The 1,153,433-nt window shown below is 37.5% G+C and overlaps 58 protein-coding genes, 6 long non-coding RNA genes, 3 other non-coding genes and 2 pseudogenes across 115 annotated transcripts; 35 read left to right on the plus strand and 34 right to left on the minus strand.

The window, feature by feature from the left end:
• Positions 1-7,085: 7,085 nt before the first annotated feature.
• On the plus strand, positions 7,086-14,539 carry LOC141899887 (p21-activated protein kinase-interacting protein 1-like). Its single transcript, XM_074786492.1, has 10 exons — positions 7,086-7,263; positions 8,652-8,817; positions 10,084-10,204; positions 10,992-11,119; positions 11,925-12,007; positions 12,088-12,150; positions 12,745-12,842; positions 13,116-13,218; positions 13,877-14,033; positions 14,382-14,539. The coding sequence occupies exons 1-10, from the start codon at positions 7,189-7,191 to the stop codon at positions 14,501-14,503; spliced, it is 1,116 nt and encodes a 371-aa protein (XP_074642593.1). The 5' UTR covers positions 7,086-7,188; the 3' UTR covers positions 14,504-14,539.
• An 844-nt stretch (positions 14,540-15,383) lies between these two features.
• On the minus strand, positions 15,384-17,913 carry LOC141899813 (transmembrane protein 14C-like). Its single transcript, XM_074786356.1, has 4 exons — positions 17,731-17,913; positions 17,513-17,614; positions 16,690-16,777; positions 15,384-15,913 (listed from the first exon to the last, which is right to left on the minus strand). The coding sequence occupies exons 1-4, from the start codon at positions 17,804-17,806 to the stop codon at positions 15,871-15,873; spliced, it is 309 nt and encodes a 102-aa protein (XP_074642457.1). The 5' UTR covers positions 17,807-17,913; the 3' UTR covers positions 15,384-15,870.
• A 286-nt stretch (positions 17,914-18,199) lies between these two features.
• Positions 18,200-29,789, plus strand: LOC141899388 (nuclear inhibitor of protein phosphatase 1-like). Its single transcript, XM_074785652.1, has 7 exons — positions 18,200-18,328; positions 18,470-18,530; positions 20,283-20,436; positions 22,202-22,404; positions 23,339-23,477; positions 23,922-23,986; positions 28,741-29,789. The coding sequence occupies exons 1-7, from the start codon at positions 18,288-18,290 to the stop codon at positions 29,062-29,064; spliced, it is 987 nt and encodes a 328-aa protein (XP_074641753.1). The 5' UTR covers positions 18,200-18,287; the 3' UTR covers positions 29,065-29,789.
• Positions 29,790-34,260: 4,471 nt separating this feature from the next.
• Positions 34,261-36,634, plus strand: LOC141900491 (uncharacterized). Of its 2 annotated transcripts, XM_074787408.1 has the most exons (5): positions 34,261-35,145; positions 35,237-35,421; positions 35,518-35,684; positions 36,259-36,434; positions 36,550-36,634. In XM_074787408.1, exons 1-5 carry the CDS (start codon positions 35,073-35,075, stop codon positions 36,597-36,599), a joined length of 651 nt encoding a protein of 216 aa, XP_074643509.1. In that variant the 5' UTR covers positions 34,261-35,072; the 3' UTR covers positions 36,600-36,634. The 2 variants fall into 2 exon arrangements, with proteins under 2 accessions (XP_074643509.1, XP_074643508.1); XM_074787407.1 differs by having other exon boundaries at positions 35,237-35,684.
• Positions 36,635-39,984: 3,350 nt separating this feature from the next.
• LOC141898265 (rapamycin-insensitive companion of mTOR-like) lies at positions 39,985-78,252 on the plus strand. Of its 5 annotated transcripts, none has more exons than XM_074784094.1 (32): positions 39,985-40,034; positions 40,954-41,001; positions 42,344-42,509; positions 44,230-44,561; positions 45,518-45,690; positions 52,390-52,448; positions 53,610-53,760; positions 54,029-54,116; positions 54,678-54,771; positions 54,858-54,924; positions 61,604-61,785; positions 62,284-62,458; positions 63,109-63,213; positions 63,305-63,351; positions 63,439-63,574; positions 63,857-63,916; positions 64,389-64,537; positions 65,257-65,383; positions 65,688-65,852; positions 68,053-68,208; positions 68,603-68,721; positions 69,212-69,299; positions 70,542-70,634; positions 70,710-70,816; positions 71,265-72,503; positions 73,322-73,478; positions 73,561-73,630; positions 73,819-73,968; positions 74,669-74,794; positions 74,875-74,992; positions 75,585-75,723; positions 76,089-78,252. In XM_074784094.1, the coding sequence occupies exons 1-32, from the start codon at positions 39,992-39,994 to the stop codon at positions 76,143-76,145; spliced, it is 4,986 nt and encodes a 1,661-aa protein (XP_074640195.1). In that variant the 5' UTR covers positions 39,985-39,991; the 3' UTR covers positions 76,146-78,252. The 5 variants fall into 5 exon arrangements, with proteins under 5 accessions (XP_074640195.1, XP_074640198.1, XP_074640197.1 ...); XM_074784097.1 differs by having other exon boundaries at positions 74,669-74,782; XM_074784096.1 differs by having other exon boundaries at positions 73,822-73,968.
• Positions 78,253-79,578: 1,326 nt separating this feature from the next.
• LOC141900113 (peptidyl-prolyl cis-trans isomerase FKBP1A-like) lies at positions 79,579-87,905 on the minus strand. The gene is made up of 5 exons (XM_074786853.1): positions 87,760-87,905; positions 85,202-85,339; positions 84,218-84,240; positions 82,203-82,276; positions 79,579-81,545 (listed from the first exon to the last, which is right to left on the minus strand). The coding sequence occupies exons 1-5, from the start codon at positions 87,845-87,847 to the stop codon at positions 81,491-81,493; spliced, it is 378 nt and encodes a 125-aa protein (XP_074642954.1). The 5' UTR covers positions 87,848-87,905; the 3' UTR covers positions 79,579-81,490.
• Positions 87,906-89,930: 2,025 nt separating this feature from the next.
• On the plus strand, positions 89,931-102,640 carry LOC141898885 (uncharacterized). Its single transcript, XM_074785030.1, has 12 exons — positions 89,931-90,084; positions 91,143-91,259; positions 92,273-92,365; positions 93,218-93,310; positions 95,820-95,838; positions 96,390-96,523; positions 96,979-101,151; positions 101,258-101,311; positions 101,385-101,453; positions 101,682-101,781; positions 102,186-102,341; positions 102,441-102,640. The coding sequence occupies exons 1-12, from the start codon at positions 89,998-90,000 to the stop codon at positions 102,638-102,640; spliced, it is 5,295 nt and encodes a 1,764-aa protein (XP_074641131.1). The 5' UTR covers positions 89,931-89,997.
• A 2,736-nt stretch (positions 102,641-105,376) lies between these two features.
• On the minus strand, positions 105,377-154,223 carry LOC141898633 (E3 ubiquitin-protein ligase MIB1-like). The gene is given in 22 exon segments (XM_074784651.1): positions 105,377-107,377; positions 108,312-108,526; positions 109,224-109,316; positions 109,664-109,742; positions 110,218-110,410; positions 112,567-112,749; positions 113,475-113,635; positions 114,715-114,801; positions 115,324-115,456; positions 146,304-146,455; positions 147,108-147,305; positions 147,849-147,956; positions 148,206-148,339; positions 148,934-149,081; positions 150,117-150,306; positions 150,738-150,814; positions 151,382-151,515; positions 151,595-151,661; positions 151,835-151,924; positions 152,142-152,286; positions 152,866-153,037; positions 153,810-154,223. Coding segments are annotated over 22 exon segments (3,156 nt in total). The 5' UTR covers positions 154,066-154,223; the 3' UTR covers positions 105,377-107,236.
• On the plus strand, positions 134,093-137,491 carry LOC141898634 (uncharacterized). 3 transcript variants are annotated; one of them, XR_012618580.1, is made up of 4 exons: positions 134,093-134,150; positions 136,732-136,920; positions 137,017-137,084; positions 137,198-137,491. It is a non-coding gene; the product is annotated as an uncharacterized LOC141898634 (long non-coding RNA). The 3 variants fall into 3 exon arrangements; XR_012618579.1 differs by lacking the exon at positions 134,093-134,150 and adding an exon at positions 134,513-134,703; XR_012618578.1 differs by lacking the exon at positions 134,093-134,150 and adding an exon at positions 135,296-136,223.
• A 980-nt stretch (positions 154,224-155,203) lies between the features above and the next one.
• Positions 155,204-156,064, minus strand: LOC141898886 (rhodopsin-like). The gene has a single exon (XM_074785031.1). The coding sequence runs from the start codon at positions 156,062-156,064 to the stop codon at positions 155,204-155,206; it is 861 nt and encodes a 286-aa protein (XP_074641132.1).
• Positions 156,065-162,633: 6,569 nt separating this feature from the next.
• On the plus strand, positions 162,634-170,253 carry LOC141898564 (calcium and integrin-binding family member 2-like). Its single transcript, XM_074784525.1, has 7 exons — positions 162,634-162,766; positions 164,180-164,214; positions 164,815-164,917; positions 165,504-165,651; positions 166,464-166,573; positions 168,213-168,301; positions 168,466-170,253. Exons 1-7 carry the CDS (start codon positions 162,716-162,718, stop codon positions 168,485-168,487), a joined length of 558 nt encoding a protein of 185 aa, XP_074640626.1. The 5' UTR covers positions 162,634-162,715; the 3' UTR covers positions 168,488-170,253.
• A 1,252-nt stretch (positions 170,254-171,505) lies between these two features.
• Positions 171,506-177,131, minus strand: LOC141900236 (ciliary microtubule inner protein 2C-like). Its single transcript, XM_074787036.1, has 4 exons — positions 176,957-177,131; positions 175,706-175,979; positions 175,145-175,254; positions 171,506-172,281 (listed from the first exon to the last, which is right to left on the minus strand). Exons 1-4 carry the CDS (start codon positions 177,025-177,027, stop codon positions 172,134-172,136), a joined length of 603 nt encoding a protein of 200 aa, XP_074643137.1. The 5' UTR covers positions 177,028-177,131; the 3' UTR covers positions 171,506-172,133.
• Positions 177,132-178,913: 1,782 nt separating this feature from the next.
• On the plus strand, positions 178,914-183,596 carry LOC141898887 (uncharacterized). The gene is made up of 10 exons (XM_074785032.1): positions 178,914-179,028; positions 179,192-179,330; positions 179,895-180,013; positions 180,369-180,422; positions 180,507-180,727; positions 181,419-181,508; positions 181,589-181,783; positions 182,046-182,166; positions 182,481-182,771; positions 183,229-183,596. The coding sequence occupies exons 1-10, from the start codon at positions 178,914-178,916 to the stop codon at positions 183,594-183,596; spliced, it is 1,713 nt and encodes a 570-aa protein (XP_074641133.1).
• A 708-nt stretch (positions 183,597-184,304) lies between these two features.
• LOC141900090 (single-strand DNA endonuclease ASTE1-like) lies at positions 184,305-188,956 on the minus strand. Its single transcript, XM_074786820.1, has 2 exons — positions 188,819-188,956; positions 184,305-187,254 (listed from the first exon to the last, which is right to left on the minus strand). Exon 2 carries the CDS (start codon positions 187,227-187,229, stop codon positions 185,046-185,048), a length of 2,184 nt encoding a protein of 727 aa, XP_074642921.1. The 5' UTR covers positions 187,230-187,254; positions 188,819-188,956; the 3' UTR covers positions 184,305-185,045.
• Positions 188,957-189,455: 499 nt separating this feature from the next.
• Positions 189,456-194,816, plus strand: LOC141900621 (transmembrane emp24 domain-containing protein 9-like). The gene is made up of 5 exons (XM_074787601.1): positions 189,456-189,635; positions 190,624-190,739; positions 192,997-193,101; positions 194,239-194,337; positions 194,691-194,816. The coding sequence occupies exons 1-4, from the start codon at positions 189,512-189,514 to the stop codon at positions 194,308-194,310; spliced, it is 417 nt and encodes a 138-aa protein (XP_074643702.1). The 5' UTR covers positions 189,456-189,511; the 3' UTR covers positions 194,311-194,337; positions 194,691-194,816.
• A 6,851-nt stretch (positions 194,817-201,667) lies between these two features.
• LOC141898888 (uncharacterized) lies at positions 201,668-204,510 on the minus strand. The gene is made up of 2 exons (XM_074785033.1): positions 204,316-204,510; positions 201,668-202,549 (listed from the first exon to the last, which is right to left on the minus strand). Exons 1-2 carry the CDS (start codon positions 204,508-204,510, stop codon positions 201,668-201,670), a joined length of 1,077 nt encoding a protein of 358 aa, XP_074641134.1.
• A 47,614-nt stretch (positions 204,511-252,124) lies between these two features.
• LOC141898890 (uncharacterized) lies at positions 252,125-256,500 on the minus strand. Its single transcript, XM_074785034.1, has 5 exons — positions 256,319-256,500; positions 255,817-255,978; positions 255,050-255,216; positions 252,995-253,168; positions 252,125-252,420 (listed from the first exon to the last, which is right to left on the minus strand). Exons 1-5 carry the CDS (start codon positions 256,498-256,500, stop codon positions 252,125-252,127), a joined length of 981 nt encoding a protein of 326 aa, XP_074641135.1.
• A 3,108-nt stretch (positions 256,501-259,608) lies between these two features.
• Positions 259,609-265,171, minus strand: LOC141900322 (uncharacterized). The gene is made up of 9 exons (XM_074787156.1): positions 265,056-265,171; positions 263,879-264,043; positions 263,354-263,523; positions 262,569-262,742; positions 262,338-262,462; positions 261,993-262,059; positions 261,326-261,565; positions 260,853-261,009; positions 259,609-260,346 (listed from the first exon to the last, which is right to left on the minus strand). Exons 3-9 carry the CDS (start codon positions 263,406-263,408, stop codon positions 260,247-260,249), a joined length of 918 nt encoding a protein of 305 aa, XP_074643257.1. The 5' UTR covers positions 263,409-263,523; positions 263,879-264,043; positions 265,056-265,171; the 3' UTR covers positions 259,609-260,246.
• A 1,085-nt stretch (positions 265,172-266,256) lies between these two features.
• On the plus strand, positions 266,257-295,456 carry LOC141900227 (epidermal growth factor receptor substrate 15-like 1). The gene is made up of 21 exons (XM_074787021.1): positions 266,257-266,277; positions 267,751-267,795; positions 268,245-268,334; positions 268,765-268,908; positions 269,615-269,677; positions 269,753-269,836; positions 270,300-270,401; positions 271,099-271,299; positions 272,176-272,363; positions 272,998-273,160; positions 281,462-281,541; positions 281,715-281,886; positions 282,267-282,329; positions 284,385-284,432; positions 284,536-284,685; positions 285,495-285,650; positions 285,759-285,921; positions 286,810-286,886; positions 287,069-287,197; positions 287,716-288,063; positions 291,682-295,456. The coding sequence occupies exons 3-21, from the start codon at positions 268,278-268,280 to the stop codon at positions 291,841-291,843; spliced, it is 2,550 nt and encodes an 849-aa protein (XP_074643122.1). The 5' UTR covers positions 266,257-266,277; positions 267,751-267,795; positions 268,245-268,277; the 3' UTR covers positions 291,844-295,456.
• A 1,644-nt stretch (positions 295,457-297,100) lies between these two features.
• On the minus strand, positions 297,101-303,927 carry LOC141900226 (uncharacterized). Of its 2 annotated transcripts, XM_074787020.1 has the most exons (4): positions 303,840-303,927; positions 303,656-303,766; positions 302,824-303,503; positions 297,101-301,451 (listed from the first exon to the last, which is right to left on the minus strand). In XM_074787020.1, the coding sequence occupies exons 3-4, from the start codon at positions 303,471-303,473 to the stop codon at positions 299,315-299,317; spliced, it is 2,787 nt and encodes a 928-aa protein (XP_074643121.1). In that variant the 5' UTR covers positions 303,474-303,503; positions 303,656-303,766; positions 303,840-303,927; the 3' UTR covers positions 297,101-299,314. The 2 variants fall into 2 exon arrangements, with proteins under 2 accessions (XP_074643121.1, XP_074643120.1); XM_074787019.1 differs by lacking the exon at positions 303,840-303,927 and having other exon boundaries at positions 303,656-303,773.
• Positions 303,928-304,251: 324 nt separating this feature from the next.
• LOC141900509 (MAP kinase-interacting serine/threonine-protein kinase 1-like) lies at positions 304,252-315,186 on the plus strand. Its single transcript, XM_074787429.1, has 9 exons — positions 304,252-304,581; positions 307,493-307,712; positions 308,130-308,233; positions 308,701-308,822; positions 309,411-309,547; positions 309,987-310,141; positions 310,601-310,795; positions 311,130-311,338; positions 311,786-315,186. The coding sequence occupies exons 1-9, from the start codon at positions 304,492-304,494 to the stop codon at positions 312,165-312,167; spliced, it is 1,614 nt and encodes a 537-aa protein (XP_074643530.1). The 5' UTR covers positions 304,252-304,491; the 3' UTR covers positions 312,168-315,186.
• A 4,870-nt stretch (positions 315,187-320,056) lies between these two features.
• Positions 320,057-335,442, minus strand: LOC141900508 (cell cycle checkpoint protein RAD17-like). The gene is made up of 17 exons (XM_074787428.1): positions 335,307-335,442; positions 334,919-335,143; positions 329,900-329,974; positions 329,671-329,818; positions 328,856-329,010; positions 327,563-327,615; positions 327,320-327,445; positions 326,731-326,800; positions 326,422-326,533; positions 325,762-325,950; positions 325,036-325,124; positions 324,802-324,948; positions 323,841-323,990; positions 322,776-322,815; positions 321,558-321,638; positions 321,330-321,378; positions 320,057-320,787 (listed from the first exon to the last, which is right to left on the minus strand). The coding sequence occupies exons 1-17, from the start codon at positions 335,307-335,309 to the stop codon at positions 320,625-320,627; spliced, it is 1,875 nt and encodes a 624-aa protein (XP_074643529.1). The 5' UTR covers positions 335,310-335,442; the 3' UTR covers positions 320,057-320,624.
• A 60-nt stretch (positions 335,443-335,502) lies between these two features.
• On the plus strand, positions 335,503-347,282 carry LOC141900507 (cysteine protease ATG4C-like). Its single transcript, XM_074787427.1, has 10 exons — positions 335,503-335,581; positions 338,137-339,144; positions 340,397-340,480; positions 340,554-340,754; positions 341,419-341,608; positions 342,443-342,516; positions 344,103-344,366; positions 344,865-344,941; positions 345,062-345,181; positions 346,028-347,282. The coding sequence occupies exons 2-10, from the start codon at positions 338,238-338,240 to the stop codon at positions 346,211-346,213; spliced, it is 2,103 nt and encodes a 700-aa protein (XP_074643528.1). The 5' UTR covers positions 335,503-335,581; positions 338,137-338,237; the 3' UTR covers positions 346,214-347,282.
• A 370-nt stretch (positions 347,283-347,652) lies between these two features.
• On the minus strand, positions 347,653-354,783 carry LOC141900296 (GTP:AMP phosphotransferase AK3, mitochondrial-like). Of its 3 annotated transcripts, XR_012618683.1 has the most exons (6): positions 354,512-354,783; positions 354,001-354,120; positions 352,242-352,414; positions 351,059-351,177; positions 350,611-350,795; positions 350,416-350,536 (listed from the first exon to the last, which is right to left on the minus strand). XR_012618683.1 is itself a non-coding variant. In XM_074787115.1 (5 exons), exons 1-5 carry the CDS (start codon positions 354,726-354,728, stop codon positions 350,422-350,424), a joined length of 744 nt encoding a protein of 247 aa, XP_074643216.1. In that variant the 5' UTR covers positions 354,729-354,783; the 3' UTR covers positions 347,653-350,421. The 3 variants fall into 3 exon arrangements, 2 of the variants coding, with proteins under 2 accessions (XP_074643216.1, XP_074643217.1); XM_074787115.1 differs by lacking the exon at positions 350,611-350,795 and having other exon boundaries at positions 347,653-350,536; XM_074787116.1 differs by lacking the exons at positions 350,416-350,536; positions 350,611-350,795 and adding an exon at positions 350,830-350,861.
• A 172-nt stretch (positions 354,784-354,955) lies between these two features.
• On the plus strand, positions 354,956-365,671 carry LOC141898773 (pumilio homolog 3-like). Its single transcript, XM_074784865.1, has 16 exons — positions 354,956-355,084; positions 355,664-356,027; positions 356,391-356,511; positions 356,681-356,756; positions 357,639-357,732; positions 358,149-358,215; positions 358,360-358,429; positions 358,943-359,047; positions 359,169-359,272; positions 359,561-359,636; positions 360,872-361,105; positions 362,098-362,240; positions 362,326-362,471; positions 364,044-364,205; positions 364,635-364,725; positions 365,488-365,671. The coding sequence occupies exons 2-16, from the start codon at positions 355,670-355,672 to the stop codon at positions 365,609-365,611; spliced, it is 1,971 nt and encodes a 656-aa protein (XP_074640966.1). The 5' UTR covers positions 354,956-355,084; positions 355,664-355,669; the 3' UTR covers positions 365,612-365,671.
• Positions 365,672-365,996: 325 nt separating this feature from the next.
• LOC141898891 (WD repeat-containing protein 18-like) lies at positions 365,997-376,170 on the plus strand. The gene is made up of 11 exons (XM_074785035.1): positions 365,997-366,107; positions 368,059-368,250; positions 371,287-371,397; positions 371,822-371,955; positions 372,525-372,666; positions 372,793-372,936; positions 373,666-373,712; positions 374,175-374,299; positions 374,447-374,607; positions 375,526-375,585; positions 376,039-376,170. The coding sequence occupies exons 1-11, from the start codon at positions 366,081-366,083 to the stop codon at positions 376,168-376,170; spliced, it is 1,275 nt and encodes a 424-aa protein (XP_074641136.1). The 5' UTR covers positions 365,997-366,080.
• Positions 376,171-376,925: 755 nt separating this feature from the next.
• On the minus strand, positions 376,926-385,713 carry LOC141900157 (RING finger protein 11-like). Its single transcript, XM_074786926.1, has 3 exons — positions 385,413-385,713; positions 384,214-384,365; positions 376,926-380,093 (listed from the first exon to the last, which is right to left on the minus strand). The coding sequence occupies exons 1-3, from the start codon at positions 385,527-385,529 to the stop codon at positions 379,910-379,912; spliced, it is 453 nt and encodes a 150-aa protein (XP_074643027.1). The 5' UTR covers positions 385,530-385,713; the 3' UTR covers positions 376,926-379,909.
• A 7,756-nt stretch (positions 385,714-393,469) lies between these two features.
• On the plus strand, positions 393,470-393,589 carry LOC141900906 (U4 spliceosomal RNA; annotated as a pseudogene).
• A 1,681-nt stretch (positions 393,590-395,270) lies between these two features.
• LOC141900910 (U4 spliceosomal RNA) lies at positions 395,271-395,406 on the plus strand. The gene has a single exon (XR_012618796.1). It is a non-coding gene; the product is annotated as a U4 spliceosomal RNA (small nuclear RNA).
• Positions 395,407-397,119: 1,713 nt separating this feature from the next.
• Positions 397,120-397,255, plus strand: LOC141900912 (U4 spliceosomal RNA). The gene has a single exon (XR_012618797.1). It is a non-coding gene; the product is annotated as a U4 spliceosomal RNA (small nuclear RNA).
• A 1,416-nt stretch (positions 397,256-398,671) lies between these two features.
• LOC141900905 (U4 spliceosomal RNA) lies at positions 398,672-398,807 on the plus strand. Its single transcript, XR_012618792.1, has one exon. It is a non-coding gene; the product is annotated as a U4 spliceosomal RNA (small nuclear RNA).
• Positions 398,808-399,663: 856 nt separating this feature from the next.
• Positions 399,664-423,016, plus strand: LOC141900037 (uncharacterized). 2 transcript variants are annotated; one of them, XM_074786739.1, is made up of 6 exons: positions 399,696-399,720; positions 401,126-401,186; positions 401,926-401,965; positions 410,671-411,118; positions 412,769-412,966; positions 416,666-423,016. In XM_074786739.1, the coding sequence occupies exons 4-6, from the start codon at positions 410,926-410,928 to the stop codon at positions 420,478-420,480; spliced, it is 4,206 nt and encodes a 1,401-aa protein (XP_074642840.1). In that variant the 5' UTR covers positions 399,696-399,720; positions 401,126-401,186; positions 401,926-401,965; positions 410,671-410,925; the 3' UTR covers positions 420,481-423,016. The 2 variants fall into 2 exon arrangements, with proteins under 2 accessions (XP_074642841.1, XP_074642840.1); XM_074786740.1 differs by lacking the exons at positions 410,671-411,118; positions 412,769-412,966 and having other exon boundaries at positions 399,664-399,720; positions 416,663-423,016.
• A 5,168-nt stretch (positions 423,017-428,184) lies between these two features.
• On the plus strand, positions 428,185-569,950 carry LOC141898392 (uncharacterized). 4 transcript variants are annotated; one of them, XR_012618551.1, is made up of 4 exons: positions 428,185-428,322; positions 449,953-449,989; positions 517,525-517,601; positions 517,693-517,744. XR_012618551.1 is itself a non-coding variant. In XM_074784253.1 (3 exons), the coding sequence occupies exons 2-3, from the start codon at positions 449,959-449,961 to the stop codon at positions 569,465-569,467; spliced, it is 342 nt and encodes a 113-aa protein (XP_074640354.1). In that variant the 5' UTR covers positions 428,185-428,322; positions 449,953-449,958; the 3' UTR covers positions 569,468-569,950. The 4 variants fall into 4 exon arrangements, 1 of the variants encoding a protein (XP_074640354.1); XR_012618549.1 differs by lacking the exons at positions 517,525-517,601; positions 517,693-517,744 and adding an exon at positions 516,688-517,147; XR_012618550.1 differs by lacking the exons at positions 517,525-517,601; positions 517,693-517,744 and adding an exon at positions 450,065-450,512.
• On the plus strand, positions 464,710-469,229 carry LOC141899985 (uncharacterized). 3 transcript variants are annotated; one of them, XM_074786656.1, is made up of 10 exons: positions 464,710-465,331; positions 465,437-465,527; positions 465,646-465,733; positions 465,887-465,972; positions 466,057-466,230; positions 466,334-466,431; positions 466,640-466,767; positions 467,375-467,487; positions 468,388-468,539; positions 468,961-469,229. In XM_074786656.1, the coding sequence occupies exons 1-10, from the start codon at positions 465,283-465,285 to the stop codon at positions 469,170-469,172; spliced, it is 1,191 nt and encodes a 396-aa protein (XP_074642757.1). In that variant the 5' UTR covers positions 464,710-465,282; the 3' UTR covers positions 469,173-469,229. The 3 variants fall into 3 exon arrangements, with proteins under 3 accessions (XP_074642757.1, XP_074642759.1, XP_074642758.1); XM_074786658.1 differs by having other exon boundaries at positions 468,479-468,539; XM_074786657.1 differs by having other exon boundaries at positions 466,343-466,431.
• LOC141900794 (G2/M phase-specific E3 ubiquitin-protein ligase-like) lies at positions 469,959-473,034 on the minus strand. The gene is made up of 5 exons (XM_074787833.1): positions 472,572-473,034; positions 472,074-472,249; positions 471,704-471,873; positions 470,902-471,128; positions 469,959-470,579 (listed from the first exon to the last, which is right to left on the minus strand). The coding sequence occupies exons 1-5, from the start codon at positions 473,032-473,034 to the stop codon at positions 470,332-470,334; spliced, it is 1,284 nt and encodes a 427-aa protein (XP_074643934.1). The 3' UTR covers positions 469,959-470,331.
• LOC141900204 (uncharacterized) lies at positions 478,538-482,886 on the minus strand. Its single transcript, XM_074786985.1, has 6 exons — positions 482,349-482,886; positions 482,124-482,261; positions 481,322-481,451; positions 480,238-480,433; positions 479,994-480,131; positions 478,538-479,849 (listed from the first exon to the last, which is right to left on the minus strand). The coding sequence occupies exons 1-6, from the start codon at positions 482,759-482,761 to the stop codon at positions 479,641-479,643; spliced, it is 1,224 nt and encodes a 407-aa protein (XP_074643086.1). The 5' UTR covers positions 482,762-482,886; the 3' UTR covers positions 478,538-479,640.
• Positions 482,841-489,256, minus strand: LOC141900796 (uncharacterized). The gene is made up of 11 exons (XM_074787834.1): positions 489,252-489,256; positions 488,970-489,088; positions 488,484-488,549; positions 487,998-488,063; positions 487,674-487,739; positions 487,518-487,577; positions 486,616-486,678; positions 486,261-486,314; positions 485,732-485,803; positions 482,947-484,557; positions 482,841-482,857 (listed from the first exon to the last, which is right to left on the minus strand). The coding sequence occupies exons 1-11, from the start codon at positions 489,254-489,256 to the stop codon at positions 482,841-482,843; spliced, it is 2,199 nt and encodes a 732-aa protein (XP_074643935.1).
• LOC141898394 (uncharacterized) lies at positions 489,505-492,178 on the minus strand. The gene is made up of 3 exons (XR_012618553.1): positions 492,032-492,178; positions 489,616-489,687; positions 489,505-489,521 (listed from the first exon to the last, which is right to left on the minus strand). It is a non-coding gene; the product is annotated as an uncharacterized LOC141898394 (long non-coding RNA).
• Positions 503,817-504,625, minus strand: LOC141898506 (uncharacterized). Its single transcript, XR_012618568.1, has 3 exons — positions 504,551-504,625; positions 504,119-504,166; positions 503,817-503,843 (listed from the first exon to the last, which is right to left on the minus strand). It is a non-coding gene; the product is annotated as an uncharacterized LOC141898506 (long non-coding RNA).
• Positions 505,670-506,598, minus strand: LOC141898499 (uncharacterized). Its single transcript, XR_012618564.1, has 3 exons — positions 506,563-506,598; positions 506,340-506,426; positions 505,670-505,797 (listed from the first exon to the last, which is right to left on the minus strand). It is a non-coding gene; the product is annotated as an uncharacterized LOC141898499 (long non-coding RNA).
• LOC141900797 (uncharacterized) lies at positions 507,904-509,719 on the minus strand. Its single transcript, XM_074787836.1, has 4 exons — positions 509,662-509,719; positions 509,305-509,457; positions 508,028-508,129; positions 507,904-507,932 (listed from the first exon to the last, which is right to left on the minus strand). The coding sequence occupies exons 1-4, from the start codon at positions 509,717-509,719 to the stop codon at positions 507,910-507,912; spliced, it is 336 nt and encodes a 111-aa protein (XP_074643937.1). The 3' UTR covers positions 507,904-507,909.
• LOC141898393 (uncharacterized) lies at positions 542,703-545,340 on the plus strand. Its single transcript, XR_012618552.1, has 3 exons — positions 542,703-544,319; positions 544,403-544,476; positions 544,703-545,340. It is a non-coding gene; the product is annotated as an uncharacterized LOC141898393 (long non-coding RNA).
• Positions 569,951-573,978: 4,028 nt separating the features above from the next.
• On the minus strand, positions 573,979-621,877 carry LOC141898391 (mediator of RNA polymerase II transcription subunit 21-like). 2 transcript variants are annotated; one of them, XM_074784252.1, is made up of 3 exons: positions 583,265-583,401; positions 577,425-577,678; positions 573,979-574,876 (listed from the first exon to the last, which is right to left on the minus strand). In XM_074784252.1, exons 2-3 carry the CDS (start codon positions 577,675-577,677, stop codon positions 574,692-574,694), a joined length of 438 nt encoding a protein of 145 aa, XP_074640353.1. In that variant the 5' UTR covers position 577,678; positions 583,265-583,401; the 3' UTR covers positions 573,979-574,691. The 2 variants fall into 2 exon arrangements, with proteins under 2 accessions (XP_074640353.1, XP_074640352.1); XM_074784251.1 differs by lacking the exon at positions 583,265-583,401 and adding an exon at positions 621,789-621,877 and having other exon boundaries at positions 573,983-574,876.
• LOC141898892 (uncharacterized protein KIAA1958 homolog) lies at positions 579,638-580,645 on the plus strand. Its single transcript, XM_074785037.1, has one exon. It carries the CDS (start codon positions 579,638-579,640, stop codon positions 580,643-580,645), a length of 1,008 nt encoding a protein of 335 aa, XP_074641138.1.
• Positions 621,878-621,932: 55 nt separating the features above from the next.
• LOC141898389 (uncharacterized) lies at positions 621,933-672,842 on the plus strand. The gene is made up of 2 exons (XM_074784250.1): positions 621,933-621,989; positions 668,884-672,842. The coding sequence occupies exon 2, from the start codon at positions 668,895-668,897 to the stop codon at positions 670,137-670,139; it is 1,245 nt and encodes a 414-aa protein (XP_074640351.1). The 5' UTR covers positions 621,933-621,989; positions 668,884-668,894; the 3' UTR covers positions 670,140-672,842.
• LOC141898893 (zinc finger MYM-type protein 1-like) lies at positions 627,239-630,817 on the minus strand. Its single transcript, XM_074785038.1, has 4 exons — positions 630,712-630,817; positions 630,237-630,426; positions 629,822-629,848; positions 627,239-629,105 (listed from the first exon to the last, which is right to left on the minus strand). The coding sequence occupies exons 1-4, from the start codon at positions 630,815-630,817 to the stop codon at positions 627,239-627,241; spliced, it is 2,190 nt and encodes a 729-aa protein (XP_074641139.1).
• A 1,764-nt stretch (positions 672,843-674,606) lies between the features above and the next one.
• LOC141899289 (BCAS3 microtubule associated cell migration factor-like) lies at positions 674,607-696,087 on the minus strand. 2 transcript variants are annotated; one of them, XM_074785499.1, is made up of 21 exons: positions 695,917-696,087; positions 694,556-694,695; positions 694,090-694,184; positions 693,903-693,984; positions 690,986-691,052; positions 690,720-690,827; positions 690,081-690,157; positions 689,797-689,873; positions 689,256-689,339; positions 687,450-687,614; positions 685,355-685,585; positions 684,856-684,949; positions 682,924-683,073; positions 682,321-682,605; positions 682,031-682,187; positions 681,684-681,769; positions 681,215-681,321; positions 680,618-680,814; positions 680,193-680,332; positions 679,340-679,513; positions 674,607-678,154 (listed from the first exon to the last, which is right to left on the minus strand). In XM_074785499.1, the coding sequence occupies exons 1-21, from the start codon at positions 695,982-695,984 to the stop codon at positions 678,147-678,149; spliced, it is 2,592 nt and encodes an 863-aa protein (XP_074641600.1). In that variant the 5' UTR covers positions 695,985-696,087; the 3' UTR covers positions 674,607-678,146. The 2 variants fall into 2 exon arrangements, with proteins under 2 accessions (XP_074641600.1, XP_074641601.1); XM_074785500.1 differs by having other exon boundaries at positions 681,702-681,769; positions 687,465-687,614; positions 694,090-694,160; positions 694,544-694,695.
• A 595-nt stretch (positions 696,088-696,682) lies between these two features.
• Positions 696,683-740,583, minus strand: LOC141899744 (adhesion G protein-coupled receptor L3-like). Of its 11 annotated transcripts, XM_074786239.1 has the most exons (28): positions 740,415-740,583; positions 739,723-739,763; positions 739,442-739,595; positions 738,608-738,800; positions 734,172-734,278; positions 729,836-729,868; positions 726,182-726,379; positions 725,842-725,942; positions 724,437-724,631; positions 718,257-718,443; positions 717,799-717,963; positions 716,454-716,697; positions 714,813-714,936; positions 714,491-714,594; positions 714,151-714,253; positions 713,611-713,764; positions 713,248-713,314; positions 712,637-712,703; positions 712,003-712,106; positions 710,400-710,534; positions 709,500-709,571; positions 706,245-706,413; positions 705,045-705,176; positions 704,919-704,933; positions 703,189-703,279; positions 703,049-703,066; positions 702,925-702,940; positions 700,256-700,451 (listed from the first exon to the last, which is right to left on the minus strand). In XM_074786239.1, exons 3-28 carry the CDS (start codon positions 739,536-739,538, stop codon positions 700,385-700,387), a joined length of 2,958 nt encoding a protein of 985 aa, XP_074642340.1. In that variant the 5' UTR covers positions 739,539-739,595; positions 739,723-739,763; positions 740,415-740,583; the 3' UTR covers positions 700,256-700,384. The 11 variants fall into 11 exon arrangements, with proteins under 11 accessions (XP_074642330.1, XP_074642331.1, XP_074642335.1 ...); XM_074786229.1 differs by lacking the exon at positions 702,925-702,940 and having other exon boundaries at positions 696,683-700,451; positions 740,415-740,582; XM_074786240.1 differs by lacking the exon at positions 703,049-703,066.
• A 633-nt stretch (positions 740,584-741,216) lies between these two features.
• Positions 741,217-754,664, minus strand: LOC141898395 (peptidylprolyl isomerase domain and WD repeat-containing protein 1-like). The gene is made up of 17 exons (XM_074784255.1): positions 754,493-754,664; positions 751,141-751,243; positions 750,945-751,045; positions 750,654-750,749; positions 749,665-749,752; positions 749,465-749,570; positions 748,594-748,737; positions 748,095-748,169; positions 747,604-747,684; positions 746,017-746,110; positions 745,830-745,883; positions 745,023-745,266; positions 744,329-744,395; positions 744,146-744,228; positions 743,560-743,672; positions 742,619-742,770; positions 741,217-741,412 (listed from the first exon to the last, which is right to left on the minus strand). The coding sequence occupies exons 1-17, from the start codon at positions 754,605-754,607 to the stop codon at positions 741,269-741,271; spliced, it is 1,860 nt and encodes a 619-aa protein (XP_074640356.1). The 5' UTR covers positions 754,608-754,664; the 3' UTR covers positions 741,217-741,268.
• A 3,692-nt stretch (positions 754,665-758,356) lies between these two features.
• Positions 758,357-759,765, plus strand: LOC141900444 (uncharacterized). The gene is made up of 2 exons (XM_074787354.1): positions 758,357-758,730; positions 758,861-759,765. Exons 1-2 carry the CDS (start codon positions 758,430-758,432, stop codon positions 759,640-759,642), a joined length of 1,083 nt encoding a protein of 360 aa, XP_074643455.1. The 5' UTR covers positions 758,357-758,429; the 3' UTR covers positions 759,643-759,765.
• Positions 759,766-764,971: 5,206 nt separating this feature from the next.
• LOC141899946 (uncharacterized) lies at positions 764,972-769,897 on the plus strand. The gene is made up of 2 exons (XM_074786586.1): positions 764,972-765,437; positions 767,502-769,897. Exons 1-2 carry the CDS (start codon positions 765,125-765,127, stop codon positions 768,422-768,424), a joined length of 1,236 nt encoding a protein of 411 aa, XP_074642687.1. The 5' UTR covers positions 764,972-765,124; the 3' UTR covers positions 768,425-769,897.
• A 1,160-nt stretch (positions 769,898-771,057) lies between these two features.
• On the minus strand, positions 771,058-786,492 carry LOC141899967 (protein phosphatase 1 regulatory subunit 42-like). 11 transcript variants are annotated; one of them, XR_012618652.1, is made up of 12 exons: positions 786,308-786,492; positions 785,708-785,908; positions 784,356-784,525; positions 782,913-783,051; positions 782,060-782,294; positions 781,645-781,776; positions 780,786-780,857; positions 779,516-779,624; positions 777,928-777,960; positions 775,880-775,993; positions 774,288-774,401; positions 771,433-771,499 (listed from the first exon to the last, which is right to left on the minus strand). XR_012618652.1 is itself a non-coding variant. In XM_074786623.1 (11 exons), the coding sequence occupies exons 2-10, from the start codon at positions 785,840-785,842 to the stop codon at positions 775,906-775,908; spliced, it is 1,110 nt and encodes a 369-aa protein (XP_074642724.1). In that variant the 5' UTR covers positions 785,843-785,908; positions 786,308-786,492; the 3' UTR covers positions 771,359-771,499; positions 775,880-775,905. The 11 variants fall into 11 exon arrangements, 9 of the variants coding, with proteins under 9 accessions (XP_074642720.1, XP_074642721.1, XP_074642719.1 ...); XR_012618653.1 differs by lacking the exon at positions 771,433-771,499 and adding an exon at positions 773,541-773,606; XM_074786623.1 differs by lacking the exon at positions 774,288-774,401 and having other exon boundaries at positions 771,359-771,499; positions 777,928-777,957.
• Positions 786,493-786,704: 212 nt separating this feature from the next.
• LOC141899908 (WD repeat-containing protein 36-like) lies at positions 786,705-806,566 on the plus strand. The gene is made up of 21 exons (XM_074786520.1): positions 786,705-786,801; positions 790,372-790,539; positions 790,840-790,867; positions 791,010-791,110; positions 791,374-791,491; positions 793,000-793,187; positions 793,611-793,743; positions 794,323-794,498; positions 794,811-794,931; positions 796,038-796,187; positions 796,282-796,439; positions 796,956-797,067; positions 797,620-797,788; positions 799,711-799,819; positions 802,489-802,568; positions 803,009-803,214; positions 804,729-804,871; positions 804,969-805,085; positions 805,200-805,284; positions 805,784-805,971; positions 806,397-806,566. The coding sequence occupies exons 2-21, from the start codon at positions 790,393-790,395 to the stop codon at positions 806,544-806,546; spliced, it is 2,679 nt and encodes an 892-aa protein (XP_074642621.1). The 5' UTR covers positions 786,705-786,801; positions 790,372-790,392; the 3' UTR covers positions 806,547-806,566.
• A 646-nt stretch (positions 806,567-807,212) lies between these two features.
• Positions 807,213-842,350, plus strand: LOC141898894 (uncharacterized). The gene is made up of 15 exons (XM_074785039.1): positions 807,213-807,557; positions 808,718-809,008; positions 815,085-815,196; positions 816,560-816,717; positions 820,267-820,430; positions 820,732-820,870; positions 823,067-823,149; positions 823,818-824,037; positions 825,698-825,843; positions 826,478-826,634; positions 827,155-827,292; positions 830,283-830,447; positions 831,671-831,749; positions 835,759-835,813; positions 838,174-842,350. Exons 1-15 carry the CDS (start codon positions 807,449-807,451, stop codon positions 838,906-838,908), a joined length of 2,751 nt encoding a protein of 916 aa, XP_074641140.1. The 5' UTR covers positions 807,213-807,448; the 3' UTR covers positions 838,909-842,350.
• A 2,920-nt stretch (positions 842,351-845,270) lies between these two features.
• On the minus strand, positions 845,271-900,445 carry LOC141900824 (citron rho-interacting kinase-like). Its single transcript, XM_074787873.1, has 42 exons — positions 900,330-900,445; positions 897,427-897,671; positions 894,316-894,491; positions 893,686-893,834; positions 892,930-893,025; positions 892,046-892,139; positions 890,210-890,419; positions 889,367-889,526; positions 888,595-888,781; positions 887,930-888,188; positions 887,634-887,761; positions 886,006-886,168; positions 885,425-885,532; positions 881,812-881,952; positions 881,276-881,401; positions 880,806-880,901; positions 880,084-880,200; positions 879,178-879,287; positions 878,573-878,723; positions 878,031-878,228; positions 877,296-877,349; positions 876,540-876,728; positions 869,113-869,222; positions 867,535-867,618; positions 866,960-867,083; positions 866,294-866,398; positions 865,805-865,945; positions 865,465-865,569; positions 863,421-863,598; positions 861,632-861,985; positions 860,273-860,453; positions 859,098-859,346; positions 857,322-857,424; positions 855,897-855,977; positions 853,297-853,441; positions 852,594-852,829; positions 851,947-852,055; positions 850,281-850,406; positions 848,941-849,021; positions 847,209-847,290; positions 846,540-846,728; positions 845,271-846,101 (listed from the first exon to the last, which is right to left on the minus strand). Exons 2-42 carry the CDS (start codon positions 897,629-897,631, stop codon positions 845,972-845,974), a joined length of 6,030 nt encoding a protein of 2,009 aa, XP_074643974.1. The 5' UTR covers positions 897,632-897,671; positions 900,330-900,445; the 3' UTR covers positions 845,271-845,971.
• A 44,037-nt stretch (positions 900,446-944,482) lies between these two features.
• Positions 944,483-952,743, minus strand: LOC141900630 (retinoid-inducible serine carboxypeptidase-like). 3 transcript variants are annotated; one of them, XM_074787609.1, is made up of 11 exons: positions 952,636-952,743; positions 952,382-952,509; positions 952,127-952,216; positions 951,663-951,821; positions 950,245-950,319; positions 950,057-950,167; positions 948,903-949,110; positions 945,897-945,965; positions 945,730-945,807; positions 945,498-945,658; positions 944,483-945,411 (listed from the first exon to the last, which is right to left on the minus strand). In XM_074787609.1, the coding sequence occupies exons 1-11, from the start codon at positions 952,697-952,699 to the stop codon at positions 945,349-945,351; spliced, it is 1,206 nt and encodes a 401-aa protein (XP_074643710.1). In that variant the 5' UTR covers positions 952,700-952,743; the 3' UTR covers positions 944,483-945,348. The 3 variants fall into 3 exon arrangements, 1 of the variants encoding a protein (XP_074643710.1); XR_012618740.1 differs by lacking the exon at positions 944,483-945,411 and adding an exon at positions 946,357-946,475 and having other exon boundaries at positions 945,606-945,658; XR_012618741.1 differs by lacking the exons at positions 944,483-945,411; positions 945,498-945,658 and adding an exon at positions 946,114-946,475 and having other exon boundaries at positions 945,759-945,807.
• Positions 952,744-957,622: 4,879 nt separating this feature from the next.
• On the minus strand, positions 957,623-965,393 carry LOC141900629 (uncharacterized). Of its 2 annotated transcripts, none has more exons than XM_074787607.1 (2): positions 965,261-965,393; positions 957,623-960,956 (listed from the first exon to the last, which is right to left on the minus strand). In XM_074787607.1, exon 2 carries the CDS (start codon positions 960,752-960,754, stop codon positions 959,120-959,122), a length of 1,635 nt encoding a protein of 544 aa, XP_074643708.1. In that variant the 5' UTR covers positions 960,755-960,956; positions 965,261-965,393; the 3' UTR covers positions 957,623-959,119. The 2 variants fall into 2 exon arrangements, with proteins under 2 accessions (XP_074643708.1, XP_074643709.1); XM_074787608.1 differs by lacking the exon at positions 965,261-965,393 and adding an exon at positions 961,468-961,631.
• Positions 962,428-977,777, plus strand: LOC141900635 (uncharacterized). Its single transcript, XR_012618742.1, has 4 exons — positions 962,428-962,547; positions 962,635-962,816; positions 963,016-963,082; positions 977,748-977,777. It is a non-coding gene; the product is annotated as an uncharacterized LOC141900635 (long non-coding RNA).
• On the minus strand, positions 966,792-969,092 carry LOC141899733 (uncharacterized). The gene has a single exon (XM_074786208.1). It carries the CDS (start codon positions 968,934-968,936, stop codon positions 967,254-967,256), a length of 1,683 nt encoding a protein of 560 aa, XP_074642309.1. The 5' UTR covers positions 968,937-969,092; the 3' UTR covers positions 966,792-967,253.
• A 1,110-nt stretch (positions 977,778-978,887) lies between the features above and the next one.
• Positions 978,888-1,095,743, minus strand: LOC141898895 (uncharacterized). Its single transcript, XM_074785040.1, has 3 exons — positions 1,095,485-1,095,743; positions 979,933-980,151; positions 978,888-978,983 (listed from the first exon to the last, which is right to left on the minus strand). Exons 1-3 carry the CDS (start codon positions 1,095,665-1,095,667, stop codon positions 978,888-978,890), a joined length of 498 nt encoding a protein of 165 aa, XP_074641141.1. The 5' UTR covers positions 1,095,668-1,095,743.
• LOC141900634 (uncharacterized) lies at positions 984,085-985,010 on the plus strand. Its single transcript, XM_074787615.1, has 3 exons — positions 984,085-984,184; positions 984,463-984,755; positions 984,852-985,010. The coding sequence occupies exons 1-2, from the start codon at positions 984,108-984,110 to the stop codon at positions 984,740-984,742; spliced, it is 357 nt and encodes a 118-aa protein (XP_074643716.1). The 5' UTR covers positions 984,085-984,107; the 3' UTR covers positions 984,743-984,755; positions 984,852-985,010.
• LOC141900802 (uncharacterized) lies at positions 995,114-995,994 on the plus strand. Its single transcript, XM_074787840.1, has 3 exons — positions 995,114-995,229; positions 995,428-995,632; positions 995,938-995,994. The coding sequence occupies exons 1-3, from the start codon at positions 995,114-995,116 to the stop codon at positions 995,992-995,994; spliced, it is 378 nt and encodes a 125-aa protein (XP_074643941.1).
• LOC141900632 (uncharacterized) lies at positions 998,980-1,000,432 on the plus strand (annotated as a pseudogene).
• On the plus strand, positions 1,003,494-1,004,317 carry LOC141900803 (uncharacterized). Its single transcript, XM_074787842.1, has 2 exons — positions 1,003,494-1,003,535; positions 1,003,637-1,004,317. The coding sequence occupies exons 1-2, from the start codon at positions 1,003,494-1,003,496 to the stop codon at positions 1,004,315-1,004,317; spliced, it is 723 nt and encodes a 240-aa protein (XP_074643943.1).
• Positions 1,004,365-1,059,578, minus strand: LOC141900631 (uncharacterized). Of its 3 annotated transcripts, none has more exons than XM_074787613.1 (3): positions 1,059,481-1,059,578; positions 1,005,498-1,005,703; positions 1,004,365-1,005,357 (listed from the first exon to the last, which is right to left on the minus strand). In XM_074787613.1, exons 2-3 carry the CDS (start codon positions 1,005,565-1,005,567, stop codon positions 1,004,375-1,004,377), a joined length of 1,053 nt encoding a protein of 350 aa, XP_074643714.1. In that variant the 5' UTR covers positions 1,005,568-1,005,703; positions 1,059,481-1,059,578; the 3' UTR covers positions 1,004,365-1,004,374. The 3 variants fall into 3 exon arrangements, with proteins under 3 accessions (XP_074643714.1, XP_074643712.1, XP_074643713.1); XM_074787611.1 differs by lacking the exon at positions 1,059,481-1,059,578 and adding an exon at positions 1,005,851-1,005,996; XM_074787612.1 differs by lacking the exon at positions 1,059,481-1,059,578 and having other exon boundaries at positions 1,005,498-1,005,724.
• Positions 1,027,583-1,029,868, plus strand: LOC141900633 (uncharacterized). The gene is made up of 3 exons (XM_074787614.1): positions 1,027,583-1,027,598; positions 1,027,964-1,028,254; positions 1,028,348-1,029,868. Exons 1-3 carry the CDS (start codon positions 1,027,588-1,027,590, stop codon positions 1,028,475-1,028,477), a joined length of 432 nt encoding a protein of 143 aa, XP_074643715.1. The 5' UTR covers positions 1,027,583-1,027,587; the 3' UTR covers positions 1,028,478-1,029,868.
• Positions 1,095,744-1,095,804: 61 nt separating the features above from the next.
• LOC141898859 (ABC transporter B family member 1-like) lies at positions 1,095,805-1,125,549 on the plus strand. 6 transcript variants are annotated; one of them, XR_012618607.1, is made up of 15 exons: positions 1,095,805-1,095,953; positions 1,100,894-1,101,094; positions 1,104,163-1,104,668; positions 1,105,228-1,105,339; positions 1,105,740-1,105,914; positions 1,106,584-1,106,644; positions 1,106,752-1,106,887; positions 1,108,268-1,108,456; positions 1,110,091-1,110,201; positions 1,110,774-1,110,847; positions 1,111,073-1,111,231; positions 1,111,445-1,111,705; positions 1,111,802-1,111,877; positions 1,119,679-1,119,801; positions 1,124,732-1,124,846. XR_012618607.1 is itself a non-coding variant. In XM_074784992.1 (15 exons), exons 2-15 carry the CDS (start codon positions 1,100,914-1,100,916, stop codon positions 1,124,906-1,124,908), a joined length of 2,436 nt encoding a protein of 811 aa, XP_074641093.1. In that variant the 5' UTR covers positions 1,095,805-1,095,953; positions 1,100,894-1,100,913; the 3' UTR covers positions 1,124,909-1,125,549. The 6 variants fall into 6 exon arrangements, 5 of the variants coding, with proteins under 5 accessions (XP_074641093.1, XP_074641096.1, XP_074641094.1 ...); XM_074784992.1 differs by having other exon boundaries at positions 1,111,802-1,111,972; positions 1,124,732-1,125,549; XM_074784995.1 differs by having other exon boundaries at positions 1,106,752-1,106,818; positions 1,108,310-1,108,456; positions 1,111,802-1,111,972; positions 1,124,732-1,125,549.
• Positions 1,096,329-1,096,940, minus strand: LOC141898896 (uncharacterized). The gene has a single exon (XM_074785041.1). The coding sequence runs from the start codon at positions 1,096,938-1,096,940 to the stop codon at positions 1,096,329-1,096,331; it is 612 nt and encodes a 203-aa protein (XP_074641142.1).
• A 15,189-nt stretch (positions 1,125,550-1,140,738) lies between the features above and the next one.
• Positions 1,140,739-1,152,534, minus strand: LOC141898867 (BTB/POZ domain-containing adapter for CUL3-mediated RhoA degradation protein 3-like). Its single transcript, XM_074785007.1, has 5 exons — positions 1,152,185-1,152,534; positions 1,149,280-1,149,539; positions 1,143,834-1,143,886; positions 1,142,915-1,143,113; positions 1,140,739-1,142,173 (listed from the first exon to the last, which is right to left on the minus strand). The coding sequence occupies exons 1-5, from the start codon at positions 1,152,348-1,152,350 to the stop codon at positions 1,141,985-1,141,987; spliced, it is 867 nt and encodes a 288-aa protein (XP_074641108.1). The 5' UTR covers positions 1,152,351-1,152,534; the 3' UTR covers positions 1,140,739-1,141,984.
• Positions 1,152,535-1,153,433: the final 899 nt, after the last annotated feature.

The raw sequence follows: 1,153,433 nt of genomic DNA on the forward strand, positions 1-1,153,433 counted from the left end.
GGTGCCGATGACGTTTATGACATTCAAGATCGTAACTTTGGGGATAGCTGGAGGGACAATTCTCAGTTGTCGTTAGATGGAAATTTTTATATGGATCAGGGATCCAATTTTGAGGACATCTGGAGGGACAATTCCCAGTTGTCGGCTACTTACGAGCATATAAAAAGACACAGGAGGGTTACGTTTAGCGATCCGGTTAAATTGCAGGAGGTACGTGCTGATATGGCGTGCTCGGGTGACAATATTAGTATTGATAGGTCACACCCTAGAGGGGTTAATGGTCCGACGGATTCGGCAGAAGATGACCTTTTTAGAGATAGGAAGTCTCATTTAGATTGTCACGAAGGCGCTTTTGATCAGTATAGGTACCCAGCAACCTCCGAATCAGCAATACAATGTGATCTTGTGTCATCAGATTCAAGTAGTAGTAATAATTCACGATCGGAATGTCTTAATGATCAGAGTAATATGGAAACTATTTTGTCAAAGATATCTAGTCAGGAGTCAATGTCGGAGAATTTGTGTCACTCGTTTGAAAGAGGACAGCACTTTCCTGTCACCTCAAATGCCAGCAGTTTTCACCATCCAGTTGGGGATGGAATGTCCCATGAACAGGACAGAGGTCAAGTTGTCCTCACGTCTAAACCGAATATGCCAATCAACGAAAAGGTTGGGATAGGAGATTCGAACTCCGATTGTCAACCAACTGTTCACTGTCAGGAACAATTTCCACCTGTTACGATGACTTTAGGTAACACGTCAACCAACGACATAGGGTCCTTTTCCAGTCAGAACAACACTATTGGACAGGAGGCTTATTCCCCGTCAATCATGGCAACTGCCGCCAACCGAGTGACTGGTAGTCATTCAGGGACACCGTTAAACATTTTGATTGATACGGGTGCCGATATTTCTGTAGCGTCAAACAATTACTTCATCAATCATCCTCAGATATCGAATGGCCCTTTGCAGGAGGGACAATTTCAGTCCGCCCGTGGGGTAGATGGTACTAAGTTTTATTTAAAAGGTGTTATTTCCGTAGATTTTGTATTAGGAAATTTGGACGTGTCACATTCTATGTACGTGGTGGATGGAGTCACCTCGGACTTCATTCTCGGAGTTGATTTCCTGGAACGAAACCAGGCAGTTATCGATTATGCTAAAAAGGCTCTCTTGTTGCCAGGCGCCGACATAATTTACTTTAGTAATGATGTCATCTTGGGGAAATCTTCGTCGGTTAAAGTCACGCGTATGACTGTTATTCCCCCTTCATGCGATGTCACCGTAGACCGTAAGTGGTTAATTGACAAGTCTCAGTCATCGATTGCAGCCTTTGAGCCTGCACATGATTTGAGAATGCGTGATCTCATGAGCGCAAGGTCAGTTGTTAGCGTCATGCCATCAAGGCATAGGCTTCGAGTCACGAACCCTACGTCACGACACGTCACCCTCTTTGAAGATACGTGTCGTAGTGATTCGTGGACAGATGGGTGGTCACTTGACCGATCACTCAAAACAGAGGCGAAGTCAGGACAGCTTCCTCGGCCACCGGAGGTGTCTATCACACATGTGGAAGACCCTCAGACGTCAGACGAAATTTGTAAGTATAATCGAATTATTTAGAGTTTGGATCAAGATGCATACGTCCTATTGAAAATTATGAATTGTATACGGTAAGCGTCTCTTCAGTAGGTTATCGAAATATAATTACATAAGTATTGTGAAACTGAAGTATATATAACGCATTGTTGCCAATGAGTTAACTCCTGATCTGGGTTTAATCTAATACAGGAGATAAAGACAACTATAAATAAAAGTGAATAATAGCTTGATTGTCGTGATATTGGTTTTTTTTTTTTTGCTGAAATATCACTAGTCTCTAGGGTTTATTATCTGTAGTCTGAATGGATGTCATTAATTGTCAGTTAGAAAAGAAAGAGTTATGATATGTTTGAATAATCTCTGTATTATTATGATATTAATTGTAGGATACCCGTATCGGATGTGTTGGAATGAGACCGCCGAAGATACGATAGCACTAAGATGGAAGAATGCCTTCTGTCAACCGCAATAGATGTTGATGGGTACCCCCCTGATAGTGACCATATGGAGATGGGGACTTGTTGGGAGGTATCCTGAAACTCTATTCGATGCAACTGATAGTTTGAAAAACCAGCAACTGGTATGCTCTGGCCGAGATGGGTGATATTAATTCACCGATTCGTCAATTAACGAGGAAAAAGGAACAACTATATACAGCCTACAACAACGATCTAGGGCGTTGCCGTTTCAACGGGATGGAATTATGCTCGATGATTAGTCATGCGATTCTGGCCATTGTTAGTGGTGTTTGTCACTCTCGAAGACCTGTTATATACTCTCAAACTTAAGTGATGAAGGGTGGACAAAGACACCTGGCCAATGCGATACGAAATATGAAGAAAAGTGATAATTTCCGTAGACATTTTAGCGGAGTAAAGCCGAGTGTGTTCAAGATGGCTCCCGTGTAGTTACATTAACATTCGATGGAATGTTGTTCGCTCAAGCCGTAAGATGCGAATACATTACTGTTCCGTTTCTATATTAACTGTGGAGAAAAGACTCCGATATAGTAACCGTAGTACTATAGCGTCTATGAATAGCGAGCAAGTATTCAGCTGAACATACATGTGTTTTGCCGTACTATCAACGTAGCAGTACGCGCTTCGAGGAACTGCGGTGGATGACGTCATTCGTCCGTCCATGACGTACCTTGTTGTGTCTGGTAGCTGTTGCGTCACTTCGCGGTAAATTCTAAACTCAAACTGTGAACTGTTTTGTGCTTAACTTTCGAGTGTTTAGTGTGCGGGGACAGCGGTCTCGAATGAACTTTTTTCCGATTGGGTATCCGGAACTTTAAATGCGGTTTTATGATATACTATATCATGAACTTTAATATGCGTTGTAGTGTCAAACTCGTTACTCGTTATAATGAATTGTTTACTAATGTTCTTTTTCAGGATTTGTTCTAGAGGTATCAGCGGGATATTCACGAGTTGGTTTAAATTCAAAATTTCGGGACGAAATTTAAACTGGATAGGGAGTGATGATCCGCAGCAAGATTCCGTAGTAACTAAAAAATGTTTGTAATGATGGTTTTGTTTGCGTTGGTGGTTTCTTTATGGGTATCAGACAGCAAACGATGTGTGCAAGTTGTTGTTTGATGCTTTGATCTACCAGCGCTGACAATAAATCAGCCAGGGGTAAAAATAATTCTTCCTCGGTTCTTGTGCGTCGATATCTGGCAAACATTCAGAATTATTTTTAAAAACTTAAGGATAGACGGAACTGTAATTGGTTGGGTCGGAACGATGAGGTGCTTTGATAGTGTGGTTTGTGCAGGGATCTCGCTGTTACTTCTTGATACTCCCGACTACTTTCTATAAAAGGAAGAACCGGAAGTATAGGGAGACATGGTTGTTTTGCTTTATCCTGTAGTATTATAGAGTTAGTTAAATTATAAATGAAAATTGGTATAATAAGTATAGAATGATTTTAGATTTGATAATTAATTACATTGTATTTCTGAATCAAAAGTTTACTATTGTTGATTGGAAAAAGAAACGATGAGTTTGTTCCATAATCTAGGTGAAAACTAAGTTTTGAAAATATATCTAAATTAAGTATCCTGGATGTTAATTAAGGACAAGACCTTTATAATCGCTTAAGTTTTATGGAAGTTTAATTGTGGCAAATATCAATACTAGCTCTCTAAGGTTTCTGTTGGTGTACATGTCTGTTGGTAACTCGTAGAGAATAGCTGCTCTCTCAACGATGATGAGTAGGGAGTGAGTAAATCAAAGCGCGTTATGACAGGAGGGTTGGAAAGAAAAGTTACTTTGGCAAATCAGTTTCTCAAATAATTTTAGATTAGCGAATCATTAAGGCTAATTCTACATGTCCAAAACCGTCATGACAGCTAGGTTGCTGCTCCTTGCCAAAAGTCGAACGGGAGAGTCGGCATTCTAGGAATGTCGATCTTTTCTATAAAAAGAGGCCCGCAGTCTTGAGAAAGCAGAGTTACCAGGGACGCTCGTTATAGATACTTGAGGTTTGGGTGGAAATACCAGAATTAAGACGGGTTACCAACAGTAGTGTACAATAGGAATTTGGAGTTAGGAATTGGACTGTGTACTATCTGGAGTTATTACTATCATCAAGGTAAATAAAATCTATATTATTATTATTATATTCAATCGGAATTTCGGCATTTTAGTTTAATTAGTTGGGTTTGTGCACGGACACGTTCTCTCGCCAGGGACCGATCTTTACGTTTTTTATTCAACGATTAAGGAGAGGATTGTGACCGGTGTATCAGTATATACATGAATCAGACGTGAAGTTTTTTTACTATATTTCGAAATGATAATCAATTCATTTCAATTACAGGAAACCATATTCAACTCGCTACATGACCCTCCGACAACATCATTCTAAAATGCTGAATTCAGTTTTTAAAGAAGGAAAGACGTAAGTTCATTCTCATCTTCTATTGCTAATTTCTTAAAAGAATTTCATCCATGTTATATTCATTGTATTAAAATATTTTTCAGGTCAGCAGTAACGTATGTTAATGACGTTTTGCTTAAAGAGGCCATTTGTTTATTGGTGTCAACCTACCGAAATATCACATACAACGAGGCTGATATTCTTGGAAGAAGAACAGAGGCCAAAAAACTAAAAGATGTACAACGACTAATGTCCAAATACTTCTTGCCAGATTATTGAAGAGTGAAGCAGTTTTCGATTCTTAAATGGGAGCTGTTGTAGATTGGTTATCCCGTAATGATTGTATTCTATGGAATAAGTTTTCTTGTTGCGATGAATTTTTGGATTGCTAGAGATGGTCTTTGCTGAATTTTGGTAATGGTTTTAATTGGAACCAGATTGTGACATGGATGTTTGAATTGTTGAAATGCTGTCCAGTCTTCTAATAGATGTGTGTAGTATATAGCCTATAGAAGTTCTTTGCAATGATGTTTCAGAAGTTATGAATGATGGTTGAAAGATTCCAGCCGGGGCCGAGATGGTATTGTAAATTGTTGTTAATTAGTGGATCGTTTTATCTGCCTGGTTTGTTGTCGATGTCTTATGCTGTGTACTACTTCGTGTTAAATATTATTTTTGTATTGTGTCTTAACAGACAAGGGCGTTTTCTGTCATCCAATATGAAATGATAATTTTTGGTTCAAATTATGATACATCTATCCGGAATTGGGAAATATTGCTGAAGAGTAAAAGGGGAAATATGAAAGAATTGATGATAACCTTTTTTACCGTGTAAAGTAATAATTAATAATTAAATGATAAGTAATAATTTAGTTTGGCGACAAAGATTTAGTAATCTAAAATGCTAAATTGATTTCGAATTCCAACGTATGTTGTTTATGTTCAAATATGAATAATATAGTCTTCGAATGTAATATGGTTTACAGATTTTGATAAATAAATAACTGAACATAATTTCACATATATACGATTTGTTTTATGTTTTAAGGGGACATAGCCAATTTGGCTTTTAGTACGTACATCCAGCCATCATTGTACGCATATTGTTGAAATAATAATTTCTTGTTGTAATTTTTATATATGGCAAAAATGCATTATCATTATGAGCATGGGACTCAACATTGACAAAGTGGACAATTTCATTAGTCCTCTCACGGGACAGTGTGTTGAACCGAGTCCTCTCACGTGACATTCTTTGAAACCAGGTCCTCTCACGGAACAGTAAGTTGATTCGGGTCCTCTCACGGGACAGTGTGTTGAATCGGGTCCTCTCACGGGACAGTATGTTGAATCGGGTCCTCTCACGGGACATTATTTAAAAGCGGGCCCTCTCACGGGACAGTGTGTTGAATCGGGTCCTCTCACGGGACAGAGTGTTGAATCGGGCCCTCTCACGTGACATTATTTGAAACCAGGTCCTCTCACGGGACAGTGTGTTGAACCGAGTCCTCTCACGTGACATTCTTTGAAACCAGGTCCTCTCACGGGACAGTAAGTTGATTCGGGTCCTCTCACGGGACAGTGTGTTGAATCGGGTCCTCTCACGGGACAGTATGTTGAATCGGGTCCTCTCACGGGACAGTATTTAAAATAGGGTCCACTTACGGGACAGTGTGTTGAATCGGGTCCTCTCACGGGACAGTGTGTTGAACCGGGTCCTCTCACGGGACAGTATTTAAAATCGGGTTCCTTCGCGGGACAGTATTTAAAATAGGGCCCTCTCACGGGACAGTGTGTTGAATCGGGTCCTCTCACGGGACAGTACTTAAAATCGGGTTCCTTCGCGGGACAGTATTTAAAATAGGGTCCTCTCACGGGACAGTGTGTTGAATCGGGTCCTCTCACGGACAGTATTTAAAATCGGGTTCCTTCGCGGGACAGTATTTAAAATAGGGTCCTCTCACGGGACAGTGTGTTGAATCGGGTCCTCTCACGGGACAGTATTTAAAATCGGGTTCCTTCGCGGGACAGTATTAAAAATAGGGTCGTCTAACGGGACAGTATTCAAAATCGGGTCCTCTCACGGAACAGTGTGTTTAATCGGGTCCTCTCACGGGACAGTATTTAAAATCGGGTCCTCTCACGGGACATTGTGTTGAATCGGGACCTCTCACGGGACGGTAACTTGAATCGCGGGTTCCGTTGTAAAATCCTGCGTGAAAAACGTGCATTCATATCCCCTATTGTCCCCCTGGCCCTGCAGTAAATTAGAATTTTTCGGTAGGCCCTTATGTATTTATAAATGAAATCAAAATGGAAAATGTAATAATTACAATCGATAGTTGAATTTATTTATTCATAATCGTTATAGGCAGAATACATAAGAATATATAAGGGACTCGAAACCGCTAGCATTGGAATCGACGTTTCATGTAAGAATTCTACATTTGTCCCGTGAGAGGACCCATGTTTCGTCACAGGCCCGGGTCCTCTCACGGGACGCTGCAGTTAAACTCATATGGATTTTCACTTGCAACTCTTGGAGGAATCCCTTTTCACGCAGAATGTGATGACGTAGTAGGGAATTTCCGCATAAAACTCCTACACTTAGCTCACGTTTCGGTGACGTAGTTCACGCGGCTCGTAATTCGGGTACATGTGTAGCCGAACTAGAGGTAGAGATAGAGATAGAGTGGTAAAATGGTGGAAGTGGTAGCAGGTTGCTATGAAGAACTGACTCTAGCTTATAAGCTGTTCAGCGAAAATCTTAACAAGGTTATCCCTAAATTTTGTAAATGAATTTAGAATCTAAATTTTAGGTCTTCTAAAAGAGTCTGTTTCCCCGGCAATCGTCATGATTAAATAGGCCTATGCCCAAGTGAAGCAAGTCATAGACACAGGGGTTTGGCGATGGGCTTGGATTTTATTTCCGGGTTGTTGATAATCTCGCGAGAATGGCGCTAAATATGAACTACGAATAAATTCAAAATATCACGGAAATACCTTGTGTTTATATTGTTTATTTATCCGCTATAAAGTTTCGATAAACAATTGGTCGTTAAGGATCATTATCAGACGGTCGTCACGCTACTATATAAAATCACAAGGGATGAAACGCCTTCAGAGTTGTGCCAGCCAGAAAGTTGGGACAGTCACGTGACATTCTGATGATGTCATCACATTTAAAACTTTAACATGAAAAGTTAACATATTCACAGACTAATATCAATTGTCAGATGATGATTCATATGAAATTAATAACTTATAAAGAATAAATTATGATCAAATATATAATTCATTAAAAAAAATTGCATTTGAATGTAAGTTATTCTCAAATATTTTTCGTATCATAGTTTCCATCTTAGATGCTTCGGGTTTGCATTCATTCAAATAAGAAGCGCGACTGTCACGTGACTGTCCCAACTTTCTGGCTGGCACGAATTGAACTGCGTTTCATCCCTTGTTATTTTATATAGTAGGCCTAAAGCGTGACGACTGTCTGATGATGATCCTTAACGACCAATTGTTTATCGGAACTTAATAGCGGATAAATAAACAATATAAACACAAGGTATTTCTATGATATTTTGAATTTATTTGCAGTTCATATTTAGCGCCATTCTCGCGAGATTATCAACAACCCGGAAATAAAATCCAAGCCCATCGCCAAACCCCTGTGGTCATAGAGTAAGCTTTTTACAACTGTTGATGAAGATGGTTTACAGGTTGATGGTACAGGGGCCTGATTTCTTTCCATAGGCCTAGATCTATAAGAACATTTTTTTTAAGGATTGGCCTCCTTAGAAGGCTCATTATGGGGAAGACGAGAATACTGACATATAGACCTATCTTGAAAAGAGTATATTAGGCCTATATGTATGGGGTTGAAACCTGTCCTTTGGTAATGTTGACAGAGCAGTCACAATGTGGTCAGAATAACCAACGCAGATTCGACTATGTGTCTTTTAGTGAGATTACTGTTAGGAAAAATAATATTTGCCCTAGGGAAATCAAGATTGTGTCCGGTTTCCAAAAAATGAAGGGCTACCTCACTTTCTAATTCAACTCCATGGGTTTCAGCCCCTAAAATAAACTTCTTAGCTATCAATTCGTTTATTGTGGGATTTTACTCTTAACCTATAAGATATGTTGTCGTTTTTCAGGAATGGAAATTGGAACCAAGTTTTACAGATCATTCGCACACAGGCTGCGTGAAAGCCTTGGCTATATCGCCGAAAGGAGTCCTCGCGACGGGCAGTTCCGATGAAACCATTAAATTATTTAATGTACGGAAAAGGGTTGAATTAGGATCGCTAATGCACCATGATGGTAGGTGGTTAAAACACATCTATCCAGTTGCCCCCATAATTAAATCTTTTTGATCTTAAAGTTTCACAGATATTTACTTCTAATTAATTAGATAGAGATTAATTTAATAGAACTAACTCCAGCTAATTAGTGCTGCTATTTACTCTAGGACTCTAGTTTTTGATTGGCTAAAGTAACACTAAAACTATTCCAATAACTATGCCAATGTTAAATTATGCACTAATAAGTGGACTAATTATATTTTTAAGTTTCCTTTGATTTGGTTAGATAGATAGATAGATAGATAGATAGATAGATAGATAGATTTATTGCTCACAAAATTTACAAATTTGCGAAGAGCAAAAGCCAGTTACAAGATACATTAGGCCTATACAAATTACAGACAATGAAAATTGACAGTACATACAATTGGTGGGCATATGCAACAAGTGCATTATCTGGCATTTATGCACTTAGGTAACAAAGTATCTTAAACATTTCTGTATATATAAAATGAGGTTTTTTAATTTCACGCCAGTTGTACAAAATAACTCTTTAAATTTATGCAATGTAGGATTGTTTATATAATATTGCTTGACATACTTCTTGCGCTGGTCATTGAAAAAAGGACAAATAAATATAAAGTGAAATTCATCACATACAACTCCCATATCGCACTTAGTACACAGCCTGTCTGCTCGGGGTATACGATTATATCTCCCTTTTTCTATTGGGAGGGGATGGTTGGAACATCGGAATCTACAAAATGATATCCTTAGATGATCAGGTAATTCAGATAAATAGTGTTCAGAGCCCCATTCAGTTTTAAAAATTCTATATGAGTCGGCAATATTAGAAATCTTACATTGGTTATCCCAGTTTTGAAAGTATTGGTCCCTCAGTCGCAAAGAAAGGCTGTGTGCTGCATAATCAGGATTAGGGGGATTAGCGGTGGATCACGAGATTTTAGTGAATTATAATTACTCAAGGACTGATTAAAAGTTTTTGATCTACACACAACATCTGATAAAGTAATGATATAGAATTACTGATGATCAGTAATTCTATATCTTATACTTTAAATCTATATTCAATAATATACAAATGAATTTCTAAGTAAATTATTTAGGTGATGTTAATCCAAATCAAAAAGCATATTAATTTCGGGGTGGGGGGGGGGCAATTGTCCGAGGGTCAGTTATCCGGGGAAATTGTCCTAGAATCCCCTTTTTATATTCTAATCATGCGAGATCGGAAATGAGATTTGATGTGTGTTTGATATTTCAGGTACTATCAATTGTATCGACTTTTACAAGAATCGTTTTATGTTCAGTGGTAGTTGTGATGGTACCATAGGTGTGTGGAATACATCAAATTGGGAGTGTTTGAAAACATTACGCGGTCACCAGTAAGTTATCCCGTAGAACTCATTCTTCCAAATCGATCTTGCATTTTGGTACCTGATTTGCGTCGCAATAAATTTTAGAGACCCACTGTACATAGTTTTTTGCATGTACAGAATTCTAGTCTTCTAGCGCATGGTCCCGATCTAAGGAATAAAAGCCACTCGCTCGAAGGGCAAGCATATCTAAAATTTTACTTGCCCCCTCAGAAATCTACGTGGCCTAAAGATTTAGCTGAGCTGGAAAAATCAAACGCTATTTCAGGAAAATGTTTCAAAAAGATTTTTGCTCATAACCAGGTCTTTCGCCTTTGTTTTCCCATATAAAAACCAAAGGTCTACAAAAGCTCATTTATTACCAATGTATCGATTGTGATAAGCTTTGAGACATAAATATGCACTATGCCAGCGGACAAGTGATAATGATAACATACTTGCCCTAATGAGAAAAAGACTTGTATATTATAGTAGTATTTATTTATCATTTGGTTGTTACATTATTACATGATTAATTTTATATGATATACAGTGAAAAAATGTAACAAAAAAATGTGGGATAGACAGCTTGTCCTGGCAAGTTAAATAACTGCTTAGATAGAACCCTGTAGCATTAGAAAACAGAATGTTTAAGACCTGAATTCTGGTATACAGATGATGATGATTTGTATAATGCCCCTATTGGTGTTCTTATGTGGGTTCCATTGCAAATATCACCCTAGCCCTGAGTTTTTGTATCAATGGCTTTCCCTATAGTCTACCAATAACTGAATGTGCATATTTTGATTTATTACAGGGGATCTGTGCATAGCGTAGCTGTGCATCCGAGTGGAAAACTCGCGCTTTCGATTGGGGCTGATAAAACACTGCGCACATGGAATCTGATGACGTGTAGAAAAGCTTTCATAAAAAAACTGAAAAAAGGTTTGTAGACTTTTTGGCGGTATCGATCTTTTGCCTTGGCCCACCCCTCATAAAACTGGTATCGCTGAAGTAGGACTTATGGTTCCCGGTTGTAATTGGGTTGATCCTTTGACCATTTTAGTGCCCAAAAGGGTGAATTTTTTGCCTGAAGCCCATGACCTGTAGCTTCCGAATGGTTTGCCATTGAAATTTGTCATGGGCATTCTTTTATTGATTTGAACATTGTTTTACCCTTGGAACTGCGACAAGAGGCACGATGGAGTCATATGACTTGCCCTAAGACCAGAATAACTCAATCAGCTGCGGGCGATTTTCTCATCGATTTTATCGCTTGGAGTAGCTGACACTAGGCGATGCTATTGAGGTGATCTTCAAGCGTCGCCACTGACACAAAAGAATCTAGGACAATTGCCCCTCGGACAACTGCCCCCGGACAATTGAAACACTGTCAAGCATAAGCGGGTGTTCAAAATTTTTGACTTATTTAATTCTAAAAAGGTTGCTTCGGAAAATGGGGGTTTAGAGCCCTTAAACCATCCCCTGGATTGGCCCTGCTTGACGTGAAAAAAAATCTGGAAAATGAAAAATCCTGTTTTATTTTGTCGCTAAAAGGGCAATCGTTAGGATGAGCAAAAATGACACAACTTCCAGGTGGGTAATTTGGGTTCTTTCTACAATCTGACCCCTGAGATTGTTGCAAACATGACTTTCTTTTGGATGGATCATTAGATTGTGGTGAACGTTTGGGACCCTCAGAACATATTTTGTTGACATTGTCAGTTGTACGGAATTGTTATATTTCTAGCTGCAAACCAGTTACTGTGGTCTCCTGATGGTGAAAAATACATTGTAGGCATTGAAAATTCAATTGATATCTTCCAAACTGCAGTAAGTCATCTATTCTTCAATCCATCCAATCAATTCATTGCGATATTTCATCTTTCTATAGTGTATGATCCTTTTTTCAGACAACTGAAATAGAACACACCATAACATGTGACAGTAAAATTCATAGAATTGTCTTCTGCGGGGTATGTATCACTCAGTATGACTGTTCTGGAATGCAGTGCTGGTCAATCTAATCAATTCTCCGATGGGTTAATGTTAACCAATGATTGTTTGACAATTTTGGAAATATACATGTAGTACTACTCTTTTTCACATGAAATCTTTCTGTAGCCTGTATTGGTTCCAGATTTGTTGCTCTATCTCGCAACAAGTGTGCTATCTTATGCCACTAACAAATAGCCACCAGCTATCCAAATAGATGGTGTGCCTATCAATAGGACAACTCAATCAAACTTCAGTTCATCTTCAATTATCAACTTTCATCTAGATCTTTAGCCTTCCGCATTAGAAATGAAGCAAATTATGTCGCTTTATTAACTCAAATCTTTAGGGTTCAAATATCGCACGGTTTTATCCATTTGAAAAATTTGAGAAATTGTTGATACCGGTAGATTTTAATTGAATCTTGAGAAGAAATTCTGCATCGTTGTTTGAATATGCACTAGCCGAAGGATGCTCACTCGGCAGTATCAGATAATCCTCGATTGCCACAATTGAATGTAGAGCACTGTCCTGATTTGGGTACAAATTTCTGATTTCACGATTTCATCTTGTAGACGAAACACTTACTAGTTGCACTAGAAACTGGAAATGTGGACGTGTACGATATAGAAACAAATGAGCGAAAATTATCGGTGAAGGCACATAGTTGCAGGTACTGAGATAAAATCCCACTATCTACAGATTAAAAGAATTTAAATACAAGAATTTATTTATTCAATCTAAAATATATAGAATACACGATGTTTCGATCTCACCCTAGAGATCATCGTCATCTTTCTAATTGCAGGTACTGTTATTTCTAATTACCAGTATGCATCGTTTACAAAACAGTGAACCTTACATTAAACCTTGGAATGATTTTGCTGCAAAATTTACGCCATAATATGTTGTGTCGTATGCCTGATCTTTTCATTTCTATTTCCAGGGTGAAATGTATGTACACATTGGAGTCGGGTGAAATTGGTCATGTTTTATTCACCGTATGCAGTGATGGATTACTGAAAGCTTGGGGTTTAATCTTAGATAAGGTATGTCATACAGGGTAAATCAAAGCAGCGTAATAAGGTTTAACTGGTATCAGTCCAGACTTAAATCTATTCCATTATTTAGTCAAGTCACACTAAGGATTTATCAAAACATGTATCTTTGGTATAGCCTATCATATGTAGAATACACGTTTTATATCCGGATTAAACTTCTTCGGTGCTGACAGTTCCATACTCTACAGTGCTGGAGATAATTCATAAATGTTGGAAAATTTCACCTCGGTGCATTGTCTATCAGACACAGCACTACATTGAGTCTACCCTGCAGTGCAGTATATCATAAGTTATTAATGTTTACAATGATTGACAGGCGTTTACCATCGTTCCATAGATATTTCATCTAATTGATAATGACATGGACATGCCGCATCGTGTAGTAGGTTTGGTTCACCACATACCGGTAGTAGAGTACAGGCACTGAGCAGATTTGGAGGATTTCGCAGTAGTCAACCAAGCAAAACACCCCCACGATATACCGCCATACTCTATACTGCCAAAACCATTCCGCATTCTGCGCCGATGTGGCAGGTATATCGGGGGTTGACTGTATTACGAATACAAAACATTTTCAGAATACAATTTTTAATGGGTGCACACAGTTTTATAGATGATAATTAATGGCTCTTACTTGATATTCTAGGAGTCGATAGAAATGAATTTTCTGGCCGAGGTCGATACGTCGTTTCGTTTAATGTGCGTTACGGCATGGAATACGGTTGCCAATGAAACTACGTCAGAAAGAATTGAATCCGTTAGTGCCGTCGACTCGGCAGAAAAGACAGTTTCAGAAACTAGTGGTAAGTTGAGTGAATCTCATTTAAATATCTCTTTCGCATGGATGAAAATGAGTCATTAGGGACTTGATGGAATTCTGCGCAGCTCATGACAGAACGTACCAGAAGTAATTTTATGTCAGAAATATTACTATGTTGTTCCTACAGTAGACTCCACTCGAGTCGAATCCCATGAACTTCAATAACTGTTGAACTCGGATGGTATGGTGACACTATTTATGAAATACATAATATCCTATTCTGTTATCACTCAAGTCGGGCACATTTTTACTGTCCCAAAAGGAGCAGAGTCTGTAGGCTAAAGGGTGACTTGGGAAAAATTCTCTAACCAATTTATTTCTTGTTATTTAGTCAAAGTTCAAGCTAAAAAAAGGAAAGGCAAGGTCGAAATTGAAGAAACTAATGGTAAATTGCAGAAAAAAAGCAGGAAAGATAAATTAGCCGAAAGAATACTTAAAGCACATGTCACCTGAGATTTAAATGTATGTACCCGTACATATGTTTTTAGAAATAAATTTGTATATATTGTACACAAAATTTAGAAGTTGGTTCAAGTTATCAATGCCACTCTACCTGGTAAAGTTCACCCTTATTAGTATGATTAAGCTTGATACACTGTATTGATCTCCAGGTTATATGATGAATTCCAAATGTACCAAATAGAAATTTAGCGAGGTACAACATTCCCTATTTGTTACCATTCTTGAACCCACTATCAGACGTATTAGGTTTCCGATTAGTTGAAAGGATAGAATTTCAGAGGCAAGAAAATTCTCGGACAGTCCGTGTAGTGACGGGTGTTGTGATAGGGGTCATTCATTTATTACGTACGCATTAGGGGAGGGGGAGGGGTAAGTGCAATTGTGTACTGTAATGCTTAATGTATATGAAAAAATGGCCGATTTTGTGTACAGGGGGAGAGGGGGGTTGAAAAAGTCAAATTTTATGCGTACGTAATAAATGGATGATCCCATACAGAATTTGATGAAATATTTTAGGCCAGCCGTAGCGAGGTATATTTGTTCCTGCCAACTCCAGTCGCTGTATGTGCTACTTATGAAAGCACAATTGTATGGTGTATTTTGACGAATATAGTAACCCACAGAATGTATCATTTGCCATTTTAAGACAAGCTGACAGGCTGGCCATAGTGCCCCTTGGGGCTCTCGTCTTTCTGGGCACATGACAATCCAAGCCATCTGTGGCAATCGAGTTTCCTTAATCGAGCAAATACAGAAGACCCAACTGCATAATGGATAGAGGATCCATCTACGACAAAAAAAACCATTCTGCATATTTGTATAATCATTTCTTTATTCATTCATATTTGTTTAAATAATTATAATTGTTGATATAAAAGACATTGATAATCTATACATCGTACACATTTACACAATATTCTACAGGAAAATGCAGCACAAAAATTGAAAAAGGCAGCTGCTTGGTATAATAATATACTGAAAAAATCGTCAGTGTATCAAAACGATCAACATTTAAATTAAGTTGATACAGAATATGTTCGAAGGTCCAGTTTATTTCTTTGGTTATATTCAAATCATACGTCTCGCCACCTGAGCATGACATGTCTCAATGGGTTAATCTCGAAAAAATATTTTCTTAAGTTTAAAGAAAAACCAACAATTATGAAGATAAACTATATTCTATGAGCGATTTTCAAAACAAGAGATGCCCATACCCCGCAGCCCATCCCCGTATCAATATGAATGAAAGATAATTGTCCAATGACATTCCCTATAATCAAAAGGAATGTTCATAAATCTCAGTAGTTGGTTGACGAAGGCTCATTTTGCAATGATTATTATATAAGAATCTGATAAATTTACTGCATCAATCTACAGCCCAGACGTACTGCCATTAACACACTGAAAATAGAAACAAGATATATGTCTTTTCTTCCAACAAGTAACTGGCTCTTCATAGGGGGAATACAGAAGAACCTGCTTCATTCGAATCATTTGGGACGAAGAAAAATTCATCCGGTTTCGGGAAATCCGGATAAAAAATCATTTTCGGGTATATTAATGAACTAAAGACTGTAAATAATGTCTGGATTAGACCAAAATCTGGATTAGGATTAAGCCGATTCGGATTCAGCAGGTTTGACTGTTGCTGCTTCAATTAATGATACAGACTGATATGAATCAGAATCTTAGGCAGGTTTCAATTGAATATATTGTGTTTTATAGACTGGTGTATATATAACCTAGGGGTTAACTTAATGGAAAATGAAAAGTTTAAGATGAGTAAACTCCTGGGTTAAAGTTAATACCGGTCTATCAAACCAGGCCCTGGATTACAAACCCTTTACCAGATTTATACAGATCATGCTATTCTGGAATAGGTAGAGCATGTTCTGGTTAAAATGAATGCCAGAATAGTATTCCAGAATTGGTAGAGACCTGCCCTAAAATGCCAGTCTTACACAAGTTTCATTACAACAATTACATTGATACAAGGCCAGTGGAGTCCTCTTTATAACCCGGATAACCGTCAACCTTATTTCAGTATCATGAGAATACATTAATTAAAACCTGCCTTTTGATACCATACAAGAATATTGAAGAACCCTAAAATGTAGAACCAGGCTCTGTCAGAAGCTGAAGAAATGTATTTGCTGTATTACAGTATAATACCATACCTGACAACTGCAACCATTCCAGCTGGCATGAATTTACCAGAGTTCACGAATCGGAAACCCATCATACCAGATAAAAACACGGATGTACCTGAATTGAAGAGGTGAATTACCAAATGTATTTGCGATTTGCGAAGGGATACCATTAACTTTTCCCTATATTTCTCAATAGTTCAGTTTTGAACGCTTAACTGCAATATTAAATGTTAGCATTATTAAATTTTACGCCGTGCCTACAGTACTGGTACTCCGCTATACTTAGTAATTCTAAGTAACAAAACCCCCGAAATAAGGACTGGAACACACAAGTGTACTCATAACACAAGTGTACTAGCGGAGTGTCTTACCTTTGGACCCATCAGGGCAACCAACTGAACACGATTTTTCTTACTAGCCTTACCCTTACCTACCTTAGTATAACGCATAACTTAACCCTAAAGCTTACCCGAAACCCTATTCTCTGGACCCTTTGCTCAACCTCTAGCCACTAAACCCTCACCCTCTGGACCATCTTCTCACCCTCTGGACCATCTTCTCACCCTCTAGACACTAAACCCTAATTTCTCTGGTGTGTTGAAAAAGCCGCCATTTTGTTTTACCGGCACTCTGAATAGGATTGAATGGGATATTACTGGTACCAGGACTATGAACACTTTGTAAATTTCAACTCTCAACTATGGGCGATTGGTTTCGAAGCTATATTGGTATTCTGCTAGTATAGTCATAGTGCTGGGTTCAAATCCTGAATTTCTCTTCTACTTTTCACCAGCCGCTACATATAGGCCGACACCAATCAGGAGATACCGTTGTTAAACAGAGCTCTTACCTAGAGCAAGATGGACATTTTGAGGATTTTCAGACAGCTGGAAGGCACCTACACCAAGTAAACCTCCACAAACTAAACCAGAGAGTAATGACATCGTACTTCCTGAAAATGAGATAATGAAGGGGCGGTTCCTTAAGAAAACATAAGAACTTAGCTAAATTAAATAAATAAAAGTCAAAGTGGCAAAGCCAAAAGAAAAAGATAAATCAAATCCATACCTGCTTTAACGTAACCGAAGATTCCGCCCAATGCAATGAAAGCTGCATAGCCATAACCAATGTAATCAACTGACATATTTGCAATGAGATGTTATCGACGTGGACGATATATATAGGCCTATAATGATGCTGTCAAAAGATGCCTCAAAAAATTTTGAACTCGAATGCGGATGTAAAGCGGAAGTTATTAACAAGAAAAATATGTTTAATGACGATGTAACGAAAATGCAAAAATGTATTGACTTCAATTAATTTTTATTCTCATAGTCTTATACTCAAACGCTTAGATATTGAAATCTCGTCGTATTGTTTGATCGATGGCCGCCTATTTATGAAAGGGCTTTAAGTGAAATTACAAGAAGTTCATATTTCCAGTATCCATCATTGATATTGGACAATGAAGTATTCCCGAAGCTGTGCATCGTCGTTTAAGGGAAGCGAGGAAACATAATTTTACTACAGCCGTTACATTGTTTTCATTTTCTACTCAGTTTGTGAGAATTTTCACTTATAGATTAAATAATTAATTCATGTTCACAAGTCGTATTTCGGTTTAGATGTCCGGGCCTTTGGTTAATAACTTCGAAGTGCCCTCCTGGTGAGTTTTTGCAAGTTCTAAAACCGATACGATAGCAGTAAACAGCGTAAAAAATATCGACAAACAAGATTACGATTTGAAAAGTTCAATTCAAATTAAATTAATTGTAATTCAATAAAACGAATTCATTTTTTTATTCAGGGCAGGAAAGCCTCCTCCAGGGTTACATTTGGATGTGTTAAAAGATACCAAGATGGTTCAGGTACGGTTATTGAATTTCTTGGGTTTAAGTCGTCCACGTCCGATTGATAAGTCGTCCATAATTTTGAACCTGGGGGTAAAATTCAAATATTTCATCATTAATGAAGGATCTGCGATAGGCTCAGCCAGAGAGCCAGTGGTTATCCATCTTCAAACATCAAAGGATTCGAACCCACTAAGCTAAAGCCATTCCCCGAACCCCTTGACCTCAAGAGTCGTTGGAGTTGTTACTAGCCGACCAGAATCTGGTCGTACCAATCACAGCGCCTGTAACAAACAACATTAGGCTTCTGTTGGTTTTTCCGTTTAATGGATCAATCGGCGAACGTTTTACCAAACAAGGAAGTATTTCCCAAATCGATAAATGACGTCATGCGCAACAGCGCCAGTAATGAAATCACGCGTCGTGAGGCCAGGGGGCTGGTGGAAGCGAGTGCGGGAGCAATACCGGACCACTGGCAAGTGAGGATGGTGGTTATCCTCCTCTGTGAAGTTTGGAAAAAAGACAGACTCCCTTTTCTTGTTAGGTTAATTTAACTCGTTGATTAGTAAATCAATAAACATAGATTTGATAAATCTCTCAGGCTATTTTTATGACGCCGTAGACGGACGACACTAGCCAACATGTCATTCTGATTGGCTAATTCACGTTGCGCCTGCGCACTGGGGTCCGTGACTTAGAAAATTCATGGCAAGTGTGGAGAATAGAGTTAGAGAAAATAGAGCGAGACTCGAACCCGGGCCAGTAAATTTCTAGCGCAGCATCATACGACTAGACCACCGAGCTTGCTGAAAACCAGTCGAATGTTTTAACTACATATAGCCTCACCTTGCCCTAATCCTATCCCTAGGTAATCCTAATCCTATCCCTAGATAAAACGGACCCTTACCCCCTGGACCCGCTTCTCACCCTCTTGACACTAATCCTCCCCCCTCTCGACCATAATCCGAAATTCAATGCAAAACCGTTGAAAATATAGACTTTATGACCGCTTTAGGACGCCGTAAATATAGCCACTTCGTTGATAAATAGTTTGATTAATTTCATACTCGATGATTTGTTAATTAGTATGTACATAACATAGCTCAATTTGATTTGAGTTCTATGGTGTACATAATCATTGGGACTTTTATCCCATCTTTAGTGCGAACAGTTTATATATGTTCACGAATTGAATTTTTGTAATTTCATTAAAATTATTGGAACTAAACTTTTTTTTACCTTAGCAGTGTGGTACCCGTCTGTTAATCCGGCAAGACCTGCTTGATTTGTATCAGCCTTTCCAAATCTAGGCGCACAGGATAGTTAACTACCCCACGAACCCTGGATATCATTTCAAAATGTTTTTTAGGGACCTGGTAAATGGGTTACATTTAACTGGTTTTTGAGATTCCTTGATTTCCGATTCCAATTAATGTACTAGTACTACCACTAGGCTCTGAGATAAGACTGACCGCAGTTTCACGAAAAATTTGAACACAAATTTTTGGTGAAGTGGCTATCGGTTAATGCGTGTTTTCAATGACAACATTTGATCATGAAACTGTGCCCTGGAGCAATTCCTACTTTGTAATGCGTTTGTGGTTCTTGTACCTAGCCCTGGTTTTGAGAAAAAGTTGAAGTCAAATCTTGGTTAAGTTGTTAGTTAACTGTATTTATGTTTTCAATGGTAACCACATGGGTTCATGAAACCATTCCTATAATCTAGACTTATTCTAGACTTGTTTAATTTTACTAATTTCTATTTTTCAGAAATTGATGATCGATGAAAAGAAATGTTACTTTTTTGGTCGAAATAAACAACTGAACGATTTCACTATTGACCACGCATCTTGTTCGAGAGTACACGCAGCACTGATTTGGCACAAACACTTAAGCAGACCGTTCATCATAGATCTCGGCAGTAGTAAGTAGTTTGCCAAAATAATTGTGAAAGAAAAAAATGTCCTCACATTTTCTTTTTGCAGTCAAACTTGCTTTACCCTTTATAGTTCGCGGCTATGATTGAAGCTTATCTCGTTCGTCAGGGGGTGTATCATTCAATGAGTGCCATCATCTCAAGATCATTCAATAGAATTACCTCAAACCAAAAGCATATGACAAAAACGATTCAGTCAGCCAGTATTTGAGGTGAAAATAGAGGCAAATACCTCCTCGGCACTCATTGCCAATAGGACCGGAATACAGGTGCACTACGTTCCAAAAGATTTTGTTATGTTTAGTGCACTCTTGAAGGCTTTGAGATTTTCCAATATACAGAAAATGCAGTCGTCAGGATCTGCCCCTGAACCTTATAAAACACTGGTTCATCCAGAAATTTTTGTAGCTTTCAAGCCAATTTCAATTTTGTGCATGATGCCGAGTATCCACAGGTTGCAGCGTCTCATGGTGTTTCCAATCTTCACCTAAAGTGGGAGATTTGAATGTACCGTTTGTTATGTATTTTATACTACTGTATCCCATATGGTATACAACTGGAAAGGGCTAAGTCATGTCCCTTTGGAAATATTTGGGAATTGGATTGACTTTATTTTACACTTCACGGTAGAATAGTTCTGGGAATATCCCCTGCTTGTCCACAGGCATCGCTTTTCCGCAATCTTTCATAGAAATTGCCTTTATCGGGTGGTTAACATGCAAATTTTGACATCCATGGCTGTAGTATGATGGTATCAGTTTCCATTTGAAAAAGCCACCCATAAAACACTTGGAAAAACTAAGGAATTTTGAATTACCGCAATATCACTGTGTGGGCACTGTAGTAAGTCATTACATAAGTAGTAAGTCATTACATTAAGTGATGTTTTTGAATAAAATGTAGGTCATCCAAGACGGCCACCACAGTCATTTTTGTGTGTAAAATAGGCATGGTATTGAAGCCTGTTTCTGCTCTACAGTTTCAGAACTTATTACTTCATCTGTTGTTTTATGATAGGAAGATAAGCTCTACTGGTTTTGGCATATATATAGGTCATCCCAGATGGCTGCCACACTCATGTTGGTGTGTGAATTAGCCATTCTGCTGTTTATGCTCGCTCTACAGTTTTATACTGATTTTCTTTTCACTTGGTACATCGACTGAAGGCATATGGAGGATGAACTCTACTGTTTTTGATATATGGGTCATCCAAGATGGTTGCCACAGTTATGTCGGTCGGTGTATTTTAGTTAAATAGCCAGTTTGGAGCTTATTACTGCTTTAAGGTGTAGAGTTTTAGAAATGATTTTCTTCATACCTGAAGAACTGGGTTTTTATGATGGGTGGAGGATGAGCTCTATTATTTTTGACAGGTCTACGTAAAGGTCACTGAAAGGAACCAAAATGTCTGTGTGAAATAGGCATAACAGAATGGACCTCGTTCTTGACTCTACAATCTATAGCTTTTTACTGATTTACATATGACTTAGTATGTGTACATTAAAGACAGGAGGACGATGCGATGCATACCGGGTATATATTATCAAAGATGGCTGCCACTGTCATATTGAAACCAATTTTGTGAGATGAAACTTAGTGTTAAGAATATGTACCTCATTACAATTTTGTATTCTCACTCTATATGACTCACTCACAGGCGGAGGGGTATTCTTTACATATGTCTAGTTACAATCCTAAGTTAACACGGTTTTTTGGTAGATATTTGAGATAAAATGAAATTTTCTTTTATCAGCTCATGGCACTCATATTGGAACGATTCGCCTTGAGTCAAAAAAGCCGCAACAAGTTCCGATCGATAGCGAAATACATTTCGGAGCGTCGACGCGTCGATATGTGATCAGAGAACGTCCACAGATGCCGACCAAGTCGGACGAAACGGAAGAATCTGACGGAGCCACGTTACTTGGATTACCCGAAACTGAAACTGAACTCGATGTAAGTAATGATTTTTAATTTGCTATGAAAGTGTGGTAAAATGTCTGTTCTGTCTGAATATTTTGATCCCCTGCTTGATGCCAGATGCCATCCAGCTTTGCGTTTTTCAGGGTCTCTACAACTTCTTGTTCCCTCGAAAACTGCTAAACAGAAAATATTTTCAACGGTGCCTGAAACTCTTTTAATTTGAGCAAAAAGCCTTTTAACAAAAAAACTCTTTTAACTCCTTCAATTTTTTAGAAATAGGCAATCGGAAATGTTTTGTAGTTGTACAGGAAACTCCGCCTGAACTGAATGGGTTCAGTTGGGACCAGGATTTCTTTAACCCAATTAGGTGGTTTCCGAATGAGAAACTGAGTTTAGATAGTGGTGAATAAACTTTAGTTACAAAACCACCAAATTAACAGTTTACCAAGATAAGCAGTACCGATTTAGGAAATGGGAAATGCAGATGCTTCCTTGAAATTTATTTCTCCTTTGAAACTCCCTATTGCCAGAATTGACTTATCTGTAGGGCTTGCTTATACACAAGCTGTGTTTGAGTTAAAGAAATTTTCTTTAATTAACCTGTCCTTTCCATATTGTGATCAGTTAATGCTTTGACATGAAAAATGTTAAAGAAATCTGGAAAAATTATGTGAAAATTCCTGGACCTGGTTTTTTAGACTGATATTATCTTTAACCTGGGGGCTAACTCAATTGGAAATGAATTAAGTTAGCCCCTGGGTTAAAGTTAATACCAGTCTATTAAACTGGGCCCTGGTATTTTGTCGTGAAGATAAGCCAATCGTAAGGATGTGTGAAAATTTTCTTGAGTTTCTGATTCCTGTAACTTGTCAAGTGTTGATTAATTAATTGTAGCAATGATCCGATTTTGTAATTCATGCCTCAATTTTTTTGTATTACCTCTTAACGTGTCACTTGTTCATTTCAGAATCTAACAGAGTTTAATACCGCACACAATCGACGGATATCGTCGATGGCTGATATTCCCGATAATCCGAACAATTCGTTAAAAAGAAAAAAGTCGTTACATATCAATTTCATGGACGATGATGAGATCATTAATCCAGGTCAGTAATGTGATCAGTTTGCTGCGATAGCTGCAGGCTGCCTCCGTTTTGGCCTCGGGATAACAAGTTCAGTTTATTAGTGCGCTGTGGTGGCTGGAAGGTTGCCCCTTGACTTCGGTCTCATTAATAACTATGGAAAAAATGTAATCAGTTTGAAATTAATAATCTTATTTCATGTGTGTTGGTTCTACATCTGATTGTAGATTTTAGCCCGCTTGAGACGTAAGTCCCAACGGACGATTGAGTTCCTTTTTCACGAAGGGATGGTCTTGAGATTCGGTTTATACATGTACCGGGTTATCTGCTCCTTAGTTTTAAGTTTTTATGATCACAGATCTTTCCTGAAGTCAAATTGTACTTTTCTGGTGTATGAATGAAAGGTTGAAACGCATGAAATGTTGAACTGGTTTCGTGAATCATCTCGATTATTTTTTTTTTTTGTAGAGGATATTGATCCTAGTGTAGGAAAATTCAGGAATCTGATTTCAACGACTGTTGTACCAACGAAGGTAAATTGATTAACGTAAAAGCCTTACCGGTACTTAAAATCGAGTTTTACCCGAGTGCGTTCCAATTAAACTGCCGATGTTACGCACATCCCTGGAGCCAGTTCCATAGTTGTGCATCAAATTTTGACTCAAAAGTTGATACAATAAGAGTTACTTCGGATCATTTTGCACCAATAAGATTAATCCGGTTTATGAGCTCTGGATTAAACGATCATACTTCACATACATTTACACATGTGCATCCTCCCTCGGCAGGGATTCGAACCTGATGGGATCGCTACACTCAGCCACGACACGAACCCCTGCCACAGTAGACCGGGTGCGCAGGTTTACCTAATGAAAATTTGCGGTGCCGATCAGATTGCTCGTTGTATATTCGCTGAGGCAAATTTCACGGAAGAACTATAAATGGGAAACTCGGGCTAAAATTGAACAGGATATCTGATTACCTAATAATGACATCGTCTAAGCTGCGCGTGCAGCTGCGCACTCGGTCTAGTGTGGCATGGTTTCATACCGTAGCAATCTCGATGCCATCAGGTTCGAATCCCAGCAGGGGAAGGATGATTAATGTGTAAATGGACTGTAAAATAATATCCGATCCGATCCGAATTAATCGGGTTTGACTGTATTTTTAAAGAAACTGATTTGTCCTGAAAGTTAACATACAACTCACTGTGAAACTGGCGCCAGTTCCAAAGTACTTCCGAGGTTAGTTCTTCGTAAGTTCATTAGAAGTGAATGCAATAGATAACTGACATGAGTTATCATGGTACTCATTTGATTATCAACTCGGGGTGGCCACTCACCTGGAAATCAGGAAACTGGGGATTTTAATCAATATGTTTCCATCCATGTTTGACAAATTCGACTGTGTTAATGGATTGGATTCAGATCAAGTCGGGGTGAACAACTTACAAATCGGGGTCAGGGAAAAAGTGAATCGTTTAAAAAATGGCCACTCTGTAACTTGCACCGACTTAACAACTGACCTCGAGTATAGATCTAGCGTAAGACTAGATGAAGTTTGAATAACATGGTTCATACAGCCCCTAAAATTCCTAGAAGTTTCGCGAAAACTGACGTTAGAATTAATTCTACGTAATGATAGATTGTTTCTTCAATTGGTGATAATTTTGTCAGTATTTGGAATGTAAGTTCCTGTACAATCATCAGACCAATATGTGGACTGTCCAACCAACGACATAAAACTCAGACAAAAAACAGGAACAAAAACATATATCGCGCGCAAACACATAGATTCCAATGGTATTTTGTCCTATGGGAACAGTGGAAAACGGAGTTTTGACCCGTTCTGCTGCTATCAGCACTGATACACGGTGTTTCCTGACAATTTTGCTGATCGGTTGGATAAAGAACACGGCATATGAAAATAAATCCAGTAGATCCCAGCGATATCAGCGACAGCTGCTAACGCTCCGAACGGAAAAATACAATGACTCAGTTGTCGAATAAACACTATAATCCGTGTATACTGTAGATAAATGAAGAAATCCCACACTTCGAATTAAATTATAGGATATAATTTGGGATCATTCATTTATTACGAACGCATAAAATTTGAAATTTTCAACCCCCCCTCCCCCTCTGTACGCAAAATCGGCCATTTTCTCATATACATTAAGCATTACAGTACGCAATTGCACTGACCCCCTCCCCTAATGCGTACGTAATAAATGAATGACCCCTTTATTATTTTGAAACCACAACGTTTCGGCTGTTGACTAACAGCCGTCATCAGGTGGAATGACCAGAACAACAAGTAAACTCACAGGATCTAAAATAGAAGCAGTGTGTCAAAACTAAAGATAAACAGACTAAGCATTAAAAACAAATGTGGTTTCAAAATAATAAATTATATCCTATAATTTAATTCGAAGTGTGGGATTTCTTCATTTATCTACAATGACTGTCATTTTAGAATACCAAAACGTATTCGTATTTTTTCTATGCATTTAATTTCCAACAAAAATGTTCGCCTAATGCATCAATATATCTCTCGACGATTGACTTAAGTTTTTGATAATGCTTTACATGCCAGTACATTCCTAACTTCTGTCTTTCAGTTTAAAAATGTGCAGCTTGGAGAAACATTCTCTAAGCCGCAATTACATGATCCGATGCGTCCCACCTTATAGAAATGACAACTTTCGTTCGAAGGCTAGAAATCAATAGAATCGATAATGGACTAGTTCATTGTCCGATGGATCTCATGGTTTCAGTCAATGAGCATCATGATTTGTACATGATGGTAATGTTGATATTGCATCTTGTCTAGTCACATGTACAAAATGCAAATGAGTCAAGCCAATTTGTTCATTCTTTTACTTTTTCTTGTTGCTTTCGTCGAGATGATGACTTGAAGACTATAATAGATGATAACGATGTGCTGATCGGTGTTTTGACATAAGTTTATTTGCAAATATGGTTGGTCGTAATCGACCTGAATTTAGCTTGTGGGTTTAGGATTGATCCTGAAAATTCTTTTCGCCTCGGCCCTGAAATTGTCATTCGTTAGGCAATATAGAAAGTAGTTTAGCTAGAATCTAAGAGAGATAAGACATCAGACCCTATTCTTGATATTTTGGATAACAGTTGAAATACAACAGCAAAAAATCGATTGTTTTTAGGACGACGGTATGCAGTACACGTCATCCTATTGTTATCGTGAAATCCGTCACGTCAAACGATTATGTCCGTTTAACGCCACGTATGCGTCTGAAACTTTCACAGTCGCTTAAATACGAAAAACAGAAGGTTGAGTTCGTATATGGTGAATTTTTGTTTCTTGGTTGATTAAATATTGCCGAAATAAAAAAATTAAAACTAAAGCAGCGCTGCCCCTGTCTAGAAGTCAACCCGTATTAGTCTGCGCTTATATTAGTACCGGGTACCACAAATACATTTTTGAAATAGCGCTTTACATAGGCCTGTTCTCTGATTTAGTTGTTCATTTCCGTTTATAGATATCGGGAAACTTATTTTGTCGTTTATTGTTAGAAAGTTCGTTATTTTCTTGGTGTATATGTCAGCGGATTAATCGAATGTTTATGCACATCGGTGATATGGACTCGGCGAGCACACGTGCTACATCGATTCAATATTAGCTGCTATGTTGAATCAATACTCAGGGTTCACGCGCGCTCTAAAAGTCTAGCACATGCACAGTATAATTTTTACAGATCGTAGTACGTCGAGCAATGCTGAAAACTTTCACTGTCACTAAGTAAAATGATTAATCGACATTAATTCTTTTGGACATTGGCGCAGCGATCGGTTTTTAGAGCCCGATTATGTGTATTTAGTTTGCGGCACAGTGATGAGAGCGCACGTCGATAACATTAGTTACTGTCCCGTCGGCAAAATCGCCTTATTCACCGTGTATGTATCAGTAATAGATAATGCGTATTACGGAGCGGATCGCGCGCGTAGGCTACAATCCACACGCTCGTTTTGTCAAAAAGGTCTTGAATTAGCAGAAGAAATATTATTCACGACTTTTACTATGAAAAATTATCCAATTATGAAACAATTAAAAACCTTTAAGTTGGTAAACTTAATTTCGAAAGTAAGTAGTTTTAACCTCAGAATTGTAATGAATGCTGGTAAATATTTATTATTTTCCACTTGGTCGATCGTTGGACTATTAGCTCCAGGCCCTAAGGGTACAGCTAGAAGTTGGCCTTTGGTTCAGTCTGTGAACAGTTTCGAAACAACCTGGTTCCTATGCTCGAAGAATTTTTGACACTGGAAATCCAGAGCAAATCAAAAGAGTAACGACTTAACCAACAGCTTGGAATACCAAAATTGGACTGACTTTATTTTACACATAATAATCAATATAGGTACAGTTACAGAACAGGTCTAGACATGGAAAATGATATATAAACAAAGGTGATGAGTAGTGACATGACAATGAGGCAAACCATGATTAACACATTTATACAGACAAACCGTCTTTACATGATAAAGATATAAGGAATATTTGAACTTTGCTATTAATGTATGTAAATGTTTAACTTCTTTTCTTATATGGCCTGATAAAAGGATATTGTGTACGCCAACTAATTGAATATCAGTCATATACAATTATCTATATACTGAATTGTTTTCTACTGGCCACAAATTAAGAAAGTTTTCGGTAGAAAATAGCGTGGATAATCATAATTGACCCCAAAAATTCTGGTTTACATCTCATAAATAAAAACCTTTATAAAAATCCCTAAAATTCTGGAAAGATCAATCTGTAGGAACCCTGAATAAAAATAAAAATGCACTGGAACAGGATATGATATACAGTAAGTGATGTATGTCAGTTAATTGATAGAAGTGCTACAGAAATGTTTGATGTTCCACTGGTATCAGTCATCAGCTGAAGAGTTCATCTGTTTGAATATTCATGGAACGAACAGAATCATAATACCCAGGGCCAAGTCGCGACTTAGGTCCGAAAGTGGTCTTAAATCTTAAAGACTGGTCCTAAGTTGTTAGAATTGCTATAGAACTAAGTTGGTAATATAAGACTTGTCTTGAATTTAAGCCATGACTATACAACTGGCCCAAGGTTTCTTTTCCAACAAAAAAGATTATTCAAACACTTCAGCTCGGTTTTAATCTCTATTCTTCAATCGTTCCGTTGAGGGGTTTTGAGGTTTTTGTGAAACTGGCCCCTAATCCTAAAAGTCAGTGATATTGCAGCAGTTTTGAATTTTTAGAAATTTTCTTTTTTACAGAAATTTAAAATGGAGAATATGAAGCCTTCGGCGACGGATTCATTTGCGCATCGGTTGCACCATCTACAGCACGGAGCCGAACATCATCACCCAGGTGCGGGTCAGTTGGGTGCTGGGCCGATGGGAACATTCAGTTACGCGGCAAAACTCGGACTCGCGATGCCAAATTTGGCACCGGACATCGCGCCGATGCCTGAGATGCCGACGATCAACGCCACGCCGGTTATTACGAATATAGAGGTTGGACCTCAAGAACCTAGGAAAAAGAAATATGCGAAAGAGGCGTGGCCCGGCAAAAAACCGATGCCGTCGTTATTAGTGTGAAGAGCTGCTTTCGATGTTCTGTGCATTTAAGTATGAATTTGTTCGCCAGTGCCACAAAGTTTTTTTTACGACTGACTTCTTGTGTAGAAATATTGAGTCACTGGGATGGCAGCTATTGGCATTGAGATCTGTCTTCTGAATCGTTTGAGTCGACCCTTTATTAGGGCAAAAAAGATTGTGTATGCCATTAAGAAATTTTCTACAGGTTTTAAGAAATGGATGAAGTCCTATGAGGACTTCTAGGACTAGCACAATGGAAATTTATTGGAAATTCTAATGTTAGCTAATCCTAACCTGCTATATGTGTATGACATCCTCCTCCGGCTGGGATTCGAACCTGATGGCATCAAGAATGCCACAGTTCGACCACGCTACACTTGACCGAGTGCGCAGCTTAGATGATGTCACTATTAGACAGATATCCCATTTTATTTTTAACCCGGGTTTTCCCATTTATAGTTCTTCCGTGAAATTTGCCTACGTGATTTAACAACGAGCAATCTGATTGGCGCCACAAGTTTTCGCGCGGCAAAGCTACTTGCGCACCCGGTTTACTGTTGCCGGGGCTTGTGTCGTGGCTGAGTGTAGCGATGCCATTGGGTTCAAATCCCAGCCATAGGGAGGTACATGCGTATGTTAACACCCGGTATATGTATGTATATTTAACAGTGTAATGTTGTGCCGCAGAGAGTATGTACCTTTTACTGGGTCTAATACAGTTTTAAACGGTGAAACATTTGACTTAATTTCTCTTTGTGTGGATTTCATTTCTTCCTGCTGCTTGAAGCCACTCCTTCATATGTCCACGAGAATAAAGCCGTGTTCAATGCTGATTTGGGATGAAATTGATCCAGAAAATTTATATCGGTACTTGAAATCAATGGTTATTTGACTGAATGCCTATAGCAGATTTTCATACAGAAATATTCACGAATTTCACGTCCTAGTTAAAGATCAACAGCGAACCCCTATATACTGCCCACCCATTTACCACCACCCCCGCCTTCCGCCAGGTTTTCTCAATGTACATCTCGATACAAGTATATAGTAAAACCCCCGATATACCGCCATACTCTTTATACCACCAAAATGGTTCTGCACCGATATGGGCGGTGTATCGGGGTTGACTGCATGTAGAAATTTGCTACATAGTTACAAGCATGTAATTTTATGAAGATGTCATAAAGAAAATCTCTGTGTTCCGGTGAGATTGGTGAAAATGAAGCAATAGTGGTTGGAAGTGTAAATATTTCAAATGTGAGTGAAAGAGTTAAAAGCATTATTGTCGTGTGCTCCGATTTTATAGTTTTCTGAACAGACGAAATCATTTTTGAACCTCTGAATAACTGAACTACAACAGAATTTGATGTTATTATCACAGCTAATGGTATAATGTTAACGTAAGCGTCAATTATGGAGAAAAACGTTAATTGGTCGGATAATTCATGGTAACAACCATAAACCTGATCGAGGAAATGTATCGCAAAAGTTGGTAGAAGATTTAAAACCAGTACATTCACTGCAGTAATTATCAACGTAGCAAATCTAGCGTTACTAGCCGCTGTGTGCATGACATGCCGCTTCAGATAACTAGCTAGCTGCGGGTAATTAATTACACAAAATTAGGAATTAGCGATTTTGCAGCGAAGTTCCGAGCAATGTTTCACAAAAATTATATGAAAAATATTCCCAATTGATGACTCACAATTAGGTAATACGCATAATAGTTTTTTTCAGCGGTGCGCGGCCCACAATATCAGTATACAATTTAGTATAATGTAACTATTATATAAACTTATGTGATAAATTTGTTGAACATCCAACTTCAGGCTAGGATAAAATAAGGCTTTCACTTTGAAAAACATACCGCAGTTTATTATTGTCTCGCTGTCTCTCATGGCCAGATACTCAGGAGTGAACCTCTGTCATCTGCCATCTTACCTGATACCAGTAAAACTCGAGGCTCCCTCTCCCCTGATAGCATTCTATATCACAGTATCTATGAATACGACGCTAAGAATGTAATTAGTATTATGAGGTCATCATTAAGAACTGACCAATTATTATGATGAATCTCGAATGAAACATTTTTAGCCCACTTGGGACTTTAGTCCCAGCGGGCTATTGCGTTCACTTTTCGTCCGTCGTTCGTCCGTCCGTCCGTAGACGGAATCCAGTTATTTTGGGAAGTTTTGAAGACGCTTCAAGGTAACATCTTGATATTTGGGTTACACATGTATCTACCCTAGACACATCTTCAGCCCAAAAACTGGCCCTGTCAGAATCAAGATGGCCGACTGGCAGCCATTGTTGTTCACCAAAATCAGCACTTTTTACACATTTTTGAACTTTTTGAGGGAAATTTTGAAGACGCTTCGATCATTTACCTTGATCTTTCGGATATATGTGAATCCCTCCAGGGCCCATCAGCATAACAAAAATTGGGTCGATCGGACTCAAGATGGCCGTCCTATGACCTTTTTAGTGCCCAAAAATGTTATTTTGGCCCGAATTCTGAGTCCTGTAGCTTCCTACTGGTTTGCCATTTCTCATTGCAATTTGTGATGGGTATTCTTTGGAAAGGGATGTTTTATACCCGAGACAGGTATTTTTCATCAGGTTTTTTATGACGCAATTGGCGGCCATCTTGGTGTCACCAGTACTCATTCGTAAGTGGGAAAAAGTTTTTCCACATTATATTGATACCTAAGCATATTTTGCTACCACAATCCATTAGAAAGTTGTTGCTCATAACGTGTTCTATGATTGTGGTGAGTTTCAAGGTAATTGGATTTCGTATATGGCCACCAGGGGCGTTGAATAATACAATATTTTAGCATTTCTTTATTATATTCGTACCTATGCATATTATGTAACCACAATCAATTGGAAAGTTGTAGCTCATGACATCATCTATGATTGTTGCGAGTTTTAAGGACATTAGTTTTTCTATATGGTCACCAGGGGGCGTAGAATAGTAGAATAACTTAGTATTTCCTTATTATATTGGTACCTAGGCATATTTTGTAACCATGATCAATTGCAAAGTTGTAGTTCATGACATGTTCTATAATTGTGGTGAGTTTCGAGGTCATTGGGTTTTGAATATGGTCACCAGGGGGCGTTGAATAGTAGAATAACTTAGTATTTCCATATTATATTGGTAACGAGGCATATTTTCTTATCACAATCAATTACAAAACTGTAGCTGCTGACATGTTCTATGATTGTGGTGAGTTTCAAGGTCATTGGTTTTTGTATATGGTCACCAGGGGGTGTTGAATATTGAAATTGTTAGATTGTTGAGCATTTGGAACCACTTCCCAAGTGTGCATGGTGTCCCTGGACCCCTAGTTATTGATGAAAAATATTCATTCGAATAATTTCCATGGTCTAGTTGGGATATATCTCTAAACTATTGATATGATCCAAGTGACCAGTGATCGGCCTTTCTCTCACTTAGGTGTGGTGACTGGTGTGGTGACCAGCCAGGTGTGGAGTGACTGGTGAAAACTATTCTGTTTGTTGACTGATGGGGGCTGCAGGCTGAATCACTCGGTATATCTGTATATCTAAGAACGATATTAAACTCAGTCGACAGGTTTTTTAACAGTCTAATAATACACTCCAAACATGATATTAAATTTTGATACAAACCGTTCTTACTGTAACTGACCGATTAATCCCCATCAACCTGTGGAATAATAGTTCACTACAAAATATTGAATAATAATAGTTACGTCGATGGAGACTTGCCAATTCACAGATGTCTCATCTGTGAAAAAGTAAAAAACTGTTTGACTGGATCATTTAAATCCATAACATGTATATCGATGTTGCGTCGATGAGAGTTGTTAGACGATATTGTGTGAGGTAAGTGTTAATTATGATATTGGGATGAGAGTTAGTGAATGATATTCTGGTACCGTAAGTGTTAATAAATGATGTTGATGATATAAATACATCATCATGCGTTCTGTTAATCTGTATCCTTCTGAATCCTGTGTTAAAGGTAGGATGTATAGCATCTCTATTATAAGTTTTACAAGATAGGTTCATACCTATGGTGTTAAGTGTAGTTAACCTGTTGGTTGTATAGTCAACCTGTTAGTGGTGTAATTCACCTGTTAGTGGTGTAGTTAATCTGTTAGTTGTGTAGTTCACCTGTTAGTTGTGTAGTTAACATGTTAGTTGTGTAGTTAACCTGTTAGTTGTGTAGTCAACCTGTAAGTGGTGTAGTTAATCTGTTAGTTGTGTAGTTCACCTGTTAATTGTGTAATTCACCTGTTAGTTGTGTAGTTCACCTGTTAAATGATTAATCAACCTGTTGGTTAAATAGTTCTGTTAGTTGTGTAGTTCACCTGTTAGTTGTGTAGTTCACCTGTTAGTTGTGTGATTCACCTGTTAGTTGTGTAATTCACCTGTTAGTTGTGTAGTTCACCTGTTAGTTGTGTAATTCACCTGTAAGTTGTGTAGTTCACCTGTTAGTTGTGTAGTTCACCTGCACGTGTAAGTTGTGTAGTTCACCTGTTAGTTGTGTAGTTCACATGTTAGTGGTGTAGTTAACCTGTTAGTTGTGTAATTCACCTGTTAGTGGTGTAGTTAATCTGTTAGTTGTGTAGTTCACCTGTTAGTTGTGTAGTTAACCTGTTAGTTGTGTAGTTAACCTGTTAGTAGTGTAATTCACCTGTTAGTTGTGTAGTTCACCTGTTAAATGATTAATCAACCTGTTGGTTAAATAGTTCTGTTAGTTGTGTAGTTCACCTGTTAGTTGTGTAGTTCACCTGTGAGTTGTATAATTCACCTGTTAAGTGTATAATCAACCTGTTGGTTGTATAGTTCTGTTAGTTGTGTAGTTCACCTGTTAGTTGTATAATTCACCCGTTAAGTGTATAATCAACCTGTTGGTTGTATAGTTCTGTTAGTTGTGTCGTTAACCTGTTAGTTGTGTAATTCACCTGTTAGTTGTGTAGGTCACCTGTTAAATGATTAATCAACCTGTTGGTTAAATAGTTCTGTTAGTTGTGTAGTTCACCTGTTAGTTGTGTAGTTCACCTGTTAGTTGTGTAATTCACCTGTTAGATGGGTAGTTAACCTGTTAGTTGTGTAGTTCACCTGTTAGTTGTGTAATTCACCTGTAAGTTGTGTAGTTCACCTGTAAGTTGTGTAGTTCACCTGTTAGTTGTGTATTTCACCTGTTAGTTGTGTAGTTCACCTGTTAGTTGTGTAGTTCACCTGTTAGTTGTATAATTCATCTGTTAAGTGTATAATCAACCTGCTGGTTGTATAGTTCTGTTAGTCGTGTAGTTCACCTGTTAGTTGTATAATTCACCCGTTAAGTGTATAATCAACCTGTTGGTTGTATAGTTCTGTTAGTTGTGTCGTTAACCTGTTAGTTGTGTAATTCACCTGTTAGTTGTGTAGTTCACCTGTTAGTTGTGTAGTTCACCTGTTAGTTGTGTAATTCACCTGTTAGTTGTGTAGTTCACCTGTTAGTTGTGTAGTTCACCTGTTAGTTATGTGATTCACCTGTTAGTTGTGTAGTTCACCTGTTAGTTGTGTAGTTCACCTGTTAGTTGTGTCGTTAACCTGTTAGTTGTGTAATTCACCTGTTAGTTGTGTAGTTCACCTGTTAGTTGAGTAGTTCACCTGTTAGTTGTGTAGTTTACCTGTTAGTTGTGTAGTTCACCTGTTAAGTGTATAATCAACCTGTTGGTTGTATAGTTCTGTTAGTTGCGTAGTGAATCTGTTAGTTTTATAGTACACCTGTTATTCATATAGTCAACCTGTTTGATGTATAGTTAACCTGTCAGTTGTATTGTTAACCTGTTCGTTGTATAGTTAACCTGTTAGTTGTATAGTCAACCTGTTCGATGTATAGTTAACCTGCTAGTTGTATATTTAGCTTGTTAGTTGTATAGTTAACCTGTTTTTTATAAAGTAACTGTTAGTTGTACAGTCAGCCTGTGTGTAATGCATTATTCAGGTTTGAAGCTGCACCCGTCACGATGAAGTTGATGTTTAGTATGATGACTCTGTTGTTTGTAGCCCTGCAGCTCAGTACGGCAGCCGCAAACGCAGGTTAATTCATATCATTCAATATCAACGAGATTTCAGTTTTCATATATAGTTTCTATGAACTAACAAAATGCATTATTTATATTGATTTCAGGCTGGGAGTTGGTATTTCTTGCTGATAATGGAACTGGGGATAATGTCTATACTAAATGGGTAGACCCGCCGAGCAACCCGCCGCATGCAGATACATCATGTACATGCGCCTGGAGGCAAAGTGTACAGTGTACTAATTGCACATGGAAATGTAATAAAGTTGACGCTTGGTCAAACGTGAAAGAGGTGATAGGCCTACCGAAAAACTCATTGTTCGTTCATTTTCAAATTGTCTATTTTTTGCCCTGTATATATCATGTTTTTATTGAAATGTGGTTTCAGGTGAAAGTAGTTTATTATACGAATTGTAAAGAGGTTGCATTTATCACATTTAATGCTGCAAATACTAATAAAACGAACTGGTTCAACGTCACCAGGGTTACAAGCAGTTCCTGGACTTCCCTCAATTCGACTTCTTCCGTTTACCCGCAATTTGGTATAGCAGGAGAGTAAGTTATAGGGAATTACTCCTAACCCCAAACCAATGGATAACCCAGCTCCAACCCTAAACCCCGCTAGAATTAAAACCAGTTCACAATTAACTAGATTCGATTCGTAATATTTGCTTCTGTTAACAGTCAATTTTATAGAGATCCCATATCTATAAAAAAAAATTGTACATAAATGAAATGCGGGACTAATGTCTATTTCAACCTGACTTGAGAGCATTCCTGGTGGCCTAGCTCAGTCAGTTTTGGTAGTACATACCTGAAAAAAAGTCTTCACCAAGAACCTTAGTGTTTGATGTACCACAGAGCCTTAGTGTCTGTGGTACATCAGACACTAAGGTTCTTGGTTACACAGGATCGTAGAGCAACGAAGATACACTGTGGAGACAGCCACACTGCCAGGACTGGGTGAAATTAGGACCAGAAAGCACTGGCAGCTGACCTAAAATATCGTATCAAGTCAGGTTGAAATAGACATTATTAGTAGATGGACCAGCAAGAGCAATACTAGCAGGGACTAGAGCTGGAAAACGGGATTAGCGTGTCGACTTACTCCTGAACTTTATATCTACAGCGTTGACAAAACAAGAAGATTCTTCGCACTTCAATCTTACCAAGTTTGTGGCCATGATAAAATATGGATGGGTGTGATTGATCCCGGTAACATAGGCCTACACCCGTGCAATTACGATCAGAGACAGGGTTATCCGTATTTCCTCTATAACCCGACAGGCATTTCAAGCATCGTTAGTAAGTAAAATACACACTTTCTAAACAAAATTAATCATATTACAATCTATTCTAATCATATTATAATTTGTTCTAATCATATTATAATTTATTCTAATCATATTATAATTTTCAGATGATGAAAAACTGTTGGTCGCCGATACATTTACGATTTATATCAGATAAAAAAAGAAAAGGAAAGGAAATTTTTTCCTGATGACGAATAAAAAGTTGATCATCCTTAATTTGTTTAGCGTAATATTCTGTATCTCACGCTTAAATTGAGTTTATCCGCTAGATGGCGCCACTTGAGTCGATTAGCCATTATCCAGACCTCGTTGATTAGTCTCTTGTGTTTCATTGAGTTGTTCAAATTGTGTCATCGAAATAATTTAACAATTGGTAATTATGAATGTATGGCCCGCGTGTGATTGAAACCCGGTTTCCATGGCAACAGAGCTCACCAACCCATAGAACTGACCCCACGAGGGAGAAATTTGTTTACAGATTTGTGACGAAATGAAGATAATATATTCTGCATGTCTTAGCAGGCACTAGATATGATACATGTAACAACTTATTTTCAAAATATGATAGAAATCATAAGAATTTGACTAGAACCATGGGTAACCCTTATGTTTAAGTAAATATTTATCTTCTATAGATTTTCTTAAAAGTAAACAATGGTTTTTCTACTGAAAGAAGAATTTCTTGATTATCTCAAAACGTTTTGAAATGAGAGCCGGTCAAAAGATTTATCAATCCACATTTAGACATTGTCCATATATAAGAACCGTTGCTATGGCAACGAAGACAACAATTGCAAAGCTGGCACCAAAACTTTTCTGACTCCATAGAAACTAAAACACCAGCTCTAACAACAAGTGCGCCCTCGAACATAAAGAGACTGGACTAGAAACTGTTACATTATTGTTGTACGTTTTGATTTTGTAGTTTTCTGATCAGAAAAGAAAAATGCTAATTGGTCAGGTAATTCATGGTAACAACCGAAAACCTGATCGGGGAAATGTATTGCAAATGTTGGCATAAGATTTATAATCAATACATCCACTGCAGTGATTATCAATGTTACAAATCTAGCGAATCTCGGTGTACATATCGAAAGAGATATGAACGGGAAGACGTTTAGGGTTTTAGCTATTATTAACCAAGAACTATTGCAGACTGCAAGCGCCATTACAAATTAATAGATCTGACAACTTATCACAGAGGAGTCATCGAGAATATACGTAGGACCGTCTCGGACGTACAATATAGAACTAACTAGTACAGGTATCAGTGAATAATAAATACAGAACGTGAAATCGCTGAGAGACAATGTGATAAGATAGTTAGCGTATGATAAACCGCGGAATCTGCGACTTTTCATTACCAGGAAAGTAACTGTATTTCTGAAAGCCCCACAGAAATACGATAGGCAAAATGACCAGTGACACAGTACGGTAGATTCCAGACTTGTTCTTCGCCACAGACACGATGACAAGGTAACTGTTATACGTTCGACCAATCTGCATCTGAGTTGAATTTATGATTGACGCTGGTTGATGAAGGTGGAGTGCTCTAATTGTCCGAGAGTGTTCTGAATGTATCAAAAGAAGCAAAATCAAAGCCATGTCTTATTTATCTAGATTCACAATCCATTGTTCCCATCAAATAAGAATAAATTCTCAGAAATCTAACACAATTTACTAAGATTTTGTGAAAATGTACGACTGTGTTAAATGTAACAATATCAGGGTTTCCAGCGGTCCTTCCAAGTCCTTCTTTTGTAAAAAGTTTAAGTCCTTCCTTTTGATGAAAAATTCCTTCCAAATTTAATTTTTCATATTTTCCGCACGCAATTTTGTCGCGGATATATATGTGACTGTTGAAGTATTATATTACTCGAGCCTGTTAATTCAATTGTCAGTAAGATTGAATATACATGAAAGTGTTATGGAAAGTGTATGAAATTACCCCGAAATGTAAAGACTGATATTCCGGTGAAAGCATTGCGAAAATGTTCCCTTATATGCCCTTATACAGGGGCGGATCTATGGGTTTGATTAAGAAGGGGGAGCAGGTAAAGTTAGGGCACATTTTGATGAATAAGGGCACACCGGAGGCGTGAGGCACGTTTAATAGGTGCGAATATTTCTGAAAATATTTTCGAGTATTGTTAGGCGAAAATTTTCTAAATTTGATGCAATTTTAGAGCTTTATGGCTTTTCTGGTGGCACCTGGGAGCCTTTTTGCGAATCCTGTGTCCTAGACATGTAAGCTTATTATAGACATGTAAGCTTATTAGATAGCCAAAGATAAGAGTCGAAAAGGAAGACTGGTCTAGGCCCCCCATCCCCCCATGAAAGTCACCGGAAAACATCAACTATATTTTTGAAACACCCCACGGGTGGTTTAGTTTTATAAAAAATTTCACTTAAATAAACAAAAGATTAAAAAAAAATTTTTTTAGGGCACCTTGAAATTTTGATGGGGGAGCGCTCCCCCTGCTCTCCCCTTGAATCCGCCCCTGTGATATTACTAGAAATAACTTCTTTCCGAGTCCAAAAGTCCCTCCTTTCGGGTTTAAAATTGCCGAAAAAGTCCTCTTAGTCACTTCTTTTTACCTTAGCTTTACCACTGGAAACCCTGTTAATTAGATAGATTCATTGTAGAAAAATTCGTTGATAATGGTACTATCATACATGTAGTAAATTTTTACGAACATGTAGGGAAATGTTTGCGTAAGTTCAATTCGTTTTAAGCAGGATCATGATGATATGATTCCTTCATGGGTGGATCCAGAAAATTGAACCGAGGGGCCGGGTCAAGCGCGGTGGTTTTCCAAATAATAATAATGTTTTTTTCATATTTCAATCAATAATGTAATCATCCTGAGAAAAGAATTTCATTCATAAAACTTTGTGCATTACCTACAGTAATTTCTGGCAGACGCTGTAAGAGCGGGACCTGGAAATATGTTCGTTATAACCGCTAGTTCGTTACATCCAGTATGAAATCAATCAAATCTTCTTACTCGGGACAAAATTCTATATTTGTTACATCCGAAGAATCGTTGTATCCGATGAGTTCGTTGTATCGAGATTCTACTGTATCGCTATCAGAAAATGTCCGAACATAGAACATGGAGGTCGAGACCCTTTAAAATCCACCCCTACAAGACTGTGATCAGTGGTTTACTGGGGTTGGACCTCAGACGAGGAAGAACTTTGCAGTGTCGATCTAAGCTAGCTAGGTCTAAGAAGACTCAAAACAAGTGTATACTATACTGGTATTTAAAAAAGTGAATTCGAACCAAACAAAAAATTAATTCTTTCACCTGTATCTGTGTGGTTTTGGCGTTTTGTAGAACAATTATTATAGAAATTCGTTGAGCACATTATTTGCAATTTACAAAATATTGCGTCACTGAGTTCAATTATGGATTTGGTGCAGATGATGTCTTCAACGAATATTTTTCCGAATAGGCCGCCCGTCCCAGCCCAGAAACACTGGAATGCCATAGGCAAGCGAGGATGGTTGGTTTCCACATCAGATGGCACCACGTTACAGTGATTATGGCGGCTTCATTTCGGGGGAGGTGCGGAGGATACGGACGAAGTAATAATTTTGTGTATTTAGCCTTCATGCAGCTCACACACTGTTTTCTCTCGTCGATTATGACCTGTTTATCTATTTTGAAAATGATTCCGTTAAAAAATTTCAGTGATAACGCCGCGTTTTTGTTTTTTAACGTATCAATATTAGAATGAAAACAAATGCAAATCGACTTTATTGTCAATCAGCTGACTGTCAGATTTGATATGCGCCGTTGTAACAAGGCCGCTCAGGAAGCAAAATATGAGCATCTTGCTAATTTTTTTTTTGAAAAATTTATTAATCTGGCCAGAGAGTGACAGACAGAAGAAAATTGTGGTTATTATAAAGTTAAACCCCTTAAATTTATTAAAAGTTTGAGATTTTTTCTGGTTTTCATTTTCACAGGGTTCCGATCAAATTGCTTTGGATAAGTCCAAAACCTTTTACAGGGTCATCTACGACTCCTTGATTCCTTGAAAACTCCTTCTGAGCCAAAAATGTTTTCGAGGTCCTTGAATATCCTTGAAATTGAGCAAAATGGCCAAAAGTTCTTGAAAACTCCAAAATTTTGAGAAATTGTAAATCAGAAAATTTGTAGGCTTTGGGCTTAGTTATTATATACACAAATTCCACCGAATTGAATGGTTTACTGAGATAAACAGTACCGATTTAGGTGCAGTCTACGGTAATTGGGTTATGAAAGTGATGCAAACATTCCTCAAAATTTATTAATTTTCTCCTTGAAAAGTCCTGTTGAATTCTGGAATGACTGATTTATAGGAACCCTGTATAAGGGGTTACAACTTAAAGAAGCAATATCGATAAAATCAAATTGTTCTGAGTTTCCGAAATGGTGCCTCTACACATTATGTGCCTTTCTTCCTTTCTGGTATTCCTGGATCCACTCCCGTGTAATGAATGTTCAAATTTCATTTTTCAGGCCGCCGCATCAGTGTTGAAGACTATGTTCCTATTGACCTTGATAAAGGTAATTCCCTCATCATTGTAGTGTAGTCTATTAGTTAATTCATAAGGAATGTATTTCTGCGATAAGTTGTAAGGACAGACCTCAGTAAGGTTTTGAATAATCTGGAACCTATTCCATGGGCGTCCCCAGGATTTTTGGGGGGAGTTCGTTTTTAGGAATTGAAGGGGGTCTGAGGAAAATTTTGAAAATTTTGTGCAAGCAGGCGCGTTCTGGTGCAATCTGAGGCCGATAGGTAGACTAGTTCCTGTTTACTTTGCATGTAACGATTTTATTCTGCTAAATTAAGCAAATGCAGACTGTGTGCCGACGTTCATTGACATTTGAAATTTCAAAAAAAGGGGGTTCGTTCGAACTACCGAATCTCCCCTAGAGACGCCCATGTATTCCTAGTCCAATTGAACGTGACTAGACCTCGAAGAAGACTGGTAATCGTTGATATCAGTAGCGTACTAATTAAGCCTAGTATGAAGGGGATAATTCAGCCCACATCCAAGGCATGCTTGCCCCCCTGAATGCTTCTTGTTGTTTACACCTGCATACTTGTAATTGTTGTTGATTTTATTGTATGTTTTGCTTATACTTATATCTTTATCAATTTTCTTTTGCATTTCAGTCAAGTAAACATAAAAATTATTCAACCAAAATATCGCAGAATAATTAATCTCGAATAAATGAATTAATAAGTAGACTAGCCTAAAGTTTTATAACTTTCATGTCCAAAATGGCATCATGTTTTGAACATCCAAATTTGCCAAAACCGTATGGTTGACTTGTTTCTTAACTTTAACGATAGATGGTGAATTTATCGCACAACACCAGTCAGTTAGTTTAATGCCCTTTACTACTAAAACGAACTATAATCAGTCATTCTATGCAGTGTGTTAGTGATGTCATCTATTGAAATGGGGGCTGAACACGCATAAATGGGCATGTTTTCTGCAAAATACCCCCTCTGTACTGGTGATTGCCACAGATTTTATCACTTTTAGAAGAAATGCTGCTTATTTTACATTGAAAAAGCATGACCAGATGAACAAAATAAAACAATGAAGACGAAGATATCTCTTTTAGTTTTTGTTTTATGTAGCTCTGAAAAACACGGAAATACTGGCAAAGCGCAGCATTTCCTGAAAAATAGGCCTGGCTGGCAAAGAGTTGATGCCATTCTGATTCCAGTTGCGCATTCATGGCTTAGATTTAAGTCCATCTTCATTCTATAGTTAACATAATAACGAAAGACCAGTCTTAAGGTTAAAGAACTCTTTTGGATTCGATTCACGAATGTGCAACTCAGCCTTGACGATATGTCCAGTATTATCGAAAAGTAATGATTCCATTTCAGATCCGAAGGAAAACCTACGCGAGATTCTGCAGAATGCCATTAAATCAAAAGCGTTGATTAGTTCAAATCGTAAACTCGGATACTTGAACAACATTTCACGATTATGTAGTAGCGTCGATAATAAGGCGGTTGATTGGGGCATCTCAGATGAAGAAATCCTCATTTGGTAAGCGTCTGGGTAATAGCCTTCATTCTAATGAAAAGCCTCCTTCGTGGAGATTCGAACCTGGCACAAACCCCTTGCCTGATTAGCTCTGTGTACATTAGTTAGCTCTAGAATTGAGGGGCGTTGATCAGATTGCCCGATTGTATAATCGCTAGGAAAATTCATGAATAGCTGAGATAGAATAACTGGGACAAAACTGAAACGATTTATGATGGGCTTAATATGACATCTTGCCTCTGCAAATAGCTGCGAGCTGGTGTTGTACATGGCGGGTTTCATGCTGTGTTGCCATCAGGTTCGAATCTCTGCCGAGGGAGGATGAATGAAAAGCTCATTTAGGGTAATAAGTATGTGCTCATGCATTACAATTGTGCAGTGCCAAATTTTTGACCTTGTCTTGTCAGGTCAAGGTGATCTTTGTTATATTCATCAAGGTCAGGAACCTTCTTAATCTTGTGCAATCCTAGATTGCTGGGAGACTGGCCACCCAACACAGTCTATATCCCTCACTGTGTATCACTCACTACACCAAGTGTAATGATCGCAAGACTCAATCCGTTACTTTTAAGATCCTGAAAAAATATTTTTATGGTCGGAGACCATATAGGCATCATATCTTGTACTGGCATGGATATAGTCCCATAACGCTGTATCATATAGAACTGATAATCCAATAGAAAAATCATCATCATGCGTCATTTGCCTGTATCAGTGATTCTAGCTATGACCATCATAGCCTGTTTTATTTAGGTTCTCAAATTTCTGATGAAACTATGGAAAGTTTTGAGGCGCATGAAGGGCCTACCTGTCAGCGAATGATTTCTGTTGGCTATGAATTGTTATCCCCATCACTATCCTTGCAAGTGCTCGCGCACTGATTTATTCTAAACTTGTTTCAAAAAACTATGCAGTTAGTGGTTTACACTGACTGGGAGAGGGTTATTATCGTCACTGCAGCATTCGAAATAATAACTAGCGTGGATTTTATTTCTTGTGAGTGAGGGATTCTCATAGTGAAAGTTACCACTGATGCCTGCATCATATCATCATATCATCACTCAAACTGCGCCACTCGATGAATCTGTGCTCTCGGGCAATCCCTCGAGTTATAGTTAGTATATGGTTTGAGAGACACTGGTGCTGTATACGCGGCGAAGTGAGTAGCGTCCCGGTTCATGTAGTAACACTGACTCACAGATTCTGACTGACAAAATTGAAACAAATTCCTGTAGTGCGTAGTTGAACAAAATATTTAATGAGAAACTTAAATTTGTTTTCACTGACAAAAAACTGACCACTCCTCATCCATTACCAGTCAACCTGTCTTCTACCATATGGACCTTATGGTCCTCTTGTTTCAGACCATACGTGACCTAAAACAGTACTTGCTATTACACCCCTTAAACCGGTAGGAATCGAGTAGAAATGCTTCTTTACTAAGCTTAGTGACTGTATAGTATCGCTGCCTGTATAGACAGAATTACACTATGGAAAGTACAAATTTATTACGATTGACGGGTAAAAGCTTTAACAACAGTAACTAAACAAAAAACTAGACAGTTGAATGCACATTTTAATCCAGATTTTCATCTCATATGGACATGTCTTACTGTTCACCTGTTCTACTCAAATATATGAAAAATATGATCCAGATTAACTGAGTGTTGCTGCGCAGGTCATAGATTACCATGCTATTTTTTTCTCATTTCTTCCATGACAGTCTTAGAGTTTGTCTCGTCAGTTCGTCGAAAGAAATACGCGCTGCGACGTTGCGTGCAATCGGTCACCTGCTCGAGAACGATGAAATACTCGCGGCCGTACTGAAATTACGCTTGGACTATCTAATAGCGCGTTCGTTAGACATTTACGTCGACGACAACGACTCGGATTTGGAACGTATCCAGGCGGTGAAACTTATTCGAAAGATTATACAGATCGAGCCGCGCGTTGTTCCGCAGTCGCTTATATTTCCTTTGGTGGCGATCGCTTTCGGCGGAACCAGCAAAAAGGATCCGCTGTACAGACTTTGCTACGAAACTATATGCGAATTAGGTATGTATTTTATGACGTGAATGAACATGCACCCTCAGTAGGGATTTGAACTTGTGGGTATCGCGATACTCCGCCACGGAATGAAACCCGGCCTGATTAACCCCAGATGTGCAGGTACATCGGAAATCAGGTTTTTTAGCGCAGGGTATTCTATTCATACCTATCCACGAATTTGCCTTGGCGATTGTACAACACGCAATCTGATCAGGTAAGGTGTGTGGCTATGCTGCGCATATACCGGTAATGTATGCTGGGGCTATTTGGGCAGGGTTTTGTGGTGTGATGGAGTTTTAACACCCTTGGGTTCGAAAAACTCCTGAGGGAGGATTGTGAACAATGACAAAGGCCCGCTGTGAACAAACTGGTATCTATAAAATGATTACTATGGTTTTCATGTATTTAATAATAATAATAAACACGAATTTGTATAGCGCCTCTTTCCATGTACCTGTGTACAAAGTTCAGCTGCGCTGTCAAACCTGATTATTATTACCCAGCTTCTGTTACCATTCTATAGCAGTCTTACTCCCCCTGGGGAGATACAACACCGATCAGCAAATCACGATCAGGCGTCGTCAGCGATCAGGCGTCGTCAGCCGGTAGCAAGTGTGAATTGATGCCTTGCCTAAGGACACTACAGCATAGCCGGGGTTCGAACACTGGACATCTCAATTAAGAAGCCAACGCCTTAACCTTTAGGCCACGCCACTCCACAATTTACAGTAGTTCGTATCTTTTTATTGGTATCTGCTGGCTCACTGGGTTAAGATGCAAATATTCATACAATATTCATCGAGCGTTAAAGAGGACTGAGTTTATTCTCGAGGATTTTGTGTAGAATATATGTCACTGATGCCATAGATATATATGTCTTATATTCTATAAATACTTTCAAGGTAATGAATGTCATCTGACATGATATGAAAAAACTTGGGTTTCATATTTTTGTTTTTCAGCTGTGTATAACCCGAGTTTGGCCGCTGAATGTGGTGTCATCCGAGCGATTCTACACCAGGTATTACAGTCGCATATGTTGCCGCGAATCAACGAATCGTTGGTGATGACTTTACTTTATCTGTTGAACCATCCACGATCGAGACGATTCATCAAGACGGACGTCGATCTCGAGGTAAAGTCAAATAGAACCTAATAAGATAAAATCCCACTATTTACAGATTAAAAGAATTTAAAAACCAGAATTTATTTATTTTATCACATCTGACGATGATCTCTAGGGTGAGATCGAAACGTCGTGTCTTTTATATATTTTTGATTGAATAAATAAATTCTGGTTTTTAATTCTGTTATTCTTTTGATCTGTAAATAGTGGGATTTTATCTTATTATCCGTTCACCACGTTTGAGTGTGGTTATCGTTCCAAATAGAACCTAATCGCGCGGCAACAAATCCTGCTTTACTTAACCCTGCTTTCCATTCGTATACGGTCGCTCCAACCGTATCGCATTTTCCAGTAAACTCAACGGTTCATCACAGACTGTGAGGTGCTGTCTCCAAACGCTTACTTTAACGTCTGGTGGTATTACGGGTGAATTAGCATTCTGGCAATCAAACGGAATGACGCAGTTCATTTTATTAGCTAGCAGTGTGTGTAAAATTGTGATTTATTGTTTCATTCAGAGGTGTGAAGATCTCTGCTTCATCATCAATTATCGTTGATCAAATCTGGATAATAGTTCTATTAATCGTTGATCAAAGCAATAAATGTGTTGATATTAGTAGTATTATGGCCGAATTATGCAGAATCCCCTTTTGATATTGCACATCAAGTACGCTTGACATCTATCAGCTCCAGTTATTATGTGTTGGTACCAGTACTCCGTTCTGACCGTTCATGTTCTGAATCTTTTTCAAATTCATTTGGAAAAACTTTCAATTTCCTTGATTCTCAATTCAGTATCAAACCAACTCAGTGAGATATTAGCAGTCCTGTTGCTACCGATTTACACAGTTTGCTTTGTATATTTACAAATATACAAAGCATATTTTGGGTCAAATGACACAAGATGAAAAAAACTACAGCACCTGAATGATCGCTGAACCAGTAAAACCACTAGCTATGCCCCTTCTGTGACCATTCCCTGGGGAACTTTATTCAGATGACGTGTACATGTGTGCGTGTGTACTGTGTTATCTGTTACTGCAGTGTTTCGTGGGGTATTTGACCCAATTTCAGGGATGAGAATTCCCCGCGGATCCGCGGTTTCCCGCGGATTTCGGTATTGAAAAATATCAATTTTCCAAATACTCCAAATATGATGTAAAAGTATGGGGGGTGTGGGGTGATGATCTCACTCAATTGGTCCGGCGCGATCGGTAATCAGGTGAACCGTAAAAGCGTTCAGTGCCTGTTTTACTTATCGTCACGTTAAAGTATCGCATTTCAATGCATATTCATTGCAACGCAGTGATTTTATATCTACATTTGTACTACGATGAGTGTGTATGTATTTTATCGATCGGTTGCAGACACGCGCGTGCGGCAACAGTAGTAATGTATATTGGCCTACTTACTGTTGCTGCACGTGTGTGGCGAATGTCTTCGGATATTATACACTACTGGGTGATGATTTTTAGTGAGCATTCATCGGCGCATTTTTACTGCAATAATTCAGGGCTCGACCCGTAATGCATGAGGTGCTGAATGTCATCGAATGAGGATGTACCACATTGGAACTAGCCATTACCTTCCAAAATATAATAGTCGTTCATGGGTTCAAGATCGCTCTAAGTGCTCGGAAAACGCGTTTAATTTCTAAAATTTTCTTGGGGGAGGGCCCCCAACCCCCTGAAATAGATCGGGCTCGGGCCAAATTTGTGATCGCAGCTTATCAAAATTTAGGAGGGGGTACACCAGCACTGCAAACCAGTCGCTCTCAGTGCTGGGTGAACAAATTGCAATTATATTTCAGTTATAGATCGAGGAATTGTGGGGCATGTCGTGACATTGCTTGATGAGATTCAATTGGAAAGGTCGGGATTTATTAGGCTGACATGTTAGGAGCTGTGCATAATTTTCCAACCCTTTTTGCTAGTAGATAATAAAGATGTACTGATTGTTGTTTCGGCATGACTTCGCTTAAAATATGCCTGGTATTAGATCAAACTAAACTTAGCTTTAGGTTTAAGAGTCTAAAAATTTTGTTCGCCTCGGCTCTGAATTTGTCATTCGTTTAACAATACAGTCAACACATCAGACCTTATTCTTGATATTTGGATTATAAGTTGACAAATTTTTTAACTTGGCTCAGGTACATCGAAAAAGTAAGTTAACAAAATTTTGTAACTTTCAATTGAAGTAGCAGACTCTAAAACAATGAACAGAACAGAGTTTTGAAACTTCCCTTTGCAGTCGATATTTATGTGCTTTGAATCTTGTGTGAGATTTTCTTTATTTTTACCAATTCTTTTAAGTACAATCATAAGAATTGTGTTGAGAATCATCAGGAATAGAATTGGTAGAAGATTTGTGAAAGCTGACGTTAAGAAAATTTCAACACTGAAAAAAGTTGATTGTTCGATTGGAGATGAGAATTTTCATTTTGTCAGAACTGGAACATAAATTCCCTTACATTTATGAAACCAATATATAGAATGCCCAATCAATAACATGAAACTAATAGATAAGGAAGTGATTATCTATTAAAACTGTGGGCCCATCGATTTGAACTTGGTGCTTTGTATAGTTTTTTAACTTTTTCTGGCAGAATTATAATTGCTCTATGTTAGGCGTAGAGTTTTGCTGAGTTTAAGTCTATTTTGATCAAATGCGAAATATGACTAATTTTTTATGATCAATAAAAAGTCCGGTCCGGTAAAAAGTCCGATCAATCTTATGGTTTGAGTCAACGAGCGTCATGATTTGTACGACATGATCGATAATGTTGATAAAGACAAGGATTGATCCTAAACAATTTTTTGCCTTAGCCCTGAATCTGTTGGTGCGAGTGTACTTAAAATAAATTACAGGTTTTAAGTCGACCTACTTCTTAGTTTTTGGTTCTTTTTAGGAGCTTTCAGAAGTTCAACTACTTTTATGATAATGCTGATTTGCAGATTCCGCAGTTTTATCTTACGCTAACCACCTCATCGTTGTATCTCTCATCTCTTTATCTCTCCATGTACACTGTATCAATGTTGCATTCTCTTGCATCACAACACTAGCCCAATATTTATGATAGATTCAGTGATCAGTTGTGAAATATATTATATTGTAGTTACGCTGACTGGCCGTAATAATTTATGGTTTATAGTAGCTATGTCCTTAGAATGTGCAGAAATTGTGCTCTTCCCGTTTACATCTCATTTGATATGTACAACGAAATTTGCTAGATTAACTTAATTGAAAATTACTGCAATAAATGCACTGATTCTATATTTTTGGTTTACCTACGCTTTTTCATGGCACAGAATTTCATGCCATTAGTGGTGCCAATTTGTATGAGCGCAAACGGTTCATGACATGAGCATACAAAGAACCGGGATCGTAGCTATCGATTCTTCGGGAGATTTCTACCAAAAACAATATTTTTGTGACGGCCAATTTTTCAGATCCTTGGTTTTATGGGATAAACGTCCGATGACCTACATTGATGACGTTTCCTCATAAAAGGGGTCCCATATGCATCGCAACAACCAATCAGAGCTACGCACACCTGCTATGGAGTCATGATAGACCATTAAGTAATACATTTGCCTTGCCTAACATGTATTCTAGATCTATATCTATAACGGAAATATTAATTTGAAAATATTTGGCATTCTAAAATTCATTTTCGGTGTATCAGTGGGTATTTTGGTAAACGTGCGTATGAATATGCCGATGAATTTTAGGTAATACGTATTTGCATATAGGTGAACTGGTATTGTTAAGGATATAATCAATCGTCTGCACTTGGAAGTGGCTAGTCCACATTGATCAGCATCATTTGGGAAATATGCGCACATTTTGTCATGACGTTTCAGTGTCCTGAAAATCAATGACTTCGCAGCCACGAGCTCGGTGCCCCCGCAGCTATAGCCAAGATGCGATGTCGCCTAATGAGCAATTAACATCTCGTTTGATGTTATTAATGATGAAGATGTACTGATCGGTGTTTCGGTGTGAGTCTACCTGAAAAATGCCTTTTCTCAATTAAGCCGAGCTTGGGGGCTAAGGATGACCCTAAAAATTCTTTTTGCCTCGGCTCTGAATCTGTCATTCGTTAGACAATATAGAAAATAGTTCACGCTTGAATCTAAAGGAGTTAATACATCAGACCCTATACTAGATATACGGGATAAAACTTGACGAGTTGTTAAACTTCCCTTTGGTACATTGAAAAAGTAAACTAGAATATCTTTGTAAGTACTAATCGAAGTAGCAGACTCTAAAACAATGAATAGAACTATGATAGCAATTGCCATTTTAGTCGCTTTTCGGTCGATATTTTTGTGCTTTGAATCTTGCGTGAGATTCTCTCTATTTCTGCCAATTCTTTTTAGTATGATGATGAGAATTGCGTTGAGAATCAGTAGGAATAAAATCGGCAAAAAATTCGTGAAAACTGACGTCAATAATGATTCTACGTAATAGATGATGGTATTTTCGATTGGAGATAATTTTCGGCGGGTTAGTACAGGAATGTAAACTCCTGAACATTTATCAAACCAGTACTTTGAATGTCCAATATTTAACATAAAACTAAGACCAAAACAAGCAAAGAAAACATATTGCACGCAAACGCATATATATAGTCGGTGTTTAGTCATATGCACCTGTGCGAACAGCGGAAAACTGAGACTAATGACCCGTTCTGCTGCTATCAGCACTGTTAGCCAGTTTCTCGTCAATTTCGTTGATCGGTTGAAGAAAAACATTGCAAAATAAATCCCATAGAATCCAGCAAATTTTGGATCGTTAGTCATATCTATGAGGCGTTGAAAAGCATCCCCGTACACGACAACGTTCAGTAAAGGTCGCAGGAATTCACGAAAGAATTTGACGATGAGAAAAGAAATATCAGCGACAGCTAACGCTCTGAGGAGAAATATCGACCGGTGCTGCGATGACTGTCGTTTTAGAATGACGATACTAAGACTGTTGAAGAAAACACCAAACACGACCATAGCAGGTAGAAACGTTACTCGCTGTATGAACCGATCTGTAATTCTAAGTTTATCATTGCACATTAGAGTATAATTCGACATAATGTTTTCTCTGTATCAGAAATGTCAATTGGTGAATCAGTAATTCATTGGAAACCCACTATATATATATATATATATATATATATATATGTATATTTTAAACCCTGTTTTATTGCATTACCGTAAATTCCAACATCAATATTATTTATTAACTTATACCGTATATATTTCTGTGCCAAATTATGTATTTCTGTGCCAAATGAATTTGTCGATTCTGATCTTAGATTAGATTAGATAGCTTTATTTTTCTGAAAAATTGTAACAAAACATGTAAAAATCATTATGATTTATCCCCATGTCCGATCCCAGTGTACTAAAGTTTTTCCACCATGATAAAGTGCATGCAAGAATATATGGGCTCCTATGGAGAAAATGCACCTGACAGCGTGTCATATTGGCCATAAAGTGCAAGAAGCTAATTGAAATGGAAAGTCATAGTTGATTGCCAGGGTGAACTTCGTATATTAGAGTTTATCAACTATTTGCAAACTAAGTGAAACCGAATGTCAGTTACTATAATCCGGAAATAGCAAACCACGCAAATTGAGCCCAGTAGACTGCGGACCAGACCCAATTCCAAGATGGCCAACACTGTGAAATTCGTTCAGACCGAACTATTCATTATTCATTGAATTCGATTATGCATTTTATTATTAGCTCTGAACACTAGTTAACAAAATACAAAAACTGAAGTTTGCCTAATACGATGCATATGAACAATATTACCGTATGTATGGTATTCGTATCTAAGTTTATATAGGTATCGCGTGAATATTTCTTTAGAAAGTAGGGTTATTTTTCGAATAATGCCATGCAACAGTGTTTGGTTGTGCTATGTCCTCATTAGAAAACCTATTATATCTTATCGCCAACTAGGAGGCATATAAGGAAAATTGGAAGGTTGTGGTCCTAAAAGAGAGAAAAGAAAAGGCATCTGGCGGTTAAAGACATTTTTGAAGAGATACATCCTAAAAGATGCAAGTTCCAAGTTGGAATTGCATCTATGTCTTGACATAAGATTGGGAAACCTCAAGAAAGGGCAACTTCAGTGGGAAGGCAGGGGTCAGGACCACCCCCTAAATCCACCTCTGAAACTACGATAAGAGTGCGACTGATATAATGATGGCGATTTTGATTTGTTTTTGCGAAAGTGATGAGGACAGGTGTCCTCGCTTATCATTAAATTGGAAGCTTGTTTGAACGAATCTGTCACGTCTAATGACAGGACCAGCTGACCGTGAAAATTCAATTCACGTGATCTCAATACTCTAGATACTCCAGCAGCCACAGCGTAGTGGTGACGATGACCTACGAGTTGATAAGTGTTTATTTCTTTACAATGATATACTGAGACATTCTTGATAGTGACTTTGGCACTCGAATGAACGGTACAATGGGGAACCTGCAAAGAACCAGCTTTCCCAACCGGTTACAAATATTATTTTATGAACTGCCTAATTATATAAATGTTTGTGTTCCACGCAATATGTGGTATCGATTTTCAATGATAATTCATTTACTTCAGAGGAAAGATGGTTCGAAGTCAAATCGCCACAGTTGAATTGTCGAGACTGCATTAGTTGTAATGATTAAGATAATGTAAAATTTCTGTTGTTTTCAGTATATGTTGGCACCATTCACTGACAGTCATGTGAGTTCGAAGTCAAGTACGCCACTTAGGTAAGCAACAGGTTAATAATTATATATTAAAAGGCCCTAAGGGCCCATCAGCGTAAGAATAATTGGGTCGATCGGACTCAAGATGGCCATCCTAGAACCTTTTTTGTAGCCAAAAATGTAAATTTTCAGTTACAAGGTAATTGGTTTTTGTATATGGCCATCAGGGGCATTGAATAATACATTAGCTTAGTATTTCTTATTATATTCGTACCTATGCATATTTTGTTACCACAATCAATTGCAAAGTTATAGCTAATGACATGGTCTATGATTGTGGCGAGTTTCAAGGACATTAGTTATTCTATATGGTCACCAGGGGGTGCTGAATAGAAGAATAACTTGATATTTCCTTATGGTTTGGGTACCTAGGCATATATATTTAATTACCATGATTAATTGCAAAATTGTAGCTCATGACATGTTCTATGATTGTGATGAGTTTCAAGGTCATTGGATTTTGCATATGGTCACCAGGAGTCATTGAATTGTAGGATAACTTAATATTTCCATATTATATTGGTACCTAGGCATGTTTTATTATCACAATCGATTACAAATTCGTAGCTGCTGACATGTTCTATGATTCTGGTGAGTTTCAAGGTCATTTGTTTTTGTATATGGCCACCAGGGGGTGTTCAATATTGAAAGTGTTCGATTGCAATGGAAACCACTTCTCAAGTGGGCATGGTTTCCCTGGACCCCTAGTTACATTGTACATTACCCCTAGTCTGGATCGCATCTCATTACTTAATTACTCATTTTGTTCTGGATTATAGGCCTACCGGTACGTATATCTCATAATTTTGTTTTGATACTAGTATCCGTGAAGATGCTTGTTACGATATAGTAAAAACTTTGAATGAACTACTAGCTCAAGGAAAAATTTCAGACTTTTTATTCTTAGTATGGGATTTCATATTACAGTCAAACTCGCATCATAGCTGGGACAATCATTATGTTGATATTTATTCAAATGATAACATAAACATAGTAAATTGAACTGGAAATACACAAATTGCGACTCAAAAATAGTGATGACTCAAGTAATGTGACGACTTTCCGTTATTCGATGATGCCTTAACCAAATTCAACTCTATATGTTTTCATATAGTATCAACTGTATCTGCAGTCTCAAGAACTATATCAGGTTATTATTTTCAGTGAAGAGAATGATAAGCGCTATACTGCCAGTAAACTAGCTTTAGTTACAATGTTCAGATCATGGCCAGGAATGGTTCGACTTTGCCGGCCGGATGGAAACGGACTGCAGTCGTTAATCGGAACTCTATTCTTGCCCAACATGCAGACGCGGGTAAGTGAAATTGTTTTCATCGCTTCGATTCCTTGCCTGATGAAAATGGGTGATAAGACCGGGCTAAATTCTTTACGTAGCATTTCTTGCAACTTTTCAATTCAAAGTGATATGTGTGCATTGAACTGTGAGTGATGACTTTGGGTCTATTTTGTGAAACGGTTGGCCTAAATCGATGAATGAATTTTTATAAATGCTTCAATTGTGAAATCAGTGCCATTGGGATTTTGCTTACTATAATCTGTGAATTTTTTGTTTTCTGTTGTAGACATGGATTTTGGATTTATTGTACGATATTTTCTATATTCCACTCCCAGTGAAAACTGATGATTTCAACGTAGCTTTGCTCAGCATTTGTAAGTGACATTATTCTCTTTACCAACTTCATACATTGATTTTAAACAAGGAATAGCAACCAAATAGTGTCCTACCTGGTATTATTACATGCTATAAAGATCTGTGATTTGCAAATATGGTAGGTATCTTATTCAAGACAGATCCACAGGTATTTTTCGATTATACTCAAGATTGGCTTTTGCCAGTCAATGCCTCTGGGGATTGGAGGAGGACTGCTAGATCTATCAGATCAGCTGATGAGAATACTAACCGGGTATTTCTTCTATAAATTTGATCTCTGAATGACTTCGGCAGTGTTGTGGATAAATGGTTAGAGCATTTAACTGGACTGCTTGGTCGTGGCTCCAAAATTCCCTAGAAAAGACTAAATCCCTTCCCCGATGCCTCTCCACCCAGGAGCAATTGGGTATCTGGTCACATAAATCAATGCTGAGTGATAGTAGTAGATTGGGTGTGACGATATACACACGGTTAGAGATATAGGCTAGGGCTACCAATGTCTGGTCACATTCGTTATGAAGCACTCTGATAAATCTCTTAGTGTGTTGTTTTATTGAAAGCAGGTTCAACACGGATGAAGCGATCGTGGGCTCTAAATGATGGTTTCGTCGCACAAGAAGGAACCGACCTCTTACCGCACAAAGCCAAATGCAGGTAAACTATGGCAGTGGCTTATATTTTCGCAAATTCAGCCAGTCTTTGGCCAAAATCTGAATTGAACTGTCCGTATTCCATTGTAGAATGAATTTAGTCGAAAATCATTTAGCCTTACTTTTGTTGTCATTCATAACAGCTAGACTATTAGAGGTAAGTTATGAATAAAATATCATAACTAATTGTTAATGACATTCAGCAAATAAACCTTTACAGAAACCTTTACAGAAAGGTATCTAGTGTCTGATATTCTGCTGAAAAATTCTGGATTGATTCATCTCATAGTTTTCATAGTAAGCATTTTAGTATATGAATCAAGTAAGATTATTGACAGACACGGGTACTGTGTAAACAATAATATAAACCACGTGCGCGCAATGCAAACAACAAACTGAGAAAAACTGTATTCTTAAATTACATCTAATTTGAATAGACATCTGTGCTGGTTTTTAAAAAGTCGAATCTTAATTGACTCCTTTCCTGTCAGTTACATTGCATAAGGCCACAGCATACAATTCGCGATGGATCTTTTTGAAAATTACCATGAAGATTTGGGTCCGCTCTTGAAAATAAAGGTCATTGATGATCAAATATGGCTGCCAGGGTGGCCATCTTGAATTTCTTGTTTGCACGATGTAGCTCGCAATTCTCGATGGATTTCCACAAAATTTGGTGTGAGGATCAGGGTAGGTATTTTAAGCTGTTCATGCCTATTGAATAGGGAGGTCAGTGGCTTTCAGGTATGGCTGCCAATTTGGCCATCCATCTTCGATTTCTTTTTTAGCTCGATATACGACCTGGAATTCCTGATGGATCTTTTATTAGTGTAAAACGGAGTGCTGAATTCGTGTTGACCGCTATCTCGGTGAAATGATTCACGGGCTAAGGTCTGCGTTAAGTTGGCTGTTATAAAGGCAGCTAAATGGCAACTGCTTTTGAAGGCTATTGATGAAGTCTAAATTGGGTAAATTGGCAATTTCATGCCTTTTTTTGAGATTTTTAGTGATGTAGTGTGACGCCATCTTGATCTAATAACGTAAACAACACGAGCAGAATTGTACAACATTTGCTGTCGAATTTACAAGTAGGCTTTTTATATATTACTGATACAACATAAATTCTTCAATGAGAAAACTACAAAAGAAGAAATAAAATTGACAATGACTTTTTAGGCCAGCTGTAGGCTGAGCCTGTTACTATACAAATGGAGCGGATTTAGATGACATGGTTTCCAGAGCTAAGACTCTTTGACTGAAACTGAGCATATATTTATACAAATCATTCATTAGAGCATTATCCGTTCTCCAACCCCTACGAAGCTGAATTTTGAAAGAGGGCCTCATTAAAATTTATATGAGCTTTTTCGCGAAAATCTGATAGCAAAAATATCTGTTTTAAAAAGCCAATCATGAAGAGCCAATCCTCTATGATTGGTTTAGCTGCAGAGATCAGCAGGTGTTCACGTGAACCCGCGGTATCGTCTACCGTTTTACTATCGGGTTTTATTTTAAGATCTAAAATTGTATTTCAATATCGATTTCTGTGAAATCTTTAGTTGATTTGGTTTTTGGGAGGAATATTTTTATTTGCACTACAGAAAATATTGACAATTATGCAAATTACGGGAAAAATAGCTTTTTCTCAAACCGGATGGATGACCTTGATATGCTAATTAGCCATGTGCTCAAACTGAAAATTCAATAAAATTTTATTCTGCAAAAAAAATATCAAATCCAATTCAATTTTACTTTATTGAACAAAGATAAACAGCAAATCCAATTCAATTTTGTTTTATTGAGCAAATTTCAGAAAATTCAATTCTATTCCACATTAAAATCACGAAGACCAAGGGTAAAGATTCATCTGAGGTATTTGTTCCTGCCAGCTCCAGTCGCTGTCTGTGCTACTTATGAAAGCACGATTGAATTGTGTAAATAATTAGCCTGGGATTGACTAGTCTATCGAGCTGGGAGTGTATTTCGACAAATTTAACCCACAGAATGCATCATTTGCCATTTTATGAAAAGCTGACAGGCTGGCCATAGTGCCCCTTGGGGCTCTTGTTCATTTACTGTGCTGAAAATTGCGTGGCGTAGTTGGCAGTATTTACTGTGGAGCTGTGATGATAGTGCCCTCATTTTAGTAACATGTACAGCTCACCAAAATCAACGAAGCCGTTAATCTTTAGATAAAGGATATTCTCTTAAATGAAAAAAGATTTGTTTGAAAATATTTGAACTAAAATTAATTATGCATATACTCGGGATTATTTTGACGAAAAATCATTTGTATCGATATGCAGTTGAATTTTAAACAATTCTAATTTGCATTAAAAACACCATACAAGTCGACCAATATCGTGTAGCATATAATTGTATTCGAACCCATCGTTTACTGCGGGTGACTCGCTACAATCCTGCCTATGTGTGGGATCCAGCCTATTGTCCACTGCGCTACTGCTTGTGACGCTAAGGTTCATGATGAGACGGTGACGTGGTAGGGGAGCCGCAATCAGCACGCTTTCTCATATGGCGTGGTTAAAGGTGTATCACCGATAGAACGATGCTACGAGGGAACTTTGATTTTCGCCTTTGTCCAGCGAATAGATAATACTCACACGTTCATGTTCATATTGGTTATGTCGGACTGGTGTACTGTAGTGTGAGAATAGATAGACATTTCATCAGAATGTCGCACTTGTTACTAACCCGACCACGCAGAAAGAATCTCTGTAGTTGCAAAATGTTATAATATTTATCAGTTCATTTCTAGAACTGCCGTGTCTGAAATAGTAAAATATCATTGATCATGGTTTAAAAAAGTAATGTACAGGGTAGATAGGTGGCCAGCTGTGTCAACTTTCAAGGTCAGTAATGAGTGGAGAGACAAGGTATCAATTTTTTAGCCTTAGGTCTTAGGTCTTGGCTTTGAATCCTGAAAATCCGGACAGAGTTTGTATGGAACTTAGAATACTTTCTCATCTCCCGATACAGCTAGATTTAATTTCAGCTTCAGCAACAAAAATATAAATATGACATCTGAGATGCTTTTGATTTAACGAAACCTTGTATGCCCTGAGACCTTCACCTTGCACTCTCCTAAAACAACATTCACTATGATTTATTTGGAGGCTTATAATTTATAATGATGATATGTATTTCATTTCAAAATTTATTAGGCCTACTTAAAATGTGTTACGTACTACCTTCTCTTCCTTGTATAAACAACTTTTTTGCAATTGCAAAGAATAAAATAAGTTATGAATATCCTTGACAGTGTGCTTTGAATGACACACTTCTTCCATAATCCTTGCTGTGTGCTTGGTGAACAGAATGAAATCTGCAAGGTTTCAGGAAAAAGCTTGAGGCGCTTGTATGCCCTGAGACCTTCACCTTGCACTCTCCTAAAACAACATTCACTATGATTTATTTGGAGGCTTATAATTTATAATGATGATATGTATTTCATTTCAAAATTTATTAGGCCTACTTAAGATGTGTTACGTACTACCTTCTCTTCCTTGTATAAACAACTTTTTTGCAATTGCAAAGAATAAAATAAGTTATGAATATCCTTGACAGTGTGCTTTTAATGAAACACTTCTTCCATAATCCTTGCTGTGTGCTTGGTGAACAGAATGAAATTGTAGGCGAACACTCTCAGCTGCTTATTCTTCATGAGAGCATGTTAGTCAATAAACTGTACTGGATTACATGAAACATCGAGCTTTATCAGATTCGGTAGATAATGAAGTGACTCGCGTCCCACCAGAGAACTCAATGCGTTTTCCTGTAATATTAGTACCATCAATCTTGTTAATCGACGGAATGGTTTTATGCTTTTTATCATATTCTTCGATAAGTCAAGAATATTAATGTTGTTCTTTATTCGGGGGAACTTCGTGAGTCCTTTATTCGTGCAGTTAGCGACATCAAAAGAGCTGAAAAATAGGTTCAGGTGCTGGTGTTACGAATAAAGTTTCTTTCAAATCCAATAAATCTCTTTAAATCAATGACTTTCAATCAAATTGCAGTGGTTATAGAAACAGTCAGGGTGGATCTAGGGGTGCGGTGTATTTGGGGTTCGGACCCTGCCTTCCAATTGAGGTTGCCTTTTTTCTAGGCAATGATCGTTAATGCCTACAATTTGACACTCCGAAAAAAATGTATCTTTGCGGGGTATTTCAACACTAAGTAGTCTGCCCCATATGCTTCGTCTTGAGTTTACATTTCTCCGATATAGATCCACCCCGGCAATGATAGATACAAAAATTAATTTCAACTTACCCATCTTTGTAATAACAGCGACACACTGACGGGCAACCGTAGTAAATGCGTCTGAGGATATTGCTGTGTCGGTTTGGACACCGCTTATCGCCTACTATTCCAGATTGGAACATCGGACTACCACTGAGTGACCGGTATTTCTGATAATCCAGTAAGTTACTTTCTGAACTCCAAGGCGTTGTTTCGATTTCAATAATTTCTGATATGATACCACAGTGGCTCAGTAGTATCGCAACCACGAGAATTAGGAGTTTAGATGTGGTCATTTTCTTTATTCTGTAACTGATCACATCGAACAGATGACGAAAATACCGTGTACAACGGCGCAATAAATAATGCACCATGAATTATCAAGTAATATGAACGTGTACAAGGAAGGATGAAACAGCATAATGATAAATTCTGGGTACTAGGATGAATGCAATGAATGAATATTGAAATATAGAATAATATTATCTTTATTATTCCTGAATAGAGTACAATTATTAATTATGAAATATTGATATGCTTTATAAGTTACATAAATTACATAAAGGTTACATTTGTGATAACTGTAATAAATCTGCAAGGTTTCAGGAAAAAGCTTGAGGCGCTTGTATGCCCTGAGACCTTCACCTTGCACTCTCCTAAAACAACATTCACTCACACATTCACCCGAAATATATATACACGCACGCATGTATCCAGTGCGTATTATTGATGTATCTAGTTGGAGGGATTAACTTTAATTGAAAATGATTCAGAAAAGAAAACAAAAAATTAATCAGAAAGCAAGAAATGTTTGCATTTTCTTTTAAAAATGTGTATTGACTTAGATTCTGTAATTTCTTTTTAAAATTAATTCCATAATTTGGGTCCTTTGATTTTGAAGGAGTCGTACTTTCATTGAGTATTAAAATGTTCTGAACCAATATTATTTGAGTTTCTTAGATTAATATTGTGTAAGTCTGATATTTTATTAAAGAAATTTGTGAAAACATCGGGAGCTTTGAATTTGAATATAGGTTCATAAATTTTCCAATAGAAAATTTAGCTATATCATCCAATTTCAGTATTCAAAGATTTAAATAATGGTGAGGTGTGGTCCCAGAAGCCACTTTTTGAAATGATTCTTACCATTTTTGTAAAGTAGAAATAAATCATTCAAATAGCTAGGGAATGTATTAGTCCAGATGGTATAACAGTATTGGTAATATAGAAATATCTAGCTGAAATATAATGCGAGGGAATATATGAAATTCTCTTAATAACGCCAATATTTCTAGAAATTTTTCTACATTGTTTATAAAAAATCGATGGTCGACTACTCACGTGCTTGACTCAACTAGTGGCCACAGACGTTTCTAGGAAGATGTTTTTACAATTGCAGTATCAACGAAATCCTCAGATAAATCTATATCTTCAGTGAAAAAATCTACATTGTATCTCAAAAAAATGAAAAAGTTACAGCCAATGATACAAAATTACCAATTTTTTTGAGGCCCCTTCCTAAATGTGATGTATCTTTTTTAAACTGTAACTGTGTCCGATTGTTGCAGCTGACAAAAGTGAAATAAACACCATCAGAAATAGAAATTGTCACCTTTCTGACGATTTACAAGTTTAGATTCAGTGCCAAAAGAGGGATGGACGACAATTAGTCGCATTTAAGGTTTTAGTTTTTATCTGTCCAACAATGTGGGACCTGGGGACTGCCTCAAAATGGCGACTGGTAACTGGAAACTTCCCTATTGGCTGCAATCTTAGTGTCACCAGTACTCATTTTTAGTGAGGTGAAAATTAATTGGTTTTAACTTGTAATCTTGATATTTGATTGTTATTAGCTCTGTCATACATCTCCTCACATGGAATTGGAATCACCCAATTCTTTGTCTTACCACCAGGAGGAGTTGATTAAATATTGAATAATATACAGTTTGTCTATTTATATTGGTACCTATGCATTTTTTGTACAATCTTGATGCACAGTTGTAGGTCATGTTTAGTTCTATTATTGCTGCGAGTTTCAAGGTCATTGGTTTTTTTTATATATAGGGGGCGTTGAATAGTAGAATAACTTTCCGTAGAATGTTGATTTCCTTACTCTATTGGTAGGGAGGTATATTTAGTTACCATAATCCATTGCAGAATTGTAGCTCATGACATGTTCTATTACTGTGGTAAGTTTCAAGGTCATTGCGTTTTGCATATGGTCAACAGCAAGCGTTGAATGGAAGATAACTTAGTATTTTCATATTATATTGGTACCTGGGCATATTTTGTTCTTGCAATCAATGCAAAATTGTAGCTCGTTACATGTTCTATGGTTGTGGTGAGTTTCAAGGTCATTGGTTTTTGTATATGATCGCCAGGGGGCCTTGAATATTGAAATTGTTAGATTGTTGAGCATTTGGTCATCATACCCCCAAGTGGGTATGATGTCCCTGGACCCCTAGTTTGGCTTAAACCCACTTATGAGGACAAATTGAGGCAAGGTCCACCCCTAACACCCCACAGGGATGGTTGACTGGTAGTTAACAACCTAGATGGTTAATTTGATGTTTTAGAGTTTGGTTGAGGTGATCACGACTAGCGAACCTCAAGTGGCTGTACGAGCAACTATACTTCTAGGTGAACTTTTGAAATTAGCGAACAAGTGTCTCCCACATGATTGCCGTCAACACACTCAAACTCTACCATCATTGATCAATCTTGCCACTGCTACAGATATCGCTGCCAACATTAGAAAGTAAGTCATGATTTTACTGTATTTATTAAGCGAATAATATTGTGCAATATGAAGGTCTGAATGATATATATTTTCTAAGGTGTTATATACAGAAAAAATGTTACATCTCTGCTCAGGCCTTCTTTAACCCCTTGGATGGGAGGCTGCAAGGACTATTGTGGTTTAGTTGCCTTTGTCCATCTGTCAGGGCGTAGGAGCAGGCAGTGGCGGAACTGTACGCCAAGTAAATAAAAAAGGTCTCATGAGTTAGTCATATCCAACAACATAGGTATCCAACAGCATTCCTTTCTAATCCCTGAAAAAACTTCGGGGAGAAATTTTGCTAGGCTTCTTGAAATGAGTATGCCATTGTTTTATATTACTCCCTTACAATGCCATGACATTAAGGTCAATCAATATGTGTTGCCCATTTTCCAAAATAAGTTGAAGGACAGGGTATATAATGACCCTTGACTGCTTAATCATCAGTATTTATTTATTCATATTTGGTTTTTGTAGTCGTGCAAGCACGGCAGTGAACTGTCTGAATACGATGCATAGTCTCAGTAAACGTGGCCCGGTACCGTGTAGCATGTATATGGAACAAATTCTGAGTCAAACTCGTGATAACGTGGATGGTAAACAGGACGATACTTATACGGTAGAAGAGAAACACGCGCAATATCTCAGAAAGGTATCAAAACACAAACTTGCTTATATAGGAATGTACGTAACTTGGATCGTAATGAGGACTGGCATCTTGCTAAAAAGTTTTTCTGAAACAGGTTTTCCACAAAATAATCCCAAGTTAATTAGATAATCGATGAAAACAATTTAGCAGTTAGTAGCATTGTTGCATAAAATGAATTTGTTACATTGACTCAATCGGGGTAAATACTGGTAACTGTTCATTCCTCATATAACATGTTTAGTGATAATACATATGTACCTTAAATAACTGAATACTTGGCAATGTGGCGACAGTGAGCGAATTGAAGCTTTGCACATAATGTTTAACCAAGTTCTCTATAAAGCAGCCAGTTGCTCAAGAGTTGGTTAAAGATAACCTGGTCGTAATTGCTTGCATTGTTATGTTATTTTTCTGCTGTCAGTTCCACACTTCTCGTTTAACTTGGACTCTGCAGTGAAAATTAACTCGGTGTCCAATGTTTTGACCCTAGTAGAATCAAACCTTAACCAAGAACCGTTAAAGCGGGCCTAAATGGCCCCCTGACCTGATTCAATATTGGGTAGTTGATGAAATTACTTATTATTTGGACATATACCAATGCATGAATGTAGAACCAGCCGGTTTATTAGGTGTTTTTAATGTCTATTTTATAGCCAGATAATGTAGATATGGTTGAGAAAGTGATTCGAGATTCGCTTGTGTTAACTTGTGTTGATAGCTCCGAATGGAACTGGGAATTGATGGCATATTTACTTAAAGTAAAGCAGTTTTCATTTGTATTTTATTCCGGTTATTCACCCTGCCATGGAGTTTCGATTCAGTCTTAACAACAAAGATGTTTTTTTCCAGTGGCCAAGCGACGGCTTAAGAAGTCTTGTCGACCAAACCCACATTAGGTAATTGGCATATAGAGATAGCAAGCTATCGGTTTGAATCCGAAAGGTTGGTTAGTCCGTGCATTGTTTGTTAATTTATCGTTTCAGATTCGTACGAAGGATCGTTTTCTTTTACCGACCGAGTAATCGTTTATTCGCCTGTCTCCATCTCGAACACGAGGATGCCGCTAGATTTACCGAATACGGATGTCTGCTTATCGACTTCTTGTTGCAATGTAGTGAGGTAAGTGGAGATTTGGCCATTTGATGACAACATATTGTCAAATGACAATTTATTGCGTATTGAATGTGTACTAACAATACAATGATACTGGACATACAGCCGTTCTATTATATCTTAACCTTCAACGCCGCTGGTATCAGATTTGAAACATAATTATCATAGCAATATTGATTGAAAGGGAGAGAGCCCCTTACTGCCATTTTGAAATATTTAGAATTCGTTTTAAATGTTTCTTTTTAGAATTTTTCCAAGGTCATTAACCAAAATTGTAATATTTTGTAGGCTGAAAGTGATATTATCATTAGTGAGTGGTTGGCAGACATAAGCCATTACCTGCGAGAGGTAAGTACTATGGTATGGTTCCCGGAGGCAAAATAAGCTATGCTAATGATGTATCGAATTGAAGCCCCTTCAACATCATCAGATCCTAGCAATTTGCTTAATCAAAAATCAACAAAACAAAAGCCAGATCTCTCATTGTAGTTGTAATTAGTCTTAACCTGTCAGTGCATCTACAACACCGTGTGATGTATAAATCGGCGATGGACTTGACTCGTACACCGCTCCACAATGTATTGATGTAATTAATGATTAGTTTTTATCACTAATGATGAATGACAGCTCCTGTCAAAGACAGTTAGATATTAGTAATTAACCATACACTGCACTGCCGTGTAGTCGCACTAAAGCGTTATGCCCATTATTCAAAACACTAGTGAGTAATTGTACAGTATTTTCAAATTATATCCAGCTCTGCAAGCATTGATTAATCAGTAGTGAAAGGCTTAATTTGTCTTCTTTTGTTGTTTTGTAGATTCGACATGAGAAAGCGCCTCAGAACGCTTTGTTCAGCCCGTCCAACGTATCAACACGTGCTTGTAGGGACTATTTCTTATTCATTGGACGTTTTTCGAATTCAATTCGCGGTGAAAAACTGCTCGAACAATCTGGAACTGTGCAATTGTAAGTATTTTAAAAAAAACTTATACCATTTTTTAGCTTACTTGGAACTAAAGTTCCTGCAGGCTATTGTATTTTCATTATCCGTCATCCATCCATCTGTCCGTAGACAGAATTCACTTTTCATAAAAAGTTTTCCATACGCTTTCATATTAAGTCTTAGAGCAATCTGAGTATGGCAAGTTTCAAGGTCATTGGTTTCTGTGTAAGTTTAGCTGGGGGTTTTTGAATTTTGAATTTATCAGATTGCAGGGGCGTATCCAGAACCCAAAAGGGCACTTTGATGTCTGAACAGGCAATAAGATTGTATTAGGTTTACTGACTGAAACGTACCAATGAAGTTGGTTGATAAAATGAAAAAGGGCAAAGAAGATTTTATAGACTTGTACAAGTCTCAAAAATCACCCTGGATCCACCCTTGGATTGTTGGACAATTCAGACCACTTTCCAAGTGGGCATGCAGCACCTCTTATTTATGAACTTGCCAAAAAATGAAGTCACCAAAACACTGGACCCAGTTCCACAGTTGTGAGTTAGAGTTAACTCTGAGTTAAAGTTAGTTGATTTTCAATGAGTTAACTCTAGAGTTAAAATTAACTCAGAACTGTGGAACTGGGTCCTGATGTTTAATATATCACTGGACCGGTCATTCTAAGGACTGGTTGATCATTCTGGAATATGTACGAGCAAGTTTTGTGAAATATCACTCAATTTTATTTTAGGTTGGTCGACTTGGTCACAGTTACAACTCACGATATTTATATTAAATTGATTATATCTAGTCTGAATTATACTCGTCAAGGTCTGTCTCGTCTCATCCTTACGCAAGCTTTAACCGCCACTTCAGAGGTAGTAAACCATTTATTCATCTTTTTCTGCAGAAATTTTTGAAAAGTATGTGCTGATTTACCTGATCTGAATCTACTTGATTGTGTCCTTTGAGGATCTTCAAGTCAATATCGGTATATTTATCTTGAAAATGTAAAGAGGGAGGAATTCTTTATCGGATGATAAGGACACCCAGCATAATGTTTAGAATCAATCCCTCAAAAATACGCTGAACATGTCCATCGTACATAGGTTTATCAGCCAATATTGTCGGCAATATACCATGCATACAATGTTTTACATGTGGCTTACAAATGATTTTCAGAATGCCAGGCTCTATGCTGCTAAGTTCATGAGAGTGTTACTGAGAGCTGACGTACCATTTATAAGTAGCTGGGGTATGGAATTATTAGTGACTCAGTTGTATGATGAGAGTAGTGTTGTAGCTTTGGAAGCGTTGTCTGTGATAGAGGAAGCCTGTGAAGATGAGGTAAGTCAAATTCATTGGATAAGCATACTTTTCTTCATTCTGCTGAAAATTTTACTTTCGGCCTCGTAAATGCGGAAAGCAGCTGGGTTGATAAAGAATAATTGCAAAACCCGAACTAGAATACCAGTATCCGAAAGAAATTACTTTTAATCCGTTAGCACTCAAGTCACCGGTGTCCGCCTTTGCCTATTGCTCCTCAAGCTGCCCAAATCCGCCTGGCACTTTTTAGCCCACTTGGGACTTTAGTCCCAGCGGGCTATTGCATTCACTTTTCGTCCGTCGCCCGTCCGTAGACGGAATCCAGTTACTTTGGGAAGTTTTCAAGACGCCTCGATGTAATGTCTTGATATTTGGGTTACACATGTATCAGCACTTTTTACACATTTTTGAGGTTTTTGAGGGAAATTTTGAAGACGCTTTCATCAATTATCTTGATCTTTCGTATGTATTTGACTCTCCCTAGGGTACATCAGCATAAGAAATATTGGGTCGATAAGACTCAAGATGGCCGTCCTATGAACTTTTTTTGTACCAAAAAATGACAATTTTCGTCTGAATTCAGTAGCTTTCTACTGGTTTGCCATTTTTTATTGCAATTTGTAGTGGCTTTATGGAAAGGGATCTTTAATACCTGAGAAAGGTATTTTTGATTACCCAATTATCACGCGATTGGCGGCCATCTTGACGTCATCGGTACTCATTCGTAGGTTGAAGAAAGTTTTTCCACATTATATTGATGCCTAAGCATATTTTGTTAGCACAATCAATTGGAAAGTTGTAGCTCATAATGTGTTCTATGATATTGGTGAGTTTCAAGGTCATTGCTTTTTGTATATGGCCACCAGGGGGTGTTGAATAATACAATAACTTATTATTTCTAAATCATATTTGTACCCATGCATATTTTGTTACCACAATCAGTTGCAAAGTTGTAGCTCATGACATGTTCTATGATTGTGGTGAGTTTTAAGGACAATAGTTATTCTATATGGTCACCAGGGGCGTTGAATAGTAGAATAACTTAGTATTTCCTTATTATATTGGTACCTAAGCATATTTTGTTACCATGATCAATTGCAAAGTTGTAGCTCATGACATGTTCTATGATTGTGGTGAGTTTCAAGGTCATTTTGCATATGGTCTCTAGGGGGCGTTGAATTGTAGAATAACTTAGTATGTCCATATGAAATTAGTGATGAGGCATATTTTGTTATCACAATCGATTACGAAATCGTAGCTGCTGATATGTTCTATGATTGTGGTGAGTTTCGGGGTCATTGGTTTTAAGTATATGGTCACCAGGGGGCATTGAATATTGAAATTGTTAGATAGATGAGCATTTGAAACCACTTCCCAAGTGGGCATGGCGTCCCTGGACCCCTAGTTTCGTATACTGCACGAAAACAGTTATAGTGGGATTCAAACCCAATAGCTTAATATGATAAACTAGACACCCAAGTCCTCGAAATACTGAACAGAAATCAACATCCTCCTATTTCAATTTTGAGTATGAACATGACACATCTGAGTGCTCACTTCAAATCCAAGTAACTTTGGGTGAATTTGGGGAGCCAAAAGGACACGATTTTGGTGGCCCACATCATCAAATCTTACATCACATGAAAGCCTTGACTATTTACTTCAAAATAACACGAACTTGTAATGCATGGAAATAAACAGCTAAATAAGCTACATGTATTTGGTATCGTGATGAACTTGGCTTTTCTCTTGAATTTTTTGAGGAGTAATTGACACTGCATAGTGAAATTCCCGAGTGCTAATGGGTTAATGTCTAAATGCAGCTACAACAATTTCACCAATTCTTCCCTATTTTCCCATACTGGCATTTGAACATCCAATGATTTTATGATCTTCATATGCAAACTATCTAATCATAATGTTAAAACTGAAGAAATCTTGAAAAAGGAATCTATGACATACCTTACTTCTCAGAAAATGCAAGGGTCTCCAGCAGGGTAATTACATAAAATCTGCCGTGTCTATTAGTAATTGTAAAAAGAGGTTTTTCATATTTGTTTCATGCCAGTACTGTGTAAAATCTGAAGAAATCTTCGAATTTTTTAAGGCAATGATCAAAATGATTATTCAAAGGGAAATCCATTCATTCACGCGATACCGGTATAAACTATTTTGTTATAGGTTTCATTTCGGTTTATATACAGAATTCATTTTCTCTTAGGTAAATTTGCACATGGTAGTCAAACTCCGTCCAAGTCTCCTCCATTTGAGAGAGGAAGGTTCTTTGATGCTCATTCGATTCGTGTCCATCCCGAGTGGGTTCAAGTATCTGTCGGATGCAAAATACGTACAAAATGAACTCGATAGATGGAGAAAGGTACGTAGGAGTCAGTATATGTCCTTTTCATTTGAAGACTGAAAACAGCTATGCACCATAATGCACCATAATGTTGGCTGCCTTGTTTCTCAATTAGAAATTTGCTAGTTTTATGCTAGTGGTATATCTGGTTTGGACATCTCGGCTTCCATGGTATTAATGTTGGGCGCTCTCCGAGTTACGCTTGATTGTTATTGGTCTTTTCTCTTGTTTACTGGTAATCAAGTGAAAACGTACCAGTAAACCACATAGGTTTTGTACGTTTGTGTGTGCATGCAGCATAATGGGGCTTCAACTAGGAATATCCATCACAGAAACTTTGTTTTAACGTCTCTGACGTCATTGAATTTGATATCGATTCAGCAGTTGTTGTATTCATTTGTCTCTCTCACAGGGTTTCAACGCGCGTTACGTCGGGATAGTCGAAGAGCGGTTACAAGAAGCTCTAACAAGCTATGAGAAAGGAACTTACTACATACTTTACTACTCAGAAAATGCAAAATCTCCAGCGGGGTCAGTACCAAAATCTCTATCTGCCATGTCTGTTTATCTTTGTCAAATGATATTTTATCATGTTTATTATAACAAAATCAGAGGATTGTAAATAAACATTTGGAAACCGGAAAAACATCTTGAACTAGAAAAATTATGAGTTAATCATAGTAATGATGATAATTTATTCAGCCTAAAATCCATATGAAATATGCTCTTTGGCCAATCATGATACACAAAAAGGGAACACAGAAAACTGAAAGCAGTTTTATAAAAAGCTTCGGTAAAGTATTCCAGGGTACTGGGGCGAGGTAAGAATAGGCTGAGACCAGATTAACACAGGAGATGACGAGTAAGAATTGATTGTTAGATCTTAAAATTTTAGTGGTTGATTTGTTTAATGAGTTAGCCCAGCACAGCCTTCGAATATTGAAGTATTTATCATGAAAATGGAATATTTTGATTACTAGGATTTGGTCTTTTGACGAATATGGTGGTTTTCCTCTTTCAGGAAAGTGAAAAAAGATGTCTTTGTGCCTTTGCATTTTTATGGTCAGTTAGTTCAACACAAGGCTGGATATCGTCTGCTTCAAAATCAGGTACAAATATGATAAAAAATAATTTGATTTCTTACCGAGGAGGGTGGTTCATTTTTCCGCTTCTTCATTGATTCTTTAGTAGGTCTTATGTGCCTTGGTAACAATTGAAATCATATTGTCACTGGATGTACAAGTATAACCGCAAGGGCTCATTTTCATATTCATGGGCTGACCGATTTACTCTGGCTTTATGATTTAGAATGAGCAAATCCAGTGACAGAAACAATGACTTCATCTCCCTTGTTGTCAACATTGCTGTAGTTAATTGTTAATTCTATTGTAGTTAATTGCTTATTTTATTCCAACATTATGTATAACTTTTGGAGAGCTATGATTGATCCATCAAATTCTTATCCGAGTCAAAATTCTCAGTTTGTTTGTGAAACTCGCTCAAGTTGTCATAGTTGGCGGACGATCATGAATTATCCAAATGACAACTTACACTTAATATTATTTAATTGGATATACAAATTTTGACTCAAAAATAGTTACGATTTAAGCAATTCGATGACTCATGGGGTAATGACTTAGGTAAGTTTTACAGGAACAACCAATGAATGGTAAACCAATTTCTGAGTCCTTTTTCATGAGAATCCATACTATTAAGTCAGTAGACTTCCAAATATCCACCTACCACACTTTCTTCGTGATAATACACGGTTTGTGATATTTTTAAGTTGATTTTGATGTATCTTCTCTACTACAATGAATTATGTCGCTTATGCTCATGAAGACTATTGCTTCTGGACTATAAAGTGGAACTGTAAAACTGTAAAACTTAACTGATTAAGCTAAATCATTCGTTATTCATATGAAACCTATGCAGGATATGTTCTAGAAATTCCAGAACATTCATTCGAAATGCTCTTCGATGTTCCTGAATATGGTAGAAATGGCTATATAATCTTCTGGAAAGAATAAGATAATGCTAGAATATAAAAGAACATTCTGGAAATACTAGATCTTATTACAATAACCTATTACTATTCAGTGGCATTGGAACTGTAGCGACTGCACCGGCAAAAGCCACGGCAATAATTCACTGACGTTTTTTTCTTTCTATACTATGTTTTTGACAAAATTGAAGTAAATTCACTGCGACAATCAAAAATTGCTTCCGAAGCGCATGCTATTTTGAACTCTATTACACTATGATGCAATCTTTAAACTTTGGCTAATAAACAATATTATGTATATGAGATATTGAAAATCCCTTCTAACCACTATATAATACTATTTCAGCCGTATTTAAGTGAATACTTCGAGACAATTCGATACCAATACGCTTACGCTGATGATGAAGTGCTGGCACTGAAAACAGCTCTATGGGCAGTGGTATGTTTCCTTCTGATAATACGATAAATGGTGTGTTTGAATGTGTTTCCAGTGAATATCTTGTCACAATTTCAGGGTCACCTCGGCAGTTCTCAGTGGGGCATTTTGATGTTACAAGATGAGAATATTGTATCGGACATCATCAAGCTGGCAGAAGAATCCAGTATTTTTACAGTTCGAGGGTACGTACCTTTTAGCTTCAATATTATTTTTTGGTGAAACACAAGAATAAGATGAGTAAGATGAGGAATTTTACTCCAAATTTACTAACCGCTCTTTAAAGTTAAATAAAGTGTTAAATTCAAAGGACGTATGTTGACTACGATAACTTGGCCACTTTTTCCTATCTCTTTACTTCATTTTTCATATGACATCAAATTGTTCAAGAGAATGGATTGATAAGAATGATAGTGAATTAGAGTATAAGCCTAGTGAACAAATTTTCATAGAAATTTTTATTCCTTATGATGAAATCCATAATGTTATAGGTTCACTAATCCAATCTCATTTATATCCAAACTTTTCACCAGTCCTAATTTAATAGATATGACTCTACTTGAGTCTACTGTATCCACATCTAGTTTCGATCAGTTTCCAGAAACATATATCCTCGTTAATTTTACCTTTTAGTACGGCGTTCTATGCTCTCGGCTTGATAGCATCGACGCACCAAGGTGCTAACTTACTAAGGCAGTTCGGCTGGGAATGTCTGCATCATAGTCGCTCGGAAACGTGGCCGGTTCACGATAATTCCTCCTCCGATTCTGACTCGGAGGCTCCGCCCATTCCGTCGAGTGATTCTGACGGCTGCAGCGGTGGCGGACTCACCCCAGTTTCACTCGAAGTTATGCCGGATTTCACGGACGAAACGTCGCGGCCGAAAAGTTTCAGTCAGAATTCAAATTCGAGCAGCGATGATGATGAACGATTGCGCGCTCCATCGACGTCTTCCGGCGGCAGACGTACTCAACATCTGTCGAGTCTATCGAGTATCGAGGAAATCGTTCCCGCAACGAAATCGACAACGACGACGACGACACCGACGGCCACTTCACCGGATGGAAATAAAGTCAACAATAGTTCGTACGAAGACAGCGGTGAATCGGTGTTTTCGTCTAGTCCTCGAAAAGCGAACAGTTTTGCCGGCGCGATACAAATCATCGACGATATGCACCCTCGTAGTGCGTCGGAGCCAGCGAAACGCTCCTACTCACCGTCAATGAACAATGCTGCTGAGAATCAGTTAGTCTTCGACCGAGTAGTCGCCGAGAAGCAGCTACTAAACGGACCGGGCGATGATCTCTGCCTGCGCAGACGCAGTTCCAGTAATCAAGAAAATAAACGACCGGGCGTTACGTTCGATGACAAAGAAGAGCTTCGGCCAAAAAGTCTAAGCTTCGGGAACGTGGGCCGAGAAGGTAAAACGCGTTCGGACAGTATGAACACCGACGGCACGACGAGTGGATTCAGTTCGTACGATTCCGACCAGCCGGCGCATTCCCTATCGTCATCGCTACTCGATTCATCGTCGATTCGTGCCGCTCCCGCATTCGACCGTACGTTGTCTCATCCGTCGGAGATTAATCGAAGACGCGCGAATCTGAAACGGATGCCGACGTTACATTTGCCAAAATCGATTTCGATGACTCGCATCGCCGGCAGCGGTGATGACGATGATGCCGCCATTTTGTCGCCGTTTGGTAAAAAACAAGATACGTTCGCGTATGCGACGCTGAAAACGCTGCAACGTCAGCGCACGTACAGCACGGATAAAGAGTCAGACTTAGGACTGAAAACATTGTACGACGAGGAACCAACGCTTTCCATGAAAAGATCGTTGAGCATTGATTTCGGTGTTTCCCGATCAGTGTAAGCATAATATTAGATGTATTTACAATAAGTATGAGGCTGATGAAAAACCCTCAATATGAAGAAGACTTAGACAGTATTTGACGTTTGACTCAATTCTATGAGTGATCGTCAAAACTGTTGTCAAAAATGTCTCGTAGAATTGAGTTGAAACGTCAAATACTCTCTTAGCTTTTCTTCAAACAGTAGAATCTTCAGATTCGCATTATCCTACGCCTAAGACAATAAGCTTATACATGTAATACAAATTTTCTTACTCCAATAATCGTGGTAATAATGACCCATCCCTGCTGTGACTGCCCCAGAATTCACGTACGTATCTCGGTGAGAATTTGGATCCAAGGCATGCAGAGTACTGTGTTAAGTGTTTTTATTTAATCAAAGTACCGGTACCGTAGTCACTTTTCTATGGAAACCAAAGATGGGGTTGTATTTCATGTAAAGATATTGGCCTACGTTGTCATTGGAAATCTAACTGCAGTAATTCAGTGTTTGATCCAAACATTAATTTGGATATTTCCCAAAGTGGGAAATCTCTGCGTAAATCTGAATCAATGTTTAGATAAAAACAATGAAGACCAAATGTAAGCATCGTTTTTAACATATTTTCTGCCAGATATCTTGTTTTTCCATGATTGCCAGTTAACTGAGTAAACAGATTTGCAGTGTGAATAATAGAATCTTCTTCATCCTCTTTGCTGTTTGTCAGGACATTGGCTGACTATGTTGTTAACTATAAGATACGTCCCAGTAATGGGAATAGAGTGTCCTGCCCAATTTAAGCATCTTTGGCAGCTTTTTTTATTTCATTCTTGTAGATCTTTTTCATTTGGTGAAGCTGATTCGCAACAGTTATCCATGAAAGGCAGTCTTAAAAAAACTATGTCTAAAGTGATGAAAAAGATGTCAGCGGTCGCCGGAACTGCCGAATTTGTAGGATTAGCTCTGCCAGTTGATGTTGGTTTGATCTTCCATGTAAGAAGTTATCGACTATTTGTAAATCCTCAAATTTAATCGTATTATTGCTAGAATTCATTGATAAAATTCATGTTTCCAGGTAACTGAAGATGAACTACGTATGCAAACTACTTCGGATGTAATTCGATTCATGGACCATAGGAAATTAGGTAAATTTTCAAATCCAAGATACATTCTTTCGGATGCATTAAAGGATTGCAATACGGTCATGATCATTAGGCATTAAGCTGTTCATATTGACAAGGGCTTATAAAAACGAAAATTCATAAATATCTGATCTTTATGGAGAAATACAAATTGCGGATGATCAATTCAATTAATACTGTGAATACTATAGTAGGACATGTAGTGTGGAAAGATGAACAACTGGATGAGGATTCCGATACTGGTTTAGAAGTTCATGATATGAACAATTGTCTTAGTTGTTACCGATTTAAGAAAGCCACACAAGCTCACACCGTACTCACGGTATCTGAAGTCGACACAGGTAAATATTTAGCAGTAGCATTCAACCATCCTGAAATGGTGGCTGCCTCCAGTAATCATATTGGAGTGTGTCTTCATTGCTATAGTCCGTGCCTATCTCTTAAAGCAGTTTTTAGCGGGCTATTGCAATTGCATTCACTTTTTGTCTGTTCATCCATAGATGGAATACAGTTTAGGAAATTTTTAAGACATTTCAATGGATTGTCTTGATGTTTGGTTGATACATGTACCTAACCCTAGACACATCTGCAGCAAAAGTGGTCTCTCTCCCACTTCGCAACCCTCTGTGCGACAACCCTAGGGTTCTACTGAACTTTCCATTGCTTCTGTAAATTGCTTCTGTAAGCTTCCAGATCTGCCTAGCACTACTATTTTTCTTGTTCAAGACCTCATTTGAACTCAGAATTACCCCCATTAGTAAGTTCCTCAACCGCGGGCCATTCGCTCAAAGGTTGTTTAATTTTAGCTTGGTATGATTTTGATAGGGTTACCAGCTTGTTCCGATATGATTTTGATAGGGTTACTATAGTTCCCTTATGTACTACACGCCGATTACAGTTCAGTAACATTTCACAAAATAGGGAATAACCTGTATGATGCTTCCAGATGATTCTTCTGTTTACAGTCAGTGCAATGAACATGTCACACCACCCTTGTACCGGTGTACATTGTTGTTAAAGACAACATTCTATTTATTCTAGATGATGCGGATGGGTACCAGAATTACAGTCATTCACTCTCCCGACAATCGAACCCAGAAACTAGTGATAGCGGTACACCCGGAAGTATTCAGAGTATTGGAAGCACGTTGTCGGGTATGCTTACCGGTACTTGCTTGAATTATGAATGATCTAACTATATCTCACAGCTTGTTATTGATTGCAACAAAATGTTTTGATCTATTCAGCCGGTAAAGAGAATAATTCATCGAGAGGAAAGGCTGTGATCAGAAAGGAAATACTCAAATTCATAACCAACCTCAGCGGAACTATAGGTGCTGAGAAGTCTGAGAAAGCTTTACTGATGTAAGTTTACAGCTATGATTTTGTTTGATAAGGTGGAAAGTTATGTATGAAGTAGAATACAGGAAGAATTTCTTATACAGCCCTCGATATACCGCCCTCCCACATACCGCCACCCCGCCTACCGCCAGGTTTTCTCAATGTACATCTCTATACAAATACAGAGTAAAACACCTCCGATATATTGCCATACTTACTCTCTCTACTGCCAAAATCGTTCTGCACCGATGTGGGCGGTGCATGGGGGGTTGACTGTACATGTACAATTGACAATTAACTGCGGGTACAGCATTTGACCTCCAGGTACACGTAACAGGTACATGGTAGGGAATGATAAGGAGAACATACCAGTAAAGGGATATTTCCAAAAATATTGTGTACCTTCAAAGTATACTAATATTTCTGTATGCATGTATTGATGTGATACCTTATTTTTGGGAGACCTCCCTCAGAAATTCTATGTTTACATGTAAATGGCAAGTATTTAGCTCTGCTGTTGTGTATGTACTCTTGTGTATGTACTGTTGTGTATGTACTATAAATGGACCCTTGTTCATGCTGTTAGCTTGAATATCATTTTATTCATTATGAATAGGAGGAAGCAGTCTCACCCGAAAGCATTCAGCGATTTATGTCTTTACTCGGAAGTCTGTCATTTCCTTGGGCATTATTCATTTCAACTGAGCGCCCGAAGATTCATCCAGGAACTCTTTCTGGATTTGAAATTCGTTGAGGTAAATAGCGTTATTATCTATGATGAAAATAAGCGACGCAATTATTTTGTCTTCTTTATCAAAATGAGAATATGAAAATGAAAATGATTTACAACTCAATATCAAATCTGTATAAATGGTTTTCCTTGTACAAATCATGGTGTCTTTGATATGGAATTTTTACAATTCTGGGTCCTTTCTTTCATTCTTGATGATGGTTACTATAATGCCATTGGTTTTCCAATAGAGAAAATCATTCCAAGCTTATTAATTTCCATTGTAAAAATGCATTATGATACATCTATGGGAATTTAATTTTTGCCCCTTGTTGAATGGTCACCAGCTGAAGATTTAACTATAAATATATATTTTTTTGTCTTTTATAGTTTTTCGATGAACCAAAGTTGATATTAGGATTACAGGATAACGAATCGGAATGCTGATTGCATTAAAGCGCTGCCTGTCTCATGCCACAGTATTCATTCAATAAATGATGTATTTTCATGACATTCCTTTCTCGATAAAATGTGATTATAAATAACGCAACAGAAATACTACTTACATCTCATATACATATTTTTGTAACGTAATCCAGCTCTTTGATTTGTTTCTGGTTGAAAACTTTGGCAAGTGAATAATCAAAATGCCTCAACATCCTTCAAACAGGTCTTTAAACTTGGAATATCCATTAAACTAAACCAACTAAGAAATCAAACGTCTTGTCTCGTAAAAAAAATTGATAAATGTAATTTATTGAAAAACAGAGATGTTATGAAGTTTGTATAATAAGGAGTCTATTCAGGACCGTACATAGAGGGAGGAGGCAGTTGCCCTTTTTGCAAATATTATTGGTATTTCCAATAGAAATTTAATGAAGAATCCTTCTCTAGGGACTGACAAGCATTTTGTTAAAGGCCTAACATAGTAAAGGCATAAAGAAAAATCATTATATGGATTTTTGACTTAAGGTAACTGCCGTTTTTCGTTCAAATGCAAGGTACGGCCCTGCTATTGTACCTGTATATGAAACAGTCAACTGAGCTTAATGCTGCCGAGTTTTACCATCCTTCCTCTGCTGGGAGTCGATCCTGATGAAATTAAAACTCTGCCTAGAGTCTAGTGATGCTTTCAGGGAGGATGCAGTTTGTACCAGTAATCCGGAGTGTGATATAATCTGGGCATTATGTTCAGTCCTGTTAAATCCGAATTTCTCATGAACTGGATTAATTTCATCGGTCAAAATGCAGATAAAGCCGGGTTTACTGTATACACGTACATGAACATATAATTATATGTAATACCGGTATTACAAAATGCACTTTAGTAGAATTTTGTTCATGTTTGGACCTTCTGTGATTTGCTTATTGATTACTTGCTTCTTACTTATGCAATCTTACTTCTGGACAAAATTATGGTCCAGCAACAAAGACTATGTTTGTTTTCGTTGTAATAACCACTGTTGAATTATTGTTGAATTACTGGTTTACTGCCCACGAGGATATACAGTAGGCTTCACTCAAGTCAGATCTTTTGGGTTCAAGAAAATGTGTCCGACTTGGATATTTGAGTGGGATGTTATGTACTTGTTAGTGGCACATAAAATATTTCAACAAACATCCGAGTTGTTTGGATCCGACTTGGGTGGATTTGCTGTACTATTCAGTGTATTGACAGAATAATTGTATAATTTTTTCTTAAGTAGAAATATCCAAATTTACTGGTACACATGTATTTGGTATGGAATTATTTTTAAGCTATTATAAACTGAAACAATGGTAAAGATTGTTGAAATCTGTCACTTTTATGCAAATTGATGTATGTAGAGGTCTAACAGGTGACGTCATAGATTGTTGCAAACTTGCATATACAGTGGAACGTCGTTAATACCTGGGGCAATAGAAAATTTTCTATTAACGAAAATTCCTAACATACAATCTCACGTAAATTACGTGCCAATAGTTGCTGATCGATTCCTAGCACGCTGGCATGTTCGCTGTTTGTATAAAATAAACTGACAAGTAGACCACGTGCTGTTGTTGATCGATTAAACTCTCGCACGATGTCAAATGTTATACTACGCATGTATTTATGTCTGATACAGGGGATCCACTTGATCAGCAATTGTAATAACCACATTGATGAGCTAGAGAAATGAAACTTAGGGAACGAAAATTTTCCTACTTTTAACAAATTTTTCGTATCATCATGTTCGTATTAAACTAATTTTTCACCAGTAATTTGCACTGCATTTTGCCAAGATATACAAAAATCATCGTTGAATTGAGGTCCACTGTATAGTTACAACAAAAGTTACGTATGGATTTTGATGCCGGGGCTCCTTTTTTGTACAGAAAAAACCAATCAAGATTTCAGAATTTAAGCAGCATCGCGTGCATGCATGCAGTATCACTAAAATGTTGCTAGTGAATTATGGAATTTCATAATTCATTATGGTGCATTTATGAACAATACATGTACATACAAAATGATTGTAAATTTTACTAAATCTATTATGTCTCTACGAGAATAATTCGTATTTGTCCATATTATAACGCAAATGTGTCCTTTTAATTCTTTGGATCGTGGAATCCTAGTGAAGTAATTGTCGATTAATTCAACGAGAGAGATGATAAAGCAGATGAGACCAGGATTCTAGGAAAAAAGATATTTTCTGTATTCTATAAGGATTCGCGAGAAGCATCGATCCACCACTATTCGCTATGTACATCTTGGTAGCTGGCCCGTGCTGAGTGGGGGTTCAGGGTAGCGAATGAACTCCCTGAAGTGCCCTTCTAAGTGTGTGTAAAAAAATTAGGGTCGATTTTTGCGAAATTTCGATAAAAATTTCATGCTATTTTTGGAAGATGGAAAACAATCCATTCTCAAATGATCTATTCGGGTACCCAGGCAATTCATATTTTAGATCTGTACTTTTTCAGAAAAATGTGTCCCTTTTTACAGTAAAAATGTGCCCTTTTTCTTGAAAAAGAACTACCCTTCAAAAAAGCTTGGCATGAGCCTGGCTAGAAATTTCCCTTAACCTTGTTGCTGTGCCACGACACTTACGGTACAGTATTTATCATAAAAAATTCTTAATTTCCAATTTTTTTCATATCAGCATTCACACTTGTGTTTCCTGTACTCGAACCAATGACCATGAAACTCACCGCAATCATAGAACATGTCACAAGTTACAGCTTAGCGTCGTATGTGCACACAAAATATGCATAGATCCCAATCTAAATAGAAATACTACTATTTCACCATTCAACGTTCCCTGGTGAATGAATGCAGAAACCAATATACCTTGAAAATCCCCATAAACATAGAAAGCTGCATGATCTTGGATCTGCATGATCACAATCTTGGTATTGATTGTGATCGCGATATACATTTCGATATTTAAACTCCTATTGGCGAGAACAGGTCTCAAGACTGCAGAGCTATTTTGTTTCCGATCAACTTAATTTTTCTTGTGACGCTGGGCCCCATCTACAAACCTAACCCTCAAGACAATTGATCCAAGCGTCTTCAAAATGAGCATAAGAGCTGATCTTACCAAACTACAATGGCCACAAGTTGGCCATCTCATTCTGGCCAACTTTTGGGCTGCAGATGCAGATAGGTTTTTACATAACCTAAACATCAAGACCATACACCCATCAAAGCGTGACGAAAACTTCACTAGAAAATAGATGCACAAGGGACAAAAAGTAAACTCAACAGCCCTCTGGGACGCAAGTCCCTAGTGGGCTGAAAAAACTGATTATCTGGTCCAACATTTGTTCGCAGTGAGGTGTCCACTCCACAGATTGTGCCAGAGCTCCATGAAGAGAAAAAAGAAAAGAAAAACATATACAGAGCTTTGGATGTATCCATATTTCTCTTTAATCGTCTTTGTACATGTACATTGAAAGCAATGAAGGACACAATATATATCAAAGCTGTCGGCAAATTTCAAAAATTCCATCAAATTCTAATGATAACATGATACTTTAGAAAGAGTAGTAGTCATCTAAAACCATTTCATACAATGAACCTGCCTAATTCTGGGATCCAATCGAATCCAGTTGAAGAGAAATCCGGATCACACATCATATTCTACATTACATTTATGTATAGGTGAACTGTGAATGAATAATGTCTGGATTACATAAAAATATAGATTGATTTAACTGATCCGTATTAAGTGGGTTTGAGTGTACAGTCGAACCCACTTAATCCGGATTTTGCTGTAATCCGGACACGCAGTCTGTTTATTCATTAGTACACAAGAAAATGACTTAAAATCCAGATTTCCCATAAAACGGATGAATTTCGATGATCCCAAATGATCTGAATTAAGTGTTTTCCGAATTTCCACCGAAATCTAAATACTTTCTTTTTTTTTAGTTTTTCATTCTACAATTTATTTAACACATACACGATTCGTCCGTTCGTAATGTATACATTTGACATGAAATATAGAATCGATGACTATGATGTGTAACATCGACATGACTCTACACAATTCACTATTTACCTGCGCTAAAAAAGCTAGAAATATGCTTTCGAAAAAATTTCCTCCGAATGTGAATAGAATGGTAATCGAGTGCTTGCATTCGTCTACGAACAAAATCTCGTCGAGAACGGTATTTACGAATTTATGCTTTGATACGGTACATACATACATATACAGTTGGGATGTAACATCAAATTCATTTAAAGAAGAAGAAGATACTCGTTGGGGAAACAAGAGATCCAGAACATCAAGAAAACTTTTTATAGACACCTAGTCGAGTGAAACCTCATAATTGAAGAAACCGCTTATTTCAGATTTTGACTAAGGTTCGTAGCAGCACAAGAATTGAATTCATTTTCTGTCATTTTGCCTCGCCATATTGATACTACTAAGGTTTGTGGCAGGGTACGGACAACAATGGTACATGTGTTTCAAAGAGGATGGTTTGACTTTTTTTAAACGAAATTCAATTCAATCGCAACCTTGAACTTCTCGACGCTATAGTACGGTATGACATCTATCAGATTTTCTCATTAAATTCACATAATTTGGAATAAATCATCATATCTGAGTTATTAACACGATGTAACGCTGTAAATGTGTTGTTCTGCTCTTAATTAGGTGCTGTCGTGAGATTTTATCTACGCAGTCGACTCGACTTAATTCGAATCTTTTCCATCATATCAAGTCGAAATCGAAGAGGAATTCAGACCCATTTCGATCGTCTTACTCGAATCCATTACCCGACTTACAAACAAAGATCAACGATCCAGATCGATCCGAGTTAGGAAGAGTCCACCGCGAGAAAGGTAAGAAACTCTAATAACAATGCGAACATTCCCGCTACGTGAACGTCTAGCCTAAAAGTGTTTTCGCTGTATACATCGTTTATCGTACTCGTCAAAAACATTTTCCTAAGATTATGATTTTTCCACATATACCAGTACACACATACAAACAGGTACAAAATTTAGCCAGTCCGCCGCTTCTCTGAATTACTGTCGACGATATACAAAAATTCCCGAGCAGATTTTACGTTTTCAACACATGCACGCGATGATAACCATTACTTCATTCAATCTTCTTTTGTCGTATGAAAGTTGTTTTTGTGTTGTACAGCAGCTGATGAGCAATGATGATTAAACGATATTCACAATTAATGATGGCTTTCTAGAAACATAAACACAATAATAATAATAATAGTAATATTAATAATAATAATAATAATGTCCATCTGTCTTCTATCGCCCAGCGGAGTTCCTCCTTGGTGAGAAGTGTCCTCGTGAATTATTCAATCTTCACCAAATTCATCTCGAATATTAGCGTCGCCTTCGGAGGGATCGTACAAACAAGTTAAAGATTAAAATTTGACGTTAGAAATAAGACGCTGACACAAAAATCATCGATAATGGAATACAGTAAAGCTTAACTCAGATGGATTGGTCGAGATAGCAGAAAACCCTAAATATGGCTGCAAAGGAGCAATGACGGGTTTTCTCCATAGCTGCTAGGCCTGAAGCATGACTGATTTTATGGGCAGTTCTTTTTCCTTCAAATGCAGCCATTGAAAGGCTGGCGACCCAAAATATTCTATGGAGTTCAATGCCATTCCTAATTACTTGTAGGCCTATAGGACCGGCAGTACATAGGACAAGCCCAAAATTGTATTTGATATTGGCAAAAATCATTTCTGAAATGTGGATCTTTCTAGATTTTGGGCAGTTAGTCATGACATAAATACCGGGCCCCCACGCAATGGGGCCTGGCTGCAGCTTTCACATTTCTTTACAAGGATGTTAGTTAAGATAATTCTAAGCTGTACCATGTGAGTACAATGAATAAATCTACGTATGTTAGATACGATCATTAACCTGAATTTTCCTTGGTACCAAATTACCACAAGTTAACTAGTCGAAGATTTTCTATGATTAGCAATATAAATGAACTTAGTGTGAATGCTTCACAATATCATCAACAAGATGCTATTCGAAAAGGATATACACCAGGGTGACCAAGATCTCCATAGGCTACATCCGAGGGACAAGTTACCATAGATTTTTCACCTACAGACATCTGAAAGAAAGACAAAAATTCACCGTCTATGGCAAAATAGATGGAAAAACGAGATATTGCTAGACGAGTCTTTGTGTCATTGATAAAGTGAAAGTACAAATTTTGTGATTGATTAGCAGGGGGTAGATCTAGGGATAATCAGGAAGTTGGGATCTTAGGAAAATGATTGCAGGGCATTCCTTGGATAAAACAGCCTTTCCGAAGGCTGCAAGTAGGGTTCCCCTCAGCGTTAGAAACTGACTGTATAAGGGGTGGATCGAGACATTCGAGCAGAAGGGTCAACGCAGTGTTTTCCAAGATACAATTTTTTCAATATTTCAATGAACTAGGGGTCCAGGGACACCATGCTCACTTGGGAGGTGGTTTCCGATGCTCAACAATCTAATAATTTCAATATTCAACGCCACATCCAATGACCTTGAAAAAATCCAATGACCTTGAAACTCACCACAATCATAGAACATGTCAGCAGCTACAATTTTGTAATTGATTGTGGTAACATAATATGCCTAGTTACCAATATGGAAATACTAAGTTATTCTAATATTCAACGCCCTCTGGTGACCATATGAGAAGCCCAATGACCTTGAAACTCACCATAATCATAGAACATGTCATGAGCTACAATTTTGCAATAGATCATGGTAACAAAATATGCCTAGGTACCAATATAATAAGGAAGTTCTAAGTTATTCTACTATTCAACGCCCCCTAGTGACCATATAAAATAACTAATGCCCTTGAAACTCACCACAACAATAGACCATGTCATGAGCTACAGCTTTCCAATTGATTGTGGTAATAAAATATGCATAGGTACGAATATAATACAGAAAGTTTTTGCATTGTTCAAAACCCCCTGGTGGCCACATGCAAAAACCAATGACCTTTAAACTCACCACGATCATAGACCAAGCCATGAGCTACAACTTTCCAATTGATTGTGGTAACAAAATATGCTTAAGTATCAATATAATGTGGAAAAACATTTTCACAGACGAATGAGTACTGATGACATCAGGATGGCCGCCAATTGCGTCATAATTGCCTGATCAAATATAGCTGTCTTGGGTATAAAAGGTTCCCTTTCCAAAGAATACCCATCACAAATTGCAATGAAAAGTGGCAAACCATTAGGAAGCTACAGGACTCAGAATTCAGGCCAAAATTGAAATTTTTTTGGCACAAGAAGGTCACAGGACAGCCATCTTGAGTCCGATCGATCCAATTTTTCTCATGCTGATGGGCCCTTGGGGGAGACAAATATATACGATCGCTGAAGATGTGGCTAGGGTAGATACACGTATAAACCAAACATCAAGACATTACCTTGAAGCGTCTTCAAAACTTTCCAAAATAACTGGATTCCGTCTATGGACGGACGATGGACGAAAAGTGAACGCAATAGCCCGCTGGGACTAAAGTCAAGTGGGCTAAAAATGCATTAAAAAATGTGCGCATTACCTACAGTAATTTCTGGCTAGCGCCAAAACAGTATATTTTGAATTCTGGTTAGTTTCTTCATCAATATGATTGACATCGCTATCAGAAAATATTTGAGCAGGGTGCCCTAAAACCCCTTTGGATCCACCCGTGCATACTTTTTTCAGTTCCTCTGCCCTGACGTGCATGCTGTCCCTATTCAAAAATGTCAGGTTTTCAATTACAGATACAAATTTAAGTAACACATTGTTCGTTGTACAATTTTTCAATCAGTTTCGCTGTATGTTGTTTATTGCAAAAACTTATCGTCAGAAACATAAAATTATTGCTTGGTAGAGGTCATTGAAACAAATAAGTTGTGGATCGTCAGTACAACAATTCAAGTATGCATGTACCTACAATCACCTCTCCACCCACTAATAGGTGTAGATCTGTACATTACGCAAGAATCATTACCATGAGATTTCTGAAAATGAATTGTATCTAAGATGTACTTACTGTTTTAATTGCTATATCCCATCCTGCAATGACAAAAACATTACGGAATTCGATTAGCAATCAAAAGCCTGACAAGTGCTTGACAACCTCAACCTGACAACCTCAAACCGAGCCAACTTCTCAGACCGTTCTGGAATTTGTTCACCTAAAAATTCATTGGAATTCCATGAGCATGCAAGGAGGCAGTGTTAACTGCATTTATGTTGGAAGACTGAGGATGTAACCATAACGTCCAGCTGCTAGCATTATCGGCCGGCAGGGATTCGAACCTGTTGGCATTGAAACTCGACACAGCATGAAACTCTGACTGATTAGTCTCAGTGCGCAACTTCATGCGTCCACTAGACGATGTCATTATCACGTTTTATTTAAGACCGGGTTTTTCCATTTAAAGTTCATCCGTGAAACTTGCTTCAGTGATTATACAACGAGCAATCTGATTGGTGCCGCAAGTTTTCTTGCAGCAAACCTGCACACACGGTCTAGTGAGGCAGAGTTTCATGCAGTGGCTGAGTCTAGTGATGGCATCAGGTTCAAATCTCTGCTGAGGGAGGATGGCCGCTAATAGCAAGATCGATCCAGGGCCTAACGGTACTTTAAGATACATTGGGGAAATTTTCGGTAATTGAATAGGTACTAAAGTGAATCAGCAAGGCGTTGCCATTGAAAATTTGCATGGGTGGGATGAACTTTACTAACAGCATTTCCGAGAAGACTAGAAAACGATAATATACCAAATCACAATTAGGGCCTATGCCAATAAAACATGCGGTGAATAGGTTACAATCTTATTCATTGGCCGAAACAATAGGGCAACTCGAAAACATTTGAGGGTGTTGTACAAGGCGCACTAGACTACCTAGCTACCGGTGATCCGATGAATACATAATAATACACTTCTATATGCCAGACCACTGCATCAATTTTACCATAAACAAAATCCTTTTTTATCAAAATAGCCCTCGAGTTTCTCTTCCTTCTTACCTACGATGACGTGTCCTAAGTCGACAAGAAATTTAAAAGGTTTTCCACGTTTCACTGAAGAATCGAATTCAGTGTTGTCCGTAAGTCGACCAATGTAATCTACAACGGCGGTTTGTCCCTTTTTTGGAAAGGTTTTTCCTGCAAAAAGAAATGAATTCAGTAAGACCAACCGGTAACTTTTTATATAGCCAACAGTGACCAATAAAATCTTTTGCTGAAAAGTTAATTTTTCTTTACTAGATATACGGCTTTGTGGCAAATTTTATGATTCAAGAATTGGTAAACTTTTCTACCAATTTTGAATAGGAATATCTGGCTTCCTCCAGGATCTTAACATTATCAAGCAGGTCATCAAATAGAACATAAGGCTGGCTTATGTCGACAAGCAACGCGACGCCTACCGACGCAACTGGGTTTATCGCCGATTAGCGGCAACTAGCGGCCTACGAGAGGCCGCCAGTTGCTCCTCAATCGGTTCGACATAAGCCGGCTTGCGACGGCAACGCGACGCCTACCGACGCCTACTGACTCGTCGCAAGCCGTATCCGGCTAGTTGCCCATATTCTACTCTGGCCTACGGTAGGCGGGCAGTTGCTTTCGATCGCAGCCGACATACAAATTACACCGCTATTTAGCGTCATTCGTAATTAGTCATAAACTTTCAAATTCAAGTAGTTCAAAACGTAAACCAAACCTTCAGCACGGAAGAGGACTGGACCGAAGATCTAGAAACGAAATTGGTAGAATTATGGTGTGAGCGGCCATCTTTATAGATGTCACTCTTACGTTGTATTCAAAACAGAATCAGAAAGATCAAAGTCTTAAAGAAATAGCTTTTCTAATAGAAATAATTTCCTAATAATTCAAATTTATTCTTAAAATGCTTATCACGTGACCATTTGAGACGTTGCAGTTGCTAGTAATCGCAACCGACATAAGCAGGGAAGCAACTGGGAGGATCTCATATCCCGCTAGTCGGCCTCAGTTGCTGCAAATCGGAGCGCAGTCGACATAAAGCTGGGCTGCAATCGCGGTTGTTCTCAGTTGCGTCGGTAGGAGTCGGTAGGCGTCGCGTTGCTTGTCGACATAAGCCAGCCTATAGATTGACTCAAGCACTCAGTTTCACTGGGATTATATTCACTAATGCGTTAAGTTGATTCAACCTTGATTGAAATATAGAACTCGGTCAGCGATTAACTACAAGCGCACCTGGAGGATCTGTTGCCACAGTAGGAGTCTCGGTCGTACTTCCTTGGGATATTATCCCTCGGAGTATAGTCTGGGGTCGGTTTTATGGACTGGTATTAACTCTAACATGTGTCCAGTTTCATAAACTGGCTTAACTCCAATATCAATCTTAGATGAAAAAAAACTGAAGAAATTGAATTGATATGAGTTATTGAATATATTGTATGTTATACCTACAAAAACCACTAATTATAAGTGTCAGTTGAGGGTTAATTGATTACAAAATACTGGCAGTGAAAGGATTAATACCACTCACCCAGTCTATAAAACAGGCCCTGAATCCAAATTTAGACACTGTAGTATTGTAAAATATCAAAAGGTAATCCTGATAACAGGTGGAATCATAGAGCAACTGTTGTGTGGGTGTCTCTAATGGTTAGCTATGTTTCTAGGGTCACACAAAAAAATTAAAATGACCAAATTTACCGGGTGAACCAAAAGATCAACTGATCAATGACCTGAAATATAGCAAACCTAAAAACCCTCTATAGGCCTCTTACCCATAGTTTGTAAGTTGTCTGTGGTTTAGTTTCACAATCTGATAGTTTCACAAAAACCAGTCAGGTGTGGGAAAGTCATTTTTTTCAATGAAATTTTCTTCACTTTGTGAAATCTTAGAAAATTTGACAAGTTCAATTCAACGCCCCTTGGTGTATAAATTCAGTAATCAATGACCTTGAAACTTGCCACTATATTTCTGAAATTGATTGTAGTAACAAACTGCCCTGGCATTACGCTATTTAACGCCCCCTGGTGTGATACACTGAAAAAGATTTCCTTGAAACGCACCACATTAACAGGAATTGTCATGAGTTCTAATGTGCAATTTGGTAATTCCAGCTTCGGATATTTTGACCTATTTTTTAGGTGTGAGACGTGATTTCTCGTCCGAAGTCCGATTTCATCAGGGAAGATCTCGAACGAAAAAGGAACCTCTTAGGAATAAAACTAAAATTATTCTGCGCTAATTGGTCGATGGATTACGTAATCAGGAGCACTTGATTTTGAAATGAGGTGAACTCTTGTACCGGTATGGTATTAGAGTTGGCTATGTCAAAATGTAAGCCCTTGTTTTTTTTTACAGGTGGTACCAACAGGTCCAAGGTCAATGATACCGAGTCGAATATTTGATTTTCGACCCCCTGCAACTGTGACAAGCCCCTGTTGGCTCTCAACCAGGTTAGTCTTGGGAATCCAAGATCTGAACGACGACGACGTAAGCGGCTAGTAAAATGCAAAGGAAGTCTGCACACAACAATGCCCGGGCCGGGCCGATATTTTACTGCTTTTTCCGGGTCATCTTAACTTACCATCTCCTTGCCTGAGTATTTCAACCGTGACACCCTTCTCCAGTCGACGCATCGAGCCATCCTTTTCGCCTATCGAGACACCCTCCATAATAATTTTGGTGATTTTATCAGGGCTTGTACAGGGATGAATATATAGCTTCAGAGAGCATATGTAAAAGCGATAATGTCAGAGACGACACGTAGTAGATACATATAACATCTAATAATTCAGGAATAGTTTTTTTTCTTCATAAAATCATTGATCATATACTTATGTATAATAGCTTAACTACTTTCATTGACTTTTGTTCCTTTATTTAGCTTTTAAATGCATTTTGTTCTGATAAATTTATTTGACGTTTCGTGTTAATGGTTATTAGTATTTCTATTGGTATGCCTAATCATCGGTCACCGACTATGGATTAAGAATCGGCCGATCTGCCACCGCCACTGAATAAAATGACTTACATTTTTGCTTTTGACTCGCTTGGCTCTGTCGTCAGTTATACACTATTTTATTTTCCTATTAAACATACCGTTTTGGGTATGATCACACAAATGGTTTAAGGATGCCTATTTTGGCAACCCCAGCGATAAAGGTGGCAGATTCCTCAGATTAACTCATGAATTCTCGTTAACTCCCCGCAAGTCTCCCTCGGACACGAACGATATAATTTTCTCGTGGTAATGCATGCCCCTCACCTTATCTTCGAACCAAAGATCGGCGGTCAAAAACTACTAGAATTTCTATGAATGTATTCCTCATTTGTCATTTAACTTAAGCGGCAAACGCGCGGGCACTGGTGCAGTTTTTTGCAGTTTTTCTACAACCCAAATATGACAAAATCTAGTTTCTATTGTTTTTTTCAAAAAACCATGAGTGAGAAAAAGATTGTCTTATCTTTTATCTTTTTGCAAATCCATAAGGAAAACCTCGGAGATTGTTGTGAACAGCGTGGTCAAGTTTTCACGCGCTTCTTGTAAATTGGCACCATTGAAAAATGTTGGCTTGGTGTATTCAAATGAGGTGTATCATTAACCGCCAGCTGAAGGACAACTTCTTTATTTCACCCGTAAACTCCATGTACTTGTTTCGTCGTGTTCTCAGAACGTATTTTCTTGAAAACATTTTTATTGCAAACGTTCGAGCCATCCGAGCGCAAACCCGATGGTGGGTTTCTATGTACTATTGAAGTCCGGGCCACGGAAACATATTACACTACTTGGCTTTTTGAATGGTTTACATGGAGGTTGGTCCCAGATTTTTTTGAAGGGTAGATGCATTAATGACAGCTGTCCCTCTCTGGTCTGGTGGTGGGCGAGAGATTTGCGTATCAAGAATCATGACTTCAAATTGCCTCTAAAATCCATCTAGTGCCGGGTCCATTTTTTTAAATAATCTGTCCTGGGTCGAGGGTCCAACTTCATTAATGCCCCCAACTCCTGGATCCAGCCCTAGTCTCCCGGTCCAATATACCTGCGTACTCACGACTGGCTTGGCATTGAATTCCAGAGAGCCTTGAACTGCGGGTGTTTGCCGTCCACAAAGCGAAGATAGCGTTTACCGCCGTTTCCACCAAAACTTTCCACATTTTTTAGGCAAAAGAATTGTCATTAAAATCCTAAAATCGGTCACGCCACGGGCCTGTAGTGTGAATATTGGACTGTTGATTTAATATCAACGAAAGAAAACTAGTGTCGATTACACTTCGCCGCGGCTAGATCACATTCCCTAGTAAAGAACATTAACAAAATCCAAATAAAGACGATTGTTGAACAACTATGGCGATGAAATAAAGGGCGACGTAAGAAATGCAATGCTGCAGTCTTTTTACAGTGGAAAAATCAAAATCCAGAGTAAGGAATCTATGGTGGCTGTTTTTCTCCGCGGACCTTGATTAGTTTGCCCTCTATTGTAGTCGCTTCTATGGTTATTCGGATATTTGATCTCTCTTCCTAAGATCTATTCTTTCTTTACTCCAGTATTGAGTCAACTATCACGTTCAAAATTTTCAAGAAGCCTGTTGCTTACCAAACAAGCTAGTTTGTTAGACTCTCCCCGCCCGATTGTTCGAGCGTGGCCGACCTTACGCGTAAGATCCGAATCCAAAAAATAGTGATTCCAAATTTTTTCATTATAGTCGCAGTAAAACAATTTTTCAAAATTATAATTTGCCACCAAAAACGAATAAACTAGCATTCAATTTAGAAGCATTTCCTATCTCTCGCTCGTGCAAAATGATCAAACCATAACCGAGAATGGATATTGGATGCACACAAGCTTTGCCCCTGTTTGACAGTGAATGCGATTTGAGTGATAATGAGGCCGATGATGATACCCAGCCTGTGAGTGATAATTGCCAATGATAGGCCAAGGCAATAGCAATCGACATTGACATTCTCAACAATGAATCATTAATCAATCAGTCAAAGATCCAATCAATCTAGGCCTAGTCAGAATTCTATTTTCCCAACGTGTGATTCCTGTTAGATATTGAGGTCTAACGTGTCAATAGCAACTCACTATGTCACAACCCACAAAGTTTAAAGTCCACCATCGCAAAACCGAAACATACAAGAACTTCAACTCGTTCTTTGACTTTCTATGTTAAATCCTTGATGAAATGCATTGGAACAATCTAGATAACACCACCGTCTCAGCAACTTCAGTGGAAGCCTTTTGAGCAAGGCTCTGCTGTCTTTAGCCCTGTATAGTACAGTAATCCTTTAACCCGCTGACCTAGTTCCTGTCAGCGTTCCGATCCAGAAGGAAAATCCGAGTGCGTAGAACAATAGTTAGAGAAAAAAGAGTCGACAGAGCAGTATTCGAGCCCGGGCCCGCATATTGTTAGCGCAGCATCTTGCCACTAGACCACAAAACGCTTGTTGATTTATACCAAATGCTTTACTACATAGCACTCAACCTGACTCTTACCCTCTAGACTCTAACTGTATGGAAACCTTAGGCATGATGAAACATTTTTATTGTTATTCTTTATTAGTAATCTCTGCCAATTTCAATTAACACAATTCTTAACTCCTATGCCTATCAATACATGTGATGAATTTTGACAATACCTGACTTATACTTTTTTTTAAATGAGAATCACATTAGGCCTAGATGTTAAGAAATTAGAATCATATTTTTTACATTAAATGGGGATTTCTCATTGGGTTCAGTTACAGGAAAAGTTAACCTTTGATCTTTGGTTAAGCCACTTTTGGTAAGGTAGGCTTTGTTCGTGTATTCAGTGAAGATAACAATTCAAACTTAGCCCAAACCTTTTCTAGAAACTGGACTGGACCCAGGTGATATCTGTACGATCAGCACTACTGAGGTAGATCATATTAATTATGGCAATTGAAGAGAAATGCTAATTTGTCCTTGCTATCATTAATTTCAGATTGGTAAATTGACAGTACCAGCGCAACAAGGAATCGCTGATTTATTTTTTTCGATTTATGAGGGTGAAAATATAATCGGACGTGATCCGGCTTGTAAGATATATATACCAAGTGCGGTAAGTACAGTAAAGCCTGGTTATGTCGGATTTTTTTGGAACAGGGATTCCTCCTCCGACTTGGGCTAAAATTGAAAATTGCTTATCATAGAAAATGATCCAAAATATCTGAAATGATATGATTGGTCTATGATAATGTCACCTAGTTATATATATCATGCGAGCTTTGCAATTTGTTCTTTTCATTCATCGTTCCTACAGTACTGGGAAATTGGGAAAACCTTGGGAATTTTTAAATAATATTTCCAGTTTGGAAATATGTCTCAGGGAAATATTTGGGAAATTCATTTACAGAGAAACTTTCTTCTTCAATTTCTCTTGAAAATCACCTTTATCAACCAGTCATCACTGAAATGTTGATTGTAGTTTTATGGTATCTGTTCATTTTTATACGAAGGCCCCATTTTCCGTTTGGTGAATTTGAAAAATCTTTATTGAAAAATTTGAAAAGTCTTCAAAATATTTTCATCATTTATTTGGACAATTATATTTGATAGCTTTAGCTACATTACTCCCCTGGCTGCTTGAGGCTCTTGTTCATTTTCCCCTGTCTGAAACTTCCTAAATCTCAAGGTCCATGGACCACTTGTATTATTTTGATAAGAAATATGGGCCTTTATTTGCTAGGGATACTACTTTGAACATTGACCAGCCAACCAACTCTAATAAGGCTAGTATTGAAATCCCTCAAACAGGTAAAATTGCTCCAGCAAGCCCATGTTAAGAAATTTAGTGTCATTCTTTTTATAGAATTAGAAACCATTTTCCTCTAAAACTGGCATGGTTGTCAACAGGGAGGCTGGATTTACTGAAGTTCCAAATGTTGAAATCCCTGTAAAAGTAGAATATGCCTGCGGTCCCTTGGTTATTCCCACATATGCGACACAAAATGGTGTCTAATCAAATCAAATATCATAAAGAAAGCATGTATGGTAATCTCTTAATCCTGTATGGTATCCCTTACTAAAAATCTATTTCAACAAATCATTTATACAAATGATTCTTTACTTTAGGTATTAAGCCGGGAACATGCTTGCATTGAAGTTCAAGGTGGAGTTCATATGATTTATGATAAAGGAAGTTTGAATAAAACGAAAAGAGGAAAGGTGGGTTTCAGAATTAAGACTGTCAAAAATTAACTCATCCGTCCGCTATTGTAGTGATTCAGATTTGATCCTGACTTGACTGACCTTGACCGTCGCACTGCAAAACCCGGCCTGCCTTTGTAGACCACATATCAACCAATCAGGAATTGCTTGATAATTGAGTCATGCTTTGGCATTTCCTGAACAATTCAGAAATCCAGTCATCGCCGTTCGTCAAACCGGTTTCAGCAGCAGCATTGAAATCAACGGTGCAGTATTTCGACGCTGAGAAAAGCGCCAACTCAAAACTGACAAATGGCCATAGATTTACTTCAGCCGTGCACCAATTTTTACCTGTTTCCTCAAGAGTGGTTACAAGGGTTTGTGCCAGGGTTCAACCTGGAGTCAGTGCCATCAGCTTGAAGTCCCAACAGTGGGGTTATTCTACATTGTAGCTGCAATCACACAAGGGTTTTTGGCCCGTGCCAACCGTTCACATGGGTGCCAAATGGACATCTGCCTGTTAGGCGCTGGCCAAATTTGACCTCATCAAAAGTCATATCATGTCCAAGCCGAATATTTTGACTGGTTAAATTAAAGCCTGTGAATTGCTACTGGTTCCAGGAGTCACTCGGTTTGTTGTAGCATTTTTTGATTTTGAGTGAGTGGCTTACGTGTGAACACGCTCTATTATTAGACACGGGCCAAATTTGACTCTTGATCCCGGCCAAATCATCTCCGTGTGATCAAAGAGTTTGTACTCTTGACTCGAACAGAATCTTGGTGCCATCGGTACAAATACCTGCATGCAAGGCTCCTCAAATCTCAGATGGTGAATATAGAAAATAATATTTTTGTCAATATATTTTTCAGTTAACCCTGAGTAAAGATGTTCGTTACGAGCTTAAGGATGGAGATGAGATATTTTTTGGAAACATCAGCTCTGTCTATAATAAAGTCAGTAAGGTAAAATTCTTAAATCAACATTTTACTTTTAAAACTGGTGGCCATTGTTTATCCTTAAAATCAGCACTTTTGGCATACTTTGTACTTAAGTCCCTGCATTCACTTTTTGACCATCTGTCCGGGTTAGATATCAAATGCACATATCTTAGGCCTATATGAAATTTTTCCATTTATATAGGTACCACTTCATATTTTGTAAGCACAATCAATTGCAAAATTGTAGCTCATGAGATGCTCTATGATTTTGGTGAATTTCAGGGTTATTGGCTTCTGTATATTTTCACCAGGGGTGCTGAATAGGAGATTAACACATCCTCTCCTGATGGGATTCAAACCTGATGGCATTGAGACTGCCATAGTAGGAAACCCTGCCTCTCCAGATCGAGTGAGGCAGGCATTATCAGCCAATCAGCAATTCCGTTTTATTTTAGCCCAGGTTTTTCCATTTATAGTTCTTTCATGAAATTTGCCTCAGCAATGATACAACTGCAAGTTTTGGTGTGGTAAACCAGCGCATGTGGCTGAGTAGCGATGCCATCAGGTTTGAATTCCTGCCGAGCGAGGATGTGATTAACACGTTATTTCCATATACGTGCATGTATATTGGTATAAGCATATTTTGTAATCCCTGTGAATTGCCAAAATTTTAGCTTAATGACAGGTTCTTTGATTGTGGTTTATATCAAGCTCATTGATATCTGTATATGTTTACCAGGCGTATTGAAAATTGAAATTGTTAGATTGTCAAGCATTTTCCCTTTGATACCTACCGGGATAGTCTATGGGACCGATCTTATCATATTATGTAACTTACAGTAGAATCATTGTTTTAGATGTTAGCGGATGACAGCGGTTCAGAGACTGGGTCTGAGTCATTATTGCCAATGCCAGTTGCTGGAATGGTGGAAGATTCTCTAATTGGAAGAATTGAGGTATGGCCTTCATACATCAATACATTTCTAGTTTATCATATCTACCAATGCTTTGAGAAATGAAAACTTTGAGAACCTACAACTTGAGATCCTTATCAAAACGAGTTTTATTTTTTGATACAGTTTTATATTGAATCGGCGTTAAATGTTTAATTACCCAATTGAGTAAAAGTTGAGTGTATGAATCCAACTTCTGAAATTAGAATTCAGATTTCCGTGCCTTCTTGCTTTCAGTCCACTGGGGGCTTACGCCCCAGTGGGCTATTGCGTCTGCAATTTGATTGATGTTGGTTCATGAACAGAATGGAAATATGTGACAGGGTGTATAACAGCGTTCCTACTAGCTCAGCTAGTGGGAATATTCCCTTTGGCTCAGCGGTAGAAGGTCTGCCTTGGACGCCAGGCATCGAGAGTTCGAATCTCGGGAAGGACAGATATTTTTGTTACAAACAGTATCACAAAAAAAACAAAGCAGCAACTGTAGAAGGGTTAGGGTCCAGAGAGTTAGGGCAAAGGGTCAAGAGGGTTTGCGTTAGGTTATGCATTGAAAAAGGGTAGGTTAGGTAGGTTAGACTTAGGCTATAAGTAGTAAAAAAGTTACTGTGCTGACAGTTGGCCTTGATGGCTCAGGTTGTAAGAGCGCTGCGCTAGCACATTGGTGCTTGCGAGTTTGAATCCTAATTTCCACCATTATTACCTGAAATTCCAATTCATCAGGTTTGCGCGTTCCAGCCATTCCCTACTTGATCAAACATCAACCAAATTGCATTGTGTTCACTTTTCGTGCCTCGTCCGTTCGAAAAGACAGAACCCAGGGAAATTTTGGTTTTTCAATTATATTTTCAATCATATTTTTGGTTTGTATTTTTGATATTATTACTTCGTAAGCACAATAAATTGCAATTTTTGACTCATGCTCTATTATGATGGTGTGTTTCAAAGCTATTTATGTCTGTATGTTCACCGGGGGGGGGGGGATGTTTACCCACAATCAAGGTAGGCTTATATGTTCACCAGGGAGCTTTGTGTAGTTGAATAAACCATAATCCATTGCAAATTTATAGCTCATGATGCTCTATAATCATGGTGAGTTTCAAGGTAATTATTTCTCCCTGATGGGGGAGATCGTATTTTAGTCTGTATCCACTGTGCCATCCCCTTGAGACATGATCCCCGTGATATAATTCATGATGGATTTTTCTTAAACTTAACGTGAGGGTTGGGGCAAGTGAAATGTCCTCCCCTATTGAAAATAGAGGTTATCGGCAATCAAATGGCTGCCAGGGCAGCCATCTTGAATTTCTTGTTAGCACGATACAGCCTTATTCTTTCATGAAAAAGTGAGTACGTATATATACCGGTATGTTGTTACCATAATAGATTGTAAATTTGTAGCCAATGGCATTTTCTATGATAGTGGTGAGTTTCACGGTCATTGATTAGGCTTACTGTTTTGTTCACCAGGGGGCTTGAATTCAAATTGTCAAGTATTTCACCAAGTGGACCCCTAGTTAAACGTGCTTTCATTCGTATCACTTATATGTAATCAATCTAAAATAATTGACCATCTTTTTCAGGATAACAAATCTGATAGAGGTATGTACTACGCATGTATTCTTTTTTCTGATCATATTGCACATTTCAAGAAAAGATCCTGGAGTCATTGAATGAATGCATTTACACTCATGTCATAATTAGGTTACTGTTTTACATGATTTGTCATCACTGGGTGTTGACTGTAAAGTAAAGATCCTGATTACTAAAATGAACTCGCGAGTGATATGTTATGCTTAACATACAGGCCAACTGCAACTTCCGCAGTCATGAGTTAGATTTCATTTTGGTCAAAATTAAAATGATAAGGGCGGGAGGTACCCCACTTTTGAATGTGAGAGTCAAGTCCATCATTTGCACAATTGATTGACCAAAAAGAATCAGATTGCAAAGAAATGCATCGACAGGCTTCCAGAAATTCTACATTTCAAGGACTTCTACCATGCCTGTGCTTGCACCCCCCTTCCAAATATGGTTCCACAGCCCTTATTCACATGTGTATGAAATCCTTTTGGCACAAAAGCTGTGGAATTTCATCTGAAGGTCCCATTAACAAATAAAAATGAATGATACATTTCAATTGAATTTTCCAGCTGAGGAGGCAGACACATCATTGATATTCGATGGTGAAACGCAAGGGTACGATTACGACATATTTAACCAGCCAACTCAAGCTTGTAGACCCCCCAATTCAAAGTTGAAAGACACAGATGAGGATGATGAAATGGTAAATACATGTGTTAAAAATATACGGGTACAATAATAGGTTTTACTACCAAAAAAATTTTTCTGATTTCAATTTGCCAGCAGTAAAAATCTGTCTACATTTTACTGATTAGACACCAGGTCAACACGGCTCATCTACTATACTTTGATTTTCTTGTAGAAGTAACAATACATACGTATACTAGATATTACAGTATTCATTCAGTAATCAAGAAATTTCCCATCAGAACCCAGTTCTAAAGTTCAGAATTTGACTCAAGAGATGCATAAAAAAAGGCCCAGTTCAACTTTTCTGAGTACAACTTAACTCAGGATTAAGATTAAACTCTACAAGAGTCAGAAGTCATCTCAGAACTTTTGAACTGGGACTTCATGCTTTTTGAATCAAATGAGTGGCCTCTCATTAGATAACCTTTATTGATTATTTTTTCATGGAGTTAATTTATGTAAATTTAGGATGACGAGGCAACAAAGGAGAATATCAATAATGTGTCATCAATGTCGGACATTTTTGATCAATCTACTCAACTGTGTGCCTCAAATACAGTGGCCAGTGATGACGAAACAGACGATGATGAAACTACGACAAACATTTTCTGCGAACCGACATTGGCCATTGATCTGATCAACGAATCGCCTTCCGAACGCAATAAAGCCGGTTCACCGATTATGTCTACTGATGCATCAACTCAAATACTGTCGTCGCTGAGCGCTTGTGCTCCTACGCAGATACTGTCTCCGACAGCGAATGCACAAACTTTGCTCTTATCCTCTCCATCTGCTAGTGCCCCTACGCAGATTCTCTCCCCTTCTGCCACATCGTTTTCCGCCTGTGCGTCAACTTTGGTGCTTTCTCCCTCCACTAGTGATACGCAAATACTGCCAGTGTCTCCCATTTGTCAACGCAACAGTTCTCCTTTGAAGTCTGCGCTTAAATCACAAAACGAAAAGGCAACGATGTTGAAAAAAGTCATCAAGTTTGGAATTGAAGATATGGCATGTGAAAATTATGATGACGATGACGATGATGATGACCCTGATCGTACTCTAGATCCAGCTGAAGAAGTAAAATATGATGGTACTGATCAAGAGAATGCAGCTAATAGATGTTCAAAATCTGGTGAAGAACCAACTCAAGCTGTTGTATTTGATGAACCAACTCAAGTTGTGACATTTGAGGAGCCAACGCAAGCTGTAGCATTCGATGAACCCACTCAGGCCATGGGTCTGGATGAACCGACTCAAGCTGTGACATTTGAGGAGCCAACTCAAGCTGTCGCTTTTGATGAACCCACTCAGGCCATGGGTTTGGATGAACCAACTCAAGTTGTGACATTTGATGAGCCAACGCAAGCTGTAACATTCGATGAACCCACTCAGGCTATGGGTCTAGATGAACCAACTCAAGCTGTGACATTTGAGGAACCAACTCAAGCTGTTGCTTTTGATGAACCCACTCAGGCCATGGGTTTGGATGAACCAACTCAAGTTGTGACATTTGAGGAGCCAACTCAAGCTGTTGCCTTTGATGAACCCACACAGGCCATGGGTATGAATGAACCAACGCAAGTTGTGACATTTGATGAGCCAACGCAAGCCATGGGTCTAGATGAACCAACTGAAGCGGTGACATTTGAAGAGCAAACTCAAGCTGTGACATTCGATGAACCAACACAGGCTATGGGACTAGATGAACCAACACAGGCCATGAAACTGAATGAATCAACATTGACTTTGGAGCTTGAACCCATGCAGCCTATGGAACTAGATGAACCCACTCAACCTATGGAACTAGAGGAACCTACTCAACCTATGGAACTAAATGAACCTACTCATCCTATGGAACTGGAGGAATCAAAAGTAAAAGTAGGAGTTGTTGCAGGTGTGAAACCAAGAGGCGGAAGAAGAAAACAAAAGATAAATGAAACTAAATCTGTGAGTCTTGATGAATCCACTCAGCCTATGAGACTAAATGAACCTACTCAGCCTATGGGAATAGATGAACCAACACAGCCTATGGGAATAGATGAACCAACACAGCCTTTGGAACTGGAGAAATCAAAAGTAAAACTAGGAGTTGTTGCAGGTGTAAAATCAAGAGGTGGAAGAAGAAAACAAAAGATAAATGAAACTAAATCTGTGAGTCTTGACGAACCCACTCAGCCTATGGGAATAGATGAACCAACACAGCCCATGGGACTGGATGAACCCACACAGCCTATGGGACTAGATGAACCCACTCAACCTATGGGACTAGATGAACCTACTCAACTTTTGAGATTAGATGAACCAAAAGCTGAAGTAGGAAATGTTACAGATGTAAAATCTCGAGGAGGAAGGAGGATACAAAAGGCTTCTAAAAATGTGGATTATGATACAGAGGCTAAAGTTAAAGTTGAAACTCAGCGCAAAGCTAGAAAAGGAAAGCAGATGAAAACACATGAAGCAGACCAAAATGCTTCAGAGCTGGAAGAAGTTAGAACCAGGGTTGGTAGTGGTATTGAAACTGCAGTTGAACCTGATGTCCCGACAGCCCAAGTGATAAAAAAATCATCTGATAAATCAAAATCAAAAATCTTGGATAAGAATCAGCAATTTATTGAACACAAAGTAAAAGCAATCAGCCGAGAATTGGATTTACCAGTTGAAGGAACAACAGTTACTAATGGCAAGGGAAAAGGAAAAGGAAAGCGCAAGACAAAGAAACCTGATACACCTGATATTGAGATTTCAAATAAGAAAGATACTTCAGAACTCTCTTTGGCTGAAGTTCCAATGGATGAAAGCATGATAAAGGATAGTGAAAAAGTCACTACGGTGAGAGGGAGACGGAGCTCCAGGAAATCAGTGGTTCCATCCGTATCTTGCAGTAAAGGCTCATCTGAAAAAGATGTTAAACCAGACAATATCAGTAGTGCAGAAGTGCCGTTGTCTGCTGAATTGAATGATCAAAAGACTGTTAGTAATACTCAGGGAAGGGGTACAAGAAGCACTAGGAAATCTGTTATGCCTTCTAGCAGTGAAAGTGAAGTGATTACTAAAAAAGATATGTCTCCAGATGGTATTGGACATACTGAGGTGTCTTCGTCTGGTGATGCAAGTGAACAAAAAACTGTTAGTAGTACTCGGGGAAGGGGTATAAGAAGCACTAGGAAATCTGTTATTCCTTCTTGCGGTGAAAGTGAAGTGATGACTAAAAAAGATATTTCTCCAGATGAAATTGAAAATACGGAGGTGTCTTTGTCTCTTGATGCAAGTGAACGAAAAACTGTTACTAGTACAATGGGAAGGGGTACAAGAGGCACTAGAAAATCTGTTAAGCCATCTAGCAGTAACGCAATGACTCAAAAAGATGTTTCTTCAGATGGAATTGAAAATAATGAAAAGTTGTCAGTTGAATTAAGTGAACAAAAAACTCTTACAAGTAAGAGAGGAAGGGGAACAAGGCGCGCAACAAAATCGCTTTTACCTTCTTTTAGTCAAGGTATGATCGAGAATGATGGAATTGAAAAGACTGATTTGCCTGATGAACTGAGCACTGGAAAAACTGTGTCTAGTAATATGGATAGAGAAATGATGGCTGAAAGGATACCAATTTCATCCGTTAATGTTCAAAGCAGGATTGAAAAAGACGATCAAGATAATGCTGAATTAATTTTGCCTCCTCAAGCAGTTTCTAATTTGAGGGAATGTAGGAGATCTGATAAGGACAAGTCAACTATGCCAGGTGAATCGAATGAGCAGCTGATTGTTACTAATAGCCGCATAAAAGGAAAGGGCAAAGCAAGAAAGTTTGTGAGCCCATCCCCAGATAACAGTAAAGATCTTTGTGCTAGAGAGAATAATGAGGTTATTTCAATGTCTGATACGAGTCAATCAATGGCTGAAAAAGTCGAAGTCAAAAATACATTGCCTGCGAAAAGTACTAGGGGTAGAGCAACAAGGACCACAAAGAAATCAGTTTTGCCTGCCATCAGTCAAATTGTGACTGAAAAAGATGATCAAGAAAAAGATTTAGTTTTGCCTCAAGCGCCGTCTAATATGAGGGTTCATAGTCAAGGAAAAGACAGTATTGTAGTCGAAGATGTAACCGATACTTCAAAAGCCAAGGGCGAAAGAAAACCAATTGAAAGTGAGTCAACTGTACCTGCTGACTTAAATGAGCAGAAAACTGAAACCAATACCCGTGCAAAAGGGAGGGGCAGAACAAGAAAGTTACCAACCACATCCGCAGCTAGCTGTAAAGAAATCTGTACTGAAGGGAATGCCAAAATAACTGTCACGTCAGACACTAACAGCCACAAAAAAACATCTGTAAGCAGGCGCAGTCATGAAAAGATTCATGCTGGAATGCGTGAACCTGATATTCCTAGAGCTAAAAGGGCAAAGAAATCTACTGAAGGAGAAACTTCTGAAAATTTGGAAAATCAGTCTCCACCGATACGTCATGTCGTCGCTAATGACAAAACTGACAATGAAACAAATGAGCAAAAGGCTGTTGATGTTAGTAGCGGAAAAGGTAAAGGAAGAGGGAGGTCTAAGAAATCTGTGATACCACCTCCTATTGATGTGTTTGAGCAAGATACCAAAACAGCTGCTTCACCAAAAGCGAGAAAGAAATTAATGAGCGTAAGTGATTGTTAAGATTAATTTCACAACTATCAATGTTTATTTGCGGATTAAATGGATGATAGAATATTTAAGAATTATCCCTCACACTTTTTTTCTATTTCAGGGTCTGGTTGTTAAGGTCATGTTCACAGGAGTTGTCGATGAAAATGGACAGAAGGTACCCAATATACTGGTATACCAGAATTGTTTTACGATGTTAATTTATCTTGCAACATGAAATTTTCTTTTAGATTGTGAAAGAACTAGGTGGAGAGTTGAACAATTCTGTTTTGGAATGTACTCATCTAGTTACTGACAGGGTAAGGGACGAAATTGAAAGTGAAAAGTTGAACTTCAGAAACCTTCTGAGTATTCATAAGCTCTCATGTATATTCCTAACGTAGACCTTCATACCAGATGAACCCAATCAGGAAACCGTTTTAGAATATTAAACAGCCATATCATATAGTGTTATTTCACAGTTGAGTTTGAATGTAACCTCATCTAGATAATTGGTGTACATGTACTTAATTTATCTTCAAAAATAGGTGAGGCGCACTGTCAAATTTCTATGCTGTCTCAGTAGGGGAATTCCGATCATAAGTACTGCGTGGTTAGAAAAGTGTAAATTGACTGGCAAATTCATCGGTAGGTGCACATCTTAATAAATTCAAACCTGCTTACTTCGTTAGATGCATGGAATCTGGATTTTGAAAATCTAATCTGGGGCCAGCAGCTTGATGAACACATTTCAGGGTCCGATCTAAGCACTCGTCCGATTGCCCGGGACAAGTATATTCTAATCAGGGCAAGTAGGTTATCATTATCACTTGTCCCACGGGCTCATGAAATTTAATGTCAGAAAACTTTTTTCCCACTCAATACAACGGATGATAGTGCCACCAATCGGACTGCCTGTGTAGGGCAAGTAGCTTTTGGAGGGAGCAAGCGAAATTTCTGATGTACTTGCCCCCGGGCAAGTGGCTTTCATTCCTTAGATCGGATCCTGCATTTTCATAAATTTTTTTGTACAGTTTCATCATCTCTTTCAGATTGCACATCATTTCTCATCAAGGATGTGGAAAATGAGAAGAAATACAAATTTGATTTGAAACACAGTATTTCTGTTGCGGCGAATTGTACATTATTGGATGGATATCAAATTCACGTGACGAAATCTGTTAAGCCCGATCCAGCTACTATGAAAGGTAAAATTGTGATCTAGCTATCATATACATACTTTGCTAAGTTTTAGAACTGGAGAAATTGATGTTTATTCAATGTGCTCTTCTTATTTTTTCTTACAGAAATCATTGAATCTGCAGGTGGAAAAAGGACAACCATGCCGAGAAAGGCGGCCGAGAAAACTGTTGTTATCTCCTGTGAAGAAAACATCAAATTATGTAAAGCAGCCGTAAATGCAGACATTCCAGTCGTCTCGGCAGAATTCATATTGACAGGAATTCTGAGACAGCAAGTCGACGTTGAATCATATCCTTTATACTAAAACAAACACCCGCAGCCCAAAAAACAGATCAGATTCAAGGTGGCTGATTGGTGGCCATAGTTGTTTACCAATATCAACAGTTGTTACACTTTTTTCAAATTTTCAATGGAGATTTTGAAGCCAATTGCATCAATTGTATCGTAGTCTTGATATTTGGTAATAGTTAGAATTGTCACCTTACATGAGATTGAGTTCACCAAGGACTGTTGAACGAGGGATTTTTTCCTGCAGAATTCACAATTTTAATGGTGTGGAAAAATAGAAATTCAAAATATGTCCTTGAGTACCCACAAAAACAAAATCTATTCATGTTTTTGCCTTAACAAAGCTTTTACGTATCGATTATGCGCAGGTAGCAGTGGCTCGTCTTCTAAAGCTGCAGAAAAGAGACAAAGCGTTTCACCAGCTCCTGCATCATGCGCGAAAAGACAACGGAGATAAATTTCACATTACTACCGGACATTCAATTGATTATCGATACACAGGGTGTCCTGAAAAAATGTCAATTCGATTCAATTAATTCTAGTTGATAAAGAGAGTGTTATGTGTTTTAATCATTATTTTCTAGAATGAAGCTAGTGGACTTTTACTTCGTACTTTGAAAACTTTCACAGAACTGGCCATAGTTCTTTTACCTACTTACGCTTGAATTATGAATGGGGTAACCAATTAAAACAAACAAATGTTAAACTTGTAACCTAAACACTTTAATACAGTGTTCTTCGTCTTAAAAACCCTAAAGATATTGCACCCTCTCTTGCTGAGAATCAATAAGCTGGGGCCAGTTGCTCAAAAGTTGGTTAAAGATAACCGGTGGATAAATACCATAGTAACAATGAAATTTCAATTGCCACTATGTCAACTATCCACTGGTTAACTCTAGCCAACTTTTGAACAACTGGCCCTTGGTGCTTTGGGATCACTTGTAGTCTTATTTTCAGCACTTCAATATGCCATTATTTAGTTTGGACACATAATCCAACTGAATAATAAGTTGGTAAAACGTCCATTTTAGGTCATTGCGTCCAAAACCCTTCTACTTCATTATGCTTCAATGCAATGCCTGCTGATGAGCAAACATTCTAGTCATCAATCTTTAGTTTTTAAATGGACATTTTATTATTTGATTTGAAAAATACCTTATGTGACATTTTTCAGGACACCTTGTAGCAGTTATTGTTAGTGTTTGGCTGTTATGATTGTTAAGGAGGGTAGGGCAGTTAAGATAATGAGAGCATAGACTCCATCCACCTTGCTTGTTAATATTGTAGTTGGCCAAAAATTATAAATACAGTAGACTCCACCTAAACCAGTGCAGTTGGGACCTTCATTTTTCCACCGAATTAGATGGTCATCAGTTTGAAGAATTGCAATAAATCCATGTATAAGGATAGTGAGCCTAACAGCGGTTTAATGGCATTGCTAATTTCTGCGTAATTTTTACGATTGTAGCCCATTCTCGTTTGCCAGGGTCAGATGCGTTTTTTTTTCACCGGCAGATTCACTGTCAATACAACTCATCTGATTGGCTAGATATAGACTGGTGAACCTGTCTGCCGAAGAAAACACAGATAGAAGATCGAGTCGTTATGACCAGTTAATGATCAGAATGAACAAAAATGAAGTCCAAATTTTACCGAATAAGGCAGACTGGACTACCCCGGTAGGTGATATTTATGTATTGAAAAACAGTGGCAAACGGAAATCTTATTTTTATTTTACTGAATTGAATGGATTACCGTACAGACCAGTAATTGTTTAGTCAGAGTCTATTGTACTTTTAGTTGCTTTCTATGGAGGCTTTGATTGAATATGTAAATTGAGTAAGGAATTTTTCATTACATCATTGGTGAATTTGTACAAATGCAATGTGTACATACAATTAACATAGATGAATTGTGTAGGATTTTAAATGTTACGCTCCCAAATAGATGGCTGCCCCTGACCTTAATTTCATCGCGATACTCATTGTCATTCAGCCTTTGCTTTGATCCGGTCATAAATCGCGTTTGTATACCACCATCTTCTCTAGAAAGGTCTATGGGTAATAAAATAATGAAAAGTCTTGGCAATATTTTTTTTGATCTTGTAAAATATTGGTGAGCATTGTTCTCATTAAAGCTGTGATGTTTTATTTTATCCATTATACTTTTTGTATCTTTAGCTGGATATATAATGTGTATATATTGTGTATAATGTATTCATAACATTAGAATTGAATATTACAAGATTGTGTTGTTAGTGAAATTGATGTTGAAATATATAGGTGATATTCAATTAGTTTTGTTTCATTCTGTGATAATTGCTTTTTTGATATTGCAAAAAATTGACATGCAGAATCATGCCGACCATTTAAACTGCCAATTTAAACCCCCCTCTGGATCCACACGTGCTTGGATGGCATTATAACCTAGACTCATCTACTGATATATTTCGTCATCCTACTTTCGCATATGAAGAAAAAATGCTCTGCATGAAAGACATTCACAGTTAGACTTAAATGTACAGTATCTGAAATCAAGATGGCGCTGGTCATCCATATTGAATGCTATTTCCGCCGAATTAAAAAGGATTTATCTTCGTCCCACGACTCCTTCCATAAGAAAAATTTAAAAGGATTTTACCTCACCGCAGAAAGTAGTAAAATGCACAGATTCCTGCATCTTCCAAGAGATATAAAAGAAACCACTTACACTCGCAAAAAGTAGAAAAGAAGATGATTGATTTTAGTACGGATTATAATTGGTTTATTGGTACATACGCAGCGACACATGCTTAACATAAATTAATACATTTAACAAATCAACAACCGAAAAACAACTTGAATCAATCCTGACTTTTGATAGAAGACTCAAACGGAATAGAAATTTACCTGTAATTGACTACGATGATGTATAAAATTTTTTTAGTTTGTATATGAAGATCGTTATAAACGATGTACTGTACGTACATTCAAACAGGGTATATATAGTCTCTCGATGTACCGGGCCCGGTTTCACTAAAGTTTAACCCAAAAACAGTTAAGTTAGAATCGTCCTCATTGAAAACATGAAGAAACCAATAGGAATTTAACAAAAAAATTGTGAAAACCGGACTCAGAAGTGAAGTCTTATTTCTCAATCTAACTGAAATAAATACAAATACATCCTACTGCCGAATTCAAACACTTGCCAATTCATAAGTCATTGTAGTATTTGTAAATGTTGCACATGTTGATATTACTAGATATGATGATTTAATTGTTTACACTATGTTCATAAAAGCAGTCAACCTTGCTGAACTCGGATGTGCTTAAAGCATTGATTTTATGAGAAATATCAAGATTTCAGAATTTTATTTTAGTTCTCACAGTGGAAAATGGTTCAGGTCCTATTAATTCAAACACATTTGTTGCCTTGCTCATTTTAAAAAAATGATCTTGGTGCTACAATGAGTTACCTTGTGCAACTACAGGGTTTGTAGGTTTGTTCATTATTACCTACCATTCCAATTGACGGAATTGTCAAATAATAGCCATAATCAAATAGCGACAATTTGACCCGGACCAGGACCAAAGTAGTATTTGGCCATGTCTAATTAGAGTGAGTCATAATCAAATCACTGCCTCAAAACCAGTGAATATTGACACAGAATGATTTGGTCCAACATTTTAGGTTGGGCTATTTTGGCCTGTGTCAACCAGGCACATACCCATTTGGCACTGGTGTGAACTATAGGAACCTATTCAGGTGCGTCAAAATGTGACCTGGGTATAAAAAGTGTTTGTGCGACTAATGAACAAGGATCAGCTTAGAGATAACTCGTAGTGGCAATGCCGGCAGAATGCAGAACCAGAAGTCTTGAGTGATCTCATAGTTGGTGCTGACCAGTCAGCGTCATGTTTTCGCACTAGATTTGAGATATATCAGTTACATCAGTTGTTAATCGAACGGTTCCTAACTAGTCAAGACAGCAAAATCGATATAAATAATATACAAAACACACTTATGTCAGAAACTGATGTTACGTAGCTTTCTGCTAAACTGTATCTAACATTTGAAAAAGATATTTCATATACCATCAAGGTGGCCTGTGTTAAAGAACTGTGGGTCAACCAAGTGGAAAATTTGCGAATTTCTTTTGCTCGAAGAATCTTGGAGTGCTTGCAGCCGCGTAATGAATATTCTTGTCATGTATACATTTTATGAATGACCTGATCCAGTTTATAAGACTTCTACATAGACACAAGTACCTGGTGTGTATGACTACCCAAAGGGTGTACGATAAGAAAAAGAAACTCACAAACAATGTAAACCTGACGATCGAATCCCTTAATAATTTACTGAAAGTCTCGCTATATTCAAAGGTATTATTCGCTTTGTGCTGGGTTATCATAATGCACAGTACTCTTCCTAACTTGTTTGAGTCGAATTATCAATTTGCGCGATCGGAAATAACCACAAAAACAATTCAATTTCTATTGTCTAATTCAAATAACCAGGTATCATAAGACTCAATCAAAGTCACTGGTCTCAATAGATTCAAGTTAGGAGCAGTAAACTGTACTGTATTATCGAGAAGTAGTCTCATTAGAAGTCCATTCTAAGAGTCCATGATTTAATACAGTAATATTCTCTTTTCGACAGATTTACGACATATTGGACATTCGCTCATACGATCGCCACACATTTGACACGTTCCGTGACCGCACAAAAATATCATATTCTTCAATCTATCCATGCAAACCGGACAACAAGTCTGTAAAGAGAAAATCACAATATCAGCTATTATTCTTTAGTGGTTCGGTCTAACCCTGATACACTCGATTCAGCTTAGTACGGCAGTACTAAATTTCTGCTCAATTAAACATATTTCACTGAAACATGGATATGACAACTTTTTAGAATGAAAAAAAGAAATTGGTACCACCGCAAGAATAAGCCTTAGAGATTTTTGCCCATAATTCAAGCATTATACAGTTTCACTAATCAATTTAATCAATCTCAGGCCAGAAATTGGAAAGTCATATTGAACCAGAAACTAGAGCCAAATACAAATTCTTCAAGCAGATTTACATTCTCTCCAACCAAATGCATATACAAAATCACAACGAAAGTGAGCGAACTTTGTCTATGCACATAATATGATAGATGCTTCCAAGATTTGTGTTAAGTGGAATATTCTATTCTGCAATATTATCGGCACATTTACACAGTCATTTCAACTAAAGCTAAGCTCAGGTCGACTTACAACCCAATCATCTCGTCGGAACGATCTGCAATTTTTTTCATCGGGAACCTTTTTGACATGAGTGTGCTTATGACTGCAACAAATTGATCGCAGACCCAATCGAAAGCCGAATCGCAAGGATAGAACACGTTCTATTTCTACGACCTGATTAAATCGTCGTAGCCAATCGGTGACGAGTTATGCGTCACATGATCTTTAGACTCAACGATGATCGAGTCGCAGTCGACCTGATTGCTCTTATGACTTTGCGACAAACGAGTCGGCAATCAGCAGTCACGTGTTTACAACTGCTGTTCAGACGACGAGATGAATGGATTGTAAGTCGACCTGAGCTTAGTTCAACATTCAATTGAAAGCGGTTTTTGACCCGAGGCCATTTTCGCATACTGGTTATACAACCATGCAGCAGAGTTCGATAGAAATATAAAATATTGACGTTTACCTGATCTTTTATATCCTGTAATTGTTGCTGTAATTTTCGAATATCTTGTTCTGTCGTATCACGACTGCCGTTGTTCATCAACGTACCGACTTTGATCGGTTCAGATGCCGCAGCCACTGCGACTGCTGCAGCTGCTGCTACGACCGTCTCTTGCGGTTGTTGCTGGTATAAATTGTTTGATTCGTACACTTTCACTAAAGCTTTGATCATATCAGCTGAAAGAAAGAAACCAATATATATATTAATGCATTGACCGTGATTGAATTTCAAACTCTAGAAAAATTATCTTCAAATGGATGCTTTTTGAATTATATTCAAATGACTCGGGAAAAACTTCTCATATCTGTGCTGTTATGGAGAGCAGACAGACTTTATAATCAAGATCTGTCGCTGCGTAATAGCATCCACGATCCAATTCCATAGTTCTGAGTTGAATTTCACTATAGAGTTAAAACTTTGAAAATGAACCTATTTCAGATATCTGAGTTGTCTCTAACTCACAACTGTAGATCCGGACCCTGATCTATATCATTTCAACTTGTTCAATTCACAGACAACCATTTTAACTTGTTCATTTCACAGACAAACCATTGGTTCACATGAACTAAATATAAATGCACAGGTTTCATTGCTATCATGTCACAATTTCACCTTTACCTTTACTAATTTTGCCTAATGTATTCATAAAACTTTACTAAGCCTGGTTTCTTGCTAAGATCCTACCTACCTCAATAGTTTAACTGCATAGTTTGCAACCGACTAAGTTAGAAAATATTTGTGAATATGACTGCTGGTGGATGTACACTAGTCACTAGTGGACTCTAGCTCTTAATTGTTGCCAGGCCGAGTTGCAATTGGTCAGAGCATCTTCGACGATATAACTTTTATAAATATAAAGCAGGTTCTACTTACATGGACCAGATCCACCACAGCAAATGATGAAGGGAACCATTTTCTCTATGGGCGCTCTACACTGTACACACTTTTTCATTAACGCTGCACAGCCTGAAATATCAGATATTGACAAATTTGTGTATATGTATAACTTGTATCAGCAAAAGATGTTAAGTTCTTCAAGTAGAAGTGAATATAGATACTTGAGCAACGTTTCGGGTAAAAACTATTAGCGATCATCAGTACACCTGATGATGGCTAATAGTCTATTTTTAATCTTAAAACAGGGATTGACCCTGTTTTTTTAGCTGAAACGTTGCTCAAATATATATACATACACACTTCTACTCAGAACTCCACATCTTTGGCTGAATTACTGTGGAATTTGTCTTGCATATTGCATACCTTCTCGACTTAAAAGGTAGGCATGTTATTGCTGTACTAAAACCATTACTTACCATCACACGCAATCATATGGCCACAATTTTTGAAAAGAACTGATGCCTTTTTGTCTGAACAGACAACGCATTCTTCAATCTATAAAGCAAGAGAATATGCATATATAGTTATAGCATGGGCTTGGTTTCGTGAAGCTAACCAGGCACCCGTAAGGTGAATGGTTAAATTTCTTATTTTTATGAAAAAGTAATTCTCATTTTGAGAATATCTACTGGTTTTGTAAACCAGATCAACTCTCTCCCTAGTTATTCAATTAATTTGCTATTGGGTATTTAAATGAACTCACTGTATAGCTATGGTTACTTCACATTTTCAACCAACTCAACCAGAGTTAAGCTAGTCAAGGATTTAACATCTTTCCTCTTTGTTTTGGCAGTGCCAGGAAAAAATACGCTTTTCCAGAATTTCAACAAAATATGCCTTTTACAGAAAGTGTCTTTTTCAGATCATCTTTCGACAGTATTATGCTATAAAGTACCCTTAGATTAAAGGGGCACTCAATCGACATATTCCCTGGATCCGTGACCCTGAAATCATTGTTAAATTTACAAACCTTAGTTCGAGTTTGTACAGGTTCTTTACACATGAAACATTTCTTGACTCGCGGAGCGCACAGAGCGCAGGTCACGACATGACCGCACGGACCGAACAGAGTCTCGCGTTTCATATCTGAACACACCATACATTCCTCTAGAGATTCCTGGTCGTTACGAAGGTTAGCATGATTCGGAGGAACCATCGCCGGGCTGAAAATCAATACAGCATACATTAGACGATCAATTTATGATTTTCTTTATAATCGATATGATTATGATTTTCCATGCAGTAACCCCCTGCATATATCCAAGAGCAGAGCATGGATCCAAGAGCAGAGCATGGATCTTCTGTGGTTGGGTTGATTTTTGATTAAGTGGAATTGCCTCCATCTGTTAAGGAGACATAATGCAAGTGCCGAAAATTTTTAAACTAGGGGTCCAGGGACACCATGCCCACTTGGGAAGTGGTTCCAAATGCTCAACAATCTAACAATTTCAATATTCAACGCCCCCTGGCAACCATATACAAAAACCAATGACCTTGAAACTCACCACAATCATAGAACATGTCAGCAGCTACGATTTTGTAATTGATTGTGATAACAAAATATGCCTCGTTACCAATTTGATATGGAAATACTAAGTTATTCTACTACAACTTTCTAAATGATTGTGGTAACAAAATACGCTTAGGTATCAATATAATGTGGAAAAACTTTTTCCCACTTACGAATGAGTACTGCCGACACCAAGATGGCCGCCAATTGCGTCATAATTGGCTGATGAAAAATACCTGTCTCAGGTATAAAACATCCCTTTCCAAAGAATACCCATCACAAATTGCAATGAGAAATGATAAACCAGTAGGAAGCAACAGGACTCAGAATTTGGGCCAAAATTAACATTTTTGGGCACTAAAAAGGTCATAGGACGGCCATCTTGAGTCCAATCGACCCAATTTTTGTTTTGCTGATGGGCCCTGGGGGAATTCACATATACCCGAAAGATCAAGGTAATTGATCAAAGCGTCTTCAAAATTTCCCTCAAAAAGTTCAAAAATGTGTAAAAAGTGCTGATTTTGGCGAACAACAATGGCTGCCAGTCGGCCATCTTGAATCTGACAGGGCCAGTTTTTGGGCTGAAGATGTGTCTAGGGTAGATACATGTGTAACCCAAATATCAAGACATTACCTTGAAGCGCCTTCAAAACTTCCCAAAATAACTGGATTCCGTCTACGGACGGACTGACGGACGCTATGACGAACGGACAGACGGACGACGGCAAAAAGTGAACGCAATAGCCCGCTGGGACTAAAGTCCCAAGTGGGCTAAAAATAGGGACACGGAGAAGAGTTTCCAAAGGGCCAGTTGCTCAAAATCTGGCTAAAGGTAACCTCCGGACAAATACCTTAGTAACATTAAACCTGTATATAGAGAATCCCACACTAATATAATGAGAGATTAAGTCCGAAAAGTTTCCTTTCAGCTATAAATTTCCCTGAAGACCATTAGGATATAGTTGAAACGTCGGATGAACAAATTGATAGCTGAAAGGAAAGGAGACTTTATCTGTCGTTACATCAGCATGAAGGTAAAAATACCCCCCCCCCGCCCGGTAAAAATCCCACACGGTAAAAATCCCCCAAATTTCAGTTTTCTATCAAATTTAAGTAAAAAAACGAAATGAAAACAGATAATACTTTTTACAATAATACTTGTACTTAGTACTTAGATAGGTACACAGATATTTTGCTATTACTTTTAAACTAGATTTCTTCATAGAAATTTTCAGAAATACGATAATATCATTTTTATGCATGTAACTAGCTAAAAGTCACAGAATTATGTCATTTTTATGCACGTAGCTTGGTCAAAGTCATTGATTATCCAAGGCGAATATTGTGAAAAATATCACGGAAAATCTGAAATTTTTCAAGATAAGAATATTGAAGTATTTTGTTGAATATTGCTGTGAAATCAAATTTGGGGGGATTTTTACCTGTTACCCTTACATTAGAGTGGGATTCTCTATATATCGTCACAACACGGAATAGTGTTTCATCAATTGGTTATAATGAACCTTTAATTGTCTTTAGCGGCCCGATAGAAGTGGAACTAGTAAATTGTTGGGAGTTCACGTAAATCTTGCGAACACCCTTGCTATGCCCATGATACTGATACCTGCAAACAATTCATTGGATATAGTTTATTCCAAAACATTTCAAGTTTTTCATCTTTCCCAATGACACAAATGAAGATTTGAAATGTTGGAGAGAAATAACTTCCACTACTGCATAGCATTTAGGTGTGGGATTCATCTATTCAACAAACATCATTCATATATCACAAGTACCAGTGTTACTTACTTATTGCGTTCTTTGTGACATTTGGCCAACGCTTTACACAAATTCGGATCAGGACACAGATCCAAAGGAGTCTGTCCTTTTTTATTCTTTATGTTCAGATCAGCTCCATTTGCAGCGAGGAAACAAGCAATCGAAGCACTTGACTTTTTATCCGCTCCGGATGAGCCTAGTCCCATCAATAACTGCAAAACATGATATATTAGTGGTCCAAAAATCAGACATTTAAGACGGCTTTTGAAGAATCTATTGAAACTACATAAAACAATTAAAACATTTTAACAACTAACGCCTCTCATTCGCTGTTTAGAAGTTTTCATGATGGAGAGATTTGAACTTTTGGTGTCATGCCACCTTGCGGCCAATGAATAGTGTACAATGATAACGAACTGGTTGATAATGAACCTATCGCAGTAAAAACATCGATTAACAACTTATGACTGTCTAGACATATGGCACATGGGTAATGTTCAGGCCCGTGCAAAGGGTAGTTCGGGGGTAGCGAACGAAACTCCTAAAATTTTCTAAGTCAAAAGTGTGGGTTTTTCAAAATTAAGATACAATTTTCATGCTTTTTTGGAAAATGAAAAGTAACCCATTCTCGAATGATCTGATCTATTCAGGCACTCAAATCTTTTTTCAAAGTTTAGGTTAAAAAATATCATATTCAAGATCTGTCCTTTTTCAGGTAAAAAGTGCTCAAAAGTGCTCTCATTTTGTACCGGAAAAAGTTGTCACTCTTTGCTATGCTGTAATATTTTTTTCTAGAGGATCCTACCCCATTGGCAGGCCGACTATATAGAGATGTTCATCATGGAATTAACTTGTTGAAAAATTTTCCAGGAAAAAGCATTCAATGTGGGAGGTGTTTTTGTAGTGGAGAGGTCTGCGTCATGGTAGGTTTTATATAGGTTGGTTTCAAAGGCTATTTAGAAGGACAAACCTTGCCAACATCTTGCATGTCCTGCAATTGTCTCAGCTGGGATAGTGTGTGATGACGTAGAGCCTCATGTAGTGGAGTGTCGCCATCTTTATCCGGGATGTTCAGATTGCAGTTTTCGCGGACAAGGAGCTGTGAAAAAAGATTCCAAAATGTCATTTAGGTTTCTCATCTTATTGATAAAAACTCAATTGGGGCTCACTCAATTCATTGTCTACCGAGTTAGCCCCTGGGTTAATGGTAATACTAGTCTCTAAAACCAGGCCCTGGGTTTTTGATTTTCTATCTCATTACCACACAGGGCATTACTATAAGGTTCTATAGAATGTTTTTAAAGTAAATAAAGAGGTTCTTCAGGTATTTTTGGTGCTTTCCAAATAAGGGAGAGATCAGAGACGAATCTTCGACTGAGAAACTCTATCGCCACCGGGATTGAACGAAACCTAGATTGACGAGACCAGTGAACAGCAGCTTGAACAACTCAGCACTGCACCTGTCCTCCGAAAACCAGGGTCCACTCCAACAAATGGGTCCAAATCATGAGAGACCACTTGCTGGAATGGTTATAAGACTGAAATAGCCTGAAAATCAGATCCTGAAAGGACTGCTTCATTTCACTATGAGGTGCTGCCATCAAATGGCCAATCCAAACACTACCTGGTGGCTGATCTACTCATAAATTTTTGGTCTAACACACCAGTACCATAAATTTAACGCATATATTATGGATCCCTTGAATACTGGTATTATGAACATTGCGTTATCAAAAATGTCTCAGAAAAACATCATCGGGGATATGCAAGGATCACGAACTGTTTGTACTACAGCAATTTATCTTGAAAATAAAATGCCAAAGTTTTGATAAAACGACGAGCTGCTTAATTCCAATGAATATATTTCACGATGAAATCTTAATAATTATATGGCACTGCCATGTTGAAAGTTTTTCATACATGTATTATTGAGTAAATCAATTCACTGTTCCTGAGGCAAGAGGCAACCACAGTATGCGTATTGGTAATTCTCTAAACTTTTGGCGAAGAATACATCAGAAGTTCCTGGCATATTCCGCATTATGGTTTTTCTCATTATGACTCCAATAGTTTCTTGTATATTTGCCAAGCATATGCAACTAGTCAATTAGAACTGATCATTTGAAATGACAGGAATAAGGTGCTTTGCTTGTTTTCCGATCATTTTTGAATAGTTACCCGAACAATCTGAGTATGTTGTCTTTCAACGGCCAAATGCAAAGCAGTCTGCAAATTCACGTTCTGTATATCCATATTAGCCTTGCCCTGAAAAACACATTCATAAGATGCGAAAAGATTCAAACATTTAATTTCAAAAAGACCCATTATTTAATCTAGTTCATCAGCACAATTCTTTCAGAAATTCAAAAAAAAGAAGAAAATCTCCAGATATCAGGGGTGGACCTATGGGGTCTTAAAATGACTTCCGTAAGACCCTTGAAATTTTTCAAAAAAGATTTACAATTTTGATGTAGTAAAATCTAAAAAAGGGCAATTCCAGTAAAGAAACTTGTCAGAAATTCAAAAGCCAGAATACCAAAGGTGTCAAAAAGGCAATTGTGCCTGAATGTGCTTCTCTTATCAATTTGCTGTTGCCCTAAAAATATTTGGTAAAACCCTCAGTTGCCCCTGGATCCACACCTCTGAATACCAATTTGCATATGGAACTGTTGACTCTCTTATGGTAGAAAATTTTTTGGGCAGTGACAATTTGCTTGGTAACACATTCAATTTCCGAGCATTAGGAAATTCGAATCATTTTGGAAATCTGGATGGACACGATCGTACCTGGTGGACTAACAATTCAGCGACTTCGACGTGGTTGTTGAGGGCGGCGAGATGCAACGCCGTGTAACCGTCGTCTTTTTTCTCGTCGGCGATCCAAGGTCTCGGCAATTTGCTCAACAATATCCTCATCGCGCTGCAAAATACGAAAATACCATGCAAAAAGGCGCATCAAAATTCAAAACCTAGAATCAATGTAAAAAGTAACATCAAGCGATGTCCAAAAAAGTTTCAATGCTCAATAATTCACGATCACGATTGTCTAAATTTCAAAGCCCTGTTTAAGCACAGATATCACAAGCCAGTTTAAAACCGTTGAGAGGCGCAGTGGCCGAGTGGTTTAAGCCAATGGTCACTGGTCTCGTCAATCCAGGGTTTATTGGTTCAAACCCTGGTGGCGACAGAGTTTCTTGGTCGAAGGTTCTTCTCTGGTCTCTCCCCATTGGGAAAAAGAAACATCGAACCCACTTATAATGCCCTGCGTGGCGCTTAGCGGGTTGAGTGTAAAAAAAAGAAGTTTAAAACTGCTACACACAAATTCGCTATTCTACCAATAATGTACCCGCTAGATGATTTCGATTACAACATTCCGAAACCGGCAGTTGGGCCGTCGCTCCCCCCAAGCATTTCAATGCCTGATATGAACCAGATTGAATCCAAACTAAATTTGAAAGTTTATCACGGTAATCTATGGTGAATTCAAGGACATTTTCTTAACAATCAAAAAAGTTATTCCATGGCCGACAAATGCTACCAGCAAATTTATTGTACATCAATTCTAGGCAATTACTTGTAACTCAGGATTGGGTCTTATCTTTTACCTTTAAATGTTTACGCAACATTTCGATAAATTACATGGAGATTTTCTAACTGATTTCCTTGAAAACAACATAATTGCGAATACCTTTAGGAATATGGACGCATTAGAATTCAAAAACCAACTTTAGAATTAGCTTAATTTATGAAACTAGGTCTTGATAGTATAAAGGTGTGTTAAGTAAAAACCATTTGCTATGTTTTGAAATGCTTTCATTTTCTATTCCTGTAAATAATTGTAAATAATATTATTTCTTCCATATACCATGGAAATGGTTGGAACGTAAATGAACACATTCTATTTCCATTCCATTCCATTCTCATCTTGAATTAAAACGGATGTTGATTGGAACATTTACCGCAGAAAGGAAATATCGTCAGAGGTTTTTCAGGTCGGACCAGTCGAAAATGATATGGACCAATTGGCACAGACGATTCTTTAGTATGAACACTTGGGTCCGTTTGAAATAGCTCAGAATGAAGGTAGAAAATTCCTTCAGGATATAATTACCCCATCTCATCCCCAGCACCTACCAGGATTTTTATCAGGGGTATTTTAACACAGGGGATATAGGGGAATATAGGGGTACTCATTACCTGTCCTTTTCCACACCAAATGGACTAAATCCAAGGCAAGCCAAGTTTATTGTTGTACAAATATCACATGGACAAGTACAAGTTTCTTTGAATACTAAGTAAATATTTTCATTTGGTTCTTTTATTCACGAAACACTACTTGGAAGAAGTAGCGATACCTACAAGCATGAGAACACAAAATCCTCTTCAAATTAATACAAACACATAAAGCAGTGTATACATTACTCAATGAATATATACGCCATAAAGAGAAACTGGTGTAAGACTGATATATCCGGAATCATATTACATTTATGAACGTCATTTTAAGAAAACGGAAACAGTTAAGCATGTTAACATGGCAAATTTATCGTGATGTATTTATTATCAGCCAAGCTTTGCATGTTTTGGGTCAATTTTTTTCCTAAATTGAGTGGATGATTCAAATTCTCCTCAAAGAATCGATCTAAATACCTCTATTCCTACTGCGCAGATTCATTAATTTGGTGATAGATCTTACTATATTTTGCTGTGAAATTAAATTTGGGGGGGGGGATTTTTACCAGGGGGATCCTTACCTAGGGGGGATTTTTACCGGTGGGGTATTTACTGGGGGGATTTTTACCTGTGACCAGGGGGTACTAAGGTAAAAAGGTAAATAATAGAAATAAATTCTTTTTAATTATTATAACTTATTCACTATAGTATTTTAGGGAATGTAGGTAATAATCGTCCCGGTAATAATCCCCCAATAAATAAACGGAAATAAAACGGAAAAATTCCATCATTTCACTCCAGTTAAAAATCCCCACAGGTAAAATCCTCACAAATTCAGTATTATACCAAACTAAAGTATAAAACCTAAATGAAATAAAGAATACTTTTAAAAATAATATCTAGGGTACATAGATATCGCACTATTACTTTTAAGCTAGATTTCTTCATAAGGATTTTGATAACTAATAATAATAATATACGATAATATCATTCTTTATTTATGCATGTTGCTCGCTAAAAGTCACAGAATAATGTCATTTCTATGCACGTTGCTTGGTAAAAGTCATTGATTATCCAAGGTGAATATTGTGAAAAACACCATGGAAAATTTGAAATCTCTGAAAACTCTGAAGTTTTTCAAAATAAGAATATCTAAGTATTTTATCAAATTTCGCTGTGAAATCAAATTTGGGGGATTTTTACCCGTTATCAGTTGTCGACTAAACTAAACTAACTAGTTGTCGAGAAACTTAACAAGGGATAAATGATGGTGAACGGAAAAAATGGCCAAGAAAAAAATGGCCAGGAAAAAATGGCCAAGGAAGATTACATAGAAAACTAACCATCATTTCATACTAACAAGAAATCAAATGCATTGATGTTTTGACACGTCACTTTTTGAGATTATTAGATCTATTCCTAGATTAGTTTTGGTAAATTTATGATGAGCATATCTCACTTCGATGATATCAAACACTACGCCAGTTATTACGTTTAAGTTTATCACTTTTAGGTTCATCCATTGCCCACTTGCATGATAGTTCTTTCATGATAGCTCTTGATATATTCATTACATGTAATGAAATTATAAAATGTAAGTTCATCAAATTTCTGAACTCATTGTACCGATCTTAATGGTTTTTAGCCCCATGAAAAATCCTACATTCATAAATGATATGTATCCGACCACATGAAATTTCATCGGATACAAATTTCATAGTGTGTTTTTTTTTTCATTTATCTCGAATATCTTCATTTTACGGATAAGAGTGCTTCATTCACAAACAAGAGATGCTCAGAAGCCATTCATTCCGAGAAAGCCGGTCTTCAATTAATGCAGTCTTTTTTAGCCGTAAGAACCGTTACAATAATACTATTATACATCGATAACTACTACGCGATAAGCGTAGTGAAATGTGGGGTTTTGTGTGAGTCGATGTGCACTATATGTTCTTAATAATGGTGTTTCAAAATAACAATTACAATTGTAAATTTAGGCGTTCATCTCGTAATCAAATATATTTCCACTTAGTTTCTATCTAATGAATGTTCATGTCTTTTCACTAATGAATTTTGAGTGGATGTACCTTCTTCGTTATTGTGGCTTGACTGGTTGCGACCATTTGAATTGTTGATATATTCAAATTCAAAATAGCTTTATTGATCCTTAATATCACTATCATATTATCTATTTTTGATAATATTAGGCAACATATATGTGTTATTTTTCTTCAAGGCATCAACTCATGTAAGCTTTCTTGTTAAGCATTGCTGCAGTATCCATGCAAAACAGATATTCTCATTGCCTGTCACTATTTTTATTAGATGTTCAGCTATTTGCCAGTGGTGTTACCATAACTATAACTGAAATGCCAGTCAGTTAGTTACCTGAGAATTGAAACTCATGCACCCCTTTTATTATGTAAGAACTGCTTAGTCAGGCAAGGGGAAGCTGTGTGGGTTTAAATATACAATCCCAGTCTAAAAATATTCTCTGCCAGATACCAGCTGTAAAATCATGTTACTATAGGCTTCTTCAACATTACATTCAAGAGATAAATCAGCATAAAAATAGCACTCCACACAGCTCCTGTTTTATATTCAGGCCCCAAATTGATCACTAGCTTTGGAAATCTACATTATTTTGAAGAATTTCAGTTCTCAACTGCAGTTAATTCAATCCTATTTTCAATATAGAGTTCGTATGTGAAAAAAGAATTCTTGAAATAAGTCTAGATTTGATACTTTCAAAGGTAGTTAAAAATCCCCCGGAAAAAATACCCATATTCATGGGATTCTAGGGGTACAGTTTAATTTTCACCACAAAATTTAGCAATACTCTCATTTTGATTATGAACAACTTAAGATTTTGCAATTTTAATAATTGCACGACCTTATTAACAACTGCAGATGACAGTAATTCCTTCGATTACATACCACCTATACAATAGAAGGAAGAAATGGCCATGGAATAAAGGCCAAGGAAGATTAAATAGAAAACTAACCATCATTTCATTGACTAGAAAGAAATCAAATGCATTGATGTTTAGACACGTCACTTTTTGAGATTATTAGAGCTATTCCTGGATTAGTTAGGTAAATTTATGATGAGCATATCTCACTTCGATATTAAGACACTACACCAGTTTGCTATATAAATTACCACACAATTTCAATGCATCTACCTTTGATGATTTAAGAGTCTGTGCCCTAATAGCTTACTTAGATGTTTTGAAATATTAATTTATTTAATCTATTAAGTTTAAGTTTATCACTATTAAGTTTATCCATTGCCCACTTGCATGATAATTCTTTCATGATAGTTCTTGATATATTCATTATATGTAATGAAATTAGATGTAAGTTCATCAAATTTCTGAGCTCATTCTACCGATTTTAATAGTTTTTAGCCCCATGAAAAATAAATGATGTCATTAAATTGAAAGTTTGATGTTTATTAACATTGTCAGTAGTTCTCATAAATTTTCCTTGGCCTTTTTTTCCGTGGCCATATTTTCCTTGGCCATTTTTTCCTAGGCAAATACCTTGGCCATTTTTTCCTGGCCATTTTTTCCATGGCCATTTTTTCCTTGGCCATTTTTTCCTACATTCGTTCTAAACTATATTTCTTTATAGAAAATTTCAGCACAATGATTATGTCATTTTTATGCATTAAGCTTGCAAAAAGTCACAAATTATCTTAGGTGAATATTGCGACCAACACCACGAAAGACTTTGAAATCTATCAGAGTTTTTCAACATAAGAGTATTGAAATATCATTTGAAACATTCATTGAAACAGATTTTTTACCCTGTTACTGTATAGTGAGTGTAGTGTCTGATAACATCGAAGTGAGATATGCTCATCATAAATTTACCTAAACTAATCCAGGAATAGATCTAATAATCTCAAAAAGTGACATGTCAAAACATCAATGCATTTGATTTCTTTTTAGTCAATGAAATGATGGTTACTTTTCTATTTAATCTTCCTTGACCTTTTTTCCGTGGCCATCTTTTCCTAGGAAAATACCTTGGCCATTCTTTCCTTGGCCACTTTTTCCGTTCACCGGTTTTCCTGGTCGGTTTACCTACATCGAAAGGAATCAAGTAAAAATCCCCTTGGTAATAAAATATCCATATTCCTAACGTAGTAGCTAGCCATCTGATTTCAAGGGATCGTTGAACCCGGTTTCCTCATCGTACATCTATATTTCCTTCGGCGGGAAATACTCAAGGTCTTGGGAAATGAGAAAACAACTAATTTACCTAAAGAGCAAACTCGCAACGAATGGAAGCAACGAACTGGCTTTGAAGATGAAACGAGATACATGTAAAAATTTGCTTACCTGCTATAAAAACAAGACTATAAGCAAGATAACACAGTAATCAAAGTAATATACGAAGAAGGTTAACATCAAAACCACTGGAATATTTATTTCCCACTTGAAATATGATAATTTTTACGAATGTAGGTTTAAGTCCCACAAGGTAAAAAATACCCCCTTGTAAATACCCCTAGGTAAAAATCCCCCTGGTAAAAATCCGCCCATATTTGATTTAGCTAACATTTTCCATAAAATTCACAAACACAATTTCTTAAGTTAAAAAAAAAAACTTGAGATAGATTTAAAAAATGTTATTGTGTTACTTTATTAACTCAAGATGACAGTGATTACTTCAATTACATGTACAATAGGAATGTGAATTTAGGAGAAAAATGCCAAATTCAATAAAATACTTCAATATAGTCTTCAAAAATTTCAAATTTTCCATGGTGTATTTCACAATTTTCACTTTGGATAATCCTCGACTTTGACCAAGCTACGCGCATAAAAATGACATAATTCTGTGACCTTTAGCGAGAAGCATGCATAAAATTTTATCATCATAGTTTTGAAAGTTTCTACAAGGAAATACAGTTTAAAACTGGGGGAGGGGGCAGGGGGATTTCAACCTCGTGGGATTTCTACCAGGGGATATTTACTGGGGGGATTTAACAAGCCCCCCCCCCCCCCGGTAAAAAACTAGATAATACAATAAGAAAAATATTTTGGAATATACAAATACATAATTTATTATCACTTTTAAACTATATTTCTTCATAGAAATTTTCGAAGTCATTTTGATGCATGTTGCTTGCTATAAATCACAGAATAATGCTATTCTGTAAGAAATTTTTCATGCGGGTGCCCATTTTTCAATTCATTAACCCACTCATATCCCCAGAATAAGAATTTGGTCTCTGCGTTTAACATTCTATATTAAAGTTCGGTGATCTTATTGTATTTTTATGGAATTTTAACCTACATTCGAAGGAATTACTGTCATCAAGAGTTAATATTGAAATCGTAAAATCATGCAATGTAGGTAAAAATTCCCCCCCCCCCATAAATATCCCCCCTCCCCGTGAAAAACCCAAATGGTAAAATCCCCCCAGGCAAAAATCCCCAAATTTCAGTTTTCTATCAAATTTAAGTAAAACTGAAATGAAAACAGATAACACTTTTAAAATAATACTTAGTACATCGATAGTTACACAGATATTTTGCTATTACTTCTCAACTAGATTTCTTCATAGAAAGTTTCAAAATACGATGATATCATTTTTATGCGTGTTACTAGCTAAAAGTCACAGAATAATGTCATTTTTATGCACGTAGCTTGGTCAAAGTCATTGATTATCCAAGGTGAATATTGTGATAAATAGGTAACAGGTAAAAATCCCCCCGGTAAATATCCCCCCTAGGTAATAATCCCCCCGATAAAAATCCCCCCTAGGTAAAAATCCCCCTGGTAAAAATCCCCCATAATTGATTTCACTAAAATTTTCAACAGCTATTATGTTTAAAAAAATATAGATTCGAAATTTTATTCCGTGGTGTTGGTCACAATATTCACCTCGGATAATCTGTGACATTTAACAAGCTACGTGCATAAAAATGACATTATTATGTGACTTAGCATACGACATGCAAGCTACATGCATCAAAAATGACACTATCATAATTTTGAAATTTTCTATAAAAACTATGGTATAAAAGTATAAATAAAATATCTAATGTACAAATGTATTCCTAAATATTGTTGTAAAAAGTTAATTTTTTCTACTCTAGTTTTATAGAAAAGTGGATATGGGGGGATTTTTACCTAGGGGGGATATTTACTGGGGGGATTTTTACCTACATTCTGATAAACAACATGGAAAATCTGAAATTTTTGAAAACTAATCATTCAACGTAAGAATATTGAAGTATTTTGTTGAATATTGCTGTGAAATCTCAAATTTGGGGGGATTTTTTTCAGGATTTTTACTGGGGGAGGGGGGGTATTTACTGGGGGGATCTTTACTGGGAGGATTTTTACCTGTTACCTGAAATCATAGTTGTTCATAAGATGAGAATATCAATAAATTTTTCATGAGATTCAATTTAGGCAGACATTCACCAGGAGGGGGTGCACAATTTACCCTTCTGGCATTATTTCCTCTGACATTTCTACCTCTGGCATTTTTACCTCAGAAATTTGTACTTCTGGCATTATTACCGGCAGAATCTTTACCAGGGGGAATTTAACCTACATTTGCAATACACTGGAAAGGACCAAAAGGCAAATATTTAAGTGGTCTTTTGTCTTCAAGAGAAAGCACTCACCTACAGGAAACATAACAAACTTCAAACTGGCAAGCTGATAATCAAAACAGTCCAGTGAATGTCACATAGGTATTTGCTTTAGGGACTTCATGGGGAACTCAGTTAACCATATTTATTATCAAGTTGTTACATAATAATGACCTGCAACTAGTCAACTCAACTGAAAACCATCACCCCCATCAAATGATTTGAATGTTTTTGTGACCTTTCAGGAGCACAGAAACAATGGCATATCAAATTAAACAAACGGAATGAATGAATTTTGACTACACAAGTATCCCCTGTTTGATTCCTGGTGGGTTTGCAGTGAGTTCTAGACTTTGTTTGAGTTGGATCTTTTGGACAAATGTATTAAATGTATTCACAAAAGTGATACAGGTTGGATATTATAAGTATTCAAATATAGTGTCACAAATTTCATAAACATCCGAGTTAAACGGTAATCTGAGTTGATCGGGTTCGATTTGGGCAGAGTCTACTATGACAGTTACCCATGGTCTCAAGCAAGGTCCAGTAAAAAGTACATATGCCAGGTATGGATTTTAAAAGATGCACACAGAGATGGCAGAAACCAGAGCTGCTGAGGAAATTAGCATTGATTGGCTCAGAAAAGTAAACACAACTGTCTCTAGTTGGGTGAGGGGTACAATGAGTTCATTTTATGAACTCACTTTAAGACATGGAAAAAATGCCTTTTCTCCTTGGCCATATTTTCTGGGACCATGTTTGTTCCTTGGCTATTTTATTTCCTTCAATAACTCTTCTTCATTGAAAAGTTTTTAGGTTAAAAAATGAAAACCTTAACATTTTCCAAGATCATAGTACCGAATATAAAAAGAAAGTATTGTCAATGGAAGAATCCCCTCACAGTAAATGACCCCTGATTAATTAATCAATTTCTTCTATCTAATATTAGAGATAATTCAAACATGTAAAAATCTCACGTAAAAATCCCCCCGCTCTCATCTTGAGTTCACTAAATAGTGTTCTTCAATTAAGACTGTGAAATCGATCCGAGTTTTTTCGAAGTGAGAAAGAGATTTCTACCTTGAGGATTTTTATAGGGAAGCGGGGTGGGGCTGTGAATTTTTACCTGAATTTGTTAACTTTCCTTAAAATCACGGAAAAGTGACGGCAAAGTGAATGGCAATCTATAGTTTGAGAAAATATTCCAGGATTTGGTTCATTTATCTGCTTGGCATCATTACTTAGCTACCATATTCAAAACAGAATCAACGTATATATTCAAAATCTCTCATGTAAAAAACCTTGACTTTAGAAGGTTGAGTTGTGGAAGATTAATCAAATTGCGCCCTAAACAGCAAGGTATTACACATGGTTACAGGAAAATGGATCCCTCAAGGGTTCAGGATCATTTTCTCCATAGCCTAATTGAGAAAGTGATAGAAACAATACAATCCAGGCCAACTGGCAGCTGATTATCAGGCATAGGGGTTGCAGGTTCCCATCATACGAATGTTATACGCAAGCATCATTTACCATTATTGTAATTAGAACATACATGGTCATAGATCTTAATTACAGTCACAAACGCTGATGTTTGTACTGTGCGTTTTATTCATATGCTGGTTTTATGAGTATATCACGCTGATTAAGGCCGACTAGCTGCAACCCCTATGATGAAACGGGATGGCAGCTTCTCGACTGACACTCCCACAAGCACGGTTTGGAGTCAAAAGGGTGCACAGAACCGAGTGTCCACTAAAATCCGAGGTGACCTTCGAGCCTGGAACATCATCGATCCCCGATCGATTTCGATTTCGCTGGTTCAGCAAACGGATTCTGCGAGATAGACCTAGAGCGGCGCTTCGCCAGCAGCCAGCATTGATACCAGGAAATACAGTTTACAGCGTATCATAGGCAATAGTGAGTCATCTGGATCAGTATCAACTGACTGGCGATTCTGGGACAGTCGGTTTATTCTGGTTTCAGTTTGCCATACAGGGAAGGTCAGTTCGCATTCCAGACATGCCAGCACAGTACAGATATAGCCGGGAAGCTGCTGCAGCTGTACTGCTGATCCAGCAGTACTTGGCGATTTTCAATCATGATAGAGAGATGCATCCATCACTGAGTAGTACTGCTGTGTATTGCTTGATTGCGGAATAGATGCTGGCCTGCTGCTGGCGGTACTGCTGTAGAGAGGCTCTATATTTGGCATAGAGAATTACTCACACATGTGGATTGTATAAAACAAGCAGTAACCATCCTGTGCTAGTCATATGGCCAGGTAGCCTTGGCATAGCTCAGATCAGCTGTGAGCATCGAACTGCTCACAACTCGCCACCTTTTTTCTGATACCTCTATGCAACGGTGCAACGCAGTCTCTTCATCTTCATCGTCATCATCGACTTGGATCATTACGGATTTACAAAGTCGTGGCTATATGAATGAATGAATGGATGGATGTAGGGGTGAGGCAACTCGATGGATGGGGGGGCTGATAGATCGAGTTTCAGCCGTACTGCATTTTTACAGCCATTCACAGAAAACCTCTGACGCCGAGCTGATCACATGCTCCACTCTCACATACAGAGAACCGAAGGAGAACGCCAGTTTTCTATTGCTCGGCGCTGCGAGGATATCCCGAACTGAAAGGCAACGACGGAATTCTCTCCACAGTTCACACTACTACACGCCGCACCAATGCATTCATATTTGTTTCAGCTAGTTCGTTCTCATCCAACAACGAGACTGTCGAGTTTAAAATCCGGTTTCATTGTATGAATGAGTTTGCAACTATCCGGAACTATCGAGTGTTCAATCATCAGGATTTTACCATGCCGGGGGGGGGAATTTTTCGGTTACAGACGCCGGCGGACTTTTCGTCATTATTTGCAGGACCGGACGTGCTTACATGCGACGACTCCATACTTCTTTATACGCCATATCAAATTCGATATCTATGGAATGTAAAGAAGTATGTTGTTGTTGCATTTCCTAATCATCAATAGATAGAAAGGTATACTTTTTTTGCCAAACTGACATGCTTTTTAGGTCGATTCCCGGCGTCGGTCGTGTGGTGAGTATCTCGTCTCTGATCATCGCGGGAATATGTGACTTAGCACGAATCAATTTTTGAATCAACTGGATCGATGGAAAGACGATATTCCACTGGATTAGATTAATGTCAAAATCGTGTATTCTTGTAGAAGTAGCTATCGTCGTTCTAACTCAGGATTTAACTTTTTGTCTCGAACTCCGTTCCTTTTCTTAATTTCTTTTCGTGGTCGAACGAGAACTAGTGGCTAAAGGATCCAAAAGGGAAAATGTCGTTTTTTTATGTAGTTGCTCCGTATGCCATCAGAAAACGAGCATCGCTTTATACCATTTATGAAGGAGTCGGTATTTTCTCCCGATGACGGCTACACTTCCTTCCAGCCTTTTTCATCCCCGCAATGGATTTCTTATAAAAAGCGATTTTTATGACAAGATACTACACATCTAGATACACCGTGGGATTCATCCATGTACTGGAGACTGCACTCCCAGCGAGCGTCATCGCGACGAAATGACTCAGAAAACCGAAGCTCAGAAATCGTATATGTCTCCTCTCTCTCCAATTGTCACCAGTACGGGAGAGTTGTCATCCCGATATACAACAACCAACCAGCATATCTATCCATCTATCAACTCTATACCAGCATCATTATTCTTATTACCAGTCATATACACAGACACACGCACAGAGACATAGAGAGGCCTCCATTATACAATTATATCACACTGTTAATCACTACCAGCTGAAGATTAGCAGTGGATGATGGTGTATATATGTAATTTCTGAAACTGGCATGGAATTATTGAGGATTAATAGCAGCAAACGCTACTACTAAAAGCTACTACTAAAACGTACGTGTATGGTTGCTGAAGAAAAAAAAGAGGAAATTTCCTTCCATCCAAGAAATAAATACATCCCCTCTGTATAAACATAATAGTTAAGCCACAACATCTAAATATGTCCAGCATTTTAATGACGAGTTCCTGTATACATAATGAGTATTTATTTGTTCAATTATGATTTAATAATCTAACTACACACAGCCCCCATATCCCAGCATTGTCCTCCCTTGAACCAGGAACACTTGAGAAAATTGGCGGGCTTTTGCAGACAAAGAGAGGCTGAGCCAAGTCAGTGTATCCATTCAAACTGACGAAAAACACAAGTGTTTCCATATGTGTAACGTCCCAAAAAGAAAATAAAAACTAACACCCAGAAAGTAAATGTGCTCATCATTCGGTACTTGAAAGTTCTAAATTCAAATATCATCGAATTCATGATCCTCTCTACATGTATGCACGTAAAATGCGAAATATATATTGGCGTACTCTCTTTAGTCTCGTGAGTTTCTAACTACTAAAAGAAGCGACTGGAAAAGATGTCAGAGAAGCCAACACTGCAGAAAGATATCAGTATGCCTGGAATGCGAACCGCATGTTCTATTTCCGTCTAGGTTTCCATATACGGCCAGCTAGACTCGGCGCTGCAGCGTGCGCGCTCGTTGAGAATTACAGCTGAGCTGTAATACACCGGGCTTCCCCGAGTGGTGGTGGCGAAACTTAATTCATTCATAAAATATCTATAAAATCGAATAAAAAATCTGGTTTCGGTTTCGTTCCGTAAAAAATCCACTCACCAGTAGCTTTGGCACGAATATGCTATAAGTATATATGGGAGAAAATGATTTCCATCTTTTCGCCAACAACTTATACATTATTTTGCTTCATACTCATGAAGTTGAGAAGCTGGCGATGGATTAAGATTCAATTATGTAGGTTCTTTGAAATGTCAGGCAACCCGACCTTCGACCTCTAGTATCTACTTAACTCTTGCAGTCTCGCGATGGTATATATATATATATATATATTCATTGCTTAGCAGCGCAGCCGGTTTCTCAAAAGTTTAAGTTAAAACGATATTCATCAAATGGTTAGTTAACTCTTTAACCAACCAGCTTTAATCAGCTGATCAAATTTAAGCTTTGAACATTTCTACATGCCCATTAGATCTTACTGCCAGTTGTGTTGGTAAAAGTAATGCAGCCAAATTTGCATCTGTATTGCGGGATTCCATTTTAGAAGAAGCGAACTCCGGTAAAGATTCGTTAAACAGACTATTCCATAGGCTTTCTGCTAATCGGTGTATAAGGTGTATAATCGTAGCAGCAATGATTAGGATTTTGAGTATATTTTGAAAATATACAGAGGAACGAATACAGGGGCCAAAACCCGAGTTACTGCAAAAATTACATTGAAGCTATCCGTGGAATAGCAAGCACTTCTATTGCGCGATTAAAACACTTGAATTTGAAGAGATGGAAATGTTTAACGGCTCAACGATTGCTTTTAATGGAGCCAATAAACTTTTTTGCGTGTATACTTCTAGGAATTACAAATGCCCGGCTATCAACAACAATGTGGTATCTCGATCTCGGTCAGCATCTACCCAGGTTTTAGATATACAGTCGAACTCACTTAATTCGGATTTTCAATTAATTCGGTTCAAACTGAAACTGTGTAAACAATTTATCATAATTCAGATCTTACTCAATGCGGAGAAATCAGGGAAATAGTCATCGAACTAAGTCAGTTTTCCTGTAGTTTGTTGAATTTCGGTATTATACAACGCATAGGTCTAATAGTATAGTAACGTACATGTATAAGCATATCAGTTGTAGTTCTGTATACCGTATGTACACGTACGTGCAACAGTTATGTCTGCAGACGGGATCTGTAACCCATTTTCTGTTCATAATTATCTGCTATTATCATTCTTAGTATTTATGAAATCGGGTCACCATTTTTTCTGTCTTTCACTGACCTTATCGCTCACATATACTACGCTGTAGTCAGGCCCCTGAAGGATGCTGCTATGTGGCGCAGCATATCACGTAGCTTTATAAGTCCAATTAATTTATCTCAATTACATATATATAGCTATTTAACCCTGTAACACAGGAATTAGCGAGAGATTATTTGACTTGTGAAATGACTACTTTTTCGACAATTGAAATGTACGTTAGTAAAGATTCGTAAGTAAAAAGTCATGTAGCGCTGTTGATATGGAACAGTAGACATTTTCTTAATTTCGGGCTCATTTGGGACCAACTGATAAGTCCCAATTAAACGTAATTAGTCAATTTGATAAATCCAAAGTAAACGTAATATTTCTACATACCCGATATAGTTATGCGGTTGGACCCTGAATAATGTCAGGATTATATTAAATCCGGATTAAAGTTATCGGGTTTGAATATGCATATCTAAATTCTAAGGCTCCCAAGTCGTATCTATAATCAAGCATTTTTACCGATAAAGAATAGGTTACCCTCCCGTTGAACCTGACCAACTAGGATAACAATAAGTAATAACCCCTCCCCTGGTAAAAATCCCAAAAGGTAAAAATCCCCCACCCCAGTAAATATTCCCCCTAGGTAAAAATCCCCCAAAATTTGATTTCACAACAAAATATTTCAATATTCCTATGTTGAAAAACTTTGATAGATCTAAAAAAATTCAAATTTTCCGTGATACTGTTGGTCACATAATTCACCTTGGATAATCTGTGACTTTAAGCAAGCTACATGCATAAAATGATAGCATTCTGTGACTTTAAGTAAGCTATATGTATAGAAAAATTATCATAGTTTTTCAAATCTCTATGAAGGAATGTAGTTTGAAACTAATAATAACATATCTATGTACCTATGCATTCCTAAATATTGTTGTGAAAAGTATTATCTAGTTTTTGACTCATTTGATAGAAAACAGAATTTCGGGGAGTTTTTTTTACCTGGGGCATTTATCCCTTGTGGGATTTTTACTGGGGGTATATTTACCAGGGAAGTATTATTACCTATAACCGACTAGGATCCGTTTTAAGATTAGAACATCAGTGTGCATAACTGAACGTTTATAAAAAAACATAATACAGCAGACCGCATAAATGAGGATCGAGAAATCGAGATAAGACAATCATGTTTTACATACATTTACGTAAGCATGCAGACTGTATAGAAGTCTGGATTAAACAGATCCGGGTTAGATAGTTTGACAAAACAGTCCAAAAAGACCTGACTTCAAGGGAGTCCCTACGCAACTTGGTGAAACGAAGCAGTTCATATTTGACCTTTTTTCGTCAATTTGTATACAAAATCTATTAATTTGCAACTGCTTCCCAGACATCAATAGACAGTGCTGCTACCTGGTGGTAAATTCGCGAAAGAAAGAAGACAGCACCACGGGTAAGAAAAATATTTCCTGTATGAGTTGCTATTATTGTTCAAGGAAAAGTACTTCGTTAGGTATCTGGGAATATTTCAATGAATTGCGGTCGAGCGTAAAACCTACTTGAGTTATCTGACTTCAAAAATTGCACTTTTAGTTGAATACGGAAATGCTGCGTAGGCCAAAAGGGCAAAAATTCAGATTCGCCAATGTTAACATCTTACTTTCAATGACTTAATAACTAGAATAAATCCTGGTGCATCAGTACTACTGGACCAAGGCCTTAGTCAATCCTAAAAACAGCAGTTTTCAGTCATTTCCACAAAAGTTACGGAAGTGTGTTCGTGGGGTTAAAGGTATGGTAGATTATAGCTGTCTGTAAATCTGTGGTACGATAAGACGTCATTCATATAGCATAAGATATCGTCAATTATACAGTAGAACTCACTTCATTCAGCTGACTAGGGACTACTCCCAAATTTCTCCAAATTAGGTAAAATCCGAACTATGAATATTAGTTTACAGGATTCAGACGGTAGCACCGTAGGCACATGCTACCGTCGCGAAAAACTCGTGCAGCCCTTTTTTTCACGCCTAAAGTAGAAAAGGCACATTTCTACAAAACGAGGTAAATGATTGTAAACTGTAAGAGCACATAATTCTTCAAGATTTTGTCTATATTGGCTGGAAACTACATCCCAATGCAGTTAATTTGCTAGAAAGCACTTCGCGCCATGACATTCATTGATTGGAAATTGCAGCAAAAAGCAGATTTTCAAAATTTCAGAATGCCCTTTTTATAAGCTGTGCTACCCTTGACAATGTCCCTGGATCCGCCCCTGGTTTAACATCGTTCCTGGTGGAATCGACCAAAAATGTCATCCGAATAAGGTGAAAATCCCGATTGAAAATTACGAATAAAGCGAGTGCTATCGTAGTTACGATATTTCAAATATTGAAATGAGATAAAATGGAATAAAACAAGCAAATGGATTATGACATAGAATGCCATTTATAGGTTGGTTAAACAACCGTAGAACCCCAAGGAAGTCTATGCAATGCTGGTTTAAACAATTATGTAGAAATTATAATAATGCCAAGTAGCATAAGTATCATTTCGTATACACAATGAATTACGCAATTCTATCATTGAAATGTTGTTTTTTTTCATTCAACAAGCATCCTGAGATGAGCCTTTTGTACATATTCACTATGGGAGTGTAAATATCCTCTATTCATCAGACACAACTCCGCCCACTATGGCGCAACTGCCTCTTTTAATTGGGCACCCTCGCCGAAGTGACACTTTCAAAAAAATCTTTTCCAGTCCCTTCACGAGACGAAGCGACATCCACGCACGCATGCACGTGAACACGATGAATGAAGTATTTTCGGCAGGCAGTTTTTCCATTTGGCAGGAATCTAACCGCGCAGTTTACTTCGGAGGAATAAAAAAATGACCAGAATTGACCAATCTACAGGTTTCGTTGAGCCTTCATTGTTTCAAAATGCGTTTCAAAAGGCCAAATGTTATCATTTTCCACTCCTTATAACTTTCCACTCCTTAAGGGATAATCGAGGGATTCAAGGGGCGTAATCTGGGGACATAGTCAGGATATTTCAGCAGGTCCATTTTTTGAGAAAATGTAAGTGCCCCTTTGAAACAAACCCCTTTGAGACATGGATATAGTTTCCAAAGATTTTCAGGTTCTAAAGGTAAACAAAAGGTGCATATCATCTAAAATCGAAATAATATTGTGGGAGGCCAAAACTAATGGAGACCCTAATTCTAATTTTTTTCTTAGGGGGGCCGAAACCTAGGCTTATTAGTGAGTCAAGAACACTATACTAAAACATCATGACTGGTCAAAACTTTTTGTTTTTGGAAAGACTCTTGATTTTCCAAACCTCCAATGCTACAGAGCATGCAAATACAGAATTGAATTGCGAAATGTATTTTTATGAAAATACGAGATGCATGCAGTTCACCGACTTCTGGAAACAGTTCAACTTTAAACAGGATATTTCAATGACTTAAATGAATGTTTCTCCAAAATGTAGTCATCCTCCTATAGGTTGTTACCCATCAATACCTTTTTTTACGAACTCGAATCTAAGGGGTTAACTGGTATCTCGCTCCGCCGTACCCAGTACTACACACTACTTACTATACAGATGGTGCCTATGTCTAGATGCCATATATGCCTTGGCAATCTGTAAATAGATTCAGTCTACAGTGAACTACATTATACCACCTCCCTGATTATATACAGTTTAGTTGCGCGTTCGTGAGCTATTTTTAAAGCCAGAAATCCCGCTTCTTCTTCTTCACTCCTTGGAATTCCAAGGATTAAGAGAATTCGAATGCGATGAAAATAGTTCGCCGACTATTATAGACGCGCCCGAGGACAGATATCGTACAGAGGAGCCTGAACGGCAAGAAGCTGGCGAGCTAATTCCGTAAACGACCTATACAACAAATAGATTTAACGGTTCGAATATCACGACGAGCGCAAATTCAGCTCCGAGATGCGCGTATCGTCATAAATGCCAGTATTTCTTTCATATATCGACGAATAGCTTTACTTCATTCGGAAAAAAGCTAAATTTCCGCTTACAAATCTAATGTGAAAATTTCTCGCTGTCAGTCTCTCCTTGATCTTTTGAATTTTTTCTTTTCCAACCATATATATTTTTCCATTGGCACGTACGCATCTAATAAGCCGTTGTTACGAAATGATGCGCGGATGCGCGCAAACTGCGCACATAAAGTGAAAGATATATAATTATGCGTATATCGTATCGCCGGTGATAGATGCGGTGACAAAAATTGAAGAACGAACGAACGAACGAACGAACCACAACACGAAAAATCTTCATAATTTATCACCGCGGAATGACATCTCCGCCGAATCAATTATTTATTTCTTTAACCCGGGGATACTACCACCATTACCCATGTTCGAATTCGACGATTACAATTCAAACACTGACAATTCCCCCGAAAATTTTCCCGATCCCGAATACAAAATCTAGAAGACTACCGAACGCGCTTCGCCGCAATAGCTAGACGGATATTTTTACGTTGTATTTGACATAAGTTATGCAAATGGTTAAAGCCGGTGAATGCATTATAATTTCGTAGTATTAACGGCGAATAATTATCAAATGCGAGTGGGCAGCGCGATAGAGGTTCGGCACCCTCGAGGAGACTGGCCAGACCGTCAGAATGCAGACGGACGGCTCGTTGGCGATTTCGTTCATGCACACGTCCTCCCCTCTCGAAGAGAGACGAGAGAAATCGTCGCCACACACACACACCAATTCGAGAGACAGACTTCGTTCCGATGAGTAGCAGCATCGTCGTCGTCGTCGTCGGAGACAATGGATTATGAGAACAGTTGGTGATGATGGGAAAGAACGGGGAGCAAGAATGTGGAGGGAAGGGGTTCAGACGTTACACACACACGTGCAGTGGCTCGAACGGTTAGCAGGTGGTTTTACTGCTCTGAACTGTGCTGCTGTATTCAGGGGGCCAAGGTATATACCGACTGGCATGCCATAACTGGAGTACCTCGGCCGAAAATATCCACAAAACGAAACTATACAACAACCGAGGGAGATATGTGTGTGCGCGTGTGTGTGTGTGTGTATGTACATATGTAAGAACGGTAGATATCTCTAAGTGCAGCCTAGACTATAAGTAAGTCTACCGATGCTGGCCTTAGCTTCGGTGTCTGACGTTTTGTACCACCGCCAGCCAGCCAGCACATCTGATTACTACACCAGACGGGAGCGCGGAGACGACGATGGACCCCCCAAATATAACGACAACAATACGCGACCGGCGAGACACGCGCGCCGCGGCGGATATGTGCAACAGGATTGTATGAAATAGTAGGATTTATTGCTCAGTCGTGTGGATTTTACGACCTCCGAATTGGTTTGGATATAAAACGGGGATGATTTTCTAATTCGCCAGGCGCTGCCGCCGTCGATGTCTGAGTCTCTCTCGATGTCATCATGTTGCGTATGTGTGTGTGTGTGTGTGTGTCTGTGTTCACGCGTGTGTGCGGTGGAGGTCATTAGACATGTACGTATCTCAAATATAAGTGTGCTCGTTCTAATTCAAATTAACTTGCATGATAATACATGTAAACACACGTGTCATCGTTATCAACGCGCGCCGCCGCACACAATCTGAAATCTACATTGATCACTTTCTCGCTGTATCTCGGCCATAAAATGTGTCACAGACCACAACGACGATTGCTCAATCGTTCGTCAATTACAAATCGTTCAAATTCGCCGGGAGAGATTCAACACGACAACAGCCTTGAATATTCCGCGACCTTATCGCGCACGAGGCCGACAATAAATAACTCTCATTTAGTTTCTCATCGTATCATTGATCCGAGAGCATTTTCTGAAAAATTGACTATACGGTGGTTTTTTATTGCATCGCTTACATTTTTTTTTTCATTCGGCTCCAAAAATTCATACCTGTACTTCGCGATCTTCGTAACATTCTTTCAGAAAGTTTCGAGCATTTTTGGTCAAACTATGCATAATCAAATGCACGCAATATATATATATATCGTATTACATATGGCTTTGTGCAACATCTAATAAAACACTTAAACACCAGCACAATTCCAGTGGTTTACAAACAGTTCAGGTGGGCGAATGCTTTGCTGTAGCTGGTTGAGATCGGGCCAAATTGTCTTTAGTCGACAAGTATTTGGTCCCCTTCAACCAGCTGTAGTCAGCATTAAACTCGACGAGACCTCCTATCCGCCGCCAAAAATTCCCCGCCAAAAATCACGGAAACTTTTCACTTGAACTTTCGCGACGGATACCTTATAAGTCTAAAGGGATATGTTACATAAAATGGAATATTCTTGTTGCGTCCGACCGACCATCGGAATAGAGAATAATTTGTTATCGGTAATCGTGGAATTCTACTACAGACTGACATCGCAGATTCGCCGAAGACAAAATGGCCGACACGCTTATCGCGGGAAAAAAACGGATGGAAATCTTATCGTCAGATGTGGACTTATCAAAGGGAACACGTAGTCGAACGCAGAGACTTTAAAAGTAATGTCGTTTATTTGATGCAATTCTTATTTTACCACGAATAATTTGCGATTGAAATTCGCTTGTTCGTCGTCTACGCTGCAACACCCAAAATTTAGTCATCAGAAGAAGAAAATGCGGAACGCTTCGTTTCCAGTGAGTCAACATTGAAAAGATGACAGCTAGTATAGTATGACAGGTCACCTGAAGTTCAGGCAATCTTCAAATTCTATTTTCGTGCACATCGTCTTATCTTTGAATGGATTTCTTATATGCCCTAAGGATCAACACTGACGAAGTCTTGAGCCAGACGCGTGAAGGGTGGAAAGTCCTCTTTCGTTTATCCCCCAGGAAATATCACAAACGAGGAGTGGTTAAAACAAACGGTACTGAATACGTTGATTTCTTGCGATTCTTACTCATAGAAATATCCAATCCGTGAAGGGAGCGTCTGGGAACGTTACCATGCGTTCATTTATAGACAAACCGATGAAATTTCCACCAAAATATGACCTTTTGAAGTTTTGTGCAGACGTAAGTATACGCCTGTACTAGAAAAGGGCACAAAGCATTCAACGTGACTATGGACAATTCAGTTGACCGCATTCGCGGAGTTCTTTTTTGTTCGGCCAAAGATTGTCCTCATCATTTTCCATTTTCAAAAGGGCGTCAGTCCGAATGTGAATACGATTGAGAAAACGGTTCAAAATGTCTTCAACTCAATGTTGTATTTGAAGCTTAAATGCTTCGGCAAACAACGATTATCATTTATAGATGTACACTCGCATATACACTCGCATATTAGAGTAAGTTTTTCTGGTCTAACGAGCAAAAGAACAAACACATCTTCGATAAAAGCTACAAAATTTTGCAAGGTTAAAATCAGCATACTGGAAATTCAATGTAACTGGCTCGAAATCTAATGTAGTAGCAGCCAAATACGCATCATTTTCAACATACTTTCCAATTCTTTCCCACACACCCCTTAGTTATCGAAATCATCTTTTTTATCAGTCCCGTCGACATATTATATATTCAATAGGTTGACTAGTCGCTCGTGCGAAGATACGACCGCTAAACGTCTGAAGGTTTCTCGAACTACAATTTGTAGGATTTAAGACGGCATATAGTGTTATCTAACCAGACGTGACAGCGTAGAATAAGGTGTGGCGACATCTCAATGGTGACACTGGCAAAAAGCCTCAAGAGCGATGATGCTCGCAACTCACGGGTATGTTTACAATCGACAGCATAGTTCATCACCGTAAATGAATAATCTAGTCATCTAGTCGTTGAATTTAGTTAATTTACTCTTAATCTTTTGTAGATTCGCGATGATTTTAGAAAAATTGTAGATTGTAGGAAACACCTTAGAAGCATTGATGACGTACAAAAGTAAGTAGACGGATCCTAAAGGGCTAAAGTACAAAACATTTACTAAATGAGGATTTCTTTGGTTAGAAATGTTAAGTTTCTGGTGTAAAATACTAGGTCTTATTTCCATTCAGGTAAAGACCTATTGGGTAATTCAGGAGATAGAAATTTTCGAAGAAAGAATTCATCGAAAAAAGCCAATAAGGAAACTGCATCGAATTTGAGGTAGAATTGGGCATACTGGGGGCCTCAGTGAAACTGGCCCGAAATCTAATGTAGTCCCGAGCTAAATACGCATTGTTTTCGACATACTTCCTAATTCCTTCTCATGACACCCCCTTAGTTATTATTAACGCTTTATATGAACTTGTCTGAATATCGTCATCGAGTTTGAATCTTATTAAAAGTCAAATACACATGAAAGAATATGCACCAATCAAAAGTTGCAAGTTTGTATATTTCTTATTTGGAATTAGTCAGGACATTGTCAAGAAGGCGTCGGGGTAGAAGTTTATCATATCGTCATACGAAGCCAAGATTAACCCCGCCGAAAATTTCGAAAGAAAAAAAATGTGAACACATAAGGAGGCTTGCGGTTAGCGGGGGTGAGGACGTTCGCCATCTGCTCCATTAAACTACGCGCCCAAATATAGACTCGACGAGCTAAAAACGTCCACAACAAGAAAGGATTCTTTGTCGGAATCGGAATCCGAAAGAATCGAACAACGCACGAATGGACGGAGTTCTTTCTTTCAAAGCCACAATTCGAAAAGGACAAACTATATACCTATAAGGAAAGGAGCTAGAGTCACCATCGCGCGCTGACTGATCGGTTTGTGTATTTATCGCAAACTAATAGTTTCCACAATAGAAAGAAATCTATATAATACGTATTTTTATCACTCCCATAGGATTCGTAATAATATCGTCGTTTCGAGCGTCACTTAGCGACGTAATAACACATTTTTCAATTCTATGAAAATCGAATTAGTAACAGTTATTCAGTGTCACTTTCCACCGAAGCAACAGTCTATATACTTTTTTTATTCGACGGTGAATAAAAGCGTTCATGACGGCGAAATAACTACGAAAGATATCGCGGAAGATAACATTTATTTAAAAGCCCGGTCGCATAGTTCGGGACCCAATTTCAACAGTTCTCGCTGAAGTTTTGAAACTAGTTCATTTTCGATGTTTCAACTCTTTTGAGTCGACTAAAAACCCAGGACCCGGTTCCACGGTTGCGAGTTAAAGACTCTTGAGTTGAAATCAGTTCTTTTTCGATTTTAGCTAACTCTGAGTCAATCTTACCTCAGAACTGTGGAACTGGGTCCGGGATCCCGGGTTTAATTTCTGAACAATTACGGGTTCAAACTCCAAAATCGGAGCTAAACACCTGAAAATGATTTCTCAAGAGTAATCGCTGACTCACGATGGTCGAAGTGGATCCCGGTGCCGATTTAAGCAATTGGAAATGCGATTATAATTACGACGACATGAGCGTCAAATTTGTAAAAAAACACGTGCAGATCAGAAGATCAACTACTCGATGCAAATCAATGCATTTTAATTGATATGGCGATATCGTGTAAAAGATATATTTCTATTTTTTGCATCGACTGAGAGAAAATGCATTGAGCGAGAGAATGCATGGAGATATCCTAGCAGCTATTCACACAATGTATGGAATATATTCACCTGCTGTAGGGGCGTCTATCAAAAACCCCGACTTCAGCTATATTTAAGTTCCCATTCTAAATATATCAACGAGTTTTAGCATAGCGCATTCTAAGCTGGGGAAGAGCAAGCCAGGGATAGATGGAGAGAAGTGCTTGTGGGGGAAGGGGGGTGATTGCGGTATCAGATTTCTTGGAAACATATATGATGTATTGGTATGTCGGTCCACAATCACTGTATGCAACAGTTACAAAATTGTGCACAGGTATCATTCAAGAAATGATATCAAAGGCCAGCACATTCTTACGGATTTATACTGTCCCTAGTTTCTATCCAACAAACGTAACTATCAAGCAATTAGAATAACCTTTAATTTTTTCGTCCAAATTCATTAGGAATAGGTTTTCTTTATTTCTAAAATTATTTTAAAATAAATCCCGAAAATCAAATCTGCGCTTACGTTCAAGAATTGCAATGCTGGGCCCATTAAGGCCTAAATCGATTTAAGATAAACTGAATTAATGAAGAAATTAAATCGATTTAAACCTTTTTGTGAAACTGGGCCCTGGTATACAAAATCAAATATCTCGCAGGCATAGATGTCTACATATATTTCAATATTTAGCTGAACTTATATATAGGGTTTCACCTAAAACATTCTGAGGATCATAACAATTTTCTTAAGGGAAAGTTATTAGAAAGGGCTTTCCGACAGTGTGGACTTGGACTGGAAAAGTTAACATTATTTTGACAAAATTATGTCTTCGTTTGACAGAAAGTGCCAAGATTTTCTTGCCAAGAGGAAAACACGGTAAAGTGCAATTAATTGAATGGGGATCTCAAAATTTTGAAAGGTCTAACCAAAAACACTCATAACACCCCAAGAAAAAATATAACGGTTGCAGATTTTTTTGCACTTTTTCACATTGAGGTAGAATAACATAATAGGGTACTGATCAATATGTGGACCTGATTAAAACGGAATTTCTAAACATTAACACATCTTGTGTTTAAACTCTTTAAGCTCCTTGGTATATGCCATAACAAGGGGAATGAAATATTTTCGCCGACACTTTTCTCACATTTTTCATAATTCTTCTCGAACTCTTTTAAATCGTTCGCATTGTTTCACAATTTTAAGTAGACGACCATTATTCACAATTGTTCACATTAGTGTGACCCCTGCAATCTGTTGAGAACATATGTTCCTCGTTTTAGACCAATCCTAATAACGTCTTCGAGATACATAGAATTTCGTGGTCCCGACACGATGAATTAGAATTTTCGTGGAATTCAAGTATATATCCATTTTTCGGTAGGGGGAGGGGGGAGTTAAATGATAATTTATATGACCTAAATATCAGAAACTTATCATTATTCCTGTTGTCATACATTTTCAAAGAATGCGACAATTGATCGCTGGGCATACAATCAGTTACTATGGCAACAAGCCAGTAGGATAGGATAGCCGAAATGTGTAGCTGGATTTCTCTACGCCGACTACCGCGCCGAGGGTTGACGTTGTCAATCATATCTCCCCTCCATATAGGTCGTCAGAAATTAAACCTTTCTATCCACGGCGCGAATATCCACACGCCAGAACTTAATAATCGATTAATAAAAAGCTATCGATAAGGGGGTAATGATACTCGTGTTTTCGGTTAAAAACGTTGTAGACGCTTACATCATTGTTAGCATGCACGCGTAGAATGTGATAGGCGAATAAAACGGATATGTATATGTAACTGCATTGGACAGGTAGGACGAGAGAAACTTATTCAAATGTAAGTCGAATCGGTTACGTAACTCCTAGACACACCCATCGATTGCGTAAGTGACATGTGACTAATAGTATTATGCACACAGAAACACCGGTGAATTTAACGTTTTACCCCGGTGTGGTGCGGTGTCCGCTATGGTCCTCCCGCGTGGGCGATACATTTTTCTCGCTAAATTACTAATTCGTTTCGCATCTGATAATTTCGATACCTGTAGCCTACACGGGCGCAGGACATCTTTAACAGGCGAGGAGACAGGTTAGATCCCACAGGAAGAGGTTAGATCCCACATCGTTTCCACATATGCCAATTTCAATAATATGCCAAATAATAATAACAATAACAATAGATTCTAAAATGCCTCAACTAAAATAATAGCCATTGAAAAAGCGCGAAGTTCTGGGCGAAAAAAAAAACACCCGCAGTTTCTACGGGGCATACGAAATATTCAGTAGGTGATGACCCGGTCTCCACAGGGACAGGTTATGTACGTTCCGGCCTTAGTTTCCACGGGGAAAATGGGAGATCAAAATATACGACATAAGAATATTCATACATTCTAAAATGCTTCTACTAAATAAATCGCTGATGAATCGAAAAGCGTGAGAAGTTATGGGCTAAAAAAAGCGCCTGCGGTTTCTACGGGTTTTCCACTAGCATAAATACATTATAACAAGCAAACGGATTTACATATCTATAAAAAAATATACTCGGGGGGGGGGGGGGGGAGAAATTCTATGAACTTTTCATCTAGAGGAGGGCCTCTGACCAACCAAGAACCAACCTGTTGAACGACAATACTTTACGATGAAATTTGGATGTACAGTCAACCTCACCTTACTACTCAGACACGGCGACTATCGACTAGAAAATGGAGATCATTTGTCTGAGTAAAACAAGGTTGACTGAATATGAAATTTTATTTCGGGGAATTTATCCGTAGTGGCATCGATAGGTGCGCTGCGCCCGTAGCGGATACTAGTTGACAAAAAAACAGAGCCCACTGGACCCAAAATTCACAGAAAGTTTAAGTCTTAAATTGAAGTCAGTTGAAAATTGAATCTTAAGTGCGAGTCATTTTATGAACCGGACGTCGTCACCTACATAACATGTTTGGATTTGGAAGTTTAAAAGTTGACTTGTATTTGGGCACTGACAAGTTGTTGTTGAGAGAGAGGACACAGATCGCCCCCCTTGCTTATTTTCTTAATCATCAAAAAGTTGCAACGACCGAAAGCTTTAGTCGTGAAGAGTATCTTCTAATTCATCGATGAGTATTTCGTTTTGTCATCACTAAGAAAAGCAATCTTTCCCCGAATTGAAAATGAATTAGATATCATTAATCTTATATTATTCGATAATATCTAATTTGTATATATTTAATCAAAGGCACCGTTTCAAAGTTTAAATCGCGACGTACAAATCATACTCGGCAAGGCTTAAAATGCAAGCCAGCAGGAAAATCCAATGCTGCAAGCGGAGCGATTATTTTCACAAAACATGTCGAAATCGTTCAGGATATTTCTTACGACGATAGTAGCCCACATTTCATGTGCAACGCGCGAAAAAAAACCTGCGACTGTTCATAAAAAAACTAAGGTTAATTCAGTCAAGGTCATTATCAAAAAATCACAGAGCAACGAGGGAATCGACGAAACAAGGAACCTCAACATCGAATCAGCAACAATCACCAACTGCGTAATGATTATTACGCTCTGGAAAACATCGCCAGATTTCGAGAATAAATTTCTACGGATTTTTTATCATCGCCAGGGATTTGACCCCATTTTTGGTCGGCGTATCGGAAAATCATGATACGATCCCCAGACAGCACTGCGGCGCGCGCACTACTGCTGCTGCTCCGTAGTCTAACAAAAATACCGCCAACCTCAGCCCTTGTAATTTATGCTGCTCTCGGATTATGACTTGTTCTCAAATAATGGGAACACATTGAGCAGCAGCTATATCCCTCCCCTCGATCCTCAAAAGTATCGATCCGCGCAGAATGCTAGAAATTCGCATTCGCCATTCACCTCGATTTCGGTCATCGAAAACAAATTACCGAAACAACAAGAGCGCGCTTGAAATATTTGTCGAAAATGAAAAGGGATCGTAGTAAAGCGCGTAAAACGTAAATAGATTAGCATGATAAACACCCGGATTAGGAGACCTCTGATTTGCTTTTTTACGGATGAAGATTTTCTTCCCAACGACGACCGAAAAACAATAAAACCAAGGCGACACGACCGAGAAATGAGCGCGATCGCAAAAAAATGAGCCGACGACTGTGACGATACCTGGAACTGAGTGCAGATCAATCGAAAATTCAAGGTCAATGTCATTCCACGCGGAGTTTAATCGGCACTGCTTATCGCCTGATGTAAGTTTTTTCGGTGGATTTCGGCAGCCGACATATTACAGAGGACGGTCTTCATTTACAAGTAACGATATATGGACACAGTATGCCTTCTGGTTGGATTTGTACATTCAGGTTACGGTACCATATTTGTAGCCAGTTCATGAGCGGAAACTGCCCCTCAAAAATTTCGGCAAAATGGTTTTAGGACTAGTCTATTCGAGTGGGTCTAATCCGACGTACAAATTTGTCAGTTGCCTGCTCATCTGACCAGTATTCCACTTCAGTAGTCCAAATAAAATAATTTTTCTTCACATCACAAAATTTATCAATAGCCTTGTAAATATATTTACCACTACGTAGATATTAGGTTATGTTACTTGTTATTCATTTTTGCGCCTCTCTTTTTCATTTACAATCTTGTACATTGATTTATGAGAAGTCAAATCCAAATTTTGTCAAATTTGTATAATCCAAGGTGACAACACATTACATTAACTGGGAATTGCTCTGGATCCTTCATAACCATACAGCGCACTTAAAAAAATGTTTCGACATAGGCCTATTACATTGTATGTATGGCTTATGAAAAATAAATATACTTATACCAGTAGTTACTAGTTCAATCAAATGATTACATTATGATTTAATTTGTCGTTTTTTCCAATTGATTTAAGAAATTGACCAAAATTAGAAGATATGTCATAAACGTTCTGCGAAAATTGAAATAAGTTGTATCATAATTCTTCACTTCAGTCAAAATTACAGAAACTTCACTCTCACTTGATTAAGTGCTGTTTTTATGGAAAAGAACTGCCCTTCACAATCCCCCCCTACACCCTATCCAAACTAGAGAAATTTGAGACTTAAGTCTAAAGAAATAAATCTGTAAAGCTTTAATAACTTGTAGACTGTGACTGGTCAAATGGAATATATTATAGGCAGGTCTGGCACATGGTTAGCCTAAAAATAAAGCACTTCATTTATGATATTTAGGCCTATCACAAATACAACAGGAACTTTTCAGCACAGGTGATCCACAAAATGATGACATTGCAGTTATGATTGGGCTGTTGATGCTAAGCAGCTGCCAAACAGAATGATGCACATCCCCCAGTTAAAACAAAGAACCCCTGACTTAAAAATTCTATTCCTGGATGACAGCTGGAGTCTGGACAAAGAGGAGTACTAAGGAATCTGTAGATGTTCTGACCCCATGACCCTGTGAGTCATTTTTGGTTGGCATCTTTGTTTCTCCACCAGCTCGTGAACAGATTCCGCACTGCAGTTATTTATAGAAAAAACAGACGCAACATCTTATCATCTGAGCAAGGCTCCGTCAGGAATGAATCCACAATGCCAGGAATATCTTCCCGGCCAGATATTCACGCATCCTTGGTATATAAATATACATACATGTATAATTTATGAATATAAAATGTGCGTAAGATAAAAAATCAATTTCAATGGGATTCGCCGTGGTAATTCGAAGTCTAGGTAAAGAAAGATCATGTCGATGCAGAAGCGTCGGATACTATTTCACAGAATTCCGCATAGATGAATTATTTTTGTTTTACAAAATGAAAAAAGAAGAGAAAAAACCCGCCAGATCTGATTGGGAAGCGCATACACGTTTTTAATACGGTAGTTGTTGTAAAGTATACGAACATCGGCCATACATCGAATAAATAATGAAATACAACTAATAAGAGTCCCGCACTGAACTGAACCCCATTTATACGCGATTACGTCAATGAAAAAATTCGAATTCATAAGAAAAATGGACAGTCGGCCCTGGATAAATTGCATTCGTTATCATAGCTTAATAAATGATACGCGCCATCAGCAGCCGATTGAATGGTAAAAGTAACCGGTAACTACAAATTGGTTCAATATCTTAATTTTTCATTGCAACAGTTTGTGCAAATAAATATGCGGAGGATTTGAATCCATGAATAAGATCGCACACCAACATTTGTGGCCAGACACAAAATGCAAATAGTTTTAGTACCAACGATCAGGTGGCAGCACTTCCTAGCAGATGCATAAAATTCCGAGCAGATAGTGGAAACGACCTAATGTGCTTAAATATAATGAACTTTCAAAGACTCAAACCAGTGAAAAATCTAGCTAAATTCCTAAAAATCTGTAACCGGTAAATCGGATCTACCCGTCAAATATCTGTATTATATCAAACTACCATAATTTTTGGTTTTTCAACTAATATCAAATTATTGTGAAGACCTGCTTGTACTGATTTATAGTCATGGAGTTTATATATGTACACATATATAAACTCCTTTCATTCAAAATATAGCTTGTTCAGTCTACATGTTATTCGCCAATATAGAGAAACCTTCTCATCATTTAAAAAAAATAATTAAAATGCAATTGAGTGAAGCTATAATGTGCAACTGTGATCGCAAACTTCTATTTTACATGCGTTTAATGCGTGTTACTCAAATATGTAACAGGGAAACAAAAATAACCAACAAATACAGAAAGCAATGACCTTCAAACTCGCTACAATCCTAGAAAATGTCATCAGCTACAACTTTGCAATTGAATGTGGTAGGCCTAATTGAATATGCATAGACCCCAATATAAATGGAAATACTGCGTAATTTTGACCATTCCACGCCCCCTGGTGAACGTATCACCAAAATCATAGTGTCATGATCTACAACTTTTTTTATTGTGATAACAAAATAGGCAAAGGTACAAATATGAATTTAAATATTCAATATATTTCAATACTTAATTTTCCCTGGTGGTAAGAGCAATCCACTGGTAATCCCTATTCCATGAAAGTAGACGAGCCGTATGACAGTAACATGGACAGTGATTAACAATTTAATCGAATATCAAGGTTATACATAAATCAAAGCTCGATGAAATCTTTAAAAATCTTTTTCAAGAGAGGACTGATGAAACTAAGAAGGCCAATGGCTGTGTGAGAATTTACTGATCCAACTAGTTGTCTGATACCCTATTTCAATGAAATTTGACTAACCATGAAGAAGCTAGAGGCCTAAGAATTCAGAACTGAAATAACCAAAAAAGGTCACAAGATGGCCATCTAATTTCTGATTGAACACATTTATTTCTGATGCAAGGCCCTAAGGGCATAAATACACATACCGACCCTTAAGACAATTGATCAAAGCTTCTTCGAAATTTCTTATGAAAACTTCAAAAATGTGCAAAAGTGATTTTGCCAAAAATATACACAAGTCAGTCAGTTTTTTTCCAATCAGGCCAATTTTAGTAGACACATACATAAACCAAATAGCAAGACCACACATCCAAGCATGTCGTAAATGTCCTTGGAAAACTACATGTATATTCTATCTATACATGGACGAAACGTGAATGCAACAGGCTGCCAGGTCTAATGTACCAAGTGAGTCAAAACAAAATGAAACATACCTGGGGTTTCCGCGAAGTGCAGCGTGATGCAGAGCGTTGAAACCATTGTTGTTGGTAATAGTTATATCAGCGCCGTGTTCGAGAAGCAAGGTCAGCATGTCATCTCGTTTCTTACTGATCGCATCGTGAAGGGGCGTATCGCCTTCCGAATCCTGTCGACGAAGAACAAATTTCCAATCTCAAATTCAACACAGTGGTTCACCGATAAATGGCAGAAGTATTTCAACTGCTTATTTCCTCTGTATAGGAAGGACACTTGTTTCAATTAGCTGCCCTTTTGTCACAAGCTTTATGACTAAACTTTGGCATTTGGCTGACTGAATGGATATTATGGAAGGTGCATTAAATGCCTTCTTCACAAAAGACATTAGATATCTGTACTAAGAGGTTGCTTGTATATAGGTTTATGTAGGTCTATGGCCTTCTTCGATGGTAAATAATGATATGATATGATGACACATGAACTGAATAAGGAGGCGTTGACAGGGATGGAGGGGGCCCAAAAATGTCAACATTTAATGCGATACTTTGAGTGACAATTTTTAAAGAATTTACATTACACTATTTTTCAACATGACAGTTACAATTATCGGTAAACATATTGCAGTTTTACTGATTGCAAGACTTTGTTTGATATACTCCATTTTCGTTTTATTCTATGTAGCCAAAAGGACTGCCAAATTCAGCCAGAAATATCAAACATCTTTGATACGACCAAATCATTAGGGGACACAACAATACTAAGTAAGGCCGAGTCTACAGTAGTATTACTGAAACACAATCATTCGAAATAGATACACGAACCTGTAAACTAGGATGACAAGCCAGCTCTAATAGCGTTTTCACGACGCTGATGTGACCCTTGTTAACCCCGATGTGCAACGGCGTTTGACGTCGTTTGTTTCTCGCGTTGTTATCGGCTCCGCCTTGATTCAGGAGTTCGATGACGGCCGCCTCATCGCCAAATGCAGCGTGATGTACGGCTCGATCGCCATCTTTATCCTAGGATAAAACATGCCATTCATTGATTAGCTACGAACAAGTAGAGGAGGGCAGAGGAGGGCAATGGCAGATTTGTCTCAGCTTTTGGTCAACGTGGATATTTTCTTAGATAAACATTTTTCTTATGAAAAACATTCTCGGATATTACGGTACTCAAGTTGCAATCAATTTTCATGGTTCTAAAATATCCGATGGATACCGCGCATATACGTCTTTTAAAAGAAATATTCCCTTATTTGGACTTTTAAGGTTGATTCATATAGGAAAGAGCATTCCTGCCCTCGCTATTCCCTGCTTTTGTCTGAATGCTTGATATTTAGTATAACTCCAGAGGCCTGTTGGCATATCTGGCCTGAGAAGAGTTGCGAGAAGGTAGCAAACATCACTCAAAAAAGTATATGTTGTTTTATCAACAATTTTCAACCATAAACCCAAATCTCTGGTTTTGTGAAATAAGGACTGAAAATTCTTCACGGTGATTGAGCATCAATATTTAGGCTAAACATAAACACAGTCATACGCAACAGTGCATTAGATACTGACCTCCATCTCCATATCTACATCGTATTTCATGAGCACCTTTATTACTTCGATATGACCATTCTGTGATGCCGCTTGCAGCGCAGTATGTCCCGCGAACACTCCATTTACCTACAAAAAAAAAAAACACCATTAAAATCCAAAATGATCAATTTGCTAAATAACTTAAATGTCAATATCAATAAGTAAATTGAAGAATCACTTTTACGGTTTATAATTCTACACTTTTTTCCACACATTTCAAAGTGAGTCAACTTGCTGTTTGAAACTCAAGAAGACACTTCTATCTCATACATGGGAAAGTTCTATAAAAACACTCTCCAGATCGAAGTGAGCAGACAGCAAGCTCCTATTTCTTACATCAGCTTCCGGTCGTTGCAGAATTTCCTCGCATTTCGCTGCATCTCCATTAGCTGCAGCTTTGACTAGTTCTTCATTAACATCCCCCGAAACGTGTGTCTCGAACAATTTCTTCAAAAGCGCGCTCAGACGTTCTACAAACAGTAGTAGATATTAAATTTTTATAATCGAAAAAAAGGTTTACTACAAAATGCAAATATTTGGCTCATTAACTCTTTCAGTGCTGACTAATCAATACCCTGTAGTGCTGGAGATAATTTGAAAATTTTGAAAAATTCCACCCTAGTGTGTTGAATAACGGGAATACCACTAAAGTGCGTATACACCGCGGCGCGGTATATCGTTAGTTACTAATATTTCACTATGTTTGACAGGTGCTGCCATCTTTCAATAGAGATAAAAACGAATTACTAATTACATCAATACACCGCAGTGCGGTGTACTAGCAAAATCCATCACTCATTCATACACTGCACTGCGGTGTAGATGCCTTGAAAGGTTACACAAGAGAAGGCTGAGCATGTAGTAACTTCAAGAATCGGGATACATGGATAGAACCCGAAAGGCTATAGGGATTTCCAGAGAAGAAATGCCAAATCGTTATAGGTCAGCTTGTCTCTCCAACGTATACTACAACTAAATGTCTCCAAAGCACCAAGAATTTTGCAAGTAACGTAGTCGTACATGATATACCACAAAACACAAGAATAAGGAAAAGATAACTATACCTCCAGAGGAGTTGCCAATAGCTGCTCCATCAGCAGACGCCACTTTAGTAACAGCAGCTGGATTGTATGTCCACGATGTACCGCAAACTTCGACCTTCAAATCATTATCGTGGTAGATTTGTTGCACACGCCCTATTTTACCCAATGTCTGAAACAAAACAACCCGTAAGACCTTGTCAAAATAGGGCACGCCAACTGGGTTATAGATCTCGTAATTTTGTCTGCATGATACTGCTGAAAATGAACTCGCAAACTAAGGAAATGGAGGTCTTGCAGCCATGTGCTTTTTGGAGTTATCTACTCCTTATTGGTTAACAAACATAATAAGCGAGTTACATTACAGACCCTTGAAGTTTGTAAATCCCCTGATATTTTTTGTAGTTATGTATGGCAAGTCTCCAGCACTGGTTGGCAAAAGGCTTTGCACAAGGCCTCTAAGGTAGCCCTGTTCGTTTGACTGACTGAATCAAACTGAAACCGTCAAAATCAATATGGCTGCCCCAAGATCAGTAGTAATCTACTATCAATTTCATTAGGCATGGATTGAATTAACCAAGCCACCTAGCTAGATTGTTCAGTCATGGCAGAAGTACAGCAACCAATTTCCCAATTGAATGACAGGGTTAATGAATATGGTTGGTACATTTAAGTTCCTAGTCCCAATATACTATATCAGGATGTTCAAACATTGTTTTGTCAGCCTACATTGTGAAACTCCGCCACGTAACAAAACCCCCTGCCGATACCAGGTACTCACACACCAATATGATCATGTCATCAGACACATATTTTTTTGTTATTGCGCTATCTTCTAAGGAGCCTCAAGGCCATATACTATGGTGTCTCAAAAGCTGTGGTGTTTTGAATCCTTGCATGAGAGGATTATCCCTGTAATACTACGGTAATACAGTGGAAACTCAATACAACAAACTTCAGAAAATTTGTTTTCTATAACCCATAGGTCCTTATACCCAGAATAAAGTTAATGAAATTTACGACGAAATTTAGGAATGAAATTCTACGATTGTAACGAGTGATATATCGCTTTATCCGAGATGATTATAACGATGTTCCTCTGTCATAAACACATTAGGCTATGAGAACGCTAGTTGACGTAAAACAGCCCCAGGTCCATGTACCAGAACCTTCAAATGCGGTGTTTCCAATAGACTTCCTAACTTACGGGTAACATTGCTTCCGCCCATTCTCCGTGTCCGCGTTGGAGAGTCTTAATACGTTCGACGTCACTACAAATCTGAACCAAATCACCAACAGCAAACTGCGTTGTTGTGGCACTGGTTTCACTGGTGGCCGATGCCCCGCTGCTTGTAGTCGTGTTCACTTTCGTCAGCACGGCGGGATTGAATGTCCACCTAAATTCAGAAAACACATTTCTGAATTTGCACTTTATAACTTGGAGCCCGTTCCGCAGTTCACGATAAGTATTTTACCATATGTAGCTTAATGATATTCAGGTGAGCGCTAATTTCAACAATTTGAAAACTGATGAACTAAATCCGCCTGGTTGCAAAAGCGACAATCGCATAGACAGAAAACACAAATATTAGTTACGGTATTCAGTACTGAATGTTGAATGCTGAGTGGTTCTTTAAGACAACCGATTGGTTTAGGCCTTATTTACTGCATACCTGGATAAGTTAAGTGGCCAATGTTAATAGGCAAGAGATTCAAATTAAATTGAAACTCTGAACAAGGGTAATATCCCACATCACATGTTTTTGTCAGGTCATATAGTAGGCCTAAAGGAATTAAACAAGTCAAGTCTTTCATTGTGTTGATGTACCTGTTACCGCTTGGATATGATACTACAATATCATGATCTTCATCAATTCCAACAACCGTTCCAGTTGTTCCTAAACACTAAACCAGAAATAAAACAGAAATATCGTTTAAATTTCAGGCAGTAATAAGTTGTAGTTTTTCTATGTAATGTTTTTCTTTTTTCTTATTTCATGATGATCATCATCAAAGTACATGACGTTTATCAACAGTGAGAACGCTGTGTGTGTATATTGACTTGTACATTCCAGTATATATTAGTGAAAATTACTGCAAGATTTCACAGCATTTGATTTGCTTCCTATCAATACCAAAATATAGATTTGAGTAGAGCAAATCCATTGTTGTACAATCTAAAGGCGTGTTCTTACAATTAGATGAATTCAAAATTTCTTAGTACACCATGGGTGACTATTCAATTTTCCCAACGGCCTTTGTAAAAGTGTGTGAACATACCATCAAACTACAGGGACAGCATCCTAATGATGACTGGTTGACAAAGGTGATTTTCAAGGTAAACTACTGAAGAAAGTTGCCCTTTGCAAATGCTACATTAAATGTAAAATGAATTTCCCAATATACTTTCATAGGGAAGTATGAAAGAAAGTTAACTTACGTTATTAATCAAAGAAAAGTGAGTCTACTAACCTCAAACATTCCATCGGTCCAACCTCCATGACCGTGCTGTAATGACTGCACAATCTCTAGATCGAGATCAACATTCACTTGGTCTCCAATAGCTAAACCTCCCGGACCAGATCTCGATCCGGGACCTTGTTCACCTGAAATCAACAAATTTACACTTAATGCGGGGAAATTTGTCAGAGCTTACTTCAAATGCCAAACTGCAATCATAATTACCCAACAGCGGCAAATGGTCTCGATAGAATGAACCGCCTTTTGCGTCATTGACAACTTTCAGGTCAGCCTAGAATTAAGTGTTCATACAATACATTTACAACCTAAATTCAAAGGCCATATGCAAATATTATTAGACTTTCATAATCACATTTAGATATATAACAGTGAAATTTTCATCTACTGTATTCCATAAAATGTTTCAAATCAACTGGATGCGCGGAACATCTAGTTTTAACTTACCATCCCTTCGAATCCGACTCGATACAAATTTTTAGCACCATTGTCCCACAATACGTACGCAGCACTTCGGGGACTTGCAGCGCTCCAATCCTTCAAATACAATGAATTATGATTTAACCTAGTATGATCTGTGTGGCAATCATCGAAAAACTAGCAGATCCTGCAGTGGGTGATTTATATCTTTAAAATTTGTAATTACAATACATGAACCTACATGTGTCTATTGCTTTTATACTTTTGTATGAATATTATGTTATAGATAGTTTCAAGTTGTTTGAAAAATTAAGATTATCATTACTATTATTACCTGTATTTCTGTAACTTTTCCTCGCCTACCATTTCCACCATCTTGATCTTCCCATTGCCAGTCGACACCTCTTACAACTCGAGCCCCGGGAAATATACCTCGAGCCGTTATTTTCTTACTCTTCCGACGAGGTTCAACTGCCGCTCTGCGAAGAATAACAATTGCGTAAATAAAAACGAATTATGGACAACTAAGTACGGATAACAAAAACTTTTCTGACTCTGTTCAGGTTTACAGATTATGCTATTCCGAATAGGTTAGAGTGTACACTGGCCAAAACCAATACACCTGGATCCAGTTCCACGGCTCTGAGTTAATTTGATTCTACAGTTAAAACATTGAAAATGAACATGTCCTGGACCCAGTTCCACAGTAGTGAGTTAGAGTTAATGTTAGTTCATTTTCGATGAGTTAACTCAAGAGTTAAATCCTAACTCAGAACTTTGGAACTGGACCTTGATCTTAACTCGGGAGTTAACTCTTACTCATAACTGAGCCCAGGGGCTGGTTCCATAGTCAAGACTTAAGACCAAAAGTGGTCTTAAATCTTAAGACTGCTCTAAGTTATTAGATTGGCTATAGAACTAAGTTTGGCTTAGAACCGTCTTAAGTCTAAGCCCTCATTATGCAACCGGCCCCAGAAGAGTATTTCAGAATTGGTAGAGCCTTATCAAAACCTGCCTTTCGTTCCTATGAATTTACTTCATATTTTACATATACGTACCGTTCACTGCCAGGTGTATTAATCCTATAAAATCTGTGACGTAGATTGTGTTTGTCGCCGTGATAGCACACCGAGCAGAGATCATAGTTTGGACATTCGGCGCATTTCCACCTGATTCCGAATATCGGCTGCTGACGACAAGTATCGCACATCGTGCCGTCGTGTTTGATTCCTTTAAAAAATAAGGCGAGCTGATAAAGAGGCCTACCTAAGAACCTATGACGATGCAAAGGCTACAAGTTCTGCTTTATGCGAGACTACGAAGGCCTGTGCCACAGTCAGGGGCCGATCCAGGGCACCTCAATATATCATCTATTCATCTGTTATTTGTTGCAATTGTATCGTCATTTTATTTTTGTATTCTATCAGTATACTCTGTACACCTCAATCCGTATAGATATAACCATATAAATAAAGAGTTTCATTGAATTAAGGATTTTATGAAAACTTTTGAAAGATTTTATGAGGCAAAATTTCCCGAATAAATTTCCAAAGTAGGCCTAAATGAGATGATTTTTTGGGTGGGGGTGAGGGTTCATGCCCGCCAAACAATCATTTTTGGGTAGGATGACTATTGAGGTTAGGCCTACATATCTAAATTAAGATTTGCTATCTTAGGTTAAAGGGGTTACCTTAAACAGTAGACTAATTTCAACTAGGATAATCGAATATTCAAAGGTTAAAGAATAAATAAATCTTATTCTAAGATTCAATACAGTTTTCTGGGTACCATAAATTCTTTATGAAAAGGTGGTTACTGCATTGAATCTGTGACCCCCCCCCCCCCCCACCTAGCTATCATAACAAGCCCCTGCCTGTTTGTATGACTGAAGAAGCCATAGACCTTGAGTGGTTAAATTGACCTAAATGGTGGTGGACACTAGATTTGATATTTCAGAAAGAATTTCAAGTATATTCTTGAATATTACAAGGTCACAACATACCAGTAGGGGCGCTATCCACAATACGCAGATCGTAAGCTCCAGCGCAACGGTAATTAGCGGCGGTGCCGTTATCCCAGACCACGACCACTTCTTCTGGAGATTCGAAGTTTCGCACAGTCCCTACATGACCCTCGCCGCCGTCCTGTTTACCCCATTTCCAATCGGGTCCTCTGACGACCCTGGCGCCGACCCCTTCCATCATATTAACCCGCACAACTCGATTCGAGCTCGTACCACCCGATGTATCGATATTCATCGTTTGTTTTAGAGGTTTTATCGGATTTCACCCTATTTACGATTGAACGTCATTAGATTTGATTCATCGCCGTCAAGAAATATACAATTCTCAGAAACCGCTGCAAATTATGACCAAATAGAACAGATATCGGTGAGAAAATACATTTTTTCAGCCATTCTTTTTTTTTCATTTCCGGGATCGGATACTAGCGGAATTGGATTTGGACGAAGGAACGGACTCGGGTTCGAGTCCCAGCCGAGGGAGAAATGTTCTTATTTCATGTACCGTTCTGTTTTTGTTTAATGTACCGTCTTGTATTGATGTTCATTTTGTATGTATCGTCCTGTATTGTTGTTAATATTTTATTGCATGTATTTCCTATACTGGTATATGTTTTGTAAGTATTCGGAGCGATAAAATAAAGTTCAAAGTTCAATAGTGAAAACGAAACACCAGACGCCGGGAGCCAATAACCTGCCCGGTTCAATCAAATCAGTGAAGACAGCACTTCGAAGGTTAACCCTCTGGGGCTTGTAGTTAGCGCTTGTCAGAGCCGTCGGAAGGAATTTTTCAGTGGCGAGGCTTATTTCTGAAGGGTGGTCTGGGGGCCCTCCCCTAGAAAAATTTTGAAAATTCAATCGCCGGAGATGCGTTTTGGGGCCATTTCACGGTCCCATTCACAGAAGCATGAGGAGTCGTGAGCCAACCACCTAGTACAGAGAACGACGAGCTGCTACGCGGCACAGCGTGCTTTTGAAAAAAATGTTTGTTAAGCAAAAAAGTGGGGCGGCTTTGGCCGCCCCTGCCGACCCTGCTTGTGTAATGGTAACTTAGGATCACCCCAAACTTCACTACCGGTGGCGGGTACGCCTACGACTCCTGCTGATTCCTCAAGCACGAAAAGATACTACCCGGATCTACTCCGGCAGCTTAAAGCCGTAAGATGATGATCAGCAGATTTCAATGCAGACTTTTTGGATACTATACAGTGAATAATGGATTAAAAACAATGTTTTTGGTCAACTATCAGTGCTTCTGGTATGCGCCACCAAAATTGACTGAGCTAAGCCATCTGATATGCTCTCCAGTCAAGTTGAAATAGACATTAGGCGCTCAGGAGTCATCTATAAGGGTGTATATTCTAATAGTAGTGGTTTTAATTGCAAAGTAACTTCCGGAGTAAGTTTCTGATTTTTTTCCCCGACATCAGATATATGTACAGATTCGCGGAGTAATTCAGCATTAAGATGTCGGTAAAGGCGCTGAAGATGTATTTCAATCGGGAATCATTCCAGGAAAAAGGGCCGACGATGGAAGCGGGAAATGTCGTGATCATGAAGAACGCGCACAGCGACAAGACCATCACGGTTACTTGTTTCGAGTATTTCGAAGCGTGAGTTTCTTCGCCTCTATTTCGGAATAAAGTCACGGATGTCGCCGACGAAAGGGTGACCAGAAAACAAAACGGAACGACGGAAATGAGCATCGTTCGCATCATCGGGCGCTGTTCGTCGCTCGTACAACCGACGTCGTCGGCGAAGTCGACCGTCACGAACAGGTAACTGTAAATCGATGCCACTAGACACGCGACGGATAAACACAGTCCAGTTGCGGTCGTCGGCGTCCAGAAACGAGGACCGCGAAACGGAAAGCAAACGACGCACATTCGCTCGGTGGCTATCAGAACCAACGTCCACGGGCTGATCGTAAAAGCGCACATCGCGTTATACTCGAAAAATACGCACTGTATTCGAGTCGACGGTTTGATCAGCAGCGTATTGTACAACAGAATGGACAACACGTTCAAGAACATGCAGAGGTTTGTGCAGAGAGCGACGGAATCGCATATCGCTAGTTGCACGAATATACGGCTAAACGATTGTCGCCATAGTTGACGTTGTCTCATGATGATCACGATCAGAAAATTGCCGGCGAATCCGAAAATGAAAAGGAGACTCAAGAACGGAAGGTAAAACCACAAATAGTACGATCCGGGCAATTCCGTCGGGCTAACCATCAATTTAAAGTATAAGTTTGTAGGATGTGAAGACGACGTCCGATTTTGAAAAGAAGACATCGCGCGGCTGTGGAGAAGATGTTTCGAAAGTTTCTGAACGCACAGTGTAAAAACGAAAGACGCGTTGTTGGTATCAGGAAACCGAAGCGCTGTTAAGTTTTACCGATAACGCATGTCGGCGATACATGTAACGAGCTTTATGTCGGGCTGCAGAGAACGAAGGATACCCAACCCAACGCACGCCGACTAGACGCAAGCCGTATCCCGATGTGTTGCATAATTTCCAATGTGTATCGTTACTTTCAAACGCGAAGATTCCAGCCGAACAGAGACGCGAATATATTCGTATGACAGTGATCGGTATTGTTGCTAAAGAGATCGAGGACTTTTTTAGGTTTAAGATTTCGGGTTTGCGGAAAGTTCATCACCCGCTCGCATGATTAGATTTAATTTTCGTAGTCGGCAGTCGAATTTTTAGAATATCGGATTTCGGGTTTACGAAAAGTTCATCCCGCTTGTATCATTAGATTCAATTTTACTAGTCAGCGTAGAACGTTATTATTCTAATTGTCAATTTGCTTTGAACATTTCGACGCGCGCCTTATCAATTTGTACAAGTTATCTTACAATGCACCCTCATATGATGAACGATATTACTTTGAAATTATATGAATATAAAATGGTATATAGTAGAAAAGTTAATGAAATTTTTAAAATGTGTCTACGTGAGTTGGTTTTTAAAAAGTCGTGTTGTTCGTCAAGGAAAAAAATACCCAAGAAAGCTTCTGACTGGGCTGGGCTGGACTGATTGGGCATGTTTTACCGCTTAGATTTCATACATTCCAAACACTTCTGAATGAAAACGGACAAAAACTGTTTTTTCTGCTGAGAATAATTCAAATTCATTCTCAAAATACTTATCACGTGACCATATGAGCCGTTGCAGTTGCCAGCATTTTTGAAGCCCAATTGTTCTGAATTTCACCATAGTGCAGATTGTAAGTTTCGTGTATTTTTAGCCAAAACTTTGCTGCCGAGATTTGTATATCTATTAACAGAGGGAAACAACTTAATCCACCGTAGACCACATTCGGTGTCGTGGCGCGCACATTGAGCAGGTATTTACAGATTTTGACATTGTACGGATTCTAAATTTCTAATATTTTCAAATGCCCAGTTTGGGCTACCATACATTAATACTGACTTCACTAATTAATCAAAGACGTGAAGCTTGGTTTTAGGTGGAATGTGTCTCGCGTTTAATAAATACTTCTTGAGCGCAAAGCAAGCTCTTGTACCTTGATCAGCCTGTGACTTGATAGCAGCAGACATTTTGTAAGTTTTGCCTAAGTACTGAAAGGTTGACACCTCCTCCAGTAGGACAACGTTATGAAAAAATAGAAGAGGGTTACGGTTATTTCTTCGGTCCTCAATTTTCATTATCTTTGTCCTAGCAGAATTCACAGATAGTTTCGTCTTTTTACAATAATCATGTAGAGTATCAAGTGCGCCCTATAATTCTCCGGGCAATTGGGCTAGAATGACGGTATCATCGGCGTAAAGCAAGACATATAGTTTGAATGAATTCAAGTCAATGCCTGGATGGCCATTCTTTATAAAAAAAAATTTTCCATGTCTTTGATATAAATATTGAAAAGCACAGGGGAGATACAATCGCCTTTGCCTTACGCCGACGGTACAGTCAAAAAAGCTAGGATATGAACCCATTGTTTTTGGCACATGATTCGCTGTTAGCATACATAGGTTTGATTATGTTATAAAATTTGCCAGTGATACCAGCTTCCAGAATATTTTTCCAGAGAATGTCGTGGTTCAAATAATCGAAGGCCTTTGAAAAACCTATGCCATACACGCATTTTTCATTTTCTTCTTTAAACAGTAGTCGATGATCGAAGGATTGATTTAAAGTACCATCATTTCACATTATTCACAGGGCGAATATTGAATTGTGAGATTGGCCCTAAGAAATTGTTCGCGGTTCGTCTTTGGATGAACCAACTGTTCTTTATTGTTACAATGACTAAGCTACATTGTATTGTATTTGAAATATTGCTACCACATTTGTGTCGATACCGATTCATGAAGATAACATTTGACCATATGCTTACCACGCGTGGGTGCATATGTTGTTCTATTGGATCTTGATGAAATATTCATTGGGGCGGCCCATACACGTTCATGCTGCTCATGGCACTTGATGAAGAACCGCCGGAAAAAACGTGCGAAGTGGTCGAAGGGGTGGTTCCTTAAGCGGAGCGAGTATGGCCACATGTGGCTGCTACGGTAACTTTGTAACGGCGAGGACTACCGAAATTTTCTTCGCATCGATGCGCGTACATTTGACCAACTTCTTGACCTAGTGAGGCCATTAACCACGCAGAACACCGTTAACTATTAAAACTACAAACAAGAATGAAAAATGCTGAAACACGATCAATTTTTCCATCAATATATTGACGATTCGACCAGTATATTGACGAACCGTAAAAAAATCAAAATGGTTTGGATCGATCAATGAATCGGCTCAATAATAATTATTGACAATATTTTCATCAATGTAGGACACACATCTTCCATAATATTCACTCAATATATTGAGTCAATAATATTTACGTTTTTATTGAACGTGTATGGGCATACAACACTCGGTTGCTTTGTGCTTTTAGAATATCATGTGTGTATTAGGCATCAGTCGAATACGGGTGCAATGGACCTGATATTTCTGCAATATGATGGAAAAGCCAGTTGTCTTTTGATAGTCGTAAAACCCAAAAAAATTATCGGTGAACGGAAAAAAATGGCCAAGGAAAAAATGGCACCGAAAAAAAGGCCAAGGAAGATGAAAATGAAAACTAACTATCATTTCATTAACTACCGCGAAATCAAGTCCATTGATCTTTTTACATTTCGCTTTTTGGGATTGTTAGACTGATTCGTGAATTTGTTTAGGTAAATTTACGATGATCGAGTCAGGTATCAATGAACGAACGAACGGACGGACGGACGAACGAATGAACGAACGAACGAACGAATGAATGCTTTGTTCTTTCTTATAACAAATGATTAATACACACAAAAATACAATTCGAGAAAAGGACACCTCCAAGCCGGGGGTTGTTCCGGGGGAGATGCCTTGTTACATATTAGAACTATAATTAGAACTTTAATATCAGACAGCGACCGCTGCACCACATCATCAAACGAACGAGATAAATTTTGACAGAAAGTACACGAATATTATATGTTCCGCAATACGCAGTATATGTTAATATATTCCAAAGTTCCAATCTTTCCAACACAATTGACTAAGACTATTCAAATTCAATTTGAAACACGTCACGATCAGTAAAAATCATCGAACATTCTCAAAATAAAAACCCGGTTCAACGGTTTGCGTCAAGTTTGACACAACCACGGCTTCCTCCACTTGCGTGGAGCTCCTGCTGAAAATTCAAAAATGCTGTAAATCGATTTCCGCTATTGTACAGAAGACCAGATAGAGAGCTCGCCATTACACCGCAGAATTTCTGATGCCTTATTCTTTTAGCAACTGGCTCCAGAATCACAAATTGTATCTGCAAAAGACCACATTTCATTGAAAGAATATACCGTGAAACCTGATATATAATATTGACGGGAGATGAATGAAACGCTTGACACTAGAAGACTTATTTCGACTATTTTGACTATCATTAGATGATTGGGAGAGGGATCCAAAAAGTAAGGACATTTTCCGTGGATTAAGGCTGCGAGTGGGGTTCCCCTCGGTGTTGACACAAATACATCCAAAACGATGTAATTTCCAAGAGGATGAGTGTTAGATTTGCAGGTTTTAACGATAACTGTCTCGACAAAGTTGGTAGCCTTGATGGGAAGGCAGGGGTCCGGACTACCGACCGAGCCAGCGAATGAAATGTACCTATCAAAAGTGGAACATCTGAAATAATCAGCCAGTCCAAGTGGCGCCGAAAGCGACACCCGATGTATCGCAGGTACCGAGGCCGGGAGATCAAGGGGGGGCTCTCCCCCCAAATTTTTTAATTTTAGCCACAATTCAAGTGATATTAAGAGCACTTGGAGTCAGAGGAATGGATCTAAGATAGGTATATAAAACCTGTCAGAATGAAAGCAATGATAGAAATAAATGAAAAGAAAAAACGAAGCTTAATTCAACTCTAAGTATGCATATATTTATTCATTATTTACAAAAAATACTAGGACTTTGGGAGGTTGTGCAATCACTCTAGAGACACTCAGTCTCAGCACATATAACAGCTGTTTGTGGTACTTACATACCATGATAGGTAGAGAAGCTATTTTAAGCAATTTTCAAATATTTTGATGTCAATATTTCAAACTAGTCATTAAAGTTACATACTTGGCAACCATTCTAAGTGATCCAAAGAACATTTAACGCCCGCGAGATGGGCTAGGTGCAAATCAAACTATGGCTACATGAGAAACATTTTTTACCCTGTCACCTACACCTGAGGCTCAATATAGGGGAAAAAAAGCTTAGCACTTTTGTCATATTACTGTAATATAAGTAATATGAGTAATCAAGGGCTAATCTGTTATTTTACCATATGTAAGTAACCAGTAGCTACCCTTAGTAATCTATAGTAATATGAAGTAATAACATGTAATGGATAGTAATGTATAGTAATATGAAGTAATAAGACGTAACGCATAGTAATTTATAGTAATATGAAGTAATGAGATGTAATGGGTAGTAATGTATAGTAATATGAAGTAATAAGATGTAACGCATAGTAATGTATAGTAATATGAAGTAATAAGACGTAACGCATAGTAATCTAGAGTAATATGAAGTAATAAGACGTAATGCATAGTAATCTATAGTTATATGAAGTAATGAGATGTAATGGGTAGTAATGTATAGTAATATGAAGTAATAAGACGTAACGCATAGTAATCTATAGTAATATGAAGTAATAACATGTAATGGATAGTAATCTATAGTAATATGAAGTAATAAGACGTAATGGATAGTAATCTATAGTAATATGAAGTAATAACATGTAATGGATAGTAATGTATAGTAATATGAAGTAATAAGACGTAACGCATAGTAAACTATAGTAATATGAAGTAATAAAACGTAACGCATAGTAATCTATAGTAATATGAAGTAATGAGATGTAATGGGTAGTAATGTATAGTAATATGAAGTACGTAATAAGACGTAACGCATAGTAATCTATAGTAATATGAAGTAATAACATGTAATGGATAGTAATCTATAGTAATATGAAGTAATAAGACGTAACGCATAGTAATCTATAGTAATATGAAGTAATAACATGTAATGGATAGTAATGTATAGTAATATGAAGTAATAACATGTAATGGATAGTAATCTATAGTAATATGAAGTAATAAGACGTAATGGATAGTAATGTATAGTAATATGAAGTAATAACATGTAATGGATAGTAATCTATAGTAATATGAAGTAATAAGACGTAATGGATAGTAATGTATAGTAATATGAAGTAATAAGATGTAATGGATAGTAATCTATAGTAATATGAAGTAATAACATGTAATGGATAGTAATCTATAGTAATATGAAGTAATACCATGTAATGGATAGTAATCTATAGTAATATGAAGTAATAACATGTAATGGATAGTAATCTATAGTAATATGAAGTAATAACATGTAATGGATAGTAATCTATACTAATATGAAGTAATAAGACGTAACGCATAGTAATTTATAGTAGTATGAAGTAATAAGACGTAACGCATAGTAATGTATAGTAATATGAAGTAATAAGACGTAATGGATTGTAATTTATAGTAATATGAAGTAATAACATGTAATGGATAGTAATCTATAGTAATATGAAGTAATAAGACGTAACGCATAGTAATCTATAGTAATATGAAGTAATAACATGTAATGGATAGTAATGTATAGTAATATGAAGTAATAACATGTAATGGATAGTAATCTATAGTAATATGAAGTAATAAGACGTAATGGATAGTAATGTATAGTAATATGAAGTAATAACATGTAATGGATAGTAATCTATAGTAATATGAAGTAATAACATGTAATGGATAGTAATCTATAGTAATATGAAGTAATAACATGTAATGGATAGTAATCATATGAAGTAATAAGACATAATGGATAGTAATCTATAGTAATATGAAGTAATAAGACGTAACGCATAGTAATCTATAGTAAAATGAAGTAATAAGACGTAATGGATAGTAATGTATAGTAATATGAAGTAATAGGACGTAACCCATAGTAATCTATAGCCTATATATAGCCTTATATAGTCACCTAAACTGACATTGATCACCAAACGAGCCGGACGCCAATAGGCCCAACACTCGTCCGTAATATTGATGATGATGATGATGATGATGATGATGATGATGATGATGATGATGATGATGATGATGACGATGATGATTTTGAAAATAAATAAAAATTGAATTGAATTGTATTTCCCAATGCCCAAGTCCACATCCACGTCCGGTTTATAACTTGAACCAGGAAGTAACTTCAAGTCAACGGATAAACAAATAAACGAGAATAAACTAGTAAATTCGCCTTGCAAATAATCTTTTCTAAGTCACGACAGGATGGGTTCTGGCCAGAGTGTATTTACTGACAAAGAACTTGAGGATTATCAGGTAAACCTTATGATGCAGAGTTAGAACGAATGAATGAATGAATGAATGAATGAATGAATGAATGAATGAATGAATGAAGAAGATACATAGCACCACAGCCAGGCAGGCACTCGCCGATGGGCTTGGGACGGGTCTTGGGATACAAGTTCCTGGGGTTTTCTTGATAGTGAATCTGTGTTCTGAGTGGTTATTCTGCAATAAATTAGAGAAAAAACGTCTTGCTACTGATGCGTTTAAAAAAATGATAATGGCTGCTGGCTCCAAACACGGCGCGACCTCACAAAATACAACAAACTTCGTTTTTCAATATAAAATTAAAAATTTTATTTCATATGACACTTACATGTGAAATTACAGTTATATATCCTATTAATCCATCCGACTGTGAGTGTGAGACTCTATCAATTTGTGAAACGTCTTTAGTAATCTTAAAGACTAGGTAGTTAAAAGCGTGAGCGTATAGGAAAAACCTTACAGGTGTTCGGATGACAACACTAGGTCACACGGACACCTACTACCAGGTACAAGTATTCCCCTTCTATCTTTGCGTGAAGTGGAATTTCTCAATGACATCACTCAGCGGCTGTACGACGTTTGCTGACCTAGTGTAGCCGTGTGAACGCCTGTAAAATTTTCCCCAAGTGTCCCAAGCCCATCGGCGATTGCCTGTGAAAAAATGACATGATAATCAAATGAGACAAACAATACAAATTCAATTCTGTTATAAAGCAGGTGATATTTTGCCAATGCAACATTATTCCTGTCAATGTTATTTTGCCAACGCGTCATTCTGATTGGCTAATTTACACCGCGTGCGCAACTTAGGAAATTAAGGAAAATATGTGAACAAGATCAGAATCAGAGATAGAGAAAGTAGAGTTGAGAGCAGTATTTGAACACGGGCCTGCAAATTAATAGCGTTGCGTCTTTCCACTTGACCACTGAGGCTCATGGAATCCCACTGAATTTTTAACTACATTAGCACTCAACCTTACCCTAACCCTATCCCTAATTGTAAAATGGACCCTAAACCTCACCCTAACCTAGTTAGTTATCTAATTGTTGGTGGTAAGCGTTTTATATCGGATGGGCTTATAGGCCTACCAACTTATATGTGGTTTGTGAAAATATCCGATTGTGAAACTAAACCACAAAGAGTTTACTGACTAACCCTAAACCTAACCATCTAGACCCCCACCCTATCAAAACCCCTACCCTAAAAATAATAACGTGATTTTATTTTAAATTTTACTAGTTTATCTTATTATATATAACGATAGCCAATGGAAAAATAGCCTAAACACGAATAATGCTGCATTGGCAAAATATCTACTTCCATTCTGTAATAGTGTGGCGCCTACTTGTCATTGGCTGAGTTAGTATTGCTGCATGCATTTTTACTTTGCTTTGTAGGAACTTACTTATTTTACAAAGAAAGAAATTTTACAGTAAGTAGCTCTTTGCTTTTTTTCGATCCATGCATTATATGGTCTCGTCTAGTATACCAGAAAGTGTTGTTTGTTTAATAATCAGATTATCGATCTGGCCAACTGATTCTGATTGTCTGTCAATCTGTAAAATTCCATATTTCAAAAATAAAATCCTAATTAAGATTAAAAAGGGCCGAAATGTTTATTAGGGCAGTAGCTAATGATTTATTTGATGTTTGAAGTATTCTTGGAGATGACTAAAAAAAGGAAATAGTCTAGGAAAAGCCTTGAATAGATTATTAGCTCATGGAAACATTTTAGAATCTTTTTATCCTTAGTGTGGAATTTTAGCTTTGCAATATTGTCATTGTTTTTCATCAAAGGTTATTATTGTGAAAATATGCGATTGCAGAGCAAAAAACCTCCAGAAGAGACTTGATCATCCATGATCATTCATTAAGTTTGTCTCAGTTACCCCGGTGATAGCTTCGATTGTGGGAATATTGCGTTCTATTATCTCATCACAGATAATTGTGCTCGAAGATCAACTGTAAAAAATAAACAGTATTTTCATAAGCTAATTCTTTTATTCAATCAGTTTCCGTTGCTTTATTTCAGCGTACACAAAAGATTTCAGCAGTTATCACCGGAAGAAGTAGAAGAAAACAAAAATGCAAAACTTTCATGTACCCTAATCAAAAATAACCTCGCTGAATTGAAAGCAAGTATTGTGGAAAAAAAATTTCGTATATCATATATATCTAAGCTATCGGGAAAAAGAAACACAAGATGTTAGCTGATTTTGATTAAAGCTTATTAATTAGCCCAACATTTTCATGGAGCCCATGGCCATGTGATGTTTTATTCAATTCATGTTCGCTGTTAATTCAATTTAGGCCTATGTTAGCCTAAATTGATTTAGAATTTTGTTCGTGATTTTTGAAACCGGTCACTTTGTTAGTTGAAACAATATTTTCTATTCGCTATATTATTGTACCTCGTAACTGTTTGTCCTTGAATCTTGAAAATTATTCAATTTATTTCATCATTACATCTGAGGTACGTAGGCCTAATAACTGAACCATTGTCACATCAACAAATTTGATAATTGTCTACTTGTTCCTTTTGTCTAAAAAAAATTGATTCCTTGTTTCTTATTTCCGATCAGCTTAAAGTTGAACTGGCTGGCTGTTACAGAAATGAACTTATTACAAACTTATATTGCAGTGTACAAAATGACCCAGCTGATTAGGGGAAACAAGGTATAATTTTGTTTTAGCCTTATTGTCGAATTTTCAATCTTTCAGGTAAACCCATTTAAAGACCGAATTTGTAAAGTGTTCTCATCCAGCGGCGATGGTGATTTGACGTTTGAAGATTTCCTCGATATGATGTCGGTATTCAGTGAAAGTGCTCCTCGAAATGTGAAAGTCGAATACGCATTTAGGATTTATGGTTAGTTTGAATGATAGGCTTGTCATGTGTCTAGTTTGATGTTCATCAATTTGGAAGACTTTAGTCCGCTGTCAGTTGATTCATGATAATGAATATACTGTCAACTGGACCTTTCACAGGACAGGATAGTAATTGGGGGTTTGTTTATTTCATATACATATCTACTGGTATGTCCACCTGGTATGTATATATGCATAGACTTATATGTATTTGTGTGTGAATAAACACGTAAATTTTGCCATATCTCGCTGTATTTGCCATACAGATAACTTGAGGTTTAGCCCTAACGTGTTGGCTGTTGATTTGCAATGCCCAATTTTTGCTTGACGCTATGCAGTTAAGACAAAAAATTTGTCCAGACCAAATCTGATGGTTTCCCATAAATCATATTTTGTGGTCAGGCAATTTTTGGTTCGGTTTCAGCCACTACGTCTCTAAGGAGGACAAGATAACTCATCCTGGCAAAATGCCGTACACCGGCTATGACGAGTAATCTTTTCAATTGCAGCTAACATATCACATAATACAGTTAAGTGAGATCTTTTTGCAAAGTGAGATCTTTTTGCAACCGGGATTTTTGCCACAGTGAAAATCTGACTTCCCTAAACAAGTCAACATTTGCAAATATAGAAAATAGTCCAAAACATTTATTATGACTCGAAATTCGGCTTTGCTTGAATGTATGTTCTTTGAATTATTCTCTCATCCCTGATTGACCACTGCAGGCCTGTTTCAACAAATTCATGAGCTTAGAATTTATGTGAATGGATATTTCTGTAGTTGTTTTTGCAGTAGTATAAATTTCGATTTAGATTTCGATGAAGATGACATGATCTCTGAGAATGATTTGAGAGAAGTGATAAATCGATTAACAGGAGAAACGCAATTACCTCCGGCTGATATGAACCAATTAATCAGCAATGTAAGTACCTATATGTATCCTTGCATCCTCCCTCCTCAGCAGGTATTCGAACCTGATGGCATTGAGAGAATCTGCCACGGCACGAAACCCTGCCTGATTATTCCCAGTGGGCATGTATGGCTTCAATTCTGATTACTGGGTTACTACTAATGATATCATGACTAAGTGCGCAGATAGCTGCAAATTGGGCAGCGGCTAATCGGGGAGGGTTTTGCGTGGCGAGACCATCAGGTTTGAGCACCTTCCAGGTTAGGATTGCATCCTAGGGGATCATTTAACATGGTTCTGCCACCAGAGCTATCCAATCTATTAGATTGGGTGATTTACGCTTGGTTATACGCTTACAGGGTCCCTATGACTCCTTGATTCCTTAAAAACTCCTTCAAAATGGAAAATTCTTTGAGAAGCTGCTTGAAACTCCTTTGATTTATAAAAGGATGCTCATAACTCCTTTAAAACTTGAATTTTAAGAAATAGGCAAGTAGAAATTTATGTCTAGTTTTTAGTTGTACAGTTGACTACTCCTAAATAATACAGTTGGGACCTGGATTTTTTTTAACCAAATTAGGCAATTACCGAGCTAGAAACCAAGTTAAAGTAGCGTAAGGGATAAAAATTTGCTTACAAAACCACTGAATTAATGGTTTACCGAGATAGACATTACCAATTTAAGATAGTCTACAGGTAATAAGTAAAAAATGTGATGCAGACACTCCTAGAAATTAGAGATTTTCTCCTTTATAAGTCTTTGCTTGATACGATTTTCAGTATACTCTTTTGATATACTTGAGAGGAATTTTAATCTAGATGTAGAATTGTATGTGGAAGTAAGAACTAGCAAACCTTGCAAAATCCAAATTAGAGGTGTTGGTAACCTGTTAATGCGGTTTTAAAACACCCTTCTGTTAGAATGCCTTACATGAAAATATCTATTTATCTTAGAATGAAATGATTGAGTTTTCTTTTATTTCTGTGTTGATTACAAATAAAAAATTGGTACCGGTAGACCACTTGCGTCCTAACCCATCTTCCTGCTGCATACATTTTTTATATATTTGCATATATTTTACACAGGCCTATACAAAATTCAGATTCTATCAACCATATTTCTCGGCTTGTTTGCAATTACTCTCGAATATTGTCCTATTTCTCAATTATAGCAATGATAATGGGATCAATGTAGCCTGTATCAGAGGCCATGGACAAAGGCGTATATAGGATTGTAAAAGTATAGAATTTGTACAGTGAATTCTGTGTCACTGGTACTAAACATGTTACCGTAATAGCAATTTTAACAGCTGGCTTCAGCACATATTGATCATTTTCTTAAATTGGCATAATTTATTGTTAACTGAATGGTATCATCTGGCAACTATTTTTTCCACAACATTGGTCACTTGATGTTATTCAGGAGTCAAAATAAGTTCAGTACAGAGAAAAAAAAATATGTACAGTAATATGTACAGAGAAATAATTGTCTTCAACTGGGGATGGACAAAAAAGTAGATTGAAGACTAAACTGAGAAGTTTATATCAAAGTAGAAAATTGATTGAACTTGTAGTAGTGGGACTTCTTAATGATACAGATTAACAATATGAAATAGGCCTATGCGGTAATAAATTGGCATCTTATTTACAGATATTTGATGAAGCTGATCTTGATGAAGATAGTATGCTATCGTTTGCTGAATTCGAACACGTTATTTCCAAGGCACCAGACTTTGTTAAGTAAGTGCTGCATAAATATCCGCACTTGAGATTCATGATGATGCTTTGATGAGGCTTTGGTTAATTGTCTCGAAGTTTTGCGCGTGTGCGTGCGTGTGTGTGTTTAAATAGAATTCTGCTCCTTGTAATATCTTTTCAAATGACTTTCTTTTTTTTTGTTGCAGTTCATTCCGAATTCGTCTTTGAAAAGCTGGTCGTTATCATGAGAGCACAAGGCTGTGATGTACAATCATTAATTGTTGATATGGTCAGGTCAGAGTCTGGATTCTTTTGTAAACAGTATTTACCACCATTCAAAACATTTTAGTGCCCGTGTTCTGTAAAATGAAAAAGGAGTAGACACAAGACTTAAACTGATTAGTGCTTTAAAATGTGTAAATACTATAAGGGACTGGATTGGGTCACAAATTGGTTCTTTTGTGTAATGGACAGGGCTCAGTTTCGTGAAAAAGATATTCATATTTTTTGCTTATTGCTTTTGGTTACTTCATTGTTTTCAAGGAGGCCAATAATTCAAACTTTATGCTTTGTAAGCTGAAACTTTTTCATGAAACTGGACACTGGTATATATGTACCTGTATACAAAATGCATCGGCTATTTGTATGAACATTTGGTTTCTGGGCTAAGTTTCATCACAACCTATGATTTGGTGAATTTGGCTTTGCAGAAAAACTGTTTGCAGTGCTTTAGCCTACAAGTAACAAATACTTTTGAACTTGAAATTGCTTATTATGAACCTGGATTAAATGATTTGTTGGTTTTAACAAACGAAAAATAGTGATAAGGTGAAATTCTATTCATATCATTCCGGGAACTATTCACTAAGAACATATCTTCTGTCCTCCAGGGTCCAGTTACACAGTCATGACCTAAGTCTAAAAGTGACCTTAAATCTCATGACCGGTCTTAAGTAGTTAGATTGGCCATAGAAATAATACCGGGGTTAAATCATGTCTTGACTGTGCAACAACTGGCCCGCGAGGTTTGTTGGAATGTGGTTGTGGTTTCACTATATTAGTTGATTACTTAGAATTGATATATATTTCTACAAGCATTTGTCTATAAAATTCTTCAGTATCTCAGATTGAATATGTAGTCATCCTTAATGTAGAAATGAAACAGAAGCATAGATTATCCTTATGATCTGACAAAACAAAAATATCATGTCTAAGCTACACATATGAAATATTGACCCAGCGTTACATAGCGGGATGTTTTGGATAGAAATTGACACAAATTCGTTGCAAATATGAGTGGTATTTCCAGGAATGTCTTGACCGTATATGATAAAAGAATTGCTGCATTTTCAGTGCAATCCAAACATATGAGTGTCAAGGCAAGTAAATTATCTGACCCTGGTTGGTGTTGCTGGCCCTGGTATTGTTTTGAAGTTGAATCTTTGTGCGGATGGGAGTTGATTCTTGAATCATAAAAGTGGTAATCACCTTTTTTGCACTTTTAAATACATAGTACGTAAACAGGCTATATTGTGAAATGTATAAAATGGAGAGTTTTCATTGCGTACACATGTTAAACATGGGGTTCCCTTATTCATTTATAACTTAAGAAAATTTAAAGGAAAATTTTCAAATGATTAATAGGCCTAGATGACTGTTATAATGTACTCTATACTGTTATAGTGTAATGTATAATGTAATCTGCTTCACTCGTTAAACCGCAACTGTCAGCAAAAATTACAAGATAGAAATGTCCAAATATGGAGTGTCGAAATTAGGCAGGTTTGTTACAACTATATTCACCAGGGTGTTGGCAGCTTTTTAATGAATCTTCCATAAAGAAAAAACCTACCGGTACTTAAATGTGATTTGCAGCTAGGCCTTTATACTTTTCAAAAAAAAAATCAAAAAAAGTTTCTGGCATGATCTACAGTTTATTCAAACACTATGCTGGCTGTTTCTAATGTGATAAAAAGATATTCTTTTATTCTCTTACGTGTATTTCTATCTTCAGTTTTTTGTTTTATTTTCATCTTAATAAATTCTATCAGAAGAAATGATATTAACCAACAGATATTGTCGAGTGTATCAATGCACAGGTTCGTTCAGTAGTAACAAGAAAGATTGTTAGCGACTGAAATCAATTCACAATCCTCTCTCCGTGGGGCTGTTTATTCAGGGGCCGATCAGGATTTTCAAAGGGGATGCACTGCGGGTTATCCCCCTGATAATTTGGAAGAATTAGTCCAATTTTCCGGTATTCTGAGGATTTTAAGCACTTTTTGATCATCTCATATTCATAATGTTCATTGCACTTTGAAATGTAGCACTGAAAAAGTGTAAATGAATGATACATAGGAAATTTTGGCAGGGGGTTGGGGCTCCAGCACCCAAAGCACACCCTGGATCTGTGGCTGTTAATTTCTGTACAGTTGACTGGGATTAGAGTGTTATAAAAACACTCTAATTTGACCATGGACTATAAAACAAAGTGACGCAAGGATCCAGCTGTCGACGCAAATTAGACCCTAGCCACACTGAGATCGGAAACCGACGCGCTATATTTGAATCTGTGCACATTTTTAGATTCCATGATTTGACTTGACGTATGAATCGAATGTCTCCAGGTTGCAGGTCTCTCTACGTCTATGAAAGGTTCCAACAAAGGGAACCACATATTCATTACTTACGAGTAAGGCCACACCAAAAAAAAGTGGGTAGGTCCCCGTAAATAATTTTATACAGGTCCAAATTTCCAGTTGAAATTATAATTAGCAGTTAGAAGACCACAATAGAATAAGGAATTTGAGGTTTTTGTACAATAAACTATTAAACAAACTATAGTTTGAACACATTTTACACTTGGAAACTGTTTATGATAGACAAACAACAAAATCTTGAAAAGGCCTATAATATATTTTATACGGAATTCCTGGAATTTTGCAATCCAAGGTTCCCATCAATGTCTGATAAGCAATGTTGTCTGAGCACAGCCGTACCATTTCCAGAATCAAATCCGATGTAATAAAATTTCCAAGATAAGAATATTTACAAGAATGGAGAGCTTTGTAGTTGGTCGGCCACATATATATTTTTGAAAAAACTTATTTCATCCAAAACTTTGAAATGAGGTCGGTAGGCAATTTTATGTTAAGAAATTTGGGGAATTCCTCGTGTTTTTTGTCCAGCAAAAAAATCTAATCCCTTTTTGTTTGGTAATATATATGTTTTTATTTTTAATCACGGCAATAAATGCAAAAAACTGCATAGCAAAAACGAAAGCATCACGGCAAAACAGTGTATTAACAATTCAACAAGATATGCGATGCATGTATGCTTGATATCGTCGACAATAAACATTTAATCTAAATTTTCATGATACAAATACGCTTCATTCAAAGGCGCTGTGTAAAGTGATTTAAAAAAGTAAGCAATAGTACTTAAAAATAGTAAAGAATCTATGATTGAAGAAGAAAAAATCTTAATGCGTAATGTTTGAAAACGCATTAAGAATGAAAATTGCAGATAACTATTCAGTATTTCTTCTTTTTTTACAATTTTAAATCTGGTATTTAATGATTGGTGCACGACTAAATGATACATACGTAAGTCTAGAATGTCAGATTGAAGGTCTAACATTCTGTCCCATGACATAAATACAGTGTAGTGTATTTCAGAAGAGATCATAGTTCATTTTATAATATCTAGTATACATCCTTACACATTGTGAATTTGGTACAGCCTTTTTTGGTATAATTTTGGTGTAATTTGAGTAAAGATTAGAATTCTTTTGGTATATTCATACAAGATTGGAGTTTTTTTTTCAAGAGAAAAATGAACGAAACAAATGATCGATACAATCTTACGAAGATGATCAGCGTTGCTCGAAATAGACATCTCTCATAGCGCGATCACGAACAGACGAGTAGGAACTGAATTGTTTGTTGATGGGCAGACGTCTTATGGCCGTTTCTATCTTTGGCAGGTGGACATCCTCGATATAATTCGAGGACAAAAGCATGCTGCAACGAAAATTCAGTTAATGCAATGTTTAACAATTGAAAACAAATAGGGGAATCATCCACTTGTCTTGAATATAGGGGGCTATGGCTGTCACCAGAAACATGTGGGGAGGTCGAAATTGGTAACAACTGGAACATTAGTGAGCAATTCATTCCCCAGAGTCGGGGGTTTAGGCATCATCCTCCATGAAAATTTTGAAAAACAGGTGCCTCAGATGGGTTTTCCAAGCATTTTAGCAGTTCTTTTAGGTTAGAAATCTACATGACCCCATGAATGGAATAAGCAGGACTTGAGTTTCAAAAAGCCACCCGACCGGGTGATGCCCATGGAGCAAGAGGTTATGAAATTATTTTCAATTCAGATGAATCTGTATTACATGATGACCTAATCAATTGCAATACGCAGGCTCAAACCATTCCCTGCTTCAGGCATTCTGTAATTCAGTCTTGCCCATCTCTTTTTTAAAAAGTAAACTGACAAACGGACTCAATTTGTTAGTTAGGGGGAGATTTCCCATGGGGGTTATTTCCTTTTACTATGAGAAAGGGATTCACAGTGTTGCAGGCGTCGTATGGAGGATCTCGGAATAAAAACATATCCAGCTTTTAGCTAAAACACAGGAAAATTTAGGGACAGATGACTTCGTAGGCCTATATACAGAGGATAAGAGTGGACAAATTCAGCAAAAGGGTGAACCCCTTTGTAACAAGTTTAGCAAAAAGAGACAAATTAAAGAGATAAGCTTGTTCCTGTTGAAAAATATAAGTTACCGTAACTGTAAATCATCACTGCACACAGAAAAACCACGGCAAATAAAGCTAAACACAGCATCGACATGCAAAAAGGCAACCGCACTAAAAGCTGTTTTTTGCATTTCCATGATTAGAAAAAAGAAATAAAACATTCTATAAGCATCAATCATGAATTTATTTGGCACTTAGTGAAGAAATAGATCATTCTGGTGTATTTATAACAGTAGATAAAACATCTTTTGTGAGATTTAATGAATAACACGTGTTACAGTACAACTCTTATCAAAATCTGCATAGTACAAATTTTGCTGTAATTTTTAAAACCTTTGACTCACTTAGCGCTCGCTACTCGGAACATCATTAGTCAGGTAAAAAGTTTCTTCTTGTCCTCTCATGGAAGAAGAGGACGGAGAACTACCGACCAAGAAATTCAGCGGCCTCTAGGATTTAGAACCCTATATTGATGACATCCCGGCAGACGGCAACCTAAGAGCAATCACCTCATGATTGCTCTTATACAAAGTAACGTACCATAATCGTTATATCAGGGTTGACTGATAACACTTTTTGCACAATCCTCAAGACTAAATAACTACACAATGTAATGTATGAGTCAATTTTTGAATAATACATTACATCTAATCCCAATAACCTAATTCAAGCGCAGTGATTTGTATCTGACTTCAAATATACACGTATATTTATATACTGTGTATTTATTTGACGTGTCATTTAAGACTGAAGGAGGGTGGTAGAAACCACCCTAAATATTTCCGTGTTTTTTTTAAATATAAACGTTTTAGTTATTCATTCTATTATCGTGGGATTTTACACTTATACATTACATTGTGCAGTTTGATTAATCAACTTATTTTATACTGTTTAATTGATTTATTGATTAATCAGCTCTCGCAGCAAAAGATCTATTCTAAGGTATGGGTGTGATATCATTTCGGCATTGGTGATGAAATTTCTTTCTGCAGCAGATCAATTGTAGAAAAATGAAGGAAAGAAAAGGCGAGAAAGTGGAGGTAATGTATTTTTTTTCGAAGACAGACAGGAGTAGAAGAGCTAGACATGGCAGAGATATTGCTGATCTGGAAAGCGAGTTGAAATTGACCTGAGCAAAGCAGCGGTTATAAACCAATCCCAAATATAGATGGCTACTTTCACAAAATGAATTTCATTAATTCCAAGGCAGCTTCCTATTAATTGCCATAGCCTTGTTCTTATCAAATGTCATATCGGAGCTACAGCCAACTTTTCAGGATAGGTCTCGTGGTGAGAAGTTTGCGAAAACGTGCGATTGTTAAATTAAAGAAATGAAAATTAAATACAGAACGCGGGAAATGAGTTTAAAACGCAAGGCACGTTCACACTACTTTATTTAGATATCTAAATTCTATATAATTTAGCCCATAATTCGGTATAAGTTCCACCCCTTCCAATTTGAAACGGACTCGGCTTGCAAAAAGTCCAAATTGGTCTCTTTCATTTTAGAACAATCTAAAAGACTGATCCAGGTCACAGACTTAATCTGGTCGGAAACTGGTTACAGGTCCGTTCTAAATCGTACTCTGCGGTATGAATTCAATTATGATAAACTTTTCAGATTTCAAATGATTTCTGTACTGCCTAAATACTTACTAACGGATTTTTATTCATCTTATAATCTGTCTATTGCATGCGTGTTGCTTGCTAAGTATCTGTTTTCATTGTTTTGAAAATGTCCTAGAATTTACCATAGAATGTGTTCAGAAAGGCCTAGGCCTACATGATGAACTGCAATCATCAAAATCGTCAGGGTCTCATAAATCTACCATCTAGATATAGATATCCTGGTATAATACTCATGACGTCTTACTGGACCAGTCAAAACTATCGGTAGCCAATTTAGTGACGCATGTTCGATCGGGCACTCTGATTCGGTCCGTTCCCACCTATTTTGAATCTAACTAGGGGTAGTGTGAACGCGGCTTTAAACTCCTCTTTGTTAAAAATAAGAATAAAATCTGTTGCAAAAGAAAACAGGACTCCAAAAATAATCCAGTAATACCGAATTGATTGATTTGAAATGGATATTCACTGCAGACACCACACCCATACTTACAGAGCTTGCTTTTTGAACGTTTCTTCGGCTGGAACGGGTAACACGAAATGGTTGACGCGAGGGATGAATCCGCTCTTATCTCGGTAATTTTCTCTGTGAGACTGCGCTTGCTGCAAGTACAAAACGAATAGATGAATATCAACTGTTTAATCATATCCGTCCTGTTTTCATACAGAATGTAGCAACGTACTGACACAGTTTTTGGCTGAAGTTAGTTCAAACCCAATTGAAACAAAACTTTTGTCAGTGTAGCCGACTGGCTTATCAATGCATATTTGAGTCCATAATAGGCCTACAATTGGAAAAATATGTTCACTTAATTTAAATTCAGGCAATTATTTTAATTTAGACCAAAATAATACCTTCCAATTAAAGATATAGGCCTACAGTGAACTCCCGATACCGCTACCCCGCCTAAGGCCAGGTTTTCTCAATGTACATCTCTATACAAATACATAGTAAAACACCCCTGATATACCGCCATACTCTCTATACCGCCAACATCGTTCTGCACCAATGTGAGCGGTATATCAGGGATTAACACTGAACATCCAAGCCTACCTTATCAAATCGCTTTATTTCATCATTTCGATCGTGATGTATGTTGCTTAGCTCATACGACGGGGCGTGCAGGAATCTATCTCTGGTTCTAGTTCGATTGCTGATCACGAGAGTCGGATCGTGGGTGTAGTACGTCGGAAACTGACCGCCGCGCTCGTATGGACTTTTCGAACTGTTCAAGGCCTGAGATCTGTAATCTTGGAAATACTTGGCAGTCGCGTGGCCATATGTTTCGCCGTAGTCAAACTTCGTGGTTGGACAATGCCCCTTATATCTACCGGGTAGAGAACAATATATGGAGATTACAAATAATAATAATAATAATGATAATAATAATAACAAGAATAAGTATTCTATAGGCCTACAGCGCTAAATCCAGCTTTTAAAAACTGCTTAATGCTTTACATTTATAAAAGCCTCATTAAAGAGGAAATGTTTAAGTTGTTTCCTGAAGATCTCCAGAGATATTTCATTTTTGTATCTAGTGTCAGTGAGATAAAGGCAGAAGAACGGAGAGGATTAATAATTGATATATAAGAGTTTTCATTTTCCAACAAAAATACTAAAGGAAGTGGAATCTTATGCCGATGCAGCATTATTTTCTTAGCATTATTGGGCTGGCCTCTATATAATAAAAGTCATTATACAGTAATGTTAAAGATAGCCTAGGGTTAAGTTATGTTTAGGGGGTTCAGGTTTATTATCAGTTAGGGTTAGGATAGTAATTATCTAAAATGATCAATGGTTTGCAAATGCAAGGGCCTGAATTTTCTTGAAATCATTGAATTTTTCGAGCACCTGACTGCCAAATGTTGATTTAAGGCAAAAGTAAAACTGTACATTGTAAATGTCAGCCTAAGTAACAAATATGAGCCACCAATCTGTATCTGTAGATGTACATAGCCGCATTCAAAATTTACACTAACGGCGATGGTGGGAGAGAGCGACAAGCTTAGCAATGAATAGTCTAGTACCTAGCCGTTACAACGATTGGTATTCAGACTAAGCAATGAAATGATCTGATCAGACTTTTCACTGATTGATTTAAAAAATACTCTACGGACTGAGAGGAGCCTGTCATGTTTTGGACTGGATGGAAAGGAGGCAGCATAGCAAACCAGGCTTCAGGTGACTCAGTGAGACAGTTCATGAGTTGGAAGCCAGAGAAGCAAGAGTAGGAGAGGATCGAACGTCGTCGAACGAAGAAAAACATAAATTTTTTAACAACAGAAGTCGAAGACATTTTCCTACCCTGGCATCAAACTCGGAGGTATATAAGTGGCATTGTGTGTGGTTATCAATGTTCCAGCAGATCGAGACATCTTAATCAAAGTATGTGCTTGAGCTCGGTGGTTTGGTCTAATTTAAACTAACGACAACATCTGACAAACTATTACTATTGAAATATTGTGTTCATCTTCGCCATGTTTACTATGACAACATGACGCTATACGGACAGCGGACCGGATTTACTCACTTGCCATGGTTGGAACCAAATTACTTTATTGTTTCTGTGTCGTAGTATCGGGCATTTTGAAGATACAGATACAGATGGACATACCAACTTCAAGTCCATACATAAGAAAAACTAAGAAAAAAGTTGTTTATAGAAGCTGAGACGAAAAAAATATATTCAGGCCTTGTATAACACTGGAATTAAATCGGGGCGGATCCCAGCGCGGCGGACCATATCGACCATGAAAAAGGGCTCTTTTTGTAAAATATGACTTTAGAAAAAATTGCCTTTTTGGATAAGAATATATGTCTTTTTTCAATGTTTCTCCGCATGACCCTGGTGCCTTTTTACTTAAAACTGCCCGTTTTGGACAAGAAATTATGCCATTTCGTTTCCGCATTACACTGGTGCACCGTCTTATTCTTTAAAATGCGGTTTTGGAGAAGGAAATGCCTTCTTCAAACTTTTCTCGCAAGCTCTATTCGCATACTACGGAGCAGGATTAAATCGGCTATTCGAATTAGTTACTTCGAAAATCGGCTACTGCGTCGTTTTTGGAGCCCGACTCGAACGCAAAAACGAAAAATTTCAAATAAGTAGACCATTTCAGAAACGCATTGTAAAATTCATTTTTAAGTGTTGTAAAATCCACAATGAATTGTTAAACCTAGATTTTTCGATTTAACTGTTTCTTGACAGCGTTGAGCAGAAATATCTTCAACTGCCACGCTGCCCGCAAGCATGTGTGGTGCGTATTCGAAAAACTTGTGCGATTTGCAAAACGTAGTTTTCGAAAGGTTCAGCTTTGTTAATAAAGGAAAATTAATTAATCTAAGTGATATCCAAAAAACAGGCAAGGTGTATCATTGAGCCTATTAAATCTAAACGACTATGTCAATTTTTGCGTAGGCTAGCCCCGATTACCACCCTGTATGGCTGTACGGGCATTTAAACAACGAATCAAGATTCGGATAAGGGTATATTTCATTCATATCTACCGAGCGTACTCTAATCTTTCTGATAGATATCACGTATCGATATATTGATCCTTGAATAAGTAGAACATGTGATGCAGGTGACTTTTTTTCGTTCATCGGGAATGTACGGTATCATAGTTTATCGATACCAGCTGCTTCTCGTTTCACGATCGTCGTATCGAGGGAAAAATCATCAACAGCCGTCAGCGAAAATGGTAAGTTTTCTAATTAATTTTGCATAATTACCAAATTAATTGACGATGAGATAAAAAGTTTGTCCCTCGTAATTGCTTACCAATTCTTGTGTTTAGACTTAGTTCGTGTATCAAAATAGTTTATAAGTTTTATGGTTTAGTTTACACAAATATACGATTAAGCGCGGGAGATATTCAACAGTAAGTTGCCCAATTATGTTTGATATCACAATTTTGCATAGACTTTCATGTATATTTTTCACTTTGAATCTCTTTGAGAAATAATCTCAAGAGTCAAGAGCGAGTCATCAATTCAATCAAAAACCTATTGGTTCTTACCGGCTTATGGTTACCGTTAAAAACGCCCGACTGAAAAAAAAAGTTTCGACGTACACTAACTGTAAATGTCCACTAGTTTCGGTACGTCTTTGTGATCGTTATTATGCCGAAATGTTCGTACATATGTAAGTACCGTGCGCTCGTCCCCATAAAGCCGCATAAAGTAAATGGCGCAAAATTATTTACAGAAAACGTTCGGTACTTTTTGTCTGGTTGCCCAGTTTGTACTCTTGCACGCTGCAATGGACATCGACCCCGATGCCAAGTACGAGGATTTGTGTCAGGACGTAGACAAGGAAAATAAGGAAATAGCTGCGTCTTCCGATAAGAATATTCCAAAAAGTGTGAATTATGTCGGTACGAAACTATACTATTGAATACCTTCATCCGGGTAACGTTCGTCTGCTAAAATAACAATGATTTCACGAAGTTTTCGAAACAATCATTTTAAGTTCTCGATCAATAATCGAACATCGGAGTAACTTAAATTAACTGTCAACAATTTTTCTCTCGGTAATAGGTGTTGGTTTTAACGTCATTCGCGCCACCCCTGACCCCGAGGAGGCAAGGATGTCGGGAGGAGTGGAGGCCGGGGTTTTGTACACTCGTCGCATATTCAAAATGACTTACAAAAAGAAACGTACATCAGTCGATAACAGGTAGAATAAAGATTTCTTTTTGTCACCGGCTTCGTTCGTTAATAAACTAAACAGTTAAAGTTACAGTTTATTTGACAAACCCAAGGTCTACACTTTAGACAAGAGTGAAAAATAGAACAATATTTGAAATAACGATGGGAGGTGTTCCGATCATTTTTTTTAGATGTTGACCTAGCGCGTTAGTTTTTGATCGAAGGTGGCGTTCATAGAATATGCGACTACCTTCTAGAAATATCTAGTTGATGGGCTTCATATTCAATTCAAGTCCAGTTTTCCATTGCTCAATTAATGTAAAATAGACGCAGAGACATTTTTCATCAAGCCGGACGCACACACCAGTCGGAATATCCGTTTCCAAAAGATATCCATTTTGGCTCGTCTTTGTTCCGCGGCACTAGAAAATAAACAAAAACATTGCCAAAAATCTTATAGAATGTTTGCGGAAAGCAAAACGTTTTATGTGTCCTGTTTTTGCATTCTGTTTGCACCCGGCTTTACTGATCAAAGGTCGGACGACTTTCCGATCGGTTTGTTTTTTGACACAATAATTTCGTTCTATTGTAGCGTGCAGTTACCAGATCAGATTGAGTTCGCGACACTTCGACAATGTACGAAGAATCAGGCGATGTACTACGACGCTCGAAGTTACAAAAAATCAAGTAAAAACGAAATTAAAATGAAAGGTGAAATACTATGGTATCAATATCCATCTCAAAACTCTTATACTGTCTTACACTTTTTTAAATCTCAAAGTAGGGATTGACCCTGTTATTCATTTGATTAGCGTAGATTTCGTTTGACTTGATTTGACTTGAGATTGTTTTCCCTTACAAACCCACCACACCTGTCGAGAGTGAAACAGGGGGTTCGATATAAATATCGGAAATCGAAGTACAGATATAGTTGCGTGATCGGTGGTCGAAATTACAGCATTTTCTATTAAATCGAAGTACATGATCTGAAATTAAAGTTCCAGTGGTCATGCACTTTTAGCCACTAAGATTTCAGAAGTAATTTCTAATTTCGATTCGATTTTAGGTGAAGCAGGTGTTACGGCTCCTTTTATGGAAGCAGCTTTCTCAGCGCGAGCAGGTGCATCATTTGCCTCTTAATGAAATCTGCTAATTTTAAGTAACTTATTTCAACTACATAGACCTACAATGTTCAAAATTCTAGGTATCCAAAATAACAAGAACGCGCGCGGAATGAATTCGAAAGTTACATTTGAGAAGAAAACGGCCTGCGAGTTAGAATTAGTGCGCTATCGCGAGTCGTTGGTGTCAAAACACGGTTACAAACTTACTGAAGATTTCTACGAAGCGATGTGTAAGTTGCCCGCTAAATTTGACGAGGACTCAGAAGAAGAATACTTGCGGATAATGGAAAACTGGGGAACGGTGAGTTCACTAATTACTATACATTAGTTAGTAAATCATGGATGGCTACATTATTTCTTATGTAACGTCTGATACATGGATAAGTTTGTAAATTGGCTGACGTTCTGAATGCGGGAAAATCGATGTTAACGAACTTGAGCGTGTGCAAATAAACGAAGAGCAGTATGGAAAAGATACTTAACATCCAGGTGATATGGCATCTGCATTTTGTAGTACTTGACATTATGTTTGTTACCTTACATTACTCTGAATATCCCGGAGTAATAAAAAGAGTCCGAAATTCTTCCTTCAGCTAATCGTATATTTGACGTTTCTTTTATCTTCAGGAATACCGAAATATTTTTGACTTTTTATTCTTAGTGAGGGATTTTATATAATCTTTACAACACGGATAGAGTTATCTCTCATTGATTAATCTTTCCTTTTTCAATTTGTGAATCCCTTATATCTGTATCTCAACATCGCTTTAGAATTTGCTAGTTCAGCACTTACGGACAATTCATTCTTTATTCAGCGGTGCTCTGGAATTCGTTTTATGCAAAACTTAGGCCCTGGTAGTGATTATGCCCATCAAGGACCATTTTAGCCATCATAATTCATTTTTCCCTCTCATTTCCATATCATCTTTTCTTGCATTGACTTCTTCCATGTTAAAATGATATATTATTTTTATTTTCAATTGTATATTCAGCACGTAACGTTAGGCATAGTTGCCGGGTTCAAACGGGTTGAGAAATCTGTCGCTACTAGGAAAGAAGTAATGACCTACGCAGTTAGTAATGTAAGTAGACTTGAAATGAACGACTGCAACTTCTGCCATTTTCCGTAACTTTTCTGATTTGATTATCATATCACCGCCAGATACAATCGTCAGTAAACGTGAAGGCAACGTACAATGGCGGAAAAGCTGGACTCAATTTTGATATGAAGAAAATTGAAAAAAGTTCGGATGCCATGAACGCTTTTTCCAAATCTCAGGATATCACGTGTTTCGGTAACAGGAAAAATCCATCTGTACTTTCGGTAACGCTGGAACCGATATCCATCGCTTTAAAGGTAAAACACAGGAAAACGCTAGAGAATAACAATTAATTTTTGTTTAGTTGCGGGCGCGAAGACTGCTAACTAATGCTTTTCGCCAAAAGTTTTGGCCGTTACCTTAGTTGAAACCTATCTAATCTTTTGATCGTCAGTTTCTATAACGATACAAAATTCCCTTGAATTTCTAAGTCGGAGGAACTACTTGTAGCAAAACATTCGACGTAGCTCTTAATATGCGTGTAATTTACTTGTATTTATTTTTACGTACCAATTTTAGCCAGAGTTTTGGCAAGGTGAAACATGTTTGACGAACCATTCGGAATTGAGTGTGAGGCACCAATCGATGAAAGATGCTTTGAATAAGTTCCCTATATTGAAAGACATTAAACTCCAAAAAGGTGAATTTTCCAACGAGGCAATAATTTTCATTGATCGTAGAAATAAACTTTAAAGAATCTGGACCGTACTGTAATCAGTTCCATAGTTGAGAATTTGAGAGTTATATCCGATTTCCAAACATCCGAGTTGAACGGTAATGTCCGAGTTGATAGGATCCTACTGTATTCAAATTCTAATCGTTGAATTAGACCCAGAAGATCCACAATTGTTTATTGAATCTTTTATTGATATCTTTAAAACTGATAGATGGATCATTTACGCCGTTAATGTTTTCTGATATCATTCGAATCATTTCGTTTTGCAAATTCGACAGACGAAAGTGTTGTATCGATAGCTCTGCAGTGGCCGGCTGGTCTGTACGGGCTTCCCCATCCGAAAACCGGCTGCCCAAAGAAAAGCGATGGATTTAAATGGAAGAAAGGTAAACGGATTCATGCCACTGGAAAAAAGAACAAGTGGACTGAAAATGCACATTTCGGTGGGAAATTTTCCAAATCAACGATGGAGCAAGCCTTTTGCGTGAAAACCAAACAAACTCCTAATGCATTGTCCTGGCCTCAGGGCAAATACTGCATTTACCAGTCTCAGAAAATCTGTCCAGCTGGTAAGTATCTACTAAATTAATTTAGTTTCCAGCAGCTTTTACTATACTGCCTTCAGGGGTATACTCAGGAAGTCCGTCAGGTCAGATTGCGTGTACTCGCGAGGTTACTCGAGGTTTATATCGTCAGTATGTTGGTACGCATCTAAAAATACGAATAAATCATTTATTGCCCCATCTTTGAGAAATTGGTCATCGAGAAATTATAACTATCCAAATATTCATATTCACTGTCACAAAATGTTGGTGTTAAGCTTTTGGTATCTTAATCGGTATAAATTCCGATCAATGTTGATATCAAGCCATTGTTTTTCAGTTTTTTTGTCCCTACTGTTTCCAATGTGAACAAAATCCGGAAATTTACACCGGTATTTGTCCAACGCGATAACATTTTACAGGTCCCAGGGGAGTCTAATTCTAACATTGACACGTGAATAATCCTGTTTTCGGTTCTATCTAGGTTTACAGACCGGTTGGGTATACTGGGATGAAAACGGCGACGACGCCGAGATAGAAGGGGAAGTTCCTTACGGCAAATACGAGCAGAAATCTACTAACATCTCGTTCTGCTGCAGAAACGACGGCTACGCTTCTAATGACATCTACTTGCCAACAGAGAAACCGTTCTATCTATTCCCCACCTCGCACCAATGTCAAGCCGTAAACGGTATGACATCGAGCAAGGAGTACTTCAGGTGGGATGATGCCGATATCTTCAATGATAACTCCCGCGGTGGTTCGACACCTAGTATGAAAGGTGATACCAATCACAAAAATACGAGGATCTATTTCTGTTATTACACACCTGGGGCAAACTCAGATGAATAACTTGAGAAGTGATTTTTGAAAATAAAGTCATGTCAAACGAAGAATCCTCTTGCATATAGCACTTATGTCCAATTAATGGAGTTTTTGTCAATAAGTCTCTACTTTAACCCTTGTACAGTCAAGGGTCATTCTCAATTCAAGTAATCCTCAACTTTGTTAGAAAATGCAAGGCTAAAAGAATTGATATCGTGTTTCTCATTTCTGAGCTTATAAGGGATGATTAATTTATAACGTACGTATTAGGGGAGGGGGAGAGGTCAGTGCAATTGCATACTTTAATGCTTAATGTATATGAAAAAATGGCCGATTTTGCATACGGTGGGGGGGGGGGAGGGGGCAGAAAAAGTCTTATAAGATTTTATGCGTACATAATAAATGAATGATCCCTAAGTTGACCCGGCTGGCTGCATACATACTGTGCATTACTTTTCTTATCCTGACCAAGCTAATCATAACAGACCCGGCAGCTATAGAAATGAACTGATTACAAATTTCATTGCAATGTACTAAATGACCTGGCCGATTAGGAGAAACAAGGTATCATTTTTTAGCATAAGACCATAATAGGATGTACCAGTCTACCAAGAGAAATCCATTCTAACCCAAACACTTTGATGAAAAAATATAAGGAGAATCCAAGTGATAAAAGTCTATGAATTTGAACATTTTCAAATAAAGAATTTATTCAATGTAATTAGATTTTCACAGTTGTTTAGTTCCAGTAGTCCTCGGCCAGGGCGCAGTTTTATAGACAGAAATTTGCTCCAAACTAACACCAAGGCCCAATTTGATGAAAGAGTTTCTAAGATTTGAGATGGTTATAAGTTTTTATTGTTGGGTTTAAAGATAAGAAATACATGTAAACTTATAGCATTTAACCGAGGGGACCAAAAACCAACACGAGCAGTCTTACCAATACAATGTATTAAAATTTTGTGGCCAGTCACTGAAAAGTTGGTTTGGGTTAACCAGTAAATGGTTGAATTGTTTACAATTTACAGGGTTCATAGCTGCTATAACCGATCAAATTCCATGACTTTCAATGACTTCTTTTGCCCAATTCCATGACTCTTCATTCAACTTCCACGACTTATGTTAAATTTTCATATTAGTCAGATCATCTTCAAAGCATATTACATTTCTAATTCAGCTACGTCGGTGAGTGCCATAAGTGCAAACACCAAATAGTTGAGTTGGGGGAGCTTTGCTCCTAAAACTTTTGAAAATGTAATACATGGACAAGCAATCTAACAGCTCAAAATATGACTGTTATCAATCCAATTGTTATCTTAAACACACTTTTGAGCGATATGACCACAAAACGACTGCCTTCTAAGGCTAAGACTTCGCGAGGCTGACACTCAACCCTATGAATTGGCCCAATGAATGAAAAAAACAAATGGAATGATCTTGCACCAATAACACGATCGGATGATAGTTTAATGTTTTTCAAGTTTGTGATGCAATTTCTTTATCGCTCGAATCCGAATCGAGATCCAAAAGCGCGAAACGATTCGTGACATCTTCATTCAGAGAACTAGCTTTCTCGATCATTCTCGCCTCATCGTTTGAATCAGACACTTCAGCAGCAAACGCGTTCTTATCGCAACTGCGTTTTTTATTAGAAGAACTGTTTTCCATTTTCTTCGGTTTCTTGCGCTTTTCTACATCCGCGAAATCGCCCTCGCCCGTCAAACAGCCGCCCGCGACAACAGCGGCCACCATTTTCTTGTACAGGTCCGTGATGGCCGTCTGGCGGCCGAGGAGTTCGCTGACGTACAAATCCGGCTGCTTTCGACTCATCAATTCGCGGCAGACGTTATACGCGAACGTGCCATTGAAAAGAACGGCCGGATTCGGACAATCGAACGGCTGAAGAAACAACTGATTCAAGTGTGTTACCGCCAGTACAACCGTCTGCAATTGAGCGAAACCGTGCACTACGTCAACTTCGAAAGGATCTTTTGAACTGTGCTTTCGTTGCAGTTCGAATCGCTTCAGCTTATCGACTGCGGCGACAAGATCTTTACAATCGCCGGTTTTGTCGTCTTCGCGCAGCAGCAGACTTAGCATCGCCCTACAAGCGCTCGAATCCGAAAAGATATTTTCCGTCTTTTTTTTCCGCGAGCACGTATCCAACGCGGACATCTTCATCCAACAAACTATAACTGCGCGCAAATGATTGCGCGTGACTTTGGGAGTAGCATTTTTCACCCAGTAAACAATGATCGCGAAATATAGCAACATTTCCACCGGGAACGCGTCAAACGATGCGGCGTTGACGCCTAGAATTCCGAGGACGAGCTCACTTCTTCGATTGCTGTCCAACTCCAGAATACGCGTCAAATCTAAATCGATCTTACAATCGCCGACGGCGCAATTTCGTTTAACTAACTGTTTTCCGACGCGGTCGTATTCTTCGACGGTCCCGAATCGGCGCTTATCGCGGGAAGACGTTTGATTCGGTCGACCACTCAATAGAATGCCATAGATCACGCGCCGTATCGCGCTCGAACAAACGTAAGACGACGACTGTGCGTAGTCCTCCATCTGACAGAGCAGCATCACGCGGTGCACGACGGCCGCGTTCATCGTGAGCGCGGCGAGCTTCCCCGCGCGAAACAGCGCCACGTACTCGTCGGGGAACCGATTTCCGAAATAATCGGTCAACTCAGGATTCAGGAGTTTACGGTCGTCGATGTATAAATGCAGCCTCGACGTCAATCGCGAGTAACTCTGCATCGACTTCTCGATATCTTTTATAGTTTTGTCTCGTTCGGCTTTTTTCTGATGCAGCACGATGCGATCGAGCGCGCTCGGCAAGTCGACTTGATGACGCAGCCATTCGACGACCGAAATGACGTTCTTGTTCGGTATGCGTCGTTGTTTTTGTCGCGCGGTCTTTTTTCGCGCCTGACTCAGGTGCGCGTAGAACGACTGAAATCGCAACGAACTGACGACGTCGTTGCCTAAAAGCGTCGCCAACAACGGAACCATTGCCGCGTCGAATTGGTAACGCTTTGCGAAAGCATCGCGGTAGTAAGTGTACACTGACAAACAACAAGCGCCGTTCTCATCCGTTCTGACGTTCGTATTCATGAACCCGATTGGTATGTACCCTTTCGGCAGGTCGTAAATATAGAAATCGCTATCTTTACTGATCACGGGACATTTCCAGTGCATAGCGAGCGCGGCGATTCGTTCGTCGGCCTCGAAATCACATGTCATGTGACATACACCCAACTCGTCCAACGTTTGCACGAACACCGACTTCGCCAGAATCGGCAAAATCTGTCCTTGCCCTTTTTGACATTTGTGCGTGCAGACGTGAATTCGGTCGCGCGCGCGTTTCAATGTGGTCGACAGTTTTCGATCGTCTTTGTTGTAGCTGCCGTCGAAAACGACGAATGGACGGATATCGCATCGTCGCAGGACATCGAAGAACTCGGCGATGACTCGCGCGTAATCGTCGTAGCTGCCGCCGTATTTACACGGCAGGTTGCGGTCGGACGACAAGTGCAGATGGTAGAACAGGTTGTTGCCGTCGATGAGGACGGTTGTGTCGCGCAGGTTTTCACGCACGAAAACGTCAGGATTATCGTCCATGAACGTCGATAGTCCGACCACTCCCATCGCGACGTCGGCAGGCCTTAGATCTCTGGAAAACAATTACAGTAGAACTAGTCAAATACTGGTCTGTGGTTTAATGTCAGGGATATTTTCACAAACCATAGGGCAAAATCACTCGGTATCAGGATGTTTGGCCCTCAATAAATTGCCCCTACTATGTTTTAATCAAATCCTATTTACTCGGGATTAAGTAGTTAGTTACCTAATTGTTGGTGGTAAGCTATCATAACCGCAGGGGCTTATACTGAAAATATCAGTAACCACAGACAGGTTACTGACTATGAATTGAAGTAACACCACCTTAATACTAGCTACAAATTACAATAAATTACGCAAAGCTAACTAGTTGTTCGTAGGGCAATTGTCCTGGATTCAATCATTGGTATCGACCCATCCGACATTAAAAGTTAACCACCTATTTAGGTAATTAATAACAGTAGAACACACTCAATCAGGTTGGTAATCTGTCTATAGTAACTGCTGTTCAAGTTGGTCCTACTTTGTGGTCATTCATTCCCTGACATTCTCATTCGCTCATATATACCCCATGTACCCCATGACGAGAGAAATCCCACAATCACGAAGCCAAGATTGAAAAATTCTATATCAGAATAATAATATTTGAGGAGCGACGTTTTGGCTAACAACTGTTAGCCATCATCAGGCGTTCTCATCATCATACACGGATATTGTGTATCTTCTCGTCTAATGTACCCCATTGCGCATGCTCAGAATAAAAAAACTAGGCATCTTTTTAAACCTAGAAAATTTGGGTTTAGGATGTAGACGGATTATTATGATTATTATTACTATCGAGTTGGTAGGTGGGGGTAAGGCTATAAGTAGTACAGTTACATTAGTATATTTGTACTACCAGTTCTTTCACCAGTGCTGTTACAAATATATTCTTGGCCGATTCTTCCAATTCACAGTTCAGTATTAGTACTATGGTGCACGGGAATGACATAGTTCCTGATTGGCTAGCAATGTTAACGCACACTCCTTCATTCTCAATGCTCATTGGTAAATTTCGGGCAAAAGCCAACTACGTAATAGCTACAGTCAGTGCCGACACACGCACAGTATACTCATAGTGGCAATTGGTCGCAGCGGCACCGTATCACCATGGTGGACAAACAGTTTCTCGCATCGATCTCGAATACCATCAAGGCAGAACATACTGAATGTTTTGCAAGATCACGTGGAGTCACGTTATGCTTATTAGTTGTCAGTTACTCCTTGCCTCCGCCCCCCCTGGCAACGTCCCCAAGAACCTTAGTGTCTGTGGTAGGTACGTCAGACACTTAAGGTCCTTCTTGGTGAAATATTTCCCTACCCTTTGTAAATATCAGTATACATTCGTAATTGGATGTACTTATTTGCGAATGTAATCACATAATATGAAGGCTCTTTATTGCTTTTCATTAATTTCAAAGTTTATATTTTACCCTTAACATATTTTATTTGTCATTAAATCAGTAACAAACATCGGGTATTCGGTGAACACCCAACTACATGCAGGGATCAGTACCGCAAGGTTTACATTCCACGTCGTTAAGATGCAGAAATGTGAAATAAATCGCTTTAGTTACCACGTTTCACTAGCTGTTAACTGTTAACAAAGCATATGAAGTATCCTTGATAGTTTTCGTACGGATGGAATAATATTACACAGTATTAAGAGTGATAATGTAGAGCTGATTCCCTTTGCCATGTCCGCTATACGGGGTGGTGTTAACAATACCCAATGTTAGCTGTAAACCGGCGGCCCGCAAAGGCTTTCATCACGTAGAGTCTCATATCTTGTTTTAGTTCCTTCAATCGTATACTATACCGATGGATACTTGAATTAGTCTCTGGATTGTATATATATCTCATAATTTGTGTAGTATCTCATTATTCCTGAAGATGACTATTAGGATATAGTCGAAACGTTGAAATAAACTACTATCTCGAAGTTTCATTTTCGGACTTTTTATTATCATTGTGGGATTCTCTTCTCTTCATGGAATCTTGTTGTACGGGCGGTCAAATCTAAAATGTTCAATGGTGCCCTTATCAACAGTATGGGGACAAAACGATCAGATTTATTCAACCCAGTATTTTTAGAGACTTTGAAACATCCATAGCATTCGGTATCATCACAATCAGATTGGATCGAATGTTAAATTATAGTTAGTCTGGTAGAATAACAGTGGTTTAAATCACTACACTACAGAACCACTTCAATATCGACCAATGTGAAATATCCAGAACCGTTACTTGTGCACCAACAGGAAGGAACGATGGTCTTTATCGTTGTTTTGTCGTTTATTCTCGTCGCGTCTGTGTCCGGATTATATTTCCACATCGACGAAACCGATAAGAAATGTTTCATCGAAGTAATTCCCGAAGAGACGGTGATTGTTGGTACGTAAGCTTGCCTATTTAAAGCCAGTCTCAATAGAATTTTTCTAATCAAAGTCAGGTCTATATTTCATTTATATATATATATATATATTCCTGGAATGCCTGATACGATTGCAAAATATCATGACAATATTCAATTGGTAGTTTGGCACCAGTCATTGATTATTCAATTTGCCGTTATTACACTTTTGTAGGCCTAGATAGACACATTGAGTTTTTCAGCCATATTGTTTTCACAATTAATTTTCAATGAGCAAACTCTTCAGTCAAACTTAACTCCTGCGGAACTGGGTCCATATTGTTATTTTTGATTAAACGGGCCTGCAGCAGGGTTACCAATTTTACCATAGTTGCAGGGTATTAGATTACGTATTTCTATAATCCACGATAAATCATTTTCAAAATGCATTTTCAGGCTGAAAATGAACAATATTTTTTTCAAGATTTATATTTTCAATCAGTCGTAAATTTCACACAAAGCGTACAATTATCCTAAAAAGTACGTACGTGAAAAAGGGCCTCCAGTTATCGCGTTCCAACTCGACAAGTCGCCATATTCATATCGACATGAATATGTTGATATATCGTGACGTTTTGACGACAAATTTTGCTTTGTCGCCAATTTTCTGCGGGACCACTGTCGACTTTACTTGTCGCGAGGAAAATGGTCGAGAAAACGAAATATGTCGTCAAAACGTCACGATACGTTGACATGTCGACGCGGCGCGATATCGCAATAGTCAACATAATCATGGCGACTTCGCTCGAGGCCCCTTCGCTTTTATTTCGTATGTGTAGAGCAGACTCAAAATAAGCTATTTGAAGTAAATTTGAAGCAAATTCAAAACATATATATGGTGACAATTGATACACGCAGACGTCATCATTTGCTATGGCCGCACCTTGAATTGAAAATATTTGTTCTGTACTGATGTGTAACCCATTGAGTGGACAAAATAATCGATTTGCTTTTCATTACTTTATAAAGGCAATTTCAAGTCTGAAATTTACTACGCTGCCACGAGTACATTTCTACCAGCGAGCCCGGGGTTAGGTATCTACATACTCGTTAAAGACCCACAGAATAAAGAACTGTTTTCGGGGGTAAGAAAAGCCAGTGCTTACTTTTTTCATACGATTTGGTCCCGAAATAATTGGAAGCATGAGCAGATTCTGAACTAAAATGTGTGCCTTCGAACCCCCAGACTTCGCCTTATGTTTTTCTTTTTCACTCGCATTATAGATTATTTCCTTAAAATATTTCTGCCACTTCACGACGGTATATTCAGTATGTAGACACCTCGGCATCCTCCACTGAGCACGTTGGCTGATGTTAATAGATAATAAATCATCATAGAAACGACCGTGAGAACTCCGTCAAATAATGACCGGGAAAATGTTCCCAAAAACCTGTGAGAACATTCCTAAGTCAGCTCTAAATCATTATTACCTAAGACCTGGAGTTGTATTATTTCGATCCATACCAGAAATGACAGTTTCTTCGGCTCTTCGCACGGCTCTGTTCGATAATCATCTTCTAAACGCCGCGTATTGCATTCCATTCTAAGGTCTTGCGCATTATGGTTTGTTTGCCGAGTAGTGCCGGAGACTTGCCTTACACAACAAAGCAAGTCAGTCTGGTACGGAAATACGGAAGCGATAAAGGGCCTCGAGATGTCGCGTTCCAACTCGACAAGTCGCCATATTTATGTCGATATATCGCGATATATCGCGTCAAGTCGACATGAACATGTCGACATATCGTGACGTTTTGACGACATATTTCGTTTTCACGACCATTTTCCTCGCGACAATACGACATATTCATGACGACTTGAAACTCAGTCGTCATATCACTGGTGTCCTCATTTTACATTTAGACAAGTCTTCAAATGACGGCTTGCCCCGTGGAAAATGGGCGAAAAAGCGAAATTTGTCGTGAAAACGTCACGATATGTCGACATATTCATGTCGACTTGACGCGATATATCGCGATACGTCGACATAAATATGGCGACTTGTCGAGTTGGAACGTAACAACTCGAGGCCCTTTATCGCTTCCGTACGGAAGCGATAAGGGGCCTCGAGATGTCGCGTTCAAACTCGACAAGTCGTCATATTTATGTCGACATACCGCGATATATCGCGTCAAGTCGACATGAATATGTCGATATATCGTGACGTTTTGACGACATATTTCGTTTTCTCGACCACTTTCCACGGGGCAAGCCGTCATTTGAAGACTTGTCTAAATGTAAAATGAGGACAAGTCGACATATTCACGACGACTTGAAACTCAGTCGTCATTTCACTGGTGTCCTCATCTTACATTTAGACGTGTCTTCAAATGACGGCTTGTCCCGTGGAAAATGGGCGAAAAAGCGAAATTTGTCGTGAAAACGTCACGATATGTCGACATATTCATGTCGACTTGACGCGGTATATAGCGTTATATCCACATAAATATGGCGACTTGTCGAGTTTGAACGCGACATCTCGAGGCCCTTTATCGCTTCCGTACAATTGCTAAACAAATACGATACGTTACATGCTTCTGAAAGATTATGTCATAACATTGGTAAAAGTGAAATCATAGATGAAGATTCAGCATGATTTTAACTAGGGCTGTCGGGTCTCAATCGCTGATGCTGTCAGTGTATAGTGAACGAGAAATGGGTGCAAGTGCTTATTGAAAGAATCCAGCAGTCCAACGGTTGTTAGTTGATATATATTTGACTGAGTTCTCATTGGAATAAACTAACTGTCTAGTCTCTAGTCAATTCTTATCAAGAACTATGGAACCGGGTACCCTGTACACCAAGTACGGAAGCGATAAAGGGCCTCGAGATGTCGCGTTCAAACTCGACAAGTCGCCATATTTATGTCGATATAACGCTATATACCGCGTCAAGTCGACATGAATATGTCGACATATCGTGACGTTTTCACGACAAATTTCGCTTTTTCGCCCATTTTCCACGGGACAAGCCGTCATTTGAAGACACGTCTAAATGTAAGATGAGGACACCAGTGAAATGACGACTGAGTTTCAAGTCGTCGTGAATATGTCGACTTGTCGCGAGGAAAGTGGTCGAGAAAACGAAATATGTCGTCAAAACGTTACGATATATCGACATATTCATGTCGACTTGACGCGATATATCGCGGTATGTCGACATAAATATGACGACTTGTCGAGTTGGAACGCGACATCTCGAGGCCCCTTATCGCTTCCGTAACCAAGAGCTAATTGGCTATTGAATTAAATAAAGCACAAAGCCTATTGAAAGTTCATTAACTGCTACGGGATCATAATTATATCATCCGTTGTTGTACACGTTTATATTCAATGGAGTTTCAGACTTACCCTGGTGAAGGTAGATTCACATTTACTTCTTATTCTCCTGGACAACATCAAATTTGTCTTAATCGATACTCTTCCGCCTGGTACGGCGATGGAATGATAGTAGGTATCGTACGGAGCCCCGGAGGTGACATGGTGAGAAATAAGTATTTTTTTTTTTTCGTTCGAACGAAAAGTTTTTCGTGGTCGTGCAAAGCCACTATAGCGATATGAATCCGTTAAACCTGATATATCACGTAGCAGAAGGCAATTTGCAATAAAATAACCCAAAAGGAATCTATAAGACAACTGTGATTAAATACATTTCAATCGGTTTATGATACCTTATGTTTATGAACTTTTAGTGCATCAAATTTTCAATTTATAGTTGATACATAATCTCCGGTCTCCCGTTTGGTACATTCTGATTTCTTGATGGTCTGACGAAATGCGGGTTCCGGACTTGTACCATTTCATCAAGTTCCGTCTGAAATAAAAACACAGCGACATTAAATAGATCAACAGATAATTGAGCCGTTAGTTTACATTATATTGAACTGTTCAATGCAGCGATCACGTACGTGAATGAGATCCATGAAACAATACTGCAGAATGTTTCGATGGAGATACAAACCTTGATCCTCTAGCTCACCAAAGAGGTTCATATAATACTGGACACATTCACGTTGCAGGAATACCCAAAAAGATTTAATTCTTTGGTTAGTAGTGCTACGACCGGACATATAGGTGTGGTCGTTAACGGCAAGAAAGCGTCGAAAGGCTGCAACATGCCCGCTCTCAATTCCTAAATCACCACGAACGCGAACCGGAATCACACCCAATTCCTCAATATAATCCATAAGGTAACCAACCACCAATGATTTAAGGATCACTGTTAGTAAAGTACACATTAAGCCGCCAAGACAACCACTCATCAAAAAGTCAAATGGGCGCAGTTTATTATAACCATCAAAATGGCAGAGGTAATTGGGACCTATTGCATATAGTGATATCTCAGTCTTAATCAGATATATGGGCACGGGCTGAGAAAGTGGAGAGCGCCACGCGGTTGTTGACGTCACACATTTCGTTCGAATGAAAACATTATTTCGTTCCCATAAAACGAATTTTTCGTTCGAACGAAAAAATATATATCTATTTCTCACCATGTCACCTCCGGGGCTCCGTAGTATCGGCATCACATTTCACAAACCATTGTCACCTGAATTTTTTAATCGACTGATATACTTCATTGAACAGAGAGTCCACTTAGATATCCAAGTCGATGAACATGCCAATGATAACCAAAGCAATGCGGGCATGGACGGATAGACTCGCTGATATTCAACTTCGAGCAAGGCAAGTTGGTGGCTTTAAACAGAACAAAAAACAACAACTAAGGGCATGTTGGAATGACCTTTTCCTTGACACGGTCTGTTCAGTTTGGGTTAAGTAGTATAGCTCGAGCAGCATTAGGATAAATGACTAGATCGGATTAATAATAATAATAATAATGATAATGATAATGATAATGATAATGATAATAATCAAAAAATAAAAAAGTAATAGAAATAAATCATAATTAAATAAGACAGATAAAGATTTAGCTATTTGACATTGCACCTTTTTCAAATAAGTCTGATAATTGAAACCAGTTCACACCCTCGGGTTTTGGTGAAATCATGATGAAACGGTCAGTGCTTTAATTTCAGCATCGATCGTGAAGAATATTTTGACAATTGAATGAAACCGCCATATCGACTGTTGTGCATCCAAATTCTATATTCATGAATTCTGTAAATTTTTAAAAGAGTAGGGACGGATAGATTGACGATGGAGGTATACAATAATAATAATTATATACTGAAATTACTCATCGTTTTTGTCTGTTGAATGACGTTGAAATATAAATGTATAAGACAAATCTACATGCACTACCTGGTGGCATATTTTTAAAATTGAAAGTTATCAGTTAAGAAAAAAATCCACGAAAACATATTTCCTTTTCTGAAACAAGGCCCATGAAAACAAGCTGATTTTTCGATTGATCTTTGAAGTAAATTTCTAAATTAGATAATACATTTATATTATATGGTAGATACTATACTATGAAATTCACATTTTACATATTTCTAATTCGAGTATCCTGGCTTGGCTTTTCGAGTATGGGCCCCGGTATAGCAGGGTTGATATCGTATTGGCTCGTGAGCTGTGCTTTCTTTGAAGTATAGTATCCTAGTGTTTTCTAGCTTGTTTTCTTGCCAAGATGATTACACCAAATTTCTACAGTAATGACGTTTTCATAATTGTAGCATTGTTGTTGAAATACGAGAGGAAGATTTTCACGTCTTTATCACTCTGCCTTCCAGTTATTTGAAATAATATGTTGACACTGTTTTAGTGCGATTCCAGATCAATATATATATCGCTATAAATTCTATCTTTACAAATGAGCTGAAAATACGCTAACCAGATGTCTTGTCATGGGTGCTCTGTCGGAAACGCCCGAATGCATCTTCGGGATTGCTGATGAAATAGTTGGCGTAATATAAACCTCAGAATCTACGACTTATCATTATTCTTCGACTTATCATTATTATATCAGAAAAGTTGCTGAATTTCTGAAGGCTCCAAACAGGAATAAGAATGGCCAATGCACTATGACCAGTGACATAATGTTGTTGATTCCAGACTAGTTTACCACGGACATTATTATGTACGTAGAGACTAGTTTACCACGGACAAAATTATGTACGTAGAGACTAGTTTACCCCAGACATAGTTATGTACGTAGAGACTAGTTTACCCCAGACATAGTTATGTACGTAGAGACTAGTTTACCCCAGACATAATTATGTACGCAGAGACTAGTTTACCACAGCCATAATTATGTATGTAGAGACTAGTTTACCAGAGGCATAACGATGTGCGTATGGACTAGTTTACCGCAGAAATAATAATGTACGTAGAGACTAGTTTACCACGGACATAATGATGTACGTAGAGACTAGTTTACTACAGACATAATTATGTACGTAGAGACTAGTTTACCACGGACATAATGATGTACGTAGAGACTAGTTTACTACAGATATAATTATGTACGTAACTGATGCGCTTCATGTACCAATATCAATCCATTAAATATTAGAAACCAGTATAAAATTGTGTTTTTGCGATTTCCTTTCGCAAATCTCAATGTTCAGTGAAATGGTGGTGCGCAGTTGGAGACACCTTTGGCGCGTTATCTCAAACTCTAGGAGTTACAGATCAGTCGTCAGAAAAGATATTTAAAAAATTTCAACGCAGGCCAAAACTTCAAATAACGCTCAGTAAAACGGGGAAATATATCTTTAATAACCACTTAGATTACAAAATTGATAAAAGTCGCAATTTTTTGATGCGCGGTTGAAATATGCGGTCCTTGTTTTCACATCGACATTGCTCTTAATAGTTGCGTTCAAAACTTCCAAAAATCACCGGCAAATATCTGCATTTCATTTCCTTTAAATGGCGTGTAAATCAAGTTAATCAAGCAAGGGACTGCAGAGCTATATGATATTCAATCAAATCTTATGTTTTAAAAATGAGCGCAAATCATCGCAACAATGTGGACCTCGAGGGACCGCCACAAAATGGCGCCTAGATAGAAACTGGAAACTTCTTTATTGTAAGTAAATCAAATGCCAGTGAAACTTGCAGGTCGACGTCGCAAGCCGGTTTATGTCGAGCTCTCTAATGGATTCATTTGAGTAATTTTCCATTTTGGCAAAAACGAACAGCTAGAATTGTCGAAAGTGGTTTTAATAGCCCAAAAGAGTTGCACAACCAACAATAAAATGTTATTTACTGAATGTAACTATAACCAGTCCACAACAAATGTGGGTTAAATTGTATGAAGTGAATGAAGCTGGAAATAAATGGTTAATTAACTGGATTTCTACAGCGTATTCTAATGCAGAAATATTCACGAATTTCTCGTCCCAGTAAAAGATATATGTAGAAATTTACCACATAGTTGCAAACATGGAATTGTGTGAATATGTTGAATATTAAATTTTTGAGAGCCACGGAAATTGGTAATATCGCAGCAATAGCGGTTGGAAATGTAGACATTGCAAATGCGAGTGAAACTGTTACAAGCATTATCGTTGCACGTTTTGATTTTGTAGTTTTCTGATCAGATGAAATTATTTTCGAACCTCTGAATAACTGAATTATTATTACAGAATTTGATGAAATAATCAAAGTTAAAGGTAAAATGTTAACGTAAATGACAATAATGGTAAAAAATGTTACTTGGTCAAACAATTCATAGTAACATCCCAATAACTGGTCGGAAAAATATATCGACAAGGTAGGTGTTAGATTTACAACTAGTACATTCAATGCAGTAATCATTAATGTGGCAAATCTAGAGAATCGCTGAGTACATATCAAACGAGATGTGAACGGGAAGAGCACAACTGCCGCACGTTCTAGAGATATAGCTACTACAAACCACGAACTAGTACAGGCTGCAAGTGCCATTATGAATCCGTAGATTTGACAACTGATAAGGGAATTCATGATAAATATTGGACCATCTTTAACGTGCATGAGAATAAACTGTAAAACAGGCATCAGCGTAAAACTGATGGAGAACGTGAAATCACTGAGAGACAAAACGATAAGATAATTAGCGTAAGATAAACTGCGAAATCTGTGACTTATCATTATCAGGAAAGTAGCTGAATTTCCGAAGGCTCCGAACAGAAATAAGATAGGCAGAATGACCAATAACAGCGTACGGTAGCTTCCAGACCTGTTGGCCACAGACATGAGAATTATGTAACCGCTATAAGGTCGACCGATTTGCATATGAGTTGAATTCATGAATGCGAGTGTGTAGAACTAACCGTGTCTCCTGCCCGCGTATTGGAAAACTAATTTGATGACTAAATGATTGATACAATTGTCTGCACATCGGAAACTCAATTTAACGTAATAAGATGAACCAAGACGAACCCCATAGATGCTGAATACAGTCAGTATTATAACTACTATTCATCTGGAAAAAATTTAAAACCACTATTTGTAAATCAATTCTTTGAAATCTGACAAAATTGAAGTTTATTGTGCAAAGTCTGACTCACTGAAAAATCGTCAATAGTCGTTGTAAAGCGAGGTCAAAACATTCACATCCACATTCAATATGAAAATATGCAACTACCTATAGGCAATAAAATCAAATGATCCAATGGAGTTTTCTCTAAAGCGTTTTGTGAGTGTTGAGGTAGAAAAATATGCTACTGAATTACAAAATTCAACGTTTTCCATTTTTTTGGCAAAAATGAACGGCTAGAATGAAAGAACATTTAGAATTACCCAAGAGATTTGCACAACCCAACAATAACATTTTATGCACTGAATGTAATTGAAACTCACTTTATTGTTAACAGGGAATAAAAAATTGATACTCAGAAATCTAGCCCAATTTACTCAGATTTTGTGAAAGTTTATTATTGTATGGAATATAAATGTTACTTGAGATTAGATATAGATATTTGTTGCAAAAGAATTCGGTTTCATTGTAGGCCTATGGTGAAATATCTTATAATAAAACATCTAAACAGGTTGGAAAATGTTTGCACGAGTTCAATTCGTTGTAAGTGAGCCCAGAATGATATCACAATGAATTCCTCCCTGTAAACGGGACAATCGCGCCTGACCCGTGGTGCAAAGTGTTCGACAACCATTTCCAATGCTCGAGGTCTTGAGTGCAAGTCCAATACCAACACATATACTCTCTAATGGATTCATTTGAGTAACTTGACATTTTCTTGGCAAAAATAAACGGCTAGAATTGATGAAAGAGGCTTTAATAGCCCAAGAGATTTGCACAACCAACAATAAAATGTAATTTACTGAATGTAACTTTAACCAGTCCACAACAAATGTGGGTTAAATTGTATGAAGTGAATGAAACTGGAATGAAAATGGAAATTTGAGAGGATTTCTACAGCGGCTTTTAATGCAGAAATATTCACGAATTTGTCGACCCGGTAAAAGATATATGTAGATATTTACCACATAGTTGCAAACATGGAATTGTGTGAATATGTTAGATAGTGAATCTTGTCATTTTGTCTCTCAGTGATTTCACGTTGTCCATCAATTTTACGCTGATGCTTGTTTTATTGCCAGTTTATTCTCATGCACGTTAAAGGTGGTCCAATATTCATGATGAATTCACTGATCAGTTGTCAAATATACGGATTAATAATGCTTTTGTAATTGGTCTGATAATTGAAACCAGCTCAGTCTCAATACAATATGTAATGGTTATAAACATTACTTTCAGAATCGATCGTGAAGAAAGTTTTGACAAATCAATGAAACCGTCGTACAGACTGCATCGTTTGCGTTTGTCTTAGGATACAAAGCTTTGTTATTTTGGGTTTTTTCGCTTGATCTTTAAAATTCAATTTTCAAATTAATCAACTGATTTGCCCATGATACATGAAATCCATACATTATTGATTTTTTAATGATAATTGATGACCGATTAACGGCATAAACTCGCTCACTGAAGTGATAACGGGGGTGGGTAAAGAAGACAGAAATGATTGACGTTGTATGGTATCCATAGATGATAATACCACTGCCTATCGATACCTTCGTTATTGAGTTTATCCGTTCATTCGCCCTCTTGGATCTTTGCAATTGGGGCCTGGCATATCAGAATTTACTTCGTATGAGCTGCGCTTTATCTGAAGTAGTATTTTAGATACTTAACTATTAGATTTTCAGTTTTCTAGTAATTAGAAACATTCCGATTCTTTTTGATTGATCAATTCAGTCAGCATACGTTTGAACATTCAATAACACGAATTATGAAAGAGGGAAAAATCGATCAATTTATAACTTCACCTACTAATCTATCTCGCGCAAGATATTTTCATACAGAAATATTTACGAATCTCACGTCCCAACAAAAGATATATGTAGAAATTTGTTGAGTAGTTACACGTGTTGAACATACTGAATATGTCAAAAAGGAAATCCTTCTTGCTCTTTCTAATTGGTAAGAATACATTCATCGAGGTTGGAAGCGTGAACATGGCGAAAGAAAGTGAAACTGTAACGAGCATTATTGTTGTGCGTTTTGCTTTCGTGGTTTTTTTATCAGACGAAACCGATGCCAACAACTCAGAACCTCTGAATAACTGAACGATTATGAGACAGTTGGATGTAACAATTAACGTTAAAGGCAACAAGAAAACGTGAACGACGAATATAGCGAAAACTATTGATTGCTGATATATTGCATAAAAACATCGGACAAACTCGGAGGAAAAATTCATCATAACTGATGGTGGAATTCCTATGACCACTGAATTAGCTAGAAAGATAAAAATGATGGAATGTCGTGCAAATTTAGATGTACACACCAAACGAGATGCGAACGGGAATAGCACAACTACCGCACGTTCTAGAGATATAGCAACGATTAACCATGAACTACTTGATGACGCTAGTCCCATTTTGCATTCATAAATTTTACAACTGATCAATGACTTCACCACAAATATAGGACCAATATCCACGTGCAAAAGAACAAACTGTATCAGTGGAATCAGTGTAAGGTTGATGCAGTACATACAATCCGTGATTGACAAAGCGATCAGATAATTGGCGTAAGATAATCTTCGGAATCGGCGACTCGTCATTATCAGGAAAGTAACTGAATTCCCGAAGGCACCAAGCACAAATAAGGTCAGGTAAATGGCCAATGACAACGCACGGTATCTAACAGAACGGTTTGCCAGAGACATAAGAGCGATGTAACTGTTATAAGGCCGGCCAAATTGCATATCAGTGCAATTCATGATTCGCAAGAATTAACGTCGTTGGTCGTGGTATTTCTGTAATATGGAATAACAACAGCTAATACCAATTTGTAGTCGGGCTTCGTGATTCTATACAATTTCATTCAACTATCGTCTTCAGATTGGTGAGCTTGAGATTTATCCATACAAATTGAATTATCCTGAATCCATTGTAAGTGTGGTATAGAATTTCAACGATTCCATTTTCCGTATGGATATTGCATAATTAGTTTGGACCGTCTATGTTTAAACCAAACGCATTGAAATGTACTCTTCACGTATACTCTTTATAAAAAGAAACGAACGCATTTGGTTCGTCTGGTTCTCCGGCCGTTCGAAGATTTTGCAATGCCGAACATCAGAAAATAGTACACCCGAGAACCCAAAAATTGGTTGATGAGATTGATTGAATGAAACGAAAAACCTTTTTTCAACCAGTGGATAATTCGGGCCAAAATAAGAAAGGCGTTCTTCAATCTGTGTTAAAAATATCAAACATAACAAAACATCGTTTGTATTGTTTTAACGCTTCATAAAGACCCGGATCAACCGTTTTAAATCAGTGAAAAAGCATACAAACCGGTTAACCGTTTAACCCTTTCAAGCACTTAAGGTTTTATGTTGGCCCGAATCAACCTCAATAACCTGGCAATGCCCATACAATACTTTGAACATGTCTAGTTGTACAATGAATTGACGAATAGATTAAACATCTTCGAATTACCAATTTTTATTAAACTCGTCTCAAGTAAATCAAAATTTCTGAACAAGACTAGTTCCTAATACAGTTTTTTTTCAAGTTCTGCATAGGCCTATTATCATATGCCGCCTGGATTAGGGCCCACTAATTTCATATACCTCTCAGTCACATTTACAAACATATCACCGGCAATTTTTTTAATATCTCGTTTCGTAGAATCGACGAAACCCTTTAGATATGTATGCGCAAATGCGTGGTTTGTGTATGCTGATTTTCTCTTAGGGTGGTTCGTGAAACCGTTAGATATCAAGTGAGAGCATATTTTCTTCTTTAGCGAAAACGCTTTCCGCTCACTCCGTCTCAGTCTGCACGTTCGCCTGAAGAGATTCACATTTGTTTTGTCGAAATCCGGATTGAAATCGTAATGATATGGAACGTATACCGCGTCGCAAATTGAACCAATTGACGCGTTTCTGGCAGCTTTGTATTTTTCCAACTGTCGGGTAACCATCAGTGGACCGGCCTTTCCCAACAAGTCGTCCTCATCGGTGTTTTTATCGACCGCGGGAAGGTTACGGATGATGTGCGCGAAAAACTGGTGTCCCGGTGTGGACATGATAATGGCACTCATTGCTATGGATTCGAGACCGAATAGTAAAACAGTATGCGCTTCGTGGTCTTCCGGAATGAGTAGAGTATGCGCGCGAGTCAGTTGTTCGTCCCACGGTCTCAAAGCTGACACATCAAGATCGGCGTACACACCCCCAAACTCGTACAATACGAAAAATCTCATCGCGTCTGCTCGTTCCATGTATTTCGGATAATTTCGAAACATCTCGATATATTTCGGAAATCTTCTGCTGACAAATTCGTCCATTTGCTTTGCGGTCCAGAACCAATATTCCCAGTCAGGATTGTATTTCATCCAAGTTTCAACGTACTTCGCTTGACTTCCAGGGATGGACTCCGTGTTCCATGTTTGATGGATACGTTTCGGTATCTATAGAAGTAAAAAATGACATAAATAGTCAAGTCCTGAATTTACTTAACAGCGTAGGAATGCATTTTTTCTCATCTAAAATGAGTTATTGGTCCAATTATGGACTCTAAAACGAAGAGTGTATTCGTTTTAGAGTCCAAGGTCTGACCGATTTCAGCTGATGTGTGTGCGTAGTACGGGATTTGCTACCGTGTCGATGTCGCCGTCACCATGCCGTATGATCAAATGCCAAATCTCAATATATTTTACCAAGCAGCTAACAAAAATAAACCCCAATCATTCACTCTACGTTTCAGGGTGGATAGAAGATTACTACATCAACCGGGACCAAAATGTCCGCGTGTTATGTATATACGTATTCTTCGTTGTTAAGGAAAAAAATCTGTATATTCGAATAACCATCCGACAGCCGTTTCCGATTTCAAAATCATACCCCCTGTTTCGTTACCCGCAGGTGTGGGGGGTTTGTAAGGGTTGCCAAAATATGCGTCAAATCAATGAATAAGAGGGAAAACAGTTTATATTTCAAAATCATAAAGATTAAACCCCTATATAGATGTGGAAGGTTTGCAAGGGACACACACCAAATAAGCATAAAATCAAATCAAATCAAGTAATCGGCTATATATAAGAGGGAAATCAACCCTATTTCATGACCCAAAAAAGAAAGCAATGTGATTCATAGTTAGTACACGGATAGATCGTGCCTTTTAGTTGAAAACGATCCGGCTCGTCTAGTTGAGATGTGCCCTTTTCATGTTAAGCATTGATGGGTGGTTGAAGAATTTGTAAGTAAACCTCCGGAAAACATGAAAAATGTTTCCAAAGCACGAAATTTTCACGATGGTGTATGCCTTCCGCGTATGGACAGGGCAGGTGACGGTTCCCATGGTGGCTAATCAGGCCACGAAGGAAACAAAATATGAGATGCAATTTCCATAAATGTCACATAACGCCACGTTATTGTAACAAGCTATTTGTTTTACTCAGCGTTGAAACAAACGGTTCGTTTTGTTTTAACGTGGCGTTAAACTAATTTTGTTTTCGTGTCGTATCAAATTGGTGGAATTTGAGTCTATTTTCTTTTTCATTATGACCCGAATCAGCCATCAGACTGTTATGATAAGCAATTTTAGATATTTAGGAAACATATAGAAATATATCAGTTTATATAACTATAATACAAAAAACTCGGTTTTAATTAATGGGAAACGAGCATGTGTTAATGGGAAGTTGATGTCCATTTGTTTTGATAGCTAGTTTAGTTTATGTCACGGATTAATAGATAGTGTTCATGGGAATTCAATCTCCATTTGCTATGACAGCTTCCAGGGTTTCGACACCAAATCTGTTCTGCGACCCGAAGAAAGAACCGAAATATAATGGGAGAGCACTGAATAAGATCGAGGGAACACCTCAGGACAACTAGAATAGAAAGCTGGCAGTCAATAGGTGTTGATGATAACAGCGTACATTTATCTCTATATGAGTATTTTTCAAGAAATGAATAAAACATTTGCGAGTGTTTTGGAATTTAAAACAAACAGTTAGGTTATTGCTCAGTTCGGTCTCGGGTTATTATTCAGTTTGTGTCGTTGTGCGGAGCTGAGGAAGGATACGCTCTCCCACGTTATTTCAGTTCCTTTTTCGGGTCGCATAACATTACATTACTTACAAAGCAGAAGATAGAAATGCCACATACACTTATACATTGCATTTCTTTCGTTGATCTCTAATGCACCTGCAAAGTTATAATTCCTAAATACCTGATTGCATCCACTTCTTTCGGGCAACCTCAACTGTTCGATTACGAGCGCGACGTCATCTTTATAAGATATAGGTACTTGAATATGCCACCATTCTCGCGGAACTGTATTGGCGTAAAGGTATACACAAGAAAGAACACCGATGGACATCACGCCGAGAAACATCAGCTTCAGCATCGACACACGGCGCCACATTTTGTCCTGTGTTTTTAAAATATCTCTAGTTGTATTTGATAGAATCTAAATACTCATTGTTTAAGACTTAATTATGTTTATACAAAAGCAAAGTAAAGTAAGTATTGTTATGGATCACATCGAACACAAAATGCCATAATCGGTTCATTCGACGTTCATTCAAATATTCATTTTGAGTGTGCTGATATTTTATTTACTTATTATTTATTTATTCATTTATTTTTTCCTGGCTTTTCTAAATGCAAAATGAAATTTGGAATCCATGGAATCCGAATTCACATTTTGAAAACTTTTAGGAAACTTACACAATTCAATTCCAGATTGATTTCGATCATGCATTCGATATTCTTTAGAATGAGAATAATTCATTAGTGCACGAGATCCCGGTTCGATACCGGGCGAGAGCACGTAATTTCACGGTCACTTCTTGATCATTGCACAGGGAAGAGCATCGCGGCCACCTAGCATTTATTTCTGTAGTCTAAAAAAGTTCACTAATGCCTAAAAATTGATGTGTATGCTATCAGGATTGCTCACGGAGTATATCCGTTTTAATTGTTCAGAAAAATACCTAGAATCTATCATAGATTGATGTGTCCAGATACATGATAAACTGCAATTAACAAAATTGTTCAAATAAAAAACTACCAGGGACTCTTAAATCTATTATCTAGCTAGAAATTTCGGGGTGAAATACACATGGCGACATCTTGCGGGCGCAGCAATAACAATCTGTAGCTACGCTTGTGCGAACGCACACTCTGATTTGGTCCAGGGTGCGGACCCATTTAGATCGGTCTAACTACATAGTAAGTTGTCTTGTGGGCGCGGCTATTATGTTCACAAATAAGCAATACTCAATGAACTCAATATGCATAATGATTTAGGTCACATTTCGTAAATATTTTCTATGCTAATCCGTAACTACGATCTATAAGTTATCAAATCTATTGAATCACGCGCTGGTCTTTCATTGGTTTTCATAATAGGCCTACGGTGGTGCGAAAACATTCGTCGAATAATTCATATTGGCTATTGATGATCGTTGATGGCATAGCTACTATGTGACGATGTTGAAAAAAGAAATTGTCTGTCGCGCTAATCAGCAATGGGCATTGTGTATCAAATGTTACGACTGGTTGTTTATCCTCCATTCTTTCCATTTCTTTAACATTGATATATGCCTAAAATGTATGTCTTAAGTAGGCTTCAGCGGGGAACAATAAATAATCGGTGATCATGGCTGGTGCATAGATGCTTTGTGCATTCGCAATTTGATTTATACTATGTGACGATGTTGAAAATTATCTGTCGCGGCAGTAATGGCATGTATACAATACAATATAAGTCAGGAACATGACCCCCAAAAATATGGAATCCATATGACTGAATATTATTAGATAAATTGCACTGTTGTTGCCATGGCAACCCTTTCAACTCAGAACTTACCCCAAAAACAAAAATAAAGCATGGTAACCATGGTAACTAAAACAACAATATTTTGTTGCCATGGTGACAATATCCTCTAAGGTTCGCAGACAGTAAAGATGTTTTGGGAAATGGATGATTGAAAAACTTTTTGAAATGATAGATGTCATCATATGTAAATGTACTGTTGAGCGCAATTAACACTACAAATGAATCTTTAAGAATTACAATTCACCTTTTCTCCTGAGCTTTATTTTGTATCAAAAGAAGCGTACACTTCGGCTCTTCCTGTGGAAACAACATTTCTCACTGTTTCTGGAAAATTGTTTAAGTTATGAGGGAAAATGTCATAGGAAATTATGTTTTTTGGGGTAAATTTTGCGTAGAAAGTGTTGCCATGGCAACAACTATGTAATTTTTCTTAATCCCGCGTGATAGATTTAAGGAACACCTTTCAAACATCACATGCATCACATGAAATATTTTCTTTCTAAAAAAGTTTTACCAGAAAAAAAATTCTATGAAATGTAAAACATTTATTATGTAGGATAACAAAGTAGGTTGCTATGGAGATGGATTGTTGCATGATGTCCCCCTATATCAGATAAATTGTTGCTCTATCCTGAAACTAAAGATGACTAGCTTTCAAATTATGCCAGTCGCTATAATATTCAGTCACACGGAATTCCCTCTTTTTGGGGGTCATGTATATTGTTTTTAGGGCGCAATGCCGTCATTACTAATATACGTCTAAAAATTCATGTTTTCAGTAGGTTTCACCAGAGAACCATAAACCTTATTTGAGCGAATATACTGATTTTCCGATCATTTCATTTCGTATTTTGATATCTATATCTATTAGATAGATCCCACCATTATTGAACATATTATTATAAAACAAATCAAACAAAATAAACAATTAAATACATAGATCGCAACGAAGATAGACAGGTACGATTTAAGTTCGATTAGATGCCAAACAACAGCTGGCTCGATCATCTATTTCTAAACATGAGATGCTCTTTGTTGTCGACCGTTATTCGTAATTAGATCTTGATCATGCCTCTCCTTCCATGCCTGTGTACGTGCACCTTATATCTATTTCATGTTATCTAACCATATCTGCATGTAAAGTTGAAGGTACAAACAAAACCTTAAGTGAATGATTTTTTTACGCATCTGGCTATTTATCATATCATATTTAATTTGATGCTTGAAGTTATATTTGTACAGTACGGTACTTGCCTCGTGGACTCTTCCTGAAAACATATTTTTGTAATTCTGGTAATGTGTACTATATGTATATATTAAGTGACGATCATGTCACTTGATTATGATGAATAAACTAACTTAAACTTGAACTTACAGTTGTTTTTTTATGTTTAACGATGATTTTTTATATGATATGATACGATATGATATGATGATTTAGGCTATTTTTCATATAAATCTTTTTACAGAATGACCAAATGAACAATATACATAAAAATGTAATGATGATTAATTAACGAAGGACTGCTTTGAAGCAACGGTTCGATAATACGGATCATGATACGAAACATATTAGCTTATACTAACATATATATATAAATTATAATTCAAGGTGTATGGAAATTAGGAATATCGGTCAGCAAGAGAATGTTTTTTTTGCCTTTTGTTTTTATATGTACCGGTATATCTAATTTATTCCAATATAGGGAGCCTAGAATCTTTAATGAATATTTCTTTTGTTCCTGGAAAATGTCTGACAATGTCTGGTTGAACGGTTGCGGAACTCGTTTCTACGTCCATAGCGTGATTGCAATATTTATTACAGCCACCTTTCCGTGTAGGCCCCTAACAAAAATACATTTTCTATGTACATCGACAATATATAAGCCTCGATTGTGAACTAATGGCCACAATTATAAAGATCTAATATCAGTCATCTTATATTTTCAAGTTTTTTCCCAAAGATGCTTCATTTTTTGGATGAAAGCTAATCGGTTTTGCCACAGGAAATGATTGGCTACGGATCTGCAGGTGCCTTGTATGTACCGAAAACTGATTATCATGTGTACCCTACCTGTTGAAGTTCAAAAACCCTCCACAATCTCTCCTTCGTGCAGGTAAAATGCATAAATCTTCCGTACTCGATCATGTCTACGGCTATTTCATGATCTATCTTTTAATTAATTGTCAAGACGCAAATGAATGTATAGAAATCTGTCATAAGACAAATTAGATTGCAGCAGATATTAACTCGTTCTTACTATATAATGTAATGCGCAGCCGATTCAATATCATACTAAAAATATATATGTTTGGAGTATACAATCGAATAATTTGAATTGATATCGAACTCTTTTCACTACCCTTCGAAATTGTACGCGCATGTAGTATCTTTTTGCTTTATTATGAAAACAGTGGTATAGGTTTTGATGGGAACGAACATCGTGAACATGCTAATAAACATATCAATATTCAATTGATGATTATGCATTCCTCTTGCAATGCCAACCACCCAGATTAATGCAAATAACTTTTTTACACGATCGAAAGTTCTATTCCCTGACGATATTGGTAAGAGCTGTTCAATTGATAAATCTCGTCATTACCTATTGGATCAAATGAGTTTTTATAGAAAATCTTTAAAAAGTGACACGAATTGTTTACCAGATACTAGTAGTGTAAAGAATATAAGGATGACTACTAGTATTCGGTCGAACATTAGATAAATGTTCGATCCACATATTACGAGTTGAGTAAAAACGTTGACCTAAATTTTGGTAAATGTGGGATTTTTCTCATTTGATTGTATTACAACAACCTTGTACATATCCCCGTATTGTTTGTTTGTCGCGATCGTAACGCGTGCTCAGACGTATCTGTCAACTCTACACGATTTACGCGCGGTGATTTATTTGAAAGTTAGCCAGTGTGTAGTCGTGTCCAGTGTTGCGGGCACGCATTAAACTCTCTCGTCTCGTTCGAGTATGTTGAAACATGTAAACGCAGCCAGGTAAGGTTCAGGAGTGTATTTGGTATTTGATTCGACGGTTGGACACCATTGATTGACTTATTTCAGGCAAGAACTTAGCGCAAGCTGTACATTCAGACTTTTTCTCTGCCCGCCATCTGGTAACGTACACCCGTTTCACCCGTTTCAACGCGCATTCAAAAAATCTTACATTCACAAATTTTGAATATATGAATTACAGGAAAATTAGACCTACAAAAGATTTGTTTTATCGCGTCATAAAAAACTGATTCTGTTCACGTCTTTTTATTGGGAAAATTACAGCTAAAGGTACGGAAGCCCCTAGGTGACATACGAGAAAGTTTTTTCACAATTTCGACTTATTAAGTCGAAATTCGACTTGATTAACACGAAATTCGACTTATTATGTCGAAATTCGACTTATTATGTCGAAATTCGACTTATTAAGTCGAATTTCGACATAATAAGTCGAATTTCGTGTTAATTAAGTCGAATTTCGAGTTTTATTTTCATGTCGAATTTCGACTTATTAAGTCGAAATTCGACTTAATTAACACGAAATTCGACTTATTAAGTCGAAATTCGACTTAATTAACACGAAATTCGACTTATTAAGTCGAAATTCGACTTAATTAACACGAAATTCGACTTATTAAGTCGAAATTCGACTTAATTAACACGAAATTCGACTTATTATGTCGAAATTCGACTTATTAAGTCGAAATTCGACTTATTAAGTCGAAATTCGACTTATTATGTCGAAATTCGACTTAATAAGTCGAAATTATGAAAAAAATTATCTCATATGTCACCTAGGGGCTTCCGTATAAAGGAATCCCTCTCAATTTATTTTTTTTTCAACTTTGATGTGGAATTCGGATATAAAAAAACCTGAATAGTCTTACATGTTGAATCCGAAGGATTCTTAATTGTATCAAAACCTTTTCAAATTCTGCATGATTTTATAGTACGATTTTGCATAGCCTAAGTACGTTGGCATTTTCAGAATTTCGGTTCTTACTCATGCCCCCTAAATGTGGCTTCTGAACAATCGTCTTGACAATCGTTCCAGAAAAGGGTGGAATGGATTGAGTATAGTCACACACTGCTTGTTTTATTTATCCTAGACTTAAATGTGAATTAGACTAAAAGACTACTTTAGTTCTGCCCCCGGTAGTTGTATTAGGTTAGATCTGTCTGTCTGCTCTGCTCCGCTCTGTCTGCTCTACCAGGCCCCAGTCTTGGCTGGTGCTCTCTCGATGGTTTGGTCTAATGTCGAGAATGGCCGTAGGAACGAATTCTAAAGGGGGAGGGGGAGGGGGCAGACCTAGAATAAATTCGTGCGTATGTGGCTCGTAATGAGGTCATCACTGAGCGCCGCAGGCGAGAAGCACCAAAAGGGTGTCCAGGGCCCTACCTCAGAAAATTTTGAAAAAATTAAATCCATTTAGGTGCATTTTAAGCACTTTCCTGGTTGAAATAAGGTGTAATATATTGTCACAATTTCACCATTTCCACCTCTGGATACCTACGGAGACTTACCCTAGGCATGTATTACGTAAAAAAGATAATGACGATTACATCGGAGCGCATTCAAGGAAGCTTAGGATATACATTATGAAATATGGTTAAAATTCATTAAAGCCCACATGAACTTTCGAAAAGTTTCAAAATGTAACTTAACGCTATGCAGAAATACGACAATATTACACTGTTTATATTTACACCGTGGTTTCTTATGAGTTTACAGCAGGCTAAGTAAAAAAAATGGTAACAGGTAAAACTCCCCCCAGTAAACCCCCCCCCCGAATTTGATATAACAGCAAAATTCAATAAAATTTTTCAATATTCTTATCTTGAAAAACTTGAATAGTTTTCAAAAATTTCAAATTTTCCGTGGTGTTTTGCACAATATTCGCCTTGGATAATCTGTGACTTTTACCAAGGAACGTGCAAAAATGACATTATTCTACGAGTTTTATCAAGCAACATGCATAAAAGATAAAAGATGATATTATTGTAGTTTTGAAAAATTTCTATGAAGAAATCTAGTGTAAAAGTAGCATCAAAACATCTATGTACCCAAAACATCAATGTACCCTATAATAATAAGTTTGATAGAAAACTGCATTTGGGGGTATTTTTACCAGGGGGTATTTTTATCTGAGAGGATTTTAACCGTATAGATTTTATACCGGTGTTCTAGTGTCAGAAAAGCGGGGGGGGGGGGGGGTTCCTACAGCACTGTTGAGTACGTTTTACAATGCCGTATTGGCAGAAAGTGGTAGTTTAATGATAACCTTAAGTTATATATCACAATAATATGTTCACAAAAGTAACAGGTAAAAATCCCTCCGATAAATATCCCACGGTAATAATTCCCCGGTAAAAATTCCCCTAGGTAAAAATCCCCTGCCAAAAATCTCCCAAATTTCACAGCAGATTCAATGAAATACTTCAATATTGTTATGTTCTTAAAACTTTAATAGTTTTCAGAAATCTAAAATTTCCCGTGGTGTTGTTCAAAATATTCACCTTGGATAATCTGTGACTTTCACCAACTATGTGCATGAAATTGACATTGTTTTGTGACTTTTAGCAGGCAACATGCATATGAAATTGTATTATCGTAATTTGGAAAATTTCTATGAAGAAAAAAAGCAATCATCGAGCAGCTACGAACAATCAGCTGATATGATTGCTCGTAGATTAAAGATACTCATTTCAACACCCCTTAATATGGCTTGTGTCTCGACATTCTTCTCGGAGAAGGGTGGAATGGATTAAGTAGTTAGACTAGAGCGAGCATGTCTTATTTATCTAGATTAGACGTGAAATCATGGATTCTTAAACAGCGGTGGGAGAGCGGTCGTTCTTCTGTCCTGTCTTGCACGGCGATGTTGAAACCCGAGACCAAAATATACTTACAACTCAATTAGTATATATAAAAATGAATTTCTGATGTGCATTATTGAACGCATTTTAAAACTGTTTCACGTTCCTACGACATTATACCTAGCCCGATTTGCGTTGCCCCTGCTCTGTCAATGGTTCCTGCCCAATGTTGTTCCCAAGAGTAAGTTTTGCACTGCCGTACGTATCTCTTACGAAAGTTTATCAATAGCTGCGTCCACACGAGGATTGCAGCAGCTGTTGTTCCACGCATAGCTTGAAATAGCGTAATAGCAGAAAGTGGTTGTTTGATTGATAAAGATTCTATGTTACAACTATACATTTTGATCTTAAAGTAGGGATTGTCCCTGTTATTTATTTGGTTGGTAAATTTCGTTTGATATCTGATTGAGTGTCCCTTACAGACCCACCACACCTACCGGGAGCGAAACAGGGGGTTTGATTTTGAAATCAGAAATCGAAGTACAGATATAGTTGCGTGACCGGCGGTCGAGTTTACAGATTTTTTTGTTTAAATCGAAGTACATGATTGGGAAATTCGATTCCGGTTCATTCGAACAATCTTCCAACCAGTCTGAACCGACAAGCGACTGATTGAGTGCGGGAATTCATAGTCCAACCTTTGAATTGTTAAGCCACCCAAAGAAGAAGTAATGATGCACTCGTAATGCAGAAAACAATCGATGATCCAATCATTTCGTCTATCACAATATCCAAAAATCATCTGCATATCTCAAGTTTGACGACTTATCGAACAGAATTCTCTTAAGATTATTGAACACGATTTTCAATCTATATATCAGTGTTTCTCTATTCCTTCGCAAGTCATGGTCCATGATACTCTTTTCCCTCGCAATCATTGCGGATGTACTCTCTTCCCTCGCAAGTCATGGACATGTAATCCATTCCCTCGCAAGTCATGGGCCATGAACTCTCTTCCCTCGCAATCATAGCGCATGTACTCTCTTCCCTCGTAAGTCATGGTGCATGTACTCTCTTCCCTCGCAAGTCATGGACATGTAATCCATTCTCTCGCAAGTCATGGTCCATGTACTCTCTTCCCTCACAAGTTAGGGTCCATGTACTCCTCCCCTCGCAAGCCATGGTCCATGTACTCTCTCCCCTCGCAAGTCATGGTTCATGGTACTTCCTCCCTCGCAAGTCATGGTGCGTGTACTCTCTTCCCTGGCAAGTCATGGTTCATATACTCTCTCCCCTCGCAAGTCATGGTCCTGCATGCGTGACGATGCACGGTTTATCGCACAATGAAGGGAACTGGTAAAACCACGTCCAAGCTCTGTCGGAGAAAGTGTACATAGATATCACCTAACACGTCAGACTTTAATACACGAAACAATAATCCAATATGATCCAGGATCAAGCACGAGAGACCGTTATAGATATTATATGAAAATAGAATTGAAATACGATACAAATGATACAAATGATATAACAGAATCATATTGTAGAAAAAGTGCGGTAAATGCAACTGAAATAGATTGTATTAATAGGAAACAGATGAAATTAATAGCTTGACACACCTAGTGGAAAATGTAAAATGGCGATAGGGAAAAAAATACCATGGATAATGAAAATAAGAAAAAAATTATATATGATTTAGGGAACAATCATAGAAATGTAACGGTTAATAGCTAACCATGCGATAAACTGAACATGCTTAATTGACACGGCTTGTATCCATGAAACGGTTATAACGTGTGTGTGTGTGGTAACTGCATTTCCAAACCTGTCGCCACATGAATTACTCGTAGACTCGAGAAATTAGGGATGATAACTTTCTTTGGTTTCGAAAAAGCCATATCTGCTCTTAAGATCTGGATGTCTTGGGGGTGGTTGATCTCGTGCAGGACTGGAAAGTTTATAGGGTGTAGAAACGACGGCTTGATAGTATTGCCTTCACAACCTGTCACGCGCATTGGTAAAATACGAAGTTGTAATCCTCAACCACAGGATAGTTTAATTAGACAAATAGGACAGCTATTTATTGGCGAATTTGAACCCGATGCACACGGCATGGACCATGGATTGTCTGAACCGCTTACCAGGAAGTTCCCATTCTTAATAAGCTAGACCGCTTGTTTTGGTATCTGATATCACACTGTTTTAGAACCGTTATTGACTGGTCGAAGAATATTGGTCTTGTGTATGAGGGTAAGTCGCGTCGGTGCAGACGCGGCGGTACTTTTGCAATATTTGTAAGTCTCCCCAGTGCTGAAGAATTCTTCATCTATTTCGGTGTAGAATTCCCAGTGACTGCAAAATACCTTGGAAGATCTGTGATAAACGTCGAATTTTGTGGATGAGGCATTTACTGGAATGGACATTGACACTGACATTGGACATTGACATTGAATATATCGAAGAACGTATTTTCTGCACTAAGTGGTATATAAAGATACATATCAGATAGATAGTTTGCATCTGGGTGGGCGATCTTGAATATTGGGAATTCTTCTGCTAGAATTTGAGTGACTTGATTCAATGTTTTATCTATGGCTGACCGTTCAACTAAAGTTCTAGGTAATTTTTTTAGTAAATCTACTCATTTCCCATTGGGAGACAACCTTCGTTAGGGTAATATATGCGTCACTTTAAAACGCCACGTTTTGAATGTAATTGATTTTCCTCCATATTTTCTGTTGGATCATTGTATTCCGAGTTCGGATGTGAATGAAAAGTTTGGGCTTGTTTTGATGATTGTAGGATTAGCCTTTGGTTGCTACTTATGGCATGAATGCTATTTTTGATGCGTCGGTCGATGACGATAGCGTATCACCTTGTCTCAAGACTAGATTCGTCACTGCTATAACATTACCTTCGATATTCTTGATGTAGCTAGGTATATCAATTTCGTGCTGGTCTGCTACGCCAAAAAATACCTTTTGCGTTTTCACCAATGGAAAAGTACCCTTTTTGATCGTGGAAACGCATGTAGGCCTACGATCGGGGATGGAATTCTTTATTTCTTCGATCAGTGAGTAGATTTTCTATCAGTCGACACCTGAAATATCTGTCAGCTTATAATTCTTCTTATTCTAAATCTCCAGTTAATATTAGTTTTTCCCGGGTATCTTCCTGTACTTTTCCATTGCTCTCCCCAAATGATTCCCGGTGCTTTCCCTAGTGCTCTCCGATTAATTCAAGCTATGTTTCTTATTTCTATACTGGTATCTAGGAGTTACTCTCGCGACCAACGCCACGGCATTCGGGTAGGGCCGACAACCAAGTTAGCAACCCGATTCGCCCCACAAGAATGTTCTTAGCAACTTGGTGACGAACTGAGCTCGGAGTTGTCTCGGTTCCCAACATGCAAACAATTATTGTCTCCGAAGTCTAAATCCAAATTATTTCTTATTAATTCGAGCCACAAACTGAACTAGTAATAAAAGCAAATATATACATTCATTTCCCATTAACTAAAACATACCCGCATGTTTAATTTCTAACAACTTGAATTGTATGTTTTATGAGCATGATGAATCAATTGCAGATCACATCCGTGATAAAATGATACGAGTAAAAATCCCACAATAAATGAATTAAATGATAAAATGTTTAATTTAAAACATATGAGAAATATTTCGGGTGGTTACTCCCACCCTTCTTCAGTCTAAAACGACTTGCCATATACACACACAGTATCAATACATGAAATAGGACACGAATCGCTGCACATTACGTTATGGGAACTAACTTTTTTTAGCATGTTACTGCAATCTATGTATGCGTGTTTTTAATATTCAAAATATGCTTATCAAAACAGCATCTACAACCCAAATTCAAAGTGTCCAACTTTGTCAATAAAAATCTATCAATCATGGAGTAAGAGTGATATGATCACTGACCTAAACCGTGACTTACATTAATGAAAATAAACCGAGGTGTTGGCGATATTTTCATGCGGCCCGAAGAAGAAACCGAAATATCGTCGGAGAACGTATCCTTCCTCAGCTCCGCACAACGACACAAATTGAATAACCCGAGACCAACAAAATTAATAAACCAACTACTGGATGTAGATTTACTAATAGGCTTCTCGTTGTCGAGTTCAATGACCTCGGTCGCGTTAATAGTGTTCGCTAATGCATCAATATCAAATGACAATGTATAGGAGCTAACCGCGGGTACGTTTGCTCCCATAATAAGTCCCATGCTGCCTGCTCGGTAACGCACAATAATGGACAAAATCATAGAAAGAGCTGAAATCCCAAAGGCGTATTCCGCCAATATCTTAATCAATAGGCACATCGGCGCATAATCTTCAATGGAGGGGAGCGACTCAAGCGCATCCACCTCAGATTTTAAAATAATTTAATCCTTCGCTAGACTGCCTGCGAGTTTCTTAAAATCAACATAAAATTTCTGGTCTACTGCTGCTACATCCTTCCATTTGGCTTCCGATAAATTGAAGTTCGGCAGTGGGACGTTAGGAGTGCGATTCTAATAAGCACCCCCCTCCCGTAACTGTACGAAGGTTCTTTTGTGAAAAATAAGGAATGTAATACCGGCGAATTCACCGGATTCGACATAGTAATGTCACCATCGACCTGACAAGATCCAATCCTAGCCGGAATTAAAAACGTATTGCTCTTTAGAATACATCCACACGATACCTCAACAATACAAAACAAACAACCTGGATTTACGCGTATTCGGGGGGCAAATCATTGTCCATTGCGGTTCGCTCCCCGCTAACTAGATACCGGTTATCCCCCAAATCTACAGCGCCTTCAAACAACCCGCCTCTCTTGTATCTGCAATATCTATGAACTAAGGTGGGGTTATAAAAGAATAGCGCACTCTCGCAACTTTTCTGAGAATTTGGTCGCAGCACCGTCATTGATTGACAGACCTTCACGTCGTGGCCAATGCACGACGCGTATTGTTTGTCATCCAATGTAACTTAACGTGGCTTAACGTTCGATATAACTGTAGTATTTACGGTGGGTGCACTCAAAGGCAACGGAAAAACTCTGTCTCTTCTGTGTCTCTTCGTCGGTCATTTCCTATTGGCTTACTGGCCTGCCTGTCAACCCCATTGTCAGGTTCTCTCAGTTACAGGAACTGAGAGAACATCCCTTGTATCTCCTCCACTGTCTTGAGGAGTGACATGCCAGTTGTGGAGGCCTGGTTCACTGTCGGTCTTGTCAGATCACGATCAGTCAACTGCTCGGCAGTTCGCGTGTGCTCGACAGCCTTCGTGAACGCGTCCGGCCTCATCATCATTAAGTCTTTCCTGATCGCCTTGCCCAAGCCGTTGAGGAAAACGACCAATTTGTCCCGGTCTGGTTTTTGTAATGTATGAGCCAGTCGGTCTACCCGCTCCGAAAAATCATCGACTGACTCATCCTCTTCCGAAGTCCCAAGAAGTGAGTCTCCTCTCGGGAGTCGCAGACTTTCTGACTCGAAGTGGTTCCTGAAGGAATTTACGATGCTAGAAAACTTAGTAATTCGATCTATGACTAAATCGTCAAAACCGTCAAGCTGGACCCTCCAAATAATGAAACATAAAATTTCGCATTGTTCTTCCGTCCAACCTCTCGAGTATGCTACGTTATCATATGTTCGCAACCACTGCGAAAAATCGCTCCCATTTGGCCTCCCTGAGAATTTTGGGATTGAGACCACATCCCCAAGGTTTGTCGAACTCCCTAGTCATTGGGCGATCAGGAGGAATATGTCTCTTTCCGTCATATCTGTCCCGGTGGCGGCATATTTGATTAAAGAAAATCAACTTAGAAAAGGGGAAAAATATATAGTAAACTAAATCGCTGTTTTAACAGAGAATTTAAAAGAAACGATGCCTTCCTATTGATAAATACAACTCTACTAGTAACTGCAATCTAAAATTTATGCAATTGCAGTTCAGCAAACCTTACTAAAAAGATTCGAAAATATAATTGATTCTAAACTAATCCTTTAACTATCTTCCTATCAATATATTATCCTCAATATTGGATTGATATCTACAATATCGGCAATTATTTCGCATTGACCACAAACAACGCAACGGTAAACATCAAAGTCCGCAAAATTACGAAAAAGAGTTCGTACGAGTTACCACCGCACCGGCAGTACGAAATACACTTTTTTGAATACGAATCGCTTTCATATTCTTCTGCAAAACAACAGTTCATCACGGACAATAAATTGTGAATGTCCACTACGGCATTTCACTTCCACCATCAACCTGAGTCCCTATCGGCGATCAATAGGCGCAATTTTCGATTAAGCGGGCGCACCAGCCATTAAACTGTCAGGTATCGGGAATGTACATCAGTCATCGTCTTCTTGACCAGCATGTGGACTGAGAACCTTCATAAAAGTGCAGAGTTAATGGATTGGTAACGATAGAGTCTATACGTACATTGTGTTTGCAGAAATTTTGAGCTTAAACGCGCGAAGAAGTGAGCAATAAACATGAGTCGACACGCGTATGTCCCTAGAAACAGTGTCGCATACTATTTCCGAACAATAGCGAATCATCATCTTCCCAAAGTCCATACGGCGCGAGTTTAAAACGAACGTCGCGAAACATGTTCGAACATTTATTCGGAGAACGAATATAAGAGCGCATCGTCATTTTTCACCAACATTCGTCACGGAGGAAATATGTTCACCAACATTCGTAACGGAGGAACTATGGATAACGGTAAGCCAAACGCTTTCTATTACCTATCAGATACTAAACCTACAACTCAAAACATAGCATAAATAATCACGGCAAATAATTTATGTTTCTTTCAACTATCTAATACACAAATCATTAAATCATTTAAAATACCCCCGTTATAATAATCAGGAATTTTATGTACCTAAATTATAGTACGTATTTCCAAACATCAAACATGTTTTGTTTATCCCACGGATAATTAAGATAATTAATTTTTCCTATCAATCGCTCAAACAACATATTGTGTAACATATTCTTTTTGAACAGCATATTTTCTTTTAACATATTTTGTTTGAACATCATTCCATTTCCTTAGCAAGAGATTTTCTAGAACATAATAATAGCATAGTTTTCAACAATTAATGTATTGACACGTCAGTTGCGGAGGTCTGGTTCACTGTCGGTTTTGTCAGATCCCGATCAGTCCACTGCTCTCAACGGGTTGGACAAGGCGATCAGGAAGGACGTGATGATGATGAGGCCTGACACGTTCTCGATGGCAGTCGAGCACGCGAGGACTGCCATCGAGAACGTATCAGGCCTCATCATCATCACGTCCTTCCTGATCGCCTTGTCCGACCCGTTGAGAAAGACGACCAATTTGTCCCTGTCTGATTTTTGTAATTTATGAGCCAGTCGGTCTACTCGCTCCGAATAATCATCGACTGACTCCCCTTTCTTCTGCCGAAGTCCGGAGAAGTCCGTCTCCTCTCGGAGTCGCAGACTGTCCGACTCGAAGTGGTCCCTGAAGGAATTTGTAATGCTAGTAAATTTTGTAGATCGATCTATGACTAAATCGTAATAGAACCGTCTAGCCGGACCCTCCAAATATTGAAAGTTGAAATTTTTACATTGGTCGTCCGTCCAACCTCTCGCGTTAGCCACATTATCATACGTTTGCAACCATTGCGAAAAGTCACTCCCATTCGGTCTACCTGAGAATTTCGGGATTGAGACCACATCCCCAAGATTTGTCGAACTACCTAGTCGTTCGGCGATCAGGAGGTGTATATCTCTTTCCGACATGTTTGTCCCTGTCGACGAACCAGCCCCCGCTGTCGGACTCTGCGGGTCGTCAATATCCTCATGAGCCGTCTGACTCCGAGTACTTGGTGGCGGAATATTTAATTATAAATTAACTCAGAAAAGAGAAAAAAAATATTAGTGACAAAATCACTCTTTTAACAGGGAATATTAAAAGAAAAACGGAGCGTTCCTATCGATAACCGCAACGCTAATAGTAGCTGCAATTCAAAATCTATGCAATTGCAGTTCAGCAAACCTTACTAAAAAATTCGAAAGTATAATAAATCCTACGCAGATCCTATCTATCTTTCTATTTATCTATTATCCCCAATATTGGACCGATATCTACACTATCGGCAATTATTTCGCGTAGCTTTACTACCGAAAATACTATATTTTAAACCACAATTCAGTACTGATTTCAGTTATCAACACTATATCCTCAATATTGCAACCTTAATCATCGATATTGGCTTTCATTTAAATCATATACTTTCTCCTCAGTATTAGTATTGGAATTTCCCGTCAATACTGGAATGTCACCATCAATATTGGAATATATCGTTAACTACTAACTTTTTCCACAATACTGGAATTTCCCATCAGCATTGGAACATTAACTTGACTATTCAACTCTTCGTATTACATAAACCTTTAATTAATAAAATACTCAGTACTGAGCGACAACCTCGGTGACATATATCAAAATATCATCACAATAGGTAACTACATGTATTTTAAAGAACCTTCTATTGCGGTGCATATAGCAACGCATATTAACACAAAAATAAAAAAGAAAGAAAAATTATATTAAACCAGTAGTAATTAGAATTCTATTCCTAATTACGAAATATGCTTAAACCAGCAATAAATAAAGTCAATCCTAATCAATTCATTAATTGAAATAATAAATCACTATACCGTAATCACTGATTAATCAAAATATTCATTCCCTTATAAACGATTAACAATTCTTTAACCTTTACGTAAATAATCTTATCTGAATTAGCTGACTGAATAAAAAATAACTAAAGGTCCTAGTTTCGGCACCAAATCTGTTATGCGGCCCGAAGAAGGAACCGAAATATCGTGGGAGAGCGTATCCTTCCTCAGCTCCGCACAACGACACAAATTGAATTTGACCCGAGACCAAAAATAAATTAACAACTCGGGTGTATATACTGTTATCTGAATACTCACAACTATTTTTATTATCTCAGTGGTTCCTAAGCATCGACACCTTTTACAATTTTAGTTCCTAGTTTCTTACGTTTGTTCTTCCCCTCTTGGTTTCCCAGGTGCTCTCCCGGAGCTACCCCCGTTGCTCTCCCGGGTACTCTCCCGGTTACTCTCCCCGATGGTCTCCCGGAGTTATTTCGGCTATGTCTCTTATTTTCATACTATCAAAATTTGGTTTCCAAAGAACTATTCTCGTGACCAACGCCACCACATTTGGGGAGGGCCGATTCGCCCACCAGGCCCCAAAGAATTAATGTTCTTAGCAACCTGATTAAGAAACAAGCCCGGAGTTGTACATGTAGACGTGGACACTTGACTAATCCCTTAGGATTTTTACTATTATCTTGAAAACTAAATCCAAAATATTTCTTATTAATCCGAGACATAAACTGAACCAGTAACAAAGGCAAATAACATTAAATGATAGTTAAGCCAAAACTTGTCCGTTTGTGACTTCCTAGTGAACAATAGCAAATATACATTTAAAAACCATTGGTCAAAACATGCCCGTTTATGAATTCTCCGTGAATAGAGTTGTATGTATTATGAACATACAACTGCTATCGATCTACGCATGTTTTATAAATATAGAAAATTGCTTATCATAACAATACACTTATCATGTACTCTCTTCCCTCGCAAGTCATGGTCCATGTAATATCTCCCCTCGCAAGTCATGGTCCATGTACTCTATTCCCTTCGCAAGTCATTGTCCATGTACTCTCTTCCCTTGCAAGTCATGGTTCATGTACTCTTTTCCCTCGCAAGTCATGGTCCATGTACTCTCTTCCCTCGCAAGCCATTGTCCATGTACTCTCTTCCCTCGCAAGTCATGGTCCATGTACTCTCTTCCTTCGCAAGTCATGGTCCATGTACTATTTTCCCTTCGCAAGTCATTGTCCATGCACTCTCTTCCCTCGCAAGTCATGGTCCATGTACTCTCTTCCCTTGCAAGTTATAGTTCATGTACTCTCTCCCTTCGCAAGTCATGGTCCATGTACTCTTTTCCCTTCGCAAGTCATTGTCCATGTACTCTCTTCCTTCGCAAGTCATGGTCCATGTACTCTCTTCCCTTGCAAGTTATAGTTCATGTACTTTCTCCCTTCGCAAGTCATGGTCCATGTACTCTTTTCCCTTCGCAAGTCATTGTTCATGTACTCTCTTCCCTTGCAAGTCATGGTCCATGTACTCTCTTCCCTCGCAAGTCATGGTTCATGTACTCTCTTCCCTCGCATGTCATGGTCCATGTACTTTCTCCCCTCGCAAGTCATGGTCCATGTACTCTCTTCCCTCGCAAGTCACGGTCCATGTAATGTCATGGTCCATGTTCGCTATTCTCTCGCAATTTATGGTCCATGGAAACTCTTCCTTCGTAATGCGTGGTCCATGTACTAATAATACTCAGAATTAATTTACTTTATAAAAATAAATTAATTTATCAACTTTTTATATACATACGGAATTTAAGAAAATAATAATGTAATTCATTTATTTTAACATTAAATTGAAAACACACGAAGAATCCACCAAATACAATGCACTTATAACAAAAGTAATAATAATAATTTTCTATTTCATTTCATGTTTTTACTTATATATGAAAATAGTTGATGGCGATATCATAAAAATATACACAGTTTTTTTTTTCTTTCCTTTCAATAAAGAAGAATAATAAGAACAAGTGTTGAAAATCATTGGTTATGTTTTGATTACTTTTTTATTCATTGTTTTAAAAAACATTTTGGGAATTTGTGATAGGAAAAATTTCCACTACTGACAACGATCTGGAGGATATCAAAAATAAAATCAAAATCAAGATGACAGGTGAAATATACAAGAATACAATGGGAAATTCTATGAAGGAGACAAATTTTTAATAAAGGTAGTGCCAGTGAGCAAGGTATGAACGCCATCATTTAGAATAAAACGTGTGTCATCAAAAGGGGATAAACCTATTTTATTTTGTCTGATAGTGCAAACCTTATTTTGGTAAATCCTTTTAGCGTCAAAGGATACTGAAAAACTAGATATTTCACGAACACTTTTTACACTTTTTATGGTGTAACTCCTGCTTTGTAACTTGCGAAGGGATTCCTTTCGCCCTTCGTTTCTCTGTAACTACGTTGTTTGGTTTTACGTGCTTTAATGAATACATTTTAGGACGAAGTCGAACAAATTCTGTTATTATTTCTCCCCCCCCCCCACATCCTTCATTTTCCCAAATTTATTTTTATTGTGTTCACTATATAATCTATATACAGCCTGTATACGCCCATAACAACTCATGTTGTTCTGATTATTGAAAAATAAATAGTAGTAACGTTGAATTTCAAAGGAAAAATCTAATGTCGATAAATGAAAAACAATTACGATCAAAAATCGAAAGACAGATCTTTCGAAATTGGGAATAACGTTTTCCTCTGCGAACCAACTGTTAGTAAAAGTGGCTTATCGAAATTGGAACACCCTTGGAGGGGGCCTTACATAGTACATCGCATAATAGCGCAATGTACTCGGAAAGGGATAACGTGTTGTAATGAAAAGCAATTTCGAAGATTTAGAAATGTACAAAATCATGTTTCAAATATCATATCAGTTTGTATCAATATGATACATTAATCATGGTTGTTTTGGGAGGCGCGAACGAGCATATCTAGGGAGTCAGATTTAATGTCCCTTAGCGTTGGTAACTGGTTCAGTTGTGTGTCGTTATTATGAATTTAGTCCATTAACCTCGATAATTAGTTCGGTTAATGTCTCAGATCAATAGTTATATTCTGGATTGGAAATTTGTAGACAATAGTAAATATTCCTAGCCCAAGGGAAAGTCAGGCAAAGTTCGACCCCAGGTTGTGAGGGATATTGTTGAGAAGCAAAGAAGTTTGTATTTATTATTTTGAAAACTATTAACGATAATTATATAAATTATTATGTACGATGAGTATTCGTCAGAAAGTTTAGATTTAGATCAAGTGTAACGCCGGTATTAAAATTTAGTTTTAATGCAGCAGAGATTATAATGTAATTAGTTTTATCAGTGAAAGTTTAAAGTATAGAGATTAAATTATATGAATTCAGTATATAGTCATTAGCATTTTAGTAGGAAATCAGATCAGTTCAAGTAATCGAAACTTACACATAGCACATCAGAAAGATCAGTGCAAGTAAACGAAACTTGTACAGAACGCAGAAGTAATAATAAAGCAAAAAAGTAGTTTTAGCAGAATACAGAATGAATCTTCTTGTAGTTAATTTGTCGTATAGCCAGATATTTATTCCTGCAGTTTGTTGAGCGAATCGGCTTCCGAGTTTGATCGTCGGCCCTCCCCGAATGTCGTGACGTTGGTCCCGAGAGTTACTCCTGGGATACCAACTTTTGCTGGGTGTAAAAATAGGAGACACATCTGAACTTGTCGAAGAGCGCTGGGGAAAGAGAATATAGACGATCCACAATTACCCGAAATTATCATACATCGAAGTAAAGAAATTCGGTTGCCAAATAGACTTACAGAAATGTCTATTATTTCTTCTACAGGATGTGGACACTAGTAATAATATTCTTAGTGAAATGGATCTTATATTAATACGTTAATACGTTGGTCTCTCGTGTTTGTAAACAAACAAGGGGTTTCCAAGAGATTAACCATGACTGGGTAAAAAGTTATGTATAAAAATCAATTACGTAAATAGGTCATCCTATCTGCGTAACAGTGCCCTCCCCCCTCAAAAAGCCAAGTGCTCGCCCTCGAACAATTTCAAAATACATAGGAAATACGAAAGCTGAATGGTCAGTATGAAGAAATTACATGATATTAGTAGTTGAGTGTATATACAAAGGTATAGAACACATTGTTAAAATGGAATATGTTGAGAAAATAATAACATAATTGTAAAAGGCGAATATACATAGACGATACTGATATTATGTCCAACGACTAGAGATGAACAATCAATTCTAGGAGTTTCATTGATGAACATTTACGAACAAGCTAAACGGATTACAAGATAACGAATTATCATTAAAATTTAGGTAAGAATAGAACCGTAAAAATACTGGATAGCGGTCAAACGGATACCGATTACGTCCCAGATACCGATTACGTAGCTCTTGAAGATACGAAGATACCAAAATGAAGATACGTATAGCACGATTGGCTTCACGAAGAGAAATCATCGTTTGAATTGAAAAAAACGACCATTTTGCTGTCCACCATAGAATCGGTACACCTCCATTTTGAGCTATCTCTCGTCAAAAAAAGGTGATTTCGTTGTGAGATAATTGTCGGAGAGTGGTGGTTGTAGGCTCGTTCGAAGCAGAAAGTCTTCTAGGTTGTATTAAAGCTTATTTCATGTGAATCGGTTGAGAATTTTTGGAATTACAGTCGATTGAAGTGGAGAAGTCATTGTCAGATTGAAAATTTGTTGCCACCCTTGTTATTTTATTATACAGTTGCAGGGATACTGGTACCCCCATCATTGGTCTCATCCATTATCAGTCGTGACAAGTCCCTGTGAGGTTATCAGTGAAATATAGGTCTAATGGTTATTCTTTATTCCATGTGTATTTGTTTATTATCGCAGAGTCTCAGGCCGGTTGGTCAAGAGGATTGAGTAGTATCGGTCGGAGAGGAAGAGTCCGGCGCAGTGGAGTGGGTGAGTCAACCTGAAACCCCCACCGCGGTAGAATCGTCTTCGGCGTGTGTAAAGTGCAGCAGCTGGAAAAGTTCACCGAGAACCTTAGTGTCAGTGGTATATCGCTAACGCGACCCGACACTGTAATATTACGAGCTGACTGTAATGTCCGAGTTGACTGTATAATATTTCGTGTTGACTGTGTGAAATTACAAGTTGACTGTAATATTCTGAGTTGACTTTGTTGGTTGACCGTAATTTTCTGTTGACTGCAATGTTGCGAATTACATTTTTTGCATTGATGGCGTTCCATAACATTTGTGTTTCGACGAATGCTCCCTCTGTCATTCGGGTAGCTGTCGCGTGTGTGGACGTATATCGTGCATGAAAATGAACGTCGATCCCGGTGATGTGACCTAATATGTATCCACCATCTACTAGATCGAGGACACTTAATTGCTGGTAAATTTTCTTTCCATAATACTGTGTTTTAAGTTCTAATGTCGGGCTTCTATTAGTGACATCCGTCACATTGTTTCTTCCAAATTTTTCATTGATTGCGACAAATTACTTCATGATAGGTGATGTTGTTTATTTAGTGTTTCCTAGATTTCCCTAGTTCTCACCGATAATGATGGCAAAGCAATACAATATCATTAACAATATCATTTCAACAATCATTGAATAAAATGGATGAAATACACAAGTTATAAATACATGTATTACGATAAACAACGATTACAATATATGAATAGGCCTAGACAGCAAAATTAGTACACACGATGTTAGAAGCCAGCCAAAATTCCCAACTTAGGGGGGGGGGGCACAATATAGACATACGTAATGATTTTGAACACTTCCGAATTGGCTTTGTTTTCCAGAAGGAGGGCGATTTTTTTCTAACTAATTGCTGTCTGTACGGAGGGTATTTAATAATTTTCCAGCATCGGATGTTCATCTATCCACTTTCGCCCTTAATTTAATGATGCTATAACTGATTTTTACTTGATTTTTTTATGATACTATTAATGATTTTTACTTGATTCGGCTGTAACCATGGCCACCACAGATTGCTTAGAATGTTGTATTTAGGCGTAATTCATCTTTATGCAGGCTCATTGTGTTCATAGCTAGGCAAATATCCTTTTGAACTCTATACTAGCAAACTTTTATGAGAATCCATTTTGATAAATGTATCCATTGTGATTCCAAAGTGTAGCGCATACATTGCACTCGATTTGAAATTAATTGAATTCGCACGCATAGAGTTTTAAAAAACCACCCGCATACGACTCGACTACGTATATGGGCATGTAGCGCCCGGCCCATGCATAGATGCATAAACTATCAAAGAGTGGTGCACTCACTATTCATCAGATCAAAAGCCCCGTTGGTAACAGCCGTTGACAGATTCTCTGAAGCCCAAGCTGACTAGCAAATGATTTACGGGAATGCAAAGTCAAAGGTAAATGTAAAGTCAGATCTTTCATGCCCAGGCTGCTTCCTTTCCTCGCCTAGAGAATTAAACATTTGAAGACGAGTTCAAGACCGGTATTTGTTTTGATTCGTGTGGGTTTGCACTGGTTTATATATTTTCCACTTGATACATAAGGCCACGCAGAGAAATACCCTCGTTTCTCATCAGCCCTTTTTGGAAGTGACAAGGGCGGCCGGTCTTTATTTTTTAACTTATTTTTAAAATGATAGAAATAAAAAGCCTTATCCAAAATTCCAAAAGTGACGAGGGCGACTATTTTCTATTTTTCTGGATGGAAAAATTTAGGCGATAACGACCTAGAATCAGACTGGAAAGCACTTGGCAACCGAAATAATCCCCTGCCACAGTTTTTTAAATGTTTAAAAAAAACTGTGATTAGGTTGTTTATCGGGATGCGTGCGGTAGTTAAGTGTTTTATTTTCTAAAAAAATGAAACAAAAACACATTTCTGTGCATTTTCATTTTTTACTGACGAACTTTTCTTTGACGCGCACGGTAAAATGAAAGTAATGAGATGCAAGCAACTTTTTTGCCTGGCCTAACTGCTTGTCCATGTGTGTACATCTATTTGTTATCTGATCACGGTACCTAATGCCATCATTATCACAGGATTTCCATTTTGTTGGTAGAACTCAAAAGTGCCAAGTCAAGAGCATTCAAAGTAAAAATATGGCTTCTCAAATGTTTAAGAGAACATTTTATTGCGCTTTCGAGGATCGATCGAAAAATATGTGTTCACCAGCCTTATCGTATTTTGGTGAAATTCAGTGAAAAATCATTGAGATATTATTTTCATAGCTATCAAAGTCACGGTCTATGTTATATAAAATCAATTTTGGTGAATTCACACCAGGATGATAGATCAAGTTTTTATATGTATGTATACTGTGACGATGACCGCATCGTCACACAAGTCATGGTCCATGTAATCTCTCCCCTCGCAAGTCATGATCCATGTACCCTTTCCCCTCGCAAGTCATGGTCCATGTACTCTATTCCCTCGCAAGTCACGGCCAATGTACTCTCTTCCCTCGTGTTACACCGCGCCTTCCGGTGTACTTTAGAATCAACAAGACCAGTGAAATGATAGACCAAGTCAGCAATTAGAATATATCGTTTTAATGTTTCAGCATTTCTTCTTTCTCAGATTTCTGCAGATTTTGTTCCTGTTACAACAAAATGATTCAACATATCAAAATCAGATAAAAGTCCAATTTTTCATTCACATCAGGTTAAAGTTCATAATTTATTCAGTCACATCGGATAAAAGTCCACTGTCACATCATGTTAATGTCACATTAGGTAAAAGTCCATTTCGTAAAATCTCGTGGACGTATGAATAGAACGACACGATCCATGTTTATGACGGCGGAAGTAGATCAAACTAGATAATTATATCTATTTTAAGTCAATTAAAAGTTTATACCATCTATAAATCCTGGGATTTAAGTCCCTCTATGTAAGAATAATATAATCAACACTAGAGAGTAACATGATTTTATCTATTCTATTCTACTATATTGACTGCCACAGGTTGAACACAAGACGTAATGAAATTAGTCACGCTAGAATTTGTGTATGGAACCAATTGACGGTATTCCTCGTTAAACATTTGCGGTAAATCTGAAAGCATGAGGGTACTGTTAAATGTACTTTGGGACTGTTGAGGACCTTCCATTCTCAACGCATTCCACAGCAAAAGCTCCCTGCGTACATATCTCCCATCCGGAATTGGAATCAATACTATAACAACTAGGAATATGGATCTATTTAGACATAGATTTCGAGACACTAAGTCGTTTATTATGTAATCAGTTTGTTCAGTGATAAGTGTCAATCTAAGTATGACACCTGACACGCCTGTCTCTGCCAAACTCTGACTGTCTCAACTTATATTGTCTCTGGTTGAGACTGCTCAATTCATAGTAATCTAGTGTGAAACATATTGTACTGTCTTTGTTTTTGTTTGACTACCTTGTATGTGTATAAATGTGATGCGTAATGTGCTGAACATAGGAGATTGTATGATTGTCGACCGAGTTGGATGTCCGACTCTGGATAAAGAATGAAACTACTATATTGAATATTCTACAACGGTTGTCCGTTTGTTAATCGCCATCGAGCTACGTTCCCCTTGCAACTATGCGGAAATTTAGGTTACTACAATACATCATAATACCTTATCCATAAAAACATCCCAAAAGGCCTACGAAGTAAGTATCGAATAGCCCATAATTGGCAAAATGGAAGATATATGAGGTCGGGCACATCTGCCACAATCTCGTTATTCATTCGTATGAAAGCTTTTGGAAATGAAGGAACCCCTCTCTCTGCATCTCTATTGCTGGATAGTGTATCTGAGTCAGATCCATGGCTAGCGGGTGACCCTGTGTGACCAAAAAGTGGGTATTTTGGGCGAAGGTATTATGGGCGTATCCCGTGTGACATACAACGGAATGAAAGTACTCACATCCCTACTAACTAGTTCTAAGGTGACTTCGCACCTACACCTCCCTAGGCTTTTCTTTAGTAAATAACTCTTAATGACTAGAACCAACCATCCCACATCAACGATAATCAACCGAACACACTACCAAACTACTAACATATTGAAACCTCTTGATAAAACAGGGTGGTCTATGGGGACTGTATGAAAACCTGAATGTAGCGTTGCATTTCGCAAAACCACTCTCAATTTAAAATTATAAGTGCTGGGCGCACTACTCGGGGTACCACTGCCCATTTTCAACATCTTATGAAATTTGCTACTTTTTCAACTGCTGTAGAATTTTCTGCTGATCCTTGGTTGGTCTTCTAGCTGATCTCTTGTTGATTTATCTCGTTCGTTTTCGATGACCGGGTCTATCACCAGTGTTACACCACGCCTACCGGTATACTTTAAAATCAACAAGACCAGTGAAAAATAGACCAAGTCAGCAATTAGAATACATCGTTTTAATGTTTCAGAATTTTTTCTTTTTCCACTTCAACTTACAAAATATTTCTCATAATGTTTTCTCCACCAGAGAACTTGTTCAGAACTCTCCGTAACGTTCTAAATTTTGGCCCATTTATACAAATCTATCTTCCTGGTGTCAGAATTATGATTTAGTAGTTTTGGTGCTGCCCAGCCTAATCGTACAGAACCCAGGCCCCATTCGTACTGATGTGGCAGTTTCATTTGTTCCCGTGATGGCAGTGTATTTGCTCTGGCTAGTGCCAAAGTTACTACATTTGGAAATAATCAATGATATTCAGGTCAAGGTGCAAGTACTTTATTCCGTCGCAAGTCATGGTCCATGTTATGTAAAATCAATTTTAGTGAATTCACACCAGGATGATAGATCTAGTTTTAATATGTATGTATACATATAATGTGACGATGACGACATCGTCCAAGTCATGGTCCATGTACTCTCTCCCCTCGCAAGTCGTGGTCCATGTACTCTCTCCCCTCGCAAGTCATTGTCCATGTACTCTCTCCCCTCGCAAGTCATGGTCCGTGTACTCTATTCGCTCGCAAGTCATGGTCAATGTACTCTCTCTCCTCGCAAAAAGTGGTCAATGTACAATCTCCCCTCGCAAATCATGGCGCATGTACTCTATTCCCTCGCAAGTCATAGTCCATGAACTCTCTTCCCTCGCAAGTCATGGTACATGTACTCTCTACCCTCGCAAGTAATGGTCCATTTACTCTCTCCGCTTGCAAGTTATAGTCCATGTACTCTATCCCCTCGCAAGTCATGGTCCATGTACTCTCATCCCTCGCAAGTCATGGTCCATGTACTCTTATTCCATTGCAAGTTATGGTCTACATACTCTCTCCCCTCGCAAGTCATGGTCCATGTACTTTCTCCCCTCGCAAGTCATGGTCGATGTACTCTATCCGCTCGCAAGTTATGGTCCATGTACTCTCTCTTTATTGTCAATGATCCGCGTTTCTTTTTTTCAAAACGCACAACAAAACGGTTCCCAGTACTTAATCTATTCAATTACTAATCGTTCGTCAATCCTTCTATCCGAAATCGACATGTTTGTTGATATTTTCCGACAACAAAATTGATGTTTTTTTCAGTTCTGGCATACATGATGTGCGTTTTTTTTCGAACTCGCATCAAAATGGAGAGTGGTAATAGACGATCGTTTGTCATCAACCCTTACTCTCCGAAATTGATGTTTGTGGAATTAGTACTAGTTTCGCATGGGACAGTGGGTCCTTTCCCTCCAGGAACCACTCCCCAACAAAATTGGTCCATTCGTATTTTCGCCGTAGATCCTTCTCTCATGTCTTCCCACATTATGAACTTACTTTTTTATCCATTGTATCTACACCGCGCTGATTTATCCAACAACCAATAGCGAAAGAATACCATCCACGCCGTTTCTTTACCACACACGCCGGTTGGTTCTATAACGCTTTGGGTGTTTGGTTTTTATTTTTTATACTTTTTATCTTTTTTCTTTCTTCCTTTTCGATATTATGACATAACGCATATTACAACAAGTACGAGTGATTTTTTTCCCGTCAGAAACATTTTTTTAGATAGTTTCCCCCACTAACCACCTAGTACGTGCGTATACATTATTCGTGCGAGTAGGATAGGATATATGGTTATCATATTCTAACACCATTAAAACGTATAATATTATCGCTTATTAAAAGGATATAATTTTCTTTCCTGCGAAAATCTTTTTAAGACGTTTTTTGAATAATGTTCTTTATTTTTGTTTATTTTTGCTGCTATTCGCACAGCGGTTATACATCATTATCGATGCGTGTCGGATAACATATGCGGTTATCATATTCTAACACCGTTAAAACATTTACATTATATATCTTACATTTTAAAAGTGAATTCCCGCGAAAACGTTTTTTTCAAGACGTTTCTTTCTCTACTATAACAGTTAAATGGTTATACATCATTTACGCGTGTCTGATAAGATATGTTCGAACACCTTGAAATGTACAATATTGACAGTTTTAAAAAGGATAAAATTAACACTTTCGCCATAATGCTTTTACACATTCAACATATTCAAAGACGAAACTTATTAAATATTAATGTTACGCGAAAATTACCTCCATCAATACACGAACATTCTTAATCTCCACCGGAGTTTTTAATTTCGAACAACCCGCTCGAACCAAATCCGCTCACAGATCGTTGTGTATCTTCGAGATTCTCGCAGACAACCATTTCTTGCGACTACGGTAACTCGTTTTTTGTACGCCAATCCCGAACGACCGCATAATTTCCCATAATAACCGGCTTTCGGTATTTCGCAATCGAAACCGGCATTGATTAACCGTTTTTCCGTCGGTGCTATCGTTGTCGTTTCGACAGAGTGAATATCGATACCAGCCGTATCAGTTTGATGCTTTTACCGGAACTCGGCGTCCGGGTCAGTATTTTCAATATGATTGGTGTCTACATTTTCAATGATCGCGTGAAGATGTCGAACCTCTGTTTCCTCGCGATGTTACAGTATATTTTCCAGTTTAACATTTCTAATTTATTCCCAGTCGAAGGTGAATTTTTTCCGAACGTTCTTTCGACAAATTTGTTCACGTATGTATCTTTATCGGAGACTTTTTCCTAACGTTTTGGCTACTTCCTCCATGCTTATCACTTTACACCTCCAATATACGAAGAAATCACGTGTTCACGAAAACCCCCTCTCGTGACGGGATGACTTTTTAACGCTTCGTCGATATCTTGATTATTCGTTGTGCGTTTTCAACCTCATGTCCACAATACATAATAATACAAGTAACATAATACAAACATAGATAAAAACAGCAAACTACCAAGACATTAAATACATCCAGAACAATGTTTCTTTTTTTCTTTTTTTTTCTTTACATATATTATAAGTCATCAAATTTCAGCATAAAGCAACTGTTCTTTTTATCCTAAAGTTATTTTCATATCACACACTCACGTCCTTAAACATCAATATTATTTCATTACAATAATTACATTACAATTTACGTACACACATAAATCAATCTAAAGGCAGCCTACATCAGAGTCACGTAAGAGGTTACTAGCACATTACGTGAAGGCCGAATGGGTCATCTGCACCCTGCCTCTCAAAACACTTCTGCACCGCAAGAGCTCTGATGCTGCCTAAACGCTCGCCTAGATAAATACAACATTCAACATATGATAATATTTCATATCCCACTACGCAGGCCTGTCATACACTATTGCAAACATACAATCGAAATCGAGTACTCATTACGCCTCTTCATTTTAATATGCCTCATACTATAATTAATATATCTATTTATTATCTTTTAATCCATTTCATATCATTGTCTTATTATCGAAATGATACATATATAGACATTGTCGCCTATATCGAAATCATCCCCCCTCCCATCAAAATGTACGGAATGAACCTCTCGAAAACTCTAAATCTCAAGGTCTCGACAACAACGAGAGATAGAGTAAATTGATGCCCCTCTGGGGTACCAATGGATTCGGAACACTAGGTGGCGAAGGAATCTGTGGGGATATTGCCGGAATGTTCCTATTAGTGGCAGCTTCGTGAGCCGCCACCTCGGCCTCCCAGTCACTATCATCGTTCCTGCGGAGCCTTCCAAGGCTTCGTGCCTTTTTCGCGGCCGGATCCCTCAGGAAATCCGCAATGCCTTTGACAGGAATCCTCGCTCCATTAAATTCTATCCAGACGAACTGGCAAAAATCATCCGCTAGGATCCTCCTTACTGAACTAAATCTAAGCCACGGAATTGTGACCTTCGAAGGCAAATCCATCACCTTCTGGTCATCTACCATAACCTCGCTGTACATCGTTAACCTAAGTAATAGCGAAAAAGGACCATACAACCCAACTATTTCTGGATCTGGCAACATAAGACAAGAGTATTCGATTTCCGTCGGATGATATGGACAATCGCCCAACGGTATCATAACCGACTCATTAACATTACAAATTTCTAGATAAATAACACAATGTAATTCAGTTCGGTCAATACTACTCCACGGAGAGCAACATTTCAGGATCGCGCGAATCAAACGAACGATATCCATGATCAATACCCGTACAACCAAAAAGGAACCAAAGAAAATATGACTTCCAACATGAGAATATTTGAAAGGTCAAACCGTTCAGTTACAACTTTAACCAAAACCGTTTCGTTGGTACCCTTGTCAAGGGAATCTAGCGTTAGTTCATACGATTCATTCGAGACGACGGTAAACGCCTTCGCTAGAGGCAATGAAGTCGCAACCGCCATCATCCCCAAAACCTTCCTTGTTTTAGTGAAGATAAAAAGACACAATAGCATGTTAGCCGAAGACAGAGCGATGGCTACAATATTTAGGACACCTGGCGTATCGGAAATGGTCCATTCAAAGTCATCGCGAGACTCGTCTGACTCTGAAGCCAAGGCATCCGCCTTCGATGCATACATAGCGGTGTCATTCTTAATGTGATTTACCATCCTTTTAAAATCCAAAGAAAACTCTTTATCCTTATCAACTAGACCCGACCAGTTAGCCATGTTTAACTTAAAATGAGGGAGTTCCGTTTTTATGGGATCTGTAACCGTAGTCCCCCCAAAAATATTGTTCAACTGTTCGTGGTTATAAATTTGCGATACTACTGGGAGATTCATGATATAATATTTAACAGGTGCCACATCACCCGCACTTCGTTGGCTAAGTTCAAAAGTGTTAGATGATAATCGGCACTTGCACGGCACTGATAAAAAACAAAACAGACAACTTTTTATTGCTTGGACTGGTTTCCCTGGACAGGTCCAATCCCATGTTGCTGGCTTCCCCAACATCAAGTATAAACTATCTTTAACCTGCACTGCGCCCTCAAACAATGCAGACGTCGGCTCGTACCTGATATCACACAATCGCGATACCAACTTAGGCTCGTCCCTATAAATTGCCAATGCGCAACTGGGAATATTTCGCGACTTCATCGACATTGCAGTCGAGCAAATTTCAAATATTTGCCTGAGCATGAAGAATAGAATTTGGACGATAGCTCAGTATAAAACTGGCCATCGTCAGTTATACCAAAATAATCAGGTAACCCAGTTAACAACGTACTGCGAGTCGACGAGGAATTGCATGGTACAGGAAAAGCCATCACGTTGTATAAGCCGAAGAAGGCGTTGGTCGCGGATTAAGGAATATTGATGGTAATATATAAATTGATATTTGTTTTCGTGAAAACAATATCCTGTACCTGATAATAAAACCCTAGCTCGTTATGCTGGATGGTGAAATCAACAAATTTGGCCTGTAACTCTTCTCGCACGTGTTGCAAGACCCTTTGTAAATCTTTCGGGGATACAAACTTCATGGGTAGATAGCCCTCTAAAAGAATCTGAGTTGCTAAAAGCCATTGTTGCGTTGTTCGTGTTAAATCGATCATGGATTGATAGTCAAGCATTTGCTTGATAGCTAGTAAAATTAATCAATTGTAATATCCTTGGTTTTGAAAATTAACAACATCTTTTGCCAACTGGTCCATATTTCTAGAATTATTCTTTACCCCTTGACGACGTTGGCTATGCGAGCATGCGCAGACGACATATACGAAGTCAGGTCGTATTTAACCTTGCCATATTCTCCACGTCAGTGACGTGCTTCGAAAGCTTTGCGAGATCCTCATCGGTCGCTAAGCCAAAGAGGTTTTTCATAAACTTCCCCATAAACGGGGCCAAAGCTCTCTTCGGGCGTTTCAACTTGGCTATCTCGGCTTTAGTTATAGTTACCGGAATGAGATCTTTGATCGTATCAATATCTTTGACTATCTGACCAATCAATTCGTTATGGTAATCCCTCATAGAGGACATCAAATTGGTACCGACCTTACAAAGTTTATCCCCGCCTTTATGAAAATCACAGTCCAGAATTAAGGCTTTATATTTCGGCAAAAGGGGACTACAAAAGTGTGCTTCCACGTGCTCGCACCATTGTCTACCACGCCGATTTTTTGAAGTAACACGCCATATCCTGGGAGTATTACGGTTTCGGTCGCTAACGATCCCTGGATAAAAATCATAACTAGTGTTGTCCCTGAAAAAGTATAGGACACATTGTGAGTACAACGTAATTAGGAAATGGAACTACTTCCGTCGTTTGTCCTTCTTTTGCCTCCGAAGTATCTCCAAGGACGTTTAATCAATAAAACTATCTTCGAACCCCCATGTGCTATCTTTCATGCCATAACCCTTCCATTTGGCTAGGAATTGTTCATTTCCCCCCTTATCAAAACACGATTTCAAGATCTCTTCTACTGTATGAATATCATCTTCATCTTCCAAATTATCCCCTGAATCATCGGAATCGGATTGATTTCCTTCATCCGCTTCGGGGTCAGGTAAAATTCTTTCCTATCTGATGGTAAATCGATTGGTCTGTCCCTTGATTCGATTACAATGAACTATTTTCGGAATGTCGTTACTCTTTCTCGTATGAACGAGATAATTCACTGGCGAAGTCTGCTGTAATATTTTATAAGGTCCCAAATAGTGGTGCACAAACTTCTTACAATGCCCTTTTGGGACAAAAGGGTTGTAAAGCCAAACTGATTGACCGACATGGAAATCCGGTTCCTTACTACCCCGATCATAGCCTTTCATACGTGCTTGCGCTTTATTGATATTCTGTCTAGCTATCTCGTGAACGACCTTGATCTTACTCACAACATCCTCATAATATTCTTTATCGGAACCTGTCAAATCGGGTGTATTAGAGAGCAAGGTCACATCGATCGGCAAAACTGCCTTCCTGCCATGAATCAATTCAAACGGCGAATACCCAGTGGATTCGCAAATAGACGCGTTATGAGCGAACGTGATGCTTGGAAGGAAATCTGGCCAATCTCTATGATGTTTGTATATTGAGACAGACTGTTACAGATATTTTTGTTGCCTCGCTCAACTAAACCATCCGCTTGGGGATGATATGCAGACGTTCTGATTTTAGACGCATTGCATAATTTGCATAATTCGTGTATCAATTTCGCGTTGAAATTCGCGCCTTGATCTGTTAAAAAGTTTTAAAACACGAATGTACGCAAACTATTTTATCAAGTATGACTCGAGCGATTGTGATAGCGTCGATTTCTTTTAATGCAAATGTGTGTGTCCATTTGGTTAAATATTCAGTGCACACTAATGTTATTATTCGTCCAAACACATAAAGTTGCCAAATTTATGCGAAACCCTCTCAATAGTATCAATTTATCAAGTGTTTTGAAAAAAGTAAAAGATATTATATCACTTCATTAATCTAGTTTATCAAATCAGATCATAATATGTAATCACTTTCACTGATTTTGTAGTTGTATGTATGTGTAAATGTCTTTACTAACTGTATCCGCTTATATTTATATTTGTATTTGTCATACGAGAATATTCTCTGACAATAAAGATATATTATTATTATTATTATTATTATTATTATTATTATTATTATTATCATTATTACTAATGTATACTGGTACTCATCGTATGATTTCTTCAAGGGCCCTGATATATCCAAAGCGTTCTTCAATATTGTATGATAGACCGGAGGAGACGGCAAAATATCCGGTGTATCCACAGAAAATTGTTCTACGCACACGACGAAATTAAAATCAAATAACAAGTATTGTTCAATATTTACCAAAATCTATTGTGTCCGTGTATTTCTCGAGTTCCTATTTCCAGTGGAGTTCCGATTTCCAGTGAAGTTCTGACTACCAGTGCTGTTCCAATGACTTTCCGTTGTTTGTTTGTTTTTTTTTATGAGCGTATTTAATATATAGTTCGATCTCACTCAAGTAAAATGCCCGCCAGGTTCTCCACCATTTGTCACCAACGGTATCTTTCTTTTAATTTCGCTTGAGTAGTGAAAATACCACAAAACGTCCAAGAAAAAAAAACATGTCACAGCACACAGAGTTCCTGTCTTCAGTAGTACTTTATTCAGCGAACTGATCTCAACGATCTAGATGGTTACAGCGGTCTCCCTCAACCGTCCAAGACAACTAGTATATATAGTTCACTTCTTAATTATCTAATCAATTAACCCATTACCAAAACAGTAAAAATTGTCGTTAGCTCAACCTGCGTTGTCGTTAGCTCAACCTGCGTTGGACGAAAAACCATTCAATCTAAAGTGACGTGACGAAAAACTTGACATTTTCTCATTAATGTCTGTCTATATACGTGACATTTTCTCATTAAATTCTGACATAAAGTTTGAATTATGGTTTGCCACAACAGTGTTGTTGATCCCAAAATCCGATATTTTCACATTAATTTATGTCACAAAGTTTGAGTTATCTTTTGCAGCAGCAGTTCTATTTATGAATCGAACTGCTGTTGAAAATCAATAACATAAATCAATAATACCGCTGTCCACAAAACCGAAAAAAGGTAAATCCTTCCATGTATTGTTTGTAGGATATACCGCACGAGCCGTACTCGAGGTTCCAATTATTTAAACTTTGCAACAGCGCGTAATACCCTTCGATGTATCCTTCTGTGGCGGTTAAATCCAATACAAACGGTTCGAGCGGAACCGATTGGCCGTTTTGCTTCAAGGCGACGTTATTGATTAGGAAATTATCGAAATCGAAAGGGTTCGGGGTTCGTGTGTTTATTCCCGTTGAGCGCATCCATTTAAACCACGCCATGATGATTCGATTCGGCAAAGTTCCGCTCACCAGATTCGGCTCGGATATATCAGCACGGTTTCCATCTCTCGTGAGAAATATGTGATTTAGATTTTTACCGGAACGAACCTTAATCGAAGTTCCAGCGCGGTGGTTAGTTTGCGGCCCACCGGGATCTGGTAAATCACATTTCAAAACTAAATTGTCACGCGAGAGGGAACGATTGTTTTCGGAAAAATTTGATTATATCGTCTATTGTAAAAATTTGATTATGTCGTTTATTGTTACTAACAAAAGACGATATAATCAAATTTTTCCGAAAACATTCGCTGAAACTTCGATTAAGGCGTTGAAAGCTTCCGTCATCGTTTCGTATTTTCACTCAATTGGTCCGCGTCGACGACTCACTCGTCGAAATAACTCGGCTACTCGCAGTAATGTACGAAATATTCCATCTTTTTATTCGCTTTCTTCCGTTTCAAAATATCGATTTGGTAGGTTTTTTCGGCGGTCGGTTTTGCGACGGCTTGTAATTCCGTTCAGTAGAAAGATCCTTCGATAAGTTCTCCGTCGAGACATTTGTAACGCGATACGTTATAGGTAGCGTCGCTCTTCGGTAGGCGATTTCGAATAGTTCTTCCGTCCGAGAAGGAAGGTAGGATTTTTCGAAAGTAATAATACATGTTTTCCATTTCATTTTTCTTTCAGACGCTATCAAAGAAAAAACTAATAGGTGCAAGTATAAAGTTTCATTAGTCTATCACATGGGCTTTTTAGGTTTGAATACGAACAATTCTATTTCTTTTAGGTACATAAAAAAAGGAATATGCAAAACACATAGACATTATCATAGTTCAATTCTTCATGGGTGGAGAAATTTACTTGAACCAAGTAATTTACAAGACATTCGTAAAGGGAGGAGAAACCGATTAGACTATAAGAAATACGTCGAGGTATTCACTAATGGTAAGATAAATTGGTTTAGATTACGTTACACGTAAAATCTGTGGGTAGCTAACATATCGCGTTTGTAGGAATATATCAATCGTTGTCCGTCTGAGAAGAAACATTCGCTACTGGTGTTCACGCAATAAACCTTTTTACAGTTTCCAGGCGCCATTTTTTGGGTACCCGCCGGGTCCGCATTGTTGAATTTTTCGTCCTTATTCCTATTTAATATTTTTATTTCGTTCGTATCTCTGGATTGGATAAAGATAGAAACAAAGTGAAAATATCGATGGACTCAGATGATAATTAGTTTTTTTTATTATATTACTCAATCATAAAGTTAATGCAACAATGAGCGCTCATTCAAAAGTTCTAGGATATCTAGTAACCGAATCGGGGCTACTTCCATGTGGCGAAAAGATAGATAAAGTTAAGAAGAATTGTGCGGTTCCCGAGAACCTTAAAACATTGAGGGGATTCTTGGGGTTAACAGGGTTTTACAGATCGTTCATCAAGGATTATGCAATTATATCTAAACCCTTTACTGCACTTTTGCAGAAAGATATCAAATATGTGTGGTCAAACGAGTGTCAAACGGCTTTTTAAACGCTAAAGGCTGCTCTTCAACCTCCGCCCATTCTCAAGTTCCCAGACTTTGACGAACCATTTATTCTCCAAACTGATGCAAGTAATCTCGCATGTGGTATGATGTTGAGTCGGTGAGGATGGAAAGGAACACCCAATCGAGTACGCCTCAAAACAGTTTAATAAAGCAGAATTGAATTACAACACCACACGCAAAGAATTGGCTGGTATATTATATGGAGTTCGTCATTTTAGACCATTCTTATACGGTCGACAATTCATTATACAAACTGACCACATAAGTTTATCGTTTCTACAGAGGATGAAGAATCCTACTCCACAACTGTTGCGTATACTTGATGAATTATCCGAGTATGATTTTCAAATTAGACATAAATCTGGTCGCATTCATGGAAATGCCGATGGTTTTAAGTAGAATGAAGTTTGACGATCCTATAGATGATTTGGCCGTCGTATCTGAAGTAGATGTGGATTCGGTTCTCAAAGAACAAATGGAAGACAGACATTCAGCTGACATCATTAACTATTTGACTAGCGGTATATTACCGATTGATAATAAGGACGACGCGAGAACTGTTCTACTGTCGGCCGATCAATATACACTGAATGATAAGGGGGTATTGTATCATATCCCAAGGCCCGCTAAGAACCTGAATGGCGATTACTTCCTACAGCTTGTTGTCCCAGAGTCACTTAAATTAGACATTCTGAAATTCATGCATGATGAGCTAATTCAGGTCATTTCGGAATTCCTAAAACTTACTCAAGAATATATCAAAATAATTATTGGAAGAATATGTATAGGGATGTCAAACACTTTGTTAATAGTTGCCCTGCTTGCAATCAACGTAAGAAACCTAGTAAACCTGCACGTGCTCCAGTCCAGCCTCAGGATATCCCTGATGGACCATTTGTAAAAATTTCTGTTGATTGCGTTGGACCAATTACTAAGTCCGAAAATGGTATGACGCAAATTGTAGTTTTTGTTTGTAACTTCACACGATACTGTGAGTCATTTGCTTTCCCGGATATCACAGCACCTACGATAGCCAGGGTCATGTATGACCAAATTGTTCTCAGATATGGCTTCCCGCGTGAATTATTAAGTGACCGGGGAAGCAATTTTCTTAGTGAAATGGTCGAAGAAATTTTGAAGCGAGCAAAAATTAAACATAAAAGAACTGCGTCATTTAACCCAAAATGCAATGGCCTGTGTGAAGTGACAAACAAGTCTATAAAAACGCTCCTTTCCATGATGATTTCTGAGAAACAAACCGATTGGACAAAATATCTAAGGGCCGCGGTATTTGAATATAGTACTAGTCCAATGAAATCGATTGCCAATTTCAGTCCATTGTATCTGATGTTCCTTAGACATCCCAACACTCCGTCGGATAATGCATTATTGGAGCCAACTATAAACCCTGATAATTTGAATGAACACGTGCGTTTAGCTCAGAACAAATTAGAATACGTGTATAAGGTTGCTAGAGATGCACTAGGGAATGCACAATCCGATTTTAAGAAACAGTATGACAAAAAGGCCTCTGCACCTGACTATAGGGTTGGTGATCATTGTTGGGTCTTTTTCCCAAACTTTAGAAAGGGTCTTACTAGGAAATCACAGAAATGATTACGGGGTCCTTTTCAAGTTACTAATATAATAGGGCCTTCAACGTATAAGCTTGAATGTGCTAAGACAGGTAAATACATGAAAAGTCCCGTAGCTGCGGATCGTCTGAAGCCATTTATACACCGTGACGATCTACCCATTGGCACTCAGCCTGACGATCATGGTGATCCCCTGGATCACGATCTTGCGACTACCGATGACGATTTAGTCGGTATACCAGATGATGTTTATATCATTAAGGAAATACTAGGCGATAAAATTATCAATGGGAAGCGTTACTTTAAAATATGGTGGGAAGGCTATACTAGACAAGAAGCTACATTTGAACCCGATGAAAACATCTTGAATCCTAAATTGATTGAGGACTATTTGAAGTCGAAGAAAAAAGTAAAGAAAAATTTGGGGGTTAATTAGTGAGAGGTTGAAAGAGTTTTGTTTTCATTCTTTTAGGTCAAATATGAAGGTTCAAATGTTACTCGTTGGTATGGTGTAGCAGTTATGATGTACCAGACAGGCGCATCCTCTAATTCAGTCGTAATGTCGTCGGGGTGGTTTTTAATAAGTTGACTGCAATTTTGAACGGGGTATCCAAGTACAGGCACACGTTTTGTATTCCGTGGCCCAAGTTTGATTTAGATAAAATAGCCGAATTACCCTGTCCTCGTCAGACTCTAAACTCACCCTATGATGGCTGCGATATGTTGAACGTTGTTATACGGAAGTTGAACCTGCAGATTGGCAAAACTCGAAAAGAACTTAACGCGAACCTCGATATCATAAAATCCCTGATACCCGTTAAGGCTAATAATTGGCGGAAACGTGCTTTAGGATTTTTTGGCAGTATTGCTAAATCACTTTTTGGCTCGGCTTCCGATGATGAGGTTCAAGCCTTGAAACAGCGTGTAGAGAAGATGGAATCAGGTTTAATAGGGATGACGGATCAGATTGTCCAGCAAGGGAAAACTTTAAATTCATTTATGAATACAACGAACAAAAGAATTGAAAATGCAATGGATGGGATCAAACAGAATCATAATTTATTACAACAGTTCGCGGACACTTATAAGCGACAGACAGCTATCTTTCGTGGTTCTCAAAAAACTTTTACTGATAAATTATCTAGGCTTAATATATCCGTTTCTTCTTTGTCTGTTCTCATGGACAATATGGTAGATTATCAATATCGATTAGGAATAGTAGTTCGACACTCCGATGAACTGTTACAGGCAACGCAACTTCTTTTAGACGGGTTCCTGCCCATAACGATGGTGGGTCCCGAGAAAATTAAAACGGTGGTGAACCACGTTGAGAATCTTTTGAGTGATCGCTATCCGAGGTTTAAGGTCACCCATAATCACCCTAGTTTTTACTATCAAATGCGTGACATCGCTTTTACACAAACCGATCAATATCTATACGTTACAATTGCGGTTCCGATATACAGCATAGCTGGGTTCATGGACGTTTATCACATCGATGCCTTATCAGTTCCATCTAATGCTACAAGTGCTAATACTACGAAGATTGTAGGGCTACCTCAGTACATAGCGATTACTAAGGACAGCGAGTATTATACTGAGTTTGATAGTGATTTTTCATTGTCATGCACAGGACGGGACCTTAAGTTCTGTTCGACGACTAGGTCCCTTAATTCTAGAAACAAATTATCATGCGCCTCTGCCCTTTTCTGGGATCAGCCGGACGAAGCGATGAAGCGATGTGACATTCGCTATGACGAGGCATTGCTATTTGAGGGCAGCTACGAATTGGCTGATGTTCGTTACCTTCTTTCTTCGGACGATCCGGTCTGGACGATGTATTGCTTTGACAGGCAGGTTAAATCTATCACCGGCTGTAAGCTATGTGTGATGACTGTACCATGTTTTTGCTCGATAATTGCTTCGACGTTTAGGATTCCTTACAAATTGACTGGTTGTCAACTTGGAAAGGTTGACAATACAGTACTTCACGTAGTTAACCTGTCCGTCTTACATTCATTGTTTTCAGACAAGGCCGCTCTGAGGAAGATCCGTGGGAATGAATTAGCTACGGCTCCTTTAGTTCAATTACCAGAGTTTAAATTAGCGAAAGGGGATTGGGACTCGGTAGCAAGTAAAGAAGCGGCATATTCCACGGATCTTAAGAAGTTGACGAAAGCCCATAAAGAAAATGTCCAGCTGTTTGCTTCGAAAGCTGAAGCCCTAAAGCAGGACCTAGCCTCGGATAACATCCATAGCTACCTGTTGTCATCGCCGACGTCACTTGGTATCTTATAAGTGCCTACCATTCTCAGCGTAATTGCTATAGCCCTATCTTTATATATGTTCTTAACTGCGCAGTTTAACCCAGCGTCATTATTTCCGGCCGCAGCGCTTCTTGCGTCCCAAAATGTTCCTTTGGTGGGGTCAACCATTGTCCAGTCAAATAAGACTCTCACGTTTGTTGACTCCGTTAAAAGTGTACAAGATTCTCTTGGAAATGTAGAGTACGATATCTCGCTGGATACTTTTATGCTTGTAGCCGTACTGTATTGTTTAGCCCATTATATTTATGACGATGTCCGATACCTTATTCATTTAATTCGCGGTTCAAGATGCGGAGTTAATCGCTGCCATTCTCAGGTCGCGGTAGAAATTTCGAATGGGATGTCTTGCATCTTGTTGCCGTTGTTAGATATTTCAGCGTGTCCTGGAGAGGTACTGCTTTTAGGATCGCCGACTCTCCGTGGGGTTAATTGTTCTTCCCGATACCTTAAGCTGTACATTCACCTTAATTGGGTTTCAGATCTAAAGCTTATTTTCGGTAATGTTGAAATTCTAGTGCCCGATAAGGTTCGCATCAAGCCATCTGTATATAGGCAGGTTAACCAAATCATGAAGTCGAAGATTTCCTTACGACTGTACCTTAAGCATCATGACCTCTTGACGCCTATCATTGCTAAGCTCGAAGATGATCCCACTGTTCTGGTCCTTGATTCTGGTGGTCGGGGCAGTAAGAGTGATGGGTTCACTCCACTTTTGAGGGAAAATAGTATCTACCCTCCCTTGCCGAGCTACCAGCCATAACTTTCTCATTTGAGATGATGTAATTATTATATAAGAACTATTGACTTATTATTTATCTGTACACTCATCTATTTACGAATATGTTCATTCGTAGTCTTTACCTACCGACTTCTGATAGTATACTGGGTTGGTGTTATATTGTTATCATCAACATGTAATATTGTTTTTCTTTATTGATTAAAGTTAGGAATGGAGAGTGCTTTGTTTGTCCTTGTCGTGTTCTTTTAATTAATATAATTGTAGATATAGCATTGGGAGTAATTTGATTAAGTATGAGGATGCATCAGTAGTATATTAGGTTTTCTTTAGATTTATATTTGTTTTTACGATCGAATGTGGGTTCTAACTACTTTACGTCTGAATTTGAGTTGCACTGTTTGTTATCAGGTTGGTTATGTTTTGATCCATATGTTCATTTGAGTCTTTTTCCTGGCGATAACTGCGACCTTGCAAAGATTTCGTAGAGTTGCTGTCTGTTCGTCAACTTCGTCTGGACAGTGCCATGATACGGGATGTGATCGACTCCAGTATATGCTGCTATACCTCCAGGGCTACTCGTTAACATGCTGTGACTTACTATTGCGATACGAACAGATTTTCTTTGCGAAGTTCGTTTAACTGCTGGTTAGCTGATCTCCAATATGTTGTTGCCCCTCGAGAAGCCAGAAGACCCATGATGTGGGTCAAGTAACTCTCGTACCGATGCGCTACGTTTTTGGTCTCGACATGGGCGAGCTATCCGTCGTCATGTATCACGTTTTGCTGAAGTTTATTCGTTGCACTAGCGCCGTTCTATATCCTAGTGTAATTATACTCAATCGAACATTTGCAGTTTTACCTCAGTGTTCCGATAGCGATTTGTGCCGTCTAGACCTATTGTTTTGCGCTTTATTTAGATGACATCTCTATCGATGCTGGTTGTTGCGTCTGCACCAGCTTTGTCATTTTGTTATTACCATACTATATCACTATATCGTTTCGTATGATGTTAGTTCCGTGTTTATCGTACTTGTTTGTGCCTGTTGATGTGATTTCTTACCTTCGCTTGCGTAACGTCAGATGATTCCCTGTTTAGTAAATGATCGTTGGAAGGGATGTCCGTTTCTCCAGTATTTGACTGTGTTAGTTGCTGTTCCGTGGTGAATTGGTGTCGCTGTTCCGTGATGAATTGGTGTCGCTGTTCCGTGATGAATTGGTGTCGCTGTTCCGTGATGAATTGGTGTCGCTGCATGGTTATGAATTGACTTTCGATTTTTGGAATTGGAAATGATAATATGAACTTTAAACTTTCCGATAATTTTCAATGTATTATTTGCTGTAATATTTTGTATCCGTTTTCTTCGGATTTCATTGTATAATTGTGCAAGTTGTTCTCTGAGTTCCGTTTGTCTCGTCTTGATTTTCGGGGCGAAAATATTAAGTCCAGGGGGATATTAGAAAAATGATTATATTCATACAATAATTTATGTGTAACAGCAGCTATAGGTTTAGAGCAAATTCATAGTTCCTGGTATCGTCAATAAACTCAGTTTGAACCGAACTAATTCAGCCTTGAAAACCATTCAGTTTTGGGTCGCCAGTTTCATAAATCATTGTTTTAATATCAGATCAGCATGTGGTTTTGTAGTTGTATCAATGAATAGAAATTTTCCTGTCTCATATCGTGATGACCTTATGTCACATTTTCACTTAACATTTATCACGCATTTGTATTATCCAATTCTAGTCCCTGAGGACAGGGCCTTTGCGGAAGGGGGGTATATGTGACAACGGTATTATTGAGTTTCAACAGCAGTCTCAATTCATAGGCAGTGCTGCCATCTTCTAACGATATCATGAACTATTTCGTGATAAAACTTTCAAACTTTGCCAGCGTCAGCTTTCATATAACTTTTGTTTGTACTGAGATTGATATAGCTTTTTGTTTGTACTGAAATTGAACCTTACGACTAATGCGAGCCAGTTGCTCGTAAATATTAGCTTCTGCAAGCAACAACTGCTGATGGAGAAGATTATCCAAAGTAATGTGACATTTTAATGGGAAACTGTCACGTATACCATCCTTTCGTAAATATTTGCTGTTGCACGAACGAGAAATTAGTGGGTTTTGGTAATGTCGTTCGCTAATGAGATGGGTTGGGGAATTGACTATGTATACTGGGGTTTTAGGACCGTTTGGGGAGACCGCTGTAGACATTTAGACCGTTGTGATCAGTTCGTGTAATAAAAGCAAGGAGAGAGAGACCGATCAGAGAGGGAGGGGTATCGGAGAAGACTGGGACGAGGTGAACATTTTCTCAAATTGTAAAATTGTTATAAAAGTAGTCATTATAATGTATAAAAAAGCAATATAGTAGGGTTCAGTTGTCCGTTTGTATCTAGCTGTGTTGTAGTTATTTTCTGCCTTTGGATTATCCTACAGTCCTAGGTCATTTTCCATACAGTCGTATTCGTATTGGTGTAGCGTTTTTTTCTGAAGGGAGAGATGAGGAAGCGGAGTTATAGTAAATCGAGGATTTTAAGAACATGCGGCATAATTCGCTTACTTCTGGAAAGGTGATTCTAGACAGAGATATAAGCAATAATATTTGGAAAACAGAGGCGAAGTAACATTTTATTTTAAATCTACCCCGGGATATAAGCAGACGTTTAAAAACAACGCTAGGAAAATAACATCATAGGGAGAGATCACGCAATAAAAAACGTAATATACATTATAAGGAAAACGCACAGGAAAGCCGATGTTTTCGAATATCTACGCCGGAAAGTAGGAGAAAATTCGGATAGATTCGCGCGTAAAAACGTAATATTACATAAAGAAAGCGCGCGGGAAAACGACGTTTTCACAGAAATATAGCAGCCAAGGAATCGAGCGCTTCTTTAACGCAGGAAGTCCTTCTTAGGAATCCCATATATAATACTACTCTCTTTACATTCAAAATGTGCTTTAGAAATTTCAAATGTAGTGTCTCAAAGCATTTTGAATCTCCAAACCCCATACCTCTGCTGAGTATAGCAGGATAGGTAGTACTGTTGAATCGAAAAGTTTTAGTTGCAAACCAATTGGTAAGTAGAGGTTTCTACACATAGATTAATGCAAACATCGCCCTTTGAGCTTTATCGTGGAGTTCTTTCTTTCCTTTAAAAAGTTTCCTAGTCCTAAATTGAAAAATCAGTTCAAATCACTCACCGAAAGACGGAGGGCTATCTTCATCCCATCGCAGTTTGAATCTTCTTGTTTCGACCCCTGTGTTCGTGGCTTGAAATTGACGATGCATGTCAGCAGTCGATATTCTAGTACATGGTTAGTGTATAACTTAAGAAAAATAAACCCGAAATTTTGCAGTATTTTAAAATCATTTCTTGTAGATGTTGATGTAGATTTTCCGTTTTCAGAAATTAATTCTCGATAGTTTTCGGAAAAAGGCTGGAAATCAAAGTGAGATGTTTCCCTAGTCAAAGGATTTTTCTTGGTCTCAACTAGATCCGACTTACGATAGGTTTACTGTATTTTTGCATATGGTGAATTGCACGGAATTTTATTTCCTTCTTCCTTGTCACGAATCAGCCACCATCATTCAGCCACCGAATCATTGAACTAATCATTAAATGATGTAATTTCAACGGTTACAATCCATTTATTTCATTTTCAGCGTGCATGCGTTGTAAAATACATTGAATATGATTGGGTACTATTTCGAGTGAAGCGTTCTATAACCAACCCAAAATGAATTGGGAAATGATTTTGATATTATTATTATGTCAATTCGACATTTTGCTAACTAGATAGTCTGGTTGAAGGAAAGATGATATCCGATGCCGCCATCACATAATCATTTCATCTGTTGAACTAACGTCCTCCATATTTTTGTTGAACGTATACGTTGGCGCATGCTTGGGCACAGTATCCATACCATGACGCTTTACTGACTTCCCTAGCCGATGGTCGTTTGTATTTACAGGCAAGGTAACAGCTCGTCGGAACAAATGTCGTCCCCCAGCCTCCAGCGGCACACCCTATAACTGCGAATAGGGCGATAACAATAAAGCAACATGCGATTGCAGGTCTCATTTTTCTGCGTCAACCTGCAAAAATTGTACCACCGTAATAACAAAAAACAAATATGAAGAAATTAGAAAAATAATACCACACGTTGTTTTCGAAACAGACAATGCACGGGATTTCCGACTTGGTATGATTTAAACTTATTTTACCTCCAAAGTGAAGTAGTAGAATTGCGAATATGTGTCCAGCAGCGACGTGATATTATTATGTTAACAGCCGTAATAATGGCATCATGTAATGGTTTACGCAAGCAAATAATGCAATAATTGTGAAATAGCATTCATAAGAGGCCGTATGTTTGTAGCTGGAATGCAATCGTTCACATTAGTTCATAAGCTACACGATCCACGAATTAGGATATATACATCTTTTGTGTCTTGATTGGTAGGGAGACTTCGATTTGGGCCAAACATCACTAGACTTGACTACAACGTGCCCGTGCCATGTAATATTTATACAGGGGCGGATTTAGACCGTGTCGCTCGACACGGTCGCAATTCTTTAGTGCCTTTTTACTTTTTCTCTGTATCATAATTTGCCGTTGTTACCACCCGAGATACACAGTAGATGTTTTTCCTGAATACATATCCTATGTTTCTTGACTTAATGCCTCTCAGAGATGCTCAGAAAGCTCTAAAATAATAGTAAAATTTCAAAAACTTTGCTGATACGCCTTTCCCCCAAATTAAGAATACATGCCCTTTTTATTGGTCGACATGGTCACAACATGCCCCTGCTATACAAATGGCCGTGGTAATAGTGACCTACTAGACTCCGCTTGCCTCGGATATCGCAGGAACAATCAATTTTCGAGGCAGGCTAAACTCCAGCGGCAGTCGGAGCGACAATGGGTCGTCATCACATGAATTGGAGAGGGAAGATTTAAATATTCCTCCTAAATATTCCTCGCGATTATTCGAGACAATATTGGCTATTTTTTTTCATTTCGTTAAACGCCTATTACATAAAATGGCTCAAAATCCTGACAATTGCTGGTTTAATTTAATGATTTTCACTGACTTATTCCCCTTCTTGCTTTTTGGTGTTGATTATCGTATTGGGATGACTGTCATTAGTTGCCAATATGAAAAAGACAATGAAACATACTCCATTTGGCAAGATTATGGTTCCATTTGACAAGATTGTGGTTAGAGCAAGAACCCGTTAGATTACAACTGGTTATTACAGCGAAGATTTTTGTACTGCATCAGATCCCAAGGATTGGAAACTCATTTAAGATGAACATACATATATTTTGTGAAAGCATACCACAATCAGTATATATACAGAAGTTTTAAGATGATTATTTTTTGTCCGAGCGGCTATAAAATGGTACAGTCATCGTCATCGTCGTAACCATGTCTTGGTGTATTACTTAACCTTGCACCAGGAGGTTCTCCATAATATCCATCTAAGTAAATCCTACAACATACAAATTGTGTAATGAAAGTACCACGGGGCTCCATCACAAAAGTAGTTATTTGGAAAATCTTGAAAATAATTCCATATTGGCCTATATCGTTTTTTCGATCAGAAATCAATTGATATTATGTGAAATTTATGATTATTTTATATCCTTCAAATAATACTTTCGGATTCAAAATCAAATCAATCAATTTAAATGATTTTTAACCGAATAACCTTGTTTTCGGTTAGGTTTCCGGAATCTGTAAGAAAACCGGTAGAGAGTTTCGAAATAGATGTCCTACTTCAAATTCGTTAGGTATGTATAACGAATCTTGTGGGCAAAATATATGAAACGGCGTTTCGCATGATAAAAAATGTGGATCTTAGCCGGAACACCTGGACTGGAGATAGTTGTAACAAACGGGTTTCGTATCAACGAGATTCGACTGTGTGAAATTTATTTTCATGACAAGAATGGCAAAAAAACATTCACTTCATGTTTTAAAAATGCATATATAACGACAAAATGAGCTGAAATGAAGATTACTCTGCATTATTTCTCACACCTTATAAAGTAAACAAGTCTCGAAGAGTTCGGTCCGTCATCCCAGCCGTCGTTATTCACTGTCTCTTCGGTACCATGTAGCCCTGTCTCCGCAATCCATGACCACTGTATCGGGCCAACCGTCTCGGCAAACATAATTTTTGCTCCTGTAAATTAGTTTATCATCATCGTATCAAATAACGAATCGGACCCGGGTACTTACAACTGAAAATTAAGGTAAAGGATTCCATGTCCTGCCAATCAAAAGCATAGTCGAAAAACATGTACACTGATGCATCAAATTCAGGCCATATTTGTCATATTCTAATAGCAATGATTGCGACAAACCCGCAATGAAGTTTTTACTCGCCTGTGACGTTTAACCAAGATGTAGCATGGTCCATGATACTTTTCATATCTTGATATTTGATAGTTCCCTGTCCCGGATCGACGTGAATATACCCTGGTACGAAGGTCCGGTATGTGAGATAGGGTATGTTCCCACATAGAGCCGGCCCATCATCGGCAGTGACGTAAGCAATGCGCAGAAAACAAGCTCGTGGCGACTCGTCGATCTTGTAATTAAAAGGTTCCAATGGGGAAAAGAACATGGAACCTGAAAATGTTTGAAACAATTTTTTGCAAACTTAACTAGATAAAAGGAACGAATTTAAGAGTTTTGGTATTTGTCATTTTTACGTAATCCTTACGTAAGATTACAACATTTCAAACTTTCATCAGAATTCTAAATGAAGAATCTTTGTTTTTTCTTAAATTTCAAAATACGTATATATTTTCATTGTACCTTGTTCTGTGACGGCACAGACTGCCTGCAAAGTTTGAAGGTTTGTTATCCTTTTGTTCTGAAGTTAAAAAACCAAGATTTGTTTCAAGACGGAAAGAATGACAAAAAGTATGCATATATATGTATACATGTATATATATTTCATAAAATCTATGCTGGCTGATAAGCCACATCGTTCATTGTTTTTTTTGTAGGCGATTCGTGACCAAACATTTGCATCCTCAAAAATACGAATGATTTTCGCCGCATAAAATCAACGAAGAAAGCCAAGTTAAGTTAAAACGCCACGCAGTTCGCGTAAAAACTATACGCACAAAAAGCAATGAAAAAAATATGTCCATTGATTTTACGTAGTTTTTGCGCCATGTAAAAAAACTATCCCGTTGTTTTTGCTCGGCTAAAAAAGTAACGTTGAAAAATGTCTGACATTGCACCACGTAAAAATGCTTTTTTGTAATAACGTAGTTAACGCATTTTAGTTTTTTAAGCTATCCCATGGTTTAACGTTGATTTTATATAAATCGGCATAAATCGTATTTTGAGCTGCATTTGTTGACGGTCTTGTCTTTGACGGCCACAATGACGCAACAGGATGTGGTTGAATCTTTACCTTTCCGTTTGTAGAGATCCAGTCGTGCGCTTCCTGTACGAGAGTTGAGAACTGTGTATACCTGCGACTATTCCAGAGGTCGTCGAAATCGTCGTAAAAATCGTCGTCATGATCGTGAATTCGTCGATCTTCCAGACACGTCGGTGTTATATCTTCAACTCCTAATAAAATATAATCATCAAATTATGTAGATCAACCCCAATCAGTCGCTTGCAGTTTCAGGGCTCAAGATTGTTAACGCGAACCGGAACCGAAATTTCCAATTACGTACTTCAATTTTAACAAAATATTACGTAAATTCGACCGATCATACAACTGTATCGGTACTTTGATTTCCTAATTCGAAATCAAACCCACGTTTCAGCGTGTGTGATGTGGTTGTAACGGACACTAAATCATCAATCAAATAAATAAGTGGGACAACCTTATTTCAAGATCGACGTACGTAATTGTTATTTATCAGTACTTAAAATATCTAAAATTCCTTAAATTATCGTGTGATTATGTAAGAAAGAGTGAATTTGTATGAATGGTAATTTCTTTGCTTTTAGGGTGGCACGGCTCTGATAGATACTTGTGATCTCTCCGTGTAGCCCACATTTTCTTGTTACATTTTTTCACTGTATATTACATAATATCAATAATGTAATAATGTAACAAATGAAAATAAATACTACTGTACTATACTATCAGTAAACGTATTTTGATACGTTAATACGCGTATGGTATATAAACCTATTGCTTCGTGTACTGTAGCTCCTTCCAGGTGAAAAACTCGTAGGAAATAAAACGCGTGTCTCTCGTGTACATCCATCCATGAACAAGTGTCCCAATCCATGTTCCCGTCGTGCATTTTCCACGATTCCTTGTCGACTTTCACAAAAACCGTGCTGATACCTACAATGTGCCCTAAACGACAAACAAATAATTACACGTCATATCCGGTGGGTACAAAATCAAGAACCAGATAGATATGTGGTTTATTTCCACAAGAAATTGCAACGAATTTTATATTTATAAAGGATGTCCCTATGTCAGTGGTAAGTGCTCATCTAAAGCAAGGTTGCTTGTCGGGTATGAGACACATCCCTCACACGCATTCAAAACACAGATACTCATCAGGCATGCACGCATTCACACATTCAAATTTACAAAATTACAACTGGCGGGAAGGGGGGGAAATATGATTCCCTGATATATGATATAAATTTGCAGAATACATCAAATAGCATTATATAAGAGCATGGACTTTTGAGGAAAATATTCGACAAAGGTTGTTTCCAAGGGAAGAAATAAATCTAGAATAAAACGGGAATCGTTTTATAGTGGGATAAGATAAGGTGGGATAACAAAGATGTTTGTTCGATACTTCTTGAAGAGTTCTTTTCGGGTATTTGTAGGAAACAATGACTTGTATTTCGATGAGATATAAAAGATTTTTCTATTCAATTTGAAATGGAATTTGAGTTATTTTCAAATTGTACATTTAACGTTTCATTTTAGTTCAAATTGAATACGTCATCAATATTACGACACTGACAACTTGCATATTTTGGTATCAAGTTACACAGAAAACATCTGAAGTTTCGTAGAGGAGCCGTGTTAACCGGGTGTAGAACAAATATAACGAGACGAGTAGTTCTACTGTTAACTAATTTTTTTGACGCACGAGCTTTCGCTACTAATGTGTAGAAGCTTCATCAGGTGAATGAGGCCTTTTTAATAGCTTGGTTTACGGTGTAGACCTATAAAAATATCATTTCGGAGGAAATAAAAATTAACAAAAAAATCCCTCAGTGAGATGAAATCACTTTTTGAAGGAAGAGGGAACTGTCGATAGGGCAATTTGATCAAAAAATAACCTTGTGTTTTTCAATTTTTCATCATTCAAGCCAGGATTCTCATTCGGCGGAGGTGAAAACAATTATTTTGCTCATATTTTCACTGGATTTTATGGTGGCTGATAAGTATGGTGGCTGATAAGGGCCATAGCGTAAATTCCTGGTATGTAAATGAGGGCGCCAAAACGAAAAACAAACGTCCAATTTTCTCTGAAAGTTCGGCCCCCCGCCAAAACAACGAAAAACGTCGAAATTTCTCTAAAAGTTCGTTTTGGCGCGCCAAAACAAAGATTATTTCGTTTTGACGCGGTTATTTCCGTTTTGGCGGCCCCGCCAAAACAAGCATTCAACCACAGTAAAATCATTTTTCAATTTGGCGCGTTGATCCTGTGTGTAATTTGCATAAATTTGCATATATAGAATTATTTTACGTGATTGAAAGTTCGTTTTGGCGCGGGCGCCAAAATGAAAGTTCGTTTTGGCGGGGGCGCCAAAATGAAAGTTCGTTCTGGCGGGGGCGCCAATACGGAATATTCTTTGTTTTGGCACGCAAAAACGAACTTTTAGAGAAACTTCGACGTTTTTCGTTGTTTTGGCGGGGGCGCCAAAACGGAATTTTCTTTGTTTTGGCGCGCCAAAACGAACTTTCAGAGAAAATTGGACGTTTTTTTCGTTTTGGCGTTCTGGCGTTCTGGCGCCCTCATTTACATACCAGGAATTTTATGCTATGGCCCTTATCAGCCACCATAGGATTTGTTCCACGGACGGAAATTTTTAAAAAGATTTATTTTTATTTGACTTTCTTCAAATTTCGGGAGGCGGTTCCCGTAAACAAAGCTATTGAAAAAAGGCCTGATGAAGCTACCATATATTAGTAGCGATAGCCCGAACGTCGAATAAATTAATTAATCGTCTCGATGTAGAAAATATCTGAAAAAAATTGCCGTACCTCGTGGGTTAGAATAAAGCTGCTCGTTAAATGTAGTTACTGTTTGGTATATGCTCTCAAATTCTGGGTACTTCTCTCCAGGGTTTAATCGCCTTGGGATCAAATTGACGTATTTTACCTGTTGTGGACGCGTCCTCGCTGCAGTACCTTGTTTCAGGTACCAGATTCTGCAAGGAAATGCGGTACAAGTTTTAAATATTGAACGGACGAACTAGTCAACATAAATATCAGAGGCTGTTTAAGTAATTGTATACACCTCTTTTACATTTTTAGATATTTTGGATTCGCCCACACGATATATATTGCCTACCTACAGAGCCCGTTTTACAAACTGGGGTCTATTTAATAGTGGCGTTAACTCAACCACTGGGTTAGAACTAACGCTGTTTTGTAAAACTGGCCCCTCGGGTCCGTGACACTACATAATGCAATCATCATTTCCTGTGACAACGAAATCATCATTGTTACAAATTTCGTTTTTAGCATCGGGTAGAATGATGGATGCAAATTATTATCTTTTCTTCTTTAATAACTCTGGACATATCCCGGTTATCCGTGATATCCAGGAACGTAAATACCTTCTTAAAAATGCCATTGTTTATTGGTTCACTACATAAAAACGGCATATCGTTAGCCGAGTTTTTACGAAGAAGCTTTTACAGGAACAATTGACGTCAAGACGAAACTAAGAATATCTCTTTCATTAAATGCAACTCAGACGAAAATATACGTATATGTCACAATATCCAAGTCCTCGTCATTCTTACCGTAATCCATGCACATATATACTGCATTCGGTGGCCCGATAAAACATGGTGCCATTCTGAATATCATTCAAAGATCCGACCTTTTTCTCGACCGATTCCACGTTTTTGATGACGATATCTTCGCGGCGGGAGAGAAATTCATTCGCGCGTTCAATCAAAACACTGCAATTGAACATGAAGATTTCGTTCCCGGTACATATATATATATATATATTGACACATCTCGAATAATGAGCCCGGGGCCCGTGTTGTTTATCCTCGAGAATGCCACAGAATATATGTAAATAGTGTTCCACTTGCAAATTTCATTCAAGATGACTTGAAAAATGGCATTCTATTTGCAACTGGAGTACACTAAAACACATTTCCAAAGCATAGTCAAAGGAGCTTTACATAAATAAACAGCTGCAAAGTCTGTGTGTTTATTAGTAAAGCCCACACATTATGAAGGCTACATAAAAATATATATAACTTTATTGATTAACTGCAATTAGATACCTACTCGAATTTTTCAAATTTCATCCGCTTGATTTTTGTTTCGTCGGGATTGATTAAACTCGGCCAAAAGTCAACGTACGCTAAACTCGGCCGTTCTTGCATTATAGATTCATACGACGGGGGAGGTGTCAAGGGGCGTTCAGCATGTTGCTCACTCGATGGTGGTTCGACCGCAGCAGCAGCCATCTTTGAGATTTCGAACTAACGAACAACTGGGAATTTGAAAAAAAAAACATTCACGAATAGTGTGTAGTGTTGCCGTATTGGTAACTAGATGGAAGATGAGACAGGCAAGGTCGTTTGGTCTTACAACCGATTTTATATTGGGATAGGCTTTAACTAATCACCCAACTAATTTATAGGGGTGTCTTGTTTTTCATTTTGATTCTGTATGAATAAGAGAAACATCGCATGGAAGATGGTCAGAAATTGTATTACGGAACTATTACGATCGAACTCAACGATATCATATTTATGACGCTTTCGAGTCCAGGATAGAACTCACAAAATGCAACACTCGTAATGACAACATTATTAATGGCAACAATTTTAGTTCTGTTCATCTAAACACTGCATCTGATATTCTAACAGATGCAATGTCGATAGAAAATTAAAGCTCGAGACGACCACCAAAAACGATGTTAAAATGTCTGACTTACCCGGTGTACTATCAACTTCACTGTAACCTGCTAAAACATGTCAATAATGGTTGCCATGGACTTCAAATGGAAAATTTACCAGATCGAAACGTAACAGTTCATCCATATATACGTCAGTTTCCAAAGATAGATGAAAATTGGGCGTGGAACGAAATAGAGATTGATCGCTCAATTTTCCTATATTCCAGATCAGTTGAAAGGTGTACATGCGTTACATACCTAAATATAACGCGGCATTTTTCTGGTTTCAATTCTCTCCGAGATCTCGGACATTTACGTCGCGCTTTTAATAATAGTTTTTGGTTATATCGATTTCTTCGCCCCACATTGCGAGGAAAACGTAGTTAGGTTTGATACAATGAATACCTACGAGATCTTTCAACGCATTTTCGAAACCAGTGATTTTAGCTTATTCATTTATACGAACCTGATTTCAAAAACGGTGATGCATTGATTTACTTTTGGATATATATAGCCAAACTGGAAAGGGCTTTCAAAACATAAACAAAGGAAGAGAGATGTGACGCCTTCCTCAAGGGTTATCCGTTCGTTGAACCATTTTACAGCGACAATACCAGAAAGGTATTAGAGACATCTCCAAACAAACAAACAAAAGATAACACAGTGAGACAGCGCTTGGGTGGAGTTTTCTGTTGTTTTTTTTTATTATCGACAACACCTGGCAGAGTTCATAGTATATCATAACAAATAACAATAAAACACCGGTATATTTAAGTTTATATATAAATACAGTGAAAATCTGAAATATTGTATCACAATAAGTTATTGGCACACAAGTAGCGACCACTAATATTTTTTTGGGATATTTTCTTTTATAAGGACCAGCCTATCAGAGTATATATTATTACTGTGTTATTATGTACATATAAATATTTTTTTTAAACTTTTCTTTCCATTTTTTTCGCCTATCACAAAATATATATAGTTAAAAATGGTGGAAAACCTAACACTGAATTTTTCACTATGGATAACATTCTAAAACGCAGACACCATGTGAGAGAATAAAAAAAATTTAATTAAAGAATAAATGGATGAATTTTCATGTTTGTAATTTTACTCCAAATCCGAAATCATTTTGAAATTCGAAGTTGAATTGTTGCATCAGAATCCAAAATCCTTTCAATTCTCGGAGGGGAAAGAAAACCGAAAGGAGTTCGGATTCAATGAGCTTGAGAGATTTGCATAAGTTTAAGATATGATTTCTATCCCATTTTTTATGAATTTCTCCAAAAAGAGGTTAATTGGCTATATTTCCCAGATTTATTGAAGAAGGGCGATACACCCCTGCTTAAATCTAAATTACATTGCCACTAACACAATGAATTGGCCCAAAATTACGAAAAGAACTCTAGATATAATGAAATAAAATCTAACGACGACCGTAAGACAAGTCAATGTGTTTGATATACCTGACATCAAGATATTTTTAAAATCAGTTTGAATAACGAAAATTAAATCAAAACCATCCGCAACCGCACTTATAAAGATGCGCATCGTAGAATGCAGCTAAATTTAGCCTAGGCTAAACAGAAACTGTTTACGAGTGACAGCATCGCGATTGATTTTTCTAAATATACTCAGTTTTAGACAAAATAACCTGAGGATGAGTGTATATAGAATATCATTTATATTCATAGAGATAATTCACGAGAAAAAAAAAATCACTAACACTAACGAAACCAGTCCTTACAGTAAAAGTTTACACTATACTCCTACAATACAGATCGGTACCATAAATACAAACAACAAAATTGACTACGACGACCTTTACCATGCACCTAAACCTAACTAACCAATTCCATGGATAAATTACCTTATCACCAACATCATCACTTATTTTGGCATCAAAACGAGTCACACTGGAAAATCGAATCAGTGTTTTCTCTTCTACAATTGACTGGGTAGAGAAGAGTTTCAACTGGAACTGTTTAGTCCATACGTCATTTGGAAAATGAGGCATTCACGTATTTGTAAAGATGGAAAAATAAGAACGTTCCCATTAGGAGGTTTTGTGACTAGTCATACCAGTATATGTAGGAATGTCAGTAAATGTATGACAAAACTTAATTGAAACTTCCCTAACGAACTGAAACATGACACAGAACATGAATACATATGTATACACATAATATGAATACATTTATACATAAATACACTGCAAAAGGTCTTCTTTTAATATCGTAGATATGAACACAAAACATGTACATATATGAAGATGTATTTATCCAGGCAGTTTTAATTTCTGCCTATGTCTGACGGAAGTTATTCGTATTTCCCAAACAAAAAAAAAGAAGAAATTTTGAATTTTGTTTTTATATATGCGGAACACATTCTCTCTGTTGACAAATTCTCAAGTGAAAAAAAAAGAAGGAAAACCGAAGTAGATTCCATCAGACATAGGTAAAAAACGGTTTTTGTTACATATGTTTACGCATAAAAACATAGCAAATATGCAGGAGGGAATATTCAATGATTGTCATACATACATTTCACACGAAGCTACTACAGTGTATTGGGCATTCAATTATACTGACTTGGCACTCTCAGTAGTAAAATACTGGATTAGAAATCACAAAATCAGTGGGAATTTCAAAGAATAAGAATCGAAGGTGGCTGCGTATCTACAGTAATACGTTATAATACTGTCCATCTGTACGCGTATAAATGCAACTGATGATTGCATTTCGTTTTCTTAAATAACTTCACCAAAAACAATGCTAGCATCACTATCCGCAAAATATCTTCACACACCTGTTCTTCTATTAGTGACTGCGATATATGAGGTAAATAACGAGACATTTATAGTGATATTGATACTGATACGTGTACACATCTCTTGAAGTAAGTGCTTCATGGAATGTTAAATTTCACTCGACGTGTTATTTGCATTAATAACTACAGGTATTTGCACGAAAAAGAACGGGAAATTTCATGTTTGATGAAAAAAAATAACATAGAAAGATAAATACATACAAACCCTATTGAAAAATTTGCTTACAAATGCATAAGTGTTTGATCATACAAAATATAATGCACATTAAAACAACGTTTTCACGATATACGGTAATAGAAATAGATTATATGCCACTACCTAGAATAGACTCCAAACCCTGAATAGCCTTTTTTCAAGATGATAAAGCCTGTGAAGTCGAGGCTCAAAGAGCTGAATGCTGTTGTTAAAGTTTTGACAAGTAATATGATAAACAAAGCAAACACAGAAGTTTACACGAGTAGGTTCATGCATGTCATGGTTTATGAAACTTTGCATTTTTCACACTTGCTGGCGATTATCGGCTGAGCTTCTAAATGCCATCCTTCGGGTGGTTCCCTTATGACACCATCGATATAAACTCTACAAAGATGAACGAGGTTTATTTTTAGGTGCAATAATTAAAATTGAAATAATGAACGCGAGTCTTGCTAAATTGCATCATAATGATTAAATAACGGACAAAACAAATGAATCAATTCCATAAAGTTATATGATATTGATAATTCTGCCATGATCTGCTTTCTGCAAAGGTCAAGTATTCTCATTTCTGCTATGAATAGTATACCCAGCATGTCAGATTAAGGACCACACCCAAGATGTTTAAACAGCGTCAACTCCTTCCGACTTCTGATTAAAATCAATAACATTACATTCATGAACTAACACAGCCATGTTCACCTAAAGGTGTTACCGGAGTAGAGATCAAATCAAATTACTAACTTATCCTGATATTACCACAGTCGAATTCGGATAAATTAGAATTTATTTAGTTATATAATCCACCTGGTTTATGAGATTATGTGGATTTCGATTCTACAGTTAATTGCAATGTCCAGATTAGATGAAAATTAGGATGAAGCACAAACCTAATGCAATACAGGCCATCAAGAGGTTGGAGATGACCGTTGTTATCTTTGGACCATTCACCAGAACTAACTGCAGTATCAGTAGCTTGCAAACCACAAGATTTAATCGATGATTCTCTAACAGGTCCAAACATTTCGGCGCACACCACTTTTGATCCTGATGAAAAACAGATGATTTCATGAATGATAAATATATGCTCAATCAATATTGATAGATGTTCATCTAGCATTCGTTAACATGCTATGTAAGGCTATAACACCTTAGTCATTAAATGGATTTGGGTTTCAATCAAGCACCACCCATTACCCGGTATTTGCTTGCTGCCAAACTATTGTTTTTCTAAGGCAAACATTAACAGCAATATAGATTACCAGTAGCTACGATCTATGCCTTGAAGTTATCACGCTACATCGCACGTAAGCTTTATCGGTAAAAACCTGTGTAGAAACAAATTGGAAAACAAAAGACTTACTAGTCGCGTGAAGCCACGCCAAAGCGTACGTGGCCACTTCGTGCAAAGACTGGTATTTTCCTTCATCTTCTGGAAGTGAACCAGGGATGAATGTCTTGCATGACAGAAATGGGGAGTTCAGAGGCAGTATTTTATCGGGACCGATCGGAATGACGTACGCAACGCGAAGAAATGAAACACTCGGCAGATCTTCAACATTCATAGTGAATGGAACATCAGGCAACAGACGTGATCTTCTGTCTGGAATTAAATGCACATATATGTATCAAATACACGCTTTACCTGTTGCGAGAAAAGAATTTTCATTTGTTTCAGCATTTCTGTAATTCAATGACATCTAGCACCATTTTGAAAAATATGGAAAAACAAAAAACTCTGATCAGTGTCAACTAGAGATAAATAAAAAAGGACCACCTGATGACAGCTGAAATTTTTTGGTTTCATGTCAATGAATCTTCAAAAATCCATCACATAAAATTCTATTGCGGGACCTTTTCATTTAGGCCTTTATGAACCTTTAGGTCCATAGTTACGATTTGACTCTGAGGGCTGAATAGAGTCAAATATAGATAAGAACTGTGAAGCCAGCCTCTGTTCGTGTCTGTATTTTACAAACATACACATGTGGCTGTATATAGATATCAACTGACTATTTCCAATAACTTACCGAAAGCCTTTTCACGTGTCTTATCATACTGTGTCTTCAACGTCTGGACATTAGTTATCCTCAATGTCTACATAATTCGATAAAAATATGTTAATTCGCCTTACTAATTTGGATCAGGTTAGTCAAATCATAGTAGCGACTTCTGGCAGTGCTAGTAGAGTCCCATTCCTAAGACAGTACATTGAAAGCACTGTCATTCCGTGAAGTAAGTACTATTGATTCATTGTTTTAGAAACACTTCATTGAAATAAGAGGCCAAATGTTCAAATTAATCAGTACTCAAGTTACATTATTCCTACACATCTCAAAAATCGATAGTCCCTGCAAATCTCATTTAACACCAACCTCGCCTTCCTTTTTACTCCATATTCGTGCACTTTGAACCAGACTTGGAAATTCTGTGTAAACTGGTGATTTATCAAAGATAGACTGTTTGCTTGCCAGACGATCTGGGACAAAATCATGAAATCCTGAAAACGCCAAGGAGCAATTCAACATCAATCTTAAAATAGTTAACAGTGCAGTTAACTATGCTATGAATAAGATATATTCTAGACTTCGTATCAACTAACTTACCGATAAGTTCTTTAAAAGTTGGTCCAACTTGGTAGAAAATGCGAAGGAATTGGAATGTGTGCTTATCGGGGCTATCAGCCCAACTGCATGTATCCCAATCGATATCACCATTGGTTTCTACCCACCATTGACCATCAACTTTGCACACAACGGTATCAATACTAACGATCTGGCCTGAAAATGTAGAACACTCATCAATTTCACATATGTATAGTAACCATGATATGATTCCTTAAAAAAATTATAAGTTCGTAATTGAATTCAATTCAATGTCAGTACAGGAGACATTGTCCTATCATGCCATAATATACATACGTAGATTAATCTCAGAACGAAAATTCATCTAGTTTCTGAGAAATCTATTTACATTACAATACGCCTAGGAGGGAATTCAGACTAAGCAGCCATATATGTCGATAGACTGACTACTTCTACTACCACAGACAAATTGGAAAGTTGCTGAAACAATCTATTACATCAGATTTTGATTACCGGTAAAATAATGTTCAGAAAATTGAAATATTCCATGGGCAAATTCAGAGGAGGTTCAGGGGTCTGGACCCTCCAAAATTTGTTCTTGTTTTTCATTTTTTCATCAAAAAATCTGAAAACAAGCTGAAACTAGGGTTAGGGTTTGCTGGTACCCCATTCAGCTAGTTAGAAATTTAATTCATTCCAAAGGTAAAACCAGCCACAGGGATCAGTTTTAACTTTAACCCTTGGTATGACCTCAATCAATGTAACTATCAAATCATCATTCGAATTAAAAGTGTGACATCACTAACCATCTAATGGTTCCTTTTCAAGTCGAGCATTTATGGTTTCCATGACACGATCCATTGTTTCAAATTGTGGACATTTATCTCCTGGATTGGTACGAATTGGGATGACATTCTTATATTCGATGCGAATCACATCTGTATCGGTATGAGGTCTCTCTTTAGCGAAGTACAACCTGTGAAATATAAATAATTCTTTTGCTGAGGGGACTGGTGGTGGGAGCATTTGAATCTTCAATGCTACGTTCAAACACTCCCACAGTACCAATAATACCTACCGTAGTTTTGTTAAGTTGCTTGCGCATGGAATAGTAGTTCAAATATTTCATGGAAAAATTACTAGTAAGCTTACTACAGAGATATCAACTGGGGATGATGATAATTAGTTACTGATTTCTAGATATACTGTAGATCTTTTATACATACCTTCAAGAATACTGTGACTTATAAAACATATAATTCGAAATCTTTTCATCTCATATTCGCAAATTTCTAGGTTGAAATGCAAAATAATTTCTACAAATCACAAACCTTAAGCCTTTGATGTATGTTGCTCCATGTGGGCTTTTTTTGTAGTAAAGATTTCCATTATAGATGTCATCCAAGTTAGTCACTTTCTTTTCAACTGTTTCAACATTCCGCAGAACAATATCCGATCTGTCAAGAAGCCACTTATTCGCTCTGTCAACTAACACTCTGATAAATAGAAAAAATGAATTTCACTATTCCGCCTAGTATCCTCTTGATTTTGATCGATACCTGATTGAAATTTTCTCTCATGTACCAGATTAATTCCATCAGTCCCTAAAAATTTGGATTATCAAAAAATTTAGTCGCATTAAATGATTGGTTTAATCATTGGCTGAATCATTTGCAGACATTATCCAATATCAAAACCACGAAAAAATATTAGACCACGAAATTAAAAACAAAAGGCCAACATTTGACAGAAATTTAGTAACCAATTGGATTGAAACAGTATATTTTTAAATTCTTAATGCGTATATAGTTGAAGTGAATTAGTGATAACAATAACAGATCTGTCAACGACTAATAATAGTACAGAGTAATGGTATAATTAGAATTAGAAGCAATTATCAAAATCAAAACGACCAAAAAAAACCCAAAACAGACAACCCCCATATCGCTATTTCCAAATCTTAATGTAGAGGCTATCAAATTAGGCAGTAAACAAAAACAAACCACAATCAGTTGCTTGCCAGTTCAGGCTGGTTGGAAGATTGTTCATACAAACCAAAAAATGGAAACAAAATTTTCAATAGGCAAATGTACTTTCATTTAAACCATTAAAAATATCTATGTATATTTGACTGAACATCTAACTATATCTACACTTCGATTTCCGATTTCAAAATCAATTCTCATTTTCTTTCGCCACGAGTGAGTTGCGTTTGTAAGTACACCAAATAACTGTATAGAATTCAAGTCGATCAAATAGATAGAGGAAAATGATTCTCATTCCTAGATCAAAATCAAAATATTGATTGACACATTCTGGACTCTCTAAAGAACCATCGTCAGCATTTCCAGTTTCAACGTGGATATAGTGACTACGAACAATCTCAGCGCCGGTGAACTTATCATGAGAAACAGGCGTTTTAAAAATGTTAATTATCATCATCATTATTATCATTATCATTCAAGGCGACACCAAAACCTATACTTTTGGCCTACACCAAAAACGTACCCAAACTTATCGAATGGAGCTCTCTTGATCGACGATTCACCTGGTTCGAGACAGTAAGGCCAAAAATCGATGTACGAAAGAATGGCTGATGGCTCGATTATAGAATCATACGAGGGCGGCGGTTCCTTGTAGCAATCCGAGAAATTGGCGTCATCCGTGTATTCTTTAAACGCCAACTCATCTTCGCCGATTATACTGATAGTGTATTTATCGAAGTCAGCCCACGACATCTTTATACACTATCTAAAAAAAAAAAAACATTTAGTCATTTTGATATGATTTTGGTAATTAATAACTCGCTTTTGTGATGACGTATTGATTACACATTGGAGTGGCCAAATTAATATTCTAGTTCTGGGGATAATTAATTACACAATATCGGTAAGCCTGTCAAAAAAGGACATAATATAAATTACCAAAATTACGGGTATTGCATTGTAATAAAATATGAAACAAATTTAAGGTGAGTCATTAGGCACTGATATTTATAGCCAGTTTCCACTAAGCCTATAGACCTGAACTAATCTGCGAATGCCACAATTTTGAAACTAAATGAATTAGATCATCAAGCTCAACTTGATTTCAATAATTTCAGTCAAACGCGCTTAATCCGGATCAGTTTATTTTGGATTTTATCCTAATTGCGATATTATCTATAGTCCACCCTAGTTAGTTAGATTGTAAGCTTTCAAAATCTTACAGGCTTAGGCCTAAATATAATTTGTAAAATTATGCGATCGTGATTGTGAAACTAATCCACCGATAGGTTAAGGTACATTTTGACTAGATCTAAATGATCCGAAATACGCAGGTTCTACTATAGGCCTAATCTGAATAGCAGACTGTAGAGAGCAGTTCCCAAGGGAACAACGGCTATAACTCTAGCTTCTATCTACTAACTACACTACAACTTACAGTAGTTCTACCTGTCTACTACTAATTTAATTAGATTTTGTCAATAATTTGCTTCTCTTTCTTACCATTAATAGAGTGTCATCAATGTCACAACTTTTCTTGACACGGGCATCAACGTTCTCAACGCAACTACATTCTTATATTGCAGAGTTTATCGTTCGGTAGCTGCTTTTTACTGCTTTAAAGCATCAGCAGCATCCAGCATCAGTACCGACTCCACCCAACTGATACACCGGCAGCTGGCGCCATCTACCGTTGCCTTCTAAAATCAATAATGGCCTCTCCTCCATCATCGTCGTTAGCTCAGGTAAATCTTATCGCGGTTTATCGCGATTTATTACCAATCTCGGCGCGTAAAACTGTACACCTGTTGATCACCATTTGAACCCGATCCGTTCGAATGCTGACAGTGATTTATTTGTATTTCTGACCGTCAGAAATGCATGAAATCGCCCCGTAATCGACTACTGCTGTCAAAAAGTAGTCTGTCTGTAAATCTCTCTTGCTTTACCTTGGAGACAGCATTTTGGCTTCTAGCCTATGTATTTACCTTAATGATTCCAGTTAATGTATCATAGATTGCATACTGCTTTTGAACATTTTGCTTAGCCTTTTTAGTAATTTTCCAAGCTGGTGGGATTGATTTAAAGCCTGTTTTGTTCCGTGAAGAACATTTGAATCGATTAGGCTAATTCAACTTTTATTTGCTTGGAAATTAAGGCAGGTGGCCTAGCTCAGTCAGTTTTGGTAGAAAATACCTGATAATGGACCTTAATGGGACCAGCATAGAGATGGGCAGCTGAGCTAAAACATTGATTTTTAATCCATTGAAACAGTAGGCCTATGGGCAGCTGAACTAAAACATTGATTTTTAATCCATTTCCACTGTAAGAATTGCTGTGGTTTAGTTTTATCATCAGATATTTTCACAAACACATTAGTGTAGAAGCCCATCTGATTATGAAAACGTAGGCTACACTAAAGTTTAGGTAATTTACTGTATAGGAGCCTTGCACTAAGGGACATAGCTAAAAAATACCTACACTGTTGTGTTATCTGAATACCAGACAATGTACGGGTTCCCCTACAATATCTGATGCAAATCTGTCATAAAGATCTTATTTCGTGTTTCTTAGAATGCCAAGCAATAAAAGCTATTAAATGATTACGATGACTATGAAAATGTGTTTTATACTTGCAAAACATGTTTTTTATTCACCCAGATCTTCAAACTTTTTGATTCCACATCATTTCATTAGGTGCATTTTGTGATGTATAAATGCAGTATTTGCAGCGGATGTGGCGAAATATTTTGTGGGTTCTGTTGCACCAGTTCACACAGATATCAGTGTGCAAAAACCATAAAGATGCATACAGTTAACTCTGCATGTTACTGCTATAGATTATAGATTCCTAAGGCGGGAGGTGAATTTGGTGAATTGACGAGGCGACTAGTGAAACATAGGAAAAAATCTTCCATCAAAAATCTATTTTGGATTTTTTATCAATTTATGCAGAATAGATGGTTAACTTCCATTGGATTACATACATTGCGTTCAAGATAGATCATGCTAAAGATTTCATCCCAAAAATTAGATATGAAAATTAAACTTATAAATGTGCTCTCTGGTCTTAGACATTGTTTCAGGATCAATAGCTAGATACTAGATTACTCCAGGGTACAACTGTTGTTAGTTAATTGTAGCTTTTCCTGTTAAAAGATATTGTTCATAACTTCAAATTATGGTCCTTGTTGAAGTCATCTATTATCCATTTGCAGATAGCAGGAATCAATGGCGCCATCTATGAAGCTTACTTCCAGAAGGTAATTAATTAACTAGTAGCGTAGGCCTCATTAGCCTAGGCCTTATGTCAAGAAAAAGATAAAGTTTGAAACAGTTAAAATGTTTATTGTAGACATCAAAGTTTAAATTTAAAACGGTAGAAAGATGCAACTTCATGGACCTACAATAAAAATATTTTAACCGTTTAACTGTTTCCTTCACTGTTTCAATGAGGACAACTATTCAAACTTAACAGTTTCAAGCAACAGCAACAATTGAACTCAATTATTTTTCTGGAGGATAATTGCACAGAAACCGAAAAGCTTAGGAAAATTGGGAATTCTTTTTCTAGGCGCTGGAAAAGCTTGAGTGTAACTGAGGGTATAGAGAATTCATAATCTGGGTTCAGAAAAGAAATGGAAAATAAAATTGGGAAACCCTTAAGAACCCTGTTGTACTTCTCTTTTCCATGATGGGTTTGTTCTTTCAGGTCGATGCGGCGGGCAAGGGTATTATCGGCGCGATGGATGCCGCAGCCTTTCTGAAAAAGTCAGGACTCAATGAAAAAACGTTAGGTCAAGTAAGTTGATTTTATGCTACACTAGCAGACTATTTATACTACCATCATTTTAACTCATTTAAGTCGTCGCAGTTAGGATTTTAGTTAGTACGATTTATACCTTAATCGTAGTTAGGACAATCGTTATGTTGACAATTACAGTCTTACTCAGACATGGCTAACTCGACAAAAAAACTAAATCATTTTCTGGCTTTCTTACATATTTCTTAATTCAGACATTGCTTTACTCGAAGCTATTTTTTTCCATCCCTGTCTGTCCCAGTTTGGTAAGGTTCACTGTAATGAATTTAACTGGACGTTCAAATTGGGACTTAGAAACTGATACGACAGTAAGTGATGCAATTGATGACTTAGCCGATGATGACTTAAGCGAGTTGAAAAAGGTCTTATTATTCTGGATAAAGAATAATTCAATCTATTTTATTTTCAGATATGGAGTTTTGCCGATCGAAATGGTAAAGGGTTTTTGGATAAGCAAGGATTTTTCATCGCTTTGAAACTCATAGCGTTAACTCAAAACAACATGGATGCTTCTATCGCCAATATAATGGCAACGGCTCCGGCGCCGAATATGGTGAGTAAATACTGATCAGGGACGAATCCCGTGCTCCTAATATGCAATTTTCCTGTGCCCTTTTGAAAAAACAACGGCAATTTTTATCGCATTCACTTTTCGTCTGTTGTCGGTTCGTTCATCTGTCTGTCCGTAGAATTTTTTGATTCATTTATTTCTGTGGATTAAGCCGTTTGAAATTTCCCAACACTAAACGATGGCATGAATTTTAAGCTAATTTTCTCCTGAAATTTCGACGCAGTTGTACAGTCAAGATTCAGACTTAAGACCATCTTGTTTCTATGGTGTCGGGAATTTTCCCTCCAATCACATCGATTCACTATTTCAAATCTAATTGTTGTTTAAAATGAGTCTTCTGACCACTTTCAGACTTCAGTCACAACTGTGCAATTGTTACTTATACCAAAAGTCTGTTGATATTTGCTAATACTCAGTCGCAAATGCTAATATCAAAATTTGGATCATTTCAGATAAACTTTGAACTGGGAAGGCCTATGAGGCTTCCGAATCCCTATCTTCAAACAAACCTGGCAGATCCTTGCTTGAATCTTCAATTGCCACATCATTGCTACTGCCGGCCCACATAATACAACTAACAATACTGCAACCCTTGATAGGCTGAATCCATACATTTTCAAATCCATCAACTTATTTTTCTAATACATGTACATGTGTATGTTAATTTAGAATTTTCGATTTTTCCTAGGGTGATGCTGGCAGCCCGGCTGCTGTGCCCCCTGGTACAGGTGACACCGGTTGGAAAATCAAAGTAAGTCTTTCAAAAATCGTTTGACCTAAGAGACTTGACACGTGATACTAATACTCGTACCGATTTTTTTTTCAGTTGCCAGAGAAAGCTAAATACGATAAAGTTTTCAACAATTTGAACCCTGTCGATGGAAAAGTTCCTGGAAGTGTAGTGAAACCGGTATGTAGCAATAAGCTGAACTTAAAACTAATATTTATCGAACTAGATTCGAATGATGAGAAATCTCAGTTACACTACTTCCTCAAACTGATATTTAGCATAAGTTTGAAAACGCTCGATCATGATTCAGCCCAAACCTTTCGAACTTTTGATTCCAGTTCCGTATTAGGAATCTGGGTAAACACTGACCCGGGTGGCATATTTTCACCCAGAACTGTGTTACTGTTGAAATAGGTTTCTAATTACCGAGACCCAGTTCCATAGATTTTAATTAAGTTTTTCTCTTTGAATTGAAATCAGTTCATTTTCAATGTTTAAACCCACAGTCAAACTTTTACCCGGGTAGGTAAGTTTAAGATTCATAGACATGAAGAAGGTTGAAAATCATGGAGCATTTCAAATAATTGTATATGAAATCGTTTCTAACTTGATACACGGATAATGAATGTCTTTTCAATTTCAGGTGTTATTGAATTCGAAACTGCCGCTGGATATTCTGGGCAAGATCTGGGATCTTAGCGATATCGATAAAGACGGATTTTTAGATGACGATGAATTCTCAGTTGTAAGTCTTTAAGATATTCAGATCCCGATCTGGGAAGTTCATTAATCTCTGGAATGCGAGGTGATGCTTCACACCGCAATCCAAGGGCCTTTGGTGAATTTTGACCTGACATCTATTGCTAGAATGATTGCGTATGTTGTAGTTATGGGTGTGCTTTCTATGTATCATTCCCAGCATCTTAATCCGTAACTGTTAGGTTACAAGTTACCCTCATTGAAGCCAAATTTTCCCTCTTCGTTTGGGACGAGGCGACTCGTTCACACTTCTAGACCTCTTCTCCTGGCATTCATAACATTTCGTTTGTTGCTATCATTATTTGCTTCGCTAGCTGTTAATGTTGATACTCATTGGCAGCAACACCAGTGGTTTCATTGAGTTGGCAGCAAGAGAGCGCAGTTGTCTGTGCAGCCCATCTATTCCTCATCCAGCCCAAAGTTGCCACTGACCCTCGAAATGATCTAAAATATCATTGTGTATTTTTCTGATAATTAAACATAATCATTTCAAGCACAAGAATCCTTGTTTTGAAAGATTTTTAAGAAACATTCTAAGTGTTAATCATCATAACTTAAAGAAATCAGACTAATACCATCATTACCGGTATTTCGATTTTGGGTTTTAATTTCTGTTTCGAGCGATTAAATTTTTGCTTTGGTTCACGCTAATTAGGCACCAATCCAATACATTTTCTTTTCAGGCAATGCATTTAGTATATCGGGCACTTGAAAAGGAGCCAGTTCCCCCGGCACTGCCACCTGAACTGATCCCGCCGTCGAAACGTCAAAAGAAACTGTCATTAGCCGGAGCAGTGCCTGTGTTACCCGCAATATCAAACAATGCAACCGGATTGGGCTCGCTACCCGGTTCACCTCTTCATAAAACTGCTCCACCGATTTCGGTAAGTTTATTTTCTGATTGGCGCTGAGGGAGTCGGCCATCGCGCATTGGCCATTCACTTCTATATTTAGAATTCAGGCAACCCACTGCTGACTGGTATTTAGTCCTCTGAGAAAGGGACTCAAAAGTATCAAATTAAGTCATTCAAATAAATAAGAGGGGCAACCATCACTATTTCATGACTAAAGCAAGAGGCATCTCTTTCAGTTCGAATCTTACGATCTCTGATCGAATGCTTCAGGCTTGCAGTTGATATACATTTCTTACATAGAATTTTTGATTTCCTGATCTGTAAGAACCCTGCGTATAATTTTTAAGGAAACTATTTAGAGGCATCTCGAGTAGACACAACTTGTCTTGGGACCAATGTCTCTGAAGCAAGAGAATTCTGGGAGCCACCATCGTTTGACTTGGAGTAAGAAAACTTTGAAAATCTAGTCCATAGCAAACGTACAATCCTGGCAATCATCTTCATGGCATTTCCGTGGGTAACACTTAACTAGAGTTGGGCAATGATAAGCAGAAGCCATGTGTCAGAAACTATCATAAACAAAATTCGGCTGAAAATAACAATGGGTACCATATTAACCACAAAAATCCTAACAGAAAGATAATAGGCAGGGATACAGACGGAGTAAACCAATCAATAAATTTGACCTCCCATATCCCTGACTCAAAACATCGTGTAACTAAATAACTAAGTAGTTAGTAATGGGTAGGGATTACGGAGTAACACAGATTTAACTCAAACCGATATTTGATAAAGACTTGATGTGCCTCGATGATAATTGATAATGTGGAGGGAACCCACATTTCAAATAAGATATAATACTTTGAAAGTTTAGAAATGGCTGATTCAAATTGTTTTTGATTTCAGATTCCAGGACCGCCTGGGCTTTCCGCGACGAAACCGACAAACTGGGTCGTAACCGCAGCCGAAATGGCTACGTACGACGTGATGTTTAAAAAAGCTGACTCGGATATGGATGGCTATGTGTCCGGTGTCGAGATTCGAGATTCTTTAATTCAAACTGGAGCTCCTCATCAAGTATTAGCACATATATGGTAAACATTATTGGCCAGTTGCATTTATCAGGGTGACCACGATTCTGGAATACAGGAAACGTACAGGGAACTGATTTCTCGCAGTGTATATGATCAAGCTCTGGAAAACACAGGGAAATGGTGTTTATGTTGCGCACACATTTTTCCCATATACAGAGCTGCCAAGTTCCTGATTTTCAGTATTTGTTACCATTTTATAACGAGAAATACTAATTAGATTTGTTTGATGCATACAGACATACAGAAATATGAAAGATGTCACTGAGGTTCTTACTGTGATAACTGATTTAAATTTGAACATTTTCTTTCATATTTCAATGAGATGTTGCTGAAAAAAATTCAGCTTGTTACTGATAGCACTTTTCAGAGGTTGGCAGACCTGCACAAATTTTGCTCCTTTCCTATTGATGTTCTGCAGAACACGGAAAGTTCAGTTTTTACTGGAAAAACACAAGAAAAAACCCAGGGAATTTTGAAATGGATGGATTGTGGATATGTATTCTGTTCTACGATTCTGTGGGAACCCTATTTTGTTGGGAGACAATCCCGATGATTGAATTGATACACGTATCATGTAGTATATGAGCAACCAACACCATAGCTTATTTTGATATCCAATATTCGTTCGTTTTAGGGGCCTCGTCGATTCTAAAAGTAGCGGTAAAGTGAACAATGAACAGTTCGCCTTAATCATGCATTTAATACATCAAAAACTACAAGGAACGGATCCGCCTCCGCAGCTTACCACGGAAATGATTCCGCCGAGTTTAAGAAAGACGTCAGTCGATGGATTCACGGTAAGAGTTGCTGTAAATTATTCAAAAATCTGCAAGTTGTGCACATAGAAAAATGTATTGGGTACAAATCTCTGGAGGACTTACCGTATTGAAGAGGCGCAGAGCAAACTGATAATTTCACTGAAAAATTTCATTTGTTAATAACAAACCGTTCAGGTTCACTGAAACTCGGATGTTATCATCGGCCATGTTTTTTGTTCGTGAATTTGAAAGCAAACGCAATAGGCAATCTAATTGGCGCTGTCAGTTAATCAGTGGCAAAGCTGCTAAACTATGCGAACTGGGTCTATTCGGGCATGGGTTCATATTTTTGTAGTCTTGATACCATTGGGTTCGAATCTTTGCTGAGGGAGGATAGTCCGCTTGATTATGCAGGGGTCGGATTGATGTAAAAAATATGTGAAAAATTTTCATAAATGCATGTCTGTTCATACTCCTCAGAATTGCTGTATATAATGTATATTATTTAAGAGATTTTATTTCAATCTGCCCAGATAGTGATCTGTCACTGCTTATCTTATTGTACCTTGATGTAAAAAAAAGTGTTCTATGTAAAAAAAAGAAAGTTCTATGAAAAATCTATGGCAAAATTCCTGGATTCGGTTCCACAGTTATGTAAACTCAGTGTTAGAATTAGTTCATTATCAATGAGTTAACTCTGAGTTAGATCTTAATTCACAACTGGAACTGGGTCCTGGTATTTTATTGTGAAAAAAATGTTCAAAAAAGCCAATTGTAAGGATATGAAAAAGAATGAAAATTCTTGAATTCATCAAAGAATCGATGAAATGCTTGAGATTTTATTTCGAAAAACTATCAATTCCAGATCGGATTCTCTGATATTTGTTTGATACGAGTGGTTTTACTTTCGAGGCGACTTGCGAACTTTCATGATCGTAATGGTCATTACAAGTAGAGTGAGACCTACGAATCCCATACCGAAGTATATCACGTAATGTTCGATATCGAAATTTGTCGGCTGTTTGACGTTTATTTTGATGCTGGCGATCAGTCTTTTCCCTACCCAACAACTGAAAAGTGGAGAGAGAAGAATGTATTACAAGATATATACATATTGCATGATGATGTTAGAATTAAAGCCCCATTATACACAAATTTGAAAGAATAAAAACAAGTTTATTTACTTAACACATTCACTGCCATCAAGATCATACGGTGCCGCCCGAATTGTTACTACAAGTATATTCGAAGGTTGGCACTACTAGACTAGTAGAGCTGTTAGATAGTTGGCCTTTGCTCAAAATTGACCGATGAGCGTTGAGAATGAAGCAGAGTTTGTTCACATTGCCAGCCAATCATGAACTGTGTCATTCCCATTTGCCAGAGTGCATGCATAACTCGAAATATGAAGAATTGGCTGTACGCCTATTCGTAGTGGCACTGGTGACAGAACTTGAAGCACAAGTATATTCGTAGCCGGCAGCGAATGTGCTAATAAAAAATTTCTTTATGATTTACTCTAGAAACCATCGTCGGGTTGGGTTTTGATTTTATTAACTACTAGCTGGACGGCTTTCTTGTTGGGCGCAGGGTGCGTCAGTCGTGAGCACACCTCCTCCTCCTTCGCATAACCTGAGTTCTGCTATTTTTGTATAGAATACATTCATTTTCATTGGCCAGGAAGTGCATACTTCAAATGTTCAGAATTCTTGGACCAATCGACCCCTCAGTTTATCTGTCTGTGGTCTAATTTCTCGATCAGATATCATCATCAAAGCCTATATAATCATAACCACCAACAATTAGGTCACTAACGATATGCATCAGCTTCCAGTGCCATTCCGAGAGGCTGCGTATGGGCCTGCACTCACCCCAGAGCCATTCCAAGAGGTTGCATGTGGGCCTACGTACCCCTGTAAAACCTGTATTTGGCATAAATTCAAGATCAATTATCAATACAAAGCCTCTCCGATTATAAAAGTTTACCACCAACGATTAGGTCACTAACTGCATAGCCGCCTTCCATCCCCCCTGAGCCATTCCGAGAGGTAACGTATGAACCTAAGACCCCCAAATATCTTGTTTTGGATATATTAACCCAATTGACAAAGGCTATTGATGGATTATCTTAACTGATATATACCTGTATGTTGGTACCATTTTTAAATCGTCCAAATTTCACAAATAACGATTTAGACTCGAGTCTTATGTATGGGCCTCTGGGAGCCATTCCGAGAAGCTGTGTATCTTTTTTTAACTCATCTTTTTTAACCGAATTTTAGCCCAGGCTTGATGAAAATGAATATTGTGACTTCCTCGGACCACCAATCTGTTTAAAACATGTAATATGACGACGGGAAAAACTGATATTATGCGTCAGTAAAAGGACGTTTAAGTATGTGCATTAATTTCCTTACAATGCGTCGCGGTAAATACCTCTGTTTTGCTTTATAGTATAGATTCTACACATCTGACTAAGAATGGCTATTCACTATTACAGTGATTCTCGCTGCAACCAGACATTTGTTTCTTTGAAGTCAGTAACAAGCTCAAAAAACTTTGTTTAGATTTGCTTGAAATTCCAGTCGCCAGGTGGCATTATATATTTTTTCATACACTGGCGATAGGTCATTATATATATTGATGGGCGTTTAAGATTTAACGTTAAGGAAAATATTTCTCAAATTTTTGAGTTAAGACAGTATTATATCAGGTGTCCCAAAAATGTGAATGGTCTTTGAAAGTATTTCCTCACCTATCAGATCGACCTTACGACGCGACTCAACTGTCGGCGACTATCATAGATTGCACTCAGATCGAATTCAGCGATAATCGCCGACCAGTTGCTATAGTCGTAACGACTGAACGTGAGCGCGCTCACATCGACACCGATACACCGAGTCGTGGGCTCCCTACAAGTAGATCACGTGACCCGTTCAATGCTACATGCACACATTTCCCTAATGAAAAATAACAATGTGTATGCCAATTTTATTCCATAAACTCTCCATCTATTTAGCGGTATTATTGTGAGAGAAAAATTAAAAATTTTAGAGTGATTCAAATGATATCAATAATTTTAGGTTATTCATCAAAGTTTTTTATTATCAACATGCAAAAACGTTGTGGAAAGGTAGCAGCAGCCGCATTGTATATTGAGGCTGTTTCTCTTCTCAGAATAATAATGAGCTTTCCTTCATATTTGACGGTCCATGAGGTCGCCATGTTTATTTTTGATCCGCTACTCTGATTGGCTGAAATTAGTTGTGGAGTCGGCAACTCATCGCAGAAACAGGCACATCGACTGCGACGAGTCGGCGACTGGTTCTGTCGCGTCGTAGAAGTAGAACATGTTCAACTCCTGTGATTCAGTCGCCGAATGTGAAAAAGTGTCGCACGACGGTCGTAGCTAGACTCAGATCGACTAGAATTGGTGACGGAAATAGTGCGACGATCGGCGGTAGTCGCTGGAAAACCAGTCGCCGACCAGTTGAGTCGCGTCGTAAGGTCGATCTGAGCAAATTCAAAAAAGACAGTCAAAAATGCGCGACCAAGTCCACAATATCGTGACCAAACTTTTTCATCATGACACAGACAGCGGTATTGCATTGTTTGCATTGTTGAAAATGCAGTTTCGAATTGAGATCTAGCAATATTCGCATTACATATAGCCTATGTGAACGATGTTAGTATTTGAGTAAATTGAAAATTTCTTCAAAGATTCTGAGTCACATATGGAAAGTAAAAGTGAGTAAAATCTAATATTCGATTTCTCCGAATAGGTTTTACAAGTTATCTATAGATACCTTTACTCTATACCACATAGGGAGGGAGCTATAGAACATCGAAGGGAACCTTGCTGGGGCTGATTAATTGGTAAAAATGGCTGGCAGTTGAGCGGTAAATACGTACAGATGTACATCAGCCTGGGGCTTAGCCCTTTCAGTGCATCTACACCGCACTTTGGTGTAAAAATCGGTGATGGATTTTCCGAGTACATAGCGCTGTTTTTATCTTTATTGTAAAATGGCAGCACCTGTCAAACATGGTGAAATATTAGTAACTAACAATACACCGCACTACGGTGTAGATGCACTATAGCGGTATTCCCGCTCTTCTCTAGGGTAGAATTTATCAAAATTTTCAAATTATCTCCAGCACTATAAGGTATCAGTTAGTCTGCACTGAAAGGGTTAAAAGATTGAATAACTTATCGGTTATTTTGATTGTTGGGTTTGAGACTTTACCTGTAGTAATGCGCGTCTGTGTATCGCAGTTTTCTGATGTGTAAATATCCCTTTAAATCGACGTTGATCCGGCCTCTTGTTTGACGTCTGATCGTAATTGGATCGATGAACTGTGATCCGTTCATCCAAACAACGCGTACGTCGCTGTGAACATCGCTGCAAAAATCATCATATTTATCGACATTATCTATGCAAATTGTTCAGGGATAGATATAGGATTTTGAAAGGGGCTGGTGGTTTAAATTAGAAATGAGGAGGGCAACTACTGTCTGAGCCAGCGCTGAAACAAAGCAAAAATGATGGGATATAGAAATTGACATGCATTTTCATGCAATCATAGGGTATTTTTCGTCAATTTAGGAAATATTTCAACCAACTTTTTCAACTACATTGGCAATATTCGGAAAGGCACTTGGCTGAAAAAGAGGGGTGTGTTTGAACCCCTGAACCCAGGATCTGCCACTGGTGTTTCGATGAATAGATTGATATTCTATTTGTTTGATTGTTCTTACAGCTGCAGAGTAAGGATTTTTTTTCAATTTCCTGAATGATCTTTTGTTGGTTACTTGTCAGGGGCAGATCCTGAGATGGACTTTGACTGGAGCACAAAAAAATGAAAAGGGCATTGGACATGTATCCACGCAGAGCAAGGCCTATAGGTGTGATGCCAAAACAGGGTTCAGGGAAACTATTTGTGTACTTGTGATTGTAATATATGAAATGAGGATTTCAAAATCTAGACCTCATAACCTGAACGTTTTTCATAGGCATCCAAATGATGATATAATTCAGATTAATCGGGTTCTAAAGTCGTAAATGACATAAAGATTTATTATAGCTGGCGTAAGCTGCACTCACTGCGGACATTCCAATTTGATTGACTTCTCGAAATCTTCGTAAATGAATTTTCTCTTCGTCATTGGCGGCGCGACGGGCGGATTTTTACCAGAATACACACCAGCCTCGGGATGAATGATCTCCAGTAGTTTGCCGTTCACATCCGTTATGTTCAACACCGACGGCAGAGTGGGGCATACTTCTGAACACCAACCTTGACATAGAGAAAAAAACATGCTTCATCTACATTATATCTTCATTGATTGAAATTTCATCGCGCGAAATTTGATTGGTTATGAAAATGATTGAAAAGCATTGATTTGTGTATACCGTGTTTTTTAGACTTAGATATGATATCAAATACAGTTTGAAATCTATCTGATAACCCCTTTCAGCGCATCTATTCCACATTGCGGTGTATAAATCGGTGATGGATTTTGTTAGTACATCGCATTGCAGTGTATCCATTAGTAATTAGTAATTAGTTTTTATATCTATTGAAAGATGGCATCACCTGTCAAGGATAGTGAAATATTTGCAACTAATGATACACCTCGCCACGGTGTCGACGCACTAGAGGAGTATGCCCATTATGCAACAAAATGGGGGGGGGGATTTTTAGGATTTCGTAATCATCGCCAGCACTTTAGGGTATCAGGTAGTCAGCAATGAAAGGGTTTAAGTCACATGCAACCAAACTTGTTTAAGTTGTCATACGTAGTTGGCACCATCATTATGTTGACAACTTATCCATGTCAATGAATTACACTTAGTAATTTCAATTGGAAATACAAATGGAACCAAAAATAAGACAACTTAAATACAGCTAAAGGAATGAAACGGGATAATGACAATGTATTTGGCTGTAATTTCGTGCAACAAAATGCCAGTTTTATTGACCAGTTTGAATAAAACCCTTGCATATACCAAGCTATTTCTTATTATAGTTAACCTCAGGGGCCAATTGCACAGTCATACCTTAGATTTGAGACTTGAGACAAGTCTAAGACCAACTTAATTCTTTAGTCAATCTAACAACTTAAAAGACCAGTCTTAAGATTTGAGACCACTATAAGACTTAAGTCGCGACTGCGCAACCGGACCCAGGGTCTATAGAACTTTTGATGTAAATTATAAATGACTGTGCAGCCAGGAGCCCTAGATAGGCCTAAAACAAACATTTTTAATATCGCTTTTCAGTATTTCCATGTTTTTAGATTAAGTTAAAGATACTCGGATTACCTACCTATCTCAGTTTCGCTTGGCCTGTCTTTGATTTTAGGATTTAGGGCCAGATGGGTTGGCAGCAGTGATGACCTACATGGTATCCCATTTGAATACTGCCTGAGTTGTTTTACATCAACCGGTTTCAGTGGTTTATCTCTATCTAATAGCTGAAAATATGAAGAGAACACTTTATACTTTGGCAATTTCAGAGAAATCCAAGAAGGCAGTCTTTACATTGGAAATATTGATTAGGACGATACAACTGGTTTCGACCATATGGAGCTTTTACTTTTACTAACGTAGTCAAAAGATGGCACTTACTTCAGACGGGCATAGGTTGACCTTGCAAATGCCAGTGACTCATTGCGACCAGCAGAGATGATTGTGTCACAAAGATCACCTACGGTGGTCGGCTAATTGTCATATAAACAAGGATTATGATTGTTTCAAGTCGTGCCTCACCTGTACCATACATGTGCCAACTCTTTGTCGACTCCCTGGTTTGTCACAAAGATTACAACCACCCCACTCTGCCCATTGCGTGAAAATCTTAAGATTTTCTTCTTGCGAAACTGTATTGTTCAGAATTCGGTCGCCTGGCAAACCAAGTTCTTTTGCCTGAAAAATTGGATTCTCCACTATGAAGTGTCTGCCACCATCATTTTCCTCAGTAAAAGAATCACATAAAGCACAGGCAATGGGGCGTATAATTTTTTCGTAAACATCTCACCTGCCTTATGAGTTCTGTTTCTATGATATCGACGTGATAAGCCACTTCGTATTGGCTGCGTTTAAGACAGTAATATTGTCCCGTATCGGTTACTTTAGGTTTTCTGAGTATCAAGTCTTTCGTTGGCGTTATAACAAAATTGTCGTTTGATTCGACGATCTCTTCGCCGAGTGTTGTGGTCAGTGTTCGTTTCCAAATAACGTCGGCATAAAAGTTCTTGTCGTGTGGTGGTGGGCTGTTGTATTGCAGGAATTCATACATTAGGGATAAGTGATATTGATGATGATATTAGAACATTTTAGTAGCAGCTATTCCACTGTGCGTACTTCAGTGAGTGTTCACCGGGGGTCGAACATCGGTATTACCCCTAGCGCTTTATCTCTTCACTGTGTATCAATAATATTTTCCTGGGGAGAAGTGACATTCTAGCGACCATGAGTTGTACCCATTCACTCTTGGGTAGAGAGATGCAATGTCTCACCTAGGGACACTACGGTCATGTATGGGTTTGTTGGTTATTTTATTGTTCTCACAGCGTTTGCTCGAGAATTGCACGAAAACTTTGCCCGTGTTCACCAGGCTTAACTACTCATCCAAACTGCTCTACTAAGAAGACACTTTACAAAGATTTGAACCCAATGCCTTAGTCTATATAAACAAAAAAACCATTAAATCAGGGCCCAGTTCTGCATCTGTCACACATGGTCTCCGTGCGATGCATAATATATGCAGACAAACTGCTTATTAACAAAATTATGGATGAAAATGTCGCACGTAGAGCATAGCCTATGTGTGGTGACAGACCTGTTATTTTAACTCAAGTCTCACTCAATGGAAATCTGTGGAACTAGATCCAGGTACTATCAATTGAGATAGAAACATTGAATTTCACAAATATGTAGCCACTAAATTAAAAGTAACAAGATATTTTCTAATTAATTACCAAGCATTGCAACTCAATTGTAGTCTTTGACCATCAATTCCTAAGATGGCTTCTCCTCCGATGCGAGTGTACGCTTCGTAATATTTGTTCTTCTGTGTCAAACACAGGTAATATTCATCAAATTGTTCTTTCTCTTGTTGGTGTTTTGATTTTTCATCGGCTACCAATTCGAGAAAAGCATCCAGAATGAGTAAACTTAGAAAAATAGCTCTAATCATTTTTTAAGTAGTTTGAATGAGGAGTCCAGTTAGTTGCCACAACAACATTGTTGCCATGTAACCACTGATTAAATTATTTATCTCTAAATCCTTAATCATTATCATTAATAGAAACATTTTTTGTTCTAATTATTTCAGGATGATGTACCATCAATTGATATGCCAACATCGAATAAAGAAATAGAAGCTATAACAAAGGAAATAGAACTACTCAAAAGGTATGTTAAGAAAAAATGAAGTTCTAAATAAATTCTCAAAATTGAATATAATTACAGCATTTAAATGCTTTAGAGCATGTGAAGGAAAGCTTTTTCGTCAAATTGCTCCTCTTTTCTGTTACCCATTTTGTTGAATCCGTTGCTTAACTTCGCATAATTTTTGTTTTCTGTAGCGAAAAAATGATGCTAGAAAAAGACCGCGCTCAAAGAGATGCCGACATCAAGATACGAACGGGCGAAGTACAGTCGTTACAAAAAGAACTGGACGCAATTACTGCAACCCTGAATCAGCTGGAAACACAAAAAGGAGAGGCGCAAAAACGATTAGATGAACTAGACGAAAAGGTATTGCTTAATTTTTGGATATCTTATTATTGCTATTTGTTTAGCCCTCTGCATGCATTTCATAGTCAATAGATGCATCCAGAAAAGATATTTGCTTCACAAGAAACCCCAATCATATCATTGACATTGTCAGTACCTCATTGGTAAGGTAAATCATCAGCCATTAACTTTTCATTTCTGTGTGAACTAATGGTGGAAGAATCAACTCGACTATGATATACATGATTTTATTTTGAAGGACTTTTTATCTTAGGGTATCATCTTTTCTGGACTGGTCTATGAAATCAGTTTTTAAGGCATTTGGGGCTTCATATTAAGAGGCAATGTTTCGAAATATCAGTTTGGGGAGAGCTACCCTGATTATCATATTCACTTTTCAGAGATCAAACTTGGAAAATAACTTCAAGGACTTGAAAGAAAAATGCGGTGAAGAACAGAGAATGGTAAATATAAGCACATGTGTCAAAATAGTTTTCCTGTTTGTAGAGTTTGATTCTTAAATCAACGGACAACTGGTACTGGTTTCAGAATCAAGTTAAAAGTTTTAAGACTGGTTTTAACACATTCATTGCCAACTATTAAGTATCTAGTATTGGTTCTGTTGCCATTGCCTCTTAAGTGAATCCAGTTTCACTTCAAGAGTTAACAATTTCATTTCTTCATCAATTCCATTTATCAATTTTGGAGGTAACCTTTCTGTGAAACGGCACCCTGATCGCTGTTTGATAAATCCACTCCAGCAGGGGGATAACACGGCTTCTTATTGCCTGGCTTATTGGTCCATTTTAATCGATGGTTTTTTGCTGTCTGTGTTAGCATACTTCCAACTTCATAGACTCCGCTCAAGTCGGACCATTTTGAACTGTGAAAAATATATGAGATATCGGAGTAAGACAATATATACTCCATATAAGCCTATAGTGTCACATTGATATCTCACCGAAATTCCAGTTCAACGATGACCCCAGTGGATCGGATCCAACTTGAGCATAGTGTATGGTACTGGAATAAAAAACTAATTTAAAAACTCGGTCCCTTCATTAGTCTTGAATCTGAAACCAGATCCTGTAGAGTTCTATTGAGATATAATTATAAGCGCATGTTCGTGTACCAGTACCTGTTTCTTGTTCAAATATTTATCTCGAAAGAATCTGGCCGTAAAGATGGGTCCTTATTATTGTTGGTATTAGTTTTCAACAATGAAATCATCAAAAACTTCAGTTCTTCAGGTAAAGCTTGTCACTGGTTCGAGAATTGGACCCAGTGTAGTACTAGCACTAACATGAGCACCGAAGATCATTGTAAATAATTTTCTAGAGTCTATCTATAGCCTTTTTGAAGAAATGACAAAACTGTGAGAAACCATTGAAAACACGGAAATGTTCTCATCTGTTAATATAACTGCATAACTCTGTCAAATAGACAGTCTGTTGTATAAAAAGTATTAGCAAGCAGACTAAAAGGCTTAAATTGACTACTGGCAATCGAAATATTATTTTGGTCTTGAAAAGAATGCTACGTCTGAGCAAATTTGTGGTTGAAATGTGTCCTGTGGTGTGATAGGCTGTAGAAACTAGTGTTAGGTTAACCCTGATTGGGCAGAAAGATATTCTGAGCAGTTGCAGCTTGGATGTTACTCTCTGGGAGCACGTCGATCTAGAACCCCGTTTCGATTTTTTTTTTTTTCTTGAAAAAAAAATCGGCTCCGAAATTCGCGCCCCGTGCACTAGCGCCATCTAGTGGCCGATGTTATCAAACGCGGAAGTTACTACGTCCGTTCAGACTTGTTTCAGTCGACCAATTTATCACACTCGATAGTCAAATGTAGGAACATGAAAAGAAAAAAACTGCGTCACTGCATCACTTTGTGCAGAATGATCATTTTGACGAAGTCCTTTTAATGTAATTATCAGATGTATGTGTTTTGTCACATTATTTAAGTCAAGCGAATGGTTTTTGAAAGTTGTGATTTGGTCAGTATGTACAAACTGTACATGTAAATATTATTCAGACTGATTCCAGTTAGAATCAGTTGTTATAGCGTACCATACATTATTTCCATTGCGATTGTCTTACAAATGATAGTGTGAAGCCATGTATAGGTTTTTGCACACATGTGTCTAAGAAAATTTATTCCGAGCCATCTCTAGTTGATATTATCCATTCTAGAAACTTTGTTTCTGGTCATGCTATAAACCCCTTGCAGCCATATGCATATGTCTACCATAAAATAAGTTTGCTGCTTTTATTAAATAAGAAATTTTATGAAATTTGTAAATACGCAACCATATTATCAATTTCTGAGCTAAATCTCAATCCAATATATCAATTATCTATTCAAGTTAATTTTCAAGAATGTTTTCAACTGCGTCAGTTTATCTTCTGCTCTTCCAGTTACATGTTTTTTTTTTGTTTCGACGTTGCCGAATAATGTAGCCCAGGTCAACCACTCTACGTTTTCAGTTTGTTGACGTTTTTACATGTACTTCGCACTGTAGGTTGATAGTCTAAGGTCTCAAATTACCTGTCAAGAGATTTCTATAAAGGTGAGTTTTTTTTTTACCACAAGTTGGTTACGCAAGCCAGAAGGGCACGCTTTGTTCCAGGAATGATGACGGTGACTTCTTTCTTTTCGCCATCAAATTTTAGGGTCAAGAAGAAGAATTAGCGAAATTAAGAGTAGAATTAAATGATCTACGCGGAGAAGAAAGTAAACTAGAACAACAGGTCGAAGCGGGTCAAACTCAACTCGAAACTGTTCTTAAATCACTGAAAGAAACTCATCAAGAACATCAACAGGTAACGTAATAAGTTTACTAATACTTACGTAATACTTTTTAGCTTTAATGTCATTTAGGTCAAGTTCACGTTCTCAAGACAATATGTAGAGTATCCCAAAATTATAACGAAAGAATAATACTGTTGTATCAATGGTTATTTGTCAAATGCACTAGTTTTGATTTGGCCATATTTGATGTCAAACACTAATCACTAATCTGGCTTGTTTCATGACCGAGTGCGTGGCTCTGAAACACAAAACACGTTTATGTCTTTAGGGTTAAAGCTAAGGTTAAGAAGAGTTTTTGAAAGACCAGAAATAAAGTTTCAGAGCTGGGAAACCGTTACTGATTTTCAGTTATTGTTACTATTTTATAACGAGAAATACTGATTTGATTTGTTTGATGCGGACAGAAATATGAAAGATGTTACTGAGAGTCTTACTGTTGATAACTCATTAATTGAACATTTTCGTTCATATTTCAATAAGATGTTACTGAAAATTGTTACTGATAGCACTTTTCAGAGGTTGAGAGCCCTGAAGTTTGATAAGGTTTTGAATCTATGATTTTTATTTTGCCTATTCTTGTCAGACTAATTTAAGTATAACTGCAGAGCCAATCGAGCTGAAAGGCTTGAATCACTTGTTACTTAAAAAATAGTACAGTCGAATTCCATTAGACCATGACCGTCCTCCAATATAATGATACTGATGTCATATCCGCCATATTGCATGGTTTATCTTGAGTATAATTGTATAAAGATGTATTAAAAATCACAAATCTTGTGAAATGGTTGATCAGCTCTTTACTCACCTTTTTCATATACAGCAAAAGTTAAGGCTTCGGCAGATAAGAGAACAGGCTGATAAGATGTCATCAGATGTAGCCGAACTACCGGAATTAGCATTACACAATGGTAACCATGCGCTGTCATCAGATCTTACAAACTTTCGAGACTCGCCTTTACAAGATAATAATGAAATGGTGAGTAAAAAGGGGAGCAAATCATTTACTTGCGACAGCAAACATGTTACTTAACAAAACAAAAGTCTTTAACAAACGTCATTAAAATGTATATTTTGTATTGTCTAGGTCACTAATATTCCATTGAGTAATGGCACCTCAATGTCGGCAGCTTTAGGTATCTCTGCAGCTGGAGGTGATGCATTTACCGAAGATCCATTTGGCAATGATCGAGATCCCTTCCAAAACGAAGATCCTTTTGTTAATCACGTTGAAGATCCATTCAAAGGAGGTAAATTTCCTGAGTTTATACTCGCATGTCGGGTTTTTACTAAGAAGTGCTTGTTTCTGTTGAGATTAGATACTAGCTTTAGCCCTACTAGTTTGCCGTAGCAAATATGGGATATTTCATCTCGATTTCAAGTTAACATTGTAGCGCTTCTCTAGCCTGTACTGGCTCTAAACCAGCTTGTGCAGAATGGGAACAAGTACTCACGTAAAAATTACCTATTGGTTTGTCTATTATGTAATTATAAATTGGTAAATTGTTAAATTCCTCGAAAGAATGAAGACTTTTTGCCAAAAATCCTTGTTGAATTTTATGGAATATATAGATATATGATAACGTGAAAATTTGTAAGTTTGCCACTGTGCTATGGCTGTGAGAACATTGGTAGTTTGTTATTACAACCACACAACAAAATATCAACTATACTAGAATTCTTTTACTTTTATTGATGAAAATAAACAAACCTACCCATTTTGCATAAAGTTTGTTAGTTAACTAGTAACTAATATATTTTCATTTGCAAATTTAGGTTTGTTACAACTAACTTACAGCTATCCATAGCTCTGTCTCTTATGGTTTTCTTGCAAAATGATTTGAATTTGTGTTGCTTAAGTAATGCAGTGAAACAATACATTGTTTAAACCATGTAAGGAAATCAACAATTTAGGCCAATCCGGTTAAGGCTTAGAGGATCAGCTTTGATGGCTGGAATTTCGAAAAATGCTAGAAGATGAGCCCTTGTTTAGTGTGTCTGATTCTTTGACTTGTCTACAGTTTGGAAGAGTTTTGTCATTGAACATATTGCTGACTCATTATTTTGAGCTTGCCACTCAACAACCAACTCTTTGCCTAAGCATATTAAATATTACCATATTACATTCGTTTTTGCAGAAGATCCATTTTCATCAGATCCATTCTCGGAAGATCCATTTAAAGATGAAACATTTGGAGCCCCACCAAAAGATGAGGTAAAAATATTGGGGTCTTTAGTTACCGTGATAGATAAGTATCCAGTATTAGGGAAGTTTGGAGTTGAAAATGTTAATGAACCAACTTATCAAGTGGCAGACTATTCAACAGATCATCCTGATATTTTAAGTTTTTTGCGTTCATTGTTAACCATGTCACAACAATGTTTTAACCCATGCAGGATCCGTTCAAGGATGACGATCCATTTAACAGCGCTTTTGAAAACGCAGCAAAGGGAAACACAGTGAAGAATGATCCATTTGATCCATTCGGTGATAAATCTTCTGCTGATGCCTTTTCCGCCACGAATGTAAGTATACCGCAGATCAAAATCTTGCTCATTTGAATCACAGCCAATGTGCCAGTAGTTCGTATTGTGAGCTCTGAGATATCGTAAAGATTTGATGCATATGGTATCAGTATTTTATGGTGTTTGTTATAATTTCAGAAATTCTCATTATAAGTTCCTTGAATACGTTTAATTTTGCGTCAATTTTAAAAAATCATTAGAATTTAGAAGTTTTTCAAACCGCTAGAATTTTTATGTTTTTGAAAGTTATTAATCCTATAAAGGTCTTGCCCATGATGTCATTGTTTTGTTTGACAACCATTGCTTATGAATTGCCATAGATAACAACAAAAGATTATTAGGGAATTTACGAACTTTGAGGTTCTGTTACCTAAATCATTCATTATGTTTGCCATCCAATATGGCATAATCAAGTTGAAAAAGCACATGGCTGCAAGACCTCTATACCGGTGGGCTTCTTCCATTTTTGCATCATCAAGGATCTAATTAAGTAAGATTTATGAATTTTTCTATTTCAGACTTTCATTGCTGATCCTTTCGGTACTGATCCATTTACACCACACACCCCGCCAACACGGCCTAAATCACCGAAACCACCTCGACCTGCTGCTAGTCCTATACCACGGGGAAAATCACCTGTGCCGGCGTTACCTCCTAAAACGAAGAAAGCTCCTCCGCGGCCGGCCCCGCCGAGACCCGCACCTCCCCGCAAAACTCCCAGCCCCATACCTCCAGCTATGCGTGATCCTTTCAATAGTTCAGATCCGTTCAATGGTGGCAGTAAATCGAATAGCTTAGACCCATTCGCAAATTCCAGTAGCGCTGCGGATGCATTCGCTAATTTCGCTGATTTTAGTCCCGCAAAGGTAAGCTAGTCTAGACATGATTTCTGCTTCATACAATAATTGCCGATATAGCTGCGGGTTCTCGTCGTAGATTCTTGTCTAAGAGTGAAGATAAAGCTTATCGTGGAAAAAATTTATTCGTCAAATCAGAAATTAAATGACACAATGTTTTGGACTATTTGAGACCATTGTCAGACTTGATGATGATCTCTAAAAAGAGTGGAAAAATCATGTTTTGATTTTTGTTTTTACAAATGAATTTCATTCTCATTCTTTAAATTTGTATATAGTGGGTTTAGATTTTGCTTAATTCGTTTGTGTGAAACTGGGTCCAGAGTACTTCCAGTTGATATTGTAAACTCACTTATTCACTGACTTTCATTCCCATTTTTCTGATGAAGTTTGCAAGAATCTACAGTGAAAATCGACGTTCCACTTACTACGTACCTTATTTGATCAAATGAATTAATACGAACGAATCAAAGGAAATATAAATCATATATCAGGGAATCTCTTTTCAAGAATCTATGGTGAAAACAGACGTTTCACTTATTGCCCAATTTAACGATTTATGCAAACGAATCAAAGGAAACATGTACGAGGGAATCTCTTCGAAATCATTGTTATTCCAACATTTCACTACTTCGATAAATGTTTTGTTTCTTCGCGAGTCAGGCATGCATGCATTTTGACTTCGTTACAGTTCAATGACTCTGAGAATGATGGAAGTATTTGGAGTATGAATGCCAAGTAACCCACACGAACCGACTAAAATGTATGAGTTATAATAGGAGTTTGCATGTTTGGGATTTTAATGCAATCTGGATATCTTAAGACCAACACACGCGATACATCCTGCCTCACCGGATAGCATCTTGCAAGCAGAACCTGATAGCATTGGGTACCGTCCACATCGTAGTAGACTGGGTATGCAGCTATTTTTGGATTATCTTAGCTAATCCAATCAGATATGGCTATTTTATTTGGGCGACAGTTTCTGCTTCAGCCATGTTGGAATTCAGTTCAGTGGTCAAACTGAATGTGTTGTAGGTATTTCAAATGGACATACAGCCTGGTCTCGTATTGTAGCAGTCATGCTAGCAATATGGAAACCAAACGAAATTTCCCGGGGACAAATTGGATTCAGATCGAATGTCGATGTCTCCTAGGCTATGCATTAATGTATACATTTTCTAGATTATATTTTCGATCAGACTGAAAAACATTTGGCCTGGGAGGAATTAACCCGGGATCAGATTCGAGTCAAAATTTGCCCATGTCTAATTAGAGAGCCCGTTCATACTTAAATCTATATGATATAGAATAAAGCTATATGATATAGATCTAAGTGTGCATGTGCTCTCTAATTAGGATGGCCAATATTCAAGGAAATTATTGTTTCCACGAAACGGTGGGTGCAAAAGTGTCCGGTGAATTATACCGAGACAGACACTTTTATCGATGCGCGTGTTTCGATGCTGTCAGGTTCGAATATCTGTGAAGAAGGATGAGATCCGTAGCACTCGTATTATCGATTAGTACACACAATTTTTCGCATGATTTTTTCATTGAATAATGTAGATAACCTACAATGTACTGGTGATTTCTTAACATCGATACGCGCTGATTTATACACATTCCTCATTAGACATCCGTTATTAGTTTGAAGTAGGATTGTCACTAATATCATAAAACGACTCGATTTATTCTGTGCACGTTTGTTCTAATCTCTTCCTACGATTAATGAAATCAAAAAATGAAATCGACAGTGCATTGTAATTGAATAGCGATTAACAATTTATCCTAAGCTTTTCCCGCATTCCTTCCTGAATTATATTTTTCTTCTCTTTTTGGACTGCATGCGTTGATAAGTTTTAACGTACATTGATAGCAACTTACTAACATGTTTTCCTCTTCTGATGCGATAGTTCGATTAGTACCGTAAACATTAGTCCAAATTTTATTCTTTTTCAGCCATGTCCATGTTATCCCGCTGAGCCCCTTTCATGAAAATTAGTTCATGTTTTGAATTTCAGTAAACCACAAATATTTTTGTCTATTCGATATATTGATGGTTCGAATGATTTTGTATGCTTAGGATTATAATTCATTTAATATAAACTGTATATTGTATTCATAGAAAACAAACAGCAGACGTAGTAAACAAGTGGTTTAAGGCAATCAGTTACTGGTCGCATCTAGGGTTCATTGGTTCGAAGTAAAGAAGCTGAATGGACAGTTTTTCTCTGGGTTTTATCCCTATGAAAAGGAAAATTCAAACCTACTACTAATGCCTTGGGTGGCAAGTGGATTAATTTGATGATTGAAGAAAGAGTTCAAGAAATTTTCAAAATGTGAGACCTACCTATACTATACCACAGGACGGATGTATCATCGCATATATGCTTATAGGCTATCACTTAATTGGCATGAAATATTTGCTCCATTTAACCTGGAACCATGTAAACGATTATTCATGATTCGATTTAACTTAATTCATAGAAATCTGGACAGTCCCTAGTCATTCCCCAGGTCAGTTCTACTGTATGTCCTAGGTAATCATGGTCACCACTGATTTAGTTTCGAATCAAATCTTTCCACAACTGGATTAACGTAGCTCTGTATATTAATATCGTGCCATGTTGATATTAGAAATTCATGAACATTCATGTGCATGTTAGGACAATGTCAACCGTTGGAAAACATCAATGTATTTCCCATACAGGTAATATACATTGCCTGTCTTAGATATTCTAGTTGAAATGCTTAGATCTGATTTTACATGCTGTAACTCACAGTTGGATATCGAGATGAAACATCCAGATTGCATTATTTCACCCATTCTGTGTGTTCATATTTAGTTTTGATTAACCGAACTGTTAGAAATATGTTCAGACTTCCACCTAGCGTTAAATGTGTTCATATCGCAGTTTGATTGATTGATGCATGCACTAACGGATTTTATCTTTGCATTTACGTTTTGTACATGTGTACATTCAATATGTATCTACAAGAGAGTTTTATAAAATGATGTAACAGTTTACTTAGTCCTTCTGTTACACCGTTGACCTTCTTTGCTCAGTTGCACGATCATGACTCAAGTCTAAAAGTCATCTTAAATCTTAGGACTTGTATTGAGTCGTTTTAAATTTAGATTTTAATTTGAAATAAGATGGGTTTTTAAACTGGTTTGAAATCTTAGCCATGTCTGTAACTGCTAACACTGTGGCCTGCAAGTAGTCCACAAAAACTGTCTAGTACCCAGTCAAGGTTGATTTAAACAAAAGTTGCCAATGATTAAAAATCTTTCTATTAGCGACTAAAAGATCATTGAGTGGTGGCTTGATCAACTTAATGCAAATCCAATATCTATGTATGAAAAATTAGGATGTTTCTATTTATTACATATTCATGGATATTTACACAAAGAGATGTATGTGTGACTGTCCTTCATCGTATCTAGATAGACGTTATTATTAGTTTTGGCTAATTTCTACCCTAAACCATATTCAAATCTGTATGGCTGTAAACGATATTCAGTGCTATAGAGTTCACCGCTATAACATATCATCATTCTTACTCGAAAAATTTGAATTGTTCCATTATGTCATCATAATCATTCGTTCGATTCCAATTCAGATGGAAACGGATAAGATATCGGAGTCGGAACAATTAGCTTGGGCCAGACGCGAGAGCATACGACAACAGGAACTTCAACATCGAGCGAAAGAACAAGAACAGGCGGATCTAGAACTGGCGATAGCGTTGAGTAAAGCGGACATGGGGCAATCAAGTGCTTGAAAATATTCGAACTACATATGAAGCTGAAATGTGATAGATAACAAAATAACATTCATTCATGGTGCTTGATGTTTTTAAAGCGTACTATTATTGCGATTGTCAGGCTTTCACCGGTGGTGTTCAACGTACATCCAACAATGAAGCTGTTTTGGGGGATTTTTTAGTAGCCTGACAATGATGCCTTATTCAACGTAACAACAAACTGTAAAAGACTAATCTCCTCTGTGTGCGTTTTATTCGTCAAAATGATTTACAAAAATAAGTTTTTCCCTTTGTGTTCAGAAATAATTCTCATATCAGGCAGTGCTGATGCAACGTGTAAACTGATTTTAACATTCCATTTGCATCCAAACGATTTTTCAATATGATTGGTAAACATAGATCTTCTCTTGACTGTTACCATGAATAGTGCGCGCCCAGAACTTTGGTTACGACCCGCGTCTTAGTCATAGTGTATTGTTGAAATTTAAGTTGAACTTAAGATTCTGTGATACAGTGAAACCTTGTTATAATTTAATAAATTTTTTTCCCGCATTTTGGATTCATTGAATTCATCTTCAAATTGAGGCTTAGGAATTATGCCAATTTTTTTACTGAAGCTCCTAGTGCCTGTGGCTTCATCTTGTCAGAACTCATGAATGGGCTGGACTCAATCTGTTAGATTGATTAAAAAGGATCCAAAATTATTTGGTTTCATGAGCATGTTTACGTAGGTATATGGTTACATTTGATAACTTGAAATTAGTTAGGTACATCCATTAAGTAAGTCATAAGGTTCTCTGTGCATAGCTAGCTACCCTTATCTTCCTAAGTTTCGGTGTGCATCTGCTGGATAGTGAACGGGTATGAATGTGTGGAATTATTCTGTGATAAATAGTTCTCGTAGTTGTAGATCCATGGTGTTTTGGTCTCTACGTTGATGCATATATAATAATGTACTCTTTTTTATGTATATTTAGATGTAAATGTCTATGTATGTAACGGAATTGTATGTAACTTATGTAGCCACTATGATCTGGATTTGTAGATCTAGGAACCCTTCTTGAAGAAAAAGCGTGTACCACTGTTTCCAAGCTGCGAGGTATTACTTTTAAAGACCAATTGTGTTGAATTATGAAGTTCGCCAACTTTCACCAATCAAGTCAAGAATAGTCTCATTCATACGTATGAAGCGCTTATTAGATTCTGTATCTTAAAAGTAAAACCTCCCTTAGTGAACACCTCTCTATAAAGAACACCTTTGTTAATGAGCACCATTGTCCTAATCTAAAATACATACATCAGTACCCCCCTATAGTGAAAACCTCTTTAGTAAACTGTGAACTCTTTATCCGATACAGAAGGTTCAATTTACATCCCTGTAGTGAACAGCGCCAACCTGGCTAATTAGTCAGTTGGCCTACTGAAATCATTCATAGTGAACACCTCCAAGAATGAACACTTTTCACAAGGTCCCACCGGTTCACTGTAGAGAGGTTAGTTTTCTGATCTAAAATAGGGATTGACCCTGTTATTGATTCGGAAATCGGAAATTGAGGTACAGATTTAGGTGTGTGATCGGTGGTTGAAACTTACAGATTTTTTTAAAAATCAAAGTACATAATTGGAAATTCTGGTTCATTCAAACAATCTTCCAACCAGCCTGAACTGGCAAGCAACTGATTGGGGTTAGTTTTGTTATTTCGTCCAGTATATTCAATGATGGAAGAGAAAGGGAAATGAATCTTCAATTTTCCTCCGTGACTAGAAATTCATACAGTGGAACCCTGATATAACGACCTTGGAAGTGATGCTTTATCGGCTATTACAGGACCAGAATTTCATCCCAATAACCGGTAGACAATTTTATACTTGATATAATGAACATATTTTCTGGTTTCCAGAAATTTGTTATAATAAGGTTCCACTGAATCTGTCCGAAATTTGTGTAGTTATTCTAATATTTAGGAATTGTTCAATGATATTTATCGCCGATGTCATCTCTGTCACAGTTATAGCATAATTGTCTGTCGCTGAGTCATTCAAACCATTCATTCTTGCTTAAATAAACACTTGAGCAATAGATCTGACTACTGGCCACCTACATTGAGGCGATAGCTGTAATGAAGATTCTAGACATACCTGGCGGCGCTGGATATGCATCCAACGCTTGACATTTAGTACACCTTTTAAGCGCCGTATTATGGTGCCATTTCTGAAAAACCTAGAATACTGTTGTTAGAACACTAGGTATTGAATCTTGCTCCTCAGGCGAAGGTAACCAATAGTAGCTGCTTATCGACTTACTTGGCATGCAATTGGACACAAAAAATGGTCTGATTCAGGGACTGTGAACGTATGTCAGACAACAAGTTGATCATCCTGTGACAGTTCACTATAAACAAAGATGCCTAACTTTGTCAACAGAGCTTTCACCTATACAAATTTTGTATTCTTGTGTATCATAGATAACTAAGAACAAGCTCTTTAGCTTAAACTTTAAGCCTTATGCAACAAAGGATAAATGAGTGTGTTATTCTGAGTAATTGTGTCTGCTAGCTTTTTGTGCTATAACCTGTTACCATATCAACATACCGTTATTTGTGACTATGTTGAGTGATAAGTTTGTAGAGTTATGTCATTTATTTGATTGATATATGTATATATATATATACACACACACATACGACGCATGCTTTTTAGGCTTTTTACTGTAAATACAACACATTATGGTCTGAAAGGAGATTTTGAGAATCTAAATATATAAGTATATAAAGAGTGGCTTTCATAAGCGACATTTTATTGTGAATGAATGTTAATATTATATCATATATAAATGTATATTGTAGGAATCAAAATGATTCTTTGTATATTTGTATGTACAGTTTTAATATGAAGTGGTAGCATATGAGAAATGATTAGCTTTTTTTTTAAGTTTCTAGCCACAGTGTACATAGGTCTATCTACAGCAGGAAGTCCGGTTACAATTGACCGGTGTTAAATAATCTACCAGTTCTGATACAGGTTTGTCTAAAGGTTAGACCCATCCCCTGAAGTCGGAAACCATTATCACCATTTGTGTGAAGGACGTCACCTGCTAAATATTTACTAGAAATTGAACTAACCACAAATGTCAGGCATTAGTCATTTCTTTACTGCAATTCGAAAAATGATCGTCAAGACACCACAGCATGAGAATGTCTGATGTCTGTTGCGATTTTCGTGCAAGACAAGTGGACAACTGTGTTGTAGTGTCATATTTTACCATTAAATTGATATATAAAACCATTTTAGATCATCACACGACTTATAACTGGTGTACATATTCATACTGCTTCATAAAATCACATTTGACTGATGAAGTTAAGCAAAGTTTTCATTTCATTGGATAGTTAAATTGGCGGTAATCGATACATGATTTTAGATATAGACCAAGATAGTATTGTAGTCGGTGTCCTAGTATATCTAACCTCTTTACAACCATGTGCAATACTTAATTGACAGATGATGATAGATGAATTATAGTAATAATAATAGTAATTGTTATACACATGTAATCATACGGAATTCATTCTACTGGTACATAATGTAATAATGATGAATAAAGATATGTTCAGGCGATTAATTTGTGTCCGTGTTTGTTTGTTTTGCACTGAATGTCAAATAAGTTGAAACCTGTATGGGTTAAGAATACTAACGTCAGTTAAGGGCCCAGTTTAACGAACAAGTTTAAGCCTAAAACGGTTAAATTTGAATTGTTGTCCTCATTCAAAACATGAAGTAACCAATGGCAATTAAACCAAAAATTTGAGTTAGACTTTTTTGTGAAACTGAGCCCAGGGCTACGACTGAAGTGGTGAAACAAAGCAAAACAAAACAGGCAAAGCAAAGTATGGCTAATGGCACTTGTTTAAGATTTCTCATCCATCTTTGTACCAAATATAAGATTAAGATTTTTGGCTATTGCTAGTGCTAATTGTTCCTTCTTCAGGGAATGTTCAACATGCTACAGTAGAATTTACTTAATGACTTAATAACATACTTAATGAATGCTCCCAGTCCTTTGAACTCCAATGCTTAGCCTGCCTGTGCATGTTTTAAATATTTTCATTTGCATCACTGAGTGTGGAATCTGCTTGACTGTTCACATAGAGTGTGGACGAAATCCCTGCATCCAAAAATAGCATGAATCTGAATTGGAATAGTTATCACATATATAGCACCAATTTAGCAATTTCAAAACATTGATTCAGCTTGAACTTAAAACACTCAGTAAGAAATAAATCCGAAACAGAAACGCTTTTCTGGCTTGTTTCATGAGTGTTTTGGGCTCCGAAACAATAAACACAGTTGCAGTCATGAAACAAACGAGAAAGGCGTTTCTGTTACAAGTTCATGTCTTGTCATTTGAACATGTGTACTTTGCTTTGGTGAATAAACTCCAATTGCAAACAGTAAAACTCGCCCTACTCGGACATGGCCAACTCAAAGACTTAACTAACTCTGTCAAAAACTACTTGGGATAAATCATTTTTGTGACTTACTTATGTATTTTCCAATCCTCAATTTTCACTTACCTCGCACAAATTACGCCAGTCCCAGGTCGTCCGAGTTAAGGGTTACTGTGTGTCGTCAATCATGGCAGGTCACTATTCCCATCAGAATCTTTTTTACGGGGTAACTGGTATTTGATATACCACTCCCACTGCTAAACACATTCAATGCGGATAATGGATTACAGTAGACTCCCCTCAAGTCAATGCACAGGGCCTTGTCACGATAGCTGGGTTCCAAAATCAAAGATTCGACCAACTTCTAGGTACTACCAAATATTCATAAAGACTAATTTTTGGTACTGCCTATAAAGAAAGTGATACCTTGGATATTGTGTCGAATCTTTGAGTTTGGGCTGTAAAAATGTGTGCGATTTTAGTGATATCAAAGTTGATATTACCAGGTATGTATTTCATAAAAAGTGTCTCAAAAAATATTTTAACATCCATCCGAGTTGAACAGTTATCTAAGTAGGTTCCAACTCTCAAGGTACAGAACACCGTTACTCCAGATCAATTAGACTAATTTTTTTTGATTAATTGAGATTTTGATCTGATCTGAATATATGTTTGATTTAGATATCTTATAAACCAGATGGATTTCATGTTCCCAGATGATCCTGCTTATGAAGCAACATGTAGCATTAGATCCTCTGAATAAAATGAAAACTTTGCCATAATAAAGTTATTCAGAAATTTATTCATGTAAGATATTGTACATTTTATTTATTTTTATAAACAACAAATGATCTAAAGCTATTCACAGAATTTATGTGATTTTTCTCCAGATAATTTCATGGTTTGACAACTACCAACATTTCATATATTTACCTCTCTAAATATCTAAAATTCTATCCATTCCAACATTTTTTTTAGTTTTACATTTTATTCAAAATTATGAAATTCTCATGTTGATGACTAATTAAAAGCACATTGATGCAAACGTGGGCCACAAATAATTTGCAATATGCTCCATATTCAGACTACCGTGTAATAATTTCAGGAAAAATAAGACCAAGATAGAACTTATAACTCTAAAATACCAGTACATGACGTAGTGAAGAAACATTGTGTTCGAAACATTCGAAATGAGCTTTAGAATTCATTTCAAATAATCATCTATTCATATATGCCTAACACAAAATGTATTTAAAGCTTTTTGGGTAAGAAATGAATAATCTTAATCCAGCAGCTTGCTTCAATAACCTGCCAGAAAGTTACCCATTTTCCAGGGCCGGCAGAGCGGGGGCGGCCAAGTTGGCCTTGGCCAGGCCAATAATTTCGCTGTTGATATATTTTTCTGAAGATAATTCCAAAACCAAAAATTTTTGCTTGCCTTGCCCCCATCTCTTTGAAATGTAGTGCAGGATAGCTATGGCCCAAATCGTGCCAATGCCTTCAAAATGATCCATCTAAAAAATGAATGTACTGGTATTTAGAATTCTGCTCTCGGATATTGTCGAACCAAGCCAATGATTAGTTGCTTCCGCTAGCTGTTTTTTTATTTTCTAACTTCCCAAAATGATAGTGTGCCTAGGGTCCATTTTCACTGTGAAAATGTTTACTATGACTATTTTGCACTATGAAAAGAAACCTATCATGTATGAATCAGAAGTAAAGTTCATGTTCTCATATAAATCTTTAAAATGAGGATACACAAAAATATACCAATTTTATGACATGGATAGTTTTATTCTACGCATAGATCTGCATTATATGTAGACGATTATGACCATGCAATGCATAGTTTACTGTCGATATACAATTCAATCAGACCTAACTTAAAATGGAGAAATAAAAAATTCAGTGGTATAAAACAAGATGTTTTTGGTACTTGGAGATTGGTGAGGGAGTGGAATATTCGTGGCAATTCTGGAATTTTCAAGGAATATCTTGGAGTTACAATAAACTGAGGCCCTTGAGAGTTATTGCTAACTAAAATGTTTGTCTGGAAGAATGGAAACTGGTCCCCGTATTACTGTCCTAAGGCCCTTTATTTATAATAAGTTGGTTTATGGATTTTATGGACTTAAAAATTATTTTTCTCTCAAAACATTGAATTCATTACTAATTTAGTGATAGGAGAGCGGGATTTGAAAGAAAAACTTGCCCTAATTTGGAGATTGCTTTGGGATAATTAAACCCAAATATTGTCTTGTTTACTGCCTACACTCATAACTGACGCCACCATTTTTGCAAATGGCGCTATTTACTGAACGAATCTGACAAATATACCCATTAGAACACCATTGTCCACAGTAATTTATTGTGTGATGTCAAAAGGTGGCAGTGGAAAAATACAAAATCTTTATCTTTTATTTCGTATCTATGCTGATGAATAAGAGGGCAGCGGGAGAAAGAAAATAAATTTTGTTTTCATAACTAGAATTGGAAAAATTTTGCGGCCGATCCCCCATAATCCAACTAATAATAAAAAATGGCCTAATACAGTAAACTGCCTTATTCAGTACACCAGTGGGCAACTTGGAAAACTGCTATGTTGGTTAATTTTACGAAGGTGTTTTTAACAAGATACATGTAATCAATTTTCACAATATTCCACTTAGTATTTGGTCGGTGAAACATTTATAAACGAAATAACTAAAATTGCCTGCTTTATTGTCCACTGGCGCCTTTTAGGCAATATAATAAGAACTCGGATGGTACCCCGGTATGACAAATTCAGCGCAATACAAATCCCGTTCGGAAGTCCGGCCAGTCAAATTCTTTTCACTGTAACCATTGCAACAAAGAATTAGTCCTGTGAGGATTGTTGTACCGGGGTTCAACTGTATGTCGAGTCACTTGTCGAAAGGTTAAACTTCACATTTCTATTCACTTCTTATCAATCTAAACAGTTAATACATTTGTTGTTATGCCTGATTTTGCCATCGGGATTAAAACATATCGAATAACAAACTCTATTCGCATGATTCTCATTATTCACAATTCACCTCTAATCGATTGTCACTCGGTGCCTCTTTCATTTCGACAATTTTATCAACCTCGGTGTTATCCAGGTCGGATGGCAATATTTCAATATCACACTTGCCGGACTGGCATTCGGATAAAACGGGTTCAGAGAAAACTTCCTCGTTTTTGTCACCGGTTATCTTTTCAGTCATATTCAAAAACGACGAAATCAAAACCGACCGGTCAGCGCCGGCATCGCAAAAATCGGGCTCAATCGATTTATCAGTGAAACGATATGAAATCATCGACTGATCACGAACTGTTTCTAGATCTTGCAAAGAAGGGCTTTGGCTCACAGTTTGACCTGATAATGGAGATGAGGTAGGCAATTCCGGCTCTTCACACGTACTCACAGGATCCGAATTAGAATCATCATCACGCGAATGAGTTAACGCCATCGACGGTACAACTTCCTCAGTTGAGTTCATCACTGTTTTGATTCCTTCCGACTGAATATCGTTTAAACAAGCATCGAACTTATCCCGACGTGGAGATGAAGAATCGGCGTCGTCGTCGAGTTTACTCGCGGAATTTTCGCTTTCGCGGAGTTCGAATTCCGGCGAAATGTCGTCGTTGCGCGTCGTCGTCGTTGAAGTATACGATGATGATGAACAGGCCGGCGACGTATAATCCGAATTCGAATCGTTTTTCCGACACGAAACGCCGCCGCTGCCACTCTCAATCGCGGCGGCGCTAGTTTCGTAACTCGTAACGGACGACGCGTAACTCGTACTAGCCGATGAACTCGTACCGGGCGTCGGCGACGAGTTCATCAAATTCAACGCGCTATCGCTATTGGCCTTATCGTCGGCGATGTTCGTCTGTTTTTTCAAAGTGCCGCTCGACGATTTATGTCCCGACGGGTGTTTTTTGTACCTCTTATTGTTGCTCAAGTTTCGTTCGCCGGTGTCGCGCGCCGTGTTGATAACCTGCACGTCGGAATCGGAAATCGAATACGTCGCTGATTTACGACGATGTTTTCTGTGTTTACGACGCGATTTGCTCTTTTTCGACTTGCGCGACTTTTCGCGTATGACTTCGACGCTGCTGTTACGCGAGCACGCGCTTCTACTTGACGATCTCTCTTGTCGCGAGCGCCGTCGCCGCGATCGCGACTTTCGTTTCGATGATCTGTGTTCTGACCGGGAGCGACGTTTACTTCGTCGTCCCGAATGGCTTTTTCGTCGATCGTGGCGCGAACGCTTTCGTTTCGAAGCCTGTTCTGCGGAGGCGCTTTCGTTGTCCGCGCTACGCTTTTCGCGATGCTTTCTCTTCCTTCGCGACGAACGGTAATTGCTATCTCGCACGACGGTGATATTGTGCTCGGAATCGGAACCGGACGAAAGCAAGATCGGAGTCCGATCAGCCCACGGTTTCTCGATTTTGACGACGACGCAATCGCTACTGCCATCCGAATCGACAACGACGTCACCTCCATCGGCCGGTGTTTCCTGCTTCGGAATTTGTTCCGGCGACGAAGATGAATCGGTATTTACGTCGACCAATGGCGGTGTACATTGATGCGAACGGGTGTCGTTCGGACTGGTGGGTCTCGGCGGAGAGCTGAATACCGACGTTCCCGGCGTAGGAGAATCCCAGCCCGAATGCGCCGTATCAGTACCTACGAGAAACGAGCGAACTTGCGACAGCAACGGAGTTACGTCCCAATGCTGCTGGAAAAAGAACGACCGCGACAGCGGTGCTTCTAGATTACGTGTTCCTGCTGTCGCGCGGCTTCCCTGCTCCTCGGTTACGAACACAACGTCCCCGTCCGAATCGGGAGACGAACCGGTGCGATCTTCAACTTCGTTGTAAACAGCTCGCTGATCGTAGGCCATCATATCGTACGGCGACCGTGCGAAGTTATAAAACTCGTGAATGAAATGATCGACTCGCGATCCGATCAAGGTCAGTATGTGCTCGCGGAACTCGGGGCTGCGGATGCTGAACCGTTTTACCAGGTCGATGATCAATTCGAGCACAAACTGAACGTTATCACGGTGATTGTTGAGAAGAACGTTCAATTCACGGTTCAACCATGGCACGAGGCGATGCGTACAAGCTGGATTCTGACGGTAAAATTCTGGCGACACATCTCTGAATCTGAAGCGGTAGAAATTAATAACCTTAATGAACTAGGTCGGACACACAGAAAGTGGTATGAAATGCTAGGCAATCTGACTATTTCAATATGAATAATATGAACTAGGGATCCAGGGACACTGTGCCCACTTGGGAAGTGGTTTGAAATGCTCAATGATCTGACATTAACAATTAATATTTAATGCCGCCTGGTGAACATAAAACAGATACCGATAACCTTGAAACTCACCACATTCATAGTACATGTCACGAGCTACAATTTTACAATTGATTGTGGTTGAGAAAAGTACCAATAGAGGCCTAAAATAAAATTACTAAGTTATACTGCTATATAGCCTACAATGCACACAATGCATGGTTACCATTTACACAAAAACTTGACCTTGAAACTCTGCACAATCATAGAAAAAGTCATAAGCTACACATTGCAATTGATTGCAGTTACAGAGCGTGCATAGGTATCAATATAAATAGGCAAATTGAATAATTCAATATTCAACTGCCCTGGTTGTGAGGAAAAAAAAATGGTTAATCGAAATTCCATAAGAATAGGAGATATATCCTACACAGTGCACTACAATTATCTAATATCAAAATCATAAGTTAAAACCTGTTTCCTTTTCCAATAAAAAACCATTATCCATGAACGAGGACTGATGATACAAGATGGCCACTGATAGTATGACTATTGACTGAAAACCCCTCGCGATGTGATAAAGATATTTTCCCAAAGTAGGCCTCACGAATTTCACTGGCAAACCATTAGAACAAGTCTCGGAATTCAGGCCAAAAATGACCTTTCTGGGCACAAAAAGGTCACAGGACGACCATCTTGAGTCCGGATGTGTCTGTGTCTAGATGCATGTATAAACCAAATATCATAGACAATCCATTGAATGAGTTCTTCCCCCCAAAACAACTGGATTCTGTCTACGGATAGACAGACAAACAGATGAATGGACAATGAACAAAAAGTGAAGGCAAAAGCCTGCTGAGACTTACCGTACAGCTTGCAATTAACTTAACGAAAATTGTGCATCGTTTGCGTGTTGAACGCATCGCATTCTCGTTTATTGTTCCAATTGAAACGCATCGTGCACACGATTTGAAAGCATTTTTAACTGACACAACAATGTGCGGTACGGCTTTAATTTCTTTTCCAAAACGCCAATCATTTTCCGTTTTAAATGAAACGGAAAATAAACGTTAACGATATTAACTTAATTCTAATATACCGTAGATGGTCTAAGTGGGCTAAAAAAGGCCTAACAAATTCTACCGAGTTGCCCTAATGTTAGGCACGCTATCTGGTGGCATGGGATCCTCATTGCAGAGTTCTGTTTTTCAAATAAAATATTAGAAAAATGCTTACCCGTACCTGCTGTGTTCAGGCGGTTTCACCCGCGTTTCCCTCGCATAGATCATCCGTCGAAAATCTGAAGTCGCCTCCTGACGACGTCGTCTCCAGCGTAGCCGCGCATTTATCACCGATCCGACGTGTGACGATGACGAGCTGTACGCGTGCTCTTCATTATTGCGCGCGGCGACTGACTGATGCGCGATATGAAACGACGCCGTGCGGCGATCGCGTCCGGGTAACATCGTCGTGCGGTACCGGAAACGCACTCCACCGGGGTTCTCCCACGACGAGGCGCTCGTCGGATCCGGCTGCGGGATGTCGTACTGGTCGAAGTCATCGATCGCGCGGATATTGTGAAATATACTTTTAAACGGCTGTTTGCATAACGGACATACCGGTTTTACCTTCGACCATTCGACCAAACATACGAAACAGAATGTATGCAAACAGCTGTCCGTAAATGATTTATTTTCAAGTTTAGCCAGGCAGATTGAACACTCTGTTGCGGGTGATCCCGGTGATTTTGCCCGAGGTGGAGGATCCGGTTCTGGGGTTTTTGCCTTTTCGTCTTTCGTCGGCGATATCGTTTTCGTATTTTCACCATTATCCTCTGGCTTATTAGTCACTGTCGACACAGCAATTTCTTCATCATCAGTTGCCATGCCTTATAACGATTAACGTAATCTTTGTCGCTAAAACGAAACAGAAAATATCGAAAATAATGGAAACAGATTCAGTCCCTCATCAGGCCTCAAAAGGGATTACCCAACACGGGGATTCCCTTATTTAATATTTTTCTCTATTCTGTAAAATTAGCAATGGAAATATATCAAAACTAACATACCACTGTTTGTAAAAGAATCTTTTCTGTCAAGGTTACATCATCGAGTCTAATATGAATATGTACAACAGGTGAAAATGATGAAATATTCTTCTTATTTAGGAGTCTGGTATCCTACATATAATCATTGATAAACAAAAATGACGTCACTTTGAGGGCACCTGCTAATCGGGACAGCAGTGCCTACCTCTCACGTCGTTTCAATATGATCCCATGATTTTCCTTTATATTTTTATTTTGTCTTAATACAATGTCTTATTAATATTCAATCAAATTTAACAAAAACTCTCATAAAGTATCAATAAAACTTTGAATTGAATTTGAGAGAGCTGCAGCAAAGAAAAAATCGATCTGAAAGTGAAAGGAAACACTACTACGATTAGTTTACTAAAATAAGAGGTCTATGTCATGTTATATTCAAAACTAGGGAGTTTCGAGTCTTTATGGTATATATTCGGGTTTTTTGGGGTGTAATAACTATAGCACCATAGACAAGCCGCGTTGCATCATTTCGTATTCCAGCCAATCAGAGACGACGTAAACAAAAATTATGACTCATGCTCGAATGACATTGCTTCCACGTAGAGAATGAGCCGAGCTCGAACGTTCGACGACAACAACACGTCAAACGGCCAGGAGAGCAGAGCTGTTCGCGTTGTCGACGGATTCGGTGGTGGTTTTGTGTCATTTTGGCCGAAATTACCAGAACGTAAGGAGCGCCCCCGTCACTATCATCAAATGTGTCGGGAATTGTGTGCGTAGTTTTAAAAGACTGAGCAGCAGGAAGAACAGTTTTGAGAAGAGAAAGATTGTGAAATCGTTCTGGAGGCAGTATTGAAATGAGGAATACCGAATATTTATTGCAGCAGTCAACAACGTCAGCGCCTTTCTTTGTCCCGACGACAAAACAGGACCAGACGAAGGACAAGGTAGAAAATTATTATTCATTTTTACTCGTTCAATTATTGCTACGATTTCAACGGTAATTTTTTTAATTTAAATTTTCATTTATTACGAATTCTCGAAGAAAAAGGAGCTTTTAATCGTAACTAAGATATTTTGCCTCTAGTAGAGATAGGTTTTTTTGCAGGCGAGATGCACGGATTTTTGTTCAGTCTGCTTCTTGTGCTGTAGGATACAGACAATCAGAATTAAAAGAGTTCCTCTATTTTCAATGTAAAAAAATCAGGGATGGGTACCGTTTAATTAAACTTGCATTGAAATTTATGTTCAGTTTTGGCTAGAAAGGATTGGTGAAATTTCTTTCAACTATATTACTCGTAAATTTGGCTACAATCTGGATGATAAAACTATAAACATGTCACCCGAGCATAAAACTAAACCAGTCTACATGAGGTTACAGTTAGGTTAAATTGAATGTTTCTCTGAATCTGGTGACATGACATGTCATTCTCTGTCTTTGTCATCGTGCCAAAAAGCCATGTCGCCAACATATGATGCAATTTTCTGTAGTGACTGTACAGCTATAAAGACACTTAAAAATATCACTGGTAACTGGCTAGTGGTATCTATAGATGAATTTGAATATTTTAAAGATTTTTATTTGCAACCACTATGTTTTGTTTCACCATCGCTAAACAGTACGTGGCAGATCTGCAGATGGTGGCATGCACCCTCTACTTCTGGGGCTAACCAGATATTTCAAAAACCTTGTCAATATTATGACATCAATGTCAAGATAGGTTGCTCAATAATTTGACAAAAAATTTGTCATTAGGCTTAAGAAATGACACCTTGTTTCTCGTAATATTAGCTGGGTCATTTTTGTAAACCAGATAGAATTTGTAATCAGTTCTTTAATGCTTTGAATGTAGGCCTACCAGAAAGCATCTAATTTTTCACAATTTTCTGGAGGAGAGGTGATTCATAGCAGTCTGCAGTTAACAGTATAATGCAGTTAGTCTATATTGAAGTATTGACTTCGATGATAAAACTACCCGGTAGGCCTAGTTCATTATCAACCTTAACCAGTAATTTCAACCAGGAAATATAGGTCTATAGGGCTACTGATTCCCGAGGCCGTGGTTTTTAAAATAATCTAAAATAAACAACAGTTGAATAATTCAAAGTTCCGATTATGGAATTAAGCCTATAAAAAATTGATAGGCCTACAAGGCCTACCGCGGCAAAACAAAATAGGTATTCATTTAAAACTAGGCTACAAAGCATGATGTTAAATCAAAATCTTTAGGCCTGGACGTATATGATGGGGATGGAATTTTTCTAGGTGAGAGAACTGTTATGAGTGGTATGAGTACGATATGTTCTATCATCATCGATTGTATCAATTACGATCTCACATCTGCTGATTGGTGATATTGGGGTTAATGATACCCATGGGAAGGCTTAATCTGTCAACTGATAGAAAAATAGATGGCACTTAATCAAAATAATATCGTTTATCACTAGTTTGAAGGAACGTAATATATTGAAACATGTAGGCGAGTACTAGATGAAGTCTGACAATAAGAAGTGACAGTCACAATGTTGTGCCATATTCATCTTCTTTGCCAACGCAGAAGAGACTATTTTTCAGTTCAGCTAGATCTAAAAACTGCTCTCGATTCTCCCCAAAAGTTTATAATCTTACAGGACAGAAACATTGCCTGAGCAAAAGAAAGTTTAGGTTTTGGTTTGGTTTTATCAGAACATAATAATAATAATAATCATTGTTAATCATAACATTGTGAATTGTCAATGTTATAACTTCGGGTTCAATCAGTATATTGTAAATGTTAGGCTTATATGTATCAAAAGAAATGTGTAGGCTTATTAGATAGGTATGCCTAAGCTATACCAGAATTTTTCCACTAGTTTTATATTATAGTATAGCCATCAGCTGTTATTCTATAATCTGATATTTCCACAAACTGAATCGAAAGCTTCAAATAACATACCAGGCAGGGCCTATTTATAGGCCTGTTGGACATAAGCCTAGAATACGGAATGGATTACATAGGCCTGAATACAGTGTGGTTCTGAATGATCTTAATGGTCAGTTAGAAAACGCACTATAATGTGCACTGAAGCGTTTATTTTTGGGTAACCCAATTAGGCCTATTTCTTATTCTTTACAAACACACATCAATGTGATCGCCCTAATTGAATTCCATTTCACATTACCTTCATTTAAGCCATAAATAGTTGATTTTTCAGAGGTTGCGCAATTTATGAAAAAAGCACTTTGTAGAATTCTTTAACTGTATAATCCTATTTGAGCTGTAAAAAAAGGTAGTCGGGTCCAAATCTGTATTTCTTGTAGCTAGTTCAAAATTTATACGTTGATCGAGTTGGATTTGTGGAACCTATCGGGCCTGTACACGTAATTGACATGTACTTTTTTAGTTACAAGCATTGACAGTCATTATTCATGTTTTGGAAAAAGGCAAGGGTAAATTCGATTGTACCTCATGATGTATTGTTTTGGCTTGTGACTATCCCATGCTATGTGTGTATAGTGGCATGATGCCAGTATTCAAAGTACATCACAGATAAAGCCCTAACATGTGACTAGCTGGCATTTGGCCATGATAACGCGTAACTTTGCAATGAATTGTATTCTATTCGGGTTTTTGATTGCAACCTGTTCAGTTCGGTGTCATGATTTATATCTATATATAATTTATGTGTATATCTATATGCGCGCATGCTAGTTTTATGATTCAATAAGGATAGGATAGGATATATCTAGTGAGAGTGTGTTTTAAGACGTACTGAAGTTCATAGGTGCTGCCTGAGCGGTGACGCAATGATCGAAAAATGAGTGATGTAATATTAGTTCGCACGCGTTCAGTATGGTACGGTTTGGAATCGTTGCAGATGTACAGCGACAGCGATAGCGCCAGCGCGATGAGCATCAGTTTGTCGCCGCCGAGACCGGAGAGTCTGTTCTGCGATGAGGAGGTCGAAGCCGTGTTCGACGACATCCACCACAACAACAATAACAACAACACGTGCAACAACGATATCCTCAAGCAGGTCAACCGGCCACGGAGAAAGCGCAAGAAACGCGCGTCGGAGGTCATCAAAACGTTCAACGGTAAATTTGAGAAAGAATTTGTAGCGTCTGCACTTCCGACATCCCGAACTTTAACCCTTATCCTTCGGATTGGTGCTGCAAGGCGGAAATGTGCCCTAAACTGCGGTCTAACACTGATCCGCCTAATTATCTAACTTAAATTCCTTAAAGATGTAGAAGTTTAGAGTGTGAATGAGGTTCCTCGGGTCAGCGTCTATAGTTTCACAGAACTATGCATTTATAAATCCGTGATCTTTATTCTAATTGCGAAAAATTTGAATTATTCTAATGATCTCCATGCTAGCTAGAATTGATAAAGCATAATTATATTTCATGGATAATTTTGATACTTTTAGTTCATGTATTCGGAAACATCTAACCAGTTTTTACATTAGGCCGATGAACATTTCTTATCCTTCGTTTTAACATAAATTTCAGATTTGTACGAGTTTACTGGTGAAATTCTCGGTGAAGGGGCCACATCGTCCGTGTTGACTTACAAATTACGGGACATCAATAATCAAAAAGAATATGCTGTGAAGGTAATTACTATTATATGTCCACTTGCATTTTCTTTGAATGAATTTCTTTTTTTCTATTCATTACCCTTTCAACTCAGATCTACTCAGCTGAGGAAAACTGGAAGTCATCAGTTCAATCTTTGAAATTAATTAATGAAAGTTTATGTACTCAAATCCGTCATACATGGAGGCAAAGTAAGAGGGTAGTCACGGGGATCTGGACCCCTGTCTTCCCGTCGTTGCCTTTTCATTAATTGGTAGATCGTGAAAACCTATAGCTTTGACCCTCTCTCTCAGTAAATTTCATCTTTTCAGGTTTATCTCTTCCAAGTATTTCTGATACCGAGGGTGGTACCCTACTAGTGGCCATTTACATGGCTGTTTTATCCGAGAAATTTCTTATATATCGAAATTTTAGTTAGGGATGAGGGGGTTGACATTCCGGAATAGCAAGCTGGTTTCTTGACACGTATCATTACCTTTTCTAGGTTATCGAGAAAACTTCCGGCAGAAGTCGTATTAAAGTCTTCAAAGAAGTCGAGATATTCAACCATTGCCAAGGTCAGCTGAACATTCTGCAGCTTCACGAATTTTTCGAGGAAGAGGAACGGTAAGTGTTTGACCCGGATATTTCGAAAGAGATTTTTACGTACTCTCCGTATGATCGTCTGCTTCTTGGCATTTCGAATGTAGTGTTTACTAAGCGTACGGTACTTTGCGTTATTCGGTGAATGGTGAAGGTTACTTATTGCGTACTTGTTGGCTGTTAACAGTTCCGTGAAGTTGTTATGCACTGCACATAAATAGAGTTATGCCAAGGGTTAAAAAGGATTTGAAATGAATAATCTATTTCGGTGCTTGATATAAGTAATTTTTACAACATGTGTATCTATTATATTTGCCTATTATTTATAATGTATAAAGGAATATTAACTAAACAAATGGTGGTTACATGTAGAATTAGAAAACCTATGGATATGAAGAGATTGATGATTTCCCTTCCTTTTACATTGCTATTAATATCAAAAATACATAAAGACTAGTCTTTAAGAATTTTTGTATAAATATGTATATCGAAATCTTTGGTAATTTAGATTCAGTTAAATCAAGATATTTTTTTTTAGCCAAAATCTTACTCAACCGTTTTTTTTTTTGTCTTTACGAAATTGATGTAAATGCATTTGAATGCCGCTTGTAGGTTTTATCTCGTGTTTGATAAGATGGAAGGCGGCACTCTCCTCGCGAATATCAGTCAAAGAGGATCTCTCACTGAACAGGAGGCTAGTAAAGTAGTGAAGGACATCGCTACGGCTCTCAATTTTCTGCATGAGAGAGGTAAAACTTGAGACATTTCTTCTACACACATTTTACTCCTGCATAATTATTTACTTGCTGTACCCGGTTTTCAGATATATAGCTTAATTTTTGGCCTTTTAGCTGAAATTTTTCAAAATATCCAAATCATGGTTTTTAGGCGTGTAAGCATAGTCTAAAGCCTATGACTAGGATACTGACAAGTTAAATGAAGCCTAAGAATACTGTCTCTATTAGAAACAGTAATGTTAATCTTGATTTATTCCAAATTTGGTTTTCTTTACTCTATTTAACTAGAGTAAATGAAGACTTTAATGCCATCTTTTGTGCTTTTCATTATTACACCTTCTGAGGTGTGAATACCAGAAGCTAAGTTAAATATCCCAAAAATAGGATACAGCGATAGAAAATAATCTACGTTACACTGTTCAGATATATTGATTTATTTCGTATCTTTTAGGAATGGCTCATCGAGATTTGAAACCTGAAAATATACTGTGCCAAAATCGGGACACGCTATTTCCCGTGAAAATCTGTGATTTTGATCTCGGTAGTGAAATGAAAATGAAGAGTGCCCATACATCGCCTGTGACTACACCTGAACTTTTGACACCAGTACGTATAATTGAAATTACGGTTATTTGTTGTTACCTAATAAGTTTATAGATATAATCAGGATTGGTTGTTCCAACGCTCCAGTTAATTGGACTTAGCATTTTGTAAGTTAGCTGCATACTTCATAAGGTGTGGCAGAGGTCTATTTATAAATTGTGGATATAATAGTAGTTCATCCCGAGGACTCATATATCTACAGACCCAAACGAAGTGAATCAAAAGTAGTAATGCAAAAAATATGCCTATCTTTTCCACCATTTCAAAACATTCAAAGTTCAATAGTTTATTATGTTCACCATGTTTTTATTGTGGTTGCCTGGAACCCAATCTGCATAGTTGGTGGTTAAGATTGTTGTTAGGAGTTATTATCATATAATTTAGGAGTGTATTTTGTGAAATAAGTTTTGTGGTCTGAATCTAGCTGTCGGCTTATTTGATAATGTTGGTTTGTTGTTCTAGGTGGGTTCGGCTGAATATATGGCTCCTGAAGTTGTCGATGCGTGGGTGAATGATTCGACCAGTTACGACAAAAAATGCGACCTGTGGAGTCTGGGCATTATTCTTTACATTATGCTTTGTGGTTACCCACCTTTCTATGGCACGTGTGGCACAGACTGTGGATGGGAGAAAGGGAAAGCTTGTGAATCTTGCCAGGTATTTGAGATTGATCATTTTTTTTAAGACGCTTCTATAGATTGTCTTTATATTTGGTTTATACATGTATCTACCCTAGACACATCTGCAGCCAAAAAACTCTCCCATTGTTGTTTGCCCAAATCAGTTTTTAAGTTTTTGAGGGAAGAGGCTTTGATCAATTTGATCAGTGTTTGGTGTATGTATCCCCTGAGAGCCCATCACCATAAGAGAAATCGGGTGGACACTAGCTGGCTGTCCTCTGAGTTCGTTCGGCCCAAAAATTGTCATTTTTCGATGCAAACACTGCGAGTAATAAATTTGTAATATTCGCATTTTACTGAATCCATTTCAGGAATCACTTTTTACAAGAATTCAGGAGGGCGTTTACTATTTCCCGGACAATGAATGGGAACTCGTCTCCGAGGAAGCGAAAGACTTAATCCGTCATTTGTTGGTTCGTAATCCGCTGCAGCGATACTCGGCTGTAGACGTGCTGCGTCACCCGTGGGTGAAACGCGACGCTCCCACGACTCTGCTGGCCACGCCTAAACTTCTGATGAGGTGAGTTCATGTCATAGCTCGTATTACGTACACACTTGATATTAGTAGAGTTTGTGTATCTATTGCATGGACCAGATAGGCTTAGTCACAGTTAAGACTTCAGTCCAAGATTTGGCTCAGAGTCGAATAATCAATAAAAGGTTTAAAACCCACTATATACAGAATTAAGGAGATGATAATTGATTTCATCTATCAAGAATTAAAATCAAAATATACAACATTTCAAACTCTCACTAGAGATCATTGTCGGGTGTGTTAGATCACCTAACGATGATCTCTAGTGAGAGTTCGAAATGTTTATTTTGATTTTAAATCTTGATAAATGAAATTGTTGATAATCACTTAAATTCTGTATATATGGGCTCTTAAACTTATCATCTGTTCTCCGCATCTGGAGTGTGGCTATTCTATTAGAGTGAATATCACTTGCTCGGTGTTTCATTTCAGAAACAACAGCACGAAAGATTTAGAGGCGTTCGCCGGCGACGCCATCGCCGTGAACCGGATGGTACTGCAGCACCTTACGATAAACGAACCGGCGTCGATCATACGATTTCACGTTTCCAGCGAAGAGGTCCGCGATCGTTTGAATAAAGTCAATCTGCGTACGACGTCCGAGTTCGACGACGATAACGACGACAACATCCGCGCCACGTCAACTCACAACAATGCAATCAGCGTGCCGTTCAGTCTGTCGTCGCCGAATTCGAAGCTCGCGCGGCGACGCAACCTGCGCAACAGCACGAGTGAAAGTTTGCTGTCGTCGTCGCCGTCGCCTCCGAGTATGTTCTTCGGCGGTTACATGTCTCAGGAAAAGTGTGCTCATTAGGAACATTCCAAAGAAGTATTCCGTGTTTTTTGCGTTTTCGTTCCTGTTTTTCATTGATGTGTTTAGCATTTCATTTGTACGCGACGAGACTCGCGTCTTATCTTGTTTTATTACGTATGAATTGTGATACTCGAGCTGCCTACACGAATACCCCGTTAGAGAAATTAGAGTTAGCGTGTGTAATTAAATTAGGCCAGTTACAAAACTAGTTGATTAGAATATATGTAATCAAAAGTTGCCATGGTTATAAGCGATGTTGATACAAGCCCATGGAGGCAGTAATCTTTTCTGCCAACCATTGAAGAACATGCGTGTGATTATCTGTTTGACAACACTTATACTCTATCCGTACTAAAACCCGATCTTAATAGAGCAAATTATTTTTCCGGCAGCTTAGCTCTATATAGATCAATGCTCAAAGAAATGTAAAACAATATATCCTGTTATTTTTCATAGACATAGACTGAGTTGAAAAAAATGCAGCGTTTTATGCTAACGGTAATTTCTTACCGAGAGCGGTAGATGCCGAGTGTGAATGTGGCTTATTGTCTTGTGTATAGCATAGCATGATTTCCGCGAAAACTTGCGATATATGATGAAGTGGATCAATGAGTGAAAGCCATGTATTCGAATGCGTGCGTTATTTAGCGAAGGGTGTTTCATGTACTTCTACTCTAAAACCCGGTTAGATATTTCATGTTTGAAATGTGAGTGCGTGTTTTCTTCCATTAACATACTGGAAATATGCTCGTCGTGTTTTTCGGTTTGAAGATATTTGACACCGCGTCATTCTGATTATATTAGGGTTGTATATATGATTGGTGTACGATTGTTACTTTACCTCAAAATAATCTTTGTCCATAGAATTTCAGGTCTAAAATCTCATTTCGGGTGCGAAAACTGTGTACTTAGGCTATTACGATGTATGAGCTAATTGAGATATAAGTTGATTACATTCGTTCGTTCGGTTTGTAGTTTTGAATCATTAAAATGTTTATATTAGATAAATACGTCAGGGGCCGTTCATAAATGATGTCCACCAAAAAAATATTACATTTTCCAACCCCCTCTCCCTTGTCCACTGAAAATCTATTTGACAAAAGTCATCAAAAGTCCTGATTAAATCAACAAATGAAATATTTCCAACAATATATATCGGCCATAGGGGACAAGAAACATTGCTGATTATTCATGTCATGAATGTATTTGAGTGTATTCAACCACCAATGTAGTAGCTGAAGTTATATTGATGTTGAACGTGTTAATCATAGGATATCTCCCTGTTATTGTGGACATCATTTATGAACACTTCCAAAAATCAGGTATTGTTATTGCGCGTGCGTGTGTGTCGTGTGGAATTGCTAAATAAGGTCGTAATGATCGATAAATCTGTTTTTGTTTGTGTGTAGCGAGTGTATATTGATATTACCAGGGAACTGTGCAAATCACGAAATTTGTAAATATTATCCACAGCAACAAAAAAAAACCCGTACGAAATGACGTTTTCGTTATTTTGTATACGTGTACATAAGTGAAGACCTCCTATATAGGACTGTGATGTAAATGCATTTATTTCATTCATCTTCTTAAGAAAAGAATGTGTAGATAAGGAATAGGAACCGATTCTGTGCGGCTCTTGATGATGTCATCGGCAAAAAATACTTGTGCGATATTTTCATTATTGAAATATCTCTTTACATTTGTCTTCCTATGCAAATCATCTCCGTAGTATTAGATAGACCTAGTGAAAATTATATATTTGTGTTTATTTTCAAACTGGTATCTTGTTTGACTGAGAATGAAAAAGGAAAAAACCGATTCTGTGTACTGTTGAAAGATTTAGACCATTAACTGGGTTGCGGGTGCTTCCATTATTGATTGATAAAGAAATGAAGTTGAATAAACTTGAATCAATCGTGACCGGTGATTCTGTTCGAGAGAAAGAATCGAAGACAAACAAACCTTAGATCAGGATTAGAATCGGATTCAAACAACCTATGAAATTTGTGTCTGAGTTAAGTGATAATTTGCCTTTGAAAGGATTTGAGTTGTGTCTACGATATGTACTAGCACTCTAAACTTGCTTCAACTAGTTTTGGTATCGGTCTAGAGTAGAATTCGATTATCTTCTAGTAGAGTCTTAACTGCGAACTGGGCCTGGTTTCGTTACAAATTTACGAAATGTCAAGTGCCTACTTGTCGTTCTAAACAATGCTTGATTGATTTTCTACCTGATAAGTGCAGGGGCATTTTCTGTTTATTGAAAAACGGCCATAAATGCAATGTCATAGATTGAATCTGATTTGATCGGAGTAAGCCAAAGATATGGAAATGCCACCATCTGTAGAAACGCTACGTTAATGTTTCCTACTGCATAATTTGTAAATAAATAGGGATTCGAGAAAAATAATGAAAAGGAATCGTTCACGTTCGATCGGACCGATTATTACTTTTGGGCATTTTACGATATGGTTTTATTTCTCTTCTCAGTAAAGAATTCCTTCGAATCAGAATCGGATTGAAAAAGCGCGTAGGTACCTTCCAAAACTACAGCAAATGCCGTGTAAATACTTTGTACATAAAGATCAGAAGTTTCTTACAGAAGTCACGCGATTGAATAGCTGTTTGTTTGTATATGTAAAATCCTGCTTAGGTGTTTTATTTACGATTTGATAATTAGAAATACGAACGAGAATACTAATGGCAATACCATTACCGGCGTAAAACAAAATTTTATCGAATGTCGTCTCTTGGATCTCCTTATTGCCGGTGCGTTTTTCTTATTTTCTCATGCAGTAAACCAAATATTGCGAGCAAAATCATTCCAAAATATTTCGAGTTTATCGCGTTAATTACGGTATTTATCTTAACTTATAGGTGCATGAAATTTTTCAGAATTTTCCCGACTTTGCTGTTCATTGCGATATGAGTTGATTTGAAGTATAATCATCGTGCTCGTCTGTCATTTATGTCTGTCATTACGAAGTGGCAGATCCGTCCAAACGCATTGAGAAAGACTGCAATTAAATGAATTATATATATATATATATATATATATATATATATATATATATATATATTTATATATATATTCACACAATGGAATGGTTCTCGAATCAAAACCAGTCAGCTGAAATCATAAGCCAAGTTTCCGGTATATGATGAAAAAATAGGCGATTTTTCACAAAGATTTATTGTTAGATGATAATGGACAGGAGGTGGTAATTTTCATATTTTTTTATTTTGTATTCAATGTATTCTCCTAATTGTTTGCATTATGTAATAGAATTGATATGATATACTAGTAGCTCACTGCTCACACCTAAGTGGGTGCTCATTGGGGTTGCTAAGAATTTGTGATATTCCCGGAACAAAATATTGTGTGTGGTACTAGCATAAGGTTTACCATGAGCTCCTAGCTACCAGAATCAATCTTTTAACCAAGAGTCTGTGGGTATATGTGTGTTTTTTTTTCTATGGATACCAATGCTACCCCTGGCAAAATAAGAATCTCTTGGCTATTATTTGAGCGTTATATCTAATGTGATAAATGTTCAAAGACAAAAAACGAGGGCCTAGCATTACTGTTAACTCTGTTATGTAAACTTGAGGAGGTAAACCATTTTTGCAAAACTGGAAAGTCAACTCTTTTCATTGTCAGTTAAATTTCATTGTTGAGTTTTGGATAGATAGAAAGTGATTTTATTTTGGCTCGAAAATCAAACTTGTGACTGGAACTGGTTTTGATCATGACTACTGGTTATAAGCATTGACAAATCTATATTATGCAGACCAATCCAGGGGTAAGATCTGAGATTTTGTTTTATTGGCAAGGTAGTTAAAAAAGCATTCTTGTAGCTCTTTGCACAGGAAAATTTTTAGAAACTTTAACAGAAGATGCTTTCTTCGGTTTTCTAACAACATTTCGACATGAAGTACCTTTAAATGGTGCATTCAAAAATTGAGAGACAGACCAAAGTTGTATATTACCCGGGATCTGCTCCTGTAAAATAACATCTAACTAATCATGGACTGATGAATTCATTTTCAATCCAGTAGTCTACATCAAAATGTTTGCAGTTGGAATTGCACAATGTACTCTTTTAACTGGCAAATATCGATTAACAGTGAACATATTTTTTAGCTGCTCAGTGAAATTTAACCTTCAAAATGGGAAACTTTTAAGTTTAGGCAAATATATGCCTATAAATGCCAGGGAGTAGTCGAATGTAATCTTTTTCTTCATTCATGAATTGTCTTGTCAGTATTTCATTGACGGCTGTGATTTTATTGAGCATATCAGGTTTGCTGAGATCGCAGAACCATGAGACTTGAAATATTCGATGCCAATTTTTGAAATGGATCAAATATTCAATCAATATGAGTGATATATTATCGAGTTAATCACAAAGTGACATGCTTTTATTTCTATTGATTCTTATTTTTTTCTGAAAAAGCATGATGAATTGAAATTTTATATATGAAGTGAATTCAATTTTCGACCTAGAGTTTGTTCGGCTCGGGAAAGAATGCGTTGTAATATTAAGATAATTTACCGTGAATGTATTTGAAGGGGTTTACTTCATTCTAGTCACTAGTTTAATAATTGAACAACTCGCTCAGGGAACTGTTGTTAGTCGCACATGAAGTAAACCCCCTCCATAGTTGCTGCTGTACAGGAACGGCACACGTGTTCAGTTTGGAAAAAAAAATTGAACTCTGTGCGGTTTGGTTATTAAAGATAACTTTGTTTAAAGATGATATATTGATGAAGTAGGCGATATCGGAATATCAATTTTAGAAGTGTAGAAGCTATTTTCAGTGGCATTTATCTAATATATTCTAGCAACTAAGCCGACAAGACTCTGCGTGAATACATGATACTGGCTCTCACTTCTACCGAGAAAAAATATTCTGATATCATGGCTAAAGGCAAATCTTTCAGATGGATTTATTGAAAAAAGAATAGGTTTCCATCAGTTTTCAGATTTAACCTGGTATATATGTATATTTTTTAAATCCGCTGAATGGCAACTTCCCCACACAGGTACTGATGTGCGTGTTTTTTTTTTCTGAACTATTATATGACTCACACGCTGCTTGAGTAATTGTCGAACTATGCGCGGTAGAAATCCTAGAATATCCGCGAACGAATGAGTGCAGATGTAGAAACATTTAATTGCACAGCAAATATTCTCGGTGTACATGTAAAAACATTATGAATCCTCAAGAGCCCAAAATAGTCGCATATATGTAAAGATGATCGCTATCTTTTGGATTATGAATTCTCTGAATCATTTGAACTGAAGTATTGACGGAATTGAAACTTATTTGAAATTTACTGATAGTCCTTCAAGACGTCGTCATCTTGTAACTTTTGGGCTTGGTAGGTTTCGTGGTGTGCCGTGTGATTTGGAATCATTTTTCCAATGTAAATTCTGCTTAATTGTTATGATGTTTCATCCTATTGTAATATAAAGATAAAATCATTATTAAGTGTGATAGTGGATTGGTCCTCAAGTGGTAGGTATTGTGGTGGATAATGTGCATTCGAAAATTTACTACCCAGTTCAGATTGGTGATAATCCAAATTTTCCTAATGGCAATAAACGATAAACAGGCCTTTCTACATCCCTTTGGTGCTAGTTCATTAAATGTCAAAGATTCATTTTATAATGCTGATGTTATAATGATAATAATGTTAAGGTGTACTTCTTGATATACCAGACCCAGTTGTGTAAATGGTACGTAAATTCGAGATGATTGATTAAGAAAAATTTTGAGTTTGACTTCTTACACCCCACAACACTGTAGTGCTGGGTTGTGCAGGTATAGATTTGCAGTCTGGACCCACCACCTCCGACACTTATTCACCATTCTTCCAAATTTTGATTAACTAGGCATTATCTTGGACATTTTTCATTGAACCAACAAATGCCAGACATTAATTTCGATAAGCATGTTTTAAAAAGTGGCTGCCATTGATCAATGGTGAACGTCTCGTCAAAGGTGGTGGGGTTCCTGGCTGAAGATAGATACATGCATAAATGAAACTAGAAATACTTAATGCCTGGAGATTCCTGAAATCTAAGCCCAGCATGCAATTATTTACACGTGTATCGCAAGGTCAGAAGTATGTGAAAATGTGCCTAATGTCATTCGATTATAAAATTTTAGTATATTTTAAAACCTGTTTTCTTAATGTTAACAAGGCAGCGCACAGTTAGAAAAGTTAGAGGCTTCGTGGAATGAATGAATGTTAACAAGTAAAAATATGAATATTGCTGGAATGGTAGTTGTTTACATAGAACGGTTGCCAGAAATGGTGCAACAGTGAATAGTGCTATACAAAACTAGTGAGGTGATATCAATTGTATGTGTTCAGAGGTGCCGTGCAACCTTGAAGTCGATATAAAATTCCCTTGAAGAAATTATGTGAAGAATAGTGAATGGTATTTTTTGGCTTCAATTGGTCAAACCGAGTAGAAAAATCTGGCAAAAGCAAAACTATGTAAAAATTTATTTTTTTAAGTTTAAATGATGAAATAAAGGGAATTACTGAAGTATAGATATTGAGTTGTATTTTGAATGTGTGTTATCATACGATCTTCGAACAATTGGCTTACTTGTGATCTGGACAATGTGGAATGATTTCATATCTACTGGGGCAGACAACAGGGAGATATATTGATCAGGCAACAGCTGGAAACAATCAGTAAATTGTGGTGTGTTGGTGAAATATGAAGATTGTCTACAAGTTTCACCTAATGTGTCTCGTACATACAGTAAAACCTCTTGAACAAACACCTTTGGTTCTGGGCAAATTGTTCTATGTGGAGAGGTAATATCTGTTGGCATAACACCACTTCGAGGTCACTTCGAAGTCAAATTTCCATAAATTATGTAAATTAGTATCACACCGGTGCATGATTATTCAATAGAATTTCGCCTAGTAATTAACCACGAATGAAGTTAAATGATTATGAACTGGTTGATAAAGAACAAGGCTCTTTTACTAGGAAATACAATACAACATTTTTGGTTCCAAGAAAAAAGCATTCGTCAAGAGAGGTTTGACCATATTTTAGATCTGCCCCCAAATAGTCGATCAGTCAACATCTCACTATTTGTCTGAGGATCTTATGCGTGTATCAATCTGCAGCTTTTTGCGTTTCCTGCCTGGATTCATTTTCCTTCGCACCTTATCACCATTTTTCCAATGTTTTATTGTTCAGGACCTCACCCCTAACTTATCTTAGAAATGAACTAACACAGCCCAATATGTTTTTTGCAAAGATCTCATACAGATATCAATCTGCTGTCTGGACCCATTCCCCTGGATACTTCATTGCCATTTTGCCAATTATTGAATTTTAAGGCTTTCATTCGCGTGTTCACTTGAAATTTACTTGAAAGTGAACTCACTAGTCATTTCATCTTTACAAAAAGTGATTTCACCCTACAACAGTGAATTACCGAGGGAGTGGTTTTATACTGCAGACTGATACATGTACATACCCTTAGTTAGCTGGTACATATAAGCAAGCTTCCCACTCCAACAATGATAGCGACAAATTTATCGGTAATCAATCTACGTGTCAAGCGCGGATCCAAATGGGGTTTCAGGGTTGCGACCCCCTGCTCGGCTACCAAAAAAATCTTTAATCGTTTTCTTGAAGGAATGTACTCAAGACATAGCAGGCGAACACTACCACATAATTGGTACCATATCATCTTATGTTTGGCCAATCGATATGCCGTATAGGCTTTCAGAGATTTTAGTCGGGGGTTTAACATAAACATTCTTTATGAACCCCTCCTGGAAAAAATCCTGGATCCGCGCCTGTGAGGAATAACTTCAATCAATCAAATAACTGTGATGATTTTATATGCAACAGGTTTTATTCAACAAAAATATTTACACAAGATAACAATTTACACAATAGGGCTGGATTTTTTTCTGAAATGGCTTTAAACAATTAAGTTATACATGTTTTCATTGAAATTAGGAAGTCAATGTTTGGAGAACTACAACGGGAAACCAGGATCCATAATATTCTATTATCAACCATACGTACAAATAAATATCTGAACATTGGTATGCTTCGCTCAATTTCAACAACATAGTATTTGACCCTTGTTTAAATCCCAAGGTTATTCTAGAGCAATTATCTTGTCAAGATAATTACATCAAGGTTCTAGTAAATGGCTTAAGTCAGATATACAAGTTAGTCACAATAGAACCTACACAAGTGTCACCTATCCTTGCTACATTCGTACAAAAAACGCACTATTTTCGACCTATTTTTTCATTCCAGTCATAACATATCCGATTTAAAGAGCGCATGATTAGCACTGTTCAGAAAATCATCAGCCCAATATAACAACAGACAAGATCGAAATTCATTGAATCAGTGTAGTTGGCACCGATGCAAATATTAGACATCATTTATTAATTCAGTCATCAAAGTCGTCGATAATGACAACATTGTCATCGTCATAAACACATTCGCTATTTTGTTCCACATTGTTCGTAGGTTCACCAATGCTGAATATTTTAGTTTCTTCCTCCTCTTGAATAGCTAGATCCTTTTCATCGAGTCGGTCTTTAGTACCTTTTCTGAAATGAAATGAGAAAAAAAGGTTTTAAAGTGAACTATAAGCATTTCTTAGGGCCAGCAAAATCCATCCTACTGGGTTGCTTTATCAATCAGCATTTGTGATTAAAATGTGCAAATATTATGTGCACTCTACCATCGATAATTATTGTTTTCAAAGAATCCATCAATCCCTGTTTGATAACAAGAGCATATTCATATGGATTTTGAAGTATGTGCTATAACTGGGGTTGGCTTATCAAACATCAATACATGGTACAAGTGGGATTGAAACATTGAATAGCTAAGCCTTGTATTTCCCTGATTTTCAACGAAGTATATACAGTCCAAACACAGCTAAGGTAGAGTTTACTGTACTGGTTAGGATACGGAAAGTATACACCACATGATTGCACACTTCTTTTGGTCCCACACTGTTTAGTATTATAAGGATTTCATAAAACAAATTTCATGATAAACATGAATACATCAAAGATGATGATCATCATTATGTCTTCAATTTACGGTACAAATTCATCAAGTTCTCCTTCAACCCCTTGCTTACCTTTGTTCAAAAGAAAATGATCCAATTATCTTAAGAAATGATCTTTTCACTGAAAGAAAATTAACAGAATAATATCATATTAGCAGATTTGTGAAATTTGCATAGAAACTGACATTATTTCCAAACTATAACTTCGATTGAAACTAAAGTTTGATCATTATTAGTAAGTCATCCTGATTTTAAAAATCTTTTGCCATGGATAACAAAGTAACATAGCCCTCTTCTTACTTTGACTTTGATGATGGAAATCGGTTTTTGAAAGGAATGGTAGAAACTGAGTGGTTAGTTCGTCCGGTGTCCAATAGGAGCCTAGAAAATGAATAAATAATTTTCATTTCTTATTAATCATTATGAGTTTTCTAACTGTAAAATTCAATCAGCAAATGCATTTTGATACATATGCGATGCACCAAATCACTAGTAATATGATTTATGTATAACGAATTGACATCTGACGCATTCTGCGTCTAATCGCACATTCAGTTTATCCAGGCATCTAAACCAGCTGCTATATGATTTGTCAACTATGCATCGCATTATGGCAGCCCGACAAGTATGGAAAAAAATGGATTTTCCAGACAGATTTAAAAAGAATCAATGACCTCTCACATAGAACGAATTGGAAATACTATTGGCTGAACATTATTCTTCAAATGATGGATAATTGTCAAAGAAACTCTGTTCCATCATGGACTCTAAAATGAGGAAAATGGATCCTTCTAAAGTCCAAGGTTCCACATCCATTCTACGAGCTAATCAAATCATCTAGGTAGTTATAGCCAGCCGCTACTATTTTTGACAATGTAGGCATCATTTAAAAAAAAAAATGTCTGACAGCTGCTGGTTACTGATTCTAGTATGAAATTCCACAAAAGTGAAAACATCATTCGTGTAAGCAATTTGGCCTGAGCGAAAATATAAGCTGCATTCACATCGCCTTATTTAGAACAGTCTAGATTTGGTCGGTTCCAGTTTAGACTGTACCAAGCACTCGCATTAGCAAATAGTCTCTTCCACATAGGTCTCATTCAATTTGGTGTGTGAACAGAAACTGGTTTCAGGTCTGTTCCAAATTGTGAATCTCATAGATGTCGGTCGATGTCACTATCAAAATACTCATGGTGACATCTTGTGGGAGCAAAACTATCTGTAGCGCATTCAATAATGCATGTGTTCTAAATTGATCTATTCCTGGTATGGATATTTGATAGAACGGATTAAATAGTGGAAGTGTGAACACGGCAAAAGGAGCAGCACAGGCCCAAACGCTTAACAAATGGCTATTGCCAGCATGTTAACCTAACACACTCGCACCAACTTTCACTAGGTAATTTGAACATATTTATCGATGACTACAGTACAGGATTATTGAACAGGATTGTGTAATTCATGATTATGCTAGTGCACTGATTTCTATCGAACGAAACAAATCCAGCGAGTACATACCCCTGAACAGAACTTTGGCAGAGGCGAGTTGCTCTCTCATCTGAAATATAATGGTTTTTACAGAATAAATCAACACATCTTTAAACTTTTTTGAGTACCTTAATTTGCTTTTGATTTTACAAATACTGTATCACAAAATCTAATTCAGTCATTGCTGATCGATAGGGTGAAACCAATTATTATTTCTAAACAGTAATATCAATAGCACTTCAACGTGCTGTAAGAGGGGTCGTAACTAGGGTCCAAGAACACCATGCTCACTTGGTTGAATGCTTGACAATTTAAATAAGATTCAATGCGCCCTGGTTATTAAATGCAGAAATCTATGACCTTGAAACTCAACACATCCATAAGATACCTATGGTGGCTGATTTAGGCTATAACTTAAAATTTCTGGTATGCAAATGAGGGTGCCCCTGCCAAAACGAAATTCCGTTTTGGCGACCCCAAAAAACAACGAAAAACGTTGAATTTTCTCTAAAAATCCGTTTTGGCGTGCCAAAACAAAGAATATTCTGAAACAAAAAACGTAAATTTTCTTTATAAATCCATTTTGGCCAAAACAGAAAAAAGTCCGTTTAAGCGCGGTTATTTCCGTTTTGGCGCCCGTGCCAAGACAAAGATTCAACCACGTTGAATAATTCTATATACGCAAATTAAACTCAGGGTCAACACGCCGAATTGAAAAATAATTTTAGTCCGATTTGACGCCAAAATGGATTTCTAGAGAAAATTGGACATTTTAGTTGTTTTGCCGGGGGTGCCAAAACGGATTATTCTTGGTATTGGCGCGCAGAAAGGTGAACGTGTTTTTGTTTCGGCATTCTGACAATCTGCCTTTGTTATTCTGATTGTGCTTTTTTTGGGCTTCAGATGTGTCTAGGGTAGGTACATATATAGCGCGTGAAATGAATATAAAGAAAATCCATTAAAACAACTAGATTCTGTCTACAGATGAACAAACGGATGAAAAATGAACGCAATAGCCAACTAGGGCCATGCACCAAGTGGGCTAAAAAGACAGGTTTAACCTCCCTTTCACATGAATTTTGTCGTTTCACATACCTTTCTAATTACAGAAAACCACTGAGGTTTGTGTAGCGGTTTCCAGCCGAGCCCAGTCGTCCCGGAACTACATAAAGAACGGGCACTGTTCGAGAACATCAGGCCACGAGCTGCTACACTTGAAGAATATTCTCTCATTACTGAACGTGACTAAAGATAATGAGAAATAGTTTAGACCTGTATCGACCCTCCAAGAAAAGACAGATTACTGCAGGAACAACGACAGTTTCTAGAGAGAGTCCTACACTTTGTGTCATTTGAATACACAAATTATATTCTTAATACATAAATATCGTTTTTAGATTTATATTTAGTGGGTTTTAATCTAATCATTTATTCTCCATGTTTAAGTGTCACTATGTTTGGAGTAATCAAGGGCTATTCTACTATTACTGTAGTGCCCCTGTGCCAGAAACTTATCCCCATGCCTTTCTCCGCCCAAAAGCAAATCAGTACCTGTTGGTCTGATAGATAACTGAATGAATTCATTGAATATGAATTCATTAGGCTATGTAATTCATTAAAAATCAATCAGTCCAAACTGCTGTGAATTATGAGAGGTTAACATTGACTGCGACAATTTTGGCACTATAACGCCTACGCCGTGCGCATCAGTGGCGTTGGAAGTGCAGTGACTGCAGCGGCGAAAGCCGCAGCAATAATCTACTGGATACGTTTTTTTTTCTTTGAATACCATGTTTTTAAAGGGCATTTTTTAAAGGGCATTTCTTAAATCGGCATTTGGCCGCAGCAATCAAACATTGCTTCCATTGTGCCTGCGCATATGTTTCCACATTATACATTCAAATACATCTTGAAATCATAGAATTTCTTATGATTCTATTGAATCAATAGATGGCAGCACTCTCGGCACAGCATCAAACACAAAGTGTCGACTATTAACTCAAGAGTTACTATTTGTCAGAAGGTCAAGCAATTGCGATTTAAGTTCTGTACTTACAGTCCATTCAATTGTAAGGTAGTCTGAATCACTCATATATTCAGTAGCTCGGACAACATCATCAATATCGGTGAAGAACTCCATGTAATTTTCATGTAAAAATGCGTTGAACAAATCACTAGACAAATTAGACTTCTCTACAACGTCCTGAAAATGCGCAGTGTTTCAGTTTAAATATTTAAGGATTTTTTCCAAGAGGTAAAATTCTAGAATTTTGAAATGACGTATAAATACCTCAGGCATGAAAAGAAGTGGATCTCTATAATGATGAGATAAATGCTTTGGTAGACTAGATAAATCGGTAACCTCTTCTGGGTTTCCCCCTACAACAAAAAGAATCCCATTTAGAGTAATCTTGACAAAATACAGTGATTTATGCATCTACACCAAGGACAGCTATTCCGGTGAAAGTAGATGACTAAACTGTATACTGGAAGAATATTTCTGAGAAAAAAATACTGCTACTTCATTTACAGAAATGAATCAGGTAAATCACCCTATTTTAATCAGATGAAATATCTACAAAGAAGTTAACACATTCCCTCTCAACTATGGATTGTTTCATAGCTGAACGTTATTTTCACTGCTCGGGCAATCGTAATGACATGGTTCCTTATTGGCTAGCAGCTTAAACAAAATTCTTATTCATCGATCGGTCAATTCTGAACAATGGCTGACTATGTGAAAGCCCAATACAAGACGATTCAGAAGAATGGGAAGCATGATTGGGGCAGTGAATTGTCTTCAACTCCTAAATCGATAAAATATGAGCTGAATTAATGAATAACTTAAATAGATTTTCCAGAGTATTTCAAGAAACTTGGACGACCAGAACTATGTACTATAGAAGCACATTTGCTCAAATACCACAATTTTCATCGTGAACAAGTCTATTATAACAAGGGGAAGTTTGAAATGAAAGATTTAATTTTCTAAATAGGTCTAAGCACAATCACTTACTTTTGCAGTATAATATTTTTCCAAGCGCTCGGAACAGAAATAAAGATACATCCTTCCCACCGATGGCTGACAACTGATCTTCAGATGATTTACTGCTACCCGGCTGTTTTGTCGATCTAGATTTCGACTTGTTAGTTCGTTTTGAACTCTTATTGTCACAGACTAGCACCGATGACAAGTCAGTCGTTTCTGGAGATGATAAAAGAGCATCGAATTACAATACAAATTATATTTACCCATTACAGTTCAAATCTTCCCACCAATGTAGTACTTTTAAAATCATCTTCAGGCCCTCAACTCCTGCTGAGCACCTTTCAAGGCATTAATTAGTAAATGGATGAAAGAGAAAGGTCTCAGAGGAACCATCAACCAAGAAACTCTGCTGTTACTAGGACTTGAACATACCACAGATCGAGTTTGGTAACTAATGGCTTGAACCATTTAACTGCCTATGCCCTAAAGCGGACAAAAATGAGTCCACACCCTTAACTATCATTTTGTACTAATCTATACCAAATATTATATTTAACCATAATGAGTGAGAAATATGTACAACAGGGTTGGGTATGGTTAAAATACCGCTACAGGAATGGCCATTACTAAAAAGAAATTTTCCAATTGGCACAGGGTGGGAAAAATAAGCAACAATTTTTTCCGAACCTTTTAAACAAGCAAACTGCGCTGCATTTATAGCACCACGTATATCACCATTACTCGCTGTACATATAGCATCTATTGTATCTTTACTGGGTATTGGAAATTTATGAGCACCCTAGAAATAAAATGGACATATAACAATTAAAGTTGAAAGCGTATCTCATTTGACACCAGGGCCCAGTTGCACAGTCAAGGCATAGATTCAAGCCCACTCTACCAGTTAACCCAACTAGCTCTATAGCCAATTTGACAATTTAAGACTTAGAATTTCAGAGTCAAAGTCAAAGCTGCAATAATATTCATAGTACATACCTCTAATGATTCTTTGGTTATAATGCGAGTTATGACTTTTGACATCATTGTAGGAGCAACAGGGTTAAAACTGAATACAAATTTAGAAAAGTATGCATTATCAATAAAACCTTTTACACAGGAGAAATTATTCATTATTAAAGAAAGTTAGATTTCTTGATTTTTCCCAATATTTGATTTCAATTCAATACAGTTTTCACTCTCTCTTACTTTTTCCTCAGTCCTTACGCAAAGGCTTTTTGTTTTACGGCATTTTTTCATAAAGATAAATTTCAATGGTTCCAAAACGATCAGAATTTTACAGCAAGCAGTGCACAACATAGCCAAGCAGAACCATCAAAATTGATTATGCAATGCACAAAAAATTATTTTAACAGGCTATACCTCACTTCCCATTTCTGCTGAGCTAAAAAATTGACGCAGTTGCCCCCTATTTACCCTGTGCATTACTTTTCTTAAAATCATGATCAAGCTTACCGTAACAGAGCAAGCAGCTATAGAAAGGAACTAATATGCAATTTCATTGCATATTACAAAATGACCAAAGCAATTTTGAGAAACAAGGTATCATTTTTCTTTCATGATTTACCTTATATTGCATATTGATAAATCGGCTTGAATGTCTTTAGGAAACAGCAGCCTTTCATTTGAGTCTGCACCCGCACTATCACTGATTACAAACACTAATGGACATTTACCATTATTTGAATATTTCCTATCAATGCAAAAAAAGAATGAGAAAATTTAGATCCTTTATCGTAAAGGACCCTTCTGAATTGGGTTAACTCAGGGAATGAAGTTATTCGGTGAGTTTCGACAACTGGAACTGTACCTGAGAATTTCTCGAAATAAATCAGCTTCCCTGAAGAATATGTTCGGATATTCCTAGAAGTGAATAGATCTGTGATTACATTTACACTAATGATATATCCGGATCCAGAAAGAAAATCATGAAAATTGTTAATAACTGCATAGGGTTTAAGATGTGTGTATTGGGGAAGGGAAGGATGAAAAATGGTCAAGCCTATACTTTGTGTTATGGATAGATCCCATACAAGAAACAGAATCCTGTTCCACACCATAGGTTAACTGTGGAACTGGGTCTAATACAGACCTCTCTCCAGAGGCAACCTACACACCAAAATACAACACCCTGCTATCATTGGTTTGTAAGATATCACGTCCAAAAGAATGTTGGCCGCCAATTGCATGATATTTGGCTAATCATAAATACCTGTCTGATGTATTAAAGATCCCTTTCCATAGAATACCCATCACTAATTTCAATGAAAAATGGCAAACCAGTAGAAAGCTACAGGACTCAGAATTCGGGCCAAATTTGACATTTTTGGTACCCTAAAAAGGTCACAGAACAGCCAAACTATTCTTGATTAATGCCAATTTTATACGACAGTTTAAATAGAGCTTAAGATAGCTACGTACTTGTTCTCAGTAATTAGGAACACTGACCACGGTAATTCGAATGAAATATTTGTGGGCATTTATCTAGACTTCAAATTCATAACCTGAAAGGTTGTCAAATTAAATCCACAAGTTAACTAGGGTCCAAGGACAACTAGCCCAATCGGGAACTGGATGAATGCTTGCTAAACACATTAGTGAAAAATATGCCGCAGCAAATACCCAAAATTTATCTGCCACATTGATGCCGAAAACTGTTTGCCACAACACAACACTAGCACCAACAATGGCGCTTTGGGGACTGCACCGCTTCCTGGAGATGTCATGTGATCAATCAATTAAGTAATATATACTCGACACATCTGCATTGAAACTAAATTCAACAGCAAGCATGGGCGTCACAAGAGGGGGTCGGTGGTGTGCGGAAGATCCCATTTTTAAATCCAAGTGCCGCATTTTTTAGTTCCAAATTATTTTTTCTATAAATTTCATAAATATTTTGTATAAAAATCCAGGAAACATCACTTTCAAGCTTCCAATTTCAAAAATTAAGACTATTCAAGAACGTCTAAACAATTTCAAGATTCAGAAATGCTTGTTTTCTATCAGCGCTAAGTATGGTATCCGCTTACTGACCCCCTTTAAAAAATCCTAGTGACACCCCTCGGTGTAAGTATGCTGAATCACTAAGTTAGATACTGACCTCGATTAAGATGAGTTTATGTTTTGTCATGCATACATCCGATGTTCCACCAGTCGTCATGTCCAAACTCCGATATTTGTTTGCTCGTAGTAGAAAATCGATGAAAATCGATTTCTGAGTTTCCGTTGTGCGCCACCGGTATGAGGGAGTAAAACCTTCAAAGAATTAAGACAATTCCAGATACACATGTACAATTCTTTTCAGGATAGCTGACAACATATACTAGGAATTAAACCCGGCCTACCAGTAAGTTGCACACCGGTATAAGAAGGGCCAATCGCCGGTTATGGAAATCAACAATTAAGTGATTTTTTAGACCAGAAATTTGCAATTACGTGTGCGCGTACATGCAACTAGCAACCTGTTGAGCGTGAAGGATCTATGATTAACTTTTATGCGATATTCATATCCACTTAAGAATAAAAAGTTCCGCTTGTGGCAAGTGAGGATTCCTTCTCAGATTCAATGATAAATCTCTATACCATATTATATCTATATAATTGCCCTACACTTAACAGAACCTTTTAAGATTAAAGGTTTATCTAGAGATATATTTGATGCAAGAGGCTCAAAATCTAGATGAAAATCGATTGAAAATGAACTGAATTTTCACAGAGCTTCCTATTGTAACACATGCCATATTGCCAGATAGCTGCTTGCACCACGTCCTCTTCGTCATAGCTACCAACCCATTTTAAATACCATAAGAACAAGCTGTGGCCTCAGTTTTGTTAAATGTCTTCAGTTGTAATTAGTCATCCCCATAGAAAACACAACTCCCACAGGTAAAAATAATAGATATTTTCATTTCAAACCTTCTTCGTATCTGTAGTTATCATTGTTGTAAACGTCAGTTATCGGATTCGTCCATTCTTTTATCTCCATGTCGAGATCTTTTGCCAAAACTTTTACAGTCGCGCTTTTACCGCAACCAGCTGGTCCGGTGAGTAAAAGAATAGGACACTGAAAATTTGATAAAAAGTTATTTCACGTTCGCGGATGAGCAACACAAATTCGCAAGTTTAATTGATAACATGCACTCACGATTTTTTTCGTGCAACTTGCATGGAGCCATGCTTCAACATCGGCTATTTTCTTTTTATGCACCGCCAGTTCATCCTATATTCGATGGTTGTAAAGAAATTAATCAATTAAATTTGGAGACACAAAAGTGACACAAGCAAGAGACTCATTCGATACTGATCATATCAGTTTGCAGCCTGGACACGCCAGCAATTACAATCCAAAGCTGCACATCCAAAATAGGGTGGCCATTCATTTTTGATGAACCACGTATTGATAATGAAATGTCAATTTGTCACGCATTAACATAGCATGTGCATAGCTTATATTCTGAAATCTAGACCTAGGCATATCACAACAAGGAGCCTGTTGGCTTATATAGCTCCGCTGTGTGATTCAAAGAAACAGAAGCTGCATACCTACGGGTGCCCCCTTTTGGCCAAATCCAAAAAGGGCTATGTACTGTAGGTATTGGTCCATAGAACATTCATACCAAATTTGGACTTGATCTGATTAAAACTGTAGGACTAATAGCAATTGAAAGAAATAGAAATTCCACATAAGGGGCGCCCCTGGTGGATGAATAAAAAAAATGGCTCTGTATCTTCATAGGCCGTGGTCCATAGAATATTCATACCAAATTTGGAATTGATCTGATTAAAACTGTAGGACTAGTAGCGATTTGAAGAAATAGAAACTCCACCCAAATCCAAAAAATGGCTGTGTTTCTTTATAGGCCTAGGTCCATTGAACATTCATACTAAATTTGGAATTGATCTGATCAAAACTGTAGGACTAGTAGCGATTTGAATAGAAACTCCACCCCCAGGGGTGCCCCCTGGGGGACAAATCCAAACTAGGGGTCCAGGGACACCATGCCCACTTGGGAAGTGGTTTCAAATGCTCAACAATCTAACAATGACCTTGAAACTCACAACAATCATAAAACATGTCAGCAGCTACGATTTTGTAATTGATTGTGATAACAAAATATGCCTCGTTACCAATTTAATATGGAAATACTAAGTTATTCTACTATTAAACGCCCCCTGGTGACCATATTGAAAACCCAATAACCTTGTAACTCACCATAATCATAGAACATGTCATGAACTAGAACTTTGCAATTGATTGTGGTAACAAAATATGTACCGTATTTTCCGGCCAATAAGCCGAGGGCAGTTTTTTAGCCTAAAATACATGGATTTCATAAAGCTTCGCCCAATAAGCCGAGGCCCTTCATCAGAGATTTTAATTCACTGATTTGTCAATTAGTTCGTCTTAATTGACGATTTAAGCGGCTGACAGTAGCGCCCGCCGATGTGTGAGAGTGCTGTGTATACTATCATCGAACTTATTAAGTCGAATTTCGAGTTTTATTTTCATGTCGAATTTCGTCTTATTAAGTCGAAATTCGACTTAATTAACACGAAATTCGACTTATTACGTCGAAATTCGACTTATTATGTCGAAATTCGACTTAATAAGTCGAAATTATGAAAAAAATTATCTCATATGTCACCTAGGGGCTTCCGTATAATTGGTAGTAAATAATGACCTCAAATAAATATCGACCACTTTTCTTGATTTTGACGATCATTGAGAGCATTAGAGTGGCATAGATCGGGAAGTGATTTTTTATGTCTGATTGTATCCGCCCAATAAGCCGATCACGATATTTTGGGTAAAAATCTGAGGCTAGAAAATCGGCTCATTGGCCGGAAAATACGGTATTGGTACAGAAATACTAACATATTATATTATTCAACGCCCCCTGGTGGCCATATACAAAAACCAATGAACTTGAAACTCACCACAATCATAGAACACGTTATAAGCTACAACTTATTGATAATGAAATGTCAATTTGTCACGCATTAACATAGCATGTGCATAGCTTATATTCTGAAATCTAGACCTAGGCATATCACAACAAGGAGCCTGTTGGCTTATATAGCTCCGCTGTGTGATTCAAAGAAACAGAAGCTGCATACCTACGGGTGCCCCCTTTTGGCCAAATCCAAAAAGGGCTATGTACTGTAGGTATTGGTCCATAGAACATTCATACCAAATTTGGACTTGATCTGATTAAAACTGTAGGACTAATAGCAATTGAAAGAAATAGAAATTCCACATAAGGGGCGCCCCTGGTGGATGAATAAAAAAAATGGCTCTGTATCTTCATAGGCCGTGGTCCATAGAATATTCATACCAAATTTGGAATTGATCTGATTAAAACTGTAGGACTAGTAGCGATTTGAAGAAATAGAAACTCCACCCAAATCCAAAAAATGGCTGTGTTTCTTTATAGGCCTAGGTCCATTGAACATTCATACTAAATTTGGAATTGATCTGATCAAAACTGTAGGACTAGTAGCGATTTGAATAGAAACTCCACCCCCAGGGGTGCCCCCTGGGGGACAAATCCAAACTAGGGGTCCAGGGACACCATGCCCACTTGGGAAGTGGTTTCAAATGCTCAACAATCTAACAATGACCTTGAAACTCACAACAATCATAAAACATGTCAGCAGCTACGATTTTGTAATTGATTGTGATAACAAAATATGCCTCGTTACCAATTTAATATGGAAATACTAAGTTATTCTACTATTAAACGCCCCCTGGTGACCATATTGAAAACCCAATAACCTTGTAACTCACCATAATCATAGAACATGTCATGAACTAGAACTTTGCAATTGATTGTGGTAACAAAATATGTACCGTATTTTCCGGCCAATAAGCCGAGGGCAGTTTTTTAGCCTAAAATACATGGATTTCATAAAGCTTCGCCCAATAAGCCGAGGCCCTTCATCAGAGATTTTAATTCACTGATTTGTCAATTAGTTCGTCTTAATTGACGATTTAAGAGGCTGACAGTAGCGCCCGCCGATGTGTGAGAGTGCTGTGTATACTATCATCGAACTTATTAAGTCGAATTTCGAGTTTTATTTTCATGTCGAATTTCGTCTTATTAAGTCGAAATTCGACTTAATTAACACGAAATTCGACTTATTACGTCGAAATTCGACTTATTATGTCGAAATTCGACTTAATAAGTCGAAATTATGAAAAAAATTATCTCATATGTCACCTAGGGGCTTCCGTATAATTGGTAGTAAATAATGACCTCAAATAAATATCGACCACTTTTCTTGATTTTGACGATCATTGAGAGCATTAGAGTGGCATAGATCGGGAAGTGATTTTTTATGTCTGATTGTATCCGCCCAATAAGCCGATCACGATATTTTGGGTAAAAATCTGAGGCTAGAAAATCGGCTCATTGGCCGGAAAATACGGTATTGGTACAGAAATACTAACATATTATATTATTCAACGCCCCCTGGTGGCCATATACAAAAACCAATGAACTTGAAACTCACCACAATCATAGAACACGTTATAAGCTACAACTTTCTAATTCATTGTTGTAACAAAATATGCTTAGGTATCAATATAATGTCGAAAAACTTTTTCCCACCTACGAATGAGTACTAATGACACCAAGATGGCCGCCAATGGCGTCATAATTGGCCGATCAAAAATACCTGTCTCAGGTATAGAACATCCCTTTCCAAAGAATACCCATCAGCAATTGCAATGAGAAATGGCTAACCAGTAGGAAGCTACAGGACTCAGAATTTGGGCCAAAATTAACATTTTTGGGCACTTAAAAAGGTCCTAGGACGACCATCTTGAGTCCGATCGACCCAATTTTTGTTATGCTGATGGGCCCTGGGGGTGTTCAAATATGTATGAAAGATCAAGGTAATTGATCAAGGCGTCTTCAAAATTTCCCTCAAAAAGTTCAAAAACGTGTAAAAAGTGCTGATTTTGGCGAACACCAATGGCTGCCAGTCGGCCATCTTGATTCTGACAGGGCCAGTTTTTAGGCTGAAGATGTGTCTAGGGTAGATACATGTATAAACCAAATATCAAGACATTACTTTGAAGCATCTTCAAAACTTCCCTAAATAACTGGATTCCGTCTACGGACGGACGAAAAGTGAACGCAATAGCCCGCTGGGACTAAAGTCCCAAAAATGGCTCTGTAACTTTATAGGCCTAGGTCCATAGAACATTCATACCAAATTTGGAATTGATCTGATCAAAACTGTAGGACTAGTAGCGATTTGAATAAATAGAAATTCCACCCCTGCCCCTGGGGGACGAATCCAAAAACAGGCTCTGCAACTTTATAGGCCTTGGTCCATAGAACATTCATGCCAAATTTAGAATAGATCTGATTAAAACTGTAGGACTAGTAGCGATTTGAAGAAAAAGTGGACAGAGGCACAAACGAACGAACGAACGAACTAACAAACGGACAACGGCTCACCCCCTAACCGACGGCTCACGCCCTGACCTTCGGTCACAGCGGAGCTAAAAAAGAGGATCGAAATCTTTTGACAGAAACTTTTCATGAATTTTCATAGGCCTACAAATGTCATGATTTTTCAGTTTTCCACATTCTTTTCGAAAGATATCCATTTCATACATTTTTTTCACATTTTGGCATCAATCTGACCCCTTAATATTTTCAGAAAATTTCCAAGCTGTCACACCACCCGCTGTATGATGTTATGATCTGTAATCAGTTGATCTACCTTTATTCCTATTCAATTCGTCCAGATTTTTCAATTCAGAAATAAGATTACAGTGGAACCTTGTTGTGACAAACTCACAATTCATCGGATAAAATGAATATAGAATTTTCGCCCTTAGACAATCTAGTTAACTTCAAACTGGATACGGGCCTAACGAACTTTGGTTATAACACGAACATTTTCTGGTCGCGTGAACTACGCTGTAATGAGGTTCCACTGTATTTACGATCTTGATTTTGTCAGCCAGCAGCCATTGTTTACTCACTATATTCGCTCATGTAATGCTGAAAAACCTGCTCCTGCACGGAGACATACCTATGATGTCAACTAGGCTATAGACTGTGGAAGCCGTTTACGCGCAAATCTAAATAACAACACAGTCACTTGAATACCGGTAACAAATAGGGCCTATGACATCTATTCTTACCTGACAGTTTGGTGTATATTTATCGGCCCAAAGATCCTCATCTGCGATGCCACAACGCCTTTCAACTTTGATTTTTTTCTTTGCACCACCGCCACCACCGCATCGAACGTTTTCACGCAAACGTTTTTTCGTTTTAGCTTCGTTTAAACTTGACTTTTCCGTTTGACTGCAATTTCCGAAATCATCGAAACCATCGAATGCCGATGACACCCATTCAGAGGCTTTCTGAAAAATGACACTTGACGGAATAAAATATGATTTACCCTTTTCAAAAAGTAGCCGGTTTATGGCAGATGGGAACGAATATTTGCGTCGAAACTTTAAAATTTAAGACAGTATCGAAGTAGATGACAACCCTTCTTAAAACAAATATCTAGATGTAATTTACCATATTAGCATGTCATGTATCGTACAGATGATTTTCAACGTAATATTCCACACGAAAGTCGCTAAATGAGACCAGAAACAGCCATATAAATAGACACGGTCTAACCGGCGAAAGTTGATGATACCTCATCACCTGCTCATTCGTAGACGGCATAGATCGGGGTATCCCGCCGTATGACGGCATCATTCCAAGGGAACCCGGAAATACTGGATGAATTGATAAACACTGATTTGTGCTTGAACACGACAAAAAATGACAAAAACCTCTGAAAATAGGTATGTTCAGGATTCGATTTATGCCATACAAATTTGTCACATTATTGGTTAGGGTGAAACAAGTAAAATAGAGAGACAGGGCGGGACAGCCAGCCTGCATCTCACCCCGGTCCAGCAGTTCAGTAGTGCAGTACTCAGTCAGTGCAGTGCCAGACGAGCGGCAGCAGTAGTGTCTTGTCTCTACCACAACAGACAGAAAGATATCTCTGTTGCTCTACCGTAATGATCCTAACCATCTGTGGTACATCAGACACAAAGATTCTTGGTGAAGTTGCACCCTGAATTAAAAAGAACACGCATTGCCAATTGGCATGGTATGGATGGTAAATTTTGCGAGAACAGAATTGTGGTAATGTCTATTTATCAATTGATGAGACCTGTTTTTCTGGGATATGTTGCTTTCTTTTTGGGGTACATAGGCCTACCTCATTTATGTCAACAGAATGCCAAAAATCGCGGACAACAACTGAATATCCGATATTATTCCAGTTCTGTACCAATTAGAAGGATTGCTAAAAAGTCTCCTTTAATTCAGTTGAATAGGAGAGAAAATCCTCCATTTTGTTAAATTTCTTGGATTTGAACATTGTTCCACTATGTTCTTTATATTGTTGTAATAGTGTTGCAAATCTAGCCGGTGTAGTTCATTCATAGAATTTGTATTTTTATTCTATGGTTCATTGTTATCACTGTAGGCTTACTAAGCAACTAGAACAATATCCATCTTCGATGGGTTGGAAATTTATGGGCTCCTTTTATGCAGCTATCAATCTGCTGTCTGTACCCACCTCAGAGGATAGACGTCGACCTTGTCGATGCCTTGACGATCAGTTTTTGTAAGGATGGCAAAAGCCTGTCGATAACATGCGTAAGGATGGGTTGTTTGGATGTCGAATGTCTAGCATTATGAACTAGGGCAGAATGGTGAATGTCTGTCGATATATCGCCATTGAAATGACGATCTGTCTGTGTGATTTTAAGATAGTGTCAATGATATTTTTTAAATTAAATTATGAACAGGATTCGAACCGTACATAAACGTGATAACTATGGTACTAGGCCTATGGATTTCTGAAAAATATTCAGTTACGCAAATGAGTGTGAAGTTTGCAATTGTATCAAATTAGGTATTTTACCACCTGCCCTTCATCCTATAAATACAAGAAACATTCGGTATCTTTCATCATCTCATCACTGCGAACAAAATAAACCTCAGTCAAGTGAGAAAGCTGAAGAGCGCTTCTGTGTTTGAAATAACTTCATTCAGATGGACATAATACAATATGAGGCCAAATGATTAAATCTTTATTGGCCAAATTGACAACTTATGTTTCTATTGTCCCTCTTGCAAGTACCACAACAAAATGTAAACTTGTCCATGTCCATCTCATATGAATTTTCACAATAATTATCCAATTTGTCCAAATTGAATAATCTGAGGGTTGCATTTCAAACTTTATAACAGTCTGAACGATGGTCTGGCGATGTCTCTCCTTGATATTGATGTTAGTGATAGGCTGTCTATGGCTTGTGCCTGAAATCCTCGGCATATTGGTGATATCGAAGTCTTGACGATCAGTTTTTAAGGATAGCGATAGCCTGTCCATTCTCTGAGGGGGGTGGGTACAGAAAGCATATTGACAGCTGCATTAATGTCAACCTAATAAAATCCCGATTGAAAGCAATGTTCCTACCAGAAGCCTGGAGAATGTCTAACCATTTCTCGACATGCCCCTCTATTCCTGGATCCTTGATCTATGCCTAACACTAAATATTTGTTTACAAAGATTGCTCACCCAGTACTGAGAGTGACTGGTTCGTGTGTCTGGTATACCCCCCTGAATTTGGATAGGCTCCTTAAATGTCAGCCTAATAAATCCCAATTGACCTTTCTGATTAAAATTCAAGCAATGTTTCCTCCCTCCCATACGCCTGGAGTTATCCCTTTCTCGACATGCCCTTCATCAAGCAATGAAATGAAATTAGACCCTGAATCCTCATAAAATAGTTATCTTCACCATGAGAAACCATTCCTCCGTGTACATGCCAAGTTTCATGACCAAACAACAAATAGATTTCACTCAAACTGGTTATGAAAAACAACAGTTTCCCCTTTATAGTAGGCCTATAGATATGAGTAATCAAGGCCACCTTATAATGAGCCTATTTCAAGACCAATTTAATCTCAGTTCTACTCAACACCAGTCTTACGATTTTTGACCATAGGTAGTTAAGTTAAGACTGTGCAACTGGGCCCACTGATGCTCATTAATGCTGTCTAGCCTAATGCCAGATAAACATTAACCTGTCTGGTTTAGTTTCACGATTGGATATTTTCACAACGAAGCCTTCAGATTGTAAAAGCTTGCAACCAATTAGGCCACTATAAGTAAAGTAGCTGACAGCTTGGTCAGGCTCAAGTAAACTAAAATAGGCTTTCTTTGAAATTTGCTTTGAAATTTGTCTTGTCTCACCCACTCCCTAAACGAATTGTAAGAAATTGTGACAATTTCAGTTCCACTAACTAGCTTAATTCAGGAAGATTTTCTTTTCAGGTTTGTGGTGATACTGGAATGGAAGTCAAATTGAAATGTTGGTCAGAATCAAGAAAATTCATTCTTGTTGAGAGTGAAAGGAGAAAATCATAGTTAGGAAGATGGAGGTGTCCACTTCAAATTCGGCGTCGCCTATGACGAGCAGTAGTCCTATAGCTTGTCATGATGTGCCCATGCCAATCTATAAGCCTCATCGCCGCAACAGTTCAGAACGGAGAATGACAGGGAGTCGACTTTCGATGACATCGAGTTCTACGATTCCCGAAAATGATATTTTCGATCCTTGTTTCAATCATATAGACGTCGGGTCATCACTTTCCGTCGACGGATTCATAAATGTAAACCTGCCGAGTTATCACGATCTCGGGTATGGCGGTAGCCACCTCGCTTCGGCTGAGAAAATACCGTCGAATGGCAATCATCAGCACGGCCACAACGCCACGAGTGAAACGTCATTGAATCATCATCATCAACACCTAGTCTATCCTTCATCTTTGCTGCAGAATAAAACTGATCAAGGTGCTGTAACCGCCCGTCAAAAAGTACCGTCGATATCCGACGCGATTTCTTTGCGATCATGGAGCGAATTGAGCAGCGATCAAAATGAGCTATCGACGACGACCGATTCGAATCCGCCGACTTCACCGATGAAAATTCTGTCGAATAGACTGTTTTCCGGGTTCATGGCAGCGACAAAACCAACTGATCCGAGTCAAGGTGTCTTCTCCAGCGGGAGAAGTGGTGCTACGCCATCGAAATCTAGGCCTACAAGTAACTGTACCGATGATAAGGTAGAGAACAATACGGCGAAGAATCCATTTACGAATTGGATGAAGAGTCCTAGCCGGCAGGCGCAAAAACCGGCGCCTAGCAATCGATTGCAGCCGAAACTATCGATAACATCTTCTGCGCAACGTGAGGTTTCTAGTTACGATGATTCGGATGATTTGGTAAATCCAGATAAAGTAAAAACGAAGTTACTGTCTATGTGGAATAATGTTAAATATGGTAAGAGTTGCTTCGTGTGGTTCCCAAAGTAGTGGGAAATGGAGGAAACGTTGCAATTTAAAAACAATATTTCACAAACTGGCAATTTGATTTTCCTCTTATGCAAGAAATATTTTTTAAATCAATTCTGCACGTTCTGTAACGAAGTTTTAGGGTGTCATTTGCTAGTTCTAGGGAACCTTCTTCAGCAATTTTTCTCAAAATTCAATTACAGTAGATCAACCATGGGCTTTAGTCAATAGATCAACTAGTTACTTCTAAAATGTTGATGTCCTTATAGTGTCCTATCTTAAATCGATAATTATTTTCTTATTGTGAACCGATGCCATTTAAGTTAAGCCCTCGAAATAAGATCAAGTCAATCCTTTATTGCACAGTAAACGCTTCTGCCTAATTTTACAATTTATTTACCAAAAAATATAATCCCGGGGTACCCCTTCCATTACCAACTTTTTGGAACATCGCTATGTGCGCATGTGCACCAATGCAATAATAAAATTTGGCTCCGCGTCATTGAAAATGCTATAGTCCTTGTGAATAAAATTAAAGTAGATGAAAATTGATTAAAAAATCGTCGAAGTGCTGATAGATTCATGTTGTGGCTGTCTTTCTGTGTCGAATGGACTAATTTTGAACAATATCTAACGCATTCTACACTTTTACACTTGATTATGAAAAAGGGACAGAAATCCTTTCACATTTGCAAGAAACCCATGAAATTTCATGCTTTCGGTATTATTCAAAGACAATAGAGGATGATAGAGTTAAAGTGCTTATAGATTCTGTAAATATAAGATATTTTTTACCAATCCCCGCTGAAATTGAGAAAATCAAGATAATTTTCATCATTTACATTTAATCGCGAACTTGAGACAAATTTGAGAGTTGGCCCGAGGATAGCTCGCGCTGTATTATATATAATCTACTCAAAGACAGCAGATTCCGTTTATCATATCTTATATGAATGAAAACCTTTCCAACAAGTTTCTCGCTGATTGTGATGGTCTATCTTGAAAAATAAAAAAGTTTTACACTGGTGAATATTTTCAAGTCACATTTTTTATCTAAAATGTGACTTAAAAAACAATCACTCTAATTTGAAAATAAGGGACCATTGTTGCTATGTTACAAGGTCCGCAACAATTGAAAACAAATCAATGGCAGTCTGTGCAGCGGCCAGATATTACACTATTATGACGGAAATAGTTGGTAATGTTACCTTTCTTTAAACCTTACTATCTTCAAATTGTAGGTTGGACTGTCAAGTTGAAAACAAACTTCAATGAAAACGCCCCGTTATTTCTGTTAGGCCGGTGTTATCACCGGAAAATTGACGGTAAGCCATCATATTTCTGAATCATTAGAATTTGTGATTTCGAAGTGAAGCATGATTGATTATTCAATTTCAGAGTCTCAATCAAATGACCACAGAGTTTCAAGTTTAGAACAGTTCAGACAAGATTTCAGTAGTCGTTTATGGTTCACATATCGTCGTGAATTCCCACAGCTTACGGGTTCGACTCTAACGACTGATTGTGGCTGGGGCTGCATGCTACGTAGTGGACAAATGATGCTCGCTCAGGCCCTTATCTTGCATTTTTTAGGAAGAGGTAAAATAATAATAGCCGCATTCACACTATTACTAGTTATTCCTTTCCTAATTTGGCCTGTAGTCCTACCTAGAGCGGACCAATTTAGAAGAGACCAAATCAATGCTGTACGTTCATAGATGTTTTAGATCAGCTATTATCAGTGGTCCAGCTAGACACAATACTGTGATTGACAGCAATTAATGCAATGTCTCTTTTCACACAGAGAAAGGGTCCATTCTAAAATTTAGAATGCCCTTGGATTGGTCTTAATGCTCAGTTTAAATTGGACCGTATTAAAAAGAAACAGAGGTTTTGCTATTGTGAACACTTTTCCATTCTATGAATTGTGAATGTGGCTTAAATCTAGTACTAATTTTGGTTTTGGTCCATCCAGCCTAATAAACAACTTGCATGCAACATTGTTAACTATTCTTATTTTTGATCATCTCTTCCTCTTAGTGATGAATTTGTATTGTGGGTAGCAGTCTATTTTGGTGTGCCCTTTTACATTGCTTGAACTCTGATTTATGCATGAAAAACCGACACAACCAGAATATTTGTGACAAATGCAAGTTATCAATAGATCTGTTGCTTCCTAAATGATGATAAAGAATGATAGTGTATGGTTATTTGTTTAGTATAAGGTATTATGAAAAATTAAGAAAATGTCTGATTTTTCTAGATTGGAGATGGTATTCATTTCAAGATGTCCACCATCGAGCGCTACACCGTCAGATAATCCGCTGGTTCGGCGACCTGCCCAGTAATCAGAATCCATTCTCAGTGCATCGTCTAGTCAAGTTCGGAGAAACGTGTCTTGATAAAAAACCAGGAGATTGGTATGGCCCTGCATCGGTTGCACATATCATGAGGTATGTTGGATACGCCTATGAGATAATAAGATTACAGTCCAGTGGTCAAACAGTTGCTCAAAAGTTGGTTTGAGTTATCCAGTGAATAAATACCATAGTAATGACGCAATCTATAATTGTCACTAGGGAATATCTCCTGGTTAACGTAAACCAGCCTTTAAAAAACCTGCCCCAGTTTTAGGTTAAGTTAAAATCAACAAGGTTATACCCAGTAACTGACATACCATGACAATCAAAACTGCATCGTACCATGGTACGTATTTGATGGTTAACTTTAATCAACTTTTGAGCAAACTGCCCCAGTTTTTCTAGCCTGCTTGGTATGCTATCGCATGATAGTATATAGCCCAGGCTTGTAGCCTATGTGTACTGAATAATGGGTGCTGAAAGCTAGAGTCTTCACCTAATAAGTATTGTCTTGTTCTATAAAAAATACATTCATTAGGAATAATGCATTGGTAGAAGATGAAGATCTTATAAGAATCAGTGGAAAGTCATACCTCTCGCCTAGGTGTAATTGCATTCACTATTTGTTTGTTTTTAATGTCAAAGTCATTTGTGTAAACCTTTTCTGTTTTTGCTGTGGGATCATACATTTATTACGTACGCATTAGGGGAGGGAGGGGTCAGTGCAATTGCGTACTGTAATGCTTAATGTATTAATGTATGGGTACGTAATAAATGAATGATCCCTGATGATCTAAGATATTTTGTATGAGTACCTACCGGTACATGCATACCTAAGAAATCTCCCCTAAAAAATTGGTTACCCAGTTGTCAAGTTTTCTGGTAGAAATCGCTTCAAAAATGTTTCATTTTTTCATTCGATTTCAGGGAAGCGATGGATCACGCATACGAATTGAATCCTCTTTTAGAAATGTGTGTTTACGTGGCGTATGACTGTACAGGTAAAAAGAAAAACCTTTTTTAAAAATCGAAAGGTATCTCTATTTTCTTCAAATCGCTACTAGTCCTACAGTTTTGATCAGATCAATTCCAAATTTGGTATGAATGTTCTATGGACCTAGGCCTATAAAGTTACAGAGCCATTTTTAGCCCATTTGGGACTTTAGTCCCAGCGGGCTATTGCGTTCACTTTTCGTCCGTCGTACGTAGACTGAATCCAGTTATTTTGGGAAGTTTTGAAGACGCTTCAATGTAATGTCTTGATATTTGGGTTACACATGTATCTACCCTTGACACATCTTCAGCCCAAAAACTGGCCCGTCTGAATCAAGATGGCCGACTGGCAGCCATTGTTGTTCGCCAAGATCAACACTTTTTACATATTTTTGAACTTTTTGAGGGAAATTTTTAAGACGCTTTGATCAATTACCTTGATCTTTCGGATGTATGTGAATCCCCCCAGGGCCCATCAGCCTAAAAAAAATTGGGTTGATCGGACTCAAGATGACCGTCTTATGACCTTTTTTAGTGCCCAAAAATGTCAATTTTGGCCTGAATTCTGAGTCCTGTAGCTCCCTACTGGTTTGCCATTTCTCATTGCAATTTGTGATGGGTATTCTTTGAAAAGGGATGTTTTATACCTGAGACCGGTATATTTGATCAGCCAATTATGACGCAATTGGCGGCCATCTTGGTATCATCAGTACTCATTCGTAGGTGGGAAAAAGTCTTTCCACATTATATTGATACCTAAGCGTATTTTGTTACCACAATCAATTAGAAACTTGTAGCGCATAACGTTTTCTATGATTGTGGTGAGTTTCAAGGTCATTGGTTTTTGTATATGGCCACCAGGGGGTGTTGAATAATACAATATCTTAGTATTTCTATATTATATTCGTATCAATGCATATTTTGTAACCACAATCAATTGCAAAGTTGTAGCTCATGACATCATCTATGGTTGTGGCAAGTTTTAAGGCCATTAGTTATTCTATATGGTCACCAGGGGGCGTAGAATAACTTAGTATTTCCTTATTATATTGGTACCTAGGCATATTTTGTTACCATGATCAATTACAAAGTTATAGTTCGTGATATGTTCTATGATTGTGGTGAGTTTCAAGGTCATTGGGTTTGGAATATGGTCACCAGGGGGCGTTGAATAACTTAGTATTTCCATATTAAATTGGTAACGAGGCATATTTTGTTATCACAATCAATTACAAAATCGTAGCTGCTGACATGTTCTATGATTGTGGTTAGTTTCAAGGTCATTGGTTTTTGTATATGGTCACCAGGGGCGTTGAATATTTAAATTGTTAGATTGTTGAGCATTTGGAACCACTTCCCAAGTGGGCATGGTGTCCCTGGACCCCTAGTTAGTATAGTGCGTAGTAGGCCTGTAGAGGATTTCTGATGTCATGAGCTTGATTAACCATTTCATGAATTTATGTTTGAATGGATTAGTTATACAGCCAATTACTCAAATTCATTTCCAATAAATAAATGAAAACGAAATTTACTTTGGTGATTGTCCCAATATGGAGAAATATAGATTTTCACATTGCGTTGTATCCATTGACAGTTTACATTCAAGATGTTGTGGATTTGTGTACAACTCGTCCTAGGAGCTCATCAACAAAAAATGATGCAACTGATGAAACAGAAACCGCTACTGTAGCAGACGACTACTGGAGACCTGTCATTATGCTGATCCCTATCCGGTTGGGTGGTGATAAACTGAACGCGATTTATATGCCTTGTGTGCAAAGTCTGTTTGCTCAAGACAATTGCCTCGGTATCATTGGTGGACGACCGAAACACTCCTTGTATTTTGTTGGTTTTCAAGGTAATCTTTTTGAAGTTAATATCTTGCACTGGCTGATTTAACGGGCTTAAGTTGAAAAAGGCACTGTCACAGCAAAGGGTGATACTGGTACCAAACCACTAAGGACTCCCAAGCTAAAATTTACTGTATTGGTTAGTTCAATTGAATTAACACCTAGGTTAAAAGTTTAAACCAGTCCATAAAACTGACCTTTGAGGCTTCATTTGTGTGGTGTAAGGGATCATATCTAGCAAGCAATAGCATTCAGGAAAAACGAACAATATAATTTTTACTGCTGAGCACTTAAGCACTTAAAATCTTTAGCAGTGTGTGAACAAAAACTGTTATGTATATACTCGCTTTGCATCCGAGGTGAGATAGAATGCGAATCCAGCTTATGTATCTCGCTTCATCATGTTTCAATGATGACATTCATGACTAATGAAATGTGATAATGATTACGTGTAATTGTGGGACATGAATATATATGATAATATTCTTTATTTACTTTATCTACAGATGATAAACTGATTCACTTGGATCCGCATTACTGCCAAGATGTTGTTGATATGAAAGCGCGGGATTTTCCCTTAAACGTAATTATGTTTCACCTATTGAATCAATTGGGTGGTGGATACTCGGTACCAATTATATCAGTGAGCTGTTTGTCAAATCTTACGGCTATTACAATGTTGTGTTTCTTGTTCTTTTCTCAGACATTCCATTGTCTTTCTCCACGAAAGATGTCAATCAGCCGTATGGATCCTAGTTGTACTATTGGATTCTATTGCAAAAAGAAAGAGGACTTTTTCAACTTTGTTGAGCAAACGAAAGAGGTATGTGTTGTGAATAGTTGAAGATAATTATTTCTTCCTGAAACATCAAGTATCTGCAACCCGCTATTTTCACAGCAAATATTTTCTTCGAATATTCATGCATTTAATTGGCCTTCAAAAAGCCAGCATTGTTATATGTTCATATATTGACAGAGCTTTCGAAGTTTAACAAACCTCAACTAACTATTCTAGGGGCGTTGGAACAAGGCACACATTGGGCTGACTGTAGATAGATATTCAAGTTGGGGGGCTTGCCTTTGAAAAAACTACCGTTATGTATTCTGACCACTTGTAAACTTGCTAATATCCTCTCAGACAGAGCCGCGACTGCATAATATATGGGGTAGCACCAGTGGGATTTGTAATGCGGGACTGATAAGGCACTGGCAAGGGTGACCGGGGTGGTTCGGGTGCTCCAGTATTGTATCGGATGAGGGCTGCACGTCGCCCCTCTAAGCAACAAAGAGCGTATGAGGATTGGCACACCTTTATGATGCACAGTACTGCCGGTATTCCGGTTATAAGACTCGGATAGCACTTTTTCAATGGCTGATAATCACTATTACCTTAGTGCTCGTCTGAACATTTGGGCATCAGGATTAATTCAGTGGTAAACTTGCACTATTGAAGTACTCACGAAGATGAAGAAATATATTAATGTTAGTGGAATGAATAAATTGAACTCCCTTATCATGTAAGGAAATTCTTCCGGTATCCTAGTATTCAAGGTTATTAGGCACTAACCCTCGCATAGGATTTCGATGAGAATGGAAATTATACTGTGGTTACAAATAGGCTATGATGTTTATGGTAGTGATCATAATAAATGTTTTCTCTTTATTCTAGTTGATTTGTCCTCCAATGCAGAAGTCACAATATCCGATGTTCATATTCGTCGACGGTCACAACGAGCACACTGGATTAGATCATATCTGTCAGGAGGAGGAACGTTATCTGCGCATTCAACACCGAGACAGCGATGGCAAAATGAGAAAACAATCAGTTTCTTCGGAAGATTTCGTATTTCTATGAGATCGAATGGCGATGAAATTAGAGAATACTGCGAACATAAGATACGGTAAACTATGGATATGTCATCACATAATAGAGGTGTAACTGATTCATCATATAAATATCAAACAGACCGTGGTGGCCAGACTATGTTACAACTATCTAAGTACTTCAGGCGCTACTGTTCTATTAGTTGAGTCCTCTTTGAAACCAGTAAATTCTTCAACAGTATGCATCACTATTGGCTTAAGTACTGAAAATTCATTCATCCCATCTTTACTGAATAATGCACACCTCTGCAAAATCTCTAGTAGCTGAACTCTTTTTCAACAACTTTTACTATTGCACGAGAATAAAATCTTGATTGCCTAGGTATAAATTTTGTGTACTTTTTTTAAATACCATACCTAAAGCTAAAATATCATCATGCTGACATGTAAATTTATTGCTGACAGTTATACAAGTGTTCATTATGACTGTCTTCTAATGATATATCTACTGAGTTTTCTAGTGTCTGCCACTGAAATGCTGTTATTTTACGCTTCACTATTCAAAGCAATTTTCTTTTATAATGTGCACATTTATATCGCATAACTCTGTCCGGTTAGGTTGGAAATATGCTGTGTATAATGTACCAATCAGTCATTTGTGGGAACAAATTTCTAGCTGGTATATTGTTGCATTTACCCTCTGCGTCCAAAACCTGGTCATCTCGGAACAATTGCTTAAACATCCCAGCAGGATCCTAAAACGTAGACAGTCTGATGGATAAGGTCCTGCACCGGGAATCTAACAGCAGATCTTGGCTTTACCGTCCCCTCCCTGAATACTGGTAGTCTTTAGACACATGATCGTATCGTGTTTAACCTAATATAACTCTGATCATGGATGGATGTATCATATATTATCCAGTTTGAGAGTGGTGGGTTATATCCGTAGTTTACTGTATAACATTTTAGTTTGATAATTAAGTACATGTATATTTCATGAACACTTGAATTAGTATGTGGTAGAAATGTATCGATCGGTTTGTACATGTAATTGTTGTGTATTTTATATTTAATTTTCGTTGCTGAAATTTATAATAAATTGTTGGTATAAATTAATTTAGGTTCATAATAGACCTGTAATTTTGTTTTTCATTTCTGGGTTATTTGGAGTGGATGAGGAAAACAAACAACTCTTTTAATTGTTTTATCTCCAGATTTCAGAACAAATGCATTGCTATTCCTTTCCTTACTAAAAAAGTTACATCAAATATTCAATCATGGCAATTGATTACTCGAACGATATCTGCATAAATGGGCTTTATTGTCCAAATAAATGACTGACCAACTCACACAAGAACTGTTCAATATAATATATATATATATATATATATATATATATATATATATATATATATATATATATATATATATATATATATATATATATATATATATATAATTTTGATTTCACTTGAGCAAATTACATGTACATCATACAAATCAATTGAAACTTGTCTATTTAAAAAATGTAGAGTATCAACACTGATTATGTAAATATTAAGAAAGCAATATAAGCATATAAATCGAGAGACGTTATTCAATGAACACAATCAACAACAAAGCACCAATCAAGTTAACTACCGGGTATATGAAATGATCTGGAAAATTTACCACCGATTAAAAGATTAAAACAGCATCCAATAAGTGAGTCATCTTAAAAAGTGTGGTTTTCAAAGATAGTGGCAATCTTGGACACATAACTGAGCACCTTACATAATTATCAAGAACCAAAATCATTCTTAAGTACAGCACAGCTAATTCACATACCAGTACAAGGTACTAAAACATTTGAAACCTAATTTAGGTTTAAATAATTATCTCCAAAATGGTCAGTAAACCAATTTGAAAACGATATAGAATAATCAAAAGAAATAACTAGGACAGATTTTATTTGAACATTCAAATACCAGTACCACTAATTCATCTATGAGTAGTAAAGTAAGTAAAGTCTCTAAAATTACTTCAGATATCCAATATATATGTAAGAAATATAATCAAAAATGCATATATCTGTATATCTTATAACAACAATATACCGATTTTCAAAGGCACCTATTCTAAATTTCTACTGATAATAAGTTAATACTGATACTTTTACAATTTATGATTTCAGTAAAATATAGACATCTATATCAATTAGTCATAAAAAGCATTTAGTCAAAGGCGACATGAAAAAGCACAGGCATATAGCAATAATTATAATGCAATGCATATTAGAATTCTGATCAGTTTTAAAATTCTTCATTCAGCAGTACGGTAAATATCATGACATGGTGATCATTTTATTCTCGTCTTAAGTCTAGAAAAGAATTTTCGCTAATTCCAATGACCCTTCATTGTACACTGGTTCTCAGAACGCACTAATTCGGTCCAGATTTAGGACCATTGATACTGAAGTTTAATGGCCCTAAAAGATCAGTCATATAGCTGTAAATATGTTTTAGGGTAGAAGATTTAAAAATATAAATTCAGTTTTAGATTGCAGTTCGAGCCTTCAGTTGTTATTTCTAACACTCTTTAGCTTCAGTCCTGGGACACAAGACACTAGGAGAAAACCCTACAAAAAACATCAGAAATTCTGTTGGAAGTGAATATGTTCTATCACTAGGCATACATGCCTGATGATGGCTAATGGCTAATAGATAATAGCTGAAATATTGCACAACTTATTCACTTCCAACAGAATTTCTTTATTTTTCTGGACTAACTGTGGGACTTACCGATATGTTATTCCCACAGAGGAGAAAAAATTATAATCATCTAGGAGATAACTCACTATAGTATTATACTTGTAAGTGGCAGCAGAAATAGGAATACGAGTTATCTTTGCAGGTGGAATCAAACATCTTTATGATTCAAATAGATCTCGCTACACCATTTTCCTGTCAAACAATAAAACCAAAGTCTACTTATTCAGTAGATATGTAATTCATCCATACACGTTCATAAATCCAAATGGGTATCTAAGACCACTATTTGTAATACTGTATAATAACATATTCATTCAGACATGTTAAAATCAACATTAAATTGGCAGTAAAAACAAAAAATAATTGATACGATACAACAGTATTAGATGCATCGAAATATTGGAAGAAAATAGACAATTTCTTAAGTACCGGTACATAACAATTTTCTTTTTAACTACTACAAATTTCTTATATATAATGAACGGATAATCTAATTATTAAATGCCTTTTTCAATATTGCAACCGCAGTTGGCTCTGTTTTTTCTCAATAGTGGACATATCATAAACATTTCACTGGCAAATGAGGTGAGAATCAGGGAAGCTGAAAACATTTTCTGAACTTCATCTGACATTCTTATATGTCCAGAGCATACTGTCAACGATAGTTGTTAATAAATATCACAATTTCCATATACCTGTATGTCATGGTTTCTAGGTTCATATACCTGTAATGATAATACAGTAGCTAGCCAAACTAACTTCACATTCAAGATACAGATGTGCCTATCAATCATTAATACAGTAGAATCCATTATATGAAAAAACCTGCTATGTACAAATTCAAAAATTTAAATTAAAAGCAAGATTTATCATTATCAAAATAATCAGTGGATTTTTATCATATAATCGATTCTCCACGCCGGAGAGTGACTGGCTATTCTACTAGTACAGACAGTGCTTGCCTCGAATCTCACAGGTTGAATTTCGAGGCAGGCTAATCCCGGGGAAGTTAAGGTGAAAATAGGTCATCGGCACATGATTTAACTAAAAATCTTTAATACCGTATTTTCTCCGGGGAACGCGATATTCCCAGGCGCATCGAAGCAATTTTTGATTGGCACGGCCCATTGCCGATTTTTGACAGGTTTTATTATTGCTGTGGCGAATTTACTTCAATTTCGTCAAAAACATAGTATACAATGAAACAAACATGTCAATCAAGTCGCTACGGTTCCAACGCCACTGAATCCGAGGGAGGCAATCAGGGCTGTAAAATTCATATTCATATTCATTTTCATAAACTCTATAAAATCAATGAAAACAGCCTAGTAGAATCATAGAGCATTTTGTAACACTCCCAAACAACAGTAAGATGTGGAATGATTTACATCAAATAAATCTCTACAACTTATAACGCTACTCCCGTTGTTTGAAGTCATCAATCTCTTTGCCTTAGTACTTCAATATTCATACTCCATAGCCACTCTACTTAGTCGTATTGAGTGTAACCCTGATGAGGGATATACTCTCCCAATCTCGCGTGCACATGCGGCCAAATCTCATTTGTATACTTTCCTTTAAAATCGATAACTTTCTTTTGTTTCCTGAAATAGAAAAATGTACAGCCGGTATGTAGGCTACTTGATATGAGTTGAAATGTATGTATACTGAAACTAACCTAAATAAACCTAACTTGAACTAGATTTTGATCTAATTCACCCGGGCCTGACTCAAACTTTTATCCAGGTGCCAGTTGCAACTAGTCATGGTTTAGACGATTCTTGGATCTAGTTTCACCAGCGCAACTCGGCCCTTGCCCTGCATGTTAAATCATTAGGCAATAGCTGGTCTAGTTGAATTAACCTATGGCAGCATTCAGATACATGATTGAAGTACGTACAAAAAATGTCCATTTAACCACCTCCCTCCCTAGAATTATTCAGAATAATCATTTTCTCAGCGTTAAAAATCGAATTCATTGAAAACTTTCGCAAAATAACATTAGGGTATCGTCAATAACTCTGCAAATTGTCCAAGAGATCAGTAACAAACCATGCAATCATTCTCAAATTCAAAACAGCATGTCAACAAATTTTCATAAAAGCTACAAACTGATTTCTACTAACCTATAATAATTTAATACAGGTTCAGTCATCATTTTGTATTGTTCAAGGCGAGCGAATACTGTTTCCGGTTTGTCATCTTCACGCTGTGTAAGTTGTTCACCGGTCACATCATCTAGACCCTTGAAAATGTAAAGAATGCATCATTGAAAGTACAACGGGATGTATCAATCTATACGGATAAAGGCCTATCGCTATATAACTAATAAATAACTAATAAATGTAAAATAGCTATAGAACTAGTCAGCCCTGCATAAGTCGTAGTCCTTGGGACTGACAATTTTACTACGACTTACGTGATGTACGAGTTACGTGTAAGTCGTATTTTTATGAGTTATCTGTAAGTCGTGCTTTCATACGAATTCCGCGAATAACCCGTCAAAATACGATATATACGACGCTAAGATTCCTTCGTCATGTTCCTGGTTGTATCATGAGCAGATCCTATATCGCTCAATCAACCAATTAAAGCTGTCACGTGCACCATGCAGACAACGTCACAAGAAAGTTACATTGTAACTGTCTGAACACTTACACTGACAATATTGAAGCGTATTTTTTATCTGCTGCCGGCATATCGGGCTACGTTGTATTTTGAATGGAATCAGAAGATTTGGCTTCTAAAATTGATACGACTTACGTGAAAATGTTACTTATGAAGTACGAGTTATAAGCATAATTTCATAAGGTTTAAAGAAGAAAATCGGGACCAAATTGATTTTAAGAGATATGTGATGATACGACTAATTCGATGACGACTTATGCGGGGTTGACTGTAATGCCATTAACGTACTGCAGTTAGTCGATGGCTCCTGTGCTCAGAATGACTCCAATTTTTCATGTTGGGGAGAGCTTCATAAGCAAAGGCAGTGCAGCAGAGTTGGGCCGTTTTTTTATTATCAGTTGGATTACGGAACCGCCGCAGAATTTTTCCGATTCTAGGCATTTGAAAAAAATGTTATTCTTATTTTCTTTCCGCTGTCATATTGACATATTTTTTGGTCAAATTAATTAAGAACATTCTGCTTATGTCGTCTTTTGATAGGTAAAACATCCTTTTTCCCAAATGAAAAAATTGTGCTCTTTTTTACACAAAGTCCCCTTATGACATTTTGTTTCAATATAATTACAATATAATTAATATAATTAATAATAACATTGTACATGAACGTTGGATTGAACATACTGATTTTTTTGGTGGTTTGAATTCGGTGTGATAAATTCTTCCGCTCGTTTCATGGATCCAACGCCCTTTGATTCGGTCTACTATCGTATCAAATGGTATATCCAGATTCAATACCACATCGACAGGTTCCGCCAGAGCTAATGCTTCAGCTTGTATAACGGTTCTCGGAAATCCTATTTGAAGACAAAATAAGCAAAAGGCAAAATGTAACAATGGGGATTTGATATAAAATGCTAAGCTCACACTTTATGAACTCTAGAATTAAATTCAACAATTTTAAGTCAGCTTTTCGGAAAAGGGGCCACTATTTTTACAGCAAACTACAGTAGCCTCATTTAGACGCTTTTTTCTATTTTTTGGATTTCGGGATTTTTGGAGGAAATCTTTGGTGGGGTAAAGGGAAAAATTTTCAAAAAAACACTTTTTCTTTATTCAGAGGCGGTGTACACTTTTACGTGAGTAGGAGGGAGAAAAAGAAAAAAATAATAATTTCTTGCAGTTTCTTATTCGTCCAGATCAGAACTGTCTGACAAGTGGTTGGCTAGGGAGCGCCGAAGGCAGGATAAGGCAGCTGTGATGCTGCGGTGGTAGGTCTGAGGGTCTCCCCAAGTTTTAGATAAGAAGCTCTGGAGACATGATTTAGGAGGGATTCTGGGAGCACGACTTTTGTGGAATTCAAGCCTGTTTGAACAAGTTATGTTCTTACAACCAGCTCTTGTAAACTTGATGGAAAATTAGAGATAATCACCGTAACCACACACACTGGGCAACAGAGAAATGCCACTGATTGAATAAGATATCTTGTTTCTCATCACGGCAAGCCAGTTGACTAAGATGAGGTAACAAATTTTTTTTACAATTTCAAGAATTATCATAAATTAAAAAAAATATTTCTTCGGTTGTCAACACTGTCTGCTAAAAAGACTTCCATGTTTTTATGAACCCAAAGGGATGCAGAAACTGAAACAATATCAATTAACTCAATAAGACCTAACGGACACATTACTTCGACTTTAATCTATGAAATTAGATTTACCATTCAAGAATTTGCAACCACAGAGAGGGTTTGAGGCCCAACAATATCCAACGGAGAGGCATTGGTTCAAATTTCCGCTTGCACATAGGACAATCAAGCCTGCGAGCAGAGATCTGTAGCAAAGATCTTGCGAGCGGAACGAAATACTTTTATTGAAAATGTAAAAACTTGCGCAAGAATATCTTAGCACGACCGGGCGTGTGGGTTTTGTTCTTAAGATCAATTTTTATATGCCACTTTACAATCCTGATGCGAGCGGGCGATTTCGTTTTCAATTACAATTTTTGACGAGAAAATTCAGATGCGGGCAGTGATGAGAAACAACTTGGGTGCCTTTGATCCGTGCATCTGCGACAAAATTTAACCCTTTGAGTGCTGACTAATTTATACCCGAAAGTGCTTGGATGATTTGAAAATCTTTTGAAATTCCACCTCGGTGAGTTGTTTGACGGTAATTGCGGTGAATCGATAGTTATTGACATTAAACTGTTTGATAGGTGCTGCCATCTTTCAATCGAGTCTAACACTAATTATTAATAATATCAACACGTGATACAGCAAACAAGAAAAGTCTACTGATTTATACACCGCACTGTGGTGTTGACGTACTGAAAGAGTTGTTAAACATGCAATCATGTAACATGAACTGATCAATGAAGATGTGAAATCTATTAGAGACAAACTTTTTTAAGAATCGAATGAAGCTTGGTTAGACTAACATACCATCGAGTAACCAACTCTTTTTCCGTTTGCTGACAATTTCTGCCAAAATCATATCGATCATAATTTCATCCGGCACGAGATGACCCTTTTCGATGTACTTTTTAGCTTCCCTACCCGTAACTGTAAAAAAATAAGAAGACATCTAAATAAAATGATGCAAGTCGCGATTATTTAAGCCAAAGACTTAACGAGCATCCGATCTTTGCAATATAGGCGTATATCACAATATGTATTTTAGGTTGGCCAATTCGCTCTGGGAGCGATTCAACGACATCATTTCTTAGTAACGGCATTCGGATGTTGATAGAGCAGCAATTATTCCATGTCGCCGGGTTTTGGGCATGTATCGATTTAAAACCATTTTCATTTTTATTTAGGAACGTTCACGATACGATCACAAAAATCGAATGATCGCCAAAGCGTCTTAGGCCTATATTAAGATCGGGTGACACTATAACGTATACCATTTCTCGTGAAATCACTAAATCTGCTTACACCAAAATGGACTAACCTGTACTGTTGAGCTGGTGGCGAAGCATGTCCCCACTCGACAAATGAAAAACATCGAAATCTTTGATAATTCTTTGAGAAATCGTTCCTTTACCAGATCCAGGAGGCCCGGTTATCATCGCTCGACCTAATCGTGCGAATGAACTCATTTTACAGCTAACAATAAAGAAACTACAGATGAAAAATGGAACTGTACATATACATAGAAGTGGGGACATGTAATTTTGGACCTTCAGCAGTAGGCAGGGGGCGTGTGTGTGTGCAACTCCACAATCAGCTGATTACATTACCTTGAACTTGAACTTTTTTAACTTCATTATTGCTCGATTAAAATACAAAGACCACGTGCAATAAAATCATCACAAACGTGTTCATGATAAATCATCATTATCGCGTAGGCCCTTAAAAATAAGATGAACGCGAAAACCACTACCTGACAGACCCGACCACGACAGGCGTGCTTTATTTTCAATATAATTTAATTGATTTGATTACAAGTGTGGAGCTCCATGCTGCGCTGTGTTGTGGTTTTGTTTTTTCAAGAAAACCCTTTTACAATTTATTTTGACTTTAGGTATGCTTGTGAACACCTGTTACGTAGATTCAGGTTCTTTTAAAGTTTGAACTCTAGGGTATGCTATAAAATGATGGGCGTGGTATTGAGCGTGATTTTAGTTTTAACAACAAAATATCGCACTAATAAGTAGGCCTATGTACTGAAATTAACCATTTAAATTCTTGTTTTGTACAGCATTTACATATACTAATATTGATAAAAAGTTCATTAATTCTAAGAATTTACTTAAGAATTTATTGCAATGAAAGATTTCATCGCACCGTTCAAATATATTGCAGTCCTATTTCTTATGAATAAGATTGAAGAAAAATATTGCTTTGAAATGTTCTAGAAAAATCACCAATTGGGGATTTTACCTACTTGGAAAATTTGGGGATTTCTACCCAGGGGATATTTACTGCGGATTTTTAGCTACATTTCCATAACCTATTTTATTCGTCAAGTTCTGGAAGTAGTCTAGGTTTTTAGACTTTTGGGTTGGAAACTTTTAACCCTTGTGCCATTGGAACTTGGGTATGGGTATGTTTGGTTGATTGTTCATCACCTTTTTCTACCAACAACTCAATTCTTTTTCAGTAAACTATGAATTCGAGTCCGAAAAAGGTAAAAAAGAACGCTAGCGTGCGATTGACTCCGGAAGGTGCATCAACAAAAAAAAAGGAAATAAAAAGATTGAAGAATGACAGCGATGAGAGAAAAGAAATCAAAGCCAAAAGGAAAAAGTTGAAATTAGAAAACGATCGGGAATCTCCGGTGAAGACGAAAAAAGATGCCGTACGCCAAGATCCGGATGGTGAAAGCACTACTGAAGATGTGAAACTGAAGGAAAAGAAAAAGAAGAAACCATTGCAAAATCTGAAAGACGCTTCAAAGAAGGTGAAAAGTTTTGCAACTAAAAAGGCCGTCAAGAGAAAGAATGAAAATGAAGAAGGAACAGAAGGTAGGCCTATAGTATGAAAATCAATGGAAAAATGCTCTCTAGATTCTACTCCTTTGGGACATGGCCCCAGAACCTGATATTCTATGGATGTGGATATTCACAGTCAAGATCAGCCGGGCGTTATGAATTTTTAGGAATGTAATTTTCAATGGTCTACTTCATATATGTATGTCATCTCTATTGTGGAGATAAACCTCATTGCACCAGATGGTCTAAATGAACCTGATTGTTTAGATAGTGGGCATATTATCTCTCACTGGGGATGAATACGTCATTTTTCTCGTCATGATCGATCGGTAATGGAAATAAATTTGGAAATCTCTGTATTTGAATGATTCATCATTCTTTGTTGCTATATTTTAGCGAAAAAACCAAAACTGGTTGAAATGAAGAAAAAGGACCGAAGGGAAATTCGTAAGAAATCCGAACAAGATAATTACGACCTGTCGAAACGTATCAAGAAAATCTGGGAACAGATTCGAAAGTAAGTGTTATGCAACCTCCAGTGAAAATCCAGTCATATTTTGCCTCAGACAAAATTGTTATCCAGTGATATTTTGTCTTCGTTCATAGGCGTTGGATAGAACCCCATTCACCCATTGCAGGTAATTTACGCAACATTGGCTGACGTTCATTTTTCGCCTTTATTTCAGACATGATATATCGAAAGCCCAACAAGAAAAACTTTGTACCGAACTCTATAACTTATGCAAAGGAAAGATAAAGGAGGTATGTATTTGGATTTATTTGTTCAAATTCTGATCTACTAGTTATATCCAATTTTTCATGAATGTAAAGTATGGTGCAACATACCAGGGTTTTTCACGTATCAATGTGGAGGTTGACCATATATGATGCCTGGTTCGTATAGGAATCCAGATTGAGGTGATCTGGACGTATCGGCCCCCACTCCGCGTGGTTGTGCCACCGCGCGGGATTTACGCGAAGCAGCAGAACACAAACATGGCCACTCTCTCAATTTTCAATGATAGAAATCGTGTGTGCATTTCAATTATTTCGGCTGTTAGGGTTTTAAGGCACAATATAAGTTGATGATGTGATATGGCGATGTTAATTAATGATAATTCCGCAGTGAAGCTAGTCATGAACGGTGCCGATTGAGTGTACAGCTGCCAAAAACACTGAAATGTGCGTAGTTGCGTTACTATTTGCATTGAATTGGAGACGAAACATGAAGCCTTAATGGCCGTTTAAAAAAAAATTATACCAATCGCAATTGTAAAATAAAAATGAGATAGAACCTAAGGTAAAATTCTGGCCATTTCTAAAATGTTATTACTAATTTTTAGTCAGTGCGGAACGTTTAGTTTTCCAACAATAATGAGGGGTGGTAGGTAGTCATGCAATTCAAGTCATCATTTATTACACGTTACTTCCGTGTTGTTGAAAATCTCGCGGGTCCTGGACCAAACCCCAATGAACAATGTGATCTGTGTGATCTGGCCACAAATGCACACAGATCACACTACACTACCCATTACACACTCCAGTACCCACAGCTTTCATATATCCATCCAAATATTGAGTGTCTTTCTTCCTGGATTGAGCAGGTTTGACTGTGGTTTCAATACGAATGAATATTGTTTTCAGATCATATTTGCTCACGATACAACAAGGGTCATTCAGGATCTTTTCAAATATGGTACAACTGAACATAAGGCACTGGTATTCGAAGAAATCAAAGGTATTTATACAGATATTCACTTGCACCTATAATTGGTCAACTGCTATGGTCCATCTATCTTGAGATACAGCCAGTTTTGTAAGTTTTCCTTCGACTGAGTTCTCTTCATAAATGGTAATAATCAATTGTGTAGCTTGCTGTTATTAGCTGGCTGTCATTGCACATTAATTGTAGGCCTCTATCGATAGACATCATGCTGAAAATGCACTAAAAACAGCATCCTCCCTGGCTGGGAGTTGAACCTGATAGCATTGCTAGACTGTCATGCCACGAAACCCTCTGTAATCAGGCATGGATTTTTACTTTGGAAGAGTCTGCGTGCCCAGTCGAGGTGCACTGGTGTGTGAAAGCATTGCCTAGAGGAATGAAAGGTTTTTGCTCGTTTAAATGTATTGTCCATCAATTTTTTTATGTAGATCATTTTCTGGAGATGGTAAAAAGTAAATACGCCAAATTTTGTGTGCGCAAAATCATGAAATACGGGTAAGATGAATACCAATACAGATATCATATCCATTTTCATGTGTGTGTGTGTGTCTGATCATCCATACAGATTTCATATCCAATTATATGTATGTGTTTCGGCTTGTCATGCAATAGATCAAAAATTATCGTCTACTATTTCAGAAATAAGGAACAGAAGAACCATGTATTCAAAGCATTCCATGGAAATATTAGAAAGTTGATTCGCCATTCTGTAAGTAGGAAACAATACATATACATGTAGTACTAGGATGATTAAAGACTCAGTTGATAACTTAGGATTTAGTGCGGATTTACAATTGAATAATTAAATAACTGTAAGTTGAAATGATTACTCAGAGTAACTGTAGGCCTTTATAGCACTTGAATCCTGTTTGATATACTGTATTTCAAATGCACTCAATTACCCCACTGTTATCTATGAAGAGATGCTGAGCTACCGTATATAGGGGCATTATGGACTCGTCCATCTAGTGAGTTACTCAGTTCCACCTTTGGTAGATGAGTCGATAAACTGTTTTGCCCAGGCACACAAGGTACTACGTATGCTGCAGGGTTCAAAATGAGTCATTCAGCAGTTGAGCACTTCAACCACATGCCCTCACTGTAAAATAGGATTTGAAGTTCTATGAAAAGAAAATACGTTCTTGGACAAGCAATTTACACGCTTGAATCAGCAGCGAGGTGGTTAATGTAGTCTATAGTATTGCTTAATATTTCATTTTAGGAAGCATCGGATATCATTGAATTCTGTTATAACCAATACGCAAATGCACAGCAGAGATCATCAATGGTTGAAGAATTTTATGGACCCAGTTTCGCGCTTTTTAAGGTACAGCATAAACAGCTTGTTTTAGTTCCCTCAGATTTACAAGATATATGTTTGATTGAGTTGCAATCAATATCCATCGATCGTATTTGGATAACGGTAGAACAATGTTTTTGTTTCTTAGACATCTGAGGTCCGCACATTAGAAAAACTTATGGATGCTGAACCACTCAAGAAAGATTCCATACTTGGTAATATGAAAGCAACTCTGGAACCATGCATTGATAAGTAAGTTAATCCTGCATATTGAAACAGATACCGTGCCATATGATCATTACATATAAACTTTATGAATGCCTTACATGTCATGTGACTACTCATCCTACAGTTCATTGTACATTTATATTGATTACTGCAAAGTTACTGAGGTCAATCTGATGTTGGTACCCTATGCAAAATGTAAAAATTTAATTGAAGTTACCCTGATTTGTGACCGTATTCAATAATTTTCTGCTTTCAATGTCTTTCATTTGTAAGATTTTATTGACAAAACACCACATATGATTTTGTTTGCAGAAATATAGTCAGCCAAACGCTAGTACACCGCGTGTTTCTAGAATTCTTCACGTATTGCTATCCGAAACAGAGAACGGTAAGTTTAGTAGATCAATAACCAGGGTTGAACTGGGACCCTTTTCTAAAATCCAAGTAACCTCTGCAATTGTGGGGTTATTTTAGGGGACTTTTGATCGATAAACATACCACATAAATGAAAAGATCATCTGCTGATGTGAACTAAAGTCAGAGATGCTAGTTTTCCGGAAATTTCCGGAAATTTAGGATCGCCGATGTCAATTCCGGAAATTGGGTGAGAATTCCTCGCGGCGACCAGTAATGGCACGCACGGTAAAAGCGTTCGTTTGCTTGTACTCATCGTCGCTTCTGTGTTATTTTATCTTGGTCTCTGTTTCCGGGGACGTTCTGCTACAATGTATATATGTGTGCTTGTTGTGGTATCTGTGCGTGCGTAGGCGGAGCGCCACTGTTGTGGCGCCATTTCCAATTAAAAGTCAATTATCTTTACGCGCCGTTGTACATCGTCCTGCTGATGGCCAACAATGTGAAGATGCACGTGGTAATGATGATATCTAATAAATATCATCTTAATTATTACCACGTGCGTGCTATGTCCTGAGGCACGCAGCTTTGTAACTTTCTTTTTGCCTGCAGCTGTCAAGCGGGACGGTCTGCAAAATGAGCACGCACGGAAAGATTGTCAGTCGGGAGTCGGCCAATATAAGGGCAATTGACAGCGGTATAAAATATAAATTTAACTGGCACTGGCTAGAGTGTAAGGTCAGTAATGGGGACTACTTATCAAACTACATTCGTAAGTTAGACTTAGCTGGCGTGGCGTACTGCATCGTTTGTAAAGACCAGGTCAAATACGGTAGTTGCGGGAAAAAAGATATTCTTCGCCACCCGGATAGCGCGCGGCATAAGCAGCGAGGGATGTGAAGCACAACGAATGCATGCCGTCGTATTTTCAGATACCCAGATCGCTCTAGAACGCATTTCCGGCGATGCAAAAACACAAAAAGACTCCCGTTCTAAATTCCGGAATTTTGGTACTTTGGTCCTAGCATCTCTGTAAAGTTGATGTTTGCCAATGAGTTTTTGGTATACTCCAATTCTCTATGTAAAATATATTCAGCTGGATTCAAATCTATCACTGCTTCTACCCAAAGCGCAGGAGAACCTGTATTTCCAAATGAGAAATTTACCCCAAAATGATAAGAAAAATTCCATGTTTGTATACACGCTAAATATTGCTAGATCCAACCTTGTATTGCCCTTACTTAGATATTTACTACTTGTCACTTCTAGACTATGATCGAAGCATTACGTGAAAGTCTTGTCCATATGTTACACACTCGAGATGGTGCTATGGTAGCAATGACTTGCTTGTGGTACGGCACGAAGAAAGACCGAAAGCTGATCATCAAGTCGTTGAAAACACACGTAGTTAAAATTTGTAAAGAGGAATACGGCCATCTGTTATTGCTGGCTATTTTTGACGTTGTCGATGACACCGTTCTTATTAAGAAAGCCATTCTTGACGTAAGTTCGAATTCATTGCCGTCGTATACCTACATTTCAGAGAAATATTTTTGAAATGATATATGAAGGTTAATGCAAGCACCATTTACTGAATGTGAAAGAAAATCAGAAGAAGAAGAAGACAGTAACTGTATATTAATATATTCCATGGGGGAGTCACATCCAGGGTACTACAGTCAACTCCCGGTTATCCAACCTCCATTTATCCTTCACTCCCAGCTACTGCCAAGTAGAAGCTTAGTCCTGTATTAGTTAATGCTTTCAGATTCCATTTCTCGCCAAATTTTATATCCACCATCCGCCACATGATCTGAACAAACTTTATGATGATAGTTTCGTTTGATTATCCCCCCATCAAAAATATTTAACTTATTGATAACAGATTTACTTATTGGCAACAGTTGGTCTACGTTTATTTCACTGATAGTGCTGTTTGTAAATAACATCCAGATGTTGTCCTCTAACTCGCCCCCATGTGAACATCTATGTTAGACTGCTGGGACTACCAGTATAAATCTCTCGTCAGAGAACAACTGATGAATATTTTAGATGATAGAACAAACTTCTCACTACTTTTTATGAAAGGCAAAGCTCAACAAAACAGTTAGAAAACAGCTTTATGAAATGAATACTTTATGAGTTCCGATTTCTTCAAGAAAATTAAAATTTCTTACATTCACTTATCTGCCACCCTCGATTATCGGCCAGAATTGCGGAGGTCCCAATAGTGGCAGATCACTGGGAGTTGACTGTACTAGTGCTCGGGAATAATTTATTTTTCTAAGTACCCAATTCATTCTGGCAGGAAGGACACTAAAGTACTGCCGCTCGCTCCATCCGGTGAATGAATGTTTTGATGAAAATGATGGTGTTCAAAATGATTGAATAAATGTTATTTAAAAGGCTTAGGTGCTGATACTGGAAACACAAGTGTGCTTATCTTATGTAGTCTTTCTGTGGATCATGGGGTTTATCAATCTTATGATTTCCAGGAAATGTTGAAGGCTGTGTCGGAAGTTGCATTTGATCAATACGGACGAAAAGTTCTGTGTTACCTGCTAAACTCAAGAGATCCCTTGCATTTTCACCCAGATATAATCAAGTGTCTGGCAAAAGGGGATAATAATGAAACTAGGTATGCATATCAATCAATTCCTGTGATCTGTTATTGATTTCTTGGCATTTATTTGAATACATTTTATGTTCGAATTTATTCTCAGCAAAAAGGATCCAACCGCCAGAAAAAGTGAACTTCTAGCTGCAGTGTCGCCAGCTTTGATACAATTCGTAGCTGACAACGTGAAAAATATTGTGATGAATAATTCAAGTATTCTTTTGTTGATGTCCATCTTAACGCATGCTACTGGTGAGTTAGTTTTAAAAGGGCCACTATTAGATACAGTGAAATTATTGTCAAACCCTGTAAGGGTTCCTCATTAGACTTAAGCTGATAGGTAATGAGGCAGCGGTTACCTCATACATAATAACTGAAATAAGATTTACCAGTATTAGGCCAAATAAAAAAAATTAGTTGTTTATCGTCCTTTTTTTTTCAAAAAGCTTGGGTAGGGCGGGAGGTTTTTTTTTTATTTTATATTTTAGATCACGGCATGCGACTGGAAGTGTGGCGCCACTAGCTATACAAATACAATTCAATTCATAGAACTTTATTAACTTAGATTTTAAAATCAATCTAAATACGCTCCACAACCGGAAATCCACGCTGTGTGCGCTCCATAACCGAATATTGACTTCAATTTGTTATTCAGTGAACGCACTTCATCGATCGATAAATCGTTTTCTTTGCTGCTATACTGTCCTACAACCGACATGAAACGGTAGCTATGGCAAATATTTTCGATTGGAACCAAAATAGAACACAATAAAAAAAAAAAATTGGGTCAGGTATTTTTCGTAGGGTCGGGCGGGGACGATAAACAACAAATTTTTTTTATTTGGCCTAAGCGTAATAATGATCTGGAGCCAGTTGCTCAAATATTGGTTACAGCTAACCAGTGGATAGTTGACATGGTGCAATTAAAAGCCCATTGTGGCTAAAGTATTTATCCACAGGTTATCTTTAACCAACCTTTGAGTAACTGGTCCCAGATTTTTTGATCGGCTGAACTTGTTGCAACTAGACGTATCGGCGCCACTCCGCGCGGTTGCGCCACCGCGCGGGATTTACGCGAAGCAGCAAACACAAACATGGCCACTCTCTCAATTTTCAATGATAGAAATCGTGTGTACATTTCAATTATTTCGGCTGTTAGGGTTTTAGGGCACAATATAAGTTGATGATGTGATATGGCGATGTTAATTAATGATAATTCCGCAGTGAAGCTAGTCACGAACGGTGCCGATTGAGTGTACAGCTGCCAAAAACAATGAAATGTGCGTAGTTGCGTAACTATTTGCAGTGAATTGCAGACGAAACATGAAGCCTTAACGGCCGTTTAAAGAAAAATTATACCAACTGCAATTGTAAAATAAAAATGAGATAGAACCTAAGTTAAAATTCTGGGCATTTCTAAAATATTATTACTAATTTTTAGTCAGTGCCGAATGTTTAGTCATGCAATTCAAGTCATCATTTATTACACGTTACTTCCGTGTTGTTGAAAATCTCGCGAGTCCTGGACCAAACCCCATTGAACAATGTGATCTGTGTGCTGGCCACAAATGCACACAGATCACACTACACTACCCATTCAAACACCAGTACCCACAGCTTTCATATATCCATCCAAATATTTAGAGTGTCTTTCTTCCTGGATTCATTAGTGCATATTTTAAACAATTTTGACCCAAAGGAAATGATTTGATTATTCTCGTAACATATTAGATCTATTGTTGGTTATAACGAATATTTTTTCTGGTCAGCTGAAGGTTTTTGTCAAGCCCATGAAATTGTATGTACATTGGTTCCATCTTTTAGGTGATATGACTGAAACTATGAAAGCATTAGTGCAGTGCGTAGCTGAACCATTCGAAACGAAAGGTACAGAAAGTCACCATATCATCGAACATCCTGCTGGTCATATTACACTGAAGAGGATCATCGCTCACGATAAATCCAGGAAAGAGGCTAAAAATGAGGGTAATTATTTCTGATATCACCAGCATTTTTGTACTCATGAATCTGGTTTAATCCAGGCGCTGCAATCACGCATTCAAATTCCTTTATAACCTTTTCTATAGAGTAGACTCTGTGTACCCCGAAGTCAATTGCTTCATATTATCAGATGCCCTGGACAATATAGGCCTATCACAAATTCTTTTACTCCAATTATCCTGATAATGATAATGATCCATCCCTGTCCCAAATTTTGTGTACCTCAGAACATTTGCTTGTTCATCGAGATCGGAGGCACAAGGAGTCTACTGTAAATAAGGTTTAAACTGCAGATCTTTTGAAACCATTACTGATGTAAATTAAGTTTGATACTTTTAAGTCAGATTTTTTGGACTAATTTTGACTGTCCACCACAGAACTGATAATTCAGTCATTTTGTTCTCTTTTTTGCAGTACTCTTTTCACGAATACTAGTTGATAATCTTCCCGCTGGTGCTATGAAATCATGGATTGTGTGTAACAGAGGTTGTTTTGTACTTGTCAAGTAAGTTGACAAAAACTTTCAGTGTAATTTTCATTCACTGGAACGACGCCATCATATTATTCTTTGTAGTCTTCGTTAGTACGGGTACCGAACTTGTTTCATAAAACCAATATCAGCTGATATTCAGACTATGTTATTGTACATATACTTTCTTTGTTTTTGTAACAATGAAAAACCTTTTGGGAATGCATGTTTTAAGAAAGCAAAAACGAATGATTTGCAATTGACACCGTAATATCTTATCAATTATCAATATAATGCGGGGTTACAGCTTTGTGATAGGGCCCTGTTACACTACACAAGAAAGGATTCCTATTGAGATAAGGCCATATAAAATAAATTACTACGTATCTGTATGACTATAGTGATTGTTTAGACTGTTATGTTTCAAGAGTTCACATGTTTGGCAGCAGGAAGATGAATTTTGTGTATATAAAATGTTGTTAGTGTGATTTCTTATCTGAAGCGCTAGTTTTATATCTTAGTTTTGAAATATATAAGTAAAACTCCAGGTGGCCGCTCAATTCGGAGCGGGCGTTGATGAGAATCAAGTAATTTATTTTATATGGCCTTAAATGAATCAATGATTTAAGATTTAAACCTTTTAGTGCTAACAGGGTCTAAGGTCAGTTTGACTCATTACAACTATGGATTTCAATTCAGATACGGTAGCCCACCCACTTCTATCAATGTCGTTTAAAATGTGACTTGTCGGTAAAAATGATTTTCTTATACATTTCCATGTCTCTGATTGTGTTTCAGTTTATTGGAATTAGCAGATAAGCATGTGACTACAGCCGTACAAAATGAAATATTACCAGAGAAAAAATCACTCAAGAAACTCAATTTTAAAGGGGCACAAATTCTATTCAGCAAACTGACATGAAGCTTGTAATGATTGAAAATTGATTATGATGTAATAGTGAATAAAGAGTCCACATATGTTGAATCCTCTCTCTGTCCAGTTATTTTTTTGGTCTTTAATTTTGGGGATAATAATCTGGTCTGGGTCAGTTGCTCGAAATGTGGTTGATGACAACCACCGCCATGGGTGGATAGGAAGGACATGAGAATTTCCTTTAAGTGATCTCTGAGCGGTCGAGCCTCATACGTCTTACCAAAAATAAATTTGATATCTTCGCAAAATACGTTTTAAGTTGTTGATACTTGGGGACCTTGGCTCTGTATAACTACAAGCACATATGAGCGAAAAGGTCAGATTGGTCATTACTGATGTTTTTATTTGGTAATTAGTATGATTCACTTCAACTCAAGGTCGTTGCGCGTGGTTAAAGCATGTAGTCAACATTTCTACTTTTTCACTGAAATTTACGCCTTATTTCACTTAATATCAAATGGCATCGTCAACAGCATTAACAGAGGTATGCAACAAATTCATTTCCAGTAAATTAATTTTGCGTTTCTATAAAAAAAACCTTGAATCGAGTTAAAACACCACTGTCTCAGTCAGTGTCTGTCTGTACCGCACCTTTCTTTCAGGGTTCACCCAGTCCTGAGAATGGCCGGTTCGCGGAGCTCCGTATACTGCCTATACTAAAGAGCTCGCGTGAACCACCCACCCAGTCACGTAGTCGTTATTTTACGTCGAAATTGCCAACTGGCACTCAGTCAGCACTTTAACCACTCAGTACTCGGCAACTACTCATCCGATTTCAATTTGAAATTTTACACTGACCTTATGTCGTTATCTTTTCATTGTTTACATTCCAAAGAATATATTTGAAGTTCAAGTGGATGGAAATTGCCTCTAGAAATATTTTAGTACCGCTTTTGTTTTACTAAAAAATGGTTCCTCGCCAGACTCGCCCGCATGAAAAAATCAATATCTTAAGCAACACAACAATAGATACCACTCTGCGCGACTCGTGGATATTTGACAAGTCATGAAAAATCGTTTCATAAACAAAATACGATGACAAAATGTCTAAATAAACACAACAGTAAGAACAAGAAAGATCAGAGGTTTGCAATGATGGTTTATTTTTTTTAATCGGTTGAATGAGAGCTGAGTAGTGATGATATAATAAGAGTTGAATTAAAAAGAATTTAAAATCACCGCGTATATGGCTTCCGCGACTTAGTGTCAGGGGTCGCGTTAGGCGATATACCACTGACACTAAGGTTCTCAGTGAACTTCAGGGGGCAGTTGCTGAAAAATTGAGTTGGTTTGAGGTGACCAGTGGATAGATGTTAACATAGTGACAATTAAATGTTACTATAGTATTACCGCTGGTTATCTTTAACCAACCTTTGGCCAACTGCCCCCCCCCCAAGAGTGATCTACTAACTTGAACTTAAAGTTAAACCATCGTCGTTGTTGAACAGAGCAGAGCCCAGGCCTACAACATTTGGTATACTGACAAGTACTATCTCCTGTTTGTTTGTAAAGAATTTGTTGTTGTTGCAGAGGATTCTCGTCAGCGAGCACGAGGACCATCGATAAAGAAAACAATCCTATCGATAGCATACAATGCTAACTACTCACTTAGCATACACCTTCCTACTAGTAAAATGAAAACATGTTTTCTAGGGCAATCACACTTGGGTGGAGCATTGATTTAGGACCCTCCAGCATGTGATGACTCCCTTTCTTGCCATGGGTAGCCCCACAGGTTTCAAAAGAGGAAATTGAATTGTCCTGGTCATCGGTCCTCCTTATTACCGAGATGACGCTATTTACCGAGATGAACCGAGATGACATGAAATATAACGTATTTATTTATTCCCTATCAATTTTAACACTTAAAATCATATTATATCAGTAATAGATACCTGCTGGAATCGTTTTTACATATTTTGTTGATTTTTTTTGGAGAAAAATAACTTTTAACTTTACTGAGACGAGATCATCCATCAATCAAATTCAATGAAATTTTATTGCTAACCGAGATGACGTATTTGAAGATACATGTCACGATTTAGGACCGTAAGGTACATCGCAGAGCAAATTGTGGCCCCCAATCTGTCAAGTTATGTAGCCTATAGGGTTAATTGAATAATATTGCAATTAACAATAGGAAACGCAAATACTTGAATTGTATCTTCAACACAACTTATTTTTTCAATAAAAGTTTGTAAAATTATTTGAAGTCAATATTTTTTCTACGAAATATGTAAAATATGACTCAAGAAGGTATTTATTACTGATATAACATGATTTCAAGTGTTAAAACAGTTAAGAAATTAACAAAAATGTTATACTTCATGTCATCTCGGTAAATTGTGTCATCTTGGTAATTAGGAAGACCCCTGGTCATCTAGGAGACGATAGGTGATTGATAGTAACAAAGACATTTTTATATTTCTATATAGGTTATATTTACAACAGAGTCTACTGGACAGCTGTGGAATGTCGGCGTTTGGGACGCTAGTAACGGAACTAATTTAGCAGCGTATAAAGGATCGACGACTGGACAGCGATCTCTGGCGCTATTAGGAAACGATTATATATTGGGCGCCGCAAGCAATAAACCTCTCATTCACGTTTGGAGCTTACAGAAAAAAGTAAAAATATGATGTAACGCTTTTTTAGTAACCTTTGAAAATCTTCCCTCATTCTTGAGGGCACTGTGCCACACTCAATTCTGCCAGTTGACATGCGTTACAATCAGACAACAAAATTTAGATGATTTTTAATTAATTTTCATTTAGATTTTTAACCCCCCCCCCCCCCCCCCATTAGTCAAATCATACCTCAACTCAAATTGATCCGTCAGAGTTCATATTTGGTACAATATCTATTTGTCATTCATTGAATTGAATTTGAGAAACTATGGATGTATTTCATTTAAATCATGAGATGGAATTGAGCATCGATGTCTGAAAGCTCACTGTTGCTGCTTGGTGGATCCTCAATTGTTAAACGCTGAAAATCAGAATTTCCCCAAGCTTATGGATGGATTTAGAACTGCTTTGTCCTATTTCTTTTTATTGCCTACCATTTTTCTTCCTCAGACATTTTTCTTCCTCATTTCCTTCATAGAAAAGATGTTTAAATTTTGTTAATAACAGTGCCTGGCATTGGAACTGTAGCGATAATTTACTGAATGATGTTTTTTTAGCCAACTTGGGACTTTAGTCCCAGCGGGCTATTGCGTTCACTTTTCGTCCGTCGTCCGTCCGTAGACGGAATCCAGTTATTTTGGGAAGTTTTGAAGACGCTTCAATGTAATATCTTGATATTTGGGTTACACATGTATCTACCCTAGACACATCTTCAGCCCAAAAACTGGCCCTGTCAGAATCAAGATGGCCGACTGGCAGCCATTGTTGTTCGCCAAAATCAGCACTTCTCACACATTTTTGAAGTTTTTGAGGGAAATTTTCAAGACGCTTGAAAGAAAGGTGAGTTTCAAGGTCATTGGTTTTTGTATATGGCCACCAGGGGGTGTTGAATAATACAATAACTTAGTATTTCTGTATTATATTTGTACCTATGCATATTTTGTTACCACAATCAATTGCAAAGTTGTAGCTCATGACATCGTCTATAATTGTGGTGAGTTTTAAGGACATAAATTATTCTATATGGTCACCAGGGGGCGTTGAATAGTAGTATAACTTAGTATTTCCTTATTAGATTGGTACCTAGGCATATTTTGTTACCATGATTGATTGTTAAGTTGTAGTTCATGACATGGTCTATGATTGTGGTGAGTTTCAAGGTCTTTGGGTTTTGCATATGGTCACCAGGGGGCGTTGAATAGTAAAGTAACTCCAAAGTAACTCCCATATCAAATTGGTAACGAGGCATATTTTGTTATCGCAATCAATTATAAAATCGTAGCTGCTAACATGTTTTATGATTGTGGTTGGTTTCAAGGTCATTGGTTTTTGTATATGGTCACCAGGGGGCGTTGAATATTGAAATTGTTAGATTGTTGAGCATTTGAAACCACTTCCCAGGTCGGCATGGTGTCCCTGGACCTCTAGCTTTCTTTGAATGCCACGTTTTTGAAGAAATTAAGTAAATTCGCCGCGGCAATATTTAGAACCTGTCCAAAATCGGTATTTGGCCGCTGCATTCAAAATTTGCTTCCAACGCACCTGAATAAATTGAAGTGGGCATCACCCACAAACTACAAAAGCAAACCTGATCAGATAGATCCTCGCTTGCCACAAGTTGATTCACCAATTGCCTCAGTAGCATTGTCTGGACCCCATTACTGTTGACCTCGCTTTAGCCTAATCATCAGCATGTAATTTGTCATTCTGGCTTAATCGTCATTTTTCTTTGAGAAAAGATAAACGCTTTGCTATCTCTTTTAACATTTTTGGTGGTTAATTTGTCATAGATAAGTCATCATTTTGCTTTAATCGTCATTATTTTGCCAGTTCCTGGATGCTGCTTATACATGAAATAACATCAGTTAAACTGCCACTGCATAAATGAATATAAAAGGGGTGCAGCACTGTTAATTTATCAAGCCATACGCTGTTGATCATCACACGGTCCCGGTTAGCATTGAAGCGCGCAACTACATGTATATACAAAACCAAGTACATACATGTACGTATTACATATACCTCATCGTGTTCATTCATTCATAGTATATAGAGCCTTAGTGCAAAGATTGATCAACAAAATGGTGCCAAAAAGTTTGTAAGAACTTCATTCAAAAAAATCCGTTCATAAGAATAACACATTTGTTGACAGTGAGCAGTTGACAGCTTTCGTCAGTGTGGTTTAACTAGGGTTCCCACAGGTTTTGAAAAGTCTTGGAAAGTTTTGGAAAAAGGGAATTTTTTTTTCCAGGCCCTGGAAAAGGTATGGAAAATCAGAAAATGACCTCAAAATAAAAATTTCCTTCAATTTTGAATTATAGGCTGTAGGTCTATGCCAATTGTCGCCATTAAGAATTTTGATAACCAAAAGGAGTTGTCATTTTCCAGATAACAGCTTGTCTATAGCCACTACACATTTGAGAACAATCTTTATGAAAACACTTTGTGAATGGTATTGATAATTGCCACTAATTTACTTAGAAGGGTAATTTGGTTTTAGTATAGGCTACGAATAAGTGCATATGAAAAAAAATGTGTGGTTTGTCTTAGATTAAGACACAGAGACGCATTCTATCAATAACTTTCTCCTCAATGACCTACGTTGTCTGTTTCTAGAGGTAACAGGTAAAAATCCCCCTGGTAAATATCCCCCAGTAAAAATCTCCTAGGTTGGCGATATATAACTTAGTGGTATGGAAAATTTATTATTTGGGTATGGGAAAAGTATGGAAAAGGTATTAACAATGATATTGGCCCACCTATTGGAACCCTAGCGAGAGTAACGAAGTTATCATTACGTACCAATTTTATTTTCACCTCATTATGGGTAACGTATGGAAATTACCTAGCCCATCAGATACATCCCATGATTACAGGGGTTCCATAGATAAACAAAGACTGGTGATATGAGTCAGAACGTCAAAATGCACTCAATTCGTCAGTCGGATAAATCATCATTTTTGAGCCAGTCGACTGTATAATATCGCCTAAAATGAAAGAACGGACTGATATAATTGTTTGTGTCTTGAATTTTAGGAACAGCATCAATTGAGAATTGTTTGTCCAGGAAAAGTAAACGCATTGGCAATCAGTCCAGATGGGAATTACTGTGTTGCAGCCATAGCAGAAAAACTTCACATTTGGCAGGTACGTGTAGTCTTTTGAATTGACTTAGCAAGAGAAAATTGATGATAGGCCTAATAATAGGTAGTATTTTAAGTTCTTATATCTGCAATGATAATGATAAGTGGTATTAGCATTATTACCCTATACGGTATGTATCTCTCCTTGTAAAGAAGTAAAATTCAACTTAAAGCAGCACAGTCAAGCAGGGTACCCCATGTGTAAGAAATCTTTGATGATCGTTTTTCTTGACGTAAAAGGGCAACCTCGAGTAGGGAGACCCCCTCCTTGATTCACAGGTGCTCCATTGAAATTGTGCTCTACAAAAAAAAAGTGTACGAAAGTTGTGTACGTAAACAAGGTTGTTGAGGCTAGGACATTAAGTGAAATCAGTCTCCATAGTGTGGTACTCTATTAAGTTGAGGGTTTTCTGTTTTTTCACTTATAGATAAAATCTGGAAATTTGTTAGCCGTCCTGTCTCATCATTACCAAAACATAAACTGCGTCCGCTTCACCGATGATGGAAGCTATTTTCTCTCGGGAGGTGATGATAATTTGGTACTTGTGTGGAAGTTAGTCAAGTAAGTACCCTGTGATAAGACGTAGCTGTTAGGAAACCTTTCTTTACTTAAGAAAATTGTAGACAAGACCACAAACATTTTAGTTAATTGTTTGTCTTGCTATGCATTGCTTTACATCATTCACTGGTTTTCCAAGACCAGAGTCTATTGGATTATTGGATTATTCATTTTAATTTGCAATAGCTCTCACATTTGAAAGCAGCCACCACTCACTACTGATAGTGAATGCAACGGTATCACAATTTACCCCGCAGGGTTTCTGAGGCCACTGACTTCTTGAGTAAATTATTTCTATCAACATCCTCTCGTGGGTGCTGCCAACAGCTAGTAAACCTATATACAAATATATCAAACAGCAGTAGCAATCCTAATGCATTAGATCTATGTAATGGTTTGAATCAGCGTGCCTTAATGATTGCGTCACTTTAAAAATGGATTAAACTTATTCCAGATTTTGATATCTCTTTGAGCAAAGATTTTCAGCTTAAGAATCATAAATTTTTCGTTTTAAAAAGGCGTGTTACAATTTATGCTGTATTTGTAACAGAAAAATTGTACGTATTTTTAAGTGTTTTGTCATCTGAGGAGAAACAGTCCCTTGATCCACATCACACGTGGTCCAGTCACTCACTGCCTATTACAGATATATACTGTGGCTATGGAGGAGCACATGCGAGAGTGGCCACATCTTCCCTTGACCAAACATGCAAAGTATGTACCATTTAAACGATTCTTGAACAATTTGATTCGGTTTATGAGTAATCTGGATTGAATGTCATAATTTTAGATGCAATTTATATAAAGTGATACCATCAAATCAATTATTTTTTTTTGCAGTTATGGGATCTATCATCCGGCGAATTGTTGTGTTCATTTTTATTTGAATCTTGTATCACATCTGTTATGATGGATCCAGCCGAACATCATCTGTTTTCTGGTGGGGTTCATGGTCAGATCTATCAGGTCAACTTATATGACAAGGTGAGTTATTATGTCCACTCAAGATAGGGGAAGTCTTCATAGACTGATATCACTGTCTATCCCTTGGCATATGTATGGAGAGAGGTCAGTAACCACCATTGTGAATCTCAACCTAGCTTCAGCAGAGTTCAACATTGAATTTAATTCTCATGAATTTGTTCATTTTCGCAACCTGTAATGGAAACTCCAGTCATATTTCTTTTTCAACGGATGAACCTGGTCTTACTGAAGTCTAGATCGCAATGTTTTGGTTCCATCTTTTCCATGGTAATCTGTGGCTAAGATGAATTCAAATGCATTGATAAGGATATTTCAAGGACAAATCCTGATTCTAGAAAATTTAGAAATACAGGTAACCCCCGATATACCGCCCACATCGGTGCAGTATGGTTTTGTCGTATAGAGAGTTATGCGGTATATCGGGGATTTTTACTATGTATTTGTATAGATATGTACATTAAGAAAACCTGGCAGTAGGCGGGGTGGCGGGATATGGTAGGGCGGTATGTTGTTTAGCAGGTGGTAAATATGTAACAAAAATGATAGATGAATTGGATCAAATGAAATATGTGTATAGCTACTCTGTAATTGTTAATTGGTTGTTGCGCTGGCTTATATAGGCCGCAGGTTTTTACCTCCAATGCAATAAGTCCTTGTAAAAATTATATATTGGCTTTGATTCTTGTGCTTTTGAGAATCTTTGACATCCTGCATGGACTATCATTTCAGATTGACAGTCAAAATTCAGAAAAAAAGGAAATATTTCAAGGGCATAGGTTCGTTTACCGATTCATTTCGATATAATTTCTTTGATATAGGATTTACACTTGTCATTGTTATTGCTGCGAGCTCATTGATTTCTATATTAGTTCACTAAGGACCAAGTTGAATATGAAATCGTCAGATTGTCAAGAATTTTACCAAGTGGGCAAGGTGTCCGTGGACCCCTAGGTATCATATAATAGTAACAACACTTGTTTTGGACAAAATATTCATTATCTAAGTGGTATTGCTACCTGGTAGTCAAACTCTAGTTTAAAGGTATTGTTGTCTGGTGGCATTTGTAATCAGTCGTTAGATCATTTCAAGGGCTCAGGTGATGGCTTTGAATGCATTTGAAACCCAGGAAATGACACTCGGAAAGAAATATTTTGATAAAGTATCAAATGTCTGAGGGTGGTATTTCCAGGCTGCAGGTTGATAGTTGCATACATGAAACATATTTTTCATTCTCACAGCAAGCAGGTGAACTGTCTTACAACTTCATTTGATGGATCGACATTAGTTTCTGGGTCAAATGATTGTACAGTCAAAATATGGGACATCGATAGCCTTCAGTGTGTAAGAACTCTGAAACATAAAGGTAGGGTAAACTAAATATTTGTTGAATTATTCAACTAGGGCGGAGAGTGATTTGAATCACCAATACTTTTTGAACTGTTTTTGAAAATTATGTAAAAAGATATTTCAACCGTCAAATACATGTAGAACTATTTTCTTGTTTTAACAGGCTCTGTCATGAATGTAATAATAGCACCAGCACCGATTGGTTTGTTTAGACCTGGTATCAAACCGCAGCATACTATCCAGCCATTTAAACGTCATTTACACAATTCTGAAATGGAGGAACAAGAATCCGTTGATATTTGCATGTATTTACAATCGGCTGATGTAAGTATTGAATAGAGGTTACTTTTAAGAACTTACATAATCAAAACAGATACAATAAACACCTTCTAACTAAAGCTGATTCGGTCCAATTGTTTTTATGAGAGTTGGACAATAGTAAGACAATGGAAATTCAATGGTTGTTTCATAATTGTATTATTGATATGTTCTTATAGTTGGGGGTTGTTAATATGGTTAATAGAATAGGTAGTTCATCATGTGAAACATGATAATATTTGAAGAGTACCCACTCTCTTGGATATGAATGTTTACGGTACAGCCTAGAAGTGACTTGTGAAATAGAAACGCATATCAAACTAGTTACTATCGCAGTTCATATTCAACATGTTCTGCGTGCGTGCATCAAACGCACATATGTAATAATAATAGCATCCTTCTCTTGGAGTGCAACTTTCAATATTTGGATGAATACATGCTTATGCATGCAGTAACATTATCAAAACACCATTAGGCATTTGAAGTTTTGTTACATCCTTACGCGTGCAGCGAAACGCGTCTTACCAGTGATTACGATTGATTCTGAAACACGTATTCGTCCCAGACAAGTGCCAAACGTGTCCAAAACTAAACGGAAATGAAGAACAGAACGCGATTCGAATGATATAAAACTAAACGCAAACGAAAACAAAGTTATGAGCCCTCAAGTAGGCTGTAGCGTAGTTGAATTTTCATTTCCTGTCTGCTGCCACTTCCCAATGACAACCTGCTTAGTCACCATAACTTCAGCCATTCAATTTCACTATGATAAACTGGGACCTGGAGAAAAGTTTTAGCTAGAATGACCATTAGAATGTTTGAGAAATTGGATCTGGATGTACGTACATACATTGAATTAGTGGCAGTTTTGTTAGTTTCATTGAAAATCATGATAGTTACATGATCCATGTATTGTTCATTTAGGTACCAGAAAAAAATAATATGGATGTTGACAAGTTATGTCGAGATGAGTGGAAACGTCAGGTCAGTAAATTTTGATTTCTAATACCAGTACTTAGGTCTTAATCAGCCACCTTAGGTAGATGAAGGAAATTTCCTGAAGTCCCTTTATTCTCCACGCCTTAAGATAATTGGGCAGAGAATAGTTACCACTTTCTAGACCAGTCTGCTAGTGAGCCAGAATAAACAGATCACCCAAACGTGCTTGAGCAAATGAATGATAAACCATTCAAGTCTGGGAATGTGGCCTAGTGACACTAAGCCTGGCAAGTGAAGATCGACTAAAGCAGCAATTATTGAAGATTTGTAAGGTGTACATGTACATCTTGTGTAGTAGTTGTAGATGTTAAAGCGCACTATATCTAACTTTTGGTACTGCTTCGTATCTAGTTTTAACTCACTGCTGTTACAGGTCCTCAAAAAATTTTTGTTTGGAAGTAATACAACTATTCTTTACTCTTACTTGCATCTTTTTAGGAATCAAAAGGTGATTTGCAGACATCGGAAATCATTGTTGAAAATCTACGGAAAGAGGTTGAGACTCTGAAAGATATCAATCGACAATTGTATGAATATACTATCAAAGAATTACTGAACAATAAAGTGTAGCATTTACTTAACCTTGCTTTTGTTTTCTAACTTACCTTTGTATTTCGTTTCCACTCAAAGAAGAAGATGAAGTAGAACCTGTTCATTAATTTGGATGATTAACTTCGACCAAATTCTCAGAAGTTTGCATTTCTTTGTGTTCATATTTGATGAACGGCCCTTTATATCACTACAGTCAAAGCTCGTTATAACGCCAGCCCCGGGACCGTCAAAATTTTGGTGGTATAACGAATGTGGTGGTATAACGTAATGGCGATCATGAGAGGTGACATAGTATATAAGACGTGACTATTAACCAAATCCAGAATTAGACATTATTTGACCTTAATTTAGGAAAGGGTAAATGTCTTAGCTCATTTCATTTAGATAATGCGTTATCCTGTCGACCACAAAATGGCCACCCTTATGAATTATCTTGTAAGCACGATAGAGCCTACAATTCTTGCTGGATTTACATGAAACTTATTTGAGGATTGGGGCAGGTAAGATGTCACCACTATTGAAAATTGAGGTCATCGAGCAGTCAGAGCAGGGATTGGTCGATTCTCCAAGAACCTACACCTAGTATTTCACATTCTGGTTTCCAACTCTGAAATAATCTACCACCGCCTTACAGGAGCTGGTGCATAGAACACAAGTTAGAAATAAGAACATTTCTGTTACCGGTATGTTATGTCATGCCCATCACAATGAATTGGGAGTGAGAAAATTTGTATATATCAATGTAATAAAATAACTAGTGAAATTTGTGTGAAATGATATTTTTTATTATGTTCGGAGGAATACATATATAAAATACACCTAATTCATACACTCGCATACGATCAACCTTAAATGAGATGGTGACGTCATGATCATAAACTTAGTCAAGCTCAACAAAATAAAACAAACTATTGCATTTAATAATCAATTACGCAGTCATATCTTTTTTCTTTACAAAACAAAATAAATAAATGCCACTATATCTAATATAATGATAATAATAGAGTGCTTAGTTGAAAACAATTTCTTTCACAAGGGAAAGAGAGATTTAAAACTTAAACTATCACAATTCTTATAGTTGTATCAAATAGTTCATTGCGGTCAATGCGACTCAAGGACCGAGTTCACAAAAAGTTAAAAAAATTTCTTGATTTCGTTGTAATTGTTTTGAAATCAAACGATTAAAGATGCATTTTGAATGAGTTGAATATCTTGAATTGATATCAAGTACAAAGCAAGCCAATTTTTATATGGGAAAACCACATTTGGCATCATACAGTAATCAACAAAAAATGCTCGACCGAATGAGACGATTCTATTAACATAGGGTATGATGAGAAAAAATTTCCAAATACATGTATGTTTATTTCCATGGAAGTCATTGTAAACTAATTTATTATCACTCAGATTGAGAATTAATCCTAAGTGATTAATGTTTAATGTGATAATTGCTTTACCCATATCAGTTGCAGCAAGGTCCCGCTACAAGTGTACTGCCTAGGGTTTTCGTTTTACTTGACTTATTCGGAATGAGAGGAATAATATTACACTTTATCCAATAAACAGACTGGAGAATTGATAACCCAAAGAAATATTAACCGATTCAAAATGTTACAGTGTAACATTCAGAGTCTGTTGTGTAAGAATTTTTTTGATTACCGTATATAATTTAGCAATTCACAAATAGAAGAAAACAATTACTGTATATTACGATGCCTCGTTTCGTAGACAGAGTAAATAAATGTAGGTCCTGCTGTTTTGTCCATTTTTCTGTAATTTCTCTTCATGAAGATTAAAAAAATGACTTAAGTTCTTTAGATTGTGAAACAGACCTTTTAAGCGCTATACCAGTATATATTGAATTAAGCAAAAGACAACTAAAATGGAACACTTTCAAATGAAATAAAGTCTCATTGGAATCAAATTATCATCCAGCAAGTTTGCAGCTGAATGCATACGTATGTACAAGATCACACAAACAGTGTTAACATATGTCAAATTGCTGTAAATACATCATAACATCATTATGGAAATATTCCAGGATCAGAAAAATAGATAAACACCGGAAACCACATGCTTTTTAGCGATTATCAACAATTCAACTCCAAAAAAGACGATGCGTACCAGTAAACAATTTTCCATCAAAATACTTCAGTACTTAAATGTTTGGTAGAATCAGGAAATTAAATTTTAAGTATGATTGTGATCATTTATCTTTAAAGAATCAGGATTTTTCGCACTGGTATCACATCCTTGTAAGTGGGACCGATGATCAAAAAAGAGCAGTTTTCCTGAAGAAACTCAGTAAATGAACCAGTAAATAAAAATTCAGTCTGGTCCCAATCCCAAGGAGATCCAACGAAAGCATATTCTATTCTACCTCGATGTATATAATGAAATACTGACTATTATAGTAAACTACAGATACATCCATAGTATCCAAACATAAACCCCAAAGCACCTTTTAAGCGGATCAAGAAGAATTATTTTTGACGAATTTTTTTATGTGAAAGGCCGGATCCAGTTCCACAGTTCTAGGCTAAAATTCAACTCGAAGAGTTAAAACATTGGAAATGAACTAATTTCAACTATGGAATCAAGATCTGGAACTGTGGAATTAAGATCCTTGTTAAAGGGGACTCTCATAGGACTTAATAAATAGATGTAAATTTGTAGAAGAATTTACGCATACCGGTACATAATAATGAAATGCATGTTAACATAAATACAGTAAACCTCGCCTTACCCAGACATGACCAACTCAAGACTTTCGACTAACTCGGATGCAAACGAAATCATTTTTTTGCTTCTTAACGTATCATCCTACCCTTCACTTCGGCTTTCCTCGGAATGATTTTATTAGTCCCAGTTTGTCCGAATTAGTCGAGGTTTACTGTATGTCGGCAATAATAATGAAATATCAGTAGTTCAATCAATCATATAACATTCATTCATCATATCCGTTACAGGGTATTCAGATAATTTTACATCGTTCGTGAGGTTGTGTAGAATTCAAACAGAGAATTCCAACAAATTTTCTATCACTGGTTGTAACTGAAAATGAAAAATGTATCCATCAGTGACCAAAAAATATTCAACATGTGACCCGAAATACAACCGATTTGAATTGGTATATACATTTGATACACACCGGTCTCCTTTAATGACAAAACAATCACTCATTTAAACTCATTCAAATCGCTTTTTAAATAAAACTTATTCGTTGTGAAATTGCAAAATCTATCTGAATCTTAACCCGAGGGCCAGTTGTTGAGCAGTCGATGCTCATAGATTTAAGACTAGTCTAAGCCTAAGTCTAGCTTCTATAGCTGATCTAATAACTGAAGTTCAGAGCTTCTATAGCCAGCGACTAATAACTAGCCATAAAATAAGTAGATTTTTGGTCTGAAATTATCTGACTTGGCAAGTGGGTCTTCGCAACTGACACACATCCAGTTAAATGCATATACCAATCCAACAAGTACATTACAGGGGAGACTCCACACATGAAAAAAGACAGATCAGAAAAATCTGATATTTATCCCCAGCATTTGTCTTATACCTAACATACAGTACACACACGTGGTTGGGTGTTTATAGACAAAGTCATCTCAGTTTTTTTTTATAAATAATTTTCAACATGTACAATATTTACAGGAAAAAAAATCAAATAGTTTCTTTTCGTTCGATGAAAAACCATCATCCATTGTGTTGTTGTATTACAAAACGGAAATAATGTATCGTGCCCAGGTCAGAATCAGTTGGAGTTGATGCTCGTTTCGTACGAGCTAAGCAACGCGGAATCCACCGGCTCCATACAGGATGGGCACGTGAACGAACGCATCAGCCAGTCGTCGATACAGTCCCGATGATATGTATGCATACACGGCAAATAACGCAATGAATCCCCTATAACAAATTCACCCATGCATATCACGCATCTGAAAATGAAAGAGAAAATCATTATTTATCATTGGTAAATTCAACAGATCAGTACCTGCACACCACCAGATGGCATGATCGAGAAAAATTTTGGTCGGTATCCTAGCGATCAAATCAAAGTATCTGTTAACCCTTTCAGTGAGTCTACACCGCAGTGGTGAGTCTACACCATCAGTGATAGATTTTGCTAGTACACCGCACCGCACTGCGGTGTATTGATGAAATTAGTAATTATCTCTCTTGAAAAATGGCAGCACCTGTCAAACATAGTGAAATACTAGTAACAAACGATACACCGCGCTGCGGTGTAGACGCACTATAGTGGTATTCCTGTTATTAAACGCACTAGGGTGGAATTTTTAAAAAATTTCAAATTATCTCTAGCACTATAGGGTATTAACTAGTCAGCACTGAAAGGGTTAACCTGTTTTGTAACGTCATATTATGTTCTTTTAAAAATAACATTCATTACTATTTCTCTGAAGATTGGAAGATTCAGAGAATACGTCAAAAATTACACTATCAATATCATCAATTTTGGGATTTTCATTATATGGTCCGAGTAGATGGATTTCTAGGGTCCAGTTGCAGTCAGGACTGAAGTCCAAAAAACTGGTCTAAAGTTGTAAGATTAGCGATATAGAATCACAATGGTCTAAAATCTAAGACATGACTGCACAACTGGCTCCAGATTCCTAATACCAGGGGTGGATCCAAGAATTCTGAAAAGGAGGTGTGCATTTCTGAGAAATTCCTCTAACTGGAGGCGAAACCAGACGTTTTGTAACAGTAGTAAAGAACTAATAAGTGTATTGTATGAAAAAAATGTTTAGAAAATTAGAAAGGTTAGATTATTTTTCAATTTGGAAAAAAAAAATTAAGGACACTTGGGTAAAAAATGGGGAACGAGCAACCCCCACGCACCCCCTAAATCTGCCCCTGAATTACGTTTATTCAAATATGGCATAAGATTGGCTATTTTTTGTTGGTAAGCCTCATGGAATTACTAAACAGATAAAAATTGTTGCAAAGTTTGGGTCCTATGGAAGGATGATTAAACATCAGAAATCGTGTTTCGAACACCACAGTACAGTATAGAATATTCATCAAACTACGGAAACTGTTTGTTCATATCTATTTCGATTATCTGCCTAACTCATAAAAGAAATTAAATGAATCCAGGGTCCAGTTTTATGGAAAAAAATAAGAAGTCCATTTCTGTTTTGTGTAACTCGGCCCATAACTAATTCTTTCAAATTCAGTTTGACATTTCACAATCATTGGATCACGGTATCACATGTTTGCACATTCTGGATTTACCAGGAACAAAGGGATAGAATTTTCTTTTTACACCCTCAACCCGCTGAGCGCCACGCAGGGCATTGAAATTCAGGGGCAGATCTAGGAAGTCATAATGATACTTCTATCAGACCCAAAAGACTTCAATCGCCCCTAAGGTAGTCTGAAGACAGGCCTTAATTTCAGAACTTGATGGCATCAGTGGCAATTGCTGCTGATAAAACAATTGCTTGTCCTTATTGACATAATGCAGGAGGTTTATACATTGTTAACAATATTGTCTAACAGCTAAAAGTGCTTTCATCATGTGATCTGTCAGTCACTTGTTACATTGTATCAAAACACAGGCGTTGGTTTTAGTCTATCTACAGCTATGTGAAGCTAAGCTCAGGTCCACTTAGAACTCGATCATCTCGTTCTAAGAAGAGCAGTAGTAAACATGTGACCACTCAATGCTGATTTGTTTGTCGCAACGTCGTAACAGCACTTAGGTCAACTACGACTCTATCATCGCAGAGTCTAATGTGACGCAGAACTCGTCGCTGATTGGCTAAAACGAACTGATCGTAGAAATAGAACTTGTTCTATCCTTGCTATTAGGCTTAGGCTATGATCGGTCTGCGATCAGTTCGTCGGAAGTAAACTTATGTCGAAAAGGTTCTAGAACATTGCAGACCATTTCGACGAGATGATTGGATCGTAAGTCGACCTGGCTTAGCTTAAGACATACCACACACACACTGCTTGAGTACTTAAGCCTACAGCCTATTCATTGGAGCAAAAATTCATATAGGCTAGTCTTTATGAATTTTTGCTTGAAGGCATACAAATGAAGTAACACAAGAACACTGCACTGGAACGCAATTAATGATCTATTGCCTGCAGTGGTTAATTGATAAATATGAAATGTGGTGGAAGGAAAATTTATTAATCGATTAATAAAATTTATCTGTCATATGTTATCTTAAAATAATATGATTATGGTTGATTATAGAGACTCTTTGACTCAATGATGGTGCAAAAGACTTGATTTGTACCGGCAAATTTGAAATGCAATTGGGGGTCCAGGGACATCATGACCACTTGGAAAGTGGTTTCAAATGCTCAACAATGTAACAATGCCAATATTCAACGCCCCCTGGTGACCATATGCCTCGGTACCAATATATAATATGGAAATACTAAGTTATTCTACTATTCAACGCCCCCTGGTGACCACATGCAAAACCCAATGACCTTGGAACTCATCACAATCATAGTTATGAGCTACAACTTTCCAATTGATTGTGGTAACAAAATATGCTTAGGTATCAATAGCCTATAATGTGGAAAAACTTTTTTCAACCTATAAATGAGTACTGAGGACACATCAAGATGGCCGCCAATTGCGTGATAATAGGCTGATAAAAAAAAACCTGTCTTAGGTATTAAAGATCCCTTTCCATAGAATAGCCATCACAAAGTTCAATGAAAAGGCAAACCAGTAGGAAGCTACAGGACTCAGAATTAGGGCCAAAATTTACATTTTTGGACACAAAAAAGGTCACAGGACGGCCATCTTGAGTCCGATCGACTAAATTTTTCTTATGCTGATTCAAGCATCATTTATTACACGTTACTTCCGTGTTGTTGAAAATCTCGCGAGTCCTGGACTAAACCCCAATGAACAATGTGATCTGTGTGCTGGCCACAAATGCACACAGATCACACTACACTACCCATTACATACTCCAGTACCCACAGCTTTCATATATCCATCCAAATATTTAGTGGCTTTCTTCCTGGATTCCGTCTACGGATGAACGGACAGTGAACGCAATAAGATTTAAGTCCCAAGTGGGCTGAAAATGATGTAGGTTTTAAAGCAGTTACTGTGGCAACCCACAGCAACCTAATGATATGATTACTGTAGGTCAGATTTGCCCAAATTCAGCCATGGAAATTTGCCGAAATAAGACAAGACGTTAATTTGCTGAAAATAATTTGAAAAAGGCCAACATTTTGGAAACCCGTAAAATTCTGTAATGTCAATGTGAGTGCAGCTGAAGTGGGCCTAGATTACAAATTCCATATTCGAAGGCCACACCAAAAGAACAATATTTTGTCATTTCAAATAACTTTTTTCGAAATAAATTAAGATTGCCTACCGACCCCATTTCAAAGTTTTGGATGAAATAACTTTTTTCAAAAATATATATATGGCGACCGACTACAAAGCTCTCCATTCTTGTAAATATTTTTATCTTGTTAATCAAATCGTGATACATCGGCACTGAGATCAACATCATTTTATTACACATTGGATTTAACAATTTAATTCTGGAAATGGTACAGCTGTGCTCAGACAACATAGCTTATCAGCCATTGATAGCGACCTTGGATTGTTAAATTCCAGGAATACCATATAAAATATATTAAAGGCCTATTTAAGATTTTGATGTTATTCTTTTCATAAACAGTTTCCAAGTGTGAAATATGTTCAAAATATAGTTTTTTTTCTATAGTTTATTGTACAAAAACATCAACTTCCTTTTATTATTGTTGTCTTCTAACTGCTAATCTCATTTTTTACTGGAAATTTGGTCATGTATAAAATTATCAACGACGACCTACCCACTATTAGAAGAATACGCGAAATTTCTTTTCTACAGAAAGAAAAATAATCCCTACCTACCAACCCATTTTGGTGATTGATTGCCCCGCCTGAGAAACAGGATTTTTTTTGGTGTGGCCTAACAACCTTATTTTCTCTGGTGCAAGAATTCCTTTTGGATTGGATTTTGGAGAATGTTCCCTACGAAAAACCGTAAAATTACGTACTCTTTCACTTTTTTGCTGCCCCCGTCATAAACCCCTGTTGGAAGGTGACTAATCAATCCAATTCGTTTCGCAATTTTTATTTGTTCCTCTTCTGTGAGCATAGTCGCCGGTCTACTGATGTTCGGTGTCGGGTGATATACGGGTACGCTTTCCTAGTGAAAATACAAACATGTACAATTAAAATCAACAAGATCAACATCAGCCTCACTAAGTATCAAGGCACAGCCGACAGACATTCAGTTGAAATATTTGTTGGAATCAGTCCAGCCACAGAGCTCGGTTCTTTGGTCAAACACAAGACGGGATAATCAACTTTCCTATTGAATACCTTCGTAGGCCTATGCTTGCCCTGTCAGTTCATAATAGCAAAATTACGGTAATTCAAAAGTCTAGAGAATGGTGGGATAATTTTGAATGCCTCACGTGACATTGTCAATCCGGTCTAGATCCACCAATGCTGATTAAAGCTACTCAAAAGTATTTTCACGATACAGAACCCAACCAAGATGATTACGCCTGTCACAATAGGGTCCAGGAATGACCAAACTAGGATCTCGCAACACCATCATCAGATACAGCATGGAAATGCTCAATAAATTTTACGTTGGTTGCAGAATCATGTTTTCTGGTTAGTGGCGCACAGACAATGTTTCTTCTACCAACGGCGTGCGAATAGGGGCCCGGCCACCCCAACTTTAGCTCATAATCCTTTTTCTGGTTAACCTACTTTCCTTTTGTGAGCATTAAAGCCTGGCTAGGTTATAGAGAATGAGCCACCTCATAACTCAGCAGAACAGGTTATTTGTTTTCATATAGTACTATCAAACGGTCAGCCAACTGCTAAATGTACAATGTCAGCCCTATAGGTTATTCAGTAGACCCTATTGGTTATCCACAAAAATTTTGAATTCCCAAATAGTAAAATTTTGGTTCACTGTCGTTTATCAAAATATCTTTCTAGCTAACCACAATCCTTGATGATAATTCGCCTAAAAGACAGGTCTAGTACCACCAAGACTGACTGACCTAGGGCTAGGCCACCTGATCGATGCTCTCACCCATGTCAAGTTGAAATAGAAATTTAGCCCTACGGCTAGACTGGTGACTGATTTGATGAAGCGAACGCACCTTGCCGTTCAATTAGCAGGATCAGGTTCAATTGATATTAACGTATTATTAAATTCCGACGATAGCCCTACCTGATACGGAGGCGGGGGTCCCAAATCTGAAGCATCTTGATGGGAATCGCTTTGACTGTCGTTTCCTCTCAACAAAGAAATGTCATCATTTGTCGGGGTCTTCAAACAGTTGCCCATTGTTTCAGCTATTCTGGAACAGTGCCCACCAGTCAATATGTAGTAGACATTGTTTATTTTTTTTCAGTTTATTGCTATCGAAAGAGAAGACAAAGAAAGAAGAGTGGAAATCGTTCTTTCATTTCATTCTCGGGACTCGACGATTTACCACCTCCACAATAACACGAAACAATTCCGTCCGACGTAAAATATAGTCTTCAATCTACTATAAATACGATGCAAGAGCGCATGGTATGCATGCAAATGTTTGGTAACTGTTTCGATTCGTATGATTACAGTTTTCAGAAATAGATGAATATCATTACCATGTATATATCGCGATGCGAGACCCTATTTACGTATTTTGATTGTGGCTTGGCGAGCGCATGAATACAAAACGTCAGATATAAGGGATTCCCCAGATTTCGGGTATTGAGAAATCGAGAAACCTCGGTGCAGCTATAGGGAGGCTCCGCAAATAGCCAAACCGTTACGACCCGTATTCGAGACCAAACCTCGAGGCCTGAGGCGTTTTTAAGATTGATTTGTCAAATCGATTAACAAAAGTTAATTTTTTGACGCCTCATAAAACGTTACCATTATGAAACCTAAACAATGTTAACCATTCAGCGTCATTTTACAAACGACAGCCGTAAATCGATGTGCAAAACGTCACAGGTCTATGTGTACACAAACAAGCTATCTGGCAAAATATTATTGACATAGATGTAGAATGGCTTCCTGTGATTATATAATGACCTATATTTGAACGTCGAAATGTTATATTGCATTGAATATCATTAGAAGACGTATTGTAATAGTAAAGGATGTATGATAATATCAGAAGCGGCAGGCATAAATAGAAATGATAAGTAAATCGGATTATTCGGTTAAATGGCGGATGTATACACAAGCAACAGAACACTGAAAAAGGATAAACAGCTGAAGTGTCCATGGATAGCAAAAAAATTAAAGTGTGAAACCATTTTCTAAAAATTCTTGTTGGCCATGCCGGTGAACCGTGATATTTTTCAATAATCGGGAAATAATTCATGCTTCGTTATTAGATATGTTTCCTCGATGTATATTTTGGTCGCTGGCTGTGGTATGGAACACTTTGCTGTAGGCCCCTTAGACCAAGTCAGCAATTCTGGAGTGCCAGCAAATATTTTGGAGATGTTTGTTTGATAGCTTCGTCACTATCTTCCCATCCTCCCAATATTGAGAGTATGTGCTCCACATTTGATATCGAACCGCGATTTCAGAAAAAAATGATAATTCCAAATTTCCAATACCAGTTGAATCTGAACTTAGAACTATGGAACTGGGTCCTTGATCCTTCGGGCACTGGCCTTCGTACGCGGCACCCCTTCTCCGCAATCGGCGTGGGACATATTATTTTTGAATATCTGACTTAATTTTCTAATGGAAAGCACATCACTTCTACATTACACCCATTCTCGAGTCAGGTGGGGACTGAATAATTATTACATGATTATGGCAAGAAGATACATTTTAAAAAGATAAAAGACCTCAAGCTCCGCGTATTATGTGTAAAGACACCTTACGACTGAGAGGGAAAGTTTGAATCATTCTTTCTCATTTCATTTCATTCCACACACACGCGCGCACGCACGCATACAGTATATCATAAATTCATAATAAGGGATAATTCATGATTTTTAGCCAGATCTTTATTTCTGCGGTGGATTCTCTTCTTTTGTCATCGGAGTAGTTGGCCCCTTATCACAGACTACCGTCGGAAATTATTCCTAATTATCGGGCAATGTTTTGCCCGGGGAGATGTTTTGATAGAACTTATCTCCAAGGGTCGCTTGCCAGGATGGAATACGCAAAAACCATCGACTTTTTCCTGTTGGTCAGGAAAATTGGACTAAAAGTTAAAAATGATCGGGAATTCTTGGAGGAAGCCTTAAAAGACAAAACTTTCAAGGCATGTGTTAAAAAAGCGGAGGATTTTACGCCGTTCAACTTTGGTGTATTCTGCAAAGATCAGGACTCTTTCGATCTTTTGAAGAATCACCAATTACAGATTAAAGATGCATCTGTAACGATGCGCGCTCCTAAAGAAACACCGACAGTTTTACGAGTAGAAGGCGTTCCTTCGAACTGCCCCCATTCGGTCATCGACGAGATTTTGTGCAACTACGGTAACATTCTAACCAAAACGTATCATCCGAATTTCCCGAAAACGGATATCGAGAATGCAAGTAAACGAGTAGTAGAAATGTCACTAGATAAACCGGTACCGAGAAATATCGCCATGAGATCAACAAACGGATTGCTACTCATACGCGTCTATTACCATGGTCAACCGGACCACTGTTTATTGTGCAACAACTTTAACCATACATGGGTGCAATGTCAGGATGTAAGCTGCAGTCACCCAACGCATCCACCACATAAATGCAGACAGATAACGCACAGAAACGCGCAAAAAACCGGCGTTATGAACTAAATTACCCGACCGCTCAGCAATCGTCAGCGATCAGCAAAAAATCAGACGATTCTGACAAACGTAAACGATCATCGTGTTCGTCATCCGATGATTCCGCCCCACAAACACCGAGAAAACGTTCCATCCAGGAGAAAGTAAATGATACCCGGATAACTGCGCTTCAGACAACGCTGCAGGCTGTATTATCTCAGCAGCCAAATGAAACTGATAAACCGATAGCTACGGCTGTCCCTGATGCTGAAAAATCTAGATCTCTCCCGAAACCGCTGTTTGAGGGCCTGCCAACAAGCCAACTACAAAAAGACCAGGAGAAGGATACCAAACGCATGAAAGAACTAAATAAAAGTAAGGGGAGATCATCTACTTCCTTTCCACAAACCGCCGAAGACCCAAAAGCGGTCCAACAACGGATTAACGCAAGAGAGGAAGAAATAAATCGCCGCAAAAACAAAAATAAAAAGAACTGACTAGACGGAAAGAGAACTGTGCCAGAACATTTACGGTGTTCTTTAGAACTTTCAGGGGTCCGACCTCTCAAATACGAATGGGAAACCGAAATACTAAATAGATTGATCGTGCGAACATCAGCTATACCTCAGAAAGGTAAAATATTGGAAAGCTATCTAAAACGATGTAAAAGTATGAGTAACACGCAGGTTAACTGCTCAAATTTCTTCTTTCAAAATGAATGCCGAAAATATTAAAATTGCGAGCTTAAACTGTAATGGTCTCGTAACCTCTAAAATTAAAAGATTAAACATTTTTGATAGGGTAAACCGATACGATATTTTTCTGTTGCAAGAAACACATATTAAGAGTGATGAAGAGGCAACCAAATTTTTTAAAATTCTGATGAATGACTTCGAAATTATAACGAATAATAATGTCAATCGTGTTAATGGAGTAGCTATCGGCATAAGTAGGAAAATTGATTTTAAACTGATGAGTCATACTAAAGACACACAAGGACGTGCAATTTCAGTAAATTTATTAATTGGAAATGAAAAATTTAAAATCATAAATATATACGCTCCGAATAAAGAAAAACAAAGAAAGGAATTTTTCCAATCTTTACCAAAGATTATTAAAAAAACAGAGAGCGCTAAAGTAATTGTCGGTGGAGATTTCAATTGTATTGAAAACTATTCGCTAGATCGACAATCGGTCCATTCAAACCCTAGAATAACTATTGGCACCGAACAGATCGGACAATTGTGTAATTTGTATTGTTTAGAAGATCCATTCAGGTCACTAAATCCCCTAAAACAAGGGTTTACTAGAATAACAAAGGTCAACAATACCATAACTAGAACTCGAATTGATAGATTTTATGTTTCTCAATCTGTCACAAATGATGTAGAAACAATAGAACACCTTAACTCGATACACTCAGACCACAAATTAGTGTCAATGACAATTCACACAAACCAACCTCAACGTGGCAAGGGGTTCTGGCATTTGAACAATGATTTGCTAAATAATGAAAATTATGTAGACATGATTACAGACACGTGGAATAAGTGGCAAAGGCACAAAGGAGTTTATGAAAATATCCTCGAATGGTGGGATGATGGTAAAAAGCTTATTAAGTCTAAAACTATTAAATTTGCATGTGCCATTTCTAGATCTAGAAACGAATTAAAGCGTAAACTCGAAAACGAATTATATATTTTAGAGAGTCGGGCAAGTAATGGTCAGAACTACGATTATAATAGATTGAAGAATATTGAAACCATAATTAAACAAATCGATGATAATAAAACAAAAGGGAAAATAATACGATCAAAAATTGAGTGGAGAGAAGAAGGAGAAAAAACATCGAAATTCTTCGCCAACTTAGAGAAAAGGAAAGGAAAAATTAACTATGTAAATGCGCTTTATAATGAAAAAAATGAACTTAAAACTAATCAAAGTGTGATAATGGATATCAAAGTTAACTTCTATAAAAAATTGTACACCAAAGAACAAACAGACCCCTTTAAACAGACCTATTTTCTAGAAAATCTACCTCAAGTTCAAAACCCAGAAATGATTGATGGTCCTATTACGATTAATGAACTAACGGACTCGGTAAAATCTTTTAAATTAGATAAGTCGCCCGGTATTGATGGAATATCGATTAACTTTTATAGGAAGTTCTGGAATATTCTACAAGATGACTTCCATAAAGTAGTGTGCGAATGTATAAACCAAAATACGATTTCAGAATCTATGAAGATGGGCGTCATCACGCTACTCCACAAAAAAGACGAAAAAGCGCGTTTAGAAAACTGGAGACCAATTACTTTACTGTGTAGTGATTATAAAATAATAACAAAAACTTTAACAAACAGGTTAATCAAAGTAATGACAGATATAATTGACCCTGATCAAACATGCAACGTAAAAGGCCGGCGTATCCACGATAATTGCCATATAATTCGAGATATTATTCAATACACAGAAGACGAACATATTGAGGCATTTTTAATAGCCATCGACCAAATGAAGGCCTTTGATCGAGTCGACTGGTCCTTTATGTTTAAATCTCTTGAAGCTTTCGGATTCGGCGAAAATATGATCAAGTACATTAAAATGTGTTATGTTGACCCTAAATCGTTGATAAAAAGTAATGGATTTTTAACAGTCCCTTTTTCCCTCGAACGGGGAGTTAGACAGGGATGCCCGATGAGCGCGTTGCTATACGTCATCATCGCTGAAACTTTATCAATAAAAATCAGGCGTAACGATGAGATTAAAGGAATTAAGTTGCCTGATGGCAGCATTTGTAAAACGAAACAGTTTGCTGATGACAATACCTTAACTTTAACCAGCACCAAATCAATTGAGGAATTATTCAATGTTTAATCTGATTTCGGAAAAGCTTCCGGTGCTAAAGTGAACCGCCAAAAAACGGAATGTTTATGGATAGGCGCCTCCAAAAATAGAACTGATACACCTTACAATCTTAAATGGTCGAACAAACATATAAAAATATACGGCATGTATTTTGGACATGATGACATAGCTAAGTTGAACTGGGAACGAAAAGTCAGCACAGTATCAAACATATTAAATCAATGGCGTCAGACAAAACTATCCTACAAAGGAAAACGCGTAGTCATAAATTCATTTATTCTTCCTATATTATGGTATATATCAGAGATATATCCAATACCTAATACCTACATGGAAAGGATTCAGAACCAAATTAATAATTTTCTTTGGTCATATGGAAAACACCATGTTAGGGCAGAGGTTATTTATAAACCTTTACGACAGGGTGGCCTAGCAATTAACAATATAAACTGTAGGATAATAGCCCAGAGAGTGCGAACAATTCTATCTGAAATAAGGAAAGAAACGAAATGGAGACCTTTGCTCAATTTCTATCTCGAAAAAATACTGGGACCTGGCTGGTCATTACATTCCTTGATCAACGTAAATTTCGTAAATAAAGTAACTAATAACTTGTATTATAAAAACCTACTATCTGCATGGAAATATGTGATAACTCTTACCGAACCACAATTATCAAAGCACGATATAAAAAACAATTTATTATTCAATAACCCTTCAATAACTTTTAACGGCAAAACTTTAAACTACCCAGAGTATTCAGAAATAGGACTAACAAATGTCAAAAATTTATTCGATGAATACGGAAATTACTTGGAACTAGAAAATTTTACACCAATTCTCGAAAACGCTAGAAAACATAAAAGGATATACGAGGCGATTCCCAGAGAATGGCGCGTCATCCTTGGTGACGAAAGCTTAGCCGACACTAAAAAATCAGCTTTTACGGTAAAATTCCACAATAAACAAAGACTTTTCATTAGTTTAACAATGAGGGAGTTATATAGTTTGATTATACATAAGAAATTCGGGCACATTGTCCCGATAGGACGAAGGAAAATCGAAGATTTCCTCAATGCAAACGATATCGACTGGGCCCAAATTTGGGAAGATAGCTATCACCCGATTATAGACAAAAAATTGAGTGATATGCAATGGCGTTTCCTACATGATTCGTTAGCAACAGCAAACAAACTAGTAACATGGCAAGTTTCAAATGATCCAACCTGTAAGGTATGCGGTCGAGCGGCCACAAATAGACATGTAATAATTGAATGCCCGGCAGCAATTGAACTTTTTTCTCGATTCCAAACTATAATTGACCAAATAGCGGAACAGCCAACTAACTTAGATAAACGAGTAATATATTTCGGCTTGCCTAGACAGATAATCAGAAATTCAAAAAATAGACATATATGTAATTATGTAATAACAGTTCTAAAATGGACACTGTACAAAAATCACCGTAAATCATGTGACGGGGAACAGCAAATAGATCTAAAAAACTATGCTAGGAATTATATTGTAAATAGATTAAAACAAGAGATTGCACACAAAAAGAACATACATTTGTGGACCCAAAATGAATCCCTAATTAAAATAACTGAAATGGAATTGGTAATAAATGAAATACTACTCGATACAATTTATGATATACTGTAAGCTTTGTATACTATGTACTACGTATATTATTAAATGCTATGTATAGTATGTTTGTGTATTTTCCGACATGAATAATGTATTATTGATATATATATATATATATGTATGTATATGTGTGTATGTGTGTATGTGTATATATATGTATGTATATATGTATGTATATATGTATATATATATATATATATATATATATATATATATATATATATATATATATATATATATATATATATATATATATATATATATATATATATATATATATATATATATATATATATATATATATATATATATATATATATATATATATGTATATATATGTATATGTATATATATGTATATATATATATGTATATATGTATATATATATATATATGTATATATGTATATATATATATATATATATATGTGTGTATGTATGTGTATATGTATATGTATGTATATATATATATATGTATGTATATGTGTATGTGTGTGTATATATATATATATATAGACTTGTTATTGATATGTATATAGACTTGTTAATTCTGTAAATGTGTATATATTGAAGAATGATAGACTATTTGATAACGATGTCTAGTATGTAAATAGGATTCTGTACCGATAACTGTATATATAATTTTTCAAAATTTTAAGAAAAAAAGATAAAAAGTACTGAAAAAAAGGAAAAAAATGTTAAAAAAGAACGAAAATTTTTTATATCCTATTTGGAAAGAGTAGAACAACCTAAAATGAAAAGAGATAACAGTTATTTAAGAACTTTCCCTCTCGGTCGTAAGGTGTTTTTACACCTAATACACGGAGCTAGAGGTGATTTTTTTTTTTTTTCTTTTTAAACTGCATATTCTCGCTACAATCATGTAACAATTATCCAGTCCCCCACATGACTCCAGTGGGTGCGATGTAGATGTAATGGAGCTTTCCATTAGATAATAAAGTAAGATATTTAAAAAAAAAAAAAAAAAAAAAAAAAAAAAAAAACATAGTCAATGAGGTTAATCCGAGGCGTGGTTATTGCTAGTTGAAAACTATACCCAATACCCCGCACTGGCGACCGCAAGGTCGACTGTGCAATTTTTCAAAGCCTCTACGGGGGCTGTCTTAATTTCAAAAAAGACCCCGATGAATGACAATCACGTATTTGAAACTGATGCAAGTCTCACTTTGCATTACGACTTCTAGATTCTGGATTCTATTCTTCGATCATTGGAAAAATTGTTATAAATTTACGATACAAATAAGGAAACCCAAGCCGAAGATTATTTGAAGATATACGTATTCACCTGCCTAAAGCGGAAGGCAACAACATCCTGGCAAGCGACCCTTGGAGATAAGTTCTATCAAAACATCTCCCCGGGCAAAACATTGCCCGATATTCAGGAATAATTTCCGACGGCGGTCTGTGGTAAGGGGCCAACTACTCCGATGACAGTAACGATAAACGATGTTAGGAAATTGTTCCGTATTATTGCAGTGACAAAAGAAGAGAATTCACCGCGGAAATAAAGATCTGACTAAAAATCGTGAATTATCCCTTATTATCAATTTATGATATACTGTATGCGTGCGTGCGTGCGTGCGTGCGTGCGCGTGTGTGTGGAATGAAATGATAAAGAAGGATTCAAACTTTCCCTCTCGGTCGTAAGGTGTCTTTACACATAATACGCGGAGCTATTGAGGCCTGTTTTCTTTTTGAAATGTATCTTCTCGCCATAATCATATCATGTAACAATTATTCAGTCCCCCACCTGACTCCAGTGGTTGTAATGTAGAAGTGAAGGCCGAGCTCCATTAGAAGTCAGATATTTAAAAAAAATAGAATGGCCCAGGCCGAAGACGGAGGAGGGAAGCCGCGTACGAAGGATCTGTTATCCAGTGCCCGAAGTACCCAGGACCCAGTTCCATAGTTCTGAGTTCAGATTCGACTGGTCGCGGAAATTCGGAATTGCCATTTTTTGAAATCACGGTTCGAAATCAAATGTGGAGTACATACTCTCAATATTGGGAGGATGGGAAGATAGTGACGAAGCGTATCAAAACATCATCTCCAACATATTTGCCGGGGCCTACTACGTACTCTTAAAGTGTTCCATATACAACAGCTAGCTACCAAAATATCCAGCGAGGAAACATATCTAATAACGAATCATGAATTATTTCCCGATTATTGAAAAATATCACGGTTCATCGGCATGGCTAACAAGAAATTTTAGAAAATGGTTTCACACTCTGACTTTTTTGCTATCCGTGGACACTTCAGCTGTTTATCCCTTTTCAGCGTTCTGTTGCTTGTATTGATGATGTTAATTTGAATTTTCATTGTGGTTGGTTAATAATCTTTGAAAATCTGGCTAGAGAACTTGGTTAGTTAAACAGTAAAATATTCTCTTATCCTTAAGAGAGAAAGTGTAATGATCAATATTCCAAATCCGAGCGACGTAAGGTAAGAAAAATGAAAAACTACGTTTTTGAAAAAACTGAATCAGGTTTTGGGTGATAAAAAGATCGAATCGACAAGGTCGCCACCTGCTTGAATCGTTTGTCTGCGTAAAAACGTCCAGTCGCTAAAACTGATCATCATTAACTGAAATATTCCGCTTATAAATAGCTTGTTCTCATATTTGCATCGAATTAAACAATGAAAAAACTTGCATTTTGATTGTATTCTAATGACTGAATCATTGTGTTTATACGACGATTTTCTAATCAGGTTTTAACCACCGTCGTGATTCAGAGTGGTATAGTGACATATAAAGCGGCTCCTCGTCATAATAGTCAGCTTTGCGCAGTGGCGGTACCATAGTCAATGAGGTTAATCCGAGGCGTGGTTATTGCTAGTTGAAAACTATACCCAATACCCCGCACTGGCGACCGCAAGGTCGACTGTGCAATTTTTCAAAGCCTCTACGGGGGCTGTCTTAATTTCAAAAAAGACCCCGATGAATGACAATCACGTATTTGAAACTGATGCAAGTCTCACTTTGCATTACGACTTCTAGATTCTGGATTCTATTCTTCGATCATTGGAAAAATTGTTATAAATTTACGATACAAATAAGGAAACCCAAGCCGAAGATTATTTGAAGATATACGTATTCACCTGCCTAAAGCGGAAGGCAACAACATCCTGGCAAGCGACCCTTGGAGATAAGTTCTATCAAAACATCTCCCCGGGCAAAACATTGCCCGATATTCAGGAATAATTTCCGACGGCGGTCTGTGGTAAGGGGCCAACTACTCCGATGACAGTAACGATAAACGATGTTAGGAAATTGTTCCATATTATTGCAGTGACAAAAGAAGAGAATTCACCGCGGAAATAAAGATCTGACTAAAAATCGTGAATTATCCCTTATTATCAATTTATGATATACTGTATGCGTGCGTGCGTGCGTGCGTGCGTGCGTGCGTGCGTGCGTGCGTGCGTGCGTGCGTGCGCGTGTGTGTGGAATGAAATGATAAAGAAGGATTCAAACTTTCCCTCTCGGTCGTAAGGTGTCTTTACACATAATACGCGGAGCTATTGAGGCCTGTTTTCTTTTTGAAATGTATCTTCTCGCCATAATCATATCATGTAACAATTATTCAGTCCCCCACCTGACTCCAGTGGTTGTAATGTAGAAGTGAAGGCCGAGCTCCATTAGAAGTCAGATATTTAAAAAAAATAGAATGGCCCAGGCCGAAGACGGAGGAGGGAAGCCGCGTACGAAGGATCTGTTATCCAGTGCCCGAAGTACCCAGGACCCAGTTCCATAGTTCTGAGTTCAGATTCGACTGGTCGCGGAAATTCGGAATTGCCATTTTTTGAAATCACGGTTCGAAATCAAATGTGGAGTACATACTCTCAATATTGGGAGGATGGGAAGATAGTGACGAAGCGTATCAAAACATCATCTCCAACATATTTGCCGGGGCCTACTACGTACTCTTAAAGTGTTCCATATACAACAGCTAGCTACCAAAATATCCAGCGAGGAAACATATCTAATAACGAATCATGAATTATTTCCCGATTATTGAAAAATATCACGGTTCATCGGCATGGCTAACAAGAAATTTTAGAAAATGGTTTCACACTCTGACTTTTTTGCTATCCGTGGACACTTCAGCTGTTTATCCCTTTTCAGCGTTCTGTTGCTTGTATTGATGATGTTAATTTGAATTTTCATTGTGGTTGGTTAATAATCTTTGAAAATCTGGCTAGAGAACTTGGTTAGTTAAACAGTAAAATATTCTCTTATCCTTAAGAGAGAAAGTGTAATGATCAATATTCCAAATCCGAGCGACGTAAGGTAAGAAAAATGAAAAACTACGTTTTTGAAAAAACTGAATCAGGTTTTGGGTGATAAAAAGATCGAATCGACAAGGTCGCCACCTGCTTGAATCGTTTGTCTGCGTAAAAACGTCCAGTCGCTAAAACTGATCATCATTAACTGAAATATTCCGCTTATAAATAGCTTGTTCTCATATTTGCATCGAATTAAACAATGAAAAAACTTGCATTTTGATTGTATTCTAATGACTGAATCATTGTGTTTATACGACGATTTTCTAATCAGGTTTTAACCACCGTCGTGATTCAGAGTGGTATAGTGACATATAAAGCGGCTCCTCGTCATAATAGTCAGCTTTGCGCAGTGGCGGTACCATAGTCAATGAGGTTAATCCGAGGCGTGGTTATTGCTAGTTGAAAACTATACCCAATACCCCGCACTGGCGACCGCAAGGTCGACTGTGCAATTTTTCAAAGCCTCCACGGGGGCTGTCTTAATTTCAAAAAAGACCCCGATGAATGACAATCACGTATTTGAAACTGATGCAAGTCTCACTTTGCATTACGACTTCTAGATTCTGGATTCTATTCTTCGATCATTGGAAAAATTGTTATAAATTTACGATACAAATAAGGAAACCCAAGCCGAAGATTATTTGAAGATATACGTATTCACCTGCCTAAAACGGAAGGCAACAACATCCTGGCAAGCGACCCTTGGAGATAAGTTCTATCAAAACGTCTCCAGGCAAAATATTGTCCGATATTCAGGAATAATTTCCGATGGCAGTCTGTCGTAAGGGCCTACTACTCCGATGACAGTAACGATAAACGATGTTAGGAAATTGTTCCATATTACTGCAGTGACAAAAGAAGAGAATCCACCGCGGAAATAAAGATCTGGCTAAAAATCATGAATTATCCCTTATTATGAATTTATAATATACTGCGTGCGTGCGTGCGTGCGCGTGTGTGTGAGTGTGCGGAATGAAATGAGAAAGAATGATTCAAACTTTCCCTCTCAGTCGTAAGGTGTATTTACACATAATCCACGGAGCTATTGAGGCCTTTTTCTTTTTGAAATGTATCTTCTCGCCATAATCATATCATGTAACAATTATTCAGTCCCCCACCTGACTCCAGTGGATGTAATGTAGAAGTGATGGAGCTCCATTAGAAAATTAAGTCAGATATTTAAAAAAATAGAATGTTCCACGCCGAAAACGGAGGAGGGAAGCCGCGTACGAAGGATCTGTGATCCAGTGCCCGAAGGATCCAGGACCCAGTTCCATAGTTCTGAGTTCAGATTCGACTGGTATCGGAAATTCGGAATTGCCCTTTTTTTCTTAAATCACGGTTCGAAATCAAATGTGTAGTACATACTCTCAATATTGGGAGGATGGGAAGATAGCGACGAAGCGTATCAAAACAACATCTCCAGCATATTCGCCGGCGTTGCAGAATTGCTGACTTGGTCTAAGAGGTCTACTACGTACTCTTAAAGTGTTCCATATACCACAGCTAGCTACCAAAATGATCAATATTCAAAAACTAATATCCGAGTGACGTAAGGTAAGAAAAATGAAAAACTACGTTTTTGAAAAAACTGAATCAGGTTTTGGGTGATAAAAATATCGAATCTACAAGGTCGCCACCTGCTTGAATCGTTTGTCTACGTAAAAACGTCCTGTCGCTAAAACTGATCACCATTAACTGATTATTCCACTTATAAATAGCTTGTTCTCATATTTGCATCGAATTAAACAATGAAAAAACTTGCATTTTGATTGTATTCTAATGACTGAATCATTATGTTTATACGACGATTTTCTAATCAGGTTTTAACGACCGTCGTGATTAAGAGTGGTATTGTGACATATATACCGGCTCCTCGTCATAATAGTCAGCTTTGCGCAGTGGCGGTACCATAGTCAATGAGGTTAATCCGAGGCGTGGTTATTGCTAGTTGAAAACTATACCCAATACCCCGCACTGGCGACCGCAAGGTCGACTGTGCAATTTTTCAAAGCCTCCGCGGGGGCTGTCTTAAATTAAAAAAGACCCCGATGAATGACAATCACATATTTGAAACTTATGCAAGTCTCAATTTGCATTAAGACTTCTAGATTCTGGATGTATTCTTGGATGATTGGAAAAATTGTTATAAATTTACGATACAGTTATGGAAACCCAAGCCGCAGATTATTTGAAGATATACGTATTCACCTGCCTAAAGCGGAAGGCAACAACATCCTGGCAAGCGACCCTTGGAGATAAGTTGTATCAAAACGTCTCCAGGCAAAACATTGTCCGATATTCAGGAATAATTTCCGACGGCAGTTTGTGGTAAGGGCCTACTACTCCGATGACAGTAACGATAAACGATGTTAGGAAATTGTTCCTACTGCAGTGACAAAAGAAGAGAATCCACCGCGGAAATAAAGATCTGCGTGCGCGTGTGTGTGGAATGAAATGAGAAAGAATGATTCAAACTTTCCCTCTCGGGTCGTAAGGTGTCTTTACACATGATACACGGAGCTATTGAGGCCTATTTTCTTTTTGAAATGTATCTTCTCGCCATAATAATACTAAAAGGTGTTAGATCAGATACACAGGTACCTGACACAAAAAGTTTTCGACCAGTATCGACCTAGGTACAAGAAAAAGGCTTTACCTAGGATACTGGGGTCAAAAACTTTTTGTGTCAGGTACCTGTGTATCTGATCTAACACCTTTTATAAATATTTGCAAAACTATCTTTGAATGAAATCGTTTGGGCCAACTAAAAGATGCGCCGGGCCTTTGTGCACGTTCGGAACAAATCCCTGCCGGAGCCCTCCCAATTTCACCGATCATCACATTGCGTATTGCTTCGGTATGTAAATACCCGAGCGTAGGATCCATATTGTTCATCTCGGAGAGAAGACGCCGCATTTATGATTTCAATCTGTCTAGTATGTGGAATAGCCCAATTAAGTGCCGAAAAATGAAAGTGCAAGCTTAAAGAAAAATCAATAGAGAACGCAATTATATTTTCCAGGGTCCAAGTTGGAAGAGTGTTTTTAATAGTGCGGGTTTTCAGGTTTTTTTCAAACTGGCCAGTGTCTGAGATTTAGCTAGCACCGGGTCATACTAATTAGCGTCAACAACTGCCAACAGGCGTCAACATGCCACCTGCGCACTAGCGGCAAAGCCGCCGCAACAACAATGCCGGCGTTAAATTCACCTTGCTAGTGAGCGCATGGAATTTTTAGACCTTGATGCTGACATCTAACATGTTTGATAATTTTGACGTGGTGTGACAAGTACGCCTGAGTGCGCGCCTAATTCTGCGTCATTGCTGCAGGAATTAGCGGGATTTAGTTTCAATGCGCATGCGTCGAGATCATATTATCGATTAATTGGCCACGACCTACTATTAGTGCCCAGCAGTAGAAGCCCCGTTGTTGTTGCCAATGTGTGGGAAAATTTTTCGGTATCAATGTTGCTGATAAATTGCCCCGGTGTACTTGTTGCAATGGCTTTCGGGTCATTTTTGAAGAGTTAGTTATTAGGGCAGCTCAAATGTATATTCCTGTTATTTTGCCGTACACTGTTTCTTATTGCTTTTCCTTTAAAACGACTTAAGATAGACTTTGGTCCCAAAATCAACTTGTTTAAGCTGAATTCTGATTCGTTGACACCGAATCCAGACCTGTTGATGCTTATTGACGTTTGTAATTAGTATGACCGGTCTAGCAAAATCTCATGTCCCTCAAAATCTTGGCCATATATAATTTGGGTTGACCAGGTTTGACCTTTGGTGTGCGCGTTAAGCGTTTTTGAGTCTCGCACCTTAGTGCCCATATGGGGTTCGAATTAGGTAGGCCTAATAAGAATAGTTATTGTCATAATGATGTGTACTGGGATAATACTGTGTTGATCCACTGCCTTTAATAACTAAACTTCTAGGGGTTAATGCTTAAGGCTCTGTTAGAGCCTGGTGTCATGGCTGTTGCCAGGATTTTCTGCAGGGAGATCAATATCAGCATTGACACCCTAAGAAAATTTTGAATTTTTATACCTATCAGTCTGTCTACAATGCATAGTGGAGTATGGATTGGTGATGGACTTGATTGGTGCAGCACATTACTTTGTATGGGTACCTGTCTTTGTGTGGTATAAGCTTATGATATCACATCTTCCCATGGGTTTTTGGGGTTATCATATATATATATGGGATACTATCCCTGGTACCAGGAATACTGGATGATCTAAGCTACAGTTCACCCCAATCTTCAAATATGAGCCCCTGTGATCTCAAAAGATACGACTGATGTTTTGTGTAACATTTTTCTTTTATATTTACTTGAACATAAGGTTTACCAAGACGTTTACTATGCCAAAAAGAAAAAAGAGAGGTGGTTTCCAACCAAAAAATGTAAGTCTTATGAGGAATTTTGCAAAAAACTGGGCAACTCACAGATATTTCATTAGGCCCTGTCATACATAATTCTTGAGAAATGAATGAATTGATTTTAGCACTTTAAACCAGGAAGGTTACTCCATAATCACCCGGCTAATTTACTTGGGTATTTTCTGTGGTAAAATCAGGGAAACCTCCAGGATGGAGGAAAGTGGCCACCCTGTATTACTAAGAGTAATAATGGCGACTTTTTCAACCGAAGAAAATTGGGTCGGGCCATTTATTTCGGGCCATTCGATTTGATACTAATGTTTTAAATCGTATCATGCATAGACTGTGGTCTGGACGCCTTTGAATATAGGCCTTTTAACATCAAGATAGATATCTGAAGATGTAAAGATGCTCAATTTCTGGTGGTATAAAGTGACATAACTGGAAAGTACCGCTCAAATCGCATCCATGCCTTAGTGTCTGTGGTGCACTGACTAGGCTAATTGGATTGTATCATAGACCACTAAAATCTGTCTACACTGTGTTTGGTGGTTTTCATTGACAATTGATGAGAAAAATTTATATTCAATTTTAAACCTAATGAGATTGATTGCGGAATACCAAGTAACTCCTTCCTACAAATCTGACAGGTCTGTTTGCCAGTAAAATGGTTTTTTGTCAATGAAGTGTTTGATACGTTCCCCCATTCTGAAGCATTGTTCTGACTCATTATACAGTGATCATGATCTTAATTTTTCTTCAGAAATCTTGGACACTCAAACGTTCTACCAAATATACACCTGGTAAGTCCATGAGTTTTGATTTAATATGTGACTAATTAGAAGTATATTGCCTTTTAAACCGAACAACATTCTAGGAGATAGTGATTTCCTCTTTTTGCCATCACACTGAGTGACCAGGCGAATGTCGATGGTTGATAACCCCATTATCCTGACAGAATGGACATCCCCTAAAGTGCCCTAAGGAGTGCCCTAAATTCTTGAATCTGGGCAGTTGGATGCAAGCGCAAGACTGGGAGCGCCAAATGTTGATTAGCATGTACATGACTGGTCCCTTCATATGCTTGATAAGGAATAGGAGGATACAAAATACTTGTCCTGCCGAACTATTGAATGATTGACCGTTGCGTGAATTCTAAGCGCATTTCTATGATATATTCTGTCTGATGTGTTGTTTGAACTCTTGTGCAGCCCCAATAGCAGCCCCACCACGAAATTTACAAGCAACGCGTGAAAACAACGGGCTTGTTTTGATTGCCCTGAAAGACACAATCTATTTACCCCTGTAGACCCATTAAACCAAATGTTAAGAAAAATATGAAATTGTAAGTTAATTAGATGTTTAGTTGCATCTTCTGATTTTAATTCTTGATAAATGAATTTCAACTTCAATCTTTTAGATTCTATATTGTGGGTTTAAAGCATATCTTGATGATAAATTCTGTCTGGTATGTTGTTTGAGCAGCCCCAAAAAGTAGAAAATTGCAAGCCACACATGAAAACAATGGACTTACCTCTCTGATGAGAACAATTACATGGCCCCCAATAAACCCAAAAAAAATATTTCAGGCATATGGCAACAATGACTCATAACATCAGTCGCAGTGGCTAAAGGAACATATTTTTTCTCATTAACCGACATTGTTCTGTGGCCGCCTCAATGTCCAACGGGCATAGGTAAAATCCCGAGATTCCACATGGTATCTACGGGCCCTAGAGATCACATACCCTATGAAATAAATCGAAAAGTTTTGACATCTGGCTTAAAACCCCACTTTTCTACGGGGGAACTGCGAAACTTTGGCGGGTCACGGATTGGCGCGGTCTGTGTGCTTGGGTACCAAATGAAAGATACCGGCTGTGGTTTCCTTGAAATCAAGTCAAGTCAAATCTACCAATCAAATAAATAAGAGGGGCCAATTTTATGATGAAAAGATGGCAATATTATATGAGAGGCAATATTATCAATACAATCATGATAAAAGCTGTCTTCGGACGGGTTCTTTTTGCTAGTATTTCTGATAATGTGACTTTTGTATTTGAGGTCGAGTGGCCTTCTCTAATTCCACATTGATTTTATAGATGATATTATATCTAGTTAAAAATGAATCTAGTCTCTTATGATCCATTTTTTCAAGGACTTTGACACAGGCAGCAACGATATCTGCAGGGATGAAAATCTTCCGACCATAGACGCATTTCCGACCTTTTCTAACATTTTCTTTATTCCTGAGAACAGTGTTAATCACCTCAATCGCTTTAATCACCTCAATCGCGGGCGTCACATCAGAGCGCTCCGTAGTTAGGAGTGCTCCTTAAGACGGTTTTCGGCAGTTGTTAGCACAACTGTGGAGTCGGAGAAACCAATATGGCGTCTCATTCAAAAAGCGGCTCTAATTCAGGCCCAAAGTATTAACATTTTGACCAAAATGAAGTAAGTTTTTAGCCCACTTGGGACTTTAGTCCCAGCGGGCTATTGCGTTCACTTTTCGTCCATCCGTCCGTCCGTCCGTCCGTCCGTAGATGGAATCCAGTCATATTGGGAAGTTTTGAAGACCCTTCTAGGTAATGTCTTGATATTTGGGTTACACATGTATCTACCCTAGACACATCTTCAGCCCAAAAACTGGCCCTGTCAGATTCAAGATGGCTGACTGGCAGCCATTGTTGTTCGCCAAAATCAGCACTTTTTACATATTTTTAAAACTTTTTGAGGGAAATTTTGAAGACGCTTTGATCAATTACCTTGATCTTTCGGATATATGTGAATCCCCCCAGGGCCCATCAGCATAACAAAAATTGAGTCGATCGGACTCAAGATGGCCGTCCTATGACCTTTTTAGTGCCCAAAAATGTTAATTTTGGCCCGAATTCTGAGTCCTGTAGCTTCCTACTGGTTTACCATTTCTCATTGCAACTTGTGATGGGTATTCTTTGGAAAGGGATGTTTATACCTGAAACAGGTATTTTTCATCAGCCAATTATGATGCAATTGGCGGCCATCTTGGTGTCACCAGTACTCGTTCGTAATTGGGAAAAAGTTTTTCCACATTATATTGATACCTAAGCGTATTTTGTTACCACAATCAGTTAGAAAGTTGTAGCTCATAACGTGTTCTATGATTGTGGTGAGTTTCAAGGTCCTTGGATTTCGTATATGGCCACCAGGGGGCGTTGAATAAAGCAATATCTTAGCATTTCTATATTATATTCGTACCTATGCATATTTTGTAACCACAATCAATTGGAAAGTTGTAGCTCATGACATCATCTATGATTGTTGTGAGTTTTAAGGACATTAGTTATTCTATATGGTCACCAGGGGGCGTTGAATAGTAGAGTAACTTAATATTTCCTTATTATATTGGTACCTAGGCATATTTTGTTACCATGATCAATTGCAAAGTTGTAGTTCATGACATGTTCTATGATTGTGGTAAGTTTCAAGGTCATTGGGTTTTGAATATGGTCACCAGGGGGCGTTAAATAGTAGAATAACTTAGTATTTCCATATTAAATTGGAAACGAGGCATATTTTGTTATCACAATCAATTACAAAATCGTAGCTGCTGACATGTTCTATGATTGTGGTGAGTTTCAAGTTCATTGGTTTTTGTATATGGTCACCAGGGGGCGTTGAATATTGAAATTGTTAGATTGTTGAGCATTTGGAACCACTTCCCAAGTGGGCATGGTGTTCCTGGACCCCTAGTTTGATTAAAAGTTACTGATTTTTGTTCCCCCAAAAAATTCTTTTTTTTTGGAAATATTTTCAATACTTTTACAATATGGCCCGTTTTCATCCCTGTATCTGCCTGTAATTATTTATACCATTTTCGCTTTTCCCTCTATACACTGGAATAACTTTTGCTATTTTCATACTTGATGGGAAATGTCCATAACGAGAGAATTACAATGGTTAGCTGGCCAGCAATTTCTTCTCCGATAGTTCTGATCAAAATATTACATGCACTTAAAGAATAGTGACCACTACTTTTCTTACAAGGAAGGTTATTGATAAACCTCAAATCCGTCTCTCTGGAAAAGAAACATCAATGATTCATTAGCTGGTCCGAAATATTTATCACAAGATTAAGCCGTCTTTTTTATCTGCAATTGTTTTACCAACAGAACTAAAAAAACCATTGAAAGAATTACTAATTATGTTTGCATAACCAACTGTTTTTCCTTTTCCTTGAATAAGAAATGATTGGCGTATGGAGGTTTTATCATTATGTTTATTAATTATTACCTATAAGAAATTCCATAATTTTCTGGAGTTGTTTTTAAGTCTAAGCGTAAAATGACTCGAAAGTTAAGAGCAACCTTTTGAAAATCTCCGCGATAACTGCTGCGAATTGAACGCTGAAATTTCTCATGAATAACCAGTGGGTGGGCGAGCAGAGTTATCAAGGCGGATTTTTGAATGCCTTCATTTTCGTGGGATGGGGCGTGGGAAATTTTGTATTGCTCGGATCAATGAATGAGTCACTAAAGAGCCTGTTAGCCAATGCGTGGCAGTAGCTCACGATCAAAGTCGCCGTCAGCCAGTGGTCGGATTCTCAGGCTCAGCCATGTCAGTATCCCCTGAGTGGAAAACATTCCATCGCAGGAAGATAACATGCTCAGGATGAACCTAAACATTCAGCAGTGCAGTTTGAGTAGTATGACTGCAGCCAGCTCTGCAAGCCCTTTTGAAAACCTGCAAAAGTAGATCATTAATATAAAATGCTCTTTATTGACGGAAAACGTAAAAATCGATGACTTACGTTAAGTCCATAGTTCATCCGAATCGGAGTCATCTGACACAGGCACTCCAGGCACTCTGATCAGCTGTAATATTAAAAAAAAACATTTCATTTCAACTGCAAATAGTAAACTTACGTTCAGGTTTCCCTTTGCTCATTCCTTTTAACCGTTTAGAGTTCGCTTTAAATGGTCGAAATCCCGACTCGCAGTCTGACAGAGTCTTGCCACTCCTGGCAAAGAGAAAATTGATGTAATGTAATCATACGCTCGGGTCAACAGCCTTCCCCCTACTCATGCTTTTCGGTTCGAATCCCAACTCGTCTCACTGGTCACACTCATTCCGGCACGATTGGTAATCGGGTGAACCGTAAAAGCATTCATCGCCTGTATTGCATTTCAATGTATATTCAGGTATCGCAACACTGACTTTGTATCTACTACGATGTATGTATTATATCGATCAGTTGCAGACAAGCGCGCAACTACTGTTGCAGTGCGTGTACGTGGCGAACAGAGCTGCCAACTATTCTTGATTTTCAGTATTTGTTACTGACCTAATTAATTAATAAATATAATTATTACCTGTGAGAGTTAGATCGTTTAATTCCTAGCATGTGTATCCTATGAAAGTGTTGAATGAGTTGTTGTTCGTATCGCCTGCCCTTTATACTTTGTTATCTTGATGGTTTGGTTGCTTTATCTGGTCGGGTCGGTCGATGGCTCATTCCAACTGGTTTTTCAAATTTTCCCGCCTTGTATCCCGGAAAATATGTCATGCCACCATTAATTAGCCTGAATCACGGAAGACTAGTAGTGGCACCTTTATATGTGTCCTTGGAGTGACCTTTTGTCAAGGTCAACCAAGATTGCCACAGGCCAAGGTAAAGGTTACTTCCAGGTCGCTCCCCGGGTCAAAGGCCAAGCTGCAAATTGACAAGGCAGCTCGCCACACTTTTCAGGAAGTTTGAATCTGCCTAGTTGTACTGGGAGTAAAGGCTGGCTTATGTCGACAAGCGACGCGACGCCTACCGACGCAACTGACAGCGACCGCGATCACAGCCCAGCTTATGTTGACTGCGCTCCGATTCCCGACTAGCGAGATACGAGATCTGCCCAGTTGCTTCCCTGCTTATGTCGGTACGATTACTGGCAACTGAACTGACCGCCGATGATCACGTGATACGCATTTTGACAATAGATTTGAATTATCTTTAATTATTGGGAAGTATAATTCCAGAACCTAAGCTATTTCTTTAAGATCTTATTCTTTCTGATTTCTCTTTTGAATACTATGTGCTAGCGACATCATATAAAGATGGCCGCTCACACCATAATTCTACCAATTTCGTTTCTAGATCTTCAGTCAATCATCTGCCGTGCTGAAGGTTTGGTTTACGTATGGAACTGCTTGAATTTTGAAAGTTAATGGCTAATTACTAATGACGCCAACTAGCGGTCATTATCTGTACTATGTATATGCGGTCTCTCATTGGCTGGAATTGCTGCGCTCAGTTCCGTCGCGTCGCAGATGAGCTTATGTCGGTTGCGATCGAAAGCAACTGTCCGCCTACTGTAGGCCGGAGTAGAACATGGGCAACTAGCCGGATACGACTTGCGACGAGTCGGTAGGCGTCGCGTTGCTGTCGCAAGCCGGCTTATGTCGAACCGATTGAGGAGCAACTGGCGGCCTCTCGTAGGCCGCTAGTTGCCGCTAATCGGCAATAAACCCAGTTGCGTCGGTAGGCGTCGCGTTGCTTGTCGACATAAGCCAGCCTTAAGTTTACATCATGAATTGTGAGAAAGTGAATTATGCATTGTGTTGTTTGATGATAATCACAGCAGATCATTGCTTTAATTACTGTGTACACACTGGATTGGTATTTTATACTGCAATTGTCTTGTTGGCCAGATTAGTTTAAACAATGGTCATAAGTGGGCTATAGGCCTTGTTATCATTCCCAAGTGTCTAGACCATTCTTTCTCAATCATTTTGGAGGGCTTAATTATTTGATTGCAAAGAATCAATTAGACATTTACCCAGGAGTTTAGCAACGGTTACTTGAAGTTCCTAGTTGGGCTGGTCCGGGACTGTCACCATGTTTCAGTCAGATGCTACTGGAGCAATTCTTTTCCATAATTGATTTGGTGGCTCAACTTCGCGGAAATTGTGTCAATTAATGGTCAATTTTCATAACATTTTCTAAACACCCGGGGGACATCTGAATTACCATCACCATTTTTATTTGAGCATATGATTACATTATAATTAGAAGTTAAACATTTCTTTTATTTCTTCGTCTATCGCCTCCCAATCGTTATTTAAGTTATCGTAATACTCATTACGTTTCATTTTGTATGATGTTTCATTAACCCTTTCAGTGCTGACTAATCAATACCCTATCGTGCTGCAGATAATTTGAACATTTTAGAAAAATTCTACCCTAGTGTGTTGAATAACGGATGTACCACTATAGTGCGTCTAAACCGTGGCGCAGAGTATCGTTAGTTTGTTATATTTCACTATGTTTGACAGGTGCTGCCATCTTTCAATAAAGATAAAAATTAATTACTAATTACATCAATACACCGCAGTACGGTGTACTAGTGAAATCCATCTTCGATTCATACACTGCACTGCGAGCCGCACTGAAAGGGTTAATGAATTCTATGCCTGAGTCTTGGGCTTCGCCCGTTTGTTGTACATACTCTTCTTACATTTTGTTTTCATTTTCAAGTAACAATTCCTGAATACTCGCAATCTTATTTATTGACTTTTCAGTTAAATTCTTTCCCCACCCTAGTTGATATGCCCGGCCATAACACGTATTGAATTAGCTTTTCATAGAAACTTTCACAGAGTTGTGGACCTAACTTTTAACCTTTAAACTTGACCATCAAGAATCTACGCTTTACTGTGACCAGGTCGATGGTCCCGGTGAACCTTGTTATAGGGTCCAGTTCATTTGTTGTGATTGTGTCATCGTCGGAGAGTTTTTGTTTGGTGCTAAGGGTCTTAACTTCTCACTCCGACTGATACATAGCCAAGATCATCGACAAAACACTGGAGTAATTCCAAAGGGAATTGCCGGCATCATCCACTTCGAATATCTTGTGGGCAGTGCTCATCTCCCTTGCCCACACACCCTCCGAGTCTGTCGGCATCATACTGCTGATGTTACGGGGTTGGTGTGTTGATGATGTGCTGATGTTTTCCGAGCAGTGTTTTCCAGCTGCTTTGGTGTCCTGGAATGCACGGGAAGGTGGCACCATGATGCCACGTGGACATTTCCCTTAACCTTTACCTTACGTCGAAAGGTTAAAGGTCACCCGGGGTCACTCTCCAAGGTCACGGCCAAGCTGGAGATTTGCAAGGCAGCACACTGTGGCAAGTGCCCTGTAAATCTCCAGGTAACCTTTGACCCTGTGATGACCTAGGCAGTGGCCATCTTTTTTACCTTGAACTGACCTTGGTTCAAGGTCACAGTCAGCTACGGATTTGGGAGATAGGGGCCCCTGTTCTAGCCGGGTTAAGGTCGTGGGAAACATCGTGGACGTTGTGCTGCTCCTCGTGTACCTCAGGACACCTATTGGATGAAGGTATTCTTCTTTATTGACCTGACCCTACAATTCCTACCCTGACTCTGAGTTGTTGGGTCCAGGTCTTCTGGATTTCCTCTCCAAAATAGACTCAAACTCAAGACTTTTATTAACCATCATTTTCATTATTTGATTACATAATTAAAAAACCAAATATTTCTCTTATTTCATCATCAGTAGCCTCCCAATTATTGTTAAAGTTATGATAATCTTTACATTTCATCTGCTTGACCATTTCATCTATTTCCATCAAGTCTATGTCTAGAGCCTGAAGGGCTTCATCATAACTATTATTATTTTCTTGTGGCATTTCTTTGTCATCCTCAAGTAAACATATTGAACATAACTTTTCAAAAATTTTTCGCATAGTTCGGATCCGAATATGTTTATATATGTTCTGACTTGAAGCTTAACGTGAATTTAACAATCACAAACCTACGTTTGACTGCCTCCAGGTCTATTGTGTCGGCGAATCTGTTTATCAGGTCTGGGTCGTTTGTACTTATCAACGTCATAGTGGGCGTGTTCTTTTGTTTAGTGCTGTGAATTTTCGCCTCCCACTCAGACTGATTCATTTAACATGATCTGGTTGATCAAATTACAGGCTGGATTTCACAGCTGGGACGATCTGTGGAATTGAGACATTGAACTGTACCATTTTATGTTTATACCTATCCAGGAAGAGTCAATGGCGTTTGAACTCGCGACTGCAGCGGCGAAAGCCACAGCAATAATTTACTGAATAACATTTTTTTCATTCTATACTATCGTTTTGACGAAATTAAATTAAATTTGCCACGGCAACATTAGCAAAAATTGGCGAATGGCGGCGGCAATCAAAATTTGCTTCCAACGCACCTGAGAGGAGACTGATGGATCCAATATGGTGGACAAATCTCTGCTTCTATTGATGGCGAAATTTGGTTGAACTTCGGTGATTTTGTAGCATTGGATTTGAACAAACTTCCATGCATATAATTAATTTATGCATTATGATGATAAATCATATAGTAAACCTATCAAAACCTAACAAGAAAATTCATCCCTGCGCACTGGTCATATTAGTTAGTTCAACCGTCAGTGTGCAGGTGTTTCTATTGTCGTGATAAATTTTTAAAACGAAGCAACCCTTCTCTTGACAGGACAATAACAACTCCAATTGAAGGTGCATTAGCTTCGGAGCTTACATCATTCTTTACGATGAGAAGATTCAGCCCGTGGCGAATACAACAGTCGGATTTAGTTGTCTAAAAAACAGTTACCGGTATTCAAAATCTGAAAAAATTAGACACGATACCTGAATGGATGGACGGCGCAATTTGGAATCACAGGAATGTAATCGACATTAGATGTTTTGGCCATAAAGAGGTTTTCATTAGTGATAAAAGTCCAATATAATGCCTTCTTATTGCTGCGTTCCGCACTGTTACGATAGGGGAGGACATCGTTTTCCGATGAAACCCGACATGAGAATTAAATGGATCCAAGCTGTCAATCGAGGCGAGGAAGATTGGTTGCCAACTAAATGGTCAGTTGTGTGTCCGAAACACTTTGACCCTGGTACTGACTATGAAGAGAAATCTAGAGAAGGTATGTCTATAGTGTCATTTACATTTTTCACGATGTGGTTGAAATGTCTTATTTTGGCTTGGGGAAATATTGACTTAGGAATAGAAAAAATCCGGAGGCCAGTTGCACAAAGCTAAGAATCGCATATGTGTGTAAAATGGTTCAAAACAAGAAACTGAAAACTTATAAATTTTGATTTGGTCACTTCACCATTTCAAATTTGATTGTTCTGGTTTTACCTGAGACATTAATTTTCAAAATGTGAAAATAGCGGTTTTCGAATCAAATCATAACCAACACTGCACATTTTAACGCCATATTGATCGCCATAAGTGATAATCAATAAAATTTCTGAAGGGATGGAATAGTACCTGAATAAATGCAAAGGAGATTTTTAGTGAAGTCCATTTTTGCTAACGGATATGACAATTCCTTCCATTGGTACAAAATAACTTTTGAACGGGGCCTAGTTTCTTTCCCGAAATTTCAAAATATTCAATGCAGTAATTCCACTAACATGAATAAAATTTCGAATTCCATTGCATTTTGTCAGAAAGCGTTGATTGATTTAGTTCATTATTTGTTGTTGGAAATATATTTCTTTTTGCAAGAACGCATGCATTGTCACATATATTTGTGCTTCGCACTCGCATGTCACAGCGACTTGCTGCTATGTAGTGTAAATCTATTCACTACTGCTAGGCCTTTTTTTAATAGCTTGGTTTACGGGACCCACCTCCCGAAATTTAAAGAAAAGTAGAATTAAAAAGAAAATTTTTAAAATTTTCATTGGAAAAACGAGCAAAAAAAAGTTTTCACCTCCGCCGAATGAGAATCCTGGCTTGAATGATGAAAAAATTGCAAAGCGCAAGGTTTTTTTGATCGCAGTTTGCAGAATTCGAACTTTCCAAGAATCTTTTGTTTGGACATACCCTATCAACAGTTCCCTCTTCCTTCAAAAAGTCATTTTATCTCACGGAGGGAATTTTTTTAAAATTTTTATTTCCTCCGAAATGATATTTTAATAGGTTTATCCTGTAAACCAAGCTATTAAAAAAAGGCCCTAGCTACGCACATGTATATGAAAAGTGTGCCTCGCGTGTGGCCTAGTTTAAGTTTTCCAAGAAATTGCAAATGATTTTAGCAACTGCGTGCTGCCGTGGTTAACATTAACGGCAAGCGCGCATTTTCAAAATCTTTATTATTTTAGAAATAATGATGTAGGCCTAAAACAAAATCTTTATGAATCATAAATGCTTAGACTCTAACATTTGGCCTTAAGGTCCAGTCTGATAGCTACAAAGCAACTATGTTGACATGTGGATGCTAAGCTTGTACCCTATGGACTGCATGGTCAACTAATTGGCCTATGCCATGGGTTTTTGGCAATTCTGCCAAGCGCAGATTGTATGTGGTTGTAAGAAGTACACATACTGACGTACAATTTTGATGGTATGGATAAAACATGCATCATCATGTTAATTTAGGAAAGTCCATATTAACAATTCTGTTTCTTCGTAGTTATGGTAGACCCTACCCTATACAATGGCTTAATCTTGTTTTATTCGTATACTTGAGGGCTTGAGCATGCAATGTTTTGTAGCTCATCCATCTAATTCTAGCGGTACACGCACTCCAGATGGATATATTCAGTTTTAATTCATTTTCCAGGTGATGAACTACAGAATAGGAAATTGAAAGCAGATGTCGTTCCACATATATTTCCGAAGATAACTGATGAATTTCGACATCGGAGGAGGAGACGTAGAAAGAAACTGAAAATGTACGAAGATGAATCTAGTATTGATGCTTGTCTGGCTGAAATTGCTGAACTAAATATAGATATTGATACAGAAACTATTAATTCAGGTAAAAATATACTCCTAGGCAAATGTGGTTCCTGCAGTACCATGAAATCAGGAAAACATTTGCAGATATTTTGCAGTTCAGAATTTGGCACATTTTCCTCTAATTTGGAAATATTTGGGAAAGGGAAACTTTTCAGCAATTGTTCTTGAAAAAACCTTTTTCAACCATTAGAATGATCACTTCCAGTGAGTACGATGGTGTATATATCAGTGTATGATATGTGTATTTTAATCACAGGCGATTTCCAAATGGAAAAATCACCCATGAAATGCTTGGGAAAAATACAAATTTGGATTCATGTGACTGTAAGAACCATACGCTAAGAGAAAAATTCATTTAATAATGACAAACTTTCAATTTGAATTCATGACTGTAGCAAAAGAGCGGTGTGTGATATGTAATACTCTAGACACACATACATACATCATAAAAGGGATCTTTATTTTCATTCACTTTATCTTCAGCAAAATCAGTTTTCAGTTGCATGTATTGTCATCATATTACATAATAAATGAGAACTTGGTACTCCAAGAGTTGTTGACTGATTTGGTATCTTTATGTGGAAAACTGGCCCCTGCTATGTTTTCTCTTAATTTCCTACTACAAGCTGATGTTCTATATAGGATACTTGATTTGAACTGAATCCTGGATAATATATTTGATACTATACCTGATACCCTTCTGTAGTACACCTTTGTGGAGCCAAATCAGTATCGATTTTTCCCAGTTGTTATTCGCTGATTGCTTTGAATATTTGACAAGAATATACTGCCTCTGGTGAGCCCACTTGCAGTGCAAAACCCAGCGGTTTACGGCATTCACTTTTCATTCATGCAGGATGTGAATATTGTTTATAGCCTTCATGGTTTTTGGCTCGAGTCTATGTCGACGGTCTGGCCCGATCGATATTTTTCTTTATGGTGCGCAAAGTTGAAAGCCGTGGGTTTCATATTTTTTGAGAAATTAACCAAAAGATATTTATACGACTGGAATAATTATTTTATCATCATTAATTGAAGTCATTTTATTAGGCCATCCGTAGGCTGAGCCTATTACTATACAAATGGAGCGAATTTGAATGACATGGTTTCCAGAGTAAAGGCTCTTTCACTGTGCAACTGAGCATATATTTATACAAATCATTCATTAGAGCATTGTCCATTCTCCAACCCCTATGAAGCTGAATTTTGAAAGAGGGCCTCGTTAAAATTTATATGAGCTTTTTCGCGAATATCTGATCACAAAAATATCTGTTTTAGAAAGCCAACCAGTAAGCAAAGACTCCTCTATGATTGTCTTAGCTGCAGAGATCAGCAGGTGTTCACGTGAACCCGCGGTATCATCTACCGTTTTACTTCCTGGTTTTATTTTTAGATCTAAAATTGTATTTCGAGATTGATTTCTGTGAAAGCTTTAGTTGATTTGGTGTTTGGGAGGGATATTTTTTTTCACTACGGAAAATATCATCGACAATTGTGCAGAAAGTCCGGGAAAAATAGCTTTTTCTCAAATCGGATGGATGAATTTGATATGCTAATTAGCCATGTGCTCGAACTACAAATTCAGTCAAATTTAATTCATAAAAAAATATCAAATCCAATTCAATTTTACTTTATTGAACAAATAAAAACATCAAATCCAATTCAATTTTGTTTTATTGAGCAAATTTCAGAAAATTCAATTCTATTCCACATTAAAATCAATAAGATCAAGGGAAAAGATTCATCTGAGGTATTTGTTCCTACCAGATCCAGTCGCTGTCTGTGCTACTTTTGTATTCCACGATTGTATTGTGTAAATTATTAGGTATTGGCTCTGAGCTGGGAGTGTATTTTGACAAATTTAACCCACAGAATGCATCATCATTTGCCATTTTATGAAATGCTGACAGGCTGGCCATAGTGCCCCTTGGGGCTCTTGTTTTTCCTGTTGCCCATGCAGGATGAGGTATTACCGAGATCAATTCGGGTTCTCCACTAATGTAACGATTAAGAGAAGTGACAGTGAAATTACGCGCACTCATCGGGTAACGAACCTGGGTCTTGTACGTAGAAAGCAAGCGTGCTAGCCAGTAGACCAATAGAACTAGTCCACGTAGCCAGTGGTTATACAGCTTGTCCTATATGCGTAACACTCGCTTGTCAGGCGTTTGTTGCCACTTGACTGAAGCCTCTTAGTTGGAGGCAAAAGCGCCCTGGCAAGGGAGGATGGGAAAAAACCACGTCATGTGTTATTATTGATATATCCTTTCGGCCCTCGGGATTTTCCATATATTTCCAAACTTCGTTTACCCATAAAGACCGATCGCGGACAGATTGATTGATATATCTCAGTAAAAATGTTTGATAAATCCCGTGACTCCTGTTGGCTACAGAAATAAAGGTAACAAGGTAAATTGTATGTGAGAGTCAAAATCACTTAATTCGTCAATTGGATAATTTATCACTTTTGTGCCGGTCCCAAAAGTGACGATTAAAGCAAGGTCAATTGTACAAGTAATGACTTCACTAAGTTGCAAAGCAATAAGAACGGGTTTTTGAATTACATGTAAATTATGCAAATTATGGCCACTCATTAAATCTGTTGAAGAACAGCATTTTTATCATTTTTGCGAACCAATTCTTAATTAGTGGGAATTATTGGATACAGTATGAAGCAAAGTTGGGCAGTTTATTATGCTATTAATCATGTGCGTATTCAGTGTTAAGGTTTTACAGTTATTTCATGGCAATCAAGTTGCAAATTACTTATTTTAGCCTACTGTGGCCAAAGTATACACATTTGAAAATAACTTTGAATTGAAAAGTTGTTTAGATTTATTTACTTGAGCTACATCTTGAATTCCATAAATATTCAATTTTTGGTATGGTTACCAGGTGGCATTTTACATGAAAAATAATTCATTTTGATCCATTTTGGCTAAACTATAGATTTTTCAGAATGGGTTTGAATTGCAAAGTTGTTCAAAATACTGAGCTCTACCTATGTACCAAATTTTTGTTACTTCACTTACTTTACATGCTTTTCCTTTATTGTGGATTAACCGAAGGGTTTCAATGGCAAAGTGGTTTGGGATATCCGGCATTGCCCAAGTGTGCAATGCAAAAATTTCTCAACCTTGAGCTGGTTGTATGAGCTGGCAAGTAGGAAACTTTGTAATTCAAGTCTATGTTTATACACTCGATTGAGGCTTTGCCTCATGGAAGATTTATCAATCTTCTATTCTACGTGCTTCGACCAATCCAACAACTTGAGATGCAATTGAAATAATTTTGCAGTGATACTAGGTGAAATGTTTTAAGGTGCGGGGTTTCTTTTTTGTCAACATTGCTTGCTGCTTTTGAGTTCAGTTTGAAGTTTATCTAACTGCACTATCAGATGGCTGTTTCTATAGCGCTTGGCGATGGGCATATAAATTCTGCTCTACATCACAGCTCAAACTTCTAAAGATGACGTGTACACACACACAATTTTTGTGGAAATCAAGGAGTTAGTAGCAAATTGCATTCAGGTTTTAGAATGAAATCTGGATTACAAACTTCCTGGAATATGTAGAACGTGTCCTGGTCAAAATGAATGCACTAGACGAGTATAACAGAAACAGTAGAAAATCCCACTTTCCTAAAAAAGCCTTGTTACTGGGGTGAACAAAACCAGGTTACTGTTATCTCATGATGTATTAATTGTATTTTTCAGCAGAGGAGCCGGGAGAAGATAAGCAAAAGGAATTGCTGTCCGATTTCTATTGCAATGTTGGGGAACTGATGCGTCTTCAAGGGAACAAGTGGAAACTGTCAGCGTCAGATGATATGGTGGTCCACATCAATAAACATCTTAAAAATAGTGTGTTGAACAATAATGAAACAACACAGGATTACAATTGGTTGATGAGCTTGGATGATGACCTGGCACCTGATGATAAGGAATCTAAGATCATTTCAGAAGTTGAGCACAAATTCGGGATGAGTTTGGCTGACTCTGTCAAAGATGGCCGCGTGAAGAAAGTGTGCATCAATATAGTCAACTCTGACCAGTTGAGCAATAAATCGCACCAAAACATTGCGCAGAATGCTGTTATGTCGTCATCACCGGTAGAAACAGTCGTGCCAAATGATGATGAGATTGTGTCAGCGGCAGTGGTGAAGAAAGCAAAAACGGTGGAGAAAGTGAATACAGTGGAGAAAGCGAATACAGTGGAGAAAACAAAAACAGTGGAGAAAGCAAAAACAGTGGAGAAAGCAAAAACAGTGGAGATAGCGAAGACAGTGGAGAAAGCAAAAACAGTGAAGTCGACAAGCACTAAAACGAAAGTTGGTTTGAGATATTGCCCAGATGTCAATTGTAGGTTCAAGACTGCAGATCAGTTTGTGATGGCTGACCATGAAGTTCGACAGCACTACATCATTCCCAACTTAAAGACGATGACACATATTTGTCCACTGTGCCACTTTGCGACAAATGACTTGCGCAACTTCATATGTCATCAACTGAATGGCCATGTCCAGAAAGCGTTGTTCGTTTGCCACAAGTGCAAAACTCGATTGGTCAGCCATTACCACCTGGCGTTGCATTTTAGGAGCCTTTGCGCCTATGATCCTCTCATACGAAACTTGTGGAATCAACAGGCAACGACTGCAACAACTGTTGAGTCTACGAATACTCAACCAGCCATCAAACCTGTGTCAATTAATGTTCAGAAAAGTGGCTGTACCATTTGCAAACGACAGCATATAATTGGTAAATACACATGCCGAAATTGCTCATTTGCAACTTCTTGCCCAAAACAGTTGGAAGATCACATGTCAGGCGTACATCACAGTACACACATATATCATTGTCCAGTTTGTGGGTTTAATACAAAGAGCTACAATAGAATCGAAATGCATTTATTGTCTAAACATAAGGAGAATCCTACTGAGCAGAACAATGGATCCTCTACACCTGTTTGCCAGGCTGCTGATGATTTCGCGCTCACTTGCGCTTTCTGCATTCTGAACGTACCATTGAAGTTTTCCTCTACGTGTGATTTGAAGGAACACCTTGGCATGGTGCACATAAAGAAGAATTATTTTGAACGACCATGGGCGTGTGGAGTTTGCGATTTTAAATGTGTCACAGAAACGTACCTAAGGAAGCACTACATGGATGTCCACAAGAAAATCGTTTCAGTCGTACAAGTCAACAGAAATGCGTTAAAAACGCTGAAACCAGTATTAGACCAGATGTTACTCGTATGCACCGGCTCTTGTCAGCCTAAGAAATCTAATGTTGATCGTCCCACAAAAGATTCTGTGACTCCGAGCAGCTCGGCGAATGTCTCTGTCTCAAGAGGCAATGCAAAGACTGTTTCTGTGACTACCAGCCGTGTAGAGAATGTGTCTGCCACCATGAGCAATGCAGAGATTGCATCTGCCACTACGAGCCAAGCAGAGAATGTATCTGGGACTACGAACAATGAAAAGAAAATGTCTGCCTGTTCACGTATTGCAGAGATCGTGTCTGCCATCACAAATCGTGCAGAGCATTTGTCTGCCACTACAAGCCATGGGAAGACTATTACAGAAACTGAACCAGTTCAAGTAGAACAGCCTGAGCAACCTAGTATCCCATATCTATATCTTGCAGATACTATCCATACCAAAAAGGAATCTATTCGTGTGTCCTGCGTTAAATGTAAAATGCACATTAAAGTGTGTAACAGTAGTAACTCTGGTTATGTCCTCAAGCGTGGTTTGAGATCACATATACTAAAGCATGTCAACTTGCAACCGTACACCTGTACATTGTGCAACAGAAATTTCAAAACTAAGAGTAATATTCGACTTCATCTGACTCAGAATCATCCGACAAGTGCAAAAGGTGATTACAGCATCAAAGAAGATTTGCTCAAAGCGCAGAAGAAAAGAGTCTCCGAAATGATGCAAATGTGTCCGATTGTACAGGAAAAAGATAATATGGATATGGCCATTTACATCTGTTCGGTTTGTCATAAGGAGACTGATTCCTGCGGCGTGATGGAGGAGCATATTAAAACCCATGGAGAGGACTGTAATCCATCAATATTCATCAAGACTTGCTCTAGTCATCCGGATAAACCGAAACCCCCAATAAAGGTCCACGTTAAATACGAATTTCCGATAGTGGTTCCGGAGGTGATCTTAACGAAACGCGACCAGCTATCAACGTACAGGTGTAAGAAATGTTCACATACTATGCGTCAGTTCAAACAGGTTGAAGAGCATATCATCGATACGCACATGATGGATGCTAAGCCCTATCGTTGCGCATATTGTATGTTTGAAGAATATTCTCCTGAGCACTTGTTGAAGGCACATTTAAAGCTGAAGCACCATCCAGAAAAGGATGATACTATTGTTCAGAATGAAGTCTATACGGAGTGCCTTGGAAAAATTCAAGACACGCTGAAGATGGTTGAGGGGACTGGGATTGAAGTTCCTGGGGCTGAACTGAACTGCAATTTGTGTCAAGACCATTTGTTTAAGAGCCGTAGTTTGAAAGTTATGGAGAATCATTTCAAAGAACGACACAATGACAAACAGTTTAATGTATCCATAAAATTCCCTGCCATCAAACGGCCAGCTACATATTTTCCTCTGAGATATGGTGATGAGAGGAAGAATCTATGGAAACAATATTTGTCGCTAGAGGATGATGATGACGATGGCGGTGATTTCGATACCCCTTATCCGATGCCTGATTATCCTCGCATTATTTATGTATCAGATACGTACAGATGCAATAATCATAATCGGGTTGAAGACTGCAGCATTTTCCTATGTCACCTATGCGAACGTTATGAACTCTGCTTCAATGAGGAAAAAGAGAGGAATCACTTGTTTGTAAAGCACTTGTTGATGTCTGGTATACGCCAGGTTGTACCATATTTTTGCCCAAAATGTCCTTACAAAGATTCGAATAAGCGTAGAGTTAACAGACATCTGCGTAGAGTTCATAGAAATCACTCCTTAGAGGTGATCGTTAATGCTGAGGCTGAAAGGGTGTTGAACAGTAAGGTTGATGAGCTATTCAATAACTGTAAAGCTCAACAGGAAAGTTTACGCCATAATAAAGTACTTGTAAAACAATCTGATTGTCGACCCCTGCTACGGAAATTGAAGGGAGGTAAAGCAGATGACAGACTTGTTGCTAGTGTTCCTGAACCCAATATTGATGATAATGGATTGGCTGTAGTTGCTGATAGAATTTCAACTTGTGAAGATAATGCAGATGAAACAATTAAAAAAGAATCCAAAAAACGTAGATCGTGTGATAACTCGCTCAATCAACCAATCGCTAAAAGTTTGCGAAAATCTGATTCCTGTAGCGCAAATTTGAATATATTGATTGACGAACTCGGTCAATATGATGCCAAACTCAAAATGTGTTGTGAAATTCCTCTCATCGATATTACTAGTAAATTTATCCAGCTTCCTTCGTTGCCTAAATTTGATGCCCCTGTCCAATGCGAACAGAGGTCTAATTCTGGCCTTTGATGGACCAGATTCTTTGAATGTACCTCTTGTCAACCACTCACTACTATAGCTGAGCTTTTTATATCTTATGTGTGTAATACTACCCCGGCTATACCGTCTATTATAATACACTTTTCCTGAGGCCGTCCGATCAAGGACCAATTTTATTGAGAGACCAGCGCTAATTCTGTATATTTATTAGCTTAGGGCTTTTGGCCCTTTTATTGAATCTCCATTTTAGGTTGAACATGTTTTCTACAGATGACGTAGAGTTGCTTTATAGCAAGTGTTGAAATACATGTATTTAGGTTTAAAATGGTATTGAAGACATTTGAAATGTTTTCTACACTTTTTAACCAATTAGAATATTGAACATTTTTATCTGCTCAAGTTAGGGAGCATTCCAACAGTACGTGCGGTTCTTGGGGAGGGGTAAGCAAAAAATTGACTAACTTCGTATGGATGGAGTTAAAGATACTCTAGTCAGGTATTTGCTGTTTGACAGTTCAAAAGAAAGGAAGAGTGGTTATACACCCAATTTGCTTTTCAGCAGCATAAGTTACTTTGAGAATTACACGATTATACATGTATCTATTGAAATTTATATATGTAGTTAGCTGAAGGCTGGCTTATGTCGACAACCAACACGACGCCTACCGACGCAACTGGGTTTATCGCCGATTAGCGGCAACTATCGACCTACGATAGTTTGCTACTCTTATCGGTTCGACGTAAGCCCATCCTCGCTTGCCAGGGGTGTCGGTATCACTCCCGAACTCGCTTCCACCAGCCCCCTGGCCTCACGACGCGTGATTTCATTACTGGCGCTGTTGCGCATGACATCATATATCGATTTGCGAAATACTTACTTGTTCGGTAAAACGTTCGCTGATTGGTCCATTTAACGGGAAAACCAACAGAAGTCTACTGTCGTTTGTTACAAGCGCTGTGATTGGTACGACCGGATTCTGGTCGGCTAGTAATGACTCCAACGAGTCGTGAGGTCAAGGGGTTCGGGGAACAGCTTTAGCGTAGTGGGTTCGAATCCCTTGACGGGTGAAGATGACATAAGCCGGGTTGCGACGGCAACCCGACGCCTACCGACTCGTCGCAGGCCGTATCCGGCTAGTTGCCCATTTTCTACTCCGGCCTGCGGTAGGCGACGCGGACAGTTAGTTGCTTTCGATCGCATAATCGACATAAGCTTATCTGCAAAGCAATGGAACTGAGCACAGGAATTCCAGCCAATCAGAGACCGAATATACAAATTTTGGCCGATAGTTTGCGTTATTAGTATCTTGTCACAAACTATCAAATTTCAGTAGTTTCAAACGGAAACCAAACCTTCAGCATGGCAAATGACTGGACCGAAGATCTAGAAACGAAATTGATAGAATTATGTTGTAGCGGCCCTCTATATGATGTCGCTAGCACATTGTATTAAAGAGGAATCAGAAGGATGGAGATCTTAAAGAAATAACTTTCGTTATAGAAATATATTTCCCAACAATCCGAAATGATTAAAGTTTATTCTCAAAATGCTTATCACGTGACCATCTGAGCCGCTTCAGTTGCCAATAATCGTAACCGACATAAGCAGGGAAGCAACTGGTCGGATCTCGTATCCCGCTAGTCGGCCTCAGTTGCTGCGAATCGGAGCGCAGTCGACATACGCTGGGCTGCGACGCGGTTGCCCTCAGTTGTGTCTGTAGGGGTCGGTAGGCATCGCTTGTCGACATAAGCCAGCCTTTAGAATTTAGTGATCTGTTATAAGAGGCAGAATTCATCTTCTCCCGGTAGGGATTCGAAAACCTGATGGCATCGAGATTACCACGGCACGAAACCCTGCGGCCCTAGACCTAGTGAAAAGTAACTAAAATATCAGGATTCGAACATGAAACCACGTGAGTGTAAGCATAATGTTATCTCACGGCGCTAGCGATGCTAGTTTGCAGAACTACGGGTTTTATAACTACATATAGTCCTACCCTAAGCTACCTGATAGTTATAAGCTGTAAAGCCTCACCAAACCCTTATCCTAATCCTAAAGCCCCACCTTACCCTAACCCTAAAGCCTCACCTTACCTTAAACCCTCAACTCTTCTGATCTTATCGATTGAAAAAGCCGCCATTTTGTGTACGACTCGGTTATAGGATCTACCGTTTGATTAGCCAATTTACATTTACCGTTATGATTAGCCAAAAATGCAGAAATCCCGATTATTTTAGCCCGGGTTTTCCCATTTAAAGTTCTTTCTTGAAATTTGCCTCCGCGATTATACAATGGGCAATCTGACCCGGTCTCACCCCGGTCTAGTGTGGCAGGGGTTCGTGCCGTGGTTGAGTGTAGCGATGCCATCAGGTTCGAATGCCTGCCGAGGGATGAGCAGAACTGAGTCGATGTGAAATCTCTTTTCATGAAAACGAATAAGTCTGCAAGTTTGTGAAATATCTTATAATGTAAAATGAAGACCATTCTGGTCTGGTTACTCATAAGGATTTGGATTATGTACAGATGTGCATTGTGCATGCTACACTAATTGGCTCTTAAAACCTAGTCGTAATATATAATTATATATAATAATATATAATAATATATAATTTATATATTATATATTTAATATACAATATAATGTATGTATTTTCTATATTGTACCATATAAAAAAGGCCCGTGTTTTTCTCGACCAGTATTTTGAACTAACTGTATAATGTATTTCCAATAAACTATCATTTCCCAGTACCGATTCCGAATAACTGATGCGTCACATACAGTATATCCTTGGAGTAATCAGACTGGATCCACAAAGGTATATCAGTTACGCTTTTATTGTATCGACTAGTTAGGGCATATACCCATACTAGATAAGCGTAGCACGGTAGCATATATATCACATAGAACTTTTATTCAGAGCAAATGAAGCTTGTTGCTTGTACTGGTGGATTTGGTACCGGTGTACATGTATTCTCGTTTACTCGCTCCATGTACCGTGATTGAACTTATCATGCATTATTCTCAATAAATATACGTAAATGCAATTAATTGACACTGGTGTATTATATTTTACTATCGGCACAGTTATTGCTTTCGTCTCGAAGGAACATGTGAGGATGAAAATACACTTAGTTTAAGGTAATTTTGGGACCAGTGATTATACGTATGACTATTGGTTTATATGGAGAGTCCCACTCAATAAAACGAGAAAGATAACTCTGAAAAGTGTAATTAATTATGGCATAGATATTCTGTCAAAACGAAACATCAAATTTCCGTGAAACTCATATTTTACTTGTTAAACTTTCATTTTTTTACCCCTCAAACATTAATTTTTTACCAGTCAAAACTAAACATCGAATTTGCTCGTCAACTTCGCCGAATTTGCAATTCAACATAAAATGTTCGTCAAAACATAGTTACTGACGCGTCAAACATGATCTCACATATTCTGACAAAACTACGCTATCGTAGATATACTGTCAAAACTCTCATCATTTGACGGGTCAAAATCGCTATCGCAGATATACTGTCATAATTAAAACTTTCCTATTTGCCAATCGCCCGTCAGACGCAACGTAAAATACATCGCATTTCCCGTCAGTCAAACACACCAATTTTACCTCTGTCAAACACAACAATTTTATCAGTCAAAAACATCGTGATTACTCGTCAAAAACATCGTTTTTACCCGTCACCCATCTGGATGAATATTTGGACCTCACTGAGTTTCTCATTGCGACTGTAACGAAGATGCCGTTGACATCGAATGCTGGGATGCAGAATTTGACAGGCAACCAGTCTAACTTTAAGCTTAAACGGCGCACTTTTACGGACCTCTCCAAAGCGACGTGATGGGTGATAAGAGGATTGCTTTGCAACATTACGGATCCCCAAGTTCACTATTGAACTAGGGGTCCAGAGACATCGAATGTGAAGTCAATCTTTTGAAGCGTCTTCCAAATTCCCAAAATAACTGGATTTCGTCTACGGACGAACGGACACTGGACGAAAAGTGAACGCGTTAGTGCTCAAGTGGGCTAAAAAGTAAGGATCAGGCACACGCTCTCATCAACCACAGTCTAGAAAAAGAAAATAAATGGGAACAGTGAAATGATATGTTTTTGATGGGTAAATACGATGTGTTTGACGGGTAAAAACGATGTTTTTGACGGGCAAATATGTTGTGATTGAGGGACGATTGGCTGAAGTTTTAATTTTGGACGTATATCTACTGATACACCGGTCACAATCCTCTCTTTAATCGTTATCTATAAAATACTTGAGTAAGGCCCTGGCGAGAGAACGTGTCCGTGCACAAATCCGAATGAATAAACTGAAATACCGGATGATAATATTGAAGATAATATATTTTATTTACCTTGAACCTGAGAATGATTTTCCTAATCCCTATTATATGAATCCCTATCGTTCCGAAGCTTCTCCTGTCCTGCTGTCGACACTCGTCTTACTAAGGTACAGATTCTCCCGATTGACTGCTCTCTCAAGTTGCGGGTCCCTTTTATAGAAAGAATCGGCATTCTTAAAATACCGACTCTCCCACTCGACTTTTGGCAAGGAGCAGCAACCTTACTGTCATGACTGTTTTGGTCATATAGAATTTGGCCTTAATGATTCGCTGATCTAAAATTATTTTCAAAACTGATTTGCTAAACTAACTTTTTCCTTCCAACCCTCCTGTCATGACGCGTTGTGATTTACTCACTCCTTGCTAGTCGTTGTTGAGAGAGCAGCTATTGTCTGTGAATTACCAACGAGCGCATACAGACAACAGAAACTTCAGACAGCTAGTTTTAACATTTAACACAAATTAATTTTTCTAAAACATTAGCGATTATTAACAATTTGTTCTTAAACAACATCTAGATTACTCAAATTAAATATCTTTTCAAAACTTTGTTTTCTTTTCTAATTACAGTACAAATTCATTGTTTCTTTTTTTTAAAATTATTATTAATTGACTACGATTCGGAATACATTGTGATTGATTATCAATTCTTAAATTATTTGAAATACTTATACTAATTATTTTATCTACAATTTAACTAATTCTATTTTAATACAGGATAAGCAAAACAACCACATCTTCCTAAACTTCCGGTTTTTCCTTTTACGGAAAGTAGCCGGGAATATCATCAAGTATCAGCGTGATCCCTTCACGAGCCTCATTATAAATACACTCCATTGTTCCGACCCAACCAAATATAGTTCCAACTATTTAAAAGTTTTATATAAAGATTTTCTGAATGTTTGCCAGATCTCACAGAAGAAGAACCGAGAAAGAATTGTTGTTTATAGACTGATTTATGGTTTGCGTTGGTAGATGAAAGCATCAAACAAGAACTTTCGTAATTCTTACTACTAGTACGTTCTTGTCTGACGGCTTTAACGTAACCCCCACGCATACGGAAACAACATTAAGAACATTTCTAAATACTACGAAACATTTTCAAATACTACGAAAATCTAGCTGTGGATCACTACGATAGCGAGTTTGACGCGTCAGAACATTCAGTTTTGACAGAATATCTACGATAGTGATTTTGACGCGTCAAACGATAATGAGTTTTGACAGTAAATCTACGATAGCGATTTCGTTTTGTCAGAAAGTTTGACGGGTAAAAAATCATAGTTTGACCAGCAAAATATGACAGTTTGACCACAGGGGCTCGTATCATAAGTTTGGGGGTGAACTGTAGCTTAGATCATCCAGTATCCCTGGTACTATATATATAAAAAGATCTTTCTTTTTATATATGTAGTACCAGGCATACTGGACTGGATGAATTGTATGTTCATCTGTAATAGTTTAACGATGAATTGCGAGATGAGCTGCCAACTAAACAGTTCGAACTTCTGCACGATAAAAAATACATTTTACGCTAGTTGGCAAATCATATGAACGCTAATGATAAGAATATCAGATTTAATGACAATGAGATCTTTTTCTGATTGGATGAGAAATTGTTCAAGGTATGAAAATCTAGCTAGAGTATAGTGGTCATGAATTAGTTAATGGAGTTTGATTTTACGAATTGTTAATTCCACGCAATTTCTATTTCTCAGTGATAGTCGTGTAGTTTTCAGACATCACTCGCAGAGATGGATGCGACTTTCGGTGTGAATTGGACCGCAGTCGCTACGACAACCGTCAGGGGATTCAGACCGCATCCCAGATGCAAATTTATCCATCATTCCGATTACAAACCGTTTTACTTGAACATGTTTTACCGGATTAAGAATTGGGTCATCGTTAGCGTCGCTGCGTTTGTAGACTGGTCCATGGGTCCCAAAAATGGACTTTTCGCTTGAGTGGAAACCCATATTCGTGAATTTTTTTTTGAAGGTAGCCCTTGATCTCAAGTACCGGGATCCAATTATCATTGGTCAAAATTTTGCAGGCGTGACCTTGAAAATCAGTGCTATAGCAACTACTATTCGTTAATTTTAATGTCGTTTCCATGATTAAAACACTATCATTTGGGCATGGATATCAAAACGGATGGTTAAATGACTTACTGATCTGACAAGTTCAGCCAAGGTGTAAACTCGGTATTATATTAACTCTTCAAAAAATTCATTGTTGGAAACACATGGAAACGCATTAATCATATACTTTGGTTACATACAGAACGATGTCACTCATTATTTGAGTATATTTCGTTGGATACAAAAATATTAAACAAATAGAAATAACGTTTTGTTGAAGAAGGGTTGACGACGCATTTAACGACACCGAGTTTGAGAAATTTGGACTTTCCACCTAGATTCTATGTACCCCTGAATCCAATAATTTGCATATTTTTGGTGGCAATGTTGGCAACATTACGTAGTTAAATATGTTAGTAATTGAAACAACATTTTTTCGATGTACCATTCCAACATTTTATTGTGAGTAACCCACCGATAAATTATATGATACCCATCCCCCATTGTTAATGTACTGTAACCATGGCAACATGGGAGTATTAAGTATATAGTTTTCATTCAACTCGAATTCCTTGATAAATTTGCCATGTATTGGTATTATCGGAAACATTTTGTCGTTTGTGATTCTATGTAAAGAAAACCGGAAAAAATACGACCATACGTTACAATTCAACCACTTGATGAAAAGACTCTACCGGTACACGCAACAAGTAGGTTCTTTTTTCGGCTTTGGCCGATTGTTTAACTGACAATCAAGATATAGATAGGACAATTTACTAATTAACAAATCGCTTAGATATTAGCAATCATTCAATATCTTGTAATGTTTGACGAGAAAGTCTTCTAGTGTAGATATTTTAGGGCCCCATATGCACTTATATGGTGGCTGATTCGGGCCATACTAAAAAACTTTTCGGTACGGCTAGAGCAACGATGAAAAAATTTTCACAGTGGCCCGTTTTTTTGGTTTTCTCGTGCGAGAATTCAAAACTTTTGGTTTTCTCGCGCGAGAATTCAAAACCAAAAGTTAGAATGGGACAGGCAGCCAGTCTACGCCTTTTATAGAAATCTGGACGCTCATTGGCCAGTAGTGATATCACTACGCGCGAATTAGGCCAAGAGCGCGCGCTAAATAGAACGCGAATAGAATAGTTAAACAGGAAGATTGATACTCCCAGAGATAAAATATCAATACACGCGCTAAAAATACCAAAAGGATAAATTTGAAAGGTTAAAAGCGGAATTTGAAAATCAAACCCGAGTTTGATATCCGCGCGCAAATAGTGTGCCGCCTACTAATAGCAGGCTCAATTCGCTGATGAAAACATATCAAACTAACGAAATATGATAAAAGTGGGATTATGACACAACAAAACGGCAGTTCAAAAGTAAAAAGCGATAACCAAGGAATAGACTACAGGTAAGTAACCAGAATGTCATAGCGCGAATTTACGATAAAAGCCGAATAAAAAGATGTGATCGTGCTATTTGCCGACAGAAACCGACCTAAATCCCCAACCCGAACGCGAATAGACCGTGACGAGACGCCTGAAAAATTTTACAGTATTACAACGGTCATCCTTATTACCGAGATGACGTATTTTAGGCCTATATATATATACTTATCAAATCGCCCCACCCGGAGATATCGAGCCGGAGGAAAGGATGAGATGTTGTAACGAAAATGAACTGGAGATGTTAAACACGGTCCACGTTCACCCAGTCCTGGCAGTGTGGCTGTCTCCACAGCGTATTTACGTTGCTCTACGATCCTGTGTAACCACCCACCTAATTAGGCACTTGTACATTCTGCCAGCTCACAGTGTAACAGTCGACAACGCGAAACTGTGATCGATCGATTGTGCTTTTGTTTAACACTCCGTGGTATTTCCGGGTTTCCCGGGAACCCCGATGACGTAGATACGCGATGACGTCATCACGTGGAAGCTTTTAAGATGGCGGACATTTTCGTTTTTGTCTCGTGAAAATCGAGCAAGTATTTCCTATTTTTCGTCAACCATGAAAAATTAAGGTGAGTTCAACGCCAATTATTTCATTTGCGTGATGTTTCATTTTCTCAAAAACGCCATCCCTCTTTACTGTCATGTGTTTTAAAGTTAGTAAATGTGATTTTTAAGAGGGGATCGATTCCGCACTTGACTTAAAATGATCCGCCAATTGAAGAGTCTAGACGGGTCGAAGACGAAATCCGCCATATTGGACATGAAAACGGCCTGATTAATTCTCCTTATTACATTAATTTATGGTATGATACTTGTTCAAAACCACTTTTATTTAGTGAATTTGAGTGTTTTAAATTTGTTACTGGAGTAAAGAAATCATTTTAAGTTTCTGAAGTATGATTTTGAAGTGCTTTTTGAGGTGTTTACAATTTTCGTGATTTGATCATGTGACCGCTATACTGTGCTGCGATTGGTCTAGACCACACCAAAATAAAAACATTAACACGTGCTTTGTTTTCCTAGAGTTTTTAGGCTGATACACTGTTTATTTCTATGTTTTTGAATGAACAAATCAGTGGAGTATATCAACCAGATCTTCGAAACTGAAATTATATGGCCTATTTTGTCAAAAACGTATAAATAAAAGCAATTTAAGCATTTATTTTATTACGAGAAATTTATTTCTTTATTTTACAGATGGATGCCCTTACAGAACAATATACTATATCTCCGGATGCACCTCAACCAGTAGAATGTTTGAAAAATGGGCACATTCAATTTCTCAAACAGAAGATTTCAAGTAGGCCTACCGGTACCAAGTCAAAAAACTCTGTAAATTCTGAAGTTGCTGATGATCTGAAAACTTGCGTTTGTGATCCAGCGCAATTGCCTGATCATAAAAATTTGGTCTCTGCCATAGGCCGTTCTATTGATAAGTTCAAGAAAATTAAGAACCCCACCAGAGATATTTTGAAAGTGGAGCAGTTATTCAATGAGCGTTTCAAACTCCCAGCAAGAGTTCATTTAACAGAACCAATTGTTGAAGTGCCAGTGACTCCGGATAGTGTAGCTACGCCAGGTACAAGTGATTTAACTCTCACCACTCCGGGACAATCTGAGCAGCAGTCATGTAAACGTTGTATGAACTTTGGCTCTTCATACTCGCCTTCTCCAAAAAAATTTAGATTTGATTGTGCCAAATGTGTGAATCAGCGGATTGCAATTAAGGAGGTCTCTAAGTCGAAACGCAGTCTTATGTATCAACTTAAATCTACAGCGTCATCCAGAACAGTTCAGCAGTCACTTAATCATAAGAAGAACATTGAAAGCAGTTTACGTGCTAAGGCTAAAGCTCTACGTGGAGACCTGAATCAAAAGGAGCGTAAGATTAAAGCTTTAGAAAAAAATGTTGCAACGTTTCAGTCAGAACTTGATAATAGTGAACATTCAAAAGAAATTTTGGCGGCAAAGTCTCAAATTGACATTTTGTTAAAAAAACAAAAAGAGATGCAGTTGATAATAGATCGGTTAGAATCGCAGAATTCGGAATCTACAAGTAAAAACTTGTATATTTGGAATCTACAAGTAAATACCTAAATTTTGATACCCTACAAGGCATGGTTAGGTTAGGTTGGGTGAAATCGTTAATTCAATATGGCCGCCATCAAAAATCCAATATGGCCGCCTAATAACGCACAATTTGGCTTTATTTGTTCTAATTTCTGTATAACTGATGTGTTATGATGTTGCAACTTGTTTTCTGGGCACTGTTATCTTAAAGAAATGTTTGCAAAGCTCAGTTACCCTTTAGACGCGAAACTCACATCGAAGGTCATATGAAGTTCAAGGTCATGGTGACCTTAGTCAAGGTCAAGGATATTCAAAAATTTCGTCTCGGGTTGAAAACCTTTGAATGTATGTCTGCTGAAAATTTCATGTAGTTATCTTTACTGTGAGATAAGTTATGGCTGTTTCAGTAAGAAATCTCATAAAACAATCACAGTTTTTCAGTCTTTTGTCTTAGTTAAATCAAAGACAAAAATCGACTAATTTCCATACACTTAAATTTTAATATTTCCGCTACTACTGTCTGTCACACCTACTCTCCGTGCGATGTTTTGGTCCGTAATTTCATTAATAATCGGTTTATCTACCTTTATTATGCATCAATTTGTTCAGTGAGGAATTTGCATTCAGAAATAAACAACAATTTTCACTTAAGTTGTTTTTGTTTTCATTTATGAGCGATAGTTTACTCAGCATACGCTCGCGTAATGCTGAAAAATCCGCTCCGCGGACGCTCGGAAACGTTACAGTGACGTCATCACCTGCTCATTAGCATATCAAAATACAGTAGTAATTAGATGGATTGGCAAAAAGACTCCTTAAGTCCAGTTGAATGAGAGAGAAAATTTTGTCAAATTTCTTGAATTTTTACATTGTCACCATGCCTACGAAATGAAGTTATTTTTCTTGTGGGGTCTCAACAACTAAATCAGGGTGGCGTAGGCATGGTAACAATGTTCAAATCCAAGAAATTTGACAAAATGGAGGATTTTCTCTCTCATTCAACTGGACTTAAGGAGTCTTTTTGCCAATCCATCTAATTGGTACAGAACTGGAAATATATCGGATATTCAGTTGTTGTCCGCGATTTTTGGCATTCTGTTAAGACATAAATGAGGTATGTACCCCAAAAAGTAAGCAAAATATCCCAGAAAAATAGGTCTCATCCATTAATAAATAGACATTAGTCAGTAACCTGTCTGTGGCAGAGATGCTAGTTTTCCGGAAAGATCCGGAATTCCGGAAATTTAGGATCGCCGATGTCAATTCCGGAAATTGGGTGAGAATTCCTCGCGGCGACCAGTAATGGCACGGACCGTAAAAGCATTCGTTTGCTTGTACTCGTCGTCGCTTCTGTGTTATTTTATCTTGGTCTCTGTTTCCGAGGACGTTCTGCTACAATGTATATATGTGTGCTTGTTGTGGTATCTGTGCGTGCGTAGGCGGAGCGCCACTGTTGTGACGCCATTTCCAATTAAAAGTCAATTATCTTTACGCGCTGTTGTACATCGTCCCGCTGACGGCCAACAATGTGAACATGCACGTGGTACTAATTAAGATGATATCTAATAAATATCATCTTAATTATTACCACGTGCGTGCTATGTCCTGAGGCACGCAGCTTTGAAACTTTCTTTTTGCCTGCAGCTGTCAAGCGGGACGGTCTGCAAAATGAGCCCGCACGGAAAGATTGTCAGTCGGGAGTCGGCCGATATAAAGGCAATTGACAGCGGTATAAAAAATAAATTTAACTGGCACTGGCTAGAGTGTAAGGACAGTAACGGGGACTACTTATCGAACTACATTCGTAAGTTAGACTTAGCTGGCGTGGCGTACTGCGTCGTTTGTAAACACCAGGTCAAATACGGTAGTGGCGGGAAAAAAAGATATTCTTCGTCACCCGGATAGCGCGCGGCATAAGCAGCGAGGGATGTGAAGCACAACGAATGCCTGCCGTCGTATTTTCATATACCCAGATCGCTCTAGAACGCATTTCCGGCGATGCAAAAACGCAAAAAGACACCCGTTCTAAATTCCGGAATTTTGGTACTTTGGCCCTAGCATCTCTGCTGTGGTTTAGTTTCACGATCGGATATTTTCACAAACCACAGTCAGGAATGGGAAGGTCTTTTTTGTATGAAATCTTCGTCAGCCAATTTGACTGACGAGTAATTTGCCTGGCATTTCATTGTCTCTTAAGATATCCGTCTAATTTTTAGCCCACTTGGGACTTTAGTCTCAGCGGGCTATTGCGTTCACTTTTCGTCCATCCGTCCGTCCGTAGACGGAATCCAGTTATTTTGGGAAGTTTTGAAGACGCTTCAAGGTAATGTCTTGATATTTGGTTTATACATGTATCTACCCTAGACACATCTTCAGCCCAAAAACTGGCCCTGTCAGATTCAAGATGGCCGACTGGCAGCCATTGTTGTTCGCCAAAAAAATCACTTTTTACACATTTTCAAAGTTTACGAGGGAAATTTTGAAGACGCTTTGATCATTTACCTTGATCTTTCGATTATATTTGAATCTACCAAGGGCCCATCAGCATAAGAAAAATTGGGTCCATCTGACTCAAGATGGCCGTCCTATGACCTTTAAAGTGCCCAAAAATGTCAAATTTGGCCAGAATGCTAGGTCCTTTAGCTTCCTACTGGTTTGCCATTTCTCATTGCAATTTGTGATGGGTATTCTTTGTAAAGGGATGTTTTATACCTGAGACAGGTATTTTTGATCCGCCAATTATGATGCAATTGGCGGCCATCTTGGTGTCATTAGTACTTATTTGTAGGTGGGAAAAAGTTTTTCGACATTATATTGATACCTAAGCATATTTTGCTACAACAATGAATTAGAAAGTTGTAGCGTATAACGTGTTCTATGATTGGGGTGAGTTTCAAGTTCATTGTTTTTTGTATATGGCCACCAGGGGGCGTTGAATAATACAATATCTTAGTATTTCTATATTATATTTGTACCAATACATATTTTGTTACCGCAATCAATTGCAAAGTTGTAGCTCATGACATCTTCCATTATTATGGTCAGTTTTAATTAATCATTAGTTAATGTATATGGTCACCAGGGGGCGTTGAATAGTAGAATAACCTGGTATTTCCTTATTATATTGGTACCTAGGCATATTTTGTTACCATCATCAATTGCAAAGTTGTAGTTCATGACATGTTCTATGAATATGGTGAGTTACAAGGTTATTGGGTTTTGAATATGGTCACCAGGGGGCGTTGAATAGTAGAATAACTTAGTATTTCCATATTAAATTGTCAACGAGGCATTGTTTGTTATCACAATCAATTACAAAATCGTAGCTGCTGACATGTTTTATGATTGTATTGAGTTTCAAGGTCATTGGTTTTTGTATATGGTCACCAGAGGGTGTTGAATATTGAAATTGTTAGATTGTTGAGCATTTGAAACCACTTCCCAAGTGGGCATGGTGTCCCTGGACCCTTAGTTGTTGTAATCGACGCACAACAGATTCGTAGTTTGTCTAATACCTATAACACCTCACCTGGCGATCTTAATCCATGTGCAAATCGGCCGTAAAGTGAGAGTAAATTTCCGTCCAGTCAACAGCTGCCATTTTGAAAATTACTGGAGGTGCTGGCACCTGTGGACTGAAGCCAGGACAACAGCACAAACTCTCGAAGCAAAACGACGAAATTGAAAAAATTAAAAAATCAACACTTATTCCCATTTTTCTTTTACCAAAATTTATTATTTCATTACTTATCTTGGAAAACACGAAGATTTGAAATATTTGTTGGAAAACCATCAAAAATAAAAATTGTCGTTTCGTCTTGGAAGTTTTATATAAATCCTTGTAGGTCCCCTTGTCTTATTATGCCACATGTGCAATACAGAGAAATGGCGGCCAATGGCGAAATTTGTGGAGAAATTAATTAATTTCTCAAAATAATGTTGATTAATCAGTTGAAACATACATAGAATTGGATTATTTCGAAAGGTACCTATTTTAGTTTGTGAATTAAGCCATTAATTGTGGACTGAAGTGAATAGAAAGTATATTTTTGAAGTGTTACTTTTTTCAACCGTGTTTTGCCCTTGTCATCCCTAACGTTGGTATAAGCCCATCCGATTATAAAAAGCTTACCACCAACGATTAGTAACTAACTACCACCCACCCAGACACGTTCATTCAAATTCGCGTGACTTTTGCCGACAGAACTACTGTCGGCATTTTTGCCTGTGTTCAAACTGCGATATCTCAGCAAATAAACAACCGATTTTGATAAATAAACTATCTACACTAACCTTATGATGTCTTACGTTTGTTCATTATATCATTTTGACGATAAATCTGTTTTTAATACGATTAAATTTAAGATACAAAAATGATGCGCTGTTTAGCGATGAGACACGCATCGCTCAAGTGTCTTGTAGCTAACGAACTACAGTGTTACAATGCCTAGTTTCAAAGTAAAAAAATGGTGTCATTTTTACTATTTCTGTATTTGTATCGCATCAAGCACGGACTATGATGAAGGAACCTCCGAATGAATATAATAATAAGAAAACTAAATGTTTGAGGTTTGTAACGATAAATTATTTTTCACAATCGGTTTGGTGAAACTGGATTTCTGGTGGTTTAAAGTCAGAGTGATTTAAGAGTATTGAGAAAATGTCATTCGTGTCTTAGTGTCTGTGGTACCAGGGAGGTGGGAGTCACTCCCACCCTCACACTAAGGTTCTTGGTGAAGGTCCACGTCTCGTTAATGCAACGAACGATTTCGCTGGAAAGAATACAATAATACGCAGAAATGCGTTGTCCCCAGTACCCTCGGCGCGTAACGGTCAAAATGTCTCCCCTTCGCATTTTCCTATTAAACAAGGTGATACACCAACAACTGTCATTCAAATTCTATTTAATCTACGGCGTTCAATGATTGGTTGTTGGTTAGAGTTTAACCCCCGCCTACAAAGTTACGTTTTGATGACGCGATATTTTGGTGCCGTAGCTGTCAGATCGGCAGCAGACGCTATAACGCGAATTCGGCCTTTGATTCAGGGGTGGTTTCCCACCGTGACTTGGAAAGTAAGAAAGCTCTTTTTATTACAGAACGTAACTTTTTAAAACTACTTATAAGGAGTATATAGAAATTTCATATATTAAAATTGATTAAGAATTGACCGAGATCTAGTTGTTTGAATGTGTGAAATTTGCCGGTTCCAGTGCGGGCCGCGCACCGAGGCCGTGCGTAGCTGGACGAGTATTCTATAATTTATGCAGGTGTGTAAAAAGTAGTGGAATCTACTGTTAATTAACTAATTATTAAAATCAACTTCCAATTATATAACATTTATATCGTAATCGCTGGAAAATGCACATTTATGAAGCTTTTTCCGTGAAAACCGCGGCGAGAAAATTTCATTTGATTTCCGCAGACCAACCTTCCACCCCTCGAAACGAAATGGTGAAATAACAACGTGAAACAGCTTTTTTTCTAGGGCACAACATTGGCTTTCATTCTTAAAGTTTTCCATTAGGATTTAAGAGTATAGTGGCCTATGAATACGGGTTATAGGCCTAACGTTCGTTACCAGATAGGAAATCTAACGAAACGATGCCTTTTTTCAGATCTTCCTCAGCTCAATCTTATAATGTTTTCATGTTTTTTTTTCCAGAAGTCAAATAAATAATATGATTAGAGTTTCCAGGAAAAAGAAAGAACAGGCCAGGGCTGCGGCAGCCACAAAAAAAAACCAAAAATGGTTATATCAGATAAAAAAATTAAATAAATAATTAAATTTACTTACAAATCTTTATTCCAAAAATATATACGTATCTTGATATGCACATGAATTGTTTTTTTTTTTTAGCATCTAAACAATGTTTGAAAACAAAAATCAAAGAAACAACCAATCACCAATCATGAAAAAGAAATAAATTTAACTAAGTTATTTTACAGATCTAGGGAGGGGGGCCAGTAAGCCTGCCCCCCCTACATTACTGAAAAAAAATCTTACATAATTTTACATAATGCATACTTTCGCTTAAAATAAAATATTACATCTTTGTTTAACTGTAAAAGAAGCAGGTAAAGGGAATTTCACATGAATTCTTTACTCTTGAAATGCAGGAAATCCAGACCAAGACCCCGCCAGTATCAGGCGTCGGAAAATCGCCTTGCACCTCGCGCCTGGTGACATTGTCTTAATAATATGTATTTAGGCCCACCCTAACTGCTCCGCCCTTATCTGGAGGGCTTAAATCTGGACTAATTTAATCATTTAGATCTTGCTAAATTTTTCTTTTGGGTCATTCCGTGTAATATGGACCAAGGCTTGCCCACTCATAGTCTTAGAATGTCTTCAAACTTAGTGTATAACTAAATGAGGCCATTATAAGCAAGTGGCCAAAATTTTAGCTTAATCGCTTCAATACTTTTGGAAATACAGCCAGTACCCCACCCTCAAACAGGCCTAATTTTTGTTGACGAACTGGCAACTTCATGTCCATTTTTCTTTGCTTGTATAAGGCAAGGAACTGATATACTTTCAATCCCTACAGTATGGGGTAAGTTCTTTTGGACAAATAGAACATTTTCATGTTCAACTTGTTTTAAGGTTGCTCCCAGGGGGGTCAAAAATGATAAAATCCTATTTCTTCTCGCTTTTGGGTACATTTTCAGTAGATTGTTTTTATGCTTTGTTATGTAATAATTCACTCATCCTTATGATTTCTAAATAGCGTGAGGGTTAGTTTGTTCATATGTACCTTAATTCTGGTTGTTCAGGATTATCAGAAATTTTTACGGCCTTTGACCCCACCACTTGATCTCCAAGGGGGGCTAACTTTGACCCGAATTTTCTCAAAAGAAACCCTTTATATTCTATTAAATTTTTGTGTGGTGGGAACTATTATGGTAACCAATAATCTCTTCAAATATGATTATCTATATATGATTCCTGGGGATCTGGCAGCCCATCGAATTTTTGAGGAAATTTGCCATTTTTTTGCGATATTGCATTTTTGGCCCATGATACTTGAAAAACACTTAAAACCTGTTTTCAAAGACTTATTATTCAATATAATGGTTCATTAATATCGATGGATAGTGAAATTCTAATGATATCAGTCACTTTTTTAATTTTCTGAGATCAAATTTTTCATTTTTTATGCCTTCAGTACATACTACCCTTAAAGATTCCTGTACAACGGGACTAGTTCTATGGTATAAAGTAAACACTCTTAAGTGAAGCTGCGCAAAATTGTTTAAAAACTACAACCAAAAAGGTTATGATGACTTAAACACATAATTTTCGCTGCTGTTGACTGTACATAAATCTATGAGAAAGTTCTGGTATTTTTATCTTGTTGCCAACCAACTAACAACTCAACACTACCTCATAAATCAATAAAAGCTTATGATATTGGCATTACTGTGTATATGACCTTCTTAAGTTTTGTTTCTATGCTGTGAGTTTTAAACATGGATGAAAATTCTACCATCAAATGTTATGTCGGTTTTTTACTGAATTCTCATTGTCACCAGTATGGAGATTGTAAAATCAATGGTTTTATTGAGTGCAGTCAAGAGGAATTAGCTTTGATTTCAACAAGAGCAAGAATTAGTGTGAATGAAGTAAGAACTGTATGCTGATGCCATAGAAAATACTACCTCCATATTTTTCCTCATATGAAGATGAACCAAAGTTGCTGTGATCCGATGAAAGGGCACAAAAAGTTGGTTTCCAAGGGATTAAAAGATGTTGATTCGGATATAATTCAACTTGTTTTGTTAAAAACAAGTGAAAATGTTTTTCAAGGACAAAAGATTTGTTACAACTGTATAAAAACATTATCAGATCAGGTTCTTCCAGAAAATCTTTCTTTTTTCTATGCTCAAGCTCATATCTCGAGAAAACTTATCACATACAAAATAATGCGTTATAACCTTTTTGGTTGTAGTTTTTAAACAAGTTTATGCAGCTTCAATTAAGAGTGTTTACTTTATACCATAGAACTAGTCCCATTGTACAGGAATCTTTAAGGGTAGTATGACTGAAGGCATGAAAGATTTGATCTCAGAAAATTAAAAAAGTGACTGATATCATTAGAATTTCACTATCCATCGATATTTATGAACCATTATATTGAATATTAAGTCTTTGAAAGCATGTTTTAAGTGTTTTTGGTTTACCTATGTTATGGCTGTTGGTTGGCAGTCTGCCAAGAGTATGTTAAATCGCGGCACAAAATTTAGTGGTAATACTTACGGGGTTGTCTTTTATCGTGAAGCAAGTAGAATTGATGCGCGGAGGTTAGGCTGGTACCTCGAACGGAAGATGCAATATTTTTCGAGAAAAACATCGAAAATTCTTCGCTTTCTATAAGTTACTTGTGTTGACCTATATTTGAATTTCCGACGTGAATACGGGAAATTCTCGGAATTTCCAGGAATTTCGGCACCTCTGACGTAATTTTGGGAGTAACAAAATGGTGAGCAATTCATTTGACATTCGTGCGGAGCTTAGTTCGCTTAGAGTTTGTTCGTTTGTGAGGATTATAATGGAGTCGGCTATCTAATTTAGCGTCTCGAACTTAGTAAGTGTGGCTATTTCTATAGTCATTGTAGCTTGGTTTTGACTACAAAATACATTCTTTCTTTGAAAAAGTAATAGACGATGTCACCAGCGCGAGCCAGCGGTGATGACGCCGTTTTTGGAGAGGCCAGTCGACAAATGTTTGGCATTGTTTTGTTGAAATGCGAGTTAATTGGTGCACACAGTTGTGTGCGCTTTTTCATTTGCTATTGCCATAGGCTAATTACTTTGTTTGACGATGTTTTTGGGGTATATTGGCATTCTTCGCGTAACAGCGCATAGCCCTGCATGTTAAAATGTGCGCACTACGTAAATCAGCTGGTATGTAATTCATATATCTAACATACGTACATACAAAGTGTATGTATGCTCTGTATTCACGTGTATACACTCGCGCAGCACTACTTCGCTCTCCTAGCGCGTATTATAAATACTGTCATACGCTGTCTGTTCCTAAGAAAGAAAGTGTGCACCTCTTTTAATTTCGTTGGATAGTTCGTCGATGGATACTTATCTTATTATATATCTAAGTCAAGGTCTGGTAAAATCGCTGTTTATTGACGTAAAACCATAAAAATAATGTATATGCATTATACGTTACAGTATCTGGGTAACGTAATCTAAACCTATAGGAAAATATTGCCACATTCATCAGGAATAAAATGAGCTATCAGGCTAAAGATTTTGGAACTGTTTAATTGGCTTCCTGGATTTTTATGCTAAATACAAAGCAACACACAGCCAATATCAAATTTTGGGTCATGCTTCCTAGAGCTCTTATGGTTTTCTAGACATATTTAAACCAAAACTAACAGCCACGCAAGTGAAAATCAAAATGAATACATGTATAGTTGTACGTTCTTCTAGAAAGTAGAAAGGTAAACCACTTTGCCTGTGGCAAATTATTCAAGTATCATGGGCCCTATTCTATAGTTCTAATTAGTTTTAAAATGTTTCCATACAATTTTTTCAAACAAACAGGGTAGCCAAAAATGCAATATCGCAAAAAATGGCAAATTTCCCCAAAAATTCGATCGGCTGCCAGATCCCCAGGAATCATATATATACAATCATATTTGAAGAGGTTATTGGTTACCATAATAGTTCCCACCACACACAAATTTAATAGAATATAAAGGGGTTCTTTTGAGAAAATTCGGGTCAAAGTTAACCCCCTTGGAGATCAAGGGGTGGGGTCAAAGGCCGTAAAAATTTCTGATAATCCTTAACAACCAGAATTAAGGTACATATGAACAAACTAACCCTCACGCTATTTAGAAATCATAAGGATGAGTGAATTATTACATAACAAAGCATAAAAACAATCTACTGAAAATGTACCCAAAAGCGGGTGAAAAGTGGATTTTATCATTTTTGACCCCCCTGGGGGCAACCTTAAAACGAGTTGAACATGAAAATGTTCTATTTGTCCAAAAGAACTTACCCCATACTGTAGGGATTGAAAGTATACCAGTTCCTTGTCTTATACAAGCAAAGAAAATGGACATGAAGTTGCCAGTTCGTCAACAAAAATTAGGCCTGTTTGAGGGTGGGGTATAAGACTGGCTGTATTTCCAAAAATATTGAAGCAATTAAGCTAAAATTTTGAGTTATTATATATACTTCTGAGAACTTCGCTCTGAGTAATTTTCATGAGATTTGAAGACATTGATGGGACCAATGTCAGAAATTTTGGTCCATATTACATGGAATGAATGACCCTTTTCTTATTTCAGATTTATCCGCTAATAACAACGAATCATCCAATCACCAATCAGTTAATTACAATAAATCATCCAATCACCAATTAGCAAATTTCATCGGATCAATGAATCACCAATCAGCAAATTATGATTTCATCGGATCAATATATCAACAATCAACGAATCAACAATCAGCAAATTGTAATTTCATCTGATCAACGAATCACCAATCAGCTAATTATAATTTCATCAGATCAACGAATCACCAATCAGCTAATTTCATCGCATCAACCTATCACCAATCAGCAAATTTCATCGAATCTGAGTATTATAATCCATTATCCCATGTTTCATCCCTGCACGTCCAGTTAATTGATCACCAAAATATTATATATTTTTATATTTATAATCAATCCATCCAAATTCAAAGCCAGCAGGCAAAAATCAAGGCCCTAATTCAAGAAAAACTAACTTTGGAAAACCAATTGCAAAAAGACCTGCTGGAAGTGACTTGCAGGGATGAAACATGTATCTATGCAAGAAAACTAAATTCAACAAAATCATAGGGTTATTTTCAGGTATCGGTTCCAAGCAAGACATCCATGCATGCATCTAGAAGGTCTCTGGTCGAGAGAGCTAATCGATTGAGGACCTTTCTGGTTAAGTACGTCCACACGTGTGGACTCTGGATTCTGCTCTGACGATTGTGTTGCAACTCTTGCGACTTTCGTCAAGCAGAATCCATACCTAACCAGAAAGGCCCTCGATTCAGCAAAAATTGGCCCAATGAGCAAGCTCTCTCCTTCAGACGCCTTGCAGATGCATCTTCTTTGAATTCCTGAAACCAGAATTGACAAAATGAAAAGTTTTTTGATATCCCATAGCTTAGATATACTTACTACCAAGCCAGACCTCGATGCGAAGATATAAGTCTGCCGTATTGAGCGGCCTTAATCTTGAGGTTGGTAGTATACCAATGCTGGATTCAGCGAAATCGAAGATGAAGACCGGGGTAGTTTATGATCGTGTTCCCTGCTTACGATCTATTATCGAAGCAGTCTGTACCAAACTTTATCAGGCCGACCAACTGAAATTTCATCCAGAACACAACGTTTCGATCTGGATAAAGTTTGGTGCAGACAAGGGGGGTACGAGTACTAAACTGGCGTTTTCGGTCGTCAAATCTAGTACACCCAATAGCATTGACCAAACGGTACTGCTCGCCTTCTTTGAAGCCTACGACTCCTCGGAAAACATTCGGACCATTTTCAGCCAATATTCTGAGCAATTTTTTGAGCTAAATTCAATTCAAATTCAGGACAAAGAGGGCAAGCAGCATATTTTCAACATAAGTAAGTTCATAATCGGAGATTACTGCTGGTAATGCAATGCTATGGGCCATATTGGAGCTTCAGGCGCATTCCCTTGTTTGTGGTGTCTCGTTAAACTCGCAAATCTCAGGCGAAGGGATGGATCTCCCCATACACCAATGCTTGTTGGAGGTACTTTGGAAAACCCTGAGTGTCAGTCGAGCAAAGAACCGTTTCGAACTATATGGCAGACTTTGACAGCCACATTTCCAGAACTGACACATCCAACAAAGGAAAAAACAGTATATCCAATTCAATGCTCTTCCCCATCAACAATCTCAACCAATTAGTACCGCCCCCCCTTCATTTATCTTTAGGCATTGGATTAACATTATTCCAGCTAGAAAATTTATGTGCTGAGCTCGATCAAAATTCATTATCTACTAGAGATCCCGAGCTGTTCGCTAAGTGGCAGACGCTCAGTGCACAAGTAGCTTCTTTAGATGATGAGGTTAAGAGCGAAATGTTTCAATTAGAATCACTTAGAAAACACCTGAAAATTTGCAAAACGAGACACCATAAACCCATCAATGACCCTTGCAATGTGACAGTCAACTACGTCTGTGTGCAATGCATTGATGAGGGACTATCGCCGGAGAAGATGATTTCCAGCAATTCAACAAAGGTGGCGATGCAATCTGAGTGTGCGAGATCACTTCAAGCCCCTCTTTCTTCCTCTCAACAGGAACTCACCAGTGTTTTCACACAAGTGAAGTCACTGATGGGCCCCTGCGAGACGGAACTTAACCGAGTGCTCGAAGATGATCTCCATGTTCAGTGACAGGCATACCATTCTATGTGTTTTGTTGGGAATCATATTCGACGGATGTTCCTCATCAATGACAAAGTGGACGCCCCTGCAAAGCTGCTGTTTGTGGTTAAAGATCAAACAAATGATTACGATCATTTGTATGATCTTTATGCCACATTCAGCAAGATCCATCACTTTTTAAATGCAGCCAGATTTTTGTCACCTCTCGAAATAGAACACATGTGCAAGTTGTGTCATGAATTCGGTGAAAAGTTTCCCGCAAACTTTCCCAATCAAACCATCACTCCAAAAATCCACGTGCTTGTCTTCAAGGTTCCTCGATTCCTCCGAAGGTGGAAATCCATTGGTATCTTTTCTGAGCAGGGTCTCGAAGGCAAGCATAATTCTGTAAATGCAGATGTGATTTCCTTCTGCAGATATCAAAACACAACGCACTTATATTCAATTCTCAACGGGAAAGTTGCAGTAAATTTGATCCGAAACATGATGCATCTTATCTGAAATAAAAAATGAATGTGAATAAAACAACAATCATGCAAACTGAAATTACTTTTCGATCAAAAGACAATCATGCAAACTGTAATTATATCAATCAAATGAAAATCTTGTGAATTCAAATTATTAATCATAGAAAATATCAAATTGAAAAAAATGTATATGGTATTTGTATGTATGAATATGGTATTTTGGTGACAAAATCTGCATTTAAAGTGATGGTGATGGAAATACATTGCCAAGTGTTTTCACTCAGTCCACAGCGTATGACAATGAAATGATACATTGAGGTCTTTATCTAAAATCTAAACCCTATGAACATAATATAACTCATCATTTACTTATCCATCTCACAGAAATCCTAATTCTACATGTGTCTTAAATGACCGTGTAAACAACAATCAAATATCAAGACTATTAGTTAAAACGTTGATATTCACCTACAAACCTTTCTCCCTTGAAATGCTCAAAAATACGAAAAAGTGCTGATTCAGCAACAACAGCAGACATGGTTGTATAATCATTTGTTTTCTAGTCCAGCCTTGCGTCTGCCAAACGAACTTTTCTTTTATTTCCATCACTCTTTCCATTTACCTATAAATAACAAATGTTTGGGAATGTATTTTGCATGGAACCAATACCTTACTTTTGTAAATATTATAAATAGTCAACACAAGTGTAAATATTGTAAATAATTACAAAGGAATAAGACTCGGTGTACAGTCAACACAATTGTAAATATTGTAAATTATTACACAGGAATAAGACTGTATAGTCAACAAATGTGTAAATATTGTAAATAATTACACAGGAATAAGACTCAGTGTACAGTCAACACAATTGTAAATATTGTAAATTATTACACAGGAATAAGACTGTATAGTCAACAAATGTGTAAATATTGTAAATAATTACACAGGAATAAGACTCAGGGTACAGTCAACACAATTGTAAATATTGTAAATTATTACACAGGAATAAGACTGTGTATAGTCAACAAAAGTGTAAATATTGTAAATAATTACACAGGAATAAGACTCAGGGTACAGTCAACACAATTGTAAATATTGTAAATTATTACACAGGAATAAGACTGTGTATAGTCAACACAAGTGTAAGTATTGTAATTACTAAACTGTGATTGAATTATAAAAGAATATCTTGATATTGTTGATTTACATGAGAAAATGTTGATTTATTTGTTATTGATGATGATACGTTGACTTCTTATTTATTGACAAAATAAATGTTTATCCTATTCTATTTATCATACCAATTCAATCTCATCGTTGTTACTGTTACTCATCAACATCATCTTTTGAGGAATCTGTTACTTCTCCCTGAAAAATTTAAAGGATTCACATCATAGCCTATCATGGGCTTATTTCATCAAGGATCACAAGCAACGATGGATTACAGCAAATAAACCGGTGCCATATTCTGAGGAATAATAGTTTCTATTCTTCTTAGGATGAATTACATTTCAAAAGTGTAGTTATGCCAAAAAAGATTAGGCCCAGGCATATGTAGACTGAATCAAGAAGCACCTCTATAGCCTCGGCCATATTTCAAGAAAATGATCTAAACATGCAATAAATCACCAGAAAATAGCACGAGATAATAAAATGAAGCATTTGATGATGCCCTGTGAAAATGTGTATTAAGACGATGCTAATCGATTACGGTCATGAAAATTGTGATGGCCGAACTTGGGTGTATCTTTCAAAACCGCGAAATTTTTTTTAAAATTTCCGGCATTTTTCGACGATTTAAATACAGACAGCTGATCTAAATATCTGAATTCGACAAGAAATTAGTATTGCGTTAGCTAAATATCAATAATTACCTGCAGAAGCATCGATGATAACCAAAATAGATGTTTTAATGGGAAAAAACGGTCCTCGCAAATGATGTCACACGCGATGACGTCACGCAATCGGGAATTTCATCCACATTAACGAGACGTGGGTCCATTTTCGCCACACGGGCCCCTGGCCTCACGAAGCGTGATTTCATTACTGGCGCTGTTGCGCATGACGTCATATATATCTATTTGCGAAATACTTCTTTGTTCAGTAAAAAGTTCGCCGATTGGTCCATTTAACGGGAAAACAATAGAAGCCTAAAGTTGTTTGATACAAGCGCTGTGATTGGTACGACAGGATTCTGGTCGGCTAGTAACGACTCCAATGACTTGTGAGGTCAAGGGATTCGGCGAACAGCTTTAGCGTAGTGGGTTCGAATCCCTTGACGGGTGAAAATGGAGGAGGGAGGATGAGAAGTTAATATCAACGACGTCTTACAGTTTTACGGCGTCAAAAAATTAATAGTAGTAAATGAGAAGACTGGTTGCCTGTCACCACCAGCACCGCCAACCATAGGCTAGTAGACTGGTTACCGCTTTCTATCTTGATAGACTGGTCGCCTGTCCAATTCTGCGCCACCTGCATTCGAAGTCAGAATGTAGAGACCGGCAATCAGTCTAACCGGACTATATATTTATTGAATTGAATTGACTGATTCGAGAAGATCAACTAGAAAACGTCATGAAGACGACAGTCAAAACAATTCTGCTGTTCAATTTACATGAAATGATATCAGAATTAAAGTGTTTAACAAAGAGGAGAGAGTAGCCAGTGTTCGCTTGGGTCATGGAAAGTCATGATACTAATTAGTTATTTCAAAGCCATCAGGCGCGTGTTTAATTTTTTGGATTTAGGCCTATATGGCTATATATCCGCCCTCGTTATATGTCTTACTACATGTCTAGGTTGTAGATTTAAAATGGTGGCTTTTTTAATTGAAAATAGTTACTCCATCTCCGGGGTGGATTCAGTTGGGATGTATGTGGATCCCCTTCTTCCGTGGCAGGCTTTAGTGACTTTGGCCAACGTAAGGATAGTGTTTAATGGTAGTCTGAATACCAATCCTTGTTACCGGTTCCTTACAATGTCTGATGCTAAAGTGTCATATAGAGGTTAACTCCTGTTAATACGGGATATCGAAAAAAATCAACTTCTTGAATTAGTCGTTCGATGGCGCTAGTCAGAACCGGAAATTGAAACCTAAATCCGCCATGTTTTAGTTCATTTGCAATGAAAATCTCTCGCTTCAAGTTTTCGACGACCAATATTTTACTTACTATATATCGTCATGCATGATCCATGAAATATGTTATCCTACCGCTGCGTTGGATATGATAAAACCTCACTGCAAAGGCTAGAAATCACTATAAATGTCCTAAAATTATCAAAAAACATTTTGCAACGGCTGACAATGTAAAGACGGGTTGCCAGGTATCATATGGTGGCAGCACTTGACGGCCCAATTAAGATTGTTGTTTCGAGTCCTGGTACTTTTCATATCTTTATTATGAATCTACGAGTTTAATCCTTCTAAAATCAATTTTATTTCATAATGTTATTTCATATTTATCAATGTTGCCTGCAATAAATTTACCTTAGAGTCTTGAACTCAACAACAAAGTGATAACACCCGGCACCAGTCATTACTTCCATTAATTGAGATCGTCTGCGCCATCTGGGAGGTCACTAGACTAGAGGTCACGTGGGCTGGTTTAAGATTGACTGAAATCGCTAGTCTTATAATATGTCGGTGAAGAGTGAATACAAGATGCGTCTGGATCAGCCCATCGATGCTCATGTACTTATAATCTTCAATGTACTTTTGCTTTGCTTGAAATTACGAAAGTTCTGGAGGTATCGGACTTGTGAAGCATCAGAATTGTGACCTGTCAGACTCGAGAACTCTCGAAATTATATTGTTGTTTTGAGTTCATGAACTGTCAGACTGGTAGGGTCGAGCCCAGCTGACTGTACCATTAATCAAACTTATCTTAGGCAAGCTAGCATTCATGGTCAGGTAATGGCTAGGTCAACTGTATTCTGGCATTCTGACTGCCTGAGAGAGTGTCAGCCAATCAGGGCCATAACTTTGTTTTACTGACACTATCATACGGGGCATTGGATTATCCCACTCGGGCAGCACTTGGAATGTGAGGCGGATATTGTGACTCCTTCGGTGACCTGGTGGCTTGGGGCAGGGGGGAATGGCGGCCTAAGGTGACAGTTGTCTACTGGTTGATATTGAATGGAATGATCTATTCTCAAGCAGGTTGAGTTAACCCAATATTATTTCTTAATTAGCTACAATTCGTTCGTGTTACCTGAGTAGTTCCAGCAAATTGAATGCACTTATAGTTTTAAACTTTATCCAACTTCCAAATTCACTTCTTCAAACTTCAGAAATTGATTGGCATATGTATCCCAGTTAGGCCTATATCCAATTCAAGCAGTATATCTTTATTTATACTCTTTATTAGGTCAAAATTTATTATTTCAAGAAAAAAGCATAATGGTTCTCAACTTAAAAAGGTAAGATTCAATTGCAGTGCAATGAAATAAAATGATAAATCTACATATTTTGGATATGTACATAGACAATGTGTTTGGGTTGGCCCTTAATTTACCAGATTTTCAGTGGGATTCAAACCTTATTCAATAGATAGCACTGTTTTGCATAAGAACTATCTTGACTAATTTGTATTGGCCTAATACATCATTTTAAATATATCTCGCGAAATATGATGCTTTTGTGTAGGTTAACTCAATGAATTCAAATTGATGACCCAGCATTTGTGATGATGTTACAAGGTGGAGCAATTTGGCCAAAGCGCCATGAACATAGTTGTGCGTGTACTCGTTATGATGATTGAATTGGAAGGAGATACATGAAATTTCCTAACAGCTGTTTCGAATTCTGTCTTTTATCATTTAAACATATATGTAATTAATTCCTTTAAGATATTAACTGTTCAAGTGTTTATAGTAAACATCTAATGCAGCCATCAATGAAATGGATTAACCCTTCAGCTCATCCACTCGACGATCTTTCGATCGATTCGATGTCCTTTCGATGTTGAGTCCTGGCAGCATGAGAATATGAAAATCGATTTTCTTGCGAATGCACAGGGAAGGAATTTTCATCTTCTTTCGAGTGGTCAGTGGCTTCATATAACTGAAATTCGAAAAAACAGTCAAATCCCAGATGGAAGAATTTTTTGGAAAACTCAGTATGCGAACACAAAATCATAGCACATGCTTCACAAACGAACGTTAGGGCGGGGCCATGTTTTAGTGGCTATGCCGCAGCCGTGTTAAAGATGATACTCAACGTTTCTATAAATGAATTACCCAAACATTTTATACTGGTATTCAATATGGCAGACTCAGAGTTTACCGGTTTAGATAAGCGTGAAAATCAATGTAGCAAACCGAAATGTTATTTTCACTTTATCCAATTGAACGGATCACGGGATACCACCGCTACCCGTTCAGGCGGAGATGTAATGTAAATAAGGTAGTCGAGTGATGGTCGAGTGTACCACAGCCATGAAAATTGTCAAATAGTGTGATGATCGAATGGATATCTCGGCAAAGAAATAGGGAAATAGAACTGCAGTCGACTGGACTACCCACCTAAATTGAAATGAAATCGAGTGGATGCTGGGGGGTTTAATACAATTCATAGATAGCTGCATAATCTGGCACTGAAGCAGTCGCCATAGATTTACAAATGTGCACGTGTATCGTACGATATGTATCTCATGTGTTTTACGAAGCAGTTTCCCCTTCGTGAACAATTTGTAGTCAGTGCGGAACATTTTGTTTTCGAAGAATAATAAGGGGTGGTACGTTATCATGGTAGGTTGGTTGTCGTGATGATAAACATTTGCTCCAGTCAAAAGCTATCTGCTTGCGTCTACTGCAAACTACGCATTGTTCGACAACTAAGTACGATATGTATCTCATGTGTTTTACGAAGCAGTTTCCCCTTCGTGAACAATTTGTAGTCAGTGCGGAACATTTTGTTTTCTAAGAATAATAAGGGGTGGTACGTTATCATGGTAGGTTGGTTGTCGTGATGATAAACATTTGCTCCAGTCAAAAGCTATCTGCTTGCGTCTACTGCAAACTACGCATTGTTCGACAACTAAGCACTCGCATAGTGTCACATGACAGAACTATGGTCGTGTCCATAAGGGTCATGGAACTGATCAGTGTCCCAGGCAATGCCTGTAGCAAGTGCATGTTGTATGAGATGAAAGCTTTTGATCGGCAGGTTTAGTGTAGGCGTGGCAACAATTATTATATGAAACGCATTAAATATTTGGCATAAAGGATAGCACGACTGGAATCCTCTGGTACCAAGCGCAGATGTAAGGAAAGTGCCTCAGTTTATAATTTGTTCATAATTCCATTCTCTAATTTCTCCCAAAATATTCACTTGACTGACACTGATCATTGTGGTATGTGTGCTGGCCAAAAATGCACACAGATCACACTACTGATCTCACCCCGTAGCTACCAACTGTTTTATTACAACTTTCCAATTATTAAGTGTGTTTCTCCATGTATGTGGAAGACTAAGTAACTTCCAGCAGTAAATCTGGTGGATCATTGCTAGCCCCTAGAGAAATACTGATTTGTTGTAGCATTGAAGGTTTCCCATTTTAAAAAACAATTTCCTGTACCTATTTGTAATGTAGTTATCATGATCTGATTTTTCCAGAAAACAATGACTTTTGAACCAAGTGAAGTTGCTCCTGGTAAGTGTTAAAGTTTGAGTATGTTGTCACAAAATAATGACATTATGCCCATATAGAATAAATCACTTGATTCAGACGTTGTGAAAAAAATCGAGGAGGGAGGTTTATATTTTATATGAAATATTCCACAAGCTCTAATGATATATGAAGACTAGCAAGACCTCAACAAGACCTCTATGCGGGATAGCGGAATATTCAAGTTCTGGAATCTCTCGCTTGATGGTGCTAGTCAGAACCGGAAATTGGAACCTAAATCTGCCATATTCTAAAGGACCAACAACTGGACAACCCTTTAACCGCAAACTGTTTAATGACCGACAGAGCGGTAGCGAAAACGATAACGAGTTAACTACAAAAAATAGAACAATAGCTAAATACATATTCAATAAATAAGAATTTCAGAAATAGGCAAAATTTGAAGTAATACATTGCATACAACTTACAGCTCTTTATCCGGCTAGATTCACATGGTCTAAACTCAAATGGCAAATGCCCAGAAAACTAAATGTTATGAGATTATATAGAGAGGTAACTACAATAGGGACAATACCCATACACAGAAACAGTTTCAAACCGGAAATCTGAAATATAAGTAGCCAGGAATACGCGGTGCATGAAGCGCGAACCTGAAACGTGACCATAGTATGAGTAAGTATATAACAGTTGACAACACTGAGCATAGGCTACAATGCACAGGGAATCACTTTGGTGTGAATGCATGTGTACGTCTCTTCTCTGGAACATCTTTCCCTGTAACGCCAAACCATGGTTTTAGTGTCTTGCTGCCACTTCTTATTTGGCAAACAATGAACAGCATGTTGATTTAAAATCTGCATTCATCTTAAAAAATATAGCTGCCAAGCAGCGATGACGGGTTTTCTGCAAAGCCATTCAGAATGATGGGAATTGTAGTAAATTGAAATATCGATACATAGAATAAAATGCATTGATAGATTCGAACCTAATATGCTGTGTAAACGTCAAATATGATTCAGCTTTAAAACCGAACATACGCGGACGAACAATCACAAATATTAATTTATTTGACCAGGCATTTATTTTGGCATTCAAACATCATGATACTGTATTATCACCATCCTTAAAAATGGATCCTGTCCTATTAAGAACTCATCTTAAGCACCTGCTGACCTGCTGAATCGATAGATTGAGTGAATTTACAGATAAGAACGTACTATGATTTAGAATAGATTTAAGAAGTTAATGTTTTTATTGAAATATTTGAATAGATACATATATTGTAGTGTAGATTCAATCAATGAATTATGAATTGATCTGGTCTGGGTTTCCGGCTGATGTTGATTTTGGCTTTTATGGATTACAAATTCTATAGTGATAAACAATTGATACCTGCAACATGTGTGTAAATCAAACCTATTCCACTAGTTGCGTGTGTTTCCTAATAAACAGGAGAGTCACTCTTGATCCGAGTTATTAGAAAAATAATGTTCATCTATTTATAGAAATTCATTGCCTTTTTGGAAATTCTGTAATAATATTTGTTCTGTCCTAATTTGACGCCTTATAAAACGTTACCATTATGAAACCTAAACAATGTTAACCATTCAGCGTCATTTTACAAACGACAGCCGTAAATCGATGTGCAAAACGTCACAGGTTTATGTGTACACAAACAAGCTATCTGGCAAAATATTATTGACGTAGATGTAGAATGGCTTCCTGTGATTATATAATGACCTATATTTGAACGTCGAAATGTTATATTGCATTGAATATCATTTGAAGACGTATTGTAATAGTAAAGGATGTATGATTATATCAGAAGCGGCAGGCATAAATAGAAATGATAAGTAAATCGGATTATTCGGTTAAATGGCGGATGTATACACGATGCGGAGGTCTAATATAAAAGTCAGACCCTGACGTGGGCATGCTGGTGGAATGACGAAGCTATCTACGATGTGTGTAGGGCCGGCGTGAATTTCATCAGCGGCTACAAGCGGTCAATATGAAAATGTGTAAACATATAATTTCAATATTCAAACGTTTTAGAAAATATGTTTGATATTAGGAGTATGCAAGTTTCGTGAGATTAGCAATTTATAATAGCATAGCTGTCATATACGGCTCCATGTCCTCTGATGGCATGTGTATAAGGTGACAATTCAATTCAATTCTTTATTGATCCTTATTACATTGATATTCCGGGATAAAATTCCCATATTCAATAAATACAAATTTTAAAATAAATTAACACAACATACATGACACACGGGTAATTCATACAGAACAACATAAGCATGTTATTTTAAATGACAATGTCTACTTCAACCCACCCAGACTCAAGACTAGGATATCGAGTGACAGCCAAACCCGTGGCCCGGGGACCGGGCCGGCTGGCTAGGCCACACGATATACTCGAAGTCATGATGAAGCAGACATCAGAAGAGCTCTTTCTTCATCCATGGAGGCAATGAAGTTGCAGACCAGCTTAGAGGCATAAGTAAATGAAGTCGGTCGCAAGTTCGCGATCAATTATTGAGAATTTTCAATAAAAAAATTTAAACCACTACTAGAGTCGAAGACCTGTATCATCTACCCAATCGCCAAATCTCATCATTCCCCAAATTTCTTAAAACTTAAACGATTTCAAATTTGCAATTCCACATTAGCTTAGCTCAGAAATTCTACATTTTTTTCCCAGGCGTCAAATAATTTTCAAAAATTAATTTTCTTGTTTTTATTACTGTATGAACCAATGATAAGCTTTGTAAATATGATGTAATAAAATAAATTTGAATTTGAATTAAATTTGAACATGAGAATCAAGCATAACTTCTGTTTTTTCACCTTGTCTTTTGTTAACAGTTCCAGAGTTTCAATTACAATCAAATCCAAATTGGCTAAAAAGTACATAGGACTAAATGAAATGAACCGTTAGTTACTGCAAACCTAATCCAGTGTTATGTCGATCGTGTTGAATCACTTTCCTTGAGTTGAAAGAATCAGATCTTCTATGGTGCAACATCGGTCGAAGAGAGATATCTTGGTGTTGACTGTCCTTGACCATCTAACTTCATGCGTTTGACATGGAATCAGCATCATACCCATTTGAACTGCAAAATATTCATACAACATGAAAACCTACAGTACATGTATACAGTAATCAAACAATCACCGATGTTGGATATTTGAATGAACGTTGGGCTTCTTTCAGTATTCTAAAGCAGGAAATAATAAGCCCAATAAATAGGCCCTATTCCCATTTGAACAATTGTATAATGCGTACAGCAGCACTTATCAGTCAAGTATGGAGAAATCGGTATACCAAACCTACGAACAGCAAAATGTACAGGCCTACAATGATTTCTGGTATACAAGCCGTGACCACATGAACGTTTTGGTTTGACTATTAATGTCAGTAGGTCAGAGAAGGCCTGGCCAAATTTAATCACATGGCTCAAATCAATTAGCCTTTCTGCGTGTGAATACTTCACTGTATTGTTTTAAAAATAGGCCTATCGAGTGAATTAGTACAAAGACTGAATTAGACTTTAGGCTAGTCCTGACCAAATCCTATCCATGTTATAATTGCACCAGTTATAGTAACATCACTAGGGCCGACGAGAGGGAAAAAGTTGTGTTTGTAGTACATAGGCATGGTAGGCTTGTCGTACTCACTTAATACTTAAAACGCTGTTGTTACCTGTACGTGACTGGTCGGTGATTTCTACGTTGACGCTCAGACTTGCAATATTGGGATTCGAAACCAAACGAAAAAAAATCCAGTTGTAGTCCAGTGATTTACCCGCCACGGTGCCACAGAACGTAACTGCAGGGTGGATGAAATTTGATTTACAAATAGCCTAGCCTCACCTAACCCAAACTCTATTCTTTCACGCATGCGCGTTTGCAGATTATAGGAACTCACGTACAGCGTTTTTAGGGAACTCACGTACCGGTACGGCGTTTTTAGGGAACTCACGTACGGTTAACTGTGGATATCACCGTACAGTCACCTACGCGTAACAACTTCGTACTTAAAAAATGGTATTGGCTACTATATAATAGGCCTATAGACAAATAAATACCGGTAGGCTTTCTTAGCTTTCACACTTCACAACCGAACCAACTGACCAACCAGTATATTTATTCCCAGTACGCACCAACCGGCACAGGCCTAACACTGTTTGTCAACTGTGTGTACCGTAGTAGGCTATCGATAATCACCTGATACTTTTCTGTCGTTTGTTTTCTCTCTGAGATTAACGTAATTCTGCACCGTAATTCTAGTAGCCCTCCGCGACTCAACGACCTAGATTTAAACTTGATCAATTCAAAATTTGTTTATTGACGCTTTTGGTTACATGAACTGATCAACAATATACTTAAATGAAATAACCGGAATAACAAGAAATCAAAAAAATTAAAGAGGTAACAAACAAATGCCCGTAAACCTGTCAGACACGCGAACGCCGGACTCGTAAACTCTTGGACTCGGACCCGCTGAGCAATAAATTCATAAAATTGACTTTGAAATTGATTGTGGAGAAGAGAGGGAATAATTCGATAGCTCTTCCTCATGAAGAAGAGAGAAATTTGGGAAAGAAAACACAACATGGCTACTAATTGAACGGAGCCAAATTTCCGATGTTTACGGCTCGACAGAGCCTTTATAACGTGGATTTATCAAAATTCCCATGCAGTATCTGGAGATTGAAGTGAGCTGAAGGATATGATACGGATTGTATCGGCGACAGCGGTAAGGTAAGGAAGCCTTTACACTTTTAACACAAACTATGTGGAAAAGGGAAAAAAAAAATAATCACGCGAATTTCAATAGGGTTTTCTGTGAAGCAACAGAAAACCCTAATAATCACGCGAATTTCAATAGGGTTTTCTGTGAAGAAACAGAAAACCCTAATGACTCCACATTCACCTAAGAATGACTCCACGATAGACCAATTTTTTGACCCAAACCGCTTGTCATTGTTTAACCGAATGTAAATGGGTCAACGTGTGCTGGAGCTAGCTTTCAATAATCAATTAACTTCATGACCTCATGTGTGAGAACTACATGTCTGTATGTCTACAGCGATTGTTTAGACAATTTTTTGTTAAATGTTTACATGTTTGGCAGCTGATAGATGACTTTTGTGTGTATAAAATGTTGTAACTGGGATTTGTTATCCGAGGCGGTAGTTTTATATTTTATAAGATATCAAAAAAACTCCAGGGGGCCGCTAATCTCAGGGGCGGGCACTGATGAAAAACAAGTAATTTATTTTATATGACCTAATGCTACTTTTTATTTACGATGATGCTATCAGGGATCACATATTTGTTGAATCCAAAGGCATATTTCCTCGATGGAAGCCGATAGTCCTCAGTGTGTGCGAAAAGGTAGCAAACACGTCTTTTCAGTGTGATAATTCAACTGGAAGAGAGAGCAATCCTTTATTGTGAAATAATAGAGTACAGGGTTGTCATTTAGTTTTTGAATAGGTGGGTAATTCACCAAAGTAGATGGTTCATAACACCAGTATCTTCGGTTATAAGGGGGGGGTCGGGGCCCTCCCCCAAATTTTTTTAAAATATTTGAGGCCCGAGAAGCATTTTCCAAGCATTTGAAGTTTTCACAAAGGAAAATGTACTCCTTTGAAAATGGTGATAACTGAGTTGTGGATTTCAAGAAACTAGTATCCTCTGCAGTAAACAGGAAATGGAAGAGGATGAAAGAACAGGAAGGAAATTGGTTTACAGTTTTAAACTTTTATTATTGTAATGCATCAATATTCAAGTAACATTTTGATTTTCTAAGAAACAGAAAAAAATATATGAAAGAAACAGCTTTTGGAACCAAGTAGCAGACACCAACTTTAAGTTATATATTGCATGATGTATCATACTGTATGATATATTGTCATTTTGATTGTCAAATAAAAATATAAACAAACTATATAAACATTATTCCACAAAATGTTTTGATTGTCAAATAAAAATAAATGTATTTTGATCAAATAATGATTTATCTATCTAAGGTCAATCTGGGCACAGAGGAAAATATATTTCTTCATATTACTACTCATCACCCAGTTCTGATTCCCATTCACTCTCAGTTTCACTGTCTAAATCACCAGCAAAGTCCTCTGGTTCAAAGAAAGCAGCAGCCTCTTCCATCGAACCTAGTTGAGAGACCGTTTGTTCAAGTTGAGTCACACTTTGGTTAGTTGCTTTCAAACTGAATTTACTTTTAACTCTCCTTTTCTGACAAAGCCATTTTTCTGCTGCAGCAGATATTATTTTATCTGCCCCTGGGCTAAGGACTGCTGGGCCATTAATGGAGATAGTGAGCAGGCACTGCAACATGTCATTTTTAAGTCTAGATCTCAATTGGTTTTTGATCCTCTTCATTGCACTGAACCCTCTTTCAGGCCATACAGAAGCAACAGGAATGGAAAGACATATTTCACAGATTCCAGCTAAATTTGGAAAAAAGTATGATGACTGAATGACCTTTCTCATGCAGAATTCTGTTGGTGTGACTTTGAAATCCTTGAGTTTTTTCCCAACAGACGAGATTGATTCTGGCACCTCGGGTTTCCAAATTTCGAAAATAGTATATTTCATTTTGCGCCACTCAGCCAAAATTTCTGCTTTTTTCCCCAGCTTTTCACTTTCATCATCAATGTGCACTGTAAAGTGCTCTGAAAGGGAACCAATTTTTTCTTCACCATAGATTTTGAATTCATCACTATCCTTAGCAGGGCAATGAAGAGGATTAAACACCGAAAATGCAGAAAGAACCGGTAATGACTCAGCAAATCTTTTCCCAATGTTAACACATAAAGAATTGCTGTAGCTTTTCAGAATTGACCTCAATTGTTTAACTTGGGAATCATTTAGTAAAAGCTCCATGTCTCTGAATTTTGTTGATAAATCATTTCTGAGTTTTGAAATGGCAGTCTCTTCCAGACGAATCTGGTTAATCTTTTCCTTTGTGTATTCAATCGCTGGGCCTATCATTGAGAAATCAACTACTCCCCTTAGAAATACAGTAGACAGTTCAGTTAACACAGGAAGTATCTCATTCAAAATGTACAGAACACCTAATAATGTTGTACATTTTACATAGTAGGCCATGGGATGTTGCATCAGACTCTTTCAGCTGTCTCAGTGTTTGAATGACAACATCGTATTGTTTCAATAGTGAGCTCACAGACTTATCAAATGACAACCAGTGGGTCTGGCGGGCCTTTTTCAATTTTTTTGTGATGACTTCCTCAGTCTTGTCACTAGACACCCTTAGAGACTGCAACTGTGCTTGAACTTTGATAAAGACTGCAGTTTTCTTAGGAGAATTTTCAAACATCTGCCATAACTGCCTTAGCCAGGTTTGTACATTTTCTATGTAATTTACTTCATTTAAAGTATCAAGGGCACTAAAGGCAATTCTGTGACAGACACAATGAACATGTATCATCTCTGGATTGGCGGCAGATTTCAGTCTTTGCCCTAAGCCAGATCGAACCCCAAGCATTGTATTGGTACCATCTGTGGCTAGTGAAGATAACTTTTGCCTTGAAAAATTACAATTTTCAAGCACATCCAAAACTGCACTACAAAGAGTTTCTGCACCTGCACTTTCGGCAGTTTCAAGGATATCTTTAATACACAGAAAATAAGTGTTGACAACCTCACCTGTTCCGCCAGGGAGTATACTATCTTTTTCATGGCTATAGACCTGGACAAATATTATCATCTGTTCTTTGACAGATATGTCTGTACATTCATCTAGCATGAGACCATAGCAGTTTGATTTCTGTTCTCTGTTTCTCACCATTTCATCTATAATCTGACCAAGGACTAAAAACATTTCTCTAATGACACCTCTAGATCTGTACTGAAAATATCTTAAATCACCAGCATGTATGTATTTCAGAAAATTCAATAATGGCCAAATTTTTTTATTAGAAATTTCTTGTTGCATAATCCAATACATAGCTCTGAAAGCATTTATAAGCGTTGATTGTGATACTGAATTTTTGTTGTCAACTTCTGCCTGGAAGCAAGAAATACGCTGCATCATCTCTCGCTGGACTGCATTTTTGTGTTGTTGTGAGGACTGGTGATCATCTAAAGCAACTAGTCTAAATCTAGTGCTCGGTTCAGTGTTAAACTTGGAACTTTTATTCTGTGCATTTGATTCATTATGTTTTTTACATAACAGACAATAAAATCCTTCGTTTTCAATATATACAGGCCACCACAATGATGATTCTTCACAGTAACATGTATGTTCAAGTTCGATGTGTGTCCATGATGTACAGTTTGTTTGCGAGCATATCACATGATGATGGACGGCTTTACTGTCTACATAACACTTTCCATTTCTGTAAACAGGTTCATCAGCAAAAATTTCACTGAGGAGTTTTTCAACTGCCTGGACACATGGTTTCTCTAAAATACATAAGCATTTCTTTTATTAGTAATAACCTGTTTCATAATCCAAGTGTTATCATAGTAATTTAAGAAATGTTTTATAAGTTCTTACCATCTGATCGATAATTACCAACGGCATCAACTTGTTCCTTACTACATGTACTGATAGTACCAGTATCTACTATAAAAATGGACAAAAATATATCTTTTAAAATCAGTTTGTTTTGAATACATATTGTATCCTGATGAATATTTGTATAAATTTCTTGAAATGGCCGAGGGCCTAATGAAAAGAATCACAAAAAAATTAATCAGAATATACCATCATCTGCGGGGATACTTTTGCGATCATCGAGCTGATTGTTGTTGTCGTCATTTGGTGGCAATTGTGTAGAATCTACGCTTACTGCTGATTCTGACTCGTTATCAGTAACTAAAAATATTAAGTGAATTTTTTTGTAAGAATCATTATTTAAATTATTATAGGTAGGACACATCTCAGGCCTTTCGTTTTAATGAATTTATAAATGGCACGGGTGGGTGGTTCAAATAAACAAGTAATTTCTATTAAACTTAGCTGACTAGAACGCCTAAATCAAATTACCATCCCTATTTTTGAAAACGAAAGTAGGATTGGAATGAAGAAAGAAATGTCAAATTACTTCCGGGTTTATAGCTGGAAAATGCGCGATAATTAAGTGCTAGTTTAAGGAAGCTTTGTTGTTGAACGCGATTCGTAATGGCTTACGATCATATTTTAACAATATTTTAGCTGTATTTACCTTTCTGGCGTTTACAGAACCCAAAAAATCCTAGCGTCTGTTGCCCAGACATTTTCTGACATTTCATTCAGTGTAGCGATCGTCTGACCTTGAGCGCGATTTTGGCTGTGGAGTCGATTGCCACAGTTAGCTCGCGGAACCGGCTCGCGGAACCGGCCCGCGTGTCTACCGGGTGGCGCGGACAACAGCTGAGAGAAAACTTCGAGGTTTTGAGTAGCCGGTTTATTGATACTTAATAGACGGCTAATTTAACCGGTTTCTGGCTGCAAATGACAACCCTGAGAGTAGTACATAATTTTATCCACAGCTGTCACCACTAACTGGTGTTACCATCTAAGAATGCATCATAAAGTTTACATATGTCAACATCCCCACTTAAACTTAGGATGTATGAATTACAAAATATAAACAACACCTGTGTTTACTTTATATTATATATATAGTACCAAAAATACATGAAGAGGTTATATTTAAGAGGCTCTTTATGTATTTTTGATAGTACTAGTTACTAACTTCATCTCGTGCAAATATATATGCTCTGAACATACAATTTACAGTGCGCAATAAATTTTAGAATACACACACATGTGATAACATTTATATACAACTACACATTTCCAAAGAAGAATCTTAATTTTGAACGAGAAACTGGCTTTGTGAATATGTCAGCTAAATTGTTTTCAGACGCAACACATTTTAATATGTCATGACCTTTTCTAACTTCATCCCTAATGTAGTGAAAACGTATGTCGATATGTTTTGAGCGATTGTGATGGACCGGGTTTGCTGCAAGAGACCCTGGTTGTCGCCATACAACAGAATAGGGTTAATGCCATCCTCCCCCGGCAGGGATTCAAACCTGATGGCATCGAGATTGCCACGGCACGAAACCCTGCCATAATCGACCGTGTGCGCAGATACATGCGCAGTTCAGGTGATGTGATTTTTAGCCAAACAGAAATCCCGTTTTATTTTAGCCCGGGTTTTCCCATTTATAGTCCTTCCTTGAAATTTGCCTCAACGATTATACAACGAGCAATCTGATTGGTGCCGCCAGTTTTCGTTCGGAAAGCTGCGCATGTACCTGCGCACCCGGTCTACTGATGCAGGGGTTCGTGCCATGGCTGAATGTAGCGATGCCATCAGGTTCGAGTCCCTGCAGAGGGAGGATGGGTTAATGCTAGTATTATAACCAGTCAAGTTTACATCATTCAATAACTGAGCAAGAATGGCCCCAGCTAACGCCATATACTCGGCCTCACATGTACTCAAAGCTACAGTTTGCTGTTTACGGCTTTTCCAAGAAATTGGTGCACCCTTTTCGCATAAACTATAACAATATCCGGTAATACTATAATAATATCCGGTAATTAGTTGTTTGTAAGGAAAGAAAAGTTTTGCCCCTGATTGTGATAGCAGAAATAGCACCATTAAAAAAGTACTTTTCATCTGGGCTTATCACTGGTTCAATAGCATATCCAACGCCAATATGAGAGGTCTGACCTCTTTTTCTATCTAGCTATTAATCCCATCTTGGTTTCTTTGTTGGTTGAAAGCGAAAGGGTCGTCTCATAATGCAGACGTTGAACACCAGAAAATAATAATTGCATGCATATGTGGTTAGTAAGCATCCACCTGTAATTATCAGCTGAAATTTATTAGCTTAAAAGTCTCCGAATCATCTAAATCACTTGTGGCCTTCTGCATCAATGTCGAGATCTAAATTTGATTCAGTGAAATTTTTGAATAGATCTACTTAATGCCGCTTTGCAGTCATTATATCTTCTTCTCGGCCTTAAACAATTTCAAAATCTACATGCGGACGACAGTGTAGAACAGGTACCAGTTGAAGTACCAAGGACTGGAAGAGTTGGTCTTGGCCCATGGTCTGCTCTATCTGTAGGAGTACCATGCAGTGGGCAGACACGCGCAGGCCTTCCAGCACAAGCAGTTCGATCTTCTACTTTTAACTTCTACTTCTACTTTTAATTTCATTTCAAATACAATACTTGCACTTTTCTCTTCGTTTTTTTCACTTATGTACCATGCGGCTCTAGCTTTTTCTAGTTTCTTTCTACAGTTGCTTTTACGCCCCATTCTAGTATAAAAGCGTGTTTTTTGTTCCTCAGAAACAACAGATTCGTGTGTGAAATGATCAAAATCGAATTTACTTCTGGGGTTTAGCTTTGTTTTTTATTTGTTATGGAATTTGATCAATGTGTTTGTCAGAAGTCATGGAATTAGCCGGGGATAATGTAATCATTCCTTATACAACACATAGGTGCCCGCAGTACATCTCTTGTTATAAATATACACCAAATATGGCAATTAATGGTTGTCTCTGGTTCAAAATTTGTGGAAATGTTTTATCCGTAGATCCATAAAATGTTACTTGAGACGTTCATTACTATGATTTTACCATTTTTAGGCCAGCCGTAGGCTGAGCCTATTACTATACAAATGGAGTGAATTTAAATGACATGGTTTCCACACAAAAGGCTCTTTTGCTTGCCAAGTTAGGGCATATTCGAACAAATCACGTATTTAAGCGTAATCCATTCTCGGAATCGTAGCGAGCAGAATTTTGAAATAGGGTCTCATAAAAATGTTTTCTGCATTTTTCACGAAAGTTAAATCGGGAAAATTTCAATTTTTATCAGCCAATCAGGAAGTTGTGTCTTCCCTGTGATTGGTTTATCTGAAAATATCAGCAGCTGTTCACGTGAATTATCGCGATTTCATTACTGGCGCTTTTGCGCATGACTTCATGTATCAACACGCGACAATACTTCCGCGTTCGCTACGTGTTCGCTGATTGGCCCATTTACTGGGAGATTCCACAGAAGCCTAATGTAGTTGGTTACAAGCGCTGTGATTGGCCCGACCCGATTCTGGCATGGCTTAGTGGGTTCCAATCCCTTGACGGGTGAAGATGATGGATCCTATCAATATCTATTGAAACTAATAAGTTTCCCGGTTGGGCAGCCGCGGATATCTACCGGAAGTATTCCGGTTCGATATTTCGAGGTTTCTTTGAATTTTGGAGTGATATTGAAATCCGGTAAATACCAGCGGTAGATTGTGAAAACCCATTGCATGATATTTGTATTACTTAAACGAAAAGCGTCGGGGCCGTGCCAGGAGTTTTCGTGATTCAAGTAGCGCAATAGCCTACTTCTTCGTGTTCGTCCACCTCAATTTTCACTCCGCCGATCTCTGACACGGCTCTGTCCCCGTCGGTGCTGTGATTGCACTTTCGTACCACCAAAATTTTTTATTTCTATATCAGGGAGGTCTGGAGAATAAAAAAGTCAAAATTTGGATATCACATAGGCCTGATTTCATCGAATAAGTCGACCATGGTCGTTACGTTTCCGTACTTATTACTACCTAAAACCGTCTGAACAATTTTGTCACAACCAACATTTCGTTTACAGAAATCAGGTGTTCACGTGAACCCGCGGTATCGTCTACTGTTTTACTTCCTGGTTTTATTTTAAGATTTAAAATTGTATTTCAAGATCGATTTCTATGAAATCTTTAGTTGATTTGGTGTTTGGGAGGAATTTTTATTTGCTCTACAGAAAATTCATCCTTGACAATTGCGCAAGGTTCGCGAAAAAAAAAGGTTTTACCAAATCGGGTGTATGACCTTGATATGCTAATTAGCCATGTGCCCGAATTGCAAATTCAATCAAATTTTATTCTGCCAAAAAAATGTTAAATACAATTCGCTTTCCGAGAGTTAATGGTATGCTGCATGGAACAAAGTTGTTTTGAGATGGGTCTTGAAGCTATTTAGGTCGAGAGATAACCATCTAGATAGTTCGTGAGAGTTCCAAAGTTTTGAAGACGCTTCAAGGTAATGTCTTGATATTTGGTTTATACGTGTATCTACCCTAGACCAGGGCTGCCAACCCTCCCGAATTATTCGGAATCCTCCCGATTTGCGTGAAGAAATTCCGACGATACGATCGGGTATACAAAATTCCGACTTTTTTTTTCTTTTTCGGCGATGTCCGATTTTCCACCCGCCAGCGCGTTGTAACACAATATGATGATTTGGTAGAACAGAATTGAATAGGTGGGGAATTTATATGCACGCCCGCGGTGGATGAGTGCGTGGCTATATACTGTGTACGTGGGTCAGGCGATAAACAGCGCTTACTAGCGCGCGCGTGCGTGCGTGTGTGTGTATGAGAGTAGCTGTGTTATTGATTTTATCTACGCATGGCGTACGATTATTTCGTAGTAGGAGAGCAGCTTTTTAATTTGTTTCAAGAATAAAAATAAAGTTCATTCGTTTTAAAATACGTTGTTTTCAATCATTTTTGTGAAAATATTATGACATGTGGCAAAATGTGATTGTTATTGTCAAATTGCTCCGCATCGTTTCGGAGAAGAATCGGTTTACTGCGGTAATTAGCTCGTTTTCGCAGCGCGATTAGCATTCGAAGATCCGGGTTAGATTTCAACGTGTGGACTCTTTGAAATGTTTCGGTAAGCAATTGCTTTGCTAGTTTGAACCTTAATGTTGTCACTCTTGTGTTAGTTTGATTTGAAAAGATAATTTAAGATGCTTTTGAGCAGTGCATCTCAAAGTAAACTTTTAGTTTGCATATTTGGCAGATGGCAGCACCATCGAGTAGCATGTAGATTTAGAGACTTTTTACTGTTTGTATCTTTCAGTTCTGTACGTGGAGTCTCTCTTGGACAGTATCATGGAACTGATGCTGGAAATGGATATATTCGCATGACAGCTGTATAGTGTTATGTAATTCGTTTGACAATTTATGCCAGTTTTATGTTCTTATTTTTTAGTCTATTGTATATTTTTGATAAACACTGTTGATTTTTATCTTTCATAAAATAATAAAGAAAAAATACATTCTGTAGAATTTGCTGATTTTTTATTTTGCTAATAATTCCATATTTTCATATCCAGCTTTCATATATTACACGTGAAAGGTATTCCTAATTGAAAGCAAAATATTCCTACTTGGAAAAGTCTCAATTTCTTCGGTTTCGATATATTCCTATTGAAACCTTCAATATTCCTAATTAATCTGCCATTCATCCCTAAATGGAATTTTGAAAGGTTGGCAGCCCTGAACACAGGACATCAAAGCTAAACACTACAAAGACGGCATATCTTAGACCATACAAAGACAGGACCTCTGATCTAAAACATACAAACACAGGACTTCATATCTCTAAACATTTAAAACGAGTTCACTGCATCCAGTTACCGAATTATGGTGGCTGATTAGGGCCAAGTTAAAAAAAAAAAATTTCGTGCAATATACCATGCAAAAAATATATTGCTTCGTTTCTGCGTCCGTTTCTGCGCGGCGCAAAAACGAAATTTACCGCGCTAAAACGCGCCAAAACGAGCGCAGAAACGAAATTTCGTTTTAGCGCCCGTTTTGGCGCGTTTCTGCGCGGTGATTTCTCGTTTTTGCGCCGCGCAAAAACGAAGTTCGTTTCTGCGTCCGTTTTTGCGCCGCGCAAAAACGAAATTTACCGCGCCAAAACGAGCGCAGAAACGAACCTTCGTTTTAGCGTTTTGGCGCGTTTTAGCGCGGTGATTTCTCGTTTTTGCGCCGCGCAAAAACGAACTTCGTTTCTTCGTTCATGCGCGGTAATTTTGGTCGGATGGTGGCGCCAGGGTTCATCTCGTGATACTAATTACGGCCTTAAAACGTTGTATTATTATACCAATTATTTTCTAATTAATTTAATTTTCAGAGTTACGTTTATACGCAATAAAACTTCCTTTATCGGTGATTTTCTGATTTTTTACGAAAGCCAGTAGCACTGCCTTCACTTAAAAGTCAACAAATTCAAATTAAATATTTGTAAAAATTGACGTTTTGATGCGGTAGCCAGTGCGTCAAGAATAGTGGTTATATTCACGGTTGAGAAGAGAGTAGGGCGTGCGCGTGTAGTTTTAATACAATACAATAAGGTCAGTTCAGTTGAACGTCTGACTGCCCCATTGATACGTGTGATATTGACGACGCGCTATAAGGGTTCCTACGCCGCTACGGCCTCCCAAATCCCACAAATAAACCCCTCGCGCGGTAGATCATGTCGTGTTTTCTACAAGAAGAAGGACAGGATGATGATGTCAGCTCAGGTATGGAAATTGTCTGATTGTCAATACTGATATTTCGAAATTTCATCAAAATATTAATTCTTGGTATTCTAATCCACTCTGACAACTGGTTATATTTCTTTATAGAGGACAATATCATCACACAATTGTTCAACGACGGATTTACTAATAAGGAAATTTGCCACTCACTCGAGACTTATTTTGGATTGGCAATGAGGTAAGAGGTTATGTAGCCCCTAAATAAATGTTACATGCTGAGAGATCGATGAGGCTTAATTATGCATTTTTGCTAAAATATTCGCAGAATCGTTCTCAAAACCTTGCTCTCTTTGCAGTGAGCGTACATTAAAACGGCGACTCAACAAACTGGGATTAAAAAGGAGATGTAACTATCAATTACATGAAGTTGTCAGTGTAGTAGAGGTAATTATACAGTGAGACCTATCCATATTTGATTTCTAGTGTTTCATTAATATCAAAATGTGTCATCGTAATATCAAGAATGTATGAATGGAGATTCAGATATCATTCTGACAAGTTAATTACTGCCAGTAATATAGGTTTCTTTAATCATAGGAAGAGGTACGTGGCAGTGGTAGCTGTTTGGGCTACAGAGCCATGACTAGTCGATTGAGGAATCGCTATGGAATTCGTGTTCCTAGGTACGATGATGGTCCGTAATTATCAGGAGTGATACATCGACTGTTAACCTATATTTTAACCCAGCATTGATGAATTATTTTCAGGACAGTTGTTTCGGGTGTCCAGCGCTTGATTGATCCAGAAGGAGTCAGGGAAAGAGCTAGTGGTATCCTCCGTCGCCGTAATTATTCAGCCAAAGGTCCTAATTATTTGATACATGTTGATGGGCATGATAAGCTTAAGCCGTATGGCTTTGCTATACATGGAGCCATAGATGGGTAGGTAATCGGTTGTTTTTCCATATGCTGGCCTGGATTGTTCTATTATTTGATCTGATATGTGTGTGTGTGTGTATGTCTAAGGTATTGCTCCAATGTATAGTTATTCTAGGAGGATTCTTTGGCTCAACGTAAGCAATACAAATAATGACCCTGCTGTTATTGGCTGGTATTTTGTCGATTTTATAGAGCAAATAAAAGGTAGGTATTTTGTCATTATGCAACAACCCTGAAAATATCTCAATTTTCCAATATTTTCGATACTCTAATCGAAATAATGCATGAAAAATATTAAATTGTTATTGCCTTACAACGACTGCTTTGACTTCACTATTACAATGCAATGCCATATATACATGTCAAGAACAATTGGGTATTCATGTATTTTTTATTATTTGAATTTTTTTAGCTGTACCTCGTTGCGTCAGGATTGATGCGGGGACCGAAAATGGTATTTTGGCATCCATTCAAGAAGCTTTCCTTACGGACCATACAAATGAAGCCAGTGTAGTAATCGGAAGATCTACTAGTAATCAGGTTCGTTGACGATAAAAATTTCACTCTTTTACAATGAAAAAGATTCAATCATCACTTTCTGATTACATATATTTAATTGTTGACATGTATCCGTAATAACCAACCTTAAAAACACTGCTAGCTAAAATAAATTTATAACCAAAGCTCAGGCGCGGATCCATGAGGTAGCACCTGGGGCACGTGCTACCCGCTTGACTTTCAGTTGGGCCCCAAAAACCTTTCCCATCATAAATTTGGTACCACCTGAGGACGTCCAATGGCCTAATATGTCCCCTAATATGTTTTTCTTTGTTTGAAAGAAGCTCAAATGCTTGAAATTGCATCTGCAGGGGCTTATTTTCAGAGGGAGGAAACCCCCTTTGGCTTCGCGTCTTCGGCGCTCACTACCAGTGGATATTGCCTCTTTGCAATAATTATCGCCCTTTCATCAGGTGCTACCCCTCCATATATGCCCTGGATCCGCCCCTGAAGCTTTTGCATACCTATTTGATTTGTTTTGTCATTTTATTAGTTCCCTGTAAATATGTACATTATTTACATCAGCAAAAACACCAAAAAGGGTACGTGCGCACACAAACTATAAATAGAAAATGTTATTTTCCTTCAGCGAATAGAGAGGTGGTGGCGAACACTGAGACATTCACTTGGCCAATATTGGATGAATCTGTTCAAAGACATGGCGGATCGTGGTTTGTTTTCGAATGCTGATCCTATTCATATGTAAGACTTAATCACTGAATGTTTGTTTTTAGCCCACTTGGGACTTTACGGGCTATTGCGTTCACTTTTCATCCGTAGATGGAATCCAGCTTCAATGCATGGATTGTCTTGATCTTTGATTTATACATGTATCTCCCCTAAACACATCTTCAGCCCAAAAACTGGCCCGGTCAGATTCAAGATGGCCGACTCGCGGCTATTTTTGTTCGCCAAAATCGCACTTACACATTTTTTTGAGTTTTTAAGGGCAATTTTAAAGACACTTCAATCTTGATCTTTCAGATATGTTTGTATCCCCCTATGGTGCATCAGCATAAGAAAAATTGGGTCGATCGGACACAATATGGCCGTCCTGTGACCTTTTTTATGCCCAAATAGTTCATTTTTGACCAGAATTCAGAGACCTGAATGGTTTGCCATTTTTCATTGAAATTCGTGATGGGTATATTTTGAGAAGGGCTCTTAAACAAATTGTTCGATCAGTCAAACGTGACGCAATTGACAGCCATCTTAGTGTCGACAGTCCTCATTTGTAGATAGAAAATGGTTTTCCGGACTCATTCTATGATTGTGTCGAATTTCAAGGTCATTGGTTTTTGTATTATGGTCACCAGGGGCGTTGAATAGCCGATTAACTTAGTATTTTCATATTGTATTTGTCCCTAGGCATATTTTGTAACCACAATCAATTGCAAAATTGTAGCTTGCGACATTTTGAATGATTGTGGTCAGTTTCAAGGTCATTCTTTTCTTGATATGTTCACTAGGTCCATTGAATATTGAAATTTTCAGATTGTTGAGCATTTCAAACCACTTTCCAAGTGGGCGTGGTGTCCCTGGTCCCCTAGTTGTATCATTAATATGATATATGGATATATTTTCAAGTATTACCATTTTCAGTGACACGCTACGATACTGTTTTTTTTATTTGATCACCAACGACTTGCTTGACTTCCAAAGGGAATGGAACACACATGTAATTGGTCCTCAGAGTAACATGGAAGTACCGAGTGGTAAACCTGATTTATTGTACTTCACTCCAGAGGTGTTTGGTGAGTTATATTAAAATAATGTCACAAATTATACCATTTATCATTTGCCTACATAAAACGTTTGAATATATATCTCTAGTGAGGGAATTTATTATTATGTGGAAACTAGGGTAGGATCCAGGATTTTGGATAAGGGAGGCGGGAGGCATCGGGCTAAATCCCCCGAGGGGGTCTGGAGGCCGTTCTCCTACAAAATTCTGAAATACAGGATTTTCAGGCATGAGGACAAAATCCACACCTGGGGTCTTTTTCAAAACGTATCTCGGCGATAATAAGGGGGCGGGCGGGGCGTACGCCGCTTCCGTCCCTCTAAATCCACCCCTGGACCATACGCATTTATAGCATTGTTGTCTTTGATATGGTCATTGTACTTATGGTTCTCGTATAATGACCAGTATGTTTATCTGAATTTGTATTCTAGGAACAGATGATTACAAAGTGGCCATTGATACGGGAATACTGGATCAAATACGCCGGGATTTTTGCAAAATCCCAAATCAAACTCGAGGGTGTGATCCACAATTTTCCGCGTTATGTGATGGAATTCTCGCGCAAAGCAATTTTGGAAGATTTCCTTCAACCTCGATCGAAGCTTGCGACATGTATGATTGGCTATTATCTCAGTTTAGATAAATGTGTAAAATGTATTTTGTATACATGTTAGTACTGTATGTATATATTGGAAGATAAAGACAGAATAAATTCCTATTTTCCAAGATACTTCTTATTAGATCTTTATTCTTGTAGACTTGCTGGCGGACACATATTCAACAATGTTAGAATACGTCTCTTGGTGGAAATATCTATTTATTGAAGGCAGTTGTCTTGGGCAAAGCCTTTACATGTTGTTCTTATCGAAACATATTTGAATGGTATCTAAACTCAATCAATGGTTAATTGAAGAAGTCCTACTGGTACCCTTGGATGTTTTTATTGCTGTCTGTTTCTTTAGTTCTGACACATTAGCTTCTGTTTTTCATCATGTGAGTTTATATACTTTAGGTTACTTGTATTTCTGGTCATTCCACCTGATGATGGCTGTTAATCAACAGCCAAAACGTTGTGGTCTCGTTTTAATAAATTCTATTATTTAAAATTCAAATTGTGGGACTTCTTCAATTATGTACAGTCTACACGGATTAGAGTGTTTATTCAACTACTATCAATCAATAGTGGTGGGTTAAATTGACCAATTGGCATCTAATTCTGCTAATCTAATCTATTAACACAATCAAGTCTCAGCATATCCAACTCATGATCAACACTGACTTTAGTTTTGAGTTGTTCTGTTTAACTTAATGGTTTCTCTTGAAGAACAAACAGTCTCAACCAGAATGCCGACAAACATCAAGAGAAAGCGATTATATTTCTATTAACTGGCAATAAATTTTATTGTTATATTCAACCACTGTGGGGAAATAAACATTAAAAAATGTGTCAGGCATATAACTTTGTCTTCATAAAATGACCTTAACATTCATACTTTGATGTGCTAGCACACAATAGGTAGTATTTTAAACAGATTGCTTAGTCATCCCTAGGCAATCAATAAAAAAAAAGTTAATGTTAAACAGTAGATTATCCTAAGTTTCGTTTCCATAATACTTAGTCGTCCATCAATGAATTGTAAAAACATTTTAGTGCATTTATAACCGTAATCAATACCATAAAATCTAAGCTAGCATAATCACTTTTACTTAAAACAGTAGATAATGCAGTGTCACACATGTAACTAGAAGTAAAGTCTACAAACAGTTTAACAGATTATAATCCAGCAAATCACGGTTATGACCTATGCCTCAGTGAAAGTTTGGCTGGCATTTTTTATTGCTGCATCCATATAACATTTAAACAATTCGTAAGAATTGTGTACCGGCACCGAAAGAACATTGCCGCATGTGTTTGCAATGGGAAAGTCTTTAGTACAGTCACCAATATCTCCCGGATGTCGAAACTGCAGGGTTAATTTAGGGCTGAACCCTAAAACTGGAATCTCTTCTAGGCCAGTGATGAAACGTATGAAATCCGTAATGAATTCACCTAAAAAACAAATTTAATCCGAAAAATACTTAATTTGCTATGAAAAACGCCACCTGGTTGTAAAGCAACCACATTTTAGAACCACCAAATATCAAAAGGATCCATAGAAGCGTCTTCAAAATTTCTCAAACTAACTGGATTCTGTCTAGGGACGAATGAAAAGTGAACGCAATAGCCCGCTGAGACTCAAGTTCCAAGTGGGCTAAAAATTGGTATTACTGTCTATTACAGCTAAAGTCCCAAGTGGGCTAAAAATTGGTATTACTGTCTATTACAGCTAAAGTCCCAAGTGGGCTAAAAATTACAACATGGCTAAATTTACCTTCGATATCAAGGATATATTCCTTGAAATATCCGTATGCTCTGTTTTCCAAACGTAATCGATTTGATTCTGGTTCGCTCCAGTAGGTTTGTTCCATGTCGAATAGAGCATACACATCCTCGGCTGTATATTTTCTGCCTTCCAGTTTACAAAACGCATCTTTAAAAAGATGTGGGTATGCGGTTATGTAAAATAACACGCCATTATCCTCCAATCCAGATTTTAACCTGAAAGGAATGATACATTTTAAAGCAAATCGTGGCATCTCATCGACTCAATCAATTATATAATGCATTTTTAATTTCTATAGTTTGGTGGCCATTTTTAAAGAATTATTTAAGTGAAAAAACATGTAGTCTGTCCACTGATGTAGCCCTGCTGTGTATCGTTAACCCTAATTATTCTTTATGTAATGGCTCGAATGTTGCAGCCACTTGTATTATATGGATGATGAACTGAATTACTATTAAATTACTTATTGCCATTGGGAGTAGGCCTAAGGAAAGAATATACGAGCTTAATAAGTTCCAGGTTTATCATGTTATCAAATTTCAAGATTTTAAAGTTTTCAAAAAGCGGTGAGATCGAAGCATTGTATTTTGAATTAGTTATTACCCGAACAGCTTTTTCCGCAATTTAGTTAACGTATTGATTTATTGTTTAGAAATCATAGGCCCCAAACAGGAAGACAATAATTGAGGTGTGAATCTATATAGCTATATTATAAATGTCCGAATTGCCTTTGAGATAATACTTGTGTCCACAAAATACAACATATATAATATAAAGGCACTGAACTTACTGTGCCAAAGGTACACTCAGTCGCTGAACAGCCAGAAATTTACATAGTCCTTTGATTAGTCGCTCCTTGTTGTTATATATTGCCAGAGTCATGCAGCCAGAAACTGAGATGACGCATTCATGTTTTGCCACCATCTCGTTGAAGCTTTCTTCATCTTCACATCCTGCTATCTATAGAATCAAAAATACATGTATTTTTGATAGAATTCAGAGAAAAAAGATAACTGTTGCTGTGAATACATGTTTACTTGATCTTGCCCATCATCTGGGGAAATTTGTTTACATGAAGGCTTGGCTGCGTTTCTAAGCTACGTTCAAGAGGTAATTTTTTCTTTATAAAAATGTATCAGATTAAGAAGACATTTCCTTACCTGTTCTAGAGTATCTTTCTCATCCCCGCAAGCTTCCAACGGTATCTCATTCCCTCTAGTCTCGTTTGCAATCATCGCATACGTAAATGGATCCAAGAAGGTTGGTAGTGGTCCTCTGTGCGTTATGCTGTACGAAAGTATGCGTTCAGCTGCCAGATAATACTGCTTTTCAACGGCTTGAATTAATGGAATACAATTAATTAATCATTCTGTGATACACTTACAATGTATAAATTATTTTTGTTTAATTTTTCTTCCTTTTACACATTTCTGTCAGTCTAGCATAATGCATACTGAGCCGTCCTTGTTTAAGACAAGTGTCACCAATTACTGTAATAAATATTTTTCCAGAGATTCGCGATGGTAAACTACAGGTTAATCATTCTTACCAATAAGCTGTTGAATGATGCCAAGTGATTAGTATGTGATTATATAAACAACAATTTTTGGGAGCTGTATGAGTTTTTGAGATGAAATGATGTGCCGATAGATATTCACCTGATGCGCTCAAAGCCAAGAATTTTTTCTCTTCATTTCCAGTGAACAAACACGAATTACTCAGCTGTTTGACGAATAAAGTAAGAAATTCTCTCGTTGGACCACCTCCATCAATTGCAAATTCCGCCTCAAACAATACGTTTAATCTGTTTCGGGCGCACCACTGTCTTCTTAAAGCAGCTCGAAATCCGACGTAGAGTGCCTCACTGCGGTCCCCTACATTTATCAAATTTACCCCATTTGCGTGTTCATCGGGCTGAAGCATGTTCAATATATCTCTGAGTGTCATGAGATCGTCTGTGTCACGAATGATAATTGTACTACTAGCACCGTCAATAATAGAGTCCTGATCTGAAACCGAGCCTGCTATTGGACTGAGAACAGTCGCAGAATGTTGAGAAGTACTTGCAACAGCTACTTGGTTCATCTGAATGTGCTGATTCTGTGTTGTTGGTTGTTCCATCATCTGATGAATTTCAGGGGGGCGAAACTCGTCAGAAGAGAAAAGAAATGCTGACATCGAACTTCCATTTGTTTGGCCGAGTGCTGACTGTGAGGGGGTTGATTGGTTAGGTTGACCGGTTTGGAAAGGCGGGTAAGAGAGTCCAGTGGTGAAATCAAGTGCTGACTGTGAGGGGGTTGACTGGTTAGGTTGACTGGTGACCGAAGGCTGATGAGATCCGAATGCTGATATTGAACTTCCAATTGTTTGACCGAGTGCTGACTGTGAGGGGGTTGACTGGTTAGGTTGACTGGTGACCGAAGGCTGATGAGATCCGACAGCTGATAAAGGGTCCGTATCTGCTTCATGTGTCGACAGTTCTTCACAACGCGTATGTAGATAAAGTCTTATGGGAAAATTGTTCACCGATGTCGCATAAGTCCCGAGACAGAATGGTTCTCCATTTATAAGATTTGGTACGGACCGAAACATCCGTAAGATCGGAGCATTGTACATTATTGGCTCGTGACAAACCATTCGGAAGAAAATAGTTTTGTAACTCTTGTTTTAGTTCTTCGTAACTGAGGGATTTTTCTAAGTCCAATTTAAACGATCCTCCTCCTCTACTGATTGGCACCAGTTCGTATTTGCCGTTTGCCTTCGCATGTTTCCACCCAATTCAAATTTTGTAAGTTGTTTTGACAGCGTTTTGGTTTCCTATTTTACTATTCTCAGCTGCTTTATCCTTGTTGCTTACGCCTTGTTTAGTTTTCAGTCGCCGGTACGAGTGAAGTCTGTGAAGGACGCTGCTTGAACTTGTCCCTGAAATAAGAATTCATATAGTAAAATGCTGGAATCAAATTTTAAAATTATCCATTTAAAGTGCGTACGCTTGACTTCTGGGTATTTTTAACCCCCCTTCCCCCCATGTACGCTATCTGTACATTTTTATAACCCACTTGAGTAAATACTTCAGTAAATACTAAATAACCCCCCTCCCTATAAAACTAAATTTTTCAGGATTCATGGTTTAAAGAAGGCAAAATTCTCCAGCCTTCATCAGAGCTCCGACGACGATGTACCGTATCCACAAAGTGAAAATTCCTGGGAAATCCCAAGAAATATAGGGGATATTTGTAAAAATCACAATAAACTTCCCCCCTTAGAAAGTATGTACACTTTTAGCTCACCCCTCCCCTCCCCCTGTACGTTTTTGTACGGATTTTTAAAACCCCCCTTCCCCTATGGGCATACGTATTTTATGCACGGCTCCATATTTTTCACAATCAGAATCCACAGATTAATGCATGAACTGTTTCTACTTTTTAGAATTAGGCAAATGTAGATTAATGAGAGATTAATAATAGAACAAATTCTTAGTATAATCAGATCACTTACCAGTACTGTTCCGAGCTACTCTGCATCGTTGTTTCAGACGATTTCGGTCACCAACCGTTGTGATTCCTATCGTACAAAAATCTTCATCGCTCAACATCTCTACATCTTCTAAGCCGATCTAGAGTAAAGATATGAATTGATTAAATAACAGCCATAGCCCATAAGCTACAACTTAATAGATGGGACGCGTATATGTGGATACTACAATGTGTCTGAAATATATTTCTTTTATCAGATTTAATGTCGTTTGACCCTTAAACCTCGATGAGAGTCCCTGTAGAAGCGATTTGCCTTAAAGCCTTGCGGCGAACAGGCACCTCGCTCGAGCAGCAACGTCGCGGTCGGCAAAACATTTAGTTGCCGCCCCTTCCTCACCAAAAATGGAACTCTCAGCCACGTACACCATTTATTTTGAACCGTACATTCCCGGCTCGCGCGATATTTTGACAGAAAAATTTTTTTCAAATCAATTTTGTAACTAATTGTATTAATAATGTTTTCCTAGGGAATTTTCGGTAACTTTTCTTGCAGAAAAATATATTATTTAGATTTATTACACTTATCTAGATTTCATCTATTACATATTAACTACTTGTTAGCAATCTGAGCCAGGCCAGCACTACTACTTACCTTCTGTTCTTTGAATATACTAATGAATTGCCCGAGACCAAGTTCCTGTAATATATCCACAAGCTGAAAAACGAATTACAATTTACTTCTGGGTTCATACGACCTTGACGTGTTGCTGGAACCGAAATTGACACAGAAAAGGAGTGTGATTTGGAGCTGTCGGAGCACACGTCGGAGCATAGTAACTCCGATATCGCCATCGGAAATTACCATACACTTCGGATATATAAATTATGGACCGGGCCCTCACTATCACGGATAGTTTTGTAAAATTACAATTGTCTTTGCTTTATAGGCTTTGATTTATTCATTTTTACCAATTCTATGAGGCCCGGGAAAATTTTGACCGGCAGCGCCCTTTTCGGGTTTCCAGCGCGATATCCATAGCAACGTAGGCTACCTGGTTAACATACCGGTACGCACGTGCTATTATATCCCAAATCAATGTAGGCCAACAGACGATGAAAATATATACGTATAGTATTGAGTAGTTCCTTTGAGATGACCACAATAAAATCGGGTCACTGATAAAGTATCTGATGATGATGATGATGATGATGAAATAACAAGAGAAAAAGCTCACCTCAACAGCGTCCATGATTGCGAAGAAGGCGATCGATACAGGGGTCGTCTCAAAACTTCTAGTCCTCGAAACCCTCTTCCCGATGATTTTAAAGAGCACCCTTCTTTTACAGAAAAATGACACTTCTTTAGATGAGAATAGAAGGGCCCAGACACTATGATGCCAGAGTTAATCGTTTAATTTGAAAATAAATCGAGTTGAACCATTCTGTTTCCAAAAGCACGCAACCATGAATTAGATCTTCGAAAATAAAAACTCAAGGGAGTTCATAACTCGATGTGCACTGGGCATCAATATCGGCGTTTAGATAGACCTAACAAAATTTTGAATTATATGGCGTTTATTGTAATTAGACAAATTTCATGATATATTTTCTATTTAATAATTTTTTCGTCATTAATGGGCTTACTGATCAATTCAATGTTTTTCACGCCGTCAATAAACTTTCAATTTAGTTTTCTTGTTTTTCCACGATTTCGGGAAGTGGGGGCTAGTTAGTCAAGTAAGTGAATTAGTGCCTTGGGCTCTAAAATAGGCTACGTTTTAGGATGAAGTGTTGAACTTTAGAGATGGGCCCCGAACGTGGTGCCGTTGTGACCTAGAATGCACGGCTCGGGACTGCACCACGTGGTAAAAATGGACGCAGAAACGAAGTTCGTTTTTGCGGGGCGCTAAAACGAGAAATCACCGCGCTAAAACGCGCCAAAACGGGCGCTAAAACGAAAGTTCGTTTCTGCGCTCTTTTTGGCGCGTTTCTGCGCGGTAAATTTCGTTTTTGCGCCCCGCAAAAACGGACGCAGAAACGAACTTCGTTTTTGCGGGGCGCAAAAACGAGAAATCACCGCGCCAAAACGGGCGCTAAAACGAAGGTTTGTTTCTGCGCGCGTTTCTGCGCGGTAAATTTCGTTTTTGCGCCCCGCAAAAACGGACGCAGAAACGAAGTTCGTTTTTGCGGGGCGCAAAAACGAGAAATCACCGCGCTAAAACGCGCCAAAACGGGCGCTAAAACGAAGGTTCGTTTCTGCGCTCGTTTTGGCGCGTTTCTGCGCGGTAAATTTCGTTTTTGCGCCCCGCAAAAACGGACGCAGAAACGAAGTTCGTTTTTGCGGGGCGCAAAAACGAGAAATCACCGCGCTAAAACGCGCCAAAACGGGCGCTAAAACGAAGGTTCGTTTCTGCGCTCGTTTTGGCGCGTTTCTGCGCGGTAAATTTCGTTTTTGCGCCCCGCAAAAACGGACGCAGAAACGAACTTCGTTTTTGTGGGGCGCAAAAACGAGAAATCACCGCGCTAAAACGCGCCAAAACGGGCGCTAAAACGAAATTTCGTTTCTGCGCTCGTTTTGGCGCGTTTTAGCGCGGTAAATTTCGTTTTTGCGCCGCGCAGAAACGGACGCAGAAACGATGCAATATATTTTTTGCATGGTATATTGCACGAAATTTTTTTTTTTTTAACTTGGCCCTAATCAGCCACCATACCGAATAGATAACTTTGCAGTGAAAGTGATTTCCCTTCTCAACCGTCAACTACTTACTGTGTGCCACTATGCAGCATATGTTAAGTCATTTTCCAGTTTTTACTACTGGTCTTCACCTTTTCTTTTGAGGAGCTGTCTCATGGGATGGCAATTAATACTGAGGAAGTCACACCATAGATCTACTTTCATAGTGTGACCTTTATATAGTGGCTACCAACAGTGACCTATTGGATGTTTCGGGGCAAAGATAGACTGTGGAAGATCTATTCTTGTAGTGCGACTTCTAGGGGGTACCGATTGTGACACAGGTTTAAACCCCAACATATATAGTGCAAATTAAGTGTATAATAGATAACCAAATTCGGAGGGGAACGCTGAAAGCTAGACCCTGTGATAGTCGTATATGGTTCGAACCACTTTTTAGGAGGGATTATACCGCTATAGACAGCAGGGGTTGGTTTTATCTTTAACCCAGGGTTAACTCAGTTGAATATGAATTGAGTTAGCCCCTGGGTTAAAGATATTATCAGTCCCAGGAATTTACCAAAGAGAGGACTACCGACCTTAACCATACACAAGTGGAGATTGAAGCAACACAGACTTAAGTCATGTGATACTAAGGTGGTATGAGAAACTTATGCCTAGATTTGCAATCTAGGTCGGCTTATTGGGTTGATTGGTAGGGAACGATGGCAAGGTCAGACACCTTATAAATAATTGAACATATACCCGGTATATATATATATATATATATATATATATATATATATATATATATATATATATATATACTGAAAACATACTATTAACGGGGTTTGTGGGCTCAAACCCAATTGTGTGGTGCTATTTTAATACCCGTTTCTGGGGCATATATGTATAATTATATGCTAATGATATGCAAACCTCACAATTTATATAGGCCTATATGCCCCATGAATTATATACGTTTCTGGGGCATATATGTATAATTATATGCTAATGATATGCAAACCTCACAATTTATATAGGCCTATATGCCCCATGAATTAAATACATGCACCTATACATGTAACATAACTGAAACTATGCCCTTCGTGTGGAATACCTGAGGCCAAACGCTTAGACATTACTAAACAGCGAATTATCTCACTGCCTATTCTATTGTAAGCGACCGGGCAACAGTCGGTTCTAACAGGTCTGGGTCGATTCATAACAATTGCGATAGGCTTTCCTACAGAGCTTCGTCCAAGTAAGGTATACAACTTCCATATTTCTCCTTGCTTTGTCGGAATATTCTCTACTCTTCACTTCTATTCACATTTTTGAAATATGGCTCTAATTGAGGGAATGAAAGTCCTTTCAAAGCTTTCAATATCCAGATACATCTGACAACAGAAACAAAACAAAATTTTCAATGAAAATTGGAAATCTCTTTATTAGGAAAAAAGCATTAGCAAATTTACAAACTCTACAAGATAATTCTGATATATTTATCAACCCTAGAATTGTAAACCACGAGGAAGTTGGATATTCTGCCAATGGAATATTTTAATATTATTCATGTCATACATTCAAAATACAGTCGATACCTTCTGACTCAAATCATTTAGGACCAGTGATTTTCGTTATTTCAGTTAGGCGATAATTCAAGTTCCAATATGGAAATTCATGCTATGTTTCATAAGAATTGTGTAAAGATTAGCTGACCTGGAACTCGATGCGTTTACTATCCCAAATCAAATATGTTATACCGGTAGTCATTGGATTGTATGATATTTTGTCAACTGCAGATAAAACAGAAACTAATCACATTTTTTAATCATTATGTTCTCAACCTGAAATCAATGGCCTACAACAAATATACCTGATAGGAATGAGATTAGTCTACAAAAATACACCATTTACTTATGTTCACATCATTAAAAAAAAAACCTTCTCCACATTTTCTCCTGTAATCTAGTTCATTACATTTCTATAACAGGTGTAAGACTGGCATGAGGGAAATTCTAACATTTATTCAGATCGGTCATTTTTCATTTACTGCTTTAACAATTTATATACCGGTAATATATTTGATTTTGTTTAAACATTTTCTTCTAAACAGTAATCATTGCGCTTTAATAAAAGGAGAAATCGATCAGAACAAAAACAAGCAATCATTGAAAGAAAACTCCACATACGGAATATCAATATATAGATATTATTTACATTGGGCACAGTGCTTAGTGGCAAAAACAAAGTTTCACATATCTTTAATTAGGACCATGGGTCCAGTACGACCAAATGAGTAAATTTTAGTTTTGAGCGAAAAAATGTATTTTTCTCGGATTTACGATCGCTATCTTGGTGCATTATATATGCATGTCCAACTTTCTCCAAAACTCACTCGCATGGCAAAACAATCAATACTATGTTCTATATGTACGTTCTTGCTACAGCTAAACAATAACGTAATTATTACAAAACATAAATAAAGTGAATTTGACGCATCGATTGACGCGTCAAAAATGCTATTTTAATTTTGACAGTATATTTACGCCATACATTTAGAGGTTCCCTATATTATTTCGTTTTCTGCTTCTTCGAGATAATATTATGTAGCCTCGTTCGAACCTGAGGCAAAGTTCGGCTACCACCAAGTTCTTCAACTACTTTTCTCAAGTCTACTGCTGGTGCCATTCGCTTATTATTCAAATAGTTATGCAATATCTTACAAAAAATATCTGTTTCTCCCTTTGTCCAGGGTGCCCTCTTAATACGTGACTTCTCATCTGAAACAAAATCATATAAAAATGCTACACAAACCATTGCATCAAGACTACTGATAGGTTCTCACAATAGGCCCCATTTCCCCTAGGATTGTTATACCGTCCATAAGGTGGTTTAATCACTATGGACCCTATCCATGAACTTACTTTGCGCTTCAGATTGGTTAGTTTCCATCTTTGGCGGAACTTCTGCATCGACCATGTCATTGTCATCACTGTCATCACTGTTTTCACTGTCTTCACACTCAGTCCACTTATCGGCATAATCCAAGGATAATGGGAGTGCTAAAACGTGTGAATAAATGCACATGTACACATACACACACACGGGTGACTGCTGTCATAGCAGAGAATACTAAAATATTTAATCTATCAGTAAAGTCAGACTTACCATCGGGATCAATATCCTCCAATGACTTTCCTTTGAATCTTGCCATAATGCCATTTTCGGCAGCCAATAGCACCTTCGCTACCTTCGCTTTTTCAACGAGTGAAGATTGGAGGCAATATACATCTGCGTGAATTTTCACATCGTGCCCCATATGATCAGCCACCATCTTCAACTCGTTGGGCTTCATAGACAAAATCTGAAGTTATAAACCCAAATACTGGCTTTAGGGCTTTCATCCATTTCAAATCACTTCACAATATAATTTCCATTCACAAGTATCATTATAGCCGATCATTGATTTATTATAATCATTGCTTGTTATGTCTTTCGAAGACCAGAGCTTTACCTTCTTTATAGATATTCTTGATGAATGAAGGTTCTATTTTATATTCTTAAAAATTTCATTCACTAATACATACAGGGCTGGAAATTAGGCTTGTATGATAGTACATGTAAAAGCACTTCATGATAAGGTATGTCCTGATACGGATGTTTTAGGCCTATACAGGATCCGATATCAGCACTTGTCTATTATCACTTGTCATCCTTTTATGATAGGTTTTATATACTGGTTAACTGAATGTAGAATTGTGGGACATACATAAATAGGAAAAATCACTTCATGGTCAGGTAGTGTCTTGATATGATGGGTTTTATATGTCACTTAACTGGATGTAGAATTGTGGGACATACATAAATAGACACTTCATAAATAGGTAGTGTTCTGATATGATGGGTTTAATATGCTATTTTACTGCATGTAGAATTGTAGGATATATATATAATGGGAAAATCCTTTCATGATCAAGTACTGTCTAGATGATTACATGACCTTAACGGTCACATGCCCTCTTAATTTCAGTAAGTAATTAACCTAATGATTCTTTTGAATATAGATAACACCTGATATCAGGAAGACAGAAAAAAATCCCCCATATACATGTAGTCTTAAATTGTCAGGTTATTAATCAGGTAATATAAATATACAACATTTATAATTGTAATACTGTGGTTTGTATTTTAAAGAGGTTTGTAATGCTTGCAATAAGACTAATCCTAGTTCATTGGTAAATGATAAACCTACTTGTAGTGTAGTTGCAAAGAAAGATCGGAGCTTCGTCGATCTAATTCGTTCAGGTGCATTCAGTCCGGGACACAATTTTGTCATTTCACGCATTGCAGTACAACCGTCAAGTGGTGTGTCAGCACGTTTCCTAAAATGAATGATGGATTTGCAATGCTTGCACAAAACCTGTCACGATATGAACTAAAAAAGGTTCAGATTGTATTGCTTTGTAAAGTATATACTGTATACAAAGACATTTTTCTAAAAAATGGCTGCATGGCCTGGTAAGCACTAACTTATTTGATTATTCAGCATGTAGATGCCCACGAACAAAACCGTGTATATCAGTTGTGATGAGAGATTAAGATTTTTATCAGGACTATTAATCAATTGACATTCAAAAAGGGAATGATTGTACCTTAATAATAATAAAATAAACCTTGCATTAATCGAATCCATTCAAGAAACATTCAAAATCCGTATTGCAATTGTTAATGGGTTAATGTTATTTGAATAGGAAAGTGCAAACACTGTATAAATCAGAAAATAGCATTCTTCCTAGAAAGACCCACATAGCTTTATCTGTGAAACTTTACACTGACATTTCAGATAGACTTCTATCCATCTTCAGAGTTATATAAAAACTCTTCTAAATCGCTGAAGATGGATAGAAGTAAAATCTATCCAAATTGTCAATGTCAACAGATATACGTTGTTGAATGTTCTTATTATACACGCTATATACACGTCTTTTATACACGTCTTTTATACATGCTAAATAGAATGCCACAAGTCTAATTGATTTCAGAATTGATGTTACCTAGCAAAAATGAAGTCACTTGTACTTTGTCTGGTATCGAGGATATGTTCGATAGCTTTAACCATCTTCTCAGTAAGCAGAATGTATACACCTCGAATACTGCGAGTGCTCTTCCCTCGGATTTCTATTACACGCATTCTACAAAAAACTCTCCAAAATCAACCCAACATATCTTGTAAATTAGATAAGAGCATATGACTAAGACAATTTTAAAACAACAATTACCGTTTGACCAAAAGCTGCTCAGCTAGAGACAGTGATTGCAGGATCTCTTGATTCTGATCGGCATCCGGCACAATATTTTCGAAATCGCTCATGATCATTTCTTCCACTTCTGATATCCGCCTTCGGTTGAAAAGGACTATACGGACAAGAACAGCATAAGCAAGATGTTTCCACTGTTTTGAAGTAGGCTCATGTATCATCAACGCTTTATCAATTTCAGAGTCGAGCCAATCTTTAAAGACTACTAAGTCATCTGCCACTGGATGTGTATTGCCTTGATTGAGTTTCCTAAGTTTAATCCTTCGATTAGCAACACACGAAACAGTATTGTTCCAATGGGCCCGATAAACTACTTCGAAATCTCTTCCCTCTTCTTGCATAATTTTGTCTCCTTCAAAAATCCCCATGCTCATTTTGAGGACAATGCAATGTTTGATGTAAATCCCCAAATTTATTGCCACACTCGGGGAATCTTTTTCCAAAGCTAACTTCTTAACACATTTGACTATCTGATGGAAATGTGGCCCTCTCAGGTACGAGGAAAGCGATATCCAGTTTTCTTCGCCATTGTTCTCATTCAGGGCTTTCAGTAGCATACCGAGTAAACGGACCTTTGTTCTCAAGTTTGCTAGGTCTTTTCGGCGCTGCTCCTTTGCAGTGCCTAAACGCGAGTACAATGACAAAGCAAATTCACCAATTAATTCGTCTTTTTCGCAAATGCCAGGAATGCCAGGGTTTGCAACTGTTTCTCGCATTCTGCTGAATATCAAGTTTAATGCAACCGTATCCTCATCGATTCTTGGTACAAATGGTGATAGCATGTTTCGAGAGGTTCTTATGTAATTGATGTCTGGTTGTTTTGCCATTGGTTTGAAGTGGCAACGTGTCGCATGCTCGGAAAGGCATCCCTTGTAGAAAAAACCCTTACAAAATTCGCATGGTACGTAGTCCACTGCATTTGGTGGTTTATCCGTTTTATTGGGTCTACGGACAACGACCAACGTACCATGTCCTTCTTTTATCACTTTACAATTGTGCCGAAAGTTTCCTTCATTCTGAAGTAAGCGCATATGTTTTTTTTTTTCATTTGGATCGCGTATCAGATGGTACTTTATAATTTCTGGTTCAGACGCGTGAATACTGCACAAATGCGAGGATATTTTCGAAGTAAACACACGCTTACAATACAAACAATAATCTGCCTTTCGGTAGTCCCGCTTGCCATCTACTGACTGGTATGTCGGAACAGTAACATGTTTCAAATGAGCCGACAGTCTTGACAGATAATCTCCAAAGTCTTCTTCCTCAATATCGTTATCATTTGGATCAATTTCATGGAGATTATCATCATCACTATCACATAGATCGTCATCAGGAATGTAATCATCTTCAGAATCTGATATACATTTTCTTTTTTTCCGCTTTTTTGGAATGTCAACATCAATTGACTGATCTTCAGAGTCAGATGAGTCAATTTGCCTTTTTTTCTTTATAATTGCATCCTGTTGTGAAGAGGTTCCAGCTTTCGGTTCAAATACATCTTTTGGCAGTAAAGGGGCAAAATGATCCGGATTCCAGTGTCCAGGTTTAAGTTCTGAATGTGTAGTCCACATTACGAGTAAAGGTGCTTGCCTCAATGTGCCAGTCAAATTTTTTCTTGGATTTAATATATGGTTCATTATAGGCACACGATTATCCAATAACCCATTAACCGAGGGGTATACTGATCTTATCCTCCTATCAATAACTGTTGCGAGTGCCTGTATTGTCAGCATCGAAGAATAACTGTTGTGTATTGCACAAGCAATACATGCATCTGCGAAGGATGGTGAAATCAAATCGAATCCAAATTCGATACTTCGAGTTTGATAGAAGTCAGAATTCTCAACCATTTCGATACAAGTGCGAACACGAAGTTCAGTTGCTAGATCTTCACACCCACAAAGACCGACTGATACTGCATTGAACAAACAGTTACCATCACCAGATACATCTGCAGGCATGAGCACCCCATTTACCATATCACCACATTTCTGCATAATTTCTAATGACCTGCCATGTACCATCAGTTTTCTGTCCAAACACTTATACTCAAGTTCCCGTATCCTACTTGCAAAATAGCCAACAGTAGTTTTCAGATTCTCATAGCTTTTCTGTGCACTCAGAGTGAGCATCTTCAGAATGTTTGAGTAATCAATAGTGGTAGTAGCTGAAGATAAAATAAAAGACATCTATCAAGTGTTAATGAATACCTAGGAAACTACCACCAAAATTTAACATGTTTGGTGTTGCAGATCTATTCTTATGAATTTAAATCAAATCTGGTAGACCTAGCCATTTTACATGTACCCAATTCAATACAATCAAAAGTCAATTTTCCGGCTTCTCAATAAAAATCTTGTCAAAGTTGTATCTAAATCCAATATCTAAAAAACAAATATCCTACTGAACTGAATTTTTGACTTTTTGACCTCGTAGAAACTGTTGAATTAATATTCACATACATTGATAACATCTTTGCGTTATTTCATGTTATTTTTGAAGGCATCATTGGACTACAAGTTTTTATCACTCTAACCTCTGTCTAACAATACTTCAATGTTCAATTCCTGCTGGTGCGAATACACAAACTATTTTCCATGAAAATCAATGAAATGACAGAAAATTTCATGTGCTTTTTCACTTTGCAATAGATAATAGGTACAAAACTGAATGGTTCCAAAGTAAATTTCAAATTTCCAAAGTAAATTTCAATGTTCAAATTAATCCTAGTGGGGAGAACAATATCGGATAATTTCTATTCAACAAAACAAATTCAACATAAATAACAACAACATAAATAACAAGTTAAAATTGTTGGTACCCTCCTTAAAAAAAAAACCATTCCAACCATGAGCGAGGACTGGTGAGACTAAGATGACTCAAAATTTGCCTGATCCAAACATATCTAAAGATCTAGAAATTGAGACTACAGATTACAGAGACTACTACAGAGACTACGCCATTTTCCTCTGATTGATCCAATTTTTCCAGTAGTAATAGGCTCTGGGCAGAGATACATATATTATATATACCAAACATCAAACAAGTTCTCCATGAAAACTTTTGTTGAACAAATGCTGTTGGTCACATATCTTGAATCTGATAAGACCAGTTTTTGAGCTGCAGTTGTCTCAAAAGTACTAGATACATGTATTAAGACAATCCTTTAAAATATCTCCAAAGCTTCCTAAAATGCTTTGATTCTACCTATGGATGGACAATTGACACTAGAACGCAATATGCCTAATACAACTTTAGAACAAGATTTTTCAGTTAATGTGTAAGATTTTTCAGTTAATATGCACCTTTTTAAGGTAGATAAGATCATAACGTTCACTTACCGCAGGTTCCCTCCTTGTTTTCATAAAAAAATGGTAATTCTTCATCGCTATCATAGTCATGTGGCAGAAAACCTAAATAGATTAGTTTCAATTATTTCAATTATCCATACTGGCATAATTTTTCGGCATTGACCCTCCCCCTTAGTATCTACGTGTTAATGACACAAGCTATGCTCAACACTTTCAACGACCGAAGGATATTTTTTATGAAATAGGGAGTGTAAAGTAATATGGATTGCAATTTATTTTTATATCACAGTTTTTGATGCATTTTAGGACATGTCTTGTCCACAAAGTATGTGCTCCTTGAAAGACAAAAGTTCGTACAATGTGCTCTAATCCCCACCCACAAAAGAAGGGAAACCACTTTTACATGATTTCACTCTCTGAAGACCGATTGCATTTTGACTTTCTTCTCGCAAGGCATTATCTTGCAAGTCGATCGTTTTCCTTACACTCACAAAATATGAATGTTTAGGATGAACAAAAACCAGGTTTAAAGGTATAGTACACTTCAAATGTAACGTACTTATTATAGCTTGAGATATCGAAGATTCAAGTAATTCCTCGCCATCTGAAAATTCTAAAAGTAGAGAAAAGCCAAAACATCTCAAAAACTATTTGAAGAAAATATATATTTCAATTATCAGTGGGTAAGTAGTGTTAGCTAGTCCAATTTTGGGAATAAAACAAATTCCAAAGATAACTATATTGGCAGCTCATTGATGTTCAATCATTCAAATAGCTGATTATTGGAAATGTGCATCTTGTGAATAATAAAGCTATGTAACTATCAGTAACTGCATAAATACGGTAGATATCATCGATACAGCTATTAAATTGTGAACAACTATAACTGCTTATGCAAACAAGTGTTATCTTACCAGAACAGGTGGATTCAGAATCATTGTCAACATCACCAGAAGGGCCACATGTCAATGCATCATCTTGAAAAATAAATGATATGGTGACAATTATTGCTGCATGTTACAAGTTAAAGAATTATGCAATACGTTAATTTACCAGAGCAGGTAAATTCAGAAACTTTCTTTATATCATCACATCAATACATTATCTTGAAAATCAAATGACAGATATAATGATACAGCAACCTGACAATTATTGCAACATAACATAAGTAAAGCATGCAATGGTGATATAATGTATTAGATTATAATGTAACATAGAATTGTGATGCATAAAATTGTTCAAATTCTTCATGAACAGGAAAGGTCTATTTCAACTTGTTTGAAAAGGATATTGGGTTTGGGATAGTGTCCTGATATGGGATTTATATGCTGAATGTAGAATTGTAAGATATGCATAGGTAGTAAAATCACTTCATCATTAGGCAGTATCCAGATATTGTGGGTTTTATATGCCACCTAACTGAATGTAGAATTGTAGGACATATATGAATAGTAAAATCACTTCATCATTAGAGAGTGTCCCAATATGAAGGGTTTTATATGCCACCTAACTGAATGTAGAATTGTAGGACATATATAGACAGTAAAATCACTTCACAATTAGGTAGTGACCAGATATGATGGGTTATATATACTACTTAACCAAGTACAGAATTGTAGGACATACATAAATAGTAAAATTATTTAATGATTAGATAGTGTCCTGATGTGAATGGTTTTATATGCCACTTAAGTAAATGGAGAATTGTAGGACATATGGTGAATCTTTTCTCATTAAGGTAGGATAGGTTTTATATGCCCCTTTACTAAATATAGAACTTTTAACACATATGAATAGAGAAATAGAGTTTATTTACCAGAAACTGTGAATTCAGAAATTTTCTTTTCACCAGAACACTCACGAATCAATGAAATATCTGTAAAATAAAATGACAGATACAATGATACAGCAACCTGTTGACCACTATTACTGCATTATACAAGCTAAAAAGTTACATAATGAGTAAACTTACCAGAACACGTGAATTCAGAAACTTGTTTTGAATCATCACTGGAACATTTACTCGTCAATACATTATCTAGAAAATCAAATGACGGATACAATGATACAGCAACCTGTTGACCACTATTACTGCATTATACAAGCTAAAAAGTTACATAATGAGTAAACTTACCAGAACACGTGAATTCAGAAACTTGTTTTGAATCATCACTGGAACATTTACTCGTCAATTCATTATCTAGAAAATCTAATGACGGATACAATGATACAGCAACCTGATGACCACTTTTACTGCATTATTCAAGCTAAAACGTTACATAATGAGTAAACTTACCAGAACACGTGAATTCAGAAACTTGTTTTGAATCATCACTGGAACATTTACTCGTCAATACATTATCTAGAAAATCAAATGACGGATACAATGATACAGCAACCTGCTGACCACTATTACTGCATTATACAAGCTAAAAAGTTACATAATGAGTAAACTTACCAGAACACGTGAATTCAGAAACTTGTTTTGAATCATCACTGGAACATTTACTCGTCAATACATTATCTAGAAAATCAAATGACGGATACAATGATACAGCAACCTGTTGACCACTATTACTGCATTATACAAGCTAAAAAGTTACATAATGAGTAAACTTACCAGAACACGTGAATTCAGAAACTTGTTTTGAATCATCACTGGAACATTTACTCGTCAATTCATTATCTAGAAAATCTAATGACGGATACAATGATACAGCAACCTGTTGACCACTTTTACTGCATTATTCAAGCTAAAACGTTACATAATGAGTAAACTTACCAGAACACGTGAATTCAGAAACTTGTTTTGAATCATCACTGGAACATTTACTCGTCAATACATTATCTAGAAAATCAAATGACGGATACAATGATACAGCAACCTGCTGACCACTATTACTGCATTATACAAGCTAAAAAGTTACATAATGAGTAAACTTACCAGAACACGTGAATTCAGAAACTTGTTTTGAATCATCACTGGAACATTTACTCGTCAATACATTATCTAGAAAATCAAATGACGGATACAATGATACAGCAACCTGCTGACCACTATTACTGCATTATACAAGCTAAAAAGTTACATAATGAGTAAACTTACCAGAACACGTGAATTCAGAAACTTGTTTTGAATCATCACTGGAACATTTACTCGTCAATACATTATCTAGAAAATCAAATGACGGATACAATGATACAGCAACCTGTTGACCACTATTACTGCATTATACAAGCTAAAACGTTACATAATGAGTAAACTTACCAGAACACGTGAATTCAGAAACTTGTTTTGAATCATCACTGGAACATTTACTCGTCAATACATTATCTAGAAAATCAAATGACGGATACAATGATACAGCAACCTGTTGACCACTATTACTGCATTATACAAGCTAAAAAGTTACATAATGAGTAAACTTACCAGAACACGTGAATTCAGAAACTTGTTTTGAATCATCACTGGAACATTTACTCGTCAATACATTATCTAGAAAATCAAATGACGGATACAATGATACAGCAACCTGTTGACCACTATTACTGCATTATACAAGCTAAAAAGTTACATAATGAGTAAACTTACCAGAACACGTGAATTCAGAAACTTGTTTTGAATCATCACTGGAACATTTACTCGTCAATACATTATCTAGAAAATCAAATGACGGATACAATGATACAGCAACCTGTTGACCACTATTACTGCATTATACAAGCTAAAAATTTACATAATGAGTAAACTTACCAGAACACGTGAATTCAGAAACTTGTTTTGAATCATCACTGGAACATTTACTCGTCAATACATTATCTAGAAAATCAAATGACAGATACAATGATACAGCAATCTGCTGCCAATTATTACTGCATTATACAAGCTTAAGTTATTTCATGAGTTTACTTACCAGAACAAGAATCATGATTTTTTTTTTCACCAGATTTGTGTTGACGAAAAGACTTGGAAGTCAATACATTATCTTGAAAATGAAATTACAGGGTGTTAATACAATACCTAGAGTAGGTAATTTCCCAAAATATAGGCTTACATGTTGCCAGTAGACCATCTTGAATGTGATCCATGAAAATTACATGGTTTTATATCAACCTCATTTTGAGTGTGTCAAGAGAAAGTAAAAAATCGACAAAACATGTATGCCTGGTTACTGTCTTTTTTCCAATCCTACCGTTCAATTTGTAGGGAAAGAAATCAAATTACCTGCCAAGGGTAGAAATAGGAAAATTGCAAGGCGGGTTCAAAAAGTAAATACGAGGCATTTTCGGTTAAAGCAGCCATATCAAATTCGTTAAGGGGGGTCCCTCCATCTAGGGTTAGATACACTTTTGAATAAATCAACCCTTAAAGATGAAATTTCTGAGATGTTAAATTTATAGGTTTAAGTTATCTCTGTACGAAGGGCAACTTCAAAGGGAAGGCACGAGTCTAGACCTTCGAGACCACCCGCTTGATACGCCCCTGCATGCATTTCAAAGATCATGTTTACTTCATGAGAATGGATTATTTCTAACATAAATAATAACCAATTTCATTGATGTTAAAAATATATTTTTATCAAACGATACATACTTAGACCATCAGGAAATTATAGCACTGTATAGTATTCACCTTAAAACAAAACATTTATCATGGTGGGTGGCCAATAGGACTGAACCTAAGTTTTTTTACACAAAGAATACATGCTTAACATTGCTCATTATCTAAAATATGCATTATGAGATAATTCAATGAAACAAAAGGGAACCATAAAAATTGAAAAGCATACAACAGATATATATATATAGAATATATATAAGGTTAGAATATATATAAGGTTAGGCCTATCACATGCAAAATGATTCAAATTCGTCTATTTCTGCTGTTCTGGTGGACGGCTCAACAAAGTATACCGGTAAATGTATAAACTGAGTTTATGGACATACAAATCTTATAGAGAAAAAGAGCAACATTTCTGAGGGGTGGATGCAAGCTGGATTTATATGTGCATAATAAAAGGCATAATTCAACTACCCGCCCTTGGTTGTGTTCCAACCTAATGCTTCTAAGCCAATACTGTATCATTCACTTATACAAATTGGGTAATGATAGTTTATGGTCGTTGGTGTATCAAAATGAATCATCTACCATCATAGGGCATACCTATAAGAAGCAAGTTGCATCTAACATAACCTATCTTATCTTCAAAGTCCAATGATATTTATTAACCGCAGAATTAACACATATTCCTGATAGACACCCTCAATTCAGATTCATGCACAGTTATCACACACAGTACATGAAGAAAATCTCATGGCGCAAATGTAGCCTGTATACAGCAAGTTTTTATGTAAGCCATGAAATGCAAGGCAAATCTGAAATTTACATTTGAATATGATAGACTCATTTTGCTTTTATTCTCCATGCTTAAACCAAATTCCATCTACATAGGCCTAATGACAATCGCAAGCTTCAGCATGCTGGGTGTACTTTGCAAGTTTGACTCAATCTAGAAAATTTTAATCCCAACAGGTTAACAAGCTTACCTGAGGCATTAAGTTCTTTTTTGTTAGAAGCCTATTTATATGTTGAATACAAAAATAATTTTCCAGAATGGCATAATGGAAGCAGTGAAGAAATCAGCAAATAAGCAAATGTAGCTCATTCATGCAGCACAGAAATACAATATGGTACCCAAATGCATCAGTAGAAACAAAGATACTACACGGCGTATCTATAGTACAATGATTAGTTGTAGAGGAACTTTTATCGTGATTAAGAAATTGATCAGTCGATGTTCTTAGGATCAGTACATACACACAGAGAAGGGTGAGGGGGTTTGAAAATTTGTATTAAAATGTCTATGGTTGTGTATGGGAGGGGGTTTGCATTTATAAACTGCTGTATGCACCATACTCCATGTAGTATGATCATTGATGTTGGACCATCGTAACTCATAACCAAAGTTTAATTTTTTCAACACCAGCATAAATCATTTACTGATAATTCATTAATAAAGACAAGCGTTACGAATCATAAACTGCTTTCTTCTCGGGACCCGCTGTCAAGGATAATTGGAGATATTGAGGTTATGTTCACGATACTTTTTTTTCAATTGACAACTTCAGTCGTCATTCTGATAAAAATTACAAGCTTTGAACTTAGGGCTAATTCTTTGATGCACAAATGCTTGCATTAGAGGTTGTTACTATAAGGCACTAAAGCGTATACAAAAAGTATGGATGTATGGTGAAGGGGAGGGTAAGGTTCTAACTGAATGAGAGCTTCGCTGCAACAAAATTGGATGAAAATAAATCATCATAATTTACCTGTCTCCACCAATAATCAGTCACCCCGTAATCATACCGCAATTCTGTTTTGGGGGGTATGTCCTTAATAGCAAAAAATGCAATATGGGGCCTTCCTTCAGATATGACGGTTTTGGCTTTACAGTTTTCTTTGCCACCCCACCCATCATTGATGAGCCGTCCCAAACTACCATCATCAATTGAGGCATCAATGCTGAAATGGTAAAAGTCATATTTAGAGTATTCAATTAGGCCTAATATACTTTAAGAAGATGGGTGGTATCAAATTATGATACAGGCCTACAGGTAACAGTTAGGCTTTGAATGACTTATTTTAGTTAAAGTGTAAACTAAGTAGCCTGATGGGCAATATCTGGTTAGAAAATCAATAGACCTACATACCACAGAGAACTGAACTTTTTGTCTTGAAATTCAAAGACATATGTATCGTCATCCCCGATTTCCTTCACATCACGGAGTAGCCCACGATATTCCACCAAAAAATCCCCTCTACAAACTGCTTTCTTTGTGAATAATCCATATCCTTAATCAGAAAAAAGTATTATCTTTGATTAAAAACCATTCCTTCAGGTCCTACATTAAAACCTAGGGTCCAGGGACACCATGCCCAGATGAGAAAAGGTTTGAAATGCTCAACCATCTGGAAATGTTAATATTCAACGTCTGGTGAACTACAGAAACCATGACATAAATTTTGCATTGATTGTTTATTTATGTCTTTACTATGTATTGTGGTAACAAAATATGCCAATGTATTAATAGGTATGATATGGAAATACTCAGTTTCTGCTATTAAGTCAAGGAAGCTACCGATATAGGTTTTTGAGGATTTCAGACTGAGATTTTTGAGCTATATGGGCACCAAAAAGGTCACAGGACGGACTTCTTGTGTCTGATCAACTCAATTGTTTTAATGCTGATGGGCCCCTAGGCATTAAAAATATTATTTGAAAGATCAAGATAATTGAAGCGTCTTAAAAGATTTCCCTTGAAAACATCAAAATCTGTAAAAATGCTGATTTCGGCAAACAGAAATCTGCCATCTTGATTCTGACAGGACCAGTCTTTGGGCTGTAGGTGTTTCAGGGTAATATATGTATAAACCAAACATCAATCCATGTGTTTTCTAAACTTCCCAAAATAACTGGATTCTGTCTACGGACTGACACAACAGATATTCTATAAAAAAGTGGATATCATACAGATGCAGCAGTAATTTAGTAAACTAGTGGTCCAGGGACACCACGCCCACTTGGGAAGTGGTTAGAAATGCTTAACAAACGGAATATTCAACGCCCCCTGGTGAACATATTAAGAAAGCAATGACCTTACAACTCACCACAATCAATGATGGAACATGTCATGAGCTACAATTTTGTAATTGATTGTGGTTACAAAATATCCTTAGAGACCAATACAATATGAAAATACTAATATAATATAATAAAAGTTATTTAGCTCTTCAATGCCCCTGGTGGCCTAGGGCCGATTCTTTTATGCAGTACGGATAATCCGGACGCTCCATTTCCATTCTTTTATTGATCAGGTGACTATTTCTGGAGAGTTCGGAGAGTCCATTCTCTCCAATCTGTCGACCGGTGTGATTGCGGAGAGACCACGTGACAAAATGGCGACGCATGAATTTTGCCTCCTAAAACTCAGAAAAGTTACGGAAGCCGCCATTTTGATTCTCAACAACTATTCCATTATGCACAAATCAGGATATTCAATCCGGAGAATACGGACTGCATAAAAGAATCGGCCCCATAATCATAGAATATGTCACAAGATACAATTTTGCCATTCATTGTGGTTACCATACCAATGACCTTGAAACTCATACAAAATATCAATAGGTACCAATTCTGTAATTCTGTATGTAATTCTATATTCAACTCTCCCTGGTGGTGAGAACAAAAACCCGGGTAACCCCAATTCCACGTGAGGAGATGAATACTATGACAGCGATACTATAGGCCTATATCAAATATCAAGACTATAAGTCAAAACTTGTCCATAGTTTCCTTCAAAAACCTTTTTCTGAGGACTGATGACACGAAGATGGTCACTGATTGCATCACGCTTGACTGATCAAAGTATCTGTCTGATAGGCCTGTGTAAGAGCCCTTCTCATAGTATAACCAGATCTCGGAATTCAGGCCAAAAATGACCTTGGGCATAAAAAAGGTCACATGATGGCCATGTTAAGTCTGATCTACACAATTTTTCTTATGCTGATGCACCGGGGATACAAACAGATGTGAATGATCAAGATAATTGATCAAAGGGTTTCAAAATTTCCCTTAATAACATCAAAAATATGTAAAAAGTGCTGATTTTGCTGAACAACAATGGCAACCAGTCGGCCATCTTGATTCTGATCAGGCCAGTTTTCGGGCAGAAGATGTATCTAGATACATGTAAAAACTAAAGATCAAGACAATCCATTGAAGCGACTTCAAAACTTCCCAAAAGAACTTGATTCCGTCTATGGACAAACGGACGACAGATGAAAAGTGAACGCAATAGTCCACTGGGACTTAAGTCCCAAGTGGGCTAAAGATTATGTTGTCCTCATTATATATCAAAAACACTTCTCGGCCTATAGGCCTCATTAGGTTAAGGATAGGGTTGGGGTCTAGAAGGTCAGGAGGGTTAGGGTTTGATAGGGTTAAAACATTCCATTTAGGTATAATTTAGCCTACCTATTTCGCTATTGACAACTTTTTTTTCGAATGCCTCTTCTGGATCTTTGCCAAATTTAATAAATTCAAGAGCCACCTGACTTGGTGTCATGCGTCTCGGCATCTCACCTGAAAAATACAACCAAGAATAAGGTGCTATGATAATGGGCAGGCTTATTTGTATCTTTGCCCTATTAACCGAGATATTAATACTGCAAATTGGGCAGAACACAAATCCTCACCTTGAAACATAAAAAAAATAAAAAAGAATTAAGCGATTGATTTTTGCAAAAAAAAAACCATTTAGACCAACGGCCACGTCACTGCATATCATATCAATAGCAGTAGCACTTGATATAAATTACAAAAATTGGCTGTCAAAAATATACAATAAAGAAAAAATTCATTGTGCAACACCGGTGCTTAGTTCCAAGCTTCAAGGCCTAAATATGCTAGAATTCTGTATCACTATAGGCCTACTACTAGGGGGCCTAAATAAGTGAAACTAATTAGTAAGCAGGCATGGCTATAGGCCGGTCCATGTCCTACAATGAACCTGTAACAATGACAGGTTGGTACCGGTATTTGGATTATAATCTAGGCTGATTCAGCAGGTTAGCTGTAGCCTACTGTGCAGTGGTAAAAGTATCAGCCTGTAGCGCGGAATATCAGTCAGCACATCAGGTTTGGTTTCTATGATGATCGGACTGTTTTACAAACCACGACAATTCCTATACCGGTAGGTATTTGTAGGCCTATTTGTATATACTCTAGGGCCTCTCTAAGTTCTGGATATTATCAACGTTGGCAGTAAAAGTACAAATTACAAGCCTATCTGAGATGACTCGGTCAAGACTAGAGATAGGGCCTAATACTACTAGTAAGGTCAGATGTAGTCTAGTACCTAGCCGTTGTTTTCCAAACAGGTTGTAGGTAGGGAACCGTAACAACAACTGTTGAACAGCAGTTGTTACAGTCTGTTCAGACTAGTACTAGGTCAGATGGTATTCAGGCCATCAGGGATTAGCTGGGAGGAGGCCTTTATTTTATTAGATAATAGCTTACCACCAACCGATTACTAAATACTAACAAGGACAGGTTACTCACATCCAATGTGCTAGTGCTGGTGTACTATAGGCCTATAAGTATAGTTGAATGTGTGTGTAAATGAATTTAGCGTTTTCTGCAATCCTGATTAGAAATGCGGTACAATGTATGTCAATATAAGAAATTTTGTAGCCAGAATTTTAATGAAACGGGCGTAAATGTAGTAATGAAAATATTGCACGTCCACCGGTTGTTTACAACGCAGCAACGACCTTCAACGTAGTCTGAATACCGGTCGTTGTTACCGGTTCCCTAGAACGACGGCTAGGTACTAGACTACCTTCAACGCAGCAACGAACTAACCGGTAGCCCTAAATACCGAACAAAACCGTTAAATACCGACTTTATGTCACTAATCAATTTTAGATGCGGGCATAAGGCTAATTTATTTTCGTGTGAAATCGATCTTTTTGGGATATTTCGCTTAACTTTTTGAACACATACCCTAAATTGGTCTTAACGACCAGTGTACGGTAACTGTGCAGCCTGAATAAATCCTCGTTTTATAGCCATTTTAGACTGTATTGAATTATTGCCAAAGGGTTTTCATTTTCTCGTGTCGAAAACAGAAAAGATCAGCCATTTTTTGAAATTCTAAGATGTTTCTTGTGTTTCCGTGCCTACGAACCATGATTTTCTTTGAATAATTTGCAAACATTTTCAAATGGCAAGGGCCTAGGCATAGAAAAATATTGTTAAAATTGATTTACGTAACGGTAGTTCATTAAATGGGGTCTATTTTCTCTAATTGAAATGAGTTAAAGAAGACTTTTTTTTAGTAATCCTCCAATGCAAAACAGTTTAAAATGGATAAAACGATGATTTACTTACAGTTTCACTGGTCGTATTAAGACCTAATTGAGGTACCCGGTATGTGTTGAAAAGTTTAGTTTATAGGGAACTCAAAAAATCGATGTCAGACCAAAAAAAAATTAGAATTTAGGAACGGACATGCAGATATGTCAGGCATACACTGCTAGTCTATTCACTTTTGTGTTTCATCAGTTTTCTCGAGATAATTTGTAACTTTTGTGAGCAAATACTTCAAACTAATGCCATTCAAGCCAGAACTGTGCAGTCGGACATCGTTTTTGTATCCATCTTAAACACTGTATTGAAGGATTGTTAAAAAGTCTTCTTAAACTTATTTATGACAGAGAAAAGAGACTTCACGAATCGCACCGGTTCTTGAAAGATCATAATTACATCAGGGCAATATCTAATCTTGCATTGATTGTACTAGTCATGTCCTACAATTCTACATTCAGTTATGTGGCATATAAAACCCATCATATCTGGACACTACCTAATCATAAAATGATTTTACTATTTATGTCTATTACTACATATGTCCTACAATTCTATATATACAATTCTATATCGCTGGCATATAAAACCCTTCATATTGGCACATTTCGTAATGATGAAGTGATTTTACTATTTTTATATGTCCTACAAATCTATAATTAGTTAGGCAGCATAGAAAACTCGACTCGTAAGAAACTACCTACGGTAATCATAAAGCATTTTACTATTTATATATGTCTTACAATACTGCATCAGCTAAGTGCAGTACAAATTTATATTCAGTTAGGTGGCATATAAAACTATCATATCAGGGCGCTATTTGTGGATGTCTTACAATTCTACATTCAGTTGCGTGGCATATAAACCCACGGCATCAGGACACTGCCTGATAATTTTACTATTCGTATATTTCCTACAAATCTACATACATTTTAAGTGGCGTATAAAACCATTCATATTAGGACAATGGACACTCTCTAATTATGAAGTGATTTTACTATTTATATATGTCCTACAATTCTACCTTCAGTTAAGTGGCATATAAAACCCTTTATATTGGGACACTCTCTAATGATGAAGTGATTTTACTATTTATATATGTCCTACAATTCTACCTTCAGTTAAGTGGAATATAAAACCCTTTATATTGGGACACTCTCTAATTATGAAGTGATTTTACTATTCATATATGTCCTACAATTCTACATTCAGTTAAGTGGCATATAAAACCCTTTATATTGGGACACTCTCTAATGATGAAGTGATTTTACTATTTATATATGTCCTACAATTCTACCTTCAGTTAAGTGGCATATAAAGCCCTTTATATTGGGACACTCTCTAATGATGAAGTGATTTTACTATTTATATATGTCCTACAATTCTACCTTCAGTTAAGTGGAATATAAAACCCTTTATATTGGGACACTCTCTAATGATGAAGTGATTTTACTATTTATATATGTCCTACAATTCTACCTTCAGTTAAGTGGAATATAAAACCCTTTATATTGGGACACTCTAATTATGAAGTGATTTTACTATTTATGTATGCCCTACAATTCTTTAATCAGTTTCGCAACATATAGAACTCATCATCAAATTTATATTCATTTAGGGGGTATTTAAAACTATTCATGTCAGGACACTACCGAATCCTGAAATGATTTTACTATTTGTGTAGGTCCTACAATTGTACATGATCAGTTGCGTGGCATATAAAACCTACGGCATCAGGACACTGCCTAATGATTTTACTATTCGTACATGTCCTACAAATCTACATACATTTTAAGTGGCGTATAAAACCATTCATATTAGGACAATGGATAATCATGCCATTATTTTACTATTTGATTATGTCCTGCAATTCTACATCCAATTAAGTGGCACATATATCGGGACACTGCCTAATCGTGAAGTGATTTCACTATTTATATATGTCTTACAATTCTACATCCAGTTAAATGTCATATGAAAAAAATCGTTCATACCTATTGGGACACTCTCTAATTATGAAGTGATTTTACTATTCGTATATGTCCTACAATTCTACATACATTTAAGTTGCGTATAAAACCATTAGTGTCAGGACACTAGATAATCATGGCGTTATTTCACTATTTAAATATGCCCTGCAATTCTACATTCAAGTAAGTGGCATATAAAAACATTAAAATCCGGACACTACCCAATCATGCAGTAATATTATTTATCAAAAATCCATAGGAGCAAAAACAATACAAATCTCATTTTCTAATGAGTAATATATATTTATTATAGTAAACGTTTTCGGGAGTTACATTATCCCCTCTTCAGGCATAGCGCGCAAGTGATTAAATTTTCATATAATACGTTTTTAGATAATTAACTACTAGTCAAATATATTCACTCAGTAATTTAGATTGTGTATAATTAATTATCTTTATATTGTAATCATCTTGTCACTCAGTTAATTGAAATTGTTTGTAATTAGCTTCGTCCTATTCTATATAAATACCAGTATGATATGAACATTTAATCACTTGCGCGCTATGCCTGAAGAGGGGATAATGTTACTCCGGAAAACGTTCGCTACAATAAATATATATTACTCATTACAAAATGCGATTTGTATGGTTTTTGCTCCTATGGATTTTTAATTATCTTGACCCTCTACCTAAGAACTAATATTATTTATATATGTCCTGTAATTCTACATTACGCTGCGTGGCATACAAAAGCATATCAGGACACTGCCTAATCATGAAATGATTTTACTATTCATATATGTCCTACAAATTTACATACATTTAAGTGGCGTATAAAAACCCTTCGTATCAGCCCACTAGATAATCGCGACGTTATTTTACTATTCATTATGTCCCGCAATTCTACATTCAGTAAAGTGGCATATAAAACCCACCATATCTGGACACTCCCTAATGATGAAGTGATTTTACTATTTATATATGTCCTACAATTCTACATGCAGTAAAATAGCATATAAAACCCATCATATCACACACTACCTAATTATGAAGTGATTTTACTAATTGTATCTACACATCTACATTCAGTTTATTGGCATATAAAACTATTCATATCTGGACACTACCTAATCATAGAGTTATTATAATATTCATATTACACACTACCTAATTATGAAGTGATTTTACTAATTGTATCTACACATCTACATTCAGTTTATTGGCATATAAAACTATTCATATCTGGACACTACCTAGTCACAGAGTTATTATAATATTCATGTCCCCCAATTATGCATTCATTTAAGTGGCATATAAAATCAATTATATCAAGACACTACGTAATCATGACGTGATTTTACTACAGTCAATCTTGGTGTTTGCCTATCACTCAGGACTCGGCTTTTTAGTATAGATTAGGTGATGTACGGATACAAGATAACCCATAGTTCTACTAATGAATTATCAACCATATAAACTGATTTAAGTGCATAACCAGTACAATAGCCGGTTTACAGATGTTTAGATTGTCTACGTAAACTCTTGAACTTAAACTACTATCACACTTGAAAGCAATACGAAATACCAGCCATCATTAAATGGAGAAGCTTTAGACTTAGACATTGAGCGATTACTTCTAAGTTACTCATATTTCCCACTGACCTCAATTACTAAATTAGTTGTTAATATTCTTTTCACTACAGATGTAGGTCTACGTTCCCGACAACTGATACGGGTTACATACATAGTCTAACATAGAAATGGAGAATGGGTCTACGAATTATTGAGTACAAATTAGACACACATTATAATGATAAAGCGGGGATGGCATAGCCGAGGTTGACTGTATTCTATTTGTTCCCTGGTACTAACTACAGATAAGGAAAAAACCTTCCTATCTGAATACTGCCTGATAACAAAATGATTTTCATGATTATGCAATATGGCCTACAATTCTATTAAGCATATCAAGCGTATTTGTTTGTATCATTAAATATCCCATAAATGGTTTCTGACAATGACAACTACTTTTGAGTTTATCAAGTCGGCAAACCATGGTTTTGATGATTTCAAAATATCAATGCAATACATACTTCGGACAATAAACAGTAATGATACACTTGTATTGATCTAATCAAAGAATGAAGTCCATCTCTATTCGATTTACATAAAAAAGAATTCCTTCAATGCAGTGTATGTAAAACGAATAAAGAATCGACGGTTAAGTTCAAAGCACGTGCTGGTCGTTTTAAGGCATGTACCTCTAAAGCAGAGTACATAATGGTACCCTTCGTCCATTTAAAAAAGTTGAAATATACTGCATTTGGCCTATGGATAAATGTCTCCAATGATGTTACATGTAAAAAGGACATGCAAGATCGGCAAACTAATAAAGAAAGCTTACCTTTTTCCTTTTTGGCTAGGCTTAGACTCAATGTTCTCGCATCACCGCGAATAGTAACTGGACATGCGCATTGACCTATCGGTCGAGTTCATTGTTTGCTGTAGGAGATGAACCCTACCGAACCTCGAAGCAAAGGATTATTTTAATTGCCCAATGAATTTCATATGAACAATGTGTTGAGAACACGCGTTTTTGGAAAAAAATATATCTTAATGTTCTTGAAGATTCTTGCAGTTTGTAAGTGTAAATCATATACACACTACACAGCCGTACACCCTGCTCTGCTCTGTATGGGCTCTCCCGAACTTCCGGAGTTCTGCCAGGTGATGGTTTCTCCTAACTTCTGACGTAGAAAAAGGGGCGGAGCTTATCTGTTCTAACCGTCAGATGGGGCTGCTGTATTGCTTTATATATAAATATCTTTGTCAGACCCGATTACGCCTACGACTGCAAGTGGGTGATTGAACAATTTTCTGAGCGTTTGCAAGGTGTAACAATTACGGGACACTTTGTATGCCCCGTAATTTTTCACCACCCCGCAACAAGGAAATTAAAAAGACAAACGCCCCGTTAATCGTACATTATCTTAGTATATATATACACATATCAGTAAAACTGCATGTGGTTTATTAAACTTTCATACAATAACAACAAGAGGCCCACGGGCCTTGTACTTTCATGATGCAGTAGAGGAAGAATGATTCAGTATATAAAGTTTTACATTGTAACGATGTAACAAGTTTTAAAATAGTTAAGAGGTATAGCCGATAGGCTATGTGGCGATAATGTTCATTTTCTGTTAATATATCCTTCCATGAAAAGACAAGCCCATTTTAGCTGCCCCAAAGATCATACTACATGAAAAAATGCATCAAGAATTGGTGTAGGCATCGTGCTGAAAAGAAATCCAAGATGGATAGCAACCCTGGTGGCCATACTTGAACTCAATGAATTTTCAATAAGGGGTAGACATTTCACCTACCAAGTCTGACACCTAGTATCCTTAAAATGCATCAAGAATTGCAAGATGGCTGACCTGGCGGCCATATTTGAAGGCCGATGACCTCCATATACAAAAGGCATGGACAGCTTGACCCTGATCCTGACACCACATTTTGTGGAAATCAATCAAGATCTGGGGCTGCATCCTGCAAACAAGAAATTAAAGATGGCCACCCCACGATGTAATTGTTATTGACTTCCTATTGTATAGGCCTAACCCAGGCAGTCCTCCTTATTACCGAGATGACATGAAATATAGCATATTTATTTATTCCTTATCGATTTTAACACTTGAAATGATGTTATATCAGTAAAATAAATACCTTCTAGTCATATTTTAAATATTTTTCCGGATATTTTGTAAAAAAAATTTTGACTTCAAATACGTAATCTCGGTTAGCAATAAAATTTTATTAAATTTGATTGATCGACGATCTCTTGGTAAAGTTAAAAATTATTTTTCTACAAAAATATCTGACAAAATATGTAAAATATGACTCCAGCAGGCATTTATAACTGATATAATATGATTTCAAGTGTTAAAATCGATAAGGAATAAATAAATGTTATATTTCATGTCATCTCGGTAATAAGGACTGCCTGGGTTAGGCCTATACAATAGGAAGGAGTCAATTAAGATTCGACTTTTTGAAAAACCAGCACAGATGCCTCTTCAAATCACATGTAATTAAAACATTCAGTGCTGCTTCTTAGTTTGATGTCCCTATTTTCATCGCGCATGTGGTTAAAATTATTGTCTACATCGAACGTCTTCAACAGCTGATACAACCGCACCCGCCTTATCACAGGTGCACTCTGCCGCCGTGATTCGCCCATTCAACGATAAAAACTTTCCCACGGTCTTATTTTTGGCATTTTCTAATAATTTGGGGAAATATTTTTAAAAAGCGAAATTTCACAGTCTGCATTAATAAGATTAAAGTATTTATTCGTTTGACAAATCTTCCTCTGAACTCCCAACAAGTTATAAGTGGCGACACGAAAATGACGTCATCGACTCACTACCATCTTATAACCTTCATGACTACGTCATGAAGGTAAAAATCACCAGCACTTCAAAATTTTGGGTGAAATAACTTCAAAAGTGGAGTTCCACAAAAGTCTACGTTAATACCAATCCCCTCACAGGATTCGAACCTGATGGCATCGAGACAGCCTTGGTACGAACCTGCAACACTGGTTTCTAGCTATGGTTGAGTTAAGCGATACCTTCAGGTTTGAATCCCAGTCGAGGATGTTGATATCTAGGCCACACCAAAAGAAAAGCCTGTTTCTCGGACCCGACCGACACGATATTTCGTCGTTTCAAATAATAATTTTCAGAATAAAATATAATTGCCTACCGACCCTTTTTCAAAATTTTGGGTGAAATAATATTTTAAAAAAATTGGTCCAGTAAAAAGTATATTTACGACGACCTACCCCATTTTCAAAAGTAGACCCAAATTTCTTTTCTATGAAAAGACTCCCTACCTACATACCCATTTTGGAGATTGCCCCGCCGGAGAAACAGGATTTTTTTTTTTGGTGTGGCCTTTGTGTATGCCATTATTTCATCATTTTCTTTTTCTCAATCAGATTATACATTTTACTTTTAATTACTAGCCAGTTTCTGTTTTGTAAGCAAGGAGCCAGCCTCTTGCATTGATCTATTTGGTGCCTTTTAGGCACAACTAAAGTCCGTAAATTTGTAGCTAAATGCTTTTCTAAAGCAGCAATTTCAACGTCTGACCAAGGCTGACGATTCGTCACCGATTTTCTCTTTTTTGCATCATTCTTTCCGCATTTCTTTGATATATCTCCAGTCGTGGATGATACTACAATATAAAAAGACCAATTAGCAGACAAAATTAAAGAGGCAGCTAACAAAGAAATTAAAAGCATGAGGCACAAGTGTTGGGGTGATCAGTTTGCACATGTGTAATAAACCAATGTGAAGGCTTTAGCTCTCAAAAGATTGTGCATTCAAAGCTTACATGATGCATTGGTATTTCGTCTCATGAAGAAGAAATTTAAAGGAATACTTAATCATAACCTTTTTCTGTAACCTATAAACAAAGTCAGAAATTTGCATGCTATATAATATACGCACCATTAACTTCTCGCTTTCTTTTTGCGGCAAGACCAGCAGATTTTGGAACTGTAATGAAATATTATCACAGCTTAGTAAAATGTTGCAAGAGCAATCATATATTGATTCTAAATAATTTGACTCTAAAGAGTGCATGCAACCATTTCTGGATCAAGAGTTCACATGACAGAGTTCAATCGGCTTATTTATAGATTAACAACAAATGATGTCAACTATTTCCTGTCACCGTGATCAACAAAAAATCTCCCAATATACCCAAGGCTATAGGCTAAAATAAAAATGTTATTATTGAAAAAAATCTAAGCAGTATGCTTCACATTTCCAGCTTGGACTAAAAATAAGTCTGAAATGTAAACATTATGTGGCTAAAGTGACGATAAAGTTATCATAAACCTAGCTTGAAATTTCAATGAAGTTTATTTATGTACATACCTGACTGTGATATCAACACTTTCCACACGGAACATAGATTTTAGAAGATGTTTCTCAAACTTAGATAAAGTTTCATACATTTCATCATCAACATTTTTAGTTTTTCCACCCTTTTGGTAATCGGAAATAGTTAATCTGGAGATCTCTCCCTGTCTTCTTTTGTTGAACGACATTACCTCAGCTAATGTTCCAGTAGCAAGATTTGTCCAGTTTGTCGATATTTTCATCATTTTTCATCTTCAGGTAATCATGAAATCGTTTAACATCTTTCGTTAAGGGTAAAAGCTTTGGCTTGTTGAATTTTTTCAGCCGTACAGTTCTCAGAGCACAACTTGAGATTTTTGTGTGTCAATCACAAGTACTCAATTTACCAAAATCTTTCGCACGTTTTCTTAATTCTGAGTCACCTGTTCTTAATGCCTGGCCAGAAAGAATTTCAGCACATCGATTTAGGTTATGGCCCAAATCTAGCGCTAGTGAAGGTAAACCAAATGAGCCATTTTCATATCTAGATACTTGCCGAACAGCAACTACAACTGTGTCAAACTTTCTAGGATCTATGGCATCACCCAAACATTGAATATCAGGGCGCATAACATCCACAAGTCTAGCTAACTGGCGCATTTTTTTTTTAATGTTGGCATACTGATGCTTCTGACCTTTGCAGCGTTCAAATTTTTTGGTTCCGAATTCCAAAATAAGCGGGTCATTTTTCACAATTAGGCTCAACCGATCAGGGTGTAATCTTCCCAATATGTCGTTTTTGAAATCATCATTCAATTCAGTAGCTTTGGAAGGCAAAAGTAAGGCTGACTTGCTTTGGACTCGTCCTCGGGACCCTGATTCTGAAGAGATACAGGTTTTTTTGTGCCGCCAAAGAACTTTCCGATAATAAAGATTCAGACAGTTATCACAAAGCAAGTAATCATCAGCGCAGGTGACTTCTGTCGGCCTCTTCTTCGCAACGATAACACCTTCACCTGCTTTTAAAACGTCACAATTGTGGTTGAAATCCCCTTTTGCTCTTAGCGTATCAATTAAATCATTTCTCTCCTTTGACTTTTTTGGTAAAGTTAAAATTCTCTGAATTTCAATTTCTGCGCCATGATCACTATACCAATGACGTGGCACCTTCGAGTAACCTTTCCCACAAAAAACACAAAAATGTTTTTTAGCTCCTTCACTAGTTGATGATGCAACATATATTTTCTGATCACTGCCAGCAGGAACACACTTCTGAGAGTTTCCTAGATGAATGAAAAATAGTCATTGCATCGTTTAAATAGACTATAAAGGTAATCAAACCGAGGACATATGTATATCTGATGTGTAAACATGTGGAATAAATTTGGCAATCAAACTGAGGACATATGTATATCTGATGTGTAAACATGTGGAATAATTTTGGCAATCAAACGGAGGACATATGTATATCTGATGTGCAAACATGTGGAATAATTTTGGCAATCAAACTGAGGACATATGTATATCTGATGTCTAAACATGTGGAATCATTTTGGCGATCAAACTGAGGACATGTATATCTGATGTCTAAACATATGGAATCATTTTAGCGATCAAACTGAGGACATATGTCTGGAAGTTTGATAATAACACATAACTATTTTGACAGACAACCCCTGATATACCACCATCCCATATAGCGTTACCTTCGCCTACCACCAGCCAGGTTGTCTCAATGTACATCTCTATACATAGTATATATATAATACCGCCAAAATCGATCTGCCCTGATGTGGGTGGTATATAAAGCTTAAAAAATAATTACCATCGATAATTGTAGCTGTTGTTTGGCTCTTAGTGTCAGTGTCTTGCTTCAGGGAATGTTCCACAATTACTTTTGCTGTGACATTTTCTAGAATGAAAATAAGCCTGATTTGAGACCTTACATTTTATCGAATTAAGGATGATTTTTAAACAAGCGGACACATAAAACCAATTTAACCGAGGACATGATCTCTACCCAACACAAATATTCTTAAAACAACTACCTCTTCCGAATCTAGCAGATTCTCTGTCATTACCAGTGTCTAGCGTCTGTGATTTGGCTGAGTTCTCAATCACCCTGGATTTAGCTCCGGACTTTTCTAGGAAATAAAGTATACAAGGTTTTAATTTAAGGCTACACATTTATACCAAACATAAAAGATATACATGTATATCTTTTAACCAGATGCAGTCTTTCAAGGGGGATACCGGATTATGCGATCCTTGAATCTCACAGGAAACTAATAACAAAACTTATCTTGAACCCGGAGGACTAATTAAATAGAGGGGATAGTAGGTTGATTCCACTGAAAAATATTGGGCTTGCTATGCACTATTAACAGGGTTTATTTCTTCCCTGCTGACCAAAATTCACTGCTTTTCAATACCACATGAGTTCCCGAAATGGTGTGGCAAATCCAATACCCCAATCATCATGTTCAAAAAATACAAAAATGATATATTGTCAGATAAAAATAATTCTATTTTCATTTTTTATCAATCTATTTTCTAATTTAAAATTTAAAGATTATCCATTTCAAAATTAGTGCCTAAAGAATTATTACCAGTCAAAAGCGGATGAGATAGATACTTACTAGGTTGTTGGAAGCACTTAGGTTCCAGTAATGGAACAAAGTGATCAGGATTCCATTTCTTTAAACGCAGCTCACTGTCCGTGGTCCACATAATATATATAGGATTTTTTCTCCTTTTGTTTCGTGGATTCAGAGTTGTGTTCAAAATTGACACTCTGTTGTCTGTCATTCCACTGACAGCAGGAAAAACTGAGGTAATACTCCTATCAATAACAGTAGCTAATGACTGCATGGTGAGAATTGACGAAAATGCATGGTCTGAGGCACAAGCAATGCAAGCGTCCTCATAATCCGGCGAAATAATATCATGACACAGCATATCAGCCATAGTCCGATAGTGAATATCATGCGTAACCATCTCAATGCATGTACGGACACGTAGTTCGGTTGCAAGATTTTCAAGCCCAGTAAGGGCTACGGATACAGAATTGAACAGACAGTTGCCATTTCCTGTTACATCAACTGGCATAAGGTTATCACCACCATATGTCTGTAGAATATCACGAGAATATGAATGCACCGAAAGTTGATTTTCATTGAACGGTGTAGAATGCAGACCATTTCGACATACTTTAGGACTTTCCACTGATACAGCATTCTTCAATTCCAGAAAACTGATTTTCGCACTTGCAGAAAATTTTTGCAAGATATTTTCGAAGAAACCTAGATTTAGACCTAAAAATGAAGCATAAAAATTTTTCAACTGGTAAGTTCAATTCTATAATTCCACATCAAATCTCAGGTGCACAACATCAATCATATCTCCAAAACAATTAAATCTTTTAAGATACATTAATAAAAAGGGTAATACAAAAATGTACATCAATTGAGTGAACAGGTGTGAAAATCAACAATGCAACAACTCAATAATTACCTCTTACTCGCTTCAAATGTGCACTGATGTTATAAATAGGAAATTCCATATCACCATCATCATTTGAGCTACCACAATCTGAACTATATACATGTTCAGTATCTGAAAATGCAAGTGGAACCATTTTAATAAAAGAAAATTAGTAAGTGTAACCTTAACCATTTTTTACAATGAAACTGAGGATATCCATAATCTTAATGTTTTAACAGGTGGAATCATTTTGAAAATAAAGCTGAGGATATATATAACCTTCACTAACACGAACTTCAAAGCTGCCCGTATTGACCCTGCCTATCACTCCTCAAGCTGCCCATATTGACCCTGCTTATTACTCCTCAAGCCGCCCGTATTGACCCTGCCTATCACTCCTCAAGCTGCCCGTATTGACCCTGCCTATTACTCCTCAAGCCGCCCGTATTGACCCTGCTTATTACTCCTCAAGCCGCCCGTATTGACCCTGCCTATCACTCCTCAAGCTGCCCGTATTGACCCTGCCTATTACTCCTCAAGCCGCCCGTATTGACCCTGCTTATTACTCCTCAAGCCGCCCGTATTGACCCTGCCTATTACTCCTCAAACCGCCCGTATTGACCCTGCCTATCACTCCTCAAGCCGCCCGTATTGACCCTGCTTATTACTCCTCAAGCCGCCCGTATTGACCCTGCCTATCACTCCTCAAACCGCCCGTATTGACCCTGCCTATTACTCCTCAAGCTGCCCGTATTGACCCTGCTTATTACTCCTCAAGCCGCCCGTATTGACCCTGCCTATCACTCCTCAAGCCGCCCGTATTGACCCTGCTTATTAATCCTCAAGCCGCCCGTATTGACCCTGCTTATTACTCCTCAAGCCGCTTGCATCCGCCCAGACTATTACTCAAGCCGCCCCAGATCTATTTTCAGATGCTGCACGAAAACGGTTATAGTGGGATTCAAAGCCAATAGCTTATAAACTAGACACCCGAGTCCTCAAAATACCGTACAGAAATCAACATCCTCCTATTACAATTACTCAAGTATTTCGAGTATGAACATGACAGGTCTTAGAGCTCACTTCAAATCCAAGTAAGTTTGGATGAATTGGGGGTGGGGGGGGGCCATAAGGACACCATTTTGGTGGCCCAGCTCATCAAATCTTATATCATAACACCAACTCGCAATGCATAAAAATAAACAGCAAATGAGCTATTCGGTATCGTGATGAACTTGGATTTTCCCTAAAATTAATTGACACTACATTGTGAAATTCCTCAGTGCTAATGGGTTAAAAATAATTACCTTCACCGATAATCGTAGTGGATTCTCCATCATCATTGCTAGCTGCTGGTGATGCCGTGACACCGATAAACGTAGGCTCTCGATCATCATTGCAAAAGTCTTGCTTTTCTGAAGGTTTCTCGATCACTGCTGCAGATGTTGCTGTGACGTTCTCTACAAAGACAAAAAGTCTGGTTTCAATTTAAGGCAATATATTTTAGAACATTAAACTGAGGATGATTTTTAGTGGAAATGTTTTGAAAATCAATCTGAGGACATTCATTATCTTGATGTTTAAACAAGTGGAAGCATTTTGACAGTCAAAATAAGGACGTGAAACTATTTTGATAAGCAACGGTCAAACTAAGGACTTGATACTTGAAGTTCGATAACGGGAACCTTTATGACAGTCAACAGTCAAACCCAGGACATGCATGTATACAAATACTAAAAAAATAAAGACATTCACCGATAATCATAGTGGATTCTCCATCATCATTGCTAGCCGCTGGTGATGCCGTGACACCGATAAACGTAGGCTCTCGATCATCATTGCAAAAGTCTTGCTTTTCTGAAGGTTTCTCCATCAATGCTGCAGATGTTGCTGTGACGTTTTCTAGAAAGACAAAAAGTCTGGTTTCAATTTAAGGCAATATATTTCATAACATTAAACTGATGATTTTTAGTGGAAATGTTTTGACAATCAAACTGAGGACATTCAATATCTCAATTTTAAGTAACTGGAAGCCTTTTGACAGTCTAAATAAGGACATGAACCCATACTGACAAGTAATGGTCAAACTGTGGACATACATAATCTTGAGGTTCGATAAGAGGAATATTCATAACAGTCAAACCCAGGACATACATGTATACAAATACTTAAAAAATAATTACCTTCACCGATAATTGTAGTGGATTCTCGATCATCATTGCTAGCTGCTGGTGATGCCGTGACACCGATAAACGTAGGCTCTCGATCATCATTGCAAAAGTCTTGCTTTTCTGAAGGTTTCTCGATCAATGCTGCAGATGTTGCTGTGACGTTTTCTAGAAAGACAAAAAGTCTGGTTTCAATTTAAGGCAAAATATTTTAGAACATTAAACTGATGATTTTTAGTGGAAATGTTTTGACAATCAAACTGAGGACATTCAATATCTCAATTTTAAGTAACTGGAAGCATTTTAACAGTAAAAATATGGACATGGAACCATTTTGATTGTCAAACTGAGGACAGGATGTTAAAACAAAGAAACTGGGTCAGTAAAACTAAAAATAAATAGTCACATTTGGACACATGTCATTTGATATATTACTACACTGTAATTACAATATAATCAAATATTCTAAAAAAATGTTGCCTTTTTGAAATGTGTGGGCACTTATATCATAGGCAGAAACTTTAACTTCAACGAGCTTAATAAATTTTGGTACTAATACCCAAATAATCAGGTCAGTTAATGTATAAACCATTGATGCATAAATTTATATGCATAAATTTTACGCAACCATTCAAAGTTCACTTTGCCTCAATGATTACATTTGATTATTCAAAGATCAATTCAAACTTAATTGGTATGCATTTTATATTCTAAAAAGCATTACAATACACTCCTTAAATGTGATGGAAGTATTAAAATTCGACAAATTCAATGAAACAGTCAACTGCTTTCAAATGTTTGCAATGATCTTGACCTTTTATGAACATTCTATAAAAAATGTGGAAGTAAACATTAAATGATCGCTCAAATGGTAAAAACCAACTAAAAATTATGCAAGTCAAGTCATGGAGGTAGGAAATGCTCAACTCGGCAAAACCAACCTCCAGTCTACTGATCGAAACACCATTGATTTGATAATCGACATATTCCGTCACAATAAATTACAGTAAAATCTTACAAACCACTAGAACACAAAGGACAACCAATCACCTTTTTAAATTTTAATCACCTTAGTTCGACCACTTGCAAGTTTTCTTTTTATCTCTCAAATCGAAACTAACAGAGCATAGTCTTGGTTTAGTGGCATTTAAAAAAGGAGTAATCAGTTGTCAATAGCTGATGATCAGTCAGAATACACTGTAAGCTAAAGATTATTAATGTTGCTGGCGAAGTATCAACAATAAAACAAGACAAATGAGCATTTGCCTTCTTTTATACTGCCAAATTTTAGCCTACCTGTATAAATATTTTCCTGGAATGAGGTCCAAGTATAAATATGAAGCTTCTATATAAATAACTTAGGTAACAGTACTAAAGTACAAACTACTAAAAGGATTTGTTAATTTATGATCCGTAATACTGGGCACAACATTTCCATTTGAATACAAGAGCCCCGACACGGTAGCTTTAAAAATTATGGCCCAAAGACCTGTCTTTCAATCAATTTCATATTCCAGATGAAGATTTAAAGGAACAGCTTCAGATAATTATGCATGATTGAAATTATATTTCTTTCAGCTGTCTAAACAGTGCAGCAAAATTTTGCGGATGGAATTTTATTTTCGTGCAAAACCATTGCAATACAGCCACGCAGGGGCTGGCGACAGCTTCGCTGCCGCTAAAAATCAAATATATTAAAGTCCCAGCTCCTGATTTACTCTGAAAAACCACTGGGTAACTTCAATTAAATGTGCGATAATGCCTAGTTTTTTTTTTTACAAATCTTCTGAAAGATGGTCCAAAATACAGCAAGCTGATAAGACACTAAAAGACTGGTAGGAAAACTGTTGTAATCTGTAAATATTTAACGATTTTAATAATTGATGTGAATACCTATATAGTAGTGAATTATAATTCACTACATTTCTTACCTGATTATCTTCCCAGGGATAGGAATCTAATCCATAGTCATACAGCAGCTCCTCATTGGCGTCTATGTTTCTAGTTGCGAAGAAACATATGACCGGTTCCCCAGTTCCTAATTGCAAGACTTTTGCTCTTATGTTCCTCTCTCCTTTTACTCCATGGTTAATTAACCATCCATATGACCCATTTTCTCTATGAGCATCTACACTAAATGACAAGACATTAGGTATTCATAAATCAAATTTTACATTCTATCATTAAAAAAAAGAAGTAAATTGAATCCTTAAAGCTGCAAAAAGAGCAAGACATGGGCTAGATAGTGATCCAATTAAAACAGAATATTGAAATGGGGAGAAAATTGACCTTTCTGATCTGATGATCTGTCTTGATGATGTTCAACAAAAATGTCTATATGCAAATATTGATATACTAATCATTCATTAACATGTCGATAACTGTACATAGTGTGAGACAGGCCACACACAAAAAAAAAAGAAAACAGAATGGCACTTCAACTGCTAACTCTAACCATTACTCATTTCATCCTATGTTGTTAAAATCATCATACCGCCTGTACAAATTAACTTCATTAAGTGCACGGTTCGAGCTTCATGCTCTTTGTGTAATGTATAAACTGAATTATCTTATGTTATTATGTACAAATATATGCTGAATAAACTACATTATATACAAAAAAAATTGCGCTTCAAAGAGTTAACAGCACAATTAGTGAAATACAATACATAGGCCCTACACATGACATAGTTTAGACACTTACCAGTAACCACGACCCTTGAATTTGAAAAAATAACGATAAACAGATGGATCGTTCTTCTCTCTTTCTAAGCCTTCTCTCTCATCAATCAATTCGCCCCGATGCTGGAGTAGAAAAGATTGATGCTCCCTCCTGACTGATGTTCTAACTCCACGCCCTAAAAATACATTTAATAAGACTAACTGAACACCTGTTCATCGAGTTACAATGAGATTTTTTGGTCGAGGAGCCAAGCCAAATAATCATATGCAATGACAGGGGGCACTGAGGGAGTTTAGATAGATATTTGAAAGGTTCAACCTAGAATATCCTGTCTGATATTTTCCAATGAAAACTCATATACCCAGAAGCCTGGAGAATCTCTTCCTTAAACCCCTTCTACATGATTGAAAATCATAGTGAAAGTTTCAGTGAGAAGTCAGTGTTTTCAATAAGAAATTAACAAGCCAGGTCCCTTTGAAAAACAGGAGGGTCCCCCTATGTCACAGTCCCTGAAACAAAAGCTGGTTTGAAAAACAGGCGGGTCCTTTACAAACAACAGACGGGTCTGGGACCTGGCTCTTATTGAAAACACTGGAAGTAACAAATATAAAATTCTTAGGCATAACTTACCTTTTCTCGGAAATTTATCGATGTAGTAACCAGGCGGATCACTTTCTGTCCACAGAATAGCTAGTTCATTCGGGGAATGGCGCTACAAATCATAATATAAACAATAAGAAAGGTGTATGCGCAGTAAACTTTGTCTCCGAAAGTGCAGCCATATGTCTGTGATTCTCCTCTTTTGGAGACGTCAACTAACTGCTAAAACCATAAAGCCTAAGTTAAAATACCATGAAAATGAAGTAGGCCTATAAAGGTGTGGTTTAAAAAAAGAATCAATACTAACCCTGCGTTTCATCGCATTTGTCTTCTCACTAAAATAAAAATAGAAAGGACTGAGAAATTCTGGTCGGCCTAAAAAATTGGTCAAGAATTGCATCCTTTAACGACATATTTCATGGCAGCCCCTGATGGCTACAATTTGAATCAAATTGACCCAAATGTAGATAGGATACAGGCAATAAAGGGATACCAAATCGTGAAACTCAATCACAAACTGGTTGTTGAATAGATTGGCTGTTATAAGACCAACCTTAAAGCAACTTAACTCGACACACATAACCCTACTTACTTATTGGATATTGTCATGATATTGCATTCAATAAAATAAACTAGGCCTAATTATTTCATTGAGGCAGCATTCGTCTAAGTCAATACGAAGTGGATATTTAACCGTATACGACAAAGTGTTTACTTCCGCTATTTTACCGTACATTACTATATATAATAATAAGTAACAATAAAATCATTTTATTGGGTTTAGGGGCTCTTGACCATTAATTTCACACCTATATTGTAGTAAGGCAGAGAAACTCCACCGTTGCACGGGCAGCGGTCCATTTTATCCCTAGGGATAGGATTAGGGTAAGGTGAGGTACTATCTAGTTAAAACATTCGGTTGGTTTTCAGCGAGCTTTACCGGCCCGAGTTCCATGTCTCGCTCTATCCACTCTATTTTCTCTAACTCTGTTCTCCACACTTTCATTGAATTTTCGGCGCTATTGCACTTTCATACCCCTCCCAAAAATGTTAATTTCTGTATATTATTAATCAGGGAGGTCTACAGAGTCAAAATAAATTACTTTTGCCAAAAAAAGATTTCCCAAGCCAAAATTATGATAATTTGGGGCCGATTTCCTCGATTCAAACTGACGGGTCGGCCATGCTTCCGCACTAATTACCACCTAAAAATATCAGAACATCTTTAAATCAATAGCTAAGTATGAAAATAATGCAAACATACGCCTCATTTTCAGAGATGGTTATGTTTGAAAACGTGGTTTTTGCAAAGTTTTAATGTCATGACATTTCAGTGGAGGGTTAGAAACTTTGATTGACATCCAATATGGCGTTGTTGACGTCGAGAATCAACGAATTTACACATGATTTAGGGCCCAAAATAACAAAATATTAACGTAGAAAAAGCAAGTTGTTTGGGTCAAAATTTTCTGATTTCTTTTTTTTCTGAAAGCAAGCGAGAAAGCAAACTGCTTGTATTCATTGTACAGTACTTATATAAGCTGCGCTGCTTGGGCAGTGCGCCAATAATCAATATTATTTATGCGTTGTACAAAATGTTTTTATTGATATAGGTACTCTGGTTCTGCACATTACCTATATCAATAGAAAACATTTTGTACAATGCATAAATTCAAGCATGGACACGATCCTCACTAGTTACTAAGCATGTACACTTCGCATCTTTTTTATACAAGTTCAAATCTATTTTCTCTATCTATTTTGTGGGATGAGTTGACTTCATGCTTAGATTTACAAATAACTTTAACTAAATACATTTTTCGAATATCCTTCAGTTCCAAATTGGTCAGCGATAATTTACGCAGACTAAGGATATTTGTGGGTCTATCCAGATAATAGTGCAGTTCTAACTGCTCAAACCCCTTGTTCCAAAGAACACTTTAAGGCTTCCTGTACCTGTTCGTAATCTAGCTTACGTAGTTCAGTTGAAAGTATATCAATGACATGTTCAAACTTAACAGAGTTTACATCGATTTGGATTTTTTTTGGATTTTTTTTCAGTAAATGAGCCAAGGCAAGTTCAGCCGAACAAATTACTGTCTGATTTACATTGCAATGTTGGTGAACTGATGCGCTCTCAAGGGAACAAGTGGAAGCTATCAGGGCCAGAGGGTATGGTGGTCTAGATCAATAAACATTTAAAAAATAGCGTGTTAAACAATGATGTAACAACACAGAATTACAAATGGTTGATAAGCTTGTGCGATGACTTGGTACCCGATGATAAGGAATATAAAATCATCTCGGAAGTTAGAAACAAATTCGGCCTCAGTTTGACAGACTCTATCAAAGACGGCCATGTGAACAAAGTGTGCATTAATATAGTCAACTCCGAGCAGTTGAGCAATGAATCAATCCAAAATTTCCTGCCCTACCCAATTACATCGTTATCATCAGTTGAAATTGCCAAGCAAAATGATGATCAAACTGCAGCAGTGGCAGTGAAGGCAAAAAAAGCCAAGTCGAAAAGTCCCAAACCAATAAATATGACAGATATTATGCGACATCGCCCGGACATCACTTGTCAGTTCATGTGTGCAGATCAGTATACAATGACCGATCATGAGGTTCGACAGCACTATATCATTCTAAAATTAGAAACAATGACGCATATTTGTCCGCAGTGCCGGTTTGCGACAACTGATTTGTGCAACTTCATCTGTCACCAATTGAATGGCCATGTGCAGGATGCATTGTTTGTTTGTCACAAGTGTAAAGCTCGACTGGTCAGCCACTTTCACCTGGCATTGCATTTAAGGAGCCTTTGCGCCTACGATCCATCCATCGGCCTGCAAAATTTGTGGAGTCAGCGGGTGACAGCAACAACTGTTGAATTGAAAAATACTCAACCAGCCATCAAACCTGTAGCGATAAGCATTCAGAAAAGTGGCTGTTTCCTATGCAAACGGCAGCATATAATTGGTAAATACATGTGCAGAAATTGCTCTTTCGCGACTTCATGCCCAAGACAGTTGGAAGATCATATGTTAAGCATACATCACAGTACGCACATTCATCATTGCCCCGTTTGTGGGTTTAATACAAAGAGCTACAATCAAATTGAAACGCATTTATTGAGGAAACACAGGGAAAGTTTTACTTAGCAGGATATGTCGTTTCCGCCTGTTCATCATGCTAACAATGGATTAATGCTCACTTGCGCTTTTTGTATTCTGAAGGTGCCGTTGAAGTTTTCGTCAACCTGTGATTTGAAAGAACACCTTGGCATGGTGCACATAAAAGAGAATTATTTCGAAAGACCATGGACGTGTGAAGATTGCCACTTCAAATGTGTCACAGAAACGTACATGAGAAAGCACTACATGGATGTTCATAAGAAAATAATTTCAGTTGGACAAGTCAATAGAAATGCATTGGAAACACTGAAACCAGTATTAGACCAGATGTTGCTTGTATGCACTGGTTTTTGTCAGCCTAAGAAATCAAATGATGATTGTTTCGCAAAATTTTCAGCTACTGCTAGCAGCTTGGAGAATGTCTCGGTATTAACTAATGATGAAGAGCCGATTTTTGTGAATACGTGCTGTGCAGAGACTATGTCTAGCACTACCAGCCTTGCAGAGAATGTTTCTGCCATTATGAGCCATACTTGTATTCACAATTGTCTTAAATTTAAGTGCCCCCTAGTTTGTCTCTTAACTGCTTCTCTTTAATCTGTTTTAGCGTGTAACTGTTTCTACGTTAATTTTCCTTTAGTTAGTATCATCTCTGATTACTTGAATTAGTCTCTTTGTCTCTGGATTGTATGTATCTCTCATAATTTCTGTATTATTCATTATTTCTGAAGATGACTATTAGGACATAGACGAAACGTTGAATAAACTACTAAAATTTTTGGACTTTTTCGTTATCATTGTGGGATTCTCTCTACATCGCTTCAGACGGATATAGTGTTTTATCAATCGTGATATCGGTTCTTTCCACTGTATTAAAATGGCAACGGTTGTCAACGAAATTATAAATGATGACGATTTTGACGATCTATTCTTTGATAGTGACGAATTGGTTCAGATCGATACGGAAATATTACGGGAATCCTCTGGATCAGGATCAACTAATTCGGCCGATTCTAGTGAGTGTTATTCCTTTTGAATCAATGAAATATCGGAATAGTTTCCACCTAATTGCAGGCACTTTATTCTTTCCTTTTCTTTTTCATATAGGTACTTCTCAGGCTCAGCTGACCAAAGACTGCGATCTGAACACGAGAAAACACACATACAGGTATTTTTTAAAATTTATTTTTATAATCAATACAATCCTTTTAGGTTATAAAATAATAAACGAATACAGAAAATAATATATAAACATAATATAAAAAATCCAGATAAGTACATGTTAAAATAATAATCATTATTATTATCTTCGCAGGAACACTATATATTTGGAAAAGGCTATGACTGAAGTGATTAACCATCGAGTATTTAAATTCAGTTCAAATGGAATGGCAGCAGTACATTATGGAAAATCGATCGATAAAATTTTGACTACAAATACGTCGCCGTCCAGACTTGGAATTGACCAGTGGTTTACATGTCCATTGTTTTAATTTGATAGTCACAGGGACAGTTTTTTTAACGTTTTTGTTCTTACGCCATTTTTGTAATTTGACACGACACATATTACAGATATATATCGGGTACTGTTCAGTATCATCATCAAAATCAATGTTGAACAACTCCTTCACATGGCTTTTGAAATTATTTTTATCGATAGGACGACGATCCGGAGGTTTCGCATTTTTTCCACACAATCGACAAACATCCATGACTAAAAACAAGAAAAGGTTAATTAAATGAGATTGCTGATGCTATTTAGGCAACTTGGTTTATATGGGGGACAATAATTTGTAGGCCTAATGTAAGCGTTATTAAGTAACATTATTATGTAGTAAATACACATTTTAAAGATCATACTTCGTGTATATGTTTGTGTCGTAACATAGCAACATGACGTCAGAAACGAAAGCTGCGCGAGTCTGGGCCGAAATATTTGACATCTTCAAGGCCCAAATAACGCTAAATTCGGAATCGGAACGAACTGGCAAAAACATATGTTTAACACATAAAAACAGACTTTAATCACAATATAAATACTTAATGTTCCGATACCGGGTTTTGGAGATATAGAAGAATGAAAATACATACCTTTTTGGACAAATTTTACGAGAAATTGTTGAATTTCAACCGATTTTCTAAAGAAAAATATGTGTATACAGAGCCACTTCCACGTTGTTCAATGAGCTGCAGTGCGCATGCGTAGTATCGATCGCAGAACATTTATCGGGCTAAAACTATTGCGGGTTGTTCTGCGACCGAATCAAAGTTGATGTTGACTGGTGTTCAGCTGGTAACACACACTCGATAAGCGTAGCTTACTGCTGTTGCGGTAACCTTTGATGTACGGACTGAATTGAATAGCCTACATCCGGCAATTAAAAGCGTCCGTATTCCATCTCATCACACTTCCCTGATAAATACAAGTTTCCGTTAGTCATTCCGGAGGTGATTTTAACGAAACGTGACCAGCTATCAACGTACAGGTGTAAGAAATGTTCGCACACAATGCGTCAGTTTAAACAGGTTGAAGAACATATGATTGATGCACACATGATGGATGCTAAACCTTATCGTTGCGCATTTTGTATGTGTGAAGAATCTTCTCCCGAACACTTATTGAAGGCGCATTTAAAGCTGAACCACTCTCCAGAAAAGGAAACAATCGTTCAGAATGAAGTCTATACAGAATGCTTAGGAAAAATTCAAGATACGATAAAGATGGTCGCGGGAACCAGAATCGCCATTCCTGGAGCTGAATTGTACTGCAATTTGTGTCAAGACAATGTGTTAAACTGCTGCAGTTTAAAAATCATGGAAAATCATTTTAAGGCTCAACATGATAACAAACAGTTTAATGTGACCATAAAATTCCCTATAATCAGGCATCCAACTACATATTATCCTCTTCGATATTGTAAAAAAAGGAAGAACTTAGCGAAACAATATTTAGCGCGAGAGGATGATTTCAACACCCCTCATCCGATGCCTGATTATCCCCGCATTGTTTATGTATCAGATAAGTACAAATGCCGCAATCACAGTCGAGTTGAAGACTGCAGCATTTTCCTGTGTCATCTGTGTGAATGTATTGAACTCTGCTTAAAGGAAGAAAAAAAGAAGCATCACATGTTAGTGGAGCACTTGATGAAGTCAGGTTTACGGCGTACAGTTAACAGACACCTGCGCATAGTCCATAGAAATTGCTCTAAAGAGGTGATTGTTGACGATGCAGCTGCACGACAGTTGAACAGTCAGGTTGAGGAACTATTCAATGACTGTAATGTTCGCCATGAGAGTTTACGCCTCGATAATGTACTTATAAAACAATCCGATTGTCAACCTCTACTACAGAAACTGAAGGCAGGTAAAGCAGATGACAATGTTTCGTTGTATGTTCCTGAACCCGATATTGATGATAATGGATCTGCTGATTCAGATGCTGAAACCCTTAAAAAGGGTGCTATAGAAGATAAAATATCAACATGTGAAGATGGTACGGATAAAGCATTTCCTAAAGAGTTGAAAAAACGTAGATTGTGTGATAACACACATGATCAACCGATCATTAAAAGTTGGCGAAAATCTGATTCCTGTTGCTCGAATATGAATATATCGATTGACGAACTTAGTCAAAATGATGCCAAACTCAAAATGCGTTGTGAAATTCCACTTATTGATATTACTAGTAAATTTATCCAGCTTCCTTCGTTGCCTCAATGAGACCCTTCTGCACAAAGTGAACAGGTGCCTTATTCCTGCTTTTGATTTGCTAGATCCTGTGCATATACCTTTTTATACCACTAGCCACTATAGCTCAGTTGAATCATTTGTTACCTGCATGGGCCAATCCAGGGGTATTTCCAGGTGGCATTTGAAGGAAAAAAAGAGCATTTCTACATTTAAAGTGTACCTGTATTACAATGAGGTCCACGATCCATGCCTTGGTAGCACCAACAATTGGTAGCACCAAGAATGTAGATGACATTTTCTATTAGCAGATGAATCTCAATGGCATTCTACATGGCTGGACTGGCAGCCATCATTGATTCCAAAAATGTAAATTTCGGCCCATCATGGTAGATGTACTTTAGAACATTGATTTTTCACATGAGAATGGTAAATGATGGTGTATGTATCCATGGTCATCCCCAGGATTTTTTTTTGGGGGGAGTTCGTTTTTAGGAATAGAGGGAGTTTGGGGGTCCTCCCCCAGAAAATGTTTGAAAATTTCGTGCAAGCTGGGGCATTCTGGTGCAATCTGAGACTGATAAGTAGACTGGTATCCCTTTTACTTTGCATGTATCGATTTTATTTTGCTAATTTAGCAAATGCAGACTGTGTGCCGACGTTCATCGACATTTGAAAATACAAAAAGGGGGTCCCCTCTAGGGATGCCCATGGTATCTAAATCTATTTTATAATGTCCAAGATTGTTGACTGGCAGCAATCTTTGATTCCCAAAATGTTCATTTTGGCCTGCAGCTGTGAATGTAATCTATGAAGAACATTGATCACATCAGAATATTAGATGATATTACATAACGTTAGATGAATCTATGTCATAATGCCCACCAAGATGGTGGACTGGTGGCCATCTTGGATTCGAAAATCGTGCATTTTGGCCTACAACAATGAATTTTTTATGTAGAGCATTGATATTCCACTTGAGAGTGTTAGATGATATCATGTATTAGTTATTTTTTTAAGGTCAGCATGTCTTTAGAGATGGCTGACTGGTGGCCATCTTAGATTCTGAAACTGTACTTGTTAGTCTGACTACTGTGAATTAATTTTCAGAATTGACATAATACCTTTGCGCCATGTATTGCAAAAACGTATTTCAGCTACATTGCACAAACATTTGTTTTGAAATATATTTTCTATTTATGGGAATAGAGATATCCAGGGAATACATGTGGCCCATTCCACCCGTTGATGTTGCACTCTTAAGGCCACCTGGTATGTAAGTTCCGATGGGCTATTGCATTTACTGTTGATCCAAATTGTTCATTTATCTGTAAACGATCAAGTTTTCTTGTTTGGAAATTCTTGAAATGATTTTATGTATAGTCTTGATATCTGATTATGAATATCTTATACAATACTTATACGTATTTACCATCTCTAGCCTGAATGGAATCAAAACGGCTGCCTTTTGGCCATCATTGTTCGGCAAAACCAGGGAAAATATCATGAGGAAAATATCATTTTTTAACTATATAACTTAAAGGCCTGATATTGATGATTGTTAGCGCTGTCATTGTCGTAAGACATCTTTTTAAGTAACCTTTGTTAATTTGTCAATACAAATGTATGTTCCCAATAAGGATTACACGTAAGGTGAATGACTAGGCGAGGTTGCCTAGTTATTAGGAATTGGGTGTATTCTCATTAACATTCATGCATTTCTAATTATCAAATGTATCATGTATTCTCAATGTACATAGATGCAATTAATCTGTACTGTTTTGTCATTTAACTATTGGGACAATTCGAAACCTGTATGGATTGAGATAACAAGATGAGGAGACCGCTTTTATGATGAAACATTCGCTTGTAAGGCAATTGGTTTTAAAGGGTTAGAGCTAAGAAAAAAATCCACTAGCATTCTTAGCTCTTGCGTATAAAATTGGCATGACCTCGATAGGCGGCGTCGTCTCTACGAGCGGGATATACGGGGAATTCCAGCGCTACTAAAATAATTATGGGAAAGCCATAAATGGTGAACGTTTCATTGGACTAGGTGCCGTATGTGTGAATTTTTAAATGCTCATTGCTGATAAGAATATCATTATTTCATATATCGCCATAGGTATTGTAACATTTTAATGCCCGGTGATTGTGTTGATTGAGATTGAAGTGAAGCAAACGTTTACTACACAAGGCCTCCACGTGTGCGGGAGTGCTTAACATTAGACTGTTGCACACACAAACACACGCTCATACAGACTACTATATGGTGATGCTGTAACGCAGCTTGGTACATGCATGTTTGGTATGATAACAGGCTGAATAATCGTCGTAGCAGAAGATGAGCGCTGTGTTTTCATTTTTGATAGAATTTGTAATAAATTGTAATTTCTTGTGACCTGAAAATACCAAGCAGCAAACTATAGGTATAGGTCAAGGTCTGAATATTGTAGTGGTAAATTCTAGGATTTAAAACGATTTCATACTACGCCCCGGCGGCCATACATTGTAAGAGGTTTCGTTTCCAAGACTCATTATTCAGCCACCCTCTGATATGTGACATCGTATGAATTTTATTTGAATATTTTTTCATATTGTGAAAAATATTTTTTCGAAAATATAAAATAGTCTCCCTGCCGCCCCTACCTGTACCCTACGAATTTTTGGACGTGGACCATAAACAAATGTTTATCTTTGGTCTTATTTGACTACAAAATAATTCTTTAAGAAAGATAAAATATAATATAAACTTCTAGAACTTTGAAGTCACGAATTAAAAAGATATTTCAAGCAATGCCCTTACTCCAAACAACCTCTAGCTTTCAAGGTAAACCACACTTTGCCCATGGACAATTTATTTAAAAATCATGATCAGCCTAACAATAACAGACCGGGCAGTTATAGGAATGAACTGAAAACAAGTTATAATTCGATCTTAGCATAACACAGAAAATGTATATGTACATATATGAGAAACACACCGAATTCCACATAATAAGTATTGTTAATACTGGTAACATTGAATATCATTGTTATACTAATGGGAAGTCAAGTCTAGCATCAGCAGTTAGCCAGTTACACTGTTGTTTCTCCTTCATGACTTCTATCAAAACCTAAAAAGATACACATTGAATAAAGTTCATGCATCTAAGAATTTGCCCTAGCATTTATCAATTCATTTTGGCATAAAATACTCATTGAAATATGTTATCATTATAGTCCCATTGATGCACGTGCACAGTCTTATTACAGAAATTTCCAAGAAACACTTAAAACAAGTTACAGACTAGTGAATCTGAAAATGATCCTTTACAACTCTTCGGTCAGTACAAGTGTACAAGGGGCGGCCATGCCAAACAGGGATCCTCGTTGATGTCCTTGGTCCGTTCGTGAGATATACGTTCTTAGATGATTTACATTAGATTATATTAGATAAGTTCTCATGCAACCTTGATGACTGCTGATCTCAGAGTCATGATATCTGCAAATAAGCAAATCAATGAACTTCTCAGTTACAGCAAGCTGGAGACAAAACTCTCCTGGCTTTGTCAACATAATCAATCTAAACAACAAGTGATTACAAAGAAGAAACTGTTAAGATTGTAATCTGATAACTCGAGCAGCTTTCCTATCTGCAGGTAAAATATTGTGTTCAAGGTAATCGTAAACTGATTTAAGGTGTGGATCACATTTTTGGGGTAGTCGAAACTGTTGTACATCATACGGAAGAATAAGATTCATATAATCACGAATGATTTTCTGTTTGATTATTTTCAATATTCGGTTGAATTCTTGTTGCTGTGGAATGTGCTTGGCCATCAGTTCCTCTATCTCCGTAATCAAGGGTTCAGGTTTTCTGATAAACTCAGGAGTTATCAGACCTAACTTCTTCCTCGATACCTTGATTCCTTACTTCCGAACAATGGGTCCACCTGCAAATTAGTTTTTCGGTAAATTCAAACTGAAAGGTAAAATTGGTTTCTCACGGATTTCTGCTCTGTCTGGCTGATCCACTCCGCAATTTCCTTCTGGACTCTGATCACTCCCCGGAATCTCCGTGAGAACGCTTTGTCGATTAGTATTCTGAACTTTTCCTGAAACAATAGGATTGACCTGTATCTGTTGTTCTCTAGTGACAGGTCTCTCTGTAGGCATAGCTTTGAAAGGATAAGCCTTTCCAACATCCTGTAATGAAAATGTATTTGGTGTTATCTTGTCAAATTCATCATCGTCAACTTGTGCCGACCTCAGAAAATCTGCCAAAACTAAATCCGATCTCTTGCAATATGCTAAATCAAAATTATAAAACGATAGGCATTCAAGCAACTTCTGAAGTCTCAAAGTTGGTGGGTGTTTTCTTCGACTTGAAAATATGCACCAGCACTGAATGATCTACAAAGCAATGAAAACTGATTGAATATTGTTTTGCTGCATTTGGCAAAGTCTTGGAATGATATGCTACTAATCTCTCTTGACCATTAATGTTCCGAAATAAAGATGCTCCCGTCATTTCTTTACTAGTATCTGAATACAAGTAAAATTCCCCATCTCCTTGAGGAGCACACAGTACTGGAGGCGAGACAAGTAATTGTTTGATTTTCTCAAAATTGATCTCATGTTCTTCTGTCCATATATATTTCAAATTTTTCCTAGTGAGACAATAAAATGGTTTTAAATAACGTTGAAGATTAGGCACATACATTGCCAGATAGTTGACAGCTCCCATAAATCTTCTAACTTCCTTTGGGTTGCGTGGAATCTTCATTTGCCTGATGGCGCTGCATTTGTCACCCATTGCACGAACATTAATGGTTCCGTCATTTGTGATACAAATAACGTGACCGACATAGGTAACTCTAGACCGTGATAATCTGCATTTCTTCAAAGAAATCTGCAAGCCATACTTAGCTAAAACTGAAAAAGTACTCTGTAAATGTTTAATGATCTCGTTTTGATTTGGAAAAGACAATGATATCATCATGAATTGCTACACAAAAATCATCTTTATCCGGTATCTCAGGTCATTTATCTTCTCTTGCCAACACGCTGGCGACCTGTTCAAGGTAATCTCCTGTAAACGTATGTTGAAGAACCAGGATGCGGACACATTCCTGTATACTGCTGAGATTCTTCGGACAGGGTAATGCATGAAATGCGCTTTTCAAATCAATCGAGCTCACTACTCTCCCTTGAGCTTAACCTAGTCTGACAAGTACATCAGGTAAAGACCAATAGTTCAGTCGTGCCCATTGGACTCTAGTTTGGTAAGAATTTACCATAATCATTCAACATGCCAAGGTAATTACGCAACTCAGAAACACTACTAGGACTAGGTACTGCATGTATAGCTTCAACATTCTTGGATGTTGGATGAATACCTTCACTATCTACATTGTGACCTAAATACTCTACATCAGGTACAAAGAACCGAGACTTTGTAGAACTTGCAGTAACATTATGTTTACGTAATCTACTAAAAATTTCTCTCAACAATCTCACATGTTCTAATGCAGTAACAGTAGCAAGCAATATATCGTCTTGGCTTGCTGCTGCCTGCGGAATACCTACGAGCAGTTTGTCCATAAATCTCTGAAAAATAGCTGGAGATGTTTTAACTCCAAATGGTAAACGGTTGTACCTAAAAAGACCAAATGTGTATTAACAATGCATAATTCTCTGGACTTATCAGATAATTCCAATTGAAGATACGCGTTTGAAAAATCGATCTTTGAAAAGTATTTACAACCATTTAGTTTTGAGAAAATGTCCTCTGGTGTTGGCAGGGGATAAGGATCACTATCTATCAAATTGTTGATAGACACCTTAAAATCACCACAAATTCTCACATTGTCATCCTTCTTTGGGACAACTACAATTGGACTTGAGTATTTGCTAGTCTCAACTCTACTCATAACATTCATTTCAACAGATCTTTTAAGATTGTTTTCTACCTTGTCTAATAATGCATACGGTATAGGTCTAGCTCTGAAAAATATACCATCGGTTTCCTGTTTAAGTTCTATCTCTGCAGTGTAACCCTTGATTGGCTCTTTATGAGCTTGAAAAATATCTCTGTACTCATCGACACTTGACCTTTATAATCATTGACATCAAATGAAGTTACAGAGAATAATTCAGACCAGTTTAGTTTAATAATGCTAAGCCAATTTCTGCCTAAAAGAGGAGGCTTGTTCACCGCCTTTACAACAATGACAGGCAGATAGTATTTCTGACCTTTATACTCAACCAAAGCCTGAAAAGAACCTAACACAGTGATATTTTCACCTGAGTAACTAGCAAGTTTTACATTTGACCTTGACAATTTTATGTCAGAAAATTTCTCTTTATATAAACTCTCAGGAAAAATTGTGGCTGATGCGCCTGTATCTACCAAAAGATTAACTCTAACCTCATTGACAAAAATATCAACATTTACATTATTACAATTGCCAGTTGGACCATTCACGGTGTACAAGTCGTCAAAACTAGTGTTGTAATCATAATCTGTATCGGCAACAGAATTTTCTTGAAGATACGAAGTAGCACCACCATGAAACGATCTGCTTGTACGAATGTCGACACGAGCGGCTGTTTTTCTCCTATCAGTGTTTTTCAAATTTGTACGACTCGCTTTCGCAATGTGTCCAGTTTTATGACATTTGTGACATGCTTATCCACGAAATCTGCAACTGTCCGCTAAATGTCCGTTTCCGTGACAACGATAACACTGTTGATTAATCTGCGGCTTTCTACCAAAGTTATTATTATTATTACCGGTACGCGATTTGACCATATTAACATCGCCTTCACTGGGATTTGAAGTCGACCCGACTGACATCTCCTTTGACACCAGGGATGCCGTTTCCATAGCATGGGCATCCTTACATGCGTCTTTCCAAACTAATTTTGACGAACCAAGTAGTTTTTTGCGGATTGGTTCGCTTCTAATTCCAGCGACAAACCGATCTCAGAGTTGATCCTCCAGGGATCCTCCAAACTCACACGACAAAGCAAGTTTCTTCAGCGCTACAATGTATTCTGACAAAGTCTCTGTCGAGGACTGGCGCCTCATATTAAATTTGTACCGTTCACCCATTGTTGTGGATGGAGGTTTGTGGTGGGCCTCTAACAAGGCTGTGAGATCATTGTATTTTTCATCCGAAGGAGCCTTTGGCATGGTTAGATTTACCAAAAGTTCGAAAGTTTCAGGTCCAATCATTGATAGAAGGACGTCCGTTTTGCTTTCATTTGCAATTTTATTTACCCTCATCCACGCCTCGAGTCTACATTGGTAGTTTTTCCATTCTTCCTTTTGCGGAGAATACTCATTTATCGAACCGATATATGCAGAAGCCATACTCATTCCTTCTACACTCGGATGGAGAACGATATTAAGATTTCCTCGTCGCCAATGTGACGTTTCCTGACCGATTATCAATGAACTACAACGCCATTCATTGTACTCAAAACGGAAGTGCATTTATTCAGTCAAACTAATTACCGAAAGCTACATACATCACAGGCACGCAAACTATGACGAGTACGCGAACTGCACTGTGCCATGAACACACTCGGCAATAGTGTGATGCTAGTTTTGGCGCGAAACTCTTTTAGCGGCGCGAATGCAACAATAGTTTTCTGATCTTTGGCAGAAGTTGAATGGCAAATTCGCATTTTCAGTATGAAGTAAATTCGAGCAACTTACATCAAATAAGCAATCCTGACGGTGCACACTGAGCAACTCGCTCCGTTGAACACAATTACGGAAAAAGTAGTTTTTAATACACGCGGCGATTTTAGTTGACGAAGTCGATGTATGTTTATGTTCGTTACATCATATTTTTTCATCGATGTGTGCCCTCCAAAACCGAGTACGTACATCTCTTGTTTATTTAGGGTTTCTAACCCTAGACTTTTTGCTAAGTCTCGTCTTACATAGGACATCATGCTCCCTCTGTCAAACATGAGCCCTGCTTTCATACTATTTTCGCCTTTCGATACTGTTACGTAACCCGTTTCCAACATGATTGTGTTGACGCTTTCTCTGGGTGGGATACGGTTGGATTGGCTGTGAATCGTTGCCGTATCTTCAATATTTTCTATCGAAATGACCGAATCTTTCGACTGGTCTTTGATTTGGTTTTGAATGTGTGACTCGGTTCGTCTTTTTGACGGGACGGCACAGCAAGTGGTGTTGCTCTCTGTTCTCTGTTTATTTGATTCAATGTGTAAGCTGGTGTGGTGCTTGTTGCCACATTTCATGCATTTCTTCTCGGACCGACATTCGTGGGCTCGATGGCTCCCGCCTAGACAGGTAAAGCATAAATGTTTACTCACGGCGATTTTCCGTTTTTCTTCAACTGCTACTGGGCAGTTATTGTGTGCGTGTTCTTTGCCGCAAAATTTACATCTGCGGTTGTTGAAGTTTGTAATTCCTGCGAATTGACTGACTGATGCACGGAGTCGATCTCGGCCCTGCCTTTCTGGCTCAGCCTCTCCACGTTCTCCTAAATCATCTAGTTGTTTGGTTAATCCATCCATAAATTTATGCAAATCGAATTTCTTATCTTGCTGACTAGTGCCCATTTTGTCGCGAATGAATTTTGGTAATTTTCTTTCTATGATTGGAACTATGAATGCCGTGCATTCGTCGACGTTGACTCCTAAATTCTCCAGTGATCTGATGTCCCCGTTTGTTTTGTTGTGAAATTCACTGAGAGACGCGTAGTACATCCGCTGTTATTGTACCCCAAAATGCTGACCATTTTGTAAAGGTACCATCAAAGGTCGGTAATCTTAATTTCGGTAGTTGTGCTGTTTTGGGTTGGTCCGTGTTTTCTGCTTTTGAAGTGGACCCTACGCCAATTTCCATGAATGATTTTATCTTCAGTAGAGCTGTTCTTTCTCTCGTTCTTCGAATTCTGGCTTCTTGTACTTCGGCTTCATACTGCTTTTCATCTAAAGCCTCTAACATTTCTCCCAAGTCACCTCCTTTCTGGTGACTTGTTTTCATCTCCTCCAAGCTGGCTGCAATTGCGAATTTTTTATCTTCGGTTGTACTTCCGGATTTGATTAGATTTTCCGCTCCATCGTGTTCGCAGTCGAAACCTCGCCTGATCAGTTCTCTTCTATTCTGTAGTTGCTTGACTTCATCTATTCTGTCTTTTGATCTCTTCCTTGTAAACATGAATTAGTTTGACATTGCGTTGTGTTCAATACTTCTTCGTGGGCAATCCTGGTCACGGCACCATGTAGTTTTTCGAAGGGTTTTCTCCCTTGTGTTACGTGTCCCAGGACCGGAGCTTTAGAGAGCGTGAGAAATGATAACTGTAGGCTCGAACTGCAATCTAAAAACTGAATCTATATTTTCTGCTATTCTACTCTGAAACATATTTGTGGTTATGTGACCCATCTTTTAGGGATATAAAACTTCCAGTATCTGTGGTCCTACATCTGGACCGAATTATTGTATTCTTAGAATGTCCAAGAACCCGGGTGCAATACATAGAATTAGCGACAATATCGATCCCGGTGTGCTGGTTTCCACCGCGCTGTACTCTAAGCTTATCTGATTCGAAAGAAATTTTGTTCATACATCTGTACAATAAAATGTATGAATAAACGAATCGTGAAAAACAGAATGTGAAATCTCATCTTTTGTTGGCTCAATCAAGAAAGGGGGAATAATCGTTTCCACAGAACCTCTAAATTAATCAAAAACCACGCCGAGATTTACCTAACGTCTTCTTTCTTTTATTACCACGCCAAAAAGAGAACAAAAGAATCCCCACACGATACGGGGTCACTAAAATACGGATTTGGAGTCAGTAAAAGCAGGATACCGGACTTACCGGTCCATCACAAGAGTTAAAGGCTGTTTCCAGTGCTCTCCCCAGCTCCTGCCAGTTTATTGGAAAGCATGGTCTTCAGTATTGACTTTGTGGACTCTGTAGTCGTTTGCGCAGAATACAAACTAAGGTACCCTATCTAGAACGTAAAAAGATTGGTTTCAATTCTTCAAGTTTGCTTGATTTTTCTTCATTTCTGAGCAGCTCCCATGTTGATATAGAACCTCACATATATAATTATATAACTACTTACTAGCCCTTCTCTGATAACCTGGCTGCAAGTCTCCCCTCAAGCCAATCAAAATGCGCTTTCTCATCAAGAGGTAGTTCTATGTCATCTGGTAATTTGGCAACTTCCGTTCGGTCGTTTTTGTTAATCTAGTGAGTGCCTTACTTTGGCGCTTTTGTTCTGAATTAATTTAAACTAAAAGCTCCAAAATTTTATCAAGTTTCCTTTCTAAAAGAAATAAATATTTGTTAAAAATGTAATTGATTTGTTCGACGTTTGATCAATCAAAGGGGAAAAAATCTGCATACTCACCAACTGATACAGAACTTGTACTGGTATCAACAACAGTTCCACATAGATTTAACGAAATAGGGGGTGATGGAGGGAGTGGTAAAGAGGGACGATTTTTTGGTGTCGATGTTGATGGCTCAACATGCAGTGAATCAACTCAGGGTGACAAGACTGGGGATTCATCACCGGCACTGGATTCTGAGTCCGTAAAAACACTAGGATTGGGTCTGAAATTGAATATTAAGTAAATAACCCTCTGTGATAAGAAAAACAATGTGTGAACTGTCATATGATTGTTGGAATAGATTAGTAGAATTTGATTCACATCATTTTAAAGAATTGAAAATACCTTGTGCTGCACTTTTTTGGGGACCATCAATGTCTCTGCTGTAGACATCAGATTGTTTTTCAGCTTTTTGCACCATTTTTGTGGCCTTTCCCTAGTCGCCTGCAAACCATAAACTATACATTGAGGAAATTATTCTAGTATCAGAGTAAATATGTCACTAAACATTTCATTAATCCCTAATCTTGCTTTACTTACCAGTGACGGCCCGCACACTTACATTAAACACATTCCAGGATCTAATATTTGCAAAGTCACAGTCCTTCACCATTTGAGACACCGATTTATTGGTACCAGAAGGTGGCCAAAAGCACATTGTTTTTCCATCGAATACCCATTTGGTGGGGACAATATCAACTGTTGCTCCGATGTAAATTCAACAACGCTGTATTTATTCTCAATTTTCTGATAATCTGAACAAAACCCGATCAATTATTTCTTTCGTGGTTGTGGAAAATCTAATAATACTCATTATGCCATGCAATCAATGCAAGTTACATTCTTTGGCACTTAACAACTGAGAAGATACAAACATATCAATGAGTTCGTTTATTTTGTTTAGAGACTGACTACTTAGGTCCTGCAATCCATCCCAAAGTGAATCATTGAGGCCAATGTCATATAATCTTGATTCTACTGTCGCGAAAAACTGATCCGATCTTCTATTGTCCCATCTAATTGATGGCTTGCTCATTGTTCTCATTATCAGCAATAGTAGGGTCCCTAGAATTTCTAGAACATCTGCCATTGAGTATAATTGATGAATGATTCTTACAGAAATCAATTTACTGATAGCCAGTGTTATTCGTTCTTTTGTCCTGATTGTTTCTTACAGTCGGAATGTCTAAGCTAAATAAAAGCTGTGAATCAACAGAGGGGTGTAAATTATCGTATATTATCTGATTATCAGGCTCTATAAAATCTGGCATGCACAAAGTGTGAGCATTAAAGTCACCCGTAATTAGTAAATTAAAATCATTTTCAATCATTAGCTGTAATAATTCTAACTCTATTTCACTTATTGCTCTATTCGAATAATATTTACTTGTTTCAGGGGGAATATAAACTACACCTAAAAGTACATTTTTGTCAAAGTTAAAGAAACTTTTATCCAAGCAGTACCAGGATATAAAAGGGCAGTCAGTTGATAATGGTTCAATCGAATATTCGGTTCAATCTTACTATCTAAACAACTCTTATAAATGATACCGGCTCCACCTGAACTCCTTTTCGAAATTTTTTTCCTGTTTTTAAAATGTGACACATACGAACCGGGTAAATCACTGGTTAGATTTCCATCAACATCGTCGAGGTGGGTTTCAGTTAAATATACAAAATCATAGCTACTAATAATACAAAATCATAGCTACTAATAAAACCAAATTCAGGGACACCGAGTTTACGATTCACTATTGAACCCAGGACATAATCCCACTGTCCAAAATCCCACATGCCGTATTCCCTGATCCATAACGTATTCTATTTAGCGCCAAAATCTTTAAATCCGAGGTATTAGCTTGTAGTTAATTAATTGAAAGAATTTTAAATTTTATCTGTAAATTGTTTAATTTAGATTAAGATAGATCTGTAACATCTCCTGGTATGTGGATTCATCTTTCCTTTCAAGTAGACAATACGCGGCTGTAATTGCAGTTTCTCCGAGTGGCACCAGGATGACGTAAACCTGTTCAAATAATGGTGGGGCCATCGAAAAGGTTCCGTCCATGAACCATGCTCTTGCTTCTCCCAATTTCCCAATACCATTTTCTGTTGCAAATATAACTATTCGCCGCCCTGTGGTTCTGTTGTCGTAGAGTAAAAATTGTTCTTCTTGTCCATCGTCAAGGGAGGTAGAAGTCCATTTTCCTTTGATGACTAGTTCCTCGAGACTTTGCGGCTCTTTAGGTAGATTCTTCCTTTTTTCACGACAAATTGACCTTTTGCAAACTTCTTCCCTTGCCATTCGAGCCCTGACACCATCATCATCAACTTCTGCCATAACCCTGCTATATATTTGGACTGGATTAGTTGCGGTCGCATCTGATGCAATTTTCTTTATCGCCAATCTTGTTTTGGTGACTGCTACGGCAGTGGTATCGGCGATATGGTTATGGTCCACTGTTTCCATCGGATTTTCCATCTGTAGATCTGTTATAATAGCACCACGACACCCATCAGCTTTGTATCACTAGCTCAAACCTATATATATATATATATATATACTTACTTACTTACTTATATATATATACTTACTTACCCGTACCCGTACCCGTACCCGTACCCGTGCCCGTGCCCGTACCCGCACCCGCACACGCATACATATACATATATATAGGTTTGAGCTAGTGATAAGATCTCTAATCCAAAATTATTGTCATTGAATTGATTAAATTAGATAATTACTTTTGGGTTAGTAGTCATTAGAAAAAACATTCAAACACGTATGGATGTGAGTGATAAGAACTCCAAAATACTAATTAAATATAGATTGTTAAAAATATTATCATTGGGAATCAATTACATAATTTGCCTTGGTATTTACATCCTCCCCCGGCAGGGATTCGAACCTGATGGCATCGAGATTGCCACGGCACGAAACCCTGCCACAATCGACTGTGTGCGCAGTTCAGATGATGTGATTTTTAGCCAAGCAGAAACCCTGTTTTATTTTATCCCGGGTTTTCCCATTTATAGTTCCTCCTTGAAATTGCCTCAACGATTATACAACGAGCAATCTGATTGGTGCCGCCAGTTTTCGGTCAGATAGTGCGCATGTAACTGCGCACATGGTCGTCTATGGCAGGGGTTCGTGCCGTGGCTGAGTGTAAGGATGCCATCAGGTTCGAGTCCCTGCAGAGGGAGGATGTGGTATTTACTCGATTTGCAGTTGAACATTGCTCATTTAATGTTTATTCCAAATGTTTTTTGAAAAGATGTATTTGTATTAGAGCTATAATCGGGGATGTAGCGGTCTGGGTGACATTTCCATTTCGCTTTGAATAAACAGTTTCCATTTGCTTTAGATTAGACATATATCTTAACCCTTTAACAGCCGCCCAGTTCGAAAATTCCATACCCCGACAGCCAGCCAAAATCGGAGTTAACAGAACTCGGACTACTGGTTGCAGTTAAATGCCCGTAAAAGAAAAACCGTTCAAAATCATGCATTACAAGTTAGATATATGTCGTTTAGAATTTAATTTCCTATCTATTGGTGCATCACATTTGATGAAATTTTTGTGACCATATGTACCCCCAAAGATATGCGTTGTCCACCCAAAGTACCGATTTCTACATGTCATAGGCATTTGAAATTATGACCATGAAAAATATGTCCAAATGGATTAATAAATGTTTAAAATGTGATTCTATGTATTGAATAAATAAAATCTGAGCCAAAAACATGATAGTTCATCCAGTACCTTCAGTGGTTTAGCCAAGAAGTGTAACAAAATTTAATGAAAAAAATTTTTTACGGTAAGTTCATTTTAAATTTCACTTTTATTATCATATCTGAAGCAATCACCATACATCATAACATCATGTTTATACATCATATATCATTTCTATTGGCATTTTACATCATGATTGATGCATGGAAATGGTAAAAGCAGGTTTTGCTGGCAGACGGAACACCCAAATGACGACACAATACCACGGCCGCTCGGAGCTTTGCGACCCAACTTACTGCAATGAACGCACACCTGTTTACGCCCATCAAACTTCACAAGCTGGTGGCCAGAGACATTTGCAGCATCTAATGTCCTTTCAACCCGTCGCCTCTTCAATTGTTTGCGCCTGGCAGGGGTTACGGCACCACCGATTAGTTGCTTACCAAGTAACAGGCGATATTCAAGATAGGACATTGGCTTTTCAAAAACAATGGCAGTATTATTATCATAACAGAGATATGAATTAACAATGGCAACTTGCAAATAGAAGTAAGCTATGTAGCGCCACCATTTCTTGCTTTTTCTACCCAGTGAGTAATAGCTACGGTATTGGTCCGCAAGGTCAACACCGCCCATACATTTATTGTACATAACAATAGGTTCGGGCTTTTGTATATTTTCATTTTCTCCCGTTTTACTTTTTCGAACAATTTCATGACTCACAGGGTTAGAATTTGTGGACAACATTGTCACTACACGTTTGGCATGCCTGGAGGTAGACATAAGGTGACCATCTTGCCGAAACATAGTCTCCCCTTTTTTAGGTTTTTTATATCTGGCGGAAAACCCTTTCTGTCAGATCTCATAGTTCCACATGAATATGTCTTTCTATGATACAAATCAAGAACAAGTTTAGATGTAGTAAAGAAATTGTCAAAATAAATGTGTCTGTACTCATCGAGTAAATCAGAAGTAACATTCATCACTGCTTTGTACCCAAGTCCTTGTTCAACTACTCCGTCATCAAGTTTCCTGGAGTACACCTGCGTCTTATACATATATCCGGTAAGAGAATTTGCCGTACACCATATGTTCACGCCTCGTTTTATGGGTTTTTTAGGCTGATACTGTATGAGGCTTGAACGACCTTTATATTTCACCATTGCCTCGTCAACAGAAAGGTTTTGATCAGCTACACAGCCCGCAAGAAATTTTTCGTTGAAATAGTTTATGATAGGTCTCGCTTTATACAGTTTATCATAGTTTGGTTGTCCTTTCTGAAGCTCATTTTCAGAATCAGATAAATGCATATACCTCAAAATTGATTTGAACCGGTTACGGGACGTGCTACGCTGAATATACGCATTACCCAACGCGTCATCAGTCGACCAATACATATCAAGTACGGCAGTTAATTGATACCCATGATGATTTTGGCACCTAAAAAGTCTTCATTTCATTTGCAGTAACATCTTTGAAGCCCTCTGCATTTTTGAATGCAGCATATCTATTAGTTTCTGCGGAAAACATATCAAAAAAGTCATCACCAGCAAACGTTTTGAAGTAATCGATTGGTTCGGCATCAATCGGAAGTCCGTGAGTGAAAGCCGGATCTAGCATATATTCCTCAAATTGGGGATCATGAGAAATACATTGGCTGTCCCACACAATATCATCAACAGTAACGGGGGTCCCATCATCATTCACTGGCTGAATAGGAGGGTCTATTTCCTCATCAGAATTTATATCATCCTCAGAATCCGTGTGGATGTCCGATTCGTTCTCAAAATCCTCGGGGTCACGATCCTCATCACCTGATTCATCCGGATTATCATCTGAATCCAATGACGATTGTAGGTATGTGGCAGAAAATTTCAAAGTGGTCCAATTGAATTGAATCCTATACAGCTGGAAAGAGCTAAAAAATACCTTTTCAGGGATATCTTGTTCATCCCCGTAGCTCAAGTATGAAAGAAATTATGTAAATTTGGAGATTGAAAAACGGCCGAAAATCTTACCCTTTTGTTAACTGATAAACAGAAGGGTAAGCGTGATCGAAAACTGATAAAACCGTGTAAAACGCAAGGCAAAAGTTTCATTACTTCTAAACTATTTAATATTTCTGCACAAAATTTACAGTGATAATAGTTAAGAACATGCTTTATAAGAATATATAATTATTATCTGGATATCATAATTACTTCTGTCTTTGTAATTGATTAATTAATTACTATACATTAATTAAAATTTTATCACTCGGCCGAAACAGAATACATAAACTGCCATAACTTTGGAAATACTTGATATTTTTACATAAAATTTTGCAAGGAGATAGCTGTAAAGATACATAAAAGGATTATACAAGATTTGTAGAGATACAGATATATACATGTAGTACAGATCAATTAAATAAGATATATTAATTAAAAATTTATCACTCGGCTGGAGCAGAATATATAAACTTCCATAACTTTGGAAATACTTGATATTTTTACATAAAATTTTGCAAGGAGATAGCTGTAAAGATACTTAAAAGGATTATACAAGAATTATAGAGATACAGATATATACATGTAATACAGATCAATTAAGATATATTAATTAAAAATTTATCACTCGGCTGGAGCCGAATATATAAACTTCCATAACTTTGGAAATACTTGATATTTTTACATAGAATCTTGCAAGGAGATCGCTGTAAAGATACTTTGAAAGATAACACAAGATTTGTAGTTATATTAATACATGGATACAGTATAACACGCTTAATTCGGGTTGATTTTAATTCAGATATTCACTTATTAAAGATTAAAATTCTAGTTTCTATCACTTCCACATATAGTTACAACATAACAAGATCTCCCAAGATTAAATCTACTGCCAATTCGTATTTGGTCGGATCAAAGTCTTCTCCATCATCTTCATAATTCTCTCCCTCCCCCCAGTAACACACAACGTAAATACCAATTGCAATGCCCTGTCTTTTTCTCGTTTTAAATTTCTCCATCTTTCCGTGATATATAACTTTTGTGTTTTTGTCAGTGTCATGCCAAACATGGCTTACATCTTTTCCAACGCAGTCACCAGATAGCACACTTATTAGATCAGAAAGTTGGTCAGAGTCCAAATCACTGAATTCAGATTCCAATTCGTCTAACGGGGTGTCACGTACTTTTTTTGTAATTTTTTCCGATCTGACATAAGACGCTTTTTAGTCTTACGACCCTGCCGCACTGATATTTCATCTAAAAGTTTCTTAGCATTCTTAGGACTCTCGGTATTTGACTTTCTTGCCCAAGTAATAGCAAACTTTATCATTTCACTGCGCTCAGACATCTCCAAATTATCTAGAAAATCCCAAACACCATTTTTCTGGGATCTCAGCTTAGACGAGAGAAAAGCCATTGTTGCATTTGGTGCTTTCTTTTTGGCAGCACTAAACATTCCCATTATATCCTCCGAATCAATATTGTGTGATCTTGCAGACTCAGTCTCAACAATTAGATCTGGCGTGATGGCAAGACTGAAATATCGTGCATACTGTCTCTAGAACTATCACAACTTTATCTAGACAGGCATTCATGTAGTCGAAAAACAATACAGGGTCAATGGGCTTTCTTTTTAATGAATGAAGAATTTCATCTTTACGCCTCAATTCGCGTTCGTTACTCGAATCACCAGTGGCACTAGCAGAACGTGTCAATGGATCGCCAAAGAAATCTGTTGTTCTTGAAAGAATACAAGAATTCGCGTCATCTCGTTGCGCTTTAATTGCTGCGATAACATTTCTAACGACACTAATCCCTGCAAGATGTTTGATCTCATTTGATTGTGAGGTGTAGAATTTTATCATCCAGGTAGTCCAGGAGCTAGCCCACATTTAATCAACAGTTTTAGCCAAGAAGGTTTGAGGTGTGGAATGTCAAGGTTGGCCCATATCTACTTAGGAAAGGAACGTCTTAAGTTTCAAAGCCGTGCCTGCGGGGGGTAGGTGGGCCCCCAAAAATTCCCAAAAAATCGTTTTAATCAACAGTTTTTGTCCAGCATTAATTTCAACGTAAATCAGTACGGCATGGGCCACCTGAAATAAAATCAAAACTTAAGACGAAATTTTCTGTGCCTAGGGTCCCTTAAGACCCCCTTTTTTTCGGGGGCCTAGGGCACTTTTAATCAACAGTTTGTGTCCAGGTCTGATTCTACCTCAGAATCATAGTATTTTATGTGCTGATTCAGAAAATGTAACTTAAGACGAGATTTTCCGTGCCTAGCCCCACTTAAGACACACTTAAAACCCCCTAATGCCCCCCTTTGAGAAAAATCATCTTTTATCAACGGTTTTCCTTCCATAACTCTCCAATCAATGATTTAATTAAACAGTAAACCAAATTTAAGAACAAGTGTTTATTTCTGCATAGTTTCTTTCAATTTTTCATGTAACTAAAATTTGCAATTAATAATCAATCCTTTTACACAGTGTATATTTGTCAGACAAGCCCAAAAATATTGCTTGGTTTCAGTAACCTACTGTGCCATTAAAGGGCCACCTCGTGATTTGACATTTCTCAATTTTTGATATATTTACAAAAATCTTGATCTAGATAGGGTGTCTCGGTCAAACTTAAAATTTTGTAGCTGTCTATAGACTTTGAACCGCTAATTGTTTATTCTGCTTCAGCTATATATTAGTAAACTGAAAACTATTAAATCAGTATCATAATCCATCAATAAATCTCAGTCATCATCGGATTCATCTTCGACTGAAGATGAATCACTCTTATCCGGTTCATAAACTTCAGATTCATCATCACCTACGTCGTCACTCGCAAGGTCACTATTGTCAATGAGATTTTCCGGACATTGATTACCTTGAAACATCACCAGATCATACCTTTCATTGTCCAAATACCATCCATCGTTCTCTTTTGGATTTTGAACGAGCTGGCATCTATCAGCGCTGTGCCACATGCGAGTGACAAATGATACTCTTTGTATGTGGGGTGTAAGTTCAGCCAGACATGGTGGAATGTTGGATCCATCAACCCCTTTTAAATTACCCAATGGATTATTTCCTCCTGGTTTTGGTCCATACGCTTTGAGAACAACTTGAAACCGATGATCATTCTTTCATCCTTTTTGGATCCATACATTGAGCTGGTAAAGTGTTCAATGGCTTTTATGGTGCTGCTGGTTGGACTTTCTTCATAGCAGAGGGAAGCAAATGCTTTTTGTACTTTCTCATTTTTTTCGAGATGTCTGAAAGGCCTTATTTTGCCTTTTCTGGTAAATGCAGATGTGTAGTCTGTAAGCATCACACATCGTTTCTCCAATGTCTTTTGAAATGTCAGAAATACAAATATATCTTCGATTGTTACTACTGCTCGTTCCGACATCCATCCATAATTTTGCTTTGAAAGTTTTTGCATGGTGTATCATTATTATGGCTATATCAGTGTCTGAAGCACGGATTATGATATCTCTAACATTTGACCTGTCTGCATCCTTTGCATGTAGACAGATCCTGGTGTCAGCCTCGAAGTGATTGCACACCAAATTTTCAACCGTGTTCCTGATAATGCGTCCTGCAGTAACCAAATATTTATGGCAAGTTTCAGCATATCCAAAGTAGATCTCTTTACTGCCAATAATTTCACTGTATTCATTTTTTTCCCACTCGTTAGCCAGGAAATGTGGTAGCCTCTGTTGAATGTATTTGACTTCAATGCTTTATTGAGGTTGAGAGGGCACCTTTGTTCTGGTCCCGTTATCAGAAACTCTCAGTCACTTGCATTCCTGCGTAATCTTTCAGAGCCTTTGATGGACGGTTCTTGGTAAGTGTCAAAAAGGACTTCCGCGCGATGTCTGGAGAGAGCAGTTACTCGAATGAGAATTACACGGGCAAGTTGGCCATAACTCATTCCTTTCTTTGCTACAACCATATGGAGGAGGAAATTCCCATCAACCATAACTGCATTCTTTGACTGCGGCTGTGATGGCTGGACTTTCTTTTCCAACTCGGCAAACAATGTACTCTTGTCAGTTTTCACCATTGATCCATCAGTCGAACACATGCTTAGAGGAACAGGCGTGAGAGGATAGCTCATGATATCCTGAAGGTCAATCTTTTTGTCCATTGCAATCACTGTCAGGCGTCCCATCAAATCCCGTGTACATCTAAGCTCAGCTACCTTTTTATCGATGGCTCGGACATTTCGCGCACACTCCTTCTTAAAGGTGACTAGCTTAACTTTACTGGTAGCTTGTTCAAACCTACTAGGATCCGCCACACATTCATTTACAAATTTCTGGTGTCTTTCTTTTCCTTTTTCTGGAACCTTTAACAAGAATTCCTTAACATCATCGGATGCAGGTCTACCAGTGTACAAATTGAAGAGAACTTCCTGGAATGGATCAAATGTATTCTGAATCTGATCAACCAATTTCTGGAGATCTAGATTATTTCGCTTCAGTCTGGATTGTCGCAGATCAGCTGTGATATCTTCTTTTGATGTAATTTCTACCATTTCCTGCATCTTCTCAATGATTGATGCCCGGCTTGCTTTGGTTACCTTCCAGCGGAGTCTAGCACTAAAGTTATTAGTTATTGATGCACAACCTGTTGACCTAGAAGCAGCATCTGCATTTGTTGTTTGCTCGAGTGTGAGGTCAACAGGCAACATACTGAATTCATGGCATGTACGTCTAACAGAAAAGGCACCTTGATCTAGCTGATCAAGCAATCCGGGATGTGAACTATCAATGTTTAACAAGTCCATCTGGAATTAGGTAAGCCACCGTGCGTAGTTAACATGGTTGGTCATGAAGAACAAGTGGATAATTGGTGACAAAGCCTGAATGAAATCTTCAACTTCATTAGTTCGAATAGACCTGTCCAGTCTGTGGAAGCAGTGTATATATTCCACGTACATAAACCAGAATTGAGCTGTTGCACCATGTAGTCCTTTCTTGGTATCATCACAGAACTTGGAATACTTTTCTACACATACCTTGATTATATCAGACGACTCTACTAATTCCCAAGATTCTCTGCCTAATTCCTTCAGCAAGGACACTATTCTGAACACGTCACTGCGGCTTTCATAGGTTTCAATGAACTTAAGAAAGTGACGACTTTCAATGGCAAGTGCGAGGAGTGGATGGATTCGTTTGCAGCGGTTGAAGTTTTTAGCAGTCAATTAGAATATAAAGATGATATATTAGAAACTAAATTAGATGAATTAAAGAATGAAAAAGAAACATATAAATGTGATACATGTAATCAATCATTCAGTGATAAAAGATATTATAAAGAACATTTAAAATCTAAAAGTCATATTGGAAATATAGGTGAAGACTATTTTGATAAAGATAATATATTTACAAGTATGTTCGGTTGTTGTACATAATTTGATTTCTATATAAAGATACGTTGCCTTTATTATTGATTTTCTCAGTGAATAGAAACGTTTAATCATATTGCGCGACTCCTCGTGTAACAGCTGGTATTACAAAATAATTGGATTATTCTAGAATAATCTCACAGCCGTTACTATAACGCTGAGACATATGAGTCATAATACTGCAAACGCGTAGAACATTCTAGAAGGTGTACCGGAACTCTGAATACAGGGTTCGTAGCGATCCTGGAAAGTGCTTAATAGTGCTTGAATCACAAAATGCGTTTTCAAGGCCTTGAAAATGCTCGAATTTTCAAAATTTCAGTAAAAATCATTGGAAGTCCTTGAATTTTTTATATTGTCCAAATTTTGTCAATTAGTTTGTTGTATTGACTTCAATACGCCCGCGCAGAGTGTTGTGACTCTGTACTGTCAGGGTGCTATAGACTCGTATACACTGCTGACTTGTGTATATATACAGTACAAATGTATTAGGCACGTGGCTCACTGCTGACAATGCGTATACAAATGTAACGTCGTAAATATATTTGTGACTTTCTTAGTATCACTTGTGATAGGGGAAATCTAGCTAAGTAGAGCGACAACCAAAGAAACACGTAAACACCTGAAATTCCGAGAGGAGAAGCAATGTTAGTTTATTGAACCATCAGATGAAACTGCATGTAATAATACATGTAGCTATTTCATATAAATCACAATTAATCAATTTACTAAATATACAATCGTTTAGCTAAACTTACATATAAATATATATAAATATTTTCATATTAATAATATAATAATACGTATTTATGGTTTGGATATCGCAAGCTCAAATATTAAAATAAACTTTATAAAGAGGCCTGAACATATAAAAATAATAAGGTTTAGATCTTACCTGAAATTCCGAGAGGAGAAGCAATGTCAGTTTATTGAACCATCAGATGAAACTGACCATTTTCGGACAGTTCTCAACCTTGATGGTTTTGGCTCCTCCCCTTGGATCAGGGCACATACTCAAAATCTCATTGGCTAAGGGTCTCGTTACCCTGGCGATCTGTGTTGTGTTAGTTTGTGAGCACCAAACATTTGGAGTAATTATCAACGTATTGTCTTAAAGATTTGCTCGACTAGTTTTGTCGAGCTGTGAACAATATGTGTCCAGACAGTTCGTCTCTCTTTTAAAACAAAGGACAGATGTCATAAAGTTATATACGCTTTATACTAGATGTAACTTGAAAGAAATACACTTTCTAAAAAATAATAATTCAAGGAAATTGTCATCATAATTAGAAAGCTGAACTAACGCTGATTAAAACTATGTCCAATATGATGTATGTAACATATATAATTGATGAATAACGTATAGAAATGAATTAGTAAAATTGAGCTTGTTATACAAATCTATTAGTAGACACGTGGCGTTACTACCGCTATCGCGCGCCGCGTATATACAAATGCCGTTGTGATGAAATAAACAAACAAAATACTTCAAAATAATTCTAAATGGATTATTGGTAGTAAATAATGACCTCAAATTAATATAAAGACCGTTCTTGATTTTGACGATCTTTGGAGCTTTATCGAAAAGTGATTTTTTATGTCAGGGTATCCCGAGCTGATCATGATTATGCGTTAAGCTGTTATCGTTTAGACGTTTAAGCCGGTCATCATAATTTGTTGGATTAAAAATTAGATAGGCCAGTATGGGAAAGTGCCATTTCTCTGACGCCTGGTTGGTGCATGAATCATACGAAAGTTGGATTCAACGCAGACCAATTTCAACAGAAGCTAGGTGAAATCTCGCAAACAAAGTGAAACTCATGAGCTCATTTTAAAAACTGTGACCATGAGAAATTCGGCTAAAGACAAGTCACATGAGTTGGCCGATGTAATTTCAGCCACCGAAACTCAAAAGGAGCAAATTAATCGATTGTAAATAGGTCGATGAGCTGTAATTTAATTTTGTATAATTTTGTTATTTTTGCTTTCGATAGTATGGCTTTTTGATGGCGAGGTCTACCTGTAGTTCCGTTGAAAGGCCCACAGATTTCTTGTTTTAAAGTTATCAATTTCTGATACATGTAGTAAATCTTTCTTAAAATAAAGCTGAAAGATTCCAAAGTTATCAAGTGCTCTGCTACGCGTGGATGTTTCTTTATGATGATTTGCGTTTGTACTTCTTTTAAATTTCTGCAATAAAGGAATTTTCATTGCAATAAATTCGCCTTAATACTAGTGTTTGTATGGTATTTTTCAGAAAATAGTACTTGAATTTTGTTGAAATAGGTCCTTGAAAGTACTTGAATTAAGTGTGGCCTGGAGGCTATGAACCGTGGAATAGATATGACATGTCATAATACTGCAAACGCGTAGAACATTCTAGAAGGTGTACCGGGACTAGATGACGTGTCATAATCGAAGACGTGTTCATTCTAGAAATCGCACTGGAACTGAATAGACGCTGTAACATAATGCTTAGGATATTCTATCTCTCGAAACGAAATTAGGAGTTTATAGTTTACAATTCTAAATCTAAATGTACGTACTGTTTTTTGTAGTTATTAGGGATATTAAATATGAAACCTTTAGATATATTTAAGTGTATTTTGTATATCTTTTAGATAGCCAGAGTTACCATAACAGTAGATGGGGTTTATTGCGTAATAATTAATAGTTTCCGGTTCTTGAATTAAATGTAAGTACTGTTTTGTGTTGTTATTAAGAAGCCGGGAAAAGGGGTTACTAAATATGAAACCTTTAAGTGCTTTTGACAACTACAACTTCATACAGTTAATTCTTTTTTAGGTTAGATAGATAATAACTTGAACTATAATAAGTTATAATAATTAGAAACGATAGACTTGAAAATATTTATATCATTTAATATCGTAGTTCCTATTCTACCACTGATATCTTTTTAGTTGAATAAAATGTCCTACATATCAAGAAGTACTCTTGATTCTCAGAGGACAACCGAAATGGAGGAAGACGAACCAACCGAAATGGAGGAAGACGAACCAATGGAAATGGGCGTTGAAGTAAAAGAATCTCTAGATATAGACGGCGAAACGTTAGAAGAAGTTAAAAAACATTTATATTACCACCAAGAAATGACATTAATTTTAGAAAAAAATAATAGAAAACCTGCAATCAAGCGTAACATCATTACCGAAAAGACCAACAACCAATGTAGAAATATTGTTAAGACTAAAAGGAACAAAAACTAAAAAGAAAATGAGTGGAAATGAGTTAAATGAGTTTTTAAAATCAAAATTATCAATTGAAACAGGTGTAAGTTTTAAAGAAATAGAAGGTGTAACAACATTTGATGAAATAACTGTTTTATTGAAAAAAAATTATAGAACCTGGTTATTTAAAAAAGCAAAGCATTTATGGGATTTTATCATTTTCGGGGATTGTTTAAATAAGGGATTTTTAATGTTTAATAAACAAACTGCGGGGATTTCTTGGGCTTCTTGGGTTAAAAAATATATAGGTATTAGTGCTGGGTATGGAAGAAAATTAAGAAGCGTAGGGGGGAGATTAATTACATATAAAAGATTCCAATTTTTAAGTTATTTTTAAGTCATTTTCTGATATAGTAAAATATTTAAACGATATTGAAAAAATGCTTGTCAATGATCCAGAAATTGAAAAGTTCTGGTTGGAATTATAAATCAAATGATGTATTAGTTGAAACTATAAATCTTGTCAATACAACGACCGAATATACTTGTATATGTATTGTGTAAATCTGCTTGGTGAATGTTCTATGTTCAGTCGTTTCAATTATGATTAGCGCATGCGCATTAAGCATAACCGCTCTTATAGGAGCGGTTTTGCCTAATGCGAACCCGTTTTGATATTTTATGTCGGTTGTTTCTATTTTACAGAATTTACAGAATGAATATATAATTATGATTAGCGCATGCGCATTAAGCAAAAACGCTCCTATAAGAGCGGTTTTGCCTATTGGTATGATTTAGATATCAAGGAATCGAAACGACTTATCAAAAGCAGCGAGGAATGAAAAAGGATGACGTTGGTCGAAGAAATGGAAGAGGAGTCTAAAATATTAACCAATTTAGTAAAAAAATGTGTATAATAAATGGAACCAGAATAACCACAAACTATCAATATTACAAATAACACCGGCGCCATAAATATCTATTACAAGAAGTGTTCTAAGTGTGAATTAGATAAATTAGCTATAACAGAATTTAGTAAGTGTAAGATTAGCAAAGATGGTTTTCAATATTGCTGTAAAACTTGTTTTAAACTATATACCAAACAATATCGAGAAGATAATATAGAACATTATAATTATTATATGGCAGAATATATCAGAGAAAGATATCAAACAGATCTTAATTTTAGATTGAAACAATGCTTAAGATCTAGATTAACACAATTATTCAACAAAGAAACACATTCAGAAACACTATCTAATTTGTTGGGTTGTACAGATGAATTTCTCAAATCATGGATTATATTTCAATTCGATAGTCAAATGAATATAGATAATTATGGAGATTATTTTCATATTGATCACGTGTTACCGATATCTAAATGTTACATGAATGATGAATACAATAAAAAACCTATTTGGAATTGGAAAAATTTAAGACTTCTTGAAAAGAAAGAAAATCAAATCAAATCTAATAAACTAGATTTACAGTTATATTGAGAACAGTTAACAAAGGCAAAGAAATTTATTGATCAATGGAACAATAATCCGAATAATGAACAATACGTTGAGGAATTTGATATCAAGGATCCGAAATGACTTATCTGGACAGTTATAATTACTCCTCCTAATAGATAAACAAAAGTAGTGAGATATCAAATAGAATTCAAATAAAATATATTAAAAATTACATACCTTCAACTAGCCATTATTTTTATAACAGATGTACTACAACCAAACGTCGAAACAGAAAATGAATCAGAACAAAAATTAACTAAAATAAATGAGTGATGATGGTTCCGTACGGCACCCACACAGTGATGGCGTCAAGAAGAAGCCTAGATCCGAGAAACAAATTAAATGGGCAAGAGAATTAGGTAAAAGATCTTCAGAATTAAAAAAAGCTAAGAAAAAGAAATTAACTGATATAAATGAATCACAGACTTTATCTGATATTAATTCAAATAATAATCCATCTAATTCTTCTAATAGTGGAAGAAATAATTACTCATATATTACAATTGGGTTAATCACAATTATTATATTATCCGGTGTAATATATAAATCAAAATTCAAATCTGATGATAAAGATGATTCCAATGATAATAAACCTATCGTACCAGAAAATAAGTCAAATCATAAAGCCATTGAAACTAAATCTAAATTATTATTAATGGATTAAAATATGATGAAAAAAGATCAATATTTAAGAGAGTTATATTATAACCCAGAAACTGAAGTATCATATTCTAGCGTTTCAGAATTATGGGATAAAATTAAATCTGATAAAGAAAATATAAAATATAGTGAGTTAAAATCATGGTTACAAAATCAACCAACATATCAAATCCACAAGAAAATGGATAAAACTTATTTAACAAGAAAAGTTATGGTTTCATATATCGATCAACAATGGCAAGCTGATTTAATTGACATGAAGAACTTAGAAGAATACAACAAAGGATATTTCTGGATATTAAATGTTATAGACATATTCAGTCGATACGCATGGTCAATTCCAATCAAAAATAAAACTGGTATAGAAGTAATAAATGCTTTTAAATCAATATTTAAAGAAGCTATTCCAGATAAGATACAATTTGATGAAGGTAAGGAATTTTATAACAAACATTTCAAAAAACTATTATCTGATAACGATGTAGAATATTTTTCAACACACTCAGATAAAAAAGCATCTATTATAGAAAGATTTAATAAAACATTGAAAACTAGAATGTGGAAATATTTTACTGCTAATGAAACATATAAATATATCGATGTGTTAGATGATTTAGTGAAAGGTTATAATAATTCTAAACATAGTTCTATAGATATGAAACCTATACAAGCTAGAAAAGAAGATAATTCAGAAATAGTTTGGAATAATTTATATGGTGTGTTTGTTACACATGATTTCGGCGAACCTAAATTTAAAATTGGACAACACGTTAGAATATCTAAATATAGAAAAACATTTTATAAAGTTTATACCCCTAATTTTACTGAAGAAATATTCAAGATTAAAAAGATAATATTAACTAAACCATTTGTTTATAAATTAGAAGATCTAAAAGATGAAGAAATATTAGGTTATTTCTATGAACAAGAATTATCACTTGTACCAAATCCAGATGAAATAGAATACAAAATAGAAAAAGTATTGAAAACAAAAACTCTTAAAGGAAAAAAGTATTCTTTGGTGAAATATAAAGGATATGATGATAAATTTAATGAATGGATTTTATCCAGTAAAATTAAAAGAATAAATGAATAAAGATTTATTTATATTTGAACCACATAATATGTTAATAACTGGGGCAACCAACTGTGGTAAAACACATTTCATATTAGACTTGTTAGAAACTACTTATAAAAATCATTTTGATAATATAATATTATTTTGTCCTACTTATGAAATGAATAAAACATATAATAGAGATATAGTTAAGATGAAAAAGTTTATTATATTAGATCCTAAAACAGTAAAAGAAAATTTAGATAATTGTATTAAAATAGCAATTGATACTTATAAAGGATCAAATACATTATTAGGCCAGCCGTAGGCTGAGCCTATTACTATACAAATGGAGCGAATTTAAATGACATGGTTTCCACACAAAAGGCTCTTTTGCTTGCCAAGTGAGGGCATATTCGAACAAATCACGTATTTAAGCGTAATCCATTCTCGGAATCGTAGCGAGCAGAATTTTGAAATAGGCTTTCATAAAAATGTTTTCTGCATTTTTCACGAAAATAAAATCGGGAAAATTTCAATTTTTATCAGCCAATCAGGAAGTTGTGTCTTCCCTGTGATTGGTTTATCTAAAAATATCAGCAGCTGTTCACGTGAATTATCGTGATTTCATTACTGGCGCTTTTGCGCATGACGTCATGTATCAACACGCGACAATACTTCCGCGTTCGCTGATTGGCCCATTTACTGGGAAATTCCACAGAAGCCTAATGTGGTTTGTTACAAGCGCTGTGATTGGCCCGACCCGATTCTGGCACGGCTTTAGCTTAGTGGGTTCGAATCCCTTGACGGGAGAAGACGATGGATCCTATCGATGCTATCAACAAATAAGTTTCCCGGTTGGGCAGCTGCGGATATCTACCGAAAGTGTTGCGGTTCGATATTTCGAGGTTTCTTTGAATTTTGGAGTGATATTTAAATCCGGTAAACACCGGCGGTAGATTGTGAAAACCCATTGCTTGATATTTGTACTACTTAATCAACGAAAAGCGTCGGGGCCGCGCCAGGAGTTTTCGCGATTCAAGTAGCTCAATAGCCTACTTCTTCGTGTTCGTCCACCTCCGCAATTTTCACTCCGCCGATCTCTGACACGGCTCTGTCGCCGTCGGCGCTGTGATTGCACTATTCGTACCACCAAAATTTTTTATTTCTATATCAGGGAGGTCTGCAGAATAAAAAAGTCAAAATTTGGATATCACATAGGCCTGATTTCATCGAATAAGTCGACCATGGTCATTACGTTTCCGTACTTATTACCACCTAAAACCGTCTGAACAATTTTGTCACAACCAACATTTCGTTTACAGAAATCAGGTGTTCACGTGACCCGCGGTATCGTCTATTGTTTTACTTCCGGGTTTTATTTTAAGATTTAAAATCGTATTTCAAGATCGATTTCTATGAAATCTTTAGTTGATTTGGTGTTTGGGAGGAATTTTTATTTGCTCTACAGAAAATTCATCCTTGACAATTGCGCAAGGTTCGCAAAAAATTTCTTTTCCCAAATCGAGTGTATGAACTTGATATGCTAATTAGCCATGTGCTCGAATTGCAAATTCAATCAAATTTTATTCTGCCAAAAAAATGTTAAATCCAATTCGCTTTCCGAGAGTTAATGGTATGCTGCATGGAACAAAGTTGTTTTGAGATGGGTCTTGAAGCTATTGAGTCGAGAGATAACCATCTAGATAGTTCGTGAGAGTTCCAAAGTTTTGAAGACGCTTCAAGGTAATGTCTTGATATTTGGTTTATACGTGTATCTACCCTAGACACATCTTCAGGCCAAAAACTGGCCCTGTCAGATTCAAGATGGCCGACTGGCAGCCATTGTTGTTCAAAAATCTGCACTTTTTACACATTTTAGAAGTTTTCGAGGGAAATTTTGAAGACACTTTTATCAATAACCTTGATCATTCGTATATATTTGTATCCCCCAAGGGCCCATCCGCATGAGAAAAATTGGGTCGATCGGACTCAAGATGGCCGTCCTGTGACCTTTTTTGTTCCCAAAAATGTTAATTTTGGCCTGAATTCTGAGTCCTGTAGCTTTCTAATGAAGTGCCATTTTTCATTGCAATTTGTAATGGGTATTCTTTGGAAAAGGATCTTTTATATCCGAGAGGGTATTTTTGACCAGGCAATTATGACGCAATTGGCGGCCATCTTGGGGTCATCAGTACTCATTCATAGGTGGAAAAAAAGTTTTGCCACATCATTTTGATACTTAAGCATATTTTGCTACCACAATCAATTGGAAAGTTGTAGCTCATGACATGGTCTATGATCTTGGTGAGTTTCAAGCTCATTGGTTTTTGTATATGGCCACCAGGGGCGTTGAACAATACAATAACTTAGTATTTCTATATTACATTCGCTCCTGCTGTCTGTGTTAACACACGATTGTACTATGTAAATGACATTGAGCAGGGAGTGTATATTGATAAATATAACCCACAGATTACATCATTTATAAAAAGCAAATCTGACAGGCTGGCCATTGTGCCCCTTGGGGCTCTTGTTCATTATAGATGATTGCGCAAATTTACATGATTCAAAAGTTAGAGAAAGTGAGTTATGTTATTTAGCTTTCTCTGGGAGACATTTTGGGATAACAACATGGGTTTTTTTTAGATCAAAAATATAATGCAATTGTTAAAGACTTTAGGGATAATATAAGATTTCTAGTTTTATTTTATAACAAAGATAAACAAGAAAATTAACTGTAATAAATTATTTGACGCCTGCAAAGAAATGTAGAATTTCTGGGATAAGCTAATGTGGAATTGCAAATTTGAAATCGAAGTTTTAAGAAATTTGGGGAATTATGAGATTTGGCGATTGGGTAGATGATACAGTCTTCGACTGGTCTAATTTAAAAAAAAATTGTCAACTTGTGACCGACTTCGATTCACTCTTGCTCTAAGCTGGTCTACAACTTCATTGCCTCCATGGTTGAAGAAAGAGCTCTTCTGATGTCTGCTTCATCATGACTTCGAGTAGCCAGTTTGGCTGTCACTCAATATCCTAGACTTGAGTCTGGGTTGAAGTAGACATCGTCTTTTAAATAACTTATTCATGTTATTCTGTATGAATAACCCATGTGTCTTGTACTTTGTATTTTCTTATTCTAAAATTTGTAACTTTATTGAATTAGGGAATTTCATCCCGGAATTTCAATGTAATAAGGATCAATAAAGTATTATGCCATCAGTGGACGCGGAGCTGTATATGACAGCTATGCTATTATAGATTGCTAATCTCATGAAACCTGCATACCCCTAATATCGAACATATTTTCTAAAACATTTGAATATTGAAATTATTTGTTTACATGTTTTTATAAAGACCGCTTGTAGCCGCCGATGAAATTCACGCCGGCCCTACTCAGATCGTAGATAGCTTCGTCATTCCACTAGCATCCCCATGTCAGGGTCTGACTTTTATATCAGACTTCCAAATCGTGTATACATCCGCCATTTAACCGAATAATCCGATTTACTTATCATTTCTATTTATGCCTGCCGCTCCTGATATAATCATACATCCTTTACTATTACAATACCTCTTATCATGATATCCAATGCAATATAACATTTCGACGTTCAAATAGAGGTCATTATATAATCAAAAGCCATTCTACATCTTTATCAATAACATTTTGCCAAATAGCTTGTATGTGTACACATAAACCTGTGACGTTTTGCACATCGATTTACGGTTGTCATTTGTAAAATGACGCTGAATGGTTAACATTGTTTAGGTTTCATAATGGTAACGTTTTATAAGGCGTCAAAAAATCTATGCAACAATCATTAGAAGAAAATGATATTATACCTACTGAATTACATGATGAATATATGAATAAATTAAAGAATAATAAAGGTTCAAAATTATTACTTAGGCTTCAATTTCCCTATGAATATAAATTTATAAAATAAAATCCTAATTTGAAATATTATAGAAACTAATTTATATATCTATATACTAGACGTACGTAAGAATCCAAGATTCTTGCTAAGAAAGTAAGAATACTTAGATTCTTACTCGTACGTCTAGTACATAGATATATAAATTATTAAATGAATTATATAAAAATGAGTAAATTATATGTTTTCTCTTAATAAAAATAAAAATAGATTATATTATAACTATTTCTATACTTTGATTAATAATTTTATGTTTTTAATTTTTATGAAAACTATTATATATATATATATCTATGTACTAGACGTACGAGTAAGAAAGTAAGATTTCTTGGATTCTTGGATTGTTACCAAGATTCTTACGTACGTCTAGTACATAGATATATAAATTAGTTTTATAATAATTATTCTAATTTTGTTTCTAATACATTTATAAAATCATCTCTGTTTATATCTAATTCATCTAAAGTATTAGGTATATTTATTAATTTTAGTCGAGCCATCTTAACATAATAATTAGTAGGTATATTAGCTTTTTCTCTTAATTTTTCTAAGTATTCATCAAAATCATCATAATCAAAATCAAAATGATTTCTAAAATTATTTATCAGATAACTTAAATCTATTTTTCTGAAATATAATAATTTATATATTTGTTCAGGATTATCTTCTGCATAAGCTAATAATTTATCAAATAACAACTTATAGAATATATAATATTGGTTAGTTTTAGGATTAAAATATTTGATATATTTATTTGGGTTATTTAACAATGGTATCATACTCACCATTTTATAAACATTAATTAGATGTAATTTTGATTTATAATAAGTATTTTCATCAACAGGTTCAATTTTTTTATTACAATATTGGCACGTTTTATTTCTTTCTATTTCTTCTAATTTCTTTTCATGTTCTTCTAACTTCCTTTCATTTTCGATATGCGCTTGAGATTTTTTATGTTTAGAAAAATTACTTTTAGAAATATCTAAATTACAAATGTTACAATGTTTTTTAGAATCATCAATTATTTCATTATCTGTTATATCATTATCATTAGTTTCAATTGGGTTAACATTATTTATTACATTATCTGTTATATTATCTATGGTATCATTTGTTTCAATTGTATTAACATTATCTTTTATATTACTAACTGATATATTATTATCATTATTATTCTTTTCTTTTTCTATATGTTTCTTTGATTTCTTATGTGATGCCCAATTTTTATATGATATATATTTTTTAGATACATCACAATATTTTGCATTATAATAATCTTTTTTTGATTCAATATCATATGTAGAGGGTATATTATAAGATGTAGATGTTGTTACATCTTCTATTTTAGTTTCAATATTATTACTATCTTCTATTTTATATCCAATATCATCTATTTTATATTCAATATCATTCTTATCTTCTATTTTAGTTTCAATATTATTTTCTATTTTAGTTTCAATATTCTTATCTATTTTACTTATTCTATATTTGAATTGATTAAAGTAATCTCCAAAATACTTACTGTATTCATCATAAGGTAATATATAATATATATCTGATATCATTTCACTTGGGAGTTTGTATTTCATATATTCCACCTTCCATTTTATATAAGATTTTTTATTAAAGTTAAAATTCTAATATTTCATAACACTTAAAACATAACACTATTTAATTGAGAATTTACAATATTTAATTGCGCGTCAGATATAATATAAATGTGCATTTTGAAATTTTTGATTCCTTTATTCTTTGTCATGAAGTTCTAGTGTTCTGTAGTTTTTTTCCAGAACCATGTAATGAATTATCCTCTGTTGTTCTAAAATCTAACCATAATGCATATTTATTACCTGTATAATAATCAATTTGATTAATTTTACAATTTTCGGATGATTTTACTTTTTCTTTCATAAAATGTTTTCTTATTTCTGGCCATTGATCAATCATTCTCATTCCTTGACAAAATATTTTATTTGCTATTCCTTCGATAGTTATTTCTACTTTTGTTATTTCAGGATTATAATAATTATCAACATTTATTGCACCATTAGTATATGTTGCAATGGTAAAAAATATGAACATACCTTTAATAGATCTTCTTGGGAAGTTAATATTCTCATTAATAATTTCATCATTTGCATTAATAGTTACGGTTTTAATTTATCAATATAATCATATAATAATGAAAATCCTTGATTGTATTGAGTTTGAATTATACTTGAAATATTTTCATCAGTTACTGTATCATATTCTAAACATATATTCGATAATTTATAACCCATATCTTTATTAACGCTAGATATTACAATTTCATTAACAGGAGCAAATGTTATTTCGAATATAACATCTTCTTGAATTGCGTATTTATATAAAGGTGCATTATTATTTATCAATTCAAAGTCTAATGAAATTTTATATTTGCTTCCATATATACTTTTTATCAACTTATCTATAGCATTAGTTAATATTGCGCTATTAGCTTCTGATCTTAATTTATTTTGGTTTTCTGATTGGATTCCTTGAAATATCATATTATTTCTATTTTCTTTAGTTAACCATAAATCTTTATAATGCATAAATAGATTATAATCATCTAATGAGAAAACTGTTTCTGGACCAATCTTTATTGTTAATTTTTTAATCAAATATCTTCCAACATTATCGACAACATAATTATTATTATTACCGATTACTTTTATATCGGCTGATAAATAAATACTATTTGGAACATAAAAAGTATTTTGTGTTAATCGAGGAATTCTAACATATAAAGTTTCATCAGGATTAATATTAGAAGGGTTATGAGTAATTATATGATGTGATCTTTCTGCTTTTATAGCATTAGATATTCTATGATTCTTAGAAGGATTGATATAACTCCCACTCATTTATTTAACAAAAAAATTAATTATTTATTTTTTATCATGTTTGCTAACCCAAAAATAATTGCACTTACAACTGTAATTAAAAATAAAATAATATGTTCAGCAGCAAAGTTAATAATGTTTCCTGCAGATTTCAATATAAAACCAACAATTGATGCAATAACTCCGGGCAATGCTGCAGCAGATTTTTTAGATAGTTCCCATAAATATTTTGCTAATTTCTTTAAACCATCTTTAACTTTATCTTGTATAGAATTATTATCATTCGGGGGTTTATCTGGTTTATTGGGAGTAGGTGTAGATTTTAAAGAATTTGATATTGCTAAACCAATTGTTGTAAATAACATAGTTACAGCTGTTAGAATTGAAAGAATTGTAATTCCTTCTAACTTAAATAATAATTTTATTCTATCTTTCAATGATATTTCAGAATTTGGTTTTATCAACCAATTTTTAAAAATACCTTTTAATCTATTAATATTATAATCATATGATTTTAATAATGATTTAATTTCTTCTTTCTGTACTTTCTAAATTATCTTTTAAATTATTAATTTCTTTTTCTAAACGTAATTCTTTTTGCCTATATTCTATTTCATCAATAACTTGATGATCTAAATCAGACTTTAATTGTTCTATTTCTTTATTTTTATCAGTTAATTCTTTTTCTAAAGTTCTAATTTTAATATCTCTTATACTTTTATCATGTGCAATTTTATCAGCTTCATTTCTTATACTAATAATTTCTCTAATTGCTTCATCAGAAAATATATTTAAATCTTCTAATTCTTGATCTGTTGCATCAAGTAATCCATTTGGTAAAAGTTTTTCAATTGGAACTTTATTTGATTTAAGTTTACCAGAAGTTGTTTCTGTTTCTAAATTATTTTTGATTGTTTCAAATAATTCATTAATTCTTTGTTTAAATACTCTTTTATTTTGATATATTTCTTCTTGTGTTACATCTTCTTGTGTTACATTTTCTATTTCATTATTAATATTTATTTTTTTAATTCTATCTGCTAATATTTTGTCTTGATTTTTATAAGAGATATTAATATAATAATCACCATTCAAATGATAATAATATTCACCATCTAAATATTTTAAATCTTGTCCTAAAAGTCTAGTACCTCTATCATTTATATTATATCCAGAATCATCATCCATTTATATAATAAAAAAATTAAGATTTAAAATATAATATTCCTCCGATTACAATTCCTATACAAGTTAAAGCTAATTTAGCATTTTCATGGGATTTATTATCATTATCAGTTTTAATTATATCATGTTGAATAATATCAGTTTTAATATTTTCTGATGTATTGTAATCTTTTATTTTAGAATCATTATTTAATTTAATATTATTAGTTTTAGTTTCTGTTGATTGAATATGTTTTTTATTTTTTTCACCTTCCATTAATTTTGGATCAGTAATAATCTTTTTATTTATATCATTTAATCCAAATGAATTATTTATTGTTGCAGTTTTAAATAGATTATTATAACCAATTATATTTCCCATCTTTAATACTAAATCATTACAAATAATTAATAGATTAGGGCCTATGCAATAATTTAATCTAATATGTGATTTATCTAAATAATGTTGATATCTTGCAATGTTTTCTGGAATCGATCTATTTTTATCATTATGAATTGAATCTTCAAATAAAACTTTGAATTGTTTCTGCGCATCGAATGAAGTGTTATCATTTCCAATTATTGGTGATCTTGTTTCAACTTGCGCGCCTAAAATACATATCAAATAAGTTCTAATAGATTGATTTATTCTTTGTATACCAGCTTTAGTAAAACCTTCACTATTTTCTAAAATGAAATAAACCCAACCATTATTGTTTTGTTGTTGTATATTATTATAATTTTTTGGTAATTTATTCCAATTTAGTGTTCTTATATCTGAATTTGTCATTATTTTTCCAAATTCTTTAGTATATAATATTCCTTATCCACCCATTGTTCCAATTTTTGCTCTAAAATCTTTATTTGAATTAATATTAAATTCATTAGATATTTTATAAAACTTAGATAAATTAATATTATTATTAAATTCTTTAAAATATTTTGAACCTGGTAAAGGACATTCTAATTCATCTAATATTAATTTTATTTGAAAGTATGTATGAAATCTAAAGAGTGATAATATTAATGGTAAACTTGGTTTGTTTAAATGATCATTCCAACTAATTCCACATCCTGTTGTTGCACAATAAACAGCAAAATTTAATTGATTCTGCCAATACTTCATATTAGATTTTGATAACCATTGTTTTGCCTCATTTAAATTTTTAGAATTAATTTCATAAACATTGAATATATTTTCCATATTTACATGAAAATTATTACTTTCAGTAACATAAATATATAAATCAATTAATGAATTTAAAACTTCATTTCTATATGAAATATCTTTATTAAAATCTATTGCTGGAATATTTAATTGATTTATTATATTGGAAAGCTTTTGGAAAACTATCTGCCATTTATATAATTAAAAAATTAATAATTAACTAATTCTTTTAATAATTTATCTTGTTCTTCAACTGTTATATGCCCATTTAAACTTATTATATAATCTAGTGTATTCTCTAATTTATTAATTTCTTTATATTATTTTTAATTTTTTCTTTATTACTTTGTATATTCAATTTTGAACTTATGCCAGTTAAAACACTTGAACTTAACCCTAATACACCAATTGATATAGCTAAAGCTGTTAATGGGCTGAATATTGCTAGAAATGTTATTACCGAACCACTTATAATCAAATAATATATGATTTTACTTTTTAAATATTTTTCTTTGTTATCTTTAAGTCACTTTCAAATTCTAATATTTGTTTTTCTAAATATGTTTTTGATTTAGTTTTATTTATATCATGAGGAATAATATCAATATTATCATCCATTTATTAAGCAAAAAAAATTACTAATTAGTAAATCTATACGCTACAAATATAACAATAACAGTTCCGCCTAAAATCCATATTATTTCATATTTCTTCTGTTCTTTACTTGGGGTATAATAATCTGATAATTTAGGTTTGTATAGATGTAATTTTTCTTTATTTGTTACCGCGTTATATAAACTCATTGCATCATCAACTGATTGAAAATCTCTGTGTGAAATCTTCTGATCATATAATTCCTTGTTAATATAATCCATATAGTTTTTTTTCTCTATATTCTTCTGCTGCTTTATTGTATTTCTCTAATGCTAAGTTATGTCTTTTTTGTTCTGATAATGAACCATTTTTATCAATATGCTTAAATAAATATCCGCCACCAGTAAATGCTAAAGCGTTAACAATTGCCGATCCTATAATAGTTATAACTGCAGAAGCCATTTATTTAGTAAAATAATTTTGCATTTATATAGGAGGAATATATTTTTGTTTTTCCAAATAATCAATAGTTAAATTAGATAAAGTAACTGCTAATGTCAATTTTAAAATATTAATATCAAATCTATCAGCATTAACACTTCCCATTTTAAATACTTTTTTTAATACCATTGAATAACCAACAATTCCCACTGATAGTAATGCGCCATTATATAATCCAGTTATTATCCACTTATTATCACTCATTTATTTATCAAAAAAATTACTATCATCAAAATATTTAGTTAACTTATTTATGATTATTTCAACATTTATTTCATTACTTGTTTCATTTGTATATATTTCAATTATTATTTTTTTAATATCATCGATGATAAAAGATTCTCTTATTAAATTAGTAATCTTTTCTACATTTATTAAAGTTTCTTTATCTATTGTTTTTTCATACTCAAATGTTGTTTCATTAGAAAATGCAATATTTTTAATATGTGTAATTACATCATTAATGTTAAATTTCATTTCTTTCTCACGTTTAAAATCAAACCCAAAACATATACTCGGTCCAACAGTTATATTCATTTATATAGTGAAAAAAATTACTCTACATCTTATAACTAATTCATAAATTACCGGAAAGTTATTCAAATCAATTAAATATCCATTGTGATTTCTTATTTCTAATTTAAAATTATTAAATTGAGGAATACAAGGTTTAAAATCACATTCAGCTAAATTATAATTTATTTGCGTTCCAAATTGTTTAATATTTTTTAATGGTAAAATATTTAATATACTAGAATTACAAATTGTATCTTTAGTTGCTTCAAATGTTTTTGTAGGATCAATTAAATTGCAATAAATATAAAAATGTGTAAAAGGCATTAAATTTGAATTACCATCTACGTTTCCTGTAACAGTATCTGGTACAATTCCTAACAGTTTAGCTATAGGTTTTTTTTACCATAAATGCATGTTGACTTTCATCATGTAACTTTATTTTAATTTTATTTGTGCTATCACTTTTATTAAATTTAATTAAAAATTTATCATCTTTTCTTATTTTCAACCGTGCTCTTCTATTAATTTCTTGAGCTAATGTTTCTAAACTATATAATCCTGGTTTTAAAATTAGATGAAACCATTTATTTACATTTCTAATATGAATTAAAAAAGTATTATCTTCAATAGTTTTATTCGTTATATTATAAAAAGAATTACATAAACTTATATTTACTAATTTTAAATCTATACAATTCTTAAATTCTCTATCTAATAGTACTAGTAAATTATGAGATTTATAATTTGTAAGTTTTCTAGAATCAACAAATATTCTGTATTCTTTTAATTCTACCATTTATTTTACATATTTTTCTTATTCGAAATCTATTTCATGATGCCCTTTTTCATTCTTACCTTTGTATACGAAATAGAAATCTCCAGAACATAATTCTTCTAAATCTTCACTTGGTAATCTATGAAATCTATCTGGTAAATATGTTCTGAATTTATATGTATTTCCTTTTAATCCTTCATATTCTAAGTCTATAACTAATTTATCTCCATATTTGTTAGTAACTGTATCAATATTTGTAATTAGATATTTCTTATGGATTGTTAATTCTTTTAACTTCTTAAATTTATAATCTACTGATTTGACATTTGAAGTATCTTTCATTCTATCTAAAAATAATTTGTTGTTCTCACTGTGTGCTTGTTTACTCTCCATTTATAATACATATTTTTATTAAAATTTGATAAACACGTTAGAATTCTTTTCATAATCTCATTTTCTTTTGTTTCTTCTCTTTTAAATTTTAAGTATTCATCTAAATTACAACCATAAGCAACTGTATGAATTCCATCATCTAAAATATATCTTTTATCATCAAATGGGTTTAGACTTATCTTTTCAATTTCTTCAATAAACATTTCATGATCTTCAGATCTTAAACATCTCATCTTATGTTTTCTAACTTCTTCATTGAATATACAATTGATGTAATCTTTGAAATGAATATTCTTTTCTACTACACTTTTGGTTATTCCTTTTAACTTTTTAGCTTCATGTTCTTTAGTTTTATATGAATACATTTTAGATGTAATACCAATGAATTCAATCATTTCTTCACCACCTAATTCATCTTTGAAATTACCAGGAACTTTTTTATTATCATTGCTGAACAATTCATGATTTTTAGGATAATTACTGAAATCAAAATGATGTTTTAATGTTTTTAAATCATCTGTTATGTTATTAGTTTTTATCTTTAATATGTAAGAATCTGTATCAAAATATAATATTTCTATATGTTTTTCTCCAAAAAGTGGTTGTAATACATTATAATAGAATTCATACATTAATAGCTTTGATATTTCTAAAACTGAAGCACCAACATAGATTGGTTTATTAAATTTCATTGAAGTTCTTCTCATCTTAACTGCAGCTAAATTCAAATATTCTGTTACCTATAAATTTAGGATATGTTTGTAAATGCCTTATCCTTTTACCATTACTAACTAACTCAATATCATTTCTATTTCTGATATTTTCACAAGTCTTACCATAGAATGCATTGTTCATTAACTTGAAGAAATCTTTCTCGAAATCAGTTTTAGCTTCAGTTCTCTGTTTGGTGTTAAAATCTATATATTTTTCTAACCACTTAGATTGACTAAATGAAATATATCTATGTATTTTTTTAGGATCATTCCTTGTTTTAGATAAAACTTTAACATTCTATAATGTACTACATAATTATATTTATCTTCCTGAGTTACCATTAACTTTTCTGTATGAATATGATTTTCGGGTTTAATTCTTTTTTGATAATTTGATAATTCTTCATGTGTTAAAGTTTTATGTTCGGGACAGTATGCTAGATTTCTAGATTTAAATTTAATATGTTCAGGATATTCTAAATCTACAACAAAAAAGCAACGAGTATCTGAATCATCTGCAATATCTAGAATCCTTTTCTTCCAATCAAATTTGTCATTATTTTCATGTTGTAAAACTTCACTTATTTCAAATACTCCATAAGGTTGTGGTTCCATCATTGCCCATCCATACAAATTATTTGCATCTATATATAATAACTTATATCCAGGGTTATCATTTACATTGAAATATCTATCACCTAATACACCTGAAACTCCTCCTCTTATAGATTTTTCAAATAATAATAATTGATCTATATTTGTTAACAAATCCATTTTTATATCTGTAAATTTTAATCCACAATCCCATGTTAAACCTGGGCTAGAATAACAATGACAAGGATCAATATTAAAATATTTTAGGTTTACATCTCTAAACCTTTCAAATATATCAGTTAATAATAATACATCTGATTTTAAATATAAATCTACTAATTGCCCATGATTTTCTATTTTGAAATGATTCCAAATATTCAATGTTCTATTATATACTTCATCTTTAACATATTCATTTTTTAATTCATCATAGAATTGTTCTTTTAATAATTCAGTTATGTAAAAATCATTATGATTTTTATAGAAAGAATATGGAATTGCGCCTTTATATCTCATTAATTGGAAATCATCATTATTTGGATAATGTTGCTTTAATATTTTTAATTCATCATCAACTAATGATTTTGATAAGTTATCTAATGAACTACCTAAAAATCTATATGAATCTATAAATCTTAGGCAACCAAATTGGAATGATATATAATTCTCAGATGTTTTAGCTAACATTTTAAATTTATAAGTTGGCATTTTATCTTTTGATCTATTTGAATTTAATCTTTCTATTTCATTATTAATTCCTTCTATTTTATGGCGTAACTGTTTGATGAATAAATGTGCATCATATCCTGATAGATTATGAAATATAACTGGTACAAAGTTAATTTTCTTAGCTTGTAAGTTACAATTCTCATGCGCAGCGCCTCTAAACTTTCCGTTCAAATGATCATGGTCTCTTACTTTTTTATCTTTATAATTAAATATCTTTTCACAATAATAACATTTATCTGCAAACTCAAATGCTTCTTTATCTTCTTCTGTCATTATAATTTCTATATTTGTATTCAATAATTTACTAAATCTTATTTCATATTCAATTAATAAGTCACAAAAATGATTGATAACATTTTCATTTCTATAATGATAATATTCACTTTCAATTAGTTCGGGATAATCAGATTTAATATATAATCCAAAAGCAGCAGCTGATTGATAAATCTTTTTAATAGTATTTGTTTTTGGTGGTTCATCTGAAAAATCATTTTCATTAGAATTTAATTTCTTTCTTTTACAATATATTTCTTTTCTATCTTGATCAGTTAGTTCCTTATTTAATGATTCAAAATCTCCATATATAACAAATGGTACTTTATTTTTGTAATCATATTTTTTTTAATTCTAATATTTTATCTTTTTCATTTGGTAAAACTAATTTACAATAATCATGATTTTCACATTGTTTACGATTTAATAATGCACTTTCAGTTCTGAATTTATGTAAACATTTTCTACATAGATATATTTTATTATCAAAATCATTTCCTGATTAAAAAAATAAATCAATTCTTTTAATCCACATATAATGATTTTCATAATGTAATATATCATTTGAATCATAATCTTTTGATAGGTATAAAGGTTCTAATGTATAATGTTTTATATTGTTACGTTTTGTATTTGGTAATTTGATTAAATCAAATACATTTATTCTTAAATTATTATCTCTTTCTATTTTTGGGGTATTTTTAATTCTAACAGGATACTTATCTATCTTATAATTATTTTCAAATGGTTTATAATGTGTTAATCTAAAACTATGTGCAATATCTTCTGTTGGATGTAAGCAACTTATAATTGTCCATAGAAAACATTTATCATCAAATTTTTGTACATTTATTACAGCATTAGTTTTAAATGGTAGTTTAATATAACTCGATGCTTCAATATCTGGTTCTTTATAATATGATACATTATTTTCATCAATTGGTTTTGATTTAGTTAACTTATTATATTTTGTGTTATAAACATGTAAAGTCATAAATATTATTTCATCAAATATTAAACCTGATCCTTCAAAATATTTCTCTTCTATTTTAGTTTTTACTTCATTATAACATTTATCTAATTTATCATCTATATGTTGTTTAGATATATAATGTTGTGAATGAGAATTTATATTATATATTGGTTTATCTTCAGATTTTATAAATTAAACTTTTGATGAAATACTTATTTTAGGATATTCAACATCAGTAATTATTTTTATAATATTTTTCATATTTTCTAAATGTTTTTTATTTTCTTCTGTTTTTCCTTTATGAAATTTAAACTCGATAGCTGCTGGACCAATATCACTTTTAAATGCTTCGGTTATCTCTATATCTTTTTTATTATCTAATGAATTAATATAATTTCTGACATCTTCCATGTATGGTCTTTTATTGTTTAATTTATTTCTTATTCTTTTAATTGTCTTATCTTTCTTATCATTGTCATTATCAAAATAATCTTCACCTAAAATATTATTATTCTTATTTCTAATATGACTTTTAGATTTTAAATGTTCTTTATAATATCTTTTATCACTGAATGATTGATTACATGTATCACATTTATATGTTTCTTTTTCATTCTTTAATTCATCTAATTTAGTTTCTAATATATCATCTTCATATTCTAATTTCAATTTATTCTCTAAATGTGTTTTAGTTTTATTGTGTCTTGATTTTTGGGATTTATCTATATTGATATTACATGTTGAACAGTAGTACTTATTTGCTTCCATTTTAATACTAAAATTTTTATTAAAATTGATTTTAGAAGTTATTCATTTATATTTTATTCATATATATGAATATTTTAAGAGTAATAGGGGTTTAGTTGTTCTATAGTAAAGGTTGAATGGTCGAGTTCATTAAAAACAAATATTAAAAGTAATTTAAAACTATGATATTTTCATAGCCGTGTGTATTGTAGTTAAATAATAGAATTATTATTATTATTTGAATATATTTGATTATATGAATTTGTGTATTGTAAATGAATCAATTGGTCGCGGAACCCTACTATAAACATGTATGTATGCTCATATATGAAAAAATATACATATATATTTGAAATATGAAAGCTCATCATTAATAGTACTTGCTTGAGGCTGTTCAGTGCTTTCTTGTGCTTGAGGCTGCACAATGCTTTCTAGCGCTTGATGCTGACCACTACTTTCTGACTTCACATTGAAATCACATTTAGTCAATCGGGGGAAAAAACAAGAATATTTCGATGTTCTCTTATCTTTTTGAATGGAATTATCAAAACTTAACACCTTGTATATTGGATGACACGATCAGCGTAACAGGTCATTATAACGTTGCATAAACTTCTCAGCCCCGACCCCCGCACTGGAGACTTAGTACATTTTGCACAGGAGTATACTTTTACTGTTTAAAGAGCGATTTTCGGAGTAAATACTCTTTGTTTATCTCCGCTGTTAATATATATATATAATTATTATATTCGTACTTTATTTTTAAATCATGTTACTTGAAAGATAAAACAGAAAACCTACCTTTTAATAAGCCTGGAATTAATCCTGCGCTTGAATTAAACACAGCATTAATTTAAGCACATATTAAACATTCATGATCTAAACTTGAAGATATGCATATATTGATTTGGTGATTCTGGTTCTCATTACAACAATATGACATCTGCAGTGTAGTGAGCTAAACCCAATATTATTGATCAAAACTTGGGTTGTACAGGGATAGGTCATGGCTTAAGTACAGTTAACCATACCAGCTCCTGTCTTAAGAAATGCTTCTAATTCCGTGGTACAATCAGACAGAACCTGTTGAATGAAAGATAAATAATGCTCTAGGCACAATTAATGTCATCTTAAGTTATTGTTCTATCATTGATTTACGCTGTATTAATCTAGACAAAAACTGTTGACAAAAGACAGTTTTTTTACAAAAAGCCGCATTAGGGGTTTTAAGGGTCCCTTAAGTGGGCCTAGGCACGGAAAATCTCGTCTTAAGTTACATTTTCTGAATCAGCACATAAAATACTATGATTCTGAGGTAGAATCAGACCTGGACAAAAACTGTTGATTAAAAGTGCCCTAGGCCCCCGAAAAAAGAGGGTCTAAAAGGGACCCTAGGCACAGAAAATTTCGTCTTAAGTTATGATTTTATTTTAGTTGGCCCATGCCGTACTGATTTAGCAAGATTATCAAATGAATTAACAGTGTGTGTACAGTAATCAGCTGCTGTACACACCCGGTACTTTATCAACAGCGACTACCTTGCATTGGTCCTTTGCAAATGTTAGGTGAATTGCATTTACATGATCACCATCCTGTGTGGTAGCATCGAATCCCATCGTTAAATTTTTGTGTTTCAGGATCTGACTTACAGGCTGGATGTCGGTTATGACCCCCAACTCGCGACACATTTGAGATACAGTTGTTTGATGTGGGAGATCATTTTCACTAAGTTTCATGCCGAAGATGGCTGCAGACTTTTTCAAAAGATTCCTAGTGTTTGCAGTAGGGACCTGATTAATTAGACATTCGTACACAAACAATCTAGTTGAGATGGGAATCTTCATGTTCTTATTCTCTCTACTGAAGTCATCAGACATTTCCTTCTGTGATATATCTAATTGTAAATGGAGATTTTCAATTTCACTATTCTGAGAATCAATAGTTGCTTTCAGTCTTTTGACTTCAGGTTGCTCTTCCCAATCATCTTCTAGCCTAGTTCTTTTACGTTTCAGACTTCGAATTTGTCTCCTAGCTTCCGTTAGTTGCGCATAGGCTTCAGTTTCGGTGTATTTCTTTTTTGCTTTGTTGATTAGATTGGTTTTTCGCTTAACTGATTGTTGAAGCACGCGTGTGCATTTTTTCATTTTCAACTTGTAACGCAGTAACTCATTCCTCTTCTTTTTATTATCAGCCATCTCTTTTTTCGATTCTATAGCTTTCTGCAAACGTTTTCTAAGTGATACACATTTCCTGCAGTGTTTTCCAGACTGGGGGTGTTTCTTAACAGACGTTGCTATAACTTGCTCCACTGCAGGTATTGGTAAAGCGTTACTATTTGCTACACTACTGGTAGGCTGAAAATTGAATTTCTCACTTGACAGGCAGATAAATTTGTCAAACTCGTTGGTATTTGTCAGCTTTTTCAGTTTGTCATACTTCGATACCGTCGACATGATCAGTTTATTCGTTTGGTATGCATCGATATTGTCTGTTATATATTTTTCTTTTAGCAGTTTGATTGTTTTCGCGATGCTTCTCTTATTGTCCAGAAACAATCGGTAGATGTGTCCATTTTTAACGCTGTTAATAACTTCTGGCATATCTTTGCAGTTACTGTCAAGATACTCCCGTGCAACACCTTTCTTATTTTTTGTCGACCCGGATGAGGGTGCGTCTTCATCCTGTCCTGATGTTGACATTTTTCTTAAAATCTAAAAATAAAAAGCTGTCAATGAATCAATATGTTCTTAATTATAGTTAGCATCAATTAAACTTAAAAAAATATTTAAGATAAATGTATTTTTCTGTGTTTTGACTCATTGATTCTTCAAACCACGTGCTTTTGTTTACGTTTTTCAAGTCACGTTACCGCTGGTTCGCCGAACGTAAACAACTTTTGATATCAAAATTTGTGGATAAAATCATTATTAAACACTAAATTAATACAAACATTACATTTCTAATACATTTCTTAATTGAATGATTGAATTTATAGGATATCATAAGTATTTTAAATGGTTCTATTTTGATCACTAAACTTCGACAAAATTCGAAATTTTCAACAAAATGTAGGTACATGGCTTAAATTTTCAAAGTTACAGAACTGAACTTTTAACCATACAGGCTAGATCAGCATCAAAAGAGCTATCTAAAGATGTCTGGGTTATCTCTGTACTCCCAATAATAAAAAAGTTATAAATGTTTGAATATCGGAAATCGGCAGAAATTTTGTAACTTATCATAATCTCTTATATAAGCAGGTTAACTAATGAATTAATTAATTTTAATGACGTAATTAACCGTCACACAAAATCGCCCATAGAATCTTTATTTTTAAAGATATCAGTATGAAATTCTTAACACAAGTCAATCTAACTAAGAGCTATCCATTGGTATGAATAATTTCATGATATCTCTCATATATATTGATTAATTAATGAATTAATTGATTTCAATGATGTAATCCAAAGTACGTTTTACCGGGCCAAATTATTCCGCTGATAAAAATCTTCATTTGTAGAGATATCTTAATGAAATTTTCAGACTGTTTTTATCTTGTCTTACCTTAACTAATATTTACACTATATACATTCACACAAGTCCATTTACATATAAAATTCAAGATCCTTTTCAACATAGTCGGCGGCCAAAGCATATTTGGAAATGTCATACTCCTCGGCTTCCTCGTATGTTTCAATGTCTTCGGCTCCCCAATATCCAATAACATATACTACATTTTGTTGTTCTTTCTTTTTCTGCCTCGTCTCAGTTTCTCAATTTTCCCATTCCAATATCAGTCAACAGATCGGCATCCGCATCTTTGTATAATGCTAAAATTTCAGCCACTGGTGTTGTTTTCATAAGTTTTTCAACTTTGTTTCTCTTAGTAGTATTCCGCTTTTGATTTTTTATTCTAGAGCGATTTATGATCTCGTACATTATCTCGATGCGCTCCCGACGCTTTTTCAGGTTGAACTTGCGCCCCTGAGTGATAGCAAAATCAATTATAGTTTTGCGCCGTGACTCGTCTAGCTTGTTCAGATATGCAACTGTACCGTTGATTTTTGAACGAATTTTTGGAGAATGATACGCCATAGTTGCATTTGGGGAAGCTTTCTGAGCTGCACTGAACATGCCCATGACCCTCTCAGCGTCAATGTTATGTTACCTTGCCGATGCCACCTGTTGTCTAAGTTCTTCGGTTACCTTGATCAGATTGTACCGTTTGTACTGCCTTTCAAGAACAGTCACAATAGTCACCAAACACCCAGTCATCATCTCGGTAAATAAAAGCACATTGGCGGGCATTTTCAGCAGAACTGATAAGATTGCATCAGACCCGTCCAAAACATTTCCAAAAAAATCATGTTCTCTACTACAGATGTTCATGATCTGTGCAATCTGAACTTTGATAACGGTAATCAGTTTGTCCACAACTACGATGCCATCTAAGTGGTTGATTTCTGTCTGGTAAGATGTGTAAAACTGCTGCATCCATGGGCCGGTTAATAATTTACCGAGTAATCTAGCTACCTGTAGTTCGATGACACCAGTCTCACTACAAAAATCTGTTCGAAAACTCCATCTCAGTCCCTTCAAATCAGTTCCAGTACGCAAATACTTTAAAAAATCTCATGGTGTGCAAATAGCTTTCCGCAGATGTTGAAAAATATGTGCAGACGGTTTTCACGGTAATGAGGGATAAATCCCCTGCGTAAGCCATTTTCCTTTAAAAATACTTTGAAACCTTGCGGATCGCCTTTGCCATCTTTATACCGAGTTTGTCCATTTGTACACATATATTTCCAACATAGCAATCGTTAGCTAAAATCTTGCATTTTGATAGACTAAAGGCATTTCTTGACCCTCCGGGTGTGGGCGTGGAATCCGGTCTAGAAACGGACTTCCCTCCTAGAACGAAGTCTCGAAGGGCCATACGCCTGCCGACTCGCTATCTGGAGACGTGCGACTGATCATTTTTGTTTTCATATCTTTGCAGCTAACTCAAAGAATGAAAATTACAAGTTCGAAGATTGCTCTTCGAAGATTGCTCGTTTTTGTAAGCGCCCGACAAGTCGAGCCAGCTGTGGCGATGCGACCTTTGCAAGCGATTTTTCCAGCTTTCCGCCAATGAACAACGGCACGTCAGGAGATGCAGGCCCAAGGCCGCCGCCCAAACAGAGACACAGTCGGTGTTTCAATGCCTGTTATGCAATTTCGAAACAACCTCTGATACAACCGTTCACCATCATGTGTCGTTGGCGCATTTTTGCGATGTCAACGCGAACCACAATTCATTATCCGGAATGATATGACGGGCTAGACCAAGCTCATATGTAGTCCGCTTGTTGATGCAAGTGCTGTCGATTCAGCCTACTATTCATTCGCCGTCTACTATTCATTAGCCGTCTACGGAGCTATCATCAACCTCCAACATCGACATCCGATGCCAATACGACACCCATGGAACCAGCGACGCTGCCGCTTATCATTATAATAGATTCAAAGAACTTCGGCGCCATTCGACGTATCCGAGCCTGCACTCGAATATGGAGATGTTCTGGAGATCCCAGATATTGATAAACTGCTGCAGCCGTTGTTCCTGGCCTGCTGTTGACAAAGTCTGCTGAAGCTACTTCGCAGCTTCCAGACGCAGTGTCATCTCAACCCGAGAAGTATAAACTTTTTCCACTTGAGAAAACAGAATGTCTACCCGATCTGCATCGCCGTGTAGATCCTTCAGACGAACTACCCCCATGCACGTACTGCCAGATCATGCGCGAGGTCGTCAACGCCGGAAAGACATCTTTATAAGTTAATCTTGTACGTCTAGTGATGCTATTTTTTACTTATTATTGTCGCCTGTCCTGAACGGGACGTTCGGGGCTGGAGGGGTGTTGTAGCAGAACAGCAGAACAGCAGTTTACTTACTTTTACAGAATCCAACTCTGGTCCAGTCCTCGTTTAGAATTGGTCGACCCTTTTTACCTGTTCGATATGCCATGTACTGTACATAATCCTGTCTCTTCGTCTACCTTGTATTAGTGTGACAGGGGAAGGACCGGTGGTGTCGCAGACCTTCTGGTTGTCCCTCTCAACCTGACCGGGGCAGATCGGAAGGGACGACGAGCTGGAAGGCAAACCACCATGTTCTGAACCGGTTTCGCTCACTGTTTTATTTGCCATCCATTGGGCCTATTATGCGAAATGCCAAAGCGTCCTATTGTGTTTTCGCTCTCGGTTCCGTCCGAGGGTGCATTAATAATATTTTATGGAATCACAATGTTTGATATCGTGATTGATCTTCGGTTCTCCCCTCAGTGTCCTATCGCCTTTTTGCTTCGGTTCCCTCTGAGGGGGCATTGTAAATATTTCATGAATCACGACGTTTGATTGCGTGATTGAACTTTGGTTCTCTGTCCTGCAGGGCGCGTTGTTAAAGATAGTAGTTGTTGTAGATAGTAGAATCGTTCAACTTTGTGGTCGGATTGTGGTTTCCTGGACCGCCTCTATTGATTTTTCCGTTAGATCCGCCCTTCGGTTCTAGAACCTTCTCAATCAATGACTTCTTTCGATGGCACTCAAGGAGAAAGGGTTTATATTTGAAAATGAAATTTATTACTAGCCGAAAGCTAGGCCTATATTCTTTTTGAGATCTTGTAAGATCGATCATTGACATCTTTTTGTTATGTATTTAAAGGCTGCGGGACAGTGAGACCCTTTGAGACCCCTTGTGTGTCTTATTTCCCACTGAGTGTCAACAGCCTTATAGTATTAATTCTTTAAGACGCCATTTCGTACTATCATTGTACATATACATCATGTAAATTTATCATTCTTTTCGTTCTAATCAATTAAATCCACTGTCATGGACCTATCAATATATATACATACATCTCCGGTTTTCATTCTTTGGGTTTTGGTCCGTTTTCCGTGGCATTCCAACCACTCATGAGATTTCAACTTTTCCGGGTGAGGAGAGGCACCCTCCTTCAATGATTTGACCAAGGACTTAGCCATTCATGAGGATGGAGGTGGTTATCCACCGCTTTTCAAATTCCCTCCAAGAGTCCGTTTGACATCATCGTCAGTTTGACATGTAGCAACGCCGATTTTTCCTGAGGAACCACGTGACCGGAAGCGTGCGAACCCGCTTCTCTGATATGACACCTGTGCGGATGCTGTGTGCCCGCGTATAATTCCCTTTTCCCCCATTACGCTACACAGTAACCAGCTATTTGCAAAGCTGCTGAAATTCGCATGGTTTGATTTCATTTTAGCATTTCTTTCACCAGTTATCGTCTTCAGGGTGGGCAAGAATTATTGAGATGCCTATCGATTAGTCAGGGCCGTCAGAACTTTTTTGTTTAACAAAAATTGAACATTTTTTAATGCTTTTTTCAAAAGCACGCTGTACCGCGTAGCAGTTCGTCGTTCTCTGTACTAATTAGGTGGTTAGCTCACGACTTCTCATGCTTCTGTGTATGAGACCATGAAATGGCCCAAAACGCATCTCCGGCGATTGAATTTTCAAAATTTTTCTGGGGTAGGTTCAAGACCGCCCTTCAGAAATAAGCCTCGCCACTAAAAAATTCCTCCCGACGGCTCTGTTAGTGTTTTACATCTTAATCTTATGATTTATTGTTTCAGATTTATTGATTCAGATTATGGTACATGTAGTAGACCATTTCCTACCGATGAACCAAGTAACATCAGAGCAGCAATGCGACAAGAAGCTAAATAACATCAAAAGTCAGAATAGAACTGTAAATTGAAATGTGAAGAATATAGAAAGTAGAACATGATCAAACATGAGAGTATTCTGGCTTTTTTAAGTTTTTCAAGAAGAATTTTCATGCATGGAAGTGCACTCGGAATTAGATAAAGTGCACTTTCTGAGTTCATTCCATTTCAGGTGCATTTTTCAAGTGTACTTTGACACGTTCGTTGACCGCGATAAATTGTCATGGTGGGTGTACCACAATTTGCCACGACGAGTTATATCGTCATCCGTTCAATGTCATTTCATAGCGTTATGAATGACCTGGCAGAGGCGAGAAACCAGCTAAGAATTGTCTGGCAGTATGGGGAGACTAAGATACTATTTATGCGAGTAACTCAAGTCTGGTGCACACTTGAAATTTTGTCATAAAAATCTTCAGAAAGCAAAGAATTTTAGTTTCTTTCCTGGCCAATATTTAGAGAGCAGTTAACAACTAAAATTATTCTATACCATTTTTACAATGAAACTTTTATTCTCTTAGATTTCTATTTAATTTTTCACATCTTTCAATGGCATGGGGACAAGAAAAAATAGTGAATCTCTTCAGTCTGGCCAGTAATTAGTTATTTAGTCATTGGTTTTTTCACTAAAGTAGATCAGTATATTGATTTATATTGTACAATTAGTGCTGGCAGCATGTAATGTCAAAAATTAGCGTTGGCAATGTCGACCAGACCTTAACCGCTAGGTGGCAGCGAACGTGTTAAGTGTACGGTGCACTTTTATTGAAGTACACTTTGTTTCAATTCAGTGCACCTAGGAGTACATTTGAGTACACTCAAAAGTGCACTTAAAAAATGCACTTACACACAATTATTTTCATAACGGATTAATGCGCAAGGTGAAATATAAAAGCATAGTACATTGTAATATTGTAATATAAGAAGTTGCATGAATAAAGGTCCTTGATTGGGGATCTATTATGGTAGCTATATGTCCATCAGTGTTGTGGTTGTCTTTTCATCAGTATCGGGTTTTGGTGTAAATCTTTTGTGTTGTTAGTAGAGATCTCACCTGTTATCCTTTTGTAAAAGAACTCAAATGACAAATGAAAAGAGGGGTCCACGGGGTGGGGTCATTTTTGGGGGTCAAGCGCAAAACGACCCCCTATCAAGTCAGAATACTCACAATTTCGTGTAAAATTGTCGATATTCATAAATAAAGACTGTAGATTAATATATCTATCGTTAAAACCTTTATTCTGCTTCTTAGTCTAAATGTTTGAATCTTCACTAAAATCCCAAAATATGGAATTTACAGGCCGTTTTTGAGGTCAAAATTCTTAGAAAAATATAAATATGAAAAATTACTTCTGGGTTCGGATTCTCGAGTATCGGCAGTGCCGTGCGTTAAAAACTACGTCTTAACGCGCTGCGATGCGCTTGTGACATGAAAACAAACTTGAAATGCGAGATAGGTCGGGCTGTCGACTACAGTCACCTACAGCAAGTTAAGGGTTAATTTGGCCACTAAAGTCAAAATACTTCAAAAAATTGTCAAAGGAACGAACTAGGGGTCCAGGGACACCATGCCCACTTGGGAAGTGGTTTCCAATGCTCAACAATCTAACAATTTCAATATTCAATGCCCCCTGGTGACCATATGCAAAGACCTTGAAACTCACCACAATCATAGAACAAGTCATAAACTACAACTTTGCAATTGATCATGGTAACAAAATATGCCTAGGTACCAATCTAATAAGGAAATACTTCTACTATTCAACGCCCCCTGGTGACCATATAGAATAACTAATGTCCTTAAAACTCACCACAATCATAGACAATGTCATGAGCTACAACTTTGCAATCGATTGTGGTAACAAAACATGCTTAGGTATCAATATAATGTGGAAAAACTTTTTCCCACCTACGAATGAGTACTGATGATACCAAGATGGCCGCCAATTGCATCATAATTGGCCGATCAAAAATACCTTGCTCAGGAATAAAACATCCCTTTCCAAAGAATACCCTTCACAAATTGCAATGAGAAATGGCAAACCAGTAGGAAGCTACAGGAAATGTCAATTACAGAAAAATTGACATTTTTGGGCACTAAAAAGGTCATAGGACGGCCATCTTGAGTCCGATCGACCCAACTTTTCTTATGGTGATAGGTCCTTGGGGGATTCAAATATATACAAAAGATCAAGGTAATTGATTTAAGCGTCTTCAAAATTTCCCTCAAATGGCTGCCAGTCGGCCATCTTGATTCTGACAGGGCCAGTTTTTGGGCTGAAGATGTGTCTAGGGTAGATACATGTATAAACCAAATATCAAGACATTACATAGAAGCGTCCTCGAAACTTCCCAAAATAACTGGATTCCATCTTCGGACAGACGGATGAAAAGTGAAAGCAATAGCCCGCTGGGCCCGCAACGATAGCAAAAGCCCGCTACGATCCATCGTTTAAGCCTTTCATTTCTAACAAGGCCTTTTTTCAAACATTTTGGAGAATTCCCGACCAATCAATTTATCCTTGATAGACACAACAAAATACATGTACAAGTGATTTAATACCTAATCAATTGTTTTTATTTGTCAATGGAATTTTTCAATTGATTTTTCTAGCTCTATATAAAATCCGTTTAACATTATGCATACAACTCAACTGAAAAAGAGTATTCTTTTGCTCAGTAATACCAACACACATGTAAACTATTACACATTTTAGATATTACACATTAGATGTAGATATAACACTTTCTGAGACCACAGTTTTCATGAAACAGAAAAGGTACAACTCGATCAGGTTGGACCAGAGGACAGTTCGTATTCCATATTTTGTGACTGTAACTGTGAGTTGGCTATCTCGGTGAGCGCTGCTTGGATTTGTTCTAAAAGCAACTCTCCTTTTGTAACAACTTCCTCGAGACGGCACGCAGCTTCTTGATTTTCATACTCCAGATGTCTTAAGCTGGCAACTTGTAATTCTGAAAGTGGAAGAAATTGTCCTTACATACGTAATCATGAACAATATTCAAAACTTGGGGTCCAGGGACACCATGCCCACATGGAAAATGGTTTCAAATGCTCAACAATCTAACAATTTCAATAGTCAATACCCCATCCAATGATCTTGAATCAATACCCCATCCAATGACCTTGAAACTCACCACAATCATAGAACATGTTAGCACGTACAATTTTGTAAATGATTGTGGTAACAAAATATGCCTTGTTACCAATATAATATGGAAATACTAAGTTATTCTACTATTCATGTCCCCCTGGTGGCCATATACAAAAACCAATGACCTTGAAACTCACCACAATCAAAGACCATGTCATGAGCTACAACTTTCGGGATCTGGGATCTAATTTTGAAGGGGGAGCAGGAAGAAGAGGGGAAATTTTGGTAAATAAGGGCACTCTAAGAGCGTCACACCGGATTAGAAAAATGAGAACATTTTTTTAATTTGATGCAATTTGGGCTTTGCAAATCCTTTATTCTAGACATGTAATAGCCGAAGATAAGAGTCGAAAAGGAAGAGTGGTCAGAAAATTTATCAACTAGGAGATCATGTATTATGTACAATCAATTGCTAAGAAATTTTATTCTGTTTTATAGAAATCAAGTTCCTATATTCATAGTTATTATTCCACTTTTCTTACTGAGTGCCACATTTCATACTCGGACAGTTTAAGTATCACTTCTCATTGCACAAATTATCATGGACAAAATTCCAGGCTTAAACAATTAAACAACAGTCAAGTAAAGCTGTCGAAGGAAATGTGTCTATTAAGTTTAGTCTAAGTTTAGTTATCTTTTAAACCATTTATGAGTTAGAACCCGGAAATATGAAATTTCAGGGATAAAACGGAGTAGTTTGAAAAATGTGGAAATAACTGAAACTATCTGACTGAAGGTGCGAAGCCCCTTACGGAGGGTTTGGTGGCCCTCCTCAAAGAAAATTTTGAAATTTCAAGGGATTTGAGCAGCTGAGGTCCATTTTCCAGCATTGACTAATGACAACATAAGACTGCTGCTATTATATAAAATTGATTTGTTGAAACTCAGGCTGACAGGTGGCTTAAGACGATGTTGTATATGAGAGATTTAGAGATAGTAGCACCGGTTTTATAAGATGCTTTTACGGTCTGTTCGTCAAGTGTGCTATGATCTCAACTCACAGCTTGTCGTCAAAACTATAACCACAAAGGATCTATACAAGAATGATAAAAATAGACATCCAACTACAGATTTCAGCGTTTCCGTGTAAGATTATCATCCCTGAAATTTACAAAACAGCTTCCAGTGACCTCGACCTAGTACCTACAGGACCCGAAATCTAATCATCTAGGATAACCCACCCATAGAATTTTGGTAAGTTATCTTAAACCGTCTATGAGTTTGAGCCCGGAAATGAAATTTACAAGATGGCCATCTGTGACCTTGACCTTGGACCTACAGGACCCAAAATCTAATCCGTTACTAACTTACACAAATGTTGAATTTGAGGAAAATCTGTCAAAGGGTTTAAGGGCTAGGGCACGGAAACTAGGGCACGGAAACCACCGCGGACAGAGGAATGGATGGATGGACAACGAAGAGAATACAGTAGGCCCTTATATTGTTGGGGGGCATACTGTATTCACGCTTGAAAAACTGGAAGATCCCAATTCCATGCGAGAAGATTTTTCCTCTATGAGAATTCTAACAACTATCAAATATCAAGATTTTATTCAATTACTGTTGATATATTCTTCAAAAAACATTTTCCATCTACGAATTAGGAGATGACAAATGACTGATCGAAAAACCCATCTTAAGGTAGCCCTACAGGTCTCAGAATTCAGGCCAAAATTGACCTTTTTTAGCAAGAAAAGGTCACAAGACGACCATCTTAAGTCCGATCTACCCAATTTTCTTATGCTGATGGGCCCTTGGAGGGTACAAATATATATGAAGGATCAATACAATTGATCAAAGTTTCTCCAAAGTTTCCCTTGAAACCTTCAAAATTGGGTAAAAATGCTGATTAACACGTTGACTGCCATCTACGAGATATCTCGTAGTAGCAGGTGTACCGTAACGTGTTTCTTTGCGGTTACCATCTCTTCTGCAAATGCGACATGGCTTTGTGGGGTATTGCTTTCTATCTGATGGGGGAACACATGCAAGATAGTGAAATGCTGCTGGAACATCTGGGTTTAGGGGAGGCGGAACTAATGCAAATGAGTCTCGTAGCTGGCAACTGGTATAAAACGTTTACCCCCACTGCCAACTACGAGATGCAATTAAATGCAATAAAAATCAATATATGTGGTTTCCGCCTACTTTTCGTTGATTGGTGAAATTGGCAATGTTGAGAAAAAAAAATTTTTGAGTGGCAGTCGACGTGTTAAAGCGCACAAAAGTGGCTTTGAACCTGAACAGGCCAGTTTTTTGGGCTGGGGATGTGTCTAGGGTAAATACATGTCAACCAATCAAATCAACCAAATATCAAGACAATCCCCCCAAAATAATTGCAGTCTTACCAGCGGAAGAGTCTTCACTCGGTAATGAATCAATCAATATATCTATATCTTTAGCCGTTCGTGCGATTAATTGAGCGAACAAGGGTCCATGGTCTTCAATGTTTGCAGCTGGCTGGGTCGGCTTGTTACCAGTTTTTTCGAATCCGGGAAACTGGCTTGGAAGAGCTGATAATTGCAACACACCAATTCCATTACATAAATGATCAGCTAATTGATTGACGGCATCTTGAAGTTGAGTCAACCGATCAGCCATTCTGAAATTGAAATTTGGTGAAAAATGGATGTTTATTAAAAGATTTTGTCCAGTTTTTCTGATCACAAGATTAAGCTTCATCTATTGGCCCACAGCTAATACTGACTTGCTCAACTGAGTCACGGTCAAATTATTCCTTTGAAAATACATACTGGTATTTTCCTGGCACTGAAGTAAGCCATTGATTTTGTATTAAGCTGGGATTTGATTTCTGGCTTAAACCAGATCTGTTGAGAAAAGGCAGTAGGTGGTTAGGTGCATGACAATTCGAAATTGTGAACCATAAAGGAATTTATAGACCAGACAATTTGAAGTCATTAACGCCGCTGTCAAGGTTCTCAAATCGTCATTCTTTGCAGCATGAGCATTAGTACGAAACAAAAAAATTAAAGCTATTTCAAAGCGATTCACTACTAATAAGATCAGATGATTCAGTGGTGAAAATGGCAACCATTAACCACACTACCTTTTTACCAAACATACATAAATTTTAATCATAACAACTAAGGATTTTCCTACCCATCTATGGGAAGGGTAACAATCAGAAATTGGTTAATCGGCTATGTACACAGGCAACCCCAAATAAGCTGCAACATCAATTACTTTAGATTCTGGCTGTAATTATAACGTCAAAATTATAATATTTCAATTCATCTATGAAACCCAATTCTATCTTCAACTAGTTCTAATGCTCCGCAGCATTATCAATGTTTTATCTTTGATGCGTCTAACCGGAGGTGAGGGGAATGCGAAACTTAAATTGCACCAAATTATTAACAACCATTAACTCAAATGGAAATTCTCAAGGGTATTCATCGACGACTGGCAATATTCTTACAGATCCGATCTCAAAAGTCAACTCAACATTCATGGTAAAGCAATTTTGAAGAAAACAAGATTTTGCAGCTGTAAAATATATTTCAAACAATCAAAACTCGAAAGTATCTCAGGCTTCATCGATTAGAGGGGGTCATGATAACTCATTGCACCCCTGCTTCGGTGGGTTTTACGAACGACAAAAACTGCGATCAGAAAATTCTCCGACATGTGCGAATTTCCCTACTGGAATTGAGTACAATCTTACTGGAGATTGAACAAGTTGTAAACAATTTAAGCAAAACAAAATGACATGAATTGTTTGTTTAACTCACTTAATTTACAAACCAATAATTTGTCAGTTTGTTGTTATTTATATGTCTTGAGCAAAGACCTGTCTGACACTAATTAGTGTAATTAACTGTTTTGCAAAACATTAGTCTGTAGTGAAGAATGTATAAACGTAACATCTTTAATGTAATAGACAGTCTGTGTCTACTAAAAGGACATTCTACCAACTGGACAATATTCAGCGAGTTGAAAATAAATACGTAAATCTCGTGAATGAAAGCTTGAAGAGTTGCTACTTGGAGTTCTGATCGGAGTATTCTACCAACATGGTAACCAACACTGAAGCGAGTTTACTGTTATTAAACAATTGCCAGATATCATACAGTTCATCTGATGCCAATGAAACAGAACTGTTATAGCAATCACAGTTCCTCCACGGTCGGGTTCTTACAAGTTTACCTCATCTATTCATAAGTTACAATCATGGGCATCCCCAGGATTTTTTTTGGGGAGTTCGTTTTTAGGAATAGAGGGGTCTGGGGTCCTCATAGGCACAATGTTGTATGCTCCGTGTTATTATGTCACAACTGAACTGACAATAACCATAGAAGCGATAACACTAAAAACCTCATTTCTAATAAAGAGTAAAGACTGTTTATTGACACGAATGTTTTCGGGATCATATCCCCTCATCAGGTGAAATACAAGTGAATCAAATGATTTAAGTGTAGGTTATTGCACGGTGCAATACCCTACAAGCGTTTTGACCCATGCATTTTCATTGATATCACTACACTTTACAGCCTTTACAAATCGATTGCACTGCATTTGACAATAGCACAGCGTTTGAGCGATGTCGCGATTTGGATGTGTCTCTGAGAAGGACATATCTGCGAAAATAAATACTGGTGTGCCCAGAAACACCCAGCGGACAGCAAACTGGGCAAAAAAGATATGGACTGACTGGAGCAATGAAAGAAACAATGCGAGGCAGATGGGACAGCCAATAATACCAGGAATCCAGCAACTAAAATACATAACTGCTGGAAAATTTAATGAGCTGCTCTGCTATTTTGTACTAGACATACGGAAACAGGATGGAGATAAATATCCTCCAAAAACGTTGTATTCGATTGTGGCTGGCATTCAACGTTACGTAAGATTTGAATGTGGAAGAGCCGAGTTCAATTTCATTGACAGTAGTAACAATGACTTCTTTCGATTTCGCCAAGTTCTTGACGCTGAGATGAAGAGTTTAACGGCCGCGATAACTCCTAATAAACGCCAAGCAGAACCTATCACCCAAGAACAAGAACGTGTTCTGTGGGAAAAAGGATTATTGGGGATCAGCAGTTCATTGGCCCTTAGTAGAACTGTGTATTTTTATGCTTGCAAAGTCTTCGGCTTAAGATCACGAGGTGAGCACTTAAACCTGGACGTAGAGCAGTTTAGTTTCGGTGAAGACGACGGCGGCAGATTTATCAGATTCCAGGGCAAGAACTCAAAAAATACAAGTGGCGGATTATCTCAACGACACATTGAAATGAAAAATATCAAACAGTATGACATCAGCGACAATTTATACAGCGTGTACAAGATTCTCTATTTCTACTTGTCAAAAATACCACCTTTCGGAAGGTTTTATAGAAGGCCATTGGAATCGCTGTTTGAAGGAGATATCCGTTTCTCACTACAGGCCGTTGGCGTTAATAAGTTGGCAAGTTATATACCAAATATGATGCAAGAAGCTGGTTTTGCTGGTCACTTCACCAGTCATAGTGGCAAGGTTACTACTGCAACCCAGTTGTTTCGAGAAGGAATCGACGAGCAGTTAATTATGCAACGAACAGGACACCGGTAGACTGCTGTTAGAGCATATAAGAGAACAAGCAATGAGCAACACGCAGAAATCAGCCACTTATTAGACACACCTGCTGACATCAATGAAATACAGACACCGCAGAGAGCATTACTACCTATCCCAGATTACAACAATTTTTGCCTGTCAGCAGATGAATTTGCTGAAAACGATTTCATATTGTATGGCCCCGCAGATCCGCAAGAAAAACTAACAAAGTTTTTCGACGACAACGGAATAGACGACAGTTCCCTCGTGAAATCAGTACAACAGGCTGAAAAACTACTAAATAAGTCTTCATCTCAGTTCGGCTTGTTCGACGAGCGTTACTGTGAAATATCGGATGCAGATTTGCTGAAGTTCTGCGATGGAAATATCCCGAATTTCGATATCCTAACAGATTTTATGGATGATATTTAAAAGAAATCGAGTTTTCTGAGAAATTATAAATTTAGTGCTGAGAATGCCTTAAACTATTTATTTGTATTAAAAAATTATTTTGTTTTCAGAGAGAAATATATTTTTTCACTCATTAAGTTTTTCATTCAACAAACGCGTATTTCGTTATGTTTATATCTCTTGACTGCTGTAAAGTGTGCAAATTGGTTGATATTATTGCACGGCTCTGACTTGTTTTGTGAATGGACGTTGTGACGATATCTATTGCGAAGTGACCTGTTTCCTCACAATAGAACTCCCGACTGTGAGATAACTACAGGTTTATATACAACATAAGTTACAAAATTACAAGTGCTAAATTCTAAGCTAATTACAAACCAAGTATTTAATTACAAGCTAATTATTTGAATACATTTAGGATAAAGGATGAGCCGGTTTGGAATAATAGTTGATTTAAAGAGGGTCGTTGCGCTTTAATAAACAGGGCCTCCCTAATTTTAAGGTCGAGATCAGATGAACCTTTATCTAGAATTTTGAATTTGGTGTCACTGAATTCCTGATCATAAGTGTGTATTAGGAAATAAATAACAATATTTATATTGGGAAATTAATTAATAAGATTCAATTAAAGAAAAAGTGTAACGTAGCTACGTATTATTTAAAACGGTGATTGAACCCTATCATCATTGAATAATGGTTGAACCCGTATTAAAATTATATTTATTTGAACTCGATACAACCTTAGTTTTGGGTTGCCGTAACAAGAATTAGACAAAACCGGGTGGCTGTTGCCATAACAAGAATTAGACAAAATACGCTCGCTGACGTGGCAGTCTGGCGAGTGGCTAATATAAGGAGGGTCCCCGAAATCTAGGAGGGTCCCCGAAATCTAGGAGAGAGATCAGAGACACCGAGACACCAGAAGACGAAACTGGAGAGAGAACAGCCAGAGACGAACATACTCTGAATAATAAAGCACACTGTTCACTGGAGAAGAATCTTCTAGCGTTCATTTCCTATCACTGGTGGAGGACCCGGGCACGTCGCAGGCAAGAAACTAGTGCAACATCAGAGTTAGTTTTCAAATGGAATTTGACAAAATGAATGTGCCAATTTTAACGTTGTCAGGGTCTGTAGAAAAGAGCGATAATGGTGGACAGACATTAGCACCTGGTCTACCCGATTTGCAGTTGCAGCTAATGCAGCTGCAGATGCAAATTGCATCGCTTGATGCAGACACGTCTGACAAGCTACCGTTCAAACCAGATGACACATTTTCGGGTAACTCAGACGAAGACGTGAATAGTTTTCATAGGGATTTTGAAGCTAGAGTCAATTTTGGGGGATGGAAAAAGTAGAAGGCTGTAACAGCTTTTCTGATGTGCTTAAGCGGAAGAGCTAGAAATTATTTGTATGAGTTAAAAGATCAAAGTAAGGACCAACAAGGAAATGCCACAGATGTTAATTTAGAACATGTTTTTACGAGTTCGGTGGTAAAGACATGGAATGGGTTTTACAATCGGAATTTTATTCAATTAAAATGAAAGAAGGAGAATCATTAGATGCTTACATATCTCCAGTGGTTGGCGTGGCGGCTATGCAAGAAGGGTGATGATATTTTGCAACCCTTTATTCACGGGTTACTACCGAATACTAGGGCATTTGTGCTGGGGAAGTGCCCAACTTCATTAGACCAGGCGATAAATTATGCGCGTCTGGCGGTGGAGTTGGATAAACTTGTACCAGCACAAGCCCAGGTAAGGTCTATTAATCTCGATTACTCGCGGCAGGTTGCATTGGAACAGGAGGTCAAAGGATTGAACAAAAAATTAACCCAGCTGCTGTCTCTACGGAGAAGTAATGATGGTGCCGACCAGCGGAGACCAATAAGGTTATCCGATGGTCGTCCCTATTGTGAGAACTGTAAAACAGCTGGCCACACTACAGCTAGGTGTAGGCGTAACAAAAATTCCAATACTACCTGTCATAACTGCGGTCGCCAAGGTCATATTTCGCGAAATTGTCGGACGCAAAGACATGAATTCTCTCAAAGAAATTCATTCCATAGACCCAAACCTCCGCCTCGACCGCCGCAGCAATATCAGTATCGAGAATATGGTTCCATACCTCTCAATCCACATGCGCAGCAGCGAGATTATCCAGACCATAGATCTTACATACGTTAAGGTAAACCGGGGACACAACAAAATCACTATTACCCACCACCGGGTCCAAACCAGAATCCTCCAGTTTTTGAAATAGATTTGGGAAACGAAGATCGGCTTATGAGTATGAGGTGAATCATAAGCAATGGCCACAGCAAATCATTTGTAGATACGAACAGGAAAACAGCGTTTATCCAAATGTGTATAACAGTACTGGTTGTATCCGTAATTCTGATAAAATCATAACGTACGGTGACAACCAACTGAACAGCTGTTATAGCAATAATCTCTGGTATAGAGACAGCTCGAAATTTAAAGGTTCAATGCTGGAAAATTCATGTAGTTTCATTGTAGATAATAACGTGCGTAAATCGCAATATGAGAGTAGTGTACCAATGAACGTTGATAATTTAATTTCAGTATATGATAATAGTCTATGTACTCGAGGTACGAGAACTTCTAATGAAGGAATCAATGAAAAAACAAGTATCAATAATAATAGTAATGGCAATAATGATTCAAAACCTAGTTTGTAAGTAACGACCCGAAAAGGGCCGACGGAGCAAGTTATTAACGCTACTGAAATAAAAAGTTTAGAGAGTGAATCAGCAGAGAATTCAGAAATATGTAAAGAGGTATTTTTAAAACGTGAAAATGATAGTATATTAAGTAATGAAAATAATTCTGAGTTAACTGATTCGAATCTGAATAAGAATTTTAGGGTAGCAGATAATAAAATAATCTCCAGCACTGAGGGTACTTCCAGGAAAGAGTTTTATACTAAGGATGAACAAAGTAAAACTATAATTGATTCGTACGAAAAGGACACAAATCCTTCGTCAATAATGATAGTATTCAAAAAATTTCTACAAATGATATGGCTGATCTTGCCTCAAAAATGAACAAGGAACCCGTCAAATTTGACCCTGGGGAGGATATTCAAGGGCTCTGCAGATGGGCAGTTAAGAAACTGAGATATATTAAATGTGCACGTCAGAACCAAATAATTGAAAACTGTTGGAAGGGTGAGAAAAAAGAGGTGCCTGTATGCCAAAGGTCTGGAGAGGAAATACTTCATGATTTGGCTAACTTTTTAAATTGCGTGACTAAGGTTAATACATGAACTTTAATTGACAATTCTACCCTAGATTTTGAAAATAAATGTAGAATTTTCATTAAGGAACTGCCGACTGTTGAGTGTGCGGACCCTTTTGACCAAAATATTTTGAATGAACTAAACACACTGTTAGAAAGGTTAGTGAAATTGGGTAATAAAAGTATGGAGCAAGCAAATGAATAGAGCACCACCATACTAGCTTCAGTTGCCAGCACTGTTCCGGCAAAAATTAATAATGGCCGTTATAATGTTCTGATAGACAGTGGTGCTATGATTTCCGTTTTGGATAGCCAAATTTATCATAAATCCCCATCATTGAAAACTATTCCGATTAAAGAAGGACAACTTAGGGTCGCTCACTCTGCAAACGGTTCTCCTATTAAATTAGACGGAACTGTAGAAATTCCGATTTGGATAGGTCAAGAAAAGTTAAGACAGATGGTCTATTTAGCAAGTCCACTACAACAAAAGTTAATATTGGGCCTAGATTTTATGAATGAAAAAAAGAGTTCAGTTAGATTTTTGTACAGGGACAATGTCCTTAGATAACGGTTATCCAATACAGCTACAAAAACAGGTTGGCCTTGGTCATCAGGCCAAGGTTACGGCAAATAGCGATATCACTATTCCTCCAAAATCACAATGTAACATAAGCAGCAAACTAAACGAGTATCTTGCAGATCATAACCATGTTCTCTTCGAGCCAGATGTATATTTGAAAAGCCGCTACAATATCCACAGTGACTAATGTATTGTGGAAGTTCATAAGAAACAAGTACCACTAAAATTATACAATACTACCAACATACCTCCGAATATTAGGAAGGTTTTGTATAGCTAGAATATTCGGCAGTTTCAAAAGATCGTTTCGACCAAATACCTCAATTAAATTAACAATCCGATATTAAAGATAATAGCCCCTTAGCAGTTAATAACTTAGACATTGACGCGACCAATTCCGACGTGAGTCCGAATGGTAGGGAGAAATTGAAAGCTTTACTCGAGGAATATCGAGACATTTTTGCAAAAGATAGTGGGGAGCTTACACGAGCTATTGTGCCATGGCAAAACCGGATCCATACCGGTGTAACACCACCTATCAGGCTTAGACCGTATAGACCTCCAGTTGCACTGAGGGAGGTCGAAGGTAAACATGTTAAAAAGTTGGCTGAACATGGCATTGTCAGGGAGTCCACGTATGAATGGGCATCTCCATGTATATTAGTACGCAAGGGGGGGCCAAACAAATCCTGATGGCTCACCCTCTTATTGGATGGTTCATGATTATCGCCAATTGAATAAGGCAACTAAAATTGATACGTTTCCTGGACCAACTATAGCAGAGATATTTACAAATATAGGAAAAGGAAGGGTTTTCTCCTTTTGGAGAAATATTACATATGTTCATAGGGATGTGTTACACAATATTTGCGAGGTTTTCCTTGATGATATTATCATATTTCCAAAGACGAAGAGTCCCATTTTGAACATCTACGGCTTGTGTTCCAAAGGCTGAGGGAAGCCAAATTATAACTAAAAAGTACGAAATGTCACTTCTCTAAGATCGTCAAGTATCTAGGATATCTAGTAAACCGAATTGGGGCTACTTCCATGTGGTGAAAAGATAGATAAAGTTAAGAAGTTAAGTTGTGCGGTTCCCAAGAACCTTAAAACATTGAGGGGATTCTTGGGGTTAACAGGGTTTTACAGATCGTTCATCAAACTTTTGCAGAAAGATATTAAATTTGTGTGGTCAAAAGAGTGTCAAACGGCTTTTGAAACACTTGAGGCTGCTCTTCAAACTCCCCCCATTCTCAAGTTCCCAGACTTTGACACACCATTTATTCTACAAACTGATGCAAGTAATTTGGCATGTGGTATGGTATTGAGTCAAGTCGGTGAGGATGGGAAGGAACACCCAATCGAGTACGCCTCAAAACAGTTTAATAAGGCAGAATTGAATTACAATACCACATGCAAAGAATTGGCTGCTATATTATATGGAGTTTGTCATTTTCAACCATTCTTATATGGTCGACATTTCATTATACAAACTGACCACATAAGTTTATTGTTTCTACAGAGGATGAAAAATCTTATTCCACAAATGTTGCGTATCCTTGATGAATTATCCGAGTATGATTTTGAAATTAGACACAAATCTGGTCGCATCCATGGAAATGCCGATGGTTTAAGTAGAATGAAGTTCGACGATCCTATAGATAATTCAGCCATCGTATCTGAAGTAGATGTCGATTCAGTTCTCAAAGAACAAATGGAACAGACATTTAGCTAACATTATCAACTATTTGACTAGCGGTATATTACCGATTGATAACAAGGACGACGCAAGAACTGTTCTACTGTCGGCCGATCAATATACACTAAATGATAAGGGTGTACTATATCATATCCCAAGGCCCGCTAAAAACCAGAATGGCGATTACTTCTTACAGCTTGTTGTGCCGGAGTCACTTAAATTAGACATTTTAAAGTTCATGCATGACGAGCATATCTCTGGTCATTTTGGGGTTCCTAAAAATTATGCGAGAATATACCAGAATTATTATTGGAAGAATATGTATAGGGATGTAAAACACTTTGTGAACAGTTGCCCTGCTTGCAACCAACGTAAGAAACCTAGTAAACCTGCACGTGCTCCAGTCCAGCCTCAGGATATCCCTGATGGACCATTTGTAAAAATTTCCGTAGATTGTGTTGGACCTATCACTAAGTCCGAAGATGGTATGATGCAAATTGTAGATTTTGTTTGTAACTTCACACGATACTGTGAGGCATTCGCTGTTCCAGATATCACAGCACCTACAATAGCCAGGGTCATGTATGACAAAATTCTTCTCAGATATGGCTTCCTGCGTTAATTATTAAGTGACCGGGGAAGTAATTTTCTTAGTGAAATGGTCGAAGAAATTTTGAAGCGAGCAAAAATTAAACATAAAAGAACTGCGTCATTTAACCTAAAATGCAATGGTCTGTGTGAAGTGACAAACAACCTCAAAAAACGCTCCTTTCCATGATGATTTCTGAGAAACAAACTGATTGGACCAAATATCTAAGGGCCGCAGTATTTGCTTATAATATGAGTCCAATGAAATCGACTGCAAATTTCAGTCCATTTTACCTGATGTTCCTTAGACATCCTAACACTCCATTGGATAATGCATTATTGGAGCCTGTTATGGCCAAATTTACCACTCGTCGTTTCGGTTTGGAATTTGTCGGTTTTCGGCGATAATTAGCTCGCTTTTCTTGGCACATCTTAGAGTGTGTTACTGGTCCAGGGAAGACTGGTTGAGTTTTCTTTCCCTCATGTGTTTTTCTCCGAGACCCGTGATTTTATATGTGGTCGAATGTTTCGGTAAGCAATTATTTTAGATACTCGTTATTCTTGTAAGATATCATTTTGTCGTTCTCGCCTAAATATAGAGATATATTCCTTGGTTTATATTTGGCACCGTTTTGGCCCTTTCCTCGTGTAATCTTGTTTTAATCTTTGTTCATTTAACTTTATCTGTAATGCTTCTCCATTCAGGTGCAACACTTATTGTTGTTACCCCTGCATTAGCTTTATTCATAAGGAAGATTTAAGATGCTTAGTGTATATCTGTTGAACTTTTAGTTTGCATACTTGCTAAACGATGGCAGCACCATCTAGTTGTATCTATAACTGAGAATGTAAACATACTGTTTGTATCTTTCAGCTAATCGTGTTTAACCCTTTGGCTGCCATAGGCGACTTACGTCGACATCCCAGTAAACTGGCATAGGCGACCGCTGTCGACTTTCATGACACTTGTTAAACAAACATGTTTTACGGCCGGAGTTCCACCCGCCACGCCACCAGCAACATCTGCTTCCGTTCGAGACAGTTTCTGGCGTTCATTAGCACAACCGGGAAGTTAATGTCGCTATTTTAGTTTTCGCGTAAAACAACACTGAACTAAGGTGAATTTCTCGATTGTTTTAGTGATTTTGTTGATTGATTACACTGCAATATGTCTCGTCGTTTTACAGTTAACGACGTTGTTGATGAAATAATTATGCAGGACAGTGATTCTGACTTTAAATTGGGTGAAGAATCGGGCAGTGAAGATAAAAATGACTCTTCTGCTGCATCTTCACCTGCCAGTAGTGTCAGAAATGATAGCGACGAATATTTGAGTGATGCTGGGACAAATTCTGATGGTTCTTCCACTCGCAGCAGGTCACCTACCCCTCCTGCTGCACCAGTAGCTAATAGAATAGCCAGAGGAAGGCCCCCAGCACGTCCAAGGGGACAAGGGCATGGACGTGGTCGTGGCGCAAAGGTTGGAAGAGTAAAAGTCCCTGCTCGCCGTCAACGAATCCGTGGACGTGGTGGTGCTCGAGGTGGTGTACAGAGAAACGCGCCAGTTATTCTGTGCAATGCTGGTCATGATGGTACTGTTTCAATATGGTGTCCAGCTTATACAATGAACCCTGGTGGAATAGCAGGACTAGAGGATCTTCCTCCGGTAGAACTTTTCAAACTTTTTTATCCTGATGAAGTTTTTGAACTCATTGTGCAAGAGACTAATAGGTATGCCGAACAATTTTTTGACACACCTGATGAATTTCCTGCAAAATCAAGATATCTATCATGGAAAGAAGTTGATTTGAATGAAATCAAAATAGTTACAGCTTTACATATAGCAATGGGTATGTGTCACAAACCTTCTATTGAGTTTTACTTCAATTCACATTGGTTACTCCAAACTCCTTGTTTCAATGAACTGATTAGTCGTAACCGATTCCAGCTAATAACCACTTTCGTGCATTTTGCTGATAATTCCCAGAGAGTAGAGAAAGGTCAGCCTGGATATGACCCACTCTTCAAGATCAAACCACTTCTTGATATTTGTATACCAAATTATAGGCAGTACTTCATACCGCACCATGAATTATCAGTAGACGAAAGCATGGTCAAGTTCAAAGGGCGTGTTTTTTTCCGCCAGTACCTCCCCAAAAAGCCTGTAAAGTGGGGAATCAAAGTATGGGCAATAGCCGACAGTAGAACTGGTTATTGTCTGGACTGGAAGGTTTACACTGGCAAATCGGACAACATTGAACACGGCCTTGGTTACAGAGTTGTAACTGATCTTGTTCAGAATTATTATAACCGAGGTCACCATTGATAATTTCTTCAATTCCCCAGATCTCTTGTTAAAAATGGTAGCTGAACAAACAGGGGTATGTGGTACAGTTAGATCTGATCGAATTGGTATGCCCCTCATATGCCTGATTGTCGACCAAAGCGTGGTGATGCGCCTAAATTTTGGCAAGCACCCAACGCCATGGCCTGTTGTTGGCAAGATGTCAAGAGGGTGACTATGTTGTCATCTATTCATGCTAATGGATTGTACAATTGTGAAATAAGAGATTAAAAGTCAGCTAATGGTGTTAGAGTGGTCAGAAAGCCAGAGTGTGTCAGAGATTACAACTCATTTATGGGTGGTGTAGATAAATATGACCAGTACCTCCAGTATCATGATCATGACAGACGAGCAGTAAAATGGTACAACCGCATATATCATAGATGTAGGGAAACTGCTTTGGTTAATGCTTATCTCTTGTACAGAAACTTGCATCCGGCCTCAAAAATCACTCATCTGGAGTTCAGAATTAAGGTTCTTGATGGGTTGCTTGACGGCTGTACTGCTGTAAGGCAGCGCACGGGTCGACCTAGTACCGACTCACCCCTAAGACTGACTGAAAGGCATTTCATGGGTAAGAGAGAAGACAAGAGATACAAACCTGATTGTGTAGTATGCAGCAATAGGGCGGTAAAAAGGGTCCAGACTTCATTTTTCTGCAAGCAGTGTGACATAGCAATGTGCCCTATTCCGTGTTTTGAAAAATATCACACACTCAGAAACTACAGAGACTAAAAGTTAAAAGATATTTTTTTGTGTATTTACAGTACTGTATTATTTACATCAAACTTATTACAAGATAATACAATTGTATGTTTCGTTCTACTGGAACAGGTTTCATATTGAATTTGAATATTGAATTTGGTTTTGTTTTTTGACGTTATTGTTTTTCTTCATTATTTGACCTTTCGGTGACCTTTGACCTTGATATTAGAGGGCAAAGGGTCAAGATTTGGACATATATGTGTAGCCCTCTCTGTTCTCAACAAACTTATATTACATCATTTTTACATGTTCCCAATGGTTTTGGAGGTACACTGGATCTTGTATATGCTGTCAAAATACTCAGGTATAGTTAAAATTAACTTGGCAGTCAGACCTATGAAAGAATAAATAAATACGCATTGATCTCATTCGAGCGTCGAGTCAAGTTTCTTTGGAGCACTGTCTCGGTTTGAGGATTCACAGAGCCAACTATAAACCCTAATGATTTGAATGAACACGTGCGTTTAGCTCAGAACAAATTAGAATACGTGTATAAAGTAGCTAGATATGGACTAGGGAATGCACAATACGAAACAGTATGAACTTTAAGAAACAGTATGACAAAAAGGCCTCTGCACCTGACTATAGGGTTGGTGATCATTGTTGGGTCTTTTTCCCAAGCTTTAGAAAGGGCCTTACTAGGAAATTACAGAAAAGATTCCAGGGTCCTTTCCACGTTACTAAGATAGTGGGGCCTTCTACGTATGAGCTTAAATGTGCTTAGACAGGTAAATACATGAAAAGTCCAGTTGCTGCGGATCGTTTGAAGCCATTTATACACTGTGATGATCTACCCATTGGCACTCAGCCTGATGATCATGGTGCTCCCCCTGGATCATGATCTCGCAACTACCGATGATGATTTAGTTGATATTCCAGATGATGTGTATATCATCAAAGAAATATTAGGCTATAAAATTATCGATGGGAAGCGTCACTTTAAAATATGGTGGGAAGGCTATACTAGACAAGAAGCTACATTTGAGCCCAAGGAAAATATCTTAAATCCTAAATTGATTGAGGACTATTTTAAGTAAAAAAAAAAAAACAAAAAAAGTAAAGTAATATTTGGGGGATAATTAGTGAGGGGTTTACAGAGTTTTGCTTTCCTTCTTTTAGGTCGGATATGAAGGTTCAAATACTTCTTGTTGGTATGGTGATGGCGGTTATGACGTACCAGACAGGTGCATCCTCTAATTCAGTCGTAATGCTTAATTGGGGTGGTTTTTAATAAGTTTACTGCAATTTGGAACGGGGTGTCCAAGTATAGGCACACGTTTTGTATTCCGTGGGCCAAGTTCGATTTATATAATATTGCGGAATTACCCTTTCCTCGTCAGCCTCGGAACTCGCCCTATGATGGCGGCGATATGTTAAACGTCGTTATAAGGAAGTTGAACCTACAGATTGGCGAAACACGAAAAGAACTTAATGCGAACATCGCTGTCATAAAATCTCTGATACCCGTTAAGGCAAATAATAGACGGAAACGAGCTTTAGGATTTTTTGGCAGCATTGCAAAATCACTTTTTGGCTTGGCTTCCGATGATGAGGTTCAAGCCTTGAAACAGCATGTAGAGAAGATGGAATCGGGTTTAGTGGGGATGACGGATCAGATTGTCCAGCAAGGGAAAACTTAAAATTCATTCATGAACACAACGAACAAACGAATTGAAAATGCTATCATAAATCATAAGTTACTACAACAATTCGCTGACACTTATAAGCGACAGACAGCAATCTTTCGTGGATCTCAAAAAACTGTTGCCGATAGATTATCTAGGCTAAATATATCCGTTTCTTCGTTGTCTGTTCTCATGGACAATATGGTAGATTATCAATATCGATTTGGAATAGTAGTTCGACACTCCGATGAACTGTTACAGGCAACACAACTTCTTTTAGATGGGTTCCTGCCCATAACAATGGTGGGTCCCGAGAAGATTAAAAGAGTGGTGAACCACGTTGAGAATCTTTTGAGTCATCACTATCCGAGCTTTAAGGTCACCCATAATCACCCTAGTTTTTACTATCAAATGCGTGACATCGCTTTTACGCAAACCGATCAATATCTATACGTTACTATTGCGGTTCCGATACACAGGGTTCATGGGTGTGTATCACATCGATTGCCCTATCAGTTCTGTCTAATGCTACCAGCGTAAATACTACGAAGATTGTAGGGCTACTGTTGTGCAGATAGTTTAGATAAATGTACGGAAGCTGGAGTTCATGGCCAGTGTTGTTATTGCCAGATAACCTTCGTTGATGCGTACGTCATACATAAACATAAATAGAAGTTATATAAATAAACAAGTCTGGAACTGACGTATGTGTCTACGTAGGTAAACCTAATATGGTGCGGCCATGGACTCTGATGAGTGCAAAGGGATATTTATAGGTAATTGTGACATGTGCAGATACGTCATCACCCATACATGGATGGGAGGAATGTTGTGACGTATGAATACGTCACAATCCATGAATTCCGAGCCATGTGTGGAAGAGGGCCTGCACACGTTACTTAAGATATAATAATATAAAAGGGTTTAAGAAAGCTTTGGAGGGAGGCTGGAGAGAAGAGGTTTTAGGGAGAGCTCCGGGGAATGATCTGTATACATCTAGTAAGAAGAAATAAACAAAGGATAACTGTAGAAATTGTTAAGTTATTTCTGAGAGCCGTGTAAGAAGTCAAGACCAAGGACTGAGATCTGATCTAAGAGAATGTCATAGGTAGAGAATCCATACACACAACATTGTTGGAGAACTGAAACCATACAACATTGGTGGAGAACAGTGGTGTATCCTGCACCTCTCGCTGCCAAGCGATCCAGAGTATATTTGGTGAGTGAACACGGGGTGAAGTAAGAGTATAAGATGAACGTTACATTGCGTGACCGTAATAACATAAAATACAGGCCGCTACCGCGGGTTAAGTTGAGATATTGCGGATAACTCGATCTGTGTATAAAAATCATTCCCGTTCAGATTTGAGGAGTTATGATATTCGGTTCCTGTCCGTAATATGCAGTTGATATCATCAGATACTTTGTTTTTGTGAATTGTGAGCTTCTAGTAGAGGGTGATTGTGTCTTGTGATAACTTCGAGAAATCAAAGATCAAATAGCTAGTACAATGGTTTTTGCGAAATCGTGTTTTGGATGGTTAGGATTGACGGCTAACGGAACGGTGTGCGAATATGAAGCATAACGAACTCAAGGAAGTTGATTTGATGCAATGGCGAGTGATCGAGACGTCGTGCGTATACATTTAAATCAATCGGCGAATGGAAAATTGTGCGGGAAGACGACCTTGGACAAGTTTAATGGACTCCGAACCTTGAACGTATATATAATGATGATGTTTTAACGTGCATGCTTATACTGTATAAAACTTGCGTTTTTAGGCTGAATCGGAAAATTAAATTGAGCGTATTATTGATATTTATTTCCAAATACTGGGTTTATTAGATTAAATTACTACGCAGTGTTGATGTATACATCGTTGTTTGTTGCAGGCTTAAGTATTTATTTTAGGATTTTTTTTTCTCTCCGATTTTTTATTTTGGCTAGTCTATGATGTTGCGAATGCTATTTTTACATACGTCTTATTCATAACAGCTTTTACTCTCTATTTCAACGGTTCCAAGCCGCAAATAGCAGTTCATGTTATCCCTGCCTAGACTACGGATAAATGTGCTTTCTGAGGCTATGGGTGGGGACTAGCAGCTGACATCTCAACAATACGAATGTACGTATATGGTATATTCATTTTAGTTAATTTTCGGCTCGACTTTGTAATAAGCGCTTATCAAAATTACTGTGGAATGAATCATGAATTTATTGTTGAACATGTCTGCCAACATGTGCTGGGCACATAATAATCAACTAAATGATGTATCTGGCATCTGTATTAATTTACGTCGTTGATTAAGTCGGTGATGAAAGTCACCCAAACCACCAAAGGTTGTCAGAAAAGGTCCAGTGAGTGATGTTCAGAAAGACCGCTATGCACATTGGCCAGCCAAACTTCAGAAACGGGGACGTTGTAAGAACTGTACGGATGGATACACAGATACCGCCTGCGAAAAATGCAATGTCCGTCTCTGTTTCAATGATAAGAGGAATTGTTATATGATGTATCATACATAAATGTACTGAAAAGGTGTCAGTTACAATAGAAAATTAATCTGTAGTGTGAATAAAGTCTTGAATTGATGTCGTTTCAGTTCTCATCCAAGAGATATGTATCCTATTGCCTTTAATCCCACTTTTAAGTTCCGTCGATTTGACGTCACATACAAACATCTACATTCAAAGAGCAAATATACAGGCAAACGTCCAATATTAACTGGACCTGTCCATTTACAATATTGTAAAACTATATGTGGATGATTATAGCCAACTATCTTTTACAATGTCAAAGTGCTGTTCAAATATTAGTGATATTTTATCATTTGGTACTGATGGAGAAAGTGCGTTAAGTGATGCTGACAATCAGTTTATCACACATGCTGTTCATTTGAGATGCACACGCCATTTCGAATCTCATTTGAAAAATCATATTTTACCTACGGAAGCTCCTAGGTTACATATGGGATAATTTTTTCTCAATTTCCACAAGTCGAAATTCGACTTATTAATTATTACAATTTTTCCGCAAACCATTACGGTTTGTGCAAACCCGTTTAAAACAAATGCACCTATTGATAAATGAGGAGTGTTGATAGAGGAAATCCCCAGTAGATGGCGCCACATGCATACAGGACCAGAGAGTTCACTTCGTGGTTCTGTATTGTATTAGCGTAACAAAGTCACAATAGCTTTTGTGCAAATTATCATATCAAAGGGATTCCAGACAATTGTTGTTCGGTGTATGGATGTAGTAATCGAGGTGGACATTTATTCCTAGTTGACAAGGATCACCGAAGATGAATGGATGCCGAATAAACACAGCATAGTCTGTACAAAACACTTTAAACCTGATGGTTATATACAGCTAGGTAAGCATAAAATTGAATAAAGATGAATGTTAATATAATGATTTTAAAATTTCTGGCTGTGTTGTAGGTAGCTAGGCTTAATTTTTATCTTTTATAGAAAAAACTGTTAAAAAATGTTAACTTTCATAATAATGGTTAACGATTGATAGAACACTACATAGAATACTACTGATTTCAAGTTCTAATTTATATTTATACTCACTATTGTTGTTTATAATTACCCCCTAGTTTGCTTCACTTTTAATCTATTTTAGCGTGTAACTGTATCTACGTTAATTTTCCTTTAGTTTGTATCATCTCTGATTACTTGAATTAGTCTCTTTGTCTCTGAATTGTATATATATCTCATAATTTTTGTAGTTTCTCATTATTCCTGAAGATGACTATTAGGATATAGTCGAAACATTGAAATAAACTACCGTATTTTCCGGTGTACAAGTCGAACCGGTGTATAAGTCAAGGTCAAATTTTCAGTTTAAAAAGTTGTGCTAGGGCTATAGTCGGTGTATAAGTCGAGTCGCTTCTTCATAAGTTTACATATGTCACATTGAAAACAGTGCCGATGTCATTCTCATAGTAGTTGAGAGTATTTACCACTAATTGCATTATTAAATCATTGGGATCTGTTGTTTCTAATATTAAATTACCGGATTAGTGCTCATTGTTTGTATCCATGTGTTGAATGTATAGTGTATACGTTGAATGCTGTAGCGCCTGTAGTCTATTATTAGACTGACTGTGTATTTTATTGGCACGCTGCCACAGCATCGCAGCTTATATAAACACTGTACAATGAATATACGCGGTTTTCTTTCTCTTTTGATTTTTAACATTAGTTAATTTTGAAACATTTCCAAACTATAAGAAACTATTTTTATCAACATCCTAAACTCTAATTGGTATATGAGTGTAGCCTAACATAAATTAATATTCCATTTCATCATGGCGACCTTGAACTCTAAACATCGTCAGTTTAAAACGATATCGAAAGTGTAGCCGGTGTATAAGTCGACCTACGTTTTTTGGACATGATTTTTGGTCTCAAAAACTCGACTTATACACCAGAAAATACGGTTCTATCTCCAAGTTTCATTTTCGGACTTTTTCGTCATAATTGTGGGATTCTCCTACATCTACGATAATGGTTAAATTTCTATATATCATACATACATTGGTCCTACACAGTATATATGATCTAATACCACTAAAAGGCATTATTTGTTGTTGTATTGTAATGTTTTTTATTCAATCTACTTTTTTTGTTGATCTTTTATTTCCAGGTCAAAGAAAGAGGTTAATATCAACAGCTATCCCTACCATTTTTGAATGGACCAAACCTGAACCCTAAGTGTCACTACCACAAGAGCACGATCGAGGAAGAGACTAGAATTCAACGACACCTCCTGTGGAAAACGAATCAACATATGTTAGCATGTGCAGATGCCATCGGGATAAGTGGTTAGCAAGTGAGTGACCGAAAAATAAAGCAGTTTCTTATCATCTGTAGAATGAACCCGTTGTGTTCTATTCTTTCTCTTACTTCTCATCGAACCTGGTTTTCTTCGTGACTCACAACTTCACATGACCAGGATCACCCGAAACATGGAAGATACTCAACTGAACCGGCAGAAAGTGGATGATTTCGCGAAATCATCAAAAATCATCGAGGATTTACGAATGACCGAAGACATAGATTTGTCAAATATTTACACCGAGCAGATCACTAGAAAAGCTAGACTCGACGATCAAGGATCTAACTCCCTTAACTCATCTATCAGACATGATCCGGGAAGCAGAGGTCTAGCGTCATCGAAAAATGCAGCCAGATGATCAGATTCGTAGAAAAAACGACAAACACAACGCAACCACATAATTCGTCAATGAACAATTCTGGTGCTTCTGCGGTGTCATTTCGTTCGAACAATGTTAAGCGTAAGTCCAAAAGCTATTGGACTTACGTTTAAACTTACGCTCGCAAAGTTTGACAGCAATTTACTTTAATGGCAGGAATTTATTGACGGATTTAATTCAGCGGTCAATGACGACCCAAATCTCGACGATGTCGTTAAGTTCCAATACTTTCACGCGCAACTTATCGGCGAAGCTTACCGAACGATTGAGGGACTGGCCCTCACCGTTTCAAATTATGCGAACGCGCTTTAAGTCCTAATAAAAAGGTATGGGCAACCGCAAATAATCATCAGTGCATATATGCAGGCGTTATGGGAACTTACGTGACTGACAGAAGACATAGAGTCTCATGGAATTTTTGGAAAAACTCGAACCATATATCCAAGGACTAAAGGTTGGCTTATGTCGACAAGCAACGCGAAGCCTATCGACGCAAGTGGGTTAATCGTCGATTAGCGGCCTACAAGAGGCCGCCAGTTGCTGATCTATCTGTTCAACATAAGCCGGCTCGCGACGGCAATCTGACACCTACCAACTCGTCGCAAGCTGTATCCGGCCATCCATGTTCTACTCCGGCCTACAGTAGGCGGACAGTTGCTTCTGACCGGAACCGACATAAGCTCATATGCGACGCGACGGAACTGAGCGCAAGGTTTCCAGCCAATAAGAAACAGCATATACAGTACAAGTTATGACGGCTAGTTAGCTTCATAAACTAAGTATTTCGAAACGTTAACCAAACCTTCAACACGGCAGGTGACTGGACTGAAGATCTAGAAGCGTAGTTGGTAGAATTATGGTGTGAGCAGCCTCTCGTAGGCCGCTAGTTGCCCCTAATCGGTGATAAACCCAGTTGTGTCGGTAGGCATCGCGTTGCTTGTCGACATAAGCCAGCCTTTACAGACACTTGGTCCTGCAGCATACGACTTAGATTATAGATACAGTAACTGTAAAAATCTATCCATGGAGGATCAGTTTTTTCTATCACCGATTGGCGATATATAATTCACAGAGAACCGCCCGACAGCTACGGTTGTACCTGTTGTTGTATCAGTTTCTTATCTAAGTTGATGGTTACTTATGCATGGTTCCGTAAGTAAATTCCCTCTGTGTAGAAAAGGGAGTGCCAAAAATTTCATTTATTTATGAATTCCCTGAACGACTAGTTTACATGACCCGCAGTACCGGTGATCATCGCCAAAGGCTGTTACTGCAGTCCGCAAAAAACTACGTCCAACTGGATTTTTTTTCGAATATGCAACGAAATTTCTCATTGATTCGATCAAATGATACATTTCTTTATAATACGTAAAATTTACATGGATTCAGCATTTTTAAGAATAAATTCAATGATTCAGCGAAATTGATATAATAATCATCGTTTCAGCGATACAGTGATTCAGCGATTCAGCGAAGTTCGAATGCCCGCCTTACAGGCTAACTCAGGAGAAGCCTATGACCTTGTGCACGACTTGTAGATATTGAATTTGTCACATCAGACAACATTAAGGGATTTCTCCCACCACCTCGCCCAACACCTGGATTTTTGACTGATTTCATCGAATTCATCAAGAAAGACATTGATCTGACCAGCTTCGACCATTTGAAAAAAATTTTATAATTGCGTTCCATGAAATTAAAATCAAACAAGGACACACATATACGACTGAAACTGGCGAACTTATTGGGTTTATAAATTTTGGCAACTTTCTAAATGAGATTGAAGATTTAGATTCTGAAAATTCTGTAAGTGCAACCAAGGTTCAAGGGCCACATGTTACATCTTGTGGTCTGTGGCATATTTACCCATTTAAACACTGTTTTTGCATATTTTCTAAGTGCAGGCTTCACGAGTCAACAATTGTATGTTGCTGTATGGGAAGAAATTAAAATTCTAGAACTAAATGATTTTCATGTTAGAGGAGTCGTTTTGGACAGAGCAGCTCTGAACAGAGAATTGCACAGAATACACGGACATTGAAGAAAATGATATATTCTATATACATTCTATATAAACGTATATTCTACCGACAATCAAGAGCGTATTGGATCCAATTTCTACTTTTTCTGCAATGTACCACATCTCCTGAAAACTAACAGAAACAATATCGAAAATTCTAATTGGCGCAACAAGACAAGAAACTTTGAGGAAACGTTGGTATTTTCTTTCATTGATAACATTTCGTTTATCTAATAAAAATGCTTACTTATGTTTCACATGATTTTTGACCGCTATATTGTAAGCAATCCATACAACCACACTCGTCAAAGAAACGAGTATTTGAAGCCTTATACCAAAGATAACCTTGAGAGATAAGATGTAAGTATTGGTAGTGAATATGAAAATGATCAAAGATTGAAGGATGAATGGTAAGATATCAACTCCCTTTTCAGTGGCTGATTCATACCGTTTTTCGATTCACTGGAGTGTCTTAGGAGAATAGAAGTGCCGATTGATTATCGCAGGCAAATAATGTGTCTGAGTCATGAAACTCTAGGAGGAATTCAGATTCCATACAATTATATAGTAAAGCGGTATTTAAAGAACTTTTAAAGTTTGCCTCTTCTGGTATTTTCATGTATAACAATCATTTGTTCCGTCAAGTGGATGGCGTCACCATGAGCAGCCCTCTAGGTCCCACGTTTGCAAATTTCTGCAAGCACACTTAGAAAACAGCTTATTGACTGAATCAAAATTCAAGCCAGCTTTATACTTGAGATATGTAGATGATGTATTTTGTGTATTTAGAGACCACTCCACATATCCACAGTTCTTTCAACAATAAACTGTTTACATTCTTGTTTAGAATTCACTTATGAAATTGGTCCTAACATTCTACCGTTCTTTGACACTCAAATAGAGACTCCTTTAGAAATAGGTAAAAATTTCAAAATAAGTGTCTACCGAAAATGTTCAAATATGGGTCTTTTACTCAACTTTAATGCATTGTGTCCATTTAAGTGGAAAACTGGTTTAGTCTATTTAGTCAATATGCTAACCCGAAAACGTTCGACTAATTAAACATGATTTGGCAAATGAAACTGTTCTTTTATGGATTTTTAATCATCTGACCTCTCTACCGAGGATATAAAGATTTGTACGGATTTATAAAGATTATTTTCTGAGTTATCTGAGGTGAATTACTCGGTGAAACTAGAAAATGGAAAGCATTTCAACGTGTGGCAACAGTGGAACCAGTCAAACAACCACCACCAATCCTGATGGAAACGATACCAATGATGCAGATCAATTTCCTCATGGAAAAATGAGTCAGGAGTCTGAATCGACTAAAAATCAGGTGTAATTGAAATTATTTTTAAGAAGAGTCTCAAAAATGATATCATTATTCATATTTTGTGTTTTGTCATGCTAGTATTGAGCTTTTGGTTGGCTGTAGAATATCAGACGACAGGAAAAGATCAGATCAGAAATGTCGACCAATTTCTCCGTCAAATTGGGACTTTCAGAGTTTGTTACCACGAGTTAACGCAGTTCCAGAGATGCTGAACAATTTCTCTGTCAAATCAGGGCTTTCAGTGTTTGTTACTGTGAGTTAGCGTAGTTCCAGAGATGCTGAACAATTTCTCTGTCAAATCAGGACTTTCAGTGTTTGTTACCGCAAGTTAGCGTAGTTCCAGAGATGTCGAACAATTTCTCTGTCAAATCAGGACTTTCAATGTTTGTTACCGCGAGTTAGCGTAGTTCCAGAGATGCTGAACAATTTCTCTGAGGCTGAAAGCTTCAGGTATAGGTTGAATGTAAATACACATTGTACATCTATTGGAAAATAAATATGAACTGATGGTTTGATTGGCTGGTTTGTTGTTGAATCTGATTGTGGGTTATTAATTACTGATGTGCTGCGACTTTGCGTCTTAAATGCATACATTTCAAAGGGCTTCTCTTGTTTTTGTTGTGCTGGTTAAATTATTTTGTAAATGAAAATTGAGGATGTCAAACTTTGGTTTAGAGTTTTGTTACAGTGATTAATGAATGCACTGTATATGTGGAGATTATGTAATGATAATTTGCTTGCAGTAGTATAGTAGAACATTCCCCTGTGTGTACTGTCATGGCAAATAACACTTTTTTCGATCAGTTTATGCTCCACATCGATGAAGTCATGTGCCTGCAAAGCATGTTGAAAATCAACTGGATTCCCTTCTTGATAAGCAGGAAGGGGTCATCGATTGGCCCTCCAGGTCTTACGACCAGGAATACAGGTTAATCTGGTCGAATACAGATTAATCAGAAAGGATACATTTTGAAATCATGAATAATATGGGCACTTCATCATCTTCTATAGATTATTTTGATGGAAGATAAAACTAAAACTTCATTTTATTTCAGGCAGCAGTTAGAGCCATCACAGCTAAAGTAATCAACATACAGATTTAGAATGGAATTTTGAAAGGTAAGAAGAATATGTGGATGTGAATGAATATGTGAATGGTGATTATCGGTTTGTACATGAACTGAAAACCTAAAAATCAATGAGTCCATGGTCCGTACTACCATGACACAGTTTTATGATTCTAGTTCAGTGATGACATGTTTTTCATTACACAACATCCATTTACTTCCTGGCAAGGGCCTTGCCTATCAGCTCTGCTGATACTGATCTTTCATTTACTGTATCTATTATGTTACCAATATCTAATGTCTGATTTCTAAATGAGTGTCTATAACCTGTTTTTTCCAGTGGTAGGAACAGCAGCAAAAAGTTATTTTAAACATTGACTGGGATAAAAACAAAAAGAAACAAGGGGCCAATGTTTTAGCGCTAGACTTCATGTCATCAGAGAAAAGTGATGCTGAGGATCAATCGATGAGGATTTAAGTACAATTTTTGTGGAGTCAAACAGACTGTCGAAAGCCAAATGTAATTTGGATTGTACCAATAAAAACTCTCTCCATTCACATTTAGCAATGCTTCTAGTTGAGCCAACCACAAAGGAAGGAGTCGCATGCGATGAAATCCCTAAAAACATTCTAATATCTCTACTTTACTTCCTGATGACAATACAGCACCTAAGTATCTTCAAGTATATTTCATTGACAACCGAGAGGCTCAGCTCCAAAGCCGTGTGTCTATTTTCAATGACTACAGACCAGATATATTGGGCAAACTGTATCCAATTATGAGTGAACAAACTGAAGAACTATTAGCAGATGACAATTCAATGGGTGGCGAACCTTAAAAACCAAACATGATAGTCAATGAATTTCTATGCTTTTGTATGAACAGCAAGAAAACTGATCCATTAAATATGGTGAGAGACATGTGTGAAAGTTTCTATGATATATCAGCTATAGAGTTTGCGAAGAAAGCCCTGTTCACCTGCATTGATAAGCGTTGGAATATAAGAAAAGGCCAAGGTGCGGAGAAGAAACACATGGAAGATATTTTGCAAGTATTATTGACTATTGATGCAGACAAGCTACCTTACTTGGTGGCTTTGAACTTGGATAATATCCCTTCTGCTATAGGGAAAGCGCCTGATATTAACTCTTTAATGAAGGAAATAAAGAAAATTAACCAAATAAATATCGGTCACAACTAATGCAACACAAGATCATCTTATAAAAGAAATCGCTCCAGCAGGGAACAATTATGTTGGAGCTTCCCCAGATGGACTTTTGTCCTGTGACTGTTGCGGACAGGGTGTTCTCAAAATAAAATGCCCCTACTGCAAGGCGAACAAAACAATAATGGATCAACTGGTGACAAGCATTTTTGTTTGGAGACTGTTTATAATCTAACACGTCTAAAGGGAGATTATCAGTATTACATCAGGTTCAATGCCTATGGCTATAACGGGCAGAAACTATTGCAACTAGAGTGTGGACTGGAAGAAGCTATTTGTAGAATGAATGCTATGTGACAATGAATTTTTCTTCAGATAAGTTTCCACAGTTACCGACTTATATTTCGTGCATTTTACCAGAGTAACTGGGCAAATATTTCACCGACATTCATGTTCTTACAGAGACAACAAACAGTAATGATGCCACTGTGAATATTTGTATTTGTCAGGTCGACTTTCCGACAAATATTTTGTTCGCATCCAGAGCGCAAAATGAAATAAATCAAATTAACATAAATATCTTAAACATTACATTAATTCTTATTCTGACTTAACCACTGAAGTAGATGCGTTACAGAGAGAGTTACAGGCAATTTTCACAATTTTTTCCATTGTAGTCATAGTTGATGTTACACTCGTTTGGAGTACATTATATTACTACAATAGAGCCAAGAGAAGAATATCTTCGTCTGAATGTCCCAATTACTCTCTCTCTCTCTCTCTCTCTCTCTCTCTCTCTCTCTCTCTCTCTCTCTCTCTCTCTCTCTCTCTCTCTCTCTCTCTCTCTCTCTCTCTCTCTCTCTCTCTCTCTCTCTCTCTCTCTCTCTCTCTCTCTCTCTCTCTACGTGTACTCGAACATTTGCAATGGAACGCGTAAATATTCTTAAGAAGTTCATCCCTTTCAAAAGAATACCCATCACAAATTGCAATGATAAATGGCAAGCCAGTAGGAAGCTACAGGACACAGAATTCGGGCCAAAATTAACATTTTTGGGCACTAAGGAGGTCATAGGATGGCCATCCGAGCGACCCAATTTTTCTTATGCTGATAGGTCCTTGGGGGATTCAAATATATACAAAAGATCAAAACAATTGATCAAAGCGTTTTCAAAAGTTTCTCAAAAAGTTCAAAAATGTGTAAAAAGTGCTGATTTCGGCGAACAAAAATGCCTGCCAGTCGGCCATCTTGATTCTGACGGGCCAGTTTTTGAGCTGAAAATGTGTCTAGGGTAGATACATGTGTAACCCTAATATCAAGACATTACATTGAAGCGTCTTTAAAACTTCCCAAAATAACTGGATTCCGTCTAAGGAGGGACCACGGACGAAAAGTGAATGCAATAGCCCGCTGGGACATGCAAGTCCCAAGTAGGCTAAAAAGTGGCATCTGTCTACATATGATCCTTAGGACCTATATAATCAATCTAGCAGAGCTGCAAAGTGGTACTAAAAATGCCATCAAAACTGCTTTCTAGAACCCTATTTCAGATTGACTCCCTCACTATTATTTGTTATCACTGCATTGGGGGTAAGTCACCCCTCAATGACGCTCGGAATTAAACTATTTTTGCGTTTTGATTTCCCAGAAAACGTATAACCCAGAATAAAACCTGCCCGGAAAACCTGGAGTCAAAAATCCTGGAGGGTATCATGGGTGAGGGTTGGATGGGATTCGTGGGTGTTTGATATTTGGGCAGAGATATTATGATTCGGATTAATCAACACTAGTATGCAGTTTTCGAAAAAACGCCAAATATAGGCTAAACTAGAAACCATAAACCTGACTTAATGTTTGCATTAGTGGACATTGTAGTATGAAAACCATTGTTGTGCGGGTGCGAACAAAACAACTTTATTTTCCTTTAACTAAACAAAGTTCAACAACAAATAACAAAGAATTCTTTAAAATGCTAATTTTGGCTTTTGAACTGTTTTTACGAACAGAATATTGACAAAAAGCGATACGGAAAGGACACAAACTATGGAAATTGACAATCATTTACTCCTGTTTAAATCCGTAGTAATTGAGATTTGCGTGCGCACAGAACGAAAAAATGAAAACAGTACTGATAATATGGGTATCTTTTATCTGAAATCAGCAGCTCATAAAACCTAATTTTGACAGTGAATTGGCATCGACCTAATGTGGAGAATCGCCAACGAAAAAAGAGGCATCGATATATCGATAGTACGGATTGGCACCATCGGAGAAGGAAGGAGTTGGTGAGACAGAAATCATCAATTTTATGCTTTCTATACACACATATCATATTGACGGCAATTGGATCTCCTTCGCTGATGCCGAGTCGCGGTGTCGTAATGCAAGGGAGGATATTGTCCAGTTCCGTGTCCTTTTAATATCACTATAACCTGAACATTTTTCCCATTTTATTTTGAATTCGTGACATCTAATAAGGATGCAATAATTCATTGAACAACACAAAGAAAATCATAAGTATTTTGAATCAAGTGTTGAAATAAATTCGAATTCAGTGATGGTGAAACCAATGATCACTTAACGACAATGCTGTGCCCTGAAACCTATGAAAGATCAAGGTAATTGATTGAAGCCAGTCAACCAAAGCTATCATATTTGGTTTCAAAAATATCAGAAATTTTTGATAGCCCTTTACATGTGTCATGCGTTTTTTTTCAGTTAACGAGAAGAATCAGAACATAAAGAGATTCAAAAATAAAGATCATAGTAAATATTAATAGGCCTAACTATTGTGGTATGGGAACCTTTGCTAACTTTTCTGTTCTTCTTCTATGACATCACCAACGCGGCTGAGGGTGAATTTGAATTGTGTCATAAATAAGGAGAAAAAAGCCGATAAAAACTAAGTACATGGAAGATAGTTAGACGTCAAATACAACCAAATGGAATACGAGCTACTGGGAGTGGATGAACTGTATATTGCAACTGATAATTCCCGTGAGTTATTCCCCTTAAAACTTGGTTGTTAAATTCGTGAGGGAACAAAGAAGAGCAATCCAACAATGCAGACAATGGTTTGTCGAAATCAAACAATATGTCGAGGCACAATTACGCGCTACACTGAAATCAGAAAGAACGCTCGGATGCAGAGGAAGTAGATATCCGCAAAACAGGGAACTTACTCCTAAAAAGCCTTGTAAATCGAAAAAGTAAAACTAGATTTTAAATCGTCACTGCATCGAGGGAATGTCGCCCCTCAATGACGGTTGGAAATACACTTCGAAAGATTTAGGATGCAGAACATGAAACCTGGAATAAAAAATCCCGGAGGGTATTATCGGTGATAGTGGGTGGGAGATTATGGATGTGGGAGATTATGGGTGTTGCATATTTGGCCAGACGTATTATGATCCTGATTCATTGATGCTAGAATTAGGAGACTGAAAAGAAAAGTTCCCCTTAAAAAGGTTCAGGCCCCAGTACAACCACACGAAATACGGGACGGACCATTTGTGAAGGTAATGGTGGATTGTGTAGGCCCGTTGACCGAGTCCCATAATGGTATGAAACAGATCGTAGTATTTTCTGTCATTTCACAAGGTATGCAGAGGCATTCGCTTTTCCAGACATAACAGCTCCAACAATTGCATACTTGTTGCTCAATCAGATCATCCTACGGTATGGATTCATGGCAGAGTTGCTTAGTGATAGAGGGAGTAATTTTATGAGTGAATTAGTGTCAGAGATTTTGAAATTAAAACATGTAAAGTATAAAAGAACTAGTTCCCTTAACCCGCGTTGCAATGGGCTTTGTGAGAAAACAAATAAAATCTTAGGTGATCTTCTCAGTATGATGGTTTTAGAAAAGCAAACAGATTGGTCAGACTTCTTGCAATCAGCTTTATATGCATATAACGGAAGCGCAATGAAATCCATAGCAAATTATTCTCTGTTTTATCTTATGTTTTTGAGACACCCAAAGACACGTTTGGACTACGCGCTTAGAACCTGCCGACAGAGCAAAGAATGTCGATAGTTATGTAAATATGGCCACTGAAAGACTTAGATAGGCATATGCATTAGCTAGGGAAGGAATCTTAGAAGCTAAGGTTCAATTTGAGAAGCAGAGTGACAAAAAGGCAACCGATGTTCTGTTCAAAGTTCGGGATCATTGCTGTGTATTTTTCGCTAATTACATAAAGGGTTAAGCAGGAAACTTGAGAAATGAAAAGAGGGCCTGTATCAGATTACTCAGGTGTTAGGTCCAGCTACTTTCAGTTTTCTTTCATATAGTTAAGAGATGAAGATTTCGCTCCTAATGCTGCTTCTCGTCAGCTGACTTTCAGGGATAGTATTTAATAAATTCACGGCAATATTCAATGGTGTTTCCAAGTATGACCACACTTTTTGCATTCCATGGCTCGAGTTAGATTTTGAACCATACAACTCTTTAATTGTGAGAAAAATTTGTATGATGGCTGCCCTCCTTAAAATTCAATAATAGGGAAACTTAATATTGAGATACAAACGATAATGCATTCAAGGGAGACAATAATCGGTTCCGGTTAAAATAGATAAAAACGGGTAAAGAGAACATTGCTTGGTTTTGTTGCACTTTAAAAAGTAATTCGGCAAAGTCAGTCAGTTGTTGGAATTTTTCCTATGATTTTTTAAAAATACATAACAGTTGAGGGAAATCATATCGTGACTTGCCCGATAACTAACATTTTCCATTAGTGGAGACGTTCATATATATCCCGAAATAAAAAAAGCAACCAAACTCCAATGATATGCGGGAAGGCTCCATCTATCCCAAGATGTAACCAACAACTAAAGGGGTATATCTTGTAGTTGACTATGAAATTCCGATGTATGCGGGAAAGGTCCTCTCGTTCTATGAAATGAACCGACGCTTGCTGGAAAAAACCAACCACAACATGGATGGCACGGACGGCAGCATGAGCGAAGCCGAGGATTTCAGCACTTTATCAGTAAGTTTTCCATATCATTCACTCATAAAATTGGGTTCTTCAAGCCTTGAATGCACTAGAGAAAGTATGGATGTAGTCGCTATGTATCCTTGGTAGTATAGCATCTTGAAATCTGAGGACTGCATGGTGGACAAGGTGACCCGATCAGTCACGTCAGTCAGTCTGCACTATGAAATCCCACTAAGAGAAAATATAGATGACAGAATGAGGCCTGTGGACCTATGGGCCTATAAATCTACCCAGCATGTCGACATGTAGCCTCGTAGATAGCATTTAAGTCCTAATTCCCCTTATGCAATCGTGTTTTAATTCATCATGCAGTTTAAAGCCTGGTGTAGGTTGGCCTACATAAGGAAATATTTTTTACAGTGTGGCTGAGGACGAAAAACTATGTTTGGTACAGCCACTATGGATGACATAACACTGTTACAAAAACACATATTGAAAATGGAGTCAGGGGTAACCATTTTAACGAATCAAATTGTCCAAGAAAGAAAAGGTTTGGATTCTTTCATGAACGTAACTGATGAGCGCATCGAAAATGCAGTATAAAACAGTATAAAATCAAATCATTTACTGGAACTTGCAAAGAACTATAAGAGTTTTACAACTACTTATAATACGGAAAGCAGAGATCTGACAGGCTAGTTTTCATGAATAACACTTTAATGAATAGCAGGACTTCCACATTTCATAGATGTGACTCGTGATTCCAAAATTACACTGAATTCGATAGCGATTTCCTGGCTTCATGTCAGGGTCGAGATTTAAAAATTCGTAAAACGACTAAATTCTTAAATTCCAGAAATAAGCTGTTGTGTGCTTTATTTTGCGATCAACGTGCTAAAATAATGCAATTCTGTGATATAAGATATGATAAAAATAGCTTAATGGTAGGTAGCATTGAACTAGCTGATGGCAGCTATCTTTAATCATCCATGGACCATACACGGACGATGCAATGTGCAAATCGAAGAGTAAAGTCTATCACCACCTTTAAGCATTGTGTCATGAAAGTCCATGCAATCAGAATTCTCTACCAATTTTAAGAAAAAATCACACATGCTCACAAAATAAGTTGGAGTTATTTGCTTCTAAAACCAACACGCTGAAGAATCTAAGAAATGATTTCTAATTAGCAGACTATATCTCTTCACCTACTTCAGTCGGGATGTTTTCAGTACCGACTATCTTATCCCTTATTTCAATAATTTTGTCAGTTAGGCCTAATCTAATTTGTGTAAGGAAAATGACAACCCGAAATTATTTGCCAGTTGCAGCAGCTGCAGTGGCCCAACATATTCCCATGAAAAAAGCTGTTGTCATTTCGTCAAATAGAACATTTGAATTATTGGTACTAAATCTGCAGTCAGTAAAACTTTAAAAGAAATAAATATAGACCTTTCTATTGATATGTTCATGATAGTTGCAGTTATTTATTGTTTGGTTCATTATATATATGATGATGTTAGGTACATATGTTCCCTACTATGGTCCTTTAAATCATTTATTACCTGTCGATCTACAATTGTCATAGAAGTATGAATGGAAGAGATTGTATACTACAACCTCTACTCGAGATATGCGTGTGTCTGGGGGACATAATTTTGACTATGCCTCCTGCCACTTAAAGCTAGAATTAGCTTTCGGATATTTCTTTAGATGGTGTATCAGGTTTAAATGGGCTACTGTGGTAAAGGTATCTACTGATTGCAATCAGTTCCCCCTTCCAGAAGAAGTAAGTGTCTGTCCATCTACATTTAAACGTTTCAAGAAAATGTGCCCTCAAGAAAACGGATTGTGGTTTTATGTCCACCAATATGATCTCTCATTTATCTCTCAAATTTAGTTTTAGTTTTTGATCTGGCTGGCAACAAGGCAACTTGACCGTATTTTCAGATCCTGAAGATCGTCGTCTTACTTGTTTTTATTTTGGACTTTCGAAATAATGCCTTTACTTTCATGGCACCAACTTTATGGAATGTCTTACCACAGGAAATTCGTGAAAGTCCAACTGTCTCATGTTTTAAATCACGTTTAAAAACTTTTCATTTTAGAAACCTGTACAATTAGTGTTTTAATCTGCTTCTGTCTTAAATGTTTTAATAATGTGAAGTGCAATGATTATGTTTTATAGAAATGCGCTTTATAAGTAAATAAATTATTATTATTTTTATTATTATTAATGCGGCAAGCATTTGGCGGAGTACCTGGGCACAAACAAATTTGGAAAAACAGAAGATATTTTAAAATGAAGAATAAAACCAAGAAAACGAGCAAGTAAGTCAACTTAATTCGACAAAGATGAATGTACCAGTATTTTCAATAGAAAGAGAGAAGGGCCAGGCGAGCAAAGATCAACACCAGCATATCGATTTTAGGTCAGACTGATGCAAATTCAGTCTCAAATTTCTGCGTTAGAGACATCGCCTGATAGATTAACATTTAGGCCAGATACCACCTATTCCGGTGATGCAGATGAGGATATTAATAGATTTATTCAAGATTTTGAAGAGCGGGTAGAATTTGGGGGTTGGAAAAAATCAAAAGCTCTAGCTGCTAACCCTATGTTTTTAAAAGGGAAAGCTATGGATCACTACTATTTTCTAAAGTGTAATCCAAAATGTGACGCAGAAGGGAAGAATGTTGAGTATACTTTTGATGAGGTTTGGAAGAATTCAAAAGAAAGTTCAATACACACAGACACACAGTGGGTAGCTCTACAGCAATTTTACAGTTTAAAGATGATTGAGGGTGAATCAATTGATTGTTACATATCTCGGTTGGTTGAGCTGGCAGGGAAATTAGGTAAGGTGGAAAATTATCAATTACAGCCTTTTATTCATGGCCTGCTGCCAAGCACAAAGGCATTTGTGTTAGGGAAATGTCCAAATTCTATCGACCAGGCGATTAATAATGCCTGTTTGGCGCTTGAATTAGAAAAACTAGTGCCATCACATGCTCAAATTAGAGCCATAGATTTGGACTTTACTAGGCAGGTAGCTTTGGAAATGGAGGTGAAAGGGTTGAATGATAAACTTTCTCAACTTTTATCACTACAATAAATGACCAATTACCAGAGAGACAAAGGGCTATACGGCTTTCTGATGGTCGTCCATATTGTGAAAATTGTTGTACCGCTGGACATACAATGATGAGATGTTGGCAAAATCCATCGATAATTTGTCACTATTGTGGCAGACAAGGGCATATAGCCAGACAATGTCGATCTACTGGACAAAAACTATGGATTGCAGCCTCGATACTCGCCAGCCTATCGTCCACCGCCACGAAAATTCACGGATAGAACACGCCAATTTGGATATACAGCAAGGGGTTATAATCCTATTCCTGCTAGATTTAATTTTGAAACAAACTATAGTCTCAGTTTCAACTGAGGGAGTTTTGAACTGGCTATCCACCTAGAGATAGGCCCACTCAGATTAACCAAGTTGATAGGGATGATGTTTCGGGAGACTAGGTTGGGCCTATGATTATGAGGTAAATCATGGGCTGTAGGCCAACAGTCAGAATATCGGGCATTATAAAAATGAAAACGATTTTTATGAAGTAGGCCTAAATTATCAACGTACATTTAACCACGAACATAATATTGATCGAGATTTTGACTATGAACCTTATTTTGAGAATGATTATGCAAGTTATGAACTAGATATGAAAAATGATGATTACTATTTTAACAAACAACTCTCTTAAGTTTATGAACCTATGCTAATGAAGAATGTGGACAGTAGCACTGCCATGAACCATGAACAAACTGGGAATTTGAGTGAACTCCCTGGGAAACTTGATACTGATTGCTGAGAATAATAGTGAATATTGTGAATTAGAGATGCCATCAGTCGGTAAGGATGAGATAATATAGATATAAGTACAGTTTTTTTTACACAACACAGATACAGATTTGCCTAGGGATAGTGCTGAAATGATTTCTAGTGAATGTAGAATTTTGAAAGATGATGGTTTTAATGAGAAACAATGTCTGCTAAGAAATGAGTTAAATTTGAATGAAGTGAGAATTAAATGGAAGATGCCGATTCTGAGACTGAACTCAGAAGATATGAGAAACAATCAAATAGGAATTAATGATTTAGTAGATATTTAACGTGTTGATAGTAATGAGGAGCCGGTCAGAATGAGCGCCAGATGGAGCCACTATGCAATCGGATAGACAGTCGCATCAACCGCGTGAACACAAACAGTCTAAGCCGTTTTTTCCGTGTTAGCATCGTTGAAAAGCCATAAATTGAATATGGAAGAGAATAATTACACTTGTCAAACCCTCAACAAATTGAAAGAGATACTAAGGAACCGAAATCTGAAAGTTTCTGGGAAAATGAAAGACTTAATTGAATGGTATTTCTATTTTAAAACGATGCACATGGTAGATTTATTTTATTTCATTTTACTTCCGGGTTCATCACGAACGAAATATTGGGCCTACATCAAGCTAATTTTAATTTAGAGCATGGATGCAACCTAGTAAATGATATAAATGTTGCAAATTTAATGAAGTATATCCATCGTCTTCTCTTAAGGTCGATTTTACGATCAGTTGAATCGCCACGACGAACCCGATGTCGAGTTCTTCATGAATACGCCTGATTACTCGGCATTTAAAGATTTGCATGCCGACAGCAAAGATGCATTTCCGAAATTTACAGAGATGAGATTCAGTGAGTTCTTGCAGACGAACAACCTGAGCAATTCTGGAAAAGCAGATGAGCTTTACAAGGGAAGGTAGGAACTAGTTAAATGTCCTTCCGGATTAAAAAGAAAATCTGTTGTAAAATGTATCTAATATAGTGGTTATTTTTATTCTTTCAGACAAAAGGTTTGGAAGTGGACGAAAGGTGATTTACCAATCTCCAGTGATTTGCCCGATAATGTTTTCACTTTGAAAGAGCCAGCACGCAATGCACAGATAGCCGTAGATTTGATTATGACCTTGTTAGGTGAAGAAAGTGTAGAACTAATGACTGTGGAAAGTAATCGAAAGAAACAACAGATAAAAAGGGAACACGTAAAATCCATAAGTGAAGCCGAGATGAAAAAGTTTGTAGGTATCGTACTTTATATGTCTGTCGTAGACCTCCCTGGACGAAGGCATTAATGGTCGGCAAAATTGAGGCAGCCGGTCGTGGCTGAAACCATGTCCGTAAATAGATTCGAAGAGATTATTCACTATTCCATGTTAGCGATAATACATTGGCCAAAAAAAAAGACGAACCTGGTTATGATAGACTGTTCAAAGTAAGACCTCTTTTGAATATTTTGGCTAATAACTTTAGAGACTGTGCTGAGCCAGAAACTCATATGCCTGAGGATGAACAAATGGTTCCCTTCAAAGGAAGACACTCGCTAAAAGTATATATGAAAAACAACCCCGTAAATGGGGATATAAAATTTGGGCTTTAGCGGGCCAATCTGGCTATTTGTATGAATTCATTGTGTATGGTGACAATCTTCACCAAAGTAACCCAGTACCCAACATTGGTAAGAGTGGTCAGGTTGTCGTTGATTTATCCATTGGCCTGCCAGATAATACTCACTTGTATTTTGATAATTATTTTGCCTCCATAGACCTTTTGGTGTACCTGAAAAGCCAAAACCTCTATGCCACTTGCACAATTCGAAAGAATCGTCGTGGTAACTGTCCACTAAAAAATGGAGAAAGAGATGCAAAAGGCTGGTAGAGGCCAATGTGACTACCAGACCACCGAAAATGTAGTCTGTCAGTGGTTTGATAATAAAGTTGTGTCTGTCGCATCTAACAAGGTATCAGTAAATCCAAAACAGGCGGTCAGGAGGTTTTCTCGGAAAGAGAGAAAATATATTGAAGTCGATTGTCCTAGTTTGATAATAGCGTATAACAAATGCATGGGGGGAGTAGAAAAGTGCGACATGCTTTTAGCACTCTACAGAATTCATATGAAAAGTAGGAAATGGTATCACCATGTAATCTTCAACTTCATTGATCTCTGTGTCGTCAATGCGTGGACATTATTCATAGCTAAAACTGGCAGGAAGTATCCCGCCTTTCACTTCAAATTAGATATTGCCTGCTGGATGATGCAATGTATTGAAAATCCACAGCCTCAGCGTAGATAGACAACCCTTGCAGCTTGATGCCCGCAGTAACAGAAACTTATCTGACTATATAAGGTTGGATGGGGTAGGGCATTTGCCAAGGCAGTTGGCGTTGGTCACAAAAAGATGTTAAATGAGCCAATGCAGCCGTAGATCGAAATTCATGTGTGTAAAATGTCAGGTATACCTTTGCATCGACAATAAATCTGACTGTTTTTTCAAGTTTCATACTGTTGAGTAAACCCACTGTAAAAGTTCCATGGATGTGAACTAACTGGCCTATATGTATTTAGAAGTTTTCACATTGATGTAGGACTCATGAAATAAAAATGACAGGCACTGAATAAATCATATTGTGTTTATCCATATTTGAGGATTCCGTTGTCTCGGTGCATGAGGGTCATAAGATTAACCATCCCAAATTTACAGAAAGTTGGCCCGGGTGACAAAAATTTCACCATTTTTGTCTTATATGATCCCATTGTACCCCAAATCTAGATTTATAGAAAAATCAAAGGTGATAAAAGCTGTCATGCAATAAAGGGATATCATCTCACTAAGAGCACACACGCGAAAACTTTTTTTTATAGTTTTTGATCTGGTTGGCAACAAGGCAACTTGACCGTATTTTTAGGTCCTGAAGATCATTGTCTTACTTGTTTCTATTTTGGACTTTCGGAATAAGGCGGCGAGCACCATACTATCTACTCAAACAGTTCCATGGCTATGAGACCACTATTACATAGTGAATATCAACTTAATCCCGCTTTTCTAGCTTATGACTAACGGCTTAGCTTAACGTTCGAAAACACACGTTAATGGGGTAGGGTGTTACTTGGAATGGATTATCCTCTTATTAAATTCATATTGAATAAAAAGAAGGGAATTGTTCGGAAATCCCTCAGTGGATTTGTAGGGAGGCTAATACTGAGCCTGACGGGCACATCACAAGACGTGCTTTTGAGAACGTAATTCCACATGAGGCTGTGGAAAATCCATGGTGATATTTAGATCAGGAAATGCGAGTGTAAATAGTGAGTTGTTTCGAGATGTGTAGGCAGCGTAAGAACATAGTTGCAGCGGTGGGATCTTCACCGATAGCCAAAATAAATCTTATCGTATTTGTGATAAATGCTTGACAAGGAATTCGATGTTTGTTGTTGGTGGCTACAAATATTTCTTGAAATTTTGACAATCATTGTTGCCAGTGGTCGTACAAATAAAAGCCGAAAATTCGATATTTATAATAATTGTAGAACAGATGACACTTTCATTATATTGTTGTAATTGAATTTCAATTTTTTCATATTCTTTTCTTTCATTGATTTGGTATTTGAATATAATTTGTAATTATAGGTTAAATACCTGAAAAGATGTAGATGAACTTAAGGATGTAATGGCAACAATTGATATGTAATGCTTAAGATGTAATGGTAATAATTGATATGTAATGGTAATAATCGATATGTGATCATGTGATATGTAATGCTTAAGTCTTAATTGTAATCTATACTATAAGCGGCAAAGCGTCTTAACTTTGTAAAGGGGCAATCTCTGCTTGTGTGGCTTTGATAATGCAGTCCGAAAAAAAAGACACCAGTAAGTTAGATACTGATGCAATAGCCGAAACCAGGCTATGAGTGAAAAACTTTTGCACTGATATCAAAGAGTAACTGGGGCAGCTGCATACTGACTGCAGAGTAACTGTTGCAAAACTGATAACACTGAATGCAAGATTCAGTTCTCCGTCAAAAAATTACCTGGCAAAGTCCATGCCACTTAAAAACAAAAGGGCAGAAGAAGAAAGCACCGAAACCTCTGCTACTGCTAAAGCGGAGATGATGCCAGTCTCTCCAATGCACTGGATGCATCGCAGGCTGATAAGCCACCGCAGCTGGTTCATTCAGAATAAAAATAAATGGATGTATGCCAAACTGAACATGCGACGGAAAAGGAGGCAATGGCATTAATCGACTCAGAATAGATGTGCTTTTCTGGTAATCTGTTATTAAATCTAACTAAATTCTTTCATTTCTTTCATTGCAGAATTCAATTTAATAAATTTTTTATTGGTCTCTCTAAAAATGCATCTGAAGAAATATGCTTCGGGTGGAAGCAGCCCCAAAACGAAACGTGTCCAGCACTGTACACTGTATTAAAAAAAATTGTGCAAGAAAGTCGACTTCGTCACTTTCGTTGGGGCGAATACCATGGAGGTGAGTAGCCATTGATTGTGTAAATAAGTCACATTTACAATTGTCGTTAATATTTAATCATGTCTTTTTCTACAATTAGCTATTACTTGAGTCGCAAGAAGATACGAAAATATGCAACGGCATTTTGTCTGTTGTGGCTGATGTGTCGAAAGAAATGCAGCACGTGTCTTCGAAATAATTGCCACGCCGTTAGTTCATGACTTTTTGTACTTTTTTGCTTTTGTGCACATTGGACTATGTTATGTTTGGCATTTGTGCACATTGAACTTGATGAAATTTTGATTGTTTGCAGTAACAGACATTAACCAAAATATTCCAACAGCACTTGCTTGACTCGAGCGGCATTAATCTGATGGGAACGAGGATTGTAAGTAACATATTCCATTGTAGGAACAAACTTTATTGTATTACACTTGAACACAATATGTGGCACACATTTTCAGTGATGGAGCGAAAGGGAAATAAGATGCTCCAAAACAAAGTGATCGGTACAGGAATTTAATGCGACTCTAAGGCCTTCTCATTTCATGTTTTGATCTAATAACCCATTGAAGTTTTATGTTTGTAGGTTAGTTTGTTTAGTGTTTGCAGCTTGTATTTGCGAATACCCACATATTGCATTGTAGAAATCAATAAAGATTACATTAAAGGACACCTGAACACTTAGAATTTTTTCTAGATATCAAAGATAATGTTATTTCTAATTTGAAAATCAATAATTAGATTTAAAGTATTAAGTTAAGAGTTCATGCAGAATCATGCATAGTTAACTTCTATTGGATTAGATCAATGTGCATTTAAGATGGGCTGAATTGGGCACTCAAAGCTTTGTACCTCATTCCTTATGTACACTTTGCCCCTGTTGCTTGGGAACAAGCACTAGGTACTAAAAGTAGTTTCGGATGATTTCAGAATTGATTCATTTTGTGATATTTAGAACAAGATTAGGTCGTTAGATAGTTTAACAATGAACCGCGTTGATCGAACGAGTTGAAAATAGCTGAAATTCCCTTAGCAACCAGAGCGAACTCATAATAACAAACGCGCCCGGTTTTGCAACGCGCACGGGTTCGAATCCCGCGGAACGCTCTCGCGCACGTCAACCCCAGCCGCAGGACTGAAACGTAATTAGGGTTTTCTGTTACATCACAGAAAACCCTATTGAGATTCGCGTGTTTCTTAGGCCTATTATTATTATTATTTTTTTCCACACTTTTTTTGTCAAAAGTACATAGGTTTTTTTACATTACCGCTGTTGCCGATACAATCCGTCTGATATCATTCATTTCACTTCGATCTACAAATACTCCGTGCGAATTTTGAAGAATCAACGTTACAAAAGCACTGTCGGGCCGTAAACATCAAAAATTGAGCCCCATTCAAAGAGCCGACATGTTTTTCTAAATCGTCTTTACGAAATCTACCGCACGTTTCTTGTCACGTCGATTATCAATTCAAGCATAAATTAACAAATTTATTACCTAGAGATTACATAGTCTGTCGCAGTTTTTAAAAACTAATTTTAACAATAGCCCATTTTCCTCATCAAATCATATTACCGATATACAGGAAATTTACAACTTTAGATTTTAAAAGCACTGTCGAGCCGTAAACATCGACGAATCGACGTGTGTCCCTACATCGTCGTTCAGGGGATCAGCTGCGAGTTTCTCATCATGAGAATCGATTCGAGTACAAATTAATTTATTACTACCAGTGATTTGGTTGCGGGCTTCAAGCAGTTAGTTTAACAATACCTATTTTTCTTTCAATACCAAATTAACCGTGTATTTACTAAGATAATCATAAGTATACCGGGGAGTCGTAGGCCTAAACGAAACACGCCGAAGAGATATAGCTGAGAAAAGCTGTTATGTCGACGAGCTATCAAAATAAAAGAATATATTACTTTATTCGGCCGTGGGCTTCAACCTCTATATCAATACCATCAATACTCGATATTTCCTACAGTACATACCGATCATTGTCAAATGAACAAGGTATTCACTAAATACAAGTATATAACAAACTCCTTTCCGTATGCTGGACTCGTCACATTCGGAGTAAGCGTTCGCTGTGGGGGAAAGGAGATCGTTCGCTGTGTCGCTTGAAGTGTTTATCGAGTTTTACGTGGCTTTAGGCATACCGGTACTGAGCTTTACTGTCTCAAACAAACACAGTATAATTGTTGCGTTTATTAACGGACTCATTGGATTGAACTTCAAAACAAAATTTACAATATTTAGGTGGGTTGTTATTCAATAGGCCTACGACCAATCTGTCCGGATGTTAGGCCTACGCATATACATAGGCCTACATAGGCTAGTAGCCTCTACTAGGTTAAAGCTAAGTTCACTGTAAAGGAGGAATCAGATTTATTAAAATGCATGTTAATTAGTGATTAACTGGTTGTGATTTGCAACTATCAATCACAATTATCAATTTTATTGCCAAAAATGAAGATTTTTTTGAAAATTTCGTCTGAGCAGACAGCTTTATGAGCCAGACTTTTCATTTGAGTTTTTTCATCATAAATGAAACTGGTATTTCATTAATTCCTAATGACTTAAGCAGGGCTTAAGTCGACCTTGCGACGGCTTGTGACTCACTGCGATGCCAATCACAGCGACCGCCAGTGACGATTGTGTCGCAACGACTCATCGACCTACGCTCCCTTGCGACGGGTTGCGACTTTCAGCAACGCCAGTCACAAGAGTCGCATGTGTTCTACTTTCTGCAACGCGACACGACTGTCACAACCAACCGACGCGCTCTTGCGACTGGCAGAAACTAGTCGCACACAATCGTATCACAACCGACTTGAACCGAAATTTGCGATGCGACACGATAAGCAGGGCGTAGGTCGGCCTTGCGACGGCTTGTGACTCACTGCGACGCCAATCACTGCGACCGCCAGCGACGATTGTGTCGCCACGACTCATCGACCTACGCTCCCTTGCGACGGGTTGCGACTTTCAGCAGCGCCAGTCACAAGGAGTCGCACGTGTTCTACTTTCTGCGACGCGACACGACTGTCACAACCAACAGACGCACTCTTGCGACTGGCAGAAACTAGTCGCACACAATCGTATCGCAACCGACTTGAACCGAAACTTGCGATGCGACACGATAAGCTGGGTGTAGTTCGGCCTTGCGACGGCTTGTGACTCACTGCGACGCCAATCACTGCGACCGCCAGCGACGATTGTGTCGCCACAACTCATCGACCTACACTCCCTTGCGACGGGTTGCGACTTTCGGCAACGCCAGTCACAAGGAGTCGCACGTGTTCTACTTTCTGTGACGCGACACGACTGTCACAACCAACCGACACGCTCTTGCGACTGGCAGAAACTAGTCGCACACAATCGTATCGCAACCGACTTGCATCGAAACTTGCGATGCAACGCGAGGATCGCATCGTGTCACAAGACCAACCTACGTCCGGCTTTAAGTTACTGCGGAGCACCAGAAATATCTTTTTTTTCGTTCAAAAGACCTTTCGCTTGAAAATTCTTTCATCGGAACAAAATTTATTTCGTTCGAACCAATAATATTCTATTCGATTGAACCAATTTGAAAAAAATCGTTAGAACAAAGTTGAACAAACTGCGTTTCAATGCATCTTCCATTTTTTCTCTTAGGTATACCGTAATTAAAAAAATTCAATCTAGGTCATTATCATTACAATAATTTCTAAATTAACAACCAGTGCAAAATTCTTCAATTTTGCAAAAGACCGGTCTCAGAGTTTCACCTTCAAAATGTCGGTCTCTCAAGTTTCAGTTTCATTGACAACAATTAATTTTCTCTGTCCCTAGTCAGCAATGACTTAATATTTTGAGTGTTTTCGTTTGCACTCCTTTATATGTGAACGAGGTTGATTTCGAATCCCTATGAATTCCTAGTACGAAAAATTAAATCAAGCTGTGACGAAGCGTCCGTCACTTAGATTTCATCTAGGCCTAGGGCCTATAACATATTAATGGGTGTATTCAAATCAATTTGCAATATAGACCTGACTGACACACCTTGACAATCATGGTTGATTCATTTCAATAATTATGTAGTGAAAAAAATAATTTCAGCTGAAATTTTATCAATATTTCTCAATATTTCACAATTTTTCTTGTTGTACCATGGAAACCAAATAATAATAATCTATATTATAAGCGGCAAGGCGTCTTTACTTTGTAACACGTAATCTACGGTCGTGTGGCTTCGATTACCCGTTGAGTGGTATGGATTGAAAGAGGATGGTCTGATCTGTGTTTTAGAATCGATTTCGTGCCGATACGATAAAGTTTAGGTAGACTTTTGGACCATTTAAGTTTGGACGCTCCGCGTGACGTCACTGCGCGCGCTGATCAAAACAAACATTTGAGCGTCGGTTTTTGTATAGTGTGCTTGACCACAGAGACGCGGGTGACCTCAATTCTGGGGATCTAATACATGTAGTGGAGATTACTGCGATGCGGTGAGCATCAGCTGTTGCTTGGCTTTTGACAACAGAGACGCTGGTGACCTCCTCTCTCTGCCTGGAATCTAATAGTGGAGACTGTATGTATTCGAGCTCACCACAGCGCCACTTCCCTAAGAAAAGCATGCCAATCCATTCTTCTAAGAATCACCGAGATTTAATAGCCTGATCTGTTATTGTTTTCGGATTGAAAGGTATGAAAGAGTAATTCCAGTTACGTCCCTGTTTTGCCATGACATGCAGTTAACAAAGCACAGGGCCAAACATTCAGATACATTGGACTGGACTTCCGGAATTCACCATTCACACATGGCATGAACTATGTTTCCCTTTCCAGAGTACCCAGTACTCACCCAAACAAACCAAAAACATAGTTTACAGCGAAATATTTAATACTTTTCCTCTTCTTTGATATTTTTTTCTAATGCCAGACTTATAGTGTATATTTCATATCGATAAATAAATATATATATATATGATATTATATTACATATTATTATATATTATATTATTTTTATCCGCACCTTAGTGATTCATTATAATCTACCCGTGCGCCAGGACGGGTAGTTTGCTAGTAATATATATAATAGGCCTAATAGATATTCCTAGATAAACTTAGGGCAAACATAAACAATTGATACTAATAATTCTATCCCATTTATACATCATAACTTTTGATCTAACATCGGTATTTTCATTATTTTACCATTTTTCGGCTTGTTTCCATGGAAACCATAGGCATTTAGGTGAGATAAACATTTGGGGTCTTTCAATTTTACCTGAAAGTGCTATGAGTGTATTGCTCTTTAAATTTTTAAGTCTATCTCTTTTAGTTTGAGAGATATTGAGGTTTGGTTTACAAGAAATCTTGTTTACATGAAATATTGCCATCTTATAGATCGCAGTTTTTGTGTATTGCTGAAACATGAGAAGACACGTTTCGCTCAAATTTTCGTGTGCGACATCTCGAAAACTACTGAAGATGATTCAAAAATTTTAAAAGCATATTGTTATTTAAGCCCACCCCATTCAAACAAGCTTTCTTTCAGTAAGATTGGTACTATTTGAATTTTTCATGGATATAGTTTCGGGCCCTATATAACGAGGACCGTATAGCTCTACCCAGTAGGGCCAATTCTATTTTATATAGGCTAATTAAATTCATTTCATGCACCTTCCAATCTATTTCTAACGTCACAGAAAGTTAGACAAGACTCTGTTCCTAACAATCACGGGAACGTTATGTTCGATCACAATTCACAGTACTTACTTTATGAATTTCAATAGCGTATATCAATTGCACATCGTGTAAACTGCGCCCGTAAACTGTAAGGTTACCAAATTTGAATTGACTTGAAATGGAGCAGAGCACCCTCTCGTGGACAAAATATATATTTATATTAATTGAATTGGATTGAAAATTGACTCGGGAACCAGATCCGAAGATCCAAGAAAGAGGCCAAAGACAACGGTAAAAGCATTTCTAGATATTAATTTTATCGAAGTAATCTCAAAATAAATGAGTTACTGTTTAAAAGAAAGATAACGTGTGAGAAAGAAGGCTCTCAGAGGGTCAAGATCTGTTCTCTAGTCGTACTAATTAGCGTCAACAACCGTCATCAAAAGCGTCAACGGACGTTTTTGTTCACAGGGGCTTGTAAACTGGCGAATTGGATAGTGACGAAGTCTTTATCAGAACTTCATAGCGGATAAATAAACAATATCAACACAAGGGGTGAAGTGCAGATGTGCACCTCTCGTAAATGGTTCAATCAATCACGTTAAAAATCGCTGTTTCAGACTCAGAATTTCATTAGGAATTATTCAGTACAGTGGTTTATTTTATGATATCTCCACTAGAAATTAGATTTTTTTGCCTGGATTTTGTCTCAAAATCGTCGCAATTTTTAACCAGACGCCATATTTATTGGATGAGTGAATCTAAAGTGAAGATTTGTTTGAAATATTTGCTGAAACAATCTTTCATGACTCACTCAATTTGAGGAAGAAATGTAAAAATTTATTGTCAATTTCAATAATGATATCAGATTACCCCTCACATCGTTTCAGCGAATACTTTTCACAAATCTCTACTTGAGATTTACCAATCCAATATGGCGTCCTATTGAAAGATCGTCATGATTTCAAGATAAAAACCCTGGCCAAATACCATTTTCTAGTAGAGATATCATAAAATTAATCACTGCATTGGATTCTGTGAGACATTCTGAAGCTAGAACAGCGATTTGTAATTCAGTAGATTGCGTCAATCACGAGAGGTGCAGATCTGCACTTTAACCACACAAGGTATTCCCATGGTATTTTGAATTTATTTGCAGTGCAAATTTAGCGCCAATCTCACGCGATTAACAACATCCCGGAATTAAAATCCAAGCCAGTTTACAAGCCCCCGTGATTTGTTCAGGGTTTAGCATCAACAAACGTCGGGATATGTGCAGGATTTGCAGGATGTTGACTATTGTCTGAATCCCCTTGATAAAAAAACAACTTGATATTCTAAAAACTTTTATTATTAATTATTAAGAAGACACTCATTACTCAGAAGTTAGAAACAACTTTAATAATATTCAAGACATATCTCAATACTAGCGCGTAGTATAGGTACTATGATTGAATATGCGTTGATATTGAAATAGAAAGCAAATAGAAAAATATAGCTGCATAGCAACGATAACGGGTTTTCTGCCTAATTGGTTCATATGTCAAACTGGGAAGCGTACGAAGATTTCATCGAAATAATTAGAGCCCATAACATATGACTATTGCCAAGAAGCGCAACCTGGGTCAACATTATGCTGGATATATGGATATTAGGAGTCCATTTGTCAAAGCATCGAAGCAATACAGTCCAACTTGTTTATGTCTCAGATGGAGCGCGTGGGGCTGGGCCGTCATTATATTACTGACTTATCCAAATTACACTTACACAGCGCAACGTTTTTCAGTGTGTAAACTCCGTCGTACTCGGCATTATAGGACAGTGAGGAATTGAAATTTAGCCACCTGAGCCCTTGGCTTGATTCGAGCAAAAGACCTTAAATGACTTCACAGAATTTTATTATGGGTCTAGGATTTTCTAAATTTTCGAAGAATGCTTTCTCTGGTTTTGAGATCAATTAAAATTCACTCCTGAATACATTAGTAAAAAATTAGTCAAATAGATTCTTATTTTATTGAAAGAAATTCTACTGAACACAGATTTTGAAATGAATTATGTGTCGATTGATCCAGACGAAATAATTACAGCTAAATCAACTGACGATCAACAAGGTGGAGTTTTCATTTATCTTCGGATAATTTGTCTACCCCTGATGATACAAGCATTTTGGCGACATCTTTTGAAACCTCAACGCTTTATCTGCGCGCGTCAATTAGTCAGCCACAGTCGATTTTCATGCCATCTGACCTCTTTCCACCTGTAATTAAGCAATCTAATCCTGGATCCTGGATCCACCGCTGGAAAATAGTTGAATTTAATAAGGTTATTTATAGGTGCCTAAATATATTTTTTGCTTGGTATGGGCTAATAAGTATGCCAAGTGTTCTACGGGTACTGTTTTATGTATCAATTAGGTTTGCGCCATGAAAAATGACCCTCAGATTTTGTGATCATACCCTCAAAAGCCCCTCAAATACCCCTCAAATTTCATATCGATGGTTCTGTAGGAACCAAGATGTAAGAATTACTCAGTTATGTAATATAATAGAGGAGTGAAAGAAAGTATAATAAATATTTAAACCATGAGATCAAAACTGGTATACCAGTTGGCGGTGACCAAATAATAACCAAGATCGTGGTATGGTTCACATAAGTTCATAACCGTGGTAATTATTTTTCGACCAGCTGGAACATTTTTGTCTGGCTGAGCTATTTGAACATTGGCAATATAACCATTAGATTCAGCTAACATGTATATCTTCATACCGAACCTTATTGGTTTATTTGGCATAAAATGACGCCCGGGAGTACGTCCCTTACTTTTAATCATACTCTCATCTAAGGACAAATCTCTCTTTGGCTGATACACGTCCCTAAACTTTGGTACAATTACATCAAACAGATACCGAACCTTGTAATATATGTCATATTGGTTTCCATCACGAACTGGGGCCTGGTGTTCATCTGTGAAATGTAAATATCTCATTATTTGAAGAAACCGATTGCGGGGGAAAATTTCAGCGATTCCTGGGATATGGGTTAGACGACGAGATGAGCTCCACAATTTTGACAATCTTCCTCTGAACTGAATCAGACCAATTACAATTATAACACCCATAAACGTTTTGAGTTCATCAACTGTGATATCTACCCATAGTGACTTATGTTTATTTGGTTCAGCATCATGTTTAGCTTCATAATTGCGGTTTGTTTCTCTGACGATGTGCTGGAGTACATCATTGTCAAAATATAACTCAAATAATTCTAGAGCAGACAGATCTTGCACATTTACTTTAGGCCCATTCTGTCCCACTCTAAATCTCTTTTCAGTAGGAGCTGTTATATTAGTTGTCCATCCCTCATCAGGATGTTCTAGAACTAGATTGCTCCCCTTAACAACATTTTCCTCACCTCCATCGACATTATTATTATTGCCAGCATCAATCGGCGGTGCAGCAATACCAATGGGCCTACGATTATTATTGCCATCGTCACTGTTATTTCCATCAGATTCAGAGTCATTTTCGGCATCAAAATCGGAGGAATAATCACCTTCAAATTCACTGTCACTTCGGTTATCATTTTCACTTTCGTCACTACTTTCGGTGTTCTCAAAACCATCCAAAAAATTATCAAAAACGTTCCTATTTTGACGAAATGCCATTTTAATAATATAAACGTTGCGTCCGGTTGATGATTAGTTCGTTACTTTAGCGGTAGATGGCAGCACGTCCTAGTGGGAGGCTTCTAAAATTAGCGACTTAAAATTCCGTCTCCTGGTAATGCTACAGTTTATGTCATCGACGTAATATTACGCTTCCTGAAACCATCGGGTTAATACAGTGTTGTAAAATGACTATATTTAGTATCTGAATAAAGTTTATAATTCTTGAACTCCTTAGTGCTTTGTGAGATCAGATATTTGGATCTACCTCAGCCTTCTGATTTCCTGATACAGACAGCAAGTTGGGACAGTCAAATTAAGAGACTTGGTCAAGACAAGTTACTCAGATCACACTGGAAATTCGCAATATCCTCTTTCCTCATGGACCACACAATGGCAATGTTGACTTTGCTAGAGATTTATTATAAAATTCATCACGACCAATTCTTTTTCACTGAATTCAATATTTATTGTTCACTTCTGGTACAAAATCTTGTTCAGCCCCTGACAAGAGAATAAGCAATGACACTACGTATTTCATGACATAGAACGGTAGTTTTTTTTTTCATCGACAAATTGGGACTATCCTGATATCCCTGATTTGAATGATAGTGTCTTTAGAATCATAAAAACCATGTCTCGACCAGACGGATAATCCAATCACAATTCAAATTGAAAGCTCGCTAGTGCAGTTATTCACAGAATCCAGCTCTTTAAACCTCATCAGTTTATCAGATCGTGAGCATCGGAGAAATATAGTACACAACATCTTGGCGCAGCGGCGCATGCTGATGTAACTGATGATGATGATGATGATGATGAGTTTATCAGAATCAAGGAGTTTCACCGCCTGTTATTTGGAATCTCATTTCATGACGGCTAGTGCTGATTCTTTATTCTCTTCAATTACTGTTTGATGTTATCATTCTGAAATTGAAATACATATCACACTTACAATTAAACCTGGATTGACTTTACAATTAATGGTTCAGAATCCATTTTTCAAACTTACCTTGATGCATTGCAATCTATTCTTTTCATGTTGAGCTAATTTGATGCGCATTACTTCAATTTCTTAAAACATCCTATAAGTTGTGACTCACAAAATCATCACTAAAACGCTTACAATAATCTACAATAGATAATCAATATAGTGATTGTGAAATAGCACTCATATTCAATGTTCACATTTTTACGAAGTAAGTAAGTAGGTGAAGTCACCTTGTTGATGTCATTATTTTCACTGGATCAACTGCTGATGTCCAATGTGACATTAAGAACAATCAATCAATCGCCTCGAGTGAACAAACAAGTAGCCTCTGCTGCATGGTTCAGTATGTCAGTTGTGGTATACAGAGGCGCCGGAAGCAAATATTTATTCCCCCGACCTATTTTTAAAACCAGTATCTCAGCAAACAAGTGGGGGGTTCTGGGGATCACCCCCGAGAAAATTTTGAGAAAATTAAGCCGTTTCATGCATTCTGGGGGGGCATCTGGAATAAGACGACACTGAACAATTCTGACCTATTTTGAAGCAAGTAAAAAAGTAGTGGCTTACCATAAAAAATTTCACAGTCCAATCTCCCTTCACCAAACATATTTATTCACATAACTTGTATAAAATAACCGATAAATTCGTGTCTGTCCTAGTCTCTCAGTCTCTATCCTACGGTTTATGTACTGTACTCCAAGATATAATATTTAGTACTTGAATATTTACACTATATACAATAATAATCCGAGCTAAGTACTGGTATCCAATTAAACGTTTCCAAAAATTGAGAGCCGATGCTCTGAGTGCTTTACAAAGTCTCTAATTGCTTCGTTGATGTTAATTTTATCTGTCTGTTCTATGTGCACGTGCAGCAACAGGAGGTCATTCAGTTATGTTTGCGTTAAGGTGGAACGTAAATATGTTTTCAGTCTTTTCAGTGCATATATCAGTCTTCTCAGAGGTGGCATTTGTAGCAGGTAGCACAAGTATCAGATTTAGAACAGTGCATATTTCTGATAAGTAGCAACGGACAGCTGTCAGCATCGCTTTGAAGTGATCAATGATATCCTGCAGTGTTACATCTGAGTCACGGTCACAAAACTTTACTTCCAAAGTTTTTAGTTGTGTTTGTAATAAATCACTGTCAAAATCGGATCCATAGAAACTAACAACAGCCGAAAATTGTTCTTCGTAATCCCGACCATTGCATGCATTGATAATAAGATCCTGTAGATGTTTATACTGATTAAATCCCTCCTGATCAAATCGACTTTCGATAGAAATTATAATTCTGTCCAAAACATCAAAGTACTGAGATCTGAAGTAGTCACGTGGAGTTCCAGGATGCTCTGGAGCTGCATTCCCCATTTCAAATCTAGCTGGTGTATTTCGTCTCCGTGGAAGTTTAGGATCACTTATTTCCAGCTTTGGATATCCATCTTCATCAGTTTGTTGTGCCATTTTTAATACTGTATCATAAAACAAATCGAAGTCTCTATCAGTTCGTATTGCCCGTAGAGTTGAGAGTGTATCCATAGCACATTTTTGACCAGCAGCTGCAGTAAGATTTGGATTCTGGAGTGTTTTACTGAGATTATCCGCATGTCTCAGGACTAATCTGGCCAAGTTGACTCCCCAGAAAAAATCCCACTGTTTCATCTGTGATTGAACGCCAATAATCCTTGCTTTTGTATCAGTGTCTTTGACATAATCTGTTTGCTCCCATAACTCTAGTAAAATCTGATAATTATCCAAGATACTACTGAGGGAAGCGGCTCGTACAGTCCATCTAGTAGGACACAGAACACGGAGACCAGGTGTATTAGGTTCCAGCTCTTCTTTAATCTTATGAAATATTCCATCTCTACGCGGAGAATATTTCACCAGTTTGCATATTTCGTGGGAAATATCATCCTTCGTAACTTTTACAGCTTTAATGGCATCATTTGCTGCGAGATTTAGTGAATGCCCGTAACAATGAATGAATACAGCTCGCGGTTCATGAGCTTGGACTTTTGCTGCGAGCCCACTTTTTTTTCCAGTCATATTACTGGCGCCATCATAACATTGTCCTCTGCACTGAGAATAGCTCAAATTGAGACGAGTGAGCACATCGTGTACCACGGCCGCTAAAGTGTCCACAGTTATATCTGACACATGGTACATACCAATGAAATCCTCATGAACTGAAAGGTCACTAGCTACCCATCTCAAGACTATGACCATTTGTTCTTTATTTGAATTATCGGTTGCCTCATCCACCATAATACTAAAGAATGGCGATTCTTTAATTCTGGATACGATAGTACGCAGTACTTTCATGGCAAGGACGTTGATGAGTTCATTCTGGCTATCATGGCTAACATATTTATTACGTTTTTTGTCCAGCCATCTTAACATTGACGAATCATCAGAAGCACGTAACTTAAACAGCTGTATGAAATGGCCACTTTCAGTATCGTGCCCTCTGAATGGAAGTCCTTGCCGACCTAGGAATCTGACATTCTCAAAGAGTTTTCTCAGCATACTCTTGTTGTGGATTTTTTCTTTAGCATGAATTTCACTAAGAGACTCTCCAACGTCTTTTGTACTATTCGGCAGTGTAATGACTCTCTCCATGGCCTCCTTGTGACACTTAGTTCCCTCGTGATCCTTGAATACTCTATTCGCCTCTTTCCAATTTGAAAATCCTCTCTCGATGAAAGCTTTATCAGTTTTTGAATTTGCCAGTTTATTTTCATTTTTTGCTCTTGTGCAAACATAACATAGAACGATGTCGTCGTTCTCGCGGTAGTCCAACCAAGGATACTTGTCAAACCACTCCTATTGGAATCTCCTTTTCAGTTTACTTTTTTTGCCGAATTCTCTGTATGGAAATTCCAGATTTTTTGGCTGATTTGGTGCATTTAGTCCAGCAGAACCGAGGCTGGAATCTGGCTGCTGTTTATCGGTTGAAACATGACCAGTCATCTGAGTTTCTAGCTGTCATTCTTGACTAAGAGAATCACAATCAGTAGTCGGGGTTTCTAGCTCAACAGAATTAGATTCTTGACTATCAATGGATCTCTTTCGTTTTTTGAAATAACTTAGTATTGAAGACATCTTAGCCCTGTTGTGATAAGGTCTCTAATGAGGAAGCATGGTCGGAAAAATAAAGGTAGTCATGCTATGGTCTAGACATAATAAATCAGCAATTAGTGGATTTGACAGCTTTTAAGAACTGTTTACATACTTTGGATCTTGCTGTGAATACTACTAGTACTGACGTACTGTTGTTTATATGGTCCAGACTTCACACTCACACAGTCACATACACTCACACTTGTAAACAGCTGTGGTCGGGAAGCTGGGAAATGCTTTGATGTTTGAAACTTAATTAGGAAAATGTCATGATCTGAAAAATTATTGCCCCGACCTTGGTCGGGGTGGTCGGGGCGGTTCCGGCGCCTCTGCGTGGAGAAATACTCCTTCGTTGGAGCACCAGCATCATATCTAAAATTTGGAATTGTAAATTCAAAGATATCAAAACACTCAATGATACACTATATAGTGACAACAATTTAATTATTTGCAAATAATGAACTATCGGTTATAAGGAACATATTTTCCAGTCCCCTGAAGTTCATTGCAGCATTCACTATTAATAATGCCCCAAAATTAGTGGTTTGGGAAAAGAATGTCCAACATTTAAAAAATGCTGTCATATCTTTTAATATGATGATAACATAAACTCTCCTGCTAAATATCTATCGGGTGCATGTGAAGTTCCGTGCCCTTTTCTTCCCTTCTAATTTTGTATACATTTTTGATTTGTCGCCTAACTAAGTTACTATTAATTTTCTAAGAATTCAAATTGAACAATCTACTGCGCGTTACCTACCCTTCTTCCCCAGCAAATATGACCTTTGGCTGCCTTCTAAGGTTTACAGTTGGCCTCTTATAGAGGCCAAGAACTTGGGATAAAACACAAGAGTCTCCCATTCGATCCACATGGAGCTTTTGTTGCCTAGCTCCATAGTCAGGTTCCTTGGCGTTTGACACAAACTTTTCAATAGTATCGAATTCATCAGCTGAAAATGAGTTGAAATTTTATATACCCATCAAAAATTTCAATGAAAAATGGCAAACCATTCAGAAGCTACGGGTTTTGAAATTCAGTGCAGAAATGAACTTTTTAGGCACTAAAATCAAAGGACGGCCATCTTGTACCCGATCGTAACTTAAAAACAGATATGCGAAAAATGAAATTCATTTAATTCGGTTGTAATGGAAAACTTAATTAGCAAAATTGTTGGTTCAACCACAGAGCTAGGACTCAAGATTACGCCAACTCGCATAGCCTCCCATATACTTACATACAGATAATGTGTTAACAACTGAACAACTATCAATGGTTCCCTCTACATTAGTATTAGCTCGGACTGCACAAACAATTTCTTCCTCTGTACGATTGGGAAACATTTCAACCAGGTTTCTCGTAAATTCTTAATCACTGAGGCCCTGAATCAAGGAAATATCGAAAATATGGGACAAACTACAATTGTATCACAACTTCATTCTTGGGGATAAAGATAGTTTCAAGGGTCGGTTGCTTGTTGGTTTACCAGCAGATAAATGCAATCATAACAATGGTTGTTTAATTGATATATCAACAATCCAAAGATTAATTGAAACCAACTTTTGAGCATCCGAGCCCATATATTTAGCCAATATACCACTTACCTGGTCTGTCTTAAGAATACATTCAGCGATAATTTCAGGTTCCTATGAATACATAAAGAATATCTTAATCTATACATTTGCGATAGTCTGGGAAAAAAGAAATCAAGACAAGGCCCACTAACTTCAGGAGTCAATTGCTCAAAATTTGGTTAAAATAACCAATGGATAAATACAAAAATTCATAAAGACTATGAATTTTTGATAAATACCATAGTAACAATGAATTTTTGTCACCTCACTGGTGGTTAACCCTAACCAACTTTTGAGTAACTGGCCCCTAGACAGGCAATTAATTGGCTTGCAATTCAAAAAACAAGCTATATTTTAGTCAATTTATTGAGTGTATATCACTATAGGGTGATTCATTTATTATGTACATCATAAAGAGTATGTAAGCAACGGTTGGTACGTATTAATAAAATAAATTATTTGCTCAAATTTGAAAGCGTCCACTGGAAAGGAGCGTTGTGATAATTAATGAGAGGTGTATACAAAAGGTATTGGACCTCATAAACAAGGAGCCTGTCGGCTTACATAGCTCCGCTGTGTGATTTGAAGGAATAACTGCCCTATACCTAGGGCCCCTATACTTGATTGTAGATATTGGTCCACAGAATATTCATGCAAAATTTGGAATTGATCTGATTAAAACTGTAGGACAAGTAGCGATTTGAAGAAATAGAAGCTCCACCCCAAGAGGCGCCCCCTGGGGAACGAACGAACGGACGGACGACAACGGCTCACCCCCTTACCCATCAGCTCCGCTGACCTTCGGTCACAGCGGAGTTAAAAACAGCACATTTTTGCATACTTAAAAAAATGACTGAAAATGATCCCTATGTAAATGCAGCCATCAGTCGTTTTTATTTTCTGGCCCATTGAACATTTGTAATATTTTGCACTACTCAATTAGGTCATATAACGAACTGGATGGGAAAACTGCGCAGTATGGCTTGTAGTATTGTTCTATTGTTTTATTCCCTTCACATTGCCAAAAGTTAAATTGAGAAAATACCAACGATGGTAAATCATGAGCCTGCTCTAGTAAAGTACTAACAATTATCAGATATTAATATTTTAAGTTAAAAGTTGAAGTAAAAATGAAATATTCCTCAAAAAATCTAATCTTCCATCTAAGCACAAGGTGACTCCTGAAACTTAAAACTGCATACAAACCGTCTCGGAAACTTGCTGAATTGCTGGCTCTGTAGTTGATTCTGCATCTTGACTCTGAAAAAACGTTTTTTTTAGTATTAGGCCTACAATATTAACTTAACTCTGTGATATATTTAACTGTTGTGTATATACTCACCATCAAATCATCATTTGGCAACATGTACAATGACTTTGTGGTTCCAAATATCCTGTGGATGGATTGTCCATCAAGACAATCACTGGTGGCAGGCACAAGTATTCTGCCACAAGCAATCATTATTTTGAATCTTCAACAAAAGATAAACAAAAATTTAAGGAAACTGTTTCGAGCAAAAGTACCATAGGCTAGTCTTACGTAACATGTAATATATTGTATTTCTATCGTTAGACATTAGAAAATTAAGTCATGTGAAAATTTAGTCCATCGTTCGTATGACTTACTTAGGTAATGAATTGATACAGCAAAGCTTTTCTGCGAAACACTCCTCGAGAAGACGAAACATCTCCTGTTCACTAGCATTTTTGCTAAATTGTTTTCCATCAATTACATTGCCCAAAAGTGCCAGATCTGCCTTCAATGAGTGGCTGACAACCATCGTATCACTAGACTTTTTGAGTAATATAATCTCTTTGAGATGAAACGTATTTCCTGGAAATATCATATAGGCCTAGGAATGGCTTTTCCCGGCCTAAATAACAGTGTCAATTTGACCATTATTGGTTTATCACCGTACATATCCATATGTGAACATTCTTAAAAAATAACCTGGGCTGAGCCTAAAATTCATTACCAGCGGACGTGCTTATTCTGAAAATGGCTGTAAGACGTTTTAGGCCTTGAGCTATTGTTTTCTAATCATCAAAAATCATGCGATCGATAGACATGGAAACATTGAACATTCAAATAGCCACTTTTTTCTATTTAGCCTAACCCCAGGGGCTGCAGTTGCTCAAAGGTTTAAGGTAAAAAGCCATAGGCCTAGTTACCATGCAATCTCACTGTGTCACTGTCAACTATCCACTGATAAACTGGCAAATTTTGAGCAACTGGCCTCAGGCATTTTGACAATCCTTCATTAAAAAAATCGATGTTTAGTTCAACTGCTCATCTGTCCTGGCCCAAGACCAAATCAGGTCTACTAAAACTGACCTCAGGCCTTATTGGCTCAGAGAAAATTTGAACTTACCACAATCAGAGGCTATATTTTGTCGGCCACCGCCACGGCCACTACCGGCTCTTCTACTACTAGTACTAGTATTAGTACTAGTAGTAGGCCTGCTGAAATGACCCTGGCTGAAGTAGGGGTGGTAGTGGTAACCCAGCCCTACTCGCCGAAGACTCGCTGTAGTCGGCCGTGATGAAGTAGCAGTCGCAGTCGTATTACTACGGGCATTTATTAATCTATTAGTATTATTAACATTACCACTGGCACTCGCGACGGCAAAAAAAGGTCTTGAAGACACACCACTGGCACTATGACTTGTAGTAGTAGTAGTAGCATTAGTTGTCACCGACCGGATAGCGGTAACACGCTCTATAAATTCGGAATTGTTAAGTAGTTCATCCACTACTTGGCGCAAGCTTACATTCGACATTTCGACAGGATAATAATAGCAGTAGTGAACCGTGTTAAAAGCGCGCTGCGCGCGTGTCTCCAACACCTAAGCCTATTTAGACTGGTTCCGTCGTCATTACAGAACAATTCCGATCCAGTTTTCCGATCTAGGACGGCCGTTGAGGTCTGGGTGGAATAGGGCTAAAGTAAGGGTCAGGGTAAGATTATGCATTTGGGTGCGGTATATCAAGTTGTTTCGTTGACTCTAGTGGTTTATAGAGAGCTAGCACTGTGCATAGAACCCCACTGCGTTCGAAATTGGCTAAGTATCTTTGCGCATGCGCACTCAATTGATTTTCCTCGGCAATGGTATATATAGTCTGCACTTAATTTAATAGAAGATGGCGCATGGATCAGCTTTAGTATACATTAAAACCGTTGTATTATGAGTAGATGGCGCATGTGTACGTCTAAAACCGTCTAATACATTATATCGATGAAATATCAAATGCATATATCTTTAAAAAGCAAATGTGTATGTCGTAAAAATCAAATGTATGTCTTAAAATATCAAATGCATATGTCTTAAAAAACAAATGTGTATGTCGTAAATATCAAATGCATATGTCTAAAAAAATCAAATGTATATGTCTGAAAAAGCAAATGTGTATGGATTAAAAATCAAATGTATGTCTTAAATTCATATCTATGCCTTACATTCAGAACATATCTAAGATGAATATTATATATATATATAGTATAAGAATATTATATAATTTTGTCTTGAATTTCATTCCATACTGATAAACAACTGTGAACAATCACTGAGCACTAACATAAGTGGGAACTCTGACTTTCCTGTGTCCCCTGTGAAATCTTTTTCCTTAAAAAATACAAATCATTCACTGTTGAAGACATGATAACTGACAAATAAAGTAGCCTGATAACCTTCTACGTACATCAATGATTTTAATGAATCCCTTCGAATAATTATAGCTTGTTTCTATTATCAAGAAATCAATCTTAAAGTAACACAGATATTTACTTCAAATTAATTAGACAAAGTGTACTAATTCTAGCTATTTACTCTAGGACTGCTTTAAAGTTTTTGATTGGCTAAAGTAACACTAATTCCAATAAATTAGCCAACGTTAACTGCTGCACTAATAAGTGGACTTACTAGTTTCCTATAATTTGGTAAGTGAATTATAATTACATAAGGACTGATTTAAAGCTTTTGATCTGCACACAACATCTGTATTTCTATATCTTATAAATCTATATTCGATAATATACAAATGAATTTCTAAGTAAAGTATTTAGGTGGTGTTAATCCAAATCAAAAAGGATTTTATTCGGGGGGGGGGGCAATTGTCCTAGGGGGGCAGTTATCCGGGGGGCAATTTGTCAAAAGAATCAACTTGAAGCCTTGACCTCCGTATAACAACTAACTATATATTTTATTCTATACTAAAAAGATACATCATTTAACTGCGCATGCGCTGGGGGGATGGAGACGTGGATGACACCTGGTTATCTAGTGTTTGCATTAAAGGATTGAATTACGGTGATGCCTGACTGAAAGTGAACTGATAAGGAGAGTTGAATCAATAAATTAGTAGAAATTTAACCTAAACCCCTGCCAGAGATAAGTAAGCGGTTACACGTGCTACATATATTTGCCTATCGTTTTATTATTGGAGTTAAAAGTTCTGATTTCGCTAAGTAAAGTTTGGATATATATATATATATATATATATATATATATATATATATATATATATATATATATATATATTAAATACATATACGTATATACATATATATGCACAGTTATTAAAGTTCACACCCGCGCTAATCGTCCTCAATTGTTCGAATTTTTTGACGTGCAACAATCGCCGCTTTACGTTGAGGTTTTGAATCTAATGTCCGATCTCTCTCATTTCGTACCATCTTATTCTCAATGATGAGATGTTCTACGTTGTTTTCCAATGGTTATAACTTGGCAATTGCCCTACATGACATGTGCGGCCCTTATGAAGCCGTCCGGCCCCAGTAATAACGATGTAATGAGGCCTAATTTCCATTTTTGTCTGGGTATTGTAATAGTTTCTGACTATAATATAAGATGATAACAACTGGATATTTGTGAACCGTTGTCTTTATTCAAGACGCCATGATGTACATCTAATTATAATAATTTGAACAGGGAACGTATCATATTTTAACAGGGACCGTATCATATTATTATAGGTATGTCCTTGTCATATATGACCACGATATCACCGATTTTTGATGTGTTTGCTGTAGAATTTCGTTTTTTGATTTCTTGGCTATGCCATTCTCTAAGAGCGGCTAAGTATTCATTTTTGAACCTTCGTTGAAAGTGACAGAGTAATTGTGATCTACGGTGTGCCATTTTCTGTAGTTTTTCGTTAGTTTGACCAAATTCTGGATCGAATATATCCTTTTCGTCCACTTCTTCATTTGGTATTAATGAAATTATACGACCAAACAATAGCTGGTTTGGTGTAAGGGGCTGGAGGTCGTCATTGGAGGAGGGCTTTACAGTTAAGGGGCGGTTATTCACAATAGCCTGTACCTCCTTAATCAGAGTTTGGAGTTCTTCTAATGATGAGAGAGTTTCCTAGTACTTTTTAATGCGTTGTCAGACCTGCCAACCCGTATGTTTTATCCATATTTTCATACAGCTGTGGGCTTTTTTGTAGGGTGTTACAGTCACTCTCTATTTAGTATGGTCTTGAATAGAATTTTGAGCCTGATAAAAATGAGTGGAATGGATCTAAATCTTTTCTCCAAAAAATGAAGAGAGCATTGTCTCTAGCCAAAAACGTGGCACCCAAACTACTGTCCAATCACAAAGCTCTATTGTAACTATACAAAAAATGACTCACTTGCTATTATGCTTCAAATTACAATAGATAGCAGCACTATCAAAGTTAAACTAATTACCAAAATAAACAGGCAAAAAATACAACATCAATTGCCAAAACTATATTATGTCATGACAGGACACTCCTCTGTGAAAAGGCGTTTTCTAAAAAAACGAGTTTTCATAATACATCTAACGCAATAATGCCAAAATTCATTCTTCATTCTTCTATTTCCAACAAGTGCAATCTTTGTACTGGTCAACGCGAAATTCCATTTTTGTTTTTAACAGACACTGATCGCATGATCAAACCTGCTACAATTTTCTTTTCATTTTCTTTGATGTCAAACATTCTTACAAGAAGGTCAGCTGATTTCTTGAATGATAATGCATTATCTGACCACATAGTACAAGGTTTTCCTCGACGATTCATCATTCTTTCAAGTGACTTCAAAAATTCCTCGGCTGTCATGTCTTCTAGCAATTCTAAGTGAACAGCCTGAACACATATACATGTATATATCAAAATGTAAACCTTATTGGTCTTTTTTTCAGTTGACTTAATATACAGAGGTCCTGCGTAGTCACAACTGTCATGACGGTTTGGACTGTCTACATCTACACTTGTGCAGTATTCTCTGTATTTCTTTTACACCCTTCAAAATCCAATATCTCTGAGCGTAGCAAGGGTTTGAACTGGACTGGTGTGTCCGTCTACTTCTTGGTACCATAACACCAATTTGTTGACCAATGTTTCCTCAGCTGGTAAGATGAGTGGATGTTTCTGCTCGTCAGAAAGCAATGAGTTATTCAGGCGACCACCAACTCGCAGTATGAAATAGAACTCTCACAACAGCTGACGAAAACTTGGACTCACATAGCCCAACAGCAGACTGCATCAATAATTTCTTGTTCACATAATTCATCACCGGTTGGACCCTTGACAACTGGGCAGCTATACCGCCAGATTCATCAATATTCGATTTTTCGTCAAACTTCGTATCAGTTAGTATGGAAGGCTTTTTGCCTCATAGTGAACGAGTACATGATGAGCTCCATTACATCGAGTACATGAGGGTTCTGTACATGCAGCTGCATGATGTCCAACTAAGAAGCATATGGAACATGCCCCACCATCCTTCAACATTTTTCGACATTCTGTAATGGTCATTTTCTTCATTGCAAAACAGGTAGCTGGAGCATGAGTTTGCTTTTTGCAAAATGTGCAGGGCAATCTCTTCTGATTAACTGAAGAACTTCCCCTGTAGCATGGGGTCGTTGATGATAATAACCAGGTTTTCTTTCGCCCAAAGTTTTTTCATGGCAATCCATTTAAGAGCCGATGAAAACCTGTCGAAGATAGAGCATGAGTGAGAGCATGAGCTCGTGGCCCCCATTGGCAAGCAGGCATCCATGAAGTACTGTCTTTCCCATTGGAAACCAAGCAGATGTTGGTCTAGACAGCTAACTGGTAAAATCCAAAAAGCTGAATGGATGTCAGTTTTGGCCAGGAAAACCCCATGACCCAGCTGCTTGATGCCCTTTGAGACGGGTCGGTAGTCCACCTGATTTATCATTTGAGACGGGTCGGTAGTCCACCTGATATATTATTTGAGATGGGTCGGCAGTCCACCCGAGAGATTATTTGAGATGGGTTAGTAGTCCTACCAATATATTATTTGAAAAGGGTCGGTAGTCCACCCAAAAAAAAGAGGCAAGGGCCAAGCGCTCGAAGACAACGTCAGCTTCAGCAGCCGAAGACAATGTCAACTTCAGCAGTTGAAGGGTCAGCTAATACGGTGGTGCCACTGATGCAGACTCTCACAGAAGATCAACTGAACTGGCCACTGCAGCAACTACGAAACCAGATACAGCAGATACACACATGTCTCATGTGTCCTGCTTTTAAACACTTAAAACACAGGTTGTTCGTTCTCAGGAAAGTAAACTTATCCTGGAAAACTAGAGCATCAAATTTTTTGCAAACCGAGAGCACATGACCTGGGATTCTGCAGTATGAGCAACTGTTAGATTGAAAGGTGGCACCCATCTTGTGTTTATTTACATGGCTAAAAGTAGGATTTCCTGAAGTTAAATGACCCGAATTCCCAGTTACATTTGTCTCATTACTCATTTTAGACAGATTTCTTCCGGGAAATTTGTATCTGTTATGAATGCCGGATGTTTTGAAACTCTTGATTGGTTGCCAATGAACCCTTTCCAAAAATCGGATCATTAACTTTTCTAGCTTCCCTTCTAACTAGATCAACCAAATCCTGGAAATTGATGTTTGAACCCACTTCTTTCTTGTTAAACCCCACTTCACCATTTGTCATGCAAATAATAGGGTAGCTTTTCGATTAGTATTTTCATATTATCTGGGTATTCTAGTACCCTCATAGCGTCAATGCACGCTACTGCATTTTGACACTCATGTAGGAATATTTGAAATTCATCAAGAGATTTGGGGTTATTTGATCTTATCTGTGGCCAATCAAGGGCCTTTTTGACAAATGCATTTGCAACGACATCTAAGTTACCATGCCTCGACTGCAATTCACCTAAAGCAGCCTTATATCCTCCTTCAGAATCTAGATAGCTATAACCTACCACTATTTTATTAGCCTCACTGCATGTATATTGTACTAAGTACGTCATCCTTTCATCATCGTTTTCACAGAGTTCACCTATTTTGGTCTTGAACTGTCTGATAAACCGGTTGTATTCCAGGGGATTTCCCGCGAACTGTTTTAGTTCAGTCAGCGGTCTTTTTATGTGCCGTATCACTGAAGTTAACGCATCCGAGCTCGCCTGCTGATAGTTGTTTCCTGACCCGCGGACAGTCACATAAAAGCAAAACGGCCCCAGGAATATAGCTAATTAGTATGAAACCACCACCTAAAAATTCTGACACACCGGTAAGCAATCCCAGCGGTAGATATACGCAGCTGACGAAAACAAATTTCTACTCAGGAATAATATATAAGATAAGTATATAGAGAAAATATGTGGATATATATAGGAGACTAATGGAAACAACCACTATACGCAAATAATGTCGCAGGGTATCGGCCCATCCCAATACAAAAATTAATTGAACACTTCTATGCATTTCAGACCACTCCGAAAAAGATCAAAACTAAATCTCGTCAGCGAGCGCCGGATACAGGTTATTTGCTTTGAATAGTAATGGCATATTTGCCAGGTTTCCCTGACCATTGTTTTGAGGTCCATTGTCTATTTGGGGCAATGAAAGGTGTTGGCTACGGTTAGCCAAAAGAGGAGTCATCAATTCGTGATGAATCACATACAAACGAAGGGAATAGGGGGCATCCAGTATGCGTCTTAGACACTTGTATGTCGAAGGTTTGATGCAAATCTTCTCTGGGAAATCTAAATCAATCTGGGCTGAGGTAGTCAGTGAACATTTCGTTGCCCATTGGAAATAAACATATAATTTAAAAAAATACGTTGAACAGTGGGCCCTCCGAATGGCGGGAAGTCCATTCAAAACTATGTCCCCAGGACAATCAGAAAACGCACATAAAGGAATTAGCAGACAATCTTTCGCACTCACGATCTCAATAGCCACTTTAGACCGAGTATCTCTAGGTGGCCTATAGTTACGTAAAACGTTGACTACCCAAAGTAGATCGTCATACAAATAATGGAGTAAACAATAGATGACCGCCAGTAGTATAAATGTGTCTAGGTCGATCGCAATTTCAATACTTTTAAGCTAATGGATGACGGAGGCACTATCCTCAAAAAAACTATGCGTAGCATTTGAAACTACGATATCTGCGCCTACTAACGGAATATTTTGCGCCGCCGCGGCTATCGGCAAGAGCGCGCCTGAATCACCACAACGGAAAGGCACGATGGTGGATTTCTTATCCCGCATTGCCTTCACATGAGCCTGTGCCGTTTTCATATTCGCACTTGCTACTTTATGGACTAACTTTAATTTTTCTCTAGTCTGAGCGATGTGTTCGTCCATATCTGACGGTGTGTCAGGCAATTCAAGAAGTGCATTATCTAGGGGTGTTGGCGGGTGCCGAAGAAACAGTAAGAAGAACGGACTATAGCCAATTTCAACCATTGGCGTCGTTTCATGGCAAAAATGGCTGGTGGCAGAAAATCAGACCATCGGTCATGTTTGTCATCTCAAGCCATGGCTATCCTATCAATACATCGTTTATTTGCCGACTCACAGAGACTGTTACAGCGCGGATTAAAAGAGGCTGTTTTCTTGTGCTTCATTTTAGCCAGTTTTAATACTTCTGCAACTGTTTCCGACATAAAGTTTGAGCCGTGATCACTTAAAAGTTCTTGCGGGAAACCGTACCTACAGATTATCTCGTCAAACAGAAGTTTAGCTACTGTCAGTGCAGTGATATTTTCAACAGCGAATGCCTCAGCCCAACGCGTAAAGTTGCAAATAAACATCAAAATCTTAACCTTATTGTCGTGAGATTTAACTATCGGACCAATTGCATCAATCGAAATCTTAACAAAAACCCGTCTGGAATCTCCTGTGGCTGACTAGATGGCTGAATCTTTTTTCGTGGGACTTTCCTCTTATTACATTCCGGACAAGAATTGACATAATGCACTACATCCCGGTACAAGTTTTCCCAGAAATGTGACAGGTATATCCTAGCGCAAGTTTTTGGTATGCCAAAATGGCCCCCAATAAGAGTGTCATGGAAATTTTCGAGTGTATCCATTTTTAGAGAATCTGGAATAACTAATTGTAGACCCGTATCGGTTGAACCCGCCTTTTTCGCGATATGATGTAATATCCCCTCTTCATCCAATGTATAAAATTCAGATGAAAGAATGACCCGCCGAGCGTCCTGGTCATCATCAGGCAGTTCTTTTGAATTTAAAAAGGTGATCATGTGGGCTAACTTTTCATCTTTCATCTGTTCGTGGATGAGGGTGTCATAACTGATACTCGAAACTTCAGGCGAAGGTTGATGTGCGAACCATGTTATATCGGCGAATACAAAGAATAGTTTCGGGTCTATTATAAATGCGTTTATTCTACTAATCTCTAAAGCTACGTCCAGCGAATTCACTTGAGTAACGATTTACTAAAAAATACAAAATTAAGGATACTAAGTACATGAAACAGACTAATTCAACCGCGCTAAATAAACCAAACAGTTGTAGTTTCTACAATCATAAAGGGGAAGAGACACTTACCAAACCATTCGACCTCTATTCCAACTAGAAAATATTACAGAGCTGCACAGCAATCATCAACACAAGAAACTACTAAAACAATGCCACGTATACAATGTTTTGACGTACTATTTTCCAACGAAAACCGACCAAGATCTTGAAGTCTTGTGCGGGAAGCATTTGGCCGCAACAGTTGATACTGCATTCGGCTCAACCCATCACAGTTATTATGTATTCTACCCGGTTTATACCTGATCTCAAATGAATATTCGGCTAATTCCTCTAAGTAACTAGCAAATTGAGGGGTAGGGTCTTTCATATGCCGAAGGAATGTAAGAGCCCTATGATCTGTATCAATCACAAAATGCCTACCATATGAAAATTGCCTATAATGGCGTATGCCATGTAAAATTGCCAATAATTCGCGCCTGAAAGTGGACAAGTTTTCCCAGAAATATGACAGGTATATCCTAGCGCAAGTTTTTGGTATGCCTAAATGGCCCCCAATAAGAGTTTCATGGAAATTTTCGAGATATGATGTAATATCCCCTCTCCAATGTATAAAATTCAGATGAAAGAATGACCCGCCGAGCATCCTGGTCATCATCAGGCAGTTCTTTTGAATTTAAAAAGGTGGTCATGTGGGCTAACTTTTCATCTTTCATCTGTTCGTGGATGAGGGTGTCGTAACTGATACTCGAAACTTCAGACGAAGGTTGATACTGCATTCGGCTCAACCCATCACAGTTATTATGTATTCTACCCGGTTTATACCTGATCACGAACGAATATTCGGCTAATTCCTCTAAGTACCTAGCAAATTGAGGGGTAGGGTCTTTCATATGCCGAAGGAATGTAAGAGCCCTATGATCTGTTTCAATCACAAAATGCCTACCATATAGAAATTGCCTAAAATGGCCTATGCCATGTAAAATTGCCAATAATTCGCGCCTGAAAGTGGACAGGTTGCATTCTGACTTTGAAAATTGTTTTGAACCATATGCTATAGGGTGTTCTTTCCCATCGTCGCCCATTTGAGATAATACCATTCCACTCGCAAAATTCGACGCATCCCTTTGTAATATGAATTGCTTATCAAAATCTGGAAAACGGTACGAGCGGGGATACTAAGAACGATTTAAGAGTGTCAAACGCTCCTTGACACTCATCAGACCATTCAAACTTAACATCTTACTGTAATAGTCTAGTTAAAGGCTTCGCTATGGTTGCAAAATCCTTCACAGAAGACCGGTAGAAACCCGCCAATCCCAAGAACACCTGCACAGTTTTTTGTCCCGTGGCAGCAGCAAAGCCTCTGATAGATAAGATCTTATCGTCACAGGGCAATAATCCTAACTCGGTGACTATGTGACCTAAGTATTTTACCCTATCACAGAAGAAGTGACATTTAGATGGTTTCAATTTCAAATTTGCCTGACGTAACCGCTCGAAAACTAACTGTAGGTGCTTATAATGCGACTCCTCATCTTCCGAGAAGATTATGATATCGTCCAAAAATACTTCACAGATTTTGTGTAAAAGACCTTTTCAAACAGTGAGTAATATTTTTCCAGAATGTAGCCGGAGCATTCATCAGACCCTGGGGCATCATCAAATATTCCCATTGATGTTGTCACAAAAGATGTTTTGTGAATTGAATCCACATGCATAGGGATTTGGAAATACCCGGAGAATAAATCTACAGTCGAAAATATCCTTGCTTTCTTCTTCCCTATACTAGTGAATATTTCAGTGATATTTTGGCCTGGAAAATAATCTACTTGAGATCGCATTGAGTTTCCGATAATCGTGTACTATACGATACGCAGGTGTACCGTCTGGGTTTGACTGGGCTTTCTTAACTAATAAACAAGGTGCAGCCCATTCTGATGAACACTCCCGGATTATACCTTGACTAAATAATTCCTGAACGAGTTTATCTTCTTCTTCCCTCAAAGCAATGGGTGAGCGATAAGGCCTTTGTTTTATAGGAGGACTGGACCCAGTGTGAATCATGTGTTTCCATCGTAGGTCCGCTCTAGATAATTCAGATGAGTTATTTGCAACTACTTCTCGGTGTTCTTTCAAAAATTTCCTAAACTTTTTCCTGCCCTCCTCTGATAAAATCGAATCACTCATATCAACATTTGGATTTTCATCTGTTTCGATTGATTGAACTGCTTGTTCCCCTCGATTTTCACACTTATTCAATTCAGGTACTACCCAAAAATTCTCTGAGACAAAGCCTAATGTAGTGTATTTGTGTATCTTTCGGGGGCTATCTGACAAATTAAATATTGTAATAGGCACCCGTTTATTTCGAGCTTCAACCACCGATTCATCTATATTTAAATTATACCTCCCTTTTACATAGCATGAGGGTTCCAACAACACGCATGTTTGATCCATTATATGGTCTGACAATTTTCCTTGAATTACACATTCTGATCTAGGGGGAATAACTGTGCCCTCACTTTCGCCCTGCGACCAAGTCCTATTTGCTTTTGTAATGCTATAGGAGGACCATTGTCTAAAGTTAAAATCCCATTTTGAAAATCTAAATGAGCACCATGGTCATTTAGGAAATCTAACCCTAAAATTAACTGCTGCTGTAATGGATTTGCCAGATAAGTGTCATGTTCATTTATTTCATCTCCCAACTGAACTGGCAATTTAACAATTCCTTCTAATTTTATGCCCAAACCATTTGCAGACTGTGCTGATTTGAGCGGTGCCTCATGGATTTTTATTCCTTGAGTGATGAAACATGAATGGAAAAATTCTGAGTCCATACATGAAATTACCGCTCCACTATCTATCAATATATTTAAGTGTTTACCCTCTATTTTGCCTGGAATTGTATTTGCTATCAAAGCTAACAATACCAGACTTTCATCATCGCTGTTTAGTATTTCCATTGTCCCTTTTGACTCTCTGTCTAATGTGTGATCAGCCAATCTGTCTGATCTATTTCTATCAACTGAACTCATCTGTTTCAAGGTACTATTTCCCCGCGAGCTATTCATACTATCTTCAAATTCATCGAATGCAACATTGCCCTTTATTTCTTTTAACCTTTCATCTTTTAATTCCTTTTTTCGATTTTCTTTGTCATCTAAAGTCTCAATTTTCCCTTCCAGGGTATCTGAAATACCCGTGTTATTCCGACTATCCTTTTCAACGTTAGAACGAAATTCCCTTTCCACAGATTCTAACGTTTGAACCTCACTTTTCTCCACCCCTGTTAAGTCATAATAATAATAGTCTAACGCCCTAGATTTCAAATACATGGGAAACGCTGCAAACCGCTTTTTCTGCGACCACCCACCAAAATCAGCCCGTGCCTTGAAAGCCCTGTCAAAGCTTTCCGTAGCTCCCCCACTGAACGAAATGTCCGGATTAAAAGCCAGGCGGTCGGACCCATCCGCCAACGCGTTCAGTTGCACCTGCATGCCTCGCAACATAGCCTGCAGGTCCGTCGGGTCTACATTCGCTGGGGTGGGCATAACTGGTACAGCCGCCGTGCCACCCTCCTGACTCATCAGACCAACCACACCATTCCCCAAAACACAGATCGGTACATTCATAGTTTTTTCAATTTTACATTCAAACTTACGTACACAGAGCCGGGTTCTCCACCAGTGAAACGGTTTTGTCTTTGAATCGAGTTGTTCTTCCCTGTTCGAGTGAGTAGTTCTCTTCGGGGTGTTTCCTATGGAATACGATGCAAGTAACGAAAAACAGTTGATTTAGTATATCTGCTTATCGTTTATTCTTCCGGTGTTCTCTCCGATGAGTGTCACCCGCAATATAACAAAAAGGGGGAGTACAAAGGGATTTCTACACATCAAAGATCTGAATCTAGCTTCTGTTTAAATCTGATTTCTGCACTCACACGTTGTTTATCAATAGCTAGTTGTTCCTTCATCTTCTGCATATTTGCTTCTAAGCCGTGTTGTGAAGCAGCAGCATCAATACAACGAGAAACTAGATTGCTGCTTGTAGTACTACTAGTTTGACTAGCAGAGTCATCTGGGTGAATTTCATTAATAACTGGGGACATCGGCCACGTTTTGTTCTCTTTCGGGGGATACGGAACAGTTTCTTGCATATCACTCAGCTGACCTTGTCCTTGTATCTCTTCAATTTCATTCTGTAATATTCTTCGTGTTGTTTCTGAGGTATTCATCGTTCTTAATTCTTACTTGTAGCCGTGTTTAAACTGTAAACTTTGGATGTTGACGATCAGACTTGACGAAGATTCAAGGCTTCATTTTTCAGACATCATTCATAACCAGTAGATACATACAGCGTTTAGTACTGTTACATAACAACGAGACAGCGAGAGAGGTTTCTACAAAGAGAACCGCAATAAACCTAACTTAATACATATCTTAGCATACATTAGAATTATCTTGTAGAGAAAAAAAAACTATAGTAAATAATATTTCAGTAATATTTTCTACTTACAAACACGTAAAGCTTATGTCATCTTTAGAATATGCTGAAACTTTTAACACAGAAAACTAACAGACTTTCATCCCTCCATGTTTCTTTATGTAGGTGGCAGCCCTTCCGGGAATCGTATTTTACACATGTCAACAGGTGTTTTTTTTTGTATCTACCTCGTTCGATTTTTAAAATGTGATTAGAGGTACGTAGCCATGCATATGTAGATACCAAGGAGTTATCAGCACTCTAGATCTAATACTTTGAGTAGGTAACGTATTCGGCCATCAAAAGATTTATCATGATTATCCATAATACATTTACCAGAAAGCCTATTAAGGCCTTCTTGTTGCTATTATTAATGGAGAGCCAATATTTCATAGAGAGCGAATAGCAGTAATACTCAAAGGTAATCTGCCAAGATCAGCCTTAGTGGCCTAAGTTGGCGGCCTTTCTATTAATGCCCAAGATGTATTTACAGAATTTTGTATGTATGGAAGAAGGCTTCATATAGGTTTTCCAGTTTGAAACTGTCGGTACTTTTAAAAGCAGATTGGACATTCGAGTGAAATACGGACGACAGTTCGGCAGCATATAATAATATTGGTTTTAGACATACATCAAACAATTTTAGTAATAAAGCTGCATTACAATTATAAGACTGGAATTTGTTTCTTAACATAAAGGTCACCTTTAGGGCCTTTTGACCTAGAGACTCGACCCATAGATGTAAGAGCCTGATGCCGACAAGACCAAAATGAGGTATTTATATCTTTGAATAATGGCGAGTACTTGGTTATCAAAATAGAAATTGTTACCCTTATTATTGAGAGCTTTGCTATTTTTGTTGAAGATCATTATTTAAGTCTTAGATATATTAATCTCGAGTTTCCATGTCCTATAAAAGTGCTCAAGTTTATTCAGACATGATTGAAGACCATTTTTGACCGAGATATAAGCACTAGGTCATCTGCGCACATGATGACACTTATAGTTTTGTCATGGATTTGGACGGGGTCACAGCAATCATGTCTAAGGTACAATGGTAAGTCGTTAATAAACAAGTAAAACAAGGGACTGATGAAACACCCTCGTTTTAGACCGAGGGCTGAAGGGATACATTTTGTGATCCCATTTGGGAGCTAAACAGAATAATTTACTGAGCTATACATATTTTTTAATATTTAAGGGGAGACACTGGTCGGGAAATGAAATTTTTGAAATTAACAGATATGACCAATCTGACCACATATCATAGTATGAGTAATATTAATTATTAAAAAATTTTATTTTAATTAGTTCATCGGAAGTAGGTCAATGGTGGCCATATTGGATCCGAGAAGTGACACTAGAAAAACCAGTCTATCTTGAAAAATAATACAGATATCAAGATGCAGTCTTCTACACTATGTATATAATACATATATCTATATTTTGTCTGTTCCCTTTTGTTCAATTTATAAAAATTGTGGCTTTGAGATATATTTTACTAGAATACGAGGCTCGTGTTTGTGGTCATTCGTAGAATTACCATCAAACTTCACCTCACACAGGTAAGTCTCGTTTAATTGTATAATTCTACTCATTCCCACAATTCCCTCCGAATTCTACGAGATTTCAAAGCAAAAAATTCATTTTGTCTAAACCAACGGTTCATACCGATTGTCCTGCAGACAAAACAACCCTCGCTAGCGTATCCTCAGATGTTCTGACTATTGGTTTATTATAAAAGCGTGCAAACGTATCTTCGCATGACCATCCGACCGCATTCATGATTGTGTTAATCGGAACCTGAGCAGCCACAGCAGCAGAAGCCATAGCCGCTCGAGTCGAATGACTTCCATATCTAGAAGTATCTAATCCTGCTTCATGCTAGCGTATCCTCAGATGTTCTGACTATTGGTTTATTATAAAAGCGTGCAAACGTATCTTCGCACGACCATCCGACACCATTCATGATTGTATTAATTGGAACCTGAGCAGCCGCAGCAGCAGAAGCCATAGCCGCTCGAGTGGAATGACTTCCATATCTAGAAGTACCTAATCCTGCTACATGCTAGAGTATCCTCAGATGTTCTGACTATTGGTTTATTATAAAAGCGTGCAAACGTATCTTCGCACGACCATCCGACCGCATTCATGATTGTATTAATCGGAACCTGAGCAGCCACAGCAGCAGAAGCCATAGCCGCTCGAGTCGAATGACTTCCATATCTAGAAGTATCTAATCCTGCTTCAGACATAACTTCTCTTATCCACGACGAGATCATATCTCCAGATACCCCCGGATGAGGCCTGATACAACCGATAAATAATTGATCGCAACTCCCACGAATGGGAAAAGTTACATGTAAATATCTAGAAAAACATTCAACCACACAAATCTTGTCGTCCGCAGTATATTTGTGAAACTGAATCGGTTTAATCACGTTCCCCGGTCTAAAGTGTTTCTCTATAACCTTAGAAAAAATAATACGATCCTCCGACAACTTCATATCTGATAAAGATAGTTGATGAAGAACATTTCTTCCACGTTTGCCTGAAATTAACGCCATAAGCATAACTGTTTTCTTTGCTAACTGCCGTAATGATAAGTTCTGTAACGGCGACTTTGTACGTAAATAATCTAGTACAATTCGTACATCCCAAATTTCTGAAAACTTCGGTGAAGGAGTCCGTTGTTCGAAAACCCCTTTCATAAACCGTTTCACTAATTTATTCGTTCCAACATCCTCTCGGTCCGAAGCCAAACTGAATGTTGATACTGCTGACCTAGCAGTTCCGCTCGCACTGTACGACAGGCCTTTGTTATACAAAGAAACCAGAAATTCTATCAACCTTACAGGCGAAGGATTGTGATTGAAGTTAATTGTGGTAACTTATAACCAGTGTTGTGGGTCGCAATAACTGTTGACCAGGGATGGCTTAGGGCTGAGACAAGACCGGGAACCTGAGAGAGTAACAAGTCCAAACACGTTGTAATGTAAGCTTTCGTTGGCGTTTGGTGTTTTGCCCTTTGAAAGTCGCCTGAGCAAAGCTTCATCCGAAACTCTAGTATTAATTGGCACCATAGCTGAAGCAACATCATGAGCTAAGGGATTTCTGTGATTGTCCTTATGTGATCCAGTTTGTTGATCATTGGCCATTGCCTTATGCCAAAAACACCATAATTCTGCTCCCGACGGACATCACATGTGATGAGGGTCATCATCTGTACTAGCACAGTATAGCAGACTAGCCCATATTACTGCTCTCATACTATCCGGATTACCTATATTGGCTAGGACTGCTCCCCTGTAATAATTTTGGAAGGTTTTGGCCTTCGCGGCAGTCCGACGACCAAAACCTTTACCGCCAAGTTTCTCCTTTTTAGACAGTTCTCTGAGTGCCTTGCCAACGCGTTTATGTGTATGGTTCACACAGTCGTCTTTTGTTATAGGGTTATCGTCCCCATATGGATTCAAGGCCACTATATCATCGTACGCATTAGAATCGCTGTCACATAACATTGTTGTATACCTAAAGTTATTTTCTTATGATCGTGGCCATAAACGCAAGGCAGCTTCCCGTTCCATCGCATTAGAAATGCCATCATAATTCTTGCAGCAATTGTCGTATGATTGAAACCAAGTTTTGAATTCGTCGGAGTCCTTTGATTTGAATTTATTTTCATGACTTGCACAGGACTGGCAATAATTTGAAAGTACTTCATAATCAATGACCAGTCCTGTCAATAAATCTATCACACAACCGATTCCATAGTGTTATAAATGGCCTCTAGTCAGCCACGAACCGTCAAAACTAACATCTATATCATAAACACTATCCACAGAAAGTGAGGGGTCCAGATCAAGGTACGCAATTTTAACAAATTCCTTGGCATCATTTAAAATTTTTTCTGTTGTCTGAAGGGTATTGTTACTTATAGAATTGGATATTGTTTGATAAGATTTCTGGTGCAAGTTATGACATGAAAACACAGCTGAAAATTTTTCAAGAGCCGCATGTCCTAGGCCGAGTTCATGTGCAAATAACACCATTAATTTATTTACAGCAAATCCGACACGACTGTCATTAGAATTGCCCTCCTTGGGTGATGAAAAATCGGCAGAGATAATGTTATTGCAAGATCTACAAAAAAGTTCTATTCTGTTACAGAACCCTATCTTGCGAGCAGATTTTCTAAACACTAAATCCATTTCGTTACAATTTGTACATGATAAATTATACAATTAAACGAGACTTACCTGTGTAAGGTGAAGTTTGATGGTAATTCTACGAATGACCACAAACACGAGGAATCATATGACAATGACAAATTATATAACACGATGGCGGGCCCAAGTCTAGGGTGGGCGTATAATTCCTCGTGTTTGTGTTCATTCGTAGAATTACCATCAAACTTCACCTTACACAGGTAAGTCTCGTTTAATTGTATAATTCTACTCATTCCCACAATTCCCTCCGAATTCTACGAGATTTCAAAGCAAAAAATTCATTTTGTCTAAACCAACGGTTCATACCGATTGTCCTGCAGACAAAACCTCGCTAGCGTATCCTCAGATGTTCTGACTATTGGTTTATTATAAAAGCGTGCAAACATATCTTCGCATGACCATCCGACCGCATTCATGATTGTGTTAATCGGAACCTGAGCAGCCACAGCAGCAGAAGCCATAGCCGCTCGAGTCGAATGACTTCCATATCTAGAAGTATCTAATCCTGCTTCATGCTAGCGTATCCTCAGATGTTCCGACTATTGGTTTATTATAAAAGCGTGCAAATGTATCTTCGCACGACCATCCGACCGCATTCATGATTGTATTAATCAGAAGCTTAGCAGCCACAGCAGCAGAAGCCATAGCCGCTCGAGTCGAATGACTTCCATATCTAGAAGTATCTAATCTTGCTTCATGCTAGCGTATCCTCAGATGTTCTGACTATTGGTTTATTATAAAAGCGTGCAAACGTATCTTCGCACGACCATCCGACCGCATTCATGATTGTATTAATCGGAACCTGAGCAGCCACAGCAGCAGAAGCCATAGCCGCTCGAGTCGAATGACTTCCATATCTAGAAGTATCTAATCCTGCTTCAGACATAACTTCTCTTATCCACGAGGAGATCGTATTGCAGACAAAACATGAAGCCTTGATGGCCGTTTACAAAAACATTATAGCAATCACAATTGAAACATAATAATGATATGCCGGTACAACTTAAGTTTAAAATATAGCTGCATAGCAGCGATAGCGGGTTTCTGCCTAACTGGTTCATATGTTGCAATGGGAAGCGTAAAAAAGATTTCATCGAAATTATTCAAATCCGTCCATAACATAGGACTATTTCCAAGAAGCGCAACCTGGGTCAACAATATGCTGGATTATGTGGATCCAAAAGGGCTACCATGTAAAAAGTACTGATGTACCAAGTCTAATCAAAATGGCTTTGAGGATACCGAAGATATGGTCCCCCGGTGGCAGTTGTATCAATTTAAACGTCGCGTGTCGAGGCAGGTGGTGGCCAGAAAAAGAAATATTTCCGGGAAAATTTTTTTGAAGACGCAAGGCATTGACTGATCAATTGTGTTGTTTTCTTTCTTAATTTACATTTGATTTGGCAGGTCATCTTGCTTAGGAGTCTGTTCATCGAAGCAACACAGTCTAACTTGTTCATGTCTCAGATGCAGCGGGCCAGGGCGGTCATTATATTGCTAACTTATCCAAATTACACTTACACAGCCCAACGTTTTTCAGTGTGTAAACTTTATCATACTCTGCATTATAGGACATTGAGGAATTGAATTTTAGCCATCTGAGCCCTCGGTTTGATTCGAGCAAAAGACCTTAACTGACTTCACAGAATTTGATTATGAGTCTAGGATTTTCTAAATTTCTGAAGAATGCTTTCTCTGGTTTTTAGATCCATTCAATTTCAATCTTGAATACATAAAAATAAGTCAATTAAATTTCCATTTTATTGAAAGAAATACTACTGAACACAGATTTTGAACTGAATGACGTGTTGATTTATCCAGGCGAAAAAATTACAGCAAAATCAACTGATGATCAACGAGGTGAAGTTTTCATTTATCTTCGGATATTTGTCTACTCCCTGATGATACAAGCTTTTTGGCTTGATTTTTTTCTGATCTAATCGCACCAATTAGTCAGCCACAGTCGATTTTCATGCCATCTGACCTCTTTCCACCTGCAATTAAGCAATGAAATGTAATAATTACTCGGTTGTTTAATATCATAGAGGAGTGAAAAAAAGTATGATAACTGATTAATTATCCAAATATTGTAAACATGGCAACTGAAAAAATAACAATTACATAAAACGTCAAGTGCTTACAGCATCTGAGACAGTTGCGCTTAAGTTACGACAATGACGAAAAAGCTTGATTTGGAATGACACTTGCACACTGTGGTTTAAATTTATTTCCACCAGCTGCAAGAATAGGCAAAGGAATTGAAGACCGTAGTGACCAGTTCATTCCACGAATAATAGCTGGAAAGAAAGTAATCAAAATAAATAGTCGTACACATAAGTGTAAAGCAGCCCCTTACTAACAACTTAGGCTTTCCATTGTCTCTATTCACTACATTTAGGGCTTATTGATGGGTTTCGTCGTCAGACGAACCCATCTATGGCATCGTCGTCATGTCTGTCTGTCTGTCTGTCTGTGGATGTTTCTTTATGACACGATTTAAGCTGTTTGTGTGGACCGAAAATTCTGTAATTTCACACAGGTATTCTCTACTTGATGTAGATGGTGCAGCTTGGTTTATATTTGATTCCGATGGTTATATGTGCTCTAATTTGGTTAAAAGATAATTAACGTTACTCGCTAGTTCAAGCCGCTGTATAGCGCGTTGCTACGACGACGCTCGATCAACATACTGGTACTCGCTGTGTAATACTGAACACGTATACACCTGTAGATATTGATCGTACTAGCACCGGTTTTAGATAGCGCGCGCTGATCGGTCTTAACACTTCTCGGAACTGCTGTGCTAAATGCTGAGAGGCCGAATCTATGCGCAATCATTTATTGGGCTCGTCACATTTGATAGTGAATGGATAAATAACCGGTGTCAATGACGGTCGCTACTCCCCATCAGTATAACTCATCAGTATAAGAAATAATTCTTTCGAGTTTTTTTTTTCAATCCCCGAAGTTGTTGTTACTATGTTGACCTTGCCGTTTTATAAGCTTACCGATGATTCTTCTAGTATTTTCAGGGTCACAAGACATGACGAAGTCGCAAAGTTTTGTACAAATTTCACGAAACAAACAATTATTTAGGCGGCACCTGATCTATTGATTAATTATGATAAATAATGTTTATTTCATTAAAAATTTGTTTTATTCAAACACTACTTTCATCGCACATAGCGTGATCGGTAGGCCCTACTATTCTACGGTAGGCCATGGACTCTTTCATGTGGTAGGCCTATTACAAATGATACAATCCGCGTGTCCGTGAATAAGTGACACGTGGTGGGGCGGGTTGTGAGGAGCATCGAAACTAATCCGACACAAATAATAGATAGAAAACAATACCTTTAGAGGTTAACTTTTATTAACATTATTACCAAATCAAAACCTGCACATCCTATCAAAAATAGAAATTCTAAGAATTTATTTCAAAGAATAATAAATTACGTCTAAATATTGGGATTCGAACTCGTAGCATCGATTCAGGTGCCTTTTCCAAAAGCGGGTATCCCGCGGGGAAAACCCATTACTATTTATATCGAGAATCGCCTTTTTGACAGCGAGTTCGGTGAATGAAACAGAAACAATTACACAGAAACCCATCATGGAAAGTTTCTTTCTGGTTCTAGGTGTATCCCCCAAAAAAGTTAGGGAAAGTAGCTAGCCAACAATGATCATTGCTTCACCGAGTACTCATTTGCTACCATATGTACTAATATTATAAAGAAATTATGTAAAACATTCCCTGGTTAACGGATTCTCACCTTATATTACGTAAAAACTGCTGTCGTTGTCATCGATCCGAGTCGTCGAGTGAACGCGGAAGTAAATTTCCGTATGAAAATTCCTACTATTTCTGTCCATATTACGATGAATCGAGCCAGAAATCTTCAGGAAATGTAGCCAACGTAAATTGATTTACGAATAGAATTAACCAATTGACTCATTTTAAGGATCATGGTTTCGTGAAATTCATTAAGGTCCTAAAACTCGCGATAAATTTAAGCCGAAAATGATTTCAACCATCCGCCATGTTTCATTCATAAGACACTTATTACGCACCGGCTGTAGTTATCGTTCGTGGGAAATGACGGATCCGGACTAATTGTAAGTCCGATTCTGTGATTTACGGTTGACTCAAGGTCGTGCGGTAAATTTTAGGCTTTTCGGGGTGCACTTTTATCAATGGATGACGATTCTTTGCGTTATTCTTGTCGCTGTTTAGACCCGGTAATTATGCGGGATTAATTGATAATAGATTACTATACGCAAATTCGAAATGGTCAGGCGCTGAGTTATATTTCTGACAGAATTTAAACTTACGTTTATAAGCTGTTGGTAGTCGAATCTGAGAGGAGTTACATTTTATGAAAAATTTTTGGCTGGAAGGTGGACCATAAATAATAATAAATATAGCTGCCAAGCAGCGATGACGGGTTTTCTGCAAAGCCATTCAGAAAGATGGGAATTGTAGTAAATTGAAATATCGATACATAGAATAAAATGCATTGACAGATTCGAACCTAATATGCTACCACTGTGTAAACATCAAATATGATTCAGCTTTGAAACCGAACATACGCAGACGTACAATCAACAAATATTAATTCATTTGACCAGGCATTTATTTTGGCATTCAAACATCATGATACTGTATTATCACCATACTTAAAAATGGATCTGTCCTATTAAGAACTCATCTTAAGCACCTGCTGAGTCGATAGATTGAGTGAATTTACAGATAAGAACGTATTATGATTTAGAATAGATTTAAGAAGTTAATGTTTTTATTGAAATATTTGAATAAATACATTTATTGTAGTGTAGATTCAATCAATAAATTATGAATTGATCTGGTTTGGGTTTCCGGCTGATGTTGATTTTGGCTTTTATGGATTACAAATTCTATAGTGATAAACAACTGATACCTGCAACATGTGTGTAAATCAAACCTATTCCACTAGTTGCGTGTGTTTCCTAATAAACGGGAGAGTCACTCTTGATCTGAGTTATTAGAAAAATAATGTTCATTTAGTTATAGAAATTCATTGCCATTTTGGAAATTCTGTAATAATATTTGTTCTGTCCTAATTTATATTACTGTATGAACCAATGATATGCTTTGTAAATATGATGTAATAAAATAAATTTGAATTTGAATTAAATTTGAACATGAGAATCAAGCATAACTTGTGTTTTTTCAACTTGTCTTTTGTTAACAGTTCCAGAGTTTCAATTACAATCAAATCCAAATTGGCTAAAAAGTACATAAGACTAAATGAAATGAACCGTTAGTTACTGCAAACCTATTCCAGTGTTATGTCGATCGTGTTGAATCACTTTCCTTGAGTTGAAAGAATCAGATCTTCTATGGTGCAACATCGGTCGAAGAGAGATAACTTGGTGTTGACGGTCCTTGACCATCTAACTTCATGCGTTTGACATTGGAATCAGCATCATACCCATTTGAACTGCAAAATATTCATACAACATGAAAACCTACAGTACATGTATACAGTAATCAAAATTTCACCGATGTTGGATATTTGAATGAACGTTGGGCTTATTTCAGTATTCTAAAGCAGGAAATAATAAGCCCAATCAATAGGCCCTATTCCCATTGGAACAATTGTATAATTCGTACGCTATACTGTACACTTATCAGTCAAGAATGGAGAAATCGGTATACCAAACCTACGAACAGCAAAATGTACAGGCCTCAAAATGTACAGGCCTACAATGATTTCTGGTATACAAGCCGTGACCACATGAACGTTTTGGTTTGACTATTAATGTCAGCAGGTCAGAGAAGGCCTGGCCAAATTTAATCACATGGCTCAAATCGATTAGCCTTTCTGCGTGTGAATACTTCACTGTATTGTGGGATCATTCATTGATTACGTACGAGGGGGAGGGGTCAGGGCAATTACGTACTGTAATGCTTAATGTACATGAAAAAATGGCAGATTTTGCGTACAGAGGGAGAGGGGGTTGAAATAATCAAATTTTATGCGTACGTAATAAATGAATGATCCCTGTTTTAAAAATAGGCCTATCGAGTGAATTAGTACATAGACTGAATTAGACTTTAGGCTAGTCCTGGCCAAATCCTATCCATGTTATAATTGCACCAGTTATAGTAACATCACTGTAGGGCCGACGAGAGGGAAAAAGTTGTGTTTGTAGTACATAGGCGTGGTTTTGGCAGTTTTTTAGACAATTCACTTCCAACAGTACTGAAATATTTACAAAATGCATTACTTATTGTTGATTTGTTTTTACATAATACGCCGTCTACCTTAAAAATATCAGGGACACAGTCTTTATTATGAGATTTTCCCAACACATCTTTCATGGTAGCCCAGAGTTTACGGCTATTGTTTTTGAACTTTAATAATTTATTACTATAAATTGCTGTTTTGCTGCCCTTTAAGCGGTGTTATAAGTATTTCTATAAGCCACATACAATTTATAGCGTGGGTGACTTTTATCTAAACAAACCTATTATGGTCTTGTACAGGGAATTACATTTTCGAGCAGAATTTAAAAGGGTCTGTGTCATCCATGGTTCGCGAATGTTATGGTGTTTGAGTTTAACAATTTCTTCTGGTGCATAATAATCAATAATACGCGTTAGATTATCATTAAAGTACACATATGCAGCATTAACATCTAGCTGATTTATCGGTGACCAATCGGTCACCAAAATAGCACGGTTGATAAAATTTATATTTACAATTTTTCTTCGCTTAACCCTTAGCCTGCGTCACCTGGTTACCCATAGACAGCGTCACCAGATTTACCCTATAAATCACCCTATAGTATCCCTATATGAAATATGCTGTAGTGACCATACCTGAAGAGATACCAACATCAAACTTCCCCAATATGTTGGAAACATATAATACTACATTTCTGCATAAAAAATTTAGCCTCAATAATGGTTACCATGGCAACCGAATATTTAAATATGGCCGACATTTAATATAAATTGGTAGAAAATGGCATATTTTGTAACATTACACATATTGGGGAAGAGTCAGACATTGTAAATGCATGTTTCTACACACCTTATAATGTTTTCTTTATGATTATATAAGTTTATAACTGAAGGAAACATTAGAAGGCATAAATTTGATGATTTTAGAAAATTCCAAAATAAGAAAATTTGATGAAAAATTTTTTTTTTATACAGAATTGTATTTATTTGTATTTCCCTGCAAATCTATTCATAACTCTCATAATATAATCAGTGAGCATATATATTCAATATCAAGCCATGGAAATGCTATAAATGCAATTCCTTTGATCCTACCATCATTCAGTTGTTGAACTGGAGTTCGTAAACAAAACCGCATAAATTTTGTGAAAAGAATGTATTAGTCTTTGAATGTAATGTATTAAATTGAAATAAAAACAAATACAATTGATTCCATAACACTCTAGTGTTTATTGTTCATCATTTTACGCGTTCTTCCCTCCAGAAAAGGCTTTTGTTTTACTGAGGGCCTTTTCCTTAGGTTGTACATAACGAACGATGGTGTGATAACACTGCATGCATTCCGGATGGAGTGCAGGTAAATCTCCACAGGTGGCACATGCATATACAGTCTCATTCCGATATCTCTTTCCTCGTTTCCTGTCACTACACACGCAGCATTCTCTACTTTTATCTTGTTTTATGGAGAAATGTGGTGCCCCATCGAGACGCTGTAAGTCATGAGTTACAGGACGCGGTTTCAGATTTGGACTTGGCGTCACAAATGACTTAATGATCGATAATCGGAACTGTTTAGTCGACATTATACCAGTTTCACCCCTTTCATGTTTGTCTTGTTTATACAGAATGTATGCGTTTACTAGACAAACCTCCAGTTCGTGGAAAAACACCTTCCTCCACCACTTTTTACATTTCCTCTCGAACCTGTAATATACGCAGAGTTGGTCGTTGACATCGACGCCACCCATATGTGCGTTGTAATCCACAATACACTTCGGTTTGTTTTTCGCAGGTTCATTGGGCTTTTTTGAAGGTACTTCAACCCACTGATCAGACCTATGTCCGGAGGAAATCATAGTGACGACACGTTTATCCCGCCACTGAAGGACGAAGACATTGTCATTACGATAGGCGATCATGTCGCCCTTTTTCAAACCCTTAGGCTTTTCAATCTTTGTAGGTGATTGCTTCCTATTGGTCATTATTGTCCCTGTGTAGTTGAATCCCAAATCAGTAAGTTTTTGAGCTAGCTCTACTGACCAAAAGAAGCGATCTGCGTACACCCAGTGTCCTATATTTGCTAAAGGTTCCACGAGGTCAAGGACATGTTGTGACGATTTATTAATATCCGGATCATTAGGTGCCGCATTACCATCACTACCAATATATATATTTTGATGCCACATGTAGCCTGTAGCGCTATCGGCTAAAGTATACAGTTTAATACCCCACTTTGTGGGCTTTTTGGGTGCGTATTGTTTAAACATGACACGGCCTTTAAATTTGACCATGGTCTCATCTACAGAAATGTGTTGGCCCATTTCGAAATACTCTTTCTATTTACTATTTACATGATCAAGCAGCCATGTGATTTTGTACGCCTTGTGTGGTAGTTCCTGTCCAGGTGGAAGAGGTTCAGCTGCGTGTAGGTTCCACAAAAGCATTAAGAATTTGTCCCTGTTGATTGATTTATGAAAAATCGACATGTGAAGTGGGTACTCAGACGAAAAATAATCGTCAACGCTTGGTAACCGAACAATACTCATATTAATAATGAGTCCTATGACACGTTTCATATCTTCCCTGGTAGGGGTCACCCATTTATTCAGTCTAGAGTTCTCACCTAAATTGCGATTGGCTATATTGTCCTTGGTCACGGCATCAGTGTTCTGTGCGATTTGATCAATCATGGCGTCGCTCCAAAACAGTTGAAAAAAATCTACAGGATCCCTTTGCAGCATGGCAGGCAGCTGAAAAAAATGTATTTAATTATGATAATAATAATAATATTCTAATAAAAACATGTGAGAAAATATTAAACTTTTTGCCCCGTATACGTTTCCCGAATATAGTCGGGTGAAAATCCCCTGATGTAAACCCCCCCCCCAACTGATAATATTACATTGTCAACTCATAAAAAGCTACTAACCTTAGTGCCAGGATGCCCCTTGAATTTATGCAGCAGCGGATATGTCTGATCATCAACAGTAGTAACACAGATCCATTCATCTTCATCAAAATCCTTGTCCATTTTAGGAGGTGGGGAACCTTCTTCGTCAGTTGAGTCATCATCTGGTGGGGGGTCATCAATAGAATTATCATTTTCGTCTACCTCAGATCCGCAACTCTCATTAGAGCCATCACTTTCGCTATAATCATACTCCGATCCAGAGGAATCATCGTTTTCGTCATCATCGTCCTCATTATCGAAAACGTTTTGCAAGTACTGAAATGCTCCATCTCTTTTCGGCCTGGAAGCCGCCATCTTGCAATAAATTTCGTGACTGACGGTAAAGTTAGCGACCACTCATGTTGCTAAATGCTTAGAAATGAAGTTCTCTAGAAATCATGCAGATGGCAGCACGTCCCAGTGGTGGATATTTGGTCTATTATTCACCCGACTGTGGTCGGGAAAAGCGTTGGGTTTAGGGTTAGGGTCCCGACTGTAGTCGGGAAAAGCTGGACAAGGGTTAAAGAAACAGGGATTTTCATTTACATGCACGGTTTTATCAATTGAAACGAGGCAAGGCAGGTGATCTGACAAGTTGGATAGCAAAATACAAGAGTTAATACTTCCTTTAATATTAGAATCAACGTATATATTATCTATCAAAGTAGCAGTATTTTTGGTTATACGAGTTGGGCAAATGATAGACGGATATAGACCATTAGTTAGATTAAAATCTAGAAATCTAGCCATATTAGCATGATTATCAATTTTTAGAAAATTAAGATTTTGGTCAGTCCCAATCATGACACGCTTTTTTTCATTCTTAACTCTCTCTACACAGATACTGTAATCATTAATGAAACTTATCTCACTTGTACCTGGTACACGGTATATCTCACCTACGACAATATTGTCATCTAACTCTATAAAACAGGACTCAAATTGACCAGATTTAAAAATACATAGATCATTCCGTTCTGAAAAATGCAAATCATTATGTACATAAATGGCTACACCACCGCCCTGGCTTTTTTCTCTGTGTTTTTCAACTAGACTATAACCAGGTATTTGAACTTTACAAACATTGTCGTCATTAAGTAACGTTTCACATAATAGAATTAAGTGTAATTTACATGACTGCTGATTAACACTTTCACTGCTGCATTGCATAGCATTGTTGCCTAGCTATGCTGGGCCCGTTTCGGGAAAAATAGGAAATTATTATATTCTGAGAATAAATGAATATAGAAGCATATTAGCCTACCTTTACTTGTTTTATTCACTTATCTTCAATATTGAGCTTTTATGTGATACATTCTGAAGCAGTTTGGGTTTGCAATGTGTAGTGGTACCCCACATTCTTTGCACGTGTAACGAGTGTCTTTACGGATTCCTTTTTTCGCACAAACCCGACAGCGTCTTTGAGCATTTGTTTTCTTGTCAGTAGCTGGTATTGTGACAATTGTATGTCTTCTCATGGCAGGGCTAATTTTAGTAGGTGGGTCACTTGTACACCTAGGCACTGGAGGGCGCACAGCAGGAGCAGGATCATCTGCATCGGAATCAGCATCGTCATTCAGCGTATTTCCATGTACAACCATTGCTTTGATCACCGAGGTCAAAAAGTCCAACAGCTCCTCAGAGGCCTTGCGATACTTCTTGAACAGAATATGAGCATTTAGGAGTCCAAGATGAATCAAGTAATAAACCAATTTTTTGGGCCACTTCACGGTTTTTCGAGTGCGCGGGTAATATTTGCCCATTTGATCAAGATGATCGACACCGGACATATATCTATTGTAATCCAAAATGCATTTTGGTTTTTGCACCTGATGTCAACCAGCATTCACATGATCTGCCTTTGAAACATCATGTAGAGTAGTAATCATCTTCACAACCCTTTTATCTTTCCACATAAGAAACAGAATTTGTCCTTTGCGGCGAAATGCGACATCACCAACGCCAAGTTGATTTTCCTGATCTCTCAATGATTTTGGCATTCCCCTATTTACTCTGACAGTTCCACAGGTGTGGGTTTTCTTGGAAAACAGGTGGGTGGATACAGTGAGACTATTATAAAAATTATCCATATACACCTTATAGTTTTTTTGATACAAAGATGTCAGTAAATCATCACAGATTTGTACATTGGACCGACCGAGACCACAGTATAAGCTATAGCCGTACACATATCCACTTTCAGATTCACAGAGAATATAACCCTTCATCCCGTATTTGATGGGTTTCTTGGGATTATAAACACGAAACAGCAAGCGGCCGCGCCACTTGAGCATGCCTTCATCCAGTGCGAGATGCTCAGTTGGTACATATATTGACATGAACTTCTGTATGAAAAAATCATAGACTGGCCGCACTTTATATAATCGGTCATTATCATTTGCTGGCCTAGCATCATTATCATATAAATGAAGAAACTTGCATATCAACAAAAATCTGTCTCTAGACATCACTGTTCCAAAGAAAGGTGTAGCAAACATGACATCGGTTGACCAGTACATATTTAGTGTTGGCTTTTTGATAATGCCGGTAAGAAAAAGCAGTGCGAGAAAGTGCCACATCTCTTTCTCGGTGACATCTTTCCAGCTGTGTACTCTAGATTTATCTTTCATCTCAGTGTCCCTAATGTACTGTTCAGCGTACAAATTAGTTTCACGCACAAGAATTTCAATAAGTTCATCGGTAAAAAAAAGTCGAAAATAATCGAAAGGAGTCGCATCGACACCTATCTGAACCTGCATACCTGGCGTACCGGTAAATGGGTCAACATTTGGTTGTGTATCAACATCACTCCACCCTACATCTGAAGGATGCATGCCTCCAGGGGCATTTACAACATTAGCAGCACCTCTGCCCCTACCTCTCCCGCGTCCACGGCCCCGTGCACGGCCGCGAGGACCTCCACGTCCACGATTATTTTGTACAGCGACTGGGGCAGGTGGTTGAAAATTATCGTCACTAGAATCACTCGAATCAGGCTGTTCATCCTCACCTGAAGATCCCCCTGAATCTGCAGAAAAATGTTCTTCATTTTCCTCATCGAATAATTCCTCCTCTGAATCTGAATCAGCAAATAATTCATCGATTTGTTGATGATTTAGACGTTGACGGCGATTATTCATGGGCGCTGCCATTTTGTTTTCGATTGTTTATTTCCAAGTCACACATTGCTATTCAACAGCGTCAAGCATCACAAAATCAATATAAATACACTACGAACATACATTACTGAATGCCGCTATATGTCTACGTGCACTTGGATTAATCATACAGCTCTAGTTTATGGTACAGACGCCAGAGACCGACACTTCCTAGTGTTTGGAAAACGTACATATACGTCCATAGCAGTTAATGTAATTTTTGATAAGACGTAGATATACGTCCACAGCAGTGAAAGTGTTAAGGATACTAATAATATTTCTTAGATCTGTTATCTTACTACAGAGACTGTATATTAAGTTGAAGAATATTGAACTTAGAATCATCGAATTTGATCTTACTTATGTCATACATATCTATATATGGACAATCATTATTCAAGGGATTAAAGTCGATTAAGTCGTGATCTAGCAAGTAATCAGAATTATTCTGAATGACCTTGATACGGTCTGTTACATTTATATTACCAAGACGCATTGATATTTTATATAAAAAAGGATTAGATCCAATAATGATAGACAGAGATCATCACTCTGTACTTGTCGCATATAATAAGAAATGTATATAATAAATAGGCTCATGTTTATTCTTGGACATTTGGCTTTTCAGCAGAGGGAGGCATCTCAGTAAGGGATCTGTCTTAACGTTTCTTTCCGGTGTTACCCGTCTGTGGTGTCGCACAGACATCGCTTTCGCCGATTCCTTCAACTGCTTCGCAGAATTTCTTTATCAGAGCTAACTTTCCAGTTTCACTAAGATGGATACCACTTCTATCGGTCACTGAAGAATAGTGATCAAGTACTTTGCCATAAGTCGACTTCAGAAATGTGTCATTGTCGATGAATGACATGTTATTCTTTAAACACAACTTTCCCATGTAAGAATTAATTTCTGATACAGTGTTGTTGAAGTCTTTTACATTGTTGCTGCCGCCTTTTCTCGGAATGATGCTGGATAGATGTATCTGAGATTTTGGATAATGCTCAGCTGTCTTGGCTAATAATAATGACAAGTTCATTTTTACGGTATCGGGGTCTTTTTTTATTTTGAGTGGCATCATTCGTGCCGAGATGAAGGATGACATCACTGACTGATGACGCGGTCACTGTATTGTCAGCGGTATCGAGAAGCGAAACAATGTTATCGCTGGATGCACCTGGCTGACAGATAACAAAGCCGGTCAGAAATTCACTATTTCGGAGATTTGAGTCGCCTATCAAAAGAATGGACGATTCCTGGGAACTATTTACGGTAGTGCCGGACGTTTTCTCGGTGTCATTCATCGGACAATTGCGGGCTTTATGTTCTAACGCGCCACATTTGAAACACTTAGGTGGTGATTTTGACGGACAGTCATATGAATTGTGATCATCACCTAGGCAATGCTGACAGCATATGCCCGAACAGTATATCCTAGCATTATATCCATTGATTTTTGTATATGTTGGAATGACTGCTTCGATCTTTTTTAATTTTAGATATCTGGTTCCTGTAAATATATTGGTGTCTTTAATCGTGCCTTTCTTTAACGACCCTTGAACATATTCTCCAAATTTCGACATTAAGTTTGAAATAGCAGTGTCGCTCATTTCTATGGGGACGTCAACCACTTTGACATTCATATAATTTGTTTCTGCATCTGTAAGATCAAGTCGAGTACCATCCACAATTAATCCCGAAAGTTTTAAAGAAGTTTTACTTTCCTCGTCTATCGTTGTGATGATACAGTTTCTCGTAGTTATTTGAATAGATACGATTTTATCTATATCCAGTTTTTGTCGCAAAGCTTCAATAACCTGCTGGTGTGAGAGTTTTTTTTCCATCACTCAGCTCTCTAATCAAACTTTACAGACCTTTCTCTTGATAATTCACTCATCATGGCAGAGTTCTTGATATCCTGATTGCTTTGAAGTAGATGTAACTTCGTAAATTATATAATTTTCAAATAGAAACGGACGATTCACGACACACGTTCGAACTATTCCGCCATTTTGTATCCATTGTGTCGTGCATTACAGAATCTGCACGTAAATAACGATTCACAGTCAGGAAACTTGTGAGAGCCTGACAGGCAGTTAAAACATAGTCCATCACGTTTGACGATCTCCTCCCTTTTTGCTCTGTCGGTCATTATTGCGCAGTCCTTTGACGCGTGAGACTGCCGGCAAAAGGCACATTTTTTGGTGCGAAATTGTTGCGGTGGTTTCCCTTTTGATTTATAACTCGTGTAGCCTTTATTGCTACGAGTGAGAAACGTGGCCGTAAGACTGCCTCGGGTGAACCGATCATTCGCAGCGCCTTTACCCACTTCTAGGGCCTTGATCTCCTTCGAAATCGCGACTCGCAACTCGGCCAGGGTCCAATCTCGATCACCATGATCTCGCGCGATTTGGGTTCGCAAAACGTTTGGTAATTTGTTCATTATCACTGGAACCAGGAGGTCGCCTTAGGTATCCTCTGATTTCCCCAGCGATTCTAATCTGCGCACGTGACTTTCTAACCTGTCATAAAAGTCTCAGGCTGTCGACGTCAGAATTCGGTACATTCAGTATAAGCTACACCGCAAACCACTGACTGCTGACTATGAATCCGGAATGAAATAAACTTTATAAACGAAACGGAGGAGCTTGATCTGAGTTAAACGCTCGATTCTTTATTGTTCATCATCATCATAACTTTCTTCGATAACACATAACCACCGGCTTGACCGGAGACATCTTACAGCTTATACTCTTATCTGCTTAAAATCGTCAATCATCGACGATACTGAACCGAATTAATAGTACATCATAAACCTTACAAACGAGCAATGAGGTTTCTATAAAAGAGTTAAAAACAAATCTTGGAAAAGACCCAGCTAAAAATTACAAGAGAAATAAACTTAAGCCTACTTACAGACACATTAAAGCTCCTGTCTTTACAAAACCGTAACGTTAACAAGATCTCTGGACTATCCAAAGCAACATGGCTTCCCAAACTCTCACCAATCTTTATGTAAATTAACCGGAAATGCCACAGAGGGCAGCACCAGCTTAACATTCAGTTCAAGCAGTGCTGACATGTATGTATTGATAATTTTGTGAGACTGACCGTAGCGTTTTTGTAGCAATTCCATAGCATGCGTATAGTTGGCGTCTGTCAACGATAGTCTTGCAATGGTCTTGGCAGCCTCTCCGCGAAGCTGGCATTGCAGATACTGACATTTCTGCACGTTTGAGAGTTGCATGTTTCCATCAACACCGGATTGAAATGCATCTATGAACGTAATCCATTGGAGCATGTCGCCATCGAATGTCGGTAGTTGTAATTTCGGTAAGGAAGTACTCGGCGTCGTGTAATTCGGCGTTGGCCGAGGTTGACGGATGATGGGCATGTCATTCTGCGGTGATGACAACAGCTGTTCTGGAGACCGGGTATCGTTGACCAGTTCCTCTGGAAACTGTTGAGTCAGCGTTATTGAAAGCTGACTCACCCAGTGTTGCACCTTGACCAAGTTTTCGTTGGCGTCCGTCGTGAAATCATCGGCGTCGACGAGTGTCTTGTGTCTTATTTCGTCACTCGCTAATGCCATTAGTTCATTAGTTTAGCGTCTAGATCGCTGATTTCCTCTATCTTTTGTTGGATTCGATCTATTTTCTCTTTCAGCATCTCGATTTTGGTGGAATCATCTTCGGTGGTAGATGTCCAAATACTCGTGGCCCTTTTCACTAGTTTCGTGACCTGGCCACGTTGCGCTGATCTCGTGTTCTTCAGGTGGATCTGGGACCGCGGGCCCGAGTCAGTTGTTGAGGTTTCTTCTGAAGGCATCATGTCGTTGGAATATCCTGGTCACGGCACCAAATGTGGGTGTAGACCACAGCGTAAACCAGATTCTGAGAGAGCAACAACGAACAGGTCTTTTCGATATAGAGATATGAACTGAACTAACATTATTCTCATGAAATGGATGATGAGTAACGGTACTACATCTGGAAGGGGTTAACAATATATAAACAACAGTATCAGTGACTTGACTCGAGTACATGTTACCTATGTACTATAACCAATCGGCAGTTGCCGACAAGCATGTTTCCTCTGTCCATTTGAAATCCTGCTCTTTATTCATAATCTACAGCTCATAATTGCAATTTTCATTGCTCATTGCAATTTTCCAGTAGGTCTATGTAGGCATAGTAAACACCGCACTATCTGAGGAGTGCCCTCGTGTCTCCTGCACATCACCTTATGATTCTATATCAGATGAACCAGTAATACAATCAACATACGTTTTTTCACTAGTAGTAGGAAATCTTATTGCCCCTTGAGATGAAGGGGTAAATGTAGCTCAAACTTACATTTTCTCTAAACTGCGCAATAAGATTGCCTTAAAATTCTTTACAGTGGAACCAGACAGCACTGGCTTTTTTGGCTCTGGTCTAGTCCCTTGGCACCAGACTGCGCAAGCAATTCACTAGCACATCAGTCGAACCCATTGTCTCTATTAGGTTGTTCAGCTGAGCTTGCAGCCCAAAAACTGGCCTGTCAGAATCAAGAGGGCCGAATGGCAGCCATTGTTGTTCGCTAAAATCTGCACTTTTTACACATTTTTGAAGTTTTCAAGGGAAATTTTAAAGACGCTTCAATCGATTATCATGGTCTTTTATGTATGTTTGTGTCCCACCACGTCCCATCAGCCTAACGAAAATTGGGTCTAAAGGACACAAGATGGCCATTCCTTATGTTTTGTTATTTCTCATCGAAATTTGTGATAGTATATTTAATTGAAGGGATCTTCAACATATGAGACCGGTTTTTCCGAATCAGTCAATTGTCACATGATTGGCAGCCATCTTGGCAAGGTTAATAATAATAATAATAATAATGATAATAATAATAATGGTCGGCTGTTTAATAATGGAATAATATTAATTCCTTCTTTGTGGAAAATTCCTTTAAGGTTTTAATTATAGTCATGATATATTTTATTATTGTTCATTATTACTATTCATTATAATAGGACACATCTCTTGACATGGAACTGGGATAACCCAGTTCTTTGTTTTCATCACCAGAGGATTGAATTTTGAATCATGTGCAATTTGTCTATTTACAGTCATCCCCGATATACGGCCCACATCGATGCAAAATGATTTTGGAGAGTATGGGGGTATATCGTGTGTTTTACTATGTATTTGTATAGAGATGTACATAGAGAAAACCTTAGGCGGGGGTGGCGGTATATGGGAGGGCAGTATATCGGAGTTGACTGTATATTGGTACCTATGCACACCTTGTAACCACAGTCAATTGCAAAATTGGAGCTCATGACATGTTCTATGAATGAGTATTTATCTTTGTATTTTTTTTACTCTTAGTCCTTCGTTTTGATGAAAAAGTCCTTCCAAATTTGATTTTCATGTATTTTTCACTCGCAATTCTGTCACAAATTCAACAGTTTTTTTTTAATGGGAATAATTGACCTGAAATATGTCTTTTTCATGGTGAAGGCATTGCAAAAATACCTTCTTATGGGACCTCATTTTACTGGAAGGTACTTCTTTCTCAATCAAAAAATCCTGCCTTTTGGGTATAAAATTGCCATAAAAGTCCTTCTTAGTACTTCTTTTTATCCTGGCCTTACCACTGGAAACCCTGAATTAATTAATTTGTTATTATCTTTGTCATATTTTGTTACTACGGTTATAGTTCATAACATGTTCTATGATTGTGATGAAAAGTGTCAAAGTCATTGGTTTCACTGATCGTATCTTCACCAAGGGTAATCGAATATTGATATCATCAGATTGTCGAGCATTTCAGCCAACTATTCCAAGTGGGAATGATGTCCCTGGGCCCCTAGTTATATCCCAATTCTGCATGTAATGAGTAATGAGCCATTGTTACTCCATAACTGTCCCAATAAATCTGCTTGCTTTGGAGAAAATTGATTTGTCCTGCAAGAAATCTGCTCTCTAGTTCTTTAAAATGGTTGTAAATAAATTCTTTTCAGCTGTTGCCGTTATGGAGAAAACTACTACCACCAGTGATGCACAACATGAAGAAGAAGTGGACGATGATACGGTTGTGGTTAAGAAGAGAAAACGAAATCGAAAGCCATCAGATAAAGCGCGGAAGCGTCCGCCTGTGAACGGGCAAAAGCGTTATTACTGTGCGTACTGTCAGTATTTTTCGAGCGAGCTTCTTCAAGTGAATAAGCATAGGATATCCGTACATGGCACCAGTATACTCCTCGATCAGAAAAAAACTACTACTACTACTAACGCTACTAGGCCAATTATGAAGAGCCTAGTTAATAATACTCCTGGTCCAAGACTAGGAAAATTGAAGTGTGTAAAATGTGATAAGATTCACTTATCTGCTTTGTATCCATGTCACGACTGTAATTATCTGGCCAGTTGTTTAAACGAGGCCTTGAAACATGTGAAAAGTGCGCACAAAAAGAGCGCATTGTTCTTGTGTCCGTTTTGCGCATGCCCATTCATTGAGATTTCAAAATTGGAACTCCATCTGCTGAAACGACACGTGACAAACGAGGAAAATCCGCTCGCATTTCTCAATCGAAAAGATGCACAGACAAATCTCAATTACTCCACACAGCAAACAAAACCTCATAAATCAATGTCGTTGTCGAACACAGAAAGTGGCAAACGTACTCCATGGATACGAGTGCTGAGGAAGTATACTTGTTCTAAGGGCGGTTGTAAGTACGCGGATTATTCGTTGTTGGACTCGGTTCAGCATGAAAAAGAGCACATCTATGAAAACTTCTGGTTGCCCTATTGCCTGCACGTTTGCACGAAATGCGGTTTCGAAGCTCGTCTGCAGGCAGTGGTGACACACGTGATCGTCGACCATGGCGACGACGTGAACGAAAAAGACATCGCCGCCCACGTCAGCTTGTTGATGTTCGAACTCGGGCGAATGTGGTTTCTGTGTCGATCGTGCGACGTCGTTTTCGACTCGATCTACGCGATCGGCGAGCACCTTGATCTCAAACATATTGTGCCGGGATTCGATCCGACAGCGAACACGCCGCAAATGAAAGCGATGCTCGCCGAATTGTGGGCGAAACACGTGCAGGAGATTCGTAACCGCCAGTGGGACGGCAGCGTCGATTTCAACAACGAAACAAAACTGTTTGCCAGGGTTTCCGTGCCGATGTTCGATGTCGTAAAAAGTAATTTCATTGCGAGATGCATTTCGTGCTACGAATACGAGTCCACTTATGATGATTGTGAATCCTAGAACATTTGACTCCTCAGGACCCGGTTTCACTGTCGTCGGTTTTGGTTTCGATTCATTAATTTGAATAATTGGAATTGAATTAATTTAACTTAATTTTGTAGTCAAATTGAACCCAGGTATTTTCAGGGGTAGTTATACATCATTGAAGACATCTGCAATGTTTCGGCTACATGTTTTGTCAAACTTTGATTTTGCGTATTTGTTAGTTCGTATATGAGAATATTCTTTGGGCAAAGTTCATGAATAGTTGAAATCAGTTTTGTAACAATGAAGTTCTTCAAAATGCATCAGAAGAATGAATATATAAAACATGCTGTAAGAATTCCCGTTTCCCTTTGGAGCTATCCCTTTCTCTAGAGGGTCGCTCCCGTCAACCACAAATATTTCTCTTAAACAATATTTCTGCCTTAATTCAGCTGCATTTCGCATAAGCCAAAGCAACATTTTGAAGACCACCTACTATTAACTACATGGGGTTGCCAGTTATCGAGAATTCCCAAAATTCTGGGCATCTTTGAAACCTTGATTTCCCGGAGGTTCAGGATATTCAGGATATATATTTACCAAATCTCAACTGGTTATCTATTAAATATCTTATTTTGTAGTAACAGATGTGTTTGTTGTTACTCGGCCAGGAGATAGTTGCTCAAAAGTTGATTAGAGTTAACCAGTGGTTAGTTGACAAATTGACAATTAAAATTTCATTGTTATTGTTATTATATTATTTATCCGCCAGTTATCGCTAACCAACTTTTGAGCAACTGGCCCCAGAAAAGCAAAAGTAACAAATTGAAATATAGCTGCCAAGCAGCAATAATGGGTTTTCTACATTCTGGTAATAATATTCTAAATTTTCTTTCAATGACCTGATTTGCTACTCAAAATGCAAGCCATCCTGATTGGACCAACTCCAGCCAATCATGATAATAGCTACATGAATACAAATATAAGATGATTAGATGATTGTAAACAAAATTGTGCAAATGAAATTATTGTGAAATTATCTATGTATAGCATTCACTTTTTATTGGTCTGTCAGAATCCAGTTATTGAGGGAAGTTTGGAAGTCTCTTTACATGAAATCAGGATTGCCCAGTTTTTTGTTCTTGCTGCCAGGGGAGTAAGATACCAATTTATGATAATTTCTCTTTAACATACTCCAATGGTTTTTGGATCAGTCAATTGTTAGCAGCTATTAACCTATAGTATTGGTATTCTATAATGGTTAAAATTGCAAGGACAAATTAATTCACATCCAATTTAGGAATACCCAGTGTACAATACCCAGTGTATTGTTCTCCTCACCAGAGGAGTAAGTATTGAAGTATACTAACTCAATTTAGATTGCATTTGTTTGTAATCACGCTCAATGGTAAAGTTGGCACAACATTTTCATTTTGTGACACATTCAGTTGCAAAGTTTGTAGCCTATGATATGCTCTATAATTATGGTGAGTTCCAAGGCCATTACAGTAAGTATATGTTGAGCAACATATAGGGTGTTGATCATTGATATTTTCAGATTATCAAGCATTTCAGACCACTGCCGAAGTGGGAATGGTGTCCCTGGACCGCTGGTTCTTTTTGTGTGCGCTAGACTAAACACTTGAAAATCAATTATATTTTCAGTAAAGGAAATGTCGTCAATCATGTCATTTAAAATTCCATCTGTTTTCTGCAATGAAGCAAACGCATAAGCTAGTATATTATTCTGGGCCAAGATTTCGCCGAAGTTGATTTACCGTAATCATGATGAATTTGGAAATTGTTTTGAAACTCTTTGATCGCTCTGTGAAACTGGTCCACCTAAAATCTGTATCAGCCTATATTAGGTAAGGTTATATTAGGTTAGGCTTACATATTATATATGTTATGTGAAAAGCTCACTTTTAGAGCAGTATAATTTCGCACTTTGTTGAAGTGGTTTAAAATCGATTTTCGTATCTCATCATGTGGTCAGTTGATATATTTTACTGCAGTCAAACTCCATTTAAGTCATCATTGTTTAAGTCATCACATCATTATTTTTCATTCCTTTGGATAAGTGATTAACATAATGATGCTGATAATGCATGATTAGCTATGACGACTTAAACAAGATTCAATGTGTAACGATTGCACTGTAGCTCACTAACCAGTGTTGTTTATTTACTGTTACTAGTACACATTATGTTGAGACAAATCGGTCTGACAAGAAGTTTGACTTCAATTCAGCTCTTTTCCCATATGATGTCTGGTCAATCTATGACTTCTTCCAAACCTGCATATCATACATCGGATCTAACTATGTAATGATACAAACCTGCTCATAATTAGGTATTACATTGAACTCAGTCAATATTTTTGTCTGAAGTGTGATTTAATTTTTTTCTAATATTCTATATAGGAAAAATCCTGATCAGTTGCCCATTCAAAGTCATTACGAGTTTGTGAGTAGTGGTATTATACAGAATTTGGGGACCCTTCGGTTAAATCAAGATTATTTCCAATATTTGAACCTTCAGCATTTAATAAAACCTTGTAAAACAGGGTTTCAAATGTGTGCTTGCAATTATTTGAAAATCTGTCTCAATTGTACGACTCGCCCTGCATTTATTTACTATAGTTTGGTATTTTAGTATCGTATAAAATGTTTATTGATAACTCAGCATCTGTAAGCATGAAGATTGTAGTATTTATGTCGTAGCTACAAGTATTTTAGAATATAAGACACTTGATTGTGTAGTGGTTTAATTATAACTTTTTTGTTACATTCTTGTTTTCGTACGTCCTCTCATACACACAAAGATTCTGAAGAAAACGATATACGTTGAAAATTCTATGCTCACGTGGAAAGATGTTTGCTACTGGAGCTCATGCATTGCCAATGGTCCCATCATGAACAGAAGTCTGATCCCTTCTTTGGCAGTGTCCTTTTCACCATCTATATCTTGTACGACAATTTCAAAGTCGAAACCCCTGCTTTATCGCGGCAGGTGCGGTGGGTCTGTAAGGGTCACCAACACATGTGTAGGCCTACCGGTAAATATAATAAAAAGTGTACAACTCCTGTTCATTAATAGTTCACCTGCTTGTTCATCATCCCCCGAAATGACAATCCTGAGAGTCAACAAAGTATACACACTATTGACTGTAACATCATATAATAGTACGGTACACCAGAATTTATCTTCTTAAATACAACATGTAGCGTGTATGTATCTTTTATACTGTGTAGGATGCGCATATCATTTCATAGCACTAGCTTTACTGCTACTGACTCGTGGAAATAGTGCAGATCTTCACATTGCCAACAACATGTTGATTTCTATAGCTTAACAGCATCAATTTACAAGCAATTTGAAAAAGTGCACGGCCGTGGATTCTTAAAGAATCCTCCTAATCCCTTGCAAAATTAGAATCCAGTATTAGACATCAGTTAAAAATCTTGATTAAGAAAGGGTAAAGCTCTTAACGTATTTCATTTGATAACAGAAAAAAGATGATACAGTAGACATGTGATAATCACAAACGGGTATCTACTGCATATTCTTAACTGCCGACCACAAAATGTATCAACTATCAAGATAACAGACTGGAAACATTGTTGACGAACGATCATTTGCGATATAATGTGTTTTCTATGAGTTTGAATAGGACTGTTCTAGGATTTCATTGGTGTTATGGTGGAGAGTGAGCGGTGGTATAACAAGAGCTATCTACACACCAAATGAATGTGTGCACAATTAGCGATAGGTGAATTTGGCCGTATTACCGATGGCGGGCTTTAACTGTACATGTATCTGCATAGAGCAATCAAGATTAAGACGCCCATCGGTAAGAATACGTGTCTCAAAAAAGTAGAACTTCATCTCAGTGCCCAGAGACAAAGGTCTATATGAAGTAAATAGCCCGGTAATACAGATCTGGGCAAGATTTTCATTTTGTTAAGTCACCAATACATGACCATTACAGACTGCAAAGCGGGGACAGACTTACTTTTTTTGACTAGTCAAGACAGTAGAAATTCTTTATGATAAGAATTTATTCAGGCCTGTAGCCAGCATGGCCCTTGGAGGTTCCGTTTTCAAGAAACTTTTATGAGGTGCAAAGGCACGTCAGGGTCCTGTGAGTGCTCCCCAGAAAATCTTATCAATTCAGATGCAGAGAAATAGTTTCCGGACATATTGGGGTGAAATCTGATGAACAATCAAATGACTGGTTCCCGGAGAGTATTTAGTTTTCCTGCAATTTGGCCTTGATTCAAGTATGTACAGTGTATGTTAGAAAGCATAATTTGAACGAGAACCAGCAAGTGTCATTGATGACTGTTTTTTTTCAATCCATGCTCAAATTGTTTATTCATAGCCCTACAGGCCTGCTACTGGCCTTTATTCTAAGCAGATAGATCACTCTAGGTTTTTCCTCGGAAAAGCAGATGCAAAAGACAAAAATGCCAAACGGTGAACTCACTCAATCTTTAGCCGACAAATCTTTATTATTTTCAAAGAAAGCTTATGAAAAACAAGTGCATCTGTGCTATTTTTTAGTTACAGTTCCCATTAACAGTCAAATCACAAATATTCATATATTTGCAGATATGAAAGTCACAAAATAGATTTTCAGATCAATGGTAAAATTACAACTTACTAGAAAACATTTGAGCTAAATTTACTTAATTCTATTACGATTTCAATTAAATTCATATGTTCATGCACAGCTGAATAATGTAGTAACATCAGTGATCAAGCACCAACAGTAAGGCTTAATATTGAAATGAAATTTAGATATCATTAACGCTCTTGTTAATCACAGAAATATTGCGTAATCATCACTAAAAGAAGTGTTCACATATCTTTCATAGGAAATATTTACTAATGCATACAAACTTTCGAGCCTTAGATTTAACAACCATTATCGTATATACAATTAACATTACACTAAAATTAGATTTGAAAAAGTGGAAAAGCTTAACAATCAACATGCAGCAGAACATACATATATAAATACTGGACAGAATGTTGTAGAAATGTAATGAAATTAGTAAGTCCTCAATTGAAGCATGGATTCAAGTGGAATTAGCTTTATTTCCTTAGAACCTGCATAATTCGAATCATTTTGTCCAAAGAAATTTATCCAATTTATGAGAAATCAGGATTAAATGTAATATTTTACATACATTGATTAATGTATAGATGGGCCGTAAATCATACTACAAATAATATGTGAATTACCGGGGTAGATGAAAATTGGGATTACACGGGCGTGACTGTCATAATGTACAGTAAACTACCAATGATCAGTAGAGACTGATGATTTGGTATTCACAACCCAGCAAATTCTTCACATCTATCTAATTGCCTGATGAGGATATCGACATTATATATGTACAGACCCGCAGAGTTATATGAGCGGTGTTGATCTTTTCAAGTTACCCAGCAAGTATTTAGTAGGGCGATCAACATCATAAGCTTGCGCTCAGTCAGTCAGGCGATTAAGATTCACCAACATTTTTAGTTTTTCAGCCAAGCACTGCCATAAAAAATAGGAAATGGTCGATCGATTCAACATATGGACAATTGAATTGAAAAATTAGAATAGGCCCTATTATATGTCCATCTTTGGTCAGATGACAAGTAAGCGCTTGTTACCTTTGTGTGGAAATGATACATGAAAGATTTTACCCAGAGTGTAGCCTACGGCAAGTTCAATAGTAATGAAGCTTATAAGTCATTCTTATTCTTTAAAGTCCCTGTTGACCTCTTAATATGATCGCTTGTCCATTCACGAGAAGTACGAGATACAAACAACTTATGTGGAGAAACATTAAGAGATTTCATCCAAATTACATGGCAGTTTTACATGCATACCGGGCAGTACAGAAAGCTACATATATCAAATCTACTAGTAAATAAGTCAATCATTTCACATTCAATAAATAATACAAATGTACAAACTGTAACTCATTTATTTTTTCATACATTTGTCTCTGATGATTTTAAGAGGTCTTCTTTAAATATTCTCTATTTACAAAATAAATTCATATCTATATTCTTTCAATTCTATATACAATCAGTGTGATAGCTTTATTCGTCAAAAGGTCAAGTATTGCACGTGCGAAAATAATCGATCCATTTTTTTGTGTGAAGTTTATCTTTTTAAAGCAACCAGCCGGGGTTCACAAAATATTTTACATAACAGAAATTGTACCTTTTATTCTTAATTTCTGAACAATTTACAAATCTAAACCAGGGGACCAGAAGAGTGTTACTGAAATGCTCAACAATTTGGCAATTTCAATATCCAATACAGGAAAGGGAGCATCTCAAAATTTTGATAGTTACCTCAATTAGAATAACTCGAGGAAGGGGGTGGAGGCCTCCCGCTGATTCATCACGACTGCCGAACTATCGATTTATTGCAGTGCAAGATAACATTGAATTGAATTGCAGTTTCAGGCCTTCATGTATTACAAGCAGTGGATTTAACCGTCTCTATTTTAGATGCTGTTGGTATTTTAGATATAGCTTATTTTGTTTATAAAGTCTATTAAGTTTAATAGGTTTTCCACTTGTAATTCTGCTAATTCATTTTTCAATTAAAAGTTGTGATCGAAATACACTCGTCTTTGTCGGTGGTCTCTCATTAGAAAATCAATAGTTCCAACTTAGGCATGTGTCTAATCAAAGGGGGGGGGGGTGGGGGGTTAAAACCAATTAGACAGTTATTCTAAATGCCGGAACTATTGAAATTTTGAGATGCTCCCTATACCACCTAGGCCAATGATGTCTTATACTTGTCCCAATCCCGAAAACCTTCGTCAGCAATTGATATTTTCCTTCAAAAGCATCTTCAAATGAGGACTGATGAAATTAGAATATAATAATTGACTGGTCTAAAAACCTAAGTAATGTATACGTATGTCATATTAATGTAACAGGCAAACCATAACTAAAAGAAGCTACAGGCCCACAAAAATTCAGATGTACAGGGGCGTATCTAGGACTTTTGTAGGGGTAGGGTCCAGGGAAGTAAAAAGGGACCATATGAAACCGTTACTGTAAAACCCCCCTGGACCCCTCTAAATTGGCCCCTGATATAATGACTCTTTTGGGCCTACATTTGCCACAAGACAGCCATCTTGTGACTGACTAATCCAATTTTACTTGTGACAATAGGTCCTGGGGAATACATGTACATACCAAATCTAAAGACAATTAATCAGAGTATTTTCAAAATTTCCTGAAAATTAGGGCCGGTTTTATATACTGGTACTATCTTGTCTACTATGAGACTGGCCCCAAGTGTATCTAGAATAGATATTGCATTTTCAAAACTTCAAAAAATTACCTGATTTCCAGGTGAAAAGTGAAAGCAATAGCCTTATGAGGTTTCATCCCAAGTGTGCTAAAAAGCGGAGTTACAACATATTTTATTGTGGGTATAAAACATAGAAGCAAGACTTCTGAGGACCTTGAGTGTTTTATCTGAATTCAGAATTTAAGAAATATAATAGACTCCTCTCAAATGGATTCAATAATGATAATGGATGAATAACAAATCCGCAATCCAGTACAGGGCTAGCGGAATTGCTTCAGCAGTTCTGGTTATCGCTGCACCAATAATTTTTCCAATCAGTGATATTTTCCCATCTGATAGCGTCATCAGAACGCATCTCTGGGTTAGAAGTCTTTAAAATGTTCTGGAGAGGCACCCAAGACGGCTGCATGATATTGTGCGCTCGGCACTCAAGCTTCGCAATTACAGCATCTGCAGTGTTAGTAAATATGTTCTACCAATTTCTATGTTCTACCAATAGCTACCTCCAGCCTTGCAGTAAGATCTTTGAATTTAGACGGCTATTAGTATGAATCTGACTCAATTTTATTTTTTTGGGTGATTGATACAAGTGCATAACATGTATCCATCGGACACATTACTCATCCAAGTCGACAGCACATGTTTTAGGTTACTAGTTACAGATGGTGCCATCATCCGATGACTCATCCACGCGTCATTGTTTCTGTGTCACCTCCCTGAAAAAGAAAAAGAATATACAGCATGCACAGTGAGGCCAGAGAGGAAATCTGTGACAGAGAGATTCTGCCGCCACCACTTTTCGAACCGATGATGCCTGGACTGACCAGACTAAACCTAATATATGAAAGACCAATGGCTTTAACTGCTCAGCCAATGCCCCTTTTGCAAATCATGTTTTTACAACCAACCACCCATTTGACTTTCACAATTCGAAACTCATTTATCAAACACATCCACAAGAGCCCCATAGTGGAATCAGCCATTATTTGTACACATACGAAATCCAACTTATCTTCCAATCTAATCACTGGTTATTCTCCTCATAATCAATTATTATCTAGACATATCAATTAACTATTAGATTTTGGTTTATGTCACTATGTGTCAGACTGCTATCTCCATCCATCTTGTATTCATTCTGAACTATATATAGAATTTTGTGGTTTCTATGGTACCCCTGGTTGTTTTCATTTGTTGCTGTTCTATTTATCTTAATTCTGACACATAGCTTTGGTTTATGTCTCGTAAGTTTATATGCTACGTTACTTCCGTTTTCTGGTCACTCCACCTAATGATGGATGTTATCAACAGCCGAAACGTTGTCTTTTTGTTTTAATAAATTTAATTGTATAAAAATTTGTATTGTGGGACTTCTTCAATTACCTGTAACTATGATGTCCCTAAGGTTACACATTATATTTTTCAGCACTATGAACCATATCTTAATCCCAGGTGTATTATATTTATAATAACCAAGCTAGATTGATGAAAGTTGGTTGATTTGGGTTAGTTTATACCAGAATATATATACATCTTTGCTTGGACACGATAAGTATGTAAGTAACCATGATGGTTCAAAACACAAAATGCAACAAAACAAAATATATTAACATATTTGATTGAACAAATATATCCTGGTTACCAAAAATATTCAAGAATAATAAATATCCCTGGAACATATGATTAGGATAGGTAGAAAATACAGCAAATCTTTTAGCTAATTTTGACCACAAAATGTCTTTGAGTTCGTTTCTAGAGAAACTATTTTGACAACAGCCAGGTTTGTTTGTTTGGTTGACCTTCTGTTTATAGACAGTCAGTTATTTCAATCGAAAATTGTAGACATTATACTAGCAATGGTCTAGTTAAGTGCATCTGCAATAGACAAAGTATCTGTTTACCTTGAAATATATGCATATTTCCTGAATTGGATTCTTTATTCAAAATGGTTTCCTGCATCGCATCGGCAATTGATTCTTGAATCTGATCATCACCCGCTTCACCACTAGCAGTCGGTTGACTCTCGGGCCAACTTCCGTACACTTCAACCAACTGAGGTGAATGTTCGAAGCTACCTGAAAACGAGAGAATTATCTCGGAATGATAACAAGTCCTCCATAATAATAAGGTATAATTCGGGGGCACTTAGCACTTAATACGATACTGTTGTGTGTCATAATCAAGAATCATTACACACGGATCCAAGTGTTTATGAGACTTCTGTTAAACCTTCAAAATTGACAGTGCCATATTAATTTCAAGGCACTTTACGTCAAAAGGGGCATGTGTTATCCGAAAAAAAATATGTAAAGGGAACTTTTTGTACACGCAAAAACGAAATTTCAAAAATTCTTTGAAAAGGGTTTTTCCCATGAATAGAGGGCTGAAAGATTGCCTTATATTAATCAAAATGCTAGATAAATACTTTCACTCTTCACCTTGTTGCACGAATGATCATTTTATATCAATTTCCTATACGCTTCAAAACATTAATGATGAGCACTTCTATCAGCACTTAGCGCTATTAATGTATTAGTTAGAGATCTGCCCTGATTTTATCCACAGGTATTATTTCTAGCTTTTGGGTCAATTTCGAGGCTATCAGAAAAATAGTATTAGGTTGCTGCCAAAAATTGACATACATGGATCAGAAGATGAACTTATAATAGCAATTAATTTTACAGTTGTCCATATCCAAAAACCTTTTTCAGTGAACAATGGCAAAGAATTGAAAACTAAAATTGATTATTTTACCTGCTTCGATATAAAGTGGGTTCCTAGTATAGCCCAGACTTGGCGTAGGACTTGATGTATCACTTGCACTGCTGACTGAATGACGGTGCACACCTTTAGCTCCAGGCATCGCAACTGGACTAGATCGAGCTGGTTGTATTCTGAATTCATAAAAAAGTGAAAAGATATATGAATTAGGTCTAAAATCAATCCAGAGTCTCCAGTCTCTGAAATCTCCAGTGGGCTATTAAAAATGCAACACTTGATGAATATGACAGTTTCAGGATTTTGTCTAAATCCCACCATCAGAGTGACAATCAGTGATTTATACAAAATCCTGAAACTGTTAGATATTGCAATACAATAAACAAGATGTACATCAATTTTCATTCAATCTACAAACTGAATGAAACATCGGTTTCAAATCAGATATTGGTGGTTCTTACCCTAAACTCAGGAGATCTACATCCTCGGTTAAAATATCTGTTGTGCTAATACAACCAGTCTCCGGGCTCTGAGACAATAGCGCAGACGAATTCGACGATAAAACGGTTGTATTTTGAGTATTCTGGAATGTCTTGAATGAAAACTGAGGTCCCATCCAAAGGCGTCTGTGAGGACCGACGTGAGTAACGATTTCAACCTGAAGAAAGATGTTTCTAATGGAAATCTATTTGCTTTTTTATTACAAATTTTCATTTGCCAATACCTTCATTCAAATCCTCTCTTTAAAATGAGAATCGTGATACTTCATGCTGAATATTGCAATAATCTCATAAGAGAGTTGCCAACTTTGAAAACTGATAATTTAAGCAGGACGGTGCCAGGTACTTAAATAGCTAATTGGAACATGGCAAAAAATTGGCAGGCTTTTTCATACATAGTAACCGGAATAAAATTTTTGTAAATTACATACACCTAATCCGCAAACAGTTGAAATGTAGATAAGTAGTACTGGGTATTACATTCTGAATTACTGATATATACCGTGAGTATGTATTCATGTTCAAAGTTTGATGATTAGCACATGTTAGTGTACTTACCTGAGACAACCACTGCTCGTCATTCTCTGATTTAGAACTAGAATTTGAAGAAAGACTATCGTGTGAACCGTATTGTCCATCTACGGCTGAACTGTCATACATAGTACCTAGATCCGGGAAATATAGTTTACAGAAAATCATGAGTTGAAAAGACTTCAAATCAAACACGAGTTAACATGGCAAGTGTTCATCTGCAACTATGAATAAGATTAAAAAGTTGGCCTTTCTTCTTGAGTAGGCCTTTATTTAAGCAAACATACATAAGGAATGAAGTCTATGTGATAAGATGAACCCATTCAAAATGTGTATCGAAAACAAGGGGGACGGAAGAATGTTTCTTTTTTCCCAACTTATTATGCGTACATATGACAAGAAGTGATGAAATGGCAAAAATGAACAATTAGCAGTGACAGGCCGAGAATGATTGCTTTACAACTTATTCAGTATAGGTTAAATCACTAAGTTTTACCTGTTAAAGCTGAATTACTATCATAAGGTATTATCAAAGGATTTGTAGTCGATAAAGGTGGACGCATCTCAGGTGAATTAATAGACCTTAGGTGGATGAAAAACAGAACAAAATCATTTATTCAATGAACAACTGAACAACTGAACAACATAATGCAGGAAATTGCTTTCATAAAGAATAAATGATTATGAAAATATACCTGCGTTTCTAATGCACAAATTGAACTTAACCGAGTACCAAAGTAATTTGAATAGATATCTGTGATTTTTGCAAATGTTTTGAATAACCTAAAAATATGGATATCAATCAAAATCTCATTTGCCATCCATTTAACAAAGGTAACGTACCTGATCAGATTCCATTGGGCTTTAGCCGTGGCAGTGACCTCTATTGGAGAATCATCAGTTGCTTTATCAATACCCGATTTCAGATGTGGATCCAGAACGTATTCCACTAAATTACCCGTATGGCTCATCACAAACAATGATTCAACAGACTTTTTCTCTATGCAAAGGAAGTAATATTCAAAACATTAATTTCGCTGTCAAAACCCAGTTACTCAGTTGTGTAAAAATTACATAACTGGACCAAGAATTTATACTATTCAAATGAGATCGAATCAATTAAGTATGAATACCCCTTTCTCTAGCAATATTTGGACTACTCATCCAGCTTCTAGACTCAGCAAAAACCGTCGCAGTACACAAACTTTCAGAACTGCTCATGCCCTGCCCCGGGCTCTTCGTTTTACCGGAGCTGCTCACAGATCCGGTTAAACTGCTTATCAATAATCCTTGTCTTATTTGAACGAGTGGATAAACAGTTGTCGGGTGAGGGTACGGCGGCAGACGCGGGTTGTTCATGTTATTATTGATCAGATTACGGTGCTGAATTGATGATGTCGTGGCCTCTTGAAAGTGACCTACAATTCAGATGTATGATTATTTGTACAGTTTAACAAAAAGAGCAGACTAATGTGCAATATTTCAGGCACAATTAAGGAATCCTTGTAATCAATTTTCAAGGCTCAGTAACTTTGATTGAAAAATGCTAATATAATGATCAATACATATTAGTTCTGGGTTGAGATTTCACTCAACTAATAAACAATTGCAAATGAGTAAAGGGATAACTACAATAACTGGATCCTCAGTAACATTAAACATTATTTGAACAACTGGAGACAGGAATCCAATAAAAATGTGATCAACGCACAGCAAAATCTATCATTCTCACATACCTCCACTTGATCCAGGACTGCTTGATAAAGAGACCGGGCTAGATCTACCGGGAGGTCGAGAATCTAGATCGTCCAATCCAGCACTTTTCATAAAACGACTAGCTCTGTTAACTACTCTGTTTGATGTGTGAGTTCGTACATTAATACTCCCTTCAAAACAAAAAACATTGTGTCAATTACAACAACTGTTGAGTACACCATCTGCTAGACAAGATAATTCCCAAATCTTAACTAGGGGTCCAGGGACACCATGCCCACTTGGGAAGTGGTTCCAAATGCTCAACAATCTAACAATTTCAATATTCAACGCCCCCTGGTGACCATATACAAAAACCAATAACCTTGAAACTCACCACAATCATAGAACATGTCAGCAGCTACGATTTTGTAATTGATTGTGATAACAAAATATGCCTCGTTACCAATTTAATATGGAAATACTAAGTTATTCTACTATTCAACGCCCCCTGGTGACCATATTCAAATCCCAATGACCTTGAGACTCACCACAATCATAGAACATGTCACGAACTATAACTTTGTAATTGATCATGGTAACAAAATATGTCTAGGTACCAATGTAATAAGGAAATACTAAGTTATTCTACTATTCAACGCCCCCTGGTGACCATATAGAATAACGAATGGCCTTAAAACTTGCCACAATCATAGATGATGTCATGAGCTACAACTTTGCAATTGATTGTGGTTACAAAATATGCATTGATACGAATATAATATAGAAATACCAAGATATTGTATTATTCAATGCCTCCTGGTGGCCATATACCAAAAACAATGACCTTGAAACTCACCACAATCATAGAACAAGTTATGAGCTACAAGTTTCTTATTGATTGTTGTAACAAAATATGCTTAGGTATCAATATAATGTGAAAAAACTTTTTCCCACCTACGAATGAGTACTGATGACACCAAGATGGCCGCCAATTGCGTCATAATTGGCTGATCAAAAATAAAATGTCTCAGGTATAAAACATCCCTTTTCAAAGAATACCCATCACAAATTGCAATGAGAAATGGCAAACCAGTAGGGAGCTAAAGGACTCAGAATTCGGGCAAAAATTGACATTTTTGGGCACTAAAAAAGGTCATAGGATGGTCATCTTGAGTCCGATGGACCCAATTTTTGTTATGCTGATGGGCCCTAGGGGGGTTCACATACATCCGAAAGATCAAGGTAATTGATCAAAGCGTCTTTAAAATTTCCTTCAAAAAGTTCAAAAATGTGTAAAAAGTGTTGATTTTGGCGAACAACAATGGCTGCCAGTCGGCCATCTTGATTCTGACCGGGCCAGTTTTTGGGCTGAAGATGTGTCTAGGGTAGATACATGTGTAACCCAAATATCAAGACATTACATTGAAGCGTCTTCAAAACTTCCCAAAATAACTGGATTCCGTCGACGGACGGACGACGGACGAAAAGTGAACGCAATAGCCCGCTGGGACTTAAGTCCCAAGTGGGCTAAAAACTGCCACTTTCTAAAGGCCCTACCTTCCATATGCATGATATACGCTTTGTGGTTATGTTACATATGCTTGTGAACTATTTTACTGAAATTCTGTCTAATTTGTGTTTTGTTCAATTAACAGGTACTGTACTAGCCCTAGTTATCTATTTAAGTTAAGAAGGTAAGTTTAGAAGGCAAAGCTGCTTTATTTCTGAGAATCGGCTTTTTACAAGCAATCATAAATCATACCAGATATGCTTTGATTTCGATGAATATACCAGCGCGAATTTGACAATGTTTTCTATCCATCAAGTATGTACGCATTGGATGGGTCTCTTACGTTTCATATGCATTTCGTGCACTCTGTTTTATTAGGTCATAGCTTGACCATGCATGCTAACCAAATAAATGAACAGCCCGAAATGCTTAATAGTAATTTGTATTTCTTAGCAGTACTTACCGCCATAAGGAGTGATAGGGAATACATGAGTTGTACCACGTAGTGTACTTACACCAACCCACCGACTATCCTTATTAAATGATATATTCTGAACCTGTAATCAGAATGAAATGGTTGTAGAAATCTTCGTCCATAGATACTAAAATTTTCAATACTGTTATCAATTCCAGTGATAACGCATACCACTGAAAATTATAGGCCCAGAACCCAGTTCCACGAAAGAATTACGGCTTAGACGACAATGCTTACTTCATCTTATCAGTACAACAATTGATTAAAACTTGAACAGACTCCTTTATGCAACCAGACCGATGATGTGACAGGCCTGTAGATTGGTTGTTAAAATGCTGGGGTAACCACTAGCCAGTATTTAGATCGATGACTGTTCTGTCGCACCATAACTGTTACTCCAATTTCAAACTTCTAGTTACCACCAGCATATATTTAATGGGCGATAACAGTTTTGATACCTCAAAATACCGGAAACCTTTTTTATTACCTTTGCAGTCGTGTCACCGCGGTGTAAGGTATAGATATGATGTACAGCTCCTAATGAACAATTCCAGGGATGCGCCATGATTTTGAAGACATGGAAATTGTGTCCCAATCGGCACGCGGTTAATAGTAAACTGCCAGATGGGTCAAACTCCATCGCAGCAACAGTCTCGTTCGCATGGGCCGGAAAATGGGCTATTAATCCTTCTCCCTCTGAATCTTCATGGACCTTGACCTTAGTGAAATAAAAGAGTTAGCTGAATAATGTTATTGTACATTTGAATAAAAATGAAATGGTAATACTATCTTATTTTAGAATGAAGATGATTGATGATATTGATGACATTATTTATTAGCTTGGAATGGAAATCTAACGATTAAACAGAATCATTTATATTATAATACAAAATATGAGAAAAAAACAATAAATGCGACCAGGCTTTCCCAAATAAAAGACTTTTAGGCGGATTTAAACTATTCTAACAAACATTTTCCAGCAACCGAAAAGAAAAGATGAATACCTCACTCAAATTTTCAGGTCAACAACCATTTAATGTATGTAGGTAGTTTCTATGTTAAATATCAAAGCTATAATGAACTTCAGTGTGTATGAAATGAGAGATACATTAAACCTTGCTGAAAATGGATGCATTCGGTTTAACATTTAAACTACAATGCTAACCAGAAACAGACTTTCTTTCAAATTTCTTCACCCAGGGCTATACTTTGATATCTCCAAATGCTGAACCTATAATTCATCCCAGTTTAGCAAGGTTAAGTGTATGTCATGTAAACAGAAATCAGAAGACTTTCTCCACTCATCTACCGTAGAAACAATACATTGATATAGGCTAGATGACCACAAAATCTTAACAAATGCAGTTGTTACAATACCTGATTATTCTCAACTGAAAAAGACATGGAGATTTTCCAACCAAAAAAAAAAGTTGGGCCAATCATTAATACGACATACACAGCAAAGGGGACATTCTTTTGACATTCCCATGATATGCCGAAAATGCTTACCAGTACACTATGTGTGCAATCGTCTCATTTAATCTATGTACATAAATCATGAATGGCCCAAATTTCACAATTGAAAAAAAACTTTCCACCCTCTTGGCTCACCAATTGAACACACTTCACTCACCTTTACTTCATATTAAATGTGACATGTGTAGTCTACTTATTTCTAGATGAAATTAATGAATGAGATGAATGCGAAAATTCATTGATCACTCCGACAGCTAATGCTGTCCAAACGGGGGAGGTAAACTGTAGTTTTTCATCACTAGAAAATGCTTTAAAAGAGTGCTTTATGATACTTCTATTGTTATTGACGCACGTATTTGTACAATGCATAAAACACACTACTTACGGTAAATAAGACCAGCATCAACATATATCAGCGTATGCATAGTTATTTGTAAATGTTTAGATCTTGGACAAGATCACTAGCATTCCGGGGTGATTAAAATGGGTTTGTGAGACTTATTCAAGTCCAAAATGTTCATTACGAATGTTCAGTCTAAACTTCCAATCTCTCTTAATTTATTAATGAAGAATACCTAGAATATATGTATCAGTTTCAAAAAATATTTTGGCAAGGAGTCTTTCAATACAAAAACTCCTGGAATCTGCATCGTAAACAAATCTTTTTCAAACCGGTACTGAGACATATCATTGAAAGTTTCTATGTACCGGTAAGTAAATAGGTTGACGCACTCATGCAAAAACACTATAAAGGGCTTATGGGGAAAGTTCCAATTGCATTGCAAAGCTAGATTAGTTGCCAAAAACGATCGATTTACCTTGCAAGAAAAAAAACATTTGGACAGCATTGCACTATCACCAAAATATTGGTACAAACACAGAATGTGTATCATACCGTTGTTAAAAAAATACAGTACACAACATTGTATCATCATAGGATAAATTTGAAGAAATAGATTACTTTAACTCAAAATATAGTCAAGTTGAATCTGCACACGATAATAGTACAAGTGCCATTAGAAATTTGAATCTTCTCTATGATTTTGTGAACTATATTCGCTATAAAGTCTATTTAAATGGTCGAGGGAAAGCACAGGTCAGCATACCTCTCCTTCACATACATTCTCACAATCTATCACCGTTACAATGCCTGGTATATAACCAGTTTCTGTAGTGGACGCACTGTCTTTCTTGTTGCTTGTGTGTCCTTGTTTTCCAGTAACGCTGTTCACTACTGTTTCACCAAACATCGTTAAACCTTTTGTAATTGTCTACAAAAGAAACACCAATAAACAATTAGCAACAACCAGTGACAGAAATAAAACCACCCCATCGTTCACATTGCCGCAACAGAAATATCAAACAACTTCTAGAGGCCTCTGATTTATTAGGTTATCAGTTGGGGAGGTATTTTTGTTCCTTATTTTCAAATTTCAGCATGTCCTTGGGGAAGCACCCCTTTCTCCATTTTTAAACAAGGAAAACATGAACAGACTTTCAAACCCTCTTTGAAAACTTATGATGACAACTTGCTCAACTACGAACAAGATATGTCTAGATGGAAGTGACAGCAAAACCTTAATATCTTATACAGGTAGTTGGCAGTTTAAGAAGATACGATCATATAACTCCAATACTCAAAGAATCACATCTGAGCATATCGAATTCAAGGTGCCTTTTACTGTATTCAAATGTTTTAACAGCAGTGTAATTTCTGTTAACAGTAATGTTCCACCTGGTACACTTCGCTCTGGTAATGATTCAACAATTCCAGTTTAACCTATGCTAAACTAGCAGTCCAGGGACACCATACCCACTTGAGAAGTGGTGTGAAATGTTCGACAATCTGTCAATTTCAATATTCAATGCCCCCTGGTGAACATACCGTATTTTCCGGCGATTAAGCCGACTCGGCCAATAAACTGAGAGCAGTTTTTTAGCCTTAAATACATGGATTTCTTAATGCATCGCCCAATAAGCCGAGGCCCTTCATCAGGAGATTTTAATTCACTGATTTAGTTTGTCTTAATTGACGATGTATGAGGCTGACAATAAGCGCCTGCCGATGTGTGAGAGTGCTGTGTATACTATCATCTTCGAGTCACTGCTACATATAGACTTGCTCAGGTGATTTCTAACACACAGAGCCATACATTGTAACCTACATACGCAAACACGTGGCTGACTGCTGGCGCGCATATGTACTAGTGCTGCAGTATTAGATTGCTGCTGTGAGGTGATGAAAGAAACAAAGTAACAAAATAGTTCTAAATAGATTATTGGTAGTAAATAATGACCTCAAATAAATATGGAACACTCTTATTGATTTTTATGATCTTCAGGAGCATTAGAGTGACATAGTTCGGGAAGTTATTATTTACGGTCAGATCATATCCGTTCAATAAGCCGATCATATTTTGGGGTAAAAATCTGAGGCTAGAAAATCGGCTCATTAGCCGGAAAATACGGTATACAGAAAGTAATGTTCTTCCAACTCACCACAATCATAGAACATGTCATAAGCTAAAACTTTGCAATTGAATGTGGCAACAAGATATGCTAAGATGAAATGTGAATGCAATCACCTGCTGGGGCTTCACTCAAATTTATTTGGCTAAAGAGGTTTTAGGAAGGAGGTCATTTTATTATTTGAGTCCTACTCTATGGAATAAATAATAGCATAGCAGAGCATAAGAGAGTCTCCATCTATCTCAGCTTTCGTACCCAGATTGAAAAGAATTCTTTTTACAAACACCCATAATGATTGATTTAACACATAGTTTTTACATGTATATTGAATTGTTGTAGTTTTAGAATAATAAGCGCAGTAGTTTAACTTTTGTAATACTGCTATATGAGAAAATATATCATCATTGTTATCAAAATGCAGTTGCTAAATTCAAATTCTGTACCTTTGCTGCACTTATAACTGTTGCTGCATATGACTGAGCTCCATCACCTGTCATTCCACCGCATGACTGATGAACATTTACCAACTACAACGAAATAATTTATGTGAGTTCATTATGCGACTACGGAATGATTTTGCTATTTTCGAATCTGCAATTTCTTTCAAAGTCTCTTCTGTCCCGATATGAACATAGTCGAACTGCATTATAACAAACTTAAGACATAATATATAAAACAAACTATTAATTTGCGAGAAATTTGATGCAATTCATACAGGATATGATAAAGCACAAACTTTCTAGTGGCCTGGATGAAGTTTCACAGTCCTCAGGTCACAATTACTAGGTTTCGACTCGGGAGTAAAAATTAGTTCACTTTCAAGGTTTTAACCCTATACTAGAGACAACTGTGGAACCGGCTGCTCCTGAACATCATTGTAATGTGGTTCTACTGTCTGTCTCATTGAACACTCGTCTCATCATAACTATTTCTAAGGCAATCAATTCTCTTACAGTAGATGTATGAATGATAATTTCAATATACCTTCTTATCAGCATAAGCTAGCCATCTTGTAGACAATGCAACTGGGTTTGGATTAGGCCCGGGTGCTGGATAACAAGCTAAAAGAACAGGTGGCAAAGGATTTACTATCAATAGTGTATCATAGAATCTGCGACCCAGTCTACTACTGTATTAGATCATAAATTTGTGAATGAACATTTATAACTATTATTTCTTGTTTCTTTATTGTCATTTCTTTATTGTGTTCATTCCAGAATGTTTGTGAACAATAAAATTATTTTTACAATGAATTTGAATATACTTACTCGTAATACAGAACTTTTGTTTCAGCTGGTGAGCATCGAAAGCAGCAATTTTTTCTTTGAATAATATGATCACCACTCTGTAATGAAGACAACAACTGTGTACAGCACAACAAACATACAACATTAAATTATGAAACTAGAAATGAAGCTTCCTTGAATGTCTAAGACTCTTAATATTGACTGCTGAAAATGCCTCTCAAATGTAAATGTATGAACTATAGATGTCCATTAATTAAGGTAATTATGTCATCTCACTGCTGACTTCATATTCCAACCTCTTCCAGTAGAGTTAGTTTGAATGATTTTCCAAATCCCCGAACCGTATATAAACCCATTATTTCTTACTTTTTTTATCACTGATGATGGTCCCTCTGAGAGACAAAACTATTGTATCCTTTAAATTTTTTATCTGTAGATTTTAATCAATGTTTTATGCATTACCATAGGCCTATATGTATATATCTATGACTGATGTTTCATGAAACTTAGTACAGATAACTGTGATGTAGGGGATAAACCAAACTGAGGCATGACCCGGGTGGCAAAAAGCCTATCATCACTGCTTTCCTGTTTTATATTCATTATTATACACTTACTCCTCAATTCTGAAACCACTTCTCAATCGTACTGATCACTAACCTGGTATTACACTCTACCCCACATATGGGACTAGTGAATGATATTGCATGTGCCTCTTCTCCTGTTTTCAATGACATGAACTTCACAGAACAATAAGGTTGACCAGGGCTACAGATAAAAGCAAATAGTAATAAAAAAGCAAATAGTAATAAAACAACTTGATCAGAACTCCTGAGGCCAATTGCACAGTCATGGCTTCGATTTAAGACCAGTATAAGACTCTCAGTTTATAGCCAAACAACTTAGACAAATATCTAATGGCCTACCTTGATGCATCCACCATAGCCATCAATGGTCTCTTTGAAGAGAAATCATCCAATTCATAATCGTACTCTAGAAAGACATGAAATGTAAAGAGTTATATGAATAAGCCAAAGAGCGCCATATGTACATAAGAATAGAAAATCCAATTTCTTGTTTTCAACACAAGCTGCCTGATCTTTTCACTTCATGTAAAACAAGCTTTTAACTTGTATGGATGCATCTACATGTCAACAGTGCATCATAATATTGTCGAAGTTCATAACGGGCATTCATAGTGCCTTTAATGTCAAGTCCCATCTTTTGTCGTATTTCAGGATCAAGTAATACTTTTGAGTTTCCTTTCTTTTATGGTTGGGAACATCCTGCGTTTTTTGTCTGTCTTTTAGCGGTTGTTCGCGGTTCCTATCTGCTGTCTGAAGCTGTCAAGTTGCGGGGTTTTCACATCGTAAGCTTGACCCAGGATTAAAGGTTAATTTGTTAGTCTAACTTCTTTTTTCCATCATTTCCAGATTTACATAGTTCCAGGCATTGAATATATACATCTACATAGAACTAGTACTCCAGGGGCACCATGCATAGGTACAAATATAATACATGTAAAGAAATACTAAGTTATTTTATTATTCAACGCCCCTGTTGGCCATATACAAAAACCAACGACCTTGAAACTCACCAAAATCATAGAACATGTCATGAGCTAAAACTTTCCAATTGATTGGGGTAACACAATATGCTTAGGTGTCAATATAATGTGGAAAAAACTTTTTCCCACCTACGAATAAATACTGATGACACCAAGATGGCCGCCAATTGTGTCATAATTGGCTGATCAAAAATACCTGTCTCAGGTATTGGCCTAAAGCATCCCTTTCCAAAGAATACCCCTCACAAATTGCAATGAGAAATGGCAAACCAGGAGGAAGCTACAGGACTCAGAATTCGGGCCACAATTGACATTTTTTGGGCACTAAAAAGGTCATAGGATCTTGAGTCTGATCAATTTTTCTTATGCTGATGGACCCTTGGGGGATTTAAATAAATACGAAAGATCAAGGTAATTGATCAAAGCGTCTTCAAAATGGCCCTCAAAAAGTTCAAAAATGTGGAAAAAGTGTTGATTTTGGCGAACAACAATGGCTGCCAGTCGGTCATCTTGATTCTGACAGGGCCAGTTTTTGGGCTGAAGATGTGTCTAGGTTAGATACATGTGTAACCCAAATATCAAGACATTACATTGAAGCGTCTTCAAAACTTCCCAAAATAACTCGATCCCGCCCACGGACAGACGGATGGAAGAACGGACGGACAACGGACGAAAAGTGAATGCAATAGCCCGCTGGGAATAAAGTTCCAAGTGGGCTAAATATGAAGTTAGTTATCGGGTCTCATCTTTCTGCTGTAAAGGGCAGCACCATACAGAGTATTACCACGTGTAAGTGGCTATCTTCTTATGCTTGTGTTCTTGTTATTGTATTAATCGTCGTCAGCTGTTGAGTTTTTGTCGCAATCGATTTAAAGCAATAAAGGCTTCATTTGATCGATCTAACAACTATGCGTTTAGTAAATCTTCTCGAGGAATCATTTGAAAATTGACAAACCCCATCCGACATTGCCTAACAGTTCATCATGGAAATTCACACTTTTTAAAATACAGACCATGCTGAAGCCAGTTCCAATGGAGCTCATCTAACCTACAAGCAATTATCTCAACAGGAGGAAGCTCGCCCTATATCAGTGTTCTACACACTGGTACGATCAGTAACGCTGTCAATCATACAGTCAGGGGTGTGTGGGATTCGACATCGCTGGACAGCAGCGCTGCGCATTGATTCTAAAAGCAATCCATAAAGGTAGTTTTAAGATGACGTAGCCAACTGACGCATGCGTATTTGGCACCATAATGACCGCGCTTACGAAATCCATAGCTCGGTGAAAAAATTTTTAAAATCGGTTGATAATTAAGATTTTTACGATATCATTGCATCTCCTGGAATTTTCAGTACGTTCTGCAATAAATATATTTTATAAATCACATATTTTGTATGTTTCTGACGGTTCCTGTGAATAAAATAGGCAGTTTTGCGTCGATGAAGTGTTGATGAATGCCGGGATGGCATTCCGATCAATGCGGAATTATGCGGAATTAGGGTAAAATGCTGCCAAAATCTTACAAAAATACAATATATTCACCTGCAATATGGCTGATCATCATTTCGACCGATTTTTTTCTAGAAATGCTGATCATATAGGTAAATAGTTGCTATTTCTTCTTAACAGAAATTAATTAGAAACTACATGGACACTGTTTATTTACTAATATGAACACAGAATTCCAGAAAAATATATCCTTAGAATACATCAATCATGGACGACCAACTCCACAGTTTTTTATCATTTAAGTTGTATGAAACATTGTCATTCTTTCCAATTTCACATGATGTCATTGAATATTTTGTTGGTGTACTAAACAAATATAAGTTATCTCGAAAATTAAAACAGAAATACACCGAAAATCGTCTTGATGCAATACGTGTACACAACATGGAAATATTATATTAAACATATGAAAGAGAAGCTACCTCCATTATACTATTATAAAAGATGAAAATTACTTCTAGGACCATGAAATACTTTATTTTGTAATTCGTACATATATGGTTTTGATGTTATTCTATAGTCTGGCTTATTTTATCCATGTCTGTCGAGGTGAATACATCACACCCAAAAATCCGAACAATAGGCTCACAGTAGCCTCATCAATTAGCCCAACGTCAACAGTTCGATTGACGGCGTTACTGATCTGGTGTACAGAGATATAGGGCGAGCTTCCTCCTGTTGAGATAATTGCTCGTAGATCTAACCAATGCGCGTAACTACATGTAGTGTAGAGTAACTTGTACTAAGGCTGTATATACTTACTCAGGTATGGCTGAGGTAGGATTTTCAGTACTTTGACAGGACCCTGTCTGACAGAGATGACTTCATAACTTTCACCACTTTCCTAGAACATTCAAAATGGCTCAAAATATAAGTCAGTTTGATAAACGAATCAAATAGTGCTGATCGTACATCAAATATTATTTCTTTATTAGAATCAGGCACTTACAGTAATTGCCCAAATCTGAGCGCCATTGGTATAGCCCAAAATTAAAAGCAGATCAGGAACAATTGGAGGTTCTGACTGCGGAACTGAAGGAGGTACTGAAAATCAAAATCAGCAATGTAATGACGGCATTGAATTCCATTTAGCAGACACTCTATTAAGTGTGCATAGGCCATTCATCCACAATTGTTGACATGTGGTAGACCCTACTTGCCACCAAAACATGGCCAGATAGATCTGAATGTCCAGTGTTAACAACAGTGGTATGTCATACAGTGTGAATGCGATTGAGTCCTGGCATCATATTTGTTAAATTTTTCACATTATTCTATTTTTGTCATTGAGTTATACATTTTTCGACAATATAAAGCAATACGTATGTTATTTTTCAAGGCATAGATAAACTTTTGAAGTGAACAAACACCTTTTCAAACCTAACCCTTTTTCTTAATACTACCTAGATAAATACCGGGGATATTGATCTTTTCGAAGCTAATCCATTGGATTTTCTCGCGGTCATCTTGTTTCTGTGATCCGCTGTAAGCCTGCGTTACTTGGGTGCTGACATCTTGAAAGAAACCAACCACACTTTCCATCACACCCTTATCGCTGAAAATAAGCCAGTAAATTCTTGACCACTCGCAACGGTAATGGGGACTCCGTAGTTGACAGTGGCAAACAAGGATTCAGAGAAGGTGGCAAGTTCAATAAGCATTTGGACATTGACTACAGATTTCTTTTCAAATTCAAATTAAATCTATCCGTAATAGCTAAAATTCTATGAATGATGAAAAATATTTCCGTTATGAATTTTGAAAATCACTCTTAACTCTTAAACTCAAAACAAAGCTTCAATGATGATGGACAATTCAAGGAGAGACCTAGAATTCTTTAAAGGGGAGGAGCTGATCATTGGAATGGGTTCTCGATTTGAAAAGAGCAGATTTGGCAATGCAAGAGAAAATTTAGGAGAAAAAGGGATTTTTCCAACGCTTATCAGGAACCATTTGGTTTTTTTCATCATTTATAAATTCTTTGCAAAAACATCTTGCAAACTTTTTGGAGGGCACATTAAGGGGGTCCACCCTCCCCAATTCTGCCCTTTGCCTATGACACCACCCAAGATTTCTTGGGTGGATAGGTCACCAGTACAGATGCTAGTGATAGAGCGTATCTGCCTTTAAATTTATCTGCCCAGTAAGCTACAGCGGGAGGCAATCAAACCCTGGCGAGTGAGGATGGGTCATTAACTAACTGAGGCCAAATCACAACTAATAAGAAAGACTTTTACTTCTTGTTCTTGTACGAGCACTGTGTCGTCCACAATCACCTTACTGACACAGGGAGGGGGGGCTTTAGGTGGTGTGCTCTATGACTGTGGAACTGATGGAAAATTACGATCGGATCCACGCCACGCGCATGCGCACCAGCACACTTAAAGGTAGGCCTACCTGTAAGGCAGGGAATATACCATGGGCCCTAAGCCAACTGATATCACATGAATTTTACTAATAAATTGTCACTGATTTGATAGATTTAAGCCCTGTGACATTCAGTTTTCAAACACAGCATTGAGCATAGCCATAAAACGGGTTTAACAAATGAATTTGACAGCCCTGGCTTTTGTCCTCCATCCTTTTGAATAAATGACAGTTGTTGATGCTTAGTCCATAAGAATCATATGACCCTTAACTACAAATCTATGACCCTCTTCGGGCTGCTGAATGCAAAAAGTTTGTACAGGCTAAACATTCTTGATTCCTTGGTGAAGCAATAAAATTATATTAATATTGATTTGACGTGTTTTTTTCAGATTTTTAGAATTTTTACCTGACGGCTTGTGGTCGGACCACGGCACCCCCGCATCTCGAACCACGTCTAGGTGATTCTGCAGACATTTTACCCTGTTCGTGATAACATCTATCGTTTCAACGCCGATTCAATAATAAACTGAGGCAATTTTCTGAGACGCAAATCAATCCCAGATCAGCTGAAATATGGCTGATGTGACGTCACTTTGTTTTGATTTGTAGTTCCTTGAAAACGTATAGATGGCGCCGTGGTATCTACGATAATTTGTGTTCTCTAATTTTATATTCTTGAATGTCTTTATTTTAAGATATTTGAGTCAATTAAGTTCTTATGTATAATACGTGTAGAGTAAGTTTCTAAATAAAACAAATCAAATGCCATCTCAAATGTATTTCACTGTGTTAGACATAGAAGATTGAAATATTCATTTAAGCTAATTATTATGAATGTTTCATTTTTATACATGTACCGTATTTATCAATTTTTTAATTCAGATCAGTCTTGAAAACAGTTTTCAATGTCCAAGACAAAAAATGGAAATTTGATGATGTTACTGGTACTCATTTTTCCGTCTCTGGCTATCTATACCTCATTTATACAATTGGACCTCTCTTGTCGGCGGGCTGGTTGAATAGATTGGCATTCCTTATCCAGTGCAAAATTCTCCAATTCCAATCAGTGCTTGTTGTTCTCAGTTGTGTCGGCAGGTGTCGCACTGCAGATCGACATAAGCCAGGCTTATGATGACCATGATTTGCAATGAGCTGTACACAAAAACATACTGTTTGATTGTCCAAAATGGTTCTTTATTCGACATTAGAGAGAATAGGCCTATACATAATATATAAATCTTATTAAATCTGACACAATATTGTGTTCTCTTTCTATTATTAGTAGGACATGAACCGGTATTATAAACAATGAATAATATTCAAGATTTTCACAAATGCGCTTCGCATATCATTGATTAGTTATAAGCCTACATGTTAAAAAACTTATTGAACTTCAAATATGATGAAGTATGAAATCAAAATCCTTTCGCACCAAAAAATTGTTTTTCTCTGCATTGCATTCAGCAGATCATTGTTGTTATTTCAGAGAAGTTAGTACAAATTCTATCCGATGCAATATGTTATCGTTTGACCAAATGCCATACAAAAATGCTCATTAAGTAATAAGGCCTTGATGATCATTAGCATTATTTCTAGAAGACTATGGTCAGAGAAATATCTTTTTATTTCCATGATTTGAAAGCAAAATACATTTCATAGTGAACAACTTTTCTATCACAACAGAATGAGAACTGAGTGAGCAATGAGCTTCACATTGTGACTCGAGTCAAAAAGTGGTCTTAAATCTTAAGAATGGCCTCGAGTTGATAGATTGGCTATCGAACTAAGGTGGTCTTAGCCTGATCGAAAATCTAAGCCCCTGACTCAGTTCCACAAAAAAGTTGAAATTTTTGGTGTAATCGCCATTGGTAACTTCATGTTTTCGATGAGCACATCAATTCAAACTTAAACGTTTTAGTCTTACCCGGTAAACTTTTTTTTTCGTGAAACTGGACCCAGGAGCCTAAAAATCTAGTTCAAAAGTTGCTTGAAAATTAACGAATAATATTCAGGAATGCAAGACTAACTGTTACTTGTGCAATTCGGTGGGCCAACTGAATTGACAGGAAGAACATTGCGAAGCGGAATTCATGCCACTCCAACCATTAACACATTATACATACAGTTCATTAAAACATTACCAATCTACCTTCTAATCTCGGTTATCTATTTACAACACATCATTTCATGACTAGTTCTAGATTTATACACAATTCTATAAATATCTACTATATTTCGTTTCTCTCATTTAGTTACCACCACACCCCTTTAGAAGACACTGAAAACAAAACACATAAAATAGGACGTACTCTCATGATTCATGACAGATTTTCGATGAAACTGAAACAATTTTTTTAACATAATGCAACAACGTTACAACTAAACCTCTATAAATACAGCTATTTATCCGAATGCAATGATTTTGATGTACTGTATGTACCGCTATGTTGACTTATCCTCAGAAACTATTGTTTCATCGAATTATGAAATAGTAACTAATGGTCACTATGGGTAAGCAAAGGCAAGACCATCAGTAACACCTTTGAAATATCTTCATGCATCAAACAAATCAGATCAGTATTTCCCATGACAAAATAGTCACATAACTGGAAATCAAGAGCAGTTAGCAGCTCCGAACCAAAAGACAGCAAGCTACTCTATCTAGTAGTGTACTACATGAGCAGTCTGTTGTATCATGAATGCAATGTATCATATTATCAACACCAAGCAAATAAAACAAGACGTGTAGATTGAACATACAAATTGTAAATATAAAATGTAATTCATATAGTATAAGCTACAATAGAGTAAATCCATTATCAATCATGCAGGGTATTAATTCTTTACACATTTTTGTATGAATTTACACATTTTTGGTCATATAGATAATCAATTACGTAAATAATATATATATATCGATATATATATATACAGACATGATTGCCCGATTCATCGTTAAGCTAGAGACACATACCCCCAAAGTATAACATATTTAAACGATCTTGTAAATGTGTGATTATAAACAGGCAAGCAGGGGGGGTAAGAAAGAGATATTGAACTAGATTTCCAGAATTTTTGATAGTGCCTTTGTTTTATAAGAAATTCCCTTTGATTATTAATGGGGCACTTTTTAGGAAATTTTTAGGGGTCTTATGATGTTATGGAAATGGTCGCAAGTCCAAAGTTTTGATTAAGTTTCACGGATTCCAGCAAAGCATCGAAACATAATTTGATGTTTTTGTGTTGGTATGTGTCACTAGCTAACTTAATGATTAGGCGGTTTAAAATACAATTGTGTTAACCATTATAAAATATAACTCTCTGGATCAATATATACATATATCAGATCACGATGTTGCGGAAGGAACAGTTAATTTTTTACCACAGTCAAAACGTCGGTACTAATTTCTATCCATGTTTTTCTTACTCTCTTCATCAAAAAACCATACACAAACAACTTTAAACCACAGATAGTCATTACAGTATAGACCTGCTACAGGTTCACGTACTAACAAATATTTCGTATACAGAATCTTGGTAATGACTGAAATACATAAGAAACCGAAAATTATGCCCAGATGCCTAGCATGTTCTTGTTTCGTTACGTCCAATGGTTCATGTTAAGTCCAAAAACGCCAATTCAACCTAGATTCCACTATATACAGTCATACTCACTGAAGTCGTTGTAGTAGGGACATCATTACATTGATGACTTCTCATAAACACGCCATTCATAAAGCATAGTGAATTATAATTTGAAATACAATTTGAGACTTAACGCTTGAGACAACTTAAGAACCGGGTAATGTGACAACGTATCTCATGACTACTCAACAGAGTTTGACTGTATTGATGCAATTCTTCATTTTGTGTGAGTGTGTATTTTTCATTTTCTACGCTAAAACCCAATCAGACATATTATTCAAAGGATTGTTCGCTCTACGTGGACTAGGCAGGATTCATCAGTCACGCATAACGTGCTGAACGATGGTGCGTACATTTCATGGTGCGTTTCATTTCAACACTCGCTGCTATCTGCTTTCGTTCGCGACTGAACGTAAATACCATGAGGGTCCGATCCAGTTCGCTTTAGGCGGAAACTCTCCTGCAACAACGAACGCTTATCCGACGGAACGGTCGAATCTTGTTCGTAACAATCGTTATTAAATGCTAGATTCGGCATGCTACGCAAATACGTGTCCGGCCGGCCAAACGCCAGCGAGTCTTGCGTCACGCTTGGCTGACGCGGCGGTGTGAACTTCAAATTCGGTGTACTTTGTCTGTTGTTACGCATTGGATCGATAACATCGTAATGATTAGGATCGTCTGAATGTAAAGCGTTCCATGAAGGAGAATGTTTAAGAGTGTTTGGATTCAACGGTGCTGCTGTCTCCTCGTTTTTACGGCTATTTATGAAATTCTTATCGGCGATCGGCGCCGATTTCGTCTTTATCATAATTGGCTCCTCGTATCCGTCGGAGACTTTTTCATAATCGGGACCATCCTCATCATCATCATCATCATGGTCATCATCATCGGAGCCGTTTTCGTATTGTGGCTGTTCCTCTTCTCTCAGCATGTTCTGCTGCTCGTGTTCGCGGTCGCGGTCTTTCAACAGACGATTGTCGCAATAATCGGTCATCTTGAACAGGTCGGCGTCGCTGAATTCGGACTCGGTGAATTCGCCGACGTAATCGGACGAAAATTCGTTTTTCACGTTCAGCGGGATTTTCGGCCGGTAACAATACTTGGCGCCGGTATCCTGGTTGACTAACATGTTATTTCGACAATAATCTGAAACGGCATCGGAATCGACGACCGAGCCGTCGATCTTGGAAAGGTTGCCGGGATCATACGTGTCGGCGTTATTCTGCTTACGCTGAAGAGTCGAATAATTGCTGTTGTTGCTGATGTCTAGAGCATGGTTGTTCTTCAACACTACTGAAAATGACATGAAAAAAGTTTCTTAGATACCAAAAAACATTACAAACGCGTAGAATCATTGCTCAAACTGAGAAAGCAATGATTTTAACGGAATGTCTACTGCGCACAGCACTGGAAAACAGCAAAATGGGAATGAAAAATGCTTTTTCCTTTACTTTTTGTTGACTGTTTCAAGCTCTTGCACTTGATGTCGCAGTGGATTTAATTCAAAGTTTCATAAAAGAATTGGTTACATAAATGGTGAGAGCATTTCGGTCAATAGTTCGGGTCAAAATCAAGGAAACTCTTTCAATAGCACGCTTGTCAAGTTGGGGAATGTATAATGCCGCGTACTACTGATTCATATTGTGGATATCAAAATTCCAAATCTATCAAATATGATAAAAGATGCTCATCATCGCAATTTTTCAATTTTCAGTCCAAGCTTTTACCTGTCTGTCATTTCTTATGTGCTCTGCTATGATTTCTGGCGCAAAGATGATTTTTTCAAAAATTGATAAGATTATAACAACATTGTGTAAAAGCGTAGACTTATTAGTGAACCGGAATGCTGACTCTGAGACATCACTATATATTCGCTTTCACAATATTGTTAATCTATCAGCGCCCTGACCATAAAAGATAAACAATAGATTCTCACTAACATCTTCCATAATATTTTCTCTGCAAGCATTGCATTTTTCAAGATTGAATTAAGTTTTAAGACTTCAACAAATTTAGCCCCAGCCTAATTAGAGGGCGTGCAAACCACTCACACCACTCACTCCATACATACTAAACGATGCTCAAACAAAGTAAAGTGACTCACTTCTGGAACCAGTTGCAATTCAAACACAATCATTTGTCCCGTGCTAAAATTTGGCTCGGGCCTAGTCCGAGATTTTTTTGTCAGGCAAAACAGGCATGGGTCCATTTAGCACCCGTGTGAACAGTTGTTCCAGGCCAAATCTGTCAACCTATCTAGAAAATCTATTGTTATGAACGGGCAAGGCAGATGGACAAACAAAGAGTGACACCGATAAAACCCTTTGGTGCTTTAAGCGAGCTAATCAAAATACCATGATAGGCCAAAAATCTAAAACCTTTATTTTTCTTGCTGTTTTACAATACCGTGCGCACTTCATAAAAGCTTGAAGTTATGTGAAAATTACCCGCAAATCACTGGTTACAGCAGGTTGTAAAGTGCATGAAACAAAAAGGAAAATTGAGCAGAAGATGCGTAACAAATTTTTAGGGAAAGCAAAGGATTATATTCAAAGACTAAGTGAGTTGACTTTTACTGGTGCCAGCACACGTCATTAGGTATGTGGCAGAAAATTTCAAAGTTATCCTAGAATGATTATTCTAGCACAACTAGAAAGAGCAGGGGAAATACTTGTCAGAAATACCTAGTTTGTCTTTCCAACTCAAATATTAAGGAAGTTATGAGATTTTGAAGATTTCAAAATGGCAAAATTGTATACCCATAATCATAAAGAACAAGAGCCCCAAGGGGCACGATGGCCGGCTTGTAGGCTTTTCATACTAGAAAATGATGCATTGATTCTGTGGGTTATATTTGTCACAATACTCTCCCCACTCAGAGTCAATACCTATAATTTACACAGTACAGTCGTGTTTTCATAAGTAGCACAGACTGGGAGCTGGCGGGAACAAATACCTCAGATCAATCTTTCCCTTGGTCTTATTGATTTGAATGCGGAATTGAATTGGATTAGATGTTTAATTTTTTCAGTAATGTAAAATTGAATTGGATTTGATATTTTTAATGCAGAATAAAGTTTGATTGAATTTGCAGTCTGAGCACATGGCTAATTAGCATATCAAGGTCATCCATCCGTTTATATATCGCATATATCGTTTTTTTTCAAATCACGTGATTTTATTTACTAATATGACATCACGTGACCGTGAATCGACAAAATGTAAACAACAGAAAACAGCTTCAAAATCGTGTATAATTGAATATTTGGTTCTCAAAAGCACATAAACCACCCTAATCATTCGATTATTCACACTACAAATATACGGTAAGAAATTTTTGGTGCCAAATTTCGAGCCAAAACTCAATGACAAAAATTGTATTTCTTCCAAAATAGCGGACCATGCCGCGAGAAACCCCAGGTAAAATTTGATAGTGTTCGTATTATTGCATCTACTTCAAACTTCGTCTTTAAATCACTTAGAGACAGAATTTTTGATATGCAAATAGGTTTCGTTAATATAAAGACTCGCGTTCAGGTATATCTAAGGGCTTTGAAATCATGACTAATCTTCAAACCACTTTGGCAATTCTTAACCAATCAATGAAATTCAAAAATGAGGCTGAAGTCCCGGAAATCCCTGACATCATGGAAGGGAATCCCAAAATAAGCCAATCAGAGCAATTCTAGTAGGGGATTCCGCTGGGAAAGCTAGTATACACGTCACAGACCTATTGTACTGTGCATAGCGCGATTCTGCCACATACCTACACACATATAAAGCTGTAATACAAAGTTGTGAATTATCATTGTTATTATTATGAAAAGCAACGACACAACTGTCAAATATATATTATCATATATGTATGTATATACAACATAAACATTTACCATCTGTTTTATGGATTTCTGAACCGAAAATAAAAGGCAAAAAGATAAAATGTTTTTACCGGCATAAATAAAATCAATGGAAATGATATTTCTTTCATTAGTTTACATGACCGGTTAAACGTTTCCTCCCATTTACTTACTTCCGGTAGCTGCTGATGATTTTGCAGGCAGAGACGTGGACGATGACTTCTTGCGAATTCGCGAACGGCTGCTCCACAATCGAACAAAATACTGGAATATCAAAAAGCCCATTATTGAAATTCACTAATCAGATAGCGATATATGTAGCATAAACATCAGAAATGTTCCCAGTCACAATGGTGGATAGTTTTCAAAAGCTCAACACAAAATGGGCAAGAAATGATTAAGTCCTAATTTCATGGATCCAGTTCTTCAAATAAAATTGGGGTGGTAACCGGGTCTCACCAGAAATCTATGCACTAGTTGATAGCCCAGTGACTGGGACCACCGTATGGAATGGACATTAATGCTTTGTATGAGTCATCTGGGTACTCGGGTTATCATATTGTTAGTGATTGCACAGAATTAAGGATTAAACTGTTAGTTGCTTAGAGCTGTTATTCAGAATAAAAACATCAAACATTAAACAAGAATGATCAACAATGAGATATCTAAAAACCCATAAAAAAATCACTGACCGAAATACGCACCACCTATCTGATTTATTTTAGTTAATATTTAGAAGGCAGCACCTTCCTGTCTGTGAAGATACGGTGAGTTTACTAGAAAATGTGACGGTTGACGTGACTGTATACAGGTTTCCACAGTATCATTTGAAAACATGGAGCCACTAAATCAAAGATTTTGTGAAACCGGGCCCCGAAGACAAGCTCAGTAACGATAATCTTTGACTTCCTCAATTCTGTCTTGTTAATAAATTGTTGTTAATAAATGTGAATGTGAAATATGATTATTGGCAAAGAATTTGTGTGAAATTAGAATTATCATTAACAAAAACCATTGAATCACATAAAGCTTGTCTATTACGTTTAATAGCAGATTAGTTCTGAGAAGATTAAACTACAAGTTTAAACAAATTCCATTGTGGTTTGCACGAACGCAAACTGGATATTCATTTTCACTTAGATACTTTTCACATAAGTACTAGGCCATTAACTGAAGAATTCTTCGAAAGAAATAATACAGTAGACTTCCTTCTAGTTTGTAATGTCTGATATGAACATTTTACTGACTTGGGAGGTGTTGCTGAAAGATTGTTAACCAATGTAAAAAACCACGGTAATTTTTATTCAATCGCTTGCCGGCAAGTGAGAATTCTGCAACGATATTCAAGGTTTGTTAATAGATATTCGGTTACTAACGATATCATTTCATCCACGTTTCAATTAAAATCAGAAGTACATTAATCATCAAAGAAGACTGAACCAAACACGGACTAGAAAGAAAATTAAATCTTATCTAGAGGACTGTTAAGATAATATTTGGCTTTGGAAGCCTAAAATTCCACTACGAAGTTGAAAATGAACAAACTTTGATAATTGAAAATAAAAAGTTAGTTAAGCCATCTGATGATCTGTTGCCGGTCCCCCTTTACTGGTATAGAACAATGTTACAGGTATTTGACACTGGTAAAAACAATTAACAACCTTTGAACAATCTGATGAAAATAATCTTAAAGCCAGCCAGTCATGAGTACTGATGTTAAGACTATCAAGTTCTAGTTCAAAATTTGTGCATAAAATATTACTTTCACTGGAGATAAAAAAAATTTGAACAAATTACTTTAGGTTAACTCACAACTGCGAAACCATACACAAGATTGATTAAGATTCAGAAGGAGCCTACTGTATAGAAAATCAACAGAATAAAGAATGAAACTATCACTTACGCTATTCCCACGGAACTAAAACAAATCAAACACAAAATATTCATGCATTATGAGCCTCAAATTGTTTATGGCAAAGACCATTACTAAAAACATGCTTCCGATATATTTCAGATATACAATACTCACATTAGCAGCGTTTGAGCTTGTTCGGGATGGTGTGCCGGAATTGCTGAGTCCCGTATGTCCACCGTAACCAATACGCACACAGTCCGGTAACCATGATGTTCGGCGCACTAATTTCTTGTATTCTTTCTGGACCTGTGCGAATAATGAAATCAGAGTTAACACTCTCAGAGAGACTCTCACACCAACAAAACTATAGACACATTATAGGAAGCGTCAAAATGGACTAATCAATGTAGTTAAGCCCACTATACAAAACCAGGAAGAAAGACACTCTTAAATATTTGGATGGATATATGAAAGCTGTGGGTACTGGAGTTTGTAATGGGTAGTGTAGTGTGATCTGTGTGCATTTGTGGCCAGCACACAGATCACATTGTTCAATGGGGTTTGGTCCAGGACTCGCGAGATTTTCAACAACACGGAAGTAACGTGTAATAAATGATGACTTGAATTGCATGACTACCTACCACCCCTCATTATTGTTGGAAAACTAAACGTTCGGCACTGACTAAAAATTAGTAATAACATTTTAGAAATGGCCAGAATTTTAACTTAGGTTCTATCTCATTTTTATTTTACAATTGCGATTGGTATAATTTTCTTTTAAACGGCCGTTAAGGCTTCATGTTTCGTCTGCAATTCACTGCAAATAGTTACGCAACTACGCACATTTCAGTGTTTTTTGCAGCTGTACACTCAATCGGCACCGTTCGTGACTAGCTTCACTGCGGAATTATCATTAATTAACATCGCCATATCACATCATCAACTTATATTGTGCCTTAAAACCCTAACAGCCGAAATAATTGAAATGCACACACGATTTCTATCATTGAAAATTGAGAGAGTGGCCATGTTTGTGTTTGCTGCTTCGCGTAAATCCCGCACGGTAGCGGAACCGCGCCGAGTGGGGCCGATACGTCCAGCCCCAGCAACCAGTTCCGCAATTCCCAGTTAAGATTCGATTCAGAGTTAAAACATTGGAAATTAACTTATTTTGACCGAACAAGTCAAACTCAACTAAGAATGGACTGTGTAACTGGATCCTGGTTGCTATATACTATTTCGATTTTTTCAGATGCTAGCGGTCTCTACTCTTCCTGATATATGTATATTCAACATTGTGATTAATTTCAAGATTGCAATAAACCAAACCAAATCATACCGGACTCACTGAGATCAACATTTAGTTTCACTTACCTTGTCATTCATGACGCAATGGAATGTGAAGATGAACACGCCTTGTAAGCTATTTAGAATTGTGAATATGTACGCGAGAGCAACTGTTTCTTCTCCAAGGAACAATAAACCGAACGCCCATGTCAAACCGAGCAAAACAACCAATACAGATGCTCCTTTGATCCACGCTCTGAAAAAACCAAGGAGTCGAGTTAAGAGTCGAAAGATAAAGGTTTGATAGGAATTACCACTGCCAGGAAATTGCCATGTGCTTAAATGAAGAACTCAATAACTGAATGGACGATAAATGAATATAAGCCTATAACATTTGTATAAGATAAAAGAATTTCAAAATTCTACAGGAAGCCCTTGGCCTGTGGGCTTTGACCTTGTGGGCCTTGTAAAGTCAAAGCATCAGCGTGGAAACTGATTTAAAGATTTGGTTTTTGACTACTGGAAGAGCATCTTGAAATTCCCTTCAATCCGTCTGAAATCTTAATCATAAGAAATGAATACTTGTCCATTGAAACTAAACAGTATACAACAAATTTACTACAAGGTCAGGGGACCATATTTCTACTCACTTGAGTAGAGTAAATTAACCATTAATTCCAGAATATGTTTTATATTTTGCGAAATTGTTGTTGTTGTTTTGAATCGTAAGCTATTAACTCGAAAACTGAAGCCGCAAACACCAGGATATTCAAATTATATGTACAACAATTATATGTACAATGATTAAAATACTAATTGGATACAGATATATTTTTCATTGGTTCCCTCCTAAAAGCCATGGAAATACCGGTAGCTATGAAATTTCAATGCTTGCAGCAGTGAAAAATAATATATGTAGCTTGATACAAAGATATATAGACAGTTGAGCAAAAGAAGAACAATTACTAAAACTACTATGAAAACAAAATACATTAACATAGTTATATAATACACAGAATTATGAAAATAAATAAATACATAGCTACAAAAATTTCTGGAAATGCCAGTGTTTTGTAAGGTTCAGGGGCAGATCCTGACTTCAGACTGTATTTCCCGTATATTGGAAAATTTCAAAGCCTTCAAGAATGCACCAAACAAAACAAAATCTTTCAAAATATTTTGAGCATGGTGCACCTGAACTCCGAGTGGTTGCTTGCTCCTATTGGCAGTGAGTGTCAAAGAGTTTTTGACTATCTTCACCTCAAATACTGACAGACTGAATCCAGTTCGGGATCTGCCCCTGATGTTTTTAACTGATTAGTGACAGCATCTTTATCAGATGTACCATTAAATGATATGTTATTGGAAAATCTATTCAAGCCCCAATTAGTAGTATATGATTCAAATTATCATATGATGATGATGATGTATAATTGCTAGAAATGGAAACAGTGTTAAAGGTGATATGGAGAAAACAATGAGATGAAGGGGTGGGGTGAAGAAACACCGCAACAGTAAGATGTCACCATGAAGGCTAGTTTCTACCAAGTTCCTACGTCAGCGGGGGCATGAAATTGATTAGAAATGTTCAGTGTTTCCAACATATGCACATTTCTATGAATTGAAAGCTATTTTCATAGAAAACTACCATATCTTTAATACAAGTGTCCAACAACACCTGCAGTGCAGTTATAAGCAAGTTTGTCGCTGGGGCATCTGATGTCTTACAAGACTGATCTTAGATGCTCAAAATTTCAAGTAACCATTTGTTTCAAGGCATTTTTTCAAAAACAACAATTTAGTTGATAAAAATATCTTAAGGGCAGGCACAATTTTGTTGGACGTTCTGGAAAGAGGTCAAAAATGGGCCAGACTTTTTTCATTTCAATTTGCCCTAGAAATATTTGACAATATCTTGCCCCTGTCGCCCATATCATCAGTTCGAAATCATGCCCTGGTGATTGAATAGGGGCAATAGCAGGGAGTTACGTCTACCGCAGTAGTATTCCCGTACAAACAGGGTTGACACAAGAAAAATGGTGCATTGCTCGGCTAATTCTAATAAGGCATAGGTGACATACACATAAAATGTCAGTGGGATCACATTGTCTCCAGGTATTCAGCTTCATATGAACATGGGTTATGTTATGATAGAATCTTACAACGTTGCCAAGAAATTTGCAAGGTATTAAGCCAATGCTGAAGTAAAAAGCCTAGTAGAAGCATGGACATATAGACTCTAGTTTATATATCCATGGTAGAAGATACAGAGAAAACTGTCAACCTTGAATTATTTAACGAAAACGCAGAAAGGGATACAAAAAGTCAAAACAGCTTGAATTTGGAACAGTTTAATCCTTATGATATCAAACGAGATATGATCCATTTTAACATTAATTGAATGCAAAATATGTTATCTCATAAACTGGATGATTTTGCCAGTCCTGAGATCAGAATTGTTCATACCATAATACTAGTACACCCACTTTCTCCGGAATATTTGGACCCACAAAAATCAGAGATCTGAATTAGAATCATATTTTGAATCATATTTTATATAAACTGCCTAATGTGTTACTGGAACAAGGAATACAGTTCGGATTGACATATTTGCTGCCAGTGATGAAACAACTCACATACCTATGCCTTTACGCCTTTTTATAGTGTCTTGTAACAATTATGTGGTGTGCATATGAGTGCAAGAATTTGAGAGTATGTGGTGATGGATTTAAGACAAATATAAGCCTATTTCCTCACTTAAACAATTGTTGTAATAAATATGTTCTGTTATAATTTCTACATCAATTATCTTTGCAAAATTAAACTACAGCAGATCTACCGCATTTTGCTGGGACGAAACCTCGTCATAGGTGCAATGTTAATTCCTAGATTCCCGAGAGATCTGGCTTGAAACGAACCAGGAATTCCCGGCAGTACAGAGTTTATGTAGATAAAATATGATTTATGGGGCTACCTCTAGTTTGGAACACACTGAAATAATTTTAAATAGAGTAACAATTCAAGGATTTGCACAGATTTGCGATTTGCAACAAATGGGTTAAACTGATGGAGATCAAGCAGGATTGACTTCTGTTATGGTTATAACATCAATCGATATGACCAAAAGTCAGTACAGTAGAATAAGGAATCTACATATACTGTATTAGGCTAATTCACCATAGAATTTCACATGGCCGAGTTGACATTTTTCAATCCCAGTTAATATCTTCGATATTTTTTAACTAAATTACAAAGGTTGACAGTTCTGAGAGATAGAGAGGATACCCGGTATGTAAATTAATGAAAACCGCTATTCGAGTGATGGATGTGATAACGTCTTACACTGTCTGCTGTAGGTGGCGTTTCAGGGGTACGTCTTCAGATTTCGTGCTAGCGAGACTGCGGCGATGGGAACTACATGCAAAATTGAAATGATGATTCAACAGTAAAACATGAAGCATGCCATCAACAAACGTATACATATTCAGAAATGACGCCATTGATAATAAGCACATTAACTTGAAGTAATGACTGTTAAAATGTGACAACAGAAAAAGCACGATATTGAAGAAATAGGCAAATCATTTTTGGAAAAAGTATCGAACAATAAGTCAGAATAAAATCTAATTTCAAACATAAATCTGACATCAAGAATCAAAATAAACTTTATGGATTATCAGAATATTTCATTTTGAACCAGAAGTGCTACATAAAGGTCAGTTAAATTTGCTTAATGAATTATTGGAAATCACTTCTAACTGGCCAATTCGTTGAGACTACTTGCTAACCAACCTGAGTTGGCTGACCAAGGGCGGATCCAGAGTGGTCTTATGAAACTTCCATAAGACCCTCAAAATTGCGATTGGCCCTCAAACATGAAGGCAGTTTGTCAAAAAGGGCATAACTCTATCAAAGAAAGGCACAATTTTGTCAAAATTCTAAAAAATGGCATTATGCTGTCAAAAGGATACCATTTTGCGGAAAACAATTTGAAAAAGGGCATCATTTTGGAAACCTATAGAATTCTATATAGCCACTATGAGTATAGCTGACGTAGCCCTAGATTGCACATCTGAACAACCTAATTTCTCCAGCTCTCTAGTTTATATTCAATTTGTCTTACAAACAAATTTGTAAGATCCTAAAATCTGACCCTGTGACTTCTGGTTCAAAATTTGTCACTATAAACACGATCCGAGGAGAGAATGACAACGAGACGACATCGATGATTTCAAAGCCTACCCTGCATCAGCAGCGCCGTTTGGTTTTTGATCAGTAGATGCTGCCGATTCTGATCGTTTACGACGCGAGTCGATCGCCTCGGCGCTGGCACTACTCGTTACGGTCGATGAGTTAAAACTGATACGTTTACTCGATCTGTCAATAATAATTCAGAAAAAAACCACATAAAATATGTCCATGCTTTAATGACGTACGAGTTGCATCAGTTGAGCATTTTGATTGCTTAGATTTAACGGGTTGTTCCAATTTCAGTTTTACAATTGACTTATATGATTTCAGACTCAGCACTAGTTATCAAAGTAGGATTTTTCTCAAATATTTCAACATTAGAAAATGCTATGGATGTAGCCATTACCAGGGATAGCCATACATTGCTTCTGCTTAAAAAAAGCGGCCCACAGCCTTAAATTAATGCTGATGACGATGTTCATCAAAAAGCAAAAGTTCTCTTATTTCAATAGTAATTAGTAACAAGCTTATACTTATCAATATTGACACAAAGAACAAATTATGAAATGAACAGTAAATCAAAATCACATGCTCATACACATTAGTAGTACGTCTTGGAGTACCGACACATACTACTCACATTAAAAACTTTATATACATATATACATTTAACATACATTGATCAAATAAAAAAAAATGTAATCTGAAATTAAACGCATCTATAAGTAAAAATTTGACAAAAGCATATAAAAACATTATAGGGTGATAGGGTCATTATGAAAACAAAGTAGATAATATATTTATCATTACAATATTCAGGGGAAAGAAATTATGAAAATATTTCAAAATTGTGACGTTAACTGCAGTAAAAAAAGAGCAGAATTTAGAGGTAAATTTCTGCTTCTGTGGGAATGTGACTAAATAGTCTGTAGAATCATCTACTGCATCTATGTCTAGCAAATAAAACACTGCACGATTGCCTAAACAGGAAGATCTACCTAAATGATACACGGGTACACAAAGAGCCATAGCTGATAAAATCTGAACGCGAAACGACATTTAAACAAAGGACAACATGCAGGAAGGAATGTACTTATAGCTTACAGTGTATCAGACATGGTTTGTTTCGATTGAGATGTTGTTATTAAACTCTCATTCGACTGTAGAATCAGATCTCCTTTGCTGCCACTATCAAACGCAATTAGAAACCGGTTATTCAAAGAAATTCAAATAGAATAGAATTCATGAATATCTGGCATCGAGATGCCAGAAAATATTGTTCCTCCGAACAACTAGACATAAAGGTTTCGTGATCGACGCCAAAACCAAGTCCATCGCGAGCCGCCTGCAGATAGCACCAGAAGCTGTGATTTGGATCATTGTTGGATACACGTGCGAGAAGAAAACACGACTTCACGCTATCATTTTGAAGACAATCCAACCGATGATATCGTAACTTTTTTGTTACTCAACTGATATCACTATTTACAAACTCGGTCTTAACAATATTCTTAGATACTTAGAAGAAAGACGCATTTGAAACCTTCAGTTGAGATTGGAATGTAATGATGAATGTTTAAGAAATAGTCATTATAACATTTCCGAGTTATGAGAGAGGAGAAAGTAGATGTTAAAAGAAGAATAACTTATGTACCTTGCATTCTGTATTCGTGATCTATCTTTCGCCTTTAGTTTAGCGGCCATGTTAGCGTGTCGACACATCATGTAGATCGCAATGCTAAGCATTACTACATTAACCTAATAAATGCAATGATACAAATGAACTCAATTCAGGAATGAAGTAAAGACTCAGGGCCAATGGCTCAAAAGTTGGTTAATATGGTTGGTGTGACCATGGTATTTATCTGATAGTTAGAACAACTGGCTAAGATGCTACACCAGATGATGATGTTCTCTAAAATGAAAGGTCGAAACATTATTATACAACGTCACAACTCAAGTCTTTTTTCAAATTGCATATAACAGTTTGTATTCATATATATAAACCCACTTCTTCTGTTAAGTTCGTACAAATAGTTGAAATTAAGTTAATTTCCAATGTTTTATCTCTTATAAGTGAAACTTGTATCAATTTGAACAGTTCATTTTATATATCTATCATTCCTTCTCAGGGTTTCAGTTCATACAAGCCTCACTTTTTCTGAAACCCGTTTTATATTACAACATTATGTATAATACGTCATATTGTACATTTTTTTGCAATTTGTTTCTGAAATAGATAAATAAATGAATAAATTACTCAGTTAATTCAAAAAAGCAACACTCACTGTTATAACGGCAGCAGCTGGACCCACAAACGCGAGGATGAAATAGTTTTCAGTACTCAGCCAACAACTGTAATAATGCAAACAGAAACGGACATTCAATGATGAACAATGCTACAACAGTGACCATAAGAGTATGGATCAAAAAGCAAATCTAGACATCTAATCTCGACCAGTTATTTTAAGATTTCCATTTCCAGTATACTGTCTCATCATATTAAGAAATTACACCCCACTGTACACTCACACCCCTATATTTAAATAGATATTATTGCCATCGGCTTTTCCTGATAGTGCTATCAAGCGACATCAAGGCACACACTAGATGGCAGGACTAGTTCAGTTTCAATGAAATAAACATCAGATCGAATGGTGCATGGTATACTTTTCACTGAAAATCTATGTACTTCAGAGAAAGGTTGAATCGATTCTAATTGAAACGCGGAGGAAATTGGAGCGGACACCGAGTAACAACTAGCGAACCTGATGGCACTCTTAAAATCCTCAATTGCCAGAGTAGCAGTGCTGGTACCTCATTGAACCAATGATTAATTGCTATGAAGATTAGAATTGGAATTGACATTAGAATAATCTGAATAGAATCAATAACTTACTGCCTATCAGTGCCGTAACCAGCAGGATTAACACCAGCAGATATAGCGACCACGATTAATGGCAATCCTGTAAAATAAGATAAAATATATGTATAAACATCATCTCAAGATTCCACCACGACCAAAGCAATGCTGCCACCTATGAATCACAAATCTTTCTGTTGCATGAGATAAAGAATCAAGCTAGTTACACGTTAACATACCCGCACACACATAAACACCAGATGAAGCATATAGTGTATTTCAGTGTACTGTTATAGAGACCACTTATCAGTCACCCGATTGCTGGTTTATTTTCATACAGAAGGCTTCTTGAAACTGCCGTCGTGCAGTTAACAAACAGAACGGCATAAATATATTTACCGTAACCGCTTAGGTAGTACCACTTCTTCCTCGATTTCTCTGCTTCGAACACCTCGATCAACATCACGTACAGTTGAACTCCCTCCAGACACATCCATGCGAACGCGGCCAGAAACAAGAAATGTAACAGTCCGGCGACGATCGCGCACAATATCTATAAAATCACCAATATATGGATATACAACCTGTTCTAGAAAAGATTTCTGACCGCAATAAATCCCGCACTCTTGTCACTGTAGATACAATCGCCTTAAGAGTTATCATTATTGCATAATCAACTCGGGAAGAAAAAGTTATTTATTCAATTGTGGTAGATTTAACCGTTAGCCAATCAATAAGGCTGGGGTTTTCTTAAAAAAAGTTAAGGGTCTCTTCTTAAAAATTGAGTTAAATGCACACTGTATATTTTGTCAAATCCCATTCCTTAAATTCCTATTCAACTCATTGCCCTTCATTCAAGAATGAATATGGGTCTCATTGTATCCTAGTCAAACAATCACTTTAAAAGTTAAAATGAATTCTGATATATGTAATATTCACCTTTTTGTCATATTGGATAATACCAGCCAGGAATATAATTTCAGCCATCAGCAGTGTTCCGACTAAATTCTTATGTATTGTGTTTCTGTCACATTGAAGATTTCTTGGATAAACAGAAAAGATTTGATAATGTCAAATTTCCAAAATAAACCCAAGGTTGCGTTCGAGGGTAGAATCTTAAAACTTTAGAACAGGTTAAGATCAGAATTTGACTCAACAGGGAGATTGAACTGATTTCAACTCTATATTCGTCAATGTTAACTGTTAACTGTGGAAGTCGACACTGATCATTAAGTATATGAAAGCTAGGAAGGATTTAATAAAGGGAGTACATGTTTACCTGAAAAATTGGAATGTGATCCAGCAAAGTAGTAGACAGACTATAGAAATTATACATCCAGCATACGTGATGACCGTTAGACTTAATTCGTGATGCGTTCCAAGCTAAGAAAAAATATATCAAATTCATCCTGAAGACCGGCATCTCTCATTTTTCAATTTTCAGATTCAGAGATCTTTTGCAAGATATCGACCAGTGATTTCAAGCCCCCCTAAATAACAATTTGCCAAAAAAACAGGCACAAAGTGGACTCGGTAGGACATTATCAACATGAATGGACCGATATTGGGATATGATATAGGCCTAATGGTTACACCATTACCTTGGTTCCAACGATATCCATTAGTACTGCAAAGTTTGTGAGATGGTCACATTCGCATACCGTTTCGCTTGGAGTATGTCTAACCATTCTGCAACCCTCAGTTGACCAATGACCATTATTAGGACTAAAAACAATATATCATTCATTATCTACGGTCGAATCAACTTAATCAACAATATTTTATCTAATCAGGAAATTGTTTCTTTGCAGCCCTCTTAAACTTTAAATGCAATATGTAGTACGGTATGAAATTTTCAAACAATATTTCTCAGTAAATCAAATTTCACTGGCCCCAAATAATCCAGATCAAAATGAGTTCTTTACATGGTTTAAGTATTTGCTCTAATCTTAAGGTAACAACATTAATTAAGACATGAATCGGATAAAATTACTACACTCACATGAAACAAATTAGAACTAAAGGCTATGAATCAAAATCAGGTTTCTGATCAGTAATTAGATGGGAAAAGTATAAGTTGTTTGCAAGCAGTAAGGTGTTGTCCACTACTACCAACTACTATCATTAACAGTAGGTGGAATTTTACTAACGATAAAATATTGGTGAATAAAAATTATCCAAATTTAAATATGGTGCCAGTCTTGAGAAAAAAATCAAGGGATAGGCCTAAAATGCGTCTATGACTTTTGTCCAGCATCCCCAGAAAAAGGGAAGGATTCATTAGCTTCGTAACAAATACACTGTGATCAAAGGAAAGATTAAGTGAATGTTGTGAAGCACATCGGTAAGTGCTGCCATCTTCTGGACAAGCATTATACTGGTACTGAACGCAGATAAAAATACTTCAGTCAAGTGCTCAGGAAGTCATTGCATAGTTGTCTGTTATTTGATGCAGGAGATAATTCAAGTGTATAATTACTTGATGGTTGAACACCTGATGGTCTACATCTGATAAGCGAACAACAGAGATAGTTCAACCAGGCTAGGGAATTAATATTCCGTATTGGTGGTTTAAATGTGTTAACCGCATTTTCTACTCAAGAATGCGAATTACGAGAGTTATCAAGTGTGTGGTTGTTTTAGAAAAGCATTCTTTCTCAATTACCCGATTGATAATTTTTTTCTGGAGTGGAATTAAACATCAAGTGGCAGTGACAGGTGTCTCTGCGCAGTGAAGAAAAAGCATGGCCAAAATTATATGAGAAGTCCAAAAATACCGTTCTATAGGGGTCACATGATTGTCATGATTATTCAAAATGGATTTACATGAAATCGAAATACAAATGTATATTAGGTCAGATTCTAATTTCGACATACAGTAAAAAGACGATAAGACCACAGAAGCAGACCAAAGTTAAGGACAATTTTTGACAGTTTCATATTAAAAGCTAATCATAACTAAATCATATTGTGTTAAAGTCATTCAAAATGAGAAGGTTGGCATCAGTAACTAGTAGTAACAATGAGTTGGTGGAAACTGGCCCCAGATTTAGAAGTTTTTGAAAATTCCATTCATGAAATGAGTCACGCAAGATTTCCAATCCTACAACACCAAGATTTCATGAAAAAAGCTTACATATTCTTCGAAATTTCCATTCTGATATTCCAATAGTAAGAGATGCACTTATGCCTCACTTGCCACAGTAACAGTGTCTGGCTATCCGACACAAACTTCTACTTACGAATCTTTAAAATTCCAGAAAGCACAGCGAGGAAACTCGACCCCATCAGTGATGTCATGTTTCAGCCGGAATAAAACCGGTTCTGTCAGATCCGTCTTCTTACCCACTGAGTCCGACAACGTGGCAGAGATGATTTTTGAATTGACGATCGTGTTCGTTTTGTTGTCGCCATTTGCGTTGCTGTCAGCCGGATTCATGTATTGACCAAGATTGTCGTAAATGGCGAATACAACTTTTGCCAAGCCTATAATTTCGGATAAACATGTTCGGTATTACAAACATGTATTTCGATCGATCGAATTCGAGTGAAGCTGATATCACCATTTTGAACACACTGTTATAACCAGTAGTTATTTATCACGTACTACGGTACACTGCCTTTTAAACGCAGCAACTTTAAAGTCGAGTTATCGATGAAGTCAAAGTTATATCTTACAAACTAAGGCAATTGATCTAGATATCCATTCGATAACACCAATCAATTAGCTTTAATTTCGATTCCAAATGATTTTTGAAGAATGAGGAATGAAGTAGTTTTACATTCATACGGTTGAAGAACTAGGTTAAGACGTCAGATTACACGGCTATCTCTGAGTCCCAATTGGTATTTCGAATTCAATTTACTAAGAACAGATCGTCATTTGGATAAGTCGTCAACACATAATGATGATCATAACAATGACGACTTGAAACAAGTTGGCGGTATAGAACCACCTGCGAATACACTTGAATTTTTTTCATCGAATGTTTACATGAAATACCCACAAAATGTTGTCTGTATGATTACTCTAATGGCATCAATGCAATTATTGAGCAATTACATTAATTATGACAGATCAAATCATGTGCCATGTATTAATGGCTTCCTGTCGGTATATCAGGGTAAATTTCATTGAAAACGTTCGGATTAATCAGTTATCAAGGACAAGACCTTCGGTAACATCTTTCACATTTTTGTACATATCAAACCAGTCGAATAAGTACTTCTCAGGCCAAATGACAACCACTAACCAAGCCATGATATAGGCATTCTTCCACTGGATATCTATCCAGAACAGGATATCTATCCAGCACACTGTGATTTTGATATTCTTGGCAACACCCTTATTTTGTTGAAAAATGGCTTCACACTATCAATTTGAAGAACTGACAATAAAGTAATTTAATGATTTAAACCTTCTAAAAACTTGGTTTGAAGAATATGTACAAACTGACCAAGTCATGACTTTGAATTGAATTTGTCACAAAAAATTACTCATCACTCATTTTCAAACTTCAAAAAAATCATGTTAATAATACCACACTCATATGAGTGAATATGATTAACTAAACACATCACTGATACCTTGAACACTGGTCTGTTTAAGGACACTTCCCGGTATAATAATTGTGTCATCATTCAACAGTTTCGGATCAGAAGATGTTGACGGATTTGATCTCATTGCCGATGATTCAGGAAATACAACTTGCTTAACAGCTACTGTTGTTGAAACAACCTTCACTTCAACAACTAGAAAAGATGACATCAGTGTTGTTAGTAGAACGCAAAAATAAATAAAGTTTTGAAGTATTAGGACATTGTTATGTATCATAAGTGTAGCCACCGACATGTACATGATTAAATTCATATACTATCTATATACATCTATATACTGTTACACAATAAGTAAAATTATGTTGCCTCAATTTAACACAATACGTATATCACTCACAGTCAGCAATCTTGCGACTACTAGACTGCTAGCAGACGTAATGAGTAACGTTCAAAAGAATCTTCCTACAAATCATGCCTAATTTACTCACTTATATTCTGTTCCCTTGCCAAAATCACTGTGGGTTTGTCAGCTGTATTTGCGACTTCGATTGCAGACGTTTCGATGCCTTGAATGACGTTCGTGGCCACCATCCTTTTTTCTTCCTCCAACTGAATGTCTTTCCACGATTGAGCCTGTTTATCAGACAGTAAATTGTCACTCACTTTGACTATGGACTGAAATCATATGACAGAAAAAGCCTTTTAGTGAACATTAAAAGTCATCATCAGCTATGTTATCTGGTCACTTGATTCTTCCATTTTCTATATTTGAGTTCCAATTTATATCTCCAATTCCCCAATTAACTATTAAGTGCAAGTCGTCATTCGGATATAAGTCTTCAATCACGATTGGTAGAACACTATATCCGTGTTGACGCGATGAGGAGAGAATCCCACAATGATAATAAAAAGTCCGAAAATGAAACTTCGAGATAGTAGTTTATTTCAACGTATCGACTATATCCTAATAGTCATCTTCAGGAATAATGAGATACTACAGAAATTATGAGATATATATACAATCCAGAGACAAAGAGACTAATTCAAGTAATCAGAGATGATACTAACTAAAGGAAAATGTACATTTTCCTTTAGTTTCATTTTCGGACTTTTTATTATCATTGTGGGATTCTCTCCTCATCGCGTCAACACGGATATAGTGTTCTACCAATCGTGATCATGCTACCCACGGATCGAAATATCGTATTAAAATTCTTCTTCTTCACGTTCCCGTACCTCGTCGCTAGCTTCCGAAATTATGAGAAATGCTATATCAAATCCAGGACTGCCAAAAGTAAAGTCAAGTTCCTTCAGGAGTTTTATGCCGAAAAAGTGGTTCCGCGATCACTTTCTTGGATTTGGAAATACGACTCCAGCTCTGCATTTCCACCCGAAGCTAACAAGCAACTCAAATTCGCTATAGATCGTGCTAAGGAAGACTGTAACTATCAGTTCTACAAATTCTGTCAATCTCAAAATTATTTGAAGTCACACGTACCGGACCTATTCCTCTGGAAATCGCTCTCCACTATTGTTCAAGGCTCTGGAAAATATCATCAGCACAGAAAGTCCGTGGATCTTACCAACCAACTGAATAAACTCATTGATTCCAGCCCTTGGACTCGATTTAGCAACACCGAAAACATAGTAAATTTGTCTTCAACCACGTTATCTTCTACTCAGTGTCAACTTCTCGGCTACGGTTTGAATTTTTCTCTTCCTCATCAAGATAAACATGTTTTAGACTTTGTCACCCAATTGGAATATCGCAAATCATCTCGGAACAGTTTGGACTATAACTTTATATTCATGAATCTACAGGCTATTTGCGATCAACTCAACAGGAACCTCTTTGAATATCTACCTCGTCGATTTCGGCTCGCCCTCCAAGAACTACGGAAGTTAAAGACTATTAAAATATCTAAGGCTGATAAAGGTGGCAAGATTGTGATTTTAGATCTGGATAATTATAATGTTAAAATGCAATCTCTCTTGGATAATCCTGGTGTTTATAAGAAACTTAAATCGAATCCTCTTCCTCGTATGCAAGCTAATTTCAACAGAAGTCTTTCGGATATTATTAAACGTTTCCCCTCCGCTAAAGAAACTCTGAATAAGTTCCATTCACGTCTCCCCTCTTTACCATATATCTATGGATTGCCTAAAATTCATAAAGATAATGTTCCACTGCGCCCTATAGTCTCCAATTGTAATTCTCCTACATACCGGTTATCTAAATTTCTCGCGAAACAGTTATCTCCGGTGCTCGGTTCGTTCTCTCCGTCGCACCTTCGCCATAATCAACACTTACTTGAACGTATTAAGAATATTATCCCTGGCAACGACAAATTTATATCATTTGATGTTACTTCCCTTTTTACCAATGTTCCTCTTGGACCTACTCTTGATTTCTTAAAACGCAGATTACCATCACTTAACATTAACTTCGGCATTCCTACGGATTGTATCATCGACCTTATCTCTATTTGTACGACGGACTCCTTTTTTGAATTCAACAATTGTTTTTACGAACAGACATTCGGTATCGCTATGGGAAATCCTCTTAGTCCTATTCTAGCTAATTTATTCCTAGAACATGTTGAATCTGAAATATTGCCTCTTTACACTGATATTCACCCTAAAATCTGGCTCAGATATGTTGACGATGTTCTTGCTTTGGTTCCCTTTGACTTCAATGTTGATAACTTTCTTATATATTTAAACTCCCTTTACCCGTCTCTGGCTTTTACGTATGAATGGGAATCTAATAGTAAAATACCTTTTCTGGATGTTTTGATTTTTAACTGTGGATCCTTTTTGAAATTCGCGGTTTATAGGAAACCTACCAACGCTGAATCCTACCTCCATTACTTCTCTTTTACTTCTCCGGATATTAAACTCGGTTTAGCTCAAGGATTATTTCTTCGCGCTTTGAGAATTTGCGACCCCTCATTTCTACCCGATGAAATTCACCATATTAACCAATCTCTCAAAAAACTTGCCTACCCCGATTTCCTATTGAAAAAAGCTCTACTTAAAGCTCGTACTACGCATTTTAGAAATAACAACCTTAGAACTCCTACGTTGGCTACCGATAAACAGCCTATCATTGTACCGTATGTACCTTTCCTCGAGAATTCTAAAGTTTCTCTTCGGTCACTAAATAAACAACTTATCTCTAAATACAATAATAAACTTAGTAACATATTGATTAATAACAAACCGAAAACCGAATCCCTAAACTGTGGAATTTATAAAATACCTTGTAAAGTTTGCGACCAAGTATATATAGGAGAAACAGGTCGGAATCTTAATCAACGCATAAAAGAGCATAAATTAGATGTAAAAAACTTTAAACCTGAAAGCGGAGTTGCTAGTCATGTTTTTCAGACTTCACACAATTTTGATTTTGCTAATGCTGAATTAATTTACCCTTGCAGCGATAAAACTAGAAGACATATTTTGGAATCTGCATTAATTATTGAAAATTCGAACAACCTTGTAAACCTTAACAATGGTTTTTCACCCCATAATAAACTTATATCAAAATTCCTCTGTAAACTGGTTAAACTCAACACTTGATTTCCCCTTTGATTATTTGTTATTTGTTCTCTCATCAATTTCGTCTCTGACTTAACTTGTATTCACCTTTGTTTTAATTTAAGTGCCCCCTAGTTTGTCTTTCTTTTTACTACTGACTTTAAGTTTCATTTATATTCATACTCACTATTGTTGTTTATAATCACCCCTTAGTTTGCTTCCCTTTAATCTATTTTAGCGTGTAACTGTTTCTACGTTTCCTTTAGTTAGTATCATCTCTGATTACTTGAATTAGTCTCTTTGTCTCTGGATTGTATATATATATCTCATAATTTCTGTAGTATCTCATTATTCCTGAAGATGACTATTAGGATATAGTCGAAACGTTGAAATAAACTACTATCTCGAAGTTTCATTTTCGGACTTTTTATTATCATTGTGGGATTCTCTCCTCATAAGTCTTCAATACATTGATGGTCCAGACTATACACATTTTATTCTCTAGTTTAAGCATCGTGTGAAATATGACATTGGAAATGCCAAGAAGAGCTCAAATATAGCAAAAATCACTGAGTGAATGCCGTAAAAAGCCACATGTACTAAGGGGTACATAAAAATTCAAAATCACGAATCCTTACAATATCATCAATACGATTTAGAAGACACGTGATATTTCACCTCAATTCATCATTGTTAATTCATCACTTTGAATTGATATTGATCGGGGAACTGTGGAAATGAGTTCTTTAAGTTTTTATTTTTACCTCACATTCACCATAATCACTTTAAATTCTTAATTCTAATTTAGCGTTTATCTATCACTATGTATAACGATTATGAGTTAACAATATTAAGAAAGGTTTATCATGAAGGAGAAAATGACAAGCCTGAAAACGGGTTGTCGACAGTCGCCCGAACAAAGTTTAGACGGCAATGAATGAAATGGGATGAAACGATATTGAAATCGAAGTTAAGCAAGACTTTCAGAATAAAATGTTCCCTACGGTATTTCTTATCATTCTTTCAAATCTATTTTGGTTAGTCATATCAGAACTGTGTTAACGAGGTCCACCAGTACGCGGATCAAATCAATTTTATATGTGGATATGAAAACATCTTCGCGAGAAGGCCGTGTTATTTCTGTGAGCAATCGACGTTTTTAACCCAATGTTCGATAATTATGTCTTTATTGTACCCTATCTAATCATCACTACCGGGTAGATGAAAAAGACAGCAAGTCTGCCCTTTCACAGTGCACGAGATTCCTATGCCATACTGGTTTGAGGAAATGCCACCCGCTTTCCAAACCACATTGTTGTGTTTCGAGGAAAATTTATTAATTATCCCGGGATTAAAGTTGATCCGATCTGCATGGTGCATAGTTCAGGAAAAGCTAAACAAAGCTATAATACATTATGAGCAATCATTCCTGGCTTCATCACAAAAGCCCCAATTTAACAAATATTTTCGCTTTATGAAGCCATTATGTACATACGCAACATTTTGCATGCCGACAGATCACTGACATTCAGTTATTTTGACAAACATGTTATTTGCCAATGTAATATCGAAAAGCATAACTTTCTGTCTATGCCTTGCCTAGAACACAGGGCAAATCCAGGAAGAAAGACACTCTAAATATTTGGATGGATATATGAAAGCTGTGGGTACTGGAGTGTGTAATGGGTAGTGAAGCGTGATCTGTGTGCATTTGTGGCCAGCACACGAATCACATTGTTGGTCCAGGACTCGCGAGATTTTCAACAACACGGAAGTAACGTGTAATAAATGATGACTTGAATTGCATGACTACCTACCACCCCTCATTATTGTTGGAAAACTAAATGTTCGGCACTGACTAAAAATTTGTAATAACATTTTAGAAATGGCCAGAATTTTAACTTAGGTTCTATCTCATTTTTATTTTACAATTGCGATTGGTATAATTTTTTTTAAACGGCCGTTAAGGCTTCATGTTTTGTCTGCAATTCACTGCAAATAGTTACGCAACTACGCACATTTCAGTGTTTTTTGCAGCTGTACACTCAATCGGCACCGTTCGTGACTAGCTTCAGTGCGGAATTATCATTAATTAACATCGCCATATCACATCATCAACTTATATTGTGCCTTTAAACCCTAAAAGCCGAAATAATTGAAATGCACACACGATTTCTATCATTGAAAATTGAGAGAGTGGCCATGTTTGTGTTTGCTGCTTCGCGTAATCCCGCGCGGTGGTGCAACCACGCGGAGTGGGGCCGATACGTCCAGAATGTTTTCGAAGGGAAAACATAACTGCAAAGGAAAGAAACCTTAATTCCAGCAAAATAAGTACCAATTTCATGTACTCGGGTGCATTGTCAGAGCATTTTTCATCTTCCCAAAATAATTCTTAACTGATTCCTGCTAGCATGCACAGGTAGCCAGTGCGACTTTCATGTATTTTTAAGTGGACTTTTTATAACGGTCAATTGTGAGCGCAGAGCTCTGAATGAAGGATCTAGTAGACCTCCATCACTAGCCGAGGTTTACACTACCACTATTTAAACTGGCCTAAAGTGACCCATACCTGGAACGGGCCAGAACGCTACAGATAGTTATCACTGGCCCCAAAATATATCGACTGACCTAGTATTTTACCCTGAATGAAATTTGTATCTTAATGATACGTTTTTGTGAATACCCAGCTGTTATTTACTATTTGATGTTTTACAACTACCTGGACAGCAAACTTTTCCAAATTCTAGGACATTTTTAAAACAATTAGAACTGATACATCGTGTTTAGCAGGTATGTGCCTAAACAGTATTTAAGATAGGCCTATATGAATCTGCAATACATTAATTCTAGGCAATATAGAAATACTTAAAATTGAAAACTAAATTAAATCAGCTTGATGATGATTTAGTGATCAGTTTATTTCAAAAGAATTCATACCGCAGAGATTTAAATTACAAGTTTCTGTCCACATACAAAACTACTGGTCCATTCTAAATATTAGTACGGACTAGGTCTTAAATTAGGTCAGTTGGTCCTTTCTAAATTGGAACATTTTAGATGACAGTTTGAATGCTACGACCTTAGTTCAACTCTATTCCTCAGAGAAAATGCATGCAAAAACCTACCTCAGTTATTTCTTCAGCCACTTTTAATCTATTCGATCTTGATTCTAATTTGTATGATGACTGTTCTTTTAAAACGTTCACCATATCTTTCAGGACTCGTGAAGTTGCAGCTAAATCACCGCCGGACATGTCCATTCGGTTTGTTTTATTTCCTAATTCCTTGGCGATATTAGCCACAGGTTCGCCATTTTCAATCTACATATTAAAAGAGACCAAGTTAATTTCTACAGGACATTGGGGCATGTAAAATTTGGATTAGACATTTGCTGCAATTCGAGACTATGCAGTGGTTGACAACCGTGCCACGGTATATACCACATATGCAGGTATTCGCACAGTATCGCCACATAGTGAATCAGGCCTACAGCCAGGATTTTTCAAAGGCAAATTCTACACATGACACTAAACAGAAATTTCCTAGCATGCCCTTTGATCATCACACATTTGTGGCTTTTTCAACAAGACGTCACAGGCCTTTTCCTAAAATTTAAAAAAAAGGCAAGTGGAATAATTTATGGGTTCCTGTGAATCCCTCAAACCCCTTGGCAATCCAGGCCTACTGGGCAAGGTTCCTTCGGACTTCGTCATGGCTATAGGACAGGTATAGGATCAAAATGTAAATCGGCTCCTTCATGGCTGAGTGTTAATATCAGTAGCATTCTTATGATAATATAATCAAAGATCATGAGAGCTGGTGTGAAGAATTCCATAGGTTGATTACGGAATCCACGTTGAAAGGAATATTTCATGCGGAGGAATGTTATGATCTTGAATCTTCCGAGTGCCTCGAATATCTGAGTTTATCCTAGTCATCAGGTACCAGTGCTGGTTAAGAAAAATATTTCTTCGAGCACAGTAGGAAACATTCTATGGTCTTAATCACTGTAGACAAGTGCATAGGTCTAGTGAAAAGGCCCAGTTTCAATGTCCAGAGTTTGATGACATTTTAATAGGCTTAGATATTACAACTGGATTTAATAAATCAGATCAGTTATAACACAAGCCAGTCTAATCGAGGCTTGAACACACACAAGTTGATGCTCAGAAATGGCTTAAACTTAAAACCGATCTTAGGCAATTTTGCTGCATTTAACATTTGAACAACTTAAGACTATTCTTTAGATTCAAGACAAAATTGTGACTGAAATCTTAAATAGTCTTACAGGAACAAATAGATCTTAAAATGGGCTTCGTCTGGATTCTGCACAGTAATCTAACCTCCCCAACACATTAACGGTAGCATTCATATATTATCAAACTACATGTACACTTCTGGTATACATAAAAGCCATTACACCAAATGTAGTTCGGATTTCTTAACATTCAACGAAAAAGTTCTAAACTATACAAAACCTGCTGAGAAAGAAACTCGCAAAAATGTTCAGTTAAAAAAAGTATTTTTTACCATTGAATTGATTTCTTTAACCCACTGTGAAGTACATTTACTCAAATCTGGATTCTCACTCCATTTTACCGGATGTTCTTTGCATGTATGATGTGCTTCCCCTGCAATTGATAAATGAAAATGCATGGAGTGCATAAATATTTTAAACATCTCCATATTCTTATATTCTCTTAACAATTTGACTACTACTGATATATGGTCAATTGATCACATAGTAGGCGAATTCCTAGATAAAACTACCAATCGCTTTCATGTAATAGGATTCAAATTGAAGCTGTGAGCAAGGCCCAATTAAGTTAATGACTATGTTTCTATGAGCCATACATCTACTGGTATATACCTGTGAATCCAACAGGACAGTCATGTGCAGCAGTGTGTCCCGCTCTGGTCATCGGCCATGTGATACCACGCGCAGTAACTTCACGGCAGTATTGTGCGACGGGTTTTGGATTTACAGGTGTCGTTTTTGCAGTAGTTGTTCGAGATTCTGTAGTAGTGGTTGTTTGCGTAGATTTTGTAGTTGCAACAGTAGTAGATTCTAAAACCACAAAGGAAACATTTCAAATAATCAAATAGTGACTTCTGGTTTCAATCGTTAACTTTTCATGAAATGGCCTTCTGGGGGGAACTGCGTTTACAAATATAAAGCCGTTGAAGAGAAAATCAAATTGATCAGTGGAAATGAAATATGAACCATTTACATTAGTAAAATAATCCAAGGAAACTAAATGGAAAAAAAACTAAAATGGTAGTTCAGAGCTCCATGCTGAGTGCATCTGTCACCTTCAGTGACATGGTTACACTAATTATGACTCATGTAATAACGTGGAATTCCAAGCCTACTATTTGTCACCGTGTCAATGAATTAAGCTAGACAGTGGTGCCATCTACGCAAATCTACACTTAAGGCAAAGCACTCTCTATATGAACAACCCACGCAATATTTCTTAATATCAACGAGACAACCATGTGGACTTTGTCAAACAAATTGATTTCGAGATATTTGATATACGATTGCCAGCATAAGAACTGCTTTAATCACGTACTAACAATAATGACTGATTGGTATAATAGTGAAGCTGGCTGGTGATCACGTAGATATACATGTACAGGAAATTCTAATCAAGATGATTATAGCTCTCCCGCGCACATAAATAAACCACACCTACGAGCAACATGACACATTCCATTCTTTATCTAGGATGGTGCGCTGGTTAGAGCAGTTATCCACCGGTGCAACCCTCCAAATACATTATGTAGAGCCAATTACATAATGTGAAATTTAAACAAAATCTTAAATAACAAATTTACATCTTGAGAGTACATCAATTCATGTCCTTCAGCCCATCCCCTGTAATAATAGCTGCTACTTCTTTTTTACTTGTAACATTGCAATGTCGAAATGAAACATCGTCGATGGTAAACATGAATACCTAGCTAAGATAGTAAAAGAAGTCGCCGAACACATATGAAACGAAAAAAAAGAATGTTTCAATTCAAGAAGAGAGTTGTACTCGATTGAGATATTAATGCCATATCTTTTGCATATCTATATGAAAGATAATGAATGAATATAGACAGGCGACTTATGATATACATATTGATGATCTTATGAAATTTTTCCTACAGTGTTACAGTAAAACTCAGATGAATCTAGACCACCGCTATCAACTCCATATTGAAAATCTGATTTCAAAATGAAATGAAATTGGACTGTTGGACAAAATTCTTCACATTTTGCAGTCAAGACTTACATGGTTTACATTTATGTATATGTTTACTATCATACTGTATATACACCAGGAGAACTTTCTCCATAGGCAGCAATTAGTATCATTATATTGACTCTGAAATCGGGTTAACACGGCATACTTACTTCATAAACAGCCAGTAAACTACGGGGACCGAGAAAAATGAACATAATTGCCGATGATTGGTCTACAGGATGACGAAGACCCAGTGGTAGGCCGGTGTGTGCGCTTCCATTAGATGTTTTGTGATAACCTAAACTATGCGGCAACAACATCAGGGCAGAGTACCAAAAACAATATACAATATGGAGTTAGAGGGTATTAGTACTGGAATTCTTTTGATATGCACGATAATGATATACATATATAAATATGTATGTGGACTATGTGTATATCAACATATAAAACCATTCAGACAAAATAAAAATAATATTCTGATATAATTATTTCATAATGTCTGTTTATGAGATCTGCTAAACAAAAACGTTTTTCAGTCCGCGTTGATTTAAAAGATATCATAGTCATTAGAAAAATATTTTGAATTGAAATTCGCTAGTAGACTAGTAGTAGACAACAAAATTGTAAGATGTTGCTTTAAATTTCTTTGCTATGGCTTTAAACCGAAAATAAAGTAGGTCATAAACATGCGAATGTGGCACTTGACACCGGGTGGTTTTGCTATGAAATATTATGAGTTGTTTAAAAATCTATTATTTTACCTGTTGTTAAGATGAAGGTGATGACATAAACAAGATAAGCTATTTAGTTCAGTTAGAATAACCAAAACCCTAGAAGATGCTCAGTTATTAGTAGAGAATTTTTCAAGCATTAGTTCAGAGTCAAATAATCCAACTTTCAAGATTTCAAAGAGTCAGATTTGAATGTCAAGAGTCAAATTTGAATCTCACAATGACTGAGAGACTGAGGTCTTAAAATCCCTTTCACCAATTCAGATTTAAATCCGTATAAATCGTGTACAAACTCTTGGAGGTCGAACATTTCTTCGACCCAGTATTTACAGATTTGTCGGCAAGAATTAAAATTCCTTTTTAGCCCTAAATGCCTTCTTAAGAAAACAACTAAAGTACATTTTTCCATCAGATGTGAAACTATTGTTTAGTAGCGAAACATTCCTGGAAATCCGTCTGCAAGTATCCGGCACGCAAGCATTTATCATTATACAATTACAATAATCAGAAGATCAAGACTTTGCATATAAATAGATGCCAATTGAAGAGGAATCAAAGGACTAATCGATTACGACATAAAACATAACAACAATAGAGCAAAATTGCAAGCGACAAAAGGAGCGATATTTATATGCAGTTCTTATATATACAAGTTTTCAAAAACATGAGCATTTCAGTTTAGATAATTCAATGTTGAAACTTTGAAGATCACGGTCCAGTTTCTTGAAAAAGTTAAACCTTATGACGCTTGAGTTAGAATTGCTGCCTTCATTCAAAACTTGGAAGTAACCAATAGCTAACGACAACAAAACCTAAAGCTCAACTTCGTCGTAAAACCGGGCCCAGATCACATTTTCATGCCAAAAACGTTAGATAAGATGGGTTGATGGTAGTTTTCGGAAGAAGCATTTCCACATAATTTTGATGTGGTCGATGAACATGCACAGTAGTAGACTCTGCCTTACTTGGTACCGGTCAACTCGGTAGATCGCTTGAGTTGGTGAACCTTACTAAAATAGTTTTAAGAAAAACCAACCCGATTCTCAACTCTGTGAAATATTCACAGTCCCATCACTACGATGTAAGGCAGAATTTACCATATTAGCAACACAAAAAATGCAAAAGGTTAATAAACAGAAGCCGTGATCACTAAAGCAATTTTGGCCCGGGCCAATCATTCATGCTGGTGCCAAATGTTACTTGACTAGATATGTCAAACAAGGCCAGAGCCTAATCTAAGCAATTCTAGCAACACATTATTCCAAGAATTTGTTCGAGGAACTCATCACTTGCCACTGCATCGTTTTGATGGCAGTAACGAGTGAAAGTACTTTCTACAGATGAGCACAGGCCAAATTCGACTCGGTGTTTGATCAGGACCAAATCATCTACGTGGTATTGGCTAATGGCCGATTCAAGACAAGACACACCATGCAGGGCAAATGCATGATATTTTCTGACTAGAGGGACACACATATATCAGCATATTTCTTTTTAAGGTGACAAGTTAAAAAAGAACAACATACTACAATAGACACAGATTTACATATATACCTGTAGTGAGTGCTACAGTGGTCGGAATTTCAGCTGAAATTAGAGCAATTTCGAGAGCAAACTATTATAGAAGTATGTCATCAGGCAATAAAAAGAATACATGCAATTTCAAATATTGCATTCGCAGTTGAATAAGCGTGCCCTTTGACAGAAGTGACTGAAAGAAACATGAAGGATATATGTATATTGCCTACGAGGAATTAAAAAACAAAGATTTAATCGAGCATCACAGGAACACTTCCTGCATTTCATTTCTATTATCACTCGCCGGCTTGATAGAGGCCAGCTAAGTGCGGATTTTGATAAAACCCAGGGGCCGGTTCCATAGTCACGACTTAAGACCAAAAGTGGTCTTAAAACCTTAAGACTGGTCTTAAGTTGTTAGATTGGCTATAGAACTAAGTTTGCCTTAGACCGGTCTTAAGTCTATGCTCTGTCTATGGAACCGGCCCCAGGTCATTACTACTCACTGGTCAAACAACGCAAAGGCTTATGTACCATTACACAGAACATGATAATACCCAGAATTCTCAGATTCCCTGATTAATTTCATCAGGCCAGTTTATTTACTGTACTACCATATCATCTTGGAGGTTTGAATAATGTGACATATAAAAGCCAGGTTCATATCGCCTCGCAAATCATTCTCCCTCAAAAAGATCTGGAATGATCTGATGGCATTACGCAATTCAGCCATGACTTGAAACTCTACCTCAGTAGCAGAACAGACTAAATGCAATATCTTAATAGACTAGTTTCTAACACAAAATAATTTGAATGAAAAGTAGTCGATCAATTGAAAATTGTACTAGAAATGAATCTGATTGTGAGCATATCTATAGGAATTGCACACTAAAAGGGTATCAACTAGTACTTTCAAATAGTAGTGGTAGTCAGGTCTGCAACAACAGACAGGGGATAATGCACTAAAATCAGTTTTGCTCAACAGTAGAATAGTAAATAAAGCGCTATTTCTCATATTCTGATGTAAAAATTGGTATGCAACTGGTCTCGTGCGTTGACAGGGTTTGAGGGCAGGGTCTGAAACACGGCCACACGTCTGAAACACGGTCCCGGCCCCGGTCCCGGCCGCGGCCGCACACGTCTTAAACACGGCCGCGGCCGCTCTTTTATTCGTTTAAATGGTCAAATGAAAGAAAAAAGAGATTTTCTACTATCTATCTCTCTCTATATAGACTATTTCACTTTTGAACGGTTAAGCTTCAATCGACTCTGTCATTTTGGCCCAAACCAGATGCCTATCTATCTACCCTTTTGCTTTGCGAGGAGCTATAATCAAATTTTGATAAAATAATACATTTAGTTAGTATGAGTTTTTTATGTAGTGGCTATAATATCAATGGGAAGGCAGGAATCTGGGCCCCAAGACCACCCCCTAAATCTGCCACTGGAAAAAAGGTTTCATGGAGAATCAGATGACACTATAGACAAGAGGCTATATATTGACATAACATGCTAAACCTAAGATCCATAAACTTAAGATCCCCAAATAGGGCCTATACTTATTTTATCATACTTGAATGAATCCTTAATATTACGTTTGCCAGACTGGCGGAGATGTTTTGCAGTCTTTTGGGTTTGTTTGCGTGAAAGTAAGATTTAAGCAAAATCACCCTAAAAGGTTTGAATGCATTTCTATTTATTAAATGTTACATAGTTTACAAATTAGCAAGTCGCCTTAAAATCAAGATTGTTGATTTTCTCTAAAAGTTAGTTTTATCTATCTCCAGGTGACCACTCTTGATTCGCCAAGACAACAGTCTGTTTTAAGCGATTTTATTCAACCAAGAAACCCCTGAGATAACGCTCCGCGTTATAGCATTATACAAGTTCCACACGTAATTTACAGGCTCCTTTCATTAATTTTTCAAATTTTTTATGCATACATGCAGTATTTATGTTAATCTGACCATGGTAGTTGACAGACCGCACATAGAAGCGGCTCAATATTTCAGGGGCCTTAGGCTTTTTTTTGGTTCTTAGGTTAAGTAAAGACCTGCATTGAGAGTGCATTACTTTGCGCCAACAAATCAACTTTTCTACCTTAAATGTATCACCCACACGATACCCGAAAAGCTCGTATGGATAATTTACTTTGGGGAAACTGAGTTATTTACCTCCTTTGACTGGTGATTCTAATTTGGGTGAGAGTATGTTTTGTTGCCTGTTTTTTTTTTGTTGTTGAATATTATGTATTGATCACTAGTTGATAATTGTGGGATAAAATGAACACTATTGTTTGTTTGTCCACTTTCTGAAAATCATAGCAGATAGGCATCTGGTTTGGGGCAAAAAGACATTGAAGCTTAAACCGTTCAAAGTTGAAATAGTTTATATTTGGACTTTTGATAGATAGTAGAAAATCTCTTTCTTCTTTCATTTGACCATTTAAATGAAAACAAAGAGCGGCCGCGGCCGTGTTTTAGACGTGTGTGGCCGCGGCCGGGACTGGGGCTGGGACCGTGTTTCAGACGTGTGGCCGCGGCCGGGGCCGGGGCCGGGGCCGTGTTTCAGACCCTACCAAATACTTTACTTCAATTTCATCAAAAACATTATATCCAAAGAGAGAATTCAGAAAATTATTGTCGCTGCAGTCACTGCACTTACAACGCCATTGCAAAGCTTGTATATAGGCTCTTAGCTGTGAGAATTTCACGCTTGTCGCCCACGCATGTTGGACAAGGGCACATGCAAATACCCTTCCCATATCGGTACACGTTTAGTGGAGAAAATGAGATTTTCTTCCTTCTACACGATATTTTGGGTAAAAATATGAATGAAGTCATCATTCTTTTTAATCCATAATTAATCTCTGTTCTGTCACATAAAGTGGCGCGAACATTTTGATTAAGGTAGAATAGAATCTCAGAAAGATAGAATCGAATAAAATAGAATCTAATGGAAAAACTAACAGATAAATCATACACTATTTGCGTTTTTTTTTTCCAACCGAATTGCATAATCGGTTTATATCGATTACGGGTATTCGTGCCAGTCAGTCACTTAGACATTGGTGTAATTCAATGATTACTCCAAGCTTAGACTATGAAACGGCGCGGCCATATCTCATCAATTGTAGGCTTTATAATCGATGATTTTAATACACAGCCGATGACTCACCAACGGTGGAGAGCAAACATGATTTGCGATAAAGGCAAAAAAAACTATAGCGTGTAGTAATCTTGTAAATATACCGACATCAGGCAAGAGATCTATACTTTCGCAAACTTTTAAAAACATTTTACAAGCATAGCGATGTGCTCTGAAAATATAATCTATACACCATTTGTCCTGACTGACGTAGACCACAGGAGAGCCGAATACAAATAACAATATTTAAAGTGATCTTTGTTTGGTTACCAAATAAAATACGCTTCATATGTATAATGGTACACACCACCAAATATAACTAAGGAGTTACGCACTATGCATTATGAAAATAAGTTCAATTTCGAGGTTACAAAATTTCATGTAACTTTCCATAATTGAGGATTTTTTAAAGCTATCCTATGATGTTTTCACACAATTGCTTGAGACGCAGACATTTGAGCTAGAAAAGTTTGCGCTGAACTTCTGCCACTTTATCAGGTGGCGAGGAAGCCGTTCTGAATATCGAGACACAACAATCAATACAAAACTCTCCAGTATGTTTCTTTACCAACACAAGGAGCACAAAAGAAAGGGTCTACAGACCCCATTTTGACTGATTATCCCAAGAAAAAGTTTGTAAACTTAACTGGTCACCTGCACCTTTCTCATACACAGGTATCAATCTAAGGCCTGGGACCAACCCTTCAGATCTCACCATTGCATTAATGGGAATCACTCAAAAATTGTGGTAATGAATTCATCCCGTCAAGAGGGTGCGAATATAGGTAAGGCATAACCCATTTGCAGACAATTGCAAGGGTTCGGGAGACCTCCAAAGATGCATTTACCAAAAACATGTTTAAGTGAATCCATCATATAAAAAGTCACTGGAATGTGTGGGACAATTTTCTTTGACGATAAATAGTGTAACTTTGGATTTTCTGGGTATGGGCCTGCAATGTCTGGTGTTATAGTCCGTCTGTTAAAAAAATGTTCGAGGTAAGGTAGGATCTCGAACATAGGTGAGAATAGAAGATTGTGATAGGCCTAAATATCCAATGTGTCTGAAGCGGTGGGTCCACGCTGAAGATTGATACCAGTCCTGCTTTTATGCCAGGGAGAGGTAGAGATAAGGAATATTGTGCCACAGCCTACCACCTCCCAGAACATTGCAGATTACAACAAGACAATGATTAGCTTTATGTTAAGGAAATCAAAAACATACCTGATCGGCACTGGTAATGCACCTCTAAGTATTTATAAGTATCTGAACATGGATCTCTAAATATGTCATTGTTCACTTTAAAAGTACAAGTCGGTTTTCCAGCACATCTGTAGCATGGATAAAAAGAACAGATTTCAAAATTAGGAGAGCATGCATTGGAGTGGCGGGCAGGCGTGCGTTGGTTTTCTCCACGCCTTGCGACGCGCCAACGGAAAATGACCATTGGCGCCTCTCTCTTTGCTTTGTCGAGATATCTTCCACAGAACACGAATAGCTTGAATGTTCGAGAGTGAAAAGTACTGCACAATACCGCCCTGCCCTCTCAGCATATTTATGTACTACATGTTCTCTCCCCTCAGATAACTGTGTAAATACACAATTTTTAAAAAAGACGAACCTTAGCTCATGTTGGTAACATATGTTCAGACATATAAACCAAACAGATACCACATAAATTTTGAGTTTATTGACATCCTACAAATAGATTTGGGAGCCAGTTTGAGAACTTAAAACATGAGAGCCCCACGATTAATTTCAATGAGGAACATTTCATTCAAAATGAAAGAAACGGTTCAAATTAAACAGTAATCCAACAGTAAACCCTAAGTAACATCTTTGACATTTCTGTAAACATTTAACAAATCAAATATTCAACATCGAGTATTAACAAACTAATGATATCCAGCCATATATATATTGTACAAATATTGTTGAAATAATGATGTTGTAATGATGTGTCCTTGTTGTAAATTTTATATGTGGCAAATAAATATATTATTATGAAATAGAGACCACCCCCCCCCCCCCCAGTTACCATCTTTGTGTATTTTAGATTAAGACACAATCTATAGAATTAAACATGTAAAGTAATCAATTCTATTCTCATGACTCCAAAATTGGGCTTTTTTATTTGTATTGTATTAATTTTATAGAATCACTAATTTGTTAAGCACAGTCATAACAAATTAGATAGGGCCTAAGTCTCAAATCAGACTAAAAAATTGGGCCCCACACAGGTGAAACCAAGTTAAGCGAATGTTGATCCTTCAAAACACTCTTACAACTAAAGACTACCACAGAGCAAGCAAACTCGGCTATAGCCCTCCAGTTTAACAGGTTCAGGGGCAGCCAGGGGTTTTTCTAGACAGTGCCTTTAAGGGCCCCTTTTTCGCGCTGACAAGGTAACCGTCGAAAAGATACTAAAAGATGAGGGCAGCGTAAAAATCTATTTGGCACCTTCTGAGGGCTTCCTAGGATCTGTTGATAATATAGCATTTTCTTTAGGCTATATATGATGTACCATTCAATTCTAGATGCAATAAAGGGCAGTCTTGATGGACCCCAGTCTGTCAATCTCTTTGACTGTAATTTCACTCAAAAATTCCACTATAATCGTGTTCTGTCAAAAATATTTTCTCGCTACAGGTCAAACTAAGAGGCGATGATCATCCTATGCAGATCGATTAGTAGTTAAATAAGGGGAAGGGTTGATCTAATCATCAAACACACGCGCGACAATTTAGCCTAGATTCAGATTATGTAGTAACAACATGCTGAAATTATAAATCATTAGTTAACAAATGCAATTATAATATATGCATGGAAAACAATTTGTGGTTAGTTTTTTTTTAAAACCCCATGCAATTCGAATATAACTTCTACGAGTCATATAGTTGGTTGCATGCTTTGGTGCGTGTCAAAACGTAACATGAGAATAAAAATATTAAGAACGCAGAAATTCATAATATGATAAAACCAGTATCTTATTTAAACAGGTAACAAATCTAAAATCAAGCCTGCCACATTCCAATTCCAAGTAGAAACATTTCGACATACACATTTCGCTCGATGGCCCGGCACACTTTCTTCAATATTCAGCCCTATTATTTCATTGCAGCATTTTGAGATATAAATCAACCCGGCTTTGTAAGTTTTAGAAATCTTTCAGCGAAAATGACTTCCGTCGGCTTATGCAACAGTCGAAAACATGTTTACCACAGAAAACTGTTTTTGTGTTTGCATTCGTCATAAGAAACAACTAGCAATGATGTTTCTCTTGTTATAGACGAAAGAAAACATCGTTGATTTCATTCACTTTAGCCAAGATTTTCAGAATTTCGATTCTTATTACCACTATTCTCAAGTCAGGTCATGTCGCACTACGGAGTAGGGGGGATTTTCAAATAACATCGTTGGGATTTAACGCATGCGGACTCTGGAACACCTTACCTCCGGGCCGCAAACACTGATATTCAACCTCGAGATACTTATAAGTATCGTCACACGGTTCACCAAATAAATCGTTGTCAGCGGGAATTTCGCAAAAAGTCTTATCTGAGCACCTACGGAGAGGTTCAGATAAGTCAGTATCAGGAGGCTGCGAATTTTGATATCGAAACTAGGGACTTCGCGAGCAATTTTAAACCAGAGGACGGGTAGTAATACATGATTCATTAAGACCTGTCTAATCCAAGAAATAGTTTAAAATGTTCATCTTTTCTTAACAATATTTTTTCAAACGATTTTGAAATCAAAATAGTCTAAAACTGGGCAGGTAGTGGGTGGATAGCCTATCATACAGGTAAACCAAAGTTTCAAAACTTTTTGAAAGCGGTTGACTCCCTGTAGATTTAAAATAGCTATTCACAACAGTGAGAAGAAATTATTTCTTTTTCAATTAAAAACATAAAAATTGCTTTTCTCTTTAATTCCAGTAGATAAATAAGGCCTATGGATACTTTCGAATTAATCGAATAATTCTCATAAAAAATGATTGGTTGAACACAAGTACAAATATGATAAAGTTATACAAGGGATATTGGGTCCAGATTTTTCACCATTTTCTCATACATCATAGTAGGGCCTACATGTATTTTATATGGTTTTGAAATGAATACCTGCACTGGCACTTTCTAGCGAGTGCTATTTGGCTGGAATGTTTACATTACATTCCGCAATACAGTGTCTAGAAGCAGTGAGTCTAATAAATTTCATATCAGCAAGGTTTCGTTTCTATTTCAAATGAAAAATGTTGAAAACACACGGCCCAGATACTAGCGAAGTATATAGGCCCCTAACTGTATAGTTTAGGCTATAGGTAAGGACAAGGGAAGTGGACCAGACTAAAAATTGGTTAAGCCAACCTAAGAACTTAGGACAAGTATCAAGATTTATGACACTTCAAGTACTTAGTCTTGACACTGTGGGACTATACCACGTTTTTGCCGAACTCCATATTTTTGTACCTTGAAGAAGGCCTTTCTCTGAAAAAAGTTACACCCGGTATGCAATAATACTTCATGGAAAACCTTGTGAATAAGATGTCATATAAAAAAGCTGACGATGCTGTAGTAGTATTTTTCAAGGGGAGAGGGGAGAGGAAAAGCATCGAAGGATTATATTGAAGACAAGACCTCGGTGGAATAGTTGAAATTTACAACGGATACCGGCATAATAAATATCAGGGATATTAGATATTCAACAAAACCCACTACCCCAGGTACTCAGCATTCGAGTTAGATAATCAATCATAACATTATTAAAAATTAAACGATTATAATTGCATTAAATACGAAGTGAAATATATAATTGTGAAATAACTGTCGTTATCAGAACGATGATTACAATTAAACAGTCAGTCATAAACGATGAATGCTGGCAGTTTGAAAAGAACTCAATTAAAATGCATGTGATAACTTTGTGATGATGAAATTGGCGATTAACGCCGTGAATTTTCTATTCAGCCATAATTCAAAACTTAAATTGAAATTGCTTAACCCTCATGTGATATTAACCATTTAGGATAGAAATCAAATTTCATCAATGTTAGCAAGAGCCTCGGGACTGCGAATAGGCCCATAGGAAAATTCCCCAATGAAACAGTCCTTTTTTAATGATTTACACGATCAATATGAAGGTTGAAAGTTGAATGTTGAAAGGGGATTCCTTGACGTGGGTTCGAACCCCACACCCTACCTCACTCATGGCTGCCGGCGATTACTTTATCTAGGTCAAATTCCCCCCAAGCTATGGTACTTATAGGCCTAGCTAAGATTTCCCTGATCAACGTACGATATTGAATTAAATTGGGCCTAAACGTTGAAAATTAAGCTTAAAATGTTCAGGTCAATCAGCCGCTATCCATCACAATAACTCATTACTTTAGGTCTAGGCCTACAATGAAATTATCAGCATTTACAGAACATAGAGGGGTAGTAGATTTAGTTAACAAGGGCTGATGATTCTCATAGGGGCAGAAATGAATGACAGGAGTGCGGCCGCCACTTTAAAACCCCTTGCCAAGAACACCGAGAAAACATCTGAATGACTGGCGTTTTAAAGATTATAGGCCTACAAGAAACCAATACATCCCAAATACGGTATGAAGTCCTAGGCCCAATATAAAGCATTAAGCATTAACGTTTCTTTGCCCCTACCTGGAATGAACAACGTTCAGTGAACTATGAGACATGCACATAGTGCTCCAGCCTTCAGTTATTCCACGCGGGTTGCATATTGCTAAAGTAAAGCGTCCGTAGACGGCCCGTTCGATGTGTATAATCCCGCTGTCTTTGCGGCAGTCCAATGTTAATACGTCACGTTCACACACGTACACCTCGGTACTTTCACCTGGATAAAAAAAGGTATCGCATTAAGTTGAGTAAAATAATGATAGTAATTGACAATTATATAAATCAGCAGTCTTCAAATGTGTTTGTTCTAGTGGTATCACGATCCAAGGGAAAGGCGCAGGGTGCATCAAGTTGCCCTGAAATTTCACCGGAAAATGAATATTAAGCTGCTAGGCCTACCCACAAAAGTGTAAATTTATCTCTAAGCTTGTTCTCTGTATTGAGTGATGTTTTCTGATGAGCTTTCTTTCACGGTGCTTTTAATTTTGCCATATTTTGGGGGTGCACCGCAACGAGTCAGACCCTAGATCCGGCCCTGTATTCAGTCATCTCCCCTGAGATGTAACACCTAAGCTGCTACTAGGTGCTCAGCAATCCATTCAGGCCAGGAACCCACAGGCTCAGAGGTGGAGAGAGGCAATGAGGATAAGCGTGTTGCTCAGGAACATTACAGTGCTGTTCAAGCATCCATGACCTGGTAGCCCATAGGCCTCCCTAGTCAAATGCTCTAGGCCTATAACCACTGGCTCCACTGAATAAAACACTCCTATCCGACAAGAATTTACGAAGACAGAGGCCTGAAATCGAAACCTTGGCGGTACAACTGGCCACCTTAAGTCCGAAAACGAAACTGCTTACCTCTTTTAAATCTTCCACGATTGATGAAATTTCTTAGTTTACCACCAGTGACTAATGATATTAATAAACAGCTAACCAACAATATTATTCCCTTCATTGTGTTTTAGCCTATCTATAAACTATCCTCATCAGGTAATATGCACATTTTCATGATCTACAAATAAAAATAGTTGTTCAAAATTATAATAGGCTACAAGCCATGACAGATAGGGTCTATTTAATATCTATTTCAATTTTGCTTGTCCAGTGGCCTAGCTCAGTCAGTTTTTAGTGGTACATACCTGGGGTCTTTATAGGACCAACATGGAGATAGGCAGCAGAACTAAAACATCGAATTTTAATTCATTTTACACTGTAGGCTATTGAAGGATTGCCAAAAAGCCTTCTTTGAAGGGGTTGAAAAAGGAAAAGTGAATAGGCTAATTTGAATGTTTAATAAAGTTTTCATGCCTATGTACATTAATTTTTGATGATTTGAAAAAACTTCCAATTGGTGTAGGCATGGTTTTTTTAAACCAAGACCTACTTTAGCCTGTTAGGGTCATAGGCCTATCACGTAATGAACCACCAAAACTGGCTACACGTATAGGCCACACGATGTCCTCCCAAGCAAAGTTGAAAGACATTAGGGCTTTAGAGCAAAATCCTTTTGCCTACAATTCTGCTCCAAGTCAGTGTTGGATTCATCACGAGTAGTTGTTGATTGACATTTTTATCAATGACTATGACAATATAACAACAGCCTAACTTTTAACAAAGCGGCATAAATAACGTTAACTAAAAATGATGCCGCATCGGCAAGATATAATAACCAATTTCTAAAAGTAAATTTGCTTAAGGAAAGGCAGCCTGTTAAGAAGTGAAGATTTTTAAACTTGCACGGTGTGTAGCGTACGTAGTAGGGCCTACTACTGTTGGTTGTATGTTGTAGGCCTATTTAAAAATAAATTCAGGACCATTCAGAGTTACATACCAAATAAACAGCCAACTTAACCTCCATATATTTTCTGTTCAAGTTATTCCTTCGATATTTGGAGAGTGAGCTGGAATACACGACCTAAAAGCTTTTATTTTTCTAACTACGGAAACCCTTTCACTTCGTGATGAACGGTGTTCAATGCGAGTGTGTCACAATTAGTTGTGATGTGATACGTAAGGTGGCGGCACCTGCTAGTGACGAGTATTTAGTATGCACACTGCTGGCGGGCTGTCTCCAATCACGTACGGCATTGAAAAATAACTTCATAAACAATTTTCAGTAGTTTCATTTTCTAGTGTAGCTTTATTCTTCTAGTGACCAAACAATTTAAATAGTTTATTTTTCTTATAAGACTTTCCTCTTTTATGGTACGATAACCACACTCAAACGTGGTGAACAGATGATAAGATAAAAACCCACTATTCAAAAATTAAAAGAAATCTAAAATCGAGAATTTATTTATTGAAACAATCTAAAGTATAAGAAAACGACGTTTCGATCTCACACTAGAGATCATCATTTTAAATAGTGGGTTTTTATCTTATTTCCTCTTTTAGTTTGCAATACCCAAATTGGTATCCATTTTAATGGTACTCATCATCATTCCATAACTCTGCGAGTCAAATCATAACTGAGAACTGTGTAACAGGATCATGACGTAGAATCTTTTTATTTTCAATTTTGGTTGTGAAGCCACACAGGTAAAAAATTCCGAAAGAATCCACAGTTCTTACTATTCTACATCCATTGTCTTATACAAAAAACAAAAATTCATAACTGTATCTTACATGAAATTTATTTTACAGACTGTAGAGGATAAAAAATACATAAAATGCTGTACAATTCGATCATTTCACTGTAATGCTGACAATTCTAACATCGTCATAAGGTTTATCTGTCTTAGGGTTTGTTTTCAAATTTCCGATGTTCTGTACAATTTCCATGCCTTTAACAACGCGGCCAAAAACTGTATGCTTGTTGTCCAACCAAGGCTAAAACAAAGAGAAATCCATTCAGAATTTGATGAACCAAGAGAATACATTTATTAGTAAGGCTATGGGTATGGAATTTTTAAATTCATCAAATGAATTACGCTAAAACATGAAAAGGAAAAAGCTAGCTGAAAACTGCTCTTGAAAACCAGCCTTAAAACATATTTTGAAAACAGATACTAGTACCGAGTTTCATCAGGTAAGCATGTACAATATCAATGCATCACAATTTCATAATCTTAGAGGCTCTAATTAGGGTACGGATATCAATTGTATGTGGTACAGACAGGATTTTTGTACAATGGGAATACAGTCAACTGGGAATTAAATCACTGTGCAAATGGGATTTGTCAAGCAACTGTAATCCTTTGCAAATCGAGTTGGGTTATGAAATATGTATCAGTACCAATATAAATGAACAAACTGTATATAATTGGATTCAATCTACGCACAGAAGAACGAACAAGCGAATAATGATTTGTTTAAGTCTCCCTGGGCTAAAATAAACGATATAAAACTGCGAGAAAGATCAATAAAAAAACTTTAAAATTTTTTGTCTTCATCTAAAAAACATTATCGTAAAGACTGAAAATTCTGAATCCTTAATTTCATCTTTCTTTTTTATTGTAGCAATTATTTGCGACATTATAACAAATTCTACCTCTTCACATTTGAATAGATTGAGATGCATTATCCCTACGATCATTTTATAGGATAAGCTGTGTTTCTTTTCTAAGTCGTGGAAAATCTCTAGTCCCATATTAACTGAATTACACACCGTTAACTGTTTGAAGTATTTTTTTCTTATCCACAGACTTTCAGTTTTGCCAAATCAGGTTGAAAAGAGCATTGACTATTGCTGTTATCATGCATTACTTTCATTCATTGAAATATATCTCTGATACAAATTCCTTACCTAATATCCAAGAAAAAAGGGCGGATCTAGGAATTTGTGAAATTTAGAAAAGGGGGTGCGCATTTCTGAGATACATGTATCCCTAAAGTTTTGTAAGAGCGGTAAATAAAGTATAAAGTGTGTTGTAAAGGAAAAATGTTTCAAAAAGGTCAAAATTTTAAAAGAATCTTTTCTCAATTTTGAAAAAAAAATTAAGGACACGTGGGGGAGCGCTCGACCCTAGCGCACCCATCTAAATCCGCCCCTGAGAAATCATAGATAACCTATGTTTATATGACTACTTTACTTACTGTAGGTGCTACTGTGATAAAAAACTGAGAACCGTTAGTATTTGGCCCAGCATTGGCCATACTTAACGTGTAAGGTCTATCGTGTCGCAAAGATGGATGGAATTCATCTTCAAATTCGCCGCCCCATATGCTCTCACCTCCAGTACCATTTCCTAAAATATCAAGAAGTACATAAAATGTAAAAATACATAAGATCCACAATTCACGCATCGAAATAAAGAAGTACTGGTATGAATTATATCTAAACATTCTGACGCTTTTAGATTGTGCCCTTCTGGAAGACAGAATATTCTTCTCAATATATTGCTGCCATTAATGAGACTTAAGAATAGGCAGAAACGTTCTAAAAAAGAAAGCTTCCACAAGGGCACAAAAATGGTATGGTAACATCGGGACTGATTGGGCAGCATCCTCGCTTGCCAGTGGTCCGGTATCGCTCCCGCACTCTCTTCCACCAGCCCCCTGGCCCCACGATGCGTGATTTCATTACTGGCGCTGTTGCGCATGACGTCAATTATCGATTTGCGAAATACTTCCTTGTTCGGTAAAACGTTCGCTGATTGGCCCATTTAACGGGAAAACCAACAGAAGCCTAACGTTGTTTGTTACAGACTCTGTGATTGGCCCGACCTGATTCTGGTCGGCTAGTAACGACTCCAACAACTCGTGAGGTCAAGGGGTTCGTGGAACGCCTTTAGCTTAGTGGGTTCGAATCCCTTGACGGGTGAGGATGAGTGGGCAGATCCCATCTTCCCATGCATGGGTTTGAATCTGATGATTCGGAACCTCAACCGCAATACGAACCATTACCTTTGGAAAGTTGGATTCAAACCTGGTTTACACATATGTCATTGAGTTTGGAGGACAGGGCTCAAACCTGCTTCAAATGAAGACATAGCAACATAAAAGTCGATTACAATAATAGATTATTAACAACGTACCAAATGGGTCACCAGTTTGCACCATAAATCCTTTAATCACACGATGAAAGATGTGGTTATTGTAGTATCCATTTCTACTGTGCACACAGAAGTTTTCTATGCTCCGAGGACACCTAAATATACAAATGCCGTGCATGCCGTTGTAACTATGCTGTTGAAACCAGAATACTTCTTGGTTTGTTGTTTAAATTTCAGAGACCACAAAATCTAAGTAATTTAGGAATACAATCCAACTGGTTCATGAGAAGTCTATGGCATACATCCTAAGAACAAGCAGACCCTTAGCTATGTCAGTAACTTGTAAACTTCAAACAATCTAAGCTCCATATGGATAGTTTTAGGTTTATACAGCACAAACTTGAAAAAGAGACACAAATGTGATTGCAGGATTATTTGCATTGTTTTTGATTCTGCAGTGTAATTGGTGCTGAAGAGATTCTTAACTCCAAAATAAGAGTCAAATTTAAGTCATTAAGAAACTTGATTCTGATTATGGAAGAAAATACAGATTCGGCAGTATGTTTGTGTTAGCTATCATCAGATAGATCATACAGTATAAGCCTAGAGATAGAATTAAGGTACTTACTCTTTGGCAAATAATTTACAGTGAATGTCACCCAACGATGTGTGAATAGTACAGGTATTGCCCAAACGAGAAACACTAGATTCCTGAAAATAATAGAGAATACACATGAAAACTTATCTGCTCCTGAGAATTTGTCTATAAATCGACTTTCTTGTTGTTCACAATTCTTTTTGTAGTTTGTACCTGAGTTGCAGCTACAAGTTCTTCCTTGGTTGGCTTCTCATTGAATATATCTCGATCTGCATCAGCGCTGTAAATCAACAATCAGATTGACAGATGAATGAAAAATATCTACAGCATTGTCTGTCAAAATCGATCACTCAAGTTCAATCGTTGATGTGACTTTTGGAGCTAAGTTAATTGATGAGGACACTGCCCCGCAGTTCACGATTACAGCATAAATATTCAACTCTAGGCACGAAACATCGAAAATGAACCCACTTTGGCTCTATGCCGAACGCAGCCCTGAAGGAAATTTCAGAACGATTTCAGAGATTTGGAATGTTCTGAAGGGTTAACGGTACTTAAGTTAGTAACTTTTTGTAAAACTGGGCATTTGGCATAATCAACATAACCCAAGATGAGCCTAAATTACAAATAAACTACCATGAAATCCATGAGGACTATGATTTAGTTCCCATTTGCCATTTCTATATTTTCAAGGACATCATGATAAGATAAATGGTTATCCTCCTAAACCATCTGAAAACTGGTCAAGTGGATGTATCTACTCTCTCAATTCATTTAAAATACACAAACATTTGATCGATTCCATAGTTCTCGAATAAGATTTGTCACCAGGGTAAAAACCTTGGAAATTAACTGTAGAGTCAAATTTCACCGAGAACAGTGGAACTGATTCTAATTGACCACACACCTCTTAGTATCATCCGGTTCTCTACGGGTGAATAAATAAAATCGATTCTTCTTGAACGCCGTACAAAATAAAGTTGGATCTGGATCGATGTTTTGAAGCGCTGGGTTATCGGACGCTTGCATTTCTACAGTGATCGAAGTATTATAACGTTTCGCGTGTCCCTGGAACAGTGCGATTTGAACGAATCGGGCATTCTCCGGCTTTCCAAGAAACTTCACACACATGTTCGTATGAAGATTTACAACTGAAAATATGAACAAGATGCACTGATTATATTTCCAAGATACGATTAGGGAGAGTGTAAGGGTCAGGTTAGCAAAATTTAAGGTTTCTTTTCTTCACCTTACATCCCTAGGACTTCCTATCAGTTAAAACCCACGCCCGAGTTCCACACTAGTAACATCTGTTCCGTTCCTGGCAGGAATGTTGGGTTTGTAAGGGACACCAAAGCATCAATTCAAATAAATCCATCATAATAAAAACCAGATAGGAGGGATAATCATCCTTAACTCAAGATCAAAATACATGCACTTTAGCTTTTTTAGCTTTTGACATAAGGCTTATTAAACAGCAATCCATCCACCTAATTCATACAAATTTCATATTGCTATCTACATTCTATTATTCAGTGGTCAGGCATTCAAAAATAATTCTTAAACATATATCCAAATATACTGTTATATAAAATCGAATGACAAATAAATCATATATGATCATATCAATATCATATCAGATATATCATATCTGTAGATTAAGATATTGGTTTATCATGACATTGGTTCAACGGTGTTTTTGTATGACACTTACCCTTCACACCCAACATCGTTGAGTACATGATAAAGTTACCACTTTGATCAAATACTGCAAAAGAAAGTCACAAAACTCTGGTGAACTACTTCGAAATCTTCAAAACTTTGAAACTTAAATCAGAGCCTAGTAAGATCGTTAATCAAACAATTTAATCAACGAAGTAACAGAAGTAGATTAAACAGACCTAAGTTACACAATGAAAATGCATCTGATTTTTCGAGTTCTCGCTCAATTGCCACTCTTCTTCCGAATTCCATGTTCGCTAACTGTGGTTTTCTCTGTAATTGTATTTTGTATAAATCATTAATGCCAGATGTAAAGTGATATACTAGGTTTCTCTTATCATGCAATTTGATGAACAGCCTTTAAGGCTGGCTTATGTCGACAAGCAACGCGACGCCTACCCACGCAACTGGGTTTATCGCCGATAAGCGGCAACTAGCAGCCTACGAGAGGCCGCCAGTTGCTGCTCTATCGGTTCGACATAAGCCGGCTTGCGACGGCAACCCGACGCCTACCGACTCGTCACAAGCCGTATCCGGCTAGTTGCCCATGTTCTACTCCGGCCTACGGTAGGCGGACAGTTGCTTTCAATCGCAACCGACATAAGCTCATCTGCGACGCGACGGAACTGAGCGCAAGGGTTCCAGCCAATAAGAGACCGCATATACAAAGTACAAGTTATGACCGCTAGTTAGCGTCATTCGTAATTAGTAAAATTCAAGTATTTCGAAACGTAAACCAAACCTTCAGCAGGGCAGATGACTGGACCGAAGATCTAGAAGCGAAATTGGTAGAATTATGGTGTGAGCGGCCATCTTTATATGTCGCTAGCACATTGTATTCAAAACAGAATCAGAAAGATAAAGATCTTAAAGAAATAACTTTTCTAATAGAAATATATTTCCCAATAATTCAAAATAAATCAAATTTATTCTCAAAATGCTTATCACGTGACCATCTGAGCCGTTGCAGTTGCCAGTAATCGTAACCGACATAAGCAGGGGAGCAACTGGGAGGATCTCGTATCCCGATAGTCGGCCTCAGTTGCTGCGAATCGGAGCGCAGTCGACATAAGCTGGGCTGCGATCACGGTTGCTCTCAGTTGCATCGGTAGGAGTCAGTAGGCGTCGCGTTGCTCGTCGACATAAGCCAGCCTTTAGAGATGCAGTACATCATATCGTAATTCTTTGTACTTTATATAAGAGAGTTGCGAGATCAGATAGGGCCTAATATAATTAATTTAATAGTTTCAACTGCTATCACAAAGACATTTTTTCTGTCACTGAAACACTTTTTCGTTTTGCACACCAATTTTCGTTCTTTCTATTTGATTAATCGTAAATAGGACTCTTTATATTACAGCAGAACCTCGTATAACCCTTAACCAGTTTGATCTAAACAGCATATTTTCCATAAACAAGGAAGCGTGTAACATGCTGGTACTAGTTTCTAGTGATTCGCATTGAAAATTCTAAACTAAAAATCAAAATTTTGTAAAAGCAAATAGGAAAAATTGCCATTAGTTAATTAATTGTATTGTTAATTCATTGTAACAAAAAAACTATTGGTAAACTCTAATAATCATATTTTCCAGCAATCTGGTGGACCAGGTTTACAGACCAGTCTTAACGTCAGATTACCCATAGCTGAATTAACCCTAGGTTTTAGAAAATCGAAACTGGTGTGGAAGTTACTGCAAAGAGGTTCTACTGTATATAGACAAAGATGCTGGTTACAAAAATAGTTATAATTTGCTTTTCTGCTTTACCTGTTGTAATTCAGTAAATGTTTGCAATGATTCATCCAATACTTTCGTTAATTTACCAGTAAGAAACTTGAATATCCGTACCTGAATGTAACAGAAATTTTAGTTCAAGTTCAGGTTCAGTTTATCAGTGATCCCAGATTATTACCATGGTATTTACCCTATAGTTAATTTTCCGCTTGATCACTTTTAAAGCAACCGAATTGACATTTTCAGTTAAAACACTAACCCCCTATCAGAATAACTTATTAATTTCATTATTTAAAAAGCAATTCAAGTTTATTCAAGGTACGCATTTTCTGTCCATGTTTAACATCTAAATATAGAACACTGTATAAGCAGTTCACCGGGACATTCAACATTCAATAGATAGGAGATTCGACTTGACTCTTTAGAGAGAAAAATTTAGTGGTAAATGATTTTCAAAAATTTCAAGACTTAAATCATGCATAACAGATAACAAACTCTTCCACAATACACACAATTTTACATACCTTTCGATCAGTTGACAAACAGCCCATTAGTTTGCCATCCGGTGAAAATGCAATATCAATTGGAGAGCATTTGTTCTAAAAAAGAAATAGAAAATCTGAAATTCTGATGTGAAAAAGCAAAATGAAATTATCTTTTCAAGAAACAGTGAAAACGACTGATAGTATCTCAAATCATCAGTCAACTTATTGGCCTTCAAATAAGACTCAAATATTAAGACCTTAATAACTGTAAGGTTGTTAGCATAAGGGTGGTTTCAGATGAAATTCAACTGAAATTGAGGATCTAGCCAGGAATTTTTTCTTTGTTCATACCAAGAAATAATACATTGTCATTAATTCCAAGGTCATTAGAGCATAGTTCCACAGTATTTTACCAACATTTATTAAGTGGACTTTAAAATGCCTGAATTAGATCAACATCCATATTTTAATGATCTGAATTAAGTGGGTTCGACTTGAAACACAATTTGATTTACTTCTCAATGAAAACTATACAAACCTTCGCAAACTCGTACAGGTCGGTATCAGTTTTATATTGCCATCGCACAGTTTTCGGAAATATATAGTCGCACTTGGGTCCAGTCCAGTACTCAATCATTCCAGTTTTATCAGCAGATACAACAACTTCGAATATCGGATTAAACTGTTGATTAGGAAAAAATTTCACAAGCTCAAAAAACCCCTAAGAATTTTTTACATCCTTGTCATTCAATTTCAATTTATTTCATAAGAAAGCATATTACACCCATTACCCCATCCTCCCTCAGCAGGGATTTGAAGATGGCATTGCTAGAATCAGCCACGACACAAAGCCCTGCCACACTAGTCCAAGTGCTCAGATTTGCTGCGAAAACTTGCGGCGCCAATCAGATTGCCTGTTGTATAATTGCTGTTAGCAAATTTCATGGATAGACCATAAATGGAAAAACTTGAGCTTCAATTAAACAACATATCTGATTTACTTATACAATGACATCGTCTAAGCTATACATGAAGTTGCGCACTTGGGCTTATCGGAGCGCATTTCAGGCCATGGAAGTTTCGATGCCTTCAGCAGTTCGAATCCCTGATGGGGGAGGATGCCATCATTTTGGGCGTCACTAGTCCTTGGCTTAGCATTTTGTTTGCCCAACATTAGATGTTGCTACTCCTCATTAAAGAAAAACAAGGTAGCTTGGGAAGGTGGAATGAGTCTGCTTTCAAAGCCTGCAATGAACTTTGATAATAAGCTTACTTGTGAAACAGCTTGACTATAAACTGCCGTAATAATATCAAGTTAAACTGCCTATAAAGCGAGCTAACAATGACGAAAAAGCAGATTTCATTCACTAACATAGTAAAACATTGTAATAAACATTGAGCTGCCTTACTTTGATTATACTTGGTGAACACGAATGCATTCGCTCAATTGTTTTCAATGGTTCTGAGCCTCCCGAACCATCATAGATATGAATCTTCGAATTCTCTTTTTCTGCCCTGAAAAGTCAACGTAAATGTGCATCTTAAATGATTATCCATTTAAAAAAACATGAAAAATATCCATAAATTTTAGAAAAGGGGAGGAACTAACACAGCAACTGCTTTTATCGGATCGCCTCCGGCGTATATCCAGGCAACGGCTTTCGGAATGTAACCCAGTTTCACCATGTTGATCATATCTGTAAATATAGCATTATAACAGCATCAGATGATATTTTACAACGGGCCGGTTGAAACAACAAAGTTTAAAAACTGTAACATTCGGTTTGACCTGTAATACAGTAACCTATACCCCCTTACTAGGGGTTGGTCTTCTTTTCAATTGATTTATTCTATAAAGATGATTCATTTTGGAGTTTTTTCATTTGTCTTCAATTTAATTCATAACTCAAGCTGAGTTTCCACTGCACCGGTATTTAGTTTAGCAATGGTTTCCTAGATGTTACCATAATTAAAACTTAAAAACTGTTAAATCTTTTAATGTCTGAGCTTCAATCTTAAGATAATCTAGTTCAGCCAATACCCAGTTCCTAATAAGGAGGTGAGCTACTAGATTCAGCGCTTATGAAGTACCGTACTTCGCTGGTGCCGAATTCACCAAAATACAGCGCTTACACAGCGTTACGTTCACACTATGAGTCGGCAATTCGGCACTTAGTAAGCCCAGTATAGTAGTCATCCAGTGTGCCAATAGAGGGGAGTGTAATTAGTGTTTAGTGTTTTGTACTATGCGGATGTAAATACACGGCTAGCTAAGCACCGAATCTTCGTTCACACTACAGAAAATACGCGGCCAGCTCAGTTCCATACTGAGATCGGGTTTTCGGCGCGGAATCGCATTCCGCACTTAATAAGCCGCGTATTTCAGTACGGAACTGAATAAGCCACTAAATGGCCTCGAATAATTTCCAAGTGTGAATGCTTAGCACTGTGCTGAAATCCTAATGTGAACGCAGCTATTCTTGGCTTCTATTGTATAAATCGAGTGTGTTTAAATCAAAGTGTGTGTGTTTAGTAGCAATAGTAACTGTACCGGCAGATCTAAGGGGATTGGAGAGAAATAGGAAAAGTTGTTCTTACCAAAATTAACAACATCAAATACTTTCATCGCTTTGTCTTCTGATATTGTAGCACATAGTTCACCATTACAGCTCACAGACAGCGCTAATATTGATCCTACAATTTCAAATAAATATATTCTATGTCATTAGTAATTTCTGTGTACCTTGAGAACATCAAGGCACCCTTCAAGGCACCTTCAATTTTCTTAAGACCAGTGATCATGAGTGGCTAGCCAATTCTAAGCTATTAACACAGCACACCAACGAAATTTATAATCCATCCAAAAATACTTTGATTATAACAACTAACCTAGGTGACTGCGGAAATGTTTCACAAATTCAATTCCTTGGTCCAGTTTCTTCCAGAACTTCACATGGCCATCACAGCTGCCAGTAATTATAAAATCAGTCCTAGCAACAAATGCAAAATTACATGTTTTATAACATGGCAACTCTATTACCCCTAAGACTGAAATTTGAAGAAACTATTGCTTGAAAAATCTTACTTTGTAATGGCAATATGCGTGATAACATCTCTGTGCATATAACTTCGTTCATAAGATTCAGATTCCGGAAGATTTTGTAAATAAATGTGTTCAAAATCTAACACTAGAATGTGGAGAAAAAAGGTACACTGTTTTGATATTCAATTCATAGTCCAAATAATAGGAATAGATATAAAGCATAGTATCATCAATATCTATCTACTAATTCATGAAGCTTGTTATTTTTGTCTGCATCCTGCTTTTTCTTTTTATATTTCGTTCAATTTTTTCTATTATTATATCTCAAATTGTTCTGAATATGACCCGTAGAATTTTACAGTCTGAATGAACCATTGTATTTATATCTATTTTACACTCTCTGTAGGATTACCAAAGTATGATATGAAAATACAACTTAAAACTCTGACCCGACGATCATTCGAATAAAATCATCCCAGATAAAGATTGAATAATAATTGATTGCATGACATGGTGCGCTATTCAAATTTTATTCAAACTAAAACCTGAGGATACTTGACAATTGACAATTCGAATAAGGAGACTATTCTTCAATTTGATATATGAAATTGAAGAATAGTTTCGTTATTCGGATGACTATTTATATAGACGTCTTTATATATAGATGTCAGATGTATATATATAGCAGATGTCGGTGCTTTGATTAAAAATAGGCCTACACATTATTTAAATACACAAATGCATCACGGCGCCATATTCTATTCATATCAATTAACCTCTAAAACTAATAACCTGAGTCTGAGCGACCCGGAACTTGTGGAGCTGTCCCCCTCAATGCCTAGATAATTTTGAAAAATCCCTAGGAAAATGGTGGAATTGACATCATTTGAGCAATGGTTTAAGTAAAAATTATGACAGCCTGAGTAGTAGTGCTGCGGCCAGGATGAGGTGTTGGTAATTTTAATGAGATACCTGCAAAATAAGGGAAAACTTAGCACATCATTTATCAAATATTAGTCTTTATGATTTACAATTTGTGAAGCAACAATCTTATGGGGCTACTGCAAAAAGTCCCGAACCATATTCTTATCTTCTTAATTCAGCAAACAGTGAGAGTTATCCGAACGCTACATAAGTCGATGTGAAAAGATTTGCTGATCTTGCGCTAAAGAAATGCTTGCTCAAGCAAAACTGGCGCACTTTTACAGCGGCAAACTTAACAAATTTTCGGTAGGCATTAGTCCTTTTTCCATTCCTTTGTGGATATTTTGCCAATGCGGCATTATCTTAGTAGACGCTATTTTGCCAATGGCTATATATAATAAGATATAGTAATAAAATATAACAATAGGATCATTATATTGGGTTTTGGGTTTCGACAGGGTAAGGGTCTAGAGGGTTAGGGTTAGGATTAGGATGAGGTTTAGGGTCCGTTTTAAACCTGTTCTCCACACTTTCCTTGAATTTTCTAAGTCGCGCACCTCAGTGCACATGTGCGGCGTCAATTAGCCAATCAGAACGCGCCATTGGCAAAATAGTGTAAAAAGGAATAATGCCGCATTGGCAAAATATCACCTGCCTAAAATTAAAGTTCAAGTTGTTTACTCCCACCCCCTAGTCTGAATACCAGTCGTTTTTACTGGTTCCCTAAAAAGTCTGACGCTAAAGTATCATATAGCTGTTAACTCCTGTTAATTGCAATGCAACAACTGATTTTAGTGTCAAATCAAACCTTTGTACTCAAATAAATTAATTAGTTACCTTGTTAACTTAGAAAACGTGTTTTATAATAATATTTTTGATGATTTAAATCGCGAACCGCAGAATCTATTGATTTGATTTGAATTGATTGCCACAATCGGGATTTCCAATACGGACTTAATTAATAAAATGTGAAAATTCAATAGGCCTATGTCTCTCTAAAATTACTCTAAATGTTATTTTTTGTTCATAAAACGCATAAATTTTGGTAAATTTTAACCTTTAGAATTTGAAACAAGAATAATATCTGCATTGGCATCAATGTCAGTCCAAGTTCAAGTCCGAATCCGTAATTTACACTCCCATCATGCACCACGAAAAGCCGCCATATTTGTTATGTTGCTTCACTATTTTGAGGCGACTAGTCAAAAGTTTTGAGCTACTATGATCGTCAAAAGCTACTTAGGATTACAAATTTATGTACAAACAATAATTAACTTCCATTTGATTAGAGAACAGTCAGTTTATGGTAAGTTGATGGTGTTTTAAGGGGTGAAATAGACGCTTAAAGCCTCGTCCCTCAAAATGAGGGACGAAAATTAACCTTATATGAGCACCTTCGCCCTAGACATTGTTTGTAGAATGACGGCTAGGTACTAGACTAGATACGCCCCTGCTCAATTTTATGAACCATATGAAATTGGTCCAGATTAATCATGACAGTTTTTCTTTTAGTCAAGTGCAGAAAACCCAGGCTAGATTAATCAACAATCATCAGTAAAAGTGCAGATCCGCACCTCTCGTGATTGACGCAATATACTGAATTATAAATCACTGTTCTAGCTTCAGAATGTCTCACGGAATCCAATGCAATGATTTGTATTATGATATCTTCACTAGAAAGTAGATTTTTGGCGAGGTTTTTACCTCGGAACTGATTTGTCAAAAGGACGCCATATTGGATTGGTAAATCTAAAATGAAGATTTGTCTTAAGTATTTGCTGAAACAATGTGAAGGTAATCAGCGCATAAAACTAATCACTTTTTTGTCAACTGTCACTGGGGCACAGGCACTTGAATATGGGCTTTGATAATGGATAAATATTTAATAATTCACCAGCGATATCTCCGTAATGCTTAAATCTACCAGCAATTATCGGGATAGCCAAACACTGCTGATGATTGCTGAAGTACCTCCCAAGTGTCAATTTTTATCCTGAAATAAAAGGAGCGCCCATAATTTCAATTGTAGATGATTTTTTGGAAACATTGACACTGTTTTAGCTCCATTAAAGATTTTAACTGCCTGTGACTGGGGTTATTCATTCTAGCCAAATTGTCTTATATGTTCGTTGAAATTGAAAAGAAATTTCCATTTTTCTTCCTCAAATTGCGTAGTTCATGAAACATTGTTTCAGCAAATATTCTAAACAAATCTTCACATCAGATTTACCCATCCAATATGGTGTCTGGTTCAAAATCGTGACGATCTCGAGACAGTCAAAATCCAGGCTAAAAATCTACGTTCTAGTGAAGATATCATCAAATAAACCACTGTACTGAATTGCTGATGACATTTCGACTCTAAAACAGCGTTATTTAATGTAAATTTATTGAACCATTTATGAGAGGTGCGGATCTGCACTTTTACCCAATGGCAATCATCAATTAATTGTCAATTGCAACAACTTACCTTTGCGCTTCTTTGGTTTTTCTGCTTCACTCAGGGAAGGCCCTATCAATTCATCATCGTCTTCTTCAACATTCTCATCATCTAGAGACCGTTTGTTACTGACTTCGTCGGTCATTCTTGCTAATGAAAAGAAAATGATGGCTTTGAATGGATTGGGATTTTGAAACACTGCACTACGAAACAAAACAAAGTTGTTTACGGCAGCTGTATTAATTTGAACTAAATTTGTTTACCTCCGCTGTAACAAAAAACCACATCGCGTCCCAGATATGCACTTCTCGTAGACAGGAAGGCTCCAGGACCGCATCCTAGCCTCCCGGAAAAGCGGGGGGCTCTCGAAATGGCCCCCTGGCCCGAAGAGGCTGGGCCCGTCACTCAGGTGATGGGGCAGTCAACTGCATGGTCATCCTAGCTTGCCAGGGTTTGATTGCCGCCGGCAGGCACACCCCAACGAAGCAACGTTCAAGTTTCGTTACTGCTTCCCGATGTGCGTCGCTCCCCTCTCCCAGCGCCACATAGAGACGAAAAGTTTTTCGGCTTTAAAACAATTAACAATTAGCAATTTGGCACGAATACGTCAGAGACATATTTCCTTTAACAAGAACAGACCGAACTGAAGTGAAGAATCGTACTCTGTTGTATAAGAAATTAATTACGAGCGTTGTGAAGGGTTACCTAGTAAGAAAACAAAAAAGTTCATTGTTACCATACAGGTAGTTATCGTATGATATCGAGATAACATGAGTGACGAGTCAGAGTACGGAGTATTATGTACTCTAGTCCGCCTATTAACCAATCATGTTACACTTGATTTTAAAACAAACCATTCGCATGTTATCACCGCGGGGAGCTCAATAAAAAGGAAGCTCTGAGCCTCTCTAGGCAGGCGAAGAAAAACTTTCCATCACGTCAATCTATCTATTCTCGAAAGATCGAAGGCAGACAAAACAGATTTTACCTAAAAACATTCTTGCACAAGCAAATAGAACCGCTCTCGCCGACTCAGTTTGAAAATGCGGTTCGCATTAAAAAAACATCAATTTTAGTAAAATCACAGTAAAAAAGAACAGTTTTTTATTAGTGACTAAAAAATAGGTATCAAGTATTCATTTACTTGCGCAGCATGTAATACAATAAGTATCACTTACTATAACCTTTATCCCTCCCAAATTTGGACTTACAATCAACACACAAAAATAAAAATAGAAATTAAGTGAGTAATTAATAAGAGGACTGAATTTTCGCACTTATCGAACTACACGCACTTTGCCACGAGTGCTGGACAGAATTAGCCTGTTACGAGTACGTATATCGATAGATCGACACATTTCAGTTCTGGAGAGCATAGGAAATACGGCTGCGAATATGGCATGATACGTATATATATATTTGGAAAATCGAGCGAAAATCTGGAAATGATAATTTAAATTCCAGGATTGGCACGAAGGCTGAATAGTATAAGTGCATCGACGCTCCGCGTGATTGGTTATTTCGAATAATTCGAACGAATTGATCACACGTGTTTGAAGTCAAAAAAGCAAGAGTGAAACGTCTATACATGTAGAAGATACGCGCTTGTGCTCCGATGCGACATCACCGTTTAGGACTTTGACTATATAGGACATTTTTTACAAAATGTCGAAAGTTTCCATGAAATATCTCAAGATGCTGATGTTTCTTTTACAAGTTCTGAATTCGGGTGTTACAGCAAGACACGTCTTGTTGTCGAAGGAAAATGAATGGCTGCTATCACAAAATGAGACGCCGAGATCTTTCGCGTCTTTCAATTCGTCAACAGATCCATGGCGGTTGCGACAACCCAACAATGGCCCGAAAATTTCAACTTTCGTTATCGGACTCAATAATATTCTTAATACAGCCGCACAGGAACCGCAATTATTCAGTGGGCAACCGTACACGTGGAATACGGCACGCACAAATATTGGTGAGATAGAAATGGTCACTGGCTTTTACCACCGTAAGTTTGATATACCGTCAAATTTAGATTTATGTAGACTTCTTGTTAAATATTAATGTCACGAATGTTGATGTGTATAATGTGTATTTATGTATGGCAATGGGACAGAAATGTTTGCTTAAATCCGATTCAATATGTTCGTTTGACGTCCTCCATTACGCATTTAAGATCACATGCATTTTGGATTTTTACAAAGCGACGTCACCAATTGGACTAGCAATTATTTTATTATTTGATTTGATTTTGAAAAAAATCGCAACGCCGTTCACTTGATATGTATGCGCATAATGCAATTTATAGTTCACATCACAGTTTTTCCGTATGTTGTAGTCATAGAATCTGTTTATGTAGGCAATTCGCCACATTGAACATTGTTGTCCCTACTAGAATTGACCGCCATTGCTGTTTTTCTTATATTCAGAAAGAAGTGCGCATATATCAGAAATAAATGCGTACACGCTTAAAACGTATTTATTTTCTATTTGATCCCTAGGCGAAAGAAAATTAGTCATATTCAACGTGAGAAGTGTAGGAAATTCGAATATGGGAAAGTATGTTGTTCTCTCTCGAAAGACGACCGAAAAAATAACACATCGAACAGTGTGTCATGCCAAAATATACACAGGACAAGGTCGACACATGAAGCTGATTGGGTCAGAAAAATACCAGCTAAACCCGCACATTATTTACGATGTGATTAAAATAAATGGCCGGCTTAGGCACCATCAACACCATCCACATTTGCTCTTCTTAAAATTGATGTGTGGAAAGAAAAAAACTTTCCCTAAAACTATTTATTTTTTTGGAAACGATGGAAACGCACCGTTGCTCGCGTTTGAAAAAGACATCAAATTATCGGGCGATTTGATCAAGCATTTGTCGAAAGAAAACTGGTCACTGCTGATTCCGCCGAATGTAAGCGAAAAGAGACGAGGCAAGCGAAGTATATTTGGGCTGTCATCCCGCAACGAACGTTCCGATGACGATATGTATTGCAAGCTGGAAAAATGGACGGTCGATACTCGTGAGCAGTGGGGAGATATAATTGCCGCTAGCCCACCAGTCGTTGAAACGAATTATTGCGGTGGCACTTGTGCCGCTATTAAAGAAAACTCACGTGCGGCTACAAACCACGCTCTTACTAGACATCATTTCAAGGAGGTCAACGAAACCGAATACAGCTTTTTGCCAGCCCCGCAATGCGCTCCGTACGAAATGTTAGACGTTTCAATTGCGCTAATGTTCGTCAACGGCACTGTCATTGTACAATCATTTCGGGGTCTTTCTACAAGAAGTTGCAAATGCCAATGAGCATCAATGCAAGAACACATTTGCGGTGGTTGAACTTTATGTATATATGTGAAATCTAGTTCGCGTAGAATGTAAAATATCAAAGATCAGAGATCTGTAATGTTAATTTATACTTTTTGCATACATTGTTTTTATGAAAATGGCATTTTGATAAACTCCTCTTCTGATATATCTCAGGGGTTCTTCTAAGATGAGGAGATTTTGTTGTTCTTCGATAGCAAAGCTATTGTATCATATATACATATATAGATCATTCATTATATGTACCCTAAAGGTTATCATTGTTAAAATGTTGCAAAATGGCAAACTGCGAACAGAATTTCCAGAGTTATCGAATTCAATTGTTAGCAGGATTTATAGACTGCTATTACCTAAGATCTTTAAAGTTCATCTCGCACCATTGAAATTATGCGTTAATCGACTTGCGCGGCACTTGTTTCATGGATGCAATATTGCTATCGCTTAAAGGCCACAGTCCGACTGAGCAGAAAAACTATCAATTATTGCTTAATTGCATTAATTCCAAAGTTTACGAAAACAACAACCGAACCGGTGGTTTCAATAACGTCTATCGCTAAACATATCTAGATAATTCGCCGATTCGGTTCGAGAAAAGTGTGTTTACTGATTCAGAACAGTTCGACAAACATGTGTAAACGCGTATCGAGTTCGATCAATGGAAAATTACTGTTGGTACTTGTTGCCTATGCCGACGTGATGGCGTGCTCCGTGCCTTGCATAAGAGATATACCCCAAGGCACCGATTTTGCGGCAATAATCAAAACATTGGGTGGAAGCGAAAATGTGACGACAAACGGGCAGCAGAATTTGATACCGACTTTCATACACGACTTTTACAACATGCGTAAAGTATTCAGGAATCGTAGAATGCATTGGCTGAGCAACGGTCCGAAAACCGCCGAGACCATACAAGCTTTAGACATCGCTGGTGAGTTTTCACGCAGAAACAAATTTGAGTATAATTTTGTCAAACAGAAATAACAGCTTATAAGTTAGTTCAAAGTTCGATAAGTTACATGCTTAATCCTTTTCGCTTAAACAAATGTTTTCCATTTCAGTCGATGATGAGCGCACCGTACTGAAATTTTCTCTACGAAACTGCGTCGAGTGCTATTGTCCTAACTCATTAATCAAAATCATCTTTGCGAAGCTAGAAAATGCAGCGCCGCATACGATATTGGAGTTGAGGTTACACGATAAAATCATTGCGCCGGAAAAACTAGAAAACAAACTATACGTAACTTATGACATAAGGCGGTTCCTCAAGGATGAGTTCGATTCGAATTTTACGTTGGAGTTGAAAGTCAAGGCTACATCGCGATTTTTACGCGGTGTTACAGACGTGTACTATTTAAGCGAAGATTCGTCAAATCCGAATAACCCTATAATAGTAGCTTTCGGAGGTTACGACCGTCGCGCTGATATTCCTATTGTCAATAAACGTTTCGAAACAACCGTCGATGAGGACGACAGCGAAAATCATAATCGACAAACGCGTTCTCTCGAAACGCTTGATACCGACTGTCGTCTGTGGAAGTGGAACATTTCGTGGTCAGAGATAGAAGCAGCCGACCACATTGTGGTACCGCGATTCGTCCAGGCCGCTTACTGTAGCGGTAAATGCGAAGATGGCATATTGAATCGTAGAGTGTCGTTCGCTTCTAGTGCGGTCATTCGAATGCTTTCTCGCAAGAAACCCGAGTTGGGTTTTTTGCCGCCTCCAAAGTGTGTGCCGGCGATGTTCAAAAGTTTGGACGTTATCATGAAAGCAAAACCGCACGGTACAATACGTCTAATTACTGTGCCAGACTTGATACCGACAGTGTGTAGGTGCTATTAAGATAAATTGTTAAGTTGTTCATAGAAATATACCACTGATAATGATTTCATTTAAAATGATTGTGAAGAATCAAAGGCGAATTTATCCTGTCAAATCAGATTTGATTTTCCTAATCGTAATTTGCTGTCGTATAATCTAATCAAGATTTTTGCACAACAGGATAAATTTGACGATTTTTTCAAAACGGCTCATAAGAATTATTCTTATTAGCCGTTTTGAAAAAAATCGTCAAATTTATCCTGTTTAAATTTATATCTAATATACTGTCCTTGGTTTTTTACATCTATTTTTCAACGGATGAGTTTCGGTTTCACTTTGAGTTTTGACTATTTTGATCAGTTTTCCAAAAGCTAGGTTGAGCTTTGATAGTGAGGTTTGAAAACACTGATCATGGACTCTAAAACGTTCAGTTGATTATCTCGTTTACAATCATAGCGAAGAGCATATTCACCGCTAACAAAATGGCGGGAACTCTCGTTTGAAGCTACCATCTTTACATTAAATCAAAATGTACCGATTCACCTCCGGAGGTGATTTGATAGTTTGATAAATCGATTTGAATTTGATGCCGCATTAGATTAAAAAGATAAGACCATTAATTAAATCAAATTTGATTATTGCCCGGAATAATGAAATTTTAGATAAAATCAAACCTGATTTGACAGGATAGATTCGCCGTAAGAATCGGGATTGTACAAAACGTCATAAAAAGGCTCATAAGTGAAGATAAATCGTATATAGAAGAAATGCATTCGCCAAGCCGAAGACGGTTCATGTAAAGATCATCTGTAAATATTTTCTTGGGCAATGAATGCATCTGTCTAGACCAAAGCGATTAACCTAACACACCATATACATACTAGACATTGAATGCATGGAATGCCTATTTTCATATTTGGTTCTTACCATACATCGGTTTTTATGATATTCGTGTATACACACGGCTGGTATTTTTATGATAGATCATTCTGTTGTATACGATTCTGGCGAATACTAAATTTACTTTTGTACTGTAGATATACATTCTATAAACCCGAAAATATGATGCCTTGTTTCTCGTCACAGTAAGACAGTAAGATAAGACGGGCGGGAGGATTTTATTTTCTTTTCTAGATAAAAAAAAGTCCAAATAAAAAAAATGATTTTTGATTAATTCTTCCATGGCTATGGCGGGGGTACAAGCGCGGATCCAGATTTTTCCAGGAGGGGTTCATAAAAAATTTTAAAGTTAAACTGCTGACTAAAATCTCCAATGGTATGGGGCCTATACGGCATATTTTTTGGCCAAACATAAGATGATATGGTACCGATTATATGGTACTGTCGGCCCGCTTTGTCTTGAGGAAGAAAACAATTTAAAACATGTTTGGTAGCTGAGCAGGGGGTCACGACCCCTGAAAAACGCCCTCTGGATCCGCGCCTAGGGTATTTCATAATCATATGAGGTCCAAATTCAATAGTCCCATGAAGGAATTCTAGCCAGATTTCCAACACCTAAGAGAAAAAAAAACTTTTAACGAATGTAAGTCAATAAATTTTAAGCGGGCACAAACCTTTTTAAATGAAATATTAAGAATTGTCATTGAAATAAGACGAATCTTCTTAACAAGATTCCTAACAAAAATATTCTTTTTGGTTATCGAACACTGGCTGATCAAAAATAGAAGATTTTATGAACTACAGGGATGCTGAAACTGAAACGTTGTTAATAAACTCCTAAAGCAGGGACATCACTTTTCCGACTACATCAACAATATGAAATTTATCATCCGAATGATTTGCGACCACATTAGGGTTCGGGGCTTAGCGATATCCAACGGTCGCTTACAACTAGGACAATCAAGTTTGCGAGCGGAGATCGGGAGGAAATACAAATAGTGAAAATGTAAAAACTTATTGTAGACGTCCATAGCACGACCGGGCGTGCGGATTCTATTTCAATATCGATTTCTATCTGTCACTTTACAATCCTGATACGGGCGGGCGATTTCGTTTTTATTAAAGAATTTTGACTATTTGACTATTTTTGACTTTTGGGGAATTCTAGACGCGGATGCAGGTGATGAGAAACAAGGTATATTCTTATGTTGACCTTAAAGTCTAAAATCTGGCATTTCGGCCCGCAGTAAGCATGTTTTAAGTATCCTCGGTAAAAAGTAGATCAAAATAGCAACCTTAAAAAAACAACCGAATTTTGACTGAAATTCTAAATCAAACTTCAGGACTCAGTTCCACAGTTTTCAACTAAGTTTTACTCTAGAGTAAAATCATTAGTTCATTTCTAATGTTTTAACACCCGTACTTAAAACTTGATCCTGATTCAATCTCAGAATTGTAAACCCATGGTTCGGCTAGATTTGAAATAATATATTCGAACAATATAAATCAAAGTTTTAACGAGTTGATTGATTGCTTGCGACATGAATAGACTTCATGATGATTATAATCCCACTGGCGCTATCAAAGCGTACTTAATTTATTATCAATTCTGGAATCACGCCAACGGTAAATCAGGGTAAGTCGGAATGTCGTAATGTAAGACGCAGTTTGATCAACTATAGGTTCCACCAGCTACTTTTTGCGCTGACCGTGACCTTTAAGTAATACTATTGGAAATATATCTCGCATGATATAATAAACTTGTTGAAGAAAAAGTTTTTCTTTTTTTTCAATGGAATATTTCAATACGCAAGAATTCTCGAATATACTTCCACTTTTTTTCAGCATAGCAGTAATGATTGATTATCTTATAGTATGTGGTCTTATCGGGCGATCTTTTCGTTATGAACTCTCCAAAACCGAAAGATGGCGCACCATACCACTCGTTTACGAAGCTTGCGGGACGATTGCGTTGGTGCGTTTTTGGGAAGCCTGTAGATAAGCCGCTGGCTGATAAATCGGAATCCCCGGTCGAAATTAGCTATAGTGGATCAATAGATTTGAATATCTGATATAGGACAAGCCATGAAATATATCCCTGCACGACACGTAAAACCCATTTTCCATTTATTTTGAAATGTACACAAAATTCGGCTTTCCTGGTCCAGGTACTTCAAAATAAGTCAAATCAACCCTTGAGATTTAAGTCCAATGTATTCGATCACTTACATTTTCTACTGCAATAGTATTGTGACCTGTCCCTTGTTATAGCAAACACATGGGAATGGAGGTACGTAGCTCCTATCATGTTTCAGTGTGATGTCATCAGTGTTCCATGCCGAAGGAAGACGTTCATCGTTTTGCTAATTGGCACATATCAATCAGATGGATAAGACATAAAGAAATGATTATTTTCTATGGATAGATGTGGGTGAACGTGGCTCATCATGACAAATTTATTTTATTTCGAACGAAATTTTAAGATTCTAGGGGTCATTTTGCAAACAGGATTCCAGCTCGGTTCTGCACGGGAACAGGAGTTTTAATGCATGCATGATTAGATTTCAATCCATACTTTAAAACTATAGTTGTTTATGATAGTTTTGTTAAAAACAGGTAGCCTGTAACGCTGCTTTCTTTGTGAAGCTTCGATTTTTCTGTGATTCCCGGCTCGAAGTCTCCAACTACTGGATTATTGTTCCAAAAAAGGCACTTCCCGTCCTCTTTTCCAAAACACAATAATAACCTCATGGCGCTTTAATTACTGGTTCTGGACCGAAACGGAGTTCGAGGCGAAAAAAGAAGCATTTGCAGGTAAAATTATTTAGTTTTTAGTAGTAAAAGAGATTTTTCTTTGTTCCCTGGATTTTGGTCACAGTTCTTTGCGCAATTTCTGACGTACACCGAACATATCCGTGATGTCGTCTATCAATTAATCGAGTACTTTTACGCTGCAGTGCCTCGCCGTGTATACACGACCCATTTTGATCCGTCAAGCGATCACTCACAAGCTATCAAAATTGACCACACTCGAAGATATCTTGATATCAATCGATTTAAATCGATTTGCGGTAATGTCAAATATATATATATATATATATATATATATATATATATATATATATATATATATATATATATATATATATATATATATATATATATATATATATATATATATATATATATATATATATATATATATATATATATATATATATATATATATATATATATATATATATATATATATATATATATATATATATATATATATATATATATATATATATATATATATATATATATATATATATATATATATATATATATATATATATATATATATATATATATATATATATATATATATATATAGCTGTTGCTTGTACATTAAGTTCTACCCAAAAAAACTAAGCCGCGTGTTTGATAAAATAATCATTTAGATATCGATAAATCGTTGTAATTAATATGGGGAAAACGCAATACTTGCCACAATTACAGTGATGAGGGAATATTTCGGCGGGGTAGAAATCGCGCATGCCGCGTAATCTATTACGGACCTGTGCTCGCGTAGTCCGGACGTATTCATTAAATATAGTAAACCGTTGTTACGAATGATAAAAAATAAAGAATGTCAAAAGTTGCGCATTATAGTTTTCAAAGTATTCCAGGAGCGGATCCAAGGGGGCCCAAAGTGGCCCAGCCCCTATTTTTTGTCAAGATAAAATGGAAGTTATACGCATACGGTTGCAAAGTACTGCCGGTCAATTTGTTTTAGAATCACGCTAGATGCTCAGAAAATGACAAGTTTTTTCAAAATCCCCTTTAGGACTGCGCCTACGGCGCCCGCGCTCATGTACCAAGTACGGGTATAGAACTAGAGGCCTCACATTTTTTTTATACAAGTATACAAAATTGCCCGTTCTCCGTGGTCAAATGGTGACGTATAATTATGTGCTTATAACTGCAGTGGTATCGATTTCAAAAAGTGCTTATCTTTTTCGATAACTAATTTCCTGGAATACCTTCGAAGTATTTGCATAACTGTCGGGATAGTGGGTGATGACGTATTAGCCTACGTTTGGCCAAGTGCACCGCGCACTCATCATCTAATGAACAACTAATTCAATGGTTCGATAAAGATTTTTATATGAACATCCAAAACTCACAGGATACTTGCACGTGAACTAGAAAATGTAATTAAGTAACATTTAACGTTGCATTCGCATAAATTCGTGCATACAGTTGCATACCGTTGCAGTTCAATCAGTCAGAATGATACAACTCAAAGGTTGCACATGACGCGTATATAAATCCACATGGCCATGCCAGCCTGCAAAAAGTAATTTGAGCGCCAATTGCAGATTGATTTGCATGGAGCTGTTGCGGATATGACGACGTCGACGATTGTGATTCGCTACTGAATTTGCCCGCTGCTGACCTGTTCTAGTTTGACGTCGATATCTTTGACAGTCAGCTGTTTTCTTTAGAAAGTATTGCGTACAGTAAATCAGTACATGTGCAACCACTGGCGGGAACGTTCCGTCATATGTATGTAAATAAAAAGTGACAACCGAGATTTGTTTTCTTGCGTAAAAAGATGGCTAACCAGTTAAACGTTCAGCCAAATTTCAGCTGTTTGAACATGCTACAGGCATCTTCATCGCCGTCAGCCGCCGCATCAGTACCACTGGTAGCAGGCAACGGTGTTACTGCACCGTTCAGATGGCTCGGTAGATTTAGTCACCAACAGAGGACAGGCCTCAGAGTGGGCGAGACGAGGCGAGGACGCAGGGGCGAAGGACATATTCGACGGCCCATGAATGCATTCATGGTATGGGCGAAAACCGAGCGGAAAAGACTGGCCGAAGAAAACCCCGATGTTCACAACGCTGAACTAAGCAAACTGCTAGGTAAGTACTGCATATAAAAATGATTCAATATATATATATATATATATATATATATATATATATATATATATATATATATATATATATATATATATATATATATAGCACAGCTAATCACCAAAAACACCTTCTTTACATCAATTGCCCGATGGTATCTGTGTGGTATTCAAATGGGTTTATTTGACTGAAAGGGTTTTAATCCCTGAATAATCAAGTCAGGTCCACATGATCAGTTTTAGTACGCAGTATATACTTCTCCGATTTGTGAGCAGTAAACTTTTTCTGATAATCAACCCTTCCGGGGGGGGGGGGGAACTAAGAAGAAATATCGGGCCAACAACAGATTCAATTTCGTGTGGGAAATCGCATTGAAAAATACTAATTGTGCGCAATAGACGAAAAATACTACGGCGGATTTGTTGTTTCAAACGTCTTGAGTTAGCCTAGCAACACGAGGCCTCCGGCTGCGATTAATCAAGATCCACGCTATCGCTGAATTCCAAAGGCTGCATATGCGTTTATGTTTTTTTCTCTCGGCTGAACATCGAAAGTGTCAAATGGAAGCCGGCAAAGTTTTTTTTGTCTATTTTCTACGCCGTCTGATAGGAAGAGTATAATAGAAACCACTTGGCTGCGTTACACCACTGTTGCCGCTATGGTATATAATATGTTTACACTGATATAATATTTCGCCAGGAAGCTCTTGACATTTAACATAATTAAGCGAGAAAAAAGTACGGACGCGCGAGTCTGTACTTGGTACAGTGAACAGGATATGTTCACACGCCACGCAACTTATCATCAAACACAACATCATGTTTTATCAAGATTATTCTATTATCAGATGTGTAATCAACAACATTTCGCGACGGAAATTCGGTTCGCAGACGATACTGCAGAAAGTTCACTAATAAGACGATCGAAAATCATCGTAGGGACTGTCTGGTACCCCTCTTATGGTCGAGTATAAAATCGCTTGAGTCCTCTCCACCAAGGAAATGCTCACGTGATATTTTGTAACCTCCCCATCAAGAATTCCTACATGATTCATATCATATAACATTTCTTGAACAAGTCCGTTATGTCCGTTACTTATGTTAGTTTTAGACCCCATTAGTCTTTTGGGTGTCACTTGTAGTTTGGGCCGTTTCTTTTCTCAGTAATTTAGTAAGGTTCATGATTTTGTTGGCTGCTTAGTTTGTACACAAGAGGGACCTTTTCAAAAGAGATAGAATATTCTTTGAAGCGATTGTTATAGCAAATGGTGGTGTTTGAATTTGAACGACAACAACAACAACAACAACAAAAACAGAGACGATCTTGGTAAGCTGAAATCCAATAGTTTTGAACAAAAAATAGTTCATATATTGATATCACATGCCGTTACTCATTCAACGAACGCCAGGAAATAAACAATCTTTGGTTAATAAAAGTAAATATTCATTAGTCACACGAATTTTCGCGTGGAAGTGGCGATAGGGAAAATAACACGCACTGAAATTGAATATTGTTTGTATCGTGCGTTAGTAGTATGCTAATTTATGGGTCGGGGTTCATTAGAATGGAAACATGAAGCTGAACGTTTTACAAAACGAAATTACGAATCACAAATAAGGTAAACGAAATCTTTGATCGGACGAGCTTAAGCGCATTCATGAATAAGAAATAGCTGAACTGTCGCGTAAGATATTCCAACAAGTTTCTCGATGTTAATGTTCATGGGTCGCTTAATTAGATTCCAATATATGTTATTCGCGTATGTAGATCCGACACAGGACCTTGATAGGTAATTTGTTATCCTAATTCTTCGTAATCCTACCTCACACGGCATATTTCTAGCTTATATGAATAAACATAACATTATATCACAAACTCAGTCAGGACTGTTTTGAAATCCGGGAAAATGGCTTCCCATCTTACCTTTTAAATGACGATTTATGCTTTTGGAATCTTGAAAAATTCTTTTATCGGATTGAAATTGAATGACGCAATCAAACGTGATAAAATTAAACTATTTTGATAAAATCTCATCTGATGAATAAAACGAATTTAAATATCTTACAGGGCAAAAGTGGCGCAACCTCGAGCTGACTCAGAAGTTACCATTTGTAGAAGAAGCAGAGAGGATACGACAACAACACATACACGACCATCCGGATTATAAATATCGACCAAGACGTCGCAAAGCTTCCAAACGGTCGACGAGTGCTGATAGCGCCGTTAAAAAAGAACTTGGTCTATCTACGAATAACGTAACTTCTACAACATTAGGTTTACTGACGCCCGAATCGTCTCCTTGCAACAGCCCTAATCCCGACCTCCAGGACATAGAAGATAAAATGGAAAATAGCCTGGCATCGTATCTTACTCCTGAACAGTCACCTGTTGATAAGAATGACAATAATTTCAAATTCCCACCCGTTTCCAGTTTTACGCAGGGTGGGATGAACGAGTGTTTGCGGGCATTTAGTTCCTCGCACCATGATCATCACCACGATATGAATAGCTACCGGCCTTCTAATGTAGCAGGATACACAGCCCCGACGAGCACTAGTTTGAACAGTCATTCTGACCAATTATCTACGCTTAGAGCTTTGGTTTCCAGCCCTTCGCTGTTGGCGTCGGCTCGACTATCAGCTCTGAACCAAATGAGCAACAAACACGACTTGGAGCCGACGAAAGAAACGTATCAGAACATTCTGTCGCAGCTGGAACACGTTTATCAAGAGGCAGCCGCACAAGTAAATACGCCATCAGACTTTTTCATGCCACAGAGGAAAAACTCTTATAATCGACTTGAACCGGATTTCGGCGGTTACACGCATCACGTGGACGCGTTAACGGAATTTTCACGGGCCGAGTCGCTGGGGGATGTCGATCGCAACGAATTCGATCAGTATCTCGATACAGCAGCGCGGTTCAGTGACGTACCTCATCTAATCGATGTGAGAGCCGCCGATTCGCAAATCAAAACTGAACCGTCGTGAAGTCTGCCAAAAATTGCACCAATCGCACAAATATAAATATTTCGTTATATATATTCTATATGATGCAGTGAAAACTAGTTTTCAATGAATGAAAATACTTATGTCATGAATCATAGTCAATATCATAGTGCACGAATAATGGCTAAAAACCTTGACAGTAAGATACCTTAGACAGTAAGAAGAAAAGAAAATCATATATATGTATGACTATACGTATATGGAATATTGAGCGTTTACCGTTCCGAAAATTACAAAAATCCGAATTAAGAAAAAAAATTAAAAAGCATAATATTTGTCTTATATACTTTTATATATTAAACAATATTTTCTTAAGAGTCTAGAAAAATTAGCGTGTATAGAATATTAATGTAGATTAGTTGTAGTTTATCGAAGACCTTATATCTCGACTTTGATTTGAGAATTCGTAGTTATGTATGGTCTGTTAACATGTATGTGTACAATTTTGATTGTACGGCCGTAACGAAACATAGAACCGTTATATTTGGGAAACGCCTTTCTTTACCTATATAGCAAAAAATAATAATGTATCGCATTGAAATTTAACTATGGTACCGACGTGTCAGCCTGTAAGTCTCTGCATTTTGGGTTATAATTGGTGTTGGATGAATGAAATTTGAACATTGCAAGTACGTATCTGCGTGGGGTTCGGTCAACAAGATGTGTCATGTCGAAATATGATTTCATACATATGATGTAATTTATGCGTCTGACGGTCACACACTGATAAATGGCAATGCTTGAAATCGAGCCAAATTGATTTCCAAGAATGTAATCTTCAAGTGACGGAGATAAAGACAAGGTCCCAGTCAACCCAGCTTAAGGGACAGCGGGTTGGTGTCATATCAGGTCATTTAACAAGCATAATATTTTTCTATCGTAGATTTTATACCGGTTCTTTCTTTCTTTCAGTTTTTTTTGTTAATTCTTTTTACAAGCTGGATGTATTGCGACCCCGCGTGAGGTTGTTATTGTATTATAAGCTTACTGTAACCCGTAATATACACGTGTAGTATTATAATATCGTATATCATTCATAGTTAGGTTTGATGGTTTTAATATTTACAGCGGACTCCGCTCAGGACAGATCCCTTCACAACCCAGATTACATATATTTGTTGTAATCGAACTCAGATATTCGGCTTAAGTTGGACAAATCTTATGGTTCGGAAAGACCAGACGTGAGCGGAGTCTAAAAGGGTTGGCACTATCATGAAACTAACCAGTGTTGATTGTTGCGTTTTAAGTTCTTGACATCAGCGAATGAGTCATTATCAAGTTCGATTATATAAGTACAATGAGCAGATACGTACCAAACTTTGACGAGATGTATGTATCTAAAATATGCAATTGAAATTCAAAGAGAAATAATACGCAGAAGTTTTGTTGCTTCCATCAACATTGTACAAAGTATTCATGTATTATGTCGTCGGGTGATCATGACTAGCCACAATCTAGATATTATTATTATTATTATTATTATTATTATTATTATTATTATATATACATGTAGAAATAAATGTAATTTCACGCAAATGTATATCCGGTAGCTATTTTTGGGATCTATACCAGTAGAGTGAGCAAGGATGATGATGATATATGACAGCACGAGGGCCCGATGCGTATCGTTTTCTATATCACCAGGCGATATAATGGATGGTCCCAAACTTCGATAGCGGGCAGTCGCACGAGATAAGACTTGTACGACGAAGTATCTGTTATCACGTCGCGCAGGTCATACCATAGACTCTTTCGTTTTAGAGTCCATGGTCATACCAATTTAATATCTTGTAAATTTCATGTAAGGTTTTCGTGACCTGACAAGGACAGGTAGCCGCGGTCACCGCTAGTTCAAGGTCAAGGAAAATGTCACACGTTTGCAGTTCATGGGAAACTTTCCTCTTGCTTTTCACCACAAAGAAAAATCGGCTCAGGATTAACAGGGGTTGATCCAGGAATTTTGCTAGGGAGTTCACACTCAATCAAATGGCGGATTATTTTTAGAATTTGGCCATTTATTTATTTTTAGAATTTGTGACGCATTCTGATGTGCATTGCCGGGGCTATAATCAGCCGATCTACGGTGGGTCGCTAGGCTTACACATTTTACCCCTCTGATCCTGGAAAAGTAGATCTCATTTTGTTCTGTTTCAACGACAACTAGTGAACCCCTGGATACGCCCCCGATTCATGAAATCTTTTCGAATACTCGTATACCGGTACTAAACCATAAACACGGGAAACTTCAATTGAGAAAGGGTCATTCAATGAAAGTCAAACAGATGTGTCCATAGAAACGACGTGAAACACATTTCGAACGCCCTACACGAAAACAGGCAGCACCAAGTTAAGAACAAAAACCAATTTTATCCAATCCAATATTTTTATTCAAACATCCTGTATATATATAAGCTTATACATATATTAAGATTTCTAAAATTTACAAGTGCACCATTAAAATGAAGTCAGAAAAACGAAAATGGTATCGTTGCTCTCCAGAGAAGACGAAAACCCAGATTACAAAACACAGTAAAAAACCCTATCTTATCTTACACATTATTTCTGAACATAAAACCATTTCATTTATATATATGTATGTATGTATGTATGTATGTATGTATGTATGTATGTATGTATGTATGTATGTATGTATGTATGCAGACGCCGTGCAAATAAATTCGCATGTCGTGTTCTGTGCTTACACTGATGGAATTTTAAAATGAAACACACGTGCAACGCTCTATAAAAGGCAAGAAGAAGATTTGGAAATATTCATGTATTCTTTGTGATTGATAAAAGAGAAGGCAAATACATGTAGCAGTAAAACACCATGCACGGTACCGCGAACGCATACACACCACATATTGGTACATCGGAGAAATACTGTTTATACATAGTACTACATGTATAATAAATTCTGGCATAAAAGTGCGGGTTAGCAGTTTCTAATCAGCAGATTCCCCGGATGCTAAATTCTTGCCACCCAAGTTCACTAGATTCATGCGTTTCAACTGGACGAACGGGTCTTTCATCGTCGTTCCATACGAATTCAGCACCCTGCAAATGAATAACACACTCCACATTAATACGCGTGCATACAAAAATTCATAATATTTTTAGATAAAAACCATCGCGTCACAAAATGGTCTACTCGACTCGATCTACTGCTGTTCCTGCTATAAGTTTAATTTCGAAAGAAGATTTTACAGAAACTATTATAATGGTCAACATAATGCAAATGGATAAAACATGCATTACGAAATCATTTAAGTGATGACGGCATAATACCCTAAGATTATTTCAACAAAACTTAACGTATATAAACTAAAATTTCAACAATTCCTTTGTGATTTTGATATACTTTTTTTATCATTAGAAGCAATTACATGAGGATAGCTATATCCCGTCCTTTGGATGGGTAAATGGCATATATACAGATAAAATGTCTCGTTCGAAATGTATTAGTACATGCATGTTTATCACCATTGTTGGAGATTCTGCGCGAAAGACAATGAACATTGAGCGAAATTTCATTTTCATGAAAAACCATTATCATTGGTAATTTCTTCAGCAAAAAGGCTTCATTTAAGCTAATTATGAGGCGAGACTGACTTTTCATTCAAACGATTGAATCATGTGTGATATTCTATCGCCGACTGAAATCACTAGCACAGCATATCAATTATGTATCTAGATATACATATACATATGTGAACATCAATCTACGCTCTAAAAATGCCAGCGTAGCTTTAAAGTTCAACCTACACTGGTGGCAAACAAACTTTTAGATGATATCTAATAATATCCATATACATATGTGATCATGAATAGAGGCCCCTGTAAAGCACAATTCTCTATGGGGAAGGGGTCTAAAAAGGTGGTCTGAAAATATTCAATACTTAATACATCAAAATGTTATATTTCATGATGGAAGAACCATAAAAACATTCAGGGGATACAACCTTAGTTAATCCGTATCGCTCAAAAACAGGAATTTTAGTACAGATTTGTTTAAGTGAGGTATGGATGACAGGTAGTCCGTAATACAACATCATCTGGCTACCAATTAAAGACCTTAAAGTAATCTGAAACCATACACCCTCAAGATGGAGGAGGTGAAAGAAAATTGGCACCTGTTATTTTGTTTCTTAGAATAATATTTACCACAGCGGTCTGTCTATACACCATTATATTTTTTCAGTGCAAGTGTATGTTTCCGACAGGTGCTACGAATTACACGTAAGGTTATACATAGAAATTGGATTACACAGGGATTTGGGGGTCTATACCCCCTAAAATCTTTTAATTGCCTTTTTAAAGCTGTGAATGAAAAATATGAAAACAAGACGAAACAACCCTCTCATGATTGATATTACATGTCGATGTTCTTATGCCCAAATCTTTTAGGGGGATATTGAAAAACTGCAATGGACCCTGCCCAACATTTGTCCGGGGGAAGGGGGTATGGATTGACACTGGATTAACCAAGGTTGACTTAAATACATAGGCAGGATTATCTATAAAAGTTTGGGATCAGAAGTAAACTGATTGTTATAGGTGTATGCATGAAAAAAGAGCATGGTAATCTTATACAGAAACTAGAGACTGTTACAGTAATGGATCCAGGGTCTTCTATATCCAACATGCCTCTCAATCTTATCTACATGGTAGAATTTCTAACAACAGTGAATAGCTGGCTACTGGCCTCCTGGCATTTTTCAATCGGGGTCATTATCGGTCAAAAACTAATGAAAAGGCGACTGATTATTCGATTAGAAATTCAATCAGCGAATTGTTTACTGGTCAGATTAATACAAATCTAAATTAGATTCAGACAATAAAAAAAAGCTAGTGTGTCGGAGTTGTGTTGGCAAAGTGGTAAGATTTTCAAAATGATGGATAGATATGTTGCATTGTTGAAACACCCCAAAAATTACTTTCAATGATGTCTTATCAGACCAGACTAGCTTTTAGGTTAGCCTGTGTTACAGGTTCAACATCTCAATCGAAAAAAATCATTTCAAATAACCTCATATCTTAAAGCGTCACCACCAGGGGTTGCAGGGTATGGGTGTGAGTGTCACATTTCAAAAATTGTAGTTCCAGCTTGCTTTGGATGTGACAATTTTTTCTTTTTATTAACGAATTTGAGGGCAATAAATGACTGAAAAGACAGAAGAAAATATAATCTGTAGTTAGCTTCGAACCTGCAGTCTCTCTGATGATTGACACAAAGTAAAACTGATTCCATGTATGACCTTAACTGAAAGAACCCAGAGCCACAGTCCAAAACCAGAATAAGTCCGAAGATCAATGCCAATTTGTGGATTTTCATAAGGATATAAATCCAGTGAGAGGGGAGAAAATTGAAAATATTCAGGCTCCAGTTTCATAAAGCTAATTACAATTGATAGCTCTAATTGTGAATTAATTCACTGAAATAATCAAGTTGTGATAACCAACTGATCATTATTTTCTGAGAAACTAGGCCTTAATTTAGAAAGCTAAAGTACGGTAGACTCCACAAAATCCGGATATCATCTAAGCCTTGCATATACTGCAAGAAACGAGCCCAAAACACGAAAAACAGATTTGCGTTTAAATATGTTTTGTTCACCCACTGTCGCACACAGCAAAACATAGAACATCTAAACAAAAATAGTTATTGTATCTATGATATCAAAAGGGGGATCACGTGATCTGTTCGGTACTTTTTGATTAGGTACTCTGACCACAACACACAGCAATTGAAACAAGTGTTTCATGTTTCATGAAACCAACGAATTCAATAAAACTCTTTATCATACAATAATGTTTATACAGACCTGTTGGTACAGATAAGTACCTGTTGGTTTCAAACTTTTTTGGTAAACCATGTGTCATGATTATGAGCACACATGATAAGTGTTTTTGTTTTCGTGTTTCGTGTTTATGTCTTGCTGCGTGCGTTCTCCTACATCTAAAGATACATAAATATACGTTCTCATAGACCGGATTAGTTCAAAACATGACCCGATCTTAGATGGATCTACTGTATTTAGCTTCAAATCCCAGTTGAAATATACCATCTGTATAAGAAATAAGTCTTAAGAAATAAAATGTTTCCATTTCATAGTAAGCACATGTACATGAATACAGATTTTCATATTGCGACTTCATCAAGCTGCATGCTAGTGGTTAGAATGAATGAATATGTGTCCCAATATTGAATTCAGGCTCTGGTTCTATCCATTGAATTAATCTAATCTAATTACACGTAGCCACTGGAAAATGCATAAGCAGGATATATAAAGAACTATAGAGGTGGTCACAGATGTCAACATCCTACATGTAAACGGTAAATCTGGATGCTATCAATCTTTTCAGCGGGACTAATCTTTTTCATTGTACATTAACCTCACCTTACTCAGACATGGCTAACTCAGACTTTTGACTATAGCCATGATCACAAGGCGACGATTTGGCCCGGGCAAAACTGGCCGGAGTCAAATTTGGCCCGTGCCTAATTAGGAAGCAAACCACTTAATCGATACAAAACAATGCTGTGAAAAAGCCAAGCGAGTCACGTCCAGAACCAGTTGCAATTCACCCGCAATGGTTAGACATGTGCTAAAATTTGGCATTGGCCAAAAATGCTTTTGCGATCGCAGCAAAAGTCGGAAAAAACGAAATGATTTTTTTGACATCCTCAGGTATTTTCCTACCCTTATCTTAGACCAATGTCGTCAGTCCCAGTTTGTCCGAGTAAGGCGAGGTTTACTGTACCATGTAAATGGATTTCATAGCAAGAAAGTTGTGATCTAAAACAGGGATTGTCCTTCTTATTCATTTGATTGGTAGATTTGATCTTATTTGGTGTCCCTTACAAACCCATCACACCTGCCAGGAGCAAAACTGAGGATTTGCAAGGAAGTCTTAACAGAGCCATATTTAGTAGGGGCAGTTACCCACTAGAAACTTTGGAAAATTGCTTTTTTGCAAATATTATTGTTATATCCTATGGAACTGCCCTTTTCGGGTTTTTTCTGCCCCCTAAAATTCAAATCCTAGCTATGGCCTTCTTTAGGTGATACATTTAACTAGCCGGGACTTTCTACATTGTTGGACAGATGGAGAGCCAAATCATTGTACCTGTTGTCTGACTGCACAGTTAAGTCCGGATAACAGTGTCGCCACTGGCAAAATTTCATCATTTAAGCCAAATTTAATGGAAATGCTGATTAAAATGTTGAGCAATTTTGTTGCAGGGTAAAGAAATCATGAAAGACAATAGCTCCAAAGCTAGATCATACATCAGAGCAACCAGATTCGGGCCTCCATGGAAAACTTGATGGCAAATTACAGCCCAATATTGTTTCTCTGTATGACAGGATGTTGACAGATGGGAACGAAAACCCCTTAAGCCTAGGGGGTGCCGAAGCATTAATATAATCTTACACTTTGAATGAAATGATAGTGTGCCTTTAAACGTGTGTCTTAGTATCAGGCAAAGTGAGTGTACGACACTTCAGTTTCACGAGTATCCCCGCCTGACTCAAGTCGTGAAGTATTCTACAAGTAATAAAGACATAACCACTGACATTTAATCAACTACACAATATTTAAAATCATGAAGCCTATCAAGTGTTTTTATTTCTTCAAAATAACAGTCCACAGTAGGTAATATTTTAGATGATGTTGATGGCAATCAGCAAACCACCTACTCCTTCATGGAAAGCGGATTTTCTGGGAATTTAACCTCACAACCCCCATAGCAAGTGGGAGGAGGGTCTTTTCAAAATTAGTTCCCCTTGATAACTACCCTAAACGTAGTTGATGTTTCAACTCATTGTTTTAAATTGAATACGTCACAATTTTGATATCAGTCGAAATAGCAATTAGGAAGTACATGTATGTGATAAAAAGCCAATGTTGGCTAAAAAAACACGAGTTAGTTGACAAATTTGCACTTTTAGAATCACCAAGTATAATCAATATAAATAGGCATGCCATCATAAATTGACTGCAATCAATAAAACCAAAAAATTCAATTTCAGATTCGGCGTGAATTTTTGGTGAAACTAAGTTTTTTTGCTTGTCCATTCATCCCTTTTTGCTGTTGATTAGAATTGAGGAGGCAGCAAGTGGGCTCATTGATATGTATTCTTAGAAATCGGTGCAAGGAACAACAAGAAGCATGCATAAAAACTGGTGGTTTATTGTATGCAATAAAGAAAAGGATAGACACAGGCGTCGCCAGATGGGATTCAAGTTTGGGGGTTCAGGAGTGTGAACGAACTTAATCTTGTTTGTAATTTTTAGTACAATGATTCTATAAATGGCTGATACTGTCTTCTACGGTAAAACTGGTAAAATTGCTCTTTTTTGAAAAAATTTCTGGGGATTCACCGTTAAACAGATTTCTAACTGGATATCAAAATCCTACACTATGAAAAGAGAGTCTGAAATATTCCTGAGCAAAAATTTATTCAATGTTTCAACTACATACAAAAACTCATCTTCAGGAATATTATCGCTGGGTCTCTTTGTTCTGGATTGTATCTCATAATTCTAACATAACACTAGTATTCCTGAAGATGAGGATTTACGATGTACCGGTAGTCAAAACGTCAAATGAATATTAGCTCAAGAGAACATTTCAGAACCTTTCTATTTTTAGTGCGGGAATTAATACTGTGAGACAGAGTGTTCCGTCAATGATTTCTCTTGATGCATGTGACTTCACTCAGTACTTCCATCACAAAATTCCCTTCCTGGCGACGCCTTCTTAATAGTAGGCAGTTGATTCTGTGTAAAATAAGGTGAAAATATAACTTTATGATAATTGTCAATCGGTTTCCTGGAGCAAAGTTTTCGGACATTTGATACTTTATCACCAACATTCCGAAATTTCTTGTATAGGTGTCATGGGTGCCCAAAACATCAACTCGGACATTATGAATTGAAAGTTTACTAACTTTAAACACCGGACATTAGTCTTTTCATCACAACACCTTTAACAAGTGATTGTAAAAAATTCACACTGGTAAGATAATGTCTGAAGGTGGTTCCAGGCTGCATCGTAAGGTAAGTATATAGAACGGAAATTCCACAGTTGAAACAAATGATATTTCAATTCTAGTTTATTTTCTACATTCAGCCCACTAAGAAAAATCTGAATAAGGAAAGGTGCATGGGCCCAGTTTCATGATACAGTCGAACTCATTTTGCGTTGAATTTTGGTTTAATTGCTACAGGCAACTTCATCTTTTCAATTAGGACAGCAATTGAAACTTACCAATCCTAGGCTTAAACTTTTTCATGTAACTGAACCCTGTGGAAGTAACTATTTACAATAGAAAATAGACCGTAAGCATTTACAATAAATGCCACATCATTTACATGCAAAACTTAAGAATTTCATGATAAACAGTCGATGATGGTGGAATATGAAAATAAAGCGAAAGGAAATTGAGAATGACATGAAGGCTACTGGTGCATTTTACCTGTCACCTATGTAATCTTCATCACAATTTCTGCTGAAATATAAATTCACGTACCATGCACACCAAGGTAGTATGTGCTCATTGAATAATGCCAATTTAAGGGATTGGCAATATACTCTTGCTATACATGTATCCTTAGCACGAAAGAAAAAATTTCCAAAATAGTTGAGGCGATAAAATCTAATGGATCAATCATGCTCATTTATTCTCAATTATCATGCTCATTTATCTAAACTCTCTCAAAAATAATCGTGTCAACTTCGTTTTAACCCTTTTAAAGTCTGATATACCCGACCAGACAGGGTTAAAATTGCCTGAGTCAATCATCTGGAATTTATCTACACCCAATATTGTCTGATAAAGCTTATTTCTAATCCCTTGGGAGTTTTCCTGGAATTCCGTAAAACACTTCAACGACTAGGGATCCAGTCATACCATGCCCACCGATAGTGGTCGGAAATGCTAGACAATCTGACAATTTACAGATTCAACCCCACCAGCTGGTGAGCACATACAAAAACAATGACCTCTCACCACAATCATAGAACGTTACAGTGGAACCTTGTTACAACGAACTTCACGGCACCAGAAAACATGTTCGTTAAAATCAGTGTGAAATTGATTAAATTTTCTTACCTAGAGACGAAATTCAATATTTGTTATATCCGATGTTTTATCCGAGTTAGTTTTAACGAGGTTCTACTGTATGAGCTAAAACTTTGCAATTGCATGTGGTAACAAAATATGTATATGAAAATAATGCATAATTTCTCTATTCAACGTCTCCTAGTGAAAGTATGCAGAAACTGATTGCCCGAAAAAATCACCACAGTCATAGAAAGTGTCAAGATCTACAACTTAGCTATTAATTCTGATTACAAAACATGCAAACATAGAGCCAAAGAAAAATGGATATACTACGTAACTTCACCATTCAAGGCTTCATATTCTCCACAAAAAAAATCAACAAATAAGCAAACAAAACAAAACAAAACAGAGAACTCCAGATGAATGATAACTGAACTGTCTCTAAGTCCCAATGTAAAATGAAAAACCATGTAGAAGCTATAGGCCTAAGGATTCCGATTGAACTAATTTTTCTTGTAATGCTTGGCCCTAGGGGGAGTTACACACGCACACGCACATTCACACACGCACACGCACACGCACACACACACACACACACACACACACACACATATCAAACCTCAAGAAAATTTATCGGTTTCTTGTAATGACAGTGCTGATTTTACTAAATAATAATGGCTACAAGTCAGCCATCTTGACTCCGATTGAGACAATTTTTGGGTTGCGGATGCAGCTAGGATAGATACATACATAAACCAAATGACAAGACGATACATCAAGGCATATCAAAAACTTCCCAAGAAAACTAGATTCTGTCTACAGACAGACAGATGACAGATGAAAAGTGAATGCAATAGCTTGCAGCGACTTAAGTCCCAAGTGGGTTAAAAATTATTCAACAAACATTAAATACAAAGTTCAACAATTTAAATGAAATTAGAAACATCAATTTAGAAGAGTTATTTCTTGCCAGATATGATTACCAAACTGTTCTAATTACCTCGGAGCTGCATTGATTTCGTTGTACAATCCGGATTTCACAGGTGAAGCTGAACTCGGGAGACTTGAAGATTTGGCTAATATTTCGTCGAATTGTTTTCGAGGTAAACCTGCCAAAAGGTCAACGCGTACACACATCAATTGACTTTCAAACAAATATAAACAGGGTGCACTTATCTAAACCCATGCTTTATTTACCTGAAATGATTATCAATATGTTGCTGTAAAAGCAACCAATATATCGAAGGTGATATCTTATCTAATGAAAATATATCATGGGAAAATAGTTTTCTGGATTTTTTTTTCAAATATGCAAAATCAACGGAATTTTTCTTGATTTACAAATTTTGTTGCTTTGTTTTTGTGCTTATATAAGATAGTTGAGTATTGATCCATTTCTCCTTTTTTTCCTTAGGGATTATCTGTAAGATCGACTGGTTTGTAGACCAATGAATAAGATTGAACTAATCGCAGTTGCTAGGCCCAGTTCTTAAGATAATGACACAAATACATTGGTCCTAAAACAATTCAACTTGAACAATTAATCTATTTCATTGGTTTTGAGAGATTAAAGTTTTTGAGCCTGTCCAAAACTTCATAAGTTGTGTCCTCTTAAACACTGAATTGACCTGCTTCATCTGATTATTGCCAGGATACCCACAAGTTGTAAGTGGATAGGGGTTATATGTATAACGCTTATTATCATTGTTCCTACAGTGCTACATCACCTGAAGTGTTAAAGTGACTTTGATTAGATAAGAATAATTTTCAAGTAATATTAGTGTTAGTCATTAAAACAGTTTATTCCAGTAACCAGTGATTTCAATCGGTTGAATTAACTTACTAAAATTAGATTATAATAAGGTATTGGGTGATTTCAGGTTTGGGGTTAGTAAGGTATTAAGTTCTGTGCTCAACACAGGTTATTATATCCATCAATTTTCAAATCCAAAATTGAAATCACACAATAGGTAACTATATAGGTAACAATAAGTTGGGTACAAACGAATTACTACCGGCATTCAGAGCTGCTGATATTCAGCACAGCACCACCTATCAGTTTGACAATTATTTTGCAAAATAAGTCTCAATAAAATATAAATCAAATCATAGCATTATACTTTCTGTGCAGGATTTCCTTCAGATCCTAATTCGGTTGGCAGGGGTATCCCTGGCCTAAACTATTGGGTGGTTTGTTCAATAAAACTGGACCTTTTTGTTAGAGTTTTAAGCAAACTATATTCATAGATAGAGAACCATATAATATTTACCAGCCATCATATAACCGGAGGCTGTGGCTCGTCTTTGTACTGGTGGCAATAAGTCTGAATGATCACCAGTGCCTATGAAAAAATAAACAGGATCTGGTTAATATTCAGGGCTAAGATTGGCTCTAAAAATCAATTGAATATATTTGCTAAATCAGTTTACATTAAATCAAGTGCTGGGCCCAGTTTCACAAAAAAGTTTAACTAAAATGTTTGGTGTAATAGCTATTGGTAACTTCATATTTTCAATGAGGACAACAATTCAAACTTAAGGTTTACACTTTTTTTGAAACTGGACCTTGAATAATTTGAAAATTGAAAAAAATTCCACCCACTGTGTTGAATAAAAGGCATACTGCTTCAGTGCATCTACACCGCAGTGCAGTGTAGTATTACACCGCAGTGCGATGTAGTATTGTTAGTTACTAAAATTTCACTATGTTTGACTGGTGCTACCGTCGTTTAAGAGATAGCAAACAGGGTACTAGCAAAGTCCACACCAATTCGTACACAACACTGCTATGTAGACACACTGAAAGGGTTAAAAGTTAATCCTTTCCGCGAAACTGGACCTTAGGGCTTAACTCCACAGTTGTAAGTGAGATTTCAATATAGTTAAAATCAGTTCATTTTCAATTATATAATCAATTACAAACCCACAACTGTTGAACTGGGTACAGAGATCCGCACAGCCAGAGTAAATCTTTAAAAATGGGATAGGCCTACTTTGATAATGATGTTATTATGGTTACTATCAGGGGTGGATCCAGCGCCTTATAAGACTCTCAGAAATTCTTATTAGTGTCCATTTTCAGAGGCACTTTCCCAGAGATGTTAATTCAATTCTATCAAACATTCTTACCGTTTTGAGGCAGAGGCATAGTAGCGTGTCTGTTAAATAATTTCTTCCTTTGGCGATACGCCTCTTTCGACGCTTTCCAATTGATCAAGAACTGACGAGACGTTTCGTTGATTTCTTTACCATCCAACGATTCTATACATGGAAAATAGGCCTCTATTAGTAGGCATCTAACAGGGATAGAACCTAAGTTGTGATTCAAAATCAACTTTTAAGTGGAAAATCAGAGGGATCTACTGTTTGCATATTTTCTGTGTATGGCTAAAACTCTGCAATTTGTGTGTATGAAATTTATGAATGCAGCCCCCAACTCTCTAGAGTCAACCTTAAGCTACTCATTATTGGTAAAAATTGCCTGTGGTCTGGTTAGTTCCGCTCTCCACTGCTGTCCTGTCCTTCTATAGATAATTTGACTTACCGAGACTCAATGACATCACAATGATACGATCGCGATATTTCGATTTGTTACAAAGTGGATTCCCGGATAGTTCCAGTCTAGATAAATGCCGCCATGAACCTAGCACATGCGCTATTTCCTTCATATCATACAGTTTATTGTCCGTGCACACAAATTGTTGCATCTCGCGCAGACATTCCAAATCTCTTATACTATTTAGATTATTTCCAGAAATGTTGAACACTTGAAGAGAGAACTGAAATGGACAAACAATTTTTTTAGTATAGGCCTCAAATCTTAAATAGATTTTATATCAAGAATTTTGTAAAGATTAGGAGTGGATCCCCAGGGCATGGGGCTGAGGTTCTTCCCAAGTTTCTTCAGGGTAAATCGATGACAAAATGGCATTGTGGCAGTGGCCAGTGCCAGAGAAAGTATGGTTGTTAACAAAGGTGCAATCTATTGGGAGATTTCAGCAATTTTAGAGAAAGTTGACGAAGCGCCTTTTTATCAAAAGGCCACAAGTTGAGGGTCTTACAAAAGTTTCAGAGAAACCCCTTAGACAGCCCCTGAAAATTGAGATTTCTATTGTCTGAAATGAACTTCAGTATGCTGGTTGATATTTCAAGTCCCATAAATCAAATTATAGACAAACGACATAAGAACCCATTGGTGTGTATACATAAATTATGATTGATGATGGTCTCTAGTCAGAGCCTGTAAGATTGTGCCTCATTTAATTCAATTTTTATTGTCAATAATTTGTGTTGCCAATTCTCTTTTTCAAATGTGCATTTTAGGCCTATTGCGAGTACGCTTTTTGATTTGATAAATTCTAAGTTTAGATCATTGATCGTTGTTACTGCAGGCTTACAGCTAAAGCACGAAGTGACCTTGGGTCAAATAGGAGCTGTTCACCGGATGGTAGTTTCTGGTGTTCGGCATGAAGCTCCTGAAGATTGTCGATATTTTCCAATCCTTCTATGACAGTAATACAATTACCACCAACGTATCTGAAGAAAATTAAACATAGGCTACAGAATAACAAGAAATGAACAGTTTACATCTGGAATGCAGGGTTCTTGAGAAGCACATTCAAGGCTTTTTACCCCCACGAAAAACATTTTTACGGCAATATTTCCTCTTCCTCGCTTCATCCATTCAAAAACAATAAAAACAGCTTTAACAGGGTTCACTGTGCCACTGCTGACCGGATTTCAGTGATATTTACTGACACAGCCAACTACAGCAACCTTAAGAAATTTGATAATTCTAATTTTGGGCCTGTGACCCAATGACTACACTAGTGACTTTTTAATTAGTTGAAGTACAGATTTTTTCACGTACAATCTTGGAAATATAACGGAAAATGTAAGTGTGAAAACTGTATTGGGTTGAATTCAAATGATGGGAGTAAACTTACTTTACGCAAATAATTAGGATGGATCACGAAAAAATTATTTTTTTTCTTAATTAAATCAGATGAAAACACAACTTTATCAACCAGATGTTTTTGTCGGGATTTCAGAGGGGATCCATGGTCCAAGTCAATTGACATCATCTCCGTGAAAAGCGCACACAACTGAATGATGATTCATCATGAATAAACACAGTAGTGGGTTTTACCCAATGACTTCAATAGACACCTACTGTACAACATAGGTCTCCAAGGATGAAAAATAAATCTAAACGATTTATATATCATGCAGTAGACATCGTCACGCTGTTATCAAAATTTCCATCATTACAAAAAAACAGTCATAAATCTACAGATTTGCAACCTTTTTCGAAATTCAAGGCCCTAAAAGACCTAAGTGCTGAATTCAAGGCTTTTCAAGGCCTTGTATTTCCTTTTAACAATTCAAGGCTATTCAAGGATTTTAAGGCCCGCTACGAACCCTGGAATGGACCAACACAGGGATGATTATGCCAAGAAATCACGTTAGCTAAAATATGACCAGAAAACTGATTGAACATTGGATCTCTCAGGGAAAACTCTTTCTAATCCAGGAGCCTAAACAGGAATACATAATTTGAAATATGATAAGATATTCACTAGGTATTTTCAACAAGGAAAGGCATTCAGTCCAAATCCTATCCCAACTCAGCCAAACGGAAGGTTGAACCCACTGGGAAATAACGAACACTACCTTTGTTTAAAATAAAAAGGTGCTTTTAAATGAAAATATAATTGTTATAGGCCCAATGTATATAAACTATAGGACCCAGTTCCTCAAGGTTATATCTACACAATCAAAATCAACTCTGGTAATAATAGATCTCTTCATTCAAACATTTTCATCATACTGATACTTACAATTTTGTAAGTTTCTTCAGATGCCCGACTCCATGTAAACGTTTAATGTCGTTATTTTGCAGATACAGATGCGTCAAATTGCTGTTCTGGTTTAGGTTTGGTATCGCTTCTAACTTGTTGTCATACAAGTATAAAACAGTCAAGTTACGACAGAGTCCAATATCGTCGCCCTAAATTTGAAAAAGATGAGAAATTAAGTTGATCATTATGAAAACTAAATTAGTTGATGATAGAGGTTCCAAAAAAGTCGACAATGTAAGCTTAAGCCAGTTTCTATACAAACAGTCTTGGAAGCATTAAACAACCATTAGCAATAAAATATACATCATTTGTTCATTGTTTATTCGTAGTTTTGAAAGAACATTTAAACAGGTTTTTTTTGTCTGGGTCAACAGAAAGATTTGTTCACACTTTATGGAATAAGGTAACAGTTAATCTTTTTAAAATGAGCATGGAACAAACATTTATATTGAATATCATGGGCGGAGCCACACTAAGGCATATTGGTATTGGAAAATGAGGATTAGAATTTCAAATTGCCATAGGCCTAGCTAAGCGTATATCTACCATACAGAGAATTGGAGCTGTGTATAGACATATATCTGAATAGACCTACATGCCCTAAACACAAATATTTTTCAACATTTTCTACATCCACAGCCCTGTTGGTTATGATATATCTGTAGAGATATAGAGATACCCTTTTTAATGATGAGTGCTTCTATTCTTAAAAGTAGAATATTGTCTGGAAACCGCCCTGGGCCAGATTCAATGAAAAGCATTTAAGCTTCTATAAATCAATCAAAATTCTTGAATAACTCAGTTTGCTAGTAAGGTCTACTAGGTACTGGGTACGAGGGTAGATGGATCTAATGATCGTTCCTGTTCATGAAACTGGATGTTGGATTAGCCCAAGTAGTAACTGACCAGGGTCCACTTTCACAAAAAAGTTTATAGTAATGATTTTAGTATTTTCATTATCATATTTCATCTATATCGATTAAGAACTTTAATCATTTTAGTGAAAATGGGCCCTTGGGGTTCAGTTTCATGTTTAGATATATTTCACAAACCATATGCCCTAGGCATACGCTTTATCTGCAACCTAGAGTAGACTTCTCAAGTTGGATCCTATCAACTCGGATAACTCGGAAGTTTACTGAAATATTTTTGTGACACTTTTTAAGAAATACATGAAAACCGACTTGAATATCACTCAATAGGGCCTACATTTTTATGGTCCCAAAAGATCAAACTTGAGTGGAGTGTACTGTAGGCCTATATAGTTTTAATCAAGCCCTAGGCTAACAATGATTAAGCCTATCAGCCTCTGAATATGTATTCGAACTTACAACTTCATCAATTCCACGGCCTTCCAAGTAGAGATGGGTCAATCGTTTGATGAAATGTTGAACGCTCTCTTCGCGTTTTTTCTTTGTATAGCCAGATGTACCTCTGGCGATCAAATCGATCGTAACTTTCACCATTTTTCTGCCCCTCAGATTTCGAAATCACCGACAATGTTGTTCATTTACGGCTGCATTGAGGCCATTCTGAAATGGAAACATTTACACGCTACTGGTTAGAAGAATGAGACGGAGTGTCGGAAATGCCATCTTGTATAAAACGTAATGACTGGTGCCAATCCCATCAGGTTCGAAATCCGACAATGCTGCAATATTCGCGATAATTCAAAACTTTTTGAAATTATCGCGCGAGAAAACCAAACTTTTGAATTCTCGCGCGAGAAAACCAAAAGTTTTGAATTCTCGCGTGAGAAAACCAAAAAAGGGCCACTGTGAAAATTTTTTTAACGTTGCTCTCCAGACAGAAAAATTTTTTAGTATGGCCCGAATCAGCCACCATAGTAAATATCCACTTCGTTACTTCTTTAACAAATTTTCAAAAATTTTCATTCAAAAACAAAATTTTGATTTGAATACTCTACTCACTTCTTGCAGTTTTTCTCAGGCTAATAGGCTGACTAAATGTAAAATTACCTCGTCCCTTCGATCGTGGTGTAGTGCAGATAGTGAGATGTTATGGCATGCCGAATAATACAATTACCGCAAAAAATCTATAATTTCATTAGCAACAAATTCAATTCGACACTTTGCCCTGCCTGTCAATACCCGGAAGCCAGTGTTCGATTGTCGTAAAATGCTACCGTTGACGCCGTTGCTATGAGCGTCGTTAAGGATGAAATATCAATTACCAAAAGATATCAATTTTCTTATTTTAAAAAACCTAAAGATGTATTTGCTTTTGACCGGAGAAACAGTAATTTTAGAAATTAATTGATATTTTGTGAAAATGTTTTATTTTTATTATCGTAAAATAAACTGCCGTACACAGGGTGGTATTTCCGGCTCGACACACGTGTGGTTGTTTATTAGGCCTAGTTGTTTAATTATCCTGTACGTAGCCGATATTTGGCTCTCTAAAGGTATGTGGCACATTCAGCTGATGATATAATGAAATAGTTAGCGCTCTCATCGGAGTCAGTAGCCTAGGCCACTCCACCGGGCACTGGGGCGATTGACAATTCAATTCAAATACTTTATTGACACTTATTAATTTTACAATAAAACATTTTAGTGCTATGTCAGCAAAGTTAAACAAGACAAAGAAATGGATAAAATGATGACTAATTATAAAACATGTGAAAAGATATACAGGGTAAAATATGAGCAAGTCGACCGGCGGCAGCACAGTAGATTTGTGGCGAGATTGACCATGGAACCAACCTTCAGACCTGATGACCAGTCCGCGATAGCATTATATCCGTCTTTTGAGGAAAACTCGCCAATTCAGAGCCGCACTATTCAAAATCGCTGAAATCCGGAAGTGCCGTATCACCTCATCGTAGACGGCCGTTTTACGAAATAGTTCCTTTTACCTGGGATATTGCCAAGTCTTTTCCGTGAAGGGTTTCTGCTCTTTTAATAGCAAATATCCAAACGAGGATTGATTTCGAGATAGTTCATCGAAAATTCCAGTCATGTACGCCTACCCAAAGCCGCGTGCGCCGGCATTTTTTATCGCGCAGTAATTTGGCTATTAGCCAATAGCGTAGAAGGCGGCCTATTTAAGAGCGGTCAGAACCGCATTTCTGACATTCCGTGTTTGAGACATGTTGAGAGAGGTTGTAATCGCTCGCTGAATAATCGATCTCTTAAAAATCGCCAGACGCACAGTCTAATTGCCTTATTCAGGTCTGTATTGACCCCGGAATGATGCGATACTTTGTCTGAACCCGAAATCAATCAAGGGAGACTCCGACCAAGGATCACTGCAATGGAAGAACATCATAGCCTTTTATCCCGTATGAATTACGTTTATTCGACTTCGAGTGGACTCGCCTCGATTATTAGTCTCTACCTTTTCTCGCTCGAAGACTTTCATCGCCTGAGCTTCGAGCGAATTCTCTCGAATCATGACTCGGGTAATCTGCGTTGTCTTGACAACGCGGGTTTCTCTCGAAGTCGGATACTCGCCCTTGCCGCCTCTCGACCGGAGCTCGCTCGGAGGTCCGAGGCCTAGTCAAATCCTAATAGCCTGTTCATTTCGCCACGATTCTCGACCTGAATAAATCAATAAATATTCATACATGTCATTTTTAACTATGAATTGTTACTTCTTTTGATTATGCGTTCGATTTTTCGGAGTATATATATTCGAGCATGATATTCTAGTAATGCGATTGCCTCATTTGCCTATGACTGTCGCGAGATTCAGTGGGATTCGGTAGAGCTTATGGAAACCGGAATAAAATTCAGACTGCACTTGAATTTTATAGTCGAAGAAACCCATCGCCTATTTTTAGTTTCTCTCGAATTTACGGTCGGAGTCGATTCGATTACGAATGGCCGACGTAACGAAAGTGGTGACTCCCGGCTGTGGTTCTTGAGAAATTCGACCGACTGTACTGGTCAGAGTTATGTTTAGGCGGGGAAACCGAATCGAATCTCACGAGTTAGCAAATCGCATAGTATTTTTCAACGATTGTCCTAGGGCGGTCATTGACCCCTTATTCTGTCCTCTCCAGGAGCAGAATCGACCTAGGCGTACCCACCTGTAGCGGACCTATTCTGGACTTACCTACTCTCGCTACCAAGATTTAATGCCGTATATACTGTCGACCCCGTGCCGCTACAAATTAGAATGACCGAGTAGATTGATTTAAATACCTGACGTCCTGATATCGGCAATGGAATTGATAAAATTACTGACTAGAATACAAATTTCATGGTCATCGTTGTAGCTCATAAAAATTTAAAAAGTTCATCGTCAGACATTAGGTCAATATCCACGAATTCGCGAAGCTTTTCGAATAGGGTATTTCTTACATGAGTATAAAGTGGACAGAACAACAGAAAGTGTTTTTCATCCTCGACCATATTCAAATTACAATATTTACAAAAGCGTTGGGTAAAAGTGCAGATCTGCACCTCTCCGCGTAAACGGTTCAATCAATTACATTAAATACCATTGTTTCAGATTCAAAATGTCATCAGCAATTCAGTACATTGCCATTGGTTAATTTTAAGATATCTTCACTAGAGAGAATAGAAAGATTTTAGCCTGGATTCTGTCATTCAGCAGATTGCGTCAATCACGAGAGGTGCGGATCTGCACTTTTAACAAGCGTTGGTCTGCTGCGATGAAAGGCTTAGAATATCTGTCGCTTTCGATTTGAAGTTTATGGGCACTAGTGCGTAGTCTAGAAAATGCTCTACGCTTCACAAAGGTATTGATAAATGATAAATAGTTTTCTAAACAAAAGATATTCTTAAAGAGTTTATAGGTCCTTAGCTTGGATTTTCCTTTGCCTATGTCATTCACAGAAACAAAAAGAGAGAACCGTTGTTGTTCGAATCAACAATTCAATTCAACATTTTCGTCCTGTCCTGTGGCATGGTGGATAAAGTGTTGACTCACAACCGAGAGGTTGAATCCTAGTGAAACCATGTTGGCCAGTAATAGGTAGAATTTGAGACTTTATTTAACCCCTCACTTTTACACAATTGTTCATTTAACCTTTCACTCCCAGATAATTATGCAGGCTCTGATATGTAGATAGGTTTGCTCATCTTTTATGGTTTCCTTTACTACAAGTCGAGGCTGCTCACACCGATATTTCAGTCGCAATGCCTTGGTTGACATATGACTAAATTAGTGACTAGAATTTCTGTCTCTATCGTTAGGCCACATGTTAAAAATATGCGAAATACCATTTAATAATAATCAATAATATGTTGTAAGTTCAATTCAATATCCAAGACCTGTTAACGCAAATTCTAGAAATACTTGGATAGAGCAGTTTGTATTTAAGTATGTTTCATTATGTAGACATTATGTTCTAGGTTCCATGTTCTAGATGAATAAGTCTTCTTTGCCTAAATGTCTAACCTTTGTGACTGAGGTGCCTGTGGCATGGCTAATGCCCTTCTCGTACTAGTATCTAGAAAATATAGATATAGTCGCGTTTGAAAAGAAATTTTAACATAACTATAGAATATTACGTAATGCTCTTTTCTTACCAAAGCAGGACTGTTTGATACTCATAGGTAATCTTGAAGACAAAGAGTTCATTCAAACAAACTAAAAGGGATTTTCACAATTCTTTTCATAATGCACTCTCAATGACCAATATCCCTATAAGTATTATAAGCTTTATTCAGAGTGTATCCATACAATTTTATATATGTGATAAGTCCTTATGACTCAAAGTTTATGTGAGTTGGACCTGGACTGGGTTAGGTTTGGAGACTAAGGTTAGGGACACCTTATCCTGCTGTCGATGTACTGCATAAAAATTCTTAAATCATTAACATGGTGATGGGTTTTTTGCAGTCTAATGGTATGCAGGGTTATTTGCTCCCAGACAGAATGTTGATAAATGATGGTGTGAAAAAAACTATGCTAGCTTCTAAAGATCTCTTGCCGAGTTATTCACAAGAAATATGACCAGGAATTGGCTATGAATGACCCAATGTTTGCATTTATTTTACAGGTGTGCTACAGAGAGAACGTCATGCCCATTTCTGGCAGTAAGATATTTTGTGGTTACCGAGCAGCTGGTTTTTCAAGCAACCACGTACCACTAGTTGTTCGTTACAATGTTAGGCACAAAGATAACTATGTTGTTACCTGTGTTGGAAAATCCTTTCACACATACAACGTAAGTTCCGTGATTAAGTGCTTTTTTTATTAGTTTGGGAGTACGGGTTATTTAGAGAAGAACAATGGAAGAGCAGCGAAACTTGTGTGGAATTAATTACATGATTAGATTGCTTGAAATTAATTTTTTTTTCTTATCTTGATGCAAACCCAATGGAGAACTAGAAAGAAAGCATGTTTCTTTTTGATTTGATGTTTTTGGTGGAACTCTGGACAGTGGATGCATAGTCTAACCTACTTAAATAAAGGCCTTAGGCCTTAAGTATGGCGATTCTTATATTTGATGCGTTTGTCTTTTTAGTGTTCGAAGCTCGGACTCGTAAGCGTTAGTAAGTATGAAAGTACATCTTTGACTGGGTCTTTTCTTTGAAACGTCTTTTTAGGTCATACTGAGAATCTTTGAAAGTTGTGTTTCGGTTACCGGGTGAATATTGTTAGTTCAGATTGCATCGTATTGATAATGTTTTACAGGTGACAGTCACGCATGCGATATAGAGTGTATGGCTGTTGATGCTACTAGAGTGTTCACCGCATGCAAGAATAAAATATTTGCATTCAATCGAGGAAAACATGTAAGTTAACTGATGTGCTATTTTAACTTTGCAACTTGCCTTTATGGTGATTACAAATATCTACACAAACATCCTATTGCAGAGTGGCCACAATGTTAAGGTCTTTGGTTTCTGCATAATGATCTCCAGGGGCTTTGAATATTTGAATTTTCAGATTACTGAGCATTTAAGTACTACTTCAGTAGTGGACATGGTGTACCATGACTCTAGTTAGTGAAAAAGTTTGGCATTTTCTGATGATGTATATTTTTGTGTGATATCAGGTTGAGCACTCGTATGTTGGTCATGAATCGAATGTGCACATTCTCCTGCCATTCGGGAATCATTTGCTGTCAGTTGATGAAAAAAGTTGTTTGAAGATTTGGGATATTGAAGCAGAAGGTATGTGTGTCTGTATAGTAAACTTCAAAAAAAAATCTTAAATCTTCATTACGATAGCCTAAATGTTTTATTGAGCTGATATTTATTTTTGACCTTGACTGTATCCTAATAGTCATCTTCGGGGTACAGTATGATGTATGGACTGAAGTATTCCTGAAGATGGTAATTGGGATATAATTGATACCTTGAATGAATAATAGCTCAAGGAAACACATTTTTAGAGTGGGATCATGGAACTGGATCCTGAAGTCTTACATTAACAATATGAAATTTTTGCATCTTATGATGCCGAAATATGATGATAAAATTGCTTCGGTACTCTGGAGGGTACTGTCACAAAAAAATGAAAATATTTCATATTTTTGGTTTACCTTTGTCAGCGATATGATGTTGGCATTGAGCCAATTCATGTAAAATCGCGGTACGTTTTTTTATGTGAGCATTTGTTTCATTGGTTCTCGGCTTAAACGACGTATAATCGATGCGATTGAAGACATGGCGAACCTCCGTCGATGACATGGTCAACTGAGTTAAAATTCTACGAAAAACTGTTTTTGGCGGGAAAATTCTTAGCTCTTACGTATAAAATTGCAATGACCTCGATTGGGAGGCGTTGTCTCTACGAGAAAATGTGATTGGCTGTTTTTGGGATTTACGGGGAATTCCGGCGCTACTAAAATAATTATGGGAAAGCCATGGAATGGCAAACGTTTCATTGGACTAGGTGCCGTATATGTGCGAATTTCAAATGCTCATTGCTGGTGATAATGTAATTATTATTCGCCATAGGTATTGTTTCATTTTAATACCCGGTGATTGATTTGATTGACATTGAAGTGCAGCGAACATTCACTTACACAAGGCCTCCACGTGTGCGCGGAAATCATAAGAAGATTAGACTGTTGCGCACACAAACACACGCGCGTACAGTATACACTACTATAGTGATACTGTAACGCTGCTTGCTGGCGCATTTGACATTTAATCAGCAGAAGATGAGCGCTGTGTTTTCTGTTTGATAGAATTTGTAATAAATTGTTATTTCTTGTGATCTGAAAATACTAAGCAGCAAACTATAGGTATAGGTCGAGGTCTGAATATTGAAGTGGTGAATTCCAGGATTTAAAACGATCTAATACGCCGATTTCTTACTGCACCGGTATTTTAGCTTCCGCGGCCATACATGCAGCCACCCTCTGATATGTGACATCATATGAATTTCATTTGAATATTTTTTCATATTATGAAAATTATTTCTTTGAAAATATAAAATAGTTTCCATGCCGCGCCTACCTGTACCCTATGAAATTTTTGGTGGGGACCGTAAACAAATGTATATCTTTGGTCTTTTGACTACAAAATAATCCTTTAAGAAAGATATTTAAACTTGTAGAACTTTGAAGTCACGAATTAAAAAGATTTTTCAAGCAATGCCCTTACCCCAAACAACCTCTAGCTTTCAAGGTAAACCACACTTTGCCCATGGGCAATTTATTTATTTCATATAGAGGAATATCTGGAGTTGAAATTCGAGAACGCTTCGTTTCAAGTGTCGGCTCTTGTTCATCCGAACACATACCTGAATAAGATTCTTATCGGCAGCAAACAGGGCAGCCTGCAACTATGGAATATCCATACCAGTAAACTCATTTACACATTTCCCGGTTGGGGTGCACAGATCACTATACTGGAACAGGTATGTGTTGTTATGTAATTTTTCGCCATTTTCGAAGGCAGAGGGATTCCAGTCTGTTAGTATTATTCTAGGTGACTAGGCGCATACCTGTTCACCCATCAGAAATTGCATTCTATTTAGTCAAGGTGTTTGTGCCGTGGCAGTTTCTGAAATCCATTAAGTCGATTCACTGCTGAGTGAGTGGGAATCTTTGCCACATGGGCTTGTTGAACTCCTTTTGTTAGAGATGCTTACTGTTAGTATTCATAAAGTCTGAATTGGCACCATGTATGGTCTCACAAAAATTGATCAAATGTCAAATCAAGACTCCCGTTTGCAGTGAAAAATTCTCTGGTACTCCAATTGGCACTGCCATGTAGTCTTGTTTGTGTAAACAAATTTTGTCAAAGCTTAAATTCATGTTGTATTTTCCCTCCCATGAAGGCACCTGCAGTAGATGTTATCGCAGTTGGACATTCGGATGGACAAATAGTGCTACACAATATTCGATATGATGAAACATTGATGAAATTCACACAAGAATGGGGTCCAGTCACAGCGATTTCATTTAGAACAGGTAAATTAAAGGACTACATAGTATGGCTATTTCTGTTATCTTTATTACTCGATGTAAATCAAATAACTACCTAAATATATTTACCAGTACACTTGAACTGATTGAAGGGAATCATTTAAGGTACCAGTAATTGTATTGTTATTGTTGCAGTTGTTTTGTTTGTAGGAGCAGTGTGAGTGTGGCCAGGCCATTATTCAACTCTTGGATGACAGGTTTTGGATTTGAGCCCTTCCACTGCACCGTAGTGTCCGTGGGCAAATACTTGTCTTCATCACCTCGCTCTCGCTCCCCCCAGGAGGAGTAACCGGGCCTAGGAGGTCACTCCTGAGTATTTTGCTATCATGGACTGATACACACATGTTTCCGCCATTCCACCCTTTCATCGGTCACAACTAGTGACTAATGAAATGGTGGCAATCACGATTGATTTCTTCTTGGTACAAAGCTGATTCCCAAAAAGTGATTGAAAACAAGTATGAACACATACTTCAACCAAGACGAAATATCAATACGAAGGAGCTGCTTCTTAGAATTGATAAGTTGACAGAGATTGATTTATTTTTCATCCATCCATTTTAGATGGTCATGCTGTTATGGTAACTGGAAGTACCATTGGACATGTGGCATTATGGGACCTGGAGAAGAAGCGTCTGCTTAGCCAGATTCGAGATGCGCACCACAGTGCCGTGTCTGGAATGAAATGTCTTCCCTGTGAACCTCTCATGGTCACATCGTCGGCAGACAATTCGTTAAAGGTGTGAAATGTATTTGATTATTAGTATAGAAGTCTAGTACTCATTACTTCTGTTAATCTTATGTACTCAAGAATATTGAACCTACTTCCATACTTCTTGGTAAGATTGGACTCTAATTTATTGAATCTTGAAACTGGACCCTGATTTCTTGCGCTTGATGCATAGCGAAATATGTTATTGAGTGTTCTTTGACCTTAATATCTAGATTAATTTGAACATTTCCATATTTCCGTGGAAATATATCATTTTGTTACTAATATCGCTGTGAAGAGTTGTACAGCCTTGTTCAACATTTGTAATTCAATTATTTAGGTTTGGATATTTGATCAACCGGATGGTGGAGGCAGGCTCTTAAATCAGCGAACTGGGCACAGTGCTCCACCAAATAAAGTGCGTTTCCATGATCGGAAAGGTCACAATATATTGAGTGCAGGTGAATTTTGAAAGCTTTTTACAACGATGATGTTAGAATGTTGTTATTTAACCCATTAGCACTCAGGAATTTCACTATGTAGTGTCAATTACTCCTCAGAAAATTCAAGTGAAAATCCATGTTCATCACAATATACTGAATAGCTCATTTGCTGTTTATTTCCATGCATTACAAGTTTGTGTTATTTTGCAGTAAACAGTCAAGGCTTTCATATGATGTAAGATTTGATGAGGTGGGCCACCAAAATCGTGTCCTTTTGGCCACCGAAATTCATCCAAACTTACTTGGATTTGAAGTGAGCGCTCAGATCTGCCATGCTCGTACTCAAAATACGAGAAATTGAAATAGGAGGATGTTTGATTTGATTTGATTTATTTGATGATTATCATGATACAAATATAAATACATAATTGTTACAAAATGTTTATGTATAATACATGACAATCATCAGGACCTCGGAAATCATTAAGTGATTGTCAAGTGATGTTGATTTCTGTGCATTATTTCGAGGACTTATGTGTCTAGTTTATCATAAACTGTTGGGTTTGAATCCCACTATAACCATTTTTGCAGCATATGAAAAAATTGCTGGGGGCTGATTCGGCCGGCTTGGGGTGTAATGGGCAGAGCAGATACGGGCGGTTTGAGTGCTAATGGGTTAACCTTAAACTACAGTAGATTCCGCCTAACTCAAAAAAGAATTGGGTACAGTGATTTTTGGTCAGCCATGATTCTATTAAAACTGGGAATTGTATTGATACTGCCTACTGTTATCACCATGCATACAGCAAATATAGCAGACATAACAGTCTGTTTCTAGACACCTTTGGCCCATTTCGCAGAACAAAGTTTTGTTAGTCATGAAAGTATAGTAGAAAAACCAGAAACATAGCATAAATTCGTTTGTGAAACGGGCCCAGGACTCATATACCCGCGTATGTTTGGTGCACATTTAGGCCTTTAAGGCAGAAGTCTACAACAGTAGTCTACAACATAGGCTGACTAAATTGATTGATATATATTTTATATTATTCTATGTATCATGACTAATCATTTTTGGTGAACTGTTGTTAACATTTGTATTCTCTGATTGTATTCCATATCAGGTCAAGACAGCACGTTACAGTCATTTTCCACTGTACATGACAGTAAGAATCGTAGTCTCGGCAGAGCATCCTATAACAAAAAAGAAAGCAAGAAAGTGGGCCTGAAAAAGGACCTGAATATGATGCCCCCTATTACAGACTTTACATCAGGTATTGTTAATTCATAAATTATCAGAAAGCAATTCCATAGTACAATGAAAGATTGAGAATGATTGAGAACTTCTTTTTTCTTCTTAATTACTAGAGAGTTCGCGCCAGAGCGACTGGGATAGTATTGTCGCTTGTCACCGCGGCTGTACACAAGTGACAACCTGGGACTACAATCGCTACACTATGGGAAAATACAGACTTCAGCACCAACGATTCGTGCAAGAAAAATCATTGCGCAATACAACAGCATTGGTAAATGTGGCATTCACATATCATGTGCTTATTCAGCAAACTTGGCCTCTGATCTTCTTTTAACATACATTCTAAAATCGATTAGCTCAAATAGAATTCAGCCCAATTGAGGTCTGGGAGACCAGCTAGCCCATCAGATTGTACGACTGCAGTCGGTTATATGCTGGTGAAATTATTTCGTTTTCAACCAACTTAGACCTCGATTATGAGGCTCTTGAATCCAAAAATCATTTGAGCGTGATATGAATATAAGGTTAACTTTCCTCCAAAATGATATGAAATTGACCTTTCTCATCATTGTCTGTGTGTGTAATCACATTCGTTAACAATTGATTTACTAATGAGATAAGTTGATTTGATTTGAAGAAATTAATTGCAGATAACAGAGTATCTTGTAGCGAAACAGTTGAACCCTTTACCGGCTACAAGTCAGTTGAAGAAAACCACAGTTGCATTGTTGATACCACAATTTTCCTGTAATATGAAAGGTTTACTGTATCGGGTAATTCTTTTCAGTGTACTACAATATCTTCTTGTGGAAACTTCTGTTGTGTTGGTTACAGTTCAGGTCACGTGGATGTATTCAATCTTCAATCGGGATTGCACAGAGGATATGCAGGAAATCCAGGTTTGTGTGTTCACCACTTTTACTGGTTCGTTTGTGATGTGATGTATTTTTAATTACCAGCTGATGTACGTCTCATTATTACTTTGAATAGCTTCACATCTGGTAGATGTTTAGAAAGCCAAAGGATTATCTTTCTTAATTAATCTATTTATCGTGTTTACATAATACTTGTAATTTGTCTAGGCCCAGGAATTGGACGGGTTAGATGAATTTTTGTTTATGTACCTTATGCATGTAGAATAAGTGAAATGAGGTAAACTCCTTTAATAGACACAATATTGACTCAAATATTTCACATTATTGGCTGAGAATGCATTTGTCTCAATTTCCTCATAAGTGCAACCCTTGATTATGATTATATCTCTAAATGTACTTAATTGTTGTTGAATAATAATGATTATGCAAGGTGTTTCAGGAAATCTAATTAACTTCGCTCATAACTAAGTTAATCACAATACATGTACGGTATTCATTTCTCCTCTTGAGCGTAATTAAGTCATTGAATCATGATTCTTTGATAGAAAAACGAAAAAGGTGCAAAAAATTTTTCAGTTGCTCATGATGGTGCTGTCCGTGGTTTAGCTATAGATGGTTTGAATCAACTTCTCGTTTCTGCTGGTGCTGACAAGTGTGTAAAATTCTGGAAATTCAAACATAAAGAGCTTGTATCAACACTTGACTTGGCATACCAAATATCGAAGATTTGCCTCCATCGTGACAGGTAAGGAGGTCATTCATAAAAGGAATATGCAGATATAGCCAAACTATACATCTATTTTGTATTTATAGAGTAATGTTTCTCTTCTGCGCGTTTTACCAAAAATGAAACTTTTGCTCGTGTGTCTGCCCATAGACAGAATCCTGTTATTTTGGGAAGTTTTGAAGACGCTTCAAGGGATTGTCATGATATTGGGTTAACACATATATTATTCCTAGCCACATCTTCAGCCTGAAGACTGACCCAGTCGGAATCAAGATGGGTTGCTGGCTGATCTGATGTTAAATATGTGTGTGTGTTTCTCTAAGTCCCAGCATTGCAAGAAAAATTGGGTTAATAGGAAACATGATGGCTGTATTATTATGACATTTTTGGCTCACTTAGCACTTAAAACCTAGTGAGCTATTGCATTCATTTTATCCGTTCATTCATCCCTAGATGGAATCTGGTTATTATTGATATTTGGTTTGTACATGTATCTCTACCTAGGAGTGGATCCAAGGTCTTCTTTTCAGTGTTGCCAGACTCCCGTGATGCTGAAAAAACCGCTCGGCGGACGCTCAGAGACATTGCTATGATGTCATCATATGTCATTAGCATAACAAAACAATGTAGGTGGCGCCACGTTAAGGGTAGTGAAGCCGTTTTTCAGCATTCCTTGAGCTTATGCTAGGAAAACTATCGCTGATAGATGAAAACACAAACAAATCTTTGCCAATTCATAATCTATTTCTGAATGCAAATTCCTTACTGAACAAATTGATGCATAATATTCACAGATAAATTGATTACTTACAAAATTACGGACCAAAACGTTGCACGGAGGGCATGTGTGACAGACAGTAGTAATTTTTAAACATTTTCTTGCCAATTACTAATCGTTCCGAACCCAAGCGCGCTACGCTTCGGTAGGGCCAATGGTATGGGGAACGATCTTGAATTTGATTTCCAGAAATACTCTAGCTAGGTGCTGGCAACACTGTCTTTTGAACATCTTGTGGCACATTTATGGGACATTTTTGATCATGGAAAAGGCATATTTGGAGGCGATTAAGGTGTCGCATATGAAAATGTCTGCAGGGGTTGGATGCACACTTAGCAACATGTCGAAGCAGAAGATTTATCCTTCTAATTATGCAAGAGCAGTTTATAAGATCCCTTATGATGAAGCAGTTCAAAATTCATTTAGAAAAGGGTAACTCACTGACATTTGAGGGTCTTTTACAGGACTCACAAGACCCCCTGGATCCGTACCTGCTTCCCTAAACACCTCTGCAACACAAAAACTGGCTCCGACAGATATGCGACTGGCAGCCATTGTTGTTTCCTGAAATCAGCACTTTTTACACATTTATAGACCACTTAGGGCTTAAGCCTCACATAGACAGAATCTAGTTCGCTTGTTTGCGGCTGCCTGCAGGGGCTGTATTGCAATGGCTTTGCACCAAAATAAAATTTCATCTGCCAAATTTTGCTAAGCTGCTGTTAAGACAGCTGAGAGAAATTAGATTTCAAACACGCATGACTATCTTTACCTAGTGTTCCTTTTCTCCAAAAGTTTCGCCCTGAGTCAATAAGCTCGATTAATAAGCCACGTTTATGCAATTCTCAAAATTAGCAAAAATATCTTTTCATTTCGAGTGGTTCGTGTCCTGTAACATGTGCATGTTATAGGTACATGTAAATGTGATACATGTAAACTCACCTGTGGTCAATGAACATGTATCTAACAGGGCCATCGGAAGCAAGCATTGGTTGGTAAGTTCATGAACTATGATTAGTTCAGGTGAAATGGCCCAGGTTCCTCTTATGATAGTGAAAAAAATTGTTGACTTATGCTTAAGAAATTGCACCCTTTCGTAACATACAGCATAAAGAAATGTTATGTTCATTTCATTTAAAACTCGTATTATCTTCAATTTTAGTTCAATGTTAGCTGTGGCTTTAGATGACTTTTCTGTGGTAATCGTCGACATTGATACACGTCGTGTTGTTCGAACATTTACTGGTCATAGAAACTGTATAACCGATATGGTACGTATGTTTTAGTATGGGTTTCAGTGCTGGTACTTACCAAGTGATAATTCAACCGCAGTGCAGTGTTGATGTACCATATTTTCCCGCGGTTAAGCCGAGGGCAGTTTTTCAGCCTAAAATACATACATGGATTTCTTAATGCTTTGCCCAATAAGCCGAGGCCCTTCATCAGGAGATTTTAATTCACTGAATTGTCAAATAGTTTGTCTTAATTTTAAGTTTCCTGTGTGTACTATGTGTACTACCGTGTGTCGCTGAGTCACTGTGCTATGTATAAACTGAATGTAGGAAAAAATGGCCAAGGAAAAAATGGCTAAGGTATTTATTTGCCTAGGAAAAAATGGCCAAGGAAAATTTTATGAGAACTATTGACAATGTTAATAAACATAAAGCTTTCAATTTAATGATATCATTTATTTTTCATGGGGCTAAAAACAATAGAATCGGTGTAATGAATTCAGAAATTTGATGAACTTACATTTAATTTTTATTACATATAATGAATATATCAAGAACTATCATGAAAGAACTATCATGCAAGTGGGCAATGGATAAACTTAATAGTGATAAACTTAAACTTAATAAATTAACTAAATTAATATTTCAAAACATCTAAGTAAGCTATTAGGGCACGGACTGTCTTAAATCATCAAAGGTAAATGCATTGAAATTGTGTGGTAATTTATATAGCAAACTGGTGTAGTGTCTGATAACATCGAAGTGAGATATGCTGATCATAAATTTACCTAAACTAATCCAGAAATAGGTCTATTAATCTTAAAAAGTGAAAGGGATGTTCTATACCTGAGACATGTATTTTGATCAGCCAATTATGGCGGAATTGGCAGCCATCTTGGCGTCATCAGTACTCATTCGTAGGTGGGAAAAAGTTTTTCCACATTATATTGATACCTAAGCATATTGTGTTATCACAATGTATTGAAAAATTGTAGCTCATAACGTTTTCTATGATTTTGGTGAGTTTCAAGGTCATTGCTTTTTGTATATGGCCACCAGGGGGCATTGAATAATACAATAACTTACTATTTCTATATTATATTTGTACCTACGCATATTTTGTCACCACAATCAATTGCAAAGTTGTAGCTCATAACATCGTCTATGATTGTGGTGAGTTTCAAGGACATAAGTTATTCTATATGGTCACCAGGGGGTGTTGAATAGTAGAAGAACTTGGTATTTCCTTATTAGATTGGTACCTAGGGATATTTGGTTACCATGATCAATTGCAAAGTTGTAGTTCATGACATGTTCTATGATTGTGGTGATTTTCAAGGTCATTGGGTTTTGCATATGGTCAGCAGGGGGCGTTGAATAGTAGAATAACTTAGTATTTCTTTATTACATTGGTACGTAGGGCTATTTTGTTACCATGATCCATTGCAAAGTTGTAGTTCATGACATGTTCTATGATTGTGGTGAGTTTCAAGGTCATTAGGTTTTGCATATGGTCACCAGGGGGCATTGAATGGTAGAATAACTTAGTATTTCCTTATTTAATTGGTAACGAAGCATATTTTGTTATCACAATCAATTACAAAATCATAGCTGCTGACATATTCTATGATTGTGGTGAGTTTCAAGGTCATTGGTTTTTGTATATAGTCACCAGGGGGCATTGAATTTTGAAATTGTTAGATTGTTGAGCATTTGAAACCACTTCCCATGTGGGCATGGTGTCCCTGGACCCCTTGTTTCCTTGGCCATTTTTTCCGTTCACCGTATAAACTCGCTCAGGTGATAACTGACACACACAGCCATATATTGTAACCTACATTCGTGCACACGCCACTGACTGTTGAAGCGCATATATACAAATGTACTAGCGCTGCGGTAATAAATTGCTACTGTGAAAGAAACTAAATAGATTATTGGTAGTAAATAATGACCTCAAATAAATATGGAACACTCTTGTTGCTTTTGATGATCTTCAGGAGGATTAGAGTGACATAGTTCGGGAAGTTATTATTTAGGTCAGATCTTATCCGTTCAATAAGCCAATCATGATATTTATGGGTAAAAATCTGAGGCTAGAAAATCGGCTTATTAGCCGTAAAATACGGTACATTCCATTATATTGCATTATGGCATGGTGTGTCCTTAGTTAGATTTCACAATGTTTGACAGGTGCTGCTGTCTTTCAATTGAGATTATAACAGATAATAGTGTTTGTAGTGATCTGAAATAGCCATGGAAAGCCTGAAATAAATTGTAGTTTCTGGCCAGAAAAAAACCTTCAATTCAAAGTGTACCCGAAGAAAAGCCAGGGAAAGCCTGAATTTCTCTCAATTTTTGAACAATACACAGTAATTCTGTAATCCTGATGATAGGAATTGTGAAGAACTGAAGATCTTATGGTACTATATCCGTTACCAATTACCAATTCGTGTTCTTATAAGATTTTACTAATTCCAATTCAATACTAAACCGCTGTCAAAATTGATTTCTATTTGATATCTGTATCTGCTATGTGCCTCTGTCCATTTGATGTAAAACTATAACTATTTAGCACTGCTCTGCAGGCTTAAACGCAGTCAGCTATGTGGATTGGTTAATCCCAAATTCTTGTGCCATCTATTTGTACTTACTTCTCATATTGTAGTATTCAAATACACGTATTTAAAAGTATTTTTTATTTTTTCCAGTGTTTTAGCCCAGATTGTAGATGGTTGATAACAACTTCAATGGATTCATCAGTGAGGACCTGGGATTTACCAACTGGAAGGTACAGTATTATTATTCATTGTATGTGCCAAATTTGACAGTGACACTGTGATGTATCTGTAATTGTATATCAATCATCTCTCTGGGGAGAAGTAAAATCCAGATCAGGTTAGCTACCCGATTGCCTCCAAGTGTAGAAAGGCAGTGTCAGAGAAGTGTCATCCACAATGATGCTATTTGCGGTGCAAACCCACAACTTGACGTTCCATTAGTTGAATGCTTTAACCACTCCCAGACTGCCCCATCTTTATTTATTGGTGTCTAAAGCGATACATTTGTATATACTGCTAGGCATTTTAGAAATTATATGTACCAGCACTACCAAATAGGTAATCTGCCATTAAGCATTCGAGATTTAAAAAAAATGTGTTCATCACTTAAGTGCATTTCTCAAATTTACAGTAATACCATTTTGTATTTCAATACCATGCTCTTTTCCAGACTAGTCGACTGTTTCTTGGTTGATGCAGCGGTAACGAGTATAGCAATATCACCTACGGGTGAATTTTTAGCTACTACCCATGTCGATGATTTGGGAATATATCTCTGGTCAAATATGACTTTGTATCATCATACGTCGCTCCATCCATTACCATCTGTTTACGAACCGGTTTTGGTCGACCTACCAACTACGAGCGCAAAAACAGGTTCGTAAAACCATACCAAAAGTTCCATGTATAATGCATATCCCCTATTTCCGGTTTTAGGTAAAAAACAAGTTCCACACACATTGTATATTTGCTTATTGTCCGGCGTTCGTCCATTTGTAGACGGAATTAGATCCAATTGATTTGGGAAATTTTGAAGACGCTTCAATGGATTGTCTTGATATTTGGTTTATACATGTATTCACCATTGACACATCTGCAGTGCTTCATCTAGCATTAAAAAAGGGCAGGGTGCTGATTTCAAATAAGGGCATTTTTGTGCGTGATTCCATTGGAGCAAGGGCACATAATAATGCACTCACGTCTGTTTTAGGGGGAACCTGCAATATTCCCTATTGCATAGAATCGAGGTACCCCCTACTACGATTGAGGACTAGAAACTATGTTTAACTCTGATTTTGCCATGAGTGACACACTTGACCACAGTACATCCTTACACCTATGCCTGTCAATGAACAAAAGTTAATCAATAGGTAGGGCTTCCAAAATGATTTGGAAAACCAGTTGCAGACAAAAAAATAGCAGAAATAAGCAATCTCAAAAAGCAAATGATACAGCAAAAAAGAGCCAGCAATAGTGTATAGGCCTACATGAAATTGCATATTTTTAATCTTAGAAATATCAAGTTAATTGATTTAAATTGATAGTGTTAGTGATTGGCAAGTAACTGTTGATAATTGGTAAGCAGTCAGCTTAAGAACACATTATTGCTATTAGGCTACTCAAACTAATTGTCTCTGCAAGTCTCTCTGTGAGTTCACTGAACAAAGTTTTTCACCTTGTATATATAAAATTTGTCTAATTGTCTCGACAAAAAGATCCAGAGCATCACAATGTGTTCAAAACGAAACAATCCATCGAATATACACTACCAGCTTTACAACGGTAGTCGCTAGAATGATTGGCAGTAGTTTGGAAGTCAGCCAATTTCCTGGAAACTTAAACTAGGCAACACGTCTGAGGCACGTTTTCACACATAAATATAACCACTGATCACATGAGCTACTATCATTGATATCATACGAGATATTTCATAGCCGGATACTTAACTAACAGCCGGATGCGACGGCTTATTTTGAAAGCCCTGACTCATTACTCGTGACTGACAATGGCAGGAGGGTGGACCTAGAGCAAGTGTTGAGGGCACAAGGGCGAGCATGGGACACATCTGAAGGGCACAAGGGCGGCTATTTTCGGGGCGGCGCCCCGCCCCTTTATTTTTGGCTAGATGAAGCACTGCATCTGAAACCTAAAAATCGGTCCATTCAGAATTCAATGAAGATGGCTGACTGGTAGGCATTGTTGTTTGCCAAATTCAGCATTTTGAAAATTTGTCAATTGCTCTTCTGAAGGGAAATTTTGAATATACATATTTCATACGTACGATATGTATCCCCTTATAAGGGCGCATGCCGCTCTAGAATAATGATTATGAACAAGTTGTCTTGTATCAAGCGGTATCACACAATGTCTTACCTTTTTTTCGCACATAGATGAACCAGCTGAGGAGAATGAAGTGCAAATGTATCAAAGTTCTGAATTTAAATCACCGCAGCAGATTGCCGATGAGTTAGTGACCCTATCCTTACTGCCAACATCTAGATGGCTGAATCTCTTGAATTTAGATACTATAAAGGTACACAATATTTCTGCTGATGCACAGTGATTCAATAAACTCGCTTTTACAATGGAATTCATAAAAAACATACATTTATATCTTTTTTCTTTGTTAGAAACGCAATAAACCAAAAGAACCACCCAAAGTTCCAAAGGCGGCACCATTTTTCATTCCAACAATTCCCGGTCTTCAACCTAAATTTGACATTCAGGAAAATGAGGAAAAAGAAAAGGTATGTGCAGTACTTATATAAATTGTAAACCGTTTTTCATTATCATAATCACTTATCACAATATTTCATAATCATAATCACAAGATCATAATCACAAGATTTCTTTGTTTGCAGTTTGAATCAAAGGTGATTTCAAGTAGTCTTTTATCTTACACTGCATTTGGTAAACTAGTTGAAAAGTCTGTGCCCTCAAGACAGTGTAAGTACATGAATTTAAATCTATGTTTTTACAATAAAATATGGATATGTTGCTGTGTCTGTAGTGTTGATGTAATCAAACCCTGAAGTCAAATTTTAACCGTGAAGCTGCGTCTTTCCAGTTGCTAATGGCAACATGTTTTCTACACGTGCATTGATGAAAATATTTAACGCATTGGCTGCCAAGTAAAAAATATCGTGTACTTTGGCTTCAACCACTATTGTACTTCGCAGTTAATCCTCTTAGTGATTCTTGATTTGTTTATATCTGGTAGGCCTAATTGGAAAGACATTGTCTGCTGGCTGGCAGTGTCAAACAAATCATTTATCCCTGATACTCAATGCTCATTTCTCTGAACAAAAGTCGACTATGTAACAACTCTATTGCCAACTACATGCACAAGATAACTCTTTGCTACTACTTGGAAGAATCATAGTGTAAGCAAACACGGTAGGCTTATAAGCTGTATCATTTAGCGTGATGAATTCTATATTTTCAGATGGAACAATTATGGCAGCAATGAAGGAGATGAGTCCATCTGCAATTGATATTGAAATACGTTCATTAGCTCCTTTACATGGTGGATCAGTAGAGTTGATGGTCGCATTCATCAAATTCCTCAATCACAGCTTTACCAGTAATAAAGACTTCGAACTAATTCAAGCTTACTTAGGCTTATTTCTTAAGGTACGCATAATTACATAAATCCTTTGATACTGTATGAGGTTAATGTCATCACAGGCAAAATCTTGTCAAAATTAGTAGAATGTTCGTCTCTTTACATCAAGCAGAATCACCAGTTTTTTAGTTTTATCCTGGGTTTACTCGATATGAATAGTCAGTTAACTAGGGATCATTTTTATAGACCTGCATAGTATTAACTTTGAATCTGTAATGTTAAATATTTGAGTTTACCTGCAAGTAAATACTCCGGATGCGGGTTAAAGTTTAAAACTGGTCCTGAAGGAGTACCGATTTTGGGATAAAGTCTAAATGGTTTACTGAATCGTGTACTGGATTTATGTTTTCAAATACGGTATTTTAGCACTGGTATTCACAGCAGTACCCGTAACAGTACAGAATGAAGAATGAAATCATTTTTTTCTTTTCAGGTGCACGGAGAAACAATTGCATCAGAACCAGAACTGATCGAAGAGGTTAAATTGATCGTAGACAGTCAATCACGGGCATGGAAAGGATTACAAATTCAGTTTAATCAAAGTTTATGTCTGATTAATTATCTTAAAAGTGCTACAGTGTAGTTGAATAATGAATAAATTAATCAAGGAAATAATATTTCAATCGAGTGTATTCCTGGTTAATAATGGATTTTCCGTGGTCTTGGTTGCTTATGCAATGCAGATTTCGATTAAATGTTGACTGGTTTTTTAGCCTTCGATCAGGGTATTGGGGATAAGTGGAGAGTTTATCTAGTCAAATGGAATGTGCTAGAACAGTAGACCTACTACAGAATTGAGAGACCAATTGAAACCTGTGGCGACTGAACCAATGGAAGTCAGCATGATTGACACAGTTAAAGTATGAAGAGGAGATCAAAAAATGCCCTTCATCACGAAAATTGTAACGGTTTCACACACCCACTCATGATTTCATCATAGTTTAATTGTAGTTATAAATATTCCTCCATTCGGAATAGATCAATTTCAAGACGGTAATTTTCGGTGTAGGAGTAACTTAAAGGTTTAGGCCTATATCTACATAGTGGTGGAAGTATCGGCTTCTTTCGTTCTGATCATCTAATTTTTCATTGCGAAGAAATGCATTACGTGTAATTTTCAGAAATTACAGTAACCGTACAGATAACTCAATAAACTTGATTTGAGTTAGACTTTAGGAGCCACCCCTGGGAAGTAATGAAATCGGTAACACTAGCATTGTGTCAAGGTTGCTACACTCTGAATAAGAAAGTGATCATTCTTAACGTCACCTCAAGTTGGAATAGTGTGTTAAAAAAACGATGTCACTGCTTGCAGAAGTGTATATTGTATGGTCGAATGGTTCTAGCGAGAAGCCGAAGTTTTGGAAACCATAAAACAAAAGCCATAACGTCCGTCTTTTTGGAAGATTCTCCTCGCTTTTTTGCCCATTTTTTTACATTCTCAATCAAGTCATCCAGTCCAAGTCAGTCAGATTTTGAAGAAACATGTCTGCTGCTGAAATAAGAAAACGAGTTGTTACACTGATTGTTCTGTCCTCCATTTTGCCTGGATCATTATCGTTACTGTTTTTGCAAGTAAAACCAGAAGCTCTCGGTAAGAATCGTCTAGGGCCTACTAGTTAGTTAACTACTAATCCGAATCGTTAGATTTTATTAGATTATAAAAGCTTACCAGGTAAGCTTTTATAATCTAATGGGCTTATATCAAAGCTACTGTAAGGATTAGGGTTTCGATAGAGTTAGGGTCTAGATAGTCTAGTACCTAGGCGTGGTTCCACTAAAAACGTCTAGGGCGAAAGTGCTCACATAAGGTTAATTTTCGTCCCTCATTTTGAGGGACGAGGCTTTGAGCGTCTATTTCACCCCTTAAAACACAATCAACTTACCTTAAACTGACTGTTCTGTAATCAGACGGAAGTTTAACTATTGTTTGGGCATAAATTTATAATCCTAAATAGCTTTTGAAGATCGTAGTAACTCAAAACTTTTGACTAGTCGCCTGAAAAAAATAGTTGAAGTGAAGCAACATAACAAATATGGCAGCTTTTCGTGTTGCATGATGGGAGGGTAAATTACGGATTCGGACTTAAACTTGCACTGACATTGATGCCAATGCAGATATTCTTGTTTCTTAAGGTGAAATTCACCAAAATTAATGCGTTTTATCAACAAGTAATCACATTTAGAGTAAGGCCTTAGTTTAGAAGGACACATTGAAGTTTCACATTTTATTAATTTAGTCCGTATTGGAAATCCCGATTGTGGCAATAAATTCAATTCAAATCAAATCAATAAATTCTCCGGTTCCCGATTTAAATCATCAAAAACATTATTATAAAAGAAGTTTTCAAAGTCAACAAGGTAACTAATTAATTAATTTAAGTACAAAGGTTTGATTTGACATTAAAATCAGTTGTTGCATTGCAAAAAACATGGGTTAACCTCTATATGGCACTTTTGTATGCACACCATGAACATTGCCAATGTAGCAACTTGAGAGTTTCAAAAATGACTCAAAGCATTCGAGTCAAAAAGTCAATACCTCTAAAACACATACCGGTATTTAGTTAGTGAGTTTTGATACCACTTTCAGACTTAAGTCACTACTAGGTCCAATGACAGAATTCTCTGAAATTTGACTTAAGAGTTAGTATAGCATTGAAATGATTTCATTTCAACTTTAGAGTTATACCTAACCACCAACTGTGGAAGATACAAATAAGAATTACCTACGATTTGTATCATATATTTCAGTATTGTCAGTTGAAAATGAGCGCTATCACGGCGGATCATCGTATGTGCGTGAAAATTCGAATCTGAGATTGACGTGTAATTTGACGAGTAAATACCACGGTTCATCGACTTCGCAAGATCTCATCTTGCTACACAACGATAACAATTTAACGGATAAATTGATACACGTTGACAACAACAGTGTACTGTATGAGAAAGCCAACGTGACGTCGCGTGATGCTGGATTTTATTTTTGTAAAATCAGCAACGAACGTACCGTTCAACCAATCACGCGGGATATTCGAATTGATGGTGAGTACTTGTTTATTAGGCCTATATTTTGCTCGGATCTTGGTTTCTCAAGACTAACCCTATTCGATTATTCAGTTAATGTCACAGTGGGATGGTCTTTGAAGTGTTGGCCGCTCACTGTAAGCAGCCAGTGGGACTCGAATCCACTTGTCACTCAGCACTGATAGTGAATGCAGAGCATTCTCCTTATCCACTGAGCTACCGAGGCTGCTTACGAAATATTGTCTTGTCATCGAACTCTAGGGATTTTGCCGTGAAACATTTGTGCAATAATTTTCATTTGATGCGAACCAATTTCATAATATTTCTGATTGTTGGGCATTTCAAACCACTTTCCAAGTTGGTTTGGTATCCCTGGACCCCTAGTTTCATATCGTATTATTAATACCTAGGTATATTTAGCTAGCACAATCTATTGCAAAAATGTAGCTCATGACATGTGGTATGATTGTGTTAGTTTAAAGGCTATTGACCATTGTAATAGTCACCAGGGGCATTAAATAGCCGAATACCTTAGTATTTTCATAATGTATTCGTCCATAGGCATATTTTGTAACCGCAATCAATGCAAAATTGCAGCTTGTGATATGTTCTTTGATTGTGGTGAGTTTTCAAGGTAGGCCTAGTTGTTTCTTAATTTGTTCATCCGGGGGTGTTGGATGTTGACATTTTTAGCTCGACCAGAGGTCAGTGGAACTGATAAGTTAGGGGGATTATCTGTTGTCATCTGTCGGTCCGTCTGTCTGACCATCAACTTTTGCTTCAATTTGCTGTTACGCATGGTGAACGGAAAAAATGGCCAAGATGTACGTACGGGGGTGGGGTACTATTTGAACGCTCCCTCATGGCTCTATGTGTATACAACAAACCAATTGTATGCAAATTATCCTTGACTAAGGGTACGCGGTAATAATGCCAGAGGCAAAAATGCCATAGGTAATAATGCCAGAAGTAAAAATGCCAGAGGTAAAAATGCAAGGGGTGTAAAAATGCCAGAGGAAATAATGCCAGAAGGAAGGGTAAATTGATTCAATGATTATAAGAAACAAGCGTATCAAAACTTAAAAACTATTCGTCGAATTTTTGCTTTGATGTTATGAATTAGAGCATACTAACTCCAAAACTTTTTGGTTTTAATCACCATATCTATTTTTATACCTAGAAATATGCTTTATCTAAACTGTGCATTCAATATGTAAACTCAGTGCATTCATTTGTTAATATTCATTAATTTAGAAATGTGTTACATATCACGATTATGTTCCCTTTTTTATTACAATTATATAAGAATATGTGTTAATTTTCCAATTTCCAATGATCTCAAAATAAAGATATCAATAATTTCAATGATTTTATTGCAATTATATTAGACTTTATTTTATAGGTTTGTGGTTCTCTTTATTTTTCAAATCAATTTTTCATTCCTTTTTTAGCCCACTTGGGACTTTAGTCCCAGCGGGCTATTGCGTTCACTTTTCGTCCGTCGTCCGTCCGTCCGTAGATGGAATCCAGTTATTTTGGGAAGTTTTGAAGACGCTTCAATGTAATGTCTTGGTATTTGGGTTACACATGTATCTACTCTAGACACATCTTCAGCCCAAAAACTGGCCCTGTCAGAATCGAGATGGCCGACTGGCAGCCATTGTTGTTCGCCAAAATCAACACTTTTTACACATTTTTGAACTTTTTGAGGGAAATTTTGAAGACGCTTTGATCAATTACCTTGATCTTTCGGATGTATGTGAATCCCCCCAGGGCCCATCAGCATAACAAAAATTGGGTCGATTGGACTCAAGATGACCGTCCTATGACCTTTTTAGTGCCCAGAAATGTCAATTATGGCCCGAATTCTGAGTCCTGTAGCTCCCTACTGGTTTGCCATTTTTCATTGCAATTTGTGATGGGTATTCTTTGAAAAGGGAAATTTTATAACTGAGACAGGTATTTTTGATCAGCCAATTATGACGCAATTGGCGGCCATCTTGTTGTCATCAGTACTCATTCGTAGGTGGGAAAAAGTTTTTCCACATTATATTGATACCTAAGCGTATTTTGTTACCACAATCAATTAGAAACTTGTAGCTCACAACGTGTTCTATGATTGTAGTGAGTTTCAAGGTCATTGGTTTTTGTATATGGCCACCAGGGGGCGATGAATAATACAATATCATAGTATTTCTATATTATATTCGTATCATTGCATATTTTGTAACCACAATCAATTGCAAAGTTGTAGCTCATGACATCATCTATGATTGTGGCAAGTTTTAAGGCCATTAGTTATTCTATATGGTCACCAGGGGGCGTTGAATAGTAGAATAACTTAGTATTTCCTAATTATATTGGTACCTAGGCATATTTTGTTACCATGATCAATTACAAAGTTATGGTTCGTGACATGTTCTATGATTGTGGTGAGTTTCAAGGTCATTGGGTTTTGAATATGGTCACCAGAAGGTGTTGAATAGTAGAATAACTTAGTATTTCCATATTAAATTGGTCACGAGGCATATTTTGTTATCACAATCAATTACAAAATCGTAGCTGCTGACAAGTTCTATGATTGTGGTGAGTTTCAATGTCATTGGTTTTTGTATATGGTCACCAGGGGGCGTTGAATATTGAAATTGTTAGATTTTTGAGCATTTGGAACCACTTCCCAAGTGGCCATGGTGTCCCTGGACCCCTAGTTTTAGTTTTTATTATCATAGGAATATGTTCTAAACGAATGTAGGAAAAAATTGCCAAGGAAAAAATGGCTAGGAAAAAATGGCCAAGGAAAGAATGGCCAAGGTATTTGCCTAGGAAAAAATGGCCACGGAAAAAAGGCCAAGGAAAATTTATGAGAACTACTGACAATGTTGATAAACATTAAGCTTTCAATTTAATGACATCATTTATTTTTCATGGGACTAAAAACAATTAAAATCAGTATAATGAGTTCAGAAATGTGATGAACTTACATTTAATTTCATTATATATAATGAATATATCAAGAACTATCATGAAAGAACTATCATGCAAGTGGGCAATGGATAAACTTAATAGTGATAAACTTAAACTTAATAGATTAACTAAATCAATATTTCAAAACATCTAAGTAAGCTATTAGGACACAGACTGTCTTAAATCATCAAAGGTAAATGCATTGAAATTGTGTGGTAATTTATATAGCAAACTGGTGTAGTGTCTGATAACGTCGAAGTGAGATATGCTCATCATAAATTAACCTCAGAAATCTAATAATCTCAAAAAGTGACATGTCAAAACATCAATGCATTTGATTTCTTCTTAGTCAATGAAATGATGGTTAGTTTTCTATTTTATCTTCCTTGGCCATTTTTTCCTAGCCATTTTGTCCTTGGCCATTTTTACCTTGCCCATTTTTTCCGTTCACCGTTCTAAACTGTGCATTCATTACGTAAAATCTAGTGAAAATAAGAATTTTCAGGTCCAATGTTAATAAAATCTTCACTTAATTTTCCTCATATATCCTTCTGGCATTTTTTCCTCTGGCATTTTTACTTCTGGCATTATTACCTATGGCATTTTTACCTCAGTGGCATTATTACCTGGATTCTTGGCTAAGATATAGAATGTCTTCATTTGATTCTGTTCTACGAGCATTCGGTTGCTCGTAGGTCTGTGATACTTGGATGCCCTGCTCACTGTTATAGTACAGATAGTACAGAAAACTTCAAAGATGTTTGATAGTGATAATGGTGGGACTACATGAAGTAGCCATAGGGAAACAGAAAGACGATGTATTATTTCATAATATTCGGACAAATGCTGATGTTCACACCAACACTTTGTGTTGATAAACTCTCAGAAAACTGGTCAAAAATAATTGTTTCTCATCTCCGGTCATAGCACACAGGAGACCCCTGTGGTAGCGACCAATCGCTAAAGCCTGGTGCAGATTGGTGTCTTTTTCAAGCGATTCTTGAGTGCAGCATATGGCAGGCGAAAACCAACAAAATATATATACAATGAAAAATGATAAAATGATGATGTAATGATGATAAAAAGATAGTGAAAAGCTGGTGATAACATAGTGAAAAGATCGTGATTAGACTGAAGATTATTCAACAATGATGTAGTGATAAAAGATAGATAAATGAACAGATCGAATGGTGAATAAATAGGTGATATGATGGAAAGATAAAATGATGGATGAAATGTAGGCCTAAATGGGTTATTATGCAAAGGCTGAAGCAATTTTTGTTGTCAAATATAGCCCAATAGGTGATAGAGACAATTATTCTTATCATAGAACTTTCATGTGTTGTGATGTATTTGAAACCAGGATGTTTTACTTAATCAACAACACTGGCCTGCATCAAAGTTCATATCAAAATATAGCTGCAAAGCAGCGATAATGGGTTTTCTGCACAGTCTTAGAATCCTGTTCAACGGTGGATTTCGACAAAGCATTTGATAAGGCACAACATCAACTAACATTACTAACTAAACAGGCTATTAGGAAACAGTATCAATGATAGGTCGCCCAAATGGCTCAGCAGTTATCTCTGAACGAAAACTTGTAGCCGAAATCAACGGAACGCCACATTTTGGAATAAGTCGGTCTAACTAGTGGAGTCACGCAAGGTAGTATCCTAAGTCGTCTTCTGTTTAATATCCTGACAAATGACATACACAGTAACCCAAAATATACCAGACCGAGTAAATTTCCAAAACGAACTTAACACGCTGTTCGACAAAAAAACTTAATGTTCCTACAAGAAAATCGAGTTCGAGTGAAAACAATTCAGTTTGGTTGAACAATACGCTTTTTTTTAACCAAAACTTTCTTCATTCCGACAAAAAAATGTGTTCGAATGAAAAGCTATGTTATTGTTGAAATGAAAATCTTTTTGTCCCGGCAAAAAAATTTGGTTGAGCGAAAACAATTTTTTCGAACGAATGTTTGAATGAAAACAATTCTGTTCGATTGAACAAAATACTTAATACTTTTGGTTCGGAGAAAAAACTTTTTACAATATACTTGTTCGAACGAAAAACATAATGTTCTGACAAGAAAATTCTATTCAAATTAAAACGATTCTGTTCGATCGAACAATTGTTCGAACGAAAAACCTTTCGTTTGGAAAAAAAAAAAGTTTTTTCAACTTTGTTCTAACGATTTTTCAAATTGGTTCAATTGAAAAGAATATTATTGGTTGGAACGAAATAAATTTTGTTCCGACGAAAGAATTTTCAAGCGAAATACTTAATACTTTTGATCACTGATTCTGTAGGTGTTTTTTGTTCATGAAAAATGGACCATAATAAGGGATTTGACCAAAAAAATTCTGCTCAAGTGCCGAGACATGGAAACCTAGAAAATCGAGAGAGTACCGGTATTGATGTACAATAATCTAACATTAGTTTACTATTCATCAATAAATGGTCAAGGGCAGATCAAGAATGAATTTCCCTCGTTCATGTTATTTTCTGATAACAATAGAGTGTCTGAATACACAATCTATGATATCCCCAGTGCAACATTATTTTGTCTCAAAAAGAAATTGTCAGGCTAACCTTTAGAGAAATGAACTGAAACAGTCGACAAAAAAGGAAAGGTTGGTTCGATTTCCCTTGACTTTGAATAGGCATTTGACAGGGTGCCTCACCAACGTTTGAACGTAAGAAAATATGCAGCATAGGTATTCAAGGTAAAATTCTAGTTTGGATATCAGATATGACAGCAAGCTGGGAAGGCTATGACTGCTCTGTCTGATGAATATTAAGTGGGGTTCAAGGCTCTGCATTATTTCTAAACATTATCAATGACATCTCTGAGAGATTCAAAGCTCCTACCAGCTTGAAACTTTTGTGGATGACCGTAAACTATATGTGGGGATAAAAAGTATAGATGACCGTTATAGCATTCCAATCAGACTTAAACAGACTCAATGAATGGTCAAAAAATATGGCAATTATCCTTCAACCCAACTAAGAAATTTTCTATAATTCCTGTCATTTTGAATACTTATGAGGCAGCTGTCAGAAAATGTGTTATCGCTGCTTTGCAGCTATATTGAAATTTGTTATTCTGCTCTATGTTTTGTAGGTAAACTAGTGTTACAGAATCTCGACTGTGAAGTAAAAAACTATGATTCCATGCAGTGTTTCATCAACACTAGCACAACAACAACCAATTGCACATTGAGTTATAATTGGAGGTAAGTTTTTAGCCCACTTGGGACTTGAGTCCCAGCGGCTATTGCGTTCACTTTTCGGCCGTCGTCCGTCCGTCCATCCGTAGACGGAATCCAGTTATTTTGGGAAGTTTTGAAGACGCTTCAATGTAATGTCTTGATATTTGGGTTACACATGTATCTACCCAAGACACATCTTCACCCAAAAACTGGCCCTGTCAGATTCAAGATGGCGGACTGGCAGCCATTGTTGTTCACCAAAACCAGCACTCTTTACACATTTTTGAACTTTTTGAGGGAAATTTTGAAAATGCTTTGATCAATTACCTTGATCTTTCGTATGTATTTGAATCCCCCAAGGGCCCATCAGCATAATTTAAAAAATGGGTCGATCGAACTCAAGATGGCCGTCCTATGACCTTTTTAGTGCCCAAAAAAGTCAATTTTGGCCCGTAGCTTCTACTGGTTCTCATTCGAAGGTGGGAAAAAGTTTGTCCACATTATATCGAAACCTAAGCATATTTTGTTACCACAATCAATTAGAAAGTTGTAGCTCATAACGTGTTCTATGATTTTTTTGAGTTTCAAGGTCATTGGTTTTCGAAAATGGCCACCAGGGGGCGTTGAATGATACAATAACTTATATATTATATTATATTTGTAGCTATGCATATTTTGTAACCACAATCAATAGCAAAGTGGTATCTCATAACGTGTTCTATGATTGTGGTGAGTTTTAAGGACATAGTTATTCTATATGGTCACCAGGGGGGCGTTGAATAGTAAGATAACTTCAATTGATCAATTGCAAATTTGTAGTTCATGACATGTTCTACAATTGTGGTGAGTTTCAAGGTCATTGGGTTATGCATATGGTGCAGGGGGCGTTGGATAATAGAATAACTTAGTATTTCCATATTTAGTTGGTAACGAGGCATATTTTGTTATCACAATCAATTACAAAATTGTAGTTGCTCACATGTTCTACAATTGTGGTGAGTTTCAAGGCCATTGGTTTTTGTATATAGTCACCAGGGGCGTTGAATATTGAAATTGATAGATTGTTGAGCATTTGAAACCACTTCCCAAGTGGGCATGGTGTCCCTGGACCCCTAGTTAGTTTACATGTATTCGCCAATCTGAATTCATGGGATTTCATGTCACATTTTGAAGGCTAGCTTATGGATGTTTGACGCAACTGAGATGTTAGTAAAGCTGGCGGAAAACGAACATTTTCCCAGAAAATAATTGTTTGTCAATCTGAATTCGCTATTCTGCTCTTAAGTGAAAGCGAAAATAAGCTTCATAGAGTGGAATCTTCTGGCGATTCCACTGGATTTTCATGCGTAAGCTCATGTAAAACTTCTTTACCTTATTTATTTTCTAGCCCAAAATTGTTTCAATGGACAGAATGTCCATTGAATAAAAACTGGTGTTTGTTGGACAGTGTTTACACACAAACTGGTGTCTACCATTTCAAAGTGAAATGCGGCAATTTGTTTGAAACTGTCAGTGAGAACTACAGCTACAATCCGTCTGATATCGGTAGGTAAAATCTCTATGTTTAAATGAATTGGGTTTTTGGTTATTTGAAGGCACATGATTTTTAGGCATATTCGTAGAAGATGAAAATTGTCCTTTGATCTCGTGAGAGGCAAATGCCACATTGCTAGTCAAACTAAGAGTCTTTGGAAGTCATGACCAAGTTGGTGGTCGGTTAAATTGTCTTCAAAATAATACCATAATAGCTTGTTTTAGCTTTCAAAATGACGGTTACCAGTTGACGATAGATGAGAGTAAATGGAATAGATGTGGGTCCGGAAGTTGTGACCTAAGATGATTATAATATTTCCAGAAAAATTGTCACCTTTTTTCTTTGTGCTTTTAGGATTTGCGACCCCCCTTTTCTCAACGATGAACTCACCCAGATCAGGAATATTCTAAATAAGTTAGCTTATCCTAATGACCATTTGAATAAAGCTCTTTTTCGAGCCCGTCGCACCCATTTTTGTAATTCTCGAGTTTCGCGCCCTCAGAAACAGCCCATCGTCATACCTTTTGTTCCTTTCTTTGGAAAATCAAAAACCCTCGTCATCTTAACAAACAGCTCGTTTTCACTTACAATAACAAACTTAGTCATAACTTAACTCACAATTCCTGCAAAACGGAACCTTTGAACATTGGTGTATACAAAATCCCTTATAAAGTCTGTAATAAAATATATATTGGTGAAACTGGGTGTGATTTGAACAAGCGCCTCAGAGAACATAGAAATGACGTCAAAAACTTCAAACCCGAGAGTGGAGTAGCTAATCACGTTTATGAAACTAGTCACAATTTTGATTTTGATAATGCCGCTATAATCGTTCCCTGTCCCGATAAAACCAAACGTCACATTATGGAATCTGCCCTTATTATTGAAAATATGGATAAATGTTTTAATTTGAATAACGGTTTTTCTCACATTTTTGATCTCTATTGATCTCTAAATTTCTCGCTTCACTTGTACCCCCATTATTCTAATCCCGTTCGCTTGTTTTCCTCCGTTTGACACTTCCACTCACTCACTCCCTCCCTCACTCATTACTTGATTATCCCTTTGATGTTCTTGCCTTTTGTTTTTGTCTGATTACCCCTTAGTTTGTCTGCCTTTGACCCCTCTGGGCTTTGTTTTTAGATTACTTTAACCCCCTATAGTTTGTCGTTTGCCTTCTTTGTTTTCTTCCTTAGTGTTCCGGTTTTTTGGTTTACCTATGTTATGGCTGTTGGTTGGCAGTCTGCCTAGAGTATGTTAAATCGCGGCACAAAATTTAGTGGTAATACTTACGGGGTTGTCTTATATCGTGAAGCAAGTAGAATTGATGGGCGGAGGTCAGGCTGGTAAGCTTCGAACGGATGATGCAATATTTTTCGAGAAAAACGCGAAAAACATCGAAAATTCTTCGCTTTCTATAAGTTACTTGTGTTGACCTATATTTGAGTTTCCGACGTGAATACGGGAAATTCTCGTAATTTCCGGGAATTTCGGCACCTCTGACGTAATTTCGGGAGACACAAAATGGCGAGCAATTCATTTTTTATTTGTGCCGAGCTTAGTTCGCTGTTAGTTTGTTCGGTTGTGAGGATTATAATAGAGTCGGCTATCTACTTTAGTATCTCGAACTTAGTAAGTGTGGCAATTTCTATAGCCCTAGCCCAGCTTTGTCTTGTCATTGTCTTATTTTGATCGACTGACTTGTACAAAATACATTCTTTCTTTGAAAGAGTAATAGACGATGGCGTCATTCCGAGAGCCCGGCGTTTTTGGAGAGAGGCAGTCGACAAATGTTTGGCATCATTTTTGTTGAAATGAGAGTTAATTGGTTCCACACGTGTGCGCTTTTTCATTTGCTATTGCCGATGTTTTTGCGGTATATTGGCATTCTTCGCGTAACAGTGCGTACACACGTTTAAAATCTGCGCACTACGTAAATCAGCTGGTATGTAATCCATATATCTAACGTACGTACATACACACCGCAGTGCACGGCAAAGTGTATGTATACTCTGTTTTCACGTATTACCGCGCGTTGCACTACTGCACTCTCCTAGCGCGTATTATAAATACTGTCATACGCTGTCTGTTCCTAATTTGGAAGTTTTTAATTGAAATAAGCTTTATTAGGAACGCTTTATTGTCGTGGATAATCATTTGAACTATTTCTGTGGCAACTATAAATAACTGTGCCCCTCTTTTAACTTCGTTAGATACTTCGTCGATGGATACTTACATTAATATTTTAAGGTAACCTTAAAATATTATATAACTTAGTGAGAATAAAATGAGAATTTTGGAACTGTTTAATTGGCTTCATGGATTTTTATGCTAAATACAAAGAATTGCTAAATCACAGCCAATATCAAATTTTGTGTCATGCTTCCCAGAGCCCTTATAGTTTTCTGGACATATCTAAACCAAAACTAGCAGCCACGACGCAAGTGGAAATCAAAATGAATACATGTATAATTGTACGTTCTTCTAGATAGTAGAAAGGTAAACCACTTTGCCTATGGCAAATTATTATTTAATTACTTTAATCTAATCCTTTAATCTCTATCATTTGTCATATTCTTGTATAAATATCCTGTTATTTTATTTTGTTCTCAGTACGCCTGATGATGGCTAACAGTTGTTAGCCGAAAGACGCTCCTCAAATATAATCATTCTGATATAGAATTTTTCATTCTTGGCTTCGTTATTGTGGGATTTCTCTCGTTCTTCTTGACTGTACTGTATCTTCATGTCTGTTTCTAGTGAATTGCAACTCTTGTCACTGACTTGATGACCGGTCAGTTGCCAATGGCTTTTTGCATGTGAAATATGATTTTCTCAGATTTCTGGCATGAAACTGAATTTTTGCAGCAACAGTAGTATTAGTAGTGCAGTATTAGTAGTGAAAACGTGAATCTATTACCCCTATTGTCCTCCCTAATAATAGACTTAAAAAGATCAACCTCATGAAACATAGACCTCATTTTCATTTTTGAAGGTTATTTGCTACAGGACCCTGGTACCTATAAAACATCTGACATGGACCACAATCACAGGGAAGCAATTAAAGTGAAAGCAGTTAAATCATAGTTGTAGTTGTTTTCAGAATTAGATTTCAACTCAATCATTACCATAATAACTGTATAACTTACAAGCAACTGAGAACTTGTAACTATTTCTAAAAAGGAAAACGTTTCTCATTTCTCTGATGATAGCATTTCGACAAAATCCCAAAACTCTAAGTTAATGAATGAATACACATAAATTGTGGTATTTTTGTTTACTCCACAAACAGTCGTCAAAATCATCTGTCTTCCCTCATCTGCCATATTGATGTAAGTGGGAGACACGGTTAGATGGCAGACCAGATATATGTATGTTTTTTTCTAGGATATTTTTTGGTGAGTTGTGTATTTCTGTGAGCTTGGTTTAGGTTATACGCCGGCCAAAATTTTGTCAAATGCACAAAACTCCAACACCCATACATTTGAACTGCCATTTTTACTGGGGCCGGTCAACAGCTTGAAGAAAAAAGAGAAACGTATGCATAATTCTATTTTCAGCTGTTCTAAGAAACGTTTCGGATATTCAAGTTAACACAATATCGCCAACTGTTGCCATTGTATCGTGGAAGCCTGTCTTACGATATAAACCTGACATCAAAGTCAAGTATAGAATAAGATACGAATGTCCTTGGGATATTATAGATGATGGAGGAAAGGTTCCGGTATGTGAAGAAGATTTGTTTGACTGTAATAGTTAATTTTGAGGAAATAGAAAAAGTACTGTACTTCCATGTGACGATCAGCAAAATAGTTGAAACGTGTTAGGCCTACACCTAAAGTGAAGAAAACTTCACACCCCTAGTCACCAGCTATGGCAATAGGACAACTCGCATCAAAATTTAATTCATCTTTAATTAATTTTGATTAAAGCTTTTAGCCCCCTTTACATAACAATAATCTGAAATAATGTCTGTTAAACTCAAGATTGATTTTTAGGTTTCACATATGTGCTCTTAATTTCAGCTAGAGACAGAGGGTACGAATGTCCACCTGTCCAATCTTTATCCAAACGGTCGTTATGAGATAGAAATTATAGCAATTGTCGTGAACGGTCATCTGGATGGACGTCCAGCTTTACACTCATTCCAGATGCCACCAGATAGTAAGTATTACATTTTGAATGATTGATGAGCGACAGACTACCACCCATATGGTCTGCTTAATAAATCAAACGACTTCCATAGCATAACGTTGATTTGATATGAATGAGGATTGATTTTAATCTACAGGGGGGGGGATAATCTTGAGATAAAATTGAACAGGCCCTGAATTTCTGTATTTTGTTTTTCTTTTCGCCAGAGAAAACCTCTGATGGGCTTGGCATTTGTTTTGTACCTATTTATAAGGTGCATGAAAAAAGAACATAGCAAGCTTAACACACATTACAAATATTTTTCTGAACATTTACAAATTTAGCACAGATAAAGTAATGCCCTTGATTGCTGAGTGATTAAACATTTTCTTCGATATATTTCTGCTAACGTTCGATATTGAATAATAGTCGTTTTGAAATGTATTTTGTGGATCAATATTGATTAATAAATTTTTGACGCCTTGTAAAAACGTTAAAGGCAAACGTCACAGGTCTATGTGTACACATACAAGCTATTTGGCAAAATATTATTGATAAAGATGTAGAATGTCTTCCTGTGATTATATAGTGAGCCCTATTTGAACTTCGATATATTATATTGCATTGAATATCATGAGAAGACGTAATGTAATAGTAATGGATGTATGATTAGGCTATATCAGAAGTGGCAGGCATGAATAGAAATGATGAGTAAATCGGATTATTCGGTCTAAATGGCAGATGTATACACGATGTGGAAGTCTGATATAAAAGTAAGACCCTGACATGGGGATGCTGGTGTAATGACGAATCGAACAGATTTATTTCTATTCAAACATTCGTTCGAAAAAAATTGTTATCGCTCAACCAAATTTTTTTGGCGGGACAAAAAGTTTTTCATCTCAACAATAACATAGCTTTTTATTCGAACATGTTTTTGTCAGAATGAAGAAAAGTTTTCGTTCGAACAAATAGCTTATTGTTCGATCAAACAGAATTGTTTTCATGCGAACAATATTTCAGAACATTAAGTTTTTTTTGTTCGAACAGATATATTGTTTCATCGAAGCATTTTTCGTTCCAAAGAGCAAAATTTTGGTGGAACTTAACAGTCTGTTCATTTTAATGAGTAATCTTTATTTGAACAAAATAATCTCATTCGAACACAAAGGTATAATCTAAACCCGGGTTTTCTTTTATCCAATATCCATATCATGCCTTTTCTGGGCATGTACGGAACACAGCGTGTTTAGGTCATTTTGGAAATTTACTCGGTCCGGTACATTTTGGATTACTGTGTATTTCATTTATCAGGACATAAAAGAGAAGACGACTTAGGATACTACCTTGCGTGACTCTACTAGTTAGACTGACTTATTCCAAGATGAGGCGTTCGGTTGATTTCGGCCACATATTTTCTTTCAGAGATAACTGCTGAGCCATTTGAGCGACCTATCATTGATACTACTCCTAATAGCCTGTTAAGTCATGGGTGATGTTGTACCTTATCAAATGCTTTCTCGAAATCCACCGTTGAACAGGATTCTAAGACTGTGCAGAAAACCCGTTATCGCTGCTTTGCAGCTATATTTTGATATGAACTTTAAAATCCATAAAGAGTGATTATGGCCTAACAGTCGATTTTCCAGAGTCAAATAGGACCATCTGGTCCAGTTGTCCACAGTTTCAAGTAGGTGTAATTGACTCTGTCAACCTACCTCTTATAAAACTGTGTTAACTGTTGAACAGGATTCTAAGACTGTGCAGAAAGCCCATTATCACTGCTTTGCAGCTATATTTAAAATCAATTTTCTTGTTGCATTTGCGCTGACTACCTTGCTACACTAAAACAGCCATAATTTTTTTATCTATGGGAATTTTACCATCAAATTCTCAGATAATCATCAGAACATATTGCAAAATAGGCTATGTATAGCAATTGGTAGGATATTCAAATTTTTTTTTAGCTTTTTCTGAAAAAATATGTGTTAATTAGATCACGTGATATACACGATTAACATAGAAAATGTTTGCCCGCTATGGTGCCCTACTGTGGGTTCAGCACCCCTTTCATAACTCTTACAGTATCTGCATACCTCGAGTGCTAATATTATCACCCAAAATAAGAATATCTGGGTCAGTACAATGGGTGGGTATATGGCCAGTGCTGAAAAGGGTTAAATGATCAATCATTGTAGTTAAATGTTAGAGTGCTGTTTTTTGTAGTTCCAGGAAAGAATCCAACTATTGTTGGCTATTATTATTTCTCAGCTGGGGCGAATTTAGGAAGTATGACTGTTTTTTTCGAGGTAAGTTATTAACTGAAATAATTTTAAAGAAAATTCCATCGGCTCTGTGTTTGCTCTGAACTTTTTTAGAAACTCTGTCGTAATTATTTGATGACTTGTCATTTGTGGATGACCTCCTTTTTAAAACCATAATAATTCCTCTCAAGCTTCAAATTTAAAAAATTAAGAACATTTAAAGAAATTTCAAGAATTCAGAAATGCCTGTTTGCCTTCGGCGCTCAGCAGATACAGCATGAAATATGGCATGTAAATCTGCTTGTTTTAATTCTGACCCCCTTTAAAAAATTCTAGTGACGCCCCCTGCATTTTGTGAATACAATGACTGGCATTTGTAAAGTTGTAGAGTCCTACAATTGATATAGACCGATATGGCGTGGCATCCCAGACAAAGATAAATAAAAGGTTCCATAGACAAGTCACTCTATACTTTGAAAACCCAAAATCCGAAAGAAAAGTTATGTGAGTAGTGACATTTTGACTCTATGTGCCATTTTTGCATAACATTTTTTATGGCTCATAGAATTGAGACCAAACTTCACTGCATGCAAAGTTTTTCTTTCTAATTCTTGGTCTTGTTTCAATTTAAAGGCAAACTTTGTTGGGTAGGTGCTAGTTACTTGACTTGCTTATCAGTGGTTTGGTTTAACAAATTTTGTATAATTTTCCAGCCGCCACATATTCGCGAAATTCATGCACCGATACATCAGTATGTGGTGAACGTCAGTACGCACGGTTCAATGCTATTGGCCAGCGATAAAACTTCTTTCACCATAAGCCAGCTCCGAGTGGATAAATCGTACACTGTGCTCATAGAACTTCAAAATAAAGTGGGAAGGAATGACAGCCTTCAACCGTCATCTTTCTTTATCCAAACTGCTAACCCTAAGTGTAAGTATAAGCTTTGGATCTACTCCCTGCTCTAAAAATATTGAAACATAAAATCGGTGAATTTTTTGTTATTATAAAATGCTGCTCATTTGAAAAACTTGTTGGTATTTAGACAACTCAGTTCAGATTTAACACTTTCGCAGCCGACTACGAGGTAACTCATAGTTGCGGTTACTCCGCTAATGCCCTCCCGTTACTCCCCCCATTGCCACCACGAGTTATCTCGTAGCTGATTCTTCCTTTTCACTGTAAGATATTTGTACTCAGACACACGGGAATGACAGAATTCCTGATTGCCTGAAAATGTGAACTAACTCGGCGTCATTCTCAAAGCTCATTGGTCAATTTTGACTATGCAATAGCTAAGCGCCAACCACGAGATATCACTGGGAAACTCCATGGCTGCAACAAATATTTTAAGCGTAATTATACCTTATAAGACAATAGTCTCATTTCATTCTTGCTTATTTATAAAATTCATTAAAAATAACTCCTGAACTGTAGTGGGTAATATGAAGTTTTCAATACCAAAGTATGAAACGGAAACACATGGTTCTATGAGATGATTCTGCCCCTTGCAAGTTAAGGCTCTTTCGCCCATGCGGCGTCCAGCTGTACCATGACACCTCATTAGCGCGATATAGGCTGCAATTCTTGATATTTCTTAAATTTGGCGTGAGGATTGGAGCAAGTGAGGTGTCCACCCTTATTGAAAATGGATGTTATCGGCCATCAGATATGGCTGCCAGGGCAGCCATCTTGAATTTCTTGTTAGCGTGATAGAGCCTTCAATTCTTCATGGATCTTCATGAGACCCAGTTAGGATTAGGGCAGGTAAGATGTCCACCCTGATTGAAAATTTCGGCCATTAGATATGACTGCCAGGGCAGCCGTCTTGAATTTCTTGTTACCCCAATATAGCCAACAATTCTTGATAAGTTTCGACGAATCATTGTGTTAGGATTGGGGTAGGGAAGATGCTGCCACTATTGAAAATAGAGAATTTTTGCCATCGGATATGGCTGCGAGGGCAACCATCTTGAATTTTTTGTTAGTGCAATACGGCCTATAATTCTACATTGATTTTCATGAAATTTGGTGGATGTGAATACGTTATAAATTCCTATCAGAATTACGGAAACCCCAAATTTTACAACATATCAGCAATAAAACATATTCATTAGCTATGGCGGCTGATAAGGCACATCCTGCATTTTTGTAGGCGATTCATGATGAAGAGGCTACATTTGTAGCCTCTTCAAAATAGGATTGTTTTTAGCAGCATAATTTCATAATAGTATCGCAGATGAGCTCTAACCTTATGAACTAAGGAAGTCGGAACTTGCGAACTGATGAACCCAGAATGTCATCTCAGGGCTTCTATATGGAATACATGTGATGTTTCTCCTTCCACTAACATAAATCCTGCTTATTGTTGAGCATTTTCTCAATATCCTGGTAGAATTGCTAGCAAAAATACATAAAGTGTCCTCTTTATGTTGCTAGGCATTAGTAACGGTTATTAATGCCTATCAATTCTAACAGGTTAAACCATTAGATATTGCATTTTTACATTTTCTACTGCGATGCTCCTCCAAAAGTCCTTAAATGTAGCATGATCCTTGTAGTAAATATTAAGCATGATCATTTCTTCATTCAGCATTACAAACGATAGGTTTCTACGCAGAAGCTGTGTCACGATCTGCTCAACGTGTTCATTTGCACTGGAACCACATGTGTTGCGGTCATACAGATGCATTCTATATCTACTGGTGTCAGGGTAGTTTAAATACTAAACAATGTTCGGTACGTTGTTTATAAGGCAAGATCCAATCTAAAGTGCTAATTTGATACGTACATAAAAATCATAATTCTGAGAAATTTTCTACCTGTCCACCTTTACGATTTCCACAAATTTCCACTCGCACTCACTTTAGCATATCAGTTCCAGATTATCTCAGTTGATTTTTAACAGATGACCTGATACATTTTGTAATTCTTGCAACCTGAATTACTTGGATGCAATTCATTAAACGTTTTCCCATAAAAGGATACCAAAGAAATGCACTGTTAATGATATCTTAAGGAAATAAAACCTGAGAGTGACTAGCTGAAATCTAAGTAGCAATGTTGCCAGAATGTTTTGAGTTCATATGAATGAGTTTATAATACAAAATTTGTAATCTATCATTTATGTATATACTGTCATATACTGTATGTATTTCTATCATTTATGTATATACATTTATTGTCATATTACATTGAAACTTTTAATGGGTTTACATTGGGAAGAGATCTTTAACATATCAGATGGATTTTTGGTTCAGTCAATTGTTATGCAGTCAGTGGCCATCTTAGTTTCATTAATTATTGTTCATTTAATAGGTTTTGAGGATAATCAATGTCCCAGGTAGTCAGTTTTTATTTTCATTTGCTACAGGGAGTGATGCATTATAAAGCCATTTCGGCAGACAGATCATCAGATACCATTCACATATCGGATGAATATGATAAGCATTTGTTCGGAATAAGTCAAGAAACTCGCGGACTGCTAAGTGGAATTGTCTGGTCTGATTGCAATTATATTATTGGACAAGGTAATGTACACATGTGAATACAGAATTTAAAACTCAAAATTTCAAAAATATTGCCTGGGATAACGGCAACTAAACAAACTTTATCCTCAATGGTAATAGTTTTTATCTTCAACTGTAATTGGTCAAATTGGTGCTATCTGGGTGACTAGAACTAGGAAGAATTCTACCCTCATATTCAGTTTATGCACTTGTTGAATAGGTCGTAACTTGTACAAAATCATGTGCCATGGAGTATATTACTCCAGTCAGAATCACTAATGGCTTCCAGTTGAAGTGCAAATTGAATATAAAATCCTTTTACTTGTTTGTCAATGTCTCAACCATCTTGTTGACCCAATCCTTTGGAAATCTATTGATCTGCAACTCTGAAGTGAAACGCACATCAAAGTCTTCGAAAACAAAAACATTTTTGTTCAGGCAAATGCATGCCAAACACCAGTAACCCTCCCATCACAGTCCAACAAATGTTCATACATGTATTATTCTTATCATAAGGGATTTGATTTCCAAATATTTCTAGTGCCACAGAAGAAACCTGACGTTCAACTGAAAGGGGACGACCATGCAATAATGATTAACGTTTTTAAATATACGTGCGAAGAGTCGAAGGGAAGAGTAAAAGATTATCTAATTGAATATAAAGAAAACGCTTCTGAAGGTTGGTTGAGATTTTTATGGACTTTCGCTCTAGCGAAGTCCATTTTGTTATCACATATGAAACTTTCTTCCTTTGGTACAAAATAACTTCCAAACGAGGCTTAGTTTCTCTTCGGAACTTTTAAAACATTCAATGCAGTAACAAAAGCTCTAACCCTATTGAATTTCATCAGAATCCGTTGCTTATTTATCAATTTAGTAATTTATTTGTTGTTGGAACTACATTTCGTTTCGGAAGAACAAATGCCCTTTTACGTATATTCATGCTTCACACACGTGCTAGACACATATACTCTCTGCTATGTGATGTATTGATCTGTGCATGTATATGAAAGGCGCGCCTCGCGCGTGGCCTAGTTCAAGTTTTCCTGGAAACTGCAAATGATTCAACTGCCAGTGTTCGTTGCAGCTGGCCGTAAAAAGCAGTGAATTTTATAGAAGGGCAGTAAAATTGGGAACTTGGAAATTGTTCAATTTACGAAAATAAATTGTCTAACAAACTTCATACACAGTGTATAGAAATCGTCACACCATGAACGTGGAGCGTGGATATTGAGTGTCAATCACGTGGAGAGTCATCAGTGGGGACAACCCGCTACCATATTCATGATGAATCGTCATGTGTGATGGAGATCGTATCAATAGACAGATTTTCATGAAAACTTCTGGATTCAAACAAGGGGGGACATCTTAGGCTTTTTTGATTACTTGGAGCACGGATTCTCTACAATTCTGCCAAAAAACTTCATACTGAAGATAGGTAGGCCTATGTGTTTCCATTCATAATTCGAAAAAAGATGTTTTTTCCTTGATATTTTTGGCGTCCTTATTTTCGATCTAATTATCTGTAAAAAGTCAGTCTTCACCCATCGTTTGAATCAGGTTTATAAACTGCCTATTTTTGTAACTTGCTCATACAGTTGCTCATGAGCATTTTTTGGGTTTTGTAAGTTGCTCACATCTACTGAGGTGAGCCAGTGTAGGGTTTTTGAAAGTTGCTCACATTTCATTTCTTGTTCATGTTTGTTGAGTTTCTTCTCGGCAATATCCATTTCACGAAGTAATCGTAAGTGTTTTAAATCTAGAAATAGCTAACTGCACTCAATGCTGGAGTAGCCCTTGTGCATTCAGTGTTGTTTTATACTCTGTCATCAATGTCACTAAGACTAACGATGCAATTACCAGAGTAATCTAGTTGTAAGCTGAGCCTATCACTATAGAAACTGAGCAAATTTGACTGACATAGTTTCCAGATGAAGGACCTTTTCACCGGGCAACTGAGCATCTATTCATACAAATTATGCATTGAAGCATTATCCATTCTCCAATTCTTTGGAAGCTTAATTTTGAAAAAGGGCCTCTAATTTTGAAAAAGGATTTACTGGAGGTTTTTCATGAAAATCTGAATGCAAAATATCAGTTTTAAGAAGCCAATCAGAGAGCAAAGCCTTCTCTATGATTGGGTCCAGGTTTTATTTTAAGATATAGAATTGTATTTCAAGATGGATTTCGGTGAAAAGTTAATTTGGTTTTTGGGAGGAATTTTTATTTCTACTACAAAAATTCATCCTTGACAATTGCGCAAGGGTTGGGAAAATATCTTTTTCTCATATAGGATGGATGACCTCAATATACTAAGTAGGCATGTGCTCGAATTGCAAATTCAATCAAATTTTATTATGCAAACAAATTCAATTTTATTTTATTGAACAAAATTACATCAGATCCAACTTAATTAATCAATCCCTCTAAGCTACTTAATAGAACATGATTGTAATTTTTAAATTATATTGAACGGGAAGTGTATTTTGAAAAATATAACCCACAGATTGCTTCTTTTATGAAAAGCAAATATTACAGACTGGCCATAGTGTCCCTTCAGGCTCTTGTATTAGTTTTGAAGGTGATCTACTGATTTATGTATTCATATGAAAATACATGTATTTGAATTTTTGTATCGTCTATGCGCGTACCAGTCATTTATTCTGATGAAAAAATTTTATGTTTAAAGGGTAACTGATGCTTTTTTAAAGATTTTCTACTTTTTACACTAAACGATAGATAATAGTATGCAACAAGGCTAGGTGATTTCATAATTGGAAAAATCTTTTCAATCTAGTCAGAATTGATGATTTAGATGTTGGGGTACCTGTTCAGTGTATACATTGCTTCTGCTGAACGCGTGGTACTGTGTCTATTAATAGAACTACGTCACTAAATGGATGGCTCGGAAATGATGTCCATAGAAATGAATAGGAAATAAGCTACAAGAGCAATTCAACTTAATTTTATACCTATTTGGCATCTGAATTCAGACAAAATGCCTCTTGATTTTGGAAGTCTACATATCAATGATTATAATTAGCTGTTGAACAGACCACATTCGTTCAAACTAAGCGCAAAAAATAGGATTTGAATAGCAATCCATGGCATTTTCTAGTAGACAGCAAGGAACACGGATGTATAAATCATCATTTTGGATTATCATTTAGTGAAAGTAAGTAAGATCATGGTTAGATCTAATACCACAGATATTTTGACTTATGAACTGATGAATCTTAGAAGACAGAATTAGCCTCAGGAATGATTTCTATTCGTTGCTTGAAATACACCTCGTATTGGTAGCGGCTTTGGTCACGAAATTAGAATATTTACTCATCCATCCTATTTTAAAACTTAAAAATAATGTTTGTGAAAGATTTGTGATGTAATCTATCAAAACTCTTCTGCAGCGTGAAACTTGAATCGAAAAACAAATAATATTTATAATTTTTGTAAAGGCTGTAGAAATTTATTTTTTAAATTTAAGTTTTTGTAGAGTTTTGAAGTGTTAGTTTTCAAATTACTTAAATGACTATGAAAAATAGTAAAGTAGTGAGATCGAAATCTGTGAAACCTGGATCTCAAATGATGAATGTGAATGATTAACTGATAAAAAGAATTTTCTAGTGTACAAGGCTTATTTTTTTTTACTTATTCTTTTTGATTTAGAAAGTCGGGATCCAGTGCGCGTTCCGGCTGACCATTCTGGAGGTTTAACATATCAACTTGGTAATCTTCGCCCGAAGACAAACTACCATCTGAAAGTCATTCCACTCGTGTCTGATAATGATCGCAATCTTGATTGTTCCTATGAAGGCACTGAAAGAACTACAGGTATTTTGCTTGAACTGTCTTGCATAATTTTGTTTTCAGTGACATTAATCATTGGCTGGATGAAGTAGCGTGGGATATGGTTTTCGTTGCATGGTATCTGCATCTGCGTGGAGTTTGCGTCACTGCAATAACTAAAACACCAATTAAGATAAATCCTAAATTTTTCACGTTATGTGTATAGTGGCATGGATATGAACCCTCTTTAATTTGAAAGTAGCCGAATAGCAGCCATTTTTGATTCCAAAAATGTGAATTTTGACCTAAAACTGTGAATGTATTTTATGTAGAGCATTGATCTTTCCCATGAGAATTCTAAATACCATCTGACCCATGGGGTGAGCATACGGCATGGTGCTCTTCACCTCTTAAAGAGGATGCAATGAAATCTTATGGGAAAAATATATTTTACTAATATATTTTTCTCTTGGAATAAGTGATTAGAATTTTTCAAGGTTTTGTGTCTATCATTGCTTTTTTTTATATGGATTAAGAAGTCCTTAAAATCTAGTATCAACAGTGGCCCAGGACCAAAATAAAACAAATCAAGATTTTTAGTGATCGAAGCGATATAATCAAAATGCTTCACGAATGCACTCGTGGTTTAGTTCAGTTTCAAAGCTGGATCACATCAAAAACATGGTATAAGTACATATAGACATAAGTGCCATATGCCAATGGATACGATTAGTTAATGCAACTCCCAACAGAACTATGAAAGCACCAAACAAGGTAAATCAGTACTTTTTACGTGGTAGTGTGGATCCACATATCCCGGATTGTGCTTCTTCAAAATAGTCATGTGTTAAAAACTGATAGAAATTATTTGGTGAAATATTTGTGCGCTTCCGAGTGCGACATTTAAACTAGCAAGGCAGAAACCCGTTGTCGCTGCTTTGCAGCTATATTTCAATTTTTATAGGTACCTATGAATATTTTGTGATCACAATCGATAGCAGTAGTTGTAGATTGTGATACTTTCTATAATTGTGTTGATTTTTAAGGTCATTGGCTTCTGCATACACTCATTGGATTGCATTCAATGGTGAAATTAATAGCATTTATATTGGCATCTTGTAGTGAGCATTTAAGTTCACCACTTTCTATGAATACAGAAATCCTCAGATTTTCAAACAGTTCAAACCTCTTCCAAAGAAGGCATGGTGTCCCCAGTTTGTTATAACTGTTAATGCCATGCAGTTGACTCTTTTATTGACTTGTTGCAGGAATCACAGATATTGAAATTGGTTTAATAGCTTGTGGAGCAGTTGTTTTTCTGGTCATGCTGACATCGTTTGGAATATGGTAATTATTGAAACTGATGAAAAATGAAATCACATCATTTGGGAATGTCCATTAAAATTTGAGGAAGTTTAGATGATCCTAATAGCTTGTGTACGCATAGTGTACGCATATTTCTTTTGATGATTACCTTCTACCTTATGTACATAAATATTGTATCCATGGGGGTTTCATACACAAATGATTTGTTCCAGGCATGCAAACGACCCTACAATTCCTAATTTTTGGTGCCTCCCTAAAATTTCAGCCTTTTTTGCCAATTTTCCTTAAATATCCTGATGTAGAGGGACATGGCATGATGTCAGAGACTACATCTGATGTCTGAAAAGTGAAGTACAGCTGTTCTGTCTGTATATATCATCCATATCAAAAGTGAAGTACACTACCGAATGTAGTGGTGCTGGCCTTTTGGTAATATTGAGTTGCAATGATAAGCCATGCATGGCTGAACACTACCATGTTTTTGAATGCCTAAGAAAATAGACTTGAACCAAAACAAGAAATATTTAAGGATAGCTCCATTGTGTACATTTATTGTTAAATGAATAGCTGCCACTTGAGACATTGGTTTAAAATCACTGAATCACCAGATCTCACTTTCTTTTCTGTGTGGAATTGTAAAACCAAGGTATTCAAAACACCACCAGCATGAACCGAGGACTTAAGTGTTCGGAAAGTAACAGATTTTGAGAAATGCTGAATCTGATGTGTCCAAATTCTGTGAGAGAAATGAGACATTGAGCTCAACTGCGCATTGGTTAAAATGGTTACCATATTGAAGAACTTCCAAAGCTGCTTAATTAGTAATGAGGACCAACATTTTTAGGCCAGCCGTAGGCTGAGCCTATTACTATACAAATGGAGCAAATTTAAATGACATGATTTCCAGAGCAAAGGCTCTTTGTCTGTGCAACTGAGCATATATTCATACAAATTATTCGTTAAAGCATTATCCATTCTCCAAACTCTACGTAGCTGAATTTTGAAAGAGGGCCTCGTTAAGATTCATATGAGCTCTTTCGCGAATATCTGATCGCAAAAATATTGGTTTTGAAAAGCCAATCAGAAAGCAAAGACTCCTCTATGATTGGCTTAGCTGCAGAAATCAGCAGCGGTTCGCGTGAACCCGCGGTATCGTCTACCGTTTTACTTCATGGTTTTAATTTTAGATCTAAAATTGTATTTCAAGATCGATTTCTGTGAAATCTTTAGTTGATTTGGTTTTTATTAGCACTACAGAAAATATCATTGACCATTGTGTAAAGCCCGGAAAAAATAGCTTTTTCTTAAACCGGATAGATGACCTTGATATGCCAATTAGCCATGTGCTCAAACTACAAATTCAATCAAATTCTATTCTGCCAAAAATATCAAATCCAATTCAATTTTGTTTTATTGAGCAAATTTCAGAAAATCCAATACTATGCCGCATTAAAATCAATAAGACCAAGGAAAAAGATTTATCTGAGGTATTTGTTCCTGCCAGATCCAGTCGCTGTCTGTGCTACTTTTGTATTCTACAATTGTATTGTGTAAATTATTAGGTATTGACTCTCAGCTGGGAGTGTATTTTGACAAATTTAACCCACAGAATGCATCATCATTTGCCATTTTATGAAAAGCTGATAGGCTGGCCATAGTGCCCGTTGGGGCTCTTGTTCTTAAGGAGAAAGTTGTCTCAGTTGATTTATTATTGTCATGTCTCCAGAGCAGCTGGTCATTTATCAATAGATGTACACAATGGAACTCATTTTTAACCCACTTGGGAATTTAGACCCAACGGGCTATTGCGTTCACTTTTCGTCCGTTCGTCCATAGACGGAATCCAGTTATTTTGGGAAGTTTTGAAGACGCTTCAATGTAATGTCTTGATATATGGGTTACACATGTATCTACCCTAGTATATGTATCTTCAGCCCAAAAACTGGCCCTATCAGATTCAAGATGGCCGACTGAAAGCAATTTTGTTCGCCAAAATCAGCACTTTTTACACATGTTTGAACTTTTTGAGGGAAATTTTGAAGACACTTAAATCAATTAGCATGATCTTTCGTATATATCTGAATCAAGATGGCCGTCCTATGACCTTTTTAGTGCCCAAAAATGTCAATTTTGGCCAGAATTCCATGTCCTGTAGCTTACTACTGGTTTGCCATCTCTCATCGCACTTTGTGAGGGGTATTTTTTGGAAAAGGATGTTTTATACCTGAGACAGGTATTTTTGATCAGCCAATTATGACACAATTGGGGGCCAATTTGGTATCATCAGTACTCATTCGTTGGTGGGAAAAAGTTTTTCCACATTATATTGATACCTAAGCATATTTTGTTACCACAATCAATTGCGTAGTTGTAGCTCATAACATCATCTATGATTGTGGTTAGTTTTAAGGACATTTGTTATTCTATATGGTCACCAGGGGGTGTTGAATAGTAGAATAACTTAGTATTTCCTTATTAGATAGGTACCTAGTCATATTTTATTACCATGATCAATTACAAAATCGTAGCTGCTGACATGTTCTATGATGGTGGTGAGTTTCAAGGTCATTGGTTTATGTATATGGTCACCAGGGAGCGTCGAATATTGAAATTGTTGAGCATTGGAAACCACAAGTGGGCATGGTGTCCCTGGACCCCTAGTTATTTCTTTTTTTGATTTGTTTCTAGTCATTGCCATTCAAAAACACGCTAGTGCTCAGCCATGCATGACTTATGATTGCATTTCAACATAACATTCTCTTGCAAATATCTAGGTCTACCAACCTGGCTCCGCAAAAAATCAATTAGAATTATCGATGATGAATTATCAATCATTAAGCCTAGGTAACGCATTTTCTGAGACACCCTGTCCATTGTTCAAACCCCCGAACCCCTGATATATGGGTCTGATGTGATCTACGTTGATTTGCATAGTTAGTATGGTAACATCTCAAAATATTCGAATTTGACCTTCAAATTGTATTATTATGTCCTAAATATATGAGCCCGATTATTCTTAAAAATTCAAAATTTTAAAAAGAGAATAAATTCTAATTTTTTCTCTAAAATGTGCAAGTTGGCTGTTAGCATGCCTGTTGTTCTCTTTTAATGGTGTAATCAATGTTGTTCTTGATGTACTCCTTCATACAAACACGGGATATGTGATAAAATGCCAAGAGAAACCATAAGGCCACACCAAAAGACAACCCTGTTTCTCGGGCCCGACCGACCCGATATTTCGTCATTTCAAATAATCATTTTCGAAATAAAATAAAATAGCCTACCGACCCTATTTCAAAATTGTGGATGAAATAACTATTTTCAAAAATATATATGTGGCCGACCGACTACAAAGCTCTCCATTCTCGTAAATATTTTTTCTTTTTCGTGAAATCGTGATGTCGGCACCGAGACGACATGATAAAAATATCTTATTACATCGGATTTAACAATTTTATTCTGGATATGGTACTTGTGTGCTCAGACAACGTTGCTTATCAGATATTGATGGCGACCTTGGATTGTAAAATTCCAGGAATTCCGTATACAATATATTATACGCCTATTCAAGATTTTGATGTTTTTCTTTTTATAAACAGTTTCCAAGTGTGAAATATAATACAAAAACATCAACTTCCCTTTATTATTGTGGTCGTCTAGCTGCTAATCATATTTTTAACTGGAAATTTGGTCCTGTAAAAAATTATTTACGGCGACCTACCCACTGTCAGAAGAATACCCGAAATTTCTTTTTCTATAAATAGAAAAAAAAAATCCCTACCGACCTACCCATTTTGGTGATTGCCCCGCCCGAGAAACAGGATTTTTTTTTGGTGTGGCCTAATGCATTACTTTTTTATCCATTTTCATTCAGCAATATCTTTTGAAATATTTGCAATAAGTCAATCGGAAGTTTGTATACATTCACTTTTGACTTGGTTATAGCTTGCATACGTTCTACGTGAATGCTGCTTTTCGTAAGAGTCTTCTTGCACTTAATATCAGCTAATGTTTTTTTGACAATTTTTAGGGGGAAGAAATGTGTCGAGAAGCGTCTCATTGACGATAAGTTTATCTCCATGCCAGTAAGTATTTCCGACATTTTACACAGGAAAATTGAGAATAAATCAAAGATGACAAGATCAATCAAACATTATTGATACTTCATAAGGATTTGATACTTCATTAGTGATAAACAATTTTTAGATTAAGCGCAGCTGAATCTATTAGTATAAAACGGAGTGCTGAATTCGTGTTGACCGCTATCTCCTCCGAGTGTGAAATGATTCACAGGCTAAGGTCTGCATTTAGTTGGCTGTTTTAACGGCCGCTAAGTGGCAACTGCTTTTGAAGGCTATTGATGAAGCCTAAATTGGGTAAATTGGCAATTTTATGCCGTTTTTGGGGATTTTAGCGATGTAGTGTGACGTCATCTTGATCTACTAATGTAAACAACACGAGCAGAATTGTACAACACTTGCTGTCGAATTTACAAGTAGGCTTTTTATATATTACTGATTCAACATATAAAATTCTCCAATGAGAAAACTACAAAAGAAGAATTAAAATTGACGATGATTTTTCGTTTGCTGTGATGAAAATTGCATGTCGATGCGCGGCGTCGTTTGCAGTATTTCCTGCGGAGCTGTGATGATAGCGCCCTTGTTTTAGTAACATGTGAAGCTCACCAAAATCAACAAAGCCGTTAATCTAGATAAAGGATATTCTGTTAATAAAAAACGATTTGTTAGAAAATATTTGAACTAAAATTAATTATGCATACGTTGGGATTATCTTGGCGAAAAAAACGTTTGTATCGATATGCAGATGAATTTTAAACAATTCTAATTCGCATGAAAAAACACCATACATGTCGACCAATATTGTGTAGTATATAGTTGAATTCGACAACTCCATCCCACCACGGCTGGCTCGCTACGTTCCTGCCTATGTGTGGGAACCACCCTTTTGGCCTCGGTGTTTGTTTGCACTGCTGCTTGATGCTATGGTTATATTGGGACGGTTACATAATGGGGAAGCCGCGATCTCGTACGGCGTGGTGAAGCTGCCTCCCCAATGATACGACGAGGGTAGGTTGACCGGCGCTTCTGTCCGGCGAATAGATACTGCTCACACCTACATAGTGTTCATGTCGAGCTGGTGCACTGTCACGTAAACATTAATAGACAATTCATCAAAAAGCCGAACTTGATAAACCCGACCACACAGAAAGAATCTGTTTAGTTGTAGAATGTTATAAACTTTATCAGTTCATTTCTAAACCGCCAGGTCTGATATAGTAAAATATCATTGATCATGGTTTAAAAAAAATAATCTAAAAGTTAGATATTTGGCCTGCTGTGTCAACTATTAAGCTCAGCAATGAGTGGAGAGACAAGGTATCAATTTTTAATACTTTCTCATCTCCCGATACAGCTAGATTTAATATCAGCTTCAGCAACAAAAATATGAATATCACATCTGAGATGCTTTTGATTTAATGAAACCTTATAATTTATTACGAGGCTTATAATTTATGATGATTATATGTATTTCATTTCAAAATCTTTTAGGCCTACTATAAATGGGTTACGTATTTATCTTCTCTTCCTTGTATAAATAACTGTTTGTCATTTAAAATCTAATTATCTTATACTTTCATAACATGCATTTCCTTTTATGTGAAGTATAAGCTGATAGAGCACCTTACTAAACCGATGTATGGTCTAGTATGGTGGATATGATTAACTCCTTCAATTCACTAACTTCTGCGCTGAATAACAGTGCCCATGAGCACCTTGTTTAAATAATAAACTTCCATTGTAAAAAAACTGATAGTGATCCACATTACTCTCTAGCTGCCCTGGAATTGGCTAAATTCCTAGAAACTTTATTTGTCCTTTGACCTAAAAAAGCCTACTGTAATGACTTTTTAATCAAGCAGTGGCCCATTTTACAGCTAAACTTAAAGTTTGGTTTGTCTGAAAACGCAATACAGATGAAATGTACTGTAATATAGAAATAATCTCACACTCAAAAGACGACTCAAAAAAGCTCTCTTGTAGCAATTATCACTTAAAATGACTATAATGATATCGAAAAGGAAACCTTAATGGTTGTGCCAGCTTTCCTTTCTTGAGTTATTCAATCAGCTATGTGCTTATGAACAGATATGACAAAGATAAATTCCCCCCAAAATTATGGTGCTAGCCAGGACTTGAATGGCTACTCTAAACTATGGTGATTTTGCATTATTATGCTGTTGTGATATTGGTCAAGCAAAACAATAATTTGTTATTTTCAAAATGTTTTGGCTGCTCATCATGAGGAGGAATTGCTAACTATCAACTCCAGTTCCTCATGATTCTATATGTATACTATTAGCTAGATCCTGGTTTGTACATGTTTTTTCTTGTCATCTCATGCAAATGTATCTTGCATTCAGGAACCTGACGGTGATGATGTTTCCATTGAAGATGGTGAAGCGACAAATCACGGGACGCACTCGATATCGAGTACAAATATGTACAAAAAGATTGCTTTGGTTCTTGATAACGAGGGTATGATGACTCGCAACGAATATTCAAACAATGATACGGGAGTATCAACGTTATCTGAATCGAGTCGTCAAGGTGATCAGACAAGCAGCAGTGTCATCCCCGTCGAGGATATTCGGGAAGACAACGAAATTGGACGAATTGAAGAACCGATTCCGCAATGGAATTTAAACGGTTATGCCTGCCGTACAAATAGAGATTTGACGGATGCGCATTCCCCAATTGATGCTGCTGATGAGGGATGCAGCAATAGCGCGGCTACTAGTTTCACTAGCAGTGTTGATAGCAGTAATAGTAGTACATCCGGTAGTGCAACAGAAGAACAACCTGCCATTAATTTTTCGAATCACAATCGGACGGAGGATAGCTCCGGACTTGGTAGCGGTAGCGATGCGAGTGCGGCATCATCTATCGGTAAAGAAATCATGAATGACGTGGCAATACACCCGGAGAATCTATGGATGCAAAATCTGAATACGAATAACAATGACGCGACTAGTAATTCGACTTCTGTAGAATCGGTGCCGGTAGTAACTTTAGATATTGGCACAGATAGCAGTGGAAACGCCATACAACTTTGTTTACCAGTGCATCTAAATCAGGAAAACGAGTCTAAACTTTAGTGCTGTTCAACTGCTCGAAACCATGGCACATTAACATTAAGTGTCATCATATTTTCTAATTGTTCTTGAAGTTGAAACATGGTAGATATAATGTTATTGAATTGTTTAACCCTTTAACCAGCAATTGCTCACTAGCGATCAATTTGAATGGCCAAGGATTACTAAGTTGAATAGTCTGGTTTATTGATTGGTAGGTAGTCAAGTACATATGGCGACAACAGACGGCCTACGATGTCTTAGTCGAGCAAAACGGGAAAATGATTCGTCACAAATTTGTAATGTATTAGTGGATAAAAAAAACCATGTGTTTGCGAGTCGTATTACTGGTGTTGAGAATGTCGTCAGTAGCAATGACCCAGTACACAGGATGATCGCAGATGACTTGGACTGTAATGAGTGATTCTGATGATAATATGTCTCGGTGGAATGAGGATAGTTATGATGATCATGGCTGGCCTGATTATTGGGGCGACCAAGGGGGGAAGGTCACCCCCCCAAGTTAATAAAATTTGAGAAATTAGTATCAGCATGAAAGCTTGTGAAAATAGTACTTTTATGTGGTTATCTCTAATTTCTATGGACTTATTAAGTAGTTTTTTCCTTACATGGTCCAAAATGAGCTGAAAGAGTCCGTCTGAGCTAAACAATGTACTTCATTTTCTGATGTTATGTATGCATTTTAGCTATTTCTGCATGAATGATCAGAATGTCTATAATGCAGCTGGCTCCACTCGGTAGCACACCAAATTTGGTATCGTTTCAAAGCTAGTGAAAAGTTCTTTCAGAAAATGAATACTACTTTTATGGGGTTATCTGTTATATTTTTGCCTTACATGGTCCAAATCAGTTGCAGGCTGAAAAATACTTGCTGGTTAAAGAGTTAATGTGTATATGCGTTGCTTTAGTCCGCTATGTTAAGGTGCCAAATTAATTGTCATTGATGTCTCATCTAAATGTGCTTTATTTTTTAATGTTATGTATGCAATGTAGTTATTTCAGCATTTCTGGATAAGAATGTCTCTAATGGGTCTGGCTCCACGCGGTAGGAGCACACCAAATTTTCTACATGGCCTGTTTAAGAATGTACTGTCAAACAGTTTAATCTAGATAATGATCTGATTTAGATGTCCATCTTTACATAAATGCCCCAGTATGCCAGATATGATATTTTATCCACAGTATCTCCTAAACTAGATCAATTCAATTGGTCCCAAATTATCTGGATCAAGCGTGCAGCATGTGCGGTAGTCGCAGTTTTCAAATGCCCTTGAAAAATTTATGTAATAAAGTAATTTATGTAAAAAGTAAATAAAAGAACAAAACACAATTTGTGCGCCATAAAAAATAATTGCCTTTCTGTATTTCTCAGCATCTCAGCAAGTAGTGTTAAAGCGTGATGCTGATACTGTTTGTATTTTATAATGCTATCGAGCAACATTTAACAGTTTCTTTCATTGAATAGAATAGAATTGAATAGAATTAAATTTTTACATATTGATTCAGATATTCAAAGATCAAATCAAACCAGTGATTGAATGTATAATGAATTAAATGATTAACCAACGATTTAAAAATCTTGTTCTCTTCTCTGAAGCTTAGTGCACCCAGTAAGAATAGACATGAAGCATTTTTGTTTTGTTGCGAACTTTCAGTTCACCTGTGACACACAATGAAACAAGAAACACTGCGAAACAAACCTACAGCGCCACTTATGATGAGATAAGTAATAACAATATCACAGTTATCAAAATGGCGGAGATTTTGATTGGTCATGTGATTCGCTCTGATCAATTATTGTGTATCGACGTTTCTTTTTACTACTCACACCATCACGAACTGCAGTTGAAATGGTTTTGTATTTGGTGAAACCAATGGAACTGTGTTTCAGTACACCATAGATGCCAAGTTGCGAAACAAGCCAGAAAAGCATTTCTGTTTCATGTCTTACTGTGTAGTCTTATTGTATGCGCTAGGCTCATAACAATGATAAACTGAAGCTTTTTGTTGAATCGTTATCTTTTTTTTATTGCTTAGCCATTAAGATAATTAATGCCGTCCATGTCAACTAACTAATTGTGATGTTCCTAATCAGTTTCATTTAGATAAAGTAAACCATGACGACTGGCTACAAGTTGTCTGACTAATCTCAAGGTGTTCCATTTCCATTCCGAATATATACATGTACATTTATTTCTCAAAAAGTCAAATTCGAGATATTTTCTACTGTACATGCAGGAAATGTACTAGTAATTTTTTCTTTGATTCTACAGATAAGCAGTGGCTTGTGTACAAAGTTTTCACATGCAGTAATTTCATGGCAGCAATTGTAGGGTTTCATTTCCACCAGAAAGATGTACATGCACTAACATATAGTGGAGCTATTTCATTATCCCCAGATTCATGGGGGTTTCTTAGACTTGAACCAGGTGTGAATCTAGTGGTTCAGACCGCTGCCTTCCCATTGAGTTGCCTTTTTTAATCAAGACAGTGATCCTAATACTGAATGGCATCTTGTATAAGTGGTATATTTCTTAGAAAATTTAAAACCAAGGGGACCTGCTTTAATCTGGATTTTAGTGAATGGGTCCCAAATGATCTGAATTATGTGAGGTCTACTGTATTTTATATTACTTGGAGTAAGTTGTATGTTTACCACAGATATTTGAATTAACTCGTAGATCTCTGTTAAACCCAGACTACCCTCACATTACTAGCCCCTGCATTATTTATTGAATTTTGAAGCAACCTCAGTGCTATCCATTCATTACTTAATTAAGTCTGGAATAGATTAACTTATATTTATTCTCAAATCAATACTGCAGCAAATCTAAAAGATTATATATATCTTATTATTTGTTACCCAATATTAAATTTTCTCATTTTGATTAAACCTTTTTGATGTGTTGTAATTCATTCTACAGCGGAACCTCATATGACGTTGCATATGATGATTTATCATGAGGACAATTTTAATAATAATTTCATCCTGAATATAACAAAGTACCGGTATCCGGTTATATTGGCCTTTTCGTGTCCCCTGAAGTTTATTGAAACGAGGTTCCATTGTATTAACCATTTCAGTGCGTCTACACCGCAGTGCGGTGTACGAATCAGTGATGGATTATGCTAGTACACCGCACTGCGGTGTATTGATTTAATTAGTAATTACTAATTATCTCTCTTGAATGATGGCAGCACCTGTCAAACATAGTGAAATATTAATAACTAACGATATACCGCGCCAGGGTGCAGACGCACTATAGGGCTATTCCCGTTATTCAACACACTAGGGTGGAATTTTTCAGAATTTTCAAATTATCTTCAGCACTATAGGGTATTAATTAGCCAGCACTGAAAGGGTTAATGAGCTTCCTTTGTTATTTGAATTCAATGAATATAACCTTGACTTTTTGTATCGATATAAGAAACAGACAATTATGTATGTACGATTCTTGTAAATAAATGAGAATGTATCATAGTCTTGCATTATTGTATGCATAATCTTATATTTCGATTTTGAGGAATACTTTTTGGTCTATGTTTTTGAGTATACAGATTAACACTAGGCACATCGAGAGATGATCAAATTGAAAATTGGTGTGATTAGGCAACTAGGCCCAGTAGTCTAGGGACACCAATCTAAATATCAGACAATCCACTGTTCTATGGTGAACATATTTAGCGAAGCCAAGGACTTCGAAACTCAACATTATGGACCATGTCATTAGCAACTTTGTAGTAAATTGATAGCAGTTATAGTATAGAAATATGCTTAGGGTACGACATTTTTCAAGCTTCTACCTCGTGTGCGCACATCTTACAGTCAAACCTCGTTATAACGCCACCATCAGGACCTGGCTTATTTTGGCGTTATAACAAGAATGGCGGTACAGTAGACTCCTCTCAACTCGAATCCTATAAGTCGAAAATCCGTTCAAATCTGCATATGTTGAAATTTTTTTTCTGTGTCCTATTTAAATTCACTCTACTCAAAATTACTCAACTAGAATATTCATTCAACTCAACTATTTTTTACCAAAATTATGTTCAAACTTCTCTCAACTCGAATATCTGAACGATCTTGTGGTAGCAAACACAATTATCGATTAAAAACATGCATGTGTTTATGCAGCTATCAATCAGCTGTCTGTGCCCACCCCCTCAGACGATAGACGTCAACCTTGTCGATGCTTTGACGATCAGTTTTTGCAAGGATGGCGAAAGCCTGTCGATAACATGCGTAAGGATGTGTCGTTTGGATGTTGAATGTTGAGCATTATGAACTAGGGCAGAATGGCGAATGTCTGTTGATATACATGTATTGCCATTGAAATAACGATCTGTCTGTGTGATTTTGAAATAGTGTCAATGATATTCTTAAGTTTAATCATGAACAGGATTTGAACAGTACATACACGTGATAACTATGGTACCATGGATTTCTGAAATATACACAGTTACACAAATGAGTTTGAAGTTTACAATTGTATCAAATTAGATATTTTACCACCTGCCCTTCATCCTATAAATACAAGAAACATTATGTATTTTTCATCATCTCATCACTGCGAACAAAATAAACCTCAGTCTAAGTGAGAAAGCTAAAGAGCACTTTTATGTTTGAAATAACTTCATTGAGATTGACAGAATACAATATGAGGTCAAATGATTATATCTTAAGTACCACAACAAAATTTAAACTTGTCCATGTCCATCTCTCATGAATTTTCACAATAATTTTTCAATTTGTTCAAATTGAATAATCTGAGGGTTGCGTTTCAAACTTTATAATAGTCTGAACGGTGGCGATGTCTCTCTTGGATATTGATGTTAGTGATAGGCTTGTGCCTGAAATCCTTGGCATATTGGTGATATCCTGGCGAACCTTGTTTCTTTATCTGGTTTAGTCTTGACAATCAGTTTTTTTAAGGATAGCGTTAGCCTGTCGATTGTCTGAGGGGGGTGGGTACAGACAGCAGATTGACAGCTGCATTACTGCTATAATTAGTAGGTTACCGTAACGATCCCTCTACAATTAAGACGATAACATGTACATTGCTCACTAAGACATTGTCATCCAGTACGTACATAAACACACTCCAGCAAGCCGCCATTTATGATCGTTCATTTTTCATCACACCAAGTAAATTTTTGGCGGTAAAAAGTGAGACTAAACACGCTTTGTTTTAACTAAATTTTCTGAAAATCAAGCATCTAACTGACAAACAAACCATGTAGGATCGATATTGAATCATTTATTTAGGTTTAATTTCTTAATCATTTTGGCCAATTTCGTAAAAATCCCAATTCGAATTCCGCTTAACTCATTGATTTTTTGCTTCTGGTCCCAATGAATTCGAGTCGAACAGAGTCTACTGTAAAAAGAAATGCTCGATATGATCCTCCAAATAATTACCAAAAGCAAATTATCAATGCATTACCACAGGAATGTATAATAAAGTGTGGCGATGGGCGGAAAGCGAGGGGCGTTATTACTGGAGCATTTAACCCTTTCAGTGCGTCTACACCGCAATGCGATGTACGAATCAGTGATGGATTTTCCTGCGGTGTATTGATTTAATTAGTAATTACTAATTATTTCTCCTGAAAGATGGCAGCAACTGTCAAACATAGTGAATTATTAGTAACTAACGGTATACCGCGCCATGGTGTAGACTCATTATAGTGCTATTCCCGTTATTCAACACACTAGGGTGGAATTTTTCAGAATTTTCAAATTATCTTCAGCACTATAGGGTATTAATTAGCCAGCACTGAAAGGGTAAACACTAAATTAGATACAGCTGAACAGTGTGACAGCGGTAGGTGAGAATGGCGGTAATATGAGGGCCGTTATAATGAGGTTTGACTATATATTGCCGATGACCTCCTACCTTACATACGCAACAATTGATCAGGTAGTATAAAACATAAACACCTCTTAGTAGGCTACTGGTCTGTTTATTAAAGTATAAATAAAGCTTTGATCATTTGAAATGTATTTTGGGTACATGTCCTGTCGTCAGGTTAAATGAATAATCTGATAAGGAAACCAAGATCCAAGCGATGTAAAGCCAAAGGGAGCGTTCACAAATTACGTACCACAAAATCTCCCGTTTTTCTGATCCCCCCTCCCCCCTTGTACCACCTTTGTACCAAATTCACTGACCCTCCTCTTAGGTACGTACCATCGCACCCATGACCACCCCCCCCCCCCCACCAATTATATTGATGCAAAGAACACAAATCAAAGAAAATATAAATACCTGATTTCATTAATGATGTAACAAAAGAATTAAGCAAGTATTGTTTATTGATTTTATATACCGGGTACTAAAAGCCGATAAAACACAAACGGCTATTTTCATTTGAGTTTGGTACATAAAGTACGTACCAAGATTGATTAATACCCCCCTCCCTCAAAGTACGTACCTTTTTTGCTGACCCGTGTCCCCCCCATGTACCACTTTGTACCAAAATTCAGTAACCCCCCTCCCCCCCAATGGAGGTCTTTAAAACTTCCCAATATAACTGGATTCCATCTATGTCCGTCCGTCCGCAATAGCCCGCTGAGACTTAAGTGCCAAGTAGGCTAAAGCCCGCTAGGAATAGAGTGGGAACAAGCTTTTCTTCAATGCCTGCCCACCCGGATGGACAAAGGTGATGCCACTCCGCCTCGGGGCCTTCGGCCGAAGGGTAAAAAGTTAAACCAAGACTTCAATTCAACAATGGTGAATGTGTGAAGCATCACTTCCAGACTGCAGATTGATATCTGCATCAACAACAATGCAACAATTACCAGCATATTTATTACGTGGAAACTACAGAATTAATTGCATTTCATAAAATGATTTATTTGCATACCTAGTTGAAATTATGCATATTACACCATTCGCTGGAAGGTACACAGCATGGGTATTCTTAATTAAGATATCCTGTTCAATAATGACTGTTACAATAATAAATGATGATTATGATAAACGTACCAGTAGATAATAATTATAATGAATAATCACAAATTTACACCAGTTTTGTGGATATACAAGCATTAATAGAACAGAAGTTATACATCTGAGCTGACTTTCAGTTTTTTACTTTCCGGAGTGTATTGCAATATGACAGTTGGACCCAATGAATCTGTATATCCAGATTGCGATGAATGTGGCTGTTTGGCTCCTTTTTTTCTTGTTGAACTGAATAAAAGAATAAAATTTTGTACAGAATAAATGGATAGGTTGATGTAAGATAGAGTAATAAGTTGCTGAATGGATTAGACGCTTAGCATTTCAATTTGGTAGAATCAGTTCTTTAGTTGTCAATGCAGAAGACTCTGCTCAAGATCTTTTTGGTGGAAATTTGTACAAATTGGAATATTACAATTGTATATATAGAGCAGAAAAATAATTCATTCAACAAAATTTCGAGTAAAAGAAACGGTTATTTATAAAGCATTGAATTTGGGAAAGAAACATATTTGAAACCAAAACTCTTGTTTGAATCCTTGTGGCAGAAGTTCAAATTAAATTTCTACCCAACGTAAAAGGTTTCTTAACCAGAATGCTATGAATGACCTAAAGATTTTTCTCCAGCATTTTCAATGTTTCTTTCAGCTTACTTAACATCTTATTTACCTGCCAGGAATATTTTGAGACATAGGCTGGCTGTTTTCCTTTTCATTTTCACATTGATCTTTAATATTGCCTTTCAAACACATCACATCTAGGACATTGTCATGACTCGAAGCGACGTACACAGCACCATCAACAAATGCTGGACCGAGATAATGAGGACTGGGCAGGTCTAACGATGCTTGACAACTTCTTCAATTGAAAAACAATTTTTATTATATAGAATGAGCATGAGCAAAATGAAGTCAGCATAACTGAGACCATCATTATGTTAACGATCTATCCACGATGAATTACCTTAAAATATGAATGAAACTCCAATTCCTAACTGGGTATTAAGTTTCAAACAAATTGGTCAAGAATCGAAAGCTCTATTGTGTTAATGTTGTTTTTCCACATGGAGTTATAGAAGGAAACAATATTGTATGGCGGTGGCAGACAAACATAAACAAAATCAATGCCCCGTCCTCGAATAGAAATACACGTTTCATTTAACGTTTATTGCTCTAGTGGTTTTGTTTTGACCAGAATAACAGTACACTCGCCTTGTACCCGATATACAATGCTGATACAGCATTCGTAATCAGGAATTTGCTCTGGAATTGCTTTTTTAAAACCAGTACCCGTACATATTTACATATTCATTCAAAAGCAGCTTTCATGACGACTTACCTCCAGTCACCTGTACAACTCAAAACATCGATCACTTGAAGAGAGTTGAATAGTACAACGAACAGGTATGGCTTACGATAAACTGAAAAGACAACAAAGATGTCATTAGTGGAATCATGTTAGAGGCGAGTTGAGATATGAGGATGTTCTGTCATAATCCGCCTGCACCCTATTACAATAGCAACAACAATTTTTCCACTAATAGAGGAGCAGTCCAACTACCCTAGACTTCACTCAATATTCTTTTAACCCCTTAAAGGTTACAATTGTTTCTGTTTCCATTTTCCCAGTTTCAACTAATTGCACAAAAATGCGCTGAAATTTCACAATTTTCCGGACGCTCGTTTTTGGTTCTTGTCGCTCTCCTTTCCTTTTTTCAGTATATTTGCCTAAAAATATTAGTTGACTGAAATCTAAAGTTGCTCCAGGCACCTGGCATATAAGAGAGATGGGAATTCCCCACGGATACGCGTATTTCGGTATTGAAAAATAGTCCAAAAATGATGTAAAAGTACAGGGGGAGGGGGAGGGGGTGATGATCCCACTCAATTGATCTGGCGCGATCAGTAATCGGGTGAACTGTAAAAGCGTTCAGCGCCTGTTTTACTTATCGTCGCATATTGCATTTCAATGCATATTCATTGCAACACTGATTTTGTATCTACTACAACGATGTGTATGTATTTTATTGATCGGTTGCGGACAGACACATGCGCGGCAACAGTAGTAATGTATATAGGCCTACTGCCTATGTTGCCGCGTGCATTCATGGCGAACGCCTTCAGATATTATAGACTGTGATGATGATTTTTTTAGTGAGCATACATCGGCGCATTTAACTGCAATTATTCAGGGCTCCTGTCATAATCCGCCTGCACCCTATTACAATAGCAACAACAATTTTTCCACTAATAGAGGAGCAGTCCAACTACCCTAGACTTCACTCAATATTCTTTTAACCCCTTAAAGGTTACAATTGTTTCTGTTTCCATTTTCCCAGTTTCAACTAATTGCACAAAAATGCGCTGAAATTTCACAATTTTCCGGACGCTCGTTTTTGGTTCTTGTCGCTCTCCTTGTCTTTTTTTCAGTATATTTGCCTAAAAATATTAGTTGACTGAAATCTAAAGTTGCTCCAGGCACCTGGCATATAAGAGAGATAAGAATTCCCCGCGGATACGCGTATTTCGGTATTGAAAAATAGTCCAAAAATGATGTAAAAGTACAGGGGGAGGGGGGAGGGGGTGATGATCCCACTCAATTGGTCTGGCGCGATCGGTAATTGGGTGAACCATAAAAGCGTTCAGCGCCTGTTTTACTTATCGTCGCATATTGCATTTCAATGCATATTCATTGCAACACTGATTTTGTATCTACTACAACGATGTGTACGTATTTTATTGATCGGTTGTGGACAGACACATGCGCGGCAACAGTAGTAATGTATATAGGCCTACTGCCTATGTTGCCGCGTGCGTACATGGCGAACGCCTTCAGATATTATAGACTGTGATGATGATTTTTTTAGTGAGCATACATCGGCGCATTTAACTGCAATTATTCAGGGCTCGACCCGGAATGCATGAGATGCTGAATGTCATCGAATGAGGATGTACCACATTGGTAATAGCCATTACCTTCCAAAATATAAAAGTCGTTCATGGGTTCAAGATTGCTCTAGGTGCCCGGAAAATACTTGAAATTTCTAAAATTTTCTAAAAAAGTCGCTTACCAAATGACACGGGTAATCCATTCCATTTCATGTCATCACCTCGAGATCTTCTTCCATGGCCATCGACAAATACACCAAATTCTGATGAGACAATAGTTAAAGATTAGTAAAAATATGCTTAAACAAACTGACGAATGTCATTACTGTTAGAGACTTTCATTACTTTAGACTGGAAATGTAATTGAATCCAAATGACTGCATTTGACAACGCTATTTTCATTGATAAGCCATTTTGATTATACAGGGTGTCTTAGAAAATATGTTTCCCTTTGCCTTAAGGTTACTAATTCATTAACTATGATTTTGATTATTATTTTTGGGGGTAAAGTTGATAGACCTGGATGTTAACTTGAGAATGAAATGTTGAGAATGAAATGTTGAAATGCAAAAATAAGTCATGCACGGCTGAGCACTAGCAGGTTTATGAATCGCCATTAAAATGCTGTCTAACCAAATTTGCAGATTGTTCCATTGTGTATGTCTATTGTTAAATGACCACCTGCCTGTTGGAAAATTGATTTAAAATCACAAAATCATTGAATTTCACTCCTTGTGATGTTGTTTCCTGTTGGGAAATATAAAATCTAAGTAATTCAAAAGACTATCAGCAGGAATCAAGGAGTTAGTGTCCAGAAAGTAACAGATTTTGAGAAATACTGAATCTGATGTATCAAAATTCAATGTTGAGCTTAACTGTGCATTGGTAAAAAGGTGATGACATTGAATAAGTCCCAGAGAAGCTTAATTAGTCATGAGTACCAACAATTTTATCAAGTAGAAATCTGCTTCAGTTGATTTAATTGTCTCGACTCAAATTATGTGAAGTGAAAGCGGAACATTTATCAATAAACCTATATAGTGCAATATTCCATATTTCTTGTATTGGTTCGACTCCATTTTAAGGACCATTCAAAAACATGGTATGCTCAGCCATGCAAGACTTATTTCTTGCATTTAAACATTCCATCCTCGAGAAAACTTCCAGGTCTACCAACCTACCACCTAAAAATCTAATTTCAATTATAGTTAATGAATAAATAATCTTTATGCTGCGGTAACACATTTTTTGAGACACCCTGTATATAACGTAGGATATAAAAAGATGTAACATCCTACAGCTTCCAGATGCCTAGGCAAAGTGGAGAAGCTCCGCTAACAATAATTTGATATGTTTCTGCATGGTCATTCTGTGGAGCACCCAATTGAGGAACACTTCATCATCACAAAATGAGTATAATTCGTCAGTCACCCTTAACCCCTCCTCTTAAGGGATAACAACTACTTATCTTATTCCTTGAAATATATATTACATCAAATGTAATGTATAATGTATCACTCACCATGGAAACAAATCAGATATTCTTCGGGCTCTTCGGACACTTGATAGACTGCGATCGGAAAACTGTCGAATGTTGCTGCACCGAACACAGCATACGCTAATGAACTATCTCTTTTGTCCAGGAATTCTGAATCGTGTAAGATAAAGAATATGCATTCACCTTCTGTATCTCAAACAAGAAACAAAATTCTTAATATGGATTTTCCAGAATTTACATGATATTGTATGTTTAATCCAGTATCAAAATTAAACAGTGGCACTCTAGCAGAACAAATGAAAAAAGATTGAAAATTTATCTAATTCAAATGATGGGAAAAAACTGACTTTACAGATAATTAAATCGAAAATAAGGACGGAAAATATCAAGAAACAAACGTAACTGCATGATGATGCATCGTGAATAAGGTAGTGGGTTTTCCCCACTGACATTCCACTTTCATGGTGTGACGCTGATTTAATTCATTTCATACACTGTGTACGAAGTTTGTAAGCAAATTTATTTTCGTAAATTGAACAATTTTCCAAGATTTACCAAGATTCCAAGATTTACTTCCTCCTTTCCTAATTTCACTGCCCTTCTATAAAATTCACTGCTTTTCACGGCCGCCCGCGACGAATCCTGGCAGTTGAATCATAAGCAGTCTATTTCCAAGATAGACTGATTGCTGGTCCCATGCAATATGGGATGAGACCGGTAACAAGTCTATTTCCAAGAAAACTAGGTCACACACCAGGCGCGCTTTTCGTATACATACACAGATCAATACACTACATAGCAGCGAGTCTATATGACCATGACGCGCACGTGCATGAATATACGTAAAAAGGCATGTGTTCTCCCGAAACGAAATGTAGTTCCAACAACAAATAAAAACTAAATTAATAAATAAGCAACGCATTCCGATGAAATTCAATAGGGTTAGAGATTTTGTATTAGCATCGAATGTTTTGAAAGTTCCGAAGAGAAACAAAGCCTTGTTTGGAAGTTATTTTGTACCAAAGGAAGTAAGTTTCATATGTCGTAGCAAAAATGTACTTCGCTAAAGCGAAAGTCCATAAAAATAATCAGCACGAAGCAGGCATTCTCAAACCTACAGATATCAATTCCTCAGAGCCTCTGTAAGTAACCCCTTTTTTACATTCATCAATGTTTTGCAAAGTATTGCGGTTGAAAGTGCAGTGATAAAACATAATGACTGATGTTTGTAGTATATCGGTATTATTAGTTCATTTTCATATTAAATGTCTCGGGTAAGGTCCTGAACACAAGGCGACACCTGAACTGATTAAAATGTAGATACATATATCCACAGACACACGGTCGGCCAACAGATAGATAAAACTTCGTTAGTATACACATGCCGCTAACGAAAATGATCGCATTTAAAAATAGATCGGGGAACGCTTTTAAGGTCATACCAATCTATCCTTAAGATGCTGGTAAACCAGTGATCATACTCACCCCCCCATTTTTTCAACGGATTTGCATAGATCTGGGAAATGATCAAAATTGATTGAAAAGGCGGAAAATTATCATCCCTGATATCAAGAAAATCCATTGAAGCGTCTTGACAACTTCTAAAAATACCTGGATTTTGTCTGTCGATAAAATGGCCGGATATACATACGATAAATTAACTCAATAATTTACTGGAAAGCTCAATTACCTCTCATTGAGTAGTCGCTAAAATCAATACGATATAGTTTTTCTGCACTGATGAGTAATCCATTTGTAGTGAATAGAATACAGCTACAGGGTTCAATTGTTGGCAGTTCCTTGAAAAATTAATCAGGAAATTGTTAAAATGCGATATCGATCGGTTTCCACCAACATAGGCAGTAAATTTGAGCAAAAAGATTGCTAACTTTTCAAAATGTGTTTCATTGATATCCACCACAGGCAGGTTTATTGGAAATCACTGAAATGCTCTATCGATAACTCGAGTGTTGTAAAATTGAATTTTGTCTCCAGAGTTAACTGCTACTCAAAACTGAACTAATCTGACTCTAGCAAATTCTGGAATGTGGTCGAGAGGTATGTTTTTCATAGGCAAATGGGTCCAGCAAGAGCTGAATTTTGTTGACAATATGGAGAGGCTATAGTATGGGGAGTTATTCATGTCTTGCTGTATGCTTAAGCTTAAATGAATCTTAGGGTTTTTTTTTTCAAGTAATAATGTTACTGAACCCCTGTAAGAGGAAGGTTCTTATATTCTATTTTCACCCTCCAAACGTTGCCACACAGAAGTATTTGTGGAAAGTAAACAATTAAATGGCCTAGCCTTTTATTAGTCAAAAGCAAAACAATTCTAACCTTTCTGATGCAGAACGATGACAATCCGGTGTTGTATTTCAAAATGCAGACTTTCATAGGAGTAGCTAAACATAAATAAGTGATGTCATCTTCAAACACTTTGCATTCGGCCAATGTGCAGCCGGATACATTCTCTACGGGTTTAGGCAGCACCGACACTGGCTGCATGATAAACCCTTGCTCTATCCTCGACAGCAGAGTTTTCATTTCCAGTGTAAAAACCAAGCGTTCTTCACCTGAAAAAAAGTCACAAATATCATCCTGGCTGGCGGCTAAATAGTTGCGAGTTACACTTGTTTCCCTTCTTGAATAGTACTAAAAGTACACTAGAGGGACTGAGCCCCACGTCTACTGGTAATAACTGGAATTCAATCAACAGTGTTTTTCTAATACTGTAGACATCATATGACCGACCAAGTACTAAAAGTTCTCAATCACTTTTTGAGTTAGTTTTTTTAAAGCATGGTTACTGCTCCAAGCAATGATGGGACTCCCTATTTTTAGCTTAAGTAGCTATAGTATATACACCATAATGTATATCATTTTGAGTTTTGTTGAGTTGGTTAGAATATACAGAAACGAAATATAAGCAGTTGCTAAAGACAACTTTACCACTCAATGTCAATTAAAAAATTGGAACTGGGTGTCCCAAGGTAAATACACCTAAGTATTTGTCACTCTACCTCCAATGGTTCATACGTACCTGCAATTAGAACTACTATTCTCAACTGTTCAACTGTAGATATGTGATAGACATGAGTTAATCCTTCGATGCTGATCGGAGTATCACTTGAATCTGGAGATAGCCTATGAGCGAACAAACCGTCATCGGCACCAATCAGTAAAATCTGTCAAGAACAAGGCAGGCAAATGAGGATGCAGTAGGTAGCAAATATATCATAATTGTCCAATAATTGGGCCTCTAGTATCACATTTCCACTTGGCTTTAAAAGGTGTTATTATCAGCATAGTTTGAACTGAGAATTATATTCTATAACTGGCAATGCTACTGTAGGACTCCGCAGTGAACTTTGGTAATCAATGATTCTAATTGTGGTAAGCAAGGATCCAACAGGTGGCGATCCATGATATATAAAATTCTATGAATTATAAATAAAAATCACGCCAAGTATATATGTACTCGAAAGATTAGTCAGAGTTCATCAAGAGACATGATTTGCCTTTTTATGTGTAGGCTAAAAACCTAGATGAAAGGTTATTGAATATAAATCAAATTATCCGTTGCAGAAATTTGATTTTGGGGACCTTGTGACCAGAACTGTCATCAAAGGCCGTAGTAATATCTATACAAGTACATTGTTCTAGCACAGGGCTGACACAAAATAAGTTAGTGTTATTTTGTACTAAAAGCACAGGGCTTTCACAATTTGATGAGGTGTGCCACCAAAATTTTTTTTCACCTTTTAACTCCCAATAATTGAAGGTATTTCCAATATACGGTACAGCTTAGAATTAATAAACTTTGAAAATTGCGCATTGTTTACATGTTGAATGCATCGCATTCTCGTTTATCATTCCAATTCGAACGCATCGTACACCTGACTGGGACGCATTTTAAAGCCGATACAACGATATACGCTAGGCATTTAATTTCTTTCCAAAACCCCAATCGATTTCCGTTTTAAAGGTAAACGAAATGAGAAAATAAACGTTAACAAAGTCGATGTTCAGTTAATTCTAAGCTGTACTGTATGAGCAGTTTTGTTTCCCAGCTTGTCCCTTTCATCATATTGCTGATGGCAAACTTGTTCCAGTGTTGGTTTGTCTTGACATGGCTTTTTTCAAAATATTTCAACCAGAAAGAAACTTTCCATGATGGGTTTCTGTGTAATTGTTTCTGTTTCATTCACCGAACTCGCTGTCAAAAAGGCGATTCTCGATATAAATAGTAATGGGTTTTCCCCGCGGGATACCCGCTTTGGGAAAGGCACCTGAATCGATGCTACGAGTTCGAATCCCAATATTTAGACGTAATTTATTATTCTTTGAAATAAATTCTTAGAATTTCTATTTATGATAGGATGTGCAGGTTTTGATTTGGTAATGATGTTTATAAAAGTTAACCTCTTAAGGTATTGTTTTCTATCTATAATTTGTGACGGATTAGTTTCGATGCTCCTCACAACCCGCCCCACCACGTGTCACTTATTCACGGACACGCGGATTGTATCATTTGTAATAGGCCTACCACATGAAAGAGTCCATGGCCTACCGTAGGATAGTAGGGCCTACCGATCACGCTATGTGCAATGAAAGTAGTGTTTGAATAAAACAAATTTTTAATGAAATAAACATTATTTATCATAATTAATCAATAGATCAGGTGCCGCCTAAATAATTGTTTGTTTCTGAAATTTGTACAAAACCCTGCGACTTCGTCATGTCTTGTGACCCTGAAAATACTAGAAGAATCATCGGTAAGCTTATAAAACAGCGAGGTCAACATAGTAACAACAACTTCGGGGATTGAAAAAAAAAACTCGAAAGAATTATTTCTTATACTGATGAGTTATACTGATGGGGAGTAGCGACCGTCATTGACACCGGTTATTTATCCATTCACTATCAAATGTGACGAGCCCAATAAATGATTGCGCATAGATTCGGCCTCTCAGCATTTAGCACAGCAGTTCCGAGAAGTGTTAAGACCGATCAGCGCGCGCGCTATCTAAAACCGGTGCTAGTACGATCAATATCTACAGGTATATACGTGTTCAGTATTACACAGCGAGTACCAGTATGTTGATCGAGCGTCGTCGTAGCAACGCGCTATACAGCGGCTTGAACTAGCGAGTAACGTTAATTATCTTTTAACCAAATTAGAGCACTTATAACCATCGGAATCAAATATAAACCAAGCTGCACCATCTACATCAAGTAGAGAATACCTGTGTGAAATTACAGAATTGTCGGTCCACACAAACAGCTTAAATCGTGTCATAAAGAAACATCCACAGACGGACAGACAGACAGACAGACAGACAGACAGACAGACAGACATGACGAGGATGCCATAGATGGGTTCGTCTGACGACGAAACCCATCAAAAATTATAGCAGAATTTTCCCTTACGCGGTTCTGTGTACCCACATCATTTTGTTAGCTTATCATCAGCTGATGGGTTTGAATACAAATGTAACTGATTTTATGTAGCAGACGAAAAGAGTCAGGGTAGTTTGAGGGCTAGTTGTTTAATATGATGAGGGCAAAACCCCCAGTTCAGCAACATCAAGTAAAGTAAGATCAAGATTTCTGGATTGCAAGATTTTCACCAAAACATACCTCTTCAGTCAGTACCAGAGTACAGTTGATATCAAGGCGTTTTGTATCCGTCAGGCTGAGGACATTTCTCCCTAATATACGCTAAAATGGAAGAAAATCAAACGATATTCAACTCTATAACAACACAAATTCTTTGTTATGAAAAATCTATTGACCATAATGCTTTTCGTAAATACAGTTAAACCCATTTAATCTGGATCAGTTAAATCCAAAATTTCAAATCCGGATATAATTCTATGGTCCACTTATACAAATGTTAGTCTAATTCTATACTTAAACCCTTGCGGCGCGTATCCCTTTGGTGACGTCAGTCGGGGGATGTAAGTTACCAATTAATTCTAGCACCTGAACGGCAGAAACAACTTGTGCAGCATGGGAATGATTCCTATTTATTTTTTCAGCCTCTGATAGATGTCTCTGATGGCTGATTGATTTGATGCGATTGATATCGTTTTCTCTTGCTGTAGTATTTAGCCGCAATATATCAAAGTATGATAGAATGAAAGAATCTTGATTGGTAACCACATGTAATGTGAAAATCATCAGTCACGTGAATACGGAATGGATATTGAGATTTTTCAACTCACGATAGGAAAGTGCAAGCATATAACAGTCAATTACATATAGAGTAGGTTATATAAAGCCTGGCGCACACGGGCGACAGTTTCGAGCAATTCTCGAGCAACCGCCCGAATTGCTCGGCGTCGAACGAAAAAATCGCTCGTCTGCGGCAAGGGGCGACAGCGATCGCTCGTTGTCGAAAGGAATTGCTCCGTGTCGCCCAATATCAAACATGTTTGATATTGGGCGACGGAAAATTGCTTGACGCCGAGAAATTGCTCGGCGATCGCTCGGGAGTTGCCCGTGTGCAGTAGATGGAGACGCCAAGCAACGAGCACCTCATCAACCTAGCCAATGACTAAACGAATAATTATCATGTGATACTTCAAATACAGCATCACCCGGGTTAGTAGCGTGGCCATCTTGACAAGTCACATGATAAAAATGTTTGGCGCGAAAGATAATCGCCTCTCCGTCGCCAGTGGTCGCATACGGGCGACACCTAGCGATCGATTGCGCAACGGTTGCTCAAAAATCGGTCGCAGCAACTGGCGACTAAAAATTGCCTCGTGTGCGCCAGGCTTTACCTTGAACACTTTATCTATCAGAAAATTAAGCTCATTTCTTGTTATGCCATATAACCAGGCTTTAGTACTGGGAGATGCATAGCTTACCAGTTACAAAAGTATTAACCAGATTTTTCACCAACTGGATTTATCTAACTGACCCCAAATGATCCAGATTGATTGGGGCTCAATGCATATTGTATCTCAATAATATTGTACCAACATATTGAAAAACAAATTCATTCGTTATTTGCAATCATTATCAACGAAATCATCGTTTCCCTCCTTGAATACTTACAGCGTGGGCACGTGCATCTTTCTGATTTTGACTGAGCATCGCTTCTAATACGGCTACCCATTTCTGTTTCTCCGGGAAACTCATAGCCATCAAATACAATGTCCTAACAAAAATAATCATTTCTTCAGCTATAATTGTGTCAGCTTCAATTCAGCCCCTCAGACATTTGGGAGTCTACATATCAATCGCCATTCTTCTGCTTTTTGATCGTCCACATAGGGGCTCGTATTTTAAGTTTGCAGGTGAATAGAAGCTCAGATCATCCAATATCCCAGGTACTATACATGTACCGTACCTGGGTGATCTTAGCTACTATTCACCACCAAACTTCAAATATGAGCCCCGGTGATCGTCCAGGCTTCAAGTTTGATCAGGACCACAACAAGATAATTTGAAATCTCAAATGAATGACTTAAATACTTTCAATACTTGGTACCTGCATTTGCTGAGGAAGATCTGTAAGCCAGTGTTTCTTCATAGATTAAATAATACTTGACCTTCAAGTTTTGCAAAGTTAACTGGAATTTATTTCAACAGTTCAGTTAATTGAAACTCATGAGAAACTCATCATTGACAACTCTTGATACACATTTAGAGATACATGCAAGGTTACCAAGTATGAGTATCACTGATCACTGATCACTGATCACATGTGTCATACATTCGATGTGGATACTGGCAAAACTAGGGGTCCAGGGACACCATGCCCACTTGGGAAGTGGTTTCAAATGCTCAACAATCTAACAATTTCAATATTCAACGCCCTCTGGTGACCATATACAAAAACCAATGACCTTGAAACTCAATACAATCATTAAACATGTCAGCAGCTACGATTTTGTAATTGATTGTGATAACAAAAAATGCCTCGTTACTAATTTAATATGGAAATACTAAGTTAATCTACTATTCAACGCCCCCTGGTGACCATATTCAAAACCCAATAACCTTGTAACTCACCATATTCATAGAACATGTCATGAACTACAACTTTGCGATTGATCATGGTAACAAAATATGCCTAGGTACCAATATAATAAGGAAATACTACAACAAAATATGTATTGGTACAAATATAATATAGAAATACTAAGATATTGTATTATTCAACGCCCCCTGGTGGCCATATACAAAAAACAATGAACTTGAAACTCACCCCAATCATAGAACATGTTATACGCTACAACTTTCCAGTTCATTGTTGTAACAAAATATGCTTAGGTAACAATATAATGTCGAAAAACTTTTTCCCACCTACGAATGAGTACTAATGACACCAAGATGGCCGCCAATTGCGTCATAATTGGCGGATCAAAAATACCTATCTCAGGTATAAAACATCCCTTTACAAAGAATACCGATCACAAATTGCAATGAGAAATGGCAAACCAGTAGGAAGCTACAGGACCTAGAATTCTGGCCAAAATTGACATTTTTGGGCACTAAAAAGGTCATAGGACGGCCATCTTGAGTCAGATGGACCCAATTTTTCTTATGCTGATGGGCCCTTGGTAGATTCAAATATATTCGAAAGATCAAGGTAATTGATCATATCGTCTTCAAAATTTCCCTTGTAAACTTCGAAAATGTGTAAAAAGTGCTGATTTTGGCGAACAACAATGGCTGCCAGTCGGCCATCTTGATTCTGATAGGGCCAATTTTTGGGCTGAAGATGTGTCTAGGGTAGATACATGCATAAACCAAATATCAAGACATTACCTTGAAGCGTCTTCAAAACTAAAGTCCCAAGTGGGCTAAAAATTATTGCAAAAGTACCTTCCTGGCCACGCTAAGGAGTGTGGACGTGACTCTAGTTTGAGTATGTATGGTAGATCAGACGAGGCGGTATTGCGCAATTCAGCAGCGGTAACAGCACTGTTAATCAATATTTCTCCATCAACTGGTGACAAATTAAATGTATCAGACGGTGATGACTCCGTGTTGTCTTTATCGAAGAAACAAAGACGATCTTCTTGTAGAAGCACCCAATGTTTCTCCCAACCTCCCATTGACTGTTTGCCGGACCTGTGCACCAAAAAAATGTCTTGTTAGAAAATCGGCTCAGCAAAAGGTGCAGCAATGGTGCTATGGACGTTTTCCCCTTTCACCGCAAACAGTTTTCCACACCCTATATTACTGGAAATAATGCAGCGTATTACAGATTTTCCGCTATATTACATCTATATACCCTGTAGTGTATCATCAGTTACACATATGTCACAATGTTTGATAGGAGCTACCATTTAACATGAGACTTAACCAAATCAAAATCATATGGACACAACGCACTGCACTGCACCACACACCGTATTGCGGGGCATATATTTTGAAAGAGTTTAAAGGATTGTCTCTAAGGTCGTTATGCATGATAAAGCTAGGACCATCTAAAGCAGTGCTTATTAGCCACACTTCAGATGATAACGGCATCTGAAGAGGATCATTTCTTAACAAGTACAGCATAAAATATGGCCACATCTTATAACACCAAATTTTTGGGAGGGCACGCCAAATGCTCAACAAGTTGGCCCAAATCCTGGGGCTGCCCTACATAATTATTTCTAAATTGCCCAGCCGTAGACTACTGACTCCAAGAATCCCAGGGATTGAATGATTACCATATTCAGAGCTGCCAAATTTTTGATTCAACGTGAAACTTAAATGTTCAATACATAGTAAAAATTGTTCTAAAAGCAAAAAAATTTGAATGGTTCAACTAGACACGTCAGCATGGCATGGGTATAATAGTACCAAAACTTTTGCATAGTCAAAGTCTGAAGCACAAATCATTATTTCGAAACATGTTTTACTTTGACTTATAGATACTAATCTTAACACACAAATTCCATCTCAAGCATCTTAGCTGCAAAAGCAAGGGAAGACTTTGATAATGTTTTGGAACAAACTTCCAATAGTAGAGAAATAAGAAACATGGATCGCAATGTTTGATCTACCTGGGCACTTTCATCCAGCCGCACATTTCCATTGAATTCAGATCAGCCGTAGACAAAGCTTTGGACGGAGTCGATTTCTTTTTCATGATGACATCTGAGAAATGCTGCACGTACTGAGTGGGAAGTCCGCAAGTTGCTGGCAATGATGACACACATTTCGGATGGCAAACCATTTGACATTCTACATGAAAAACGAGATAGATTTTTCTGCTAAGTTTTCAGTTTAAACCAAAGAAATTGTTTTTCATAGCAATGGCAATGAATTGCATAAAAACGGTGCAGATTTCTTACTACACTGATCACAAAACATTAAATGATGTACTGGCAAAACTAGCAAAGAGCAAATTATTGGGCAGGGTTTTTAATGATGAAAATTAATCAAGTTTAAGGCATTTAGATATTGTATCAATCGGTATCATCCCATGTTCAACTATATTGTCAAATCACTGTTCAATTCTTCAACATTCTTGTTCAATAAAATAGTAGTTGAGATCAACCTGTAACTCGTAGCAAATAAGGCCGGACCCCAGTATAGATCTGTGTTCCTAGTTTTAGACACTTCTATCACAAGGTAGTACATCAAATGATTATCAAAGGAAGGTAAAAATTGGTAGATAGGCACGAAGGACTGATGATTGTCATGTTCGATGTATGATCTTTTATTCATAATTATGAATTATGTACTTTCTGATAATCATCAAACTAAATAAAATCAGATAGGGTTTAACCTTTTCGGTGCTAAGGCCACAAAAAAATCCTTTTCTCGGGCAGGTCAATCACCAAAATGGGTAGGTAGGTAGGGAATTTTTTTTTCTTTTTATAGAAAAAAAATTTGGGGTATACTTTTGAAAATGGGGTAGGTCACCGTCAATACTTTTTGCTGGACCAAATTTTTAGTCAGGAATATGATTAACAGATTAATTCCTGGAATTTGATTTTAAAAAAAAGTATTTACGCGAATAGAGTTTTGTTGTCGGTCGACCACATATATATTTTTGAAAAAAAATTATTTCAATCAAAATTTTGAAAAAGGGTCGGTAGGCAATTATGTTATATTCTGAAAATGATTATTTGAAACGACAGGGTTTCTTTTGGTGTGACAGATTAATTCCCGAAAGTGCTGGAGATAATTTGAAATTGTTAAAAAAAAAAAAAAAAACATTGGTATATTGTTAGTTACTAATATTGCACTTTGTGTGATAGGTGCTGCCATCTTGCAATAGAGATAAAAACTAATTACATCGGTACACCACGATACGGTGCACTAGCAAACTCCATCACCAATTTATACACCGATGTAGATGATTGCATCGAGAAGATTAAGTTTTTGAACTATATAACTCAAGAATTGTGATTTACCTTGACATTTGGCGGCTTGTTTAACAAAATGCACCGTCCCAAGACAAACCGCACACTTTGTGCCTCTCATGTTTAATCCAGTGGCAAATCGATGCGGAATATTGTGATGCATTCGTTCTTTATTCGGGCGCGTCGTGACGCAAGGAGTTGACGCGTGGCGTTTTCGACTAGGCGCGAGCAGTGTACGCGGGCTGCAAGCGTATTGTTTCGACGGAGACATCACTAACGCCGACACGACAGCTTGCGACGGTGGAGCCAGGGTCACTGTGCCGCTGTTACTGCGAGACGTTCCCGATATAGTCGCAGCTTTCGTCTGATCACACTGTTGACAAATTCTTCCCTTCAACTGAATAGCTGCAAGCATGAAAAGTTATGTAATAAAGTTTGCGAAGAGTGTCCAGATGATAACTAGAACGCCTCTATCAAAATCTTCATTTTGATAAGATTATATTAACAACATTTCGATCGATTTCAACACATCTCTCATGAGTCCTTTTCAAAAATGAACAGATCTAGTGTTACATACCTACATATTATATGATTTACATATCAAGAAGTGATTGACTAGGTGTGAAGTGGCCTGGTTTTAAAAGGGGGAAAACTGCAAACATCTATTTTGAAGTAGGCCCCTTCACGCCTGCATGACATTGTAATATCTATTATAGCTATTCATAGCTATCTTTTATAGGACAGTCACTTAATAATTTGCCCATGGGCCAAGAGGTTTACCACATTTATGAGAGATGTATCAGAAAACTATATAGGGATGCAATTTGTAAGATACGAGTAGATTCAGTCCTCGTTAGAGAATCACGGACCCAAGACAGAGCCACGGTACCGCACCAGCCACTTTACCAACAAATCCGTCATTAAGACTAAGACCGATTCCATCGCGCATTAGGCGACATTGTGTCTCAGTTTCAGTTGCAGCCGTAACCGTACGATGAGGAAAATTAGAGCTTCATGACGAAATGCAAGCAAAATGCTCATACTTCCCACACCATACCCATACATGACTTAGGTAAGTCCAAAACTGGTCTTAAGTCTTAAGACTGGTCTAAAGTTGTTAGATATTGGCTATAGAACTAAGTTGGTCTTAGATTGGTCTTAAGTCTTAGCCATGACTATGCAACCAGCCCCAGAGGCTGATTCAGTGGTCATACCCCAGTCAAGATATTGGGTGCTGTTGTAAAAGTTTTTTCCCCCTACATTTTATCATTAATCAGAGTAGATTACGCTATGACTTAAAAAATCATACCCGCAAAGCAAAGTATACAAAATATAAATACAGATATTAACAATGGACATTTTATTTTTGATGCCGTTATTTGCTGGAAAGGTCTTTTGTTGACACTATAGCCGCGACCACAGGAGCCTTTTTGGGCCCGGGCCAAATCTGGTCTGTTTTTGGTCAGGCCAAATTTGGCCCGGAACAACTGTTTACACGGGTGGCAAATGGGCCCGAGCCTGTTTGGCCCGACTAAAAACGTTGGACCAGGCCCGAGCCAAATTTTAGCACCAGACAAATGATTGCGTTTGAATTGCAACTGGCACCGGAAATGATCCACTTCACTTTGTTTGAGCATTGTTTAGTATCGAGTGAATGGTTTGCGCGTCAACGCGTTCTCTAATGAGGCACGGGCCAAATTTGGCCCGAGCCTGATCCGTGCCAATTTGGCCCGGGCCAAATCGTGTCCGTGTGATCGCGGCTTTTGTCAGACGTCACCCCTAGAATCTATGCTGTGGACAACAAACATTCACTGTTTACAGGAAATATTTATCTACATACTTGCAGACTTAGCCTGGTGAAGTTCAGTTTTCAGCTTGATATTCTGGTGTTGTAGTTCAGCGTTTTTCGTTCTCTCGGCCTCTAATTGTAGTTGCATATCTCTCCATTGAACCGGTCGACCAGATGTCATCGCCTGCGCCGCCGATTTCGACGGTTTCGCTGGTGTTCCAAATATATTCTGCAATAAAGGACCATGGGTCCAGTATGGTCAACTGAGTACATTTTAGTTTTGAACACAAAAATCGATTTGTTCATGGATTTGCAATGACGTATAAACAACTGATAAAGATGAAATGATCGTAGACTGTGTAGTAAGCATGTTCAACTTAGATGATATACATGGTAATGGGTTTCCCTTTGAGTAACAATTACATGGTAGAACAGTTCTTGATAATGATGTCACTGGGAAAGCCCTTTTAGAGGGATTTTCAAGCGATGCCCTTCTGAAGGACTTTCCCTGTGATGTCAGGTCAAGCATCCATTAGTAGATTGGGGAAAAAAAGTTTTGCACATTTTCTCCCAGCACTTCCAAATGGCTTAGAGCTAATGGACAAAATTTGCCATATCAATTCCCATACCTATTTCCCTCCTAATGACAAAATATCAGTTGTGTATATCCATTGGTTACAATTTGTGCCACCAAGAGCTAACAGAAAGTTACTCTCAGAACCATTCTATAAGGATCAACACAGTTGATCCTGAAAAATTCAGAAGTTAATTTACGATTCGGGTTGACATCGTTGTGTAAGCATTACATGTATATCCCAGAACCAGAAACAAAGTTTCCACGATGTACGGGGATGATCATGTTCAACGCCAAAATCATGCCTTGCCGCGCGCTATCCGGGTGACGAAGAATATCTTTTTTCCCGCCACTACCGTATTTGACCTGGTCTTTACAAACGACGCAGTAAGCCACGCCAGCTAAGTCTATCTTACGAATGTAGTTCGATAAGTAGTCCCCGTTACTGTCCTTACACTCTAGCCAGTGCCAGTTAAATTCATTTTTTTATACCGCTGTCAATTGCCTTTATATCGGCCGACTCCCGACTGAGAATCTTTCTGTGCGTGCTCATTTTGCAGACCGTCCCTCAAAAAGAAAGTTACAAAGCTGCGTGCCTCAGGACATAGCACGCGCGTGGTAATAATTAAGATGATATTTATTAAATATCATCTTAATTATTACCACGTGCATCTTCACATTGTTGGCCGTCAGCAGGACGATGTACAACGGCGCGTAAAGATAATTGACTTTTAATTGGAAATGGCGTCACAACAGTGGCGCTCCGCCTACGCACGCACAGATACCACAACAAGCACACATATATACATTGTAGCAGAACGTCCTCGGAAACAGAGACCAAGATAAAATAACACAGAAGCGACGACGAGTACAAGCAAACGAACGCTTTTACGGTCCGTGCCATTACTGGTCGCCGCGAGGAATTCTCACCAAATTTCCGGAATTGACATCAGCGATCCTAAATTTCTGGAATTCCGGATATTTCCGGAAAACTAGCATCTCTGTTACATGACTTATAACATCTTTTGATATTTCTTTCTGGATATACTGTACACAGGGATGAAAACAGAGGCGTTTAAAAAACGTGGAAAAATTTGAAATAAAAGTATTTGAGGCTAACTACTGCTGGTCACAGCGGAGCTAAAAAGATTTCAGAGATCGTAGCACCGGTTTTATGAGACGCTTTTACAGTCTGTTCTTTAAGTATGCTACGATCTAACTATCAACTTTTCCCCAGGACCCTAACCCCCCTCTTATCATTTTCTTAATGGATCTACATCAATCTCAAGAATGATAAAAAGGGACTCCCAGCCGCGGAAATCTGCACAAGATTTTAATATCCATGTACATCAGTTGCAACTAAATAAAACATTGAAGGCTACTGCCTGACCATTCTTTTACGGCTCAACATCTTCTAAAACTTGTCTACATTTACAGAGTTCTAACTATGCACCAGTAACGCATTGTACAATTTTTACAGTGCGAGTGTTAAGGGCACGGCTAATCAATACAGACACGTACCTTCTTTTTCTTAGTATTCTCAGTTTTTGCTTGCAGAAAGTCGATTAATTTTGATTGCTGGTTGATCGTACTATCGTACTTGAATTTTTCATGATCATGGTTTACCTGTGATAAAGAACAGATTTCGAAATGTTTCTAGCTGTCGTTTCAAAGTTCCTGAATTACTCTAGAATGAATTCACTAACACATGACCAGGCAAGTAACATCGCCCTTTTTTCACATGCCTATGTATGGCCACGAATGGTTTACCAACTAGGTTTTAGCTAGTGTCAGATTTCAGCTCAGAATTGTGGAACTGACTGAAGTTACATAGATTAAGTATCATAGATCATAGATTTACCTGCAAACCTTCAACATAGTTTTCTAATTCCAGCTTATCAGTATTCAGATTATCATACTTGTCCATAGCTTCCTCTAAGTTTTGACTTAAAGCAAAGTTGGATGCCTTTAAGTTTTTAACCTGGTTTGTCAACTTTGAAATCTACAAATTTTCAAAGAAAATGATGAAGTGCGAGCCAGCTCTGTGATGATTGAGTTTCATCTAACATACATTCATTAGTAAGCTAAACGAGACAGTGGTGTGCTAGTGGGGTCCCTAGGTCGCCCTGAATCCCCGAGGTTAATCACCAAAAATAAGCATCTAATAATCGCCTTACTTAAAACATCGAAGCATGCATGCATGCATCACATGAAAAATATATATCCTAACCTCAAGCTTGCATTTTTACTTTATTTATCATCCCATAATCGGATGACTTTTGATTTTAGATTCTTATCCATAGGCGACGTCATAGGCCCTAATAGTGGTACTAATTCAACAATGATTTACCTCATCTTGCAGAGCAACATTTTCATCGGCATAACAATCCAATGATCTTTCAGCTGATTTCATGTTCAGTTCCAACATTGATCGTGCTTTATCAACTTCATCTAACTACATTACAAAAATATAGTCTAAAAGTGAGTATAATAGTCATCACTAAGACCAGAACAAAACGCTTTATATGTAATTCAAGTACTTTGTTTTAAACAAAAAATTCTGTAAATTCAATCTTTCATATCTGCTTCCGACTTCAAAACCCTGTTTCAATCTTGGCAGGAGTTACAGGTTTGCAAGGGATACACTCAATAAATAAGATGAATTATCACTCAAGGCGGTCAAAGCCTCTGGTATCCACTGACTGCAATAGCTCTGCCTTACTCGGTAGCACAGGGCCTATAAATATTCCACTAAGTATAATGAATATGAGTTGAGAATTGGAAAAATAAGAAGCAAGTTTTTCAAAATAAATTCTAACAAAAATTCATGAACTTGAGTGGTCAACCAAGTAGAGCAGTACCAAGAAAGAAGTCTACCGTAGATAGCATCACTGATGATATCAATGTTTCTTTATCCTAAAATACGTTGCTTTCACACTAAATGATAACAGTGCTCCAGTAAAGAAGAGGTTAAGCTTTATATCAGGGTTACTAATTTCACAGTTACAGTACACACCTGAGAATTCAAGCTTTGCGCTAGAGTTGCTTGCTCTGTTAATTGCTGCTTCGTATTATCGAATCGAGATTGAAGGTTGTCCCGTTGGATGGTTAAGCTTTTCAGCTGGTTTTCAGCACCTTCCCTGAATTTACAGAAAAAATAAGCAATACAAATTTTTTTTGGATTTTTTGAATATATTTCCCCATTTTTTATCAATGCTGAATTCGAAATTATGTATTACTTGCAATGGAGTACTGGCAATACTCTATCTCAATTAAAATGAATCGCACCAATAAAAACTCTACCAAGGACTAATCGTAATCTTGTACCAGTATAACCATTTGGTGGTTTGATAATGTTTGGATCCGGGGGCCAAAAAATCTAGTCCAAAGTTGATCGATAATGAATCAATTTTACTAGTGTAAAGCTTAGTCACACTGGGCCAGGTGGTGTGCCAGTATTATGTTGCGGTCTTGATTTTATTCTTAGTGACTGAATTTGATCCAATTTTGAAAACTTCTTGATTCTTAAATCCTATGGAAATCTAACAAAGTTTAAAAATTTCATTTCTATTGAAAATGGTGGGTTCATACCTGGCTTGCCTTTCTGACGTGTATTTGCGATGAAGTACGTCAATTTGTCCTTCCAATTCTTCAACTGCTTTTTCATAAGTATGCCTAGATTTAATAGCACATTCAATTTTATCATTTTCCTACTTTTCATCTTATTGGATATAAAACCCTAATTCTGGTAAACACAAACTTACATACATGGTTGCGAAAATCATTAAAAAAAAAAAAAAACAGTAAAATCGGCATAAAATTGAAAAAGATAATCAGTTAAAGTAGACAGATCCATAAAATAGTACGAAAGCTTGATAAACTAGGGGTCCAGGGACACCATGCCCACTTGGAAAGGGTTTAAAATGCTCAACAATCTAACTAATTCAATATTCAACGCCACCTGGTGACCATATACAAAAACCAATGACCTTGAGATTCACCACAATTATAGACAATGTCATGAGCTACAATTTTGCAATTGATTATGGTAACAAAATCTGCCTAGGTACTAACATAATAAGGAAATACTAACTTATTCTACTATTCAACGCCCCCTGGTGACCATACAGAATAATTAATGACCTTGAGACTCACCACAATTATAGACCATGTCACAAGCTACAATTTTGCAATTGATTGTGGTAACAAAAATGCTTAGGTACGAATATGATATCAAAATACAAAATTGTATTATTCAACACCCCCTGGTGGCCATATACAAAAACTAATGACCTTGAAACTCACCACAATCATAGAACATGTTATGAGCTAAAACTTTGCAATTGATTGTGGTAACAAAATATGCTTAGATATCAATATAATGTGGAAAAAACTTTTTCCACCTACGATTGAGTACTGATGACACCGATTGCATGATAATTGGCTGATCAAAAATTCCTATCTCAGGTATTAAAGGTCCCTATCCATAGAATAGCCTCCACAAATTTCAATGAAAATTGGCAAACCAGTAGGAAGCTACAGGACTCAGAATTCAGGCATTGACATTTTTGGGCACAAAAAAGGTCTTAAGACGGCCATCTTGTGTGCGATCGACCCAATTTTTCTTGTGCTGATGGACCCTTGGGGGATACAAATACATACTAAAGATCAAGATAATTGATCATATCATCTTCAAAATTTTCCGCGAAAACTTGAAAAATGTGTACAAAGTGCAGATTTTGGCAAACAACAATGGCTGCCAGTCGGCCATCTTGAATCTGACAGGGCCAGTTTTTGGGCTGAAGATGTGTCTAGGGTAGATACATGTGTAACCCAAATATCAAGACATTACATTGAAGTGTCTTTAAAACATTCCAAAATATCTGGATTCCATCTACAGATGAATGGACGGACGGGCGGATGGACGAAAAAGTGAACGCAATAGCCCCACTGCGACTCAAGTCCCAAGTGGGCTAAAATCACAATAGTTCTCCACTGTAAATAATAATAGCAAAATTCCTTAGGAAAAATGTGTGATCAAGACAAAATGGTTAATTTGCAATTAAACTTTCAATGAAACTTAAGTTCCATTACAATGCGCTACAGTATGATGTTCTGTTAAGTGAAGCTCATCATTTGTAATTGCTAAATAATCAGCACGCCACATACTTGTTTGTGTTCCAGAAACCTTCTTTTTCTTCATACTGTTTATTCTTGCACTGTAATTCAGTTACCTGAGACTCATTGTCAATTTTAAATCGCTGCAATTCACGTAGTTTCTGTAAAGACAGAATTTTGAAAAGATTAAAAAAACAATTGTTATTTCATGACCAACGCGAGGTGGCGCTATGTACATGTGTATAGTGTAACTCGCTCTGGGAAATATGGTAAAAAAACAGTAAAATAATATGATTTCAACGACGTGATTTGGCAGCTTTTTCCCTTGATGCGACTCCGCCAAGTAAAGTCAAACAGTCGTGTCGATACGATTTAGAGATAGTGTGAAATTCGTAAATCCAAAAAATCGTGAGTACCAACGAGAGAGGGAAATTCAAAATGGTGCGGACTTCACAGCCCAACGATAACGACGAAAAATGGTAAGAACGTTTCACCCGGCGTGCAGCCAAGATCGACTAGCTGTTGTGAACTCGAAGAAAGTGATCAGATGATCCAGTGTACTGTGTGTAAGTTATGGATACATTATATTTGTTCCAGACTGCCAAAATATCAACTTTTTAACCTTGTGTCTACACAAAGGAAATATCAATGTGCCGCCTGTACGGAGATACCATCTGCATTTGCTAACATCATAGTACATTCTACGCCACGCTCTTGTACTGTGTCTCAGACGACCCCAGATCAGGCCTCTCCGGGAAATAGTGATAGTGATTCTGTCTCGCCGAAGACTAGTTTCTCCACAATTAGCACCCAGACCGACATTAATATCGATAGTCTGACTGATTGCATCCTGAAATCCAACTCAGTGTTACAATCCACCGTGCGGGATATTGAGCAAAAACTCCTCGATAAGCTTACGCATGTAGGACTTGAAAACAAGAAGTTGAAACTCGAGCTAGCCAATAAGGAAATTGCTGAACTGAAAACGGGCCTCTCGAAGCTGAAATCCGACAGTCGCTCGGAACGTATGAACAACCCCTGCACCAAATGTGACAAACTGCAGATGACCATCACGGAGATGACAGTTGAGCATACCAGCCAACATGGGAAGCACGCAGCTGAAATCTCGAAGTTGCAAGATGAAGTACTTTCTCGAACTCCTTCAGAACAAAAAGCTCAGTGATGAAGTCTTCCTTGAACTTGTCACTTCCAAAAATTCGAACAAATCATACGTCCAAGAGATTAACTCGTTACGTCGTCAAATTGGGTGCATTGAGGAGACCTGTGCGGCCTATGAGAGTGACTTACGTAAGTAAAGACAAACAATCTCTGAGCTCAGTGATGAGTGCCTGTCGCTTAAGTCGCACTGCGCAGCCTCTGCTGACTCATCCCCATTTGAACCCGTGCCGACTCAGCGAAAACGTAAGGTGACTTCAACTCACGACAGCCGTGAACAACCTCAGTCCCGTAAACTGGCCGATGTTTTGATCCTCAGGAATTCTCACACTCGAAACTTGCAGAAAAAATGTTCCGTTTTAAGAAATGTGATATTGTCTCTTTGCGCGATAAGACTATTAAAGGTGCTAAGGATTACATTGCTAAGAATAAGTGCCAAGCTATAGTGATCGTTTTACATGCCGCTGATAACAGCCTGGATTCACAGAGTGCAATTTCGTGTGTAAATGAAATGTCCGACCCTATCGATACCTGTAAACAGGCAGCTCCGGATGCAGATATCTGTGTATCTATGCCGTTACCCAGAGACTCGACAACCTACATGGATAAATGCGCAACGTTCTTGGAGTCCGTGAAGAATTTCAGTAACGCGCCTCATATCATCTCGCATTCGTTGTCGCGTGACATGTTTAGTGACGATCGCGTCCATATGTCCGAATATGGTATCGCAGCTTTCGTAAGGGGGCTAAAAACCGTGTTGAACCCTCTACTTGGTTTCGAACCCGTGAACTACTCTGGCAGACCCAAATCTCGGCCTGACCGCAGGCAAACCTCCGATACTCGAGAAAGGCGAAACGCGCTGCACACAAGGACAACGAGAGATCGCTCAGTGACGAAAAGGCACAAAAGTCACATTTCCGAAACAAGCGACCAAACGCGCAAAACTCTGAAATACATCACACTTTGAAGCTTCTTTCGTCGTTTCTACTACAACAGCAACAGAAACGCTAATCGTACTAGTCTGAAACTTGCTTAAAAGCAGCTCGTGCGTGTACATATATGTAGTGCATGCGTGTTCATGTATGTGTGTGTACCGTAAAAACCGGCGTATAAGTCTACGCGGCGTATAAGTCGTGGTCGATTTTTAGACCTAGATTTCATGATTTTAACGTATATCCGGCTTATAAGTCGAGTCCCTTCTCTTAGAAGAATAATTACTTGTATCATATTGAATAGTTTGTTTTGAGAACGATGTGCGCCTTCACGCACGCCGCCGCGCGTCAGCCTGATTGCTGCAGTGCGTTAATCAATAGACTGTTACACACACTCTCAGGTATAATACACTACCATACAGTGATACAGTAGTGTGAGTCACACGCTATATATAGCCTAATGTATTAAGCGCTGCTATGAGCGCGCATATATGAATACATCGTTTTAAATGAAGCTGTGTCAAAATGAAAGCAGTTTTTTTTCATTAAATAAATTTATTTATCATGAATAATTATCCAAACTGTTATAGCAGTGAGAAGATGAACACTGTCTTTTTTGTCTGGTAGAATCAATATTTCTTATGACCTGAAAATACTTAGTAGAAAACTGTACTCGGCATATAAGTCGAGGTCAATAATTAAGTGGTAAAATCAAGGGTTGAAAACTCGACTTATACGCCGGTTTTTACGGTATGTGTATGTATATATATATATATATATATATATATATATATATATATATATATATATATATATATATATATATATATATATATATATATATGTATTTGCATATGAATGTGTAGGTTATATGCATTTGTGTGTGTATGTACGTGTATGTGTGCATGTATATGTGTGTGTACGTGTATGTATATGTACGTATATGTATGGTGTGTGTGTATATATGTACATGTATTTATATGTACATGCATGGCGTTTTCACATTCTGTAGTAAAGAAATTTTTATTGTAGGCATCCCAGTATAGTGATGTACCTACCTTTCCTTCCCTATTTTTAATTATATCTAATTTTAGACGGTATGTGCTTAAAAAAACAAAAAACTGCTCAACTGTTTACCGTATTAACCCACATGACATTTTATATCTTTTTCTTCCATTGATGTGTAATAATGTATCAATATCTTGCTGGAACATCGATGGCATGTTTAGACGAATCGGTGGTCAGCATACCTGTAAACTGGAAGACCCTGTTTTTATCAATACTGTTAAAAACCTAGACATAATTGGCTTAGTAGAGACTCACTGTAGTCCAAATGATACTTTCGCAAGTCTACTCGGTTTTATAACCATTTCTAAATGTCGTAAAAAAGCTATAAATGCTACACGATTCCATGGTGGAATATCGGTATGTATCAAAAAGAATATTCGTCAGGGCATCAAAAGAATCAAATAGTACCGAAATCTTCTGGGTTAAATTACTAAAGGATTTCTTTCAACTTGATAACGATTTATATGTTTCTTTCGTCTATGTTAGTAACTCTGCATTTGGCAAAAAGAATGAGAATGTCTTTGACTTGCTTGAGAATGACATTGCCAAGTATTCCAAACTTGGAAACTGTATGGTATATGGTGATTTCAATGCGCGTACAGGTATACAGCCTGATTTTTGTCTAGATGATGCTTCCCCACTAAGCACATCTCTTCCCAATTATATATCAGATAATTGCGTTCCCAGACAGAATCGCGATTTACGTCAAGTTGATTAACGTGGGCTACAACTACTGTCGCTATGTAAAGCTACCGGGCTTCGGATTTTAAATGGTCGCACTCTCGGTAATCATCCTGGACATTTTATGTGCTACAGCCACGTGGGGTCTCCTAGCGTTATTGACTATGTACTTTGTCCTTTTGGCATGGTTAATGACATAGACTTACTATTTGTACATTCCCCAACAGATATGTCGATTCACTGTTTGGTTACAACTGTAATTAAAACTGGTCTCTTTCATAAAACTGAAGCTAGATGCCATCACCCTTTGAATCCACTACCTAAATATATTTGGAGGGAAGGTGACTGTGAAAAGTATCGATTTGCACTTCACAGCCCCACGCTCATCTCTAATCTGTCAGATATAGTTACTGACAACAAAGATGAAGCTGAAACTATTAATGATATCACAAATTTGCTTATTACCACTGCTGATATTGCTAAGATAAAATGTACACCTCGTACCTCCAAACGTACCAAGAATCCACAACTCAAAACTCGGAGCAAGAAATGGTTCGACTCAGATAGTGCAACCCTCAGAAAAGACCTCAGGGAAATTGGTAATAAACTTCATAAAAATCCATTTAACCTTACCTTGCTGGCTGATTTTAAAAGAAACGCAAACTCTATAAGAAATTTTTATATAAGAAGAGACAAGTTTTCAAGTCAAATATCCTAGAACAGATGGAGAATCTATGTAACCGTAACCCTAAAAGTTTCTGGTCGTTGTTCAATGAACTGAAAAACTTAAACAGCTGTAAGACCACTTGTAATATAACCGCCACCCAATGGGTTGAACATTTCACCTCATTAGTCAACAGTTCTGTGTCAAGCTTACATAAGGTACCTGATGAAGAAATCGAAAACTTTATTTCTAAAAACAGATGCAAAATTTTCTGTGAAACTAATTTCTCTATAACTGAATCGGAGATCTCGCAGAGTATTTGCAAACTTAAGAGTGGTAAAGCTAGTGGCACTGACCTTGTATTAAATGAAATGCTGAAAGCTGGAAACTACATTCTTTTGCCAGCACTTAAGAAAGCGTTCAGTAAAATCCTTTATAGCCGAAAATTCCCTGCTGCTTGGGGATGCAATACTTTAACCCCTTTACATAAAAAAGGTGATGCCTCAAACCCTGAATAATTATAGGGGTATAGCAGTTGAGAGCAATATTGCTAAACTTTTTTGTACTATATTGTATAACAGATTATCAGTGTTTGTAGAAAAAAACAACCTTATCCCAAACTGTCAGATTGGTTTCAAGAAAGGTGCTCGTACTTCAGATCATATACTTACTCTAAAAACAATAATTGATAAATATGTTAACAAACTTTGCAGAACTAATGTATATTGTTGTTTCGTTGATTTCAAGTCAGTATTTGACTCTATCCCTAGGAGAGCTTTAATTTTTAAGCTCCTCAATATGGGTATCGACGGGAATATGTTATCAGTTATGTACTCGGAGGTGAAATATGCTGTAAAACTACAGGAAGGTATAACCTCTGGCTTCTCCTCGAAAGTAGGATTAAAACAAGGTTGTGTGTTAAGTCCGTTACTCTTCAACCTTTTTATATCAGATTTACCCAAAATTTTTAACGATAGCTGTCAACCTGTTATGTTGTACAATAACCCCATCAGCTGTCTTCTTTATGCAGACGATGTAGTTATTATATCAAAATCCAAAGTAAGTTTACAAAACGCACTAGATAACCTTGGAACTTACAGTGGAAAATGGCGACTAACAGTTAATCTTTCAAAAACAAAAGTGATCATTTTTTCATATGCATAGACGTAAGATAGACAATCACGTCTTCAAATATGAAAATACACCGATCGAAGTAGTCGACAATTACTGCTACCTTGGAATAATTTTCACTGCCAAGGGTAATTTTAAGAAGGCGTGTGATCACCTAACTGACCAAGCCCGTAAGGCACTTTTTAAGATTAAAACTTTTGACCTGAGAGATAATGTTGCCACGGCTTTGAAACTGTTCAATATCTCTGTGGTACCAATTCTAACGTACTGCTGTGAAGTTTGGGGTCCCTTCTACACTGAGAAGGTCAATAATACAAATTTTATGTCTATTTGCAATACTTTACCAGCCGAGAAAATTAATGTAAACTTTTGTAAATATTTGTTAGGTGTGCATAAGAATGCTACCAACGCAGCAATTATGGGTGAGCTCGGGCAATACCCTATTCTCATCCCTGTCATCATATATCTTAGCTCAAAATTTTGGTTTCGAGTGTGTTCGTCTGACATCAATTCCCTGGTTAGGAAGTCGTATTTGGACTGCCTTTCCTCTATACATTTATCACCTAACTGTTATAACTGGGGATTAGCAATGAAGAAATTGATGTTGAATTTTGGCTTCAGTGAAACCTGGGAGAATCAATTAATTTTTGTAAAACCGCTCGTGAACTCAAATTATACACCCAGGCTTTATATAAATATAATTAGACGTCCTTTGTGTGCTCCAATGATCTCGGTAGGGAGAAATCTAAATTAAGAACGTACAAACGTTTCAAATATAATTTCTCCCTCGAAAGGTATCTTTTATATATCAAAAATTTTTATAAACGCAAGGTTCTTGCTAGGTTACGAACAAGCGCGCACCAACTAAGAATAGAGGCTGACCGATATAAAAAGCCTTTTGTTCCTGCTAAGGACAGAATTTGTAGGTTATGTGATTCGGCCCAAATTGAGGATGAGCAACATTTCATCCTCCAATGTCAACTATATGACACCGAAAGGAAAAACTTTTTGAATTTTGCTCCGATTAATTATGCCCATCGACAATTTTTCCGAGGATGAACTTTTTATTCTCCTGATGTCCTATGGTAACGACTTTGAGATCTGTAACCTTTTTTGTAACTATATACAACAAATAACAGACAAAAGAAACGGGTTTTTTGTTAGATATGCCTGGGAGGTGGGAGTGAACCCTCTACTTGGTTTTTCACTCCCACCTCCCTGGTAGTATACATATGCTTCTTCCAGTTTTCTCATGACGGAGCCCCGGAGTGTGTCCTCTAAATCATGCTTGTTCCGCAAATGTGTCATCCTGTCTATTTAAATTGTAATTTTGTACTCTGTAAAATTAATTGTCATTTTTCTCCTTTATTGCATTATATACTTGTATGTTTTACTGTAAAACTTTTAAGTTGTAATAAAGTATTGAATTGAAATTGAATTTCATAAGATTTCATAATAAAATATGATTGCACGACAGCGATAAGGGGTTCTCTACCTCACGCATCCTTCACAAAATTGTAATTGTTGGGAAGCTTAGAAATTACTGCAATTTGGATCTGATCCTAGCAGGGGATAGTAAGTTGAATGATGCCCGAATGCCAAATATCATTGTACGATCCTCCAGAAATATATACCTGGTACAAATATGACTAACTTTTCATCTATGGCATTAGCTTTAAGGCAGTTTTCATTGATAATATGAAGCAAATAGGTGATATTTTAATTTAAATACACAAGAAAATGAGGAAGACCGAGTAACTACTAGCAAAACTCTATGATCCTTGCTCGCCAGGAGTGGACATCGTTCCACATTATCGTTACTGTACCTCTTCAAGTAGTTCACATTTCCTCTGTTTCTGTTGTAACTGAGACTGCAGTAATTTCATGTTGCCCTGCAGTGTTTTAGCTTCCTCACCATTCCGTGTCGCTTCAGCTGTTTGCATTTTCAAATCGCTCTTCAATTTCGTGCATTGGTCCTGGTATTTGCGCAGGTCCGATTCAATGCGAACGTTTATCTGACACAAGAATTGATACCAATTAAAAATTTTCATCATTACAAATATCGATCTCATTAACAGTATCAAATCTTCTTATGCCAAATTAGGGTTGTAGTCATGTATCAATACATCCTTGCCACTGGAAATATGTTTGTAGAAGCAATCTGAAGATTTTTCACGCATTTTCATTCAGCAAGAAGTTTTGCACTTTTCATCCTTACTGCATCAGGGCGATCTCAGGATGGTATCCAGGATGATGCTAGACAGTATTTTTCCCCAAATAGTAGGGGCAATAGATTGTAGAAAGAGCACTATTAGTTTGCCAGACAAGGCACATGCTGAAGGCTTAATACACGAACAAGATAAGGAGTCCTCTTGAAAATCTAAGTCATACATTTATTTGATGCAATATGACAGCATTTTGCTTTAAGGATTGTATTGAAATTGCTTGTCGAGTTCAGCATTCTATGATTTTTGAAAGGCTTTAAAAAACCTAGACCACATTATGCTATACACCAGATACAGTCTGGGATCACCACTGTGCGTTTCACTGCTATCAAAATATGAGTAAATGGTTTGACTTACTGCACTGCTTGCACTGAGTGAATCATATTTGATTTCGATCTCGCGTTTTTCTTGCTGAAAGAGAAAACTTATCAATCAAATGCAATGGAGGAAATAACGAGCAGTTAGCCACAAACTTGCTGAGGATTGAACCTGGGTTTGGTCGGTCTACACTGGCATAAATTCCGAGCTCAAAAATGACTCATTTTTGTATTAGATTTACTAGTTTTTCAGTTTTGACCCACTTAAATCTTGAAAATCACAACAATCAGGCATGTCATGCTTCATTTTTGCAACTGATTGTAGCCACAAAATATGGAGGCATAGGTAACAATATACATATAGAAATACCATATTATATTCCAGCCACTACTCAATGCCTCTACAACATATACAGAAACAAATGCCCTTGTAACTCATTACAATCATGAATAATTTAAGAGCTACAACTTCAGTCAGCCATTTTGAACCTGATTGGATTGATTATTGAGGTGCACATGTGTCAAGGGTACATTAATACTTCCAAAAATAACTTGATTCCTTCTAGAGACTAACAGACAGATCCATGGATGAAAAGTAGCCCTCGGAGCAACACCAGCATTGGGCTAAAAATGGCACAGTCAAATTCAAGTTGCATAATTAAAATCATAAGTGTTGATGACTTAATCAAAATGAGTGGCACTTGGTAAACACAAATTGGGACTAACAATTGAGATAAATTAAGTGATGTGATAACTATACATCTGAAGAGCGTACCTCAAGATGAGACAGTTTGATTTCAATTTGTCTCGAAGAGGTTGCTAGTTCTGACTCCAAAAGCGTGATTTTCTTTCTGTATTCATTTTCGCGTTGATCAATGTCGGCAGTTGAAGCTGTCATTTCGCTGAGTGTTAAATTTGCTTTGTTCAGATTGTCCTTTAGCTGGGACACAACTTCCTCGTGAGCACATTCCATCTATTATGAATATAAGAAGTACTGGATTGACAACTAAGTGAATATCTCATGCATGACTACGGAAATTTCCAGGGACAAAATAAAGAAGAAATATTCAGAAAAGAGAAAAAAAAACTCCAGCAGCCTAATCCCACTATAGCAATTCTAATTGCACGATGAGGACACAGTAATCAAATGTGCTAGTCAAAGGTTCTACTAGTGGCAAGGCACAATCCGTAGAGACATCAAAAATTGAGGCTTAAACAATTCTTGTAACGTCATGATTTGGTTAATGAATTTTTTTTCAATAAGCAAATAAGACAAGATCAAATTTAAAAAAAAAAAACAGGTAAACAGTCAATTACTTTTGAGTGACTCGATTCCAGTTCAGATATTTTAGCCTTATTTTCTTCCAGTTCATCTTTGGTTTTTGTAAGAACTTCTTGCAGGCGTGTAAGTCTTGACTCAACGATCAATTTTTCTTGTTTAATCATCGACAATTCCTCCTCCAATTTTCTAAATAACCAGAAAATCATTCACATTGCATTAGATAAGCGATTGAGTGCAAATTCATTTCGACTGCTCAGGCTGAAATGTGAGTTTCTTAATGTAGATCAGTAATTAGAAATGAACTACATGTACTTATCTACTTACCACCTTAACAAGACAACTGTGGAACTAAACCTAGACTTTTTCCAAATACAGTACATGTATTAAGAATGTTGTACATATATCATATCATTATTTACAATCAAGGAAGGCCATTGGCCTATTTACAGACACCCTCTTAATTTTGATAATTAGTCTTTTGTGAAGAGGGTACTTATTGTACCTCTCGTTGATTATTGTTCTTTATAAGGGTGATACCATAAACATTCCTATTTTACGTCTCTTTTACATCTTTTTGTCTTTAAGTTTCCACAAAATTTGTTTTTCTCTTGTTGACAAAATATCAATACTTTCTACTAACCTGCTTTCTTGCACAGCATTGTCATTGCTCTGTTGGGTAGCTACAGCATCCTGAAGGGAGGTTATTCTCTTTTCATTAACCTTATTCGTGCACTCAAGATCGCTCACTTTCTGTAACATTTCGAAATCGATTGTTTGTGACAAATTCAGTTGAATATGTGTTATTATATAAACTAGTAAGGAAGTTCTATGGGGGCAACTTGCTCTTGCAGTGCCCTCAACCATTCCTATTGCCAATCCAAATGGCTCCTAAAATTCCTTATGCACCTAAGTATGTCAATACTGACAGTTGCGTAGTATGTGCAGTAATTCTGTTAAGTAATATGTACCATTAAAGAAGATCAAACTCCCTTGATTCCAGTTACTTGAATATATGTATCTCCAAAATGAGAGGTACTAAATCCACAACGAAGCAAAAAGACAAATTAGACGAGTTCTATGTAGAAGGGCTGTGCAGGCCAGTGGTGAGAGCATTTGTCTCTAGGATGCACGGTTATGGATCTGTTAAAATTGTGCATAGTATTGTCGTGAACCGTCCCTGGGCATGACACAAAATTTTCATACATAGGAATTTAAAACTCTGATGTATCATCACACCTAAATGAAATGTATATACCGGTAATTTAATTATGCCTGAGAGGGATCTTTCAAAAGAAGACATAGTTGGCAAGTGCTTTTAAGCCATCTAGAGTTCTGTATTTAAATCCTGGCGGTATCCAAAGTTTACTTTATTGGAGCTTCTTCTCTGGCCTCTTTTGGGAAAAGAACCTCAAACCCACTAATCATGCCTTGAGTGGCGGCGCACTAGAGGTTTTGGGTGGATGAAAGAAGGGACATTGAACCCAAATTCAAATATTTCATACAGCATTATAAAAAATTTCCAAACATATGTACCACCACAACTTACCGATTCGAGGTCGCAAATTTTCTTGGCTTTTTTATCTTTATCCTGACGTAGAATAGTAAGTTGATTCTCTAATTCACTTGTATCTTTCTTTTTGCTTAAGGATTTGATTTCCAGATCCTAAATGAGTAATACTTCTAAAATACCAGTAGTGCATAAATATAATCTAACATGACCAGATATATTCTTAAACCAATAGAGCTTATGAAAATCCACCTTATGACTAACAACAACTCAACTTTTAGGTTCAGCAATTGAAATATTATCATATGTACAAGCCTTTACAAAGATATAAGATTGACTTTGCCACCACCATGCTGTATGTTCCTAAGAACAAATTCAAGGTGGCCACCAGCTAAATGGGACAGAGGATAATTTTCAAAAAGGGTAAGCCACTAAGATGTCAACTAACACACCAAGTTTCTAGAAAATCAATTAATATTATAGGCCTTCATGCCGGCTGTATTTTGCTGGGAAATTGAGAATATAGGAAGTGCATAATCACCATTTTCGACCTATTCCAACTCGACCACCTTATTTTCAGAAAATATTTAATGATTTGTATAACGCTAATAAGCCTAAGAGGTGATGGCACACAGTGTACACAAACTAAAGTAAGGCTGCCCCTCCACAAAGTGACTGGGGAAGCAGTTTTGTAACTCATCGAGGATGTGATGGTCACAATTACAATGTTTTGAATTGATGTATTCAATAGTGATGCTTACTCGTAGTTTCTCTTGTAACTGTAATTCTTTCTGATTGAAAACACGTTCTTGTTTGCGTAGAGCCATATCTTTTCTTCGTAGTTCCTCCTCCATCAACTGAAACAAATGGTTCAATACAATATGTACTACCCTAAATGGATTCTCAATAAGATGAATACAAGAAGGCTGCACAACTCAAAATAGTTTCATAACCTAGTATGTACCACATCCTCAATCGCTATACAATGGGCAATCTGATTGGCACTTAAATTTAGTCTAATCAAATGAAGTTAGGTCTATTCAAGCAGGGTTTTGTACCTGGCAGTCCAGATAGCAATCAAGTTTGAATGCCTGCAGCGGAAGGATGCAAGAATTCAAACCTGAGAAGCACTAGTGAAGGAGTACTATTTGTGATTAATTACTGGTTGACATTTTTAATCCACAACTGTGAATGTGAACTGACATATTTGGATCTTGTGAAATTTACATACCACCATTTTATCAACTAATTGATTGATTTTCTTGCTTTGAGCATGCATCTTATCAGCCACACGAGTTTCAATTCCTTCAATTTTCTTCAACTCAATCAACTGCGTCTCTAATGAACGACGTTTTGCCTGCATAATAAACATGAATAACCAGCATGTTACACTGTCCTTATGCGGCTAAATGGACTCTGGCTAAACTTAGTGAAAGCCCAATATATACATGGCCATAAATACAAGTTCACGTAGATGGCTCAGGAATTCAGACCAATATGGCCACAGGTCAGCCATATTGGAAGCATTCTCTATGACGTTCATTATATGTATACCTCCTGAACTACACCACAGGGTATAATAATGTTACAGGATTGTCTAGAATGAAATAAAGCGTCAAGTCACAATAATATCAAGAGCTTAATGCAGATGTGATGATTGTGCTATAATTGACTTATAGCTGGTTTAGGCCAGATACATTAATGAACATAATCGAACCAGAGCCTGTACCAAGATGTGAGCTCATAATGATAACACTATCTACTCACTTCACTATCTTGCAGTTTCTTATGAAGGGAACCGTCATTCTTTTCAGTCTGGCTCAAATTCAGCAATTCATCTTCTAATTTCTCAAGTTTTGAATTTGCCTCGTTCAGTTTCTCTTCTAAACTGGCTTTATCGCCAATCATCTACAATGCACCATAGTATTGGGTTATGAGCCCATGTACAATAATACATGCTGGAGTACATATTCACGCATTCAAATGACCTTTTTTGAACAAAGAAGGTCACAAGACAGCCATCTTGTTTTCGATGGACACAATTCTTTATGCGATGCTAGGCCCTGGGAAGGGATGCATATACAAACCAAACCTCAAGTAATTTAATCAAAGCATCTTCAAAATTTCCTATGAAAACCTAAACAAGAGGACCATAAGGTCCATATGGTCGAAGACAGTGTTTAAAATTGACTAAATAGTAGTGAGTGGATGCATGAGGAGATGTCTTATCATTGAAAACGAATTCACGTTTCCAGGGTTTCCGTGAGGCTGTTTTTTTTACTGTAAAAGGGACATTTTCCCCCAGCTAAAAGAATCCTGAAAAATTCTTTGAGGAATTTTGAAAATAAATTGATTATTTGTTCTTGAAACACATTATAGTGTTCATATTTTAGTTCGTTTTAGTTCTGTTTCAATACATGTACTACTAAAATGCGTGGCTGACGATGTAGTGTAATAGTAATAGAGCTAAGCCATAACTACCTTCCCGACAAAGCATAGTTTAATCGCCCAGACAGATCCTTCCCACCCGATTTTCCATAATGGTATAGTCCACACGTAAGCCAATGAAACTGTGTTCTCTCTGTGTGTGATGCTTCGATGAATGAACGAAGTTCCTGTGACAGGCACTACTATTAAATGGTAGTTTTAATTACAGCAAAGACCACATGATTACATAAAGGCTGGCTTATGTCGACAAGCCACGCGACACCTACCGGCGCAACTGAGAGCAACCGCGATCGCAGCCCAGTTTATGTCGACTGCGCTCCGATTCCCAGCAACTGAGGCCGACTAGCGGGATACGAGATCTGCCCAGTTGCTTCCTTTTATGTCGGTTACGATTACTGGCAACTGCAACGGCTCAGATGGTCACGTGATAAGCATTTTGAGAATTATTTTGAATTATTCGGAAATATATTTCTATCAGAAAAGCTATTTCTTAAAGATCTTTATCTTGCTGATTCTGTTCTGAATACAATGTGCTAGCGACATCATATAAAGATGGCCGCTCACACCATAATTCGACCAATTTCGTTTCTAGATCTTCGGTGCAGTCATCTGCCGTGTTGAAGGTTTGAATTACATTTTGAACTACTTGAATTTGAAAGTTTATGACTAGTTACGAATGATGCTAACTACCGGTCATAATTTGTACTATGTATATGCGGTCTCCTATTGGCTGGAAACCCTGCGCTCAGTTCTGTCGCGTCGCAGATGAGCTTATGTCAGTTGCGATTGAAAGCAACTGTCCGCCTACTGTAGGCCGGAGTAGAACATGGGCAACTAGCCGGATACGGCTTGCGACGACTCGGTAGGCGAACCGATAGAGCAGCAACTGGCGGCCTCTTGTAGGCCGCTAATCGGCGATAAACCCAGTTGCGTCAGTAGGCGTCGCGTTGCTTGTCATAAGCCAGCCTTAAGAATGTACTCAAACGGCTATAAAAATGGTCAAAACTTCCCCCTTTGGGCTTCACAGAAACCCTGCGTTTCTCATTATATCTTTTTTTCTACTATGCCTGCCGAACAATATATTTTTCGTCAATCTGAGTTGGCCTGTGCTTATACGATCAGCAGGATGCAGTCGCTTATCTCGCTATGTGTATACAGCACTGCTGTCTCTAGCCTACTACATGTGCTAACACGGGGTATTCCCAAGAGTACAACATCTTTGCATTACTGGTAATTTTCATGAAGAAAATCCCTCACTTGCAGTGGTTCGAAGAAAAATCCGGGTCAGCGACCAAAAAACATATAATATTTATATAATTAGATTGTTCGAATTAATAAATTTCTTTTTTTTTTAAATTCCTATAATTTGTAGATAGTGGGTTTAATCTTAAAAGGGTAATAATTATTAAAAACAGAGCTGCCAACCTCAGAAAGATGTTGTCAGTACAATTTTTTGAGTTTGTCAGTATTTTCTTGAGGTTGTCAGTATTTTTCCAAGAATAACGCGACACAAAAAAAGCTGATGTTTTTATGATCATCAAAGATTCTAGAGTTTTTGGTTCTAATGATAGAGGTTCTTATTCTAAATCTAATTGCTTTATTAATTGATAGCCCCTTATTACAGTTCATGAAGGTCTTATTTTACTCGTAATTTAAAGCTTTTATTATCCTTGAATTAAATCATAAGACGCGCGCCAGAGCTCTCCCCGTGCGTCTCAGTAGTGTTACAATACAGCGCATGTATTAATAGCTATATAGGTTAGTCAGTGGTGTACCAGAACACCGTTTCAAGATGGCGGCTATGAAGAGGGCGCCATGGGACAATACAGTGAGAACAGAACATTAACACCGCATACAACACGGGCCGAAAGCATCCGTAGCATCAGTGGTATCGGGGTATCAGTAGTATCACCGGTCTCGGAGAGGATCGGTCAGTATCACTGGTAACCCGATACCACTGATACCAGTGATACTGCACGATCCTTCAGGAGACCGGTGATACTGCTGCTAACCCGATACCACTGTTACCAGTGATACTGCCCGATCCTCTCCGGGACCGGTGATACTACTGCTACCCCGATACCACTGTTACCAGTGATACTGTCCGATCCTTTTGGAGACTGGTGATACTACTGCTACGTACCCCGATACCACTGATACCAGTGATACTACCCGATCCTCTCCGCGACCAGTGATAGTACTGACACCCCGATACCACTGATACCAGCGATACTACGGATGCTTTCGGCCCGTGTTACTTGTCGTAATGTTCTGTTCTCATTGTATTGTCCCATGGCGCCCTCTACATAGCCGCCATGTTGAAACGGTGTTCTGGTACACCACCGAAAACCGCTATATATGTTCTCTATTGATCACTGCTGCTACTACAGCAGGGAAGTGTGTCTGTGTGTGAGACTATAGTATTACGAAAGCATTGAATGCTGCGCTGGCTGCGTACCAACAGGTGTTGAAAGATGAAACAATACTGACCGGAATAATGACAGTTGATAAGATGAATAGCTGATAGTGTTCCACTACTAATTGTAGGCCCACTATTGACTATTGAGTCAATTATTTTATCAACTTTCAGAATTCTATTCAAGACCGTACTAAATAGAGAGCGACCGTAACACCGTACACAATAGGCCACGGCCGTATGAAAATACCCGTATGAAAATACGGAGAAACCGTATGGGTTGGCAGCTCTGTAAAAAGGGTCATCCACGAGTGGCAAGAAGCCATTAAGCGGGGGTCTGGAGGCCCTCTCCCAGGAAAACTTAGAAAAATAACACTCCTGCAGATGCAATTTCCAACCAAAGAAAAATATTTTGTACATCCTCAGGTGGTACCAAATTTTTGACGGGAAAGAATTTTGGGGCAAACTGAAAATGTAGAGGGTAGCACGTGCCCCTCATAAGAACAATGTAAATACCTGGTTGATTTTATGTTTAAACTCCAGTTCCCTTTGATCAAAATCTTCCAGTTGTTTATTCATCTGTTCTTCAATTTCTCCACAAGCACGGCGACATTTTTCTTGTTCCTGAATGAAAAACAAGCCATTCTTCCTTTCAAATGATACAAACAATTCCTATTCAAAGCTTAATGCACACATCGCCTGAAAAGTAGTATGTAAGAGAGGAAATGAATATGTCGGCCACTTGGTTTTAGAAACAACACCTATGGATTCATAATGGTTTCATTAACACAGGGGTAAATTTAAATTCTAATCACTTGAATTATAGTAAGTCACGGAACAAGCCTGTTAGATGAGTGCATGATGGTCGGTCAAAAATTTTTTGTTTCATCAATTCTTGCATGTTTTTTGGAATTAAATACATTGTATTGCTAACACCTTTAATGTTTCTTGTTGTCACTTACCACCAAAACCACATGTAAATTACTGGGCAAACGAAATTTGTCATCTTTTTCAGTTTCCAGGGTGAACTCAACTGGTAATTCAGCTTCGTTAAAATACATATCCGTACTTCTATACCATAGTTTATTTCACTGTACCTTATTCAGTAGTTGCTGCAATTCAGTTACTTTGCTCCCAAGAACCGAGTGACTGGTTTCGTTTTGTCTGTTCTCTGTTCCCAGTCGAGCCACTTTCTTTCGCTGTATATCAAGTTCGTTTTCAAGCGCTGCAATTGTTACTTTATATTGATTCATCTCGGTCCTAGAACCGAAAGGAGTATTGACTGATAAACTAGAAACGAAGGCAGCATGGAGGTACCATTCTTAGACCATGCCAAAATTGAATAAACCCATACTAGAGAAATGGTAAGCTGTGACCACTATGATTTGGATATTCAGTGCCAGTCACTCTTATTCGATACACATGAAAACCCAAACATGGCTTAGCAAAATCATTTATTGAAGATAATCAAACTGACGATACTATTACTTTCTTGTTACTTAATTTCAACCACCTATGAACTTTTGATGAAAATTTTTCTTTTTCAAATTGACAAAATTGATTTAATCTTTAATTCATATTGACATATAGAACAAGAAGCCTGTCGGCTTATATAGCTCCGCTGTCTTTGTTGTGGCTTGGAGCATAGACTATCACATCAGTATCTATTTGAAACTAGATGTTCAGGGACATTATAGCCACTTGGAGAAGGGCCACAATACCAATAATCATACTAACATACTCTAAACTGACAAACTGTTGGAACTGAAGTCATAAGTGGAACAAACTGTAGTCCCCAAGTATAGGCACCAAGTGAAATTTATCAAAAATCTATGCAATTGCTTCGATATAGAATGATGTACATAAAGGAGGAAGCTAGTGAGTGGAGAAAGCAGCTTTTAATAAATCAATATGCACAAGTTTTGGGAGATTACTTCCAAAAAGTTAAACAAGAAACAACAATTATTTATGTTTTACAAATTAAGTCAGTTTATCTATACTTTTGTAGGCACTCCCCAATAGATCATTAGTATGAAGTTTGGTTGAAATCTACTGAAAACTGGAGTAGAAGTAGCAATTTAAGTGAAAATCTAAAAATAGCCCTAATTTGCATAATTTATGCAAAATCAAAAGTATGGCTCTATACTTTTGTAGGCACTCCCCCATACATCATTCGTACCAAGTTTGGTTGATATCTACTGAAAACTGAAGTAGAAGTAGCGATTTAAGTGAAAATCTAAAAATAGCCCTAATTTGCATAATTTATGCAAAATCAAAAATATGGCTCTGTACTTTTGTAGGCACTCCCCCATAGATCATTCATACCAAGTTTCATCAAGATCCCATCAGAACTGTAGGACTAGTAGGGATATAAAGAAAAAGTTGACGCCGGACACCGAACACCGAACACCGGACGGACGGACGGACGGACGGACGACGACGAACCCCCTAACCCATCAGCTGCTCCGCTGACCTTCGGTCACAGCGGAGCTAAAAAGTTGACGCCGGACACCGAACACCGGACGGACGGACGGACGGACGACGACGAACCCCCTAACCCATCAGCTCCGCTGACCTTCGGTCACAGCGGAGCTAAAAAGTACTTGACTGCATCATTTGCAAACAATAACCTATTCGTAAATCAAAATTCATACAGATTTATACATGTTCTTTATATATTGACAAAATGGCTTGAAAAATCTCTAAGCAATGTCTAATACTTTACCTCTTCAAGTCTTCCCTAAGTTTTTCTGCTATTTCAGCTTGCTCTTCAATGTCTTTCAGAAGCTTTTCGGCATCTCTGTCCATGTCAGCACGGGCTTTCTTTTCCAGTTCAAGATTACGTTTCAAGCTCTATACACAAATAACAACATTAAATACTGCAACCAATATTTCAATGGCCCTTTTTAATTGACTTTTGCGGTCTTCATATACTTGATTTTTGATGAGAAGGTACTTAAAATTGATGACCACTTTTTCTTGATCAAGTTCCAAGTTCCAAGGGCCTAATTCAATACATACGCTAATTTCAGTCATGTAATTAACAACATCCTTTTCAAGGTCATCTCTTTCCGCTGTGACACTCGCGAGTTTATTTTCCTTTTCGTTCAAACGACGTTTCACGTTTTCAAAGTCCGATTTCATGGTCGTCTCCTTATTCTCGAGGTGGTGATATTTTTCGCGGATCGACTGCAACTCATTCGTACGGCATGTCAACTTGCGTTCCAGATTGTTTTTGGCTTTTGGTGAGCAAGTTTCGGATAGCAGCAGCGACGAACGACTGAAATGGACAAAATCGGAAAATTAGCCAAGTCATTACATTCATGAAAATAACTGGTAATATTTTTAACTGACAGTCGGTTAAATAGTGTTGAAGTGTTATCTTATCACATGTGACACATGTTACTGGAGTACAAATGCCGGAAGCGTGATTATTTGAACACTGTGCCAGCAAACTGCTATCGCAGTGATCTAACTATCCATAGATAATCATAGTGCTTATAGATAAGAGTTATCTAATCATCTCCATTTCAAGATCAAAAACGAAATCTGATATACAAAACCAGCCCCAGAGATATTGAAAGTCCTTACAATAATATTGTTATTAAAAAGTCATCGCCTTGAGCAGTTTTACAATGAGACTAGTACCGAGTGAGGATTTTCTGGATTTTACTCAAATAACTAACCTTTCGCTAGGTCGGTTACTCATTAGCATTTTCGTAAATGTGAAACCAATGAAGGGCAAATCTCGACCGGAAAACTCGCGATTGTTGGACAACATGTCTAATCTAACCTCTGGTTTCTGGACCTCAAATTCATCGAAGTTTGAAGTGTCGTATTGACTAGTAACAGTCGGTATAAACGGCGGAGTTTCTAAGCGAAAATGAAAAAATATTTGAAGTCAATCAAGTAAAAACAAATTTTTCTATGATATTAGGGGATAAGGGGATACCAGAACTACCAACCTTTTCAGTGATAGGGTCAAAATTTACATTGGGTAGGTCATGGACTATTTACCCGCAAAGGACAAATATCAGTGGAATACAAGTGGGAGAGGTCATGGATTTTTGTACAAATGCGTACCCAGTGAAGGAAGGGGTTTGTTTAGATGCAGATACACGTTATGGGCTGGGGTCTTCCATCATGGTGATCTTGTTTGTGATCTCTTGAGATTTCCCACCCAGACCACAGTAGCGATCAGATGATCGTACCAGATCACTTTTACATTGGTTAGGCTGTATCCAGCATAGTTTGATGGTATTGGAAGGGGGGATGGAAATTTGCTTGTCCGCAAACAATTTGTGGTGGGGATCCTAAATTGGCAATTTTATCCATATGCAATCTAAGAATGGCCCCTTACGAGGGACTGATTGCTAGCCCACAGGCTGTACTTAAATGGGGAGGTAATAGGTTTGCACAGTACAATAACGATAATGTTGAAGAAAAAGGTTAATTTACCATGTCTTATTGTCGCAAAGTTTATCTCGGAGAAGAACTGATGCTTGCAGATGGCCTCATAATCCATGCGCTCATACTTTCCCGTAAGCAAACCTTTTATGAACGATTGAGCTTCATTTGAAACGCGGACGCTTTCCTTCTTCGGAAATACAAGACATTTCTGATATGAAAAAAACAACACAGTGTCCTCATATGAAAATCAGCGAATTTCTTTGTTTAAAACTTAATTAATCTAAGTCACGGCTGAGTTGTCGCTTTGTGGCACGATCAATTAAATATCAATCTATAAGGTCTCATCCACAACTTAGTATTCCCGATAGTCGGTCATGTGTGATAGATGGGGCAGTCATATTGATTTGATAGAATCTGTTCGATTGAAATGATGAACTGTCTAAATGGATGCGTCGTTGAATCAGTCAGTTAAATGAACTCGTCAGGCTACTCTGGCAGCTGAGGATATCTCAAACAGTCTTCGTAGCCTCCAGGCCAATCTGAAATTCAGGCCGTTTGAAAGGCAAATTCCAGGCCACTTTGATTGAAATAAAAAAATTCAAGTATTTCATATGATTGACACAAAGAAATATTGGTGGGGAAGTATTACACTTCAAATTCCAGGATCTTCCTTGCTAGAAATAAGAAATTTATATTTCCGGCTTTTTCAGATTGCTATGAACCCTTTCAACTACTGTCAGTACTGATATACTTAAAATCAAATGTCAAATATGGATTGAGTCCATTTCTAGAATAAATCTATCTTCACAAACTTCATACCTTAAGCCTTCAGTGAACAGCGTAGAAGAGAGGGAGAGGGGGAAATTTACAAGAGCCGGAGGCTTTCCCTACCTTATATTTCATTATATTACTGTATGTAGCAACCATCGAGCCTTCATCATCGGTGAACGGAGCCGTGCCGTACAACATCTCGTAGGTCATAATTCCCAGCGACCACCAGTCGACTTCCACACCATATGCATCCGATGACGTACTATTCATAGCCGTAAGCAGTTCTGGCGAAATATAATCCGGTGTTCCAACGGGCATCTTCGAATGAACCTGATAAAAATAAATCGTTTATCGACCTGTTATCTCGCCCAATCAGAGAACGCCATGCGTCAATTACCGAATTTTCCGGCCAATAAGCCGATTTTCTAGCCTCAGATTTTTACCCAAAATATCGTGATCGGCTTATTGGGCGGATACGATCTGACATAAAAAATCACTTCCCGATCTATGCCACTCTAATGCTCTCAATGATCGTCAAAATCAAGAAAAGTGGTCGATATTTATTTGAGGTCATTATTTACTACCAATTATAATCTATTTTGAACTATTTTATTTTTACTTTGATTGTTCCATCACCGCACAGCGGCAATGGTATACATTTATATAACGCACGAGTTCATCGTACTACCACGTGTCAGTTCATACATTAGTATATATGCAAATCAGCAGTGAGCCGCGTACTGCGTGTATGGCTGTGTGTATAGTAATCAGCTGAGTGAGTCTATATATAGCACAGTCACTCGGCGATGATAGTATACACAGCACTCTCACACATCGGCGGGCGCTACTGTCAGCCTCTTAAATCGTCAATTAAGACGAACAAATTGACAAATCAGTGAATTAAAATCTCTGATGAAGGGCCTCGGCTTATTGGGCGAAGCTTTATGAAATCCATGTATTTTAGGCTAAAAAACTGCCCTCGGCTTATTGGCCGGAAAATACGGTATCTACGTGTTCCTCCACAGAATGGCTGTCAACAGACTGTACTATAGCGTCATCTATGGTAAGTACAGACTGCAGGGTCCTGTTTGACTCCAAAGAGTCAATTCATTTCCAATATTTGAAGTTAAGACATGGTACTCACAGTTACGTGAATATGAAATTCCCAAGTATTTCATGGGATATGTTTGTTTTTTAATTATACATCAAATTGAAATGGGGCCTTCGTAAGAATGAACAGAACATTTAAATGGTGACTGGTTGATAAATGAAGGAAAAAAATGCTGAAGTTGTTCTTTGCAAATACTATGTGAAGTGTAGCATGAATTTCTCTTCCCAGGTTAGAGGTATCAAAATCTCAAATATTCCTAACAACACATCTCTTTTACCCTTCTCACTTAGTTAGATAAACTACATGCGTACCTAGGTCCCATATTGGATTTGTTGAGACAATTCTTGTGCCAAGAATTTCAGACTTTTATGACATTGGTGCATTTTCTAAAGGCTAATGCTGACAATGGTTATAATTGACCACAGGTAAAAAATCTTTTCTACTAATGCTTTTCATTTTTTCAAAAAGTATGAGTTAGAATAGAAGACAATGTAAGTCTTAACCTTAGTTCGTCAAACTTAAGTTGGCTTGATATTCTACAAGTGCAATAGTTGAACACAGGGATGAAAACGGCCCATATTGAAAAAGTTGGAAAATATTCCGAATTAAGAGCCGCTTTTCGAATGAGACGCCACATTGGTTTCTTCGACTCCACAATTGTGCCAACTACCGCCAAAAACCGTCTTAAGGAGCACTCCTAACTACGGAGCGCTCCGATGTGACGTGCGCAATTGTGGCGATTTACACTCTCAGGAATGAAGAAAATGGAAGAAAAGGTCGGAAATCTGTCTATGGTCGCAAGATTTTCATCCCTGTAAACACTTGGTTTTCAAGTCAGTACTTACACAGCCCCCTTCCTCTAACGTAGCTGCCGATCCAAAATCTGCTAACTTTACATGCCCAGTTCGGTCTATCAATATATTCTCGGGCTTGATATCCCTAAAATAAGACGATGCATAGCTAAACAAAAGATTTGGCTCACTTCACCTTATCTTAAAATGAAATGACATTCGTATATAAAATGTTGTAGTATTTCTCAGCGGGCATGTACTTGAGAACAGATTGCCATAACTGCAATGCCAGGGCGGATCTAGAAGGGAGCACGCGGAGCATGTGCTCCTGTCGCAAATTCTGATTGCCCTTTTTGAAAAAAGTGCGAAAAAAATTTTTCATTCTATAAAGTTCATTATCACATTGTTTCATATTAATAAATTCCCATCTCTTAAAGAATTGTTGCAGAATGTCATTTTTGTGTCTCAGGTGCCTGAAAATTGCATTAAAATTGGTTGAAATTCAAAAATTTTCTGGGGGAGGTCCCCTATACCCCCCCGCGAACATGGATAGTGCCTTTTCTTATGAATTGCCCTTTTTTTAATTCTGTGCTCCTGTCATTACCTGCCTCTAGATCCGCCCCTGAATGCTGATGATTGAATAAAATTTTAATGTTTTTAGCATTTGATCTAATCCCGAAAGCTAATGTGGAATTTCATGAAATTTTCCAATATTATTCAAATTAAAGACATTCGAAGAATCTAAATGGTGAGGACCCTGTAATTCTTGCACAGCATATGTCAAAATTTGAGGCTGAGGATGTTTATACCAAATGAGTATTTTGACGATGATGATATTACGAGAGGAGAAAGGCCACAATTTCAATAACTTATTATATTATGAAAGACTTTTAATCGATTAAACACGTCCAATATGATTGATGGAAATATTTCCAAACCTGTGCACGTAACCCATCATATGCAACGCTCGTATGGCCAACACTATTTCAGCCACGTAGAAACGAGCCATGCTTTCCTCAAGGATATCGTCGTATCTAGAATTAGAAAAAAATATATATTAGCAAATGTTCAGCAGCAAGGAAGCAATAACAATTTATAACAAATTAAAAACTTAATCTAGCCATAGTACCAGTATTTATGTACCAAGTTGCACTAATTTGCTCAGTAAGAGGGACCAGAAGTTATTAGAATAGTTCCAAAGGCCAGCGTAACGCTTGAGAAAAGCGAGAACCATATGAGAATAAAACAAGTCGTCGGGTTATTATTCGGGTTTTCTGCTACTTCGCAAAAACCCTACAACAAAAATGCATAATACAAAAACCTGAAGATAATTAAATGTCTATATGCAAAAGTCACATCACATAAGCATTTTTGGCCCAAGCAAAAACATCAGACCAGGCCCGAGCCAAATTTTAGCATGGGTCAAATCATTGCGTGTGAATTGAAACTGGTTCCGGAAGTGACTCACTTCGCATTGTTTAACCATTGTTTAGTTTCGAGTGAGTGGCTTACTTGTGAATGTGCTCTCTATGATTAGGCATGGGCCAAATTCGACTCGGGCCTGATCTGTGCCAATTTGCCTCAGGCCAAGTCATCTCTGTTCTGTGTGATCGTGGCTTATAAGTACCTCAAGTATTTCCACATAGATATGAAATAAATATGAAATAACTCGATCGATACAATAATATCCATACCTTGTCAGTAGGGACAAAAGGTCACCTCCGATATGGAAATCCATCACTAGATACAGATGATCGTGATCTTGGAACGCGTACTGCAGTTGTGTTATCCATGGACTGTTCGCTTTAGCCATAATATCGCGTTCTTCTTCGTAAAACGTCACCTATACATTGATTCAATGTGACAAAATAACGTTTTTAGAAAACGTAAAATTACGCCTAAAATTATCTGATTCTAGATTATTCACTTATTACTAAAATGAAAAGTACTGGTCATAGAAAATTATCATTCTTATCAAGGACATTTTCATTCTTACTTAATTTTTTTACAAAGGTGTAAGCTCATTTTGTAACTTGTAGGCTAACAAGTGACAATGAATAAATAAAATAGCTGTTAAGCAATAAAGAAGTTGATATATGAATGTTACGAATTTAGTGCCAACAGATACTAGACGTATAAATTTTACTGGATCATGAAAAGTAGTACTTTCCACACCACAACTATCAACTAACAAGTAGGACAGACTAAGTGCTGGTACCACATGCAACTATGGTGTATAGGGGTGATCATGGACTGTATTGAAATTAGGAAAAATGCTGATGGTTTCCTGTGGACATATGCCTCAAAGAATGAAGTTTACTCACGTGTTGCTGTGTGAGAGTTTCGGATTTTCTCAGAATCTTTAACGCATATACGTCGCCAGTGTGCCTCTCTCTGACAACTTTCACCTCTCCAAAATGACCCCGCCCGATGATTTTCTTCACATCAAAATCGTCGATACTGATGCGCAACTTCTGAATTTCTCTTATCGTCGGTTCATCTAAACAAATTGATCAAATATCAAACTAGGGGTAATATATACACCATGTTATTCTGCTATTCAACACCGTCTGGTCCTGATCAAAATATACAATGACTAATGACCTGGACACTCACCTCAGTCACAGAACATGTCTGAGCTACCAATTTACAATTGACTGATGGTACAAAATATGCATGTACCAATACATATAAATGGACAGAACGTTTGTCAAACCGATAGCCTGAGATGTTTATGTTTTGTCTTTCTCAGGTCAAAGCTAATAAGAGACATGTGTAGTAGTGGCGAGCTCGACCCCCATGTAGTAGGTCAAATGCAGTTAAGAGAGAAATAAAGTTCAGTTCATCTTATAGAAACCATCAGTGTTGGACGTGCTCTTTGGATCCGCCCCCATCACGACAAGAGAGGACTCCAGTGTACCCTGGCTCCCTAAATTCTCATTTTTGAACTGGTCAGTGTAAATCAAATCAGGGTCATTGAGACAGGTAGCCCCTATTAGTTATGGGAATTAAATGAAGAAACTTTATCATCAAATATAGGTACAATGCAGTGATAACAGGTTTTCTATCACCTGCTGTATACTCATCTTATGTTAGGTTGTCTGGTCTTTGCAACACGATCATCCCTGACGGATGCAGATGCAGGGAATCGCTTTGTAATGAGACGATCGCTGTCTTAAGTAGTACAAAATAGTTATGGGCTCATTAAGTGATAACTTATAATGCCCAATAGCTGGTCAGCTTGCAGGCCTTGAAATAATTTTTTCAGTACCGTCAGTATGACAGGCGCCATCACCTTACATCATCCAATTAAGATGATCTAATTGACAAATCAATGAATCAAACTCTCAGATAAAGCTTATTGGGCGAAGCTTTTTGATGAAATTCATGTGTTTTAGGCTAAAAACTGCACTTGACTGAGTTGAATTATACTGTGAACTAGGGGTCCAGGGACACCATGCCCACTTGGGAAGTGGTTCCAAATGCTCAACAATCTAACAATTTCAATATTCAACGCCCCCTGGTGACCATATACAGAATCCAAACTCACCACAATCATAGAACATGTCAGCAGCTACGATTTTGTAATTGATTGTGATAACAAAATATGCCTCGTTACCACTTTAATATGGAAATACTAAGTTATTATACTATTCAACGCCCCCTGGTGACCATATTCAAAACCCAATGACCTTGAAACTCACCACAATCATAGAACATGTCACGAACTATAACTTTGTAATTGATCATGGTAACAAAATATGCCTAGGTACCAATATAATAAGGAAATACTAAGTTATTCTACTATTCAACGCCCCCTGGTGACCATATAGAATAACTAATGGCCTTAAAACTTGCCACAATCATAGATGATGTCACGAGCTACAACCTTGCAATTGATTGTGGTTACAAAATATGCATTGATACGAATATAATATAGAAATACTAAGATATTGCATTATTCGACGCCCCCTGGTGGCCATATACAAAAACCAATGACCTTGAAACTCACCACAATCATAGAACACGTTATGAGCTACAACTTTCTAATTGATTGTGGTAACAAAATACGCTTAGGTATCAATATAATGTGGAAAAATTTTTCCCACTTACGAATGAGTACTGCTGACACCAAGATGGCCGCCAATTGCATCATAATTGGCTGATGAAAAATACCTGTCTCGGGTATAAAACATCCCTTTCCAAAGAATACCCATCACAAATTGCAATGAGAAATGATAAACCAGTAGGAAGCTACAGGACTCAGAATTTGGGCCAAAATTAACATTTTGGGCACTAAAAAGGTCATAGGACGGCCATCGTGAGTCCGATCGACCCAATTTTTGTTATGCTGATGGGCCCTGGAGGAATTCACATATATCCGAAAGATCAAGGTAATTGATCAAAGCGTCTTCAAAATTTCCCTCAAAAAGTTCAAAAATGTGTAAAAAGTGCTGATTTTGGCGAACAACAATGGCTGCCAGTCGGCCATCTTGAATCTGACAGGGCCAGTTTTTGGGCTGAAGATGTGTCTAGGGTAGATACATGTGTAACCCAAATATCAAGACATTATCTTGAAGCGTCTTCAAAACTTCCCAAAATAACTGGATTCCGTCTACGGACGGACGAACGGACGACGGACGAAAAGTGAATGCAATAGCCCGCTGGGACTAAAGTCCCACGTGGGCTAAAAATCAGTGACGGTCGGGATATCTGACGGAAGTCAGTCAAAACAATCGTTTTTGTCAGTCATTTGACTGTGACCGGCCAGTCATTTCAAGGCTTGAGCTTGTCAAAACAGTTGCCTACAGCAGGTCGATGGCGTGTCGACTGCAGAACGAATATGAAGCCATAGTAAAAATTCAATCTGAGGGTGACTTTGAGCGACAATTTTTTGTGTTACGTGGAAGAAAAAAATCCATATTGAACTGATTTGCTCCATAATCGCAGAAACCAAAAGTGCTGCCTATCCCTAATGGCAAGGACATACCTTGTTCAAATGTGAAGCAAATCAGATTTCCGCTGATTTTTTTATTCAAACCTAGGAACTTCTTTCATCTAACATTGTTGGACAGACGAAGAGTAAGGCAACCAATTTCTATTCATTGGTGGTTTATATCCCATTTCTTCTAGTTGTTGGATTTGTGAAGCTTAAAGACTTTACAAAATTGATAGAGGAATAATAATAATGCAGAGAATAACAATAGGATATAAGCCAAAGTAGCAGAAAACCCTAATTATAAGTCATATAGAATATGTACTGCGACATCAATGGGAGGGCAATGGCGGCCATAGCATTGTAAGACATGACTTTGTTGAACCCTTTGGCACGCAAAAGGGTAAAGGTGGTTTTTCATATTTCTTCCCATTATAAAACGCTTTCATTGCAACATTACCTCGGTTACCAACCACAAAGTGACTCGATAGTTACTTACATTTCTTAACAAATTGTGCAATATGTTTATTCTTCATCAAATTTTCATTATGGCACTCTTGATACAGAACCAACAGACTGTCGAGCAGGCCCTCGCGGCTGACTATGGCACGGTGCGCGATCTTCGACGATTTACCCAAGAAAATATGGTTCAGTTTTGCCGTTCGAACAGCTATGCTGCTATTTTCCACGAATACTTCCTCCATCTTGTTCCACAGAAGAGGTACTGACAGCCAACAATTCAAACTGTTCATTCAAAATTAGAATAAATTGACATAATAATTAAAGGGGGTTTCTGGCATTTTTCAGGGCATCTGAATTTATTTTTGTTTCCTTTGTTGAATTTTTGGTGCAAAAAATTAGCAAGGCACTCACAAACTACTCATCTTCAATCACTTGACTATTATGTCCAATTTTGATAATCCGGACATGAAATCAAAGCTAATAGCCTCCTGTTTAGCCTACTACAAACCCTTATCCCGTTAACTTCCAATAAAGAGTTTGTGATTAATGTCTGAACATAAATTCAGGGCCAAAAATTGCCTGGACCGAAAATGCAACACGACACATTGCCAGTTTTTGCCAATTTCAAAATATGAAACGTTGAGTTCGATAAGATATCCTTCACCAATTTCAGTGATAGGCTTCAATGCACAACATTCTATATTTTGACCGCGGTTGTTTTACTAATCCGTACAATCTTTCAACTTAGGTTACCATTTTTAAATTGGCTGTAGATGGTGTGAACTGTGGAAAAATCGCCCCTGGCCTTTTGTTATTTTACACAAACTGCTCTGTACGGGGAATCTGCAATATATCTACGTACGCACATGCGTGAAAGAATAGGGTCAGGGTAAGGTATTGCGATCGCAATCCGTTTACGGACTCCGTAACCGGGGCAGATCGACATCGATTTTATTTAGGCTATCAGTGCTTCATCTAGCATTAAAAAAGGGCAGGGTGCTGATTTCAAATAAGGACATTTTTGTGCGTGATTCCATCAGAGCAAGGGCACATAATAAGGCACTCACGTCCGTTTTAGGGGCAACCTGCAATGTTCCCTATTGCATAGAATCGAGGTACCCCTACTACAATTGAGGACTAGAAACTATGTTAAACTCTGATTTTGCCATGAGTGACACACTTGACCACAGTTCATCCTTACACCTATGCCTGTCAATGAACAAAAGTTAATCTAGATAGGGCTTTCAAAATGATTTGGAAAACCAGTTGCAGACAAAAAAAATTGCAGAAAAAAGCAATCTCAAGTAGCAAATACAGCGAAAAAGAGCCAGCAATAGTTTATAGGCCTACATGAAATTGCATATTTTTAATCTTAGAAATATCAAATTAATTGGTTTAAATTGATAGTGTTAGTGATTGGCAAGTAACTGTTGATAATTGGTAAGCAGCCAGCTTAAGAACACATTATTGCCATTAGGCTACTCAAACTAATTGTCTGTGCGAGTCTCTCTGTGAGTTCACCGAACAAAGTTTTTCACCTTGTATATATAAAATTTGTCTAATAGTCTTGATAAAAAGATCCAGAGCATCACGATGTGTTCAAAACGAAACAATCCATCGAATATACACTACCAGCTTTACAACGGCAGTCGCTAGAATGATTGGCAGAAGTTTGGAAGTCAGCCAATTTCCTGGAAACTTTAACTAGGCCACGCGTCTGAGGCACGTTTTCACACGATGCACACTGACTGCAGTACATTTGAATATAACCACTGATCACATGAGCTACTATCGTTGATATCATACGAGATATTTCATAGCCGTCGCAGGAAACTTACTAACAGTCGGATGCGTCGGCTTATTTTGAAAGCCCTGACTCATTACTCGTGACTGACGAGGGCAGGATGGCGGACCTACGGCAAGTGATGAGGGCACAAGGGCAAGCATGGGACACATCTGAAGGGCAAAAGGGCGGCTATTTTCGGGGGCGGGGCGGACCGCCCTTCTATTTTTGGCTAGATGATGCACTGGGCTATAGGCCCTACTACTTCTTTTTCAACAAATTTTTGTTTTTAATAATCTTATTTAAAAAACTGCCTGGCATTAGGTGAGAGACTTGAATGAAGGCTCTCACTCAGCTGTCACCAACAGTAACCAGGTAACACCACCAGTCTTTAATTGACACTTTCTCATTCTGGATTGGACTACCATTTTTAACAGTACCTACTTAATACGTGCCCCTCTCTGTTTGTGGTGGGAACAACCACCAGAGTTGCCACTTATGTGAAGCTAAAAATCCGGAAAATAAGTCCTAAATGGCCCTAAAGGCCCTACCCCAGAAAAATTTTTGAAATTAGAACGCCAGATGCGTTCTGGCGCAATACGCGTTATAGGCCTCACTTTCATTACCGCCTATAGATCATTTTTTCAAATAGCGATTGGTTCTGTCAAATACACCTCATATAGGCCTATAAACCAGAGCCAAAAACAAACGAAGCGTCAGTCGATTTCAATCGTCGCGTCATCTTGGTTTAATCGTGTACTGCGGGGTTGTTGCCACCACGTGGCAGCACAATACGGCTTTTTCGAACCCTCTACGGAGCCGTCAAGTTTTGATGTTTAGGGTCGAATCCCGAATTGATTTTATTATTTTTGCGATGTTTTCTTTTGTGGTTATTTGACTTCTCCCGAAAATCCGGAAATGAAATTGGATTTTTTTTAAATCCGGAATTCCGGAGAAATCTGGAGAAGTGGCAACTCTGAACCACTTAAACGTAACATTTCAGCAGGACTGGACTGGGCCTGGCCCTGGGCTGGAGGTGGTCGGTCCCGGTGGCTTAGGCCAGACCAACAGGCCCTCTTAAAAAAAAGGCAGGCCATGTTTTGTTAGAGGCAAAAAGAAGTGAGATCACCACTGCTGTTTAAAATAATCAAACGTACATAACTGATGAGAGATGATCAAATGATGAAGTTCATGATCAATCGACTTTCAACCGTTCAACTAAATCGTTGTTGTTGTTGTTTTTGTCCCTAAAAAACGAATTGAAACCTTCAAATTATTTCCGGGTACGCGCCATGGATATCCCTATTTCTCGGTTTCAGATTTAGTTCTCCCTATTCGTCGGACGAGGCATCGACGCCGTTGCGCTCGACGCCGCCGTACCATCTTCACCGTCAAGGGATTCGAACCCACTACGCTAAAGCTGTTCCCGAACCCCTTGACCTCACGAGTCGTTGGAGTCGTTACTAGCCGACCAGAATCCGGTCGTACCAGGTCGTCATTAGTTCCAAGACGAGTTTGTCGATGACGTCATATATAAATAATAACATAACCACGTGCGTCCTGGTACGCGCTCTTATCTGTTAGAGCAGTTGGAAATGTCTATTTCAACTTGACTTGAGAGAGAGCATCAGACGGTGGCCTAGCTCAGTCGGGCTAGATAGTAAATACCTGATAAAAAGTCTGATCAGGACTAGAAAGGACTGGCAGTTGACCTAAAACATCGTTTTTTAATCCATTCTTAACTGTGAAGGATTGCAAAAGACATGTCGGTCTGAATCGAACTCTACTGAGAAGGCTTATCTGAGAAGAAAAGTAAAGAATGTTTTGTTTCGTGTTTTATGTTGTTTTTTCTGAAATCTCTTATGATAAGCTATCAGTTAGTTCATACTACTGAAATAGGACAGGGTTTCGAATTTTCAGTAGACCCAGTTTCACATATCATACTAAATTTAAGACGAATTGAAGAACTTTGAACTATTCTATGATTCCGGCTACGTTGAATGGGTATCTAAAAACACATCAATAGTCTTCTAGCAAGAGTTATTTGATTTTATCATTATAAGTCTTGCAAGAAAATAAACATTACTACTTCTACGCAAGTAAATAATTCATTTTGTTTATTTACAAACTAGTGGTTATTCGTTTTTGAATAATGTTGAACAAAGAATCATCAAAAGATGATAACGAAGGAAAAGATTGCGGCAATTTGTTTATGATCATACAATTCGGCGCACAGAATTGGTTGAATAAATTGTCTTTGTATTTAAGTCTGTTCCTCACGCACGTGGTTATGTTATTATTTACCAATGACGTCATCGACAAACTCGTCTTGGAACTAATGACGACCGTCGTACCAATCACAGCGCTTGTAACAAACCGACAGTAGACTTCTGTTGGTTTTCCCGTTAAAAATTGACCAATCAGCGAACGTTTTACCGAACAAGGAAGCATTTCGCAAATCGATATATGACGTCATGCGCAACAGCGCCAGTAATGAAATCACGCTTCGTAAGGCCAGGGGGCTGGTGGAAGCGAGTTCGGGAGTGAAACTGGACCCCTGGCAAGCGAGGATGCCGCCGTACCGGTATACGAAGAATGAAAATCTCCCGTGTACAACCATCCTCGCTTGCAGTATCACTCCCGGACCATCCTCCCTCTGCAGGGACTCGAACCTGATGGCATCGCTACACTCAGCCACGGTACCCCTGCATCAGTAGACCGGGTGCGCAGGTACATGCGCAGCTTTCCGAACGAAAACTGGCGGCACCAATCAGATTGCTCATTGTATAATCGTTGAGGCAAATTTCAAGGAAGATCTATGGGAAAACCCGGGCTAAAATAAAGCGGGATTTCTGATTGGCTAAAAATCACATCATCTGAACTGCGCATGTATCTGCGCACACGGTCGATTATGGCAGAGTTTCGTGCCGTGGCAATCTCGATGCCATCAGGTTCGAGTCCCTGCCGGGGAGGATGCTCCCGAACTCGCTTCCACCAGTTCGGGGAACAGCTTTAGCGTAGTGGGTTCGAATCCGTTGACGGGTGAAGATGGTGTACAACCCGCTACGGTTAAAGTGTAGTGCTGCTCAATTTAGATTCGCTGTCGTGTGAAGGGTATTTTTCCCTCATTAATTCTGATAATGGATCTTGAAATAAATTTGATAAGGGTCAGGTGGCATGAAAATCGACTCAGTGGCTCACTAATTGACGCGACTAGGGCGTTGAGGAGCCAAAATGCTTGTATCATCAGGGGTAGACAAATTATCCGAAGATAAATGAAAACTTCACCTTGTTGGTCGTCAAATGATTTTGCTGTAATTATTTCGCCTGGATAAATCAGCACTACACATCATACATTTCAAACTGTGTTCAGTAGAATTTCTTTCAATAAAATGAAAATTTATTTGACTAATTTGTATGTATTCAAGATTGAATTTGCATTGATCTTAAAACCAAAGCAGAAGCATTCAGCAATTCAGAAAATCCTAGACTCATAATCAAATTCTGTGAACTGAAGTCAGTTAAGGTCTTTTGCTCGAATCAAGTTGAGGGCTCCTAGGTGTCTAAAATTCGATTCCTCGATGTCCCTGTAATGCCGAGTACGATGGAGTTGACACACTGAAAAACACTACAAACATTCAAATTAACATGCATTAAAAGGCAAAAAAGATGACCTTGTTATTCAGGCTAAAGCCAGGCCATTTTAAGACCAAAACAATCAAAACAAAATATTATTAGTCTTATTAGTGCCTTGGCCTTATTTGTGCCTTCACCTGGTTTAACGGTTCACACACCATCGGTACATTATCTTCTTCGCTTGACTTAATCGGCTATTTGAGGGTAATATGCCGTGAGGTGGGTGGGTGTTGGATGGATTCAGATACCGGTACGCATTTGTTCAAATCAGTCACTAGCTGTTCTGTCCGCACCTGCTTGCCACCCGCGCGGTGTTGCTTAATCATTCCCTAACAATTCCCTGTACACTGCTAACATAGTCAAAAACCTGTTATATAAATCTAAGATTTAGAAAACTCATTAATCAAAATCTAAAAAACACGGCGTCACAATCTCCAATCCCCAGGGGAAGAAGCAAAATTGGAGGATCGGGGATAGAGGATGAGGAGCAAACAATTAAAATTTGAGTGAGATGATAATGAGGCATTAAGGCATGAAGTATCTAGGTAGAAGGGTAGAAAATCCGTTTTCTAGATTCGTACGAATTACGAGACTCATGCGCCTTCGCTCGTTTTCTTGGAAGGCTATGCCCGTAACGTCTCCGTGTCCCTTATCCGTCTCGTGGAAAACCATAGATTAAGATCAATCTACGGCATATTTCGTAGGGGACTTTAATTTGAGAAAGAGAAGAAATTAGAGTTTTAGAAGTTCACAGTCGGACATTTAATTATTTTGAATCGAATAGACTTGAAAACATTATTATAGATGACTACGGTATTTAGAACATTCTACATTTAGTCCATTTCAATTAAGAACAGTTCCATTCTCAGCGCTTCGAGGTAACGCTGATTATAGACCGGGAGCCCGACCGGGGAGGTTTATCTGTACGAAAGAGATACCAATATCAGACCCCCATACAACACGAAAAAGAGAAAAAAAGATGATATTAACAAAGAATGGATTTATTGATGCGGGCGGCAATATTTTGACAAAGTATTTTACTTTCTAATCTTCCTATAGAGAATGCCGATGGGATTTCAACGTAACTCTGAGTCTGTTTGAAATATTTTTAATCAACACGGCACAATACGGAAGCTTCCAGGGGACATATCTATTTAAAAAAAATTTAACCTCGAACATTTTTTTTTTATAGATAGGTCCCAGGACGCTTTCGTAGTACACCTACATACATTATAAACGGGAAATAAAAGCGCAGACAGTGCTAAAAATGTCAATATACATTATACGGTTATTGAATATTTCATGTAGATATGAGTCGAACGATGCGCATGGATGAATGCATGAAACGCTACATCATTTATTCATTACAAATCATCCTTTTATTTTATATTTGGATGGATACACTTTCGATTATTATTATATGCGATTGATATCGGCAACACATAAACGGTGATACTGGCCAATATATAAATCTTCTCAGCCTTTTGAAGAGATCTTTGATTCTATATATTTCTTCGTGGAGGTTGATGTTAAGATATTAAGACACCATGCTACAAACGTTAACCGCCCTCCGCGCAAACAATAACTTGGGGCAATCAGATTACCCGTTGTATAATGGATGAGGCAAATCTAACGGAAAAACTATACATGGAAAAAACCGGGGCTGAAATAAAACGGGATATACCTGATTGGCTAAAAATGACATCATCTTATAAGTTGCGCATGTAGCTGCGCACTCTGGCTAGTGTGGTAGTGGCTAGTTACTATGGCGAGTCTTGATGCCATCAGGTTTTAATCCCTGCCCGGGAGGATGCAAAAATTAAGTAGGACAAAAGTAGGACATTTTATATCATGAATATTTTTGATATCAGTTTCTATTACATATCATATTATATACTAGTATGTCCTCCAAAATATCAGAGATTGTGAACTAGCTGTACGCAACAAAATTGAGTTTTCATTGTACAATGTAAAAGATTCGCCACTCTGCGAATACCGGTTCTTAATGCGTCATTTCTCTTTCCCATTGATACTGGCTTACTATTCTATAAAATTCTCAATGCAATGATGGCTGATTCCGACCAAAATGAAAAGAATATATCAATCTCCAACATTTTTTAACATAAAAACGAACACGCCACGCTGAAACATTTCCTTATCAACACTCGGGCCAAAATTAAAAATACAGCATCCCCTCCGTCGCTATGGGATGAATAGAAAAGTGGATGTATGGTACTTCCATCTTGTGACGCCTTTAGGATCTTCAGTTGATATGATGAGAGGGCAGAAAAAGTTTCGGTTCAACTTCAGAATGCGTGAAGCTGTTCCATCGTCGAGGATTTCCTCGATGGCCGGTTAGCCATGTTGAACCTCCGAAATCTATAGGATTCTTCCCTACAGGAGATCGAATCAACTCGAAGATTTTCAAAGATTCCATATATATATACCGGTTCAGCCTGTATCCCGTTACACATGGACGGTCAACCGGACGGACGGTTAAATTAAGTCCCCCATTTGCACAACGGAAAGGCGGGGACAATAATACAAAAGGTCCACCATGTTTTTTTTAAATATCAGAAAAACCCCATCGTAAAAATCAATTACCGTGGTATTAAACTGAAAAAGACAAAGTGAAAACGAAAAGTGGAAACTGAATTTATCTTTTTTTATAATCAGGTGCGTATCAGCCACCAAGATTCATTCATAACCAATGTTTTGCGTCTCTGTGATTTATTTTGTTATAAAGATTATTTTTCTGTTAGTTTGTCACATACATGGAAATACCTGTGTACATCTGAATACGTAGTTAAAGATCGAAATCATTAGCAGGTGGATTTCTTTAACCACTTCGAAGAAGTCCTCGAAACTCCGAACGTACAGGAAAAGAAATAAAACGTATTGTTGCTGCCGTCATGTCACCGATCACTAATGAAGACGTGCGTATATCACCATTTGATCAGCATACTTCAAATTAATAGGTGCTGAAAAGGATTATCAAAACACATGAATATCCTAATTAATATAACTTATTAGTCTATATACAGTTGGGATATCTTAATCTGACCTTAAACTGATATTTTATTTCAAAAACTCAAGGTCACAATGTTGCCAATCATGAGCGGTATAACAATATATATATATATTGGATGGACACCATAAATGATACATTTTTACGTAAAACATTCTTTTACCAAGTTTTTTTCCTTATAAGAATTATACAACTATTCATTCATTTTTTGCACGCTACGGAACTCTTTCCCAAGCAGTTCTACATAACAGAGCATTAGAGATATATCCATCAAATCTAAAAAGTTTAAAATTCTAACTTCTCCATTTAACGCGTGTTGGATTCTGATATCATGAGTTTCTGATAAATATTCGATCCATCCCATAGCCATTTTTATGATTTTTATGATGAGGAACATACCCTTGGAATAAGTCCGATTGTGTAGGGTTGTTCAGATTCAGATTAAGATTTACATTTGTGCAGAAATTATATACAATTTTTTCGAGCACAGGATACACTAAGAATAAACGGTTTACAGTTATATAAATACAGTTACTCCAGCTACATTCAAAATATACAGTAACTGTTATTTCTTTTATAAAGTTCCTAATATCAAATACACGCAATTAGGACGAACGTGCACAGCGATGGCTAGATGTGCCTTTTTTATAAATACTGCTAGCTTCCTTAAGATGTTTGGGTCTTGTGATGAAAAAAGATTCATAAATTTTCTTTAATTAGGGAAACTTACTAGTTGTTGCTGCGGTATGTATCGACTTCGCAAACTTTCGAAAAAAGTACACTCCGATCATGAAATGGTATTCATCGCCGATTTTTTGTAAAAACCTCAGATGCAAGGCCAAATGGCACGCGGAAGCAATAGTTGCACAACGTTCATACATTTTTTGATCTGTCGAATCAAAATTTTTTTTTCTGGAATCGTGGTACGGAACTTTGATGGTATTCTATTACTATTTGCTTAGATTCATGCAGGCGTGATGGGGCCTAGTTTGAAAGTGAAAAATACCAAAATACACTCATTGAAAATGAGACACCATGTGTGGACAGTTGTTTATTGAATTGATGCTTGGTGTTTAGCCCACTTGGGACTTCAGTTCAAACCTTGAAACATTAACACACCTGTGGCTTTCACAAATCATCCATTTGAAAAAAAACTGAAAATATATCATGTCACAGAACCCTTCTATGCTGCATCCATTCAAACAGTCATCTCCAGATATACCGCCCACATCGGTGCAGAATGATTTTGGTGGTATAGAGAGTATGGATGTTGCACTATGTCTTGGTATAGAGATGTACATTATGAAAACATGACGGTAGGCGGGGGGGGGTTAAATAGGAGGGCGGTATATCATGTAGAAATGCAGAAATTAGCCATTGTGGGCCCAAGAGGACAGCCTATCGTGAAAACCCCATCTATTTATCGGAAAAATCTTCAAGATTGATACACATTTCACAGGTGGCTATTTTCAAGGTGTTTGAAGGTAGCATTATCCAAATCTGGTAGCAGTAGCAGAGGATACGACACTAAAGCTGATCAGTATTACCGGTAATAGAATTCATTCAGAGCTTCTCTAATTTACAAGAAATGTCCTCCGGCGCTGAATATCTGTCAGTTTGGTTCGAAAATCAAGGACGGTATTCCCATTCCTGCTATCTCAAAAGGACCTGCGGGACCCAAGGCATTCCTCGAGGTAGTCTGAATACCAGTCGTTGTTACGGTTCCGTACAACGTTGTTTCAGGAATAGCGGTTAGGTACTAGACTATCCTCGAGGTCATTGCATCAGTGTGCATAAGCAGCGAAGGCATGTAGTGCGCATAGTTGCAGATGTCATCATGAGGGACTTTCGTGCACAATCTACTGCAAATGTTCATCTGGGGAAAAGTGTCATAATCCACATAAAGCTGAACAAGAGGAAGAAGATAACAATGAAACACATGAGCAGCAAGAGGATAATGGAGCCGAAGATGAATTGGAACCAGATATGGGACTTGATGAATGGGAGTAAGATATTACAGTTTTCAAATGGCTTTGTGCAGAATAACACTCGAGGTCCTCACAGGTTACAGAAATGAAGCTGTATTACATGAAATTCTAACTACCTTGATTTGATCTCAGACGTCCCATATAATGTTAATAACTGTTCTATTAATAGCGAGACCTTCAAATAAATACCAAACATGGATATGTTACTATAAAATTGTGGATTTTTAATTTTCTAATACACATTTTGGGGCGTGGTACCTTCTGGGGGTTATTAAAAAAGTTGCCCAAGGTTTCCAAGGTGGCAACTATTATCTAAAATATGTATGTAGATCATGAATCAATCATAAAACCTTGTACTTATGAACTTTTCCGGGTCCTTGTATAGATCAACTGGACTTCTACCACACGAGTGGCATGGCTTATCGATGGACGAATGTTGTTCGTCCCCTATAATTCATCGAGTTATCACCTAAAACCAGTTGCTATGTATACACTACGAGCAATTGAGATAATTGCTCGTAAGTATATCATATGGAGTCCAAATCCGTATTGTTCAAGGAGTCGAATTAGTTTTTGTAGTTTTGATGATTGATGATTGAGCTGCTTTGTCGACTGATGCATTTATTTAGGTAATTGTTTTTTTTTAGAAATTCGTGCCATCATTGACCGTATAACATCGTTATTCACAAGTTCTGTGAATAATTCGTTTCCTTGCAAACTCTATTAAATTCCCTTCAAATTAATTGAAATCAAATTTTACAGTTCGGATGGACAAATTTGACATAAAGCCTAAGGTTTTTGAATAGGAGTAAAATTCAAGTATGCATCGGATTTAAAGTTACATATGAATAGGAGTTGCATAGTTCAATAAATTATTGAATACAGAGGAAGCTGTAACATCAGGATTTCAGTATTATTATTAATTTCATAACGCCTTGAATTGTCAGTCTCTCATTCGATCACAGCGCATTTCTAGAACATGCAGGGGGCAGTAATGCAAGTGCGTTGGATATCGCCCTTACCGGTGACTATCAACCTGGACACAGACTCGTTTACATCGAAGTTGTGTTCGTACCAAGAAACCGTACCTCTAACCTACGCCTTGTTCTAGAGGGTACTAACATGTTTTTAATCGCCTTACTGGGATATGTCGGTAACTTTTTGATAATGGTGATAATGCTGAATTCTAAATATCGTCGACACCCGTACAGCCTGTTTTTTATATCAATGGCACTTTGTTTTATCGTGACGTCCTTTCTTTTGGCTTGTATTAACAAATTTCTCTTTCAATACGGGTTGGAAGTTATTCGATTATCACGCAGTGAATTCTCCTGTCGCGTTCTCTATTCGTCACATAATGTCATCAGTTTTTTCAGCCCGTTAGCGCTGGCCCTCGTGTCTCTAGAACGGCTGACCGTGATACTGTTCCCGTTTCAGGGCCCAAGATTCTGGACCCGTAAGACAGTCACTATTATCATCGCAGCTACGATCCTTCTATTATTTTGCTTATCTATGTATCTAACCCGAGGTGTAACGTTTATGTTTAATGTTGGTTGTGTTATTAAGAATACTGGTTACCCACTAGTCGCTTCTATTCTGACATTCATTATCAGCGCATTTCTACCGACGTCCGTCATATTAATTTCAACTCTGTTAATTCTAATTTCGCTATTCCGCAGAACAAAATCATCATCAACCTCTGCGGCATCGGTGCAAGTATCTATGATGGTATCTGCCAACTGTTTGTTCTATCTGATCACCACGGAACCTATCTATATCCTTATGGTGATATTATGGGCCAGGCCTGATTTGCCAGTAGGTTTCGCTTTTGAGGTAACTGATAGCTTGAATATTTGGAATTTTTGTGTGAATTTTTACTTATATGTTCTGACGGGGAAAGATATATGTTCTTTTGAAAAGGAGTGATGTGATGTGAATGTTGTGGGTACTAAAAATCATTCTTATTCGTGCACTAATGCCAGAAACAGTAAACAGGTAAAATAGATCTGCGCAGGCTGAGTACATAGCACGCATTCCTCCGCGCATATCCTGCGCAATTCTAAATACTATTCTTCGAGATCTATATACCCTTCATAGTATCCCATCCATATTATACCAGGCACTTTTATGACAATCCCGACACGATCCCGACATTCCTGACAGCACATTTGATAAGCTTGACCGAATCACACCATTTCAAAATGAGTGCAACAACATGTGACTGTGCACTATTTCACCAGATACTGGACTTGACCAAGTGGGACTGGGATGAAGGACCGTGCGTAGATTACCCTTTATAGGTACAAAGTGGATGAGATCGAGGGCTGTGTCTTTGCTTGAAAAGTTCAACCCTTATGAACTCTTTGAATTTATAATTAGATAATAATGGCAATTTGAAACCGAACCCTCGCCTCATTAAAGACAACCCTATGGAACTATATTGACCTTTTCTGGAATTGAACCCTGTGGAACTGGGTTTTGAACTGGTGGAGCTCGAATAGTTCATGTATATAATCTCTTTATTCGCAATTTCCTGAACAGATACACGATGCCTCGTTCCAGTCCCTAGAAAATGACGTGGCCCAGTACTCCCTATCCGGCCATTGTATTCTTCCTGGGGTTCCAATGCGAAAATGGCGAATGATCCTGACTATTGTATTGTATTAAATTATAGCATTAATGATCTAGTTTAAGGGTTGGGTGCTCGCCCCTTATGACACTTGAGTTTCCTAGGTATACCTAGGAAACTCAAGTGACAAACATACTGTTGATGCTTTTGGGGTAAAGCTCCTAGATCTCTGTAAAAGCGCTAACTTCAGAATCGCCAACGGTCGTGTTCAAACTGACTCCATGGGTAAATCTATTTGTTACAGCCACCATGGTGCACCAAGTACTATTGATTATTTAGTTGGAGCTGAAGATTATTTTGCAATGTTGATATGTTGTATATTAATCCACCATCTGCGCACTCTCATCATTGTAAGCTATCTACTGTAATCTTTACTGGTTCCTTCCATATCCCCCTCACGGTTGTTGACAATCTCATCTCGTGTATATATAACCACTCCCTCTGCTGCGGATATCCAGTCCGAAATTACCCATGCCATTGACTATATCTCTCATGTCAATGAGGTGGTCTCTTCGATTAATAACATCCTTGTCAAAACTGCCTAACGCACAGGCTTCGGAAAGAACCCCTTCTCTTGCGCCAAATCACGCCTGGTCAAGAAGCACTAAAGAACCATAAATGGTTTGATCGCGATTGTGTCTACCTAAAACGTGATAAAAACTTGGAAATCAGCTCGACAAAATGCCCTTTGACGTCAATCTACTCTCGGCCCACCAATGCAAACGCAAGGCAATTAAATGTCTAGATAACAAAAGAAGTCTCTTTAAACCAGAAGTTCTATCTCAAATGAACCCTCTCCACTCTAACGAATCCGAGAGAATACTAGTCCCTTTTCGATCAACTCCGGTCTCTCGACAAATAAAAGAATTTCAGTCCTATTAGCGAATCTGACCGGTTCGACCCCTTTAGCAAGCTTCTCAGCGACACCACCAGAGCCAGTTTCTCCCAACATGCTGCCTCCTATATTCAATTTAATAAGGACTCTATCTCTAATGAACTGAACCTGAAAGATCCTTGACCACGCAATTTCAACTCAAGAAAAAGAAGTCAGCTGAACCGGACTCTTGACTCAATGAAATGATCAAAACTGCCAATAGCCCCATCTTACCCCTCCTTAACAAAATCTTCAATGTTGTTTTATCCAATGACCACTTACCTGGGCTCTGGAGACGTACTCCAGGTAACTACCGGGTTATTGTTGCCGGTATGTTATCTTTCAAGATTATTCTGCGCTAATCTTCGTGCTAGACTACTCTCATTTTCTGATAAACAATCCCCGATTGCCAGATAGGTTTTTAAAACAAATGCGTTCATCCGACCACATCCTAACCCTCAAAAGCCTTATCGAAAAATATCCTAACAAAGCCTCGAAATCATATATTTACTGCTGCTTTATAGACTTTAAGATAGCCTTTTGATTATGTTCCCGTATAATGATGTTTCCCAATCTTCACAGGGGCTATTTGCTCTCAATTTCTTTTCTGAATCCCATCTGTCCTTTGGTCAATGGATCGCCCGCTGCAATTCATAACCCTACAAACCCAATTTCGACCCTCCACCACGTACCCTTCCAAGTCTGAAGCAACCAATTGGCTTGGGAGCGAGGCTGCCGAACGCCCTCAAACACACACAAAATCGATGAAATATGAGAAACCATAAACCAATATATAGAACCATCGAAGAGTTAACACCATGGATGAAGCAAAAATATCGGTTCAACAGCCTCGCCCCAACGCCAGCGCAACAAAAGCCGGGACAGCAGGTCTTCGTGTGGCAAGGGACGAGCAAAGAGAATACACATAGGCTTACATAGAATATATATGGACCGGTTCCCAAGGATGCACACAATGAATGCGCCAAACCTACACCAAGGTAAGTCTTCCAGAATGTGATGTCAACCTAGGGTGGTTACCACCAACAATGACCAAAGCTTGCAGTGATCATTCAAAAGGATTACAAATGAATTCAAAACGTGAATGACCGTGATAAAACCACATTGAATGTCCGTAAGCAAAGTATAGGGTAGACGATACACTGAAAAACTGAGATTTAGCTCTTGGATTAAAATCATGACCTTAATTAAAATCGCCTGACTAATACATACAAATGTATACACCGTAGTCGGTCCCAAATTCGTCACTTTGACCTCACTGGACCTCAGATTCCAACCGGGCGATCAACACCTTAATGATCCTTCTATAACGGGACTGATTCTTATCATCTCTCCTAGTTCTACAATAATTGTCTGACCATCTTAGCGGGTTCTTATATCTTAAAGTCCCATTTAACAGAATGACTTCCACATTTAGCCTACTCGGAATCTCATCATCTTCAAAGTCCCCCTATCGGACTCATCATCTTTATAGTCCGCTCTTCTACAAAAGCCGAACTCTTATCTTTAAATTACATCTTCTACAAAACCAGATTCTGATTATATTTACAGTCCTTCTACAATATCAGGCTCTTATCATATTTATAGACTATCGGACTATTATCATTTTTATAGTCCTTCTTCTACAATACCGGACTCTTATCATCTTTATAGCTTCTTCTACAATACCGGACTCTAATCATCTTTATAGTCCTTCTTCTTCAATACCGGACTCTTATCACCTTTATAGTCCTTCTTCTACAATACCGGACTATAATCATCTTCGCAGTCCTTCTACAAACACCGGACTAGCCTAAACCAACGTGTCTCAACCACAGTTGAGATCCGAAAAATCCCATACGACCACACACGTCTGAACGCGACGAGATCCAAACGAAGACTGATCGCTACGCTGATCACACGTGACCAATGTGAATAGTAGTCTGTATGAGCGTGTTTTTGTGTGTGCAACTGTCTAATGTTTAGCACTCCTGCGCAAGACGGAGGCCTTGTGTAGTGAACGTTCGCTTGACTTCAATCTCAATCAACACAATCACCGGGTATTAAAATGAAACAATACCTATGGCGATATGTGAAATAATTATATTCTCACCAGCAATGAGCATTTAAAATTCGGCACCTAGTCCAATGAAACGTTCGCCATTTACGGCTTTCCCATAATTATTTTAGTAGCGCCGGAATTCCCCGTATATCCCAAAAACAGCCAATCACATTCGCTTGTAGAGACGACGATCATAAATGCGAAAATTTTTGTGAGCTCTGTCACAATAAGTCCGAGGTTTCGGGATGAAACGACTCGTTTTTCCTCTTATTGCGGTATGAACACCAATTTTAGCCAGTTTTAGCTGGTTAATTTTTGGAACACGTTGAAAGTGAAATTCTTCCTCTTTACACCGATTGTAAACCCAAACTTTGGCGACGTTACGTTGATGATATTCTCCGTTTAGTTTCCCCTGATTTTGATTTAAACGGTTTCTTATTTTATTTGAACTCTTTATATCCAACTTTGAATTTCACTTTTGAGTGGAAAATAACCGCATCCCGTTTATCGATGTACTCAATCATAATTTCAATACCAATTTGAAATTCTCCGTTTAAAGAAAACCGACGAATGCCGAAGTTTATCTTAATTTTTTCTCATTTACTCCTTACAACATTAAAATTGGGATAGCACAAGGATTATTCCTTCGAGCTCTTCGATCAAATGTTTTGAGATAATGAAATCAAACATATAAGAACTGCTCCTAAGAAACTGGCTTACCAGAAAAGATTTTGAACAAAGCGTATTTTAAAGCCAGGACTTCTCACTATGGATGTAAAGATTTGACCACAAAATGCAGAGCTCATAGGAATATTGTAGTCCCGTATTTACCGACTTTGGAACGCTTCAAATCGACATTAAGCACCGTTGACTCTAGATTAGTCTTCTAATATCATAATAAACTCATCAATGTTTTAACTAAAAACGAACCGATTAGTGAGCTCATTGAGTCTGGGGTCTATATGATACCATGTAAGGATTGTAACATGATGTACATCGGTGAAACGGGTCGCAATCTTAGTCAACGTGTTCTGGAACATAGGGTAGACATCCGTGATCAAAAGCCTGAGAGTGGGATAGCAAACCATGTTTTTACAACCAACCACCAATTTGACTTTCAAAATTCTAAACTCATTTATCCTTGTAAAGACATTCATAAGAGACACATAGTGGAATCAGCCCTTATTTGCAGACTTTTGAAATCCAACTTATCAGATAAGTTCTGTAGATACTGGTTTTTCTCCTCATAATCAATTATTGTCCAGACATATCAACTTCTAGATTTTGGTTAATGCCACTATGTGTCACACTGCTTTCCCCATCCACTTCTACTCCAATTAGTTACATAATTTGTACTCATCCTAACTTTTTATAGAATTTTGTGGTTTCTATGGTACCCCTGGTTGTTTTCATATGTCACTTGTTCAGTTAACATTATTCTGACACATCGCTTTTGTTTATGTCCTGTGAGTTTGTATGTTACGTTACTTCTGTTTTCTGGTCATTCCACCTGATGATGGCTGTTAGTCAACAGCCGAAACGTTGTGGTTGCATTCTAATAAATTATCTCATATGAAATTAGAATTGTGAGACTTCTTCAATTAATGTACAATATACACGGATTAGAGTGTTTCATTCGACGACTATTATGAACAGCAATGTATGTTATCATAAACATAAAAACGACAAATCATCAGGCGGTAAAACAATTTGTGAAAAACAAATTCGATGCAATGCGTGTAGCAAAATTGTAACCTGAACCACCAAAGTTTTATCTATCTTTGTTGGGAAATTGACTTTGTCATTGTATCGAACATAATATGTCGAAGCTCGTCAATATCATAATTGTAAAACAATACATGTCGGCTAATAAGCGAAACAAGAGCAAAAATCGCGCAAAATTGTAATTAACAACAATCGCAGGGAAAAAACTGAGAAAAAAATCGTTTTTCATAAAAATGAATCATTTATGGCATCCAAATCCCACTTGTTGGGTGTGAAGTAAGCCAATACATACTACTATCTTATGGCTGATTTTGTAAAAATTCTATTTTTGTAAGTATTAATGAAGGAATAAATGTCCAGGGTAAACAAGCGGGTTGGCAAGTCACCAAGGGGAACTAGAATGGATTTTTTCAAAATAGCATGATTCGTAGATTAATCGGTTCAGGTAATGATCCCCGGCTAAAGATCCTCGCGTAAATATCCCCCAGAAAAAATTCCACACGGTTAAAATCCCCTGGAAAAAAACCCTTGGCAAAACTCTCCCTGGAGTAATCATATCCATGAGTTATCATAAAATTTAAATGTATTCTTAAATATTGTTGTAAAAAGTACATGTGTATTATCAAGTTTTATACCCTATGCATTTGATAGAAAACCGGGGTGGATTTTTCCTAGGGGATATTTACTGGGGGATTATTATCTACATTCAGATTATTCACCTGTTTTTGTGGTAAATGGAGAATATGCTATTACCGGTCTATCCGTCCTTAAGTCATAAACACAATTAGCAGACTGTCGTTCTTTATCTCCGACCACTAACCATAATTGATCATTTGGGCATTCAGCGTAGACTGCACTAACAAAAAATCTTCGACGGATGTCGTTGTTCATGACACTGAAAGGTATCGTAAATCGTTTAGTTGAAATTGCGATACGGTATGCGAACAAAAGCAACACCAATTACATACTTACTGTCCGTATATTGAAAAGTGATTCGTGACAGAATCTCGACGTAAGTCAGTCCACGACGAAGACAGCAGACGGCTTTTTGAAAACCAGTTTACTGTATCGGATCCAGTGCCATCAAATTCTAGATACGCAGCTTGTCGATTTTCGGCATAAAGGCTGAGTTTCACCTTGGATTCGATAAAGAAAAATCAGTCATCAGTCTTTTTTAAAAGCCTTTGATTCGATGCCAGTTAAAAAGTTCAGAATTAGAAGAAAAGACAAACCATAGACCACGCATTTCATAACACAGGTCTACGCTACGAGTCCTACAGTTTTTATTGGATCACTCCTAAAATTTCCAACGGACGTTCTATGGGTCTAATAATGTAGTAAATATACTTAAAACAAAATCAAAACATAGACTTGCCCACTAGTAGGGCACCCGGCAAAGTTTCATCTTTATCTATCAGATGTAGGACTAGTAGAATTCAAATCATTATTGCGATTGCAAAGTAAAATTTGACGACGGACGGACGGCCTGGTGGACGACGAGAATCCATGAACAATCAGTTCCGCTGATCTTCAGTCAAATTTCGACATGCATATATATCGGCTTAATCTTGTGTACCCACTTAGAAATACATCAATAGTTTGAGCAATTTCTGAATATTGTACCTCACCTGTTTGATACCTAACGAACTCCACTGTTTTACAATTGGACTTTTCCAAATACAGCAACATTTTGTTTTGACGCCTCCTGCGGGTGGATGCTCTGCAGATGGTGTACCCATCCAGCTGTCATATATATTTCCAGGGGATGAACATTTTTTGCCAGAACTAGCTATGAACAGAAGAACCCAGGCACCTGTAATGAAGATATATCATGTGTGCCAGAATATATATATACCGTACGCGAATGATGTGATTAGAACGGTTCAAGATCCCTTTTTGCGAATGTACGTAGGACAAATATACCAATTTGTAAAGAATGAAAACATAGCTAATAGCCCAGCTATCATTGCACAAATCGTCCAGCTAGTTTCACTAGACAATTATCTTGGTTTGCACTGTTTACAATCGACTAATTTTATCTATTACAATTTGCATACCAAAAAATCAATTCATTACGATACTTAATGCTACCGGCACTGTTTCTAAAAGTTCGTTTTATGATGCTACACACTAAGAAGTAGATTATCAAAAATGTGCACAGAATATGACTTATACGTGACGGTTTTCCAAACTGTCCGCACCGTTAATTTCTATTGTCTTTAGGGTGAGTAGAAATGAGAAAATTCCGAGTTAATCTAATCTGTTTTATTTCCAAATTTCCACGCAGTTGGTTTTGAAACTCAAATTCGCTTAATCCGGATCGGCATATCCGGATTTTGTTCCCATCCGGAAAATATTTACAGTCCATTTGTTCAATGATATACAAAAGAATGCCAATCCGAATTTCCTGTAAACAGGGCGAATTTGTTGGTCCCAAATGATCTTAATTAAGCGGATTCTACTGTAATCACAGGTTCTTACAACATATTTTAGAGAAGTTAGTTCCTCATGATGAGTGTGAGATTTACGTAATTAAAGCTGGGCGCACACGAGGCGATTTTTAGTCGCCTATAGAAAGATTTTAAATCGTCGGCAATTTCTATAAAATCGCCGTCCGTCGTCAGTGACCGCACATTGAACTACTTTTATCACCAAATTGCAGGCATCCTCCTTTACCAGGGCTTGATTTGCGCTCACGCTAAAGCCCAACGCACACGGTACCGAAAAAACGTTTTTTCCTCGTGAAAAAAAAAACGTTTTCGATGTTTTTTGCTATGCCGTGGGCGGGGGAGGCAAAACACAAAACGCCGAACTGAAAAACGTTTTTCGCGAGCAAAAAACTTTTTTTTGCGAGCAAAAAACGTTTTTCACGAGCAAAAAACGTTTTTCGCGAAACAAGTACTGCTTGATTTGCGAAAAACGTTTTGTGTAGTCGAAAACGTTTTTCGTCCCGTGTGCGTTGAACGTTTTATCATTTGCGGGCAAAACGTTTTACGAAAAACGTTTTGTGAAAACGTGTTTTCTGTTTCGGCGAAACAGATGTTTTGCCGTGTGCGTTGGGCTTAACAGAAACCCTTCATATGGTCTATTACATCGGCCATTTCTTGGCCGGAGAGCGTCCACCAGTCTATATTTCAGTCCACCAATCAGATGCGAGGTAATTATGTAACAAACCTAGCTGCCGGAAAAAATCAATGCATCTGTTTGGCTAGATATATAGACTGGTGGGCATTAAGTGTTAACCTATCCAACCAAGAAATCTTGGGCTTTGTAACCATTCTTATAAAGGAATGCGGCCTGGCTGTTTTTGATTGGATTCGAAGCGATGCGTCGCTTATAGCCGCACACTAGGCGATTTGCTGCCGAACCTCGGCGATCTTGTCGCCGAATATCTAGCATGCTATACTGAGCGATCTTGTCGCCGGCGACGATTTGTCGGGTTTGCCGAGGATCGGCAGCAAATCGCCTAGTGTACGGCTAGTAGCGCCGCAACGCTTTGAATCCAATCAAAAACAGCCAATCAGCGCCAGTATAGAGATCATGTGCATTCACAAAATGGCGATCCCCCACAGCCGAAAATGAACTGCGGCCATTTTGTTATCACGTGGCACCACTTCACGACCTGTGATTCATCCTCGATTGTCAGGGTTAGATTTCCACTCGTCTGGGCTCACGTCAACAAGAACCCTGGCCGCACACCCTTCATAATAATGGTTTAAAAGCCCAATATTTCTTGGGCGGACAGGTTAACACTCATTGCCCTCCAGTCTATATATCTAACCAAACAGATGCATTGATTTTTCCCGGCAGGTTTGTTCTATATAATTACCACGCATCTGATTGGTGGACTGAAATATAGACTGATGGACGCTGTCCGGCCAAGAAATGGGCAATGTAATATACTATAGATAATGAGGGTTTGCGGCCAGGGTTTGTGTTAGCGTGAGGTTCAGTGGACGGGAATCAAGCCCCGGCAAGCGAGGATGCCTGCGATTCGGTGATAAAAATCGTCTAATGTGCGGTCGCTGACGACGGACGGCGATTTTCATAAAAATCGCCGACGATTTAAATCTTTCTACTGGCGACTAAAAATCGCCTAGTGTGCGCCCGGCTTAACACAACACAATTCAGCAACCATAGCTTTTGTTTGATTTGAATGTGTTCCGAATAAGCTCCTATAGAGATCGGAAATTTGTTACCACATGGTTGCATGGTTGCCACAAAATCCGTCCTTGTTCAGAATTTCTGTATTTAGATACTGTGTACTTACTACTCAAAAAAGGTCTGTCGACGAAAGCAGAAATTCTCGGTATAGTCTGATCGTGAAGTATCAGCATATCTGAATAATTTCCATAGGGTATTCCACAAGAATTACTTTCGAAATTATAAGTCATATAATTACACTTCGGGTACTGCACTGAACACAAATTTGCGCATTGTAAAAGCGAACGTCTGTCTTTACTTTCCGTTACGATATTCAAACCGGGAGAACGTTTAAGTTTAAATTCAGAATATTGGTTAGACTCGATTTTGTCGAAAAGAAAATGCAATACACCAATACCTGAAACGAATAAATACTGTCCAACCTGCATCGTTAATAGCGAGTTACGGCTTATTGTGGCGAGTTGAAAATTCTTCACAACCTAGGTGTCATCCAACGCTTGGTTGATTGATGGACGTATGAATTGACGTGGACGAGTGATCGCACACGATGTTTTCGATGCGAATATTACTGTTTCGACTACTCTCCGTCGCGCGTATTTTCATCAGCTACACTCATGATTGTTCGTTCTAAACATCGACGCATAAATTAGTTTTACGTAAATATTCTTATATATATAAGATTCAAGATTGATTCAAGATTCAAGATGGCGGATAGCTGGTAGTACGATGTAGATCTCTCCTACAAAAGTTATTTTCTGTGGTTCCTACACCACCCATACTCTTCTGGACTATAACGGACCAAAAGTCTACACAAAAGTGAGTGAGCTCAGATAACTTTTGCTGAGCTACGCCTTCAGAAAACAAGTAGTTTGAATATTTTGAACATTTCAAAATCTAGTAAAGCTGGTACGTAGTATATTTGACAAAATTTGCTAACTAAACTTCTCGACCGTAACCGCGTGATCGTGAGAAAATCGTCACGCATGGAATACGTCAACAACAACATAATCGATCGACATAATGGCGAACAACATGAACGTAACTCCCGACAATAGAGCTACCGACCCAAGGCCAGGGGATAAACGACGCCTTCTCCACCGAAGTCCCGAATTATGCGACGGTGGGTCACTTGACTACCTAGACATTGAAACAGGAAGTATAATCACCCGCCATGTAATTAACGATCCGTGTAAGAGCTGTCAAAAACTCGAATCCAAAATTGACCAAATGTTCCAAACTCTCTTAGACAAGATGAGCGTTCTCCCGGACCTACACAGCAAAATAAACGATATATCCAGTTCGAAAGCCAATCTCTCGGAAAGGGTGTTAAAGGTTGAAAATAAAAATCACGGCGACAAAAAACTCTGTGATCAATATCCGTGTCGAAAACGATATAATCCGTCGAGATATGCGAGAAAATACAGACACACTTCAATCCAACTTAAAAGAAAATCAAAAACTAACTTCCCGCTTAAATTCTCTCGAGAATTACAATAGACGAGAAAATCTCATCATTTACGGTGTACCGGAATCAACAGACGAAAATCAACCTGAAAACTGCGACGAAGTCGTAAGAAAAATCATTAAAGACTACGAACATAGGGATTACGAATCCCGACGAGATTTGCCTACAACGCGTCCACCGTCAATCTCGAAAAACCAGTAAAGCGAGAGGAATTATTGCTCGGTTTCAAAACTACCAGGACCGAGAAAAGGTACGAAGAAATGCCTACAAGCTGAAAGGCTCTGGAATCTCAATCGGTGAAGATTACTGTCCCGAAACGAGAGCAACAATAAAACAACTAATCCCAATCAAAAGAAAGGCTACAACATCTGGACGTAAAGCCTACATAAATTGGGAAGGGAAGCTTTACATCGACGGTAAACTGTACAAAGGAAACGGCAGCGAATTCACCTGCGAAAAACCTACACCCCAGGCCCCCACTGCGGAAAATTTGCAAGAAAGAGTCCAAACCAACCCGACACCATGTTAGGATCCAAAAAGTGCGGTGATAAAAATATGCCACGTAAACATTCACGGCCTATTCAACAGAAATAACAATGTCAGAATTTGCAAACTTGAGCTACCCGACGTTCTCAACTTATTCAATAATAATGATATCGTGCTGATATTAGAAACATGGAATTCCGCGGAAAAAGCGTTCCAAACACCAGATGGATTCTCATATTTTCAACAGACAAGAAAGAAAAAATCGCGCGCGAAACGTAATTCCGGTGGTCTGCTGCTTTTTTACCGAAATGAACTGAAAACCGGGATAAAACTTTTAAAATCCGACAACGCGGACTATCTCTGGATTAAACTTGATAAGACGGTTTCACGCCTGAACGAGGACACTTTTATATGTTTGGCCTATGTATCGCCCGTTCATATCAGCCGCGCACCAGGCGGATACAATGACTATATTAGAAACTGAAATTCTGGCGTACTCAATCGAAGGGAATGTACTTGTCCTCGGAGACTTCAATTCCAGAACGGCAAATAAATCGGGTCTCATTGTAGATTCACCAAGAACCTTAGTGTCTGATGTACCACAGTGTTGGTTACACTAGGATCGTAGAGCGACGGAGATCACTGGTGGAGACAACCACTGCCAGTGCTGGGTGAAATTGTAGATGAAATTGGTAATGAAACAGATGTAAATGAAAATCTATTCAATAATAACAATTTGATATATTTAGAAAACAATATTAATCTTAGCATACAAAGAAGCTCGTGTGATGAAATTTGCAATAATTATGGGAACGATCTATTAGAATTATGTAAAAGTACCCAATCTTTCATTCTTAACGGAAGAGCGTTTAATGATAAAGATTTGGGTAAATTCACATGTTTCCAACCGAATGGAAAGAGTACGGTGGACTATTGCTTAGTAAACTCAGATGCACTACGCGCTATACGAGATTTTGAAATCTCCGATTTAAATCATTTCACAGATCATGCCACGGTTTTTGTTTCTATCGGTAAAAGCTTAGAACCACGGCACACTGACCACAGTTCTTTACATAGTAATCCAGAGTATAATGCCTTACCGGAGCGTATAACCTGGAACAAACTAACAGAGAACAGATTCTTAGAAACCGTCCAAAGCGATGATTGTATAAATCAACTAACCCACTGCATGGATAATTTAATCTATAAAGAATCTCCTAATGCAAATGACGTCAACGAAGCTACTGATAATATAACCGATCTCTTATTGTCCTGGTATGACGGAAATACTCGCCATGTGGCGGGACCAATCAGACGCCGGGTAAGACGTCGTTGGTTTAATAGAAATTGCTCCATAGCCAGGAATAAATTCAGCAAAGCGAATCGCCTCTACCGCAACCAACCCAATCTAAACAATCTACGAGACTTACAAACCAAACGTAAGCGTTATAGAAAGACAATATCTAAAGCAAAACTCCGCTACGAGAAAAAGATAGCTAAAAAACTTACAAATGCTTTATCTCAGAATGACACTAAGTCTTTTTGGAAGATTTGAAGAAGTCATTTGAAACTCGAAACGCAGAAAAAATGAGAATTGCCCAAACTTAGCTGAATTCGAAACTTTTTTTCGCGGAATAATTCAATCTGAATCAAACGATGATATTGATCCTGATCTTTTGCTTAATGAAAATGATACGGAAGCTATTAATATGCCTCACGATCTAGACATCCCATTACTAGAGATGAAGTTATAAGAGCGATAAGAAATCTAAAAAAAGGCAAATCACCGGGTCTTGATAATATCCTACCAGAAATGCTTATAACTGCCTCTGAAACCCTAACACCTGTGCTGACCATTTTTTTCAATGTCATCCTTCAATCAGGTATTTACCCACAAAATTGGAGCAGTGGCTGCATTACACCCATTCATAAGAAAGGGATGACTTCCGACCCAAACAATTATAGAGGTATCACCGTCTTGAGCTGCTTCGGAAAAATATTTTCAATTATTCTGAATACACGCATTATACAATGGTTAGAGGCACACCAAGTATTAAATAATGCACAGGCCGGTTTTAGGCCAAATAATGGTACTATAAATCAATCCTTTGTATTATCTTCAATCATCGACCACTGTATAACGAAGAAAATGAAAAATGCGTGTATGGCATTCGTAGATTTTTCTAAGGCCTTCGATTATTTGAACCACGACATTCTCTGGAAAAAGATCCTGGAAGCTGGTATCACTGGCAAAGTTTATAACATAAATAAATCTATGTATGCTAACAGTGAATCATGTGTCAAAAACAATGGGTTCATATCTAGCTTTTTTGACTGCACCGTCGGCGTAAGGCAAGGCGACTGTATCTCGCCTCTACTTTTCAATATCTATATTAATGACATGGAAGAATTTTTTATAAACAATGGCCATCCAGGCATTGACTTTAATTTATTCAAACTATATGTCTTGCTTTACGCCGATGATACCGTCATTCTAGCCCAATCGCCCGGAGAATTGCAGGGTGCACTTGAAATTCTGCATGATTATTGTAAAAAGATGAAACTATCTGTGAATTCTGATAAGACAAAGACAATGAAAATTGGGTACCGTAGAAATAACCGTAACCCCCTTTTATGTTTTATAACAATGTCCTACTGGAAGAGGTGTCAACCTTTCAGTACCTTGGCATTACTACGTCAAATAACGGCAAAATGTCTGCTGCAATCAAGTCGCAGGCCGATCAAGGTACAAGAGCTTGCTTTGGACTCAAGAAGTATTTGCTAAACGCGAGACTCATTTCACCTAAAACGAAGCTTGATATCTTTGATTCATTAGTGAAATCAGTATTAACGTATGGTAGCCCAATCTGGGCATTTGAAAATGTTAGAAATATAGAATCCGTTCATGTCAAATTCTGTAAATACCTACTCAATGTGCGCGCCACGACACCGAATGTAATGGTCTACGGTGAACTAGGCTGTTTTCCTCTGTCTATAGATATACAAATCTCGGCAGCAAAGTTTTGGTTAAAAATTCTGCGGTCAGAGGAGAACACACTTTTACGCCAAACTTACAATCTGCTTTATGGTGATATTCAGAACAGCCCGCGCACCTGTAACTGGGCCTCAAAAATGTGTGACTTCCTTAACGGCCTAGGTGTCGGCAATTATTGGCTAGCGCAAGAAGTTCAAAATGATCGGTTCTTTTTAAAACTCGTCGAACAAAGGTTGAAAGACCAGTAGATTCAGTCGTGGAGGGTGGCTTTAGAACGTAGCCCTAAGTGCAATCTTTATAGATATTTCAAAGGAAGTTTCGTATACGAACGATACCTTGACATTAATGACACAAAAATAGTTAACCTAATCTCTAAATTTAAATGCGGCAGTCACGATCTTAGGATTGAAACAGGTAGATGGACCAGGCCCTTAACGCCGAGAGAAAACCGCACTTGTACAACTTGCTCCACTGACGAAATTGAGGACGAATATCACGTTCTCATGTCCTGCCCCTCATACAACTCGCTTCGAAGTAATCTCTTACCTCGTTATTTTAGAACGCATCCTAGCATGGCAAAATTTATTCAACTTCTAACTACTAATTCAATCGGAAAACTTAAATCTGTTGGAAGATATTTGATTTCAATGTTCAGTAGACGGATAATGCTTCGAGGCGACGAAACTGAGTAAATATAGCTACCCCATCAACTAAATATTTCTGTTTTTTCAAGATGTAATTTTGACTAAATTATTTTGTTAAGATTTGTAATTTTGATTATCTGTCATACAAGTGTAGTACACTCTTTGATTAAGAATAAACTACTATAATAGTTCTTTAGCCATCTTAAACATAAGCGATGGAATGCACAATAATTAGAGAATAGGAATTTCTTTCACTGAAACCGGTATTTATTATTACACAGTGTGTCAAATAGACATTTTCCAGTTTTGAAAAGTTCCTATATTTGTTCCTATTATTTGACGAGTTAAAATTAACAAGTAGTCAATAAAGTTTTTAAATTGTTAAAAATGATGTCATAATTTCGACAGTATCCACTTATTCACATCAGGGGAAATAATGGCGCGAAGAATTCACATTTCAAATATGCATGCCGCCTGGACATCATATGAATTACTTCAGCCACCTCAACAATCGTCTTCTACATTTCAGTTGAAATCGAAAGTTTTTTTTTTCCGAATAAATCAATTATCACTGAAACCTATACAAATCTAAGAGTAGAACTAGGGGTCCAGGGACACCATGCCCACTTGGGAAGGGTTTAAATGCTCAATATGAAGTCAATTTTTACGTTAAGTTGTTTGTTTTGTATAAAGTGTACTGGTTGTTGGTTGTTCTTTTGTTCGTTCTCTTGTCAGTATTCTGTGTAATTCGTGTTGTATTGTTGTTGTCTGGTATTGTTATCTTCCCGCCTCAAATTTTATTGGCATATCAGTTTCCTGGTTACTCCAGCATTTTGCGTTTTATTTTCGGCACTTGGTCGTTGAAGCTCTTCGGAATATCAGTGCTTGGTCAGTGTGCTATATCCAAATCTCACTCAGTCGTCATGTTGGTTTTGTGCAAATATATGTAAATTAATTATCATTCAGAATATTTCCTACCCTTATAATATTTGTTTTTTGAGAAACGTGTAATATTCGTCGTTTATTTGTCGTGTCGTAATTTCAAAGAAAATAAACGCATAAATGAGAAATTTCGACTTCGTTTGTCATATGGAACACTCAATATTCTAACAATTTCAATATCCAACGCCCCTGTTGACCATATAATGAAACCCATGACCTTGAAAGTCAGAACAATCATAGAATATGTCAAGAGCTACACTTTGCTATTAATTGTGGTCAGAAAATATGCATAGGTACCAATATAATATGGAAATACTAAGATATTTGTCTATTCAGAGCACTCTGGTGACTATATACAAAACCCAATGACCTTGAAACTCACAACAAGTATAGAATATATCAAGAGCTACAACTTTGCAATTGATTGTGGTAACAAAATATGCCTAGGTACCAATACAATATGGAAAAGCCAATTTATTGTAACATCCAACGCCCCTGGTGACCATTTGCAATAAGCAATGGTATTGAAACTCACCACAATCATAGAACATGCATGGAGCTACAAGTTTGCAGTTGATTGTGGTAACATGCATAGGTCCCAATAGAATAAGGAAATACTAAGCTATTCTTCTATTCAAAGCCCCTCTGGTGACCATGCACAAAACTCAATGACCTTGCAACTCACCACAATCATTATAACATGCCATGAGCTACAAGTTTGCAATTAATTGTGCTAACAAAATATGCCTTGGTACCAATATAATATGGAAAAACTAAGCTCTTGTACTGTCCGACGCCCCCTGATGACCGTGAAATAACCCATGGCCTTGAAACTCACGATAATCATAGAACATATCATGAGCTACAACTTTGCAATTTATTGCGGTTACAAAATATGCCTCGGTACCAATATAATAAGGAAATACTAAGTTATTCTACTATTCAACGTCCCCTGGTGACCATTTACTAATGACCTTGATACCTTGCACAATCATAGAACATGCCATAAGCTACAAGTTTGCAATTGATTGTAGTTACAAAATATGCGTAGGTACCAATATAAGTTGACATGATTGTTTATTATTCAATGTTAATTCCACCTGGTGGCAAGAACGAAGAATTGGGTGATCCCAAATTCCATTCATAATTGAATGGATTTATCCCATGACCGTGCTAATAATTATCGAATATCAAGGCTATAAGGTAATATACCTTAGATATATATGAAAGATCAAGATAATTGATTAAAGCGTCTTCAAAACTTCCCTGGAAAACCTCATTAAAGGACCAATGGTGGCTCGCCAAACCATAGTGAAAAGTAAAAAATTTGTCATGTATAGGCTTATAGTACGAAAAAATTCATTCCATTGAAAATTAAATAGGAAAAATATATCAAACAGGACTTAATTTTGGTCAGTGATGATTGAATTTTTAATGAGAATGCAATCTTCGAAAAATTGATTTTGGGAATTTTTGTCTCAACAAATCAATATTCATAATTCTAATACATTCATAGAATGACATATAAAACAACTAAAACTATGAGCGACCCGGCAAAGTGAGAGCCTGGGTTTCATCGGAGGTTTTTCATTATCATACGACTCAATTAGGACAGATGCTATGACGTCATGATGGAGTTCAAACCGGGTCAACACAAATTACTTATAACTGGGATTTTGGGGCGTTTCGTCTTTGAAAGCCCATAACCGAACAAAGCATCGGATCTTGACGAGATAAAGTTCTTCCGACGCAAATACGTAGCATTGAATTTTCACATGTGTTATTTTCGACAATTAAAGATGCTGCATAAAAAAGCGTGCTCAAATAAATCGAATTTTTGAAACTTTTTGGTTAATTTCTAAAACAATATGAAACCACGGCTTTCATCTTTGCGCACCATAAAGAAAAACTAATTATGAAATATCTTTTTGCTAAATCCGTTCGACAATACGCGCCCATTAGTAGTGAAATTACAGGTTACTGAAATTGCGTTTGAGTGTGCTAAAATTAGCTTTGAACGTAGTGTATAAAGCATAAATGATTATCGATCGGCCAGACCGTTGACATAGGCTCACTAACGCGAGCCAAAAATGTGTAAAAGGTGCTGATTTCGGCGAACAATGGCTGCCGGTCGGCAATCTTGAATCTGACCGGGACAGTTTTTGGGCTGCAGATGTGTCTAGGGTAGATACACGTATAACTCAAATATACCTTGAAACTTAGCAAAATAACTTGATTTCATCCACGGAAGGGCGAACAGACGGACGACGGACGATAAGTGAACGCAATAACCCTCTCGGGAGCTAAAATGAATTTATGATGCATATTACCTAGGTGACTGTGTGACTTAAGCCGGGCGTAGGTCGGCCTTGCGACGCGACGCGATCGTCGCGTTGCCTCACAAGTGGCCGCGGAAGTCGCTGGCAGTCGCAAGGTAGCGTAAAGGCTGGCTTATGTCGACAAGCAACGCGACGCCTACCGACTCCTACCGACGCAACTGAGAGCAACCGCGATCGCAGCCCAGCTTATGTCGACTGCGCTCCGATTCGCAGCAACTGAGGCCGACTAGCGGGGTATGAGATCCTCACAGTTGCTTCCCTGCTTATGTCGGTAGCGATTACTAGCAACTGCAACGGCTCAAATGGTCACGTGATAAGCATTTTGAGAATAAATTTGAATTATTAGGAAATATACTTCTATTAGAAAAGCTATTTCTTTAAGACTTTGATCTTTCTGATTCTGTTTTGAATACAACGTGCTAGCGACATCTATAAAGATGGCCGCTCACACCATAATTCTACCAATTTCGTTTTTAGATCTTCGGTCCAGTCCTCTGCCGTGCTGAAGGTTTGGTTTACGTTTTGAACTACTTGAATTTGAAAGTTTATGACTAATTACGAATGACGCTTTCTAGCGGTGATAATTTGTACTATGTATATGCGGTCTCTCATTGGCTGGAACCCCTGCGCTCAGTTCCGTCGCGTCGCAGATGAGCTTATGTCGGCTGCGATCGAAAGCAACTGCCCGCCTACCGTAGGCCGGAGTAGAACATGGGCAACTAGCTGGATACGGCTTGCGACGAGTCGGTAGGCGTCGGTAGGCGTCGCGTTGCCGTCGCAAGCCGACTTATGTCGAACCGATTGAGGAGCAACTGGCGGCCTCTCGTAGGCCGCTAGTTGCCACTAATCGGCAATAAACCCAGTTGCGTCGGTAGGCGTCGCGTTGCTTGTCGACATAAGCCAGCCTTAAGTCGATGAGTCGTTGCGACGCGGTCACGCTGGCGGTCGCAGTGAGTCGCATCGCAGTGAGTCGCAAGCCGTCGCAAGGCCGACCTACGCCCGCCTTTATAATGATTGAAATCAAGACTGAATGTGTGAGATGTTGCAGTTCCCCAATTTTGACTAGTAATGTATATAGTAATGTACATGTCAAAATCAGCTATCATTAACCATGTCTTTTAATATTTTAATTCCTGCGATCCCTTTTTCGGCGAATACCTGAAATGTAAAACGGTTTTCATCACAGATGAGCTTCTTTGCGTTCTGCACCAAGGAGTGTGAAATTATCATTATTACATAGTGGCCTGCTCCATAAACGACGTAATACGAAAGACCCGCATACTTCTTCACAAAACCGGCATTAATGTTGCGACCTGGTGTTTTGAAATAGAATGCCTTCGCATTGCGGAATTCCTCTCCACCATACCAGTTTAGAGCGTCCAGTACTGCCTCTGTTCCTGGAAAATCCGAATGAACGAGAGATTGATAAAATATCTTCAAAGGTACGCAAAAGTACACTTCCACATGAGTTTACTTACCTATTGCTGGTACGATACCATCAAATTGTCCATTATAGCATATCACAGTCAAATTAGTGTTCTGAAGAATCTCTGAAACTGTGAAACGTTTCACGACTTACACTTCTATATTCAAATAGGTTCCATTCATTACATTTCAAATTCCTTTTTTGGACAAAATTAAATTTCAATATCTTACCCTTTTCGTGTGAGCTGTATTCTGAAATATCATCCGCTTCCATTCTGCGATTGACATTAGGACTAAAAGCTAGAAAAAAAATGATATAAGAATGCCATTAAAGTCTTGCGCACACAGTAAGAAATAAACACGAGTCAAGTTTTCTTGGGAAGGTTATTCGATTGTCCCGTGACTGTGTCTCAAAACATAAGGTTACGTGAAAAGGGGAGCTGTGCGATTGCCTAAGAAACACACAGTCGGTGATAATGGGTGGATCATATTATGGCTGATCAGAATCACCCCATTTATGTATCACATGATTCAAATATTGCTTATCTCATGGCTAGTGTCGTTGTGTCGGTATGCTTATTTCATTAGCTTTGAACATGGAACTACGGACACTAGTAAACACGTAATGTTTTTAGGTTGATTATTGCTATAAGCCCGCCACACTCGGCATAACATTTGTTTCGCCAAAAGAGAACACACGATTTTCACGAAATGTTTTGCCCGCAAAAGATAAAACGTTCAACGGACACGGGATGAAAAACGTTTTCGACTACACAAAACGTTTTTCGCAAATCAAGCACTGTTTGAATCGTGAAAAACGTTTTATTTTTCTCGCGAAAAACGTTTTTCTGTTCGGCGTTTTGTGTTTTGACTCCCCCGCACACGATATAAACAAAAAACATGAAAAAAAGTTTTTTCACGAGGAAAAAAATGTTTTTTCGATACCATGTGCGGCGGGCTAAATGCACTAGGTTTAAAGAGCTACAATTAAGCGTCAATGGCATCACGATAAAAGGTAATTTGATTTTGTCTTGGTTTTTTTTTTCTTAAGACTATATGTCCACGGATTGTATAAGTTTTTCCAGAGATTGAGATATCGTGTACTTGATAACGTTATATTGGTTCGAAAGCTTTTGCAGGCATTTGAAATAAGCTTCATTTCCAAAATATGCCCTGGATCCACACACTCCCCATGCTTCAGTTCACAAGAAATACGAACGTTTAACTTCTTTGATACTTCGGAAATGTTTCAAATCTGGCCGCAAACGTTGAAGTTGTTTTAGCGCTAGTTTCATTGCAGGTGAATCATTTTGCAGGTAATACCACCAGCGCTTGTCACCTACAAAAGCAATGAATAATCCAATATTCACTTTTTAATCTATTATGCGGTAGATGCACATGGGAAAAATATGCATTCGAAATTGCACTTGATCCATAGATTTAGATTATCTGAAAATGACAGCCACCAGTTTCAGGGACTTGATGATAGGTCTAAATTGAAACCCAGTCACCTATTTACTACTACATACCGAATAGATACAATGATTTGATGAACCAAGGGCCAAATTCATTTCTATGATACCATATTTCGTTGCTTAACCAATTTACTTGCTTCGATTGTGTGAGCCTCACATACCCATCTATGAAACCGGCTTCGTGTGTTTGGCTATAGAGATCAGGTCAAATTGATAGGGAATCCAATTCTCGTGTTTCTCCTACCTGTAGCATTGCGCATATCTAGAGTCTCGTGAATATTTTCCATCACGTTGTAAATATTCATGTCCGTTCCTGCTGCAGACAGTACCCTAAAAATTTCCCTGTATACATCGTGTGCCGTCATGTTTCCTCCGCCGCCACTTTTCAATAAGGCTGCAAACCTCCGAGCTAATCTATCCACCTCCACTTTATCAATTGAGTTGATGATTGACTGTAATTCCGATCATGAATCAGCGATTATCAGAAGGCTTTTATCAATATGATGATTTATACAAAACAATTTGTATATGCAAAGTTTTTGGAAAAGATTTGAAAGATATATTTCTTTATCAAGACGGATGTAATTTGTGGTGTATGATGATTTGATTGCTGAAAAATTGCTTGAATTTTAATTGGAAAGGTCAATCAGGATTTATTATGCTGACATTTTGGGCCAAGCATAATTTTCCAACCCATCGAAGATGGGGGCATTCTTACTAGTCTATCATATAAAGGGGAAACTGTCGTTTTTCGTTACCAGTTTGTGCGATGTCTATTCGTTGTTCGGCCATGAAACTTAGCATGTGCACAGAGGAATGGTTTCTTATGGTAAAGATAATAATTTCATTTGGATCCAGGGTCTAATTTCGCCTGAATTTAAATCCCTAAAGTCTCAGCAGATTCCAGAAGTAGGCAGTAGATGACATGTACATATGCGCGCGTATTGTTACAGCAGTGTTGTGCGTTTTACCCAATTTGACCCGAATTTCACTGATCCATTTGTATCCCTATACGTATAGAGAGCACTCCAAACCAGCCACTCTCAGTACAAGGTGAACAAATTTTTAAACAAATTTCCGTTGTTAGGCATAAGAATCCAGGAATAGAGGGGCATGTATAGAAAGGGTTATTCTTCAGGCTTCTGGGTGGAAATGTTGCTTGAGGGGCATTTTGAGAAAGGGGTTATTCCAGGGGAGGGAGGTAAAATTGCTTGAATTTTAAATGGAAAGGTCAATCGGAATATATTAGGCTTACGTTTAAGGAGCCGCGCATAATTTTCCAACCCATCGAAGATGGGTATTTTTACTAGTAATCAAATGCCTGATATGCAAATCAGAGGCGCTCTAGAACACTATAGAATGGAAAAATACAGAAGCTGAACGTTTTTGCGCGGTAACTTGTTGTGGCTGATTAGGGCCACGTAAAGAAGAGAAAATATGCCACTCGTTCTTCGCCATTCTTTTTTTTTACTTTTTACACTTTTCGCTTTTACGCCACGTTAAAACAAGCTTTTCGTTTCATCGCCACGTTAAAACGAACTTTTCACTTTGACGATACGTTAAAACCAGTTTTTCGTTTTAAAATCACGCTAAAACCAACTTCTCTTCAGTGTTGCGTTAAAGCGAAAAGTTGGTTTTAACGATGCGTTAAAACGAAAAATACCACATCAAAACAAGAAGTTAGTTTTAACGTGGCGTTAAAATGAAAATCCGGTTTTAACGATGCGTAAAAACGAAAAAACGTAAAATGTAAAAATGATTGGTGGACATCAAATGTCATTTCAGTTTGTTTTTGAACGTGGCTCGAATCAGCCAGTAAAACAAAGCATCATCTGCATCGTGCGCTAAAACAAAGAACTGCGCTTCACCCTAGGCAAAATTACCTTCAGTGCTCAAAATGATAAGAATAAACGCGCCAAATTGAAGAATTATTTCCCCCTATTCTGAAAGTTTGTTTTTTCTTGTTTCGGCGTTCTGGTGTTCCAGCGGCCTCTTACATCGGACCCAAATCAAATCAGCCACCGAATTACCAAATGCACGTTTTCTGATTTACGTATGAATATATTCGATATTAAATCTATCAACGAATGCACTTTAACAACAGACACTTACCATAGAATGCCAGAAATTACCCCAAGAACTGGTGCTACTTATCGGAGATATCCATGCCCCACCAATAGCAATACCTTTGAAATTGATGTCAACTCTACCATTTTGTATTTCCTAAAAGCATTCAAAAAGCCCGCCTAAAAGAAAAGCTCCTCAATAACGTGATCGAACGTAGTAGATTCTATCATTTACCTGGTGAAGTTGTAAAGCTAGTCTTGGCGCAACCTTTCCAGAATAAGATGATCCCACAATATAGAATTCAAGGCCCTATAAATGGAAATTTAGATAAAAATCAGGTATGTATACAGAACTGTTGAAAAATTTGCAGAAAGGGTTAGTACGTTTTCCTTCCCCCGAACGTAGTATCTTAGAATACATGCGCATGTCAAGATGCGCATGCAAGTATGTATGGAGTAAAATCGAAACTTCTTGGGTCCGGTTTAAGGATAAACCGCACGATTTGCCAACCATTTCACGCCATGTTTATTCGAATCTTTAAGCATCCTGATTGGATCTTATCCCACTCGATGCTTAATCACCATTGATTTCAAACTTATCATCAAGCTCTTTGTTATGGCCTACACGATGAACATAACTCATTGAGAATACACTTGCAAAATGGACAATAAGCACCACTTTCAAAAACTAACCATCGAAATTCCAACCAACATGTTGGATTTGATGAGAAGGCCTGCGAATCGTAGAGTTTTCAGCTGTTTTACAACTAAATACCCTTTTCATTTTTTCCGGATTATTACCTTCCCCTTTCCAAACAGATAATCGCCAATAGTCACTAAAAGCTTAAGCTAAACTATTTGACGGATTTCTAGTAAGATTTCTAGGATTTTTCCTAACCCCGATACCCACATAATTTCAAGTGTCAAATTTCAACTGATTTTGTTGACTGAACCCTCTGCGATACGTAAGTAATTTGTATAGGTTTCTAAAAATTATAGAATTATTTAGGCTGTATATCCATCATGTTTTCAATGCTTAATCCTTTTCAAATACCGTTAATCGTCAGGGGTTGATCTAGGACTTTGTAAGGGGTGGGAATCGAGTAAATGTATAAAGGATATGCAATGTTTACTGTTTGATGATAGAAATGTTTTGATTATTTCTTCCACCTAGTCATCTGTAGTAGCTACGGATACATTTCTTGCTGTTACAGGGCGTGAGGCCTTTTTTAGTTTTTTTTTCAAGAAATATCATTTGAACTGAAAAAAAATGTTTAAAAGAATGTTTGAAAATGGACTGAACCGCCTAGTCTATGTGTATATTGCATTTAAAACCATTTCATGAACAATCTTTAATTCATAACTCGTATAACACAGTCATTTGCCGTAGGAACACTGCGGGACCTTGTAAGGTAGGTCGTAATTACCGAGCCACGAACATATATTTGTAATAAAATAAAAGACTAGTTAAAGATTATATCAGCTGGAAACTTCTAAAAACCTTGCTTTTTGTTGTCGACTTTTTGTAGGGCTCAAGATTTTTAGAGTCCGGACCCCACCCCCTGATCGTCTCCCTCGAAAATCATGATGAAATCAGATTTCCCCATGAAAGTCGAGTAACATGCCATGTAAAACAATTATAGTATATACTGATTCAATCAAGTTGTTACCTTGAATTCTGGATGTTTAACCGAAAAGAATTGTCGTAGATATTCGAGTAAGTCAGTCACGACACCAAAGACATCCGATGTAAACAGGTGTTCTCCATCCGCGTAACTAAAACCCGTCCCTACAGGACTATCCACAAACAGAACGCTACAATATTCCACCTACGTAGTTAGAAAAAAACCAATAAGCTAGGTAATCTATCGCTTTGGCAAGTATATTATGCATAAAGGGAATTCATTTGATACCTATCATTTTTGACGCCAAAGTTTTACTAACAAAATAGTGCCAATTCAATCTCGATGAAAATACCATTATCTTACATCTATTCGTCATGATACATATGTGTTTTTGGTACCAAACATATTTTCACTGAGTCATGCACATGTACGTATAATGATATATGCAACTTTAAGCAGAATTTTTTCGATTAAGTTGATTTGTATTACGCTTTAAATCTTACTTACCCAGGATGTGTCTCTTTGGTTCAAATCGCCATCGTACGGTCCGATTTGTAAAAAGTTACCGATTGCGATACTGGATTCACCTGGTCCTCCCTAAAAAGTTGAAGTCGACAATAATGTGTTAGTACGAATGTATATGTCTACTTGATGTCGCATGAATCTACTAGATCCGATCAATCCGATACGTTGTAGGATATATATTCATAATTGTATCTTTGCAAGGGTTAATAGAAATAGAAATGGTAAAATACCGATAACCACAAAATAAGTGGTCTTTTGTTGAATCCTTCTGGATGAGCAGTATGGTACAGCCATGAATGTAAATGAACGCCTGGTCTTACAGTTGTGAACTCTTTAATCGGATGCTTCGGTTCTGCACCTTATAAATTAAGAAGAATATATTACAATTCAAGAGAATTAAAATGCGATACAACAACGAAGTGCAGTTCAATGAGTAATTCAAATACCTGCTTTGGATAAAAGTAAGCTGAATATGAAAAAGAATCTATAAAAATATTTCCCAACTTCCATTTCTAACCATTTGCTACAGCAAACTGACTGTTCCCGAAACAAGTAACTAATTTTTAAGTTAAATAGGTACAAATAATAGTGGTGATAATAATAAAAAATGCATAATAGCGAGTGGCCTGAATAGCGAATGACCTGAATATTGTCCATCACCTTACCGACATCAATAATGTTTACCACATCAGTTGCATCGATTTGCTAATTGAGAAGCTATTATATACGGCATATAATTAGGCCCTAATAGATGAAAGTTACGAAATGGAACTCATTTTCAATGACATTACAGTGTTGGCACAATCAGATTCTCTCCCGGCAAGTTGGTATACCTTCCTCGCTCTATCAAAATACAATGATTACTTAACATACATATACAATTTCTATGGTTCTATACATTTTTGGTAGCGTGATATCCATAGAATGGCGTCATGGTGAATTCAGGATTTAGATTTTTGTAGCAGTCTAGTTTTGGGGAATTTGATATCCATTGACGCCAGTGTATGTTTAGTTCGGGTAAAAGATTTAAAATTAGATGGATTCTCTATCACTTCTGAATGGTTAAGGATGCCAGCAAGTTTTGCGAGGAAAGTATACCAAGTAGATTTGGACGAAATTGACTCTTGCATGGCATGGTAAACCAATTTGTCCTGTTTAAACTGGTGAACAGCATGCCAGGAGTCACAGGCAGCTACATGAAGTGGGTATTTACCGAGTTCACCAAATACAGCCAACCGACGTGTAACATTATTTAACGTATTTACAAAATGAGATAAATAGTTTCTGTAGGTGGTCATCTTTTTCGAATTCAATATTAAAGACACCTGTTTTTGAGATTTTCTTTATAGGAGCTGTTTGAGGGGACCCAAATTTCACATCCACTTATGAAGTCGATGGTTTACAGAAAAATTCAGCTTGATCTGCGTTATGTATCATCTCACTATGTGGCGCTGCGGGCACACGGAAGACATCATTTGCTTAATGATTGCTCAAATAAAATCAAGACGGTATCTCAAAAGAAACCAAAGAGGCCACGACAGGATAACAAGATTTGGTTTGGCAAGTGTAGAAGGCGCGAGTACCAAAAATGAGAAATATCTATTGTAAGAACAAAACGGGCGAGAATCGTCAAAGTATGAGTGTTGTGTGTAACGCGTACAAAAGATTTGTGCGTAAATACAAGAAATAGTGCCATATGAAGTTCCATAACGATCTACGTACTTTCCAATCGAATAACCCGAGAAAATTCTGGTCGATGTTGAACAGAGATCAGATGAATGCAGACGAAAACAATATCGACATCGAAACGCTGACGAAGCATTTCGGTCAATTAAAATCTACCGATCATACAGACATAGAAGACGAAATTATCATACCCTCGAAACAAATACCCAAATCAACTGTCCGATAAGTGAGAGTGAAACACTTAGTGCAAAAAACAACGAGAAAAACAACAAAAACATCAAAAAACTCAAAAACAACAAGGCCGTCAGGATAGACTCAATTTAAAACGAACAGTTAAAATTTAGTGGCGAAAAAAACAGAATTTTTCAATTTAGTTCTTGAAACGGGGTTAGTCCCCGAATCATAGGTACGTGGGAGAATTAAGCCATTGTATAAAAATAAGGGTAGTAATAGGGGTTTAGTTGTTCTAGATCAAAGGTCGAACGGTCGAGCTCGTAAAAATGAAAAACATGAAAATAATAACAATTTCTACTTGAATTAGTAGCGAAACTCATAAAAATGAACATTATTTACATGAATTTCATATATTTTGAAATCATTTATATGTTAATTACAAAAGTGTGAGTAATAATTCATATTTTAACAGATTTCGAGTAAAAATATAAGTAAAATAAATGGATAACTAAAAGAGTATAAAAGTGTGAGTAAAGTGTGAGTGAAATAGTTTATATTTTAAACATATTTCAATATTTATATTTGTATGAGTTAGATTTTTAAACATAAAAAGTGTGAGTAAAGTGTGAGTGAAATAATTCATATCTAAAACAGTGAATATTTATATTTATATGTGTTAAATTCTTATTTTTTAACATAAAAAGTAACGAGTAATTAACGAGTGAAATAATTTATATTTAAAACAGTTAATATTTATATGCGTAAAATTCTTATTTTCAATATAAAAAGTAACGAGTAATTAACGAGTGAAATAATTTATATTTAAAACAGTGAATATTTATATTTATATGTGTTAAATTCTTGATTTTTTAACATAAAAAGTGTGAGTAAAGTGTGAGTGAAATAATTCATATTTAAAACAGTGAATATTTATATTTGTATGTGTTAAATTCTTGATTTTTAAACATTAAAAGTGTTAGTAGAGAGTGAGTGAAATAATTCATATTTAAAACAGTGAATATTTATATTTGAATGAGTTTTAATAAACAATTTTGTTATAGAAATGAAGAAAGAAGAAGAACCCAACTTTAAAATCGAAATCAATGAAACCAATAAATCATTTTCACAGTTTAACATTAGAAATTATATTTCAGCAACAAATTTAGTGTCCGCCAGACATTAAAAAATCGATAACATAACTATGATTAATCAAATATTATCAAATGAAACATATTTAATTACTGAACTAGTAGATACTTTTGATAATGGCGTTAAAAATCCTAAATTGTTCAATACAGTTTTAAATTTTAAAGGAACTTTAGATGAAAACATATTTAATATTCTTAAAACTCCTTTCAATTTCAGAAATATTTACCTTTTATATGTTTCAAATCAAATAACAATTAAACTTACTCCCTTAACAGTTATTCACTAACTAATTTCTCAATGCTCTAACTACTATATATTTGAAACATACAGCTTAATCTTATTTCAATATATATTCATTATTCTTTTCATAATTGATATGTTTAACTGTTTGATAATGCTTTGATTTATGTGATCTTAAATATTTGCCACCGCAATAACAATACACTTTTTCATTAGGATTGAATTTTCTAAATTCATCATCTAAATTACATTGAACTGCAACATCTTTATATGATTTTTCATTATCTAATTCACATTGAATTCCAATATTTGATGAATTTTCATTATAGTTAATTTGTTTATTATCAAAATTGAAATAATGTAATTGTCTTTTTTCAATTTTTAAGTTAATCAAATCATTATAATCTTTTGAAAGTATTAAATCACTTTTTCTTTCATTGAAAGGAGTTTTAAGAATATTAGATATGTTTTCATCTAAAGTTCCTTTAAAATTTAAAACTGTATTGAACAATTTAAGATTTTTAACGCCTTTATCAAAAGTATCTACTAGTTCAGTAATTAAATATGTTTCATTTGATAATATTTGATTAATCATAGTTATGTTATCGATTTTTTAATGTCTGGCGGACACTAAATTTGTTGCTGAAATATAATTTCTAATGTTAAACTGTGAAAATGATTTATTGGTTTCATTGATTTCGATTTTAAAGTTGGGTTCTTCTTCTTTCTTCATTTCTATAACAAAATTGTTTATTAAAACTCATTCAAATATAAATATTCACTGTTTTAAATATGAATTATTTCACTCACACTCTACTAACACTTTTAATGTTTAAAAATCAAGAATTTAACACATACAAATATAAATATTCACTGTTTTAAATATGAATTATTTCACTCACACTTTACTCACACTTTTTATGTTAAAAAATCAAGAATTTTACACATATAAATATAAATATTCACTGTTTTAAATATAAATTATTTCACTCGTTAATTACTCGTTACTTTTTATGTTAAAAAATAAGAATTTAACACATATAAATATAAATATTCACTGTTTTAGATATGAATTATTTCACTCACACTTTACTCACACTTTTTATGTTTAAAAATCTAACTCATACAAATACAAATATTGAAATATGTTTAAAATATAAACTATTTCACTCACACTTTACTCACACTTTTATACTCTTTTAGTTATCCATTTATTTTACTTACATTTTTACTCGAAATCTGTTAAAATATGAATTATTACTCACACTTTACTCACACTTTTGTAATGAACATATAAATGATTTCAAAATATATGAAATTCATGTAAATAATGTTCATTTTTATGAGTTTCGCTACTAATTCAAGTAGAAATTGTTATTATTTTCATGTTTTTCATTTTTACGAGCTCGACCGTTCGACCTTTGATCTAGAACAACTAAACCCCTATTACTAAGGGTAATCGTCGTGATCCGGACAACTACCGTGGCATCACTCTGCTGAGTTGTGTGGGTAAATCATTTACAAATTACATCAATATTGAATGCACGTTTAGATGAGTATTCCGAAAGTGTGTGGTTGATAAATGAAAACCAAGCTGGGTTTCGGAGTAAATATTCTACAGCAGACCATATTTTCACACTGAAAGCACTTGTCGATATCGTAACTGCCTACAAAAACTCGTTCTAGTGTTGCTTTGTGGATTATAAAAAGGCATTCGATACAGTTCCCCATTCGGAACTATGGTGTAAGCACTTAAGAAAATAATTTGGATGGAAAAGTATTTACAGTTATCAGGAATATGTATAGTATCGCGAAATCATGCGTCTTCAACGAGCATTCTGATTTCTTTAGTTGCAACATATGCGTCAGACAGGGCGAGAATTTGTCACTTTTCTTAATTTCTCTTCATATCAATGATATACAGAACTATTTCTTGGAGAATGGCTTCAAAAACTTACAACTGTTCCTTTACGGTTTTAAAATGGGCGATGAAATAGATGAGTTGGTTAACATGCTCAAACTGGCAATCCTTCTTTATGCTGATGACACGATTATAATGTCAGACAGTGCTAAAAATCTACAACAATGACTCAATTGTCTAAGCCAATATTGTACAGAAATAAGATCGAGGTCAATGTTGCAAAAACAAGATTGTTAAATTTAATAAAGGAACCCGCAAAACAAATGAATTATTACAATTCACGCTTAATAATTAAACTGTTGGAGTCATCGATCAGTATCCGTACCTCGGTATCATATTTCAAAAGAACGGTAATTTCGGAAAGACTAAGAAAAATTTATGTGACAAAGCACAGCGTGCCATGTTCGACCTCGTAAATATAACTAGGAATCTCAAATTGTCCCTAGATATTCAATTTAAGTGGTTTGATACATTAGTTACTCCAATAGTTCTTTAATGCGGAAGTTTTTTGGGAATAAACCACCGCGGTTATTATTATATTTTGTGATCCTGAAAATTCAATGAAAATACGACAATAAATCTTTAATTGCAGATTGGGTTTATTTGATGAAATCCAAAGTCAGGATAACCCAGCTAGGCATGAGCTGGACCTTGATGACTCTGGCTCCACCTACAAACCCAATCTAGCAAAGATTTATCTGATTGGAGGATCCAGGTACTTGGGCTCTGACAACGGATAGATGCCAGATTGCTAAGAAAACAAACTTTGTAATTAGTGTCACCATAAGTATCTAGGCAAATGTAGCGGTTTGTTGACTTTAAGATACTATGAGAACAAAGCTTTCTCAGACCAGAGTAACTAGGCTTGGCAGTCATAAATGGTACAGAGAGAAACATGAAAATAATCTTAGATATAAAATGATTTTTAAAATGTTATTTTTCAAAAATTTAAATCTGATATTTGGAAAGCTATATCTATGCAGATCAAATCTATGTCTGCCATGACATAGTTATTCCTAAAATGAAACTGCCAAATCAAAAAAGTACGTTTTGAAAAAATGAATAATATCGGTTTGCTATAGTTCTACACGGATCCGAAAGATGGGGATTTGAGGAAAAAGTCAATCGAACTTCTACATTTGAAATCTCTGAAGTATGCAATGAATCTAAAAAGTTGGTTCATTTTCAATAAGTTAACTCCTTGCAAAGTAGGTTCATTTTCAATAAGTTGACTCTCGGTCAACTGTAGAATTTATCCGGCGAATTTTATTGTCAAACACGCAGGGCTCAAGTTTGATTCTGATCAGTTTGGCTTCGGTTCTCCTCACTGTCGGGCATGGACGTACGGTTGCTTGGCTTTGTTCTGTGACCGTGTACTTCGTGTTGAACTGCATGTGTCCTCCTTTGTGCAGTTTGGAGTCTATCGTCCGGGGTATTCCACTGTGTGTAAAAATACCAGAAGGAAATATGCAGATGTCTAGGCAAACATGTTAATCTACTAACATTGTATAAGCTATTCTTATCACCGGCACACTAGATTTGACGGACATACTGGATGCACAGTTTAGACACTTCTAGATAATTGAAATTAAATGGTGAATTATTACCATTGGCATTATTACCTATGGCATATTTACCTCTGGCATTATTACCGTGTACCTAAATTCATCCCAATATACATCACACTTTGAAGGCTCACAATTCGATTATACGAAGATGCAAACCTGGTAAAATCCCCTGGGTTAAAAGGGGTCCGGTGAAAATCCCTCAGGTAAAAATCCTCTAATCTTCAAAGTACGTAAAAATCCCCACTTTTTTTCAAAAACATTTCAAAGCAACATATTTCTCCAATTCCATCCATTTGCAATAAAACTGCAACGTGCAATGAACACTTTCGTTAAATTTGTAAATAAATTCTTAGAATTAATAGAATTAATGAACGCTTTATTTGAAATATCTTTAAATTCGAATTGAATAACTCTTTTCAACATGTGGTATAGGCCTATTTCGCTGTGCGATGCGATAAATTATAAGAAATAAGGCAAAAAATCAAACCTTGTTTATCATTTATGAAGGAAAACTGTATGCAAAAAAGTGACCCTGCAGGCAGCATTTTATTTCTATTTTTTCCACAAAAAAGAATGAAATTTGACATATTTCCACCGGCTTTTTTTTGTTTTTATCTAAAAACAGTTTTCATTTTTTGAAATAAAAAAAGTACAGGATATGGTTTTCAGAAGTTTTCAGAAGTTCTTACTGTTTGTCAAATACCACCATTCTTTTGAAGAAGGCTTTTGCGCGGCGATGAAACGGACAAAGAAACGAAGTTCGTTTCTGCGGGGCACAAAAACGAGAAATGACCGCGCAAAAAATTCCGTTTTTGCACTCCGCAGAAAAGAAGCAATATATTTTTTGCGCGGCATATTGCACGGAATTTTTTTATTTAACTTGGCCCGCAAAAGCCACTATAGTTTTCTGCTCTGTTTCGGTGATTCTATTTAGTGCATTTTTGTTTCTCTGGAGAGTTTAGTCGCGCTCAACGCTTGATTTAGTATGCTCCGTTCGCGAGGGACGCGTGACAAATACCTTACATTTGCAGTTTTACGCGAGCCTTTTGACTACTCAGATCTTAGCATTTTCATTGTTCTTGTTTATGGCTGGTCAGCGTCGTGTTGCGTTTGCCCTTGTATTCCACGGGTTGTACTTGTTGGTCAATTTATCTTTTACCGTTGTGGAAATAAAACTGCAAAGGATTTGGGCGTCTGAAACCTGTTGATTGTTTACGCTGGTAATAAAGTTAGATCGTCGACGATTTTCAATTTGTTTTATTGTTTTGTGTTTTCTCAGTGTCTGTTGCCATGGTTTCAGTCATGTTGGCTGAGGGGTTGGTTTAGTGTTCTCCTTTTTATTTATTTTGTTGCCTTTGGGATACGGTATGATCGGTGCTGAGGGTGTGGATTCTATTTTATCTTTGAGCGAAGGGAAGTTCAGTCCTCCGAGGCTTTTACATAATATATCGGTAATTGCTTCTTTGCGCTCGCTGTTTTGATCTAATGTTTAACTCCCCTTTTATGGTTTGGGTTCGGTTTTGGGATGTTAGTTTTGGGGTTTTATGGCTTGTCTTTTCGGAGTGTTTGGTGCGTCGCTTGCGCAGTACCGGTTTTCCCCATATCTATATATTTCTGTAGTATATCCGCACAATAGGGAGTGAGAACAATACTGTGGCTTCAATTATCAATACAGTGGAACCTTGTTATAACGAAATCGGATATAACGATTCATCGGATATAACAAATATAGAATTTCGTCCCAAGTAAGAAAATTTGATTAATTTATACTGGATATAACAAACTATCGGTTGAAACGAACAGATTTTCTAGTACTGTGAAGATCGCTGTAAGAAGATCGACCGAAATATTCCTTTTGTTCGAACGAAAAAATATATCATATTAATTTCTCACCATGTCCCCTCCGGGACTCCGTAAAAATCCTAAAGTATAGGTTTCCTAACAATGCATTTGCAAGATTTCTAGATAAGATTTAAATTTTGAAAAAAGATAAAAATTTTGACAATCATCTGGATACATTAATTCAGAAAAAATTGATAAAGTTATCATCCATCTGGGTACGTGCGACGTGAAACGACATAAAACCGATCCGGATTCGATTAAGATCAATGCATCCACAGCGTTAGCGAAGGCGACGGAGCACTTTCCCAATGCCACAGATTTTCTTGTCTTGGGGTGATCGCTTCCTTGGCCCCTCCCCTACATGCGTTCATACTAAATGAACGACCCTATATAATGCTATTTGATGTATTCTGTTTATTTAACTCATATATTACGGGATTATTTTTCCCCCTTCCCGCCATTTGTAATTTTGTTAATTTGAATGTGTGAATGTGTGCATGCTTGATGAGTATATGTGTTTTGAATGCGTGTGAGGGATAGGTGTCTCATACCCGACAAGCAACCTTGCTTTTAATGAGCACCTACCACTGATATTGGAACATCCTTTATAAATATAAAATTTGTTACAATTTCTTGTGGAAATAAAATATTGTAATCATTATTATTATAATTATTATTATCAGAACAGTGGAACTGAGAGTGCCAACAACTTGCAGGTGCCACCAAATTTGCTCCTAGCGCATTATGGTGTGGATAAAGTCTCAAAATGTTAACACGAGCTTTGACACGTCAAATCTTTTGTTTGGACAATTTATTATTTTTCCAGTTATTTGACGTGTCATAATTAACAAGTAGAAAATGTTTTTGACATTTGGAAAATGATGTTTTAATTTCGACAGTATATCCACTACAAAAAATACATGTATTGTTGGTACTACGCATATTCGGTCTCCGATTAGCTGGAATTCCTGTGCACAGGTCGTTTGCGCTCGAAACCGCTGTCGGCCCGCTTGGCGCGCCAAAACAAAGAAAATTTCGTTTTGGCGCGGTTATTTCCGTTTTGGCGCCCTCGCCAAAACAAGCATTCAACAAATGAAAGTTCGTTTTGGCGGGGCGCCAAAACGGAATGTTCTCTGTTTTGGCGCGCCAAAACGAACTTTTAGAGAAATTTCGATGTTTTTCGTTGTTTTGGCGGGAACGCCAAAACGGAATTTTCTTTGTTTTGGCGTGCCAAAACGAACTTTCAGAGAAAATTTGACGTTTTTTTTCGTTTCGCCGTTCTGTCGTTCTGGCGCCCTCATTTACATACCAGGAATTTTACACTATGGCCCTTATCAGCCACCATACGGATACGACTTGCGACGAGTCGTTAGGCGTCGGGTTGCCGTCACGGCTTACTTAAAAAAAATGATGGGAACTGGCAGCCTACCGGGCCGATAGGCGTAAACCCAGTAGCATCGGTAGGCATCAAGTCGCAGATCGACATCTGTCAGCCTTAAGTCTCAATCAGCTATCATTAACCATGTCTTTAAGTATTTTAATTCCCACGATCCCTTTTTCGGCGAATACCTGAAAAAAAAATCATTGGTTTTATCACGGAGGAGTTTTTACGTTCTGCACCAAGGATTGTGGAATCAACATCATTCATTACATACGTAGTGGCCTGCTCCATAAACGACGTAATACGAAAGACCGGCATACTTCTTCACAAAACCGGCATTACTGTTGCAGCCTGGAGTTTTGAAATAGAATGCCTTCGCATTGCGGAATTCTTCTCCACCATACCATTTCAGAGAGTCTAATACTGCCTCCGTTCCTGGAAGATCCGAATGAATAAGAAATCATCATAAGTACTCTTCTACAAATATATGAGTACCAGTATATTACCTATTGCAGGTACTATGCCATCAAATTGTCCATTGTAGCAAATAACAGTCAAATTAGTGGTCTGAAGAATCTCTGAAACTAAATAACGTCCTACACTGAAATATCTAGGTATCATTTATAACAGTTCCAATTCCTTTCCAATTCAGGTATATTTGTATACATCTTACCTTTTTCGTATGAGCTGTGTTCTGTCATAACATCATCTTTCATTCTGCGATTAACAATACGACTCGAAGCTAGAAAAACAAAGAAAATCGCCATTGAAGTCAAGCACACAGTAAGAAATAAACACGAGACATCTTGGTTTTCCCATGACTGTGTGTCTCGAAATTGACATATTTATTCCGGGTAAAAGGGATGGATGATGCCACTGACCGTAATCACCTTTTGATCATGTTATGCAATAACTTAATTTTTTATCGCTAGTGTCGGTGTAAGTTTATTGCCGTTTGTCTAAACATGGACTCGCGTAAAAACAAACGTTTTTAGTTTTAAGGTTTTTCTTGCTTTGTGCGCTAGCCTTTTCAGACAGATGATATTTGCAAATATGTTTTATATTGAAAATATTCCCTGTATCCACACACTCCTCATGTTTCAAGATCACTTCAGTACAAAAGAAATACGAACGTTTAATTTCTTTGAAACTCGAAAACGTTTCAAATCTGGCCGCAAGCGTTGAAGTTGTTTCAGCGCTAGGTTCATTGCAGGTGATTCATGTTGCAGGTAATACCACCAGCGTTTGTCACCTACAAAAGCAATGAATAACTCAATATTCACTTTTTAACCTATTATGCGGTATATGCACATGGGGAAAAAGATCTGCTTTCGAAATTACCCTTAATGTTCTAATCTGATGAGTAAAATCCCACAATAAATGAATTGATCTAAAAAGCTTATTTAGAATATTAGAAATATTTTAGGTGGTTGCTTCCACCCTTCTTCAGTATAAATGACTTACCATGGAGAAGGGTCGCACCACAGGGTGTCTCAGAAAATGTGTTACCCATACTCTAAGACTAATCATTCATTAACTATGATTTTGATTATATTTTTGGAGGGTAAGGATAGTAGACCTAGATGTTTTCTCGAGGATGAAATGTTGAAATGCAATGATAAGCCATGCATTGCTGAACAATCTTGTTGTTAAACGGCTATGAAAATGGAGTCGAACAAAAAACTATCGGTTGTTCCATAGCGTACGTTTAGTTGTTAAATGACAATGATTTTAAATCACAAAATCACCGGATTTCACTTTCTGTGATATTTATTGCGGGAGATCGTAAAATCAAGGTATTCAAAACACCACCAGCAGGAATTGACTTCAAATGTTCGGAGATTTCGAGATCACTTCCTCCTATGCATACTTGTCCACTATAAAGTATTGGGAGGAAATTCCAAAAGAAGCGAACCGTAAGAATCAACACCAGGGGGAAATGAGATGGCCTATACAGCCACAATACGGACTCGTCGTCCAGCAAGCCTTCAGGAAAAATGTATAGTGTCAGATTATAACACTGCTGTCGTTGATGTCACCAAGTGACATCAACTCCTCCTATGTATACTTGTCCACTAGAGTATTGAGAGGATATGACCTTTGCTTTCCATTGGAATATGTAATGTAGGGACCAGATAAGCGAATAGGGCGACTGTCTATCCTTTTCCCTTTCTCATTCCTCTTTCCTATTCTCAAAACTCATCAACAAAAAAGAGCGGGAGGGACATATTATAGGTTTATTTCCACTCTTCTCAAAACCACAAAATTTCCGGAGAGAAAGGGACTTGTGTATGTAAGTGCTAGATATCCAAAGGCACAATCAAGAAACCGTTTCTTGATGGTAGGCCACATCACGTTACAAGTTCAACCTGGGGAAAAAGTCCATCCCGATAGCTAAAATAAATTCAGTAAGTAATCGAATGAACGCAGATTGCGTCAAATAAAACGAAATATAACGGGGGTGGGAAGCCCCAGGTTGAACTCGCGTGAACTAAGTTCACTAAGGTATGTCACCCTGAGAACGATGAGGAAATTCCCAAAAGCTCGAGCCAAACAAAGGTTAACGATGACCAAATTAGAGTGAGTGCATATCGCATGCAATGAATCAGATAACAATGATAAAAGCTTATCATAATACAAGTGTCGCAGCCCGAGGGATCTCGATGATAAAACGATAAAATGTATGGATTTTGAGTAGTATTCGCCCCGTAAATAAGACATACTGAAGGCAAACTAACATGATTTAAGCCAAACACTAGCCGTTTAATTTACCAGCACAAGCCAAACCCCTTAGCACCAAATCGCCACTAGATCTTTTCTCACTTTTGGCGCAACATCAACCACTAGTTGGCACAAAATCTTCACTACCCAACTTCACCAGTTGGCGCAAAATATTTCCTGCCCAACCGCAATAGTTGGCATAAAATCTTCACTGCCCAACCTCACTAGTTGGCGCAACATTTTCACTGCCCAACCTCACTAGTTTGCGCAAAATCTTCACTGTCCAACCTCACTAGTTGGCGCAAAATCTTCACTGTCCAACCTCACTAGTTGGCATAAAATTTTCACTGTCCAACCTCACTAGTTTGCACAAAACATCCAGACTCCAACCTCACTAATAAACAAACAAATCAGTAAGGAAAACGGAACGCTCGCCAGATAGAAGTCGACCGATCGGGTTGATATCTTCAGACAAAATATGTAGTGTCAGACTAGTGTCGCTGATGTCATCGAGAAACTGGTGAAAATGGTTAAAATGTTGAACCTTTTCGGAGTAACTTAAATTAGTTAAGTGGACCAACAATTCTACTTGAGAGAAATCTGTCTCTGAAATCTGGAGAAATTGAGACATATAGACCCCATATGTTCAGGTTTAAAATGAAAAACTGCCACCTACTTCATAGCCTTGACGATACGTTCAAATCGACATCTATACCTATTGACAACTGGTAAAAGAAGTATTATACCGGTACAACATTGTTGGAACATGCTGAATAGATTCATTGATTCGATACACCTAGGGGCCAATTCTTTTCTATAAAACCGTATTTCTTTGGTTATCAATTTATTTGTTTTTATTATGTGAACGTTGCCCAATATACCCGCATGAAACCGTTGATTGTTGTTTTGCTGAATCAGGTTATATTAATATGGAATCCGATTCTCTTGCTTCTCCTACCTGTAGCATTGCGCATAAAAAGAGTCCCGTGAATATTTTCCATCACGTTGTATAGATTTGCGTCAATTCCTGCTTTATACAGTAACATCATCATTTCGCTATGGACTTTATATGCCGTCATATTTCCTCCCCGGCCTGTTTCTAATAAGGCTGCAAATCTCCGAGCTAATCTATCCACCTTCACTTTATCAATCGAGTTGATTATTGACTGCAAAATCCGAATAGCGATTATTCACACTAGGCTTTTTCAAAAGGATGATTTATACGTAATAATTTATGTTGAGTTTTTGGAAAGAAATTTGGAAATAAGCCGCGTTTACACGACAACTAGTTTAGACCGGTCTAAATGGGTCCGTACCTGGTCCGGTCCAAATTCAGACCAGACCAAATTTTGGCGAGCGTTCACACGGCGTTTTGACACGCGGTGATAAAATCGCTTGTCACCGGGCCCACAAGATGTCGCCATCTGCTAAATAATTAATTTTGCCTGGATGAAGTCTTGCTTCCATATTCCAAGTAGAGCAAGACATTATTCATTTGACCAATTCGATCCTCTGTCTGGTTTATACATTTTTGCGAATTCGATTTTATTCTATGATGCTGAAACTCGAAGTATCGTTTAATCACGGTTTAAAGCACGGCAGTAAAACGGATGATGATCGCGATATACGAATACGAGTTACGCTCCAAACATTTCCATTGAATAGGGAGAAAAAAGAGTACTTAAAAATAATTACATAAACGGTAATAAAAGCATTTAAAACTTAATAAACTGGACTCACACTCTACCGCAGAGGTTGCGACATCTACCGCAGAGATTCAGAATTACGATTTAGACCGGACCTGGTACCAGTTTCTGTCCACACACGCATATTTAGACCGGTCCAAAATTTGGTCCGGACCTGGTTCGCTCTTTTAGACCGTGCCAAATGGAACGGTATTTTTGCCCGTGTGAACGCTTGGTCCGGTCTACATTGGACCGGACCAAATTTAGACCGGTCTAAATTTCGTCGTGTGAACGCGCCTTATATATACCAAGACGGTAGTATTCGCCAGTGTTCTAAAAGTTAGATTTTTTTCATTTTTGACGCATATATTCGGTTATATATTTATATTTCTATCGACAAATGCACACTTAAACTCAACAGACTCACCATAGAATGCCAGAAATTACCCCAAGAACTGGTGCTACTTATCGGAGATATCCATGGCCCACCAATAGCAATACCTTTGAAATTGCTGTCAATTCGACCATTTCGTATTTCCTAAAAGCATTCAAAAAGCTCGCCTAAAGGAAAGCTCCTCAATAACGTGATCGAACATAGTAGATTCTATCATTTACCTGGTGAAGTTGTAAAGCTAGTCTTGGTGCTACCTTTCCAGAATAAGATGATCCAACAATATAGAATTCAAGGCCCTATAATTGGAAATTGAGGGGTATGTATACAGAGCTGTTGAAAAATTTGCAAGCAGGGTTTTTCTTCTCCCCCCGAACGTAGTATTTTCGAATACATGCGTACGGTATGTCAAGTTGCGCATGCAGGTATGTATTAAGTAAAATCGATACATTATGGGTTTCCAGGATAAACCGCATGATTTGCAAACCATTTTAAGCCGTGTTTATTAAATTGTCTACGTATCCTGATTCCTGGGTTTATCCCTCATTCGATGCTCAATCGCGATTGATTTCAATCTTATCATCAAGCTCTACGTTATGGACTACACGATGGACATTTTCAATTGAAAATTCACTTACAAAATGGACAACAAGCACAACTTTTAAAAACTAACTGTCGAAATTCCAACCAACAACCGATGGATATGACGAGAGGGCCTTTCAGCTGTTTAAAAAAATACTCTATTGATTTTCCCGATTATTACCTTCCCCTCTCCAAGCAGATAATGCCAAAATGTCACTAAAAGCCTAAGCTAAACTATTATCAATGGATTTCTAGTAGATTTTCCAAAATTTTTCCTTTCCCAAATACCCACAAAATTTCAATGTCAAATTTCAACTGATTTTGACTGACCCTTCTGCGATTCGTATTCCAGGGGGTAAATTTGCATAGGTTTCTAAAAATTATAGAATTATTAAGGTTTCGGAAGACTTTATGAATATTGTATTGATACCCAGGCTCTATAGCGGAGCTTCTACGAATAAATTGGTCAAAAGGAATTACATAGGCTTGAATAGTATTATATTCTCCCTGCTGTACACAATACTGGAATACAGATAATATATGGGGAAAACCGGATTCTGCAGCATGTTTGCAGCAACGGAGTGAGAACCTACAATGCTTCCGTTAATGTTCCCGTTTCTTTTCCTTCTATTTTGAAAATACAAAACGACTGACCCATTGGGAACAAAGGCCACGCAAAGAAATCCGCCTTTTTGGAAAAGTAAAGAGGGCGGCGGGTCTTTATTTTTTTACCTCACTTAAAAAAAAGATAGAAAAAAAGCCTTATTCAAAATTCTGAAAGTGACGTCAAACATCTTCATGAGGTGAATCATTACTAGTTACAAATTATATCACCAAAAAACTTTTGTATACAACAACTAAAACTCTTGCTTGATTTTTGGGGGGTTGACTTTTTGTAGTGCTCAAGAATTTCAAGGGTTTAAGTCCGACCCCCTACATCCGCCCCTGGTCGTCTTCCTCGAAAATCATGATGAGATCAGACTTCCCCAAGAAATTCGAGTAACATGCCATCTAAAACAATTATCAAATATATTGATTCAATCAATGGAGTTTTCTATACCTTGAATTCTGGATGTTTAACCGAGAAGAATTGTCGTAGATATTCGAGTAAGTCAGTCACGACACCAAAGACATCCGATGTAAACAGGTGTTCTCCATCCGCGTAACTAAAACCCGTTCCTACAGGACTATCCACAAACAGAACGCTACAATATTTTGCCTAATTAGAAAAAATCAAAAACCTAATCTATCGCTTTCAAGCCAGTCTAACATGATATTTGCATAATGGGAATACATTTCATACTGCCATCCTTTTGAACGCCAAAATTTTACTGAGAAAATGGTATACCAATTTAATCTCATTCAAAATACCATTTTCTTTAGTATCTATTCGTCATAATACCATTTTTCTTGGTATCAAACATACTTTCACTGTAGTCGTACACATATACGTATAATAATATATGCAACTTTAAGTAGAATTTTCGATTAAGTTGATTTTTTCACGCTTTTATTCTCACTTACCCAGGATGTGTCTCTTTGGTTCAAATCGCCATCGTACGGTCCGATTTGTAAAAAGTTACCGATTGCGATACTGGATTGGCCTGGTCCTCCCTAAAACGTTGAAGTCTATGCCAACTTAATATGTCCCATTAATTAACCAGATTTTTCTTACTAATTAGAATGTTATATATGATCAAAAATACTTGTAATCCGATACTTTGCATATTCATACTTGTATTTTCGCAATGGTTTATAGAAATGGAAATTATTAAATACCGATAACCACAAAATAAGTGGTCTTTTGTTGAATCCTTCTGGATGTGCAGTAAGGTACAGCCATGAATGTAAATGAACGCCTGGTCTTACAGTCGTGAACTCTTTAATCGGATGCGTCGGTTCTGCATCTGATGAATTCGGGAAATGTGTATACATACAGTTTAAGAGATTTCAATGAAAATGCAATACACCAAATTCAACGAAGTAATTCAGTAACTTTTCGAGTAATTAACGAGTAATTCAAATAACTTTACCTGCTTTGAATAAAAGTAAGCTGAATATGAAAATATATCTATTCAAATACTTCCCAACTTCCATTTTCAACCGTTTGTTGCAGCAATTTGACTATTCCCGAAACGAATGACTAATTTTTAAGTTAAATAGATACAAATAATCGTAACGATGATAATAAAACATGAATAATAGCGAGTGACCTGAATTGTCCATCATCTTACCGAAATTAATCATGTTTACAACATCAGTTGCATCGATTTGCGAATTTGGAAGCTATTATATACGGCATATAATTAGGACCTAGCCAAATAGTAAAATATTCTTACTTCCTGTTGAGCAGACATACTACATAACTATATAGATATGGGGAAAACCGGGACTGCCCAAGCATTGCACCAATCACGAGCCATACCCAAACGAAAAATGGGAGTTGAACATTAGATCTATGGGACTGAACTTCTCCAATCGCTCTAAGATAATGATATAAGACGTACAAGGGAGTGTAAGCTTCATCGGCAGCGGTAACCTGAGCAGAGGGAAGGAAAACCAACCCTCAGTAGTTAACCAACAGCAATCACAATCGTCGATAACAGAATCCACACCCTCAAATTAAAACAGATTGTACCGTATCCCAAGGCAATAAAAGGAGAATACTAAACCAACCCCCCCAGCCAACATGACCGAAGCCATGACAACGGGCACTAAGAGGCCCGCGGCAAGAGAATTGAAAACAGTACTCATTCAAAATGAAAAAATAACAGAATCATTAAAAATTCATTCCAAAATAGAACAAACTTTGAAGGCACACAATTCGACTATACGAAGATGCAAACCGTGTAAAAACCGATACCCAAAACTGATCGTAACAAACACCAGGGTGCGGAAACGGTAATCTGACCGGTGAAGATATCCATAGGTAACTTTATCACAATAATTGAAAATAAAATCCGCATCAAACAAACAGTAATACAATAAGAAGGAGTATACTCAACCAACACCCCCAGCCAACATCACCAAACCCTTGACGACGGACACTGACTAGGAGCCCGCGTCAAGAGAGTTGAAAACAGGACGCAATAAAAACAATAGAAACAGATAAATGATCTGTTGCTCAAATCCTTTGCAATTCGGATGTTTCGACACCGAAGACCGTATGTTAAAGAAATCAATCATCAGGTAAGATCAACAGGTAAGAGCCATGCAGCAAAATACTATAAAATGCTAAAATCTGAGTAATAAAAAGACTTTATCACGCGTACCGCACGAACGGAGCAACTATATATGGTGCGTTGAGCGCGACTAAACTCTCCACGGAAAAGAAAATGCGCTAAATAAAACGCTGAAACAGAAATGATAGCCGAACTCCCTGATAAATCTTACAATAGTGGGATTAACGTACTACAGTTGAACCTCATTATTGAACTCGGAACAACGATTCATCGGATATAACATATACAGAATTGTGTCCCAAGTAGGACAATTTGATAATTTCATACTGAATGTAACGAACTATCGGTTGTAACGAACATATTATCTGGTCCCGTGAAGTTCGTTCTAACAAGGTTTCACTGTGTACAGAAACGCACTTTGAATATGGAAAACCAACAACAACAACAATGATGATTGATGATGATGATGATGATGACGATGACACACACGTACGCAAGCACGCTTGCACGCACGCATATTTATATTTAGGAATAAAAAATAACTGTCAGGTATAGCAAAATTTTCATGATTTGGTATTTTGAAAAAAATATTACGCCAAAAATTGCATGCCCATTTTGTAGATTTTTCACTTTCAGCATCGAAAAATGTATCTAAAATTCTGAATTTTTGTCTCGAATTCTACTTTTTCTAAATCTTAGATTAGCCATAATTATCACTTAACAACTGTAAGCAACAAAATATAAGACAATTAAAAACCCGAACTTTATGTCCTTGATTTTATTTGTCATTTCGGTGACGATCTGGATAATCCATGTCTGTGGCTGTCAATTATCAATAATAGTTGAACCTCGTTATAACGAACTCGGATATAACGATTCATCGGATGTAACAAATAAAGAATTTCGTCCCAAGTAAGAAAATTTAATCAATTGATACTGGATACAACACAACAAACTATCGGCAAATGAACATATTTTCTGGTCCCGTGAAGATCGCTGTAACGAGGTTTCACGGATTTCTACATTTTGTCCCTGCTTGTTTCTTCGAGCAACCGTTGATTGAAAACTATCGACCCCATTTTTTGCGAAGTTAGAACGACCAAAAAACCATCGGTGTAACGATTATTCCACGTGCATTTCGGTGACGTAGATTTGTATCGCTAACAATCTAAAAGGACCACATCAACTTAGAGTGGCGACAAATATTAGCTGGGGGATGCTATTTTACCTGTTTTACCTTTATAAAACCGACAGATATTTTTCAACCTGTTCGAATGTTTTACTATACTTATTTCACCATTTACAATGAATTCTTGTACAACGTATATTCAATTTAGTGACATTTATATTTTACACAATAACAAACTTTCACAAAATCTGAGTAGATTGTGTGAGATTTGAATTGATTTTCTATTCACTGTTAACAACAAATCTTGCAAAAGGTGAATTCACCTGATGAAGCTACTATACATTGGTAGCTTGTTCGTCAAATGAATAGTTAATAGTTAAATATAGTACTACTCGTCATATTTATTCTTTATATCAAATTTGAATTAATTTTCCAATACATGGAAAGAAACGGTTAGTTCTAGAACATTCTCAGACGGCTAGCCAGTACGCTCTCAGACACTAACTGTCACAGTTAGTTTACTTTTAGACAGTCAATACACCCCCGGATCCTCATGAATCATGAATTCTAGTCAGATGCAGATTGGTCGCGCATATCCTAGTAACATTGTTCTAATGTCTGTTGTGAACAAAAAATCCGTGCAATATGCTATAGAAAAAATATACAGCATTGCTTCGTTTCGTTTCTGCGTCCGTTTCTTCGCCGCGCAGAAACGCGCCGAAACGAGCGCAGAAACGAACCTTCGAGACGCAACTCAAAATATCGATTCTAGGAGGAGATTCGGAAAAGATGCCAATCATGATAATTGACATTCCAATAATTTCCTGGGGTTTTCTTGGTTTAGTTAATATAGAGAAGATAGATTTCTGCAAATGATTCGTGGCTGAGAAGATAGATTTCTATAAATGGGCCCAAATTTTCAATGTTAGATGAGAGTTTAGAACAACCTCTCTGGTGGATAATATTGTACGCTGCAGTGGAGAGAAGATAAAGATGCTGAAGTATTAAGCGATACTAATAAAGTCTTAAAGACTTATCCTTGGATTACTTTACTTCTTGGATCGTTGATTCTTGAAGTACATCGAAGAGGTTGCGATGTTACAGGAATCATTTATTGGAATCGACCGAGGAGATGCAAGGCAAATGGTTAAACGGGTCGAGAAAATGTGCAAGCCAGAAACACGGAAATTAGATCGATGTTTAACTCCGGAAAAGCTAGAAACACGGGAATTCGATCAATGTTTAAGTCCGGAAAATGCTGTATCAGATCCGGACCTTGTCATTTTCTGTGATGCCTCAAAGATGGAAATGCGGAGATTTGGTTTGCGTTCGCTTAGTCAGGAATTGTGCCTATCCGTACAATAAGTCTCTCACGAAAAGTACTACAATCATTGGCATTGGATTATGGAATTTATGAGACTATCAAGATTGACTGCTGACTCGAGATCAAGAGTGTTCCCATCTTCGCCGATTCGACGATTGCCTGCTCGTGGATTTTCGATGACTTGCGCGTGAATGAAATGGTCGGAGGAAATCTGTCTAAAACGGAGCGCAGTTATCACGGTCAAATGTCAGTCAACCGAGAATTTGACTGACGATAGTAGCCGTTGAACCAGTTAATCCGATATGGATGTTCGCTGGGTCAGTGGCCCAGAATTTCTACATCAACCGAAAGATATCTAGCCAGTTTCGTATCCTATGCCGTCGCAGTAACCGTCTTACAGTCGTGAACAACCACCTATAAAATTGAGCGGTGACAAAAACCAGAAGTAATGCGGGTCCAAGATATGATATTCTGCCAAGGCATGAAGATATAGAAGAGACCTAGCAACAACAGTAGATATACTGAAGGAGACTGTTGTGTTGTCATTATTCCAGGTGAAAACATTTTCTTGCCAACGTTTTTTGATTCATCAAATAATTCAAAACAAAAACAAAGCAGTTTAACCGATCGTGACTGAGGGCAATTATATTGCCATACATTATTTCCGCTTTTCGGGACCACGCGTTTCCGGGACATCCAGTCGTAACAGGTTGTATTAACCCAACAGAAAAACTTGCCAAAATTTGAAGATCATTATCTCTAACCGTTGATGAGAGAAATTCCCTCCCATACTACAGATAAATCATATTTCATTAGAATCATCAATAGATTTGGTGTTGCAAAATTGGCGATGAAGTCGCATTATCCGAGTATTCCGATTGATGAGGGTATATAGAAACTTCAAAACAATTCCTGGATGCTATCCAATTTGAAGATATCGATCGAAGCGCGATTAGCAAGGCTACAGAATTAATCTTAAAATCCAATATCTTATACTTTGATAATGAAATGATATCTCCAAAATTCGGGTACTGCTATTGGTTCAAAACTAGCACCATCGTTTGCAAATATTTTCACGCATATATTAGAATATATGCTTACTCCCATGAGGAAGGGGCTGTACTTTGTAAAATTTGAAACTGAAAATCAATGATATTAGTTTGAAAGAAATTCTAAAATGAATTGAGGAAACATGCAGTTATTCATCATCCCTTATTCAAGTTATGTGAGGTGAAAATTTTGTACAGACCCTTACAATTTCACAAACGAGAAGACTTAAGTCTACATTGAAAAATATTTTATCAAATTCGTGAAATGAAACGACTTTCAGCGTAATAAGACTTTATTTCAACAAATATTTAATTATCAAATTAATGTTTCCCGGAGCCAGTCGCTCAAAGGTTGATATAAGTTAACTTGAACAAAAATCATACATTCCAATTTCAATAGCCAGTTAGTCGAACCAACTTTTCAGCAACTGCAACATCAAAAGTGATAAAAAGACCGGGTTTTGCTAAAAAGTGAATTCGAACAATATTCTGTGCTAAAAAGCCCCTACCATATACCAATGCCCACTTCTTCGACACCTCTTTCAAAACATTGTGTGAATAGAATTTTCGATATCAATAAGAGATTTCTTATTTCCTCGCTGCTATAACTTGCCTCATTTCAATGAAACATCGACGACGTCGACGACGAGGAAAGTTTTCGATTCAGAAATGAAAATATCTTTCGTTGCAACGTTATTGATTATATGAACTTTATGTTGAGAGCAAACAAGTCATTCAATTTCCGTGCAATCGCAATATCTCCGCAGCGCACGGCATATTAATTCAACGATATAAAGCATAAAATCATCGGATGGAGAATTGATAAAAGATATAAATGGAATGTCTGTATTTTCTTCCAATAACATCGGCCATTCGTCAAAATTTTGCTATAGCGAATACACTTCATTAATCGCCCGCAATTAATAAGCTCTACAAAGCATCAGGATAGATAAGTGCATACAAATTAGATCCTTTTACATGCTACGTACGCGAAAGATGAGAAAAATTATTATTTCTTTGATTTAAAGCACCAATCTCAGATTTACTCATCGCAAATAATGATGAAAACATATAAAAAGATGATCGAAGATCAGCCCATGTTTTCATCATTTTTATCATCATCTTTTCATCTTTCAGTATCTTTTCATCGTCCCAGGTTTCTTAAGAATAATATCTGTTCTTTTCCACTCGGTTGAAACGATAGAAATGATCTCTTCTTCATTAACGGAATGTGTCAACGATGAAGCCTGAATGTAATAAAGTTTGTGAGGTTTCATATAAAACTGCGTATGTACTGAAATTACTGCCTCGTGCATATTTTTCTGATAAGAATACGTGCGGGGGGTTAACAGGGTATATTCGTATCTGTTAACTAAAGTGCCCACTTTCAAACTGGAGATAAATGGCAATACATATTCAGAATTTTCCATGGCGAGTTGAAGTTGGAATAATCAATTGAAAACACTGAAAGAACTTAGTCAGGGTCCAGTTTCACAAAAATGATGAAATCGAAGAAATTGAATCGATTAAAGAGTTAAACCGCATAAAATATGTATTACCGATACGTCCAAAAGTGGCTTCAAATCCAAAGACTGTTATTTAGTTGTCAAATAGTGAGTATATATAACTGAAATGGCCATAAAGTCCAGTCTTAAACTGTTTAAGCCATGCCCATGAGCTTGGTTCCACAGTAACTGTCGAAGGTTCTTAGATTGATAGAATACATTATGCCCGATATGGCATTATACCCTGATATAACGTATCTAAAGCTCGGCTTGGATGGAATCGCGCACAATATGTATATGTAATTACTCTAACGCGAAAAACGTTCGTTCACGGGAGATACCCTAAGCTTCGTTCAAAATCAACATCATCGGCCGCATCGGTTTTGTCGTCTTCTAAATTCAGATAACGCATAGATGACGACAAGGCCGAATCGATCTCGGCGTCTTTCTTCGATCTTAAATGCAAATCACGCGATCTGAAGGCGTTATCGGCCTTTCTCGCTTTACCACGTTCCGATATGGACCCGAAGCCCGTATCATAATCGGCTTTATTTCGCTTTTCATCGTCACGCGAAATATCAGCAAGGTTGTAAGCAGATTTCGACTTGTACTGCGATGCGACTCCGGGCGGCTCGTAACGATTTCCCGAGTCGCCGCTAGACGTTCCCGGTTTGGGAGACTGGATACCTCTGATTGTCGGCAGAACTTTCACACCGTTTCGCATGTAATTCGGAATGTATTTACCGGGAGTTTTGTTTTTTTGAGACGTGGAAATGTCGTCATCTGCAGGTTTACTCGGTTGAACCCTCTTATAAACGGTCGGTTGGATTTTGTCGACATTTTGTTGCTGCGGTTGGGATTGGTTTTCTTGTTCGTTATCATCCCACGAGTTCATACGCTTGTGTTGCTTGGGTATACTGACCTGATTCCAGCGATGCTCGTATCTATCGCTGGGATCCGACGATTCCGAACTCGACCGAATCATATGCGAGCGCACCGGCGAATCACAAACATTTTTTATCAGATCTGGTGTATAGTTTTCCGATTTTTGAGAGGCATCGGATGCCGATCTTTTCATTTTACCATCATATTTGTAACACGATGGCACATTCCCGGACTTTCCCGGACTAGATGGTGAATGTGGACCTTTAAGTGGAATAAAATCCTTATTTGATAGTGTAATAACGGACGGTTGAGGCTTGTGGAAACGTTTGTCTTCTAAAGTAGTTGGTGGAGTTATCCTGTTTTGGATCAGTTCTTGTCTAGCGTCGGAAGTTGGCGCTACATCGGGGTATTTTGTGTGAGTTAGTCTCCAGCCTTCTTCCGTAAGTCGCCAGTTTTCATAATTCGATTTCGTCGGAACGAATAGACTGTCGTCTTCGACCGTTAAAGCATTATAGTCTTCGGAATATGCCCGTCGGTTATCCGCTACGATCGTCGACATTTCCAACGCTTGTTCCGGAGACTGGCAAGCAATCAAGTGACACAAAACGTTTTTCTTATTAGACGACGTGTACGTAAAGACTAACAGTGGCACATGCGGGTGTTTGAGATTCACAAGCCTGTCTTTAACTGGGAATAGACTTTTCGGTCTATCGGTTTGCACGACTTGACTCGGCATCAACGACTCGAACATCCCGTACATTTTCCTACCGGCGCTTTTAAACGTGCGTAGTATAATCGAGTCCCAAAATTGCATCGCGCCGTATAGATAGGCGGGCTCGGTTTTACCGGTCGCCACGCTTTCGGTCTGTAAAACTTTCAGCTCCAAAGCGGAAAAAGCGATCATTTTTTGTCGATGGGGATAGTATCCGCCGGCTTTGATGAAATCGTAGTATATTTGATGTAGTTCTTTTTGCATCGTGTCCAGAGTACATTTTACTTCGGCTACGGTCCCGATAGTTACGCTGCCCAGGTAGATGCCCGCGAACTTTTTGACGACTTCAGACGTTACCTCCGTCATATTGTCTATAACGCAGACGAATATCGACTCGCATGCAGCAACAATATATACTGTCAATACGTAAGTATGTTATGACAGCGAAGTGTAATAGCAATATCAATATCGGGCGAGACAAGTCATATTTTTCCGCACAACAGTAATCGTAGAAATAGTCAACATTTCCCGTCGAAACGATGTGCAACGACTTTCCATGGTAACCGACCTGCAACGACAAAGAACAACATACGCGTCAAATAAAAAACACATAAAATAGAAATGATGGCCGCAGTTTTCAGATACTCGAATATAATGCTTGATTAAAGCTTCAGCACGAAACCATCCATCATTTTGAGTAACTAGTTCTTATCAGGCTATACGCAGACAGCCGCCATCGTTCTTGTTAAATCAATTCTCTATTTATGAATTCAGGCCTCGTTTCATATTTCATTAATGAGGGAGAAGTGAAATAAGCAGCCCCGTCCATAGCTCTTATTTATGCTGATAACCACGCACAACTGCAAATTAAAAGAGCTATGCGAAACGTCTTCGCCCATCTATTCGAAGAAAATGAATTTGAGACATGCATGCCATTGGCATGTTCAACAATCAATAGTCTATTATATATGTGAATCGATCAAAACAAATCGTAACCGAAATTCAAATAGAATTGTCTACCGGTACACCTGAAATAAGATATAGAACACTCGCTCGTGAACTAAATTGACTTCACTTACCCCGTGGTTATTCCGGATAACTTGTTTTAACTATAACAAATATACGCTTTGTAAAAAGAACTATCCAATAAAGAATTAGTTGTTATTGAGTATATACACTTTGGAGTATTCAGCCTAATCTATAGCGAAATAAAAGTGACTAAATTATGGAAAGATACTAAATTCCACGTTCATAGGCGTAGGCTGCGACAGAGATGACATTAGCTGTCCCATCCACTCTGCACTGACTCACGATCGGGGCAGCAGGTGTTTGATAATTTATTAATCACTTCATATTCATATGCGTCTGTTATACGATGTGTGGAACGCCGCTATATATAGTACGTGGAAACTGTATCATTATCAACAAAATAAACAACATGAAATGAAACCTGTTCCGTATTTTAGATATTTGTCACTACACTAGGTCTCCGAATACCAATTATGTATATCGATATATGTATGTATTCAAATGAGTTCGTACAAAAAACCCGCCAAAATAAAACATTTTTCAATGCATTGTCTATAATTTTCGGTCGACGAATATGTCGAAATGTTGGATTTTGTATGTCAGGTTCTTTATGTGTGTGTGTTAACGGCATAACGTGAGCGACCAGAGAATTCATGACATAGTAACTCCACTGACAAAATTTGGCAACATTGCTGAATTTGATCGATAACTCGGTTATGTATAAATAATTATGTATACACTTAGCCTATACCTGCAAAATGTATACCGAATGCCTGTAATTTATTAAACGAACGACCAATGTGTTTATTTGTGTACTAGCGTTTTTACCACAAATCAGACAAATTATCTTAGACATTATTCGTAGTGATCAGGACACATATAACAACGCGGCCACAACGTCAGTCGAAAAACTTAATAATATTCTTCACCCACGGCGGATTTACGATACAGTAATGAAATGCGTCACATCGTGTGTGTACGTATAAATATGCGTGTTGGAGTGTTTGATTAGTCTATTTGTTACACTATTTTCCAATATTCTAATGCATATATACACATTGAATGGAGAATGCAACAGCATATTATTTTCGATGACCAAATTTCTAATCAATTCAGACGGTTTGATGAAGGTATGTATGTACGAGAAGACGTTCGATTGATGTGTAAATATATCATGACTGCATACTAACCTTTTTTCTGGTTTATGGTTTATTTAGCCCCAGCAAACCCGGCATTGCAGCTGCACTCCGTTACTGCAGCGAATACTATAGAACGGTAAATACAGAACAATCAATACGCTTCCAAATAACTGTGATCGACGGAGCTGCAGGCAGCTTTAAATGCCGCTTGTTGAGGGAGCAGAACGAACGATTACCATTTGCTTGCTGTAATATTACTGGTAAATTCACAATATTTGCGCTTCTGGGTATACATAATAATACATGTATATCTGGTATTCAAAACAAACAACTCGATTACTTTCTCCAGTGCTCAAAAATATTTTTGCGATTTGTTTGTTTCGATCACACCCTTCTACACTCGAGGGATCGGCTTCGATGTGAATATGAATTTAGTTTTTTCTATCTCCTTACTACCAGGTTCGATCTAATGTATGATTGCAAAGACTATGATATAAACACGGAAGTCTACGAGTTCCAGTCGACAGTAGGTATTCTGAATATAATTAGAAATTATTCATTAACCGAAGTCTGAATGGTTTTATACTTGGACGAGCTGTTTGTTCGCTGTATATAGATTTCCAACCGCGATATTTCACACCATTACAAAATATGAAATGTGAAAGTTTTAGCATCAAGTACCAGTATCATCTATTATAAGTATTGATTAAGAAATATCATGGTATTTCAAAATTGATTTTCGAAATCATAAATAACATCTGGTGCGTATATTGTCCAGAACGGAAAATATTGTTTTTTGTTGAACCAGACTATTGGCGTATCTCAGGATTCTATATAGAAGTATATTTACTAAAATTGTGCATGAGAAGCCTCGATGTTTGAGCGGAACCACACCCTCCATATTGATTTTCATCTCATTTAATACCCTGTATATCTAAACTAAACCACATTGTCGCTCAAACACGTAATAGGTCTGTAGTAATCCAGATCATGACCTATCAATAGAGGTACTTTACCTCTTGATGTGCTTTACGTTGGACGATTAGAAATCTTTATGTACTCCTTCGGTGCGTCCTGAAATAATGTCATTCTGATTTAATTAGTCCTAATTGATTAACGGAGGTACATAATTTAAATCAATTTGTTCTAGAAGGAAGCCATGAATGAGGCGTGGATGTCAACTTCATACTATTAAACTTGCGTAGAAAATCACTGATGCATAAAGGATACAGAACCAGTCATTCAAGAAGTGAAACATTATATCATTTGTATTATTATAGCGTCACCGATTGCTTCAAACCTTACTTTGAACTCAAAACTTAAACGAGTATTCTAAACTATAAGAATTTAAAAATTGACGGACAATAATCTGGTCCGTCTGCATAATTTCCATTACGACCGTCAATGTGCCCGTCTTCATTTTAGACACATAATTTAGCATGAGTGTAACTTAAATCAGCCATAACCATTGCCTAACTCCTCAGTATCCCTTGCTTCTTGCTTAGATGACATTACTATCCGTTTTTATGGATCCATAGGAGGATTTTTGAAAACAAAGTCGTTGATCCAATCAAAGTATGATTCGTTGGTAAGTTTTTTTAAGAATAAGAATAAAATAGTTAAGTTTTTGAGTTGATCAATTTGTTACTTCATGGATGACCGGTTCTGTATCCTTAATGCACCAATTATTTTCCGTCGAAGTTTAATAATATGAAGTTAACATTGACTAAATTACATACTACGGTATTTGTTTATTGATTACAAATAATTAAATCAGAGTGATATTTTAAGGACACCCTAGATAATGGCTCCGCAGTCGGTTTCACATGAATGACTGGGTATCATTGATATGCCATCATGCTGGTGATTTCATCGGTGAGTATTCGTAGATTATACTGTCAATCGTACAACGGCCAATGCGAATCGATTTTTTGTTTTTTGATTAATTTCTCTAAGATAACTAACTCCCTACGGAAGAAGTTGTGGATTACATGATTTACACTGTAATTGAATGATAGCCTTTATAGAACTGATTCTATCTGGGGCAGGAGTACACGTAGTCGATACTTAGCTCATATTCCAATAGTCTTACAAGCCTATCATAGATTTGGGAGATCTCGACTCTCAAATGCTAGACCATAATTCCTAAAAGCGTCTTTACTAGGACTTCGACAACAACTACGAAGCTAGGTCAACGGCAAAGAATGGTATCGTGAAGTCCGCAGTTTTGTCTTAGAATTAAAGGTCACATTTCATTGGCATAACGTATCGGATGTGACATGGGGTCATACGTAGAATTTCCTCTATAGCCTATCTTACTTATTTACGAATCCGTTTTCGGTCCACCATAGAAACGGCTTTGAATATATGCGTAGGCCTACCGGTATTCAAATTACGTATTCCCTTTGGAGTATAAACGTAAGAAGTTGGTTTAGATTTTATTCTAGTATAGTCTTACTATAGCCTTTTCTAAAATAACACGATCATTCTAAGCAGTATACGTACAATACACCATGTCGCATACCGTTACGTAATTAGCATTCACCAATGATTTTCTATCTGTCGTGAAATAAGGACTGGAGCGAGTGCATAAAAGAACTGTCCCTATACGAAATGATTAATGTCATGTGTGCGCGACGTATAAATACGTAATTGATCCATAGGTCACAACGACACCTAAAAATTACCGTCAAATTAATCTTACCTCTCATATGAAATTACCGTTATCAACCTTAAATCCAATTAGATATTTGAAGTCGCAGGAGCAGATACTTAGGGTGGGGCGACGCACAAAATGGCGCTTTTCAGCAGTATATATATTAGTAACGAGTATACGTGTGGTGGTGTGTGCAGTGACATATCCGCGCTGTATATTGTCAACTATTAACGAACGCGAATGAAAATAAAAATATGCATAGCACATAATAGGTAAACAGGTTTGGGATTTCTTTTACGTTACACGTTCATTATCGAAGCCTTACGGCAATCGACGCTACAGCGACGACGGCTGTCAGGAAGACGACGCACCGACTTGAATATTTATAACATATCTAGTTTTAACTTATATATTTCTCGGGGTTATTTTTCATCGCAAACAAGTTTTCAACCCTTAGAGAGGTTAAGCTATTTGTTTGAACAAAATACTATTATCACAAGAACCGTCCTAATGACTACGTATATCATTATCAAACGAGAGTTAAGAGTTAAATTTATCGATGAAAATCTTCAGCGGTCATTCGTTCAACACGAGATCGTAATCATATATTTTTGCAATTCAAATATCTCATTACCTGTTCAATACTCCCTGGACGTTCTGGTCACCGACCGGTTGGAGATCACAGGGGCCCGTTTCATTGAACGATTTTTCATTAGTCGCATGGACTCTCGTTTTAGAGTCATGATTAGTCATTATACCCAAGTGCGAGAGAAGTGGTTTGATTTTCAGTCAGTAAATATCAACGAAAGCTACTAAGACCCACTACACGGTACATCAAATATCCTCGGCCACGGAATTCATAAGCAGCTTTCTCAAATTTTCAATTTTTAGAAGAAAATATTAGCCCGTACTTTATTTTTCAATCTAAAAACTGCACACGTTCTTATGTTTTACAAAAATATTCTTTTTAAATCTGTACTAACATAAATATTACGGCCCTAGCACTTTAACGGAGTAATGCTGTGTCTGCTTTTCAGTTGGTTGTTCTCTGTGGAAATATCCCCGTCTTCTACGAAGACGGAGAATGTTGCGTTTTACGAGAAACGACGGCTGAACAACCACAAAAGAGTGGCAGTTTAGAAGAAAATCCCTAGGATTCCTTTCAAATATTTACGCCACGTAAACTTTTATTTCTAACGCCACGTGGAGCTTTTCGATATATACAAAATTGGTTGAGGTTGCGTCTCAATATTGGAAAATTTTGATATGGCCACGCAAGAATGAAAAGTTAGTTCTAACGTGGCGTTAAAGCGAGAAAGAAAAAACGAAACATTTAAACGAAAAATTGGTTTTTAACTAAGGCGTTTAAAATAAAAATTAACGTGGTGTTAGTATTTGAAAGAAATCCTAGGAATTTTCTTCTTTACGACTTGTTGCGTTTATATGTAAAAGAAAACTGGTAGAGATAATCACATTTTTTTTCTTATTTGGCCTGAATTAGGTACAATTAAGATCGAAGGAGTTCGTTTAAAATATTTAAAAAATAGTTAAACCAAAGTTGCATAGTATAACAAACGTTTATTTCATACGCATCATGTTCGTATATAGCATCGAGATACATGAATATAGATAATTGTACGAAAACCGCTATAATAATCATATGTTGAAATTTGCAAGAGAAAAAGGAAAATAAGCAACAAATGGAATCTCACACCGCCAAAACGTACCGATTTGCGGATATGGTTGCTATATATATATATATATATATATATATATGGAAGTTTGATGAAATGATTAGCTTTAGTATAATGTAATTTCCATTACAAAATGAAATGTAAATATGTAATACAAATTGAAAATAATGTATACATAATATTATCATTATTGTGTTACTTGAACGTAGGCAGGCTATGAGGAACAGTTAGAAGGAGAACACATTCCATAAAATATTTCATATGCTATCGTCATAAAAATGTATCTACATGTATTATCTATTTTCTATACGGAAATTATAGAATGTCTGCAAGCATTAGACTTTTTATTAAGGAATGTATCCGAGGCTTTCGTTCAGTTTACTAAACGGGATCACGTGATCATCAGACGGCAAACTGTGCGGTCTAGGATTTAGTACAGCCGGTAGTGACGACGATCTGATGTGTACGCCAACGTCGCCGTAATCCGGGGCCATCTCTGGATTCTTCACGAGATCATACGCGGAGACAGGTGACCCGAAATCATAATCCTGCTGAATAGATCTAGCAAATGCTCGTTGGTTAGTGAACCTATCTCCGCTGACCGACGCACGTTTGGTTGAAGTACCAAATTCATTGTCTCTTAAGACAAATTCTTTTTGTACCGCGTTATCGATAGTCGTGTCCATAAATTGCTTCGATAGTCGCCTGTTATCTTCTTGACCGGACGCAGTCCTATTGTAGGAAAACCAATATTCTTCGAAGTTGTCGTAATCAGGAGGTGGTGTCTCGGGAGGAACTGATCCGGCGGGAGCGGACATCGGTCTTTGTCTAACAGGGGACGACGATTTGCTCCTCTTTCTGTGAGTCTTCGACGACCTTCTCGAATGACTTGGTGACGGCGACCGATGTCGATGACGTTCCAATGAACGTCGTCGATTTGAGGAGGTCTTCTTTTTCGATTTTCGGTACATCGATTCTCTTTCGCCTCCAAATGACCGAGTCTGAAACGTGCTCGGTTTGTTCCCGCGCTGCATTTGCCGCGTTTCTGTGTTCTTTTTGTATCGTCTCGCTTTCTTTGTCGTGCCTTGTTGAGATACGGAATCCACGTGCGAGTCGGCATATTCGTGCGGTTGTATTGGGCGGTAGTCGTTCCGGCGCTGTTGTTCCCGATGGACGACCAATGCGGCAGGTGCCAGCACCACTCTAGCACCCGGTGGAAGAGTTCCAGATGGAGGAATATGGTCGAGAGGAATTGCGTTCTCGGGAAGATAGCTCGTTATTTCTGGGTATCTCGGCCTTAATGTCGGATAGTTTGGATCGCGGTTGGCCGAGAATCCTTTAGGTAGCCACAAACCAAAGCGTTTAGTGTATTTTTCACCACCAGCGAGAAAATATCCGCCGATATCGGGAGGGACGCCTTCGTGATCCTTCATCCATTTTTGGAAATTGTTCTCCTCTGTGTTTATAAGTTTCGTGGTGTGAAGCCCCCCGGACGAGTCGGAATCACTTGATAGCACGGTTTCAGCGGTATCATCGATACTTTCATACGCTTGCGTGCAGCAATTCACCAAAGCCATGGCCGCCTCGTCAGATTTCGTAATGAAACAGTGGCACTCGAGAACTTTGATACCGCGGATTCGCCGAGTTATCAGGCCGAACATCGGCGGGCTTTTCACATTCGCATTGGGCGTCAAGGCATCCATGGCGACGAACCGATGAACTACCTCCGCAGAACTATCTCTAACGGCGTTTACGCATTTTACCGCGGCACCGACTCGGAGCGATGAAATCGGGAACCAAATAACCGTCTGCGGAGCACTTACGTATTGTAACTGTATTCCGTTTGAATAGACGATCAGCCGAGAATCGATTCCTTGCGTATCGTCAATAGAGATGTAACGTTCTCGGAATGGTTTTTGTACCGCTTCAACGCCTACCGACGACTCGGTCGGTAGAGCCGTCCCTATGTACAGTACACGACACTTACACAGCGGCAGAGCTTCTCCGCTACCACCAGTTTTATCCTCCATGCTGTGGATACTGTCGAAAAAAGTGTCAGCTCTCGATACGAACAGTTCTATTCACTATTCTCATCACAAAAATATCTTACGGCGAGATTTAAAACGAGTCACGCCTTATTCACAACGATGATCCTTTGTGCAAAATATAGTTACGATCAAGCCAAGAACCGGTCTTCAGAGTATTTGCTCTAGAATATGAATAGTGATATATATATATATATATATATATATATATATATATATATATATATATATATATATATATATATATATATATATATATATATATATATATATATATATATATATATATATATATATATATATATATCGCCACAAATACCGACAGGCCTATAAATGTATTCTAAAATATATACGTATAAGACGGATCAGTAACGAGGTTATTTTCATACCTACGTGGATTGACAACGATTTTGTAATCGCTGTTCCGCCACGCGTGACAGAGGAAAAATATATGCATTCCTGGCTGTCGACCTGACGACGGTAAAAACGTAATATTTACATTAGTTGATCAATCATTCAGAAGCTTACCGTATAGTCCATTCACCATCATATATTGACTCGCATATGGCAAATAGCAGTTGAATCATCAAACATTTTTTCTCAGTTTCTGCTGCGTACAGAATCCTAGAATACCGTACACGAGAAAACGCAATTTCCCCCGTTTTGAAATGTAGATTACGAGAAATTGAGGCCACAAAAAGAACTTCTCTTTTTATCTTGAAAATTCAAATTTCATACTCAAAATATTTTGATTCCAATATCTTGCGATCTGTCTATTCGCGAACTTTTTCTTTTAACTCGAAATTACGCACTCCAAAATTCCGACAAGATTTTTACATTTTCAAACACGAGATACAGTATATATGTGCAGCAGTCAGGGTGTAGTATGATGGCTGATTCGGGCCACATTAAAAAATAAAAATATAATGACACTCGATCCCCAACAATTTTTACATTTTACACTTTTCCGTTCGCCAGGTTAAAACCAGTTTTTCGTTTGAACATAATCGTTTTAACGCCAAGTTAAAACCAACTTTTCTAAAACGAAAGAGACCACGTTTAAACGAAAGACTGACGCTTTAACGCGGCGTTAAAGCGAAAGATTGGGTTTAACGTGGCTTTAAAACGAAACAGTAAAATGTAAAAAAAAAACAATTGGCGGAGATCGAGTGGCATATTTCTTACTTCTAGGTGGACCGAATCGGCCATCATAGCATTTTGGTTTTCGTAGCTAGTCGACTAGTGGGAACTAATAACCGAAAGCACTTGTTCGGCCGTAACTCATTTCACAGTGTTGACCATCCTGGAACTAGGTCCGAATTACAGGGACCGCGCTCTATCCCGTGGTCTAGACTGTAGTTCCGACTAACTGACATTCGATTTCACTTGGTTTGACTATAGTCGACTTTCTCCGATAATCTAAGTTCGCTCATGTATCCCTAACTGGAGAACATACAGTGACCGGAGTCCAGTTATTCTAAAAATTTTTAGATGTCTGGTAACGTCTTGAGACTACAGAATTTCGACTTCCAAGTTAAAAAGTCTATAGACACTGGTGGAACTTTCTAGTTTTAAAAATTAACATTTTGTGGTAAATAGTTTAACCCAACCGTAAAAATTGTACGTATTTGTCAAATACATATCAAAATTCCACGACCCCATTATCATTATCAGGCATGCGAGTTCCGCGCAATGGATGTACACGTAGACCATATCATCACCCTTGCAATGATCTCGCCAAGCACGAGAAAGTCTTTTCTAATCACGATTTCTTTCTATACGAAACTTATGTACATGCTGATGAGAAACTTCCATAGGTAGATTTTTGGCTGACCAACCGATAAAACAGTAATAGTGGGTTACTGGCGGAAACATATGCCTACATAAAAAAAACCGCCAAAATGTAGGTTCGAATCCCAGGGTTAAAACTTCATTAGCGCAAACTGGCATTGGACGGAAAATCAGACCATTTTATGAGAATAGCTTTAGTTACCAGTTTCTTTTTTATTAATCAAACATAACAAAACATGCTTTTGAAAATGCAATTAACAATCATTTTGAATTAGGATGATAAATACGCGTAATACGTGTTTTGACGAACAGTTTCCACACATGATAATCAGCGGTTGAGCTAGGTCGTGTAAAATGCATAGTATACAATTCAATGAAGTAGAAATACATAAGATATTTAAATCTACATATCAAAACTTCTAAAACCAGTAAATGTCCAGCTAAACTACAACATATACCACACAGGCCAATTTTAATGTCACACCTTTTGTACCTATTCAGTCTCGAGCAATCATCTCGATGTTGAGATAATTGCTTGTAGGTCTCACATTGTATAATCCTGTCAGTAGAAGGCGATCGTTTTACTTCTAAAAATATCGCTTTCAACTTTTTTCAAGCCCTGCACACACAGTTGTGATCCACGAATCATCCATGAAGAATGTAGCGGAATCCAGAGCCGATTTTATTGTACCACCTGAGATCAAATTTGCTCGCTATTGCGTACGAGGGCGGTTCATTGTAATAACTTAAATCCTAAACAAAAAACGAAAATACTCCAGCGCCAATCATGGCATGGGATGAAGTAAGCTTTTTCAAATGATACAAATAACCTCTTAGCTATTTCCAACTTAAATATATTAATGGGTAGTAAAATAAAGTGCCATCAGTGGCTTGCTACTTCATGGCTACTGGAAGATTGTTTACCGAACCGGGAAAGAAAGAATACTCTGATTTCAACCAAAAATTCTGACTATACGATCTTCCAAAGCCTCCTGTTTCATTCTGGGAGGCGCGGGGCGGGATTTGTAAGGGGCAAGTAAACAAGTATGATTTGTGTGGCGTTGCAGTCAGATAATCATTAAGCAGAGCCCTACATAGCAGGGGCAATTTTGGGAAAGAGCCCTTTTTGAAAATATTAACAAAATAAAATCCCATTATAGATTCAACCAAAAACGAAAAGTTCCACAGTAAAATGGTATATATTTCGGCCATTGATAAATACTATTAGCCATCATCCGGCGTATCACTCTAGTTTCCGTCTTTGTTTTTAAATTACTTCAACTTGTATTATATTACCCCTTCTGTTGTTTTTCGGTTTTTTGTAATATTCATCTCAATGTAATATTTCATTCGGTTCTCAGTCTGATTATGGCTATAGTATTCAGCGGAAACGTTGCTCGTTGAAATATATACCACTTTACTATAGAACTTCTTTTTTTTGGTTGAGTTATTGTGGGATTTCTCTCGTTATTCATCTTAACACGGATATGGTGTACCTTCTCGACTCATCTTGAAAATACTGTTGTCATATCCAATAGAACGGCCCTTTTTGGGGTTTCTTTGCCCCTCCCCAAACAAAAAAATGTTATTGTTAGGAAGGGCCCTGCTTAGGCGTGTGGGATCGATAAAGAATTTATCGCTGCATTACCGATATAACAATATGATGCAGGTTTCATTTAAATCACAAAAGGGTGCATTGTCATGGCCTCTATCTTAAATTTAGCTTATTTGATACCAATATAAATAGTCTGGTTTCGGAGAAATCCGGATAAAACATCATATACGTGTATTTCACATACCTCTTTTCACATGGAACTAGGACCTAGTTCCACAGTTGGCAGTTAAGTTTCACTCAAGAATAGGACTAAATCAGTTGATTCTCAGTTTTCACCGAGGAGTCAAATTGTAACTTCTAGCCGTGGAACTGAATCTAGATTTCGATTAAAATTTGATTCGTTATTACCAATCGTCGTTGTTGATATCATCTCTCTGAACATTATACATATAGAGACAGAATATGATAGTTATTTGCAGCAAACGACCAGGAATCACGCCGACTGGCAGAAGTTTCATATACCACGCGATTAACGACGTCGTTTCACTGCGCGGTAACGTCGTACGATGAATGTGATTCGTTACGAGTTGCGTGTAAACGAATATAGCGACTAATCGTAGAATTAATGGTGACTTCCACGCTGAATATTCACTGACATTGTTATCGTTGTCATTATTGTGCAAGTAAACGTTTTCGGATTCATCCACCTGAAATGATAACCGATGAACCGTTTCCCCATAATCAATGTAATCAGTCGGGACTTTTTTTGGACCGTGAACATAATGAAAAATTCATTTCTTTTATGGTTATTTTCTAAAATATGAAGACTCCTTGCACATGTAACTAGATTGCATCTTCGGACTGACAAATGGACGGATGGATGAAGGTTTGGACAGCAGACAAGAAATGAACCCAATTAGTCTGCAGGATTATAATCCTAAAAATTACCCATGATTCATGACAGCTCTTACCTCATAGTCGCTTTTATTGTCAGGGAACCATTTCGATAATTGACTTGATACGAAAGTCATCACTGTAGCTAAACGTACAACCGATAACAAAACAAAATACGGTGACACGATTTTCTTCAAGAATTCAAGTCCTGTGTTAAATGACCCTGAAATAAACACAATAATGAACCGTCAACAAATCGGTGTGTTATCGATGTGTTATTCAAATATTTAAAGCTTTCAAAAAGTTCTGTAATTCTGACTGCCGATCACATAACTATATCTGTACTTCGATTTCTGATTTCAAAATCAAACCCCCAGTTTCATTCCCGGCAGGTGTGGTGGGTTTGTAAGGGACACCAAATAAAAAAATTTCAAATTCAAATTCAAAATCCATTCTAACAATTAAATAGATAACAGGGTCAATCCCTATTTTAAGATCAGAAACCATGCCAGAGCAAGTTAATTCGCTTTGTTAATCTATAAGGTCATCAGGTAGGCAGGCAAGTGATTCAAAAGAATTTTTTTCTAAAAACAAATTTGTGGATATTTTGCACCACGCAGGCAGGATTTAAACAATTTTGTGGAGGATTTCACTGATACTGAAAGCAAATAAAGAAAGCAAAATGTGATCATACAAGAAAGTGTCAGTGTCTAATATTTAACTTGATGAAGAAGCAGACTGATGAACAGCCAAAAGACCGGGGGATTCGACAGCACAACATTGGAGGATTGTTAGAACATTATTGGTTGAGCTTCCCAAAACATTGGTGGACGATTCCCATTACAGAACACCCTGCAAATTTCAGTGCAAAATCTGTCATTGCAGATGTCGTGCTATAAATTTGCTTTTGAGAATGAAATAACGAATTCTTCCTGAGAATTTAGCATCTGCTATTCATGCTTGTACTTATAATGGCAACAAACTTGTGAAATGTATTTATTAGATTTTGAGATGTCAGTGAACCCGATAGAAAAAAAATCAAAAAGTCAAATAACAACCACAGCGAGCGCACTGTCAGTGGCAACCACTTCTGTCGTATGTATGTACGTGGCTACTCGATGCATTAGTGTGCGGCGCGGCTGTCTCAAAACGCAACAAAAAATAAATAGGGGCTATATATATTTACTTATGTTTGAAAAAACCATTAATTGGCGGATAATTGCGGGAATATACTATGGAAAAAGCACTTATGCAACTAAGATACCGTGGTGGATGATCGTAAGCGAATTTGGCAAATAATTGAACACAAATTACATTAGGAAAATCCGTACACAGGCATTTTACTGCGGATAGCCAGAATGGCGGTTAATTGGAGGGCGGATAATCGAGGGTAGACTGTAAAGGGGCATCTCAAGATTTCAATAGTTGCGTCAATAAGAATAACTGTCTAATTCGATTAAACCCTCCACCCCACCCCCCTTTGATCAGACACATGCCAATTTTGGAACTATTGATTTTCTAATGAGAGGCACAGACTAAGATTAGACATTCTCACGAGTGTATATTGATCATTACTTTTAATTGAAAAAAAAATTAGCTAAAGTACAAGTGGAAAACCTATCAAACTCTAGTAGACTTTATAAACAAAATCAAATATATCTAAAATACCAACAGCATCTAAAAGAGAGATGGTTAAATCTACTGCTAGTAATATATATATTTGAAACTGCAATTCGATTCAATGTTATCTTTATTGAACTGCAATAAATCGATAGTTCCGCAGTCGTGATGAATCCGCAGGAGGGCCTCCAGCCCAATCCACTTCCACGGTTATTCTAATTGAAATAACCAATGAAATTTTGAGATGCTCCCTGAAGTAGACTGGGAGATCCATATTCGATGTCAGATGTGTCCTAGGATAATGCTTGGAATTTTTTTCTACGAGTTCTATCAAAGCTCAATGGTCTTCTGAATAATGGATGATTATGTAATATCACTATATTCAACCACGAGATAACTCATAAGCCGCGATCACACAAGCATTTTTGGCAAATTTGGCCCGGAACAACTGTTCACACAGGTGCCAAATGGGCCCGAACCAGTTTGGCCCGACCAAAAACGTCGGACAAGACCCAAGCCTAATTTTAGCACCAGACAAATGATTGTGTTTGAATTGCAACTGGCACGGGAAATGATCCACTTCGCTTTGTTTGAGCATTGTTGAGTATCGAGTGAACGGTTTGCGTGTGAACACGCTCTCTAATTAGGCATGGGCCAAATTTGGCCCGAGCTTGATCGGCACCAATTTGGGCCTGGCCAAATTTTTTCCGTGTGATCGTGGCTATCGGAGCACCTGGATAGATAGTTAGTTATCTAATCGTTAGTTGTAAGCTTTTATTATCGGATGGGCTTTTTGTATGAAACTAAACCAGACAGGTTACTGACTACTGGATAGACTGATCATGACAGCAGCAAATGTGTAACTGTTGAAATATAAAAGCATTCAAGATATATCATCATCCCCTGAATGGGATTCAAAACTGATGGCCTGCGTACTGGGCTATCAGACATGGAATTGTGCCGTAGCAATGTCTCGTCAATGCAATCATGTTTGGATCCTAACCGAGGGAGGATGTAAAGAAATATACCTGCAGCAGATGTCATCATGGTAAGGAAAAGTTGAACGAAAGATTGGTTCGAAGCGCTAAAAAAGGATAATTTTGTTGAATTAATATCAATGAATAAGAATAGTGGTAGTACAGTATTGAATGTCTACCACCCTGTGGAGGAAAGCAAAATTCACAAATCAAGATTAAAGATGAATAATGACTGGATAAAAATTGGGGTAAATCTGATATGGTTTGATAAACACATCAGACTCTATTCTACTCTTCCATTTGATAAATATTGGATAATGCAACATAAGTAACAAAATTACACACTTATGACTAATTACATTTCAAAACAATCTGACTTATTCTTAATTATCCACTATCTTTTCTTACATCGAGCTCATTTTTACCTGTCTATTGGTTGAACTGATGGCATCTTTAGGCTGCTAGACATCTCACTGGACATGGCATATAGTAAGAAAAAACAGTAGAAACTCAAACCAGCAGCATCTGATATGGTGCCTTAAAAGAAACAAACTTACGTCTAACTCCCTTTAAAAATTGAAAAACATTAGTTATGCCCTTGATGATTTCATGAGCACATTCAAATTGAGCATATTCTTATACATATATGTTATTATTTGCAAATGAAAATACTAGTTTACCAGGTTCTGACATCCACATATAAAGATGCATCACGATTGTTGCAACAATAAGAATGATCGTAAATCTGAAAATGAAAAGAAAACTCAAAGTATTTTTCAGACCATAACACAAAAAATACTGCCACAGATAGAAACAACTTAGCACCTTTACCCTTAAACTCTATACCAAACAAGAAATGATTCTCTCAGATAAATTCTATGCAAGGAGGTTATTCTGAACCTGGTCAACAGTTCACGGTTGACTTACAAGCAAAAACATTGGAAAAAAAATTATCTAATTCTAATGAGTCAAACGTAACAAAGAGTGTTACTGACTGCAGTATATAGGAAGCATCTTCCACCATACATCATCCCCTGGCGGGGATTTGAACCTAATAACTCATGGTCACCAGAACATGGAAATGCAAATCGAATTTAGACTAGTGGCCGTCCATAAAAGACATCCACCCTGTAGGGGGAGGGGTTTTTAGATTTTTTTTTACTTTTGTGGACAAGGGGGAAGGGGAGGGGGGTTCCCTCTGATATAGATGTCCATCTTGAAAGGGGGAGGGGGATCACTAGTTTAGGGACATCTTTCGTGGATAAAAGTATCACTCAATCCTCCAATGACTAGTTACCAGAACTTTACAAGTTAAAATTATAATACCAGGTTGAGGGAATGAATGCAAATACGTTAATAAAAGTTATGTTTTTTTATGCTGCATCAAAATTTATCAAGAGTGAAACTTAAGGTCTACTGTCCGTTGGACAAGGGGGGTCAAGCTGATATGGATTTAATGTGGACATAGAGGAAGGGTCAGATTTTCCATATTTTGTGTGGATGTCTTTTATGTCGAAAACTATGGAAAAGCCTAGTTTTAATCTTAACCCGCGGTTTTGTTCAATTTGTATTTTTGGGGAGGGGAGCTATAAAATACGGTCCAAATTGACAAGTTACTCGGGCATTTGCTCGGTCGATCATTAAATCAGAAAGTTGTTTACTCGGCCTAGTGATTGTTCGAATTGGTTAGGGAAAGAGTCAGTGAAAGTCCATTCTGAAAATTGTTCAATGAATGAAACCATGCATGATGGAATAATTAAGCTAATTAAATGTAATTCTACCTGCATTTATTTGTTCACATGTGTTTTTTATTCTTTCATGTATCCCAAACAAATCAATATGACAGTGCTTAATATCATTTTAGTTTATTATCGACCGACTACAGGATCGTGTGACTGTAGCTTCATTTTGATGACAGCGAAGAGTTGCTGATTAATTTAGACAATGCATATTTTGTAGATTATCAGCTATTGTTTAGATATTTACATCTGATGGTTGAGCAACCCATTGTCAACATTTCAAAGGTATGCTATCGAACTGTACATAAAAATGGAACGAAAAAAAGTGAAATCTTAATCAAGATTTTCGTGAAGATTTTAAACGAAGAAATATTATTATCATCAGAGTCATCACTAATTTCTGGAACTAAACATCTAGACCATGTATTTGTCCCATTGACTAAAGCTAGAAAGCTTTTTTGGCAGTATGCGGGTGGTCAGGTAGCTGGATCAGCTGAGAAGGTACCTAAGGTACCAGTTCCGTTAACACAGGCACAAAAACGGACCTGAATAACTGTCTACAGAAGGAACATCTTCGTAGCTTATCCACCTTAATTTATGAAAATAAATCGTTGACTGCAAAGGAAAACAAGAGAGAATTGTTCAGAGCGCTTTCTTGTAATGGGCCTGTTTGTGCCCTTGTTCAGTCAAATAATGTAGAATTGGCTTTACAATTACTACAGTCCTGCTTGAGGCAGGTTGACTTTTTTCAAGTCGAGTGAGATTGCGAAATTGGATCAGTCACTCAGCTGAGTAAACAACTTTTTAAAATGATGCTCGGCCGAGTGGACCGGCGAATTCTATCGTTAGCTTGGCCGAGTAAAGGAATTACTATACTGTTAGCTTGGCTGAGTGGACCAGCGAATTTAACCACTCACTCCGCCGAGCAAATAACTTTTTCAATTATGCTCGGCCGAGCAAATGCCCGAGTAACTTGTCAATTTAGTACCTATTATATACCTGGGGAGGGGGGTTGTTCAGTGAAACCCGAAAAAGGGTAGTTCTATAGGATAAAACAATATTTGCAAAAAGGGCACTTTTCCAAAACTTTTTCTAACGTAGCATATAAATATGAAGGCTGCATCATGTAGGTCTGTATTTTAGTATCAAATTTGACCACCAGTCAACCAACTTGAATGCAAATACCCCTGAAATAGATAAATCCCTTTTTATCAAAGGGAAGGATGTACTTCAACACTGTATCCTGGGGGTTGGAAAAGCGGTTTTTCAAAAATTCAATATGGCTGCCAGTCAACCAACTTGATAAAAGTCTACAATTGTTTGCCAGATTACTACTGGTACTGTAAAAGGAATGCAATGCTCACCCACTAATGACACTTGATTCAGCAAATAGTGTTTTAGGTATCAACCATGCAGTCATCAAATAGGAAATACCAGCTATTGAGAGTATAATGCCCTGAAAATAAATAAGATGTAATTATATCTATCTTAGCTCAACTGTTATAGACTAAAAGAGTGGAAGATAGATATGAAAAAAACATGCCAGTCATCAGATTTTTGCTCACCAGTTAAAGCACAATAGATGGCAAATTAGACCTTGATATTTGTCTTGATATTTGGTTTGTAGTTATATTTTATTGTCTTTGGTGCATTATCTTGATATTTTGCTATACTATAATGTACCTACCCTTGATGCATCTGCAGATTTAATTAGAATCTCAGTGGCCAACTGGTGGCCATTTATGTTCACCAAAATCAGGATTTATTGCACATGTTTTAAGTTTTCCTTCTTGAGGATGTTATGATCAACTGTCTTGAGGTTCGCTATGTATATGTACCCCCTAGGTTGAATTAGCTAGCTAGTATTCGGTTCCAAGTGGGCATGGTCTCCCTGGACCCCTAGTTTTTAAATGAATGCATATTATAGTTCATTCTGAGGTTCCGGGCGAATATTTTACTCTTTTACTACACATATACAACTCTAACCAGAAGAATTCCAGTTCATTGCACATGAACGAGTGTCTTTTAAGAGATTGAATTGACCAGGGTCGATCATCCTCCCCTGCCAGGGAATCAAACCTGCTGGCATCGAGATTGACACAGTACGAAACCCTGCCACACTAGACCGAGTGCACAGCTACACGCACAGCTTAGAAGATGTCATTATTAGCCAATCTAATATCCCGTTTTATTTTAGCCCGGATTTTCCAATTAATATTTCTTCCCTGAAATATACCTCAGCGATTATACAAAGAGCAATCTGATTGGTGCCGCCAATTTTCATGCGGTAATCCTGCGCACCCGGCCTAGTGTGGCAGGGATTCGTGCCATGAATCAGTATAGCCATGCCATCAGGTTTGAATCCCTGCCGAGGGAGGATGAGGGTCGATGTGTTGCAAACATACCTTGAACATGAATTCATTTTCCTCTATGTTCTGCACTAAGACCTTGCTTATCACCATGCACAAGTAAACTATCTGCCAACCTTCAATGATAAGCCATGCCGGTTCTGTGAGCCATAATACTGTATCATAAAGTGCCACAATTGTCCATGGAATGAAGTTCACTGGAAGCGATACTAAACCAACAAAAATTCCCAGCTGTAGTAATGGAATCATAGATACCTGAAATCAAAATTTAAAGTTGATCTATACATGTACATTGGTAGATAATTTTATACACATTTCACTTTTTCTATGCAAACGGTCTGGTGAAGCAGTTTTCATTGAAAATGAATTGAGTACCGGTGTGTCAACAAGGCACAAACATTGGCTGTTGAACCAATAGTGTTGATTTTTGGTATAATGGTTTGGCTCAATGAGTTCTCAAGCTCACAAAAATTTCATAGTGATCGAGTTATTTTAAGGGGACTTATTCTTGAAAAACACGTAAAAACCCTGCTTTTTAGCACTAAGTCATGGCGCGTTTTTAAATATGACAATTTGCATACTTGGAATTGAAATATATAAAAGTTCAATCCTTCCTGGAAGTGTTGCCGTTTTTTGTGCGACTCATCTTGATGTACTTTTCGACCTACAAGCCCTTACTTTATAAACCCCCTAAATTTTCTCGCTTCTATTTATCTGAGTTGACCTTGTTACCTGAGCTACAATGAATGTGATTGGCTGTTTGTGGGATACATGGTTTCACGTCGAAACCAGTCTTTCTTTCTTTTTCTTGTCAAAGTTTTCCTATTGTTTTAATCTCTGTTTTGTTTTTCCTGCTGATGGGTTAGGACCCACTTTTCTTCACTGTATTTCTTTCGAGTTCTGATATATTGCCGCGTCGCGTTAGATTTGGCATCGTTTTGGTAAGCTTTGACCCCATATTAATAGTTTAGTTGCTAGTCTACTTAGTTCTCATATCGTTATCAGTATCATCAGTAGCATTTAGGTTTATATATATTCAGAATTCCTAGTTTTAATATCGTGTAAACATATATCCTATCGTGTAGAGGGCAGCATCTCCTACAGTGCTGCCCCGTAGTAACTTGCTTCCATTACTTTTATAACTACTTTGTATTTTTTACTGTTTTTAGTTAATCCTTTCTTGTCTGGTGCTGATGTTCTGTGGTCGTGTAATGAAATAAAGCCTCAGCCTGACAATCGATCTAATGAGATGCATTTTTTGAGACTTAATATTTTCGCTTGAGGAATCTATTACCCCACATTCTATTAACAAAAAGCGAGTTCGTCATGACCGAAGCTATGAATGGTCGCGTAGCTGCGTGGGTTAAACTTTCCTCTTCGCAAGTCGATCGGCCCGAGAATGGAGATAACGTTGAACAACGTTCAATTAAATCAGCGAAATCCTCCTCATCAACCAGATCTCAATGGATGAGAGAAAGGAGGGAACGAGTATCGCTGGACGCTGAATTGCAATCGCTGAAGCGTAAGCAAGAAATAGCTTTACAACGTCTACAACTGCAACAGGAAGAGGAAGAACTCGATTTAAAAACAAGATTGACCGTAGCCGCCACTTACGCTGCACTGTTGAAGGAACAGGAATTCGCCGAAGAGAATCGATGTGTCATTTCCTCCAGCAGCCCGCCTGCCGTTTTCAAACAGGAACTTACTCCGCAGATTGTTCCCGGTCAATCAGGTCCCACGGCTGGTGCGTCGCCACGCGGATCACCGCTGTCCGCAAAGGATTTCGTTATCGTGCGTGAATAACGGAAACTTAAAACCAACATCAAAAGATTCTCCGGAGATACAATCGAGTACCATAAATTCCTTCGTCAGTTCGAAAGTCAGATTGTCCGATAAACAACTGACGTGTGCGAATGTTTGAACTATCTGGAACAATTTACCGACGGCGAAGCTCGCGATATTATCTGCGGTTACAGCTATATCGATCCAGAGCTTGGCTACAATGCAGCTCTGGCCGAATTCGAAGCCTATGGCGGGCGATAACCACCAAAATATATCATTACTTTGAAAGATAACAAAAAGATGATGAAAAGATAGTGAAAAGATGTTGAAAAGATAGTAAAATGATGATAAAAAGATAGTGAAATGATGATAAAAAGATAGTGAAATGATGATGAAAAGATAGTGAAATGATGATAAAAAGACTAAAGATACACGGTGATAAAAAGATGAAACGATGGAAAGGTGAAACAATGAAAAGGTAAAAAGATGAACAAATGAAAGGACCCCGAGTGAAATGATGAAATGAAATAGAATTGTTGATCACACGCTGTAACGTTTTTACAATTTTACAATGTAAAATGCAATGATATTTACACTGTATCGTATCTAATCAAGCGATGCAATGCTGTAAGACTCGACCGTAAGATTGCAAAAACCGTAAAGTTTCCCAAGTTTCCGTTTTTCTAGCTAACGAATGCGCATTAGTCAATGCTGGCAAATGATCCAAGTCGAGAAATCGGCAAAGTGCGCATGCGACCCTACATATGAACATGTGAACTTTGATGACTACAAGTCACTGTAGTCTTTATAAACTTCAAATCCCATAAAAATATTGATCTTGTTCATCTTATGGCGGCGTTATAAGGTTCGAATCCCGAAAATTACTGATTGTATTTCAAGCGTTACGATATGAACTTTTATGACGCTGGTTTATAGTTTGCTGAGTAAAAAAGTTATAGCATCCCGAATATGAAATAATAAACTTTAATAGCCCCAGGGTTTACTTGTATGTGCTAGGTTCGAATCCCGAATGTGTAATAGAAAAATACATTCATTCATTTTAATATACCGATATACATTATATCTTAGATTTTCAGCTTACAGTAAAGACCATTTGAACACTTGTCATCGCTAAAAATACAAATGATTCTCTTAAGTGACCAAACAAACTGTACTTTCACGTTGAAAAAGTTCAGACAGGTTCATTTCAGCGTACTGCTATGACCCAGTTTAGAAAAAAATTCACATGTAGTGATGCATGCACACGCTCACAATTTCTGGACTTAGAGAGGATTTCCCTAACACTTATTAATGCGCATGCGTTATAAACAGAGACTTGGGAAACTTTACGGTTGTGTCTCTAACACCAAATTAAATCACTATAGCTGGTACATAATAATCTTCTTACTGGAATGCCTCCATGCCATCCGGCATATCGATGGTTGTCAAGTGTTACAATACTCAGCTAATATGAAAGCGCTGGTGGACAAGCTTCCGTTCTACCTACATGATCGCTTGCATGGTGTCGTCAAAGGGTAGGGGCCGTGAAATTTGATTTCGTTCGTAAGGATGGTCAAAGGCGAACGATCCGGTCTATGGTCGCACGGCCTTTCCTAAGAAAGACAACCGGAAGCCGAAAGCGTCATTTGCGATCATCCACGACGAACCCGTGAAATCCAGAGATTCTGAAAGTACCGGCAGTGGCATGAATACCTTTCGGAATGGCCTTAACAAGCCCTGCTTGCACTGCGACTCGACGAATCACGCCATGGTCAATTGTGACTCTTTCGGTCATCTGGATTCGGTCGAACAAACCAAAAAGCTTAGAGCGGAGAATCTATGCTTCGGCTGCTTACGCACCGGTCGCCGTAAGCTGCACTGTAAGAATTTAGCCACCCGCAGTAAATGTCACCGGAGACATCCAACAGTACTACACTTTGACAGTCAGTCCGATAGCCCTTCACGCAAGGAAAGTGCTAAGGAGCAGTCGACTGACACGATAAGATGGCGTGTAGAACCATGGGGGCTGGTGACCAGTGCACTCTGGCGATCATCCCAGTTAAAGTTGGGTTGAAAGACGGCACGAAATTCGTCAATACGTACACTTTCTTGGACCCTGGTAGCACCGTCAACCTGTGTAGCGAATCATTGTTGCAGCAGTTAGGGTATCCAGGCCAACCAAAATCGTTAACACTAAAAACTGTGAGTACCTCGCATAAGATCCCTACATACCTGATGCGCTATGTGGTGATTAAAAACTTTAGCTCTGACGAGAGTGTAGTTCTGTCGTCTGTGTATAGCAAGGATTAATTGAATATTTCGAAGGAACACATCCTGCCACGCAACGACGTTTCTCGGTGGCCTCATCTATCCGACATCGAGTTGGAAGAGGATCAAGGTTTTCGAAATCGGACTCCTTATCGGCAACAATGCGCCCGACGTCTATTCACCTTAAGATGTATGTACCGGCCCACCGGGATCGCCTCACGACCTCCATGCCTCAGAGGTAAGATATTATATTTCATCAAATTTTGCATGTGCCAACTGGTCAAATCCACTAATGCGCCTGATATAATGAGATAAAATAAAGTAGAGAACACATTGACACTGTTGTTTTAGTTTGAAATCATCAATACAGAGAAAAAAATTACTTTGTATCGCAGTGACCATCATGCATATAGTTGCTTAGTGGTTTGGTCACCACAGTAGCCATCACGCACAAATGGCATGTAATTTTTATGAATTGTTATGACACTTGTGTAAGACCTTACTCCTTCATTTCAGCACTCGTAAACGAACACGTACAGTAGACGAAATAGTCGATGAGATCGCCATCGATGAAGATGACGATTATCATCGGGTAGTGATGACGATCGATTTTCAGATGGTGAAGATGACGATAGAGATGTTATTGGCGCCGAAGCAGAAGAGGAAGATTCTGAAAGTGATAGTGAGCCTCCTGAAAGTGAAGGGGAAGAAACAGACACAGCCACAGACACAGACAACGAAGAGCCAAGGCCAAGTCAAAGCAGGCCTACTACTGCCAAAAAACAGCCAGCCATGAAAAAATCAAAAACGTAAGTTGCGATACTCATTTCCTCTATCACGTGATACAACAAATCGATCGAAAATATATACAGTCAATTTATGATTGCTTCTTGTTTGTATTTCAGCAATGCACGCAAGTGGAAATTGGAAAAGAAGGACTTACAAAAATTTGTCAATGACGGAGTTGGGTCTAAACTTGCCGCAAAAGGCACAGCGTCACAGGCACAAACTGAAATGGAATACCTCATGGAATTATTTAGTGATGATATTATAGACAATTTGACCTTCGAATCAAATAGACTAAAACTGCAAACAAACCAGGTTAGACTAAAACGTGTCACTAATGAGGAAATGAGAAAGTTTCTGGGTATCGTTTTATACATGTCTGTCATCCGTGTACCATACCGGCCTGAGTATTGGTCAAGACAAACACGCATTCCTACCATGGCAAATGCTATGTCTGTCAATAGATTTGATGAGATAATGTCATCACTTCATTGCAATGACAATAACCTACTTGTTGCTAGAGGTGAACAGGGCTACGATCGCCTATACAAGGTACGCCCTCTAATAAAAAAGTTAGGTGAAAATTCTGAAGCATGTGCGGAAAAAGAGTTGCACTCAGCGATCGATGAACAGGTTGTTCCCTTCAAAGGAAGGAGTACCCTTAAAACGTACAACAAAAAAAACCCCAAGAAATGGGGGTATAAGATCTGGGCATTAGCAGGCGAAAGTGGTTATGTTCACCGGTTTTATTTTTATGGTGACAATCAAATCCCAGACAACATTGATTTCCCAGACATAGGCAAAAGTGGACAAGTTGTTCTGAATTTATGTGCCGATTTACCATTAGAGATACATTCCTCTATTTTGATAATTATTTTGCCTCACCAGCTCTGCTTCTAGAGTTGAAGAATAAGGGATTATATGGTACTTGTACAATCAGGTCTGACCGTATTGCCAACTGCACTCTCACAACAGAAAAAAATCTGGTCGTGGCAGTCTTGATTTCAAATCCTCAGATGGTATAATAATTTGTCGTTGGTATGACAATAGATCTGTCAACCTAGGTTCAAACAAGCATTCTGTTGCTCTTCTGAATGTTATAAAGCGCTGGGACAAGAAAACAAAAGACTTGGTCAATGTCCAGAGACCAAATATTGTCAGTGCATACGACAAAAAGATAGAGGAGGAGTAGACAGATGTGACATGGTGTTGGCCCTGTATCGTAATACTCTGAAAACAAGAAAGTGGTATAAACGTATCATATTTCATTTGCTCGACCTAGCTGTATCCAACGCCTGGGCCCTCTTTCGAGCAGATGGTACAAATAAGATGCCATTTCACAAGTTCAAGATAGCTGTTGCAGAGGGTCTTATTGAAAACCAGATGATGGAGACAAATGATGAGAATGGTAATGCCCCTGCGTTACGGGCAGCCGATGTCCCCGATTCGGTCAGATACAACAACAAAGGTCATTTGCCAATGCAACAGGAGACCAAAAAGGTGTCGTCAAAATGGATGTAAAAGAAGGTCAACATATTTGTGTAAGAAATGCAATGTGTACCTGTGTATTGATAAGCATAGTAGCTGCTTCTATCATTACCATACTAAGTAATAAATGGAGTATTTGTAAACAAAGGTCGACTTATGTGTATAATGAGATGTATTATTGTGACAGAAACAGCCGATATGCTTATCAATGCAGTACTTGGCCTGTTTAAACAAGATCGACTTATGTGTATAATGAGATGTATTATTGTGACAGAAACAGCTGATATGCTTGTAAATTCATCACCATATTAAGTAAAGTTCAATAAAAGCAGTTTGAGTGAGTTTTGCAATTATCTTTGTTGACATTTTTTATGGATTTTCATTACCTTCTTGCATGATGGCTACTAGAGTAGCATGGCCCGACCCACAATATGGGGGGGGGGGGCAAATTTTGAATTGTGTTTGGGAGTCTTTATTTGGTGTCATATAGGTAAAGTAAAAGCAGTGGTAAGGAAATCTGAAGGGTTGGAGGGGGCCATGCAACATAGGGTTAAGTCAGATCTGTTGTTAGGGGGGTCGATATATGATCGACCTCCCGTTCAGGTCTGAGGGTAGCCGTCTACCAAATAACATTGACCAAGCTCTTAACCGTCTATATTCGCTGAAGAAACGGTTCATTCGAGATGAGACATACCGTCTAGACGATAAATCGTTTATGGATAACATGATCTCTGCTGGTCATGCCGAATTAGTTGCAGACAACACTTCTTCGCCAGGGCACACCTGGTATCTACCGCACCAAAGTCAACTCGAATAAGATCCGTGTCGTTTTCGATGGCTCTGCCCAGTATTGTGGCTCCTCATTGAACGAGGCACTGTTGCTGTACCATCCCTAACCAGTTCGCTGATATCGGTACTGTAACGTTTCCATCAGGAAAAGATCGCATTTATGGCAGACATCGAGAAAATATTCCTACAGGTCGTCGTTCCGCCGAAAGATCGTGACGCGCTGCGCTTCCTGTGATGGCCGGAGGGTGATATCAGTCGCGACCCTTCCACCTACCGAATGATTTGACACTTCTTCGGAGCCATATCATCACCTAGTTGCGCGAATTCAGCATTCCGCAGACGGCTAAAGATAACGAAGCGGATTTCGATCCGTCAGTAACCGAATTGATTCAGAGAATCTTTTACATGGACGATTTCTTGAAATCCGTTGATGGCATCGAGGAAGCTATATCAATTGTTCAGGAAACGACTTCTCTCTGTAGTAGGGGCGGTTTCAATTTTTGTGGCAGGGTTAGCAACACTCCCCAGTTGAGGGCTCTCTTAAGCCCCGAGCTGCAAGTAGATTCTGCCCAGGAGATGGACCTCGATTTCGATAAGACTTGAGAACGAGTTCTGGGTATCTCGTGGTCGCTGAGTTCGGACACATTCGTGTTCAACAGATCAATCCCCGAACGACCAGCAACTCGTTACGGCATCCTCTCGGTTGTAAGCTCGATCTATGATCCGTTGCTGGCACCCTTCGTCTTGCCGGCGAAGATGTTGCTACAGAACTTATGTTTGCGCAAGGCTGGTTGGGATGAAGAGCTGACTGCAGATGAACTTTCCGAGTGGAAAAAATGGTACAGGTCATCTCCGATCTAAATCAGGTCCGCGTACCACGTTGCTACAAGCCAACTGGCTTCGGGAAGGTCATGAATTGCGAAATACACAATACAAAATTCCGACGCTTCGGGGGTCGGTTACGGGTCAGCTACGTACGTATACAGATACCGCAGGTGACGTTTTGTGTGCGCTTATGTTCGGCAAGTCATGGGTCACCCCCTTGGAATCGATCTCTATTCCGCGCCTAGGATTGACGGCTAGCGCCATGGCTGTCCGTCTCTGCAATAGGCTGCTCAAGGAGACCGAACTGAGGGTAGATAAGATTCATTTTTGGACGGACAGTACAATCGTGTTATGTCACATCAGAAATGAATCATGGTTAGCTCTGCACCACAACCGCGTTCGTATAATGTCTGAATCAGGACAATATTATCGTAGAAATAGGCGTCATTTGAACAGAACACAGGAGGAACACTTCCTGACAACCATCAAGGACTTGTCTGTTCCAGAGTCAATGACTACGGCTTCGGATGATGTACAACCTGAACTAACTACGCGCGCAACACACACGCGCGGCAACAGTAAGTAGGCCTATATACATTACTACTGTTGCTGCGCGCGCGTGTCTGCAACCGATCGATAAAATAAATACACACTCATCGTAGTACAAATGTAGTAGTGCTGCCATCTAGATTGTAGGATAATGGCTGCCACGTAGACTGTAGTAAGAAGAGAAATAAAAAACTAGAAATCAAGTTTAATGATGTGTTACTTGTTCGTTATGTTACAGTAAACACGTAAGCAGTAGTGATATTTTTATCTGCTCTACAAGTCGATTGTTGAATTAGGACATTGCTCGACTGAACGCAACTGAGGAATTTTTGTAGCTTGTTTGTGTCGTATACACAAGTAAGAGAGCATCATATATAGCTTCGAATTCGGCAACACAAGTTAGAGAGCATCATACATAGGCTTTAATACTTCGGATTCGGCTAGTAACAAGAATATTGCATATCAATACTCCTTAACCATTGGAGATGAATTGTGGTTGCAACGAGCGATTAGTAGACCTTAACAGGACGCTTGTATTGATGTATGGTATAACTATGTACCTCATATGGTTCTCCAATAGCGCCACCTCTAAGACGCTGGAAAACTCATTTTCATTTATATCGACTAAGGGTATCAATGCATTTCTATAAAAATTGATACACATGTACCTGGTTACTAAATGCAAAGAACCCCTCACATGATTAGTTCTTATTTTAACCACTAGGGGGCGTAAATTTTGAAAAATCGATTTCAGCATCCATTTTTCGCATGTAATGCGGTCTGTTTATTATTAAAATCACAAAACTTGGCATAAGTACAAAGACATGTGTGTAATGTGCCAACCTGCATGATTAGTTCATACAACTTCCACCAGGGGAGTGTGAAAACAACGATTTTTGCTCCTAGGTCCTTAACCGTTGGTGATAGAATCAAGGTTGCAATGTGTGGTCAGTAGCCCTTTACAAGACACTTGTATTGATGTATGGTTTAAAGGCCGACTTAAATGGAGGTCCAAAAACCCACTGGTTGGTACTTGAGATTTGCAGTGCAGGCCACATCCCACTAGCAACTAGCTAGCGGTAGTTTGTTTAAAGTGTTTACTGGAACACATCTGGCTCACACCAGTATCACACAGTATCACAGTGACACATAAAAAAACTTTTTTCGTATATGTTTGATATCATTTTGGTCATAGTAATCTTATTAATTAGAATTCGCTGATTTTGTAGATGTTTTTTGATAAGTATTCCTCCAGTAATAATGGAGTTGAACATAAAATCTGTATTTTCAATTTATTCAATTTTTGTCCGATTTTGATGAAATTTTCACACATTGTTACTGATAAGGAGTTAAGATGATATATAAATTTTCAGTTTGATACAACTTTCAGGTCAAAAGTTTTCTAACCCCCAAAATTATGCACTAGAGCTGCAACTGTTTTGTTTATATAGGTTTATGACTACAGGTCACTGTGCTCTCTGTGGTGAGGTGAGTAACTCCTCCCAGCTTGTCATTCAAAGATTTGAAAATTTGAAGAATGCACTGAGTAAATTGCTAATTTATGCATGAAGGAGGGCTTAAACTAAATTTTAAGCCATAGATATGACTATATTACATGTTTACACATATCCCTGACAAAAAGGAGGGTCCAAATCGGTTAACTGACGGAGATATTAGGGAAATACCAGTTTCAACGCTGGAGCTCTTGACTGCTCCATGGGTTCAGAGATACTGCCATGTCTGACAGATGATGGGCCTTTTATACTTGAAGTCGGCCTTTAAGTAGGTAACTCATAAGGTGCTCCAGTAGCACCACCTACAAGTTGTTGGAAATGCATTTTCATTGATATCTATTAATCGGATAGAGGGATTTCTATGAAAATTGATACACATGTACTTTGATATGAGATACAACGAAATTCTCACATAATTAGTTCCTATTCTAATCACTAGGGGGCGTTAATCTTGAAAAGTCATTCTAGCATCCGTTTTTCGCGTGCAATTCTGCCATTTTATTATAGATATCACAAAACCTGGTGTGAGTACATGTACATAGGTATACCTGGCTAACCAGCTGAATTAGTTGATACAACTGCTATGAGGGAATGGTAGAACACTGTATCACCTATTTTCTCGAAGTTATTTTCCCTAAACTTGGTACATTATTACTTTGCACTTAAGAGCCATGGGTCAATACATATCCATGATATGGGCTGACCAATGATACAGGCTGACCCCTAGGTGGCGCTTCTTCACAGATTGTGGTACGTAATGAACTGATTTCAGTGAAATCTTTTGCAACCTTCCTAGTACGGTATTTAACCCGGCAAGGCAGAAACCCGTTATCACTGCTATGCAGCTATATTTATTATTATTATCATTAGAGTTTCTGCTGCTTTCTCAGAAACCCTATTGTAATTCTGCTGATTATTATTATTATCATTATTATTATTATTATTATTATTATATTCTCTTTCACACTACATTTTACTGGATCATAATAAATGACCTTATTTTACTCTCATTCTCCGTGAAAGCAAAACGTACCCTTAGAACTCAAATGCTTTGACAAATACTGCACGTGTAATTCATCAGACCCTTACCGTTTAGTAACTGTAATCGTCTAAACAGTGCAAATTAACGCCGTAGTGACAGCCATTGGTCTGACAGCCACGTAATTCGTGAATGTGGAGTTTGTTGCCTATACAGCTATAATCCCGGAACTAAATAAATACAAATCAAATTCAAATGGTGTAATTTATTGTTTCTTCTTTCAATTGACCGATTTACATGAAACATATGTCATATTTCCAAGTGGAGCCCAATCTTTAAATATGATTAATGATACGTTATAGTGTTTGCAATGCTATAGTCAATTTCGGGGTGTTATGCTGGTCGTCGGAATGTTGCGCGGATCGGACTATCGTCCGAGTGCCGTCTGTTTCGTATGCCATTGCCGATTCCCTACAACAGCAATTCAATTCAACTTAAGGCCGATCACCATTTTGTGTTCGTTGAAAGTGATCCTTCTTGCGCTAACTTTCTGTTTGTTTGTGAGAAGCGTCGCTGTGAACAATCGTATCGTTTCACTTAGCTCCCAGTAAACTGGTAAACTACACGCGCACAAGCGCCGCAGCTAGGCCCACTGAGTGGGTGAATTGTATCGACGAAATTTAGGGAGAGAAGGAATGCGGTCTTATTCCTCTCGACTCGTCTTACTCCCCAGTTCTAACTTAGCGTACGTGTTAATAAACCTGGCGTCGGATTTTCTCCGCATTAGGGATATAGGCCTTTGAATTTGATAGGTAGGTTAATCAGAAAAAAGTACTTTATTCTGGGTATGCTAATTAGCGGAGCGTCAACAAGTTTCAACGTTTTGCGTCAAGATTTAAGCGTCAACAAGCGACAATCAATAATAACTTAATAGCATTTTAAATAAATAAATTTTCTGCCAGGAATGACGATAGGCCTAAGTCAATCGACAATGTAGGCTTATCTTGCAGTACCTTAGAGTCATTTTCCACGAATTACTTATTTTGGTCAGTTTAGATTTTAATTCATGTTTCTGTAGGGGCACACAAGCGTAATCTTTGGCCCGATCGCCGCAAATTTATAAATCGCTTCACCCGATTATTTAAGGCGGTGATCGGATTGTGCGCAAATTTGCTCGTCTGCCCGCACTCGGCGAATTCCGCCGAGTGATCCATTAAATGGCATTTTTATCAATGTGGGATGCATTGTTGATATCATGTGATTTGTTAACTCTCTCACACTAAGTTGCAGTCACTGACAGAATTTTGGTTTGATCGCTACGTGTACCCGCTCGTATCGGACGTACAAATTCGCTGGCAAATATAATCCTCGCGATCGGGCGAAAAAATACGCTCGTTTGTGTGTCCCTAACCTTAGATAGACTTTGGTTCCTAAATCAACTCCTTGACATTGAATTCTGACCGGTTGACGCTGGATGACGCTTGTTGACACTAATTTAGTATGACCGCTTTATTCTAACGATCATGCATGGCCTATAGGCATTGCCTGCCCGCCCTGCGAGCAAGTAAGTGGATATTTTGCTGAAAACGCAATATTCCAATTAGCATTTACAGGTAAATTTCGATGTAATTTTTGTTGTAATTACTAAAATAATGTTGCAGCAGCAAAATATCCACTTACTTCAGCAGTGTTTTCTACAAGAAATTAACAAGCCAGGTCCCTTTGAAAAAGAGGAGGGTCCCATATGTCACAGTCCCTGGAACGAAAGCTGGTTTAAAAAAACAGGCAGGACCTTTACAAACGACAGACAGATCTGGGACCTGGGACCTGGCTCTTATTGAAAACACTGTTCAGTGGCCAATTCAGACTTCCTTCTGCTGTTACAGGCGTATGCAATTTCAGATCAGCGATGATGTCATTGATCCGGGGTGAAGAGGTATATTTTGTTATCACAATCAATTACAAAATAGTAGCTGCTGACAAGTTCTATAATTGTGGTGAGTTTCAAGGTCATTGGTTTTTGTATATGGTCACCAGGGGGCGTTGAATATTGAAAAGTCCGGCAAAACCAACCAAGTGGGGACTAATTGCAAAAACCGCTGCTTGTCCCCACTCTGGATCCTTACTCAGTGCTATCCTCTACTGCGGACGCGATGAGAATTTAGTCGTTGAAGATGGACTTGAACGTCGCAATATGTAATCGAAGTTTTGAAACCATTTGCAGGGCGGGGACATCACGTTTACTGTGATCGATTATATAGCTCCATTCCTCTTGCTGAAAACCTTTATAAAAAGGGGTTTCATTACACCGGAACAATAATGCTAAATCGAGTTGGCATCCCAGCGGAAATAAAATATCCAACGAGGATGCGTGTCGGTGATGTTGTCGCTTATCGTAGTGAGAATACGTTGCAACTAAATTGGAGAGATAAGCGCGTTGTCTCCATGATTTCGTCATATGGAAAGGGAACTGAAATCGAAGAGATTTCTGTTCGACGCGATCCAACAAAAAAAGTAAAAAAGCCTAGTGTCATTGTGGATTATAATAATCATATGTCGGGCGTTGACAAACACGATCAGCTCAATAAATATCATGAATCCACACGTAAGACCGTGAAGTGGTGGAAAAGGATCTTTTTTTGGCTCTTAGAAAGTTGCGTCACGAATTCGTATATTCTTTACAAACTGCACAGAGGATTTCAGATCAGAATTATATCAGAATTTCAATTTTGTTGTTGTTTTCATCAATTTTAATTTTTGCAGCGCCCCCTGGTGTCTAAAAACCATATGTACCCAAGAAGGATGTCACTGTTCTCTGAGATAATCAATCACACCTGAAATGAGCTGAAAAGGAATTCAATAGGAGGCAGAACAAACTGAGGAAATGGAAGGAGGCAGTTATTGTTCAGAGGATATTGTGACCCTTAGATGACCTTTGAATTTTGGGGGATTTGACCCCCGTAACATATCAAAACACAACCCCAAACCATGGATTTTTCTTCTAAATGTCTTTTTGAATATTTTTGAATATATATCTCTAATTTCTTTTAGAAGTATTACATAGTAAATATATACTGCAAAATTTTACTGTTTTGAGGGGTCTACTTGACCCCCCATAGACCCCAAGACCCCAAATTGAATTTTTGAAAATAATATTCTGGTAGCTGAGGTCATAAGCTCCAAGAAAATTATAACTATTATTATGCTATTTCCATTAGAACGACTGCAATAAGGCTTTGAAAAAAAATACTAAAAAATTGTTCTAAAACAATGAAACTAATTCATCACAGCTGAATACCATTAATCAATAATATATTCAACACGGAAAGAGTTAACACGCATTTTTTTCAACAGGGCTAAAAATCATGTTTTACAGCACAGTGATCTACTTGTTTTTCAGGTAGAAGCTGACAACCTTGGGGAAGAAGGATTTGAAGCAAGAAGATTGATCTGTGACCATGTTCACAATGTGGGTGGTATAATGAATGTACAACTTTCACAAGCTCTAATTCTTTCTGTTTCGACTGCACGACAAAAGTATAGACAGCATCTTGAAGATGAGCAAAAGAAACGAGCAGAGGAGCAATAATCCTTAAAAAGAAAGACTTTAGAGGACCAAATTTCAGAAGCCAAAAACAAGAAAAAACGCCTTACCAAGGATGTAACCTCACTCGTTGAGGTAGCTGACAAATAAGCAGATAAGGCAGAGATCACAGGAAAACGGGAATTCTTAGTTGAATCAAATAGTTTGCGGCGTACTTCTAAAGCGAAAAAAACTGAACTCGATGAAAATGAGAAATATCTTGATGGATTGCTTCTACAGTTAAAGGATGCTTAAATCAGTTGCTTAAATGGATCTATTTTTATTTACATATATCTGTTAAAATACATATGGTTTGCTTTTAAAACAACCGTCTGAGATTTGTTTTTAAAACATTAATTTTATCGATCTGTTGCACACATTCTGAGATATTTAAGCATCGTTGGTCTCTGTGAAACCTGGAAAGTCATGGAATATTGGCTCTCAGGAGACATTGAAAATCATTGAATATGTTACTTGTTCAGGTGCATATACCCTGTAGCAGATTATTATCACATATAGCCAGATGTGGCGAAGGCAGCTAAGGGTACAATAACAGCACATATTGAAAATGAAACTAACGTAATACGCAACCAAAATGAAATGTTGAATGAGCCAGAAAGCACAGAATCGTTGTGGTCAACAGATACAGCCTCAATGACAAAGGCCATAGTACATGGAAATTGCCATCAAGGTCACCCAAAATTTGGTGTCCCCTCTGGTAAGCAATGTGTTGCTAACTCCTTAGCTGCTATTATTCATCCAATGAACAAGTCACTGATACACTGAACATCAAATGATGTTCATTCTGTCTTGATTACTGGTAATGAATTATATGCAACATTGACAAGTATGAACACTTTATCTTATATCTACCTTTTAGTCAGTGAACTGCTGAATGCAATTGAAATATCTAATTATATGTACGAAGTAAATGTTGGAATCTCATATGTTGCAATGCTTGTTTTAAGTGTTGAAATGAAAGCTGGAAAGTTTGGTGTAATTATGGAATTGTCTGAATGTTTACACACAGTACTAGATGAATATAATGCTTGCTTTGTTACATTTGCTGGTAATACATTTTGCGTTTTGAATCAGGATGGTGTGTACTGGGTATTCGACTCTCATTCACGTGACTCAAATGGAATGATGACTGCTGATGGATTTGCCACGATAGTAAGTCATAGAAGTATAAATGAATTAGAAAAACATTGTCACAGACTTGCCGCTTCTATGAATTAAATTGATGAAATAACAGGTGTTAATATAATCTGCTCTGATCAAAAGGATCTTACAGGAGAAACATTATCCACACAGCCTCAATCAACCAAAACCGTCTCATTTAAATGAAATCTATGATGATGATGTTATAGCTGTGGGTAGCTCCATACACCACACCTCACTAGTTTACATACCTCTAGAAAACGTTCAGTGTTTATCATTATGCTCTATTCTAGACATACCAACTCGATCTGTTATAGGTATTCCAATGGCTGAACTTGGATATGACAGTATGCCTGCTTATACTGGACCGCTAGGCTCACCATGCAGTACCCATAAGATAAAAGGTGAAGGTAACTGTTTTTTCAGAGCTATCTCTTATTCTATCTGTGGTACTGAAAACTATCACAGGGTAATACGTACAAAAGTAGTAAACCACATGAAACACAATGCAGAGAGGTTTCAACCCCATTTGAGAAATGCAGATATTACTGTAGAGCAATATATTGAAGCATCCCAGATGAAATACGTACAGATATGGATGGGCGACTTAAGTTGAAATATTGGCCACAGCTGATTTACTGCATATAGATATCTATACGCATATAGATGACAAATGGCAACAATTTTCGGATTCAGTTTTAGCCACTGTAAAACATCAATATGAATCCAATGGTAATATTTATCTTAGAAACAGTAGTGGTATGCACTATGAGGTTGTTGTGTGCGTAAACTGTTCTGATGTATATGATAAAGTATGCGCATGGTGCGGGAACGAGTATAATTCAATGAATTATGCCACCGATAACAAACGTGAAGATCAAATCAGGAACAGGAAATCAGTCAAAAGGCGTTATGATAATCAGCGCTATCGGCAGGATAAAATGTATCGCAACAAGATGATAACGTATGCATCTCTAAAATATGAGAACGATGAATCTTATCGCCAAAACCAAAACACAGGGAAAAAAATGAAGTACAGTAGCAGTTTGGAATTCCGCCAGCAGATGAAATTTAATACTGTTAAGAAATACCACAATGATCGTAACTATTGTAATACTCTGAAAAGGAAAGCCGCTATGAACTATAAACAGAGAATGATGAATTTCGAAACCAGGAGAAAGCGTTCAGTATACAGAAATATAAAAGTGACTCTCAGCATCGAGACCATGGACGTATAAACTAGAAGGAAGGCGCACCATTCATCAAGATCAAAGGCCCCGCTGATAACAGCTGTTTGCACTGTATTTGCAAGTGCCCGTTGAACAGGTGCGCGTTGTTACTAGCAACCGCCTAGCGTCTCGGTATAAAGGAAGCGGTGTATGGGGATGCGCAAGCGCAATAGAAGCTATTAATGTGCGTAATAGATGTGCGCAGTCGTCGCAAAAAGAAAGATGGCTTCGTGCTCGGCGTTTGAGTGAAAATTTTTCGAGAATACGTCAATTTTTTGCGAAACTACAGCAGATTAACTTATGGAAGCATATGATGACATTTTTTAAATATAAGGTGAATATAATGTCTAATTTCTCATAGTCACACTCTTTTCCTCTGTTTGTGAATTATACATTTAAATGAAGAAAGAGTCCATCGTATCGATCCAAATGGTTTACACGCCAAATTGTAGAAATTTCAATCAGAAAATTGATCAGTTTTGGTTATTCTACCGTCCATGTTATGGATTTTTGAAGAGAAATGATCACCTTTTCTCAACATAATCAGTAGCCTTCTTTATTATTTCAATGTTTTCCTATCTTAAACTGTCATAATTTACCTCTAAATTGTTTCTATTTTTCCAGACTTCAGACTATATAAAAAACGAGCAATGGATACGGAATGTTTAGCGCAAAGCTCAATAAAAATTGGTAGGTGACCTGTAAATCATCAAATCCATGGTATGAAAGTTATTACCACTTATCAGGCATTTCAGAATTTTGATTTCATTTATTTTAGAGAAACATCGACAGAATCTGAGCTCCATTTGTCGACTGTGCAGGCAACACTTCGAATGTGGCGGAGGGATTGATGTGAATGATAAGCGTTATGCGACAATCATTCAGGAATTCTTAAATATTACCGCTGCGGAAGATGGAAATGTTTTTCCGAGTTGTTTTGCAGCAAGATTTGTCGTAGGAAATTGGATCGTGCAAAAAAGCCAAGAAAAACAGAAGTACTGCAGTTTCGTGAACATGGTTCGGACTGCACAATTTGCGACTCGATGCATGAGGAGGTATCGGTGGAAGAACTAAAAGCCATTGCGGAGAGGAATAACTTTCACCATCAACGTAATGATGATGGATCACTATTTTTTCAGTTGTCAGCTAGTTTTCAGCGGTTGGAAATCAGTGTATTTTTGATGAATGATATGACTTGAACTATTAAAATCAGGGAAAGCGATTGTACGAATAGTGAGCTGTTTTCTGCACAACCGAAAATTATGACAACTTTTTCATTCGCGGAATTTTTGTGTGCGTTAAGATCATTTTATATTTGCTCTGGAAATGCTGATTTTAAAGAACTATGCGAACAACAGAAAGTAGGAGAAGCTGGTATTTTCTTATCTCGCGAGAACAAAGTGACTACATTTGAAGAAATAAATTTCGATACAGAATCAACGGTGCGGCATATTTCGTGTTCGATGCTATTGAAGGAAAAACCTGGCAGATGTATTTACTGTGAACTGTATAGACCAAACTTGTTTTTGATGAATTCGCAATTATCAAACAAACCTGCTGCTCCTGGATTACACCGTCGAAATGATAATTTGCCAAAGGCTACTTTGATTTCAAAATGTAAAAATATTCAAAAAGAGAAAGCGTCTCTCAAAAGAAAATTGAAAAACCTTGAGGAACAGGTGAAAAACAGAATGGAAAAAGATGGTATTTGTGTGAACAGTGAATTATCAGAGAGTTTGACCACCGTACTGAAATTGAACAAGGAATCTATATCAAGCTTACATGAAGAATCTCCTCAGCAAATCCTGTGGGAGCAACAAGCGGGCAATGAACTGGCACCCTGTACTCATTAAATGGTGTATTTCCCTGGCATACAACTCGTCATCTGCCTATGAACTATTGCAATCATCGCCATTTCTGAACTTGCCGCATAGAACTACATTGAGGGATTATACTCATCTTTGGAATAGTGTCTCTGGTGTCAATTTTTACCTCATCAACCAAATAAAGAATGAATTGAATTTTCATAATATGAAAGACTACTAAAAATGTGTGTCACTCGCCTGCGATGAAGTTAAGATCAAAGATGGTCTTGTTTACAGCCCAGAAACTGGCGAATTATTAGGATTTTGCGACTTGGGCAACTTAAACAATGAACTTGCCACATTTTCGAATAGCTGCAAAGAAGAGGTAATTAATGTGAAGCCATTGCAACACACGTCATGGTATTTATGATTCGTGTTTTATTTACTGAAATCCATAGCGTAATCGCCCATTATCCATGCGTCGGTTTTGACAGTAACCAGATATTTTGGGCGATACAAAGAGTGCTGCAAGCCGTTGAACTGTCTGGTTTTCTCGTAAAATCTTACCTTTGCGATGGTGCATTACCAAACAGACATTTTTTCAAACTACACCACGACATTGAACTTCATGGCGATGGACCAGCATTTTGTACTCCCAACCCGTATCGTTCTGGATCAATGATATATGATATATCTGATCCATCGCACCTGATGAAAACGACGAGGAACAATTGGGATGTCACAATTCTGGATGGCACAATAAAACAAGGAATTTAACGGTTAGTATTATATACAATTGAATTATTAATTGAATTATTAATCAAAATATATATTAATGTATTTTCATATTTATTATAGTTCAATGGTCAAGGAATTAAATGGCAGCAGCTCGTGTCCGTCGTAGAATGTGATGCAGGCATAGATGCTTTCGGCAAGGGAAATGCAGGAGGTCTTCGAATGCTGAGCAAAATTACGATGGACCATTTGCGATTCACACCTTCATTACGAATGAAAGTAAAACACGCTGTTCAGGTAAGAATGAACTGATTTTTCTTCAGTGATTTGAACAAGTAATCATTCAAATGTTTAAAAAGGTTTTCAATTTCTTTAAAGGTTCTGAGCCAGTCAGTTGCAGATGCATATGAAATATTTGACAGATTCAAGGATAGCACCAAATCGACGCGTAAATTTGTTTCGTATATGGACACTTTCTTTGATTGTTTAAATGCATTCAAGACTGGATCAGCGGAAAAAATCCAAAAAAATAACAACAGTACCCTATCATAGAACGGATGACTGGCGTTTATCAATGAATAAGGTTTTAAAGCTCTGATATTCATCTAAGTTCTGAAATAGGAAAGAACTTTTTATCATTTCCAGTGGCTCGAAGAAGATTTCTTGCAATTCCTAGAGAACTGGCAAAGCCAAAGTCTGGCTCGTGATGATTTGACAAAAACAGAGAAGAGTCGCCTGTGCTTAAGTCAGCAAACACTAGAAGGATTTCAAATTACTGGTAATGACATATTTATTTGAGACATACTTAAACAAAATTTACATTTACAACATATCATAAATATCTAAATTTTAGTTAAGTCGTTTGTACGCCTGACTCGAGAATTGGTGCTTGAACCAGAAGTGCAGTTCTTTTTGAGTGGAAAGTTAAGCCAAGAGCCCCTGGAGATTTATTTCAGCAGACAGAGAGTTTGTGGAGGCAAACATGAAAACCCGAACGTGCTCGATTTTCGGCAGAAAAATACTTGTCGCTGGGTCGAAAGCAATTCATGGATCGCCATATGGCAACTGCCAAGTCGACGATTACTCAGTAACGGACGAAATCGATCTTCAACGAAGAAATCGAAGAAATGATCACTAAGTATGTTTAATAATCTGATTTCTGCCGTTTTAACCTATGTTCTGGGAAGCACTTAAACTTTTTCGAAGGCTTTTCTCCTTTGTTGCACCTGTTTTTGGGTTCAATTTCTGTTTCACAAACACGTATGAATTGACAAATCCTTTCATTCGAATTCATATCCAGCACCGAATAACTTGTTTTAGCATATATGTTTTCAATTCATCATTAACTAGGGGTGCTGATATGGAATTCCACGAGAACAGTATTGCCCGGTCACTTAGTACAGTATCTTCAAGGATTTTTTTAACATTTCCTTTAACAGATTTACTGCATTTGATGTGGCAAGCAGTGGTTTTATTTTCAGTTGTAACAATTTGAAAAATTGATAAACACTGTCATTTACACAGAATAGTCCACCACGATTACAAATATCAATCAGTTGTTTAGTATAGTCGAGAAATGATGATGCACTTGAAATATCTTCAGTTCTCCAAGAGGCAAAAAATGTTGCATAATTTGCCGCCATAACAGAATTCTCCTTTTTTGTTGATTTATAGCCTATGTAACGTTTTTTTAAGTTGAGATGCAACATATCCAGCTACATAACGAATAACTTGTTCTTCGTTTTTTTCTAGCTCAAACTTTGGTAGCTCTGGAGAAATAACAGCAGTTTCATTTTTTGTTTTCATTATGCGTTCCAACACTCCTAAGACATTAATAACAAATAGGCATTGATAACAAATGTTTTCTTTTCTAATTTTAGTTGATGACTATCAAAAAATATGCAGAACTCGGTCATGAAGTTGACATTGTGAATAAGCTTCAAATATGCTGTGCAGCTCTTGTAGTAGTCATTTTCACCCGGTATTCGCTTCTTCTCGACAAACAGACTTTTAACCAAATTATATATATAAGGAACAATTACTTTCAGCAAATTTTTTTGTCGTAGAGTTCTCATAATCACTTTGGAACAATGTATATAATAGTTTCACATCAGCGCTGTATTCTATGTCGAGCTCACACATACCATCAAGTTTCATTGACAGAAGACCATCTCTTAGCATTTTTAAGGAGTCCATGGTTGCACTGTCTTGATATGCTGATTCCGGTGCTGTAATTTAAATAATACATGTATATTAATCTTTCAAATTTTGTTAATAATGTATAGATAATAGAATATAAGGAAGAATTAATCTTAATTCTTATATATTAATTCTTGTATATCTATCTTTCAAATTTTGTTAATAGTTTATACATAATAGAATATAAGGAAGAATTGATCTTTAAAATACCTGTTTTCTTAACTTGAATGTTTTCCGGGCTTTTATTCGAGTGGATTGCATCGACGACCTCACTGAGCGCGGCTAAGTTGTTAAAACCTGAAAAAATTGTATTCCGTTAGTGATCAAAGAAAAAATGAATGACAGTCAAAAATATTGAAATACAATAGATACCTCTGGAACATTGACTGCTGCAATAACATTCACCACCGGGACCAAATGCACTGTCTTCAAAGCAAGCTACCAGAAAAGCTGACCCACATTTTTGACATATGACTAATTCGCTGTTCTTGCCACAGTTGCACTTGAATGAGGTTCCCGCAGTGCACCTCAGGCATGCGAGTATTACAGATGGCGCGCACAACAGCGGGTCGTGTTGTACATTGTTATTGTATGTAAACGCTGTAGACCTATAGTACTGGTACAAACGATTTCTTTTAATAAATAATGAGTGAGCAAAATAGTAGATATGCGAATCTGACACTAGCCGAGATAAAAAAAGAACTACGAAAAAGGAATATCAAAGTGTCTGGCCGAAAAAATGACTTAGTTGAGAGGTAAATGGATTTTTATTGGGCATGTTTACATTTTCAATTTACTTCCGGGTTTATGCACCGGTATTCTGTTCCTAATATAATGTTTATTGAAATGAGTAATTTATCTTAAATGAGGTGTTATTCAGATGTTATTTTCTAATATGAGAACGTTATTGAATATATTTATATTAGATATCGCAAAAATAGGTCTGTTGTTTATTTTTTCAGACTACTTTTCCATGACAGAACTGCGTCTAATGATGAGCCTGATGTGGAATACCACATGACAATACCAGATTTACCTTCTTTCAAGGATTTACATTCTGGAGACAAAAATTATATAAACCTTGATAAGAGTACAGTTATTGACTACTTTAGATGCTACAAAAAGGAATATGACCTTAAGTTTGAAGATCTGTATAATGAAAGGTAATTTAATAATATTCATAGAATTAAAAATTAAATGTTTACATGCTTATGGGCCTGTCTAAGATAAACACGTAGTTAAACTTATTTTGAAATATCATTTCAGGTACATAAGATATGCTCGAATTGCTTTCGAACAAACGGATGACACAGATGATGACAACAATTTCATTTATATAACATCAAATGTTTGGGCAGAAATGCGGAAATCTGTCTCTTACAAGGTCGACCTGCTACTAACTAAGGAGGGAGGCATAGAAGAGACACAGTGTGAATGTGCTGTTGGCCAAGGACCGACAGCACATTGCAAGCATGTTGGATGTGTACTATATGGATTGACATGCTTTTCTGAAAATTCAGAAATCTTAACTGAATTGACATGTACTCAGGTATGTATTTCTTCCTTTTTTGATTGGAGTTAATATTTTTTGAAGGGTATTTGACAATTTTATATTTTTGCCACAACTGATGGAAATTTCATTCTTTTCAGGTGCTTCAAACCTTCCACAAGGCTAAGCCTCTCAAGGGATCCCCAGTGAAGGCTTGCAATCTGGCAGCCATACGCGGGAAAGAAAATCCCCCAGTGGTTTTTGATCCAAGACCAACCAAATGGCGTAATGTTGGAACGACCGAACAGAATCTCAGGAATTCAGTAATCAATTATCAAGCCCTCCACCCCAGCCATCGATTACCAGTCCTAAATTTATTTCCACCAGCCAATTTACGTGCTTGTGACCATGACTACATGAAGCAAACCATGGAAGAAGATTTTCTACAAAAAATCAAAGTAAGTACAATTTGATTAAAAATTAATAGCACCTATGGCGTGTAGTTATCTTTAATAGAATAAAACATGTTTTACATAAGAAATGTAATTCTTAATTTTAGGTCTCATCTATAACTGCTGACGATATCATAGACATTCAGTCAAAAACAAAATTACAATCTTCTAGCAAATTGTGGAAAGAACAAAGACAATACAGAATAACATCATCTACATTTGGAACTATATGCAAGGCAACTGAAAGAAGGGACATCGAAAAATTACTTAACTCATTATTTGGCGATACAGAATTTACTTCATTAGCAACGAATCATGGCAAGAAATATGAAAATGTAGCTGTTAGAAAATTTGAAGCAGAAACCGGGAAAACTTCAGATTCATGCGGTATTTTTGTTTCAATCGAACGCCCCATGTTAGCCGCTTCTCCTGATCGTATTCTCAATTCAAATGCTGTGATTGAAGTTAAATGCCCATTTAGCGCAAGACAATTAAAAATCACTCCAAAATCTGTACCTTATTTATACATTAAAAACACTGGAGAACTAAGCCTAAAGGAAACTCATGATTACTATTATCAAATACAAGGCCAGTTGTATTGTACAGAAAGAAAATTATGTAAATTTGTAGTTTATACACTGAAAGATATGAAAATTATTGATGTGAATTATGACCAAGAATTTATAAACAGCATGCTTCTTAAATTAGATGATTTTTATGTAAAGTTCTTTAAACCAGCATTGATTGAAAGATTCTTTTACCATTGTGAATCGAAATACAATTTCTAAAAAGTATAAATACATGTACATGAAAATTATGTCTTATTTTCTGGCTCTTAAACTTTTTCAGGCATCTCTCGGAACTATAGCCGACTTAAAGTTACATAAGAAAAAGCATACACTTATAATGGGATCTGCTAGTTCGGAGTCTGTATTGTTCATAGGCTGCTTTAGGATTTTGAATGTCTTTGCCAGTCCTATCACTCTTTCGACTTGTACTCTTTTACTCGCAATTTTTCTGTCTTGTAGTACTGATGAGGCTGACATTCTATTTTTTTTCTTAAAAAATTCTGGGATATTGATGGCGACATTTACTGGAACGAATAAATCTTGCATGTTAAACCCTTTGTCAGCCATTATCGAATCTCCAGGGTCACAGATTTGTAGGAGATTGCTACGCTCACAAATCTGTCGGTCACTCGCTGATCCACCATAAATGTCTGACACAAAACTGACCATCCCACCCGGAGTTACGCCTATCAGAGCCTTAACTGTATTTCGGTTTTTATATGTTGAGTATGTTGCTTGCTGGCCAACCGGTTGTTTCGGCTTCATTATTGGACACTCGGTGCCATCGATAACAACTCTGGTGGTAGGATACTTGCGCCTGAAATCTACTGGCGAGTAGAATTTTACAATGTCTCGTGATGGCCACCAATTTATCTCCTTGAAATGCAAGTGTAAGAAATTTATCCATGTCACAAATATGTTCTTTACTTCTTTCTCAGAGCATCCAAACATAAGAGAAAGTTCATAATGTGGCCGAGCCAACCTTAACTTTGTAAGTGTTAGAAAGAACTGGTCCTCAATCGCTAATGGAGGTTTATTTTGATAATAATATCTCAGTTCATTCACAACTTGGCCAAATGATCCCAATAAAAATCGAAAGAATTCATAACTGTTCATTCCTGTATAATAATGGAATGCCTCATCATTAAACATATAGTCCGAAGCCTTCATTCCCGGTTTTTTTTCAGTTTGCGTCATTACTTCCACAGTTGATACTTCTTCTGTTTGAATGAAAACTGAGCTTGTTTTTGAAGTCTCACCTGAAAAATTCAATTTAAAGTTCTATGAAATCCAATTTCTATTCCAACTTCAAGATTAATGTAATTTGAATCAAAATGAATTATCCATAAATTATAATACTGTTTGCAGGTAAGTATAAATCAAAATTTATTAAACCCACCTTCTTCAAAAGTTTCGACCTCTATTTCTATAGGCTCACATTCAGTCTGCCAAGATATAAGGGCTTCCATCTCGCGCTTTTCTTCTAATTTCTGTCTTTTATATGCTCTTTCCTTTCTCTCTGACAGAGACACATTTGGTGTTTTTTCCAAGAGAAAATGTGTGGGACCGCACCTGGTTTTAAGACTTGATGTACAACATCATTCCCTGAAAAATAAAATACAAATGATGAATTCATCACAGACAATATAGCCTAAATAAATATTAATTTACGAATTTATTTACAATAATTTACAAAAAATACACCATTTGAAACTGACTACAGAATTAAAACACCATAGTTGCATATCCTACCTTCTTTAGTGCTCCGAATATAATCATGTACGTCAAAATGTAATTTACATACTTTAGCCCACTTGCCAGGTTGCCATTTTCACTGCTAATATCCACTTTTGTCGTAATTCTAAATCTTTTGATGGAAATTGGTGACCTCCTTTACCGTTGCACAAAGGCACCGAACAATATATTGGCATTTTGACAGAATTTGAACTATTATCATGAGAAATTTCTATAGAATTCTATATTGATGTGTTCAAGGAACCTCAGTTTACACATGAACCGTATCGTGGCGGCATCTAGTGGCAATTATGTGATACATTTCTTGGAATTTCTAGGATCTATATTGAATTCTACTAGATCTAGTATATACTGCATCTATAGTTAAGCGACCCGCTGTTATGCGCGCCATCTATCGTGATAGCTGGATTGACGGGAACCTCATTGGCACTCTATATTCGTTTTGGTTGTAATCTCGAGATTGAACGTATCTTGGCCAATAAATTGAGTGAAGTCCTGTTCAGAATAATTGCACAAAGTGTCTTCCAAGTCATCTAAAATTTGATCTAAACCAACCGCCATCATCGAATGTCTAAAACTGACAGCGTAACCAAGGATATACGTCAACGAACTGACATCGGATTTCAGCGGAATTAACCGATTATGCCCGAAGCTATTCCGGAAATAACCGGACATTACCGATCACAGCCGCAGCTACACGCATCCGCGCGCAGGTAGATGGGATTACGTTATAGACAGAGATGTGTGAAGTGTTTACTCTGCGCTGACAAGTAGCGTCAGAAATACAGTTGATTCCTTTGAACCAGGCTGGTGCGCCCTCCTTCTAGTTTAAACGTCCATGTCCACATTACGTGGAGTCATTTTGATTTTATAGTCATCGATATAGAAATCGATTTAGTTCAATGTATCGTGGCTTTGTTTGATTCTATTTGACTGTAATAGCTGAAAAAAACGTCTTAAACTGCAACAATTTATCAAAAGGACATCAAGACTCAAGCCTCGTCTTTGTGCCCTTTTTTGGGACAGTGCCCTTCAGAAGATTGGTGAACCCAGCCCTTTCAGAAATCCTGTATCCGCCCCTGCAGGATGATGAATTTTGAAACCAGGAGAAAGCGTTCAGTATACAGAAATATAAAAGTGACTCTCAGCATCGAGACCAAGTCAGGATATACAGTATTGCAAAATATCAGAATGACACTTAGCATCGAGACCAAGTTAAGACGTACAGTATTGAGAAATATTGAAAGGACATTCAGCATCAAGAAAGGGTCAAATGCTACAGCATTGACAAATACAAAACTAATTTGGACCATCAACATATTGTGAAGGCCCGCAGTATAGATAGGTATGCACACGACCCGATATTCAAAAATACTATCAAAGGCCAAAATAATTTGAGGCGGGAAAATGAAAAGGTGAAGAAATTGGACGTCAATTATGTCATATCAATATTTCGGGACACAGCAAAGAGAGACCCTGAATATGTATGTGCTGTTTGTCAACGTCTACTTTTTCAAAATCAAGTGAAAAGATTGGATGTTAGCATGTATAGTACTCGCAGTTCCAAACACTCAGCTGTTGCGCGAGAATTTATAACAAATACCTATCTACATACATGTAGCAATACTTGCTCTCAGTCATGTACCTTGAAAGGGAAAATCATGGATATGTCATTGTTGCCACAGTAAATTACTGTCAGCTATAGTACCTTGTAAAGCTGCTGTTAATAACTTGCAATTAGAAAGTATTCCCGATACGCTTACACAACTGAATTCGCTAGAAGTTCATCTCGTTTCAATTAACATACCATTCATTAAAATGATAGCTTTACCGAAGCAAGGTCAGCACGGATCTCATGGGCCAGTCGTATGTGTACCGAGCAATGTAAAAAAAAAACAACGACATATTACAGCGAAATTATTCGGATGATCAAATGATGAAGGTCAAATTGAAACGAAAACTTACATTCAAAGGACATAACAAGTATTAATTCGTTGAGCAGAAAAAGATAATGGATGCGTTGTGTACATTGAAATCAATTAATCCACATTATCGTGATGTGAAATTAAACTATGAGTGGAATAACCCATTTGAAGAAGTCACTGAAGATCTGAGAGAGAATCACTTGAGGATGAGATATTAGATACAGAAACAATTGAAACTGAAGAACTGCCCGATCTTGACAACAATTCCACAGCACAAGGACAAAACGATGTCAACTGCCAGGAAGAAACTGATGTCAAAATCTGCATGGAATGTACATGAATTCCTGCCTGCAACCAATTAATATCGGCCAGGAAATTCTTGACGCACATTTCAATGACATTTTGTGTGTGGCTCCTGCTGAAGATGATAGCCCAATAAAGATTTTGACTGATACTGAGAATGAGGCCAGGTGTATCCCCACTCTCTTTCCGACCGGTAGATTTACATATCATGATATTCGAGGACACAGGATTACTTTATCACGCTACTTACACACACGTTTAATGAATGCCGACCCCAGATTCTCGCGAAACAGATTACATATTTTATGCACAGTTTTTGTCTGAAATCAACCAGGTCAACTCAAATGTCTCAATTGCATTGCGGAAAGGAGTGAAAGATGGTAAGAAAAGTTTGAATATTGACTTGAATACTTTGAAAAACATTGAAAATATGAACGAATTGTTGAAACATAATGACGGTTATAAGTTTTTAAAACCTATCAGAGGAACCTATCTGGGAAGCTGCTCAAAAAGACTTGCTGGCTTAGACAATTAGGTGTGCCAACATTCTTTGTGTCATTCTCTGCAGCTGAAATGAGATGGGAGGACCATTTAGAGGCTATAATGCGAGTTGATGGTTGTGATAAGCCAGTAAGAGACATGTCATGGTCCGAGAAATGTGGTATATTGAGACGAAACCCAGTAATTGCAGCCAGGATGTTTGATCATAGATTTCGTACGTTCCTTAACACTGTTATCAAGTCCCCTGCACAACCTATTGGTGAAATAAGGGACTACTTTTATCGGGTGGAATTCCAGATGCAGAGCAGCCCACATGTACATGCTTTGATATGGGTAAAAGATGATGACGTTGATGGCACTGAGTTTGTAGATAGATACATAACCTGCAGATTGCCTGAAGAATCCGAAGATCCTGAATTGCATGAGGTTGTCACCAGTGTCCAAATGCATAGTAAAAGACATTCTAAAACATGTCGTAAAAAAGGTACTGTATGCAGGTTCAATTTCCCCAGAAATCCATCCCTACAAACATTTCTAACTCAGATGAAATATGAAGCCCCTCCAACAAGCGATGAACCAGATGAAGAAATTCAGCAAATACAACATGATGCAGCTATGAATGCAATGACCCCAGCTAGAGCTAAAGAGATACTTGGAACTGTGTGGAAAATGATGAATACAGAGGGAACTGAGTTAACAACAACAGAATCATTATTCAGATCAATTGGTATCACACAGGATATGTTTGAAGAAGCCTTTTGTAGTTTATTGCGTAAAAGTGGTGTCGTGTTGAAAAGAGAACCAAATGAATGTTGGGTAAATCAATACAATCCTGCATTATTGAGAGCCTGGCAAGCAAACATGGACATCAAATGTGTGACTGATGCATTCGCATGCGTAGTATATATTGAAAATACATCAAAGCGAAGGGACATCGCGCCAGAGAAGATGACGAAACTGGTATTCTGAATATCTCAATTGGACAATCACCTAAGGTATGAAACAGTTTTTATTATTTTGTTCCTTCATAGTTTGTCAAATTGTATTTCTTAATCGTGATCTAAAAAAGGGCAAACTATTTGAAATTGATTGTCCCATTGCCAAGACATTGCTTTCAAAACTTTCTCCCTGCTCTTTCAGGTTTTCATTGGGTCTCCTTTTCCCATCAATGATGATATTATGTTGGCTTTAACAAACCCTCCATCCATTTCTATTTTGGAGACTCTGTCCAGTCCAAAAAAGAGAAGAGTCACCATCAAGGGCAAAGTCGAAAAAGTGAGTACTACATAAATATTCTCATCTATTTATCACTTTTCCTTCATGCTCAAGGGCCTGTCGCTCTGTAGTAGGTTTACGTTTTAACTGTAGAAAAATGGCATTTACTGACATATAAGTGACTATAAGTGACATTTTTAATCCACCAGATTATCAACTATCAATTTTTCAACCATTGTCTTTAGAGGCCCTGCTATATTTGGCGTTTTAGCACAATCCCCTGCAGTAATATATCATATTTGATAGGCATTTTTCTCATCTCCAGGTGTTCCAAAGTTCTGGAAAAAGAACAGATGTGTTTGTGTCCGACGGCACAAATGATATTGTGGCCAAATTCTGGGAAGGGTCTACCATCACCAAAGGCTAATACCAGTCTACAAAACCAGGCCCAGAACTTATCGAAACAAATAACTCTAATAATTACCTCGCATGAAGTGCTTGCAGTGGACACCAGCTCCCTGCAGTTATTATATATTCCCACTATTATGGTATCATCTTTAACCTAGGGGCTTGAAAATGAATTCAGTCAGCCTCCCTGGACCCTGGTAAAAGATAATTCCTGTCTATAAATCTAGCTCCTGTAATGTTTTCATTGCACCCCTTTCACCACCAACTATGTACCTACAAGCATTTCTATTTGTTACTTCAAGGTAGAACAGTCTAACTACAGAAACGGCGTTTTGACTGACATAGATGACGAGGAAAAGCAGTTAATCGTGGATGACAACATTATTGAATTCACACCTGGTATTTTAGAATTAGTCATGGAATCACAATACCACCTTCCAGTTAATGTGGACATAACATTGGAAGGAAATGTTATAACAGAGATATGCAAATCATCGTAAGTACATGGTCGATCGACCAGTTAGATGAGGCTTTCTTCATCATTCGTCCAAATAACTTGACTGTCGCCATTTGTAAACAAAATTGTCTAAATAGTGCTGCCATCTATAGATATCCTATTCAATTCAATAAACATTTATTGCAAATAAATGGCAGACTATATCTTTACCCCCTCCACGTCGACGATTGCAATCTGGCAACTTTATTCTGAAAGCAATATTTGAAATCATGCTTATATAGATTTATCTGTAAGAACCTTTTCGGACTCATGCACCGGACATGATTTATATGAACTGTAGATTCTATTTCTACATTTTCATTTCAGATTGCCAATTCTGCATTGTAGTGTAAGTAGTGTAGCAGAGTCAACGCATTTGGTATCTGTACCATCAACCGCCTTGCCTGGGCCCTCGGACGTTGAAAGTGCATCCGCAGAGTCGTCGCTCTCGGAAGCTGCACCATCATCCGCCGCCTCGCACTTGGACGCTCCGAAAAAAAGCCAGCGAAGTCGAGGAGATCGCTTAAGTTGTGAAGTAGCTCGCACATTACTTACATTTTACAGCTACGACTACGTTCAGTGAGCATTTTAATTAGCACTCGAAGTGCGAAACACATACCGCGGTAGATTATCACTATTACTATTTTATTCATACTCTATTTAAACTGTTTATGTTCAATTTATCATATCAATAGGATACTTAATATCATATATTGTATCTCTCTTTATTTCAACGATTCAAAGGAAAGCGAACCCCAGTGTTCAATGAAAAATGATGGCACTTTTTTTGTAAATATTTCTCTTATCTAATAAATCATATTCATTTCATCTTTTTGTTTAAGCCTTTTCCATTTCTTGTCTACTACGTTCTTTCCAACCACAGTGGAATCTTGTCATAACATCTTTTGGAATTTTACTATTTATTAGTTAACAAATAAGAGCTATGACAAACATATTTCTGCCCTCCCGTGTTCGGTGTGACGAGGTTCCATGAACGTGTACTTAGTAGACCACAGTCAACCCTACACAGCAAAACAAAGCCTGGCGCGACGGAGATGAAAAAGTGTATGCATGTATCAACAACATCTTTCCAAAAAACATTGATAATTAAATACCATAATAATTGGTTTAAAGAGATTGAAGGATTCATCGTCAATTTGATCAACGCACAGCGAGCGCCTAAGGCACTAGAAGATATTCTCGCCATAGAACTACAACGGCCTATCACTATGTTTATTATTGCTTGATTTATCATTAATCATACAGTTTGGGGACTTCAATAATCTTACACGACAGTTATAGCAGCTGATATTATTGCAATCAGTTAGGTTACTATAAGTGGAGATGAGATAGGTCTTTAACAAACATTCGACGGATGATTTACTTCGAAGGTCGATAACGTTTCACCATAATTGGCAATGTTCTCCATATATTTGCAAAATATTCTTTTGGTGATTTTGTTTCTTTAAAATGTGGGTTTGTAAGTGAAGAATAGTTGTGGTCGAGGTGAATGCTTTTAATGATTAGATAATTTGCCTTCTTCCCTGACGATAGTAAGAACTATTTTCTTTTCCAATAAAGAGCAGTCGCAATAGAAATATTATCTGAATTTCTACACAGGAGTTATGGAGTTAGCCTCTCCATCTCAAGGTCAATTTATTTCGAGCATATTTGTTGTTCCTAAGAAGGATTCTGGAACTAGACCAATTTTGAATCTCACTCACTTTGACAAGTTCGTCAAATATTGTCGTTTTACAATGAATTCGTTGAATACTGTTCTGAATTTAATGACTCTGGGTTGTGTTATGGTATCTCTTGATTTAAAGAATGCCTATTATTCCATTTCAATTTGTCCCGAAATAAGACTTGGATAAACTTAAGGCAGGTTCACTTATTCAATCTTTGGCAATCAAATCTACTACGACATTGATGTTTCAGTAGACAGTTCGTGGCAAAAAGGGGACATAGTTAACACAATGGAGTTGCACTAGTTTGTCACTAGATGATATGTTTAGACATTGAGGTATTGTCAGATTTGTGCCTGTCATGCAAGGAATAGGAAAAAGATCAGAAACTGCTGACTTTTATAAATGGAAGGTTACCCATAACTGTAAGATTAACTACAAAGGTAGCTCAAATAGCAAACTTTTAACAAGCTTTGTGAAATCAAGCCAAACCGATCCGCTATTGAAATTACCAAGAGGGAATGCATGTACAAAACGTGTCAGAGCACATTTGTGAGTGCTAAAAACATATTACCATGGAAAGAACCTGTCAGATAGATAGGTGATAAGTGGAAATGGGCGGACTAAGTGATGTCAAAACAGACGTACTTCAGAATTATTATGGCCTTGCAATAAGGGGCATGTTGCAATCTGTTGAAGCCACAATAGAGCAATGAGTCAGTGTTTATCACATAGCATCGACTGCATAAAGTTTTCATCATGACATACATTGAGTTACATGGAAATATTTAGCCACTAAAAATGTTAACTAAAGACACAAAATTGGTGATTGAAGGTTTATCTTTAACTAGCGAGAATTACTCATAAGCCAAAGACTTATTAATTCTGGTCAAGCATATAAAATTACCGAAGCCACTAAAAACTGTGGTCAACTAGTGGATCTCGAACCGCCGGTTTACCATCTACAATCGTTCCATGAGTTTTATGACATGATCGAGTAGTATACCGTAATTCGGAATCGTTTAATACTACTTCAGACTCGTATGGTTTTGCTATTAGTGCTGATTTTATTAAGTAAACTTCGTAAAGAAATATTAGGAGGAACATAGCTCGTTCACATGAAAATTCAGCTTTGTCACTTTCCAATCTTCGTTCTCCCTGTTTACAAAGATTGATGTCTTGACAACTAAGGTAAGAAAACACAATTTCATATTTCACTTTTGGCACTTCTGTATGAAATTAGATCTTCAGAAGGTAACAAATCACAAAAATACTCATGGGAGTTTCACGGGAGTGGAACCAGTAAACGTATATCCTTCAGAAATGGCAGCAGTATGGGAAACACTGTAGCAACAGTTATTGGAGAAACGAAAAAACTGTGATTCTGGCGGTCATTTGGCTAAATCAACATGTACAGACAGTATCATTGATCTTGTGAAAATTCTATGCATGGAATAGGTTCACCTTTTTGCTGTCGTAGGCGCACGAGGTGCACCATGAGCTTTTTCCTTAATGCGTGGCACGTGCACCACTAGACTTGCTGCTGTTGAAAAATTCAATAGATCGCAAATGTATCCGCATATGTTTAGTTGTCTGATAGAGCAGCATATTTAAGTGTTATCGATCGTACAGTCACTCCTACTTCAATAACACTCACTGTATGTGCACTGTGCTTGACCCCTCAGTGTATGAATGCGTGCTGTATAACCAGTAGTACAATAATACAGCCTACTCTGTAATACTGCAATACTATTCTATGGCATCTTGTCAAAGGTACTCAAGGCAATCAAACCAGGGACCTCATACTACGATATGTAGAGGATGGAGATGATGAATCTAGTGAAAAACAATGATGATAAAACTGACAATCATGTTGACAGTGATGTCATAGACCCAACCAATTCTGACAGTGAAAATGATGACAACACTGCACCAGTCACCCATAAAATGTCATTGATCAGTGGTGAGTCAACTGAAAATGAATGCCCACCAAGGAACCGAGTGATGGGGCAAGCCAGGGGACAGCAAAACTCAAATCATCGGACAGGGCAGCCTGGCATAGTAAATTGCAACGAAGATCAAGATAGGGATTGGATGACGTGAATGTCATGTTAGGCAAAATATAATCTGGATGGCTCCACGAGCAACCCCCAGACCAAATGATTGCGATAATGTTAGTGAATCAGTTGAAACCCCATTTAAGTGCACCGATGGATGCCAATGAAATACATGGATTGAATTTGGCCCTTGTAGATTTCCTGGAAGTCAGAAAATACTGGTCAACATCGTGGGATTTGCATGCCCCATTTTTCAACAATTCTGATCCAAACAATCCAGCTCGTGGTGAAAAAATTCATCCACGCATTGAGAAATTGGTGGAAAATTTCAACAAGTACTATGCCCCACACAGAGCTGTCCATGGATGACAATATGATTGGTTATGAAGGCAGAGTGATTTTCAGGATGAATATGCCATAGAAGCTGTTTAAATGGTAGATAAGTGGAAATGGGTGGACTAAGTGATGTCAAAACAGACGTACTTCAGAATTATTATGGCCTTGCAATAAGGGGCATGTTGCAATCTGTTGAAGCCACAATAGAGCAATGAGTCAGTGTTTATCACATAGCATCGACTGCATAAAGTTTTCAAGAGTTTGATGTAGAAATTAGTCAATGAGTAAACATGAATTCATAGAAGAATAAGATAACAAATATGGATGGTTGCCTTTTTGCCAAAGTGAACTTTTGTTTTTGTCCCTAATTTACCCGTTTTAGTAACTGCGAGTGTCTGTCCTAGAATTTCATATAATTCACTACAGTCTTCTAGTTTGTGTTTTAGTTTCTACCCTTAGTTAACGCAGGCCTATTATGTGTCGTCACTACAACTGCTTCATCTTTATACTGGAGATGCACAAAACAAAGCAGCAAGGCCTGTTAATTGGTTTTGGTAACAGATCACAGCCATGCTCAAGTATTGGTAAAATCAAAGTTTCAAATGCCAAACAGCTCATGAAAACTAAGGCTACTACCACTGCTACTAAACCAAGTACTGTATATGCAGAAGTTCTAAGCACGGACGAAGAAGCCAGCATGCTGTTAACTTCCACAAGATTTCTGCAAGAAGATGTGTTGCATAATCATCATACTGCAGATATACTACCTTCTAGTCCAGCTACTCTTCACGATCTTGTAATAGATGGCATATGGAATAGAACTAGGAATGAAAATGCATGGTGATATTTGCTGTATGACAACTGGAGTCTGATAAACAGTTGATTATATGATGTTCATGGATATGATGTTTCTCTATGGCACCACCCCAATACTTGCAACTGTATGTAATCCAAACACCTGTTGGTGACCATTCAGCTTCCCTGGTCTACGATCTTATGCAGCGCAAATCCAAACATAGATGTAGAAAATATTTAATGTGATTTGATAGCACAGCTACCATGTTATTTTCGATTTCTAGAAGGCATTGATAATGTAATAAAAAGTGATTTTGGCGAAAAAAGTTGGCATTGAAGGGTGTTGTTACCACCTTTGCCAAGCTACATGGAGTGAATTACAGGAACTTTGATTGGGTAATCATTATTGCGATGATGCTTAATTCACCAGGGTATGGACAGGTGTAACAAAATTTCATTTCTCAAGACAGATACCTCTATCCCCTTGGTTATCAGCGACCGTGCAGAAGATACATTTCCCCTTGCTTCAACTCCGGCGATAACCCGCGGCTCCTTAGTCCCGAAATTGTTCCCGGTGGTAAATAGTACCGCCGCTGTATTTATCTCGCCTTTTACACACTAAATAATTATCGAAAGTCATCATGTACGATACCGTTTGAAAGAGGATTATAAAGTCTTGACTCGGTGAAAGCATCTACTAATGTCATCGTTTTTTAGGCGACACGAGCTGTAGTTTGGTAGATGAACCGATTTCGCCGGTTTGTTTACTTCCGGTCCGGCCTCATGATCCGCTCGATAAGCGGGAGAGTTAAAGTTTCTACGATGACGTCTTGTTACTGTCACCATAACATATCACCTTAGTATTTAGTCACATAAATTAAGTTCTTAGATAATTATCATTATAACAAACCTAGAAGATGATTTCGGCACCTTCGTGCCTTAAAGCTAATGAGTATTCGACGGTTAAACCTGCGATCTCGAACGCGGTCACGCATGACGACAGCCTTTCGGGACCTCACTTGTCTTTACGACCGAACTATCTAACACGAATTTCATATCATCGGAAAGTACAAGTTCCAACCTTTTTAATGGTATATTACTTCGATAAGAAGACAACGTAGTTCAGCAGCAAAGCGGCTCGGAAGAATCCTAGGAAGCACATCCGACGGGGCGGCCATTGTTGAGCGACCAGTGAAGCGACGCGGAGTGAAGATGCAACACATCGGAGTCGGCAATATCAGAATATAAGGCGCGCAGTTTTTCTCTTTCAGTTAGTTACTCGGAGAACGTCTTTAAGATGTAAGTCGGTCCGGGACAGCGCCGCCTGGCGGCGTTTCGGGTCTTGTACCCATTCGTCTCTGTTCCTTCTTTCTGAGTTAGAAATTAAGGGCCTTAGGCCCACAGAATCCCCCTTACTGTAAATACGTTACTAGTCTTGAGTATTACTCTTTGTTAAGCATTAAGCTACGGCAAAATCATAGTACGATTTCCTCACCTATGGCCATAAGCCATTGGGCATTACGTTTACCGTCCATACTTATGTATTATTGACGGGCCCTGTGTTTCTCGTTTGTCCTTAGGATCGTTGAACTATATATAATCCGTCAATACTTATGTATTAGGTATGGATTCTTGATACCAGGCCTTGGGTTCTTGTGTTACTCCCCGTTTATACTTAAGTATATAGAGACGGGTTTGACCATTACTTGTGCTTATAGCTTTATCAAACTATTATTCTGCCTTCATGTATGTGTGATATAGGTCCTTAAGACCAGCTTTCAGGCGCGTATCTTTAAGTTTCAATAAATTTTATATAGGTATAATGTTCGCGGTCTATATGTTCGTTGTATAAGTATGAAGCGTAACAGCATGTGTCAATCGCATTATCTTTTCCCTTTGTAAGTATGTAAGCATTTGTGGAGTATGAACCTGTCTTGTATTTGAGCATGACGTATGTCAGTTTCTGATAGACGAATAAAAGCTGCTGTCGCAGCACGTAATGGTATTAACGATTTAGTAATAGATGTTGGGTAGTAAAACCGTGGAGTTGGTCGGAGCGTCCATGGTCTGTATAGAGGCTTACTCTCGGAAATGGTACAGTCCAGCGGAACGTAGTGCAATCCCGTTCGGGTGACGGGCGGTTTCTGTTTATTCCGCTATCCAATTTAGGCTCAAGCGAGGAAATTCCACGTCGGGGGTGGGTGACGTGGTGTGTGATACGGTCGATTCGGGTTCATGTATAACTACGAGGCCGTATGTTATTGGGTGAACAGAAGGGTGCGCATCGCTATCTGTAGGTTCTAACATAGGGTTGGGCCCGATCCTTAGTTCCCGGAGGATAGTTTTCAAATCGACCCAGTCGTTACGTTCCTGGATCTATCAGCAATCTACACCCGGGGTTGCGGGAATTGCTTACTCGTGTGTTAGGTCGAGTTAAGCCTGAGAGTCATTTATTATTCTACACACAAACATAACTTCCTGTGGTGGTCGTAGACCCCTTCATAAACATCTTTCCCGTTGTTTACGTGACACAGGCGGACCCTTTGTAGCGGCGCCATTTTACATACATCTATTACATAAGTACACATTTACATATATACACTCTGAGGACATATAAGAGGATCACGCTACCGCTATGATCGACTCTGGTGCGAGTGAGTGCACACACTCGCCCGGTGAGTATTTTCAGGTACTATGTGGATGAAGAAACATGCTAAATTCTTAATGTATTCTAACTACGAAACGCTACAAAATTGGTGGCAGCGGTGGGATAATAAATGTGCCATCTACATCAGAACTACCAGTGTTGTAAATGGTCATGCTCAGTACGTTTAGGTTACTCATGCTTACATACTCCTTTTATCGTTTACAGTCCCTTCCCTAAGGTAGTGAGTCTGTCATTCCTTTGCATTATCTAATGGTTTGATTTTTCTTGTATCAGAATTCCTTTGCTGTGATGGCTAGTGAAGCGTCTAAACGTCCTAATACGCGAGGTCTGAAGAGGACACCGGCAGTGTCCCGAAGTAGAAGTCACGATGCTGCAATGCGTGACGGCGAACTTTCTCTACCCGGCGATAGCCTTGGGGTCGGCAGTACCGACCGTGGTCGGAGCAATAATAGTCCCCTGTCCGTGCATTTTGATACCGGGGATAATACGAATATCCCGGTATCATTCCCTTTGCAGTCCCCCTTGCATTCTTTCCCTTCTAATAGCGACGGTGGAGATAATGCCTCTACGTCGTTTAGTCGGCAGGATCGTGATTCTTTCTCTCTTGGTCGGCCTCAGTTCCGTGCGGTAGAGCCCGAGTCATATTCTGGTGAAGGTGTATGGGAGGACTACCTCCAGGTTTTCATTACCGCATCCGAGGTGAATCAATGGAACGATTCTATGAAGGCGGCTATGCTTTTCACTCATCTTAAGGGCGCGGCTCGTCAGTTGGCTTGTTCCTTACCTTTCTCCGACCAGAGGGATTTTTCGCGTCTTGTACAGGCTTTGCATAACAGATTCGGAGCTAGCAATCAATCGGAGCTCTATCTGGCTGAAATACGTAATCGTAAACGTCGTAGGAACGAGTCCCTTCGTGAGCTCGGCCAGGCACTTATAACCCTTTCTAACCGTGCATATCCAGGTATGGATATGTTGCAACATGACCGACTTTTGCGGACACACTTTCTTGATGCATTGGATGATAGTGATCTTAGAATGAAGCTCTTCATGAGCAAATGTCAGTCCTTAGATGAGCTCATTATTCTTGCAGTGGAGCTTGAGGGATATGCTAAGTTGGAGCAAGAACGATTAACTGGGGGAAGGATATTTGTTAAGAACGTAACCGGCAGAGAAAATGAGTCTACGGAGTTAGACCAGCTACGGGGGCAAGTAGCTGATTTGACCAAGGCTGTATCCAAGCTTTCCATACCCAATGCTGGACCTCGTGATCTTTCTACCGTTCGTTGTTTTAATTGCGATCGGATGGGCCATTTCAGACGTAATTGTCCTGATAGGTCGGGAAACTTCCGTCAGCGGGTCAAGCGGGAGTAAGCCCTGCTGCTGACTTATCTCCCACTACACAAATGCACGAGACAGAGAAACCCATAGTAAAAGATTCTTTGAGACTTCCTATAATAGTCGAAGGTGTTAAACTCAATTGCCTTGTGGACACTGGAGCATCAGTGTCTATCCTAAATCATAACTGCTATTACCGGCTGGGTGAACATACGTCTTCGCCCCCCTTGTTGGATACTTCATTAAACCTCCTAACAGCTAATAAAACTCCCATTCGCTCGTTAGGCCACACGAATGTTGAAGTAAAGCTGTTCCAAAAACCTGTACATTGGGAAATTCGTGGTCGCAGATATCAGTGAAGATGTCATTTTAGGCATGGATTTCCTATCCTTCTTTGACTGTCAGATCTTTCCTAAACGCCGGACCCTCATATGTGGCAATGAGCAACTTCATGCAAAATCTCCCAGTAACGGAGCTTGTCTCAATATTGTTTCCTCTTGTCAGAGAGTAGTTATAGGCCCCCGTTCGGAAGCGTTAATCGCGGGCATGGCTATGGATATCGAAGCCTATAGCAAGTGGGCATTAGTCGAACCTCGCATTTCTAGTAATATCACTGACGGTCTGATGGTTGCCCGCTGCCTTGTGGATACCGAAACTCATGCAATTCCCGTTCGAGTGTTCAACTCAACGGACCATCCAGTCACCGTCCCCCAGGGTTGTTCTATTGCTTCCATGGTCTCAATTGCGAGCCTCGATGACGCTCCGTCAGGCGAAGACGTACCTGACTCTTCAGATTCGCATTCAGTTAATCATATCAATTGCAACACCCCTGATCACCTTACAGATCTAATTGAACGCAGTTCTGAAGGATTTAATGATAAAGACGCTGCGAAGATTCGCGAGGTGATTTCAAATTATTCGGACATATTCGTCCAATACGATATGGATCTTGGTACCGCTAAGGGTATAAAGCATACTATCGACGTTGGTAATGCTCGTCCCGTTAGACAGCGACCCCGTCGTCTGCCCCAGGTAAAACAAGACGAGGCTGATCGTCAAGTTAAAGAAATGCTCGAAAAAGGGGTCATAGAGCCATCCACCAGTCCTTGGGCAAGTCCCGTCGTCTTAGTTACCAAGAAAGACGGCAGTACCCGTTTCTGTATAGATTACCGAAGATTAAATGAAGTCACGTTAAAAGACGCGTATCCCCTTCCTCGCATTGACGATTCTCTGAGATCCCTCCACGGTGCCAAGTATTTCTGTGTAATGGATTTAGCTAGTGGTTATTGGCAGGTCGAGCTCGACGAAGATGCAAAGGAAAAATCGGCGTTCGTGATGAGAAATGGCTTGTATCAGTTTAAGAAAATGCCTTTCGGCCTATGTAACGCAAGCGCCACGTTCGAACGCCTTATGGAGAACGTCCTATCCTCGTTGCAATACGAAATCTGTCTGGTTTATCTAGACGACGTGATAGTTTTTGGCTCGTCCCTTGATGCCACGTTAGAGAACCTTGGACGGGTATTTGAGCGCTTCCGCTTGTCTGGGTTAAAGTTAAAGCCTAAGAAGTGTCATTTCTTTCGAGCGTCGGTCCAATACTTAGGCCATATCGTCTCCGAAGCTGGCGTTTCTTGCGATCCCGAAAAATTGAGAGCAGTGAGCGAGTGGCCTATTCCACGTACAGTCACAGGAGTCCGCTCTTTCATGGGTCTCGCATCGTATTACAGGTCTTTCTGTCCGAACTTTGCGGCCGTAGCTAAACCCCTCCATCGTCTAACCGAGAAGGGTAGAGAGTTCCTTTGGACTGCTGAGTGTCAACGAGCGTTTGAAACTTTGAAGTCGCTGCTCACTACATCCCCTGTACTAGCCTATCCTGATCTGAGAATTCCTTTTATCCTTGACACTGATGCAAGTGATACGGGCATCGGTGGTGTTCTTTCTCAGGTACACGCTGGTAGTGAAAGAGCCATAGCTTATGCCAGTCGTTCGTTGTCTAAAGAACAACGCAATTATTGCGTAACCAGGAGAGAATTATTAGCCGTTGTCACGTTTGTCAAATATTTTCGACATTATCTATGGGGTACTCGCTTTACTTTGCGAACTGACCACGGATCCCTTAGGTGGCTTACCTCCTTTAAAGAACCCGAAGGCCAAGTAGCTCGGTGGATAGCCGTCCTTAGCACGTACGATTATGAACTCCTTCACCGCCCCGGGCGAAACCACGGAAATGCCGACGCGTTATCACGTCAGAACTGTTCGCAGTGTCGTAGGATTGAGCATAAGAGTAGATCGCCCGCACCCTCTGACGATGTAGGCGTTAATACTATCGGCAGTGTCACTACCACGATAGGTTTCTCTCTACTTCCGCATTGGTCAAAAAAAGAGTTAGCGTCCGCTCAGCGCTGTGACCCGGAGTTCCGATGGATACTTCGCAAGTTGAAAGATAAGGTCCGCCCTACTCACGAAGAGTCTGCTTCTAAGGGCCCGTCTGACCGTTTCTATTCTACCCGTTGGGAGAACCTCCGTTTCGTGGATGGTTTGCTTCACATCATTAAGCACAGGGAAGGTCTCTCCGATTCGACTATCCTACTTTTACCGAAGCAGTTTCGACAGGAGGTGCTCGAACATTTTCACGGCCACCTTGTTCGTGGGCACTTTGGCGTCAAGCGCACATTGACCGCAATACACGGCAGGTACTTTTGGTACGATATAAAGAGCGATGTCGCCGTTTGGTGCAGAAATTGTGAGTTGTGTCTCTCCCGGAAAAATCCTACTCGGCCAAATCACGGTCCTCTACAGTCCTCGGTAGTTGGGTTCCCTATGCAAAAAGTTGCCATGGACATCGTTGGTAATTTCCCTAGAACTAGCCGTGGTAATATCGCCATACTTGTCGTAGCCGACTACTTCACTAAGTGGGTGGAGGCATATCCTATCGCCAACAAAGAAGCTGTCACGATAGCCGAAATTCTTACCCGTGAATTCTTCCCCCGTTTTGGAATACCTGATCAATTACATTCCGATCAGGGTAGCAACTTCTTGTCTAAAATCATGAAGGAGGTATGCGAACTCCTCCGCATAAGGCAAACCCGTACTAGTCCTTATCACCCGCAATCCGACGGTCTCGTCGAGCGATTCCATCGCACATTAGTATCGGAGCTTTCTCTAGTAATTGAAGAAAGTCAAGATGATTGGGATCTGCAGCTTCCGTTCGTAACTATGGCTTATCGAGCCTCCAGGCACGATGCTACTGGTTTCACTCCTAACTTTCTTATGTTGGGTCGTGAGCTCCCTGCGCCTTTGGATCTTTTATCCGGAAGATCGTTGTCTCTTGCACAAGAACAAACTTCTTATGCCCGTGAACTCCGCGAGCGTATTTCCACCGCTTACGACCGCACTCGGAACTCCTTAGGTCGACGTATAGTCTTCATGAAAAACCAGTATGACAAAAAGGCTCGAGGACACCCTTTTCGTGTCGATCAGTTAGTTTGGTTACATCAACCCGCCGTGCCTCTCGGTAAATCTCCGAAACTTTGGAAGCATTGGGTTGGTCCTTGTACTATCGTCCAAGTCCTGAATGACGTAACTTATCGTATCCGGTTGCCTAATGCCTCTGAGAAAGTGGTTCACTTCGATCGTCTCAAAATCCATCCTCGTCCGGATGAGGTCATTTCCCCTTCAGTCCCTCGTGCGATTGACACTGCTAATCCTCATGTAGCAACGAAAACTCGTAGTGGAAGGGTCGTACACCGTCCCGTTCGATATTCGTGTACTTAACTCTTAACCCTTTCTTTTGTCTTCGCAGGCCTACGTGTAAAGTATGTGAAGGGGTTTTCCCCGCCTCTGCTATCGAGTCACACATGATGAAGTACCATAATAGCTCGGCGATCGAGGCACCCGTTAGTGCCACTCCCTCTACCAGTAAATTGGATCTCATCTTGTCACAGGTCACCGAGGCTGGAGCGGGAGGCGAACCAGCGCCGAAACTTATCACAGTAAAAAAACGGAAGCGGGTCCCCGTTTTACCTCCTCGTTTCCCGCCTAAAGAGCCAATCGTCCTTTCACCAAACGCAACGAGACGGGATGCTTCAACACAGACGGACGCCCCCGCCAATAGAGAGTATGTGCTATTGCACGAACACCTGGGTGTGAAGTGAAGTATCTCGGCTACGCCGGGGATGCGGTTGACTGTGCGCAATGCCGCGTATACCTCGCACAGAACAAACATTTGTTGTAACCAATAAATAAACGCTGAATTTGACAAAATAATAGTAATTCCGTATTCTTCTTCTGAGGTATTATCCGTCTTCAACGTTCGACTCAATTTGGAAATCTGTTGATCACCTCCCCTTGAGAAAATTTTGTTGCTATATTGTTCGACCTTGTTCGGTCTGGCAGGGGGGTGTGTAACAAAATTTCATTTCTCAAGACAGATACCTCTATCCCCTTGGTTATCAGCGACCGTGCAGAAGATACATTTCCCCTTGCTTCAACTCCGGCGATAACCCGCGGCTCCTTAGTCCCGAAATTGTTCCCGGTGGTAAATAGTACCGCCGCTGTATTTATCTCGCCTTTTACACACTAAATAATTATCGAAAGTCATCATGTACGATACCGTTTGAAAGAGGATTATAAAGTCTTGACTCGGTGAAAGCATCTACTAATGTCATCGTTTTTTAGGCGACACGAGTTGTAGTTTGGTAGATGAACCAATTTCGCCGGTTTGTTTACTTCCGGTCCGGCCTCATGATCCGCTCGATAAGCGGGAGAGTTAAAGTTTCTACGATGACGTCTTGTTACTGTCACCATAACATATCACCTTAGTATTTAGTCACATAAATTAAGTTCTTAGATAATTATCATTATTACAAACCTAGAAGATGATTTCGGCACCTTCGTGCCTTAAAGCTAATGAGTATTCGACGGTTAAACCTGCGATCTCGAACGCGGTCACGCATGACGACAGCCTTTCGGGACCTCACTTGTCTTTACGACCGAACTATCTAACACGAATTTCATATCATCGGAAAGTACAAGTTCCAACCTTTTTAATGGTATATTACTTCGATAAGAAGACAACGTAGTTCAGCAGCAAAGCGGCTCGGAAGAATCCTAGGAAGCACATCCGACGGGGCGGCCATTGTTGAGCGACCAGTGAAGCGACGCGGAGTGAAGATGCAACACATCGGAGTCGGCAATATCAGAATATAAGGCGCGCAGTTTTTCTCTTTCAGTTAGTTACTCGGAGAACGTCTTTAAGATGTAAGTCGGTCCGGGACAGCGCCGCCTGGCGGCGTTTCGGGTCTTGTACCCGTTCGTCTCTGTTCCTTCTTTCTGAGTTAGAAATTAAGGGCCTTAGGCCCACAGAATCCCCCTTACTGTAAATACGTTACTAGTCTTGAGTATTACTCTTTGTTAAGCATTAAGCTACGGCAAAATCATAGTACGATTTCCTCACCTATGGCCATAAGCCATTGGGCATTACGTTTACCGTCCATACTTATGTATTATTGACGGGCCCTGTGTTTCTCGTTTGTCCTTAGGATCGTTGAACTATATATAATCCGTCAATACTTATGTATTAGGTATGGATTCTTGATACCAGGCCTTGGGTTCTTGTGTTACTCCCCGTTTATACTTAAGTATATAGAGACGGGTTTGACCATTACTTGTGCTTATAGCTTTATCAAACTATTATTCTGCCTTCATGTATGTGTGATATAGGTCCTTAAGACCAGCTTTCAGGCGCGTATCTTTAAGTTTCAATAAATTTTATATAGGTATAATGTTCGCGGTCTATATGTTCGTTGTATAAGTATGAAGCGTAACAGCATGTGTCAATCGCATTATCTTTTCCCTTTGTAAGTATGTAAGCATTTGTGGAGTATGAACCTGTCTTGTATTTGAGCATGACATATGTCAGTTTCTGATAGACGAATAAAAGCTGCTGTCGCAGCACGTAATGGTATTAACGATTTAGTAATAGATGTTGGGTAGTAAAACCGTGGAGTTGGTCGGAGCGTCCATGGTCTGTATAGAGGCTTACTCTCGGAAATGGTAGAGTCCAGCGGAACGTAGTGCAATCCCGTTCGGGTGACGGGCGGTTTCTGTTTATTCCGCTATCCAATTTAGGCTCAAGCGAGGAAATTCCACGTCGGGGGTGGGTGACGTGGTGTGTGATACGGTCGATTCGGGTTCATGTATAACTACGAGGCCGTATGTTATTGGGTGAACAGAAGGGTGCGCATCGCTATCTGTAGGTTCTAACATAGGGTTGGGCCCGATCCTTAGTTCCCGGAGGATAGTTTTCGAATCGACCCAGTCGTTACGTTCCTGGATCTATCAGCAATCTACACCCGGGGTTGCGGGAATTGCTTACTCGTGTGTTAGGTCGAGTTAAGCCTGAGAGTCATTTATTATTCTACACACAAACATAACTTCCTGTGGTGGTCGTAGACCCCTTCATAAACATCTTTCCCGTTGTTTACGTGACACAGGCGGACCCTTTGTAGCGGCGCCATTTTACATACATCTATTACATAAGTACACATTTACATATATACACTCTGAGGACATATAAGAGGATCACGCTACCGCTATGATCGACTCTGGTGCGAGTGAGTGCACACACTCGCCCGGTGAGTATTTTCAGGTACTATGTGGATGAAGAAACATGCTAAATTCTTAATGTATTCTAACTACGAAACGCTACACAGGGAAGGATTTTTGAGGGGGATGAAAGACCTCGGAGATGCAGATATTAATCCCAGTTCTATTGTCAATGACAGGCATATCCAAATAGAAAGTGTGATCAATAGTACTTTTTCTCATATAAGTCATCAATTCGATATGTGGCATTTTGCTAAATCGATACTTAACCATTTAACCGGCAATCGGTCGCTAGCGACCGATTTGACTAGACTAGCTATAGTGAATAGAATAGTCAAGTATTGATTTCAGTGAAGCATTCTAACTCATTTTCCTATGAGCAGATGGCAACACCAGACGGCCTACAATGTCTAACAAAGTAGGAAAGAGACATATCATACATTTGGCATGTAGTAGGGGGTATAGAATCCACATATCACGTGGGTCGAATTGGATTTCCAAAATTGAGAATATCGATAATAGTAATGGCCAATGCGCTTAAGATGTTCTCTAGTGAGTTTGGCTGATAATTCATAATGAGATGAATCTTATGACAGTGCTTGATTATGGATGGCCCAAAAATCTGGATGACCTTGGAGTCAGACCCTGAAGGTAACCCCCAAAGTTTGCAAACATGGTATCATTTGAAAGCTTGTGAAAAGAGCTTTCATAAATACAAACAGTATGGGGTTATCCCTCATATCTACTGAGTTATTAATTTTTCCCATTGTAAGGTCCAAAATCTGTCATAGCCTGAAAAATACTTGCCAGTTAAAGGGTTAAAATGATTAATAGAGATTGAAGAAAAAGGGAAATGAGTTGTTGGGAAAATCGAAACAGTCAGTTATAAAATATATGTGGAGGTGCGCATCAAGCTGTGATGGAGATGGAGATTGAGGAAAATGGGTGTCTTTACTGCATAATATTGTTAGTAAGCATGGATACAAATATGGATCGTTGTACCATGAGTGTGCCAATACATGCCTTACTTGTAAACAAGTAAAAGAAACGAAGTGGATGACTGAAAAAAGTCAGTCCTTTGAATCCTTGAAATCTATTGTATTATACAAGAATTTTGAAGCATATTGCTAAATCAAGTGAATTCTGTCATACAGGTGTACTTGAGGGCAACATTTCTTTAGAGTCCTCGTCAAAATTTCTGTAGGGTACAGGTAGACAGGAAAACTATTATATCCCTTTGTTGCATATGGGTTACAATTGTTACCTTTTTTGGGGGGCCAAAAATAATTTTCAGTGAACAGAATATTTTGTATGCATATACATCACAATTGTGACATTTGGTAGTTTATGTATCAATGGATAGATGGCGTAGGTAGTCTACTTTGGAAATCCAAGATGGCGGCGCCCATGTTAGGAAGGTGAGTTGAAAATTCTACAAATTTAAGGTCCCCTAAAATTTTGATAAGGCCAGGAATTGTGTCAATAACCAAATAAATGTGTTATTAGGAACACAAAGACAATGCAGAATGCATTTTATGTATATTTAAAACTAAAAATTTGAAAAGGAGCTGTTTTATGGTTTGGTCACAATTGTGTCGTTCATGCACACGAGCCGCATTAAGTAATGGTTACAATTGTGATAGCCATGCACTAGGACTTATTGTGTATTTTCTCACCTGTATATCATTAGATTACATTCTAAAATTAGTACTGATATGTCTCCTTTGTCCTATATAGCACACCTAGATTGAGTTTACTCTATACTATGTTGTTTATGTTCCAGATTGAGTCGTCAAAGGCAGCGCCTTTCTACAAATGATGTAGTTCAGAACATTCTCAACAGTGATGATGACGATGACGGTGATATACCGTCTGGAAGTGAAGACGAACGGTTAGAAAGTGGCTCTTCAGCTGATGAAAGATATGATAGTGATGAAGACCCTGCATATAGTGAGGATGAAAATTCTGAAGGTTCTGTCGATGGCGATGAAAGCAAAGAGACAGACGATGATAACACTGATGATGTGCCGACTCAACCCGCTAAACATGCTAGGCATGCGGCAACTTCAAACAAGTAAGTTTGAGCTTTACATGGGGCCTAATTACAGCTAAATTTATTTTATTCTAGCCAGGGGGTATAACCTAAACTTTGACTTGTGTCTTTCAGACCGAAGAGAAAAGTTTTGAAGTGGACGCATGCCGATATAAAAGATTCAGGTGACCTACCAGAAAATGAATTATTGCCTAGGGGTGAGATAAAAAAAACTGCGAATCAGAAATTGACTATTTCTTATTGATGTTTGGCCAGGAGGCTATAGAACTGATAACACTGGAAACTAACCGATTTAGGTTACAACAAAAAAAGGACAAAACACCAGTAATTAGTGAACAGGAGATGCGTATAGTTCTTGGAATCGTTATTTACACGTCAGTTGTTCATTTGCCTGGTCGAAGAGATTACTGGTCACAAGATATTCAACAAGAACTTGTAAAAAATGCCATGTCGGTTAATCGTTTTGAACAAATACTTGCAGTTTTCCATGTTAGCAACAATGATTTAGAGGTGAAACATGGTCAACCCGGTTATGACAGGCTCCATAAAGTCAGGCCACTGCTGAAAATAATCCAAACAAATTTTGATAAAAATGCTGAGCCTGAAAGGTTCATGTCTGTAGATGAGCAAATTGTTCCATTCAAGGGACACCATAGTCTCAAAGTCTATATGGAAAAAAAGCCAAAAAAATGGGGCTATAAAATAAGGGGACTAGCCGGTCAATCCAGCTATATGCACAAATTTTACATACAGGGTGATCCCTGATTTAGAACCAGGCATAGGTAAGAGTGATGAAGTTGTTTTGAATTTGGTACATCTCCTTCGTCAAGGCACTCACATTTTCTTTGACAACTATTTTGCATCCCCAGAACTACTCCTAGAGCTAAAACGTCGAGGCTATCATGCGACCTGTACGATGCGTAAAAATAGGCGTGCTAAATGTCCCTTAAAGAGTGAAAAGGAATTAAAAAACAGGGCGGGGGTTCCTTTGACTACCAATCAGCCTAAGGAATCGTTATAACAGCCTGGTTTGACAATAAGGTTGTTACAGTTGGTTCAAACTTGTGTTCAGTCACGCCAACCCAGTATGTACGTCGGTATAATGCCAAAGAAAAAATAAACATGTAGAAATTGAGTGCCCAAGTATTATAAAAACCTATAACCAAAACATGGGCGGTGTTGACCGTTGTGACATGTTATTGTCTTTTTATCGGATTAGAATGAACAGCAAGAAGTGGTACAAACGCATTATCTTCCACTTATTAGATATGAGTTGTGTAAATGCCTGGACTATTGGCAGAAAAAATGGAAGTATTCAAACCAAGAGTAACAAGTTATACAGATTCAAACTTGCCATTGCCCACTGCCTAATTTTGGGTGTTCCCAATCCTGAACCTGTGCTGAGAATCGAATCTGAAAAGGATGTACACAGGGCAAAGTTTGTGCCTGACCACATACGCCTTGATGGTCATGGGCATTTGCCAAAATGGTTAGCTGAGGTCCCTAAACGCTGCAAAAACCCTACTTGTAATCGATGTACCAGATTCTTCTGTATGAAATGCAACGTATATTTGTGCATCGACAAACACAGCGATTGCTTTTATGACTTCCATGTAACTAACTAAAAATGACAGTGTAGATGTAATATCAAGTATATTTTGTATATAATTGATGAACCATTATGTAAAATCTAGTTCTTGAAGCATTTTATAATAAAAGAAATAGTGTTCTGTCAGAAGTCATTTTGTTATATTTTAGTTCTTCGTTTTCATACTGGTCACAATTGTGAGTGGACCAAAAATGCCAAAATTTATTAAATTTGAAAATTTCAAAAAGATGATCACTCTTATGGGTCCCTAAGTAGTTTATATTCCCAATTGCAAGTGAATATCTATAGATTAAGGCCTTCATGCAACAAAGGGATATATTTGGAAAAAAATATTTTTCACAAAATGAAAAATATTTGAATAGAATTCATATGATATCAATTTCATTATGAAAATCACCAATTAGAGGATGGCTAAATATTGAAAGTATGTAGATCGCTTTGAATCCTAGATTTTACCATTAAAATATTCTGACCTCGATTTATAATTTTCTGTTTAGTATTTTCAGGTCACAAGAAATTACAATGTATTACAAATTCTATCAAACAGAAAACCCAGCGCTCATCTTTAGTGTAATTTCATGTCAAACGTGCATGCGCCATCAAGCAGCGTTACAGTATCACTATATAGTAGCGTTTCGTGTGTGTTTGCGTAACAGTCTAATGAATAGCACTCGCGCACACATGGATGCCTTATGCGTAAGTGAATGTTTGCTTACACTTCAATGCCAATAAAACAATCAACAGGAATTAAAATGAAACAATACCTATGGCGAATATGTGAAATAATTATATTCTCACCAGCAATGAGCATTTGGAATTCGCATGTGTACGGCACCTAGTCCAATGAGGCACCAAGTCCAAATCCGTGCTAGGTCATTTACATCCAGAGTACAAAGTTAACAAAGGTAACAAACTCATGCTTGAGACTAACCAAGGATGGCATCTGATCATAGGATCGCCAACACAGGATATGCGAAGGCCTTGAAGATACGTATGTTCTAAGTAGGTCTCGGAGGAAGTGGTGGGAGGAGAATTGACGAGGCTTTACTAGCGTGACGGCGGTCCTGGTGTGTATCTCAATAAGGGCTAATGGAATGCACCTCCCTGACACCTAATGAGACCTCCATGGGAATCTGGACCCTAAGCCAGCACGCTCCAGTAGGGAGGAGCGTAGGGCGAGCAAAAGTGCTCCCACCTCCTAGCCAGTCGGGGAGACTGTTAAAAAGCGGCCGCAGGGCTACGGATTATACGTAATTCATATTTTCTATGAATTATGTATAATTCATAGAAATGATTTATCTAATAATTCATATGACTACGATTAGTACCAGCCAAAAATTGTTTCCACTGGCATTGAAACAAACGCCGCTTGCCACAGCCATTCAATGTTTGGACTTAACTGGCGGGAAAATATGTAAAAAATATGACTGACGAGTAACAGCGCTGTGTTAGAGCTATGTCGCTACACTGCTGAAGTACACATCATATTGCTGCACTACTACTCAATCTTACGGACTATGTTGGAAAAACAGCCCGGCGTGTACTGAACTACCAAGACGGCGGAAAAGAAGAGACGGAAAAACGACCATCATGTATAAATGAAGCAGTTTGAAGTTGACGAGATCTACTCGCAAAAATGCAGTCAGTCGATCCACGCCCTCTAAATCAACTGATAACGGATTAACAGATATCTGTGAAATGTCAAATGTATGTGGGAAACTGTACTTATTTTTTAGTACAATGATTACTTTTTGATGGATTAAAGACATACTTCACCAGTTATTGTGTCAATTACAAGTACAACTTGTCCCCCTGAGTTGAATTAGAAAATTTATATTCCACAATGATAGACAATACAGAGGACCAGTCAGTTACCAAAACATGGATTTCCCATAGACACATGAGAATGACAGCTTCAATGGCCAAAGTGGCTGGTCTTCTGCTGTCTTGAAAAATAAATTTAAAAATCGTGAAAAATAAACGTGCAGACAGTTGAGAAATGTCAGTGTGACGACCTCTTGCATTGCTGCTCAAAACCCGTTGCGGTAAGGTCAGAAGACACTGTCCGTTGGCTACCACGTAAAATAGTGACTTACGTCGGCAATATCTGATGTCTTCTGAAGATGACCCGGTGGAAAATAATAAACAGCAAGAGCAGATTCAAAGTGACGATGAAGGTATTTATTCAGCCTAGTCACGCAACAACCACGCGTATTGTACGATACAACTTTGGAACTTTATTGAATTTGGAAATCTTATATGTTATGTTTAACATAAGGATCAATAAAGAATTGAATCGAATTGAAATTGGTATGTCAATCAAACATTTCCATTGGCTACAGGGGGAAATACGATATTAAACAGCATTTTGTCTTAGTCAAAAGCATAAAAACTGCCACTACTAAAACTACCAGTAACAAGACAATGACAAGTTTCTTAATTTCTGGCTTTCGTGGGGCATTTACTTATTATCCTTGAAAAATAAAGGTTCTTATTTTTAGACATTTAAGTTCTTGAAAATACAGGAAAATCATCAGAATTTTGGGGGGTTGGCACCTCTGAATATACATGGTAGTTGGTTCTCCACAATGACTCAATTAGACACTCTCCAGGTGTGTGGTGTGAACCTGGATGCTAAACAATTCCATTTATTACATACACTGTGTATGAAGTTTCAGGGGCGGATCTAGGATTTTCCATGGGGGAGTGTCCAATGAGAAAAAGGGGCATTTTCTACGAAACACCACGTACTCCGGAGACTTCTACACCATTTTAGCGTTGTTTTCATTTCCCTGAATACATAAAACTCGGAATGGAATCATAAAACCTGGAATCTTAAGTTAAAACCCGGAATCGTAAAATAAAACCCGGAATCGCACGCACCTGTGGATATAATTAATGCTCCCCTGAAATTCTCGAGATTGCGGACTCCAGCTCATGCGAAGTCCCGGCCCGGTGACAAAAAAAATTTAATACATCTGACACGATACAATTTTACGAAATAGTATAGCGCACGTTTTGTGGATCGTTTTTTATACTTTTTTACACGTTGATTCTCAAAAATTGCATAATTTCGTATATGTAAGTATGTCTTTACACCTGATAATATATAAATCATATGATCATGGTCTCAGGTCTACCCGCCCGTTAATAAAAAAATGGGCTAATCAATGGTTGATCAATAATGATTCATATTCAATCAATGTTGATTGATATTGATTGTTGATTTAACAAATAAGGACGAAAGGTACCGGTACTTTATAAGACAAGTTTATGAATATAAATGAATGTTTGGTAGAATTTATGAAGAATTGAATGAGGCATGGTGATCATACGGTACCTGGTCTGGGATGACAGGTGGGGTACCGATTTAACTCGTTTCATGCTATGACTTATATATAGGCCTATGAGTAGTTACAACCAACCACCCGATGCAAAAACAGCCCTACCATACCCTTTTTGAGTATCATAATGGGCTGTTAAGGACCATATCTGAATACAGAGATGGTAGAACCTAGATAGGCCTACAAGACGCGGTAGCGGGATGCTATATCACTGAAAATTTTCTAAGTCCTGTGAATCATCATTTTTTTCCTTAAATAGAAAAATAAATTCGACGCAAAAAGCTTTATTTTTATAGATTCAAATTCAAACTACGTTTTCTTACTCCAAAGAACTTTTTTTCAGGCCTAGGCCTACCAGTATTTTTGCTATGTTGTGCTCTATGATACAATTAAATCATAATATATTATTTCTTTCAGAAATTCAGGATGATGGAGTCTCCGATACCATTATTCAACTATAACAGCTCTAGCTGTTACCTAAATTCGATTGTGCAGTGCCTACGGGGCTTAACTGAATTTCGAAACAAGATTACCCAACATACTTTTGTGAATGAGTGTAAGTTATAAAACGTGAACCTAACCCTCCTTGGAGCTTGATAACCAGTTTAGGCCCCATAAAAAGACATACTTAACTATAAACCATACAGATCTATTTCTTTGTTGCAGGTTTTAAAGATACGTGTTATAGGTGCATGCTTGGAAATGCCTTTGAGGGCAATAATGATGAGTTGTTTATTCATATAGAAGGTAATTTAAACTTAATATGCAACAAGTTTAGCTCTATCACAAATTAAAATGGCCCCTGTTTGCAAAAATAAAAATCCAATGTGCCACATTTCATAAGCTTAAATTTTTGCCTGTATTAGTGTGTGAACACTTCCGGTCATATGTTTCAGATATTATCCCAGATGGTGACCAATTCCATCAACAAGACGCTGAGGAGTTTTTTCAGGGACTAATGAAAAAACTGAAAGAAGAGGATCCGTAAGTTTGATGAGGTTTTATGGATTCAGTTTTTACATTGAAAAATCACTACACCTACATTATTTCTGGTCCAGATAAGGGAATGTGTATAAACGAGGCAAGCCCTTTCTTACCTATGCTTTGCTATTACCACACTAACCTACCTGTTCCTAAAAATTAAATTTTCTGAAATAAACTGAATAAACTGTTTTTTCCCATTTTAGACTGAATATCTTGTGGCTCTATTAATTGATTCAGAAATGCATGTATAATCTTTAATGCCTATTGCAGGTCATTATTTGAAATGTTCCTAACCAACTGGCGACAAATCAGTAAGTTTTAAATGTAATATAACATGACTTCATCACAATACTGGAAGAATGTTTTAACAATTCATTTTTTGTAACTTAACATTGATCATGGATTATTTCTAGCATCCTGTGATCAGTGTGGGGAGAAGTCTGTAATACATGACGGCTCGAATATAGTTTCTCTGCCTTGCTTGGTGAGTTTTCATATTAAAATACAAGTATTTTGTTTTTCTTTTATATGTTTTTATTATACAGTTGGCCTACATAAATATGACCTAAGCATGACCCTATGAAATTCCTAACAGTCATAGGTCATATCTTTTATCCATTGGTTTGGGTTTGATAAATGATAGTTGTTGGTCTTTTCGGCTAGCCCATGGAAGTAGAAAGAAATTACTGACTACCCTAACATAATATACACAAACATGATTTTGCATTTTTTAAAGGATTATACAAATGGCACTTCTATTACTGATGTGCCTCAGGCACTGAAACTGTTTGGAGCGAAGGAGAGGTTGAATTTCAATTGTTGCCAGTAAGTTGAACAGAACCTCCATGTAGATTAAAGATCAATTGGAGTAAGTCCCCAAAAATCCCTCGCTTTTGATGAAGTTATTCCTATGTTCAATTAATTTCAGGTGTGATTCCAAGACAGCAGTTCAAAGCAGACAGTTTATTGGAGGCGAGAAATATTTAGTCCTACATTTAAAGAGGTAACTGAAGTTCTATATCTTTTCTATATCTTTAGGACAAAAAAAACTACATGAATGTTCAAATGAAAAGTACATATCATGCACTGACATCCTGGATTTTGATGTGCTTGCCTACACAAGTTAGGTGGAAAATCATACGAAATATTATATTTTTAGGAAACTGAGGAGATAGTATGTATTCTTATTCTTGCTTTCACTTTGTGTGTGGTCACCAACTTAAATGTTGTATATAGTGGTTTATTATATACCGTATATATTATAGTACTCCTTTCTGGAAGAGTAATTGATCAATGAAATGAATTGTGTTACCTACACTGTGGCTAACTTTGCTTAATGGTTATGAACTGATTTACAGTAGTTTTCTGATGAGGAGTGAGTGCTGCTTATAGGCTAATATGATTGAAATAATTGTAACAGGGGAATATATTTTGTGTTTTATGTAATGTAATCATTATCATTTAATAATAATATTTTATATGTTTTGCACTTAGTGGCTTAATGTAATCCGCACCTATCTACAAAATGATTTTGTAGCGCTTCCATAACTGGCTGGTGTTCATCATAATATGATAACTTTTACATGAAAATACAACTGAAAATCATATATACATAAACATAATATATACATAAATATACATAAACATATACATAATAGATGTATATTAATTATATGGTATTCTATCGTATTATTTTCTGCTTGCTATGCTTTATGATTATATTATTAATATGCCAAACAGCTCCCCGGTCCCGGAGTTCACCAATGAGAAATCATAATTTTGTGATGCTGCAAAATGTAACTAAACCACTAGTGTATACGTGCACAGATAATATGTGGACGATGTATCTAGATGAAGCTCTATTAATTTATGGGACTTACATTGGAACTAGCTTCATTTTAAATGTGCATCAATTATTTTATCATATTACTATTTACTTTCAGGTACACATTTGATGTCTCTTCAAGATCGCCTATTAGGTTAGGACATAGTATCTACCCTCCAGTTGGCTTAGAAGCTAGAATCGGGGAAAGTTTAGTAAGTTTCTGTACACTCATACTCAATTTTCTAGAAACACATATGCCCGTTTAAACTAAATAACTGTGCTGTGCCCCCGGTCATGGAATTAGGGTTGAAAATGTCATGAAGACCATGAACCCAGAAAGCCGGATCATTCCCATTGCACATACAGCATTTTATAAATAAAGAAAAAAATTTCAGAAGAGATATAAATTGAAGAGTGTCGCACTCCATGACGGTCAATCAACAAAGTCTGGCCATTATCGAACAGTGGTGGAATATAATGGCCGCTGGTTCACAGCTGATGATGAACAGGTATTTATCCATATCTTTCAACATTCATCTTTCCAACATTTACCACAGTTAATATTCTAGTATTCAACCACATTTTGAATTGTAATGAAAGAAACTTAAAGTTGAGTAACTTTCAATCGGCTCAGCACCACTGATGACAATACTACTAGTGTATACACCCACAATGTAGATTCAAAAAACAGTAACTATTGTTTTTATTCTGGCGTTTGAAGTAATAACTTAATTTTGTTCCCACTGTCTGGATATAGAAAATAACCAACAACATATACCTCGAGGATTCTAATCCAATTACTCGCTTGACAGGATCAGTATGGGTTAAACGTTCGGTCATTGTGCGCATCAATAATTTTGCGAGATTATACTATTTTAGGTGGATTTGGTTGATATGAGAAAAATGGACATCTCGAAAGAATCATTCCTTCTTTTTTATGTAGTGCATAATGTAAGTGTACCAAGTTTCGTAGTTAGTTAACTAATAAACAGCGTTGATATTTAGTTCTGTCTGTTTATTACCGATGTTGTCTTGAAAGAAGCGTTTTCAGCCACGTAGAACCTGTTTCAATTCATTAGCTCACTTTTGTTGATTTAAAAAGTGTTAGCCAATCGCTTAATAAAGTCGTTTAATTTTAACAGGATAGTGATCCATCTGGTATAGAATATACCAAGGTTCGGGCTCAAGAGTCTACATATCTGGTCAGTAATAACTCCGACGATCAAGCTCCAGATGTCTCTGGTATCAACGTGGAGTCCGAAGATTTGGACATAAACATCAGAAAACGAAATGTGAGTTTCTATTAATGGTTCATTCTGTTAATAAACGGTTATAGATCAAATGAAAATTGTAGATATGTAGTAGGCCAGTCCTAAAGGACCCCCTATGTCACCTTATGGTCTGATTTAGGTGCAGTCAACTATGGCTCCTCACCGAAATCTGATGATGATTAAAGCAAAGGAGTCACTAAATTAGCTGGCTGACTACACCTATGATAGAACGCTGTAGAAGACAATTTTTATCTGATTGTAGTAATATAATATGCTAAACTAAATTCATTTCAGTATTCATCATTACAAGATAAGAGAAAAATCTATAATAAAAAGCAGAAAACAGGAAAAGGGAACAAGTAAGTATTTGAATCAGGTACAGATCTAGCCTGAAGTAGTTACGGTAGTACATATGTTTATTTATCAATGTTACTAGATCAATTTGAAAGGCACCCATGAAAGCCAACAGCTTGTTGCAAGAGTCACTTTGAACACCCACACAATCAAAACATTCGCACTCAACAATCTCATTACAATCAAATACAGTAGAGTCCAGCAAACTCAATTATTGTGCAAACTTGAATAGATTCGTAAAACATTTAAACATATAATTATTATTCTACCATAAAATCAGCTAACTCGAATGAAAACCGTATGTACAAATTGATTCAAGTTAAGCTGAATCTTCTGTAGTTACATTGAAAAAGTAAAATTTTGCATTATGAAAAATTTAAATTATTTCAGTGGAGGTCGATTTAGATGCAAGATGTGCAGCTTTGTGTGTGCCACTCGCCAGGAAATGACAGATCATCAGGTGACCCACTTAGACTATTACATGGAAGAACTGCCGGGGAAAGGTAAGATTTTGAAGTATGCGTCAATTCATCTGTCTTTCCGACAGTACGATATTTTCAGCATGCCATCATTGGTATGTACATGTTTCTTCCAGAGACACTACAAATTTATATTTATATTTATTTATATTTGAGCTGTCAATATCTATAATACCAGTACCGTACATCTCTTTTTGTTGTTTCGCAGTGATGTTCAAGCTTCAGAATTGTCTCGTGAACTCAGAGAAAATTCTGTCTCAACAAAATGCACTGATATGGTAAGATTATCGGACTCATCCAAGCGTGACACCATAATTATATCTGACTCTGATGATGGCAACTCGATTTCAGGGTAGGTGTATGTGTATTAACGTGACTGTTTTCTGTTTATTGGTGAAACCATATATATTTCCCCAAAAAAATTGGCTGTGGTAACAGTGGCTGTAACCAGTGAACAATACAGTATAATTATGCATTATTTTAACCAATAATCTTGCCGAAATCATGATAGTCATGCAGTATGTTGTATTATTTATTCCATCCAGGTTGAGTTCAGTCAATCTGTTACCCAATTATAACTCTTTGATTCCACACATTTTTATTGCCTTCCTCAAATCTTTGACACCTAGTACTTAATGTAACACTTTTTTTTCAAGATGTTCACCAGTTATTCATGTCATATCAGATGTTGAACAAGATTCAAATGAAGATGACAGTAGTGCAAACGACCAGGTATGTTTCGTTTCTGAATCGTTATGACTTATTTCTACTGAACTCAAATATTTTTCCTTCACTAGGCTGAATATATTCAATCAATTCCCTACTAGTCCTTCAATTCCAAATGCTATGAATTTTCTATGGAACCTCCAATTAGAGGGCTGTTTTTCTCATTTGCCCTGTCGTTGGGACTGTTATATCTTCAAATTGATATGAATTTGCTATGAATGTTCTCTAGGGGCAACCCCTGTGGGTGGGACTTATTTCTTCACATTGATATGGATCAAGGCCATCTAACAAGCAGCGGAGCTATATCACGCGATAGACTGCTTGTTGTTTTATAAATTTTTTTCTTTTCAGACATACCGGTATTACAAGGGTGATGAACAGTTACCAATATTTTTGGATGGTAAGAAAGACCACACAATCAATGAAATGTTCTTCGCCATAAGAAAAGCGAAAGAAAAGTGTAAAAAAGTGCCAGTCAATATTTGTCACAGTGTGTTCTTCCTTATTGATTTGGAGAATGTACCTTTGAAAGAATTAAAATGTGACAGCAATGGTGTTTACGAACATAAAGGCAAGTCTACAATGACAGTCAGAAAACAAGTTGATACTATCACTATAACGTCTAAAAGAAAATTACCTTTGGGTAGCTCTGGCGACAATTACCATATTGTCCGTATTTATTATAGACATGCCGACTATCCTGATTTTTCTAGGAAAATTGTTTATTTTGTCAACAATCAGGGAAAGACTGTAAATGACACTGCACTCATATCATATGCTTTTGATGGTGAGCCCCACCCAATCATCGTTCGACCACATGGCAACAGCAAAAAAAGTAAGAGGCCTTATACTAGAATCAAGCCATCTGTTATTAATAAAGTTAAAGATAAGTTAGTTGGTGTGTCTCCAAGAGAAGCTGTCATGACACCTCTCTCTGAAGCGGATGGCCTGGCAGACGTGCCAACCTTGGCATCAGCCTATAAAATAAAGCATAACGCGAGACAGGTTCATCACTGCAATGAAGAAGATGAACTTACAGCCATGATGGAATTGGCGAGTGGTGAACTAGCTGATTTTATACAGAGTATTGAGGTTTGTCCGAATTTAAATGTTGTACTCTTTACACCACAGCAGGCTGAGGATATAGGTTTCTTTTGCACAGATCCTATAGACTTCCATCCAATCAGTATTGATCCAACATTTAAATTTGGAAAATTTAATGTAACGCCAATAACGTACAGGCATAAACATTTATTATGCAAACGGACTGGAAAAAACCCTATATTTACTGGGCCTATGTTGGTACATTTTAAAAAAACCCAAGAAGCTTATAGGAAATTGTTTAGCTGCTTGAGTTGCAAGTACCCTGAACTGAGTAACATATTAGCATTTGGCACCGATGGTGAAACGGCGTTGAGTTCGGCTGTCCATAGTGCCTTGCCTGATGCCATACACTTGCGCTGCACAAGGCATTTAATGGCAAATTGTCAATTAAAATTGTCAAAGCTCAGGTGTGATAGTAATGAGATCATCAAAATTCTTGCTGAAATATTTGGCGATAAAAATAATTCAGGGCTAATTGATAAATTGACACCGTCATCGGCAGAAAAAAAATTCTCCGAGCTGCGCTGTCGGTGGGATTGTGTTTGCCCTCAATTTAGCACATATTTTGCAGACTTGATGCCAGTCATTAAGGAAAATATGATAGCCGGTGTTCGATCACAAGCTGGCCTTGGATCTCCACCTGATACCTTTTATACTAACGATTCTGAAGCTTCAAATTCGCGAATGCGAAAATGGATGGGAGCTACAGAACATGGTCTGAGTTCATTTACTAAGTCCTGCCGCCATATGATAGAGTCTGAGCGAGAGGAGGTAGTAAAAGCTTATGCTGGAATCTCGGAATTATATGAGGTACGCAATGAATTTAAAGATGCATTGCGTATCAATTACTTCCAAATGACTCCTGAACAGCGTTCTTCACGTTTAAGTGACATCAGGTTATTAACTTTGCATCACATGCACAATCAGTTTAACTCAGTTCGCCCTAGCCAAACATCTTTGTCCATATCATTGGACAAAGCTTACAGCTTTGTATCATCAATAACTAAATCGGTTTTTGAAGGCATGTGGAAAAAGGCTTGTGAGCTTACTAGCAACCATTCACTCATAGCTCCTGCTCCTAGTAGGGACCCAACTATATTAAAGTTCAGCACCATTAGTTACTCGTCTACAAATAATAATGAAGTTCAGGTGTATTTAAGCACTGCAAAATCAACTTGCACTTGTAAACGATATAAATATTACTATGTTTGTTCACATATACTTGCCGTGTGTGAGAAGTCTGGAAAATTAAGTCAGTTTTTAAATTGGTACAAATCTTCATGCAAAAAGCCAAATAGACTGGCCGTTGCCACTTGCGATGTAAATATGCTCTCTGTTGGTCGCAAGGGGAACAATCCTCGCAGAAATCAAACACCCGCAGTAACAAATATTACAGAAGCGAATACCACCGGTACCTCAACAGACTTTCAGTTAACTTTTCTTCACGGTTATCAAATAAAAAAATGTTATGGCTGTGGTGTACCATTTGACGAAAGTGAGAGAAATCCCCCAAATGATCTGATCCTGAAAAAGATTGATTACCGATTCTATAAACATCAAATAACTGGTGTACCTACTCAAAGCAATAAACCACAGAATACTTATTACCATCTCAATCGAAAGTGTGTTCAAAAAAGATATAAGAACTTTGTTCCCACACAGGTAAATTGTACCCCAGAAATGCGGAATAATTTACAGCAATCACACGCTACACGTTATGATCGTTTCTTAATGTATGGCTCTGGTTGATATCTGGTTATGAATATTGTTTAATTTCAATTATCTTTCTTGTAAATTTACAGTTTGCTGCTACTGTTTGGTATGTATTTTACGCATTACTATGTCAAACTTGTATAAGCTTTTTCATGGAAAATTTCATTTGATTTAATTTTGTACTTGTCAAATTGTTTGTTTACTTGTGCTATATCAATGAGTGTAGTGGTGTGTCTATCAGATTCTATGGTAATAATTAGCACTGCATATGTTACAGTGCACCATCTTCTCGCTATCCTTTATTCATGTTGGTGTTGGGTCTGTGGAGGGTTGGTTGGTACCCCAGAAGTGTGGAAACTGGATAAGAAATGCTTGAACACTAATATATGAATACATTTATGGTTAAAAATAATTCTAGAAAATGTTCAATGAATACATTTTTTGGTTGAATCTAATGTGCACTGGTTTTTGAGTTGAATACTGCGTATTGTTTAGGGGTGCCAACATTTTCTATTGTGGTGGTCGGCTTCACTTTTAACACTTGTGTTCTAACTCTATGCTTTCACAAACTATACAATGCGTGTAGACTAGGAGTATGGATAAGTCGAATCTGTTTAGTCAGTGACTAACTTCGGCTTCAAAAACTAAGATACATGTATCTATGAAATCTGAAATCAGGGTTCTCCAGCTTTTGCTATGTACATACTTGTCAATCCTCTTACTATATGGTCATTATCTCCACAAGACTTTGAATATGATTACACGTGTCTTATTTAAACCTTACCCAATTCTAACCAAAAGTTTTTATGTTTTAATTAATTCTGGATTTTGTAACACAAATCATATAGTGCTGATGCTTTACTGAACAGCTTGCTTAGTGCATTTTGCATAGTGTGTTTTTGCATAGTGTGTGCTTATTCAGGCAATTGTTAGTCTATATTTTAATCTTTGTCAACCATAATAATGTAAGACATAATTAAGATTTTTCAGGATGAGAAAAATATCGTACAAACATGGTTTCGTATTGAGAAGAATCCTACGTACTACCGGAGTTGGATTGTAATATTAATCACCCTTACCATTTTCGTGATCATTTCTGAATTTAAACTACTACAATCCACAGTCCATATATATTTGATTTAAATATTTACCAGTATCATATAAATTTTACTATGATTACAAATATTTAAAAAAACTAATACAATGGAAATGAACTTACTTTCTGACACACTTTGTAGATCGTATGTTAAAGTAAAGTAATATGGATAACTACGTAATACTTGTGGTAGGTATGATAATATGTAATAATAGTTCTGTTTATGTAATGTACCGGTTATGTATGTGAAAACAGTTGTGAAGGCAGCTTCAAAATAAATAAAATATTTTAATGAAGATTCTTTGTCTTTGCAATAAGTTCTTTGAGGATATTGGCCTATTTCTGTTTTTGGAGGATTGGATTAAAAAATAATAAAATCATCGTCAAACCGGGAGTTTCGTATTTAAAAAATCGTTCTTCGACTGTACCTAAACTGGAGTAACTCCAGGCCGTGTAGCCCTACGTACAATACGCGCTCGTTAGGTTATTCCAAACGGCCCCATTACACACCGGCCGGTAGGTCCTATTTACAAAAAAAACAACGTCCGCGAACTCTGGGTTTGACAATGTTTAGATCGGATGTATAGTCCGATAATACATAATCTGCATAACAAATTCAATTCAAAATAACTTTCCACGTCGTTCCGTGTTTCAATTTTTTTTTTTTTTTGGGGAGCATTTATTTTACATTTCCGGGTTTTAACTTAAGATTCCAGGTTTTATGATTCCATTCCGGGTTTTATGTATTCCGGGAAATGAAAACAACGCCATTTTAGGGGGTGCTTTCAGTCATTTCATGCGTTGAAAAAATATTATAGGTGGAAAACCTTGGTCAAAAAAATTTTGTGTGACATTTTTGAGAGCACTTCAATGTTGAGGGGGTTCCCGACATCCCCGCTAGATCCACCCCTGAGTTTGTTAGGCAATTGATTTTTGTGAATTGAACGATTTGCATGATTCACTGCCCCCTTTCCCAATTTCACTGCCTTTTTTTAAAATCATTTTTTCAATTCGCTCCTATTCACTGCTAACATTGCCCGCAACAAACCTTGGGTAGTGAAACAAATTAACCGACGACGAATTAAGTGAGGTCGACTGTATATACAGGGTGTCCCAGATATTACTATACAATAAAGAATTGCTCTAAAATCTACTAACATTGATCAATCCTTTTGATACTTGGTCCGATCATATAGTGCATCAGTAAGCTTTTCTCTGATGCCATGGTTACCTGATTTATGGCTTCTTCACAAAATAATCTATTCTTACCCTTAACTGCCAAAATTTTGAAAAATCCCAAGAGTGAAAATATCATCAGTTAATACGTTTTCATGTTTGACCAAAAAGTAAAGGCAGTTATTTGGTGGTATGAGGTGGAATCACAGAAATGCAGAGAAGATACAGCATTAGCTTAAACACTAAAGCACTGACCAGGAAAGCCATTTATGACCTCGTGGAGAAGTTTGAAGCAACTAGTTCAGTGAAAACGACATGAGAATACATAATGGCAGGTCAATTCGGTCAAGTTCAGATAAAGTCATTGAGATGGTGAAGCCAGAAGTGGAGGATAATCCACATTATTGATTAGACGTATATCATCAGAAAACTGGTCTTAGCGAGTCAAATGTTCAAAGAATTCTTCGTCAGTCGCTGCACTTGTTGATCCGTCTGAAGTTCAGATAAAACTGAGAATACGCATTACAGATAAAGTGGCCAGACCTTGCCCTTGCCGCGTGGATGTCAGACAGGATTCACTGGACCTTCTGGAGAAATTATGGTTTAGCGACCAGGCTCATTTTTATCTCAGTGACCATGTAAACAACCAGAATTTCAGATTTTGGGGAGCAGAGAATCCACACATGATTATTGAGAAACCACTGCATGTTGTGAAGTGTACTGTCTAGTGTGCTATTGGAATTTCCGGGATCATTGGACCCTACTTTTTGGAGGAGAATGGAGAAGCTGTTACTGTAAATGGAGCACGCTATAGAAGTACGCTAACTTAATTCTTCATTCCAAAGCTCAGGCGTCTTTTAGGGAACAACATGAAACAGGCATGGTTTCAGCAAGATCGGGCCACAGCCCATACTGCGAAACTGACATTAGATGTTCTAGGCCATAATTTTGGTAAGAGAATCATCTCACTCAAGAGTGATCATGGCTGCCCCCTTTATTCACCTGATCTGAATCCCCTTGATCTATTTCTTTGGGGATATCTCAAATACAATCTCTATAAAGGCACACCAACAACTATTGAACATTTGAAAATAAACATTTGGCAGGAAATTGCAAATGAAGGGTACGATGTATTGAGGAATTTGGTGGACAATTTTGTTAAAATACTAACAGAAGTGAAATATCTACAGGGATCACACATTGAACATATCTTGAAAATTACTTGTAATAAAATAATTGTTGATTGACTAAAAAACTTATCACTTTCAAAGTAGAGAGAGCAATTCTTTATTGTATAGTAATTTCTGGGACACCCGTATAATGTTACTGAGTTGAGAGACAAAGACGCATGATTCCAATAATATTCATAAATAGCAATGCCCTACAGCATGGAAAGAAGTTTGAACAATTGCTATTCAGAACTTCCAAACAACTGGACACAACATTGACCAATGCAGTTTGTTTGTATTGGAACAGTAAGTGATGCTTGTAGGAAATCCGGATGTCGTTATTGATAGGGACACTTTAATCAAGGTGAAATGTCTATATTTAGCTACAACCTTCACTTCAATGAAACAACGGTGCTATATTTCACAAATCAAGAATTGTTTTTAACCTGAGGAAAACCCATCCGTATCAATATCCCGTACAAGAACAAATGTATTGCGCCCACAAAATACTGACGAAATTCGTTGTATATTCATTCCAAGACATGCAGTTCATAGATATCCCTTATGATGAGAATTTCACTTTTTCCATGTTATCATTGCTGGATTGATATACCTCAAATATTTCCGAAATTAAAAACATTTCTACAAGAACACATGATCGAACAATTTTTCTATAAACTTGAATTAACAGAGGATCCTGTAAGAAAGAGTGGATAGAGATGACACTACGAGGTCAACATTGTTGATGAACCAAACGAAGTTCAATGACACTCCAAATGGTGAGTCATAGAAGACAAGAGCAAACTGCTATTTTTGGCCATACATGCAATGAATGAAATGGCCTACTTTGGTTCATAGATAACTGCAAGATGTAGAGAAGAAACTGAGTAAAAAAGACCGTGAATGGTAGAAACAAGAATTGGCTTGAGCTGAGATCTTAATAATAAAACAAATTCAGCATTATACATTCGCTGAAGAACTTATGCTTTGTAGTTCATCAGCAAGTACACAAAAGTCTTGTTAAATGTAATAGCAGACTAACTTATGATGAAAAGGATAGTATGAAGAAAATGAGGTCAAGGAAAAACAAGAAACAAAAGATATCCGTGTCTTTCACGTGCCTGCAAACAAGAGGTGTCCATTGAGATGACATCTGATCTGAGCAGTAAAAATAAAGTAGGATTTTTATTTTCTACTTTGTGCTTTTAATATACTTATATCATAATTATGAATTATATAATTTTTCTTCTAAGATAAAGCAGGCTTTACACTACACAAGAGGTCTAAATATTTAGTTAACCAATCTGCATTGCTGAAACTGTCTGCATTTTGTATTTTGTGTTATGGGAAAAACGCTGTCCTTCATGGAGTTATTTAAAAGGTTTGCTTTATAATATGGACAATTATCATGACGGATTATCTGCCCATTGGCAGATATCCAGTGCATGAGTACAAGAATTGCTTTTCGACACCAAGCACATTTTGTACATAACGCAGTGTACTCTGTTTGAAGATCTAGTCATCAGTCTGTACTTGGCAGCCTCAAAGGATCAACGCTTCTCATTGGAGGGGATGCTACATAGGTGTGACAGCCCAGGACACAATGTAAAATATTGTACATATCAGAATTTGGACCAGAAAAGTGTTAAGATAATTTTGTCACAACTAATACAGGTGTGGTTTATCATTAAAATTTTTGTCTTTTATTTACAATATTACTTCTTACTAATAAGAACATAATCGTATTATTCATCTAGTCAAAGTAGGTAACCTAGTCCTAGTGAGGAAACATCATCAAACGCAATGGAAATTCAAGGTCTAAAATGAGCTGCAGAACGATTTATGACGTAAAATGATGGAAAATATATAAATAAATAAATAAATCCTTTACATAGAACTGTGAATATGTAGATAATTAAAAATGGAATACTAATGCAATATGTTTGAGGATCAATACAACCCTTTAAATCCCTATAACATACTTAATATACCCTATAACAAAGTCTTTAATATACCCTATAATGAAATTATGGGGTAAGGCTTATAACAATATAGAGCCGTTTTTTGGATTTGAACCTCAGGGGGTGCCCTAGGGCCTGCGGCCCATATTTCTATGAATCGCTACTAGTCCTACAGTTTTGATCAGATCTATATAAAACTTTGTACCAATGATCTATTGGCCAAGGCCTAAAACAATATATAGCCATTTTTCGGATTCGACCCATACGGGTGCCTTAGGGCCTGGGACCCATATTTCTATGAATTGCTACTAGTCCTACAGTTTTAGTGGGATCGAGATAAAACTTGGTACCCATGATCTTTTGGTTCAAGCCAACTTGGAGGAAACAGCCACCATAATTGTAAATGGTGATTTCAAGATCCAATGGAACAAAGAGAATATTGCAAGAACATACTCCGATATGTTTCTTCATAGCAACTTGCATCAAGTTCAAAATAACACAACAATTGACTTTAGTACAAATTTAGATCTAGTCTTGACAAATGATGTGTTAGGAACAAGCTGCAGTACATTGGAAGCTTATTATTCAGACCATAAGCCTATTTGTATTTCTGTGAAGACACACCATGATTAGTTTATACATTACTCTCATTTCAGATGTTGAATATCAAACAGATCATTGATTAGAATCGACCAGGACCGCAATCAAAGATGTTGAAAGCTCAGATTGTAGATTTATCTCCTACTAAAAACAAGATGGTTCTGGCTGACACTACAGCACGTATCAAATGTTTTGTTTACACAACAAAACACAACCAGAAACTACTTATCAACAATGGTCTACTTTTATCAAACTACAGATTTCGAAATGGCACCATTTCGATTAACCATGCCACTACTGTTGGTCTATCTATTAGCCCTACAATACCTGCAAATATACTTGCCGAAGCACAAAACATCCTAAATCCAGCACCAGAGCCTGTCTCTCCCATTAAAGACGCTAAAGAGAGCCCAATGAAAACGAAGGTTTCAATTACAGGCACAGTTGTTTAAGTAAATATTGATATATCAAATACCACGATACACAACCTTTACTGCACCTTGAAATTAGCTAAATGTTTCTGGATTTTATACTTTCTTTTTGATCTGATGACAATGAGTCTCAATCAATACAGTGGATCCTCGATCTAACAATCCCTGCGGGACTGATTAGTAATATCTGCAAGTTCTTTGAAAGCTATATAAGTACTTGTAATTACTTAGTTTTATTTCATCGTTCTCGCAATGTGTAACCCTCATCTAAAATGCCAAATCATCATCACAAGCAACCTTAAGAATTGATTAAGTTCCTCAATGTGACTAAAAAATCAGGTCATCGCATCCAATTGTTCATTTTAAAATGGGATAGTTCTCATGAAATTTACTTCAAGAAAAAGTTCCCTGAACTTTATTTAGGTCATTACAAACAATAGTTAATTAGTTCTGAGAGCTTTTGTTTGAGAAACTACTATATATATTTTATTTTTTTAACATGACTTACTTGTCTGATTTGTTGTTACAGGATGAAGTAGCCAGTGCAGTTACAGTAGGTGATACAACAGTGCAGTTAAAGAATATTGTGGTACAGGACAGCACTGCACGAGTGAAAGTGGCCTTGTGGAGGAACTTTTCCAAACAACAAATCAAAACTGGGCAACATGTTACTGCTATGAATTTGTCAGTCGGCTCCTTCAATAATGAACCTCCGTTGGCTACAACAGCTCTAACTACAATTCAGGTAGCATTTTTTCTGTAAAGTTTGCATCTTTTGTCAACCAGAAACAGCGCATGAAACTTCACACAATTTGATTGTAATGATAGTCTCCTTTTCAAAACTGACTAAGGCCAAAAAAGTTACATTGTTTCTCTACAGTGGCCAGGTCTATAAAATGTGAGCTCGAATAAAATTTGTAATCAGTTCATTTCCAGAAGAAAGTCTCACCTCTTCACATTTAATCATTTCTTTTATGTCTTACTAAACATGTTTTTAATGCAGATTGTTTTTATAATTGCAGACTACAGAAGCGCCAACGGTTAGTGCTACTCTTAACCTGGAAGGAATTGAAAGCTGCAATGACAGCGATATAAATTTCATTGCAATGACTGACCAACAAGATTGCATAATCGTTCATTGTGCAAAGGAACTTTGTGAGGAATATTTTCAACTGAAACTCAGTGATGATAACACGAATAATGACTTCATGGCCCTACTTCCTGCTAATGTCAACAAGATGCATGGAAAAAGAATTTTGCACATAACGTCTGATGAAAACTAAGTCCTTAGTGGATTCTACAGTTTTTAGTGTTTACTATGTACCTGTACAACTGCATTCAAATTAAGATCGTTTAAACTAAACTGTATTTTTGATTATTTTGTTGTACATGTATCTTAACTTATTTTTTGAAATTTGTAATTAAAACCTTTCAACTTCATTTAATTGCCATGATAGTGCCATTCACAATCTTCTAACCCATTTGCATTGCGTCGCATCTAAAATCTACTCATGTTTTGCAGTGATACAGAATATAGAGAATGTATGTATTCTTATTTTTAGAAGTAGCAGTCTCTTCAAACAGTATTATATAGCATATGTTAGAGTAGACATAGCAGATAGCTATTTTTTTTACATATTTTTATATATTATATATTGTTTTTATATTCCGTACTTCAAAACATTGAAACACAATAGGTCTACATGTTTTCAAAGGTGGTTTTGCACCAATTAAATAAGTGACACTATGATTATATATTCTTATACTAAAAAGTAGCAATTCCTTGATAAATGTTTGAAAAAATCAAATCATAATGTTTTGCTTACTTGAACTGTCTTTCTAGGTGTTAATAATAACACTTCAAATGCATTTTACAAACCTGTTGTGAACATCTGTCTGACCTGTGCATTTAATTCATCAAATTAACGATTTATGTTAATAGACAGATTTTTAACTGAATAATCAATAGTTTGTTTATCACTTTGATACTAAAGCTTTATACAATAAAAATTTTACTAACACTTATATAGATTGCATTTTCTTCTCTCTTTGTCTCCAAAGCTACAAAATCAACTTTTTGTACTCTGCCTAACTCTCCCCCAGAAGATACAATATCTAGTGGACTGTATTTCTACAATGGGTTTAGTAAGTTTCCATCTTTCCACTAGCTGTTACAAAGCAGCATTTTTTCAGTATGTTTCACGCTTAAGTGCCTTGAACCTCTCTTAGTTTATAGTTCTATACTTTTGTACACAGATGGCAGCTCTTCCTCGTGTGTATGACGCAATCAAATTTTAAAGCATCTTGAATTTTAACATTGTATTTTCTGGTCAAACATATTTTACGTTTTCAACGATGATCTGTGGGCTAGATCTCTTTTCATTTTTCTCTGGATGATCTGGGTGAAAGACTACAATGATATAGACCCCTTGTTTTGGGATTTCGATGGCTTGGGTTGTTCTTCTGGGAAAACCATATTTCTATGATTTGTTGGGGTACCTTTAGCAATGGGGCAATTAGATAATGAAGAATGATGAAGTAATGATGGTGTCCTTGTATAGCTGCTTATCTAGACTTTTAACCTTTATTGTGATATTATTTACCTCGTTGGTATCAACTATATAAGATTTGTACCTTGGATTAACTTTTAATGTTTTACAGAAAGGGGTTAAGAAGTTTGGCGAAAGCATAGAACTTGTTAACAGTTCAAGGCCATCTGTCTCACATTGGAACAAACTAATTACCCGGAAGAAGAAGCAGAAGGCTAAGGACTATCACGACAAGCAGTTACAAGATAGTGGTAAGTTATTGTGCCACTCACAGTAAGAAACAAACATTTTTCAACAAATAATCAATTGGCAAGTTATAGGTGAGAAACTAAATCGCAGAGCTCTTGAAAAGTTTGCTTCATTGTTCTCAACTCGTAAGAAATTCAGAACATTAAAAACATTTTTTTTTTGGAAGAAAGAATTAATCTGTGATTACATTGTCAAATTATGTTTTAAACCCTTTCTTGCAGAGATTATCAGATTGTCAAGCATTTCACCAAGTAGGCATTGTGTCCCGGGATCTCTTTCCCCATAAGGTATCATTAGTCCAGTATAAGGATAGCACTAATGACAGATTATTTCATTCACCATGTTGTACATGAATGACTCTGATAGATACAGATTATTTCATTCACCATGTTGTACATGAATGACTCTGATAGATATGACTGTTATGTTTCTCATTCCAGTCTGAGAAGAAAACCTGCCGGTTGATGAAAATGAAAACATGCCAGTTGACAAAGATGAAAGCACGCCAGTCAATGAAGATGAAAACTTACCAGTTAATAAAAGAGCCAAATCACAGGTATTTACAGCAGCTAACCTAATCTTTTTAGGGACCTTAAGCTTGTGACATGTTCTATGATTGTGTTGAGTTTTAAGGTCATTGCTTTCTTAAAATGTTCACAAGGTGGCGTTGAATATTGATATTTTCTGAGCATTTCAAACCACTTCTCAAGTGGGCATGGTGTCCCTGTCCCCTAGCTGAAGTTTGAAGACGCATTGATATCTGTATGTATATGTATCCCCTAAGGTCCCGTCCACCAGTAGAAAATTTTGATTGACCAAAGTAAGATGGCCATCTTGTTACCTTTTTGTGGCAAGTTTCAAAGTCCTTTTTAATACAAGTAGCTTGGTTAATGGGATTAACTATCTAAACATCACTTGGGAAGAGGGAATAAAGAATGAAAAAGGAACTGTCAATAGCGCAATATGTATAAGTTGAGACCTGAAAAACTACCCCTTCTAACATCCAGCACGACCTTAATAGTGGCCCTAGGGCTCTGAAACTACTTAGGGTCCTAGGGGAGGGTCTAATCCAAGTGTGGATACCTTAAAAAAGGGCCCTAGGCTCTTGGTTGCGGAGCTAGAAACTTTGTTGCACAGCCATAGCAGGGGTCTCAGACGGCCGCGCCACCACTTTCTGGGGACCCACTCGACCCCTTATAGTGTCCCTAGGCCTCTGAAACTTGTCGGATATTTAGAAGGACATAGGGCCCCATAAAAGGTGGCAACCTCTACAGAATTGTGGTTACACGGCGGATTTCTTTCCTTTGATGCTACATATTTGGATATGGCGATATCTTCGAACTCTAAGCGTGTCTACGTACCCAAGTATACCTCTACGGGACTAAGTCTCGCAATTACCACATAGTCCTGCAATGACGTTTGAGGTCCCGTAATATCCCATGTCCTAGAATAACCATTTAGGTCCCTTGGTGTCCACAGAGGTCCTGCAATGACCATGTGGTCAATGTAGGATGCACACATGGGACATCCCAATGACCCAACAGTTTGGTCATTGGGAGACCTAAAAATGGTCATTGGAAGACTTTGGTTATTCTTATTATAAGAATCCCTCAGAACCAACAGCGTGTATAAAATAGAAAATAAAAAAAGAAATCGTATTGATTATCATTTATGTTGTATGTACGGTATACGAAAAATAAATATCTATCTATCTATCTACCTATCTATCTATCTATCTATCTATCTAACCAACACTCATTAGTAAATATTAGTGCTGAAGGTCAATGATGACATAGGCCCTACACAGTACCTAAGATGACTTTGTACCACAAACTGGCTACACACGATGTCGTCAATGAGTTTGAGGTGACTGACCTAATCATAACTCTTGGTGAACAAAATATCAGTTTTGAAGGTTAATTTCATCACTTGCACTTTGCTTTATCGCTGAAATGTTCATATTTCTTTTAGCTTAACTGGTCCTATCTTCAAATGATACTTAAGTATATAAATGATGACCTGGGATCAGCCTTATAGAAAAATGTGTCTTAAATCAGTAAAATTAAATAACTGGATCATTGACCTATATAGCGTATGCACATCGGCCGCAGCTGCGTGTCAGCGCCACATTCATGCGTCATCTTTGCCAAACAAACTTACACGTGTGTGAACTCAGTACACATAGCCTATATATAAAATCTATAAAACAACATCATTCCTTCGCTTTATTCACAGCTCTACTGCTGGCTATCCATTGTATGTTTGTTGAGTTATGTATAACAGTATCAACAGTATCATCAGAAAGAATTTAGGAATCTTAAACAACTTCTATTTTCTAAGAATTGAATACGCTACGAATGGTGATTATGCGGTGCAGGATTAGAGACTGGAAACTAGTGGATTATTTCAGAAGTACACTACTTATTTCATCACAGATTGTTTTAAAATCTATCTAATAAAGCTAAGTTCATTGTTTTAAATCAAATCTAATAGTTTGCCATAGCTTTGGTATTCATAAAGCGCATCGAAAGTTTGTTATTGTTCAGTGTTACAACGTGCATGGAAACGTGTGTTTGACTACAATGACGTCTGCAATCGTGGGTTTTTCACATCAAACGGGCACCTGCTGTGTACGGCAAACTGGTGAAAATAGCCGACTTTAAGTCTTATTTCTCAGTAATGGCTTTACTCAAATAAAAATTAGTAACACACTTATCATTTATACACATATCACACTTAGAAAAAGAGGTTTTACACAATATTCTATTTAGAGGGCACTTGACCTTTAACCTCTATTTATTTAACTTAACAAGACAAAACTTTGTAGGTCTATCAACCCAACCAAAACAACAGCATGTAAAACCTTGCCCACCTTAACCACAGTTTCTATCAACTTCTGGTATGAAAGCATTTGTACATATACACTTATCAACCCTGTTAATATCTCAAGCCAGCAAAGCTTGGTTTAAATCAACAGCCTATTATTGCATAGTGCACATTTCAGGATAGAATCACAGCTTTTGCCAACTAAAATCATTGCTGTGTTTATACCAAGAGCTTCAAAATGCTGTTGATTATATCTATTTTAAGCCAATGGCATTGTCAAGCACTGACAGCAGATTTTCGTATCAACATTCTACATAAATATCTGTAAGTTGGCCAGGAAACCAAATGTTCCACTGGCTAAACTTATAATGTTCCATACTGTGCAGCAACCATACAAAATTTATTTATTTCTTCATTATTCTCTTTCTTTCCAGGTTCTCCCACCATTGATACCATCGATGATGACAGTGAGCTAGACATGGACGTAGTCACTTCTTTGTTAAGCTTAGTTAGTAGGAGCCCTGCAACATTGGACTGAGTCTATTGAAACGACAACAGTAGACGTATATGCTTTGTTAGATTAGTAGAAGTCCTAAAGCATTAGTAAGAGCCTACGCTTGACTTGCCACGTATTTCAATCGAGTTGCGTTCGACGTGCACATATATAAATATGCTGCTACTGCACTCCGGGTTTTGAAAGGTTAATGGGAATTAGCTATGTATATATGATTACGATTTAGATTTATTGTATTCTCTTTTAGTTCGATGAAGGCGACGTCCTCCTTGTCGACTGGACAAGATATGGAATGTATTTGGCAGCAGTTGATTCCGCAAAAAATCTGATTTCCTGCCAAAAGCATCTAGGCAAAAGACCGTCGTATAACTTCAGTGAGGCCCTAGAAACAAGGGTCCTCAACAAAGAGGACGTGCAAAGCATGAAGTCGGTCGACCTGAAGATGGTCATTTGCAAGGTGCCGAATGCCAGGCAAGAGGACGACGCAATAGTTGGTGTAGATTATATTTGGCTACATGCCATGGTTAAGAAATACACCTCCCAACATGCTTAAAGATTATTTTTCTCACTTGAGGCTATAAGTGTCGTATGTTTAGTGTAAACCAAAGCACACAGTTTTTACAGTCATTGATTTACAGAAAGATCCGATTAGATACGCTGAAATAAATAGTTCTGGTGACTTGGTGACTCATATCTGGTTCATCGGTGATAAAACACCCTTAGTGTAGCTCAATTGTATGTCATACCCTATACACTCAAATGGTTAAACCCATAGTATACCTCTGGGTATGGCATACTCTATAAACTGCCAAAAGCAACTATACAAAAGACCGTTGCATAACTTCAGTGAGGCCCTAGAAACAAGGGTCCTCAACAAAGAGGACGTGCAAAGCATGAAGTCGGTCGACCTGAAGATGGTCATTTGCAAGGTGCCGAATGCCAGGCAAGAGGACGACACAATAGTTTGTGTAGATTATATTTGGCTACATGCCATGGTTAAGAAATACACCTCCCAACATGCTTAAAGATTATTTTTCTCACTTGAGGCTATAAGTGTCGTATGTTTAGTGTAAACCAAAGCACACATTTTTTACAGTCATTGATTTACAGAAAGATCCGATTAGATACGCTGAAATAAATAGTTCTGGTGACTTGGTGACTCATATCTGGTTGAACGGTGATAAAACACCCTTAGTGTAGCTCAATTGTATGTCATACCCTATACACTCAAATGGTTAAACCCATAGTATACCTCTGGGTATGGCAAACTCTATAAAGTGACTGCCCAGTATCCACAGTTTTCAATATTCGAGTTTAGTTATGTTATAGTTCATTTCAACAAAAAAGATTTCCCAAGCATAATGATATCAATACAAATTTCAAAGCTGGCAAATTTGTACATAATAATAGCTATATAGCTATAACAGTTGTGTAGCAGTCGTAATGTATTTAGATATGCTGTAATACAAGTTTTCATCATCGAGCAATTGATGGAATTTAGAATGATTTGCACCATATCTCTATCTGTTAAGTGTATACAAAATTTTAATATCGTTGAAAAATTCACACCCCAGTATAAAATGGTATTTGTCCCCACCAATATTATTTTGGTTGCATGTATTACAAACTCGAAGTAACGCGTTCTTAGTTGGTACAGCTTTGAGTTTCAGAAACCTTTATGAAGTTTTAATAGCCATATAGATTAAATTAAATCATTAAGTGGCAGATCAACATTTGATATCAAGTTAATTATATTCGAGAAACAGCAATTCAGTTCTAATCAATTTCATTCAGTTTCAAATTCGTATAGGAAAACAAACCGATCCGAAGTATTTGTTCCTGCCAACCACTGTAGGTGGTAGCAGATTGAGATATTGTATCTTCGTAATTGGTATAAATGTTTTGAAGACGATAGCTAGACTGGTCGTAGTGCGCAGGGGGGGGGGGGGCTATGTAAGAAGGACCTCGAGAGCACAGGACCTGAGCGATACGATATTTTGATACAGGTTCCGTGATTGCCAGGAAAATGGGTTTAGATTACTTAGTGCTTAATGATAATCATTTATTCGTTCTATTAAGCGCTATACGACATTTTGAAATGATTAGAATGATATAAAGTCTACATATATTTATAGGGAAAATTACAATTTTTGGAACTAAAATTTGTATTTCCGAGTAGTACTTACCCTTTCCTATGGTTTTTGCCAATATTTTCTAAATTTGGATTGATCGCCAATGGTTTTTCTACACGACCCGGCCCTGCGGTATTGCATTTAGCCACCGGCGAAATCTGCCATCTTTTTTCTTGGCGTTCTAGCATTCAGAACGTGTTGGATTTTTACGCCATAAAAATCTAGGAATTAGGAATATAAGGGAGTTATCACTCTCGTTATGGTGAGTCCGTTCGGTTTGGGGGCTATCCCTTGTTTCTATTTACCGTTATAATTTTACAAATATAATTTAATTGAATTGAATTTATTATTGTGACAGAAATAATTATGCCGCCCCCTCCTAAGGGTCAACATCATGGCGGGGAGGGATGCGGGCATTTTTTCGGCGCCCGGGACAATCACGTTTCGTGTGCGTCGTGCAGGCGTAAATCTGGACGAATCTGTGCAAGGAATAATCCTTGCAAGATTTGCGAGGTGTGATCGGAGGACCTTTGGCTTCGGGCCGATAAGGCTCTGAAGCTAAGACATCGTCGTCGAGTTAATAGTAGGGATTCGACGTGCCAACCGACGTCTCTCTGACGTGGTTCTGGTACGATCGGCTTCCCAACTCCGTTCACCGGGGAGGAACGCTGGTTCACCGGCACCGGTCTCCGGTCAATCACCGGTCGTTGGTCGTTCACCGGTTCAGCCGGTTCGGACTATATGTTCTGAACCGAGCGCACGCTGCGGTAGTCGGGATCGACCGGCACCGGTTCGGTCGGTACCGGTCCGGTCCAGTTCGGGCACCGGTCCGGTCCAGACGTCATCCGGTTAAAACTTCCGGTTCGTACATCGTCTGATTCTGATTGTCGCTCCAGGGATAGAGCTCGCTCTCCCACTAGATCCAGACGTTGTGAGCGTAATTAACGCGCAAGGTCTCCTTCTCGCAGATCAAGGTTTGATCGCGAGAGGGATTACGATCGTTATTGCAGGAAGCAAGCTATTTTAACCAGCATAAATTGACTGAAATTCATTAACCAAAAGAATTGACGTTAAACAGGTAGTACTCTGTAGGTAGTCTACATTTATTTGATATATACGATCTATCACTACTAGTTTATAGAAGCTTCATCGGGTCGCTTCTTTAGACTAGCAGAAAAAACTCGTACTTGCCAAATAGATAAAGAAAACCCTCAAAGTGCTGCCTGTTTCATGTCAATTCAATAGATATTGAGTTAAGACTTAATTTTGAAATATGTTTAAGCGATTTCTATAGAAAAACAAATCCATTTGCTTGTCTCGAATTTGACAGATAAATTTGAGTGAAAAAATGTTTTCAACTTTGTACTAAGTTCGATTTGCAGATTATCAAATTTCGACATTAACCATTGCGTCTTAATATCCGACTTTAAGAGGACTTATCTCGCGATATTGTCCAAAGATTTGACGTCTCCGGGGTCCTGGGATTAAATCCTTGCCTCAGCCGGAGTAAGTTTCATAGTCTATTATTCTAACTGGTGAGATAAGAAATTCTGATCCACAGTGACATTCAGGTTTCTGTTTCGCTGATAGGAAGTTTATTGGGCGCCAGAGCCTTACATTAGGTGTACTGATAATCTTGTCTCTGATTTTTTCAGATGAACAGTTATTTGTGTATTTAATTCGTAATCTGAATATTTCGTACTAGTACATTGTAACTCAGTCATTCGTTATCATATTCCGACAATGGGGCTGATTTGACATTTCATAGAATCACTGAAAATTTACTATAAATAGAATTGTCTGCGCGGAAATCTCAACAAATTTATACCGTGGTTGTCAGGAAAAATGATCTTGGTGGAAGCTTCATCTAAAAGTAAATCTTCAGAGAACTACCAGTTTTACCTCGATTCAAGTAAAATAAGTAGAAACTAACTCGATTTTTTACTTAATAAGCTGCCTTCGAGTTTGATGGATACATGGTGAATCCGCTATTTTCAGTCTCCTAGCAAACAATGCGCTTCATCAATATAAAAGCAAACTACTTAAACGTGCTAACTTCTTAAGCCATCGAACCATAATCATCCGCAATAAAATCATCATGTTTAACCGGTGTCATGTTTTATAACATTTCTCTCATTCCGCCGTCATTAGTAGAGGTTTACTTTGTTTAATTAGAAGAATTGCCACATATTTCATTTTTAGCCAACTTGGGTCCCAATAGGTCTTTGCACTAACTTTTCGGCTGTCGGACCCCTAGTTTATGGCATAGATGTTCTGTCAAAATGAAACATCAAATTTACTAATAAAACTTTCATATTTTACTCATCAAACTTTCATTTTTTACCCGACAAACTTTCATCTTTTACCCGTCAAAATTAAACATCAAATTTGCTCGTCAACTCAACATAAAATGCTCATCAAAATATGGTATTTGATGTATCAAATATGATCTCACATATTCTGACAAAACCAAATCGCTATCTTACATACACTGACAAAACTCATTATCATTTGACACGTCAAAATTGCTACGTAGATATTCTGTCAAAACGAATTGTTCATTTGACGCATCAAAATCGCTATCATAGATATACTGTCGAAATTCAAACTTCATATTTGTCAATGGTCCGTCAAACACAGTGTATTTATCCGTCAAAAACAACGTATTTACCCGTAAAAATATTGATTTTACCCGTCAAACACATCAACGCTATGTAACATCGTGTTACACGAGTGTAACTGGTTGTAACGCCCTGTAACACTATGTGAAGCCCCTGTAGGTCAAAGTGAAATATCAGTAACGCTATGTAACACGAGTGTAACTGGCTGCAACGCCCTGTAACACTATGTGAAACCCATGTAAGTCAAAGTGAAATATCTGTAACGCTATGTTACACCCCGTAACACGGGTGTAACTGGCAGTTACGCCCTGTTACGCTATTTGAAATCCCTGTAAGTCAAAGTGAAATATCTGAAACGCTATGTAACACCCTGTAACAGGGGTTTAACTGGCTGTAACACCCTGCAACACTATATGAAACCCCTATAAGTCAAAGTGAAATGTCTGTAACGCTATGTTACACCCTGTAACAAGGGTGTAACACACTAATATTATCGGGTGCAGCCTTCACTCACCGTGTATTCCGAAAAAAACTTGAACAGGTATGGAAAGTCAGATTTTATGCACTGGTTGTACAGACTACCTCATTTCATATCATGTTAGATTTATATGAACTTCTTTCTTAGAGGAAAAACAGTTGCATTGACAGCCGGCCTATCGATGTGTGACATTTGCCATAATATTAACCATACATCAAGTCAGGCATTTGTCGTCCAACAGGTTAGGCAAACCACTCTACCTGTATGAGGACTTGTCGTCTGTGAAGAGACAAGAGTCTATGAATGTTCAAGTGTTCAAAAGCAGGACAAAAGCCGACAGACGGACTGACGAAAATGCTGGCTTAATGTTTACAACAAACATTGAAATTGCTCAAACGCGCAGGTAGCCTATTTACTATATCAACCATTTGAAATAAAAATATAAATAAAATAGTACAAATTCATTCCTTTTTATAGGAAATCGGATAGAACTGTGGTCATTCCATTTTTGGATTTGGCAGACACAGATCGAATAACAACTACCAAACTGAACCGTATGATATACAACAGTGTGCAACCAATTGATATGATGGTATCACTGCATGATAAGATAAGGGTGGCATTGAACGGATAGAGGAACTGGAAAAAAATTGTCTTAGCATCCCTAAAACTTAGATCAAGAATGTGTTTAGACTACACGCTCTTGCTTATTGTAGCAGAAATTGTGATTTTCTATTGTATTTTCTATATTATTGAATGACTTGAGTGCGGTTGAGATGAGTCAAGTAGACATTTACAATTTTTCTTATAGTTCAGTAGCAAACTGAAGAACATTCAGTTTGATGAGGTTCTGAAATTCATGACATCAACCTGGATCGATAAATTATCCACCATCTATACGAGTGAATCAAATATTGATCACATTATTTTGAGAATAATAGATGACAACGAAGCTCAGGTGAGAATATGATCAGTTAGATTGTATAAAACTAAATTAATAAGTGCTAGAATTACATCTAAGGCAATAGTTTCTCTTACAATGTTCACTATATTTTGCTTTCAGTTGGAGAAGACTGTTAAAACAATAAATATTGGAGGTGTGCCTTCAGTGGCTATAAACTCGAATGATTGTGATCTGTGTGATGAATCAACATCATTAGAGAAGTTGGCAGAAAGTTTGGTGGTTTTCGCAACAGCATTGTGCAAATGGCAGGTACGCACATGTATTAATTGTGGAATGCAAAAATAGTTTAAACAGTTGTCATAATAAAATGATATCAAGCCATGTATTTTACCAATCAATTATTATAATTATAGGAACAAATGGAAAGAGAGTAGCGAAAAGGTGCCTAACGGTGCCACTAAATTCTCTAGCACCAGCTACGTTGCATAGAATAAAATTGAAAATTGGCAGTAATGGCAGGTATATTATCATTACATCATTTGCATCATTCAATTTAATGACTTGATTCGGACTCAGCATTTCCATTCCAGATATAAACTTTAATTCAGACCCTGACTATCTTCACATGAAAGTGGAACCGAAATGGAATCAGAATCTTCACACGAGAATGAAACTGTTCCCGCACCCGAACTGCAATCGGGATCTTCCAACGAAAGTGGATAAAAAAACTGATCCCGCTCAAAAAGCAATCAGAATCTTCACACGATACTGAATCGGATTCTGAGTCGGAACCTGAACTGGAATCTGAAACTAAGGAATCAGAAGCTGAATCTGGTTCCACAATTAGTGAAAATGGTAATAATCATATGTTTACTATTCTGCCCTAGCATGATAAAAGGCAGTAACTCAATTTTTGGGGAAATTTATTTTTTCAACTTTTCTGAAGTAAAAGAATGTGCGCAATCACCTGGTCAAGTCCGTTTTTTTATATATAGTTCGGTTTGTGAGATATAGAGGGCGCTATTTGAAAAAAAACCCTGTTAAGCGAGATAAAAAGCAGCATCTCTGGACAAGTATACATCAATCTCGGAACAAACAACAGTAACTCAAAGATACTGCGTTTCAACATAGTGTAGTTACGAGTTGCTGCTGTTCATAATAATCAATAACAGAGATACTGTTATTTAAGTCACCAGCCTATAAAGTTACTGCTTTTTAAAATATCGCGCCGCGAAGTTACTTTCTTTTAAAATACCTGCAATCAAAGTTACTGCTTTTCTACATACCAGGAACCTCGAGTCACTTCTTTTTCTACTACTCTAATTTTCTGCATGTGCTGCCATCTATTGAGTGATAGTAATACCACGCTTGACACTTTTCTTAAATGATCTTAAAATCAAACTTGTTCGCTACTGAGTTAGGAATATATTCAATGAAAATCAAGTTGCACAATTCAAATGATTAGTTAATGTCAATTTATGAGATAACTTTCAGTCATGTTGGACGTTGAAGCTGGTATAGATATTCACCAAATATATAGGTTTCAGTAAGTCATATATTTAACTTTTTTAATGATGAAGATTATAATTGGTAATTACCATTTTTTGACGATCACTGTGACGTACTGCAATATGTCGTCCCGTGGAATGAAAATGCTACAATTGGCGCTAGGGAAAAGGTCTCCTGGTAAGTGTCATTTATTGTTTTGTAATCTGAAGTTGAGGGGTGTATATATTCATAGATACTGTCTAAATGTCGATTAGGTTTCATTTATGGATCGATGAGCTTTAAAAAGATAAAGTTGGTTATTCTTTTATTGAAAAAAAAACGAATGTCCAAAGTGAAGAAAGTACCTCCTTAGTAATAATTTCTGTACACTCATTATTCTCGGCGGTGTAAATTAAAACGATTACTCGCGAATAGATAAGATTGCTTAAAAAAGCCACCTTCGTTGAAACATCTGATATTTTAAATATTTTCGATTTCTTTTTGCCACTACTAAAACACGATGGGTTCTGAGAAAATAACTGCTGATGTTTAAAATATATTAACATTTTGTTTTTAGAGCGAAAACGGAGACGCTTAACGCCGACAATTCTAACGCTGCCGCCCATACCTGGACCTGTAGTCACCCACGTTGATTTTGATGGAGATGTTCCTGTGGGTGAAGGGCTATTAGAATTAAGCACATTAAACACAACGATAGACATGAATTTTGTCAATCAGCTAAACGACGATGACGTCAGTGATCCAAATATTGATTCAGAATTAGGTGACATAGCCCCCAATAGTTTTGAGAACCATATAGATGAAAATGTCACTGCTGATGGATATCAAATTGTGATGCGTGAACCAGCCGAAAATCATGCAGCTGATGAAATCATCACTGCTAGCGGACAGCATACTAAGATGGTTAATCTAACCGCTGAAAACAACGTCGAACATCAAGATGAAGATAAAGAAAATCAACCAGAAAAATCGAAAAAAAAGTATAAGTACAAAAAAGAAATGCGGACCCATGAAGGCAGAAGAAAGCGAGATTCTGCGAAGCATATATTAAAAGCTGGTTGCAACGTACAATGTAGAAGGATGTGCTGTGAAGTCATATCGGAGCAAAGACGTGAGGCAATCTGGGAGGAATATTGGTCTTTGGATAGTTATAATGACCGAAGGAAATTTATTTACAATTACGTTGGTCGCACAACAGTAGTTCGGAAAACAAACGGTGGTGATTCTAGGCGGAATTTCAGTTTCAGATATTCATTTCTCGCACAAGATGGGAATGAAGTCCCCGTTTGTAAAACATTTTTTCTGACAACGTTAGGCTATCACCCAAAAAATGATTCGATTGTTTTCAACATTATGAAGAATACACCTGTCACAAATATGTCACCTGCAAATGATAGACGTGGAACAACTCATAACATGAAAACTATCGACAAGAATATTATTAAAGACCATATTGAGGCATTCAATCCGTGTGTAAGCCACTATCGGCGGGAGCATGCGCCCAATCGGCGGTATCTACCGTCAGACATTACAATAAAAACAATGCACCACGATTTCCTAGAAAAGCATCCTAATGGTTGTAGCTATACCACGTACCGACACCAAGTTTCAGAGATGGGTATTAGTTTTGCTAAGCTAGGAGAAGAGCAGTGCGAGCAGTGCCTCAAGCATGAAATCCACACTAAAGAGGACCACAACCTAGCAGAATGTTCAATTTGCAAAAATCAGGAAGCCCATGCAACCAGAGCAGAAACAGGAAGACGGCATTACAAACAAGACGCTGAATCTGGCCAGTTAAACGACACTATTATCCGTGCAGCAGATCTGCAAAAGGTGATCATGTTGCCCCGGATGCCAGGAATAAAGAGCGTACTCTTCACTAAACGATTGGTATGTTATCATGAAACGTTTGCGACAGTTGGCAAAAAGAGTAACACATGTAACAAACGGCCCAATATTTCCATCATCTGGCATGAAGGAGTTGCTGGACGTGCAGCAGAAGAGGTTTCCTCTGCATTTTACAATGCCATTTTGCAGGACAGCACGTACGAACACATCGTATTCTGGCTTGATAATTGTTCAAGCCAGAATAAGTGCTATTGCCTGTTTACAACAATGATAACATTAGTGAACTCAGAGCTCATCAAAGCAAAAGACATCACATTCAAATATTTCGAACCAGGCCACACTTTCATGGCTGCTGATAGTATACACGCTGGAGTAGAAGCCCAATATAAGAAGGTTCCAGGTGGAAACGTATTTAATTTTGATGATTTCCGTCATGTAATTTCTGATTCAAATGGTAGAACAATTGATGTGATTGAAATAACAAATGACGACTTTCATGCCTGGACTGGGAACCAGTCGCTGGCAAAACTGGGTAAAGCTGGCCGCCCACTTCTTAAGGAAATAGTATCGTTGAAATTTTGCAGAGGTTCAGTCGAAATCCTCTTCAAAAGTAGCCATGATGAAAAAAGTTGGAAAACGTTTTCCTATCTGAAAAAGAATGTGTCCTTGGCAAATCTGCGAGTTCCAAATTTGATACGCGAACAACAACGTGGCTTGTTGACAGAGAAAAAGGCTGACATTGTGCGAAAATTGTGCCCCCTGATGCCAGAATCGAAACGTGCATTCTGGGAGAATATGCCTAACAGTGACAATGTTATCGATCTTATTAATGCTGAATAGATGGAGCTGAAAGAGCTTGATTAACTGTGGCTGAATATTTTCTTTAAATATACGGACAGTTGATTAATGAATTCGTTTATTCCTTTTCACTATATTGAAGATTGAGATTTTTGTTATTTGTTATAGTTCGAGTTCGGTTAAATTTTTCTGAATAAAAAGTTATCTTTTAAGTTTCAAGTAAAATTGTGAAACTTCTGTTTTCTGTAGTATTGAATGTTTATCATCAGTTTGTCCGCTATGCAAGCCTATTTTAAGATACGAGCCCACAGTGTTCTCGGTCCCGTTTGAATATCGGGATCCAAACACCACCTGTGTGGACTGAGGTTACTTCTCTTTAACTGAACACAAAGATGTTACTGCTTTTTATTATATTTCTCTTGAAGTTACTGGCATTTAACATTTTACAAATTGGAGTTGCTGCTTTTTATGCGGACACGTTTTTGGAATACTTCTTTTCTTATTATCAGGGACACGTAAAATATGACTCAATTTTCTGTCAAAAAGCAGTAACTGACAAAATATCAAATAATTCTGAAAAAAATGAATTTTTTGCCATGAAAATATGCGTAACCGTGTTTTGGAATGAATTGATTGTAATGGTATGAGATTTGAAGAATTTATACTAACTGGATCGATGGGGGAATGCCGTGAATCTTAAATCGCGTTTTTCTCAAAACTTTAAAAATTAAGTTACTGCCTTTTATCATGCTAGGGCAGTATTAATATTGAATACAAAATGATGAATAATGATTAAATTGATAATTACAGTGAACCTCAGTTAATTTGTATTGCTTTGGAGTGTCTTAATTGTTGATTTTAGGTAGACAACTTATTAGGGTCAATGACTTTAATAACGGTTAGGCCAATAATTCTTTATCTTTTCTAGCTCATTTGGTCAAAGGAATCGAAGATCTGCAAATCCAGAAAAAAAGCGACGGATACTTGTCCTCCAGAAGTATGCACTAGTTCAACAGGGAAGGGACAGTGGATTGCATTAGATTTCGGTGGTCACTGGTATCACAAAAAAAATTTGTGTGGTTATCAGTTACTCTATACAAACAATTGATCAGAATCAATGAGAAATGGAATTGATTGATTGATTGATTGATATTTTATTTACATAGAACATATACAATAATACAGTATTACATATACTGTACATATAATATTGTCCAACATAATGAATCAGTGTAATGAAGATATTGTCAAAATGAATTCTACGTACTATTATTATTCAATTATTTGCTATTTGCTTTTGAGAATTATTCCATGGATGTACATGATGTCCATAAGTTATGCAGCAGACTCACGGACAGAATAGAATTACAGCTAACGTTTCTGTCATCCTACATACTGTATTCTCCCGGGCAAGCGCCCCCTCTACTGTAAACGCCCCCACCTGTTCTTTGGAGATGAAGGAAACTCCATGGTAAATGCCCCCCACCAAACCGCCCGTGTGTAAAATGCATTATTGACTTCGTTGACTAAAGTCGACGAAGTCTTTATAATGGTCTGGAGACCTTTTCGGAAGTAACTCGCTCACAAAATGCAATGCACGTAAACTTGTCTTATGTACCGAACACTTTCGTTATGCGATTAGTGCCATTTAAAACTTTACCGAAAAATGATAAAACGGTGAAAAGATGAAACTGTGTAACGTTCCAGTTATGCAGTAATTAGCAGTCAAAGTTCGGTATTTTTACGCGAATATATGTTCCATCCGGAAAATGAATACCTCATTCTGCGGAGATCACTTGGGCTCTTTCAGCTAGTCACTGCTCTTCAAGGGGGAGGCCGTGGCCTGCGTGATCATGCTTGCGACGTCATTGTGAGAAAGCTGCGCTCTGATTGGTTGTTGACGGAATACCAGGGAATACCCTCAGCAGCTGGGGTATTCCCCAAACAACCAGTTTAGCTGAACAAGAAATTGCACAAAGGATACACGCCATTTTGACGTCTTGGGTAAGATTTTGCTGAATATGGTAGAACTATCTAATGTAGTGTAAGAATCCAGTTAAGTATGGCAATGTTGGGTCCAATGTTCATGGAATTCTGACTTTGATTTATTCTGTCAATATATTAAGCACGAAAATTCTTACGACGAAAAGTAAATTAAACAGCCTGACAACTGTGGTGTTAGCTGGTGTTTTCTGTCGATTTCTAGCAAAAAACCGCCATTTACCTAGGCTAATGATCAACGGAGCTACATCGATATCAAAGTATGCAGCGTAATTTTTAATTGCATGTGATTTATGTTAAACCGCATTTGTGTGCCCTTTTAATAATCGTTATGTAGCCACTACTATAGGGGGTCCCATTATTTTAGTTGGAACAGCCTGTAGTCGGTTTTTTAATATATTTCCTTAAAGTCATTATGTTATATCTAATTTTTCTATCATTAAATGTTTGATCTTAAAGTAAAATGTAAAATCTGTTGGTTCGTGTTGTCTAGTTTTCATAACAGGCAGTTGCTGGATTTAGTTCACTAGTTTAAACATATTCAAGTTTTATGAGGTCGCTGGCTCATGTAGCCTTGGTGGTAATTATTATGAGATGTGAATTTTGACACGTATTTGCTGATGCAATTTTTACCAGAAGCTATGGGGTTCACAAGAATTTCAATTATCTTAATCTCATAAAGAATTCATTTTTCTAAAATAAAGAGGAATATTAGGATTTCACATTTATGTGGCGGGAGTTTAATACATTAGTTTTATTTTTGGTAAGTTCTTTTTCATCATTTTAGGGGATAAACTATCTAATTTTTGACTAGAATGGATTTTTGAGAGATTATTTTTAAGGGAGCCCATGCAGGAAGTTGGGCGTGGATAGTTTAGAGAGATGGAGACGTTTTTGGGATTTCGAGAAAGGAGGAAGCTCAACTCGAGCTCTCCTGCAATTTTGAGTTTTTACAATAAGTAAAACTTGATACATAATTAATATAAGAAATCTATTGTGGCAGTTGTCATAATCGCCACAAACTTTTTTACTGATTTTTTACTGATTTTTTAGAACTTCTAACGGGATTGAATTTTAATCATTACGGAGTGGTGTTCGTGATTCGAAAATGATTCGGTAGGACACTTGTTATTAGTGGATATTAAAGTTTTACAGCCACTGAAGCTTAACCAGCTTGGCGACAAAAAAAGCATTGTAAAACTGTGTTTTTCTGCGTACCAAACTCTGCGTACCACCCGTGGACTTTCATCATCAGAGTGGTATTTGCGTGTTGTGCAAATTATAAATTCGACAGTTAAAATTTATGAACCTTAGAAAAAAGAACTTTAATTGATCATTGACTTACATTTAAGCTAATTTGATTTGATTTTTATTTTTCTCATCTAATTTTCGTAAAAAGGGCCCCGTTTATTTTCATTTTTTCTTCTAAGTACTTAAGTTAATTTGTCTTTATTTTGTCTTTGAATTATTAATAAATTACTTATCTTGCATTTATATATCTAATCTACGAATTACTGCTTTTTTATTGTTGTTCAGGACTCATGCCCGCATGGTGGCATAGTTTTTATTTAAGGCAAGTGCGGTTACAATTAATTATCAAATTCAAATTTCAACTTAATCTATTTCGCCTGGGAGACGATCTGCTCTCAGCCCTATATGGGCCTATGTAACCATAAAATGAGTAAAATATTTCCATTTTTTTCAGATTCATTGTTCTCAATCTCTGCTTCAGGATTCCTGCTTAGGTGAGTTTTTTTTCAGTATTTCTCTCATTTCAATATGGGACGGGGGCAAGTTATTGTGACAGTTGTCGTAGACTTGCATGGGGTTGGGGGATGAATGAAAATGGCTTGGCCGGGTGGGAGCGTCTGCCCAAATTTTTCTAAGGTCTTAAGATTTTTTTTGTAACCAACGCCAACGGTAACTAGATCATGGGGTTTTCCATGGACGGCCTAATAGATATCCTAACTTGACAAGCCCTGACAGTGTATTGAAACTTTGGTACATTTCTATTGTTTCAGATTTGTCAAATGGATGTTGAATGATACGTACAATCCCTATCTACACGAGACAGTGCTTTCTATTCATCTATACTACAGCAAACACCACTTTCCTCGGAATAGCTTCAAAATCGATACTCCACTGGAGTAAAGGCATTTCCTATCTAAACAACCTAGTGGTACCAGCACGTGCAGTAGTGATAGATCGGACATTGAATTTCCCTCAGATTGCACATTTTACTCTCAATGGACTCACTGTTTGTCAACAACTAGTTGGCAATCAAACTGTTGTGCATTTTGAAAAATATAGAGCAGCAGGACAATTTTGATCTAATCAAACATGTTTCATTCAGCTACCTATCTTCAATAAAAATAAAGAGCATTATTCAATGTTTATTTTGGTGTGACCATAGAATTTGTTGTACAAGTTAGTTAAAATGTCCAAGCTTATTCATAGGAATTACCAGTGAAAAGTTTCAGCTCAAGTGGATCTTTGAGCAAATAAGCCCAGAAAACAAGCATATTTTAAGACAGTATTGAATTCTCCGATTTGACATACCACAAAGTACAAACAATGTCCAAGGAGAGAACTGTAATGACCATCCGTATAGCATCCACCGGAAACGAGAAACGTGGTTTCACAATATCCTAATGCACATGAGCTAGCCGTCACAAGGAGCCAGCTTACATCGTTTTTAAAGAGACTGGAGGCGAACTGGGATCGCGTGTGCGAGGTGGATTGCGTATTCCAGACAACGTTAAAGTCACTGCTACGCGAAACGCCAAACGGCTGGATGACGAACGACTGCATGATTTCGTGGTATTGCCATGTCTGGGGTTGTAATGTCGATGTTGTCCGCCGCCCGCTAATTTTGGATCGTGTGACAATCCATACCTCTCCTGTCACACTAAAGTGCGCCGAACATGTCGACACTGACGTAGTTTTGATCCCGGGCGGCTGTACATCGTTCGTCCAGCCAGCCGTCAGGTCATGTGTAAAACCGTTCAAAGACCGGTTACGCGAGCAGTGCATTAGCTGGATGCAGCAGCGTCTGGAAAACGTGAAGTCGACAAGGCAACATGTGATCGATTGGGTCTCAGCAGCATGAGATGGCGTCACTTGCACTGTTGTCCGACACTCATTCAAGATCACCGGTATATCCAATTCGCTGGATGGATAATCTCATTGATGAGCGGATTCTGTACGACGATCGCGATGAAGTGGGTGAGGAAGAAGTCGGCATCCTGTTTGATAATGACGGTGATCACTCAGACGTCGAGTTTATGGGATTTGGTGACAGTGGCGAGCCTGCAATAGATTCTGTTCAACAAGACCATAGTACCTCCCCGAAGTGAGTGAAACTCCTTCTGCATAACGTGTAATCGGAATTTCAAATATGGATCGACAAAATTAGCAATACCGAAGATATCAGCGAAAGCAGGATGACATTGATACCTACCGTAACTTTTGTTGCCATAGATGGAACTACGGACAAAAATTTGAACTGGTGAACGATAATTGGAGAAGGACTGATAAAATGGACAAAAGCGACCAAATGTGCACAAGATGTGGTAAGTGGGAATTAGCCTTACGACATAAGTGCCCCGCCAAAACTGCTCAGTGTAAAGCTGGCCACTTTTCGCGCTGTTGCTTAATTAGAATGAAGAAGGAACAATTAAAGATTCAAAAACAACTAGGACCAATTAAATTGCAAAAATCTGATAAACAAGAGACTAGGGATACAAATAGAGCAGTTGAGCATTTCAATCAAACCGTGCAGGCAGTGACCATCTTTCAAAATCGGCGAAAATGAGCTGTTAGCTTTAAAAAGTGTTGATGAACTGAAATCCAAAATCAAAGTACTCAATATCAAAATTGATGAATTAAAAATCATATGAAGCCAATAGGTTGAACTCCAATGCTAAAACAAGAGATCTATGCGCAATATTACAAACAAATTTAGAAACTTCAGAGCAGATCCAAACAGATTTGAACTGTAAATTAGCCCTACTAGAAAATGAATAAACAGTCAAAAACCAACAGGCATTCGGCCAAAGCAGCCTTACTCAAAACCTGCAACAAATGCTTAGAATAACAGAATCCTCAGTTTCAGATCTAAAGGCTACAACATCAAAACTTCAATCTCAGTTAACTGAAAAGAAGAACCTTCTCACACATATTCCATATAGATTCCTAAAAACATTTACATGAAGTTGTTTTAACGAAAAAAAAAAAAACTTTTGTAAGATCTCCACTGTTTTGTTTACTCTGACCACGTGTAATGAGCAGGTCACGTGAGTAAACGTCAGCGCGAGAAGTTACTTTGTAAACAAACATGGCGGATACAATTAACAACGTTAGCAACAGCGATGAAAGTTCAGAAAGTTCAGAAGATTCTTTGTCAGGTAATAATTATATTGAAAGGGAAGACAGTGAGTCGGGCAGTGAATTATCTGTGGAGACTGTAAACGTGGCAGAACCAATTCTAGATCCATATTTATATGAGCCAGATGCATCCGACTCGGAAGAGGGCGACCGACCTGATGACAGGCCGGATAGACTATATAGATTAGACGCGTATCGCCACGATGAATGGCAATGAATAACTATTGTTTAAAAAAACTATTCATAATAAGGCCAAATATTTCATTCATGGCACTCCTAAGAAAAAGTATTGTCTAACTAACAGTACACTATTATTACAACGTGGTGGGCCTATTACTCACTGCTCACAATATGTTATTGTCATCGAACTCAACAATAGTTGTTGTAGTATGTTACTCCAGCGAGGCGTAGCATACATCTTTGTGTTAGCTAGTTTCTAGGGATGTTTAACTTTCAATTTGCAGACTGAACATGGTAATTCAAAATCATTTTCTCTTTCCTAGGTGTCATTGCTCTCATTGCCAGATATTGGACACTGAGCCCAAATGTATCAGCTGCCATGAGGGTTACCGAGGTCAAAAATGAATTAGACCAGCTTAATGCAAGACCAGGAGACGAGTGATATTGCCTGCATGTATCGTGTCATGTATCAGGGCACATTTCCCAAAAGAAGATGTTCTCGTAGTATTTCATGTACTTTGAGGCTCTGGTTCAGCTACACTTGGCTGAGTCGCATCATAGACCATCACTAGCCTCTTTCTTTTTTCAAAAGCTGAACGTCCTTTCTGCATTTTCGGACTCAAAAATTCTGCTTTCTGAGGCGATTCAACAGACTTCGACACAACGGAATCATTGAGATGCAAAGTTGGTACAGAATCTTTCTTTAATCGAAGACTGAAGTAAAAAATGCATCATAATAGTCAGTTGTTTCCAAACTAATTAAAAGTCGCCTGATTATACATGACACACTTAGGCCCAGGTCACTCGAAAGTGAATTGAATATGATTTGTTTCAAAAGCTGTAGAATCAAGGCATTCAGTTTATTTTATGGGATTGATGCTTTTAATATACAAACCTTTTAGCAAAACCAGCATTGTACTCAATGTTATTGTCGAAGGCCTCTGTTGTGAAATATTTTCTACAGAGCACACTTGATGACGAAGGCTTCCATTGTGCTTGCTTTGTACTCACAAAAGCAGTCCATACTCTAGCAATATGGAACACGGGGCCATTTGAATAACAAGGAATCTTGTGTACTATAATTGTAGTACACACAACCCCGTGGCATAGTTTAAAATTGTTTTAAAATCTTTTTATAATCACTGTATCTCCTGTTGTTATCGCTATCTGAACGAGGCTGATAATACTTCCGGGGTGCACTTAAGCTGCACTGGTCTACCTGGTTTTCAATTGTTTAACCTTGTCACGACTCATAGGAAGTACCAATGTATGAACTGTACCGATATTCCATCGGATCTCAAATTTCTCCAGCAGCCATTCCCGGTAAACGTTGCTGTACAGCCATGTGCTGATTTCGCTGTACAGACTGAAGAACTGTCGTCAACATGTGTTGCCATTCAAAGTGATGAGATATCGCTACCTCCGTGTAGGGCTATCACTGGATTAAAAACCTCAAACTGTGGAACCCAAACTGATATCATCACTGATGGCCTAACTGAGACCCTGATGATGTCGAACGCTATCCTACAGTCGACTGTCAGAGAGTTTGAGGCAAAGCTGCTTCAAAGACTGATGAATGCCAGTCTTGAGAATGAAAGATAGAAGCTGGAGCTTGCAAATAAATAGATTAGCGAACTTAATAACCGTATTGCGAAATTAAAATCCGAGAGAGCAACCAGCTCATGCTCTAATTGTAATGTGCTGAAAAACACTCTCACTGAGAAATCTGATGAATTGAACCGCATAGTCGAGAAATACACTTCCGAGATTTGTCAGCTCAGAGAAGAAATTCTCCTGAAAGGGGAGGTTGTGTTAGAGCACAAACAAACTTCAGATGAACTGTTCTTGGATCTTGCGACAGCAAACAGGTCGTTAAAAGAACATGTTAAAGAGATTGATGATCTTCGTCGTCAAATAAAAGCATCCAACGAGAACAAGAACTTAAAAAAGCGAGAAAGACTATCTCTGACCTGATGAGTGTCACAACATAAAAATGCAACTATCTGCTGAGTCAAGCTCTGAGCCATTCAAGCCAGTTCTGAATAATAAACGACGTCAACAATGGAATACGAATACCGAACCAGGAGTCTGTCCCTCGGTATCACCGGTTCGGAAAACCACCGAAGTCACTGATGTTCTTATCGTTGGAAATTCCCATACCCGACGTCGTGTGGCATCAAAAATGTTCAGACACAAAAAATGCGACGTCTCGACACCATCTGATAAAACTATTAGGGGTGCAATGAACTACGTAACGTCGAGTCGTCAACGAGTGATCATAATTGTTTTACACGTCGCGGATAACGATCTAGCCAATCTCTGTTTTACAGAAATGGAGAAACTAGTTAATGCCTGCAGGGAAACCTTCCCAGATGCGAAAATCTGTATCTCGTTGCCTCTGTCGAGAAACTGTGCAAGCTACAATAAGACCTGTGCTGATTATTCTACCTCTGTAAAGAAATTGGACAGGATTCATACCATTGAACACCATTTGGATCGTAAGTTATTTGCTGAGGATGGAATTCACCTCTCTGGACCTGGCGTCGCTGCTTTTGTGAGAGGCCTCAAAACTGTTTTGAACCCTCTTCTTGGACTTAATCCGACCAATTATACCAGACCTACCGAACATAGGCCTACCAACAATCGCACTCAGTTCCGTGGAAATATTCGATATAATTACAACTCTCGTTCATCCAACTCTCGTTCCGTCCCGAATGACAGATTCAACAAACCTGGCAGATTTTCCGGTAACCACTCGTCCAATAACCGAGGTCGCGTGCAGTTGATGGATCTCCTCAATGCATTTATGGACAATCGTTATTAACTGCTCTACTGTAGACCCGTTCAACACAACCGACATAACTGTGTGTAAACTCTACTAAGACACATCGTTGTCTTCTTAAGTCTCGCATGTGTACCCTCGAAGTGTATTCTTATTTTGTTATATTTTCTCATCGCTTCATTTTATCAAATGTTATTTTTCCTTCCTTTTACTTTAATTGCCAATTTTATGCATAATAATGTTGTAATATCGTGTTGGAACATAGATGGTTTATTTAAAACAAGAGCCCCAAGGGGCACAATGGCCAGCCTGTCAGATTTGCTTTTTATAAATGATGTAATCTGTGGGTTATATTTATCAATATACACTCCCTGCTCAATATCATTTACATAGTAAAATCGTGTGTTAACACAGACAGCAGGAACGAATGTAATATAGAAATACTAAATTATTGTATTGTTCAACGCCCCCTGGTGGCCATAAAAAAAACCAATGAGCTTGAAACTCACCTCGATCATAGAACATGTCATGAGCTACAACTTTCCAATTGATTATAGTAGCAAAATATGCTTAAGTATCAATTATGATGTGGAAAAACTTTTTTTCCACCTAGGAATGAGTACTGATGACCCCAAGATGGCTGCCAAGTGCGTCATAATTGCCTGGTCAAAAATACCCTCTCGGATATAAAAGATCCCTTTCCAAAGAATACCCATTACAAATTGCAATGAAACATGGCGCACCATTAGAAAGCTACAGTACTCAGAATTCAGGCCAGGCCAAAATTGACATTTTTGGGAACAAAAAAGGTCACAGTACGGCCATCTTGGGTACGATCGACTCAATTTTTCTCATGCCGATGGGCCCTCGGGGGATACAAATATATACGAATGATCAAGGTATTAAACATTTTTTGGCAGAATAAAATTTGATTGAATTTGCAATTCGGGGACATGGCTAATTAGCATATCAAGGTCATACACCCGATTTGGTAAAACCTTTTTTTCGCGAAACTTGCGCAATTGTCAAGGATGAATTTTCTGTAGAGCAAATAAAAATTCCTCCCAAACACCAAATCAACTAAAGATTTCATAGAAATCGATCTTGAAATACAATTTTAAATCTTAAAATAAAACCCGGAAGTAAAACAGTAGACGATACCGCGGATTCACGTGAACACCTGATTTCTGTAAACGAAATGTTGGTTGTGACAAAATTGTTCAGACGGTTTTAGGTGGTAATAAGTACGGAAACGTAACGACCATGGTCGACTTATTCGATGAAATCAGGACTATGTGATATCCAAATTTTGACTTTTTTATTCTCCAGACCTCCCTGATATAGAAATAAAAAATTTTGGTGGTACGAAAGTGCAATCACAGCGCCGTCGGGGACAGAGCCGTGTCAGAGATCGGCGGAGTGAAAATTGAGGTGGACGAACACGAAGAAGTAGGCTATTGCGCTACTTGAATCACGAAAACTCCTGGCGCGGCCCCGACGCTTTTCGTTGATTAAGTAATACAAATATCATGCAATGGGTTTTCACAATCTACCGCTGGTATTTACCGGATTTCAATATCACTCCAAAATTCAAAGAAACCTCGAAATATCGAACCGGAACACTTCCGGTAGATATCCGCGGCTGCCCAACCGGGAAACTTATTTGTTTCAATAGATATTGATAGGATCCATCATCTTCACCCGTCAAGGGATTCGAACCCACTAAGCTAAAGCCATGCCAGAATCGGGTCGGGCCAATCACAGCGCTTGTAACAAACCACATTAGGCTTCTGTGGAATTTCCCAGTAAATGGGCCAATCAGCGAACACGTAGCGAACGTGGAAGTATTGTCGCGTGTTGATACATGACGTCATGCGCAAAAGCGCCAGTAATGAAATCGCGATAATTCACGTGAACAGCTGCTGATATTTTCAGATAAACCAATCACAGGGAAGACAGAAACTTCCTGATTGGCTGATACAAATTGAAATTTTCCCAATTTAACTTTCGTGAAAAATGCAGAAAACATTTTTATGAGACCCTATTTCAAAATTCTGCTCGCTACGATTCCGAGAATGGATTACGCTTAAATACGTGATTTGTTCGAATATGCCCTCACTTGGCAAGCAAAAGAGCCTTTAGTGTGGAAACCATGTCATTTAAATTCGCTCCATTTGTATAGTAATAGGCTCAGCCTACGGCTGGCCTAATAATAGGGAGTCAACGTACCTGTAAATTTGATGACCCTCTATTTCAAAACACAATTAACATTTTGATATCCTTGGCTTAGTTGAAACGCATTGTGGCCCTAATGATACACCCTCGTTACCAAATTATGATGTCGTCTGGACACACCACAAAAAATCTATGAATGCTAACCGATTTTATGGTGGTATAGCTGTATGTATCAAAAAATATCCGTAAAGGTGTTAAAATACTAGATAGTTCTTCCTCAGAAATCCTTTGGATTCGCCTTCTTAAAGAATTTTTTCATCTAAATGAGGACCTTTATATATCTTTTAGATATGTTAGTAATACGGCATTCGCTAAGACAAATGACAACATTTTTGACCTCTTAGAAGATGATATTTGTAAATTTTCCAAGTCAGGTCAATTGATTATTTATGGTGATTTTAATGCACCTGATTATTGCCTTGATGATGCTCCTTCGGTTAATCAACTATTGCATAATTAGGGTTTTCTGTTACATCATCCGGTCGATGAACGTGGTACCCAACTGCTATCCCTCTGTAAATCTTCAGGGTTGTGTATTTTGAATGGACGCACCCTTGGTGATTACCAAGGACGCTTTACCTGTTACAGCCACTCAGGATCCCCAAGTGTTATCGACTATGTTTTATGTCCCATTGGACAAATCGATAATATAGATCTATTACCGTAAAAACCGGCGTATAAGTCTACCCGCCATATAAGTCGAGGTCGAATTTTTAAGCCTAAAATTCACGATTTCAACAAATATCCGCCCTATAAGTCAAGTCCCTTCCTCGGAATAAATCTTTCGTCAAGAATTGTTCAGATACATGATATTTGACGGCAGAACATCGACGATGAAGAACCAATCCTGGGGAAATCCCAGTACCCGGTGAATGGAAAATGAAGATTAAGAACTGAAACTCCAAAATGAATGATATATGAACAAGAGCCCCAAGGGGCACAATGGCCAGCCTGTCAGATTTGCTTTTTATAAATGATGTAATCTGTGGGTTATATTTATCAATATACACTCCCTGCTCAATATCATTTACATAGTAAAATCGTGTGTTAACACAGACAGCAGGAACGAATGTAATATAGAAATACGAAGTTATTGTATTGTTCAACGCCCCCTGGTGGCCATATACAAAAACCAATGAGCTTGAAACTCACCAAGATCATAGACCATGTCATGAGCTACAACTTTCCAATTGATTGTGGTAGCAAAATATGCATAGGTACGAATGTAATATAGAAATACTAAGTTATTGTATTGTTCAACGCCCCCTGGTGGCCATAAACAAAAACCAATGAGCTTGAAACTCACCTCGATCATAGAACGTCATGAGCTACAACTTTCCAATTGATTATAGTAGCAAAACATGCTTAAGTATCAATTATGATGTGGAAAAACTTTTTTCCACCTACGAATGAGTACTGATGACTCCAAGATGGCCGCCAAGTGCGTCATAATTGCCTGGTCAAAAATACCCTCTCGGATATAAAAGATCCCTTTCCAAAGAATACCCATTACAAATTGCAATGAAACATGGCGCACCATTAGAAAGCTACAGTACTCAGAATTCAGGCCAAAATTGACATTTTTGGGAACAAAAAAGGTCACAGTACGACCATCTTGAGTCCGATTGACCCAATTTTTCTCATGCCGATGGGCCCACGGGGGAAACAAATATATACGAATTATCAAGGTTATTGATAAAAGTGTCTTCAAAATTTCCCTCAAAAACTTCAAAAATGTGTAAAAAGTGCTGATTTTGGCGAACAACAATGGCTGCCAGTCGGCCATCTTGAATCTGACAGGGCCATTTTGGCCTGAAGATGTGTCTAGGGTAGATACACGTATAAACCAAATATCAAGACATTACCTTGAAGCCTCTTCAAAACTTTGGAACTCTCACGAACTATCTAGATGGTTATCTCTTGACCTCAATAGCTTCAAGACCCATCTCAAAACAACTTTGTTCCATGCAGCATACCATTAACTCTCGGAAAGCGAATTGTATTTAACATTTTTTTGGCAGAATAAAATTTGATTGAATTTGCAATATGGGCACATGGCTAATTAGCATATCAAGGTCATACACCCGATTTGGTAAAACCATTTTTTTCGCGAAACTTGCGCAATTGTCAAGGATGAATTTTCTGTAGAGCAAATAAAAATTCTTCCCAAACACCAAATCAACTAAAGATTTCATAGAAATCGATCTTGAAATACAATTTTAAATCTTAAAATAAAACCCGGAAGTAAAACAGTAGACGATACCGCGGGTTCACGTGAACACCTGATTTCTGTAAACGAAATGTTGGTTGTGACAAAATTGTTCAGACGGTTTTAGGTGGAAACGCAACGACCATGGTCGACTTATTCGACGAAATCAGGCCTATGTGATATCCAAATTTTGACTTTTTTATTCTCCAGACCTCCCTGATATAGAAATAAAAAATTTTGGTGGTACGAAAGTGCAATCACAGCGCCGACGGGGACAGAGCCGTGTCAGAGATCGGCGGAGTGAAAATTGAGGTGGACGAACACGAAGAAGTAGGCTATTGCGCTACTTGAATCACGAAAACTCCTGGCGCGGCCCCGACGCTTTTCGTGGATTAAGTAATACAAATATCATGCAATGGGTTTTCACAATCTACCGCTGGTATTTACCGGATTTCAATATCACTCCAAAATTCAAAGAAACCTCGAAATATCGAACCGGAACACTTCCGGTAGATATCCGCGGCTGCCCAACCGGGAAACTTATTTGTTTCAATATAGATATTGATAGGATCCATCATCTTCACGCGTCAAGGGATTCGAACCCACTAAGCTAAAGCCATGCCAGAATCGGGTCGGGCCAATCACAGCGCTTGTAACAAACCACATTAGGCTTCTGTGGAATTTCCCAGTAAATGGGCCAATCAGCGAACACGTAGCGAATGCGGAAGTATTGTCGCGTGTTGATACATGACGTCATGCGCAAAAGCGCCAGTAATGAAATCGCGATAATTCACGTGAACAGCTACTGATATTTTCAGATAAACCAATCACAGGGAAGACACAACTTCCTGATTGGCTGATAAAAATTGAAATTTTCCCGATTTAACTTTCGTGAAAAATGCAGAAAACATTTTTATGAGACCCTATTTCAAAATTCTGCTCGCTACGATTCCGAGAATGGATTACGCTTAAATACGTGATTTGTTCGAATATGCCCTCACTTGGCAAGCAAAAGAGCCTTTTGTGTGGAAACCATGTCATTTAAATTCGCTCCATTTGTATAGTAATAGGCTCAGCCTACGGCTGGCCTAATAAAAATCATACTATCGCGATGTAAATACCGATACTCGGTATTATATGAATTTATATGTATAGTTGCATGAAAATCAATAATAAAACTAGCAAGTGGTGAAAAAGTTGTTTATTAGCAAACCGCGGTAATTTAGGTCATGTTAAATCGGCACCGCGAATTGCGCATGTTGAATTTATCAATCACTTACCGGTACCTTAAATGCTTGAAATTAGATTAAAGAATGGCTTCTAACGTCAATCTTGTGATCATCGCATACAATTAACTGAGAGACTAAAGGCTAATTTAAGTGTGTTGTTTCCATGCTGTGAACCGGCACTATTAAGACAATGCAAAATTTGAAGCACTGAAAGTTTACTAATTTTACTTCCAAGAATACAGTTCACTGTAATTATCCAATAGAAATCAAGAATTCGATGCAACGTCGCTCTCGATAGCGCAAAATCAAATAAAAAGCCCCGGGGCAGGGGGAAATTTAAACAGTATTCAAACAACTTCATCAACTATCAATCATGAGCCAGCAACCGCGAAAAAGAATGAAATACGATGCCAGTTTCAAACTTAAAGTCATCGAATCAGCGAGACAATCAAACAACAGTGTAGCAGCCAGTCATTTCTGCATCAACGAAAAATTGATCCGAGATTGGAGAAAGGCGGAGATGTCCCTTAAAGAAATGCCGCATAATGACCTTCGTTACTTAATGACTTAGCGTCAATTCTTATAAGGTTCAGGATTCAGGATAAGGTTCACGCGATCGGAATATCCGCGGACATTGAAAAGGCATTCTTACAAATTCGTTTAGACGGAAATGATCGTATGTGCAAACCGTGGGCAAAATCAGCATTAATGGCCGAAACTTGAAGCCGCAATTACCGCATGGGTCCATTCCGAAAGACAGAGCGGCCACATCGTAACACGAGCACTGATATGGCTGAAATCCCTCCAAGTGGGCCGAGAAGAATAAACAGGATAGCGCCAACTTCAAAGCAACAGCCAGCTGGTGTGCCCGATTCATGCGGAGAGAAAATCTAGTGCTGCGTCAAAAAACCAAAATCGCCCAAAAGCTACCAAAAGATCTAGACGATAAGATAACGCAGTTCCAGTCGTTCATCATAAAGCAATGGAAACTGAAAGATTATGACATGGCACAGATCGGCAATATGGATGAAACGCTGATGTTTTTCGATACCGTCGCAAATCGAACCGTTAACATGAAAGGCGAAAAAACGATTCTTGTTAAGACAACTGGGCACGAAAAACAACATTTCACTGTCGTTCTCGCTTGTCTCGCTGATGGCACCAAATTACCACCGACGGTGATTTTCAAATGAAAGACTCTGCCAAAGGATAAATTTCCCGCTGGCGTTATCATTCATGTCCAGGAAAAAGGCTGGATGGATGACGCTGGATGCGTTAAATGGTTGGATGAAGTGTGGGCCCGTCGGCCAGGTGGATTATTAAAACCGAACTCATTATTAGTTTGGGATATGTTTAAATCCCATCTAACGGATAATGTAAAGCGACATTTAAAATCGCTTAAATCTGATATGGCGGTTATTCCGGGCGGTTTGACATCCGTACTGCAACCACTCAACGTTTCTTTGAATAAGCCATTCAAAGACCAAATGCGGAAAAAATGGAACGAGTGGATGGCTTCAGGGCAGCATTCTTATACACCTGCTGGAAATATGCGCGCCGCCTTTTTGCCGACAGTGTGTCAGTGGGTAAAGGATGCCTGGGATTTAGTCGACCCAGCAATCGTAGTGAAATCCTTTAAAAAATGTTCAATTGCGAATGCGATGGATGGAACGGAAGATGACATGCTTTGGGATGAGGATGACGATATTCCCCTCAGTGATTTGCGTACCGCAGTGAATTATGAATCTGATGAAATCTATTCAGATCCGTATGATGATAGCATTCAAACCGATGAATGGGACCTATTGTTTGGTGGCAGAGCCAAAATTTATATCTTTTGATGTTGCTAGCTTATTCACTAATGTTCCTTTAGAACCTACTTTGGACTTTCTTAGGAGAAAGTTACCTACTTTAGATTTTCATTTTGATATACCAGTTGATTGTCTTTTGGACTTAATTGAACTTTGTACAAAAAACTTATATTTTCAATTTGGTTCTAACTTTTTTGAACAGATTTTTGGTATGGCTATGGGGAATCCACTTTCCCCTGTTCTTGCTGGTTTATTTTTGGAACATGTCGAAAGTGAAATTCTTCCTCTTTACACTGAAAGTAGACCCAAAATTTGGCGACGTTACGTTGATGATATTCTTTGTTTAGTTTCCCCCGATTTTAATTTGAATGGATTCTTACATAATTTGAACTCTTTATATCCTACTTTGAATTTCACTTTTGAGTGGGAAGAAAATAATTGCATCCCGTTTCTCGATGTACTGATTCATAATTTCAAAACAAATTTGAAATTCTCTGTATATAGAAAACCGACTAACGCTGAAGCTTATCTTCATTTTTTCTCATTTACTCCTTTGAACATCAAAATTTGAATAGCCCAAGGATTATTTCTTCGAGCTCTTAAGTATTTGTGACCAAATGTTTTTAGATAAAGAAATCAAACATATAAGAACTGCTCACAAGAAACTAGCCTATCCAGACAAAATTTTGAACAAAGCTTATTTCAAAGCCCGAATTTCTCACTTTGGACATAACGACCTGACCACAAAACGCAGAGCTCAAAAGAATATTATAATCCCGTATTTACCTACTTTGGAACGCTTTAAATCCACATTAACCCTTTCAGTGCGTCTACACCGCAGTGCGGTGTATAAATCAGTGATGGATTTTGCTAGTACACCGCACTGCGGTGTATTGATGTAATTAGTAATTATCTCTATTGAAAAATGGCAAGTGTCAAACATAGTGAAATACTAGTAACTAACGATACACCGCACTGCGGTGTAGACGCACTATAGTGGAATTCCCATTGTTCAACACACTAGGGTGGAATTTTTTAGAATTTTCAAATTTTCTCCAGCACTATAGGGTATTAATTAGTCAGCACTGAAAGGGTTAAGCACCATCGACACTAGATTAGTCTTTCAGTATAATAACAAACTCACTAATGTTTTAACCAAAAATAAACTGTAATATGATGTACATCGGCGAAACAGGACGTGATCTCAGTCAGCGTATCAAAGAACACAAAATAGATATTCGCAACCAAAAGCCTGAGAGTGGAATAGCGAATCATGTCTTTACAACCAATCACCAATTTGACTTTCAGAATTCGAAACTTATTTATCCTTGTAAAGATATTCATAAGAGACACATAGTGGAATCAGCCCTTATATGTAAACTTTCGAAATCCAATTTATCTACTAATTTAAATACTGGTTTTTCTCCACATAACCAATTATTATCCAGACACATCAACTCTTTATTAGATTTGGGTTGATGTCACTATGTGTCACTCTGTTATCGCCTCCCTCTTCGGTCCACTTCACATAGTTACATAATTTGTTTTTACTCTGAACTGTTTAGAATTGCTGTGGTTTCCACGGTACCCCTTGATGTTTTATTGCTTGGTCTGTTTATCTTTAGTTTTGACACACTGCTTCTATTCTAGATCCTGTGAGTTTAAATGCTTTGTTACTTCTTTTTCTGGTCATTCCACCTGATGATGGCTGTTAGTCAACAGCCGAAACGTTGTGGTTTCATAATAATAAATTTGATCGTATAATTTCAAATTCGAAGTGTGGGATTTCTTCATTTAACCCCTTGATGTTTTATTGCTTGGTCTGTTTATCTTTAGTTTTGACACACTGCTTCTATTTTAGATCCTGTGAGTTTATATGCTTTGTTACTTGTTTTTCTGGTCATTCCACCTGATGATGGCTGTTAGTCAACAGCCGAAACGTTGTGGTTTCGTTATGATAAATTTAATCATATAATTTTAAATTCGAAGTGTGGGATTTCTTCATTTATCTACAGTTTACACGGAGGATAGTGTTTATTCGACAACTAAGTTTTATTATATTGAATTACCGGTACTTTGTTTGTTGGAGTTACCGGAATATTTATGGGATTCGAACACAATAGGAACGACTATCCATAAATCGCGTGCTACTCGTCTGATTCATTTGCCGATTAAATTTTCACAAATGTATTTCATTTATTTGAATAAATATTATAAAATTTATACAAAAAATAATTATGAGAAATACGGTGACGAAAGGACGATCGCTAATATGGTCCACAAACATGGCGGCCCTTGATTAACAACTCCGCCAGTCCGCATCGTATAAGCAAATACTTCGTCGATGAACTATTTCTCGTGACCTAAAAATACTACTAGAAAACAGTACTCGGCGTATAGGTCGAGGTCCATAATTCAGTGGTAAAATCAGTGGTTAAAAACTCGACTTTTACGGTTTATATCCATGACCCAAATGATCTATCCATACAATGATCCTTGACAACTGTGATAAAAACTGTTCATTTCCCACTTACAACGGTACAGACAACCATTATCTCTGACACCATTACCTAAACATGTCTGGAAAGATGAAAGATGTAAATCCAGTTATTTCGGCCAGGATCATGGAGCTTGCTTCTCCGATTCATGACCCCAGTAACATCGTAAGTGAGACCACTGATTTACTTAGTTCTGCGGCCTCATTTGCTGGTATCAAACGCAAAGGTTCACCAAGGAACCTCTCTAACAAACCTAGAAAGAAGTCGTTAAAGTGGTTTGACTCTGAATGCAACTCCCTAAGGAAAGACCTTAAGAAAATTGGTCACCAACTCCACAAGAGTTGCCCTGACATCGAACTACTTTCCGAATTCAGGAAAAAACGGAAAAGCTACAAAAAACTGTAATATAAGAAAAGGGCAAGTTTTAAAACAAATATCCTTCGTCAAATGGAAAGCCTTTCAGGTAATAATCCAAAAGGTTACTACTGGACACTTTTTAGTTAACTTAAGGACCTGAGCAAGCCTGCCTCCTCTAATAACTTGTCAGCTACCCAATGGGTTGAACACTTTACAACCCTTGTTAATAATTCTATTGTAAATCCCTATGATACCCAAGATTCAACAGAACGATTTATTGAAGAAAACAGAGATAAAATATTTTGTGAAATAAATTTTTCCATATCAGAGACTGAAATCTCCGCGGCTTTGGCCAGTTAAAAAGAGGCAAAGCTAGCGGCAACATCCCTTTTACCTCTCCTTAGGAAGATGTTTAATTACATCCAATAGGCGTGTTCACACGCAACTATTTAGACCGGTCTAAAGCCCTGCAAGGCCCACAGTGACATGGGTGTTACATAACATTTGGGAGGCTGTGTAAACCTACTCAATGCTTAAAGACAATATTCACTGCCTTTGAGGCCCAATGTGATACATATGTTACACAACTAGTGACATATGGTGGTAGAATTTTGCAAAAAGTTGCTCTGGCAAGTGAACCAATATGGCAGCGCCCATGGAAAAATACCAACAGTAAAAATTCGAAATTTAGATACACCAAACGACACATTACAGGTATGTACACCTCATAATTTGATATTATTTTATTGCATATGGTAACATAGAACATGAACAAGTGAGTTAGTGGCTGAGCAAAGCTTGAAAAAATTTTCAGAGCAAATGTCTCATCGGTGTCACAACGGGCCTTACTGACAAAAAATCATACTTTGACTTGAAAAAATAAATAGTTAGAGAATGTCATTTTTATGTTATTCAGGTGATTATGGCAACCAATAAGCCTACAAGTACAGCTTCTAAGGGTACTGGAAGACTCCGAATGATTCCCTTCAGTCAAGTTCTGCAGGAGATAGACATGAACGACAGTGACATCAACACTGATTCAGAAACTTCGGATGATGAGGATGAATTATACGAACAGCCAGGAGATGATACAGATAAACCTGATGATAATGACTCTGAATCAGATATTGAACCAGATAATGATGATTCGGTAAGCTAGAAGTCCACCTTCGCTCTACTAAATGATCTGTGCATATTTTCAGCTTACATTGTCATCTCATTGAATGCCGTTCTATTTTCAGGACTCAGACGATGAGGTTTTAGCAACATTTGCTGGTCAACTTTGGAGTCAAAAGAAGTATGTTCCAGCCGACACAACATTTACGAGTCCAGTGTACACATTATCAGACGATATGACAGAGCCTTTATCTCTGTACCAATAGCTTGCAGAAGCATGGCACTTCCGTCAATACAACCCGTAAGGAGATCGAGAAAGTTATTGGAATGTACTTTCGAATGGGACTTTCTCAAATGCTAGGAACCAGATCCTACTGGGAAGAAGGCACAGCATTGTCAGCTTAGTTACGTCACGAAATTGGTTTTGTCTTTTACTGAGAGTCATTCATGTTTTCGATAACATGTTAGCGACTTATGAAATAAAAAAAAAGACAAGATCTGGAAAGTCCGGCCGCTAGTCGACCACATTCGAAATAATTGCCTGAAAATAATTCCCGATGAACACAATGCTATTGATGAAATGATGGTCCAATTCAAGGGCAAGACGAGTCCAATCCGCCAATATGTTCAAGGGAAGCCCCACCCTTGGGGGTTCAAATATGGGTGCGCTCGGGAGTGAGTGGACTTGTGTATGATTTTAAGGTTTAAAAGGGTGGCACCGGTGTGCGCACTAATCTTGGTCAAGGACCTGATGTTATAATGATGTTATAATGAAGTTAACTTCAACTCTGGAAAAGGACAAAAATTATAATTATTTCTCATCGGTACCCTTACTCCCAAAGTTGATTGAAAATGGATTCCAATACACTGGAACCCTTAGAAAGAATTGTTCAGGAAAACTAAAACTAAAATCTGAAAAGGATTTGAATAAGGAAGGGCGTGGAGCAATAGATTACAGAGTAGACGAGAGACGAAATCCGGCAGCTGTTCGATGGAACGATAATAGTGCGGTAACATTGATTTCAACGTACCTTTGTGTTGATCCGAAGGATGAGGCTAAGAGATGGGATAAAGAATCTAAGGATTATCGTATGGTTCCGAGACCTACGATTGTTAAAGAATACAATAGTTACATGGGAGGCATCGATTTAATGGATTCGTTTATTGCCAAATATTGACACAAGCTAAAATCGCGGCGCTGGCCCATGTACCTGTTTTGGCACGTGATAAACATTTCCTTAGTAAACGCCTGGATAATTTACCGAAAGGACTGTGAGCTCTTGGGCATTAATAAAAAGAAATGGATGCTACAGCGTCACTTTCAGGTATACGTCGCTGAAAGCCTAGTGAATGTCAGAACCAGAAAGCGTGGTAGACCATCAGTTACAGATGCTCATGTACCGTATTTCCCGCCAGCACACATGATAAGACGTGTGGCACCTGTACTGGATGTGCGAAAAGACCAAATTGGTCACTGGCCAATCAAATTGGAAATAAATTGCCAATGGGCAAATTGTGGTTTACCTTGAAAGCTAGAATTTGTTTGGAATAAGGGCATTGCTTGAAAAATCTTTTTAATTTGTGACTTCAAAGTTCCACAAGTTTATATTGTATTTTATCTTACTTAAAGAATTATTTTGTAGTCAAATAAGACCAAAGATATACATTTGTTTATGGTCCACGTCCAAAAATTTGTAGGGTACAGGTAGGCACGGCAGGGACACTATTTTATATTTTCAAAAAGATATGTTTCACAATATGAAAAAATATTCAAATAAGGCCATCCCAAAATAATTGTCTATTTGCCACAACACCGACTCAACTTTTCAGGATGAGTCGGTAGGTAGGTACAATATCGCAAAAAAAATCATCTACGTTGTGCACGGGAAATTTGTCTAATAGCGTAGATTTCAAGAATTATTCTAAAATTATAACTTCGTCCAGAGCATCATCTCTGTGTTAAAAATGAAACAGTACATCGAATAAATGCGCGCTTTTAGTTACCAGCTTTAATATAGTCACCATTAGAATGAATGGCAGCTTATTGGAACACTGCCAGTTTCCTGGAAAACTTAAACTAGGCCACATGTCAAGGCATGTTTTCACACGATGCACACTTGAATTCAAACATACGTAGCTCATAGTCGGCAGTGGGTCGGTCGGCCGTTTTTATCAAAAATAAAATTTATTTCAATGAATCCCAGAAAAAAGTTTTCACTCGGTACTTTTGACGTCAGGTTACGGCAAACAGACCATTATTTGGGGATGGCCTAAAATTCATATGATGTCACATATCAGAGGGAGGCTGAATATTGAGTCTATATATTTACCTCTTCCAATGTTGGCCACGGAAGCTAAAATACCGGTGCAGAAGAAATCAGCTATTACATCGTTTTAAATCCTGGAATTTACCACTACAATATTCAGACCTCGACAGACCTTATAGTTTGCTGCTTAGTATTTTCAGGTCTAGATCTAGGTCAGGTCTATTTTCAGGTATTTTCAAGAAATTACAATTTATTACAAATTCTATCGAACAGAAAACACAGCGCTCATCTTCTGCTACGATTATTCAGCCTATTTTCATGTGAAACGTGCATGCGTTACAGCATCACCCTTAGTAGTGTACTGTACAAGCTTGTGTGTGTGTGAGTGTGTGTGTGGTGTAGCACTCCGCGTGCATGTGGAGGCCGCGTGTAAATGAATATTCGCTTACACCTCAATTTCTATCAAAACAATCACCGGGTATTAAAATGAAACAATACCTATGGTATTTCTATATGAATTTCTTAATTCATCACAAATTGGTATGGTTCAGCAGACAACACAACTTTTTAACAATGCAGTATTTTTCATATATGACAACGTTTGAAGGATATTACAGGAAATAAAACTATTTTCAGAAAATTCAATTGACAAAAAATTCCACAATACTTAAGAAAATAGTCTGGCCTATATTGTAATAGTCATCTTCAGGTTGTTTTAACATAATTAAATGAAATAATTGCACAATAATAAAATACTATTTAAGAACTATACCTAACTTTCAGTTTTTGGTGATGAAAATACGCGCGAAAAATGTTTCGATCAGGTGAAGGTCAACTTAGCAACGACCGTACATGGGAACATCACAATATCTGCTCTGGTTGTACCTAACATTACAACACCTGTCAAGAACATAATCAAACCACCGTTCGTGAATCTAACGTACTTGAAGGGGCTTAAGTTAGCTCATCCAATATCAAACCAAGATTCATTCCTAATATCGGTTTTGATTGGGGTAGACTACTACTGGGAAATCGTGCAGAACCACGTCGTGCGAGGAAATGGACCCACAGCCGTGGCGTCTAAACTGGGCTATCTTCTGTCAGGGCCCTATCGGAATAATACTGCGCGAGGAGATGCGACGACTATACTGATCATGACAAAAAATGATCAATTTGAACGTGATCAACTCCAAAACTGTTGGGATCTAGAATCACTTGGAATTGAGGCACCAAATGATGATGACGTACCGCGACGACTATATGCGCAAGGAAGGGGACCATTACGTTGCCAAGTTACCGTGGAAATCAGAACACCCACCACTACCCACGAACAGCGAAATCGCGAAAAAGAGAACACGCTCTATGGCTAAACGTTTACCGCCAAATATGCCCGCATTTACGACCGCATAATCGGCGAACAAGAAGCGCGGGAATTCATCGAACGCGTATACGACGATGACAATTCCTGTGGGCATTATATTCCACACCACGCCATCAAGAAAGATTCCAAAACTACGCCGATTCGAGTCGTTTATGACTGCAGCTGTCCGTCAAGCCACACCACGACCAGTCTCAATGACTGTTTGAAGACAGGTCCACCGCTGATCAATGACCTTGCGCACCTACTGTTAAATTTTCGGTCTAATTCTGTAGCCTTATCCAGCGACATCGAGAAGGCGTTCCTACAAGTAGGATTAGACGAGACCGACCGCGATTTCACCAAATTCAATTGGATTAGCGATATAAACAATCCAGACAGCGAATTGATTGTTTACCGATTCGAGTCCGTACTTTTCGGTGCGGCATGTTCACCATTTATTCTGAATTCCATCATCAAAGCTCATCTTGAACAACATCATTCGAACGTCGCACGTGATCTGCGAGATAAGATATACGTCGACAATGTAGTAACATGTGTAAACGACGTCAAAGAAGCGACCCAATATTCCGCCCAGGCAAATGACGTCATGAAATCTGCTGGTTTTAAGTTATGCGAATGGACCAGTAATTGTATTGAAATTCGGCACCGAGCCGAATGCAACGGTATCCTGAATTCGAAATCGGTCGTCAATATTCTTGGCCTAACTTGAAAATAATATCTGACAAGTTAGGTTACAAGAAAAACACCACGTTAACCTCCGAAACCGATTCTATTCACCAAATGGGTAGTCGTCAGAAAGGTAGCCACGCTCTATGATCTGTTAGGCTACTTAGCACCAGTACACATTAAATCGAAGATTCTCATCCAAGAACTTTGGAAGAATAACTTAGACTGGGACGATCAACTTAACGCTGATCTCTCGGAAAAGTGGCGTATTCTGTATTCGGACTTGTTGCGCATTAGGGATATCGAAGTAAATAGAGAATTCTTCAAGAACCGTTCTGTTGATGGCACCGAGCCATGCGAGTTACACTGTTTTGCGGACGCCAGTCCCCGAGCCTATGGCGCCGTTGTATACTTGAAACGTGGTGCAGAAACCAGCATCGTAATGGCAAAAAGCAGTCGCCCCGGTCAAGGAGCTTTCCCTGCCACGTTTGGGGCTCATGGCGGCCCTGCTTGGCTCCCGATTATCAAAATTCGTTAGTGTTTTGTGGAGCGATAGTGAAATCGTTCTAAATTGGCTAAGGTCTGAAAGGAGAAGGCCGTGTTTCGTTGAGAACCGAATTCGGGAAATTTGTTCAAATTCTAATCGCATCGCTTCTGTCCCACCGGGGACAACCCTGCGGATCTGTTAACCCGGGGAATCGAAACTGATCAGTTAATTGATTCTACGTTATGGTGGAATGGTCCACTATGGCTTAAACATGGAGACTGGCCTATCTCGCCATTGGAAACAACTAATGTATGCGCGCCAATAGATACCGAAAGCGAGGCCGAATTACATATCGAAAGTGCTAATAAAGTAACCATGGAAACAGTCGGGATTAGTCAGATCATTGATATACAGCATTTCAGTTCACTAACCCAACTATTACGTCACACTGCACTCGTTGCGCGATTCGTATCAAATGTAAAAAATTCGGAGTCGCAGAAACTCGACGAATTGTCCGCCGACGAAATTAAAGCCGCCGAAAACCTTTGGATACTCGAGATTCAAAGTGTTTGTTTTGGGGAGGAGCTAAATGCTTTAACCTCAAAACAGAATTGTAGCGACCGCCCCATCATTAAACAGCTGAAATTGTTTATTGATGATGATGGGGGTATTGAGATGCGGCAGTAGGCTACACAACGCCCCACTGTCTGATAGCGCGAAATTTCCGATCTTATTACCGCGTAAACACCACTTCACTGACCTCCAGATTCTGTTTCACCACCGGAGCGCAAAACACGGTGGTTTAACGAGCACTGTGACCCGCATTCGACAATACTATTGGACTAGTCAGATCAGGTCAGCTGTCAATTCTGTAATACGAAAATGTGATACATGTAAAATAACATGTGGGCGTAGCTATCCGTTACCGATCTCGCTCCCGTAACACGTGTTCAAAATGCGCCGCCCTTTACTGTTACGGGCATTGATTTCACCGGAGAGTTACTAGTGAAAACCAGCGACGGTGGTATTGCTAAGAGATATATTTGCTTATTCACTTGTGCATCTACGCGTGCAGTGCACTTGGAGTTGGTAGATAACCTATATCCGTCTACCTTCATTCGTGCGTTTCGAAAGTTCTCTGCGCGTCGATCATTACCAAACATTGTCATAAGTGAAAACGCGACAACCTTCAACGCGGCAGTGTCCGAAATCAAATTGATCATGGAATCTCCGGATGTTCGTAAACATATGGCGAACTCCCGAGTCAAATGGGGAGTTTATTCCCAAACGCGCACACTGGTTTGGGGGCTTCTGATAACGCCTGATCGGAATGACAAAAATGTGCATAAAAAAAGTGTTAGGTCGTGCCTCCATTTACGACGATGAATTGCGAACCCTTCTATGTGAAGTCGAGGCAACCCTAAACGACTGACCGATCACTTACGTTTATAGCGATGTCAACGAACCTGCTCCATTGACACCGTCCGAACTGATCTATGGTCGTCGCTTAACGACCTTACCGTACACTTATATCGATCTACAGGACCCCGATTTCGATAAACAGCCAACCGATCTCCAACACCGCCAGCAACACCTGTGCGATTTATTGCGCCAATTTCAAAATAGGTGGTCTTCCGAGTACTTGATTAGCCTGAAAGAACGTCACGAACTAACTGGATGATTGCATAATGTCATTAAACGTGGTGACGTTGTTTTAGTACACGATGACAAGAAACGTATTCTTTGGAAATTAGCATTAGTGGAAAATTTGCGTTACGGTTTCAATGGTTTGGTTCGCGCAGCCGACATTAAAACGCAAAATGGCAGTACAAACAGACCATTAAACAAACTCTATCCGCTTGAAGTCACCGCTAAAGATATCGAATCGCTAGTACCGTCGCGTGACTCAACGAACCACGACATAAAAACCACTACGCGCCCGTCTCGGTCAGCAGCGAAAACTGCTCGAGATAACATTAACGTTGGACTAGTATACTTAAATAATTTGCATTGCGTAATTTTAATGTTCAATACTGTTTATTATTCTCAATCGATCTGAATATTATGTCAATATACGTTCTATGTGCCGTTACACTTTGTAGGCCGGGTGGTGGTCATCATACCTTGATTGCTTGTATTACTCATAAACTCATAGACTTCACAGACTAGAATTATGTTTTTAATCTTTAGATACTAGAATTTTACTCATATTTTAATATTTCTCTTACCGGGTGTATTTAACCATTTCAAAAATGAATATTTCATGAGATAATTGCCATGAGATGTAACGTCTAAAAATTGTAGTTTTTAATTATTCTCACTTGCTTGTATGTTAATTTCCCGCCCCAGGAGTGTTGGCAACGCTGAGGTACACATCTGTTTGCGGTTTCAGCTATAGTACTGAATGACCATTTGTCCTATTTAGCTATTTAGAATGTACTCTTGTTTATGCGTCAGTGTCTTGTGAAATAAAGTTCAGTGCAGCATATAGCGTCAGATAAGAAACACGTCTTCTCCCTCCCTCCCTCCATCTCTCTCTCTCCCTCTCTCTCTCTCTAGTTATTGGTGAACTAGGCATATACCCTGTATTAATTAAAGCTCTTGTACATAGTAGTAAATATTGGTTCACTGTTTGTGAATCTAGCACATCTACATTAGTGAGACAGGCATACATAGAATGCTTATCCTTGATGCACCAACAAATATATAGCTGTAACTGGGCATCTTTCCTAACTGGGCATCTTTCCTAAAAGATTTATGCTTCAAATTTAATCTTGATGAAACCTGGTATAATCAGGGCAGCCAATCTACATCTAAATCAATCAAATCTTTAAAAAATATGTTACAATCTGGATTCGCATCCAATTGGTTAGTAATTCTACAATCCAACGAATTAGGTGGTAATGTCTCTAAACTCAGAATTTATAAAACTTTTAAAAAAACCTTCTCTTTTGAAAGATACCTCTTATTTATAAAGAGATTTTCTCGGCTCAGCGTAAGTGCTCATAAGCTCCAAATTGAAAAGGACAGATACAGCAAACCTTTTGTACCTGCAGGAAAAACGAATTTGTAGATTATGCAATAATAACTGCATCGAAGATGAAAAACATTTTATACTATACTGTCAACTCTATAACAATGAAAGACAATCTCTCTTAGATAGCCTTCAAAATTTTATTGCAATCGAAAATCTTTCTGATGATGAATTATTCTCATTTTTTACTTTCTTACAACAATGATTCGGAAGTTTGTAATTTAATCTCTGACTATGTTTGTGCTATTACTGACGTCAGAAATAAGAAAATCCGTGAATAGATCCGTTATCGTCAATAGGTGCTGCCCTCTCTACTTTAAATACCAAACCATGCTAGTTCTTTCCTCTGCTGTAACTCCTGTAAATATGTTATATTGTCTATTTAAATTTTATCATGTAATTCTTGTGGATTTTATTCTGTGAATTTCCCTGTTTATTTTTTTTTCCTGTACCTTTATTGCTTTTTATGCTTATATGTTTTATTGTAAAACCTTCCCTAAGTGGCAATAAAGAAAGAATTAAATTGAATCATCTCACGCTGACATCACCACAGGGGATTACCTGAGACTGCTGAGCATCGCCACTACGTATATTTTGGTTTGCCGTAGCAAGAAAAAACGTCTTAAAAGTATTCGAAATGAAAACAAATATACCTAAGGTCATTAGATTATCATTTATTACATCTTAATGGATTGATTCAAGGGAAAAAACAAAATTGTTCAGTTGCTGACAATGCAATCGACTCTTGTCGTGCACTTAGTATTAGAAATATCAAAATCATCAGTGTTGCAAACTAAACACAAGATAGCCGGACTCTAACGATTGCTAACGTAAGGGCATAACAAATGACACGTTCAATTGATGACACTTAATGCCATGATGAGTTCTCGCAGCGTTGATCAAAACACGGATCTTGGACGTGTGGTGTTATCACTGCAGAAAATAGTGGATGCACGCCACATGCCGTGGTGCGCTGATATTATTTCGGTGTTTAAATTATGTTTTTTTTCAAACAAAATAAAATTTATTCATCAAAATGCCTCGTGTTTTGTGGAATAGGCCTATGTAATTAAACTTCGACTTTGTCATCAATATTTTTTGCGACTGTGATTGAAGCTCCCGTACTCAGTAAATTCGAGTGATATAATCGGGGCGAAAATCTCAGCTGGCCAATAAATTTACGTTGGTTTTTACATAAAGAGTAGCGACCGTCTGAAACTGCAAAGAATGATCTGGCCTTATCCAAATTCAAAAAGTCTTCACTGCGTAGTGTCCAAAGCATTCCCCAGTCTCTCAGCATAGGCCTAAGCGCTGAATATCGCGCACGAGGCGTTAGACGAGATCTGACGACGAAACCCATCAAAAAAGCTACTCGAAAAAGCAACGCAAGTAACACAGACGATCAATTCGCAAGACGCGCCTGACGATCAAGACGACGATCTACTCGACCTCCAAGCAGCAGTCAACAGTTTAAACATGAAAGTGACAGAAATTACAGAGCTCGATCACCTCATCATTTCACATATCGCAACAGCTGATGGCTGTTTTAGAAGAATCCGAAGATTTCATTCACAAAACTCGCGCACGAATCTTGAAATTCGAGGCTATCTTACATAAGAGAAATATTGCCGCGAACACAGCTACACAACGAACAGAAAGACCCGCGAAAAACGAACACTTATACACACTTGCCGAAACTAGAGCCGCGTTCACACGACAACTAGTTAGACCGGTCTAAATGGGTCCGTACCTGGTCTGGTCCAAATTTAGACCGGACCAAATTTTGATGAGCGTTCACATGGCGATATTCTCTCTGATTTAATGCAGCAAAACCATCATGTTATATCATGTTAGGCTATATCATGTTATATCATGTTATATTGACTTCAAATACGTAATCTCGGTAAGCAATAAAATTTCATTGAATTTGTTTGATCGACGATCTCAACTCGGTAAAGTTATTAGTTATTTTTCTACAAAAATATCTGACAAAATATGTAAAATATGACTCCAGCAGGCATTTATCACTGATATAATATGATTTCAAGTGTTGAAATCGATAAGTAATAAATAAATATGTTATATTTCATGTCATATCGGTTGATCTCAGTTCATCTCGGTAAAATAGTCATCTCGGTTGATCTCGGTAAAATACATCATCTCGGTAATAAGGATGACCGCTCGGTAATATTAAGGACCGAACACAAATTTGACAAATACACTATCACTATCAGAAACCCCAGGCTAAAACAACGTACCGCGATTTTACAAGAATTGGCCCAATGCCAACTTCATTTTGCTGAAAAAGGTAAACCAAAAAGCTACACTACAGATACACTTACCAGACACTTTGGCAACGCGGCGCTTGCTAACGTGTGTAGAACTACATGTATCGCGTATCGGACGACGATCTCTGTACCAAAAAATGCACCGTACATCGGCAGTGTTAACAGCGACATGTAAGGCAATAGAAGAAAACCCGCCGAAGCAGCAGTCGCTAGACCGCATAACGTTCCCAAACACATTCTTCTGTTATCTGACGAGCTTTCCAATTTCGTATAATGTGCGCATTTTATGATTCCATTCAATAAAATAAATCAAATTAAACATTCTCCACGCGTCCTTGAATTCGAGCAATTCAATTATTTTTTATTGACGAGTGACAACGCAATTTGGTCAAATCAACAATCGGGCCCACCCCTATGTACCAGCCTGTATACCGGATTAGATTTTAGATTTCAGCGCGAAGGCCGGTCTTGACGCTGCGACCTCATCATCGGTGCATCAAAGTAACTTTTTACACCCGTAAATGTATGTTTTTGTCGTTTAAGTTGTATCATCTCACGATTCACTACTACTTTCTACTAATATTAATATTAGTTTTAGTTACCTAATGATATCGTTGGACGGGTAAGCTTTTTATAATCGGATGTGATCAATTTGTGAAAATATCCGATCGTGAAACTAAACCACAGTCAGGCTACATCGTACCACATCGTACTGACTAACGATTCACGTGCTCACTCCTCAAGTCAAAGTTATTATTTCTTTTAAATCGCCACAGGGACCTGACAAAAAAAAATTTTTTCGCTCATTTTTGGTAGGGCCTAGTACATCTACATCTACATTGGTTACTGCATCGGTCCGCGTGCGCGCGTATAGATGATGCAGGGGCGGGTGGCGCGACTAGGTGATGGGTACTGAGGCAGCGGAGCACATTTCTTTGATCGTCTCCTGGCTGCTAGCGTTCCACTCAACAACTGTTCTTGGGAAAAAGGAGTTGCGGTATTCCTCGGTTGACGTCCTAAACTGCGAAAGTTTGAAGTCGTTCCGCCTTCTGGTTTTCCCTAGTCCTGTTGTTATGTAGTGGTCTTTAGGGATCGCTGTCTCCTGATTCAAGATTTTCTGCATCATCGAGATGCGACAATGTCTACGTCGGTCTGCTAATTGGGGCCAGTCCAGGTGCTCCAACATGGTCGAAACACTGCTGGTGCGTTTGTAGTCGGGCATCACGAATCTGGCTGCGCGACGCTGCACTTTCTCGAGGGCGTCCACGTCTTTCACTAAGTGCGGGTCCCACACTGAGCCGGCGTACTCAAGTTTGGACCTGACAAGCGACTTGTACGCGGTGGCTTTCAACTGACGTGGGGCGTATTTCAAATTCCGCATTAGGAAGCCCAGTGTCCTTGAGGCTGAGGCCACCGCAGAATTTATATGGAGGTCCCACTTCATGTTACTGGAGAGCGTGATGCCGAGGTACGTGATGGAAGTAACCGATTTCAGTATGTGATCACCCATGCTGTACATATAGATGAGCGGAGATGTTATCCGTGACACGGTTAGGATGTAGCACTTTGTTGTGTTAAATCGCATCCCCAAGTGTTGGCCCACTGTTGCAAGGATTCCAAGTCCTGTTGGAGGGCATGCTGATCTCGTATAGAGCGGATGGCACGATACATTAAACAGTCGTCTGCGAAGTACATACCTGATAAAGGTCTTAGTAGGACCAGAAAGGACAGGCAGTCGACCTTAAACATCATTTTTAATCCACTTTAAACTGTATTGAAGGATATCCAAAATGTCTTCATTGAAAGGGGTTCATGAGAGAAAAGAGACTCCCTGATTTGAAAGTTTAACAATATGTCTCCATGCCTACCAACTGAAGTTTGGTACGTAGGCATGGAAACATATTGTTAAACTTTCAAATCATGGAGTCACTTCTCTTCAATTAACCCCTTTCAGTGAAGACTTTGGATATCCTTCAATACAGTTTCAAATGGATTAAAAAATGATGATTTAGGTCGACTGCCAGTCCTACTAAGACATTTATCAGGTATGTACTACCAAAAATGAGCAAGCTAGGCCACCCGGAATGCTCTCAAGTCAGGTTGAAATAGACATTAGGTACTATATATATATTTTAAATCTATTTTTATATATAGCCTAGGATACTGGGGTCAAAATTTTGTTTGTCAGGTCCCTGTGAAAATCGCTACTAGTCCTAGAGTTTTCATCAGATCAATTCCAAATTTGGTATGAATGTTCTATGGACCACCGCCTATGAAGTTACACAGCCAATTTTTTTGATTCGTCCACCAGGGACACCCTGGGGGAGGAATTTCCATTTCTTCAAATTGCTATTAGTCCTACAATTTTAATCAGATCAAGTCTAAATTTGGTATGAATGTTCTATGGACCAATACCTACAGTACAGTACAGTACTGGACGTATCGGCCCCACTCTGCGCGGTTGCGCCACCGCGCAGGATTTACGCGAAGCAGCAAACACAAACATGGCCACTCTCTCAATTTTCAATGATAGAAATCGTGTGTACATTTCAATTATTTCGGCTGTTAGGGTTTTAAGGCACAATATAAGTTGATGATGTGATATGGCGGTGTTAATTAATGATAATTCCGCAGTGAAGCTAGTCACGAACGGTGCCGATTGAGTGTACAGCTGCCAAAAACACTGAAATGTGCGTAGTTGCGTAACTATTTGCAGTGAATTGCAGACGAAACATGAAGCCTTAACGGCCGTTTAAAAAAAAATTATACCAATCGCAAATAAAATAGAAATTGTAAAATAAAAATTGTAAAATATTGTAAAATAAAAATGAGATAGAACCTAAGCTAAAATTCTGGCCATTTCTAAAATGTTATTACTAATTTTTAGTCAGTGCCGAACGTTTAGTTTTCCAACAATAATGAGGGGTGGTAGGTAGTCATGCAATTCAAGTCATCATTTATTACACGTTACTTCCGTGTTGTTGAAAATATCGCGAGTCCTGGACCAAACCCCATTGAACAATGTGATCTGTGTGCTGGCCACAAATGCACACAGATCACACTACACTACCCATTACACACTCCAGTACCCACAGCTTTCATATATCCATCCAAATATTTAGAGTGTCTTTCTTCCTGGATTTAGCCAAAAAGGGACACCCCTAGGTATGCAGCTTCTATTTCTTCAAATCACACAGCGGAGCTATATGAGCCGATAGGCTCCTTGTTTAGCCTTAGGTCGTCTTGGCTTTGAACCCTGAAAATCTGGACAGTTTGTATGGAACTTAGAATACTTTCTCATCTCCCGATAGGCCTACAGCTAGATTTGATTTCAGCTTCAACAACAAAAATATAAATATGACATCTGAGATGCTTTTGATGTAACGAAACCTTTTAATGTATTAGGAGGCTTATAATTTATAATGGTTATGTGTATTTCATTTCAAAATCTATTATGCCTACTTAAAATGTGTGACGTATTTACCTTCTCTTCTTTGTATAAACAACTGTTTGTCATTTAAAATCTAATTACCTTATACTTTTATAACATGCATTTCCTTTTATGTCAAGTATAAGCTGATAGAGCACCTTACTAAACCAATGTATGGTCTAGTATGTTGGATATGATTAACTCCTTAATTCACTAACTTCTGCGCTGAATCTAACAGTGCCCATGGGCACCTTGTTTAAATTGGTACTAATATCTGAGTGACGAGTAATTAGGGCAGACTCAGCTATGTGGCGTTTAGTGTAATTGCTGAATTGAACCCAAATTCAAGTTCTCTGTTGAGGATTAAATTTCTCTCTCCCGCATAAAAAACCACACATTTTGGATTTCATTGAACGTATGGAAAGATCTCTGGCTAGTTTTCAATACAATTTTATATTCATGAATTTGGACACCATTTGGAATACCCTTCAAGGTCAATCTAATCAGTTTTTTCCTTGGAGATGCTCTCCAGGAACTAAAATCGAATCCATCAAAACTATCCACATCTCCAAGGCTGATAAAGGCGGCAAAATTGTTATTCAAGATTCGATCAATTACAATTCTAAAATGTTTGCTATTCTCGGTGATTCTAATTTCTACAAATCCATCAAAAACCACCGTTTGAAAAAGATGCAATCAGCTTTTAGTTTAGGTTTAAAATACATCTCTAAGAAATTTCCTGATCATTCGGATTTCATCTCCAAATTCAACTCTCGGCTTCCAAATCTTCTTTATGCTTATGGTCTTCCTAAAATTCATAAACCCAATTCACCTTTAAGACCCATCACTTCTAATATCAATTCATCATATCGGCTCTCCAAATAGGCCTATCTGGCTAAAGTACTCTCCCCGGCTTTGGGTACTTTTTCTGATTCGGCACAGTATGGATCTTTTAGACAAACTCGAAAATCTCGAACCTAATGGCCAAAAATTAATATCTTTCGATGCTGTATCCTTTATAAATATACCATTGGAGCCAACTCTCAATTTCTTGAGAAAAAAACTCCCGGACACCAATCTTGATCTCCCGATTCCTTTAGATTGCTTACTTGAACTTTTGGAGCTCTGTACAACCAATCTATACTTCCAACTCCAAGACAAATTCTATGAACAAATTTTAGGTTTCGCTATGGGTAACCCATTATCCCCCATTTTGGCTAATCTTTTCCTTGAACATTTTGAATGCGAAATTCTTCCAAATTATGCTGGCTCTAAACCTTACTTTTCCACAGATTAGATATGGCTCATGAGGTCCAAGATTAAAGCTATATTGAATGTATTTGCCTTGGTGAATACTGCTGGTCGATTTGAAGAGAGAAACCTGTCACAGAGAAACCTAGTCAGTAACCTGTCGTGGTTTAGTTTATATATAGGCCTAATCCCATCCGATTATCACCAACAATTAGGTTATTAAATGGAATCATGTTATTCGGGCAGGACATCAGTAAATGTTTTCCATACTCACTGATCCAACAAACAAAGTGGTCTCCTCAGTATAGAACGGAAGAAGAGGACGCGATTCTGTCATTGTCCATCCTAGTTACCGTTGTATAAGGTGTTAGGCCTAGATGTGGTATTATAGGCCTAAGCCTTTTCGTGAGGACCAGACAAGCACATTGTTTTTCTAATACATCTATTACATAGCATTATAACACATTTAAGAACTACTGTGCTAGGATTGAGCTTTGCTATTGGATCCCCAACCTATGTGACAAGGCTAGGATCCGTCATTAGTAACTTGTCAACCTTGTTGGTGTTCTTTTGTATTAAAGGAACTAAACTGACTTCGAAAGATCTATCAAATCAGATTAAGTTGATTTGTGAGTCTTTGATTGAAACCAACATGTTTTGGCTACATTTAGTAGCCATCATCGCTATCAAATCTGTAGGCCCTTTGGTACATTTATTTAAGAATATAACACAAAGGAATAGATTCAATAATAGTAACTATTCATATTTTTTATTATTTACAGTTTTTACAACATTAAGAAAAATGGCATCAAGTGAATTAGAGTACGAAGCTGTATCAACGATACCAGACGTCAATTCAACACTTCACAATGGGAAACGCAGCCGAGAAATCTACTTCACTCTTCCCACTCTAAGATACGCCACTATATTTAAAATCATTCTCGTTGTCGATGCGGTCGCGTCACTGGGGCTGTGGATATCCGGTAAGAAAAAATGGGTGTTTGTTTCAAGACTATTACAGAAGACTCTGCCTCACTAAGATACTCAATGGCTTCTGGACTAGATATTTCACTAAGTTGACCGGATAAAGAGATGAGAATCTCGGTAGAAAAATTTTTTCAATAGCTTTTAGGAAAATTGACTGGTACTGATTGAAGTGTAGTGTACTGTATACTGGTATCAACGATACTCGTGTTGGTACTACCAGCTTACCCATAGCCTAAAGCTTGTGATACTCAAGGCAAATTTCATTGGCTAATTTTACATTGTGCCAAGGGATGCGATGCAAACTAAGCACTTTTGATATCATTGTTGAATTTTAGTCACCGAATGCTCAATTCCCCAGTGAGTCACCTCCACGGATTAAATTCGGAAAATAATACATAGGTATTGAATCATGTGAGGTGAATCAGTCTTCGTGTTGCCTAAAAGTGCCAACCTTGTTCTCATTAGTTCACACACTAGCAAATTGAATGAAGGAGCAGAATAATGTGCCTAGCCTTTCACAAGCTTAAGGTCTCAGTATATCTGTCTTTTCCCCTTTACCCATCTTATTGAAGAAAATGTATCATCCGAATTTCACCCAGTCCCAACTATGGCTACTTGGGGCACTCCGTACTATGTGAAACAGGAGTCATGATGGCTATATACCACTGGCACTAAGGTTCTCGTTGAAAACTGAATGAAATCAGTGAGTGACATTCTATTTATCACCCCTTATACCTCTATGCTATAAGCTACAGTACTCATAATGTAGCCCAAGAGTAATCCAAACGTATTAATCGATTGCTCCTCAATTGTGCAATGAGAATTTAATTGTCTTGCCCAGGCACTTACTTCTAGTCGAAACAAATCTCTCCAAAAACCTTTATACATCAAGAACTTCCGCAGGTTCACCTGGACCAATTTTTAGGCAAGCCATAGGCTGAGCCTATAACTATACAAATGAAGCGAATTTAAAAGACATGGGTTCTAGATGAAAAGCCTTTCGGCTGTGCAACCTATTTATACTAATCATGCATTCAAGCGTTATCCATTCTCCAATTCCTAGGAAGCCAAATTTTGAAAAAGGGCCTCATTAAGATTTACAGGAGGTTTTTCTAGAAAATCTGAACTCACTATCAGTTTCAAAAAGCAGCAATCAGAGAGCAAAACTTCATCTATGATTGGTTTAGCTGCAAAAATCAGGTGTTTACGTGAACCTGTGGTATTGTCTACAGTTTTGCTTCCGGGTTTTGTTTTAAGATTGTATTTCAAGATTGATTTCTGTGATATCAATAGTGATTTTGTATTTGGGAGGAATTTGCGCTTTGCGCAATGGTTGGGAAAAATAACTTTTTCTCAGATCGGATGGATGACCTTGATATGCTAATCAGCCATGTGCTCGAATTGCAAATTCAATCAAATCTTATTCTACAAAAGAAATATCAAATCCAATTCTATTTTGTTTTATTGAACAAAATTACATCAAATCCAATTTAATGTCATTCTGCATTGTTGCATTCACTTAATAAATGAGTGATATAAAAAAAAGTTTATTATCAGACGAGTTCATCGATATTTTCACTTTGTTTCTATCTTTATCCAATCCAGAGATATGAACGAAATAAAAATATTAAATGGGGAAAAAATAGGGACAAAAAATTCAACAATGCGGACCCGGTGGGTACCCAAAAAAATGGCGCCTGGAAACTGTGAAAAGGCTTATTCAATAAGACCAAGGGAAAAGATTGATCTCAGGTATTCATTCCTGCTACTTGTGTCCCAGTGGGCTATTATGTTCACTTGTCATCTGTTTTTTGATATAGTTATCTTTATTGTCATAATATCAACATAAGAAGTATAAGAATGGACCTCGCCACACGCAAATCGCATTATGGGCGAGATAAAAGATGCAAATAACATAGCATACAATTAATGATACTGACAGTTAGATATTTCATACAAAAGAATATTATAGTACAGGTTTTACAAAATTTTAGAGATTGTTGCATCTCTCATAATTATTGAATATAAATGAGGCTGTTAGTGAGATTAAATTGTTATCGGTGGAGCAGTGCGTTTCAGGGGCGCCATATAGTAAGAATTTACATTTTCCAGACATATTTAGTGAATTGAAATACAGGCTGATGTTGATATCCAGGTTATTCAGTCTATTTAGAAGGTTATTAATTGAAAGACGTTGGTAAGGCTGGTTGCATGATAAAAAGAAATGTTTAACGTCAAAGTGCTTGTTACAATGGTTGCAGTTCGGGCTACGTACAGGAAAATTGTGATTATACAGTTGAGATATGAGAAGGAGATCAGCATGCAATTGATTTAAACAGATTTTTTCTTTACGGCTTAGATTACCTAAATTAACAGTACTGACTATATGTTTGCCTGTATTTTTAAAAGACACTTTAGTTTTAAAAAGCGACAACTCTGGTAAATTTCTAAAGTCATTTCTAGTAGAATTCCATACGGTTGCTTATTTCACAGCAGGAGATGAACAATATTTGGCTGAGGATAAAAGAATAACATGTGGGTGGGCATTACAAAATTACGAGTGCTATAAGTTTGAAACTTAGAGAATATTGAGCGTACATACGATGGGGAGGAATCATGGTTAACTTTAAACATATAAACTTTAGAGCACGTTCCGTGGGTCTGTTTTCAAGAGCTTGCCAGTTAAAAACTTTTAGAACTTTCAAACGGTTTGTCCCTCTCATGCACCCAGAAACTAATAAAGCAGCACTATATTGAAGTTGGTCAAGTTTTGTAAGGGCTTGTGTCGAAGCAGAAGTATATAATATCACAGTAATCAAAGTGGGGCATTATAAACGATCTGTACTTTTCGTCATCTGTGATTCTTCCATCCATAGTAGGCATTGGATCCAATTATTTTTGGGAAGTTTTGAAGATGCTTCAATGAATTGTCTGATATTTGGTTTATACATGTATCTACCCTAGACATATGTGCAGCCCAAAAACTATGCAGAGTCTACTATAATAAAAGGTGGCAAAATTGAATAATGCCGCATTGAATTATGTTGTATTTAATTTTCTTCAGGTGGTGACAGTAAATATTTCGTTGACAACATTGTTAATTTCCATTTCGTTGAATCTGTGTTCGACTTGGCATTAGTTGCCGCCGTGAAATCGACCGTTGCATTCGCATTGTTGGAATTACTCGAGCTGAACTCGATGAAACAGATCGACGAACCGTTCAATTCGCAACTCCGCTGTAAGCTCATGTTGCTGCATTTTTCGCTATCGTTGCTATTGTTGTTTTGCGTCGTATTCACTTTTACGAAAGGTGGCTTCATTTTGTATGAACTCATACATAATGTAGACTATGTCCCGATGCGTATTACGTACAATGTTTTGTGTATAAGCTGTCCGGCATTCGGGTTACTTGAGTTGCTGATGACATTGTGTAGTTTTAAAGCGATGCGCTCGTTGAAAACGCGGCGAATCAAACACATACTCAATGACGACGGCCAGGAAATTGACGAAGACGGAAATGCGATCGAAAAGAAGGCAAATTTACGTCGACTTTTTAGCCTCGCGAAACCGGTAATGCACTCAATCTTGTTGCTTTTAGTAGTCAACCCTCTATTATCAACCAGCAGATTATCCTCCACCCTTGGTTTTGAGTCCATGTTTTGAATCCCTGATCACAAAAATTTAGTTCATTGTTTATCAGCTGTTTCTGTGATTCTGTGCTAGTGTATGTTGGCGGTTAAGAAACCCGGGGATGGGGGATCCAGACCATATTTACAAATTTGAACTGTTTGGTGCTTTGCCTTTTAGTGGACTCATTGTATCCAGGTGCCTTTTATATGTGGAAAGGCACATGCCCTTGATTTTCCTCCAGATACTGTCCGAAATGCCCCTAGGTCTGCTCATGTTACTCGTACTTAATAGTTGATTTAAACATGGAATTTTGGTGGTTATGCCCTCAAATATCCCTCAAATTTAAAAACGATGGTCTTGGAGGAACCCTGTACTGCAGCCTACAAAAGCTTGCAGTTAAGAATCGACTCCGATAGCTAAAACATTGGAAATAAACTGATTTAACTCTTGAGTACTGATAATCATGGTATTTTTAATTCATGCATTTAATTTTTTTCAGGAACTACCTTTGTTGCTCACGGGTTGTTTCTGTTTGCTAGGATCGAGTGGTAGTCAAATGGTGGCGCCTTTATTCTTTGGAAAAGTAGTCGATGCTGCCTTAAAATCAATGGGTGAATTATCAAAATTCCTATCTGAATCTCGGAAAGAAATATTACCCGAAAGTTTATCTACGCCATGATGAATATTTATGACATAGATGACTTAGTGTTATCCACTCACACAATATCCTAATTGTCATTGAAATTTATTATTAGAAAAACATGAAAATTCATTGAATAGAAAATGTCACGAAATTAAAGTTGTTACAAAATAGAATACGAAGTACAATATTCACAATCATAATTTTTATTTATGAAATGCCAATAATTGATAACCACCTGCACATTGACTCCTTTGATAATGCATATTTATTACAAATATATGAAATCATTATTCGAATGCCTTTTTTGGCGTCAAAAAACTATGGATCACTTTAGGATATATTTTTAATTTCTAGATTTTCTATTTCAGCCGAGTTGAACAAGACGGTTTTGATTCTTGTTGTTGTTTACATGGGTGGATCTGTATTTTCGATGTTACGGTCTTTCACATTTACTCTGGCTGGCCAGAGAGTCGTAGCTAGTCTACGAAAAGAGCTATTCAATCGGGTTATTAAACAGGATGTTGCATTTTTTGATACAAACAGGTATGACATGTCGAATGTAACCACACTTTACAGGCATAGTTCATACTTTCGTAATGAACTCAAATTTAAGTAGAGTAAAGCCTGTCGCACCTCTGAGAACTCTGAGTTGAAGCGATTGTTAGCTCAGTGAGTGCACAGCAGGCAATTGCAGGCAAGTTCGTCGTCAAATTTCTAGCATGCCAGACAATGAGTGATCGTGTCATTAACAGTGACCACACAATGTTGATTTCCAGCTGATTCTCATTGCGACAAGTATCGGCAAAATCATCTTACGTACGGCAGCCTTAATTTCAATGAATCTTGCACCCTTTAAGCCAGGCTCAGATCGACCTTACGACGCGACTCAACTGTCGGCGACTATCGTAGATTGCACTCAGATCTAATTCAGCGATAATCGCCGACCAGTTACTATTGGTCGTAACGACGAGTCGGCGACTGGTTCCGTCGCGTCGTAGAAGTAGAACATGTTCAACTCCTGTGATTCAGTCGCCGATCGTGAAAAACTGTCGCACGACGGTCATAGCTAGACTCAGATCGACATTCCATTAAAAATTTGAAATCAACCAATTGTGCTTTTTGCGACTTTATGTGTATGTGTCATTATCCATCTTAGATTAAACTTACATAAACAAGTTTTATTCAAATGTAAATTCGAATTTATATTGATAGAACTGGAGAGTTAACTAATAGACTGTCATCAGATACTCAAGTTATTCAAAATGCGGTCACGGTAAGCGAGACCGAATTCTAACCCGCGGATTGATGATGGAATTCATCCTCAATTGGTTTCTTGCAAGTGCAGTTTATTGAATTTCTCAATGATTTTTGTATTGATAGGTGAACGTTTCCATGCTCTTGCGATTTTCGATTCAAATAATTGGCTCACTAGCTTTCATGTTCGTTCTCAATCCAGCCTTAACTGGTATATTACTGGCTGTCGTACCTGTTATATCCATAGCGACTGTGAACTATGGTAAGTATGTTCAGGCAGCTGCAAAACGTAGCCACAGCCATTACTATACAACATCAGAAAAACGTCCCAAAACATGTAACTGGCATCTTAGAATCTAACAAACACATTAGACCAGTTTGTAGCCATTAAGTACATGCATGAATCTTAGATGCTCAATAGCTCGTAGGTAGAAATTGGTTGTTGTATCACAAAAATATCAAGATATTTCATTTGCGAAAATCACATATTCACAGAAATTACAAACACCATTTATCACTAGCCCTAAACAACTGAACATGCGTGGAATGTCCTGACTCTTTAAATTTTCCGTATATTAAAACCATTCTTGCAAATCAGCAGTTGTTGGGTTCTAAAGTATTGATTAGCTGCCTAATAAGGGAAATTATTTTCAAAATGATTTATTGCATTATAACCATTTACACTAATTTATATTTTATGGTGAAAAATTTCCTGTTATATCAACTGAGCCAACATAGAAAATGCTGTTCAAGACACAGGCCTGACACAACCAGAATTATCCTTAACCCTTTTTTCGGAACTAGCCTATATGTAAAAACAGTTATATGGTACATGTACTTAGAATACTGAGGGTAAATGAAATGGTGTCAGACACCCCTGTGCTGATGTTATTTTTACCTACAGTATCAAGTCCTATATCTGTCATCCATCCATTCTTCCATTAGATAGATTCCAGTCAAGATGGCAGCTTTTGCTGATATTGGCATGTTTACACATTTTTGAAGATTTCAAGGGATGTTTTGAAGATGCTTTTATCAATGGTTTGATATTTGGGTATTGCCCTCTAGGGCCCATCATTATAAGAAAAACTAGGTCAATCATGCACAAGATGGCAGCCCTGTGACCTTTTTGAATCCAAAAAAGATCCGTAGCTTGATAATGGTTTGTTTTTTATTTGAAATTTGGGATTACTATATAAAGGATTCTTACAATTCAGACGGCTTTTTAACCAGTAAATACACAATTAGTGGCCACCTTAGTCTCATCAGTTCTCATGGGTAGATGTCAAAGAGGTTTTTTAAGGAAAATGATGTATCAGATTTGCTGTTACTTAGTTACATGTATTTGCATCGGTGAAAACCTGAAAATGCAATACAATCCACTAAATTATCTTTAGGGCATTTGGAAAGTTAATTGCTATTGCATTTCACCAAGAAAGCTTGGTGTCCCATTTGTGAAAATAAATGACTTGCTAGCGTGACGCCCTAAAGTTCAGCCCTCCCATAGCAGATATCTTTTAGCAACTTATGCTTTGCCCAGAACCATTATCATTCATTGCAGAGATGTTTTATTGCCTATTATTGTATCTAATCTGTATAATTTGTTTCAAATTGTTTGTTGCTTCTCTATCAAATAATAAAGGTAAATACGTAAAACGGCTGAGAGAAAAATTTCAAAACAGATTGGCAGATGCAAGTACAGTGGCTGAAGAGTGTCTTTCAAGCGTACGCACTGTGAGAACTTTTAACTGCGAAGCCAAATCAATGAACAGTTATGGAGAATTTATAAATGCCAGTTATAAAGTTGGGAAATCATTATCAATTGCTCAGGGTAAGTACTCACAGGATTTTTTTTATGGACATTATCCAAGTCGTTCTTGTGATGGTCTGAGTGATATGCTTAGTTTCAACCACTTTTGAATGAAACTCAATTTTAGAAAGTTGTGATCGCATCAGTTTGTATAAGTGAAACTTCTTCAGATTCCTTGACGTATCGGCCCCACTCCGCGCGGTTGCGCCACCGCGCGGGATTTACGCGAAGCAGCAGAACACAAACATGGCCACTCTCAATTTTCAATGATAGAAATCGTGTGTGCATTTCAATTATTTCGGCTGTTAGGGTTTAAAAGCACAATATAAGTTGATGATGTGATATGGCGATGTTAATTAATGATAATTCTGCAGTGAAGCTAGGCACGAACGGTGCCGATTGAGTGTACAGCTGCCAAAAACACTGAAATGTGCGTAGTTGCGTAACTATTTGCAGTGAATTGCAGACGAAACATGAAGCCTTAACGGCCGTTTGAAAAAAGAATTATACCAATCGCAATTGTAAAATAAAAATGAGATAGAACCTAAGTTAAAATTCTGGCCATTTCTAAAATGTTATTACGAATTTTTAGTCAGTGCAGAACGTTTAGTTTTCCAACAATAAGGAGGGGTGGTAGGTAGTCATGCAATTCAAGTCATCATTTATTACATGTTACTTCCGTGTTGTTGAAAATCTCGCGAGTCCTGGACCAAACCCCAATGAACAATGTGATCTGTGTGCTGGCCACAAATGCACACAGATCACACTACACTACCCATTACACACTCCAGTACCCACAGCTTTCATATATCCATCCAAATATTTAGTGTCTTTCTTCCTGGATCCACTTTTTATGCTATATACCTTGGAGCTCAGGACTTATGCACAAGCTGTGTTTAAGAAATACTGTTTCAATCTGTCTAAATTGGGTTCAGTAACTGATTATTTTATTGTTATTCTACATAAAAAGATTTGAAAAATCTGGAAAATCATGTGAAAATGCAAAAAAATTCTGGTATTTTGAAAATCCAATAGAAGGATGTGAATAAACCTAAAAATTCCAGTTTGTCAATCTGACTCCTGAGGTGGTAAAAGTCAGTTATGTTAAAAGAAAGTTGCAATGTCAAATTATATTCAAAGTGAAAGCTTTAAGGCATGTGTATCTAATACTGATGGCTCAGAAAATATCCAAGTATAGAATTCAGAGTCATCCTAAGCATGCCATTATTTTGGGGTCAGCTTAGATTTTCCATCTGTATTTTCTTATCTTTCACTATCATGATGATGTATGGATATGTACATTAGCCACGTTTACAGACTGGTCTAAGTTCGTCCATAGGCCTACCTACAACGATCCAATGTTAGAACATACCGAATGAGAGTGTACATTCGCCCAGTCTAAGTTGGAATGGATCAAATAATGTAGTTTGAACACGACTATTGTGTAATTTTTCTGTTAGGTTTTGTATTTATTACGCCTGTACAGCACTGCCTTGTTTCATGAAATGGATGAAATCAATTTACTTAAAATACTGCAGTACGTCTGTAACGTAATAGTTATTCATATTTAAGAGAGTATTGTGTATATTTTTCATATTTTAATCATTTTAATCATATCTCAAAAAGCGTTCATGGAAACTATGAAACTGTTTTAGGATCATTTGATGGCGCAATTGGATTTATGGCTTATGGTGCAATATGTTTAGTTTTATGGTATGGTGGAAAGCTGGTTAATGAAGGAACTGTCTCACCGGGAACACTTACATGTAAGTTTGTTTTGTTGACTGTTTACGTATACCCCGGTATATTTGAGGAAGTTTAAAGACTTATCGTATCATAAACCCTGGATGCAAACTACCAACTACCTTCATCAATATTTACAACATACCACAGTTATTTACCGATATATCTTACAAAATAATGCCCTTTACCCAGAAATCAGTTAGCTTTTCTTATGCTCCATATTTAGCCACTGGGTTGAATAAGGAATAAGGCATGAAATTGTATCCGCCCATGTCAGTTATTTGAACCTAATTGCATGGAGAGACTCTGCCATGATGTGAATATCTGCCTAAAGAGCCCCATTTAACCTATGATTTCATTATCAGAATCTTTTTAGCTTAGGTTATTCAATCTATGTATTTGTCTTAGTGAATGTGAAATAGACAAAATCTGATTGGCACTGCAATGTTTTACTGCAGCTAAGCTGTGCACTTGGGCTTTTAGTCAGGGTTTATGCAAGTACCGGTACAGTTGGTGGCCGAGGGAGAATGTGAAAAAAGTGTAAACAGGGCTTTAATTAGTTTAAAGAATAATTCAGATATATTTGTAATTTTAGCATTCCTTTTGTACACACTGCAAATAGCAATGGCATTTGCAATGGTATCTTCTCTATATGGTGACTTTATGCAAGTAAGTTCCAAAATTAAGTGAGGACCAAAATTAAGTACCCGAATACATGAACTCTACTCTTTATTAGTGTTCTCATATCATTGCATGTACAGTGAAACTTGCTGAAGTCAGAAAACCGGATTATTGGGAAAGAATTTCTATGTCCAGAATTTTCCAGTTCATTCCCCTACCGGTATTAACATTTTTTTAGCCAGATTTTAAGAATATTCCATAATTTATTTTTAGGCTGTAGGTGCGTCAGTACGTATATTCACATTATTAGATCGCATTCCAAAGGTGCCCAGTGAAGGTGGTATATATCCTCAGGAAAAATTAGTAGCTAGTGTAGATTTCCGAAGCGTTCGCTTTACATATCCATCAAGACCTGAAACTGAAGTCCTTAAGGTAAAATTATTATTAAGAAAATACGTATATTACTGTAAAAACCTATCTGTTGATTAATGAGGGACATTAAGTTTTATAGGAAAGAATTGGATGCATTTTTTATGTATGTATAGGATCTTGATATTTGGTTTATATACGTACCGGTATCTACTGGCCTGATAAGAATCAAGATTTACATAGACCCCTAGTTATACTTTGTGTTGCATATTACAGGGAGTGACGTTTTCAGTGCAGCCAGGTGAAGTTGTGGCACTTGTTGGACCTTCAGGTGGAGGAAAATCGACTATAGTGAGTCTGATCGAGCGGTTCTACGATCCTGATAGTGGCAGTGTATCTATCGGTGGTATGAGCGTCAGTTCATTGAATCCAAAATGGTTTCGACAACACATGTCCATGGTCAGTCAGGAGCCTACGTTATTCGCTTGTTCAATTAAAGAGAATATAGCATATGGTCGTGAAGCCACAGATGATGAGGTGAGGGATTGCACAAGGAGTTAGAACATTCTGTATCCTTCTAATTTTCAATGAGTTATTTCGTTCATGGTTACTGTACATGTATGTGTCTTTCAGATAATCGAAGTTGCAAAGAAGGCGAATGCACATGAGTTTATAAGTACTTTCGACGAGGGTTACAAAACTACCGTTGGTGAGAGGGGAGTTCGTTTGTCTGGAGGGCAAAAACAGAGAATCGCCATAGCTAGGGCTTTGATAATGAATCCTAGTATTCTCTTGCTCGATGAGGTTTGTTGATTATTTGATGGCTTTTAGGCTAAAAAAATGATACCTTGTTTCTCATACCCCAGCCAGGTCAGATAAATTAACGGTTAAAATCGTTTTTTAAATCATCAAAATAAAAACCGAGCGGGCGGGTCAATATAAGGAGTATATGATAATGATTTTACTTGTTTAAAATCAGAAGCTGAGTAGTGTGAGGTCGGGACTCAAACCTACTACAACACTCCTATTCTAGTATCTAGCTCTTGCTCCGGAACCCGTAACATCGACTGGTATTCAGACTAGTCCACTCCATGCGCATCATTTCAACAATATCGAAATGATTGTGTGTATTTCGGTTAGCAAAGGGGGCAAATGAACAATTTTGACTTCAACTCTTGTTACTTAGAAAATCATTATTTTTGAAGTTGTAATTCAAAAATCAGAATTAGTTTGTAGACATAAGGTAATTTTCGTTCATGCCTTTTTTTGATAGTTTGACTTTATTTTATTTTCATAATATATGGAAATATACAGGTTTGCTTAAGTACATAACATATAAATTTGCAGCAACACCAAGAGAAATATTAGCAGAAAGGTCAAGTCATATATTAAATTATTGAGGAAGTTAATACACAATAATATAGTAGCAAAACAAATACAATAGCAAGCAATAATAAATAACAATAAATAATAATAAACAGCAAAATAATAATAGTTACCTAAATAGAAAATTGGTGGTCATAGATGAATTTAGCAGTATTCCAAATGACTATGGAATTAATATTAAATGTAAACTTTGAATCACCAAAAAGGAGGAATTGACATTTTTCATATAAGGATTTTGAAGCGAAAAAAATTGGCAAATCATGAGATATTTCATCAAGACTAGTAAGGAGTGATTGAATATGACGTCGATGAGGGTTATGCCGGCACTGAATTAAAAAAGTGGTTTGTAATAATTTGACATTACAGAAATAACAGTGAGGGTTTATAGTAGAAAAGTTGTGGTCATACAAGTGGGAACGAAGAAAAAGGTCAGCTCTTAGTCGATTTAGGCATATCTCCTCTTTACGGTTTAGATTAGGGAGCATCGTAGTAGATGAAATTTGTTTGTTTTTCCTATAACAAATCTTGCTCTTAAATTGAGAGAATGTGGGAATTGAACGGATATTTGAGTCTATGTTATTCCAAACTCTGATTAGGTTGAGTAATAGAGAATTAAGTAATTTGGCACTTGAGTTTGGTGGGATACGAAAGGGTAGAATATTTCTGAAAATTCTTGATTATTTCGATACCTTTGGAATAGAGAAGATACGTAAGGAGGAGACATGCCCTTATCGAGCTTAAACATGAAAAGTAGCTGATGTTCTTTACATCTAGCCGAAAGAAACTGCCAATTTAAGATTTAAGTGCTTTGGCAGTGTTTGACCCGTGTATACATCCAGACACATAAGTAGCTGCTCTATAGTGGAGGCTCTCCATTTTATTTAAATAAACCATATTTGCACTATCATACAGAATATCGCAATACTCATAATGTGGGTAGATAAACGAATAGTATATAGTATTAAGGTGGACAGACTTAAGCTTATGAGATAATAGCCTTAAGGGATTTAAAAGTTTCTTTACTTTTTCTGTTATATATTCAACGTGAGGTTTAAAGGATAAATTACTGTCAAGCACAAAACCTAAGTGTTTATGTGTAAAACTACTCATAATTATGGTATCGTCTAAAAAGAGTGAATTATAGTCCGGGTACCGCGTTTTGAGAACACAATGTCGCAGCTTTTGCTGGGTTTAAATGTAAGACACCAGCGGCGGGCCCAGCTAGCAATTTGATTTAGGTCCTCCTGTAAGATGGCGTTACCTATGAACAGATTATTTCAATCAGTGGTTTGATAAATGGAAGTGTCATCTGCATATAAGTATGTTGAGGATGACAATTCGTCAGGTAAATCGTTAATATGTAACAGAAGAAGTAATGGACCCAAAATTGAACACTGGGGCACAGAGCAGTTTATATGGTTTTCGGGTGAAAGTTCCGAAAGACTACCTTTTACACGTACCCTGATTCTCCTATTTTGAAGATAACTGTATAAAATATAGCTGCAAAGCAGCGATAACGGGTTTTCTGCACAGTCTTAGAATCCTGTTCAACGGTGGATTTCAACAAAGCATTTGATAAGGCTCAACATCAGCCATTACTAAACAGGCTATTAGGAAACAGTATCAATGATAGGTCGCCCAAATGGCTCAGCAGTTATCTCTGAACGGAAACTTGTAACCGAAATCAACGGAACGCCTCATCTTGGATTGAGACGGTCTAACTAGTGGAGTCACGCAAGGTAGTATCCTAAGTCGTCTTCTGTTTAATGTCCTGACAAATGACATACACAGTAATCCAAAATATACCAGACCGAGTAAATTTCCAAAACGACCTAAACACTGTTCGACCAAAAAACTTAATGTTCCGACAAAACCACGGGTGACAAAACCAAAATTATGAATTGTCGCGGGTGACAAAACCAAAATATTGAATTGTCACGGGCGACAAAACAAAAATAATGAATTGTCGCGGGCGATAAAACCAAAATAATGAATTGTCGGGGGCGATAAAACCAAAATATTGAATTGTCGCAGGCGATAAAACCAAAATAATGAATTGTCGCAGACGACAAAAACAAAATATTGAATTGTTGCGTGCGACAAAACCAAAATAATGAATTGTCGCGGGCGTCAAAACCAAACTAGGGGTCCAGGGACACCATGCTCACTTGGGAAGTGGTTTCAAATGCTCAACAATCTAACAATTTCAATACATAACGCCCTCTAGTGACCATATACAAAAACCAATGACCTTGAAACCCACCACAATCATAGAACATGTGAGCAGCTATGATTTTGTAATCGATTGTGATAACAAAATATGCCTCGTTACCAATTTAATATGGAAATACTAAGTTATTCTACTATTCAACGCCCCCTGGTGACCATATGCAAAACCCAATGACCTTAAAACTCACCCCAATCGTAGTACATGTCATGAAATACAACTTTGCAATTGATCATAGTACCAAAATATGCCTAGGTACCAATCTAATAAGGAAATACTAAGCCATTCTACTATTCAACGCCCCCTGGTGACTGTATGGAATAACTAATGTCCTTAAAAACTCACCACAATCATAGACGATGTCATGAACTACAACTTTGCAATTGATCATGGTAACAAAATATGGTTGGTACAAATATAGCAATACTAAGTTATTGTATTATTCAACGCCCCCTGATGGCCACATACAAAAACCAATGACCTTGGAACTCACCAAAATCATAGAACACGTTATGGGCTACAACTTTCCAATTGAATATAGTAACACAATATGCTTAGGTATCAATTTAATGTGGAAAAACTTTTTCCCACCTACGAATGAGTACTGATGACACCAAGATGGCCGCCAATTGCGTCATAATTGGCTGATCAAAGATGCCTGTCCCAGGTATAAAACATCCCTCTCTAAAGAATACCCATCAGCAATTGCATTGAGAAATGGCAAACCAGTAGGAAGCTACGTGACCTAGAATTCTGGCCAAAATTGACATTTTTGGGCACTAAAAAGGTCATAGGACGGCCATCTTGAGTCAGATCGACCCAATTTTCTTATGCTGATGGGCCTTTTGTAGATTCAAATATAAACGAAACATCAAGGTAATTGATCAAAGCGTCTTCAAAATTTCCCACGAAAACTTCGAAAATGTTTAAAAAGTGCTGATTTTGGCAAACAACAATGGCTGCCAGTCGGCCATCATGAATCTGACAGGGCCAGTTTTTGGGCTGACGATGTGTCTAGGGTAGATACATGTATAAACCAAATATCAAGACATTACCTTGAAGCGTCTTCAAAACTTCCCAAAATAACTGGATTCCGTCTATGGACGGACGGACGGAAGAAAAGTGAACGCAATAGCCCGCTGGGACTAAAGTCCCAAGTGGACTGAAAAATAATTGTCGCGGGTGACAAAACCAAAATATTGAATTGTCGCGGGCGACAAAACCAAACTAATGAATTGTCGCGGGCGGCAAAACCAAACTAATGAATTGTCGCGGGCGATAAAACCAAACTAATGAATTGTCGCGGGCGATAAAACAAAAATATTGAATTGTCGCGGGCGATAAAACCAAAATATTGAATCGTCGCGGGCGACATAATCCAAAAATGAATTGTCGCGGGCGACAAAACCAAAATAATGAATGGTCTCGGGCGACAAAACCGAAATAATGAATTGTCGCGGGCGATAAAACCAAAATAATGAATGGTCTCAGGCGACAAAACCAAAATAATGAATTGTCGCGGGCATTAAAAACAAAATATTGAATTGTTGCGGGCGATAAAACCAAAATAATGAATTGTCGCGGGCGACAAAACCAAAATATTGAATTGTCGCGGGTGACAAAACCAAAAAAAATTGGCGCGGGCGATAAAAACAAAATATAAAACCAAAATAATGGATTGTCGTGGGCGATAAAACCAAAATATTGAATTGTCGCGGGCGATAAAACCAAAATAATGAATTGTCGCGAGAGATAAAACCAAAATAATGAATTATCGCGGGCGATAAAACCAAAATATTGAATTGTCGCGGGCAATTAAACCAAAATTATGAATTGTCTCGGGCGACAAAACCAAAATAATGAATTGTCGCGGGCGATAAAACCAAACTAATGAATTGTCGCGGGCGATAAAACCAAAATAATGAATCGTCTCGGGCGACAAAAACAAGATATTGAATCGTCGCGGGCGACAAAATCAAAATAATGAATTGTCGCGGGCGACAAAACGAAAATAATGAATTGACGCGGGCGATAAAACCAAAATAATGAATTGTCGCGGGCGATAAAACCAAAATAATGAATTGTCTCGGGCGACAAAAACAAGATATTGAATCGTCGCGGGCGACAAAATCAAAATAATGAATTGACGCGGGCGATAAAACCAAAATAATGAATGGTCTCGGGCGACAAAACCAAAATAATGAATTGTCGCGGGCGATTAAAAGAAAATATTGAATTGTCGCGGGCGATAAAACCAAAATAATGAATTGTTGCTGGCGACAAAACCAAAATGGTGAATTGTCGCGGGCGACAAAACCAAAATATTGATTTGTCGCGGGCGATAAAACCAAAATGGTGAATTGTCGCGGGCGACAAAACCAAAATTTTGATTTGTCGCGGGCGATAAAACCAAAATAATGAATTGTTGCTGGCGACAAAACCAAAATGGTGAATTGTCGCGGGCGACAAAACCAAAATAATGAATTGTCGCGGGCGATAAAACCGCAATAATGAATTGTCGCGGGCGATAAAACCAAAATAATGAATTGTCTCAGGCGACAAAATCAAATTAATGAATAATCGCGGGCGATAAAACAAAAATATTGAATTGTCGCAGGCGATAAAACCAAAAAAGAAAATTGTCGCGGGCGACAAAAACAAAATATAAAACCAAAATAATGGATTGTCGCGGGCGACAAAACCAAAATAATGAATTGTCGGTGGCGACAAAACCAAACTAATGAATTGTCGCGGGCGACAAAACCAAACTAATGAATTGTCGCGGGCGATAAAACCAAACTAATGAATTGTCGCGGGCGATAAAACCAAAATAATGAATCGTCTCGGGCGACAAAAACAAGATATTGAATCGTCGCGGGCGACAAAATCAAAATAATGAATTGTCGCGGGCGACAAAACCAAAATAATGAATTGACGCGGGCGATAAAACCAAAATAATGAATGGTCTCGGGCGACAAAACCAAAATAATGAATTGTCGCGGGCGATAAAAACGAAATATTGAATTGTCGCGGGCGATAAAACCAAAATAATGAATTATCGCGGGCGATAAAACCAAAATATTGAATTGTCGCGGGCGATAAAACCAAAATAATGAATTGTCGCGGGCGACAAAACCAAAATATTGAATTGTCGCGGAATGATGCAATCGTGAGTTGAAATAATACCTGAACAAATCGATGCACAGACATTTACTTTGTATATCTACTTGAACAATCGAGCCTACTCAGTAATATACTCAGTTTTTACGAAACCTGGTGTTTTTGTTTCAGAGAAATTTTAATATCAGTATCCGATGCTATATACTAACGTTTACGTTAGTTATCATCGCTCCGTCATGCTAAGTTATACATTTCATGTCAACCAGTATCTACAGGCAGCTGTACAGTGTGTACACACTATATCTGAATACGAGGCTGGAATAACAGGCTCACTTCACGTAGGTTCATGATGACGAGAAACTCGCAGCTGATCCCCGGAACGACGATGTAGTAACACACGTCGATTCGTCGATGTTTACGGCTCGACAGTGCTTTTAAAATCTAAAGTAGTAAATTTCCAGTGTATCGGTAATATGATTTGATGAGGAAAATGGGCTATTGTTAAAATCATTGTTTGAAGACCGCGACTGAATGTGAAGTCTGCGGCAATAAATTAGTTCATTTATACTTGAATTGATAATCGAAGTGACAGTCGGCCTGCGGGTTGATTTCGGGATGACGACTCGAAAAACATGTCGCCCCATTGAATGGGGCTAAATTTTCGATGTTTACGGCCCGACAGCGCTTTTGTAACGATGATTCGTGAAAAAACACGCGGGCTATTTGTAGATCTCAGTGAGCTGAACGATATTATATGGATTGTATATGAAACAGCGGTAAGGTAACAAAGCCTATGTTCTTTTGGTAAAAATAGTGTGGAAGAAAATAACAATAATAATAATCACGCGGATATCAATAGGGTTTTCTGTGAAATAACAGAAAACCCTAAATATTAAAAACTTACCCCTGATACCATATAATTTGATTTTATGCAACAGCAATCTATGAGGTACAGTATCAAATGCGGCTGTGATGTCTAAGAAGGCTGCTCTTACATCTTTATTTAAATTAAGATTATCATGGATGAGAGAGGTAATAGCTAGTAATTGATCATTGGTACTGTGACCAGGGAGAAAACCAGATTGTTTTACATATATAAGATTGTTTTGTATGAGGTGATTGTAGATAGCATTATAAAGTACACGTTCATATAATTTAAATATTTTATTCAGAAGAGTAATGGGACGATAATTATTGGGGTTGCGTTGTTGTCTTTTTATAGATTGCTTTTACATAACCAAGTTTCCAAGTATTGGGGAAAATTTCGGAATCAATCAATTTGTTGAATAGGGATGATAAGAGTGGTGAGATATGATCAATGGACATTTTTAACATTTTGTTAGAAATACCATCAGGCCTGCAGGCTTTATTTAGAGGCAAATTTAAAATTGATTTTCTTATTTCCTCTGGAGTAGTATGGTGAAGAAGTACACTATGTTATACCCTGTTTGGGAAGTCAGGGAGGATGGGAACATTATTACTATGGTATTTACCAGTAAAGGTTTTAAGGAATAAGTTCGCTTTATCAGTATTTGATATACATTCTGTGCCGTCTTGTTCATTAGTGAGTACTGATATACCAGAAGTAAATTTATTACCTAAGATCTTTTTAACAAGGCGCATACCACATTTTTCTGTCTGGAAGATGCACTTAAGATCTTCCACACGCGTAGTTTTTAGTATTGTATCAATGTCATGAGCTCATGATTTGAAATTTTGAAAATTCTTGCAACCATTGGTAATTCTAAATGAAAATTAAAAATTTTCAATTTTTCAGGCGACAAGTGCTTTGGATGCTGAAAGTGAACATCTTGTACAAGAAGCTATTGATCGCGCGATGAAGGGAAGAACCGTTCTTGTTATAGCTCACAGACTATCAACTGTTCGTAATGCAAATAAGGTAATTGAAATATCTACAGTATTCATTGGTTTTATAAGGATGGCGATTGTCAGCATCAGTAGCATTCAACTGCAATTGACTCCTCAAGTGGCCAAACCTTTGGTCCATTCTCATTTTGTCGAGCTTTTGTCAGCTTAGCTATTATAACGGGTGTTTGGCTGGACTGCAACATCTACCATCAATAGGCTCCAGTTAGTGCAAAATTGTGCAGCCAGGATAATGCTGCCATGATTTGACATAGAAAGGTGCTCTATCATGCAAGGCTTTGTAAACATACAATAAAATTTTATACTCGATTCTGAAAATGAACTGGTAGCCAGTGAAGTTTAGCAGGAGATTCATCTTACTTTCCATTGAAATAATTTTGGCAGCAGAGTTTTGAACTCTCTGTAACATACAAAGCACATTACAATGGACATTGTATAAAATGAGTTAGCATAATCTAGTCTAGATATAACAGTTGCCTGGACTAGGGCTCGACAAACATTCTCAGTTCTCAGTTGAAAATCTTCTTATTCTACTGATATTTTTTAGATGAAAATGACAAGGTTTGGAAATGTTTTTAACATGCTCTTCCATTGTAAGGTTCCTTTCAAAGATTATGAATGTGATCAGAAACCTTGATGTTACACACACCTACTTTCAATGACACATCTTAGCAGTCTATCAGGCGCGGATCTAGGGAGGGGGCCCCGGGGCGAAGCGTAGGAACGTCTCGCGCCTACGCCGCTCGGTTTCAATACAGTATTATCATAGCTACATTTATTAGGTGCCCCCCCCCCCTAAATCGGGTTCTAGATCCGCCCCTGGTCTATGTAGTTTCCACAGCAAGCATTGGTTTTGATTTAATCACATATATAAAATGATATTCTCAGGTCTCAAAGGGCACTGTTAATTTTTCAGCTACTATGCAATGCTACATTCTTGCATCAAATCCCTTTTTAGGGAAGATGCTATGAATTTTCAAGGATAATGATAATGCTAAACAAAACTGATTCCTTGTTTCTCTGCAGTGGCTGGGTCATTTTTGTAAAATATGATAAAATTTGTATTCAGTTCATTTCTATAGCTGCCGGGTCTGTTATGGTAAAATTGATCACAATTTTGTAAAAAATTATGTACATGGAAGATAAGCGGCTGGCCGGTTCAAGTTTTAAACTCGAAGCGGCGAAACAAGGTATCAATTTTTTTGCCTAACCTGTAGTATTTCAGTGTTTTTGAAGGATAAAATCGTCATGAAGTTGAAAATAGTGTCCCAAGAATATTTTTGTCTATTCATTCCAGCATCATTCTAGCAGATTCTCATATATCCTGGAATGTTGTCGTATTCTAGAATTATGATTATGTATAGGATAATAATAGTAGTGATGATATTTTTGGTTGGAGAGTTTTTCTGTGGTGAATCCACGATTTATTGCACTCTCAAAGACATTTCAGATTTTGCACAGCATCACCATTCTAGCCAAGAGAACAATATTTTTTGAAGACGAACAGAAGCTTTTCACATCTACGGGTATATCGACTGCATTTTCTTAAGTCTTTTCTTTATGAAACATGAATGAAGATTTCTAATTTCGTCCAATATATCTTGGTATGATTATGAAATGCCATGCAAAATTTCTAGAATTAATGCTGTGAGCGTTGTTTGTGTTCATAATATGTGATGTTCTATACAGAAAATGAAGGAGACCAAATTTGGTTAACTCAATGAAATGTATGACAGTAATCAATCTATGGAACTGCAGGCATGTTTGAGTCAAAGGTTCTGGAAGAAAGGAGAGCTCAGAATACAGTTTCAAGCCATTGGTGGTACAGTTGTTTGTGCGACTGGTTTAGTGTGTAACTGTTTGAGTTTTGTTATTTTGAGACGCATGTACTCGAGTGTAGTCACTACATACTACTTGCTCAGCATTCTAGCTGTCGTCGATTCCTTTTATCTCGTTCTCAGCTTTTGTTACTTCAGTGTCACAGACTTCAAGGCTATTCGACAATTCGGTGTCATAAATTATCACTACCTGACCGTGAATTTTCTCGCGCCTTACAATAGATTTTATGTCTCCGTATTCTATTTAAGTGTAAAGATGTATCGAAACTGGCTGATAGCTATGATTAGTATCGAGCGCTGGTTGCAACTGACATTCCCATTAAAATCTCGAGTTTTCATTACTCAAAGAAGATGTACAATCAGTGTTGTGGGTCTGTTAATTTTTTGTTTTATGACACATGCGTATCGCTGGCCCTTTAAGTTTGTTTATTATGTTTATGTTGATTGTCCAGTTTTTAAACGCATGATGTTACGGGATGCTGTTTATGCAGCAGGAAAGTTGCCCGGTCGTTTAACAAACATCATATTCATTGTAGCAATTCCGTCTGTATTTCTCTGGATTACTAATATTGCATTGATCCGAATTGTAGTGAGAGCAGCCTCACAACGTAAGAAGATTTCCAAGTCATCCTTAGTCAGTACTGGTGACTTGCAGGCCACAATGTTAGCGCTGTCCTCAGTTATCGTCTATCTAATTTGTGAAAGTCCGACGATAGTAGACCGACTTCTACTTTTGTTAGGCATCCACATATATTTGAGTCCGTTAAAACCCTTTTTATCGCAAGTTGACTCGTGCATAAATTTCATTCTGTACTGTGTGTCTAGTGTTAAGTTTCGACATATTGTCCGCAATACATTTTGCAACTCAAAACATAAGAGTAACCTTTGAACATCTCCGTGATAACTGCTACGAATTGAGCGCTGAAATTTCTCATGAATAACCAGTGGGTGGATTTTTGATTAATGTCTTCATTTTCGTGGGCTGGGTATGGGAAATTTTGTATTGTTTGGATCAATGAATGAGTCACTAGCACTAGTGGCACTGTGTTTAGCGTACTATCGGAAATGTCTAAAACTAAGAAGACAATTAATTATATTTTTCATAATTTTATGGATAATCTATTAAAATATAAATCTATTCCAACGTATTTGAGATTTTGATAATCATTTTTTGTAAGCCAGAGGTTATATTGATGAAAAAACTTAACTTTCGATGAGCGGACGATTGCTGCGCTGTACTAATTTGCATAATTGATCACCGAACAGATAAACCAGATTTCTTAAGCATGTAAACATATAATGTGTAGCAGTGTCAGTGCCTATAACGCTGCAGACCCTGCGGTCTTCATGACAGTGGCTGCTTTCCGGGTATACATCTGGTGACTGGCGCTGGCTGGTTGGGCCAGTAGGATGGTGCCACGAGGTGGATATGCTAGAAACGCTTGCCTATGTGGCTCTCACTGGGCATTACCCCAACACCATTTTTCAAGGGAAAGTTTTTCATGCGCAATCCTAGTGAACATCGACACTGCGATTGGAGACAAGAAGTTACGAGGCTGTTTTCCAGGTGCATAAGAGGAACTGGTTGGATACAATCAGTAGCTCAAATTTTTCGTAGGAGCGAGCTTACGACTGGTTAACGTTCTTCTATCTCCAGTTCCAGCCAGCTGCCCATGTGCCCAGCTACCTTTGAGCAACTAGTTGTACTTAGTTCCTGTCATATCCATCAATGTGAGCGATCCAAAATCAACAACACATGGTTGCAATTTGTCATGTGACTTGAGATACCCTAAATATTATTCGCTAAAAACACATCTCAGTTGCTGATGATGTACGCACTATGGACCTAGCGACTGGCATGAGCCACGCAGTTGCTGGCTTTCATTAGATTTTCGATGTGCGCGGGGTACTCACTCACTAGCAACTAAAAGTTTTAGTTGTCTCCAGTCGCTTTGTCGATGTACACTAAGTAGGACTGCGGATAAAAATGTGACAATTGTAAATAAAAATGTGGAAATTGTGACCAATTTTATACGAAAAATGACAAACTAAGATTTTTATAAATCACAAAATTGAAAAACCGACAAAGTTACTCGATTGCAAGTCAAGACGGGCACAAACATTTAATGAAAATACGAAGGACTGAAAAAAGATTTTTTTTCTTTTGGTTTGATGAATTTTGCAGAATTCAGGAGGGGGCTGAATCCATGCTCCAAGTCATTTTAAAATGCCTTGGCTTTGCAAAGTACTTTACCTGACACTTAGACTTCACAAGGCCCGTGGGCCTCTAGTCTGTGATTGGGCCTTATTTATTGTGATGTTTTCTTGATAAAAATAGCTAGGAATATTAATCTAAATTCCGATCACTATGAGAATGCGACAGTATAGCACATGCAATGAGCCCATCACCCGGTGCCACCAGCCGGTCAACCTCCTGTGCCAAATGGTGAAAGTTTCCCTATCTTTCAGAAAAAATCAGAACTTGTCTGGTATTTGTACATCAAGTAACAATGATGTACAATGACCAGTGCTATACTAAACTTTATGCTCACATAATCACAATGAATGTCAATTTTATGATGACCCAGCTCAAGTTTGGTCAAACATATTTGTGAATTGCAACTGGATCTGGAAATGTTTCACTTCGCTTTGTTTGAGCATCGTTTAGAACCGAGTGAGTAGTCTCTAATTTGGCATAGACCAAATTTGATCCGGTCAAATAGTCTCCGTTTGATCGTGGCCTATGCTCTAAGTGTTTTACCTCTGGTGACCTTGGCCTTTGATTTTTACCCCCTACCTCCCAAAGGTGAAACCTCTTCCCACCAGCACCGTACTACCATCTACTCACAAGGTTTAACACGTGTATCTAGAAACTCAAGATTGTATAATTATATTTATGAATCTGCTCCTTCAGGGAATCCCAGAATGTACTTCCAGAATGTATTTGTTGCACGAATTGAATTTCACATCAATGTTCACTATTTTGTAAATGAAATTACTAGAGATAAACCAGATTGTATCTTTTCGTTTAATTTTCATTATACATACGGTATTTGATAAATAATTTTCAAATTGAATTAATGAGAACAAATCTGATATTTTCAGGTGATAGTAATTGAAAAAGGCAGCATCGTCGAACAAGGGACACACGAAGAATTGATTGCAAAGAAAGGCGTTTACAAGAAACTAGTCTTGCGTCAACTGAATGCTGGCAATATTCCAGCTGATGTAGATGGAAATATAAATGACAGAAAGGTTGACATTCATAAAAATGGAGAATGATAGAGCCCTGTAGAAAGGGATAGATTGCTCTTTATCTTGGAGCCGTTTTAGATATTTTTACACATGCAATACAGAACCGGTTTTTACTACACATTTTTGGTTTACCTTTGTCAGCGATATGAAGTTGGCATTGAGCCAATTTCATGTAAAATCGCGGTACGTTTTTTTATGTGAGCATTTGTTTCATTGGTTCTCGGGTTAAACGACGTATAATCGATGCGCTTGAAGACATGACGAACCTCCGTCTATGTACATGATCAACTTTGTTAAAATTCTACGATAAACTGTTTTTGGCGGGAAAATTCTTAGCTCTCGCGTATAAAATTGCAATGACCTCGATTGGGGGCGTTGTCTCTACGAGCGAATGTGATTGGCTGTTTTTGGGATATACGGGGATTCCGGCGCTACTAAAATAATTATGGGAAAGCCGGAATGGCGAACGTTTCATTGGACTAGGTGCCGTATACATGCAAATTTCAAATGCTCATTGCTGATGAGAATGTAATTATTATCCACCATAGGTAATGTTTCATTTTAATACCCGGAGATTGATTTGATTGACACTGAAGTACAAGCGAACATTCACTTACACAAGGCCTCCACGTGCGCGCGGAGTGCTATAGACTGTTGCATACACAAACACACGCTCGTACAGTATACACTACTATAGTGATACTGTAAACGCTGCTTGCTGGCGCGTCTGACATTTCATCAACAGAAGATGAGCGCTATGTTTTCTGTTTGATATAATTTATAATAAATTGTAATTTCTTGTGACCTGAAAATATTAAGCAGAAAACTACAAGTATAGGTCGAGGTCTGAATATTGTAGTAGTAAATTCCAGGATTTAAAACGATCTAATACGCCAATTTTTTACTGCGCCGGTTTAGATTCCGCGGCCATACATTGCAAGAGGTTTCCAAGACTAAATATTCAGCCACCCTCTGATATGTGACACCATGTGAATTTTGTTTGAATATTTTTTCATATTTTGAAAAATATTTCTTTGAACATATAAAATAGTTTCCGTGCCGCGCCTACCTGTACCCTACGAAATGTATCTTTTTGGTCTTATTTGACAACAAAATAATTCTTTGAGAAAGATGAAATACAACATAGAACTTTGAAGTCACGAATTAAAAAGATTTTTCAAGCAATGCCCTTACCCCAAACAACCTCTAGCTTTCAAGGTAAACCACACTTTGCCCATGGGCAATTTATTCAGTAGTTATATCTGCACTTAACATTTACTTGATTATTCTATTGCAAACTTTATTGGTTAGTCACTGGCGCAGATTTAATTTTGTAATCCATTTGAAAGAGTTATGTAGTAATGCCTCGATATACCGCCCTCCTATACACTGCCAGCCTGTTTATGACCAAAAATTTACAAGATACAGAATGCCTGTATCTCATGTATTAAAAGGATCCCAATTTACTATCCCTCTCCCGCTGCCAATGAATCCCCTTAGTACATTCCTATACAAACACAAACCCGGTAGTTAATCTGTTCGATATACCAGTACCGCCTGTGAAAAAAGAATCAATTATCATATGCAATTAGTTATGACTGTTCCTCCATTTGTCAATACAATGACAGATTATTTGTTGTCAAAACTGTGCAAATGATGATTCTCAAGGGATTGAACAGCATGTAATGTATATACTGCACAGTGCTAACTATCAGGAATCCCACTCATGTTGTCAGCTAGTATGACGTTCTTAAGTCAAAGTTAGCATCTTAGATTTCAGTTTTAAAAGAGGTTCGATACTAAATGCTAAAGAATATAGAATCTTGTACTGACACCTGAATTGCTGGTATGGCTAACCCTGAAATTTCACCTTTTCAGCTGACAGCCAAAACCAATGTTAATACACTACAGAGTGATTGCCCAGTAATCTGCGAAGGGTCTTTCCAGATACCATTTTTGCAGCATTACATCATTGTCATCTACATCATTACATCTATTGGTCATAAATAGAATACTTGGTATCGTTGACCATATACCACAGGACAGCAAACTTTTTTTCAATTCTCCCGGACAGCAAGTGGTTGTTCCTCTATTGCGATGGCGGTCACGCTCAGTACTTAACTCCGAAAAAAGGTTGTGGCAGTGATAATATATGAAGTACCATTTATACGTGATGGTGATATATTTAATTTATTTACTGAAATCTTATTTATGTGATTCAATGATTTACTAAAAATTAACCTAGTAGACTGATAGGACATCTGGCTGAACCGGATACAGGTAAATAGTTACTATTAGCCTCTGACATGATGGTTCAGGAACCCGTTATTAATACTCCAGCCACCATACTCTCTTGCCGTCAAAATCATGTATCCCCGATGTTGGCGGTGTATCTGGATGACAATAGTTGTATTTCAAAGGATGCAGTAACGAGACAAGGCCCAAACTCAGAGTCATTCAGCTTTTAAGTACATTTTGTCATCAAGTCCATCACAAGCATCCTGGAGTTTGGGGGCTTAGGATTGATTCTAGAGTTGAACTATTGAAAATAAGCCATATTCACTTCCAAGACGTTGGTTCAACAGGGATTGTCAACTAATTTGGTCCTCAGCCAAAAAATATTTATTTATTCTAAGAATTTATGAATACGTTGATGATCTGTGATTGGGCATTTTGATGATCTGGGAATAAACAAGTGCATGCATGTACTTGTATATTATCAGATAAATTTTGTACTGTAGCAATTTGTTATTTGTTATTGATAATTCAGTATTTACACCATCAAAATTTGATACTCTTGGACAGGTTTCTGCCAATTATGTCTTATTCTAGCACATTTTGGAATTTGTGGGAACGAGAGATGTATGCATTATTTTCTAACCGCAATCAATTGCAAAGTTGTAGCTCATGACAAGTTCTGTGATTGTGATGAGTTTCGAGGTCATTGCTTTTTGTATATGGTCACCAGGGATATTATGGTAAATGGATCGAAGGTGGCCTATTGGCGGCCATTTTGAATTCTCAAAATTTGGCTATCAAATGATATAATACTGGTATTCCATGTAGAGTATTCATTTTTGAAATGAGAATATGGAATTGAATGGTGTATCATATGACCAAACTAGATCATCTTTTGGTCATCAACTGGATATGCGTTCCAGATAAAGCTTTCATGTCAATTGGCATGACCTATCACATGATCAAACTTAGTCATAATGTCATCCAAGATGGCCAACTGTGACTTAAAGGGGAACTGCAGTCAAAAATTATACTTGGCCATTCATTTCTACTCTTGTTGTTGTTTAGCATAATGTTAGTTAAAATTTCAAATTCTTCCTAATTAACTCGTATACGACGATTTTAATACTGTTATCAGCAGAATTTACGGCAGATGAGAGCCGCCATGTTTAAATTCCAAAGTGAGGCAAGTAAACATTGATGACGTATCCCGGCCCATCACACACTCCACACTTGTGTGTGTACACAAATAGATACACTCATTGAAGATCTCAGTTGAAAATTGCGATTAAAATACTCCTGCTGGGCTGCCAGTGGGGTCTACTTTTATTTATCCACTCACTGTCTGAAAAATATCCAAATATTTGCTGATGTGGCATTATGCTGCAGTTTAGAACTGTTATTGGACTTCAAGTGATGAAAACACTATGAATAGCAGCAGTAACACGTATCGCAGTGGGCCAAACTACGTCACATCCGAGAGAAAAGCATCTGCTACGGGGAGAAAATGGCGGCGGCCAGGCACTCTACAAAACCCTCTTTTTTGGATAAAGTATTTGATGAAATGTTTTTCTGCTGTTTTGAAAATGTATTTATAAAGGTTCCTAATACATACAGATACAAAAAGATTTTCGCTGCAGTTCCCCTTTAACTTAGCACCTGCCAAGGCTGGCTTAGATGCATTCGTATCTTGTTGTCTATGGTCACCACGGGACGTTGAATAGTGGAATAAATTAGTATTTTCTAATTATATTGATACCTAGGCATTTTTCTAAAATTCTATTTCCCCGAGTGGGTGGTATATGCGAGAGTTGACTGTTTTTAATTTATCTGATTGTGATAGTTGAAAAATCGTATATAATTCTTCAAAAAATAGTTGCTCGTCTTTTATTCAATTTTTCGAGTATATTTTATATCTGCACTTGAGGAGTGGGCTACAAATAAAGATTATTTCTTGAGAAGAAAATTGCATTGGAGATATATGAATGTACAGTAGACTCCTCTCAACTCGAATCCTATTAAGTCGAAAAACCGTTTAACTCAGCATATGTTGAAATTTTTTTGTCTCTGTTAAACCATACATTCAAATTCACTTTACTCGAAATTGCTCAACTCGAATATTTGTTCAACTCGACCCCCAGCAGCAAAAACAATTATCGATTAAAAACATGCATGGGTTTATTGTTATATTTAGTAGGTTACCGTAGAACGATCCACGCTACAATTAAGAAGATACATCACTCACAAAGACATTCACTCATCCAGTACGTGCATAAACACACAAACTCCAGCACGTTAATTGATTTCTACTTTTTCGCACCAAAATAATACATGGTACATGTAATTCGAGTCGCCGTTTAAGATCGTTCATTTTTCATCACACCAAGTAAATTTTTGGAGGTAAAAAATGAGACAAAATACGCTTTATCTCAACGGAATTGTTTTAAAATTTAGCAGATCTAACAAACAAACAAACAAACCATCTAGGATACTGAATCGTTCATTGAGGTTTAATTTCTTAATAATTTTTGACCAACTTCGTAAAAATCCCAACTCGAATTCCGCTTAACTCGATTTTTTTCCGGTCCCAATGATTTAGTTGAGCGAGTCCACTGCAATGTTCAAAACATATCTGAATTACTGCAAAACTTTCAGTAAGGGATCATTCAATTAGTACGTACAAGAGGGATGGAGGGGAGTCAGTGAAAATGCATGCAATTGTGTATGGCAGAAGGTTGTTTAAACGTGCTTAGTACGTACACACCATTTGATGTCTTTTTTGAAACAGCATTGAATAACAATACTGTTTGATAATGTGCTTTAACTCAATAAAAACACTTGTTCTATGGTTCATCATGATGGCCGCATCAGGCCAATTTAGAAAATTGCAATAAGAATTCTGATCCCATCCCATTCAACTCCTATTGCATATTTCACTTGTTTCAATAAATACAAAAGTAGTTACCATTAATACGTACTAATTGAACAATCCCTAACAAGGAAGTCACGTCCAGTAAAAATATAGTTCACTGCAACACATACACAATGAAACAAAAAGAAATTCATTCCATACAATTCTTGTTTTACTGCTGTTGAACTGTAGATTGATATTATCTCTTTTACATTTAGTCCTCGGTTAATTGGGTCCACTCAGTCGAGATCAATATCTTAATACACCCAACTGTTACATAGGTAGGGGTATATTGGAATAGGGTGTCCTGTCTGTCCATGTAGAGAATTCTATCAGAATTCCTTGGTTTTTGTTAGATGTATTATTATAATATAATTTGAAAGTTCAAAAGGCGGCTTTGGCATGAACAATCCTGTCAAATCTAGCTGCAGTTGGAATGTTTATGGAGGCCTTGAACTGCCTTAGTCTGTATAAATTGGGACCACACAAATATTTGCTAAGAGTTAATTGAGAATCAGGGAAATTGGAAAACATTTGAAAAACAAAGTGTCTACAGTGCCAGTACCGTTATTAAAATCCTTATCATCCACAGATTTGAGCAGTCTCCAACCAGTACATAGGCATATACTATACTATCCAGGGTTATATAACACTAAATTGCACAATGAATGTCAACAATTTGTTTTTATTCCACATCTCTTACATTTTAACAAATATATTACATGTAGCACAACATTCACAACATTTTTCATTCAATTCATTAAGATATCCTCTGCATATCTTGGCCCTTAAAGAGAAACCCCTTGCAAAAATTATGGGGACACCAATTTGGTAATATGGTACATGTATTGACAAATAAACTCCCTAAGAATCCAGAAGACTTCATGGGATATTTTGAGAACAGCTAATAAATATTATCCGACGGGTAATATTTCTTGGGTGGGATTGTATGTTACCAGTATCTTTCAAGACCAACAAAGTGTATCGTTCATTGGTCAATTCTTAGCGGCACTGCTATGCTAGATGTATTGAGAATCAACTTTCCGTACCTCATTGGAAAACCATAGAGAATAATATTCAAATTTATTGCAAGATTTCCCTACCATACCAGAACATAAAATGCTGCTCATGAATCTTATCTACCGTATATTTGATTAAACACGCTTGGAGCACTTCTCATTAAACACCGAGACTAATTCTGTAAGACTTCCAATGGCGAACACCGGCAGCTGTATGTAGACACAGCCATCGAGAGATTTCCGATTGATGCCACCATTCAACACTCAGAATTTGAAGGATTATAAGACTGAAGACTTGACAGAGCTGCATGTCTTCCACTGAACAGTTTACAGATATATGTGCGGGCAGAGCGAGCCTTGAGAAGCAACAACATACATGTATTTGAATGGGCTGAGCTACGGGTAACCAGTGAAGCATCCAAAAACTGCTTGGTCAACTCTGGTTGAAAATCCTAATATAACTTATCATAATTGTAGCTATATGTCAATACAATGTAAGCTACGTCTAGGCTAGCATTTTGAACCGGGTTTATTTGTCTTACCACTACGCTCAAAACACTGGTTCAATGCGGAGTTTTCCACAAAACCCGTGTTTAAGAAACCCTTCTTGAAAAAGAAGGGTTCACTGCATGAACCCGCAACTCCGCATTTTTGCTAGTGTAGACAGTGAACCCGTGTCTAATGCAGAGTTCAGGCACCACAATTGACCTTGAACTTGCACTACAGATGTTGATTCTTATTAATGAAACCGCGCTTAGTGTTGACGTTACTCACCGCGAACGCTGGTTTTTGTTGAAACCTGGGTAAAACGCGCTAGTGTAGACGTGGTTATATAGATACATAGATTTATTCTATAGTGGAACCTCGTCATAATGATCTGAGTCGCGAGGTCAATCGGAGCTTAACAGCCTTCTCGACGTTTTGTATATTTACACATAATACTGGTAAACAATATGATATAATCACAGGCAAACATTTGAGGTACTGTCTGAAACGGGCCCCGGCCGCGGCCACACATTTGAAATACAGCCCCAGCCACGTAAGTCACATGGCCACAACCAGCGGTTGCGCCACTCTTCATTTTTTATTGAAATAGATAGTTTCTTACTATCCTATCGAAAATTCAAAAACATAATTCCAACTTTGAATGATAAAAAAAGATTTCAATTGAACGCTTCGCTTAGTATTTCTATGAAAAGGGTGATGTGTCGGTATTCCGACACGCTTCACGGGTAATCGGTTTTCGCACCTTTTTCAGTGGGCGTTTACTGTACGTTTTGTGATTCAGTCTTACCTCTCTTGTCAAACTGCACGCACGCACGCTGTGAGCAGTAAATTATGCTGTACATAGAGTAAATAAAGTTCTGTTATTAAACACCAGCCTAACTCGTCTATATTCTGAGGACTAAGGAGACAGGTGACTTCAGTGGGAAGGCTGGACCCCGAGACCACCCCTAAATACGCAACTGGAAAAATATTTATGGATAGGTTTAGATGACCACCTAAATCGTATATCCTGTAGTAAACAAAAAAGAAATTACAAGGGCGGAAAAAAAATTATTCATTAATATGGGATCCTTTAAGGTAGGGCCGATCGCGACGATTAAATTCACCAGCAAATTCGCCGATGAATTTATACGCCTGATGCGACTGGTACTTAGTGGGAGGGAGTTAACGAATCACATGATATCAACAACGCATCCTATTGGTTGATAAAAATGGATCGCTCGGCGAAATTCATCGAGTGTGGGCAGACGAGCGAATTTGCGGGCGATCCGACCGAAAATATTAAACATGTTTGATACGAGCGAGTCGGCCGACGAAATCGTTGTCGCCGTGAATGGTCATACGAGCGAATTATTCGGGCGCTTTGTAAATTCGCTGCAAAAAAATATGCTTGTGTGCCCCTACCTTTAGATATAACAATGAACTTTAGATCCATGATAAGCAGATCGCATTCGCAAACATGGGCATGAAACTTGTATGGAATTCCATGCCACTTATTTCTTCTCTGATTATTCAACACATTGAAGTCATTTTATGAACACAGACATGCATGGATATCCCTTCGTTTTAAATGACATTCAGATGTAACAAAGTTTCTACGGTATATACGTATACAGTATTTTGGTTGTAACGTATAAATTATCTGGTCCCGACTGCTATGTTACATCTGAGGTAGACTGTACCAGCAAAATATATCCGACTTAGAAAAATTCAAACTTAAGAGTAGGCTGGATTTAGGGTCCGACTAAAGCAGGTTGGATTCTGGAAACTCCGACTTAGAGAAGGTCCAATATAGGGAATTCCATTTTCTAAGAAATTAAACCAACTTTGCATAATAGATGGCTCATAGCTCTCTAGATAGCTGTGGGCCTACCTACCTATCAGAGAAAAACTAACAAACCAGGCAACAACTTCTTGACACTATCGAACCTTTGACAAATTTCAAACTTGTCCCCATAAGTCAAGAGTTATTTTTGTGGACTCAGGGAGACCATTTTGCAACTGGCTTTTTCCTTAATTGTCACACAATTCATATATCATTTTGGTAGCTTTAACCTGATAATTGAGTTCAAAAACTAAAATGCAGTTACAAATCTTGCTTCTTTTCATCTGCTAGTTTTAAATTGTTTTATGTCATTCTCTCTCATGATCTGTTGAAATTATGAAACTATGTTTGTTTAGTTTAAAATTCCTATAATCAATCATTTGAAGACATCATTCAAGAACTCTCGCTCTAAAAAAAGACAGCTCCATTAAAAATTGACAATGACCAAAATTGAGTCCATTTTAATACATTTTTTTCTTTTATAACAATATATCAACAAAGTAGCCAACTAAAGGATGCAATTTCCTTCATTTTAGACATTTGGGAATAGAATAGACTTAGGCGAGTATCCAATTAATAAAATCAGGCTTAGAGAGATTTTTTAGGAAAATGAGAAAATAGTAGTAAAATTCAGGACCATAAATTTCTTCTGACCAGTCCAATTTTCCGACTTACCAAGATCCAACTAACACAAGTTTTACTGTAATGAACTATTGGTAACCAATATAACAACTAGATCAAGTTCGTTATAATGAGGTTCTACAGACTAGTACCTCAAAAGTAAGCGCATACCAGAAATACTGGTAGAAACGGATATCTGTTTGTGATCGTGCAGAAAATCAGGAATCATTACCAGAGAAGATCATAATGTGACCGAGTCAATAAAGATAAGACAGTTCCCAGGGTTTATTTCGCTCTGTTTCTACTTTTGAGTTTGCCCCAGTAAACTCGGAGCATCTACTGATGTAGTCACGTGTATGATTTAGTGGAAGGAAGCCCGTATTTTTATACAATAGTTATATCCCCCTCTAGCCGGAATTAAGCTTATTTCCCGTGCTTCTGAAACTTTCCACGTCATCACGTCGTGTCATTTCATGGCAGACGTGTGGGACTGTGTTCCCCTCCCTAATTTCGTTTCTGGGACTATTTCCTCTCCTTCTGGTGAGTAAAATTGTAGTTTACTATTTAATATTGTATCCGTTTAGATTCTAGGGGTAATGGGTAATTTGATTTACTTTAGCCCCTGGTCTCCCCTTCCACTGGTCATACCGTGACATTAATTTAAATCTATTTTTATTTCAGGGTTTTTGTTCCTGTGATTTTACCTAACCTACGTTTTATCACCTACGTTTTATCACCTACGTTTTATCAAGGGGATAAGCGAGTTTTTAAAAGTAGCTCATCGGCGTATACGCAAATTATATCTTTTTGCGACACGGAATTCTTTTTGTATACTAGAGGAGAAATAAACAGGAGATGGTGATACTGGATATTTATAGCGTTTTTCTTAGTCAGTTGGGCATCCAGCGATTCGAACCGACCACTCTGGTCTCGGTCACAATTGGCGTTGTCGACAGGATGCTCAATTTCAGACATTTATCCTTGTAATCCGAACACCGTTGCAATTACGTTTATTACCCTGCGATTAAGTCATATGGAGATTTCAACTTCAAGCGTTTGGATTAAGCTAAAAGATTCGGACTTATCAACGGATTCAAATTATTCGATTGACACCTGCTGCGTTAACTTGGACAAAAATCGAAAAAACAAGTGACGCGAGAATTTATATTCGGGTATCGGGTACTAGTCAGCTAAACAGCGTCAATTATTTATTATTTCGCGCGATCCCAAGGAGTATTCGAGAAAGTTTTGAGTCATCAAATTCGGTGGACTACAGAAAATCAACAGAAAAGTTTGGACCGAAGAATTAGACCTGTGTTAAGTAACTAGATGCTGTGTGAAGATCATGTTTCAATAACTTTAAAAAAAAAACTATCTGTGTTATCTTAAAAAAAGAAAAAATTTTATAATATAGCCTGCCCAAACCAGGTTAGGTCAAGTAGGATAAGGCATTCAAGAGCTACGGTAGTATCAGTACAACTTTGCATGGGTAATCGGGTCAATGTGAACATTTTTATTTCAGCACTGTAGGTTAACGATTAAACCAAGTCGGAGAGGGCCTACAGGAGGTCAGCTTACTAATAAAACTGTCTGAACTACATTGAGCGCTGCATAGGGCATATGTTTTCAGTTTGGTTCTGTAGATCTGGAACCGTTAAGTTTTAAATGTCTTTGAAAAAAGATTTAAGAAAAAAATCTTTTAGGATAAAGGGTCAGGCACAACGCTCTCTTGAAGACACCGGGGAGTGTGGCACCCTTTATTATAGGTGTCTATTTTGTAGTGAAATTAGCACTCGGTGTGGAAGTAAGGGCAGCTCCCTTTCTTTTCATTACAGCTGACGAACTTAACTTGACCCGGAGGGAGCAAGTGTAAGGGTAATTTCTGTCCTGCCTCTATAAATCATTTTTTCGAAAGAAAAAAGTTGTAGCACTCTCATCCCAGTCATTACTCTGCGTAGCTACTGGCAATATTAATTCCTGCGTACTACGTTAGTTAATTAATTAATTAAGTGCTAGGTGATCGAGGAGGGCTAGCCCGGAAGAAAATTTTAAATAGTAACAGTAATAGTAACTACTTAGTTATTGATTATCTGGTAAATATCTAACCACTTGATCGTGCTTTGTGAAGTTTTGCTACCTAGTAATAATTTTTTTCTTAGGTCCTATATTTGATCTGGGACTGTTTTCGTGGGTGTGTCTCATCACTTTATCCATTTAATCTGATTTTGCATGTGGTATTTTCCCTGTTTCGGCCTACCCATTTCACTGCTCATACGCAGTTAACCATGTCAACCGTAGATGAACTAAAAGGGCTGCTGGAAAAGTTGCAGCAGGAACATGCTAAAACTCTCAAGGAACTTGAAACCTCAAAGGAAACAAATAATACAGTAGTGGTGCCACCAAGGGAGAAACTCGGAAAGTATGCCGGTCTCACTCAAGAAACAGAGACCTGGATTGAGAAAGCGCGAGGCATCCTGAAAACAAGGAAAATAAAGAAACACGACGAAGTTGATTTCCTGCGAACCTACCTCGATGGAGCCGCTAGGGAAGAACTCCGGTTTCGGACTGGCATTAAAACCGCAGAAGATGTTTTCAAAGCTTTCCAAGATGTTTTTGGCGATCAGCTCAGCATAACTGTTTTAAAACGTAATTTTTTCGATAGGAGGCAGAAGGAATCAGAGAGCATACGCACTTACGCACATGCCCTCATGGAGCTAGTTAGCAAAATTTATTCGCGAGACCAAACAACCAATCAAGATGAAATGTTGAAGCATCAGTTTGCAGAGAATATGGTGGATGCAAACCTACGCTGTGAATTAAAGAAAATTCTAAGGCTCAACCCTGCAACCAAATCTATTGACCTAAGGGAAGAGGCGTTCAATTTAGTAGAGACTGACGACCGAACCAAGAAAACTGCTGGTGTGCACCAGATGGAGACTGAAGAGCTTTGGGCCGCAGCCATTTCTGCCAACAAACCAGTGAACCCTACACTGACAGCAAGTTAGATGCACTGGCAGCAAACCTGAATGCCCAACAGAAAGCATTAGAAGATTTAACTGCAGCCATGAAGTCTCTGATACAGCAACCAAACCCATTTCAGCGCAATCGGAACACATTGGAATGCTTTCATTGTCGCCAGAAAGGGCATATAAAGCGAAACTGCCCCCAACTGGGAAACGCATACCCTCTGCCGCCCTCGGGGAAATCAACGGTAGAGGGTAATTCTCCCGAGGTGTCCAAAGATAAAGAAGAACGTTCAGGCATTTTGTCGCGTATGACGGGGCAGCGTCCTACCATGCCAGTTGAAATTGAAGGCGAGTGGTTCAGCTGCTTGGTGGACACTGGTTCCATGGCGTCAACTATCACCGAGTCTCAGTTTAAGAAGATTTGGCCACGCGGAATCCCTCTTACCGACAGAGCAAATCTCGTCAAGTTGAGAGCCGCTAATGGCCTGGAGATACCCTATGTAGGATATTTGGAGACAGATGTGGTAGTACGCGACACACTGTTAAAAAACAAAGGATTTCTTGTAGTCAGGGATCCAACCTCGGTACAGGGCAAGAAAGATAAACAGGAAGTACCTGGTATCCTTGGTATGAACACCCTTCGGGACTGGAAAGGGTTATATGCGACCGGTAGTTTGTTAGAACCAGGTAGACCATTGTTTCCACGGGTCGCTCGAGAGTCAAGAACTTGGATACCAGCGGGATCTACATGTTCCATCACAGTGGTTGGCCATCAGCCAAGGGGGACACGCAGATGCGATGTTCTATTCGAGCCCAGTAACGTTGATATTTCGAATTACCTCCTGAGAGGAATCATACCGAGTCGGTGCTTTACTGCTACGGAAGATGGAAAGGCTAGAGTTTGGGTAAACAACATCAGTACTGAGGGAATTAGTTTGGACACCGGTATGAGAATGGGTATTGTGACGAGAGCAGAACCAGTCTTCCACAGTGTTATCTGTGAAGCAGTGTCGGCCGATCAAGGAGTATTCAAACCAGCTGATGACTATCAACCTCAAAAAAAGGGCATACCCGCTAACTCTGAACAGCCAATTGAGCTAGATCTGGGTGACTTCAATGGTACGGACGAACAACGCTTACTGTTAGTAGAATTATTACGGTAACACCGTGATGTCTTTGCCAAGGACGACCTAGATTTGGGAAGTACTCATGTGGTCAAACACCACGTAAAACTGACTATATATCGGTAACACAGAGATTTCGCAGAATAAACCCAAATCAATTCAGGGAAGCAAGAGAGCATATCTACCTGCTACTGGAGCGCAAAATTTTGAGGCCCAGCGATAGTCCCTATGCATCTCCGATTGTTCTTGTAAAGGAAGAAAGATGGTTCCCTCTGCTTATGCTGCGATTATAGAGCTCTAAATGCCAAAACACACCGAGACCATTTTCCCCTTACCCGCATTGAAGAGACTTTGGATTCAATGTATGGCGCCAAATATTTCAGTACTTTGGACTTAGCCGCCGGATATCTGCAAGTTGAGGTAGCAGAAGAGGACAAACATCTCACAGCGTAACAACACCATTTGGTTTGTTCGAATATAACCGTATGCCTTTTGGGATGACCAACAGCCCAGCAACCTTTCAGCGTCTGTTGACACGCATATTTTGTGAAGACATTAACGAAGCGCTGCTCATTTTCTTGGATGACATAATAATTTTCACCAAAACTTTCGAAGATCAGATAGCCAGCCTAGACAAAGTTTTTACCAAACTACGCAACAGTGGACTCAAATTGAAGATCTCTAAATACCTTGGTTACTTGTGGTCCACTAGGGGGGATCATAGGGGAATTAGATCTCGGGAGGTAGAAGCCAATTTGGGTTGATTTTGTTTTATGAATCTCATTCAATAAACTTCATGTTGTACCGAAGTTTTTTTTATGTTTTTGTCCTTTAGCCAATATGGTCACGTAGAGTCATGATGGTGGTGGTGTGCTACTATTAAGAAAAAAACTTCCAGTATCCATTCTTTTTTTTTTCACTTTGATTTTGTTTGGGGAATTTGACTAGTCGGTCAATTAGGGTCATTGATATGCCGGTGATAGCCGGCACGGCTATTTCAAAGTGGGGCATGTGTGACCAAGTCAATAAAGATAAGACAGTTCCCAGGGTTTATTTCGCTCTGTTTCTACTTTTGTAGTTTGAGTTTGGCCCACTAAACTCGGAGCATCTCCTGACGTAGTCACGTTATGATTTAGTGGAAGGAAGCCCGTATTTTTTACAATAATTATATCCCCCTCTAAGCGGAATTAAGTTTATTTCCCGTGCTTCTGAAACTTTCCACGTCATCACGTTGTGTCATTTCGTAGGGAGCAGACGTGTGGGACTGTGTTCCCACCCTTATTTCGTTTCTGGGACTATTTCCTCTCCTTCTGGTGAGTAAAATTGTAGTTTACTATTTAATATAGTATCCGTTTAGATTCTAGGGGTAATTTGATTTATTTTAGCCCCTGGTCTCCCCTTCCACTGGTCATACCGTGACATTAATTTAAATTTATTTTTATTTCAGGGTTTTGTTCCTGTGCTCATTTTTCATTAAACCTTCGTTTTATCGAGGGGATAACCGAGTGTTTAATAGTAGCTCATCGGCGTATACGCAAATTATATATTTTTCTGGGGAACAGAATTCTTTTTGTATACCAGCGGAGAAAAAAACAGGAGATTGTGATACTGGGTACTTATAGCGTTTTTCTTAGTCACATCGATTTGAACCGAACACTCTGGTCTCCGTCACATTAAACATCAGGACAAACTGATAGAAGATATAAACATCAGAAAAAACTGATAGAAGAAGATATAAACATCAGAACAAACTGATAGAAGATATAAAAATCAGCAGAAACTGATAGCAGAAGATATCACTGATATCAGACTCTGGAGTAACCATAGTTATGACCTGTTTGCATATTCAACAAGGAGTGGGGACAGTTAAGGTATTCAAATATGCTTTTCCCTAGCAAGATACGACACACCGAATAACCTTTCCGCTACTATAAATCTTGATCCAATGTCAGTAAAACTTGCGCAGGTGAGATTGCTGTTGAAAAATTTGACTAATCAGTAGGAATTTTTCGGGGACTAAAATGTTCTAGCACATTTTCCTATTAAGATCTCTCTAAAGCTCCTCCATCACATTAGTAAATAATGCATACACATTTTGCGCTGCGCAAAAAATGTACCCTGCAGAATATAGGCTTCACATACAAGCCAGAAAGTGTGTTTAGGCCAAATGAACGAGCTGTGGAAAGCAACTATGAATCTTATGAACATATCTGCAGCGTTAACAAGTACATGTAACTTCATCACCCTTGTCACATTTATTTGAGTAATTCTGTTCCTATTCTCTTTTATATATTAATTCTGTTCCTAATACTTCTCTTTTATACATTAATTCTAGTATTCTGATGTCATGCAGAAAGTGAGACTCGAATAACAAATCAACGGTTTCCTTTTCCAAAATTGATTTGCTAGCCACTACCACCAGCATTTTTGAAAAAACACTTGCGCAACATCAACGAAAGCAGCGTTAAGTGCACTAAGTTCACTGCACATTGGAGGATACTGCCATGCCTAAAATAATTCAAAATGTTAGGAATTCACCCATGCACAAGCCAAATTTTACAGTGCACAGTGTGTACGCATTTTTTGGCTCGCTGGGGGCCATAAGCCAGACTATTAATCAAGTACTTGCCTAGGTCGGACAAATATTTTATCCCTTGTCTCAAATTAAGTAAATTACAATCCCTATATCAGCGGAGTTGTTGGTTTTTTGTTTCAAAAGAGAAAAGAAAGATAACTCAGAACTTTGAGAAAAAGTTTGAAAGTTTGTCAGTGTCTACAATGGGTCGTAGTTGTCTGGTTTTCCTCTCGAAAGGTAATCCTGTAAAGGGAGCTATCCTTTATGCAAAGAAGTTCAATTTGGATTTTTCCAGTAATCCAACTTACTGATAGTCATAATTTTTCTACATGGGACAGATTTTGCCTGTCACAATATTCCCAACGTTATGCTAGTTTTACAGAAACAGATATCAATCGAAGTTGGAAACAAAATTTGCAATTTGTCTGACTCGAGCAGCTTTTACTGTATTACTTTTCAACAACTTTCTAGTAGAGCGTGCACCTCTTTTATACATGATAAAATGAGATTTATTTCTTCTTGAAAATGAGAACAAAGGGCACCAAAATCAAAATATATATTCTCTATCTATTCTCAATCTTTTAACTGATATATTATCATTTTCAATGTCATCTATTCTGACGAATGGCACAAAGCGGGTAAAAAGGCAACTGATACCTCAACCGTAATACTTATGTACTACTTTATACAACAGTCAAAATCCAGGTTTATTTAGTGAACTAGAGCTTCAGGATTGAAAAACTTATGTTAGAAATTGTTACCGTCATTCAAACAAAAGAGAGTTCATATTGTTGTTGACTTAGGCGTGCCCCTTCTGGAACCTGGACATGAACCCCTTTGTGAAATTCTAGATATGCCCATAATGCCTTTAAACGATGAACACAACAATATTTTTACATGAACCTTAGGTACTTGGACACTGAAATTTTGGTTGACTGAAACCACATGACAATAGCGACCAACATATCGGTTGTAACCAAAATATCGGTTGTAAATGTTTAACTTTTTGAACAATGCTCACTACAACGCTACTACCCTCAGGCACAGGGCACAAGGCTAGCTCTGACAGTGAATTGGTTGAAATGTAGTAGGCCTATTCATTCAGCCAAAAACCAGCAGTAATGTACAGCCTAGACCCCAGACATCAACTATTGCTGTGAGAGCTTTTTCAGCATTTTGATGAATTGACCTATGTCTAGGTATTCGTAGTCAATTTATTAGTTTCAATCGAAAATATCTGAACACAATTGAAGCCTCAACAATTGAAGACTGAGGGTTACATATAGACTGCAGAACGATACCTGCACAAAAAACCGATTACTTTCTTCTCATTCTTGACGTGCCCTCGTCTCCATCATCGTCGCTATGGTAACCACCGCCGACCGAGCTACCGACTGTGTAACCACGCGTTGCTTGCATTAATTCAGCATCGGGTCCTTTATCTCTGTTCTCATACAGCAGCACATTTAATGTCTCCTCATAGATTTTCGCTTCGGGAAATTCAACCTAAACATAAAAGATTGTTAAATTGTTAAATTTACCAAGTGTTCCACATTCAATGTGACAGACATTCATTAATGACATTTGATGAGTAATCTTTTGTTTGCTGAACGACACTCCAGCCTGTGGCGCCCTCTCGGTTATGTTCTGGTTGTGGGTTTGTGTGGTCATTCATCGTATTGATTCCGCGAATGGCGGTAACGTACCTAACTGTTGATGAATAAATATTTGGTTATTATGAAATATTGTTTGTCGCAGGTGAGTTGGTTTCTTGTTTGTATGAATACCTTGTTAAATGTGTATTGATGTTAAAAGAATATGTTGTATAAGTGTGGTCATTCATTGTATTGATTCCGCGAATGGCGGTAACGTACCTAACTGTTGATGAATAAATATTTGGTTATTATGAAATATTGTTTGTCGCAGGTTGTTGGAGAGGCCGTGGAGTAACTTCTTTTCTACTGGTGGTTGGAGCCAAGGCTGTACACCCCCAACAAGGCCGCTGCGACGAGGTACCAGCGAATCGTCGGATTGTCGAATCGAATAATTAAGATTACATGTTCAACCCCTGATTACCCCTCACGATCGCCGGAGAAGGGCGTTCACATCAAGATCCAGTTCCATGGTTTTGGGTTAAAATTTGACGCTGATGTGATGTGTATTGATTGCTAGAATGGCCTGCATATTTGTTTGATGCTTAACAAGAAATACACTTGCATCTTCTTCCTAGCAGCAATAATACTCTACCTTCGTATGTTTCTTATCTGTTCCATAAACGATCGACGTACAGCAAACTTCGGCAACTTTTTGTCCGTGACCGTAAAAGGACCAGCAGCATATTTCATTACTGCCAATCACGTCCTTGATGAACAACACTCTACCCGTGAATCTTAGAGACAGTTTATCAAAAAGTTCGATATTCCGTAGTAAATTGTCGTCTGAATTACTGAAAAAAAAAGTAAGTGAGGAATCAATTAAAATAAAATTAGGCCCTATGGTTTACCTTAAAATTACTTAAATCCACCAATACATTCACAAATGTCTATCTGACATAAGCCTACTCAGAAATGACATAACAGTGTACAGTAAAACTCCTTTCGAGTTGGATCTTATTGGATCGTGAAAATTTGCCAGACTTGAGCAAAATCCATGTTCAATATTATCGCATTTAATTCACATAAAGCGTCAGAAAAAATATATTCATACAAAATATTCCCAGAGGAACAGATATTTGAGTTTTTCAGATCAGACTTGAGCCATGGGTGCATCCAGTAAATTGCTGTACGAGGGGTGTTAAGTTATTTCATAATACAGTCAAACCCGCTTAGGTCCGCGTTATTGGGTCGACAATTCCAAATGATGATTTACATTGAAATTAATTGAATTGAAAATACTTGGGACCCTAATATAGATGACTAAGTAATATGACCACATATCCGATAGCTATTTAACCAAGTTCGACTTTTACTTTCATAATCAACAGAAACATTACAGCGTGCTTCGTCAAAATGGAAATATTATCCATGTAATTTCAATTTAGACCTACCTGACATGCATATTGCAAAAATAGGATATATGTAGTTTTAATTTAGGCCTACACAATGCATATAGCGGAAACAGGGTTGAACAAATGTGAGTATGTACCGTGGCACAGGTTGGTTATTACCTTGTGTATGAATACTTGTTATTGTGACGGTTACATAGAAGTTTGACAACAGGCTGAAAAAAAAAGATAACACAAATAGATCATTTGCAAATACAGTAGGGATTTCAGGTCACGTGATCAAAATGTGTCATAATTAGCGTTTTCCACGCTTCAAATTTTCAATCGCTCATAAAAAACGTATTCTATATCCGATTGAAGCCAAACTTGCTCAGTATACTCAATTTACCGGTTATTTGTTGTGGTGTAAATTTCATGAGTGTATCTTGCCTAGTTACGGAGCAATAAGTCGTAGTTCGGCGCGCGTCGGCTCATTTCTAGGAAACAAGATGGCGGCCATGTTTGTTCATGCATTTTTTAAACACGTGAAAAACGCATGCAATTTTTTGGGTCAAATCCGCGAGCCGGCTGCTGATTGGCTGGATATTTGACCTCAGAATATTTTAAGAACATGTTTCAAGTAGAGCATGTCGGTGCGTGCAAGTTTTGGTAGGCCCTGTATCACTCGGAAAAAGTCGTAAACATAATTCAAAGTGCTCATACGCTAAAATTAATAATTTTAACAACTTGCACTCTACTACATGATAAAATAAGATACTTTATATATTGTTTTCAATTATTACTTTTAAGATTGATTTAGTAGTCTTTCGCGGATTTTGACCTAAAGTCGGCAAGGCGCTTCAAATTGTTTACATCCGGGTCACTGCCGGCTCACACCGGCTGCCAGCTGATCAATCAAAACACTTCCTGGTTCATTTTTACCACTCTAAATGTCAATTTAACAAGTAAAACGTCACTTTCACTCAATAAACTCATACTTTATTACGAAATCGGCAATATATAAGACGAATAATGGTTAGGCCTACCCAATTTAAAAACTTTGAGTATTTTGCACAAGAATCCAAGTTTTGTCTAAATTTTAGCTCATTTTTTGCTAAAAAGAAATTTTATTTTTCCTATCTGCTTCACCTTTAGGTAACCATCTCATCTTGAATACTAGGATATCCCTCTGAAAAGCAGTTGTTATTCATTTGTTCATGGTTTTTCAATTCTAATTGTCGACCCTTTCGCTAAATAACTGCTGCTGCTAGGCCTAAAATACCCACCAACCAGTGGTTAATCAAATAGATTCTAAAGGATTATATTATCAATTTTCTTTTTCATTCGAATGACTTGCCTAGAAGGAGACCTTTAATTAGATACCAAACATGACATACTTTTTTAAAATTGACTTTCCGATAAAATATCGACGCAAAACAAGATGGCCACCATTCCTCGAGCCTCAATTTGAGATATCATGATATAGATATTTCATGGGTAAATCTGTTAGGGCCTAGGGATCTCTAAAGAAAAACAAAGGCTTTTCCATTCATTTCAATTTGATTTAATTTCGCAAAACCATGTAGTACGTAGATCTCTTCAACGCTTTATCCTATTCTTCTGCGGCAAGTGAGTATCTGAAATATAATGATATTATTAGTGTCTTTTATTTCAGAAGGCTTTAAAACATTGAACTTATCCACTAAGATTAGTTATTTCAAATAATAAAGGTCTATAAGGCCATATCGAATCAACTAAATACATTAAAGATGTAGTTAATTAGATTCAAGATGGCCGCCTTGATACTTACCTTATGGTTACCGTGGTAATCGGTATCACCCTGATGCACGATATCTTCGGTATATTATCTCAAAATTGATATTCCATGTCTTAAGTATCATTTATCTTGAGAAATAAACTATAGTATTGCGTGTTAATGGTTATAGAAGTGGGTATTAATTAGATAATTAGTATGCAAATTAGCCTAATTTACATATTTGTGCAATTACTTACATGAATCTAAACAAACTTTGTATAGACAACATACTGACCAAGTTTGGTTTTAAACAGATAAAAATTCTCGGAGTTATATTGGTTTTAATGTTGAATTTAATTCCTTTATCTGGCTAAAAAGCAGCAAAACCTAGACACTTCCTGTCTGTTACTTTCATTGGAAATGAACTAAAGTGTATTGCGCAATCGAATGACAAAAATGCCCCAAATTTCCACCCTTAGATTGCTTATAACTTTTGAACCGCTTGACCAATTTCGATTCTGTAAAGTGCTGTATGCTTATGCTATCCCCTTCTTCATTTTAAGCTATTAGAAAGACACATAGGACACATAGAAATTTTCAACCTGAAATCCCTAAATACAGTAGAACTCGCTCACCTCGGAATTTTGCTAGCCTCATCAGAAAAATAAAAAATCATTTTTCATTTGTAACTGTTTTGAAATGAAAAATATGTGCCTTGCTCGGAATTGCCCTCCTCGGAAATTTGTTTACCTCACACTGATTACCGTGGGACAAAGGTCATTTTCTTTGCTCACCTCGGAAAACTTTAACGACCTTCCATGTTTTTTACCCATTGAGACATTTTTTTTGACGCCTTATAAAACGTTACCATTATGAAACCTAAACAATGTTAACCATTCAGCGTCATTTTACAAATGACAACCGTAAATCGATGTGCAAAACGTCACAGGTTTATGTGTACACATACAAGCTATTTGGAAAAATATTATTGATAAAGATGTAGAATGGTTCCCTGTGATTATATAATGACCTCTATTTGAACGTCGAAATGTTATATTGCATTGAATATCATGATAAGACGTATTGTAATAGTAAAGTATGTATGATTATATCAGGAGCGGCAGGCATAAACAGAAATGATAAGTAAATCGGATTATTCTGTTAAATGGCGGATGTATACACGATTTGGAAGTCTGATATAAAAGTCAGACCCTGACATGGGGATGCTAGTGGAATGACGAAGCTATCTACGATCTGAGTAGGGCCGGCGTGAATTTCATCGGCGGCTAAAAGCGGTCTATATAAAAACGTGTAAACAAATAATTTCAATATTCAAATGTTTTAGAAAATATGTTCGATATTAGGGGTATGCAGGTTTCATGAGACTAGCAATTTATAATAGCATAGCTGTCATATACGGCTCCGCGTCCACTGATGGCATGTGTATAAGGTGACAATTCAATTCAATACTTTATTGATCCTTATTACATTGAAATTCCGGGATGAAATTCCCAAATTCAATAAAGTTACTAAATTTTAGAATAAGAAAATACAAAATACAAGACACATGGGTAATTCATACAGAATAACATGAATAAGTTATTTAAATGACGATGTCTACTTCAACCCAGACTCAAGTCTAAGATACCGAGTGACAGCCAAACCGGGCCCCGGGACCGGGCCGGCTGGCTACACGATATGCTCGAAGTCATGATGAAGCAGACATCAGAAGAGCTCTTTCTTCGTCATTATATATCATCATTATCAATTACTAATATTATTACTTAATTGATTACTATCACTACATATATATTGCTATAGTCCCCTATTCTTGAATCGCATCCTTTCTTCAACCATGGAGGCAATGAAGTTGCAGACCAGCTTAGAGCAAAAGTGAATCGAAGTCGGTGACAAGTTGACAATTTTTTTTTTAATTAGACCAGTCGAAGACTGTATCATCTACCCAATCGCCAAATCTCGTAATTCCCCAAATTTCTTAAAACTTCGATTTCAAATTTGCAATTCCACATTAGCTTATCCCAGAAATTCTACATTTTTTTGCAGGCCTCAAATAATTTATTTAAGTTAATTTTCTTGTTACTGACAGTCTATGCAATACATTTATTCCGATAGTTTATTGATTTTGAAGTGTGTTTCCGGAAATCTAAAATGAGTCCCCAAATCAGTACCGTGACAAATGGCGCCATCTATTGGAGAAAATAGAAAGTATGTATAGCCAGGAAATCAAATCATGTACGTTTAAAAGGAACTTGGCTGGATTAAACTTTACTTAACCCCTCTGAAATTCCTCCCGGAATACTTTATTATCGCCAAAAAAGACAAACAAGAGCCCCAAGGGGCACTGTGGCCAGCCTGTCAGCTTTTCATTAAATGGCAAATGATGATGCAGTCTGTGGGTTATATTTGTCAAAATACACTCCCAGCCGAGAGTCAATACCTAATAATCTACACAATACAATCGTAGAATACAAAAGTAGCACAGACAGCGACTGGAGCTGGCAGGAACAAATACCTCAGATTAATCTTTTCCCTTGGTCTTATCGATTTGAATGCAGAATAGAATTTTCTGAAATTTGCTCGATAAAATAAAATTGAATTGGATTTGATGTTTTATTTGCACAATAAAGTAAAATTGAATTGGATTTGATGATATTTTTTGCAGAATAGAATTTGATGAATTTACTGTTTGAACACATGGCTAATTAGCATATCAAGGTCATCCATCCGATTTGAGAAAAAGCTATTTTCCCGGACTTCGCTTAAATGTCAATGATATTTTCTGTGGTGCAATTAAAAATATTCCTCCAAAAAATCAAGTCACCTAAAGATTTCACAGAAATCGATCTTGAAATACAATTTTAGATCTTTAAATAAAACCCGGCAGTAAAACGGTAGACGATACCGCGGGTTCACGTGAACACCTGCCAGTCTCTGCGGCTAAGCCAATCATAGAGGATTCTTTGCTTTCTGATTGGCTTTTTAAAACAGATATTTTTGCGTTCAGATTTTCGCGAAAAGGCTGAAATAAATTTTAACCAGGGTCCTTTTTCAAAATAAGCTTCATAGGGTTGGAGAATGGATATTGCTCTAATGAATGATTTGTGTGAATATATGCTCAGTTGCACAGTCAAAGAGCCTTTGCTCTGGAAACCATGTCATTCAAATTCCCTCCATTTGTATAGTAAAAGGCTCAGCCTACGGCTGGCCTAAAAATGGGAAGTTTTCATTGCTCATTTGTTTTAATATGTCATATTACATCAGAGTTTACACGTTTTATTGCAACAAGACATACATACATTGAAATAAAGAGGAAATTATGTCTTTGAAAATATTCATTTCCATTTCTGCTCCTGCTTCAGAAACGCCAACAGCAAGATATAGAACACAAACAGAGATGCATCGGAGGTACATCATGTGTGTTTTATGTGTAAAGTTAAAACTATGGCTATGGAGATGGATCCAGTTGAGCAACAAACTAGGTCACAGAACCAGGTCAGAGAACAGCGGTAGTATACAGTATACGTGTGACCGCTGATTGCTAATGCTGTATCATTTGTGTTGCGATCTTTAGAGCACTCAGGTCGACCACGACTCAATAATCCAAAAGTCTAGGCCCATCCATCATGTGACATCAAAAAGCCATGTGATGCAATACTCATCACTTGGCTACGACATTAAGATCAGTTGTAGGAAAAAGAACTCGTTCGAATCCTTTCAATTTGGCGTACGGTCGGCTTGCGATCGTTTGTTCACTCATCGCAGACTTGACTGCTTATGATTCGACGTTCTGATCTGATCTTAGTCGACCCAAGTAAGGCTTATTAGCGATCAGCGGTGAATGTGTCGAGTTACCTTTGAAGTCGACTGTATAAGAGATTGTTCCTCTTTCTGCGAAGTAATCAAAGGAACGCGGCAAATCGGCTCCAATTCTTCGTTTTTCTTCTTCAGCGCCGTCTCGGCGGCATCAACGAGTCCTTGCACTAAGTAGTATTTCGCCTCGAACAATAAATCGGTCAGTTCCCGTTTCGTGTCCGGCAACGAAACCGAACCGTCGCGAAGAAAGTTCAAAATCGTCGCAAAATGTTTTCCGCATCGATCAATTAATATCCAGCCTAAAATGAACGCAAAACAGAATTGATAGTTAAGTTTCATAGAAATACAGGCAGAATTAAACCACCGACAGAATTTTCTTTGCAGTTTAACACCATTAATTTCCAGCCACATAGGCTAATATATATATATATATATATATATATATATATACATATACATATATATATATATATATATATATATATATATATATATATATATATATATATATATATATATATCTATATACGATCCAGAGGGGGCACCCCTTTTCTGACCAAGCGCCCTTTTGAAAATCACATGTGAAAAATTCCACGCGACATTGATCTTTGACTTAAGTCCACAATACTTCTTAAAGCTGTAATATGCGCTAAAATTGTATAGAAATGTACTTTTATCTTCTGAAACGTAGCTTAAATTTTCAAAATTTTCTGGGGGCCCCCAAACCCCCTACAAGGCCATAGTGCCTTTGGCGCTCGCCGAGACTCCGTGTCCACTATGTCTCCGGGCACTATGGCCAGCCTTTCATAAATGGCAAATGATGCATTCTGTGGGTTAAATTTGTCCAAATACACGGCCCAGCTCATAGACTAATCAGTCATTCCCACGGTCAGGCTAATAATTTACACAATTCAATCGTGTTTTCATAAGTAGCACAGACAGCGACTGGAGCTGGCAGGAACAAATACGTCAGATAAATCCTCTCCCTTGGTCTTATTGATTTGAATGCGGAATAGAATTGAATTTTCTGAAATTTGCTCAATAAAACTAAATTGAATTGGATATGCTGTTTTACCTTGTTCAATAAAGTAAAATTGAATTGGATTTTATATTTTTTGCAGAATAAAATTCGATTGAATTTGCAGTTTGAGCACATGGCTAATAATCATATCAAGGTCATCCATCCGATTGAGAAAAAGCTATTTTTCCAGCACAATTGTCAATGATATTTTCTGTCATGCAAAAAAAAAGATATTCCTCCCAAAAACCAAATCAACTAAAGATTTCACAGAAATCGATATTGAAATACAATTTTAGATCTTAAAATAAAACCTGGAAGTAAAACGGTAGACAATACCGCGGGTTCACTCGAACACCTGCTGATCTCTGCGGCTAAGCCAATCATAGAGGAGTCAGCTTCAGCTCCATAGGGGTTGGAGAATGGATAATGATTTAATGAATGATTTGTATAAATATATGCTCAGTTCCACAGTCAATGGGCCTTAGCTCTGGAAACCATGTCATTTAAATTCACTCCATTTGTATAGAAATAGGCTCAGCCCATGGCTGGCCTAAAAAGTGCCCTTTTCATATGAGGTCATCTTCACCCGTCAAGGGATTCGAACCCACTACGCTAAAGCTGTTCCCCGAACCCTTGACCTCATGAGTCGCTGGAGTCGTTACTAGCCAACCAGAATCCGGTCGTACCAATCACAGCGCTTGTAACAAACGACAGTAGACTTCTGTTGGTTTTCCCATTAAATGGACCAATCAGCGAACGTTTTACCGAACAAGGAAGTATTACCTAGTTAGTTACCTAATCGTTGGTGGTAAGCCTTTTATAATCGGATGAGCTTAATACCAATGTTAGGGATGATAAGGGCAAAAACACAGTTGAAAAAAGTAACACTTCAAAAATATACTTTTTATTGACTTCAGTCCACAATTAATGGCTTAACTCACAAACTTACACAGGTACCTTTTGAAATAATTTGATTTGCACAAGGATTAAGATCGTCAGGTAAGGTGTAATAGGTATCAAACAAACAACGAATCTGTTGTGCGTTGATTACAACAAAATGCTCCTATCTCCGTAATGCTTAAATCTACCCGCAAATATCGGAACAGCTGACGTCACAGCAATCTCGAAGAGGCATCGCGAATTTTCAAAAATCAATTTTGTTGCCAGTTAAAATCTTTAAAGAAGCTAAAACAGTGTAAATGTTTCTAAAAAATCATCTACAATTGAAATTATGGGCGCTCCTTATATTTCAGGATTAAAATTGACACTTTGGAACGTACTTCGGCAATCGTCGGCAGTGTTCGGCTGTCCCGACATTTGCGGGTAGATTTAAGCATAATGGAGATAGGAGCGTTTCCAGCCTTTCTGTATAGTATAGTTAAACCATGGGCGCGCATTGCATCATGGGTAAATTCATTGTAAAACATGACGTATTATCGAAGGCAGGACATATCACTGGTGAGTTATTGAATATTTATCCATTCTCAAAGCCCATATTCAAGTGAACCCCCTTTCTTCCATCCAGCTTGGATCCAACCCCCTGCGGGAAAGAATATCAATATCACGGTCATCATTATTACCGAGATCAACCGAGATGACATGAAATATAACATATTTATTCATACCTGATCGATTCTAACATTTGTAATAATGTTATATCAGTAATAAATATCTTCTAGTCATATTTTACATATTTTGTCGAATATTTTTGTAGAAAAATAGCTTTTAACTTTTCCGAGATGAGATTCAAGCATTAAAATGGTAAATAAATTAACAAAATGCTATATTTCATGTCATTTCGGTTCATCTGGTAAATTGTGTCATCTCCGTAATTAGGAGGATCCCAATATAGGCAATATCATGCCACACGATCATTAATCATTAATAATACACCAACCGCAACCCTAGTCTGTCAACACAAACCTTCAGGATCAGTGAGAACTTCCATTCTCCCACTGAACATTGCTCGTAACATCGTATCTTGTTTTGTAAGTGTGCCGATCGTCGTATAAAACAGGGAACCGCCGACATTAAGTTTGACATATTTGGAATCGTTTCCACGGATAACAAGGCGTTGTTCCCCAGACATCGTGCAGGATTCTACTCGTCTTGGTACCCTTGTCTTCTTACAATTTCAAGTCCCTCCACCGTCCACCTTACGATTAACTACTCGGTTGACTAATCTACGCGTTAAATACGCTTTAAAAATAGAATTTGATGACTAAAAAACGAAGAAATTATCTCATTTGCATTTCCGGGTGCGTTCTTAGACTGGTCGCCTGTTCAATTCTGCGCCAAGGTAAACACCGGTAACCAGTCAAGGTAAATAATAGACTGGTTACCGGTCTTATTCCATCATCCTCGCTTGCCAGGGGTCAGGTATCACTCCCGAACTCGCATCCACCCCCGTCAAGGGATTCGAACCCATTACGCTAAAGCTGTTCCCCGAACCCCTTGACCTCACGAGTCGTTGGAGTCGTTACTAGCCGACCAGAATCCGGTCGTACCAATCACAGCGCTTGTAACGAACCGTCAGTAGACTTTTGTTGGTTTTCCCGTTAAATTAACCAATCAGCGAACGTTTTACCGAACAAGGAAGTATTTCGCAAATCGATATATGACGTCACGCGCAACAGCGCCAGTAATGAAATCACGCTTCGTGAGGCCAGGGGGCTCGGGAGTGATACCGGACCCCTGGCATGCGAGGATGGCTTCCACCCAGCCCCCTGATCCTCGCTTGCCAGGGGTCCGCACTATAGTATTTCGTTTCTGCGCGTTAAAATTCGTTTTTGCGGGGAAGCGACAACGAAAGTATGGTTTTGTTAGGGCTCAAAAACGGATTCTATGGCGCAAAAACGAAAAATCATAGAACAAAAACGAATATTTTCAAAACAAAAAGTTCGTTTTGAGCGGTAGCAAAAACGAAGTTTTCGTTTTTACTCTATACGTAGGTTTCGTTTTGTGTTTTTCGATAATCGAGGTCGTGTAAAAATTAATGCATTAGGCCCTTATCGACCACCATAGTTAACACACTGATACATGGGTCATTCTACGCGAGTAGCTGCTTTTCTAAGCAGATACTGGATAAATAATTTTTCAATAATTTCCGCCAAAAAAATTAATGCATGAACGTTTATGGTCAGGACCTTATTAATCTATGTTCAGCAGTGAC

The sequence above is a fragment of the Tubulanus polymorphus genome, chromosome 2, assembly GCF_964204645.1.
Source record: "Tubulanus polymorphus chromosome 2, tnTubPoly1.2, whole genome shotgun sequence".
Classification (NCBI taxonomy): Eukaryota; Metazoa; Nemertea; class Palaeonemertea; order Tubulaniformes; family Tubulanidae; genus Tubulanus; species Tubulanus polymorphus.

Coding starts and splice junctions, on each gene's coding strand:
- LOC141898389 (XM_074784250.1), top strand. CDS start 668,895: ATGGAGAAAACTACTACCACCAGTGATGCACAACATGAAGAAGAAGTG.
- LOC141900796 (XM_074787834.1), bottom strand. Junction 487,740..487,997: donor TTCTGAATTCACGTGTTCTG/GTAAGTTTACTC, acceptor TTGATTTTCTAG/ATAATGTATTGACGAGTAAA. Junction 485,804..486,260: donor GATATCTCAAGCTATAATAA/GTACGTTACATT, acceptor TAATCTATTTAG/GTTTTCTGCCACATGACTAT.
- LOC141899887 (XM_074786492.1), top strand. CDS start 7,189: ATGGTGGAAGTGGTAGCAGGTTGCTATGAAGAACTGACTCTAGCTTAT. Junction 7,264..8,651: donor TCAGCGAAAATCTTAACAAG/GTTATCCCTAAA, acceptor GTCGTTTTTCAG/GAATGGAAATTGGAACCAAG. Junction 12,008..12,087: donor TTGATATCTTCCAAACTGCA/GTAAGTCATCTA, acceptor TCCTTTTTTCAG/ACAACTGAAATAGAACACAC.
- LOC141899967 (XM_074786619.1), bottom strand. CDS start 785,842: ATGGTGAAAGTTACGATCGATTTGATCGCCAGAGGTACATCTGGCTAT. Junction 783,052..784,355: donor CTGAAGAAACTTACAAAATT/GTAAGTATCAGT, acceptor AATTTTCTTCAG/ATACGTTGGTGGTAATTGTA. Junction 771,500..777,927: donor GAAGATTACATAGGTGACAG/GTAAAATGCACC, acceptor ATTCATTTGCAG/GGTGCTGAATTCGTATGGAA.
- LOC141900794 (XM_074787833.1), bottom strand. CDS start 473,034: ATGGAACAACCAACAACACAGAATCAGCACATTCAGATGAACCAAGTA. Junction 471,129..471,703: donor CTGAGTGTACCTTTGGCACA/GTAAGTTCAGTG, acceptor CATTCCTTTCAG/GTTAAAATCTGGATTGGAGG. Junction 470,580..470,901: donor ATATATCCTTGATATCGAAG/GTAAATTTAGCC, acceptor TTTGTTTTTTAG/GTGAATTCATTACGGATTTC.
- LOC141900444 (XM_074787354.1), top strand. CDS start 758,430: ATGTGTAAACGCGTATCGAGTTCGATCAATGGAAAATTACTGTTGGTA. Junction 758,731..758,860: donor ACAAGCTTTAGACATCGCTG/GTGAGTTTTCAC, acceptor TTTCCATTTCAG/TCGATGATGAGCGCACCGTA.
- LOC141898896 (XM_074785041.1), bottom strand. CDS start 1,096,940: ATGGGTGATCACATACTGAAATCGGTTACTTCCATCACGTACCTCGGC.
- LOC141898888 (XM_074785033.1), bottom strand. CDS start 204,510: ATGTGGCGCCGTGTGTCGATGCTGAAGCTGATGTTTCTCGGCGTGATG. Junction 202,550..204,315: donor AAAGAAGTGGATGCAATCAG/GTATTTAGGAAT, acceptor TTACTTCTATAG/ATACCGAAACGTATCCATCA.
- LOC141899289 (XM_074785499.1), bottom strand. CDS start 695,984: ATGTCTGCAGAATCACCTAGACGTGGTTCGAGATGCGGGGGTGCCGTG. Junction 690,828..690,985: donor GCTATGGTGGATGCATCAAG/GTAGGCCATTAG, acceptor TTTTATCTGTAG/CCCTGGTCAACCTTATTGTT. Junction 690,158..690,719: donor GGGGTAGAGTGTAATACCAG/GTTAGTGATCAG, acceptor TCTTCATTACAG/AGTGGTGATCATATTATTCA.
- LOC141900037 (XM_074786739.1), top strand. CDS start 410,926: ATGCCTTCTTATTGCTGCGTTCCGCACTGTTACGATAGGGGAGGACAT. Junction 411,119..412,768: donor TGAAGAGAAATCTAGAGAAG/GTATGTCTATAG, acceptor TTCATTTTCCAG/GTGATGAACTACAGAATAGG. Junction 412,967..416,665: donor TACAGAAACTATTAATTCAG/GTAAAAATATAC, acceptor ATTTTTCAGCAG/AGGAGCCGGGAGAAGATAAG.
- LOC141900629 (XM_074787607.1), bottom strand. CDS start 960,754: ATGACGGAGGTAACGTCTGAAGTCGTCAAAAAGTTCGCGGGCATCTAC.
- LOC141898885 (XM_074785030.1), top strand. CDS start 89,998: ATGGATATTGGATGCACACAAGCTTTGCCCCTGTTTGACAGTGAATGC. Junction 101,312..101,384: donor TCGATGAAAATGGACAGAAG/GTACCCAATATA, acceptor ATTTTCTTTTAG/ATTGTGAAAGAACTAGGTGG. Junction 101,782..102,185: donor ATTGACTGGCAAATTCATCG/GTAGGTGCACAT, acceptor CATCTCTTTCAG/ATTGCACATCATTTCTCATC.
- LOC141900630 (XM_074787609.1), bottom strand. CDS start 952,699: ATGGAAGTTGGGAAGTATTTGAATAGATATATTTTCATATTCAGCTTA. Junction 949,111..950,056: donor GTAATTTCTGGCATTCTATG/GTGAGTCTGTTG, acceptor CGGATTTTGCAG/TCAATAATCAACTCGATTGA. Junction 945,412..945,497: donor TTTATGGAGCAGGCCACTAC/GTATGTAATGAA, acceptor TTTTTTTTTCAG/GTATTCGCCGAAAAAGGGAT.
- LOC141899733 (XM_074786208.1), bottom strand. CDS start 968,936: ATGGAGGATAAAACTGGTGGTAGCGGAGAAGCTCTGCCGCTGTGTAAG.
- LOC141900204 (XM_074786985.1), bottom strand. CDS start 482,761: ATGAGCATGGGGATTTTTGAAGGAGACAAAATTATGCAAGAAGAGGGA. Junction 482,262..482,348: donor GAGCAGCTTTTGGTCAAACG/GTAATTGTTGTT, acceptor AGTTTTTTGTAG/AATGCGTGTAATAGAAATCC. Junction 479,850..479,993: donor TAACCAATCTGAAGCGCAAA/GTAAGTTCATGG, acceptor ATTTTGTTTCAG/ATGAGAAGTCACGTATTAAG.
- LOC141898265 (XM_074784094.1), top strand. CDS start 39,992: ATGGCGGCTTCATTTCGGGGGAGGTGCGGAGGATACGGACGAA. Junction 44,562..45,517: donor CGAAACTATATGCGAATTAG/GTATGTATTTTA, acceptor TTTGTTTTTCAG/CTGTGTATAACCCGAGTTTG. Junction 73,479..73,560: donor ATGTTGGTTTGATCTTCCAT/GTAAGAAGTTAT, acceptor TCATGTTTCCAG/GTAACTGAAGATGAACTACG.
- LOC141900322 (XM_074787156.1), bottom strand. CDS start 263,408: ATGGATCGTGTCATGGAAACCATAAATGCTCGACTTGAAAAGGAACCA. Junction 262,743..263,353: donor TGAAAAGGAACCATTAGATG/GTTAGTGATGTC, acceptor CTACATTTTCAG/GCCAGATCGTTAGTATTGAT. Junction 261,010..261,325: donor GGCGTGGCTTCACGCGACTA/GTAAGTCTTTTG, acceptor GTTTTTCATCAG/GATCAAAAGTGGTGTGCGCC.
- LOC141900803 (XM_074787842.1), top strand. CDS start 1,003,494: ATGAAGCAAACCATGGAAGAAGATTTTCTACAAAAAATCAAA. Junction 1,003,536..1,003,636: donor ATTTTCTACAAAAAATCAAA/GTAAGTACAATT, acceptor TCTTAATTTTAG/GTCTCATCTATAACTGCTGA.
- LOC141898773 (XM_074784865.1), top strand. CDS start 355,670: ATGAATTCGAGTCCGAAAAAGGTAAAAAAGAACGCTAGCGTGCGATTG. Junction 356,512..356,680: donor ATCTGGGAACAGATTCGAAA/GTAAGTGTTATG, acceptor CCTTTATTTCAG/ACATGATATATCGAAAGCCC. Junction 359,048..359,168: donor CCAGTTTCGCGCTTTTTAAG/GTACAGCATAAA, acceptor TTTGTTTCTTAG/ACATCTGAGGTCCGCACATT.
- LOC141900802 (XM_074787840.1), top strand. CDS start 995,114: ATGACAAAGGCCATAGTACATGGAAATTGCCATCAAGGTCACCCAAAA. Junction 995,230..995,427: donor ATTATTCATCCAATGAACAA/GTCACTGATACA, acceptor GCTTGTTTTAAG/TGTTGAAATGAAAGCTGGAA. Junction 995,633..995,937: donor CTGATGGATTTGCCACGATA/GTAAGTCATAGA, acceptor GATCTGTTATAG/GTATTCCAATGGCTGAACTT.
- LOC141898392 (XM_074784253.1), top strand. CDS start 449,959: ATGACTTTTGAACCAAGTGAAGTTGCTCCTG. Junction 449,990..569,156: donor ACCAAGTGAAGTTGCTCCTG/GTAAGTGTTAAA, acceptor ATATCTTTGCAG/CTAACTCAAAGAATGAAAAT.
- LOC141899946 (XM_074786586.1), top strand. CDS start 765,125: ATGGCTAACCAGTTAAACGTTCAGCCAAATTTCAGCTGTTTGAACATG. Junction 765,438..767,501: donor TGAACTAAGCAAACTGCTAG/GTAAGTACTGCA, acceptor AATATCTTACAG/GGCAAAAGTGGCGCAACCTC.
- LOC141898564 (XM_074784525.1), top strand. CDS start 162,716: ATGGGTTCTGGCCAGAGTGTATTTACTGACAAAGAACTTGAGGATTAT. Junction 162,767..164,179: donor AAGAACTTGAGGATTATCAG/GTAAACCTTATG, acceptor TTTGCTTTGTAG/GAACTTACTTATTTTACAAA. Junction 168,302..168,465: donor AAGGCACCAGACTTTGTTAA/GTAAGTGCTGCA, acceptor TTTTTGTTGCAG/TTCATTCCGAATTCGTCTTT.
- LOC141900090 (XM_074786820.1), bottom strand. CDS start 187,229: ATGGGAGTGGTCGGACTATCGACGTTCATGGACGATAATCCTGACGTT.
- LOC141898391 (XM_074784252.1), bottom strand. CDS start 577,677: ATGGCTGATCGGTTGACTCAACTTCAAGATGCCGTCAATCAATTAGCT. Junction 574,877..577,424: donor GAGTGAAGACTCTTCCGCTG/GTAAGACTGCAA, acceptor TTCCACTTTCAG/AATTACAAGTTGCCAGCTTA.
- LOC141898395 (XM_074784255.1), bottom strand. CDS start 754,607: ATGACCGACGAAGTCAGTAACAAACGGTCTCTAGATGATGAGAATGTT. Junction 747,685..748,094: donor GTTTGTCAACTGATCGAAAG/GTATGTAAAATT, acceptor TGTTACATTCAG/GTACGGATATTCAAGTTTCT. Junction 742,771..743,559: donor GCAAACTGGTGACCCATTTG/GTACGTTGTTAA, acceptor TTGATATTTTAG/GAAATGGTACTGGAGGTGAG.
- LOC141900236 (XM_074787036.1), bottom strand. CDS start 177,027: ATGTCTCGATCTGCTGGAACATTGATAACCACACACAATGCCACTTAT. Junction 175,255..175,705: donor AAATAAAGCGATTTGATAAG/GTAGGCTTGGAT, acceptor TTGTACTTGCAG/CAAGCGCAGTCTCACAGAGA. Junction 172,282..175,144: donor ACGTTCAAAAAGCAAGCTCT/GTAAGTATGGGT, acceptor TTTTCGTTGCAG/CATGCTTTTGTCCTCGAATT.
- LOC141898892 (XM_074785037.1), top strand. CDS start 579,638: ATGTCGCGATTTGGATGTGTCTCTGAGAAGGACATATCTGCGAAAATA.
- LOC141898887 (XM_074785032.1), top strand. CDS start 178,914: ATGGACATCGACCCCGATGCCAAGTACGAGGATTTGTGTCAGGACGTA. Junction 179,331..179,894: donor CGTACATCAGTCGATAACAG/GTAGAATAAAGA, acceptor GTTCTATTGTAG/CGTGCAGTTACCAGATCAGA. Junction 182,772..183,228: donor TCAGAAAATCTGTCCAGCTG/GTAAGTATCTAC, acceptor GGTTCTATCTAG/GTTTACAGACCGGTTGGGTA.
- LOC141900508 (XM_074787428.1), bottom strand. Junction 326,801..327,319: donor TTATCAATATGCAATATAAG/GTAAATCATGAA, acceptor ATTTGTATTCAG/TTTTAACCCTGTTGCTCCTA. Junction 325,125..325,761: donor AAAAATATTATACTGCAAAA/GTAAGTGATTGT, acceptor TTTTTGTTGTAG/GGGGAAACCCAGAAGAGGTT.
- LOC141899908 (XM_074786520.1), top strand. CDS start 790,393: ATGCCCATTTCTGGCAGTAAGATATTTTGTGGTTACCGAGCAGCTGGT. Junction 796,440..796,955: donor TGCGCAATACAACAGCATTG/GTAAATGTGGCA, acceptor AATTCTTTTCAG/TGTACTACAATATCTTCTTG. Junction 804,872..804,968: donor TGAATTTAGATACTATAAAG/GTACACAATATT, acceptor TTTCTTTGTTAG/AAACGCAATAAACCAAAAGA.
- LOC141898894 (XM_074785039.1), top strand. CDS start 807,449: ATGTCTGCTGCTGAAATAAGAAAACGAGTTGTTACACTGATTGTTCTG. Junction 807,558..808,717: donor AGTAAAACCAGAAGCTCTCG/GTAAGAATCGTC, acceptor CATATATTTCAG/TATTGTCAGTTGAAAATGAG. Junction 820,431..820,731: donor ATGATGGAGGAAAGGTTCCG/GTATGTGAAGAA, acceptor TCTTAATTTCAG/CTAGAGACAGAGGGTACGAA.
- LOC141900296 (XM_074787115.1), bottom strand. CDS start 354,728: ATGTCCCCACTTCTATGTATATGTACAGTTCCATTTTTCATCTGTAGT. Junction 354,121..354,511: donor CCACCAGCTCAACAGTACAG/GTTAGTCCATTT, acceptor ATTTTTTTACAG/TTACGGGTAGGGAAGCTAAA. Junction 351,178..352,241: donor TCAAACCACCAAAAAAATCA/GTATGTTCAATC, acceptor TACATTTTCAAG/GGTCTAGATGATGTGACCGG.
- LOC141898886 (XM_074785031.1), bottom strand. CDS start 156,064: ATGGTTAGCCCGACGGAATTGCCCGGATCGTACTATTTGTGGTTTTAC.
- LOC141898890 (XM_074785034.1), bottom strand. CDS start 256,500: ATGGCTGCTGCTGCGGTCGAACCACCATCGAGTGAGCAACATGCTGAA. Junction 253,169..255,049: donor GCTTTATTCTAACCCACGAG/GTACGGCAATTT, acceptor TTTGTCGTTTAG/GGCACATTGTAGGTATCAGC. Junction 252,421..252,994: donor TACAGTACACGAAGCAATAG/GTTTATATACCA, acceptor ATATTTTATTAG/GAGTTGAAGATATAACACCG.
- LOC141900797 (XM_074787836.1), bottom strand. CDS start 509,719: ATGCATGTCCTGGGTTTGACTGTTGACTGTCATAAAGGTTCCCGTTAT. Junction 509,458..509,661: donor TTCCCGTTATCGAACTTCAA/GTATCAAGTCCT, acceptor TTGTCTTTGTAG/AGAACGTCACAGCAACATCT. Junction 508,130..509,304: donor CACTACGATTATCGGTGAAG/GTAATTATTTTT, acceptor TTGCATTTTCAG/ATACTGAACATGTATATAGT.
- LOC141899744 (XM_074786230.1), bottom strand. CDS start 739,538: ATGAAGGGAATAATATTGTTGGTTAGCTGTTTATTAATATCATTAGTC. Junction 714,254..714,490: donor ATCACATTCCAATTTTTCAG/GTAAACATGTAC, acceptor TGTTTATCCAAG/AAATCTTCAATGTGACAGAA. Junction 712,107..712,636: donor CAGCTGCTGCCGTTATAACA/GTGAGTGTTGCT, acceptor TGCATTTATTAG/GTTAATGTAGTAATGCTTAG.
- LOC141900226 (XM_074787020.1), bottom strand. CDS start 303,473: ATGGCAACTGATGATGAAGAAATTGCTGTGTCGACAGTGACTAATAAG. Junction 301,452..302,823: donor CCTGAACACAGCAGGTACGG/GTAAGCATTTTT, acceptor CTACCGCTTCAG/ATTCAGAGATGTGTCGCCAG.
- LOC141898859 (XM_074784992.1), top strand. CDS start 1,100,914: ATGGCATCAAGTGAATTAGAGTACGAAGCTGTATCAACGATACCAGAC. Junction 1,111,973..1,119,678: donor GTATTCTCTTGCTCGATGAG/GTTTGTTGATTA, acceptor TCAATTTTTCAG/GCGACAAGTGCTTTGGATGC. Junction 1,119,802..1,124,731: donor CTGTTCGTAATGCAAATAAG/GTAATTGAAATA, acceptor TGATATTTTCAG/GTGATAGTAATTGAAAAAGG.
- LOC141900631 (XM_074787613.1), bottom strand. CDS start 1,005,567: ATGGAAGCCCTTATATCTTGGCAGACTGAATGTGAGCCTATAGAAATA. Junction 1,005,358..1,005,497: donor GGTCGAAACTTTTGAAGAAG/GTGGGTTTAATA, acceptor TGAATTTTTCAG/GTGAGACTTCAAAAACAAGC.
- LOC141899985 (XM_074786656.1), top strand. CDS start 465,283: ATGTCGTGTTTTCTACAAGAAGAAGGACAGGATGATGATGTCAGCTCA. Junction 465,973..466,056: donor TATGGAATTCGTGTTCCTAG/GTACGATGATGG, acceptor AATTATTTTCAG/GACAGTTGTTTCGGGTGTCC. Junction 468,540..468,960: donor CTTCACTCCAGAGGTGTTTG/GTGAGTTATATT, acceptor TTTGTATTCTAG/GAACAGATGATTACAAAGTG.
- LOC141900507 (XM_074787427.1), top strand. CDS start 338,238: ATGGAGGTGTCCACTTCAAATTCGGCGTCGCCTATGACGAGCAGTAGT. Junction 339,145..340,396: donor GTGGAATAATGTTAAATATG/GTAAGAGTTGCT, acceptor TTCAAATTGTAG/GTTGGACTGTCAAGTTGAAA. Junction 340,481..340,553: donor TTATCACCGGAAAATTGACG/GTAAGCCATCAT, acceptor ATTCAATTTCAG/AGTCTCAATCAAATGACCAC.
- LOC141900509 (XM_074787429.1), top strand. CDS start 304,492: ATGAGGAATACCGAATATTTATTGCAGCAGTCAACAACGTCAGCGCCT. Junction 304,582..307,492: donor AGGACCAGACGAAGGACAAG/GTAGAAAATTAT, acceptor GAATCGTTGCAG/ATGTACAGCGACAGCGATAG. Junction 310,796..311,129: donor AAGCTTGTGAATCTTGCCAG/GTATTTGAGATT, acceptor AATCCATTTCAG/GAATCACTTTTTACAAGAAT.
- LOC141898867 (XM_074785007.1), bottom strand. CDS start 1,152,350: ATGTCTGGGGAACAACGCCTTGTTATCCGTGGAAACGATTCCAAATAT. Junction 1,149,540..1,152,184: donor AGTTCTCACTGATCCTGAAG/GTTTGTGTTGAC, acceptor CGTTCATTTTAG/GCTGGATATTAATTGATCGA. Junction 1,143,887..1,149,279: donor TTATACAGTCGACTTCAAAG/GTAACTCGACAC, acceptor TTTTTTTTTCAG/CCTGTTGTCAAACTTCTATG.
- LOC141898891 (XM_074785035.1), top strand. CDS start 366,081: ATGGCATCGTCAACAGCATTAACAGAG. Junction 373,713..374,174: donor GAAATATTTCAAGGGCATAG/GTTCGTTTACCG, acceptor TCATTCTCACAG/CAAGCAGGTGAACTGTCTTA. Junction 374,608..375,525: donor TGTATTTACAATCGGCTGAT/GTAAGTATTGAA, acceptor TTGTTCATTTAG/GTACCAGAAAAAAATAATAT.
- LOC141899813 (XM_074786356.1), bottom strand. CDS start 17,806: ATGTCAGTTGATTACATTGGTTATGGCTATGCAGCTTTCATTGCATTG. Junction 16,778..17,512: donor AAATGTCCATCTTGCTCTAG/GTAAGAGCTCTG, acceptor TCTTCAATTCAG/GTACATCCGTGTTTTTATCT. Junction 15,914..16,689: donor GGAATGGTTGCAGTTGTCAG/GTATGGTATTAT, acceptor TTCTATTTTCAG/TGTGTTAATGGCAGTACGTC.
- LOC141898895 (XM_074785040.1), bottom strand. CDS start 1,095,667: ATGTGTTTGGGAACGTTATGCGGTCTAGCGACTGCTGCTTCGGCGGGT. Junction 980,152..1,095,484: donor CCGCGTTGCCAAAGTGTCTG/GTAAGTGTATCT, acceptor TTTTGATTTCAG/GTATCTATGATTCCATTACT. Junction 978,984..979,932: donor AAAATGAATTCATGTTCAAG/GTATGTTTGCAA, acceptor ATTTATTTTCAG/GGCATTATACTCTCAATAGC.
- LOC141900157 (XM_074786926.1), bottom strand. CDS start 385,529: ATGGGCAACTGTTTGAAGACCCCGACAAATGATGACATTTCTTTGTTG. Junction 384,366..385,412: donor GACCCCCGCCTCCGTATCAG/GTAGGGCTATCG, acceptor TATTTTCACTAG/GAAAGCGTACCCGTATATCA. Junction 380,094..384,213: donor GGCAGCAAAAAAGTGAAAGA/GTACGTAATTTT, acceptor TTTCATTTTCAG/ATGCGTGATATGCATGGGTG.
- LOC141899388 (XM_074785652.1), top strand. CDS start 18,288: ATGTCCGGGCCTTTGGTTAATAACTTCGAAGTGCCCTCCTG. Junction 20,437..22,201: donor CATCATAGATCTCGGCAGTA/GTAAGTAGTTTG, acceptor TTCTTTTATCAG/CTCATGGCACTCATATTGGA. Junction 23,987..28,740: donor CGACTGTTGTACCAACGAAG/GTAAATTGATTA, acceptor TCTTTTTTACAG/AAATTTAAAATGGAGAATAT.
- LOC141900621 (XM_074787601.1), top strand. CDS start 189,512: ATGGTCTTTATCGTTGTTTTGTCGTTTATTCTCGTCGCGTCTGTGTCC. Junction 189,636..190,623: donor CGAAGAGACGGTGATTGTTG/GTACGTAAGCTT, acceptor TACTTTATAAAG/GCAATTTCAAGTCTGAAATT. Junction 193,102..194,238: donor GGTACGGCGATGGAATGATA/GTAGGTATCGTA, acceptor TTCATTGAACAG/AGAGTCCACTTAGATATCCA.
- LOC141900824 (XM_074787873.1), bottom strand. CDS start 897,631: ATGGAGGAAGTATTCGTGGAAAATAGCAGCATAGCTGTTCGAACGGCA. Junction 893,026..893,685: donor CTTTTGTCCCTACTGACAAG/GTATGGATATTA, acceptor TTCTAATTCTAG/ATACGACGATATCCTTGAGG. Junction 881,402..881,811: donor AGAAACTGCAAGATAGTGAA/GTGAGTAGATAG, acceptor TTTATTATGCAG/GCAAAACGTCGTTCATTAGA.
- LOC141900634 (XM_074787615.1), top strand. CDS start 984,108: ATGCGCCCGACGTCTATTCACCTTAAGATGTATGTACCGGCCCACCGG. Junction 984,185..984,462: donor ACGACCTCCATGCCTCAGAG/GTAAGATATTAT, acceptor CCTTCATTTCAG/CACTCGTAAACGAACACGTA.
- LOC141900491 (XM_074787407.1), top strand. CDS start 35,073: ATGAAGTTGATGTTTAGTATGATGACTCTGTTGTTTGTAGCCCTGCAG. Junction 35,685..36,258: donor CAATTTGGTATAGCAGGAGA/GTAAGTTATAGG, acceptor TTATATCTACAG/CGTTGACAAAACAAGAAGAT. Junction 36,435..36,549: donor AGGCATTTCAAGCATCGTTA/GTAAGTAAAATA, acceptor TATAATTTTCAG/ATGATGAAAAACTGTTGGTC.
- LOC141900113 (XM_074786853.1), bottom strand. CDS start 87,847: ATGGAGGGTGTCTCGATAGGCGAAAAGGATGGCTCGATGCGTCGACTG. Junction 85,340..87,759: donor AATACTCAGGCAAGGAGATG/GTAAGTTAAGAT, acceptor TTCTTTTTGCAG/GAAAAACCTTTCCAAAAAAG. Junction 82,277..84,217: donor GGGATATAGCAATTAAAACA/GTAAGTACATCT, acceptor TCTTTCTTTCAG/ATGTCTGTAGGTGAAAAATC.
- LOC141898893 (XM_074785038.1), bottom strand. CDS start 630,817: ATGTTTCCCAATCGTACAGAGGAAGAAATTGTTTGTGCAGTCCGAGCT. Junction 630,427..630,711: donor TGTTAACACATTATCTGTAT/GTAAGTATATGG, acceptor ACTCATTTTCAG/CTGATGAATTCGATACTATT. Junction 629,849..630,236: donor ATATTTGCTGGGGAAGAAGG/GTAGGTAACGCG, acceptor TCCAAATTTTAG/ATATGATGCTGGTGCTCCAA.
- LOC141900227 (XM_074787021.1), top strand. CDS start 268,278: ATGGATGCCGCAGCCTTTCTGAAAAAGTCAGGACTCAATGAAAAAACG. Junction 268,335..268,764: donor ATGAAAAAACGTTAGGTCAA/GTAAGTTGATTT, acceptor TTTTATTTTCAG/ATATGGAGTTTTGCCGATCG. Junction 284,686..285,494: donor CTCATCAAGAACATCAACAG/GTAACGTAATAA, acceptor TTTCATATACAG/CAAAAGTTAAGGCTTCGGCA.
- LOC141900633 (XM_074787614.1), top strand. Junction 1,028,255..1,028,347: donor CATGCGGCAACTTCAAACAA/GTAAGTTTGAGC, acceptor TGTGTCTTTCAG/ACCGAAGAGAAAAGTTTTGA.